The sequence below is a fragment of the Mercenaria mercenaria genome, chromosome 6 (genome assembly GCF_021730395.1).
Source record: "Mercenaria mercenaria strain notata chromosome 6, MADL_Memer_1, whole genome shotgun sequence".
NCBI classification, from domain to species: domain Eukaryota; kingdom Metazoa; phylum Mollusca; class Bivalvia; order Venerida; family Veneridae; genus Mercenaria; species Mercenaria mercenaria.
Genome location: NC_069366.1, coordinates 3,967,347 through 5,120,779, shown reverse-complemented (window position 1 = coordinate 5,120,779; position 1,153,433 = coordinate 3,967,347). Strand labels below are relative to the sequence as shown.

At 35.3% G+C, this 1,153,433-nt stretch overlaps 12 protein-coding genes and 1 long non-coding RNA gene across 18 annotated transcripts; 9 read left to right on the top strand and 4 right to left on the bottom strand.

Moving 5' to 3' along the window:
• Positions 1 to 249,309: 249,309 nt before the first annotated feature.
• On the bottom strand, positions 249,310 to 893,959 carry LOC123549763 (alpha-1-macroglobulin-like). The gene is made up of 40 exons (XM_053546604.1): positions 893,877 to 893,959; positions 876,426 to 876,499; positions 841,712 to 841,781; positions 833,445 to 833,614; positions 827,526 to 827,560; positions 826,408 to 826,564; positions 821,739 to 821,809; positions 818,919 to 818,961; positions 815,978 to 816,063; positions 813,843 to 813,882; positions 811,882 to 811,969; positions 806,627 to 806,726; positions 804,535 to 804,601; positions 800,755 to 800,927; positions 797,010 to 797,207; positions 785,553 to 785,672; positions 419,646 to 419,702; positions 417,014 to 417,217; positions 412,390 to 412,554; positions 409,829 to 410,002; positions 402,299 to 402,362; positions 351,603 to 351,689; positions 343,176 to 343,287; positions 340,244 to 340,358; positions 335,739 to 335,852; positions 333,613 to 333,684; positions 331,494 to 331,643; positions 323,461 to 323,623; positions 316,880 to 317,056; positions 311,849 to 311,960; positions 307,618 to 307,792; positions 303,308 to 303,409; positions 295,956 to 296,136; positions 291,024 to 291,263; positions 284,567 to 284,730; positions 282,881 to 283,042; positions 281,812 to 281,883; positions 273,019 to 273,134; positions 261,633 to 261,792; positions 249,310 to 249,456 (listed from the first exon to the last, which is right to left on the bottom strand). The coding sequence occupies exons 3-40, from the start codon at positions 841,777 to 841,779 to the stop codon at positions 249,310 to 249,312; spliced, it is 4,701 nt and encodes a 1,566-aa protein (XP_053402579.1). The 5' UTR covers positions 841,780 to 841,781; positions 876,426 to 876,499; positions 893,877 to 893,959.
• On the top strand, positions 483,068 to 554,741 carry LOC123549767 (FMRFamide receptor-like). Of its 2 annotated transcripts, none has more exons than XM_045338115.2 (2): positions 483,068 to 483,665; positions 552,857 to 554,741. In XM_045338115.2, exons 1-2 carry the CDS (start codon positions 483,632 to 483,634, stop codon positions 553,948 to 553,950), a joined length of 1,128 nt encoding a protein of 375 aa, XP_045194050.1. In that variant the 5' UTR covers positions 483,068 to 483,631; the 3' UTR covers positions 553,951 to 554,741. The 2 variants fall into 2 exon arrangements, with proteins under 2 accessions (XP_045194050.1, XP_045194052.1); XM_045338117.2 differs by lacking the exon at positions 483,068 to 483,665 and adding an exon at positions 494,349 to 495,137.
• LOC123549766 (FMRFamide receptor-like) lies at positions 751,576 to 753,754 on the top strand. Its single transcript, XM_045338114.2, has one exon. It carries the CDS (start codon positions 752,099 to 752,101, stop codon positions 753,311 to 753,313), a length of 1,215 nt encoding a protein of 404 aa, XP_045194049.2. The 5' UTR covers positions 751,576 to 752,098; the 3' UTR covers positions 753,314 to 753,754.
• A 17,665-nt stretch (positions 893,960 to 911,624) lies between the features above and the next one.
• On the bottom strand, positions 911,625 to 928,861 carry LOC123549762 (eukaryotic translation initiation factor 6). The gene is made up of 7 exons (XM_045338103.2): positions 928,642 to 928,861; positions 925,090 to 925,175; positions 924,624 to 924,799; positions 923,130 to 923,240; positions 917,823 to 917,888; positions 916,386 to 916,567; positions 911,625 to 913,647 (listed from the first exon to the last, which is right to left on the bottom strand). Exons 1-7 carry the CDS (start codon positions 928,746 to 928,748, stop codon positions 913,638 to 913,640), a joined length of 738 nt encoding a protein of 245 aa, XP_045194038.2. The 5' UTR covers positions 928,749 to 928,861; the 3' UTR covers positions 911,625 to 913,637.
• A 6,680-nt stretch (positions 928,862 to 935,541) lies between these two features.
• LOC123549761 (maestro heat-like repeat-containing protein family member 1) lies at positions 935,542 to 1,012,888 on the top strand. 5 transcript variants are annotated; one of them, XM_053544978.1, is made up of 39 exons: positions 935,542 to 935,693; positions 937,248 to 937,393; positions 939,537 to 939,668; positions 942,289 to 942,451; positions 943,368 to 943,466; positions 944,104 to 944,255; positions 945,034 to 945,174; positions 948,581 to 948,673; positions 949,410 to 949,488; positions 949,903 to 950,016; positions 950,522 to 950,595; positions 953,260 to 953,382; positions 954,359 to 954,466; positions 954,823 to 954,967; positions 956,481 to 956,521; positions 956,839 to 956,980; positions 960,023 to 960,186; positions 960,508 to 960,627; positions 961,281 to 961,403; positions 962,385 to 962,540; positions 962,984 to 963,186; positions 967,114 to 967,351; positions 967,942 to 968,049; positions 970,900 to 971,032; positions 972,712 to 972,824; positions 973,071 to 973,223; positions 974,027 to 974,181; positions 986,317 to 986,476; positions 991,366 to 991,503; positions 996,516 to 996,589; positions 998,004 to 998,141; positions 999,137 to 999,257; positions 1,002,581 to 1,002,727; positions 1,003,202 to 1,003,390; positions 1,003,748 to 1,003,903; positions 1,004,769 to 1,004,903; positions 1,008,788 to 1,008,890; positions 1,009,674 to 1,009,739; positions 1,010,640 to 1,012,888. In XM_053544978.1, exons 1-39 carry the CDS (start codon positions 935,642 to 935,644, stop codon positions 1,010,720 to 1,010,722), a joined length of 4,980 nt encoding a protein of 1,659 aa, XP_053400953.1. In that variant the 5' UTR covers positions 935,542 to 935,641; the 3' UTR covers positions 1,010,723 to 1,012,888. The 5 variants fall into 5 exon arrangements, with proteins under 5 accessions (XP_053400953.1, XP_045194035.2, XP_053400954.1 ...); XM_053544979.1 differs by lacking the exons at positions 935,542 to 935,693; positions 937,248 to 937,393 and adding an exon at positions 937,757 to 937,779; XM_053544980.1 differs by lacking the exons at positions 935,542 to 935,693; positions 937,248 to 937,393 and adding an exon at positions 938,090 to 938,108.
• Positions 1,012,889 to 1,015,736: 2,848 nt separating this feature from the next.
• LOC123549759 (uncharacterized protein C18orf63-like) lies at positions 1,015,737 to 1,031,699 on the bottom strand. Its single transcript, XM_045338099.2, has 13 exons — positions 1,031,625 to 1,031,699; positions 1,030,108 to 1,030,281; positions 1,029,547 to 1,029,628; positions 1,028,952 to 1,029,008; positions 1,023,887 to 1,023,998; positions 1,023,238 to 1,023,279; positions 1,022,917 to 1,022,993; positions 1,022,529 to 1,022,638; positions 1,021,557 to 1,021,653; positions 1,020,803 to 1,020,885; positions 1,020,441 to 1,020,621; positions 1,016,479 to 1,017,492; positions 1,015,737 to 1,015,793 (listed from the first exon to the last, which is right to left on the bottom strand). Exons 2-13 carry the CDS (start codon positions 1,030,242 to 1,030,244, stop codon positions 1,015,737 to 1,015,739), a joined length of 2,049 nt encoding a protein of 682 aa, XP_045194034.2. The 5' UTR covers positions 1,030,245 to 1,030,281; positions 1,031,625 to 1,031,699.
• Positions 1,031,700 to 1,067,419: 35,720 nt separating this feature from the next.
• Positions 1,067,420 to 1,082,233, top strand: LOC128557933 (aurora kinase A-A-like). The gene is given in 8 exon segments (XM_053546602.1): positions 1,067,420 to 1,067,451; positions 1,071,371 to 1,071,482; positions 1,073,449 to 1,073,479; positions 1,073,482 to 1,073,527; positions 1,075,269 to 1,075,407; positions 1,076,530 to 1,076,678; positions 1,077,372 to 1,077,603; positions 1,078,443 to 1,082,233. Coding segments are annotated over 8 exon segments (840 nt in total). The 3' UTR covers positions 1,078,542 to 1,082,233.
• Positions 1,082,234 to 1,090,232: 7,999 nt separating this feature from the next.
• Positions 1,090,233 to 1,092,472, top strand: LOC123524460 (uncharacterized). The gene is made up of 3 exons (XM_053544977.1): positions 1,090,233 to 1,091,258; positions 1,091,652 to 1,091,735; positions 1,091,901 to 1,092,472. Exons 1-3 carry the CDS (start codon positions 1,091,046 to 1,091,048, stop codon positions 1,092,048 to 1,092,050), a joined length of 447 nt encoding a protein of 148 aa, XP_053400952.1. The 5' UTR covers positions 1,090,233 to 1,091,045; the 3' UTR covers positions 1,092,051 to 1,092,472.
• Positions 1,092,473 to 1,092,482: 10 nt separating this feature from the next.
• Positions 1,092,483 to 1,095,871, top strand: LOC128557559 (tripartite motif-containing protein 45-like). Its single transcript, XM_053544976.1, has one exon. It carries the CDS (start codon positions 1,092,815 to 1,092,817, stop codon positions 1,093,949 to 1,093,951), a length of 1,137 nt encoding a protein of 378 aa, XP_053400951.1. The 5' UTR covers positions 1,092,483 to 1,092,814; the 3' UTR covers positions 1,093,952 to 1,095,871.
• A 3,525-nt stretch (positions 1,095,872 to 1,099,396) lies between these two features.
• LOC128557932 (uncharacterized) lies at positions 1,099,397 to 1,101,067 on the top strand. The gene has a single exon (XM_053546601.1). It carries the CDS (start codon positions 1,099,397 to 1,099,399, stop codon positions 1,101,065 to 1,101,067), a length of 1,671 nt encoding a protein of 556 aa, XP_053402576.1.
• Positions 1,101,068 to 1,121,326: 20,259 nt separating this feature from the next.
• Positions 1,121,327 to 1,124,473, top strand: LOC128557959 (uncharacterized). Its single transcript, XM_053546644.1, has one exon. The coding sequence runs from the start codon at positions 1,121,812 to 1,121,814 to the stop codon at positions 1,123,480 to 1,123,482; it is 1,671 nt and encodes a 556-aa protein (XP_053402619.1). The 5' UTR covers positions 1,121,327 to 1,121,811; the 3' UTR covers positions 1,123,483 to 1,124,473.
• Positions 1,124,474 to 1,144,543: 20,070 nt separating this feature from the next.
• LOC128557931 (uncharacterized) lies at positions 1,144,544 to 1,146,214 on the top strand. The gene has a single exon (XM_053546600.1). The coding sequence runs from the start codon at positions 1,144,544 to 1,144,546 to the stop codon at positions 1,146,212 to 1,146,214; it is 1,671 nt and encodes a 556-aa protein (XP_053402575.1).
• A 4,170-nt stretch (positions 1,146,215 to 1,150,384) lies between these two features.
• Positions 1,150,385 to 1,151,465, bottom strand: LOC128557958 (uncharacterized). The gene is made up of 2 exons (XR_008371517.1): positions 1,151,266 to 1,151,465; positions 1,150,385 to 1,150,536 (listed from the first exon to the last, which is right to left on the bottom strand). It is a non-coding gene; the product is annotated as an uncharacterized LOC128557958 (long non-coding RNA).
• Between the last annotated feature and the right edge of the window lie 1,968 nt (positions 1,151,466 to 1,153,433).

Genomic DNA, 1,153,433 nt, shown 5'->3' with positions numbered 1-1,153,433 from the left:
GCACCGTCTTTGATCTGCATTTGTAATCTGAAAACCTTCAATATGAGTTTTTATTGACCAAACATTATTGACACGGTGGAGAAAAAAAAACTCACAGTGTAAAAATTTATACATGGTCGAAGCAGTAAGCTTTGTGTACCATGTATTATTTTTTATCTTATGTCAATCTAACAATCCAGTTTTTTTTCTTGTCCTTATTTTGGATATCGATTTTGATATGGATAGTATTAAATATATGTATTAATTCATTTATTATTGTAACAAGTTTATAAGATTTATTTCGTTTTTCCACCGCATATATACTGCATATTTTAGTATATCCCTTATCCTATTCATGACAGAAATCTCAAAAATGTGTTTTATACACACAATGCATTTTAACTGAAATACAAACACATATTGCATGTCTCAAATAATTAAATAAATCAAATTTCATTCTCTCATTAATCCAGCTGGCAAAAACACTGTCCCAGTATAATAAATAACAAAACTATTCTTGATACAAAATTAGAATGGGACATTGTAGAAAGGATTTAAGTAAATTACGTCTGAAATATCCCAAAGGAATACGAAGTAGATTTATAATTCATAAGGGCATCCTATTCGTAAATCCCCATACATTAGGAAATTTCTGTATGTTGAACAGTTACAACATGCTTTATAACCACGCAATATGATTATTGTTCTGAAATGCAAGTAAAGAGTAAATAAATGCAAATGAAGGGTATGTAAATTAAAGCAAGAAGCAAAACAACACATTTGCAATTTTGTGAACTTGAGGTTCTACCAGTTAAGTTTGTGATATGGTGCGTGGAGGGGTATAGCACATTCCATTACCTCTTACGAATAGAATGTATCAAACCGAGTCTCCTAGTGGTTTGCTCCGTTTCTGTCTATGCTCCAAAGTAAGCAGCTCTCAAATACGGCCATAAAAAGTCTTTCCTTAACTACGGAGTCAATATCTTGCAAGAAATCGAATTCTTCAAACAAGACATCCGCACTGAGAAATCATCTCTTTAATAAACGAACTGCCTCACAATCAAATTAATTTTTTAAATTTGCATGTTTATTCATGTATTTTATTCTTTAGTAAAAATCTAGAAATATGTCCTTGATATTTGAGATATTGCGGAAAAAGTGTCCTGTTTTTAACATAAACCTAATTTTATCCGACACCTAGACACAAGAACGTTTATTAAAAGAATAGGAAGAATTAGAATCTGTCTTCTATCGCAATATTGGTGCAGACATTTCTTTTGCTCTTGTCAAAAATATACAATCTTTTGTTTGGAAATGCATCATAAATTTGGTTGATATTTTAGCTTACCTTCTTGAAAATTTTGATATTTTGAGCGTCTTAACCACTGTAAAAGGTCAATTTCTGTCATTTTAATTCTGTATAGATAACATCTATACTTGTTATAGTTAAATGGATTGTTTGCAAAATCGTCACAAGGTTTTCAGTGTGGAGGAGAACATTTTCCTCTTGAGTGCTTATCCTTAAAGCCATATTATACTTTGTTACAGTGAATTCATCCTTGTCAAATGAAAGTTAAATTTTTTTTTTAAATATGCTATGAAACATTTAACAATTAACGCCGTAAGGAATATCTGAAGAAAATAATATTCCTTGCATAGCTTCAGCGGTGGGGAAATTTCATTTCTGTAATTACTGTACTGCCGATGGAATATAATTTGCAAAATTTGTCTTTGAGTTTGCCTGCAAAAGATCATAATATTTTAGGAAGCAATAAGCTAAAATGTAATTACTGCTGACATTTTAGATGCAATAAAGTTAAAGCTTGTAGCACTGTGACAATGTTGTTAAGGTGTTATTCTATATTCGGGACTGCAATATTAAAACACTATGTTTATCTCATTTCCGTTTTTAAAATATAGTGTACCCTTGTTTTCCAATCAACTATCTTAGGCTTATCAACGGTGATACTTGACATGTTAAAATAATTGTTCTATCATTGATAATATGTAGTGGCCAATTAATTGAAAAAAAAAATGTATATAATTATTAGAATTCTGGATTTTATTTTTGATGTTTCATCTTGTCCAATTTCATTTATTAGAAATTTAGTACTAGTATATGGCTGATAGCAGTTAATGTTGAGTTATGCTTGTCTGAGTTGGGTTTCTGCTTACATCTACACATAATTATGACAGAAGTAGTGTTTCAACTCTCACATACTTGCCCCCCAAATTTTTTCTCACATGTTACTATATTTTGGAATAATTTATCACTTAAGTTTCAATAATGGGATCAAACAGCTTTATATGTTTGACAATGGCGGTCTTAAGAGGCATTACATAATTACATCATTTCTATAGCAAATAAATACTGCTGCTACATTTGTTTTCTATTCATTACATCATTACATCAGTTTAACAGTAAATAAATACTACAACTGCACGTATTTTGTTATAATCATTACGACATTACATCATTGTTGAAGCAAAACAAACACTACTGCTGGATGTCTCGTGTTACAGTCATCAAATCATGACATCATTTTTACAGCAAATAAATATTAATCCTGCTTCTCTTGTGTTCTAGTCAATATAACATAACATATTTGTTACAGCAAATTAATGGTACAGCTCCCACTCTTGTGTTATAGCCATTTCAACATTACATAATTTTTGTAGCAGAAAAATACTATTGCTGCTACTCTTGTGTTTAAGTCATTACAAAGTTACATCATTTTTGTACCTGCTGCTACACTTATGTTAAAGTCATAACAAAATTTCACAATTTCTGTAGCTGCTGCTACTCTTGTATTAAAGTCATAAAAAAATTGAATCATTTTTGTAGCTGCTGCTACTCTTGTGTTAAAGTCAATACAAAATTACATCATTTATGTAGCTGCTGCTACTCTTGTATTAAGGTCATTACAAAGTTACGTCATTTTTATAGCTGCTGCTACTCTTGTGTTAAAGTCATTACAAAGTAACGTCATTTTTGTAGCTGTTGCTGCTCTTGTGTTAAAGTCATTAAAACATATATCATTTTTGTAGCTGCTGCTATTCTTCTGTTAAAGTCATTACAAAATTACATCATTTTTATAGCTGCTGCTACTCTTGTGTTAAAGACATTACAAAATTACATCATTTATGTAGCTGCTGCTACTCTTGTATTAAAGTCATTACAAAGTTACGTCATTTTTATAGCTGCTGCTACTCTTGTGTTAAAGTCATTACAAAATCACACCAGTTTTACAGCTGCTGCTACACTTACAAAGTAACGTCATTTTTGTAGCTGTTGCTACTCTTGTGTTAAAGTCATTAAAACATACATCAATTTTGTAGCTGATGCCCCTCTTGTGTTAAAATCATTCAACATTACATCATTTTTGTAGCTGCTGCTACTCTTGTGTTAAAGTCATTACAAAATTACACCAGTTTTACAGCTGTTGCTACACTTGTGTTAAAGTCATTACAAAATTACATCATTTTTGTAGCTGCTGCTATTCTTGTGTTAAAGTCATTTCAAAATTACATCATTTTACAGCTGCTGCTACACTTGTGTTAAAGTCGTTACAAAATTACATCATTTTACAGCTGCTGCTACTCTTGTGTTAAAGGCATTTCAACATTGTCATCAAGAAATAAGTTGTAAAACTTCTTTTATTATTATTATTATTATTATACCAGATTTATATATCGCCCTTTTCATGATCAATTTCACGTTTAAAGGCGCGTTACATAGTTCAAATGCAGCCACACAAGGCACATAATTCATCCTCTACTAGTACAGACACAGAGCGATCTGACCAGAGGGACAGAGTGAGACAAAGCCCCCACGACAGAGAGATCAGAAATCAGACACAGGCTTGTCCGGCTAACTTAGCCTAGCTCATTGCGAATAGACAGCCTGGTTCTTTAACGTGCCCAGTGTATAGCACTGATACACGCAAGGTATTTTACATATATGTACAATGAGAATGAAATAAGTACAGACATCAATGATGAAAGTATTTAAAATATACATGGATTCTCATATGTATTTTATCAGAACCATCTTTTAAAGATATCGACATGGAAAACCACAATTAAATTAAAGAAATAAGAAAAATGCATCACTTGATTTCATCAACTTAGATTTTATTATAAAATCTATAAGAAAAACCTTTTGGAGCATAGGGAGCAACCAAGAAAAATAATGGTAGACTTTGATTGATTGTTATAAATCTTTTCCTAATTTTGTGTATTAAATCCTGTACAGTGATAAACAAGACATAACAGAAGCTAAACTTGTGGTGACATTAAAGAATAATGAACAGGTGTGTACATGACGTTTTGACCTTAGTTTTATTAGAAGTTTTTATAGAAATACAATTGATTATGCATGATTTGGAAAATGAATATCACATTGTTTATTTTGAGTTAAGAAAAAGGTATAAACCACGTTACTATTACAACCATCCAAGTATGTTTAAATTCATAGCAATTTTATACACACCTAATTTGAAATTTTTTAATAGATTGGCTATATTTTGTAAACAAAATCGTTTAAAATGAGAAATCATAATTTATTTTTTTTGTATGATTGAAAACGATTTGTTTTTAAACATACTAAACTGTACTGTTTGTCTATGAAATATTAAGTACAAATGCATAAATTTGATCGCCTAATCCATGTATATTTTAAATACTTTTATCATTGATGTCTGTACTTATTTCATTCTCATTGTACATATATTTAATATACCTTATTACTGCATGCTGTATAGATAACGAGGAACTTCTTATGTTCAAAAAAAAGAAGAAAAAAAAGTGGAAAAAACAAAGAAAAATATCAAACAGGGAATGCCACGCACCAAAAGCGCAGCCTCCTCAATACGACCCCCCCAGCACGCAAACGCGTGCACCACACACACACACACACACACTCACACACACACACTCAAAGCTTACACATCAGGACAAAACGAACAACACACACACACACACTCAAAGCCAACACATAAGGACAAGACGAACAATAAGCATACACACACGCGCGCACACAAAGTCAACACACAAGGACAAAACGAACAAACAAAGGAACACAGTGGGGCACCGCCTTGGAACGGTCAGTGGCAAAAACACCACTGGGGAGCTTAAACCGGTTTATGGTGCGCATCCAACCTCACTCTTACCCCCACCATGTTCCAAAGACCCACAGGTCGCCCAACACGACATAAACGAAAATGTTGGAGGCTCGGTCTGATTGAGCCTGTTCATGGACGGAAATGGAATTGTTAGCTACCGTCCACGCCCTCTAGCCCCGGGTTGAGCAGAACTCAACATTTACACGTTATAAGTACTAGAATATAATTTAGAGACATCCGCAGATGTATTCATACGGTGGTGCACATGGAACCTTCAATGATGCACAGAGTGTCATTCTATGAAAAGCGGCGTATGGTCCCCAGATAAAATAGCTTTGCCCTAAACGAGAAAACATTGGGCAGAACTAAACAAACTAGAATTTAGAGAGGGGATCTATGGTTAATGGGCCTACATATCACAGAAACTGCCAAAAGACAAAGTTAAAAAGCAGGCACCATATCAAAGGGGTGACTTAACAATACCCAAAGCTTTTAAAGCGGGAGTATCTGAACCACCCAAGCCAAAAAGTACAAGCTAAAATATTGTTATTAATAAAGTTCTGTTCTGTTCTGTTCTGCATGTTTATTTAGTTGTTTTGTGGACTTGAAAATGAGTGTTTTAAATAAATGGCTGATGATCTCAGCACTTAACTAGACTATATTAGTCTTAAATCATTTGGAAGCATAACACACAACTAAACAAATTAACAGCAGATTCGGCTTAAAGAGTCTGTACAATAGAGGTAATGAAATAATATGCTCCGGACACATTTCAAATCCCCTGTCACGGTATAGAACTTGAATATAAAAACGGGGAGAAAGTGTGTAGGCAGCCGGGTAGCTCAGTCGGTAGAGCATCGGAACGGTATTCTGAGGCCCCGGGTTCGAGTCCCGGTCTGGCTGCACATTTTTCTCACCCTGTGACATTTGGCGCCCAACGAGGGACCGTGACGGCATTACACTGGTTAGTCTCCGACGCCTGTAATTGCTTATATATAAAGTACCCGCTGAAATTCGAGGACGAATTTCAAAATGGTGGGGAAATATGTCACGGTATAGAACTTGAATATAAAAACGGGGAGAAAGTGTGTAGGCAGCCGGGTAGCTCAGTCGGTAGAGCATCGGAACGGTATTCTGAGGCCCCGGGTTCGAGTCCCGGTCTGGCTGCACATTTTTCTCACCCTGTGACATTTGGTTTTTTTTTTTTTTAATTTTTTTTTTTATCTTAGATAATATATTTATTATTCTTATGTAAACTCTCTATATATCGTTTACATCAAGAAGGCAAGTGCAGTGAAGCATTTACATTTATACAATACATTGAATTCCAATTATACATGTACACTTGATGTCCTAACAATATTACATGAAATACTAATTTCAGAACAATTTACATCAAAGTCATAAAAACTAATACACTTATAAATAAGCTCTGTAACTAAAGAAGTAAAAGTACTAACCTGAAACAAAGCAATAATTATCTTAGATAATATATTTATTATTCTTATGTAAACTCTCTATATATGCATTTACATCAAGAAGGCAAGTGCAGTGAAGCATTTACACTTGCTCTCGATTATTGCAATACAAAGACATAGATTAAAGATTAGTACAATTCAGGTTGGGGACCGGGGTAGACAAGGATAACGGTAATTTATTATGTCAAGTATAGGGTTATAGGATGGAAAAGATGTACGGACCCTCGTTGGGCGCCAAATGTCACAGGGTGAGAAAAATGTGCAGCCAGACCGGGACTCGAACCCGGGGCCTCGGAACACCGTTCCGATGCTCTACCGACTGAGCTACCCGGCCGCCTACACACTTTCTCCCCGTTTTAATATATTTCAAGTTCTATACCGTGACATATTTCCCCACCATTTTGAAATTCGTCCTCGAATTTCAGCGGGTACTTTATATATAAGCAATTACAGGTGTCGGAGACTAACCAGTGTAATGCCGTCACGGCCCCACGTTGGGCGCCAAATGTCACAGGGTGAGAAAAATGTGCAGCCAGACCGGGACTCGAACCCGGGGCCTCAGAATACCGTTCCGATGCTCTACCGACTGAGCTACCCGGCTGCCTACACACTTTCTCCCCGTTTTTATATTCAAGTTCTATACCGTGACACCCAGCTCCACCAATGAGTCACATTTATATTTTGATGCTAGTATTGGGAATGGAAGGCATTTATTAGGATATTTACCTGACAACTGCATTGGGAAATCATAAGACAGACTGTGACTAGTTAATTTGTTTTCTGAAAATGACACAGGATTGAACAGTCTGATTGCTTTTTGAGAATCCTCCCAACAGAGCTATCGTCCAGTATTGTTGACAAAAGTCCATTAATTTTGTCCTTCTATAATCACATTTCTAGAAGTAAATTATATCAGCTCATCAATAATATCCTATAAAGTCTATAAGAAGATCCTTTTGAAGCACAGAATGCAATAAAGCAAAATGATAGCATAACAGCAGACTTGGTTTGGTTGGGTCTGATCATGAGAGGTAATGGAAAGTGCAACACCCCTCACGTCCCCTAGCACCGACTTAAGCGGAATTCTATTACATAGATACTGAATGGTCTCAATGATTGAAAAGGACAAGACAATACAACTCTGAATCCAAGTACGGTAGACATTTTACGGCCGCTTCACTGCACTTAAAGATTGTTGTGATTGTTAATGAAATCTATAAGAAGACCCTTTGGAATAATAGAATGCAACCAAGCAAAATTATGGCAGACTCGGTTTGATTCAGTCTGTTCACGAGAGGTAATGGAAAATGCAACATACCTCACACTCTCTTACACTGGCTTAAGCGGGATTGTTATATAGATACTGAATGAACTCCATGATTCCAAAAGACCAGAAAAAATAACAACACTATATCCAAGTACGGGGAGACTTTATATGGCCGCCACACAAAACTTAAAATGGCTGTTGTGATAAATATTTGTATGTTTTATATTACTTTGCTCTGTTGTGTTATACAAGAGCATGAGTAAATGAACGGTAGATTCATTTAAGCAAGCGTAATTGTTTGAACTCCTAAATTTCCATTCAAACAAAAACCCCTTCCTTAATTTTACGTAGTATATATAATAATTTTCTACGACAATGCAGATAATATAATATTTTTCCATTGAAATTAAGATAATGCTTTTCATTTTATTTCTGCTTAGGCCAACATTTTTTTATTTTCTGGTTTACGGGAGATTTTTCAAAAAATTTAGGTCGGGGGGGGGGGGGGGGGGGGGGGGGGACAAATAAAAATAAAAGTCCCAATTTTGAGCAGTCGAACTAATAAATAAAAATAAAATGTCCAAAAGGATACATTTTTTTTTATTTTTTGTAAACCACAGAAAACGAAAGCTTGCAAGCTTCAATTGCATACACACTAACAAATGAACTATTCTGAACTGGTTTATATCTCATCATCTCAGTATACTGTTGCTTTTTTTATGTGCAGCTTGTATGAATAATGCCATTTTCAAAGTCACCAAGGATATGCAATATTTGTGTTTTTGTATGTATCTATTTTGTAGTAAAATTAGGCAACTTGTGGAAACATTTTTCATAATAAAATATGCATATACCACAGTTGACATTGTCATATCATAAGAACACTACATAACGTTTATTGTACAAAACATGAATAAAAACTGCTATTAAAATGGGGATCCGATATGCAATGACTACTTTAGGTCTGCATCCTGCATACATGCATATTACATGTAGCTGACTGGATATGCAGTCTCAAAAGACAGGCATTATCATACTAGAAATGAAAAATTACAAACTGATAAATACAGGGTTGACAAAAACCCGGGTTTTAAGCATATTGCCCAGCCCGGTGGGTTTTACTGGGAAAACCCGGGTTTTACAGGGTAATAATGGGCAATAGTGGGCAATATAAAATTTCAGTTCATACATCAATACATATTTCAACACTTTAGTTGACTTAGAACCCATATAGTGATAGCAGTGACACCTGCATGCATGAAGCTATAACATCTATAAAAAAAAAACTATTGAATAGAGATAATTATGATAATGATCGAGCAATTATTGAGCAAGATTAGGGGATTAAAGTTATTTTTAAGTGTGAACAACTTAAATCTGGTCATTTTACTCATGAAAGTCAGTTTAGATCACACTGTCATTTCTATCATATAAGTTATAACCATGAAACCTAAGGACCGTGTGGAATTGTTTTATTGTCACAGAGGATGATTAAAAAAAAGATTGCAAAATGTAAAGACTGTGGTACTACACTTACTAAAATAGAGAGAGATAAAGTATCATGGGAAGAAATTGTTACCAGAGCAAATTACAAAAGCACAGAACCTACTTTTTAGGAGACTCCAGATGCTATGCCGGACTTGTTATCATTTTTAAGTGAAAAAATGAATTTGCCCATGTCTATGTTAAATGCTGTTACAATTGAGAATACAAAACCTGTTGTGTGTTGGTGCTGTGTAGAGCGGACAAAGGCAGTTGGTGAACCATTCTAAAAAACTTTTAGATATATATGCCGGCATCTTCTGCGTTAGTTGAAAGGGTGTTTTCAAATTTTGGCAGTATTCAAACAAAACTCAGAAATAGACTTGGGATTGAAAAAACTGCAAAACTTGTTATTCTGTTTCAGAATGCTATGTGGCAAAGAAGAACTAGACTGGTAGACTATCAAAATTATGTTAAGCAAAATCTAGATGTGACCTAGAGAGTGTATTTGTAACTATAAATATTATCATATAAAAACTATTTTGTTGTGTCAATAAACCATTTTAATTTTGTTAATAAAACTGTTCTGTCTGCTAACTATCACTTCACCAATTGTATCAAAGTAAGTAAAACTTAATGTAAGAATAAGCTTACATTCTATAACATAGAAACTTAATTGTTTAGGTAAAACAAATAGAAAACATTCTTATTGCCCAGTATTGCCCACTTCAGTCATTTTTAGGAGTATTGCCCAACCCGGGAAAACCCGGGTTTTCCCGGGTGGGTTTACCCGCCCTGGGCGGGTAGTCGCCAACCCTGGATAAATATTTATAAATACACACTGGCTTTAAAATTAAATTGCTTTGGTTAAGTTTCAGTGGCTTGAATATTGTTTTATATTTTGCCGACTGTCAGTGCCACCTTATAATTTGTATGACAAGCCAAAACAATCTGAATTTTGGTTCAGCTAAAATATGTACAAAATAACAACCTTATAGGCTGATATTCAAACAACATTATCGGAGATTTATAAGATTCTTCACTGAGATGGGACTTGGAATTAGTAAGTTATGAGTCTGAAAAAAACTCCATTTATTACTGGATATGTCACTATGTGTTCCTCAGTGTCAAGGGCACATGTGGTGTGTAGTGTTTGAGCATACTTTCAAAGGGTCCTCTTACAGATTTTATTGGTATACTTTTAAAAATGAACATGAGAATATTGCTGGGAGTTTCATGTTTGATAATTATCTTTTGAGTTACAGTACCTGGATAGTCAACCTAATTTGACCTGATCCTAGGAAAGATTGAGAAAATCTTTTCATATGGCCAATATCTCCACTCGGATTAGATTGCCCGTCACAAATAATAAACAACCATTAATCTGACTGTCCAGTTATTTTGACCAGTTTGAATCTTTTATCACATTTATCATTGTCAAGCTTTTGCAGGCACATGTGTCATTTTACATTGTAATTGCACTATCTTTAAACACAACTGAAAATTGTGGTATTAGTGATTTTTTTCTTCTCTTACCCTCAAGACTTCAAAGTAAAAACAAATGTGTTTAGCAAGTTGATACTCACTTTTGCTCTTCCATTTTGCCATTTCTTTGGTTTCTTTCCTTTTTTATCAATTGAAGTATTTTTCTGACAGTCCCACATGAATTTGATCGTTGTCCAATTATAATATACAGACAACAAATCTCGTACATGTGATACGCCAGATAATTTTTCTACATCTGGACAGCGTTGATCAGTTGATAGTGAAGGCCATTTTTCGTAGGTGATTACTCCTAATGTTGAGCTTTAGGTGCTGTTATTTCTACTCAGATCCAATTTGTTTACAATACTTGTTATCTCTGCCAACTTATTCCAAAGATTATTGTCTGTAAACTTGTACATTTTTCCTATTTAATTTCACACAATTTACACTCATGCAGGCAGCCATTTTTCATGCGTCTACTGATCTAGATTAAAAACCTCTACCATACAGTTAAACTTTTATTTTTGGCAGCAGCAATAATGGACGGTCGGCGGGTAAAATGAAAATAAAAGAACTGAAAATGACTTTTATTTTTATTTTGTTTTGTCAAAAATTAAGGTCGGCGCTCCCGTAAACCAGAAAATTAAAAAATGCTGGCCTTATTCTTTGGACGTGAGCAAAATCATGTTTATCGACTTACAGCAAGGTTACTTTCTAAACTTGTCTCCAGTCAAAGTGTTATGATGTTACAGCCATTTGATTTCATGTTGGGATTCAATAAGTATTTAAAACTTAATGACACGTTATCTATATAAACAATAATAACAGTTGGAAAAAAGCATTTTATTTACCCTAAATGTTGTGGTTTTCCAACAGGAAACAATTATTTCATCAAGAACCGTATTTGAACAAGTAGGTAATTAAATTGAATATTTTTATTATGGATATACGAGACATTTAATCTACACAAAATAAAATGGATAAATGATGCTTAAAGAAAGTAAATTACTTATTTTTATCTTATTTTTGTTACACATACAGACCTGTTTCTCTAGCGAAGAATCGCTCTGTAATAGATTCTCTTTTATTTAAATTATTTACTACAGAACATTATTAAATTTATGATTGAAATAAAAAGCACAAATTACATGTCTCCAATAACTTGAAACACAAATTTCTTTCTTTCAGCTTTTACTTTAAGAAAATCTTCATATTCTATTAGAAATATACGGTGGTATGTTTAGGACTTGTATTTTCTTAAAAGATAAAAAGATGTCAACTGATCGGAGTAAGATGTATTGCACTAGGCCACCGAAATAAGATGTCGTGCGACCGAAAAATGTGTTTTGCTCTCATAAATAGTTTCAAATTAACGGAGACTGCTAACATTTAATTTGGTTCCGCCCTATTATTGCAAAAGGGTCTCCATAATAATAATTCTTTTCTTTTGATGTATTTTGCTTCATTTAAGTTTCAAGTTCCTCTTGCAAAATTTCGCGGCATTCGGACATTCAGGCAAAAGTGAATTCTTTGGTTCATTATAATGTTATCAAACATTTTAATAACATATATAAATTTCGGTGATAGCCAGACATGACATAAGATTTGCATGATATGTGTCGTAAATATCACATCCATTATAGAGTTCAATGCTGTTTTTGTTTTATTTCAGTTTAATTGTAAGGATTGTGCATGTAATACAATATCAGTTTCAACCTTATTAAAGAGTCTCACTTTTATTCCGGAATTTCATTGATAGAAATCGAGTTAGTTTACAGTTTTAAGAAAATGAAATTGTCAGAATTTAACAAAAGCTTTACATTAAGAGGAATGTACGAACATGATTCATTTTGTTATTTCAGTAAAAGACGGTTTTATGATTAACTTAGGTTTTATTCTCTCCAATGTATCTATTATTTCTTTTTCTTAATTAATTACCATCCAGGCTCAACCAAACCGAGCCTGCAACATTTTCATTTATGTCTTGTTGGGCGACCTGTGGTTTTCCACTTTTTTATTTTATAACCCCGAAGACACAAAGTGAAGTTTCAATTCAATATCTGCATTTGACCTTTAACCAGAATTTTCTTAGTCCAAAAAGAGGCATAATTTGCCCAAAATACATGTCACAGTTATGGGACCTGACCCAGTGAGGTTGGAAATTGACCTAGAAAAGAAGAAATATGTTTCAAAGCTATATGCCTTTAAATGATAGCCATATGTGCTTGCATGCAAAATTAAACCAAGGTGTGACGCCGACGCCAACGCCAGGGTGAGTATGATAGCTAGCTTAAAATAAGTAAGGTTTCGTGGCTGTTAACTAAGAGTGTTCCAATTGTTCCTGTGCGTCTGAAATCATAGCACTGGAGCTAAAAATACTTGTCTTTAGAAAATCTCTTCATAAACCGTTGGTCTCAAGTAACTTTACGGAAATATAATCATCTACCAATTGTGTTCAACCTTGCTTTTGTCAAAAGACATAATGGCCATAACTAAAACTAGAAAACAATCAAACGCCATTTCCTAAATCACTGGTACAGTTATGAAGCTATTTCATAGAAATGGTCTTTAAATAAAATTGTTAAACATCATTATAAATTGTCAAAAATATGGTTGCCGGGAAGGATCAAATCGTCCATAAATGCCTTGAATACCTTTGAAATTGTGTATCTGTAAGATAGTTTTCTAAGTAACTTGGCAGAAAGGTCTCTTGTATACCCAGTATAGGGTCATCTTGGCCCTCTTGTCTATTCCTTTAAGCAGGAATGCAGAGAAATCTGATTTCAAAGGTTTATTGTTCTCAGAAAATGTAACTGCTTTAATATTCAAATGATAATTAATAGAAACATGATCATCCGTTTTCCAATATGCGGCATATTATTTAATCAACGCCCTCTTCCTAATGAACTTGTCCATCCATTTTCAAAAAAAATCTATCCTTTTAAGTTAATTTCGGTCATAAGTGAATACAAGCAGTATGGTAGAGCTATAAATCTATTTGTTAAATTCCTGCATCAAAGGTTGCATTTGTAGTTTACATTTACTAAAATAAGTAAAATACATTTTTAGGGTCTTAATAAACGATCCCGTTTCCGGAATATAACCCCTCGGGGGGCTTTAATAAGGGAATATATGGTATGATTATAATATACAGTATAATTGTCATTCTGTTCCGTCGCTTGTAATAAGAAGCGGGTACTAAATGCCTAGAAATAATTTGCCTTCCACGAGTTGATAAATACCACGATCCGGATAGTAATTGCTTTGATAAATGACTTGACTAACCAGTTTTAAAAAATAATTAATGTTTTTATCCGTACATTTCCCCGATATGTAAGGTATTTAGGCACTTTCATTCGTTTAGCATTAGACCGAATTTCATCTGAAATCTAGACACAAGATATTTGTGTTCTTATAGTTTAAAATTGAGTAAATGCCTTAGCGTGTGTTTTATTGTAATCTTGAAACTGTAATTTCTCTTGTACTTGTCGATAGTAATGACTCTCTCAGGAATTCATCACAACTGTAGTAGACATATTGTCTTACATTCTTGAAAATCTCGAGCGTGACAACAACAATAGTGTCTCAAGTCTTTGCCATATTTTCTCGTGCTAGACTTTTTTTTTCATTGCAATGGTATGACATGTGCCGTAAGCAAACTCCGTAATATGTAGGCCTAAACTTCCTGTAACATGATTTCCTGTCATGTTATGTCTGATAAATAATATATAAACTAGTAGAATTTCGTTCAAACCGAGTCTGCTATTATGGTGCCTGGTTTAGTGTTAACCTTCCAAAGAATTTTTTACAGATTGTATGATTGTTGTAGTTATAAAGATCGCCAAGTACTTAATGGGGGGAAGCTTTTTTGTCTCTTGATTTTGTTTTAGTTTATATCAAAAAGCTCGGCTGATAATTTCGTAAAACAGTGAATTCTTTTTTGTCATGAATACGAAAGTAACAATTTTGCTGTTTCAGTTCTGCTTAGTTTTCTGAATCATTTGTTAATTCATTTTTTTGTTATATAAAAACCTGTCTTGACCTTTGGGATATATGTTTCCAAATGACCACTCAACACTATAGAGAGTATGTGAAAAAGACAATATTATTCAGTGATTCAAGACCATGGTTCCAGTCATCGGATTAACAGTGATTGTATTCTGATTTATAGTTGACCTAGATTATATGAACATTCATCAATATGAATGGAGTTTCCTGGTGTATTTTCAGCTTTACATAACACTGACGTATAGCAGAAGGGCCAGACAATGTCTTAGATTACTTTATTTTCAGTAGAACATGAATTGCAATAGTTATCACATATTAATGTAACTGCCAGGTTACATATTTTACTGCACTGTCCTGTTTTGCTGGAGTTACCCTGCAGAAGGGCTCACAGTATGTAATGTCCGCTAAACAAGTTTGGATAATTGTAAGTTTCTTTTATTACGTTGAAGGTCATCTGAAATCTGCGAAAAGGTTTTAAACGTGTTGTTCTATCTGTGTTATTGGAATTAAAACAAAACTCTATTTTTCCACACAGTTTTGTAACTACTGCCATGCTAAAAATGTGCGTGTTTTCTCATAAAAGGGAGTCAGTGGCTCAGTGGTTAGCAGGTTGGACTACATCGCGGCTAATATCCCGACTAGTGTTTAATGCTGAGTGATTTACTTAAATTGGTACTGTTTCTAGCAGTATCGGACTAGACTGGATGCTGGGGAGGTAAATATTACGCCTGCCGTGGGCTCGGCTGGAAATAAGTTGTTCCATCCATTCCAGATGGGGACTTTCGTCGACTACCCACGTTAAACAAGACACTTTACCTTTACCTTTAATTAATTACAGCTAATCAATTGGCTTGTATGTGGCTTGATCGACCTCTATGGCAAACAAGTGACCTTAAAGACGCGCCACAAAATATCTGTATTCCTGTGTAATCATACACGGTTTGCATGTAAAAATTGAGAAATACTCGTATCTAGTTACAAATTCACGGGTGCATATATAAGGCCAAGGCAATGTGTTTAATGTTTAGATATATTATTAAATCAATGAAGCAGTATGGATAGTACTTGATGTACTAAGGTGAGTTTAGACCACACTTTGTTTTTACAATATAAGATTATTATTATTCTATGTTTGTAAAACTATACTGAAAATTGATTGACCGAATAAGTTTGCAAATGAAGTTGTGAAACACATTAATTCAGGAAGGGCCTAAATTGTCCACCGGTCATCTTGTACAATAGCTGTATTATACCAGTATTATAAGAATGATTTGCACGAAGTTCATGTGGTGGGAAAAAGTAGGTCACTAGGTTGTTATGGGTCTTTAAGAAATACTTTGGGCCATATTAAGAGATTGACCGAATAAGTTTGCAAATGAAGTTGTGAAACACATTAATTCAGGGAGGGCCTAAATTGTCCACCGGTCATCTTGTACAATAGCTGTATTATACCAGTATTACCAGAATGATTTGCACGAAGTTTATGTGGGGGAAAAAGTAGGTCACTAGGTTGTTATGGGTCTTCAAGAAATACTTTGGTCCATGTTCATGGTCGTCACTCAAACTCACACTTGACTTAAACTTGGGTAAGTATCACTCAAGTGGGCCTCGAGTAGGCATTGCGGGAGTGTGAGTGGAGTTCGAATGTCATATTCATAGATCCCACTCAATCTTAACTTTCGGAAGGGCAACTCAAGTACTGATTTCATTGTACACAATAGATTTAGCGGATTATAACGGTACATATGACAATAACATCAAAGGAATGCAAAAGTGCTGATCGTTATTTTTGTAGATGTATTTGCCAAGTCGGAAGTTGTCAAATTATTGCCTGTCTGTATGTATGTCCGTCCATTTGTTTTTATAATACATCCGTCCGTCCGTCCGTCTATTCATCTGTATTATTAGAATGAAATTTATACTTAAAAATACATGAGTTTATTTTTCGCTGAAATTGAAATGAATAATACTCGTGCCTTTGATTGTAACAGGTGGTGTTTTCCGAAAGCTAGTCCGCGTAAAGTTATTACAAATATATCATTTATAAAATGAATGTTTTCGCTGTCAATTAAAAAATGAGATTTGATAAATATAGGTTTTCGTAATGATACATTAAATGAGGGAATGTTTATATTTTTCAGTATGAATTTTCCGATATCTAGGCTTGTTAAATGTAAATATTTGTTACTAGGACGTGTGTTTCTGAGAGTGACTGATTAGCCCTGCTAGACTATGTTTCGTAGATCTATTTTTAATTTGCCTATATCTACTTTTAAAAAGTTTCATCAATTTACTGTTTATTAATTTTTTTGTTGCGTTTTCGTCGTCCTCAACAAAATGTATTAAAAAGAACTTTTTTTAAAACAAAAAGCCTGTCACAAATATTTACCTTCGCCTAAAATACATACACGACACTGTTATCATACCTTCAAATAAATGAAGATTGTAAATTTATCATCTAAACTTGCATTTTGATATTTAAAAACACTCAAGTGTTCCCAGGACCTCCTTCAACAATCACTCACTCTCGGGAGTTGACTCGACTGTCACTCACCTTTATGAATACAAATCAAATCTTTCCTGAGTAAAGGAGTGACCGTTAGGCAATTTAATTAGAGTGCACTCAATAAGTGGAGAAAGGTATATGAATATAGCCCTTTGTTTATAAAAAGAAACGAGGTCTAAAACTTACCAACCTTTTGATATCAATTGATACCTCAAGTATTGAATGCTGAATAATATTCGTCATGTCGATTTTGCCTGTGCGGCAACCGAAACTGCACGTGCAGAATAATCAGTCACGAAATATCCGTGATAGGATTCTTACTAATTTTCATTGATGATTTAAACATAAATGATTGATTTAAACAAGTAAATTATATGTGAATAATTTCAAGAAGATATTCTTTTAATCAAATGCATTGCAGGTATGTTTCAAAACATGTCTCAGCATTTTTTGTGAATATAATTTAAACATATGATATCAGTTGACAATATTGGCACCTGTGCAATGTTTACAAAATTGGGCAATTCTAAAACTGAGCATCTATATAATGTATTTTAAAGAGTGCTTGGCGTACTGATAGAGGTCATTCCTTCACGTCTTGTAACGAGATTTTGATCCTGTTTAAGGGATGTTTAGATTTTGACCGATCAGGGTTTAATGTGCCTACATATTTTGATCCCAATTCAGTGGTGTACTTATAACTACATTTCACCCATTTTATTATTAATTGAAAAGAGCTTTGACGCCAAATTTCAAATTTCAAATTTGTTTCAACAATTTCGATGGTTTAATTATGACTGCAGCATGACGTAATTTCTGCTAAATTATATCATTTTACAATAATCCCGGTGCTATTATTATTTTCAAAATTGTTAATACTGGCAACGAAATTATTCATCAGCAAAATCAAGCAACATAATACAATAAGTGGTTAATATCACAAGATAATAATTTGATACTTTCTCAATTAAAAAACACGGGGAACGAGAACGTAATAGAACATATCGTGCAAAAACGACAACGAAACATTTGACAATGTATCATCTCAACGACGAATGTAATATCCAATCCCATGCAGGAAGCGAGTGAGTGAGTGAGTTGGGTTTTACGGCGAATCGACACAAAATGGTCATATATCGCCGAACCATGCAGGAAGCGCTTATGCATTGCCTCTTTATAACACTCGTTGAAACAGTTTAAAGAATTTCTCTTACTGTGCTGCATCTTGTTCAAGTGTTGTTTTTTTTTTAAATCATATACGTGCTATTATTGATCTCAGTGTGGTATTTGCGTCAGTCTGACAGAAGTATGGTTGAATTCATGCTCGTCTGAGGGTCACTCGTATTTATTGGGACTGGCATTATGTTAGATTTTCCTAACTGTAACCTTGGTAATTTATCAGACAGATTTGATTACTAGTTCATTTGGTGTTTCAAGAAACCCTATCAGTTTAAATGTGTTAGTATCCAGAGGTTTGTGCAGACAGTGGTGGCTTGAATGAATTTGATTACATCAGCACAGCAGCCTGTTTCTTACTGATATTTCAGTGACTGTAATAAGCTTAGTTATAAACCTTATCTTACGGTGCGGAGTAGACTTACACAGTCTGTTGAGATTAAACATTTCCCATTTTTTTTTATTTTCTTTTTAAATATATATCAACTTTTCTGTGGCTCCCTTTTACTGTGGCTTATCAACAGAGGCTAGAGATATTGTAAATTTTATCAGAAAGTGGTATCAGAGAGGATTTTTTGGCCAAGTGCTTTACATTTAATGACTCTAACGACTGATGCCAGTCTAGGTGCGGAGGTAACATAGGTTTGTAATACTCCTATAGTTTTTGTCAGTGTTAACGTCACCGTGACACAATTATACGTAATATGGCTAGTTTCTAGTTTTTTATGGTCTAAGTCGCCCCCGGGTGCTTCTCCAGGCATTATATCAAGTATAGGCGAGCGCCTGGACAGGGCCGCCGGCATTCTGCAAGCCAGCTAATTGGCTTCCTCATACGATGGATTTCTACACCCCAAACAAGGTTTTTCCGTTACTGCTCATGAACAGACTCAATCAAACCGAGTCTGCAATTTTCACTTTTGCCTTGTTCTCGGTGCTTCCGAGGGATCTACTTTTCAGATTTTATTTACTTCACACCAGCGGGTGTTAAGTGCTGTGTGGCGGCCGTAAAAAGTCGCCCCGACTTCATCTCAGTGTTGTTATATTTTCTGGTCCTTCGGGATCATTGATTTCAACTCATTTAGATTTGAAGATTGAATACTGCTTAAGCCGGTGCTAGGGGGCGTGGGCAGTGTTGCATTTTCCATTATTGCTCATGAACAGACTCAATCAAACCGAGTCTGCAATTTTCACCTTTGCCTTGTTCTCGGTGCTTCCGAGGGATCTACTTTTCAGATTTTATTTACTTCACAACAGCGGGTGTTAAGTGCTGTGTGGCGGCCGTAAAAAGCCGCCCCGACTTCATCTCAGTGTTGTTATATTTTCTGGTCCTTCGAGATCATTGATTTCAACTCATTTAGATTTGAAGATTGAGTACTGCTTAAGCCGGTGCTAGGGGGCGTGGGCAGTGTTGCATTTTCCATTGCTGCTCATGAACAGACTCAATCAAACCGAGTCTGCAATTTTCACTTTTGCCTTGTTCTCGGTGCTTCCGAGGGATCTACTTTTCACATTTTATTAGTATTCCTATAGATCATATTAATAATTGCCTCCATTTTACTACATTTTATTACAGTTATATAGTAGTTATTAGAAGACAAGTAGTTCAGGTGTCACTGATAATGATGTGCTATTTAAAATAGCAAAACTCTAGTCTAAACATATCCTTCCTCTAATGTGGAATTTACAGCGCCAATTAGTGAGTTTCATACTTTTCATCTTATTTTTCTGGCATATTTATGAGACACACGTAACATACTGTCTTCCTGATGCAAATTAAATAATCATGCGCCACAGTTGATTGCTTGTATCGTACGGCACTATGACTATCCAGTTGTTAGTAATTTGGTTTTATTTTTGTCTTTATTGCGTTTTAAGCCGCACCGACACAACTGAAGTTCATACTGCGACCTTCCTGTAGAACAATGATTTCATGTCCGTTGTACTTAAAATACACATTTTCGTCTCTCTGTTTCATCGAATACTGAAATAGAATCTCGTCTCTTATGCCTAATTAGAAAAAGAAAGAACATTAGTTTGATTCCTTATCAGGTTTTAGAAATAGGAGAAAGGAACACAATTAGATTGAAAGACTATGTTTATTAATTTAAGCTGTTCCGGTTCTAATTTAAATTAAACCCAAACAAAAAGTGACATTTATAGAATTCAAAAAAGCAGTTACAACATGTATATTTATACCAGTTTTGAACGGGGTGTTTTGAGGGTATAGAAATTAGTAATAATGTGTGTACCTGTTTAGACGATGATACAAAATTCTTTAATTAATCAAATACCTTATATATGTATATACATAGCTTTTCGCAAATGTGAATTTGAAGTATTTGAATTTTGACACCTAAGATTCTTACAACAATATAAACATATAATAATAAATGTCCTGCTTTATGTGTCCCTTATAGGTTTGAAATATCAACTTCTTTAATAATTTTTTCAAAGTTTGCATCTGTTAACATTACTTTTTTTCAGACACCACAGCTATCACAATTACTTATCTAAGTATATGATAATGTCTAGTTACATTTTTTAGTTATTAATTGTTTATACTTTATTAATCTCCGAGATCATTTTTTATATGTTTCAAATCATGTGTCATTCCGGAAAATCAATGTGATAGATTTTTGGTCTGTTAACATAACCTTTTTTAACAGTGCTAGAAATTGTCACTTCTGTTCGATAACGGTGTCTAAATCAGCATTATCTTGGAGTTTTATAGAAACTTAAAATAAAAATAAATCCAATGCAAATACCTTTTTGAACCCTACAGTGTTCAAACATTTACCATTCTTGTACTTGTAATCTCCTTATAAAGAATTGAAAATTGTCAATTACCATGCTGTCAGTTTCAGATGTAGTGTTTTAGTTGTTCAATTTAGTTTTTATAAAAAGTGTTTCGGTATAAGTAAAACATAAACAGTCACTGTATGATAAGGAGGAGAACATCCAAGTTTACAAACAAAGGAGATATTCACTGAGTCCAATAGGCCGAGGTTAATATCACATTCGATAGGTCATAGACTTTGATCTCAGCCGATATCATAATAATAAGTATTTAACTGTATGATCACACTGCAAAAATGTGATCAGTATCTAATCAAATAAATGCTATTTTTCATACAGACAACCCATCTATACTAACTACTCTTCTATTAATCGTTCTCTAAAACGTTCGCAATTTGGATATTACATGGAATAAGAAAAATAAGCTGCCATGTTATGTTAAAGATTTTATTTCAAATCGTTTTCCTCGTTGCCTCTTTAACTCGTACATTGTGATTAAGAAATACTTCCTACCTCAGGATATTTTAAAAACAGCGAATTGTCAAACATAACGAGGTAGATTTATTAAGCACACATAAGTAAATATATCTTTAAGAAGTGATATCATCACATCACGGACAGATTTATATGAAACGCAATGGGAGTAAGCCGGGGATTTATTCTGAAGCCCATGTTTAGGTTTCGTCTCCCAGACAGATTTATACCAAACAAAATGGGAGTAAACAAGGGATTAATTCTAAAACTCATGTCTAGCTTTTGTCTCCGAGAAAACAAATGTCAATGATTTATAACGTCACAAATTCTCAATAAGTGTGATTTTGTAATATATCTGTAGACAAATGTGATTTCTTAGATACTTGTAAAGATTGAAGTAAACGGTTTATTTTGATTTTGACATTTAATTTTCTCTTTGTTGCTCTAGATTTACAAACACAAATCAACATTATGGAAAAATATTGATTAATAGAGAAAACTTTTTAATCATTCTTCAATATCTCTTACATTCAAACTCTCTCTTTTCAGTGTGATACAAGGGACCACACTTGTAAAATTGGCGAGGTTACTGGCATCGGATCACTTGGCCTTAAATTGGTTCGCCATACTGCTTTGATGTAAAATTCTTTCATCTGCAGAATAAAATCTGAAAGAAGACCCTATGGAAGCATAGGACATAACTAAGCAAGAGAAGAGCAGACTTGGCTTGATTGAGAGTGTTCAGGGGAGGTAATGAAATGTCCAATAGACATCAAACTAGTTCACGGAAAGTCGGTGGTTCCACAAAACGTTTTTCATAACTATTCTATTCATAGCGTTTTGATTACAGAATCAATTCAGGTCATGTTTTGCTTAGATATGCTGCAGGGATAATAACACTTACTAAATTCTTACAAATTTCAGCAATCGTCTCCTTTGATGCTTGCTGTTTATATGATTGAATTAATTTTGTTATGTTTTCACAAGCTTGACGGTTAGACTGCATAACAGATTAAATATAATTGTGTTCCTCGATTCGTACAACATATATATCAACATTATAAAAATCATGCACACAACAATTTTTCACATAAAGGCCTCGAACAAATCTTACAGTACAATTAGCACTTTCTCTCCATAAAATGCTTGACGAAACAAAAAAACCTCCCCATGCAAAGACTTAACAAAACAGAAATTCCTGTATAATTATCAACCTCTCCCAATAAAAGGCTTGATAAAAGAAATACCAATATGACAAACAAATACTACCAATAGAAAGCTTCAATGTTTTATTTTATTTTTTTGTCAAAACAAGAATACTGTACAATAAACAACAGTAACAGTAAAATGCTTCGAACATTATAGCTTTATACAACAGGGTGTTGGGGAGTGTTGCACATGTCCTTTTTATTACCGCTCATTAAGAGCAATTCCGACTGCTGTTACTGTGCAACTTTTGGCGTAGTTGCAGGTTTCTGTTTTTGGGTGAAAAATGCGGACAGTATCGGACATTTCCATTAATAAAAAAAAATTAGGTGTGAACATGTTTTAAGTTGTTAAAAGCGAAAAGTGATTTCTACCCAAAGGAAAGGCAAAATGCATTGAAAACGTGGAAGTCTATTTACAAGTAAAAAGACAGAAAGTAAAGAAAATGCAGTAAAGAGAAAACTCGATAATCCAATTACAGCCGGTATTATAATAACCATACAGGTCATCACTCTACATGTGAAAGAAATTTTACCTCCATATTCACTTACAATATTCACAAAAAATGGTATCACGAATTTGTCGTAAATGTGCAACCATTGTTTTATTGGCATACAATATAACGGGGAAAAAATCAAATTATCGCGTTTCATCTATACATGACTTTATGCAAGATGTATGCATATTATGGTGAAAGTTTATTTTCACTGTTGTCATATCTGTAGAAAATCATATTTAACAATATAGGCTGTCATAGATTAGCCAAAGGAAAAATACTTGTTAAAATATTTGATCCTGATTTTTTTTATTAATTATTTCTTTTTTTTTATCTTCTTTTTTTGTAAAAATGAGCCTAAATCTGAGTAATTAATTTAAATATCTCAGAAATAATCACGAATACACATAATTTTCTTGGTTTCTTTGTTTATTTATTTATTCATTACTTATACAACAAAAATGGAAAAAGGGTCGTCCGTTGAAAGAAAACATATAATAAAAAATGAGCAATTTTGTTTCATTTTTAGTATGTCTTTGGATTTTTTTTCGGAAATACAGAAGATTTTTGTTCTGTGAAGTTAAGAAATTATATTTTTTGCTGTTGTTGCTTTGGGTTTAACGTCGCAACGACACAACTATAGGTAAGTAAGTCATACGGCGGCTTTCCAGCTTTTGATGGTGGAGGAAGACCGCAGGTGCCCTCCGTGCATTATCTTTTCACGGGCAGGCACCTGGGTATAACCACCCGGCCTTGCTTGAGACAGATGAATACCTAAATGTCTTTCAGGGGAGTAAATTACAAAAAAATCCATTCAGTTCACCACGTAGTGTAAAAGTGATACCTACGTCCGTATGTTGCGAGGTAATTAAGGACGTAATTTACATATTTATGACACGACTGACGAAAATACTCAGCTTGATTGTTTATTTTATTCATTTTGAGTCTGTTAAATTATACCCTGTATATATTTGTTCAGACGTACAGAAATATTTTTAGAGATTTTCCTATATATTTTCTAGAAATGTAGAAAATATCATGCTGTTTCAGAAAATAGATAGAAAATTACATGTCACCATCATACTTGTTATGCGTTCCAAATTAAATGTCACTCTTTGTCAAAGAAGTCTCTAACAAAACCACAAACAACTGTTTAGGTAAAAACAGTCTCAATGTGTATGTTAGTAATGTTCTTCTGTTACAGTAAAATTAAAAGAAAATCTGCTTGTTTCTCCACTATTACAACATGTCTTGTAAATATAAATGTACATTTTATAGAGTAATGTGTAAAATGTTACAGACATTATTCGTGTTTTATTAACAAATTAACAGGATTAGATATGTTAAACTACTTTTTGGATTCCTTCCTAATAGCGATGTGGTTTAATCTTTTTTTCAGTAAAACATATTGTTTACAAAATATATAAATCTAAGTAAGTTTTTATTTTGTAACCATAATAGTGCATGTCTTCCTAACAGGACAAGTAGATATTATGGTGATTTGAGTAAATGTAATATATGTTTCCCTGAACAGACAGGGAGTTTCTGGGGTGAAAAATAAAACTCAGATATAAGCACACATGTTGTTAAATGTGCTCCTTATGTAAAGTAGTGGCATTTTCTGAGAAGTAGATGACATTACATGAGTGTCTTTTCATACTAAATATGTTTAACGAGTTGAATAAAAGAATTTTGTTTTCATTTTTATTTATCCAGTTTTATAGATTCAGTGTCGAAAGACAAAATTCTTTTTTCTATTTTTTTTTCATGCTGAATAATCTAAATTTCTTTACATATTAAAATTATTTCTTTTTTATAATTTTAATTTAAACTTTAATATCTGTTCCTTCACCTTGCTCATATAAATCTGGAAGAAGATAAATTTATTAACTGATTTAATAACAGTGAAGTTTTTTTTTGTTGCTGTCTATCTACTTAGTACAGACTGATGTTGTCAAATTGGATGTGAAACATATCTTTATAATTGTTGATAATTAAGTTTGTTTACCGTAGCCTGATATTATTGCAATAAAAATATGTCTACTGTGCATCATTATATCATAGCCGCCGTGTTTATTCGATATAAATATGTCTGAAACAACTTTGCGGATTGTCAACAAAAACCATTGGTAGCTTTATTTGCAGATAAAATAATTATATCAATAATAACGTAGTAGGAAACGATTAATTGAAAGAAAATCGTTGATAATGGTGTTACTCTGCGCCTTTGAACGTGTTTATCATGAAAAGGGCGCTATATAAATCTGGTATAATGATACGATAAATGTTGCTTCTTTTCTAAACATTCTACGCATGTTCATGTAAACTTTGAAATTTCGGTTAGCTGATTTATCTTGGAAAATTTGTCATTCATTGAAAAAGTTAAAAAATATATTTAGATTTTATTCAAATAAAGCAGCAAAATTTTAATATAATATTGACTAAATTCAAAAGACGTAAAAATTTTAATCCCAAGCAAATGTCTGTCTTTAAAAAAATCTGCTTCAGAAGCAATATACTCCAGAAAAAATCTTATAAAAATATATTGTTTTATTTTCTGAATATTTGGCTACTTTCATCTTTAAAATATGTTTAGATAGATAGAAACATGAAGCTGGCTGTTAAACCCAGTAGCTTTAAAAGTTATATTGTCTACCATTTGCTTGAAAAGTAATGGTATGTCCGTCAATCTAGGCTGGCATCAGTCGTTAGAGTCCTTTAAAATAGATATCTCTGCCATATAATCCTCTTTATTAGCAGTTTCTGAAAAAATACAATATCTCTTATCTCTGACTCTAACGTGTTGAGATGAGCCCAGAGAGAAAATGGTTTTCTTGAAAAATGTCAGTGACAGTATGCATTATAACAGATTTCTTAATCTCAACAGACTTTGTAAGTCTAAAGTGAGTCTTAACACTACTTATACAACATATGCTCGTCTTCTTTCCCATGTAGCCTGGTTTCTCATGATACCGTTGTACTTAACGTGCGCTAAATGAACGAAACTAAAGAAAACAATTCACCTCAATTGTTTATTTCTTTACTGCTTCCTATATCCTTCCTCATTGTTATAATGAATTAAAAACTTTAATTATCTGGTTATTATTTATTAATTCCCGCTGAATATGATGCCATGTTGAAATCTGACTCGTCAAAGTTGTCACATGATACCGGTGTAATCATAAAAAAGTGTCAACTATGGAAAGCCTGATACACAATTATATTAATATTTCCCAATACTTCAGGTAAGTTTACCGTCTATGAATTTAGACAATTTTTTTCAACACAAAAAGAACACTGAACAATCTTACATTTAGACTGCATGTTACCAAAGATAAACTTCTTACAAGTGATATCTAGATCTATTCTTTTAGACCTAGATCTATCTAGGTCTAAAAATTTGGCAAAAATTTCACCAACTACCATATTAAAGAGTAGCAAAGTTATCTTGTGAGAATATACATTAAAATCTTTTTTAAATGACAGACCCATTTATCAAATGCACAGGTTGTACTGGAGCTTAATTGGGTATCATTATATTTTGCATACTGCTATAATGCCATTATTTTTGCCTTAACGGCTTGCCATACTTTCATTTCTCAGAAATGTCCTAAATATAGAAACAACATGGCTTCTGGTTTTGTGACGTCATCAGCAATCTGTCAGACGATATTTTCGTTAAAAATTCCAGATAATAAACAGTTTACAGGAAATATAATAGAGGATTTTTTGACACATGGGTTGGGGATCAAAGGTAGAAAACCATGTTTTAAATGGTTTTGTTTAAAAAGGTAAATAACTCTCCAGTAATCCCGACATTTCCGCAAAAAAATGTGTGATACTGAAGATAGGCTTCCGTTTTGCTCCAGTAGTTATGTCAACATCTGGTAGGCGGGGCAAACATAAAAGTCTCGCGAGAAAACTGTTTACACCGTATCATTGAAGCCCCGGTACCATGAGAAAGGAGTATATTAGCATTATGGGTTGATAAACCTATTGTTCCAAGTGGAGTTAAATGTCATAAATATCTTGCAATTTTCTCTTCGTTTAGACCTTCTGTCGCTCCAATACTAAAGCAGACAACAGATAAGCAGATACGATACTTTTCAAAATAAGATGTTGAGATAATGTAAATATATATCAAGTGCCCCTCATTTATATCCGTATAAGCCGAGTAAAAACTTGTAGTTAAGGTAGTTCTGCATGTTCAGTTCGATTTTGTTTTTCTACAATGTAGAATTTGATAAAACCCTTATTTTTCAAAACTTCGGAATATTCTTAGAAAATTCAGCAAATAAAAAAGATAGGGTCGTGTGCTTGATTATTTGCTAGACTGATATGAAAAATTTGGACCTCACGCAATTTTGCATAATGGGAGTCTATGGGACAATCACAAATATCCCCGATATTTTTATTTGTTATATTTTATTAAGCTTGTCTGAAACATAACTGAAAAGCTATTAAAGGGAGTAAGACTGAAACTACACTGACAGACGTCATCGATGAAAATACAACGTGCAGGAACCAAAGCTATTTCGTGTGTTCTTTAAGGACAGATTGTCTAGCTAAATTAGGACTTGCTGTCTAGGCGACTCACGCGATATTGTTCTTTGATTGGTAATATTATTGTTGTTACGCAGGGTTTGTCCCTGATTTAGCTACAATAATCTTGTTTTATTTTCATTCAATGGCTTAATACTGGCCTGTGATGGATATTATTTTGTCGCAAAAGATGCAATTTCCAACGGAATTGACCATAATTATTGGACAGATATATTTCGGAATTGGTTCATTGTTTGCTGATAATAGGATCCCAGCCAAACCTGATGATAAAACTAAGAGTGACTTAGCTGTTGCACCAGCAGTTTTTTATTTCATCCAACGAACTTTTCTACAAATTGGTTACCTTCCCGTCCATATACCTAAGTATGTTTAATACGGATAACCTCAGAGAGTCTACCGGAAATCACATTTATCTCGGGGGTGAAAACTGTTATCAATATGCACGGAACATATTATCCTATTTTCTGAAGTCATTTAAAGCATTTAAAATTTTACTTTTGAAATTATGGTCGATCCTTGCAAAATGTAGTAGAGTCTTAAGACATTATTTATCTTAAAGAAGAATATTAGCAGATAATGTCTGGATCTGGAACAATTGAATAGATCAACCATGACAGAAAGTGCGAATTGTTTTTTACATCATCGTTCGTAGTCAGGTTAAGCAATGTAACATTGCATCAATATTTAATCTCCCTTACTCTTAACAGTCAATATGTAGGTAAAAACAACAGACAGTCTGTTTAGCTACGCACAGCTACTTTATTGTAGGGAATGTGACAGAAAATGTTACTTTGTGTCTAATTTATATGCAAAGAATTAAATCGTCTGAAACTAACTTTCATAAAATCCATAAACCATTAACTTTCAAAATATAGCCCAACTGTTTATGAAACACTGTCATATAAAAGAGAAATTTCGTGTTTGTTATGAAACCATATCCATTTAGATTTATTTTTGCTTGTCATAACAAAGACATGCTTCATGAATTGTACATTCATTTTTGAAGATAAATACCAAGGTTAAATCTACGTTATAATCAACATATATTTATGTAAGATTTTTCTGTATATTTCCTAATAGATATTTCAGTTCGTACAAGTCAATGAACGGCGATGAGGCGTGGTAAATTCTACAACAATCCAACACCAAATTTTAGACTAAGGTTTTGGCTAACATAAAATACTAAAAATTAAACCTGTTGTAATATTTTAAATAACTTGAAGAACGGCAGATAACTGTAGAAAAAAATGAATCCCTGAAAGAAATCTCGTAGGAATTGTAACAAAGCCGCGATGTAGACGTATAGCTGTAGTGGTTTGTCTGTGTTAGAACATACCATCATAACAGTAAATAATGGCTATACTACCACAATACATTATAGTGTGACGTCTTTATCTGACTGATTTACATCAAAATGTATTTCTTCAGTTTGTGGATGTACAGAAGTAGAATTAAACCGCCATATAAATGTGGATAAACAATTTATAAACGTACAAATCTACGATGTATTTCTTATGTTTTTACGTCATTGATACACGTGCATTGATGCCTAAACTGGTTACCTGATTAGCATGTACATGTATTTACATTCGCCTTGTATTCGCAACGATAAATCTATATGACCATGTGTTCACATGTCAATAGCCTCCCTTTGCTATGACGTCAGGAAAAGGCCTGACGGCCTAGAGGTCACAACGTTAGACTGGCTACAAATTTTTACATGCTACTACATAGCGTCGTGATATGAAATACTTGCATGTTACTGGACATTATCTGTGAAAAACGTTCGTTTTGTCACGGCATTAGAACGGCTGCCATTCCATCAGCCGACTTTGTTGTTTCAGGAATCTATAACTGCAAATGTATGCAAAATTGAATAAATTGAAACATATTTGAAGAAATTTGAGTAATCAGGATATGAGTATGAAATACACACTCGTGTATAACGTGCGCGTGCAGGCATTCGGCTCAACATACTAAACACGCCCGTATATTTCATGCTATGATTGTTATTTGGAACGTTTCTCAAAGGTCTACGGCCATTAAAGAAACGAATGGCTATATAAACATAATATTAGCAAAACCAAACATATCCTGAAACATTCTGTCGCGGCCTATAATCTTAACAAAAATATAAGTTTTGGAGAAGAGAAAAAAAAAAAAAGTGAAAAAGGCATTTTTATAGATGTTTCAAATATACACTAACTAAATTGCTCGTTGGTCAATAGTCAAGGCTATATCCATCAAACTACTACCTCCTTTTTATTTGCTAAAAGCTAAGGTTTTCAGGAAAAACCATTTGATTGCGGATAACGTCATACCTTTTTGAATACTCTTTTAATAATATATCGCGATACGTCTAGTTGAGCCGCGCCATGAGAAAATCAACATAGTGGCTTTGCGACCAGCATGGATCCAGACCAGCCTGCTCATCCGCGCAATCTGGTCAGGATCCACGCTGTTCGCTTTCAAAGCCTATTGCAACTAGAGAAACTGTTAGCGAACATCATGGATCCTGACCAGACTGCGCGGATGCGCAGGCTGGTCTGGATCCATGCTGGTCGCAAAGCCACTATGTTGGTTTTTCCATGGCACGGCTCAGTTTATAAAAGGATCTATGGCTTACATAAATTACTTTGTAAAAGCTTTGTCTTTTTTTCTAAAATATATGATATTTTTACATTGTTTCAATTCTGCATTGGTATAAAAGATGTGTTCTTAATAATTTTGTCCGGTTTCATTATAAAACAAAAGAGCTAGGAGAGCTTTTAATAAAATAATGATAGTCGTATGCATGGATGAACATAACCATAAAAGTGCTTTTATTATCATGAATGAAAAGACATTTAATAGAAACTCTTTAATTAAAAGAAATCTAAAAAATATATTCAAAATGTATGAAAAATGATAGTTTGAAAAGAGATTTGTTAATAATATAAATTGTCAGCCCCTGACAAGAGGAGGCGCGATAAAGTCACTGTTCCTTATCTGGATTTCTATTTGACATAACTTTCAATGATTTTATGTTAATAGTTTGTTTCTACTTAAAGTACTAAAAATATCAACTGACATAAGCATAGCTACAATGGAAACTGGGCCAAAGGTTATTTCGAAATAACTTTGTGGTTTTCTGCTTTCTGTGTCTATCCCTATGCACTTTATATACTTTTGCAAAAAACCAAATGTATTTATTCATTTGTTCTTCTGCCAGAATTTCACGTACTACGTAAAACCATTCTGAAAAAAAAGCCTCTAGTTCAAAGGAAATGAATCCTAGAAAATTATTTGTTCTGTAAATACCAGAGGTATAGAAAATTGTAAATATCAAATTCGCAACCACTTTTCAATCAAGGTCGCAGGTGCCACGGATAACACAATCTTTCCTTGAGCCAGCTAGATGCAAATCTTCCTTGTAATGTTCTAAGCACCATGCCAATGTACTGAAAAACGCCAAGGTCAGTACGTTCAAGTTTTGTTATAATCATTTAACAGAACTAGATGAAATTTATGAAATGACTTCAAACGTCTTAAAACTAAGTCTTTAGTATATGAAAGAAAAACTGAGTCTTTAGTAAAGAAAAACTGAGACTTTAGTATATGAAAGAAAAACTAAGTCTTCAGTATATGAAAGAAAAACTAAGTCTTTAGTATATGAAAGAAAAACTAAAAACTGAGTCTTAGGTATATGAAAGAAAAACTAGGTCTTTAGCGTATGAAAGAAAAACTAAGTCTTTAGCATATGAAAGAAAACCGAGTCTTTAGTATATGAAAGAAAAACTGAATCTTTAGTATATGAAAGAAAAACTGAGTTTTTAGTATATGAAAGAAAAAAACTGAGTCTTTAGTATATGAAAGAAAAACTGAATCTTTACTATATGAAAGAAAAACTGAATCTTTAGTATATGAAAGAAAAACTGAGTTTTTAGTATATGAAAGAAAAAAACTGAGTCTTTAGTATATGAAAGAAAAACTGAGTCTTTACTATATGAAAGAAAAACTGAGTCTTTAGTATATGAAAGAAAAACTGAGTCTTTAGTATATGAAAGAAAAACTAAGTCTTATCATATGAAAGAAAACCTAGTCTTTAGTATATGAAAGAAAAACTGAATCTTTAGTATATGAAAGAAAAACTGAGTCTTTAGTATATGAAAGAAAAACTGAATCTTTAGTATATGAAAGAAAAACTGAGTCTTTAGTATATGAAAGAAAAACTAAGCATTTAGTATATGAAAGATAAGATAACAATTTATGAGAACAACTTCAGATTAACATGCTTCAAATTTCAGAGAATTTCTCTTTTTAGATAAGGGTACCCTACTGGAAAACTAGGTCACTGTTTTAAATTAGAGTATTATTGTGACTAGGTTTATAAAAAGAGGCTATACTGATTATGCATACTAAGTTTATTAAACACGTTGAATAAAATGATAAAATGCGAGAGGCTCTGCCGAGCATTTTATCCAGCATTTTATTATTTTATTATTTTATTCAATGACTTTAATAAATTCAATGTGAAAAGACAATGTAATATCACATGTAAGTTTTCCTGCTGAAACATCAAAATTTTGTTCTTTGTTTACCTATCATAGACCAGGTAAATTCGACCAAAGTCTTCTATACTTAAAACGACGTCAACGTCAAAGTTTTATTACCCCCTGTGTAATACAAAACATATTTAATGGCCTTATTTCACTCCCACGACGTCAAACATGTGATAAAACAAAATGTTCCATCTGTCATGGAGATCTCTTTGCACTTGTGAGAAGTATAGACTGTTGGAGCCAATAATTTGTTGTTAGAATTATCAGAATGTCTAGTTCTTTAACCCTTAGCCTGCTGGCGGCAGATGATTCTGCCTTTGCAACCAGTGCAGACCAAGATCGGCCTGCACATCCGTGCAGTGTGATCATGGTCTGCACTGTTCGCTATTCAGTCAGTAAATTTTCATTGAAAACCCCTTTGAATAATAAATGGTACTGTCCAAATTGAAAGATGGACCAGTCCATTATAGAAATATAGCAGGGTAAGGGTTAATCTTGTAGCTCAATCTTTCTTGGAGCGTGAAATGTTAGACCAATTTCCTCACATCACAGTGTAAGTCTTAATTCCGAAATTGGCTTCCCGAAATATCTGTGTCTCCTAAATCAGAAATAATAAACACATTTGTATGTAAGGTAGGATATTCAGTTTACGATATTGGTAGAAAGCACTTCAAACTCATTTTGAATTTTATTAGGAAATTTTGTTGAAACTGTGAAATCATTTGATTTTGTCAGAATCCGCTTTAAAATGGCTACTTCAAGTCAACACGATTTTTAGAATTCTGGCTACAGATTGAAAAGTATCCGAAATAATAGAAATAAATTGCCATCTTTGTACAGCTCTACGGAATATTTTCCTGTATATGTATTTATTTTATTCCTATAAAAGAAGATATTAAAGTAATTGTGTAACATAGTGTAAAATTTCACTGACAAGTGTCGTCATATATTATACTGTGTTCCAGTATGACGCGTATTGACTGGTCCGTTATGATTGCACTTTATAACTTGAGATCATATCTCCAAAACACACGAATGTGTAGCAATACAGATACCATATCGATAATTATTACGCTCTATTTACGTAAATTCTTTCAAACAAGACATCTCAGCGTCCCTTGCACTGTGCAGAAGGCACAGACGTGGATCAGCTATGGAGTGCATATTCAAATGGATTATCCTTACCAATAGATAGATATCCTCCTCTACGCACAATATCTATCGTTCTTCGACCTAGCTGACGAACGTCATGAGGCTAAACACTTAAAGTTCCATATATAATTAAGGCTTTAGATTTTATGTTAAAACTAGATGAAACGTCTGTCTAAATAGATGTTAATAATTACATGGTTAGGAAAGTAATACTTTCAATACTACACATGAACTCCTACAGTTAGATCTATAAAGGGCGCTAATAAAATAAACAACAATGGATTCAATAAAACTTACGACTCTCTTAATCATTATTCAAACCTTTGACAAATACTGGAGAAAACAATTACAGAAAAAAAGGATTTAACTAAAAATAATACAATTTATGTTTGTAACAAAAATATGACAGCCACATTATAAGCAAAGGCATTATGAACGTTTAAAACGCATGCTTGAGTTAAAATGGCGTTAATCTAAACTAACAATCGACCATCAACTCTATAGGGACCAATGTGCTACCGTAAATAACTCCTTATTCATGGCCGAACCAACTACTCCGATAATGTAAAAAAAAAAGAAAATATCAAACAGGGAATGCCATGTTCCAAAAACGCAGCCTCCCCAAAATGAAACCCACAGCACGCAGACGTGCACACTACACACATACACGCACGCACGCACGTACGTACGTACGCACGCACGCACGCACGCACGCACTCGCATACAAAGCAAACACACGAGGACAAAACGAACAAATAAAGGAACACAGTGGGGCACCGCCTTGGAACGGTCAGCGGCAAAAACACCACTGGGGAGCTTAAACCGGTTTATGGTGCGCACTCTACCTCACTCTTACCCCCCCCCACCATGTTCCAAAGACACGGGACAGTGTAAATAAAAGTAATCCCGACACGGGACAGTGTAAATAAAAGTAATCCCCGCCAGGTGAATCTCTAACACACGTAATGGAAACAAAAAGGCATGACATGTAAAACACAGAAATGCTCCTGTATAGATACATAAAAAGCAAACATTAAGAACCAAAAACGTATGTACTCAGTACCTTTGCAGAAGACAGTGCAACAAGAGAAACACCCTTAAGGGCCCGACGAAACAGGCCGGAATACATGAATCAAAACAGTTCAGTCCTGGTGGGATTTAAAAACTGCTTATCATAGAGTCCTCCCCCTCTTCCGTCAGACACACTCAAAGAGGGAAGCGTAGTGTCCAACTGTAAACGGGTTGAACACTAAACATGCGGTATGCCTCAACAGTTGGGTCGTTACCTCTTTTAATAAAACGTTTTATAATTTTACCAAATACAGTTGGAAAATTACCATGACCCAATATCTTACGAAGTTTAAAGTCACATGGCACTAATCTCAAATTTTTGACCAAGATAACCAAGAAGTCTGCTAGGAGACAGTCAAGGTGTTGTCCGTCCCTCCAACCCATCCTCAAAGGAACTTACGCAGAAGTTTAGTGACCTTTTCATTGATACAATTGAAAACATTATCCAGTTTTAATTCACGTTATATTTCTGTTTAACCTTTTACTCAATGACACAATCGGAGCTTTTCGTTCACTGCTCCCAAGCTTTGGAACTCCCTTCCCGTCAATATTAGGGAAGCTGACACGCTGGCTGCTTTCAAATGCCTGATAAAAACCCACTTCATTGTACAACTTTTTTTTTGTTTCCATATCACAGCGTAGAACAGTATTTTATCCTTGGGTCACTATACTTTTAAATATGTATATATGTTTGTCTTGATATATCTACATGTATATGTTTTACATTCATGATTTTTGTTGATGTGAAAATGCAGTTTTGTTTGTGTTAAATGTGTAATTGTTTGTAATGTATTCTGTAAAGCACTTTTGAAGGTGTACATGTGTATGAAAAGAGTGCTAATACATGTGGTATAATATATACATATCATAATGACTATTTCAGTCTTTCCAGTTGTTTAAAAGGAACATGTGTTTTAAAAGATAACAGATACTGTTCCACGGATGATTATGCTGATAGTCCTTGTACAATAAAACATGTGAAAAGATCCTTTGGAAGCATAGAACGCGACTTAGCAACATGATAGCAGATTCGGTTTGATTGAGTCTGTTCATGAGAGGTAATGAAATGTACAACACTCCTCACACCCCCTTAGCACCGGCATAAGCGGAATTCTATTACAGTACAACTACTGAACATTTTTCTGTAATCCCAAAGGTTTAGAAAATATATTAACACTACGTCCAAGTACGGGGAGACTTTACAGCCGCCACATGGCTGTTGTTGTGATAGTTAATAAAATCTGTGAAAGATCATGCAATATGTTCTTTGGTTAAGAAAAGTCTTTATTCCTACATACCACCACTTAGGGCTAGAATGGTTTAATAAAAACACATTAATAGAATCGAAAGTATAAAAGTCATACCAAAGACTTAACTGAATCAGTTATAAAAGTCATACCAAAAACGTGAAAAATGGTACTAGCAGTTCCCTTGTGTGGCTTTCAGCATTAAAAGGGAAACTGGCTTCTCTTCTCTCATACCCTTGTGGCGATGGATTGCGTCAGAAAAAAAGGTGTCGATAGTGTTTAATATAAGTTGTAGAACTTGCTTCACAATCGATACATTAATATAGATCAGCTCAAGCGGTAAACCCATTCTACTCTATCCTCGGAGGATGGCCAAAACGAGTACCAAGGCTCCGACTCGAAGTTTCATCGAGTCAGCCAATTTCCCCCATGGAATTTCGCTGTCTGACTCCGAGGATTTATGTGAAGTTACTCGAAGGAAATCCTTGGAGTGACTCGAGATGAAATCCAATAGCGGAATACACACCTGTATTTGTTTCAATTGTTCCCGAGTCACTTGACGGAATTCCTTCGAGTGACTCCGAGACGGATAAATAATTACCTATACAAATTTAATTGGGTCTTCGAGTACCTTCGAGGACAGATTTTAGATTACATGGATCAAGATAATTATATATGACGTAGAGATACGCGAAAAAAAGTAATTTAAGAATAATTATAATAGTATCTTTCTATTTTATTTTAAAATAAACCAGATTTTCTGTTCACTTATAACATTTTATGACTTTTTGAGTGGATACGGCAGCAATTATTTTCCCTTTTTATAATTCCTTCTAAATGAGTGAAAGACCGTTTTCATAATGAAAATTAATCATTTCTCCTATAATTTTCAATGAAAGATTACTATCCTTTAACGGTCGTTATCTTTAAGTTCATCTAGTTTAATATAGTTCTTAATTTAGTTCAATCTACATAAATCTGTTTCTGAATTTAATTTGAACTTTCAGAAACTACAAATGTATTTCAATATGATATTTAACAAATCACTAATCTTTAATGCCAGTTATTTGAATGTTTGTTTAGTTTTATATAATTCTTAAATTTAGTCCATTTTATATAATTTATTTCTTATTTAAATAGCATAGTCAGATAGTATTTCTTAACAATTAACGTTTTAGCGGGTGTTATTTTAAAGTTTATCTAATTATAAATTATGCTTAATTTAGTGCATTTTACATAATTTTATTTCTAAACTTAATTCACAAAGTCAGAAATTATTTCAATATCAAAATTAAACAAATCACTTTTCTTTAACGGTGGCCATTTGAAAATTTATTTCATTTTATATGATTAATAATTTAATCCATTTTACGTTAATATGCTGTTTAATCTAATTCGTATGGTCAGAAACAATTTCAATATCAAAATTTACAAAATTTAAACAGTAAAAAGAACAAGCTGATTATATTCCATCAAGGTAAGGAATACCACCTCGGAGTTTCGTAAAATCATCTCGCGTCACTCGAAATTACCTACTAGTTGTTTATTACAGACTTGGAGTCGCGCGGAGTGGCCATAAAATACCGGAAATCATTATAGTGTTACCTGTATAATTTCGACTCGGAGTTCCGTCAAGTAATTTCTCGGAGTGACTCGACGAAATTCCGCTAAAGTAATAAAACTATAACAATCGGTACTCCGAGTCAGAATAAGGCAGTACTTGGAGGAAGTCCTCGCTATGCAAGATTTTTCCTTCGAGGAAAAACGGAAAGTGGGTTTTCCGCGTGAGCTGTATAAACGAAGTATGAAAGAGTCAGGTCATTAGACACACTTGTTTGCAGATTGTTCCAACTGTCTGGAAGACTTTGTAAGTTTTCTTTAAATAAGAATAGCAAAATTTGTTATGTTTCCTGGAATTCCAAAGATATATACAACAGGACGTGCGTACCTATTAATAATCTAGCTTGTGTCTTCAATTAGTCTGCGATTCCTGATCAGAAACCAGACAAATAAATCGCCCTGAAATTATCAAAATCAGAAAATGGAAGATAAGAACTCGACCTTATTAAATCAGTCTTTACTTAATTAGTTCACATTTTCCTGTAATTATTGCATAATTTCGATAGAATTTTTATCGGCAATTCCTATGGGTTTTAGATAATTACATTTTCATGTTGAAAAAAATGCTAATAACTTCCATAAATGTCAAAGATATACTCTGTGTTGACAACGACAGTCTCCAATTATTGTTGCCATTGCTTTCTAAATTAGAAGTATTACGGAAATGTTCACATGCATTTTTATCGGAAGCGACTCAAAACCTCATTTATTTACATGCAATTTGTTGGTTGAAACGACTGAAGTTTGGTTATAGCTTTGTACAGTACAGTCGGTATATTCTTATAAAATATCTATTGTGCTGCTTTAAACGATCGTGCGTTTTTGTATTGATTTGATCCCTTGATCCAAGTTAAAACTCTCGAATTTTGTATTTTGAAAAATATAGTTTATTTTCGAGATCCATGATGGAAACCCCAAAACATGCATACATCAGAAACACACGCTCCTTTTTCAACAGTTATCCTCTCTTCATTCTTAAAGAGTCATTTTAATTAACGCTGGATAAAATCTCGGGAACGGAACAACCCAAAGGATAATATAAATTCAAGCATTTGGGAGGCACAAGAAACTTCCATCTTCCGCAAATTGCTTTTTCAAAGGAATGTACAGTGATGTGATGTTAAAGATGCCCACCTCTATAGATTTATGTCATTTGAAGACAAGAAAAATGAGCCGCGCCATGAGAAAACCAACAAAGTGCGTTTGCGACCAGCATGAATCCAGACCAGCCATGCTGTTCGCTAACGGTTTCTCTAATTGCAATAGGCTTTGAAAAAGAACAGCATGGATCCAGACCAGGCTGCGCGGATGCTGGTTTTCTCAAGTCGCGGCTAATTTTTCTTTTTCAGATAGAGGTCGTTTCGAAGAGATATCGTACGGTCTAGAACTTCTTTTCTAAAATTGCTAAAAGCGCTGTTGGAAGTACGAGTTTGATTATACTTTTTATTATACCTCATGTAAAACACCTAATGCAAAGTCCCTTTCTCACAAAATGTACTAATCTTAATGTCTCTCACGCCGATCCGCGTTTTTGAATAATCCACCGGTAATAATTTATTTAGCACCTACGCAGAGGTGTCCTTTGCGCATCGCACTCAATGGATGGTATTTTACCAAGTTTCAGTGAATTGCGTATAGGCCTAATTTTATTTATATTTCAATAGTCTGGTTTCGACTGTGGTTGAGTGTGTGTTTGTGTGTTCGGGTTTAACGTCTTTTTTAACAATTTTTCAGTCATATAAACGACGGTGTCTACTTGTAGAACAGCGATAACTGCAGTAACAACAACAACAACAAAAATCAGCAAAATGAAGATAAAAACACGTGCATGCAATAAGAAACAGAAAACATACACGGCAAACTGATGTTTTTCTCAACCCCTTGACTTTTATTGTTTCCTTTTTTTTTGCCTTTAGTTACAATCTGAGCGTGTCAAACAAGTCATTCAACCAAATTTAATCATCTTTTGTTAATAGGTCGTGTGTGTTATTATGTTAAATAGATATTAGAATCCTTTTTGTTCATTGAAAACTGATGTTTCTCATCATTCAGTTTGGGTCATACTGTGACAGGAAAGGCCGTACCGGCGACAGTAACCATCAAAACAAATCAACACCCTTTACAATATTTACAAATTTATTTACATAAGATGATTATTAACAATGAATAGATATGAAAAGAAAAAAAAAACTGATTATAAGAAAGAAAAAAAAGAAAGTTCAGTATCTCTAGATACAAAAGTTCTTATAGTCCATTCTAATCTGACGTGACACAGGTCTTTAATGTAATTGTGAACTTTAAGTAGCACAAACAAAACAGATTTCTAAATTCAAAATACAGTCCCTTTAAACCGTGAATACGTTGATTCCGTGTTGGCTCCCTATGGTGGTAGGTGATTGCATCCCTGAGCTGACTTCAGAGGATAACAAAAATCATCGTCTTTGCGGTTTACGGCACAACCATGGGACGTAAGCTCTGCGCTGGGAATATCACATCCAGGCGAGTGAAGACACGTGAACCTCGGGCATTGTACTTCCGGTTATGACGTCACCAGGAAATCGTCTGGCGGAAGAAGCTAAAATATATAACATATGGTAAGCACCATAGCAAAACAAAAAGTCAGGGCATAAAACTGCTCCTTTGGGTACACCATACCTCCGTAGGCTCCCATAAATAATACGTGCTACTTATACAAAACATATGTGCTACTAAGTTCAAACGTCACATGATTAAAATACGTCACTTATTACTTCCATATTACAAAGATTACTTACTTAAAAGACTAAAGTTAAAGTATGAAAAAGATATGAAAAGTATATGATGAAACATTATAGATATGGACATGATAAACTGCAGCCATTATTTACAACTACAAATAAACAAAATTCAATGTAAATCAAACGTTATATGATAGTTGGCATCCATATAATATCTAATGCCATACACTACAACGGACATTTATTAGATGTGCTATAGACTGGCACACAATTACAAATTACAATAATATATTACATACATGGTACTAGACTTGCCATATAGATTTATACATAACAATACAATGCAGTAATGGCGTTCCATAACAACGAAATGTTTGACATAAGTTTTTGAAACAGTGCTTTACAATTATAATGTTACAAATTTCAGTATAAATCTAACATCTTATATAAACGAAACGTTTAGACTCCTCTTTCTAAATAATTTACAAAAGTCTGGAAAATTTAATAAATTATCCTGACATACCGAAACTAGCTAAAATCATATGCCGAAAAGTAAATGTTACAGAATTCTGTAGAATGAACAAAAATTTACCAAATAAAAATCGTAATGTAAAAATCATACAAAAAATCTAACAAATAAATTTCTTACCTCGATCGAGCATAAATTTCTAGCAAGAAAATAATTCAGACATAGATTCGTCTATAAAGTCGTAAGATGGTGTGCGCAAGGCATATCTAGTCCAGTCTATTTAAAGGATAATGTCCCGCCAAATACTAAATTTCATGGGATTCACGGCTAAGCCGTGGACTCTTACTATTTCTATTTTCACGGGATTCACGATATAGCCGGGGAATCTAACTACTTTGGCGCGGATTTAAATTGACAATTTGAGGCCCATTATAGTGGTTTTGGGGATAAAGACATAAATTACTGAAGTTTATAAAATATCAACTTTCTTATTACTGAACAGAATTTAATGAAATTTACATGGAAATTTAAGTTATGAAATACAGAAAAACATGAGAGGTATTTCATGCGTGAAATCTGACATTTACCTCAATAACTCAAAAATTTACAAAAAGATGATGCAATACCTGCATTTACACTACAGATAATATAAGGCCCGTATGTCAATTTGTGACACATACCACTTATTATTCAAAGGGGTGTCCATTGAAAATTTACTGACAAAATAGCGAACAATGCTGACAAGTATTAGCCTGCATGGACTGATCTTGCTCTGCACTGGTCGCAAAGACAAAATAACTTGCCGCCAGCAGGCTAAAGGTTAACCACCTCAGGTTCTACATAACATACAAGCCAAAAGGACCACAAGCACAGCAGCTGAGTCGATTGTTTGTTTAGTCGATTGTTATAATCAGTCACACTTTGAAGAAAAGTGATGTTGACATATCTTTCAATGCTCCAAAACGAAAACGTAATCATATATATGGAACGAAGGCTGTTATATATGTAGAAATATTGCCACCCTCAAAATGTCATTGGCTGGAAACCTGGTACTTCATATGTACGTATGTTGCCTTTTTTTGTTTGGTTTAACGTCGCACCGACACAATTAAAGGTCATATGGCGACTTTCCAGCTTTGATGGTGAAAGAAGGCCCCATGTGGCTCTCCGTGCATTATTTCATTATGGGTGGGCACCTGGGTAGAACCACCTACTTTCTGTAAGCCACCTTGATGAAGAATTCAACGTCCCGAGTGAGGCTCAAACCCACATCGGTGAGGGACAAGTGATTCAAAGTCAGTGGCCTTAACCACACGGCCACGGAAAATAAAATTACACTAAGTTCTAGAGACATTTTACGACTGTCACACTATACTTAAACAATGCTGTTGTTTTTCTTTTCATGTATTTTTCTTTTTTAAGCTCCTTACTTATATACCATGTCACATTATACAAATAGTCAGTAATATCAAAAGCATCTCATATATTTGACAACTGCTCAGCTATGTGCAACATCAATTTTATTATGGAAACCCAGTGCAACATGAATTTTGATATTGGCTTTCTGCTTTTAGCATTTCGCTATTTGCTTTTTGCTTTTGCTTTTCTCGAGGGTCGTGAGCGCATTATTTTCAAACACACTTTGAGTCCCAGCTGCCAAAACTTACAATCTGGTCGACATTTTACCTTTAAAACCAATATTACGAGGACGTCGTTATAGCTATGTAATATAATGTATTAGCTCTGTTTTTGAGAAAAAAGCCAAACAAAAAAATAAGAAAAGGAAAAGGGCAAACAGACAATAGCAAAAAGCAATGCAATAAGCACAACGCATAGAGAAAACATCAAATAGCAAAAAAGCAAATAGCGAAATGTAAATAGCAAACACATATCACAGTGTTCCATTGAATATAGCCGAGTCCACGGCTTTAATTTAAAACTGCTAAATAAATGAACATTTTTTGTAGATTTAAGTAGATAGTATATATATCTTTGTTTTTAAAAGGTAAAAAGCAAATATGGAAAAAGCAAATAGCAGAAAAAATGTCGCAGCGAGATTCTATAATATCCTTGTTCTGTAATATTAGTGAAACACAAACTGTGTACGATTGTACTACTAATTATCACAAAAGCACTCCATTACTTTCATGGTTTTATTGAAAATTTCAGTGTTTCAGTGTTTCATACATTAGGAGCACTGGGAATTAATATGAATTAATGTTGTTACATGATGCTTGGACATCCTCAAATTCAAATGTTCTGGATTAGGCAAGTTTATTAAAAAATGAATTTAATGCACATGTCTCTCCTGGAATGTTTACAAAAGGATTTCCTATACAGCTTAATTTATACGTCATAACACCTTTTAATATAAGCCTATGTCTGTGGAGGTGTATTATGCAAATGTAATTTATGCAGTTTAAGAATGAACCGGTAGTAAAAAAATGGCGTTAAGAACACAAGTTACAAAATCCTTCTTAATTTATATATGAGCCATACCATGAGAAAACCATGCTGTTCGCTTTCAAAGCCTATTGCAATTACAGAAACCGTTAGCGAACAGTATGGATCCAGACCAGACTGCGCATCCGGACTATGTTGGTTTTCTCATGGTGAGGCTCATATACAGAAATATATGAAATGTCAGCTATGTGCACAAGTAACATAAACACCACAACAAACAAACAGTTAATATTATCCTAAGCCTGTTCGATACTAGACTTCAAAAATAGTAGACAAATAATTATAGTTATTTAAGTCTTTGGATTGTAAACAAGTAATTATAGTTATTTAAATCTGTGGATAGTAGACCAATAATTAACGTTATTAAAATCTTTAAATTACACTTGACAATTGAATATTGTATATAGTTCTTCGTTTCCTATCTCGTCAAAGTCAAAACTTACATGCTTCTATTGAAATGTGATATAATTTCAGTGTGAAACGTTTACCAACAGACAAATATCTGTATGTAACATTATCAAAATAATTCCTGTTGCATTAAACTGAATACAATTACAAAGCCATTTTATTTAGTGCAGTAATCTTTCTGATTTTCAAATACATTGAAGTATTCAAGTCACAAAAACATACATGTAGATTCATAAAGACATCTTGGCCTTGTGTAAAAGTATAGAGGATATTTGATTGCTTTGAGTGAATATGGATCACACTGAGAGGTGAGAAAATTTCAAATATTTTCATGAGCGCGTAGCGCGAATGAAAATGTGAAAATTTTCTCACTTTGAGATGAGATATATTCTTTATCCTACCACTATGCATTTATCAGGCCGATATCTGCCTGCCGTGTAAACTTGAGGTTTATTCAGTCAATGCAGGTTTATACCGTCAATGCAACTGACGGACTACTTTTTCAAGTATATGTGCTATAGGCAATGTAAACTGGGCCAAGAGTTCGAAGCTCGAACATTTCATAATTTTATGAGGACAGCCACGGTAAAAAAATAAAAAATTGGTTCACTCTGTCCTTGTAAACCTCCATACGGAATGGTACGGTGACGGTTTTTAAAGTCTGTGTGAATCGACCTTGACTTTGTTTATCTGGCGTTCACTCATTTTTAGGTAGAAATTTACACAAATAACCAGATTTAAGCAGTCGTTTATTGTAATTATTGGATCTAAACTATTCATGGTGGAAGGAATTTCATTATCTCATATCGTCTTGTACGGAAATGGAGTAAATTTAAGACTGCGGGCATTTGAATTCATCTCAAGCGTGGTTTTCGGCTGTATTTTATCCGAGTCAAAACCATTCTGCTTGTTTTGTACGCGAATGCATTGTTAGCACCGATGATTTATAATACACAGAACTTCAGAAGGCAAAGTATGAGGCATGAAATAATGTTTTATTGTAAGGAATCGTGTGTAACTGGATCAAGCAGACAAGGGGGTTGAAGGGCGTAGGAATTCATAAGTGAGTGAAATTCTGGATTATTTTTGTAGAGAAAAACATTTTGAAAGTAAATATATGTTATACACAGATTTTATTGACTGCAGGATAAATAGAATATTAGGTTACTGTCTTTCTTAAGGTAGTTCTGCACGTTTGGATCGAAATTATTTCTACAATGTAGAATTTGATTAAACACTGATTTTTCAAAACTTCAGAATATACCTAGAAAATTAAGCAAATAAAAAAGATAGGGTCGTGTGCTTGATTTTTTGCTAGACTGATTTGAAAAATAGGGACCTCACGCAATATTTCATAATGAGAGTCTATGGGAAAATCATAACTTTCTTAACATTTTCGCGAATAGAAATTTTTCTACAATGTAGATTTTGATGAAACTTCTCACAGTTGTAAATAAAGACATGGCCTATATTTTGATGAAATAAAATATATAGGTCCGTGTGCTTATTTTTGAGATATTTGACCATGATTAAAGTAAACCGGACATTTTACGCTAATTTTAGGACTTTATTTTGAATTATTTAACATGTGATATGTTTTAATATCATATTTTGACTTTACAATATAGCAACAGTACCATCGTAATAAATTTACTCACAGGTTGCAATTAATTCATAAAATGATTTTCTGTTCCGTACGCCGAATCCAGTCTTTATTCTACGTTTTCCGGAAAAATGGCGTCACGCCATCACTTCCGGTTTATCAAACGTGCAGAACTACCTTAACTTAAGTTTATCCACCTCGTCTCCGAAAGATTTATCCCCCTCGGCAAGCCTCGGGTGGATAAACCTTTCTCCAACTCGGTGGATAAACTTAAGTTAAGAAAGACAGTAACCTAATATTCTCTATATATTCACGAAAAACAAACAAATTTTCCTTTTATTTTATGCGTAATTACGTTGAGATACGCATTTTGCAACAAATTTTAATCTCAGTGCGAGAAACAGACGCGCGTAAACGAACATGACGTAAGACGTTTTGTGACGTTTGAAAGACGCACACGACATAAAGTTCCATTTTATTTTATTTCTTGCTGCATAAAGTTATGAAATTCTCATTAAGCAAAATAATTTGAATCGAGAAATATACTATAAAGAACAGAGTGCGACTACAATATTCATCTTGTTTTAAGCAACTACATGTAATCGCCGAGAAGAAGTCATATTGCAAACAGTTAAATTGTCAAGTGTTTTCCTAAAAACCAATAGGTATTAAACTAATGAGTATGTAGATAGTGACTTATTGTCTGACGTCGTCTCGAACCATTTTTTTCTCTTAAAATATCAGCAATTTAAGAGTAAGCATTAATATTCCAATTCCACAATATGATACAAATAGGTCTGCGTAACTAATATTTCTCCCGAAGTTCAAGGGAGAACGTGTCAGAGTGGGTATGGTCCATGACTTCGGATCACTTGTCCCTAACCGGTATGGGTTCGGAGCCTCACTTGAGTTATAGAGTTCTTCATGAAAGAAGCAGGCTTACAGAAGTTCGATAGTGGCCTATTACTGACAAAATGTAGAGAAGTCTTCCTCCAACATAAAAAGCTGGAAATGTCATTAGACATAAATTGTGTTGATGGGATTCTAAACCGAACGGAACAAACATAGTTTAAAGTTGAAAGACAATTTGTTTGCTACTAAATAAGATAATGACTATGTATCATACAATGATAAATAAAAGGGAAAAAATGGCTCGCAACATTATACCTAACAATAAAAATATATTTGGCACATGTTATGAAAAAGCCTAACACTGGTCTTTAATGTTATTCATCTTGTTGTCCAGTAAAGAATGAAAAATGCTATTTCTTCATGTTTTTACTTGAACATCAGTTTTTATGTACGTTTAGGTGGTAACTGACAGCAAACAGGCAGAGTTTGGTGAGTTTGCATATTCAGCAGGATCATTTTGGTCCGAGAGCTCACGGACTTTTATTGCAACAATTGAGGCCAAAAGAAGTTTATACAATTTTGGAAACAATATTGCATATCCTGCATGAAAACCCATTTCTTAAGTGTCAAAGTCGTGCCTATCTATATTTTGTTCACTTATGTTTGTGATAGGGGAGGTAAAACTCACTTGTAAAAATATTAGGGGGTAGGGCAAAGTTTACGTCTACTAGTTTTTTCACTGATTAATTACAGTAACTATCTGATTATCAGTAAATGTATATATGTCCAACAATGACAGCAATAAGAAATTCATCAAAAAGGACTGAAGGGCAAACTGGACATTCAAGGTCAAAGGTCAGATTTATGTAAAAATCACAAAAAATGGCATATTTGAAATTCATTTTTATTCTTAAGAAATAGTCTGTTATCTTAAGTCACTCATCTTTATTTATGTAACGTGTATATATTAGCCTAAATCAGAAATGCAAATTTTATTGCAAAAAGTCAAGGTCAATCCTGATAATTGAAGGTCAAAGTTCATTTTTATGCAAAAATGTGAAAATTATTACATTAACTTTTTCTAATCTGTTTAATATGTTTTCACATTATTTGTCACTGAAGTTAGTTCATTTTAAAGTTTGTTAAAAGAATGAAAAAATAGCTCATTAACTTTTTTCTTTATTAACAATATCTTGTCGATCTAGTCAATGATATCAGTTCATTTTAATGTTTAAATGTTAGGCCATGTGTGGTATGCACATATAATTTCAAAACATTCAAGTTCAACCATAATATGAAAGGTCAAAGGTCAAAAAGTGAGTAAAATGTTGCAATAATATCACCTATTTGTAATAATTTTTATTGTCTAAAAGTATTTGTTTTGTCATTTCAGTAACTGATCGTTGTTCATTTTACTGTATATATGTCAGACGAGACAATAAGTCAAGGTCAAACCTGGTATTAAGGGTCAGAGGTCATTTTTGTGTAAAAGATCAAAATGTAGCATACTTACTCATTACTTTGTCCAAAATAGCTTGTTGTTATTATTCACTGTTACTAATTTATCTTAATGTATAGATGTCAAGCAAGGACAGCAATGTGGGTTTTATCCTAAAAAGTCAAAGCTAGCCCATTTTATCAAGGTCAAAGGTGAAATTCGCATAAACAGCATTTTTACAATAATTTTTCTTCATTGTTTTAGGGTATTTTTGTCAACACTAGTAACTGATTATTATTTATTTTAAAGTACATATAACAGGTGATATCATTCTTCCTTTAATTAATTATGAAAAATCAGTCATTGTCAAACCTGACATTAAAGGTCAAAGAAGAGGGTCTTCAAGAAGCTTGCCATTATGAAAAAATGGCTTGAACAAGATGGAAAGCAAATGAAAAAATACTACGGCAAGTCTACACAGGCACCGTACGGCCCATAGCATAGTACGCATCCACCTCATGGGTAACTCCTTCCAAAACCAGTACAGTTAAACTGGACAAGGTTCAAAATTCAGGCCTGAAGATAATTCTCAGAGCAATGAAAACAACTCCAATAAAAGAAATGAGAAAGATATCCAACATTGAGCCATTAGAGACAAGACAAGAGTACAAAACTCTTGTGCAGGCAGAGAAGGCAAAGAGACTTCCTTCACATCCACTCCAGAACTAAGAACAGACTGAAACGACAGAGTCTCAACGGTATCGTCAAAGAACTGCAAAAAGGTAAAACAGCAGCACTGGACACAGAGGCAGAGCCGCTTGTGCTCGCTGAATGGATTCCTAGGCAATGTGCTCCAAAGATCAGATTGGCGGTACCAGGAGTAGAAGAAAAGGAAAAACAACGTCAGGCCCACCAACAATCTGTTACGCTAGAAATCATCAATGACCGCTATCCAGCACACTCTTGGATCCAAGCATATACCGATGGATCAGCGGAAAAAGCAGTTAAGAATGCTGGAAGTGGTGCCTACATCAAATTCTCTCACACTCCCTCATCCAGTCAGACTTTAGAGCCGAGGCGCAAGCCCCCACTTCGGCCACACCCCAGCTGTATGAGCGAGGAGAAAATGGACAACATCTTGTTTTCCTGACAGACTCCAAGTGAGCTCTTCAGACTCTCTCAGCAGGTCAATCAGAGATCTTAACGAGACAGCTGCTGGAAATATGGGCATAGCCAGAGATGAAGCTGCGGACAAACTTGCAAAGGAAGCAACCAAGCAAATACAGTTCCAAACCTCCAACTTCATACAGAGAATCTCAGATTCTGCAAAAGAACAGATTTTCGTCAGATTGGAAGAACACAAATGATGGAGGCTACCTGCCAAATCATGACAGTATGCACAAGCTAATCAGGCACAGCCAAACAACTATCCTCCGTCAGCGCATTTGACCCTGTGGCCAAAGAAAACATATTAAGAAGCGGGGTATTGCAAAGACACCAAAATGCCATTGCGGATCAGAGGAACAAATACCATTCCACATCCTGCAGAGCGGTTTCTATCTGGAAAAAGTACGCCAAAAAGTTTAGCCCACAGACATCCCAAATGAGACCAAGCTGTGGGGAGATGCCAGCGACATGCAGAAGCGGTTCAGTTCACTGCCGCATCTAGTATCAAAGCAATGCCTGTCTATATTTTGTTCTGGAAATTTAATGTAGGCACCACTTGCAGCATTATGAACTGCTTTTTCCACTGCTCCATCGGTAAATGCTTGGATCCAAGAGTGTGCTGGATAGCGGTTATTGATAATTTCTAGCGTAAAAGATTGTTGGTGGCCCTGATGTTGTTTTCCCTTTTCTTCTACTCCTGTCACTTCCAATCTGATCTTTGGAGCACATCGTCTAGGAACCCATTCATCGGGCACAAGCCTCTGCGTCTAGTGCTGCTGCCTTTCCTTTCTACAGTTCTTTGACGATATCGTTGAGACTCTGTCGTTTCAGTCTGTTCTTGGTTCTGCTCTCGAGTTTTGAGTGGAGTGGGCGTGATGGTAGTCTCTTTGCCTTCTCTGCCTGCACAAGGGCTTTGTACTCTCGTCTTGTCTCTAATGGCTCAAGGTTGGCTGTCTTTTCCATTTTTTTTTATTGGAGTTGTTTTCATTGCTTTGTGAATTATCATCAGGCCTGAATTTTGAACCTTGTCCAGTTTATCTGTACTGGTTTTGGAAGAAGTTACTCATGAGGTGGATGCGTACTATGCTATGGGCCGTACGGTGCCTGTGTAGACTTAACGTAGGATCTATTCATTTGCTCCCCAACTTGTTAAAGCCTTTTTTTCATAATGGCGAGTTTCTTGAAGACCCTCTCATTTGAGCTTTAATGTCAGGTTTGACCTTCACTAATTTTTCATAATCAAGGAAGAATGATATCATCTGTTATATATACTTTAAAGTGAATAATGGTAAGTTACTAGTGTTGACAAAAATACCTAAAACAATGAAGAAAAATCATTGCAAAAATGCTGGGTTTTTTTTTTCAAATTTTCACACAAATTTGACCTTTGGTGAAAAGGGCTGGCTTTGACTTTTTAGGATAAAACCTACATTGCTGACCTTGCTTGACATCTATACATTAAAATAAATTGCTAAAAGTGAATTATAACAACAAGCTATTTTTGAAAAAAGTAATGAGTAAGTATGCTACATTATGATCTTTTACACAAAATTGACCCCTGATCTTTAATACAAGGTTTGACCTTGACAAATTTTCTCTTCCAAGACATTGTCTGATATATATACTGTAAAATGAACAACGATCAGTTACTGAAATGACAAAACAAATACTTTTAAACAATAAAAAATATTACTAATAGGTGATATTATTGCAACATTTTACTCACTTTTTGACCTTTGACCTTTCATATTATGGTTGAACTTGAATGTTTTGAAATTATATGTGCATACCATGCATGGCCTAACATTTATACATTAAAATGAACTGATATCATCGAATAATATCGACAAGATATTGTTAACAAAGACAAAAGTTAAAGAGCTATTTTTTCATTCTTTTACTTGAAAATGACCTTTGACCCTTAATATTACATTTGAACTTGTCTGATTTTAGACGATATCTTTATTACTGACATTTTAAGACATATATACATTTAAAAAAAATCACGAGCAATTACTTATAATGATTAATACATATCTGTTATTTTTCAAACAGGAAGCTATTCGTGCGATTTTTCATACAAATTTAATCTTTGACCCTTGATATTAGCTTTACTCTTGGCACTATTAGGGTTACATTTGCACTGCTGACATTGCCTGACATACAAACATTAAAACGAAAACACATTACATAAATAAAGATGAGTGACTTATGATTACAAACTATTTTTTAAGAATAAAAATAAATTTCAAACATGCCATTTTTGTGTTTTTTTACATAAATCTGACCTTTGACCTTGAAAATCCAGTTTGCCCTTCAGTCCTTTTTGATGAATTTCTTATTGCTGTCATTGTTGGACATATATACATTTACTGACAATCAAATAGTTACTGTAATTAATCAGTGAAAAAACTGGTAGACATAAATTTTACCCTACCCCCTAATATATTTACAAGTGAGTTTTACCTCCCCTATCTTAAAACATAAGTGAACAAAATATAGATAGGCACGGCTTTGACACTTAAGAAATGGGTTTTCATGCAGGATATGAAATATTGTTTTCAAAAATGTATAAACTTCTTTTGGCCTCAATTGTTGCAATAAAAGTCCGTGAGTTCTCGGACCATTTTGTCCACTGTATTTATAGTTTTTCTTACATATGATATGCAGGTATAAAATTGTAAAACATTCTTAGAACTGTCCGTTTACATATGTATATGTCTGTTTAAGTTGGACTCCTGTCCAGACAGTTTTTAGGAAAAAAACTTTTTTGCAAAGTCACCAGTAATTCGCTGTCTTTGAATGTTTGAAATACAGGAGACTGCACACTCTTGTAATAAATTTATATAGAATACAGGTTTGGATAAACTTTGGCATACTAGTTTAGAACTGATAAAAACCAGAAGATGAAATATTCGTAAACACTCATTTCACAGTATTTTGTTATTTCTGCCCGTACTTATTTGAACTTACCTATATCTGTGACTATGTCGAACAGAAATGATCTGCTATAATTCCTTTCTATTTTATGTTGTAGGTTAGAGCTGAAAACACTACAAGTACAGTTCAAAGTAGGTTAAAAGTTTGTTGAATGCAATGTAGAAACATATATAGAACTTAATTATACCACGCATTTGTCTATCCCAATATGCACTTAATATTACACAAAAAATAGCTGTTTCAGCATGTTGTCTTCGCCATGCTAAAGAAGTTTAAGGCACACCAATCTGATCTGATTCAAGAAATTCCTTCCTCAAGATATTTTAATAACAGCCGAGTGAAAATAATTTTGTCAAGCTTAACGAGATTAATCATGCAAAAAACATTAAATATATGTTTCAGACGTGGCACTGCAACATTACAGATAGATTTATACCAAACGAAATGGGAGTAAACAGGAGATTTATTCGAAAACTTGTACCCAGCTTTCGTCTCTTAGAAAAAAGACAAATGTTAATGATTCCGAGAGAAATAACTACATTTGATACTGTTTTATCTACTCTTTTACTAGAAACCTATTCATCAATAAAAGTGATTTTAATCAATCTGTAGTAGAGAGATTTCTAAAGATACTCGTTAATAATGTAAGTAAATCCACTTTGACATTATTTTTGTTTCTTTTTGCAGTAAATTTAGATATTGTCCAAAATACTGAGGAAAAAAATAAAACATTATAAAATTATCATTAACTGATTAAAAGAGAGATATTTTAGCTTTCGTACTTTTTACATTCAAACTTCTATTTCTAATATGCGCGTTGTTACTGTCAAAGCTTTCTTAGTCTGAGAGACTAAGTTTCTGAACAACGGTACAAGAAAACTTTGATACAAATTTGAAAACAACTTTGATACACTTGGATAGAATAGTGCTCCAGTTTGCGATGGACTTTGATTACCAGAAAAAAATGATATCAATAACCATGAAGGAGGTAAGGGATTAAAGAAAATCTCTGCAACTTTGTCTTAAATGATGTAAAACAGTTGAGCAGCACCATGAGAAAACCAACATAGTGGCTTTGCGACCAGCATGGATCCAGACCAGCCTGCGCATCCGCGCAGTCCTGTCAGGATCCATGTTGTTCGCTAATAGTTTCTCTAGTTGCAATAGGCTTTGAAAGCGAACAGCATGGATCCTGACCAGACTGCGCCGATGCGCAGGCTGATCTGGATCCATGCTGGTCATCCACGCAGTCTGGTCAGCATCCATGCTGGTCGCAAAGCCACTATGTTGGTTTTCTCATGGCGCGGCTCAGTTACATCTGTAACAGATGTTGTGTTATCAGATTCCTCCACGAGTTCCAATTATGTTTGAGTACTTACCAGAAAAATCTTTTGAATTTAATCCTTGTAAAGAAATTTTCATCTGAGGATGCAAATAATGCAGACTTCGACCTTTATTTAATGGTCCATAATGGTTTTATTTGAAATGTGACAGTAGCGTTTTTCTAACCAAGTAGTTATGCATAACATCTATTTGAACAGTTGTATAATCACTTTTAAGCATACAATTTAATTCTGATAAGGCCAATCAATTCAGAATGATATTCGAGTTGCATAATATACAAAAATTAAAAATTAAAAAGGAAACACATGAACTATTCAAGAAATAATATATCACAAACAGTGATTTGTCGAATAAAACCATTGTTTGGAGTTTAGATGCGAAGGAATTATATAATAGATCTAGTAATACACACCTAAACGACAAACGATGATTTTATTCACGAGCAAATCACTGTGTGAGATATATTATTTCGATCAAGGATTATTATATACGTCCTCGACCACGGGCAGTAAACGCGCAATCCAATTCCCACTGGGAATACACCGGGGCTGGTGTTGCGCGTAAAAAAGTCGAAATTGAGGTATGTAAAGATATGATTTTGCTCAGTATGAGACAATAATAAATTTTCTTGAAAAAAGCAAATTGCTATTCGACACAAATATGATAATACATCATATATGTAAAATATCTGGTTTGTAATTCAAGATTCGGCTCTATTATCACAAAAATTCTGGCGACACGAAGCGTGAAAACAAGTATGAAATCAACAAAAAATGGCAATTTCCTAATCTGAGGGCATCTGACGCTTCTAATGATAAATGTACTGTAATATATTAGCGAATATCACATTTATTTGCTTCAAATCCTGCGTACGGGGATATAATTGACAAAATATCATCGGGAATGGGGTTGCGCTACGGGAATGGAGTTGCTCGTATACGCCATAATGTCAAACTTTTCTGTCCAAGTATTTGACTGCACAACAAGTTTGCGCCTATATATGTACATGTACTTATAACTGTATCGTTTCAATGGAAATAACTGCCTGAATTATGTCAAGAAAAATGGGACCATGATTTGAATTCCATCGGAGATAAAGAAACACACGCATTGTATCATTGTACGTACAAATGGTACAGTTGACCTAAGAAATGTTAGTGTAATTATAATGGAAATATAGTCATGAGGAAAACATGCATAAGTAATATATTTTAAACCACGTTATTATCATTTTCTATTCATTTGCATAATTACATGTCAGTTAGCAGACAAACAAATGTACAACGTTTGCATTTCTGGACTAACATTGACCAAATGCCGTTGGCTGCATAATCTAATATTCCATGGTTAAGGAATGCTGCTAGTGAAGTTTCTCTGCATTTCTGGACACTCCTCTCTCGGAGTATTGCTGTTGCAAGCATTAAGATAAAGCAGCAATGATCAGGGAGAGAGCAGATCTACGTATCGCAGGGTTATGAGTTCGACCCTCGGGGTGGGGCGTATGGTCTCCGCTGTGATAAAATACTTCGAGTCTGAAATAATTTTTCCTCTAACTCTGATTTTTTGTGGAGAAGTTGACACATACGGAAAACAGGTTACTACTTGTCTTTATGTGTACTTTCAGTCTAGCGTTGACCGTAAACTGCTATTTTATAAGGACACTGACTACAAAAGAGTTTTCTTGCCAAAAACTAAATAAATGAAAATAATATAAGAAGGAAACAAGGACATTGTTAAATAACTGGCATGTAAAAATAATTATTTGATTATATAATGTATACGAGCAACTCCATTTCCAGGGCGCAACCCCATTCCCGATTATTTTTTTGTCAATTATGTCCACGTACGCAGGATTTGAAGCAAATAAATGTGATATTCGCTACTTTATTACAGTAAGTTTATCACTAGAAGCGTCAGATGTCCTCAGCTAAAATAACATTTTATTCAAGTGCATGTAATATTCATGACTGTTTTACACCTGTTTGATCATTAGTATCGTCACATTTCCAGAAAGAAGGCGCAAGAGTTAGAAAAATTGCCTTTTTCATGATTCCTTTTTTTATGATAAAGGTTAAACTGTTCTAGTTTTTTTTTTGCGGTTTCGCTACTAGACGACTTTGGATTCGCGCTAATCAATTAAGCTGAATATGAATGTGCAGCCATCTTTCATTGTTTATTTTTCTTTCTTTTTATTTATATTTTTTCATTGAATGTTATTCTGTATTTTATTGATATGTGTATATTAAGTTGTATGCAATGTATACATTTTCTCTGTTTGTACATATGTTCAAATCTTCAATATTGGAGGAAAATAAAGATTTATCTATCTGATTCAAATGTAAAAAGATATAAAATGTTGTCGAGGGCGTGACGTCACCAATCTCGTGAAACTTTCTGACTTCTGTAAAGTGTAGTGAAGTGTTGTCCTAACACCTTTTGGGAGCAGAGGTCACATATTGTTCCTAAATCCTTAGTATCTTATGAAACTATGACTTGGTAAACGGGGTATTATGCTTAAAGGATAAATTGCTTTTTATGTATTTGAAATACAGATATTGTGGGACTGGACATTTATACTTTGTAGAATTTCACTCATTTAAAAAAGTATATTGATCAAGAGATCTATACACCTACTCAGAACCCCGAAAGAAGTAAGAATCAGAATACTATGCAGAGAAATGCAAGCCAAATTGTAGACAATGAAATACATACATGTTGTAACATTGGCACAATTCAGAAAGCGGTTCGCAAAATGAAATTGGCAAAGCGCAAGTTTTAAATTATTTTCTGTACTTATAACAAGTGTAATTGTTGAGTTCTGCTCAACCCGGGGTTAGAGGGCGTGGACGGTAGCTTGCATTTCCGCTATCGTCCATCAACAGGCTCAATCAAACCGAGCCTGCAACATTTTCTATTTTGTCGTGTTTGTCGTATAATGACTTTATGAATTCATTATACTTATTTAGATAAGCATATTTTATCATCTTGTTTTTCGGTCAGCTATATGTCATCGGTCAGTAAATAGTCATACACAAAGAATTTCGGAATGCTACTTTAAATAACTTCAGCGTTTGTTTACATCTGGAAAATGACAGGTTAAGATATCTCGTCCAGGTTAATTACCCTCTGGCCACGTTATTCGCTGCGTCATGATTGTTGTTTTTGTTCAGTTACTAATTGTTTTGACAAGCTGACTAAATAGGAATTATGACATGTTTATTTTCTAATGGTCATTTTGCGTGTGTGCTCCGAGAAAAACATTTTAGTCATCCGATAGACAGTTTTCCTTAAATACAGCATACTTTGAGGCAGAGCTTCAGTATCATTCTGGTACTCAGTTAGGTTAGATGCGTATGTTCGATACTAGCAAAATGAATTAGTTAGATAAAGACCGAGGCAATTAACGTTGAAGAATAGAAGTTCTGTTAATAACTGAGGAAATGTTAGTGAACTATGTTAGTGAATTATGAAGAAAGACATTGATGTATATATTATCTTAGAATTTAGTACAATATTAAATAGTAGTTATTATAGTGAACAGTGTTGTTGTTGCTGAAATTTAGTAGCGTGAACCCTTTAGACCCTGTTACACCACAAGGGTTTATTTGGTGCCTTAAAAGAACCAGGATTCGAACGAACCTTCGGAACGTCGCGGCCACAACACAAAAGAAGTACTACCAACTACGGTTCGGTTACCCGGGGGAAACTGTGACGATCATATCCTCTGCACTGGTGAGTGAAAATTTCTTTGCTTGTTTTTTGTTGGCTTAATTATGGCAGATCAAGATATCGCAGCAATTTTCGAAAATCTGGGGCGTGAATTGTCTAATGTTTCGGCTGTCGTAGGTACTCAAAGTATATCTCAGGTTATTCCACAATTTGATGGGGACCCGAAACAATTTAAATTTTGGCTAAAAAATATTGAAAAATACGGTGTTCTTACGGGTTTACCTGGAGATAAATTAAAACTTGTCGCTTATCAGTCAAGCAGAGCGGCAGTAAGTGATTTTATACAAAGATATTTAACGGAAAATGTTGATAGGGACTGGAATCATTTAAAAACAGAATTGTCTTCAAGGTTCGCTGAAATACAAGATCCTCAGCATGCATTTTGTTTACTAAGAACAATCAAACAGGCTCCAGGTGAAAATGTTCAAATTTATGCCGAAAGACTTCTTACTTTGGCAGAAGAAGCTTTCGTAGGTCACAATGGTGATTTAAATTTAATTGAAAGACAAATGATTGGATTTTTTGTGGATGGGTTGGCACACGATTTTTTAAAAATGAAAGTTATGAGAGATAATCCACAAACTCTTCAGGCCGCCGTACGGTCCGCCATGAACGAACAAAATTTGAGAACTAGATTTAATCTACGGATAGGACGGAGTGTGGATTCGTCCTCACATAATTCCGCTCAAGAAAATGAACCTATGGAAGTAGATCATTTAAGGCCACGCAGACCTTGCGCTTACTGTAAGAAACCAGGTCACCACATAAAACAGTGCCGACACAGGCTTCAATCTATTCACTCTGTTGAGTATGGACCTTCAAACGCTGATCCTCGCATTCCACCTAGATTTAAAGATCAAGGTCAAAATAAAATCGAACAAGGTTATAATTCTCATTGATATCAAAACTCATCTAACTCTGACTGGAAATCTAAGATTACTTGCTGGAACTGTGGTAAGTTAGGGCACCTTGCCAGGGAATGTAGAAGTAATCCAAACCGTTACGCTAATCATCAAAATCCAAATTATCAACGTACATATAGCAATCAGGGAAACTAACAACCTCCTATCACAACGAAGTCGGTGATAGGAGAAATCGTATGTCTACTTTTAATATAGCAATTTGTGGCAACCCAAACTCATGTATAATAAAAATTAGAGAAAAACGTTTAAGATGCCTTGTAGATACCGGGGCTGAGGTTTCGCTTATATCATATAGAACATATGCGTCCCTGCGACGTAAACCAAAACTTTTAAATAATAAGGCTAATCTTCAGTCTGTAAATGGACAATCTTTGGCCGTTAAGGGTAGTGTAAATTTAACATTTAAAATAGGTTCAGTTAAAAAGTCCCATTTATTTTATGTGGTAAGCAACATAAACAGAAACGGTATCTTGGGCCGAGATTTCTTATCGCAAAATGGTGTTAGATTATATTTTGATTTAAATTGTTTAAAAATAGATGATGAATATATTGCTTTAGAGGAGAACATACACGTAGCTTCCGTGGTTAGACTTCGCCAAACTACGGTCCTGAGAACTAATACTGTAAATATTATAAAGGGAAAAGTCAGATATACTAATGGACTGAAACATAACAGAGTTTATGACCTAATGGGGATGAACAACTCCTTTTTGAATAAAGAGCCAGGCTTGCAAATCGTTGATTCTGTAATTAGATTACATGGCCACAGGCAATTACCAGTCATGGTTATCAATAAAACACATAAAACTATAAAGTTAAGAGAAGGTTTTCCGATTGCTAGGTTAGGTGATTTAAGCCTAAGGGACATCTCGTCCGTAAAATTAGATACTAGCAATCCATCCAGTGAAGAGGACATCTTTTCAGAAATTAATGTGCCCGAGGAACATTACGACTTAATACATAATCTGCTTAAAACAATAGAGATGTTTTCGCGAAAGATGACTCAGAACTAACATTGACTGATACCGTTACAATGAAAATTGACACCGGGTCACACCCACCCATTAGGCTCAGACCTTATCGCATTCCTATAAATCACCGCCAAGCAGCGGATGACGCAATAAAAAAATGTTAGATGCAAATATTATACGTCCATCCCATAGTCCATGGCGATTTCCTGTTGTTATTGTTTCCAAGAAGGACAGCAGCAAGCGTCTTTGTCTGGACTTTCGTGCCTTGAATTCAATATGCCGTCAAACGTCTTATCCGCTTCCTCGTATAGATGATATCTTACCATTATTAGGAAAAAGTTGCTGGTTTTCCAGTCTGGATTTAGCTAGCGCCTTCCACCAAATACCTATTCAGGCACAAGACAAAGAAAAGACCGCCTTTGCCACGCCATTTCATGGACTCATGGAATTTAATTCCATGGCATTCGGGCTTTCCAACGCACCAGGTTATTTCCAATCATTAATGAGAGAAGTCTTAAAGGGCTGTGAATCTTTTGCTATCGCATACGTTGATGACCTCATTTTATTCAGTAAATCTTTTCAGGAACATATTGATCATATTAAGATTGTTTTCCAAAGGTTAAGACAACATAAGCTTAAACTTAAGTTAAAAAAATGTCAATTCCTACAACAAGAAACAACCTATCTCGGATTTACAATTGATAAAAATGGTATCCGTCCGGATCCGAAAAAAGTAGAAGCAATCCGAAAATTGCCATGCCCACAATGTGTGCGCGACGTACGAAGCTTATTAGGAATGATAAATTTTTTTCGTCACATGATACATAACGGTAAACAATCATATACTGAAATTGTCGAGCCACTTATCGATCTAACAAGAAAGAACGTCAAATTTAATTGGTCAGTAGCTTGTCAGGATAGTTTTGATCAATTAAAAGACAGCTTGTCCATTATTCCACAGTTACCTTTCCCAGATCCAAGTCGACCTTATAGGTTATATTGTGACGCTAGCGATACTGTGATTTCTGCAATACTCACACAAAAATACGATGATGAAGATTCAGGTCATTATGTTAACGAAAAACCAATTTATTTCATTTCACATAGACTCAGCAGGACACAAAGGAAATGGCCGATCGTAGAAAAAGAAATGTACAGTATTCACTTTGCTATCTCAAAGCTTTCTGCATACCTTACGGGTGCTGAATTCGTTATATATACGGACCAGAAATCACTCATTTACCTATTTAACTCCCCCATGCAAAACAGAAAGATTCAAACATGGGCATTAAATATTTCTAGTTATAACTGCAAAATCGAGCATATACCTGGCCGACTAAATGTCATAGCGGATTTTCTCAGTAGGCCACCGGCGCTTAAAACCAACAATACAATTAATTCTGATGTCGACAGCGACCCTGTCTCTGATGTCAAGGATAAAACGTATAGCTGTCAACCTAACAGCCCAAATTCAGCGGACATACCGGTCAAAACAATTAACGCTATTAATTCACACCAGTTAGATCTTAATGACCTGGCCGATAAACAGTTTATTCCGCAACAATCACACATAGAACCGGTTCCTTCCTTTTCGGATTTAAATTTGGTCATGGAACAAGATAAAGATCATACTATTCTTGAACTTAAAATGAGATTACGGCATGGAAAACCATCTAAAACTGAAGCTACCAAGTATATTGAACTTGATCAAACACTATATTACGTCTCCAATGTCGATGAAGAGCCGAATTTTCGATTATTCGTACCCAGTCACCTTAAACATTTGGTTATTAAACAATACCATGATGATAACGGTCATCAGGGATGTCAAAGGTTATTCGCAACAATTAAACAACACTATTTCTGGCCCAGAATGTTTAAGGAATTGTATGATTATGTTTCTCAATGTGTTGTTTGTCAGACAAGAAATCTTACTACCATTAAAACCCCTAGTAAGGAAACTGGTATACCCCCGTTTCCATTTTCTATTGTTTCAATTGACGTTTGTGGGCCATATCCTCAAACTTTATCGGGAAATAGGTACATCATTTGCTTTGTAGATAATTACTCAGGTTACCCGGAGGCATTCCTGCTCCTGATAAAAGTACTAATACCATCACACATCTGTTTTAGAGGAAATATACAGCAGATACAGCACTTGTTTAAGAATTGTAACTGATAATGGTTCGGAGTTCACTAGCGGCGCAATGCGTGACGTGCTTCAGGAATTAAACATAGAGCACATAAAAACTACACCCTACCTTCCATCTTCTAACGGAATAAATGAAAGATCTCATAGCACTATGAATGATATTCTCTCGAAAAAGGTACAAGATGATACACGTCAATGGGATCTCCACTTAAATATGACTCTCGCCGCCATGCGATTCACAGTTTCTACCAATTCTAAACATTCTCCCTTTTTCTTGCTTTTTAACCGTGATCCTATTCTTCCAATTGATAATTTACTTAAACCTAGACGGAAATACCATGGTGAAGAGTATCACAAAATTATATTAGAGGAACAACATAGAGCCTTTTTAAATGTGCATCGTACACTGAGAAAGATAAAACGCAAGCGTGTTTTAAAAGCTAATGAGAATATTAAAGAGACAACCTTCCAAGTTAATGATCCTGTATATTATAAAAATTTCAACAGAAAAAGTAAGTTAGACGGAAAGTGGAAGCCCTATTTCCGAATAATTGAACAGAAAACTCCCTTAAATTTTATTGTTAAAAACCAACTTGACAATTCGACGCACAATGTTCATGCTAACCAAATTCGTCTGGCTAAAATAAATGAATGGCCGATTCCCGCGCCTCCATCTGGAAGGCCGCTAAGAAGGGTTAATTATGCGGTTCCCCCTGCGAATTTAAGCAGCAGTGATTCCGACTCTGAGACTACTTTGAACGACCCATTACCCCCCATAACTAATAGAATACGCCAGGAGCGCTTAGATTCTGATGAAACAGACGATATTCCCTTAGCAGAATTACAAAAAACAATTACGCAATAAAAACCATATTTCAGGTGAAAATATTATGTCCTCAGATGACGAGATGTCTATTGATAATAAATCAGATGTTTCTCTCCCTTCGGGCAGTCAATTACCTTCCGAACTGTCATCGCCCGTCACGGAAACAGACGGAAACGTATTCGCAAATTATGATTCAGACTCGGACATCGCCTTTAGCTTTTCCGACAGTGATAAAATGCAGCTCAATGCCATTACTGTCAACCCGACTAAACGTCGGCGCACTAATCGTAAACATACGGTTAAACATACAGACTCACCTACTGCTAAGTCGGGTGAAAAACATAAAACTATCAATCACATGCTCTTAAAGTGTCTTGCTACTGTATTGTAAACAAACATAAAGAATGATAGTCATCTGCTCTTGACAGCTTGACCCACAGTGACTTATGAAATCTTTTTACTAATTGTTTTTTTTTTGTTATTCTTGTTTCAGTAAGGATGCATTACCTGCTATTCCTGTGCTCTTTTACATTGGTCGGTGCTACAGAAACTTATGATAATGTTATTTTTCAAAAGATAAATGAAGTCTCTACCACACGTTCGCATTGGAGCGTGGCTCTAGTTTTAGACACTTCGATTTTTAGTTCCTTTTTGGATCAAATTGACAAAGAAATAGACACTGTTAATTCCACCACAGAGAATGTGAGCAACCACCTTAAAAACAATCCTAAGAACTTAGACTTATTACCCTATCTTCAATCTATATCAAATGTAAAGCTGGAATTACAATACGTCCGAAGCGCGTATGCGAAAATACTTAATAGTTACTCTGACTACCTATCGTTACACGTTAGAAACAAAAGAAGCATTCTGGGATTAGGGTCTGTCTTTAAGGATAACATGGTGTAATAACCATAGTTCATATCTTGTAACTGGATGGTAATAATTAAATGAAATTGGGTCACTTTAAAGACATCCAAAATTAAAAACGTTTCACCGAGAGATTTTTCAAATTTTATCGTTTTTGGGGGAGATAATCGGTATTGAAGTTAACATTGATGCCTATGAGAAATATATAATTTCTTTGATTATAAGAAACTGAACTTGAGTTTCGAGAAAATTTTGCGGTAGAAAGCTGCATAATATGATTCTAATACAAATATCAAAAAGAAATATAAAATTCCCCGTAGGGAAAAGGAGAAAATTATTGTTTTCTAGTTTTTAGGGGAGATAACTCACGAAAACCCAAAATTATCAGGGGAGGTAATCTAAAGAAATTTTTCAGAATTTCTGTCACTATATAACTTGTCATTACGTACCCTTTTTCTATCATTTGACATTTTCAAAGCTTACATTATCAAGGTGTATGTATGTTTTTGGTGAAATTGAGGCATATTACGGGTAGTCATCCTTAAATTTCTTTTTGGCACTGCGGATAATGATGAAGTTCAAGTAATTAAACATAACGTAGTTAGATTAGCTAATACACAAAAATCCATCATACACATACTAGAAAACAATTTGTCAATTCTAAACATTTCACGTTCTCACATATCAGAGAATAGGCAGTCTATTAACGAATTAATACAAGCTTTACAACAGGTCGATGAGAAAATGAACAAATGGCAAGGTCGCATGGAAAAACAGATTGAACAAATTCAAGGTTATACTATTAATTATAACAACCTTCAGCTTATCATTGATGAGATCAGACAGACTGTTTTTTATGCTAAGGCTCATCTCTCAGAATTTAAATCCCAGCTCGATATATTAAGTGCTGGCAGGGTATTCCCTGGGCTATTATCTCCCTTTCATCTGAGAGCATTATTAGTAGAAATTCAGAACCAGGCGCCTAAAACTTACGCCCTGCCGGCGGATCCTAGCACGGATCTGTGGAAATATTATCAATTCTTACGCAGCTCGACTATGATTGCTGAGGACAAGATTATCATTAATATTCAAGTTCCCTTAATCGATTTTAATAGTCGTTTTCATGTAGATCGTATTCATAATTTCGAACTTCCCTACAGTAACATTAATCGATCATCGATACCACAGTCATCTCAGGTACATCTTGTCGCTAAGTACGATTTAGAATTTTCAGCTCTACTTTTTAATCGTGAACGCACAAAATTTGCTGTCATTCTGCCCAGTGAATTAGAATCTTGCAAAAGTAGCTTTACGCAATTTTGTCAAGTCAGATCCCCATTTTATCAAGCAAGCATGTCTGAACTATGCGTTACGGCTTTATTTCTACGAAACCCAGCTAAAGTTACGCAAAACTGTAACATTATTATTAAACCTAACACCAAGTTACCTTATGCCGAAAATATAGATAACGGTCTCTGGGCAGTCACCACCTTAATTGATCTAAGATTCGTCATCGTGTGCCAATCTGACACTAAATCTAACCATGAATAATTGTTAAAGCCCCTCTCAGTTTAGTTCAACTCGAGATGAACTGTCAGGCCTTTAATGAACATTTGAACTTAAGTCCCTGGTACTCTCAAATTTCGAAGAAAACACATCACCTTGATTATAACCCTCTACTTCCCCCTAATATTTCTACAAATCACCTATGGAAACAATTTCACTTCAAACTTGAGAATTTTACAAATGTCAAACTGCCCCACGAATTAAAAACTATTAAGCAAATTCCGCTTGACATTCTCATTAACAAATTAGAGAATCTAAGACACTCTAAACTAATTGATGATTCGATTTTCCCCACCTGGATTATAGTACTTATAGCTGCTGGTTGCTCAATTACTCTAGGAATTGGGATTTTTATTTATTGTAAATGTAAATTACGAAATTCTAAGCACCGATCTGCCATAAAGTCACGAAATACGGGTTCAGAAGTTATTCGCTACAAATTTGTCTCTGGAAACGACGAAATAATTACTCCTGCTGTCAAATCCGGACCATTTCAAGCTACTGCAGCCGATCTTAATGACGTCGACTGATTGTGTCGTTCCTTAGTATTTTATATTTATATTTTTATTATATTATTCAATTACAAAAAAAAAAAACTTTAAAAAAAAAAAAAATACGGAATTTATATAATCGCATATACTCGCATTTTAATTGTGTTTTTGTTATATCTATAATATCCTTAAAAAAAATATATATATAAATATCAGTAAAATACATATTAAGTAATGATTTTATTTAAATAAGTAACGATTTTTTTAGTTATTGTTCTATATCTATCCTTAAGAAAAGTAGATCATTAAACACTTATCACTATGTATACCAATTTTATGTTTTACATTTTTTTTTCCTCACAGAAATACTGTTGCAGCCAAGATCAACAACAATTTTTCTAGTAAGTTTTATCCAAACAGTTCTTAAAGATTTTACACTAAGAGTGTGAATACATTAACCTTACTTGTTGTTCTTCCTCCATAATTCCTGTTATGATGATAAATTTAAAATCGATGTTTATTTATTGTAACTTTTAGCGGAAATTATCACTCTTAATTAACAAATTCAGAGAGTAAAATTTATATTTTTCTTATGTCATTTCTTACTAATTGTCAGTTTATCCTTTCAGATTGCGGAAATTCCAGTAACTTATATTTTAATTACCGTACTTAAAACCATTACTTGTCATGATGATTAAAGCATTTTTCTTATTCTTTCTATTTCAGTCACACTCTTGAAGGCAAAACCCCTCTGGGCAAGGGAGGAAAAAATGGACTTTTAATTACGGAATTTATTGTGAAATTGTGTTCCGCTAGTAATTCAGTGTTTTATTAAGATTTAGAGTAATTAAATGGGGTTTTGACTTCAAAACGCAAGAAAAAACAATCTAGGACTGAAACAAAAACGAAAACGAATTGAATATTCTAGGACTAAATCAAATCGTGAAAATTGTGAAAATTAAATCTACGTATTCCATGTGATTTCCTATTCATTGATTATGTATATTATATCATGTGTTGAAACTATATATTCTTGATTTTGTATTCTGTTGTATTTTATCCTTCTCAAATCATTAATCTTCAGAAGTACGGCTAAAAACATTTTAAAACAAAATCTACGTATTACTTATAAAAATCAGCCGGTTTTATGCATTGCCTTATGTTAAATTGTTAATTGCCTCGCTTGAATTTTAATTTTTGTTTTATTTTTTTATTTTTCCTATAGATAATTAAAAAAAGAAACTCACAAGTAAGAGACGAATGTCGTATAATGACTTTATGAATTCATTATACTTATTTAGATAAGCATATTTTATCATCTTGTTTTTCGGTCAGCTATAAGTCATCGGTCAGTTAATAGTCACACACAAAGAATTTCGGAATGCTACTTTAAATAACTTCAGCGTTTGTTTACATCTGGAAAATGACAGGTTAAGATATCTCGTCCAGGTTAATTACCCTCTGGCCACGTTATTCGCTGCGTCATGATTGTTGTTTTGTTTCTAACTAATTGTAATGACAGATGACTAAATGAAATAATGACATGTTTTTATTATTATGGTCAAAATGCGTGCCCTTTTGGAGAAAAACAATTTAGTCATCCCTACGAAGTTTTCCTAAAATACCGCTAAATTCTAGATAGAACTTCAGTATCAATTTGCCCGTGCTAATGTTAGTAACGTATGCCGATACTCCATACGATTTAAGATAGTTTAGAGCCGGGGCAATTAACAATGAATTATTATTGTTAGAGTTAGACATTAATGAAATAATAGAGATTATGTTAGGGAATTGTGAAGAAAGACATTGTTGTATATATTAACTCAGAACATAGTACTATATTAAACAGTAGTTATTATAGAGAACAGAGTTGTTGTTGTTGTAGTTAGAATAGTGAACTTTAGACCTTGTTACACCACAGAATCAAGGGTGTAAATGTCTTAATTTAGGAATAAAAAGTAAATAGGCAATAAAGAATATGTCTAGTAAAGTAGTTTTTATGTTAATGATTTAGTTTTAAAAAATGAAATGAGTATAGCCCTTTGTATATTTGTGTATTTTATGACGTTTGAACAAGTGTCTTTTGCATACTTTATGTGTAACTGTATAGCATGTTCTTATTTATACTCTTTTTATAATTCAGATATTTACAGTTTGAAGGGACAATGACCGAAGAATGGCAACGACTTTTGCAAAGATCTTAAATTTATATTTTGTTAATGAAATCCCTGTTTTGATAAAATTTCACCTTGAACTGGCATATACTTTATGACCCTTTCCTGTTAACAGTACATTTCAATCTAGTGTATTATGTGTGCCAACGTTTTGTTTTTCCTAAAGAATATAATCTGGTTTAACACATTTATCTCTGTAGAGCCCAATAATCACCGAATATAAACGTGTCTCTTATGTAAAATTTACACTGTATCAATTACATTATATACATTGAAGAAGACAATAAGATAGGCTTAGAAAAATAATTATACTTTTATCTTTGTCTTGAGACTGCCTTTCTGAAAACAAGTTCATTAGAGTGAAATGTACTACATTCTTTCAACAAAAGCAAACGTATCTCTGCTAATGAAACAGTGAATGGATATTTAACACATTTCGTCCTTTGCATTCGTTTTCTCGTTTTATTTATTCATTTGACGTAAACAGTTCTACCATTAAAGTCTTGAACAGTTGCATTTATGTCATGCAAATGACTAAATTATCATATGACATGTTAAGATGTGTTGACTGCTAAATAAAAAATAAAGAAAAAGTAATACATTAATAATAATAAATTGATGCCTAGCAGATTTCGGAAAATGTTAAGAATCTGTAGATAATAATTACTCATTTATTACCTGGTTTAAACAGACCTGTGTTCCTTTGTTTGTTCGTTTTGTCCTTATGTGTTGGCTTTGTGTGTGTGCGCGTGTATATGTATGTGTGTGTGTGTGCTTGTGGTGTACGCGTCTGCGTGCTGTGGGTTTCGTTTTGGGGAGGCTGCGTGTTTGGTACGTGGCATTCCCTGTTTGATATTTGTCTTTGTTTTGTAAAAATATCTGCAAATTATGGAACTGTGAAAATTGCTCCTCTGGGCAGACATAATAATGAAAATTTACCCCATTACGCCACAGCAGACACTGTGATGGACAATAAGGTGCAAGGAATTTATCTTGAAAGCCAGTATGAGTACCACAATGGTCTTTTTGGAATTGGTAATACAATTAGTATATATACATTTTTTTTTGAATTCGTAAAAGTAACCGTACCGCGTATGAAAATTGTATATGTTTTAATTAGCATTAAGACAAAAATCGAAATAGTATTTGTGTGATACATTTTAGTCTTCCTAGAACGTATTCACAATAAAAACATGCATAGGAAGCACTTCTTTCTTTACCAACACTGCAAGTTTCCTCAATAAAGTATTGAAAAGGAAAAAGAGTTCTACAGTTTAGATTAGTTTTGCAAAATGAATGCATATCTATTTTGAATTATTTTTGTTTTCCTGCAAGCAGAATCAGAATCTGTCATAACTTCTTTCTTCGTTAATGAAATATTGTCTTCGTAAAGGTAGGAGGTATTTGGGTCAAGCCACGACTATTCATATATCCACACAGTTGCAACATTTTAAGCAGAAATATATATCGAGACATTAATTGAAATGCTTACCAGTTTCATCACTTGATGTTAGGTGAAATGCATAATGCATTTTTTATTGAATGACAGAACAGAACAGAACATAATTTTATTTCAGTAACTTATACATATATAGTATCTCGTTACATACATACAAATTTATATAATTAGTTCATGGTCACGTGATAGACTCATACAATATTAAATATGTATAATACAACAAGTAAAGAAAAAAAGAAAAGAAACATATAGCAAATAGTAATCACATTCTGTGAATGGAGAATAGACGTTCACATTTAACAGATATTGTTATATTATAACTGCACGACACGATATCATACGTTGTACATATTTTACAAGTTATACAGTACAGTATGACACCCTGACAAACTTTTTACAAATATCTTATACATGCATTAAGAGTAACCAGTAAAGTCAATTGCACTAAGGATGAATCAAACATAAATAACAATATTGGTCGAAATGCATAATTAACATATGAATTGAGTAAAATGTAAAATGTAAAACGAATCGTATGTACCACCATATGCAGAGGTGCCAAGCCGCCAGGAGAGGGTCGCATTCAGACTATCTTCATGGCAGCATTAAATGCTTGTATTGAAATGTAAACTGTGTAGATTGTAGAAGATTCTCAGTTTTGTTTAACATTATAATTCTATCAAGAAGAAGTTTTCAGGTAGTCTGTGGTGATATACTGTATTCTTTATTACAAAGTAGCAATGGTCAAATGACGCCCATTCAAATGTCGGTGTCCAAGTTTATTTCAAGGAAAATGTGAACAACGGTTTTTTTTAGTAATCGGTAACTTAATGTATTGCTTACATAAATAATACTATATTCATGGAAATAAAAAGCTCATTTTATGATCTGTGTCTTTATATTTACATCTTTCCATTATATAGTCTTTTTAATTTCCACCTCCTATGTAACTTGAAAGCTATTGTAAGCCATATTCTTTGATATTTTTGTTTTTCAGTTTCGTAAAGTTGCCTTTGTATTTTTTTTCATTCATATTTCTTTAATAGACCTATACTGTGCAGTGATATTATAATTTTAAAAATGCTGTTTTATTTATAGTTCTTACTTCATTGTAAGTAATCTTTGGTAATTAACCGTTTTTTACAGGTTTCGCTTCTTACACGCTGCAGTTTCATTAAAAAATATAAGAAAGACGTAGATACTTATTCTATTTAAGAAATAATATATCTCATCCAGTGATTTGTCGTTGAATAAATCATTGTTTGGAGTTCAGATGCGAAGGAATTATATCACGAGGGTGCAGCCCGAGTGATATAATAATACGCATCTGAACGATAACCAATGATTTATTCAAGAGCAAATCACTAAATGAGATATATTATTTCGATTCTAACACGTTACCAAGGATTTTTAAGTACATCCTTGATGACAATCAATAAATATTTGCCCGTTTTCAATCGGTTTCTTTTCCAGCGCGCCGCTATACCGTTAGACGCCATGACGTAATAATTGTGACGTCAGAACAGTGATTTGTTGTATAATAATTCACTGTGTTCAGCCTTCTTTGTTTAATAGGAAAGTGAATCGGATCGTGTTAGAATGTAATATCATGTTCAAGATGTAATTTTTGTTTCTGTTTTTGTTAATGAAGGCATAATACATATGTCTTATACAAACTAGAAAATTTAAATGTTGTGGAAGACTTACACTTTTCAGATTTTATTTACAAAAAATGATTTTCAGTTATATAGAAAACAAAGAAAATATCAAACAGGGAATGCCATGTTCCAAAAACGCAGCCTCCCCAAAACGAAACCCACAGCACGCAGACGTGCACACTACAAACACACACATGCACTCGCATACAAAGCAACCACACGAGGACAAAACGAACAAATAAAGGAACACAGTGGGGCACCGCCTTGGAACGGTCAGTGGCAAAAACACCACTAGGGAGCTTAAACCGGTTTATGGTGCGCACCCAACCTCACTCTTACCCCCACCATGTTCCAAAGACACGGGACAGTGTAAATAAAAGTAATCTCTAACACACGTAATAAGTCTTGTAGGACCCATAAAAGTAAATCAAACAAAAATAACAGCGACACTAAATTAGTTTTTAAACAGCAGGTGGTCATGCCAAATGTCTACAATATTTGACGCATTCGTTTAAAATTGGGCTCGTAGTTTTTTTTTAGTTTTCTTCCCATGAACAGCTTTAGTTAACTGGTTTTATTACAATTTGTATGCAGTCGAACCTGTGTTCAGTAGCCAGTCAAAGGAAAATACAAATTTAGCTGTTAAGTACAGCCATTTGTCTATGAAGAGTAAAAATTCATATCCTAAAATGTGGTGAAAGTATGAATAAGTCTCTGTCATTACTGAATGGAAGATACTCTTGGCAAAGATTAACGAAAATAAAAATGTATGAATGTGTTCGTAATCTTAACCGCAAGTCAAGAACTTAACAGAAAATAGGTATAACCTGACTGTTAAGTGGGGTCATAAGACGCATTTGGGAATGCTAAACGGTTGCCACTGACCGCATAAAGCAGGTGAACTTTTTATAAAGTCATTTAAAAGAAGAATTTTGTCGGGGGATTTTTTGTGACCGTTACTGGCAGGTGACCGCTTATGAAAGGAGGTCGCTAACAGAAGATGGACTGTATTACATTTGCTATGTTTGTCTGGTCATTGTAATAGTCACGATAAATATAACTACATGATGTTTTGTGTTATTGTTCCATCTATTCTGTTTATAGTTATTCATTGTTGACCTTTTTTTGTCCCATTTGTATCTGGAATTGTTGTCTTTCGAATTACTACTGAATCAGCATCATTGACCTATATAGAATGTGACACCAGAGCCTCTTGGCTAAGCATCAAACATCTAGTCAATTTAAATTCAAGTCTAGACGTGAATATTTTTATGTTGTACTATATAATGAGAATTTTACTGAAACTGTTTCAGTGCACGATTAACTAAAATGTCAAAAACTTGTGTAATATTTGCTTCTGTGCAAAGTGTTATTCTATTCAGTTCTACAGTAAGAGCCAAGTCTTACAATATCTATTTAACAGGAATATACCTTTTTATTATTGTACCATTCTATTCAGTTCTACAGTAAGAGCCAAGTCTTACAATATCTATTTAACAGGAATATACCTTTTATTATTGTACCATTCTTTTCAGATAGCAGTGTTGTCTTGCAGTTTTTAGATTTGAAACTCTTGTATTATTTCTAATGTCTGTTAGGAAAACTTTTGAATCAATATACATATTTACAGTACAGACGTTGATAACAACAGGGCTTTAAATCTAAAAACTGCAAGACAACAATCTAATGTTATCTAATGTTATCCTAGTCCACTTGTTAGACTTTTCAGCAAAAAAGATATAAATGTCACTCATAAAAGAAAGTATTGGTTAATGATTTTCCTTGTTGAAAATGTGTCAATATAATGGCATTGATGTGTTCTTAAATTATAACATATATATTGTTGATAAATTTTATCGATGAGGTTTATTTTTACTTAATTATGTCTGATAAAATACAAAAATAATTGCTGTCTGTTTGATATCTGATATATTAGTACGGGCGGAATGCATGGCAAAGTAAATGTAATAGAAGGGCATTTATTTATTCTAGGTAATATTAAAAATAGACCATATAAATGATATACCAATATCATGTAAAATATATATAAGGTGATTCTGTGAGCTTATTTTTTTAAAGATTTAACTCTCAGATGATTACCACTCTTTGTTTAAAAGTGGTCAATCACATTTTGCAACATTTTATAACATTTTCTAGACGAATTGAATATACTAATATGCCATCGTCCAAATGTTATTTCTGTTACCATTTAATCTTTACTCTCATGTTAATGATATAATGACAACACTTAATTCTCTTTTCATATGTCATGAACAATTATAAATTTAAGAAGTTGCAAAATATTCACAAGGTCTGATATACAACAAGTGTCTATTTTTCATTTGTATATTTTTCACAAAATTTTGGACAAAAACTTTAGCAAAAAGTAAAAAGGAAATGTGAAATGTATGGTCTAATCTGTTTATAATGGCTCAAATTACTAAACAGAACTTAAGCGTATTCCTTGTTTAGATATACTGAAAGAAATACAAAATGTACTATATATAATTTACTATACATTTTGGCTGCAACTGAGTTGATACTTATATAAGTAAATTTAGGTTTTACATGAATAAAACTGAGCTGTGACATTTCCTCAGTTATTTTAGCGAAGGTTAAAACAAATCACATTTTTACAGTTCTATTTATTCTGGCATTATTAAATTATGTAGTGTTACAATACAAACATTAATGCATATTCTAACACGATCTGCAGCAATTGCTATATAAACATATAGCGAAATCGCCTATACATGAATCTACGATAAAATATGGTTGGCTGTTACATTTCACCCCCTATGATTGTGGCATAAGAGATTCTACTTCAGTTCCATTACATACAAATTATTTCAGGGCCAAACGGTTGAAAACAGCATTTCAAAAACATAAATATGATAAAAAGTCATACTGACTTATGTGTAGGACCGTACAACACGTTTCGATCTCTACGAGCGAAGTCAATTAGCTTAATTAAGATTCAGCGGTGACGTCATAAATGTATGACATAAAGTATGACGTCATAATGATGTGACGTCATATAAAGTTAAGCTCGTAACTTGTAACACAGGGTCAACTCGCCTAATTTGATGATTTTCTTCATGATTAGTTTGCGAGCTGTTAGATTACTAAATTATAAATACTTCTCAAAATTCTGATAAAAAGAAACAAATATCTATACGTTCCATTGGCTATGCAACTCTTTCTAACCATAGGGGGTAAATTGTAACAGCATATGACCCGAATGACGTTTTACGCTGAAAATGTAGTACTGTAAAATGCGAATTATTTGCGTTGTTAGAATCGAAATAATAAATATGTTCCAATAATTTTATCAATTAATAAAACATGGGCAGTCGTTTGGATGCGAATAATTAAATCACTCGTGCTACGCACTCGTGATTTAATTATTTCGCATCCAAACTCCTGCCCATATTTTATTAACTGATAAAATATAGGAACAGATTTATTATTTCTTAAATAAGAATCATTTAATTGGAAATGTAAACGATCACACCAATTCCATAGAAATAGACACAATTTTAGTGATATTAGCTATTTCCTCAGTGTGTTACTGTTGTCTCCTTTTTATGCGTGGTTCAGACGAAAAAGAAGCCGTTTTACTAAAAGGTGCACACTACGTTTAATCTTATCTACTTTGCATAATCATATTTTGTGAAATACAAGAATGCAAAATATTTTAAATGTAGACAATGTAAATGTCAATGTTATGACAGTATATATGCGAAATGTTAAATATGTACCTGTATGTATGTACAATGGATATAGAAAATAAACGGGGTTACCCGAAAGGGGACTCAAAAACAAAGAAGAAAAATAAGAAATAGACACAATAAATTATGATTATTACTTTTATGACATGTTGTTATTGTTCCCTTTTAATATGAAAGTAGTCAAAAATTTGAACTATTTCTTTTGATTTCAATTGAATATCTAGATTTACATTTGCATTATATTGTGATATTGCAAGAATCTAAAACAAAAATCTTTTGATTTCATTAAATCTCTAGATTTACATTTGAATATGATGGATATTGGGATATTGCAACAGACAAGTTTTTAAACATTGTGTAGTTTTCGCATTCATTCACTTCAAAGCAATCAGTTTTGGTAAAGGTAAAGTTTTTTTTGGTAACAACAATTTTACAAACTTGTATTTCTAATGAATTTCAACAGGATATACATTTATGAAATCAAATCTTTCAGAAATATAATACCGTAGTTCTAATACAAAGAAACTGTTGCAAAACCTTATTTCAAATGTTTATGATTCATAGAAAACTTCATGCCAAGATGATTATGAATATACGTAGACATTGAAGAAAAGAGAATTTTCGTATTCAATTTCAAAAACACAGATAACATGCATTATTCTCATAAGCAAAATGATTATCCATAAATGGACAGAAATAACTTGTTTTCTAGGATAGGATCTCTAATACTTAGTGCAAATTCTCGGACAATTCGATCTCGATCTGTTATTAGAAATCGGATTCTCCAGATACGACGTTAAGGCCAAGAAAGTCTTAATTGAAAGATAGTTAACTGGTTCAGGTTTTTTATCCTAACCTTTTTAAGATTTAAAAGATTTCCTCTGATATGTTAAGTATTGTGGAAAGTTTTATGCTTTTAGCATAGACCTAATTTCATCTGACACCTAGACTTGATAACTTTTGTCAGAATCAGACGAAATAAGCACTTTAAGATTCTATTTTGTCGTAAAACATTTGGATGTTGTATTTTCTCTTCAAGTTGTCAACAACATGTACTTTGGGATATTATAATAAGACGCGTAGGCCTGAGCTTAGGCCTGTATATTGGCTCTTACCGCCAATATGCAGACTGTATCATCCCCATAGGCCACATACCACGCATACCAGAATCAGTGTCTTTAAGAGACATGTCAGAATTATTACTGCGATAAAAGTAAAAAGTGTGCAAATTGAATGATTAGTCTAGCACTTGAGGTAATATTTGTCCCACTTAAGACAGCATGTTGCCACTATCAAGACATTTAATATTTTTCAAGAAGACAAGCTCAGGCCTACGCGTCTTATTATAATATCCCAAATCTACATAGAGCGCTTACTTCACCCGATTTACATTCGGAACATTTTCACGCGTTTCGGGCTTTATCGTATGTTTAACATGGGATTTTTGAACCGTCCAAAGATGTTGGAAATGTTTGTCTCATTGTTTATTTTTTTTAATAAAAATGTTACTGCTTTCATTGTCTACCACTTTTTTTCCACCCTTGCCTGAAAAAAACAGTAATGAGTTTGTACACTGTTCAGACAATTGTGCTCTGTTGAAATTTAACCAAACACAAGTTTACCTGCATAAACAGAAAGCATGATATGTCACCATGCGCGGATCCAGATGGGGGGTGGGGACCGGGGGTCCGGACCCCCTCTGGAAAATCTTTAAAAAAGGAAAGAAGACAAGAAGGAAAGAAAATGTTTTTCGAAAAAGGCAACATTAGGACTGCATGTAAAGTATATGCGGCTGCTGCTACATACGACCCCGACATAATTCATATTATTTATCTAAAAGAAACTAAGAATTTTACCTTCAAGAAAGCTTGATTTTATCATTTTCGCAAATTTAACAGGTTAGTCCATAAAACTGTCCCAGAATGCAAAAAATGAAGTGCAAAATTGCAAAATTTCCAGGGCGGGTGGGGGGTGGGGGCAGGGGATCGGACCCCCTCTGAGAAAATTGGCTGTGTCCGTGCATGGTCACTATACCTGTCCTGTACTGGACATTATGGTAAACGCTTCATTCCTGCACTAATGACAATTTCGCAACTTCTGTCCGGTTTGTACAAATTTCTGGCCGCGATAAACCATTTGACTTGTAATAAGCTACTGTATAGCTACTGTGCAGTACATAGATAGCATGTGATATTTCTCATCTTTATAGCAAACCAGTTCTCACCTTTATAACGAGTTTAGAAAGACTGATTAAATTAGGGCTAAACAAACAATGTGATAAAATACAGCAGTATTTTTATTTTTTAATAGATAAAGTTTAATTACAATAATATCTCATTATTGCTGCATTTTTATTAAAAATAAAAGAAAATGCATTCAGGTACCTTTTGTTAATAATAAATCATGTGTATTTTGAACAATGATATCTCGATTGCTGGATTTTAATATAAATAAAAGAAAATGTATTTAGGCAACACACGGGGAACTATATATTCTAAAATCACAGTTCTTATACTATATAATCAGAATTTTCTGACATTAATAAAGATTTCTTATAACTCAGTTCATATAACACATTTCATAGTGATCAATATCATAATTATTGAATAAACAAATACTTGTCATTTCTCTTATTCAGTTTTAAATAATTAGTTCATTTTTTATTAAATAAAGGTGAGTTTTCTAAAATGGTGAGAATTGCTTTGCTGTAAGAGTTATAATTTAATTGGTCAGGACATTACTCAACATGACTGAGCAATTACAATTAGTACAATATCAACTAAAATAATTTTGTGTATATTCTGAAAAAAAAGCTGCATTTCAATCAATATAAAATGCAAAATACAGGAAATAACCAATTATCTGTACATATCAATAACATTTATGATCCTCTGACATGGACTACATGTCAAGTCTACAGAGGTTTTATGGACCCTTATCAGACTGGACCAGACAGGATCATGTATACTGGGGATTAAGATGTCTGGCATTTAGGGGTGTGGGTGTGGGGAAGGGGAGGGGTCACTTATATAGGAGATTTTCTTTTTCAAACCATATGATATGTATTCTTTCTGTTAAGCCGTACACAATAGTATTGCCTGTCAAGTGTCATGTGAAGTCTGTAGTGTGCTGGTATGATATAGGAAAAGCTGTTCCTCCCTTATTTCTTAGTTCTATACTAATTATATCAACTGCCAGTTATACTCTTTTCATATATTAGTTTCAAATACGCTTGTGTTTTCTATGACAGCAATTTGGACGCTTACAATTTTCGTTACGTAGGAGTTATCGAACTATGCTATCATATAAATTTCATTTTACGACATTAGCCATTTTTTAAAAGTCACAACTATTCAGTTAAGTCGTACTGATTTTTAACGTTTTTCTAGTAAACAGTCAATATCTACAATCTGTTTTCTTAAAAATTGTATTCACTTGATTTCTAAATAAACAAATTTTACGTGCATTTTTTGGCTTTTTGAAGAATATTTGAGGTTGCAAAAATGAATCTATGCTTGATACTATATAGTTTCAAATTATGATATGTTATAAATAATATATTGGTCTGAAACTATGCTAAGTTTTTAAATGTATTTAAGTCGTTTTCAAAATATTGGCAAAATAGCAAATGGTGGGTTAGCTTCTTTTTTTCCATATATTTTCAATGAAACATAATTTTAAGAAAGACAGCAGGTAGCGCTGCAGTGGATCTGCGAATAAGACAGTTAATATGTTCAGTAATTCAATATACAGTATTAAGTAACTCCAGTCCACATATAAATAGCGATTAGTAACTGCGTTATAGTTTGTGTAGGTGCATCAGGTTACATGGTCATTCATCAATATATAGAATATTCTTTTATTGCTTTAGCTATACCTGCCAAGTAGAGAGTATATTTCCGTAATTACTCTACTTTCAATTGAATAACAATGCGTTTTTTTTTGCAAGATTGCACTGCTCTGTTTCTCAGCGGGAAGTCGTAAATATCGCTGGCAGATTGTCCTTGCATTATTCAAAAATACTTTAAATCAAAAGTGTGAAACGGTTTAAATGTATCGTTCTCTGTGTGTGATAGTCATTAAACCAATGCACAATTTTGCAAATATTGCCATAACTGCCAAGCTTAATATATCCTTGTTTTCTGATCTATGACACGTAATTTACGGACATTTTATATTGTTTTGTTACTTTCCTTCTTCACAGGCCTTAACGCTTAAAAAATCTTTTTATGTGAACGTTTGAAATATGAAACCACTGCTTGGTATAAGCTAGTTCCTCTAAGCTTATAAATCAATGTTTTCTAAGTCATAAGTAAAATGGTAAGGTTTTGGTGTTAAAGGAGGAAAATATATCAAAATTTAATTGATTACAAAAATTTCCTAACCAACGTGTTCTTCTGTTTAGAAATTATTAATGTGCTTATGTGCTTAACAAGCATGTCAATTGTTACATTATACACCTCAGATAACCGTAACACATTCATGAGTTATTACGATTTTGGCACTTTAACGCTTCCACAGAAACAATATTTATCTTCCAGTCAACATTTTTGTCATCGTGTGGACAGGGCCTGACCAAGTCTTTGTGCTCGGCGACATTGAGATGACTACAAGCAATCTAGAAACAATTGAAAACTTCAAATTGATAGCGCACGCTAGTAAAGAAATTACCCTGAAATCGTATTTTTTCGCGTAAGTTTTTCGCACATGCACATACTCGAGTACTGCTGTTTGAGATGGGTGCGGGTATTCTCTTCTTTCGATTTGGTGGCAAATTCTAAATCAGCCAACCCTTGTTACGAATTCAGCTGCGTCTTAAGGATATGGTAATAATTTAGCAGTTTAGAAAGAAACAATGCCGTCATCTTATATTGATGCTCTTCGAATCAATGATAATGTAGTTCGTACCTTTTTAACAATGAAAATATTCCAACCAAAAATTCAAATAATTATATACCTGTTTAAAACGATACATCGCATGTTAATCTTTTAGTAGCCGTCACTCTGAGAAACCCTCCATGACAAGCTGTGCTAATTCGTCAGCAATTTTAACATCTACAGGAGTTTGAAATGTTAATCCCTGTCTTTAAACTACAACTGTCGAAAACATTGCCTGAAAACATTTTCTATGACATAAATAGACTAAAGTTTACCATGTCTAATTTAGTGTAAAAGTTTTCAGACATCAATTTCAATTCAAAATTATATAAGATTTTTTTTTAAAATGACCTGCCATCATAATATGGTCTACAAATTATTTTCACCAAAGTCTGATGATCAGATTAATGTGGAAAATAATCTCAACGAGTTTAAGTTAACAAGTCTTTTAAGAATGCGTCAAATCGTCTGCTGAAAGCCAAAAGGACACGTCAACGTTCTTTTATAATTATATCTCTTGAACTTAAGACTGATTTTGCATTTAAAATAAAACAGAAAACTAGAAAACCACTGGTCGCACAACTTCATGTACAGAACCTGAGATTATGGTCATCCTCCAACAGCTCTTGGACTCTAGCATCTGCAAAGAAACTGTTCACCGCCCATTGATCCAACTACACCAAACCAAGCATTTATGGTAAAGGATTCTATACATTTCTATGATCAATTTAAAAAAATCGGTATAACTTTGGCAGCTTTAAGCTTATTTGAATCACTCTGTACGAGTATAGCCCGCTTCATGGAAAACCAGTACTGGTGTTATATGAAAATGTGCGGTCGTGACCAAAGACTCGAAACCACGAAATCCAACACAACCAATACCTTAACCACTAAACCAGATCACCGTTGTGCAGTTGTGTTTTACAATATATATCTTCACCTTTCAAAGCAATTTTTATAAATTTACTTTCAATCTAATTAAAAAATTGATAAGGTTGACAATTAAATTTGAAATATTTGATATTTAAGAAGGTACAAAACTATTCAGATGTTTCTAGTAGTTCCTTTACTGAACATTTCTTGTATTTTTTCAATATGTCACCGGTTGTAGAATCTGATGCAGATTGGAATATCCGGCACGAGGGTAATTGTTTTGGCGGAAATGAGGATTTGCTTTTAATAAGGAACAAAAAGCGCGTGTCGAGGTATTTGATTAAATAATATAAACAGTGCATGAATCATTAGTTGTCATTAACAGCACGAGAGTCGCCTGGCATAGGGAGTGCAAGATGGATTTTACTAGCCCGGGTGAAGTCCGGCGTAGGCAGGTGATAGTGGGTAGAAAAACAAACTCTAGCGAAAATATTTTTAACTTCAAACTGAGAAGTAATATATTTTTAGCTCGACTGTACGAAGTATGTAGAGCTATCCTACTCGGCGTCGGCTTCCTTACGCGTCCGCACTTTCTCTTTATCTTTGTTATTACTTGATGGATTTGCTTCAAACTTAACATAGTTGTTCCTCATCATCACCCACATCATATGGCACAAGGATCATAACTCTGGCACCAATATTTCATGAATTATTCCCCCTTTTTACTTAGAATTTCAGGTTAAAGTTTTGGTGCACTTTCACTTTATCTCAGTTATTACTAAATGGATTTGATTCAAACTTAAAATAGTTATTCCACATCATCACCCACATCATATGACACAAAGTCCATAACTCTTGCACCAATTTTTCATGAATTATGCCACCTTTTTACTTAGAATTTTATGTTAATTTTGATGCATTTTCACTATATCTCTGTTATTTCACAAGGAATTTGATTCATACTTAAAATAATTGTTCATCATCACCACCTACATCATTTGACACAAGGGCCATAACTGTGACACCTGTATTGTATGAGTTATCTCCCTATTTGTACTTAAAATTTCAGGTTAAAGTTTTGATGCACTTTCACTTTATCTCTTTACAACCAAATGGATTTGATTCAAACTTAGAATAGTTGTACTACATCATCATATGATACAAGGGCTGTAACTCTTCCACCTGCTTTTTATATCTCTGCTGTTACTAAATGGATTTAATCAAACTTTAAATGGTTGTTCCACTTTATCACTCACATCATACACACAAGCTCGATAATGCTGGCACCAGTACGTTCTGAGTTATGCCCTCTATTTACTAATAGAATTTCCGGTTCAAGTTGCGATGCACTTCTGCTGTATCTCCAGTATTACTAAATAGATTTGATTAAAACTTAAAATACTTATTCCGAATTATTAGCCGCGTGATATGACACATGGTGCATCAACATTTGAGTCATTAAACACTCCAGTGACAGCTCCAGCTTCCGCAGATATACCCAATTTCACTGTCCAGCATAAAAATAGTCGAGCCCACTGTCTCCTGTGACAGCTCTTGTTTTATTTCGTGTTTTGTAATAGGTATTTGCTCCTTTTTAATGAATAATTACAACTTTTATATTTACATCTGATCAGGATTGTTACCGGCTATCAAGTTATGGGTCACACGTTCGATCCCTACTGTAGTTGAAGTATAATATTCATTTTATACACTTAACTTTTAATTAGAAAACACTTTCAAACCTAAAAAATTGTTTTAAGATGTTAATGGGAGGAAAAAAGAAGGACACACATTGTCTCGTGGTAGATTATTATTATATTGAAACGTAGCTATTCATTTTTAACATTTTAGCTGCTAAAATCTCATTAATGCTTTTCAAGATGACAAGCTCAGACCTACCAGGCAAGTGCATGCTGATGACATCTGCATGAGAAAAGACGGCATCAAAATTGATTACGATAAAACAGAAGCTTACAAGTGACTTCTGATCCTGACATATAGTTTATTAAGTCTATGTGTCTGATGAAATAAGGTCATTGCTAAAAGGGGGAAACTTCCTTCCTAGAATATTTCACATATCCGAGGAATTTTCCTATGTCTTTAATGAAGGTAAGATACATGGATACATATGTGCTAATGGTATGTGCTATGTACTAATTGAATTGGTTAACTATCTTTGTTAGGCAAATTATTTATCAAAGAGGTGACTTACCGGCTTTCCTTCTTTCGTCAATATAAAATAGATAAAAAAAATGCTTGAAGGGACGACATGAAAAACAAAGTATATTGAAAGTGGCAAAATGCTGTCTTGAGTGGGAAACATATTATCTCAAGTGCTAGACTAATTATTCAATTTGCACACTTTTTACTTTTTATCGCAGTATTTTAAGCAAACCGTGTACTATATATTCTTCCTGTTAAACCGTACACAAGTGTATTACCTGTCAAGTGCAGTGTGAAGGTATGATGGAGGAAAAGCTTTTCCTCTCTTACTTCTGAGCTCTTGTCTAAAAAAGCTGCACGAATTATTTCAACCGACAATTATATTCTGTTCATATGTTTTAACTACGCTTATGTTTTCTATGAAGCGTTTATTGCTGGTCTTCATATTTTTGTTAAGGAAGAATTTTTATTTACACTGAACAAAAGTAGCTATCCTATCATTTATTCATTAGTCAATATCCTAACAGATACTGAAAGTAAATGTTTTGAAATTTAGCGTACACTCTGAAAAATACCTTGCTAATTATATCTGAAAATTCCAATAGCATCGGTCAATGCTATCATAAACATTTATTCATGTTCAGCTCTTTTTTTCAAGTCACAATAATGCACTTAAGATCTAGAGTTTACAAACTAGCGAAAAAACGATAAGAGGGAAGAAAATGGAAGCAATGACAATATATCTACAACGAACATTTTATATTGCTCTTGTATATAACGATATTTAACAATTTTCAAGTAAAAAAAAAACGATATCTATACCTCTGTATTCTTACAATTAGTAATCACTTGTTTTCTGAATACACAACTTTTATTAAAATTTATGTGTAGTTTTGTGACTTTTAAAATGGGTTGATTTTGCAAAAATGAATCTTTGCGTAATTCGATAGTCTTGGAATATATGTTACAAATAATATCTTGATGGCCTAAATGTATGCTTCATTTCAATAAATGTACTTTTAGTCATTTGCATAATGTTGGCAATGTTTTGTTTTTGTTTTGGGTTTAACGCCGTTTTTCAACAGTAGTTCAGTTATGTAACGGCGGGCTGTTTACCTAACCAGTGGTCCTGGATTCTGTATCAGTACACACCTATTCTTCGCAAGTAGCTGCCAACTTCCCCACATGAATCAGAGGTGGAGGACGAATGATTTCAGACAAAATGTCTTTTATCAAATCGTCACGGAGAACATACGGCCCGCCCGGGGATCGAACTCACGACCCCGCGATCCGTAGATCTGCGCTCTCCCTATAGAGCTAAGCGGGCGGGTTTGTTGGCAAAATAGCAAATGGTGGCTTTGCTGATTTCTTCAGTGTATTTTCAATGAAATTCATAGTGGATCTGCAGTAACTCTAGTCCACAGATAAATAGAAATTATGTTCTGATTGTGTATGTGACCAGGTTGAAAAGTCATTCATCGATATAAATTGAATTTCCTTGTTAGCATCAGCACACACAGCGTTAAGGAAAGTGCATTTCCTTAACTACCGTACTTTCAATGTAATAGGAGTGCATTTTTTGCCAGTTAGCATAGTGTTAGCACAGCTCTGTTTCCCTGCAGGAAGTCATAAATATCTTTGGCAACTTTATTCATAAAATGTAATTAACGTTACCATCTTTGGATATATTTAACCGTGTTATTCCATCTATTAGATAGTTATTAAACCAGTATACTTCCTCTGAATTTTGTAATAACTGTTAAACTTAAAATATCCATGTTTTATAATTATTAAATACATATTTACTGACATCTTGTATGGTTTTAATCTCCTGCTTGGTAGACATTTTACCGTTAGGTAATTTTTCATTTATGTGAAACGTTTCTAAGGAGGAAACCACAGCATTTTCTAACTTGGCATGTACTCGTATATGATATAATCATCATCAGGGCCACTGAAATAGCATATGCAGGATAATCAATGTTAGTAAATATCTCTGGTAGGATTCCTAAGAAAAATTGTATTGAGACTTTGAAATATGGTTTTATCACATGTTTGACGCCATGGGAGTGATTGGAAGCCTTTACATAATTTTGGTATAACACTAGTGTAATAAAGCTTGGATGTTGACGTCGTTTTTAGTGTAGGAGACGTTGGTCGAATTTGCTTGGTCTATGATAGGTAAAGAAAGGATAAAATATGTTTCAGCAGGAAAAGTTTACATTTGATAAAAAAGCTTTCCACATTGAATTTTAAAATCTCGTTCAATAAGATTAATAAAACGCTTGGCAAATGCATGCATTTTATCATTTTATTCAACTCGTCTAATAAATTCAGGATGAAAAGACATCCATATAATATTCTCTATTTAATATTACTGCAGGTAGAGTCTGAAACAAACTTAAACTGTGTGTCTTGTTTCGGAAACCTTTTGCATTTAGAGGCATTTCTTTATTTAGCTTAGACTTGTTATTTATTTCATTGAAGCAACAAAATCAGTAACCAATAACTGCAAAGCACATTGATTCAACATACAGTAGAATGCCGCAAATGATACCACATACGGTTGTTTTGAAAAGGCATTGTTTTGCCATAGAACGTTTTGTAATTAAGGCAAACAAATGATATTAAAATTGTTATTGATGAAAAACTATTGTAAAAACATTTCTTTTACCCAAATATCTATAGAATAAATAAAATAGGCCAATTACTTAAACATTAGTAGATACATGTATATGTAATTTGTATTTAAGTATACTAGGAACAAAATACTTCTAAAAGTGTTTAGCTTTGATGAAGTCAAAAACATTAAAAAAATCAAAATTTCATTATAAACTAAAATATATTTTTAAAAATATAGCTGTTAATCATATTTAAACATCTAAATATATTCTTTGTTCGATGAGAAGTCATGAAAGAAAACAATGCATTTGACACAGCATGATTTTAGTTGAAAAACTTCATTTGTTTAAAACACAGCATTAAATGACTTTAATTTACAATACAAATGATTGTATTTTTCTTCTTTACCACTGACTGGACAGACAAAAAGATGTGAAATTTCCAAAGTGTCGTCTAATTAGTGGAGTTATTGGGTCATTTGGGACTTAAACTGATGGTGTCATTAGCGAATGACGTAATGGTTTTTTAAAGGGCTTTGTGACTATTGACATGTAGAAGAAATAATTCCGTTCTAGTAAAAACGTTGTCTTAATAATGAGGAAATGAGATTGATAATCTTAATTTAGAGGAGTTACCTTAATGCATGGCTCTACTGTACAAACATTTTGGATGATTTGTGGCAGCATCTGATTTAATGAAAATTCTAACACCCGAGGCCGAGAGCCGAAAATGAGCACACTTCAAGGAAAATTTAATGCAAACAAGACCAAAATTTCATATTTGAGAATATGAACAAGTATTACAAACAGTTTACGTTAACATAAAATCATCAAGTGTATGTGGATTAAGGTAGTTCTGCACGTTTAGATCGACTTTTTTCTACAATAGAAAATTTGATGAAACGCTGATTTTTCAAAGCTTCAGAATATACTTAGAAAATTCAGCAAATAAAAAGATAGGATCGTGTGCTTGATTTTTTGCTAGACTGATCTGAAAACTGGACCTCACCCAATTTTTCATAATTGGGAGTCTATGGGAAAATGACAAATTTCGTTACATTTTCGCGAATAGAAGTTTTTCTACAATGTAGATTTTAATGAAACTTCTCACAGTCGTAAATAAACATATGATGTATAATGTGGTGAAATAAAATGTATATGTCCGTGTGCTTATTTTTGAGATATTTGACAATGATTAAAGTGAACCGCACATTTCAAGCAAATTTTCAGACATTATTTTGAATTAACGTATCAGATGTTTTAATATCATATTTTAACTTAGAAAGATAGTAGCAGTGCCATTGTAATAAATTTACTCGCGGCTTGCCATCGATTCATAAAATGATTTTCATTTCCGTACGCCGATTCCAGGCTTTATTCTACGTTTTGCGGATAATTGACGTTACGCCATCACTTCCGGTTTATCAAACGTGCAGAACTACCTTAACGATACTGTCCAATAGGTTTTAAAAAGTACATGCTTTGTAATGTATAGCTAAAACAGTCTAAAATTAGTATTAATGTAAAAGACTGTAAGTTCTTAGCAAATGACTGTATTTTATAAATGTGAGAGACGAAATGACACCGAGGCGTGTACGGAATCACACTGGGAATCAGATCCGAATACTGTTGTTAGATGCTAATTAGGCAATGAATAATCACAAGATAATAAGCTTAATGCACCGTCAATCTAAAAGCACCGGAAAAGAGAATATATTGAAACTGACACTTGAATAGAACAAAAGTGTCAAAAGGAGGAGAAACATATTCACAATATTATCAATATAATTATTCTATTACTGGCAAAATGTAATACCCGTTTCTGTGCAGGAAGTGCCTATATATTGATTCCTTATTAAAATCATTGGAATAACCTATTTTCCGGGTGTTGTTTTCATGTTGCATCTAGATCAATTGATTTCTTTGTTTTCAAATATTTCAGTGCCAGTATTCAACTCATTGAGTCTTTGTTGTCAGTCTGACAGCCTTTATGTGGAAAATATGTAAATTCTTAACAAAATGATGCTGTTTTACTGACTTAAGAGAACTAACGGTTTACCTTTGACTTTAATGTTGGCAAAATTATGCTCAAATTTTCGTATATACTTGCTACAAAACTAAACTTTGGAACATCAGTTTTAAGATTAAATACATCTAACGCCTCTCGTTAACTTTGTCAATATATTTCGTATTACTAAAAGTACATTTTTGAAATTCCTCACATATTTAGACAAATGTATTGAAAAAAAAAACCCACATAAAATTTCAACAAATTCAACTGATGCTATGAATCCTATGATATCATTTTATTTATTCTACAACCTCAACCAAACTTTGTAAAGTCACAAAAACACGCATCAATTACTACAATTAACAAACGAGCCAATTTCCTTATAAGGTAAAAAAGGTTTGACGAAAACAAAATAATTTCCTTACCCTGTCATATTATGGAAACAAATTTAAGTTTAATTTGATTTTTTGACCATATATCAGTGAAAGGTCAATATCTACTCCTCTGTATCCTGATAAATGATATTTACTCGTTTTATAAAAAATACTATTTTGATGTGCATTTTCCTGACTTTTTCAAAATGGTAACCAGTTAGACGCCGTAAAATAAGTTAAATGATGTTTTATCACAATTTGATTTTGTTGAAATTTTCTATTTGATGAGCAACACATTTGTCTAAATGTGTAAGAAATTTGATAAATGTACCATCTAATTATGAAAGATATCGGCAAAAAGATCAAGTAGGGGTTGGGGGAGGGGGGGGGGGGGGGGGGGGGGGGGGGGTAGAATTTTCGATCATATCAATCAGATGCTATTCTTTTCACCTTTAAAAATCACAGCCGCAAATAAATAGTGCATCCGCAGCTGCTTTACTTGTGTTATTTTTCACATAGCGTACGTTGTGTTATGGTGCCCCACTGTGATCCTTTATTATTTTTTTATTTGTTCGTTTTGTTCTAGTGTTTTAGCTTTGGGTGAGTGTGTGTGTGTGTGTGTGTGTGGGTCGTGTGCGCGTCCGCGTGCTGGGTAGGTGTTTTGGAGACTGCGTATCTGGAACGTGGCTTTCCCTGTTGGATATTTATACTCGTTTCTTATATCTGAAACTCTTAAAGAAATGTGATTGACCATGCACGCTTTGTTTCGGTCATATTGTGTAATTGGAAATTTAGTGTTTGAAATACCTGAATATTCGTTGATACAAATAATCTACCCAACCTTACAACTTTTAAACATTTTTCGTACTTGCTGATTATGTGAGCAATTAATGATTATTGACAACAAACAATATCAGTGTAATAATTTTTTAAGAAGATCCTTTGGGAGTATAGAACGGCACCAAGCGAAATAATAGCAGACTCGTTTTTTTTATCGAGTCAGTTCATAAAAGGTAATGAAACGTGCAGCCAATGTGGCATACTTTTGCATACGATAATCAGATCAACTCATGAAAATTTAGATACTTTCTGGTACTTTAAGTACTTTTTCGTGAAAAGTCCAAACCTTTTCGAGAACATGTTTTTATTCACTTAAGTTGTGGTCATGCTATCAGGTGGAAAATTCACGTTAGTGCCCCGTTTTAAATTCGATAACAAGTTATTTGCGCGAAACCTTTCCTTTGTCGTGAAAAATGAGTTATTTCAATTATTTCAATACTTTCTTCGCGTTAGATTTGATTTTATCTAAATCTCTATTTTATTTTGTGCAAAATACTACTGCATCAACAACAGCTATGACAGCAGTTACAAATGTATATTTACATCTTCAGAAGCGTACTTGTGGACCTATCTAGGTGAGTAAAATAAGACCATTTTGACCCTCTTGTTTACACAAACGTATATCGATGCAAACTAAAGGCTACAATTCATTGTATTTATACTCTTAAACACTTCGAGAGCTTTTATTTTGTATATTATACATGTGTGATAAATTTTAGCAAACCAATCATATATGCCATATTAAACATTTTCCATTTCTTTCTTGTCCTAATAAAAATATTAAAAACAATCACATTTCTGATGTTCTTTCACGTTTTATTTTCTTACAAATCAGTTCGTTAATATACCGTTTCCAGACCCTCAGAGGCAACACTTGACATTATGTCATCAAATTTTAATTAGAAGAACGTCTGCGAAAAAAACATTTTGTCAAATCTCCATTTTTGTGCAAAATTAAGATTGTTGGACCGTTGAATTTGTACTGAAATGCAGCATCTGCGGAGACATCTCTGTCTTGTCGGTATCTTCAGTTATAGCAATACTTTTGAAAAAAGCATCCATTGCAGCGGATGAAAAACATGATTCGCTTAAACGGATGTATCTCCCCTGTTTTTTGAATTTTCAAAAAGTCTACACAAAATCCAGCAATATAAATTTATAACAAAGGAAGTTATGGCAATTGGAATCACAGTTTAGAGGTTTAAAGCCTTAAGAATAAATTTCAGACTTAAAACGTCGATGAACACGACCACAGGACCCGCAAATCAGTACTAGTGTATACATCAGATGTTACAAGAAAAATAATTATTTTAAATGACTGTCGCAAATTAATACTCAATGTGTCAGCCTGAAGGACTCATATACTTCTATGTTTTCTGTACGGACACACCAGTATATTCTAATTATTTTTTGGTCATGAAAGGTTTCATTATTAAAAAGTTATTATCCGATGAGGTAACTTGTATTGACTTCACGCCAACAATTATTTGAAATGGTTTATCCTGATTATCATTCCTACCTTTTTACAAAATATCACAAAGATCATTAATTTGAAAACTATCATCAGCTGGTATATCTAACTCTTCACTCTAAACGTTCACGTGATTTAATTTTCTTTTCTATTTTACATCATTTCATCTACCAGGCCGACGATTGGTTCGTGTAGTTAAGTGGACTTATTATAATATCGTGAAATGAGCCTATAAAAGTTGATCCACATTTGTAACAGGCTCAGAGTTTGAGTGACCGCCCGTTTGTATTCGCTCTTTCTACTGAAACTAAGTAAAAATGGAAGAAGCTGCGGATTTGGCAAATAAACCAGACGAGTTGTCTCGAGTTTCCATTCCACCGATGCTTGTTGTAGATAGATCTACATCATTTGTAACCTACACTTCAAGAAGTTTGATTGAAGTTATTTTTTCACTATCTCTGATTGGGTTTTTGTTGAACATGATGACCATAATAACAATTGTTACTACTGTCGGAGTTACAATGAAAACAAGCACAAAACTTATCATAAGTCTCGCGTTTTCGGATATGTTCATAGCTCTATCTCACATCATAATGAGGTTTGTGGATTACACATCTCAATGGACATTGTGGCTATATATTCAAAATTTTGGACACACTTCTTCTTTAATTAAATTTCCATCGCAACAAACTGATGGCGACATAAGGAACAAGCCAGTCAAAGGTGAACAAGATCTTCAGGAAAATAATACCGATTCTATACGTAATAATGTTGACGCCCTGATTACCAACAGTGATCCTTTTAGCGGTGGGAGATTATCAAACAGCACGTTTGTAGCACACGACTTTACACAGACAGAAGTTGACCAGTCAGTGTTTATAAATGTATTCAGCTGTTTATCAATAATTCCAAATATCACAGGCCTATTAAGTATGTTCTTAATTACACTGGCTATATTGATAATGGTTTCAAAACCTCTTCAACAACACATTATATTATCACGAAGCAGAGGAACTGCAATGGTGGCTGCGGTATGGACGTTCGCTTTTGCGTTTCACTTTTTGTATACAATTCAATACTTATTAAAGCAAAATCGGATGTAGTACCAACTATTTCCAGTGTATATCTAGTGGTCTGGTACATCACCTTTCTTCTTTGTTTCATTTTCCCAGTTATGTATGGAGTCATCCTGGTATTTATTTTCAGGCAAGGGAATCTGTCATCGTCGAGGAATAGTAATCACTTGAAAGCCACTGTCACCTCTTTGATTATAGTGATCACTTTCATTATTTGTTATTTACCGTTCATTTGGGAAAGCATCTTCAATGACATTATAGGAATTACCAACAGTACGGTGTTTTCTCCCGAGGTCTATAAATGCATCTACATTCTAAACACAATCTTAGACGCCTTCATTTATTCTATTAGAATGCCAGAGGTAAAGACTGGATATAAAATGTTATATTCCAAAATAAGAGGTTGTTGATAAAAGTTTGAAAAGAAATTGTAGCTTTACGTCTACTTATAGAGAACCCGTAAGCATTTTGTTAAGGGCCCAGGAACACCGGAATGGAAAAACTGGCCGTCGTAATTATCCGTAAGTATAAACCGGACACTCATGAATATTCCGTACGTTTCTGCAAATAAATTTTCGGTGTCCGAACCTAAATAGCGATATAACTAATGAAAACCCAATACAAAATGTACATTTCTTAATTTACTCATCTTGTCATATTTGCAGATAAAGTTGTGCGGACAAAACGTTCAGCTGCCAGCCTCGTGGTTGTGGGTTCATTGTTGTCTGACAATATCGTTTTCTTTCTTAGATCTGTACACTCTGACAAGAAATTCGCCACACCTATCATGATTCATCGTTTATTAGTTTTATTGAAAGAAAATCAATACTTTCCAACATTCTTCTTCGTACATGTCAATAAACCTTTCTACGAAATTATTCGTCAACAACATTTACAGGTAAATCAAGGACTTGACAAGTTTTCGTTCATTCAACGGACAATTGAAGTAACTGGCGTCAGTACACGATAAAAATAAATCGAACAATAAATACTGTAATGACGCGAAATCTGATTTATAAAATAATGTTGTTTTTACCCTGTATAAGCTCAAAAATAGCATTAAATCCCAATATCTTTTCACAGCTGCTTAATACAACTGAATGAGTGGTTTGCTTTCCATGAACATCAGAAAATCAAATTGAATGTCAGGATATAAATCTTTTCATCATCCAAACTATCCCCATACGATTAATTGTAATTCGCTTTCCAAAAAAAAGGTCAAGTATCTTTAAACCCAGAATAAAAAGTCATTTTGTCGTGCCGATAGATACAATTATGATCTTTACTGTCAGAAAAAAATAGATATAACTGTATCTTAATGTTCATTTTGAATTTTTGGTGTCCAATGCGAACGACGCCTTTTTTGTTAATGTTTTTATTCGACGAGAGATCGCTAGTGCAGTTTTGCGGAGAGGACCACCTTTGATATCATTGCACCAATGTTGTTATACGAAAATGAACAATGTTTTCTTTCTATACAACACATATAGTGAATGTAAATTGTACGCGGTCTGGTTTGAATTCATACGAAGTCGGAGACCTTACCACTACGCCACTGTGTCATTGTTTTACTATACAGGTTATCTTAGTTAAGAAAAAAACATAAAGTAAAATAACGAAAACGTCCGAAAATATTGGCGGAGGTTTATGAGTACCATATAATCCCACTCACTGTTGTTGAACATCTTAAAATTATATAAGGCTGCTGTGTTAAGCGTTATTGACAATTGTATGTTGTTGTTGAAGCTTGTATTATCTTTTATTTGATCCATGTATGTTTTAAGAATGTCATTTGATGGTTTTTAAAGGTCTTATGGTTTATCTTATTACTGTTTCATTTGTTTATATTTTTATCCAATGTCTTCTTTCGTTTGTACGTTTTATAATTTGTGCTACAAATGATTCTAATAATAATACATATCGTTTATTGTTAAAGGGTTGGTTGAATTCTGGCCTGTTTCGTCGGTATGTTAATGGTGTATTTTGTGCTCTGCCCTTTTGCAAACGCATCGTGTATATGCCAATGTCGTTCGTTATATTTCTTATTTATATTTTTTACCTCCACAAGTAAACATAGTGCAAAAGGAACAGCTTTGATTTTATTTATAAAATGAATGTTTGAAGTCTAACATAATAATACCTTAATACGACATAAACAGCTTGAAACAATAATACTAGACTGTACACTTAACACATCTGAAAATGTTTATTTTGTTCATATGGTTAAGTATTTATATATTTTTTCACTTTGTATGTGATAATGCTTGGAATGTCATGATCTGCCCTCTTTGTTTTTAGAAAATTTTGTTTTTTTGCTATTTTCAGTCATATACTTTTTTGTCTTACTTAATAAAGTTTATGCTACTTGTAAGAAATGATCATTATGAAAGATGATGAAATGCCATTTACTTCATTTTACCTCTGAATAATATGTGTTTAATCTACTTTTCAGATTTTATTGAAATTCCAGTCAGTTTATATGCATGCTACACTGTATGTAGCATTTATAGTGTCATAAATCTTACCTTTAAATTGCGGCGATCCACCGCAATTCACTGCGGACCACCGGCACTTCACCGCGATGCGCTGTGATATGTCTTCGCAATACACCGCAATTGATTTATTGCTTTTGGTCGAGGTGAAAGCTGCAAAAAACTAGTATATTACGGGGATGCAAGAAAAAACACGCATCCCCGCGGCTCTAAACTTGTCCGCGCTAGGGTCCAATCGCGGGGAAGCACGGACTTTGTGCACCGCCGTATGAACACATCTGCGGATGTCTCTAAATTGTTTTTTGTACTTTTAACATGTGTAAATGTTGCGTTCTGTTCAACCCGGGGCTAGAGGGCGTGGACGGTAGCATGCATTTCCACTACCGTCCATGAACAGGCTCAATCAAACCGAGCCTGCAACATTTTCGTTTTTGTTGTGTTGAGCGACCTGTGGAGTTTCCACTTTTTCTATTTTAAAAAATCCGCGAGCCAGGGACTGTACAATAACAATAAAATAAAATTCGCAAACATATGCTCATGTATATTAGTATATGATTTAAATATACACGTACTGCTTGGACTGAACTCTTGCCAGGGGCCTTGCAACATGCTCTACTGACTGAGCTATCCAGCCTTCTACACACACTTTCCCTTTTAAGTTTATCACCCTGTGATATTCATGGTAAAGGTCTTGAACATGCAGCAAGACAAATACCCGAACCCTGCCCTCGGAATATCGTTCCGATGTTTTATCGACTAGTTACTCGACAATCTGTACATGTTCTTCCCTTTGTAACAACCAAATACCATGACTTACGTCGTCACCACTTTTCAAATTAGTGGGTACGTTTTATGGCGCTGTGACAGTCCGACATAGGGGACAAAGTATAACATGGTGAAAGCAGTTACTACAGACTGAGCTATTCGTCCGCCTACTGTACTGGTAACACATTCATTAGTAATAGATTAGATCATCATCATCATCATCATCTTTGATAATGGCAAGCAGTCCTGTTGGACTATAATGGCCATGCGTGGGGGTTAGTAAAGTGAAAGATTATCAAGCCTCCCAAGCTACTCAATCCACCCAGGAGGACATTGACAATGTGATAAAAAATAGTGCAAAAACCTACTCAAGCCCTTAAAGCCTATACATTGCATAATCTACTATGTACATGGTGAAGAAACAAGAGAGTTAGTACTGTTAAAAGATAAAAGCATATATGTACTGTCTAGGGGATGTGTGGTAACACAGTCAGTCCCGACTTAAACACAGCGTTTGAGTCAGCACTGACTAAGTGCACCGGCAGTGAGTTCCATTCAACTATTGTCCTAGGGAAAAATGAGTACTTTATGTAGTCAACTGATGAGTGTGGTATATGATATGCTAGTTGATGGTGATGTCTGGATGTTCTTAATAGTGGATCCATATATTGTAAAGGTATTATGTCAACAAGCCCATAATGTATTTTATGGAAGAGGCTAAGACGGATGTTCTGTCTTCTGCGCTCTAAGGACTCCCATTGTAATTGCTGTAGTAATTGTGTTACAGTACCCGGCGACTTTGAATAGTTGTTGGTAACAAACCTAGCGGCCCTCTTTTGTACATTTTCTAATTTCTGCTTGTCATTTAATTGATAAGGGTCCCAAACAGAAGCACAGTATTCCAAGGAAGGTCTGACTATTGATTTGTAGGCTGCTGCTTTAGTTTCAGGTTTGGCAGAATGTAGATTTCGTTTTAAGAACCCAAGATTTTGACTGGCCTTGTTTGTTATTTTGCTAATGTGTGGAGACCAAGAGAGATTAGATGAAAGTTCCACACCGAGATAGGTAGCTTGTTTGACCTCAGACAAGGGTTGGTTGTGTAGAAAGTAGTCAGTCATGACTGGTTTAGATCTAGGTGGGGTAATGTGCATGATGTGGCATTTGTCTACGTTGAAGGCCATCCTCCACTTCCTCTCCCATCCTGCCAGTCTGTCCAGATCTGCTTGAAGGGTCTGTGAGTCCACAGCTGAGCGTATTACTCTATAGATGATACAGTCATCAGCAAACAGTCTCACATCCGAACGAACACTGGCAGGGAGGTCGTTTATGTAGAGAAGAAATAGAAGTGGCCCTAAAACGGAACCCTGGGGGACACCAGAATCAACTGTGGCTACAGACGACATAGCACCATCAACAACTACTTTCTGCGTTCTATTACTGAGAAAGGCTTTTATCTAGTGATGAGCATTGCCTCTGATACCATAAAATTTAAGCTTGTGGAGGAGTCTTCTATGGTCTACTACATCAAAAGCTTTACTAAAATCCATTATAGCGACATCAACCTGGCCTTCCTTTACAGACTTGACAAGATCATGAACAAAGCCCACAAGATCGACATGGCACTAATGCCCTACATTTCATTTACAAATATGCCAGAAATTAAATGTAAATATGAAGGCTGATTTTATTTCATTTTAGTTTTAAGACTGTGAACATGCAATATCGCCCACCATTCGTGCAATATTCAGATTAAAATTAATATTTCTTCTGAAAATATACTAGCTTAAAGTCTTAACAGAGAAATAAAGCTTTGTTAATCTTTATTCATTGTCCTGAAGAGAATTTATGGACGGGGCTTATGATTCTTTATTTACCAGAAAGAAGATTTAAAAAATAACGTCTCTCTTGTGTAAACATTATTTTTATTCGTTGCATCAATTTCAGTATGATTTTATATAGTTCAATGACATTTCTAAAGACTTTAGGAGCAGACATAAAGAAAGGTTCAATCTAAAGCCTGAATAGGATTAAAGCATGCTATCTCATTGACAACCAAATGTATCAATATGTAGTTCCGACTGTTTAACCAAATCAACAAACTGAGGAATTAACAGTGTCATCATTATTCCGTACCATATAATTTGTTGTTATTATCTAAATGTGTATCCTATATTTTGTTTTGTTGTGTTTAACGTCGCACCGACACAATTATGGTCATATGGCGACTTCTCAGCTTTGATTGTGGAGGAATACCCCAGGTGTCTCTCCGTGCATTATTTAATCAAGGGCGGGTACCTTGGTAGAACCACCGACCTTCTGTAAGCCAGCTGAATGGCGCCCTCACATGAAGAATTCAACTCCCCAAGTGAGGCTCGACCCACAAAGGTCATTTACCTGTTAGTAAGGATTTTCTGTTAACACAACTTAGGGGTGCATGATATCCCTTTATGTGTATCAATAAAACCGCTAATCCTGTAATCAGATGGGGTCTACCAATAGTTAACTATATATATATCGATTTCCAATAAATATGCGAACAATAAATATTTTTCACAGGCCATTCCAATGTAAACAAACACTGTTAAATTTACTAGTCGACAAAAACAAATGTGGAAACTTTTTTGCTTCATTAGAAGATATTCTGATAATTGTTTGAGCGTAAATAACTTGGGATCGACCATGTTTTTTGGTCTAATTTTTTGAGCATATTACATCTATCTTATTTGGCATTAAACTGCATTAGCACATTTATAGCCACAATATTCATACATGTAATGTGTAAATACATAATAAAGTTTCACAGTATATAACCATTTTACAGAGAAATTAATATTATTAAACAGACTATATATCATCGAAATTTTATGTAATGGAAATCTCAGTACAGTATATTAAAAAAAAAAGAAACATTCACATCAGTACGATGTGATATATCGTATATGATGTTTATATGAGTATATTAAAATCAGTAGAGAAATTCATATTAGTGCACACTATTAATATGATGTAACCTATTGGAGTAATATTTCAATGTATTAGGACATTTTCCTACATTACGCTCTCTGAACGCAAAATATAAATATTTCGCAACACTATTTAATGTTCTATGATTTTAGAAGACATCAATAATTCAAATTTCTTTAATGTTGGCCATCTACAAAAATAGGGTTTTAGAAATTGTTTACGTATATTGTGATACTTTGGACATACAAGCAAAAAATGAAATTCGTTTTCTATTACGTTCACATTGAACTGTAAACATTTCCTATCTTCTCTGGGAATATTTTCGTATCTACCCTTTTCAATTGCTAGATTATGCGATGAAAGTGTATTTAGTTAGAATTATCCTATATTTATTTATATTTATATGTTTCATATATTCCTCTAACTTAAAATCATATTTATATATACTATATGAAGATAACTTGTTTGAATTGTTGATATTTGAATACCATGATTGTTTGTAAATATCTAATAATCTTGCTTTAATTAACCGGAAATTAAGGTTAGAAATATCTTGGTTAAACCACAAATTGGACATCCGATATCATTCAATATAGTTTTTACTTGATAATCCAAATTATTTCCGTTATATGTAATATTATTATCTGCATCTCGTTTTAGTAAATGATACATTTGTTTTAGTAGTTTCTTTAGTATTTTTAACCAATATTTAATCATGATAAGAGTTCGTTGGACTTTCATTGGGTGTCGCCCTAACTCACCGTATAATCAATCAAGGTTAGTTGCTTTTTTTACGCAGAGAACTTTCCTTAGAAATTTACAATGTATAAGTTATATATCTTTACCCTTATTATATCCAAACACTTCTGCACTGTAATTTAAAATAAGCTATCAAACAATTTAATCTTATCTAGAACAGATAATTCTAGTTGATGAAATACTATAAATAAGTTATGCAAAGCAAAAAGTGAATGTTTGGCAAGTTTCTTCTGAGTGCGATGCCAGTGACCATTTTTAGACAAGTTTACCCCTAATTATTTAAAAAAATTTACAGTTTCTAAAACAATATTATTGAAAGTAAAATCATGTGATGTATGTCGACCTAACTCAAATACCATTATTTTAGTTTTATTGGTGTTTACTTTCAAACCCAAAGTTGTACAATAATTATAAAGATCACTGAGCATTGATTGAAGACTTTCCGGTTCATGCGCGAAGAGGATCGCATCGTCTGCAAATAACAATATGTAGAGTTTGATATCATCTATAGTGAATAGACCTTCTATATTATTGTTTATATCGTTTACGAAACAAAACATACTGGAACTTAATTGGGTCACCTTGTTTTGCACCTATATTTGAATAATAAAATGATGAGATGTTATTATTATACCTTACAGTTGCCTTGTATTTGTATAGCCTTTACACATTTAAAGCTTATCTGTTCTGTTAATAATTTATGAGGAATGAAAGATCTTTCTGATTTCTCGAAGTATTTTTCAAAGTCAATAAAGGCGCAGTATACTTTTTTATGGATTAAGAGTGATTTTGCAATGATGGAATGTAACAAAAATAAACAATTTATTCTTTTGAATACATTTTACTCCATTATAGCAAGACTTTGAGTTTATATATTGTTGCTTTAATTAAATGTTTTCTTTATTTTTTAAAAATGCGTTCCTAGCTTTTTTGAACTTTGACCTTTCGTCATACAACTCAGCATTAAACCAAAGTTTTTTACTCTCTCTATTTCCAGTGTGTTCTATATTTATTTTATGATGACGTCCTAAGTCTGTCTGAGCACAACTATTTAAGATATTTATAAATTGATCTGCGACGATATCGATATCATCATTATATTTAAAGGTGGTCAGTCACATTGGAGCAACATTTTCTGACATTTTTCAGTTTTCATATATTCTGTTAGAGATGTATTCAAGGAACAAAATGACCCATTACGTAGAGTTAGATCGCCATTGTAAATGTATATTTTATCACTTTTTTTGATATTTTGTAGGTAACTCCCTTAGATATAAAAGTCTTTAAAATGGATTATTTCTTTTGATTTCAATATTATTTCTAGTTGTACATTTGCATTTGATAAGTATTAGGATAATTTAATTACCTGAAACAAAAGGCAAGTTTTAAAACAGCGTGTAGCTTCGGAATTAATTTATCTTCAATCTATCTTGGTTGCGCAGCCGAGATAGACAAAAGCAGGTAATTATAATTTTATAAACTTGCATTTCTAATGAATTTTGGCAAACTATGTACTTGTCAGTGCAAATCTTTGACAACTTTAATACAGCAGTGCTGAAAATCATATCATTCCATATGCAAAATGTGTGTATTTAATTTATACTTATGCTAAAATAACGCTATTATGGCAACCAGGATAGGAAAATCATATTTTAGAAATACTTCAAGTGAACATCTGACATGTATAAAGAACTCGGTGAACACAAATAGGTGTAAATAATCAGTTGGTAAAGCTTCGAACAAATCCATTTGTTGACCAAAATCTGATTTACGACCTTTAAACTATTTTTTTCGAAGCATTATTGCATTCCGAGGGAAATTGAGAAACAAATAAATAAGAATATAGGGACGAATGTTTGAATTTTTTGTAAAGCAGATTTGAAAATATTAGTCCTTAGGTCAATTTTCACATTGGGCATCTATGGGATAATCGCACTTTTGATGACATATTTACGTAAAGAATAGTTCCACAATTTAGATTTTAATGAAACCTTTCTTTGTTCAATCCATGGTTAAAATAGATGTAGTTCCGTACGCTTAATTTTTCACAGTTCACCAAATATTAAAGAGTCCTTACATTGCTGTGCATTCATTTTATTATTTAAAATTACTGTACTGTACCCATATCTATTGTCGAATTAACCTGAAGAGAGCAATAGCGCTGAGTGTTTATGATTGATTTAACACTCTTGATATGATTTATTTTTGGCAAGTTCTACCCGTATAACGACTTGCAGGCGTTATTCATGGTTTTGGGGATAAATGACGTTACACTATCACTTTCGGTTAATCGAACGTGCACAATTACCTTTACAAACCGTTGAAGAACTTAGCGAGTAGCGTTTCATAAACAGCTTGCCATCGGCGTCAAACACACCTAGCACATCCTACCACCGGTAAGTAAAACACATCTCATACACCTAACCACCGGCAAGTGGAGCACGCCTCTCAACCCCTATCATCGACAAGTTGAACACTTCTTACACACCCTATCACCGGCAAGAGGAGCACACCTTACACAACCTTCCACCTGCAAGGGAAACAAGCGTCACACACCATACCACCGGCAAATGGAACTCTCTAAAACAAACACATTGAATGGACTTCAAGTTCCTACTTGCAAAAGAGAGTAACTCTCTGATACATTGCTACATTTGCAAGCTATAAGGCAGACTTATATTATGACTAAACTAGAGACAGTGATGCTAGGACTAAATTGGAACCCTTATCTGTAAAAAGCAATTATATCAATTATATCCTAAGGTCTCTCCGGTGAGCTTTGCACATTATTAACATTTAAGTATCATTTTTTAAATTTTATTGAAGACAAATATATATCAGAACAGTTGCAACATTCATTTTTGAAATATTAAAGCCACCATAATTAATTAATTATTTTCTACGTCTAGATTAAACGGGTTAAACAGTGGTGGTTTTGCCACTGACCGTTCCAAGGCGGTGCCCCTCTGTGTTCCTTTATTTGTTTGTTTTGTCCTTGTGTGTTTACTTTGTGCGTGTGTGTGTGTGTGTGCGTGCGTGCGTGCGTGCGTGCGTGTGTGTGTGTGTGTCAGTGTATGTGCATATGTGTACGTGTGCGTGTGCGTGGGTGTGTGCGCGCGTGTGTGTGTGTATCTGTGTGTGTGTTGGTCGTGTGCGCGTCAGCGTGCTGGGTTTACGTTTGGGGAGGCTGCGCTTTTAGAACGTGGCTTTCCCTGTTGGATATTCATCCCTGTTTTTAAATATTCCTAAAGATCATATTGTTACAAGACAAGACCATTGACAATTGTCTTTGTTTGCTTTTTTTGGGGAGTGGGGGTTCAGTATTGTGTATGCCTTGGCTGCTAAAAAGACGCTGTTCACAGACGTCTGTTTCCGGTGTCATTTTTAAGGGACAATTATTCAAAAATAAGAAAAGTCAAAATCTTAAACAACCAAACTTATGATACTGACTAGTGGTTTTGTACTTCTAGTTTCTTAATCTGTCTTCACAAAAATAATGTACATTGTCTTTCTCTATACAAGTAAAACATATCTATCAAATGTCAATTTTCCCATTTAGACAGTGTTTTCATGAGTAAGTAGTTGTAACCAAAGTGGCTTGTCTAGACAGATAGTTATTATAATTATGTTAAAAAAAGGGCTTTAGAGCATTAATTATGTAAATACGAATAAGATATCGTTTCTAATTCTCTTAATATATCGACTTTAATAAGAACTCTAAATACTTAACATCCACTTTCTGGTATTTAGTATATTATGATGTTTACGTGAATCTAGTTGCCAGTCCTTTAATACCACTGAAAAAGTTTAAAGTTTGATTTTTCGACTACTGCAGGAAATAAAAAAGCCTTTAATCATGTTTGGTTCCAGGCGAAGTTACTATCCTAAACAAGAAGATTCACACCTTTGTGATATACATATGCGATGATAATTTACAAGTGATTCCTTAGTGTGACACAACATACATCTAATTTTGATTATAAGTATAAGATGATATACGAAATGTTAATAAACTCATATAATATCATAACTATTACAACTTCAACGTAAGTAATCATATATCTTTAACTAACAAATCCTTCAGTGAAAAAAAGACTGTCGTGGCCTTGCCACTTCCGAATAGCTCATCGAAGAAATATGCTAAATGCGGTTGCGTGTCGTTATCAAATACCCCGACGGTATACATAAAATATGTATTAGAGTTAATTTTCTTCTAACAGATCCAATAACCTATACTTACTGTGACAGTTTCTCCTGATATAAATGGGCTTCTTCAGACGGAGAGTTCATTGATAATAAAGGGAACTGTCAAGTCAGTCTGAAGTCCATTAATACTGGACGAACTGTCAAGTCAGTCTGAAGTCCATCAATACTGGACGAACTGTCAAGTCAGTCTGAAGTCCATCAATACTGGACGAACTGTTACAGTCAGTACAAATATTTGTTACATACACAGACATTTCATTACCGTTTTACATAAACTATACAAGTGAACGTCTTTAGATATTTGAAACAGACTCAAATAATAGTTTTTAAATCAAAATTTTCTAATGATAGATATTATGGCCGCACTGTCTTCGATCCGCATTTGTAATCTGAAAACCTTCAGCATGCGATGAATTTTTATTGACCAAACATTATTGGCTCGGTGGGGAAAAACCTCACAGTGAAAGATTTATACATGACCGAAGATGTATTCCATGTAGTCTGTGTATTTTATTTTAGTCTGACAATCCAGGTTTTCTTTCCTAGATTGTCCATATTTTTGATATGGATAGTATAAAATATATGTATTCATTCTTTTATTATTGTAACAAGTTTATAAGATTTATTCTGTTCTTATTTTGTCTACCGCGTAAATACGATGTGCTTTAGTATATCTCTTATCCTTTTCTTGTCAGAAATCTCGAAAAATATATTTTACACACACACTGCTTTTTAACTGAAATAAAAGCACATATTGCAAGTGTCTAAGAATTAAAAAATCGAATAACTGTCTCTAATTAATACAGCTGGGCAAAAACATTGTACAAGTATAATAAAATACAAAAATATTCTTGATGCATAATTACATTAAGACATTGGAGAAATAATTAAAATATCCTAAAGACATACTACCGAAAGGTATCCTATTTATAAATCCCAATTTATTATTATCATGCAATATCAGAGTAAATAAATGCAAATGAAGAGTACGTAAATGAAAGCTGTTTTTAAAAAGATAAAAGTTATGGGTAGATTTCTCGAAAGCACAGAGCACCACAAACACAGCCACAGAGCCACGCATTGCAAAGTAGGCCCACAACAAAAAGAAGCTGTAACGAAAAAATATTAAACAAAAAGCAAAAACAACGCATTTGTAATTTTGTAATTTAAACTTGAGGTTCTGCGATAGGGTGTGTAAAGAGATGTAGCACATTTCATTACCTCTCTGAGTCTCACAAACAGACTCCGTCAAACCGAGTCTCGTAGTAGTTTGCTCCGTTGCTGTAAATGCCTCCAAAGTATCCTGTCACAAAAACAACCTTTAAGTTCGGCCAAAAATAGCCTCCCGGTACTACTTGTAGGTCTTCTGGTCCTTTAAAATCACGGAGTCCATATGTTGGAAGAAAACGAATTCAAACAAGACATCCACACCGAGAAATATCTCTTTAACAAGAGCTGTCCGTAAGACAGCACGCTCGACTTTTCTCAGTGCTTGACTCTGAATTAGAGCTTTGCCAGTAAAAACTTTATCAAAAAATTTAACCAAAAAAATCTAAGTTAAACTCTGTCAAAATTCAAATCAGAGTTATGGGGATTGTTTCTCCTGGTGTAGACTTTGATAGTAAATAACTATTTCAAGTTTCAAGTCAAAAGCTTTGATAGTAACAGAGATATTTGACTTTATCATAAACTTTAACCAAACAATTCTAAGTTAGAAAGGAGCATAACTCTGTCAACATTCAAATCAGAGTTATGGGGATTGTTTCTCCTGGTGTCGACTTTGAAAGTTAATAACTATTTTAAGTTTCAAGTCAAAAGCTTTGATAGTAACAGAGATATTTGACTTTATCAAAACCTTTAACCAAAAAAGTCTAAGTTAAAAAGGGACATAACACTGTCAAAATTCAATCCGAGTTATGGGGATTGTTTCTCCTGGTGTAGACGTTGATAGTAAATGTCTATTTTAAGTTTCAAGTCAAAAGCTTTGATAGTAACAGAGATATTTGACTTTATCAAAAACTTTAACCAACGGCGACGGCGACGCCGACGCCGGGGCGAGTGCAATAGCTCTACTTTTTCTTCGAAAACTCGAACTAATAAACGGGCTGCCTTACAATCATAATTCACTTTGTAAATTTGTTTATAGTTCGTTCAAGTTCCTGTGCCAATGGAATTGCTCCATTTCGTTCAAATCTGACCATTCTTTTTCACATACTCAGGGTTTCTCTTATTCTCGTTTTTTGGCTACTAAAAGTTGTCAAATGATACAATCTTTGTTTTCTAGAAAGGTATGTAACAAAACTAACACACTGAAAATTTCAAGTGATTTGAACACAAATTGATGAAAATATTACCATTTTACTGAATTATCAAAAAATCGTTTTTTTCTAGTGGGGTAAGCAAAATTGCCAAAAATTATTTATTATGCTGTTAATAGTCATATGTCTTGATGCATTTACTGTAGAATAGATCTATTTATTTGCAACACGGTAATTTAACTCTTTGTTAATGATGAAGAGTCAAATTTATAAATCCACGGAAATACTAGAAACTCTTGGTCCATTTCTGAGGTTGGGGACGGTAACACATACTATGTCAAAACAATTAAATGGGATAATTTCTGTAGCATCTGATGGTTCCATCTGAAAGACAAGTGAATTTTCAACAAAATTACGCTAAAATACTGTTCATGAAATTGTTAATCTGTTACTGGGAATAAAACAACCCCTTAGGCCGCTGAGAATATGAGAAAACAGGATAAGGCTTGTAGACGTCCTCACGAACAAATGAGTGTTGAAAAAATCGACGGAAACTACCACATGTTTGTATGTACAAAGGTATGAATAAATCTAGCTTTGTTGTTTTATTTCTCAGCCACAACACAACACTTCTTATTGGGCATTTACATAACGGGAACCTATGAAGAGAAACTGCCAAAATGTTCAAGTAGCAAAAATAATACGTACAAAAAATTCCACATTATTCTTGCTCAGTTACTCAGCTATCGTGATCAATATGTACGCGGAAAGGCGTCGGTGATGTAAATTCTTTTTAGGCTGAAGGAGAAGGGCTAGTTATACCTAAAGTGTAAGTGTATCATTATCCTTCATTGCTCTTTTTCCAGTTTTGCACACGGGGCATACGTACTGATAGAGTACAAGTCGAGAAAAAAATGGGAAAATGTCAAACTGAATGATAAATATTTTTATAATAATAAAAACACGCATAAACTTATTAGTGATTTATTAACCTTTAGCCTGCTAAATTTCTAAAATAGACTGGTCTATCATTCAGTTTGGGCAGTACCATTTATTATTCGAAGAAGTGTTCACTGAAAATTTACTGACTGAACAGCGAACTTTGCAGACCACGGATGTGCAGACTGATCTTGGTCTGCATTGGCCGCAAAGGCAACATCACTTGCCGCCAGCAGGCTAAAGGTTAAAGAAGCAACACAACATTTTCAACAATAAATATCATCAGTGATTGTCGTCGTGTAACCCTCTTCCGTCTTCTTTTGACTTCCGAATATACATGCTTTCACATCTAATTCCGTCTCCGAATGTCGGAAAATCCTGACACTATATCACTGCGAAAAAAGAGTTAATATACGGGAGTGTACGGGATCCCGTATATTACCCGTATACGGGAAGAAATACGGGAAAAATAAAATACGGGCGTGTACGGGGCTTGTATATTTAAAAGTCCGTATACTAATAAAATACGGATTTCCGTATACTATGAAATACGGAATTCTTAGTATACGATACCCCGTATATTATTGAAATACGGGAAATTCTAAAAAGGGTTATTCTGATCGTATACAACACCGTATATTCCCGTATATGTCTGGTGTACGGGAATACATAAATCCGTATTTTACGAAAATACGGGACGTATATTTCCCGTATATGTTTCATATACAACCCCGTATATTTCCCGTATATTCTGGATATACGGGATATGTATAGTTTGTATATTTCGAAAATACAGGGATTAAATTTCCCGTATATTCTTTGTATACAACTCCGTATATTTCCCGTATATGCCGGAATTACGGGATTTAAATAATTTGTATATTTCGAAAATACGGGACGTATATGTCCCGTATATGTTTCATATACAACCCCGTATATTTCCCGTATATTCTGGATATACGGGATATGTATAGTTTGTTTATTTTGAAAATACAGGGGTTAAATTTCCCGTATATTCTTCGTATACAACTCCGTATATTTCCCGTATATGCCGGAAATACGGGATTTAAATAATTTGTATATTTCGAAAATACGGCACGTATATGTCCCGTATATGCTTGGTGTACAACTCCGTATATTTCCCGTATATGCCAGAAATACGGGATTTAAATTATTTGTATATTTTAAAAATACAGGACTTATATTTCCCGTATATTCTTTGTATACAACTCCGTATATTTCCCGTATATTCTGGATATACGGGGTATGTATAGTTTGTATATTTTGAAAATACAGGGATTAAATTTCCCGTATATTCCTCGTATAAAACTCCGTATATTTCCCGTATATGCCGGAAATACGGGATTTAAATAATTTGTATATTTCGAAAAAACGGGACGTATATGTCCGTATATGCTTGGTATACAACTCCGTATATTTCCCGTATATGCCGGAAATACGGGGTTTAAATAATTTATATATTTCAAAAATACGGGATGCAATCAATATGTGTAGTGAAAATTATATTCTCCGGTCATTTCAAAGGTCAAACGTTTTGCATGTTTTCGAACTTGTACGTGTATGTAGAATGAATGCCAATATTGAAAGAAAGAAATGTTTAATACTAATATGACATGAACTGAAAAAAAGCATTCACGGACCTAAACAGGTATAAATCTAAAATCAAACATGAATGAATCCATCATTTCATCTAGCGCGATCCCGATTTATTTTAACATTTAATCTAAATAGCCGACTGAGAAAAGAAAATGATTAATCAATTCATCCCTATTTATTTGTAGTGATAAATACATCCGTGGATCCATCGCCATTGTAAAAATCTAATGCAAGCATAAATTAACTCTTTTTCTGCACATTTCCAACGCTTGTGCATACTATGCAAATATTTATAGAAAAAAAGAGGAACTAATCCATTTATATTTTGTACTGAAAAAGAATATAAGACATGTATTGATACTTTACTTATGAAATCAATTCTAATATTTTTACAGACGAAAATTAATCGATATAATGTGTCTGCGTCCAAAGATTCGAACAAACGCCTTTCGTTCGATTTAATACAGTATCGTCTGCTACCGACCGAGTAGGTCGTTTTTTGTGTTTTTGTTGGGATTAACTTTGCGCTGACACACTTATTGGTCCTTTAGCGACTTTCCTGTTTTCTTGGTGGAGGAATACCCCAGGTGCCCTAACGTGCATTATTTCATCGTGACGAGCGAGCACCTGCTTAATGTCTTCCTCACATGGAGAATTTTAACACTCTGAGTGAGGCTTGAACCCGCATCGGTGATGGGCAACTGGTTTGTAGTCATCGATCTAAACCACTCGACCACGGAATCCCACTCCAGGTGGGTCGAATCTTTAAACCAACATGTAGATAACATAGCATTTTGGTAATAAAGAAAGCACATAATCTACCGAAGTCATTCAGTTTAATATAATTCAAAGAGCTATAAAATATGTATGTTATACCTTTTTGTTCAATGTTCACTTTCAACTGTTACTTAATTATAAATCATTAAGCGAAAAATATTTTCATATCCGTTGACTTTTGTTTCGAAGTAATTCTGCAGATGTTCTATGTATAGTACGGTGGCATAGCGAGGACATAGGAAATATTTTATTTTTTCTGTGCGCACGTGTTAGCTACCACGTGCGTTTGTTGTAATTCACACGTGCGCGGGTGATAACTATCACGTGCGCAAGTGACAGCACGTTATACTACCATGTGCCCATGTGATAACTAACACGTGCGCACGTGTTAGCTGATCAATGAAAAAGCGTGAAAGATCTGCAATTTTTCTAAATGGATGTCTTTCATAAGGAAGTGTTATTTACCCATACACATTTAACCCTTTGTCATGTGTTTGCAGAATATATTTTGAATATTTGTTTTCTCAGAAACTATATTCCAAGTGATTGCAAAGTATTTGCACCAGACTTTCGCAAACAGTCTGCAAAACATATCACAGTGAAGCAAAGGGTTTGCAAATAAACACTTAGATAAATTACAGACTGCAAAGGTTTTGCAAACAGACAGCAAAGCATCTGCAAACAAACACTTAGCTCATTTAGTTAGCAAAGGTATTGCAAATAAACACTTTGTACACAAAAGAAAGAGCAAAGCATTTGCAAATAGTTAACATAGATGAATTTGCTTTCCTGGTAGACTCTAGGTACAGGAAGTAATTAACCATTCTGTTTCCTGATTGGTCTATATTCAAATGGCAGGAATTTTGAAATATTGTGAGGAAATGTTTACACATCAGTTAGTAGAAATATTTTGGTGATGCAAACTTGTGTTAAACAGATCATTATATTCTAATTATTTTTTCTGGATATAAACTTTGTTGAATATGGATAATGCAATACCAAGTTATTAAGCAATAAGACTTCCAAGAACCAGAGAATATTGCAGCATGTGGAAAGGTAATTAATGTTAATCAATGATAGTTATTTAAAACACTTCTTACTGAAGCAATTGTTGAAACTTACATTATTACATGATTTTAGTTATTGTTACTGAATGATCACTGCAATGATTGACTTTTAATAGATATTTAAACTGCAAATGGTTTTGTGACTTTACTTATATGTTTTTCAGATATTAAGTCCTTTTCTTTGAACCTCAGAAATTCATTTTTTGCTATTTGTTACGTATTTGCAAATACTTTGCTTTATTATTGCATGTAAGTTGCAAATACTTTGCTATCACTTTGCGATTACTTTGCTATCACTTTGCGATTACTTTGCTATCACTTTGCAATGTGTTTGCCAAAGTTTCAGCTGCGAATTGTAATTGTTTGCGAAGTATTTGCATTCTGTGTGCGTAGTGTATATTTGCAAAAGCTTTGCAGAATAGTTGCACGTTTCGTTCCATTTTACTCGTCTGTGGAATATATTCAGCAATCATGTGCTGCAACTGTTCTGCAAAGGTTATGGCAAATATTTGGCAAAGATGAAAAATATATTCTGCAAAGGCCCTGTTTTTGTATGGATATAGTTAGCTGTAATTTACGAAGTAAGTGTTTCTTGTTTTTGAAAAAAGGCTGATATCTCGATTAATTTCGTTGGTAATATTTCACATTTGCACGTGTCAGCTAACAACTGCGAACGTGATAGCTATCACATGCGAACGTGTTAGCTAAGATAGTTATTACGTGCGCACGTGTTAATCAACACATTCACACGTGGTATCTAACATGTGCGAATGTGGTGCTAACACGTGTGCACGTGATAAATAAAATGTTTCCTATGTCCCCTCTATTCCACTGTAGTATACACTGTTGCAGACTATTTTATTTCTCGTGGATGTAGGGTCCTTTAGTATTGACCTAGCACATGTGAATATTTCGTATATTTCCATAAATTCATTTTCAATGTCAGTAGTTAGATACATGGGGTTTTTGGCATTTTAACCCCACTTAACCTTTTGACCACTTCTAAAAAACCGACCAATGCCGGACAATTTAAAATCCACAGGTTTTAAACCCAATTAAAAGTTTTAAATACATATGATATAGATGAGTTTACAGAATAAAATATATTGTTTGAAAGAAAGAAGATTTACTGATAATATAAACCCCCATTATGTTATAACAAAAAATGGGAGAAAAATGATAAAAGCTACCTGTTCGTCTTGTGGGAAAATGAAAGCAAAATTTGTTAAAAATACTATCAAAGCAGGTAATTTAGATATTCACAAAGCAATGTTACCTTTATTACCTAAGAAAGGTTTAACACTTCCAGGATATAATTATTGTGGGCCAGGAAATCCCCTAGATAATGGACCCCCTGTCAATGAACTGGATGCAGTATGTATGGACAATGATTTTTGCTATGACAGTGATGAAAAAAAGGGTACATGTGATAAACAAATGCTTTCCAATTTAAATAAAACTAAATCAAAAACATTTGGAGAAAGATTGCAAAACATTTAGTTGTAAAACCTATAATTAAAACAAAATACAAACTTGGGCGGGACAAAAATCAAAAAACGGGGAAAAGGGGGTAGAGTATACCCCGGAATCACTGCACCAAGCTACGCTGGAGTGATGAATTAGCAGAAGAATTACACAAACCAATTAAAAGGAAATTTAGGAAACGAAGAGTGATAGTTAATGATATTGATGATACTTGGTCAGCTGATTTAGTTGACATGCAAGCTTTTTCAAAATATAATAAAGGAGTAAAATACTTGTTAACCGTTATTGATATATTTAGTAAATATGCTTGGGTTATTCCATTAAAGAATAAAACTGGAGAATTGTTACTGAAGCATTTGAAAAAATAATTTTAGAAGGTAGAATTCAGGGACAAAGTCCCCGAAGACTGCAAGGATTCCACAAAATTTATGGGTAGATGAAGGAAAAGAATTTTATAATAAAAAGTTTGAATCATTTTTGAATAAAATAAAATTAATATGTATCATACATTTAATGAAGGAAAGGCTGTTAGTAATAGAAAGATTTAATAGAAGTTTAAAAAGAATAATGTGGAAATATTTTACAGCAAATAATACTTTTACTTATTTAAATAATTTGCAGGATATGGTTGATAAATATAACAAAACAAAACGTTCTAGTATAAAAATGACACCAAAACCCAAGCTAGTAAAAACTTAAATAAAGGTTTCTGTTTACTTTAATTTATATGGTGATTTAAAAATACCAAAGAGTAAAGCAAATTTAAAATTGGTGATCGAGTTCGCTTAAGCAAACTTAAAGGCATTTGAAAAAGGATATACACCAAAACTGGACAGAGGAAATATTTATAATTTATAAATTAATAATACAAATCCCAGAACATACACTATTAAAGATTTAAATGATGAAATAATTCAAGGTTTATTTTATGAACAAGAACTTTTACCTACCACACAAGAAGTTTTTAGAATAGAAAAAGTTATTAGACGAGACTATAAGAAAAAACAGCTTTAGTAAAATGGAAGGGTTATAGCGAAAAATTTTAAAAGTTGGGTTCCGTTTAGCGATCTGAACAAAATTTAATTTAGAAATAAAAAGTTTAATTATATAAATGGGGCAATAAAAATCTAAATTTCTAATATAATGGAATAGAAACAATAGATCAATTAATTATTCACTTAACTAAACTAGCTGCTGCTTACAGAAAAAGTTATAAGTTTTGCGGAAGAGTAAGTACTGGATTATATATTACAGCAGGTGTCTTTGGTTGTTCAGCTGCATTAGCACTTGTTCCAATATTCCTATATTTGTAGCAGTTGCTGGCGCTGTTCCATCAGTAATTACCATATTTACTAACAGACTAAAAACTTGACGACAAGAAATTTATTTTAAAAGCAAATTCATCACAAAATAAAACAACTTATAACAAAAGCACGGATTGGAAAAGTAAATAAAGAAGATCCAAATAAAGTTATTCAGGATATTTTTACAATACTATTAGAAATGCAGAAAGAAAAAATTATTCAACACCTCTTGAAATGCATATGAAGGAATTTAAACTTAACGGATATAAAAGTAAAAAAGAGAAGAAACTGTATTAACTTTAACTTTAATTAAAGATTTTTTCTATAAGTATTTTATATAAATGAGAAAAATTATATCAGTTGAAGGTAATATTGCATCAGGAAAAAAATACGTTTTTAGATATTATTAAAGAATATAATCCTATTTTAATATAATTCCAGAACCAATTCACGAATGGCAAAATGTTATGGACAGGGCTACGCCCTTCGGAGACAAAGCCCCTGACTCTGATTATAATTCATATAACCTTTTTGAACTTGCTGCTCAAGAACCTTCCAAATATTTATTTCCTTTTCAGTTAACAACTTTAATACAGTCATATAAAAATGTTATCTTCTGCTAACAGTTTGATGGTGTTTCTGTTCTTGAACGTTGTTATTTAACTAACAGTAACGTTTTACAAAACAACATCACGACAACGGTGTTATAAATGACCCGAGTGGGCAGTATACAATCTTTTCTTAAACTGATCATATTATAAAACCATACGGAAAAAAATCCAATTGAAGGATTTGTTTATGTTAAAACCGACCAGAAATATGTTTTAAAAGACTTTAAAAAAGAAACAGAACGGAAGAAGAAATCAGAGTTGGTTTAGTTATTTAGAAAAACTACACAAATTACACGAAGAATGGTTAAACAGAATGTCTCAAGAAGGTATTAAAATTTTAACAGTTGATAACAATTTAGAAAAAATGACTTTAAAATCTTATTCAAAAGATATAGATAATATAACCTTTTTTTTAAATGTTTTTTTTAGGTGCTTTTTTAAAAGATTTTTTTATAAGTATATTAATATATAGAGGGTTTAATAAAAAGGGTAGATAGAATGATTATGTCAAAATTATCTAGCACTTTAGGAGAAATAATGAATCCAGACAAAAATTCATATAAGAAAGTTCTTAAAAGAAGAAATGTTATTAAATCAAAACTTGATAAAATAGTTAGCGATGAATATAAAAATATGTCTTTGATAAATTACAAAATGTTATAGATCCTTATCTTTTAAAAAATAATTTTTTTGAATGGAACTGTGGTTGTCTATTAACTAAAGAAGAAAATGATGAAAGATTATGTGATTGTCCAGACCAAATAATTATCGAAACAATCCAAAAAAAAGTTATTGTAACCGATTGTGATACTAATGAAGAAAAACATATAAAAGCACTTACAAAGCATCTAAAGAATTTGGTATTAATGCTGGGTTAATAAAATGTGTTGTGAAGGGACAAACGAGTAAAATGGGGAAATATCAAAAGTTATGGAAAAAGATATAAGTTTAAATATTTTAATTTTTTAAAGATAATTTAAAACTTTATTTATTTTTTTTTTTTTTTAAATTTTATTTTTTAATTTTTTTTTGTTTAAAGATTTTTTTCTAAATATAATATATAGATGGAAATCGAGAGATCTTCAAAACAATATTATAAGAAATTGAAATTAAAATTACATATAGACAAGATCAAAGAATCAATTATTTTTAAAACTATAAACGACTCTTATGAAATACTTAAATCTGAACTTAAAACTTTTAAAAGGTATAAAAATAAATGTTGTTTTAAAAATAATTTTTGCAAAAATGGATAAAATGATACAATATATAAATCAGCTTATTTCAATCAAAGGCTTTAGAAATATTAACACAAACGAAAAAAAAAAATTTTACATCAAGCTTTTGATGAAATAATTTAAATAGAATTGGTTTTTGGGATTTCTAAAGGAAGTGGCTGGAGAATGAGTCAGTTGATGCTCATTTTTAAATAGATATAAGTATAGTCCATTGGTGCTTTCAAGTTATTTAGAATTCCCAAAAAACCGTTACAACATCCAATGAAAGGATTAATAAATATAAAGAATGTTTGATAACGAATGTTTTAGATGGTGTCATTTAGCTTACAAATTTCCTGTGAAAAAAATCCTCAAAAAATTTCAAAATTTTAAAAAACATTTTAAAAGATCTTGATTATACTGGAATTAAATTTCTGTTACATTAAATCAAATACCCAAATTGAAATTTTTTTTAAAGAAATATCATTTAATATTTTGGTCATGAAGGGAAAAAAGTATTTATCCATTGTACATATAAAATATCAATACGAAGAAACTGTGACATGTTGTAATTACTAATGATAAAAAAAAATGATAAAATAATGAATAAAATAACTGATGAGACGTAAGCCTCAAGAACTGTAGTCCAACATTATGTTTGGATTAAAAGACTTTAAAGATTAATGTTTAACAAAACCAAACATAAAGAAAAAAAAATATTTCTGTAAAAGTTTTTTACAACATTTTCACAAATGAAAGAATATTAAATGAAATATTCCAAATTGTTTAGCTATTAATGGTATCCAAGGTTTTAAAAATGCCAAAAGAGGGAAGTAAAGTTAATTTAAAAATTATCATAAAGGTTTAGCAGTACCTTTGTAATTTTTGCTGATTTTTAATCAATAACTAAAAAAATTTTTTTAAATGCTTTACCCTCAACTGAATCTTCATTTATGAAGCATATCAAAATCATATAGATTGTGGTTACGGCTATAAAGTTGTTTGTTGTTATGGGCGATAAATATACTAAACCAACCCAGATTTTTAGAGGCCCTAATGGGAAATTTATAAGTTATTGAAAAAATGCTTGAGGAAGAGGAAAATTGTAAAGAAAATTTAGTGTTAACTTTAACAAAGAACTAAGAATGTCTAAAAAAGATGGGAAAGTGATTTAAAAAACAAAAGTTTTGTCATATTGTGAAAAAGAAAATATAGAAATTCAATCAAAGTAAGAGATCACTGTCATATAACAGGAAAATTTAGAGGAAGTGCTCACTCAGAATGTAATTAATTTTAAACTAACACACAAAATTCCTGTTATTTTTCATAATTAAGAGGCTATGACGGTCATTTTATTATGCAACAAATAGGGAAATTTAAAAAAAAATTAATGTTATTCCTAACAATATGGAAAGATATATGGCATTATGATTTCGAAATTTGGGCTTTATTTATTCATTCCAATTTAGTCTCAATCATTGGATAAACCTAGTAAAAAATATTCCAGAATTTTAAATATTTATCTCAAGATTGATTATATTGCGAAGTGGAACCTTCGGTTACACTAGAATTATTAAAAACAAAAGGTGTTTATCCATATGATTACATGGATCATTAAAAAATTTAAAGGGAAACAAAATTACCTTCAAAAAGAAGAGTTTTATTAAATTTTTAAATGAACTAATTTATTTCTGATAATGAATACGAACATGCTAAAAATATCTGGAAAAAATAAAAAATTAAAACAATGGGAGAATATAATGATCTATATTTAAAAACTGACGTATTACTTTTAGCTGATGTATTCGAAAATTTTAGAAAACTATGTTTAGAGTACTACAAATTAGATCCTTGTCATTATTTTAGTAGCCCTGGTTTAGCTTGGGATGCAATGTTAAAAATGACTGGAATTAAGTTAGATTTAATAATGATATTGATATGTATCTTTTATTGAAAAGGGACTGAGAGGAGGAATAAGTTAATTTCAAACAGATACAGTAAAGCAAACAAAAAATATATGAAAGATTATAATTCTAAACTTGACAGCAAATACATTATGTACCTTGACGCCAATAACCTTTACGGTTGGGCTATGTGTCAACCTTTACCCTCTGGAAACTTAAATTTATATCCGAAAAACAATTCAAGAATTAATTGCAAAGGTAAAACTAACTTTATAGTTGAATGTGATCCGTGTAACATAGTTTAACGGCGTTTTCTTAGAAAGCTAACGCTCAGCTCATTTACACTGACATATCCTTGATTGAAGAATAAATATATTGTATATATATGAGAGACTTACGGTACCAAATACTTACCCCGAAAATTTCTATGCATTTTCTTCTAGCGCACTGTTGGGACATGTTTTTGAGTGTCATTGATACTTTATAATTTATTCGGAGATACATTTTCTTATAATTATTAGTTTCTTTTTGATCCCCGTGCATTTCTCGCGTTGTTACGACAATCTCAGTTTTACATACGAATTTTGCATTGTCGAAATAGCATAGTCCTTAAAGCTACAAATTCTGAAAAAAATTGTTGCAGTTTATATTTCGAAACTTTCGGATTTCATAGGTTGATGTACTCGCACCTCTCAACGTACAAGGTTGTTACTATACCTGTCCATTATTAACCTGTATCTGTCCATTCTTAAAGTATCCATTATTTTAAGAATGGACAGTTACAGGTTAATAATGGACAGGTATAGTAAAATAATCGTGTGTATAGAGCGGTATCGGTACAATAACCTATATAATGGACAAAACAAACAAAGGATTACATCACAACCGTGTTTTAACTTTTATTATTGTAACAATTAAACTATAAGATAATTAAAGACAATCGGCAGATGTAAAGTGAAATTGTAAAACTGGGCATATGTTAAATGTTGAAAGGGTTTATCTTATTGTCCAATAACATATGTAACTACCTTTGATTTTAAGTTATCATCATGTATTTGTAGGTAAGTGACAACAGACATTTACAGTTTGGTGAATTGACAATATTTGTTTCAGCTTATTTCCCATTGTATATTTGGGTCTCAACAGTTTTTCTTACATATGCTATACAGACATGCAGGTGTGTCTACGTGCTTAAAAGTATCTGTTTTCAGATTTATAAGTATTATCATTATTATTATTAGTATTAGTAGTAGTATTATACCAGATTTATATAGCGCCCGTTTCATGATAAACACGCTCAAAGGCGCTTTACATATAGCAAACGCAGCCACCCACACAGGGCGCGAAATTCATCCTCTACTAGTACAGACACAGATCTATCTGACCAGAGAGACAGAGAGAGATAAATCCCCCAGAACAGATAGAGAGAAATCCTTTTTAGATACAGGCCTGTCCGACTAACTTAGTCTTGCTCTTTGCGAATCGACAGACTGATTCTTTAACGTGTCCGGTGTATAGCACCAATACGCGCGAAGTCGTCATTCCTGGGAAGAACCAGTACAGGCCCCCGAGAGTCTCTGGCTGTGTTTGGGGTGCTCTGTGCTCTGTGAAATCTACCCTTACCTTTTACTTTTGTCACAAACTATAGGATAATTAAAGAAAATCGGCAAATGTAAAGAGAAAGCGTAAAACTGGGCATAGGCGTTTATCTTATTATCCAGTAACATTTGTAACTACTGCTGTGTGCACGGTCTAGCTCAGTATAAGAAATATAATATAAATGTTTCCTATGGACTTCCTTGTCGACTGACTGGAAAACGAATGATTTTAAAATGATTTTGCGAATCAATCTATCTCAATTTAACTGATGATGAGCACTCAAAATATACGGGTGGGATCCTGTTGTATGGTGATTCCCAACAAACGCAATGCCTGAGGTGAATGCCATACATAAGTTCTTCCAAAATACTACCAGATGTCAAGTTCCGTCGTGGAACTTAAACAAAACGCAATGTTTTGAGTATGGACTCAGACTGTGATAGGAGGTCAAGAAACCAACAGTAAATGGTAATATTTGCTTATTTATTATCGCATAGCAGCTAGGCAGATTCTATAACATATATATATATTGAGGTTGTTGTCTCCTCGGTTGATCAACTGGTATTTATAAGCTTTTATCTTATTGTAATTAATGAGCGCTCAATGATTATGACGAAATCAAACTCCTTAGTACAATGATCATCGAAGTGCATAGTTTGTCCTTAATATGTGTACTTTCCGTAATTAGAGCCTAAAACTATCGTAATTATCGCACCAATAGACAGAACTTTCTTTTCTGGTACTTGTTTAGAGATTAATATTGGTTCGAAAAAGTGGTACGAATATGATTGGGTCTAACTATTCTAGAGAAAAATCACCGCTTCGAAAATCTCTGCAAGGTAAATGGAAAAACGGCAACACTCACATAGCAACATGATACATCATTGGAACCGGAAAGTTGTTGGCTAGAACATGGTCGGTAAAATATATTCAAATGTAATGAGAAATTGCAGAAAAATACAAAAAAACCTTCTAGTACATGGGGGCAGCCATTAAGATGGACACAATGTGATCATAAACAAAAGTCACGTGATCACCCGCCCTGATGTCTGCATTGTGTATGAGGGTCTCGAACAGTTTTTCTTACATATGCTATACAGACATGTAGGTTCTAAAACGTTCGCTATTAGAACATATCATATAATAAAAAAATAAGCTGTCCTGCTATGTTAAAGATTGTATTTCAAATCGTTCTTCTTGTTACCTCTTTAACTCGTTCTTTGTGATTAAGAAATACTTCCTACCTCAGGATATTTTAAAAACAGCGAATTGTCAAACATAACGAGGTAGATTTATTAAGCACAAATAAGTAAATATATCTTTAAGAAGTGATATCATCACATCACGGACAGATTTATATGAAACGCAATGGGAGTAAGCCGGGGATTTATTCTGAAGCCCATGTTTAGGTTTCGTCTCCCAGACAGATTTATACCAAACAAAATGGGAGTAAACAAGGGATTTATTCTAAAACTCATGTCTAGCTTTTGTCTCCGAGAAAACAAATGTCAATGATTTATAACGTCACAAATTCTTTTCATCAATAAGTGTGATTTTGTAATATATCTGTAGACAAATGTGATTTCTAAGATACTTGTAAAGATTGAAGTAAACGGTCTATTTTGACATTTAATTTTCTCTTTGTTGCTTTAGATTTACAAACACAAATCAACATTATGGAAAAACAATGATTAATAGAGAGAACTTTTAAATCATTTTTTAATATCTCTTATATTCAAACTCTCTCTTTTCAGTGTGATACAAGGGACCACACTCGTAAAATGGGTGAGGTTACTGGCATCGGACCACTTGGCCTTAAATTGGTTCGCCATACTGCTTTGGTGTAAAATTCTTTCATCTGCAGAATAAAATCTGAAAGAAGACCCTATGGAAGCATAGGACACAACTAAGCAAGAGAAGAGCAGACTTGCTTGATTGAGAGTGTTCAGGGGAGGTAATGAAATGTCCAGTAGACATCAAACTAGTTCACGGAAAGTCGGTGTTCCACAAAAAAATCTTTTTTCATAACTATTCTATTCATAGCGTTTTGATTACAAAATCAATTCAGGTCATGTTTTGCTTAGATATGCTGCAGGGATAATAACACTTACTAATTTCTTACTTACAGATTTCAACAATCGTCTCCTTTGATGCTTGCTGTTTATATGATTGAATTAATTTTGTTATGTTTTCACAAGCTTGCCAGTTAGACTGTATAACAGATTAAAAATAATTGTGTTCCTCGATTTGTACAACATATATATCAACATTATAAAAATCATGCACACAACAGTTTTGCACATAAAGGCCTCGAAAAAAACAAAGAAAAATATCAAACAGGGAATACCACGCACCAAAAACGTAGCCTCCTCAAAACGAAACCCCCATCACGCAGACGCGTGCACCACACACACATACACACACACCCAAAGCCAACACATAAGGACAAAACGAACAACACACACGCACACACAGCCAACACATAAGACGAAACGAACAAACAAAGGAACACAGTGGGGCACCGCCTTGGAACGGTCAGTGGCAAAATCACCACTGGGGAGCTTAAACCGGTTTATGGTGCACCTAACCTCACTCTTACCCCCACCATGTTCCAAAGACATGGGACAGTGTAAATAAAAGTAATCCCCTCCAGGTGAATCTCTTACACACGTAATGGAAACAAAAAGGCATGGCATGTAAAACACTTACGGTACAATAAGCACTTTTTCTCCAAAAAATGCTTGACTAAACAAAAAAACCTCCCCATGCAAAGACTTAACAAAACAGAAATTCCTGTATAATTATCAACCTCTCCCAATAAAAGGCTTGATAAAAGAAATACCAATATGACAAACAAATACTACCAATAGAAAGCTTCAATGTTTTATTTTATTTTTTTTGTCAAAACAAGAATACTGTACAATAAACAACAGTAACAGTAAAATGCTTCAAACATTCTAGCTTTATACAACAGGGGATTAGGGGAGTGTTGCGTATGTCCTTTTTCTTACCGCTCATTAAGGGCAATTCCGACTGTTGTTACTGTGCAACTTTTAGCGTAGTTGCAGGTTTCTCCTTTGAGGTGAAAAATGCGGACGGTATGCGGACAGTATCAAACACTTCACATTAACCGAAATAAACAAGATGTAAACATGTTTTAAGTTGTTAAAAGCGAAAAGTGATTTCTATCTTAAGGAAAGGCAAATGCAGCGAAAACACGGATGTAAGAAGACAGACGTTTTGGCTTTATACAACAGGGGATTAGGGGAGTGTTGTGTATGTCTTTTTTTATTACCGCTCATGATATAAACTTGCACACCTATAATTTTTTGGCTGGCTCCACCCCTATTTTTAAAGTTATGGCCCCTGAAAAAAATGCACTTTTCACCTAATTATGTGCCTAGCTCAAAAAGTCTTAGATGTAAATTCAGGAAACCTTGCTGGAGTCTTTATCGTTATGTTACCTTGCACACTTGGCATTCTTTTTGAGAATCTTAGTTCTTATTACAAAGTTATGGCCCTTGAAATAGCCAAAATGGTGGATTTTTAGCTCGACTATTCGAAGAATAAGTAGAGCTATCCTACTCACCACGGCGTCGGCGTCACACCTTGGGTTAAGTTTTTCGTACGAGTCCACATTTTGACAAAGTCTTTTGAGATAAAGCTTTGAAACTTTCAACACTTGTTTACCATCATCATGGCCAGTTATAGGCAAGAGCACATAACTCCATCAATGGTTTTTGGCTTAATTATGGCCCCTTTTGACTTAGAAATCATGGTTAAGTTTTTCGTACCAGTTCATATTTTGACAAAGTCTTTTGAGATAAAGCTTTGAAACTTTCAACACTTGTTTACTATCACCATGTCCAGTTATAGGCAAGAGCACATAACCCCATCAAGGATTTTGGCTGAATTATGGCCCTTTTTGACTTAGAAATCTGGGTTAATATTTCGTACCAGTTCATATTTTGACAAAGTCTTTTGAGATAAAGCTTTGAAACTTTCAACACTTGTTTACCATCACCATGTCCAGTTATAGGCAAGAGTACATAACTCCATCAAGGATTTTGGCTGAATTATGGCCCCTTTTGACTTAGAAATTATGGTTAAGTTGTTCGTACCAGTTTATATTTCGACAAAGTCTTTTGAGATAAAGCTTTGAAACTTTCAACACTTGTTTACTATCACCATGTCCAGTTATAGGCAAGAGCACATAACTCAATCAAGGATTTTGGCTGAATTATGGCCCTTTTTGACTTAGAAATCTGGGTTAATATTTCGTACCAGTTCATATTTTGACAAAGTATTTTGAGATAAAGCATTGAAACTTTCAAAACCTGTTTACCATCACCATGTCCAGTTATAGGTAAGAGTACATAACTCCATCAAGGATTTTGGCTGAATTATGGCCCCTTTTGACTTCGAAATCTTGGTTAAGTTTTTCGTACCAGTTCATATTTTTTGTAAAGTGTTTGACATATGGCTTTGAAACTTTTATCACTTGTTTAGTATAATAGCCTCTATCTCTAGGAAAGAGAACATAACTCTGTCATCTATGTTGGCTGAATTATGGCCCTTTTTGGACTTTGAAATTGGTTCTGTTTTCTTACAAGTCCATGTTTTGTCAAAACTATTTGACATATGGCTTTTAAACTTTGAACACTTGTTTATCATTATGATTTCCACCTGTAGGCAAGAGTACATAACTATTTTGACTGAATTATGGCCCTTTTTGGACTTTGAAATTGGCTCATATATTGCCATTTAGTGCAAGACTTATCGAAATCAAAGTAATACAGGAACATTGTTTGTCTAATCTATTTATTTCTTTTGTCTGAATATCCATGGAAATATTTTGACCCCATTCTTCAATCAATTCTTCGAATAGTCGAGCGCGCTGTCATCAGACAGCTCTTGTTTGTTTGTGATGCTCATAGCTCAAAAAGGATATGGCCTAGAATAATGAATCCTTTTCATAAAATGTTTGTTGAGGCTATATCCCATTAAGACTGCAAACATTTGAATTATTGCCAGGGTCGTCCGTTGAAAGAAAACATATGATAAAAAATGAGCAATTTTGTTTCATTTTTAGTATGTCTTTGGATTTTTTTTCGGATACAGAAGATTTTTGTTCTGTGAAGTTAAGAAATTATATTTTTTGCTGTTGTTGCTTTGGGTTTAACGTCGCACCGACACAATTATAGGTAAGTAAGTCATACGGCGGCTTTCCAGCTTTTGGTGGAGCTTTTGATGGTGGAGGAAGACCGCAGGTGCCCTCCGTGCATTATCTTATCACGGGCGGGCACCTGGGTACAACCACCCGACCTTCCTTGAGACAGATGAATGGATTCTTCTCATGAACACTTAACTACAAGTTTTTACTCGGCTTATACGGATATAAATGAGGGGCACTTGATATATATTTACATTATCTCAACATGTTATTTTGAAAATTATCGTATCTTCTTATCTGTTGTTTGCTTTAGTATTGGAGTGACAGAAGGTCTAAACGAAGAGAAAATTGCGAGATATTTATGACATTTAACTCCAGTTACCACTTGGTACAATATGTTCATCAACCCATAATGCTAAAACATCGGAAAGAAGACGAGCATATGCTGTATAAGAAGTGTTAAGACTCACTTTAGACTTACAAAGTCTGCTGAGATTAAGAAATCTGTAATAATGCATACTGTCACAGACATTTTTCAAGAAAACAAATTTCTCTCTGGGCTCATCTCAACACGTTATAGTCAGAGATAAGAGATATTGTAATTTATTTTTCAGTAACTGCTATTAAAGAGGATTATATGGCAGAGATATCTATTTTAAAGGACTCTAACGACTGATGCCAGTCTAGATTGACGGAAATACCATTATTTTTCAAACAAACGGTAGACAATATAACTTTAAAAGCTACTGGGTTTAACAGCCAGCTTCATGTTTCTACCAATCTAACCATATTTTAAAGATGAAAGTAGCCAAGTATTCAGAAAAAAACAATATATTTTTATAAGATTTTTTCTGGAGTATATTGCTTCTGAAGTAGATTTTTTTTTTAAAGACAGACCTTTGTTTGGGATTTAACATTTTTACGTCTTTTGAATTTAGTCAATATTATATTAAAATTTTGCTGCTTTATTTGAATAAAATCTAAATATATATTTTAACTTTTTCAATGAATGATAAATTTTCCAAGATAAATCAGCTAACCGAAATTTCAAAGTTTAAATGAACATGCGTAGAATGTTTAGAAAAGAAGCAACATTTATCTTATTATTATACTAGATTTATATAGCGCCCTTTTCATGATAAACACGTTCAAAGGCGCTGAGTAACATCATTACTGACGATTTTCTTTCAATTAATTGTCCCCTACTACGTTATTAGTGATAGAATTATTTTATCTGCAAATTAAGCTACCAATGGTTTTTGTTGACAATGCGCCAAGTTGTTTTAGACATATTTATATCGAATAAACACGGCGGCTATGATATGATGATGCACAGTAGACATATTTTTATTTCCATAATATCAGTAAACAAACCTAATTATCAACAATTATAAAAAAAATATGTTTCACATCCAATTTAAAAACATCAGTCTGTACTAAGTAGATAGACAGCAATAAAAAAACTTCACAGTTAATAAATCTGTTAATAAATATATCTTCTTCCAGATTGATATGAGCAAGGTGAAGGAATAGATATTAAAGTTTAAATTAAAATTATAAAAAAGAAATAATTTTAATAGGTAAAGAAATTTAGATTATTCAGCATGAAAAAAAATAGAAAAATAATTTTGTCTGTCGACACTGAATCTATAAAACTGGATAAATAAAAATGAAAAAAAATATTCTGTTATTCAACTCGTTAAACATATTCAGTATGAAAAGACACTCATGTAATGTCATCTACTTCTCAGAAAATCGAGTCTAATGCCACTACTTTACATAAAAGCACTTTTAACAGCATGTGTGCTTATATCTGAGTTTTATTTTTTCACCCCAGAAACTCCCTGTCTGTTTAGGGAAACATATATTACATTTACTCAAATCACCATAATATCTACTTGTCCTGTTAGGAAGACATGCACTATTATGGCTACAAAATAAAAACTTACTTAAATTTATATATTTTGTAAACAATATGTTTTACTGAAAAAAGATTAGATCACATCGCTATTAGGAAGGAATCCAAAACTTAGTATACCATATCTAATCCTGTTAATTTGTTAATAAAACACGGATAATATCTGTAACATTTCACACATTACTCTCTAAAATGCACTTCTATATTTACAAGACATGTGGTAATAATGGAGAAACTAGCAGATTTTCTTTTAATTTTACTGTAACAGAAGAACATTACTAACATGCACACTGAGATTGTTTTTACCTAAACAGTTGTTTGTGGTTTTGTTAGAGACTTCTTTGACAAAGAGTGACATTTAATTTGGAACGCATAACAAGTATGACGGTGACATGTAATTTTCTATCTATTTTCTGAAACAGCATGATATTTTCTGCATTTCTAGAAAATATATAGGAAAATCTCCAAAACTATTTCTGTATATACAGGGTAAAATTTAACAGACTCAAAATAAATAAAATAAACAGTCAAGCTGAGTATTTCCGTCAGTTGTGTCATAAATATGTAAATTACGTCCTTAATTACCTCGCAACATAAGGACGTAGGTATCACTTTTACACTACGTGGTGAACTGAATAGATTTTTTTGTAAGTTACTCCCACTGGCGCCAGATCAGAAAGAAAATGCCTCTGTACATGTTATACCCTACCCCTAGGTATTCAATAAGAACCATGGTCGTGAATGGGAAAATATACTAACGCATTTCAATCGCGTATTTCATATCTAAAACACGCAGTTCAGTAAATGTGTACTATTGATATTAAACAAGTCGCAATTTATCTTCCGTTGTGTACCGGTCACATTTCTTCAATACTTCTTATCTTAGAAAAACAACGTGTAGTTTACAGTTTTTTCACAGGTACACAAAAAACTTTCTTGAACTTCCCTGGTGAAGTTCCGGTCTAAATTACAGACACACTCTGATTGGCTGATGTGAAAATGTATGTCAGTCGTCATTTTACTACACGTGTACGCTAAAATGTTTATATGCAGCATAAATGTGCAAAATGAATTAAATAAACAGAATAGATGTATACCAATGTATGATTTCAAATTCAAAACCATATACAAGATGAATTTCATTCATCATTTCGAGTCTTATCGTAAAACTGTGAATATATTGCATTCTGTTTTTGTTTGTTTACATTTCGCTTAACATGTGCACACTGTCGTGACCTCTAGACCGGATGTTCATTTGGGGAGTTCACGCAAGTTTTTTCTGTAACGTTGACTAAAGCATAAAATATATGGAGCATCTCTGCAATATGGAATATTGAGACAATGTGACTGGTGCACGATGGAAGATAAATTATCGCTTGTTTAATATCAGTAGTCTGCGTGTTTTAGGTATGAAATACGCGATTGAAATGGGTCAGTATATTTTCCCGTTCACGACTATGGTTCTTATAGAATACCTAGGGGTAGGGTATAACATGTACAGAGGCATTTTCTTTCTGATCTGGTGCCAGTGGTTACTCCCCTGAAAGACTTTTAGATATGATAAGAATGTCAAGTGAAGGATGCTGCATACAAAAACTTAACCCTTACCCTGCTAAATTTCTATAATGAACTTGTCTATCGTTGAATTTGGACAGCGTTATTAAAGGCCTCAGCAGACGGTAGGTTCTAGTTGTACAGCACTAATTATCTCAAAGATGTACAATTTTAAAAGCGTACATCTTTCACATTCAGACAGTACTCCACTATCATATAAATCTGACAGAGATTTACCTTGTAAACATAGTGCATCAGATACTGAAAAGAATGTAACCATTAATAATGAAAAAATAATATTCACCTTTTTATGTCCCATGAATTTGATTACGCATGACACAAATGAGCCACGCCATGAGAAAACCAATATAGTGGTTTTGCGACCAGCATGGATCCAGACCAGCCTGTGCATCCGCGCAGTCTGGTCAGGATCAATGATGTTTGCTTTCAAAGTCTATTACAATTAGAGAACCCTTTAGCGAACAGCATGGACCAGACTGCTCGGATTCTGGTCCGGAACGCACTATGTTGGTTTTCTCATTGCGCGGCTCAAATCATTTAACTTTTCAGTGTCATCTTTTTTCCATTATGCATTGGAAGTCATTTTATATTCAGATTTTTGTTTATTTTTTGGGCTGTTATTTCTGGAATTTTATTCACTTGCCTCTTATCAACTAATTATTTACCAATTTGTTGCTTGTCAACGTGGGTGGTACGTAAGGCACAACTTACGAAATAGAACATCTCCTAATCTGTAAGTCAAGACTTAAGATTTATGAAACAAGTAATAGCATCGTACACATGATAATATTTGGCTGTACATCTTAAAATTAATTGGTGTTGTACAATAAAAACCTACCGTCTGTTGAGGGCTTAAGGTAGATCTGCACGTTCAGATCGATTTTTTTTCTACAATGTAGAATTTATAAAACCCTTATTTTTCAAAACTTCGGAATATTCTTAGAAAATTCAGCAAATAAAAAAGAGAGGGTCGTGTGCTTGATTTTTTGCTAGACTGATCTGAAAAATTTGGACCTTACGCAATTTTGCATAATGGAAGTCTATGGGAATTAACAAATTTCATAACATTTTCGCGAATAAAAGTTTTCTACAATGTAGATTTTAATGAAACTTCTCACCGTCGTAAATAAACATATGGTCTATAATGTGGTGAAGTAAAATGTATAGGTCCGTGTGCTTATTTTTGAGATATTTGATTATGAATAAAGTAAACCGCACATTTCAAGCTAATATGTAGACATTATTTTGAATTATTTAACAAATCAGATGTTTTAATATCATCTTTTAACTTCAGGAAAATAGTATCAGTGCCATTGATCGGGTTGCCATTAATTCATAAAATATGATTTTCATTTCCGTACGCCGAATCCAGGCTTTATTCTACGTTTTCTGGATTAATAACGTTACGCCACCACTTCCGGTTTACCAAACGTGCAGAACTACCTTAATTTATACCAAAGGCAGATTATTGTTATGGAGGCATCCGATTGACACGCCCTCAAAGCTTTTGCTTTAACTCTTTTGCTAACAACTCGTCTATGTACTATGTTATTTGTAAAACCTTACGTCATAAAATCAAGCCAATTTAAAGGCTATGGAAGCAGACCTCTTTTTATGCAAAGTTGCAAGTGCAAGATCAATAATTGTCTGAATGTATCGTACGTTACATTCAACAGGTTTTTCTTATTTACAATTATTCTATGTAATATACGAACCATAAAAACAACATTTAATTACATCTTAAAACATATAAGAATCATATTATACTTAAACACCAGATTGATTCTAAACGCTGAAGATATTTCATAATTAATCACTTACTTGTATATTCAGACTATGTTTTTATAACCATTCCCTTCGGTATATTAGACATCTGGATTTTTATGGCATTAAATTCGACAGGATAGTTTTCTAAATCAATTGATAAATTTCAGACTGAATATTAAACAAAAATGTGCAACAGAAAAAAATCGTATTTAGTGGCACAAACCTTGTAATATGTTGCTGAAGTCATGAATTTCTCTAACATCAAGCACAAAGATAAAAAAAGATACAGGAACACTTCCCTGTATATTACTGTAATTTACTGTAACAAACTGAAACAATATCTCCGATATTTCTATTTGTTATATTTTATTATGCTTGTCTGAAACATACCTGAAAAACTTTTAAAGGGAGTAAGACTGAAACGTTTACATTCCATACACTGACAGACGACATCGATAAGAAAACAATGTGCAGGAATCAAAGCTGTTTCGTGCGTCCTCCAAGGTCAGATTGTCTAGGTAAATTTAGAACTTGCTGTCTAGGCGACTCTCGCGATATTGTTCTTTGATTGGTAATATTATTGTTGTTACGCAGGGTTTGTCCCTGATATAGCTAGAATAACTATGTTTTATTTTCATTCAATGGCTTAATACTGGTCTGTGGTGGATATTATTTTGTCGCAAAAGATGCAATTTCCAACTGAATTGACCTTAATTATTGGACAGATATATTTCGGAATTGGTTCATTGTTTGCTGATAATAGAATCCCAGCCAACTGTTGCACCAGCAGTTTCATCCAAGGTACTTTTCTACAAATTGGTTACCTACCCGTTCATATACCTAAGTATGTTTAATACGGATACTCTCAGAGTCTACCGGAAATCACATTATCTCGGAGGTAAAAATTGTTATCAACATGCACCTAACATATTATCCTATTTTCTGAAATCATACGTACTTTTGCTCCAAATAGCCTGGCTTGTAAATCCTTAAATGTGGTCGACCCTTGCAAAATTTAGTAGAGTCTTAAGCCATTTTTTATCTTAAGGAAGAATATTAGCAGATAATGTCTGGATATGGAACAATTGAATAAATCAACCATGTGCGAATTGTTTTTGGCATCATCGTTCGAAGTCAGGTTAAGCAATGTAAAAGATTTAATCTCTCTTACGTACTGTTAACAGTCAATATGAAGGTAAAAACCACAGACAGAGTCTGTTTAGCTACGCAGAGCTACTTTATTGTAGGGAATGTGAGAGAAAATGTTACTTTGTGTCTAATTTATAATGTCATGTCTAATTTATAATATCATGTCTAATTATAATATCATTAAATCGTCTGAAACTAACTTTCATAAAATCCATAAAACGTAAACTTTCAAAAAATAGCCAAAATGTTCATGAAAAAGTGTCATTTAAAAGAGAAATTTCGTGTCTGTTATGAAACCATATCCATTTAAATTTCCTTTGGCATGTCATAACAAAGACATGCTTTATGTATTGCACATGCATTTTTGAAGATAAAGACCAAGGTTAAATCCATATATTCATGTAAGACATTTCTGTATATTTCTGAATAGATATTTCAGTTGGTACAAGTTAATGAACAGTGATGAGGCGTGGTAAATTCTACGACAATCCAACATCACATCTTTGACTAAAAGGATTTACTAACAAAAAAAACTTCGAATTAAAACTGTTGCAATATTTTAAATAACTGGAAGAACGGCAGATAACTGTAGAAAAAACAAAATGAATCCCTGAAAGAAATCTCGTAGGAACTGTAACAAAGCCGTGATGTAGGTTTTAGTTTATTAGTATTTTATTGTATTTGTTATTAGGCATATATACAATAATATGAACACAAAAGTAACATATACAAATGGATTGGGCCACGATTTATATCAACATCAGCAAACGGCCCGTTCCGCGATGTAGGCATATAGCTGTAGTGGTTTGTCTGTGTTAGAACATACCCTCATAACAGCAAATCATGGCTATACTACCACAATACATTATAGTGTGACGTCTTTATCTGACTTAATCAAACTGTATTTTCTTCAGTTTGAAGATGTACTGAAGTAGAATTAAACCGCCATATTAATTTGGATAAACAACTTGTAAACGTACAAATCTACGATGTATTTCTTATGCTTTTATGTCACTGATACACGTGCATTGATGCCTAAACTGGTTACCTGATTAGCAGGTATATACGTTCGCCCTGTATTCGCAACGATAAATCTATATGACCATGTCAATAGCCTCTCTTTGCTATGACGTCACGAAATGGCCAGACGGCCTAGAGGTCACAACGTAAGACTGGCTACAATTTTTTGCATACTACTACATAGCTTCGTGATATGAAATACATGCATGTTATTGGACATTATCAGTGAAAAACGTTCGTTTTGTCACGGCATTAGAACGGTTGCCATTCCAACACCCGACATTGTTGTTTCAGAAAATATAACTGCAAATGTATGCAAAATTGAATAAATTGAAACATATTTAAAGAAATTTGAGTAATAAGGATATGAGTATGAAATGCACACTCGTGTATAAAGTGCGCGTGCAGCCATTCGGCTCAACATACTAACAGGCCCGTATATTTCATGCTATGGTTCTTATTTGGAACGTTTCTCAAATGTCTACGGCCATTAAAGAAACGAATGGTTATAAAAACATAATAATAGCAAAACCAAACATATCCGGAAACATTCTGTCGCGGCCTATAATCTTAACAAAAATATAAGTTTTTGGAGAAGAGAAAAATAAAATAAAAAGTAAAAAAGGCATTTTTATAGAAGATGTTTCAAATATACCCTAACTGAATTGCTTGTTGGTCAATAGTCAAGGCTAGATCCATCAAACTATTACCTCCTTTTTATTTGCTGAAAGCTAAGGTTTTCAGGAAAAACCATTTGATTGCGGATAACGTCATAACTTGGTGAATACTATTGCCTTAATGTTCTTTTAATATATCGCGATAGGTCTAGTTTATAAAAGGATCTATGGCTTACATAAATTACTTTGTAAAAGCTTTGTCTTTTTTTTCCTAAATTAAATGATATCTTTACATTGTTTCAATTCTGCATTGGTATAAAGATGTGTTCTTAATAATTTTGTCCGGTTTCATTATAAAACAAAATAACTAGGAGCGCTTTTAATGAAATAATGATAGTCGTACGCATGGATGAACATAACCATAAAAGTGCTTTTATTATCGTAAATAAAAAGACATTTAATAGAAACTCTTTAATTAAAAAAATCTTAAAAATATATTTAAAATGTATGAAAAATTATAGTTTGAAAAGAGATTTGTTAATAACATAAGTTGTCAGCCCCTGACAAGAGGAGGCGCGATAAGTCACTGTTCCTTATCCGGACCTTCAATGATTTTATGTTAAAAGTTTGTTTCTATTTAAAGTACTAAAAATATCAACTGACATAAGCGTAGCTATAATGGAAACTGGGCCAAATGTTATTTCGAAATCACTTTGTGGTTTTCTACTTTCTGTGTCCATCCCTATGCACTTTATATACGTTTGCAAAAACCAAATGTATTTATTCATTTATTCTTCTGCCAGAATTTCACGTACTATGTAAAACCATTTTGAAAAAAAGCCTCTAGTTCAAAGGAAATGAGTCGTAGAAAATTATTTGTTCTGTAAATACCAGAGGTACAGAAAATTGTAAATATTAAATTTTCACTCAAGGTCGCAGGTGCCCCCGGGCATGATTCTATCACGGATAACACAATCTTTCCTAGCCTGGGAATCCAGTCTGACAATTTCTAACTTTTTTTTACCTGCAAATTGACAATATCAGAAACTCGATGAATGCCAATTAACACTAATTAGCGCAAATTAAGTCCGATCTTTAATGCATAGATATTATGTATGATTTCTTCTGACAAAGCACAAATATTATCAACGGCTTCCCAGGCTAAATATTTCCCTAAAGCCAGCTAGATGCAAATCTCCTTGTAATGTTCTAAGCACCATGCCAATGTACTGAAAAACGTCAAGAAATAGATTAAATTTCAACTAAAGCATTTATGAAATGACTTCAAACGTGTTAAAAACTAAGTCTTTAGTATATGAAGGAAAAACTGAGTCTTTAGTATATGAAAGAAAAACTAAAAACTGAGTCTTTAGTATATGAAAGAAAAACTAAGTCTCTAGCGTATGAAAGAAAAACTGAGTCTTTTGTTTATGAAAAAAACTGAGTCTTTTGTATATGAAGTAAATTTTAGTCTTTAGTATATGAAAGAAAAACCAAGTCTTCAGTATATGAAAGAAAAACTAAGTCTTTAGTATATGAAAGAAAAACTAAAAACTGAGTCTTTAGTATATGAAAGAAAAACTAAGTCTTAATTATATGAAGGAAAATTAAGTCTTTAGTGTATGAAAGAAAAACTAAGTCTTTATTATATGAAAGAAAACTAAGCATTTAGTATATGAAAGATATGATAACAATTTATGAGAATAACTTCAGATTAACATGCTTCAAATTTCAGAGAATTTCTCTTTTAAGATAAGGGTAGCCTACTGGAAAAGTAGGTCACTGTTTTAAATTAGAGTATTATTTTGATTAGGTTTATGAAAAGGGGCTATAAAATGGGTGTTTTTGCATACTAAGTTTATTAAACACGTTGAATAAAATGATAAAATGCGAGAGGCTCTGCCGAGCATTTTATCCAGCATTTTATTCAGCATTTTATTAGTTTATTCAATGACTTTAATAAATTCAATGTGGAAAGACACAATGCAATACCACATGTAAGCTTTCCTGCTGAAACATCAACATTTTGTTCTTTATTTACCTGTCATAGACCAGTTAAATTCGACCAACGTTTTCTATACTTATTACCCCCTGTGTAATACCAAACATATTTAATGGCTTTATTACACTCCCACTACGTCAAACATGTGATAAAACAAAATGTATCATCTGTCTTGGAGATATCTTTGCACTTGTGAGAAGTATAGACTGTTGGAGCCAATAAGTTGATGTTAGAATGATCAGAATATCTAGTTCTTTAATCTTGTGGCTCAATCTTTCTTGGAGCGTGAAGTGTTAGACCAATTTCCTGACATCACAGTGTAAGTCTTAATTCCGAAATTGGCTTCCCGAAATATCTGTGTCTCCTAAATTAGAAATAATAAACACATTTGTATGTAAGTTAGGATTTTCAGTTTACGATATTGGTAGAAAGCACTTCAAACTCATTTTGAATTTCATTAGGAAATTCTGTTGAAACTGTGAAATCATTTGATTTTGTCAGAATCCGCTTCAAAATGGCGTCTTCAAGTCAACACGATTTTTAGAATTCTGGCTATTTGAAAAGTATCCGAAATAATAGAACATAAATTGCTATCTTTGTTCAGCTCTACGGAATATTTGCCTGCATTTGTATTTTTTTATTTTCCTATAAAAGAAGATATTAAAGTAGTAATGTAAAATAGTGTAAAATTTCACAGTGTCGTCATATATTATACTGTGTTCCAGTATGACTCGTATTGACTGGTCCGTTATGATTGCACTCTATAACTTGAGATCATATCTCCAAAACACTCGAATGTTTAACAATACAGATACCATATCAATAATTATTACGCTCTATTTATGTAAATTCTTTCAAACAAGACATCTCAGCGTCCCTTGCACTAAATACATGTGCAAAAGGCACAAACGTGGATCAGCTATGTAGTGCATATTCAAATGGATTATCCTTACTGATAGATAAGTTGAGTGACCTTTTCATTGATACAATTCCCTTCCCGTCAATATTAGGGAAGCTGACACGCTGGCTGCTTTCAAATGCCTGATAAAAACCCACTTCTTTGTACAACATTTTTTTTGTTTCCATATCACAGCGTAGAACAGTATTTTATCCTAGGGTCACTATTCTTTTAAATATGTATATATGTTTGTCATGATTTATCTACATGTATATGTTTTACATTTATGATTTTTGTTGATGTGAAAATGCAGTTTTGTTTGTGTTAAATGTGTAATTGTTTGTAATGTATTCTGTAAAGCACTTTTGAAGGTGTACATGTGTATGAAAAGAGTGCTATATACATGTGATATAACTAATATATAATATATATATCATAATGACTATTTCAGTCTTTCCGATTGTTTAAAAGGAACATGTGTTTTAAAAGATAGCAGATACTGTTCCACGGATGATTATGCTGATAGTCCTTGTACAATGAAACATGTGAAAAGATCCTTTGGAAGCATAGAACGCGACTTAGCAACATGATAGCAGACTCGGTTTGATTGAGTCTGTTCATGAGAGGTAATGAAATGTACAACACCCCTCACGCCCCCTTAGCACCGGCATAAGCGGAATTCTATTACAGTACAACTGAACATTTTCTGTGATCCCAAAGGTTTAGAGAATATAATATGAAATAAGGCAATGCCTCAATCTGGAATCGTTACAGTCCATCAGCTTGCCCAGAAATATGCGTTTGTATCTATTTAAAGCTAGATTTTGGAATAAAAAACAATACTGCCCATATTTGTACTGATGTGCAAGACGTTGCGGTTCGGACAAGTTATGTGGACGCTTATTACGCACAAGGAAAAAGCGTATTCTTCCAAAAAATCCGAAGTCAGACGCTATGTACACGTGCCGGAAGACCACATTTTTAATTCGATAGTATATCTCATTCGGTATATATCGCATGTTACCGTAGAGGGATCGATCCAGATTCTGATTTTCGTCGCTTCGCGATGAAAATCGGTAGGATCGATTCACTATCAACACTAAGTCCAAGTACGGGGAGACTTTACAGCCGCCACATGGCTGTTGTTGTGATAGTTAATAAAATCTGTAAAAGATCATGCAATACGTTCTTTGGTTAAGAAAAGTCTTTGTTCCCACATACCACCACTTAGAGCTAGAATTAGAATAATTAGAATTAGAATAAAAACAAATTAATAGAATCGAGTATAAAAGTCATACCAAAGACTTAACTGAATCAGTTATAAAAGTTACACCAAAAAAAGTGAAAAATGGTACTAGCAGCTCCCTTGCGTGGCTTTCAGCATTAAAAGGGAAACTGGCTTCTCTTCTCTCATACCCTTGTGACGATGGATTGCGTTAGAAAAAAAGGTGTCGATAGTGTGTAATATAAGTTGTAGAGCTTGCTTCACAATCGATACATTAGTATAAACTAAGTATGAAAGAGTCAGGCCATTAGACACACTTGTTTGCAGATCGTTCCAACTGTTTGGAAGACTTTGTAAGTTTTCTTCAAATGGGAATAGCAAAATTTGTTACGTTTCCTGGGATTCCAAAGATAAATACAACAGGACGTGCGTATCTATTAATAATCTAGCTTGTGTCTTCAATTAGTCTGCGATTCCTGATCAGATACCAGACAAATAAATGTCCCTGAAATTATCAAAATCAGAAGAAGGAAGATAAGAATTAATTAGTTCACATTTTCCTGTAATATTTGCATAATTTCGATAGAATTCCTATGGGTTTTAGATAATTACATTTTCATGCTGATAACTTCCTGATATAATGATTACCACCTTTTTGAAAATCTTTCCGAACTCTTGAGCTAAAAGCCTGACCAATCCCATATGTTTTCGATGTGATATGACAAAATTATGACACTTATGCAAAGTAAAGATGGTTAAATAACCTAAAAAATGTCACCCTCGAGAATTGTAATAATTTTTTTCTGCTTTTCCAAATATTCAAATAAATGTCAAAGATATACTCTGTATTGACAACGACAGTCTCCAATTGTTGTTGCCATTGCTCTCTAAATTAGAAATATTCCGGAAATTTGCACGTGCATTTTTATCGGAATCGACTCAAGACCTCATTTATTTACACATGAGTTGTTGGCTGAAATGACTGAAGTTTGGTTATAGCTTTGTACTGTGCAGTCGGTATATTCTTATAAAAAAAAATCTGCTGTACTGCTGTAAACGGTCGTGCGTTTTTGTATTGATTTGATCCCTTGATCCCAGTTAAAGTTTGTGAATATAAGTTCAAGAATGTGGGAGGCACAAGAAAAATCCATCTTCCGAAAAATGCTTTTTCAAAGGAATGTACAGTGGTGTGATGTTAAAGATGCCCATCTCTATATTTTTGTCATTTTTCTTTTTCAGATAGAAGGCGCGTGCGGTCTTAGAGCTTCTTTTCTGCAATTGCCAAAAGCGCTACAGTTTACTCGGGTATTCCGAATCAGACTAAATTTATATATGGACATGATGTACAACATATAGATATCACACTGTAGATATATAAATATTTTAAACATGTTATAAAAAAGTTGTTTATATTAAACAAAAGTCATTAAATATGGGGTATTCCGAATCAAATTATCTTTACCTGTTCTATTCTTTACTAAAATAGTTGTTTATTTATAATGTATGTGCCTCACTTCTGTTTCATCATCCTTAGATTTTGTAAAATAATACTCCCATTCATTTAAAAATGCCTTGAACTCGTCTCAATAGTTAGTCTGGATATCATTTTACATGCTACTATGTGTTACACTGAATGGCGGTTTGTCTCCATGTTGAATTTGTAACATTAAATATATACAGCTTTCATTATGGTCTGCTTATTTAATTTGAACTTACTATTTTGTGTGATCTACCGATCATAAAGTTTTCCTAGCATTCCGAAGAGCATTTCAGTTTAAAATTAGTATCCTAGGTAGACATCTACAGGTAGTAATGAGTAACGGCAAAAGTGATTCGGAATACCCTGAAATGACTCGAAATAGCAGAGGTCACAGCGTTCATGAAAAACATAAATATTACGCAAAGTAAGTGATAATCGGCAATTTAATGATCTATTCATGAAATATGTATAAACATATTATACATGTTGAAGCATTAGTCCAATTTTAATTTTTATGAAAACTGTTTCGGAATACCCGAGTACACCGTATTGAAATTAGGAATTTGGTTATGCTTTATATTACACACATTGAAACACAAAACAGAAATTGTATAGCGTGAAATTTGACTACTCATTCTCATAGTATGACGTAAGTACTGGCCAGAAAACTGAGCGTAGAACTTTAAGTTATTTATAACTTCCGCTGTAATCGATGCAAAGCAGAATCTTTAGGCGGAAAAACTCGTGTTTTCCATGGTGCTCCATCGGTAATGGCCGCGTGTTTAACTGTTCTTAACATTAAGAAAACAGTAGAATTTTAAATTAGTGTTTTTATCACTTTCCCTTTGTTAAATATTTTAAGGAATACTACAGACTGAATCATGTACCAGCATCTTGCATATATATTTTGTAACTTCTCAAAAATGTTACTAAGCAGCTGTAGTAAACCGCAGTTTGACTAATGGCTTTGCTCAATAAATAGTTTTTTTTTTCAATTGGGACACTATAATTACCAATGATAGTTTAACGAAGGATACTGTATCGCAGCTGATTTCTGAATAGAAAATGATATGTCCACCTGTGGGCCCCTAGAGAACTTCTTTACCCGCTAGAGAGTATTTTATTTTGCTTCATCTATCCTGCAGTGTACCAGATGGTGTCTGTATCGTAAATTATGTTGTAATAAATGAATGACGCAGACTGTGAAATGTAATGATCTTAGCTCACATAAAAAGTTTAATAGAAATGTTGGTTCATGTTGTTTTACATATTATCTGATGTTTCTCAGTGAATCATCGAAATATTAGAGTGAAGTATATCTGGTATTTTCACAGTGAAAAATATCAAATATATTTCTCACTTGCAAGAAACTACAAGCTACAAGCTTGATTGTCATTCTGAGAGCTTTCCGTCAGAACATTGTATATGCAAATCAGAATGATTTTGATATGAGTGTTATGAAATATTTGTCTTAACTCCCAACAAAGGACTTTGTGTCGACATTTACACAGGAAAATGTGTTATCAAATGTTATTCCGTTTTAGTCTTCTGACAGATTTGAAAACCTGTAATAGAATTCAATTGATTTGTTCTTAAGTTCATATGACGGCCATTATATAAAATCATGGACAAGGTTCTTGATATCTTAGGGAATACATTTAGGACATTTAACTGTAGAATAAATATGGTTATTAAAATGAAAAAAGAAATTCAAATGTGAAGCTTTTGTTCATATTTCAATAGTTTGGTTCCGACTATGGTTGAAACAGCGATAACAGCAGTAACAACAACAAAAAACAAAAACAACAAAATGAAGATATAAAAACACATGCATGCAATAAGAAACAGAGAACAGACACGGCAAACTGATGTTTTCCTCAACACCGTGACTTTTATTGTTGCCTTTATTTGCCTTTAGTTACAATTTGAGAGTGTCAAACAAGTCATTCAACCACATTTAGACATTTTTAGTTAATAGGTCGTGTGTGTTATTATGTTGATTTAGTGTTAGAATCTTTCATGTTCATTGAAAACTGATAGTAGTAGAATTATATCATTTTAAATCCGAAAAAAAATATACGGATAAGATTGTGAAAACAGCAAACTTTTAATAACTTTCAAAATCTGTCTATTTGACTGCCCGGTGAGATACAGACATCTGAAAAATGAATGAGCAGAAAGTTAATTTTAATAGTCATCAAACACTTTTCTTTCTTTCCGTTTGTAAAGATTGTAGCCTAATAAAAGAAGCTTTTTTCAGGTTTTAACATTTATTGAGCAATGTGAATATGTTTTATTCACTAGAAATATTTGGAAGTTTAACTTGTTTTCTGTCAATTATGTTTTTTCTCTAACATAGACGAAATTTTATTTTAACCCTAACCAAGCTAAATTTCTAAAATGGAGTATCATTCAATTTGGACAGTACCATTAAATATTCAAAGGGGTGTTCGCTGAAAATTTACTGACTGAATAGCGAACAATCTTGGTTTGCACTGGTCGCAAAGACAAAATCACTTGCCACCAGCAGGCTAAAAGTTAACCATTCCGTTGTGTACACATAACATACAAGCAAAAAGGAGCACAAGCACAACGGCTTAGTCGATCGTTTGTTTAGTCTTTATATTCAGTCAGACTTTGATGACAAGTGATGTTGACATAACTTTCAATGCTCCAAAACGAAAACGTAATGTGAAAGAATACCGCCATATATATGAAACAAAGCCTGCTATAAATGTAGAACTCATGGCAGCCCTCGAAATGTTAGTGGCTGAAAGTCTGGTACTTCATATGCACATATGTTGGCTTTTGTCGCACCGGCACAATTATAGGTCACATTGGAACTTTCCAGCTTTGTTGGTGGAGGAAGACCCAAGGTGCCCCTCCGTGCATTATTTCATTACGGGCGGGTACCTGGGTAGAAGCACTTACTTTCCGTAAGCCAGCTGGATGGCTTCCTGACATGGAAAATCCAACGTCCGGAGTGAAGGCTCGAACCAACATCGTGAGGGGCAAGTGATTCAGGCTGAACACCACTAAATCCGGCTGTTCTTTATTTCATATATAATCCACTTACTTTATAACAGTTTTTCGACATTTTCTAGCATATCAGATTTTCAGAGACTAATATTCCCATAAAGAACTTTATCCTACCTTCATGCAAAATAAAGGCAAAAATCAAGGGGTCTGATAAATTTGCTTTATCAGGTCAGTGACTTGATAAAGTTTGCCGGACTACTTTTTTGATTTTTTTTTAAAACGACGCCATCTTGTTTTTGAGAATAACTGCTAAAAGACATATTTATACAATTATTTTTATAAACGCGCTTTTATTAGGTATGTGAGACCATGTCACTAATGTATACCGTATGCATACCGTATTTGCAATTACCAAACGGAAACGCTCGGAGAAACGGAAAATGACACATCGATAGCTTTTGTTCAGGATTTTAGCTTTCTGCACTTAAATCAAGGAATTTGTTGCATCTGGAAAGGAATGTTATTGAATAAAATCAACGAGGAATCGGTTTGCCTATTTTTTCAGTCAAGCGGCATTAAGGCGTGTATATAAGTCACGTCTAACGTTTGCTTGGTGAGAATGGGTATCCGACTTGCAACTGAACTTCTGATAAAACTTCACTTGGCAGCAAATTAAAATTATTCATTCATGTTCAGCAAAACAGAGAGGTCGGGTACAAAACAAAACAAGGTTAGCCTTTGTTTTTCTGCTTTTATTTTATAATATTTGGGATTTTAAAGACCTATTTGTGTAATTTTGAGGGTGTATTAATTTTTAAATTTCTATGCAAGACAGTCTCAGATCTAGTTGGTGGTAAATTTTGAATTATAATTAAAAATGATTTTAGATCAGAATGTAGGATAAATAGAACAATATGTTACTGTCTTATAAATTTAAATTAATTAAATTCGTCTATGAAAAAATAAAAAGTCTCGGCTAGAGCCTCGACTTTTATATTTTCTTCGACTCACTTTATAAATTTAAATTTATAAGACAGTAACCTAATATTCTTAATATATCGCTACCTTAGAAAAACAAAAGGAAAAGGGGGTGTTAACTTTTATATAACAAAACTACAGTTCGTGAAATACCCGCTGTATTTACTCCTTTCCGCTTCTTTCAATTTTTCTTTTCAAGACATTCAATTCTTACGCTGCCATTTTTACCTAGCATGTCGATTTCGATAGAATGTTATGTGATACATACTGAAACGCTGTAGAGTAAAAGAAAACACGATGCTATTGAGAAAGGGCATGAGGAAAGGGAGAAAGATTAGCACTATTTATATTTGGACTACCTGCGACTAGATAAGCGGAAGCTTACATTTGATTTGGTAGTGATCTGCCTTCAAGTCAGTGACCTTAACCACGCGGCTACGGATATCCCCTGTACGTATGTTGAATATATTTCTATATAGAATAAATGTCTTAGTCTCGAAAACAGATTTCTTTATATAAATGGACGAATTAAAAAAAGCACCAATTTGAGAACTCTGCATTGCAACACTGGTCGCAAAATACAATAATTATTCTCTTTTTCCCGTATCGGAAGTGTGGTAAACGTGTAATTGTTTCGGTTACTGAGTAACTTTGAAAAAAAGCTGAATGTGTTAATTTCATTTTCTGTCCTGGATACTTAACTATATTGTTATTTTATTCGGCAGTTTTCAAGTACAGATAATCGTGCACTAACGATCTGGGTACGTTAGTAAGTCATGCTGTTGTACATAACGGTGAAGGTTTGAAAGCTGTTCAAATTGAAAAATATATTTTTGCTTTCTTGCTTATTAGCCAAGTCGTCAAAGATAAACGTCGTTTTAAACATCAAACTCTATAACAAGATCCTATGGAAGCTAGAAAAATAATAGTAGATTCGGTTTGACTGAATATGTTCACGCTAGGTTGTGAAAAGTGCATCACCAGTAACGCCCTCTTGCGTCTGCTTTAGCGGAATTCTATTTAACACCTATTGTATGGGCTCCATGAATCAAAGGACCAGAAAATTAAACAACGCTGCCACCATGAACGGGGTGACTTTTAATGGCCGCCACAAGACATTTAAATACTGCTGTAACAATTGTAATTGTTAATTAAAATCTTACAGAAGAATCTTTGAAAGCATAAAATGCAGTTGAAAATAGCAGACATGGTTTGATTGTCTCTATTCACGAGAGATAATGAAGTGTGCCACACCTCTAACGCTTAATATGCATCCGCCCTGACTAAAGCGGATTCTAGTAAACATATATTGAATAGACACTGTGATCCAAAACGATACACTGAATTCAAGTATATAGAGACATTTTACGGCCGCCACAATACTGTTGTTTAATGAAACATTTAAGATATGAAGATATTTTGGAAGTATAAAATGTAATAAAGATATAATAGCAGACGCGATTTGACTGAGTCCGTTTATGAAAGGTTCGTATCACCAGCTTAAGAGTAGTTCTTAGAGTGAACGCAATGTTCCGAAAAGGCCAGACGATATAATGATACTGAGTCCACGTACAGGGAGACAAGAAAAGTATAATTGCTGATTTTTATAGTAATTACAGATTCAATTCTTATCTAACATATCAATTGAACATTTTAAACATAGTAAGTAGCTTTAAAATATCAAAAGTTTAGATATTACAGCAATATGTAGATTTAATAGGGATTTCACATTATAATAACTCTGATATGTTCAGTGACTGTGTCAGAGATATGTACATAAAATATATTCTTGCATGTATTTTTCTTTTCTAAGCTCTCTACTATTATAATTTGGAATAGGTTTCCGACGGATTACTATCTCTGCTTAAATTACATTGAACAACTAATTCGAAAAAAACATTTATTTTTTATTTGGAATGAAGTCTAATCTAAGAATGCCAGGCAACTGTGAAATTTAACATAAAAGCTATTCAGCTAACAGCAAACATCAAATAGCAAAAGGCTATGGTAGATTTTAGTAGATAGTAAGTATATCTACAAAATCAAATATAAACAAGAGGGTCATGATGACCCTGAATCGCTCACCTGAGTAATATGAGCCGCATGTTTAAAATGGCAAAATGATGCTAAAATATTAGAAAGTAGGTCAGTAGGTCACATTGATGGTCACTGAAAGTCAGTTTTAAGATTGGTGTGCAAAACTGTACATGTCATCCAAATTTCAAGACTGTATCTTAAAAAACAAGAAAGTAGGTCAGTAGGTCAAGGTCACAGTCAAGTGACCCCTAATCGCTTGGGGGTCATCAGGTAATTATAATTTAACATTCTAGGAAATATGATCTGACAATTTTTGAAGTATTAATTTTATTCCTATATAACTCATATAACAAGTGACCCCCTGGGCGGGGCCTCTTTTCATCCCAGGATAAATAACAGGGGCATAATTTGAACAATCTTGTTAGAGGTCCACTAGGCAGTGCTACATACTAAATATCAAAGGCCTAGGCCTTGAACTTTCAGGCAAGAAGATTTTTAAAGTTTTTTCCTATATAAGTCTATGTAAAACTTGAGACCCCCCGGAGCAGAGCCTCTTTTCACCCATGGGTTATAATTTGAACAACTTTGGTAGAAGACCACAAGGCAATGCTACATACCAAATATCAAAGGCCTAGGTCTTGTGGGTTTAGACAAGAAGATTTTTAAAGTTTTTTCCTATATAAGTCTATGTAAAACTTGTGACACCCGGGGAGGGGCCTCTTTTCACCCCAGGGATACAATTTGTAAAATCTTCATAGAGAACCATTAGATGATGTCACATGCCAAATATTAAGGCTCTACGCCTTGTGGTTTTGGACAAGAAGATTTTTAAAGTTTTTCCTTTTGGTTGCCATGGCAACCAGAGTTCTGCATGGAATTCAATTCTTTGAGTACTTTTGAAAGGGAGCTATCCAGTGATTATGTCTGTGAAGTTTGGTGTAATTCTGCCCAGTGGTTTTCAAGAAGAAGGGTTTTTTTTAGAAAATATTGACGGACGGACGACACACGACGCACGACGGACATTGAGCGGTCACAAAAGCTCACCATGAGCCTTCGGCTCAGGTGAGCTAAAAAGCAAGTAGTAAAAAGAATGTCACAGATCCTTGTTACCGCCGAAGCAGTTACCCTCGAGCCAGGTATTTTCATCTGCACCTTCAACCATAATATTATCCTTAGCCTCTTCGAAACTAGACTTCAGGAATAATAGACAAATGATTATAGTTATTTAAATCTTTGGATAGTAGACAAATAATTGCAGGTTTTTAAATCTTTAGATCAGACATGACCATTGACTATGTTATTTAGTTCTTCGTTTCCTATCTCGTCAAAATGTGATTGATTCAATTTCAGGATGAAACGTTTACCAACTGAAAAATATCTGTATCTAACAGTAACAAAATAATAAATGTTGCATTAAATTGAATAGAATTACAAGCCATTTTATCTAGTGCAATAATCTTTCTGATTTTCAAATATGTATTCAAGTCATAAAAACATAGAAGTGTTCAATTCATAAAGACATAGTAATATTCAGTTCATAAAATAGTAAATACCTAAGAATATTCAATTGATGAATACATAGAAGTATTCAATTTATAAATCCATAAGAATATTCAAGTCTTAATTCATTCGATTGGCTTGTTTTCACTAGTAGTATCCCAAAAAGGCATACCATAGTTCTTTTCTCGCATTGCATACTGCTGTTTAAAACCTTTTGGGGCATTATTTATCATCTTGGCATTTTGTAAAAGTATTTACATACATTTCTATATTTTATTTTATATTTTCTGATTTGATCAGAGGCGCTGAATTAGTTCTTTACAGTGTTCTCTCAAAATTTCGCTAGACTGTAGATTTTAGTTTTTCTGATTCTCGGAGTAATGTATTCATTTTCTACTTTGCATGTAATGTAATTTCATAAACTAGAAATCTAAAATGTACATTAACCCTTAGTCTGCTGGCGGCAAGTGATGCTGTTTTTGCGACCAGTGCAGACCAAGATCAGCCTGCACGTCCGTGCAGGCTGATCATGGTCTGCACTGTCCGCTATTCAATTAGTAAATTTTCAGTGAACACCCCTTTGAATAATACATCGTACTGTCCAAATTGAATGAAGGACCAGTCCATTTTAGAAATTTAGCAGGCTAAAGGTTAATGCTCCTGAAGTGAAAAATGATATCAGGACAAGTTGAAGTCTTGAGTACTATGAAATGTTCTACAGATATCATATGTTTGACAGCAACTGTAACCCTATTTTTCCTCCAAGTTTTGAAATAAGTACTAAGCTAAATGTATCCTTGGTTTCTAATCAATTACTGGCAATTTACAGACTTTTTATATGGCTTTGTTAATCTTTTTCTTGGCAGACATTTGAACTTCAGAAAATGTTTCGTTGATATATCGCGCAATTTCTAAGGCTTTATGAGTTGATTCCTCAAACTACTTAACATTCTAAAGTACTTTCATTTTTATTTTTTGTAATTTTCAGTGTCAGTTTTAGCTTTTTGCAATGGAAAATAGCATGTGCACGTTTAACAATACTGCAAGTATTCTTTGAAAGATAAAATGTAAGGGTAGATTTTCCGGAAGCACAGAGCACCCTACCATAAATTTATCTAGTTTTCATTTTGAGGCCTAACAAATGTTAAACATTTTTTACATTTCTCAACAGTTCATGTGAATCGGAATTGATAAGTTTGCGCCATTTTCAGGGAATTTTGAAGCCTTTTGCACCCGGTCAGAATTATAAAGTGCTACAAATGTAGTTTTCAAATCCCGTCGAGATTTAAATATACTAACACAACAACAACAACAACAACACATTTATTTAGCAAAAATCGGCAATAACTTGCCTTTCAGCTTCACCTTAAAATTTATTTCAAACAATGCTAATTGTTGGTAATATTAAGATAGCAAAGCTTACATACGGCAATTACAATTTGCTATTAGTTACTATTATAACTTAATAGAATTTCTATCTAATTGTAATTGTATCAGACATAAACCTTGTGCTTTGTCAATAACAAGATGTAAGTTTCTACTGAAGCATTATGTATTTTCTATTTAATTATTACAGCAATAAAATTGGTGCTAGAATTGTCAGATACAGGTTATAAGTAGTTTTTATTTTAACATTATAAAATTTCTATTTTATTATATCAGTAATTAACCTGTTGTTATCATTCTCAATACCTAGATCACTAATTGGAAAATATAACATTTACAATACCCTGTACATTTAGTTACTAATTAGGCAAATAAATAAAGCATAATATTATGTAAACAATATTTTCGGAATTAAAAAAACATAAAACAAAACGCCCCAGATAAAATGACACAAACAGATACTTGAACAGAATGGAAATTGAAAATGAGTTGGAATCATTTAACAATATCATTATTATCTTTTGCAAAACCCCATGCAGAAACGGAACATCATTGTTTTTTTATTAAACTCCTAGAAATAACTTATTTTCTTTGCTTTTCTTTTCAGTAAGTGAGTTTGCTTTTCAAATATTATAGATCGGTTGTGTTTATTATATTGCTGGTTTCAGCCTGCCAGCAGTTAATTATTTTTCAGCGGGTTTCTCATTAATGTCGAGGAATAATAATGTTTTTTAACTTAAGAGAACTGGCAGTTCAACACTTTCTTTCATGTCCCAAAAGCTCACATTTTCATATATTATAGTTTTCGAAAGACTGTGATCAGTTGCTAAATCTTAAATAAGTCTTTATGTTCACTACTTCATTTTTACAGTAAATAAAGGTTGCTGCTATGCCTGTGTAACTGTAAGCTGTCATATATGAAGTTTTTTTTCTGTTCGGTTTAGGATCCCACCAAGTTGAACACAATCTATGTCATGGCTTTTTATGTCGGAGGAAGACCTCTACATTTTGTCAGTAATAGGCGGGTAGAACCATCGAACTTCCGTAAGCCAGCTTGATGGCTTCTTCTCATGAAGAACTCTCTATAACTTAAGTGAGGCTCCGAACCCATGTCGGTTAGAAATATCAGTTACGCAGACCTCTTTGTGTCATGTTGCGGAATTGGAATATTAGTGCTTACTCTTTAATTGCTGAAACTTTAAAAATTGGTTAGAGAAGAAGTCAGACAATATCGGTATAAGTCCCTGTCTATATACTCATTATTGTAAAACCTGATGGTTTATAGGAAAACACTTAACAGTTGAAGCGACTCCGCGGGGTTTGCTTCTGCTCTACTCGGCCGATACCAGCCAAGAACCTCTCCTAAACAGCGGGCGTCTCCCAGACAAGATGGCGGGCGCACAAACTCCCCGAATATCCTCCAATAAACCCCGTTACCCGGTACGGTACCGTGTAACACTCTTTCATAGGTCATCGACCACTACACAGTTTAACTCTTTACAACGAATATCTGTTGAGAAGACCCTTTGGAAGCGAGGAATGCAACAAAGCATAAGAACAGCGCGCTCAAATTTGTTTGAATCTATTTATGAGTAGTAATGAAATGTGTAACACCTCTCACGCCCCTTAGTGCCTATGTAACGAAACTCTTAAATACGATAAAAAGATCTGGATTATGTGATCCTCATTTACATTTTGCAATCCGTTAGACAGACTCTGATTCCTACTTAATTTGTTGTCTGAAATTGAGAAAGCTCTTGACTGCACTAGTCTAGAAACCCAACCAGTCTGAAAAGGTTTCTTAAAATGTCAATTATTATCTCCAGCTCGTTCTGTTGATCTATGTAACGTTGTTGACATTTAAGTCCCACTAATTATGTGCTTTACCAATCGGATTTCTTGTGATGCATTATATTAGAACGTGCTCAAAAGAATATCTGCCGCATTCTATCTGATAAAAGTGTTCAATATTCCTATAGATGATACTGATATGAGATAAATATTGATGATAAACCTATATCTGTACTATGTATGCTGCGCTCAAATAAGATATGAGGGAAATCCCCTCCGCCCTAAATTTTATAAAGGCGAACATATTGATAGAATTTGTTATAATAACTGACTAACATTCCCTTTGAAAAAGGAAATTGTTGTAGACGATATTTATGTTTCTCAGACAATGCATTCTTCTGTGAATTATAAAAGAACAAGATACAGATATTAATTTTGTTGGAAGACACTTTGTTTGCTACTAAACAAGATAATGACTATGTATTATACAATGATAAATAAAAGGGGACATTTATATGCAACATTATACCGAACAATAAAAAATATATTTGACACATGTTATGAAAAAGCCTAACACTGGTCTTTAATGTTATTCATCTTATTGTCCTGTAAAGAATGAAAAATGCTATTTCTTCATGTTTTTACTTGAACATCAGTTTTTATGTACGTTTATGTAACTGACAGCAAACATGCAGAGTTTGGTGAGTTTGCATATTCAGCAGGCTCTTTTTGTCCATTGTATTTATAGTTTTTCTTACATATGATATACAGGTACAAACATGTAAAACATTCTTAGGACTGTCCGTTTACATATGTATATGTCTGTTTAAGTTGGACTCCTGTCCAGACAGTTTTTAGGAAAAACCTTTTTGCAAAGTCACCAGTAATTCGCTGTCTTTGAATGTTTGAAATATAGCAGACTGCACACTCTTGTAATAAGTTTATATAGAATACAGGTTTGGATAAACTTTGGCATACTAATTTAGAACTGATAAAAACCACAAGATGAAATATTCGTAAATGCAGTGAGGTTCACACTCAATTCACAGTATTTTGTTATTTCTGCCCGTACTTATTTGAACTTATCTATATCTGTGACTATGTCGAACAGAAATGATCTGCTATAATTCCTTTCTATTTTATGTTGTAGGTTAGGCCTGAAAACACTACAAGTACAGTTCAAAGTAGGTTTAAAGTTTGCTGAATGCAATGTAGAAACATAGATAGAACTTAATTATATCACGCATTTTGTCTATCCCAATATGCACTTAATATTACACAAAAAATAGTCGTTTCAGCATGTTGTCTTCGCCATGCTAAAGAAGTTTAAGGCACATCAATCTGATCTGATTCAAGAAATTCCTTCCTCAAGATATTTTAATAACAGCCGAGTGAAAATAATTTTGTCAAGCTTAACGAGATTAATCATGCAAAAAACATTAAATATATGTTTCAGACGTGGCACTGTAACATTACAGATAGATTTATACTAAACGAAATGGGAGTAAACAGGAGATTTATTCGAAAACTTGTACCTAGCTTTCGTCCTTTAGAAAAAATAGAGAAATAACTGCATTTGATACTGTTTTATCTACTCTTTTACTAGAAACCTATTCATCAATAACAGTGATTTTAACCAATCTGTAGAGTAGAGTGATTTCTAAAGATACTCGTTAATGATGTAAGTAAATCCACTTTGATATTATTTTTGTTTCTTTTTGCAGTAAATTTAGATATTGTCCAAAATACTGAGGAAAAAAATAAAACATTATAAAATTATCATTTAATGGATTAAAAGAGAGATGTTTAAGCTTTCGTACTTTTTGCATTCAAACTTCTATTTCTATGCGCGTTGTTACTGTCAAAGTTTTCTTAGTCTGAGAGACTAAGTTTCTGAACAACGGTACAAGAAAACTTTGGTAAAAACTTTGAAAACAACTTTGATACACTTGGATAGAATGGTACTCTAGTCTTCGGTGGACTTTGATTGCCGGAAAAATGATATCAATGACCATGAAGGAGGTAAGAGATTAAAGAAAATCTCTGCAACTATGTCGTAAATGATGTAAAACAGTTGAGCCGCACCATGAGAAAACCAACATAGTGGCTTTGCGACCAGTCTGGTCAGGATCCATGCTGTTCGCTAATGGTTTCTCTAGTTGCAATAGGCTTTGAAAGCGAACAGCATGGATCTGGTCTGGATCCATGCTGGTCGCAAAGCCACTATGTTGGTTTTCTCATGGCGCGGCTCTGTTACATCTGTAACAGATGTTGTGTTATCAGATTCCTCCACGATGTTTGAGTAATTACCAGAAAAATCTTTTGAATTTAATCTTTGTAAAGAAATTTTCATTTGAAGATGCAAATAATACAGACTTCGTCCTTTATTAAAAGGTCCATAATGTTTTTGTTTGAAATGTGGCATCAATATTTTCTGTTATGAACATAAAATATATAGAATCTAATGTCTTGTTGAATCCTATTTCTGAGTATTATTTTCTCATATATAGTTGACAAAGGTTTAAATATTAATTAACATATATCTAGTAAAAAGTGTTACTGAATCCATTAGGTTTGATTACCTCCATTTTTAACTCTGGCTGTAACAGTTCATATGCAGTATTAAAAGTAGCATTTTTCTAACCAAGTAATTATGCATAACATCTATTTGAACAGTTGCATAATCTCTTTTTAGCATAAAATTTAAAGCCTTATGGAGCTTTAACTTTATTCTGATAAGGCAAATCAATTCAAAATGATATTCAAGTTGCTTAATATACAAAAAGTAAAAAAAAAAAAAAAAAAAAAAAAACATGAAATATTTAAGAAATAATATAGATCTATATCCCAAACAGTGATTTGTCGTTGAATAAAACCATTGTTTGGAGTTTAGATGCGAAGGAATTATATAATAGATCTAGTAATACGCACCTAAACGACAAACAATGATTTTATTCACGAGCAAAACACTGTTTGAGATATATTGTTTCGATTCTAACACGTTTTCAAAGATTATTATATACGTCCTTGACGATATCCATCAAATATTTGCCTGATCTCTGTCGATTTCTTTTCAGCACGCCGCTATGCAGTCTAACGCTATGACGTAATAATTGTGACGTCAGAAAAGTGAATTGTTGAATATTCTAACACGATCCGATTCATTTTCCTGTTAAACAAAGAAGGCAGCAAACAGTGAATTATTATACAACAAATCACTGTTATGACGTCACAATTATTACGTCATGGCGTCAAACGGCATAGCGGCGTGCTGGAAAAGAAACCGATTGAAAACGGGCAAATATTTAATGAATGTCGTCAAGGATGTACTTACAAATCCTTGGTAACGTGTTAGAATCGAAATAATATATCTCATTTAGTGATTTTCTCTTGAATAAATCATTGTTTGGAGTTCAGATGCGTATTATTATATCACTCGGGCTGCGCCCTCGTGATATAATTTCTTCGCATCTGAACTCCAAACAATGATTTATTCAGCGACAAATCACTGGATGAGATATACTATTTCTTAAATAACACACAGTTTTTAGCCTTCTTTGTTTAATACGAAAACAAATCCGGTCGTGTTAGAATAAGCGTTTAATCTTTTCCGTTTGATAATATATGTATTTTCTAATTAATCTTTATTAGGAATTTGTTGACTTTCTTCTCATGTTAAGGTTAGAAGAATACCTGAAAATTGTTATACAAATTTTCTTTTTGAATATACCTAATTCTAACACAAATTATAAATGAATAAACTGAATCTAAACATTTATGGTCGAGTTTTTATTTTATGTTTCCAGATGAGGGTATTTACAATTTATCTAGTTTTTATTCAATAAAAGAACAAATGCTTGCCATAAAATAACAACATTACGCTACGGAAAAAAGGTGGCGGGACATTTTCATACTTGATAATCAATCACAGTGTATAACGTAGACATGTGTGTTACATATTTAAACATTTAAATATATGGGAAAAGTTCTGATTTCATCTGTGAGTTTGATCGTACATCGCTCGGACGGAAATTCATACATTCATACATTTTAACTTTTTTGTAGGTACAGTTTTGGTAGTTTAAGTAGTTATCTTTCGTTTTGAAATTAGTCAAATATAGCTAATAGACGCCATCCATAAAAAGTGCACTTCCCTTTATGCATTAAAAGTTAGTGTTGTAATGATATTTAGATAATTGATAAAAAAGGCTAAACTGTTCTAGTTGCTTTTTTTTTTCGGTTTCGCTGCTAGACGACTTTGGAATCATGGTAATCAATAAGCAGCCATTTTTCATTGTTTATTTTTCTTTCTTTTTATTTATATTTTTTTCTTTAATGTTATTCTGTATTTTATTGATATGTGTATATTAAGTTGTATGCAATGTATATATTTTCTCTGTCTGTACATATGTTCAAATCTTCAATATTGGAGGAAAATAAAGATTTATCTATCTGATTCAAATGTAAAAAGATATAAAATGTTGTCGAGGGCGTGACGTCACCAATCTCGTGAAACTTTCTGACTTCTTTAAAGTGTAGTGAAGTGTTGTCCTAACACCTTTTGGGAGCAGAGGTCACAGACTGTTTCTAAATCCTTAGTATCTTATGAAACTATCACTTGGTTATACGGGGTAATATGCTTAAAGGATAAATTGCTTTTTATGTATTTGAAATACAGATATTGTGTACAATGTACACTTTGTAGAATTTCACTCATTTAAAAGACGTATATTGAGCAAGAGATCTATACACCTAATCAGAACCCCGAAAGAAATGAGAATCAGAATACTATGCAGAGAAATGCAAGCCAAATTATAGACAATGAAGTACATACATGTTATAACATTGGCACAATTCAGAAAGCGGTTCGCAAAATGAAATTGGCAAAGCGCAAGTTTTAAATTATTTTCTGTACTTATAACAAGTGTAATTGTTGAGTTCTGCTCAACCCGGGGCTAGAGGGCGTGGACGGTAGCTTGCATTTCCGCTATCGTCCACCAGCAGGCTCAATCAAACCGAGCCTGCAACATTTTCTATTTTGTCGTGTTTGACGACCTGTGGTTTTCCACTTTATCTATTTTGATGTTTTTGGCCAAGTCGATCTTCCGAAAATTTTCAAATAGACATTGTGTCTGAAATCATTAGTCCTCCACCTCTGATACATGTGGGGAAGTTGGCAGTTACTTGCGGAGAACAAGTTTGTACTGGTACAGAATCCAGGAACACTGGTTAGGTTAACTGCCCGTTGTTATATGACTGAAATACTGTTGAAAACGGCGTTAAACCCAAATCAAACAAACAAACAAAACTAATAATATTTATACTTTTTTATATCCTTATATTTCTAAAAGTTCCATTGAATGAAAACTTTTATGTAGAAGTATCGAATGACTGAATCGATTTCCTGATTTTCAAAGAGATGGTCGTGATATAACCATTTAACTTAGGCGCTGGCCCTTAATAGGATAAAATGATCAAACGTAAAGGTAAAAATCGCTACATGATCTTAATAACCAATGCAAGAGATCGCAAAGAAATATAAATGTTATGTACGCTTGTTTCATACTGACATGCCCTGGTATGGTAAGAAAATGTGTCGATACTGTTACATGTGTTGTATATTGACGCTCAATCATAGTGCAGAACGTGAAAATGTAATTTGCAGGTGTAGATATTCAATTATAACACACAACAAAAGATGTGAGTTTAACGAAAACTCTTAAATCGTACATTGATCCAGCTGTCGTTTTATCATACTTTGTTCCTGCTGTACAACCGTTTTTTGGATGCAAATACATTTATTTATTTACTTATTTGGGTTTTACGGCGCACCAACACAGTATAGGTTATATGGCGCCAAACAGGACTACAAAAATGTTACATACTGTTGTCAATATCATGAAACTTTCTGAGTTTTGCAAAGCGTAGTGACCTGTTTAGAAGCCCAGGTCACAGATTTTATTGGCTTACCTCAATGAAAGAAAGGTTTCATACATTGATATTTTACAGTCGTGTTGCATTATGGCCTAATTTTTAGTGAACTTTAATGAATTAAAAGGTACATCCTACGTCTTACGATATGTCGACTTGGTAATACAGATATTATGCCACAAAGACAATCTTCTTTTTCTGTATTTGAAACCCAGATGTTTCAGGACCGGATAGGTATACTTTCAAGAATTCTATACATATGAATACCAATAGTGAGAAAGACATCTATATATCTCCTCAGAACGCCGGAAGATAGAATCAGGATACTCTGCACAGAAATACAAGTCAAACTCTAAATTGTGTTGTACATACATGATGGAACATTGCCGCAATTCAAAAAGAGGTCTACAAAATAAATTTAGCAAGCGCCGGTTTGGGATTTTTGGCCAAGTCGATCTTCCGAAAAGATCTGGAAGAAAATATTCAAAAATGCTAACATTTCTTATTCTATATGTTATCGTTATATTAATGAAGATTCCTTTAGATGAAAAAGTCAATGTAGAAATATCGAATAGTTGAATCAATTTCATAACTTTTCATATAGATGGTCGTGAGATATACATTTAACTAAGGTATTGAGAGTGAACCTAAATGACCGACCTTCGTCAGATAAAAATGGCCTAAAGTAAAGCTACATAGTCGCTACATGATCTTAATTGAAATGAAAGAGAACATAAACAATTAAGAATGTTACGCTTGTTGCATATCGACATGCACCGCTAAGAGAATGCGTAAATAATGTTACATGTCTTATATTGACAGGAGTGTGATTTGTAGAAATGAATCTTGCAAGTTTAGCTATTCAAATTAAACATTTAAACAAGCAGCAATAGTTATAATTTGATATGTACGTTTAAAAAAATTCAATCATATAACGCTCCAACGTAAATTTCTTTCGTTTTATGATATTTTGTTGCTGTTGTACCACCGTTTCTTTGGATGCAAATGCAAAATGTTACATACTGCGATGTGCAGTTTTGCTAGATATGAAAATGCTTCATGTGTACCAGAATGGATAATAGAGCCACAATATGCTAGCATCAACCAGCACTTAAAAATTGAAAGTTTCTCACGTTTACGTCCAACCTCCGCGCAGGAATATTGTACTGTACCGATAAGGGGAGGTAACACTGTGTTGGAGTTTAGTCTTTTATCAAACGTTTATCTATTTAAATGAGTGCTTCTGAAGTATGCCTTTCTCAAAATATTTTATTGAAACTCTGTAAAGCGACGATACCAATCTCAGTATTGAAAAGCCACTGATTATACTTGACAGGCTGTGGCTTTAGAGTTTTAAGTGAGCGTTTCATATAACGTGAACGTCATTTATGTTGGCGTTAACGGTGTAACAATTTTAATGAACATTCGATATATTTTCGTCGAGACAACTGAAACACGTATCCAAATAAAAGTAATCAGAATATGAGCCTCATGAGCGACATTCACGCTGCTCCGTTAAGTGCAGAAAATGCCCTTATTTTTGCACATTTGTGCATTACGTATATCTTCTTTTTGATCAAACTTTCTAAAGGCGTGCTTGAAGTCCTTGAGTGTAGACTTACACCTTCAGTGTTGTTATATTTTCTGATCTTTTGTCAATCAACGTATAGAGTTATGCTTAAGCCGGTGCTAGAGGGCGTGAGAGGTGTTGCACATTTCATTTCCTCTCATTAACAAACTCAACCAAACAAAGTCTGCTATAATTCTTCTTGTTTGCATTTTTTCCTTCTGTTCTGCTGTACATTTTTGGGTATATTTTATGAAATTCTTTATGAATTTTGATTTTAATAACTAGAAGTAAGGGGACGTAAATTGTTGATATATGGTATGAAATTCTTTTAATTTTGATTTCTAATAATTGTATATATTTGGGAGTCTAAGCAATTCGACATGTCCAGACATATAACATGTTAAGGTAGATCTAAACAAATAAAAGATAGATATACAATTGAATAACGGTATTTGCAAGGTGGAAATCTATTGCCTGAAGATGTCTAACGCTATATCCCTTTAATAATACATTACCTGCGATTACGCATAAGGACCTTTGAACAGAATATCTAACTGAGATGTCAAACACATTTTTCAATTAGGATACTAGTTACATGACTTTGATCAAACACATTTTTTTTCAATTAGCACACTGGTTACATGACTTTTAATCAGTAAATAGGGATTAGATTGTGTCATCAAAGATTTACTTAGACACTATTTTTTTGTATTACGGGCAGTTTTATGGCGTTAATTTGCTTACTTGCCAAATCCTGTTTTAGGGTCCGAGACGAACCGGTTTTATGTACGTATTTTTCATTGGTCAGTTGAATTTGTAATAAGATTTTTAATTGGATAATTTCGAAGAAATCAACCGTTTCCAAATCCTTTATAAACGCATCAGCTACCCCGAGAAAGCCAAAACTCTGGCTTCGTAGAAAAATAAATGTTATTGGGAGCTGACAAGATTTTTATTCTTTTTATAGGTAAGTCAAATTTTGTACTCTGTATTTTTTTCAACTTTGTAAAATCTGGATTGGCAACTTTTAAATTTTAACAGAGATCTTATCTTAATGCTAGACACATGTGTATTGGAATTGTTTGTTTATATCTATCCAGCTATTCAGACAGCTACTTAGTATTTTTGTTCATGTGTAAGATTTGTACTTCTATAGTTTAGTTTTATACATATGCATTTCGCTATTCAGAAAACTTCAAAGTATTTTTGTTTATGAGTAAGATTTAGTAGATTCTTTTTACTGTTGATTTATTACAGAAATCATGTTTTATAATGAAATCTGAACTAGTTATTATTCACATAGAGAAAGGAAACGTATTGAGTACTCTAATTCTCGATCAGTTAAAGCGTACTTTCATTGAGAACTTATTTAATTTGCGTTTTTCGTCCATTGGAATAATATTCTAGGCATTGAGTACTCTTCGTAGGAAAACAAATTTAGATGTATATTTAAAAAAAACTAAAGCAAACTGAAAATATAACTTTTAGGCATTCCAAAGCTTATAAGAAAAAACTAGAATACATGATACTTATGTTGCATGAATGTTGATTTAATGTAAGAAACCAGAATGGTAGGATTTTTGTTTGTGTATATTAAAACTATTTGTTGATAAACTTAGAGTATGATTTTCTAGTTCATTAAAGAGTTAGTCTCTAGGCTTGGTGAATTATTTATCATTTTCTTAAGTTTATTGATCATTGATTGAATGTATGTATGATGTTATGTATGTGATTTATATGAATGTTTATATAAAAAAAAACAAAAAAACTCTGGCTTCGTAGAAAAATAAATGTTATTGGGAGGTGACAAGATTTTTATTCTTTTTATAGAGATCTTAGTATCCCCGCAGCTTTAGCCATGAGGCGGAGAAAGAAAAGGAAGAAACTCTTGTAGCAAGGAGCCTATATCTAACGGTCATGGGTACTATACAGTACAGGCTGAAAGAATAACCATCCATTCAGATATGCCAACAAAATAATTTGATGCGTAACACACATATAAGGAACTACAACAAAATTTAAAGCGTAACACTTCCAAAGGATCTTTGTACAGATTTTATTTACTGTTTGATGTTTTTAGTCGGTGTGACTATCCTTTCTCTCATACAGTTGTGCAATGCACTTCATTTTGAAGAACAAACATAAAATTCATCAAAAATGTTGTACATGTTTCAAGTGCACGTTTTTCTCGCACTTTGTTTGTTGGTTGATGAAATCCCTGTCTGCTCCGTGTGATTTTTCTGCGGTCCTCTAAAATCGGCCAACATTTTGAATAATCAGTTATTTCAATGAATTATTGAAGCTGATTGTTTTTCAATACTCCAACATTTATTTATTTTAATAATATTAAACCCATGCAAACATTTTATATCAATGCGCAGATCTAACTCCGATAACAGCAGTGCAATTTCCCCACACAAAATTGACTTTACTAAACGTTTGCATTTATAGATCTGTAATCAATCATGTGTATTTATAGGTCTGTAATCAATCATGTGTATTTTAGGTCTGTAATTAATCATGTGCATAGCTTTTATATGGCTATCATGTATTTGAACCAGACCTAAACGCGATCCACTCAAAACTTAGCAAGTTGTAACCATTCAGCTTCTTTTTTTGCTCTTTTTGCCGTAACTCGGGTATCTGCAAAAAAATACGATCAACAATTAATTGAATTTGCATCACCAGATCAGACGAAAGTTGCTAGTATAGCTCTTTTACCTTATACATTTGGGAGCTATTTCTAACAGATTTAATAGTATCTCTCATATCAGTGACAGTATATTTATGAACAGGAAAAACATGACACAGGCAAAACGACTTTTATTCATCCTGCCATATCTTGGAGACTAATTTAACAAACTTAAATTGGGTTTGATCTCATCTACATTATCTGCATCCTTATAAATGAAATTCAATCGTTTAGAGAAAATAAACAATCCTTGTGAATTTTTTGTTTGTATTTAAATCAAATTTTAATAAAGAGCGGAGGTGTAAAATGGAAAAAAATAACACTGCATTTCGTTGAAACTTTAGTATGTTATAAACAATATACATGCATTTGCCTAAATTTGTGGGAATTTGTAAGTTTTATATATTGCCGAAAACTGACGTTTGCGTTAGAAGTTTTGTTGAATACATTTTGTATAGATACTGTAATAAAAAAACATAGAAACACAGGAAAGCTGTCTGTCTGTCAGTCATCATCAAATACCATAGCTGTATTGATACTATAATGCTCCACTGTACACTACAAAGAAATGCTCCACTGTACACTACAAAGAAATGGTGGCTATTGTTGTAATCGTAATAATGTGAATTTGATATAAAACTAAAATGATACAACCCTATACGTTATGTTCTCATTTGCAAAAACAACTTAACATAGAGACTATGATGTAGGTTTAAATATAAGTTTTATGCTGTAAATGAAAAAGTATGACACTGAAATTTGGGTAACATATATTATACGATGTAAAAAGAAACAAAATTACTCTTATGGTTTGGGTACTGTGAGCAATAATATCACAATGAAGTTTTGGATAACAGATATTATGTGCTGTAAATAAGACAATATTACACTTAAGACTTTGCTTCATCACAAATCGTTTGATTTCGCTGTCTTCAGCAGCAGCTCCTCCTAATCAGCTGATTCAATGACAGGTCCCAGTGCACACGTTCTCTATGCAGTTGCTTGTTTAATGTATTCGGATATTCATACGGTATCACAATTCCGTCTGTTACTTTTTGTTTTATCATGCATACATTGCCATCTTCCATATGTGCTCTTAATATAGACTCTAATACTGTACTTTATCAATGTTAGTTGTTTCAAGGGATATATTTTTTACTTCAGTTGGGTCTACAGACGAATTTGCCTCATTCGAAATTTACTAACCGCCTCGGTAGCCTAGTGGTAGAGCGTCCGCTTCGAGTGCGGGAGGTCGTGGGTTCGATCCCCGGCCGCGTCATACCAAATACGTAAAAAATGGTACTAGTAGCTTCCTCGCTTGGCGCTCAGCATTAAGAGGGTAGTGCTAGGACTGGTCAGCCCGGTGTCAGTATAATGTGACTGGGTAGGGTATCATGTCACATGTCTACGGCGTGATATTCTAGTGAGGCAGCACTATAAAGTTGGGCATTGTGCTCACTGCTACAAGTAGACACCGTCGTTTATATGACTAAAAAATTGTTGAAAAAGACGTTAAACCCGAACGCACACGCACACGCACACACACACACACACACACACACATTGTTATGCAGTTACCCATGTCCATACATTCTAAACTGTATACTTTACCCGTACCCTAGTATAAACTGCTTTTGTCGGCAGAAAAATAAAAAATGAACACAAACATTCTCTCCTGAAAATGAAATAATGATTCTTTGTAACTAGCGGGTCTTTATTAAACATACATCATTTGTTTTAGTATTTTACTATTAATCATAATCACTCTGTCCTGACTGTATTTCTTATTTAGTCTTCAATGAATATATATTTAGAATTCAGACAAACGCAATCAATATTAAGATAAGCTTTAAAGGTTGACACATAATTCAATTTCGACGTTCCTGTATCACTTTTCAATTCAGTTTACAAATTGTCGTCTGGAAATATCCTTACGCCGTTGGAGATGGTAAAAAGACCTTAAAGATATATCTTGATGTCATTCAGTATGCATATTATTAAGAAATATATTGACTTTGCTCAGTAAACAGATGGTAAAGAAATGTCTTGATGTCTTTCGGAATACATATGGTGAAAAATATCTTGATGCTTTTCCGGATACAGATGGTGTAGAAATATATCGATTTATAATGTTATTACATGTTTTTCAGTGAATTATCGAAACATTAGAGTAAAATATATATGGTATTTTCAGAGTTAAAAATATAAAATGTATTTTTTCACTTAAATGGGTAAATTTAGTCAAAGAATGAAATAATATTTAACATGTAAGATTAAAATATCTTTCAATCATGAACACCATATCTTACAGTTTCACTCGTTGCTACAATGCCACTCGTGAAAACAATGCATTTCGTGTTCACTCGTGAACGATATTTCAATCTTACACTAAAACAAGCAAATATTCTCTGTATGTTTCGGTGTATAGATATTAAAGAAACGTTTTAATGTCGTTCGGGATGCAGATGGGTGAAAAAATATCTTTTCGGTATATAGTTGGCGATGTTTTTATATATGCAGATGATGAGAAATATTTTAATGTCGTTTTGGGTAAATGTAGTAAAGAAATATATTGATGTTTTTCAGAACAGAAAGCAAATTTTGAAGAAGTATTTTGATGCCGTTGTGGAAACAGAAAATAAAAATATAGTTAGGAGGAGTAATTTTAAAAATGAGAACATGATTGGTTTTCACCTGTGTTTTTTTCTGCACACGGTGCTATTAATTGATGAATTACAATACCACCCGCACAGACTTTCTCAACAGACCATTATCTTATTATTTATTTAATACTGAACTCTAGTATTAGGTCAATTCAGTATAAGAACAAACTCACAGTGGCGATACTTTTATTTTACGCGGTTAATGGCACATAACGTCTTGACGTAAAACAAACTATTTATTTAGCATCAAATCTGCGACAGAATCATGTAATTATGCAGAAAAATAAATAAACAAACAATTTGGTTACTCATAAATGTTTTCGCATATTCTCAACATCAACTTCCAGTTGGATATACGCACGTTCACATTTTAAAATAAACTGCATCCTGAAATCAATTCTGTTATATCACGTTAATTTGAAATTCAAATTAGGGAAAGACGCTTATTTACATTTCTGTCACCGATGCCATTAGGGAAATTTAAGCTAAACATTGTTAGCATTTTTATATCCTAAAATAGAAAAAACAGAACCGGCAAAATTCAATTTATCATCTCGATCGATATTTTGTTATTAAGACTTGTTTTTTTATGGTAACACGAACTAGTTTCCTGGAAATTATAAATCAGCAATAACTGACCTAATTTCCCAAGACAAAGTTTTACTAAGCCAAAAACTTACAATATTAAGAGAATGAAATAAAATTATTCTTAAACAACTCCAGCTTAGTAGTCATTACTGCAAGTTGCATTTAGTTTCTAACTACCTAAGAATGCCAACTTCGATAGTGTATTAACAATAGCACATACTGATGCTGTATTCACAAAATTACATAAAACTACGCACGACATTGACTAAAACATATCCGTATGTGGTGTAACAGGGTCTAAGGTTCACTATTCTAACTACAACAACAACAACTCTGTTCTCTATGATAACTACTGTTTAATATAGTACTATGTTCTGAGTTAATATGTACAACAATGTCTTTCTTCACAATTCCCTAACATAATCACTATTATTTCATTAATGTCTAACTCTAACAATAATAATTCATTGCTAATTGCCCCGGCTCTAAACTATCTTAAATCGTATGGAGTATCGGCATACGTTACTAACATTAGCACGGGCAGATTGATACTGAAGTTCTATCTAGAATTAAGCGGTATTTAAGGAAAACTTTGTAGGGATGACTAAATTGTTTTTCTCCAAAAGGGCACGCATTTTGACCAAAATAATAAAAACATCTCATTATTTCATTTAGTCATCTGTCATTACAATTAGTTAGAAACAAAACAACAATCATGACGCAGCGAATAACGTGGCCAGAGGGTAATTAACCTGGACGAGATATCTTAACCTGTCATTTTCCAGATGTAAACAAACGCTGAAGTTATTTAAAGTAGCATTCCGAAATTCTTTGTGTATGACTATTTACTGACCGATGACATATAGCTGACCGAAAAACAAGATGATAAAATATGCTTATCTAAATAAGTATAATGAATTCATAAAGTCATTATACGACACTCGTCTCTTACTTGTGAGTTTCTTTTTTTTTAATTATCTATAAGAAAAATAAAAAAAATAAAACAAAAATTAAAATTCAAGCGAGGCAATTAACAATTTAACATAAGGCAATGCATAAAACCGGCTGATTTTTATAAGTAATACGTAGAATTTATTTTAAATGTTTTTAGCCGTACTTCTGAAGATTAATGATTTGAGAAGGATAGAATACAACAGAATACAAAATCAAGAATATATAGTTTCAACACATGATATAATATACATAATCAATGAATAGGAAATCACATGGAATACGTAGATTTAATTTTCACAATTTTCACGATTTGATTTAGTCCTAGAATATTCAATTCGTTTTCGTTTTTGTTTCAGTCCTAGATTGTTTTTTTTCTTGCGTTTTGAAGTCAAAACCCCATTTAATTACTCTAAATCTTAATAAAACACTGAATTACTAGCGGAACACAATTTCACAATAAATTCCGTAATTAAAAGTCCATTTTTTCCTCCCTTGCCCAGAGGGGTTTTGCCTTCAAGAGTGTGACTGAAATAGAAAGAATAAGAAAAATGCTTTAATCATCATGACAAGTAATGGTTTTAAGTACGGTAATTAAAATATAAGTTACTGGAATTTCCGCAATCTGAAAGGATAAACTGACAATTAGTAGGAAATGACATAAGAAAAATATAAATTTTACTCTCTGAATTTGTTAATTAAGAGTGATAATTTCCGCTAAAAGTTACAATAAATAAACATCGATTTTTAATTTATCATCATAACAGGAATTATGGAAGAAGAACAACAAGTAAGGTTAATGTATTCACATTCTTCGTGTAAAATCTTTAAGAACTGTTTGGATAAAAATTACTAGAAAAGTTGTTGTTGATCTTGGCTGCAACAGTATTTCTGTGAGGAAAAATATAATTTTAAAACATAAAATTGGTATACATAGTGATAAGTGTTTAATGATCTACTTTTCTTAAGGATAGATATAGAACAATAACTAAAAAAAAATCATTACTTATTTAATAAAATCATTACTTAATATGTAGTTTACTGATATTTATATATATATATATATATATATATATATATATATATATTTTTTTAAGGATATCATAGATATAACAAAAACACAATTAAAATGCGAGTATATGCGATTATATAAATTCCGTATTTTTTTTTCTAAAAGTTTTTTTTTTTGTAATTGAATAATATAATAAAAATATAAATATAAAATACTAAGGAACGACACAATCAGTCGACGTCATTAAGATCGGCTGCAGACGTCTCTCCGCACGGTAGCTGGTACGGCCAGATTGGTAAAAGATGTGACGTTGCCGACTTCGGAACCTTTTGAAGTACCGCCCTGAACACCGCCTCGTAGTTTGCACAGTCCTCCATTGTAGACTGAAGCGCTGAGCATTCAATTCAGTACGTATGCAATGTTGGCAGACGTACTGGTGTCTGGTTCTGGAAAGGTCCAGTACTCGACGCTCCGCCTTTCGAATGAAGATGTGCCTGGCTAACTGGTCGTCGGCCAGTGTTTTTACCACGGCCGTATACACACTGTCAAAACGTTGGATGACGTCGGTGGCTCTAAAGTTGTGGGAACACGCGTCATCTGTCCCCCAGCATTCATCACAGCCTGCCTTCGCCTGGTCTTGGATCAGGTGCCAAATCTTACAGACTAAGTACTCCAGCGTGAAGGATATAAAGATCCTGGCAATAGTGAATTTTCTGATACATTCCATAGTGATACTTAGATTTTACGTATTAAACACAATTGAAATTCGTAATTAAACAGATCTCAATTCTCTGTGAACGAGTGGACCGCTCAAGCCATTTTAAGTTGCTTATATAGTAGATGTATCCGTCACCCAAATTACGAACAGTCAAAAAAGATATATACAGTCATAACTCAGAACAATAGACACTTTCGACATTGATGTGCACTTAAAGACTTAAAGTTTCGGATACAAGGCAGATAGTATACTGCCTTCGGCAACGCTGTTATCTTCCTTGATCGGTGCAGTAGCTTGAAATGGTCCGGATTTGACAGCAGGAGTAATTATTTCTTCGTTTCCAGAGACAAATTTGTAGCGAATAACTTCTGAACCCGTATTTCGTGACTTTATGGCAGATCGGTGCTTAGAATTTCGTAATTTACATTTACAATAAATAAAAATCCCAATTCCTAGAGTAATTGAGCAACCAGCAGCTATAAGTACTATAATCCAGGTGGGGAAAATCGAATCATCAATTAGTTTAGAGTGTCTTAGATTCTCTAATTTGTTAATGTCAAGCGGAATTTGCTTAATAGTTTTTAATTCGTGGGGCAGCTATACATTTGTAAAATTCTCAAGTTTGTAGTGAAATTGTTTCCATAGGTGATTTGTAGAAATATATCCCAAACAAAAAAATCAAGTAACAAATGGTATCAAAATCGTGAATAAATGGTGAACAAATCAGGATTTGCCGATTTATTAACACCATTTGTTTACGATTCATTTAATGAATCGGAAGCAAATCGGGTTTAGCAGAGAAAGCCCCTCCCCAATTCATTGCAACTAACTGATTTGTTTACCATTCATTAGAAACAGATATTTTGTGCAGTACCATTTATTATCGATTCATTAAAAAGTAAAGTTGTGACTTTTGGGCGGGAAACATGAGTATATTGTCAGCCATCTTTAATGCATTTTGGCGGGATAACTGAAATACACAGAGACACCACATGCATCCTCTAAAATACTGGAATTTTAACTGTTATGGAGTAAGTGCAAATGTTTGATTGTCTAATATAGTTGTAAAAGGACATGTTTAAGTGCGTACATTAACTCTTTACACTATATTTGAAGCTGTTAAGTTTTTAGGAAATAATTACAAGATTGTCATATGTTTTCATGACAACTTCAAAGAAATTTTATAAATTAGATCTGATGTTCTAATATGTATCATATTTTTGAATTTTGCAATTGCTATACTGTAAATAGAATCTATATATTTCATGTTGTTCTTTCCTTACTAGAACATTTAGTTTGCCATTTTTATAGTTAATGCTACCCTTTCTAGAGAATTACAATTCGTCCTCAAACTTTTTGTACCCATGCTTTCGTCCCTTAAAAATAATGCTGAGTTATTAGTACGATTCATTACCGATTCATTAGCACGATTTATTACCGATTTATTAGTGCCACCGATTTCCAAATTCCTTTCATTTCAACTTCAGCATACCCGATTTGTTACCGATTCATTATTTAGCAAAACAATTTAAAGTCCTGATTTGTTACCGATTTATTAAACGATTTGTTTACGATTTATTACCGATTCATTAGCTCATTTGCATACCATTTGAATCGTGATCAAATCGTGAACAAATCACCCGATTTGTTTACCACTGATTACACCGATTCATTCCAATCTTTTTTTTGTTTGGGATATTAGGGGGAAGTAGAGGGTTATAATCAAGGTGATGTGTTTTCTTAGAAATTTGAGAGTACCAGGGACTTAAGTTCAAATGTTCATTAAAGGCCTGACAGTTCATCTCAAGTTGAACTAAACTGAGAGGGGCTTTAACAACTAATTCGTGGTTAGATTTAGTGTCAGATTGGCACACGATGACGAATCTTAAATCAATTAAAGTGGTGACTGCCCAGAGACCGTAATCTATATTTTCGGCGTAAGGTAACTTGGTGTTAGGTTTAATAATAATGTTACAGTTTTGCGTAACTTTAGCTGGGTTTCGTAGAAATAAAGCCGTAACACATAATTCAGACATGCTTGCTTGATAAAATGGGGATCTGACTTGACAAAATTGCGTAAAGCTACTTTTGCAAGATTCTAATTCACTGGGCAGAATGACAGCGAATTTTGTGCGTTCTCGATTAAAAAGTAGAGCTGAAAATTCTAAATCGTACTTAGCGACAAGATGTACTTTAGATGACTGTGGTATCGACGATCGATTAATGTTACTGTAGGGAAGTTCGAAATTATGAATACGATACACATCAAAGCGACTATTAAAATCGATTAGGGGAACATGAATATTAATGATGATCTTGTCCTCAGCAATCATAGTCGAGCTGCGTAAGAATTGATAATATTTCCACAGATCCGTGCTAGGATCCGCCGGCAGGGCGTAAGTTTTAGGCGCCTGGTTCTGTATTTCTACTAATAATGCTCTCAGATGAAAGGGAGATAATAGCCCAGGGAATACCCTGCCAGCACTTAATATATCGAGCTGGGATTTAAATTCTGAGAGATGAGCCTTAGCATAAAAAACAGTCTGTTTGATTTCATCAATGATAAGCTGGAGGTTGTTATAATTAATAGTATAACCTTGAATTTGTTCAATCTGTTTTTCCATGCGATCTTGCCATTTTTTTCATTTTCTCATCGACCTGTTGTAAAGCTTGTATTAATTCGTTAATAGACTGCCTATTCTCTGATATGTGAGAACGTGAAATGTTTAAAATTGACAAATTGTTTTCTAGTATGTGTATGATGGATTTTTGTGTATTAGCTAATCTAACTACGTTATGTTTAATTACTTGAACTTCATCATTATCAGCAGTGCCAAAATGAAATTTGAAGACAGACCCTAATCCCAGAATGCTTCTTTTGTTTCTAACGTGTAACGATAGGTAGTCAGAGTAACTATTAAGTATTTTCGCATACGTGCTTCGGACGTATTGTAATTCCAGCTTCACATTTGATATAGATAGAAGATAGGGTAATAAGTCTAAGTTCTTAGGATTGTTTTTAAGGTGGTTGCTCACATTCTCTGTGGTGGAATTAACAGTTTCTATTTCTTTGTCAATTTGATCCAAAAAGGAACTAAAAATCGAAGTGTCTAAAACTAGAGCCACGCTCCAATGCGAACGTGTGGTAGAGACTTCATTTATCTTTTGAAAAATAACAGTATCATAAGTTTCTGTAGCACCGACCAATGTAAAAGAGCACAGGAATAGCAGGTAATGCATCCTTACTGAAACAAGAATAACAAAAAAAAAAAAAAAATAGTAAAAAGATTTCATAAGTCACTGAGGGTCAAGCTGTCAAGAGCAGATGACTATCATTCTTTATGTTTGTTTTACAATACAGTAGCAAGACACTTTAAGAGCATGTGATTGATAGTTTTATGTTTTTCACCCGACTAAGCAGTAGGTGAGTCTGTATGTTTAACCGTATGTTTACGATTAGTGCGCCGACGTTTAGTCGGGTTGACAGTAATGGCATTGAGCTGCATTTTATCACTGTCGGACAAGCTAAGGGCGATGTCCGAGTCTGAATCATAATTTGCGAATACGTTTCCGTCTGTTTCCGTGACGGGCGATGACAGTTCGGAAGGTAATTGACTGCCCGAAGGGAGAGAAACATCTGATTTATTATCAATAGACATCTCGTCATCTGAGGACTTAATATTTTCATCTGAAATATGGTTTTTATTGCGTAATTGTTTTTGTAATTCTGCTAAGGGAATATCGTCTGTTTCATCAGAATCTAAGCGCTCCTGGCGTATTCTATTAGTTATGGGGGGTAATGGGTCGTTCAAGGTAGTCTCAGAGTCGGAATCACTGCTGCTTAAATTCGCAGGGGGAACCGCATAATTAACCTTTCTTAGCGGCCTTCCAGATGGAGGCGGGGAGTCGGCCATTCATTTATTTTAGCCAGACGAATTTGGTTAGCATGAACATTGTGCGTCGAATTGTCAAGTTGATTTTTAATAATAAAATTTAAGGGGGTTTTCTGTTCAATTATTCGGAAATAGGGCTTCCACTTCCCGTCTAACTTACTTTTTCTGTTGAAATTTTTATAATATACAGGGTCATTAACTTGGAAGTTTGACTCTTTAATATTCTCATTAGCTTTTAAAACACGCTTCCGTTTTATCTTTTTCAGTGTACGATGCACATTTAAAAAGGCTCTACGTTGTTCCCCTAATATAATTTTGTGATACTCTTCACCATGGTATTTCCGTCTAGGTTTAAGTAAATTATCAATTGGTAGAATAGGGTCACGGTTAAAAAGCAAGAAGAAGGGAGAATGTTTAGAATTAGTAGAAACTGTTAATCGCATGGCGGCGAGAGTCATATTTAAGTGGAGATCCCATTGACGTGTATCATCTTGTACCTTTCTGAGAGAATATCATTCATAGTGCTATGAGATCTTTCATTTATTCCGTTAGAAGATGGAAGGTAGGGTGTAGTTTTTATGTGCTCTATGTTTAATTCCTGAAGCACGTCACGCATTGCGCCGCTAGTGAACTCCGAACCATTATCAGTTTACAATTCTTAAACAAGTGCTGTATCTGCTGTATATTTCCTCTAAAAACAGATGTATGATGGTATTAGTACTTTTATCAGGAGCAGGAAATGCCTCCGGGTAACCTGAGTAATTATCTACAAAGCAAATGATGTACCTATTTCCCGATAAAGTTTGAGGATATGGCCCACAAACGTCAATTGAAACAATAGAAAATGGAAACGGGGGTATACCAGTTTCCTTACTAGGGGTTTTAATGGTAGTAAGATTTCTTGTCTGACAAACAACACATTGAGAAACATAATCATACAATTCCTTAAACATTCTGGGCCAGAAATAGTGTTGTTTAATTGTTGCGAATAACCTTTGACATCCCTGATGACCGTTATCATCATGGTATTGTTTAATAATACCAAATGTTTAAGGTGACTGGTACGAATAATCGAAAATTCGGCTCTTCATCGACATTGGAGACGTAATATAGTGTTTGATCAAGTTCAATATACTTGGTAGCTTCAGTTTTAGATGGTTTTCCATGCCGTAATATCATTTTAAGTTCAAGAATAGTATGATCTTTATCTTGTTCCATGACCAAATTTAAATCCGAAAAGGAAGGAACCGGTTCTATGTGTGATTGTTGCGGAATAAACTGTTTATCGGCCAGGTCATTAAGATCTAACTGGTGTGAATTAATAGCGTTAATTGTTTTGACCGGTATGTCCGCTGAATTTGGGCTGTTAGGTTGACAGCTATACGTGTTATCCTTGACATCAGAGACAGGGTCGCTGTCGACATCAGAATTAATTGTATTGTTGGTTTTAAGCGCCGGTGGCTACTGAGAAAAAATCCGCTATGACATTTAGTCGGCCAGGTATATGCTCGATTTTGCAGTTATAACTAGAAATATTTAATGCCCATGTTTGAATCTTTCTATTTTGCATGGGGGAGTTAAATAGGTAAATGAGTGATTTCTGGTCCGTATATATAACGAATTCAGCACCCGTAAGGTATGCAGAAAGCTTTGAGATAGCAAAATGAATAATGTACATTTCTTTTTCTACGATCGGCCATTTCCTTTGTGTCCTGCTGAGTTTATGTGAAATGAAATAAATTGGTTTTTCGTTAACATAATGACCTGAATCTTCATCATCGTATTTTTGTGTGAGTATTGCAGAAATCACAGTATCGCTAGCGTCACAATATAACCTATAAGGTCGACTTGGATCTGGGAAAGATAACTGTGGAATAATGGACAAGCTATCTATTAATTGATCAAAACTATCCTGACAAGCTACTGACCAATTAAATTTGACGTTCTTTCTTGTTAGATCGATAAGTGGCTCGACAATTTCAGTATATGATTGTTTACCGTTATGTATCATGTGACGAAAAAATTTATCATTCCTAATAAGCTTCGTACGTCGCGCACACATTGTGGGCGTGGCAATTTTCGGATTGCTTCTACTTTTTTCGGATCCGGACGGATACCATTTTTATCAATTGTAAATCCGAGATAGGTTGTTTCTTGTTGTAGGAATTGACATTTTTTTAACTTAAGTTTAAGCTTATGTTGTCTTAACCTTTGGAAAACAATCTTAATATGATCAATATGTTCCTGAAAAGATTTACTGAACAAAATGAGGTCATCAACGTATGCGATAGCAAAAGATTCACAGCCTTTTAAGACTTCTCTCATTAATGATTGGAAATAACCTGGTGCGTTGGAAAGCCCGAAGGCCATGGAATTAAATTCCATGAGTCCATGAAATGGCGTGGCAAAGGCGGTCTTTTCTTTGTCTTGTTCCTGAATAGGTATTTGGTGGAAGGCGCTAGCTAAATCCAGACTGGAAAACCAGCAACTTTTTCCTAATAATGGTAAGATATCATCTATACGAGGAAGCGGATAAGACGTTTGACGGCATATTGAATTCAAGGCACGAAAGTCCAGACAAAGACGCTTGCTGCTGTCCTTCTTGGAAACAATAACAACAGGAAATCGCCATGGACTATGGGATGGACGTATAATATTTGCATCTAACATTTTTTTTATTGCGTCATCCGCTGCTTGGCGGTGATTTATAGGAATGCGATAAGGTCTGAGCCTAATGGGTGGGTGTGACCCGGTGTCAATTTTCATTGTAACGGTATCAGTCAATGTTAGTTCTGAGTCATCTTTCGCGAAAACATCTCTATTGTTTTTACGCAGATTATGTATTAAGTCGTTATGTTCCTCGGGCACATTAATTTCTGAAAAGATGTCCTCTTCACTGGATGGATTGCTAGTATCTAATTTTACGGACGAGATGTCCCTTAGGCTTAAATCACCTAACCTAGCAATCGGAAAACCTTCTCTTAACTTTATAGTTTTATGTGTTTTATTGATAAGCATGACTGGTAATTGCCTGTGGTCATGTAATCTAATTACAGAATCAACGATTTGCAAGCCTGGCTCGTTATTCAAAAAGGAGTTGTTCATCCCCATTAGGTCATAAACTCTGTTATGTTTCAGTCCATTAGTATATCTGACTTTTCCCTTTATAATATTTATAGTATTAGGTCTCAGGACCGTAGTTTGGCGAAGTCTAACCACGGAAGCTACGTGTATGTCCTCCTCTAAAGCAATATATTCATCATCTATTTTTAAACAATTTAAATCAAAATATAATCTAACACCATTTTGCGATAAGAAATCTTGGCCCAAGATACCGTTTCTGTTTATGTTGCTTACCACATAAAATAAATGGGACTTTTTAACTGAACCTATTTTAAATGTTAAATTTACACTACCCTTAACGGCCCAAAGATTGTCCTTTACAGACTGAAGATTAGCCTTATTATTTAAAAGTTTTGGTTTACGTCGCAGGGACGCATATGTTCTATATGATATAAGCGAAACCTCAGCTCGGTATCTACAAGGCATCTTAAACGTTTTTCTCTAATTTTTATTATACATGAGTTTGGGTTGCCACAAATTGCTTATATTAAAAGTAGACATACGATTTCTCCTATCACCGACTTCGTTGTGATAGGAGGTTGTTAGTTTCCCTGATTGCTATATGTACGTTGATAATTTGGATTTTGATGATTAGCGTAACGGTTTGGATTAGTTCTACATTCCCTGGCAAGGTGCCCTAACTTACCACAGTTCCAGCAAGTAATCTTAGATTTCCAGTCAGAGTTAGATGAGTTTTGATATCTATGAGAATTATAACCTTGTTCGATTTTATTTTGACCTTGATCTTTAAATCTAGGTGGAATGCGAGGATCAACGTTTGAAGGTCCATACTCAACAGAGTGAATAGATTGAAGCCTGTGTCGGCACTGTTTTATGTGGTGACTTGGTTTCTTACAGTAAGCGCAAAGTCTGCGTGGCCTTAAATGATCTACTTCCATAGGTTCATTTTCTTGAGCGGAATTATGTGAGGACGAATCCACACTCCGTCCTATCCGTAGATTAAATCTAGTTCTCAAATTTTGTTCGTTCATGGCGGACCGTACGGCGGCCTGAAGAGTTTGTGGATTATCTCTCATAACTTTCATTTTTAAAAAATCGTGTGCCAACCCATCCACAAAAAATCCAATCATTTGTCTTTCAATTAAATTTAAATCACCATTGTGACCTACGAAAGCTTCTTCTGCCAAAGTAAGAAGTCTTTCGGCATAAATTTGAACATTTTCACCTGGAGCCTGCTGAGGATCTTGTATTTCAGCGAACCTTGAAGACAATTCTGTTTTTAAATGATTCCAGTCCCTATCAACATTTTCCGTTAAATATCTTTGTATAAAATCACTTACTGCCGCTCTGCTTGACTGATAAGCGACAAGTTTTAATTTATCTCCAGGTAAAACCGTAAGAACACCGTATTTTTCAATATTTTTCAGCCAAAATTTAAATTGTTTCGGATCCCCATCAAATTGTGGAATAACCTGAGATATACTTTGAGTACCTACGACAGCCGAAACATTAGACAATTCACGCCCCAGATTTTCGAAAATTGCTGCGATATCTTGATCTGCCATAATTAAGCCAACAAAAAACAAGCAAAGAAATTTTCACTCACCAGTGCAGAGGATATGATCGTCACAGTTTCCCCCGGGTAACCGAACCGTAGTTGGTAGTACTTCTTTTGTGTTGTGGCCGCGACGTTCCGAAGGTTCGTTCGAATCCTGGTTCTTTTAAGGCACCAAATAAGTCCCGTGTGGTGTAACAGGGTCTAAGGTTCACTATTCTAACTACAACAACAACAACTCTGTTCTCTATGATAACTACTGTTTAATATAGTACTATGTTCTGAGTTAATATATACAACAATGTCTTTCTTCACAATTCCCTAACATAATCACTATTATTTCATTAATGTCTAACTCTAACAATAATAATTCATTGCTAATTGCCCCGGCTCTAAACTATCTTAAATCGTATGGAGTATCGGCATACGTTACTAACATTAGCACGGGCAGATTGATACTGAAGTTCTATCTAGAATTAAGCGGTATTTAAGGAAAACTTTGTAGGGATGACTAAATTGTTTTTCTCCAAAAGGGCACGCATTTTGACCATAATAATAAAAACATGTCATTATTTCATTTAGTCATCTGTCATTACAATTAGTTAGAAACAAAACAACAATCATGACGCAGCGAATAACGTGGCCAGAGGGTAATTAACCTGGACGAGATATCTTAACCTGTCATTTTCCAGATGTAAACAAACGCTGAAGTTATTTAAAGTAGCATTCCGAAATTCTTTGTGTATGACTATTTACTGACCGATGACATATAGCTGACCGAAAAACAAGATGATAAAATATGCTTATTTAAATAAGTATAATGAATTCATAAAGTCATTATACGACACGTATTTAGTATGTAAAGTTCCCAAATGTAGTCAACACCTATCACGCCCCGAGAAGTTGAATGGATCCCATGGTCCCAAATTACCAGAAAACATTACATCAGACCTTGAAGAAATAAAGAAACCGACAGATGTACTTTAAACTTCATAGAACTTTTACCTTCATTAAATTCTGATCATATCTTGTAGAAATCTCTACAGCCGTTAAATAGTTTTTTCCAACATTTGAAGATCTACTTCAGTCGTCTGGAAATTCAAGCGTGACATTGAAGATCGGCAAATCGCATTCGTAAGATTTCGGTTTAACTTTGAAGATCCTCCTGACGCGTAAATGGAATTCTCATTTAAAACTGAAATTACTGCATGTATACACAATTTTAATACAATATTCCGACTTTATCTTGAAAAAACACCCCCTAAAGTATTACAAATTTTCCCTAAATAGATAATTAATTCCATTTGATTAAGAAAGGAAGTCTTAGATCCTTTACTGATGAAATTATAACTGACCTTTATAGAACGCAGACTGAACATGATAAATTATACAGTAAACTTTAAAAGGAGAACCTTTTGGAATAATTGAACGCAACCAAGGTAAATAACAACAGACGGGGTTCTATCGAGTTTGTTACTAAAAGGTAATGAAATTTGCAACAACGTTCTGGCTAAGCCGGCTTAAGCAAAACTATATTATCCAGAAACAGAAATATTAAATGGAGCCCATGAAAACAACGGACAAGAAATAATAGCAACATTTCTCTGTTCTGGATGGTGATGAACCTATGTCATATCTTACAGTGTTTACATTTCACAGCTTGTAAGGTTTGCCAAAGCCTGTAATCATGTTAAGACTTAAAATTTCGTGATATTACTATTACAAATAGCCTCATCAGCAGGACTACGGTATTAATAAACTTCGTAAATCGTTTGTTGAATTTAATCAAAGTTATTCGGAATTAGTGATTTAATTCAAATTTCAGTCCCTTCGACAAAATATTACAAAACCTGCCTTGTATGCTGATGTTACTTCGTACAATGCTCGGACATAGCAATTTCTGACCATCATTCCATTATTTATTAACAATATCAAACGTTATATTGCAAGAGGCGATGACTGCATTTTTCTTAGACAAACTGTATACATTTACAAATACCCATATTTCAACATGGAGTGCTGTATGGGAGGCTGCATTCTCTGAGTGTGCCTTTTCCTGTTGGATATTTGTACTTGTATGCTTTGAAAGCCTGCTAATTATTCAAAAGGAATAGCTTTGTTCTGAGAATGTAGCAATATATAACTACATGGGTGTATAAACAATGTGCATTGAGAAAAAATACACAGCAAAAAGTAAAACAGTTAGGGAATAATGACAAAACTATACAAAATAAACTCATAAAGGAACACAGTGTGCGTACCACCTTAGAACGGTCAGTGGCAGACACCACTGGGGAGAGTCAATCTCGGTTTATGGTGAAACAAACTGCATTCTTAATCCCCACCATATTCCAAAACTACAGGATAGTGTTAATAATGGTATCCTAGTCAGAGATAAACAAATATTACTTAGATTAGATAACCATTAGGAAAAGCCATATTCCATGAGTGCGGCCTTCTAAAACAGTCATTCTGTAGCAGTGTACAGATGGATAAGAAAATAGTATATACAAAAGAATATACTTACATTCGCCCTATTCTTTTCGATTGAAAATTATGTTGTTTATTTTGTATGAACAGCAAAAGGAAAGGCGCTGAAGTGCTACAGAATGCTTAGTGATAACGGGCCGCGGTTTTGACGACGTCCGCGTATAGGCAGGGAGAACGTTCCTTAGATAACGTCGCAGTTGTTCCATCCGGTGATCAGAATGGCCGGGAAGCTGATTTTAATGTTAAATACAACAAAATGTGTGCAGCCTATAATATAACCTTATTTATAACTGGTAAGGAAATATAATGCAAATATAAGAAATGAATTAATTATTTTCGGAGTTCATGCTAAATGAAGGACAGCAAAGGATCGGTAAATTAAACTAAATCGCTAGCGTAAAGTATCACAGTGAGACACCATCTTGAAACAGTCAGTGGGAAAAAACGCAACTGGAGTGTCGGGGTTTGGGGATTTAAACCGGTTTATGGTGTGCACCAATCACCATTCTTAACTCCCATCATGCTCCAAAGACACAATACAGTGTAAAGAAAACCTAAAGAATTATCCACTGCAGTTGAATCCCATAACAAAAGTCATGGTAAGCAAAACAAAAGAACGCCCAGGTGAAAATATAGACACCAAAGAGTCAGAAACGCATGCATGCAATAAAGACTTTGCATAAGACAAAGCAACAAGAGATTTACTTTAAGGAACCAACATTTACAAAGCATTGAAGATTCTTTAAGGATTCTTTAAGGCATGCATTGCGAAATTTCGTCTTAACCTTATTTAAGTAGTTTAAAACAAGAGGTGCCAACTAATTTAAAGAGATTCCAATGGAATTTCATCAAGAAGTGGGATTCTGTACTCACCAAAACAAAAATCTAAAATAAAAAGATACTTTTTTTGCAAAGCTATGACTGTGGACTGGGATAGAATGTCTTTTGTCCTCTCAAAAAGCAGTATTCCGGTATGTTGATTTAGTGATAACTCTAGTTTATTTTGCTTTAATTGCAGTTTGAAAAAAGACTGAGTCAGTTTGAAGTATTTCGTTCTTTCCAACTTAGTATTTTGAAGCAAACCGTGAAGTTACAGCTCATATCTAAATGAGATTCAATAATGTCATTGTACGAATTAAATGTGTGTAAATCTGAGAAAAAGCAGCATACTTTCTTATAAGAAAGGTAAAGATTTGTAAAAAGCATACAAAGTTCGGACTCTTCAAGGAAACAAAAAGGCAGACAATTATGCTGTGCCGTGTCATTTGCTGTCCAGTTCTCAAATGAATAGTGTTTCTGTTGACTTTTTATCTGCAATCCTTATTCATCAACTCTATCTGGGTTCCTTTGCTATAAAGTTTCATACAACACCTAAATATATCAGCTCGTACGTATGTATCAGAATGTAATACACAACACAGGTTATTATAAGATGTAAATTTGTTAGATTATAAATTTTTAATTTATTTTTGTAGGTCAAAAAAAGATGAAATCCTGCAAAACCTTCCTCCTTTTCATGCTCGTGTTTTTAAATTTCTTAGTGCAGTTATACAAAAAAAGTACGGCAAAAACTTCTTGCGAAGGTTTATGTTTCAAAGCAAACTTTATTGCTATGATACTTTAATGATAAAAATATTTTCCAGTAAAATACAAAATGCCTGTCACCGATTTCATTTGGGCTTAACTTGGTTAAATCAAAATTTTGATCACATATTCAATCCGTTATAAAAAAAAACAACCTAGAAACATTTCCCAGATGTATGAGATATTTCCTGCATGTTTCATTGACCTAATTTTATCTGACAACTAGACATAGGAACTATTTTCGGAATAAAAGAAATTAGAATATGTGAGCTTCTATTTTATCATAATCAATTTTGATGCTGTCTTTTCTTTTACACTTGTAAACGATATAAGCCTTGGGGATTTTATTGCAAGACTGCAGTATGATGTATTTTGATAAGTCTGGGCTATTCACCTTCTTCGAAAGAGTTGAAAATCTTGAGCATTGACATCCTTGAGCGTTTGTCATTTTATCTTATTTTTGCGAACTCTAAATGCGCAAGTCGTCCTAATCACTCCTTTTAATTTGTCGGTTTTCTTACTATATTTAAGAAATAATAAGTTCCCAAACGTGGTTTATCGTAGAATTACCCGAGTTTTGAGTTTTTATGCGTAAGAATGTATCACGAAGGCCGTAGGCCTGAGTGATATATTGTTGCGCATAAGAACTCAAAACTCTGGTTATTCTACAATAAATCACACTTGGGAACTTATTATTTCGATTCTAACACGACATACTAGTATCAACAGTGTTAGAAAAAATGGTAACTACTTTTTACGACCGTGCTACGCACCTGGATCGGATGACGTCATTGCACGCGAGTGGTTTATTGCAGAATAACCCGAGATAGATTTTGCTCTACATGTATGTAGGTTATTTGCTGGTCATGTTAGAATTCTCGTTAAATTCCGGTACATTTGTTGAAATAACATGCTATAGTCATTTGAAATCAATGTTATCAGGTCGAGGCTGATTTGTGCTTGAAGGGGTGAGGTTTATTCTATATATAATATTACTCCTATAATCTGCCTACGACAGCACATTTTCTTATCTTTTTTCGTAAAAAGTGATTTCTGAGGCAAAACAAAAATGAAATAAAATTTTACGGATTTGCAGTTCATCCGTTCCTGAAACATCTGAATGACGGCAGTACGGCAGCCATGATGAATTCAACTTAGATATTGTTTATTGACTTATTGATATTCTTGTGAAAAATATAAAAATTAAACTCTTACCTGCACAAAACTCAAAGTCCTTCTCTCGAACCAATCAGAACATGCTTTGTTTTCACATTTTTTTAACAATTGATTCAGATAGCTCCGTGTCCCAAGGACTGAAAATTTCACTTCTAGACTTCATTTAAAAAGACTTAAATCACTAAATTTACACTGTTAAAAGAATAATTACGAACATAAACACATTCATTTAATCAAAAATAAATGCCTAAAATTAGGCATAACTTAAGATTGTGCAATTAGTATATTGTCTGAAGTGTATAAAATTAAGTTCTAATTGTTAATATATAAATGAATACAATGAAATTATAACAAAACACCCACCATTCAAGAAGATTAATATTTCACAACAGACTATATTCCTTTGATATCGAGATGATAACAAATAGAAGAATTGGAGAATGGATAATTACAGTATCCATTTTCTTACAAAGAACATAATGAAGAATTCCTTTCCTACATGGAATAATGAAGAATACAGAATTAGGGTATCCGTTTTCCGATGTAGGACAGAATGAAAAACTTCTTTTTCGGATCCATTTGTTAAAAACTCTCATGGGACACAAGCAACGTAATGGTCTTGATACATAAGCACAAGATGTAACCCTGAAATATGGCATAGAGTTGACTTGTTCTCCATGTTTAATGGAAAGTGCATACTAAGACAGTTTCACGTGAATATTTAATTTCATACCCTCGTGGCGATGGATTCCATTAGGAATGAGGTGTCGAGAGTGATTAATATAATAGAACTTCCTTCACAATCGATCTAAAATAAATTATGTATAAACTAAAGGTACGACTAAGAAAGCTGCAAGACAAAATTCCACTCCCTCCCTCTGTTTTATGTAGGATTTAGGAGAAAAACATCAAGGAGTCTTACATTTTATTAGTCATCGCACCATCAAATAGGAAAGCGCAGCGATAAACTGTAGAGGGGTCAAAATATATAAAAGCAAATCTACATTTTGACGTTCTTTAGGGAGTGTTTTATGGTTCACCTTACTTTACAATGTTTCCTTCTGACTGGAAATTTTACCTGAAGACTAAAGCCGAAATTAGGATAATCTGTTTAATCCTAAAATATAGTAAAATATCTATAGAACGTAAAAGTAATATAAAATTCAAATTAACTGAAGAAAAAACTGACATACCTTACGATTGCGTCCTAAAAGAATGTATAAAAATCTCTAAACTAAAATGCTTTCAGGTTCTACATTACACGTCCAGAGATTTAAACTATTTGATTCTCAGTGTTATTTTAATTCGGTATAAGACCAATAGTCATTAGAAGGCTTTCATTATATAATGAAGCAACTTACCGGTAGCACCTATAAAAGTGTATGAAGATCTCAAATCTGGTCTGTTTGGACATTCTTGAGAGAAAGACTGGTGTACTTCCAACAATATCAAGCAATTTAAGTTTGATCCCGGCTTTAGTAGGTAACCAATGCACACGGTAAAGGACTTGCTTAGAACTGTCATAAATCAATTTTAAACATTCTTAAACAAAACAAAAAAAAGACTGGGCCGTTTAGGTTAATCAGAAATTAAATGTAAAAGGGTAAATAATTTGCTGTGCTATAGAAATTAAGAGTCATTGAACCATCTATGACTACTGTTCATAAACGTTGCATGTGGGCGAACACCAAGGTAGAACCAACTACCTTCCGCATCTGTATGGTTGGCCTCATCGCACGACGAAAGTAAATATGCGATCATTCAGCAAAAACGTGACAGTCCGAATAAATGGTCTTGGTATTGTTAAATTTTCCCGCTGCATGAAAATAGTTTTTCTTCGAGAAAGGAGAAGACCTTTCGTTCCTTTACGCTAATGCATTGCTTAAACAAATAACATTAATAGAATGTCAGTGTTTTTACATCCCTGGAGCTTCTCTGCAGGGGATCATAAGTTCGCATAAAATGCTAATACTGCTGCTAATACTGCTAATACCTTTGGATGCAGCTGTACATTTCGAATAAAGTTTCTAAAAAATAGATTCTAAAAGTATTGTGCAATATTTGTGTTTAAATTACAGCACACTCTTGCTCTTGGTTTTGTGCTAAAGTCGAATGAATAACTCATATTGTATGTTTCTGTCAATTACAATGTACTTTAACAGAATCTGTAAAAAGATCCTTTGGAAGCATAGAATGCAACCAAGCAGAATAATACCAGACTCATTTTGATTGATACTGTTCATGACAGAAGACAAGAACATGTCAAATAAATGAAATATAGAACAATAATTTAGGCGATGTATTATGTATAACCTGATCGGTTTGAAATCTGAATATCTATATTATTATCTGAGCTTATTGCCTACATATTCTTAAGTAATCTCTCATTCTGGAGTAGCAATGTCTTAGACGCTTGATCTGACATTTTATTTCTTAAATACTGTCACTGTATTACACACAATATGTTGTTGCTGCTGCTGGTCTGTCTGAAATCACAAAATGTTGCAACTAGGTGATTTTAATGAGTTCTTTTTTGGCCATGTCGATCTTTAGGAAAGATTTGGTGGAAACATTTCAAACGTACACGTAATGTTTTGTTTTCGTTATATTTGTAAGGATTCTGATTTTAAAGACTGTAAGCTCTTTAATTTAATTACGTAGGCGTAGGAAATACAGATCAATAGAATTGCACCTTTACTAATCCTACCTGTCCGGTATTATAACACCTGTTCATATGTGACCTTTTGACACAAGCAAAAATGTAGTATCTTCACAATTAAACAGTAAGTGATAATTTTCATTTTATTATCGGCTTGTTAAAAGTTATTTTTTTACCATAAATAAGCTAATGAACATTGAAAACACTTCTTTAAGGGTAAATCAAGTACATATGAATATATTCTAATTGTCTTTGTTGTTAAAAAAAATATGATATTGTGTCCAAAACCCTTTTCATTTTCCACTCAATTGCAAGGGAAATAAACTTTTACATATCTCTGCCTAAGGCAAGAGTTGTCACTCTTTGTTGTCTCAGTTTTAAATTTAATATTAAAACTTCAGTTATTGATAGAAAAACAATTTTCATTAATTTCACATTTGTAAAATCATGTTTTGTTATTTGAAGGACTTAGAAATATTTTTCAAGACTTTATTCAATGTCTTTCTACCTTTAAAAAAGTTTAGGTTCTATCTCGAAATCACATATTTAAATGTAGAAACTAAATGTTTTGCTGTGTTGTGCAAATATCATCTACGACTGGTGTTCATATAAATCGCGCACGTAAGGAGAAAAGTGTATAACCAAGTACCTTCCGCAAGCTGTAGTGAAAATGAGATCATTCTACAAAGACATTTTGAGCGGAATGTCAGAATGAATGGTACTGGTATTACAATTTTTTCTTGCTATATCAAAATATTTCTTTCTTTCTCAAAGAAAAATGAATTACTAATTTTACTGAAAGTATTGTATGAATCAAGTATATCTTAAAATTATGCAAAACCTATTTGTTTTGTATTTTGAGACATTATAACCTATCACAGATGTGTTTCAAAATTGCATTTATTTTTACAGAAAAAAATGATTAAAGTAGCAATGTTTTTGTAACTGTGTTTATACTTTTTGAGGGATGACTAAGACCTTGAAACTTATATCTGATCAAGATAATGAAGTGCTTCCAAGCTTCATACTTTATATCCCTAATTTAACAAGTTTACTGTAATGTTTAATTCATACACTTTTCATATTAATTAGAGCCCCGCGTCCAAACTTGTTTTAACAATTCTGATTAAACATACTGATATTTGTAAAATGAGGGTACAGATACATTCAAAGAAAAACGTTATATCAGTAATTAACCTGGTGCTGATATTTGTCAGCGACAGGATTATTCATTAGAAAATATTATATGACATCTTCTACAACTAGCGTAAAGTTAATGATAATTCAAACAAATCAGTAATTTCCAAGATAATAAACATTATACTTTTACATTGACAAGTGTCATATGAGCAGAAATTCACTGAAAATATAATTATTATCTTAGTATCTAATCCCAATGAGGAAGTGCTAATAAATTTCCCCTTTATTAGACTTCTGGAAATAACTTATTTTCCGGACTTTCATGTTCCATGCTTCTTCTCGTTCAATCATGTTTGTTCTTCAAGCTTTAAGATGCATTTGTTGCTTTCATAACGTTGCTAGCGTCAGTCTGACAGCTTTTAGGTTAAATCCGTATAAATTTCATTAGGTGTTTCCCAGCAGTGTCTAGACATAATGATGAGCAATTACTTATGAAAACTGGTTGTTTCACTCACTCTCGTGTTCAAAATTATACTTACATGTTCACTTATCTATTTATAAAACAGCATTTGAGAACGATTACATCTGATTCAAATGGAATGTCATCTACATGATGTAGAACTTCGCTTTAAAACTGTTTATTTTTTTGTCTTAGTAATGCCCATTTTGTGACTTTTACTAATGCCATTACAGCTACACCCGTGCCGTGTGTGCTCATTTCCCAAACAGTTTCCTTTCAACAAAAATAAAAGAAGTATACATCATCAACATAAAGTGGACATGTGTATTATTTTGTGACGTTAATTGTCGATTTTTTTTAAAGTTATTCCCTTCTTTGAACCAGCAATATTATAACAATGACTAAAATGTTCCTACAGTTTCCATCCAGGTCAATCACCATCAACATAAGACAGATATTTCATACAATTTTCAAATTCCATGATATATTTAAATATAATGACATTATAATTGTTCAATCATACGTGGAAGTTAAAAAATGAGTGTTCATACTTTATTTACACACATTTATATAGTTATTATCTGCACTTTGAACAATGGTAGGTTACAAAATCAGAATAAATAAATCTAAATCTCAATTCATAGAATGAGTTTTGTAACTTTCGATTCATAGAAACTAAACTTAACATATATCAAATGTTTTTGAGAAGTCTGTTTAGAAGCAAAGCAAAATAATAGTAGACTTAGTTTGACTGAGTCTGTTCAGGAAAGGTAATAAATGTGCAACACCTCTCATATCTCCTTGTATTTCCATTAGTCAGTCTAGCATTTTTTTCCAGCAGTTACATTGGTAAACTGCGATTACTAATTAATTAATTGTCTGAAACTGAAGCAGCTCAGGCCTGCTTTAAAAGCTGTTCTCGCAAAGAGAGCTCTTAATTGTTCCCATTTAAGTCCAACTACTTATGTGCTTTGGCAATCGGATTACTTGTAATGAATTAGGAACAGAATAACTGCCACTTTCTAACTGATGTTAAGTCACTGTAATAAGCCTAAACCTTAATACAAGTGTTCTAATATAACTGTTATATAAGTCAAGACTGATGACAATCCTCCGTGTAAGCTTCATGCGAAACAAAATTAGATAATATGATTAATAGGAAATCCGTTCTGTCCATTACAATTTTACACAAGCATTCACATTAATCACAACTTCTAACAGCCCCCTTGTTACTTGATATTTTAGCAATATCTCTCTTTTTAATTATTATTATTTATTACAATGTAAAATACTTTTAAGACATTTTCACACATTTAGCAACATGTGTTTAATAACAATAAAAATTTCATTAAAATCAAGTGATGTTCTGATATCGCTTCATGTGTCTTACAACCGCAACCTTGATCTCGATAGTATATTTGTCTCCATGTGTACGAAATTTCATTAATGTATTATTAAGAAATATTTCTACTGAAATAATTATTTTCAGTAAAACGGACATTTATTTTTGAAATTCAACTTTTGTTTGTTTAAGCTCATGGGCGACTCCTGCAGAAGAAAGTAATTTTAAGGAAGATAATGCATGATAAGAAGACACTCCGATTCAGAAAGCTTTCTTAGTTGTTGAACTGTTAAGCGTGTCAGGTTTAAAGTGCCCATACATTTTTAATCCGAATATGGAAATAACTTATATCTCATAATTTTACGTTATTACTTACACAGTTTTGTTTCTGTTTGTCAATAGATATTTTGTTGACTATGCAATGCTATCATATGCATAAATTCGCGATAAAGCGTCCTTGTAGTCGATAAAATTAACTGTAAAATTATTGTTAACATATCTTGTTGTTAATGATACTTTAAGTATCTTATAATCAAATGTTAGAATTTTTACGGGGGGGGGGGGGGGGGGGGGGGGGGAGTCGGGCTCAAGCTCACACACCCTGATTGTGTAGTTTTAAGTTTTACAACTGGACAATTGCATTCTGCATAACTTGCGAAAACATAAATCGAGAAGAACTTTGTTATTGTGGGATAGGTAAGGGATTCTACTGTATTACTTAGTTGAATTAAGTTGCATAAATGTGTGCCTGTGAGACATACCTATAGCATACCTGATAGCAAGATTCTTTTTCATATGAAAAAAAAACATGTTGACACTGCAACAAATATGGAAATTGCCTACGATGCAAACCAATGAATAAATATGTAAATGGTTTTGCACAAAGGACTTAGACAAAGGTATTGATTTTCTCTTGCAGAGTTAATAGTTTTATAGTAAATGCTGTATTACAAAGTATTTTAAGAAAAGAAAATGTCAAATACATTTTATAGAACAATAATAAAAGTGATGCTTATAGGTGTGAAATCTCGACATCTTTATTACTTGTAGCAAAATGTACGTCTGTTAAACATTTGCAGTGTTATTCTGACGACAACGAAAAACCAATGTTACTCAATAGTACATCTTTAATTGTTTCTTTGGTATTCTTGTCGCGTTTCATTTATTTCGGGCTATTCATTAAGTGTCTAGACATTTTTTTAATCACTGAGCTTATGACCTACACATTTCTAAATAATCAGTCATTCTTGCGTAGCAACGTTTTAGACGTTTGGTCAATTTGGCAATGTTAGTAATGCATTACACACGATGTATTTATCTGATGATCTTACTGGTTACAATATGTTGCAACTATGTGAATTGTGTGAGCATCTAACAACTGTTGTTTTTTCTGTTTACAGGCTGGTGTTCAAATTGTCTTTAATACTGATTGACAATAAACTTCTTACAAAGGATTGATAACTATTTTAATTACCTTGCTGTCTGTCCATTTCAATATGCAGTACTTCAGCTGTACCGTTAAGTGTTAAGTGTGAGAAAATAATGGGTTAATTACAAAGGAAACAATGTAATAAATTATATACATGATTCTTGCATCTACATCTGACTCATCTGGTGTGTTGTGAATATACGAGTATATACATACATTTCTACTGATGCATGTTGCATCATTTAACAAAATCTTAAAGAACAGCATGTCAATTAACATTTGACCTCATGACAACTTTTTGACACGCACTTCATAAATGGTTAAACATACCTGAAATATTTTGAATATATTTCCATATAATGATGAATTGACAGAGTGTCTCTGTGAGCAATCATTTCAAATCAAACAGGTTGTTTGACATCGCTGTTCGTTACTGGTCAGTTTGAAGTACAGAAATGGAAAAGATTTTTTACCTATATCATCATCATTATCATCATCATTATCATCATCATCGTCATTATCTCAGTCTGGTGGTTACACATCTCACAATGATTATTATGAAATGTGTTTAGCTACGCACATTGATGGGAATTTATAGAAATATGAAACAGTCAGGAGGAAGTTCAAATTCAAACACCATAACTTGTAATCATCAATTTAACTTCTTCTTGTACATTTCTTCTTTACATTTCCTGTAAGAAGTAACTAAGCTTTTACTGAAAAGAATTTAATCTACCTTCATGTATTTCATAGATTGCATTAAGAGGAAAAGCATTAAAACATAAAAACGGAAACTATATTCAATAATCACTGATCAATTTTGTCTTTTAAAATGACAATGGCAGTGAAAGATATTGCAGTCTCTTAGTGCACTTTGGTATGAATTAAAGGAATGTTTGTTTGTATATAAGATCATTTCAGTGCATCATGACGTCTCTGTTCTTCAAAACATTCGTTAGAGATAAACACGAATTAATTTCACATTTTTGAAAAATAGTTCTTTATAAGTATATGTTACCTTTTGTTTTATGACACTATTTTCAACTGACATATTAATGGCAATTGCTCAAAATGAATGGTTAAAATATTCTGTTCTTTAATACTCAGTTTTTATTTACCTCGTGTTTTGCGTTGTAGGGCCTACATCGCACAAGTTGTTCTGGAAAAGCGAACATGTAAACTTCCAAGCATACTGGTGGGAAGCGATTTACCTAATAACTTATATTAACAGTGAGCGGCAAAAATATATCACATTAACTCATAATTTTTTTAAAGAACAGTTTTTTTTTTTTGTCCATATATTTCACTTGGTCTTCGAGGATATCAAAAACAATTTTCTGATTAGTTATCGACACTGTATTTTCACTATAGATGGAAGTACCACTGTTTTAAATATTTCTCGCCAGAACTTACATATACGGTTTTCGAAAAACGTCAACGACAAAAGAACAATTCTAACACGACTTGATTCATTTTCCTATTAAACAAAGAAGGCTGAAAGTTGTGTGTTATTTTACAACATTCACTGTTCTGACGTCACAATTATTACGTCATAGCGTCAAACGGCATAGTGGCGCGTTGAAAAAGAAACCTACAAAAAACAGGCAAATATTTGACGGACGTCGTCAAGGTACTTAAAAATCCTTGGTAAAGTGTTAGAATCGAAATAATATATCTCATTTAGTGATTTGCTCTTGTGATTTGTCGTTCAGATGCGTATTATTATAACACTCGGGCTGCGCCCTCGTGATATAATTCCTTCGCATCTGAACTCCAAACAATGATTTTATTCAACGACAAATCACTAAATGAGATATATTATTTCTTAAATAAAAGAGAATCATTGCCTTTAAATAATATACCAAATAAATAAAGACAGTCAGCAACAGTTAAACACTGGTTTTGTGGTTAAAAGCTATTTGTCTTTTTGTCCACTAAAGTAATTAAAATACTATTTCTGCATGTTTGCGTTATCATTTTATGTATATATTGAGATAAGTGACATTTAAAGTTTAGTGAGTTTGCATTATTTCTTTAGAGAACAGGAGAATTACAAAGCTAACTCCATTTTCATTCAACGTTTCGACTATTTTTATTAGTCTTCATCAGGAAGTAAACAAATATGATATGAAATAAACAACGTCATGAATATATGACGTCATATATTCTTTAAGAATATATCATTTTAATAACTTTTTCGTCTGTATTGTGTACTTGTTTTCCTACATGTGCTATACGGTTATATACGTGTAAAAGGTAAGCTTGGTCATTTACATATATGTAAAACTTTCAATCATAATGTTTATCCAAAAGAGAACTTCCTACAATAAGTACACTAATCAGTGTTTGAATATTATTGAATGACATACAGGATATCAAATTGAAAAAAAATATTGTTCAAAACACAAAACTGAAACATTAAATAGAACATGAGTTATTTCAGCATTCAAAGTTCTTAAAATTTTAAAACGAAATTTACTTAATGTTTTCTCTTTACGTCAGGCTTTTTTCAGTTTCGTGCCTCAAGACATTTCAATAACAGCGGAGTGAAAATAATTATGTGAACTTTTACGAAATTACTCAAGTAAAAACAGAAAATATATGGTTAATACGTGACATCGTAACATCAGAGAAAGATTTATACCGACTGAAATTAAAGTAAACAGGAGATTTATTCCAAATCTTGTATCTCGCTTCCTTCTTAAAGAAAAACACTAATTTCAATGACTCTTAGGGGCATAATTTGCTAGAGCTACATATCTTTTTTTTTAAATCAAAAAAATGTTTTTCTGTAGTGTAGAGTAGTGTGATTTCTCTCAGATTATTATTATTATTATACCAGTTTTATATAGCGCCCTTTTCATGATAAACACGTTCAAAGGCGCTTTACATATAGCAAATGAAGCCGCACAGGGCGCGAAATTCATCCTCTACTAGTACAGACACAGAGCGATCTGACCAGAGGGACAGAGTGAGATAAAGCCCCCAGAACAGATAGAGAGAAATCCTTTTCAGATACAGACTTGTACAGACAGATACTCATAAAGATTTCAGTAAACAGTAAATAGTGGACTGGCGAATGGGACATTATCCGTAAATATAAATCAACGGTATGGAAATGTCATTGATTAATAGAAAGGATTTTGAATCAAGCTTTCATATCTTGCACATTTAAATTTTCTGAAATTTTGTAATGCCCGATCAAGGTTTCTTTACTGGCGAAATGTTTTACAAAGATGTTGAACAATTTTTGACAGTGACAGTGAAAATGGTCGATTTTGATAAAACTTTGATAAACAAATGTGGACATAACTCCATTCGATTGTTCGACTATCCGGGTGGATTCCAATCATATGAAATGTGTACCACAAGGATCTGTCCTAGGACCGAAAAACTATATCATGTACACAAAACCTGTCGGTTCAATCTGCAGAAGCCATGGACTGGATCATCACTTTTATGCTGATGACTCACAACTATGCTTGTCGTTTAAGCCAAAAAAATGTTTCCTACCAACATGAAACCCTATCTCGAATTGAGATCTGTCTCAAAGACATAGTCTCTTGGATGCATCAGAACATGCTGAAGATTAATACTGAGGTCATTTTGTTTCACACAAATCACACAAAAATCCCCTAGGATATCTGCGTGAAAGTAGGACCCTCTCGGATTAAACCATCAATTTGTGTGAAGAATCTCTGTGCTAGAATGGATTCAAACATGGACATGACACAGCATGTTAACTCTCTATGTAGAGCTGGTTATGCACAACTTCGGCAAATAGGCCACATTAGGCAGTATATCACAGCTGATGCTACCAAGTCTCTTGTGAACTCTCTGGTTACATCGAAAGTAGACTACTGTAACTCGCTGCTGTATGGAATTTCCAAAGACACACTGCAAAAACTTCAATGTGTACAAAACACAGTGGCCCGCATCATAACCAAGACTCCGTGTTACAATCACATCACACCAGTCTTGAAGGAGTTGTATTGGCTTCCGGTTCAGCACCGAATTGAGTTCAAAATCTTGACACTTACATACAAAGCCATGCACAATGTATCTCCCAAGTACATTGTCGATATGCTGGACGTGTACAAGCCTCGTAGACACTTAAGGTCGGCAAATGGCCCAGTGTCTTCGGTTGTTCCGAGGAGTCGAACAGTAAAGTATGGTGACAGAAGTTTCAAGCATGCATCTCCAAAGCTTTGGAATGCCCTCCCAGCATCAGAGATTCAAGCTCACTGTCCGCATTTAAAAAATCTCTGAAAACACACCTCTTTCACACATGTTATATAAAATAACAAAATCTGAAATACTGTTGATAAATGGCGTTAAACCCAAAACAAACAAACAAACAAAAATAACAAAATCATGACAGGTTTGTTTCGTGTTGAGAAAGGGATTGCTCTCCTTTAATAGTGTATGTAATGTGATTTAACGTTGAGCAAAATTTAAGGATGATCTTGTTTTAATTACTATTCCTTTTAATCTTTTACCAATGTATTTACATGTATATATATGTATGTATGTGTTCTGGAATGTCTTTGTAAAGCACTTTTGAACGCACTTATTTTGTATGAAAAGAGTGCTATATAAATGTGGTATAATAATAAATAATAAAAATAGTTTTATTTAGGTCTGATGTTGCAACAAAACAAAATCAGATGGTAAAATGGTTGTTAAATTCTTATATAATTTTGGTATGTACTGCTGATCATCTCCTCAGAAACCAACTTCTAGTCTTTCTCAGATATTTCTCACCACTGTTTTTAAACGACCTTTGATAGTGCTGACAAACAGTGTTAACAAAGTTTTCTCTGCCAGTGTTTCTTTGATAAGATTCTTAATGGGAAACTTAGACAGTGACGAAAAGCCTCTGCCAATAAAAAAAATAGAACAAACTAAAAGTAAAAAAACGATAAACACCATGTCCTAATTAAGGAATGCATATCAGATATGATGCACAAGAAACAATTTTCCATCATTTAAGGTTTTACAAAGCAAACAGAATATTTCCCAATACAAAGATTTAAAATCAGGAGTGCTTACGGTACAAAAAAATCTCCACACACATAGAAAACATAACAAATCAGAATTAGCAGAACTATATTACCTTTCCCAATTAAAAGATTTACAAACCAGAAATGTTAATTAAGCAAAAAAAAAAAAAAACCTTCTTCAATAAATGCTTTACAAACAACACGAAATAACTGAACACAGAACAGCTTCTAAGCATATATGGTTTGATACCAATAAAAGACTTAAACCCAACTTGCATGTGCTGCGGCACTTATCGACACAGTAAATGTGGTTTAATCAACGGCAAATATTCACTTTTGTGATCTTTAAACATTTCTTACATTGGCAAAATATCTAAATAAACTTTATCTTTCAAATGGCAGTCCTCTGTTGTAATTATTGTAGCCATTTGGAGGTTACAAGAGAGACACAATATATACAGGCACTTTATTATAGCAAATTGCGAAAAATGGCGGATTCAAATAGTTCTCGTTTTTTTGTTTTTCTTTATTTATTTTTGTTGATTTTTTTCCTTTTTTTTTTTTTTTTTTTTTTTTTTTTGTTGTTTTCTTTTTTCTATGTTATTTCATTGCCATTCATTGATGAAATTACATCATGAAATAATAGCGGTATAAACTTAGGTCCTATACAACCAATACAAACTTAGGTCTCATTTTCAGCTGATATTACAGTTTGTCTGTTTGACTGAACCCATTTTTCTTGTATCAGATATTACCCTGCACTTTCCTTTTGCGTTTTATTCTAATTAAGGTATTTCAACACGTTTAATAAACCGGAAGTCATTGTTAAATGGGGTTTTTTTTCTGGATGACATAGAATTATACTAGGACCCCGCACATGTAAAGGAAAGTCACCCTATATCTAAATGTAATAATGTGAGCACATTTACAAAAAGGGATTCCGCTCCCTAAAATCATGGGTAAATATCTCAAAAATATAAGCACATGAAGCAATAAAAAATTTTTATCATATAATAGTTTTAGATATGTTGATTTTAAAAACAGTATTCATAATCTACACTGTTCGCCATTCATTCAGTATCTTCTTGGTATTACCGAGTTTTCTGAGTATATTCTTAAGTTATTAAAAAATAAGGGTTGAGTTTAATCAAATTCTACATTGATCTGAGCGTGCAAAAGTGCGTAAAAGGATTTATAAAAAAAGAAATATTAATACATGTACAATAAATACTTATAATAACTATCATGTCTATATCCATGCAGACACAGTTACAAGGTTATGGTATGAGTGTGCTCTTTAGCTTGAGTAAAAAATAATACTGGAAATACCTGTACAAAGAAAACAGCTATAAATATAGTCAATAAAACTGTGAAAATATCCTTTGGAAGCATAGAACGCAACCAAGCAGTATATAGTAGAGCAGCAAACCCCCTGTTTTAGCATTCAACCTGGCCACCATAAGTTACAAAATATGTCATATACCAAAATGTTTGGGAGGGTCTGAAGTTTATTGGACTGCCGGCATAAATTGCAAATTTCTGGTGCGGATCGAGAAATCCAAGATGACGTCCAAGATGGCCGCCATTTTTAGTCCTTATACGTAGATTTGAAAATAAGGCTAGTAAATATTTATGAAGAAAACACAAGTGACTTAACCACATACAAGTATCTAAACTAAGAAAGTGTTAAATAATTGTTATATTCTCGAGATCACTCAAGTGCATTTCAAGGTCATACTTAAGGTCAAAAGGTCATAAACGGTCTAAAATTACTGTTTCAGCTACAAACGGGCCATAATTCAGCCAAAATACTTGACAGAGTTACTTATTCTTGCTCACTGGTAGATACTGTTATAATAAACAAGTGTTTAAAGTTTAAAAGCCACATTTCAAATAGTTTTTACAAAACATGGACTTGTACGAAATCTGAACCAATTTTCAAGTCCAAAGAGCCATAATTCAGTTAAATTACTTGACAGAGTTATGTACTCTTGCCTACAGGTAGAGACTAATATATATAAACAAGTGTTCAAAGTTTTAAAGCCACATGTCAAGTAGTTGTTAGAAAACATTGACTTATCATTAGAATAGCTTCAAATGCAAATTTAACTTTAGGCTTCATAAAACGAAACATCACAACAACCAACGAAAATGTCAAAACTATACCATATAAAACTCTTGTCCACACATACATGCCATAGCTGGAATATACACCTACCATCTGCATCCATGCACTCAAGTTAAAACACACAAAATTGAAATGGCTTCACATCCCCATTTGGAGAATTTTCCTGCTATACTTTCTTACAGAAGACACATGTTGTTTGAAAAATAGAAAAATGAAATTAAAGAAAAACACACTGCATTGTAAGCAATGTTTTTATCTTTTAATCGTACTTATTTCATAATTACACACATTACGTTAACAATTTTTTCATCTTACTGCGTATTTTCACTTTATCTGATAATAGAACCATAACTAATAAGTCTGAAAGAGGCGTTGGCATTACCACAGAGATAGAAAATAGCATAGAAATATTTTTCAGAGTTACGTTACAAAACAGCCTTATTTCTTTATATCTCGTATAAACCCAGTCCTTGGTTAGCTTATTTTCTGTCTCGCTACAGGCAGTAGTTTTTCAAAATTCAGAAAAAGAAAAATGTTTACGTCAATTTTAAGCGTTGGAACTTAGATACAAGCTTCAAAATGAAACATGCAGCGACTGTAATTCAAGATGTTTATGCAAGTGCTGTTTAAGTATTTTATAACTACATAGAAAAGATGATTTAAATACAGGTATTAATATTGATCTTGTAACTGAATTAACTGAAGTTTATTTGTTAATGTAGGAAATAAATACGAATATGTCTTTTTGGAAACGAAACAATTTAAGTTAAAAAATGATATAAATGTCATTTTGTATAGTTAGAAATGATATAATGGTTATTTTGACACTTTAACCTTAATATGTATGACCTAAAAATCTTGAAAAACCTAAAATATAACATATTTTAAACATCTGAGTATTACGTTATTAACTATTTGCAAATATATCTTAATTAAGATTGCAAATGAAATTGTAAAACACATACTGGTCTATTCTGAAATGAAAATTTGTACCATTTGAAAAAGAATGAAAACGTGTGTACGGTATATTAAAAAGTGGTTTTTTTATGTGTCCTTTTTTGCTATTTTGACCAACTGTAATTGAATGACCTCAATCACTCCCAACAATATAACATTTAAAAGAATCTTTTACTACAAACAATTAAAGGGAGTTTGTAAAATGTGTTGTTGTTTTTTTTTTTCACACTTGTATGCGATTCCACCAACTAGATCTTAATAACAGATATATTAGAACCAATTTTGTTTCACCATGGTAACAATGTTAGCCAAATGTACTCCTCTAAAAATATTGCAAATGAAATTGTCATGCACACAAACTTGTTCTAATATGAAAAATGGTCAGTTATGTCATAGAATTTGGAGAGAATGTAAACGATTGCAGATAAAATAGTAATTTTAGACATTTTTGACCTTTTGACCTTGCCTACGGCCTTGAAATGACCTTGAATGACCTCAAAAATATAATATGTTTTTAATTATTGTTAGTTTAAATACTTGTATATAGTTAAGTTACAGGGTTTTTTTCATAAATTATTTACATCCTTATTTTTAAATTTACCTATAAAATCTTAAAGTGGCGGCCATCTTGGACGCCATCTTGGATTTCTCGGTCCGCACCAAAAATTTGCAATTTATGCTGGCAGTCCGATAAACTTCAGACACTGCCAAACATTTTGATATATGACATGTTTTGTAACTTTTTGTGGCTAGGTTACTCATTAACTAAGCCATTTATTAGGTTTTGCTGCTCTACTAATAATAGCAGACTCTGTTTCATAAATCTTGGCTGTAAACTTGTCTTTTCAACATCCATGCGACTTGGCACACAAATAATATTGAATTTAAGATCAGGGTTTTCTAATTGTATTTACATAAAAAATGAATTTTCATTGTTGATAGTGGTGATCGGCTGAGAGAGAAATGTTTGACCTGATCAACATGAGAAAATCCTTGAAATTATGTCTGGAATTATGAAAATCTGCCGACAAATTACACTTTCAGAAAAGTCCTTGAAAATATGTCAAAAATTATGTAAATGGTCAGGCACATTGATACTATCAATAACCAAGTGGAAGACAATCCTTGAAAATATGTCAAAAGTTATGTAAATGGTCAAATACAGTGATATAGTTATTATTATTGCAAATACGTACAACAATTCATTCAGTTAATTAAAATAATGTTGGAAGAAATTGCAATGAAAATTGAGTCAAGTATTTTCAAGGACCTGTGACAAATAGTACCTTGTTTTCTAACATTGCATGCACAATTTCAATACCAAACTATTTTACATAATTGTTTTATCTTAAACAAACAAATTTATTGAAGCACTTTGATCGGCCTATATTGAAGCTGTTAGATGAAGTTTCTGTTATATACCGCCACATTGTGTTTATGGCGGTGAACATTATTTATGTTTATGCCAATAAAATCTTTGACTTGACTTTGACATTGTTTTAAGGCAATAGAAATCCGTTCCCGAAACAGATTCAATAAATGCCAATTTACACAGAATTTCAATAGAAACACTTGTTATTTGTTATAATCCAAGCCATTTTATGGAGGCAAACAGCTTATTTGGATCTTTCTGAAGCGTGTCTAGAAATGTCAATTATGTAAAATTGAGATGTGAAACATGGTCTTTTTAAATATCTTTACACGCTATGTAATTTCCTGACAGCGAACGGTGTTCTGAAAATCAAAGCATTCATTTATATTGTTTATCTCTTTTAAACTCTGTTGCTTTAAACGAAACTGTTCTTCGGTGAGCTAAGCATTGTATCCCGTAGCTGTGTGGTTAAGTTTAATGATTTCGCTTCATTTGCTCATTACCGCTGTGGGTTTCGAAACCTCGCTTGGGATGAAGCATTCTTTCACGTAAAAAGCAGTCAAGTTGAAACGAGAGGTCGGGAGTTCTACTCATGTGAATTCTGTGAAACAATGATCGATGGGTCATCTGCGGTCTTTCTTCAGAACTGGAATGTCGACATGTTATGCTCCATATTCTGTCGGTATGACTTTAACCCAATAAACAACAAAAACCTTGACTGGAATCATTTATAGATTGCCTCTTTATACAGCAATTCCATAATTTTTTCATTAAGTTTTGTCATTTCTTTTGTTCATTTTCTACTGCATGTGTAATTATATAACTTAAAGTAGTTATGTATTTACCATATTACTATGCAAGTTATGCAGACATGTTTTGCTTAATTACGTCGTCCGATGATAAAATTCGGAACGTCTCAAAGTGCAAGCGCTTTAAATGCAAATTATTTTCTGCGAATGTTATCTTTTTGATAACAGGAACTTATTCTTTGAAACAATAAATTAGCAATAAAGAACTCGTTATCTTCTTATGTCTAAAGTATGAGGATTGCAATCGTTCAGCATCAATTCAAGGTTTGAAGTGACAAGGAACAAGTTTCATCTACAAGTGCAGATTCAGTAATAGTTGAGTCAATAATGCCGACATAGATAAGAGATTAAGTTCGTCGCCACTGCAGAAACAAATAAGTGATTATCTAAATTTCAGTGCATAAGTTCTTCATATTGCTTCTCTGACTTTATACATACGTGCTTACTACATCGTGTTGACATTTTGCCAAACGTTAATTTTTGATGCAGCAGTGTAATTGTTATTTATATTTGCACTATTTATGTCACATAGAAAAGCAAACACAGTGTGTATGTTGACTATATCTGACATCTAACCAATGCCAGACGTTTTAATAAACAAGATGAGAAAGATAAAGACTAGACTACAGCAAGTTAAGGTATATATATACAAAAAATAAACGACTTTATATTGTCATATAAATTACCATTTGATAATATATGGAAGGCCGGTGCGCCATGCAAATTGCCAAATGCTAAATAATAAATAATGGGCTTCCTTTTCGACATGTAATTATCACGGGTTTATAATTCTTATGACGACACCCTCTTGCTTTTCATCTTGGCGAAGAAATAAAATGATAAAGCAAAAAGTAGATTTGGCCAAAGAGCTATAAAAATGTACGTTATTCTTTTTTGATTTGGCGGAGTCCACGCATCGAAAATAATTATTTTATCTGGTTTAAACTAATCAATTCTTTTCAAAGCCTCGTGTAATATCTTGTCAATCGACGCCATTTTGAAGGTTGTGCCTTGCAAGCACTAGTTGAAACAAGTCGTCTGACTGGTTAAGATAAAAATACTTTGGTGGAAATAAAAATAGCAATATTAGAAATCCGATTATACAGGAAGATGAATTTGAATGGGTCAGCATCAGATTTTGCATTTAGGAAGGTCGAGTACTTTTTTCAGATTGTGCTAAATGCCAAATGATTACAGTCAAATTGTCAAATGATAAATGTTAGTCCTCAAACTTCTACAACTTGTAGCATGTGTAAATCTTAGAGTTCTGCTCAACCCGGGGCTAGAGGGCGTGGTCGGTAGCTTGCATTTCTACTACTGTCCATGAACAGGCTCAATCAGACCGAGCCAGCAGCATTTTCATTTTTGTCGTGTTGAGCGACCTGTGGAGTTTCCACGTTTTCTATTTTATTAATTAATGGTCTGTATATTTCAAACTAATGAATGTTACTTTTAATTTGTGAAGAAATGTAATGTTCTGTCAGTATGGTTCTTCAAGCTCTGCCGATCATGAGAACATAGGACCGAAATTGTTTACTCTTGAATGTTTAGGAAAACGTTTTTAATAAAGACAAAGTTATGTAACAGAGGCTAATGGTTATATCAAGCGGATGAATACATCATCCCTATATTTGGAGGAAAAAAAACACTTAGCAATGAGCATTTGACATTAATTGGCTTGCATTTCGCAATTAACAATTAGCATTTATCGTTTGACAATTACCACTTGACAGTCAGTATTTGACAATAAGCATTTAGCAAATAGCATTTTGCACTACAGTATTTGTAATTTAGCATTTGGCATTTTGCATGGCGCACCGGCCCTCTATAAATACTTACATCAATTCCTTCAGTTAACTAAAATATAAAATGTTGTCTATAAAATATGTTCAGGAATTGAATTGCAAACCGAGTCAAGTATTTTCCAGGATCTGTGACAAATCAAGAATCTCCGTGTTTTCTAAAATTGAATGCAAAATTTAAATGCCAAGGTATTTTACATAATAGTTTTATCTTAAACAACCCAATATACTGAATAATTTTGGGTGTGCCTATATTTAAGTAGTTTGGTGCATGTTCTTTATAAGCCAATGTAGATCATTTTCTGAAATATATTGGATAAATGTCAATTTACATAGAATTTCGATAGAAACACTTGCAGTGTGCAAAAATTCTAGACACTTTGTAGAAACAATCAGCTTGTTTGAATTTTATCGAATCAAGGCTGGAATGTGAATTTTGCTTAATCTAGATGTGGAACATGGTTCAGATATTGTACCTTTACTCGCTTAGTAATTTCTTGATAACTTCAAGCAGGCACTACCTATTTCAGATATATATTTAGTTAACTGCATTAAAGTACACAGTCTGAAAATATAATTAAAATATCATTTTCTGAAAAAGAGTTAAAAATTATCCTGTGTAAAATATTTGGAAAACTGGAGACAACTCCACTAAGATTTTAGTGTAGGCTTATGTTGCTATTGACCTTGTACCTCATGCAAACTATGCACTTTTTACCACTAGGCATGAGAAAAGCATGCATAATTACTACAGTCTGAAAAACTAACTATGTAAAGATCAATTCAGTTACTGCCCTGGGGAAATTGTGACATTTTCTGGTGAAATTTGTCAACAAACAGACGATATTTTGAAAAAGTCAAAACCCACAGAATTTCACAAGGTAAAATATGTTGAAAAAGCTACTGCTAGAAAGAGAACAATCTCTGCTACCTATATATATATGCCAAAGTATGGGAAAAATATCTAGAAATATGAGAAAATCAAAGAAAACAATTTCAGGACTTTTAGATGCATGACTGTGTTATCATGCATAACATTTAGCATAGATAGCTTACTTCTCCATTGCATTGATATATGGATTGACAAACGGTGTTCACTCAACAATTTCACATCTGTGCAGTCTGATCAATATCTGCACTGTTTGTTATTCAGTCAGTTTTTGGTAAGCACCCCTTTTAACAGTTAATGGTACTGTCCAAACTGAAAAATGATCAAGTTCATTATAGAAATAGAGTACGGTAATGGGATTAATACCCAAAATAACCAACATAAAGAGAATTTGAAAAAAATGTGTCAGTCTGAAATAATTCAAGGTGTGTAAATTAATTTGAACTACAAGTTTTCACTTGGGCTTTCAATGTCGTTTTTTTGCAACCATTAGGTGAAGAATGCCAACTAGGATGGAGCTTCAAGTGCGACACTATTTTAGGACGACGTTGGAACGAGAAAGAATTAGACCAAGAAACAAGGGATTTACTAATAAATAGTTCAGTTATCATTATTTCTACTTACCACATCTGTTATACAACTCTTTTCTCTTATGGAGTAGCGGCATTTTTTCTCAAAACTGTGTTTTCGGTGAAAGCAGTGCAATTGTCACGAATTTGCATAAGTATGTTCAATTAATTGAAATATAAAATGTTTACGAAAGATTAGTTTGAATTGCAATGCAAGTATTTTACAGGATCTACAATAAATATAATATCTCAAAATTTCTTACATTGCGTGTACAATAAAATTCCAAAATATTTTACATAAATACCTAATAGCTGGTAAACAGACGGAGTAAAATGGTATCGTGAGACATTAGCTTTATCCAAATCAAAGCCAGATATGGAAGCATCTTTGATCGACTTCTACTGAAGAAGAAAGATGCATTTTCGGAAATCCGATTAATATAGAATGTTCGTGAAAACACTTGCGGCTTGCTATAATACTAGTCAATTTATGGAGGCAATCAGCTGCAGGTTTTAGACTTTAAATCTGACTTCGTATCGAATCGTCATGCCACTATGTCAGTCAGCCAGTCAGTGCTTACGTTTCATAACGGTCCATCCGCCTCCTCAGGCATGGTACTGACAAGATTGAACCTGGATGGGCTGTTTGTAGTCAGTGCAAGGTCTGTTTGTTGCAGGAGTTGCCACGTGTACTGGTGGTATTGTCTATATGGTCTGCACATAAGTGCCACTCTGAGTGTTCGGTGTCTATGGTTACCACAAGCAACTCATTGTTACCCTTCGTTGCCATCGTTCCTCAATGTTGACGGTCCCAAAAGTACAACAGAGTTTGGTGTAGATAGGTTGGTCGTAGTCTATTTGTTATTGTGTTGATCACTCTGAAGAACTTCTGGAAATGGCCCACCCTCGCCATCAGTGCGACCCTTTCAGTGCCATTGCCTCCAGCATTTGCCGAGACTACGACGGCTGCACCTCAGTTTTTGTGGTCTAAATCCGTCGATGTCCATAAGTTTCTTTAAGACGTGCATACTCTGGATTGAAGACAAAAAAGAGCCGCATAGTGATATTTGCATTTATCATATACGTTACTCTAATTAGGAACAAAAACGCCATCGAGAACGGTCACTACAGGCGCTTTTGACGGGTCCGTAATTGCACACAGTTCCTTACTATACGCTATAAAGACTACAGGTCGTCGGCACGTCAGCGTATTCTAACAGCGTATTCTGTAGCAACATCAGTATTACGGGTAAAAAGGCACTGGATCGTTCCATAATGGGCTCTCATATATTGATGGCATCGTAATGCAAAACCAATACAATTACTATTTTTAAGTTAGTGGAAAGTATGTTCAATGAAAATACCAAAATGAAGAGAAAGTATATTATAAAAAGTTCAATAAGTGGGTACGCTTTCTAGTAATTATGGCACACTTTGTTTCTTGATGGACCTTGGACGAAAACCACAGGCAAGGAGTGCGTTTATGGCAAAAAAAAAGCACAAGCTAGCCGTGTATTAATCTCTTATTAAACTACACAAGCATTTATTCGAAATATTACATTGTTCTTACTTTAATTTGGAAATATTTCAGATATTAGGAATATCCTGGGGAACTGAATTCTTGCCTAACAAACATGCGACAATGTGATACTTATCGCTCTTGATTTTTTTGTTGTTTTTTCATTCTCGCATTTGGAAATTGAAATTCCGCTGAAAAAAAAAAACAATTCCAGACGAGAGAATTAATTAGCAAAACGTCGCATTGTCGCTATATATCATTGTCGCCTGGTGTTAGGGATTACTTCTTAATAGCATTAAATTTTCTGTTACACCGTAAAAAATGTAAATGAGGAAAGTTCAAATTATCACTCACTTTTGTTTTTAGCTTTTTCTTCGCCTTCTACATCTGACGTCATCTTCTGATGTTTTTTACGGTGCATAGATACATATTACCCAGAAAGAATTATATTGATAAATTTGTCCAGTACTTTTCTCCTAATAAGCGACAACAGGAAAATGCGACAATGTGAAGTTTTACAAAATCTCGCTTTGTGTAACTGATTTTCGGGAAAATTTCAAAATTAAAAAGACAGTTCCGACGATAATGATCAGACAAGGCGAGAATTAAAGTGGCACTAACAGAATTATCAAATGGATTATCTATGGATTTTCAAATTCTTTGTATTTTTATCGGAGCATACTGTTCACTAGTCCGTGTTCAGACCCTTTGTTTTGTTCACAGGAGGAAACTCCTGAGGCTATTCAAATTTTGTATAATTATGTCCCTTTTCTTCTCAAAAACACTGGATAATCAGAGCCAAGTCTGGTGAAGTCAGAATATATAACAGAATTATTTTTTTTTTCTAAAAAAGAAGATTATCTAGTCGGTAGCCAGACTAACTATTCACGTCAACATTCTTATACAAGCCAGTCCCAAATGTCTGATCCTGCAATTTTAAGATGAATCATCTAATCTAGAAATGCTCAATTCATGTCGTCTTGGTCTGTCATTATTCCAACTTACCCTAATATTCAAATGATTCCCCAATAGAATGGAAAGTTATTGTCTTATTATCTTTCGGTTCATGACGATATGATGTTACTTCTGAGGAATTTAGATCATAACAGAAAACCTTCCCAAAGGCACTGACCTACAGATTGTACGACAACAAAAAAAAGAAAGATTTTTTTTATATCAGCAAATTATTGCTATTTTTCTTAAGAAGGATTTGAAACATAGTTACTGACAGAGTAGGTGTTACGGAAACACATGAAAATTACTTGTTTTTACATTTTTTTCTATTCAAAATTGAAAACCGCTTGTAACAGGGTACTGGAGGTAAACTGCCGTAGTTATAAAGGCTTCTATTTAAAACTCGTAAAATACGAATTGCTCTGTGGTGAAAGGCGGAAGAATGTTTTTATTGCCGAGGCCGAGGCCCGGTTTCGATCCCAACCTCAGACATGTTTTTTTTCTGTAGGGATAACGCATGTTTTTTCATGTTATAACGTCTGCAGAATCCCGAGGGATTCTGCAAATGTTATAACACGAAATGAACATGCGCTAACGCTATTCTAGCATAAAACGCGTAGAAACTGCTGATAAATGGATAAAATGTCTCTCAACGTCATTAATTTTCCACCAAATGCGCGGGAATGTCGACGTTGTTTTTTACGTTGACGTCATTTCGTTTTGAATTATCCGTTTTGGGGCCGAATGACATTTACGCTTTGCCACAGAACGCGCATATATAAAAAGGTGTTATAACAGCACGCGAGCGCGATAATCTCTCTGTTAACACACGTTTTCTCTCCTGTTAAAACATCCCCGAAAAGTGACAAGAACAGCAGTTTTATGCTAGAATAGCTTTTTAAGATAGTTTAGAAACAAAACCTCATTTTCTAATGTTCGAAATATGATCAAACTTCAATTTTACAAACAAATCATTTTTAGCCACAATCTTGGGTCCAGTCTCTTTGAAATGCTATAAATATTATACAAAGTATAACTAGACGCCGGTGGATCATTAATTTGATCATCTCGGCCTTTATCTTGTATTGTACGGAGGATATGGAAATACCCGACGTTTCACGATTTGTAAATCATCAGCCTCTGTCACGTTGTCGTTAAGACTCCAGACGGAAATCAGGCAATATCCTTATCATTCCGTCTTTACTGTGCTTCTTTCTACGTCTTTATTATGCCATAAAGTAAAACATCTGTTTCAGTGTTCTTTGATACCGTGGTAGGTTTGCAGTTTAAGCTGTCATGAAATATCATTTTTGCTGTTGTTTGAGTTTGAATTAAAGTGTATGACAACAGGGTTATTTGCGCACACGATAATATTAACTACTATACATTAATATTCTTCCTCGTACTGTATTTTTGTAGGAGTGTGTCTATTTCACGAAGGAACGGCGGGTCCACGAAGGGTATGATTTAGGCACATACCTTATGTAAACCATAATATATAAATACAATTAATTGTTGATTTACGACTAATATACAACTCTGACAGATTTTCAAGCATATGTACCCTGCCGAAAGTAAGGACAGAGAGACAGTATAAGCAACAGTAAAGGCAGAGAGACAGCAACTTACTCTGACAGTGTTTTCAGAGAGACAGCAACTTACTTTGACAGTGTTTTCAGAGAGACAGCAACTTACTCTGACAGTGTTTTCAGAGAGACAGCACCTTACTCTGACAGTGTTTTCAGAGAGACAGCAACTTACTCTGACAGTGTTTTCAGAGAGACAGCACCTTACTCTGACGGTGTTTTCAGAGAGACAGCAACTTACTCTGACAGTGTTTTCAGAGAGACAGCAACTTACTCTGACAGTGTTTTCAGAGAGACAGCAACTTACTCTGACAGTGTTTTCAGAGAGACAGCAACTTACTTTGACAGTGTTTTCAGAGAGACAGCAACTTACTCTGACAGTGTTTTCAGAGAGACAGCAACTTACTCTGACAGTGTTTTCAGAGAGGCAGCAACTTACTTTGGCAGTGTTTTCAGAGAGACAGCACCTTACTCTGACAGTGTTTTCAGAGAGACAGCAACTTACTCTGACAGTGGTTTCAGAGAGACAGCAACTTACTCTGACAGTGTTTTCAGAGAGACAGCACCTTACTCTGGCAGTGTTTTCAGAGAGACAGCACCTTACTCTGACAGTGTTTTAAGAGAGGCAGCAACTTACTCTGACAGTGGTTTCAGAGAGACAGCAACTTACTCTGACAGTGGTTTCAGAGAGACAGCAACTTACTCTGACAGTGTTTTCAGAGAGGCAGCAACTTACTCTGACAGTGGTTTCAGAGAGACAGCACCTTACTCTGACAGTGGTTTCAGAGAGACAGCACCTTACTCTGACAGTGTTTTCAGAGAGACAGCAACTTACTCTGACAGTGGTTTCAGAGAGACAGCAACTTCCTCTGACAGTGGTTTCAGAGAGACAGCACCTTACTCTGACAGTGTTTTCAGAGAGACAGCAACTTACTCTGACAGTGGTTTCAGAGAGACAGCAACTTACCCTGACAGTGGTTTCAGAGAGACAGCACCTTACTCTGACAGCGTTTTCAGAGAGACATCACCTTACTCTGACAGTGTTTTCAGAGAGACAGCAACTTACTCTGACAGTGGTTTCAGAGAGACAGACCTTACTCTGACAGTGTTTTCAGAGAGACAGCACCTTACTGACAGTGTTTTCAGAGAGACTTACTGACAGTGTTTTCAGAGAGACAGCACCTTACTCTGACAGTGTTTTCAGAGAGACAGCACCTTACTGACAGTGTTTTCAGAGAGACAGCACCTTACTGACAGTGTTTTCAGAGAGACAGCATCTTACTCTGACAGTGTTTTCAGAGAGACAGCACCTTACTGACAGTGTTTTCAGAGAGACAGCATCTTACTCTGACTGTTTTTTCAGAGAGACAGCAACTTACTCTGACAGTGTTTTCAGAGAGACAGCACCTTACTGACAGTGTTTTCAGAGAGACAGCATCTTACTCTGACAGTTTTTTCAGAGAGACAGCACCTTACTCCGACAGTGTTTTCAGAGAGACAGCAACTTACTCGGACAGTGTTTTCAGGGAGACAGCACCTTACTCCGACAGTGTTTTCAGAGAGACAGCACCTTACTCCGACAGTGTTTTCAGAGAGACAGCAACTTACTCTGGCAGTGTTTTCAGAGAGACAGCAACTTACTCCGACAGTGTTTTCAGAGAGACAGCAACTTACTCTGACAGTGTTTTCAGAGAGACAGCACCTTACTCTGACAGTGTTTTCAGAGAGACAGCAACTTACTCTGACAGTGTTTTAAGAGAGGCAGCAACTTACTCTGACAGTGTTTTCCGTTATTATTCTCCCCTGTGTATATTACTTTTACAGCACAAATGCAACTACGATTTATTCTCACTCTCTGTCTAGGGACTGTACAATTTCTAATTTTCTACAAGATGTTTGAGAGCATGTCTTGTAGACCTGCAAGAAATTTACGAGAGCACGAACAGTGTCAGAAGATTACCTTTAGCTTTAGTACGCCACATTTTTTATTCATGGATATAAGATTGGAAATCTCAGTTTTCGGCAATTCATTGGTATAGCTGCAAGTGGGCAATTCTAACGCGTATATTTATAGGATAAAGAATGTATTGTCAAACAGACGAAGAAACAGTCAGGAAATTGTTCAAATTATATGCGATCCTTAGATATTGTCGAGTTTTAAAATTAACTGAAATTTTATTGCCGTAGAAACTATTTGATGAACGGTTTCGGGTGGATTTTCTTAGAAAAAAATGTCTAAAACTTGTTTTATGTGTCGTAATCTTATCCTATTTTTTTCTGTATCCATTTGTCCTGATATCGGTTATTTTTCATCTTTGTTCCACAACTGCTCAATTCTCTGACAGGCAATGTTACCATGTAAAACATGTTGCTTTAGACAGAAGTGTTATATCATTGCAATTTCCTAACTGGAATCATTTGTAGGCCGCATTGATAGCAATCCATATTTTTTACTTTCTACGAAAAAAAGCATGCTCCACTTTATGTTTTATTCCATACCTTGAAAAGTCCTATTTTATACCATATTACAATGTAGATTAGGCATAGATGGGGGAAATGCTTTTTTAGTAACGTCCCCTTCGGAGATAGCATTCGGATTTATCTTAAATAAACAACTTTTCAAAATACAAGTTCAGGAGCGATATAAAATTAAATCGGTCAAATCGAGTATTGCGCGAACTTTGTCATTAAGCCTTGTGTAGTTGTTGATTATAGGAACTACTTTCCCGGAAATGATAAATTAGTGATAATGACCTTATTTCTTTCCACGTCAGATCTATTCAGAAACAATTTGAGATAAGTAGTGACAACGCACAATTTTGATCAACAAGTACTGAAAAAAAATCACTTGTTTTGATCTTAGTGTCTTGATCCTGCATTTATTAAAGAATGATTTACTAAAACCTGTTTGAATTATTTGTATTTCCTGTCATATTGATGATTTTTTTACAATGTATTACTACCTATCACGGCAATAATACACCTCTTTAGTATACTGCATTGCGAGATTTGTCAAAAGTTCATTTGTAATGAAAGTCTGATTGTTATTGCAAAGAGAATTTGCCCCAATTTGTTCAATTAATTGAAATATTTTGAAGGCATCGCAATGTAAATTACTGAGTCAAGCCTGTAAGCCATTTTTTCCGGACATGTGACAAAACTAGAATCCCAATAAAATATTATACTTAGAATGCCTAAGTGTCTAACATAAATGACTTGAGATCAAACGATACATTATTGGTAGAATTTTGAGCAAAACGAGATGCGGAAGCAAAAATTGATCGGCAACAAGATGCGGAAACACCTTTGATTGGCAGCAAGATGCGGAAGCACCTTTGATCGGCAACAAGACGCGGAAACACCTTTGTTCTGCAATATGATATGTGAGCATCTTTCATCGGCAACATGATACGCTAAAACCTTTCATAGTCAACAAAATGCCGAAGCACTTAAGACCGGCAACATGATACGCTAAAACCTTGATCGGCTTCTTGGTACGCTAGAACATTTGACCGGCAACAAGATGCTAAGGCACCTTTGACCGGCTACAAGATGCGACAGCACCTTTAACTGGCCACAATATTCAGAAGCACCTTTGATTGGCTACAAGATGCGGAGGCGCCTTTGATCGGTTACAACATGCGACAATACCTTTGATTTGCCACAAGATGCAGAGGCACTTTTGATAGGCTACAAGATGAGGGGTGGGGGCACCTTTGATAGGCTACATGATGCGACAGCACCTTTGATTGGCTACATGATTCGAAAGTAACTTTGATCGGCTACATGATGCGACAAAGGTCATGATTCGGAAGTATTTTTGATCGGCTACAAGATGTGGAGGTACCTTTGATAGGCTACATGATTCGAAAGTAACTTTGATAGACTACAAGATGTGGAGGCACTTTTGATAGGCTACATGATTCGAAGGTGTCTTTGATCAGCTACACGATGCGGAAGCAACTTTGGTCCGTTACAAGATGCGAAAACACCTTTGGTGGGCTACAAGGTGCTAAGACATCTTTGATGGGCTACAAGATGCGAAAGAACCTTTGATTGACTGCAAGATGCGGAAGCACCATTTGATTGGCTACACGATGCAGAAGCATCTTTGATCCGCTGCAAGATGCGGGGGTTCTGTGGATCGACTGCAAGATGCGGAAGCACCTTAGATTGACTACAAGATGCGGGAGCACCTTTGATTGACTGCAAGATGCGGGAGCACCTTTGATAGACTGTCAGATGCGGAACCTTTTGTTTGTTTATATTCAAGCTGTATTATATGCATTTTCGTCATAAAATAACGGAAGTCCGTTTCCGAAATAGATTCAATCATTGCCAATAAGCATATAAGTTTGAGACAGAAACACTTACGGTTCGCTATAATTCTAGCCACTTTAAGTTGACTGTTTATCGTATCTCATGGTGCTATTTTAGGCGATAATTGTTTTCTTTTCATGATGATACGACATTCATTTGTATTTTCAAGCTGAATTAATATTTTCCTTTATAATTTCCGTCCAGGGCCACATCAAGCTTATGTCAACAGTTTGTTTAACCTGTCTGTTTTTCTTTCCAGAACATTGGATGTCAGTATGACTTTAACTTGATTAGAAGTCCACATTATATAGTATTTTTTTCTTTCACATGGATAAAATTTGATATTCAAAACAATGTACTCTGTGTTCCATGAATGGTTTTAAAATTGTCACATGTAACTACACAACATTTATTTTCGTTCAAGCATATTTGAAACTTTAACACACACGCACGTACGTACGCACATACACACGCACGCATGCGCATACACGCAATATTTCGTTTGAAATTCATTGCTTATTTTTGTTTTTGTTTTGTGGTTTAGAGCCACATGGACACCGTTAAGATGTGTTGACTCTCAGTTTTTGAAGGTAGAGGAAGATCATGGATGCCTCTCCTTACATTGTTTCAGGCACGGGGCGGTATTTGGGTAGAATCGTTGACCTTCCGTAAGCCAACTGCAGGACTTCTTCATGTGAAGAATTCTTCACCGCAAGTGGGATTTCGAATGCACACCGATTGGGGACAAGTGACTCAAAGCCAGCGACGTTAAACTCGTCGGCCTCGGAGGACTCCCCGGCGTTAGAAATCTTATTCGAAAATATTTGGTTAGGGTTTTTAGGAATACCCTGGGGCGTAAGACAGAGAATATTACATGTACTATGTTTCTCAAAAATATATGAACTTCCAACAGTTCATTAGATGAACTCACTTCTTGAAACTTACTCGCATCTCTCCAGCGACAGAGACCATATTTTATAGGCATTACTTTTCTGTATTTTGCCCATTTAGATAAGTGGGGGGCATCTGAAAGGGGTTTTAGTTTGAGTTAATGTACTAACAATTCTCATTAGAGAGGAATAGAGAGAAAAAATATTTGGGAAAAATCAAAGTTCCACCTGGGTGGTTTGATTCATACCGAGAAAATGCGCTAACCCCTTTTAGGCAATACAGAATGTTTGAAAATTTCCTAAAAGTTGATTGATATGCGTATTACTGTGTAATCACATTGTTCTAAACCCTTATCATGCTGGACATGATTGATTCTGCCTTTGCGACCAGTGCAGATCTTGATCAGACTGCACGGATGTGCAGTCTGATCAAGATCTGCACTGTTCGCCATTCAGTCACTATCTTTTTGGTAAGCACCCCTTTTAACAGTTAATGGCACTGTCCAAATCGGAAGATGGACAGGTTCATTATAGAAATTTAGCAGGATAAGGGTTAACTCTTCAGCGAATCTATATTTCATTTTACATCCAGAATTTCAATATATTTATGTGTCACGCTGGTTCGGCAAATTGGATTGTCTCTAAGATTAAGATCTATACACGCGATCGGGGTCGAATGTGAACCATAAAGGAGTATAAATTATAATGCACAAAGAAAATTGAGGCATAACACATATATCTTACAAATTTTCTTGTCATGTAGACTGGATGCCCACTTTTATTTACTGTACTAAATGTGCTATATAACGCTAGTAACGAGAAAAGGTTCAACATTGCACTGTACAAATGTGACAAAGCTATGGTTATTCAATCAACGAGATTTTATTCAATCAGCGTGTTTCTCACTAAGTACTGAATCTTAAAAAAAATAGACATGTAATGAGCAGAGATTCCCCAATGTTTCGCCTTTGCTTGAAATTTTTTAGAATAGTCAAATCACTTCAGCAGTAGTTTGCCATTACTTACAAGATGAACTCATTTTAAGTAAAGCTACTTGAATATACACTATTTTATAAGCACTACTTTAGCGACAACGTCATGCAGCAAGTATTTAATTTTTCCCGTGTAAACTATGAACATCTGAAAATGTATTTTAGTTGGAGGTAACACACCAACAATGCTCAAAAGGAGAAAAAGGATTGGGGAAAATCGTAGACCTAGTCGGGAATCGGGTTCGGATCGCTTTATTCATATGCGAAACGCGCCAATCCATCACTTACTCAGTACTGTCGAAGTTTTGATATAAAGATATATGTAAGATAATTTCCTATTTAGGACCCGTGTTGACGAAATGGATAGACCGCCTGCTTTTCTAACAGAATAAATCTAGGAAAGACCGCTATAGTATACAATCAAGATAATAACAGACTCAGTTTGATAAAGGACATAAATAGATACATACATTATTCCTGGTTTGATGGATTGTTCTGGAGAGGCAATGAAATGTACAACAACCCGTGCGCCCACTTGTACCGCCTTACGTGGGACTTTATTGTAAAAAATAAATAAAGGGATTTCATAATTCCTGAGGACCAGAAAATACAACGTCACCTTGTCCAAGCACGTGGAAATTTCAACTGAACACTTGTGATTTTTATAAGCCGATGATACAACGCAACCAAGCAAAGTAAAGGCGGATTCGGTTTGAGTATGTAAAATGTACACACCCATTACGTCTCCTAGCAACGGCTTTAGCGGTACTCTGTAACTGGACCTCGTGATCCAAAAGGACCAGAAAATATAACAAACTAAACAACACAGATAAATTCAACATATCTTTAGCGGGGCAACTTTTCATGCCCTTGGTGCACTTGTTGAATTTTATGCTGTGAATATCCGAGACTGGACTCGCTCACCATATCCTGCGAAAATTATCATTATACTTGCTTAAATAAACTCATTTTGGTCTTTTTAAGCAATATTACTTGCATAATGAGTATTCGTAATGAGTAACAGGCACGTTCTTTTTTCCAGATAATATCTATATCTGTTCCAGCCTGTGAGTGTCACTTCTATGGCCTTCCACGTCACCTTGTATGGCGAACTTTTTCTCGTTACTAGTTCTTTCGTTTGTTGATAGCACCATGGTTGAGCGTATCATGTGGAGTTTTATTTCGAGGGCTGAAGGTACCAACGGTCTTTGAAGAAAGGGGGTCTGCAGGTACTGTACTTTAGGGTGGCGCGTTTAAATAAGTAAGTTAGGTTCAGTTCATGGCTGCTATATCTGCTTTCTTGTCAAAGTAAATACGGCTTTAAGTCTTTCTTGTCCAGGTAAATACGGCTTTAAGTTTTTCTTGCCCAAGTAAATACGGCTTTAAGTCTTTCTTGCCCAAGTAAATACGGCTTTAAGTAAATACGGCTTTAAGTCTTTCTTGTCCAGGTAAATACGGCTTTAAGTTTTTCTTGCCCAAGTAAATACGGCTTTAAGTCTTTCTTGCCCAAGTAAATACGGCTTTAAGTTTTTCTTGCCCAAGTAAATACGGCTTTAAGTTTTTCTTGCCCAAGTAAATACGGCTTTAAGTCTTTCTTGCCCAAGTAAATACGGCTTTAAGTCTTTCTTGCCCAGGTAAATACGGCTTTGAACCGATTACGATACTCATGTCTCCTTATAAAACGTGATGATCGCTTAATTCTTAGTACAAGACAGAGTAAGAACAAATATATAGGGTACGAGGATATAAGCCTCGTTGATGGTGGCATGAAATACCTAGGAAAATTATGATGGGTACAGAGAAGTGGTCGTTCTTACATGGCATCCAATAAGTAGGTCGACATCACTTCCTACCTATACCATGACGTATCTTGCATGGTAAACACATAGGGGTAGAGTTAGTAACATTTGTCTAAAAACAGACCCTATTTCCAAGTGTCCTAATAATTTTCTGTTGGAAATAAGAATTAATGCAAACACCCAATCATCTCAGAAAGCAATATTAAACGGTTCAAAATATTGATCTTCAGTTTGGTATTAAAACATACTTTGCAACACACTTGCAAATAGGTCGCAAGACCTAGCATTTTACCAAGTTACACGTCAAACTTTTACAAATATTCTTGACCAACGGGTGTCCTGAATAATGAAGCTGAATTTGAAACTGCCACAAAACTTAGCCCAAAATTATTTTAACCGGCTATAAATCACCAAACATTATCAATGTAATGTTACTATAACAGCCTGAAGGTGGAATCGAGATAGTCTCTTTACTACCTCTACGCAAACAGTATCCAACTAGCATTAACCCTTATCATGCTGGACACGACTGATTCTGTCTTTGTGACCAGTGTAGATCATGATCAGCCTGCACATCCCTGCAGTCTGATCAAGATCTGCAGTGTTCGCTTTTCAGTCAGTATCTTTTTGATAAGCACCCCTTATAAGAAAGAAAGACAAAAGCATATCATAAAGCTACAAGATTTATTAACCGAGTTTTAAGTTGCGTACAAATATTAGAGTTGTCCTTGAGTTCTATGGTATCACACCACTGCTTGGAAGGTAGTGCAAAACTGTACATATATCAAAAATCATACATTGATATTTAAAAGAAATTCCAACTGTTTCCATAAATTTATAAGGTTTTATTTTTTTTTTATCTATTTTTAGTACCTAGCACACCAAGGTTAAAGTGAACAATGTTCTATGATAAAGCAGTAAGTGCAAAAATGTCTTTCTATGCATTTCCCAAAGTGAAAAAATGCTCATTTGAAAAAAGTTAACCCCCTTCCCAAACCCGCCAAAAATTGTCAAACTTTAGCTAATCAATATATACAGATGTTACCCTGTGATACTGGGTATTTAACTATACAGTGTGATCACCGTGTCTAACTGTTACACTCTAAAACTGGTACAGAAGTCCACCAGTAAGAATAACCACATAAGTATTCATTACACTTTGAAGTTTTGAAGGGATGACATAGACATCTAGGTAATATCCTTAATGTATAGACCTAAATTCTGGTCTTAATATGTTTCCATGGATTCTGCAAACAAAAATTACATTTGTATTTTAGTTCATCTTTAACGATCATATGACATCTTTTACATCATGTTAAAACTTTTCTTAAAACTAATTTTGCATTTCTGAAAGATTACTAGCGTATTAGGTAGAACTGGTGTAAATACTAATCAAACTGGTGTTAAGTTAACAATCATTATTCTGAACTAACATCCACAAAGGAAGTATTACCACAAAATGGATTTATTTTGGTTTTACGGCGCACCAACACAGTATAGGTTATATGGCGCCAAACAGGACTACAAATTTTGGTTTCACATCTCATTTACATCGAAATAAAAACATGAGGTATGGAAACCACAAAATGGAAGTTATTAGTCTACAAGCACTGTACAATTTGTATATACTGCAATATTATAGAACATGCGATACCATATGTAACAACTATTAACGAGTATATATCAGTAGAACGGTTCTGTTTTCTCAAAAAAAAAAAATTAAACCTTCTTTTTAGATTAATGCAAAATAAGGAAAACTGCTAAGATAAAATGCACTTTACAGCAAACAGGTGTAGACTGAATGCAGTAAAAAAATGTTAAATAAGGTATTTAAATATTGCTGCTCCACTGTTACTCTTCTATCAGTTTTTATGTCAAATTTTGATGTCTGTAAAGTGCATTGCTTAAAACTGACTTCAAACCTATTTTTATCATCATTTATGAGATGTTAAAGTAAAAAGGTGCATTTCGATGCATAGGTACAACACATTAGCAGAATAGTGTAGATATATACGAACAAAATAACCTTTTTTCCCTCAAAACAAAACTATACAAAACTGAAGCAAAATCATTTTACAAGTGCGGTAGAAACATTGTTTTTATATCGCTGTAAAACAAACTTGTCTGAGTAAAACTTGAGCATTGAAATAACTTTTTTTGTTTATTTTTGAGTAAATGCAGTTGTTGTAAACATCGATATAAATAGACTACCTTTTCATCAAAAGTTTAGAGAGGTTAATAAAATTAAAATAAAAATTACTGTGTGTAATTTGGTCCAGAACTTTCCAAATGTAATTTACTAACCATAACTGCATATTGAAAGGTGATTAATACGGAATTTATGTTGAAATAGAAAAAGCACTTGACAAGAGTTACAAAAGTTGTCTACAAAATTATAGTGTCCCATTACAAAAGAAATCACATTAAAAGAAAACAATGTTCACCTAATTACACAGCCGTTTAAGGGCCGAGATGAAAGGTGGTCAACCTGATTTTTATCACCGATATGTTTAAAACTTCCATACAAATTTTATGTTAACCTTTAGCCTGCTGGCGGCAAGGGATTCTGCCTTTGCGACCAGTGCAGACCAAGATCAGCCTGCACATCCGTGCAGTCTGATCATGGTCTGCACTGTTCGCTATTCAGTCAGTAAATTTTAAGTGAACACCCCTTTGAAAAATAAATGTTACTGCCCAAATTGAATGATGGACCAGTCTGTTTTAGAAATTTAGCAGGCTAAAGGTTAAAATAAAACCCAGATAAATGAGTTGTCCAAATAGAGAGTATGCATGATGACATAATTAGAAAAGCACTACTTTCAAAATTACATGATCAGTGCCATAAAGGGAAGTAATAAAAAATATAGATTCAATGATACTTCCTACTCACTGAACAAAATATTCAAACCTTTAACAAATATATGAGAAAGCAGTAATTCTTATCCAAAGTAAAATTTAACAAAAAATAATGTTTGTAACAAAAATCTGGCAGCCACATTATAAACAAAGTCCTTATGAGCCATTTAAACTTCTACGACTGTTTACATTTGTTCATATTCATGGAACATCTGATACATGCTAGATATGAACAAGAAGTATTTTGAAAATTTTTATGGCTGCTAAAACAAGATATGTCTTTTAGAAGAAGAATAAATTTTGAAAATTTACACAAGGATTATTATGAATAAAGAACAATTCTATAAATTTGTCAAAACTGGATTATTCTGCATGTTTAATATACAAACAATTCAATAAAAACTCTAGATCCTGAAATATCATTACCTCCCTTTTATCTGTCTTGAAAGGTTTTGCTGCTACATGCAGCTTAAAATGGCATACAATTTCAGGTTGTTTTAATAGCCCACTAGCTTTCAAATATAAAGGTGAAATGAAACCAACAGAAGTACAGACTGTACTATATGTGTTTTAGCTTAAACATCACTTACAGTTATATAAATTTATAAAAGACAATGTTACATATCTTTCCGTTTATGCTCCTTAAATAAATCTCTAAAATGAATTAAACTTTGCTTGAATGTGACTGACCACCTTTCATAATGTGGGATGGCAAAACTGTGTGTTCCCATGATTTGTATATTGTTTATAAATCGTATATGTAGCAGAGCAAATTCTAAAATACGTCTGCTTTTGGTTCAGTGAAATAATAAAACTGTTGTTTCACCAATTTATATTTTCAGCAAATTAAGGTAGTGGACCTGTAATGATAATCCGCTATTTCTGTGTGATTTAGTATTCTCTGTATCCTCTGTATGGGATTTTTGCATCCTTCGGCCATAACAAAAAAATATTTATTTTTCATAATAACCATGCTGAAATCAGATAGGGAAAATATGTAAACAAACAGAAATTGCTGAATGCCATTAAAAAAAGATATAACTGTTTACACTTAAATTACCAATTTATTACATCATTCATGGAAACACCCCCATTTTCCTATCCACAGGCACTTGGTATACGTATTTACATTTATATAATATAAAGAAGAAAATACATAAATAACAACATAATTATAAGAGTATTTCATGATAACTGATATACATGTACTACAAAACAATGAAACTTCTCAAAGCAACTTTTTGATTTCTAGAAGTTATGCTAAAATATCACAAAAAAACTCTGGATTTCTTGATGATAAATAATAAAAAAAATATTTGCATCAATTACAAATTTGAAGTTGAATATTTTATGGTATCATTCAACAGCTTCTGCTATAAAATTTCAAAAATGGTACTGGTTAACTAGTTGAAAATGTGCCTATAAAAACTATATAAACTAGATAGAAATATGCTTACAAAAGTATCAAAATGGTACCAGTTAAGTAATTCCAAATAAGTGCTAAAAAAAATAATCATAACTTAAAAATAAACTACTGCAATACTGATAATTAATTCTTTGAGCTCAGAGTTGCATTATTAATAAACTTTTACCTATAAAATATTTCAGAGATTTAAAAAAACCAAATTTTTCTTTCAGAACTTCAAAAATAAAAACTACGAAAATAGTTTCTGTTGTAAGTACAGCAATATAACAAAAAGCTATAGTAAGAAAGTGTCATGGATAAATAAGAGATTCTAAACACAGAGATTCCTGATTACGCAACACTAATAATAGTATGAAACACACACTTTATGTACAAAAGGAATGATCTGAGTGTACTTTAGTCAAAAACAAAAACTATGTTGTGATTTATAATGTACCTAAAAATTTCAAAGGAAATACAGTCTATATATAGAGTTTAAAAACAAAAACTTACATGCAGCTCATGCTACAAAGAATGTTTTCAAAGAAGCTCAGTAGAGACCTTCTCACACAAAAAAAATATTTTCTCATTTCATTCTTTAAACTATTGCACTACAATCGTGACAAAAATATTTTATTACAATTTGAAAGTTAGTATTTATTTCTTTTTAAAGATAAAATTTGTAGGTACAATATATCTGGGTGAACAGGTCTAGTAACGTAACTGTGTCAGAGTTATACTGTCTAGCCAGATGTTCTGAGACTAGCCATAACATCTTTTCAGTCAAATTAATATGTATTGCACAAAAATGTAATAATAGATTTTACATGAAAAATTTGATTTTTCTTATAACATATTCAGCCATTTTAAATGTACTAGTCTGTTACCTTTAGACCCATTAGGTATACAATGAAAATGTACACATCAGATATACAAATAAAATGTATAAAATAAAGAAGAAAATGTATCCAGTAAGTATATAATCAACGAAAATGTACAGTATTTCTAGGATCTGCTAATTTGTATATCTTGATATTATCAGCTTAAAGAGTCTGTAGCATAAAGGAGTTGTCCTTCTATATCATTTCTCACTGCCTGAATATTATCAGCTTGTAGAGTTTGTAGCATGAAGGATAACAGTAAAGAGTTGGGCTATTAAAATACTTATCCTTCTATATCATTTAAAACATGTGAACTATATCAAAAGAAATTCAAAATTACATTATTTAAAGATAAAGAAGGATAACTCTTAATATCCTCAACCTCGATTGATGTACTTCTTGCTACAGTTTCTATAAGCTATATAGAAAATTAAAATCGTATTATATTTTGCTGATATCATAACAAAAAATATCAAACTAAATATAAACCATCAGAAAAGATACTGAAGATGCCTAACACAGAGTAAATAGTACAGCTAAGAACAAAAAAATCAAAAAGGAATGAAATCTGTTGTATAAATTGGAAAATGCCTGGTAAGAAAAGATATGTTCATTTTTATCACAGTTCACTAACTGGATTTCAGCAGAGAGTATTCTATAAGAGATGTTCATACAACAGGTCAAAAAAGATCAGTTCGTTTGTTTCACTCAGAATTTGTAAGCTGAGCAAGCTTAACAAGTAAGATGGTGGCAACCAAGAGGACCATATTTAAGTATATTCTTAAGTTTTTAAAAAATAAGGGTTGAGTTTAATCAAATTCTACATTGATCTGAGCGAGCAGAAGTGCGTAAAAGGATTTATAAAAAAAAAGAAATATTAATACAATAAATACTTATAATAACTATCATGTCTATATCCATGCAGACACAGTTACAATGTTATGGTATGAGTGTGCTCTTTAGCTTGAGTAGAAAAATAATACTGGAAATACCTGTACAAAGAAAACAGCTAAAAATTCAATAAAACTGTGAAAATATCCTTTGGAAGCATAGAACGCAACCAAGCAGTATAATAGCAGACTCGGTTTCATAAATCTTGGCTGTAAACTTGTCTTTTCAACATCCATGCAACTTGGCACACAAATAATATTGAATTTAAGATCAGGGTTTTCTAATTGTATTTACATAAAAAATGAATTTTCATTGTTGATAGTGCTGATCGGCTGAGAGAGAAATGTTTGACCTGATCAAGATGAGAAAATCCTTGAAAACATGTCTAAAATTATGAAAATCTGCCGACAAATTATACTTTAAGACAATCCTTGAAAATATGTCAAAAATTATGTAAATGGTCAGGCACATTGAAACTATCAACAGCCGCGTGGAAGACAATCCTTGAAAATATGTCTAAAAGTGTGTGAATGGTCAGGCACATTGATACTATCAACAACCACGTGGAAGACAATCCTTGAAAATATGAATGTGCAGACAAAGTATAAGCAACCACGTGGAAGACAATCCTTGACAATAGGTCTAAAATTAGTTAAATGGTCAAATACAGTGATGCTATCTATAAATTTGTGGAAGACAATTCTTGAATATATGTCTAAAAATATGTAAATGGTCAGACACAATGATACTTTCAATAACCGAGTGGCCAACAACCCATCAAAATATATCTAAAAATATGTAAATGGTCAGACACAATAATACTTTCAATAACCCAGTGGCAGACAACCTTTTAAGATATGTCTAAAATTATGTAAATGGTCAGACACGATCATTTTTTGAATAATCCAGTTACACGACGAGATGAAAACAATATTTTCTGGGAAACCAAACAAGCTCTCTCCTAATTTAAACTACTTGATCTATTGCATCAACATTATAGTATGATTTAATGGCATTATAAGTGTTTTGTAACTGACTGACCGAAAATTATAACACTGCTGAAGAGATCTCTCAGGTTTTCGCCGTTTCGTCACTCAATGCGTTAAGCAGACAACAATAGTTTCCAGCGTAGATCTTGAAATAGCTAGAAGAAGATTACTTTGGCTCTCGTGTTAGTATCTGCCGAAAACCTCAAAATTAAGAGTAGTTGACTGCATTTTCATCGCCATATCAGATCAAAGCGCTCAAAGCGCTGATGGTGGCTGCTAATCAATGTGTAAAATATTACAAAGAAAGTGACCTTTGAGGAATTCTTAATATCAACCAAAAGAACTTCAGCTTTTAAGATTTCTTTCTAAAGCCTTTGGACAGTGCCTGTCATTAATTATATACACACTGATTTAGTCCTTATCGAATAACTTTGGTTTTCATGATTTTTTTTGTGGAAGAAAACAACACAAAACATGCACCACAAATGCCCCTCAGAATTTCAGTTCTGCAGCCAGTGTATTTAAGAAGCGCATTAATTATTACTCCATCTGTTATACCGGTACTCAAAAGCCCGCTAGACATAACAGCAGGCTTCGCAAAAATGTTGGACATTTAAGTCAGACAAACTTACACCTTTAGTCAGACCGTGAAAAAAAATCGAAAAATAAATTATGTAACTGGCGAAATGAAACCGTTTTAATTTTTATACATATTTGTATCAATCCAGATATTTTGAGCCGCACCATGAGAAATCCAACATAGTGCGTATGCGACCAGCATGGGTCCAGTCCAGCCTGTGCATCCGTGCAGTCTGGTCAGGATCCATGCTGTTCGCTTTCAAAGCCTATTGCAACTAGAGAAACCGTTAGCGAACAGCATGGATTCTGACCAGACTGTGCGGATCCGCAGGTCCATGCTGGTCACAAATGCACTATGTTGGTTTACTCTTGGTGCGACTGAAGTGAGCAGAATCTGACTTAAAACAATTCAATTTTTAAGTTGGTCAAATCTGTTATCCGATGGCTTGATACAGTCTGACATATTGTCGTTTCAAAAAGGCGAGTATTAATATCATCGCTGCGCCCGTTGTTAATTCGTGTTTTGTTAGACGAAATTGTACCGAATACATGTGTATCTATGCATTAATATAGTATCTTATGTTGTACATTTGCTGAAGGAAGATTATCCGTGAGGGAATATTATTTAGAAAACATACATGTCTTTGATTCTCGTGGCAGGTCACATTGCAAAAAATGTTGAATGAATTTTATCTGAATATACTTTTGTTTTGTTCACTCTCGTATTGCAAAGCATGTTTAATTATATTTTGTTCTTAATATAACGATGAACTGTACATGTTCAAGTTATATCAATAAATTACTGTCCTGTTCTGTTTTGTTCATAAATCATCTTACTAAATTAGAGCGCTAATTAGTGTTAATTGGCAGTAGCAACGCCTGAGAAAATCCGTATCACTGCTGATTATCGATTTTCTATAAATAGCCTAATTAACATGTGGTCATATTTTTGAGTGTTTCAAACGACAACGAGACAATACTGTCTAAAATTCGGTAACATTCTTAGATCATCAGGGTTGCATTAATATAATATCTTATAATTTGATAGCTATGATTGACGAACATTTAAGTTTATTCTGACAAACTTGAAAATTGTTACAACTTGCTGGAAAAGCTATGGTAGGTACAAACTGGTATTGTCTATGGACCGGAAATGTTCGGAAACTTTTCCGTTGAAATTCCGTTTCTATTTTTAGCCGACGTATATAATCTGTAGATATTGCTATTAGAAGTCATCGTTCTTTATCAAATACAGTCTTATATTTCGAGAGTTATACATGTGACAATGCGGTTAGGAAACATGTTTGAATTGTCAGTCTGGATTCCCGGCTAGATTTCTACCTTTTCTACGTTATAAGCTACGTGACCTCTAGGGCAGTACTATGCAATAGCTAATCAATATCATCGCTCATTTCAGGTGACATAAGGTCAACGTTTATTCACGTGATCATAAATTTGCATATTTGTATTCATATACGTGGTTGTTTTAATTAAAACGTTGGCTTCAGTTTGTATTGATTTTAGTTGCCGAATTTACATTAAAAATGGTAATAAGGCATATATTGTAGCATTGCATATTCTCCACGTTGTGTAGATAATTATTTCCCTGGAAAGCCTGGAACTATTTTTGGTTGTGTTGTTAGGATGGTCTTAAGATCTGACAAGATTTCTCAAACAGAGTATTCTTTTTAACACTGGTGGCAGCAGCCACCAAAAAATGGTGCATATAAACCTCTTTCACCTTTGTACAAGAACATCGTGTAACATTCAATAGGTGTTTCCCGTGTACACTTTATCACTATAATAAAAGGTCTGATAGACTTTATAATCATATGAAACTACATCTGATTACATCTAACCGCTGAATTTTTATTTGATTTGTTTCTAAGAACTATTTATTGTTTACATTCATGTTTTGTTACCATGCCCTTGCTCAGTATGGTATGATATTATATTGAAATGTTGTGTAAAAACAATGGATGAAATAGAAATTAGATATAATAGAAAAGTTTGCAATAGAACAAAAAAAACAGCGGACACAAACTTATATTTCTAAACGAAATTATTTATTTTTGTGGGTTGTTCCGTTTAAGATGCATAGAACTTACAGTTCACCCATGACGGCATTTGCTGCACAAAATAGCAGCTATTCATTTATAAATCGAAAAAACAACCGAAACAAAGACAATCACCAATTGACATAAAAGTAAGCATATGAAACTATAATGGTGCGAAGTTGAGTCTTTCAGCTATCAATCATTTTATTTACTTTATCATCCTCTCAGGTAAAAGTTAGGTCTTGATATTGCTTAGTGACAAAATATCAATTTCTGACGTCAATAACGTAAGTGACGTGCGGCGACTATCGTTGCCATGCTTTCAGTATATCTCGATATACTTTTGGTGGGGATTTATATTGTATTTTTATTTTCATTATACACTACACGTTTTAATGGCATCAATGGCATTACTTCTGGATCAGCCATCTTAACTGCATATGTCTTCTGTAATATTGCTCTCTAGCTTGAGGTGAATTCAAATGATATCGGTGTGTGTTGTTTCCAATTGTAGGTGAAAATTCGGCAATAATTAAGAGTTCTATTTTTTTGTGCACGCTATTCCTAATAGATTCATTTTTAACACTGATATAAATATATTTACGCGTCTATTCACGGCTGTAACATATGATAATTATGCCTATGTATCAATTTCATTCACAAGTGCAGGTTCAGTAATAACTGAGTGAATAATGCCGACTTAAAAGATTAAGTTCGGCCGCCACTGGAGAGACTGAGAGAAACAAGTAAGCGATTTATTAAAAATACAGTGCCTGCGCATTTTTATTCCTCCCTGATTTTATGTATACTAGTACGTACTTGCTACATCCTTCATACAACTTTTTCTATATGTAGCATCAGCATTTTCCCAATAAAAGCAGTGTTATTGTTATTGCAAATACTCTCAACAATTCTTCCGTTAATCAAAGTATAAAATGTTGACGACAAAATATGTGAAGAAATGCAAATTGAGTCAAATATTTTCAAGGACCTGTGACAAATAAAGAATATATTCATGTTTTCTAACATTGCATGCAAAATTTCAATGCCAAACTATTTAGCAAGCAATATATGGAAGCACCTTTTATTGGCCTATATTTAAGCAGTTAGGTGAATTTTTTTGTTATAAGCCAATAGAAATCCGTTCCTGAAAAAGATTCAATAAATGCTAATTTACATAGAATTTCAATAGAAATATAATCCAAGCCACATTATGGAGGCAAACAGCTTATCTGGATCTTATTGAATCATGGCTGGAAATGTGAACTATGTAAAATCGAGATGTGAAACATGGTCTTCTTAAATACCTTTACACGCTATGTAATTTCCTGACAGCGAACGGTGTTCTAAAAAATATGCCTAAGTATTCATCTATATTGTTTATCTCTTTTGAACTCTGTTGCTTTAAACGAAACTGTTCTTCGGTGAGCTCTTAAATCGGGGCATCCGTAGCTGTATGGTTAAGTTTGATGATTTCGCTTCATTTGCTCATTACCGCTGTGGTTTCGAAACCTCGCTTGGGATGAAGCATTCTTTCACGAAAAAAGCAGTCCAGTTGAAACGAGAGGTCGGGAGTTCTACCCATGTGAATTCTGTGAAACAATGATCGATGGGTCATCTGTGGTCTTTCTTTAAAGCTGGAATGTCGACATATGCTCCATATTCTGTCGGTATGACTTTAACCCAATAAACAACAAAAACCTTGACTGGAATCATTTATAGATTGCCTCTTTATACAGCAATTCCATAATTTTTCATTAAGTTTTGTAATTTCTTTTGTTCATTTTCTACTGCATGTGTAATTATATAACTTATAATAGTTATGTATTTACCATATTACTATGCAAGTTATGCAGACATGTTTTGCTTAATTACGTCGTCCGATGATAAAATTCGGAACGTCTCAAAGTGCAAGCGCTTTAAATGCAAATTATTTTCTGCGAATGTTATCTTTTTGATAACAGGAACTTATTCTTTGAAACAATAAATTAGCAATAAAGAACTCGTTATCTTCTTATGTCTAAAGTATGAGGATTGCAATCGTTCAGCATCAATTCAAGGTTTGAAGTGACAAGGAACAAGTTTCATCTACAAGTGCAGATTCAGTAATAGTTGAGTCAATAATGCCGACATAGATAAGAGATTAAGTTCGTCGCCACTGCAGAAACAAATAAGTGATTATCTAAATTTCAGTGCATAAGTTCTTCATATTGCTTCTCTGACTTTATACATACGTGCTTACTACATCGTGTTGACATTTTGCCAAACGTTAATTTTTGATGCAGCAGTGTAATTGTTATTTATATTTGCACTATTTATGTCACGTAGAAAAGAAAACACAGTGTGTATGTTTACTATATCTGACATCTAACCAATGCCAGACGTTTTAATAAACAAGATGAGAAAGATAAAGACTAGACTACAGCAAGTTAAGGTATATATATACAAAAAATAAACGACTTTATATTGTCATATAAATTACCATTTGATAATATATGGAAGGCCGGTGCGCCATGCAAATTGCCAAATGCTAAATAATAAATAATGGGCTTCCTTTTCGACATGTAATTATCACGAGTTTATAATTCTTATGACGACACCCTCTTGCTTTTCATCTTGGCGAAGAAATAAAATGATAAAGCAAAAAGTAGATTTGGCCAAAGAGCTATAAAAATGTATTTTATACTTCTTTGATTTTGAGTCCACGCATCGAAAATAATTCTTTTCTCTGGTTTAAACTAATCAATTCTTTTTCAAAGCCTCGTGTAATATCTCGTCAATCGACGCCATTTTGAAGGTTGTGCCAAGCACTAGTTGAAACAAATCGTCTGACTGGTTAAAATAAAAATACATTGGTGGAAAAAAATAGCAATATTAGAAATCCGATTATACAGGAAGATGAATTTGAATGGGTCAGCATCAGATTTTGCATTTAGGAAGGTCGAGTACTTTTGTCAGATTGTGCTAAATGCCAAATGATTACAGTCAAATTGCCAAATGATAAATGTTAGTCCTCAAACTTCTACAACTTGTAGCATGTGTAAATCTTAGAGTTCTGCTCAACCCGGGGCTAGAGGGCGTGGTCGGTAGCTTGCATTTCTACTACTGTCCATGAACAGGCTCAATCAGACCGAGCCAGCAGCATTTTCATTTTTGTCGTGTTGAGCGACCTGTGGAGTTTCCACGTTTTCTATTTTATGAGTTAATGGTCTGTATCTTTCAAACTAATGAATGTTACTTTTAATTATGTGAAGATATGTAATGTTCTTTCAGTATGATTCGAAGCAATAACATGTTCTGTCGATCATGTGAACATAGGACCGAAATTGTTTACTCTTGAATGTTTAGGAAAACGTTTTTTAATAAAGACAAAGTTATGTAACAAAGACTAATGGTTATTTCAAGCGAATGAATACATCATCCCTATATATGGAGGAAATAAACACTTAGCAATGAGCATTTGGCATTAATTGGTTTGCATTTCGCAATTAACACTTAGCATTTATCGTTTGACAATTACCACTTGACAGTCAGTATTTGACAATAAGCATTTAGCAAATAGCATTTTGCACTACAGTATTTGTAATTTAGCATTTGGCATTTTGCATGGCGCACCGGCCCTCTATAAATACTTACATCAATTCCTTCAGTTAACTAAAATATAAAATGTTGTCTACAAAATATGGGAATTGAATTGCAAATTGAGTCAAGTATTTTCCAGGATCTGTGACAAATCAAGAATCTCCATGTTTTCTAAAATTGAATGCAAAATTTAAATGCCAAGGTATTTTACATAATAGTTTTATCTTAAACAACCCAATATACTGAATAATTTTGGATGTGCCTATATTTAAGTAGTTTGGTGCATGTTCGTTATAAGCCAATGTAAATCGTTTTCTGAAACATATTGGATAAATGTCAATTTACATAGCATTTCGATAGAAACACTTGCAGTGTGCAAAAATTCTAGACACTTTGTAGAAACAATCAGCTTGTTTGAATTTTATCGAATCAAGGCTGGAATGTGAATTTTGCTTAATCTAGATGTGGAACATGGTTCAGATATTGTACCTTTACTCGCTTAGTAATTTCTTGATAACTTCAAGTAGGCACTACCTATTTCAGATATATATTTAGTTAACTGCATTAACGTACACAGTCTGAAAATATAATTAAAATATCATTTTCTGAAAAAGAGTTAAAAATTATCCTGTGTAAAATATTTGGAAAACTAGAGACAACTCCGCTAAGATTTTATTGTAGGCTTATGTTGCTATTGATCTTGTACCTCATGCAAACTATGCACTTTTTACCACTAGGCATGAGAAAAGCATGCATAATTACTACAGTCTGAAAAACTAACTATGTAAAGATCAATTCAGTTACTGCCCCACTGGCACCAGACCAGAAAGAAAATGCCTCTATACATGTTATACCCTACCCCTAGGTATTCTGTTAGAACCATGGTCATGAACGGGAAAGTGCACTTATCCATTTCAATCGTACATTTCTCTTCTTGAACGCGCAGTTCGGTGAATAGGTACCTAGTATATTGAACAAGTGATAATTTATCTTCCATCGTGCACCAGTCACATTATCTCAATATTCCATATTGCAGAGATGCTCCACATATTTTATGCTTTCGTCAACGCTACAGAAAAAACTTGCGGGAACTCCCCTAATGAACATCCGGTCTAGAGGTCACGGCAGTGTGCACATGTTAGGCGAAATGTAAACAAACAAAAACAAAATGCAAAATATTCAAAGTTTTACGATAAAACTCGAAATGATGAATGGAATTTATCTTGGATATGATTTTGAATTTGAAATCATACATTGGTATACATCTGTTCCGTTTTTTTAATTCATTTTGCACATTTATGCTGCATATACACATTTCATCGAATACGTGTTGTAAAATGACGACTGACATACATTTTCACATCGGCCAATCAGAATGATTTTGTAATCTAGACCGGAACTTCACCAGGGAAGTTCAAGCAAGTTTTTTGTGTAACGTTGAAAAAACTATAAACTACCCGTTGTTTTTCTAAGATAAGAAGTATTGAAAAAATGTGACCGGTACACAATGGTACATAAATTACCACTTGTTTGATGTCCATAGTACACATTTACCGAACTGCGTGTTTTAGGTATGAAATGCGCAATTAAAATGGGTTAGTATATTTTTCCCTTCATGATCATGGTTCTAATAGAATACCTAGGGGTAGGGTATAACATGTACAAGGGCATTTTCTTTCTGTTCTGGTGCCAGTGTACTGCCCTGGGGAAATTGTGACATTTTTCTACAAACAGACGATATTTTGAAAAAGTCAAAACCCACAGAATTTCACAAGGTAAAATAAGTTAAAAAAGCTACTGCTAGAAAGAGAACAATCTCTGCTACCTATATATATATGCCAAAGTATGGGAAAAATATCTAGAAATATGAGAAAATCAAAGAAATCAATTTCAGGACTGTTAGATGCATGACTGTGTTATCCTGCATAGCATTTAGCAAAGATAGCTTACTTCTCCATTGCATTGATATATGGATTGACAAACGGTGTTCCCTGAACAATTTCACATTGTGCAGTCTGATCAATATCTGCACTGTTTGTTATTCAGTCAGTTTTTGGTAAGCACCCCTTTTAACAGTTAATGGTACTGTTCAAACTGAAAGATGATCAAGTTCGTTATAGAAATAGAGCATGGTAATGGGATTAATACCCAAAATAACCAACATAAAGAGAATTTGAAAATAAATGTGTCAGTCTGAAATATTTCAAGGTGTGTAAATTAATTTGAACTACAAGTTTTCACTTGGGTTTTCAATGTCGTTTTTTTGCAACCATTAGGTGAAAAATGCCAACTAGGATGGAGCTTCAAGTGCGACACTATTTTAGGACGACGTAGGAATAAGGAAGAATTAGACCAAGAAACAAGGGATTTACTAACAAATATTTCAGTTATCATTATTTCTACTTACCACATCTGTTATACAACTCTTTTTTCTTATGGAGTAGCGACATTTTTTTCTCAAAACTGTGTTTTCGGTGAAAGCAGTGCAATTGTCACGAATTTGCATAAGTATGTTCAATTAATTGAAATATAAAATGTTTACGAAAGATTAGTTTGAATTGCAATGCAAATTGAGTTGAGAAAGTATTTTACAGGATCTATAATAAATATAATCTCTCAAAATTTCATACATTGCGTGTACAATAAAATTCCAAAGTATTTTACATAAATACCTAACAGCTGGTAAACAGACGGAGAAAAATGGTATCGTGAGACATTAGCTTTATCCAAATCAAAGCAAGATATGGAGGCACCTTTGATCGACTTCTACTGAAGAAGAAAGATTCATTTTCGGAAATCCGGAGGCAATCAGCTGCATGTTTTAGACTTTAAATCTGACTTCGTATCGAATCGTCATGCCACAATGTCAGTCAACCAGTCAGCGTTTACGTTTCATAACGGTCCATCCGCCTCCTCAGGCATGGTACTGACAAGATTGAACCTGGATGGGCTGTTTGTAGTCAGTGCAAGGTCTGTTTGTTGCAGGAGTTGCCATGTGTACTAGTGGTATTGTCTATATGGTCTGCACATGAGTGCCACTCTGAGTGTTCGGTGTTTATGGTTACCACAAGCAACTCATTGTTACCCGTCGTTGCCATCGTTCCTCGATGTTGACGGTTCCAAAAGTACCACAGAGTTTGGTATAGATCGGTTGGTCGTAGTCTATTTGTTATTGTGTTGATCACTCTGAAGAACTTCTGGAAGTCCGAAATGGCCCACCCTCGTCATCAGTGCGACCCTTTCAGTGCCATTGCCTCCAGCATTTGCCGAGACTACGACGCTTGCACCTCAATTTTTGTGGTCTAAATCCGTCGATGTCCATAAGTTTCTTTAAGACGTGCATGCTCTGGATTGAAGATAGAAAAGTGCCGCATAGTGATATTTGCATTTATCATATACGTTACTCTAATTAGGAACAAAAACGCCATCGTGAACGGTCACTACAGGCGCTTTTGACGGGTCCGTAATTGCATGTGTACAGTTCCTTACTATACGCTATATAAAGGCTACAGGTCGTCGGTACGTCAGCGTTTTCTAATGTCGTCAGCATGTAGCAACATCAGTATTACGGGTAAAAAGGCACTGGATCGTTCCATAATGGGCTCTCATATATTGATGGCATCGTAATGCAAAACCAATACAATTACTATTTATAAGTTAGTGGAAAATATGTTCAATGAAAATACCAAAATACCAAAATGAAGAGAAAGTATATAATAAAAAGTTCAAGTTCAATAAGTGGGTACGCTTTCTAGTCATTATGGCACACTTTGTTTCTTGGACTAAAACCACATGCAAGGAGTGCGTTTATGGCAAAAAAGGCACAAGTTAGCCGTATATTAATCTCTTATTAAACTACACAAGCATTTATTCGAAATATTACATTGTTCTTACTTTAATTTGGAAATGTTTCAGATATTAGGAATATCCTGGGGAACTTAATTCTTGCCTAACAAACACGCGACAATGTGATACTTATCGCTCTTGATTTTTCTTTTTTTTTTGTTGTTTTTTCATTCTCGCATTTGGAAATTGAAATTCCGCTGGAAAAACAAAAACAATTCCAGACGAGAGAATTAGCAAAATTTCGCATTGTCGCTTTTCTGTTACACCGTAAAAAAAATGTAAATGAGGAAAGTTCAAATTATCACTCACTTTTGTTTTTACCTTTTTCTTCGCCTTCTGCATCTTCTGATGTCTTGTACGGTGCATAGATACATATCACCCAGAAAGATTTGTCCAGTACTTTTCTCCTAAGCGGCAACAGGAAAATGCGACAATGTGAAGTTTTACAAAATCTCGCATTGTATAACTAATTTTCGGGAACATTTCAAAATTAAAAAGACAGTTCCGACGATAATTATCAGACAAGGCGAGAATTAAAGTGGCACTGATAGAATTATCAAATGGATTTTCAAATTCTTTGTATTTTTATCGGAGCATACTGTTCACTAGTCCGTGTTCAGACCCTTTGTTTTGTTCACAGGAGGTAACTCCTGAGGCTATTCAAATTTTGTATAATTATGTCCCTTTTCTTCTCAAAACACTGGATAATCAGAGCCAAGACTGGTGAAGTCAGAATATATAACAGAATTATTTTTCCTAAAAAAAAAGATTATCTAGTCGGTTGCCAGACTAACTGTTCACATCAACATTCTTATTCAAGCCAGCCCAAATGTCTGATCCTGCAATTTTAAGATGATTCATCTAATCTATAAATGCTCAATTCATGTCGTCTTGGTCTGTCATTATTTCAATACCCTACTGTTCAACTGATTCCCCAATAGGATGGAAAGTTATTGTCTTATTATCTTTCGATTCATGACGATATGATTTTCCTTTTGAGGAATTTAGACCATAACAGAAAACCTTCCCAAAGGCACTGACTTACAGATTGTACGACAACAAAAAAAAGAAAAGAATTTTTTATATCAACAAATTATTGCTATTTTTCTTAGGAAGGATTTGAAACATAATTACTGACAGAGTTGGTGTTACGGAAACACGTGAAAATTACTTGTTTTTACAAGTTTTTCTATTCAAAACTGAAAACCGCTTGTAACAGGGTACTGGAGGTAAACTGCCGTAGTTATAAAGGCTTCTATTTAACAGTCGTAAAATACGAATTGCTCTGTGGTGTAAGACGGAAGAATGTTTTTATATGCCGAGGCCGAGGGCCGGTTTCGATTCCCACCTCAGACATGTTTTTTTTTCTAGCTTTTTAAGGGGACGCATATTGCTACATTCACAGTTCATATAGCAATGCGGAATGGGTGCATATTCAAGAAATCGATGGTGGGAAAATAAAAAACATATTCCTAAACTGATATAATACTGATGGACACCTGTAATATTCAGTATTTTGTGGATAAGGATGTGGTACTATGAATGTAATAGGAAAACAGAGGTCTTTGTGAAAGTACATTCAACACAAAAATATTAAGCTTTTGTATAAGGAAAAAACAGGTTTTTTTACAATGACAGTGTTCCAAATAATGTTGAAGGGATGAGATTTTCTTTCTAACACACCAGGTTTGCTTAAACATGTAAAAATTTAACGCCACGTCTGTTCATCTCGGGATGGACGCCATATTTGTCATTGATAAAAAATGTAAACAAAAAAATCAGAGTGGGATTAGCATTGCAAGGGCATAACATGTCATTCTACACAATGAATACCTTAGAACAGATATCTAAGATGCTACACAGGTCAGGCGGGTTAAAATGCATAATGTCGATCACTTGAAATTCATCTTGAAAAGGTGGTTAATTTTAGTTTGTTTACATGGTTTTTAATTTTCCCACGACTTCTCGGCGATTCACTGCAAATGTATTACTGCGCCGGACGAAAGGTAACTCTAATAAACAACGGGAGACAACTTAGGTGTCAGCACGTGTACGATTTTTAAAAAAACATGTCGATGATTATAATTTCTTATCAAATAATGAATCCTATTCAGATATTCGTCTTTAATATTAGAAAATTATTAATTTCTGTGGACATTTGTCAAATAATATTACTTACAGTGGACTACTTTGCGCATCAAACTGGTTTCCGCTTCAGTTGTGAGGCACTTCCGTTATACTTTTTGACAACAATAACAAAACACAAAATGAATCAATAAAGTCACTTATAAACCGACTGCTACTTAAATCAGTGTAAGTAAAGTTGTTGTTACAACATTATACATGTTCGTTACGTTATGAGATAAAGTTTATCTTGAACTGCATAATCCATTAATTACGTTTAGATGATATTGCATTTACAACTTATTTGACCCCGTTTTTTTACGTGAATGACAGCATTCTCGTGCAACTCGTGCAAACAGAATTAAGAAAAGTATGGTGGAGAATTCAAGGACAAATTATAAATGACATTAAAGTGAGGATAACTGTATATTCGTCCAGTTTTGAGCATTGACATTCCTGCTGTTTATTAGTAACTTTTGTGAACAAGATTAGAATGTTGCTTTTGCACATATACACATTGATTGGACCTCTCAACCAAATTTCATACCTTATTTTTGGGATTTTTAAGACAATACAATTCAAAAGTTTGTTGAATGTGTTTTGATATTTAAGTGCATTGTAGTTCATGAATACCAAGTTAAAAATTAATAATGGCAACATTTCTAGGCCTTTATTGTAAGCCACTAGACTTCTGTAACGATAAATGTTTAATGTATTAAGGGGAATATACTCTTTTACTTTTGTAATGTGGCATTCCTTGACCACCGTATCTTTTCTTATGCACTACTTTGTAAACAAACTAAATAATGTGTTTTAGCTCACATATGCGAAATGAAAAGCAAGACAGTGAACTTATTTCACATTCTTTCTTTAAATTAGAATCTGTAGGACATTGATAAATGTTTGGACAAAGTGAAGCACTATTATTTTCGCACCAAAAAGTCTTAATTGTTGACTTTGAATGTACACAAGAAGTCTTATGTAATTCAACAATAACTTTCTTGTTTCAGTTTTTCTCATTTTTATTTTAGTGAGCAATCCTTTGTGTACTTATAACAGTTGAAACAGTATTCATTTCATTTACCAAAACCTTGTACTTTTTTGCAGGTAAATTTTATAATACCCCACCCACTTTTTTCTAATTTCAAAGTATGCGTCCCCTTAAGATAGTTTAGAAACAAAAACTCGTTTTCTAATGTTCGAAATATGATCAAACTTCAATTTTACAAACAGATCATTTTCAGCCACAATCTTGGGTCCAGTCCCTTTGAAATGCTATAAATATTATACAAAGTATAACTAGACGCCGGTAGATCATCAATTTGATCATCTCGGCCTTTATCTTGTATTGTACGGAGGATACGGAAACACCCGACGTTTCACGATTTGTAAATCATCAGCTTCTGTGACGTTGTCGTTAAGACTCCAGACGGAAATCAGGCAATATTCTTATCATTCCGTCTTTACTGTGTTCTTTCTACGTCTTTATTATACCATAAAGTAAAACATCTGTTTCAGTGTTTTTTGATACCGTGGTAGGTTTGCAGTTTGAGCTGTCATGAAATGTCACTTTTGCTGTTGTTTGAGTTTGAAAGTGTATGACAACAGGGTTATTTGCGCACACGATAATATTAACTACTATACATTACTATCCTTTCTCGTACTGTACTTTTGTAGAAGTGTCTATTTCACTACTATGCGAAGGAACGGCGGGTCCACGAAGGGTATGATTTAGGCACATACCTTACGTAAACCATAATATATAAATACAATTAATTGTTGATTTACGACTAACATAAAACTCTGACAGATTTTCAAGCATATGTACCCTGCCGAAAGTAAGGACAGAGAGAAACTGTGAAGGCAGAGAGACAGCAACTTACCCTGACAGTGGTTTCAGAGAGACAGCACCTTACTTTGACAGTGTTTTCAGAGAGACAGCAACTTACTCTGACAGTGGTTTCAGAGAGACAGCAACTTACTCTGACAGTGTTTTCAGAGAGACAGCAACTTACTTTGACAGTGTTTTCAGAGAGACAGCAACTTACTCTGACAGTGGTTTCAGAGAGACAGCACCTTACTCTGACAGTGTTTTTAGAGAGACAGCAACTTACTTTGACAGTGTTTTCAGAGAGACAGCAACTTACTCTGACAGTGGTTTCAGAGAGACAGCACCTTACTTTGACAGTGTTTTCAGAGAGACAGCAACTTACTTTGACAGTGTTTTCAGAGAGACAGCAACTTACTCTGACAGTGGTTTCAGAGAGACAGCAACTTACCCTGACAGTGGTTTCAGAGAGACAGCACCTTACTTTGACAGTGTTTTCAGAGAGACAGCAACTTACTCTGACAGTGGTTTCAGAGAGACAGCAACTTACCCTGACAGTGGTTTCAGAGAGACAGCAACTTACTTTGACAGTGTTTTCAGAGAGACAGCAACTTACTCTGACAGTGTTTTCAGAGAGACAGCACCTTACTCTGACAGTGTTTTCAGAGAGACAGCAACTAACTTTCACCAACTTACTCTGACAGTGTTTTCAGAGAGACAGCAACTTACTGTCAGCAACTTACTCTGACAGTGGTTTCAGAGAGACAGCACCTTACTCTGACAGTGTTTTCAGAGAGACAGCACCTTACTCTGACAGTGTTTTCAAAGAGACAGCAACATACTCTGACAGTGTTTTCAGACAGACAGCAACTTACTGTCAGCAACTTACTCTGACAGTGGTTTCAGAGAGACAGCACCTTACTCTGACAGTGTTTTCAGAGAGACAGCACCTTACTCTGACAGTGTTTTCAGAGAGACAGCACCTTACTCTGACAGTGTTTTCAGAGAGACAGCAACTTACTCTGACAGTGTTTTCAGAGAGACAGCAACTTACTCTGACAGTGTTTTTAGAGAGACAGCAACTTACTCTGACAGTGTTTTCAAAGAGACAGCAACATACTCTGACAGTGTTTTCAGAGAGACAGCAACTTACTCTGACAGTGTTTTCAGAGAGACAGCACCTTACTCTGACAGTGTTTTCAGAAAGACAGCACCTTACTCTGACAGTGTTTTCAGAGAGACAGCAACTAACTTTCACCAACTTACTCTGACAGTGTTTTCAGAGAGACAGCAACTTACTGTCAGCAACTTACTCTGACAGTGGTTTCAGAGAGACAGCACCTTACTCTGACAGTGTTTTCAGAGAGACAGCACCTTACTCTGACAGTGTTTTCAAAGAGACAGCAACATACTCTGACAGTGTTTTCAGACAGACAGCAACTTACTGTCAGCAACTTACTCTGACAGTGTTTTCAGAGAGACAGCAACTTACTCTGACAGTGTTTTTAGAGAGACAGCACCTTACTCTGACAGTGGTACTCTGACAGTGTTTTCAGAGAGACAGCACCTTACTCTGACAGTGTTTTCAGAGAGACAGCAACTAACTTTCACCAACTTACTCTGACAGTGTTTTCAGAGAGACAGAAACTTACTGTCAGCAACTTACTCTGACAGTGGTTTCAGAGAGACAGCACCTTACTCTGACAGTGTTTTCAGAGAGACAGCAACATACTCTGACAGTGTTTTCAAAGAGACAGCAACATACTCTGACAGTGTTTTCAGACAGACAGCAACTTACTCTGACAGTGGTACTCTGACAGTGTTTTCAGAGAGACAGCACCTTACTCTGACAGTGTTTTCAGAGAGACAGCAACTAACTTTCACCAACTTACTCTGACAGTGTTTTCAGAGAGACAGCAACTTACTGTCAGCAACTTACTCTGACAGTGGTTTCAGAGAGACAGCACCTTACTCTGACAGTGTTTTCAGAGAGACAGCACCTTACTCTGACAGTGTTTTCAAAGAGACAGCAACATACTCTGACAGTGTTTTCAGACAGACAGCAACTTACTGTCAGCAACTTACTCTGACAGTGTTTTCAGAGAGACAGCAACTTACTCTGACAGTGTTTTCAGAGAGACAGCAACTTACTCTGACAGTGGTACTCTGACAGTGTTTTCAGAAAGACAGCAACTTACTCTGACAGTGTTTTCAGAGAGACAGCAACTTACTCTGACAGTGTTTTTAGAGAGACAGCACCTTACTCTGACGGTGTTTTCAGAGAGACAGCAACTTACTCTGACAGTGTTTTCAGAGAGACAGCAACTTACTCTGACAGTGGTACTCTGACAGTGTTTTCAGAGAGACAACACCTTTCTCTGACAGTGTTTTCAGAGAGGCAGCAGCTTACTCTGACAGTGTTTTCAGAGAGACAGCAACATACTCTGACAGTGTTTTCAAAGAGACAGCATCTTAGTCTGACAGTGTTTTTAGAGAGACAGCAACTTACTCTGACAGTGTTTTTAGAGAGACAGCAACTTACTCTGACAGTGTTTTTAGAGAGACAGCACCTTACTCTGACGGTGTTTTCAGAGAGACAGCAACTTACTCTGACAGTGTTTTTAGAGAGACAGCAACTTACTCTGACGGTGTTTTCAGAGAGACAGCACCTTACTCTGACAGTGTTTTCAGAAAGACAGCAACTTACTCTGACAGTGTTTTCAGAGAGAGAGCACCTTACTCTGACAGTGTTTTCAGAGAGACAACACCTTTCTCTGACAGTGTTTTCAGAGAGGCAGCAACTTACTCTGACAGTGTTTTCAGAGAGACAGCAACTTACCCTGACAGTGTTTTCAGAGAGACAGCAACTTACTCTGACAGTGTTTTTAGAGAGACAGCACCTTACTCTGACGGTGTTTTCAGAGAGACAGCAACTTACTCTGACGGTGTTTTCAGAGAGACAGCACCTTACTCTGACAGTGTTTTCAGAGAGACAGCACCTTACTCTGACAGTGTTTTTAGAGAGACAGCACCTTACTCTGACGGTGTTTTCAGAGAGACAGCAACTTACTCTGACAGTGTTTTCAGAGAGACAGCACCTTACTCTGACAGTGTTTTCAGAGAGACAGCACCTTACTCTGACAGTGTTTTTAGAGAGACAGCAACTTACTCTGACAGTGTTTTCAGAGAGACAGCACCTTACTCTGACAGTGTTTTCAGAGAGACAGCACCTTACTCTGACAGTGTTTTTAGAGAGACAGCAACTTACTCTGACAGTGTTTTCAGAGAGACAGCACCTTACTCTGACAGTGTTTTCAGAGAGACAGCACCTTTCTCTGACAGTGTTTTCAGAGAGACAGCACCTTACTCTGACAGTGTTTTCAGAGAGACAGCACCTTACTCTGACAGTGTTTTCAGAGAGACAGCACCTTACTCTGACAGTGTTTTCAGAGAGACAGCACCTTACTCTGACAGTGTTTTTAGAGAGACAGCAACTTACTCTGACAGTGTTTTCAGAGAGACAGCACCTTACTCTGACAGTGTTTTCAGAGAGACAGCACCTTTCTCTGACAGTGTTTTCAGAGAGACAGCACCTTACTCTGACAGTGTTTTCAGAGAGACAGCACCTTTCTCTGACAGTGTTTTCAGAGAGACAGCACCTTTCTCTGACAGTGTTTTCAGAGAGACAGCACCTTACTCTGACAGTGTTTTTAGAGAGACAGCAACTTACTCTGACAGTGTTTTCAGAGAGACAGCAACTTACTGTGACAGTGTTTTCAGAGAGACAGCACCTTTCTCTGACAGTGTTTTCAGAGAGACAGCAACTTACTGTGACAGTGTTTTCAGAGAGACAGCAACTTACTGTGACAGTGTTTTCAGAGAGACAGCAACTTACTGTGACAGTGTTTTCAGAGAGACAGCACCTTACTCTGACAGTGTTTTCCGTCATTATTCTCCCCTGTGTTTATTACTTTTACAGCACAAATGCATCTATGATTTATTCTCACTCTCTGTCTACGGACTGTACAATTTCTAATTTTCTACAAGATGTTTGAGAGCATGTCTTGTAGATCTGCACGAAATTTTCGAGAGCACGAATAGTGTCAGAAGATTACCTTTAGCTTTAGTACGCCACATTTTTTATTAATGGATAAAAGATTGGAAATCTCAGTTTTCGGCTATTCATCGGTATAGCTGCAAGTACGCAATTCTAACGCGTATATTTATAGGATAAAGATTGTATTGCCAAACAGACGAAGAAACAGACAGGAAATTGTTCAAATTATATGCGATCCTTAGATATTGTCGAGCTTTTAAATTAACTGAAATTTTATTGCCGTAGAAACTATTTGATGAACGGTTTCGGTTGGATTGTCTTAGAAAAAATGTCTAAAACTTGTTTTATGTGTCGTAATCTTATCATATTTTTTTGTGTATCTATTTGTCCTGATATCGGTTATTTTTCCTCTTTGTTACAATTGCTCAATTCTCTAACAGGCAATGTTACCACGTAGAACAGGTTGCTTTAGACAGAAGTGTTGTATCATTGCAATTTCCTAACTGGAATCATTTGTAGGCTGCATTGATAGCAATTCCATGTTTTTTCTTTCTACGAAAAAAAGCATGCTCCACTTTATGTTTTATTCCATACCTTGAATAGTCCTATTTTATACCTTATTACAATGTAGATTAGGCATAGTTGGGGGAAATGCTTTTTTAGTAACGTCCTCTTCGGAGATAGCATTCGGATTTATCTTAAATAAACAACTTTTCAAAATACAAGTTCAGGAGCTGTATAAAATTCAATTGGTCAAATCGAGTATTGCGCGAGTTTTGTCATTAAGCCTCGTTTACTTGATAATTATATGAACTAATTTCCCGGAAATCATAAATTAGTGATAATGACCTTATTTCTTTCCACGTCAGATCTAAGTAAGTAGTGACAACGTACAATTTTGATCAACAAGTCACTGAAGAAAATGTCACTTGATTTGCTCTTAGTGTCTTGATCCAGCATTTATTAAAGAATGAGTAATTAAAACCTGTTTGAATTATTTGTATTTCTTCCCTGACTACCTGTCATATTGATGGGTTTTTTTACAATGTATTACTACCAATCACAGCAATACAAATACACCTCTTTAGTACACTGCATTGTGACATTTGTCAAAAGTTCATTTGTAATGAAAGTCTGATTGTCATTGCAAAAGAATTTGCCCCACTTTGTTAATTGAATTAATTGAAATATTTTGAAGGCATCGCAATGCAAATTACTAAGTCAAGCCTGTAAGCCAGCTTTTTTTCCGGACCTGTGACAAAACTAGAATCCCAATAAAATCTTACTTAGAATGCCCAAGTGTCTAACATAAATGACTTGAGATCAAACGATAAATTATTGGTAGAATTTGAGCAAAACGAGATGCGGAAACAAACATTGATCGGCAACCGGCAACAAGATGCGGAAACACCTTTGATTGGCTACAAGATGCGTTAGCATCTTTCATCGGCAACATGATACGCTAGAACCTTGATCGGCAACATGATACGCTTAAACCGTTCATAGGCAACAAGATGCCGAAGCACTTATGACCGGCAACATGATACGCTAAAACCTTGATCGACTACTTGATACGCTAGAACCTTTGACCGGCAACAAGATGCTAAGGCACCTTTGACCGGCAACAAGATGCTAAGGCACCTTTGACCGGCTACAAGTTGCGACAGCACCTTTAACTGGCCACAAGATTCAGAAGCACCTTTGATTGGCTACAAGATGCGGAGGCGCCTTTGATCGGTTACAAGATGCGGAGGCGCCTTTGATCGGTTACAAGATGCGGAGGCGCCTTTGATCGGTTACAAGATGCGGAGGCGCCTTTGATTGGCTACAAGATGCGGAGGTGTTTTTTATCGGTTACAAGATACGGAGGCACCTTTGATTGACTACAAGATGCGGAAGCGCCTCTGATCGGTTACAAGATGCGGAGGCGCCTTTGATTGGCTACAAGATGCGCAGGCGCTTTTGATCGGTTACAAGATGCGGAGGCATCTTTGATTGGCTACAAGATGCGGAGGCACCTTTGATCGGTTACAAGATGCGATAGCACCTTTGATTGGCTACAAGATGCGGAGGCGCCTTTGATCGGTTACAAGATGCGGAAACACCTTTGGTTTGCCACAAGATACAGAAGCTACAGTATTCAGGGTGGGGTAGGGGTCACCTTTGATAGGCTACATGATGCGACAGCACCTTTGATTGGCTACATAATTCGAACGTTCCTTTGATCGGCTACATGATACGACATAGGTCATGATTCGAAAGTACTTTTGATCGGCTACAAGATGTGGAGGCACCTTTGATAGGCTACATGATTCGAAAGTACCTTTGATCGGCTACATGATGCGGAAGCAACTTTGGTCCATTACAAGATGCGAAAACACCTTTGGTGGGTTACAAGATGCTAAGACACCTTTGATGGGCTACAAGATGCGAAAACACCTTTGACTGACTGCAAGATGCGGAAGCACCTTTGACTGACTGCAAGATGCGGAAGCACCCTTTGATTGGCTACAAGATGCAGAAGCATCTTTGATCCGCTGCAAGATGCGGGGGCTCTGTGGATCGACTGCAAGATGCGGAAGCACCTTAGATTGACTACAAGATGCAGGAGCACCTTTGATTGACTGTCAGATGCGGGAGCACCTTTTGTTGGTTCATATTCAAGCTGTATTATATGCGTTTTCGTCATAAAACAACGGAAGTCCGTTTCCGAAATAGATTCAATCATTGCCAATAAGCATATAAATTTGAGACAGAAACACTTACGGTTCGCTATAATTCTAGCCACTGACTGTTTATCGTATCTCATGGTGCTATTTTAGGCGATAATTAAGAAATAATACAGCGCCGTAGCCACACTGAGGCAAACCGAGGCAGATGCCTCGGTTAAAATTTGAGGAGCCAAAATAAAAAAGTAAAAAGTAGGCCTATCACGCTGATGAAAATGTCAGATATAAAAGTTAAAAAAAAAAGTATAATATCATTAGAATATATCATAATATATAGAGGATAATTGTTGGTTTCGGTGTAATATCACGTTATAATTTCACCGAGTGGGCACCAAAAGTGATATTTTCACGAGTGGCGCAGCCACGAGTGAAAATAACAACTTTTGGTGTTCACGAGTGAAATTACCGTGATATTACATCGATACCAACAATTTTTCTGTTTATTTTATGTCTAAAACTCTACTTTTGTTGTGTTTATTTCAATAAAATGTCGAAATTCGCGGGAAACTTTATCAGGAAGCATCGCAAAGATGACGTCATTTTAACGACGTCATCGTCATATTGTTTCCGGCTTTCAGTACGCTCGGTAAACTTTTTGACGTTAATCCGGGTATCAGATTGATAATTTTCACTGAGTGGCCAGTGAGTTTATCAGGATATAATTCACCGTTATATTTCGATAAACCACCGAAAAACATAAAATAAAAATTGCCTCATGACATCACCGAGACAAGGTGAGGCAGAAATCATAGCGGTCATATTTATTGCCGAGGAGGCTCGTGCCCTTCCCCCCCCCCCCCCCCCCCCCACCAAGTTGGCTGGCACCCTAGATTGCCTCGGTTAAAATTTGTGTCTGGCTACGGCACTGTAATATATCTCATCCAGTGATTTGTCGTTGAATAAATCATTGCTTGGAGTTCAGATGCGAAGGAATTATATCACGAGGGCGTAGCCCGAGTGATATAATAATACGCATCTGAACGACAAGCAATGATTTATTCAAGAGCAAATCACTAAATGAGATATATTATTTCGATTCTAACACGTTATAAAGGATTTTAAAGTACATCCTTGATGACATGCATTAAATATTTACCCGTTTTCAATCGGTTTCTTTTCCAGCGCGCCGCTATGCCGCTTGACGCCATGACGTAATAATTGTGACGTCAGAACAGTGATTTGTTGTATGATAATTCACTGCTTTCTTCCTTCTTTGTTTAATAGGAAAATGAATCGGATCGTGTTAGAATTGTTTTCTTTTCATGACGATACGTCATTCATTTGTATTTTCAAGCTGAATTAATATTTTCCTTTATAATTTCTAGCAAGGGCCACATCAAGCTTATGTCAACAGTTTGTTTAACCTGTCTGTTTTTCTTTCCAGAACATTGGATGTCAGTATTACTTTAATTTGATTAGAAGTCCACATTATATAGTATTTGTTTCTTTAACATGGATAAAATTTGATATTCAAAACAATGTACTCTGTGTTCCATGAATGGTTTTAAAATTGTCACATGTAACTACTCAACATTTATTTTCATTCAAGCATATTTGAAACTTTAACACACACGCACGTACGTACGCACATACACACGCACGCATGCGCATACACGCAATATTTTGTTTGAAATTCGTTGCTTATTTTTGTTTTTGTTTAGTGGCTTAGAGCCACATGAAAACCGTTAAGATGTGTTGACTCTCAGTTTCTGAAGGTAGAGGAAGATCATGGATGCCTCTCCTTACATTGTTTCAGGCACGTGGCGGTATTTGGGTAGAATCGTTGACCTTCCGTAAGCCAACTGCAGGACTTCTTCATGTGAAGAATCCTTCACCGCAAGTGGGATTTCGAACGCACACCGATTGGGGACAAGTGATTCAAAGCCAGCGACGTTTAACTCGTCGGCCACGGAGGACTCCCCGGCGTTAGAAATCTTATTCGAAAATATTTGGTTAGGGTTTTTGGGAATACCCTGGGGCGTAAGACAGACAATATTACATGTACTATGTGTCTCAAAAATATATGAACTTCCAACAATTCATTAGATGAACTCACTTCTTGAAACTTACTCGCATCTCTCCAGCGACAGAGACCATATTTTATAGGCATTACTTTACTGTATTTTGCCCATTTAGATAAGTGAGGGGCATCTGAAAGGGGTTTAAGTATGAGTTAATGTACTAACAATTCTCATTAGAGAGGAAAAGAGAGAAAAAATATTTGGGAAAAATCGAAGTTCCACCAGGGTGGTTTGATTCATACCGAGAAAATGCGCTAACCCCTTTTAGGCAATACAGAATGTTTGAAAATTTCTTAAAAGTTGATTGATATGCGTATTACTGTGTAATCACATTGTTATAAACCCTTATCATGCTGGACATGATTAATTCTGCCTTTGCGACCAGTGTAGATCTTGATCAGCCCGCACATCCGTGCAGTCTGATCAAGATCTGCACTGTTCGCCATTCAGTCACTATCTTTTTGGTAAGCACCCCTTTTAACAGTTAATGGCACTGTCCAAATTGGAAGATGGACAGGTTCATTATAGAAATTTAGCAGGATAAGGGTTAACTCTTCAGCGAATCCATATTTCATTTTACATCCAGAATTTCAATATATTTATGTGTCACGCTCGTTCGGCAAATTGGATTGTCTCTAAGATTAAGATCTATACACGCGATCGGGGTCGAATGTGAACCATAAAGGAGTATAAATTATAATGCACAAAGAAAATTGAGGCATAACACATATATTTTACAATTTTTCTTGTCATGTAGACTGGATGCCCACTTTCATTTACTGTACTAAATGTGCTATATAACGCTAGTAACGAGAAAAGGTTCAACATTGCACTGTACAAATGTGACAAAGCTATGATTATTCAATCAACGAGATTTTATTCAATCAGCGTTTTTCTCACTAAGTACCGAATCTTAAAAAAAAAATAGACATGTAATGAGCAGAGATTCCCCAATGTTTCGCCTTTGCTTGAATTTTTTTTTGGAATAGTCAAATCACTTCAGCAGTAGTTTGCCATTACTTACAAGATGAACTCATTTTAAGTAAAGCTATTTGGATATACACTATTTTATAAGCACTACTTTAGCAACAACGTCATGCAGCAAGTATTTAATTTTTCCCGTGTAAACTATGAACATCTGAAAATGTATTTTAGTTGGAGGTAACACACCAACAATGCTCAAAAGGAGAAAAAGGATTGGGGAAAATCGTAGATCTAGTCGGGAATCGGGTTCGGATCGCTTTATTCATAGACGAAACGCGCCAATCCATCACTTACTCAGTAATTATCCGCCGACTGTCGAAGTTTTGATATAAAGATATATGTTAGATAATTCCCTATTTATGACCCGTGTTGACGAAATGGATAGACCGCCTGCTTTTCTAACAGAATAAATCTAGGAAAGACCGCTATAGTATACAATCAAGATAATAACAGACTCAGTTTGATAAAGGACATAAATAGATACATACATTATTCCTGGTTTGATGGATTGTTCTGGAGAGGCAATGAAATGTACAACAACCCGTGCGCCCACTTGTACCGCCTTACGTGGGACTTTATTGTAAAAAATAAATAAAGGGATTTCATAATTCCTGAGGACCAGAAAATACAACGTCACCTTGTCCAAGCACATGGAAATTTCAACTGAACACTCGTGATTTTTATAAGCCGATGATACAACGCAACCAAGGAAAGTAAAGGCGGATTCGGTTTGAGCATGTAAAATGTACACACCCATTACGTCTCCTAGCAACGGCTTAAGCGGTACTCTGTAACTGGACCTCGTGATCCAAAAGGACCAGAAAATATAACAAACATACTTTGCAACACACTTGCAAATAGGTCGTAAGACCTAGAAAACACTTTTTACACATTTATCCATTTTACCAAGTTAAACTGGCGTCAAACTTTTACAAATATTCTTGACCAACGGGTGTCCTGCTGCATAATGAGGCTGAATTTGAAACCGCCACAAAACTTAGCCCAAAATTATTTTAATTGGCTATAAATCACCAAACATTATCAATGTAATGTTAACTATAACAGCCTGAAGGTGGAATCGAGATGGTCTCTTTACTACCTGTATGCAAACAGTAACCAACTAGCATTAACCCTTATCATGCTGGGCACGACTGTTTCTGTCTTTGTGACCAGTGTAGATCATGATCAGCCTGCACATCCCTGCAGTCTGATCAAGATCTGCAGTGTTCGCTGTTCAGTCAGTATCTTTTTGATAAGCACCCCTTATAAGAAAGAAAGACAAAAGCATATCATAAAGCTACAAGATTTATTAACTGAGTATTAAGTTGCGTACAAATATTAGAGTTGTCCTTGAGTTCTATGGTATCACACCACTACCTGGAAGGTAGTGCAAAACTGTACATATATCAAAAATGATACATTGATATTTAAAAGAAATTCCAACTGTTTCGAAAAAAATCCATAAATTTATAAGGTTTTATTTTTTTTTTATCTATTTTTAGTACCTAGCACACCAAGGTTAAAGTGAACAATGTTCTATGATAAAGCAGTAAGCCCATCAATGTCTCTCTATGAATTTCCCAAAGTGAAAAAATGCTCATTTGAAAAAAGTTAACCCCCTTCCCAAACCCGCCAAAAATTGTCAAACTTTATCTAATCAGCATGGCAATATATACAGATGTTACCCTGTGATACTGCGTATTTAACTATACAGTGTGATCACCGTGTCTAACTGTTACACTCTAAAACTGGTACAGAAGTCCACCAGTAAGAATAACCACATAAGTATTCATTACACTTTGAAGTTTTGAAGGGATGACATAGACATCTACGTAATATCCTTAATGTATAGACCTAAATTCTGGTCTTAATATGTATTATGGATTCTGCAAACAAAAATCACATTTGTATTTTAGTTCATCTTTAACGATCATATGACATTTTTTACATCATGATAAAACTTTTCTTAAAACTAACTTTGCATTTCTGAAAGATTACTAGCGTATTAGGTAGAACTGGTGTAAATACTAATCAAACTGGCGTTAAGTTAACAAACATTATTCTGAACTAACATCCACAAGGGAAGTATTACCACAAAATGGATTTACATGTATTTTGGTTTTACGGCGCACCAACACAGTATAGGTTATATGGCGCCAAACAGGACTACAAATTTTGGTTTCACATCTCATTTACATCGAAATAAAAACATGAGGTATGGAAACCACAAAATGGAAGTTATTAGTCTACAAGCACTGTATAATTTGTATATACTGCAATATCATAGAACATGCGATACCATATGTAACAACTATTAATGAGTATGTATCCGTAGAACGGTTCTGTTTTCTCAACAACAAAAAATTAAACCTTCTTTTTAGATTAATGCAATATAAGGAAAACTGCTAAGATAAAATGCACTTTACAGTAAACAGGTGTGGACTGATTGCAGTAAAAAATGTTAAATAAGGTATTTAAATATTGCTGCTCCACTGTTACTCTTCTATCAGTTTTTATGTCAAATTTTGATGTCTGTAAAGTGCATTGCTTAAAACCGACTTCAAACCTATTTTTATCATCATTTATGAGATGTTAAAGTAAAAAGGTGTACTTAGATGCATAGGTACAACACAATAGCAGAATAGTGTAAACAACCATTTTTCCCTCAAAACAAAACTATACAAAACTGAAGCAAAATATTTATACAAGTGCTGTAGAAACATTATTTTTATATCGCTGTAAAACAAACTTGTCTGAGTAAAACTTGAGCATTGAAATAACTTTTTTTGTTTATTTTTGAGTAAATGCAGTTGTTGTAAACATCAATATAAATAGACTATCTTTTTATCAAAAGTTTCGAGTGGTTAATAAAATAAATAATAAAAAAAATACTTTGTGTAATTTCGTCCAGAACTTTCCAAATGTAATTTACTAACAATAGCATATTGTAACCCAATTAATATGGAATTATGTTGAAACAGAAAAAAGCACTCGACAAGAGTTACAAAAGTTGAGTACAGAATTACAGTGTCCCATTACAAAGGAAAATCACATTAAAAGAAAAACAATGTTCACCTTATTACACAGCCGTTTAAGAGCTGAGATGAAAGGTGGTCAATCTGATTTTTATCACCGATAGGTTTAAAACTTCAATACAGATTTTATATTAACACCCCCCTCCCCACCCCCTGATAAATCAGTTGTCCAAATAAAGAGTATACATAATGATTACATAATTAGAAAAGCACTACTTTCAAAATTGCATGATATGCGCCATAAAGGGAAGTAATAAAAAAAAAACTATAGATTCAAGAAAATGGCCTACTGACTGAACAAAATATTCAAACCTTTAACAAATATATGAGAAAGCAGTAATTCTTATCCAAAGTAAAATTTAACAAAAAATAATGTTTGTAACAAAAATGTGGCAGCCACATTATAAACAAAGTCCTTATGAGCCATATTCATGGAACATTTGATACATGCTAGGTATGAACAAGAAGTATTTTGAAAAAATTTTACGGCTGCTAAAACAAGATATGTCTTTTAGAAGAAGAATAAATTTTGAAAACTTACACAAGGATTATTAGGAATACAGAACAGTTCTATAAATTTGTCAAACTGGATTATTCTGCATGTTTAATATACAAACAATTCAATAAAATCTCTAGATCTTGAAATATCATTACCTCCCTTTTATCTGTCTTGAAAGGTTTTGCTGCTACATGCAGCTTAAAATGGCATACAATTTCAGGTTGTTTTAATAGCCCAATAGCTTTCAAATATAAAGGTAAAATGAAACCAACAGAAGTACAGACTGTACTATACGTGTTTTAGCTTAAACATCACTTACAGTTATATAACTTTATAAAAGACAATGTTACATATCTTTCCGTTTATGCTCCTTAAATAAAATGAACTAAACTTTGCTTGAATGTGACTGACCACCTTTCATAATGAGGGATGGCAAAATAGTGTGTTCCCATGGTTTATATATTGTATATAAATTGTCTATGTAGCAGAGCAAATTTTAAAATACGTCTGCTTTTTGTTCAGTGAAATAATAAAACTGTTGTTTCACCAATTTATATTTTCAGCAAATTAAAGTAGTGGACTTGTAATGATAATCAGCTATTTCTGTGTGATTTAGTATTCTCTGTATCCTCTGTATGGGACTTTTGCATCCTTCGGCCATAACAAAAAAAAATATTTTTTCATAATAACCATGCTGAAATCAGATAAGGAAAATATGTAAACAAACAGAAATTGCTGAATGCCATTACAGGTCCACTGGCTTAAAAAAGATATATAACTTTCCAAGAAATAGTTTACATTTAAATTACCAATTTATTACATCATTCATGGAAACACCCTCATTTTCCTATCCACAGGCACTTGGTATACGTATTTACATTTATATAACATAAAGAAGAAAATACATAAATAACAACACAATTATAAGAGTATTTCACGATAATTGATATACATGTACTACAAAACAATGAAACTTCTCAAAGCAACTTTTTGATTTCTAGAAGGTATGCTAAAATATCACAAAAAAACTCTGGATTTCTTGATGATAAATAATAAACAAAATATTTGCATCAATTACAAATTTGAAGTTAAATATTTTATGGTATTATTGAACAGCTTCTACTACAAAAATATTCAAAAATGGTTGGTTAACTAGTTGAAAATGTGCCTATAAAATCTATATGAACTAGATAAAAATAAGCTTACAAAAGTATCAAAATGATACCAGTTAAGTAGTTTCAAATGAGTTCGAAAAAAAAAATCATAACTTAAAAATAAAGTACTGCAATATTGATAATTAATTCTTTGTGCTCAGAGTTGCATTTATCTAAAACTTGTACCTATAAAATATTTGAGAGATTAAAAAAAAGCCAGATTTTTCTAACAGTACTTCAAAAATGAAAACTACGAAAATAGTTTCTGTTGTAGGTATGGCAATATAACAAAAAGCTATAGTAAGAACGTGTCATGGATAAATACGAGATTCTAAACACAGAGATTCCTGATTAATCAACACTAATAATAGTATGAAAACACACACTTTATGTACAAAAGGAATGATCTGAATGTACTTTAGTCAAAAACAAAAACTATGTTGTGATTTATAATGTACCTAAAAATTTCAAAGGAAATACAGTCTATATAATATAGAGTTTAAAAACAAAAACTTACATGCAGCTCATGCTACAAAGAATGTTTTCAAAGAAGCTCAGTAGAGACCTTCTCACAAAAAAAAATATATTTTCTCATTTCATTCTTTAAACTATTGCACTACAATCGTGACAAAAATATTTTATTACAATTTGAAAGTTAGTATTTATTTCTTTTTAAAGATAAAATTTGTAGGTACACTATATCTGGGTGTAAAGACAACAGGTCTAGTAACGTAACTGTGTCAGAGTTATACTGTCTAGCCAGATGTTCTGAGACTACCCATAACATCTTTTCTTTACAGTCAAATTAATATGTATTGCACAAAAATGTAATCATAGATTTTAAATGAAAAATCTGATTTTTCTTAAAACATATTCAGCCATTTTAAATGTACTAGTCTGTTACCTTTAGACCCATTAGGTATACAATGAAAATGTACACATCAGATATACAAATTAAATGTATAAAATAAAAAATAAAATGTACCCAGTAAGTATTATAATCAACGAAAATGTAAAGTATTTCTAGGATCTGCTAATTTGTATATCTGGATATTATCAGCTTATAGAGTCTGTAGCATAAAGGAGTTGGCCTTCTATATCATTTCTCACTGCCTGAATATTATCAGCTTATACAGTCTGTAGCATAAAGGAGTTGTCCTTCTATATCATTTCTCACTGCCTGAATATTATCAGCTTATAGAGTCTGTAGCATAAAGGAGTTGGCCTTCTATATCATTTCTCACTGCCTGAATATTATCAGCTTATAGAGTCTGTAGCATGAAGGAGTTGGCCTTCTATATCATTTCTCACTGCCTGAATATTATCAGCTTGTAGAGTCTGTAGCATAAAGGAGTTGGCCTTCTATATCATTTCTCACTGCCTGAATATTATCAGCTTGTAGAGTCTGTAGCATGAAGGAGTTGTCCTTCTATATCATTTCTCACTGCCTGAATATTATCAGCTTGTAGAGTCTGTAGCATAAAGGAGTTGGCCTTCTATATCATTTCTCACTGCCTGAATATTATCAGCTTATAGAGTCTGTAGCATAAAGGAGTTGTCCTTCTATATCATTTCTCACTGCCTGAATATTATCAGCTTATAGAGTCTGTAGCATAAAGGAGTTGGCCTTCTATATCATTTCTCACTGCCTGAATATTATCAGCTTATAGAGTCTGTAGCATAAAGGAGTTGGCCTTCTATATCATTTCTCACTGCCTGAGTATTAATAGCTTGTAGAGTTTGTAGCATGAAGGATAACAGTAAAGAGTTGGGCTATTAAAATACTTATCCTTCTATATCATTTAAAACATGTGAACTATATCAAAAGAAATTCAAAATTACATTTTTTAAAGATAAAGAAGGATAACTCTTAATATCCTCAACCTCGATTGATGCACTTCTTGCTACAGTTTCTATAAGCTATACAGAAAATTAAAATCATATTATATTTTGCTGATATCATAACAAAAAATATCAAACTAAATATAAACCATCAGAAAAGATACTGAAGATGCCTAACACAGCGTAAATAGTACAGCTAAGAACAAAAAATACAAAAAGGAATGAAATCTGTTGTATAAATTGGAAAATGCCTGGTAAGAAAAGATATGTTCATTTTTATCACAGTTCACTAACTGGATTTCAGCAGAGAGTATTCTATAAGAGTTGTTCATACAACAAGTAAAAAAAAAAATCAGTTCGTTTGTTTCACTCGGAATTTGTAAGCTGAGCAAGCTTAACAAGTAAGATGGTGGCAACCAAGAGGACCATGTTCATCTGGGCAGAGCTCGCTCCTGTTGTCACTGGGGTTGTAGTCTTGATTTCGGGACTCTGGTCAGGGTCCACAGAGTAGATTACATCAACTTTGTTTACTGTAACGTAACAAGTACAAAAATTGTAGCTTTATCAAAAATATATAATAAACAAGAAACGCGGCAATGCCACGAAACCAGGTTTTCAACACTTTTCATAAGAATAAACAAGAGTGCCAGAATGTCACAATATACGCCCGTCACAGCAAATTTCTTTACTCTAGCACCTGTATTTGCAGATGTAATTTTAATTTTGTGGTTGTTTAGTAATCATTGTAATTCTTTTGTTTTTCTAAGTCCACAAAAAAACTCCTTACCAGGTAGAGATACCTTAAAATACACCTAAAATTAGAAAGTAACAACTATGTTGTACCACAGAAAAGTGGTCTTGGGTTTACCCTACGGTCAATTATAAAAAAGTTACAATATAAGTTATTTATAGTAACAACTAAGGGAAGTTAATCTTAAAAAAAAAAAAAAAAAAAAAAAAAAATACAAAAAAAAAAATTGTAAGTCCACACAGAATTCCTTACCAGGTAGAGATTGGTCAAAATACACCTCAAAATTGGATGTAACATGCATGTTGTACTACAGAAAAGTGGTCTCGATTTTTCCCTACGTCTAGTAATGAAAAAGTTACAATATAAGCTATTTATAGTAACAACAAAGGGAAGTAATTCTAAAGAAGGGAACTGCGTAAGACACTTCGTCTCATGATGGTGTATAATTGTGCCAAGTTACATCAAAATCCCTCTATGCATGAAGAAGATATGCTCCGGACAAAGTTTTCATTCTTGTATCCTTTGACCTCTAAGTGTGACCTTGACCTTAGACCTAGGGACCTGGTTCTTGCGCACGACACTCCGTCTCATGATGGTGAACAATTGTGCCAACTTTCATCAAAATCCATCCATGCATGTAGAAGATATGCTAACCCTAACCCTAACCTAACCCTAACCCTATATTTAGTAACAATGACCTTGACCTTGATCCCAGAAACCCCAAAATCAATCCCAAGCTACAACTTTATATAAGTTTTCTATACACCAAGTTTCATCATGATAGCTCATTCCTAAGTTAAGTTATTGACCGGAAACCCTTTTTCTATTTTAAGTAACAGTGACCTTGACCTTGACCCCAAAAACCCCAAAATCAATCCCAGCCTTTGTCTTGATATAAGCTACATACATACCAAGTTTTATTAAAATATCTTTACCGAAACAAAAGTTATTGACCGGAAACCCTTTTTCTATTTTAAGTAACAGTGACCTTGACCTTGACCCCAGAAACCCCAAAATCAATCCCAGCCTTTGTCTTGATATAAGCTACATACATACCAAGTTTTATTCAAATATCTTTACCGAAACAAAAGTTATTGACCGGAAACACCAGTTTGACGCCGCTGCCGCCCGCCCACCCAACCGACATCTACCCCAATCTAATAACTAACTACAAAAGTTATCCTGTCAAATGAAAAATTGAAAACAAACAAGTCATTCCCATGTGTTAATTACTTACATAGTTTTCAATCAGATCACTGATGCATGTTTTCACTCAAATAAGAAAGAAAACCGTCATGTGACGTATCTATAGACATTCTATTCACCTTTCACTTAACCTTTAGCCTGCCAGTAATTCTGCCTTTGTGACCAGTGCAGACCAAGATCAGCCTGCACATCCTTGCATGATGATCCTGGTCTGCACTGTGTGCTATTCAGTCAGCAAATTTTCAGTGAACACTCCTCTGAATAATAAATGGTACTGCCCAAATTGAACAACAGACCATTTAGCAGGGTAAAGGTTAAATAAATGTAACAAGAATGTTTCACATACATTACAATAAAATTCACTGCTACACTGTACATGTACATTACGTGTAATATGTTATGTACCTAAGCAGGAATATTTTGCTTTTCGTAATACACTTCTGTCTTGTATTTTGTACAAAATCTCAAAATTTATTAGAATTTTTTGTAAATTTATAGAACTTTATTAGTAATTACGTTACAAACAAAATGCATATATTTAAATGATAAATAATTTAGACTTTCTGCTCTGTTGTTAAAATTCAAACTTCCAACTAAATGTGTGTCCATAGGACACTGGTGCCCCCATCTCCTGTCAACATACGGTTATGTTTAATTTGTTCAGAATACAAAACTATACACGTCATATTCTCATATCACCTTGGGTTGGGGGTGTCTTCAGTGGGTGGGGGATTGGGTATGAATTCTACAAAACAGAATATGATAGAAACTTAAAGAGTAAATTCTTTTATCTTTTTTATGGTTGGGAGAGGGGAGGGTGTATTAGTTGAAAAAAATCAAATTCCAAATAAAACCACTGGTGCACAACCGCACATGCTAAACGACATTCTTATAAAGTTTCATGGCTCCAGGTCATAAACTCAAGATACACCCGATGCCATCTTGAGCCTTTAATGCATATTTTTCACAAAGGCAAGGGCCATTGCTCTACATGTCTAGAAGAGTGCAATCCCAAACAAAACATCAGGTGCACAACTTCACATGCTAAATAATATTCCTATATGGTTTCTTGACTCTAGGTCATATACTGTTTGGTTAAATAATCAATACAAACTTTTAAGCCATTTATGCATATATTTTACCAAGTCAAGACCACAACCCTGATGCAAAACTTCACATGTTGCTTAACCATCCTCTAATACTTCAAGAATCTAGATTAAATACTGTGAAATTATTAATATTCCTGGGTGACTAATTTTCATGGATTTCGTGGTTGAATCAATCCATGAAATTTAATCTCAACTAACAAGTAAAATTCCCATTCATTTTATGTTCAAAAGTTGAAATCCACAAATTCATATCCCCACGAAATTGCCGTTTTGACCAAAACCACAAAATTTTATGCCCACGAAATTAAATGATTTTACAGTACTTTTTGAGACATCTGCGGCACTAGCTTTTAGGCCCTTATATGCATATTTTTGACAAAGTCAAGGGCCATACTTCTAGTCTGGCTGAATGAAATCCCAAACAAAGCCACAGGTGCACAACTTCACATGCTGAATTATATTTCTATCCGACTTCCTGCCTCTAGGTCAAATACTTTTTGAAATATGTGCAACACAAACTTTTATGACTTTTATGAATATTTTTGACTATGTCAAGGGCCATAACTCTTGAGTGAAATCCATAAAATCTTCACATGATGAACAATATTTCATGTCTCTAGGTCAAATGCTTTGTGTGGCACATGCAGCACAACTTTTCAGTCCTGTATGCATATTCTGGATTAAGTCAAGGACCATAACTCAAACAAAATCACAGGTGCACAACTTCACAGACTGAATAACAATCCTTTGAAGTTCTATGACTCTAGATCAAATACTTTTTGAGATATACACAACACAATTGAACAGACCAATGGACAGCTGTACGGACGGACGGACAACAGTTAATCTATGTACCTCCAAGCCCCCAAAAAGTTCTGAATGCACAAAGTCTCCTGCACTTTCTTGCACATTCGGTGAAAGAAACATTGAAAGTGAAATATATATATTTAAACTATCAAAGTTTACATACCTTAAAAGGTATCAACAAAATGTCTGCACATACCTTCTTTATAATAGTCCCAGACTCTTGCAACAGCTGGCTGACGGTTATCCACAGCAGTATTCTCTTCATACTTAATGCGTAAACACCTTTGACCTCCAAACTTATCACCTGTTTCCTGAATAACAATAAAAATGCAGCTACAAAGAAGTCCTTGTAAATTCAATTTATACTGTAAATACCTCATTTTCTTTGCAAGTCATGCATCTATTAAAGTGCTTTTAGTGTAACAGTAAAATGAAATCTTTTACGTCATACCACTTCCATTCTCAGATGAGATGCGCACCACTTGACTTGCCAGAACCTCAGTGCGCTATTGATTTTCATAGAGTAGGGACGTAGGTCTGTCCTCTATTAGGCCATACCAAATTGATTTGTCGTTTGTCGGAACTACCGCATCAATGATTTCATTCCCGAGAAAAAGAAAAAAAAAATTCACCCGCCCACACGTACATAAAAATCGCCAATTTTTTTTTTTTTTTCTGATTACGCGGTCCGGAATGATAACGGTAAAACAGGTTTTATCGCTGTTTTAATGTGTCAAAGTGATATTTATCGTAATCCATGCATTCGTAACACATGTAGCTGATGACACAAACTCAAAAAGTCAGGAATTATGGTGTTGTTCATCATTTGTTTTAAATCTGGAGTGTCTGTGCTAGTGCCTTCGATGTGCCGGTAGGTGATGAAGTAGGCACGTTCTACGATTGTTCAAATTATACAGTGAAAATAACAAAGTCCGACTTGTAAGACGTGCATGGCCGCGGGGATTCAATTGAAAATATTTGGATTAAACATAGAAATATTGTTCAGATAAAGTTTCCAAACCATTTGTTATCAGTTGTTTAGTTCAATACTTTAGATCTAGAGCCAAAGCCAAAGCCATTCTTTTCTTAAAAAAAAAGTTTGTTCACAGATCCTGTCTCGGGCCCAAATCGTTTTGAACGTAACTTCTTTAGTATGGCAGTCAGATATTCTATCAAAATGCATATATTCATTTAAAAAAAAAAGTGTAGCTTTTCAAATAAGTAGTGTAGATATAAAAAATAATTTCTGTCGTATTGTAACCCCAATTTTCCCTGTTTGTATTTTAATTGGCTGTGAATTGATTGAAAGAAAGAATCTGAAAAAACAGACCTTCCCAACTCAAAATTTCTTGGTCAGTCAAAGCACAACAAATAACACTTTTTAAGAGTGGCCATATTGGGATCATTTTTTGTCCGTCTGTTATCATTTTTGACTGAAATGAACCTCTACCACAAAAACGTAAGCTAACCTTATCTGTTAAGAAACTAGAAATTGCTTTTGTAAAAAAGGACATGTCTCCCCCAATGCAAAGTCCTATAGGCAAGAAGTCAATAGGAGTCAGGAGCGAAAGTCAAAGAGACACTGATGGTTGGCTGCAATAGGGATCATCTACTTGGTATGTCCAGTCATCCCGCTAAATTTCAACACTATTGGCCTAGTGGTTCTCAAGTCACTGTTCAGGCTCCTGTGACCTTGACCTTTGATCAAGTGACCTAAAAATAAATAGGGGTCATCTACTCTGCATGTCCAATCATCCTATTAAGTTTCAACATTCTAGGTCAAGTAGTTCTCAAGTTATTTTCCAGAAATGATTTTACATGACCAGGCCCCTGTGACCTTGACCTTTAATAGACTGACCCCAAAATCAATAGGGGTCATCTACTCTGCCAGTTCAATCATCCTATGAAGTTTCAACATTCTGGGTCAAGTGGTTCTCAAGTTATTGATCGGAAATTGTTTTCCATGTTCAGGCTCCTGTGACCTTGACCTTTAACAGAGTGACCCCAAAATTGATAGGGGTCATCTACTCTGCATGTTCAATCATCCTATGAAGTTTCAACATTCTGGACCAAGAGGTTCTGAAGTTATTGATCGGAAATGGTTATCAATGTTCAGGCCCCTGTGACCTTGACCTTTAACGGAGTGACCCCAAAAACAATAGGGGTCATTTATTCTGCATGAACAATCATCCTATGAAGTTTCAACATTCTGGGTCGAGTGGTTCTCAAGTTACTGACCGGAAATGGTTTTCAATGTTCAGGCTCCTGTGACCTTGACCTTTAACAGAGTGACCCCAAAATTGATAGGGGTCATCTACTCTGCATGTTCAATCATCCTATGAAGTTTCAACATTCTGGACCAAGAGGTTCTGAAGTTATTGATCGGAAATGGTTATCAATGTTCAGGCCCCTGTGACCTTGACCTTTAACGGAGTGACCCCAAAAACAATAGGGGTCATTTATTCTTCATGACCAATCATCCTATTAAGTTTCAACATTCTGGGTCAAGTGGTTCTCTAGTTATTGATCGGAAATGGTTTTCAATGTTCAGGACCCTGTGACCTTGACCTTTGATAGAGTGACCCCAAAAACAATAGGGGTCGTCTACTCCAGCAGCCCTACAACCCTATGAAGTTTGAAGGTTCTAGGTCAAATGGTTCTCCAGTTATTGCTCGGAAATGAAGTGTGACGTACGGACAGACGGGCGGACGGACAGGGCAAAAACAATATGTCTCCCCCAGAGGAGGGGAGACATAATTATTCCAATGGGATTCAAGCAATGTCGAAGCATTTGTGTGCCCAACTCCGTTTGGTCTCATTGGTCAAGTGATTTATTACTTTCCCCTCACCTCTACCGTTTGGAGTTTCACTAGGGGCACAAAGTTGCTCATGTGTCGAAGCCATCTAAATGGGTTTCAGAAGATATGTTATTCCACTTGGGTGCCCGTTTTGTCTTAAATATTCCTCATCCTCTGCCGTTAAATGGGCACGCCTTCAGATTAATGTAGAACAATCAAAATTAAAAATAAGACACTCATCCCTCAGTAATTATAAATACAAAATAAAAACAAAGTGATTCAGTGAGTTATAGCAAGAATTTATTTGCAAAACCATTCATGTAGTCTATAAAACATATAGAAAAGCTATCTACTGTGTTAGTCACACTGTAAATATTAAAGTTCTGTGTTATTCTTAAAGAAATGTTAACTTCATGTATAATCATAACTGCAAAAAAAAAAAAAAAAAAAAAATACCCGCTCGCTTCATGTAAAAGCTACTCGCCTCTGAAAAATCAAAATTGAGAAAAAAAAAAAAAAAATTTGCTCGCTCGCTCCCATTTTTTTTGAAAATTTTCTGAAGAACTATTAATCAATTTGGTATGGCCTTAGCCACATTGTTTTATCGTTTCACCTTAGCAAAATCTGTGTTGACTTTGTTAACGTGGTTGGACAGTTTAGTTAAGTAAGTTCATATTTAACTTACTGTGTTGAGCTTACGATAATACAGTTTTCTTATTTACTGCTTTTGAAGAGGCTGAAAGCTTATTTAGACACTTTTCTTGTTTTCTGTTTTTTCACGGAAAGCAATTTTATCAAGCGTATTGTTCTTTCTAAAGCTCATTTTGCAATGGCTGTCAATAACTTGTTTTATTTCTATTATGAGTATTTATAGGGATTAACTCATTTTGTTTGTAATGCGAATAAATTCTTTGGCTAGACATTGCTTTATTTTTATACATGGCGAGCTATTTTCAGACCCGTAGCGAACACATTGTTTACACTTTTTTGATGACGTTTACTGCAAGGCGGTTGCGTTGTAAGCATTTTTTGTATTCTTTTAACAGGTATGTCCACCAGTTGTGGTGACATTTCGCCTCGTTTGCTGTGACATTTATCACGGTCTATGTTAATTTCATCATGGCAGATGCAATGTTGTCATCACAGAAAGAGAAGTCTGGTGGTTCAGCAGGTATGTCCGATAAAGACTGTTAAAAATACATCAAACAAGCCTGTAGGCAAATCTAGCAGTACTTCCAATACTGTTAAAAGTGTGATTAAGCCCCCACAAAAGAAATCGTTGTCTGATTCCTACCAGTTAATGACTTTCAATAAAGAGGCCCTGTCCATTTTGAGAGATATGAACAATAACATTACAAGTACCAATTCAACAGTAGAGGAATTAGCAAGTTAGGTTGATATGTTGTATGAGCAGAGCAATTTTTATGATGATTGTGATCCACATGGGTTTTCTGGGTATCCCTTAGTGGATTAAGTTTATGACGATGATGAGTGTCCCCATTATGACAGTGTGCCCGATCAGAAAAGGCCACTTGAGCAGGAAGAGGATGATGAGAATGTTCAGTTCAATCCTTCAGAAATTCAGTAAGTCTGACCCTGTAGATAATTCTATAGATCAGAAGTTGGCTGATATGATTAATAGTACTTTCAGAGAGGGCATGTCTGATGAGAATTATAATTAGCTTACAAAGTACATTGTTCATCCCAAGGACTGCAAGTCTCTAAAAGTTACACATGTTAACCCAGGGGTTTGGACTATTCTGAAGCCTCATACTCAGAGGGAAGATTCCAAAATGAGAGGTGTTCAAGGTACCATTGTCAAAGCTACCTGTAACCTTGAAAAAACTTTTAGATAAAGGTGCCCGATACTTTGAATCTGATATGATAGAATGGTGAACTACAGCTTTTGGTCTGCTAGGTCAGGCAAATAAGTGGATCAATGTTAGGAGTCGGGATCTCCAAAAACAAGAATGGCAGACTGTCATAAAACACACCCGTCATCGAACTTGGCCTAATTAAAGGGCCATAATCCAAGAGTGCCTCGGGCGATTTGCCTGGTTATCGAACTTGGTTGAGATATTATGCCCACAAACATTGTCAGCAAGTTTGGTGAAGATCCAATGAGAACTGTTAGACTTAGAGAGCAGACAAGGCTAAATTCGCAGATTTCTAGTAATTCAAGGGCCATATTCCAAGAGTGACAGGGGCGATTTGGCTGGTTACTGAACTTGGCTTGTAGATATTATGCCCACAAACATTATCTGCAAGTTTTTGGAAGATTGGATGAAAAGTGTTCGACTTAGAGTGAAGACAAGGCTAAATTCGCAGTTTTTTAAATAAGAGTGAGTGTTCGGGTTTAACGTCTTTTTCAACAATTTTTCAGTCATATAAACGACGGTGTCTACTTGTAGCAGTGAGCACAATGCCCAACTTTATAGTGCTGCCTCACTGGAATATCACGCCGTAGACACGTGGCATGATACCCCACCCAGTCACATTATACTGACACCGGACTGACCAGTCCTAGCACTATCCCCTTAATGCTGAGCGCCAAGCGAGGAAGCTGCTAGTACCATTTTTTACGTCTTTGGTATGACGCGGCCGGGGATCGAACCCATGACCTCCGGCACTCAAAGCGGACGCTCTACCACTAGGCAACCGAGGCGGTAGTTTTTTAAATAATTCAAGGGCCATAAGCTAAGAGTGCCTGAAGTGTCATTTTGGCTGGTTATCAAATTTGGCCCAGATATTATGCTTACAAACACTGTCACCAAGTTTTGTGAAGATTTGATGAAAACTCTTTGACTTAGTGGGCGGACAAGGCTAAATTTGTAGATTTCGAGTAATCCAAGGGCCATAACTCAAGAGTGCCTGGGGAGATTTTGCTGGTTATCAAACTTGGCCAGGATATTGTTATGCCCACAAACATTGTTACCAAGTTTGGCAAAGATTGGATGAAAACTGTTATGCTTACAAACACTGTCACCAAGTTTTGTGAAGATTTGATGAAAACTCTGACTTAGTGGGCGGACAAGGCTAAATTTGTAGATTTCGAGTAATCCAAGGGCCATAACTCAAGAGTGCCTGGGGAGATTTTGCTGGTTATCAAACTTGGCCGGGATATTGTTATGCCCACAAACATTGTTACCAAGTGTGGCAAAGATTGGATGAAAACTGTTTTCAGAGACGGGTGTATAAAAAGACATAGACCTGAAACTTCTCTATCTGTTTTCTGCATCAATCCCTTTCAATGATCAGTTGTTTGGGGACTCCATGTTCGAGGGCATTAAAGATATACAAGAAATTAATAAGATTAGCAAACAGGTGTCTCAAGGAAGACCTAGGGGTTGTGGTACAAGTTAGTTCTCACGCTTCAGGAGACCTTTTAGATGTGGTCTTGTTGGTAGAGGAGCTTATTCCGCCCCAATGCCAAGAAACTTGTACAAAGCAGAAACAACCAAGAAGTAACTTCTAATGCTGTAGGTTTTAGAGCAGGTAGGCTTAGTTTATTTGAAGAAAATTGGAGAAAACTTATTTCAACTAAATCAGTTTTAGATAATGCTTTACACTGTCATATTGAGTTTATATAAGATTTCCCCTCTCAATCAAAATTACAACATCAGTTTTGTAATAATAAAAGGGTCATAATATTATGCCAATACAAGTTGAATGCAAGTTTGATTAGAGTCAATTGCAAAATGTGGTATCTATTGTGTTCACAAGCCAAAAATAGCAAATTCTGGCCCTTTAAGGGGCCATAACTCTGGAACCCATGATGGGATCTGGCCAGTTTTCAAAAGGAACTGAGATATTATGCAAATACAAGTTGTGTGCAAGTTTTATAAAAGCTGATTGCAAAATGTGGTCTCTATCATGTTCAAAAGCCAAAAATGGCAAATTTTGGCCCTTTATGGGGCCATAACTCTCGAACCCATGATGGGATCTGGCCAGTTTCACTTTAAGCACACAGTTTGACAGATGGGTAAATATGCACAATGACAACTGGTAATACATCTTTTATTGTGCATCAATCACGTTTTTCCCCCCAGTGATTCTTATCGCAGAGACATTCCTTGTATTTTATGTTTTTTGTTAACATTTATAGAACTAGATGCCCATAAGCAACATGTCAAAAAGACTGATCGCGGCAAACATTTCAGCAAAATTGTTAAAGATCATCTCCATCCATGGCTATGTTACAGCCCAGACAAGAGAAACTGCATCAAATTTTGACCTTTGACCCTTAAGTATGACCTTGACCTTTCAAGTACTTATGCCCGACAGACATTAACAATTGTGCCAAGTTATTTAGGAAACACTCAATCCATTGCCGAGTTACAGCCTGGATAAGGAAAACTGCACAAAGTTTTGACCTTTGACTGCCAAGTATGACAATGACCTTTAAGGTAGGGGTCTGGGAGTTGCACTCAACACTCTGTCTAAAAACAAATGTTGCTTTATGTATGGCAAAGGTACAGCCCGGACCAGCTCTAAAATGACCTTTGACCCCCCAAGTGTGACCTTGACCCTTGAGTTAAGGACCTGAGGTCTGCTGGCAATACTCTGTCTCATACAGGTGAACACTATGCCAAAGTAAAACAAAAAGATCACTCCATCCAAAGTTAAGGCCTGGAAAAAAGCTCTAAAATGGTCTTTGACCCTTTAACAGTGATCTTGACCTTTGAGATAGGAACCTGTTGTTTGCACACGACACTCCTTCTCATTGAGCTGAACATTCATGCCAAATATAATCAAGATTCCTTAATGCATGTCAAAGTTATGGGCCGGACAAGATCTGACATGACTTTTGACCTCCAAATGTCACCTTGACCTTTGAGATAGGAACCTGGGTTTTGCGCAAGGCACTCCGTCTCACTGAGTTATCATTCATGCTAAATATAAACAAGACTGCTTCATGCATGTCAAAGTTATGGTCCAGACAAACAAATCCAGATGGACAAACACACACTGACGCACACACATGCACGAACAGCCATCTGGACAACTATGTCTTTGCTTCTGCAAGCCAGCTCGACATAAATAATTCATTAACAGTTCACTGACAATGCAAACAAAAACACAATAGTGTATGCAAAAATAGAATATGTAATTGTTATGCTTATTTCAATAATAGTGCATGCAAAAATAACGTAATTCCTGACAGAACATACAAAACTGGGGTAGGGTATTCAATAACAACATATGCGACAAGAAAAGATTGGTAAAACTGTTGGATTCTCCCTGAAGTATGATTACTCGTATTAAAAGCATAAAAGCAGAATTCGTCGACAGGGCACATGTCTTGTCTTAGTAGTGAAGCTTCTTAAGAAGTTTCATAGAACTCCAGCAAGTATTTGTTGTGCTGAGCACACACAAGATTATGCACATTATCCTCTTGCGAGCGGAACTTCAAAAAGAGTTTTCCTTAAAGGATGGCCCTACAGTTTACCAATGCTGAATAATCCAAGAGCAATAACTTAACAAGAGGGTATTTGACCCTAAAGCGCTCAGCTGTGTACAAGGCTTCAAGTGTGTTTGTATAAGTACAGAGTTAGGTTTCTTCTATGTTAGCCTATATTATATATATGTCACACACACTTTTGAACCTAGGGCAATAATTTGAACAATTATGGTAGACATTACAAATCTGATATCACATGCTAAATATCAAGGCTCTAGCTTTTATTGATTCAGAGAAGAAAAGTGACCACGCCTCCCCCACTAGCAGCCATGCTTTTTGACGCATCACAATAATCTGAACAATCTTAGTAGAGGGTCACAAAAGAACAATTTGTGTAAAATTATTCTAAAATCAGGCTAGCAGTTTCAAACAAGAAGATTTTTAAAGTTTCAATATATACATATAAGGAAAAGTGACCTTGCCTTCTGGCAGCCATGTTTTTTGTTAAATCAAAATAATTTGAACAATCTTGGTAGATGGTCACACAAGGACCATTTTGTGTAAAATTATTTTAAAATCGGCTTAGCAGTTTCACACAAGAAGAGTTTCCACTATTTACAAACAGGGAAAAGTAACCACGCACTCTGGCAGCCATCCTTTTTGACGAATCAAAATAATTTGAACAATCTTGGTAGAAGGTCAGACAAGGACCATCTGTGTAAAATTATTCTAAAATCAGGCAAGCAGTTTCATACAAGAAGATTTTTAAAATTTCCACTATATACATAAAGGGAAAAGTGACCATGCCTTCCAGCGGCCATGTTTTTTGACAAATCAAAATAATTTGAAAAATCTTGGTAGACAGAAGGACAATTTGTGTGAAATAATTTCAAAATCAGACCATTGGTTTAGGAAGAGATGTTGTTTGAAGTTTTTTCTATTTCTATAGCTCTGGCAGCCCCTATGTGCAGCCAAGCAGAACCGTTTGAACAACATTGGTAGAGGACCATCCAAGGAAAATCATGGCCAAGTTTTATCAAAATCCTTTCATTGGTTTTGGAGGAGATGTCGTTGAAACACAAGTGCTGACGAAAGACGGATGCATACCGGACACAGCGTGATCACAATACCTCACCATGAGCACTTTGGACTCAGTTGAGCTATAAAATTTATCGACAAAAACATGAAGACAATATGCTAACCTCCTGCTTAAAGTGAAGCTTCCTCTGAATTTTTGCTGAATTCCAGCCAATGGTTTCTGAGAAATACTCTGGACAAGAATGACCCTATAGTTTACTCATTCTAAATAATCAAAGATCATCCGACCAGAACAAGAAGATAATATGTGCATTGCCTCTTGAGACTGATGTTTCCTATTAAGTTTCATTGAATTCTAACAATAGGTTCCTGAGGAATAATGTGGACAAGAAATGCTGCAATAGTATTCAAATGTTGAATAATCAAAGGGTAATAAAGAAGTGAAGAAGAGCTTTCCGCAAGACAGCACGCTCCATGATTCTGCCATCTGACAGTGAAATGAATATATGTCTCAATAAGAGACCTCTACTTTAAAAGGAAGATACACCAAGGGGCATAATTCTGTTAAGAACACAAATTATTAGAGTTATTGGAATTGTTAGGGGAGTTTCAAGCCATTATCTTATATAATACCAAAGGTATGTATAGAAAACAAAGTTTGTCAAGTTAATACAGAAAAACAAAGGTTGCTGAAAAACATTTAATAATAAACCTTAAAAATAACCTAAGTATAACACCTTGGTGACCCTGACCTTATGTATAATGGGCCCAGCCGCTGCACATACTTTGTATGCTGGACAATGATTATGTGAAGTTAAATACAAGCAATAGTAACAAAGCTATGACAGAAAAACAAAGGTTGCCGAAAAACTTTAACCAAGAAAGCTCACGCCAGCGCTGACACCGATGTCATGTGTGCATGCAAAAATGGGATAAATAATTTTAAATACCTTCTTCAATGACAGTGCATGAAAAAAAATAGGATAGGTTAATACACTCTTCTACATCAACACAGAATATGATCTCTTAATTGTGAAGCCCACTTCACTGACAGTGTACACAGAGACACTTAACTGATTCTTCTTTTTCACTAACAGCATACAGAAAAAGTATTATTGTAGTGCCTTTTTCATTGCCAACACTTAAAATAGGATTTAATTTAGTAGTTTTGATTTTTCTACAATGTGGGAAGGAATACTGTTTTGTTTGTTTTGGGTTTAGCGCCATTTTCAACGGTATTTCAGTCATGTGACGGCGGGCAGTTAACCTAACCAGCGTTCCTGGATTCTGTACAAGTACAACCCTGTTCTCTGCAGGTTAAAAAATGGTGATGTTAATTTTTTTGTTGCGACCAAGAAAGAGCGCTCCTATATTTTATCTACCGATTTAGATTAAGGGTATATTAGAATCACAAAAATTTATACCAAAATCATATTTTGATACTATTTATACACTCTGGCAGTAATACGTCATACAAATACCTTGAAAAATCTAAACACTACCACTATATAGCGTAATGGCTGATACCCGCCCCCCCCCCCCCCCCCCCCCCACCGTAAAATCGGGAACGGGTGTTTATTGGTGGCTAATACTGGAAAACGCGATTTATCCTATAATGTCGATACCGAGAATGATCACTCAGATTTTGGAAGATATATGGCTTTTACAAAATTAAGCCGGGAAAACCATCATTTCAAACTCTGGAATTTGTATGGCAGAATGCATAGTATACTGTAAGACTTACGCAAGCAAAAGTATTTTTAATTTTTAATTTTGTGGGATTGAAAACATTCTAGTCGTTAACTAAAAATTAATAAATTGTTATTACTTTTTTTTGCTGAACTCCAATAATCTTTAATGTCATAACACAATATCATTGGATTTATACTGTACATCTGTCTGCACCCTTGTGAAATTAAGACGAGTACCTGATTTGAACTTTTTTATCTTCGCAAATATTTTTCTTTTATGCTGTTAACTTACCTGTTGTTAATGGAGGGATACTATAGAAATAGGATATTTAATCTCTGTGTGGTTCTTTTCTAAGTAATGATATACAAGAGGGCAATGATGGCCCTATATTGTTCACCTGAGTACCATTGCTCTTAATGATAAGATCAAGTTTTGACATCACATAGGCATACATATTAAATATCATCAGGATAAGCATATAGCATACAGTAGTTTTTTATGTAATTTACAAATTTAAATCACACTTTTTGAATTCCCTGCTTTTTAAATTATGTGCATATTGTGGAAATAAAAGCTCCTGTATAGTATGAAAAACCAAACTTGTTTCCACACATTCCTGAAAAGTTTGGTTGTAATCCTTCCAGTAGTTTCAGAGGAGTAGTTAGGACAAAATTCTGTGACAAACAGACTGACAGCACAAAATATAACTATCTACATATGAAAGACATTATCATGATGCCTTCTCAACTGACAGCATAAGCTGAAACAGGATATATAATATCATTGTTTTCTTCAGTAACAATTTGCTCTTCACTTTCAGTGAGTGTAGAAATAGGATAAGTAATTATAATGCAGTCTTCACCATCAGGGTAATTAAGATATCTTCACTTATAGTGAGTGTGATATTTCATGTGGGGAAGTTGGCAGTTACTTTCGGAGAACAGGTTTGTACTGGTACAGAATCCAGGAACACTGGTCAGGTTAACTGCCTGCCAATACATGACTGAAATACTGTTGAAAAACAGTGTTAAACCCAAAACAAACAAATTTTAGTGAGTGTAGGCAAAACAAGAACAAATAATTCTGAACTTTTCTTCACAAACAATGTGTTTTTCACTTTCACAGAATAAGTAATTTTAATGCAGTCTTCACTGTGGACAGAGGACAGGTACTTCACTTTACCTTGAGGATATAGACAGATATAAGACAGGTAATTATGACATCTTCTTCTAATGAATTCTTCACTGACAATGTAAGCAGATATCCAATAAGTGTTTATAGTGTCTTTTTTCACTGTCAGTACAAGCAGAACTTTTATATCATTCCTTATTCTCTGACATTAAAATACTTTTTACTTTTAGAAAATAAATGTGTCCATCTAAGTTTTACAAGTCCTGACCATTGGTATAAAACCTCTTTAAGGACCAACTAAGTCTATAACACTGATAGAGTCATTAAAGAAAACAAAAGTCAATGATAAAAATATATTTTTCACCGAAACAAAGAAAAGGCTTTTTTTTTTTAATTCTCAATAATTCTAGTCATACAGTATACTTACCATGTAATAAGCAGTAACAATGTCACTCTTGTCACTGATTTCAACTTTATTTGGGGCTTCTGCTGCTGGTATTTCCTCTTTTACAATCTCCTTAAGAGTATAGCCTGTCTGAGCTTCTAATGTGAAGACAACCATTGATCCAAAGTCACCAAAGAAATTTCTGAAATATATGCTTTGATTATAATGTTGTAATATTGTATAAAACTTATAAAAATATGAAACCAGAAGGCGGAGAAGGCTCTTAGTTGCACATTTGACTTTAACTTTAGCATTTACTCTGACCAAATTCTGTAAAGATCCATCAAGCATTCATGAGAAGTGTTTCGAATTTTAAAAAAAAAGTTTTTGGCAGCTTTTACATCTAATCAAACACAGCTTTTTGTATGAATATGAAAAAGGTCCATCTAAGAATGCTGCAGACTAAGTTTGGTAAAGATCAACAAAGCAGTTAAACAGAAAAAGTTGTTTAATAAGGCTTTTTTTCAGTTTTCAACACTAGCAGTCTCAAGAGGTCAAGCAGAACCATTTTACAAGATCTGTCACAGGAGACAGCACGCTCAACTATTTCGATGCTGGATAGTGAAACTGGGCACATCTGAGGAAAGTTGAGCTGTCATTTAAGTGTTTAATGGTGCCAGAGTTATGGCCCTTATGTCAGACGATGTGGGTGATGATGAAGAATAACTATTTCAAGTTTGAATCAAATCCATCAAGTAATTACAGAGATAAGCAGAAAAAAGAGAAAGTGTAAAAAAACTTTAACCAAGGTGGGGACGCGGAAAGATGCAGACGCCGACGCTGGGTCGAGTAGGATAGCTCTCCTTATACTTTGTATAGTCGAGCTAAAAAATGAGAAAATTCTATCAAAAGGATGTTTCAGACCATATTTGGTGAACATTCATCATGTTTTTCATTTGCTGTTTGTCAGTTTTTCTAGTTTCAGCTCTGGTAGCCTCTAAGTGCAGTCAAGTGGAACCATTCAAACAAACTTCACAAAGATTTGTCCAAAGAGGCTTTAGCTTAAGTTTGATGAATGTCCTTCACACGGTTAGCTGGTATTAGATACCTAACAAGATATTTAAACAAGAGTGCCAGAATATCACAATATACGCCCGTCACAGCAAATTTCTTTACTCTAGCACCTGTATTTGCAAATGGAATTTTAATTTTGTGGTTGTTTAGTAATCATTGTAAGTCTTTTGCTTTTCTAAGTCCACAAAAAAACTCCTTACCAGGTAGAGGTACCTTAAAATACACCAAAAATTGGAAAGTAACATCTATGTTGTACCACAGAAAAGTGGTCTTGGTTTTTCCCTACGGTCAATTATAAAAAAGTTACAATATAAGTTATTTATAGTAACAACTAAGGGAAGTTAATCTTAAAAAAAAAAAAAAAAAAAAAAAAAAATCCAAAAAAAAATTGCAAGTCCACAGAAAAATCTTTACCAGGTAGGGATTGGTCAAAATTGGATGTAGCATGCATGTTGTACTACAGAAAAGTGGTCTTGATTTTTCCCTACAACTAGTAATGAAAAAGTTACAATATAAGCTATTTATAGTAACAACAAAGGGAAGTAATTCTAAAGAAGGGAACTGCGCATGACACTTCGTCTCATGATGGTGTATAATTGTGCCAAGTTACATCAAAATCCCTCCATGCATGAAGAAGAAATGCTTTGGACAAAGTCATTCTTGTATCTGACCTTTGGCCTCTAAGTGTGACCTTGACCTTAGACCTAGGGACCTGGTTTTTGCGCATGACACTCCGTCTCGTAGTGGTGAACATTTGTGCCAAGTTATATCAAAATCCCTCTATGCATGAAGAAGAAATGCTCCGGACAAGGTTTTCATTCTTGTATCCTTTGACCTCTAAGTGTGGCCTTGACCTTAGACCTAGGACCTGGTTCTCATGCAAGACACTCCGCCTTGTGGTGGTGAACATTTGTGCCAAGTTATATCAAAATCCCTCTATGCATGAAGAAGAAATGCTCCGGACAAGGTTTTCATTCTTGTATCCTTTGACCTCTAAGTGTGACCTTGACCTTAGACCTAGGGCCCTGGTTCTCGCGCAGGACACTCCGCCTCGTGGTGGTGAACATTTGTGCCAAGATATATCAAAATCCCTCTATGCATGAAGAAGAAATGCTCCGGACAAAGTTTTCATTCTAGTATCTTTTGACCTCTAAGTGTGACCTTGACCTTAGACCTAGGGACCTGGTTCTTGTGCACGACACTCCGTCTCATGATGATGAACAATTGTGCTGACTTTCATTAAAATCCCTCCATGCACGAAGAAGATATGCTCCAGACAAAATCATTCTTGAATTTGACATTTGACCTCTAAGTGTGACCTTGACCTTAGACCTAGGGACCTGGTTCTTGCGCATGACACTCCGTCTCATGATGGTGAACAATTGTGCCAAGTTTCATCAAAATCCCTCTATGCATGTAGAAGATATGCTCCGGACAAAGTCTGTGGATGCCGCCCGCCCGCCCATCCGCCCGCCAGGGGCGTTCCCATAATACGTCCCGTTTTTCAAACGGGCTTATAAAAATGGCATTTGCTTGGCATATTCTTAAAGTTGACCATGTTTTGCACGGTGTTGCAATTATTTAACAACTTTTACCTTGCCATTTTTTACAAGAGGGTCATGATGACCCTGGATCGCTCACCTGAGTAATATGAGCTACATGTTTACATATTAAGAAAGTCAGTAGGTCACATTCATGGTCAATGAAATTCAGTTTTACGATTTGTGTGCAAAACTGTGTATGTCATCAAAATTTCAAGGCTGTATCTTAAAAAACAAGAAAGTAGGTCAGTAGGTCAAGGTCACAGTCAAGTGACATCATATTACTTGGGGTCATCAGGTAATTATAATTAAACAGTCTTGGAAATAGGATCAGATGATTTTTTAAGTATTTTTCCTATATAACTCACATAATAACTAAGTGACCCCAGGGCGGGGCCTCTTTTAACCCCAGGGGCATAATTTGAAAAATTTTGGTAGAGGACTACTAGACAATGCATCATACCAAATATCAAAAGCCTAGGTCATATGGTTTCAGACAAGGAGATTTTTAAAGCTTTTTCCTATATAAGTCTATATAAAACTTGGGACCCCCAGGGCAGGGCCTCTTTTCACCCAAGGGGTACAATTTGAAAAATTTTGGTTGAGGACCATAAGACAATGCTACAAACCAAATATCAAAGGTCTAAGTGTTGTGGTTTCAGACAAGAAAATTTTTAAACTTTTTTTCCTATATAAGTCTATGTAAAACTTGGGACCCCCGGTGCTGGGCCATATTTGACCCTAGGGGCATAATTTGAATAATCTTGGTAGAGGACCACTAGATGATGCTACATACCAAATATCAAAGCCCTAGGCCATGTGGTTTTGTATAAGAAGACTTTCAAAGTTTTCCCTATATAAGTCTATATAAACCATGTGACCGCCGGGGCGGGGCCATATTTGAACCTAAGGGGATAATTTGAAAAATCTTGGTAAAGGACCACTAGATGATGCTACATACCAAATATCAAAGCCCTAGGCCATGTGGTTTTGTACACGAAGATTTTCAAAGTTTTCCCTATATAAGTCTATATAAACCATGTGACCCCTGGGGCGGGGCCATATTTGACCTTAGGGAAGAAGATTTTTAAAGTTTTTCCTTTCGGTTGCCATGGCAACCAGAGCTCTGCATGGAATTCAATTCTTTGAACAATTTTGAAAGGGGACCACCTAAGGATCATTCCTGTGAAGTTTGGTGTAATTCTGCCCAGTGGTTTTCAAGAAGAAGATTTTTTTAGAAATTGTTGATGGACAACGCAAGACAGACATCAAGCGGTCACAATAGCTCACCTCGTCACTTTGTGACAGGTGGGCTGAAAAAACAAGAAAGTAGGTCAGTAGGTCAAGGTCAAAGTAAAGTGATCCCTAATTGCTTGGGGTCATCAGGTAATTATAATTAAACAGTCTAGGAAATATGATCTGATAATTTTTGAAGTATTTATTCCTATATAACTCAAATAACAAGTGACCCCAAAGGAGGGGCCTCTTTTCACCCTAGGGGCATAATTTGAATAATCTTGTTAGAGATCCACTAGGCAATGCTACATGACAAATATCATAGGACTAGGCCTGAACTTTCAGACAAGAAGATTTTTATACTGTTTTCCCTATATAAGTCTATGTAAAATTTGGGACCCCAAGGGCATAATTTGAAAAAAAATTGGTAGATGACCACAAGGCAATGCAACATACCAGTATTAAAAGCATAGGCCCTGCAGTTGCAGGCAATAAGATTTTTAAAGTTTTTTCTTATATCAGTCTAAATAAAACTTGAGACCCCCCCCACCCCCACGGCCAGGGCCTCTTTTTACCTCTTGGTTATAATTTGAATAAGTTTGGTAGAGGACCACAAGGCAATGCTACATACCAAATATCAAAGGCCTAGGTCTTGTGGTTTTAGACAAGAAGATTTTTAAAGTTTTTTCCTATATAAGTCTATGTAAAACTTGTTTTAAAAGGGGGCCACCTAAAGATCATTCCTGTGAAGTTTGGTGTAATTCTGCCCAGTGGTTTTCAAAAAGAAGATTTTTTTAGAAAATGTTGACGGACGGACGACGCTCGTCACACGACGGACATTGAGCGGTCACAAAAGCTCACCGTGAGCCAAAAATGAATTTTGTATAATTTATAATATTTCTTCAAGCTCAAGTAGGGACATATTTCAAAGTGACAACCATTAATTGTCCAAAATGTTTGCAGAAAATTCATTATATCATTAACATTGATGAAAAAACAAGAGCTGTCAGTGGACAGCGCGCTCGACTATTCTCAGTGCTTGATAGTATAATATAAGCAATAAGTAAAACTTTAACATTACAATAAGCATATTCTAAGTCGAAAAAGGGCCATAATTCAGTCAAAATGCTTGATAGAGTTGCCTCCTCCTTTTTACAGACTGGGGTCATGATGGTAAACAAGTACGCAAAATATGAAAGCAATACCTCAATGGACTTTGCAAATATTTGGGGTGGTACGCAAACTTTAACATTTATTCTAAGTCGAAAAGGGGCCATAATTCAGTCAAAATGCTTGATAGAGTTGCTTCCTCCTTTTTACAGACTGGGGTCATGATGGTAAACAAGTATGCAAAATATGAAAGCAATATCTCAATGGACTTTGAAAATATTTGGGGTGGTACGCAAACTTTAACATTTATTCTAAGTCGAAAAGGGGCCATAATTCAGTCAAAATGCTTGATAGAGTTGCCTCCTCCTTTTTACAGACTGGGGTCATGATGGTAAACAAGTATGCAAAATATGAAAGCAATATCTCAATGGACTTTGAAAATATTTGGGGTGGTACGCAAACTTTAACATTTGTGTGACGCTCACGCTAACGCTAACGCTCACGCCGACGCCGACGCCGGGGTGAGTAGGATAGCTCCCCTATTCTTCGAATAGTCGAGCTAAAAATGTCAAACTATTGGTAAACAATTATAAAACGCAAAATAAAGGAGTCAGTATCATTTTTTAATGGTGCCTCAAGTAGACAGAATTATAACTCCAACATTGAAAAATTAAGGTAGAGTTCTAATGGACTGTTTTAAATTTTGTCCACTTCATTAAACAAGAGGGCCATGATGGCCCTATATCGCTCACCTGTTATCATTGCACTTGAGGACAAGAAGGTCCTCAGAAAAAATATCTAAGTCCAAAGGACCGTAACAACAAAGGGAAGAAATTTAACCAAAAAGAAAAAAAAATTCTTACAAGGTACAGATATGTCAAAACACACCTAAAAATTTGAGGTACCATCCATGTTGTACCACAGAAAAGTGGTCTTGGTTTTTCCCTATGGCAAATAATAAAAAAGTTACTAAATATAAGCTATTTATAGTAACGTAAAAGGAAAGTAATTAAAAAAAAATTATTGTAAGTGAACAAAAGGATCTGCCAAATAAATCTGTTGACATAAATGAAATTTCAGATCAGTATCTTCATTAGTTATGGAGATATACCCATTTTAATTTGAAACAAGAGCCATGTTAGACATGGCCAATCCCCCCGCCGGGCATATTATAATTGAAGGCTAAAGTTCCTGGCAAGTTAGTGTCTGAAAGTATTAATTTTGGGGAAAGCTTTGTAGAACCGTTTAGTCGTGGTCCACATCAGGGGTTTTAAAGATGTGGAAGAAAAAATTATTCAGTGGTGAGGTGGTTTACTGCTAAATTTTATTAATTTTCATGAACAGTATAGCTACGATGTTTTTCTATATGGCTACTGTAAAAAGAAGGAATGGAAAGCTAACAGGGAACAAGAGTGCCAGAATGTCACAATATACGCCCGTCACAGCAAATTTCTTTACACTAGCACCTGTATTTGCAAATGGAATTTTAATTTTGTAGTTGTTTACAATGTTTTTTTTTTAGAAATTATTGAAATTCTTTTATTTTTCCAAGTCCACACAAAAATCTTTACCAGGTAGAGATTGGTCAAAATACACCTCAAAATTGGATGTAGCATGCATGTTGTACTACAGAAAAGTGGTCTCGATTTTTCCCTACGACTAGTAATGAAAAAGTTACAATAAAAGCTATTTAAAGTAACAACAAAGGGAAGTAATTCTAAAGAAGGGAACTGCGCATGACACTTCGTCTCATGATGGTGTATAATTGTGCCAAGTTACATCAAAATCCCTCCATGCATAAAGAAGAAATGCTTCGGACAAAGTCATTCTTTTATCTGACCTTTGGCCTCTAAGTGTGACCTTGACCTTAGACCTAGGGACCTGGATCTTGCGCACGACACTCTGTCTCGTGGTGGTGAACATTTGTGCCAAGTTATATCAAAATCCCTCTATGCATGAAGAAGAAATGCTCCGGACAAGGTTTTCATTCTTGTATCCTTTGACCTCTAAGTGTGACCTTGACCTTAGAACTAGGGACCTGGTTCTTGCGCATGACACTCCATCTTGTGGTGGTGAACATTTGTGTCAAGATATATCAAAATCCCTCCATGCATGAAAAAGATATGCTCCGGACAAATTTTTTAAGAAAATATGATAAAGGGAAATAACTCAAAAAATAGGCAAGGTAGAGTTATTGTTCTTGCACATTGCACTTCCTCCCAATGTGTTCTATCAGCGTATGAAGTTTGAAGAAAATCCCTCCAGTACTTTTGGAGTTATGCTCCGGACAAAATTTTTTAAGAAAATATGATAAAGGGGAATAACTCAAAAAATAGGCAAGGTAGAGTTACTGTTCTTGCACACTGCACTTCCTCCCAATGTGTTCTATCAGTGTATGAAGTTTGAAGAAAATCCCTCCAGTAATTTTGGAGTTATGCTCCGGACAAAGATCGTTGCGGACGCACGGACGGACGGACGGAGAGCATTTCTAATATCCCCTTCGCCTTTGGCTGGGGGATAAATAAAGGGAGGTAATTTGACATAAAATCAGTCCATAGTTATCTACCCTAATTGGCTCAGTCCAACTAATGACAATAATGAAATTTCAAATAAGTCCTATAAGAACTTACTGATATAAATCCATTTTGATTACAATCAGGGGAGGTAATCAGATATAAAATAACTCTGAACCTACGCTTGGATCTGATTTGTCATGGAATCCAAGAATTATTGTTGTTGAAGTTATTTTGGAAGTTTGTATCAAATAAAACCATAAATGAAGTCTCCATATGGCTGCAAAAGCCAAAATAGCCAATTTTGGACCTTTAAGGGGCCATAACTCTGGAACCCATGACGAAATCTGGCGAATTCAAGAAAAGAACCAAGATCTTGTGGTGATACAAGTTGTGTGCAAGTTTGGTTAAAATCGAATCATAAATGAAGCTGCTATTGTGCAGACAAGGTCAAAATAGCTAATTTTGGCCCTTTCAGGGGCCATAACTCTGGAACCCATTAAGGGATCTGGCCGGTTCAACTAAAGAATCAAGATCTTATGGTGACAGAAGTTTTGTGCAAGTTTGATTAAATTCAAATCATAAATGAAGCTGCTATTGTGCAGACAAGGTCAAAATAGCTAATTCTGGCCCTTTTAGGGGCCATCACTCTGGAACCCATAACGGTATCTCGCCAGTTCAAGACAGGAACCAAGGTCTTATGGTGATACAAGTTGTGTGCAAGTTTGGTTAAAATCAAATCATAAATGAAGCTGCTATTGTGCGCAGGCAATGTCAAAATAGCTAATTCTGGCCCTTTCAGGGGCCATAACTCTGGAACCCATAATGGAATCTGGCCAGTTCAAGACAGGAACCAAGATCTTATGGTGATACAAGTTGTGTGCCAGTTTGGTAAAAATCAAATCATAAATAAAGCTGCTATTGTGCAGACAAGGTCAAAATAGCTAATTTTGGCCATTTCAGGGGCCATAACTCTGGAACCCATGAAGGGATCTGGCCAGTTCAAGAAAGGAACCGAGATCTTATGGTGATACAAGTTGTGTGCAAGTTTGGTTAAAATAAAATCATAAATGAAACTACTATCCTGCAGACAAGAAATTGTTGATGCACGGACTGACTACGGACGAAGGGTGATCACAAAAGCTCACCTTGTCACTATGTGACAGGTGAGCTAAAAATGTGGTCTCTAGAGTGTTCATAAGCTTTTCCTTTGATCCAACCTACTGACCTGGTTTTTGACCCAACATGAACCAGTTTCACATTTGACCTAGAAATCATCAAGACTAACATTCTGACCAAGTTTGATAAAGATTGGGTCAAAAATGTGATCTCTAGAGTGTTCACAAGCCTTTCCTTGAAACAAAATGGGCGACTTTTAGAAATTTTAGAAGGTTCTTTATTATGCCCAGTGTAAAGCACCCATACACAGGACTCTTATCCCAAAGTTAGTAGTTTTAGTTGGAGGAGAACTAAAAAAAACTCTGGTTTCATAGTCAGACAGTGTTACCACTGGACCATTTCATCCACTGTGACAACAGTTTCTGACCTAATTTATATACAATGGTACATGATGTGGTCAGCCAGAAAGAATGTTTAGTACTGGAGACTTGTTAATCTTCTATATTTTTCACAAGTTCTTCTTTCATTCTGATTTGACATACTGATAGACTGAAGTAAATGCTGCAATCTTTAACCTTTACCCTGCTAAATATCTGAAATGCAGTGGTCCATCATTCAATTTGAGCAGTACCACATATCATTTAAAAGGAGGTTCATTGAAAATTGACTGACTGAATACCGTATAACTGGTTATTTCTGCGGGTAGGTAATTTCTGCGATATTTTGCGGGTCTCTTCCAGCCGCAAAAATTAAATTCGCAAATATTTCGTAGTTTCGTATATCGGATCGCCCCGTTTGTCGCCTCTTTTTACCTGTGTACTTTAAATTACTTAATCAATATACGTATCCCGCTAATAGCCCCTCGCTTAACTTTTATCGATAAAGATTTGTAACACTAGCAGTAAAGTACAAAATAATTTATCAGTTTATCATGTACAATCAATTTTAGCCAGTTTGGTGTTTGCGATAGTTCATGCAAGATTTGTAAATTAATGGCTCTGCTGGAATACCTTGTTAGAAAGGGCTTGCCGGATCCCAACGGGCCCTTGTCTGATAGCTTGTCGCCACGGGAAATAAATGTGCAATGAAATTGTAAAGGAATTAACTGACGATGAAAATATGTGCGATTCTGAAATTGGAAATAACGCAAGTTCATCAAGTAAAAAGAGGGGAAAATATGCAACGTATTCGCCGAAGGATCGGGCACAAATTGCAAAATATGCAAGTATGCATGGACCGACGGAAACATTAAGACATTTCGCAATGAATTTCCGCGTCTTAGAGAAAGCACTGTGAGATATTTCAGAGACAGGTATAAAACGGAGATCCGCAGAAATTAAAATCGCGGAAATTAGTATACCCATTTTCATGCCCAAAACGCAAAAAATTGCACCCGCAGAAATAACCAGTTATACCGTAGTGAACACTGCAGACCATGTCCATGCAGGTTGATCTTGGTATGCTTCGGTTGCAAAGGATGAATCTTTGCCGCCAGAAGGCTAAAGGTAAATCAAATGATCCTATTCTGCATTCAAGATGAACTTGGTATGTAATGGATTTTATATGAACAGAACTGTCAAAATTTCTTAATTTAATTTGCACATTTTCTTTTGAGAATGTATTATAATGTGACTTATACTTCATCCCACATTTTTCTCATTTTTTAGGTGGCAATGAATAGGTAAATAAGCAATTTAGGGCCTTGCTCCTTAGGCAAAACTGTTCAGAAGCCTCACATGAATTAGGATTCCAACTGTACATTTTGTTGCCAACTTCATAATGTCCCTGGACCCCTACAATATTGAGAGCTCATTCAATTTGGGGGCTCTATATCTTTCTTTTTCAACAGTGCTTGGTAATTTACTTACTTCTTGGGCAGATTTCATACTTTCTAAACTTCTAAAAGCTAAAAGTTCAACAAGTTCTCACTTCCCACAAGGAAAGAACCAGTCCTGAATATACAGTCAAAACTTTTCATAAGAAAGAACCAGTTTAAATGCACATCTCATATTCCCACAAGGATAGAACCTGTTCTCATTATAAAGCTCACAACTTCCCATAAGGAAGGAAAGTGGAGGACATAATTGTACATCTGGATGCCACGTCTTCAGTAAAATAGTCCTGGTGAACATTCAGTATCAGTATGTCTACCATCAAACAAATAGTCTATAAAGGTTGTAAATTTTCCAACAGCTTTTGTTTGTTTTTTAAATAAAGTCAAATCTATTCCTCAAGCTTAATTGTGATTTACAAGCTTAAGTAGTGGGAGGATCCATGTGCCCCTCCAGTGGCTATTTCATGCACAAGTCATACATGGAGGACAGGCTAAATGACTGCTTTTCCAGTCTAACCAGTGAGGAAGATACCTGTGTCCCTCCAGTCACTAATTCAGGCACAAGTCATACATGGAGGACAGGCTAAATGACTGCTTTTCCAGTCTAAACTGTGTGGAAGACACCTGTGTCCCTCCAGTCACTAATTCAGGCACAAGTCATACATGGTGGACAGGCTAAATGACTGTTATTCCAGTCTATTTTTTTGACCCCAGAAACTCAGTTTCAATTTATTCAGCTCATTATGTGTGCATATAACCAATTAGCCACAAAAATATCAAACTCTTTTCATTCATGTTATGTCATAAATTAACACCTACAGGAAGCATCATCTGCAATACAAAAGTGCTTCAATCTTGCTAATGCAACTGCAGTACAGCCACTCAAAATTCAATTGGTCTACCATGATCTACTGGCTAATGTCTTAGTGACTTAGCAGAAAAACAATTCAACAGCATGCACAAAATAAAGAAAAAAATTCGTAAAATCTGATAAAACTTACGGATCTTTTTTGAAGCAAGTCTTGATTTCAGGTTTGTTATCAACTTTACGTGGCTCAATAGTTACATTGAATGCTGGTGTGCTCACATTCTTTGCCACATTGTAAAGTGCGACCAACTGTAATGTAAAAATGAGTTGTCCATATAGAAAGTAACCATATAAAGTACAGTCGAACTTCACTAACTCGAACTCGACAGGACCAGCAAAATTTGTTCGACTTATCGAACAAAATTCATTACACAGGGACTCTACGGGACCTGACAGAGAGTTCGAGAGAAGGGTTGTGTACCAACTATTCGAATTTGAGTAAGAAAGTTTGACTGTAATGATAATTCATGTACATTTTCACGGTATTTTGGACTTTTATTTTTATCTCATACAACATCCTAATATGAGCCACACCATGAGAAAACCAATATAGTGCATTTCGGATTAGCATGGATCCAGACCAGCCTGCGTATCCATGTAGTCAGGTCAGGATCCATACTGTTCACTTTCAAAGCCTATTGCAGTTAGAGAAACCCTTAGTGACCTGCATGGATTCTGACAAGACTGGATGCGCAGGCTGGTCTGGATCCATGCTGGTCGCAAATGCACTATGAGGGATGACCAATAATTACATAGACTGCCTCTATATCTTTAATAGTATAAGACATGCATTAATAAAAAATAAATCAATAGAAACGTCATTCTATCCTCTACTTCATCTGTTGATATCAAAAATGTCTGTCTATCCTACATCAAGTGATGGCGACTTGAAGACGCATACTACAGTGCTGCCGGCCCGCGTCATGATCTGTTCGACGATGTCAATGACGTTGCCTATCCTGAAGGTGCTCCAGATAAGTCTGGTGTGATCTCACTTCTTCTTAAAGTAGGCACCGGAACAGTGTAAACAGCGTTCGTGTCTCTTTGGCCATTGGTTGAAAATGATTTCCCATTAGTACTCTGCCATATCAATGCGTTAGCAATCGTCTGTTGCTTCCGTAAATTTTCAAATCGGCTACCTTTGAGGTGGGACATCAACTACGGGAAAATAGCAGCAAATATATGTACATCGGCTATCAGAATAATAAAATATAATTTTGTAATTTTGAAAATGATAAAAATAACTGCTGGCGGTTTCCTTTAACCACAGTCACACATACGGCGCAGATAGCTACGTCTAGCCATGGATAGAAACGTAGTAATCCGTATCGATCCGTACCTGAGCCGTACCTTAAGTAGTAATCCGTATCAATCCGTATGGCTCCGGTACAGATCGATACGGATTACTATGTTTCTATCCGTGGCCAGACGTAGCTATCCGCGCCATATGTGTGATTGGGGTATAACTTAGGACAATTAATAACATTTTAGTGTTCATCACAATAATTTGCAGCAATCTGAATATTCCTTTGACAGCTCCCGTACGGTCATTCTGCAGTCCGCTTTCAGTTTTTTTCTATTGACGTCATGGCTGACAGTCCGATTGTTGACTTCCGTCCACGACCTGCACCGTTTTCAAGGGGCTGTCGGCCATCAGAAAAGCGTCGAAATCACTGAGTACCAGCACACAGCAAACGCAGTTTTCTTCCCATGTCTGCTTTAGTAGCTTATACGTTTTCGATGGTGTTTTGCTTATTTCTTTGCAAAATTGAATGTTTGCGCGAATTTCCAAATTTTCTTGTGACGACATATTTAAATTCATAGTATGCATGACTGTCATAGAGCAGAAGTTGTTTATTTCACAATGCAACGGCAGATTGACGTCATATTTTCAGATAAAGTTGCGCAAACTTCATGAAACAGAATCGCAGAAATTTTTTAGAATTTCTGCGGCTGATATTTATTTCATTAAGTTTTTACTTCAGCATGCGTATGACAAAACGACACCATGGCCGGTAGCGCGTTACCATGGTTGCATTATATCCTGTTGTTTCGTACTATGCTATGTCATGCTGTTCCAATCAAGTCAGTCAATAGAAAAAGGTTTACTCTTTCAAATGGTACCATTTTCAACATGTTGCAAGTACTATGAAACAAGAGGGCCATGATGGCCCTATACATCGCTCACCAGAGTTGATCTGACCTACTGACCTAGTTTTTGACCCCGCATGACCAAGAGTTGAACTTGACCTAAAGATCATCATGACAAACATTCTGACTAAATTTTGTAAAGATTTGGTTACAACTGTGGCCTCTAGAGTGTTCACAAGCTTTTCCTTTGATTTGACCGGTGACCTAGTTTTTAACCCCATATGACCCAGATTCGATCTTGACCTACAGATTATCAAAACAAACATTCTGACTAATTCCCATGAGTTTCAAACTTAAATTGTGGTCTCTAGAGTGTTGAAAAGAATTTCCTTTGATCTGGCCTAGTGACCTAGTCTTTGACCCCACATGACCCAGATTCATACTTGACCTAGAAGTGATGATGACAAACATTCTGACCCAGTTTCATAAAGATTGAGACACAAATGTGGCCTCTAAAGTGTTCACAAGCTTTTCCTTTGATTTGACCTACTGACCTAGTTTTTGAACCCACATGACCCAGTTTCGAATCTGACCTGGAGATCATCAAGACTAACAGTCTGACCAAGCTTCATAAAGATTGGGTCAAAAATGTGGTCTCTAGAGTGTTCACAAGCTTTTCTTTTGATCTGACCTACTGACCTAGTTTTTGATCCTACATGACCCAGTTTCGAACCTGACCTAGAGATCATCAAGACTAACGTTCTGACCAAGTTTCATAAAGATTGGGTCAAAAATGTGGTCTCTAGAGTGTTCACAAGCTTTTCCTTTGATCTGACCTACTGACCTAGTTTTTAATCCCACATAACCCGGTTTCAAACTTGACCTAGAGATCATCAAGACTAACATTCTGACCAAGTTTCATAAAGATTGGGTTAAAAATGTGGTCTCTAGAGTGTTCACAAGCTTTTCCTTTGATCTGACCTACTGACCTAGTTTTTGATCCCACATGACCCAGTTTCAAACTTGACCTAGAGATCATCAAGACAAACATTCTGACCAAGTTTCATAAAGATTGTTTCAAAAATGTGGTCTCTAGAGTGTTCACAAGGCAAATGTTGACGGACGACGCATGTTGACGGATGCCGGACAATGACCGGTCACAATAGCTCACCTTGAGCACTTTGTGCTCTGGTGAGCTAAAACGTTATGGGACCAGTCTACATAATTATTGATCATCCCTCGTATGTTGGTTTTTTCATGGTGTGGCTCATATATGTAAGTCTAAGTGATGATTCCTGAATATGAATATTTATGATGATGATCTTGGTTGAAATAAAATATATCATAAATATTTGTGGGAGTCAAATTTTCATGGATTTATTGTGAGAATTTACAAAATTAAATTGCAACAAAACATATTACAATTCCATATATTTAATCTTTTAAAGTTGTAAAACCATAAATTTAAGACAAAATAGGCTTTAACATATGAACTCCATAAATTCACAAGAAACAGCCATTTTGGATAAACCACAAATTTAAATGTCTAACAAGAGCTGTCACTATTGGTGACAAATGCCCCTGAAGTAGGTCCAAGAATGCCACAGTTGTATGTGCAAAAAATCACATACCATTTTGTGACCTTGACCTAAGAGGCCTCAGTCATAAGTGCGACACATCGTCTCAATATGGTTAACATTTGTGTCAAATTATGTTCAAATCCCTTGATAAATGGCAGAGTTATGGATCAGACAAGAAACACCTTTGACCTGTAAGTGTGACCTCGACCTTGGGAGCTAGGGGTCTGGGTCTTGCACATGACACTTCATCTCATTATAGGGAACATTTATGCCAAGTAATTTCAAAATCCCTTCATCAATGGCAGAGTTATGGACCGGACAAGACATACCCTGTTAAACTTTGACCTCTAAGTGTGACCTTGACCTTGGAGCTAAGGGTCTGGTCTTGCTCGTGACACGTCCTCTCATTATGAGGAAAATTTTTGCCAAGTAATTTCAAAATCTGTTAATGAATGGCAGAGTTATGGACCGGACACGAAACATACTCTGTTTACCTTTGACTTGTAAGTGTGACCTTGACCATGGAGCTAGAAGTTAACCTTTGACCTCTATGTGTGACCTTGACCTTGGAGCTAGGGGTCTGAGTCTTACGAATGACTTGTCATCTCATTCTGGTGAACAGTTATGCCAAGTTATTTCAAAATCCCTTTACGGATGGAAGAGTTAAGCCCGGACAAGAATTTATCAGACGCACGGACTCACGCATGGACGGACAGACAGTGCAATTTTAATATGCCCACCTTTGGGGGGCATAAAAAATAATTAATTCTACAATAGTTTGTATTGGACAAAATTACAACAAGAGCGCCGCCAAGCGGGCCAATATACGCCCGAAGGCTTACATCATAGGAAGGGAGCAAAATTTTAAGAACTTGACTGTTGTAGCCCAAAGGACTGGAACAACAAAAGGAAAACTTCAAAAAACAAATCTAAGTCCACAAAAAAAATATTCAAAGTCTACAAAAAAATCCTTATCAGGTACAGGTATGTAAAAATAGACCTAAAAATTGGAAGTACCATCCATGTTGTACCACAGAAAAGTGGTCTCGGTTTTTCCCTACGGCCAATAATAAAAAAGTTTCAAAATAAGCTATTTATAGTAACATAAAAGGGAAGTAATTAAAACAAAAAAAAATATTGTAAGTACAAAAAAGAGATCTGCCAAATAAAAACAAGAGCACTGCAATGCAGAGCAATATACACTAAGCAAAGTCATATATGACCTTTGACCCTTAAGTGTGACCTTGACCTTGAAGCGAGTCATCCGGAACATGCGCTTTGCACATCGCCTTTGTGTGGTAAACATTTCTGCCAAGTTTCTTTGAAATCCTTCAAGCAGTTCAAGAGTTACAGAGCGGACACAAAAACAAACTGATAGGACTTTTGACCCCTAAGTGTGACCTTGACCTTGAAGCAAGTCGTCTGGAACATGCGCTCTGCACGTCGTCTCGGTGTGGTGAACATTTGTGTCAAGTTTCTTTGAAATCCTTCAAGGGGTTCAAGAGTTACAGAGCGGACACGAAACAAACTGATATGACCTTTGACTCCTAAGTGTGACCTTGACCTTGAAGCGAGACATCCGGAACATGCGCTCTGCACGTCGTCTCGGTGTGGTGAACATTTGTGTCAAGTTTCCTTGAAATCCTTCAAGGGGTTCAAGAGTTACAGAGCGGACACGAAACAAACTGATATGACCTTTGACTCCTAAGTGTGACCTTGACCTTGAAGCGAGACATCCGGAACATGTGTTCTGCACATCGTCTCGGTGTGGTGAACATTTGTGTCAAGTTTCCTTGAAATTCTTCAAGGGGTTCAAGAGTTACAGAGCGGACACGAAATTGCTAACGGACAGACGGACAGACAGACGGACGGACAGACAGACAGACGGACACCAGCGTCATAACATAATACATCCCTTCGGGCGTATAAAAAGTAAGTACATGTAAATATAAAATACCTTCTTTACCATAATTTCAGTTCAAAAAGACACTGTCAGTTTCATTTTTAAAAATTGTGAGTCCTAAAATTCCCAAACGCATGGAATTAAATCAGTTCAATATTGAACATTATTAAATTGTCAAAGAAATAATCTACCTTGTTTTTTTATGTTACGATTTCTGCAAATATCCCAATGGATTGGTTCATGCTCAAGCTCATTTAAGTGGGAGGGTTACAATGTTTCTCAAAAGATTCTGCAAATGCTATACTACAGAAGAACCATGCATTAATGCTATTCCAACATAAAATATGTAGAGCTGCCTGTTGACAGCACACTTGACTAATCAAAGAATTGTTGAAAGTTTGAGGTCAAAATATAACCAGAGATTTTCAGACAAAAAAAGGAAAATAGAAAAGACAATGTACCTGTATTTGTGGAACTGGGTAAGTCTTACATTATATGGCCATGTGTAATGATATCATAGTTCTAGTTCAAAAAGGGCCATAATTCAGTCAAAATACTTGATGCAGTCATGTACTCTTGCCTATACAAACAGCCTGTTACAATACACAAGTGGTAAAAGTTTCAAAGACATATGTAAAACATTTTACACAAAATATGAACTGTTACAAAAATCTTAACCAAGATTTGTTAGTTAAAAGGGGCCATTATTCAAACAAAACCCTTGACTGAGTTATAGACTCTTGCCTAAAACTGGATGTGGTGATGGTACACAAGATTTGAACGTTTCAAAGCTTTATGTCATAAGGTTTTTCAAAATATGGTCTGGTACTAAAACAAGAGGGCAATGAAGGCCCTGTATCGCTCACCTGACCTATTGACCTAAAGATCATCACGAATAACATTCTGATTAAGTTTAATTAAGATATGGTCATAAATGTGGCCTCTAAAGTCTTAACTAGCTATTCCTTTGATTTGACCCCGTGACCTAGTTTTTGACCCGATATGACCCAGATTCGAACTTGACCTAAAGATCATCAAGTTTAACATTCTGACAAAGTTTCATGAAGATACAGTCATAAATGTGGCCTCTAGAGTGTTAACAAGCTTTTCCTTTGATATGACCTAGTGACCTAGTTTTTGATTCCACCTGGCCCAGATTTAAACTTGACCTAAAGATCATCAAGATTAACAATCTGACCAAGTTTCATTAAGATATGGTCATAAATGTGGCCTCTTATGTGTTAACTAGCTTTTCCTTTGATTTGATATGGTGACCTAGTTTTTGACCCGACATGACCCAGATTCGAATTTATCCTAAAGATCATCATGTTTAACATTCTGACCAAGTTTCATGAAGATATAGTCATAAATATGGCCTCTACAGTGTTAACAAGCTTTTCCTTCGATTTGACCTGGTGACCTAGTTTTTGACCCCACCTAACCCAGATTTGAACTTGAGCTATAGATCATCAAGATTAACATTTTGACCAAGTTTCATTAAGATATGATCATAAATGTGGCCTCTACAGTGTAAACTAGCTTTTCCTTTGATTTGACCGGGTGACCTAGTTTTTGACCCGACATGACCCAGATTCAATCTGGACCTTAAAATCATCAATATTAACATTCTGACCAAGTTTCATGAAGATACAGTCAAAAATGCGGCCTCTACAGTGTTAACAAGCTTTTCCTTTGATTTGACCTGGTGACCTAGTTTTTGACTCCAGATGATCCAATATCAAACTCGTCCAAGATTTTATTGAGGGTAACATTCTGACCAAGTTTCATTAAGATTGGGCCAAAAATGTGACCTCTAGAGTGTTAACAAGCTTTGCCTTTGATTTGACCTGGTGACCTTGTTTTTGACCCCAGATAACCCAATATCAAACTCGTCCAAGATTTTATTGAGGGTAACATTCTGACCAAGTTTCATTAAGATTGGGTCAAAATTGTGACCTCTAGAGTGTTAAGCTTTTCCTTTGATTTGACCTCGTGACCTACTTTTTGACCCCAGATGACCCAATATTGAACTTGTCCAAGATTTTATTAAGGGTAACATTCTGACAAAGTTTCATTAAGATTGGGCCAAAAATGTGACCTCTAGAGTGTTAACAAGCTTTTCCTTTGATTTGACCTAGTTTTCGACCCCAGATGACCCAATATCAAACTCGTCCAAGATTTTATTAAGAGTAACATTCTGACCAAGTTTCATTAAGATTGGGCCAAAATTGTGACCTCTAGTGTTAACAAGCTTTTCCTTTGATTTGACCTGGTGACCTAGTTTTTGATCCCAGATGACCCAATATCAAACTCGTCCAAAATTTTATTGAGGGTAACATTCTGACCAAGTTTCATTAAGATTGGGCCAAAAATGTGACCTCTAGAGAGTTAACAGTCAAATTGTTGACGACGGACGGACGGATGACGACGGACACAAGGTGATCACTAAAGCTCACCTTTGAGCACTTCGTGCTCAGGTGAGCTAAAAATTAACCATGACATAACTGACACCATGGTGAGCAGAATAGCTCTCCTCATTATTCGAACAGTTGAGCTAAAATTCTTCAAATGTATGTATTGTTCAGCAACATCATTAAATGTGCCCAAATGCGCAAAAATGTCAGCATTGTTTTATTAGGATACCATCATTTCCTTTTGAATAAGAGCTTGTAGGACACACTGGACATTTGATGTACTGACCTCAAATAAATAATTATGGGTCATTTAAATGTTATAAGTTACCTCCGTATCAAAAATTTAATGTGATCTTAGACCAAAGCATTCTCTAGTTATTTGACAAAAAAGTTCTTATGTTTCTGGTCAGTGTGACCTTGACCTTTGACTTACTGACCTCAAAATTAATACGGGACATCTGCTGGCCATGATCAACCTCCCTATTAAGTTTCGTGATTCTAAGCCGAAGTGTTCTCAAGTTATCGTCCGGAAACTGTTTAACTGTTCGGGGTCACTGTGACCTTGACCTACAGACCTCAAAATCAATAGGGATCATTTGCTGGTCTGACCAACCTCCAAATAAATTTTCATGATTCTAGTCATCTGGAAAATGATTGGTCTACGGACTGACCGACTGACTGACCAACATCTGCAAAACAATATACCCCTATACCCCTCCTACTTTAAATGGGGGGGGCATAAATATCCGTATTGGGATGGTAATATATTTACGCTTTGCCGCGCAACACAAATAAGTAAATGGGTGTGTTAACTGCATATCAGAGTGAGAATCCCTCTAAAAATGTTTACTCTCTTGTTAAAACACCCCTTGAAACTGACTAAAACAACCGTTTCATGCTAGAACAGTAGAATGTTAATCTAAATGCATAATACTTACATTGACATAGGCAGTCCCAGATTTGCCAGACACAACAACAGATACTGATGATGGTGGGGTGTCAACGGCCAGCTGAAGTATAAAGTTGTGCTTTAGTATATATGTCTAATAACAAAGAAGTTTCGAACTTTCAAGGATTACTGTGCTTAGTATATATGTTACAGTGTAATCAAACCAAGAGCATAAATTGAGGAAGTAGGTATAACACACAAAATAGCATTATAAATATGACATGACCTACAGACTTAGAATTTGAACCTAGATGACCCAGTTTTAAATCTGGCCTGTATTTCATTAAAATAAATATTCTGACCTGTTGAAAATATGACCTTTAGTTTGCATGTACAAAATATGGAATCTAGAGAGTTAACAGGTTTTTCTATGATTACACCTAGTGACCTAACTTTTGATCCCAGATAACTCTGTTTCAATTTTGGTTTAACTTCTATAAAAACGAACATTCTAACACGATCCGATTCATTTTCCTATTAAACAAAGAAGGCAGAAAACAGTGAATTATTATATAACAAATCACTGTTCTGACGTCACAATTATCACGTCATGGCGTCAAACGGCATAGCGGCGCGCTGGAAAAGAAACAGATTGAAAACGTGCAAATATTTAATGAATGTCGTCAAGGATGTACTTAAAAATCCTTGGTAACGTGTTAGAATCGAAATAATATATCTCATTCAGTGATTTGCTCTTGAATAAATCATTGTTTGTCGTTCAGATGCGTATTATTATAATTCCTTCACATCGGAACTCCAAACAATGATTTATTCAACGACAAATCACTGGATGAGATATATTATTTCTTAATTCTGACCAAGTTTTACAAAGAATAAGTATAAAATATGGCCTCTGCAACGTTAACAAGATTTTTCTATGATTTGACCTAGTGACCTACTTCTTTGACCCAAGATGATCCAGTTTCAAACACCAACTGAACTTTACAAAGCCTGTCGTTGATTCCAGGTTTCATACAGACAAAATCCTTATAGAGTTTTAACAAGGTCTTTTTTTGTAATTTCAGCTTCATGTGAGTTTATAAAAGAATCACACTTACCTTTCTCTCTGTAGTAACAGTGTATGTATCAGAAGTAACAACTACTTCATCAGTTACATAAGCTCCATTATCACCCTTCGCCCTCACAGTGAAATCGGCTCCAGTTGAATCCGGGAAAGTCATGGCATACTTTGCTAAGGCTCGCAAAGCAACCACTGTGTCCTGTAAATAAAGTGAGCTTTACCACTAAATCAGCAAGTACCAAAAAGTATTCTTTTATCAAAATTCAAAACCAACTAGAGACTGCTTTTGGTAAAGACATATTAACTCTTACCCTGCTAAATTTCTATAATGGACTGGTCCATTATTCAATGTGGGCAGTACCACTTATTATTGAAAGGGGTGTTCACTGAAAATTTACTGACTGAATAGCAAACAGTGCAGACCATGATCAGACTGCACGGATGTGCAGGCTGATCTTGGTCTGCACTGGTCGCAAAGGCAGAATCACTTGCCGCCAGCAGGCTAAGAGTTAAAGGCATATGTCTCCCTATACCACTTCAATGAACTTAAAAAGTGGACTGATATGCAAAATCTAGCCACAGAAAAAAAACAACATAGGTTTGGAGACACATAGAATTCAACTATAACCTGTTTGTGATACAAGTTTTTTTGTTTTGTTTTTTAAATCAAAACAGAAATGCCCGAAACTATGTAAGATATTGTATGTAACCAAACTTATAGAACAATTAAACAAGAGCTGACTGAAAAACTCCTGTGACTAACATGACGGCCAGATTTATGTAATTTTCAGTATTAACTATGTTGTTACCTTGACCTTGACCTAATGACAAAAAAAACAACAGCTATACAGATTATCTACTGACTACAAGCAATTTGCAGTATGAAATTGGTCTTAGTATAGCCCAGTTGCTGATAACAAACAATTTTCAACCTCAATGTCACTGTGACTTTCATCTTGACCTTGAACTAATTCACCACAAAAATTTTAAGCAACATTTAACATTTCATAGTTTAAATGAACTATTATAAAAGTAGTAATCCATCTTTAATGATACAAATGCTTATTTTATTGAAAACATCTAGATTAGATGATACAAGTGAAGCTCTATACATGACCTTGACCTGTAACCCCAAAATAATATGGGCCATCAATTACCTACTGGCTTGACTTGAAGACAGGCAATAATTCTATGAGTGTAGATGATAAAAGTGAAGCAATAAATCAACTTTTAGAATCTGAAGTTGGTGAGCAAAGACATTGCTAACAAAATATGGGAAGCTGTAATGAAGTGATTTTTCACTGTTCTTGTAAAATTAATCTTGTAATGAATTTTGGCAGCCATGTTTTTTAAACAGCTGCTCCTTTCTATCTAATTTTTAACAATGCAGAAGTACATCCCGCCACTGATTCTTTAACAAAATTTGGTTAAAATCCAAAAAGCATTGCAACAGAAGTCAAGAGAAACTCGATCAATTGGTCATTAGTCCTTCAAAACACATTAACCAGAAAACACCACTAATTTTCAAAACAAAAAATGTTCAGCTTATTCTTTCTATCACATTTGAATAAATCTAATATGACATTTAGGAAAAGTAGTCCGGAAGTAATGCCATAATTCAACCACTGTTATTTCAACACCATGGATATGCACACTTTGACACAGTAATTGTACAATCTAGCAGTCAGCAATATGAACATTAAGTACAGGTGAACTAAATTACCTGAGTGCTTGAGAAGAATCCATTTCCTTTCCTCTTAGAAAGCAACCATTTTTTCAACTCCTCAATCTTTGCAATGTATTTGGTCTTGTCCGATTCTTTCTCGTGGAGTTCCAAGTAGGCCAGGAGAGCATACCCTTTAGTCTCAATCAATGATGAGTCTGAATCTTTCAAAATCATAATTATTTCAAAACTTTAAAATATATTATTAACTGATTTGATAAAATGTGTCAAAATACATTGTCAAAGCAAGAAAACAGTAATCTTTTTAAATTCTATATATGCTGCAATAGAAAGAGGTTTTTTGGTGCAAATACTTCATACAAGAGGGCCATAATGGCCCCTTTATCGCTCACCTGTTATCATTGCACTTAAGGACAAGAAGCTATCTATAGAAACATAAAAGGGAAGTAATTAAAAAAAAATTATTGTAAGTGAACAAAAGAAGGATCTGCCAAACAAAAACAAGAGCACTGCAATGCAGAGCAATATACACATAAAACAGTCATATGACCTTTGATCCCTAAGTGTGACCTTAACCTTGAAGTGAGCCATCCCAAACATGCACTCTGTACATCGTTTCAATGAGGTGAACATTTGTGTCAGATTTCTTTGAACTCCTTCAAGGAGTTCAAGAGTTACAGAGCGGAAGGGAAATTGCTAACGAACAGACAGACAGACGGACACCGAGGCGATAACATAAATGATACTACGTCCCTTTGGGCGTATAAAAAAGGAATCCAGATCTTATGGTGAAACAAGTTGTGTGCAAGTTTGGTTAAAATCAAATCATAAATAAAGCTGCTATTGTGCAGACAAGGTCAAAATAGTTCATTTTGGCCCTTTCAGGGGCCATAACTCTGGAACCCATAATCCAATCAGGCCAGTTCAAACTAGAATGTGTCTGTAGGACACAGGGTGTGCCCCCCACTGGTACATTTGTCACAAATAAGTGGCAATAATTCAAATGTTTGCAGTCTTAATGGGGTATAGCCTCAACAAACATTTTTTGAAAAGGATTCATTATTCTAGGCGCTATACTTTTTGAGCTATGAGCATCACAAACAAAAAATCCACTATTTTGGCTATTTCAAGGGCCATAACTCTGTAATAAGAGCTAAGGTTCTCAAGAAGAATGCTAAGTGTGCAAGGTCACATCACGATAAAGACTCCAGCAAGGTTTCCTGAATTTACATCAAATACTTTTTCAGCTAGATATATAATTAGGTGAAAAAGTGCATTTTTTTACTATTTCAGGGGCCATAACTTTAAAAATAAGGGGTGGAGCCAGACAAAAAATTAGAGGTGTGCAAGTTTATATCATGATAAAGACTTATGCGAGTTTTCAACCATTTATATTAAATACTTTTTGAGCTAGGTGTGTCACAAGGTGAAAATGTACATTTTTGACTATTTCAGGGGCCATAACTCTAAAAATAGGGGGCGGACTCAAATGAAAAATAGGAGGTGCACAAGTTCATATCATGATTAAGACTCATGCAAGGTTTCATGAATCTATATCAAATACTTTTTGAGCTAGGCATGTCACAAGGTGAAAATGTGCATTTTTGACTACTTCAGGGGCCATAACTCTGAAATTGGGGGCAGACCCAAATGAAAAATAGGAGGTGCGCATGTTCATATCATGATTAAGACTCATGCAAGGTTTCATGAATCTATATCAAATACTTTCTGAGCTAGGCGTGTTACAAGGTGAAAATGTGTATTTTTGACTATTTCAGGGGCCATCACTCTGAAAATAGGGGGTGGAGCCAGATGAAAAATAGGAGGTGCGCAAGTTCATATCATGATTAAGACTCATGCAAGGTTTCATGAATCTATATCAAATACTTTTTGAGCTAGGCATGTCACAAGGTGAAAATGTGCATTTTTGACTATTTCAGGGGCCATAACTCTGAAAATAGAGGGCGGAGCCAGATGAAAAATAGGAGGTGCGCAAGTTCATATCGTGATTAAGACTCATGCAAGGTTTCATGAATCTATATCAAATACTTTTTGAGCTAGGCGTGTCACAAGGTCAAAATGTGCATTTTTGACTATTTCAGGGGCCATAACTCTGAAAATAGGGGGTGGAGCCAGACGAAAAATAGGAGGTGCGCAAGTTCATATCATGATAAAGACTCATGCAAGGTTTCATCAATTTATATCAAATACTTTTCGAGCTAGGCGTGTCACGAACTTCGGACGGATGGACGGACGGACGGACGGACGGACAGACAGACGGACGGACGGACGGACAAGAGCAAATCTATATGCCCCCACCACTCATGGGGGGGCACAAAAAGGAACCAAGATCTTATGGTGATATAAGTTTTGTGCAAGTTTGATTAAATTCAAATCATAAATGAAGCTGCTATTGTGCAGACAAGGTCAAAACAGCTAATTCTGGCCCTATCAGGGGCCATAACTCTGGAACCCATAATGGAATCTAGCCAGTTCAAGAAAGGAACCAAAGATCTTATGGTGATACAAGTTGTGTGCAAGTTTGGTTAAAATCAAATCATAAATGAAGCTGCTATTGTGCAGACAAGGTCAAAATAGCTAATTCTGGCCCTTTCAGTGGCCATAACTCTGGAGCCCATTATGGGATCTGGCCAGTTCAAGAAAGGAACCAAGTTCTTATGGTGATACAAGTTGTGTGCAAGTTTGATTAAATTCAAACCATAAATGAAGCTGCTATTCTGCAGACAAGGTCAAAATAGCTAATTCTGGCCCTTTCAGGGGCCATCACTCTGGAACCCATAATGGCATCTGGCCAGTTCAATAAATGATCCAAGATCTTATGGTGATACAAGTTGTGTGCAAGTTTGGTTAAAATCAAATCATAAATGAAGCTGCTATTGTGCAGACAAGGTCAAAATAGCTAATTCTGGCCCTTTCAGGGGCCATAACTCTTGAACCAATAATGGAATCTGGCCAGTTCAAGAAAGGAACCAAGATCTTATGGTGATACAAGTTGTGTGCAAGTTTGGTTAAAATAAAATCATAAATGAAACCACTATTGTGCAGACAAGAAATTGTTGACGCATGCACGCACACAAATTCTGGCCCTTTAACTCCCTGAGGCCGATATCATAATATACATGCTGCGGCGAGATAAGAATTACCACCTGACGTCGAAGAACATAATCTGATTTTCTCATAATCACACTCGCAGGCACTCAATTGAAATCATGCATGGAAATATTATTAACATGGGTGTAAATTAAACTATACTTATAAAATCTTCCAAGTTTGAACAAATATTTATATTCATCCACTTCCGTCCGTAAGTTATATTCAAATAGAATTATAATTTCACTTCGAAACATTCATCATTTTTACACACCTATTGCGTTTAATAAATATTTGAACATTTTCGATTTTATTACTTTTTCAAAATGTAAACACATTAGATTCCAATAAATAGAAATACATTATTAACACAGAGTATTTACATCAGCATTACTCAAAATTAACACCCATTTTTGAGTGAATATCGATGGTTTATTTTGATGTATAATTTATTTCTAAACATGTACACAAACGTTGTGTGACACGCACTGAGACATTTAAGTTGTAATATTTGCACCTATCTTTGAAGAATTATTAAATTTACAAAAAGCGTTTATTTACACACATTTTTATGTATGAAACATTTTTTGCTGTGTTATTTTTATCCATTTGAATTTAATGCGATGTAAGTGTACGGATATTTCAGCTTTCTAAAAGTTAACATTTTCTGATCATTCATTTCTCTTATAATGAAATTTCATCGTCGGAATCATCATCCGACGGACTGATACGTCAAAATCAGCATGATAATGAATATTTTCTTCAATTTAAGAAAATTCTCGGGCAGCCGACATTATTTTAATCTTTAGAAATACAGTATGAACGAAACACAGTGGAGTTCTTTTTTATTTCCTTTTAATACCGAAAATTTACAAACATTTATTTTAACAAGGAAACTAATTATTAGCATAATTAATAATTATAACATCTAAAAAATAATAGCCGGTATGCAAAATAATTTTGCTTTTATCAGGATTATCAAAAATTAACAAGTATGTGACGCAATCAGCATGATCTCGGTGCCGCGACTATACTCGTCAATCGCCGTCGTGGGGAGTCCTGATAACGCGCGTATAGTCGGACATTGACGCTACAGGGGTAGAAAACATAGCGCCTTTAGTCGCATTTCGGCCCCAAGGAGTTAAGGGGCAATAACTCTAGAACCCATGATGGGATCTGGCCAGTTTTCGAAAGGAACCGAGTTATCATGCCAACACAAGTTTGTTTTGTACAAGTTTTATCAAAATTGCTTGCAAAATGTAGTCTCTATCTTGTTCACAAGAAATTGTGGACGGACGGACGGACGGACGAAGGGCGATCACAAAAGCTCACCCTGTCACTACGTGACAGGTGAGCTAAAAATGATAGTAGGTCATTGTCAAATTAGTGCACTATGAAGTTTCCGTGATTTGTTTTTCTTTAACCTTTAGCCTGCTGGCGGTAAGTGCTTCTGCCATTGCAACCAGTGCAGACCATGATCAGCCTGCATGGACTTACACCGCACTTGCTGCAAAGGCAAAATCACTTGCCACCAGCAGGTTAAAGGTTAATTCATTACAATTACGCCAAGTGAGAACTTAACAAGATACGTATTTGACGACATTTGTGTTTTTGGGAAAATATAAATCTTATTCCAGACCTTTATAGTGGCTTTAAAATGTCACTTACAGATTATATACTTTCGTACATATCTGGCCTCAATCACCCCCCTTATAACCAGACACTCACCATCATTCAATAGTCTGTGTAATTTATCTGCTGAGGCAACATAAAATACTACTATAATCTTACTTGCTTATAATGAGAAAGATTGGCAAGAACTGACACCACTGTGAGCTATCCAAGCTTTGAAAACTGTCTGAGAAATTCCCTTTTTTGGCAAATTTTCTATATTCCAAGTTTCAAGTCAATACCTTTGATACGTTTTAAGATATGCTCTGAACACGAAATATGATAGGTGGATTTGACCTTGTTGTGACCTTGACCTTTGACCTTCCACCCTGGTTCATGCACTCTGCACATCGTCTTAGCACCACTACCTACATCCCAAGTTTGAAGTCGATATTAAAAGGTTATTAAGTTATGCTCCAGACACTAAATATGACGGATAGATTTTATGTTTGAGCTCGATTTGTGACCTTGATCTTAAACCTACAGATCAGGTTCATGTTCTCTGCACATTGTCTCATCAACACCTACCTATATTTCAAATTTGAAGTCAATAACTTGAATAGTTAATAAGTTATTCTCCCTACATGAAATATGATGATCAATTTTGATCTTTTACTTCAATTTGTGACCTTGATCTTTGACCTACAGAGCCAGTTCAAGCGCTTTGCACATTGTCTCATCGCCATCTACCTATATACTATGTTTAACGTCAATACCTTTAATGGTTATACAGTTATGCTCCGGACCATATTATGATGGACGGACAGACAGATGCATGCACCATCACAATGCATCCCGTTTTTCCAAAATGGGCTTTTAAAAAAAATGTAGCATTTTATGACCCTTTTGATCCCATATGATCTTGAAATAAAAGCAAAACTGGGGGTCACAAAGTTAACGTTTAAACAAAGTCCATCCAAAATGATTCATCTCTGTAAAATTGACAATAATCAGAAAAAGTAATCTAAAATTTTTTTCGTTTGTTCAATGCACAACATGTATGTTAGTGACACACTTGCTCTTGAAAGTGGCTTCAAAATTACAGCAAAGCTCAATAACTACGAAAATATAAAACATTGTTGCAAATTAAAGTTTATATAATTTGAGTATGAGCATGTTTGTGTTGTGGTTTGGCAATGTACACAACAGGTATGTTGGTCAAGGGTCAATTCTTGTAAGTCATATAATCACAGAATTTACTGGTATATTCTCATCCACCAGAGATTCATCAGAATCCCGAGACAAATATCTGATTCATTTCTTTGGTTTATTTGGTGAGCATGCACACCCGTAATTACTATCAGGAGTGGCTTCGGTCAATCAATGTTTGCAACTTGTAAGCAAAATACTTTTTAACAACGAATTAAAACAATACTGCATGACTGCAATTAATAAAGATATATTCCTCTAATCCAATATTTTAAAATAATTTACATTGAGAAATAATAAAAATTCTCGTCATTTGGGGCCGATATAGTGAAAAGGGAATGGTCATGTTTTTCACAGCCGACTTTAGATAGGTTCTCAAAGATTTGTCACTGGCTGAAACATTTAACCTGTAATGTAACCAAACTAAAAATATTCCCGAAATGTGCCAGAGGATCAACTATGGAATCATGGAAAACTTCTGTCATGTGAGAATGTTGTTGGTACCACTGATTCAAACTAAACACTGTATCTAATTAGTAAACTGAGACTGATTCAAGATAATTACCATCCTGTGGCATGCCCTTTCTGAATGTGGGTCGATATGGTTTCCTTGAGCACAATTTTCTACCATCAGTTGCACAAGCTACCTTGCAACACTGCATATTATTATACATGTAGCGAGATCCACCAGAGTTACAGTCTTTATCCTCCACACATTTTTTTTGCTCTCCTGATGAAGGCATATACATGCATTCGCCTTCAGGTGGGCTCAAGTCTGGCTCCTCAGTATCCATATCATCTTTTTCTGTTTAAAACAAGAAGCTGTTAGTACTTTAAAAATAAACAATGTATTGGTTAAACACTAGTGACAACAAAATACAGGAGTACATATGCCATTCTTTTTTTTTTTTACAAATTTCTTCTTTCAGCAAAACACTTAACCTGAAATTCTAAGTAAACAAAATGTTCCATAAGGCCTTGTTTTGCTCACCTAATCTAGTTTTTATCCTAGATAACACACCATCTAATAATGACACAGATTTCATTAAAACAAACATTCTGACCAAGTTTCATGCAGATCAGATAAACCATTTACCATGTTTTTTAATGATTTAACCCAGAAGCATAGTTTTTTATCAAAGTCACTCAGTTACAAATTAAAGTTAGATTTTAAATTTTATACTGACAAATATTTTGACAAAGTTTAATGATGATCAGGTACAAGAAGTGGTTTCTGTTCTAACATTATGTTTCCTGCTATCTTTTGTACAGACTGACCTAGTTCTTGACCCTAAATCATTCAAGTTTCAAGTCTCGCCTATAATTCCTAGAGACAAACATTTTGACAAAGTTTATAAAGACAAAATGTGGCCTCCAGAGTGTCCCCAGCTAAACAACATTGGGAGAGGACATTCAATAACGATGCTACAGACTAAGTCCAAGTCGTTCATGTGAAGTGGGTTTGTTTGTTTTTGGTTTAATACTGTTTTTCAGCAGTATTTCAGTTTTGTAACAGCAGGCAGAAAACCTAACCTGTCCAGTGTTCCTGGATTTTGTGCCAGTACAAACCTGATCTCCAAAAGTAATTGCCAACTTCCCTACATTAACCAGAGGTGGAGGATGAAAGATTTCAGACACAATGTTTTTTATCAAATCGTAAGGGAGAACATACACCTCACCTGAGGATCGAACTCACAACCCTCAATCCATAGATCTGTGCACTCCCTATTAAGCTGAGCAGGAGGGCCAAACAGGTTGGTAGAAAGTATTTCTATTTTAGCTCTAGCAGCCCCTAACTTTGGTTAACTGCTCCAATCAAAAACATTTGGGAGAGGATGTTATAATGATGCTACAGACCAAGTCTGATGAAGATTTGGCCGGCATTTTTTCTCTGTCTTTAGCTCTGGCAGCCTCAAAAGGCCAAGCTGTACCATTTCAGTAAAACTTGATAGAGGGTCATGCCAGGGTTGGTGTAATTGTGACTATTAGTTTCAGAGGAGAAGTTTAAGTACAAATGTTGATGCAGTGCACTAGACTATCCACCTATAACGATTCCACCAAAATTGAAGGCAAAAATGTAAAGAAATACTTCATCATATTAGATGGTAGTTATTCTGAAGGAAATATATCAACAAATGTTGAATTGGAGCTATGATTGGAATATCCAAGCGTGCAAGAAAAGAAAATGACAAAAATAACCGACAATATTTTACTGCTGTTCTACAACTGACAAGAACAATTTCCTATTTTTTGACTCTAAGTAAGACTTTGATGTTTAAACTAGGAATCTAGGTTAAATCAAGATAAGTCATCACATTATGGGAAACATTTGTGCCAAGTACTATTAAAATCTGTTAATGGATGGCATGGAGCTATGGACCCAACATGAAACAGATTCTTTACTTCACTTACCCATGACCACTTAACTGTGACTAAAATTTACCACTGTGTCAATGGTGTAGAAGTTATCCATGACATACCATTTCATTATTGACAACATTTGTGCCAAGTTATATCAAAGTCCTATAATTAGTGGTTGAATGGACAGAAAACAAGAGCTGTGGCAGGAGACAGCGCTCAACTATTTTGATGCTGGATAGTGAAACTGGGCACATCTAAGGAAACTGGAGCTGTCTCTGGAGTGTTTAATAACTCGAATTGTGGATGAAGATACTGCACAATAGCTTGAGTCTCTGTCAAAAATATAATAAGTAATAAAAGAGGTAAAGATAAAGTGTATCAAAATACTATATAAGTGTTACAGAGATAAGGCCAGAGTTCTTTGATTTTTCGTTACTCAGACCCGCCGACCCTATTTTCCGTCATTTTCGAAAAAAACAAAAAATTGAAATTTCAAAAATTTCAAAATTATTTTCGGGCGACGATCGATGTTTTGCTGCATTCTGACGACGGCGCCAACTTCGATATTCGTCAGCGCATTATCCGTCAGTGTCATATAGGCGCAATTTCCGCTCAAATGGAAGCGTCTCTTGTACGTAAACAAAAACTTGTGTGAAATTTAAGATTGTCTTTGAATGATTTATGCGCGATGGAAAAGCGGAATATTTGGTTTGTAATCTAGTATATAGACAATAAAACAATGAAAAACAAGTTCTGTAAAGGCCAAAAAGATGAAAGCTAGAAAAAACTTAGCGAAATGGTTACGGTCAGTATCGGTGTCTCAAAATGTTAGAAAAACATAGATTTACCCGACGTAAATAACAACAGCAACATTGAATGTGAATTTGACATGCCTTTGGCAGTTATATATTACATGGGGATGAGGTATAGGAGCAACAAAGTGCTGCCAAACAAAGGAGTCATCCGTTTCAGATTTTGGGTTGTTTTTTTTACCAGGAGGGAAAAGGGCTTAGGCCTGTGATTTGGAGCAAAAATAGCTCAGTGTTTGGGCAAAGGGGAATAAAAAACCTGATGTAAAGTCAGTTTTTGGGGAAAACTGCATAATTTAAAAGATATTTTCTGAGGGAAGGACCCTATTATGAAGGGGATAAAACCCTGTGATATGCTTATGAAGACATATATATATATATTACAAGTTGCCTGATTGGAGGTATATATCTATATATTCCATTGCATACAAATCCCCTTCAGGGACCTATCTAGCTACTTATGCTTTCAGTCATTTTCTGGCCATTGAATATAAAATAAAGAGTGGCCCGACTTTGAATCACTTGCCCCTAACCACTGTGGGATCGAGCCCCACTCAGGTCATCATGCGAAAAAAATATCCAGCTGGCTGACGGAAGGTAGGCCGTTCTACCCAGATGCCCATTCTCTTGCCTGAGATGATGCCAGTAGGAGTACCTGGGGTCTTCCTGCACCATTTAAGTCTGGAAAGTCACCATATGACCTATAAAATTGTGTCAGTGTGACTTATAACACAACAAATAAATATTAAAATGTATTAAATAAAGATCTTGGTCAGAATAGTTTGTGAATTAAAAACAAGAGCGCCGCCAAGCGGGGCAATATACGCCCGAAGGCTTACATCATAGGATGGGAGCAAAATTTTAAGAACTTGACTGTTGTAGCCCCAAAGGACTGGAAGAACAAAAGGAAAACTTCAAAAAACAAATCTAAGTCCACAAAAAAAATATTCAAAGTCTACAAAAAATTCCTTATCAGGTACAGGTATGTAAAAATACACCTTAAAATTGGAGGTACCATCCATGTTGTACCACAGAAAAGTGGTCTCGGTTTTTCCCTACGGCCAATAATAAAAAAGTTTCAAAATAAGCTATTTATAGTAACATAAAAGGGAAGTAATTCAAAAAAAAAATTATTGTAAGTACAAAAAAGAGATCTGCCAAATAAAAACAAGAGCACTGCAATGCAGAGCAATATACACAAAGCAAAGTCATATATGACCTTTGACCCTTAAGTGTGACCTTGACCTTGAAGCGAGTCATCCGGAACATGCGCTCTGCACATCGTTACAATGTGGTGAACATTTCTGCCAAGTTTCTTTGAAATCCTTCTGGCAGTTCAAGAGTTACAGAGCGGACACGAAACAAACTGACATGACTTTTGACCCCCAAGTGTCACCTTGACCTTCAAGCAAGTCATCCGGAACATGCGCTCTGCACGTCGTCTTGGTGTGGTGAACATTTGTGTCAAGTTTCTTTGAAATCCTTCAAGGGGTTCAAGAGTTACAGAGCGGACACGAAACAAAGTGATATGACCTTTGACTCCTAAGTGTGACCTTGACCTTGAAGCGAGACATCCAAAACATGCGCTCTGCACATTGTCTCAGTGTGGTGAACATTTGTGTAAAGTTTCCTTGAAATCCTTCACGGGGTTCAAGAGTTACAGAGCGGACACGAAATTGCTAACGGACATACGGACAGATGGACGGACGGACGGACGGACGGACGGACACCAGCGTCATAACATAATACGTCCCTTCGGGCGTATAATAAAAGTATGCACATGCTAAAAATGAAACCAGCCGATCAGACCATTGAAAATTGAAAATGACAGATGGTTTGCTATTCAATCATCAATTTAATACTCGCCGGAGATGTTATGACCAAGGGCAAATAGTACCCATGCCCAAAGAGTGATTTTGTTAAAGCTTTTGAAATCATCAATTTTATGTTCAAGATAATAAAAAAGTTAAACACAGAATGGAAATTTTCATTGTATTATAGGTTAAATGTGTATTAAAGTAGTGTTAAAATCCTTTCAGGCAACATATTTGAAGTGATCACTTATCGTCTGTTGTTTTAGTAAATTTTACTGCCTTCCCCCCCGTCAACATTTTTCTGCCCAAAATCCGAGTAACAAAAAATAATAAAACTCTGGCCTAAGGAGAAAAAAGAGAAAGTGTAAAAAAAAATTTAACCAGGGTGGGGACGCTGAAAGATACCGAAGCCGGAGAGAGTAGGATAGCTCTCCATATACTTTGTATAGTCGAGCTAAAATTTATATGTTGATCTTTGACCTTAAATGTTTGTATAGAATAAAGACTACATACCTTGCAATAGTTCCTGGAGTTTCTGTAAGAGTTCAATACTTGTGGCATCTGGAGTCCCTCCATTAGCTCTTGCCAGAGCATATGCAGCAATAGCAAGTTGATAAGGCTGTCTTGTTTGAATCAATTCATTCTTGTGACTTCGTAGCCAATCACTTGCTCCTTTTATCATTAGATCTGCCTCCTTCAAAAAGTAAGTAGTCAAGCCTATGATTTTTTGCAGGATTCAGGCTTTTCACAACAACCATAATTTTGCCTACATACATGCTGATAAAAGAAGAGGTCCAGGTGACAATAGGTCATTCATCTTTACAGGAAAAGCAGACAAAGAGACACACTTAGAAACTAGTTGTGGCTGGTATCATTTTTATCTTTATAATGTTGACAAACCTCTGAAAAGTCATGTTACCTTTTCTGTAAAATTAGGGTCATTGACCTTAAAGCGCTCACCTGTGTACAAGGCTTCAAGTGTGTTTGTATAAGTACAGAATGTAAGCCTATATTATATACATGTCAGACACATTTTTGAACCTAGGGCAATGATTTGAATAATTACGGTAGAAATTACAAATCTGATATCACACCTCAAATATCAAGGCTCTAGCTATTATTGGTTTTTCAAAGTTTCTTAGGTAAAAGCCTATGGTATGTACATGTCAGACACAGGTGCATGGCCATTTTTTTACCTTAGGGCAATAACTTGGACAAGAGAGTCAAACCCTTAACTATCACATGCCAATTATCTAAGCTCTAGAGAAAAGGACTTTTTAAGTCTGATAGCTGAAAACCTACTTCTAACCAAAAAGACCCATTTGTGCAATGAACCGTAACCATTTGAACAACTTTGAAAGAGGGCTACCCAGAGATTATTTGTGTAAAGTTTCATCAAAATCCATTAGGAGAAATTGTTGATGAAAAGTGACCTGGCCCTCTGGTGGCCATGTTTTTATACGAATCAGAAAAATTTGTACAATCTTGGCAGAGGGTCACACAAGAACCATCTGTGTAAGACTATTCTAAAATCTGGACAGCAGTTTCACACAAGAAGATTTTTAAAGTTTTCACTATAATGTGCATGTAGTGAAAAGTGACCACGCCCTCTGGCGGCCATGTTTTTGACAATCGGTATATTTCAACAATCTTGGTAAAGGGTCAAACAATACCATTTGTTTAAAATTATTCTAAAATCGGGCCAGCAGTTTTACACAAGAAGATTTTTTTAAATTCCACTATATACATATAGGGAAAAGGGACCACGCCCCCTGGTGGCCATGTTTTTTGACCAATTATTTTAATTTGAACATTCTTGGTAGTGTCACACAAGGACCATTTGTGTAAAATTATTCTAAAATGGGGCCAGCAGTTCCACACAAGAAGATTTTTGAAGTTTCCACTATATACATATAGGGAAAAGTGACCACGCCCTCTGGCGGCCATGTTTTTTGACAAATCAAAATAATCTGGACAATCTTGGTAGAGGGTCACACAAAGACCATTTGTGTAAAATAACTATAAAATCGGGCCTGGGCAGTTTCAGAGAAGAAGATCTTTTTAATTTCCACAATATACATATAGGGAAAAGCGACCATGCCCTCTGGCGGCCATGTTTTTTGACAAATTAAAATAATTAAAGTATTCTAAAATTGGGCCAGCAGTTTCAGAGAAGAAGACTTTATTTTAATTTCCACTATGTACATATAGGGAAAAGTGACCATGCCCCCTGGCGCCCATTTTTTTGACAAATCGGTATAATTTGAAAAATCTTGGTAGAGGGTCACGTAAGGACCATCTGTGTGAAAATATTTCAAAATCAGACCATCAGTTTAGGAGGAGATGTCACTTGAAGATTTTTCTATTTTTAGCTCTGGCAGCCCCTATGTGCAACCAAGCAGAACCGTTTGAACAATTTTGGTAGAGGACCATCTAAGGAACATCCATGCCAAGCTTCATCAAAATCCATTCAGTGGCTTTGGAGGAGATGTCCTTTAAACACAATTGTTGACAGACAGACGCATGCATGGACACAGTGTGATCACAATAGCTCACCATGCGCATTGCTAGGTGAGCTAAAAATTGGACCAACAGTAAAAATGTCATTAAGATTTTGAAGATTGCCTAGAGTTGGTGGACTCTGTGCAGCCAAATTGAATGTTTTTTACACCTCATAGGCAAATCAATGTTACGTTTCATCAATTTCAACAGGATTTGGAGGAGATAGCTTAAAGAAAATATTAATAGAAGGATGACAGACAGGACAGATAGATGGACAACAAATGATGCTGTGATGTAGTGTTAGAAGGTAAGATACACAAATGTAACTCATCAATGATGTTGTTTCTTTGACATTTCTATATTTTACAGGGTAATTTCTTGATATTTCTGTATTTATAGGAGTCATTTGTTGACATTTCTATATTTATAGGGGTCATTTGTTGACATTTCTATATTTAGAGGGGTCATTTCTTGACATTTCTGGAGTCATTTCTTGACATTTCTATATTTATAGGGGTCATTTCTTGACATTTTTGTATTTAGAGGTGTCAGTTTTTAACATTTCTGTATTTAGAGGAGTCATTTCTTGACACTGACATTTCTGTATTTAGAGGAGTCATTTCTTGACATTTCTATATTTAGAGGAGTCATTTCTTGCATTTCTGTATTTAGAGGAGTCATTTCTTAACATTTCTATATTTACGGGAGTCATTTCTTGACATTTCTGTATTTAGAGGAGTCATTTCTTAACATCTCTATATCTAGAGGGGTCATTTCTTGACATTTCTATATTTAGAGGAGTCATTTGTTGACATTTCTATATTTATATGGGTTATTTGTTGACATTTCTATATTTAGAGGGGTCATTTCTTGACATTTCTATATTTAGAGGAGTCATTTGTTGACATTTCTATATATAGAGGAGTCATTTCTTGACCTTTCTGTATTTAGAGGAGTCATTTCTTGACCTTTCTGTATTTAGAGGAGTCATTTCTTGACAGTTCTGTATTTAGAGGAGTCATTTCTTAACATTTCTGTATTTAGAGGAGTCATTTCTTGACATTTCTATATTTAGAGGAGTCATTTCTTGCATTTCTGTATTTAGAGGAGTCATTTCTTAACATTTCTATATTTACAGGAGTCATTTCTTGACATTTCTGTATTTAGAGGAGTCATTTCTTAACATCTCTATATCTAGAGGGGTCATTTCTTGACATTTCTATATTTAGAGGAGTCATTTCTTGACATTTCTATATTTATATGGGTTATTTGTTGACATTTCTATATTTATATGGGTTATTTGTTGACATTTCTATATTTAGAGGGGTCATTTCTTGACATTTCTATATTTAGAGGAGTCATTTCTTGACCTTTCTGTATTTAGAGGAGTCATTTCTTGACATTTCTGTATTTAGAGGAGTCATTTCTTGACATTTCTATATTTAGAGGAGTCATTTCTTGCATTTCTGTATTTAGAGGAGTCATTTCTTGACATTTCTATATTTAGAGGAGTCATTTCTTGCATTTCTGTATATAGAGGAGTCATTTCTTGACATTTCTGTATTTAGAGGAGTCATTTCTTGACATTTCTGTATTCAGAGGAGTCATTTCTTAACATTTCTGTATTTAGTGACACTTTATATTTATATGGGTCTTCTCTTAACATTTCTTTATATAATGTATATCATTTGAAATACAACAAACAGGATAAATTGTTAGAACTATTACTGCCACTGTCTTACAACATATGATATAATACTTTTAAATTATAAGCAAAATTCTGAAAATACATCAATTTTCAATAAGCATTACATTAATATGGAGTAAGCAATTATGAAATAATAATAAGAGAAATTGACATTGCCATCCCTTATCAAAGCAAATGTTTTATATAACAGATGGCCAAGATGTGGAAATATGTTGATATAATGAATTAGTATTATTATGCCTAATAGTTGATACAAAAAGAGTGTTATCAAGAACTAGCAGAATAATAAATTTCAGGTGATAAAATTTATCTCTGACAGTCCTTGTAGTTGCATACCTGTCAAGTCTCACACATTGAGCGTGAGAATCACGCATTCAGGACAGAAATCACGCTCTCACGCCCTGGTTTCAATTTCTCACGCTAGTGCGCAAATTTAGATAAAAAATATCTTCAACAATTATTTTCAACTCGATCAACACTCAAGTTCCCACTAATAACGAGAAAAAAAAATACTGTGACGTCACCCGCTCCATCTGTCTTTGCCTAGTGTATTACGCAAGATTGCAGTGTTAACGGTCTGCATGATGATGCAGCTTCACGTGACCATATATAAATATGTCTAAAAATAGCAATATCAGCTACAAACATTGCTATTTTTACACATATTATTAAGGGGAATCCTAGCCCGTGTTTACACATTTCGGTCATAAACACTGGAGCTGGCTGTAAAAAAAGTTTTAAAGCCTTTTGAAATGTTCGTGCTAAAACTGGTCTCGGAAAAAATTTTCATTTTAAATTGTGTTTTAGTTGTAGATTTTAATATTTTGTTTTCGGCAAAACTTCATAGAGTATTAGAGATGAACCGATTGATAGATGTTAGGACGGAAGGCGGGAATTTATAAAGTTGTTTACAACACGATATCGGCGGGTAATATATTTCTTGTCAATGTCTTTTTTGGTCATTTTTTCACAAAAATCAACGAGAATGCACCGTTAGCATATGGGGGGGCTTTGCCCCCCAGACCTCCCACCAGGGGCAACCGCCCCTTGGAACCCCTTCTCACGCTTAGACTCATGAAACCCTTGACAGCTCTGTAGTTGTGTTAACCACCTTTTGTGCAACTATCAATCAGTGAGTTACACTACCTGTGATGGATTTTGAAAGAACTTAAGCCAGGTGACCGTTGATCGGAGGTGCAGCCAGTATATGTATTTTTCAAACTTCTGACCAGTTTAGCCTTTAGGCCCATTTCTTTTTCGGTTTTCTATTATTATCTTACCAGGATACATTGACGTGCATTTGCCTTCGCAATACGAATGGTCTTCTTAGCAATCGTAAACTCCGGCATTTTTTTTTTTTTACAACAAAAATTGTTACAGACAATTTAATAGTATTTTGATGAAAGAAATAAAAAAAAAATCACAAATATAATGTACTAATTAGATATCGAGTATTATCTTTAACCGAGATCGAACTGTGAACAACAAAATTGACACGAGGTGACGCGAACGGGAGGTGGCTGCTGAATAAAGTGATGAAATAGAGGAAAATCCATTTGGGGTGTCATAAAATGACCGCTGAACTGAGGTGGCCGCTGATCGGAGGTGACCGCTAGTACAGGTTAGACTGTAGTATCATAATAAATGTAACATTCAATATTTCTTTCTTCAAAACACAATTAGATTTATGTAAAATTTCTTTCATTGAAAAAACGAGCCATGTTAGACATGGCTAATCCCCCCGCCGGGCATATTATAATTGAAGGCTAAAGTTCCTGGCAAGTTAGTGTCTGAAAGTATTAATTTTGGGGAAAGCTTTGAAGAACCATTTAGTTGTGGTCCGCATCAGGGGTTTTAAAGATGTGGAAGAAAGAATAAGTCAGTGGTGAGGTGGTTTACTGCTAAATTTTATTAAATTTTCATGAACAGTATAGCTATGATGTTTTTCTATATGGCTACAAGAGTGCCAGAATGTCACAATATACGCCCGTCACAGCAAATTTTGTTTACTGTAGCAGCTGTATTTGCAAATGGAATTTTAATTTTGTGGTTGTTTAGTAATCATTGTAAGTCTTTTGTTTTTCTAAGTCCACAAAAAACTCCTTACCAGGTAGAGATACCTTAAAATACACCTAAAATTGGAAAGTAACATCAGAAAAGTGGTCTTGTTTTTTCCCTACGGTCAATTATAAAAATGTTACAATATAAGTTATTTATAGTAACAACTAAGGGAAGTTAATCTTAAAAAAAAAAAAAAAATTTTAAGTCTACATAAAAATCTTTACCAGGTAGAGATTGGTCAAAATACACCTCAAAATTGGATGTAGCGTGCATGTTGTACCCAGGTAGAGATTGGTCAAAATACACCTCAAAATTGGATGTAGCGTGCATGTTGTACTACAGAAAAGTGGTCTCGATTTTTCCCTACGACTAGTAATGAAAAAATTACAATAAAAGCTATTTAAAGTAACAACAAAGGGAAGTAATTCTAAAGAAGGGAACTGCGCATGACACTTCGTCTCATGATGGTGTATAATTGTGCCAAGTTACATCAAAATCCATCCATGCATGAAGAAGAAATGCTACGGACAAAGTCATTCTTGTATCTGACCTTTGGCCTCTAAGTGTGACCTTGACCTTAGACCTAGGGACCTGATCTTGCGCATGACACTCCGTCTCGTGGTGGTGAACATTTGTGCCAAGTTATATCAAAATCCCTCAATGCATGAAGAAGAAATGCTCCAGACAAGGTTTTCATTCTTGTATCCTTTGACCTCTAAGTGTGACCTTGACCTTAGACCTAGGGACCTGGTTCTTGCGCATGACACTCTGCCTCGTCGTGGTGAACATTTGTGCCAAGACATATCAAAATCCCTCCATGCATGAAGAAGATATGCTCCGGACAAATTTTTTTAAGAAAATATGATAAAGGGGAATAACTCAAAAAATTGGCAAGGTAGAGTTATTGTTCTTGCACATTGCACTTCCTCCCAATGTGTTCTATCAGTGTATGAAGTTTGAAGAAAATCCCTCCAGTATTTTTGGAGTTATGCTCCGGACAATTTTTTTTAAGAAAATAAGATAAAGGGGAATAACTCAAAAAATAGGCAAGGTAGAGTTATTGTTCTTGCACATTGCACTTCCTCCCAATGTGTTCTATCAGTGTATGAAGTTTGAAGAAAATCCCTCCAGTATTTTTGGAGTTATGCTCCGGACAAATTTTTTTAAGAAAATAAGATAAAGGGGAATAACTCAAAAAATAGGTGAGGTAGAGTTATTGTTCTTGCACATTGCACTTCCTCCCAATGTGTTCTATCAGTGTATGAAGTTTGAAGAAAATCCCTCCAATACTTTTGGAGTTATGCTCCGGACAAAGATCGTTGCGGACGGACGCACGGACGGGGAGCATTTCTAATATCCCCTTCGCCTTTGGCGGGGGGATAAATAAAGCACTTTTATCTGCTATGGAATATGAAGGTAATCTTAATTAGGTTTTTAGCCTAGACAATTTTTGCACAAGAGTAGTTTCCCTAAATTGTTAAAGGCTGAACACTACTAAATCCGGCTGTTCTTTATTTCATATAAAATCCACTTACTTTGTAACGGTTTTTCGAGAGGTAATAAACTGTGCACTTTACAGGGGCAACAAACTCACCGTAACTGAATCATCAAATCCTGCTTTTAAAGCTGCTTGTTTGTAGTCCATTACCGCCATTAACACAAATGCTACAAATCCAAATCTAGATCCAGAGTCTCCCTGTAATAAAAAACGTCATTACCAAAATAGGATTTAAGTCATAGTAATAATACAAGAAATTGGCCTGCATAGTACTGTCAACCTAGAAATGAATTTGCATGTTTTTAAGTTAGTGAAATTCACAAGAACAGTATATTCTATAAACTTGCATACTTGCAATACCTTCACTATTGTAATTTTATCACAAATCACCATTCCTTTTAATGATAATATGTAAATCAAGAAAATACAAACTTATATTACTTTAGTTGGCCTACAAATATGTGAGACTGTAAACAGATTGCTGGAAACTATGGATAACTCAACCATTTTCTCCATCTTTTACTGTATTACAATTGAGACCAAAAAAAATTAAGTGCCAATCAACTGAAAAATGTGAAACTTAAACATCCCAAACTTTACAGAGTAATACTGCCTTAAAATTCTCATTCTAGGTACACAGCATTATTCTGCCTTCAATCTGTCTTCAGTTCTACGTTAACAGTGTAATACTGCCTTAAATCCTTCTCATTTCTAGGTTAACAGTGTAATATTGCCTTAAATCCTTCTCATTTCTAGGTTAACAGTGTAATACTGCCTTAAACCCTTCTCATTTCTAGGTTAACAGGTGTAATATTGCCTTAAATCCTTCTCATTTCTAGGTTAACAGTGTAATACTGCCTTAAACCCTTCTCATTTCTAGGTTAACAGTGTAATACTGCCTTAAATCCTTCTCATTTCTAGGTTAACAGTGTAATACTGCCTTAAACCCTTCTCATTTCTAGGTTAACAGTGTAATACTGCCTTAAACCCTTCTCATTTCTAGGTTAACAGTGTAATACTGCCTTAAATCCTTCTCATTTCTAGGTTAACAGTGTAATACTGCCTTAAACCCTTCTCATTTCTAGGTTAACAGTGTAATACTGCCTTAAATCCATCTCATTTCTAAGTTAACAGTGTAATACTGCCTTAAATCCTTCTCATTTCTAGGTTAACAGTGTAATACTGCCTTAAATCCTTCTCATTTCTAGGTTAACAGTGTAATACTGCCTTAAACCCTTCTCATTTCTAGGTTAACAGTGTAATACTGCCTTAAACCCTTCATTTCTTTGTCTATAGTATAATACTGCCTTAAACCCCTTTTCATTTCTAGATTTACAGTTTAATTCTATCTTAAATCCTTCCTCATTTCTGGGTTTACAATGTTATACTGCCTTAAATCCTTCTCATTTCTAGGTTTATGGTATATCAATGTATCTGTCTTAATTCTTAGGTTTACAGTACAATACTGCCTTAAATCCTTCTAAATTTAGTTTATACTAATCTATTTTAGCTTGTGATGAAAGTTTAACCACTCTAGACCCTGCTTCCTGGATAAATCTGGTGTCACATGAGATTTCATGGTCGTGACCCCAGTGGGGCTCGAACCCATGACCCTCGGGTTGAGCAGCCGACATCTTAACCACTAGACCACAGCTCCTTCTACATTTATAGGTTTACATTATAATACTGCATTAAATCCATCTTAATTCTTAAGTTTACAGTTTGATAATAGGTTTACAGTGTAAAACTGCCTTAAATATGTCTTCACTGCATTAAATCCATCTTAATTCTTAAGTTTACAGTTTGATAATAGGTTTACAGTGTAAAACTGCCTTAAATATGTCTTCACTGCATTAAATCCATCTTCATTCTTAGGTTTACAGTATAACACTGTTTTAAATCCTTTAATTCTATGTTTACAGTATTGAACTGCCTTAAACCCTTCTTCATTTCTAAGTTAAATGTAAAATATTGCCTTAAACACCTTTTCATTTCTAGATTTACAGAGTAACACTGTCTCAAATCCTTCCTCATTTCTAGGTTTACAGTGTAGTACTGCCTTAAACCCTTCTTTATGTCTAGGTTAACAGAATAATACTGCCTTAAACATCTTTTCATTTCTAGGTTTACAGTATACAGTATAATGCTGCGTTAAATCCTTTCTCATTTCTCGGATTACAGAATAAGAGGCTTGAATCCTTCATAAGTAATCAAAGTATATTTTCTCAATCCTTTATTCAAAATTAAAGCAAACTATAAAAAAAAGAAACTACAGATTGTTTTTCAGGAAAAACATGTAACGAAAAACATGTCTCCCACAACTTACCACAAAGAAATTGTAAAATGCCACAAAATAAGAGCCATAACTCCAGGGAAAATTATTAAACCATACCATTCCAATGATATACACAACAAGGCTTAGCAGTGGTAACTTCTGGAAGGAATTCCAAACCAGCAGTAAAGGAGTAGTAAGACAGATATCAAAGAATTTGACAAATCAAGGGTCATGACTCTGCTGAAAATCATTACATCAGAACATGACACTGATATGCACAACTAGGCTTCACACTTATCACATGGAGGTTTGGTGTATACAGCAAATAATGTAAACAATGTAAAATATGAAACAAGAGGGACCCTGGATCGCTCATCTGAGTAATATGAGCCACATGTTTCAAATGGCAAACTGATGCTAAAATATTAAAAAGGTAGGTCAGTAGGTTACATTCATGGTAACTGAAAGTCAGTTTTAAGATTGGTGTGCAAAACTGTACATGTCATCTAAATTTCAAGGCTGTATCTTAAAAAACAAGAAAGTAGGTCAGTAGGTCAAGGTCACAGTCAAGTGATCCCTAATCGCTTCGGGTCATCAGGTAATTATAATTAAACAGTCTAGGAAATATGATCTGATAACTATATAACTCGTAATTAAAACAAGTGACCCCTAGGGCCGGGCTTCTTTTCACCCCAGGGGCATAATTTGAACAAACTTGCTAGAGATCCACCAGGCAATGCTACATACCAAATATCAAAGGCCTAGGCCTTGAACTTTATTTTCTTTTCCTATATAAGTCTACGTTAAACTTGGTACCCCCCAGGGCAGGGCCTCTTTTCACCCTACACAAATAATTTGAACAATTTTGGTAGAGAAACACTAGGAAAGGCAACATACTTAATATCAAAGGCTAGGCCTTGCAGTTTCAGGCAAGAAGATTTTTAAAGTTTTTTTCCTATATAAGTCTATGTAAAACTTGAGACCCCCGGGGCAGGGCCTCTTTTTATCCCAGGGGCATAATTTGAACAGTTTTGGTAGAGGACCACAAGGCAATGCTACATACAAAATATCAAAGGACTAGGTCTTGTGGTTTTAAACTAGAAGACTTTTAAAGTCTTACTATATAGGTCTATGTAAAACTTGTGACCCCAGGGGTGGGGCCTCTTCACCACAGGGGCATAATTTGAACAACCTTGATAGAGGACCATAAGATGATGTCACATGCCAAAATATCAAGGCTCTATGCCTTGCGGTTTTGGACAAGAAGATGTTTAAAGGTTTTTCTTTTGGTTGCCATGGTAACCAGAGTTCTGCATGGAATTAAATTCTTTGAAAAATTTTGAAAGGGGACCACCCAAGGATCATTCCTATTAAGTTTGGTGTAATTCTGCCAAGTGGTTTTCTAGAAGATTTTTTTAGAAAATGTTGACGGACGGACAACGCATGACACATGATGGACTACGGACATTGAGCGGTCACAAAAGCTCACCATGAGCCTTTGGCTCAGGTGAGCTAAAAACAAGGGACATACATGTAACTATGGTAAAAATTAATTATCGGAACATGCTAGGCTTGGCACTTATAACTTCTTTAAGGTTTGGTGGAAATCTGCCAAATGGTGAAAGAGAACTATACAACAGAAGTATAACTCTACTGAAAATCCTCTATACGGCAAGTCAATGAAATGCACAACTAGACTTGGCAATGATCATTTTTGTGAAGTTTGCTGTAATTCTTCCTGGTGGTATTGGAGAAGCTGCATGGCCAAGGTAAAATACAAGAAATCAAGGGCCATAACTAAACTGAAAATCACTGAACCGAAACATGCTTACAATAAGCACAATGAAGCTTGATACTGATCGCTCTTGTAAGGTTCCGTGGAAATCTGCCAAAAGATATGACATACTAAAAACCATAACTCTGCTTAAAATCACCAAACAGGAAAGTGCTGTCAATATGCAAAACTAGGCCTGGCAATGATCACTCTTTGTAAGTTTGATGTAAATCTGCCTAGCGGTTTCGGAGGAGCTGCATGGACAAACTTTGTGACAGACAGACATATGGACAGACAGATGTCTCCCCCAATATGTGATGGAGACATAACTATGTTATAATAAGTTTTATATCATACCTGCATTTCGGTATGGATAAGTTCTCCTTCTTCAACAAAATACTGGTAATCACAGTCCTTGTATGTTACATTGTTCTTGATGTAATCAAATGATTTCTTCAGATTTTCTGGTGATACATAGGTAACTTCATCCGTATACAGTAGTGAGAAAGTCATTAATACATAGGCTGTTAACCTGTAAACAAAACAAACATTATCTCTTATTAATACATAGGCTGTTAACCTGTAAACAAAACAAACATTTTCTCTTATTAATACATAGGCTGTTAACCTGTAAACAAAACAAACATTTTCTCTTATTTCATTAATATATAGCATAGGCTGTTAACCTGTAAACAAAAACAAACAAGGCTGTTAACCTGTAAACAAAACAAACATTATCTCTACGTGAAATACTTTTGGAGCTAGGCGCGACACAACATTCTCGGAAGGACGGACGGACAGACGGATGGACGGACAAGGGCAAATCTATATGCCCCCCCCCCCCAAAGTGGGGGCATAAAAAAGCCAAACCAAAACACGTGTTGACCCTTGATTGCTCACCTGAATTTTACAGCTAAAACATGTTTTTTTTGGGCTTAGTGTTCTTGCTCAACACCTCTCACTGCTATCTCTTGAAAGAATCTTGAGCAGACTTAAACATTTGTGTTTCCAACTTTTGAACTTCAATCTTAATCTGGCAGAGAGGTATCTCAATGGAATAAACATTTATTTCAAATTTCTCCTTGCAAGGTTTTTATGATATGAGGTGTACACAGAAAGTCACTGATGGAAGACCAGAAGGAACATTTTTGTTGGTTTAACATCACACAGACACAATTATAGGTCGTATGGCGTTCCAGCTTTTGATGGTGGATGAAGATTTCCATGTGCCCCTCTGTGCATTATCTAATCACATGCAGGCATCTGGGTAAAACCAACGACCTTCCAGTAACCAGCTGGATGGGCAGAAGGAACTTGGCCACTGACCAGCAATGAAAGACTCTTACCAAAATGGACATTTGTCTGATCTGCTGCTATAAAAACATTTTTTTATTAAGATTGGTACACATATAGATGGTATAAGTACAGAGAATATGTATATCCTTTTATTTTGTTGCTATGGCAAAAATGCAGTTACTCTAGTCAAACATTATGTCTCCCAAAACATTTAATCTTGCTACCAACCACTCCTGTTAAGTTTCATTGAATTCCAACCAGAAGCATAGATATACTAAATGTGAACAGACTAATGGACAGACAGATGGCAAAGCAAAACAGAAAGTCTCATATGCAATAGGAAGACATAATAACTAAAAACTAAGCTCTGCATATATAATATTAACAAAATATTGCTTATTTCAGCTTTGATTTTACCATATTACATTCATATTGAAGAGACATGAATGTTTGTTTTGCCCATTGTTTCATTATGCATAGTGGCTAGTTATTCCATTACCATTCAGGGGAAGAAAATTATATGGACAGATAAAAATTCTGCACAACAATGAATAGACACAAGAGGAGTGTAATGTTATGTACATGGAAACATATGTCACTATCTGATGTAAGGGTAAGCACCTGTATGACCTATTTTATCCTTACACAATCTTGACCTTGGACCAACAAGGCTAAAACTGCGTTCTGCACATTGTCTCATTTATGGAAATAAGAGCTCGTGTAAAAAGTTTTTTTTTGTTGTTGCTGTTTTTTGTTGTTTTTTTTTGGTTAATCGCCATTTTCAAAAGTATTTCAGATGTGTTAAGGCCGGCAGTAAAGTGTTCCAGTGCTAACATGTTTCCTGCAAGTAAATGTCAACTCCTCCATATGAATCAAAGGAGCAGGACAAATGATTTCAGACACAATTGCTTTAAAAAAATTGCCAATGACACTATAATCCTTGCTTGGTGATCAACTCACAGCCCCTTGATCCACAGATCAACACTCTCCCTATTGAGCCAAGTGGACGGGCAGGAATATCTTGATATGTGTCCATAGGACACAGGTGCCCCCCCCTCCCATTCCTGTCACTGTACATGGTTTTAAGACTCAAGGTTTAATGTTTTTTAAGATGTTTGCAACACAAACTTTTAAGAACTTATGTGTATTTGTGTATTTTTCATTTAGCGAAGGGCCATAACTCTGCCCTAGCTGAGTAAAATCCCAAAAAGAACACCCGTACAAAAGTTCATAAGCTATAAAACAATTCTCTAATGTTTTAAGACTCCAGGTCAAGTACATTTTAACATACATGCAGCACAAACTTATATTTTTTGACTAAATCAAAGGCCATAACTCTGGTTTTGCAAAAAAAAAAAACACAAAAAAAACTTAGGTGCACAAATTCACATGCTTGATTAATAATATCTGTCATGTGTTTAAGATTCAGATAGAAATTTTCGTCCTGAGGGCACCTGCGCATTCGGCCATAGTGAGGCTAGCCAAATTACGGCCCATGCGCAGATGGTAAGGGACGGATATTTTTTATCTGATTTGTAATCACATGATTGATAGTTTTTCGTGCATATCGTATACATATAAGCTTTTTATTCTGACCATTTTTTTACATACCGTATTTTACAAAAAAATAAAATAAATAAAGCAAACAGAAATGCACTCTTTCTTGTAGTAGAGTATGTACACAAAGCGCAGAAAATTAACGTCCGTAAGCAGAAGTGACGGCATGATGCACAATAACAAAGCTCTCCTTTAGCTTTACCGTTTGTAGCGTAATTGTATGTTCTTACCATTAAATAATGTATTTTGAATCGAGAAATATACTACAAGGAACAGAGAGAAACTATCAAGGTACATGATTTTTTTTCGTATGTTACATATCCAATGCTTGAAATGCTAGCTGTCATTAACAGCACGAGAGTCATCTTGCATGGGGGGTGCCAGATGGGTTTAGCTAGCCTGGGAAGCCGTTGATAATATTTGTGCTTTGTCAGAAGAAATCATACCTAATATTTATGCATTAACGGTCCCACTTAATTTGCGCTAATTAGTGTTAATTGGCATTCATTGAGTTTCTGATATTATCAACGCCTGGGGAAACCTGAAGGAGTTTCCGTGTCACTACTGATTATCGATTTTCTATAATTAGCCTAATTAACATGTGATCGTATTTGCTCTTGTTTGAAATGAAAACGAGGCAATGCTGCCGAAAATTCAGCAATCTTCGTACATCACTAGGTCTGCACTTACATAACATCTTGATAGCAACGACGCAAATTTAAGTTTATACTGATATATTTAAAAGTTGTTACAACTTGCTGAAAAAAGCTATGGGAGGTACAAACTGGTATTTCTCTATGGCCCGGAAATGCTCGGAAACCTTCGGAGGTACATGATTCCGATCTGTCTTTTCTGTGAGAATTCTGTTTCCATTTTTAGCCATGGATTATTGCTTTCAGAAGTTATCGTTCTTTATCAAACACCCGCATATTTCGGGTGAAAGATAGGTGGCGCTGTGGTCGGTAAACAGGTTTCCCCAGGCTGTCAATTTGCAGGTAGTAAAAATGTTAGAAATTGTCAGACTGGATTCCCAGGCTAGGGTTTTGCCGGCATGGCTAAAATCACCGGAAACACCAGTTCGGTGTGCAAGAAAATATTCCTACATGATTTCATGACTCTAGAATTTTTTTAAGATATATGCAACACAAGCACTTTATGTGTATTTTTGCAAGGACCATAGCTCAAATCTTTTACTTTTTGAGATATGTGCAACAACTTTTATGCCTTTTTATGCCAATTTTTTTACTAAGTTAAGGGCCATAACTCTGATCTGACTGAGTGATATCTCTAACAAAACCCTAGATGCACAACTTCACTTGCTAAATAATATTCCAGTAATGTTTTATAATACCGGGTTAAATACTTTTTGAGATACATGTGGCACAAATTTTGGTCTTTTTTATGCCTACTTTTGCCTAAGTGAAGGGCCATTACTCTGGTCTGTGTGAGATCAAAATTAAAACCCCTGTTGCACTGCTTTCCATGCTGGATAACAATCCCGTGAGGTTAGATGACTCTGGGTCAAATACTTTTTGGGATATGAATGACACAAATTCGAAAAGACGAAAGGATGGACGGACAAACGGATGGACAAGGGCAACTCTAAGTGCCCCCTCAAAATATTTGTGGGGCACAAAAAAGTACAAAAGGGACATATTTTATGAACAGACAGACAAGTTGGCAGTTCGGACAAAACAAAACGTCTTCCCACTATTGGTTGTGACAAAATTCATACCATGTGGAGCCTCTTTTTCTGCCTTGTGTACCGCAAATACACACATTGTCATGGTCCCCAAAAGCACTGTATGAACCGTCCCGATGTAAATAGTTGAACTCCTTTCTCACCCCTGTATGAAAGTAAAATATAGTAATTATAAACACGTCATAAAACAAGAGCTGTCATAGGACAGCAACGCTTGACTATTCAACAGCCTTGTCAAATGAATGAATATAAAAGTCGAAAAAGGGGCATAATTTTTTAACAAGAGGACCATGATGGTCCTGAATCGCTCACCTGTCCCCACATGAGCTGAGTATGACGTCGTTTTTTCTATTATTTGGCACAGTGACCTAGTTTTTGAGCTCATGTGACCTAATTCTGAACTTGACCTAGATATCATCAAGATAAAAATTCTGACCAATTTTCATGAAGATCCATTGAAAAATATGGCCACTAGAGAGGTCACAAGGTTTTTCTATTATTTGACATAATGACCTAGTTTTTGAAGGCATGTGACCCAGTTTTGTACTTGACCTAGATGTCATCAAGGTGAACATTCTCACCAATTTTCATGAAGATCTCATGAAAAATATGGCCTCCAGAAAGGTCACAAGGTTTTTCTATTTTTAGACCTACTGACCTAGTTTTTGACCGCACGTGACCAAGTTTCAAACCTGACCTAGATATCATCAAAGTGAACACTCTCACCAATTTTCATGAAGATCCATTGAAAAATATGGCCTCTAGAGAGGTCAAAAGGTTTTACTATGTTTAGACCTAGTGACCTAGTTTTTGACTGCAGTTGATCCGGTTTCAAGCTTGACCTAGATATCATCAAGATGAACATTCAGACCAACTTTCATACAGATCCCATGACAAATATGGCCTCTAGAGTGGTCACAAGGTTTTTCTATTATTTGACCTACTGACCTAGTTTTTGACCGCACATGACCCAGTTTTAAATCTGATCTAGATATCATCAAGATGAACATTCTGACCAATTTACATGCAGATCCCATGAAAAATATGACCTCTAGAGAGGTCACAAGGTTTTTGTATTATTTGACCTAATGACCTAGTTTTAGACCGCACGTGACCCAGTTTCAAACTTGACCTAGATATTATCAAGGTGAACATTCTGACCAATTTTCATGAAGATCCATTGACAAATATGGCCTCCAGAGAGGTCATAAGGATTTTCTATTTTTAGACCTACTGACCTAGTTTTCGACTGCAGTTGATACAGTTTCAAACTAGACCTAGATATCATCAAGATAAAAATTCTGACCAATTTTCATGCAGATCCCGTGAAAAATATGGCCTCTACAGAGGTCACAAGGTTTTTCTATTACTTGACCTACTGACCTAGTTTTTGACCGCAGTTGACCCAGTTTCAAATTTGACCTAGATATCACCAAGAAGAACATTCTGACCAATTTTCATGCAGATCTCATGAAAAATATGACCTCTAGAGAGGTCACAAGGATTTTCTATTATTTGACCTACTGACCTAGTTTTTGACCGCAGTTGACCCAGTTTCGAACTTGACCTAGATATCATCAAGATGAACATTCTGACTAATCTTCATGAAGATCCCATAAAAAATACGGCCTCTACAGAGGTCACAAGGTTTTTCTATTATTTGACATAATGACCTAGTTTTTGACCGCACGTGACCCAGTTTCAAACTTGACCTAGATATCATCAAGATGAACATTCTGACCAATTTTCATGAAGATCCATTGAAAAATATTGCCTCTAGAGAGGTCATAAGGTTTTTCTATTTTTAGACCTACTGACCTAGTTTTTGACCGCACGTGACCCAGTTTCAAACTTGACCTAGATATCATCAAGATGAATATTCTGACCAATTTTCATGAAGATCCATTGAAAAATATGGCCTCTAGAGAGGTCACAAGGTTTTTCTATTTTTAGACCTACTGACCTAGTTTTTGACCGCACATGACCCAGTTTCGAACAGACCTAGATACAATCAAGGTGAACATTCTGACCAATTTTCATGAAGATCTCATGAAAAATATGGCCTCTAGAGAGGTCACAAGGTTTTTCTATTTTTAGACCTACTGACCTAGTTTTTGACCGCACGTGACGCAGTTTCGAACTTGACCTAGATATCATCAAGATGAACATTTTGACCAATTTTCATAAAGATCCCATGAAAACTGTGTCCTCTAGAGTGGTCACAAGCAAAAGTTTATGCACGCACGGACGGACGGACGCACGGGCGGACGACGGACGCTGCGCGATCACAAAAGCTCACCTTGTCACTTTGTGACAGGTGAGCTAAAAATGCAACATAGAGTTATGAGTTCTGTCCAATGTGAGTCAGTTTATGATAATGAATAAGTGAGTTAAGTTTCAATCTATTCACGTAAGTGGTTACTGATATACCAGCTTACATACAAAAACTTAACCATAATCAGGACGCCAATGCACTGGTGAGTCCAGTAGCTCTACCTTTCATATTTAAAAAAATAAATGTTTTTGCCCTATAAATTTGCAGATAATTTTCATCACTGACAAAGGGGGCTGATACAGACTATGACTAGGTATCCATTATTATGACATGGCTAAATATCTATCAATCTGTTCCATATGACTGAGCCGCACCATGAGAAAACCATCATAGTGCATTTGCGACCAGCATGGATCCAGACCAGCCTGCGCATCTGCACAGTCTGGTCAGAATCCATACTTTTCGCTTTCAAACCCTATTGCAATTAGAGAAACCGTTAGTGAACAGTATGGAGACCTGACCAGACTGCGTGGATGCGCAGGCTGGTCTGGATCCATGCTGGTCGCAAATGCACTATGTTGGTTTTCTCATGGCACAGCTCAATTGTAAAGATTTCATCCTGCAGAGCTGTTTACTGTTAACTACATTTGTCATGGGAGAATAGAGAATAACAGATTTACAGGAAGACCTGTAATTAAGTCACTTTAAGGTAGTTCTGCACGTTTGATAAACTGGAAGTGATGGCATAACATGATTTATCTGGAAAACATATACTAAAGCCTGGATTAAGCATACGGAAATGAATATCATTTTATGAATCAATGACAACTTGGGAGTAAATTCATTAAAAATGACACTATTACTAATGTCAAAAGGAGAGGATAACTGTAAGATAATATAGCTTTCTGTCCAATTCCTGAAATGTTGTATTGTAAATATTTCATGCTTTTCGGAATAAAAATATGTTTAAACAAATGTCAAAATATGATATTAAAACATAATTTATGACACATTAAATAATTCAAAGTAATGTTCTAAACATTTGCGTGAAATATTCGGTTTACTTTAATCATGGACAAATATCTCAAAAAATAAGCACACAGACCTATAAATTTTATTTCACAATATTATAGGCCATATGTTTATTTAAAACTGTGAGAAGTTTCATCAAAATCTACATTGCAGAAAAATTTCTATTCGCGAAAATGTTATGAAAGTTATGATTTTCCCATAGATTTAACTCCCTTTATGAACAGGAGCTCATAGAATATGAAATGCCCCCCCCCTTGATGCATTCATTAATTGCACAAGGAAGAGAAATTATTTTGGTCACTGTACACAAAAGTTCTATTGTTCTGGGTCAATGTGACCTTGAGCTTTGACCTATTGACCTCAAAATCAATAGGGGTCACCTGCTGGTCATAATTAACTTCCTAATCAACTTTCACTATCCTAGGCCAAAGCATTTTCGAATTATTGTCTGGAAATGGTTTTAACTGTTCTGGGTCACTGTGACCTTGACCTCTGGTCTCAAAATCAATAGGGGTCATCTGCTGGTCATGACCAATCTCCCTATCAATTTTCATGATCCTAGGCCCAAGTGTTCTTAAGTTATCATCTGGAAACCGTTTAACTGTTCCGGGTCACTGTGACCTTGACCTTTGACCTACTGACCTCAAAACCAATAGGGGTCATCTGCTGATCATGATCAACTTCCCTATCAACTTTCATGATCCCAGGCCAAAGCATTCTTAAGTTATCATCAAGAAACGGTTTAACTGTTCCGGGTCACTGTGACCTTGACCTTTGAACTACTGACCTCAAAATCAATAGGGTTCATCTGCTGATCATGATCAACTTCCCTATCAAATTTCATGATCCCAGGCCAAAGCATTCTCAAGTTATCGTCAAGAAACGGTTTAACTGTTCCGGGTCACTGTGACCTTGACCTTTGAACTACTGACCTCAAAATCTATAGGGGTCATCTGATGGTCATGATAAACCTCCCTATCATCTTTTGTGATCCTAGGCCCAATTGTTCTTAAGTTATCATCCAGAAATCATTTAACTGTTCCGGGTCACTGAGATCTTGACCTTTTACTTACTGACCTCAAAATCAATAGGGGTCATCTGCTGCTTATAACTAACATCCCTATCAACTTTCATGATCCTAGGCCCAAGTATTCTTGAGTTATCATTCGGAAACCGTTCAACTGTTTCGGGTAACTGTGACCTTGACCATTGACCTACTGATCTCAAAATCAACAGTGGTCATCTGCTGGTGATGACTAACATCCCTATCAACTTGATGATCCTAGGCCTAAGCATTCTTGAGTTATCATCCGGAAACCATTTATCTGTTTTGGGTCACTGTGACTTAGACCTCTGATCTATTGATCTCAAAATCAATAGGGGTCATCTGTTGATTATAATCAACTTTTATGATCCTAAGCCCAAGCGTTCTTGAGTTTTCGAATTGGTCTACATACCGACAGCCCGACAGACATCTACAAAACAATATACCCCTCCTTCTTCGAAGTGGGGGCATAAAAATTGCGTGAGGTCTAAATTTTATTAAATCAGTCTAGCAAACAAATGACCCTATCCTTTTTATTTGCTGAATTTTCTAGTTATATTCTGAAGTTTTGAAAAATCAGAGTTTAATCAAACTCTACTGTAGAAAAACATTTTGTTCCAAACGTGCAGAACTACATTAAGCTCCTTAATGTAAAATTTTGAAAGATTTAAGCAAAAGGCCAAAAAGACTTTATAGCTCCCAGTCAGCTCACCTGCCCCGCATACTTTTCCAAGTAAAGCTTTGGTCTTTGCGTCTAATCTACCAATTTTATTCAGGTAACGTCCCACAAACACAGACGGTGTCAGTGATTTGATGTTTTGTTCTCCACATCCAAATGGCATCTTAATCTTTGTCACAATATTTGAAATAAATACTCCCATCATATCCCCTGAAGAGGAAAGAAAATGAAAAATAAAATTCCCCATCATATCCCCCGAGAAAAAAATAACATAGAATTGTCCCTTCATCTCAAATGAAAAATCAGGAACTACACAATAAATACTGGAAGAAATGAAAATGACAAATAAGTGCTCCCATTATATCCCAAGAATAATTGACTTATAGGAGACAAATTAAAAAGGTGCAGTGGCTGTGAAATAATGTTCCCATCATATCTCCTGATCTGAAGGACCATGGTGAGCTAAAAATAAACAAGAGCACCACCTTGCGGGTGCTGACACTCATCTGATTTTTTTTGTATAATAGAAAAATTGTCCTACCCATGATTTTCTAAGTCCAAAAAGGGTCATAATTCTTGCAAAAAGCAGGATGGAATTATGTTCCTTGACATACCGAGTCAGCTTATGATGGTGAACAACTGTTGCAAGTTTCAAAGCAATAGCTTTGATAGTTTAGGAGAAAAGTTAACATAAATCTTAACCAATAAATCTGATATTTTCGAAGTCCAAAAGGGGCCATAATTCTTACAAAAAGCAGGACAGAATAATGTTTCTTGCTGTACATGGTCAGCTTATGATGGTGAACAACTGTTGCAAGTTTTAAAGAAATAGCTTTGATAGTTTAGGAGGAAAGCAGACCTAAACATAAAACTTAACCAATAAATCTGATATTTTCTAAGTCCAAAAGGGGCCATAATTCTTGCAAAAAGCATGACAGAGTAATGTTTTCTGCTGTACATGGTAAGCTTATGATGGTAAACAAGTGTTGCAAGTTTTAAAGCAATAGCTTTGATAGTTTATGAGAAAAGCTGACCTAACTTAACCAAGAAATCTGATTTTCTAAGTCCAAAAGGGGCAATAATTCTTGAAAAAAGCAGGATGGAGTTATGTTTCTTGATGTACAGGGTCAGCTTATGATGGTGAACAAGTGTTGCAAGTTTCAAAGCAATAGCTTAGATAGTTTAGGAGAAAAGTTGACCTAAACATAGAACTTAACCAAGAAATCTGATATTTTCTAAGTCCAAAAGGGGCATTAATTCTTGCAAAGAGCTGGATGGAGTTATGTTTCTTGCTGTACAGGGTCAACTATTGATGGTGAACAAGTGTTGCAAGTTTCAAAGCAATATCTTTGATAGTTTAGGAGAAAAGCTGACCTAAACATAAAACTTAACCAGCTGACGCCGATCAAGTGATGACAATAACTCATTTTTTTTCAAAAAATCAGATGAGCTAAAAAGAAAAGTATCTAATGGCAAAATAGATATTCACCTTATAAAAAAATGTAGCATTAATAAGGGGCCACCTCCAACACACAGGGACAACCTATATAATAAATAAACAGCTTCAGGTCCACCTCAGACACACAGAGACAACCTATATAACAAGGCAGTCTGAAAGACAGCTAAATCCCCCGCCACTGCTATGGATAGTGAAAGGGTAAACCTTTGATTTTAGCTGTAACCTTGACCTTGAACTGACATGGCTGACTCATGAATTCTGCACAACGTCTTGATGAGGTGATCATTTGACCAAAGTTTCATGAAAATCCTTCAAGGGGTTTAGGAGATACAGAGCTGAAACCTTTGACCTTCAGTTGTGACCTTGACCTTGAGTTGACATGGCTGACTCATGAGTTCTTGATGAGGTGATCATTTGACCCAAGTTTGATGAAAATCCTTCAAGGGGTTTAGGAGATACAGAGTGGACACAAAATGGAGGGCTCAAACCTGTGACCTTGACCTTGAGCTGGCATGGTTGACTCATAATTTCTGCACATCGTTTTGATGAGGTAATCATTTTACCCAAGTTCTATAAAATTCCTTCAAGGGGTTTAGGAGATATAGAGCGGACACGAAATGGAAGGCTCAAACCTTTGACCCTAAGTTGTGACCTTGACCTTGAGCCGGCATGACTGACTCATGGGTTCTGCACATCGTCTAGATGAGGTGATTATTTGACCCAAGTTTGATAAAATTCCTTCAAGGGGTTTAGGAGATATAGAGCGGACACAAAATGGAAGGCTCAAACCTTTGACCTTGAGTTGTGACCTTGACCTTGAGCCAACAAGGCTGACCCATGGGTTCTGCACATCGTCTTGATGAGGTGATCATTTGACCCAAGTTTCATAAAAATCCTTCAAGGAGTTTAGAAGATACAGAGCGGACACAAAATGAAAGGCTCAAAACCTTTGACCCTAAGTTGTGACCTTGACCTTGAGCCAGCATGGCTGACTCATGGGTTCTGCACATCATCTTGATGAGGTGATCATTTGACCCAAGTTTTATAAAATTCCTTCAAGGGGTTTATGAGATATAGAGCGGACACAAAATGGCAGGCTCAAACCTTTGACCTTGAGTTGTGACCTTGACCTTGAACCGACAAGGCTGACTCATGGGTTCTGCACATCGTCTTGATGAGGTGATCATTTGACCCAAGTTTCATGAAAATCCTTCAATGGGTTTAGGAGATATGGACCGGACACGATTTTGTTACGGACGGAAGGACGGACAGACGGAAGGATGGAAAGACGGACGGAAGGACAGACGGACGCAGACCATTCCTATAATCCCTCCGACACGGCGGGGGATTAATAAATAAACAGCTACAGGTCCACCTAAGACACATAGGGATGACCTATATGATGAATAAACAGCTTCAGGTCCATCTCAGACACACAGGGATGACCTATATAATAAATAAACAGCTACAGGTCCACCTCAGACACACAGGGACAACCTATATAAATAAACAGCTTCAGATCCAACTTAGACACACAGAAACTAGAGCTATCACTAAAGGTGATGAATGTACCCCCCGCATGCACTGACACAGTACATTGCAATTTGACGCACACAAGATTGCATAATTATGTGGACTGTATGTATACAGTATAGTAACAAAAAACAAAGTCCCAGAACTATGCAGAATATTTATCTAAAAGAATGTAACATGCAGCATGCACAACTAGGGTTGGTACTGATCACTTGTGTGAAGTTTCATTAAATTGTGTGTAAGGGTTTGGTAGATTAGGCACGCACAAGATTGCATATGTAGACTGTATGTACATAGTATGTTAACAAGAAACAAAGTCCCATAACTCTGCAATTTTTGTCGCTGAAAGAACCTAACATGCCCCATGCACAACTACTGTTGTTACTGATCACTTGTGTGAAGTTTCATTAAATTGTGTCAAGGGGATGAGGAGAGATGGTGCGCACAAGATTGTGTCTATGTATATAGTATAGTAACAAAAAAACAAAGTCCCATAACTCTGCAAATTTTTTTTCTGAAAGAACCTAACATGCCCCATGCACAACTACTGTTGTTACTGATCACTTGTGTGAAGTTTCATTAAACTGTGTCAAGGGGATGAGGAGAGATGGTGCGCACAAGATTGTGTCTATGTATATAGTATAGTAACAAAAAAACAAAGTCCCATAACTCTGCAAATTTTTTTTCTGAAAGAACCTAACGTGCCCCATGCACAACTACTGTTGGTACTGATCACTTGTGTGAAGTTTCATTAAATTGTGTCAAGGGGATGAGGAGAGATGGTGCGCACAAGATTGTGTCTATGTATATAGTATAGTAACAAAAAAACAAAGTCCCATAACTCTGCAAATTTTTTTTCTAAAAGAACCTAACGTGCCCCATGCACAACTACTGTTGGTACTGATCACTTGTGTGAAGTTTCATTAAATTCTGTCAAGGGGATAAGGAGAGATGGTGCACACAACATTGCGTCTACGGACAGACGGCCAGACGGACAGACAACCTGAAACCAGTATACCCCCCCTTACAACTTTGTTGTCGGGGGGTACAATGACCTATATAATAAATAAACAAGAGGACCATGATGGTCCTGAATCGCTCACCTGTCCCCACATGAACTGAGTATGAGGTCGTTTTTTCTATTATTTGACATAGTGACCTAGTTTTAGAGCTCATGTGACCTAGTTCTGAACTTGACCTAGATATCATCGAGATAAAAATTCTGACCAATTTTTATGAAGATCCATTGAAAAATATAGCCTCTAGAGAGGTCACAAGGTTTTGCTATTATTTTACATAATGACCTAGTTTTTAAAGGCATGTGACCCAGTTTTGTACTTGACCTAGATATCATCAAGATGAACATTCTCACCAATTTTCATATAGATCTCATGAAAAATATGGCCTTCAGAGAGGTCACAAGGTTTTTCTATTTTTAGACCTACTGACCTAGTTTTTGACCGCAAGTGACCCAGTTTCGAACTTGACCTAGATATTATCAAGGGGAACATTCTCGCCAATTTTCATGAAGATCCATTGAAAAATATGGCCTCTAGAGAGGTCAAAAGGTTTTTCTATGTTTAGATCTAGTGACCTAGTTTTTGATCGCAGTTGACCCGGTTTCAAACTTGACCTAGATATTATCAAGATGAACATTCAGATCAACTTTCATACAGATCCCACGAAAAATATGGCCTCTAGAGTGGTCACAAGGTTTTTCTATTATTTGACCTACTGACCTAGTTTTTAATCGCATGTGACCCAGTTTCAAACCTGACCTAGATATCATCAAGATGAACATTCTGACCAATTTTCATGCAGATCCCATGAAAAATATGACCTCTAGAGAGGTCACAAGGATTTTCTATTATTTGACCTACTGACCTAGTTTTTGACCGCAGTTGACCCAGTTTCGAACTTGACCTAGATATCATCAAGATGAACATTCTGATCAATTTTCATGCAGATCCTGTGAAAAATACGGCCTCTACAGAGGTCACAAGGCTTTTCTATTATTTGACCTACTGACCTAGTTTTGGATCGGATGTGACCGCGTTTTGAACTTGACCTAGATATCATCAAGATGAACATTCTGACCAATTTTCATGCAGATCCCATGAAAAATATGACCTCTAGAGAGGTCACAAGGATTTTCTATTATTTGACCTACTGACCTAGTTTTTGACCGCAGTTGACTCTGTTTCAAACCTGACCTAGATATCATCAAGGTGAACATTCTCACCAATTTTCATGAAGATCCATTGAAAAATATGGCCTCTAGAGAGGACACAAGGTTTTTCTATTTTTAGATCTATTGACCTAGTTTTTGACCGCACATGACCCAGTTTCAAACTTGACCTAGATATTATCAAGATGAACATTCTGACCAATTTACAAGCATATCCTATGAAAAATATGACCTCTAGAGAGGTCACAAGGTTTATCTATTATTTGACCTACTGACCTAGTTTTGGACCGGACGTAACCCAGTTTCAAACTTGACCTAGATATCATCAAGATGAACATTCTGACCAATTTTCATGCAGATCCCATGAAAAATATGACCTCTAGAGAGGTCACAAGGATTTTCTATTATTTGACCTACTGACCTAGTTTTTGACTGCAGTTGACCCAGTTTCGAACTTGACCTAGATATCATCAAGATGAACATTCTGACCAATTTACAAGCATATCCTATGAAAAATATGACCTCTAGAGAGGTCACAAGGTTTATCTATTATTTGACCTACTGACCTAGTTTTGGACCGGACGTAACCGAGTTTCAAACTTGACCTAGATATCATCAAGATGAACATTCTGACCAATTTTCATGCAGATCCCATGAAAAGTATGACCTCTAGAGAGGTCACAAGGATTTTCTATTATTTGACCTACTGACCTAGTTTTTGACCGCAGTTGACCCAGTTTCGAACTTGACCTAGATATCATCAAGATGAACATTCTGATCAATTTTCATGCAGTTCCCATGAAAAATATGACCTCTACAGAGGTCACAAGGCTTTTCTATTATTTGACCTACTGACCTAGTTTTGGACCGGATGTGATTCAGTTTTGAACTTGACCTAGATATCATTAAGATGAACATTCTGACCAATTTTCATGCAGATCCCATGAAAAATATGACCTCTAGAGAGGTCACAAGGATTTTCTATTATTTGACCTACTGACCTAGTTTTTGACCGCAGTTGACCCAGTTTCGAACTTGACCTAGATATCATCAAGGTGAACATTCTCACCAATTTTCATAAAGATCCATTGAAAAATATGGCCTCTAGAGAGGTCACAAGGTTTTTCTATTTTTAGACCTACTGACCTAGTTTTTGACCGCACGTGACCCAGTTTCGAACTTGATCTAGATATCATCAAGGTGAACATTCTGACCAACTTTCATAAAGATCCCATGAAAAATGTGACCTCTAGAGTGGCCACAAGCAAAAGTTTACGCACGCACGGACGGACGGACGACGGACGCTGCGTGATCACAAAAGCTCACCTTGTCACTATGTGACAGGTGAGCTAAAAACTACAGGTCTACATGTTACAAGCCGAACCTCCACCCCCCCTCCCCTCTCACCCCAAAAAAACACCGCCTAATTCTTACCTGTCACAAAAAGGTACATTCTCAAGGAGCCTGGCACATAACCTTCTGTGCGAAAGAACTTGGTCATATTGAAAAACTCTTCAGTAGTGGTCATTTGCATGTTGTTCTGCTTACTCATCGCTACAACTACATTATCATCTTCACGAATCTCGCGTCCCTCAGGCTGAAATACATATCGATCATAATGGTAAAACGTGTTAAATTCATCATGAATTCTTTATTTGCCTTACTTCATTTATGCAAAAAATAATAAAAAGAACAACGCCTTGTGGATGCAGACGCTCATCTGATTTTTTTGTCTCTGTATAATATTAAGTCCAAAAGGGGCCATAATTCTTGCAAAAAGCAGGATGAAGTTGTGTTGTTTTTTTTGTATAGAGTCAGATTTTAATGGTGAACAGGTGTTGCAAGTTTTAAAGCAATTATAGCTTTGATAGTTTAGGAGAAAAGCTGACCTAAACACAAAATAACCAAGAAATCTGATTTTCTAAGTCCAAAAGAGGCCATAATTCTTGCAAAAAGCAATGCAGAATTACGATACTTGCTGTGCAGAGTCAGCTTTTAATGGAAAATAATTTCTCCAAGTTTTAAAGCAATAGCTTTGACTGTTAAGGAGAAAAGTTTACCTAAACGCGAAACTTAACCAGGCAACTCTGATCAAGTGATGACAATAATTATTACTCATCATTTTTTTTTATTATTTTTTTTTTTAAAAATCAGATGAGCTAAAAATAATAACTAGAAGATGCTTTTCTAAAAAAGAGCATGTCTCCCCCAATGCATAGTCATATATGCAAGAAGTCAATAGGGGACAAGAGCGAAAGTCAAAGAGACACTTGTGGTTGGCTGCAACAGGGATCAACAACTTGGCAATCATCCCACTAAGTTTCAACATTCTGAGCCTAGTGGTTCCCAAGTTATGAATTGGATACGGTTTTCCATGTTCGGGTTCCTGTGACCATGACCGTGATCAAGTGACCCCAAAATCAATAGGGGTCATCTACTCTGCATGTCCAATCATCCTATGAAGTTTCAACTTTCTGAGTCAAGTTGTTTTCAAGTCACTGACCGGAAATGGTTTTCCAAGTTCAGGCCCCTGTGACCTTGACCTTTGACAAATTGACCCCAAACATAATAGGGGTCATCTCCTCTGCATGATCAATCATCCTATGAAGCTTTAACATTCTGGGTCAGGTTGTTCTCAAGTTTCTGACTGGAAATTGTTTTCCATGTTCAGGCCCCTGTGACCTTGACATTTGATCAAATGACCCCAAAATCAATAGGGGTCATCTAGTCTGCATGTCCAATCATCCTATTAAGTTTTAACATTCTGGGTGAAGTGTTTCTCAACTTACTGGCCTGAAATGACTTTCCATGTTCAGGCCCCTGTGACCTTGACCTTTAACAAAGTGATCCTAAAACTGATAGGGGTCATCTCCTCTGCATAACCAATCATCCTATGAAGTTTCAACATTCTGGGTCAGGTTGCTCTCAAGTTACTGACCGGAAACGTTTTTCCATGTTCAGGCCCCTGTGACCTTGACCTTTAACAAAGTGACCCCCCAAAAAATAGAGGTCAACTACTCTGCATGTCCAATCATCCTATGAAGTTTCAACATTCTGGGTCAAGTGGTTCTCAAGTTATTGATCGGAAATGGTTTTTCATGTCCAGGCCCCTGTGACCTTGACCTTTAAACGAGTTGCCCCAAAATCAATAGCGGTCATCTCCTCTGCATGACCAATCATCCTATGAAGTTTCAACATTCTGGGTAAAGTGGTTCTCAAATTACTGACCGGAAATGTTTTTCCTTGTTCAGGACCCTGTGACCTTGACCTTTAATGCAGTGATCCCAAAAACAATAGGGGTCGTCTACTCCATAAGCCCTGCCACCCTATGAAGTTTGAAGGTTCTAGGTAAAGTGGTTCTCCAGTTATTGATCAGAAATGAATTGTGATGTACGTACGTGGGGGAGACATAATAATGTTCTGAAAAAAAGTTAACAAAATTGCTTTGGGATATACTAGGAATACATTGGTATGAACTTATTAAAGTTTTTACAGAAACCTTGAAATATGCTTCATGTGATATTTTCCATTTTACATTTTGCTGGTGAAATATTATCAAACTAAAAGGGCAACTGTGGCCTAAACTTGCACATCTTGGATCCTTCTAAAAAATCTGAGGAAAAGTCCTGATAGGGATGTTTCTGATTGGTTTAGTGATTGTCCATCAAGAAGTTTCAGTGAAGAAATTTCAAAGTTTTTTTTTCTCTGTTCTTAGCCATAATGCAGTCCAAGGGTAGTCAAGCAGAACCTTTAAAAAGACTTGATAAAGGCCAATGCATGGCTGCCTCTAACCAGATTTGGTGGATATCTATCAAGCAACTGCTGAAAATGGATTGTTTAAAGGATTTTCTTTTTCTTATTTGATTTCTGGTAATTAAGCGAACCAAACTGAATAAACTCAAGAGAAGTCCAGGGATGCTCTGACCAAATTGTTTGTACAGTGGTTGGTTCATTTGGATCTGGGTACAATAAAGATGTTGACAATGGACGCTTGTTGAATACCGAAGCCAGAGCATCCAACAATATCCTTTCTGGTACTGTAACATAATAAAAATATAAGCTTCCGATGGTCCTTTCATGCTTGTGTGTGTGTTCGGGATTAACGTCTTTTTCAACAATTTTTCAGTCATATAAACGATGGTGTCTACTTGTAGCAGTGAGCACAATGCCCAACTTTATAGTGCTGCCTCACTGAAATATCACGCCGTAGACACGTGACATGATACCCCACCCAGTCACATTATACTGACACTGGGCTGACCAGTCCTAGCACTACCCTCTTAATGCTGAGCGCCAAGCGAAGAAGCTACTAGTACCATTTTTTAAGTCTTTGGTATGACGCAGCCAGGGATCGAACACACGACCTCCCGCACTCAAAGTGGACGCTCTACCACTAGGCTACCAAGGCGGTTGAAGAATCAACATCTATTACATGAAAGTAATTTTGAAAATATGGCTGAAATGTCTAGGTCAGCGTCACTCAAATAAAGAAATGAGCCGCACCATGAGAAAACAAACATAGTGCATTTGCGACCAGCATGGATCCAGAACAGCCTGCGCATCTGTGCAGTCTGGTCAGGATCCATACTGTTTGCTTTCAAAGATTATTGCAATTAGAGAAACCATTAGCAAACAGCATGGATCCTGACAAAGACTGCGCGGATGTGCAGGCTCGTCTGGATCCATGCTGGTCGCAAATGCACTATGTTGGTTTTCTTATGGTGCAGCTCAAATATCTAACATCTGAGACATATACCGCCACTCTTAGACAATATCAAAAGGGGCTTTAGTGTGCAGTAACAGGTATGTCTACTAGCCATTCACATGAATTATGATCAGTCCTAGATGCACACATGTTCAACAAATTGTTAAATACCAGGCCCACAAACAACATAAATAAATCATTTCTCAATCAAAAGAAGACAAGTCTAAAGATTTCCTGCGGCCAGAAGTTATACAGACCAGTAATTGCTATGCAAGTATGTGTGACCACTCAGCCTAAAAAGTAACTTACAGGTGAATACCATGCTTGTTTTTTTTTTTTATCATACCGTTACCCTTTAATGAAGAAAATATTACTCCATTCTACATGTTTTACAAGTAGATCTATGAAATATGCATTTCTTAATTCTGAAAGTTATTGTTTTGAGCAAAAATAAATATATTTCCCTTTCATGCATTACATAATTTTTAACTCAACTGGTCACTTTCCTTGACTACTGAAATACTTTACTAGAGCCATCACAAATGTGATTCATGCCTTCACCTGGACTTTGCTGACATTACAGAGCAAACCAACACAAGACAATCCAGGAAATCAAAGAGCAATTAAAAAAAAAACCCTTATGCCCAATTAGGTATCAATAATGATTATTGCTGAAAGTTTGATTAAATTATATGAAGTAATGAATGAGGAATTCAGGTCACAAGCATTTCTCTATATATAATATAGAGTGCCAGCTATATTGCAAAAACGGCATTTCAAATGACAAATACAAAACATCTCAAAATTTATGTACTTTTTGAATGTAATCTAGGGTAATAAATACATCTATACTTTGCAACTGGTGAATAAATAAATAAACAATAAATAAATAAAAGTTATATACAATCATCTGAAAATCTTTAACTACATCATCATTTCTCTCCTCACTATCTTATATTGGATTTACTTTCACTATTTTTTTTTTCTTCTATCAAGCACAACCATAATTTCGTCAACTAGTATTATCAAATTGAGACCCGCCATATCTTGTACCGATATTTAGTATGCTTTGGAAAAAGCTTCAATAAGCATTAATTTGCTTTCAGCTTAATCCTTTTCATTTTTGTTGTGTTCAATATGTTTTCATGTAGCTGTATATAGACGAATAAAATATGTTTAAACCAAATAAACAAACAGATCTTAGATAAACATTGCACTTCTTAAGACATAATAATATTCTCCAACATTAAAATCTGGATATTTCAAACTGTATTAGGATTGCTATTGATTTGATATTTTGCACATTAGTCAGAGTTAAGTCTCCTTACTCCTAACCCCCACCCCCACCCATAGGTATAGTTTTTTATTGCATTTTTTGTTAAAAAAAGAAGCTCTTTTTTATTTTTCACTTCTGAAAACAGGAGGACCATGATGGTCCTGAATCACTCACCTCTTCCCACATGACCCAGTTTTGAGTATGACGTCGTTTTTTCTATTATTTGACATAGTGACCTAGCTTTTGAGCTCATGTGACCCAGTTTTGAACTTGACCTAGATATTATCAAGATAAAAATTCTGACCAATTTTCATGAAGATCCATTGAAAAATATGGTCTCTAGAGAGGTCACAAGGTTTTTCTATTATTTGACCTATTGACCTAGTTTTCGAAGGTACGTGACCCTGTTCTGAACTTTATCTAGATATCATCAAGGTGAACATTCTCACTAATTTTCATGAAGATCTCATGAAAAATATGGCCTCTACAGAGGTCACAAGGTTTTTCTATTTTTATACCTACTGGCCTAGTTTTTGACCGCACGTGACCCAGTTTCAAAACTGACCTAGATATCATCAAGGTGAATATTCAGATCAATTTTCATGAAGATCCATTGAAAAATATGGCCTCTAGAGAGGTCAAAAGATTTTAATAATTTTAGACCTACTGACCTAGTTTTTGACTGCAGTTGACCCAGTTTCAAACTTGACCTAGATATCATCAAGATGAACATTCAGACCAAATTTCATACAGATCCCATGAAAAGTATGGCCTCTAGAGAGGTCACAAGGTTTTTTTATTGTTTGACCTACTGACCTAGTTTTTTAAGGCACATGACCCAGTTTCAAACTTGACCTAGATATCATCAAGGTGAACATTCTGACCAATTTTTATGGAGATCCATTCACAAGTATGGCCTCTAGAGAGGTCACAAGGTTTTTCTATTTTTAGACCTACTGACCTAGTTTTGGACCGCACATGACCCTGTTTCGAATTTGACCTAGATATCATCAAGATGAACATTCAGTCCAATTTTCATACAGATCCCATGGAAAATATGGCCTTTAGAGAGGTCACAAGGTTTTTCTATTATTTGACCTACTGACCTAGTTTTTGATGGCACGTGACCCACTTTCGAACTTGACCTAGATATCATCAAGATGAACATTCAGACCAACTTTCATACAGATCCCATTAAAAATATGGCCTCTAGAGAGGTCACAAGGTTTTTCTATTATTTGACCTACTGACCTAGTTTTTGAAGGCACGTGACCCACTTTCAAATTTGACCTAGATATCATCAAGGTGAACATTCTGACCAATTTTCATGAAGATCTCATGAAATATATGGCCTCTAGAGAGGTCACAAGGTTTTTCTATTTTTAGACCTACTGACCTAGTTTTTGACCGCACATGACCCAGTTTCGATCTTGACCTAGATATCATCAAGATGAACATTCAGACCAATTTTCATACAGTTCCCATGAAAAATATGGCCTTTAGAGAGGTCACAAGGTTTTTTTTATTATTTGAACTACTGACCTAGTTTTTGATGGCACGTGACCCAGTTTCGAACTTGACCTAGATATCATCAAGGTGAACGTTCTGACCAATTTTCATGAAGATCTTGTGAAATATTTGGCCTCTAGAGAGGTCACAAGGTTTTTCTATTTTTAGACCTACTGACCTAGTTTTTGAAGGCACGTGACCCAGTTTCAAACTTGCCCTAGAAATCATCAAGGTGAACATTCTGACCAAATGTCATGAAGATCTTGTGAAATATATGGCCTCTAGAGAGGTCACAAGGTTTTTCTATTTTTAGACCTACTGACCTAGTTTTTGACGGCACGTGACCCAGTTTCGAACTTGACCTAGATATCATCAAGATGAACATTCTGACCAACTTTCATAAAGATCCCATGAAGTTTACGGACGCACGGACGACGGACACCGCACGATCACAAAAGCTCACCTTGTCACTTTGTGACAGGTGAGCTAATAAAATGCACACATGTGCATCAGTGTGTATGCCCAGCTATGTGCCTGTGAGAGACACATTTCAAACATCAGTGCAATACATACTAGGCAGGGAGCAGAACATTTGTAGTAAACTGATCATGCAACAGATAAATTGGCAGCCTAAACCACTTAAAGAACAAAATTGGTACAGGTTCGCTTGAACTTAGATAATTTAACACCACTGTTTCCTCGAACACATGGTCTTTCCCAGTCTAAACGTAGATAATTTTAACACCACTGTTTCTTCGAACACATGGTCTTTCCCAGTCTAAACTTAGATAATTTTAGCACCACTGTTTCCTTGAACACATGGTCTTTCCCAGTCTAAACGTAGATAATTTTAACACCACTGTTTCTTCGAACACATGGTCTTTCCCAATCTAAACTTAGATAATTTTAACACCACTGTTTCCTCGAACACATGGTCTTTCCCCGCCTTAACTTAACATCACTGTTTCCTAGAACACATTGTCAGTCCCCCATCCTAAACCCTTATATAAAGTATACTGTTCATATTGGCTTGAACTATTGATAAATTGAAATAATTTTGCTGGTCCTGTCCAGTCAGAGTGAACAAAGTTTGACTGTAATTTTCTTGCTAAGAATACAGATAATTAACAGGCTTGGTATTTTGAGCCAGATGAAAGACAGATTGGGAGCAACATTGTTCCCTTATGCCTCACTGAACACTTATTCTTCACTTGTGTTTCTTTCTGCACAACTGAATACTTCATTAATGATGGCAGTGGATTATGGAGAAAAACATTCAGCTTTGAAAAACCAATTTCTATAGGTCACTTTTAAAGAAGTCAATTACCTTTTGTGTTTTACTGTGTTTTGTGACAGCCTTTATATTTGTGATGAAAGGAGAAGCTGGAAGACATTCACTTCCTGTCTGGACTTCTAGCTATTTTTCATAGTAAAATCCAGCAGAATCATCTTGCTAAGGCCGGTAGGCATAATGCCTCTCACCCGTTTCATTAGTTGCTCATGACTTTTTTTTATATGGTTGGTATATATTTCAAATACCTGTGGCAAGTACTTGTAATAAAATGATTTTTCATCATGTCTTTCTAAAAAGGCAAAATACCTATAAATGTGTGTGTGTTCGGGTTTAACGTCTTTTTCAACAATTTTTCAGTCATATAAACGACGGACTTATAAATGAGAAGCACACATCAACAGCTGGATCAATGTGAGATGAACTTGGCACAAACAAAAAGTTAGCCTTTACCCTACTGGCGGCAAGTGATTCTGCCTTTGCGACCGGTGCAGACCAAGATGAGACTGCACATCCTTGCATGCTCATCTTGATCTGCACTGTTCACTATTCAGTCAGTAAATTTTCAGTGAACACCCCTTCGAATAATAAATGGTACTGCCCAAATTGAATGATAGACCAGTCCATTTTAGAAGTTTAGCCGGCTAAAGGTTAAATATGATCACTAAAAGAAAGGTCTGGCTTACCTTAACTATCAGCTCTCTAATTACAATATCTACATTGTTGTTCTGGTTACCATTTCCTCGTACGTTTCTAGCTGTTGCTTTCAGTGGTATATCTCCAATTTTTGTAAATTCAACCTTAGCACTTGCTACATTGGAGGTTCCTGCAGGAATCTATAAACAGAATTTATGACAATGTTTTAAAATGAAAATATAATACAAACATATTAGATAGAGATTTGTATAATATTTTCTAGAAATGTTGGTTTAAACAGTGAATAAGTAAATTACTTTAGCTTCAGAAAATTGACAACAGAACCAAGTTTGGTTTAATTTAGACCAGTAATTTCAAAGGAAATGGTTACCTAAATTGTGGACAATGGATATCTGACAGTCGGCCTCGGATAACAACTTACCCTAAATCTTTGGTCCAGATTTACAAGCTTACAAAACAGATAAATACTAGAGCTATCACTGAATGTGATGAATGTATCCCCTGCATGCACTGACACAGTACACTGCATTTTGACCCTGTATGTATATAGACTCTATGTATATAGTATAATAACAATCAAAGCACTGAAAGTGCTGACAGCAAGGGGCTCATTGCAGATCATGGATGTCAGTTGGACAAATGTATACGCTCAGTAATACCGGCCTATTAAGTACCACCATTAAAATCAGATACATTCAAAAACCCTCTTTGTTTTGTTGGTTTCATGCCAGATTTCAAAAGACTTTTAGTAAGAACCAGTAGTGTGAGTCACGACTTGCGACAACTTTCTCACGTAAACAGGTCAATGGCCAAGTGTATGTCATCGGAGTGAGTAACAGAGGTGGGCTCCGCTGAATGCAGTTAAAGGAGATATCAATATCTAACTTTAGTCCATGATGTCTAACTGTTGAATGCTGACAATTATTACCACTGATGCGCAAGACCATGACCAAGACGTGATCACTCGTAAATACAAACTTACAAAAAAATCAGATTAACATAAAAGCTATCCGACAAAATCAACCATTATACTAACTGTACAATAATAACAACAAGACGACTACTCAATAATTAAAATCTCAACAACTTGCTTCCAGTGGTTTGTCAAAATCCTGGAGACGCTTCTGAAATGGAATCCCGGAATATTGTTTTTGAAAGGAAATTTTTTTCTGACTTCTGTTACATCAGGTAAGATTTTAGACCCGGCCGCCTATATGTATGGAGCTAGGAAATTTGATTCATGCATTTACTCAAAAACATTGCCTGCCACTTAACAAACCAATTACAAGCGTACAGATTTCTTAGACTCCTATTTCAGCCGTAAATAAAGTAAGTCTTTAAGACAAAGGAAATAACACAGTCTAACAGATTTCTGTATCATATCAATACCATGAACATAAACAATGAAGGTTTAAACAGTACACAACAGTTACTGATAAGCGCAGATAATTCCAGTGGAAGCCTCTAATCAATAAGCACTGTCCCATACAGTTCATGCATGATAGGCATGATTCCATTCGTTGAAGGTTGCTGTCACGTAGGAAGACAATTTTTTTAATTCTGTAATTACAATATTATAACAGCGAATTTCTCTTAGGTGATTTCTAATGCATAAGTAATATCACTTCAAATCCATTTTCCAGCTGATATCGCAAATGCTTACCGCTGCTTTCTTTTTGTTAACCAAGGACTACTTTCTTCATGCGAATTTGGTGGTTCATATCTAAAGGCTTTCATCGAGTGTCTTCGGATTTAGCCTAACTAAAGCAAGTGTCTCTGATGAGACTCTTGCTAAAAACAAAGTCCCATAACTCTAAAGAATAATTTTTTGAAAGAACCTAACATGCACCATGCACAACTACTGTTGTTCCTGATCACTTGTGTAAAGTTTCATTAAAATGTGTCAAGGGGATGAGGAGAGTTGGTACACACAAGATTGTGTCTAAGGACAGAAACAGACGGACAGACAGACAACCTGAAACCAGTATACCCCTCTTACAACTTTGTCGTACAGAGGGTATAAGTATATAAGTTACAACAGACACAGGTATTATAACTGTGCCCCAGACTTCCTCTCAATGCAGTCTATCATTGTACCACATTGCATTAATTATATCCCAGAAAATAAACTATTGTTGTAATACTTACAGTAAGAGCTCTTTTGAATTTTGAGCCACCTGCAATAGTGTAATTTGGACTCTGATCCAGTTCAACTTCAACCTGTAACAGGTAAACTATATTATATACATTTATAACAAACAAGAAGGAATAATATATAGTAAATTCCAATGGCATTATATGTGCAGCATATTTTAAGCAACAACAAATAGGGCCTTTAAGAATAAGTACCAAAGGTCAAACAGATTTGACATTTCTAAAAGAGACTTTTATCCAAACACATTATGCACAGGAGACAATATGCATGAAGAAGAGTTATGGTTCTTGGCATTCTTTCTACTCTTAGTATTGATAAATTAAAATGTATAAGGGTTCAAAGCACTGAGGCAGAACTTACCTGGGAGGGACAGATGGGGGCAAGGGTACAGGGGATTAGGTACAACTTCAGATTAACAAGCTAACATAACTGAATGCAACACAAACTTTTATGCACTTTTCTGCATAATTCTGACTACGTCAAGGGCCTTAACTTTGGTCTGGCTGAGTGAAATCTCAAACAAAACCACAGGTGCACAACTTTACATGTTGAATGATATTCCTGTAATGTTTTATAATCCTAGATCAAACACTTTTTGAGATACATGTGGCACAAGCTTTTATGTCATTTTTTTCTGACTAAGTCAAGGACAATAACTCTGGTCTGACTTAAAGAAATCTCAAACAAAACTCCAGAAGCTGAATAATATTCCTATAATGTTTCATAATCCTAGGTCAAACTTTCTAAGAACCAATTTTGTTTGGGTGGAGGGGTCACAAAAATGTTAAGCTGATCATTGATCCTGTGTCCACATTCTGTAAAGTTTTTATATATAAGCTGGTATATCAGTAATCACTATTAGGAAATAGAATGAAACTCTGCACACTTATTCACTGTGATAAACTGACTCACACTGGACAGGACTCATAACTCTGCTTTTTTAAGCCCCTTTTCAACTTAGTAAAGTTTGGTTAAGTTTTTGTTTGTATGCTGGTATCTAAGTATCCATTAACAGGACTGGATTGAAACTTCATACACTTGTTCACTATGATGATCTGACATGGAGTACACAGGTTTCATAACCCTACTTTGCATTTTTACAAAATTACACCGCGCTTTTCAACTTGGCAGTTTTTGCTTAAGTTTTTGTATGTAAGCTAGTATTTCAGTATTCAGTGGGAATGGATAGAAACCTCACACACTTGCTCAGTGTGATGATCTGACATGCACTGTACAGGTTTCATCATTCTACTTTGCATTTATACAAAGTTATGCCCCTATATTTCAACTTTTATATTCATTCAATTGACAAGGCTGAAAATAGTTGTGTTGGACTTGGTGAGTTTGAACCTATCCATCTGGCCGCACACTTTACACTGCCAAGCTTCTAATCTGGTTCTGACTTTTAAAAGTGGGGGGAGGGGACATAATCAATCAAAATTTCAGTTTGAATCAAATATCTTTTGTTATATACTGTGAAATCATTAATATTCGTGGGGGACTAATTTTCATGGATTTCGTGTTTGAGTTAATCCACGAAATTTATTCCCAATGAATAAGTAAAATTCCCATCATTTTATGTTCAAAAGTTGATATCCACGAATTCATATCCCCACGAAATTGCCGTTTTTACCAAAACCACGAAATTTCATGCCCACGAAATTTAATGATTTAACAGTATACATAAAAAGAGTGATGTAATATATGAGATATTATAAACTAAGTTTCAGTGTTCAGAAATTTTACAGTTCACAGTGCGGATATTACTAAAAGGATTACCATAGATTGCACAATTTTCAAGTAGACTTTATTTTGCGATTTTATGGTTAACACCTCATCTGCGGTATTAAGAATTCACGAAATTATGGACTGTTTGTGTGCAGATCTATATTCACAAATATTTTGTTTGTTTTTGTTTGGTTCGGGTTTAACGCTGTTTTTCAACAGTATTTCAGTTATGTTATGACCGGAACACAAATATTTTGAATTTGCACGTAACGTGATTTGCCAGTATAAGCCAAAATAAAACCATCGGGAATACATATCCAATCTACAGCATAGCACATGTATCAAAAGTAAAAATCACTTAAAAGCTAGATTTAAATTGGAAGGTACTTACTTCTAACTCTTCATCAAGGTAGTTGAAGACCAGCATATCAATATTCACTTTTTCAGTCCTGACAACTGAGTATGGCAGATTCATCGAAATAAAGAAGTCTTGGAAAACAGTTACCTGAAAACATATTTCGTAGTATTTAGAAAAAATCTATGTGAAACATCCTCCAATACAACTCTTTTTGAAGGTTTTTTTTTTGTTGTTAGGTTTAATAATGCACCGACACAATCATAATAGTGAATTTCCAGCTTTGATGGTGCAGGAAGACCTAGGTGCCCCTTGATGCATTATATCATCATAGGTGGGCACCTGGGTAGAACCACCTACTTTCCCTTATCCAGCTGGATGGCTTCCTAACATTGAGAATTCGAAGCCTCAAATGAGACTTGAACCCACATTGGTGAGGGGCAAGTGATTCCAAGTCAGCAACCTTAAGCACTTGATCAAGGAGGCCCCCTTCTTAATGTGACTATATATAACTCTCTGTTAAGATTTAAGTATTTACTCATATAAAACACTAGTGCTCTAAATACTGGCATTGGTCTTTCAACAATAGTTGGTAGATGAAGCTATATACTGCTAATGCATACCAATTCAAATGAACTTAGGTGTAAAAAAATCTTGTGATCTAACAGGAGGTGCAGTCTCAAGATTACAAGACTTGAATAGCTATGACCATTTTCCTAACTATTTCCAAAAGGAAAATATGTAAATTGTGCTCTGGTCACAGTTTGAAATGTTAAAGATACTGCTCTTAGTGAGCCTCACCAAATTAAAAAGTTGTTCATCGGATTTGCCGCTTGTGTATTTTCAGAAACACAAAAAAGATATTTATTTTTTTGTTTTTGGCTTGCACTCACCCCATTGAAAAAAATTTGTTAGTGCGCTACTTTTTATGGAAGTAACAGCGTACAAATGCTTATAATTCCAGTCCCAGATTGTTCTAAAATGGACTTTAATCACAACAAGAGCTCGTCGAACACAAAATGCCCCCCTTGATGCATTTAGTAATTGCACAAGGAACAGAAATTATATGCTCACTGTAAACAAAAGTACTACCATTCTGGTTTAATCTGACCTTGACCTTTAACCTATTAACCTAACAAGAGATTACAGATTAATCTTGGCGCCAGCCACTGAACCATTTTTGAATGTTCCAAATTTCAAGACTAGCTCAAGGTCAAAATCAAGGTCAAATTTCACTTATGTACAAAACAATGTGTATGTGGTCCAAATTTGAAAGCGGTGGCTTGAGAAATGTGAAAGCAGGTCACTAGATCAATTTCAAGGTAAAGTTCATTTCGGTAAACAGAACTATGCATATGCTTCAAATTTGGAGGCTGTAGCTTGAGAAATGTGAAAGTAGGTAATAGATAAAAATCAATGTAAAATTTCAATTCAGAACACAAAAATATGCATGCAGTCCAAATTTGAAGCCTGTACCTTCAAAAATGTGAAAGTAGGTCACTAGGTCAATCTTAAGATCAAAGTTCATTTCGGTACACAAAACTATGCATGTGGTTCAAATTTGAAGGCTGTAGCTTGAGAAATGTGAAAGTAGGTCACTAGGTCAAAATCAAGGTCAAATTTTATTTCGGAACACAAAACTATGCAAGTGGTCCAAATTTGAAGCCTGTACCTTCAGAAATGTGAAAGTAGGTCACTAGGTCAATCTCAAGATCAAAATTCATTTCAGTACACAAAAGTACGCTTGTGGTTCAAATTTGAAGGCTGTAGCTTGAGAAATGTGAAACTAGGTCACTAGGTCAAAATCAAGGTCAAATTTTATTTTGGAACAAAAAACTATGCATGTAGTCCAAATCTGAAACCTGTACCTTCAAAAATGTGAAAGTAGGTCACTAGGTCAATAACAAGGTCAAAGTTTTTTTCAGTATACAAACCTATGCATGGGTCCAAATTTGAAGGCTGTAGGTACAAAAATGTGAAAGTAGGTCACTAGGTCAAGATCAAGGTCAACTCATGTCAAGGTTCATCTTGCCACTCAAAACTATACATGTGGTCCAAATTTGAATGATGTAAGTTATGGACATGAAGATTCTAAGTTTTTCCCTATATAAGTCTATATGAACCATTTGACCTCTGAGGCAGGGCCATATTTGACCCGAGAGGGATAACTTGAACAAACTTGGTAGAGAACCACTAAATGATGCTACATTACAAAATACCAAAGCCATAGACTTTGCGGTTTGGACAAGAAGATTTTCAAAGTTTTTCCCTATATAAGTATATGTAAACCATATGACCCCCAGGGCGGAGCCATATTTGACCCTAGGGGAATACTTTGAATAATCTTAGTAGAGGATCACTAGATGATGTCATATACAAAATATCAAAGCCCTAGGCCCTGTGGTTTTGGACAAGAGGTTTTTCAAAGTTTTTTTGTGACCCTAGGGGTGGGGCCATTTTTGACCCCAGGGAAATAATCTGAACAATCTTGGTAGAGGACCACTAGATTTTGCTACATACCAAATATCAAAGCCCTAGGCCCTACGGTTTTGGACAAGAAGATCAGAAACCATTTAACTGTTCCTGGCCAATGTGACCTTGACCTTTGACCTAATGACCTCAAAATGAATAAGGGTCATCTGCTGGTCATGGCCAACCTAACTATCAATTTTCCTGATATTAGGCCCAAGCGTTCTTGAGTTATTGCCTGGAAACCATTTTACTGTTCCTGGTCACTGTGACCTTGACCTTTGACATACTGACCTTAAAATCAATAGGGGTCACCTGCTGGTCATGACCAACCTCCCTATCAACTTTCGTGACCCTAGGCCTAAGCGTTCTTGAGTTATCATCCGGAAACTGTTTTACTGTTCAGGGTCACTGTGACCTTGACCTTTAACATACTGACCTCAAAATCAATAGGGTTCATCTGCTGGTCATTACCAACCCCCCTATCAACTTTCATGATCCTAGGCCCAAGTGTTCTTGAGTTATCATCCGGAAACCGTTTTATTGTTCAGGGTCACTGTGACCTTGACCTTTAACATACTGACCTCAAAATCAATAGGGGTCATCTGCTGGTCATTACCAACCTCCCTATCAACTTTCATGATCCTAGGCCCAAGTGTTCTTGAGTTACCATCTGGAAACCGTTTTACTATTCAGGGTCACTGTGACCTTGACCTTTAACATACTGACCTCAAAATCAATAGGGGTCATCTGCTGGTCATGACCAACCTCCCTATCAACTTTCATGATCCTAGGCCCAAGTGTTCTTGAGTTATCATCCGGAAACCGTTTTACTATTCAGGGTCACTGTGACCTTGACCTTTGACATACAGACCTCAAAATCAATAGGGGTCATCTACTGGTGATGACCAACCTCCCTATCAACTTTCATGATCCTAGGCCCAAGCGTTCTTGAGTTATCATCCGGAAACGGATAGGTCTACATTCCGACCGACCGACCGACAGACCGACCGACCTACCTACCGACATCTGCAAAACAATATACCCCTCCTTTTTCAAAGGGGGGCATAATAAATACATACTACGCACACATCGTCTATAATATATCATAATACTCATATTTAGTTGCATTAAAGTTATTTCCCCTTTATGCAGTTACGCCATTTTCTTCAAAAGTTTGCCAAACTGACTGGAATTATAAGTATTTGTACGCTGTTACGTCCATAAAAAGTCGCGCACCAATAAATTTTGGCTTGATTTTTTTTAATGCGGCGAGTGCAAGCCAAATAATATTTTTTTTGTGTTTCTGAAAATATACAGGCGGCAAATCCAATGAACAACTTTTTAATTTGGTAAGGCCTAGAGGGTCACACAAGGACCATTTGTGTAATATTATTTTAAAATTGGGTCAGCAGTTTCACACAAGATTTTTAAAGTTTCCACTATATACATATAGGGAAAAGTGACCATGCCCTCTAGCGGCCATGTTTTTTGACGAATTAAAATAATTTGAACAGTCTTGGTAGAGGGTCACACAAGGACCATTTGTGTAAAATTATTTTAAAATCGGGCCAGCAGTTTCACACAAGAAGATTTTTAAAGTTTCCACTACATACATATAGGGAAAAGTGACCATGCCCTCTGGCGGCCATGTTTTTTGACAAATCAATATAATTTGAACAATCTTGGTAGAGGGTGACATAAGGACCATTCGTGTGAAATTATTTCAAAATTGGACCATAGGTTTAGGAGGAGATGTTGTTTGAAGATTTTTCTATTTTTAGCTCTAGCGGCCCTATGTGCAACCAAGCGGAACCGTTGAACAATTTTGGTAGAGGACCATCCAAGGAACATCCATGCCAAGTTTCATCAAAATTTCAAACACAATTGTTGACGACAGACGGATGCACACACGCACGACGGACACAGCGTGATCACAATAGCTCACCCTGAGCAATGCTCAGGTGAGCTAAAAAAAACCCAAACACTTCTGTATCTGGTTTTGCAAATACTAAGCAAAAAATATATCATAAGCAAAAAATTTCTGATTTTTAAGTACATCTAATACCAACCTCTTTTGTCTCAGAAACTGACAGCCCATTTTGTTCGTTGACTCCAAAAGCACTGACCTGCCACTTAGTAATGGTGTCGGGTACTTCTCTTGTAAGTATCAAGTTTCCATTATCACTAAACAACATAGATAAAAAAATATGCTGGAAACACACACAATTTACTCTATTTGAACTTTGAATAAAAAAAACCCCACAAAATAAATGAAATTGCTTCAAGCAACAGCTAATTGAGCATAATAAAAAAATATGTCTTGGAAAGACCAACAAGAGCTCTTGTTTGTAAGCAGATGTGGGCGGGGTTTGGGGGATGTTGTGGGGTTGGAGGAAGGGGAAGTGGATGTGGATGAGGGAGGGGAAGGGGATGTGGATGAGGGAGGGGAAGTCGATGTGGATGAGGGAGGGGAAGTGGATGTGGATGAGGGAGGGGAAGTGGATGTGGATGAGGGATGCTTATTATTGTTTGTTCGTTTTGTTGGGTTTAACATCACACCGACACAATTATAGGTCATATGGCGACTTTCCAGCTTTGATGTCAGAAGAAGATCTCAGGTGGCCCTCTTGCATTATTTCATCATGGGCGAGCACCTGGGTAGAACCACCGACCTTCCTGAAGGGCTTGCTCAAATGAAGAATTCAACACCCTAAGTGAGGTTTGAGCCCACACTGATGCCGGGCAAGTGATTTGAAGTCACAGACCTTAACCACTTAAGATACAGTATCAAGAAACAGATACGAAAACAAGAGCTGTCTCCATAGGATGACACATGCCCCCGATGGCACTTTGAATGAATAGTTATGGCCGATGTTAGAGTTTAGGACCTTTGACCTACAGACCTGGGTCTTGCACGCGACACGTCGTCTTACTGTGGTACACATTCATGCCCAATAATTTTAAAATCCATGCATGAATGACAAAGATATGGACCGGACACGCCCATCAATGCACTATCATGAAATATGACCTTTAACGTCTAAGTGTGACCTTGACCTTTGAGCTACGGACCTGGGTCTTGCGCGCGACACGTCGTCTTACTGTGGTACACATTCATGCCAAGTTATTTGAAAATCCATCCATGGATGACAAAGATATGGACCGGACACGAATGCACTACATGAAAAATGACCTTTAACGTCTAAGTGTGACCTTGACCTTTGAGCTACGGACCTGGGTCTTGCGTGCGACACGTCGTCTTACTGTGGTACACATTCATGCCAAGTTATTTGAAAATCCATCCATCGATGACAAAGATATGGACCAGACACGAAAATTGCGGACAGACTGACAGACCGACAGACGGTTCAAAAACTATATGCCTCCCTTCGGGGGCATAAAAAGAATTTTCTTTAAAATTTAGGGGTAAAGAACTGAGTATGTGCAGGGGGGAAAGTTGGGGGTGACAGATTTAACTGAGAGATACTAACATACAATAAAAAGATCCAAACATAAAGGTTAAAAAAAAGAAACAAATAAGGATGGGGGGTTTTATCTCCATAACCTTGGCCTGTGAGCCACTGATCCCCAAATCAATAGGGATTTTCCTAATGTGGTACTTAGTCAATGTGTTACCTTCAAAAGCCTGGACTTTGATCTACTGACCCCCCAAAAAACAATAGGGATACATTGTTATCCAGTTTTACATAAAAAGTAAAAACTAACACACAAATCTACATTAATGTAGTTTGTTACAAGGTCATTTACAGCAAGCATCATCTTACACCTCGGCCTTTAGATGGGTCAGTTTTCCAGTACTTGTGCAAACACTAGAAACTCCAGTGTGTTTTGCAAGAAATGCACAGATTCAAATCAAATGATATTTTCGCAGACCTGCCAGCCTAGAAAACTGAAGGAAAATCTATTCAGGCAAATATTTCATTTAGTAAGTACTATCCAATTAATTTCACAAGAATCTGTTAAATTTCAAAGGGCTGTAACTCCTTAACAAGTCACGGTATGTGTTATGTATGTCCTGAAGATATGCACAACATTCTGTGTAATTACTTGGGTCAAATCTTATTTAAAACTATAAGGCAGGACGTGTATTGGAACAAATGGACAGTCAACGTAGAAACTATATACATAACATGAACCTGCACGATAAAACAAACTAGCTTATTACATCAATGTAAACATATTCTAAAAGTCTATTAACTAATTTGGCACTTCATCACTTAATTGGGAATAGGTCTTGGCCTTTCAAATTCGTAAGTGATAAATGCTTATTTTTGGAAAAGCGCATTTTATTAAAACCTACACTTTTTTCCTTCTGCAAAACATGTCTTATACACGGCCAGTAATAGCCAGAATCATAACAGTCGGTTATGTATGGAAATGCTTCTGCTGTGATTTCCAGTTATGATGGTTCTTGTATGAAAACTTAGACACAGGTAAGCAAATCTTGCATATTTTTCTAATATAACTGCAAATGAAAAATCAGCGAATGCTATTCAATGCACGATTGAACAATAATTACAGACATACAAGATTTTCCATGCAGCGACCAACTATTTACTTCCGGTTATCTAAATTTTATACATGATGACATTGCAGTGGTTCAGTACCACCATTATCGTGTTCTGCTAGTGTTTTCATACATATATGGAAGTTTTCCTGGAAATAGTCTGCATAAATCGATTAATGATTCAAGAACATTTCAATTTGTTCCCACAAAATGTTTCGCGAGCATAAATTACAACTGAAATGCTGCAGTTTATTCGGTGTTTATGATTTATCTGGTGATGTTATGGTTCTGTAGATTACCGGGCGCGTTTTACAGAGGAAGAAATATCTGATTTTTTTTTTTTTTATACTTATCTGGAAGTTACTCTGCCATAAAAGGGGGAAAAAAAACTTATTTCAATTAAAAAAAGGCCAATTATTGGCCTCTGTCATATATGGTTGAAAAGCCCTGCAAACAGGAACAGATTTCCATACTCTGTCATTTCAATATCCCAAAGCCAAGTTTCTGGAAAGTCTTGTCTAACTTGCTCCTCTTCTTCCATCGGTAACTCGGCGCCTTCAGCATTATCGTCTTCTGTTCCTCCATCTACAATTGGAGAAACGCATCAGTTAGATAGGTGATATAAAACATACTGGAAGGCTAGGTGCAATAAATTGCAAAATTTACCAATCACTAAAATGCTAAATGAAATCGTACTTCACACCTTGTCAAAAATTGATTGGCACTATTCAAGGATGTTTAAAAGCCGAAAAAAAAAAAATATGTAGGTAAGTTCATACCAAAACCAGAATTGCCTTTTCTTAATATATGCGTGACTTTGCCTTTTCTTAAAATATGCAAATGAGTGGCTTAATATCATAAACGGTATCAATTTCATTGAAGAATGTCCTTTATTGGGGTGATGTGGTTTACTAAATTATTGCACCTATCCCTCAAATTTGTGATCACTTCAATTCCATCTGAGAGATGACTCGTTCACACATGTCCTTCAAAACTGAGTTTGGCAATGAATATATGAGCGGCGCCATGAGAAAACCAACATAGTGCGTTTGCGACCAGCATGGATCCAGACCAGCCTGCACATCCGCGCAGTCTGGTCAGGATCCATGCTGTTTGCTTTCAAACCCTACTACAATTAGAGAAACTGTTAGCAAACAGCACGGATCCTGACCAGACTGCATGGATGCGCAGGCTGATCTGGATCCATGCTGGTGGCAAATGCACTATGTTGGTTTTCTCATGGCATGGCTCAATTATTCTGTATTGTTATGTATGTTTCATATTTCAATATCTTTGGGTAATTTTTTAAAAAACTCACATAAGTATGACAAATATACCCAAATATTTTAGGTTTAAAAACTTAATGTTCAGTTCTGAACATTTCATAATTATTTGATCAAAGACATGAAGATATGAAATACTGTCATCTTTGCACATGGAATTATGGCATAGATTTAAAACAATTGTAAATTATATCATTATAATTATTAACTCAATACAAGAGGGCCATGAAGGCCCTGTATCGCTCACCTGACCTATTGACCTAAAGATCATCAAGATAGTTTCATTAAGATATGATCATAAATATGGCCTCTAAAGTGTTAACTAACTTTTCCTTTGATTTGACCTGGTGACCTAGTTTTTGACCCCATATGACTCAGATTCGAAATTGACCTAAAATCATCAAGATTAACATTCTGACTAAGTATCATGAAGATACAGTCATAAATGTGGCCTCTAGAGTGTTAACAAGCTTTTCCTTTGATTTGACCCAGTGACCTAGTTTTTGACCCCACATGACCCAGATTCAAACTTGACCCAAAGATCATCAAGATTAACATTCTGACTAAGGTTCTTGAAGATACAGTCATAAATGTGGCCTCTAGAGTGTTAACAAGCTTTTCCTTTGATTTGACCCAGTGACCTAGTTTTTGACCCCACCTGACCCAGATTTATACATGACTATAGATCATCAAGACTAACATTCTGACCAAGTTTCATTAAGATATGGTCATAAATGTGGCCTCTAGAGTGTTAACTAGCTTTTCCTTTGATTTGACCTGGTGACCTAGTTTTTGACCCTACATAACCCAGGTTCAAACTAGACTTTGAGATCATCATGAGTAACATTCTGACAAAGTTTCATGAAGATATAGTCATAAATGTGGACTATACAGTGTTAACAAGCTTTTCCTTTGATTTGACCTGGTGACCTAGTTTTTGAGCCCAGATGACCCAATATCGAATTCATCCAAGATTTTATTGAGGGTAACATTCTGACCAAGATTCATTAAGATCCGGTCAAAATTGTGACCTCTAGAGTGTTAACAAGCTTTTCCTTTGATCTGACCCAGTGACCTAGTTTTTGACCCCAGATGACCCAATATCGAACTCATCCAAGATTTTATTAAGGGTAACATTCTGACCAAGTTTCATTAGGATTGGGCCAAAATTGTGACCTCTAGAGTGTTAACAAGCTTTTCCTTTGATTTGACCTGATGACCTAGTTTTTGATCCCAGATGACCCAATATTGAACTGGTCCAAGATTTTTATGAGGGTAACATTCTGACCAAGTTTCATTAAGATTAGGCCAAGATCAGACGACTGACGGACGACGGACACAGGGCGATCACAAAAGCTCACCTTGAACACTTCGTGCTCAGGTGAGCTAAAAAAAGTGATTTGAATTCTGTATACTTAAAACCACTGCATATGCAAATGTTAATAAAAATAATCATTTAACTACTTGTATCATTTAACTTTAACATTAAACTTTTTAAACATATCAATTTATAAATAAATTCTAATTAAACATTTAATTACTACAATTAACTCTTTTAACAGAAACATGATAAATCTATGTTACAAAATAAGAATTTCCAAAAACGAAAGACAATGACTACTGAAATAAACCAAACCTTATTTGGTAAAAGAGACATTTTACTCTGAAAAGAGAAAACACATTTTTATGTTGTAAAAAGGTTCAATACAAGACAAAAGCACATCTGTATGTAGTAGAAAGATTTAGAGATGACTTGATATCTAATAAGATGTAGTGTGTGAAGTTGATGCTTGTCTTTGAAGGCATTTTGCAAGGAAGGGGGGTTGTGGGGGTTGGGGGGAGGGAAAGAAATGAACATCTGTCTCAGCTGATACCATAAAACAGATAAAAAATGGCATGCAAATCTTCAATAGCTGAATAAGGTGTAGCAGAAAAAAAAATGGTATGCAATCTTCAATAGCTGAATAGTGTGTAGCAGATAAAAAAGATGAATAAAATTTCAATATATTAACAAATATTTTTTAAAAGTGATAAATTTTCAGTCTAGTTCAATGTGACAAATCTTTCATGTAGTAAAACTAAGTCAAGTGTGATGAATGTGATCAATTTTCTATGTGATCAATCTACTCCTCATAAAATAAACAAACACGTTTGTAAACATGGACGGTTCCAAACTGAAGGGGATCCATGCACAAAAATAATGACAAAATACAATACATATCGCATATCTGTAGCCCTGACCAACCTATAAACTGGGCCAGTCTATTTTATAAGTACAACACTGTTTATCCAATTAAACGAGGAGTACTGTAATGAATTCTAATTTGATAAGTAAGTCCAATGTGATAATTTTGTAATGGTGTGGAATAATCAATGTGAACAGCTGTCAATCTAAAGAACTGTAATGTGAACTCTGTCCAGATTAAGTTGATATGAAGTACAATGAATATTGATGAACTTTCATGAATATTCAGGAACATTAAAATTATTCACAAAACTGAAAAAAAAATATAAAAAAAACTTTCATTACACAAGGTCAAGAACACTTTATAAGCTTTAGTGAAAATTAAATTCAAAACATCACATGATCACTTCTACCATTTTTTTGGGGCACTCTTGGACTTTTTGTAAATTTTATTTAAAAACTGTAAAATAGAAGTAAACAAATGTGTGGCAAATCAGAAAAACAAGAGGACCAAGATGGCCCTAAGTCGCTCACCTGAGAAACACACCATAACACTCACTGTGTAAACATGTTTGACCTAGTGATTTCATGGAAACAAATATTCTGACCAATTTTCATTAAGATTGGACCAAAAATGTGGTCTCTTAAGTGTAAACAAGTATCTTCTTCAATTTGACCTAGTGACCTAGTTTTTGAGCCAAGATGACCTACATTCGAACTTGACCTAGATTTCATCAAGGCAATCATTCTGACTAAATTTCATCAACCTCAATTGTAAAATACAGCCTCTATTACATACAAAACATTTTTCTTTGATTTGTCCTAGCGACCTAGTTTTTGACCCCAGATGACCCTTATTCAAATCTGACCTTAATTTCATCAAGGCTATCATTCTGACCAAATTTCATGAAGATCAAGTGAAAAATACAGTCTCTATAGCATACACAAGGTTTTTCTTTGATTCGACCTAGTTTTTGACCACAGATGACCCATATTCAAATCTGACCTTAATTTCATCAAGGCTATCATTCTGACCAAATTTCATGAAGATCAAGTGAAAAATACAGTCTCTATAGCATACACAAGGTTTTTCTTTGATTTGACCTAGTTTTTGAACACAGATGTCCCATATTCTAACTTGACCTCAACTTCATCAAGGCAATCATTCTGACTAAATTTTATGAATATCCAGTGTAAAATGCAGCCCCTATTGCATACACAGGGTTTTTATTTGATTTCACCTAGTGACCTAGCTTTTGACCCCAGATTACCCATATTTGAATTTGAGCTAAATTTTATCAAGGCAAGCATTCTGACCAAAATACATGAAGATCAATTGAAAAATACAGCCTCTATTGCATACACGAGGTTTTTCTTTGATTTAACCTAGCGACCTAGTTTTTGCCCCAAGATGACCCATTTTCGAACCTGGCCTAGATTTCATCAAGGTAATCACTCTGACAAAATTTCATGAAGATCAGTTGAAAAATACAGCCTCTATCACATACACAAGGTTTTTCTTTGATTTGACCTAGTGACCTAGTTTTTGACCCCAGATGACCCATTTTCGAACTTAGCCTAGATTTCATCAAGGTAATCATTCTGAAATTTCATGAAGATCAGTTGAAAAATACAGCCTCTATCGCATACACAAGCTAAATGTTGACAGACTACAGACAGATGCCGGACATCGAGCGATCACAAAAACTCATTAAAAATACATTAAAATGTAGCAAAGCAAGGTTCAAAAGGTACATGAATACATTGAGCATTAAATAAATGATTATTATCTGGCCCCATGTTCACAAAACATTTTTCGGTCTCAATTGAGTTGAGTTTGAAATTTTAATATCAATTTTACTAAAACTTCAAGACTTAATTCCAACTGAAAGTGACCATCACTACTGAAAAGTCATTTGAAATTTTTTATTAACTTGAAATTTAGTTTAGAACATGCTATTTAGATATAAATGACAAATAAAGTTTCATTATCAAACTCAGCTGAGACTGAAAATGTTTTGTGAACACGGGGCCTGGTTATTTGGACACTTTAAAAAAATCAAATCCACAAAAAAATGTCACGAATTTTCACTCCCCTGAAGTTAGGTTAACATCTGAATTTAATTTTTGTGAATAAAATCAACTGTAAATTAACTTAACCTTTAGCCTGCTGGTGGCAAGTGATTATGCCTCTGCCATCAGTGCAGACCAAGAACGTACAGGCTGATCTTGGTCTGCACTGGCCGCAAAGGCAAAACCACTTGCTGCCAGCAGGTCCAAGGTTATTGAGTGGTAACTGCACAGGAAAAATACTTCTTGAATTAAAAGAAGTAAAATCCATGCAATCCATGGTTAAGCCTTACTGTTGAACAATAAACCAGGTGTCATCAAGTAAATTTCATGCTCAAACCACTTTACAACATGGAAATTCCCTACTCGACCAAACTACTTTACAACATGGAAATTCCATACTCCAAACTACTTTACAACATGGAAATTCCATACTCCCACAAACTACTTTACAACATGGAAACCACAAACTACTTTACAACATGCATGGAAATTCCATACTCCACCAAACTACTTAAAATTGCAACATGGAAATTCCATACTCCCACAAACTACTTTACAACATGGAAATTCCATACTCAACCAAACTACTTTACAACATGGAAATTGCATACTCAACCAAACTACTTTACAACATGGAAATTCCATACTCCCACAAACTACTTTACAAAATGGAAATTCCATACTTGACCAAACTACTTTACAACATGCATGGAAATTCCATACTCCACCAAACTACATTGCAACATGGAAATTCCATACTCCACCAAACTACTTTACAAAATGGAAATTCCATACTCAACCAAACTGATTTACAACATGGAAATTCATTACTCGACCAAACTACTTCAACACAATTTCTTACTGCTACGGGATATAAGGTCATGCTAACTTACCACCCTTAAGTTTTTCATTGTGAGCACTGCTGCTATGTATTTTATTGGGAACTTCAACAGCTGCTTCTTCAGGTAGTCCTAAAACAACTAAAACTGTCAATAATCTTATTCCCCACTAGCAAGGAAACACCCCTCTGCTGGTTTAGCATCCACTGTAGCACATTAGTCCTGGTCAGGTGAAAGTACCTAATATCAAATTCCTTCGATAAAGTTTGCTGTACAAAGAGAGGTGACTTGTGTTCTGGACATACAAAAAGCAAAACTAACTACCTGTGAACAATTTATAGCACCCATCCTTTTTAGAAGTTTTCTGCATACATGTTTATAGTTGAATCACATGAACTTTTCTGTTATTCATTAGGAGTGTGCTAACAAACAACACTGTTTTCATTTTCTACTTCTATATGCTGAGTTATCTCTTGTTCCTTTAAGAGATGCTTTACCTAATTCACACAGCTCTCCTTGTGTTCTAAACATGATATTTAATATAAACCAAGCTAAATTGCAATTATGGTATATGTTTCAAAACTACTACCTATCTTGCATTAGAAGTAACTTTCAAAACTACCTAATAGACCTATTTTGCAATAGAAGTGACTTTCAAAACTACCTACACCTATCTTGAATTAGACATGAATTTCAACGCTACTTGTACCCATCTTAAGTTAAAGGTGACAAAAAATGGACTATTTTGGCTTATTTTGATTGCAATTCTAGTACTGATATGCTGACAGAGCTATCGCAGTACAAGTGATATTGCAGATTATTACATACTCATTTCAAAACTCTGTTCAGTTTCAATGGAACCTGAAAAGTCAACATTTTTTCATATTGACGTTCAAATTTCATATCGGGTGCCGGTGACGTCATTAATTTCGTGACGTCAATTTCATTCATGTATGCGGTTGCATTTAAAAGGTCTTTAATGATGATATTTTCAATTTCAATCGGGCTTTATAACAAATTTAAATCATTTATATCATAATTTTAAGTGCAGATACGTACGTAATAAAAAGATTATTAGATCTGAATCGAGAAATATGCAATCGTTCTTTCACAGAATGTTGCCCTCCTAAAGTTGCGAAATATTTCCGCTGCAGAAATCATGCATATTTCTCGATACAAATCTAATAACCTATTAATATTTACTGTGATACTTTTGATGACAATATTATATTGATAAGTGATTTTTCCCTTATTTTTGCAATATTTTATACCCAGTTGACCACTAGTTGGAACAACTTGCTTAATGGTAGGGTGATTGGAGTTCACTACATAACAGGTTTTGTTTAAGTGTATACAGAAAATAAGTTCAGCTTGAAACGGAGGTGTTAATGTAATTTGGTAGACCTCAGTTTGCCGAATTGAATACCAATATCAGATGTAGCTTCAAATAAGAGGGTATAGTTATTTGCTACTGGCCACCAAAAGGCAATGCCATTTGTGTTTGTTTTCTGAAATTTATGATTTGTTATAAATATATTATAAATCATTTTCTAAACAAAAACACCTGAATTTTCTGTTTCAAATCCAACACTTACTTTTAACTGATTAATATTTTTCTTTTCACAAAATAACTTCTAATGTTTATCATTTTCTTTAACTGAACGTTAGCAGTTGAAATGTCAGTATGATCTTCTGTATAAACGCAACAAACATATTTCTGGTATCAAGTAAAATAAACCCATTGCAATGGCCGCCAATTTGAATGAAGTCATAACTCCACCCAGTAAGGGACACGCAGACCATAGGTATCATTCTACAATTTGGCATTGGGGAGTAATTGTGGAACACTAATTTTTGAGCCTTGAACTGTGTATGCTTTATTCAACATACTCTATATGTTAGTGGCCCTTTATATCATAGTGTAAAAAGCACACGTCACCAAAGTTGCATTTGCATTCTGTTTTTCCTCTCCTACCAGCTATAATTTATTATTATATTGGTGTCTGTTGATCTGGGTCTGTTATACAAATCTATATGTAACTAAAGTAAAACACTTCTCACTCGGTTGTAAAGGGCTGCTCAAAATGCTCCCAGTTATCTATGGTTTTGAGCGATCCAAACATGTTTCTTTATTTGTTTTTGGTTTTGCACCGTTTTTCAACAGTATTTCAGTTATGTAACGGAGGGCAGTTAACCTAACCAGTGTTCCTGGCTTTTGAACCCAGATAAACCTGTTCTCCACAAGTAAATGCCAACTTCCCCACAAATCGTCACGGAGAACATTCACCTCTTCCGAGGATCACAATCACCACCCCACTATAATTGACCTGCGCTCTCCCTAATGAGCAATCCAAAAATAGACAATATCAGAAAAACTGCCAGTGACAAGAAGAATTGCTTGAATCAGCCTGATGCTCAAGCCATCGGCACTAGAGTGAGCGGTGTTTCACTGTTTATTATATCTAAGATTCAGAAGGAAAATCATACACTCAGCTTATATAGAATCTTAAAATTTCTCACCATAGTCAAACATAACTGTTGTTGTTGTTGGCCACCAAGTAGTGGTTCTAAAAGCCCATGTTGGCATTACTGTTGTAGTTGTCCGTTCTTAATTTGAAATAACAAGGAACAGCCAATCAGTGAAAACCGACAAATCTCATAGAGTAAACTTACACTACGTCTAAACTAACATTAATGATAAAAATTTATTTCTGCAGAAAAGGGACAAAGGTTCCTCTTTGCTCTTTCCTAGGACATATAAAAAATTTATGATTAGTACATGCAATTCTGACCCGCTGTTGTCAACAGTCTGCAGCACCACCATGGACATCTTTCCCAGGTGTGTGAAGTTTGTTTCCATGTTTTTCATCCAACCAACAATATTAGACCTTTTAACATATATCATGTGACTATGTTAAGACCAACAAACTAGCAAATCCAAATCCATATAAATACGGTTATCTATATCGAGGCTGAAAGATCAACAGGAACACACTATAAAGAAATGGACATAGACACTGACTAGAAGCAGACGGCATATGAAAAGCAGACCGGAAATCAAGTCAGACAGCAATAAAATGACACAAGTCTTTAGTACCTTTTTGTACACATAAAGAGAATATTATATTAAAGAAAATTCACTATTGATATTACCTATTATTTTATATTATTACGGACATCAAATGCTATTTATGGGTGTCAAAGTTATGGACTGGACAGTGTAACCTCTGCACTGGCTCTAAAAATATTAACATTTGGATGTTTATTTTGGCAATGCTTGGAATGGCAAATAATTTCTTTTTATTAATTCTTTTATTTGAAATCATGGGGCTAAAATTGACTCTGAACTTTGCATAATATTATTCACATTTCATTATGTTAGTTTACAATAAAATTCCCTTTTGGAGTACAGAGCTGGACACAAAACAGCCTCCATAAACTTTTGACCTCTGCAACTGACCTTGCTCTTTGAAGTACAGACCAAGGTCTTGGCCCCAAACATACTGTCTTGCTATTGGGAAAAATTGTGCCAAGTAATACCAAATTCCTTCATGAAATACAAAGGTATGGAGGGGGCATCAATCATGACTCATAAACTTTTGACCTCTGCAATAGACCTTGACCTTTGTACCTGTCAGGGTAACTGTCTCACTATGAAGAAAATTTGTGCCAAGTAATACCAAATCCCTAAATGAAAGATAAAGGTATATGGGGACATCATTCATGCCTCATAAACTTTTAAACTTTGCAACTGACCTTGACCTTTGTACAGGCAAAGGTCTTGGACCCAAACAAACAGTCTTACTTTGGGGAAGATCTCTGCCAAGTAATAATGAATCCCTTCATGAAGGAGAGTTAACCCTGGTACTGGCCTGAATCTTGGTGGCTTACACTTTTAGCTGTTAGAAATGTTTGTGTCTAGTAATAACAATATCCCTCGTTGACACAGTCAGTTAATGCTTAGTAAATTAATACTTTTTGTATTGGTTTATAATCAAAATAGGCAATATCAAACAACAATTTTAAATGCTGGACTTTGTCAACTGACTTTGCTAATGTACTCTTCCAATCTGTTACTGAAAATCATAAAGCGCAAACACATGCATTTCATGTTCAAGACAAATATATAGGTAAACATGAAGGTTCAATTTGAAGATTCAGGAGGCACACAACATGAGCACATTGCCTGGTTTCTTGAACACAATGTGAGGCACATCAGAACGGAAATCTTTTTGCCCTCTTGTAAGGGCCAGTCTGCAATATCTCTGCCTGTAAAAAGTAAACTAAGCATAGTTACCAACTACACACAAGGTATCAGTTCTGTATGGCAAGAATAAATATAATATGCCAAGAGGTGAAACAATAACGCTGATTTTTTGTGCATTATGTTTTAGGTTTAACAGTGTTTTTCAACAGTATTTCAGTTATGTAATGGCGGGTATTTAACCTTACCAGTGTTCCTGGATTCTGTACCAGTATAAACCTGTTTTCAACAAGTAACTACCAACTTTGTCTTATAAATCAGAGGTGGAGGATGAATGTTTTCAGACACAAGGTCTTTTATCAAATTATCATAGAGAACATACATTTGCTGACTTTAACCCTTACCCTATTAAATTTCCATAATGAACTTGTCTATCTTTCAATTTGGACAGTACCATTAACTGTTAAAAGGTGTGCTTACCAAGAAGATACTGACTGAATGGTGAACAATGCAAATCATGATCAGAATACATGGATGTGCAGGCTGATAATGGTCTACACTGGTTGCAAAGGCAGAATCAATAGAGTCCAGCAATGATAAGGGTTAAACCATGACTGTTTAGGAGGTGGTTAAGGTTCTGAATTCAAATCACTTGCCCCTCACCGATGTGGGTTTAAGCCTCACTCGGGGCATTGAATTCTTCATGTGAGGAAGCCATCCAGCTGGCTTAAGGAAAGTCGGTGGTTCTACCCAGGTGCCCACTCATGATGAAATAATGCATGGAGGGGCATCTGGGGTCTTCCTCCACCATCAAAGCTGGAAAGTCGCCAAATGACCTATAATTGTGTCGGTGTGGCGTTAAACCCAACAAAATAAAAAATAAATAAATTGACAGTTTAGGGAAGGAAACAAGCAGAAACAATTCACAAGAAGAGTGAGATTTTGCTTTCACATTAAAACTTATATAGAAAATATGGCAAAGTGACACCTGTAAGCTTGACAACATTTCAAAGATATATGTCAGATCACATACTTAAACATTTTGGGTAGGGAGCTGAGGAGGGGGGCGGGAGGAGTAACATTGTTTGCCCTAATACTTCTAGAACTTTACTTACTTTTCACTTGTCAGAATTATGAGAAATCTCTTTGAACTGCTAATCAAAATTACATTGTTTAAATGACATTGACATTTGATAAAGAAATGAAAAAAAAATGTTTAAACAAGTAAGTTTTTGAAAGTATTTATTGGAGGTAGATCTACCTATGAAAATATAATACAAAATGAATGTGCATGGCTAACCCGATAGTTAAAATGTAAAGGGAGGTATAAGGCATAATTTCTGACCTAAGCACAAACCAAGTCAGACAACCCTGAACTCATCCTTCAAAAGCATATAGAGAGAGTATTAGAAAAACCCAACATTTAATACGTAAAAATCTTGTATGTGAGCCACGCTAAATGCATAATGCTACATGTCTGATACTTAATGTCCTTATTGATAAAATACTTTACCAATTACTTGAGGCTAATTACTTGATATTACTTGAGGCTTATTGCCAAAGGATTAAATACAAACTGTTTTATATTTCTAAGTATCAATATATATTGTTATGACTGACTATTAATTTCAATGTTTAACATATGTATTAAATAAAATCAACATATAACTAGAAAATGCTTTTGTAAAAAAGCGCATGTCTCCCCCAATGCAAAGTCCTATAGGCAAGAAGTCAATAGGGGTCAGGAGCGAAAGTCAAAGAGACACTGATGGTTGGCTGCAATAGGGATCATCTACTTGGCATGTCCAGTCATCCCGCTAAATTTCAACACTCTTGGCCTAGTGGTTCTCAAGTCACTGTTCAGGCTCCTGTGACCTTGACCTTTGATGAAGTGACCTCAAAATAAATAGGGGTCATCTACTCTGCATGTCCAATCATCCTATTAAGTTTCAACATTGTAGGTCAAGTGGTTCTCAAGTTATTTCCAAAAAATGATTTTACATTAACAGGCCACTGTGACCTTGACCTTTAACAGAGTGACCCCAAAATCAATAGGGGTCATCTACTCTGCATGTTCAATCATCCTATGAAGTTTCAACATTCTGGGTCAAGTGGTTCTCAAGTTATTGATTGGAAATGGTTTTCCATGTTCAGGCCCCTGTGGCCTTGACCTTTAACAGAGTGACCCTAAAATCGTTAGGGGTCATCTACTCTGCATGACCAATCATCCTATGAAGTTTCATCATTCTGGGTCAAGTGGTTCTCAAGTTACTGACTGGAAATGGTTTTCAATGTTCGGGCCCCTGTGACCTTGACCTTTCACAGAGTGACCCCAAAATCAATAGGGGTCATCTACTCTGCATGACCAATCATCCTATTAAGTTTCAACATTCTGGGTCAAGTGGTTCTCAGGTTACTGACCGGAAATGGTTTTCAATGTTCAGGCTCCTGTGACCTTGACCTTTAATGGAGTGACCCCAAAATCGATAGGGGTCATCTACTTTGCATGTACAATCATCCTATGAAGTTTCAACATTCTGAGTCAAGTGGTTCTCTAGTTATTGATCGGAAATGGTTTTCAATGTTCAGGCCCCTGTGACCTTGACCTTTGACGGAGTGACCCCAAAATCAATAGGGGTCATCTACTCTTCATGACCAATCATCCTATGAAGTTTCAACATTCTGGGTCAAGTGGTTCTCTAGTTATTGATCAAAAATGGTTTTCAATGTTCAGGCCCCTGTGACCTTGACCTTTGACGGAGTGACCCCAAAATCAATAGGGGTCATCTACTCTTCATGATCAATCATCCTATGAGGTTTCAACATTCTGGGTCAAGTGGTTCTCTAGTTATTGATCGGAAATGGTTTTCAATGTTCAGGCCCCTGTGACCTTGACCTTTGACGGAGTGACCCAAAAAACAATAGGGGTCGTCTACTCCAGCAGCCCTACAACCCTATGAAGTTTGAAGGTTCTAGGTGAAATGGTTCTCCAGTTATTGCTCGGAAATGAAGTGTGACGTACGGACGGACAGACGGACGGACGGACAGGGCAAAAACAATATGTCAAAGACATAATAACCCAGCTGAACAACATGATCATATATATGAAGTAAATTTATGTGACAATCAGGCTACTTTTATTCACTCTCATCCTCTTCTCTCATCAAAATCATTCATGACAGAAAGTAAAAATATTGCCTCTCATCCAACCCATTTCTAATATTCAGGTAACCAAAATACCAAATCATGGCACCAATACTACTAATACTCTTAGTAAGTAAATAGCAAATCATTACTCCTCTCCCCAAAACCTGACCTAGTTACCAAATCATGGCACCAATACTACTAATACTCCTAGTAAGTAAATAGCAAATCATTACTCCTCTCCCCAAAACCTGACCTAGTTACCAAATCATAGCACCAATACTACTAATACTCCTAGTAAGTAAATAGCAAATCATTACTCCTCTCCCCAAAACCTGACCTAGTTACCAAATCATGGCACCAATACTACTAATACTCTTAGTAAGTAAATAGCAAATCATTACTCCTCTCCCCAAAACCTGACCTAGTTACCAAATCATGGCACCAATACTACTAATACTCTTAGTAGTGAATAGCAAATCATTACTCTTCTCCCCAAAACCTGACCTAGTTACCAAATCATGGCACCAATACTACTAATACTCTTAGTAGTGAATAGCAAATCATTACTCCTCTCCCCAAAACCTGACCTAGTTACCAAATCATGACACCAATACTACTAATACTCTTAGTAGTGAATAGCAAATCATTACTGTTCTCCCCAAAACCTGACCTAGTTACCAAATCATGGCACCAATACTACTAATACTCTTAGTAAGTAAATAGCAAATCATTACTCCTCTCCCCAAAACCTGACCTAGTTACCAAATCTTAGCACCAATACTACTAATACTCTTAGTAGTGAATAGCAAATCATTACTCCTCTCCCCAAAACAAAATGGAAGATAACTGACCTAGTTACCAAATCATGGCTACAACCAATACTCCAATGCTCAACACCTACTCTTCTCAAAACATTTCCGGAAGACTGCTTACCTACAACCAATACTACAATCCTAAATGGCAAAGCTCAACTCCTCTCCTCAAACTGTTGACCTAGATACCAAATCATGGCTACAACCAATACTACAATCCTAAATGGCAAAGCTCAACTCCTCTCCTCAAACTGTTGACATAGATACCAAATCATGGCTACAACCAATATCCTAAATGGCAAAGCTCAACTCCTCTCCTCAAACTGTTGACCTAGATACCAAATCATAGCTACAACCAATACTACAATCCTAAATGGCAAAGCTCAACTCCTCTCCTCAAACTGTTGACCTAGATACCAAATCATGGCTACAACCTATACTACCACTAAGATCACATGATACAAATGTAGTTGTAATACTTGTAACATTGTACTTAAGGAAAATATTCAGACAAAGTCCCAACAATATACGCATGTTCACTTTATATTGATGGTATAAACAAAGTATCATATGAACATGACTGAAACAAGGAGTTAAGCTGACAAAGTACAGGATGTACTTTTGATGTTTCCAGGTCTAAAAAGCGTTATATCTATAAAAAAATAGACATCTGTCCACAGGACACTGGCGCTACCTCTTCCAGTGTGAATGTACATGGTTTCACGACTCCAGGTGAAATATTTTCAGCACTTTATGAGTATTTATCTCTAAGTCAAGGGCCTTAACTCTGTTCTGGCTGACTGAAATCCTAAAGAGAACTTCACATGCTATATTACAATCCTAAAATGTTTAGCAGATTTCGAGATAAATTGGACACAATCTAATATGCCCTAAATGCATATTTTTGACAAAGTCAAGGACCAAAAATCTAGCCTGGTTGAGTGAAATCTCTAACAAAACCCTTGAGGCACAACTTCACAATCATGCTGAATAATATTCCTATAATGTTCCATAATCTTATGTTAAATATTTTTTGAGATACTTACAACACAAACTTTTAGGCCCTTTTTTAATTAATGCATATTTTTGACTATGTCAAAGGTGACTGAGTGAAATGCTATTTAAAACACCTGGTTCACAACTTCACATGCTGAATAACAATCCTGTGTGATTTGATGACTCTAGGTAAGACACTTTTAGAGATATGCAGACAGATGGACAGACAGAAATAAAGGCAAGGGCAAATCAGTGTCCCCACAAAAACTTAAGGGTTGGGGGGGGGGTGGACAAAAACACATAATAGTCTCAGTATCATATGCATTCAAGTTGATTATGTATACAAAGTTTCTTTTCAACTGGATGAAAACTGTAATGGCAGATGAGTATATAAGGGTGACAGATGGACTATAAAATAAGCAGGTATGTGTACTTGTAGAGATAGTTGAAGAGAACATTAATACATTTTTCTTTGTAGAGATAATCTATATAATTATGCATATCTCTGAAAGAGATACTGTATATATGTGTACAATTGTAGAGACCTTTAAAATCCTGACAGTGCAACAGGAACATACTCAACAAGCAACCACAAACAGATATCTTTTCTATGTTATAGAGTTTATGAAGTGAATTCTCCATGAAAAAGAAACCGATAGGGAGTGACCGACCGAGGTTTCTTTTTCTCGAAGAATTCTCTTCATGGACTCTATCTGACATAGTGTGAAATCTACGTTTGACCAATCAGAATTGCAGCTGTTCTTCAAAAATTATTGATTCAGTCACATTGGTCTTCAGGAATATGAAGCCACATTTTTTGAAAAATAACTTGCTCTGATTGGTCAAAAAGGTAGGTTGCACACTATATGCATTTGATATATAAACTAATGTATGTGTATGTCTATAGAAACAATCTGTGAAAAGCTGAAGAAGCAACAGAAAGTCAACAATAAAAAGCAGACATAAGAAATGAAGCAGACGGCAAGAGAAAGAAGACAGCAATATAATATTTAATAATATCTCAGCTAATACATATATATATAGTATACAAATAAAGTATCTTACACTTTCTTAAGGAAACTACACTAACATGCTTATTAATAATAATAATAAAAAAAACATCAGGTGCTTTCAAATTTGCAAGTATTTTGACTTACAAGTTGCAAGTTTAAAACATGTTGTACATTTGTGTTAGCCAAGTGTTCAGAAAAAACAAACTAAGGTTACATATGTGCTTCACGTTAGAGACAAAGACGCAGTTACAAAATTAGCGGATTACACAGAATACATTCTACACAAGCAGATTGCCTTTTTCCATAAATTCATACTCATTTCCACCTCCCGCTCCAGGCATTGCCTCTGCTATTTCGTAGTAGTTGCCATAATCTCCCCCTGTAAAATGTCAACTGGGCATAGTTACCAACTACACCTTGTTGGCTTGATATCACTCAGCAGTGGATATATGGCAAGTATATAAGCAAAGGTGCTGATTTTAAACCTTGACTATCAAGGGGAAGGGAACAAGCAGAAGCAATTCAAACATAAGGTAACACTTTGAAACCTGTATGAAATAAATATGTAGAGGTAAGCTTGACATTGTTTTAACAAGAGGGTCATGATGACCCTATATTGCTCACCTGTTGAACTTGGCATGGGAATCATCAAGATAAACATTCTGACCAAGTTTCATGAAGAAAGGATCATATTTGTGGCCTCTTAACAGTGTTAATAAGCTTTTCCTTTGATTTGAGCAGTGACCTAGTTTTTGAACCCACATGACCCAGTTTTGAACTTGTCCAAGGAATCTTCAAGTTAAACATTATTACCAAGTTTCATGAAGGTAGGGTCATATATATGGCCTCTAGAGTATTAACAAGCTTTTCCTTTGATTTGAGCAGGTGACCTAGTTTTTGACCTCACATGATCCAGGAATAATCAAGATAAACATTCTGACCAAGTTTCATGAAAATAGGATCATAAATGTGGCCTCAAGAGCGTTAACAAGCTTTTCCTTTTATTTGACCTGGTTACCTAGTTTTTGATCCAACATGACCCAGTTTCAAACTTGGCCTAGAGATCATCAAGATAAACATTCTGTGGAAGTTTGTATCAAATCAAAGCATAAATGAAACCTCTATATGGCTGAAAGGGCCAGAATAGAAAATTTTGCCCCTTGCAGGGGCAGTAACTCTAGAATCCATGATGGAATCTAGCCAGTTTTCAAAAGGAACCAAGATCTTATTGTGACTTCAGTTGTATGTAAGTGTGATTAAAATCGAATGTCAAATGTCTCTTCTATCGTGTTCGCAAGGTAAAAATTAACAAATTTTGGCTCTTTCAGGGGCCAATCAGGGGCTGTAACTCCTGAACCTATGATTGGATCTGATGGATTCATCATGGAATCCAAGATCTATTGTTGTTAAAGATATTTTGCAAGTTTGTATCAAATCAAACCATAAATGAAATCTTTTGGCTGCAAAAGCCAAAATAGCAAATTTTGGCCCTTCAAGGGGTCATAACTCTGGAAACCATAAAGGAATCATCTGGCCAGTTTTCATTAGGAACGGTGATATTATGCCAATACAAGTTGTGTGCAAGTTTGATTAAAATCTATTGCAAAATGTGGTCTCTATCGTGTCCACAAGCCAAAATAGCAAATTTTGGTCCTTTAAGGGGCCATTACTCTGGAACCCATGATGGGATCCAAGATATTATGCCAATACAAGTTGTGTGCAAGTCTGATTAAAATCGGTTGCAAAATATGGTCTCTATCCTGTTCACAAGAAATTGTGGATGGACGACAGACTCGGGGCGATCATAAAAGCTCACCCTGTCACTATGTGACAGGTGACTGAAAATATATGCAAATACCATCCATAAAGACTACACCTGCTATCCCAAACACTGTTGGGTAAAAAAAAACATGCATGAGAACAATGACTTTCTGCCAATACACTCCTGAAATAGGACTAACTTTATACTTGTGACTGCCAGAAGACAGTTGTTTGAAATATGAAAATAAAAAAAACATGGATATTAATATGAATAAGTTTCTAAATGAAACTACAATTGTGTACATATATCTTACATTGCTAATGTAAGAGGTAATGCTGAACGCTTCAAGTTGAAACACTTTTCCTTCAATGAATTTGTACAAACAGGGAAAAGGTTATCAAGAAACTCTATAAATGATGTCTAAATTATATTATCTAAATCTGCAATCTGTGAAACAATTTGTCCATAACTATAATTTCCGATTTAAGCACAAGCCCAGAGGGTCAACACTTTCTACTGAGGTGTAACTCTTTTTCAATCGAACTGCATTATAGGGCTCTGAGTCTAGTTTTACAAGTACTAGTATGGAAAGCTAGTCTGCCATGCTAAAAGCCAAATACATATATGTTACTGCCATATAAAAATGCAAAATACATAATGCCAAATTCTAAATGCCAAATAAATAAAACGTTCATTGCCAAATCATAAATGCGTAAAATTTAACACCAAATGCTAAATTTTGAATTCTTTAACACTTCATCTTGTCTGCTTAAGTGGAACATATGTGCCCAGTAAATATGAAAACACCTTTATGTATAGCAGAACTGTAGAATGTACACTTAAAAAACTCAAGTAACCTCTGACCTTTAAGCTGACCTTGACATTGAAGAGAAAGCCCAGGGTCTTGCGTGCTACACATCATCTCTTTATGTGAAATGTCTGTGCAAAGTAATATTGAAATTCCTTCACAAGTTGCAGAGTTGAATAGATATGAAGTGTTAAAATACCACCAATAACCTTAATAATCTGAAAAATATGACCATAATATATCCGGTACAAAATGACAATTACTGACAGAAGCATCCACTACCCTCATCCTACTTCTCATCCTCAAACCATTCCGAGCTGACAAAGACACAAAATCAATCTAGAACAAACAACAACCAACTAAAGATAATCTGTTTAAACATGATTTTCATCAATTGTCAATAAATGCATATATACCATAGCAAGTCACTACAAGGAAGAGTAATATATAAACAAATTCAAGATAAAAGTTCAGAGAGCCATTTTAATCATTCCCTCTTAAAATGAAATCTTCTAGTATCTATTTCCATTAGACTTATTCATCAAAAAAACTTTTGACCATGCTTGCACACACTAATGCTAGTCAGATGAAGCTATTGGCAGATATCTGCAAGTTCAAGGACTTCACTGAAACATTCTCACATTTATCCTTCAATCTTGGAAACCAGAAAGTCAGCAGCATCAGCCTCTAAAAATCACCTTTACTTTCCTCAATGTTGCAACTGTAGTTTAGAATTTTGGCCAGGCATCTTGTCAAGGGGAATTTTGCCCATGCATCTTGTCAAGGGGAATTTTGCCAAGGCATCTTGTTAACAGGAATTTTGCCAAGGCATCTTGTCAAGGGTAATTTTGAAAAAGACATCTTGTTAAAAGGAATTTTGCCCAGGCATCTTGTCAAAGGGAATTTTGCCAAGGCATCTTGTCAAAAGAAATTTTGCCCAGGCATCTTGTCAAGGGGAATTTTGTCCATGCATGCATTTTGTCAACAGGAATTTTGCTCATGCATCTTGTCAATGGGAATTTTTCCATGACATCTTGTCAAGAGGTGATTTTGTCCTGGCATCTTGTCAAGTTGTCAAACATGCACCTTGTCTTGTGGAATTTTACCCAGGCATCTTGTCTTGTGGAATTTTGCCCATGCATCTTGTCAAGGGGAATTTTGCCCAGGCATCTCTTCAATTGGAATTTTGCCCATGCAACTTGTCTAGCAGAATTTTGCCCAGGCATCTCTTCAGGACAGTTGGAACTTTGCCAAGCCATTTTGTCAAGTGGAATGTTGCAAAGGCTTCTTGTCAGGGGTAATTTTGCCACAGCACCTTGTCCAGAGGTGATTTTGTCAAGGGAGATCTTGCATGTGGAAGGACTTTGTCTCCATTCACCTCTGTGTTTGAAGTGTCAAGTGGAAAAAGGCATTCACCTTTGTGTTTGAAGTGTCAATTAGAAAAAGGCATTCACCTTTGTGTTTGAAGTGTCAAGTGCAAAATTTAAGTATTTGTGAGCATCTGCAGGGATAAGATGAATCTATCCACAGAGATTATCTAAATACATTTTTCATATTTATCTGTAAGAAGAATTAATATAAAATAGGGATGGGAACGAATACTGAAATCAATATTCAAATATTCGGTTTGCCATATTCGAATATATTCGAATATTCGGTTTGTTTTAATCGACGCTTTAAATTCTTATTAAGTGATTGGCATATACACATTGTATTCCTTTGTATAAAGTGTGAATCATCGTACGTAATAAGGCCTAACCCGCCGACCCTAGCATTTTATTTCACGATTCTGTCAGTGTAATCATGAACATAATTAACTAATTTAGTGTTTTACCTTAAAAATAATACAAACAAAATATCAAATCGATTATAACTTTGACCGTCGCAACTTTATCTAAAAGTAGCAGGTCGTCCCATTTAAGCACGTGTCGCGCTGTTGTATTACCGCTGCCATTTTGAAAATTTTCAATTGGCGAGTAAAAAGCAGACTTAAACCTCCTTCAACACGATCTTATGCATCAATCATATGTTACTTTTTGCTTTATTATAAACTACTTCAAAATTTATTTCGAATACGGCCGAATTCGGATGAAAATCGATTCTGCGGACGGTCTGAAATGTCGTACAAAATATTGTAAAAAGATCGACAATATCTACAAGTTTGGTATTGTTTTCGAAAGAAAAAGTTCTAAAACTTGTTACATAAAACAGGCGCCAATAAAAATGAACAAAAGATAAAAGGTATCACATTTATGCCTTATACAAACTGTTAATCCATAACGATGACCCCAGCTAATTATGCATTGCAATTTTCTTGTTAACTGGACAATTTTGACATGCATCTGACACATTTACGCCTGTTGCAAACTGTTAATCCGTAACGGTGGCCCCTGCCAATTATGCATTGTTAATTGGACATCTTTTGATACGCGATAAACAAACATATATAGAATTAGCATGCTTATATTGCCCAAAATCAATGATACTTATTTTGAAAAAAAAAATATATATACAATAATTTACGAATATTCGAATTTGACTTTCATATTCAAATATTCGACCGATTTTGGAATATTCGTTCCCATCCTTAATATAAAATTAATATGAGTCTATAGAAATATTCTGTAAATGCATGCAACTGTAGAGATAATGGATCTGTAGAGATAATTTAGATATGTGTTTCTCTGAGAAAAGCAAATACACTACAAAAGCAGATGTAAACAATCAAGCAGACACTCAGATTGCAATACCAAGCAGAAGACGCCTTTCAGAAAAATTAATAATCCTTATATGTAAGCTTCAGTATATTGAGACTACTAAAAACTTTCCAAAAGAAGTACACAATTATAAGTGAAAATAGATGTTAAAACAAAAGGGGTAAAAAGGACAGTGAAAAGCTTTCCACAACCTACAGTTAAAAAGAATGATGTCAATATGATATGACACATGCCCTCTGGAAATGCCTGAAAAGTCCATAAAAAGGGACATTATTAAAACAAAAGTGCCATGATGGACCCATATCACTCACCTAATATAGTTCTTACCCTAGGTTACCAAGTTTCCAATCTAACCTATATTTGATTACAACAAATATTCTGAACATGCTATATTTAAATTAGGTAGAAAATAAATAAGTTTTTTTTCAAATATTTTATCTAGTGACTTAGATCTTAGAATGATAATAACTTGGACAAACTTGGAGAGGGTCAAACAAGGAACATTTCAGTAAAACTATTGTGAAACTGGGCGAGCAGTTTCTGACAAGAAATTTTTTCAAAGTTTATATTTTATACATATACAGGAGAAAGACCACATGTTTTTACAACAAACTGGAATAACTTAAACAATCCTGGTAGACAGCCACCTGAGGAACATTTCTGTCAAATTATTTTGAAATTTAGCTGACAAATGGTTTCTGAGAAGAATATTTCTAAAGTTTTTTTCCATTGCCATGGCAACTAGTATTGTGCATGAAATAAAATTCTTTGAATACTTTTTGGTAGAGGACCATCCATGGAATATTCCGGCCAAGTTTTGTCAACTTACACCAAATTGTAAGAGGAGATATCCTTTTAAGTAAAGTGTGGATATAAACATTGGGTGAGTGATCACAATAAACACTGGATACAATACTGATTGGCCAAAATGTGCATTCTAACACTGGATACAATACTGATTGGCCAAAATGTGCATTCTAACACTGGATACAATACTGACTGGCCAAAATGTGCATGTCTATTTGATGCTGATGATGTTGACCAAGTTTCACTTATATTAGACAGACATTGTAGCTGGAGTTGAGTAAACAAACTAAAGCATTTCAAAGTCCAAGAAAGGACCATAACTCAAGAAACAAGAGGGACAAGATGGCCCTAGGTCGCTCACCTGAGTAACATACCATAACAGTGTAAACTTATTTGTACCTAGTGACCTAGTTTTTGACACCACATGACCCAGTTTCAAACTTGAGCGGACACAAAATGAAAGGCTCAAACTTTGACCTCCTGTTGTGACCTTGACCTTGAGCCAACATGGCTGACTTATGAGTTCTGCATATCGTCTTGATGAGGTGATCACCTGATTCAAGTTTCATTAAAATCCTTCAAGGAGTTTAAGAGATATAGAATGGACAAAAAATATTACAGATGGATGGAAGGACAGAAGGATGGACAAACTAATGGAGACCCTTCCTATAATCCCCCAGCTGACCCATATTCAAACTTGACCTAGATTTCATTAAGGCAATCATTCTGACCAAATTTCATAAAAATCAATTAAAAAATACGCACAGTCTCTATCGCATACACAAGATTTTTTTATTATTTGACCTAGTGACCTAGTTTTTGACCTCAGATGACCCATATTTAAATTCGACCTACATTTCTTCAAAGCAATCATTCTGACAAAATTTCATGAAGATTGATTGAAAAATACAGCCTCAATTGCATACACAAGGTTTTTCTTTGATTTGACCTAGTGACCTATTTTTTGATTCCAGATAACCCATATTCGAATTCGGCCTAGATTTCATTAAGGCAATCATTCTGATTTAATTTCATGAAGATCAGTTGAAAAATACAGCCTCTATAGCATACACAAGGTTTTTCTTTGATTTGACCTAGTGACCTACTTTTTGATCCCTGATGACCCATTTTCAAATCCGACCTAGAATTTATCAATGTTATCATTCTGACCAAAATTCATGAAGATCAACTGAAAAATACAGCCTCTATTGCATACACAAGGTTTTTCTTTGATTTGACCTAGTGACCTAGTTTTTGACCCATTTTCGAACTTGGCCTAGATTTCATCAAGGTAATCATTCTGACTAAAATATATGAAGATCAATTGAAAATAAAGTCTCTATCGCACACACAAGGTTTTTCTTTGATTTGACCTAGTGACCTAGTTTTTGACCTAAGATGACCCATTTTCGAACTCTACCTAGATTTTATCAAGGTTATCATTCTGACCAAATTTCATGAAGATCAGTTGAAAAATCTAGCCTCTATTGCATACACAAGCTAAATGTTGACAGACGACAGACAGACGCCGGACATCGACTCGCTAGCGATCACAAAAACTCACCTGAGCAGGTGAGCTAAAAATTTGTTTGGGCAAGATAAGAAAACAATATGTACATCTCTACTTCATGTTAATGATGTTTAATTTTCATTTTCAATTGAATGACAAATGTAGGTGGTGTTGAGTACATAATAATCAAATGTACCTTTCATAACTGAAAGTCCAAAAAGGGGGAAAAAATGGATACAAAAATCCTAAAGAATATGTGCATGTCCTCTTTATGTTGATGTATACCAATTAATTTTTTCAAATGGATAGAAAATCACTCAATAAAAGAAGTCAAATACACAAGGAAGTGTGATGTGACCAAAGACCAGTTCAAACACTATATTATGCCTCCCAGGTCTTTGACTATGTAGGCATAAAAATTAAGAAGTAGCATAGCAGCATGCTATACATTCTATACAGGAGAACTGCCAGTTTTATCCATACTATCAGATTCCGCTCCGTCAAAAGCAAATTCAGGGACCATTGCATACATGCGGTAGTCACCGTAATCTCTGCCTGCAAAATGCCAACTGTACATTATAAGTAAAAAACCACACAACATATAGCAGTTTTATATCACAACAATGAACACAATATCAAGAGGCAAAAAATAAGCATTTGTTGATTTATAATCTTGTCTGTTTGGGGAAGGGTACAAGCAGAAACAATTCACATGAGGCTTGACATTTTCTTCATAAAAACAATAAATAAAAGCTGTTTGACACAGGTTTTCATTATCAACACTTTTTGGAGAAAACAAAATATGTAGACATCTCCACCCTTAAACTTAATACTGACTGGAAAATATATTCAGATCCCATGCCTTCCTTGAATTTTGACTTTGCTTAAAAAAAAACAAAAAAAACACGCAGGTCACTTCAACAAATAGGTCATCTACCCAAACTTACCATTATTTGAAAACAATAAGCACAAAGCAAATGGCACTTATAGTTCACCAGTTTGCATTTGGCATTGAGTGTCTGAGAATTAAATTTGAAAATTTTTCATTTGGTATTAACTCTTTAGCCTGCTCAATTTCTAAAATGGACTGGTCCATCATCCAATTTGGGCAATACCATTTATTATTCGAAGGGGTGTTCACTGAAAATTTACAGACTGAATAGCGAACACTGCAGACCATGATTCCGCGCAGGCTGATCTTAGTCTGCACTGGTCGCAAATGCAGAATCACGTGCCGCCTGCAGGTTAAAGGTTAGGTATTTGGCATTTAGCATTTTGCAGTTATCAAAATGTACAATGGTCCTCTATCCCTAAAACAATCTATAATTCTAAACCACAATTTACAACAGACAACTGAATCCATATGTAGATCAAAATATCACAACACACAAACTGAACAATATGGCAATGTATATATAAATAAATGTGACAATTACTAGCAAAAGCACAGGCTATATCCTCATCCAAATTCTCACCCTTAACCCTTAGCCTGCTGGCGGTGATTGGTTTTGCCTTTGCGACCAGTGCAGACCAAGATCAGCCTGCACATCCGTGCAGGCTGATCATGGTCTGCACTGTTCGCTATTCAGTCAGTAAATTTTCAGTGAACACCCCTTCGAATAATAAATGGTATTGCCCAAACTGAATGATGGAACAGTCCATTTTAGAAATTTAGCAGACTAAGGGTTAAAACTGTTCCTAGCTCTAAGCTGACTTACATATAAATAGAAAACTATAACGAAAACGTTATCGGAAAGGTCGATTATGTCTTTATTGGTAATTCAGGGTTTACTTCATGGTAAATCAGGGTTTTCTTTATAGTCAATACGATTCAAAAGTAGTACAACTATTTTGTTATGGATAATGGTCTTACTACCCGATTCCCCTTTTCTCAATAATAACATAAACATGTTATCATTACAAATACCTTGCGTGAGTAGTACAAAACCACTACTAACCAATACTACCAATTAACTGCTGGCCAATACTACCAATTAACTGCTGGACAATACTACCTATTAACTGCTGGCCAATACTACCAACTAACTGCTGGCCAATACTACCAACTAACTGCTGGCCAAATCTACCAATTAACTGCTGCCCAATACTACCAATTAACTGATGGCAAATACTACCAATTAATATAGAAACCAATAATTAATCTAACAAAACATCCTTTAGAATAACTTGTGTTAGTCTTAAATCATATATGTCTTTCAAACACTTGCTAAATAGAAATGCATCTTGGTGCTCAGATTTTTTTTACATTTTTAATTTACATGTAATTGACCTTGCCTGAATTATCAGCAATGGAATCCTGGAAAATCTTTAATAAGAACCATGAGCATACCTAAATGAGCTTTCTTGTCAAGGACAGCTTGTAAGCTATATCTTTTTTCTCTCACCCTTTGCTCTAGATGGAAGAGTGATTAATGAATAAATTCAAGTTCAGAGAGCCACTGTACTTGTGTTTAAATGTTTAAAACAGAAGTCCTCGGTTGCTCACACACTCACACAATACCCAGATTATAAAAAATAAATATGGGACTATTTTTTACACATCCAGAATACTTGAGTGATGCGCTCACATAGAAATAGAAGGAAAACTTAAACAATGCGAGGTTGAAACTTGGTAGTTGATATAAGAACTATAGCCAGTTGCTAAAGAACTAGCTAATAACACTATGCAGATCTCTTCCTATTCATTTGATAATTAAAACAAAAATCATCTTTCAAGTGAAAACTTGCTACATATTTATCTGATTTTACCACAGTTGGCACTTTAATAGGAAGATTATCAGGCCAAGCCAGTAAGACAATGTAATGAAATAATGTTGTCTACCTAGAGCAAGTTGGTTTGAGAATGCTGACTTTATTTATATATACCTTTGTAGAAATTATATTTATTTCATGTCTGTAGAGAATATATATACATGTATCTCTGTTGAGATGCAATGTATATGTATAATTATCTGTTGAGATTTTCTATACAATACATCTGAATAGTTTATTTTCATATAATATTATGTATATCTGTTGAGATTACCTGTATATGTATATCTGTAGAGATTATCTATATAACTGTTGAGAGTATCTATACATGTATTACTGCAGAGAGTATCTATGTATGTTTTTCTGTTTTTATCATATATCTGTAGAGACAAGCTACAAAAAAGTTGAAAGAGCAACTGCAACACACTGAAGAAGTTAACAATGAGCCAGACAATTGAAACACTGATACCAAAAGAAAGAATACATCACTGTAAGCAACAATAATATTCCTTAACCCTTAGCCTGCTAAATTTCTAAAATGGACTGGTCCAAATTCAGTTTGGGCAATACCATTTATCAATAGCAGGGGTGTTCACCTAAAATTTACTGACTGAATAGCAAACAGTGCAGACCATGATCAGCCAGCTGGTCTTGGTTTGCACTGGTCGCAAAGGCAAAATCAAATGCCGGCAGCAGGCTAAAGATTCAATCTAAACCTATCTGTATGTTATATTATACATAATTATGGAATAGTAAAGATGTCTTAAAGGAAATACACTATTATGCTTTTCTATGAAAACAAGAGTGCCATGATGACCCTAGATCACTCATCTGAGTTTTACAGCTTGCTTTCATAGTTTTAAAAGAAAATATCTGTGAAATTATTTTGAAACAAGAGCTCGTAGAACACGAAATGCCACCCTTGATGTATTCAGTAATTGCACAAGTAACAGGAATTATTTGGTCACTGTACACAAAGTTCTACTGCTCTGGGTCAATGTGACCTAAACCTTTGACCTACTGACCGCAAAATCAACAGGAGTCATATGCTGGTCATGATCAACCACCCTATTAAGTTTTGTGACCCTTGGCCAAAGCATTCTCAAGTTATCATTCGGAAATGGTTTAACTGTTCCAGGTCAATGTGACCTTGACCTTTATCCTATTGACCTCAAAATCAAAAGGGGTCATCTTCTGGTCATGAACATCCTCCCTATCAACACTCATGATCCTAGGCCTAAACGCTCTTGAGTATTCGTCTGGAAACCATTTGACTGTTCCGGGTCACTGTGACATTGACCTTTGACCTACAGACATCAAAGCACTAGGGGTCATCTGCTGGTCATGATCAACCTCCTTGTCAACTTCCATGATGCTAGGCCCAAGAGTTCTTCAGTTATCATCCAGAAACTCTTTAACTGTTCCGTGTCACTGTGACCTTGACCTTTGATCTACTAATCTCAAAATCAATAGAGGTCATCTGCTGGTCATGACCAACCTCCCTATCAATGTTCATGATCCTAGGTCCAAGCTTTCTAGACATGGTTCATACAGGACTTGGCTAAAAAAAATCAAGGACTTTTCAAGGACTTCTTATCGATTTTCAAGGACTATTTTAATCGCTTAAATCTTAAATTACAAAACCATTTTCTTGTGTTTTTCACTTTTCGCATGTGATTTCAACGCACTTTCTCCCATTGTTTCGACATCAATGAGTTTATTACACAAAGTATACACTTATGCTTGTCCGACTTAAACTCCTTTAACCACGATGAATAATCATCCTGTGTAAGCCATTTACTGGCGAAACTACATTTATTTTTGGGGCCACTCATTGTTGTTGATTAGTCACGCTACAATGACCTTGCGCATAATATTTTAACGTTGTGAAAATCGCTACTTGCGCATAATATTTTAACGTTGTGAAAATCGCTATTCCGTACCGAACTTCTGTACCGAAACGGTGTTCAACTAGCATTCCCTCCGTGGGTGTGCATGTATTTTTATTTTACACCGTTTTTTCACTCGTTTTGATTTATTTGTTACTTATTTTTTGTATTTTTTCCCTACAATACGATTGCACCCCAGTTTTCAGCAAAATTTAAGGACTTTTCCACCTTTTTTTCAAAATTCAAGTACTTTTTCAGGGGATTTTTTGGAAGAAAAAAATCAAGGACTTTTCAAGGACTTGGGATCAAATTCAAGGACTTTCAAGGACCTGTGCGAACCATGCTAGAGTTATCATCCAGAAACCGTTTAACTGTTCCATGTCACTGTGACCTTGACCTTTAACCTACTGATCTCATGGCCAACCTCCCTTTCAACTTCCATAATCCTAGGCCCAAGCGTTCTTGAGTTATTATCTGGAAACCGTTTAGCTGTTACGGGTCACTGTGACCTTGATCTTTAACCTACTGATCTCAAAATCAATAGGGGTCATCTGCTTGTTACGAACAATCTCCCTATCAAATTTCATGATTCTAGGCCATAGCGTTCTTGAGTTATCATCCGGAAACGGACTGGTCTACATACCGACCAACAACTGACTGACATCTGCAAAACAATATACCCCTCCTTCTTCAAAGGAGAGCATAAAAAGGCCTGTCTTTTCTGACAAGTTCCAATTATGTAAATATGGGAAGTAATGCATGAGTACTTATTCTTCTTATTTTGATACAGGATACTAAGAAAAATACGAAGAAATAGTAAGTTTTTCTTTTTAGCAGGACAGAGTCGAACAGACAATATGAGCCGTGCCATGAGAAAACCAACATCTGCGCAGTCTGGTCAGGATCCATACTGTTCGCTTTCATAGTCTATTGCAATTAAAGAAACTGTTGTGCAGGCTGGTTTGGATCCATGCTGATCCATGCTGGTCGCAAACCCGCTATGTTTGTTTTCTCATGGCGCGGCTCATATTATGAAACAGAAAAAACTAAAATCAAAGGCCTGAATGGCCTGAGTCGGCTAATGATTGATGTACTGACAGTATAGTCTACCAGTTTCAGTTTGTTTTTAGTTTTTTTCTTAAAATTTCATAACACAGCTCGATATTTACCCAAAATATTATATCCGGATACGATTACACTTTTCTCCAGTTTGAACAATATATTTTACAAATTGTGACGATACGAAGACATTTAGCAGCAATTGGCAGTATCTGACATTGAAGTTTACGGTTAAATTACCTCTTATTTAAATCTTTTCATAAAAAAGTTGTTTCGTTTCACCAAACATAGACGATCTACTTTCGATTTCAAAAACTACAAGAAAATACAATTTAATGTTTCGCCGATTTGTTTATTTCTCGAAAAATAAGAATTAAAATCATTTTTAATATCAGTAGTAACTAAACAAACCAGTAAGAGCTTCTTCTTCCGATAATTTATCCGTTTACTGACTGCAAAATTCAACCCACGCAAAGTTTATAGAAATCATATGATGCGTGTTTACGTTCAATGTGGGAGAATTAAGGCTGATCGGCTATGTTACCTAACGCATCCAGACGATTCAGATTTTGTTTTTAAAAAAGCATTGTGTGCGTTTCTGTAATTTTATATACGTTTTTATACGCTTAGAAATTATTAGACATGCGTATTTGCATTATTTCTATACGTAATTTACGCTAATACGCATCTTATCTGGAGCCCTGCTGGAACTATTTTTTGTCTTTCCCTGGATGTTACCCAAGCTTTGTAAGCCTGCGCAATTCTTAAAATGCACATTTATGCTTAATGAGTTACATTCGAGAATTGCACAATTACAAGTCATAAATATGACAGATTACATCGTATATTGGTCATAGCAAAGGGAGTTGAGACAACTTAACTTCATTCATGCAGTGAACTGTTTGAAGTTTGAGAAATCTAATGGAACTACATCCCTTCACTGTGTTATTTGGTCCGTTTAGAGAATCGTTGGATAGCAAGGACTCGTCAAAAGGCTTTTAGCCTTTAGCCGACTCAAAAAATCATATATATACATGTATATCTTTTATCGAAGGGTGAGGGCAGTGCAATGTAGGCACTAGCATAAAGGAATCTGGTAAAGGGTCATCCAAGGATCATTTGTGTGAAATCACTTTGATTCAGCCAGTAGCTGACCCTTTTTGGCAATGCAGAGAAAACTAGCCCAGTCCCCAGGCAGCCACAAGTCACCCAAGGAACACTGCTGTCAAATGGACAGGAGAAAATGATTACAAAATATCACCTCTCCTTTATATGGGGAGGGGAGTATAATACCAATCTCCATTTAACTGTATTCCCTATAATGATTAGCCCTAATGTAAAAGTTAGTAATTTCTAATGATTGGCCCTAATGTAAAAAGTTAGTAATTTCTAATGATTGGCCCTAATGTAAAAAGTTAGTAATTTCAAATGATTGGCCCTAATGTAAAGTTAAGTAATTTCTAATGATTGGTCTTAATGTAAAGTTTAGTAATTTTTAATGATTGGCCTTAATGTAAAGTTTAGTAATTTCTAATGATTGGCCTTAATTTTAAGTTTAGTTATTTCCAGGTAAGTGTGAATGTTAAAACAAAGGTTAAATGTTAATTTTCAGCAAGCTACAGTTTGAAATTAAAGAAGTAACATAAAGACAGTCACAACATATTTCATCTCTAGTAAATTGCCTGCTTTTTCCATGAAAGCGACATCAGGTATTGCTTCCATGAAGTCGTAGTAGTAGCCATAATCTCTCCCTGTAAAATGTCAACTAAGCATAGTTACCAACAATACCTTAATCGCTGAATATCACTTAGTAGTTCAATATAGCATATTTTTGTCATAAAATGTCAAGAGGCAGCTGTTCACTCTAGAACTTTACTATTTTGGGAAGGAAACAAGCAGAAACAATTCAGACAATTAACTTGAAGGTATTTAGCATATGCTGTCATATTTGTTGCTAATTTATAACCCTGTAACTGACTGTTAAACCAATTTATAGAGGTTACTTCTTAAGTAAGCTTGACACTTCGTGGATAAGACATATAGATGTCATCTCCCCAAGCACAACATTATCTGAATAAAAAATCCAGATGTAATCTCCCTTAGCATAACATTGGATAGAATATGCAGATTCAATATCCCCAAGCATGACATTACCTGGCTAACAAGGCAGTCTGAAAGACAGCTAAATCCCCCACTTCTGTTATGGATAGTGAAAAGATTGATGGTATTGAATGAAAGCATTGATGTTGTAAATTATATTCTACAGTCCATGTATTGAAAATACTTCAAGGGATTTAGGAAATACAGAGCAGACACAAAATTGAAGACTTAAACCTTTGACTTTGAGCTGTGACCTTGAGCCAACATGGCTGACTCATGACTTCTGCACATCGTCTTGATGAAATGATAATTTGACTCAAGTTTAATGAAAATCCTTCAAAGGGTTTAAGAGATACAGAGCACAAACCTTGACCGTAAGTTGTGACTTTGAACTTGAGCCAACATGGCTGACTCATGAATTCTGCACATCATCTTGATGAAGTGATCGTTTGACCCAAATTTCATGAAAATCCTAGAGAAGAAGCAAAATGAAAGGCTCAAACTTTTGATCTTGAGTTGTGACCTTGACCTTGAGTCCAAATGGCTGACACATGAGTTCTGCACTTCGTCTTGATGAGGTAATTATTTGATTCAAGTTTTATGAAAATCCTTCAAGGGGTTTAGGAGATACAGAGCAAACACAAAATGTTACAGACGGACGGAAGGAGTGACAGACAGAGATCATTCCTATAACCCTCCACCACTTATGGCGGGGGATTAAAAATCCCGATGTTATCTCCCCAAGCATGTTTCTGTATGGATAATAAAATCTGTAAAAAGATCCTTTGGAAGTATAGAATGCAACCAAGCACAATAACAGCAGACTCAATTTGACTGAGTCTGTTCATGAGAGGTAATGGAAAGTGCTACAACCCTCATGTCCCCTAGTATCAGCTTAAGCGAAATTCATGCAGAGGTCATCTCCAAAAGCAAAACTTTTGTTTGGTTTTACGACACAATCATAGATCATTTGGTAACCTTTTAGCTTTTATTGGTGGAGGAAGACCCCAGGTGCCCTTCCATGCATTATTTCACCATTGGTGGGCATATGGGTAGAACGCTTCCGTAAGCCAAGCTAGATGGCTTCTTCACATGAAGAATTGAATGCCCCGAGCGAGCCTTGACCCCACATCAGTCAGGGGTAAGTGATTTGAAGTCAACAACCATGACCGCTCAGCCATTGAAGCCCGCAAAACCTTGTTTTGATAAAAGATGCAGAATAATAAATAAAAGAATAAGAATAAGACTGTCTTGATAAAATATGCAGATGCCATTATAAATAGAAAACGATAACGAAAACATTATCAGAAAAGTCGATTATGAAGTCTATTTGAATTTATTGGTAATTCAGGGTTTACTTCATGGTAAACCATAGTCAATACAATTCAAAAGTAATACAAATAATGATTTCACCACCCAATTCCCCTTTTCTCAATAATAACATTAACTTGTTACAAATACATGCACGAGTAGTACCCTAAGCATAGCATTATTTGAATAAAAGATGCAGAGGTCATCTCTCCAAGCATGTCATTGTATGGATAAGATAATTATGCAGATGTCATTACCCTAAGCATGACATTACCTGGATAAAATATGCAGAGGTCTTGAACTTTTTCACTGTAAAAGCACTGATGTTAATACAAATGAATAAAAGCCTCTGAAATATAGGAATAATGTAATACAAAACTAGAGCTATCACTAAAGGTGATGAATGTACCCCCCGCATGCACTGACACAGTACATTGCAATTTGACGCACACAAGATTGCATAATTATGTGGACTGCATGTATATAGACTGTATGTATACAGTATAGTAACAAAAAACAAAGTCCCATAACTATGCAGAATATTTATCTAAAAGAATGTAACATGCACCATGCACAACTAGGGTTGGTACTGATCACTTGTGTGAAGTTTCATTAAATTGTGTGCAAGGGTTTGGTAGATTAGGCACGCACAAGATTGCATATGCAGACTGTATGTACATAGTATGTTAACAAGAAACAAAGTCCCATAACTCTGCAATTTTTGTAGCTGAAAGAACCTAACATGCCCCATGCACAACTACTGTTGTTACTGATCACTTGTGTGAAGTTTCATTAAATTGTGTCAAGGGGATGAGGAGAGATGGTGCGCACAAGATTGTGTCTATGTATATAGTATAGTAACAAAAAAAACAAAGTCCCATAACTCTGCAAATTTTTTTTCTGAAATAATCTAACATGCCCCATGCACAACTACTGTTGTTACTGATCACTTGTGGGAAGTTTCATTAAATTTTGTCAAGGGGATGAGGAGAGATGGTGCGCACAAGATTGTGTCTATGTATATAGTATAGTAACAAAAAAAAACAAAGTCCCATAACTCTGCAAATTTTTTTTCTGAAATAATCTAACATGCCCCATGCACAACTACTGTTGTTACTGATCACTTGTGTGAAGTTTCAATAAATTTTGTCAAGGGGATGAGGAGAGATGGTGTGCACAAGATTGTGTCTATGTATATAGTATAGTAACAAAAAAACAAAGTCCCATAACTCTGCAAATTTTTTTTCTAAAAGAACCTAACATGCCCCATGCACAACTACTGTTGGTACTGATCACTTGTGTGAAGTTTCATTAAATTGTGTCAAGGGGATGAGGAGAGATGGTGCGCACAAGACTGTGTCTATGTATATAGTATAGTAACAAAAAAACAAAGTTCCATAACTCTGCAAATTTTTTTTCTAAAAGAACCTAACATGCCCCATGCACAACTACTGTTGGTACTGATCACTTGTGTGAAGTTTCATTAAATTCTGTCAAGGGGATAAGGAGAGATGGTGCGCACAAGATTGCGTCTACGAACAGACGGACAGACAGACGGACAGACAGACAGACAGACAGACAGACAACCTGAAACCAGTATACCCCCCCTTACAACTTTGTTGTCAGGGGGGTACAATAAAAGTAAGACTTAATCCACAAGGGGGAACATAAGACATATTTTTACTCAAACATTTTCCTAAAATACAATACTTTCATATGAGGAAAACGTCGTAACACAACCAGACAGCAAATGAAGCCCCAGTTATGTAGTAAGCATTTGGTGAAACACATTGCCCATGGAAAATAAACATGGTATAAACATGGTATGTTGAAAATATGAAAACTCCTGACCTAGTCACAAGGTAAGCTGAACAATCATTTCTTTAATAGCCTTTTTAAATACAGATACATTTCTAAGTTTCAAAGTATGGAATTCCCAAATGCTAAATGTCAAATACACAATGCTGCGACTGCTAAATACTATATATTGAATGTTAAATGTTTAATGACAAATACAAAATGTACTTCAAAATGCTATTCCCTAAAATCTAAGATCTTATCACCATCACACTTAACAATAAACTGAACAATTTGATCAACTACAGTCTCATGCTGCCTATGTCCTACCTATTCCTGACAGACATTTAAATAACCTAGATACAATATATGGTTACCATCTACACTACCAATACATAAGTTCTCTTACAATCAATGAAAAAAATTCAATGTGATTTTACAATAAATAGCTAAATCACAAACTAAGTTTTCATTTTTGTTTTCATACATCTCTATCATTTTCTTGGTTTATCAAAACATTTTGGTACAATTTGCATCTAAAACCAACTTTCTCATCATTGGACCTCACTTAAATTCTGTAAAATTGTAAGTGCAAATACATGCATTTTGTATTAAAGAGCATTCATATTATTTTAAAGAGAAATTACAAGCATTTCAAATTAAAGAGCAAAAAGATGCATGTCATATAATAAAGCAAATACATGCATTTCATATAACTAAGCTGCATATAGAAATAAAATATGTACAATTTCCAGCAAACTATAATAGATAAAGCAGAAAGAGGGTGCACAGATAGTCATCACTAGCAAATTGCCTGGAGCCTTAATCATCACGCGGTCTTCCGCAGCACCTCCTCCTGCCAAGAACTGATAGTCATTGTAATCTCTACCTGTAAAATGTCAACTTAGCATAGTTACAACCTTACTGTCTAAAAAACACCATTTGCAGGCTCATTTGGCAAGATGAATACTTGGGGGTGGGGCGGGGGGGGGGGGGGGGGGGGGGGGGGAGCATGCTCATTTGGCAAGATGAATACTTGTGTGTGGGGGAGGGCTGGTATGTGAAAGTATACCATGGAACAAATATTCTTGTTAAGTACTAAAAGGGGCAAAATTTCATTAAAATGAAAGCAAGAGCTATGGAACCTATGTTAGCAGCTGGTATTATTATGGGAATGGTATGTATGAAATTTTGTTCAGTTATGATGTGTAGTCAGTGTGATTTGAGCTTGATGAGAATCGTTAACAATTTAGTTGTCTACACATGATGCCAACACGAGGGGCATTGCAACAGCAGCGGTCACTTTCAACATTAGTGAGCTAGAGCCAATTTTAACTTGACTATGTATAAATTAATAGGAAGGAAACAAGCAGAAACTATTCTAATGAAGCTTGTCACTTTCATCAGAAAACAACATGTCTAACATAAGCTAAGCATTTTCTTTTAAGCATGAGCTTGAAAAAGTCCAAAGTCGTGCATATGATTGTAATGTCTACATGCTTTACAGAAGTAAAGTCAAGCTATTTTTTCACACACTGGAAAAATTATTCAAAGCTTACATCCTGAAGCTTGACAATGTATGGAAAAAATGCAAAATATGCCTAGGTCACTTCCCTAAATTTTGAACAGTAATTTTGAATTGTATAGAAAAATATGTCAAGGTCATCTCCCTAGGTCATTTCCCTAAATTTTAAATAGCATAGAAAAATATGTCAAGGTGGCTTCCCAGTTAAACATAGCACAGAAAAATTTGTCAAGGCCACTTCCCTAAATTTTAGATAGGTGAGAAAAATAAGTCAAGGTCACTTCCCTTAATCTTAAATAGCAACGAAAAATATGTCAAGGTCATTAATTTTAAATTGTACAATAAAAAATATGCCCAGTTTATTTACCTAAATTTAAAAATTGTATGAAAAATATGACTAGGTCACTACCTTAAATTTCAAATTGTAATGAACAGCATGTCCAGTTCACTTCACCTCCTTTTAATTTGCGTAGAGATATATGCAGAGGTCACTTTACTTATAGCTTAACATATTAGAAAAACAAGAGCTGTCACTAATGGTGACAAATGCCCCCACAGCGCCTTGACCTTTGACCTGGTGACCTTGACCTTGTGACCCCAAAGTCAATAGGGGTCGTGTACTCAATAAGTACTATTAGCATGCGAAGTTTGAAGGTCCTGGGTGCAGTGGTTCGCAAGTAAAGTGCCTTCATGCAAAAAGTTAACGTTGTGACGAATGAAAGAACTAACTAACTAACGAACGAACTAACGGACGGACAGTTGAAAACTAATATGCCTCCCTTCGGGGGCATAAAAATACAATAAGCAAGTTTGCTATAAGCAAAGTTAGAAGATCCCTCTAAGGATCATGACGAACTAACTGATGATAGTCATACAGTCCTGTTAGCTGCACACAGCATGGTCGATCATACTTCATAACCTGGCATCTGTTGTTGGGTACAAGCACCCGAAAGCTTTTAAATCTGTTGTTAAAGTTATATTACTTGTACTCAGCTGACATTTGACATCATCTTGTGAACAGTGCCTGACTCTGTTCACGGAGCCAGGCCCTGTTCAGAGTCTGGCCCTATTCACAGAGTTAGGCCCTGTTCACAAGATGATGTCAAATGTCGACTGAGCACTAAATATTGCACTAAGTTTTGTCTCAGTGGCAATGGTTACTGCAGCACACATATATAATTTAAATACAATTACCTAATTTTCACATTAGTAATGTCACTTTGGGGTTGGGGGAATAGGCATTACAATTTTCAAGAACTTGGTTTTTATAATGGAGCAAAAGAGAGTCTCCTAGACCTTTATCATTATCCTACATATTGTAATAAAAGGTTCACCAATGACGCTTATACAGATGCATTTTCATTTGCAGATATTTTGGATAATTATGATGGAGGTATAAGAAGTGTTGGTTGCAACAGAAAAACATCATTGAAAGCAATGTGCACAGAAAGATTTCAGAAACACACTGGAATGCAAACTAAAAAAGATGTGCTTTTAAAAATCACTTTAATACTTTACTAACTTATAAGGAAATTTCAATTTTAAAATCAGACAAAATAAAATCTGAAAATTATAAATCCAATTATGTAAATATACACATTTCATTTTAAAGAGCAAATTCAAGCATTTCTTATTAAAGAGCAAATACCTACAAAATCTAAGCTGCACAGCGCATAATTTTCAGCAAGCTTAAGCAGACAAGAGTTGTCACAGGAGCTGACACAGGAGACAGCACACTCTGCTATTTCAATGCTGGATAATGAAATAGGGCACATCTGAGGCAGCTGAAACAGCCACTAAAGTGTTTAGTGACTCCAATGTAGATAAAGATACTGGACAACTGTTTATAAGTCTGAGTCAATTGTATTAAACAGATGGAAGTGTATCAAAATATGATCTAAGTAAAAATTGGATGTAATTAATGCAATATTTCTGCAAGAGAAACACACAGTGTATCATATTATGCAGATAATAACAACTATTTATGTTTCAGTAATACTTGAAATAGAGCAAAAGTGCATTACAAATTAAACCTGAATTTCTAAGTAAAAAGGGGGCATAATTCATGAAATATTGTTTCCAAGAGTCATTGGTGCCAGTTATGGATAAACCTCGAGTTATTTGACATGACTGATGATGATGCGGAACTATTATTTTAAGTATTCATCCAATCCATTCAGAAATAACAAAGATAAAGTGAAAGTGCATCAAAATTATCTCAGTAAAAAGAGAATTCTAGAAATAGTAGTGCCTGAGTTATGGCCCTCGTATCATATGATGTTGGTGACAATGAGGTGTAACTATTTTAAGTTTGGAGCAAATAAATGTAAGATTTACAGAGATAAAGAGAAAGTGCATCTAAACTTTAACTAAGTTGTGCACATGGAAAAGACGCCAATGCAGAGAAGGATCTGATGCCAGGTTAAGTAGGATAGGTCTCAATATACTACGTATATTGTAATAATAAAACCAATAATAAAGCAGTGTAGCAGTGCAGCAGAGCAAAAATATTCTACACTAGCAAAATTGCCTGAATTCTTAAACATCATTCCCCCATCCTCAGCAACTCCTCCTGCTCCAAACATTGCCATGACCTCATAGTCTCCGTAATCTCCTCCTGTAAAATGTCAACTAAGCATGGATACCAACTAAACTTTACTTGCTGAACACCACTTTGCAGTCCCATTTGGTAAGAATGAATTCAGTATAATCAAGAGATAATTATCATGCTGAAAGTTGTTTTTTTAGGGTGTAATGTTAGGCCAACGGGGTCGGGTGGGTTCAGTTACAATCAATACTGAGAAAAACAAGAAAATAAAGAAGGATGGCCGGGCTAAGCAGTGGGATGGTAGGGGGTGGGGGGGACTGGTAGGTAAAAATTTGGTAAGAACAAACAGGGGCATAACTTCATCAAAATGAAAGCACCAGTTAAAGAACCTATTTTAAACAGCTAGTAATCTCACGTATGAAATTTAGATGAGATTTAGTTCAGTTGGGATGAGTATAATTATAACAGATACAAGCTTGCTGAGAATTTGTAACATGGTATATATGAGGATGCTCATGTCTAGGGTAATGCAAAAGCTGTGTAGACTTTTATCATGGTGAGCTAAAACTTAAGCAAAAGTTGCCAATTTAAAACTTGACCGTTTATAATACAATCCGAAGGGAACAAGCAGAAACAATTCAAATGTTCTTCAGAAAAAAAAAAAAATCTAATGTAAGCTGATACTATTTAACATGACAAAATATGGCAAGGTCACTTCCTTTGATTTTAAAATTGCACTTAAAAATATGGCAAGGTCAATCATTCCCTTCAATTTTAAATTGCTATGAAAGATATAGTGTTACAGAATGTGCCAGGGTCACTTCCTTCAATTTTAAATTCTTTGAAAATATAGCGAGATCACTTCCCAAAATTTTAAAAATGCATGAAAAATATGGTCACTTTCTTCAATTTTAAATTGCATTGAAAAATATACAAAACCCACTTCCCTAAGTTTTAAATTGCATCACTTTCCTAAGCCTGATGTTGTATAAAAATATTACATTTCAGCAAGGCTAGCAGTTTGCTCCAAACTTATGATCATGACAGACTGGCACACCAAACAACAGAAGTATGGAGGAGGACTGATCGAGCTATATTAGCAGCATACAGTTCTCAGAAGGGGCCTCCGTGGCCGGGTGGTTAAAGTCGCTGACTTCAAATCACTTGCTCCACACCGAAGTGGGTTCGAGCCTTACTCGAGGCGTTGAATTCTTCATGTGAGGAAGCCATCCAGCTAGCTTACGGAAGGTTGGTGGTTCTACCTGGGTCTTCCTCCACCATCAAAGCTGGAAAGTCGCCATATGACCTATAATTGTGTCAGTGCGACATTAAACCCAACAAAAACAAACAAAACAAACAGTGCTCATAACCTGGCATTTGCTACTGTTCTTTGGTACAAGGACATTTAATTCTATTGTTAATGTTATATTAATAACAAAATCAAAAGACTGTGTCTATTGGGGCGTGAGGATGCAACTGCCAATTAATGATGTAAAATCTTGCCTTTTCTGAATCATGCAGCAGCAAGGACTTAAAAATTTCATATATTCATATAAAGAAAGACTCGTACATAAAAATTTAATGTCTACTTTGTCTTGTCACATTATACATTGCATGTTCTTAAGGACGAAGTGAAACATAAAATTTTGTTAAAAGTCGTCACCAGACAAAAAAAAGATAATTAAATCGAACCCGCTAAAAAAACAACAAATAGACTCTAATAGTAGCAAAACGCATTTTCTGTAAAAGGAATCAACATGAACACTGCAAGATAATATATGAGTCCATTTTGAACACACTGTGTCCAGTATTCAGATGGCACTCCTATCTGCTGACAAGAAAAGTAAAAAAAAAAAACATGTGAAATAGACAACTGCCTGAAGAACAAATTATTAATATTGTCAATGGACTTGTTTCTAAAATTATTTTCAATCTTTAGAAGTAAAAAAAAAAAATGAAGAAATATCGGAAAATCAGGATTCACCAAAGAATACACACACAAAAAATAATGACTCGAATGTTACTTTTCTCAGTGCTTGACTCTGAATTAGAGCTTTGCCTGTAAAAACTTTATCCAAACAAGAGCTGACACTATTAGTGACAAAGGCCTCCGAAGTGTGCCCAAGAATGCTACAGTTTAATATGCTAGAATAGTTTAGGTATCCAAAAAAAAGTTCTTCAAAGGTAACCTTGACTTTCGAGCTAGGGGGTCTGGATATTGCACATGACACATCAACTCATTATAGGGAACTTTTGTGCCAAGTAATTTTAAAATCCTTTGATGAATGGCAGAGTTATTGACCGGACAAGAGACAGACCCTTTTAACCTTTGACTTCTAAGTGTGACCTTGCAGCTAGGGGTCTGGCTCTTGCGCATGACACATAATCTCAATATAGGGAACATTTATGCCAAGTAATTTTAAAATCCCTCCAGCGGGGGGAGGGGAGACACGAAACAGACCCTGACACGTCTCATTATGGTGAACATTTATGCCAAAATTATTTCAATATCCCTTTATGTATAGCGGAGTTGCAGCCCAGACAAGAATTTACACAGACAGTGCGATTTTAATATACCCACCTCCGTGGGGAATAAATATTCTAAGTTATAAAGGGGCATAACTCTGTCAATTGGGGATTGTTACCCCTGGTGTAGACTTTGACAGTAAACAACTATTTTAAGTTTCAAGTCAAAAGCTTTGATTGTTAAGAGATATTTGACTTTATTTAAAACTTTAAACAAAACATTCTAAGTTAAAAAGGGGCATAACTCTGTCAAAATTCAAATCAGAGTTATGGGGATTGTTTCTCCTGGTGTAGACTTTAATAGTAAAAAACTATTTCAAGTTTCAAGTCAATAGCTTTGATAGTAATAGAGATATTTGACTTCAACCAACGGTGTCGGCAATGACGGGGCGAGTGCAATAGCTCTACTTTTTCTTCGAAAAGTCGAGCTAAAAAACAAGTGGAAAATTTGTGTGCAGTCTTCATTTAGTTGTTAGAATATTCAAAAATATCAACCAAGTGTCCTACTGAAACTTTTTTGCGATGGTACCTGTAATAGATATAAAACTATTATGCAGCTAAACAAAGGAGTACATAATAAACTATAATTATCTAGCAGGCAATAATAAATGTGTACACATTTAAATAACTATTCTGTGTGTCTCTTTTCTATAAAGTGAAAAAAAAATTGTTATAGCTTAGTACTACAACAATCCAATACTGTTACTGGCTTAAAATCTACTCTGGTTAATTAAACTAATAATGACAACAAATTGGTTACAAATGTCTGACTTGTCTTAAACAACCACTTGATGAAGCAAGATAAACTGGCACATTACTGTAGGTGGCCGCTTGACAAAGGTAAATATACAAGGAATATGGTATGTGACTTGAACAGACAAAAATATATCAATGGTTCATCATCATCATCATCATTTACAATAATGGCAAACGTTCTATATTGATACATTATGGACACGCTTGGTGGGGTGGGGGGTTAGAGAAAATAAAAGACTGTCAGGTTGCCTAGTGCATCTAACATTTGTGATAAAAAAGGTGTAAAATCCTAACACCTTAAATAACTGCAAATTATATATACAAACAAGAGCTCGTCGAACACGAAATGCCCCCCTTGATGCATTCAGTAATTGCACAAGGAACAGAAATTATATGCTCATTGTAAACAAAATTTCTACCATTCTACACAAAACTATACTTGTGGTTCAAATTTGAAGGCTGTAGCTTGAGAAATGTGAAAGTAGGTCACTAGGTCAAAATCAAGGTCAAATTTTATTTTTGAACAAAAAACTATGCATGTGGTCCAAATTTGAAGCCTGTACCTTCAAAAATGTGAAAGTAGGTCACTAGGTCAATAACAAGGTCAAAGTTTTTTTCGGTACACAAACCTATGCATGTGGTCCAAATTTGAAGGCTGTAGCTACAGAAATGTGAAAGTAGGTCACTAGGTCAAGATCAAGGTCAACTCATGTCAAGGTTCATCTTGCTATTCAAAACTATACATTGTGGTCCAAATTTGAATGATGTAAGTTATGGACATGAAGATTCTAAGTTTTTCCCTATATAAGTCTATATGAACCATATGTCCCCTGGGGCAGGGCCATATTTGACCCTAGAGGGATAATTTGAACAAACTCGGAAGAGAACCACTAAATGATGCTACATTACAAAATATCCAAGCCATAGGCTTTGTGGTTTGGACAAGAAGATTTTCAAAGTTTTTTCCCTATATAAGTCTATGTAAACCATGTGATCCCCAGGGGGGAGCCATATTTGACCCTTGGGGAATAATTTGAACAATCTTAGTAGAGGACCACTAGATGATGTCATATACAAAATATCAAAGCCCTAGGCCCTGTGGTTTTGGACAAGAGGTTTTTCAAAGTTTTTTCCTATATAAGTCTATAAAAACCATGTGACCCCCCGGGGTGGGGCCATATTTGACCCCTGGGAAATAATCTGAACAATCTTAGTAGAGGACCACTAGATTTTGCTACATACCAAATATCAAAGCCCTAGGCCCTATGGTTTTGGACAAGAAGATCAGAAACCATTTAACTGTTCCTGGCCAATGTGACCTTGACCTTTGACCTAATGACCTCAAAATCAATAGGGGTCATCTGCTGGTCATGGCCAACATAACTATCAATTTTCCTGACACTAGACCCAAGTGTTCTTGAGTTATTGCCTGGAAACCATTTTACTGTTCCTGGTCACTGTGACCTTGACCTTTGACATACTGACCTCAAAATCAATAGGGGTCATCTGCTGGTCATGACCAACCTCCCTATCAACTTTCGTGACCCTAGGCCTAAGCGTTCTTGAGTTTGCATCCGGAAACCGTTTTTCTGTTCAGGGTCACTGTGACCTTGACCTTTAATATATTGACCTCAAAATCAATAGGGGTATTCTGCTGGTCATTACCAACCTCCCTATCAACTTTCATGATCCTAGGCCCAAGAGTTCTTGAGTTATCATCTGGAAACCGTTTTACCATTCAGGGTCACTGTGACCTTGACCTTTGACATACAGACCTCAAAATCAATAGGGGTCATCTGCTGGTGATGACCAACCTCCCTATCAACTTTCATGATCCTAGGCCCAAGCGTTCTTGAGTTATCATCCAGAAACGGATTGGTCTACATTCCGACCGACCGACATCTGCAAAACAATATACCCCTCCTTCTTCGAAGGGGGGCATAATAAACTGCTTTACATTTTTCAAGGAAATCTTTGTTAACTGTTACCAGTCCATTTACAGCAGTTTTCAAATTGTGTTGTAACAACAAAATTAAAATCTCCACAATTACTTCATACTGTTGAGACAAACCTTCAAATATCTAAACTTATCCAAACTACTTCTATTTTTATTTCACTATAATGTAAAGTGCAAAAAGCAACCATCCCTTTCCAAATACAAATACTGAACTGTGTAAGCGGCCTTTTGTCAATGCCTTACTGTCAATATAACAACAGCCTGCTGGCGGCAAGTGTTTCTGCCTTTGCGACCAGTGCAGACCAAGATCATGATCATGGTCTGCACTGTTTGCTATTCAGTAGATCTAAATAAATTTTCAGTGAACACCCCTTTGATAAACAAGTGGTACTGCCCAAATTGAATGATGGACCAATTAATTTTAGAAATTTAGCAGGGTAAAGGTTAAGGTATTAGACCTGTAATAGAGTACCTCCTTTTCGAAGAGTATTCAATTCCTACCATAAACCTACTTTGACTGCAATTTTCAGGGGGCATAGGTTCAAGCCCCACTGAGACCAAAATTTTTTTCCTTATTTTCCTTTTTTACTAGTAAGTTTTTTTTTTACTTCTTTCAAGACTTATTATTGATTTATTATACAAAAGTGGAAAAATTTCATTTGATAAGCGATTTCTTGCTGTTCAAAGTGAATTATCCTCTGAAACAGAAGGGGTAGAGTTAGACATCTTTAAAAATACTGAGTTACATGCAGTAAAATTTCTCTATTTCAACTTCACTCTTTAGATTACATATTGTGGAAGAAAAGTAAGTAGGTTTTACTTCTGCCCCAGGTTTATGTTTGAACGAAGTGAGCAAAATTCAAAACAGACCCATAGGATTCGACCTTAATTTTTCAATGTTGGAGTTAGAATTCTGTCTCATTAAATCCGTTTACTTGAGGCACCCTAGAAAAAATATTGACAGTTTCATTTTGTGTTTTATAATTGTTACCAATAGTTTGATGTTTCTTTTATCAAATTTAATGGTATAATGAATTATCTGCAAACGTTTTGGATAGTGGCCATCACTTTGATATTTTTGTCCCTACCTGAGCTTGAGGAAATATCATAAATTATACAAAATTTATAAAAAACGGCAAGGTAAAAGTTGTTTAAAAAGTGCAATACAGTGCAAAACTTGGCCAACTTTAAGAATACACCAAGCAAGTGCCATTTGGTAAACATTACTATTAGGGGTCCAATACCTTAAACAAGAGGGCCATGATGGCCCTATATTGCTCACTTGTTATCATTGCACTTGAGGACAAGAAGGTCCTCAGAAAAAATATCTAAGTCGAAAGGACCGGAACAACAAAGGGAAGAAATTTAACCAAAAAGAAAAAAAAAATCTTACAAGGAATAGATATGTCATATACACCTAAAAATTGGAGGTACCATCCCTGTTGTACCACAGAAAAGTGGTCTCGGTTTTTCCCTACGGCCAATAATGAAAAAGTTACTAAAAATAAGCTATTTATAGTAACGTAAAAGGTAAGTAATTAAAAAAAAATATTGTAAGTGAACAAAAGAAGGATCTGCCAAATAAATCTGTTGACATAAATGAAATTTCAGATCAGTATCTTCATTAGTCATGGAGATATACCCATTTTAATTTGAAATAAAGGGAGGTAATTTGACATAAAATCAACAATAATGAAATTTCAAATAAGTCCTATAAGTACTTACTGATATAAATCCATTTTGATTACAATCAGGGGAGGTAATCAGATATAAAATAACTCTGGAACCTACGATTGGATCTGATTTGTCATTGAATCCAAGATTTATTGTTGTTGAAGATATTTTGGAAGTTTGTATCAAATTAAAACCATAAATGAAGTCTCTATATGGCTGCAAAAGCCAAAATAGCCAATTTTGGACCTTTAAGGGGCCATAGCTCTGGAACCCATGATGGAATCTCGCCAGTTCAAGAAAGGAAGCAAGATCTTGTGGTGATACAAGTTGTGTGCAAGTTTGGTTAAAATAAAATCATAAATGAAGCTGCTATTGTGCAGACAAGGTCAAAATAGCTAATTTTGGCCTTTTCAGGGGCCATAACTCTGGAACCCATGAAGGAATCTGGCCGGTTCAAGAAAGGAACCGAGATCTTATGGTGACACAAGTTTTGAGCAAGTTTGATTAAATTCAAATCATAAATGAAGCTGCTATTGTGCAGACAAGGTCAAAATAGCTAATTCTGGCCGTATCAGGGGCCATAACTCTAGAACCCACAATGGAATCTCGCCAGTTCAAGAAAGGAACCAAGATCTTATGGTGATACAAGTTGTGTGCAAGTTTGGTTAAAATAAAATCATAAATGAAGTTGCTATAGTGCAGACAAGGTCAAAATAGGTAATTTTGGCCCTTTCAGGGGCCATAACTCTGGAACCCATAATGGGATCTGGCCGGTTCAAGAAACGAACCGAGATCTTATGGTGACACAAGTTTTGTGCAAGTTTGATTAAATTCAAATCATCAATGAAGCTGCTATTGTGCAGATAAGGTCAAAATAGCTAATTCTGGCCGTATCAGGGGCCATAACTCTGGAACCCACAATGGAATCTCGCCAGTTCAAGAAAGGAACCAAGATCTTATGGTGATACAAGTTGTGTGCAAGTTTGGTTAAAATCAAATCATAAATAAAGCTGCTACTGTGCAGACAAGGTCAAAATAGCTAATTTTGGCCCTTTCAGGGGCCATAACTCTGGAACCCATAATGGGATCTGGCCAGTTCAAGAAAGGAACCGAGATCTTATGGTGATACAAGTTGTGTGCAAGTTTGGTTAAAATAAAATCATAAATGAAACCACTATCGTGCAGACAAGAAATTGTTGAGGGACGCACGGACGCACGCACGACGGACGAAGGGTGATCACAAAAGCTCACCTTGTCACTATGTGACAGGTGAGCTAAAAAAAGCAAAGGCATAAACAGAATGAATGGTTATATGATGAAAATGACCAATCTGTCATCACTGCATGTGAACAGCAGAGACAAAAGGATGCTCACACAGTGTTAGTAGTACTACATAAACTACTCATGCATGTAGATAAATAAAACTTGTTGCCTTTTCCTGTACTCTTCATCGGTGGACCAACGTTGTCATAAAGCATATATTCATAATCTCCATCTAGAGGTACAAATTTTATTGCAATTAAATAATTAACACCAATTAGTAATAAAATCGCGGTTGAAAGCAACACAACACCTTCCAAGTCCCTCAGCACTAGTCAAAGTAACACCCTTGGAAAGCAACACAACACCTTTCAGGTCCCTCAGCACTAGTCAAAGTAAAACCCTTGGAAAGCAACACAACACCCTTCAGGTCCCTCAGCACTAGTCAAAGTAAAACCCTTGGAAAGCAACACAACACCCTTCAGGTCCCTCAGCACTAGTCAAAGTAAAACCCTTGGAAAGCAACACAACACCCTTCAGGTCCCTCAGCACTAGTCAAAGTAAAACCCTACTACACAGCTACAACGGAAGGAACTCCATGATCCAAAGGACCAGAAAATGTAGACATTCCAAAACTCATCTACTGGTTGTCAATCTACCTATCCATCAAGCTAAGGATTCAACAACAGAGTGAGCTTACTTACATGGCTAAACATTTACTTAAGATTGACTTAGCAAATACACACTTCTGAAAGGGGTCTTAAGCTAAATAACGTTAAACAAGGCATAAAATTGTAACTGCCGAGCATTAATTTTATTCAACGAGTTTAATAAATTCAATGTCGAAAGTCACAAAAGTAATATTCTTTTTTTCACATGTTAGCTTTTCCTGTCAAAACGTTAAAAATTCTACTTTCTTTTACTACATAAACAAGTCAATTTGACCAACGTCTCTCTCCCCTATACTATAAACAACATCGATGTCAAAGCTTTATTACACTAGTGTATTATCACTTTTAAGTAATGGCTTTATTACACTCCCCTCTCAAAGATGTGATAAAATAGAATAACAAATGCCTGGAAACAACTGAAAAACAAATGCCCTAGTGTCAACAAAATGTCAAATATCTGCTGACAATTTGTTTATTGACAACTGACAACAGCCTGCAGAAGAAACAAAATTGTTATCAGGCTTTCTCCTGTGCCAGCAGTTTTGATCAAATTAAGATCATTTTCCCACTCTGAAGCAGATGCACTGATATTTTGATCCATAACAATACTGATATCACTGGAGGGGAAAACTTGCATCTTAATTAAGAAATAAAGTGAAACTGGTGTGCCAGTAAAAGAAAACAAAACTTAGAATTTACTAAAAACGAGAAAAAATAACAATGACTCACAAATAATCAGAAGAGAAAAGGAAATAAATGTTCAAAGAAAACATATTCTATAAATAAAATGAACAAGCAAAATGTTTAAGTATCCCCTATGAAATGCATGCCTGGTCCCTGTGCAGTCAGATAAAACAACTAATGTCACCCCAGAATTGGTAATCATGAATTATAATTGAGCCGTGCCATGAGAAAACCAACATAGTGGGTTTGCGACCAGCATGGATCCAGACCAGCCTGCGCATCTGCGCAGTCTGGTCAGGATCCATGCTGTTTGCATTCAAAGCCTACTGCAATGAGAGAAACCATTAGCGGATGCGCAGGCTGGTCTGGATCCATGCTGGTCGCAAACCCACTATGTCGGTTTTCTCATGGCACGGCTCATATGTGTTTGGGGTTTAGCATCTTTTTTTAACAATTTTCAACAGTGTCTTCTTGTAGCAGTGAGGGCAATGCCCATCTTCACAGTGCTCCCTCACTTGCATATCAAGCCATACACATGTGACATAAATTAGGCTTTGGAAGGACAAACAAAATGCAGTTTCTAATTTATTAAGGTGCAATAACTCTGGTAATACTAAATTCTTGAATTTTTGAACAAATTTGCTGAACAGTTGAGATGAGTAAATACAACTACCTACATAAAATATCAGCTAAATTTGAGCAAAAATTGCCAAGGACAAAAGTCTATAATTAATCAAAGTTTCAAAGCTCATGTGTGTGAATACAAACATACACACCAAATTATATGGCAAATAAAAAACAATTTGACTAACCATTACTAAGATATGGCTGCAAAAGGACAAAAAAGGCTGTTTTTTATCAAAGGGCCATAACAAAGTAGGCAAATTACAAACTAATGTGACCAACTATTACCATGATATAGCTGCAGATGGACAGACAGATAGATGGACAGACTCACTTTTCGCAGGGGATAAAAAGTCTGCATGCAGTTTTTATTCAGATGTTCATTGTTTGAAAATATCAACAGCGTGCCTTTTCAAGAATTTGTGCTAACATTCATTTGCAGCAAAACAAAGCAATAAATACAGAATTTATTGCAGGCAATTAAAGCTTTAAATAATTGTGCTGTATGTGTATCTTTGTGTAAGAGAATTTATTTATGTTGTAAATTTATGCCTTCTAAAGCTTCTTCCTGTGCAGCGGGTCTAAAGTTCCTAAATAATACTGGTCCTCCAAACTGATCACCTGCAGAAGAAATATTGTCAAATCTAGTATATAATCAACAGCACAGCTTACCGCTACAAGAATCTATATTTGCACATTTAAGCCAGCTTCACATCAGCCTTGCAACAACCATACATCAGTCTGCGACCGATATTTATGGAAAAATCACCGGGTTTCTTACGGCAGCCTACAGACCTTCATACGAATTCGCAAAGTTGCAGTGCAAATTTGCAAACTGGATCTTGGACATGCACATTTTCCACAGAATTTCAGACGATTTTTGGAGTTCACAAGGCTGCTGCATGGCAGCCTCAAGACATCCACACAGTCGACCTATGATTTCACATGGTCTCAGGCTGGGGCTGCTCTCAATTATTTTGTTTGTCTTGCGGTGCCCCCATTGCAACTAATCGAACACCTTGCTGTTGCCTTGCATTTTGCCACAAGGCTACAACAAGACTGCTGTAAAACATACTCGTACAACTGCAGTCACACATATTTGCATGGCTGCCGTGCGGACCCTGCGGCAACTGTATGTCTTTCCTCCTATAAAAAAGGCAGAGCCACTCAGACCATCCATCACATGCTGATGAGATTTCAGAATGATAACATCTATCATACCACCTAAAAAAAGATCATAAGGAAATGGGAATGCCACTGCTACTGCTGCAGTTTAGCCTGCGGAGCCTGCAGAATCCCAGAAACATGTAAAGCCCCCCAACCTCAGACCCAGTGAACTCAGGGTTAGACAAGGTGGGTCTTAAGCCTATCGAAATAGGAGGTTCACGATGCCTGTTCAGCATGAGAAAACATCCTCGTCCATTGGTTCCTTGAGTATCCTTAGTTCTACCAGAAGAGCAATGTGCAAACAAGTCGTATAAGGACAAGCAGCTTGGCATCATAGCTGCGCAGCTGGATGAAACGGCTGGTGAGTATAATTTTTTCTTTGCATCTCATTATTTGTTGTCATATTTCAGAAAACATCTTTTTGCATTCAGCTGTCACATAACATAATATTATCTTGCCCTATTGACTGCATTTTAATATTTGCTTTATTCTCTTTCTGTTTACAGCAGAAAAGATGTTTGGATGGTTTGGCATCCAGTATAAGAATGGCATTGGCAGGGAATATAAGCTAAAGTCAGGGCAGACACTGGAGAAGCTGACTCAGTGGAAGGCCTGGCAGGTGAAGGCCTACGCCTCCTTCAAGGAGCATGTAAAACCACGGTCATGTGTCTGTGGTTGAATAGCCATCACGAAGAGATTTCTCCTGTCAAGTTCCGACGGCTGTTGGCACTTCCACTTGCATTTACACTTTGGGCTTATTCATACGATGAATGCGTAAACAGTGTAAGGTAATCATATGGCTGTCTTGCAAAATCTAGCACATCGCCGCATGAAAGTTTTGCGAATTACGACAGCCTTGTGGCAGTCTTGCAAATTTGCACAACAGCTGCACGGCCACCTTGCGAAAGCCGTACAAATGCCTTGCTTTCTTTTTCCTACATTCAAGCTGCGAACACCATGCGACCTGTGAGACAGCACTACCAGCATCGTACTGCTGCCTTGCAGTGTCTACGAATGGTGTGGACCTGTCCAGACATAGTGCGAATTTGTCTACGGCATCCCGGGGCTGCGAAATCGTACGACCAAAAAATCGCATGGCTGATGTGACCAGGCTTTTATGGAAAAATTATTTTACCATTTCTTATACTGTTAGATTTCTTTAAAGTCGCACAGAACTAATGGTACATCAGATTTGCCACCCAGTCAACACAATTTTAGTAGCGTATAAGAGGTTTAGGTTTAGGGACTTCAACTTCAACATCGTGTCATATATTACATTATCAGAATTTACAAATTACTAAAGTTAAAACTTAATGATAACTTAATGAAAAAAACTTCAGTGAGACAACAAAGGCTGCAAAACAAGATCAATATTGAAGGAAAGTGATGAAGACATGCCACATATTTTCAAAGTCAAGTAAAAAACCCTAACCTCTACACCTTTGAATTTAGTGCAGATTTGAAATATTATCTGGGGCTAATTAGTATTAGTTTTACATCATAAATCTTCAAATTCATAGAAAATATTATTTCCAAATACAAAATACTATACTGACAAGCTGTGACATGCAACTTATATCAATGGTACCCCTTTTTCATTAATATAATATTGGCAGGTATTTTTTGTCAATAAAACCAAATTATCAAGTCATACTGCCCAGTAAGCTACTTAGTTACTGCCCAGAAATCGACTTACTTGGTTACTGCCCAGTAATCAACTTGGTAACTGCCCAGTAATTGACTTGGTTACTGCCCAGTAATCTACCTGGTGACTGCCCAGTAATCTACCTGGTTACTGCCCCAGTAATCTACTTGGTAACTACCCAGTAATCCATCTGGTTACTGCCCAGTAACCTACCTGGTTACTGTCCCAGTTATCTACTTGGATACTGCCCAGTAATCTACTTGGTTACTGCCCTAGTAATCCACTTGGTTACTGCCCAGTAATCCACTTGGTAACTGCCCAGTAATCTACTTGGTTACTGCCCAGTAATCTACCATGTTACTGCCCAGTAATCAACTTGGTTACTGCCCAGTAATCTACCTGGTTACTGCCCAGTAATCTACCTGGTTACTGCCCAGTAATCCACTTGGTTACTGCCCAGTAATCCACTTGGTAACTGCCCAGTAATCCACTTGGTTACTGCCCAGTAATCTACCTGGTTACTGCCCAGTAATCTACTTGGTTAACTAAGAACAAACATATTAATATGAAATACAAGACACAGTCTAACCTGTGATAAACAACAACTGAGTGAAACAAGAAAACATTACACATTACTGCAGGTGGCTGCTAATTAAAGGTACATTTACATTAAATAGGTGACTATGGGGAGTTGAATATGTGGCTGCAACTGTGGGCAGGTAGCTGCCAAACAAAGGTGGTTGGTAACACAAACTGTATTAATATTTTTCCAGGAAAGGAAGGTTAACTGTTACTGTTTCATTCACAACGGAACTGTAAGATCAGAAATTTTGGTGCACAGTTTATTTTCTGCTATAATTTACTTGAACAGTTCGAATTCACACAAAAAAATCATAGGGGAAGTATTATTGTGATAAAGAGCTCAACATGTCTCATAAGCTGACCATTTAGTGTGAATATTCTACCATGTGAACCAGTTCCAGTTATAAATATAGCAAAATTTCCAGCCTCCTGGAAATATCAGATTTAACAATATATGATTAACAAAAGTCACCACTACAAAGTCTTTGAATGAGATGAAAAACTTGATTATATGAAAATCTATCACACTTAATATAATAACTTGAAGTTTGGGATTTAAAAATATGTAACAAAATAAGTTGGCAACAAAATAACCATTCCTTTCCAAGAACAAAAAACAACAACAAACAATGTTTAACAACCCTTTGTCAATGTCTTACAGTCAAAATAAAACAAAAATAATCTTGTAAGAACAAAACAAATTATCATGGTTTTAGACAGTATTGTTACTTGTTAAACATTAAGCTTTTCAAAAGGTCAATAGCAGATTGACTTTAAAGTTAACATATTTATGGTATCTTTCTTAAAAAATAAAGAATGATGAAAATGGAGAAAATGATCAAAAGGAGTTAGCAAATGGTGATCATTCAATTTGGCAAACAGTGACAAAAGGATGCTAATAAATTATTAGTATGGTGACATTAGATATTCATGTATTTTGGGAAATAAAATTGTAGATTGCCTTCATCTCTCCCTGTATTCACCATCGGCACAAAATCCACAGCCTCATAAAGCCTATAGTCAAAATCTCCATCTAGAGGGTATAAATTTTCATTTCAGTTTTACAATGGTAATTGATAAAACTATTGTGAGGTCAAAATAGCTTAATAGCTGGTAAAATCTGAAATATTGATATGATCTTCTTCCAATGTATTATGCTTTGCTTGCTTGGGAAGCATCTATCCATGTCTCTACTATGCTAGAGCTGTCAAATCTGAAATATTTATATAATCTTCTTCCAATTAATTATGCTTAGGTTGTTTGGGAAGTATCTATTCATGTCTCTACTATGCTAGAGCTGTCAAATCTGAAATATTTATATAATCTTCTTCCAATTAATTATGCTTAGGTTGTTTGGGAAGCATCTATCCATGTCTCTACTATGCTAGAGCTGTCAAATCTGTAATATTTATATAATCTTCTTCCAATTAATTATGCTTAGGTTGTTTGGGAAGCATCTATCCATGTCTCTACTATGCTAGAGCTGTCAAATCTGAAATATTTATATAATCTTCCTCCAATTAATTATGCTTTGCTTGCTTGGGAAGCATCTATCCATGTCTCTACTATGCTAGAGCTGTCAAATCTGAAATATATATATAATCTTCCTCCAATTAATTATGCTTTCATTGTTTGGGAAGCATCTATCCATGTCTCTACTATGCTAGAGCTGTCAAATCTGAAATATATATATAATCTTCCTCCAATTAATTATGCTTTCATTGTTTGGGAAGCATCTATCCATGTCTCTACTATGCTAGAGCTGTCAAATCTGAAATATATATATATAATTTTCCTCCAATTAATTATGCTTTCATTGTTTGAGAAGCATCTATCCATGTCTCTACTATGCTAGAGTTGTAAAATCTGAAATATTTATATAATCTTCTTCCAATTAATTATGCTTTCATTGTTTGGGAAGCATCTATCCATGTCTCTACTATGCCAGAGCTGTCAAATCTGAAATATATATATAATCTTCTTCCAATTAATTATGCTTTCATTGTTTGGGAAGTATCTAATAGTATCCATGTCTCTACTATGCTGAAGTTGTAAAATCTGAAATATTTATTAAATCTTCTTCCAATTAATTATGCTTTCATTGTTTGGGAAGTATCTATTCATGTCTCTACTATGCTGAAGTTGTAAAATCTGAAATATTTATTAAATCTTCTTCCAATTAATTATGCTTTCATTGTAAAATCTGAAATATTTATTAAATCTTCTTCCAATTAATTATGCTTTCCTTGTTTGGGTAGTATCTATTTATGTCTCCACTATGCTGAAGTTGTAAAACCTGAAATATTTATATAATCTTCTTCCAATTAATAACGCTTTGGTCGTTAGGGAAGTATCTATTCATGTCTCTACTAGGCTGAAGTTGTATATATTTATATAATCTTCTTCCAATTAATAACGCTTTGGTCGTTTGGAAAGTATCTATTTATGTCTATACTTTGCTGAAGTTGTATATATTTATATAATCTTCTTCCAATTAATAACGCTTTGGTCGTTAGGGAAGTATCTATTCATGTCTCTACTAGGCTGAAGTTGTATATATTTATATAATCTTCTTCCAATTAATAACGCTTTGGTCGTTTGGAAAGTATCTATTTATGTCTATACTTTGCTGAAGTTGTATATATTTATATAATCTTCTTCCAATTAATTAAGCTTTGGTGTTTGGAAAGTATCTATTCATGTCTATACTAGGCTGAAGTTGTAAAATCTGATATAATCTTCTTCCAATTAATTATGCTTTGATTGTTTGGGAAGTATCTATTTATGTCAATACTATGCTGAAGTTGCAAGAGAATAATAACTAGCTTTCAAACAAGCCGAGTCTATTCATACTGCCACACTTTCACATTTGTGTACCTGGTCCAGTGGATTATATATCAGAGAACACATTAAGAAAGGTTTGTTAAAGCCATATTATGATAAACAGGGTCAAATGTTGTTCTACTGAACTTTTTGATGACCAATAGTTTCTTTAAGTTGCAAAAATATCTTTTCGGTTTGAACCAGTAGAAGAAAGAAATAAACCGTGACCTCTTGTGATGAAAGCATCAATCTTATACATTGAAACTCAAATAACAGAAATTCTGGTGGCCATACAGCTTACCTTTCCACTATTCCATTAAGTATTCATATTTCCTCCAGTTCCAAAAATAACAACAAAATCCATCTTCAGAAAGTGGACACTTTCTCTGTTATCAAGTGGAAAAAGCAACGCATTACCAAATAATATGGTCAGTCTAAAAAAAAGTACTAACACAATTAAACCAGTAAGCTTACTCCATAGACGTCACAACCACTTTAAGACATGAATTTCCATCCCAAGGATAAAACAGATCATCTCCTTGACAACAAGACAAACACAGTCATCTCCTTGACAACAAGACAAACACAGTCATCTCCTTGACAACAAGACAAACACAGTCATCTCCTTGACAACAAGACAAACACAGTCATCTCCTTGACAACAAGACAAACACCGTCATACTTCATCCACATAATTATGACTGATGATGGAAAGTTTTCTTTTTTACTTGCTGCAGAATTAGTTACAATCCTGGAAAACTGGATTAACTAAATGACACGGGTAATAACTAAGCCTAAACAGAAATGGATCAAAACAATTCTCATCACACGACTAAAAGGGCATGATATTCAAAGGTCATCTTGGGGAGAAAGCAACAGGACTTAAGTTTTCAGAGAACAAATTCAGTGTAAAATATTATTCACAGTCACAGACTGGCAAAAAGTAAATACATAATGTCTACAAAGGGGCAGCTGGACAGACCTACATAGACAAACATTGGAGAAACAGAGAGAAGACAAAACATAAATGAACTGGCACAGGAAAACAGAACAGACATTCTTTTTGACAAATGCAGGAGAACAGTACTTGAATTTCCTTGGAGACCAACACAACTACAATATAACACAGAAGCAGATATTCTTCTTTCACAAGCAGCCAAACAGTAATAGGGCCGCCTTGAGGATTATTCTTAATGAGAACTCAAGACCTATGTTGCATAAAAAACTAAAAGAAAAATTCACCTGAATGGAGGTTTCAAAAAGGCTTTAAAAGAACCTTCAGAGATCAAGAATATGTAAACTTATTTGACAAGAATAACGACAAGATATACTGGCATAATCTGTATTCTAATGCGGCACACTTGGTAAAAGGAAATAATTATTTAAGAGACTTTCTGTAATGGGAAAATTATCACAACAGAAACTTTCTGTTAAGGGAAATAATCACTACAGAAACTTTCTGTAAAGGGAAATAATCACTACAGAAACTTTCTGTAAAAGGAAATAATCACAACAGAAACTTTCTGTCATGGGGAATAATCACTACAGAAACTTTCTGTCATGGGAAATAATCACTACAGATACTTTCTGTCATGGGAAATAATGGGAAATAATCACTACAGATACTTTCTGTCACGGGAAATAATCACTACAGAAACTTTCTGTAAAGGGGATTAATCACAACAGAAACTTTCTGTAAAGGGAAATAATCACTAAAGAAAAATTCTAAGATCATATTTAATGTAAATTCAGCATGTTCAGGGGGCTGTCTGGAGAACTGTCCTGGCATTCTAACCTTTAATAAGAACTAAAAGCACTTTTACCGATGTCATGCAAATCTCCCATTTACAGTTTGAATTTAAAATAATGCACTTCTGCCAGTCAGATTCTCAGCTTTCAACTGGAAAACATTCAAAAGATGGGCATAATTCTAAAAGTGTTAAATTTCCCACTCATTACCATTTAAGTGTATAAAAATAAAATTAAAATTCTGCTAAAATATACTAATAAATTTATCAAATTAATAACAATACAGGTTTGACCAAACTGCCATTGGAATGAGATTAGAAATAAAGCTAAAAAAAACTGTACCACAAAATACTATTAAACTATTTGGGCATAAGTTGCAAAATAGCTCATTTTTGGTGGTCAAGATTCATAAATTTTCAAGTTTTTGTTAAGATTAAAGTTCCAACCATGCAAAATATATTCCTGACAATATAAATATACTGATGCAGTTGCTAGCCTCTTAGCAAAGGAACGCTAACTCTGTTAAAACTGTGTATATGTAACGGTACAATATGTAACTGTATGAATTAGAAGTTTCTTGAATTTCTACAATATTATATTTGTTTACTTGGTGTCAAAATAGTGATTTTTGGACAGCAGTAAAAAAACTGACTATATATAAATACTATAATCAAATCAAGTGTTTTCTGCTTGCACCCTTCCCATATTTTACGGACATGTTCAGCTTTAATTCCATTAAATACTTTTCATACCTTCTTTACTGAAGAGTGGCACACTAGTAACCATGCTCCAATGCAGAGTTTAATGGTTCCCAGCTTATAATGGTCAAGCTGGGCAAAAGCATTTTTACTTACTGCCTGGATCAAGACTTGGACTGGTACATTGCTTCATAGGCCGGAGTAATTATTTATATGTAAGACTCAGCCTACCCTTGCTGAAAGTGCCCTTTATCAAGACTGTTTCCTTGTTCAGCAAATTATCATCCCATACTAAGTACAAATGTTTCATTCACTTATTCAGTACCAATATTATATTCATATATTTAATGCCAATGTTTTATTCACATATTCGGTATGAATGCAATATGTGAAAATGTTTCATTCATATATTAAGTACCAGTGTTTCTTTCGTCTTTCATTCACATGTTCAATACCAATATTTATTTCACATTTCCATGTGTTTTAAGATTAAAAAAATGTACTAATAGAAAAATGTGAAGGTAATACTGCTCCAAACACCTGTCCCTTTAACATTTCAGTGAGACCTTTCAGCTTGGGTTTCCAAAGACATAGATGGGACATTTTTAAAGTCCTTGAGCATATAATGAAATCTAACAAGATTTTCAAACATACTGAGAGGCTCCTAAGTGTAGTCAAGTGACCCCATTTGAAAAACTGTATTTCAAAGGCAAAAACGTTCTGACCATGTTATATGTAAATCAGGCAGATCATTAACAAGGTTTTTCAATGATTTGACTTAGAGACCTCAGATGATCCAGTAATTCACCTGGATGAGATTTTATTGACAGTAATATTCTCATTAAGTTTCATTAAAACTGGGCAAAAATTGTGACCTGACAAATGCCGTATAACGGGTATTTTTTACCTGCTGCTAATTTTTACTATTTTTTATGACCAAATTAGATTCGTAAAGTCAAGTAAACTGGTAGATCTTGTGATTTCGTAAATTTTAAAATCATATAAAATAAAATTATGTGTTTTTACCCCAAATCTGTAAACTTTTACAGCAGTAAAAATAACCCGTTATACAGTAGTTGACAACAAATGAGGGCAGCTTATCAAGGGTGGTCACAATAATTTGTGTTCAAGAAAAACTATGCTTCCAGTACATATCTATGATAATGGTCGTTCCAAAAATCAGCAAGATATCAAAGGAGAACATTTCATATAAACTGTGAATAAAACATTTATAAAACTGATACTATTTTCAATTAAATAAATATAACCTGAAATTGTAAGTCAACGTCATGTTCACAAAATTAATACCAAATTTACTTTCTTAATCAAATTTACTACTTTCAAGTAAGAATATTGAATTACTAAATTAGTGTGTAAAGACAGTAAATCTTCTCATTCATTACTTTAATATAGTTATTCAAACATTAAAATTTTAAATTAATAATTGAAAATTGGAAAATATTTTAAGGTGGCCAACCACGTCATTGCCATATTAAGTAATGTACATCTGTGCCAAACATAAATTGTTGTAATAAGAAAATTACTTAACAGAACTTTAGCACACAACATGGATGACCACTTTCATAATGAATTTATTAATCATAAAAAATGAATTGTACTTACTGTTGGTGTCAAAGCCCTCCTGACGTTTCATAGCTATATCCGTAACAATATATAGTCCCGCTTCCTGTAAAGATCAAGTTTAAAGTTATAATTTCATTATTATCATTATTATTATTATTTTCATTATTATTATTATTATTATCAAAATATTTATCTATTATAAATTACAATAATAATTTCAGAATCCAAAAACTGAGGTTTGCTATTGGAGTTTAGGTCTCAAACCTGGAGCTTTATTACCAACAAAAGAATTAAGCATTGGAAAGTGCATGTTTAGAAAAGCAAACAAGATTTAAATTTATTCCTTAATTTATATATCATTTGCACATTTTAAAATCAAACAATACAGTAAAACAGTCTTAACATATCTCGGGACTACCCTGGCCCGGACAAGAAGGAAATTCTGTAAATTTAGAAGTGAGGCAGACCTGAAACAGGGTAATTTTTACTGACTATTTCCTTAAGTTTATTTCTAAAATAAAAAGAAGATCGTTTTTGACTGATTTAATATTTTTTGGTTAATACAATGTTTCACCAGTAGCAAAATTTATATTTAAATATCAGAGTGATATCAAAAGGGGAAATGAAGGGAGACAACACTCATTGTTCAACTTAATTGATTAAGTACGTAAAAAAAGTAAAGGTATGAGGTTACCTGTCATAATGATTCTCACATGTAAAGATTACATATGCAGCAACAATAAAAGAATAAACGTAATTTCACAGCACTGTGAGAAATTCTTGTCTAATCTGTAGTAGATTTCATATAAGGAATGACCCCTCAAATGCCAACTAGGGGAAACAAGAGCTCGTCGAACACTAAATGCCCCCCTTGATGCATTCAGTAATTGCACAAGCACGGTGGGGAAACCAAGAATGCAACGTCATAAAAAAGCAGCGCAAATGAGCTGACCACACACAAATTTTCGTCGATTCAGGTAAGAAAAGTCTTGTAACTTTTTTATTACTGCAGCTTTCGCCTCGAGATAAAGAGCACCGTACCCGGCCTGGAGTATACTATTCTGCGGTAGTGTTCCATATTGTATGTATAGCTTGGTTTTTGCTCGAAAACGCGAACAGTTGGCAAAGAGGGTATGAGCTGTACCACACTTTTGTCTAAGAAAGTGAGTTTTGACCGTATTTTCGTGAAATGAGGACAGATTTGACGCTCATTTAATATCAGTGACCAGCATAATAGTCAACCATTGTTTTATTTTGCAATTTACAAGGATATCTGACGATATTTTATGCAAAACAAACAACTTTATTAAAATGAGAACGTCCACACTGAAGACTTTGTTGGAGAACATCCACACTCTTAATTACCATTATTGCAGTTATGCTTCCTAAAAGCTGTTTCTTAGGCAGTCAAGCTACGTTGTTCAACAACAAATGTCGTCTCTACCTACAATCAGCAGTTCAAACCATTTACCGCGAGGCTGTAGACCAGTTAAAATAGATCTGCTAAATCATATAGCAATGGCTGAGCTCATGTTAGGCTAACATTAATCTTTGTGTATAGTGTGGCATAAGGACACTGTGTTCAGATTGATTGCATCTTAGGAAAAACATTATTTTAAGATAACAAGACAAATTCGCATAAAAGTCCTGCACACAAAGTTTAAAAGCAAATAAAGGATTGGAATAATTATTGTATTGTTATCTTGTTTATAACTATATCCATCCCAAAGTGCATAAAACACGGATACTTAGTACTTTAACTAAATATTATAACTGTAAGATATTTTAAATCTTATTTCAGCAAATGGAAGTCTCCTTCAAATATCAAATACAATCCAACCTTATACATAAAAGGGCATTTTCACTTAAGGTGATTATGCACATTTGATAAACCGGCAGAAAGGCATACAATGTATTATCATTACGTAGACCAAAGCCTGGGTTCTGCATACGGAACCGAAATTTGTTTATTGAATGGCAATCCCATGACAACAATATTATATTTCTAAAGATAAAACATGATATTAAAATTGCTGATAGAAGCAATGTTCCAGTCCTTAAAATCAAAGTTATTTAAACAATATATTATTTATGATGTAACACTGTATGTGAAGTCCAAACTGAATTATACCGCCTAATCATTTAAGTACTACCAAATTACTGCTGATATGTGTGTATAATTTTAAGGATTGCAGCAAAACGTTGTTTTAATCACCAGCCATTATTAAATGACACTGTTTTAAATAATGAGATATTGATGTTCATCTTGAGGAAAAAATGTTCTGCGGAAACTCTTTTTGATGATCTTTCAAAGATTTATTTACACAATCTAACTGTCATTTCGGCTGTCAGTTTTGCAAACTGGGGCAACACAGAGCCTCAAACATGTTCTTCTGGTGTTTTAATGGACAATTATGATTAAAAGTATTAAATTTTATGAATTACTGTCGCTTCACAGTGATAATAAGGCCCCTAAACAGTGAAAAACGCCCGCTCTGAAATTTTGAAATCAGTCTGCAAAAACTGAAGCGAGCGGAAGCTGATTTTCAAAAAAAATTATTTGTTTTTGATTTTGGAAAAAAATGGAGCGGGAAATCCGTTGACCAAGTAATCAGTTTGGTGTGGCCTTACAACTGTATTAATAAATTTACTAGTTGCGGACACCTATTCACATTAGCAGATCTTAATAATTTCAAACTGTTTTATAGAGTTTGAGCCGTATTGTTCGTTAATAGTAGTTCAGCCCGGAAAATTGTAAGGGTGTTTAAGTATAGGTTTGTGGTTTGGCAAAAGAAATTTACATATACTTTGTTATCTCGCATATGTAATTGGTGCCAAAATAATTTAAATGGGAGGAGAAGTTTTATTTTTCTAATTATTGGCTAACCTGTTTAGTGTTTAAAATTATTTTTTGTTTACATATTTAAGCTCCGCGTACAGTATGTGTCTTACCGGGTTAATAAACGACTGGAAGTAAATGTTGATTTACCAAAATTAATTTCCCCATAATTCCAAAAATACTGCAATGACAGTGGAGAAAAATAATTCCAAACACTAACAAGAGTGCCAGAATGTCCCAATATACGCCCGTCACAGCAAATTTCTTTACTCTAGCACCTGTATTTGCAAATGGAATTTTAATTTTGTGGTTGTTTAGTAATCATTGTAAGTCTTTTGTTTTTAGTCCACAAAAAAACTCCTTACCAGGTAGAGATGCCTTAAAATACACCTAAAATTGGAAAGTAACATCTATGTTGTACCAAAGAAAAGTGGTCTTATTTTTCCCTACGGTCAATTATAAAAAAGTTACAATATAAGTTATTTATTGTAACAACTAAGGGAAGTTAATCTTAAAAAATCAAAAAAAAAAAAAAAATGTAAGTCCACACAAAAATCTTTACCAGGTAGAGATTGGTCAAAATACACCTCAAAATTGGATGTAGCGTGCATGTTGTACTACAGAAAAGTGGTCTCGATTTTTCCCTACGACTAGTAATGAAAAAGTTACAATATAAGGTATTTATAGTAACAACAAAGGGAAGTAATTCTAAAGAAGGGAAACATATGACACTTCGTCTCATGATGGTGTATAATTGTGCCAAGTAACAACAAAATCCCTCCATGCATGAAGAAGAAATTCTCCGGACAAAGTCATTCTTGTATCTGACCTTTGGCCTCTAAGTGTGATCTGACCTTAGACCAAGGGACCTGGTTCTTGCGCAAGACACTCCGTCTCGTGGTGGTGAACATTTGTGCCAAGTTATATCAAAATCCCTCTATGCATGAAGAAGAAATGCTCCGGACAAGGTTTTCATTCTTGAATCCTTAGACCTCTAAGTGTGACCTTGACCTTAGACCTAGGTACCTGGTTCTTGCGCAGGACACTCCGCTTTGTGGTGGTAAACATTTGTGCCAAGTTATATCAAAATCCATCCATGCATGAAGAAGATATGCTCCGGACAAAGTTTTCTTTCTTGTATCCTTTGACCTCTAAGTGTGACCTTGACCTTAGATCTAGGGACCTCGTTCTTGCACTTGACACTCCGTCTTATGATGTTGAACAATTGTGCCAACTTTCATCAAAATCTCTCCATGCATGAAGAAGATATGCTCCGGACAAAGTCATTCATGAATTAGACCTTCGACCTCCAAGTGTGACCTTGACCTTAGACCTAGGGACCTGGTTCTTGCGCATGACACTCCGTCTCATGGTGGTGAACAATTGTGCCAAGTTTCATCATAAACCCTCCATGCATGTAGAAGATATGTTCCGGACAAAGTCTGTGGACGCCGCCCGCGCGCCCATCTGCCTGCCAGGGGCATTCCCATAATACGTCCCGTTTTCCAAACGGGCGTATAAAATGGTGGAAAAAAGATTTATGTTTTCTTTTCCATTTTTATATTATATATTATATTATATATAACACGATCTTATTCATGTAGAATCTACTCTACTGAATATTTATATAGATCAAACGCCCTATATGGATTGCAACAATATTTTCAAAATTGACATTATTAAATTTATGTCATAAAAAGAAATAAATACTGTCATCCGAAACAAAATAACGAATGACGCGCAGATTGAATGCAGTGAAACTTATCACTTTTACTTTACTTTTTTTTTTTTACATGTCAGATTTTAAAACAAAAACGGTTTTGTCTTAAATTTTTCTAAATAGTGCATGATAATAGTGTGGATGTTCTCCAACAAAGTCGTCAGTGTGGATGTTCTCATTTTAATAATGTTGTTTGTTTTGAACAAAATATCGTCAGATATCCTTAAAAATAGCAAAATAAAACAATGATTGACTATTATGCTAGTCACTGATATTAAATGAGCGTCAAATCTGTCCTCATTTCACGAAAATACGGTCAAAACTCACTTTCTTAGACAAAAGTGTGGTACAGCTCATACCCTATTTGCTAACTGTTCGCGTTTTCAAGCAAAAACCAAGCTATACGTACAATATGGAACACTACCGCAGAATAGTATACTCCAGGCCGGGTACGGTGCTCTTTATCTCGAGTCGAAAGCTGCAGTAATAAAAAAGTTACAAGACTTTTTTGACCTGAATCGACGTAAATTTGTGTGTGGTCAGCTCATTTGCGCTGGGTTTTGATGACGTTGCATTCTTGGTTTCCCCACCGTGACAAGGAACAGAAATTATATGCTCACTGTAAACAGAAGTTCTACTGTTCTGGTCCAATCTGACCTTGACCTTTAACCTAACAAGAGATCACAGTGTTCTTGGCACCAACAACTAAGCCATATTTGAATGTTCCAAATTTCAATACTAGCTCAAGATCAAAATTAAGGTCATTTTTATTTTGGTACAAAACACTGTGCATGTGGTCAAAATTTGAAAGCTGTGGCTTGAGAAATGTGAAAGTAGGTCACTATATCAATTACAAGTTCTTAGTTCATTTTGGTAGATAGAACTATGCATGTGCTTCAAATTTGGAGGCTGTAGCTTGAGAAATGTGAAAGTGGATACTAGGTAAAAATCAATGTCAACTTTCAGTTCAGAACAAAACAAGGAGCTGCGTTCAATAAACACTTGATGCCCCCCGATGGCATCCTTGTCGATACAAAGCAACCTAAGTCCAAAACCAGGTCAAGGTCAAACTGAGGTCAGGTGATGTTTGAAGATGAGGAATGGTCACAGGTTACATCTGTATTAGTATCAATTCATTCTTGAAAGCAGTATTGATGCTAGACGAAACGGTCCCATTTGGTTAACCATAAGATGGCCCATATAAAGCAACCTAAGTCCAAAATGAGGTCAAGGTCAAGGTCAAACTGCGGTCAGGTGATGTCTGAAGATGAGGAATGGTCACAGGTTACATCTGCATTAGTATCAAGTCATTCTAGCAAGGGGTATTGATGCTAGACGAAACGGTCCCATTTGGTTAACCTCGTACAGACGGATGGACGGACGGACGGACGGACGAACGGACGGACGGAAGGACGGACAGGACGATCACTATATGCCTCCCGCATCAGTAGATGCCGGGGGCATAAAAATATGCATGCAGTCCAAATTTGAAGCCTGTAGCTTCAGAAATGTGAAAGTAGGTCACTAAGTCAATCTCAAGGTCAAAGTTTGTTTTGGTACACAAAGCTATGCATGTGGGCCAAATTTGAAGGCTGTAGCTTGAGAAATGTGAAAGTAGGTCACTAGGTCAAAATCAAGGTCAAATTTTATTTCGGAACACAAAACTATGCATGCGGTCCAAATTTGAAGCCTGTACCTTCAAAAATGTGAAAGTAGGTCACTAGGTCAATAACAAGGTCAAAGTTTGTTTCGGTACACAAACCTATGCATGTGGTCCAAATTTGAAGGTGATGATGTCATATACAAAATATCAAAGCCCTTGGACAAGAGGTTTTTCAAAGTTTTTTCCTATAAAAGTCTATATAAACCATGTGAGCCCCGGGGTTGGGCAAAATTCGACCCCATGGAAATAATCTGAATAATTTTGCTGAGGACCACTAGATCTTGCTACATACCAAATATCAAAGCCCTAGGCCCTGCGGTTTTGGACAAGAAGATCAGAAACCGTTTAACTGTTCCTGGGAAATGTAACCTTGACCTTTGACCTAATGACCTCAAAATCAATAGTAGTCATCTACTGGTCATGACCAACCTCACTATCAATTTTCTTGATAATAAGCCAAAGCGTTCTTGAGTTATCATCCGGAAACCGTTTAACTGTTCAGGGTCACTGTGACCTTGACCTTTGACATACTGATCTCAAAATCAATAGGGGTCATCTGCTGGTGATGACCAACCTCCCTATCAACTTTCATGTTCCTTGGCCCAAGCATTCTTGAGTTATCATCCGGAAACCGTTTTACTGTTCAGGGTCACTGTGATCTTGATCTTTGATATACTGACCTTAAAATCAATAGGGGTCATCTGCTGGTGATGACCAACCTCCCTATCAACTTTCATATTCCTAGGCCCAAGCGTTCTTGAGTTATCATACGGAAACTGTTTTACTGTTCAGGGTCACTGTGACCTTGACCATTGACATACTGATCTCAAAATCAATAGGGGTCATCTGCTGGTTATGACCAACCTCCCTATCAACTTTCATGATCCTAGGCCCAAGTGTTCTTGAGTTATCACCTGGAAATGGATTGATCTACATACCGACCAACTGACCGACCGACATCTGCAAAACAATATACCCCTCCTTCTTCGAAGGGGGGCAAAATAAAATGTTGCTGAAAAAGCATCTATTTCAAAATCATCAAAGTCTAATACGACTTCTCCCTAAATTTAAGTTTGCAGTTTCCAGTCCTTTTCTGCCCCAAAACAAAGTGGCTAATATATGGTTAAGTATTTGTCACATACAATGTAGGCCTACTTGAGGCTGTCTGATTATGACAATAATATTATTTTACCTCAAGGGATTTCCTTGAGTCCGTGTACTGTTCAGAATCAGTGCATGCCGAGGGTCTCTTTTTCCTTTCAGCCACTGGTGTCCCAACACTTGGGGAAAATATTGTAATCAAACATGCAGAACTACCTTAAAGAAAGGCCAATAATATTTTTTTACCTCAAGGGATTTCCTTGAGTCTGTGTACTGTTCAGAATCAGTGCATGCTGAGCACCTCTTTTTCCTTTTAGCAATTGGACCCCGAGCGAACGGCATTGGAAATATTGGTGGATTTTGGATTGGGTTGTCCTTCTTCCTGTCATAAAGCCTGAATGCTGTAACAGCATCTTCTAACTGAAGTGGAAGAAGTACGTAAAAATTTACATTTGGTTCATGTATCTTGTACTAAAACTTTCTTTGATGCTAATAAACTTTACTCATTTTACTCAATTCATCAGGCTGACACAACATTCTTAGGCATTTGTGGCTACCATCAGATTCTATGCTTCCAAAAGACTGTAAAGAATATAAAAGAAATAAAATAAATTATCAGCGTTTTTCCCACCAATTTGGGAATGGGGCTGGGGCCTTTACAATTGGGAAAAAATGTGTTGGAAAATGCCTTATTTGGGAATTGTTAAAACTAATATATTCTGATAAAATGTCACATTTAAGAGAGAAAATCATCCAAAATGGCCATAATTTATCATTATGCATTAATTTAGCAAACTGTCTGTGTTTCAAATGTTTATAGTTTTAGTCTTGTTTGAAAAAGTTGGAAAAAAAGAAAATATAATTAACTTTGGGAATTTTAGCCTTGAAATTGGGAAAAAAACATACTATTTTCCATTGGGATTGGGGCCCTATTTCGGCCCCAAATTGGCTAGAAAAAAAAACACTGATTATATGTATATACCATGAAAAAAATATACTTCATTGTATTAGCACATACTGACAACAGCTTAACATGACTAATAAATAATAAATTGTCTTCTTAAGTTAAATTATACTTGTAGAATATCATTTTAGAGAAGATCACTCAAAATTTGATGATATTTGAAGAAAAAAATTGTCTTTACATTTCTTGAAAATTTTCTAGATTCTAAATGGTAGGATGAGCCTTTTCAGTGTAAAAATCAAGACAATTTTCTAGATTCTAAAACTTTCTTTTTTTCAGTGTAAAAATCAAGACAATTTTCTAGATTCTAAAACTTTCATTTTTCAGTGTAAAAACCATAACAGATGTTTCATTCACAGCTAAAAAAAAATAATTTTAGAATATCACCTGAGCAACACCAGTGAATTTCACAGTTAAAGTGTCAAATTGGGAAAAGGACTCAAATGTCGTGGAATGGAGCCACTAACTCTACCTAGCAACTTTAACAATCATTTTCTTATTCTCATTTCACAAATCAAAATAATTAGTAAAAGGAGTTCATCATAAATTGAGACTATTCCAGTTGTCATCAGACAAAATGCACCTGAGAATGCAAGTACAAACTTCGTTGTTACTCAAATTTCTTTGAAATTTAACAAGAAAAACCTTGTAAGTGGCACTGTAGCTAGCTTAATTTGTAGAACATTGGAATGGTAATGTGGCAACAAATTGCTGTTTTGTGACTCCAGGTTTGGGTCCCAGCCAAGTCATTATTTTAAACCTTGAAGGTCAAGGGTTGTTTTTAATGAATTTAACACTAGTAATGGTTGTTTTAAGGGGTTTAGCAATGTTAATGGTTGTAAGATATTTAATTCATCACATTTTCATCAATTGAAAACAAATTAAAGTAATTGCTGATTATTTCTCAAGTTACTTTTGCATCAAATGATCATTGTGATTATAATGCGTGTCAAAATAAATGCGTGCCGCTAATAGATAAACAAAAGAACATGTTGACAACTTGCCATGTGCGTTTTTGGATTAACATGTTAAAGACAGGTGACACTTTTAATCCGGCAAATATTTTGTTGTTCGGTTTTCGGAAGTCAACTTTAGTGTTAAAATATAAACGGTCCTTCAAAAATCGTGCGGTTTTCAGAATTCGGAAGTTCCGGTTTTGAGAAGTTAAAAATATATAGAAATAAGAACGAAAAAACGAGACTGAGTTTCGTGCGGTTTTCAAAGGTTTCCGTTTTTTTGAAGGTCCGGTTTTTGGAACTCATCTTAACCAATGGTCTACACTGTCAAATGTTTCAATTTATGAACAATTATTCTCATTTAAATGTGCTCATTATGATTTGATTTTAAAACTGTTTGTAACAAAACAAGGAGAAAGTCCACATTAGATCTAAATAATTTCTGAGCCAGAAATGGAGACAGTGATTAATCCAAACACAATACATTTCACAAAGGAGGGTCAATTTCATGGACTGTAGCTCATTTTACTTTTCATACCCAATCAAATCATTATTCACAAGATGCATGGATGACTGTACTTCATTGTATTTTAAAACTAGGCTTTTTTCCCCCCTGCATCTTCAAAAATGTGCATGTTTTTGCCTAAATTTCCCTAAAAGAAAAGAATATTTGATTTGTGTTTTCATTCCTCAAGTTATTTCCCAATGATAAACATATACTTTATACTAAACTCCCTTAAAAGAAAGATATTCAAATTTTTCTCACAAAAAACTCTTTAAAGAAATAAATCACAACATTATTTCTCATATAAATACATATTTTTTTAAACATAAATTCCAATGCACACAAGTTTGCAGAAAAAAACCACTTCAAAATTAGAACTTACTGCTTTTAGTGTTATTTCATTTGGATCTGCCATAAAGCTGACACTTATGTCGACGCCTTTCACACCAACATATGCTTTACCCTTTGTTTTGATGACTATATCAACCTCCTCTCCTGGCTTCACAACCGACTCTCCAGTGTCTCTAGACGTCACTTCTAGTGCTACCTATTTTGAAAAAAAATAAATTCTACTTTCTTTCTTTATAAACAGAACCATTTGATTATAGGAGCAGTATTTGATATAAACAGAAACTGATAAGCTTGATATATATATATTTAACCAGCATTATTACAATATCTGACCACACTTACCTTGACCTTTGAGGTGCCAGACCCTAAACCCGTAGTTATCATAAATCCTTATGTGAGGTTTGATGATTATAGGGGCATTACCTAAGAAGATATATTGAAATTGAGAAGCTCGCCATAACACCCAAACCAACACTATTACTATATTTGACCCAAATGACCTTGACCTTTGAGACGCCTGACCCTAAACCAAAAATTCCTAAGCTAAATCCTTATGTGAGGTTTGATGATTACAGGACAGTACTTAAGAAAATATACTGAAATTGAAAAGCTTGCAATAAAACTTTAGCCAGCACCATTACAACATTTGACCTTGACCTTTAGGATACCTGACCCTAAACTTTCAATATGTCTGCCCCTGGCGAAGACCAACCCTTACATTAAGTTTGATAATAATGGGAACAGTAGATAAAAAGATACTTCAGAAGCTTGTCATAAAACTCTAACCTGGATGCTACCACAATATTGACGCTAGCGCCAGGGCACATAAGAGCCCTATTTATTCTTTGAAACAGAATTTAGTTAGAAACTAGATACTGTGACTAAACTTGCTATAATAGGTAGCTTTCATGGGGACCGAAATTAAATTGCATTTTGGGTTGCTTTGGTCAATGTCTAACTTAGACAGTATTACTAAAAATAGAAACAAGAGCTGTCTGATGACAGCGCGCTCGACTATTCGAAGAACTGATTGAAGAATGGGGTCAAAATATTTCCACAGATATTCAGACAAAAGAAATAAATAGATTAGACAAACAATGTTCCTGTATTACTTTGATTTCGATAAGTCTTGCACTAAATGGCAATATATGAGCCAATTTCAAAGTCCAAAAAGGGCCATAATTCAGTCAAAATAGTTATGTACTCTTGCCTACAGATGTTAATCATAATGATAAGCAAGTGTTCAAAGTTTAAAAGCCATATGTCAAATAGTTTTGACAAAACATGGACTTGTATGAAAACAGAACCAATTTCAAAGTCCAAAAAGGGCCATAATTCAGCCAAAATGGATGACAGAGTTAATATGTTCTCTTTCCTACAGATAGAGAGACTGTTATACTAAACAAGTGATAAAAGTTTCAGAGCCATATGTCAAACATTTTACAAAAAAATGAACTGGTACGAAAAACTTAACCAAGATTTCTAAGTCAAAAGGGGCCATAATTCAGCCAAAATCCTAGATGGAGTTATGTACTCTTGCCTATAACTGGACATGGTGATGGTAAACAGGTGTTGAAAGTTTCAAAGCTTTATCTCAAAAGACTTTGTCAAAATATGAACTGGTATGAAATATTAACCCAGATTTCTAAGTCAAAAAGGGCCATAATTCTGCCAAAATCCTTGATGGAGTTATGTGCTCTTGCCTATAACTGGACATGGTGATGGTAAACAAGTGTTGAAAGTTTCAAAGCTTTATCTCAAAAGACTTTGTCTAAATATGAACTGGTACGAAAAACTTAACCAAGATTTCTAAGTCGAAAGGGGCCATAATTCAGCCAAAATCCCTGATGGAGTTATGTACTCTTGCCTATAACTGGCCATAGTGATGGTAAACAAGTGTTGAAAGTTTCAAAGCTTTATCTTAAAAGACTTTGTCAAAATATGAACTGGTACGAAAAACTTAACCATGATTTCTAAGTCAAAAGGGGCCATAATTCAGCCAAAATCCTTGATGGAGTTATGTGCTCTTGCCTATAACTGGCCATGATGATGGTAAACAAGTGTTGAAAGTTTCAAAGCTTTATCTCAAAAGACATTGTCAAAATGTGGACTGGTACGAAAAACTTAACCAAAGTGTGACGCCGACGCCGACACCGACGCCGACGCCGTGGTGAGTAGGATAGCTCTACTTATTCTTCGAATAGTCGAGCTAAAAAACATGTTTCCTTAGTAACGTCAGTTATGAATGAATCATAAAACTTTTAACTTGGTACCTAGGTATCTTGCAAAGACCAAGTTTCAGGTTCAGCTGTTTTTTGCTTTGGTTAGATCAAGGTCATTGTTACACATGTACTTAAAGTACAAAATGATTTTTACTCAACTTGTTAAATTGAGGTAATATTACTAAAATATGTTGGTATTTTCGGCTAACTATCTTGAGTACAGAATGAGACATTGGGACCAAACTTAACATCCATTTTGAAAATACAAGTGTTTTTTTGTAGGAAAAGAATGTTTTTTTAGGGGTGAAACCTTAATCCATGCTGGCACGTGATACCAATTCATTGAATTTGCCTCTTATTTATGAATTGGGAGTTTTCATACACTTGAAGACTATGATATTCAGGACTGATTTTCTTTTGCATAATGTATGAATAGGTTTACTGTTGACTGACTGGCGAAAACACTTAACAATCAATGTATAATTCTTATATTATTGAAGCCAGTAAAAGGCTGCTGTACCAGAGGGACAAATGGTTTTTCAAATTATAGGGGAATGAGAAGTCAGTTTAGAAGATTGTCTAACATCTCCACTGAGACATACATTTATTTTTTTTGGAGAAAATTTGTGTCTAACTAGATCTTGAAAGGATTCAACAATTATTGCGTCTGTAAAAGTCTTCCTATTACTTAACGGAATGATTTTCTCTACAGAAGATTTAATACAACAAAATAATTGAGCTAAGTAATTAGAACTGATGACAACTTTCAGTGGCGACATATCTGAAAAAGAACAGCCCACTGCTTCCGCATGCAATCTCTTTCACTAGATTTAAATGACACTAGCCTGATGAGTTCTGCCAACTTATGTCTGACATTCCATTTTAGGGTCTTTAGTATGTAACAAGAGATCCATGAAAGCCCAGTATTGCCCACCTGACCTAGTAAAGACTAATATTCTGTAAAAAATTCATGACAATCAGGTAAAACAAGAGCTGTTGGAGAACAGCAGCGCTCGACTATTCAATATTTTTGTCAACTGAATGAATATTAAAGTCAAAAAAAAAAGAGCATAATTTTGTTAATATGCAAAACATAGTTATAGAACTATGCATGTTAGCTCAAGGACAAGTGTGTGCAGTTTTAATTCATTCCCATTTGTGGGTACTGAGCTACCAGCTTACGTACAAAAACTTAACTAAAAATTGTTAAGTTGAAAAATGGGCATTAGTTTGTAAAAATGCAAAGTAAAGTTATGGAACCTGTGAATTTCATGTCAGATCATTACAGTGAACAAGTGTGTGAATTCAATCAATTCCCATTAGTTGGTACTGAGATTCATTAGCTTACACAAAACTTGCTAAGGCAAGTAAGGGAAAAAAATTGAGAAAATGCAAAGTAGAGATATGGAACCTGTGCAATGTAAGTCAGTTTACCACGTTTCGATCTATTCCCATAAGTGGTTACAGACATACCATAGATATGCAGACACACATAGATGAGTCCAATAGCTTTACCTGTTTTTTGAATAGTTGAGCTAAAACTGTGGGCTCTGGAGAGTATACAAGGTTTTTTACCTAATTCTTACATAGAGATCTAGCATTTTGCTCTAGACAACCCAGTTACACACATGACCAAATTTCATAAAAACAAACATTATGACCATATTTCATGAGTATCACGTAACAATTTCTAGGGACCTAGATTTTGACATCAGATGACCCAGTTGTAATCTTGGCTTAAATGTCCTTTGAAAAACATTATGACCATGTTTCATAAAAATCAGATAAAAAAAGTTGTCCATAAGACAGCGTATTAAACTATTTGACAACTTCTAAGTTGAACAAGGGCCGTTACTTGGAAAGACTAGTGAAACTGAACTATTCTATTTCAACTTATTACAAATTAAAATTTATGCAATCATAACAAATTGCAAGCAAAACTTCAAATTTTCTTAGTCACATAAGGGCCGTAACTTGTTGAGTATGTAAGAATTTTTGGTAAGAGAAGTTTCAATGCAGCTGTAGACACAACTGTAACCAAGTTTTCTGCCTAAAAAGAAGTGAAATATTATACACAAGATCTAACAAAAAGTTGACAAAACCTAAACAGTCCTCAGATTTTTAGCACAAACTAAATGTGTTGTACTTTTAATTCCAATGATTTTTTTCCCTCAGAAATGTACACTACATACACACCTTCCAGAACCAAGTCTAGAACTTCATGTCAGCTAATATGCCTCCATAAAATTCAACATAATCACAGCATATGTCACTGAAGTTTTCCAAAAGACAATGCGGTAGAAGTGGGACCTTAAATATGTTGCAGAACTGCTAAAGCGTTAAAGCAAAAACAACATCTATTTATATGTTTAAGAAACATTGTGAAAAAGTCTGACAGGTTATCAGGGTACATAAAGTATGAGATATATTTACATCTTGATTGGGAGACCAGTCTATGTTGACATCTGTGGATGCTATGAGCAATTCGGTGCCTTCTGTTTTCCCATCAGTATAGTCCACAAGTTTATACACCACAATCTTAGACATCGGTGCATGTTTCTTGGGGTCAATCGAGAAGCAATGTCCAGCAATCTGTGTGTATTTTTGCATCTGTTCTGGGTAGTAGTTGTTCACAATCTAAAATATACCATTTGTATGCTGGGTTTACCTGTATTTAAACTATGACATGGAAATCTGTTCCTTAAATTTCTTGTTATAGCAACTATTTAATCACTTATATCTTAGACAAGTTTCAATGAAAAAGAAACTTTTAAGGTGCTAACTGCAGAGATTACATTTTAATTTAGCAAAGAAAATTTTGTCGTACACTAAAACAAAGGAATGGTAAACAGAATATTTTCCGCTTTAAGTGAGACACTGCAGCTATTATAATCAGAACAATGAGAATCCATCCCTATTCTCTCACAGTAGAAACAACAGATTTCTATTCAGCCCTAGATTTAGTACAAGTCTCTCTCTCTCAGTATCACAGATTGCAAGTTAGCCCTAGATATCATGTCCACTCCTGATATGAAAAGACTGCTATCCAGTCCTAAATTTACTCACAACTCTTTAACCTTTAGCCTGCTGGCAGCAAATGATTCTGCCTTTGCGACCAATGTAGACCAAGATCAGCCTGCACATCTGTAACACCTCTCACTCTATCTCTCTACAAGATATTGTAAACTTCAAACTCTTAATTTACTCATGCCACTTTTTCAGTACTATAGATTGCCATCATGCCCTAGATTTACTCATGCTTCTCCCTCAGTACATTAGATTGTTGTCTGTTTTAGATTTACTTATGCCTCTCTCCGAGTAGGTAGATTGCTATATAGCCTTGAATTTATAAATGCCTTTCTCTCTTTCTCTCATACAATTCAGTGAAGTCTTGCCCTAGATATACTCATATCCCTCTCACAGTACAACAGAGTGCTGTCTGTTCCTAGATTTACTCATGCCTCTCTCACAGTACAACAGAGTGCTCTCACAGTACAACAGAGTGCTGTCTGTTCCTAGATTCTCATGCCTCTCTCACAGTACAACAGAGTGCTGTCTGTTCCTAGATTTACTCATGCCTCTCTCACAGTACAACAGAGTGCTGTCTGTTCCTAGATTCTCATGCCTCTCTCACAGTACAACAGAGTGCTGTCTGTTCCTAGATTCTCGTGCCTCTCTCACAGTACAACAGAGTGCTGTCTGTTCCTAGATTTACTCATGCCTCTCTCACAGTACAACAGAGTGCCGTCTGTTCCTAGATTTACTCATGCCTCTCTCACAGTACAACAGAGTGCCGTCTGTTCCTAGATTTACTCATGCCTCTCTCTCACAGTACAACAGAGTGCCGTCTGTTCCTAGATTTACTCATGCCTCTCTCTCACAGTACAACAGAGTGCCGTCTGTTCCTAGATTTACTCATGCCTCTCTCTCACAGTACAACAGAGTGCCGTCTGTTCCTAGATTTACTCATGCCTCTCTCTCACAGTACAACAGAGTGCCGTCTGTTCCTAGATTTACTCATGCCTCTCTCTCACAGTACAACAGAGTGCCGTCTGTTCCTAGATTTACTCATGCCTCTCTCTCACAGTACAACAGAGTGCCGTCTGTTCCTAGATTTACTCATGCCTCTCTCTCACAGTACAACAGAGTTCCGTCTGTTCTTAGATTTACTCATGCCTCTCTCACAGTACAACAGAGTCCCGTCTGTTCCTAGATTCTCATGCCTCTCTCTTACAGTACAACAGAGTGCCGTCTGTTCCTAGATTTACTCATGCCTCTCTCACAGTATAACAGAGTGCCGTCTGTTCCTAGATTTACTCATGCCTCTCTAACAGTATAACAGAGTGCTATCTGTTCCTAGATTTACTCATGCCTCTCTCACAGTATAACAGAGTGATGTCTGTTCCTAGATTTTCTCATGCCTCTCTCACAGTACAACAGAGTGCCGTCTGTTCCTAGATTTACTCATGCCTCTCTCACAGTACAACAGAGTGCCGTCTGTTCCTAGATTTACTCATGCCTCTCTCACAGTACAACAGAGTGCCGTCTGTTCCTAGATTTACTCATGCCTCTCTCACAGTACAACAGAGTGCTGTCTGTTCCTAGATATACTTATGCCTGTCTCACGTTACAACAGAGTGCAGCGAGTGAGTGTCTGTTCCTAGATTTACACATGCCTCTCTCTGGTTAGGTATATTGCCATATAGCCTTAGATTTATTAATGCCAATACAATTCAGTGTTGTCTCGCTAGATATACTTCTGTCTCTATCTCAGTACAACAAATTTAGTCACGGCTCTCTCCAAGTAGGTACATTTTCATCTAGCCTTAGATTTACTTAAGCCTCTCTCTCTAAGTTTTACCTCATGTTTTTATTTTGATGTAAATGAGATGTGGAACCAAAATTTGTAGTCCTGTTTGGCGCCATATAACCTATACTGTGTTGGTGCGCCGTAAAACCCAAATAAATAAATAAATAAATAAATTGATAAAAATGTTCTAAGGAAGGCCAAATAGTACAATATGTTACACAAACCTATATAGGTTTTATTTATAATTGACCTTACCTGGTAGTAAGCTTGATCCCCTGCTTCGAAGGGAGTTATCTTGAAACACTTATCAGCCTGAAAGGAGAAAAACAGAACTAAAGTTATGGACTGTCTGATTTGTCATATTAACATAATGTACCAATTTCAGTATAAACAGAGAGCTGCTCCAGCCAGTTTGACATTCACAATTAACTTTTATGTTAGTCTTGTAATTTCAGTTTGTAAAGGTGTCTGTTGCCATGGTGTCTGTTGCCAAGGTGTCTGTTGCCATGGTGTCTGTTGCCATGTTATTATCATGTTGCTTTTTTTATTATGCTCACATTTTCTTCTTTATATTTCCATATTTTCTTTCAATTCTATGCACTTTCAGTATACATTAATTAATTTTGTTCACTTTGTTTAATATTTACACAGCTGTCAACACGGGTAAAAAAAACTCTTTTCATTTGAAGCAAGTTAAGACAGGTTCAATTCTGCTGGTTAACATTAGATACAACAAACTTTTATAGATAAAGGTGTATTAAAGAATCTTTTTTTTTCAACAGCCAATTTAAGACCTATCTTATACTCATGTGTAAATGCTCCCCCACCACCTCCCCAATAAATGTGCACACTGTATGACTCCACTTCCCAGTCCATTCCTGCCCCACCCAAAAAAAAATGTAAATGGGAGATTTTCAACACAACTTGTATGAACACTCTGCTGAACCCACTGTTTGTTGTCTGTACAAGTATATAATATTGCCCCCAACTTACGTACAGGCATGCCATTCAAAAAGTGTACAATATTATTATACTGCCTTGCCAAGACTCAAGCCATTTACTCAGTGTAAAATACTGACCTGGCATGTGTAATACTGTTATACTGCCTAGCCATGATACAACTTTTGACAGACAAGCCTAGTCTGGCTACCGACTAGATAATCTTTTTTTTTTTTAGAAAAAACAATTCTTTTATATATTCTGAATTTATCAGTCTTGGCTCTGATTACCTATGTTTTGAGAAGAAAAGGGACATAATTATGCAAAATTTGAATAGCCACAGAGTTATTTCCTATGAACAAAACATACGGTCTGAACACAGACTGACAAGCCATTCACCAAGTGTATAATATTGCCAAGACATTACTCTAAATTTTGCATATCAGCTGAAGTTCCATTTAATGATTAATGGATTAAACAGTAACACAGATAAGAATCAAATTAATTCCCTAGTAATAAAATTTGTCAACAAAACATTAAACTGTAATTATAGATCCACTTGTTGTTATGAGCAATTTCCCAGGAGGGACAGTAAAAAAAAGATGTTTGTGGGAATAACACAACACATATTTTATTTATAACAGGAGATAACATTAAAGTTGCAGGGAAAATGAAGAATCTTCATCAAAGGGACTCATTAAAACATTTTACAAAAAATAAAATTCACTCAAAAATCCATAACCTTGGTATTGTGAAAATGACTAGTGGTACCAACTTATTGGCATATGACCTCTGTAAGGTATCCTAATAAATAACCAAAACAAAAAAATGTGCAGGAAGGAGTAAACCACTGCTATGCTTTTGAAATATTGGGGAAAATCAACATTTTTAGGCCTAAATTAAAAAATTGTTTGTTTGTAGTGCTCCGACCCAGATTTTTAGGAGTGGGTAGGTAGGTAGGGATTTTTTTTTTTTTTTTTTTTTTTTTTACATGCATGGCTGACAATTCTACCAGTAATTTCACAAAGCACAAACTTGCACATGCTTGCATGCAGACATTTTTAACCAGATCTTACATTATATAATCAGTCAATTTTTTGGTAAACTGAATGACACTACTGTGGATATATAGACTAAGAATGCACCAAACAATCTCGACACTCCCAACCCTCATTCCCTAAAACCTTTTACAGGACAGTTGTTCTCACTACAGATGCTGTCAGACCCTTTGTGTATGAAATTATGGCTTCTGATGCATTTTTGGTCTAAGTTTTGAGTATTCAAATGTCATTTATCTGGACACAGGAAGAAACAGAAGGTTTATAATGACCTCACTACCGACCTCCAAAGCTGTCCAACCTGTTAGTGTGAGGTTGGGTGGGGAGAGGTAGGTAAGGAAGAAAGTTCGCTGTCCTCGATCCCCCTGGAAATGTTAGAAATATATGAATGAAATAGTCCTCTGTTACATCTTTTAACATGAATGAAATAGTGTCCTCTGTTACATCTTTTGATAGGAATGAAATAGTGTCCTCTGTTACATCTTTGATAGGAATGAAAGGGTGGCCTCTGTTACATCTTTTGATAGGAATGAAATAGTGTCCTCTGTTACATCTTTTGATAGGAATGAAAGGGTGGCCTCTGTTACATCTTTTGATAGGAATGAAATAGTGTCCTCTGTTACATCTTTGATAGGAATGAAAGGGTGGCCTCTGTTACATCTTTTGATAGGAATGAAATGGTGTCCTCTGTTACATCTTTGATAGGAATGAAATAGTGTCCTCTGTTACATCTTTGATAGGAATGAAATGGTGTCCTCTGTTACATCTTTTGATAGGAATGAAATAGTGTCCTCTGTTACATCTTTGATAGGAATGAAATAGTGTCCTCTGTTACATCTTTGATAGGAATGAAAGGGTGGCCTCTGTTACATCTTTTGATAGGAATGAAATAGTGTCCTCTGTTACATCTTTTGATAGGAATGAAAGGGTGGCCTCTGTTACATCTTTTGATAGGAATGAAATAGTGTCCTCTGTTACATCTTTGATAGGAATGAAAGGGTGGCCTCTGTTACATCTTTGATAGGAATGAAATGGTGTCCTCTGTTACATCTTTGATAGGAATGAAATGGTGTCCTCTGTTACATCTTTTGATAGGAATGAAATAGTGTCCTCTGTTACATCTTTGATAGGAATGAAAGGGTGGCCTCTGTTACATCTTTTGATAGGAATGAAAGGGTGGCCTCTGTTACATCTTTTGATAGGAATGAAATAGTGTCCTCTGTTACATCTTTGATAGGAATGAAAGGGTGGCCTCTGTTACATCTTTTGATAGGAATGAAATAGTGTCCTCTGTTACATCTTTGATAGGAATGAAAGGGTGGCCTCTGTTACATCTTTTGATAGGAATGAAATAGTGTCCTCTGTTACATCTTTGATAGGAATGAAAGGGTGGCCTCTGTTACATCTTTTGATAGGAATGAAATGGTGTCCTCTGGTACATCTTTGATAGGAATGAAAGGGTGGCCTCTGTTACATCTTTTGACAGTAATGAAAGAGTGGCCTCTGTTATGAGTTTTGAGTATTCAAATGTCATTAATCTGGGGTGGGGAAAGAGGTAGGTATTGAAAAATGTTTGTTGTCCTTCCCCTGGTATCAATGAAATAGTGGCCTGTTTTACATTTTTAACAAGAAACGCGGCAATGCCACGAAACCAGGTTTTCAACACTTTTCATAAGAATAAACAAGAGTGCCAGAATGTCACAAAATACGCCCGTCACAGCAAATTTCTTTACTCTAGCACCTGTATTTGCAGATGTAATTTTAATTTTGTGGTTGTTTAGTAATCATTGTAATTCTTTTGTTTTTCTAAGTCCACAAAAAAACTCCTTACTAGGTAGAGATACCTCAAAATACACCTAAAATTAGAAAGTAACAACTATGTTGTACCACAGAAAAGTGGTCTTGGTTTTTCCCTACGGTCAATTATAAAAAAGTTACAATAAAAGTTATTTATAGTAACAACTAAGGGAAGTTAATCTTAAAAAAAAAAAAAAAAAAAAAAAAAAAAAAAAAAAAAAAATACAAAAAAAAAAAATTGTAAGTCCACACAGAAATCCTTACCAGGTAGAGATTGGTCAAAATACACCTCAAAATTGGATGTAACATGCATGTTGTACTACAGAAAAGTGGTCTCGATTTTTCCCTACGTCTAGTAATGAAAAAGTTACAATATAAGCTATTTATAGTAACAACAAAGGGAAGTAATTCTAAAGCAGGGGACTGCGCAAGACACTTCATCTCATGATGGTGTATAATTGTGCCAAGTTACATCAAAATCCCTCTATGCATGAAGAAGATATGCTCCAGACAAAGTTTTCATTCTTGTATCCTTTGACCTCTATGTGTGACCTTGACCTTAGACCTAGGGACCTGGTTCTTGCGCATGACACTCCGTCTCATGATGGTGAACAATTGTGCCAACTTTCATCAAAATCCCTCCATGCATGTAGAAGATATGCTAACCCTAACCCTAACCTAACCCTAACCCTATTTTTAGTAACAATGACCTTGACCTTGATCCCATAAACCCCAAAATCAATCCCAAGCTACAACTTTATATAAGTTTTCTATACACCAAGTTTCATCACGATAGCTCATTCCTAAGTTAAGTTATTGACCGGAAACCCTTTTTCTATTTTAAGTAACAGTGACCTTGACCTTGACCCCAGAAACCCCAAAATCAATCCCAGCCTTTGTCTTGATATAAGCTACATATATACCAAGTTTTATTCAAATATCTTTACCGAAACAAAAGTTATTGACCGGAAACCCTTTTTCTATTTTAAGTAACAGTGACCTTGACCTTGACCCCAGAAACCCCAAAATCAATCCAAGCCTTTGTCTTGATATAAGCTATATACATACCAAGTTTTATTCAAATATCTTTACCGAAACAAAAGTTATTGACCGGAAACACCAGTTTGACGCCGCCGCCGCCGCCGCCCGCCCGCCCGACCGACATCTACCCCAATCTAATAACTCAGGTTTTCGTTGAAAACCTGGTTAATGATAGAAATGAAATGGTGGCCTCTGTTATATCTTGTGACAGGAATGAAATTGTGGCCTCAGCTACATCTTTTGATGGGAACAAAATGGTGGCCTCTGTTACATCTTCGCTAGGAATGAAATGGTGGCAACTGTTACATCTTTTGTCTAAATTCTGTGTACCCAATATCATTAATCTGGATACAGGAAGTGATGGATTCATAATTATAAACAAGAGGACCATGATGGTCCTGAATCGCTCACCTGTTCCCACATGACCCAGTTTTGAGTATGACGTCGTTTTTTCTATTATTTGATATAGTGACCTAGTTTTTGAGCTCATGTGACCCAGTTTTGAATTTGATCTAGATATCATCAAGATAAAAATTCTGACCAATTTTCATGAAGATCCATTGAAAAATATGGCCTCTACAGAGGTCACAAGGTTTTTCTATTATTTGACCTATTGACCTAGTTTTCAAAGGTACGTGGCCCTGTTTTGAACTTGACCTAGATATCATCAAGGTGAACATTCTCACTAATTTTCATGAAGATCTCATGAAAAATATGGCCTCTAGAGAGGTCACAAGGTTTTTCTATTTTTATACCTACTGGCCTAGTTTTTGACCGCATGTGACCCAGTTTCAAAACTGACCTAGATACCATCAAGGTGAACATTCAGACCAATTTTCATGAAGATCTATTGAAAAATATGGCCTCTAGAGAGGTCAAAAGATTTTTCTAATTTTAGACCTACTGACCTAGTTTTTGACCGCAGCTGACCAAGTTTCAAACTTGACCTATATATCATTAAGATGAACAGTCAGACCAACTTTCATACATATCCCATGAAAAATATGGCCTCTAGAGAGGTCACAAGGTTTTTTCATTATTTGACCTACTGACCTACTTTTTGAAGGCACGTGACCCAGTTTCGAATTTGACCTAGATATCATCAGGATGAACATTCTGACCAATTTTTATGAAGATCCATTCAAAAGTATGGCCTCTAAAGAGGTCACAAGGTTTTTCTATTTTTAGACCTACTGACCTAGTTTTTGACCGCACGTGACCCAGTTTCAAACTTGACCTAGATATCATCAAGGTGAACATTCAGACCAACTTTCATACAGATCCCATGAAAAAATTGGCCTTTAGAGAGGTCACAAGGTTTTTCTATTATTTGACCTACTGACCTAGTTTTTGATGGCACGTGATCTAGATTCAAACTTGACCTAGATATCATCAAGGTGAACATTCTGACCAATTTTCATGAAGATCTTGTAAAATATATAGCCTCTAGAGAGGTCACAAGGTTTTTCTATTTTTAGACCTACTGACCTAGTTTTTGACCGCACGTAACCCAGTTTCGAACCTGATCTAGATATCATCAAGGTGAACATTCTGACCAATTTTCATAAAGACCCCATGAAAAATTTGACCTCTAGAGTGGTCACAAGGTTTTTCTATTATTTGACCTACTGACCTAGTTTTTAAAGGCACGTAACCCAGTTTCGAACTTGACCTAGATATCATCAAGATGAACATTCTGACCAATTTTCATGAAGATCTTGAGAAATATATGGCCTCTAGAGAGGTCACAAGGTTTTTCTATTTTTAGACCTACTGACCTAGTTTTTGACCGCACGTGACCCAGTTTCGAACTTGACCTAGATATCATCAAGTTAAACATTCTGACCAATTTTCATAAAGATCCGATGAAAAATGTGACCTCTAGAGTGGTCACAAGCAAAAGTTTACGCACGGACGGACGACGGACGCTGCGCGATCACAAAAGCTCACCTTGTCACTTTGTGACAGGTGAGCTAAAAACATATTATAGTTCAACATTTGGCGGTACTCAGTAGGGTGTAAATGTTTTTCCACACCACTCGCCCTGCAGGGCTAGTAGCCAGTAAAATCTACTCGCCCTTAGTGAACAGTCACTTGCCCTAACAACTGACATATAAAATATTGTCATTTTTATGAAGGGAGTATTTTACATGTTCAGAAAGTAAATTTCGAATGTAGAAAATAATATTCTCTTGTACACTACACTTCCTTTTTAAAGAAGCATATTTGTTCTTCTTAAATTTCCTTTTTACAGCAGACATTCTTATTTTTCTTTCACTCTGGTTTGTCGTCTCCACCACCCAGTTGCTCTCTATAATAACTGCATCGATAGTACTTATAATCCCTACCGTATTTTCCTAAAGTGTTAAGACAGCATAACATATTTAGTTATTATCACTTTCTCAAGACATATTTCCCGAAAAATAATTATTTTGAAAAGTGTCCCCAAAATATAGACACAATAATCATCATCCACCCACTTGTATTGAAAGCCAGAAGAAGAAAAAACAATTATCGGTAATTATTCTGTTGATAAACTAAGTAATTGACCTTGCTTTCATCATCAATTAAAAACCCCTCAAAGAGCTAAAAGAAGTATGTCGGTATCTTGGCATCTAAGTGGAGATCAAAGTGGTATAGTTGCCCGAGATTGTCATAGCATTACGTCATGTTTTGCGCCATGTGAAACATCTCTGTCTGATCGCACCGCCTCGGTTCTTTAAATTATTGAGAAGAAATCAATACCAACTAAAAAAATAATCTTTTTTTTTAGAAGCTAATGTGCAATATCACGAATGAACTGACAGGTAATTGTGTCAAACGATGATAGTGGATATCCTACCTCTGTGACCTATTTGCCATCATGGAACTTACATCTTTTTTAGAGAAGAATATCTTACAAAGTGTCATGTCAAAAAATAAATGTACAAAGATCCATTTAAAACTTTTTAAAAACCGCAAAGACATCATACTGCTTTATTCTAAAACCACATTTCCATTTACGTTCATGAGGTCACGTAACCGCACTAACAGAAATCCGTTTGCCAAAAATAGTTTTACTCCATGTATTTAAATTGCTGCCGCTTTTTCATTATTTAAGATTTTTTAATTCTGTTTTTTGTACTTTCTAGTCATAAGTCTGAATTTTATGACCATAGTATGTTTCATTTATTTTCTTTTAGAAAGAAATAAATAATAAAATTCGCGCTGTTTGAAATTTAACAAATAATTCTATGAAAATTTGATCGTTTTTATGGAAATTTGCCTACATTTCTGTCGGTATCTTATTAAAATTATTATAGAATTCAAACTGTATTACTTCTCAAACGATGTTGAAAATTTGAAGCGATTAAATTGAAAAATGAATGCACTATGCGCGTTTTCTGTGTAGGTGTCGATAAACATAACAGCGATGTAAGTCGCACGTGCTCGTGGAATGGAAAATTACCGGCATGACGTTTTGATATCTTTATGATTCGCGGGTGAATTCCTGTCAATCCAGGTATTTATGATGTAATTTCTGAATTTTGTGAAGTTACGACATAAAAATCACCCGCCCGATCGGTCGAGTCTACAGCGAAGTCCACTCGTCCTATCGAGCGGGTGAGTGGAATTTTACACCCCTGTCAGTCTGGGATCGTAACTTGTGACTTCCGAAATGCGCAAGAACCCTTACAGAAGCAAGCCTCTGTGGCGTACATGCTGCGTATTTGCTGTGTATATGCCGCGAACACAGTAGTACGCCAGAGGAGTACATTTTACATACACCGCATGCCGCGTACATGCCGCGTACTATTTCGACGAGTACACAGCATGTACGCAGGAGGTCACTAGTACACTTCAAGTACGCAGCACAGACTCTGAAAATTTAAGGAGTACACTGCATGTACGCAGGAGGGACTTGTACAAGAAAATAGTACACTGCATGTACACCGCAGATACTTCGAAATTTATAACACTTATATTTAGTTGCATTAAAGTTGTTTCCCCTTGATGCAGTTACGCCATTTTCTTCAGATGTTTACCAAATTACATGCTACAAAAATTGATTTATTTCATTGAAAAGTGGATGAAGAAAAGCATACTAATTTATTTGATAACATCAATCTACATTATTTTGGTAAGGGTAAATACTTATTGATGCATGTCACTTATCTTTTTTCTGTTTTTTTCTGTCCAAATGATCAGCATTTGCATAAGAAAGTTGGTGGGGTAAGGAATTTACATTATCACAGCAGTTTCGCCACAAGAGTACACAGCATGTATGCAGCAGGAGTACACAGCATGTACGCCGCAGGACTCGGGCCAGGAGTACACAGAATGTACGCTGCAGGAGTACACAGCATGTACGCCGCAGGAGTACACAGCATGTACGCCGCAAGGGTAGTACACCGCAGGCTCATTTGCATGTGAAAAGTGTATGTGCCGCGTACATGCTGCGTACTATTTCCCGCATACTAAATTCCTCCAGCGTACATCCTGTGTACTATGTAGTCCACAGCATGTACGCAGCAAGTAGTACGCGGCAGAGCTCATTTGCATGTCAAAAGTGTACTACAAACGTACTATCGGTGTATGTGCGGTGTATATCCTGCGTACTATTTAAAGCCCTTGATTTCAGTACACATCATGTACGCATCATATACGCTGTATGTACACAGCAAGAGTACGCAGCAGGCCTTTTTCTTCTGTAAGGGAAGTCGGCGGTCTGGGGTCGCGTACTAATTAGAAACTAAATGCTGAATGATCAGTTGTATATTAAAATACAGATGCTGAAATTGCATTTTGCATCAGAAAGGATCAAAACATGTAAAAAAAAAATTGCCCCCTGGACTGCCTAAAAAATTTTTTGGGTCGGGACTATTTTGATGGGTCGGTCGGAGCACTACAAACAAACCATTTTTTAATTTAGGCCATACTGCAATTTTTTTTCTATATCTAACACTTATTTTCACTCACTTAACCATTTTTCAATGTCATATATGCATTCTATGCTAAAGTTAGTGGAAAAGAACAAATTTCATCCAAACTGCTTTAACCTAATTTTGATGATTACAGATTATACTGTTGTTGAAAAAAAATGCATTTGATGCAGAATGCATTTTTTCAGTGAAAACAAATGAGACACAAAAGCACACAAAACATTTAGGATGTATTTACTTTAATAATTACTAAAATTACTGACCTTGCTTCTAAAAATGAGTTAAATAAAATATTACACTACAAAAATGTACTTAAGTTGTCATTCATCATATTGTTTGTTTTCTGGATCACTAATAGCAGTACAATACAATATATGTTTGTTTTCTGGAAAATTTATTAATACTTTTATGCATTTTCCCTTTAATGGCATACTGACATATCAACAAACAAAAGCTGTATCTTCAAGACTGGCCTAAACTTAAAAACTGTAGCAGTTGATTGTCTAGAAGTATTTAATAGGACTTTAGGCCATTTTGTCTATTGATTAAAGTGTCTTCCTTACTGACAGCAACTTGGATAACAGTGAAAAAAACTAGAATCTAGCTAGTGTTAATTTAATATAAAAGTGCATATCATTGAAATAACACCTGGACTGTCAATGTTACTTATGAGAACAATTTGCAAATATTTTTTTTAAATCAGGTTACCAAAACACCTTTGGAATCACATTTTAAGGGATAAAAATTGTGTTCAAGTAGCCACAAGCTTAAGGATTATGCTGCATATAAATAAATAAATAGGGTAGAGCCCTGTTCAAAATTTTCAAAAATAACAGTCGAAAAAATTGTGCCAGAAAGAAAAATTACAGTAGCTTTCATTCTTAGACAACAATCATGTGTCCTTAATGTAATCTCAAGTGTGCTTTTTAAAGAAGACATAAATTACAGCCAAATCTGTGCCAGTAGCAACCACCTGTTAATCTAAAACTGTACTTTTGTAATTTTGATTAGATCAGTTAGTAGTTAATGACAGGCTTTTTTCTATTTAAAACTCTAGTAGGTGCAGTCATATCAATTTTGAACAAACTTGAAAGAAGCAGTCTGGTACTAGTATCTTTCTGACCATGTTTAGCAAACATCCATCAATCCCTGAGTAGTTTTTAAGATGAAATTATTTTTAAGGTGTTTTACTTTAAGCCTGTGTTGCACGACGAGGTTGTTTTATCTTTAGCTGTGTTGCACAAGAATGTTTTATTTTTAGCTGTGTTGCACAAGGGTGTTTTATTTTTAGCTGTGTTGCATGATGAGAATGTTTTGTTTTTAGCTGTGTTGCACAAGGATGTTTTATTTTTAGCTGTGTTGAACAAGGGTGTTTTATTTTTAGCTGTGTTGCATGACGAGGATGTTTTGTTTTTAGCTGTGTTGCACAAGGGTGTTTTATTTTTAGCTGTGTTGCATGATGAGAATGTTTTGTTTTTAGCTGTGTTGCACAAGGATGTTTTATTTTTAGCTGTGTTGAACAAGGGTGTTTTATTTTTAGCTGTGATGCATGACGAGGATGTTTTGTTTTTAGCTGTGTTGCCCAAGGGTGTTTTATTTTTAGCTGTGTTGCATGGTGAGGATGTTTTGTTCTTAGCTATGTTGCACAAGGATGTTTTATTTTTAGCTTTGTTGCACAAGGGTGTTTTATTTTTAGCTGTGTTGCATGACGAGGATGTTTTGTTTTTAGCTGTGTTGCTGTCAAGGATGTTTTATCTTTAGCTGTGTTGCACAAGGGTGTTTTATTTTTAGCTGTGTTGCATAAAGAGGATGTTTTGTTTTTAGCTGTGTTGCTGTCAATGATGTATTATCTTTAGCTGTGTTGCACAAGGGTGTTTTATTTTTAGCTGTGTTGCATAAAGAGGATGTTTTGTTTTTAGCTGTGTTGCTGTCAAGGATGTATTATCTTTAGCTGTGTTGCACAAGGGTGTTTTATTTTTAGCTGTGTTACACAAGGGTGTTTTATTTTTAGCCATGTTGCATAAAGAGGATGTTTTGTTTTTAGCTGTGTTGCTGTCAAGGATGTATTATCTTTAGCTGTGTTGCACAAGGGTGTTTTATTTTTAGCTGTGTTACACAAGGGTGTTTTATTTTTAGCCGTGTTGCATGACGGGGATGTTTTTTTTAGCTGTTTGTACAAGGATATTCTATCTTAAGCTGTGTTACATAAGGGTGTTTTATTGTTAGCGGTGTAAATGCATGGCGAGGACGTTTTTTTTAGCTGTGTTCCACAAGGATATTTTATTTTAAGCTGTGTTGCACAACAGTGTTTTATTTTTAGCCGTGTTGCGTAAGAAATTATTATTTTTTAGCTGTGTTGCATGAGAGTGTTTTATTTTTAGCAGTGTTGGAGGAGTGTTTTTGTTTTTTTTTAAGTGTTGCATATGCATTTTATCATTGAGTTTTCAATAAGTGGTTCTTATTTCAAACAAAACGCTATAACTTACAAAGGGAAGTTCCATGCAATTTGTCAGGAAACCATTGTGGCTGGTTACCTACATATTAATATACACCAATTGGAAGAACATAATACAGAGGCAATAAAAAGGGCAGAAGGACATTCACAATTAACTTTTATGGTCTTCTTAATGAAGTCTGCAGATTTCATAGCCTGTCTATGGTTCTACTGTTCTACTTTTCTCTTATGACTATACATAAGCAATTCCAGATATTTCTACATTTTCCATTCATTTTATGCAACTTTTATCTTGTCTGTCTTGTTATATAGCTCTGTCATAAAAATTGAACATCAAACATAGAAATGATTAAATAACATTGTGATGACACAAATGTATCAGCTGAATTCATTAAGAAATCATTCTTATGGACAGACAGATAAATTCTAATACAGTTGTTCAACAATTTCTGTTTTGCTGAGAGGATGCTCCAATGTTAATTTTGTCAATTTTCACAGAACTGTTTCTATTTCTTTAAAAAAATAGACTACATTAAATTTTTCTGAAGTGAACTTAGACGAGAAACATTTTAAACTCGCATGAACAATTTAAAGCTACTCCCCAACAGTTTGGGTGAAATTTTTCAACATGTTCATTTCCACCAAGTTTGGCATAGGATGTTTTTTATGACACTGAAAAATGATAAAGTGGGTGGGTGAAAATAAAAGTAAGATATTGGTAAAAATGCACGAGGAATGTAAATTTTCAGCATTATTTCAAAAGCATTGCAATGGTTTACAACCTTCTGCACAATATGTTTGGTTATTTATAAGAATGTCTTGCAAAAAACTTATGTCAGTAAGTTTGTAGCACCAGTCACTTTCAGAGTACTAACATTTTATGGATTTTTGAGAGAAATCATTTTTGCACCTAAAATGTGTGGGTTGGTCCCTTTACTATTTTTGTAAGAGAATAAAAAAGGTATCCCGTCACAACAGATTTCAGCAGCTATCAAAAAAGTATTAACTTGTTAGAGCATATAATTATATGAAACAAAACATAGTATTATTTCTCAGTCATTAGGTCATCTCTTGCATATAATCACAAATATAAACCTGCATTTTATATTTAGATCTGTATGCATGTTACCATTGCAAAAGTCTAGTTCAGTGATGTTTTAACATATGTTTCACAAACAAATCAAGGCAGTATAATATACAATATAATAGGATTATCATAATAGCAGCTTGAGCTGGGATGCCGTATTAGGTTTAAGTGGATTTTGCTAGACTGGATCTTACGAGGCGAGCAAGTGCCGAGTGTGATCCATCCTTGCAAAATACACGACAGCCGAATACAAAGTCCAAGATTAGCTACTATTATAATGACCCGTTTATTACATACCTCAACTTTTTTGTTTTATGTTTTGTTATTGAACGAAATATTCAATGCTTGTTGATGTTAAAATAGAACTGAGTGAAGTTTTTTGTGTGCGCTATTTATAGAACTGTGCCAGGTCATTCATATTAAGTAATAGTTATAGTATGTGTGAGAGTGTGTTACCAGGATATATCAGAGCTAGGGGAACATCGAGGGTATTTTTCTCTGTACATATCGTCGAGGCCGGTAGGCCGAGACAGATATGTGAAGAGAAAAATAACGAGATGTACCCCTAGCTCTGATATATCCTGGTAACACACGAGCACTACATATTATAACTGTTTTATCGCATAGTTTATCATTAAAATTTATATATTATTTTCATTTAAATTTGTTTATTATTATTTTTACCATTTTGATTCCCTTTCTGCGCCTCGCTGACTGAAACACTAAAACTTCTGTTTTAGAAAATGTGTTCCCCAGATAAAAGTACCCAACAAATTTCTGCATTGGTTTTAAATCTTTGCATTTCATTGGCCAGACATATTGTAAAACTTGTTGTTTTGTTTGTAAAAAAAATCAAAGAAAAAGAAACATTTGAGAAATCTCAGAATTTCATATATTTCATGTATTTCTGAATTTGGCAATAACTATCAAGTTTTTGAAATATTCTAGTTTATTTATTCTTTTACTTTATAAATGTAGGTGTTTGTGACAATTCTTTCTCTGTGAACTGTAAATTGGAGCTAAAATCATCTTTTCTTTGAAAGGAAAAAATTATACTCCCTTGATAGGACCTCAATAGAGAAAAAGTGTTCCGATATATAACGGAACAGTTTTACTGTGCTGATATATATCGGAACACTTTTTTTCTTATGAAACTCCATAGAGATTTCTGTGTTGATATATATCGCAACAGTTTTGTAAGATATCAGCACAGTTTTGTAGTAATAATGTGTGTTACTATGTATAACATGCTGCAAAGATCAAAGGAAAATTGCCGCACTATGCGATAAATGAAAGTAGTCGGGCAACATACAATACAAGAGGTACAATACATAATTTTTCTCTACCTGTTCATATTAACTTGTCAAATACATGACGTATTTTTGACAGAATTTATATAGGTACACAAAAATGTATAATAAAATATAACATAGCACCACTGTTTTGTTTTACCACATTTTTATATTCTCATGAAAGGCAGTACAATAAAGAAGTGATTCATGTTATGTTTTATCACATAAAAGGAAGTATTTATAATACATTAGTGCCTAAGTTTTGTCATACATATAAATACACATAAAAGGCAGCATAATATACTAGAAGCTATGTATATTATACTACTGCCATTGTTCATGTAATGTTATACATTTATACTCTCATGAAATGCAGTATAATATTATACTAGTGCCACTTTTCTTGTTATGTTTTATCATACATTCTAACATGCTTGTCTCTATTAAAACACGCTTACGCTAGAATGACGTCACATTAACGTGGGGTGACGTCAATGTTTTTGTTGCGACCAAGAAAGAGTGCTATATTTTATTTATTTTTTTAGATTAAGGGCATATTAGAATCGAAATAATTTATAGCAAAACCGCAGTAATAAGTCGTACAAATAATTTACGCCTGACTTATAACTGCCCATTGTGCATAAATAGTGTTAAAACACTCTTTTGCTATAAATAATTTCTTAATTTATTTTCTCATAAAAGGCAGTATAATAAAGTAATGCCCATGTTCATGTTATGTTTTATCATACATTTATATTCACAATAAAATCAGTATAATATACTAGTGCCTATGTTTTATCAAACATTAGGCAGTATAATTTACTATTGCCACTGTTTAATTTTATATCATATATTTATATTTCCTTAAAAGACAGTATAATTTACTATTGCCAAAGGTAGCTCTTCAATGGAGTATAATACTGGTTCTAAAAAGTTCTCAAATAGATAGTGACACTTGTAGCTATTAAATGGCTTGTGACATGTTCCTAAAATGGATAGTGACTCTTTTTTCAATCTGGACAGAAACTTTGATTCTTAGTACCTTACAAGTTAGAGAATGTTATAATTTCTTTGCTCATTATTATTCTCTTTTTCTTGGTCCTTCAGTCTATTTGAAGTTTATTTCCCTACTGAGGGTATTTATTTACAATGTTTTATACCGACACTTTGTTGCTGTCTGAGACAGTAATCAAGCTGTGTTTTCTCTTCTAAAAGACATTTATATGTTTTGAGTAAGAGTAATCTGATAATTAAGTATCTGATTAAGGACATAGTTTACATTTTATTTTCTTGCATAATCTTATTAAATACACCATACAAGTGTGTGTTCAGTACCAGTGGATGTAATAGAATGGAAATCAAACATAATAATTTCTACTAAAATCAATCAGATTATAAGGATGATCTTTTTGTAGCAGAATCTCTTAAATTAATGCCCTCTTTTATATCATAAATCAAAGCCCTGAAAGGACTGACAGACGGTGCTTATTGAGTGACACCTGAAGAATCAACATTTCATTATGCATAGACCGTTCATGATTTGTACAATGTTGGTAGAAGTCCATTAGAAAATGCTACATGCCAAATATCTAAGCTCTGTGCATTTATTACAGTGGTTCAAGACAAGAAGACCGGGCTCTCCCTAAAGTTTGAAGTAGTCAGTGATGAAAGAAAAGTAGCCAGCAGAACCTGAGCGGGGGGTCCGGGGGTCCTCCCCCGGAAAATTTTGAAATTGAAGGTTTAAAATGGTGCAATCTGGTGTATTTTGGGGTGTTTTTTCTTTGCTTTGTCTACCTATTTTTTTATACAAAAAAGATATAAAAACATAATTCCTCTTAAAAATGTATTTGTGACATCACATAAAAGTAAGAGTCATACCCTCACTCTAAACCAGAGTCGTTATATATCGTCAAAAAATCCGTTAAATCACAGTCTTTATTCACAGCCTTGGCACATAGCTGGATATATCTAGGATACAGTATGGGTTAATGAGCCATATACACTTAAATTTATTACAATGATAATGTGTTGCGAGAAAAAAAATGCCAAAAAAGTAATTTTGATTTTTTCCTCTGTAACAATGAGCCATTAGAAAGGCGATCATGAGCATTTTGACGTATAGATCTACTGCTTCCTGGTCCGTTTTTTTGTTTCAAAAATATTTCTTTATCAATGATTGACCATCTTTTGGGCATTTCTGGGCAAGTGAGTATTAAATCTATCAGAAAAATCTTACTTCAAAGCCCAGATGCAAACCGTTTACGCACAGCAAGGGAGCAACGGCGTACGAAACATTTTTCGCAGTGCATTGTGCCAGTTAAAATAACGCTACAAGCGGTCAGTACAGGCTGAATGGAAACTAACAAGACTAAAAATTATTAATCAATTCTACTTAGTTACTTACAGGTTTGCTATTTAATTTTGCTTTCAATTGGTGGAAATGTACGAAAAAGTATGGATTGGATAAATAAAGAAAGCGGGAAAACCCACCGGTGCCCGCTCATATTGCTAAACTCGTCACGTGGTGAGTCAGATTAAAAATAGATGCGCTAAGATCCTGCGCAATTCACTGACTTGGGAAACCAACAACCACATGACGTCAGCATACAAAAATAACGTAGTTAACTGTTGGAATACACATGTAATGGTTTATGTTTTCATTTGACAATTAATTTCGGGTTATTATTTTACATTTTGAAGTTCATTTTTTTTGTTCAGTTTGAGAAAAGTAGCCGGCGGTACATCCGTCAGTAGCCGGCGAAATCGCCGGCCGCCGGGGCTTGTGGAGAGCTCTGAGAAGATTTTTAAAGGTCTTCCCTATACAACTCTATGTAAAACTAAGTTTGCCCCAGGGTGTGGCCAATTTCAACCCTAACCCTAAACCCTAACCCTAACCCTAGAGCTGAGTGATTCTGAATATTTCGAATGTGAATATAAAGTTCATAATTATTCTAGAATCTGTTTCTGCTTGTTTTTGTTGTTTAAAACAGTAGACCTCAGTTGCTCACACACTCACACAATACCAAGATTATAAAAAATAAATAATTATGGGACTATTTTTTTACACGTCCAGAATATTGTGTGATGCGGTCAAATAGAAATAGAAGGAAAACTCAAAAGACAGGAGGTTGAAACTTGGTAGTTGATTAGAGTTATAGCCAGCTGCTAAAGCACTGGCTAAAAATAGAACTCCACCTTCTCTTATACCATAAAATACAAAACAAGGCCCTCTACAAAGTTCACATCCTTATTAATAGGTTATTCTTAGTAATATTTCCCATATTAACCCATTAATTGATCAACTTACTAAAAGTAGAACATTGTTTAATGGAGACTTGTATTTTATCGAGATATCTGAATGTAGTCTTCAAGAATTATTTGTCAGTGATCTATAGGTTTTGAAAATACATTTGTAAATGCATTTCCCTCTGCACAGAGTACATTCCCCACTTTTCCCTGTATACAATTCCACTTACAGTGACTACACTGAATTATATAAGTCTTTTCACTTGCATTGAATTCTCAACAATGAATAAATTTCCCACTGCACTGAATAAAATTCCCTCTACTCTGAATACTTTTCCTTCAATATTGAATATTTTCACTCTTCACTGAATCTTAAAGATATCCAATGGCCTTTGTTCATTAAAATATTTTATCTTTAGGTATTTGCTTCAAAGGGAGAAAATCTTTATCAAATGTATTTTACTTCACTTAAAATATAAATTGACTGTGTATGTATAGAGCTTAGATTCATAATTAAATGTCATGCAGTCGATTGTTAAAAATACTTCCAGTTTTTTAGTGGCTGTATACATTTTCATGTATACTGTGTTTAGATATACATGTATACATTTTGTACTGTTTTAAACCTAATGCATAGTACTGTTGATTTTATATTTATATAAACCATAATGTAGTGAGTGTGCATGTTTTCAGATATGAAATTTGGGTCTAACATACCTTAAAAAATGCAAAAATATAAACATTTTATATACAGCAGCTACGTGAGGGTCATCCAAAAGCAACTGTGTCTTTGCAAACTCATTCACCATTGTCTTAAGTTGAAATGTTCCGCTTTTGTTAATTTTCGAAATGTTTTTGTTTAATAATGAGAGATGTAATCCATTTCTGCTGTTTTGTTTCCAAAAACATCAAATGTTTATCCTTGGAATAAATGTATCTTTCCACCTATTTCAGTACACAGAGCAGTTTCTGAATCACAACAGGGTTACATGCTGACAGAATTTGTACTGGTTTTCAACAAAATATCATCTTCAAACTAAGAGGATTGGTATGACCTTTACATTATACAACTCATTCCTTTAACTGCATGTCTCACACTGCAATTAATGAAAGGAAGTGCTAAACACAGAGAAAAAAGATAATGCTCATTTCAGTTGCTTTGTTGGAAAAATGGCTTAAAACTGCCACTCATCCTGGGTGTCTCAGGTTTAAACATTACAGCAGCAATGGCCACTCATCCCTGTAGTCTCTGAATTCAAACACTGCCACAGCAACAACAGCCACTTATCCAGGCAAATCTCTTCCAGAGAGCTGATTTAACAAGTTCATGCATCACAAGTGAGCTGCAATAAATCATTGTACACTACAACAGGAAATTGGTCATAACTGATGGAGCCAAGGAGGAAATTGATGTACAGAAAAGTCACACAACTAGAAAAAGAATAAATCATAGATGATGCTATCAATGAAAATGCAAATGATGAAAAGAAAGACTGTCTTGGGATAGGAAATGTAATTTACAAATTGTAATGATTTTTTTTTTTCAAATGATGCAAACCTATATAAAGAGTGAGGAACAAATAATGTAAAAATAAAATCATTTAGGCCACTTCAAATTGATTAATAGTTCTTCAAAAACTTTTTTAAAAGATGGAGAGGTGAGATTCCCCCCCCCCCCCCCCCCCCCCCCCCAAATTTTGACTTTTTGAGAGGCGAGTAGAGCAGGTGTGTGTATTATTGACAGTTCTGTAGATCTGTACATTTTGCATGAAAAGAGTTGGGTCTTTTTTCATAGTCTTTTACACTATATTTTCGCTACATAATTATGTTGACATCCAAATAATCCAAACTACGTTATACGACTCATATGTTAAAATTAAATGTATAGCTTACAGAATGCATAAAAAAGATCTCTTGTGAGTTTCAACCATTTTGCCGACTGATTTTTTTTTGCATTTACACGAAAAATCATTCCTTGCCAACAGAGATTACTGCAACTCACAAAATTAATACAAATTCAAGGAGTTTTTTGTAATTATTAAAATCTGGTAACTTTTTTATTACAAAAGCTAAATGCCATATTGTCAAATGCAAGAGCAATGATCAAGATTCCCTGTCAAATCTGCTCTTGCACAATTTAATCTTTAATTCCAACAACCCATTTCACCACAGTCAAGGCCTGTAATTTCACTGTTACTGATGAAACCTTGGGCTGAATGCTCAGGTGTAATTATTTTTTCCTAACAAAGATTCTCATCAAGTTTTAATTTTTTGTTCCTCTAGGATACATTTTTCAAGAAAAACTAAACAGAGTTCAGGTTAATACAAAGTGATTATTTCTGTAAAATCACAGAACATCTAAAATAATGTGTGCCTGCTCATGATGAAATAACCTGGGGTCTTCATCCACCATCAAAAGCTGGAGAGTTGTCAAATGACTTGTAACTGTGTCACTGAACAATGTGTTGTGAAAGACTAGGAAAGGAGTATTAATACTACCCTGATTTTCAAGTCTAAGTGAACTGTTTGAGAGAATAGAAATAGTTCCAACCTCCATTTGCTGATAATTATGTTGATATTTGATCAGCAGCACAATACGAAAAACTTTTTTTCATCTTTTCTGTTCATTCCACCAAGTAAATTTTATATTTTTCCCTCAAAGATATAATTTTTGATGTCACTTTCATTTCCTTTTATCTACATTGCAGATTACTGATATAGTATTTCAAAATTCTGCTATTAAAGAAGGGAAATGGTTTAAATGACTGTTCATATATTTATGATTGCAATGTCATCCTTTATAACCTGCTATTTTGTTGCATTAAACATAAAATAATAACGAATCACAAAGTCAAAGTTAAATTGACTTTCTTTGAATAAAATCTTTGTAAACTGCTATTTGCTTGAATCACCAAATTACAAAGTCCACAAAGCTTAGCTTGCAGATTTAATTGACAATCTCTTCTGATAGAATACAGTATATATCAAACTTAATGAAATCAGTAAGATTGGCAACAACAGCACTGAAATATGATACTTTGATCAGAACCAATTATCTAAAGCTTTCCCTTGTCAAGACAGACATCCAATTTAATAGCAGAAATATGTTTTTACTCAGAACAATAATAAAACAGTTCCAGCAGAACTTTCACAAGGAAACTGCTTCCAGAAAGAGAAAGCTAATCTGCCACAAATGTAACCAATAAATAACTAGAGCTGCTTTTGAGAAAAGCGCATGTCTCCCACAACTGCCTAATCATCTGAATAGTTATGTATCTGAGTCAACCATGCACCAATATATGTATCACTGGCATCTGTGTACAGAGTGATTTTCGGTAATTCAAGGGCAATAATTCTGAAGTGCCTAGGCCGATTTGGCTAGTTATCGAACTTGGCCAAGGACTAATTGGCAACACATTTTGTTCAAGTTTCAATGAACAGCCGTATGTAATTTTAGCATTCTCCAGTTGTAATGACAATGAACATTCGTATATAATTTTAGCATTCTACAGTTGTAAAGACAATGAACATCCGTATGTAATTTTAGCATTCTCCAATTGTAAAGACAATGAACATCCGTACGTAATTTTAGCATTCTCCAATTGTAATGACAATAAACATCCGTATGTAATTTTAGCATTCTCCAATTGCAATGATAATGAACATCCATATGTTGTTTTAGCATTCTCCAATTGCAATGACAATGAACATCCGTATGTAATTTTAGCATTCTCCAGTTGTAATGACAATGAACATCCGTATATAATTTTAGCATTCTACAGTTGTAAAGACAATGAACATCCGCATGTAAATTTAGCATTCTCCAATTGTAAAGACAATGAACATCCGTATGTAATTTTAGCATTCTCCAATTGCAATGACAATGAACATCCGTATGTAATTTTAGCATTCTCCAATTGCAATGACAATGAACATCCATATGTAATTTTAGCATTCTCCAATTGCAATGACAATGAACATCCGTATGTAAATTTAGCATTCTGTGTCCCAAACATAGAGACATCACAGTGTACCTCAAACATAGAGATATTACAATGTATCCCAAACACAGAGATATCACAATGTACCTCAAACACAGAGATGTCACAATGTATCCCAAACATAGAGATATCACAATGTATCCCAAACATAGAGATGTCACAGTGTACCTCAAACATAGAGATATTACAATGTATCCCAAACACAGAGATATCACAATGTACCCCAAACACAGAGATGTCACAATGTACCCCAAACAAAGAGATATCACAATGGACCCCAAACACAGAGATGTCACAATGTACCCCAAACACAGAGATATCACAATGTACCCCAAACACAGAGATGTCGCAGTGTATCCAAAAACACAGAGATGTCACAATGTACCCAAAACACAGAGATGTCACAATGTATCCCAAACATAGAGATGTCACAATGTACCCCAAACATAGAGACATCACAGTGTACCTCAAACATAGAGATATCACAATGTACCCAAAACACACAGATGTCACAATGTACCCCAAACACAGAGATATCACAATGTACCCCAAACACAGAGATGTCGCAGTGTATCCCAAAACACAGAGATGTCACAATGTACCCAAAACACGGAGATGTCACAATGTATCCCAAACATAGAGATGTCACAATGTACTCCAAACATAGAGACATCACAGTGTACCCCAAACAAAGAGATATCACAATGGACCCCAAACATAGAGATGTCACAATGTACCCAAAACACAGAGATGTCACAATGTACCCCAAACAAAGAGATATCACAATGTACCCCAAACACAGAGATGTCACAATGTACCCCAAACACAGAGATATCACAATGTATCCCAAACATAGAGATGTCACAATGTACCCCAAACACAGATATCACAATGTACCCCAAACACAGAGATGTCACAATGTATCGGACGGACGGATAGCTCAGTGGTTTGCACACTGGCCTTCCAATCCTGAGGTTGGGGGTTCGATCCCCGGCAGCTACTCACTCTGCCCCTCTGGTCAGATCCTCTGTATCTGTACAAGTAGAGGATGAATTATGCACCCTGTGTGGCTGCATTTGAACTATGTAAAGCGCCTTTGAACGTGAAACTGATCATGAAAAGGGCGCTATATAAATCTGGTATAATAATAATAATATCCCAAACACAGAGATATCACAATGTATCCCAAACAAAGAGATATCACAATGTACCCCAAACACAGAGATGTCACAATGTACCCTAAAAAAGAGATATCACAATGATCCAAAAACATAGAGATGTCACAATACACCCCAAACATAGAGATGTTACAATGTAACTAAAATAGAGATATCACAACATAAACCAGACACAGAGATGTCACAATGTACCACAGAGATATATCAGAATGTACTCCCAACAGAGATGTCACAATGTACCCCAAACAAAGAGACATCAGAATATATTCAAAATATACAGCTGTCACAATGTAACCCTGAACATAGAGACATCACAGTGTACCTCAAACAAAGAGATATTACAATGTACCCCAAACACAGAGATGTCAAAATTTACCTCAAACATAGAGATATCACAATGTACACCTAACATGTCAAAATGTATCCCAAATATAGGAATGTCATAATCTACCCCAAACTTAGAGATGTTATAAAATACCCTATACCTAGAGATGTCACAATATACCCCAAACCGTGACATGTCACAATATACCCTAAACCATGAGATGTCACAATATACCCCAAACCTAGAGATGTCACAATATACCCCAACCCTTGAGATGTCACAATATACCCCAAACCTAGAGATGTCACAATATACCCCAAACCTTGAGATGTCACAATATACCCCAAACCTTGAGATGTCACAATATACCCCAAACCTAGAGATGTCACAATATACCCTAAACCTAGAGATGTCATAATATACCCCAAACCTTGAGATGTCACAATATGTATACCCTAAATATAGAAGTGTCACAATGTACCCCAGACACAGAGATGTCAAAATGTAACTAAATATAGAGATGTCATGATACACCTCAAACAAAGAGATGTCATAAGGTACCCCTAACATAGAGATGTCACAATACACCCCAAACCTAGAAATATCAGAATATATCTCAAACACAGAAATGTTACAATGTACACCTAACACAGAGATGTTGCAATGTACTCCAAACAGAGAATTGTCACACTGAACCTCATACAAAGATATGTCAGAATATACAACAAATATAGAAGTGTCACAATGTACCTCAAACACAGAGATATCACAATGTACCCAAAACACAGAGATGCGACCAGGTATCCCAAACGTAAGAGATTCACAATCTATCCCAAACAAAGAGATTTCAAAATCTACCCCAAACATAGGATGTCACAATTAAAAGAGTTCCATTTCTCATTTACTTTTATGATAGTAAAAATTGTACTTTTATAAAAGTCATTGTACATTTTTGTCTGAAGTATAATGAAACGAGACAATAAATGTTGTGGGAAATATTTATTAAGCAGTACTTATAGCTTTCTAAGGGACATTTATATGCCTTTTATGGTGGAAAACTCTGAATAAAAGGGGTCTTAAGGACCTCAGATCAAAAAAGTTTATAGCAAAATCTTCTTTCATTTACTCTTTAAGTCCTATTCTTTATCAGTATCTTATAATAAAAAGGAAATCAAATAAACATTTTCTCATAAACAGTGAGGGATCATCAGCTTACTATCCAATGATGTAAAGGAGACACATAAATGTGTAATTGAAATGTAAAGAAAAAGAGCTGAGATGGTGGTCTAAGTTAAGTGACAGCAGTATATCCGCCCCCACCCCGCTCCAAATACACCCCTCGACACACACACAAAAGGCTTTCATCAAGTATATAGATAACTACCATTAGTCTGTAATTTATTGAATAACTGATCAAACAACAGCTCGTAAAACACGAAGTGCCCCCCTTGATGCATTCAGCTTAACTGTTCCGGGTGACTGTGACCTTGACTTCTGGCCTACTGACTTCAAGATCAGTAAGGGTCATTTGCTGGTCATGACCAACCTCCATATCAAGTTTCATGATCCTAGGCCCAAGCGTTCTTGAGTTATCATTCAGAAACCGTTTAACTGTTCCATGACACTGTGACCTTGACCTTTGACCTATTGATCTCAAAATCACTAGATGTCATCTACTGGTCATGACCAACCTTATGTCAACTTTCATGATCCTAGGCCCAAGCGTTCTTGAGATATCATCTGGAAACGGATTGGTCTACATACCGACCGACCGGCCGACCAACAGACATCTGCAAAACAATATACCCTTCCTTCTTTGAAGAGGGGCATAATTAGCCAGAATAATAATCTCTAACTATAAGGGGGAGAAATTAATGTATTTTTGTTGTCATAGTTACAGACTGTCATACAACATGTTTTGATAATAATGCTAAGTAACTCATATTTTAAGTCTTGGGAAGTAACCTCTTTCCACCTTTTTGTGCTTTGTGCAATGCACATGATGTGAAATTCACTCTTAGGTTTAAACCTAACTACGATGTAAATTGCACAGAATCTTTATTTCTTTTTGTTTATAATTGCAATTAAATTCACTCAATTTCGAATATCTAATTATATAAAATACTCAATTAGCCTTGCACACTGCAAACAAACAATTAATGACACATTAGCGCCGGTTAATTGGCTTTCAGTCGTAAGCAGGATCGATTGAGTAAATAACTGCCCATAGTGTTGTTCGCACCTACGGCAGACGGCAACTGACTGAATACAAGCACATGCAGCTTTTTGCACCTAGGTTTGGCAGATGATTAATGTTCACTCGAGATAACCAATGTCAAAATAGAGTAAATTTCAGTCGGGGATTGAAAATTTAGTTGAGATATCGGAAAAATCAAAATATCCAAATCGAGATATCTGTAGTTGATTTATATGAAATAAGAAGAAACTAGATGCCCGCGGGCAACATGTCGAGCCCGCCAGCTGTCAAAAGGACATTGAGGTTAACATTCATGCCAAATATGAACGTGATTGCTCCATGCATGTCAAAGTTATGGTCCGGACAAACAAACCCGGACAGACGCACAGACGCACGCACATACACCGGACAGCCATTTGGACAACTATGTCTTCGCTTCCGCAAGCGGGCTCGACAAAAAAATCGAGACTGGGAAAATCCACTTGCGATATCAAAATAACTGAAGTTGAGGTAACAGTTTTGAACTGTATAAACACTCAGCAAAGTGCAGGATCATATTAAACTGACATTAGGTAATGACAACAGATTTGTACTTTATGAAATCAGAATGTACTTCAATCTTCTGCCAGACAATGCCTTATTTATGGGAAAATATTACAATTGATCTTTTAGAGTTTACAGAAACCTCTATATATTCCTTGTAAGTGGCATCATCTTTTATAAATCTTGTAACTGTCTACATCCATTATATTTAAAATCAACATTTTATATTTCTCAGTAATACGGTAATTTCTTGTTTACAAAATATTAATTGTCTGCTGACGACTCTACCATTTTGCAGGTGACAAGCCATTCTCAATATTACCCTTGAAATTGAATGATTCTACAAATGTAACAACAGTATTGTAAAATTTTGAGTTTTGCGAAAGCTTTTTCCATCTCGATAGCCTTTAGCTCACTTTAGCCTCTACAATCCTTCTGGTGATGTTTTCTCCATAAACATGTCAGTCTAAAGTTTTCATGAGATAAAATTATTCTGATATGCCAGACAAAATTTCATTAATTAAATTCCCAAGAAATTGAATAATTCAACAAACTTATTAAACTGTCATTATACTGATATCTGTTGTAAGCAAGAAAAATCTCCAACCAATAATAATCCCTTCTGAGTAACATTTATACCTTTTTTGTAGGAAATCAGACACTTATTTAATTAGGAACCATAGATATCATTAACTTTCCCTGATAAATAGTAAATTCTTACTTAATATCTTGTAAGACCCTTGCATCTTATCTGATGGACATAATAGAAGTGAAAGCTGTAAACAAGAGGGCCATGATGGCCCTATATTGCTCACCTGAGTTAAGTTGCTTGCTTGAACAAATTTCTTTCCTAAAGCTTTAAAAACAAGGAAGTAGGTCAGTAGGTCATATCCATGGTCACTGAAAGTCAGTTTTCAGATTAGTGTGCAAAACTGTACATGTCATCCAAATTTCAAGGCTGTATTTTAAAAAACAAAAAAAAGTAAGTCAGTAGGTCAAGGTCACAGTCGGTTGACCCTTATCAATTGGGGTCATCAGAAAAATATAATTAAACAGTCTAGGAAATATGATCTGATAATTGTTTAAGTATTTTTTCCTATATAACTCATATATCAAGTGACCCATGGGGCGGGGCCTCTTTTCACACAAGGGGCATAATTCGAACAATCTTGTTAGAGATCAACTAGGCAATGATACATTTAAAATATCAAAGGCATAGGCCTTGGACTTTCAGACAAGAAGATTTTTGGAGTTTTTTTCCTATATAAGTCTATGTAAAACTTGGGACCCCAAGGGCAGGGCCTCTTTCACCTCAGGGGCATAATTTGAACAATTTTGGTAGTAGACCACTAGGCAATGCAACATATCAAATATCAAAAGCATAGGCCTTGCAGTTTCAGGGAAGAAGATTTTTAAAGTTTTTACCTATACATGTCTATGTAAAACTAGCTAGGGAACCCTGTGGCAGGGCCTCTTTTCACCCCAGGGGAATAATTCGAAAAATCTTGCCAGAGGACCACAAGGCAATGCTGCATACCAATATCAAAAGCCTAGGTCTTGTGGTTTCAGACAAGAAGGTTTTTAAAGTTGTTTTCCTATACAAGTCAATGTAAACCATGTGACCTCAATGGGCGGGGCCATATTTCATCCTGGGGGAGAATTTGAACATTCTTTGTAGAGGCCCACTAGATGATGCTACATACTAAATATCAAAGCCCTAGGCCTTATGGTTTTGGACAAGAAGATTTTCAAAGTTTTTCCCTATATAAACCATGTTACCCCCAGGGCGGGGCCATATTTGACCCTAGGGGGGTAATTTGAACAATCTTGGTAGAGGTCCACTAGATGATGCTACATACCAAATATCAAAGCCCTAGGCCTTGTGGTTTTGGACAAGAAGATTTTTTAAGTTTTTCACTGTTCCAAACAGAATTCAATTCTTTGATAAATTTTTAAAGAAGACCATCCGAGGATCATCCATGTGAAGTTTCACCACAACTGGCTTGGTGGTTTAGGAGGAGATGTTGTTTAAGTGAAAGTGTGGCCGGACGCCTGACAGTGAGCGATCACAATAGCTCACTCTGAGCCTTTGGCTCAGGTGAGCTTAAAAGCAATCATTGTGAAAGATTTTGTCATCCTTTACAAAATTCTGTATCAAACTACATTAAATTCAATTTCAGTTTGTGTTGGGTTTAACGCCGTTTTTCAACAGTATTTCAGTTATGTAACGGCGGGCAGTTAACCTAACCAGTGTTCCTGGATTCTGTACCAGTACAAACCTGTTCTCCGCAGGTAACTGCCAACTTCCCCACATGAATCAGAGGTGGAGGACGAATGATTTTAGACACAATGTTGTTTATCAAATCGTCACGGAGAACATATGCCCCGCCTGGGGATCAATCTCACGACCCCGCGATCCGTAGACCAACGCTCTACCTACTGAGCTAAGCGGGCGGGCTAATTAAATTCAAAACTGTAACACATGTACATGTATGTAAGCTTATTTAGAGTTGCCACTAGTAACCCATTTAGGCCTGTTAGTAATCTTAGTGGGAGGATAGTGCAAGATACAGAAGATGCTCAAATTCCAGAAAATTCCCTGTTTCTATAGCTTGCTAGGTGTAAAGCACCCATACATTGGACTCTTATCTCAATGTTAGTAATTTTTAATTGGAGGAGCATGGCTGGGACTCTTATCTCAGTGGTAGTAATTTTTAATTGGAGGAGCATGGCTGGGACTCTTATCTCAATGTTAGTAATTTTTAATTGGAGGGGCATGGCTGGGACTCTTATCTCAATGTTAGTAATTTTTAATTGGAGGAGCATGGCTGGGACTCTTATCTCAATTTTAGTAATTTTTAATTGGAGGAGCATGGCTGGGACTCTTATCTCAATGTTAGTAATTTTTAATTGGAGGAGCATGGCTGGGACACTTATCTCAATGTTAGTAATTTTTAATTGGAGGAGCATGGCTGAGACTCTTATCTCAATGGTAGTAATTTTTAATTGGAGGAGCATGGGCTTGAACTTATGACTCTTGGTTTCATAGTCTGACGGTCAAGTGCGACAAAGATGAGGGACACTCATTGGAAGACAGTAACCATAACAATCAGGGAGGCTATGTTAACCTTATTGGCAAAACATCATTTCAATATATCTTCATCTAAAAGAAAATAGAATGAGAAACATGCAAGAGTTGTAATTCTGTAAATTCTAATTAAATCCCAAAACTCGTGTAAAGCATAATCTGTAGGTCCCAATTAAAAACAAACACACCAATATTACCAAAACATGACAAACCAAAAATTACCAAAACTTTGACAAACATACTGGAACAAATGAAAATCTCAATGTGATTGAGCCACAACTGTGCTTCTTTGTGTAACAACAGCGCTTTTTTCAAAAGGATGACGACTAAACGGGCTCAAAAATAAATTGTTATGAACTAACCAGGATATTGATGATAAATGGGTAGAACCAAACAGGAAATTAATAACAAGACTAGCAATTAAATGCATCAATGAATTATATGCAAAAAGAAAATATTCACATGCTGGAAAACATGAAATTCACTGTTATTATGTCTTGGATGCTAAACCTTCAGAATATATATTCCATGTCAATTTTGGGAAAAAATCAATCAAATTTGGGAAATGACAATGAATCTGGGAAATGACAAAGAATCTAGGAAATGACAGATTATCTGAGAAATGACAATGAATCTGGGAAATGACAAAGAATCTGGGAAATATAATGAATCTGGGAAATGACAATGGCTGGGAATGACAATGAATCTGGGGGAAAAAGCAGTGTAGCATGTGTAACTGAATGTAAAATCTAAATTTTTTCATTAAAGCTTTTTTCTTTTTTCTAAGCTCTCTGTCACAAGGTGTTTGACACTGCTTAATAAGAATTCAGGTATAGTACCTGTCTAGACACAAGGAGATTTACCAAATTGGCCAAATAAAAAGGACAATTTGTCACTCAGATTTTCTGTGTAAAACAAATAATTGAGAAAAAACAATGCCTGTTTATTCATATAGCTTGGCTTCCAGTCTGGACCTTTGTGCTAAGATTTTAGTCAGAAATATACCATGTAGTTATGGTAAATGTTTAAAACCATGTATGGGTTTGAACTAGTTTTAAGATAGATAAATTGGTCCTTTGAAAAGCAATTTGGGTATTAGATCTATGTAATATACATGTATAGTGACATCTGGCTTCAAGTATCTTTGAAATATTTTGGGAAAAAATCGAGCATAATAATGGACTTCACCACAAAATCACTCCCTTTTGAGTTTTCCTTTTTCTTTTGTGATTTAAAAGGTATAGATAGATAATTATGACACATTATTCCACAGTATCAACATACTAGCTGCACCAAGAGGAGATATATTCACAGATTCACAGGAACACCTTCATCCCAGGAATTGCACTGGTTTCTAATGGTTTCCAGTCAAAAGTACAATTGCTTCTTTCTTCGGCTGATGTACTCTTAGATTTATCATGTCCTTAAAATATACTTGACCATTATCTAACATTTCTAATTACATTCTGATAGTTATTCAGACATTTCTAACAAAAAGTGTTTCTTTAAAAGATCTTGCAGGCTCTTATGATTTGCTATGGTTTCAGACCAACATTATTTGTGCTTCTATTCAGGGCTGATGTAATTGCAGTAAATTTAGTACAGTTTTCTATTAATTGCTCAGTATGCAAGTATCCTTTGAATTTTTAACTTTTCACTAAAATTGTTTGTAATGCTGGCAAGTAATAATTCAAACATTGACTGTTTCAAGGAACATCTACTAAAGGATGGCAAAGACTTTTGCAAAAACCTATTATTTAGAATCTAGTAAATACCAGTACTCAGATTAAAGTCTGGGAAATGACAATGGATCTGGGAAATGACAATGGATCTGGGAAATGACAGTGAATCTGGGAAATGACAATGGATCTGGGAAATGACAATGAATCTGGGAAATGACAATGGATTTTGGAAATGACAGTGAATCTTTGAAATGACAATGAATTTGGGAAATAACCAATCTAGAATCATTACAAATTGAACAAAAAACACACATTAAGTACAGGCACAAAGTCAAAGAACTAATCTAAAATTACCAAAGCTTCTCAGATAATTGCAATAACAAGAGCTCGTCGAACACGAAATGCCCCCCTTGATGCATTTAGTAATTGCACAAGGAACAGAAATTATATGCTCACTGTAAACAAAAGTTCTACAATTCTGGTTTAATTTGACCTTGACCTTTAACCTATTAACCTAACAAGAGATTACAGAGTGATCTTGGCGCCATCCACTGAGCCATTTTTGAATGTTCCAAAATTCAAGACTAGCTCAAGGTCAAAATCAGTCAAATTTCATTTTGGTACAAAACAATGTGAATGTGGTTCAAATTTGAAAGCTACATGTGGCTTGAGAAATGTGAAAGTAGGTCACTAGATCAATTTCAAGGTCAAAGTTCATTTCGGTAGACAGAACTACGCATATGCTTCAAATTTGGAGGCTGTAGCTTGAGAAATGTGAAAGTAGGTAATAGGTAAAAATCAATGTCAAATTTCAATTCAGAACACAAAAATATGCATGCGGTCCAAATTTGAAGCCTGTAGCTTCAGAAATGTGAAAGTAGGTCACTAGGTCAATCTCAAGATCAAAGTTCATTTCGGTACACAAAACTATGCATGTGGTTCAAATTTGAAGGCTGCAGCTTGAGAAATGTGAAAATAGGTCACTAGGTCAAAATCAAGGTCAAATTTTATTTTGGAACAAAAACCTATGCATGTGGTCCAAATTTGAAGCCTGTACCTTCAAAAATGTGAAAGTAGGTCACTAGGTCAATAACAAGGTCAAAGTTTATTTCAGCACACAAACCTATGCATGTGGTCCAAATTTGAAGGCTGTAGCTACAGAAATGTGAAAGTAGGTCACTAGGTCAAGATCAAGGTCAACTCATGTCAAGGCTCATCTTGCCACTCAAAACTATACATGTGGTCCAAATTTGAATGATGTAAGTTATGGACATGAAGATTCTAAGTTTTTCCCTATATAAGTCTATATGAACCATGTGACTCCTGGGACGGGGCCATATTTGACCCTAGAGGGATAATTTGAACAAACTTGGTTGAGAACCACTAGATGATGCTACATTACAAAATATATAAGCCACAGTCTTTGTGGTTTGGACAAGAAGATTTTCAATGTTTTTCCTTATATAAGTCTATGTAAACCATGTGACCCCCAGGGCGGAGCCATATTTGACCCTAGGGGAATAATTTGAACAATCTTAGTAGGACTACTAGATGATGTCATATACAAAATATCAAAGCCCTAGGCCCTGTGGTTATGGACAAGAGGTTTTTCAAAAAATGTTCCTATATAAGTCTATATAAACCATGTGACCCCCGGGGTGGGGCCATATTTGACCCCAGGGAAATAATCTGAACAATCTTGGTAGTGGACCACTAGATTTTGCTACATACCAAATATCAAAGCCCTAGGTCCTATGGTTTTGGACAAGAAGATCAGAAACCGTTTAACTGTTCCTGGCCAATGTGACATCGACCTTTGACATACTGACCTCAAAATCAATAGGGGTTATCTGCTGGTCATGACCAACCTCCCTATCAATTTTCCTGACACTAGGCCTAAGCGTTCTTGAGTTATCATCCGGAAACCGTTTCACTGTTCAGGGTCTCTGTGACCTTGACCTTTAACATACTGACCTCAAAATCAATAGGGGTCATCTGCTGGTCATGACCAACCTCCCCATCAACTTACATGATTCTAGGCCCAAGTGTTCTTGAGTTATCATCCGGAAACCGTTTTACTATTCAGGGTCACTGTGACCTTGACCTTTGACTTACAGACCTCAAAATCAATGGGGGTCATCTGCTGGTGATGATCAACCTCCCTATCAACTTTCATGATCCTAGGCCCAAGCGTTCTTGAGTTATCATCCGGAAACGGATTGGTTTACATTCCGACCGACCGACCGACCTACCGACAGACATCTGCAAAACAATATACCCCTCCTTCTTCGAAGGGGGGCATAAAAACAAAGTATATACAAAAGTAGTAAACAAAATATACAAAACTGTCATGAAAACTTTCAATAAAAGCTGTTCATGAGAAGAATTCCAATCAACTGTGGGCCAAATATTAAATGAATTGAGTTGAAAACAAGTTCATATGTCACTAACAAGAAATAAGAAATATGGATTGGACATTTTGCATGGTCACATGCTGTTTACACTCTGGTATTAATTTGGCAATATTGTTATTATTTCTGTCTGTTTTCTTGGAAACTGGCAAGGAGGAATGATGGCTAATGACCTAGAATATCTTTTTCTACAAACTAAAATTTCTGCAATTAATTTTTCTTATCCAAAGCACATAAAAAAACACCAGTCCTTACTTTTACCAAGGCATTTTTACAATAAAGGTATGCATAACTTCCTCTTCTTTTTTTGTTATATATAATGGAAAATTTTAAAACATTTACAACATGAAGGAAGCAAAAATGCAAAAAGTTAACTTCCAGATAATTTACTAGTTAAATGTCTTACAAAAATAGGTTAACTTATATAGCAGTAAAATTTAGAACAAATAATACAGAAATTGCTAATGGAATAACAGAAATTTGATTTAAAAACAGGAATTATTTTAACTGCAATATAAATAATCAAATGTGTGCAGCAGCACACACACACACAAATAAACTGCATTTTACATGCAAGCGATCATTGGGACTGTTTTGATAAAATAACATGAAATTACAAGAACACCCATACCAGGGTTTTTTCTTGCTAATTTGGGAACATAGCTTATACCCGTAAATATTCCAAATTGGGAAATACTTAGTCACATAGGATATAGTAATGATGTGTTTAAGCACTATCTCATACACTTATTTCACATTGTACAACCTCTTTAACATACTTCCATTATCAAATTGTACATAATTTGGTCAAAGTTTGTGCAATTTTATGAAAAAAATTTCAGAATACAGATTGGGAATTTTTGCACTTATTTTGGGAAAAACACATACTTTTTGGCATTGGGAATATAGCCGAATAACGGCTATAAAAATGGCCGGAAAAAAACCTGCATGATACTGATGCCTTTCAGCTACGGCTCTGACAGATATACCTTCAAAACTGAGATAGAAGTGCCTCAAAAATAGATAGTTCCTTAGTGCAAGATTGTTCTAAGTAATATACAAGTTAACTTAAGTGGTTTATAATGGTTATGTACAGCTGATTTTTAATTTTCTGTAAGATCTGTACTTGAACTAGTAGAAGCAAAGTGTTTTTGAAACATTGACAAAAATACTGTACTGTTAATAATACCAATTTAAAAGTCCATTAGGCCATTCATAACTAACTGTAATAACTAATGATGTTTATTTCATTTTCTATCAAATGCAGATGTGTTAAGACCACAGGAGCAATTTTCATATTTCAAGATTTCCAAATAGTTTCATCATTTTCTTCCAAATCTGTCAAACACTTTTTTTACCTGTCACAGCATCAAGACATGGATGAAAGCTTTTAAGGCAGAAATACTGCACTATCAAACCAAGACCAAAGGACAGACAATTCATAAAATAATACAAGGGACATTTATGTGTATTAAAAATCCATTCAACATTTCATCTTGAAGCGAATCTAGGTAAATAGTCATTCCAATATACCAATTACTCTGCTTAGCCTGCCTGAAATGTTTTTATTGTCTTTGCACATTTATCTAATGCCATTATTATAGTGCAAAGTGTAAAAGTTTATTATACAATCATGGGGTATTAAGCCAAGACAAAAGCAGTAAAACTAGTGAAGCAGTAAATTTGCTTAGAAATGTCAATAAAATACTGTAAGATTGCCATTCTTAAGGTGACAATTTATCAAATTATACTGACTTTAATCGGTTTTGATTTACTAGATTCTAAATAATAGGTTTTTGCAAAAGTCTTTGCCATCCTTCAGTAGATGTTCCTTGAAATGGTCAATGTTTGAATTATTACTTGCCAGCCTTACAAACAATTATAGTGAAAAGTTAAAAATTCAAAGCATACTTGCATACTGAGCAATTAATAAACAAGAGCTGTCAGTTGACAGCGCGCTCGACTATTCTCAGTGCTTGATAGTATAATATAAGCTATGAGTAAAACTTTAACATTACAATAAGCATATTCTAAGTCGAAAAGGGGCCATAATTCAGTCAAAATGCTTGATAGAGTTGTCTGCTCCTGTTTACAGACTGGGGTCATGATGGTAAACAAGTATGCAAAATATGAAAGCAATATCTCAATGGACTTTGAAAATATTTGGGGTGGTACGCAAACTTTAACATTACAATAAGCATATTCTAAGTCGAAAAGGGGCCATAATTCAGTCAAAATGCTTGATAGAGTTGTCTGCTCCTGTTTACAGAATGGGGTCATGATGGTTAACAAGTATGCAAAATATGAAAGCAATATCTCAATGGACTTTGAAAATATTTGGGGTGGTAGGCAAACTTTAACATTTGTGTGACGCTCACGCTAACGCTGATGCCGGGGCGAGTAGGATAGCTCCCCTTTTGTTCAAACAGTCGAGCTAAAAACTGTACTAAATCAGCCCTAATAGAAGCACAAATGTTGGTCTGAAACCATATAGCAAATCATAAGAGTCTGCAAGATCTTTTAAAGAAACACTTATTGTTAGAAATGTCTGAAGAACTGTCAGAATGTAATTAGAAATGTTCGATAATGGTCAAGTATATTTTAAGGACATTATAAATCTAAGAGTACATCAGCCGTAGAAAGAAGCAATCATACTTTTGACTGGAAACCATTAGAAACCAGTGCAATTCCTGGGATGAAAGCGTTTCTGTGTAACACAATCATTGAATAGATCTCCTCTTGGTGCAGATAGTATGTTGATACAGTGAAATAATTGTGAACATTATCATAATTATCTATTATACTGGGAGTGATTTTGTGATGAAGTCCATTATTATGCTTGATTTTTCCCCCAAAATATTTAAGTAAGATTTCACTATATATTACATAGATCTAGGTAATACCCAAATTGCTTTTCAAAAGACCAATTAATCTATCTTAAAACTATTTCAAACCCTTACATTGTGTAGTGTGTCCAGGTTGTTTGTTTTCTCCATTTAAGTTTTACACATTTACCACAACTACATGGTATATTTCTGACTAAAATCCTAGCACAAAGGTCCAGTACTGGAAGCCATGCTGTATGAGTAAACAGGCATTGTTTTTTTCTCAATTATTTGTTTTACACAGAAAATCTGAGTGACAAATTGTCCTTTTTATTTGGCCAATTTGGTAAATCTCCTTGTGTCTAGACAGGTACTCTTCCTGAATTCTTATTAAGCAGTGTCAAGCACCTTGTGACAGAGAGCTTGGAAAAAAGAAGAAAAAAGCTTTAATGAGAAAATTGAGATTGTGCTCCTTAAATCCAATGAAGGGTTGTAAGATAACAAGGCCAATGCTACCTAAGCAACAGAAAGTTCATCAGTCAGTTTACTTTCTATTAAGTTTTTACTTTAATCAAGTTCCATGTAGCTGTATCTATAACAGAGAAAAGTTGGAGGATGAAAAATAGTGTCTTTTTATAAATGAGGTTTCACTATACAATATTGGTTTGCCTCTAGTTCACTGTATACCCATTAAAAACCTTCATGGCAAATAGTATGCAAAACTATAAAGTACAAGGGAAATAGCTTTAATAAACTAGATGCCCACGGGCAACATGTCGAGCCCGTCAGCTGTCAAAAGGACTGGGAGTTGCACACGACACTCTGTCGCATTGAGGCAAACATTTATGCCAAATAAAAAAAAAATGCAAAAAGTTACAATATAAGTTATTTGTAGTAACAACAAAAGGAAGTAAACAGGGCTTTTTCTGGCCATTTTGGGAAAAAGGCCCCTGTGCTTTTTGGGAATTTTCGACTCGCGAATACTGTCATATTGGGAAATATCGGTTAAACATCCAAATTAGGAAAGTATTTCCATGAAAATCAGTCTTTTTTTTTCCTTATGTATATTCCTGTGATTTGTACTGCTAATATTCATAAAAGGAGACTGCTTTATATTCAAATTCAATAAAATCTACAATACTATGGTTGCACCACTATAATTTGCAATAAAATACCTAGGTTTTTTTGCTTTGATTGGGAATTTTTGAACACAGCTATTGGGAAAAAATATGCATATTTGCCATTGGGAATGGCGCCGAATTTCGGCCCCGTGGGACACGCTGAAAAAGCCCTGGTAAATCTTAAAAAAAAAAATTCTAAGTCCACACAAAAATCCTTACCAGTAGAGATAGGTATAATACACCTCAAAACTGGATGTAACATGCATGTTGTACTACAGAAAAGTGGTCCTGATTTTTCCCTACGACCAGTAATAAAAAAGTTACAATATAAGCTATTTATAGTAACAACAAAGGGGAGTAATTCTAGATTTTTGCGAATGACACTCCATCTCATGATGGTGAACAATTGTGCCAAGTTACATAAAAATCCCTCTATGCATGAAAAAGAAATGCTCCAGACAATGTCATTCTTGTATCTGACCTTTGACCTCTAAGTGTGACCTTGACCTTAGACCTAAGGACCTGGTTCTAGCGCATGACACTCCATCTCATGGTGGTGAACATTTGTGCCAAGTTACATCAAAATCCCTCCATGCATGAAGAAGAAATGCTCCGGACAAAGTTTTCATTCTTGTATCCTTTGACCTCTAAGAGTGACCTTGACCTTAGACCTAGGGACCTGATTCTTGCGCATGACACTCCGTCTCATGATGGTGAACAATTGTGCCATGTTACATTAAAATCCATCCATGCATGAAGAAGCAATGTTCCGGACAAAGTTGTTATTGAATTTGACATTTGACCTCTAAGTGTGACCTTGACCATTGAGTTAGGAACCTGGGGTTTGCGCATGACACTACGTCTCACTGAGGTTAACATTCATGCCAAATATAAATGAGATTGCTCCATGCATGTCAAAGTTATGGTCCGGACAAACAAATCCGGACGGACGCACGCACGCACAGATGCACATACACCGAACAGCCATTTGGACAACTATGTCTTCGCTTCCGCAAGTGGGCTGACAAAAATCCTGTCTGGAACACAAGAAGATCATCTTAAAGTATCAATTCAATATCTTAACCCATGGAGAAAATATGTGAAGAAAAAATTTAGTGTACATGAAATAAGATTGGTATTGGCCTTCCTACAAACTTTGGTTGAAAGCATTCAGCAAAATATGTACCAGTAAGTAAGACTGACATCATTTTCTGATGTTTTTCACACATGGATTGTGTGTTTGAACATGAGATACCTCTGGAGATTTGGCGTGACAATCTTCTGATGATGAAAGGAACCAATAACATAATTATACAAAATTAAATGTGCCATGAAACACCCAGTGGATGAGGCTTTGAAAACAAGTGGTGCTATCCAACTGGAATATACTGTTACTTCTGTTACCCTGAAATCCTTGTCAGATAGATTATTAGATTTGGACAGAATTAGAGATGAAAGAATCTTACAAATTGATATGTTATAAGCTTGTGGAAAATATAAACATATGCCACAGAAGACTTCATTTACTTAGATAATTCCAACACCAACCTTTCCAGGTCATGGCAAAATCCCTATATATTCAAGTCTCGACGGCTCCAGCTACTGATAACTCGAACAAATTTTGTCGGTCCCTGTGAGTTCGAGCAAACAAATTTCAACTGTACTTTATGTTACCATGAATGTATAGTACAGAGGTCAATAAACAGCAGCTGCTGGGATATGACTTCTGTAGATATTATTATTAATTAATCTCTTACTTATAATATATATATTAATCCCTTTACATCTTTTATTCTTTATCATAATTAGATTCTGCAAAAGTGACCGATTTTGCTCAACTTAAGGTAATGGACCGTAATGAGAATCGCAAAATTGACTTAAGGTAATTGGCTGTAATAACAATCGGTAATTCCTGTTCTATTATGTTTTCCCTATGTAATTTTGGCATTCTCCAGTTTTTAATGAAACCATTGATCATATGAACTACATTTATGGCCTAGCAATACCAAAATAACAGATGAAAATAAGAAAGTGCACAAGAATTGCCGATTGTCATTATATATCCACTACCTTAACCTTTAGCCTGCAAAATTTCTATCATTCAATTTCGGCAATACCATTTATTATTTGAAGGGGTGTTTGCTGAAAATTTACTGACTGAATAGCAAACAGTGCAGATCATGATCAGACTGCATGGATGTGCAGGCTGATCATGATCTTGTAACACTGGTCGCAAAGTCAGAACCAATCGTATCCAGCATGGTAAGGGTTAAATCAAATGAGATGTACAGATTAGAATATTTGCACAGATTTCTCTACACTGAAACACATATTGATTGATCTCCCCATTTTGTCATTTATTTTTCATATTTCTGGAAACTTCTGAAAGAAATTTAATAAAATATGACAAAATGATAGACGCCACTGACAGGCAGCACAGTTCCCATAACTTCATCATCTTCACAAATTTATTGAATAATATCCCCTTATTAATACATAAAGGAGTGGTGGAGGCTACACTTTCATTATAACACTATCAATTTCCATTATGTAACTACAAATTTTGTTATTAAATGAATGTTTTTATGAAGGCAATCTAAAATACATGCATAATGTAAATTTTTCATTCCAAATGCAGATATATATCACAAGAAAACCACAAAAATGTTTCACAAATATAAGCTACAGGAATTTAAGCCTTATGAAATTTTCACTTAAACAAAAAGGACAAATTGTTTCCTTTTAGACTTTTATGGTCTTTTTCATCAAAGTGGTACAGTCCATAAAATAAACAAACGTGTTTGTAAACATGGACTGATCCCAACGGAAGGGGAAGAAGCATTTTATAGAAATATTTCGATGGTAAAATACAATACATATGAGCCCTGACCAACCTAAAACCGGGCTAGTCTATTTTATAGGTACAACAACATGGTTGACCCATTTAAACGAGTTGTAATAGTGCATCTATATATAAATCGTTCATTTAAAAGACACCAAGACAAGTGCCTACAACGCCATGGTCCGTTCACATCTGGACTACTGCTGCTCAATCTGGAGTCCATACCAGAAGGACTTGATCCATAAGGTAGAAATGGTTCAACGCAGAGCAGCGCGATTGGTCACCAATCGCTATCGAAATACCAGCAGTGTATCAGATATGCTACAACACTTGCAGTGGGAGTCCCTCCAGACAAGGAGAGAAAAGGCACAGCTCATCATGCTTTACAAGATCGTGCATGTCCTAGTGGATATTCCAGCCTCCACATATCTTACACCTGTCACCTCTAGAACAAGAGCAGCACATAAAAACCAGTTCCATCAGTACTCTACATCAACCAACTACTACAGTTTCTTCCCTAGGACCATCCCGAACAGACTTCCAGCCAGTGTCGCTGAGGCTCCCTCTTTGGCATCTTTCAAGAGAGAGCTGTCTTCCAAGCCATTCTAAGGGATCAGTATATGCCTTTCTGATACACCTGAAATGACGAGGGAGCACTGCCGGCGGGACCTTGGGTCCTGGTAGCGCCACGCAAGCCGGACTGGTCACTCAGATGGGATGTATTAGAAGGCACTTCTCATGCTTTTATCTTCTTATTTTACTTTTTGCAACACATCCTTGACCGTTTCTATTTTCTTACTGTATTATATTTTACTTCATGTTTCTTATTTCTTAACTGTTGTCTTTTCTTGTGCACCGTCAAGTCATGGTCAATGTTGACAGTTTGACGTACAATGTAGCTGTAGATGTAAAAGTACACTGAAACCTGGCCAACATTTCCCAACAAGATTTTCATTAACATATGCAAAGGAAAAGAGCCACAATCCCAGCCAGACATGTTGCCTACTTTCTTGGACAAATTAACATAGCTTGGACATATCTGATAGAGTCATGAAAGAAACATTTCTGCCTAAGATTACTTTGAAAGCAGGCCGGCATATTTCAAGGAGAAAATTTTCTAAATTTCCTGCATAGCAAATTTTCCAAAAGTCCTGCATAGTCATGTTTTTTAATGAATAACAAGAACTGTTAAGAGGAAAGTGACACTTGATTATTCAAAAATCTACATTGTAGAAAAAAATAAAAAATCTACATTGTAGAAAAAATTCCATCTGCGAAAGTGTCATCAAAATTGTGACTTTCTCATAGATTCCCATATTAATGAAAACTTGTGTGATGTCCAAAACTGTTTAATCACTGTAGCAAAAAATCGAGCACATGACCCTATCTTTTTTATTTGCTGAATTTACTAACTATTCTCTGAAGATTTGAAAAATCAGGGTTTCGTCAAATTCTACATAGTAGAAATTTTTACTTATCAAAATGTGCAGAATTACCTTAAAGAATTAGATTTCATTTGTTGCTTATTTCATATAAGTGCCTAAAGATATTATCCAAATGTGAGACAAAATATTTTTCTTGCATTACTATAATTCATGGTAAGTGCGGACAAGACACATAAACATAATAAATATTAGATATAGCAATGGAGCTGTAACACTTCTCCCTATTTTTACCATCTGGAAGCGGGAATTTGATCAGTCTTTTGACTGATTTTCTTGTTACCTTAAAAGGGATAAAAGGTGCCAGAACCTTTATTACACCACAGGGAATATCAAATGGATGTAATGCTGACAGTCTGGAGATGTTCCCAAGTGACTCTTTATGGGATAAATGTACCCAACACTACTACCCACAATACCAACTGATTACATTGACTGGAATATCCTTAGGACAGCCAGCACATTTTTATACAACCTCACCTGGCATACGCATGTTTTTGACAACACAGAAAATGACGTCAGACGAACAAGGGTATATGCAGATTTTTGGAACTTTAATTGTCAAATCGTTCAAAAAGTCCTATTTGATGTTGTCTAAAAGTGTCAGTATATGCCTGAGGACGGATGTCAGATATTTCCATATTTAAGAGCTGCAGACCTAGACATTTCAGAAATATTTTCAAAATGTATTTCGTGTAATAAATGTTGATTCTACGGAATTGTGAAAGGGCCGTCAGACACTAATACACTTTATTACGTTACAGCCGTAACCGTGGAAAAGATTTATGGCAGCAAAACCATGTATTCCGGTCTGACATTTCTTCACTATTTGACAAGAGCTTCAATATATACACAACTGCCCAGTTTCATTAAAGCAGAAAAATTCTCTTATCACAATATCTTAACAAAAGAATGTCCTTTCATAAAAAGGAAGTTATGCTATTTTGTGAATGATTGCAACTGAAGAACTAAAACACATTAGGTAACTTCAGTAAGATAAATTAGATTTACAACAAGAGTGCTGAGATATGAGCCGCGCCATGAGAAAACCAACATAGTGGCTTTGCGACCAGCATGGATCCAGACCAGCCTGCGCATCCGCGCAGTCTGGTCAGGATCCATGCTGTTCGCTAAAGGTTTCTTTAATTGCAATAGGCTTTGAAAGCGAACAGCATGGATCCTGACCAGACTGCGCGGATGCGCAGGCTGGTCTGGATCCATGCTGGTCGCAAACCCACTATGTTGGTTTTCTCATGACACAGCTCATATGATATTTTGATCAAAATCAATAACATTAAGCTTTCTCATCTGATTTGTTAACAGGCATTGTGGTTTTTCACTGAACAAAAAAAAATTGGCAATTAAAATAAGAAGATTAGAAGTAGGGATAACCTTGGAGTCAGAACTGAGTCGCAGAAATTGGATACTGTTGATTCATTGCATAAATACATAATATACTGTTGATTCATTGTTTAAATACATAATATACTGTTGATTCATTGCATAAATACATAATATACTGTTGATTCATTGTTTAAATACATAATATACTGTTGATTCATTGCATAAATACATAATATACTGTTGATTCATTGTTTAAACACATATACAATCCAATATTTGAGTTTATATCAAGTTTATACAAATAATATATTTAATATAAGTTCTTGTCCCTTTTCAATCAGTTTAAGCTTTTGCAGCAGGTTTATACAAAAAGATCAGTTACACTGCTCTAGTCAATAATGAATGTGCATTTAACATGTTACACTTTAACAACAGCCTACAACAAGAGATCAAAAAAGATAAAACTATGCAGAAACACATTGTTTTGGTGGATCAAAAAAGCTGTCACTATGGAAAAGAATTCAGTTGTTGATCTGTTAGATTAAATTCAATGTCTACATAAAGAAATAATTGTAATATAGATTCTGTTTCATCCTCAAATTCTGTGGAATGAAAGTGATTTTGCCTAAATTGCAAGGACAATTGGAAAAAGTCTAATTTGAACAACATTTGTTTTTTTTTCTGGGAATAGAAATAAGTCTAATATAGATTCTGTTTTCTCCTTAATATTCTGTCGCATGGAAGTGAGATTTATATTGTAAATTGCCAGGGAATATTAAAAAAGTCTAATTTCAAGAATATTTGTTTTTTGTGAGTGTCTGAATTAGTAATAAGAAGTTCCATTCTTTTTTAAACAAAAACATATTAATTTACATGTATATTGATAAGCAATCAGGGGAAAATAAAATGAAAGGAAACAAATAAAGAAATTGAAACTTTTCTTAGACAAAATTTTAAAACTTGTACATTTTTATCAAACAATGTATTGTTTGAATTCATTTTTAAGAAAAGTCCAATAATTATTATATTCCTCTTCCTTTGATATTTTAAATAGTTGTAAACTGTCTCTTAAAAGACATTTTACAGCAAATGTTTGTGCAGAACTGTTTGAGCATCAAACTATACATAAGAGTGTAATACAGATTGGACAAGACAAATTATGTTCAATCTATTACCTCCAAGTGTGACCTTGACCTTTGAGCTTAAATCCTACCAACAGCATTAAGAATATCCATCCATTCTTAAAAAAGTTTTAGACCAGAAACAAAAATCACTTAAACCTACTTGTCTCGACCTCTTAGCAAGTTGTAAGGGTTTACAGGGACTATTTATGCAACAAGTTATTTGAAACTCATCCATGCCTGGTATTTTACAGACTGGGCAATTATGGGACCAGACAGACTGATAGATACAGGACTATAAACAATCCGGTAAATTCTACAACATCCAAACAAATAAACTGCTCTTCATTTGAAGTGCAAGACAGAAATAATCTAGCCTCAATTTGAAGAACAATCCATAAGGACAATATAACTTAAAAACCTTAACACTAAATTTATCAGAACATTAAGGATTGTCATCTGGAATGCAAAGTGGTATCAAAGCTCTCCAATCAAAATAACAACAGAAAGCAAAGATTGGCAACTAAAATAAAATCATAGCTGTAATATGTGAATTAAGGGAATGTAGTGTAACTGTTTTGGAATACAGGTATCTAGTGTAAAGTCTTTACCTAAAAAACTGATCATATTTTAGAGCAGAACCTGGATGTAACATGAACACAATAAGGCATCTCGTGGAAAATTCATATTTTTAGATCAAACAGGATGCTGCAGACTTTCAAAGCCATCTGAAAACATATTTTACATTTTGGCAAAAATTCTCAAATCTTAATGCAATATCCATTGAAAATGCAATACTCACATTGAATTCGACAAGAGATAATAGCCAACATTATTCATAAAGATGACAATCATGTTCCCTACAATAATTTTTCTGCCCAAGAAAATTTTACACAAATTGGTATTTCCATTTTGATTATTTGCTGACAACAAGCAAATATCATGTGAAGTTTAGCGATGTAGGTCACAGAGTTCTCCAAGCACGAAACATTATACTAAGGGTCTGAACACAGAATACAAGCACTCATTAGAAACAATTTTCACAGTCATTGGTAGAAAATGTGGTCACCTTGACGTTTGACCTTTGCCCTACTGCTCCTCTAAACAAAAGCAATCATAGTCAAAGACAAGGAAGTTGCTAAGTCTGCAGTAATGGTGGTCAAAGTTCTTAAGTTGCTAAGTCTGCAGTAATGGTGGTCAAAGTTCTTAAGTTGCTAAGTCTGCAGTAATGGTGGTCAAAGTTCTTAAGTTGCTAAGTCTGCAGTAATGGTGGTCAAAGTTCTTAAGTTGCTAAGTCTGCAGTAATGGTGGTCAAAGTTCAAAGTCTTCTCTAGATTTTGATTAGGAAGCTTTTCAGGTCACAATTGAAGTACAAATTAACAACAACCACCACTTTTTGTTAGTTTTGATTACAATTTGGACTTTCATATGTGCATGAATGAGACAAATCATGAGTCAAATGTCCTAGATTTTGATAGGTAACAACTTTTTCAGTTTTTTTTGTACAAAAGTCTCTACAGCTTATTGCATTTTTTTTCTGCTTGATCTAGATCTACATGTATTTGGTTTATTTTAACATGACTTATCCATCGATTACAAATGAATATTCCCTAGATTACGAAGCCATTCAATAAAATAACAAGAGGGCCATAAAGGCCCTGTATCGCTCACCTGACCTATTGACCTAAAGATCATCAAGATTAACATTCTGACCAAGTTTCATTAAGATATGGTCATAAATGTGGCCTCTAAAGTGTTAACTAGCTATTCCTTTGATTTGACCCCATGACCTAGTTTTTGACCCACATGACCCAGATTCGAACCTGACCTAAAGATCATCAAGTTTAACATTCTGACTAAGTTTCATGAAGATACAGTCATAAATGTGGCCTCTAGAATGTTAACAAGCTTTTCCTTTGATTTGACCTAGTGACCTAGTTTTTGACCCCACCTGACCCAGATTTAAACTTGACCTTAAAGATCATCAAGGTTAACATTCTGACCAAGTTTCATTAAGATATGGTCATACAGTGCAAACTAGCTTTTCCTTTGATTTGACCGGGTGACCTAGTTTTTGATCCTACATGACCCAGATACAAACTGGACCTTAAAATCATCATGATTAACATTCTGACCAAGTTTCATGAAGATACATCATAAATGCGGCCTCTACAGTGTTAAAAAGCTTTTCCTCTGACTTGACCTGGTGACCTAGTTTTTGACCCCAGATGACCCAATATCGTATGCGTCCAAGATTTTATTGAGGGTAACATTCTAACCAAGTTTTATTAAGATTGAGCCAAAATTGTGACCTCTAGAATGTTAACAAGCTTTTCCTTTGATTTGACCTAGTTTTTGATGGCAGATGACCCAATATCGAACTCGTCCAAGAATTTATTGAGGGTAACATTCTAACCAAGTTTCATTAAGATTGGGCCAAAAATGTGACCTCTAGAGAGTTAACAAGCTTTTCTTTTGATTTGACCTGGTGACCTAGTTTTTGACCCCAGATGACCCAATATCGAACTCGTTCAAGATTTTATTAAGGGTAACATTCTGACCAAGTTTCATTAAGATTAGGCCAAAAATGTGACCTCTAGGTGTTAACAAGCTTTTCCTTTGATTTGACCTGGTGACCTAGTTTTTGACCCCAGATGACCCAATATCATGCAGTGGATCTAGTTATAATACTTGAGTCGGCCGCTAATATTGTAATGTTGTCAACACAATAAGCTAGAAAAGCGAATGTGAGCATTTTTTTCTTGTGGAAATACTGAATCAGAGTTCTGCAAGAGGTATTTTTTCCTGTGGTTATTGCTATCTAAAAGATTATATCAATGAGAGAGCGTTTTAAAACACTTTTAGGGCATTAAGAATTACGTACATATCAAATAAAAAATGTCACGAGACCATTATTAGCAACGCGTCAAGTTAATCAGTTTGTCCTTATGATGGGCCGTTTCCTGGAACCCCACTAATTGGGTCACAGTTCTGCAGGCGACTATAAAAATTTACACACAGGCACTTGGAAACCAAGAACTCACAGAACTGTCGTCTGCTTCGGTGAAAAATTCGAGAAACTGGCGTCTACATTGTTTGCAAATGGCGGGCTACTATTAAAGGGGAGAAACTCTGTCAGGCAACAAAACGTTCGAATGCACGTGCGTATATCCAATAGGGCCGATTTAATGTTGGCGTACTTTTAATTGTCAATATAGAGTCGAAAACAGGGCTAGATGGACAATATTAACAATTATGTTCAACACAATATAGATCTAGTCAAACTTTTAATATGTAGCATCATTATGAAACACGAAGGAAGTTATTTTGTCGTTTATTTTCCGTATAGATCTGACATCAATGTTGCAATATGAAGAACTTCTACTGTTGCATAGATATAAGTAAGGAGGTAAAACAACTTTTCGATAATCGTTGTATCTAGGTAAGATGGTAGTAATTTGTCAGATGTGCCTCGTCCGTTTGAATACAATGTAGTCCGTATCAGTATGTAGATATATATAGTACCATTTTCATGCCTAGTAAAGGTCCCTTTACATCTTAATAAAATTCGATTGTACACAGAGATGTCTGTGGATGATTTATTTCAAAGTTAGTGTCGAAACTGCAGGGTAAAGTGGAATAGGTAGTTCCTGATGTTTTCCCACGCAACATTTACGTTTTTATCACGTGTCTCAGTCATACACGACTCTAAGGCAAATTCGTAAAACTTCAACTGACAAAATTCCGAGAGTTTTTCATGACCTTTATTTGGGTTACAAATACACATTTTGTCACATGACACCAGCACTGGTTTTTCAAGGAAGCGGACTCGAGAGTGGTTCAAGTAAGCTTGAAGGTGTCATCACAATCGAACTTAGATGTACAAAACGTTTTTAGTATTCACCTGGACAGCTGCTTAAAACAAAACAAAAACCATAGCACTTCTGATTACCAGGAATGGTGCGTTGCTTATAGCACGCCCTTGAAAGTACAATGGATACAAATCTTTACACATTCGATTAATTACAAACGGCCGCGTTTAAAATTGTGTTATTGACATTTTACTAAGATTCTTGTTTGCAGAAAATAATCAACGAGACATTTCGAAATTGCCACGTCAGTTTTTGTTATTCCACCATTAAAAATTGTTTTGCATTTGTCCAAATCTACGAGTACCCTGCAAAACCACTGTGACCACGGTGAGAATATAAGGTTCTATGTTACTTCTAAGACAGTAAACTATCTAAACATAAAAGGAATAAGGTCAGTAATTCGGTCGAAAATGTGCTTCCGTGGTGTAGTCGAAAGAAGTCCATAATAAATAGATCCTAATTTTCCCATTTTTTGCGCAAATTCGTGTAGAACGAGTGCTTTAATCACCGTTTCTCACTACTAGAAGACATTCTGCATGAAATGAGACGGTTTTCATGTTCATACACCCCACATGGCAAGTTTTGCAGATCGAAACCGGAAGTAGGTGTTTATTGCGCGGACGAGAGTAAATATGCGCCATTTTTAGGGTAGCAGACCACAACTGACTGGCATTTCACTAGGAACTACATAACCCCCTATTTTCTTTTCATTTTTTCGTTAATTTGTGATAGAACTTTCGTGAAAAATAGGTGTAGGAAAAAGTGATGTTCTCTAAAGATACGTAAAGACGATATGAAGTTGTCGTTTTTTATATGAAACAAAGAAGGATTTGAATTACTGACCTTTAACCTATAAGAGCTGAAATAAGACTTTCTCGAAACACATCGCAATTAGTCTTAATAGTCATAGATCGGTTGTTTATGATATAAAAGGGTGTTTTCAATGCAAAATAATAGTGAAATTTGAAAATTTTTGAATTTTGACCATATTTTGAGAAGATGCGCCTATTCAGCAGCGATTTCTGGGATTAAAAAGCCAGTATTTTGTCTCCAGAATGTCAGAAAATGCACAAAATGCATCCTTTGGGTCTTATTCATGACGGAATGAATGATATTTCAGAATCCAAGTGAAAAATAATGCAAACGAGTGAAACTTTTACCAAAATATACAATAAAAGGGCCATAGGGCCAAAATTTAGCCCAGTAAATTGGTAGGGGGTGGCTTCTATTAAATGTCTATATTTCTCTAAAATCTCGAAATTTCACAATGAAACTTGGCAATATGTTTGGTATTACATCTTTCTTGAAAATAGAAATGAAAATTATGTGATATTTGAAAAGAAACATTTCTTATATAAGGAATAAGGTCAGTAATTCGGTCGAAAATGTGCTTCCGTGGTGTAGTCGAAAGAAGTCCATAATAAATAGATCCTAATTTTCCCATTTTTTGCGCAAATTCGTGTAGAACGAGTGCTTTAATCACCGTTTCTCACTACTAGAAGACATTCTGCATGAAATGAGACGGTTTTCATGTTCATACACCCCACATGGCAAGTTTTGCAGATCGAAACCGGAAGTAGGTGTTTATTGCGCGGACGAGAGTAAATATGCGCCATTTTTAGGGTAGCAGACCACAACTGACTGGCATTTCACTAGGAACTACATAACCCCCTATTTTCTTTTCATTTTTTCGTTAATTTGTGATAGAACTTTCGTGAAAAATAGGTGTAGGAAAAAGTGATGTTCTCTAAAGATACGTAAAGACGATATGAAGTTGTCGTTTTTTATATGAAACAAAGAAGGATTTGAATTACTGACCTTTAACCTATAAGAGCTGAAATAAGACTTTCTCGAAACACATCGCAATTAGTCTTAATAGTCATAGATCGGTTGTTTATGATATAAAAGGGTGTTTTCAATGCAAAATAATAGTGAAATTTGAAAATTTTTGAATTTTGACCATATTTTGAGAAGATGCGCCTATTCAGCAGCGATTTCTGGGATTAAAAAGCCAGTATTTTGTCTCCAGAATGTCAGAAAATGCACAAAATGCATCCTTTTGGGTCTTATTCATGACGGAATGAATGATATTTCAGAATCCAAGTGAAAAATAATGCAAACGAGTGAAACTTTTACCAAAATATACAATAAAAGGGCCATAGGGCCAAAATTTAGCCCAGTAAATTGGTAGGGGGTGGCTTCTATTAAATGTCTATATTTCTCTAAAATCTCGAAATTTCACAATGAAACTTGGCAATATGTTTGGTATTACATCTTTCTTGAAAATAGAAATGAAAATTATGTGATATTTGAAAAGAAACATTTCTTATATAAGGAATAAGGTCAGTAATTCGGTCGAAAATGTGCTTCCGTGGTGTAGTCGAAAGAAGTCCATAATAAATAGATCCTAATTTTCCCATTTTTTGCGCAAATTCGTGTAGAACGAGTGCTTTAATCACCGTTTCTCACTACTAGAAGACATTCTGCATGAAATGAGACGGTTTTCATGTTCATACACCCCACATGGCAAGTTTTGCAGATCGAAACCGGAAGTAGGTGTTTATTGCGCGGACGAGAGTAAATATGCGCCATTTTTAGGGTAGCAGACCACAACTGACTGGCATTTCACTAGGAACTACATAACCCCCTATTTTCTTTTCATTTTTTCGTTAATTTGTGATAGAACTTTCGTGAAAAATAGGTTGTAGGAAAAAGTGATGTTCTCTAAAGATACGTAAAGACGATATGAAGTTGTCGTTTTTTATATGAAACAAAGAAGGATTTGAATTACTGACCTTTAACCTATAAGAGCTGAAATAAGACTTTCTCGAAACACATCGCAATTAGTCTTAATAGTCATAGATCGGTTGTTTATGATATAAAAGGGTGTTTTCAATGCAAAATAATAGTGAAATTTGAAAATTTTTGAATTTTGACCATATTTTGAGAAGATGCGCCTATTCAGCAGCGATTTCTGGGATTAAAAAGCCAGTATTTTGTCTCCAGAATGTCAGAAAATGCACAAAATGCATCCTTTTGGGTCTTATTCATGACGGAATGAATGATATTTCAGAATCCAAGTGAAAAATAATGCAAACGAGTGAAACTTTTACCAAAATATACAATAAAAGGGCCATAGGGCCAAAATTTAGCCCAGTAAATTGGTAGGGGTGGCTTCTATTAAATGTCTATATTTCTCTAAAATCTCGAAATTTCACAATGAAACTTGGCAATATGTTTGGTATTACATCTTTCTTGAAAATAGAAATGAAAATTATGTGATATTTGAAAAGAAACATTTCTTATATAAGGAATAAGGTCAGTAATTCGGTCGAAAATGTGCTTCCGTGGTGTAGTCGAAAGAAGTCCATAATAAATAGATCCTAATTTTCCCATTTTTTGCGCAAATTCGTGTAGAACGAGTGCTTTAATCACCGTTTCTCACTACTAGAAGACATTCTGCATGAAATTAGACGGTTTTCATGTTCATACACCCCACATGGCAAGTTTTGCAGATCGAAACCGGAAGTAGGTGTTTATTGCGCGGACGAGAGTAAATATGCGCCATTTTTAGGGTAGCAGACCACAACTGACTGGCATTTCACTAGGAACTACATAACCCCCTATTTTTCTTTTCATTTTTTTCGTTAATTTGTGATAGAACTTTCATGAAAAATAGGTGAAGGAAAAAGTGATGTTCTCTAAAGATACGTAAAGACGATATGAAGTTGTCGTTTTTTATATGAAACAAAGAAGGATTTGAATTACTGACCTTTAACCTATAAGAGCTGAAATAAGACTTTCTCGAAACACATCGCAATTAGTCTTAATAGTCATAGATCGGTTGTTTATGATATAAAAGGGTGTTTTCAATGCAAAATAATAGTGAAATTTGAAAATTTTTGAATTTTGACCATATTTTGAGAAGATGCGCCTATTCAGCAGCGATTTCTGGGATTAAAAAGCCAGTATTTTGTCTCCAGAATGTCAGAAAATGCACAAAATGCATCCTTTTGGGTCTTATTCATGACGGAATGAATGATATTTCAGAATCCAAGTGAAAAATAATGCAAACGAGTGAAACTTTTACCAAAATATACAATAAAAGGGCCATAGGGCCAAAATTTAGCCCAGTAAATTGGTAGGGGGTGGCTTCTATTAAATGTCTATATTTCTCTAAAATCTCGAAATTTCACAATGAAACTTGGCAATATGTTTGGTATTACATCTTTCTTGAAAATAGAAATGAAAATTATGTGATATTTGAAAAGAAACATTTCTTATATAAGGAATAAGGTCAGTAATTCGGTCGAAAATGTGCTTCCGTGGTGTAGTCGAAAGAAGTCCATAATAAATAGATCCTAATTTTCCCATTTTTTGCGCAAATTCGTGTAGAACGAGTGCTTTAATCACCGTTTCTCACTACTAGAAGACATTCTGCATGAAATGAGACGGTTTTCATGTTCATACACCCCACATGGCAAGTTTTGCAGATCGAAACCGGAAGTAGGTGTTTATTGCGCGGACGAGAGTAAATATGCGCCATTTTTAGGGTAGCAGACCACAACTGACTGGCATTTCACTAGGAACTACATAACCCCCTATTTTCTTTTCATTTTTTCGTTAATTTGTGATAGAACTTTCGTGAAAAATAGGTGTAGGAAAAAGTGATGTTCTCTAAAGATACGTAAAGACGATATGAAGTTGTCGTTTTTTATATGAAACAAAGAAGGATTTGAATTACTGACCTTTAACCTATAAGAGCTGAAATAAGACTTTCTCGAAACACATCGCAATTAGTCTTAATAGTCATAGATCGGTTGTTTATGATATAAAAGGGTGTTTTCAATGCAAAATAATAGTGAAATTTGAAAATTTTTGAATTTTGACCATATTTGAGAAGATGCGCCTATTCAGCAGCGATTTCTGGGATTAAAAAGCCAGTATTTTGTCTCCAGAATGTCAGAAAATGCACAAAATGCATCCTTTTGGGTCTTATTCATGACGGAATGAATGATATTTCAGAATCCAAGTGAAAAATAATGCAAACGAGTGAAACTTTTACCAAAATATACAATAAAAGGGCCATAGGGCCAAAATTTAGCCCAGTAAATTGGTAGGGGGTGGCTTCTATTAAATGTCTATATTTCTCTAAAATCTCGAAATTTCACAATGAAACTTGGCAATATGTTTGGTATTACATCTTTCTTGAAAATAGAAATGAAAATTATGTGATATTTGAAAAGAAACATTTCTTATATAAGGAATAAGGTCAGTAATTCGGTCGAAAATGTGCTTCCGTGGTGTAGTCGAAAGAAGTCCATAATAAATAGATCCTAATTTTCCCATTTTTTGCGCAAATTCGTGTAGAACGAGTGCTTTAATCACCGTTTCTCACTACTAGAAGACATTCTGCATGAAATGAGACGGTTTTCATGTTCATACACCCCACATGGCAAGTTTTGCAGATCGAAACCGGAAGTAGGTGTTTATTGCGCGGACGAGAGTAAATATGCGCCATTTTTAGGGTAGCAGACCACAACTGACTGGCATTTCACTAGGAACTACATAACCCCCTATTTTCTTTTCATTTTTTCGTTAATTTGTGATAGAACTTTCGTGAAAAATAGGTGTAGGAAAAAGTGATGTTCTCTAAAGATACGTAAAGACGATATGAAGTTGTCGTTTTTTATATGAAACAAAGAAGGATTTGAATTACTGACCTTTAACCTATAAGAGCTGAAATAAGACTTTCTCGAAACACATCGCAATTAGTCTTAATAGTCATAGATCGGTTGTTTATGATATAAAAGGGTGTTTTCAATGCAAAATAATAGTGAAATTTGAAAATTTTTGAATTTTGACCATATTTTGAGAAGATGCGCCTATTCAGCAGCGATTTCTGGGATTAAAAAGCCAGTATTTTGTCTCCAGAATGTCAGAAAATGCACAAAATGCATCCTTTTGGGTCTTATTCATGACGGAATGAATGATATTTCAGAATCCAAGTGAAAAATAATGCAAACGAGTGAAACTTTTACCAAAATATACAATAAAAGGGCCATAGGGCCAAAATTTAGCCCAGTAAATTGGTAGGGGGTGGCTTCTATTAAATGTCTATATTTCTCTAAAATCTCGAAATTTCACAATGAAACTTGGCAATATGTTTGGTATTACATCTTTCTTGAAAATAGAAATGAAAATTATGTGATATTTGAAAAGAAACATTTCTTATATAAGGAATAAGGTCAGTAATTCGGTCGAAAATGTGCTTCCGTGGTGTAGTCGAAAGAAGTCCATAATAAATAGATCCTAATTTTCCCATTTTTTGCGCAAATTCGTGTAGAACGAGTGCTTTAATCACCGTTTCTCACTACTAGAAGACATTCTGCATGAAATGAGACGGTTTTCATGTTCATACACCCCACATGGCAAGTTTTGCAGATCGAAACCGGAAGTAGGTGTTTATTGCGCGGACGAGAGTAAATATGCGCCATTTTTAGGGTAGCAGACCACAACTGACTGGCATTTCACTAGGAACTACATAACCCCCTATTTTCTTTTCATTTTTTCGTTAATTTGTGATAGAACTTTCGTGAAAAATAGGTGTAGGAAAAAGTGATGTTCTCTAAAGATACGTAAAGACGATATGAAGTTGTCGTTTTTTATATGAAACAAAGAAGGATTTGAATTACTGACCTTTAACCTAAATGACTACATTTTTGACCGTTGGAGACCTGAACCTTTATGATGAAAACTACGTCCTATCTGCGTTAAAATGACGGCCAATGCAGTCTCGAAAGAGACATAGGCCTAACTACAATAATAATTATGTTTGAACTAAAACATTTTTTTCGCTACCGCTGTACTTGATTTCTACATTTCGACCATTTTTCTATCTAACTAAAACCTGGTATTATATTGCCCTTAGAAAAAAATGTTCGAGAATTGACAGCTTTATTGTCTTTTTATAACTGAATGAATCATTTAAAAAATGATGATCAAATTTAACGCAACCACAAGTAAAAGCTCTTTTCCATTCAATGATGAATGATCACAGAAAACACATGTTGCGAATATAATGGCAAAGTTCTAATCAATATCAGAGACAGCGAAGGTTGTGTCAAGTGAAGGACATATCAGAAAGAAAATGGAGTTAGTGAGATCTAAGCCAAAGATCTCTAGGAAACATTTGATCAATGTATCGTATATTCTTCTGAATATTATACTACTTATTTTCGAGACAGATCATTTTATTAGACAAATGGGTAAGCAACTAAACGCAAATGAGATACGGTCTCCAGAGTGTCGTTTAATATATAACGTCTCCAAGACGGTTCTTGGTATTAAAATGAATTCATAGGACGAACATTCAAGAATATGAGACAATGAGGCTGTGAAAGCTTTACATTCATTTATTAGGGTTTCTTTATTTGTTTTTGACAGAATATGATTATCTGACGAGTTTAAATCATTTTTAATAATCAAAACCTCAAGGTGACTTTGCTCAATGTTGCTAGGAAACCAAGAAGCGGTGACGACGCGCATTTTCTGTCGTTGTCATGGAAACATTTTTGTACATATTATGGTCTTGAAAAGAAGACCAGTCCTTGTCTATATTAAACGATTTTTATAGTTAACCTTGTACTGTACAAAACTTTATTTTACTATTAATAAAGGACTAGCAAGGGTATTTATGAAAATAGATAACAGCAAGAAAAACTTACCGAACAAGTTTACTTTCAACTCGCTAAAAAGATTTTCGTGGAAATTTGAATGAAATCCTGTGAAGTAAGCACCGAACATGAAATGTCATATCAATTTTCGACAGCTAGGTGTTTTAACTTTTATTTCACAGTAAGATTAGATATATGTATGCAGATTTAATATTAAAAAAAAAATACGGTTTTGCTTAAAATTACAATCAATTATTTAAAATTCGTGTCCATTAAACTGTTATTATATATGACACAAGTTATGTATCCATGGATAGGTAATTATTTATACATGATTTTGCATTATTTACACAATATACGACAAATGCCTTATTTGTTTGTTTTTGTTGGGTTTAACGTTGCACCGACACAATTATAGGTCATGTGGCGACTTTCCAGCTTTGATGGTGGAGATAGACCCCAGATGCCCCTCCGTGCATTTTTTCATCACGAACGGGCACCTGGGTAGAACCACCGACCTTCCGTACGCCAGCTTGATGACTTCCTCACATGAAGAATTCAACGACAAAAGCCTTAAGTCCAATAACGAGTCTACATTACTTTCCTAGATACAGTACCATTGTCGTTTTTCTCAATGACCCTCGAATACTTTGTTAGGTGAATTAATTTTCGTTCGTGACAACGCAATTTTCGCAAATCATGTACAAGTCGGCAAAATTAATCATACCATAATCAACAAAGATGATATTTAATACCGCTCAATCGATCAAATATTGATGGGGAGATTACACCACTGCACAAGAAACATAAAAGTTGTGGCGAGATTATAACATAACATCAAAAATTCAGTAGTGATTGCGTTCGGACGCATCATCATTTAAAGTTACTGGTATTTTAAAAGCGATTGTGAAAAAAGCCATGTCAAGTTTTGCCAATGGTAACTTGTTTGACGGGTTAACATATTTCAACAGTAATTCAGACAGTTATCCTGACAAGTGTACTATTGCTGAAACCCAAACATCTTCTTTATCTAGCTCAACATTACTTGGATTCAGTGTTGCTTTATTTTCTGGTCCTTTGGGATCATAGATTCCTTTCAATACCTGTGTAATAGACTGCCGCTAAAGCTGATGCTAGGGGTGTGAGGTGCACTTTCCATTACCTCTCATGAACAAACTCGATCTGCTGTTATTTTGCTTGGTTGTAGTCTATGCCTCCAAAGGATCTTCTTACACGTGAGAACAGAAATACCTTCCGTCAAATTGTCAAGGAGAATATGTACGTTAAATTAAGCGTTGCCATGTAAATGAACAAGAAACCGACTGGAAGTTATAGAACCGGAAGAGGTAAGTTACCCCAGCGGGCACACGACGTCATTTCAACGTTGAAATATGGTTGAAATATGGTCAGGTCATAAAACAACGTTGATCCAACGGTGATTCAACGTCGAACTCTCAACGAAGAGATGTTGTCAAAAATCAACGTTGTTTCAACGTTGAAATAAGGTTGATCTTTCAACGTTGAAATATGGTCGAAATTACGACGTTGTTTCAACGTTGAAAAATGGTTGATATCTGACTAATGTCAGAGATATAAACTATGTATATATATGCATTGTCTTGCCGATTCTTTTAGTTTGAAACAAAACATAATTCAAATAGCATCTACAAATACCTATGTAGTATAAGACATCTACCTTAATTTTCCACGGAAAAATGAACATGTATCTAAACTGTTGGGGAAAAAAATGAAATTAGATAGATATGTTGGTTCAAAAGTTTGATAATTTCCTTAATTCATTATAGAACTGACAGGTAAATTTTTTTTTATTGTATTTTCAAAATACAATGTATTTATTAGCGTTCCAAAATTCATGAAAATGGACTAAAACTTGTAGATGATATTTTTGCACTTCCCGAAAAATGTTACTCATTGTTATTGTAATTTGGGTGTTGTCTAGCTCTTTTCGAAATGGTTTAATTACTTTTAATAATAATATTAATACATTTTAAAATATTTGGGATGATTATACTGGGATTTGTTGGGAAAATTTATAACACGTTTGTAACCATGGTAACCAAAGGTCCATCTCTCTCTACACATGTTACCTATTAGTCACGCCTGTATCCTGGTATTAGTTTACACATTAATTCAGTTAGTCTGATAGAGGTTTAAGCTAGCTGTTTATACATCATGTACAAAAGAATGGTGCAGAGGAAGTGAGTACAATACTTTAAACATTATTATAACTTAGTAATTATATTCATCAATAATATTATATTTAAAAGACTGACGTGTATGTACTTTAATATCATTAGTTTTTTTTTTAATCTGCATTTTTCTTTAAAATCGACTCATACTTAAAAACTTGGAGGGGATATAGCTTAATCAGAAAATGTTGATAATATTTCAAATGCATCCATTAATTGTTTTATTGATCAGCACGTTATTCATCATCACTGTTTTTGCATTTTTATTTAATTTACATGAAAATTTTAAATGATAATTGTAAAACACTCAAATCCTTTAATACATTTCAGGTGATACCAGGTCCAGTTGTTTTGCCGTGATGAAGGTTTTGAGAACTAAGCTATTAATGGACTTACTATGTTATTTAGATAAAAGACGATCACAGATCTATGAAATAAAGATCAGAAAATATACATGCTGATTACAAGTGCTAGATAAATAAAAAAAACTATGCCTGAAATACCAGTTCTTTTATATTCGTTGGATTATGGTTGGAATTCACATTTAAAACAGACAATGATGCCTTATTTTTTCTTGTCATAAAGACATCATTATAATGCATCACAAAAATGTCTTTTAAGATACGTCATATTTCAAATTTGAAAAACCGTCGGGATTTCAACCATATTTCAACCACCAACCGTCAGGATTTCAACCATATTTCAACGTTGAAATATGGTTGAAATCCTGACGTTGTTTCAACGTTGAAATTTCAACGTCATTTCACCTTTCAAATCCAACTATATTTCAACGTTGTTTCAACGTTGAAGTCTGACGTTGTTTCAACGTTGTTGTGCCCGCTGGGACTGCTGACATGAGTTATTTATTTTCTGAGCTTCGTCAGTACAGATCATAAACCGTCTAATTAGTCGTCGCACATATGTTGCTGAATGGAGCGCTCTTTTTCATCTTTAAGTTCTGGAGTGTGTAACGGCGGATTCTGCAGCTGTAACATATTTCTATTTAATCTGCAAACAAGCTGTAAAACTGAACACATGCTTAGTCCAAGGTAAAGGATTAAGAATCAGAAATCGGTTTCAATTATGTAAGTTTACAATAATATGCGACCAGTGCGGTCCCACTTATGCCCGTGCTGGGGGAGTGAGTTCCAGGACCTCTCATGAACATACTAAAACCTTATCTCTGTTGTTTGTATGTTTGTTGGTTTTGGGTTTAACGCCGTTTTTCAACAGTATTTCAGTCGTGTAACGGCGGGCAGTTAACCAGTGTTGCTGGATTCTGTACCAGTACAAACCTGTTCTCCGCAAGTAACTGCCAACTTCCCCGCATGAATCAGAGGTGGAGGACAAATGATTTCAGACAAGACACAATGTCAATTGTCACGAAGAACAAACGACCCGCCCGGGGATCGAACTCACGGCCCCGCGATCCGCACTCTTCCTATTGAGCTAAGCGGGCGGGCCTTATCTTTTTTATGTTGCTTGACTGCGGTCATTGCTATTTTTTTGTTAACTATCAAAACAGCATTATGTAAGAGTCGTGAAGTCTCCGCGTGTTTGGACACAGTGTTGTGTTATTTCCATTCATTTCGGCTTCATGGAATCCATCCAATATAACTGTATGATAAAATCGTCGGTTGCCTGAGGAGCGTTGCGTATTTCATTACCTCTCTTATAAAGACTCAATCAATAGCTTGCCTGGCACATACATGTGTTAGTTACGTCATTTGTAAAGGTTTCATTTTGAAAGAGTTTAAAATCGACCATTTCATTTCATATGTTGGGTTTACAGTCGCAACCACACAATGTAGATCATATTCTAATATGCCTGTCTCTGTTAAAACACGCTTACGCTAGAATGACGTCACGTTAACGTGCGGTGACGTCAAAGTTTTTGTTGCGACCAAGAAAGAGCGCTACTATATTTTATCTACTGTTTTAGATTAAAGACATTAGAATTGAAATAATTTATAGCAAAAGTGTGCTTTAACACTATTTATGCACGATGGGCGGTTATACGTCGTACAAATAATTTCACGAGGGCACAGCCCTCGTGAAATTATTACGCCCGACGTATAACCGCCCATCGTGCATAAATAGTGTTAAAGCACACTTTTGCTATAAATTATTTCTTAATTGCGACTTTTCCATCTTTTGATGGTGCAGGAAGAATCAAGCTGCCACTCCATGAATTATTTCACTTAGGTAAAAACCACCGAACTTCCGTAAGCCGGTTGGGTGGTTTTCCAACGTGAAGAATTCTACATCGTGAGCAATGTTTGAAACCCACATCAGGTGAGGGGCAAGAGACTGTGTCAGCGTCATTAAACACTCGACCACGGAGGTCCACTGGTATTGTTTCAGGCACGGGCGTGCACTTTGGTAGAACCACCAACCTTCTGTAAGCCAGCTAGATGGCTTCTTGGGATGGCAACTTGGGATGGCGTCTTGGGTTGGCTTCTTCACATGAATTCTACACCTCCAGCGAGGTTTCGAATCCATATAGGTGAGGGGCACGTGATTCTACGTCAGCGACCTTCACACTTTTTAACCGATCCAAGCAAGCATATGCAAGTGGAAGTTCAGATAACGACGCTAACGCATCTCTTGCAGAAACTTTCGGCCGCCGGTACAATTCAGCGTAAGTCGCATGCACCGTTGTTGATTGAAAAGCAATCGATCGTAGTTCTGTCTGAATTGCAGTCTACCTCGAAAACAATGCAGGACTTCTTGTCCAGACCAGTCATTCCGACCAAAGGGGGTAGACTATTGTTGGTTTCTTTCATGCAAAAATATCACCCGTCGTTTTGATTCGCTTGTTGAAACTTCGGCGTCAAATAGCATGCATAAATGTGTACGCCTTACATGACGCAATGACGTCAGGTCGAATTTTTGTGTATAGTTAGCCTATTTGGTCCCTGTGTTCATACATGTCCTTTAAATATAAATGATTGCGAAAAATATTATTGGAAATCCATCTAGAGGGCCCCGAAATAATTTGCGAACATGTCATGTGAAATTCTGATCAGTTATTCAGGACGAAAATCTAGCATCAATGGCGTACATCTATAATGGCTCATATCCGGCTTTGTCATGTAAGATGAAACTAAACCGGTCATATCCTTGCGTACCATGACGATTATTTGATACATATCTATCAAAACTCAGAATAAACAAGCAAATTCGATGAATTGGTATCCCCCGCCGAAAGGGTTTGTGGTGAGGAATGGCAAAAAAATATATCCGGCAAAAAGTTAAGGATGTTAATAAGAAGCAAATAATTTCATTAGTCAAAATCAATTTAACAGAAAACAAATGTTTAATTAAAGAGTACATAATAAATGTATGATACTTTGATCCTGACTAAAGAAGTTATTTTGAATGGGATATGCTTACTGTAATAAGCTTAGCTTTTAAAATTAAATGCAGTTAATTGAAATATGAGCTTGAAGTTTAACTGGAACAAAATATTGTCTTTGAGTGGTTTGGCACCAGGTGTTGTTGTTTAACATGTACATTTGAACTTAAAAAAACAGATGTCCTTATGAGAACACTGGTAAGATATCTTGAACATGACTGAGGGCAAGGCTTGTGCAGTCACAACTTAACATGTTGAAGGTTTGAACATTTAAAAAAAAAAAAAAAAGGAATGGAAATATATATATGTATATATATTTATTTTTTAAGGGTGTGGGGGTGCGGGGGAACGGGAGAGGAAACAAAATTTCACATGTTGATTATATTGATGGAAAATTAAAAATGAAAAACAAGAGGGTCATGACGACCCTGGATCGCTCACCAGAGTAATATGAGATACATGTTTCTAATGTCAAACTGATGATTTTTAGATATTTTTTGGAAGATTTTCCGATGTACAATCAAGTAACCCCTGGGGCGGGGCCAATTTTACCCCGGGGGTCATGATTTGAACAAAGTTTGTAGAAGTCTACAAGGAAATGTTACATATCAAATATCTAAGATCTAGGCCTTCTGGTTTATTTTTAGCAAATTTATGAAGATTTCCCTATGTACAATCAAGTAACCCCTGGGGCGGGGTCAATTTGACCCTGGGGGGTCAAGATTTGAACCAATTTTGTAGAGGTCCACTAGGCAATGCTACCTGTCAAATATCTAAGCTCTAGGCCTTCTGGTTTATTTTTAGAAAATTTTGAAGATTTTTCTATGTACAATCAAGTAACCCCATGGGGCGGGGTCAATTTGACCCCGGGGGTCCTGATTTGAACAAATTTTGTAGAAGTCTACTAGGCAATGCTACATGTCAAATATCTAAGATCTAGGCCTTCTAGTTTATTTTTAGACATTTTTTGAAGATTTTCCTATGTAAAATCAAGTGACCCCTGGAGCAGGGTCAATTTTGACCCAGGGGTCATGATTTGAACAAATTTTGTAGAGGTCCACTAGGCAATGCTACACGTGAAATATCTAAGCTCTAGGCCTTCTGGTTTATTTTTAGAAAATTTTGAAGATTTTTTTATGTACAATGAAGTAACCCCATGGGGCGGGGTCATTTTGACCCTGGGGGTCATGATTTGAACAAATTTTGTAGAAGTCTATTAGGCAATGCTACAGGTCAAATACCTAAGATCTAGGCCTTCTGGTTTATTTTTAGAAAATTTTTGAAGATTTTCCTATGTAAAATCAAGTGACCCCTGAAGCGGGGTCAATTTTGACCCCGGGGGTCATGATTTGAACAAATTTTGTAGAGGTCCACTAGGCAATGCTACATGTGAAATATCTAAGCTCTAGGCCTTCTGGTTTATTTTTAGAAAATTTTTGAAGATTTTCCTATGTAAAATCAAGTGACCCCTGGGGCTGGGTCAATTTTGACCCTGGGGTCATGATTTGAACAAGTTTTGTAGATGTCTACTAGGCAATGCTACATGTGAAATATCTAAGCTCTAGGCCTTCTGGTTTATTTTTAGAAATTTTTTGAAGATTTTCCTATGTAAAATCAAGTGACCCGTGGGGCGGGGTCAATTTTGACCCCGGGGTCATGATTTGAACAATCTTAGTAGAGGTCCATTAGGCAATGCCACAAGTCAAATATCTAAGCTCTAGGGCTTCTGGTTTTTGAGAAGAAGATTTTTAAAGATTTTTTTAAAGATGTAAAATCAAGTGACCCCTGGGGTGGCGTCAATTTTGACCCTGGGGCCACCCCGGGTGAACAAGGCAAGTGGGCGACCAGGTGTGGGTGCGCAACTTCACATGTTTATAATAAATGTTCACAGAAAAGAATGAAAGAAATTTAATGAAATTCTGCCAAATGGCAAGTTTGTTATGTACAAATATGTGGATTTTTAGACAATTAAAGGGCAATAACTCTGCAGTTACAAAAGAAATCCATACGAAATTGTGTGTGCACAACCACATTATGGTGCTCTAAATTCTGTTAAAGTTTCATAGTTCAAGGTCAAATATATCAAAAGTTATGATGCATAAATTGCCATATTTATAGTACCCTATATAGTTAACACTAGAAACTTCTAAGGGCCATAACTCTCGTGTTACTTGGGCAATCTGACTGAAACTTGACGGGCCGCAAGAACTCATAGTGGTGAACATGTATATGAAGTTTTAAAGAAATATTCCCAACCATTTCCTAGATATGGATCCGGACGGACGGACGGACGGAAGGACGGACGGACGGAAAGACGGACGGAAGGACGGACGTTCTAACGAAACGGTATTTATGTGACACCCCCATTGTTCTCTCTATTGTTCTAACAGTCACATAAAAAGAAAAAAGTCACATAAACAGAACGGAATGAATGACATCAAAGAGAAAGTACCGTTACGCAGTCACTTAACCATCATTTCGCGGGCACGGACGGACGGACGGAAGGACAACGCCAAAACTATATCCCTCCGACTTTCGTCGGGGGATAACAACAAAAAAGCCAATATGTTTTTGTTTTATAAATTCAGCGGATCGGACTGTATATCTGCCTATATCGGAAGAACGCAAGAACTATTAAGGCGGTTATCTAGGATAGAGGCAGGCAATTGGTCTGTATTTAAGATGATATGGTGACAGTTTTAAGCACATTGACCGAAAAGATTATTAGTCCGCATGTTCTCTGGAATATGTAAGATTTTACCATAAATGTTGGATTACATAATATATATGGCTACAGCTCTAAGGGAATGTATATTCCGCGGATCAGACAACTAAGATTCAGATTCAAGACCATGCTGGGATGAAAATGTGGAAATCAAGGACTAAAGGTTTGGCCTCCAACGAACTGCTTTTCAAGTGTTTATTAAATACTGTGCTAATATCGTAATTAATTCAATATCTTTGATGTTTGAGAGAAGAATCATCCCGTGTGGCAAGAATCGATAGGGAATAGAAAGGCCAACGTTTTACCATTGCAACTGGGAGACTTACTAGAAGGTGGTAAGCTGAACAAAAAAAGTTTGACAAATACGATTTAACTATTACTTTGAACGTTCCAAGAAGTCTATAAGGAAACCGTAATAAAGAAACGTAAACAAAAGAAAGATTATGGATATAAATAACTGGAATGACAGTACTAAACGTAAGTATATGTATATATATAAACTTTCTATTACATATAAGCTGTTCTTGTAATAGTTGAATAAATGCATGCTAGGGACGCGCGGGAAAATTATAAAAGGAAATTCAACAGAATTAAAAATTATGCTAGGTCTGTAAATGTTACTGTATTTAGTTATTCCTGTCATTAAAAATATTAGCATATATTTCTACTAAAATAATAATTGCCTCAAGTGATTTCAAGCAACTTTTTTCATAGTGATATTACGTAAGCACGTACTTTTTTTGTTTTATCTTTTTTCCAATTCCCATTCCAATTTTGTATCACCGTATTTGCATATGAGTTTGTTCCAAGTATATAAAACCAGTTTCTTATAATTTAACACTTATTTAAAGTAATACAAGATCAAAGCTGCTGTAGAACAGTTATATAAACAAATGAATATAAAGTAATCTTATAAATATATTTAAACAGTACTGGTTACGGCAATGATAATTCATTCACGGTAGGCAACAGTAACATGTAAAAGGAACATGTAACAAACAATACAATGTAACGGAACAGTAACATGTAACAGTAGCATTTAACAGAACACTTGCATGTAACAGTAACATATAACGGAACAGTAACATGTAACGGAACAGCAACACGCAACAGTAACATGTAACGGGATAGTTATATGTAATAGCAACATGTAACGAAATAGTAACAGAAAAGTAACAGTAACTCAAACATGTACCAACACAACAGTGACATGTAAAAGAAACATGTAACGCCAACAGTTAATATGAAACAGAAAATATAACAGAAAAGTAACATGTAACAGAAACATGTTATGGAATAGGAACATGTAACAGAACAGTAACAGATTCATGTAACGGAACTGTATCATAACAGAACAGTAACAGATTCATGTAACGGAACTGTATCATAACAGAACAGTAACAGATTCATGTAACGGAACTGTATCATAAAAATGTAACAGAAACACTTTATAGAATAGTAACATGTAACGGAACAGTAACATGAAGTTTAATGGGAAAAATATCAGCAGAAAAAAAAACGCGAATTGTGCAACACACGAACAAACAACATAATTACTTAAAACACATTTCTAATACTTCACTTAAGTGATTTATTTCTTGGAAATGATTCTAAAAAGCCATGTTCTGGTTTTCAGCTAACAGTTTTTCTATTAGTGTAATGTTAATTAAGCTCATTAACGCGGAAAGCAAAATCACGTGTTTTTTCATACGCCGGAGATCACCGTCGTTAAGGAAAAAGAAATATCATTAAAGCAAATACCGTATCCAGCCTTTCTACATGTATAGGGCAAAAGGTGACTAGGTTTTTGTCATGAATGTTAAGCTCTGTGGTGTAAATATGAAATTAAAAGGAATTTGTTCGTGAACAGGCTTATGTAAGTAAATTTACTTGATGCTACTTTGCTTTTTTACATAATTTCTAACAGCTATGAGGGCATTCTTACAAAGCAGTTTTTAAAGGTATAAAATTGAAAAAAGATATCAAATGCCAGCAACAGATTTGAAGCTATATTAGACCCAAATTTTTATATTAATTTATCTTAACACAATTTAACATGTCCGTGTGTATAACAATACTGTGTAGAAGTTTTTAAAGCTTAGAACGGTATAAATGTGTACTATCGGCCGGTATAAATGTGTACTATCACCGAAAGCTGGAAGTTATTTTTTTTAAATGATTGTTACATGGCACTGAATGATGAATGTAATTCATATATGTATTCAATTTAAATTCATTTTCAAGTTAGAATAAAAAAAATATTCATAGAGTTTCGCTAATCACTGTAAAAATATACACATAACTGTTTTAAAGGTATAAAAAGCAGTGCTGTGGACCTACATGTATTTAAAAAAAATGACTACTGGAAGAAAGCAATTATGAATACAGATCCTATGACTTGATACTTAGATAAAAATTGAATAGATATATATAACCAATCTTGATACAAATGCATTTCTAATTTTGATTTAAAATCCGTAAAATGTATTTCTTTCATGTCCTTTTTTAATCAGGAATTCAGGAACCGTTTTAAAAAAACAATTGTTTAAATAAAATCAACTTAAGATGAAGTTTTTCTTTTTCTTTTTTTTTTTGTGGGGGATGTACCTTGTCTTTTATTGTACTACAAATTAATCATAATGAGCGGAAACTATTCACTATTATTACTATTTCATTGCTGTGTTACCTTTCAAATCAAACATAAAATTGGGGTTTATTACTTATAGCAAACATACACAAGACGTAAAAGAAACACTTTATTGCAATTACAAACACCTTGTTCACAGCCTATATGATATCCTTAAACAAACGGTGTTAATGCTGTATACATACTATCATACGAAAGCTATGTGCTAGGCCGGTGCCAATCATTTCCTCTCAATTACAAAATCCTCGTTAAGCAGCTTCTAGTCAATGTAATCTATTTTATTTTGGAATCAGGTCTGCCATTCCTCTGGCAAAATACTGATTAATTTGTGGCAAATCTTTAGAATATCACAGTGTTAACTCCTCCATGAACTGTTTCAGGCTTGTATAGCTATTATAGTGGTAATCTTACATAATACCGGGGAAACAAAGTAATAAAGCATAAATTCTGCTAATATAGAAATACTTAACACAAAATGAATCCTTGGCTACTTGCCGAGAGCTAAATAATAAGAAAACAGGCTCAGAAAGAGACTACACCACTGAGTTCTTGGAAAGTGGCTTTCCTCGCTAAATCTTTATACATTTTGTTGTTTATAACGATGATACCGCGTGTAATAAACTTCCATCACTTTTAAATAAATGTATAATTATAGACATTGTTGACAATGCGGTGTGAAATTTTGTAAAGATTTTTGTTCAGTTTATGTCATATTTGTGTCAAGTTTCAGTACAATCTGTATTATATTTATACATATAGGGAAAAAGAGTAATTCTAGCATTTCAAACTCTTTTTCGAGTCTCAGACTTAGAACATAAGACGAACAGGCCTACGGGCCCTGAATTTGTGTTATTTCTATAACTTTTTATAGGTTTATTTTATATACATGTATTACAGAATTATAAGTATCGCTGTTCTAAAGTTTTCTAATGTTAACCCAAGACATTTTTACATTACTAAGAGTGCAGCCCAACTGATTTATATAAAACTGCACTGAATACGTTATGTTTTTTTTATTATTATTATTGTTTTTTTTCTTCCGATAAACGAAGAAACACTATAGTCAGTTTATTTGACTAATGAAGAGGTAATATTGATAACACTTATAAATAAACAGTGACTGTAGTACTCAACAAAACACGAAGATCAAATATCTAGATTTACTTAAAATGAGCCACGCCATGAGAAAACCAACATAGTGGCTTTGCGACCAGCATGGATCCAGACCAGCCTGCGCATCTGCGCAGTCTGGTCAGAATCCATGCTGTTCGCTTTCAAAGCCTATTGCAATTAGAGAAACGTTTAGCGGATGCGCAGGCTGGTCTGGATCCATGCTGGTCGCAAAGCCACTATGTTGGTTTTCCCATGGCGTGGCTCAATTGTACTTTTCGAAAGAAAACGAGCAACGTCTATAAAGTGTCATTAATTGGTGATATTCAAGTCAAAATTTCCAAGGGATCTTTTTATAGATCTTATAATTTACTGTTTCACATACGCAGTTATTTTTTCATCTCAGTAATGTTCAGTGTCTTTACCCTAAATTAATATTTTACAGAAGTTATGTTTAATTTATGTATGTAATTGACGAAAAAGTTTAGTACGTTGTGCAATTTTGAAGAAAGTTTGAATGGAGCAATCGGATAGGGTATAATACGATTTTATTTTACTTGGCTACCTTTTATGTTCTCCCATAGAATTTATTATTTATATATTCATTGTTTATTCTGCTCATCTTGAATATCAATTTTCCAAAATACATAGTAAAATTATTATCAACTGTTCTCTTAAAAAATTCGGAAATACACATTTTGTTTGTTCAAAAAATGGGCGACTCCCTCACAGGATAATATCCAGAATTTACTTAAGAAGATATGCACAGTGAAAGAAATTAGATTATAAACGAATCCTTCTGTAGCAAAATACATTGCACCTTTTGCGTTATAGTTGTCAGAAATCCTGGATTTCTAGATTAATGAGCGCCGTAGGATATTACATCATGATGAACATGCAACGCTGATGTTTAGTCATGATCCTCTACAGAATGCATTATTCTGAGCAATTATATGGATTAATTTTGTACAAGTTGTAGTTCATAGAAAACCTTCTTCAGCAACGGCCATTATCTAAAATGTAGCATATTGCCTTACAAATCAGTACTAGAGAGAATCTCTTCTTTTAATAATAGGACGTACATTATTTATGAACAGATGGGAGTCAGAGATTTCAAATATATTCCCAAGGCTGTCGAGTGATATGTTTAATTCTGCAGGAATATGTTATCCTTTTCTCTCCATACAGCCATTGCTTCATCGGTTGATATCATACAAAACCATTAATGAAACAGAAAATTAATTTCTCTCGTTTTGGCTTTGCAATACGAGAGCGAGTGTAATTTATATACCAGAACAGTTCTTTCAGTCAGAATATACGAGACAGCACACTGCACTTTTAACTTGAGCATGTCTCTAAATCTTAGATTAAATTTCCAAACTAAGATTTCACCCGAATTAATTCTCTATGGAAACGAAGCATTCGCATTGGACTACCAATACTTTAAACTTAAAATGGTGTAAACTATATTTTTTTCTCTGTGGACATATTTTTTTAAATATAAATATATGGCAATTAAGCCTATAAGTGCATTAATTATTCAATACGAGAACCAAGAACTGAAACAATCTATAAACTGAATTTCACATCTCATAAATAATTATATAAATTTAAAACTTCAAATTTTTTAAATGTTTATTTTTGAGAAAATTTCTCAGCTGTATTAATAGACGTGAGAAAAAAACCCCGCTAAATCATGGGTATCCATACTTGTTTTCTCAGATTTTTTTTTAGATATTTCCCGAATTAAGATTCATTCTTTGCCAGGGGCGCTAACTCTACTATCCGTCTGCACTATTTCCATTCTTTGGTGTCCGGTTTAGAAAATTTAAACATGTGTCTAACTGAAACATCGAACATGCGTACAAATTTCTTACTTTCCGTCACAGGCATCTTCAATCATGTGCCATTCCTTTAGACAGAAACCACGGTTCGCTACATGTTCACAACAAGTTTGCAAGTGCCCGATACAGTCTGTAAAATATTCAACTTTTTTATATGAAACGAAGAGAAGCAACGACACTGCCACTGCACATAAGGTTGCGCAGTAACAACTGTCAAAAATGCCCATAATTGATCTTCATTCTGTTAAAGTATACAGCTGAATGTTGTAAATCATCTTTTTTATGGAACGCCATAGCTGTCTCCTGATGACGATATCGCTCTTTATGCTTTATTTCTATCTGTATATGAAGTGCCTCTGCATTTACTTTGTAGTCCAAGATGTATAAAACTCACAGTAACTCAGATTCTAAATTCAAGAATGAATATTGGTCCAAACATTATCTTAATGTTAAAACGTCATGGCAGGTAATTTTTTAATATATCGAAATTTGCGCACCTGTAGATAAAAGTATTCTTGCCGTTAACGGTACTAATATTTGGCCATAGTCATGATTCTGATGACGGGGAACACTTTGTAAACGATATACTAGTAAGTGAGTTTGGTCTGTAGCAACGAATAATGGTTTTCAACTTTAATGTTTAACCTAACAACATATATATTTCGATTTCAGGGCCTTCTTGTAGACCTTTCAAAACAGTCGTTGAAATTTTCTTGCTTGAAAATTTAATTAGTGATTTAAAAACTTTCCTTAAGAATCTCGGGCTTTTCGATTTTTTTCTTTGTGTTGTAAATGGACGAATTTGAGACAGAGGTCTGCCCTATTTTCACCAATATTCCCACAAGATTTCACAGTAGCAAAGAACGAATTCAATTTGTTAATATTTTATTCTTTATACTCTAATATAACCTGTTTGGTGCTAAACCTATATTGCTCCAACGTCTAATTTAATTCCATAAATGTCGAAAGTTTCAACAGAATGCATGGTTTACTTCACGAAATTGTCGTCGGGATTTAAGTCTCTAACGAAGAAAGCATTAAGTCTTCAAGATATTATTCAAATATCATAACAGTTTTACGGATGTATGCAATATTTAAAATCAGAATATTGACTTTTTATAGATTTATATTTAAATGCAGCTGTTCTTCCAGTCCGTGGATAACTTATTAATGGGTATCTTTTTAAAATATTTCATCAGTTCCATTACGTACAATCATTTTCTAAACATTTAACCTCAATTCAACATATAAAATCTAAGGGTTAAAAGTTTTAACTCTATTAAAATGAAGGTGTACAGGTTTAAAAAAACGTTTGAATAGGCTGGTCGTTTTAACTTTTGGGGTTGAACTAATTCCAAAATAAACTTTTTGGTGTGTAAGGAAATGAAACACAGAAGAAAAGTCCTCAAAAATATCATGGCACACTTTTGAAATCTGAAGTAACCTCGAAAATGTATTGTGACCATTACTGTGTACCATATATTGCATTGTCCACTACTTGTATACTATGGTATAAATGTCTGCTTTGAATATTGGAAGAAAATATATTTTCAGATTTCTGGCAGGTACTGACAGACTACATTTAATATTAAACCATCTTTGTCAAAAAGCGTTGGTCGTCATTATTCAGAACTCAGAACATAGAATGTCTTACCAAATTTATACAAACATATTTCTTTAAAAAAATCAACGGCATTACCAAACTTGCGTATCTCAAAGCCAGAAACAAGAGAGAGAAAAAAAACATTCGAGGATTCGTAAATCACAATGTTACTGCATATGGGCGAAGTACTTGATATTTGCTCGAAATTCATAAACACAGCTATTATTTATGCTTTATGATGTAATGCATGTATGTGAATGAAGAAATATACTAGTATTTTGTTTAATTGATTTTTTTAGATAAATCTGCAATACTTGTTTGATTAAAATCTAAAGAAACTTTGGCTGTTCTTGAATATTACCTGATTTTTAGAGTTTGGTTCGGTTTTGTTAGGAACTTAAAGATTATAAAGCACAAAAAAAGCTTAATGTTTGAATTAGTTTAAGGTTCTTTCATTATTTCTGGTATAAATATAACCGACCTATGGAGTTTTTACAAAAACTTGTTTAAGAAACAATTAGATAGTTTTTCAGGGCTTGACGGAAAAAAGGAACTCCACTTTAAGAAGAAAATATAAGAGTTGTATCGGCTTCCTCAAGTAAAGTAGAAACCGCAGAAGCATTAACAGAAGGCTAAAAAGAAAGAAAAATACGAATACGACTGAATGATTTTTAAAATTACGGAGGCGTGAAAGGTTGTTGAAAGGTTTAACCGAAATTAATAAAAAAAATTAACAGTTTTAAGGTTTCAGCGGAAATCGTAATTTACCAGTATTTGTAGGGTATCTTGGAAGCTTCAAAATAGTTTGTGTTCCGATGTTGTTTAATAGCGTTCATCGGCATTCTCATCTTCTAAGCTTTAGTTAAGGTTAAGGTTAAGATGGGATTCCGCAATTGTTGTGGCCCTCTGTGTTCACCGAGTCCATTTAATATTTCTGGCAAGTAGAGTTCCGCTTATGACGGCTCTAGAGGATGTGAAAATTGTTGCACATTTCATTCCCTGGCATGAACAGTGTAAGCTTTTATATTGCTTGGTTAAGTTCTATCTTCTTATAGATTTTATTACAAGACAATGTCAAACTTTAATCTGCGTTTTACTAAGAGTCAATCAGAGTTCAACTTAGTTCTAAAGGTTTCTTCCATAGAAACCATATCCTTTTGATCTTAGCTAAAAATGATCTTTCTTTAAAATTCTTTAAAAATGTAGCAATACAATTTATATAAAGGCCGTTGCCTTAAAATGGAATTAATGATAACATAACATAAATCTGTAACACTTCTAGGGGTTTCTTAAAGACTTGATCTGAACTTGATGCATGAGTGCACATACAGTCCTTTCAGTTTTAAATCAGATTTATATTAACGTTATAGGAGCATCCACAATGTTAATTTGGACTCTTGATATACTGTAAAATCATTAAATTTCGTGGGCATGAAATTTCGTAGTTTTGGTCATAACGGCAATTTCGTGGGGATATGAATTCGTGGATTTCAACTTTTGAATATAAAATGAAAGGGAATTTTACTTGTTCGTTGGAATTAAATTTCGTGGATTGAGTCAACCACGAAATCCACGAAAATTAGTCCCCACGAATATAAATGATTTCACAGTAATATAAATTTGGACTCTTCACCAGTTATAGACCTTAACCACTCGGTCACGGAGGTGCCTTGTACATACAATTAAAAAATATCGGGAATGATAAAAATACAGATGCAACAGACAAAAACATACGTGCAGAAATAACACAGCAAATCATCGCCTAGCAAAACCACCACTAGAAGATAGAAAAGGTGGAGACTCCACAGGTCGCTTAACACGTTTTTCAGTAATTCAGATTTTAAACTTAGGCAGTATACTTTTGCGGTAGATATAAAAATGTATGACGGTTGTATTCTTTACAGTTTACTCAGCTTTCTAACAATTATTATAGAGAACATCAACTTGTTATACGGTTTCTGTTAGATTTAAAAACAGCATGTGGGTTTCTCATGTTTAAGAAAAACAAGGACAAGAATCCAGCTTGAGTCCATCGTTTCAAAGATTTCCTTTAAATAAGCAAATTTCAGCAGTCGCTTAATCAAATCAGACTTTCCATGTCCATGCAGATGAATATGATGTACGCTTGGTGTATCTTTTCAAGGCTTTATGATGAGGATTTGCCCACTGTCTACGTGGCTTCATAAGAACTCTATTAAGAATTCTCTTTCTACAAAAAAGTACAACCAGAATTCCTTGAAATCTTAAGTAGATTTTCTTATCAAAATAAATCTTTTCTTGCACTCAAAATTTAATTTTAACAAGTCCTTTGCATTTCAAACATGCTTTAATATTTTAAACTTCTGCAAGGATGTTATATATATGAACGACCATTTTACATTTATTCTAGCATAAAACTGCTGTTATTGTCACTTTTCGGGGGTGTTTTAACAGGAGAGGAAATGTGTGTTAACAGAGAGATTCTCGCGCTCTTGTGCTGTTAAAACACCTTTTTATATATGCGCGTTCCGTGGCAAAGCGTAAACGTATTACGGCCCCAAAACGGATGATTCAAAAGGAAATAGATTATACGCACGTCGTCCTATCCAAGTTTGTCATAAAGAATTCTTTCATCACAATGACGTACTAAATTTATTTTTGATAGGCTTTAAAAAAAAATATTGGCACAGTAAATGATCTCGCACTCTAGTTTTTCTAGTAATAGCGCTCCATAGTTGTTAGATAACTAGAAGATGCTTTTGTAGAAAAGCGCATGCCTCCCCAATGCATAGTCGTATAGGTAAGAAGTCAATAGGGGACAGGAGCGAAAGTCAGAGACATTGATGGTTGGCTGCAATAGGGATCATCTACTTGGCATGTCCAATCATCCAACAAATATATATCCGTTGCTTCGAATTCTATCACTGACAATATAGTGACTTTGGGTTAGCTGTGAAGAAGAATCTTGCATTTAAAGAGACAGGCATAAATTCCATTTCTGTAAATAAAATGTATTAGTTTCCAAAATACAGTTTATTGTGTCTGGCTTAAACAAGATTAGTTTACGAGATCCTGGGGAGGGGTTACTGCATCTGAAAAAGTAATTTTCTGTCGCGCATTTCATCACACAATTTATCCGAATTTGGAAAATGAGGGATAAAAAAATAAATAGGATAAAAACTACTCAGTTCACAAAGTATCAGTTTCCATAAACGATTTATTGCGTCTGGCTCTAAAACGATTAGCTTAGTAAAACCATCGGATGGGAACTGCAATTAACAATATAATATATCAGAACTGGAGAATGTGGTCCTTTGTAAAATCGTATCTCTCAGTTAAAAAGGTCAATAGCTCGATCACTTATGCCTCCGTAGTGCACCTGAAAAATGTCCCATTTAAAAACCTTAAATTTTCTTTTTTTCATTCTGCGCACGGAACAAATCTCAAACTGGTTCAGTTCAACTTGGAAAAAAAAACCAGGAAGGTCAGGAAGAACTCTGTAACTGTAACCATCAAAACACGTGGTATAACAATAAAGTCGTAGTACTCGTAGGTTACAATTAGTGCCAAAACAGAAATGGCTGCTTTTCACGGAATGAACAATATGCTAAAGTGGTAGCATGTTCACAGCAACAACATATAACGTATAAGCAAACGTTTGCATCGTTTGTTCGTGTAGTAGAGCTCAGTTCCAATTTACTTGATTGTGACATTTTTTAACAGTTATAAGAATCGAATCCTGTTACATTCGACAAAAGAAAGTGAATTTGTAGCGAATGACTGAAAACATCATGTAATAACATCCAAATACTGATTTTCGGCACCAAACAAAAATGGAAATATATGCTAAATAAATTGTCGAATACAGGCATGATATTTTTTTACAACATGAAGGCCCAGGATAAGACAGTTCTTTCATTATCATTTAAGCCAATTTTAGGTAATAAAAAAGCAGCAAACAAACAAGACGGGTTAATAGTAAGACATCCAAATAGTCTACTTTTAGAATAATGATAACTTCATGGGTTTTACTAACATTGCGCTGTGATATTTAATGCCCATTTTCCTTAAGATTTTTTGTCCGTGAAAACATGTACCGTGATATCGATAAATTTATAAATACAGGTGCCTGCCTATCGTACAGGTACAATGGAACTATGGTTTTACGGGCTTAATACAGTCAGAGATTTGTAGAGAACATGAACGAACGGTGCATTTCTTTGTTCTTGATGAAAATTAAAAATTCTTAATACAGTATTAAGAAACGGTTATAGTTACGTCAAGGTAACTTGTTTGGAACGGATAAACAATTAGAAATGCATTGTCTGATGACTAACAGAAACACTAATTATTTATAATCTGTGTTTTGAAAATGGAGATGTGAACGGTGTATTTTGATATAAAATGCCATGAATATTCCACGAGGGAAATGATAATTTCTTTGATCTAGCACCCGGGATATTCCTAAGGAACAATATATTTCCATGAAATTGCAAACAACGAAATCTTTCAAAATTTGTATGTGTGTAGTGTGATATTTTCAAACATGTTTTATACTTACACATTTGTTACCCTTAAATCAACATACGGGTCATTGACTATTCTATCTTGTAAAAGGAGAAAATTAGAGTAGCTAACACTTTTTGTGTATTGAAAAACCTTACTTATCATCAGTCAAGATTCTGACACCAGAAGTTCTACAGAACTATATGAAACTGTTGAAATAATGTAGGTATTGCAGTGGTGACTTTCCAGGGAGAATATAGGTAATTATTACTTTATCTCAAATTCTAACATTTTAATTAATTTCAACGAATGTATCGTCATGAAATGACAATAGGTATCAACTAAGTGGCGCCACGATTCGATAAGAGGTCGACCTTAAAATCCAAAACTAGCTGATTGCTTCCATAAAGTGACTAGAATTATAGCAAATCGCAAACGTTTCTGGTTAGCTGGAAATTGACATTTATTAAATCTATTTCGGAAACGGATTTCCGTCGGCTTACGAAGAAAATGCACCATACTATTTAAATATAAGCCGATCAAAAGAGCTTCCCAAACTTGTTTTGATTCAGATAAAGGCAACTGCATGGCGTTATATAATATATCTGATCTGGAACAACTGATCTGATCAATGGGCATTTATGTAAAATACTGTGCACGCAATATTTTAGATTCTGAAGGTTTCACACAAGATACAGGTCTCGGAAAATGCTTGATCGGCTCACTTTGCATTTCAATCCCTTCAACCTATTTTACCATCAACAGTTTCACTTAAATTAATTGAAGAACTTTATGGGACACTGACATGCTAAGAATGGAGGTGTTTTGCTCGTGTCGTACGTTGTTACTTTAATATAACCCATAGTCTAAGGGGAAAAAATTAAACTTGTTCAAATTTCTTATTTGTTTCTCTCAATCTTTTACAAAAACAGCCGGAAACTTAATACCTTTCTTAAGTTAATAACAGCAGATAAAATCTGGATGTGTCCATAGGACAATGATGCCCCAACTTCATGTAACTGTGCGGTCATATGTCCAAATAATAAAACGTTTAGGGACAGCATGACAATATCCCATCATAACAACTATGAAATATCAGATCCTTGAATAAAACTTGAGATGCACAAAATCAAATGTTGAACAACATTCCAATTAAGTTTTATGACTCAAGGTAAAAAAAAATCACAAATTCTTAAAGCTCTAAATGCTCTTTTTTGAGAAAGTCAATGGCCATAATCGCCATGTGATCGAGTGAAATCATATACAAACTCACATGCTGAATAATACTCCTATATACGGTTTCGTGACTCTAGGTCAAACACTTTTTGAAGTATATGCGACACAGTCTTTAAAGGAAATTATGTGTACATATCATATTGCAACTGCTACTAAATCAATCACCATAACAGTAGTCTGGCAGAATGAAACTCCAGCAGAACATCAGGTACAAAACTTCACATGGTAGATTTATGTAACAACCTCCTCCATGTCAAATACATTTGTAAGATACGTGCGACACAAACTATTCAGCCCTTTATGCATATTTTGACTAACTAATAATCCTATTAAGTTAATGACTCTACGTCAAATATTTTTTAGGTATATACCATACAAAGTGTTAGACCCTAATGCATATTTTGCCTAAGTCAAGGACAATAACTCTGGTGTGACTGACAAAACTCAGATGCACAACCTCGCACGCTGAATAATAATCCTGTTATGTTTTATGACTTTAGGTCATATGATTGTAGGTCATGTGCTTTAAACAATTTCAATATAATTATTTTTAACTAAGTCAAGCGTCATAACTCTGGGTCTGGTAGAGTGAAATCGCAAAGAAAACACTTAGTGCACAACTTCACATGCGCAATGAAAAATATGTTTTGAGATACGTGCTTAATTAACTTTTATGCCCTTGTATTCATATCTTGTGAATAAAATCTTAAAAGTAGATCCCTCGTAAGCATCGAGAACAAGATAAACAGTGAAAATTGCAGACTCGGTTTCGGGTCGTAACTCTGGTCTTTGTGTGAGTGAAATCCCAGACAAAACCCTATCAGCATATAAGTACACATGCTGAAGTGCACATTATTATTAACAATCCTATGTATGAGGCTTGATGACTCCAAGTCATATACGTATTGAGAAACGCACAACACAAATTCAGACAAACTGACATGCAGACGAGGGCAAATCTAAGTGCCTTTGAAACCGGTTGGGTGGAGGGGGATGGGGGTAATGGGCACTAAAACTAAAGGCAAAGCAAGTTACATAACTTACTGTAGTATGTATAGATCAAATGTTTATGCACTGCCACCAATAACATGAAATTGTTTAAAAATAATTTTATTTCATTTTCATTAGTTTGTTAACTATTTGGGCATTATTAGATGTTGTCGGGGAAAATAGTTAAGTAAATTACAGATGTTGTGGAGGAAAAGTTACGTCACTCATAGATGTTGTTTGGGAATAACTAAGTCAATTATAGATGATGCCGAGGAATAACTAAGTCAGTTATAACTAATTTATTATTTCCAGGAAATCATTTTGTGTTATCATCAAAGAAAACAACGTTTAATGACAAAATTTAATTTGCATTTTAAGCTGAAAAGTCGATCCAATAAAAAGAATTTAAGCTGCTTCTGGTCATGTACTTGAAGACATTGAAATTCTAACACTGATCAATATATTTTCCAGATATTCTCACCAAAGAAGATGTAAATAAACAAATATTCCCTAAACATAAATTTTCACTAATACGTCGTTAAAAAAACGAAACGTTGGGACAGATCTGTGAGCGAATGTCTAGAGTATGGACCTCCTTCTTTTAACCATACAGTGCAAGTCATTTGCAGCTTTCGGAAAATCGAGTAAGACTTAGTCACTTGAACCTAAATGGTTAATCAGAATCTACAGGTACTGTACCCATAATAAGATTTAATAATTCGTAAAACAGTTCATGCTAATTTTGCAAGAATAAGAAATTAAGATCCATATTAATAAACAAAAGCTGTTGAAAGACAGCAACGCTCGACTATTCGACAGCCTTGTCAGCTGAATGAATATAAAAGTCGAAAAAGGGGGCACATTTTTGTAAATAAGCAAAATAGACTTATGGGACCTGTGCAATGTATGTCGGTTTATCACAGTGAATAAGTGTGTGAAGTTTCAATCCATTCCCACAAGTAGTTACTGAGATACCAGCCTACATACAAAAACTTAACAAAATCAGGACGCCGATGTGGACGCGGACGCTTGGGCATGTCCAATAGCTCTATCTATTCTTTGAAAAGTCGAGCTAAAAGTAATTGAACAGCTATGAAAGGATCCAACCGATTTCATTCAAGAAATAGTAATGTTTAAAGTACTTCGTCTAAAATTACACGGTGCCCAAATCCACTGTCGTAACATTTGCATTCATTCACAACAGCAATCAAATGAGACAGAACAAGGAATCAATACGCATGCCATTTAACGCGCGTTATTGCGAAATTTGCAGGTTTTTTTTCAGAACTGACATCTCGATCATACATTTTCTCCGTAATCTCTTTGACGCTCCCATTCTTTTTTTATATATATGAGCGTTACCCGTAATAACATGTTTAACCAGTAACTAATACAGTTGTAACCATACCAATTATTGGATGAAAACTGAAAAGTCATATGTTTCTGTCATTTATACAAAAGGTGGTTCGTATAAAAGCAATATGTAGTTTCCTGACATTACCTTGCTCTCGTACATTTCGTGTAGGTCAAAAAGCATTCTCTTAAAGGAAGTTAAAATGACAAACACATTAATGATGTTGGAAAAAATACCTATTGTTAAAGTTTGATGAAACTTGTTCCTTGGACTGATCCTAAATCTGTAGAATGGGGTAGAATCACAGATGGGACTTTTGCTATAGGAGTAACAAATGTCAGAAATTCTTGCAAGGTTTTTAAGCAAATGACAAGAATTTACTTATCGGGACGACTTATTTTATGACCTGTTATTTTATGGGACAGCGACAGTCAAAAGTTATCACGCGGTCCCAAAACGCCCAATTATTTGGACTAATCCATGGCTTAGAGTAGTTTTACCTAAATTGATAATTGTATTTTACTTCGTACTGAATCTGATCCTATCTTGCAAGAGTACATACTCAATTAAATTACCATCTGGGGCGAAAGTTTGCGAGGGTGGGATAATAATCTAACAGTTAATGATAAGCTGAAAACCATTAATCTTCTCACCAGCAGAATTAATGTAAATGTCCAATAGATGACATCAAGATTTTCGAGATGAAACTTAGTGCAGTGTCAAGGAACATGGAAGAAAATTCTGTATCAATTTTTAAGGTACCGAAGATCCAAGTTTACTTCTAAATTTAATGGTATACTAAAATGTATAAAAACACAGAATTAATTAAATTAGAGGAACAACACGCTAGATAGGTGTTAACTGTTATAGATCTACTAGTTTCGGTTCTCTATGAACCTTCATCAGGATGTAAAATGTATAAATACAAATACAGAGAATCATTTCTTTATGTTTTAAGTGAGAAAGTTTTTTGTTTGTTTGTTTTTCTCTCGACAAAAAAGCTATTTATATAATTGAACCAGCACAGTATAGTTTTAAGCAAAGTATGGTCATGGATAACTGCGCTAATTATATTTAACATAATAAGGCAAATTCGAGTATAGACCAAACTGGAAAAAAATACTCCATGCAAATAAATAGAATCTTCTTCAAACGCGAATTACACCATGGTGTTTGCTGTAGAAAATACTTAAAATGTTCATGTATATTATATTGGATGATGGCCGGAAGAGAGACAACTGACTATGGTGCTTATGAATGTATTTTCAATCCAAGTTGCTTGTACTGTATATTATTAGGTTATTTAACATTGTTATGTACAATACTGAGATATATTTGGACTCGTACCCAGCTGAGAAAACCATATTGGACTCGCCTGAGTCCAATATGGTTTTATCAGCTGGGTACAAATCCAGATATATCTCGTATTGTACAGTGCAATGTTAAATAACCTTTTAATTCTATATCTATTTCATTTTAGTTAAATTAAAAATTATTCACTGGCCTTCCCTGTTTCAAGACGCATAATTTAATTCTGTACATAGAGCGCCTACTTCACCCGATTTACATTCGGAACATTTTCACGCGTTTCGGGCTTTATCGTATGTTTAATATGGGACTTTTTGAACCGTCCAAATACGGAAAAAATACAGGTTTTTGTACGCACGTGCGTCCAATAAGGTAATATATTGTACGGTCACGTGTTGCAAATGAACGTTCACGATTGGATAGATAAAATAGATATAAAATAATACTGTATATTTTATCAACTGTTTGTTAGAAACAGCAGCATGGATACTATAATAAATAAAAAAAACATAGTCTAAACATACAGGTAAACAGTAAATGGTAAACAGCAAATCATAAATATGTATTTCTGCTCATAAGAATTTCTGTGGTTATTTATAATCAAAGATTGTTTTACATGACTGTAAAAATTATGAAACTATCATTGTATCGATAAACTGTAAATGAAAAACACCTCTTGAATGTTACCTGAAAATTTCGGTAATGTGCTCAGTATTATGACATATCAATCTTAAATTTGCATTGAGCAATATGTCCCATATGCGTATGGCAAAAGAGGTATAATGGCATGTATCATTCATGGAAATTCAGTCAAATTTAGTTAGAGACCTTACTTCGGGGATAAAACTTTGAGCAAATGATTGTGAAGACTGAGTTAGAGACCTACCATTCCAGATAAAAATTAGTGCAAACTAGAGATGCTTTAAAGAAAAGCGCATGTCTCCCACAACTGCCCCTATGAAAAATGTCTTGTGTCTCTAGATGGTTTAGACGAGTGGATCCAATTAGATGGTCTGGATGAGTGGATCCAATCAGTAATTCAAGGGCCATAAATCAAAAGTGCCAGGGCGGATTTGGCTTATTATCGAACTTGGCTAAGGTCTTACGGCCAAACACATTTTGTTCAAGTTTAGTGGAGATCGGATGAGAAATGTTCGACTTAGAGTGCGGACAAGAGTAAAAAGGCCGATTTTTCGATAATTCAAGGGCCGTAACTACAAAATGCCTGGACTGATTTGGCTAGTTATCGAACTTGGCCATGTCTCATAGTCAAACACATATTGTTCAAGATTGGTGAAGATTGGATGAGAAATGTTTCAATTAGAGTGCGGACAAGAGTAAAAAGGCCCATTTTTGGTAATTCAAGTGCCATAACTCCAAGACGCCTGAAACGATTTGGCTAGTTATCGAACTTGGCCGAGATCTTATGGTCAAACACATTTTGTTCAAGTTTGGTGAAAATCGGATGAGAAATGTTCGACTTAGAGTGCCGACAAGCTTTGTGACAGACAGACACACATACACAAACACACACACAGACTGGAGTAAATCAATATGTCTCCCACACCACTGTGTGGTGGGAGACATAATGATTGTAAAGATTTAGTTAGAAACTTTATTTCGGAGATAGTATAAGAGCAAATGATGGCTAAGATTTAGTTAGAGACCTTACTTCCGAGATAAAAATTTAAGCAAATGACAGTAAAGATTTAGTTAGAGACTTTACTTCGGAAATAGTTTATGAGCAAATGATTGTGAAGATTTAGTTAGAGATTTTACTTCAGAGATAGTTGAAGAGCAAATGATTGTGAAGATTTAGTTAGAGATTTTATTTCCGAGATAGCTGAAGAGCAAATGATTCTGAAGATTTAGTTAAGAGACTTTACTTCAGAGATAGTTGAAGAGCAAATGATTGTGAAGATTTAGTTAGATTTTACTTCAGAGATAGTTGAAGAGCAAATGATTGTGAAGATTTAGTTAAGAGACTTTACTTCAGAGATAGTTAGAAGAGCAAATGATTGTGAAGATTTAGTTAAGAGACTTTACTTCAGAGATAGTTGAAGAGCAAATGATTGTGAAGATTTAGTTAAGAGACTTTACTTCAGAGATAGTTTAAGAGCAAATGATTGTGATGATTTAGTTAAAGACCTAGAAATTAGGGCAAATGATTGTAAGCCTTACTTCAGTGATAAAATTAGAGCACACGAGCAAAAGCAGATACTAAGAGCAGTGTGCATTCAATGTAGATGGGAAATCTGAGGTATGATTATCAATAACCTGCCTTTGGTGTAATGTAGCTCGATATAGATGGTAGTCATTCAAAAGCGATGCACTTGATAGGACATGAAATATCAATAATCTATTTTATCTACATATATGTTATTAGCTTTAGCCTCGGAGTGATGAAAGGTCTAAATAGAGAGGAGAACACTTAAGACATTTTCAGCAATGTTAAACAATTTGGTCAATAATCAATTACAACTCATCTAATGCTATCAAATCCTTCTATTATAAATGGACGTAATGAGTCAATCATTCCTATCCTAGTTTTAACCAAAGATTATTTTGAATTAGCAGAGAGCTTACGTGATTTCCCAGAAAATGGAGATTCCTTTATCGTGTAAAAAAATCCACTGAAGAAGTGATTACAGATAATGCACGTATTGCTGCCACTCCTGAAACTGTTGACTGTTCCTTATATTCATTCATTCAAACTTTAATTACTCTCTTTCCTTGTAAATGTCTAGCTGACTAAAGTTTATACTTTATACTTTTAGTTACCTAGGGGTCAACTGCTGTGTGTGTACCATTTGGTAACACGTTCTGTAACAAAAACGACACTTGTGATACATGGGATGAAACAATGAATTTCATGTAATATTTTTCCAGGAGTGCCAAGAATTACGTTTTTCCAACTTTCCAGATTCAAATGGCATTATATTTGCAACCATTTTGTAAACATAGAATGCAATACAATGGTTTTATCCTGTAACTTTTAGACCAGTGTGAACCTTTCTGGTCATGCATAGTTTTGCTGACAATTATATGTTGAAGCATTTTGCAGTTGAAACTGGAAGATAGCTGACTTTGTTATATAATATCTCTCCTCCTTCCTAAAAGTGGCGCTAATATTTGCCTTTCTCAAGTCTTTGGAGTCTGTTCAGTCTGATGGTCGCTAACATCTGTCCAATATTCACATGGCACGGTACTCATTATGGACTCTAGCTGTGATTCAATCTGGTCATGTTGTTTTCTGGTGACTGCATTTGACAAGTTCTTTATGATGGCTTCAATTGGAGCCATTATCTGACATCATAGAGCAAAATTTCACGAGCAGCTCCAATTTCCTTTGTGAAAACAAGGATATCGGCTATTAGGTAATGGCTACTTTGTTTTTTTGGACTGATATACATGATGGAACTATTTGAATTGCGCATGAAATAGTTTTGTGTTGTCAGTCTCAGCAGTTGGCCGATCTTTCTGACATTTGATTTGTGGTAATAACAGTCTAGCGAATAAGTTCGCCTGCCTAAAAATTAGGTAATTTCTGACTCACATATATTTTCACAATGATGTCAAATGGGTTAGCCACCAGGTGTTTGACCTTTGATGTAACTGACAGTCAAAGAAACTGAATCTTGTTTTATCAGTTCATTTCTCAATGAACAGGGTGCATGTCAATGACAGTCTACGAATATTTGAAAAGATTTTTTATACCAGCTATTTTACAAAATATTAAAGACATGTTTGTTTTGATGAAAAGAAACCCTTTTAAAACAGGGCAGAATTCTGAGGGCTTTTTTATTGCATTATGCAACTTGAAAATATCCCTGTAAATGGACTGACCTTAATTTTCATTTCTTTTAAGAAACTACTTTTAAAAGACTTTTCTAAAAATTACCCTGACCTAATTACATGTAATTTGACCTCATGGAAGCTTCTAATGAAAAACGTTTTTCTTCCTTATGGATCATTTTAGACATAGTTTCAAAGATTTTCTTTCATAAGCTGTCTTCTACTGAGTTATTGATAGAATCACCTCGTCTGTTATCAATTAGTAGCTTCTAATTTGGTTTGGTGACATTCCTCCCTGTTGTTTCAGACACATTTATATTGAATAAAACACAGTGGCTATGATATAATGATGCAAAGCAGACTGATATTTATTTCCTTTATAATGGTTACAGTTAGTGATTTTATTAAGGGAGATTTCATATCTACTTTGAAAACTTCAAGCTGTAAGAATTAGAGGTAGAGCAAAAAAAATGTTTATATGCACAAACTAAATTGATGACATAACAAGAGGGCCACGATGGTCCTATATCGCTCACCTGTTATCATTGCACTTGAGGACAAGAAGGTCCTCAGAAAAAATATCTAAGTCCAAAGGACAGGATCGAACAACAAAGGGAAGAAATTTAACCAAAAAAGAAAAAAAAAATATTACAAGGTATAGATATGTCAAAATACACCTAAAAATTGGAGGTACAATCCATGTTGTACAACAGAAAAATGGTCTCGGCTTTTCCCTACAGTCAATAATAAAAACAAGCCATTTATAGTAACGTAAAAGGGGAGTAATTAAAAAAAAAATATTGTAAGTGAATAAAAGAAGGATCTGCCAAATAAATCTGTTGACATAAATGAAATTTCAGATCAGTATCTTCATTAGTTACGGAGATATACCCATTTTAATTTGAAATAAAGGGAGGTAATTTGACATAAAATCAGTCCATAGTTATCTACCCTGATTGTCTCAGTCCAACTAATAACAATAATGAAATTTCAAATAAGTCCTGTAAGTACTTACTGATATAAATCCATTTTGATTACAATCAGGGGAGGTAATCAGATATAAAATAACTCTGGAACCTATGATTGGATCTGATTTGTCATGGAATCCAAGATTTATTGTTTTTGAAGATATTTTGGAAGTTTGTATCAAATGAAACCATAAATGAAGTCTCTATATGGCTGCAAAAGCCAAAATAGCCAATTTTGGACCTTTAAGGGACCATAACTCTGGAAGAAAGGAAGCAAGATCTTGTGGTGATACAAGTTGTGCGCAAGTTTGGTTAAAATCAAATCATAAATGAAGCTGCTATTGTGCAGACAAGGTCAAAATAGCTAATTTTGGCTCATTCAGGGGCCATAACTCTGGAACCTATTAAGGGATCTGGCCGGTTCAAGAAAGGAACCGAGATCTTATGGTGAAACAAGTTTTGTGCAAGTTTGATTAAATTCAAATCATAAATGAAGCTGCTCTTGTGCAGACAAGGTCAAAATAGCTAATTCTGGCCCTTTCAGGGTCCATCACTCTGGAACCCATAATGGAATCTTGCCAGTTCAAGAAAAAAACCAAGATCTTATAGTGATACAAGTTGTGTGCAAGTCTGGTTAAAATAAAATCATAAATGAAGCTGCTCTTGTGCAGAAAAGGTCAAAATAGCTAATTCTGGCCCTTTCAGGGGCCATATCTCTGGAACCCATCATGGAATCTGGCCAGTTCAAGAAAGGAACCAAGATCTTATGGTGATACAAGTTGTGTGCCAGTTTGGTAAAAATCAAATCATAAATAAAGCTGCTATTGTGCAGACAAGGTCAAAATAGCTAATTTTGGCCCTTTCAGGAGCCATAACTCTGGAACCCATAATGGGATCTGGCCAGTTCAAGAAAGGAACCGTGATCATATGGTGATACAAGTTGTGTGCAAGTTTGGTTAAAAATAGAATGTGTCTGTAGGACACAGGGTGTGCCCCCCACTGGTACATTTGTCACAAATAAGAAATAATTCAAATGTTTGCAGTCTTAATGGGGTATAGCCTCAACAAACATTTTATGAAAAGGATTCATTATTCTAGGCCATATACTTTTTGAGCTATGAGCATCACAAACAAAAAATCCACCATTTTGGCTATTTCAAGAGCCATTACTTTGTAATAAATGCTAAGATTTTCAGGAAGAATTAATGCCAAGTGTGCAAGGACACACCATGATAAAGATCCAAGCAGGGTTTCATAAATTTACATCAAATACTTCTTGAGCTAGACATATAATTAGGTGAAAATGTGCATTTTTTTACTATTTCAGAGGCCATAACTTTAAAAATAGGGGTGAAACCAGACAAAAAATAAGAGATGTGCAAGTTTATATCATGATAAAGACTTATGCAAGTTTTCAATAATTTATATTAAATACTTTTTGAACTAGGTGCATCACAAGGTGAAAATGTGCATTTTTGACTATTTCAGGGGCCATAACTCTGAAAATAGGGTGCGGACCAAAATTAAAAATAGGAGGTGCGCAAGTTCATATCATGATTAAGACTCATGCAAGGTTTCATGAATCTATATCAAACACTTTTTACCTTGCATGAATCTATATCAAACACTTTTTGAGCTAGGCGTCACAAGGTGAAAATGTGCATTTTTGACTATTTCAGGGGCCATAACTCTGAAAATAGGGGGCAGAGCCAGACAAAAAAGAGGAGGTGCTCAAGTTCATTAAAGACTCATGCAAGGTTTCATAAATTTATATCAAATACTTTTTGAGCTAGGTGCGTCACAAGGTGAAAATGTGCATTTTTGACTATTTCAGGGGCCATAACTCAGAAAATAGGGTGCGGAGCGAGACAAAAAATAGGAGGTGCGCAAGTTCATATCATGATTAAGATTCATGCAAGGTTTCATGAATTTATATCAAACACTTTTTGAGCTAGGCGTGTCACAAGGTGAAAATGTGCATTTTTGACTATTTCAGGGGCCATAACTCTGAAAATAGGGGGCGGAGCCAGACGAAAAATAGGAGGTGCGCAAGTTCATATCATGATAAAGACTCATGCAAGATTTCATCAATTTATATCAGTTACTTTTTGAGCTAGGCACGTCACAAGGTGAAAATGTGCATTTTTGACTATTTCAGGGCCATAACTCAGAAAATAGGGGGGCGGAGCCAGACAAAAAATAGGAGGTACACAAATTGATATAATGATTAAGACTCATGCAAGGTTTCATTAATCTATATCAAACACTTTTTGAGCTAGGTGTGTCACAAGGTGAAAATGTGCATTTTTGACTATTTCAGGGGCCATAACTCTGAAAATAGGGGGCAGAACCAGACGAAAAATAGGAGGTGCGCAAGTTCATATCATGATAAAGACTCGTGCAAGGTTTCATCAATTTATGTCAAATACTTTTTGAGCTAGGCACGTCACGAACTTCGGACAGACGGACGGATGGACGAACGGAAGTTCCTACATATGGATACTTATGGGGCTACTCTTTTGTTCTCTCTATTGTTCTTTTAGACACGTAAGAGAAAAATAGCCACATAAAAGCTTTACGGAATGAATGACATCAAAGAAAAAGTACAGTTACCTATTGTTCCTATAGCCGCCTAAGTATGCAAATGTGAGCTCAAACGAACGGATGCACTGACGGACAGATGGACGCACGGATGCACGGACAAGACCAATTCTATATGCCCCCACCACTCATGCGGGGGCACAATAAAATCATAAATGAAACCACTATCGTGCAGACAAGAAATTGTTGACGCACGGACGGACGGACTGACGACGAACGAAGAGTGATCACAAAAGCTTACCTTGTCACTATGTGACAGGTGAGCTAAAAACAGATCAACAGCAAGCTGTTTATAAACCACATATTCTGTACAATGGGTTTGTAGTTTTAAGGTCACCTTGACCTTTGACCAAATGACCCTAAAATCCATAGTGGTTATCTTTTGATCACAGATAAGCATCTTCTGAGGTGTTACAATAGTAGGGCTGAACAGGGGTCAATTCTCAACTTTGAAAAAGGACCCATGGAGTCTATTTTCAAGGGGGGTCTGTATTTAATTACACCAGCACCTGGGTACAACCTCCACCCTTCTTTAAGCGAGCTAAATGGCTTCCTTATAAGGAAGAATTCTACATCTCAAACTTGGTTTTGAACCAACAGCAGTGTGGCAACAGATTTGAAGTAGATGGGTGTTTTAACCACCAGATGGGTGTTTTCTGAAAAGATATACATCTCACCACACATTTAATCTTGATTAGACAAGTTTTTGTAGAAAACAAAATTTGGAAGGCAAGGTTAACTTACAGAGAGAAGTTAGTCAGTTGTAAAACCCATAACTGATAACATATGTGAACAAGGCTTGCTACTGATCATTCCTATACAGTTTCATATAAAACCCAAATGGGATCTGCTTAGGGCTTACTGCCAAACACCTCAAATGATAGGGTCACCAAATGCCTAAAGGCACTGAAATCTGGGCTGAAGATCTATATGGACTATATGTATAACAAGAAACTTCAGTGAATCTGATGAAGGTTTCACCTAGCAGCTAGATATGTTTCTCCAGGACAATGGTACCACCACCTTCTGTCACTGTTTTGTTACTGCACAATGCAAGACTAAATAAACTTAGGAGAAGGGAGAGCAGGGTGGTTATTTTCATCACATGTTTGTTTTTCACCTGAGTTATTATATGTTGTTTTATGTTATGTTTGTTAAAAACCTTATTGTAAAACAACACATTAACTAATTATCCTGCCAAAAACAAGGCAAAATGCATTTAGTCTACATCTTCTTCTTCAAACAAGATTAAATGAGACTGCTATTAGATCAGTGAGGTTCTTCTGATGATTATATCAATATTTATGAGGTAATAAAGACATCCTATAAACATAATAAAGAAACAATGATCTTGTCAGGATTATGCCTAACATCTCTCTCTGTGCCAATCACCACAATTAAAGCTTTATCAAACATCAATTGAGCCGTGCCATGAGAAAACCAACATAGTGGGTTTGCGACCAGCATGGATCCAGACCAGCCTGCGCATCCGCGCAGTCTGGTCAGGATCCATGCTGTTCGCTTTCAAAGCCTATTGGAATTGGAGAAACTGTTAGCGAACAGAATGGATCCTGACCAGACTGCGCGGATGCGCAGGCTGGTCTGGATCCATGCTGGTTGCAAACCCACTATGTTGGTTTTCTCATGGCACGGCTCAATTTGTGTTCAGAAAAAGTAAAAATTCCTGTTTTTACATGCAAACACTTACATAAATAAAATATAATTAGAGATCCAAGTTGCAACAGGATGTTACGAATAGACAGTTTAAATTGTTTATTGTTTTGATTGTTGCCTTCCCATACACATTTAACCCTTTGTCATGTATTTGAAGAATATATTTTAAATATTTGTTTTCTCAGAAACTATATTCCAAGTGATTGCAAAGTATTTGCATCAGACTTTTGCAAACAGTCTGCCAAATGTATCACAGTGAAGCAAAGGGTTTGCAAATAAACACTTAGATAAATTACAGAATGCAAAGGTTTTGCAAACAAATACTTTATTAAATTAGCAGACAGCAAAGCATCTGCAAACAAACACTTAGCTCATTTCGTCAGCAAAGGTATTGCAAATAAACACTTTGTACACAAATGAAAGAGCAAAGCATTTGCAAATAGTTAGCATAGATGAATTTGCTTTCCTGGTAGACTCTAGGTACAAGAAGTAATTAACCATTCTGTTTTCTGATTGGTCTGTATTCAAATAGCAGGAATTTTGAAAATATTGTGAGGAAATGTTTACACATCAGTTAGTGGAAATATTTTGGTGATGCAAACTTGTGTTAAACAGATCATTATATTCTAATAATTTTTTCTGGATATAAACTTTGTTGAATAAGGATAATGCAATACCAAGTTATTAAGCAATAAGACTTCCAAGGGCAATTGTTGAAACTTACATTATGACATGATTTTAGTTATTGTTACTGAATGATCACTACAATGACTGACTTTTAATAGTTATTTAAACTGAAAATGGTTTTGTGACTTTACATCTGTTTTTCAGATATTAAACAAAGTCCTTTTCTTTGAACCTCAGAAATTCAACTTTTGCTATTTGTTACATATTTGCAAATACTTTGCATATTATTTGCATATAAGTTGCAAATATTTTGCAATCACTTTGCGATGTGTTTGCCAAAGTTTCAGCTGCGAATTGTAAATTGTTTGCGAAGTATTGCATTCTGTGTGCGTAGTGTATATTTGCAAAAGCTTTGCAGAATAGTTGCACGTTTCATTCCATTTCTACTCATCTGTGGAATATATTCAGCAATCATGTGTTGCTACTGTTCTGCAAAGGTTATGGCAAATATTTGGCAAAGATAACAAGAGCTGTCGGATGACAGCGCGCTCGACTATTCGAAGAATTGATTGAAGAATGGGGTCAAAATATTTCCATAGTTTTTCAGACTAAACAAAAAAATGGATTAAACAAAAAATGTTCCTATATTTGTGGATATCGATTAGTCTTGCACTAACTGGCAATGTGTGACCATGATGGCAAATATGTTAAGTTATATGTCTGGCAAAACATGGACTTATATGAAAAATTTAACTAATTTCCAAGTCCAAAAAGGGCCATAATTCAGTCAAAATAGTTGACAGAGTTATGTACTCTTGCCTAGAGATGGAAATCATGTTGATAAACTAGTGTTAAAAGTTTCAAAGCCACAGTTCAAATAGTTTTGACAAAACGCTGACTTGTTAAAAAAAACTGAACAAATTTCAAAGTCCAAAAAGGGCCATAATTCAGTCAAAATAGTTGTCAGAGTTATGTACTCTTGCCTACAGATGGAAATCATAATGATAAACAAGTGTTTAAGTTTAAAAGCCAAAATGTCAAATAGTCTTGACAAAACATGGACATATATAAAACAAAACCAATTTCCAAGTTCAAAAGGGCCATAATTCAGCCAAAAAAGACGAGAGAGTTACGTACTCTTGCCTACTGATAGAGACTATTATACTGAACAAGATATAAAAGTTTTCAAAGCCATATGTCAAACACTTTACACAAAATATAAACTGGTACGAAAAACTTAACCAAGATTTCTAAGTCAAAAGGGGCCATAATTCAGTCAAAATGCTTGATGGAGTTATGTACTCTTGCCTACAACTGGACATTGTGATGGTAAACAAGTGTTGAAAGTTTCAAAGCTTTATCTCAAAAGACTTTGTCAAAATGTGGACTGGTACGAAAAACTTAACCAAGATTTCTAAGTCAAAAGGGGCCATAATTCAACCAAAATTCTTGATGGAGTTATGTACTCTTGCCTACAACTGGACATGGTGATGGTAAACAAGTGTTGAAAGTTTCAAAGCTTTTTCTCAAAAGACTTTGCCAAAATATAAACTGGTACGAAAAACTTAACCAAGATTTCTAAGTCAAAAGGGGCCATAATTCAGTCAAAATGCTTGACAGAGTTATGTACTCTTGCCTATAACTGGACATGGTGATGGTAAACAAGTGTTGAAAGTTTCAAAGCTTTATCTCAAAAGACTTTGTCAAAATGTGGACTGGTACGAAAAACTTAACCAGGGTGTGACGCCGACGCCGACGCCGACACCGACGCCGACGCCGTGGTGAGTAGGATAGCTCTACTTATTCTTCGAATAGTCGAGCTAAAAAGTATATTCTGCAAAGGCCCTGTTTTTGCATGGGTTTCCAGATGGTATAGTCTGTTCTGAGATGGTACTAATCATTAAGGAGAATGTGGAAGTTGAGCACTTCAATATAAACATGTTCACTTTTTAACTCCAGTAAATCACTGATTTAGGATGAAAGTATCAATATTTTGTTTACCGACAAACCACTGTATGAATGAAAGATGTGTACAAGTATTTTCCATCCAACAAATGTTTCATAAAGGATTTTTTTTTATTGCATAGGTATTTCCAGTTTCTTATATCTTTTGTGTGGTGAAGTTGTTGTGTAGTATTTCAGGTCTATTATGCCATTATGCCATTTATGGGGGAAAATGCTTGCTATACAGATATTTTTTTAAGACCCAGTCAATGCCTCACAGGATTGCCATTCACCATGTGAAGTTGTGCACCTGATGTTTTAATTGGGATCTCACTAGACCAGAATTATGGCCCTTGATTTGCATGTATCTTAAAAGTATTGAGCTAGGATTACATTATAGAAAACAATTTAAACATTATGAAACATTATTGTGAAGTTGTGCACCTGGGATGTTGTTTGAGATTTCACTCGGTCAGACCAAAGTTATGGGCCTTACCTTACAGAAAACTTTGCATAAAAGGGCATAAAAACTTGTGTCGCCTGCACTGAAAAAAAATTTGACTTAAGAATTGTAAAACTGACCTCCAGATTTTGGCAAAAAATGATCTTTCTTTCAAGTTGAAGTTTGGTCATATTGACACATCGGGAATCAAACCCAGCCCGCCGCGACAATAAAGAAGTTTTCTGCTGTTGTTGCCAATAACTCTATGGAGGATTCAGTATTTAGTATTCAATGCGCGTTAAATATAGATATTTATAATCTAGGCAATTTACCTCGCGTAAAGCATTTGTAACGCTTTTCATCGTAAAAAGTAGTAAAAACAACTGACTGTCATGTGTTTCCGTAACATATAGTCTGTTAGTAATTAAGTTTCAAAGCATTCCTAAGAAATACAGCATTAATTTCTAGATATCTAAAGAAAAACTTTTTTTTTGTTTCCAAACGATGTGGAGGCCAGTGCACGTGAAGTTGTGCACATGGTGTTCTGTTTGGGATTTCACTCAGCCACACCAGAGTTATGGTCCTTGGCTTAGTTGAAAATATACATTAAGTGCTCAGAAGTTTATGTTGCAGTTATCTTAAAAAATCACCTAGTGTCATGAAACCATCCACATTTACAGAACGTGGAGGCATAAATCATCTAGGTTTTTACTGAACAGGTATTTCCAGTTTGTTATGCCTTTTATGGGAAGAAGTTGTTTATTGTTTTGGTATTTCGTCATGCCTTTTATGCAGAGAATCTGTTTATTGTATAGGTATTTCAGGTTTGTGATGCTTTTTATGGGGAGAACACATATTGTGATACCATTTAAGAGGTGAAGTTGTTTAATTGTAGAGGTATTTCATTGTTGTTTTAACAATTATACAGGTGTTTCAGGTTAGTTAAGCCTTTTACGAGAACAAGCTGTTTAATGTACAGCTATTTCTGCTTTGTAAACCTTTTATTGGGAGTTGTTCAAATTCGTTTTTGTTTGTTCTTACTTTTATAACAGGTTGTTTATTGCTTGGGTACTTTTGTGTTTTAAAAAGCAAGGATAAATATCCAATATAACAAGTGCTGTTCCAAGAATGAAATCCGCTCAAATCCATATGTATGTATGTATGGTATGGTATGGTATGTATGTATGTGTACAAGATAAATATAAATCAAAGACACATAGACAAAGTTTCTGACAAAAAAAAACAAGAGGGCCAAGATGGCCCTAGGTCGCTCACCTAAGAAACACTCCATAACAGTGTAAAACATGTTTGACCTAGTGATTTCATGGAAACAAATATTCTGACCAATTTTCATTAAGATTGGACCAAAAAATTGGTCTCTTGCGATAAAACAAGCATTTTCTTAGATATGACCTAGTTTTTGACCCTAGATGACCCATGTTCAAACTCGACCTAGATTTTATCAAGGCAATCATTTGACCAAAATTCATGAAGATCACTGAAAAATACAGCCTCTATCACATACAGAAGTTTTTCTTTGATTTGACCAAGTGACCTAGTTTTTGACCTCAGATGATCCATATTCAAATTCGACCTAGATTTCATTAAGGCAATCAACCTGACCAAATTTCTAAATATCAACTGAAAAAAACAGTCTCTATCGTATACACAAGATTTTTTTTTTAATTTGACCTAGTGACCTAGTTTTTGACCTCAGATAACCCATATTCAAAACCCACCTAGTTTTCATCAAGGCAATCACTCTGACCAAATTTCATGAAGATCATTGAAAAATACATCCTCTATTGCATACACAATGTTTTTCTTCCATTTGACCTAGTGACCTAGTTTTTGACCCCAGATGACCCATTTTCGAAATCAGCCTAGATTTTATCAAGGTAATCATTCTGGCTAATTTCATGAAAATCAGTTGAAAATACAGCCTCTATTGCATACACAAGGTTTTTCTTTGATTTGACCTAGTGACCTAGTTTTTGACCCCAGATGACCCATTTTCGAACTTGGTCTTAATTTCATCAAGGCAATCATTTTTGACCAAAATTCATGAAGATCAATTGAAAATACAGCCTCTATCGCATACACAAGGTTTTTACGTGATATTTATCTAGTGACCTAGTTTTTGACCCCAGATGACCCATTTTCGAACTCAGCCTAGATTTCATCAAGGTTATCATTCTGACCAAAATTCATGAAGATCAATTGAAAAATACTGCCTCTATCGCATACACAAGGTTTTTCTTTGATTTGACCTAGTGACCTAGTTTTTGACCCGAGATGACCCATTTTCAAACTCGGCCTAGATTTCATCAAGGCAATCATTCTGACCAAAATTTATGAAGATCAATTGAAAAATACAGCCTCTATCGCATACACAAGGTTTTTCTTTGATTTGACCTAGTGACCTAGTTTTTGACCCGAGATGACCCATTTTCGAACTCGGCCTAGATTTCATCAAAGTTATCATTCTGACCAATATTCATGAAGAAGAATTGAAAAATACAGCCTCTATTGCATACACAAGGTTTTTCTTTGATTTGACCTAGTGACCTTTTTTTGACCCAATGACCCTTTTTAACTCGCTTTGATTTTTCAAGGTTATCTTTCGACCAAAAATTTTATGAAGATTAATTGAAAAAAAACCCCCTTTATCGTTACACAGGTTTTTCTTTGATTTGACTAGTGCCCTATTTTTTGCCCCGAGATGCCCCCTTTTTCGAACTGGGCCCTAGTTTTATCAAAGTTTCATTCTGCCCAAATTCTGAAGAAAAATGAAAAAACGTTTTAATCGCATTCAAAAGGGTTTTTCTTTGTTTTGACTAGTACCTAGTTTTGCCCCAGAGACCCATTTTCGAATGGGGCCTGATTTCTAAAGGTTTATCATTTGCCCAATATATGAAGATTAATTAAAAATAAGCCTCTATCGAAAAAAAAATTTGACAGACGACGGACGACGACGACGACGACAGACGCGGAAGAGGCCCGGACATCGAGCGATAAAAAAAAATCCCCGGGCATTCTCAGGTGGTAAAAAACAACAAAAAATCCTTTTGGGGGGAAAGTTGTTTAAATATAAGGTATTTCTAAATTGCAAAGTCTTTTATAGGTAAATTGATTATTGTTAGGTGAAAGCTTTTTTTCTAAAAACATTTTATGGGGAGAGTAATCAATGTACGGGGTATTTCTGTGCTGAAACCCTTTCAGTCTCGTTAAGCATTTTTCCCTGCGTTTTTCACTTTTCCCTTTTAGAAAGGGTCTCGGGCTGTATCAGGTTTTTTTATCTTTCCCTGCCATTTTGCTTTTGGTTTTAAAACAGAATTTTTGTTAAAAGCAACAAAAAGACCAAGACTATTGAATCCCATAACATTTTTTACATCAGCGTTCTCTGCAAAAAATCAGCGGGAATAGTATTGCAAACTAAACCCAAAAGTGAAAAATTTTTAGGTGAAGCGTTTCTTTTTTTTTTAAATGGTTGATGGATACCAATATCATTTACTCGACTTCACAAAACCTTCATTCAAATTTTTGAATATTAGCATGTAAAGGGTGTGGCTAGGTTTTTCAAAAAGCAAACCCTTTTGTTGATACCTTACAGGTAAATAATTATATACAACAATGCAGCTAATTAGCACCTAATCAAAAACATAACAATAAAAATCAATCATTCAGAACAAAAATCAAAGGGGAAGAATGTAAAAGGGGGTAAAAAGGTAAACCCTTTTTTTTCCCGGCAGTTAAACTAAGGAGCTATGTTTAAATGAAAAAGTAATCAAAACGCAACAAAACCCCTAGACCAAAGAAAAGGGTTTTCCTTGATTTTGATCACGTGTTACAAGGGGGTTCTACAACAAAGGTAGAATACAAAAAACAAGAAAACGTCGGAGGGCAGCAACGCTCGCTATTTAAAAACCTTGTCGCTTTAATGAATAAGAAAGTCGAAAAAGGGATAATTTAGAAAAAAATAAAATAGGTTTTGGAACCTGCATAGTGCATCAGCTCATGGGCGTGGACAATGTATGAATTTTTAATCCATTCCCCAAGGGTACTGGTACCCCTTTCAATAAGAATTTAACCCAAAAACTCCCAATTAAAAAGGGGATAAATTTTTTAAAAAGCAAAGTTGAGTTATTTACCCCTTTGCACTGACGTCATAATAAAATGAAAAGTGAGTGAAGTTCAATCCTTTCCCTTAGGGAATGAGATACAGCTTACATACAAAAAAATTAACCAAAAAAATTTTTATGTTGAAAAAAAAGGGGGATAATTTTTTAAAAACAAAAATTTTTTTTTTTTTTTTTTTTTTTTTTTTTTTTTTTATGGACCTGCTTTGTGCTGTCAGATCATGACAGTGAACAAGTGTGTGAATTTCAATCCCTTCCATTGTGAGTACTGAATACCGCTTAATACAAAACCCCAACCAAAAAAATTTAAGTCGAAAAAGGGGGATAATTTTTTAAAAAAGCAAAAGGTTTTGGAAACCCGTGCAAAGTAAGTCGTTTTCCAGTAAATAAGTGTGTGAAGTTTCAATCCTTCCCCAAATGGTTATGAGATTTCAACTTACTACAAAACCTTAACCAAAAATTTCTAGTCAAAAAAGGGGCATAATTTTGTAAAAAAGCAAAACAGAGTTATTGGAACCCGTGCATGTAAGTCAGTTTATCACAGTGAATAAGTGTGTGAAGTTTCAATCCATTCCCACAAGTGGTTGCTGAGATACCAGCTTACATACAAAAACTTAACCAAATCGGGACGCAGACGCGGACGCGGACGCCGACGCGGACGCCGACGCATGGGCGAGTCCAATAGCTCTACTATTCTATGAATAGTCGAGCTAAAAATGTAGACCATGGAAGATATAAAAGAATGATTAAAATTCTTAGTCGATAAATCACTGATTTTTCCTTAGTACCGATTTGTATTTAAAATATAAGATATAATAGAACCATGTTTTCATCTATTTAAACACAAAGAAGAGGATTATGCTGTGTAAAATAATTCACTAATCCTCCCTTCGTTAGTTAATTCACACACATACAACCTCTTTGTCATGTTGTTAACATATTACTCTATACTTTTGCTATATAAATGGGCCATCCAATGACAAATTAACCTGCATCCATGAAAAAAGAATATGAATTAAGTAACAAAAATATTCATTTTAAAAGAACAGTTTTTAATCTTTTAAATCTGAAACTTTGAAGTATTCCTCTTCACTATTTCATGATTTACCATGCTTTTAAATACTTTGGCACCAACTGTGTTTGGAGACATGACGTCAAGACATGACATCAAGAACATTGTGAAAGCAGTATGAGGTCTTCCTGCATGCTATGTATTTATTAGAGGATTTATGTTTATCACTTAGTTAATACCATATATTATATTGAAAGATAGTTTGAAAAATAATCAAACTTTGGGTGTTATTTGTAAACCTCTTGTCTTCTCATCAGACTCGTAGTTCTGGGGTGTTTTGAAATTTTGGTTGTAATGACAATACAAATTACAATTATTTGTAAAATACTGTAGAATTTGTTTTCTCTTGGAAAAATAAATTACAATATACTAGTTTCTCCTTTATACATGCAGACAAGAAAAGCAACCATTTGCCAGATATTTAAACTATTTATCATACATAAATTATATCATGTCACTCAAACAGGATTTCTCAAGGAACAGCCTATATTATTTTAATACTTATTAAGTGTTAAATGTAAAAAGGAATATGAAATAGGGAAGTACTATTTCTTGGCATGTATATGACACCAAACAGTAGGTTGACATGATGTCAAAGTGTTTTAATAGTATTACAACATGGCAAAGAGGTAAACATGTCCGACAGATAAATTTATGAGTGCTGTCCAGTGAATTATTTTATTCATTAATCAATTCAGAGTTTGTGAATTAAATGTAACACCATTCTGTCATATAAAATTGATTCTGAAATGTCTTTTATACAAAACAGAAGATCAAATATGGGAATAACTCTTTGTCAGCGCCTATATGGCGGCAAATAATGTGTCAATGTGATGTCAATATTGCTGTATTTAAATGTAAATACACTAGAATTATGGATGAGGTCCCATTCTATTGTAAGAAAAAATGAAAATGAAATGCTTAAGAGGACCATTTACATAAAGTTTAGAGGTCACACTACTATATAGACCTATTAAAAACATTTTCAGTTACAAATGGAATTTGGGATGGTGTATTTTTTTAGCTAAAAGCACAGAAGGTAATATGCATACAGAGACAAATGTAGCCAGGCAATTATTTCTCTTGGTGTGATTGACAGTATGAAGATGCAAGACAGACACATAAAAGTTTGAAATAAATCTGCAGTTCACTCCTATCTCATTTGGTATAAATCTATCTCCAATGTTACCATGTCACCTCTACTAAAATATACATTTGCTGGTTTTTACTTTAATTAATCTCATAAAGTTTGATTGAAAAATAATCACTTTGCTGTTATCAAAGTATCATGAGGAACAAAGATCTTTTTTTTTATTTAACTGAAAATGCCTGATAAGATGTTTAAAATCTTTATCATGTTGAATGAGGAAGCACGTTTTTTGTTGTTGTTTTTTTCTATGTAATGTTTGTTTTTTTGTATGAAAGAATATGAAAAGTTCCCTAGCCTATATCTCTTAGAATTATTGGCATTTGCGTTTTTCTTTGAAAAGAAAGTTAGACACAAGATTTGGAATAAACTGTCTCTTTACTCCTATTTCATTTGATATAAATCTATCTCTGATGCTTTAAAAGAAACATTTTTTCTATGTTATATTGTAAATGTATTTTTTGTATTTAGAATAAGCCCATAAAACAATACCAAAGGTCTTCTTTGCAATTAGGTCTCTTGGAGCCAGTGACATTTGTGTTTTTCTTCCAGAAGACAGCTGGACACAAGATTTGGAATAAACTGCCTGTTTACTACTATTTCATTAGGTATAAATCTATCTCTGATGCTTCAAAACATTCATTTACTGGTTTTTACTTAATTAATCTCATAAAGTTTGATATATTTATTTTCACCACACACATCTTTTCCATTTTTAAGGAGACAAGAACGGCCACGATGGCCCCAAGTCAATGACACTTGACCTTAACTTAAAGATGTCTCAAGGACTTAAAATTCTTTATCATGGCAAATGAGAAAACATGTTGAATATAACACTAATTAAATTCTGTTTATATGTAAGTGTATGTTGGTTTATCCAAATTTTGTATTTTGTACAAATTTTATATCAGAAAAGTCTCCAATGTAACGGCAAATTGCAAGTACAATGTAATATGATGTTTTAGGTCTATGCTAGAATGTTTATCATCTTCATGATAATAGGGTCTCCAATAATTTACTGCTAAGATGCAATGTACTAAAATAATTCTAGGAAAGACCGACTGTATATACTGTATGTACATTGATGAGGTGATAATTAATAAACCCATGAACTAAATTAAAACTATATAATGTCCACTCACCAAACAGTAAATGTCTGCTGTCACTTACCTGAAAATACATAAAATTGATGATTATTTAAAAATATGAAGAAAAAACATTTTTACACTTTATTAGATAATTAGACAAATAGATTTTAAAGGCATGACCAATGCTACTATTTCTCATAATGTGTACCAATTGTCTAAATGTATGATATAATATTTGTGGAGGACAAATTAATGCAGATTCTTTCGTTTACCCAAACCATGTACTACTGTAAATCCGGTATTATTCACGCTGTTTTAATTTTCGCTATTTTTCGCGAATCGGGTGCATCGCGAAATCATGAATCCGCATAAATATCCTTCTATAACATACAGACATATCCGAAAAAATGTCTCTAAAATACGGTCAAGTGCAGCAATTAATACTAGCCGCCTATACATCGATGTTAATTGAATGAATTTCAATTCATTTCACATTTCAATATATTATGAATAATTCATGTAGAGTTTACTGCTTAAGGTTAGATTTACATGCAGCTGGCAGTTTTTAGTGGAGAGCATCTCCTTGATGCGCTTCGTATGTGTCAAACAAGCAGAGTGCGTGTTGCCCGAGGTGAAGATCCTTATCATCACTTATCTTCTCAACAAACCTGATTTTTTTTACACATTTTGTTTAGACAACAATAGGGGTTAGCGGACAATTTATCACACCATTGTATTATTATACATGTACGTTAATTATTTATGAAATGGCTGTAACAAACTTTGAACATTTTATCAGCTATGAAATGTAATAAGAATAATCGCCAGTAAATTGAATAAAGGATTTAAAGGCTCAATTAATTCAGTCTGTGTGAATAAAGTAACCGATTGCTAATATGAAATATGAACCATGTGTTTAACTAGTCTTTGGCATGCTAAAATTTGGCACGGTACTGAAAAATGGGCATTAATATAATCATGACTTCCGGAATTGAAATTTCACTAATATAGGATAAGAACCTTCGCGAATTTAAATTCCTGACCTTTCCGTCGCGAATTCATAAATCCGCGAAATTCAGGGTGCTGGAATTCGTGAAATAAAGATCACGTTAATATAAAGTGATTTACAGTAATTCATATCATCTCAACCAAAGCCAACAAAATCAACTGATTTAACAGTATCCTTGCAAGAAAATGTTTCCCATCCTGGCATTTATTTTTCTACTGTTACATTGTATTGTTAATTTAAAACCTGGTATCTGTCACAAAACCATATACCAAAGAAGAATAACAGCAGACTCGGTTTGATTGTCTGTTCGTGAGAGGTAATAAAATGTGCAACACCTCTCATGCCCCCTAGCACCGGCTTAAAAAGAACTCTATTACACATCTATTGAATAGACTCCATGATCCCAAAAGGACCAGGAAATATAACAACACTGAATCCAAGTATTGGGAGACTTTCTACAGCCGCCTCATGGCACTTAAACAGCATAATATTTATTATTTTACGATTTAGACATCACTAATTTCTGTGTTTTGAAAGAATTACATGCTGCATTTGATTTTTACAGACATTCTAGAAGTTATAAGGTAACAGGCAATTTGATATTTTGTATCAAAACCAGGTATAAACAGTCTATGAATTTAATATTTTGTCATTTTTCCACAACAACTTGTATATTGTACAATGAAAACGAAGAAAATATATCAATTTCAGAGAAAATCTCATAAGAAGCATATGCAGCGGTTAAACCCCAAACAAATGGTGGCCATTTTGTTTCTATTTATAGTATCTCATTTGCATATAAGAAAATAATGTCATAGCATGATGGCCATCTTGACACTATGTATAACACCTAATTTGCATATAAGGAATCTGACATTCAATATACATTACTTGACGTATTCTAAGCAACTAGCGCAACAAAGCATCAATGTTTATAAAAAAACTACTGTGAAATCATTTCTATTCGCGTAGGACGAATTTTCACATATTTCGCGCTAGAACCGATGCACGAATTTAAGACCGGGCTAATATTATTTCTTAATTCCTTTTTTCATTTATTAATTGAAAATGTGCAAACTGAAGCCCGCGTGAAACAGTCCTTTTTCATGTTTGCACGAAATTTCATGCTGGCGAATTCAAATGATTTTAAACTAATTTGTATATAAGGAATAAAAACGTACTATATCAAATGAAGTAGTTAGTCTCTTAAACTTGTTGAAATCAGCAGTAATTTTAAATACTAATTAAACCTCCATAAATAACATGACTAGGATGTACAACTGCCACCTCAAAAACCTTTATTCAGTCAGCACTATTTGGAGATACGTTAAAATGTTATTAAAATCATATAAATATATATCATCGCCCCGAAACTTTAAATCCAAATGTCATCTATATGATGTCAGCCCCCATCGCATACAGAGTGACCATACTACATAAAAGTATGCGGACACATGAAAGAAAATCACAGATCGATTCTTACAAAAATGTCTTAACTTGGGAAAGTTCTATTGTTACTTTAATAATGTTTACTTCAAACAGTTAATCCGAGAAATTATCTTATCAAAATTTATAAAACATGATATTTTTAATTCTCAACAAGTACCGATATCAGAGACAGGTTTAAACCTTTCTCGCTTAACGCTATAGTGTGTATATACATATTGATTTTACACAGAGCTGTTTTAAAATTGTACATACAGATAATAATTTTAGAAATGATTATAGAAAAAATATAATTAATTTCTTTAATAAACCTGATACAAAATGAAATAGAAATACTTAATTAAATTGTTCCTACAGCATAAACGGTGATGTGGACTTAACCAAATGATATTTACCTGTACAACTAAAGTTCACTATGACTGTCAATCAAAGCAGTTTTTTGACAAGTGATAACATCAATTTTTCCAATACTTTTTAATCAGATTTAATGTTTAAAATCATTTTTTGTCCAATGGCACTGCAGTATTTTTCAAATTATCGGGAAATTTATTTTGGTAAATCAACATTTACTTCCAGACGTTTATTAACCCCGCAAGTCACATACGATTTACAAGCACTGTATAGGAGGGGCAAGGGGCATGCTCACTCTAACGTCATCTGCGATTCTCTATGAAACTCAACCTAATTTTAATCGGGTTCCACATAGGGGCCTTACAATGTTCAGATGGTCTAATTCAAATGTTACGCAGATTGGGAAAATAGCTAAATTGTAAACACAAACGTTTAGACAGAAATTAAAACGCTTTCCTAGAGTTAATGAAAAAATTGTAACAGTTCAAAAAACAAGAGGGCCATAAAGGCCCTGTATCGCTCACCTGACCTATTGACCTAAAGATCATCAAGATCAACATTCTGACCAAGTTTCATTAAGATATGGTCATAAATGTAGCCTCTAAAGTGTTAACTAGCTTTTCCTTTGATTTGACCTGGTGACGTAGTTTTTGACCCCACATGACCCAGATTCAAACTCGACCTAAAGATCATCAAGATTAACATTCTGATTAAGTTTAATGAAGATACAATCATAAATGTGGCCTCTAGAGTGTTAACAAGCTTTTCCTTTGATTTGACCTAGTGACCTAGTTTTTGACCCCCACCTGACCCAGATTTAAACTTGACGTATAGATCATCAAGATTAACATTCTGACCAAGTTTCATTAAGATATGGTCATAAATGTGGCTTCTACAGTGTTAACAAGCTTTTCCTTTGATTTGACCTGGTGACCTAGTTTTTGACCCCAGATGACCCAATATCAAATTCCTCTAAGATTTTATTGAGGGTAACATTCTGACCAAGTTTCATAAAGATTGGGCCAAAATTGTGACCTCTAGAGTGTTAAAAGGTTTTTCCTTTGATTTAACCTGGTGACCTAGTTTTTGATCCCACCTGACCCAGATTTGAACTTGACCTATGGATCATCAAGATTAACATTCTGACCAAGTTTCATTTAGATATGGTCATAAATGTGGCCTCTAGAGTGTTAACTAGCTTTTCCTTTGATTTGACCTAAGACCTAGTTTTTGATCCTACATGACCCAGATTCAAACTGGACCTTGAGATCATCAAGATTAACATTCTGACCAAGTTTCACAAAGATATAGTCATAAATGTGACCTCTACAGTGTTAACAAGCTTTTCCTTTGATTTGACCTGGTGACCTAGTTTTTGACCCCAGATGACCCAATATTGAATTCGTCCAAGATTTTATTGAGGGTAACATTCTGACCAAGTTTCATTAAGATTGGGCCAAAATTGTGACCTCTAGAGTGTTAACAAGCTTTTCCTTTGATCTGACCTGGTGACCTAGTTTTTGACCCCTGATCATCCAATATAAAACTCATACAAGATTTTATTGAGGGTAACATTCTGACCAAGTTTCATTAAGATTGGGCCAAAATTGTGACCTCTTAGAGTGTTAACAAGCTTTCCTCTGATCTGACCTGGTGACTTAGTTTTTGAACCCAGATGACCCGATATCGAACTCGTCCAAGATTTTATTGAGGGTAACAGTCTGACCAAGTTTCATTAAGATTGGGCCAAAATTGTGACCTCTAGAGTGTTAACAAGCTTTTCCTTTGAATTGACCTGGTGACCTAGTTTTTGACCCCAGATGACCCAATATCAAATTTGTCCAAGATTTTATTGAGGGTAACATTCTGACCAAGTTTCATTAAGATTAGGTCAAAACTGTGACCTCTAGAGTGTTAACAATTTGACGACGGACGGACGACGGACACAGGGCGATCACAAAAGCTCACCTTGAGCACTTCGTGCTCAGGAGAGCTAAAAAGAAAACAAAACAACTGAATGTCTACTTATGGGCCAGTAGATCTTATATATAAGTTAAATTCCAAGAGAATAATCTCAGTCGGACAACTGCAAATGAAAAACACTTGCTGTAGCCCAGAATCATGTTTAGTGTCACCTTCACAGCGCAACAGTTACAGAAACTATGTAACTTTAAAAATTAAAAAAGGTCAACTAAACTGTCAATTGTTAAATAGTGCAATATTTATACTTCAAAGATCATTTTCTTCCCGTCATTTTTAATAATGACTAAAATGACTAGATTCTTTACACAGTAACTGTTAGGAACATTAATCACTAATGCATCATTCATGCACAACTGGTTGATCCATTTCCGGCATCTCAGAGACTTGTTCTGACTTCAAGATGGGATGCTGACGGGGCGGTTACTGGTAATTCAATTTCAGTTTTTTAATATCCGGCTCCAGAGTTGTTTTTTTTTGGTTTAACGCCATTTTCAACAGTATTTCAGAGTACTGCAGACCAAGATCAGCCTGCACATCTGTGTAGGCTGATCATGGTCTGCACTGTTCGCTATTCAGTCAGTAAATTTTCAGTGAACACCCCTTTAAATGATAAGTGGTACTGCCTAAACTGAATGATGGACCAGTCCATTTTAGAAATTTAGCAGTCGTACAGTTTGTTTGTTTTGGGTTTAAAGCCATTTTTCAACAGTATTTCAGTTATGTAACGGCAGGCAGATAACCTATGTTCTTGGATTCTATACTAGTACAAACCTGTTCTCTGCAAGAACTGTCAACTTCCCCACATGAATCAGAGGTGGAGAACGAATTATTTCAGACACAATGTCTTTTATCAAATCGTCACGTGGAACATATGCCACGCTCCGGGATCAAACTCACTACCCCGCGATCCGTAGATTGGCGCTCTCCCTACTGAGCTAAGCGGGTGGACTAAGCTGGTTAATGGTTATAATATCATCACTTTGAGGTTCTCCATACATTTCCTTTTTCTGTGCTCTGCACTTGTCATTGGTATCTTCTACTTTTAAGTTAAATTGATTTCTCTCCAGTTAAGTTGCCTAGTTATTGTAGAATTGTAGAAGATATGTACAAAAGGGGAGATAATTATTATTTAGGACACAGTCTACAATGGTCTCATTTCAACATTAAATTGAAATTAACCCTTAGCCTGCTGCAGGCGAATTTAACAGCCTTTGCAAACAGCTTGGAACCAGATCAGACGCCGATTAAATCGGCGTCTGATCAGGTTCAAAGCTGTTTGCTACTTTGACAATATTTCTTCCAATTTTGGAGCAAATTGAATGAACTTTACAATTTTAGCAGACGACATTTCCAGCAGACGACAATTTATCTAGCATGCTCAAACCTAACTGAAGTACTTTGCTTGCACTCATTTAAGGCATTTGTTTGGTCAACACTCAACAATGATGCTACTAAAAAACACCACACACATACCTGGACAAAAATTAATTCAGTAACATTGCTGTATATTCTGAGAAGAAAAGCAATTCTATTTAGCAATAGGGTATTTCATGAAGCCTCTAACTCATTATGTATGATTTTTGAAATCCCCACAGTAGTTTCTGAGGAGATGCGATAACGAGAAATTGTTAACAGAAGGACGACGGACCACGGACGCAGAGTGATTTGAATAGCCCACCATCTGATGATGGTGGGCTAAAAATGATATGATACTCACATGGCAACAATACTGAATGTATATATCTTTCAATTCCCTGGTAGATCCTTTAGGTGACAAAGTTCATTTCTCAGAAATAAGTTTTGAGACACTGACAAAATTAGACAACTTAGTTCCTCGGAAGCCGTCATGGCAATGGGAATACTACAAGTAAAATGCTGTCCAAAAGCTTCTCCAAAATAGACTATGACCATATACATGTGCATGTAACTATCAAATATTGAAGCAAATTAACCTTGGCTTTAATTGATAACAATCATTTATAATTTTCAGCACCACCTTCCAGTCCTATAATTATTTTACATTCTACCCTTTACCCTGCTAAATTTCTATAATGAACTTGTCCATCTTCCTATTTGGACAGTACCATTAACTGATAATAGGGGCATTTACCTGCACAGAATGATGTGAAAGCTGATCATGATCTAAACTGGTCGCAAAGGCAGATTCAATCATGTCCAGCATGATAAGGGTTAAACAAGAGCTGTCAGAGGACAGCAACGCTCGACTATTCAACAGCCTTGTCAATTGAATGAATACAAAAGTCGATAAAAGGGGCATAATTTTGTAAAAATGGGAAAAAGGGTTATGGAACCTTCACAGAGCTTATCAGCTCATCAAGTGAACAAGTGTGTAAAGTTTCATCCTTTCCCATAAGTGGATACTGAAATACCAGCTTACATACAAAAACTTAAACAAAAACTGCTAAGTGGAAAAAGGGGCATAATTTTGAAAAAATTGCAAAGAAGAGTTATGGGACCTACACAGAGCATGTCAGATCATGACAGTAAACAAGTGTGTGAAGTTTCAATCCATTCCCATTAGTGGGTACTGAGATACCAGCTTACATACAAAACCTTAACCAAGAATTTCTAAGTCGAAAAGGGGACACAATTTTGTAAAAAAACAAAACAAATAGAGTTATGGAACCGTCATGTATTCAGTTATCACAGTGAATAAGTGTGTGAAGTTTCAATCATTCCCAATGTGGTTACTGAGATACCAGCTTACATACAAAACCTTAACTAAAATTTCTAAGTCGAAAAGGGGACAAATTTTGTAAAAATGCAAAAAAGAGTTATGAAACCTGTCATGTAGTCATTTATCACAGTGAATAAGTGTGTGATTCAACCATCTACAGTGGTTCGAGATCCAGCTTCCACAACTTGTTTACTGAGTCGAAAAGGGCTTACATTTAAAAATAACTAAAATAGGTTCTGAACTGTGAATAGGGCTTAATTTTGTGAATAATTGAAGGAGTTATGAAATCCTTCCAATGTGGTTCGATCTTAATCATTTGGAGTCACGGAATACGCGAGTGGGTGAGTCTTCAAGTCCTATATTCCTGAAAGTGAGTTACTTAATACAGTTTACATAAATTAACATGATATTTCAGGCTCGAAAGCGAGGGGCAAATTTGTAAAAAAGCAAAATAGAGTTATGGAACCTGTGCAATGTAGGTCAGTTTATCATAGTGAATAAGTGTGTGGAGTTTCAATCCATTTCCACAAGTGGTTACTGAGATACCAGCTTACATACAAAACCTTAACCAAATCGGGACGCCGACGCAGACGCCGACGCATGGGTGAGTCCAATAGCCCTACTATTCTTTGAATAGTCGAGCTAATAAATTATAATTTTAGTGTTTAAATAATTATACATACATATTTCCAGGGCTCTCGCGAGTGGGCGACTTGAGCGAAATAGGCGCTCTAGAACTTCAAACTTCGCTCAAATCTAACCTCAAAGTGAAATGCAAGTCACCCGATTTTCTTTGATTTCCTAATTACTGCTACCCGGACTGTTGACAATTTGCACGGTGTCATAACAAGTGTCGAATACACAAACACACGCCGGTAGCATAATTTAAGCTCCGCCTACTTCAGGTACTTGCGAGATTTTCCCGAGAAGTGTGAAAGCGAATCAAATTATCCGATACACCAGAGTCGATTGTGTTCAGCCAATTAGCGCCACGTTTACGTCTTTGACACTTCGCGTTTAATTGTCAACATGTTCGAGTGCAAAAAAAAGCTATGTTTTTATAAAGGAACTGCTGATTAACCATGCGATTAATTGGAATATGGTACACAATTATTTGTTATCTATGATAAAATAACGACATGTAATGTATTAACTACGTTAAATTGACTTCCGTCGTTGAATTTATTTGAATATGTATTTCTAGTTTACACAGTTTACTTTCAGTTTTATTTGAGTGAGATACTGACATACTCCGTCACGTCGGTGAATGACTCGGTGTTAATAATAAACACTTCATACAAGATATAACCAAAATTCGGCGGGTTACATTTACAGAATCGGCTTGAATTTTGAAAACAACTTTTTTCGAATTTTGTAACGAAAAAATAACCACTGTATGGGAAATGATCTAACTAAGAAAATGAATGGTCACATCAATGATTTTTATCAAGAAACAAGAAAATTACAACCACCTTTCGAATCACTCAACATCATTGCGGTAGGAAAAGTCTTCCCACTTCTCCCTAAAGTCTCCCCACTTCTCCCTAAATCAGCTTGAGGGAAAAGTGACTTCTCCCATAAAATTGGACCTAGCTAGACCCCTGATTTCAACTGGACTGTTTAGTTTTTATCCCAAATGCAAGGTGCAAGTGACTGTCAATGTAGTTATTCAAGCATCTTTATCAGTGTGTACCAGAACAAATTTCTACAGGCCAGGAAATGATCAAATTTGAACCTAAAACTAATAATAAAACTGTTGGTTACATAATTATAAAGAAAACAAAAATATATTTTCATTTAAACTTAAGTCATAGAAACACATTACAAACATGGTAAAAAATTCTGAGAAGTAATCAATAGAGTAAAAAATTAATTAATTGGTATTTCTTTTTAATTTAAGCCAAATATTAAATAAACATTTCCAATAAAATTAAAATATTATAACATTTTAACAAATGTGTCAAATCTTCTGGTGCTGTCTTTTTTACAATCAACTTCACTTTCAAAGTCTATACAATATTTTGTTTTATTTTTTAACTATGAAGGCTCTAAGATTGCACATCTCTAATGAATGTAATTTTTCTTTGCTTCATTAGTCTCATCCATTTTTGCTCTGCTGATAGCTATTGCATTAAAAGTACTCCCTTTAAAGTTACGAACCAAAACAACAGAACAGTTCCAAATGTTACAAGAACAATATTAATAGGCTCCCAATAAAATCCTATTATTCAAGACTGTCTCGGGGAGGGGGGAAGCTTGCATTATTTCCTGATACTTAACACTTAACTGAACACCTATTATATTAAACATTACATTTGGGACAGACAATTAGCATGGTAATTGACAATTCTCAAACCTTTCAAAGAGGATTTTAGTCATCAGAATCACAGCAATCAATCAGTATTAGTGAAGATTTAAAATGATGATTTAAAGACCTGGCTCACAGTGGAGAGATGATGCTCTGTTGGAACAATTTTCTCTTGTTTTAAGCTACCACATTTTGAACAGTTACAGTGTACACAGATATAGTGGAAAAAATATCTGAAATACTGCCACTCCATACTTTTTTTAACTGTAAAACAATCTATAAAACCTCAGTGATGATTAAACACCAAATAAATGAAATGTGACAAGATGTGCACCAAAGAAATTTCAATTTTAGGACTCTGACATTATTGTAGATACACAAAGATGTACTGACTTCTGCAGTTCTATATTAACCTTTACCCTGCTGGTGGCAAGTGATTTTACCTTTGCGACCAGTGCAGAGGAAGATCAGCCTGCTCAAATTATAAACCAGTCCCTTATCAGCGAAAAGGTTAAAAACATTGAAAAATCCAGAAATGACAACGATGCCCTGATGTCCTGTGACCCTTTTCAGAATTCAACAAAATGACAATTCTTTAGTAAACATGTTTTATTTCCTGTGTTCAATTTTTATGTTTAAAAACAATTCTTTCTTTCTGTTGTTTTGTGCTCTCGTGGTTAATCACTGCTTTACCTACATGACAGGTACTGCTCAAGCTAGAATGACTGTGTAACATGATGCACATATGACCGGGAGCAAAAAAGCTCTAAGTACTTCTTTATTCATATCCACTTAGAACACTTTTGCTCCCTTTACTCGATTATTAAATCAGAACCAATATCATTTTATGTCCAGAAATTTCAATCCACAAATTCATATCTCTGTGAACTGGCTGTTTTGACCCAAACTATGAACTATTTTGCCCATGGTTCTCATACTATACCTGGGTGGTATCTTTCTGGTCTAGTGTCAGTGGGACTGGGCATTGCATATTAATTACATTGTCGGTGAATTTCTCCTCATTTTGTCCAGTCTCTTCTATTCAAGACTCATTTTCAAAACATTATCTCTCCAGCATTCTTTTAATTTGGAATGCATGAAGTTTAATTGCAACAATTATTCTAAGCATCAGGTTTATTACAGACACAACTAATTAGAAATTTTAACATGTTGTAATATAAACTAGGAATAACATTTTATTACCTTGCAAATGCATCTGCACCATTATATTACCTTCAATCAAAACTGTTAAACAAATTAAAAATTGGGCTTTGAAAGCTTTTCCAATTAAAAGAAAGGCATGTAAAATAAAACTATTGAAGGGATCATAACCTGGTAGAATGTTAAAAGTGATCAGACACAAAACTCACAGTATAGCTGTAGAATATCCTTGAAGCATTAAATCAAAGCCTTGAAATGTCTGATGGTTGCGAGTTTTTTGGTAGATTTATTTTCTGTTTAAATGCCAGTCTATGAATATACATGAATGAGAAACAAATACAAATTTAATGTGCCTCATATCTAAGATGAACTCTGCCTGACCCAGCTTGTGATGTAACCATGGGCTGGAATACCTTATCATTGATAGATCTTATATAATCTAAATGGTCAGTGCCAGTGGATACAGGTTGAATAAGAACTGCTTGTTCATTGATAATTCATCTACATTGTTCATGAATGGGACTATTTTGTGTAGCACATGAACATCCTTTGGATGTGATTTGGAATCAAATAAAGATGTTATGATTGTCAGAAATACACTTTAACTTTGGTAGCGGATGAACCCGCAACCAAAAACATTCCTATCAGTCTTAAGATAAAGCAGTATGTTTAAAAATCTTCTTTGTGTTAAAATACAGTTTCAATAAAGAAATCCCCAACTTGAGAACTATCCATACAAGCACATCTCAATAGTCTTGTACCTTTGCAAACATTGCAAAAGTAATTGCCATTCTTATCAACTTTGATTCTATATTAAAATAAACATTTATAAGAAGTGTTGAAACACAACTGTAATACCTCAAAATATAAAAAGCGTAAACATATAATTTCACTTATCACATGTTTGACGCTGAGGGAGTAAAATAAAGCCATTACATAAATTTGATAATACACAAGTGTAATAAAGCTTTGACGTCGACGTCGTTTAAAGTAATTGAGACGTTTGTTTATAATAGTTAAAGAAAGTATAATTCTTTATGTTTCGGCTGAAAAAGCTAACATGTGATAAAAAGAATATTACATTTGTGACTTCCCACATTGAATTTATTAAACTCCCTGCATAAAATTGATAAAATGCTCGGCAGAGCCTCGCATTTTATCATTTTATTCAACTCGTTTATATAAATTCAATATGAAAAGACACTCATGTAATATCCTCTATTTATTTCAAAGAATTATATTTAGGTAGTTATATTAAAATAACATTTTACATTTCTGATAGAAGTTTACTGTAGTCAAACCAGGTGTATTATTTTACAGTGATTAACTTGTGCAAGCTGTACCCTTGCAAATAAAGGTAAAACTGACTTAACTGACTTTGAAAATCACTGATAATTACATAAGCAGCCTTAGAAAATGTGTGGTATTTCTTAAAGACCAATGTCTGCCAAAAAGAAGATTAACAAAACAATATAAAAAGTTAAGTCAATTAGCTGTTAATCAACTGACAGATCAGAAAAGAAGGTCTCTGGAAAGCCTGACAGTTATTAAAAATAATGCCAGCAAAATCAGTGATTTAAAGGCTCATAATTTCTTTGTTTAAACTTTCCTTTAAGAACAAAAAATACATTATTTTTTCTTGTTAAATTCTATTTCCAGTAACTGTTTTCCCTAATGTTTGTCAAAGGTTTAAATACTGATGAACATAGTAGAAAATTTTATTGAATCTATTTTTTGTATGGCTTTAACTGAAAAAGTTCATGTGCAGTATTATAAGAAGAGTTTTCTAACCATCCATCCAAAGCCTTATGGGACTTTAACCTTTAGCCTGCTAAATTTCCTAAATGGACTGGTCCATCATTCAATTTGGGCATTACCATTTATTATTTGAAGGGGTGTTCACTGAAAATTTACTGATTGAATAGCGAACAGTGCAGACCATGATCAGACTGCACGGATGTGCAGGCTGATCTTGGTCTGCACTGGTCGCAAAGGCTGAAATATTCGCCGCCAGCAGGCTAAAGGTTAATTTCAATTACACAGATAGAACAATACTTTTACAATCCATTCTCGGTGTTGGTAAAAAATTAAAGTTAGCACTAATTACATTTTATGAAATAACTTGCCAAGGAAACTCTATTACCTTTTGCATGGATGCTCGGTGCCCCAGCATAACACTGAAGATCTAAATTATTACATGTAAACAAATTGTTTAGATGGCATTGGTGACCCAGATAATTATAGAGGCATCACTATATTGAGCTGTTTTAGTAAATTTAACAATTTTGTAGAATCACATGGTTTGTTATGTTAAGAGCAAGCAGGATTCCGAAAATATTACAGTACAGTACACCATATTTTTTTGCTAAAACTTCTTATTGATATGTATTTAGGTAAGAAAAAGAAACTGTATTGCTCTTTTGTAGATTACAAGAAAGCGTTTGATTTTGTGTGTAGAGTAGCCTTATGGCATAAATTACTTAGGAAAGATATAGATGGGAATTGATTAAAGATTATCCATGACATGTATTCTAAAGCTAAGTCTTGTGCTAAATCAGGTAATAATATTTCTGACTTTTTTTATAGTTACTCTGGTGTAAGACAGGGTGAAAATTTATCACCTATACTATTTTCTCTGTTTTTGAATGATCTGTTACAGTTTATGTCTGAGTGTTACAAGAGTTTATCATTAATTTCTGAGACTGTTAGCAATGTTCTGAGTAGTGAGGACTAAGAGGTATTTATTTAGGCTCTTCTTAAAAGCAGATGACAGGATATCTTAGCTGAAAAATAACATGATCTGCAAGCTATGTCTGATTATTGCAATTTATCAAGTTTACAGGTAAATGCAGCCAAGACTAAAATTGAAATTTTTAGTGGTAGCAAGAGAGGCCTGAAAAAATTCCTGAATTTTTACTTCAGTGACTTCAAACTTGTTGTTAACGACTTTCCTTATGTTGGTGTACAGTTTAACTACAATGGCAATTTTTCTAAAACAAAGAAGGAACTTGTTGAACAAGCCAGGAAAGCTATGTTTTTAGTTATCAAACAAAGAAGGAACTTGTTGAACATGCCAGGAAAGCTATGTTTTAAGGAACTTGTTGAACATGCCAGGAAAGCTATGTTTTAAGTTATCAAAAAAAGCCAGGTCAATGCTAGTACCTTTAGATGTTTGATGCTATGATTGCCCCTATTTTATTCTATAGGTCAGAAATCAATTTTTACAAGAATGGAATTGCAAACTACAAAATGTGTCCAAGTGTTTGAATTATCATTATATAAAAGACAGTTTTGTTTTGAACAGTATTTGAATATGTTACCTCTAGCTTTAGCTATCACTTCATGTAAATTCAGGTGTATGAACCATAATTAGTTACCAATAGAAAAAGGTTGTTTTTTATCTTTTATGTCATTAGACAGAGGTTTACATGTTTGTCATCTTTGCAACTCTAATCTTTTAGGAGACGAGTACCATTATCTTTTTCAATGTAATCATTTAAGTTTATCAAGAAAAATATCTTCCTTGTTACTGTAACACACACTCTAATACTCATAAATTTGACACTCTAATGAACAAAAAAAGATAAAAATACATTTTTTGTAAAACTATACTGCCTGCTTTAGGTTTATATGTACAATTATTTTCCACTACTTGATATGTATTAAACTTATGTTGTCTTAATTGCACATCACATAGCTTTGTCATTCAATGTAAATGCTTGATTTTGGAAATATTTTCATGTTATAATCACATGCCCTGAAATAAAATCTTGAAAAAAAAATCTTATTGCAGATGGAAACAGTATTCATATTTAAGTGAAAGTAAAGTAGTTAAAGAATAAAAAAGTGGAAACTTCACAGGTCGCTCAACACGACAAAAATAAAAGTCATGCATTTCGCCTAACGCTATACCGATGAGACATTTTCTATATATTGTTGGATGTCTGTGTAACATGATGCACATCAGAATGCAATCACTTTTCATTTAAAGACTTAATTGGGACATATATTCTGGTGAATCATAGATTCACATCTTTGCTACAGTGACATATGCATTATCTTTCCAATTTGTTTTTTCTGTTGAAAACAGTATGAAGCATCTTCCCTAAGAAAAACCCCTATGTAACAAAGAAAAGAAATCCTAACAAGAGCTGTCCGTAAGACAGCCAAGCTCGACCATTCGAAATATTGTCCCTGAGGCAGGAAAATATTACCTAAAAAGGTTAAATATCAAAAGAGTTTATAGTTCAAAAGGGGGAATAATTTGACCAAAATGCATATCAGTTATGGGACTTGCTGCTATCAACTAGTTTTATAACCCCTAAGGCACATGTGAAGTTTCAATTCAATATCTGCATTAGTTTTGGAGATAGAAACTCGCATGTAAAACCTTAACCAGAATTTTCTAAGTCTAAAAGGGGGCATAATTTGCCCAAAATACATGCCAGAGTTATGGAACTTGATCCAGTGAGGTTGGTAATTGATCTAGAAAAAGAAAAAATAAGTTTCAAATCTATATGCGCTTTAGAAATAGCTGTATGTACTTGCATGCAAAACTTTAACCAGAATTTTCTAAGTCCAAAAGGGGGCATAATTTGGCCAAAATGAAGGTCAGAGTTATGGGACTTGCTGCTGTCAACTAGTTTTATAACCCCGAAGACACATGTGAAGTTTCAAATCAATATCTGCATTAGTTTTGAAGATAATAACTTGCATGTAAAACTTTAACCAAAATTTTCTAAGTCTAAAAGGGGGCATAATTTGCTCAAAAAACATGTCAGAGTTATGGAACTTGATCCAGTGAGGTTGGTAATTGATCTAGAAAAAGAAAAAATAAGTTTCAAATCTATATGCCTTTTAGAAATAGCTGTATGTACTTGCACGCAAAACTTTAACCAGAATTTTCTAAGTCCTAAAGGGGGCATAATTTGGCCAAAATGAAGGTCAGAGTTATGGGACTTGCTGCTATCAACTAGTTTTATAACCCAGAAGACACATGTGAAGTTTCAAATCAATATCTGCATTAGTTTTGGAGATAATAACTTGCATGTAAAACTTTAACCAAAATTTAAAAGTCCAAAAGGGGGCATAATTTGCTCAAAATACATGTCAGAGTTATTTGGACTTGACCCAGTGAGGTTGGTAATTGATCTAGAAAAAGAAAAAATAAGTTTCAAATCTATATGCCTTTTAGAAATAGCTGTATGTACTTGCATGCAAAACTTTAACCAGAAATTGCTAAGTCCAAAAGGGGGCATAATTTTGCCAAAATGAAAGTCGGAGTTATGGGACTTGCTGCTATCAACTAGTTTTATAACCCCGAAGACACATGTGAAGTTTCAAATCAATGTCTGCATTAGTTTTGGAGATAGTAACTTGCATGTAAAACTTTAACCAAAATTTAAAAGTTGAGCTTATGACAAACTAACTACATTATATACATCGTTTAGGGTGCCATAAAACGTCAGTATCCTCTCAAGACATTGCTGCATTAACAACCATTGTAGCAGAAGTCTCGAGATATACAGTTTCCCAAATGGCTTTTTGCTCTTTGGTCAAAAGATTGAATTTCCATTTTGCACAATTTTTTTATATTTATGGTCATAATTGCAGGAGCATTTCTGGTTGAAATGCCCACTGATGCATCCTTTTTATATACTGTATATTTAGAGTCTTGATGCACTGACAAATCTCTTGAAATACAGATGAAAGGGGATTTAATGAACTGAACTTCTCACAGGGGATAAGATATAGGTTTATTTATAGGCGGATTAACAAACAAATGTTGCTAAGAACTTAGTCTTGATCAGTCCTGTGTTATATGTCAGTTTCCTATCACTGTCACTTTCATAAATAACATTTGTTTTAACTTGTTGAAAAGATTTTTACAATGTATATTTAGTTACATATATTTGAATTGCATGCCAAGTAAACATTGCGCTCATATGATGGATAATTTAAGTGCATTTTCCCTCTCATATAAAACTGTGGTAATTTATTCTTGTCATCTATAAGCTCAAATTTTTGCTACTCAATATATTTTTAGCTCAACTATTCAAAGAATAGTCTAGCTATTCTACTCACCCTGGCGTCGGCGTCGGCATCACACCTTGGTTAAGTTTTTTCATGCAAGTACATACAGCCATCAATTAAAGGCATATAGCTTTTAAACTTATTTTTTCTTTTTCTAGGTCAATTACCAACCTCTCTGGGACAAGTCCCATAACTCTGACATGTATTTTGAGCAAATTATGCCCCCTTTTGGACTTTTAAATTAAATTCTAATAATATGCATGTTCCAGTTAAAACACCCTTACGCTAAAATGACATCATGTATACGTCAATGTTTTTGTTGTAACCAAGAAAGAGCACTACTTATATTATGTTATCTTCTGTTTTATATTAAGGACATATTAGAATCAAAATAATGCATAGCAAAATCATGTTTTACTTAAATTAATACACTCAATATTGATTATATACCGCCGGGCTATGCCGTCGTGAAATTATTCTGTTGAGGTATAACCTTTTTTTTAGTGTATCGATAACATTAAAACATGATTTTTCTATACAATATTCCTTAAAAATGATGACAAATGACAAATAAAAACAAGAGCTGTCTCCATAGGATGACACATGCCCCCGATGGCACTTTGAATGAATAGTTATGGCCGATGTTAGAGTTTAGGACCTTTGACCTATGGAGCTGTGTCTTGTTGCGCGACACGTCATCTTACTGTGCCACACATTCATGCGTAGTTATTTTAAAATCCATGCATGAATGACAAAGATATGGACCGGACACTCCCATCAATGCACTATCATGAAAAATGACCTAAGTCTGACCTTGACCTTTGAGCTATGGACCTGGGTCTTGCGCGCGAAACGTCGTCTTACTGTGGTACACATGCATGCCAAGTTATTTGAAAATCCATCCATGGATGACAAAGATATGGACCGGACATGCCCATCAATGCACTATCCTTTAACGTCTAAGTGTGAACTTGACCTTTGAGCTACGGATCTGGGTCTTGCGCGTGACACATCGTCTTACTGTGGTACACATTCATGCCAAGTTATTTGAAAATCCATCCATCGATGACAAAGATATGGACCGGACATGCCCATCAATGCACTATCCTTTAACGTCTAAGTGTGACCTTGACCTCTGAGCTACGGACCTGGGTCTTGCGCGCGACACGTCGTCTTACTGTGGTACACATTCATGCCAAGTTATTTGAAAATCCATCCATCGATGACAAAGATATGGACCGGACACGAAAATTGTGGACAGACTGACAGACCGACAGACTGAAAGACGGACAGATGGTTCAAAAACTATATGCCTCCCTTCGGGGGCATAATAAGAGAGTCCCCAATAATAAGCCTGGCACAAGAGTAAATCAAATACTCAAGACAGTATGTTGAACTCTCAGGATATTCAACTTTTTCCAAGAAGATGAATTATAGGATAGCCAAAATATGTCAGCTTGCTATGTGTAATAAAATCCAGTTTTTAGAAAAGACAAGATTCTGATTGATTATGAAGAAATAGAGGCTCACAAATGCTAATTTCTTCTAGTTTGACAAATAGTTTGGTGTATAATATCCAGATGAAATTAGTTCTATGCTTATTATACTGGAAACTTTCCCCGTAGTATCTCACATATACTGAGGAAATCTAGATCGTAATATAGGATCAAATTTCTAATTAACACAGTTAACCATATTAGGTAGGACGGCCATTTATCAAAGTGAAGACTTCCCCCGCCAGGATGTCTTGTCTGAAGAATCTGATTTCTTATTAAAGATCATAAAAGGTGTATGATAATTATTAACCAAATATCAAGGGAGCCTCATATCTTGGAAGCGAAGACATTTCTTGCCATAGTGCCATTTTTATTCAATACAAGTTGTGGAACATTCAAGTTATTCTGCTAATAGGGGTCTGCATTTCTACCTATACCAGAAAATGGAGTACATAATTTTCTATTCTTCAAGTTCTACTTAATTATGATTTTCTTCAAATTTTATTTATAACCATTTTAGGGTATGTTTGTCTGCGAAACATAAAACAAAACCTATGTTATAATGATGTTTTGCAATAATGTCTTTGTATTCTTGTACAAAGAAATCAAGAATGTTATAATAAAAAGGGGGAATTATACCATAGTTTACGTTTGTTATCAAATTTTTGGCATTTTCATAAAAAACTTGTGACTTTTCCAAAACCGTCTTAGCTAAAAATTGCTAAGATTGCCATTACGGTCTATAAAAGTTTTTTTCCTTTTATTTGTGTTTTATGGCAAACCAACATAGCACCAAACATTACTAAAGTTTTTGGTTTTGCATCTCATTTACATGGAAATAAAATATGAGGTATAATAATATGTTTATATATGCTTGAATCACAGAGATATTACTGTAACCATAACAACAAATCCAACTGGTTGCCTCTTATGATCATGCATGGGCAAGGCAGTGGTTCCAATTCTTTTAAATTTGACATCATAAAACCACATGTGACGTAACAAAACTAATTTTAGGTAAATTACGATCAAAAGTGTATTTAAGTAATAATTATTATGATACTAATTTTAAAAGGACAATAAGTTTTGAATAAAAACTGTTTTGTGTTGCACAAGTGTTAAGAAGTATTTTGACCAGGACTAATGAAACCTTATTGGAATGTTGTTCAGCATGTGAAGTTTGTGCAACTTGGCATTTATTTAGGATTTACCCATTCCAATAATTATGCTGTCATAGCTAGCTATCCTCTAATGTTTCATTACTTTGTGAGATACACACAGCACAAAATTTTAGGCCCTTTATGCATAGTTTTGACAAAGTCAATGTGTAAAACGCTTTGTGTCTATATGAATCATGATCCATGAAATATAAAATATGAAAATGAAAATTCTCTTGTGGGAATGTAATCACTACTTTATTTGAATCTTAAGCTTACAGCCAATTAAACAAATACTGTGAAATCATTAATATTCGTGGGGGACTAATTTTCATGGATTTCGTGGTTAGGTTATTATCCACGAAATTTAATCCCAGTGAACAAGTAAAATTCCCATTCATTTTATGTTCAAAAGTAGAAATCCACGAATTTATATCCCCACGAATGTCGTTTTGACCAAAACCACGAAATTTCATGCCCACGAAATTAAATGATTTTACAGTAGTTCTATAACACTAAATCAAACCAATTCACTTTATGTCTCAGTATTTTCTAAAATTCAAGTTTGAATGACTTGGGTGACACAAAATCTATAACTAAAGCCAATTAAAGACAGCATTAATGCAGCTGCAGCTTAAACATCTATGCCAGGAATATAAAAAAAAATTGAAATGAGCAGGCAGCATGCAGACATCAAGAAGAAATATAACAAATATTCAGTTTAACATTAAAGAATCCCTACTGCACCTCCATCTTGTCTATTGCCTATTATTTCATGCAGGTGTTTCAAGTCTTTCTTTTTGTCAGTATTTTAACTGCTTCAGGAGAGCCTCAAGTTAAATATGGAAATATTCTACTCACTCATTTTTAATGGCTACTTATTCTGAATCTGAAGAAAAAAGTCTGATACCAGGAGGACAATTTGTTTTGGGTTTAACGCCATTTTTCAACAGTATTTCTGTACTGTAACAGCGGGCAGTTAACCTAACCAGTGTTCCTGGATTCTGTACTAGTACAATGGAACCTCTCTAATGCGAACATGCTCGGACCAGAAAAAATGTTTGGATTAGAGGGGTTTTCGGATTAGAAAGGTTTCTATTTTAGTGGGAAAATTATGCTGTTCGTTACACATGATGTGTATATTCATCTATTTGTGAACAGACTAATAAGACCTAATTATACCATTAGCAACATGTAGATTGATTTAGTGTAATGTCTATTTTCACGTTAAATTTGAAATCCCAACATCATTAATTTTATCAACATCATTTTCACCACTCCTACATTCCCAGAAGGTAGCTAAAAGGAGAATATATTTTACTTGTTTGGCTATTGCAACGATCCGATTTAGTACCACTTTCAAGAAATCAATTTCCTATTTTAAATGAACTATGCAAAAATCTGTGAGGAAGGTACATGACAAACAAATAAATATGGGTCAGTACTTATATATATGTATTCTTTCAAGCTTCTGTTCAAACAAACTACCATGTACATGCAACTTTCACACCTGTGCTAATTGCATGCATCTACAAACTAAAAATCTGACATGACTTGTGATTACCAGTGTTGAGGGCCTATTGTTCTTGACACCTTTATAAAGACTGATATTTAAAATTGTAGACAGTCTCAAAAATGTCAAAAGTGAGCAAGGTTTACATCAGCAACGTTGACGGAAGGGTAGATTTCAGATTAGAAGGGTAGATTTTAATGTAATTAGATAATACAATTTATTTATTTATTTATTTTGTTGGGTTTAACGTCGCGCCGACACAATTTTAGGTCATATGGCGACTTTCCAGCTTTAATGGTGGAGGAAGACCCCAGGTGCCCCTCCGTACATAATTTCATCACGAGCGGGCACCTGAGTAGAACCACCGACCTTCCGTAAGCCTGCTGGATGGCTTCCTCACGTGAAGAATTCTACGCCTCAAATGAGGTTTCGAACCCACATCGATGAGGGGCAAATGGTTTGAAGTCAACGACTCTAACCACTCGGCCACGGAGGCCCCCTAGATAATACAAATCTCAAAAGTTTGTTGAGAGGTTTCAGATTACAAGGGTATTTTTATAATAGAGAATAGATAATAAAAATTGGAACCAAATAATTCCTCCAGTTTAGAGAGGTTTTCGGATTAGAGGGGTTTGGATTAGGGAGGTTCCACTGTACAAACCTGCTCTCCACAAGTACCTGCTAACTTCCCCACATGAATCAGAGGTGGAGGACAAATGATTTCAGACACAGTTTCTTTTATCAAATCTCCAAGGAGATCATACGCCTAGCCCGAGGATCGTACTCACAACCATGTGATCTGTAGATCTGCACTCTCCTATTGTGTTAAGCAGGCAGACTTGAACACAAGTTTCGAAATCTTGCCTAACTGACATAATAACGAGACTGTGTGAAATTAAGAACAAATCAATCATTGCCTTAATCTCAGTGTCTCAGAGAGCTAAAAACGGAAAAAAACAAATTTAATAACGAATGTTCCTAAGTAAATAAATACTAACAAGAGCTGAACCAATAATTATTCAGACTTATTTTCATGCGAATGTCATACTCCGGAATAGTATCTTTATACACCAAATAAGCCTGTTATGAATGTACATTCCTGTGATTCAAAGTTCCATCGCAGTTTGTTATTGCTATTCACGGATTTGCAAGAAGTCCCAATGTGGTTTATACTGATAAAAACACACAAAAAATTGCATTCAATTCTTAAATCAAAGCACTGAGAGGACTGATGTGGGTAGCGGTTGACAGCTTTTGGTAATGGGCATAAACAGTTAGCTTAAGTTTGGTGATTCTAGTTAAACTACGTTTGATTAATAAGCATTTTCAACCTTTCTTTTACCAAAATCAAGGGGTAAAACTCTGCTTTTACTGTGTCAAGGGGGATAAAATAATATATGAGCAAAGCTTGTGTGCTTATTAAAACTTTTGTGAGGTTTGTTTAATTTTGCTCAAAACCTTTTTTGAATTATAAGCATTTTCTAAACAAATCAATGGAAAACAACACGGGGAATAACAGTAAATATGAGCAAAGGTCAGGGACTAATTGATAATTATGTGTTATTTGGAGATTCTAGTTATAACAAGAGCTTGTAGAACACTTGCATGACTTAACTGACAAGGAACAGAAATTATTTGGTCACTGCATAGTCGTACTAGGCAAGAAGTCAATAGAGGATAGGAGCAAAAGACAAAGAGACACTAATATTTGGCTGCAATAGAGATCATCTACTTGGCATGTCCAATCACCCTATGAAGTTACAAAATTCTGGGTAAAATGGTTCTCAAGTAAACTGTGTTCCATGTTCAGGTCCCTGTGACAAAAAAAATCTACAGGGGTCATCTACTCTGCATGTCCAATCATCCTATAGGTTTCAACATTCTGGGTCAAATGATTCTCAAGTTAGTGATCCAGAAAGAGTTTTTCCATCTTCATGCCTCTGTGACCTTTCCCTTAAGTCAAATGACTCCAGAACATTAAGGGTCATCGACTTTGTAATTCCTATCATCGTGATTTAATGTTCTGTGTCAAATGATTCTAAAGTTATTGGTTGGAAACTGTTTTCATATGACCTTAACTTTTGATCAAATGATTCAAAAGTCAATAGGGGTCATCTACTCTACATGTCCAATCATCCTATGAAGTTTCAACATTCTGGGTCAAGTGGTCCTCAAGTTATTGATCAGAAATGGGTTTTCCATGTTCAGGTCCCTGTGACATTAACAGGTGATTTTTTTTCCAAATGAGATCTCATCTTGGTAAAAGCAGGCTATGAATATATTATACATAAATTACATAGATAAAAGACACTTCAGAATAGTTCTTAAACTAAAAACAACCATAAAAGAATATTTACAATGAAATTAAATGTTTCATTCAATTTTAAAACAACCAAAACAACTACTACTATCTCCAATATCAGCACACATCATGATCTTCGGGTTGCATTTAGTCAATTTTCAGCTGTATAGATTAATATAATATGCCTCATAATCATGCCTGAATATGCATGTTTTAGTGTTGTTATATTTTCTGGTCCTTTGGGATCATGGAGTCCATTCAACATATGTGTAATAAAGTTCTGCTTAAGCTGGTGCTAGGGGCACATTTTCTTACCTCTCATGAACAGATTCAATCAAACCAAGTCTAGCTGCTATTATTCTTCTTGGCTGCATTCTACGCTTCCAGAGGATCTTTTTACGAATTTCATTGTTCAAATTCAAATACTGAAAACTGGAATTTTTCGAACTTAGTTTGAATGATCTCAAATTATTTCATTGCAGTCTTCTGAATCCCGCTATTGTACAATCATGTATAATTATCCGAGAAGAAATCGTACGCCAGAACGTGAATATTTGGGGACGAAAACACCGCAAATCTACCGGCGATTAAAAAGAGAAATTTGTTAAAAATAATGTTTCTTTTGAATTAATTATACTCTTTAATGATATGTTAATCACAAACACCAGCTGGAATGTAATATTAAATCAAATTGAAGTGCATACGATCGTATTTTCGGGAAACAGGTACGAATTTTTCGCCCCCTCAGTTACGGCTGCAATTATTTTCCTAAGTCGTGCAAATAAAAGTTATCTACGTAAATATTATGAAATGATCGTATCTTTCTCTATGAAAAATAAATAGGCTAACACCTCTTCTGTTGATTTCATGCAATATATCTTTCCATAAACCCATTTCTATGCTACAAAGTTAAACGAAAATAGAACGCACACCGTGCTAGTTAGATGTTTTCTGATCATGTGACCAAAACAAGCTCTTTGGTGTTGTTATGATAATAAAATTTCGATTAACTTTTCTAGCAGGAACTAAGTTTTAGTTTAAAACGTTCACAATAGATGCAACTTGGTTTTAATACCGATTATAGGTGTACGCGGATGGTGCTGAAGTAGCCTACTATACTATATTTTCGTAGGTTATTTATAGTTTATTTTGGTCACGTGATGAAGAATTGTTTTGGTCATGTGATTAAAGCAAGCATGCTCATTTTCATACGCATTGTTTTTGTTATAAAATATAGATAATGACAAATTTGTACTTAAGCAGTGCATTTTTTTGATAAAGTTGAATCTCAGAAGCTTTCTGAAAGTTAAACAGACTTGAATTATGTAAAATTTATGGAGGACATGGAACTACTTGTTCTTCGGTTTCGGATAAGCATTTTGACCGTAAATTTGTGGTATGGTAAATCTGTGGTCACGCTTCGCTGCCCACAATAAAACTAAGTGTAAAGTGTAAATGCATATAACACAGTTACATAATTTTCAATAAAACTCAGGGTAAATGACTTTGACACGGTTATATAATTTTCAATAAAACTATGGGTAAATGCATTAAATGACACGGTTATAAAAATTTCAGTAAAACTAAGAGTAAATGCATCTGACATGGTTATATAATTTTCAATAAAATTAAGCATGAAGACATTTGACACGGTTATATAATTTTCAATAAACGTAAATGCATTTGACATGGTTATATATAATTTCAATAAAATTAAACACAAAATGCATTTGACAGGGTTTTTTAATTTTCAATAAAACAAAACATAAATGCATTTGACACGGTTATTAATTTTCAATAAAATTAAGCATGAATGCATTTGACACAGATATAAAATTTTCAATAAAACTAAACGTAAATGTATTTGGCACAGTTATATAATTTTCAATAAAATTAAGCATGAATGCATTTGACACGGTTATATAATTAAAACAAGAGCACCGCCTTGCAGGTGCAGACTGATTTTTTTGTCTCTATATAATAGAAATATTGTCATACCCATGATTTTCTAAGTCCGAAAGGGGCCATAATTCTTGCAAAAAAGCAATGTAGAGTTATGGTACTTGCTGTGCAGAGTCAGCTTTTAATGGCGAATAACTGCTCTAAGTTTTAAAGCAATAGCTTTGACCGTTAAGGAGAAAATTTGACCAAACACAAAACTTAACCAAGAAATCTGATATTTTCAAAGTCCAAAAGGGGCCATAATTCTTGCAAAAAACAGGATGGAGTTACATTTCTTGCTGCACAGAGTCATCTTTTGGTGGTGAACAAGTGTAGCAAGTTTTAAAGCAAAAGCTTTGATAGTTTAGGAGAAAAGCTGACCTAAACACAAAACTTAACAAGAAATCTGATTTTCTAAGTCCAAAAGGGGTCATAATTCTTGCAAAAAGCAGGATGGAGTTTTGTTTCTTGCTGTACAGAATCAGCTATTGATGGTGAGCAAGTGTTACAAGTTTTAAAGCAATATCATTGATAGTTTAGGAGAAAAGCTGACCTAAACATAAAACTTAACCAGGTAACGCCGACACGAGGACGATCAAGTGATGACAATAACTCATCATTTTTTTTCTCAAAAAATCAGATGAGCTAAAAAAACTAAATGTAAATGCATATGAAATGAACAGATTATTAGTTGTGCCAGGAGAAATATACACTTATCCTTTGAAGTATTAATTTAAAGGCAATGACCTCCAGATTTTTGATAAAAAAAGATCTTTCTTTCAAATTGAAGTTTAGTCATACAGTCGACACCGCCCAAGGGACTGCTTAGAAGTGGTCTCTTAATGGAATGGTCTCTTATTGAATTTCAGTTAACAGGGTCCACGCTTCTAGGCGACGTGAGCGAAGTGGTCGCTTTTTTTCTGATGACTTCGCTCTGTTTGTACAGAAAAGCGAAAAACAAGTCGCCCTAAAATCTGGCGCCCGAGGCAGTTATCATACATGTATATATCACATCTATCAGCTTCTAATCAGCTTGTAAAAACATTACATAATCAATAAGCGAAACTTCTCCCGTTACGGGTTGTGAACTTCACGTGTCAACAAAGTATGCTCTGCCTATCACCGAATATCGTTAGGATGATTTTAATTGGTCGAAAACTTTGGAAACACCAATCAAACGAGGCGAAAATTGCCTTTAATTGAATTTGTGCATCACGGATAAAAAGTGTGTGCATCACGTGTGAAAACAAACAACTAAAAACTGTCAAAAGTAGGGTAAATAAAAACAAAAGCACAAGTATGTCGCCGCAAGAGTCAGTAGCTGATTATAGGATGATAGCCCATCGCAAATTGACCGATAGGGCCTAAAGAAAAGCTCTGAATAATAACCAGAGTTGTTCGCAATGTATGGTTTTAATTGCGGCTGCCAGACGTAAATATTCTCGTGTTACACATAAATTAAATTGAAATTCAGACATGTATTTAATTTCAATCAGTCACAATCAATTTTAGATAAGAACACATTAGCTTTTATCTTTTTGTTAAAGTTTTTTGAAAACGAAAGTAGGCTGTCAGAATGTCTGCTCGCGGTGACAACTTGCCGGTATTTCATGGACATTTTTCTTAATTTTCTTCAATAAAAGGTATTGTCATTGTAAACTTTGATATTAGATACTGTCCAGTGCCGTTAAATTTTCTTTCCATCATCACAATTTGTCAAATATATTCTTTAGACTCGAGAATTGGGCAATGCTTATGAGTGTACCAGTATCCGGACATAAAATTTTGGATATCCGGATTTTGACCAGCTGGGGTTTGAAAAAGGGGTGTTCATGGATAAGAATTGAAAAATAATTTTCTATTGTTAGTTTTGACTGGTGGAAGGAAGATGAGCCCGGCAAATCGCACTGTGTTATATGTAGACTGGCAAAATTTGATAATGCAATGCAAGAGGTCATGACACATGAGCCGAACAGCAAATAACACTACACATGCCTGTTATAATACTGATGGTGATTTAGTATTATTTATGAATGTTTCAAACTACTGCATAAATACATGCTCACTATGTGTGTTTGTATTTGATACTAGGCATTTTGTACTTATTTATAAGTAAAATATGTGTTGTTTTGAAATGTTATTCCTTTGTGCTGTACCATCAAAACTGTAATATATACGGTTTAATTAATGACTGTTTTGACCCGCAGCCTCACTTCTCCCTGTTCTGAGAAAACTTCTCCCTATTTTCACTGAAGGGAGAAGTCACTTCTCCCAATTTTTCTGGGCTAGCTTGAACCCTGAGTTAACTGAAGAGAAAAGTTATTTTTAACTGTTAATGTAACTGTATTTATTATGAACATACATATATGTATATATCTTTTAAAATGTATACATGTACATCGCGAACACTTTTCAAAGTCCACAAACCGTGAAATTAATAGCTTGATTGTTCGTCAGTTCGACTGTTAAAAAGGTTTATTGTATTCAGTCAGGTGCAAAACGTACTCGCTAATTACACAGGTGAAGAAATGCCAAGTGGAAATTTGGTACCCAGTTGCTTAATAGATACCTGTTTGGACATTAATGTGGTCGCTAGTCGTTTAATAAAAAAGATGTTTAATGGAATGAGTTTATGTACTGAAAACATTCGGGAAAGATTTTGACCGGTCGTTTAATAAAAAAATTGCTTAATAGGGGTAGTCGCAAATATGATATCGACTTTATTATGGACATTAGAATAATAGTTTTTATTTCAAAACTATTTTAAAAATGCCAAATCAAGAAAAAAAGATGACCATGTTGGGAATCGAACCCGGACCTCCGCGGCAATAAAGAAGTTTTCTGCTGTCGTTACCAATACCGCTACGGAGGATTTAGTGTTTAATACGCATTATATATAGATATTTATAATCAAAGCAGTTTACCTCAAGTAAAGCATTACAAACGCTTTTCGATTTTCATTGTTAAAAGTAGTAAAAACAACTATTTCTCATGTGTTTCCGTGACATATAGTCTGTTAGGAATTACCTTTTAAAGCATAAATTTCCAGATATCTAAAAAAATATTTTTTTGTTGTCAATGACCTGGAGGCCAGTGCCGTTAAGCCACTTCATATCTGATTTGACCTGTTGACCCTGTGATATCTGTATTTTCCCCTGAAAGCAGCCTTTTAAGTATTTAATCATTTAGTATTATAGTAAAGATCTTATGTGATTTTTATCATAAACATTATTCTGCTCATAAAGTTAATGAGACTGTCCTTAAGGTATTAGATCACTAATAGTAATGTTTACAAAATGGCCTTTGCTTGGTATGTTCTGAAAGGTAACCGTGTTCTGCACTATTTTGCAACTTTTAAACAACTTTTACCGTGCCGCTTTTTATAAATTTTGTATAACTTATGGTATCTCCTCAAGCTCAAGTAGAGACAAATTTCAAAGTGACAGCCACTATCCAAAACGTTTGCAGAGAACTCATTTAACCATTAATTTTAATAAAAGAAACATCAAACTATTGGTAAACAATTATAAAACACAAAATTAAAATGTAAATATCATTTTTTTTATGGTGCCTCAAGAAAACGGATTTAATGAGACAGAATTCATACTTCAACATTGAAAAAAATAAGGTCGAATGCTGTGTTTGCTTTGAATTTTGCTTACTCCATTTAAAAATAACCTTACGGCAGACGTAAAATCTACCTAAATTTCTTCCACAATATATAATCTAAGAGTGAAAGCAAAATAGAGAACTTTCACCGCGTGTAACTCAATATTTTTGAAGATGTGTAACTCTACCCCTTCTGTTTAAGTAGTAAATTCACTTTGAACACCAAGAAACCGCCTATAAAATTCATCTTTTCCCATTTTTGCACAAGAAATCAATAATAAGTCTTGAAAGAAGTAAAAACTTACTAGAAGAAAAGCAAAATAAGGAAAAAAAAAATTTGGTCCCATAGGGCTTGAACCTACGCCCCCCTAAGAATTGCAGTAAAAGTAGGTTTATGGTAGGAATTGAATACTCTTCAAAAAGGAGGTTCTCTATTAGTGATCTAATACCTTAATAGCAGTTATTGATCTGAAATTGAGCTGACTTTGTGAATAATTCTTTAAACAAGAGCTGTCACTAATGGTGACAAATGCCCCTGCAGCACCTTGATCTTCGACCTGGTGACCCCAAAGTCAGTAGGGGTGGTGTACTCAATAAGTACTATCAGCATGTGAAGTCTGAAGGTCCTGGGTGAAGTGGTTCGCATGTAAAGTGCCTTTATGCAAAAAGTTAACGTTGGCCCCTGTGTCCTTGACCTTTGACCAGGTGACCCCAAAGTCAGTAGGGGTGGTATACTCAATAAGTACTATCAGCACGTGAAGTCTGAAGGTCCTAGGTGCAGTGGTTCGCGAGTAAAGTGCCTTCGTGCAAGAAGTTAACGTTGGCCCCTGTGACCTTGACCTTTGACCTGGTGACCCCAAAGTCAGTAGGGGTGGTGTACTCAATAAGTAATATCAGCACGTGAAGTCTGAAGATCCTGGGTGCAGTGGTTCGCGAGTAAAGTGCCTTCGTGCAAAAAGTTAACGTTGGCCCCTGTGACCTTGACCTTTGACCTGGTGACCCCAAAGTCAGTAGGGATGGTGAACTCAATAAGTAATATCAGCATGTGAAGTTTGAAGGTCCTGGGTGCAGTGGTTGGCGAGTAATGTGCCTTTATGCAAAAAGTTAACGTTGACCCCTGTGTCCTTGACCTTTGACCAGGTGACCCCAAAGTCAGTAGGGGTGGTATACTAAATAAGTACTATCAGCACGTGAAGTTTGAAGGTCCTGGGTGCAGTGGTTCACGAGTAAAGTGCCTTCATGCAAAAAGTTAACATTGGCCCCTGTGACCTTGACCTTTGACCTGGTGACCCCAAAGTCATTAGGGGTGGTGTACTCAATAAGTACTATCACCATGTGAAGTTTGAAGGTCCTGGGTGCAGTGGTCCGCGAGTAAAGTGCCTTCATGCAAAAAGTTAACGTTGGCCCCTGTGACCTTGATCTTTGACCTGGTGACCCCAAAGTTACTAGGGGTGGTGAACTCAATAAGTACTATCAGCATGTGAAGTTTGAAGGTCCTGGGTGCAGTGATTCGCGAGTAAAGTGCCTTCATGCAAAAAGTTAACGTTGGCCCCTGTGACCTTTACCTTTGACCTGGTGACCCCAAAGTCATTAGGGGTGGTGTACTCAATAAGTACTATCAGCACGTGAAGTTTGAAGGTCCTGGGTGCAATGGTTCGCGAGTAAAGTGCCTTCATGCAAAAAGTTAACGTTGGCCCCTGTGACCTTGACCTTTGACCAGGTGACCCCAAAGTCAGTAGGGGTGGTATACTCAATAAGTACTACCAGCATGTGTAGTTTGAAGGTCCTGAGTGCAGTGGTTCGCGAGTAAAGTGCCTTCATGCAAAAAGTTAACGTTGTGACAAACTAACTAACTAACGAACGAACGAACGGACGGACAGTTGAAAACTAATATGCCTCCCTTCGGGGCATAAAAAGATAGCACTGTTATGGATGCGGAAACGCGTGTCAACAAAATTAATAATTATGCGAGATGCTTTCAAAAAAGTATATTATGTATACTGCTCTACATTTTGTACACCCTAAAAGCTTGTGTGAACTTTAAGATATCAAGGATTTCTGTTAAATATCCAATAAAACAATGATGCTATATATTAAACGAAATTCATTGACTTTAATATGTAAGTAATTAATATAGTTACTTGGTGCAAAGAAATTTAGCAGGGTAAAGGTTACAAAACAAAATCAAAGTAAAAATTGGAAAGAAGAATATACAGGATAGAGTAAGTTGAATATTGTCCATAAGTATTGACCTGGCACTCATTAATCTCCGCCAATATTTTCGTTATTTTGCGCAATATTTGTATCCGTAAAATATCTCAATTTATTCAAATAACCGATATAGTTAACTAATGGCATGGTGGTGTGGTGGTAAGCTCTCCAACTTCCATTGCACGTTACCATGGGTTCGAATTCAGTTCAAACCATATTTTTTACTTTAATGTCAATATTACTTTTATTCTAAATTTTTTTATGAAACATCTGATTTTTCTCGTGAACTGACACCAATTCCTTGAAAAGTCCGTTGATTGACCGAACACTTGTCCAGCCCTGAAGACTTAAGTCGACATTTTATAAAACAGTTTACTGACATGTACATAGAGGAATATTGAATAGTAGAGTATTTCTTTCAATAAATGAACGATAAATCATGACAAGAGTGACAAGTCTCCCGTCTGTTAAGTTTATATTACAAGTTAAAGCATAGCAAAAGTTCCTTCTAGGGCATATCTATATAAATATAAAATTATAATCTTGTAAAATTTTGGTTGCACTGTCTGTTTTATACTGCCAAAAAATTTCAAGTAAGTATTTACGCTAGTTATTTAACATAAATTGTTAAATCCAACAACAAATTAAATCTGTTACCACTTTCAGTAGAGTAAATACGGCAATAAGACATTGACCCGGTTAATCAATTACGATTCGATGCGTGAATTTGTTGCGCATACTTAGAGGGTCGCAATGGGGTTTGTTTCATATATTAACTATGCATTTCAAGGTAACGATAATACTTTGTTGTTTACATTTAAATTTGCTGATATGTGTCTATCTGGTCGACTGAATGTATGTTATGTTCCTCAAGAATGGAGGAAATAACATCCTCGGGTTTAGTAATATGTAATCCACGGAACGCATTCGGTCAGACAGCCCCCTCAATTAGGAAAGAATAGTCTAACGTCAGAGGTTATTTCTAAGGTCACAGAGTTTTAGTGGCCAGCTTGTAATGACAACAGCTTTCGGTATCAGTAGCTCAGTCAAGTGTGACTTATTGAACTATAATATTCCTTCTCAAGAGAAGGAATAATTATGAAGTAACTCAATCCCACAACCCCGAGATTTGTACCTGAACGCTTTCTCTGCACAGCTTAATGTGCATACGTAACATAAAGATATCATTTTATTGGTTTACAATAGTTATACAGTATTGTTATTTAAGTTCGGAATCTGAAACTTAATTTACGGAAACACACGGAATATTCATGAGCGCTAGGTCAATACTTACGACAATACTATTTTATACTGTTGACATTAAGATAATTAAATAATCGTTAAAACCTTTACTCTGCTAAATTTCTAAAATAGACTGGTCCATCATTCAATTTCGGCAGTACCATTTATTATTTGAAGGGGTGTTCACTGAAAATTTACTGACTGAATAGCGAACAGTGCAGACCATGATCAGCTGCCACGGACATGCAGGCTGAATTTGGTCTGCAGTGGTCGCAAAGGCAGAATCACTTGCCGGCAGCAAGCTAAAGGTTAACCTTTTCTAACATGGATTGGTCTATCATCCAATTTGGGCAGTACCATTTATAATTCAAAGGGGTGTTCAGAGAAATTTTACTGACTGAATAGGGAACAGTGTACTAAGATCAGCCTGCGCACTAGTCACAAAAGCATTATAATCACTTGCCGCGAGCAAGCTGAAGGTTAGTGACAATCGTGCAATAATGTATCCTCCATATGCGATTTTGGAATCTTCGGCCAAAATACAAAATTTCTTTTCATTATAAAAGGAGAATACAAAAATGGAATATGGAGAATACATAAACGAATGGGAATTGTCGAACATCATTAGGAGTCTAGTACTTTAAAACATCGTTTAAAGGGAAATGCATCAACTCCAAGTCATGAAAATTTCTGCTATTTAAACCAAAAATGGTTGCTAATGAGCTTCTTTTGACAATAAACCATGTTCCCTATCATCATTACATGTCTTATAACTGACATAACTGAGGCTGATCAGACAATTAAGGATTTGATTTTAGCATCATAAGATATATTTGTCGATAACTATCATATTAAAGAGAATTATGTATATATCTGAAGCTGTTTCTCAAAGGTCTAAGAAATTTCAACGAAACGGTAATTGGTAAAACAAGAATGAGCTTGTTACTAATTCTTCAATACAGTTAAGAAGCTGCAATCTTCTATTAAGACTGCAGCAAATGCTCTTTTAGGTTTTCAAAGTCACGCATCTTAATGTAGTTAAGAAAGGATTGGTTTAATAAGACTGATTTTGTATTTCTACTAAATTGAGAATTTGTTGGAATATTTTTTTTTATTTGTTTTCGTTACTTTCAGGGACAGTCATGGAATGTCTGGTCACTGACAACACAACAATAATGACCGGGAACCGTAAACTACTTGCTGAAACCAGTCGGATTATTTATGGATATGTACTTCCTGTTGTATGTATATTTGGAATTGTGGGAAACGTGATGAATCTCGCCATTCTCACACGAAGAAAACTTACAAAGTCTTTCAAAAGCTTGGAACGTGCCGCAAACATGTGTTTAATCGCCCTGGCTCTTTCAGATTTTTGCTTCTGTTTATTTGCTTTTCCGACATCATTTTTACCAAGTGACGATATGTTCGCAAACAAAGGTTTTTTGTTTTACTACAGAATGTACTGTACGGGAATTATCAATATATTCATCCTAACCAGCACATGGCTGACAGTGACCATGTCTGTTGAACGCTATCTGGCGATCTGCCATCCTTTCAAACAGACCTTCTTTTTAACCATAAAAAAGACCAAAAAAATTATTGTGATTGTTTACATAGTATCTGTATTATTTAACATTCCAGTTTTTTGGAGATATGATCTCAAAGTTATCAAGTGCAATAACGGAACTGAATTTTTCTTCCAGCCAACTCGCGTCATGTTGGCACATAGTGAAATGTTTGACAGCATTTATCGAATTTTGTGGGCGATAATTGGAAATTTTGCACCATTAATATTGTTAATAGGTTTCAACATCTGCCTGTGTAGGAAAATCCACAATTCTTACAAGTTTCGGCAGAAATTCCGAAGAGATGAACATCAAGGTCAAAGCGACGCGGGTCAAACTTTGACAATTACACTTGTTGTTATCGTTGTGATGTTTTTAATTCTTGTGGCACCATCAGAAGTTGTAATGCATGCTGGGCAAATCATGCATAGGGCAAATGATGCCACATACAAAACAATTGAAGTCATACTCAATTTCATGCAGTGTGTGAACTTCTCTGTGAACTTCGTTCTTTACTGCATTATAAGTCCTTATTTTCGACGAACTCTGAAATATATCCTTTTATGCCGGTGGTATTTTGGACGAAAAAAGAAATTCTACCTGGAAATATCAATGAAGAAAGTGACATTTTCTCATTATTCTCGAAGATCTAGCAGCATGTGATGCAACTCCAACATCAAAAATATTAAATATTAGATGAAAATATGAACTGTTCGGATGAAAATATGAACTGCTTGGATGAAAATATGAACTATTCGGATGAAAAGATGAAAATATGAACTATTTGGGTAAAAAGATGAAAATATGAACTATTCTGATGAAAATATAAACTATTCCGATGAAAATATGAATTGTTCAAATGAAAATATGAACTATTCAGATGAAAATATGAACTGTTCCAGATATTTTGACAGAATGATGTGATTCACATAAATTTAAGTCATAATAAATTATCATTTAAATTAATCATTAAAATTTTGCTTCTTTTATGTAATAAAACTAAGAGAAATCTATCTGATAATCTTCTGACTACATCTCACCACTCAGAGGTTTATTGCGAAATGATTAATATTTCAAAAAAAAAAAATTACAATACTCCCAACAAAAATATCCACTTTATACCATATTTAAAGGAAAATGCAGCTTCTCCTCTTAAACAATTCAATGTGAGGACAATAATTATTGCTCCGCACAGTAACAAAATTTAGTGCATTAAAAAATCACAAAAACTTTGGAGGCTGTTTCCATGGAAACCGAAAATAAAATGGCATTTAAATTATTTTTAGGTACTAAATTTACTGTTATCAAATTTTAACACAATTATAATCTTACACTAAGTCTCCATAATGAGCTTTAAGTGCTTTTTGCTAATCTTGTCTGTGGAAGAACCTACTTCTAATCAAAGAAACACACAAGTTTTTAGAGAATTTAAGTCTGTTGTGGAATTAAGACTACGTAATACCTTGAGGATCCTGACGCTCAATGCAAGCAAAATTAAGTTACAAGAACAATTCTCTATCTTATAAAACACCAACTACTGGCTCTAAATTCTGAGGCAGATTCAACATTTACTGATTACCAAAAAAAACAACAAAAAAACAGCTACCGAATCTGAACTAGTGACCTAGTTTTCTGTATGATAGCGTATTAGAAAAGGTGACACAGACTCTTGCTGCATTTCAATCTGATGCTTTTTGTACCATTACTGACTGTTGTTTAAATCTTTCAGAATCTCCAAACCTAGACATCAATACAAGAAAGATAATAAATGACAGGAGTTTGCACTGATAATGATAACTTTCATTAGAAGCGCCGACTCCTGTTGTAGGTACAGAACAAATTTGCTTCTTCTGACCTAGTGACCTAGTTTTTATATGGACTGTCGGAATCCTGTTCGTGCCACTTAAATTGTCGCCTCACCAACACGCGACAACGCGATAATTATTGCGTTGTCGCCTTGTCTGAAAACATATGTACATGCAAGATTTAAGATGTACATGCAAGATAGTTGCGAGAATTAGTAAAACCTCGCATTGTCGCACTGTTGCTTGGGACTAAATTTCTGGACAAATTGATAGATGTAATTCTTCCTGGGTACTATTTATCAATACCATGGTGATGTAGTGAGAAATTATCCCCTACACTGGGTGACAATGCGAGGTTTTACTAATTCTCGCAACTATGTCTATTGGATTTCAATTTCACGACGCAAGAATTAAGAAAGACATGCAACAATTAAGATGATAATTATCGCCCTCTTAACCTTGCGAGGACAGTTAAATGTTGCATGTACATATGTTTTTGGACAGGGCGACAACGCGATAATTATCGCGTTGTCGCGTGTTGGCGAGGCGACATTTAAGTGGCACGAACAGGATTCCGTAGGACTGACCTCTTATGACGTTACGCCCATTGTTGGCATACATGAGTGTAACTGACGTTATGTCGTTTTTAACTTTTTGACGTTACAGGGATTACTTGGGGTGTTTGGGCTACAGTCTTCATAAATCATGTTGTTCCGATATCTAAAGAAATATTTGATATTATGTACATAATGATGCTTTTTCAATCAAATTATTTATCAGACAGTGAATTATATTGCAATGTTCGGATACAATTGTAATACATATACGTTATTTAGTTTTCAAACGTAATGTCGACTGTGACATTTCAGCTAGATTTTGCTATTTTCATGTGATAAATTTAATTTATATTCAACGTAAGACTTATGCACATCAATTTGCAGACAATTGTATGTACTTTCAGACTGTAGTCACAGTTTTGCTAGCAAATATATATTTCTTTGAATATTTCCGTACATAACAACTTCTTCGTTTTATTTTTTGCATTTTTTTGACATGTGTGACATCGCAGCTAGATTAAAGTATACATATATTAAATGCCATTATCAAAGTCAAAATAGGACAAAAACTGACTAATTCAAAAGTAGAATGTATATACTTTTTGTCAAAATAGATATTATAGAAAGCATACAATAGTTAAAGAAAATACAAAGTCCAGTAGAGGAAAGACATAAAATCTTACGTTTTCAGCTGGAACTGTCTTTCGCTTCCGATTTGTTACAGTAAGTATTGAACAGCAAATTACTGAAATGATGTCAAATGTAGTTAATGTCACGTCACCGAGTCTTCTTATTTGACGGAAAAAAATAATGTTATGAATTTATCAAGCCATTAAATAATGTGCATTGGTAAATTTTGTTATATCTTACATGATGTTTTCGTGTTGTTTTCTAATATTCTACAAATTTTACTAATTATTAAACGTAAATGCGATCACATTTACTAACAGGGCGATTGTTTTGCCTTTCTTGTGATATAAGAATATAAACAACCGTATTTCTGAAACGTATTTCATGAAACATTGAAGTGTAATAATCTTACAAATACCCGATGTTCGCCAACAACGTACGCAACGTCTTATGTAAACTTCTGGCATAGCTCTATATGCATGAAACAAGAAGGCCAATAAAGCCTTGTATTGCCCACCTGACATAGTTCTTACCCCAGCTAACCTAGTATCCAGTTTAACCTAGATTTAATTAACATTTTTACCATTATTCATTTAAATCAAGAACATTAATCAAACCTGTCCATGATTTGACTTAGTGATCTAGTTTCTAATCCTAGTTGACAAAGTTTCAAACTTCAGCTAGATGTTGTAAGGACATATATCCTGACAAAATTTCATACAGATTAGGTTTAAGAAGTGTCCACTTGTATGTAAACAAGATGTTTTAATGAACTGACCTACTGGTCTTCAACCGTCTTGTTTTTCATCCAAACTGATCCAGTTTTTAACTTAACCTAGATTTCATGAGTAAAGACAAAGTGGCAAAAGTTTATGAAAACTGGGTACAAAATGTGGTTTCTAGAATGTGAAAAAAAAAATTCTAAAGAATTAACCTACTGAGCTAATTTTAGACATAAGATGACTCAGTTATAAATTATCCTAGATTTTATATAGACAAACAAGTTTGACCAGGTCTCATGAAAATCAAGAAGAAAAAGTGACTTACTGAAGTTTAGTTTTTAACAATTTGACCTAGTGTCCTAGTTTCTCCCCCTGGGATAATCCAAAAGAAACAAACATTATGAAGACCAGGTAGTAAATATGGCCTCTAGCTTTAAAAAGTTTTTTCTATGATTTTACTTTGTGGCCTAATTTTAGAATTTAGATAAACCAGTTTATCTTACATAACCCTTTTTCACAACTGAGCCAGATTATCACAAAGACAAACATACTCACAAAGTACATGTTGCCTCTTGACCCTTAATAAGTTTTTTTCTATGATTTGACCTACTGACCCAATGACCCAATGACCCTGTTTTCTTTAACTCAGTTAACCCAGTTTCAAACTTGATACAGATTTTGTTGAGACAACATTCTAACAAAGATTTATGATGATCAAGAAAATGTGTCAATAAGGCCATTCTATTATTTGAATTTTTAGTATGCGTGTTCAGGTTTAATATCATTTTCAACAATTTTTCAGTCATATAAACCATGGTGTCTACATACTTGCAGCAGTGAGTGTGATGCTCAACCTTAGAGTGCTGCCTCACTGGAACATCACATTGTAGACATGCTACATGCTGACTAGTCCTACAACTTACCTATTAATGCTGAGTGCCAAACAAGGAATTTTCGCGTATTTAGCAATATGCAGGCCAGGGAGTGAACCAAAATCATAAAGCAGGCACTCCACAACAAACACTTTGACAAAGTTTTATGAAGATCAACAGTTTTATTATTTGACCTAGTGACCTTATTTTGATGAACTAGTTTTAAACGTGTCAAAGATCTTGCTAAGGAAAACTTCTTGACATTACAAGTAGGAGAAGCCACATTACCAGAACACAGTCTCCAAAAACAAAACCTCATATAAGCATATGTATGTTTGTGCCAACAGTAGACATATACATATAAAAACACAGAAAAACTAAGTAAAACTAGCAGACACTAAATACAACAGTAACACTGTTGACAACAGATGACTTTGTACTCTGAAAATAAACTAGAGCTATCACTAAAGTCAATTCATATCCCCAGATGCCACTTTGATACCAGGAAAAGTAAAATGTTGTGATTATGACTTTTGACCTTCAAGTCTGACCTTTGACCTTGTGACCTTGATTTTGTGCTGTGAATGGTATTGGTGAGACAGAGAACTGATGTTAGTTTTATGAAAATCTTCCAAGCAGTACAATATGGAGCAGACACAAGTTAAGCTATTTGAACTTTGACCTCTAAGTGTGACCTTGACCTTGGATCTAATGGTCTGAGTTGTATGTTCTGAAAACCATTGTCATAGTCTTGATGAGTTTATTTGTTTTGGGTTTAAAGTCGTTTTTCAACAGTATTTCAATTATGTAACAGTGGGCAGTTAACCTAACCAGTGTTCCTGGATTCCGTATCAGTACAAACCTGTTCTCCGCAAGTAACTGCCAATTTCCTTAAGGAATCAGAAGTGGAGGACAAATGATTTCAGACATATTGTCTTTTATCAAATCTTCACAGGGAACATACGCCTAGCCGGAGATAGAACTCAAGACCCCGCAATCCGTATATCTGCACTCTTCCTTAATTAAGCTAAGCTGATGGCCTCTTGATAAGTTTAGTTTAACTGATACTAGTTATATCGATATGATGGATGGATGGTCAGACCAATGGTATGAAGTGCCTGACTCCAATATAACTACATGCTCATTCAAGTTTAATGGATACATCTTTTTTTTTACACAGAGTCATTTTAAGGAAGTTAAAACATAGAGGCGGACATACTGCTATACTGGCATACTGATAGCTACACACATGGCAGAATACCCTGAATGGGACAAAGCTCTCCTGACCAAGTTTCCCTGGGGTAAAAGTAGGATTTCCAAAGAAAAAAAAGATTTTTATTTGATTACACCGTACTGCCATTGGGTGAGGCCCAGTCACTAGCATATTCTTTGCATTTAACTAGCAACTTCCTCCAATGAGACAAAGAAAACTTCTAGCAAAACACTTCACATATTAAACATACTTAGCTATCTGGATAGGAAAAAATAACCAATTTTCTGGTAAGTATTTTATTTGAAAAGAAAAGGTCTAGTGCAACAGCTAATTGTATTTCTAAGCTGTATCATCAGGAATGGCTGAGACCCTATCATCAACAAACAAGAAGCTAATTCAGAAATATCTGGACTATAATTGTGGTCAATTTCCCTGGAAATTGCATCTTTCACCACAAAATAATTGCTTATCTTCTCCATTACAGGCCATATTAGCTGTCTGAATGGAAGAAAAAATGTGGTTTCTTTAGCTAAATCATAGGGATAAACTCATTTGAAAACAATAATAACAAGAGCTGTCTCCATAGGATGACACATGCCCCTGATGGCACTTTGAATGAATAGTTATGGCCGATGTTAGAGTTTAGGACCTTTGACCTATGGACCTGGGTCTTGCGCGCGACACGTCGTCTTACTGTGGTACACATTCATGCCCAATAATTTTAAAATCCATGCATGAATGACAAAGATATGGACCGGACACGCCCATCAATGCACTATCATGAAATATGACCTTTAACATCTAAGTGTGACCTTGACCTTTGAGCTACGGACCTGGGTCTTGCGTGCGACAAGTCGTCTTACTGTGGTACACATTCATGCCAAGTTATTTGAAAATCCATCGATGGATGACAAAGATATGGACCGGACACAAATGCACTATCATGAAAAATGACCTTTAACGTCTAAGTGTGACCTTGACCTTTGAGCTACGGACCTGGGTCTTTCGCACGGCACGTCGTCTTACTGTGGTACATATTCATGCCAAGTTATTTGAAAATCCATCCATGGATGACAAAGATATGGACCGGACACGAATGCACATCATGAAAAATGACCTTTAACGTCTAAGTGTGACCTTGACCTTTGAGCTCCGGGATGGGTCTTTCGCGCGATACGTCGTCTTACTGTGGTACACATTCATGCCAAGTTATTTGAAAATCCATCCATCGATGACAAAGATATGGACCGGACACGAAAATTGCGGACACACCGACAGACTGACAGACTGACAGACCGACAGACGGTTCAAAAACTATATGCCTCCCTTCGGGGGCATAAAAACAATGGACAGACTCTTGGGAGCTGCATACAGAGCAAGTAGTCTGGTTGAAATTGTGGGTTTAGCCAGGTGGACATTTAAAAGATACCTGTGAGGATATATACACACTTAACAAAATGTTTCTATAGTACTTTTAGTTGAAATGCCTAAATAAAAAAAAGGTTCAAAATTCGGCATCAGGTCATGAAAATAAATGACATTATAGTTTGATTTTGACATTTGAGAGTTTGATTTTGACGTTTGAGAGTTTGATTTTGACTTTTGAGAGTTTGATTTTGACGTCTGAGAGTTCGATTTTGACTTATGAGAGTTTGATTTTGATGTTTGACAGTGTGATTCTGATGTTTGAGAGTTCAATTTATATTATACTCTCCTACCAATTAGGGGAATTAGTATGATTTACTTTGCCTTAATTAGGAAAGAACTCACTATTGTACTTAATGACATTATCTAAATAATCAACCATTCCATTATTAAATACAAAAACACTGCTGACCTTAAAATCGAACTATTGAAACAAAAATGTGAGATCAAGTTATGAACTTGTTTGGGATGTTACAGAGAGAAAAATTCTGACCAAATTTCATCAAAATTAGGCAAGAATTGTTAACTGTATACAGTATAATGGTGATGACAGATGTCACATGATGCAATATGTATGGCAGATACATGGAAATCACTATAGCTCACCTTGAGCACTTATTGCTCAGGTAAGCTAAAAACTGCAACTGGAATTCCATAAATGACCAGAATCATACCCAGAAGACAAATTATACATGTAACTGAACTATTGCTTACAATTCAAAAAACAAGCTATACTGAGTACATCTTGAAACGCTACACTAGGACTAGTCAATATTTTTTTAACCTGATAATTCAAAAGAAAACGGCACTTACTTGATTTTTTATTTTTGGTTTTGGTTTTGGATGATGGTCAGGTTTCTACAAAATTTTACAGTACTACTACATAAAATTCAAATATACATGAACAAGGAAAGTATGAAAAAATCGAGGGTAAAAACGTTGCGTTTCTAGATGTACTGCGCATATTACTGACAGCAATCTGTTCTTGCTGACACCATGCTGGGATAAAAGAGAAGCACTCTGATTTCCCTAATAGGCATAATTAAGATTTAAGCTATAGGAATAATTATGTAAATTTTGAAGTTACCAACACATGTGATTTCTGTAATCAACATAATTAGCAAATAAATTAGGAATAATTATGTTAAGGTCAAAGTTAATCAAAACAAATGATTTCCTTCAGTAGCACCTATCAAGAAAATGTTCTGGCAGCATTATCTGGAGCTACTGTAAAGCCTCCTCCACATAAATTTTGTCTAGAATTCTAGAATGTCACCACATGAAACTTGTTCAAAACATTACCTGCTTCAATTCCTTTTTTGAATCACTTGATCCCAAGCTGAATAGAATATTGATTAAACAAAACATGAATAAGTCTATATGGAGCACTATTCCCCAACAACAAGGTGATTCTCTTACAAACATGAGGTTGTATCCCCTGCAAAATGCAGTTCTTGAAATCATGAACACTTCAAACCATTAAAGAACTGTTCATGGACTAACCTTCAACAGTTCTTGATTTGTGTTCATGAATTTTTGGACAAGAACCATCCTTAAAAAGTGTTCATGAACAGTTCATGAACTACTAAAGAATCACACAGAGTTCTTGAATTGTCCATGATAAAAGGTTAAAGGAACAACCATAATGTTGTTTTCTTGAATCTTTCATGCACTACTCATGACAGGTAGTTCATGAACTAATGAAGAATCATGTTCATGAATGGTTCACTGCTAGTTTGTGAAGATAAAATTGCACAATAAAACATATAGCATGAAGTTCATGAACTATTCATATTCAACAAAATATCAAGAACTATTCATGAAGTGAATAGTTCATGAACTGTTCATGTACATTAGTTCTTGAAGTCATCTTTCACTTTTCATGCACTGTTCATGAAGACGGAATTTAAGAATGTTTAAAGAATTTGTGCCATTTTATCTTCACGAACAATTCATGAAGTGTTCATGAACTCCATTCATGAAATATGCATGCACTGTTCATGAACAGTAACGTTTCATTTCGCAGGGGTTCCATTTAACAAGAGGGCCAAGGTGGCCCTAGGTCGCTCACCTGAGTAACACACCATACCAGTGTCAACATGATTTCATGGAAACAAATATTCTGACCAATTTTCATCAAGACTGGACCAAAAATGTGGCCTCTTGAGTGTACACAAGCATTTTCTTTTATCTGACCTAGTAACCTAGACCAAGAGAGTGGACATGCTTTGGACGCTGCCCACCCACTGCTTGCCACGGGTGTTCACATATAATACGCCCCGCTCTTTCAGAGACAGGCGTATAATAGCAAATTTTGGCCCTTTAAGGGGCCATAACTCTAGAACCCATGATGGGATCTCGCCAGTTTTCGAAAGGAACCAAAATATTATGCCAATACAAGTTGTGTGCATGTTTAATTAAAATCAATTGCAAAATGTTGTCTCTATTGTGTCCACAAGCCGAAAATAGCAAATTTTGGCCCTTTAACCCTTTCCCACATCAATACGGTTATCACCGTATCTATCGATTACCAAACAGAAACGTATTGACCCGTGTCTATCGATTACCTGATAGAAATGTATATTATTGAGTATTGGCCATTTGAACAGGAACGTCTATCCACGTATCTCATAATCAATTGCTTTATTTCCATTCTTTTCCTAAAGAAAAGAATTCCGGATGTTTACTTACGCAAAATATGGGATTTCGTCATCAATATTTGCGTAAAATATCATGTGGTTACTATTTAAATTTATCGAGTACTTTGCAAAAATAAGACACTGGGGTTTTTTCCTATATGTGCACAACGCTACGTCATGGAAAATTACTGTGAAAACTACTTGCAACTGGCCAGTTCGCCGGACTTTCCTCGTTCTAAAAATAACAACCATTTAACATCTTAGTATTTTTAAATGTGTTAGGTCATGAAGGTCACGCGTGATACATGCGGATTTCCCCTAAACAACAATTTGTGTATACGATGGCTTGGAATTTATGGCCTTACATAACGGGAAGTGTTAATCAAAACAGAAGGACCCCGACTTCCAAATATTTTATGACACCCCTAGAGGTAAATTGCAGCGGAAGTCATCCGTGATGTACCGACGTTTGATCAGCAAAATATTACATAATATTATCTAAAAATATTTTAAATTGGCACAAGAATACTGTAGTCGGTTACGAGTCTCGATGTCAGCGATCTTTTTGCACTTTCAGAAATTTTACGATCCGTTATTTATGGTGTTATTCAGTTTGATGGTTGTTGTTTTTTTATATAAATACTTATCGATTCCAATTCGGAAGATGAGTCTATTAACTATAAATCAAACTTTCAAACATCAAAATGAAATTGTATATGAATTTCAATGTGAAAGTAATCCAAACCAGAATTTTACGCCTAAAAATATATTTCCCTTACTTTAACATTTTATATCTTTGAAACTCAAAGAGAAACTACAATGAATTTTATATCATCGGAAAGAGAATTTAAATTGCTATAAACTTTATATTGACAAAAATAATGTCAAACTTACAGAAAATATTAAAATAATGATATTTTTAACATAAGTGTGTGTAATCACAAAATAATGCCAAAACCTCTGTTCAGATAAGACAGTCACGCTTATCAGCCATATACCGATTATTGATTATTGATTATCACTTATCAGTGTTATGTAAAGGAGGTTACTTTGGCTTCTGTTCTGTGTGGTAAAGGGTTAAGGGAAAATAACTCTGGAACCCATGCTGAATCAGGCCAGTTTTCAAAAGGAACCAAGATATTATGCCAATACAAGTTGTGTGCAAGTTTTATTAAAATTGATTGCAAAATGTGGTCTCTATCGTGTTCACAAGAAATTGTGGACGGAGGGACGGATGGACGACGGACGAAGGGCGATCACAAAAGCTTACCCTAGGTGAGCTAAAAAAAAAATTTATATAAAGATTGCTTAGAATTCACATTTACTTGTTTGTCTAGTTTTTGTTGGGTTTAATGTCACACCGACACAATTATAGGTCATAAGGTGACTTTCCAGCTTTGATGATGGAGGAAGACCCCAGATGGAGAGGATCTGATATGAGGCTACAGACCCCTTTTAATGAAGATCTGTTCATGAGAAAAGCTGTTCAAGGATTTTGTCCTATTTTTAGCTCTAATGGCCTCTAGAAAAGGCCATCACCACCATCTGAGTAAAACTGGGAGAGGACCTTATAATGATGCTACATACCAATTTTAATGAAGATCCATCAAGCATAATTATCATGAGAAGAAGTAACAGATTGTCTATTTCTAACTATAGCCCAAATTGAACAAATTTTGGAGGGGACCTTATATGGATGCAACAGACCAAATTTCGTGAAGATCCATTTGAAGCAGAATATAAAATAACAGAATATGAAATCAAATTATTGTGTTTCATATAATAATATATTGCAAAAACTAATTTCTGAATCAAAAGATTCTTAGTTGTTCAAAATTGCTGTCAACAATATCAAAATCCGCTGAATGCAGTAATTTGATTTAATTATGCAAGTACAGCAAAACAATAAGCCTCTATTAATTTGCCCTGTGAGGAAATGCTAGTTCTTGTGTACTGTGGCCACATGAACGGAACAATATTTAACAAAGGACATACTGAGTTCACCGCCATCAATAAATAATTTAAGTAACAAATCAAAAGAAATAGGGAATATCATCACAGTGTGAAACTGTATTATTCCTCTGGATTACAGCAGTATAATCAGTAATTATGGCACTTGTAAAAGAGAGTTTCAATATCAAAGTATATTTACTTCATTTAGAGAAAATCCTCAGCCCACAATGTATCCAGAGTTCAGAGGGTTAAACTTCATTTGTCAAGAGCAAATTATATTTGGACAAAATGCAAACATCTTGGAATGACAGAATGATTGGATTTATTGAAGGAATCATGCCTTGTTAATATGCTACTGTATTGCAATACTTTGTCAAATTGCTAAATGCATCACTAATACTACTATTGGAAAGATACGGCAATAGCTTTAATGGGCAAAGCAACTTCCTGTAAAAACTAGAAAATGCTTTTGTAAAAAAGTGCATGTCACCCCCAATGCAAAGTCCTTTAGGCAAGAAGTCAATAGGGGTCAGGAGCGAAAGTCAAAGAGACACTGATGGTCGGCTGCAATAGGGATCATCTACTTGGCATGTCCAGTCATCCCGCTAAATTTCAACACTCTTGGCCTAGTGGTTCGCAAGTCACTGTTCAGGCTCCTGTGACCTTGACCTTTGATCAAGTGACCCCAAAATAAATAGGAGTCATCTACTCTGCATGTCCAATCATCCTATTAAGTTTCAACATTGTAGGTCAAGTGGTTCTCAAGTTATTTCCAAAAAATGATTTTACATGAACAGGCCACTGTGACCTTGACCTTTAATAGATTGACCCCAAAATCAATAGGGGTCATCTACTCTGCATGTTCAATCATCCTATGAAGTTTCAACATTCTGGGTCAAGTGGTTCTCAAGTTATTGATCGGAACTGGTTATCAATGTTCAGGCCCCTGTGACCTTGACCTTTAACGGAGTGACCCCAAAAACAATAGGGGTCATTTACTCTGCATGAACAATCATCCTATGAAATTTCAACATTCTGGGTCGAGAGGTTCTCAAGTTATTGATTGGAAATGGTTTTCCATGTTCAGGCCCCTGTGGCCTTGACCTTTAACAGAGTGACCCTAAAATCGCTAGGGGTCATCTACTCTGCATGACCAATCATCCTATGAAGTTTCATCATTCTGGGTCAAGTGGTTCTCAAGTTACTGACCGGAAATGGTTTTCAATGTTCAGGCCCCTGTGACCTTGACCTTTCACAGAGTGACCCCAAAATCATTAGGGGTCATCTACTCTGCATGACCAATCATCCTATGAAGTTTCAACATTCTGGGTCAAGTGGTTCTCGAGTTACTGAACGGAAATGGTTTTCAATGTTCAGGCCCCTGTGACCTTGACCTTTAGCAGAGTGACCCCAAAATCGATAGGGGTCATCTACTTTGCATGTACAATCATCCTATGAAGTTTCAACATTCTGGGTCAAGTGGTTTTCTAGTTATTGATCGGAAATGGTTTCCATGTTCAGGCTCCTGTGACATTGACTTTGATGGAGTGACCCCAAAAACAGTAGGGGTCATCTACTCTTAATGACCAATCATCCTATGAAGTTTCAACATTCTGGGTCAAGTGGTTCTCTAGTTATTGATCGGAAATGGTTTCCATGTTCAGGCCCCTGTGACCTTGACCTTTGACGGAGTGACCCCAAAATCAATAGGGGTCATCTACTCTTAATGACCAATCATCCTATGAAGTTTCAACATTCTGGGTCAAGTGGTTCTTTAGTTATTGATCGGAAATGGTTTTCAATGTTCAGGCCCCTGTGACCTTGACCTTTGACGGAGTGACCCCAAAATCAATAGGGGTCATCTACTCTTAATGACCAATCATCCTATGAAGTTTCAACATTCTTGGTCAAGTGGTTCTTTAGTTATTGATCGGAAATGGTTTTCAATGTTCAGGCCCCTGTGACCTTGACCTTTGACGGAGTGACCCCAAAATCAATAGGGGTCATCTACTCTTCATGACCAATCATCCTATGAAGTTTCAACATTCTGGGTCAAGTGGTTCTGTAGTTATTGATCGGAAATGGTTTTCAATGTTCAGGCCTGTGACCTTGACCTTTGACGGAGTGACCCCAAAAACAATAGGGGTCGTCTACTCCAGCAGCCCTACAACCCTATGAAGTTTGAAGGTTCTAGGTCAAATGGTTCTCTAGTTATTGCTCGGAAATGAAGTGTGACGTACGGACGGACGGACAGAAGGACGAACGGACAGGGCAAAAACAATATGTCTCCTGGGGGAGACATAATTAAATAACCAAGCCTGGTCTTTATATTTTACAGAAATCGATAATTAATCCAGATTATCAATAATCAACTCTATACTACAATTAAACTTTGTTTGCTCGAACCCACCAGGTGGAAAAATTTGTTAGACAGACAGACAGCCACTTCAAGCCTCCTGGCTTTTCAAGACTGGTGGATTAAACAAGAGCTGTTGGAAGACAGCAACACTGGACTATTCAACAGCCTTGTCAATAGAATGAATAATAAAGTTGAAAAAGGGGCATAATTTTGTAAATTTGCAAAACAGGGTTATGGAACCTGTACAATGCATATCACTAATGACAGTGGTTTCAATCCATTCCCATTAGTGGATACTGAGATACCAGCTTACAATAGTACAAAAACTTAACCAAAAAACTGCTAGGTCAAAAAAGGGCATAATTTTGTAAAAATGCAAAGTTGAGTTATGGAACCTGTGCATTGCATGTCAGATCATCACAGTGAACAAGACTTAGTGTGTGAAGTTTCAATCCATTCCCATTATTGGGTATTGAGATACCAGCTTAACCAAAAATTTCTAAGTCGAAAAAGGTTAATAATTCTGTAAAAAAGCAAAATAAGAGCAATGGAACCTGTGCAATGTAAGTGAATAGGTGTCTGAAGTTTCAATCCATTCCCGCAAGTGGTTACTGAGATACCAGCTTACATACAAAATCTTAACCAAATCGGGACGCCCACGCGGACCCCGACATGGATGCTGACGCACGGGTGACTCAAATAGCTCTACTTATTCTTTGAAAAAGTCAAGCTTATAATAAAAAGGAATGTTACCTTATTTGATAAGACACATTAACAATACTTGGCTTACAAGTGTAAAATAATGTAAGATACACCAGCGAGAAATCGGCTAGACAAGAGGTAATTCTGAGTACGTCTATTGGGAAGCCATATGAACAACTACTACAAGACTTCACAAGTCCAACTTAATCAGAACACCATTTAATCAAACGAATCTGGTTAGCTTCTGACAAAATATTCCAGAGCTCCGGAAAATAATTTTACTGTTTTCTGTTCTATGTCGGTAAACAAATTATGGAACTTTTACATTAGAACTGGTAACATCAAAATCATTCTGAGAGGAATATGTTTCTTTATTCATTTTAAATGCATCAGAAGTAACATTTTGAAAACCATGTTTTTGCCTATTAGAGATTTTACTACAGGCAAATCAAGTTTAACAAATTTTAACCATAATCAAGCATATCTTCCCAAAACTGTAATTTGTTCACAATTTCTGCCATGCTATATTGCCTTAAGTTGTGTTTAAAATTGTTTACTAGTACTTTCCCACAAACATCTAACAAAAAATTTAAGCAAATCTTCCCTTTCCCTACCAGAAGGTATTTTCAAGGCGGGGTAAAAATATTTGAAAAAAAAAAAAAAAAAAGAGATCTTTCCTTAGTTAACTGTGCAAAAAAAAAAATTGTCAGCAAACATTTAGCTTTAAAGGTGGTTAATCTTATTTGAGCAATATTTTTTTTCAACAACTTGGAGATTTCTAACATTTTACTCATAAGGCTTGATATGTAGTTAAATATTAGAATGTGAAATTTTATTGACTTTTAATTTTTGTTAATTCCCTTTGATAGACACTGACAGCTGCAGAATCATGTAGGACCTGACTTCAAAATTGAAAACAAGGTTTTTCTATGATTTGACCTAGTGGCTTAGTTTTTGACCTCACCAAAAACAGTTTTGAAACTGACTTAGCTGTCAGAGAGACAAACATTCTTACAAGGTTTCATGAAGATAAAGTAAAAAACAAAGAGCTGCCTTCAATAAACGCTTGATGCCCCCAGTGGCATCCTTGTCGATACAAAGCAACCTAAGTCCAAAACGAGGTCAAGGTCAAGGTCAAACTGAGGTCAGGTGATGTTTGAAGATGATGAATGGTCAGTATGATTAGTATTAGAAGTAACAAGTTTTGCTTATTTTATTACTAAATAAGTTTCCAAGTTATCTTGGATGGTGGCAGCGAATAGTTACAAGATTTATAAGACAGAAGAGGTTCTGCCAACTACTAGCTGAATCAAATGAGAAGTAGATTCGGTTACAGTATTAATTCATTCTGTAAGCGGTATTGATGCTAGACAAAACAGTCCCATTTGGTTAACCAAGAGATGGCCCATATAAAGCAACCTAAGTCCAAACTGAGGTCAAGGTCAAGGTCAAACTGAGGTCAGGTGATGTCTGAAGATGAGGAATGGTCACAGTGTTATGCTATACAAATTCAGTGTTTTTATTAATTTTATTATTCATTTATTATTGGCTTTATTATTCATTTATCTTTTGGCTGGACTGGCTATTTTCAGAAAAGGCATTTTTCTATTTTTCTTAGAATAAAATTTTGAACACTTTTAGGAATAAATTCTTTCCCAAGCCTACTTCAATAATCTCTTAAAAGCCATTTCTTTAGTATCTTTGTTCTACAAGCTAGGCATCTGATAAGTTAGTTCCTGGTTTCACTTAAACTGTCTCAAACCAGTGACATTTAATTACATAGTCAGCTTAAGTGTGATAACAATCAAGGGGTACAAAGAAAGTACAAAGTGCTTAGCCTTCTAACATCTTTTAAGTAGAATTGTTATAAAAACTTTAGCAGTTAAGTAAGATGACTTAGATTAAAAAATTATGTAAGGTATTTCACACGTTTTGAAGCCATAAACAAGGATTTTTCAGTTCCGCCTCACCAGAAATGCTAAGTTTCAATTGGTCAAGGAATGTTGACCAATGGACAGTGAGAGGACCCCTTAAAACATCCCTTTTCCAGCAGGCAGTATCATTCTGCCTTATACTTTTATGACTTAGTGCATTAAAGCTGGAAAAAGAGGATATAATCTTTCTTATTATATTTTTATAGGTAAGTGATATTTTTTGTGTTTGTTTCTGTATATAACATTTTAGTTTAGAATTATGGTTAAGAAATTCATCTGTTTTTTAAATATTATAAAAATTGACAATGGTTTAATAACTTACAGTTCTATTTAATTTGCTAGTCGTGTTAGAAATTGTTCGTTAAAAAAAAAAGTCTGTCAATAGTAATCGTAAACTTCAGGTTTTGCCGAGGATTCTTAGATATCCGAAATTTTGCTGAGGATTCTAAGATATCCGAGATTTTGCTGAGGATTCTTAGATATCCGAAATTTTACTGAGGATTCTTAGATATCTGAAATTTTGCTTAGGATTCTTAATATATCCAAAAAGAGTTATTCTGTGGAAATCTTACAAATCTTTCATGATCTCAAATAAAACAATTTTTAATTTTATTTGATATATTCACACTTGTTATAAGCAAAAAAAAAACAACTTTGTTGTATTATGTATGATCATTCTGCCTTATACTTTTATGACTTAGTGCATTAAAGCTGGAAAAAGAGGATATAATCTTTCTTATTATATTTTTATAGATATTCCCCATTAAAACAATCTGCCCCAAGTCAGGAGCAGAATAACAGGTTACACCTGCATTAGTATCAAGTCATTCTAGTAAGGGGTATTGATGCTAGACGAAACGACCTCCTGGGTCAAGGGGCAGGACGTGAAGTGGTTGCACACTTGGTTCAAGCGAGGGAAATGGTTGCAAACTTACAAAATGGCGGATATTTTCTGAAATTATCGCGTGTTCGCTTGTTTTTTTATCAGGTAAGTGGGTTTCTATGGTATTTTGAACTCTATGGATATGTGCATGCATCAGATCTATGTCTACGTCACAATCGGTTTTGCATTTCAACGTTGTAGATTTCGAATTCTCGAAGTTATTGAAGTTATAAAATGGTCATGTTCATGTTTTGATATTTGAAATGCGTCGTTTCTTGCCGTTTTTAATGTTCTATTGATCAAACTAGCCTGTTTTGGGGCCCTTAAATGAGACAAAACAACTAATTGTGAAGAATTCTATAAACATTTGGCTCTGCATGTTTTAGGGATAGTGCTATACCCAAATAAATCTTGTTCAAGCTAGTTTTTGTTGCAAACTTGTACTTCAAGCGATTTCTGTTGCAAACATTTTCTGGAAAGATAGTGTCCAACTCTCAGAGAATGATTATTGTGCAACTGGTTGAAGAGGCAAATCATAAATTTCCTTAAAGTTGCAGCAGATAGTGCGAAATCTCACAATTCTATTTCTAATCAAGTATAACGACGTTTGCACTATATATATAATTTTAATGGAAATTTTAGCCCCATCCCATTACCTACAAAACAAGTACATGTTTTAATAAACTCAATATTGCATAAAACTTGTAACACAATGCTGTTAAAGAACATCAACAATAATGCTTAGAAATTGGTAGAACTCAGTCAATATACAGTAAATGAAATGCAAGATGTCCCAAGCAAATTTAAATTGCAAAACTCTATACCTTAAAACTGACAAAGGATTATAAAGGAAACTTTAAAAGTATGATTCAGCCAGCTAAATTGTAAGATGAAAGTCAAGGAGCTTTATTTGTTTGTCTTTTTGGGGTTTAATGGCACACTGACACAATTATGTCATATGGCGTCTTTCTAGCTTTTTGACGTTGGAGGAAGACCCCAGGTGCCCTTTCGTAAATTATTTCATCATGGGCAGGCACTTGGGTACAGCCACCACCCTTCTGTAAGCCACCAGCATGGCTTCCTTACATGAAGAATTCAACACCCCAAGTGAGGCTTGAACCCTCAGTAAGGAGCTTTAAGCTATTTTGCCAGAGTATAGGAGACCCAGTGATAATTTCTGTTCCTTTCAAAATATCTCAACAATTTCTCACATCATTATAAATTCAAATGAAGTTAACCTAATACAACCATCAATAATCAAACAAGGCTACACAGCAAATTCTGAGAGACTACTTCTAAAGGTATTAATATTATTCATAAAATATTGTCATGTTCAATATCTGTCTTGTTGACAAAAACAGTCACAAAATAGGGCAAATTATTCAAAGAAATAAGAAAGAAAAATGGAAATTAGCTTCAAAATTGACAAGGCTTTTAAAGCAAAATATGGATGATACATCTAAATGACACTGCTACAGTATGAATCATATGGTGGCTTTTCAACTGGAGGTGAAGGACCTCAGACCTGAAAATATGCTTTACTTCAGCTAGTTTGAGTAAAAAGCAACAAGAGCTGGTAGAACATGAAATGCCCCCCTTGATGCATTCAGTAATTGCACAAGGAACAGAAATTATTTGGTCATTGTATACAAAAGTTCTACTGTTCTGGGTAGTGACCTTGCTCTTTGACCTATTCACCTTAAAATAAATATAGGTCATCTGCTGATCATGATCAACCTCCCTATTAAATTTCATGATCCTAGGCCCAAGCAATCCGTTAAACTGTTCTGGGTCACTGTGACCTTGACCTTAGACCTACTGACCTCAACATCAATAGGGGTCATCTGCTGATCATGATCAACCTCCCTATCAAGTTTCATTATCCTAGGCCCAAGCATTCTCAAGTTATCATCCGGAAACCATATAACTGTTCAGGGTCACTGTGACCTTGACCTTTGACTTACTGATCTCAAAATCAATAGGGGTCATCTGCTGGTCATGATCCTAGGCCGAAGCGTTCTTGAGTTATCATTCAGAAACTGTTTAACTGTTCAGGGTCACTGTGACCTTGACTTCTGACATACTGACCTTAAAATCAATAGGGGTCATCTGCTGGACATGAACAATCTCCCTATCAACTTTCATGATCGTAGGCCAAAGCATTCTTGAGTTATCATCCGGAAACCGTTAAATTGTATCATGTCACTGTGACCTTGACCTTTGACCTACTGACCTCTAAAATCAATAGGGGTCATCTGCTGGTCATGACCAACCTTCCTGTCAATTTTCATGATCCTAGGCTTAAGCGTTCTTGAGTTATCATCTGGAAACCATTTACTGTTCTAAGTCATGGTGACCTTGACCTTTGACCTACTGACCTCAAAATCAACAGGGGTCATCCGCTGGTTATGACCAATCTCTGTATCAACTTTCATGATCCTAGGCCCAAGCATTCTTGAGTTATCATCTGGATACATACAGACTGACCGACCAACCCACAGACAGACATACCAACATCTGCAAAACAATATACCCCTCCTTTGAAGGGGGGTATAATAAATTGAGGGTATATTTGGTTTCATAAAATTAGAAAAATCAATAATTTTATGTTCCATAAGTAGCAAAACAAGAGCTATCTGTTGACAGCGCGCTCGACTATTCGAAGAACTGATCAGATGTAAGTATGGAGACAAAATATTAAGTATTTTCTATGTAAAAAAAAGGGGCCATAACTGAGCCAAAATCCTTGTCCTAGTTATGTAGTCTTGCCTACATATGAAGACTATGATGGTAAAAAATAGTTACATACCCTTGATTGCAGATGGAGATTTTGACGATGAATAAGCGTTCAATGTTTCAAAGCCAGAGGTCAAATAGCCTTGACAAAACATGGACTTAATACAAAAACTGAATCAATTTCCAAGTCCAAAATGGGCCATAATACAGCCAAAATACTTGACAAAGCTATGTTCTCTTGCCTACAGAAAGAGACTGTCATAATACTGATTGCATTTGTCTGAATGTAATCAGGCTTTTTTCTAGCTAATTTGGGAACATAGCCTATACCCCAAAAATTGGGAATTTTTATGCGTAAATGTTCCAAATTGGGAAATATTTAGTCCCATAGGATATAGTAAGGATGTGTTTAAGCATTTTCTCATACACTTTTTTCACATTGTTCAACCTGTTCAACATACTTCCATTACAAAATTGTCCATAATTTGGTCAATGTTTGTGCAATTTTGATGAAGTTTTTTTCAGAATGTAGATTGGGAATTTTTGCACTCATTTTGGGAAAAATACGTACTTTTTGGCACTGGGAATATAGCCGAATAATGGCTATAAAAACGGCCGAAAAAAACCCTGGTAATTAACCTTACTAGTCTGCTGGCGGTGAATATTTCTGCCTTAGCAACCAGTGCAGACCAAGATCAGTCTGCATGGATGGTCTGCACCATTCGCTATTTAGGCAGTATATTTTCAGCAAACTCGACTTCAAATAATAAATGGTATTGCCCAAACTGAATGATGGACCAGTCCATTTTAGAAATTTAGCACGCTAAAGGTTAAGAGACCATACCATATAGTATGGTAAGCAACTACCAGTAAAGCAATATCTCATATCAATGACATGATTTTTATCCAGCAGTCGGCTCTGTGAAACCAACATAAGGGCTTTAAGACCAATAAGGATCCACTGGTCAGTACAAATCCATATTGTTCTTTACATCCATACCATTCATTTATCAGTTTCAGCACATTTATGCAACTGATATGCACACAGTATAGATCCAGAGTGGATTGGACAGATGTGCAGGCTTACCAGTGAAAGGAAATATACAGGAAGCAAAGCCCATTAAGCTTGATTTTCCCACTGCTGTAGCCAGGCTATGAACATTTATATAGTGCAACACCTTTACAAATACTGTGAAAGTCTTAGCTCCATCAGCCTTGCAGTAATTTATCCATGATGAAAGTATCAAATGTTTTTATCTTGGATGCCTATCTATGTGGCTCACATCACTGATAATCCCTATTTCAATACTAACACATGTATTCATGTAGTGGGTAACAAATATTTGGTCATTCCCCCAGTCTAAAAATTACTAAAATCATTTCATTTTTCATTTATACTTACAGTCTGACATTTTTGCTCGAACTTGACGGGACCGTCAAAATGTGTTCGAATTAACAGCAGTTCCGGCTATTGAACATTATCTCGCCTCCTACAAGTTTCTTGCATTTCTATTGGTCAACAGACGTCGTGTGGAGACAGGATATATTCCATATCCTGCTAGTAAATTACAGATATGAAATAAAAAATGGCTGCTGCATCGCTAGGGTAATTAAAACAAGTCAGATTATAAGCCCAAGCTATAGATATCATTTCCGAGATAAAAAAAATAGTGTTTTCTTGCCGCTCTTATTTTTCCTATCTAATTTAGGTTCGTGAAGTGAGTAGAAATTATATAGAAGAACAGTAACTCTGTATGGCACGGCCGCGACTGACCTTGACCGTTGACAAGTTGAAATGTTGTTTTAGTAAAATCATCGAAAAGCAAAGGAATTAACGCATTTGTAAGACAGCAGTTTGTTATAGGGTCATTTAATCTACCTGCAAGATAAAGGAATTAACAGGAAACGGGACTAAAGCGGAAGTTTTAAAATACATTTCTGACATCGTCTAAATTATCTGATGATTTTTCGAAAGGATGGAACGTAAAAGTTTTTCAAAACCAGTTCATAACCTGTATAAATGAGCTTCTGTGTTTTGTGATTCTGTCAAAATACAGTTCATTTTTCATTTTATGGCTGGTGTTAATCAACTATAATCAAAGCATGAAAACCAGGGAAGATTTCAGGATTCCAGTCTGCACTGTAAGTAGCTTTATTATAATATAAAATTTGTGTCAATCAGTACAGTGAGGATGTAAAAGGTAGTCGGCAAGATAAACGCTCTCGCCTGATATGGATTTCCTCGACAGCGTATATCCCGTATCCTGTCACCAACAAGCAGTGTAACTAAAAATATACACCACGTAGGAATTTTGCCAGGACCTGAAGATGAGTTGGAGCAAAGGGTGGTTTACGAATTATTCAAAGTCAAGTGAACAAAGTTCAACTGCACCTGCCTTTGATAGATGAGGCTTTAAATGTGGACTGCCAATAACCTCCAGCAAAGACAACAACCAGATGTCACACTCTGATGTATAATAAACAACTCATAAACTGAAATGGTGAGCCTTAAGTGCTTTTATTACATGACTCCTTTTTTTACAACTGGTCAATAGTTCAAACTATATGACCAGTTCAACACCAAACAAGTCCAATAGTTTTTACTACTGGAAGGAAGCCATTAAATAAATGTATTTTATGAACTCACAAACAATAGAACTATGTCCTTATGCCAATACATGTTTAGTTGTGTCAACATCTCTTCAATTAAATCTAGCAATTTGTTAGAAGGTAGCTTGGAAGCATATCAAGCAATAAAGCAAATTAATAGCAGACTCTGAGCTGTTCATGTCTGGCATGCCTGTATCTCCTTTTACCTTTACCCTGCTATATTTCTAAAATGGACTTGCCCATCATTCAATTGGGGCAGTACAATTTAATATTCAAAGGGATGTTGATGACTGAATAGCGAACAGTGCAGAAGACCATGATCAGCATCAGCCTGCACAGATATGCAGGCTGATCTTGGTCTGCACTTGTCGCAAAGGCAAAAACATTTGCCACCAACAGGCTAAAGGTTAACATCTGGTTTCAAAAATTGTCAAGACAAACTGCAAGCCTAATATGCATAGGAGACAGTGATGTAATTGTTACTGTATGATCAGCAAAAGATCACTAACTATCAATCAAGTTGCCTGATTACTAAATGCATTTTATTCAACACACAAAAGGATCTGCTGATCAAATCAATTAATAGTTGCAGTTAGGAATTGCACTTTACCAATATCTGTATGAATAATTAATGGCTGCAATCATTTGTTTGTATAATGCAGGAAGAAATCATTTATTTCACAACTTAACTACTTAACTATGACATTTCTTTTTTTGTTCCACTATAACATTGTAATTTATCAAATTCAGAAGATTATTGAACGAAAAAAGAGGAGAGTATATCACAGGGGGCACAAGGAATGGCTAGATTTCCAGTGGGGTAGTCTACAAATGGGTACTGACGTCTATAAATGTCTCCGGGGTACTGACGTCTATGAACGTCTCCTGGGTACTGATATCTATAAATGTCTACGGGGTACTGACATCTATAAATGTTTCCAGGTTATTGACGTCTATAAATGTCTCCGGGGTAGTGATGTCTATAATTGTCTCCGGGGTACTGACGTCTATGAATGTCTCCAGAATACTGACGTCTATAAATGTCTCCGGGGTACTGACGTCTATAAATGTCTTCGGGGTACTGACATTTATGTCTCTGGGTTACCGACGTCTAATTGTCTCCCGGGTACTGACATCTATAAATGTCTCCGGGGTACTGACGTCTATAAATGTCTCCGGGTTACTGATGTCTATAAATATCTCCGGGGTACAGACATCTATAATTGTCTCCGGAATACTGACGTCTATAATTGTCTCTGGGGTAGTGACATCTATAAATGTCTCCGGGGTACTGAAGTCTATAAATGTCTCCGGGTTACTGAAGTCTATAAATGTCTCCGGTATACTGACATCTATAATTGTCTCCGGGGTAGTGACATCTATAAATGTCTCCGGGGTACTGACATCTATAAATGTCTCCGGGTTACTGAAGTCTATAAATATCTCCGGGATACTGACATCTATAATTGTCTCCGGGGTAGTGACATCTATAAATGTCTTCAGGGTATAAATGTCTTCAGGGTACATCTATAATTGTCTCCGGGGTAGTGAACTCTATATTTGTCTCCGGGGTACTGACGTCTATAAATGTCTCCGGGGCACTGACATCTATAATTGTCTCCGGGGTACTGACATCTATAAATGTCTCCAGGGTACTGACGTCTATAATTGTCTCCAGGGTACTGACGTCTATAAATGTCTCCGGGGTAGTGACATCTATAAATGTCTCCGGAATACTGACGTCTATAAATGTCTCCAGGATACCAACATCTATAATTGTCTCAGAGGTACTGACGTCTACAAATGTCTCCAGGGTACTGACGTCTATAAATGTGTCCGTGTGGTACTGACGTCTATAAATATCTCTGGGGTACTGACGTCTGTAAATGTCTCCGGGGTACTGACGTCTATAAATGTCTCCGGGGTACTGACGTCTATAAATGTCTCCAAGGTACTGATGTCTATAAATGTCTCCGGGGTACTGACGTCTATAAATGTCTCCAAGGTACTGACGTCTATTAATGTCTCTGGGGTACCGACGTCTATAAATGTCTCCGGGGTACTGACGTCTATAATTGTCTCGGGGGTACCGACGTCTATAAATGTCTCCGGGGTACCGACTTCTATAAATGTCTCCGGGGTACTGACGTCTATAATTGTCTCGGGGGTACCGACGTCTATAAATGTCTCCGGGGTACCGACTTCTATAAATGTCTCCGGGGTACTGACGTCTATAATTGTCTCGGGGGTACCGACGCCTATAAATGTCTCCGGGGTACTGACGTCTATAATTTTCTGGGGGGTACCGACGTCTATAAATGTCTCCGGGGTACCGACGTCTATAAATGTCTCCGGGGTACTGACGTCTATAATTTTCTGGGGGGTACCGACGTCTATAAATGTCTCCGTTTTGTACTTTAACAGTGGTAACAGGTTAACATGAGTCCATCAGTTGGGCAGTTTGCATATGTTGTTTTAATAGAAGGAATAAAAAGACAGTCACCAACTTGATCTTAACCTCAAAAACATATTTGGTATCAGTGTTTTTTGGAAAAAAAACAACAACACTGATTTATTTATTTAACTGTAACGTTTTTTAAAATACAGGCACCTTTGTAATAAATTCAAAGTAACTTTCTTTTTTAGATATTTTTGAAGATATTTAACAATCCATTGCATCAGTGCACAAAAACACTTTTTCCTTGAAGAAAAACCTTTATTGTCTAGAAATGAGATTTGTCTGGAGAAAACCATTTTGTTTTTCATGTCACAGTTGTAGGTCAAGCACATACCAGTTTCACAAGACAGTATGAGGAACTTCCCTGTGCTGCTGTCAACCTATCGGTTTTACCCTACTTACAGAATGGAAAAGTATCGGTTTTACCCTACTTACAGAATGGAAAAGTAAAACTAAATTGTACCTTACCTCCCAGTCAGTTAGTAAAATCACAACTTTTTTCTTGTTTCATTCAAAAGATGCATTGCAAGAATACAGTGATAGCATCAAATAAAATAAACCATTGTAAACCTTAAAATTTTGTCTAAACTTCTGCCATTCAAATTTTTATAATTACCTAAAAAGATATAAGATTTTATTAATTGCATAAAATTATTCAATTTTAAAATTTTCATAACTAGAAACTTAACTTCCCAATTTCGAAGTTCATGTGAATATCTATATTGAATTGCATGAAGTTAAGTTACACAAAGATCACTAGTAAAACATTTCAACACTCTCCCGACAAAAGACAAAATCTTTCTGTTCAGAAAAGGGGCCGTAATTCAGCCTGATTTCAATAAAATTATTAACTTAATATGATAATAAACAAGTGTATTAAGTTTCAAGAAAACAGATTTATCAGATTTTGATCAAACTTTACAGGAACTATCAGTATCAGATTAACTTTGTTACATTGTAAGGATACTCTTACCAATTTGATTTTAAGTTTGTTAAATTGTTGTTGTTGTTTTTTTATTTAACGCTATTTTTCAACAGTATTTCAGTTGTGTAACGGCGGGCAGTTAACCTAACCAGTGTTCCTGGATTCTGAGATGGAGGATGAATGACATCAGACACAATGTCATTTATCAAATCATCACGGAGAACATACACCCTACCAGGGGATCAAACTCATGACTCTGAGATCTTCAGATCTGTGCTCTCCCTATTGAGCTAAGTGGGCTGGCTTTGATTTAAGTGGAATTACAGAAATTAGATTATCTTTCCCTGCTACATAGTTCCCCCTACATCTTTATTAGATTTTCTTTGCCACTTTATCACTGATTGATCAGTTTTGCATTATATGAGATTATCTCAACAGACCAGCTTTCCTACAATTTAAAATGCAATGCAATGGTATATACATATTCGAATCTTACGACTGAGATGTTTCCTTGCATAAAGGAAGCTTTAAAATTCAGAAAAATAGAATCTGAACAAAAATTCTACCAGAACATTAAAACATGCCTATTTATATGACAAATTTTCTTCCAGAACAGGAAACAAACTATGGTATTAAAATAGGGGAAAACAAGGAGCTGCGTTCAATAAACGCTTGATGCCCCCAGTGGCATACTTGTCGATACAAAACAACCTAAGTCCAAAACGAGGTCAAGTTCAAGGTCAAGGTCAAACTGAGGTCAGGTGATGTCTGAAGATGAGGAATGGTCACAGGTTACATCTGCATTAGTATCAAGTCATTCTAGTTAGGGGTATTGATGCTAGATGAAACGGTCCCATTTGGTTAACATCATACCTTGTTTCATCTCTCATTTGTTCTTTTACACGGTCTGATATTTAAGTGTTAAACTTTTTTACACAGCAGGAACATTTAGTAAATTCAAGTACCATAAATTCAGACTACATGTCCATCATGTCGAATGATCTCTGAGTTTTACTTTAGTGGAGCAAGGAAGCCTCAGGTGATCCATCCGGCTTATATAATTATAATGGATTGTTAGTGGTTCTACCTTGGTGCCAGCCCATGTTCAATATATATGTATACTATTCACAAATTTCTAGTAAATTTCATTAAATAATATTTTAACCAGTCCTGTGGACTGGGCAAGCCTACAAAAGCATCAACAGTGATACATCACTCGCATGATTGGAAAGAGCAAAGAGATACACAGAATTTACTTCTTGCTAATTTCACACTTCCTTAGTTGGCGGGCTGTTCTGTTGTTCAAGGTGGTTGTCCATGGTGTCTATTTATACAGAAAGGAAAAATGATGAGAAATTTTTATTTTTTTTTTGCACTATTAACAAGAGTGCCAGAATGTCACAATAAGTGCCCGTCATAGCAAATCACTTTACACTACAGCACCTGTAGTTGCAAATGGAATACGTGGTTGTGTTGTAATTCTTGGCGAGCATAAAAAAAAGGTTTAAGTTTCTTGTTTAACGTGGGTAGACACCACCTGGAATGGATGGAACAACTTATTTCCAGCCGAGCCCATGACAGGCATCATATTTACCTCCCCAGCATCCAGTCTAGGCCAATACTGCTGGAAACAGTACCAATTTAAGTAAATCATCCAGCACTGAACACTAGTTGGGATATCAGCTGCGACTGGGAATCGAACCCGGACCGCTGGCATTGTAGTCCAACCTGCTAACCACTGTGCCACTGACTCCCTGTAGCATCATTTCGAAATAATTTGGAAATAAATAACTATCATATGACTCAAACTTTTCAATAATTCAAGAGCCATAACTATAAAGACATTGGGCCAAATTTAAGTAACTACTTATCGAACTAGACGTAGATGTTATAACAAAACATAATATTCTGTATAAGTTTGGTAGACCGCAAGCTCAAACAACAACATATCCAATTCTAACAACCTGGTTAAAACGTTTCAAGAATAAGCTATTTATAGTAGCAACAAAGGGAATTAAGTCAACAAAAAATCCATGAAAAAATCCTTACCAGGAAGAGATTCATTAAAATAAACCTAAAAATTGGAAGTAACATCTATGTTGTACCAAAGAAAAATGGTCTCAGTTTTTCCCTATGAACAATAAGAAAGTTACAATATAAGTTATTTATAGTAACAACAAAGGGAAGTAATTCTCAAGAAAATGTAACTTCACAAAAAGAAATTATCTGTGTCCTGTGGCAATACTGTTTCATTGAGGTAATTATCTTTGCCAAACAAAAATTCATGTCAGAGTTATGGCCTAAGACCTTATACAACCTTTGACCCCTAAGTGTTACCTTGACCTTTAAGATAGGGGACTTGTCACTGAGGCTAACATTTAAGCCAAATAAAAGTAAGATTGCTAAAAAAATTTGTTTAAGTATGGAGCAGAAAATGTAAATTTTAGCAATTTTGACCATTCAAGGGCCATAACTCTGGAGATACTGAACTAGCTAGCTATAAAACTTGAAAAAGACTTTGTAGTAAATACATTTTCTGCCTAAGTATGGTTGACATCACAGAAAAATTACCCTAGTTATCTAGTGGACACTGTCAATTTGGGCAATTTTGACCAATTCATCGGGGTCATAGCTCTGGAAATACAGGTCTGAACTGCCTGGTTATTAAACTTGGCCTAGACTTTATAGAGATACACACTTTGTATAAGTTCGGTTAAGTTCTGATACAAAAATTCTAGTTATTGAGCAGACCTGATTTTTTCCACCCACCACACTGCCCAACTGCCAGTAAATGGTGAAACGATAATACGTCCTGTTTTTTCAAATGCGTTTAAAAATATCGGAGACAGTTATTGGATTTTTACCTTCATCATAGATGCATTTATCTATTGCTTCTTTGCAAACCAACAACAGTTCCTTCTTACTTATCATCCTCAATTTACACACAATTTTTAAAACATTACAATAATGAGAATTTTTATAGAGGCCTTCTCTGTTTTCTAACATGAGAGATTGATTAATTATATCAGACACAATAGACTCAGGGAAATTTGCACTTAAAAGCTGTGCAGCCAAATCTTTTTTAAAAATGCTGATCTAGTCCTACAGCAGTCATTATTGAGCAAATCAATAACAATAATCTTGTTGGTACCATATTTCTAGACTTAACAAAAGCCTTTGATCTGGTAAACCATACACTACTCATTGAAAAACTTAGTTGTTACAATATCTCAAACCATACGCTACAGTGGATTCAATCATACTTAACAGAAAGATCTCAGAAAGTATCTGTGTCAGGCACCTTTTCTGAGGCTCTGGATGTATCTTCTGGAGTCCCTCAAGGATCTGTCTTAGGACCCATCTTATTCCTTACCTATATAAATGATTTACCCCTACATCTTGAACACTCAGAAATGGATATGTTTGCAGATGATGCTACCATAAGTGCTACGGGGCATTCAACTGAAACATTAAACTTAAAACTTCAAAAAGACCTAGACTCTATTCAAGAATGGTGCAATCATAGTGCAATGATACCTAATACAGACAAAACCAAAGCTATGTACATATCAGCCTCCAAAAAGACCCAAAATGACATTCAAGCACCAACAAATGCACCACTTCAGTTACTTAACACTGATATAGCGTTCACTAAATCTGAAAAACTTCTTGGAGTTCAAGTTGGCAATTGCCTAAACTGGAAACTACAAGTGGAACAAACAATAAAGAAATGCAACAGTAATCTCTATCTTCTTTTACGGATAAAACAATTCCTTAATATACATGCCAGGAAACTTTTCTACAATGCTTACATCTTACCCCATATAGACTATTGCTGTTCAATATGGGGAAACTGCTCAAATGAACTTCTTGAGAGAATGATAAAATTTCAGAAATGTGCAGCTCGCATTATTCTTGGTAAAGAGGCAGATGCACCATCTGACCCTCTTTTCAAAGAATTAAAATGGATAAAATTAACGACAGAGTTGAGTACAAAAAAGCTATTTTAATTTACAAATCATTAAATGACGAAAACTCGCCATGCTACATGAAAGAAAAATTTCAATTTGCTTCAACTCTACATAACCGAAATCTCAGATCAACAAATAATCTTAATCTACATATTCCTAAGCCTAATCTTGAGTTTCATCGAAAATCACTTTCTTATTCTGGAACTAAAATTTGGAATAATATACCTCTCTTTGTACGCCAATCTGAAAATACTGAAAATTTCAAAAAAGCTTATTTAAAGTGGAAGTACTCTGGCTAACTTTCCTTCAATCAAAATTATTATTCCATGCTTATATATAATTTTATGTTTGTAATTTTGTTTCTGTGATTTTTCTTACTTCTGATGTTTATTTCATTTTGTAATTGTTTAATTCTGTATTTAATATTATTGCTACTGTTATTTGATGTAAATGTTGTAAAAATGTTGAGGCACATATGGAAGATCGTTTTGGCGAATATGTAGCCTCGTTAAATAAAGTCTTTATTATTATTATTATTATTATTATTATTATTACAACTTGTAACTGGCTTAATAGTGAAACTCCCCACTGTTATGTGAGCTACAAGATAATCTTATCAGAGCTATAAATGTTTAAATTAAAACATTTATTAAGAACAGCTTAAAATATAGAATATAGATTGTTTTTACTACAGTTGGGTGAAAACATTTTTATGGACATATCTCTTAACTTGTTTTAAATAATTACCTTATTTTTGCATGCACTATATTAAGATTTTTTTAAAGCATTTCTTTTTACATAGTCCGACTTGATCTTACTTGGCTCTGTCAGAAAAAAAGGGACATAATTATACAAAATTTGAATTGACACAGGAGATATCTCCTGTGAAAAACATAGGGTCGTGCAAGGTTATAAGATTCTTTCACTGGTTGTAGGTGCAGATGGGAATTTCCAGTCTCGAGGGTAAACTGTTTAGGCGGTTACGAGGCTCCAGCCGATTAATCGCATTAACAGTTACCCGAGAGCCGGATATTCCCATCTGCACCTACAGCCAGTGATAGAATCTTTTTCTTGCATACCATATTAAACAAAGCAGATTAAAAAATAAATTCAAACAAATGATTTTCTTATAGCAATTTTTTGTTATAGTAGCGTATTAACAAAGCGTGGGAACTTAACGTCCGTAAACAGGAAGTACGTCATTACGTTACAGAGATGAAAACAACGTAAGAGTTCTGGTTTTATTTTATCATCTGCAATGAAACGTTATGTTACTTCCTTAAAATAACGTTTTTTGAATTGAGAAATATGTTATAAGGAACAAAGAGGAACTATCAAGGTATTTAATTTTTATCCCGTTTTACAAAAAACATTATTATTACTACACACATCTTCTGTACATATGTAGTTCGTTATACGTCATTTACAGCACAAGAGTCATCTTACACCCTGGGGTGTAAGATGGAGTTTTCCAGCACCAGTGAAATCACCAGAAATCCCCATCTGGTATGCAAGAAAAAACAGTCTGTGAATGTCTGACCAGTGGTGGAGAATGATGAATTAAAGCGAATTAACAAATCAAGCTTCCTCCTTGAAGTTAAAAATTTTGTTACTGATTCTGAAAGAGTAAATTTCACAGCAGGATGACTTGGAGAAAATCAGTAATTTCATATACACATTACAAAAACAAAAATAATAGTCATGATTTTTATGTATTTTTAAGGTAACTTTTTTTATTTACAGTATTATACATAGATAAAAATAGTCATCTTTTACATTTTGTACTTTAATTTCAATGGTTCCAACTTCACTTTATGTTTCGATTTAGTAATTTTTTAGACCCCGACACCCCTGGAAAATTGTATGATCAATTTTATCCAGTAGTATAAGCAATTGAAAAGTGATGAATTTATAACTTAATATTCAAAACTAAACCTTTATAATTATGACATAACTATATAACATTGTTTTCAGTTTGTAACTTTCGCTATTATATAAAAATGTACAGATTTTGCAACACTTCTCAGATGGTACAACACTAAGTAAACATGTTAGACAGAATTATTATAAAGGTAAACAGACCTTGATGTATTCTATAATTACAAGCTATGGGTAGTGGAAGTATTCACTACAAAGCAGCATCTCAAGCCTCTGCTACTTGTTAATTACATCACAAAGAACAGTGATGTATGAAGTCACTCCATATAGTAATAACATCAACTTTGCCACTGATAAAACAAGGTCAAATCAATTATGGAGCCTTTCAGGGTGCTTCTCTTCTTTTGTAGTACAAAAATCAAGGATGGTGGTGTTCTTTTTTTCTTCTCAAAATCCTCTTCTTCTATCATAAACATTTCATCCTTTGTAATGCAATTCTTTTCAAATCTGGCTTCAAATAAAACCTTTCTCTCTCTCTCTCTCTCTCTCTGATCAAACACTCGGCAGTATCTGAACAGACATAACTAATTCCCCTCTTTCTTGAACAAATCTTAAGATTTTTTTATATATCTCTATAAGATCTGTAAGTGGAAATTTATCTATGGTTTCTGCTCTCAAAAACTGTTAATCCAATGCTGATTCTCTTGAACTGAGAAATTGTCCAGGAGTATTACCATTATTTAAGTTATTTGAAATATTAGAAATATGATTGCTTATTATTATTTATTGATCTTTTCTTGAGGTAGATACTATTCTAAAATGTTATCACTTATATATATATATATAATCAATTAACAGCACCTTTCATTAAAATATTTGATTGCCAAAAACACTGTTAGTGTGGCAGATTGAAAACTTGAGGTATGGAAAGAGAATACCAAAATAAAAATTCACTGAATGGGAGGTAACAAAACAATTCACATGAACATTAAATAAATAATTTTGTAATAGACAAACGACATAATAAATCAATCTTTGCAAAGCAATTCCCTTAGTTTCATGACATTGTATTATTTTAGATGGTTATCTACTTTGTTAAAAAGGCAATAAATGTTGCTCCTGTATACTAGATCAAAAAGGTAAATTGCCAAAAGGTCCTTCAAGATGTTGTCGTAACTGGTTTCATGCCAGTTGACACATACTAATTTCAAGGCAATCAATGAAAATAACGAGATACCACTACTGTTTGAATAAAATAAAAGTTACATTTGACTTAAACTTTCAAAATTAGAACAGCCCAACAACTTTTGCCAGGTGTAATATTACTGGTTCTGAATTTTTAAAACAAGAGGGCCATGAAGGCCCTGTATCGCTCACCTGACCTACTGACCTAAAGATCAACATTCTGACCAAGTTCCATTAAGATATGGTCATAAATGTAGCCTCTAAAGTGTAAACTAGCTTTTCCTTTGATTTGACCTGGTGACCTAGTTTTTGACCCCGGATGACCCAGATACAAACCTGACCTAAAGATTATCAAGATTACCATTCTGATTAAGTTTCATGAAGAAACAATCATAAATGTGGCCTCTAGGGTGTTAACAAGCTTTTCCTTTGATTTGACCTAATTTTTGACCCCATCTGACCCAGATTTATATTTGGCCTATAGATCATCAAGATTAACATTCTGACCAAGTTTCATTAAGATATGGTCATAAATGTGGCCTCTGCAGTGTTAAATAGCTTTTCCTTTGATTTGACCTAGTGACCTAGATTTTGACCCCAGATGACCCAATATCAATCTCATCCAAGATTTTATTGAGGGTAAAATTCTGACCAAGTTTCATTAAGATTAGGTCAAAATTGTGACCTCTAGAGTGTTAACAAGCTTTCCCTTTGATTTGACCTGGTGATCTAGTTTTTGACCCCAGATGACCCAATATTGAACTCGTCCAAGATTTTATTGAGGGTAACATTCTGACCAAGTTTCATTAAAATTAGGTCAAAATTGTGACCTCTAGAGTGTTAACAGTCAAATTGTTGATGACGGACTGACGACGGACACAGGGCGATCACAAAAGCTCACCTTGAGCACTTCGTGCTCAGGTGAGCTAAAAAATCTTGTGTCAGTTTTTCAGCAGAAATACAATGATGAACTTGACACATTTTGCAGAATCAACTATTGTTATTCTAACAGACCTCTGAATACAAACAGACACCTAATCATTCATGTAGGGTTCAGTGCCCTCACAAAGAATTCCTCCAAACAATCAAATTAAGCTCTGCATCCACTCACACATTTGATACAAACTTCACTTGAAGCCTCTAATATAATTAGGCTGTAAGACCCGACTTTCTTGATTATACAGTGAAACTCCTTTAAACCAGAAACCCCTCAAATTTGAATGACTTTCATGGTCCTGCAAAATTTTGCCTTCTTTCATGTGAAAAATACCCATGTAAACTGGAAACCACTTTATTCTGGAAACCGAACAAACCTCTTTATCAACATAAAATTACTCCTGAAAACCGAACAGTTTCAAAGGATATGATAATTTTGGCTCTTGCCATTTATCATTATTACCAGAATTTACTCTATATGAAAGCTCATGTCCATAAGAACTTTAATGGTGTTGTTTCATATATTAAGTAACCAAGATAGGATTTAAAATGAACCAGTTTGCTTGGTAACTGTATCACTATTTATTTTATGTGGCAAAAATTATAACGACAAAACCCCTCTAAACCGAACACCCCTCCAACCTGAACTTCTACTTTGTTCTGGAGACTGTTCAGTTTAGAAGGGTTCCATTGTATTAATAACAGTCAAATGACATTAAAATGAAAGACAATGGACCATGATGACCCAAAGGTGCTCATCTGACCTGACCTTTTGATCTTGACCTTGACTTTAATGTCATTGACCTTGACTATAATGTCATTGGCCTTGACTATAATGTCATTGACCTTGACTATAATGTCATTGACCTTGACTATAATGTCATTGACCTTGACTATAATGTCAATGACCTTGACTATAATGTCAATGACCTTGACTATAATGTCACTGACCTTGACTATAATGTCATTGACCTTGACTATAATGTCAAGATATACTGTTATGCAAGGTTACAATCAGTTTTAGTATGTAAAACATTCATCAGAAACATTCTAGGCTTGACCCAGTCAAGAAAACCTGTCAAGATGAGTTATCTGCCCCTGGTCTTGAAGATAATGACAATCACATGTTAAAAATGTATACATAGATAGGATATCAAATGAGAGTAGTTTCAGCACTGAATTTACTCAGGACAAGTTAACAAAAATTATAAAAAAAATTCAGCAGGTTCAATAAATTCAGTACTGTATAAAATGTTAGTAAACACCATAAAACTTTCCCTTCCCACAATGCTAAGTCAAATACAAAGCTACATACAAAAACTTTACAAGAACTGTCGATTCCATTCCTAGTAATTAGCTAAATATTAACAAATAGATATCGAAATGCTTTGAATTATTTCTTTTATAAATCAACTGACTTTTTGACATCAAAAACCATTTCAAACTGGAAAGAACACTACAAAAGCAAGATCCATTCACTGGAAGTTCTTTAACTGGGGTTATCATTCTTATTGTCAGGGAAAACACTGGTTGTAATTCTCCAGGATATTATAAACACTTACTTACCAATCTGCAAGAAAACTTCACACTTACCTGAAAAACACAAAACAGAAACAATTATTTAAAAATTACAATAAACAGGATGTTTGTTTCTTTCAGCGTACCAAGATACTATTAACCAAGTAAATACCAGAATGTAATATTTTTACAAGTAGGGCATTATTATATAGTCCCCAAGTGAAAATATTCAGGAGTGAAAGACATTTCATCTTACATAACATAAAATTAATATATATATATATATATATATATATATATACTTTTTATGTTTTTATCCGAATTTGTTTATTTGACATCTTATATTTGATATTTTATCAAATATATTTCCACTGGCAATATTTCAGTAATATATTAAAGACTACTGTGAAATCATTACTATTCGTGGGGGATTAATTTTCGTGGTTGAGCTCAACCACGAATTTAAGTCACAACGAACAAATTGTGCTCACAATATTTTTAATTGTACGCAAAGTCACCAAAAAAGACACCACTGCTGTTCGATCTGATCTGTAGTTGCATGCGGCAGTAACTAACTTGCAGCTTTCGTGTAGTTTATGGAGGCTCCATCAACAATAAACTTAGGTATGTGTGGAAACAAAACCGACTATTTTATTTAGAAATGTACCCATGGTTTGTTTATGATATGCTTGTCAAACTAAAAGTAGATACTAAAAATAGAAGTTTGACGTAGCGTCACAGGCCAGCCGCACTATAATACAGCTGTTATTTGATTTTTTTCGGCCCCGCTATGCAATGTTTATACACTAGCCCTTATTTTTACTGACATGTTGTAACATACTACGACTTTGGAACTATTAAATATTATAAATTAATTGCTAGATTTGTGTCCGATGCATTAATACTTAATTCACATTACACGTTTCTTGGCAGGAAATAGCACATGCACAAGTTCAACAGCTTGTAATTTTAGATGCAGACGCGCCATTCATTTTGCAAAAAAAAAGTTGGACCAGTTTATAATAGTTTATGAAGGATTACTATGGTTATACTAGTAGTACAGAATAAAAACAAAATTATTTAAATTTGTTGTACATGTTACAGTTTGTTTTAATTTGCAGTACAATAACTTGATCAAATGATCAATGATCAACTATATCTGTTTCGATTATGAATGCTAATTGTGCAAGGTGCTACGGTTTTGACACTTTTTAATTGGCGCCGACTTTTCTTATTGAATATTTCACAATTTAAAATTTTTTTGCAAATTAGGGATCGTATAATTATAGAAAACGCGGTCCTTAATTGGCATATGATCACTCGCTAATCTCCTGCGGCAAAGACTGCAAATTCGGTAACCATGGTAGCGCTGTTTGACACGAGTAGGTTTCACATGTAAGGACAGAAGTACTAGTAGATATTTTCCTGCAGAAATTATGATCTTTTTTTAAACAAAAATTACAAAAATACACATGGTTTTTCTTTGATTTAACTTAGTGACCTAGTTTTTGACCCAGGATGACCCATATTCAAACTTGACCTAGATTTTATCAAGGTAATCATTCTGACCAAATTTCATGAAGATCAATTGAAAAATACAGTCTATATCGCATACAAAAGATTTTTCTTTGATTTGACCTAGTGACCTAGTTTTTGACTCCAGAGGACCCATATTCAAATCTGACCTAGATTTCATCAAGGCAATCATTCTGACCAAATTTCATGAAAATCAATTGGAAAATACTGCCTCTATTGCATACACAAGATTTTTCTTTAATTTGACCTAGTTTTTGACCTAGATGACCCATATTAAAAATTAACCTAGATTTCATCTAAGCAATCATTCTGACCAAATTTTATGAAGATCAATTGAAAAATACAGCCTCTATCGCATACACAAGGTTTTTCTTTGACTTGACCTAGTGACCTAGTTTTTGACCTAGATGACCCATATTAAAACTCAACCTAGATTTCATCTAAGCAATCATTCTGACCAAATTTCATGAAGATCAATTGAAAAATACAGCCTCTATCGCATACACAAGGTTTTTCTTTGATTTGACCTAGTGACCTAGTTTTTGATCCCAGATAACCCAATTTCGAACTTGGCTAAATTTCATCAAGGTCATCAATCTGACCAAATTTCATGAAGATCAATTGAAAAATACAGCCTCTATCCCATACACAAGGTTTTTCTTTAATTTGACCTTAGGTGACCTAGTTTTTGACCCCAGATGACCTATTTTCGAACTTGGCCTAGATTTCATCAAGGTTATCATTCTGACAAAATTTCATGAAGATCAGTTGAAAAATACAGCCTCTATCGCATACACAAGCTAAATGTTGACAAACGGACGACAGACAGATGCCGGACATCGAGCGATCACAAAAACTCACCTGACTGAGCATTGCTCAGGTGAGCTAACAAGAGAAGGATCTACTGCTATGAACTTTCCCTAAAGTCTGTTTTAAGAGTTACATACTGTATTATTATATTTGTATGTAATTATAATAATGTATTACACAGCTGGTAAATCTTCAAATTTCATGACATTTTTATCTTTACTTTATTTCTGATAAATTTAGCTGATAAATTTAGAAATCACTTTAAAAGATATCCGAACAAAACTTTAATGAAGCTGTTCCTGGCAGATCCAGGAATGAGGCAACAGGTGTAGTCCAACTCAGTCATGCCAGGAAATTATTTCAAGTAAGAAAATTCAGCTGGTCCCTGGGTGGTCAACCCACATGATTTTGGGTCCCAGGATGGTCAGTAAACTAGCTACTAGACTGATAATAATATATATCTACATTTTTCCTTTTTTGACGAATTTAATTTTATAGAGACAAAAGCCAGTCTATTTTAGAGATTTTCACAGAGGAATGATGTTGAAATTATATGATATCTGACATAGACTATAGACCGGCTTAGTTCACTACATTTAATCATAAAAATGTAAAAAAAAGATATATCATAGTCTAGGAGCTAGTCTAGGTGGTCAGCCCAAATGATTTTTGGTCCCAGGGTGGTCAGCCCACATGATTTTTGGTCCCAGGGAGGTCAGACCACATGATTTTTTGTCCCAAGGTGGTCAGCCCATATAATGGGATTGGCAATTGCGAACTTTTAACCAATGAATATATCCACTTATACTGTAGGAAGGGAAAAGAGTTCCTAGATGACTTAAAATTAAGCAATGGGACAAAAAGCACTACATGACTAAGAGTCAAGTTATGGGACAAAATTCAAAGTAAAGAAACTACTAGAAGAAGGGTGGTACTAAAATGACTGTTGATCCAAGCAATGGGACAAAATGCACTAGATGAGCCGAGCAACTCTGCAAAGACAAAATGCACTAGCTGAGCCAAGCAACACTGCAAGGACAAAATGCACTAGATGAGCCAAGCAACACTGCAAGGACAAAATGCACTAGATGAGCCAAGCAACTCTGCAAGGACAAAATGCACTAGTTGAGCCAAGCAACACTGCAAGGACAAAATGCACTAGATGAGCCAAGCAACACCACAAGGACAAAATGCACTAGATGAGCCAAGCAACTCTGCAAGGACAAAATGCACTAGATGAGCCGAGCAACTCTGCAAAGACAAAATGCACCAGTTGAGCCAAGCAACACTGCAAGGACAAAATGCACTAGATAAGCCAAGCAACACTGCAAGGACAAAATGCACTAGATGAGCCAAGCAACACTGCAAGGACAAAATGCAAAGCAACAGAACTACATTTGACTGAAGCAATGAGACTGAGTCAAGCCGTTTTTAGATGACTGATGACCCAAATTGAGACAAAATTAAAGAAAAATGTGTTTATGACTCTGAACATTTTTGTAAGATTTTAAGTTTTACTTGCATATGCAATGCACAAATGAAAGTGTAATCTCTACTTAACAACATATATAAAATTCATATTGTCTTTTTTCATTGTGTTTTAATTTAGATAGCTCTGCATTTTCTTTGAAATCTGGAAGACTACTATAACCCAAATTTAAACAAGAGGACCATGACGGTCCTGAATCGCTCACCTGTCCCAACATGACCCAGTTTTGAACTGAGTATGACGTCATTTTTTTCTATTATTTGACATAGTGACCTAGTTTTTGAGCTCATGTGACCCAGTTTTGAACCTGACCTAGATATCATCAAGATGAACATTCAGACCAACTTTCATACAGATCCCATGAAAAATATGGCCTCTAGAGAGGTCACAAGGCTTTTTCATTATTTGACCTACTGACCTAGTTATTGATGGCACGTGACCCAGTTTCAAACTTGACCTAGATATCATCAAGATGAACATTCTGACCAATTTTCAGGAAGATCCATTCAAAAGTATGGCCTCTAGAGAGGTCACAAGCTTTTTCTATTTTTAGACCTAATGACCTAGTTTTTGATCGCAGCTGACCCAGTTTCGAAATTATTCTAGATATCATCAAGATGAACATTCAGACCAACTTTCATACAGATCCCATGAAAAATATGGCCTCTAGAGAGGTCACAAGGTTTTTCTATTATTTGACCTACTGACCTAGTTTTTGATGGCACATGACCCAGTTTCAAACTTGAACTAGATATCATCAACGTGAACATTCTGACCAATTTTCATGAAGACCTTGTGAAAAATATGGCCTCTAGAGAGGTCACCAGGTTTTTCTATTTTTAGACCTACTGACCTAGTTTTTAACCACAGTTGACCCAGTTTCGAACTTGGCCTAGATATCATCAAGATGAACATTCAGACTAACCTTCATATAGTTCCCATGAAAAATATGGCTTCTAGAGAGATCACAAGGTTTTTTTTATTATTTGACCTACTGACCTAGTTATTGATGGCACGGGACCCAGTTTCAAACTTGACCTAGATATCATCAAGGTGAACATTCTGACCAATTTTCATGAAGATCCATTCAAAAGTATGACCTCTAGAGAGGTCACAAGGTTTTTCTATTTTTAGACCTAATGACCTAGTTTTTGACCGCAGCTGACCCAGTTTCGAACTTGACCTAGATATCATCAAGATGAACATTCAGACCAACTTTCATACAGATCCCATGAAAAATATGGCCTCTAGAGAGGTCACAAGGTTTTTCTATTATTTGACCTACTGACCTAGTTTTTGAAGGCACGTGACCCAGTTTCGAACTTGACCTAGATATCATCAAGATGAACATTCTGACCAACTTTCATGAAGATCTTTTGAAAAATATGGCCTCTAGAGAGGTCACAAGGTTTTTCTATTTTTAGACCTACTGACCTAGTTTTTGACCGCACGTGACCCAGTTTCGAACTTGACCTAGATATCATCAAGATGAACATTCTGACCAACTTTCATAAAGATCCCATGAAAAATGTGACCTCTAGAGAGGTCACAAGCAAAAGTTTACACACGGACGCACGGACGGACGACGGACGCTGCGCGATCACAAAAGCTCACACTGTCACTTTGTGACATGTGAGCTAAAAACACATAGCTATTAATAACTTAAGGTCAAGGTCACAAAATGTGAGTTCTTATTCAGGGAAAACTTGTTAAGGTAAAAACTGAGTGCAAACATCAAAACCTGACTTTGATGTGTATAATCAATGTAACATAATGATTATAACCACTTCATGATATATTAAAAAAACTAATTGCATATGCTTTTTGTTACTCACACTGTATTATTTATGACAAATACTGACAAAACAAAGTACATACAGGTGTTCCATCAATTATCTTTTCTTTCTAGTAATTCCATTAATACCTTTCCTACCGTAAAATATCGTCTAAAATAATTTGAAAATCCAAATTTAAAGATGCTTGTACTTAAACATGTTTGTGGTTAATATTAAAATGCCTGTAACCTTTTGATATATTTCCGATGGTTTTCTTCAACAGAAGATAATATTATCATTTTGGTTCTGAAAGGACACTCATCACATATTTGCTTTTTATCATGCCAGTTATATATGATGCAGAGTCAATTCATGGAAGAGCAGAATGATGCTATGACAAATTTTATCATAAATAATAGTTTTATTGCATAAATGTCACACTTTCAGCCCTAAGAATCAGCCCGTGCTAGAATGAAATATAGATGCTCATATCAGTAGCTTGATCTTGGATGCTGAATCTGATGGCGCTCCTCTATTTTGCCAGATCAGATCTTATGAGGCACACAAGTGCCGAGTGTGATCCATCCTTGCAAAATCCATTAGAACCAAATACAAAATCCCAGACCTAGCTACTGTTGTAATATAAACCCTTTTATTAAATACCAGTACACCTGTTAGCTTGTTTTGTTTTTGAAAGAAATCTGCAATGTTTGTCGATGTTAAAATAGAACTGAGTGAAGTTTTTGTGTGCGCTAAAGTTAGGACTGTGTCAGGTTATGTATATTAAATGAAAGTAGTCCGGCAACATACAATACAAGAGGTACAATATGGATTTTTTTTATGCCTGTTTATATTAACTTGTGAAATACAAGCTGTATTTTTGACTGAATTTATGCAGGTATATAATAAACTATATTATTTGTTTCTTATCTGTTGTGTAAATAGGAAATAATATTTACAACATTAAAGAACACATTGAAATCCTTCAGTCAAAACTATATTCTTTGTACATATATAATCTTTAGGTGAACACTGATACAAAGTCAATTAAAAATGCAAATAGAAGTTTAAGAAATGGACAAAAAAAATCAACTGTATTATCCCTTATTCCTATTTGTACCAGGAATATTACAATAAAATAAAGAATGAACCGAATGACCAAAAGAAGAGACATGCTCCAAAAAATTAACAGGAAATGAACCTTCCTAAAGTATGCACATAACCACTTCATGTTGATGATGTTTATGGAACTTTAAGTTTCATTAGAATATGATGAAAACAGTAGGACACAAGACAGTGTGACAGATGCACTTACCGAAAGGCAATGTCTCCAAGGTCTTTAACACCAGGGCAAGGGGAATTATTTAGAGGTGCTACTGAAAGGAAGGTCAGCCCGCTTAGTTCAAAAGGAAGAGTGCAGATCTATAGATTGCGGAGTCTTGAGTTCAATATTCAGGCGCATTGTTCTGTGACAATTCATTAAGAGAAACCATTCATCCTCCATTTCTGACTCATGTGGGGAAGTTGGCAGTTACTTCTGGAGAACAGGTTAGTACTGGTGCACAACCCAGGAACACTGGTTAGGTTAACTGTCCTCCATTTTGTAACTTAAATCCTTGTGAAAATGAGCCCACCAGCTATCAAATGGACTAACATTTATGACCTTTGACCCATATGTGTGACCTTGACCTTTGAGGAACCTGGGGTTTGCACATGACACTCCATCTCATTGAGTTAAACATTCATGCCAAATATAAACAAGATTCCTCAATGCATGTCAAGGTTATGGGTCAGACAAGATCTGACATGACCTTTGACCTCCAACTGGGACCTTGACCTTTGAGATAGGAAACTGGGGTTTGTGCAAGACACTCCATCTCACTAAGGTTAACATTCATGCCAAATATAAACAAGATTCCTCAATGCGTGTCAAGGTTATGGGTCAGACAAGATCTGACATGACCTTTGACCTCAGACTGGGACCTTGACCTTTGATATAGGAACCTGAGATTTGCACATGACACTCTGTCTCACTGAGGTTTAAACATTCATGTCAAGTATAAACAAGACTGCTCCATGCATGTCAAAGTTATGGTCCAGACAAACAAATCTGGACAGACGTACAGACAGACAGACGCACGCACACACATACACCGAACAGCCATTCGGACAACTATGTCTTCGCTTCCTCAAGCGGGCTCAACAAAAAAACAGCCCTAAACCCCAAGCAAACAAACAAACTGAAAAGCAGTATTTGGAATGCTGTAAATGTCAATGCTTATCAGTAAATTACATACATAACAGTAACAATTTAGATAATGACATCTCCTGCAAGCTTTATTTATAAGAACTCCATTCCAAGAATGCTGATCACTTCATCATTAACATATGCTGAGATGTATTTTTCCAAACAGTTGGTTTATATAATAATATAATAAAAATAATTCTGGTTTACCATAAAGAATATTGGAAAAATGCAAAAGACCATTTATCCCTGGCAACACTCTAAAAATTGGCATGAAATAAACACTTTGTGAGATTACATAATACACCAACATCATCATTCCACAACAAAAATATCCTGCAAGTTCCTAAGCTTCAGCAAAACTGCCATTTGAAGAAATTTCAGAAGCTTTCATCAGCTCAACAGATTTATTTTCCAGTTTCAGACAACTTAATTCACATAGAGCCCTATTTCAACTAATGTAAGCTAGCTTTTTTTATACAATTTGAGATAATGTCATTTAATACATCAATTTGGGGAGACAAGTCTTATTGCTTAATCTCCGAAAGCTTACAGGATTTTAGTATGTAAATGGCTAGCTTTCTTTAGTTATGTTTAGAACAATTGCATTCTCTTTCACTGAATCACTAATTTTAGACTAAATGCTAAACACATGTTAGACTTTCATCATAAGGTATTTTAAAATTTATTATAAGAAATTTATTAAACAAAGACATTTCTTTTGCCAAAATTTGGTTAAGTACATTTTCTCAAACATTTGGTCGTTTAGCAGAAATTTAAGTAAAATTGCAAGACTTAACTAAATCCCTTTTATCTCTCTAAATAAATTTATATATTTATACAACATTAAACATCATTTGATTTTGAAAGGAGGAGTTATTTAACATGCAAACTTTTGTAACTTAAATTACCTTGTCAAGGACACGATAGAACTACCATTTTTGTCATGGAATGGAAGCAGACTGATAAAACTATTTTTCACAAACTTCTGAAATTTTGAATGGTCATATGCATACAGATGAAACTAGAGCTATCACTAAAGGTAATGAATGTACCCCCCGCATGCACTGACACAGTACATTGCTATTTGACACACACAAGACTGCATAATTATGTGGACTGTATGTATATAGACTGTATGTATACAGTATAGTAACAAAAAACAAAGTCCCATAACTATGCAGAATATTTATCTAAAAGAATGTAACATGCCATATGCACAACTAGGGTTGGTACTGATCACTTGTGTGAAGTTTCATTAAATTGTGTGCAAGGGTTTGGTAGATTAGGCATGCACAAGATTGCATATGCAGACTGTATGTACATAGTATGTTAACAAGAAACAAAGTCCCATAACTCTGCAATTTTTGTCGCTGAAAGAACCTAACATGCCCCATGCACAACTACTGTTGTTACTGATCAGTTGTATGAAGTTTCATTAAATTGTGTCAAGGGGATGAGGAGAGATGGTGCCCACAAGATTGTGTCTATGTCTATAGTATAGTAACAAAAAAACAAAGTCCCATAACTCTGGAAAAAAAATTTCTGAAAGAACCTAACATGCCCCATGCACAACTACTGTAGTTACTGATCACTTGTGTGAAGTTTCATTAAATTGTGTCAATGGGATGAGGAGAGATGCTGCGCACAAGATTGTGTCTATGTATATAGTATAGTAACAAAAAACAAAGTCCCATAACTCTGCAAAAAATTTTTCTAAAAGAACCTAACATGCCCCATGCACAACTACTGTTGGTACTGATCACTTGTGTGAAGTTTCATTAAATTGTGTCCAGGGAATGAGGAGAGATGGTGCGCACAAGATTGTGTCTATGTATATAGTAAAGTAACAAAAAAACAAGAGGACCATGATGGTCCTGAATCGCTCACCTCTTCCCACATGACCCAGTTTTGAGTATGACGTCCTTTTTTCTATTATTTGACATAGTGACCTAGTTTTTGAGCTCATGTGACCCAGTTTTGAACTTGACCTAGATATTATCAAGATAAAAATTCTGACCAATTTTCATGAAGATCCATTGAAAAATATGGTCTCTAGAGAGGTCACAAGGTTTTTCTATTATTTGACCTATTGACCTAGTTTTCGAAGGTACGTGACCCTGTTTTGAACTTTATATAGATATCATCAAGGTGAACATTCTCACTAATTTTCATGAAGATCTCATGAAAAATATGGCCTCTAGAGAGGTCACAAGGTTTTTTCTATTTTTATACCTACTGGCCTAGTTTTTGACCGCACGTGACCCAGTTTTGAAACTGACCTAGATATCATCAAGGTGAATATTCAGATCAATTTTCATGAAGATCCATTGAAAAATATGGCCTCTAGAGAGGTCAAAAGATTTTAATAATTTTAGACTTACTGACCTAGTTTTTGATAGCAGTTGACCCAGTTTCAAATTTGACCTACATATCATAAAGATGAACATTCAGACCAACTTTCATACAGATCCCATGAAAAGTATGGCCTCTAGAGAGGTCACAAGGTTTTTTCTATTATTTGACCTACTGACCTAGTTTTTTACGGCACATGACCCAGTTTCAAACCTGACCTAGATATCATCAAGATGAACATTCTGACCAATATTTAGGGAGATCCATTCACAAGTATGGCCTCTAGAGAGGTCACAAGGTTTTTCTATTTTTAGACCTACTGACCTAGTTTTTGACCGCACATGACCCTGTTTCGAACTTGACCTAGATATCATCAAGATGAACATTCAGACCAATTTTCATATAGATCCCATGAAAAATATGGCCTTTAGAGAGGTCATAAGGTCTTTCTATTATTTGACCTACTGACCTAGTTTTTGATGGCATGTGACCCACTTTCGAACTTGACCTAGATATCATCAAGGTGAACATTCTGACCAACTTTCATACAGATCCCATGAAAAATATGGCCTCTAGAGAGGTCACAAGGTTTTTCTATTATTTGACCTACTGACCTAGTTTTTGACGGCACGTGACCCAGTTTCGAACTTGACCTAGATATCATCAAGATGAACATTCTGACCAATTTTCATGAAGATCTCATGAAATATATGGCCTCTAGAGTGGTCACAAGGTTTTTTCTATTTTTTAGCCCTACTGACCTAGTTTTTGACCGCAGGTGACCCGTTTCGAACTTGACCTAGATATCATCAAGATGAACATTCTGAGCAACTTTCATACAGATCCCATGAAAAATATGGCCTTTAGAGAGTTCATAAGGTTTTTCTATTATTTGACCTACTGACCTAGTTTTTATCGGCACGTGACCCAGTTTCGAACTTGACCTAGGTATCATCAAGGTGAACATTCTGACCAATTTTCATGAAGATCTTGTGAAATATTTGGCCTCTAGAGAGGTCACAAGGTTTTTCTATTTTTAGACCTATTGACCTAGTTTTTGAAGGAACGTGACCCAGTTTCGAACTTGACCTAGATATCATCAAGATGAACATTCTGACCAATTTTCATGAAGATCTTGTGAAATATATGGCCTCTAGAGAGGTCACAAGTTTTTCTATTATTTGACCTACTGACCTAGTTTTTGAAGGCACGTGACCCACTTTCGAACTTGACCTTGATACCATCAAGATGAACATTCTGACCAATTTTCATGAAGATCTCATGAAATATATGGCCTCTAGAGATGTCACAAGGTTTTTCTATTTTTAGACCTACTGACCTAGTTTTTGATCGCACATGACCCAGTTTCGAACTTGACCTAGATATCATCAAGATGAACATTCAGACCAACTTTCATACAGATCCAATGAAAAATATGGCCTTTAGAGAGGTCACAAGGTTTTTCTAATATTTGACCTACTGACCTAGTTTTTGACGGCACATGACCCAGTTTCGAACTTGACCTAGATATCATCAATGTGAACATTCTGACCAATTTTCATGAAGATCTTGTGAAATATATGGCCTCTAGAGAGGTCACAAGGTTTTTCTATTTTTAGACCTACTGACCTAGTTTTGGATGGAACGTGACCCAGTTTCGAACTTGACCTAGATATCATCAAGGTGAACATTCTGACCAATTTTCATGAAGATCTTGTGAAATATATGGCCTCTAGAGAGGTCGCAATGATTTTCTATTTTTAGACCTACTGACCTAGTTTTTGTTGGCACGTGACCCAGTTTCGAACTTAACCTGGATATCATCAAGATGAACATTCTGACCAACTTTCATAAAGATCCCATGAAAAATGTGACCTCTAGAGTGGTCACAAGCAAAAGTTTACGGACGGACGGACGGACGGACGACGGACGACGGACACCGCACGATCACAAAAGCTCACCTTGTCACTTTGTGACAGGTGAGCTAACAAAGTCCCATAACTCTGCAATTTTTTTTTCTAAAAGAACCTAACATGCCCCATGCACAACTACTGTTGGTACTGATCACTTGTGTGAAATTTCATTAAATTCTGTCAAGGGGATAAGGAGAGATGGTGCGCACAAGATTGCGTCTACGGACAGACGGACAGACAGACAGACGGACAGACAGACAGACAGACAACCTGAAACCAGTATACCCCCCCTTACAACTTTGTTGTCGGGGGGTACAATTACTCTTTTACAGTTTTTCTTTTTTCTTAAGTTATTTTGAAATCCTTTCATAATATTGTCGTACGGGGCGTCCAGCCCCCGTTTGGTCATTGGGCGGTTAAGGGTTGTCTGGGGTTTTCTTCGCCCTAACACTGTATACGGCAATCACAGGGGGACACACCGGAAAATGGGGAATAGCTCTGGCAGAGCCCCTGTGATGCTGATCTATTGGTTTGCCACGTCACGACAGAGTCCAGTGCAAATAAATACAATCCAATGTTTCTATGTTTTATTTAAGTAATAACAATTCTCAGCAATAACAGTCTGTGTATCACAATATTATAATCATAAATCCAATTACGTCTATTGTAAAACTTTAAGGTTACGAATAAACTAATTTGAACAGTTCTTGCTTAAGGCTGACTAAGTTAAAGTCATTATTATGCCAATGTGGCTATGTTATGCCACTAGAACATTTTCATGTCTTAACTGTTCTGTTGCTAAAAATCAAGTCCCTTAACATAAGAAAGATTTCATATTCTCAAAAATGATGTGAATAAATTGTCCCATCAGAAAAGTTGGGGCTGTCCCCTTTTTGATATAAATTAACCAATAAAATTTAACTTCAAGTAAAGCATGACAGATTAAGTAAAACATGACAGCTTTCTACAGCTTGTCTTAAACCCTTTTAGTATAAGCTGCCATCTCTAACAAAACAATAGAAGTGCTAAGATACTTTAGATTGTTCAGAAGCCAAACTGATTAACATTTGATTAAAGCCATATTTCTTAAAATATTCTACATTGTTGTCAAAATAGTTACATCTGCTTTCCAAACAAGATTAAGAAAATAAGGATTTCCTGTCTTAATCAGAATCTTGTAAAAATACCCACAATACATTATTATTCAACAATACTGAAAATACAAAGTTTAACATCTAAAATATTAAATTAACAGTCTGGCCTTTACAATTACTTCAAAAAACTTGGACCAGAAATTTCAGCTATCACATATTCTCCCCTGTTTGAATATGTTTGTCCTCAAACAACATAACACAATGTAATTCTTTAACTATGATTTTGAATATGTTGGTTCCAAACAACATAATACAATGTAATTCTTTAACTATGAAAGAATAAATTTCTGTCAAGTTTTGCATACTTAGCATACATAATTCATAAAAAAAAACCTGTTACTTTTTACAAAAAAACAACTTATGTACAATATTTACAAGTAGGGCCCTTTATATTTACACAATAAACATATGAACTAAATAGTCACTGCATCCTTAACAAATGCCATGTTTCTATAAATTTCTGGTTGTACAATCCAGTATATTAATACATGACATACATTTTCACGCATTTTGAATGTTTCTGGCTATCATATTGCAATCAATTTATTTAATAATATCTATATATGATCAGTTCATCTGAAGCAACTCATTGTTGTCATTCATTATTATTTCTCATCTGCATTCGCACATCTCATGCACGTATCATATCATAAAGGTTTCTATATTCTAGCATCTCTTGCTTAAGTTATTTTATCACACTATATTCCTTCACTTTATTTGTACTATACCTTTCACCAGCTTTGAAGAACATAAGTATATAATTTCTCATATTTGTAATCTTTTATGGTATAGTACCTCTTGTCTTTTTCATTGACATGTCTCGTTTTCTTTGCTGCATTTATGAACATATTGCCCTAATTTCATCGATAGTAATTCTGGTTGTTAGTACAAACTTCATATTCTGTTTCTCACTACAAGTCATATGGTGATTTAGGACCTAAAATAAATTCTGAGCTTATTTTCACCCTTTTTATTCCGCAAAACATGGTGTGGTCTTTTTTCTAACAATAATAAAATGTTACCATTCACATAACAGTAAATAAAATTATCATTCACATGAGAGTGAATAAAATTACCATGTCTGATATTATTTATATTTGAAGTACAACTGCTGAATGTTTAAACTTTTTATTATGAATTTCACAAAAATAAATTTCTATACCGATGTCTGATACAACAGAGGCTTAATGAAGTAGAGACCTGTGCACTTGATCTAACTTAATACTTGCTGCTATCATATCAAAGACTGGCTCACCATTATAACATTCTAAATCAGAATAAAAGTAACATACATTATAAAATTTGAAATGGCAAAAATTTGAACCTCAGATATTAAATGGCAAAAATTTGAACCTCAGATCTGCCCATTACAAATCCTATATGTAAATTATATAACAAAACAGTATACAGTATTTATGAGTTATAAAAACAAGTGATTGTCAAGATACTGAAAAAGTACATGAACCTTTATTTACTTTCTAGATTCTGAAATCACATCTGATTTAAGAACTTTACAGAAGTTTCCTAAGAGTATATCTGGCACATCATCCAGATGGTACCATTGAGGAGGATGATTCTTATTCTCATGACTTAACATGTATTTGTACTGGCCTTCATTGTCCAAGGCTACTTCCACAATATGCTCACAGAGTATACCTAATTCTGGGAATTTCTGCTCTTGTCTCTTTCCTTCAGCTTCATCTAACCGGTACTTTAGGAAGTCCATTTTACTTTGTCTTTTTCTATCTTTATAGATTTCATTGTGCTCAATGTAGAAATCTTCAGCTAGATCCCTAACAGCTGACATGGTGTACCAGCGTGGTTCTGTTTCTCCTATCTTCACAAAGTAGTATGGCTTGCATTTGAGAATTTTAACAGCTACAATAGTCCCATATCTGTGTCCATGTTGAACCTCAACCTTGTCCTTGTTAGCTGATTTAGTTTCTGATGACTCTTCATCTTCTTCTGTCTGTGTGGCTGCAGAGTTTGCCTCAGGTGTGCAACATTCATTTACAGATGGCTTGTCAAAGAATTTGTGCTGTGATGCCTGTAGAGGTCTTCGTCGCTTTTTGCCTTTTGCTGTTCTGTTCACATGAAACTCTCGTATAAGGTTGGCTGGAATTTTACATGGCAGTTGCCATTTTGAAATTCCTGGAGTTTTGAAACGAACTTTGTAATACAAGGTGCCTTTGGCTCGCGATGAAGAGATAATTTTTACAATTTCGTCCTCTTTAAACGGCTTGCAGTTGCCCTGTACACAGTCCTGGCAAACACGTTTGCTACTTCCTTGCTCTTGTTCTTGGAAGGTCACAGTCTTATTATTTGGTGACTGATTCTGGCAGATATTGTTTTGTTTTGTGTGCTCTGATTGTGTTTCTTTAGATGTTTTTAGTATGCCTTTTTTATGTGGGTGCTTTTGTTGATCTGTGGATAATTTTGTTTGCTGAGTGTGAATGTCTTTGTCATGAGATTGCTGTAATTTTGATAGTTTAGGCTGTTGCCCTGTTTGTGTTTTTGACTGGCTTTGCTGTTTGAATGTTGTTTGTTGTTTTGGTGCTGTTGGTTGTTGATGTTTTGGTACTTTTTGTTGTTGTTGGTTTGTTGTTATGTGCTGTTGTGGCTGTGTTGTTGGCTGCGGTTGAAGCTCTCGAGCTTTTACTGGCTGGGGCTGTACCTCACCCCTGTCTTCCGTGTCGATGTCATCTGGAATTTCTTCTGGGTTCAGCTCATTTTGCTCATGTCCATCTTCCACAATTGGATTTGTTGGACGCTCAGCTGGGTCGTAATATGGTTTGAGTCTCTGGGCATTAACTAGTGATTTAACCTCCTTGTTTGTTATGCAATTTCTTAACCTGAAAGTGTTGTTTTGGACAAATTTGCACAATATAATAAGGTCTACCCATTTTCTATGCAACTTCGGTGCTTTACCTGCTGGTTACCTTTGAGCAGAAGAGCCAAACTCTCTGTGCTGGTCTAAAGTCTGTTTCTTTGGCAGTCTTGTCATAGTGTTGTTTGTAGCGCTCTTGGGCCTTTTGTATGTTTTCCTTCGCAATTTTTCTGGCATCTTCAAGATTCTGTAAAATCCTACTTAAGAAAATTCTATGGTTTTGTGCAAGGTGCTCCTTTGGTATTAGTGATGTGTCGATAGGCATCTTCATCTCGCGACCAAACAGCATGAAGAATGGTGAGAACTCAGTTGACTGTGTTGCTGGCGTAGCTCTGTAGGCCATCATTATACCAGGCAACAGTCTGGCCACTCATCCTGCTGGTCTTTAGTATAGGCTCTCAGAGCTTGCAAAATCACTGAATTCATCCATTCTACAGCCCCATTCGTCTGAGGATGGTAAGAACTTGTGAGATGTCTAAGTGATTTGAAAGAGCTCTGATAAAGCCTGATGAGATTAGAGGTGAAGTTTCGTCCTCTGTCTGTGATAAGAACTCTAGGTGCGCCAAACCTGGTAATTATCTCCCTGTAGAATACAGCGGCTACCTCAGTTGCTTCCTGAGTTCTAAGAGGAAATGCCTCACACCATTTTGAGCAGCTATCTACCACGAGAAGAACATGTTTATACTTCTCTTTAGTTGTAGGTAGACCACTCAAAATGTCCATATGCCATCGATCAAGCACATCGTCCACTGGCTGTGGATGTAGGGGTGGTCTCCTTGCATGGAAGTTGCGCTTGGATTGCTGACACACCTCGCAGGATTTGACGTACTGCTGAATGTCCTGGTACATTGATGCCCAGTAATATTTATTTCGCAGTGCAGCGTATGTGCGGTCAAAACCTTGGTGTCCCCCTAAAACACAGTCGTGGAAGGAGCGTAGAATGTCATCCCGAAGTACCCTGGGTATGGCTACTTGTTTCACCAGTCGGTCCTCCTTTGGGGTATTCTTTTCTCGCTTGTGATAAAAATGTACAAGTACGCCTTTATCTAATTCAAAATTATATGCCTCTGCTACTAGTACTCTTGCTTTTTCAGGATCATCTGGTACCACATTTAGCAACTTGTACTGATACATATCTTCTAATTCTGGACAAGATCTTTGCAACCTAACAAGGTCTGGTAATTGTACTTCTGGTTCCTTTTTCTCTTGCAGACTGGCTATGACCTCTTCTTCTGTTTCGTTTTCATATATGAATGTTACCTCGGTACCAATTTTCTCTCTTGTTTCTGTCATCTGGAGAACTGTTTCTACATCTGGTGTTTGACTGGCGTAGTCTCATAAGTTTGTCTGGACATGTAGTCTGCAGGGTTTCTGCTTTCCAGGCTTGTGAATGATTTCAAATTTGTATCCTTGTAGTAACAGACTCCATCTGCCTAATCTACCTTGACAGTCTTTAATATTTTGCAAGTATTTGACTGATACATTGTCGGTAAAAACTGTAAATAATTGATTTGACAAATATTCTTTATAATGTTGAATTCCTCTACAAGAGCTAAAGCTTCCTTTTCAGTTATATGCCATTTTAATTCGCTGCCACGTAATGCTCGTCCATTGTAAGCTATCGAATGCTCTTTGCCATCTTGTATTTGTGAAAGAATATATCCGATGGAATACTCACTTGCATCTATTGTCAAGTTAAATGGCAAATTAAGTTTTGGATATGCAAGGATTGGAGCTTCTGTCAATCTTTTCTTCAGAGTTTCAAATGCAGTTTGACATTCAGATGTCCACTTGAACTTTTGATCTTTTTTCATTAACCTGTTTAAAGGTGCAGCAATTTTGGCATACCCTTCAACAAACTTGCGATAAAAATTTGTCATTCCTAAGAAACTTTCACTTGTTTAGCAGATGTGGGCCTTGAGACTTTTTGCAATTTTTCAATATTTCAGGATTGACTTAACTCCATCCTTGGAAACAATATGTCCTAAATATATTGATAGATTTTGTAGCAAAAGCACATTTTGCTGGGTGTAATTTTAGATTAGCACTTCTAAGATGGTCAAACAGTTCCTGTAAATGCTGCAGATGCTGGTCAAAAGTTTTTGAAAACAAAAGTACATCATCAACATAGATAAGAGCTACCTTAAAGTTCATACTTTTCAACACTTTGCACATAAGGGACTGAAAGGACAAACTTGAGTTTGATAGACCCATTGGCAATCTTTTGAAATTAAAAATTCCTCTGTGTGTAATGAAACTGGCCTTATGTTTGGTCTGCGGATCCAAAGGAACTTGGAAGAATCCGCTGCGTAAATCTACGGATGAAAATATCTCGGGTCCCGCATCAGCCAATGTATCAAAAACATCTGATAAATTTGGAATAGGGAATGATATTGGAAGAGTCTGTTCATTTAATTTCCTGAAGTCCACACAGAACCTGTATTCATTTGAATTTCCCTTCTTTACAAGGACTACAGGAGCATGATAAGGAGATGAGGATTCCTCAATGATGTCTGCCTCTAACAATTCATCAAGTTTTTTGTCGAGCTGTCTGCGCATTTCCGGTGACTGGCGATAAGGAGCACAACTAATGGGCCTTTCATTCTTCGTGTGTATAGTATGATAGTGTAAATTTTTTCACCCAAGATCTAAAATGTCCTTAGCAAATATGTCACTATTGCATCCCAAAAGATTATACAATTTTTGTTTTTGTTCCTCAGTAAGATCTGACTTTTCCAAATTTATGCCAAGATCCTGAACAATTTTCTTGTAATATTCATTTGCTGAGGAGCACATGTTTTCAGTTGAGACCAAATTTATATTTACATCCTGTTTTAACTCGTGAACATTGGAGCTGTCAACCCTAAGTGCCTTTGCTACAGCAGTCCTGGGTTCCAAAAAGATGGGCAAAGAAGTTGGATTCATAAATCTATAGGTCCCTCTTGAATTCGAAATAGAGCATATTGTTTTGCCACCTGCCAAAGAATGTTTACTTGACAAATTCAAGGTGGGTTCCAGTAACACAAGTGAGTTGTCTGGCAATTTGGGGATATTCACAGGAATTGTCATTTCACTGTGAGGTGGCACCACAATTTCAGATGTTGTCAGGGCTAGCACTATGGAAGTATTCTGATCAGGAAAGGTTTTCACTGTTACACTGCCCACATATGAATTATTTCTCATAGCACTTGATTTATGTTGTCTTGGGGCAGGTATAGTCAATTTCAGATTGCCAAAGTCTGTGTGAACATTATGGGTCCTCAGAAAATCAAATCCTAGAATAACTTTGGCATGTAAGGTTTCAAAAATTCTAAATTTATGTTTAAGTATTAAACCATCTATATTGAAATCAAGTATAACTTCACCCAACACAGCATGTCTCTCACCACAAACTCCCACTACCGCACTAATATCAGACTTGTGGACATTTGCCTCTGGGGCAATTTGCTTTAATAAACGTCTTGACATACATGATATACTTGCACCGCTGTCAACCATACATTGCACACATTGTCTCCCAAATTTTACATCAATAAAATTTCTATCTAAAGTAGCACTAAATTTTAGATTTGGTTCATCTGTACAATTGCTTGCAATAGCTGAGCAGATCCTTTGGCTACAACACCAAGATTTCACTTTGAATTTTCTAGGAGCCATTTTTGACAAAATTACAGATCATGAAAAATACTTTTCTCACTATTCAGTTCCTTAATTTACAAAAATGTAGTAAAATAGAAATAATGTAAACTTATATGTCATTAAGAAAAAAAAACTCCATTGTAAAAATATTCTTTTGCCTTTATGTCCAGTAATGTGCATAAACTCTATATTAAACTTTCAAAGGTTTAAAGAAGAACAAATATATGCCTCAGTATCAATTCATCAGTACTTCATGGAAAAAATGACCTACGGAGAAAATATCTGTTTCTAGTAAGATGGTAACCGAGAATGTTATATAATTTCAACAACACTAAAATGTTCACTGGTACCAGTAAATATTCCAAAACAATCTAAAATAAAATGATAACAGCTAAATTATCTTAATTGACTTTATTCTGTATTTCTTACAATATTTAACCACTTTCCACTAGAATTATACCATTTCTAAGCCCAAATTATGCTCAGAACAATAGAAAATTTAAGATCACCATATGACTAATGAGAAGGAAGCAAGAATATTCAGTTTGTACTCACCAAGTTTTTAAGGTAGTTTTAGAGACAGTCTGAATCTTGCACTGTTATTCCTGTTAGTCCCACTGATCACGATCTTCAGATTCCACAGGTCATCACAAAATTTCAGGCTCAGTTGGTTAAGCGTGTAAGTTCGGTTCCAAAGTTGACATCCGCGATTATTGTTTAATGGTTACAGTTCCTGTTAATAGTTCATCAAGTGCCTTTTTTGTCGTAGTTTCTAATTGTTTTCTAATCATTCTCATCAATCTTACTAGTATATTTAGTCAGTTTTCCTTTAATTGTAATGAATTTAGCAGAATTTTTCTTTTAACAGTTGTAGATGTAGAAAGTTCTCAGAAAGTCCCACTTGGAAGCATTCATATAACATTGTTGATATAACCTTCAGTTCTTTACTTCTAAATTTCCAAAGATTTGCTATACATAATGTTCAAATCCAGTTATTATTATCTGTTGCACTGTTCATGGAATAGTCCTTATTAATTTTATCGTACCACGAATTCACCACCATCTCCTGTCGTACGGGGCAGCCAGCCCCCGTTTGGTCATTGGGCGGTTAAGGGTCGTCTGGGGTTTTCTTCGCCCTAACACTGTATACGGCAATCACAGGGGGACACACCGGAAAATGGGGAATAGCTCTGGCAGAGCCCCTGTGATGCTGATCTACTGGTTTGCCACGTCACGACAGAGTCCAGTGCAAATAAATACAATCCAATGTTTCTATGTTTTATTTAAGTAATAACAATTCTCAGCAATAACAGTCTGTGTATCACAATATTATAATCATAAATCCAATTACGTCTATTGTAAAACTTTAAGGTTACGAATAAACTAATTTGAACAGTTCTTGCTTAAGGCTGACTAAGTTAAAGTCATTATTATGCCAATGTGGCTATGTTATGCCACTAGAACATTTTCATGTCTTAACTGTTCTGTTGCTAAAAATCAAGTCCCTTAACATAAGAAAGATTTCATATTCTCAAAAATGATGTGAATAAATTGTCCCATCAGAAAAGTTGGGGCTGTCCCCTTTTTGATATAAATTAACCAATAAAATTTAACTTCAAGTAAAGCATGACAGATTAAGTAAAACATGACAGCTTTCTACAGCTTGTCTTAAACCCTTTTAGTATAAGCTGCCATCTCTAACAAAACAATAGAAGTGCTAAGATACTTTAGATTGTTCAGAAGCCAAACTGATTAACATTTGATTAAAGCCATATTTCTTAAAATATTCTACATTGTTGTCAAAATAGTTACATCTGCTTTCCAAACAAGATTAAGAAAATAAGGATTTCCTGTCTTAATCAGAATCTTGTAAAAATACCCACAATACATTATTATTCAACAATACTGAAAATACAAAGTTTAACATCTAAAATATTAAATTAACAGTCTGGCCTTTACAATTACTTCAAAAAACTTGGACCAGAAATTTCAGCTATCACAATATAATGGTAAGCTTATTTACGGTAAAATGCCCAAAAAAACTAGTATACAGCTAGGGTACATGTAAGGAATGTTAAGGCTTCCATTTAATTTCATCCTTTTTTTGGCATCAGAAATGCCAATACTACAAAGATTAGAGAGTTATACATAGCAGATAGAAAACTGACTGATCAAGTGACCACTTTGCATTTATTGAAACAATTCTATAAGGTAAGGTCGAGTTGTCCTAAACAAACACTTAACTCTTAGCCTGCTGCAGGCGAATTTAACAGCCTTTGCAAACAGCTTGGAACCAGATCAGACGCCGATTCGTCTGATCAGGTTCCAAGCTGTTTGCTACTCTGACAATATTTCTTCCAATTTTGGAGCAAATTGAATGAACTTTACAATTTTAGCAGACGACATTTCCAGCAGACGACAATTTATCTAGCATGCTAAAGGTTAAATTCATTTCAGGCCTAAACATACTATTTAGGACCTTAGCCTTTACCATGCTAAATTTCTAAAATGGACTGGTCCATCATTCAATCTGGGCAGTACCACTTCTTATCACTGAAAATTTACTGACAGTGCAGACCATGATCAGACATGCAGGCTCAGATCTTGGTCTGCACTGGTTGCAAAAGCAAAATCACTTGCCGCCAGCAGGCTAAAGGTTAAACAGTGAGATCAATTTAGAAGACTGATTTTCTATTCAAGGAGAGCTAAATTAATTTATATCCTGAAGAACAAAATGGGTTCCACATAACTCTTTTGAATTTAGATAATTTGTACTTCTTGATTAAAATTCTTGTTTAGGTCAACTTTTATTGAAAATTACAACAGTTATACTTTGCCTTAAAATTTGGCACACTCAGCCAGGTTCATCAGCATTGTACCAAGAACAGCAACTCTGTCTGGAATTTTGTCAGAATTATGACAGAGTCTTGACCTAAATACTCACCTAACAAAGGCAAGCAAAATATAAAATATTTCAAAACTGTAGCTCATACAGTATTTGAACATAAATTTTGACACACCCAAAAAATCAAAAGTGATGTCAATATTTTGTTCCTTTTTTTAATCAGATGAGTTTAAAAGAATTCAACAAGCCATGAGCAAAGTTTTGGGAAATTACTTTTTATGGATGGCCAACTATTAAAGGGGAGAAAATCTTTTTGACTTGGAACTGATGAAAAATGTAAGTTGTTGCTCTTGGAATCAATTTTGCAACCAACTATATACACTATCAAAGGGAAGAAAATCTTTTGTTGTAAAGAAAATTGAAATCCTGTAATTGTCTCTCTTACAGCAGACGTGAACATGAAGGGGAAATAATCAGTAGGGGAGACAACATCTTTACGATATTCTCACAGAAGTAATTTCTGTCAAAAAAGTATGCTTCTAGAAACTGTAGTCAAAAATAAAAACCCTAATAAACAGGTTAATTTTCCATTTTAAGTGCATTTGCGCATAAACCAGGGGTCAAGATACATTAAATAAGACAATTCTCATGCTTAAATTTGCATGTTTAAACTTTAAGATACGTGCTACACAAGCTTTCACATGCCACTTAGGTGTATATTTGACCACGTCAAGGGACATAAATCTGTTTTTACTGAATGAAACCTCAAATAAATGCACTGGTGAACAACTTCGCATGCTGAATTTATTTCTTGTGTGGTTTCATGACTCTTGATTTTATCCTGCAGACCAGTTTCTAAAAAGCTGCAATATGAGGGTACCTGACTACAGATAACTTGCATTCAACTGGTTACCTCTTTTCCTTTCCATTTTTTCTAAGCAGGGGTATGACTGGGTGAAAATCAAGAATCAGTATTTAACCAGGAAATAATGTATCTGAAGTAAAGGTCCTACACCACTGATCCATGTGAAGAAGTTGTCACTTACTTTTGAAGCCTCATGACACCACTTATACAGATTCCAGTTATCATAGTTACGTTAATCAACTGTAACTTAGAAGATAGAGAGTGGACACAAAATAAAACTATTCAACCTTTGCTCTCCAAATATGAACAATGATCTTGCCATAATTAATTTATATGTGTATTCATCTATTAATAAGCTTTTATTTATCACTTTGAACATAAAATATGTTTATTTCTTGTTAAGTTTGTGTAAGACAACACTGTCAAGTGTAGCACTTACTGTGATGTGGACAACATTGTCAAGTGTAGCACTTACTGTGATGTGGACATCACTGTCAAGTGTAGCACTAAATGTGATGTGAACATCACTGTCAAGTGTAGCACTAACTGTGATGTGGACATCATTGTCAATTGTAGCACTGTGATATGGACATCAAGGTCAAGTGAAGCACTAACTGTGATATGGACATCATGATCAAATGTAGAGCACTAACTGTGATGTGGACATCATGGTCAAGTGTAGCACAAATTGTGATGTGGAATACATTGTCAAGTGTAACACTAACTGTGATGTGGACATCATGGTCAAGTGTAGCACTAACTGTGATGTGGACATCATGGTCAAGTGTAGCACTAACTGTGATGTGGACATCATTTTCAAGCATAGCACTAACTGTGATGTGGAAATAATGGTCAAGAGTAGCACTTACTGTGATGTGGACATCATTGTCAAGTGTAGCACTAACTGTGATATGGACAACATTGTCAATTGTAGCACTAACTATGACGTGGACAACATTGTCAACTGTAGCACTTCCCAGCTGAAATTGTTTGTTTATTACCATGGTAATTCATGGTTTACCATGGTAGTTCAGTCATGGGACAATGGTTTACCATGGTTGACCATGGCTGTGGTAATTGGCACCACAGTAATAAACATGGTATCAGACCATGGTCGACCATGGTTCTGTACCACAGTCAACCATGGTCGACCAATTCCACGACTATGGTCGACCATGGTGATTATTGACTATCAAAAACTGTATAAATATGAATTCGAAAGGGTCATGAAAATAGATGACAGTTGCAGTCTATATCTATTTTTGCAAGTCAGTCATTTATTTGTCATAAAATTGCTAAGATGACAACAAATTATAGTCAGACTATGAAAGTTTACCTTTGAATTTGTCTATAAATGCAGGAAAACTATTCTATAACTAGGAAAACTTTTGGAGCCAAAATGCAGTCAGGCGTCTTTAGTGCATTGTAAAACTTGATAAGTTTGAAAATTACTAACATGACCATGGTAGTCCATGGTCAACCGTGATTGAAAGAAGTTGACCACGGTAGGCCATGGTCAAACTGTTTATCATCTTTTCTGTCCATGGTTGACCATGGCCAACCATGCTCCTGACCATGTTTTTACCATGGTATTTGATGGTTGACCACATTAAAACATGGTCAACCATCAAAAACCGTAGTGACAATCTTGGTCATCATTTTGCCTGGGTTACTATGACGTTGGGAGTATCAGTCTAATGTGTAGTATTAACTGCGAAGTGCAGCTTTGTAATGTGTTACTATAAGTTCTAATTGCAATGTGGAGGGCAAAATTGTCAAATGAAGAACTAACTGTGATGTGGAGGAAAACATTGTAAACTGTAGCACTCACTGTAACCATGACATTTAAATGTAATTAACTTTACATGCCTCATATAAAAGAATATGTGTTGCTAAACTTTTCAATGTGTTTTCAGAAATTTTGAAATATTTAGAAGACATCAGTTCATCAAAACTGAAAAATATAGCTGAATGTCTGAAATGTTGTCTTGTCTCCATAAATACTATTAGCAGCTGTTGATTGACCTTCATAAACAAACGTACAGTCAAAATCAAAGTTAATGATTTTGTACCATCAATATATTCTCAGGATCTTTAAAACTGCACATCCATATTTTTATATATTTTTTCTCAGAATATAATGAGTAAAATCAACCAAATTTGGCACATTTAATACCTTATCCTTTCTGAACGATTACGCAAAATTTTATGAATATTGTTAGGATATGTCATATTAAAATCTATGCCCAATTTTCAAGCATTAGAAAAGTAAAAAAAAAAAAAACACGAGAAGCTGAGCATTAATACAAGAATACATTTCTGAACAACAAAACAAATTGACAAAAATTCTAATTAAGACCAATACATTTTAGAAAACATATCAAAACTTCAGAGTTAGTTTATTGGACTTGTTGTTCACTCAATTTCTCTCCTAATTGAAAACATTGCTTTTCTTAAGAGTGTAATATGTTTTTGTTTTTTTTATTAAATTCGATGAAAAATAGCATTTTCTGACATTAAAACAGGATATTTAATTACAATAAGACAAAGGATTTGTTTTGATGTTTATACTTTTTTCAAAATCTCAATGGTAACTTAATAGAAAAAACAAAGTACAAAAACAATGAAATTAAAATGTTTGAGTCTTCAACAAAATTGTTTATATTGAATTTATTTTTGTAATTTTTACTGTAGTTTGGAGCTAATTTTCCCATTTATATTGTTTTAACAGTTGAATTACACAAATCTTTTGTTTGTGCATGCATTAAATCGAATTTCAAACCTGTGCTAAATAATTGTTCTAAACAATTTATGTCTTTTGAAAGAAATGTTAATAGTGATTAAGTGTTGAAAATTTGAAATGACAAACTGATCTAGTTTTTGAGAAATCTCATAACCAAAAGTGTGCTGTAGAGACAAACAATAATTCTGGATAGCATCATGGTTCTTGAACAAAGGCTACAGACTTATCTCCCCTTTTGTACTTCATTCTTGTACAGGATATTTTAACTTATCAACATAAAACAATATTGTTAAAGTTGACTGGCAAATAAGTCCCAAAGTCCCACTTTTCTTTTTGTTTTCTATAGCTACAATCAACGTCTATATGTATGAAATAAAGATTTTGTTATACTGATATAAAAGACAATAGGTAAGGGTAGATTTCTCGGAAGCACAGAGCACCACAAACACAGCCTCAGAGCCACGCATTTGCAAAGTAGGCCCACAACAAAAAGAAGCTGTAACCGAAAAATATTATAGACGGGTTGCTTCAAAAATCTAACAAGTACATTTTAATTTTATGCAAAATATAGAAAAAAGTGGGGAGGAAGGGGTAGTGAGTAGAAAGAGGTGGGGTGGTTAAGGGATAAGTAAAACAAGCCACAATTTGTACTTCATATTTGCCAGCAGCAGCAGCAGCAGGTCAACAACACACTTGTCAAAACAAGAGGGCCAGGATGGCCTGCCCTAGGTCGCTCACCTGAGAAACACACCATAATACACCATAACAGTGTAAACATAGACCTAGTGATTGCATGAAAAAAAATATTCTGACCAAGTATCATTTAAATTGGTGCAAACACAAGAATTTTTTTTATTTGACCTAGTGACCTACTTTTTGACCCCAGATGACCCATATTTGAACTCGACCTAGATTTTACCAAGGCAATCATTCTGACCAAATTTCATGAAGATCAATTGAAAAATACAGCCTCTATCACATACACAAGGTTTTCCTTTGATTTGACCTAGTGACCTAGTTTTTGACCCCAGATGACCCATATTCAATCTTGACCTAGATTTCATCAAGGCAATCATTTTAACCAAATTTCATGAAGATCAATAGAAAAATACAGCCTCTATCGCATACACAAGGTTTTTCTTTGATTTGACCTAGTGACCTAGTTTTTGACCCTAGATGACCCATTTTTGAACTCGGCCTAGATTTCATCAAGGTAATCATTCTGACCAAAATTCATGAAGATCAATTGAAAAATACCGCCTCTATCGCATACACAAGGTTTTTCCTTGATTTGACCTAGTGACCTAGTTTTTGACCCCAGATGACCCATTTTCGAACTCGGCCTAGATTTCATCAAGATAATCAATCTGACCAAATTTCATGAAGATCAGTTGAAAAATACAGCCTCTATCGCATACACAAGCTAAATGTTGACGGACAGACGACAGACAGACAGACGCCGGACATCGAGCGATCAGAAAAACTCACCTGAGCATTGCTCAGGTGAGCTAACAATAACTTTTTTAGAAGAACCTGTTGACAGACATTAAAGATGTTGTAAACAACATAAGAATAAATCAATAAAACATTGTCAATGTCCAGACTTTTCCTTTTTTGTTACGGTGTAAATAAATCATCTTGTTTAAGAGGATTTATATTTGCGTCATTTCAGATAACCTCCAGGGAGTAATATGATCCATGGGCATCACAGCTGAACAAAAAGAAATTTTGTAGGAAAGGGAATAAGTGCCTGAGAATCTCCAAAATGAGCGAAAATATGTGTTTGTGTGAGTTCTGGTTTAATGTCAGTTTTTTTTCCATAAAATCAACACAGTCTACCTGTATCAGTCCACACAATGCCAAACTTTACAGCACTGCCTTACTGGAATATCACTCTGACGACATTTGTTTGTTTTGTTTGGTTTAAAGACCTGCTCCAGTCCTACCTTTTAACCTTAAATTGTCACTGAAAAAGCATGAAAATCCTGACTATGAACTATGAAATTAAGTGTGGCACGTGGCCGTTAACTGTTACCTACTGTAATCATGGGTTGCATACACACAATAGAATTTGAATAGCCGCAGTGTAGGGCTTTAACATCGCACCCTATATGGGGACTTTCAAGCTTTGATGGTGGAGGAATACCCATAGTGCCCCTCCATGCATTATTTCATCATTGGTGGGCACTTGGGTAGAACCACCAACCTTCCGTAAGCCAGTTTGGATGGCTTCCTCACCATTAAGATTTCAACACCCTGAGTGAGGCTCGAACCTATATTGGTGAGGGGCACGATTCGATGTCAGCGACCTTCTAATCACTCGGCCATAGAGGCCCCCACTCCGGAGACAGGCGACATGTTACCCCCACCCAGTCACATTATATTAACACTTGGCTGACCAGTCCTGGAACTATCCTCTTAATGCTAAGCCTCAAGCGACGGAAATTCTAGTAACATTTCTCATGTCTTTGGTATGACAAGTGAACAAGTTATTAAGTCGTTCACCTATGTAACACACCATAAAAATGTAAACATGTTTTACATAGTGATTTCATGGAGACAAAATATTCTGACCAATTTTCATTAAGACCGGACCAAAAAACGTTGCCTCTTGAGTGTAAACAAGCATTTTCTTCGATTTGACCTAGTTACCTACTTTTTTACCCACATGACCCATATTCGAACTTGTCCAAAATTTCATGAAAACAAACATTCTGACAAAGTTTTGGGAAGACTGGAACAAAAAAGTGGCCTCTAGAGTGTATACAAGCTTTATGATTTGACCTAGCGACCTAGTTTTTGACCCCATATGACCTAGATTTAAAAGCATCCAAGACTTCATGATAACAAACATTCTGACCAAATTTTATGAAGATAGAATAAATCAAAGCCTTGAGATGTCTGGTGGTTGCGGGTTTTGCTAGAGTTATTTTCATTTTAAATGCCAATCTATTAATATACATGTATAAGAAACAAATACTAATATGCCTCGATCTAAGATAAACTCTGCCTGACCTTACATGAACAGCTGGAAGTCAGTGATGTAACCATGGGCTGGAATACCTAATCATTGACAGATCTTATCTAATCTAAATGGCCAGTGTAAATGGATAGAGGATGAATAAGAATAGCTTGATCATTGATAATTCATCCGCATTGTTCATGAATGAGACTACTTTGTGTAGCACATGAACAAATTCCTTTGGATGTGATTTGGAATCAAATAAAGATGCTACATGATTGTCAAAAATACACTTAACTTTGGTAGCGGGATAAACCCGCAACCAATAATGTGCCCCCCTAGGGTGTAAACAAGCTTATTCTTTGATTTGAAATTTGAAAGTAGGTCACTAGGTCAATCTTAAGGTCAAAGTTTATTTCAGTACACAAAACTATGCAAGTGGTCCAAATTTGAAGGCTGTAGCTTGAGAAATGTGAAAGTAGGTCACTAGGTCAAAATCAATGTCAAATTACACTTCAGAACACAAATTTATGCATGTGGTCCAAATTTAAAGCCTGTACCTTCAAAAATGTGAATGTAGGTCAATGTCAAGGTCAAAGTTTGTTTTGGTACACAATCCTAGGCATGTGGTCTAAATTTGAAGCCTGTAGCTACAGAAATGTGAAAGTAGGTCACTAGGTCAATCTTAAGGTCAAAGTTCATTTTGGTACACAAAACTATGCAAGTGGTCCAAATTTGAAGGCTGTAGCTTAAGAAATGTGCAAGTAGATCACTAGGTCAAAATCAAGGTCAATTCATGTCAAGGTTCATCTTGCCACTCAAAACCATACATGTGGTCCAAATCTGAATGTTGTAGGTTACTGACAAGAAGATTTTAATAGCTTTTCCCTATATAAGTCTATATGAACCATGTGACCCCCAGGGCGGGGCCATATTGACCCTAGGGGGATAATTTGAACAAACTTGGTAGAGAACCACTAGATGGAGCTACATTACAAATGCCAAAGCCCTAGGCTTTGTGGTTTGGACAAGAAGATTTTCAAAGTTTTTCCCTATATAAGTCTATGTAAACCATGTGACCCCCGGGGCGGGGCCATATTTGACCCTAGGGGGATAATTTGAACAATCTTAGTAGAAGACCACTAGATGATGTCACATACAAAATATCAAAGCCCTAGGCCCTGTGGTTTTGAACAAGAGGTTTTTCAAAGTTTTTCCCTTTATAAGTCTATATAAACCATGTGACCCCCATGGGCGGGGCCATATTAGACCCCAGGGAAATAATTTGAATCATCTTGGTAGAGGACCACTAGAAGATGCTTCATACCAAATATCAAAGCCCTAGGCTCTGTGGTTTTGGACATAAAGATTTTCAAAGTTTTTCCCTATATAAAATCTATGTAAATTATAGAAATAAACAAAGGGCCATAACTCACTAAAAAAAATGTTGAACCAGTCTGATTTTCAGGGGGACACAACTAGGGTACCAATACATCATTCTGACAAAGTTTGGTCAAAATCCCCCTGGTAGTTTCTGAGGAGATGCGATAACAAGAAATTGTTAACGGAAGGACGGACAGACGGAAGGACGACGGACCACGGACGCAGAGTGATTTGAATAGCCCACCATCTGATGATGGTGGGCTAAAAATTCACAAGATATTTCCTGCAGACAAACATTCTAACCAAGTTTCATGCACATCAAATGAACAAGAGTGTTAACAAGCTTTTCCTTTGATTTGACTGAGTGACCTAGTTTTTGACCCCATATGACCCAGTTTCAAACTTGGCTTAGATATCATCAAGATAAACATTCTGACCAAGTTTCATAAAGTTAGGGTCATAAATGTGGCCTCTAGCTTGTTAACAAGCTTTTCCTTTGATTTGACCTGATGACCTAGTTTTTGACCCAACATGACCCAGTCTGGATCCAGGCCTAGAGATCATCATGATAATCATTCTGTGCAAGTTTGTATCAAATCAAAGCATAAATGAAACCTCTATATGGCTGGAAGAACCAAGAAAAGTTTGCCGCTTTCAGGGGCAGTAACTCTAAAACCCATGATGGAATCGAGCCAGTTTTCGAAAGGAACTGAAATCTTATTATGACTTAAGGACGTATGCTAGAATTTGGTGCGAAAATTTTTCCAATAACAGAATTTCTTCAAACTTTGGATATTGAAGGACAATCATCTAAGAAACAAAAAAGATGCAATAAAAATCATAGGTCACCGGTATCGAAAAAGAGTTATCTGCCCTTGAAAACGGCATTTCCCCCAAAAATGACGTTTTCAAGGGCAGATAACTCTTTTTTCGAATCCGGTGACCTATGATTTTTATTGCATCTTTTTTGTTTCTTAGATGATTGTCCTTCAATATCCAAAGTTTAAAGAAATTCTGTTATTGGGAAAATTTTCGCCCATCTCATATACAGGGAATTCTAGCTTACGCCTTTAAGTTGTGTGTAAGTGTGGTTAATATTAAATATAAAATAACTTCTATTGTGTTCACAAGGTAAAAATTACCAAATTTTGGCTCTTTCAGGGGTCAATCAGGGGTCGTAACTCCAGAACCTATGATTGGATCTAACAGATTCATCATGGAATCCAACATTTATTGTTGTTGAAGATGTTTTGCAAGTTTCAATTAGATCAAACCGTAAATGAAGTCTATTTATGGCTGCAAAAACCAAAATAGCAAATGTCTACCCTTTAAGGGGCCATAAATCTGAAACCCATGCTGGGATCTGGCCAATTTTTGAAAGGAACCGAGATATTTTGCCAATACAAGTTGTGTGCAAGTTTGATTATAGTCGATCGCAAAATGTTGTCTCTATTGTGTTCACAAGTCAAAAATAGCAAATTTTGGCCCTTTAAGGGGCCATAACTCTGCAACCCATGATGGGATCTGGCCTGTTTTTATAAGGAACCGAGATATTATGCCAAAACAAATTGTGTGCAAGTTTTATTAAAGATGATTGCAAAATGTGGTCTCTATCGTGTTCACAAGCCAAAAATAGCAAATTCTGGCCCTTTAACGGGCCATAACTCTGGAACCCATGATGGGATCTGGCCAGTTTTCAAAAGGAACCCAGATATTATGCCAATACAAGTTGTGTGCAAGTTTTATTAAAGATGATGGCAAAATGTGGTCTCCATCGACATGATTGATTCTGACTTTGCGACCAGTGTAGATCAAGATCTGCAATGTTTGCCATTCACTCAGCACCCCTTTTAACAGTTAATGAAACTGTCCAAACTGAAAGATGGACAAGTTCATTATAAAAATGTAGCAGCGTAAGGGTTAATTGTTTCTCAGTGTCTTTATCTTCTTAATTAACAAATCTGCTCTTTTGTAAATGCACTCTAGTAAACAGTTGTGAGAAAAAAGTAAATGAAGTATTGTCATGCAATACAGAGTACCCAACTGGAAGGTGAATAATTATTCAACTGCAGTATAACATAAATAATGCAAAATGTTGCATATCTGAAAATCTACAATTGCAAATTGCTTTTAATAAATAAATTTTTAACAAGAAACATGGAAATTCCATGAAAACCAGGTTTTCAAACTTTGCATCAACCCATCATGTTCTGTTAAACAAAGGGGCATGTTTTACATATCTGAGTGCATTCAATGACAGTATTCAGAACTACGCATACAACAACCATAGATGCTGAAGTTCCGTCTTCAACTGGAGCATACTGAAAAAAATCTAGAAAAATATTTGCAGCACACACTCCTCACACTAGTCACCCTATGCTGTATACCAAATTTGTTGACAACTAAAGACCAGAACTGTCACAGGAGTGACTTATACCCCCACACTACGGTCTTGTCACAGAAGAAAGGCAACTATAAAAAATTTCAAAAATCCTTAGAATAATATAGAAACGTAAAAAAAACTTAATACTTAAAAAAAAAAAATTTTACTCGTCTTTGGAATACTTTATTCTGGGCTTCCGCAGCACATATAAGTAATACTAGTATATGTGCCCAGGATGCGGGTTGAGGTTAATATAAAGATCTCTAATATTAGAGATACACTAAAAGTGAATGCAAAAAAAATGTCTTACCGACACATGTTACCACAGAAAAATGTATTTACTTTTTACATAGGACTAATAATGAATTTTATGAAAAGGCTATATTATTTCCTTCATTTGCAAGCAAACAACTGCTGATTAAAATACTAAGATCTCATAACTATCTTCTCGATCCCACAGAAAGGATGCTTTAAGTAATCAGTAATTGATCGATATTTGATCAATAAAAATTTTCTTTAAGCTTGTATTAATAATTCATCTCATCATAAGATCAAATATACCGACAAACAAACATTAAAGATAGTCTGGGAATAGACTATGCAATTCTCACGGTGTGTGAAAATGTTTAATTAACCGATACATTCTGACCGCCGAAGGTGTGAAAAATTTTGACACCTCTGCTCGAGTTAGCCAGAAGCAACAAAGAGTAAATTAATACACAGGGACCAGGTGTCATGCTCGAGTGATCGAGTTATCGATGCTCGACCCAGCTATGGTAATATCACATAGAAAATAGAAGGAAATTGGCCGGGACAAAATGAATTGCTCGAGCCAGCCCGAGTGCTCAAGTCATCGATGCTCGAGCGCGCAGTGTTTCACTGTAGTAATTAACATTTCTACCATGCTTTATTGAAATCCTAAAAGCCAATTCTAAGTAATGACTCTGGATGGACAAAAAAAACAAAAAAACAACAACATTTTATAGGTGTGCAGTTTATATAATTGCAAAGGGCCATAAATCTTGTGTTCCTCAACCAATCTGAATGAAACTTGCACCCTGCACCTTGTGTCATGGTTGTTGAATTCAACAATGTTTTGAACGTTTCAGATTTTATTTTTTTCAATTTTTAGATTGAAAATGTTCTGACAAAAGAAAGCATTACTATGTTTTCAGGAGAATAAATTTTTCCCCAGGAAATTTCCTCAATAAACAAAATTGCAGCCTTATAAATGAATTCATATGTTTATGAAACTAATTGATACTTGCCTTTTTCCATACAGCTATGTAGTTGGAGCTATTTATGTAAGTGGCAATTACAGACACTCCTTAAACATGTCATGATTTTCTCTAGGACAGGAATATGGAGATATTTTGTTAAGCTGTAGGAAGTAAACAGAAAGACATAACACCTGACAGCCATTAAGAAACAAGAAGACAAAATTCTGGGCTCTGCTGTCACCAGGAAACAAGCAAACACCACCCTGGGCTCTGCTGTCTGGAGTCACCAGGAAACAAGCAAACACCATCCTGGGCTCTGCTGTCTGGAGTCACCAGGAAAACAAGCAAACACCACTCTGGGATCTGCTGTCTGGAGTCACCAGGAAACAAGCAAACACCCTCCTGGGCTCTGCTGTCTGGAATCACCAGGAAAACAAGCAAACACCACTCTGGGATCTGCTGTCTGGAGTCACCAGGAAACAAGCAAACACCATCCTGGGCTCTGCTGTCTGGAGTCACCAGGAAAACAAGCAAACACCATCCTGGGATCTGCTGTCTGGAGTCACCAGGAAAACAAGCAAACACCACTCTGGGATCTGCTGTCTGGAGTCACCAGGAAAACAAGCAAACACCACTCTGGGATCTGCTGTCTGGAGTCTCCAGGAAAACAAGCAAACACCACTCTGGGATCTGCTGTCTGGAGTAACCAGGAAAACAAGCAAACACCACACTGGGAACTGCTGTCTGCAGTCACCAGGAAAACAAGCAAACACCACACTGGGATCTGCTGTCTGGAGTCACCAGGAAAACAAGCAAACACCACACTGGGATCTGCTGTCTGGAGTCACCAGGAAAACAAGCAAACACCACACTGGGATCTGCTGTCTGGAGTCACCATGAAAACAAGCAAACACCACACTGGGATCTGCTGTCTGACGTCACCAGGAAACAAGCAAACACCATCCTGGGCTCTGCTGTCTGGTCACCAGGAAACAAGCAAACACCACCCTGGGCTCTGCTGTCTGGAGTCACCAGGAAACAAGCAAACAAAACCCTGGGCTCTGCTGTCTGGAACCACCAAGGAAACAAGCAAACACCACCATGGGCTCTGCTGTCTGGAGTCACCAGAAAACAAGCAACGTCACCCTGGGCTCTGCTGTCTGAAGTCATCAGGAAACAATTTATTTATTTATTTGGGCTTTATGGAGCACCAACACAGTATAGGTTATATGGCGCCAAACAGCATGTCCAATCATCCTATTAAGTTTCAACATTCCAGGTCAAGTGGTTCTCAAGTTATTTTCCGGAAATGTTTTTATATGACCAGGCCCCTATGACCTTGACCTTTAATAGACTGACCCAAAAATCAATAGGGGTCATCTACTCTGCATGTTCAATCATCCAATGAAGTTTCAACATTCTGGGTCAAGTGGTTCTCAAGTTATTGATCGGAAATTGTTTTCCATGTTCAGGCTCCTGTGACCTTGACCTTTAACAGAGTGACCCCAAAATGATAGTGGTCATCTACTCTGCATGTTCAATCATCCTATGAAGTTTCTACATTCTGGATCAAGAGGTTCTCAAGTTATTGATCGGAAATGGTTATTAATGTTCAGGCCCCTGTAACCTTGACCTTTAACAGAGTGACCCAAAAAACAATAGGAGTCATTTACTCTGCATGACCAATCATCCTATGACGTTTCAACATTCTGGGTCGAGTGGTTCTCAAGATACTGACTGGAAAGGTTTTCCATGTTCAGGCCCCTATGACCTTGACCTTTAATAGAGTGACCCCAAAATTAATTGGAGTCATTTACTCTTCATATCCAATTATCCTATGAAGTTTCTGAATCAAGAGGTTCTCAAGTTATTGATCGGAAACGGTTTTCCATGTTCAGGCCCCTGTTGTCTTGACCTTTAACAGAGTGACCCCAAAATAGATAGGGGCAATCTACTCTGCATGATCAATCATTCTATTAAGTTTCAACATTCTGGGTCAAGTGGTTCTCAAGTCACTGACCGGAAATGGTTTTCAAATGTTCAGGCCCGTGACCTTGACCTTTAATAGAGTGACCCCAAAATCAACAGGGGTCATCTACTTTGCATGTACAATCATCCTATGAAGTTTCAACATTCTGGGTCAAGTGATACTCAAGTTACTGATCAGAAATTGTTTTCAATGTTCAGGCCCCCGTGACCTTGACCTTTAACGGAGTGACCCCAAAAACAATAGGGGTCATCTACTCTACATGACCAATCATCCTATGAAGTTTCAACATTCTGGGTCAAGTGGTTCTCTAGTTATTGATCGGAAATGGTTTTCAATGTTCAGGCCCCTGTGACCTTGACCTCTGATGGAGTGACCCCAAAAACAATAGCGGTCGTCTACTCCAGCAGCCCTATAACCCTATGAAGTTTGAAGGTTCTAGATCAAATGGTTCTCCAGTTATTGATCGGAAATGAAGTGTGACGTACGGACAGACGGACAGGGCAAAAACAATATGAAGAAAAATTTGACCCCAGGGGCATGATTTAAGAACACTTGGTATAGGAGAGCTAGAGAATTTCTAACCTCCAGGGCTGGAGGTTTTCGCCAACACCTTTTAAAGCTTTCTTATGTAAGTTCATGTAAAAGAAGTAAGCCCCTAGGTATAGTCCAAGAGATAGGACACTTTTATTTATTTTTTTGAGCCCAAGCAAACTTTTTATTTCATTTGCCAGCTAAAAATAGGAATTTTCAGAAAATCCATTTCTTAGTTGTCAAAGCAGGTGGAATCACCAAATTTTCAAGATGGCCGCCAATATGGCCACCATAATTTTTCAAATTTCAGTTTATTTACAAAAAGAAGCCTTTCTATATTACAATTGACAAAAATTATCATGAGAGTGGTTTTATTGTATAGTAGGGCCAATGCAAATATCTAAGCTCTGGGTCCTATAGTTTTAGACAAGATATTTCAAGTTTTTCTATTAATATGTAAGTCTTAAAACAATAAATCCCTCAAGTAGGGTAATTTATGAACTAAGGGGCATGATTTGAATAAATTCAGTAAAATACCGCTAGACAATGCTACATTCAAAATATCAAAGCTCTGGGCCTTTAAGTTTGGAGAAGAAAATTGTTGAAGTTCTTCCTTTTGGTTGCCATGACAACGAGAATTCTGCATGGAATGGATAATTCTTTGAAAACTGTTGGTGAAGGACCATGCAAGGAACATCAAGGCCAATTTTCATTAACTACCACCAAACAGTTTCAGAGATGACAATAGGAGAAGGTAATTGTGGGCAGACGAGCCTATGCAGACGTATGTTGAACAGTCACAACAAATCACGCAGAGCACTTTGTGCTGTGGCAAGCTAAAAAGTACAACTGATCGATGTCTTAGCCCACTGCATCTTAAATGACATCTACTCCACTGACGAAAAATGCGACCCAAACCTTGGTCTTACTATAAGCTACCTATTGACCTCGAATTGAAGTGATACCGCCAATCCATCTTCTTGACCTGGTCCTATTCACTTAATGTACAGACATTTCCTACAAATTTTTTGCCTATTTTTTTTTGTTGTTGACTGTTACATTTAATTTATTCATTTTTCAAATTGATCTGAAAAAGTGAAAAATTAGTCTAAAACTGACATTTCAGTTTTCAGAAGCCTTGATTTCAATCTAGACAGAAGTCCATGTGAGGATGCTACACAGACCAAGTTAAGTAAAGATCCATTAAGAATTTCCCTATCAATTCAGTATTAAAAGGTTTTTCTATATTTAGCTCTCATCATAATCTGCTAAGAGCAGTACGCATTATCAGTCAATGATAATTAAGGTGTTTAGGTACTTCACTTCTTTATAACTTATTTTAACGTCAGAAACTTGAACTTACTAAAAAGTGCCAAATGTTCTTATAACAATTCACTGTATTCTTGCACAGCAACACAGATTTAACTAAAATGTTGCAGCAAGTCAGATTCTATGCATCTAATAATGCAATTTGAAATAAGGTTACAAAATCCTCCATACTTGTTACAGCAGATATAACCGCTAATCTGTAACAGTTTTATCCAAAAAAAAACCTGACTAGTAGACTCCTCAATACTGCTGATCAGTCTTTTCAGGAATTACAGGCATCAATATTAAATGTCTGCTTTGTGCAATGCTGTACCTGATATGGTGTTGCTGACATTGTCACTTCCACTGTATATCTTGTATTGAAGGAAGTTGAAGAAACAGATAAATAACCAACATTAATTATGCTGTAGGTGATGTTGATATGGTCACTTCCAATGTATCTATTAAGGAAGTTTAAGAAACAGATTGGTATCAGACACAATGTGTTGCCCTACCTCTTTAGATTACCCTACTACATCACAATTCTAACCACATTATATATGCATCCCTGATTATCTCCCCCAGATGAACAAACAGTTGCATAATTTAGTCTGAACATTTGATAAATGTGAATAAAACTGACTGCAAGCTGAAAATATACGCTCTCAGGACACCATTAAGGCATCAGAGCAGAAGAAGTATTTGACCAATTCCCTAACTGTCTCATTCTTTATTGCAAAATGAGTCTATAAAGTTTCACTGAGAAAAAATCTGATTGTACCTAGGGGCAAGCAAAGTGAACCAGTACTGACCAATCCTCACTATATTCTCAGCAACCATTTTCTTAGACCATCCAGGGACCATGTATGCCAAGTTTCATTGATTTCTATCACAAAACTTTGACTACTAAGTGTGACCTTGACCTTGAAGCTAGGGGTCTGGGTCTTGTGCATGACACGTCGTCTCAATATGGGGTACATTCATTGCCAAGTTATTTCAAAATCACTTTTATGGATGGCAGAATTACTGCCCGGACAAGAGACAGTGTGATTTTAATATACCCACCTTCAGTGGGGAGTGGGGTTGGGGGGGGGGGGGGGCGCATAATAATATATAAAATATTGCACATTCAGTTACAAACACCGCCCGCATAGCTCAATAAGGAGAGCGCATATCTACGGATCACGGGGTCGTCCATGACGATTTGATAAAAGACATTGTGTCTGAAATCATTTGTCCTCTGCCTCTGATTCATGTGGGGAAATTGGTAGTTACTTGCGGCGAACAGGTTTGTACTGGTACAGAATCCAGGAACATTGGTTAGGTTAACTGTCCACCGTTACATTACATAACTGAAATACTGTTGAAAAACAGTGTTAAACCCAAAAACAAACAAACAGCTGCTCTGCTCCAAGTCTGTTGACATCTTACTCCCAGCAGGTTGTGTCGCTTATATTTATACTAGTTGTAATAGCTCCACAGACAAAACTGACTACATAATTACAAAACAGGATAACAGCTCTGATGCAATAACTTTATAGAAATAATCTTAAAAGCAGGATATGTATAATCAAGATCCTCACAGAAATAACACCAGTCTGAGAGGCAGACAGATCATAATGTTAAGATGTGAATTCAATATTGCTAATCTCCTTGCCTGATTACACTATTCAAGTAAATTAAGCTAACTAGTTTTGTCATTCTCAATGGAACCATATTGTTTAATGTTTTGCAAATCCTTGTGCTTGCAATAAACCTCAAAGCTGTAAACAACATTGACATGTAAACTGTTACTGAGGATGAAAAAATGGAATCCTTTAAATTGTTTAAATAAAATAGATAGTTTTTTTTCTTACTGAGAGCAATTTTCAAGCTTTTTAATAGCCTGAGCCTAGATGAGAACAAGTTATCTGCAATAATATACATTTCACTGATATTTTCTCAGAAAACCATTTTCTGTGATAAGAGAGAAACTGTAATTTATTCCGAAAGTGCTATTAAAGAGGATTTTATGGCAAAGATATTCTGAATTCTCTCCATATGGCAGCTTAAGGTAACACAAGAAAATTATTGTAAATGTAACATTTCATTTTTCTTTCTTAATGGACGATTTGTATGTTTTCATGATTTAACACTTCAACACAAAGATTAAATTCTACAAAACAGCCTCTTTCTGTTTCTTTTTATTACTTTAATAAAATAGTATAGATACATCATGATCAATTTCTTAAAAAAAATATCCATGCACCCTTTTAATGTTTCCATCAGAAAATTGTGATTTTTTTTTTTTTTTTGCAAACACCAATCTGCTGATGTTCTAGCAAAAAATTTGGTAACATACATTTATTCAGAAGTAGTGTGCGTTTTACTTGACCTGGCGGGGCAGAGTTAATCTCTGACTTATACAAATAATGGTAATCTCAAAAAACTAGAAAAATAGGTAGAGCAATAGTAATTATTTAATTCCGTAACCAACGACTAATTCAGTGCTACATTGGTCACAATGTAAGGTAGAAGGCTACTGAATAAGAAATCAGGTTGCCGAATATACTACATATCCTGCACAATAAATTAAATACAAGTATCGCCTATACCCAATACATGCCATAATTTTTCAGGACATTTCTGGGATTCTGAGTTAAAATTTCCGGGATTTTTACCCTTTGTCTGGGTCATACACCGTGACATTGGTATTCATCTGTTTCATGCATAAATATCACTCACTTACAACTATATGTCATCTAGTTTTCTAAGGGAGGTAAATATGGGTAAAACACATCTATAGTTCCGCACGTGAATTGATTGCATTCCTGAGGTGAACACAATTAGGAGACTTACTACATATGAAGAATTAACCTGGTCATCATGATTAGAGTGGTATCAGTGATCTGTGAGGTCTAATGCAAGTTTCTACAACTTATCTTTTACTATTCTCAATAACTGCTTCCTGCCTGTTAAATGTTAAAACAGTGACATAAAATTTGGCTTGAAGAGGCAACAGGTTATGCAAAAGGGATACTTTAGGTTTTAGTGCTACCACTGGCTGCAGGGTCTGCAGCACGCTTTGACATGATTAATAACTTTTAAAGGCACAAACAAACTGATAGCTTTGTAATTTTGTGAGAATAAAATTAATACAATATTTAATGCATTGAACCTAATTTGTTCAAAAACCCTTTAATGACAGCTCTTTTTTGTCATCCCTTTGAACTCTGCTGAAACTTTTATTAACCAACATATACTCATTTTCAGTTTGCACTTAAACTTACCCCTTCCTTTTTCAGCTTAACCACGAACCTGGTGCTCTCACACATATTTAATGATGGTATCTTTAACAGTCATTAGTCAATTAACTGTTCACAATTATAATTAAAGTTGTGCAAAATGGGAGAGAGATTAATGACTTAATCAACACAAAACCCGTCCGCTTAGCTCAGTAGGTAGAGCGTCAGTCTACGGATCGCGGTGTTGTGAGTTCGATCCTCCGGCTGGGTGTATGTTCTCTGTGACTATTTGATAAACGACATTGTGTCTGAAATCATTAGTCCTCCACTTCTGATTCATGTGGGGAAGTTGGCAGTTACTTGCGGAGAACAGGTTTGTACTGGTACAGAATCCAGGAACACTGGTTAGGTTAACTGCCCGCCGTTACATGACTGAAATACTGTTGAAAAACGGCGATAAACCCAAAACAAACAAACATAATCAACACAATGTCCCTTCAGGGCACAAAACTGATATTGGATAATTATGAATAAACAATGTGACACCGGGGACTGTTTATTGTGTTTTATTAACGTAAAATTCATCAATTTATAGACCAAAAAACTAGTTTTTAGGGGTGAGGCTATTTTTATGTTTCCTGTATTTTTATTTTTCCGGGACATTTCAACACTGTCTGGGACACCGGGATGAGCATGTCATTTCTGGGACAATCCCAGACAATCCAGGATGTGTCACATGTATGCCTAAATCTTCCTAAGTATCAATCTCAAAAACAAATCATATTTCTTTTTGCACTTTTAAGTCTGCTTAAGTTTTGTTTTGTTTTTGTTGGGTTTAACATTGCACCGACACAATTATAGGTCATATGGCGACTTTCCAGCTTTGATGGTGGAGGAAGACCCCAGGTGCCACTCTGTGCATTATTTCATCATGAGCGGGCACCTGGGTGTGACCTTCCATAAGTTAGCTGGATGGCTTCCTCACATGAAGAATTCAATGCCCCGAGTGAGGCTCGAACCCACATCAGTGCGAGGCAAGTGATTTGAAGTCAGCGACCTTAACCACTCGGCCATGGTGGCCCCATCTGCTTAAGTAAGAAATAAATTAAGTCATAAGATTGAATATAATATGTTCTATGGATTAATTCTCTTATACATCAAACTGACAAGGAAGAAGAAAATGATAAAAAAAGTGTTACAAAATATATACAAGAGGACCATGATGGTCCTGAATCGCTCACCTATCCCCACATGACCCAGTGTTGAACTGAGTATGACGTCGTTATTTCTATTATTTGACATAGTGACCTAGTTTTTGAGCACATGTGACCTAGATATCATCAAGATAAAAAATTCTGACCAATTTTCATGAAGATCCATTGAAAAATATGACCTCTAGAGAGGTCACAAGGTTTTCCTATTATTTGACCTAATGACCTAGTTTTTGAAGGCACATGACCCACTTTTAAACTTGACCTAGATATCATCAAGGTGAACATTCTGACCAATCTTCATAAAGATCCCATGAAAAATATGGCCTCTAGAGAGGTCACAAAGTTTTTCTATTTTCAGACCTACTGACCTAGTTTTTGACCACACGTGACCCAGTTTCAAACTTGACCTAGATATCATCAAGGTGAATGTTCTGACCAATTTTCATGAAGATCTTGTGAAATATATGGCCTCTAGAAAGGTCACAAGGTTTTTCTATTTTTAGACCTACTGACCTAGTCTTTGAACTTACGTGACCCAGTTTCGACGTTGACCTAGATATCATCAAGATGAACATTCTGACCAACTTTCATACAGATCCCATGAAAAATATGGCCTTTAGAGAGGTCACAAGGTTTTTCTATTATTTGACCTACTGACCTAGTTTTTGACGGCACGTGACCCAGTTTCAAACTTGACCTAGATATCATCAAGGTGAACGTTCTGACCAACTTTCATGAAGATCTTGTGAAATATATGGCCTCTAGAGAGGTCACAAGGTTTTTCTATTTTTAGACCTACTGACCTAGTTTTTGAAGGCACGTGACCCAGTTCTGAACCTGACCTAGATATCATCAAGGTGAACCTTCTGACCAATTTTCATGAAGATCCATTGAAAATTATGGCCTCTAGAGAGGTCACAAGGTTTTTCTATTTTTAGACCTACTGATCTAGTTTTTGATGGCAGGTGACCCAGTTTCGAACTTGACCTAGAATTTACCAAGATGAACATTCTGACCCATTTTCATAAAGATACCATGAAAAATATGACCTCTAGAGATGTCACAAGGAAAAGTTTACGCATGGACGCACGGACAGACGGACGGACAGAAGACGGACTACAGAAACTGCGTGATCACAAAAGTTCACCTTGTCACTTCGTGACAGGTGAGCTAAAAAAATCCAAAAAAAAATTTTTTGACCTACCTACCCTAATTTTTTTTGGCATGTTACCGGAAACAAAGAATTTTTTTTAGGCCTTATAGTGGACGCAACTTGACCTCAATGGTTGACCTTTGTATTATAATACATAATAAGGCACAACCTATTATTGAAAAGGAGTGTACATAAAACACGAGCTGCACGAGAAATAGGAAATATAAATTTGTGCATATATAAATTAGTGTATTGGAAAGTTTTAACTGATCAAATGTAAGAATATATACTTTAATACTGCACTGTTTACAAACTAATTCCATATAAATATACATGGCTGCCCTAAGCACCCTTGATTTCTACAATGAAATAATCGATATGAATAATCAGCCTAAGGTCAACCATCGCGGTCAAGTTGCGACTACTATACCAGGCAGCATAAAATTATTCTTAAACATATTTAGAAACAAGAGGGCCAAGATGGCCCTAGGTCGCTCACCTAAGAAACACTCCATAACAGTGTAAAACATGTTTGACCTAGTGATTTCATGGAAACAAATATTCTGACCAATTTTCATTAAGATTGGACCAAAAAATTGGTCTCTTGCGATAAAACAAGCATTTTCTTAGATATGACCTAGTTTTTGACCCTAGATGACCCATGTTCAAACTCGACCTAGATTTTATCAAGGCAATCATTCTGACCAAAATTCATGAAGATCAACTGAAAAATACAGCCTCTATCACATACAGAAGTTTTTTCTTTGATTTGACCAAGTGACCTAGTTTTTGACCTCAGATGACCCATATTCAAATGCGACCTAGATTTCATTAAGGCAATCAACCTGACCAAATTTCATAAAAATCAATCGAAAAAAAAAGTCTCTATCGCATACACAAGATTTTTCTTTAATTTGACCTAGTGACCTAGTTTTTGACCTCAGATAACCCATATTCACAATCGACCTAGATTTCATCAAGGCAATCATTCTGACCAAATTTCATGAAGATCAATAGAAAAATACATCCTCTATTGCATACACAATTTTTTTTCTTCGATTTGACCTAGTGACCTAGTTTTTGACCCCAGATGACCCATTTTCCAACTCGGCCTAGATTTTATCAAGGTTATAATTCTGGCTAAATTTCATGAAGATCAGCTGAAAAATACAGCCTCTATTGCATACACAAGGTTTTTCTTTGATTTGACCTAGTGACCTAGTTTTTGACCCCAGATGACCCATTTTCGAATTTGGTCTAAATTTCATCAAGGTTATCATTCTGACCAAAATTCATGAAGATCAATTAAACAAGAGGGCCAAGATGGCCCTAGGTCGCTCACCTAAGAAACACTCCATAACAGTGTAAAACATGTTTGACCTAGTGATTTCATGGAAACAAATATTCTGACCAATTTTCATTAAGATTGGACCAAAAAAATTGGTCCCCTTGCGATAAAACAAGCATTTTCTTAGATATGACCTAGTTTTTGACCCTAGATGACCCTAATTTAAACTCGACCTAGATTTTATCAAGGCAATCATTCTGACCAAAATTCATGAAGATCAACTGAAAAATACAGCCTCTATCACATACAGAAGTTTTTTCTTTGATTTGACCAAGTGACCTAGTTTTTGACCTCAGATGATCCATATTCAAATTCGACCTAGATTTCATTAAGGCAATCAACCTGACCAAATTTCATAAATATCAACTGAAAAAAAACAGTCTCTATCGTATACACAAGATTTTTCTTTAATTTGACCTAGTGACCTAGTTTTTGACCTCAGATAACCCATATTCAAAACCGACCTAGTTTTCATCAAGGCAATCACTCTGACCAAATTTCATGAAGATCAATTGAAAAATACATCCTCTATTGCATACACAATGTTTTTCTTCGATTTGACCTAGTGACCTAGTTTTTGACCCCAGATGACCCATTTTCGAAATCAGCCTAGATTTTATCAAGGTAATCATTCTGGCTAAATTTCATGAAGATCAGTTGAAAAATACAGCCTCTATTGCATACACAAGGTTTTTCTTTGATTTGACCTAGTGACCTAGTTTTTGACCCCAGATGACCCATTTTCGAACTTGGTCTAAATTTCATCAAGGCAATCATTCTGACCAAAATCATGAAGATCAATTGAAAAATACAGCCTCTATCGCATACACAAGGTTTTTACGTGATATGACCTAGTGACCTAGTTTTTTGACCCCAGATGACCCATTTTCGAACTCGGCCTAGATTTCATCAAGGTTATCATTCTGACCAAAATTCATGAAGATCAATTGAAAAATACTGCCTCTATCGCATACACAAGGTTTTTCTTTGATTTGACCTAGTGACCTAGTTTTTGACCCGAGATGACCCATTTTCGAACTCGGCCTAGATTTCATCAAGGCAATCATTCTGACCAAAATTCATGAAGATCAATTGAAAAATACAGCCTCTATCGCATACACAAGGGTTTTCTTTGATTTGACCTAGTGACCTAGTTTTTGACCCGAGATGACCCATTTTCGAACTCGGCCTAGATTTCATCAAAGTTATCATTCTGACCAATATTCATGAAGAAGAATTGAAAAATACAGCCTCTATTGCATACACAAGGTTTTTCTTTGATTTGACCTAGTGACCTAGTTTTTGACCCGAGATGACCCATTTTCGAACTCGGCTTAGATTTTATCAAGGTTATCATTCTGACCAATATTCATGAAGATTAATTGAAAAATACCACCTCTATCGCATACACAAGGTTTTTCTTTGATTTGACCTAGTGACCTAGTTTTTGACCCGAGATGACCCATTTTCGAACTCGGCCTAGATTTCATCAAAGTTATCATTCTGACCAATATTCATGAAGAAGAAATGAAAAATACAGTCTCTATCGCATTCACAAGGTTTTTCTTTGATTTGACCTAGTGACCTAGTTTTTGACCCGAGATGACCCATTTTCGAACTCGGCCTAGATTTCATCAAGGTTATCATTCTGACCAATATTCATGAAGATTAATTGAAAAATACAGCCTCTATCGCATACACAAGCTAAATGTTGACAGACGACGGACGACAGACGACAGACGACAGACGCCAGACGACAGACGACGGACGACGGACGCCGGACATCGAGCGATCAGAAAAACTCACCTGAGCATTGCTCAGGTGAGCTAAAAATACAGCCTCTATTGCATACACAAGGTTTTTACGTGATATGACCTAGTGACCTAGTTTTTGACCCCAGATGACCCATTTTCGAAATCGGCCTAGATTTCATCAAGGTAATCATTCTGACCAAAATTAATGAAGATCAACTGAAAAATACCGCCTCTATTGCATACACAATGTTTTTTTTTTTTTATTTGACCTAGTGACCTAGTTTATGACCTGAGATGACCCATTTTCGAACTCGGCCTAGATTTCATCAAGGCAATCATTCTGACCAAAATTCATGAAGATCAATTGAAAAATACAGCCTCTATCCCATACACAAGGTTTTTCTTTAATTTGACCTAGTGACCTAGTTTTTGACCCGAGATGACCCATTTTCGAACTCGGCCTAGATTTCATCAAGGTTATCATTCTGACCAATATTCATGAAGAAGAATTGAAAAATACAGCCTCTATCGCATACACAAAGTTTTTCTTTGGTTTGACCTAGTGACCTAGTTTTTGACCTAGATGACCCATTTTCGAACTCGGCCTAGATTTCATCAAAGTTATCATTCTGACCAATATTCATGAAGATTAAATGAACAAGAGGGCCAAGATGGCCCTAGGTCGCTCACCTAAGAAACACTCCATAACAGTGTAAAACATGTTTGACCTAGTGATTTCATGGAAACAAATATTCTGACCAATTTTCATTAAGATTGGACCAAAAAATTGGTCTCTTGCGATAAAACAAGCATTTTCTTAGATATGACCTAGTTTTTGACCCTAGATGACCCATGTTCAAACTCGACCTAGATTTTATCAAGGCAATCATTCTGACCAAAATTCATGAAGATCAACTGAAAAATACAGCCTCTATCACATACAGAAGTTTTTTCTTTGATTTGACCAAGTGACCTAGTTTTTGACCTCAGATGACCCATATTCAAATTCGACCTAGATTTCATTAAGGCAATCAACCTGACCAAATTTCATAAATATCAACTGAAAAAAACAGTCTCTATCGCATACACAAGATTTTTCTTTAATTTGACCTAGTGACCTAGCTTTTGACCTCAGATAATCCATATTCAAAACCGACCTAGTTTTCATCAAGGCAATCACTCCGACCAAATTTCATGAATATCAATTGAAAAATACATCCTCTATTGCATACACAATGTTTTTCTTCGATTTGACCTAGTGACCTAGTTTTTGACCCCAGATGATCCATTTTCGAAATCAGCCTAGATTTTATCAAGGTAATCATTCTGGCTAAATTTCATGAAGATCAGTTGAAAAACACAGCCTCTATTGCATACACAAGGTTTTTCTTTGATTTGACCTAGTGACCTAGTTTTTGAACCCAGATGACCCATTTTCGAACTTGGTCTAAATTTCATCAAGGCAATCATTCTGACCAAAATTCATGAAGATCAATTGAAAAATACAGCCTCTATCGCAAACACAAGGTTTTTACGTGATATGACCTAGTGACCTAGTTTTTGATCCCAGATGACCCATTTTCGAACTCGGCCTAAATTTCATCAAGGCAATCATTCTGACCAAAATTCATGAAGATCAATTGAAAAATACCGCCTCTATCGCATACACAAGGTTTTTCTTTAATTTGACCTAGTGACCTAGTTTTTGACCCAGGATGACCCATTTTCGAACTCGGCCTAGATTTCATCAAGGCAATCATTCTGACCAAAATTCATGAAGATCAATTGAAAAATACAGCCTCTATCGCATACACAAGGTTTTTCTTTGATTTGACCTAGTGACCTAGTTTTTGACCCGAGATGACCCATTTTCGAACCCGGCCTAGATTTCATCAAGGTTATCATTCTGACCAATATTCATGAAGAAGAATTGAAAAATACAGCTTCTATTGCATACACAAGGTTTTTCTTTGATTTGACCTAGTGACCTAGTTTTTGACCCCAGATGACCCATTTTCGAACTCGGCTTAGATTTCATCAAGGTTATCATTCTGACCAATATTCATGAAGAGTAATTGAAAAATACCACCTCTATCGCATACACAAGGTTTTTCTTTGATTTGACCTAGTGACCTAGTTTTTGACCCCAGATGACCCATTTTCGAACTCGGCCTAGATTTCATCAAGGTTATCATTCTGACCAATATTCATGAAGATTAATTGAAAAATACAGCCTCTATTGCATACACAAGGTTTTTCTTTGATTTGACCTAGTGACCTAGTTTTTGACCCGAGATGACCCATTTTCGAACTCGGCTTAGATTTCATCAAGGTTATCATTCTGACCAATATTCATGAAGATTAATTGAAAAATATCACCTCTATCGCATACACAAGGTTTTTCTTTGATTTGACCTAGTGACCTAGTTTTTGACCCGAGATGACCCATTTTCGAACTCGGCCTAGATTTCATCAAAGTTATCATTCTGACCAATATTCATGAAGATTAAATGAAAAATACCGCCTCTATCGCATACACAAGGTTTTTCTTTGATTTGACCTAGTGACCTAGATTTTGACCCGAGATGACCCATTTTCGAACTCGGCCTAGATTTCATCAAGGTTATCATTCTGACCAATATTCATGAAGATTAATTGAAAAATACAGCCTCTATCGCATACACAAGCTAAATGTTGACAGACGACGGACGACAGACGACAGACGACGGACGCCGGACGCCGGACATCGAGCGATCAGAAAAACTCACCTGAGCATTGCTCAGGTGAGCTAAAAATACAGCCTCTATCGCATACACAAGGTTTTTCTTTGATTTGACCTAGTGACCTAGTTTTTGACCTAGATGACCCATTTTCGAACTCGGCCTAGATTTCATCAAGGTTATCATTCTGACCAATATTCATGAAGATTAATTGAAAATTACAGCCTCTATCGCATACACAAGCTAAATGTTGACAGACGACGGACGACAGACGACGAACGCCGGACATTGAGCGATCAGAAAAACTCACCTGAGCATTGCTCAGGTGAGCTAAAAAAATATATAGATATAAACAAGTATCTTAAAAACAAAATCCAAAATATGAAAGCCAATAAGAGTCCTGCCAATAAATATATTCACTTATATATATACTACTATCTTTTCAGAACTTAAAACCGTCAACATTACAGACTCATTTGTAATAATCTGTGTTTGTCATTTAATCTGGAAGCTATTTACCATCAAATACAAATCATTTCCCTTCAGGTAAAACTGCCCTTCATGCCACATGTTTATATTTACAAACAGAACTGCCATGGGGAGGTAGGGGAAGCCTTTGTTCACTGAGGTATGATAAACCTATCCTCCCTTAATTATTACAAACCCCTTTTTACTCTCCATTAAGCTACAAATTGGAACCCTAAACTTCAATTTTTCCATATTGACATCATTCTGAATTTCAAATCGGGGTGGGTGCGTGACATCATGTTATTATGTTAATGTTAATATGTGTTACTTCATTACTTTTTAGCTCACCTGTCACATAGTGACAAGGTGAGCTTTTGTGATCACCCTTCGTCCGGCGTCCGTCGTCCGTCGTCAGTCCGTGCGTCAACAATTTCTTGTCTGCACGATAGTGGTTTCATTTATGATTTTATTTTAACCAAACTTGTACACAACTTGTATCACCATAAGATCAGGGTTCCTTTCTTGAACTGGCCAGATCCCATTATGGGTTCTAGAGTTATGGGCCCTGAAAGGGCCAAAATTAGCTATTTTGACCTTGTCTGCACAATAGCAGCTTTATTTATGATTTGATTTTTACCAAACTGGCACACAACTTGTATCACCATAAGATTTTGGTTCCTTTCTTGAACTGGCCAGATTCCGTTTTGGGTTCCAGAGTTATGGCCCCTGAAAGGGCCAAAATTAGCTATTCTGACCTTGTCTGCACAGTAGCAGCTTCATTTATGATTTGAATTTAATCAAACTTGCACAAAACTTGTGTCACCATAAGATCTCGGTTCCTTTCTTGAACCGCCCAGATCCCTTAATGGGTTCCAGAGTTATGGCCCCTGAAAGGGCCAAAATTAGCTATTTTGACCTTGTCTGCACAATAGCAGCTTCATTTATGATTTGATTTTAACCAAACTTGCACACAACTTGTATCACCACAAGATCTTGGTTCCTTTCTTGAACTGGCCAGATTCCATCATGGGTTCCAGAGTTATGGCCCCTTAAAGGTCCAAAATTGGCTATTTTGGCTTTTGCAGCCATATAGATACTTCATTTATGGTTTTATTTGATACAAACTTCCAAAATATCTTCAACAACAATAAATCTTGGATTCCATGACAAATCAGATCCAATCGTAGGTTCCGGAGTTATTTTATATCTGATTACCTCCCCTGATTGTAATCAAAATGGATTTATATCAGTAAGTACTTATAGGACTTATTTGAAATTTCATTATTGTTATGAGTTGGACTGAGACAATCAGGGTAGATAACTATGGACTGATTTTATGTCAAATTACCTCCCTTTATTTCAAATCAAAATGGGTATATCTCCGTAACTAATGAAGATACTGATCTGAAATTTCATTTATGTCAGAGATTTATTTGGCAGATCCTTCTTTTGTTCACTTACAATATATTTTTTTTTTTATTACTTCCCTTTTACGTTACTTTGAATAGCTTATTTTTAGTAACTTTTTTATTATTGGCCATAGGGAAAAACCGAGACCACTTTTCTGTGGTACAACATGGATGATACCTCCAATTTTTAGGTGTATTTTTACATATCTATACCTTGTAAGATTTTTTTTTTCTTTTTGGTTAAATTTCTTCCCTTTGTTGTTCCTGTCCTTTGGACTGAGATATGTTTTCTGAGGACCTTCTTGTCCTCAAGTGCAATGATAACAGGTGAGCGATATAGGGCCATCATGGCCCTCTTGTTTTAATTATTGCTGGCTATTGAAAAAACAAGAGGACCATAATGGTCCTGAATCGCTCACCTCTTCCCACATGACCCAGTTTTGAGTATGACGTCGTTTTTTCTATTATTTGACATAGTGACCTAGTTTTTGAGCTCATGTGACCCAGTTTTGAACTTGACCTAGATATTATCAAGATAAAAATTCTGACCAACTTTCTAGAAGATCCATTGAAAAATATGGTCTCTAGAGAGGTCACAAGGTTTTTCTATTATTTGACCTATTGACCTAGTTTTCGAAGGTACGTGACCCTGTTTTGAATTTTACCTAGATATCATCAAGGTGAACATTCTCACTAATTTTCATGAAGATCTCATGAAAAATATGGCCTCTAGAGAGGTCACAAGGTTTTTCTATTTTTAAACCTTCTGGCCTAGTTTTTGACCGCATGTGACCCAGTTTCGAAACTGACCTAGGTCACTATGGTCAAATTGGTCAGAATTTTTATCTTGATAATATCTAGGTCAAGTTCAAACTGGGTCACATGAGCTCAAAAACTAGGTCACTATGTCTAAACTTCAATTTTTCCATATTGACATCATTCTGAATTTCAAATGGGGGCGGGTGCGTGACATCATGTTATTATGTTAATGTTAATATGTGTTACTTCATTACTTTTTTTAATTATTGCTGGCTATTGAAAAAACAAGAGGACCATAATGGTCCTGAATCGCTCACCTCTTCCCACATGACCCAGTTTTGAGTATGATGTCGTTTTTTCTATTATTTGACATAGTGACCTAGTTTTTGAGCTCATGTGACCCAGTTTTGAACTTGACCTAGATATTATCAAGATAAAAATTCTGACCAACTTTCTAGAAGATCCATTGAAAAATATGGTCTCTAGAGAGGTCACAAGGTTTTTCTATTATTTGACCTATTGATCTAGTTTTCGAAGGTACGTGACCCTGTTTTGAATTTTACCTAGATATCATCAAGGTGAACATTCTCACTAATTTTCATGAAGATCTCATGAAAAATATGGCCTCTAGAGAGGTCACAAGGTTTTTCTATTTTTATACCTTCTGGCCAAGTTTTTGACCGCACGTGACCCAGTTTCGAAACTGACCTAGATATCATCAAGGTGAACATTCAGATCAATTTCATGAAGATCCATTAAAAAATATGGCCTCTACAGAGGTCAAACGATTTTAATAATTTTAGACCTACTGACCTAGTTTTTGACCGCAGTTGACCCAGTTTCAAACTTGACCTAGATATTATCAAGATGAACATTCAGACCAACTTTCATACAGATCCCATGAAAAGTATGGCCTCTAGAGAGGTCACAAGGTTTTTTTATTATTTGACCTACTGACCTAGTTTTTTCAGGCACGTGACCCAGTTTAAAACTTGACCTAGATATCATCAAGGTGAACATTCTGACCAATTTTTATGGAGATCCATTCACAAGTATGGCCTCTAGAGAGGTCACAAGGTTTTTCTATTTTTAGACCTACTGACCTAGTTTTTGACCGCACATGACCCTGTTTCGAACTTGACCTAGATATCATCAAGATGAACATTCAGACCAAATTTCATACAGATCCCATGATAAATATGGCCTTTAGAGAGGTCACAAGGTTTTTCTATTATTTGACCTACTGACCTAGTTTTTGAAGGCACGTGACCCACTTTCGAAACTGACCTAGATATCATCAAGATGAACATTCAGACCAACTTGCATACAGATCCCATGAAAAATATGGCATCTGGAGAGGTCACAAGGTTTTTCTATTATTTGACCTACTGACCTAGTTTTTGATGGAACATGACCCACTTTCAAACCTGACCTAGATATCTTCAAGGTGAACATTCTGACCAATTTTCATGAAGATCTCATGAAATATATGGCCTTTAGAGAGGTCACAAGGTTTTTCTATTTTAAGACCTACTGACCTAGTTTTTGACCACACGTGACCCAGTTTCGAACTTGACCTAGATATCATTAAGATGAACATTCGGACCAACTTTCATACAGATCCCATGAAAAATGTGGCCTTTAGAGAGGTCACAAGGTTTTTATATTATTTGACCTACTGACCTAGTTTTTGACGGCACGTGACCCAGTTTCGAACTTGACCTAGATATCATCAAGATGAACGTTCTGACCAATTTTCATGAAGATCTTGTGAAATATATGGCCTCTAGAGAGGTCACAAGGTTTTTCTATTTTTAGACCTACTGACCTAGTTTTTGATGGCACGTGACCCAGTTTTGAACTTGACTTAGATATCATCAAGGTGAACATTCTGACCAATTTTCATGAAGATCTTAGGTGGACGGATAGCTCAGTGGTTTGCACACTGGCCTTCCAATCCTGAGGTCGGGGGTTCGATCCCCGGCAGCTACTCGGGAATTTTCAGAAACGCTTTTCAGTGTTTCCCACCTAACTAGAGGTGTACTGGTCAGGAACCCAGGCAATCCTTGCGTGTATCAGTGCTATACACTGGGCACGTTAAAGAACCAGGCTGTCTATTCGCAACGAGCTAGGCTAAGTTAGCCGGACAAGCCTGTATCTGATTTCTGATCTCTCTGTCGTGGGGGCTTTGTCTCACTCTGTCCCTCTGGTCAGATCGCTCTGTGTCTGTACTAGTAGAGGATGAATTATGCGCCCTGTGTGGCTGCATTTGAACTATGTAAAGCGCCTTTGAACGTGAAATTGATCATGAAAAGGGCGCTATATAAATCTGGTATAATAATAATAATAATAATAATAATCTTGTGAAATATATGGCCTCTAGAGAGGTCACAAGGTTTTTCTATTTTTAGACCTACTGACCTAGTTTTTGAAGGCACGTAACCCAGTTTCGAACTTGACCTAGATATCATCAAGATGAACATTCTGACCAACTTTCATAAAGATCCCATGAAAAATGTGACCTCTAGAGTGGTCACAAGCAAAAGTTTACGGACCCACGGACGCACGGACGACGGACACCGCGCGATCACAAAAGCTCACCTTGTCACTTTGTGACAGGTGAGCTAAAAATCATAATATTTACCAGTATAAATTATAATATTAATATGTATAGATACAATGTAATAGAAAGATCATTAGCTTTGTATTGCAAAATATGTATTCGTTCTTAAATAGCAGAATATATTGCACCCCTTAAAGTTGCACAATATGTCAACTGCAGAATTCGTGCATATTTTCTTGAAAGGTAATAACCTATAATTACTATTAGAGTTAATGAAATGCTGACAGCAGGGTCTGTATTCAGCATGAAACATTGACTTAAGGAACAGCAAATATTCAATCGGTCAGAAATGTGGATTAGCCTTTATCATGCTAGACATGCTTGATTCTGCATTTGCGACCAGTGCAGATCATGATCAGCATGCACATCAGTGCAGTCTGATCATGATCTGCACTGTTTGCTATTCAGCCAGTACCTTTTTGGTAAAACAGTTAATGGTACTGTTCGAACTGAAAGATGGACAAGTTCATTATAATAGAAATTTAGCAGGATAAGGGTTAAGGAGCACAAAAATTATGTCTTTCTATCAACAATATTTATGTTATAAAACTTGTAATTAATTACATGTAACCATGGGGAATCAAAAGATATATCACATGGTTTTTTAAAATCTAATCAATACAATCAGTTTAAATTTTCATTCACTTCTGCAGGAAGAAATATTACTTTTGGCGTTCTTTCATGAAAGGTCATGCTATGTGGCTTTTTGGAACACAAAAGTGACACATAAAACAAATGAACTCATTCCATTAAATTGAGACTGATGGAAGAATGATTGTACCTTTTGTTACAATGCTGTGTTAATCTAAGGAAAGACCACATAAAACATTGTTTCCTTTTCCAATAACTAATTATGACCGGTTCAATCCATGGTCAGTGTGTTTGGTGATTGGAACATAAAAAGAACTAACAAAAATTACCAACTGTGGCTGCCAAACATTTTGCACTCACATTCCCTGGTCCTGAAAGTGATTATCTTGGTTTCGTGGTGAACTGGTTTCTTTCTATACCAAATCTTGTGGTCATAAATTTCAGAGATGGAAAATAATCTCCACATAGACTTTATGTTGATAAATAAAGGGCCATAACTCAGCGCATAATCATTTAATCTGAAAATCCGTAATATATATATGCATAACTTAACCCATGCATAAAATCAGACTGTAAGAACATCCTTTGGAAGCAGAAATCTAATACACTCCATGATCCCCAAAGGACCAGAAAATATAACAGTGAATCCAAGTATGGGAAGACTTTTTACAGCCACCACATTCAAATCCCAACAAAAATGTAGGAGGAGTAGTCTGGACAAATGTTAGGAAAAATATAACTCATCAAAATAATTACCATGCGCTTGAAGTGCTAAAATATATGAGCCATGCCATGGGGAAATCAGGATAGTGGCTTTGCGACCAGCGCAGTCTGGTCAGGATCAATGCTGTTCCCTTTTAAAGCCTACTGCAATTAGAGAAACCGTCAGCGAACAGCATGGATCCTGACCAGAATGCGCGGATGCGCAGGCTGGTCTGGATCCATGCTGGTCGCAAAGCCACTATGTTGGTTTTCCCATAGCACGGCTCATATGCATATTAATGCTTCATTACAATCTGTCTTGTGAATTTTCATTAAAGTCTGTGGTCAGGGGTTTCTAAAAAGATGTGCAGTCAAGATAAAAGAAGACTTGCAAAGAAGTAAAATGATAAATACATTTTTGTGCCTATTCTGGTCATACAACACTCTCCATTATTTGTCAAATCTGAATAATATACTGATTGGTTCCCTGACAATACTGATTAATGTAAGACATAAATCTCTATCAAAGATAACCTGGTCATTCTATACATTCCCATAGAAACAAGAACTGTCTCATTTATGGTCCTGTTTTTCTGAAGACAATAAATGCACTTTTGGTAAACTATCTTTTGACAAACCACTAAATATGATATTTCCATCAAGATGTTCTGATGCTAAAATTCTTTGAATGTTTATTTTCTAAGCTGATAAACAAGAGCTGTCAAGAAGATCACAAAGAGGAGACAGCCTGCTTCACAATGTCACGTTGACACCCCAGCAGTGAAACAGGGCATATCTGAGGAAACTAGAGCTATCACTGGAGTGATCAACACCCCTGGTTGAACAAAAGCTGAAGTAATCAAATCCATTTAGTTATAGCAGAGATAGACGAAAAGTGCATCAAAGCATTAAACAAAACTTTTAGGTAAGGTATAAAAGGGACATAATTCAAGGAATATTTCTGCCAGAGTAATGAACGTCATGTCATATGATGTGGGTGATGAGTGGAACAACTATTTCAAGTTTGTAGCAAATCCAATTAGTAACTAGAAAATGCTTTTGTAAAAAAGCGCATGTCTCCCCCAATGCAAAGTCCTATAGGCAAGAAGTCAATAGGGGTCAGGAGCGAAAGTCAAAAAGACACTGATGGTTGGCTGCAATAGGGATCATCTACTTGGCATGTCCAGTCATCCCGCTAAATTTCAACACTCTTGGCCTAGTGGTTCTCAAGTCACTGTTCAGGCTCCTATGACCTTGACCTCAAAATAAATAGGGGTCATCTACTCTGCATGTCCAATCATCCTATTAAGTTTCGACATTGTAGGTCAAGTGGTTCTCAAGTTATTTCCAAAAAATGATTTTACATGAACAGGCCACTGTGGCCTTGACCTTTAATAGACTGACCCCAAAATCAATAGGGGTTATCTACTCTGCATGTTCAATCATCCTATGAAGTTTCAACATTCTGGGTCAAGTGGTTCTCAAGTTATTGATCGGAACTGGTTATCAATGTTCAGGCCCCTGTGACCTCGACCATTAATGGAGTGACCCCAAAAACAATAGGGGTCATTTACTCTGCATGAACAATCATCCTATGAAGTTTCAACATTCTGTGTAGAGAGGTTCTCAAGTTATTGATTGGAAATGGTTTTCCATGTTCAGGCTACTGTGGCCTTGACCTTTAACAGAGTGACCCTAAAATCGTTAGGGGTCATCTACTCTGCATGACCAATCATCCTATGAAGTTTCATCATTCTGGGTCAAGTGGTTCTCAAGTTACTGACCGGAAATGGTTTTCAATTTTCAGGCCCCTGTGACCTTGACCTATCACAGAGTGACCCCAAAATCGTTAGGGGTCATCTACTCTGCATGACCAATCATAGTGGTTCTCAAATTACTGACCGGAAATGGTTTTCAATGTTCAGGCCCCTGTGACCTTGACCTTTAATGGAGTGACCCAAAAATCGATAGGGGTCATCTACTTTGCATGTACAATCATCCTATGAAGTTTCAACATTCTGTGTCAGGTGGTTCTCTAGTTATTGTTTGGAAATGATTTTCAATAATCAGGCCCCTGTGACCTTGACCTTTGACGGAGTGATCCCAAAATCAATAGGGGTCATCTACTCTGCATGACCAATCATCCTATGAAGTTTCATCATTCTGGGTCAAGTGGTTCTCAAGTTACTGACTGGAAATGGTTTTCAATTTTCAGGCCCCTGTGACCTTGACCTATCACAGAGTGACCCCAAAATCGTTAGGGGTCATCTACTCTGCATGACCAATCATAGTGGTTCTCAAAGTACTGACCGGAAATGGTTTTCAATGTTCAGGCCCCTGTGACCTTGACCTTTAATGGAGTGACCCAAAAATCGATAGGGGTCATCTACTTTGCATGTACAATCATCCTATAAAGTTTCAACATTCTGTGTCAGGTGGTTCTCTAGTTATTGCTCGGAAACGGTTTTCAATGTTCAGGCCCCTGTGACCTTGACCTTTGACGGAGTGACCCAAAAAACAATAGGGGTCGTCTACTCCAGCAGCCCTTCAATCCTATGAAGTTTGAAGGTTCTAGGTCAAATGGTTCTCCAGTTATTGCTCGGAAATGAAGTGTGACGTACGGACGGACGGACAGGGCAAAAACAATATGTCTCCTTGGGGAGACATAATAACTGAGGTAGAATGAACTAGTGCATCAAAACTTTTACCTGAAATTCTTATTTTTAAACAAGAGGGCCAGGAAGGCCCTGTATCGCTCATCTCAACTTTTGACCTAAAGATCATCAAGATTAACATTCTGACCAAGTTTCATTAAGATATGGTCATAAATGTGGCCTCTAGAATGTTAAATAGTTTTTCCTTTAATTTGACCTAGTGGCGTAGTTTTTAATCCCACATGACCCAGATTCGATCTTGATCTAAAGATCATCAAGATTAACATTCTGACAAAGTTTCATGAAGATACAGTCATAAATGTGGCTTCTAGATTGTTAACAAGTTTTACTTTTGATTTGACCTGATGACCTATTTTTTGAACCCATCTGACCCAGATTAGAACTTAACCTTAAGATCATTAAAATTCAGAACACTGACCAAGTTTCATAAAGATATGGTCATAAATGTGGTCTCTAGAGTGTTCACTAGCATTTCCTTTGATTTGACCAGTCCTGGTGACCTAGTTTTTGACCCCACATGACCCAGACTCCAACTTGGCCTGAAGATCATCAAGATTAACATTCTGACCAAGTTTCATGAAGATACAGTCATAAAGTTGACCTCTAGATTGTTAACAAGCTTTACCTTTGATTTGACCCAGTGACCCTAGTTTTGACCCCACATGACCAGATTCAAATCTGATTTAGAGGTCACCATGACAAACATTCTGATCAATTCCCATGAGTTTCAAACTTAAAATTAGGTCTCTAGAGTATTTACAAGCTTTGCCTTTGATTTGACCTGGTGACCTAGTTTTTGACCCTGTCTGACCCAGATTGAAACCTGACCTAAAGATCTTCAAGATTAACATTCTGACCAAGTTTCATTAAGATATGATCATAAATGTGGCCTCTAGAGTGTTAGCTAGCTTTTCCTTTGTTTTGAATTGGTGACCTTATTTTTGACCCCACATGACCCAGATTCGAACTTGACCAAAAGATTATCAAGATTGACATTCTGCCCAAGTTTCAATAAGATATGGTCATAAATGTAGCTTATAGAGTGATAACTAGCTTTTCCTTTGATCTGACCTGGTGACCTAGTTTTTGACCCCACCTGACCCAGATTTGAAACTGACTTAAAGATCATCAAGGTTAACATTTTGACCAATTTAAGGTTCATTAAGATAAAGTCATAAATATCTAGAGTGTTAACAAGCTTTACCTTTGATTTGACCTGGTGATCTAGTTTCTGAGTCCACTTCACCTAGATTTGAACCTGACCTAAATATCATCAAGATTAACATTCTGACTAAGTTTTATGAATATACAGTCATAAATGTTGCCTCTAGAGTGTTAACAACCTGTTCCTTTGATTTGACCTGGTGACCTTGTTTTTGACCCAAAATGACCCAGATTGAAATTTGACCTAAAGATCACCAAGATTAACATTCTGACCAAGTTTCATTACGATATGGTCATAAATGTGGCCTCTAGAGTGTTAACAAGCTTTTCCTTTGGTTTGACCTGGTGACCTAGTTTTTGATCCAACATGACCCAGGTTGGAACTTAACCTAAAGATCATCAAGATTAACATTCTGACCAAGTTTCAGGAAGATACAGTCATAAATGTGGCCTCTAGAGTGTTAACAAGCTTTTCCTTTGACTTGACCTGGTGACCTAGTTTTTGACCCCAGATGACCCAATATCGAAATCGTCCAAGATTTTATTGAGGGTAACATTCTGCCCAAGTTTCATTAAAATTTGGCCAAAATTGTGACCTCTAGAGTGTTAACAGTCAAATTGTTGACGATGATGGGCGACAGACGGACGACTGACGACTGACACAGGGTGATCACAAAAGCTCACCTTTAAAAGGGGCATAATTCATGAAATATTGGTGCTAAAGTTATAAACCTTGTGTAAAATAATGTGAGTGATCATAAGAAACAACAGCTTTTAATCTAAATCTGATCCAATTTGTAATAGCAGAGATAAAGTGAAATTGCATCAGAACTGTAACACAGAATTTAAGTCAAAAGGGGGCATGCTGTCATGAAATACTTGTGTAAGAAAGGGGCTTAATGTCATTAAATATTGTTGTAAGCATTATGGCCCTTGTGTCATATGATGTGGGTGATGATAAGGAACAATTATGAGTCTGAAGTCTGAAGCAAATCTATCAAGTAATAACAGGGATAAAGAGAATGTACCTCAAAGCTTTTAACTTTAAACACAGATACTGATGTTGAGGTAGACTCTCCACTAGTCTGTGTTGTGAGACCCTTAATTTTGTTCACAGGAGATAACTCCTGAGGCTATTCAAATTTTGTATAATTATGTCCCTTGTCTTCTCAAAACATGATGAAGTCAGAATATATAACAGAATTATTTTTTCTAAACTAACTCTCCACATAGTTTTTAGTACAGCTAAAAATGAAAATTCGAATATCTGCAGGGATAATAGCACTGACACCTTCCAATATCAGCTCTAATGTGACCTATTAATTTTGCATCTTTCAGTTTCCTGATAGACATTAATAATCAAATGAACATGTTCAAATTGTTGTTTTAGAATAGCTTTTTTGACAGAAGCTCATTGCTGTTCTGTTAACTGTCAAATTATAGCTTCTATTTAAAAGTCTGAAGACATGAGGAGTATGTGGCATGCCTCTTCTGTTTTAGGATTTCAGAAGATTTCTATCCTTGTTAGAATACAATAACACTGTATTTCACATTATGCTGCCAGGGAAATCAATTAAGCAAAGAAAAAAACAGCTTGATATTATTTAAGAGGACATGAGTTCATGGATTATGTCTTTAAAAAGATAAGATAAATGAGAATTTTATTTCTTCCCTGGGATTTCAAATGATGGAATAATACAATTAGGAAATCAGGGAAAGTCAGACCACCATGAATAATTATGATGTATGAAAGTCAGATTGATTTGTGAATTTCTGATTGAGATAAATTACTGTATGAAACTATCAAACAAGAGGGCCATGAAGGCCAAAGTATCGCTCACCTGACCTACTGACCTAAAGATCATCAAGATTAACATTCTGACCAAGTTTCATAAAGATATGGTCATAAATGTGATCTCTAAAGTGTTAACTAGCTTTTCCTTTGATTTGATCTGGTGCCCTAGTTTTTGACCCCACATGACCTAGATTTGAACTTGACCTAAAGATCATCAAGATTAACATTCTGACCATGTTTCATGAAGATACAGTCATAAATGTGGCTTCTAGAGTGTTAACAAGCTTTTTCTTTGATTTGACCTAGTGACCCAGTTTTTGACCCCACCTGACCCAGATTTGAACTTGACCTATTGATCATCAAGATTAACATTCTGGCCAAGTTTCATTAAGATATGGTCATAAATGTGGCCTCTACAGTGTTAACTAGCTTTTCCTTTGATTTGACCTGGTGACCTAGTTTTTGATCCTACATGACCCAGATTCAAACTGGACCTTGAGACCATCAAGATTAACATTCTGACCAAAATTCATGAAGATACATCATAAATGTGGCCTCTAGAGTGTTAAAAAGCTTTTCCTGTGATTTGACCTGGTGACATAGTTTTTTACCCTGGATGACCTAATATCGAACTCGTCCAAGACTTTATTGAGGGTAACATTCTGACCAAGTTTCATTAAGATTGGGCCAAAATTGTGACCTCTAGAGTGTTATCAAGCTTTTCCTTTGATTTGACCTGATGACCTAGTTTTTGATCCCAGATGACGCAATATCGAACTCGTGCAAGATTTTATTGAGAGTAACATTCTGACAAAGTTTCATTAAGATTGGGCCAAAATTGTGACCTCTAGAGTGTTAACAGTCATATTGTTGACGACGGACGGACGGACGACGGACAGACACAGAGCGATCACAAAAGCTCACCTTTGAGCACTTCGTGCTCAGGTGAGCTAAAAATATAAAGGCAACATCTATGTTCAGAACTTGAGAAAGCTAAGTTTATCATTTGATAAAATAGGAATTATAATAATTATAAAAGAGTCCGCATTTGTAAAATTTTGGAATTGGACCTTACATTGATGCTACTGACCAAATTTGGTGAAGATCCATCAAGTGGTTCATGAGAAGAAGTTGTTCAAAGGTACTTCCATTTTTAGGTCTTATCTAAGGCCACCTTAAAGATGCAATGTGCCCCAATTAGAAAACATTTGGGAGAGGACTTATAGTTAAAAGTAGATTCATAAAGCAGTTCATTAGAAAAAGTTGTTTAAATGTCTTTCTATCTTTAGCTCAAGTGGCCCTTCAAAGGGGTCAGGCATCTCCATCTGAACAAAATAGGTCTAGGCCACCTTAAAGATGCAATGTGCCCCAATTAGAAAACATTTGGGAGAGGACTTATAGTTAAAAGTAGATTCATAAAGCAGTTCATTAGAAAAAGTTGTTTAAATGTCTTTCTATCTTTAGCTCAAGTGGCCCTTCAAAGGGGTCAGGCATCTCCATCTGAACAAAATAGGTCTAGGCCACCTTAAAGATGCAATGTGCCCCAATTAGAAAACATTTGGGAGAGGACTTATAGTTAGAAGTAGATTCATAAAGCAGTTCATTAGAAAAAGTTGTTTAAATGTCTTTCTATCTTTAGCTCAAGTGGCCCTTCAAATGGGTCAGGCATCTCCATCTGAACAAAATAGGTCTAGGCCACCTTAAAGATGCAATGTGCCCCAATTAGAAAACATTTGGGAGAGGACTTATAGTTAAAAGTAGATTCATAAAGCAGTTCATTAGAAAAAGTTGTTTAAATGTCTTTCTATCTTTAGCTCAAGTGGCCCTTCAAAGGGGTCAGGCATCTCCATCTGAACAAAATAGGTCTAGGCCACCTTAAAGATGCAATGTGCCCCAATTAGAAAACATTTGGGAGAGGACTTATAGTTAGAAGTAAATTCATAAAGCAGTTCATTAGAAAAAGTTGTTTAAATGTCTTTCTATCTTTAGCTCAAGTGGCCCTTCAAATGGGTCAGGCATCTCCATCTGAACAAAATTGGGAGAGGACCTTACAATGATGCTGGAGACAAAGTTTGATAAAGATCCAACTGGCAGTTCATGAAAGTTTACAGGTATTTCTATTTTAGCTTTTGAGGCCCTTAAAGGGAAAGGCAATGATGTTCTTATGTTAATTTCGTCAGCTGCGGTTTCTCAAATCATTTAAAGAAGTGAATGAATTTTCAAAATTAGAGTGAAAATAAGAAAGTTATGAGCATTTAAATTGTTGGTCAAATTGGCGGGCATTTTGTTTCCATGGCAACAACAAAAAAAAATGGCAGATTTATAAGATTTTTAGATACACATTTTAGCTGTATTTACTTATTTCTGTAAAATAGTGTCTCCACTTTCTCCAGCTATAACAAAAGAAATTACCATGTTTTACACCTTACACTCAAGAAACATATGAAATTTATTTATTTAAAAGGTTATTTGCTAAATAAAGAATTCAGCAGTGTGAAAATGACATAATAAACACACTAAAATGGCTGCCTCCATGATCAGCCATTTTTTTAAATCAGCTTTTGAGTTGTCTCCCACAACTGCCTAATCATCTGAATAGCAGTATATGAGTCAACCATGCACCAAGACTTCAACTGCCTTATCAGACTCAGAGTGCTTGGATTATCAAAAACAAGGGCCATAATTCCGAAGTGCCTGGGCCGATTTTGCTAGTTATCGAACCTGGCCGAGGACTTATTGGCAAACACATTTGTTCAAGTTTGGTGAAGATCGGATGAGAAATGTTCGACTTAGAGTGTGGAAAAGATTGGTGACACACACACAGACAGGAGTAAATCAATAAGTCTCCCACACCACTGTGTGGTGGGAGACATAATTAACTTACTGTCAGGCTTTCCTTACCCTTTAAAAGAGGCTATAATAGCTCACCCATTTTCATAAAGGACGGGATATGATAAGATATGTGAAATGGCCCCCTAAATAATTAGAATATGAAAACTCCATAATTGAAATTTTAACTGTCTAAAACAAAAAAGAAGATCATCATCGTTAAAACTATGACTTTTAAAAACTTCAAAACCAAGTTATTTGTACGACTCAGACCTTTAAAATACTCGAAGTCCGTGACTTTTACTGTTTTTACACGCGATTTACACACTATATGCTCGACTTTCATTGTGAGCCGGAGCTGGTGTCAAGCTGAAGTTTTGCTGAGAAAATAAGGTTACTAAAATATACATTTTCAGAAAAAATCAGCTTGACACTCGGTCCGGCTCATATTGAATTTCTATTTTTTTCGCAATTTTTAGCCTCATTTTTCTTTGAAGGAAACAGGGTAACGTGCTGATCTCTAAGCAACCGAGCATCAAACAGATACGCGGGAGTTTTGTTCTAATCATCAAACTGATAACCAAGAGTTGTTTTTATAAGAAAATTAAATGTTTAGAGACGAGTTTTATGCAAAAGTGGAACTGAAAGTAGATCTAGACATTTTAATGATCAGTTAGATCTACATGTTTTAGATCTGGATTATATTCAAGTTGATTTTGTTTAAGCGGCATTTTAAAAGAAAGAATAAACTGTAATTAAAAAGAAAATTGTTATTGTTTATATAAATGTTATAGAGACAAGAAAGATAACTCATGCAAACCGCAACTAGTAGACACATGTAGATAGTTCTTTTATGTAAAAATTATGACCTAGTTTGTATACAAGTCTCAGTGACGCCATCGGTACGCATGATGGTTGAAATGAAATTTTATGCCTAGTATCAGTGGTATGCGAGATTGATTCCCAACAAATCCTGTAAAACTTTTTTTTCTGTCAAAAATGACAGAAAGTACTATTCTTTGATGGTGAGTTGCAAACCATATTTAGATTTTATATTTTTAGCCGCAAGTTAAAATATTTTAAACTATTTAACCGTGTTATTTCTATAATTAGTCAATTATTCTTTTATTGTATGTCTGTGATAAAGTTATAAACTTGTGTTTTTATACTTCTTTTTTTTTCGACGTATGAAAAATAGTAAGTCAACAACTCAGAATTGTTTCATCAATTTTAAAATACTCCGTTTCATCATCGTACGAAGTTTCATAAATAAATGTATGTTGAGTCAATTAATGTCACTGACATGTCATTTCCGCTGTAAAATATTTTATTTTTTGAATAAAAGATTAAATCCCAATATAACCATTTTTAAAACACAATAGCTAAGCTATATTTGTGTTAAAAAATATCTAAACTATCGAAAGATGCGACATCTTATAATTGTTTTTAATAATTTATTGTAGGTTGATTGTGATTTGTTTTGTTTTGCGTTTTAACGCCGTTTTGCAACAGTACTTAATAGACAATTGACATAACCAGAGTTCCTGGATTCCGTACCAGTAAAAACCTGTTCTCCGCAAGTAGTTGTCGACTTCCCCACATGATTATGAGATGGAGGACGAATGATTATAGTCAGAAAAGCCTCGCCCGGGGATTGCACTCGCGATCCTGCGATCCCCAAATCTGCGGTGTCCTTATATAAATCAATTTCGACATTTCATTCCTCATGAATCCATTCATCGAAGCGGCACCGGACTAGCTAGGCTCTCTGCACTGTTAATGAATATGCTTTTGAAATGAAGGCACATATACAGGTGTTGTATTAGTTACTTCATGCTCACGTAATATCTATTACTTGCGCACGTTATAAGAGTTACGTTACGTGTTACGTGCGCACGTAATTGTATTAAACATCTGCGCACGTACTATTATAAAATATACCTCTGCGCACATATCACTCGGCATGATGGAAAGCTTACTATAGACATCACTTATTAGCTTATACGTGGGCACGTGCGCAGATATTTCTTAGACTAACACGTGCGTACTGAGCAACTATGACAGTTCTTTATCGCTGCAGCCGTTTCGTCTTGAATCTGTCTGTCTTTCTATTCGAGGAAAGGAAAAGCGGTAATCCAGAAGAAAGCCGGGTCATCTGCTTCTCAATGTGCAACCATGACCTACTATTATTTTGTAAACAAATTATACCTACCGCTCTAATGAATTCAGTGTTCAATACCATTAGAATAAAATCAAATGTCTTCATGCGCGTATACAAATGTTACTACTTGGGTATATCCCAGGTCGTCTTGTAAACTGATTTTAATATAAACGCAATATATAATATAAATGCAACAATTGTAATTGGAATATAACAAAATGGACTAAATCAAATAATTTTCTTTCATCTATAATCCAAAATCTTTTGCAGGAAATCGTAAGCATTTTACGTTACATATATAAGGGCATTTTGGCGGGAAACTGCACATGCCTTTCATGTCACTCCTTTGTAATGATCTTACATACGCTAATGTATATTTCGTGCTTCGCATATCGATATTATAGTTTCGTGTCAAAGGAAACGTTTTTGATTTAATCCAAGAAATTAATTTGAATAAACTACATAGAAATGCTTCCATAGTGGTAATACCGATCTAACTCGTTTCCGGCGACATTTCTACGGGTACGTGTTTTAATTATGTGGTAAGGATTTAATAATATTTAACTCATATATTATTTATTCAAGTAAAATGAACACTGTCGTTTTTTCAACTTACTTGATGAAAATACTTCATTACATATTTAAATAAAAAATCACCGAAAATATGAAAAATGTAAACTTGTAAGACAAAGTCCTGCCTCCTGATTTATTCGAGGAAGGTTTTGTTTTATACGAATGTCACACAAGAAGTACATTCCGTATACGAAACAAAAAAACAAAACACTAAATATGTAAGGAGATATAGAAGCAAAAATGTTTTTTAAAAGTTAATATTTCATCAAGTATGTGAAATAACTCGCTAAATTACTATAAATAAAAAAAAATATGCAAAATTGTTTCTATGTTGCTATGGTAACGCATATGAAATGAAAGTTTTGGATTTTAGTTTTACAAATTTTCCTGATACGAAATAAAATGAAACAGACATAATAAGTAGAGAATACGCCTATGTAGATGTATAAAATATAAAAAAAGTCTTATTTCTTAAAAGAGTTTTCGGTCGTCCTTACTTGAAAAAGTTATCTCCCTTGTTTTCCTTGTTTTTGCACAATCATTCTGTCCTAGAATACAAAATAAAAATTCGTTTCAAGAAGTTGGATCACTGTGTATTGTGACGATGGCATACAAACAGAGTATAGGTTAAAGTGCATCAAAACTTAACCCGAAATTCTAAGTAAAAGGGGGAATAATTCATTAAATATCGGTACCAGAGTTATGGACCTTGTGTCATATGATGTGGGAGATGATGTGGAACAACTACATTCAGTTTGAATCAAATTCATTTAGTAATAACTGAGATAAAGTGAAAGTGCACCAAAACCTTAACCTGAAATTCTAAGTAAAACGGGGGAATAGTTCATGAAATACTGGTGCAAGAGTTATGGCCCTTGTGTCATATGATGTGAGTGATGATGTTGAACAACTATTTTAAGTTTGAATCTAATCCATTAAGTAATAACTGCGAAAAAGTGAAAGTGCACCAAAACTTTAACCTGAAATTCTAAGTAAAAAGGGGGGATAATTCAAGAAATATTGGTGCCAGAGTTATGACCCTTGTGCCATATGATGTGGGTGATGATGAGGAACAACTATTTTAAGTTTGAAGTAAATCCATCAAGTAATAACAAAGACAAAGAGAAAGTTCATCAAAACTTTAACCAAAGTGCGGACGCAGAAGGACGCCGACGCCGATGCTGGGTCGAGTAGGATAGCTCTCCATATTTCGTATAGTCGAGCTAAAAACTACTTACAAAGCCTTATTAGTCTCATTTTTTTTTTTTTTTTTTATTTTCATGAAGCTCCATCTCAGTATAAATTTATAATTGTTAATGAATCTTCTATAATTTCAGAAGGTGTCTGTGGCCTTAAAAAAAATAGAACTAAACCAGAGAGTTTGTTTTAGTGAAAAGATTCAACTATTTTATTATCATTTAAGTCACTAAACTTTTCAGTTACATTACTACATTACATAACCAAGCGACTTGAATTTTTTTTTGGGGGGGGGGGGGGGGAGTGTATAACGTCACACTGACCAAATTTTATTACAGGTCATGTTTTACATGGTGCGGGAAGACCCCAGGTGTCCCTCTGAGCACTATTTCGTCAGGTGCAGGCACCTGGGTTGAACCATAGACCTTCTGTAAGCCAGCTGGATGGCTTCCTCACACTAAGAATTCTAAGCCCTAACTGAGGCTTGAAACCACATTTGTGAGAGGAGAGTGATTTGTGGTCTGTGACCCTAACCAGTAAACCAGGGATCAGCCCTTCAAGAAACTTGAATAAAATTTGTTGTTGTTTTTCCCCCCAGTAAGTTTCAATCAAGTTACATGTCAGGAATGTTGTAAGTTTGCTGAGAAAAAATAAGGTTTCCCTGTCTACCTGTCTTTCTTTCCTTCTATAAATTATGAACAAATATGACATTTGAAGACATACAGCTGCTGTTTTTGGGACAATAAATTCTATTTCTCCAATAAGCCATAACCTGAGTGTAATTTCCGATTTTAGACTTGTATTACAGATTACTTATTGATCTAACCAGTGTGAGTGATTTCTCCATAGAAATATAATTTTCTAACAAGAGCTGTCCGTAAGACAGCGTGCTCGACTTTTCTCAGTGCTTGACTCTGAATTAGAGCTTTGCCAGTAAAAAAAATTCCAAGTTAAAAAGGGACATAACTCTGTCAAAATTATAATCAGAGTTATGGGCATTGTGTCTCCTGGTGTAGACTTTGATAGTAAATAACTATTTAAAGTTTCAAGTCAAAAGCTTTAACAGCAACAGAAATATTTGACTTTTAACAAAAAATTCTAAATTAAAAAGGGCATAATTCTGTCAAAATTCAAATCAGAGTTATGGGGATTGTGTCTCCTGGTGTAGATTGTGATGGTAAATAAGTATTTTAAGTTTCAAGTCAAAAGCTTTGACAGTAACATAGATATTTGATTTTATCGAAATCTTTAACCAAAAATACTAAGTTAAAAAGGGGCATAATTCTGTCAAAATTCAAATCAGAGTTATGGGCATTGTGTCTCCTGGTGTAGACTTTGATTGTAATCAACTATTATGAGTTTCAAATAAAAAGCTTTAATAGTAACAGAGATATTTGACTTTATCAAATTTTGAGAAAAAAATTCTAAGTTAAAAACGGGCATAATTCTGTCAAAATTCAATCAGAGTTATGGGGATTGTTTCTCCTGGTGTAGACTTTGATGGTAAATAAGTATTTTAAGTTTCAAGTCAATAGATTTGATAGTAACAGAGATATTTGACCTTATCAAAAACTTTAACCAAAATTTCTAAGTTAAAAAGGGGCATAATTCTATCAAAATTCAAAACAGAGTTATGGGGATTGTTTCTCCTGGTGTAGACTTTGATAGTATATAACTATTTCAAGTTTCAAGTCAATAGCTTTGATAGTAACAGAGATATTTGACTTTATCAAAAACTTTAACCAACAGCGACGGCAATGCCGACGCCTGGGCGAGTGCAATAGCTCTACTTTTTCTTGGAAAAGTCGAGCTAAAAATGTATGACTTTTCCCAGTATAACATTCTGCAGCATGTGTAAGACGTCACTCTGTGAAAATTGGTTTTACCATGTCACTTGTCATTTATAACTTATTTATTTTTTAAATCTCTATACTGGTTTTACCTATTTGTCAAAAATCATTTTGCTAATCATTTGTCTTAACATTTAGCCCCATATTTCGAGAAAACAAGAGCTGTCTCCGTAGGATGACACATGCCCCCGATGGCACTTTGAATGAATAGTTATGGCCAATATTAGAGTTTAGGACCTTTGACCTACGGGGCTGGGTCTTGCATGCGACACATCGTCTTACTGTGTCACACATTCATGCATAGTTATTTTAAAATCCATGTATGAATGACAAAGATATGGACCGGACATGCCCATCAATGCACTATCATGAAAAATGATCTTTAACGTCTAAGTGTGACCTTGACCTTTGAGCTACGAACCTGGGTCTTGCGCATGACACGTCGTCTTACTGTGGTACACATTTATGCCAAGTTATTTGAAAATCCATCCATCGATGACAAAGATATGGACCGGACACGCCCATCAATACACTATCCTTTAACGTCTAAGTGTGACCTTGACCTTTGAGCTACAGACCTGGGTCTTGCGCACTGCATGTCGTCTTACTGTGGTACACATTCATGCCGAGTTATTTGAAAATCCATCCATCGGTGACAAAGATATGGACCGGACACGCCCATCAATGCACTATCCTTTAACGTCTAAGTGTGACCTTGACCTTTGAGCTACGGACCTGGGTCTTGCGCACTGCACGTCGTCTTACTGTGGTACACATTCATGTCAAGTTATTTGAAAATCCATCCATCGATGACAAAGATATGGACCGGACACGAAAATTGCGGATGGACCGACAGACTGACAGACAGACAGACGGTTCAAAAACTATATGCCTCCCTTCGGGGGCATAAAAAATCAAACAACACCAAATCATAGAAAGAAAGAGTTGTTTTACATGAAAATTGAACAGCATGTAAAACATGAATATTACTCACAAATAAACAAATTACAATGAATTCCAGAAAAGGACTGCATATTGGGGGCCACTTTCACTTTCGGACAGTTCAATGCCTCTAAACACTCACCATTTTCAAAGAACTGTTACATCTTTTCTTTTTGATGCACTTGCAATACTTTCCCAGTGCTGAAATTTCACATAACTAAGTGGAACATAGTTTTCATCTATTGTTTATTTTTATTTCTTTCCAAATGGCATCCATTTTAAAGGGGAACAACTTTTTTAGAATATTTTGAGTATCCATGCAGCCATATGGGACAGAATGGCAGAACATGTAATGGCCAGGTAGATTGTTGGTAAAGGTATTGTTTGTTTACCAAATATTTCTGTGTTTTGATGGTATACTCCTAAACCTTAACACCAAGAATTGCTAATTTCTCCTGCATGGACAAAATGACTTGAGACACATTGTCTTTTATCAAATCCTCAAGTAGAACATAGGCTTTGCCTTAAGACTGAAGTCACTGAATGATTTGTAGGTCTGCCCTCTCCCTACTGATCACAGCGGGCGGGCTAGTTCTGTAAATTACAATTTTTTTAAGTTCAACCATACAAGTATTATAATACAGAGTCTTTCTGTCCTAATTACCAGTACCTGTAAGGCGTAAAAAAAAAATTGTTTGTTTCCAGTATCCCGACCTACCCTAAATATTTGGCCCGACCCTAAATGTTTTTATGCCCTTGGAGAATATTTTTTTCAACTTTTTAACCAAAAGATGCAAAACTGCACTTTTTATGCTTTAAACATGACCAGTGATGTTAGAAATCAACTTACTGATGCTCTAAAGGCATAACCCCCTTATTTGTAATCATTTTTTGACAAAAAAATAATTTCCAAAGTGTCCCTTAATAAAAAAAATTTCCCCCCAAAAAAAAATTTCCGACCTACCTACCCTAATTTTTTTTAGCATGTTACCAGAAACAAAGAATTTTTTTTTTTAGGCCTAATCCAGCTGTCGACATAATTTCTGTGAAAACTGCCAACTTTTGCAGTTCTATCAAATTTTATGCAGGTACATAGTCTTCCTCCTCAGAGAGTACTAAGATGGGAAAGTAAATTAATGAAATATTTCACAATCTTTAAGTCATATATGTATGCATTCAGATGAACTTTAAGAACTCTCTTCCATACAATATATAATTGGAAAAAAAGATCTGCTGAAAAGGTTAATACAGACATCTGTGTTGCCCATCTGGTCATTCAACAACAGAATTACCTGATCTGTCATCACTTGACCATCTACTTTCTATTTGTTCAGTAATCCCAATACAGAATAAGCAATATAAATACTACAACATTTGTATCAATAAACTTGTCCGGAAATGTGGCAACTGGCATATTGCACATGTCTGCTACAACTTTACAGTAGAGTACAATCAGCAGAATATGCTCCACCAGATACTTGTACACATCTCTTATGTATGTTCATCTACCAAACAAATTGTTCACAAGAAATTTTTAGACTGGTCCCATTGCCTTAAAATTGCTGTCATTTTAATGTCACCTGTCAAAGGGTATACATAAAGATCTTTTTGAATTTTAAGGAGAAACATCAGAATATGGGGAAGATTAGTGCTCACACAATTATTATGCAAATCATACAAAAAAATTGACCGTTACATATTTACCGTAATCGGCTGATTATAGGTCGCACTCGTGTATAAGACGCAGTGAAAAAATATAAGAAAAATTCTGGAAAAATGCTTATACCCAGGTAAAGAGAATCTCTTTTGCTCTGGATTGTCCATATTTAGATTAAAACTACATGTATTAAAACTGAGAATTCTTCTGGTTTTAATTAACTGCAATATCACAAAAGGAATGTCAATCATTTTTTATAAACTTGCAAAATCCTTAGGGTTGTATGAATTGCAATTTATCTCATAAAATTCAATTATCCAAAATTTTGTTTGTCCGAAATTCTCTATAGTTTCTGACACAAACTCGCGGGTTTTTGCTAAATAATTATCGATGTTTTTGCATGTTGTGCAAGTATTTAAATTGAAAAGCATAAACTCTGTGTAAGCACTAAACTGCGTTATCCTCTGATCAATCCATGAATACCGACGCCAGCAAAAACGAAAGTACACTTTGGCAGGTGGTGGTAAAATGACGTAATTTTAAGACTGGTTTGCAAATTGTTTTGAACATTATGGATCAGTCTAAAATCTCACATGCACGTGTTTACAACTGCCTCCGGGTATGATTAAATGGTTAATTGTTTGCAGATTGTGACAGTAGGTGGTAAGATAATTAATGCCTCGGGCACGAATTTGTTGATGAACAAGAGGATTATAGACAGTCATCAAAATTATGTTTGAAGATAAGATAATCGATTTCCGGCTACTTGATATGGAGTTTCAAGTATTTTATTGCAAAATGTGTGAAAACACGCCGGGAAAGTTTTACACAGGTTTTGTTAAAAACTTAATGATCAGTTACAGAAATGCATTGTAAAATATATTTTAATGAAAAACAGCATTTATTTATCTTAAGATTTTTTTTGAGCTCTTTTACATTTTATACAAGAGTAATTTCAAATGCCAGGTCCCAATACCGGCTATTAGCTATGCCCGAGTCATTGGTATTTACGCCCCTTGAATTCTCTTCAATATAAAGGTATGTGTTGTAAACAAAGATCGATTTTCTTAATTTTTGAGTCGGGGGAAATGTTTGCTTTTTTTCTATCCTCATATATACCGGTCCATCCAGACCAGAATCTCAGTAAAAAATGTGTGTCTTATATTCGTAGGATGACGGTAGCAAAAACTGACAAATAATATCAGAAACTAAACAGTATTTCGGATAAACATAATTTGGGATATATGAATACAGTGCGAAGACAGTGGGAGTTTTCATTTACTTGGTTTTATTTCTTTTTCAGAAACTACTCATCAAGAGATGTTTAGAATCTGAGACAGTAATATTTCTGAAGTTTAAATGATTTTAAAAGGATATTTTTATGATCTGTAATAAAAATCGTCTGAAAAATTTTCTTTATGATATTGTCATTTTCAATAACTAAAGGGCAAGTAAAAGGAATATTGACAATTTTCAATAACTGAAGGTGGGAAATTACTACTTTAACTTATTTTCTTTTCTAAATCCAGAAAAAAAGTAATGATTATATTGCTATTTTAAAGAACAGATCTATAAGTACATAGGAGTCTGACTAAAACTATGAAACCCTATATTAATTTCGGCCTTACATCCAACTGTAGAATACAAGCACAAAGCAAATATTACCAAACCAAAATGTTGGGCTACCAAACAGAAATACTGGCAACAAAATGGGTTGCCTATCTGAAACTTTAGAATAGGGTTCTTATATTTTAACCTTGGCCTTCAATACAATAATCCATCTCCAGCAACAGGTCCACTTTTGAAAACTTTAGTACAATGTCGAGGACAAACAAGAGCAAAACAACAACATTGGGGGCAAAAAATAGAACTATCCCTAAAGATTAATACCTGGGTGCTGCTTTTATAAAAGAGTAAGTAAAATGTTGTGATCATGACCTTTGGCCTTAGTGCGAGATCTTAACCTTGAACCTTATGACATGGGATGTTCACCCTGCATGTTAAGAAATGAGGGATCCGCACATTTGCCCCCCAGGACATTTGCCCCCCAAAGAAAAAGTGGACTGCTGGACATTTGCCCTCCAGTTGAAATGGTAGATAGGACATTTGTCCCCCAGTGCTTATTTCTGAAACAGACATTTGCCCCCCAATAGTTTTGTCTAGTTTGCTAGTTTTACAAAATCCCTCCTGTGGTTCAACCAAACTATTTCATCTTCGATTTCTGATTGTGACCTTGACCTTTGACATAGTGACCTTATTCAGGCACTCTGCATGTCTTCTTGAGGAACTGCTGCTAGTTACCTGAAATTCTTTTCATTGGTTCACAAGATATGGAGAAGACACAAATTTGAGCTGTCTGATCTTTGACCTCGAAGTGTGACCTTGACCTTGAACCTTGTGACCTGGGTCATATTCTCTGCATGTTGTCTTATTGAGGATAACAAATGAAGCTATTTTACGTGGTTAAGAAGATACTGAGCTGATACAAATTTCTACTATTTGGTATTTGACTGCTGTGACATTGACCTTCAACCAAGTGACCTGGGCTGTTCACTTTGCATGTCATTTTAATGACGTTAATAACTGATGAATTTGATGCTAGTTTTATGACAATCTTTGCAGCAGTCTAGAAGCTATTTGACGTTTGACCTCCAACTGTTACCTTGACCCTGGACCTAGTGACCTGGGTTGTGCACTATGCACATGGTATTGATGAAGTAATATTCGATGTTACTTTTATGAAAATCTTCCAAGCAGTTTAGTAGATAATGGAGCATACACAAAGATAAGCCATTTGACCTTTGACCTTGGACCTAGTGACCTGAGTTGTACACTCCGCTGCCAGTTTTATGAACATATTCACAACGGTTAAGAAGATAAGTAGTGGAAAAGAATACAGACAGACAGATGGAAGGATTGACAGAATAACCAATTGGACAGGAGTGACTCCAACATAGCCAACATATACTTTGTATTAGGCTATAACTAACACTAAAAAAGTAAGGCCTGTGACACAACCAAAATGATTCTCTTTAGATGCAAAATATAATGTTTAAATTCCATGGTGATAAACAAACATATATTCAGGCAAAATATTTGAGCTGTGCCATGAGAAAACCAACATAGTGGCTTTGCGACCAGCATGGATCCAGACCATCCTGCGCATCCGCGCAGTCTGGTCAGGATCCATGCTGTTCATTTTCAAAGCCTATTGGAATTAGAGAAACTGTTAGTGAACAGCATGGATCTTGACCAGACTGCGCGGATGTGCAGGCTGGTCTGGATCCATGCTGGTCGCAAAGCCACTATGTTGGTTTTCTCATGGCACAACTCATTTAACTTAAACTGGCCTTAATTCTGTAGAATGATTTAAAGAATGACTTACCAATCTGTGAAAAACTTAACACTTACCTGAAAAAGACAAAAAGAGAAAATTATTTTACAGATCTTCACTGAAAATTATTTTTGGGTTCGAGGTTACTTTGACATTGACCTTTAACCCCAGTAATATAAAACACAATTGGAGGTCATCAATAGACCACAGACAATCATTATATGAAGTGTGATTACTACAGTAACTAAGCACTCTCTACTCATTGACTGTGTTGTAAAGTTGGATTTTTACAACATAATGTTACATAATACATAGTTTCAGTATTGCATAATATCATCAAACAGTCTAATATTCTATCATAAATGTTTGTATTTTAAGATTTGAAAGCATAGACATTTAGCTAGTCTATTAAGGGCATTCAGCTAATCTATTAAAGACTGCTGATTTATCTATGTAGATCATTCTTCATGCACATTCACACAGTTCAGTATATTCATTTGATACTTTATTATTGCTTATATACTTCATAGTCATCAGTACTTCCAGTTAATCTTTATTGTAACAAACTGCATTTAATATCATTACATATTTTCATTTTGTATTTACATCAGCTATTTTTAGTAAGACCAGTTATGAAAGAACTTTGAGCTATTTTTAGATTAAAGACAAAGAGCTTACATAAACACTGTCAAGGTCATACAGTACGTCCAAAATGAAAAGTTCCAATGGACACCCATCACCGTGACACCAGACTAGCGTGTTCAAAGAAATTTGACCACCCAGCTGGGTGATTTCACCGCAATTCGCGGTGAACAGCGTGTCCGGACACGGTGCTAGCCGAACACGCTGTTTCGCGGTGAAATCACGGCGGATTGGGGTGTTCATGATATTGTTTTAAAATATGCTATTTTTCATTTTATTTTAACCAAAAATTAAAAGATATATTTATGTGAATGTTAACACAAAATATCATCGTAATTTTTCAGTTTCAATGTTCGTTTGCAAGGTAATTTTGGAAACTTTTCGTATTTTGCAGGTACAGCACTTGACATGAAGCGTATACGACGAGACAGTGCTTAATAAACAATAAAACTTGTAAATTCAGTTGTTTTATTTAGAGTTCACTTTTGCAGTTTTGTATGTTTGTTGCAAATTTCTGTTGTTAATAATACTAACAATTACTTTAATACGATTACGTTATTTAAAACCCTAACGATTAATCTTCGTTCACAGTTTGGCATGGAGTTAGATAATTATTTAAGAGGTAAGTTACCAGTTAAAATTAATAGTTTTTGAATAACTTGTTAATTTGTAATGAATTTATTTGCTTTTGTAAATATCAAAAAAGAATTTGAAATTTAATTTTAATGCAATATAGAATATTGACATTAAAGTTTTCGCTCGGGAAAGAAAACAGTGGTATTCACTTAAAGTAAACAGGTAATTATCCATTTAAACATTTAGATGCTTGTCTACATGTCTGAAACAACAAATTAATCGAATTATATCACATGACATTTCAAATTTCAAATTTCAGGAAACTATTAATGTGTAACATATAGCTGTTAAAAATTATGTTTTATCTGCGAAAAATAGTGCTGAGTAAGAGCCTTGGAAGCAACAACTTACAATTTAATTTTTTTTTTTTTTTTTTTTTTTTTGTAAACATAATTTGAGTATTAAATGTCATATATGTTTATAGCCTCATATAAAACAAAAACTTGTGTATCGGTAATGCTTACAGAAATTATTGTGTGTTTATTATATAATTCATATTATGTATTCACTACTGACAAAAATTGTTTAGTCTCCATTCTGTATTATTTTCGGCAAGATTAAGATACTTTCATATTCGTAACATTTGCATATTCTTAATAATGTATATGATCTTTTTCATAAAATTTTGTCTGTGTAATAGACTAAAGGGAATAGAAACAAAATATGAAATAGAATTATACTGTTTAGTTTTAACAACTGCACGTGTATTTGTCACGTTATGTGTATGATTATTACATGATGATTTATAGAATATGTCTGTCTGTCTGTCTGTATTTTGTGTAAATAATCTTCGACTGTTGGTATCGTTTGTATGAATAAGAAATAAAATTAAATGGAAGCATTATATGAGAACGCAACATAGCAAAATATTTTTTTCTTTCTAGTGTAAATCATTCTAGGCTTTATTTGTTTGAATTGTTTGTGCTTCCTAATAAATATTATATTCCGTTAAATTTTGTATAGAAAAACAGTGAATTAATAAAAGATATAGAAGCCCGATTTTCGTTTTCTGTTTCTTCCCTCCTCTGGTGTTGTGCTGTAATTTTCACTCTTGTTGAAAGTTTCTACCAGTACCCGTAAGTATAGATAACAACTACTTTACGCTTTCATTATTTATTATAAACCATATGGAAATGATACATATTTATTAGCGGCTTTAAAACATCCTGTAGTGAACAGTCCCGCACAACGGCCAAAAATCTAGTCGTATGTGATTATCACTACTCTTGTAGTCCAAGCAAGACTGTCTAGCTGAACGTGCCTCACGTATGACTAGCTTTAGGACCGTGCGGGACCGTATTACTAGCCACAACCGTGTCTTGCTCCGAAATTTCACTTCTGTTCTTTCTCTCTTCTATTTTTTATATACTAGATGTGTACCTGAAATATAAAACAATTGCTTCATAACTTTTGATTTATCCCTTGTTTCATTGTAAATTTTACGATAATAAAGCATTGCAAATTGAAAATAAACTAGACTACATGTAGAAGTGAAAATGATATTGATTTAAACAACGAACAATTTTCATGACTTGAAGTTACAGGCCTTTTTTTATGCTGATTTTAGGGCCGAAATTCGGCCCCATTCCCCAATCTAAAAAGTATACTTTTTTCCCCACCTTGGCCAAAAATTCCCCATGCAAAAAAAAACGAAATTAGTTTTGATTTTCAGTCCTGATTTTAACAACTTTTCAGCAAATATATTCCTCCAAACAATGATTTCGCGACGTAAATTTCCCCACCAAAAGGGACCTGGTACCCTTCCCCAAATTTACAAAAAAAGGGCTGAGTTAAAATTAACTGTTTGAAACTGCATTTTATAGAAAGAAGTTTTACTCGAAAACTATAAAATTTAAATACTCTTTATTGATGTCGACAATTACCTAATTAGCACTTGTTATACTAACATGAACTTATTAATCATAAGTAACTTACCAAATAATTTCGCAACATGTGAAAATTGGCAAACATGCTAAACGAAAGAAAGACTTAGGCAGTTTAATTGCAACAGAGGTGAGTAAAACATTTATTCCAACATGTAATGTTAGTAGTAATTGTTAGTGGACGTTTTAACATTTTTTACATACAACTATGAACATAAACAAAGGAAACAAAACAGTTTATAATTACACATCTTATAAGCTTAGTGTTCACCTGAAAACAGAAAACAATATTGTTAAAACAAAATATAGGAGCAAAAATTATCTTTCTACAATCAAAAATGGGATTAATTGAGACGATCTGAACACGGAGAATCACCGCAATTGTACACCGCGACGCACCGTGTCCGCTGATCGCTAGGCAGCTGATAACGGACTCGGTGTCCGTTTCGATGTGCTAGCGTGTTCGGGACACCGCAAAAGGACACAGTCAATTGTTTTCTGTCACCGAGGTCGCGCGAAAAACTGACTTTTCATCTTGGACGTACTGTAGCTGATATGTAAGATAAATGTTGAATGGCTTATCAGAAAAATGCTGACCAATCAGAATGTATTTTACATCCTTTATGGTTGACTGCATTCTGGAAGAGTTTACCTCAGTAGAATTTCAGAGCCATTTGTTCACTCTGTAAGGAATTTTTGGACTGACAACATCTTAAAAACTCTCTTAGGGTTTAGTAATTAATAATTAATTAATTTTGTATTTATTTTCTGGCTATTTATTTAACCTAAGAGTTTTACTAAATTCATTGTAACTTTTCTCTAAATTTTTAAGTAATTTTATTTAATTAAGTAACTTAAATTCTATTGTTTTAACAGCAATTATTTCAGATTTTCATCCTTAAATACTTAAGTATTTTATTGGTAATTAATTTATATAGCTATTATTTTTAGGCACAGAGTCATATAAGTACAGAGTCACAAAATACATTTAGATACTTTAATAATACCATTTACTGAGATAATTATTTACTTTCTGACGTAATAATTTACTACTAGCAAACTGCTAGGCTAGACCACTGCTTCCAAGCAAACTATTAAACGAACATATAGACAGGCTGTTCTACAAGACAGCGGTTTATACAAAATTATTATTCCCCACAACAACTGGAAATTGTTTGCAGTCCTAAGATCACTGTAACCTTGACATTTGACCCACTGACCCCACTACCAGTATGAATCATCTACTGGCCACAGGCAATCATAGTATGAAGTTGAAAGCCATTGGTCTGAGAGTCTCCGTCTTGCTTGCCTCTCACCTATATGGTTTCAAAACCTCGCTTCTTGTGTCAGAAAGTCATCCAGCTGCTTATGGAAGATGAGTGGTTCCTGCCAATGCTTGAAATGGGTTCTTCCTCCACCATCAAAAACTGGAAAAGTTATTATATGATCAAGCCTGTGCGAATGTGACTCTACCCTTACAAAAGCAAGCCTCTGTGGCGTACATGCTGCGTATTTGCTGTGTATATGCCGCGAACACAGTAGTACGCCAGAGGAGTATATTTTACATACACCGCATGCCGCGTACATGCCGCATACTATTTCGACAAGTACACAGCATGTACGCAGGAGGTCACTAGTACACTTCAAGTACGCAGCACAGACTCTGAAAATTTAAGGAGTACACTGCATGTACCCAGGAGGGACTTGTACAAGAAAATAGTACACTGCATGTACACCGCAGATACTTCGAAATTTATAACACTTATATTTAGTTACATTAAAGTTGTTTCCCCTTGATGCAGTTACGCCATTTTCTTCAGATGTTTACCAAATTACATGCTACAAAAATTGATTTATTTCATTGAAAAGTGGATGAAGAAAAGCATACTAATTTATTTGATAACATCAGTCTACATTATTTTGGTAAGAGTAAATACTTATTGATGCATGTCACTTATCTTTTTTCTGTTTTTTTCTGTCCAAATGATCAGCATTTGCATAAGAAAGTTGGTGGGGTAAGGAATTTACATTATCACAGCAGTTTCGCCACAAGAGTACACAGCATGTATGCAGCAGGAGTACACAGCAGGTACGCCGCAGGACTCGGGCCAGGAGTACACAAAATGTACGCCGCAGGAGTACACAGCATGTACGCCGCAGGGGTAGTACACCGCAGGCTCATTTGCATGTGAAAAGTGTATGTGCCGCGTACATGCTGCGTACTATTTCCCGCATACTAAATTCCTCCAGCGTACATCCTGTGTACTATTAGTCCACAGCATGTACGCAGCAAGTAGTACGCGGCAGAGCTCATTTGCATGTCAAAAGTGTACTACAAACGTACTATCGGTGTATGTGCGGTGTATATCCTGCGTACTATTTTAAGCCCTTGATTTCAGTACACATCATGTAGGCATCATATACGCTGTATGTACACAGGAAGAGTACGCAGCAGGCCTTTTTCTTCTGTAAGGGTAAACAGAACCCCAAATTTGCTAAATACAGGACTGGTATTCCAAATGTTTACTACAGTGGAGGTACATTCAAAGTGCTGACTTCAATAGAGGTACTCCAAACGTTTACTGCAATGGAGGTCTATTCAAGGTGCACATTTTAACCGCGGTACCTAAAGTATTTACTGAAATGTGATACATTCTATAGGCTTATTTAAACAGAGGTACTCAACTGTTTACTGCAAAGGAAGTCCATTTAAACTGCTAACCTAAGCAGAGGTACCAAAACTTTTTACTGCAATTGTGATACATTCAATAAGATAATTTAAACAGAGGTACTCAAACTGTTTACTGCAAAGGAAGTCCATTCAAACTGCTAACCTAAGTAGAGGTACTCAAACTGTTTATTGCAAATCAGGTACATTCAAAGTGCTTACTTCAATGGAGGTACATTTGAAGACATATTCAAAGTGCTAACTACAGTTGTGGTATTATCAAAGTTCTGACTTGCCAAATTGCTTACTTCAATGGAGGTACAATCAAAGTGCTTAATTCATAGAGGTACTGAAAATGTTTACTGGAGGTATACCCAAAGTGGAGGTATACCCAAAGTGCCATACATGCCAAAATTTTTCAGGACATTTCCAGGATTCTGAGTTAAAATTTCTGGGATTTTTACCCTTTGTCCGGGACATACACCATGACATTGGTATTCGTCTGTTTCATGCATAAATATTATAAAATTACATGTAGTTTCCTGAATTAAAACATTGTTCACCCGCTTAGGAATAATTTGCTACAAATGTCGTCTAGCTTTCTAAGGGAGGTAAATACGGGTAATACACATCTATAGTTCGGCACGTGAATTGGTCGCATTCCCGAGGTGAACAGAATTAGAAGACTTACTATATACGAAGAATTAACCTGGTCATCGTGATTTAGAATATAGCTTATTTGGTATCATTCGAAAGCTTAAACGTTTATCTAATCATTAATAAAATGGAATATCCTTAAAGGAATAAAATAAATCTTGTAGATAAAATTGATATAAAATATTTTGAGTCGGTCAATTTTCATGGATCGGTCGGCAAAGGCATTCAGCATTCAAAATTTTAATTTAGAATATGTGTGACAATCAATCTACATTTTAAAAGACTACAACCTTTTAAAATAATTATCGTTCAATTGACTATTTTCAAACATCTCTTCCATAAAGGCTACATGTAGCTACCAGCTAAAACAACGAGATTTTCGGCTATTGTTCATAATTAAAGTATCATAGAACAGTTATTGATTGCATAATCCTGTCAGTTCTTAATCAGAGTCATCAAAATAGCTGACTGTAACTTAATCAGGGTCATCAAAAGATCGCGGCGCGCGTTCAATATGACTGTTGATCAAAGCTAGCTTAATCAACACGTGTCCCGCTCGATGGCATGAAACTGATACTGGATAATTAGAAATAAACAATGTGACACCGGGGACTGTTTATTGTGTTTTATTAACATAAAATTCAACAAACTATAGACCAAAAAAACCCTAGCTTTTTGGGAGGTTATTTTAGTTTCTTATATTTTTATTTTTCCGGGATGAGCATGTCATTTCCGGGACAATCCCGGACAATCCAGGATGTATCGCATGTATGCCAAAGTGCTTATTTCAATGAGGTGCATTCTTACTACTATTGTGGTATATTTAGAGTGTTAATACCTCAAAATGATTATTTATAGAGGTGCTTACTGCTTTTGGATTTATACTGCGATGGAGGTACAATCAAAGCATCTGCTGCAATGGAGATACAATCAAGGTGTTTACTTCAACAGAAGTACAGTCAAAGTGTTTACTGTAATGGAGGTACACTCAAATGTTCACTGCAACAGAGGTACACTCAGTGTTTACTTCATTGTAGGTACACTAAGACAAGTGTTTACTGCAATAAACGTCCTAATTACCTCTACAGAAAACAAGAGGGCCATGAAGGCCCTGTATCGCTCACCTGACCTAGGAATCATCAAGATTAACATTCCGACCAAATTTCATTAAGATATGGTCATAAATGTGGCTTCTACAGTGTTAACAAGCTTTTTCCTTTGATTTGACCTGGTGACCTTGTTTTTGATCCCAGATGACCCAATATCGAACTCGTCCAAGATTTAATTGAGGTTAACATTCTGACAAGTTTCATTAAGATTGGGCCAAAATTGTGACCTCTAGAGTGTTAACTAGCTTTTCCTTTGATTTGACCCGGTGACCTAGTTTTTGACCCCATAAGACCCAGATTCGAACTTGACTAAAGATCATCATGATTAACATTCTGACTAAGTTTCATAAGTTTCATGAAGATACAGTCATAAATGTGGCCTCTATAGTGTTAACAAGCTTTTCCTTTGATTTGACCTAGTGACCTAGTTTTTGACCCCATCTGACCCAGATTTGAACTTGACCTATATATCATCAAGATTAACATTCGGACCAAGTTTCATTAAAATATGGTCATAAATGTGACCTCTGGAATGTTAACTAGCTTTTCCTATGATTTGACCTGGTGATCCTAGTTTTTGATCCTACATGACCCATATTCAAAACTGGACCTTGAGATCATCAAGATTAACATTCTGACCAAATTTCATGAAGATATAGTCATAAATGTGGCCTCTACATGTTAACAAGCTTTTCCTTTGATTTGACCTGGTGACCTTGTTTTTGACCCCAGATGACCCAATATCGAACTCGTTCAAGATTTTATTTAGGGTAACATTCTGACCAAGTTTCATTAAGATTGGGCCAAAATTGTGACCTCTAGAGTGTTAAAAGTCAAATTGTTGACGACGACCGACGACAGATGGACAACGACGGACGACAGACATAGGGCTATCACAAAAGCTCACCTTGAGCACAAAGTGCTCAGGTGAGCTAAAAAGGAAACATATCCTTGAGGTACTAGAAGCCTCCTTTTTGCAGTTCAGAAATACAATAGATGCTCAGTATCTATTTTGATGAGATATATGTAAAAAGGCAGATGATAATAGAAAATAATCAAACTCCATCTGTGTAAAGCACAGACATTGCTTTTATCAAAATTGCTGATAAACAACAATTTCTGCTTGTCTAAATAAACAGAATAAAATCTGTCAGCATGTTATAGGAATTTTCTGTTTTACACTTCACCAATCATACAACTGGGAATAATCAACATTTATCAAACATTAATATACAAATGCAGACAAGTACATGGAACTGTGCCTTGCTTCCATTAATGCAAGATTATATTTTGTGTTTATTCATCAGATATATGATTGATTCCAGTGCTAAGGTTTCCTCAAGATATGTACCTATCAAATTTTTTCCTTATGTAACTTGTAACAGTGGACTTGAGCAGGTGTTACAACCACTGTTTTGCAACATTCTAGCATAATATTGCTGCTTTTAGTCATTTTCAGGGGGTATTTTAACAGTACAGTAAACGTGTTTTAACAGAGATATTCTCATGCTCACGCGCTGTTAACACACTTTATTACATATGCACATTCAGTGGCCAAGCATAAATTAATGTATAACAGCACTATAACGGATAATTCAAAAGGAAATGATGTTAGGTCATCAGAAGACGCTGACATTTCCCTGCATATCATAAATATTGAATGAAGATGACGGACAATATAGTCATTCTGTTAGCATTTACAAGAAAGTGTACATCTGTCTGTTTCAACTGTTACAACAGCAGCAGAATCACCCTTACTTGTGTCATCCCTACACAGAGAGAATTGCTTCATTAGTGAGATTATTGTCCTTCCTAAATGACAGTCTGTCAAATTCAGTTACAATAATTATGATCTATTACTTACAAGGGGGGTATTCGATCTACTCCTTACCATGGAAAAAAAATGGCGGCCAAAACTGAAAATGTGAGTTTTTCTTACATTTTTTCTTTTTCAAGGATATCTAGACAATAACACATGTCTATCAACCTGCTCCACTGTTTTCTCTATCTACCAGGACCTTTCACTTTGGAAACAGTACTGTAATTTGTCTGGAATGCTGGTCATGAGATTCGAATCGATGGAAAATCCTCCGGTAAACACGGGATAAGGAATAGTGCGACTTGCAAAAATGGTCTTTTTTACGTAATATACCACAGGTTGTAAGCTGTTTTTCCGATTTGAAGGAATATTTCTACATACTTATCTAATACTGTTGGTTTTGAGCAGATCACAGTTCGTACTTTCACAAAAACACAATTTTTGTCTGATGGTAAGGAACAGTGTGCGAAAATTAGAGGATAAGGTGCAGTGCAATTTTTTTCAAACGGATTTTACAGTTTTCTCTCATTGTTTCTGAGATAACCAGTTGACATTTCTCTACCATGTAATAATTAAAGAAGTCTGAATCGTGACCCTTGCTGTTAAACTACATTAATACTGCAGATGAACCATAGTGTAAACCCTTCCCTCGTTAAAAGTCATGACAAACAATCGAGTGTTCATTATTGTGGTCGTTTAAAAATAGGCTCCAGAAGCAAATTAAACATACTGTAATTTCAATGAATACATGTTTATACTTGTTACCTAATGTCAAATGGATTTATCTGATCCATAATCCAAAAAATGTACTAGAGACAATTTAAAATAATAAATACGTTACTGATGCCATGTGCAAGTTTTATACAAAAATTCACAACGCTCGATCGCTTTTATAGTTAATGATGGATTTTTTATTAAATGCAAAGAATACATATTCCCTAATTACTAATAACTGCACCATAATATGTATGTTTGTGTTATTACGATTCCTAAACAATAAAACAGATATGACGCCGATGAAGGGATACTTACGTTATGGATCTAATTCCTACTATGAATATATGAGCTTGACATACAAAGAATAGCGTTTTTATGTCTTTAAAGGTTATTTCTAACATGTTATAACATTTGATACAAGATACACTCAGTAGTGATATATTTTTCACTTAAATCTTCCATATGTAAAGATTCCACTTTCTATGATACAAACGTTACCTTTATTCTAAGACATTGAAAATCACAGCGATTCATGTTGAGCTAAGAGTAGTGTTTTTTTTTTCACGCCAAAACTATGCACGCATTTTCAATAAATCTATTATGAAGCAGAGGTCCTTCTTAATTTAAATGGCATAAGAAATGGCAAAATGATACGTGATCGATACAAGCGTTACCAGTCTTATTTAAAATAACATAAACAAGAAAGTGTCACTCAGTTTTAATTGACAGTGTCATCAGTTTGTATCGTCTACGTCATAAGATGCAGATTTCACACATGTGAAGTCGCACATTTGTCCTTGAAGACGTGTTGTCTTTTTCTGAAAATGTTCAACGGGCTCCGCTGGTAATGTTCGGTTTATATAGGAAGCTAATTTGATATTCCTTAAAGTAAAACCTATTTGTGATTATATGACAATTATATTTTTTGTTTCAATTAAATTTATGTTGTTATACATATTGAGTACGCCATAAACACAGTACAAACTATTGATACATACGTTACGTATGGTAACGTATGTATCCTTTCGTACTTGATATCTTACTGACTGACCATTTTATACAACATGAGGCTTCTTTTATTTTTTGAAGTCAAGGTTCCAAGATAAAACGCTCGAGCGTTTTAATTTCCTGAAAAGTTTTGTTTTTATTACTATTTTTGTTCAAAACGTCATGCAAATTCTATTTTTAAAATCTGATAATGTATGCTTTAATATTAATTTCTTGTTAAAAAAGTTTTGTTTACAGAATTGGTCGTATGTCATAGCATTTTCATCATTATCATAAAGATAGATGTTTGACATTTTTTTTTGAATACAAAATGAATGGAAACAGCATACCATTGGTACCCATATCACAGTGATCGGTAACGCATGTATCAATACATAGGTTATTGGTGTATGTGTGTGTATATCAGTAATAATAACTCACTGTTGACTTGGGGTTACTGTTAAGGTAAAAATCTTACAGTAAAAGGGCATAAAATTTTGTTCCAACCGTGATATATCTTGGAATATTTTTTACGAGACTGTAAATATATTTGAAAAAGTCTTTACAGTAAAGACAGACTTAATAGAACTGTTAATTCTGAATGAAATTTAATATGTAGAATTGTCGGTTTCTGTTGATGCTTGGTTCATGAATGTTGTTGTACTCAAATAAAATGATCTTTTATTCATTTTTTTTGGAAAAATTCCGACACGGTGACTTGTGGTTACATTTAAATTTTAATATTTGAATAAGCACTTTTTCTTCTTATATACAACTTAATGTTGTGTGATTCATGGATTCAATGACAAAAGCACTTGTTATAAGGGCTGCCACCTTACAAATATACAAGAAAACGAGATTATCAACGCCGCCTTTGAAATTATGAATAATTAATTTGACAATCGTAAGAAATAATTAATTTGAATAATTAAGTATTTGTGCTTTTGATTTACAATGGTCGGCTTCAATTTGATGGCAATCTTGAACACGGATTTTGGTGCCCGAAAATGAATTGATTCGTTATTCTTAATTTGCGATACATACGTTACCATCAGCATATTTCTGATCAGATGGTTACCAAGATTGTACAGTCATATTGTACATAAGATTATGCTGATTATATGTCAACGGTTTTACTATAAAGGAATAACCACAATATTTGTTGTTTAAAAGTATTATAGTAAAGTTGCATATTTTATGTTTTGACAAGTTTAATACATGTTATATTTGATTGACATAAATGTTTCCAAGAAAAGCTTGATAATTAAATGAACTTAAATTCGTGGTTTAAGATGCATAATGTTGGTAAATAACAATCATATTGCCACATATTAAGCTTTACTTGAATGTATTTTTTCTCATACCCATGTAATTCAGTGTAATGATACGTTACTTTGGCAGTGCAGCTTAAGATACAAGCAGGACACATAAAATATTCAGATTGCTCTTCCAAATGTATATGTTAATGGCATCATAAGAGTATATATATGATTTTATGAGCTAATTATGTTTGCGATTTGCCTTTTGTCAATGTTAAATATGTATTGTAACGGTTAAATGTTCGTTCAATAATCTACTAGCGAAACTTGCGAGGTAATATCCCGTAATAACTCTAAGCCAACGTTAACTTATAGTGTAAGATTTAACCATAATTATGAAAAGTCGTATGCATAGTTAAAGCTTCAACCACGAATAATTTCTTGTCTGTATGTATCCATAAAATCGTGAATTAGTGCGCCTAAATGTCGCATAACGTATGTATATTAACGCAAAATTACAAAGAAGAGCGGTATATTTCAACAATGCATAACGCCAAAACTAGGTAAGTGGTGTTGCTGATTTTTCACTATCTTTATAAGTAGAACACATTGTATTTTAAGTAGGTTTAACTTTTTAAGACAAAAATATTTCAACATTTTTGTAAGGCAATTGCTTGTTATTAACGACTTTGGGCGCTATACCAAATAGAAATTTATAGCTACTTAAATGTTGGCGAGGGATACTATATTAAGTACTTAATAACTAAACTTTTGGCTTTCAGTACATCACGTGTCTGATAGGCAGGCGTATACCTTTTAAATCTTCCTACATTGAACAAGAGATAGTTATAAATGATCACCAAAATATTATTGTAACAGAATTTTACTTGATTGTCTCTGAAAAGAGTGAAGAAAAAAGTCGCGTAAAGAAGTGAACTGCACCTTATCCTCTTATTTTCGTACACTGTTCCTTACCATCAGACAAAAAACTGTGTAATTTAAAATTACGACTTTTAATCGGCTCAAGACTAACCATGATGGAAATATATATTGAAATTTTACTTCTAATCAGAAAAATAGCTCACAACTATTTGAATAATTAGGGAAAAAGACCATTTTTGCTAATCGCACTATTCCTTATCCCGTGTTTTCAGGAGGATTTTCCATCGATTCAAATCCCATGACCAGCATTCCAGACAAATTTCAGCACTGTTTCCAAAGTTAAAGGTACCGATAGATAGAAAAAACAGTGGAGCAGGTTGATAGCCATGTGTCATGGTCTAGAAATCTTTGAAAAAGATAAAAAGTAAGAAAAACTCACATTTTCAGTTTTGGCCGCCATTTTGTTTCGGTGGTTAGGAGTAGATCGAATACCCCCCTTGACTTACATCCTGTTTCCTGGATTTTCTTTTTAAATATGTAAGAAAATTACTTCATTGATATCATACACCATTATAGTCTAACACTTGACGTAATTATCGTAATTACCATTTTCATTTCAGTCTGATATTATGTACAACTTAGCCATGTCTAAAAATTGCTGTAACCATTAGTGTGTCCCGGCAAAATACAAACTGCAAGAACCTATCATGTGTTGCACTTGACTATACACAAGAGAAAATTTGCTTCTTAAAGCGGCATGCCTCCAGATCGTTCAACAACAACAAAAAAATAATTTTTTTTAGATATCTTGAAATAAATCTTTATTTAAGAAAGAAGGCTTTAGAACTTAATTACTGACAAATTTTATGTTACGGAAACACATGAGAATTTGCTGTTTTTACTACTTTTTAGCATGAAAATCGAAAAGCGTTTGTCAAGCTTTTACTCCAGGTAAACCGTCTCGATTATAAATATCTATATTTTGAAGTCATTCACTACTTCAGCTATAGCGCTATTAGTTACGACGATGGGAAAATGTCTTTATTGCCGCAGCTGTCCGGGGTTCGATTCCCGACGCGGTCATCTTTTTTTCTTGATTTGGAATTTTTTAAATATTTTAGAAACAAAACTTCATATTCTTATGTTCATAATATGACCAAAACTTCAATTTGAAAGAAAGATTATTTTTTAGCCAAATCTGGAGGCATGCTGCTTTAAAAATGTTTTTCATTAATTCGTCAGTGTGTTAACAACAATGGCTGGAAGACAGAAGTACCTCATTTACCCCAATTTTCAAAAGTCATTGCTTGCGACTCTGTGGACGGACTGTCAAAAAAGTTATCTAAAGATTGGGACAACATCATTCTAAACAATTCCAATGGTGGTTCAGAAACTTTATAAAAATAACGCGCTCGACTTTACTCAGTGCTTGACTCTGAATCAGAGCTTTGCCAGTAAAAACTTTATAAAACTTTAACCAAAAAATTTTAAGTTAAAAAGGGGCATAACTCTGTCAAAACTCAAACCAGAGTTATGGGGATTGTTTCTCCTGGTGTAGACTTTTATAGTAAATAACTATTTCAAGTCAAAAGCCTTGATAGTAACTGTGAGATATTTGACTTTTTACTTTGACTAAAAATTCTAAGTTAACAAGCAAATTCGATGAATTGGTATCCCCCGCCGAAAGGGTTTGTGGTGAGGAATGGCAAAAAGATATATCCGGCAAAAAGTTAAGGATGTTAATAAGAAGCAAATAATTTCATTAGTCAAAATCAAGTTAACAGAAAACAAATGTTTAATTAAAGAGTACATAATAAATGTATGATACTTTGATCCTGACTAAAGAATTTATTTTGAATGGGATATGCTTACTGTAATAAGCTTAGCTTTTAAAATTAAATGCAGTTAACTGAAATGTGAGCTTGAAGTTTAACTGGAACGAAATATTGTCTTTGAGTGGTTTGGCACCAGGTGTTGCTGTTTAACATGTACATTTGTACATAAAAGAACAGATGTCCTTAAGAGGTAAGATATCTTGAACATGGCTGAGGGCAAGGTTTGTGCAGTCACAACTTAACATGTTGAAGGTTTGAACATTTAAAAAAAAAAAAAAAAAGGAATGGAAATATATATATGTATAATTATATAGATATATGTATATCTTTATTTTTTATAGGGTGGGGGTGCAGGGGAACAGGAGAGGAAACAAAATTTCACATGTTGATTATAAATATTGATTGAAAATTAAAAATGAAAAAAAAAATGGTAAAAGGGTGAAGTTGTGGGTGGGAGGGGGTGTGCATGATCAGTGGTCAGTGGTGGGCATGACTGGGTGGAGAAGTGAGGTGGGGGAATGGTACAACTTGGAAGGTTTGAAAAAAAATCTAAAATAAGAAATGAAAAAAAAAAAAAAAAATTTTTTTTTTGGGGGGGGGGGGGGTGGGGGGGGGGGGGGGGTGTGACCAAGGCAAGTGGGTGACCAGGTGTGGGTGCACAATTTCACATGTTTATAATGAATGTTCACAGAAAAGAATGAAAGAAATTTACTGATATTCTGCCAGAATTAATGGTAAGTTTTTTTATGTACAAATATGTTGATTTTTAGACAATTAAGGGCAATAACTCTGAAGTTACAAAAGGAATCCGAACAAAATTGTCTGTGTACAACCACATTATAGTGCTCTAAATTCTGTTAAAGTTTCATAGTTCTAGGTCAAATATATCAAAAGTTATGATGCAGAAATTGCCATATCTATAGATCTATAGTACCCTATATAGTTAACACTAGAAACTTCTAAGGGCCATAACTCTGGTGTTACTTGGGCAATCTGTCTGAAACTTGATGGGCTCCATAACCTCATAGTGGTGAACATGTATATGAAGTTTGTTTGAAAAAAATCTAAAAAAAATTTTTTTTTTTTTTTTTTTTTGGGGGGGGGGGGGGGGGGGATAGGGGGGAGGTGATCAAGGTAAGGGGGTGACCAGGTGTGGGTACACAACTTCACATGTTTACAATAAATGTTCATGGAAAAGAATGAAAGAAATTTAATGAAATTCTACAAAATGGTAAGTTTGTTATGTACAAATATGTGGATTTTTATACAATTAAAGGGCAATAACTCTTAATTTACAAATAAATCCAAATGAAATTGTGTGTACACAACCACATTACGGTGATCTAAATTCTGTTTAAGTTTCATAGTTCTAGGTCAAATGTATCAAAAGTTATGATGCAGAAATTGCCATATTTATTGTACCCTATATAGTTAACACTAGAAACTTCTAAGGGCCATAACTCTGGTGTTACTTGGGCAATCTGACTGAAACTTGACGGGCCGCAAGAACTCATTGTGGTGAACATGTATATGAAGTTTTAAATAAATATTCCCAACCATTTCCTAGATATGGCTCCGGACGGACGGACGGACGGACGGAAAGACGGACGGAAGGACGGACGGACGGACAACGCCAAAACTATATCCCTCCGACTTTCGTCGGGGGATAAAAAGGGGCATAACTCTGTCAAAATTCAATGAGAGTTATGGGAATTGTTTCTTCTGGTGTAAAATCTGATAGTTAAAGTCAACAGCTTTGATAGTAACAGAGATATTTGACTTTATCAAAAAAATTTTAACCAACAGTGACACAAACGCCGACGCTGGGGCGTCAGACACTGCAAAAGCTCTACTTTTTCTACGAAAAGTCGAGCTAATAAATTTTTTTCAATCAAATATGAATTTATTGTCAAAACACAATTCTAATATTGTATTTTTCAGACATTTAAAGCCATAAAGTTTAGAAAAATTTAAAACACTTCTCATTTTGTTGCTTTATCCGACTGAAATGTTCAGCTTATCTTACTGTAAAAGAAACATGTGTGTGTGTGTGTGTGTGGGGGGGTGTGTGTGTGGGGGGGGGGGGGGGGGGGGGGTGTGTGTGTGTGTGTGTGTTCGGGTTTAACGTCTTTTTCAACAAGAAACATACCTATGTTAAGTAATAAAAACATAATATTTAAGAAATAATATATCTCATCCAGTGATTTGTCGCTGAATAAATCATTGTTTGGAGTTCAGATGCGAAGGAATTATATCACGAGGGCTCAGCCCGAGTGATATAATAATACGCATCTGAATGACAAACAATGATTTATTCAAGAGCAAATCACTAAATGAGATATATTATTTCGATTCTAACACATTACCAAGGATTTTTAAGTACATCATTGACGACATTCATTACATATTTAGCCGTTTTCAATCGATTTCTTTTCCAGCTCGCCACTGTGCCGGTTGACGCCATGACGTAATAACTGTGACTTACTGTATAATAAATCACTGTTTTCTGCCTTCTTTGTTTAATAGGAAAATGAATTGGATTGTGTTAGAATAAAACTTTCATTGGCCAAAACATTTTAGCTCGTAAAATTAAATGGATTTAAGATATCTTCAATCTTCAAAGTGTTCACATTACTACCCCAGGAGATCTGTAGAATTATTCATTAACTCTGGATCTAGAAAGCATTAAGTATGAGCAAAATCCTTGCTATCCTTGCTACAAATTTGTGACACAATTATTTCGAATGACATCAATACCACCTCACCACTCTATCTTTGCAAAAAGTATTCTTAACTACATCTTACATGATAGCCCTCCTCATTAACTCTGTGTACCAAGTATAATAGCTTTAATGGCATATATTGTCTGTCAGGAAAATTTCTGCCTCAACAAACTCCCTAATTTTGCTGTCTGTGAGAGTTGGTCAGTACATTAGGAATCTTTTAGATAGCTTCCTTACTGTAACAAAGTGACATTTTGTAGCTTGCTCAAATGATGGGAATTTCATTGTCACAGGTACATTTTCATTTCACACTTTACAACAAATAATCCATATGAGCCGCGCCATGAGAAAACCAACATAGTGGCTTTGCGTCACCAGCATGGATCCAGACCAGCCTGCGCATCCGCGCAGTCTGGTCAGGATCTATGCTATTCGCTTACGGTTTCTCTAATTGCAATAGGCTTTGAAAGCGCGGATGCGCAGGCTGGTCTGGATCCATGCTGGTCGCAAAGCCACTATGTTGATTTTCTCATGGCACTGCTCATATAATACTGAATGCTAGAAGTGGGCACTTGATTGCAATTACTGTAAAAGGTAAAAATTCTAAATCAGTAGTCGACAGTTATATCATCAACTGGGAGCTTAATTTGTTGGATGTTTAATTCTGAGATATTTTATATAGTAATCAGTATGGAAACAATTGCATCCTTTTATAGTGTTCTACTAATAAACTTTGATAATGTGGCAGTTGACCTCAATACAATCGACACTGTTTATTTTCCAATACAGGTAAATCCAATATTTGCTTTACAATAGATCTATGACGGATTATCTTTGAACACCCCTGGACTTATTGGACTCAACTGCCACATTATCAAAGTTCATTAGTATAAGGGATTTCTAATATGTAAATAAAGTAATGATAATGTCTCTAAAATAAACAAATGGAATTATGTTTTACTGAATAGTGCTCTCTCATGTTCTATAAATAGAACATACTGCAGATTTCAAAGTAACAGATAACTGATGTTTTACCAAAAGGATTTAAAAATCATTAAACTTTTTTTCTTCCAATTTGAGACTGTATTAAACGACTCCCTGTAATATGTGACCTTTTCTTATAATAGGACTTTTTGGGACTGCGTGATAACTTCTGACTGTCACTGTCCCGTCACGTCCGAACTTATTCTGCATATTTCTGTTAGGAAATCCCAAACGAAATCCATTGGGAACGTTTTCTGGTAAATGTACAATGTATTTGTAATGATTACATCTCTGATAATTAACCTTTAGCATGCTAGGTAAATTGTCGTCTGCTGGAAATGTCATCTGCTAAAATTGTAAAGTTCATTCAATTTGCTCCAAAATTGGAAGAAATATTGTCAGAGTAGCAAACAGCCTGGAACCTGATCAGACGCCGATTTAATCGGCGTCTGATCTGGTTCCAAGCTGTTTGCAAAGGCTGTTAAGTTCGCCTGCAGCAGGCTAAGGGTTAATTTATGTTGACATTAAAGCATAAAATTGCCTTGCTGACATTTTTTGAATGTATATTTTGTGTTTTGTTTCTGCAATTAAGTGTCATTGGCAGTCTGCTGTGTATTGAAACCGGTGTCAGGGTAGATTTCTCCTCGCACCTGTTCACACATATTTTCGAAGACTTATGTCTCTTTTTTAAAATTATGAGTTATATTCAACCCATTTGAAGTTTCTACATGATTATTAATATTTAATTAATTTGGAGCCAGTAAGTTTGACCAGTATTTTATGACTTTTTTTGTATTTTTTAACATCTTCGTTTTCCTAACAGTAAAATGTAGATACGGGTAAGGCTTAGAGGGATGACAGCAATAAAATAACAGATTATAAAATAAGTCATCCCAATAAGCCAAATAAGTAAGGCTATCTTGAATGTGTCTCCCTTAGTCTAACTAGGTGGTGATTGATAAAACGTAATTCTGAACCTAGAAACTATTGCTACAGCCAATTCCATGACAAGCAAAGTTAAGCTGTCATAGAACAGCAAAGCTAGACTATTCAACAGGGCCGCCTTGTCAACTGAATGAATAAACTAGAAATGTGTCCATGGGACACAGATGCCCCAACTACATGACAAAGGACACAAATTTTTTCCTAGGTCAGGGGCCATAACTCCTACAATACTGAATGAATCCGGACGTGAAACCCCAGGTGCACAACTGCGCATGCTGACCAACATTCCTGTAAATTTGGTGTTTCTAGGTCAAATACTTTTGGAGCTAAGCGCGACACAACATTAAAATGACCATTTTTTTACTAAGTCAGGGGCCATAACTCCTACAAGACTAAATGAATCCGGACGCAAAACCCCAGGTGCACAACTACACATGCTGACCAACATTCCTGTAAAGTTTTGTGACTCTACATCAAATACTTTTGGAGCTAGGCGCAACACAACACTAAAACAAGAGATCACAGAGTGATCTTGGCGCCCACCAATGTGCCATTTTTGAGTGTTCCAAATTTCAAGACTTACTGACTAGCTCAAGGTCAAATTTCATTTCCGTACACAACACAAATCTATGCAAGTGGTCCAAATTTGAAGGCTGTAGCTTGAGAAATGTAAAAGTAGGTCACTAGGTCAAAATCAAGGTCAAATTTTACTTCGGAATACAAAACTATGCATGTGGTCCAAATTTGAAGCCTGTACCTTCAAAAATGTGAAAGTAGGTCACTAGGTCAATGTAAAGGTCAAAGTTTGTTTCGGTACACAAAACTATGCATGTGGTCCAAATCTGAAGGCTGTAGCTTGAGAAATGTAAAAGTAGGTCACAAGGTCAAAATCAAGGTCAAATTTTATTTCGGAATACAAAACTATGCATGTGGTCCAAATTTGAAGCCTGTACCTTAAAAATGTGAAAGTAGGTCACTAGGTCAATGTAAAGGTCAAAGGTCATTTCAGTACACAAAACTATGCAAGTGGTCCAAATTTGAGGCTGTAGCTTGAGAAATGTAAAAGTAGGTCACTAGGTCAAAATCAAGGTCAAATTTTATTTCAGAATACAAAACTATGCATGTGGTCCAAATTTGAAGCCTGTACCTTCAAAAATGTGAAAGTAGGTCACTAGGTCAATGTCAAGGTCAAAGTTTTTTCCGGTACACAAAACTATGCATGTAGTCCAAATCTGAAGGCTGTAGCTTGAGAAATGTGAAAGTAGGTCACTAGGTCAAAATCAATGTCAAATTTCATTTTGAAACAGGAAACTATGCATATGGTCCAAATTTGATGCCTGTACCTTCAAAAATGTGAAAGTAGGTCACTAGGTCAAAATAAAGGTCAAAGTTTTTCCAGTGCACAAAATTATGCATGTGGTCCAAATTTGAAGGCTGTAGCTACAGAAATGTGAAAGTAGGTCACTAGGTCAAAATCAAGGTCAACTCATGTCAAGGTTCATCTTGCCACTCAAAAATATACATGTGGTCCAAGTTTGAATGTTGTAGTTACTGACAAGAACATTTTAAAAGCTTTTCCCTATATAAGCCTATATGAACCATGTGACCCCTGGGGCGGGGCCATATTTAACCCTAGGAGGATAATTTGAACAAACTTGGTAGAGAACCACTAGATGATGCTACATTACAAGTATCAAAGCCCTAGGCTTTGTGGTTTGGACAAGAAGATTTTCAAAGTTTTTCCCTATATAAGTCTATGTAAACCCATACGACCCCAGGGCGGGCCATATTTGACCCTAGGGGTATAATTTGAACAATCTTAGTTGAAGACCACTAGATGATGTCACATACAAAATATCAAAGCCCTAGGCCCTGTGGTTTTGGACAAGAGGTTATTCAAAGTTTTTCCCTATATAAGTCTATATAAACCATGTGACCCCCAGGGCGGGGCCATATTTGACCCCAGAGACATAATTTGAATCATCTTGGTACAGGACCACTAGATGATGCTTCATACCAAATATCAAAGCCCTAGGCTCTGTGGTTTTGGACAAGAAGGTTTTCAAAGTTTTTCCCTATATAAATCTATATAAATTATAGAAATAAACAAAGGGCCATAACTCACTCATAAATTGTTGAACCAGTCTGATTTTCAGAGGGACACAACTAGGGTACCAATACATCATTCTGACAAAGTTTGGTCAAAATCCCCCCAGTAGTTTCTGAGGAGATGCGATAACGAGAAATTGTTAACGGACGGACGGACGGACGGACGGACGGAATGACGGACGGACGGACCACGGACGCAGAGTGATTTTAATAGCCCACCATCATCATGATGGTGGGCTAATGACCAATTTTTACAAAGTCAGGGGCCATAAGTCCTACACAACTGAATGGATCCGGACGCAAAACCCCAGGTGCACAACTACACATGCTGACCAACATTCCTGTAGAGTTTTGTGACTCTACATCAAATACTTTTGGAGCTAGGCGTGACACAACATTCTCAGAAGGACGGACGGACAGAAGGAAGGTACCAATCGTGTGCTCGGACGGACAGACAAGGGCAAATCTATATGCCCCCCCCCCCCCCCCCCCCAAAGTGGGGGCATAAAAAATCGGCATAGGGGTAGAATATTGTAAAACTGCAAAGTACAGTTATGGAATCTGTACTGAATGTCTGATCATCACAGGGAAGTTTCAATCCAATTTGAAAAACCATGGGTACTGAGATACCAGTTTACAAACAAAAACTAAACTAAATTGGGACATAGACACCGACGAATGGGCGAGTCCATTAGCTCTAACTATTCTTCAAATAGTCCAGCTAATAAGATAGCAAAACATAAAATCTTACTGAAATTCAAAGAAATTAACAACCGAATGATTAACACAGATGTTTAAAGGGAGATAATGATATTCAAGAGAAGTCATTCAATATGTACCTCAGCGGACTGTCTGTAACAAAAGAGGCACCATAAGCCTGACAATGTTCCCAAGCCTTTCTCAAATAAGCTATTCAATCATTATAACAAAATCATGAAAAATATAAATCTAAAATTTCAATGTCAAACCAATGATCTTATCGGACTGCCATTTTCTTGCACAACTGTCAGATATCTGCCGGTCAAAACAGCACACAGTGGAAACCAGAGTCTTGTTGTCATATCAAATCAGTCAATCACATGTAAAACTGGGAAAACATATCTTCTATCAGCCTCTATGGAGAGAAATTTGAACTCATGCATGTTGTATATTTGTGTATTTTCACTGATATTAAAACAGACTTGCAACCTGAACCTGAAAGAGTACCAAAGGATATATAGGCTTTCAGTAATCACAGGCGATGTGCACATTTTGTGGCAAAGGCAAATGCCGTATCACACTAGCAGGGTGAAAATGAAACATAAGCAACTGACTTGGACCTGTAGCATTTTCAACCACTGAGCACCACTGTGTGAAGTATAATACTCCCAAATCAATGTACATATCAAGTTTGAGAGTCATAGGTCTAAACATTTAGTGGTTACTGAATAAAATTTAAATTGCATCATATGTCGATGGAATTGACCTATACCATCACAATGGATGACCTATACCATCACGATGGATGACCTATACCATCACGATGGATGACCTATACCATCACAATGGATGACCTATACCATCACAATGGATGACCTATACCATCACATAATGTGTCCATCTGATCACTTTGCATAACAAGCAATAGCCATGACCTCAGACTAGATCCCTCAGCATCTATAGGAGTCTGTGGTAAATGTTCTTATTTAATGGTACCTTTGACCCACTGACCTCAAAATCAGCAGTGGTCATTCACTTCCCATGGGCAACCTGTTTGCCAAGCTTAAGGGTCTTAAGTAAAGTCATTTTCAAAATATAAGCAGAAAAGGTTTTTGTATGAACAGTTCCCATGACCTTGACCTTTGACCCACTGACCTCAAAATCAATAGAGCTCATCTACTACCCACTGGCAATGCAACCACAGAGGTTGTTGGCTCTCAACACAATGAAACAGAAACAGTTTTGTACTAGCAGTCCTTTGACCTTGGTGTAGCATTAAAATTGATGTGCCTATAAGTAATGTGCATGTCAAATAAGAGGATCATAGGTTTTGGGGTTATCAAGACATAATAATTAGCAGAAACAGTTTAATGAAAATGCTGATTGTGGCTACCATTTCAAAGCCATGAAATCTTTATTGTGTGTACTGGGCTACAATCTAAATGCCATGAAAATATTATTGTGTTAAATACTACAAATACTATAGCTACCATTTTAATGCCATGAAAGTATTATTGCATGTACTGAAAACAGACCTTGGCTACCATCTTGATGCCAAGAAAAAATTCTATGTACTGAAAACACCGATTGTGTCAACCAGTTTAATTCTTTGAAAATTCCTTTTAGTCATTGAAATATATTTAACATAAATATTGTAAGTAACAATTAAATATTTAGTAAAACAAGCTGTTGTGTATTTCAGAAATTCAAAGGGGTCACAAAGCTGCTATTCAAGCAAAACAAACTTATAACCCTTAGCCTACTGATGGCAAGTCACAGATTATGCCTATGCGACCAGTGCAGATCAAGATCTGCACTGTTTGCCATCAAGTCAGTATCTTTTTTGGTAAGCATCCCTTTTAAAGTTCATTATAGAAATTCAGCAGGATAAGGGTTAAAACACTAGTAAGATAATAGATCCATAAAGTTGCAGGAATGTTCACATATCAACAGTGAAAAATGGCCATATTTATTTGAGATCAAAGTGTCAAAAAAGAGAAACCAAACTGAAGAAAAAGAAATACAAAAAAAGTTGCCAACAGAAGATGATTCATTGTGACTTTGAAACTTTTCTACACTTTAACTGATTAAAAACAATGAAAAATAAAGTTCTTGGAAACAAGTTAACATAAAAAGACAAAACAAAAGGATATGTGAGGGTAATGAACTAATACTTTACATGAATCCATGATGATACAATTGCTTATAAATGGCTTAAGTAAGTAAGAAGGAGCTACACAGCTGTAAGCATGTCCAGCAAGTTCATCCACCGGCTGATCACACTGGACCACATTGGACCACAGGTGTTAGAAGGTAGATAAAGCCTGCTTATACAAGATTAATTATTCAAACACATGCAAATGACTCTTTGAAAGTAATTACCATACAGTAAAGCTGATTTTGTGAAGTATCTGGAGATATCTAAATACATGTATTTAAATATTAACTACAGAAATATCCAAGTTCAATAAGAGGTGAACAACTCTAACATAAAACATGTGACAGCCTTATCTTAGCATCAGACCTAGAATGAAGAAGTGTCATGTCCTTACATACTGCCTGTTTAATTTATTTATTTTATTTTGTTGGGTTTAAGTTGCACTGACACAATGATAGGTCATATGGCAACTTTCCAGCTTTGATGGTGGAGGAAAACCACAGGTGCCCCTCCGTGCATTATTTCATCACGAGCGGGCACCTGGGTAGAACCACCAACCTTCCATAAGCCAGCTGGATGGCTTCCTCACATGAAGAATTCAATGCCCCAAGTGAGGCTCAAACCCACATCGATGAGGAGCAAGTGATTTAAAGTCAGTGACCTTAACCACTTGGCCATGGAGGCCCCTAATGTCTTATATTTGTAGCATAACAGTAAACTGTTAAATACCCCTTGAAAAGAATAAAGTATCCTAAATACTGTCCAACAAGTACAAAATGAACTACCGTAGATATCCATCTATAAAGCGCACCTTTGTATAATACACACCCTCCATTATTAGCCCAAAATCCTGGGAAAATAAAAATTTTGGTCAATCTTGAGGTAGACTGAAAATGAAAGTATAGTTTATTTTGACAACGATAATAAATTTTTACCTCTGCGGCAAAGAGCAAAATTGGTCTTGCTGTATCAATTTTTTAAGGGGTAAAATAACTGCGCATTATACACAAGGATCTACAGTACTATAACCTCTAAAGTGTTCTGCTCTTTAATGATACAAGGGGAACTAGAATAAAGCTGGCTTTCAAACAGGGCTCTAAAACCAGACTCGGAAGACTGGAATATATCCCTTACAAATGGATTTCCTGACACAACCCAGTTGAGCTGTAGTTCATGAACTGATGGGCATTCATTAAACTGTTCATGAACTGTTTATGAACATTCCTGAACCATTCGTGAACAATGCGATGAATGTTCCTCAAAAAGTTTGTGAACTGTTCACGAACCAAAAGTTCATGAATTGTTCATGAAACTATTCCTGAAAAAGTTCACCAACTGTCTGTGAACCTAAAGTTCATGAATTATTCATGAACTGGTTCTTCAAAAATTTCACCTTTGGTGCATGATTTTAAGTTCACGAATTATAAGTTCAGTAATCAAACAAGTGACTTCAGTCAGAACTCCAGTGCAGTATTTGATTTTGTTTCAATTATGCTGACGGTTCATGAACCTGAAGTTCATACACTGTTCATGAACTTCAAATTAATGAATTGATCAGTCAAGTCTGAAATTCATAAAATTCATAAAACAGGATCCGTTTACTTGTAAAAGCTTCTAGTATTTACAGCTGAAGGCTAATACCAGAGTTACTGATAACATACATATGACTAGGAATGTTACTACATGTATTTTATGTTGTCTGCAATTTGTACAAAATTTTGATTAAACATTGGGGATAGCTAACAGAAGTTTCATCATTATTTGGCAATTTAGAAAATGTCACTGGAAAAGAATAATGGTGTACACTGATACTTGATTGGTGAATTTATTGATGTCTTTCATTTCATACCAGAAATCCTTGAAATATTCATGAACTTGTTTAAGAATGAATTAAGATTTTTTCATGAATGTCAATATACCTATAGAATTCAAGAAAATTCTTGAAAAAAAAAATGATGAACATTTTATGAGCAGTTTAAGAATATTAAATTCTTAAAACATTCTTGATGTGTTCTTAAGAAAAAGTCATCTAAGATTCAATAAAAATACTAAAAATTCAAAACCTTTTTCTAGTTCAGTACCAGTTCTTGAACCCAATAAGGAGTTTCTGAACTGTTCACTCATTAAACATAAAACTTAGGTTTTCCTTTTACAATAAATGAATAAGTTCATGAACCGTTCATGAATGTTCATGAACATTAAATTTATGTCACATGATCAGTTTCCATTATTTTGTTGCATGCTGGGAAATTTTTTGCACATGTGATTCAGCAATTTTTTAGAAGTTTGTGCAGCAAATGAGAAGGAAATATTTATCATACTACAGTAAGGAATGGTTTAAAAGGAACATGAGTATACTGAATATCAAATAAGTAATTATGGTGTTGTCATAAATTGTTCATTTTAAAAATATAAAATGATCCTTTTAAAATGTCACATGTTTTCACGACCCTGAAACAAAGCTAGTATCTAATCTGAATGTCAATCTTGAGATTAAAGTAAATAAGACCATCTAGCAACTGAATTTTGGATAAAATTTCACTTGGGATTTTGTTGTTTTTTCCGCTTTTTTATATTTTGGAATTTAAAGACCTTTTTCAGTGTCGTATGAGGGCGTAATAATTTTTAAATGCAAAATGGACACAATCGGATGTCCTTGGGATTTAATCACAGGTTTAAACAGTGCAAAGTGTTCTCAAGTCACTGACCTGAGAAAGCCTGCTTTTCTCAGACAGGCTTTATCAAGCAGTTGCTATAGTAACGTCACTATTGTCAAAATCACTGTTTCTAATTCAGCTGGGTTCATCAACTTTCCATTTATCTTGTTACTTATAGTTCATGAACTATGGTTCATCAACTGAATGAATAGTTGATGCCGCAAAAAGTCCCATTTGTAGTTGATGAACTGTTCATGAATAGTTCACGAATAGTTCAAGAATTATTCATGAACTGTTCATCAAGTTCGCGAATTTCTGGTTCATCAAATTCATGAACCTATCAATTCATGAACTTTGATGAACACATCCAGTTCATGAATTTGATGAACCAGTCCAATTCATGAACTTGATGAACCATGCACAGTTCATGAATTTTTGATGCCGTAAAAGTCCCATTTGTAGTTCACAAACTGTTCATGAACTATTTGTGAACTGTTCATGAACAAAGTTCTGGAATAGTTCAGGGATTATTCATGAACTGTTCATGAATTTCTCAACAGGGTTGTTACTTTCAGTTCATGAACCCTTGGTTCATGAACTATGGTTCATCAACTTGATGAATAGTTGATGCCGCAAAAAGTCCCATTTGTAGTTGATGAACTGTTCATGAATAGTTCACAAATAGTTCAAGAATTATTCATGAACTGTTCATCAAGTTCGCAAATTTCTGGTTCATCAAATTCATGAACCTATCAATTCATGAACTTGATGAACCACTCCCAGTTCATGAATTTTTGATGCCGTAAAAAGTCCCATTTGTAGTTCACGAACTTTCATGAAATATTCGTGAACTGTTCACGAACAAAGTTCTGGAATAGTTCAAGGATTATTCATGAACTGTTCATGAATTTCTCAACAGGGCAGTTTTACTTCACTTCCTGATTTAATACATACATTTTGAGATAAAAATTCAAATGACACCAAATCATAGAAAGAAAGGGTTGTTTCACATGAAAATTGAACAGCATATAAAACATGTATGTTACTCTATAAAACAATTGTCAGTATACTGATATATACATCAAATTTCGGAAAAGGGCTGCATAAAGGGGCCATATACGTTTCCAGACAGTTAAACGCCTTTAAAAGCTCACCATTTTCAAAGAACTGTTACATCTGTTTGTTTTGATGCATTTGCAATAAGGTCCCTGAGTGTTGAAATTTCGCATAACTAGGTGGAACATAGTTTTCAGCAACTGTTAATTTTTTATTTGTTTATAAATGGCATTAATTTTTAAAGGGGGACAATTATTTCAGAATATTTTAAGTATCCATCATACAGGACAGTATGGCAGAACATGTAATGGTCATGTAGAATGTTGGTAAAGATGTTGTTTGTTTATCAAATATTTCTGTGTTTTGCCAATATACTCCTATACCTTAATATCAAAATAGTATGTCTGAAAGTTATCACTTTAAAGTTTCATAAAATACCAAAGACTTATTTTGTATTTTAGCATACTGAATGCAAAGGTAATTCCAATCTAAGGAATGTAAGTTGTTTCTGAAATGTGACAGTATAGAAAACTTTTTTCCAAATTAGCTGTCAAAAACAAATGTTATGTTTCATATATATCTAATGTCTTATATGAATGTATCTGGCATGTTTACAGCTCTATTAGTAAGTACAATTTGTTTTTAGTCACATAGTGAAATGTTTAAATACCCGAACTTATAATAAACATGTGCACTACTAGAGCAGTAACCTCAGCATCCGTGGTTTAACATAGACAGCCTCTATAGCTGCTACTGACAGCCAGTACATCAGGAAAATTATTCATTCCACCCCCCTCACCCCCACCCACCCCCTAAAAAAACACACAAAAACACTTCAACCTTTGTTGCCCATCCATGGAATTTTTTAATTATTTATAACATAAACATACTTCGTATTAAAATAATTATCACAGAAATTTACTGAAAACCAAGAAAACATATCCCTACAAGTCTGCTCCATAATGTGCAAATACAGTGCAATAATGCATCTAGACTCTAACCCAAAAAGATCTGCCTACCTGAACAACATTAGTCACCATATGGCTAAACAAGGTAGGAAATTATGATTTACATTTCAAAAGACCACTCAATTAAATTGTATACAACTTGGGTAAGTCCAAAAGGTTTGCTTACAGCCAGGCTTTCATGGGTTTGTTGGGTTTAACATCACACTGACACAATTACTGGTCATAAGGCAACTTTGCAGGAAGACCATGGATTAATTCAGGCACAGGTGGGCACCTGGGTACAGCCAAGAACTATAAACAAGTTGGATGAAAAAATTCATCTTCAGTAATCACCTCATACTCACAACCAAAAAGAGGTTTGGAACATACAGCAATGCAAGGCAAGCAATTTGAGGCCCATGACTTCAACAACTTGGCCTGACTGAGGTTCTACAACTAAGACATGTTCTACAGCCTTGCCTACAACTGCAGCTAGTCTCAAGCTTTGGGCAAACAAGCCCTAGAGCTCAAACAAGTACCACAGCTCTGCTACAACTAGGTCAAGTCTCCAAGTTTTGTCTACAACAAGGGCGGCAAGTCCCACAAATTTGTATAAACATATGACAAGTCCAACAGCTTTGCCTACCATTAGGGCTAGTTTCACAGCTTTGCTTGCAACCAGGGCAAGTCCAAAACAGTCTCTTGATTTGGTACTTTGATCAGATTTTTTTTAAATTATAGTCAATATTTCAAATCTAGATAAAAATTTTGAGCAGTTCCACCATACAACTGGAGTTAATTAAGCTCTTATAATCCTCTTGTTTTTCCAGAGACCCACTATTATTTCTTGCTACATTAATGAAATGTCCAGTGTTGAAAACCAACAACAAGGGAAGTAATTACCATAAAGTAATTACCATAAAGTGTATTTATGATAAACATAAAATCATCACTAATTGGACATGCTGATACAAACAGGTCATTCATCAGATATTAATTTTGTACTTCCATTACTCTGTCAATCACTGAAGAGCTATTATTGTGAAACATGCAAAATACATTTATTCCTTTCACATGTTCCACTCCATGTGCTTACCAATGATAACCACGGTAACAGAATACTTTAACTGCCTTAATTACTAAGTGTAAACATGATGCCTGATGTCAAAGGAAACCAGGAAGAGGAGCTAATTTACTTGTAAGAATTCTGAAAAACAAGGAAATGTACTTTTTCATTACAGTCAAACTTGTATACAGCGACCCTGTTTGAAAGGTAAATTTACAAGTCAGGTTAACACTTTAAAAATGGAATCAGGAGTTGGGAACTGGTATTCTTAAAGTCTCTGTTCACAGCAAAACTAAGTTGCTCAAAAACAATATGCACTGGTTATGCTGTTCACTGAGTTTGGAAATCTTCTGTAGACAAAACAATTACTGTTTGGATAAAACAACACTAAATATAATAAAAAAAACCACAACCATGCATTTTAGAGCATTTACAGCAACATAATTCACATCAACTATACAGCTTATCCAATGGTTAAGGTTTTGAGGGGCTTGGTCTGGTTTTACCAAAGGTTCAACAGTACTTTCAATGTTACTTCCTTTTCCTGAAAATCAGAGATTGCTGAAAGTTTGTTGGCATTTGGTAGGGTATAAACTGAAGCAATCTATACAGAAGCAGGAAAGGTATTAATCTCATAGAAATTTACAGAAAACCATAGAATGTATTTTCAAGATATAATTAAATTAACCCCGGAAATAAAAAAATAAAGTGACATAATTATGAACAAGAGCTGTCTGTTGACAGCCCGCTTGACTTTTCAAAGAATTGATGGAAGTATGGGGTCAAAATATTACCAGAGATTTTCAGACAAAAGAACAAAAATAGATAAGACAAACAATGTACCTGTATTTGTGGATTTGGATAAGTCTTGCACTATATGGCAATGTGTGACTATGATGGTAAGCAAGTGTTCAAAGTTTCAATGTCATATATCAAACAGTTTAGACAAAATATGGAATGGTATGCGAAACTTAACTAATTTCTTTGTCAAAAAAGGGCCATAACTGAGCTAAAATCCTCGTCCTAGTTATGTAGTCTTGCCTACATATGTATATTATCATGGTAAACAAGTGGTCAAAGTTTCAAAGCCATATAACAAACTGGTTAGGCAAAATATGGACTGGTATGAAAAATTTAATTGATTTCCAAGTCCAAAAAGGGCCATAATTCTGCCAAAATAGTTGACAGAGTTATGTACTCTTGCATACAGATGGAGATCATGATGATAAACAAGTGTTTAAAGTTTCAAAGCCACATATCAAACAGTTTTGACAAAACTTCGACTTGTACAAAAACTCAACCAATTTCCAATCCAAACAAGAGGACAATGATGGTCCTGAATCGCTCACCTTTTCCCACATGACCCAGTTTTGAGTATGACATCGGTTTTTCTATTATTTGACATAGTGACCTAGTTTTTGAGCTCATGTGACCAAGTTTTGAACTTGACCTAGATATTATCAAAATAAAAATTCTGACCAATTTTCATGAAGATCCATTGAAAAATATGGTCTCTAGAGAGGTCACAAGGTTTTTCTATTATTTGACCTATTGACCTAGTTTTCAAAGGTACGTGACCCTGTTTTGAACTTTACCTAGATATCATCAAGGTGAACATTCTCACTAATTTTCATGAAGATCTCATGAAAAATATGGCCTCTAGAGAGGTCACAAGGTTTTCCTATTTTTATACCTACTGGCCTAGTTCTTGACCGCACGTGACCCAGTTTCGAAACTGACCTATATATCATCAAGATGAACGTTCAGATCAATTTTCATGAAGATCCATTGAAAATATGGCCTCTAGAGAGGTCAAAAGATTTTTCTAATTTCAGACCTACTGACCTAGTTTTTGACCACAGTTGACCCAGTTTCAAACTTGACCTAGATATCATCAAGACGAACATTCAGACCAACTTTCATACAGATCCCATGAAAAGAATGGCCTCTAGAGAGGTCACAAGGTTTTTTTTATTATTTGACCTACTGACCTAGTTTTTATGGCGCGTGACCCAGTTTCAAACTTGACCTTTTTGACCTACTGACCTAGTTTTTTATGGCACGTGACCCAGTTTCAAACTTGACCTAGATATCATCAAGGTGAACATTCTGACCAATTTTCATGAAGATCCATTCAAGGATATGGCCTCTAGAGAGGTCACAAGGTTTTTCTATTTTAAGACTTTCTGACCTAGTTTTTGATCGCAGTTGACCCAGTTTCAAACTTGACCTATATATCATCAAGATAAACATTCACACCAACTTTCATACAGATCCCATGAAAAATATGGCCTCTAGAGATTTTGTTTGTTTGTTTGTTTTGGGTTTAACGCCGTTTTTCAACAGTATTTCAGTCATGTAACGGCGGGCAGTTAACCTAACCAGTGTTCCTGGATTCTATACCAGTACAAACCTGTCCTCCGCAAGTAACTGCCAACTTCCCCACATGAATCAGAGGTGGAGGACTAATGATTTCAGACACATTGTCGTTTATCAAATAGTCACAGAGAACACACGCCCTGCCCGAGGATCGAACTCACGACCCCGCGATCCGTAGACCAACGCTCTACCTACTGAGCTAAGCGGGCGGGCGGCCTCTAGAGAGGTCACAATGTTTTTTCATTATTTGACCTACTGACCTACTTTTTGAAGGCACATGACCCACTTTCGAACTTGACCTAGATATCATCAAGTTGAACATTCTGACCAATTTTTATGGAGATCCATTCACAAGTATGGCCTCTAGAGAGGTCACAAGGTTTTTCTATTTTTAGACCTACTGACCTAGTTTTTGACCGCACATGACCACGTTTCGAACTTGACCTAGATATCATAAAGATGAACATTCAGACCAACTTTCATACAGATCCCATGAAAAATATGGCCTTTAGAGAGGTCACAAGGTTTTTCTATTATTTGACCTACTGACCTAGTTTTTGATGGCACGTGACCCACTTTTGAACTTGACCTAGATATCTTCAAGATGAACATTCTGACCAACTTTCATACAGATCCCATGAAAAATATGGCCTCTAGAGAGGTCACAAGGTTTTTCTATTATTTGACTTACTGACCTAGTTTTTGAAGGCACGTGACCCACTTTCGAGCTTGACCTAGATATCATCAAGGTGAACATTCTGACCAATTTTCATGAAGATCTCATGAAATATATGGCCTCTAGAGAGGTCACAAAGGTTTTTCTATTTTTAGACCTACTGACCTAGTTTTTGACCACACGTGACCCAGTTTCGAACTTGACATAGATATCATCAATATGAACATTCAGACCAACTTTCATACAGATCCCATGAAAACAAGAGCTCGTCGAACACGAAATGCCCCCCTTGATGCATTCAGTACACAAGGAACAGAAATTATATGCTCACTGAAAACAAAAATTCCATTTCCGAACACAAAACTATGCAAAAGGTCCAAATTTGAAGCCTGTACCTTCAGAAATGTGAAAGTAGGTCACTAGGTCAATCTCAAGATCAAAGTTCATTTCAGTACACAAAACTATGCTTGTGGTTCAAATTTGAAGGCTGTAGCTTGAGAAATGTGAAAGTAGGTCACTAGGTCAATATCAAGGTCAAATTTTATTTTGGAACAAAAAACTATGCATGTGGTCCAAATTTGAAGCCTGTATCTTCAAAAATGTGAAAGTAGGTCACTAGGTCCATAACAAGGTCAAAGTTTTTTTCAGTACACAAACCTATGCATGTGATCCAAATTTGAAGGCTGTAGGTACAGAAATGTGAAAGTAGGTCACTAGGTCAAGATCAAGGTCAGCTCATGTCAAGGTTCATCTTGCCACTCAAAAACTATACATGTGGTCCAAATTGAATGATGTAAGTTATGGACATGAAGATTCTAAGTTTTTCCCTGTATAAGTCTATATGATCCATATGACCTCCGGGGCGGGGCATATTTGACCCGAGAGGGATAACTTGAACAAACTTGGTAGAGAACCACTAAATGATGCTACATTACAATTACCAAGTCATAGTCTTTGTGGTTTGGACAAGAAGATTTTCAAAGTTTTTCCTATGTAAGTATATGTAAAACCAGTGACCCCCACGGCGGAGCCATATTTGACCCTAGGGGAAAAATTTGAATAATCTTAGTAGACCACTAGATGATGTCATATACAAAATATCAAAGCCCTAGGCCCTGTGGTTTTGGACAAGAGGTTTTTCAAAGTATTTTCCTATATAAGTCTATATAAACCATGTGACCCTAGGGGTGGGGCCATATTTGACCCCAGGGAAATAATCTGAACAATCTTGGTAGAGGACCACTAGATTTTGCTACATACCAAATATCAAAGCCCTAGGCCCTATGGTTTTGGACAAGAAGATCAGAAACCATTTAACTGTTCCTGGCCAATGTAACCTTGACCTTTGACCTAATGACCTCAAAATTAATAGGGGTCATCTGCTGATCATGGCCAACCTCACTATCAATTTTCCTGACACTAGGCCCAAGCATTCTTGAGTTATTGCCTGGAAACCATTTTACTGTTCCTGGTCACTGTGACCTTGACCTTTCACATACTGACCTCAAAATCAATAGGGGTCATCTGCTGGTCATTACCAACCTCCCTATCAACTTTCGTGACCCTAGGCCTAAGCGTTCTCGAGTTATCATCCGGAAACCGTTTTACTGTTCAGGGTCACTGTGACCTTGACCTTTAACATACTGACCTTAAAATCAATAGGGGTCATCTGCTGGTCATTACCAACCTCCCTATCAACTTTCATGATCCTAGGCCCAAGTATTCTTGAGTTATCATCCGGAAACCGTTTTACTGTTCAGGGTCACTGTGACCTTGACCTTTAACATACTGACCTCAAAATCAATAGGGGTCATCTGCTGGTCATTACCAACCTCCCTATCAACTTTCATGATCCTAGGCCCAAGTGTTCTTGAGTTATCATCCGGAAACCGTTTTACTATTCAGGGTCACTTTGACCTTGACCTTTGACATACAGACCTCAAAATCAATAGGGGTCATCTGCTGGTGATGACCAACCTCCCTATCAACTTTCATGATCGTAGGCCCAAGCGTTCTTGAGTTATCATCCGGAAACGGATTGGTCTACATTCCGACCGACCGACCGACCGACCGACATCTGCAAAACAATATACCCCTCCTTTTTCAAAGGGGGGGCATAAATATGGCCTTTAGAGAGGTCACAAGTTTTTTCTATTATTTGACCTACTGACCTAGTTTTTGATGGCATGTGTCTCAGTTTCCAACTTGACCTAGATATCATCAAGGTGAACGTTCTGACCAATTTTCATGAAGATCTTTTGAAATATATGGCCTCTAGAGAGGTCATAACATTTTTCTATTTTTAGACCTACTGACCTAGTTTTTGATGGCACATTAACCCAGTTTTGAACCTGACCTAGATATCATCAAGGTTAACATTCTGACCAATTTTCATGAAGATCTTGTGAAATATATGGCCTCTAGAGAGGTCACAAGGTTTTTCTATTTTTAGACCTACTGACCTAGTTTTTGACGGCACGTGATCCAGTTTGGAACTTGACCTAGATATCATCAAGATGGACATTCTGACCAACTTTCATAAAGATCCCACAAAAGATGTGACCTCTAGAGTGGTCACAAGCAAAAGTTTACGGACGCACGGACCGACGACGGACGCCGCGCGATCACAAAAGCTCACCTTGTCACTTTGTGACAGGTGAGCTAAAAAAGGCTATAATTCAGCCAAAATACTTGACAGAGTTATGTACTCTTGCCTACAGATGGAAATCATGATGATAAACAAGTGTTCAAAGTTTCAAAGCCACATGTCAAATAGTTTTGACAAAACATTGACTTGTACGAAAATTGTACCAATACTCCTACAATTCTTCAAGCACTTTTCAATGATCTGTCTGGAATTCAAGCACTTTTCAAGCACTTTGCAAGGTCTGGGCAAACCTTGTTGAGAACCAAACTGTGTATGACTCACAGACAGACAGACAGAAGACATACATACAGCAATCCTGAAAGCTCATGATCACTATGAGCTCAGGTGAGCTAAAATTTCATACTGAAAAAGAGGAAATTCTGTGCCAGACTGATAAAATATTGTCATACATTAAATTAATTATTGTGGGTGCAGATGCTCATCTGATTTTTTTGTCTCTGTATAACAGATATATTGTCCTACCTGTGTGTATTTATAATATTTTCTAAGTCCAAAAGGGGCCATAATTCTTGCAAAAAGCAGGACGGAGTTATGTTTCTTGCTGTACAGAGTCAGCTTTTGATGGTTAACAAGACAGTGTTGCAAAAGTTGACTTAAACATAAAACTTAACCAAGAAATCTGATACTTTCTAAGTCTAAAGGGGCCGTAATTCTTATAAAAAGCAGGATGGAGTTATGTTTCTTACTGTACAGAGTCAGCTATTGATGGTGAACAAATGTTGCAAGTTTTAAAGCATTAGCTTTGATAGTTTAGGTGAAAAGTTGACATAAACCTAAAACTTAACCAGGCAACGCCAATGCCAATCAAGTGATGACAATAATTCATCTTTTTTTTTTTCAAAAAATCGGAAGAGCCAAAAACATTTGTACTTATCTAATGCTGTCATATTTTATTAAATCTAGCTTGATTGAGCATCTCTACATGCATACACAACAGCTGCTTTTAGTACAGGTACAACTTGTACTGATTGGGGACCCGGTGAGTTCCTGGGCAAAATTTGTATGTTTTTCATTCATTATATTCTTGGAAATCATGGTTTCATAAAAATGAAAACTTTAACTCCTGATACATGTGATAATCAACGTAGTGATGTAACCTGCTTGTGGTGGAGGACCTCAAAAGGGATCATTGTAACAGTGGTCAGACAAATATGTTGAGGACAGTCAAATGGTATTTTAAAACAAGGCAGTCTGAAGACAGCTAAATCCCCCACGACTGCTATGGATAGTGAAAGGGTAAACCTTTGATTTTAGCTGTGACCTTGACCTTGAACTGACATGGCTGACTCATGAATTCTGCACAACGTCTTGATGAGGTGATCATTTGACCCAAGTTTCATGAAAATCCTTCAAGGGGTTTAGGAGATACAGAGCTGAAACCTTTGACCTTCAGTTGTGACCTTGACCTTGAGTTGACATGGCTGACTCATGAGTTCTTGATGAAGTGATCAGTTGACCCAAGTTTGATGAAAATCCTTCAAGGGGTTTAGGAGATCTACAGAGTGGACACCAAATGGAAGGCTCAAACCTTCCACCCTTAGTTGTGACCTTGACCTTGAGCTGGCATGGTTGACTCATAATTTCTGCACGTCGTTCTGATGAGGTAATCATTTGACCCAAGTTTTATAAAATTCCTTCAAGGGGTTTTGGAGATATAAAGCGGACACGAAATGGAAGGCTCAAACCTTTGACCTTCAGTTGTGACCTTGACCTTGAGCCGACATGGCTGACTCATAAGTTCTGCACATCGCCTTGATGAGGTGATCGGTTGACCCAAGTTTGATGAAAATCCTTCAAGGGATTTAGGAGATATAGAGCGGACACAAAATGGAAGGCTCAAACCTTTGACCCTAAGTTGTGACCTTGACCTTGAGCCAGCATGACTGACTCATGGGTTCTGCACATCGTCTTGATCAGGTGATCATTTGACCCAAGTTTTATAAAATTCCTTCAAGGGGTTTAAGAGATATAGAGCGGACACAAAATGGAAGGCTCAAACCTTTGACCTTGAGTTGTGACCTTGACCTTGAGCTGGCAAGGCTGACTCATGGGTTCTGCACATCGTCTTGATGAGGTGATCATTTGACCCAAGTTTTATAAAATTCCTTCAAGAGGTTTAGGAAATATTGAACAGACACAAAATGGCAGGCTCAAACCTTTGACCTTGAGTTGTGACCTTGACCTTGAACCGACAAGGCTGACTCCTGGGTTCTGCACATCGTCTTGATAAGGTGATCATTTGACCCAAGTTTCATGAAAATCCTTCAAGGGGTTTAGGAGATATGGACCGGACACGATTTTGTTACGGACGGAAGGATGGACGGAAGGACGGACGCAGACCATTCCTATAATCCCTCCGCCACGGCGGGGGATTAACAGTAACTTTCCATTAGACAGAAGTTGCAGATATAGATTTTGACCTTGAGTTGTGACCTTGACTTTCAGCCTGCATGACTGGCTCATGGGTTCTGCACATCGTCTTGATGAGGTGATCATTTGACCCAAGTTTTATAAAATTCCTTCAAGAGGTTTAGGAGATATAGAGCGGACACAAAATGGCAGGCTCAAACCTTTGACCTTGAGTTGTGACCTTGATCTTGAACTGACAAGGCTGACTCATGGGTTCTGCACATCGTCTTGATGAGGTGATCATTTGACCCAAGTTTCATGAAAATCCTTCAAGGGGTTTAGGAGATATGGACCGGACACGATTTTGTTACGGACAGAAGGACGGACGGAAGGACAGACGGAACGACGGACGCAGACCATTCCTATAATCCCTCTGCCATGGCGGGGGATTAATAAAGACATATATATATTTTTAAACTTCTCAAATATGATGAAACATATATTTATGAAACTTATTATTACCAAAGGGACATTTTTTAAAGTTTCTTGTAAGATAATTTCAATGGCGGCTTTAGAAAGACTCCAAGGTATTGATTTAGTTGTCATGAAATAGAAATAGTGTATATTTTTTCAAATGTAAATGACGAAATTTAGATAAAAGACCTGAATTATGCGTAAAATGAAACGCATTTGCAAAGCTCAGGGGATATTCCACTTACTGTTCATAACCTCATTTGCATGTTTCACATATTCTTTTCGGTACAAAATACAAACGTTGTAAAAGCGTATCTCACAAATGAACATCAATTCAGTGGCTTCCATAAAAAATTTAAACATGGGCATATTTAAGGGCACAGAGGCATCTTAATTTTGGCAAGAAAAATGCATACTAACTTCAACTTTACTACATCAGGATTGTTTTGCACTTTCCGATACAATGAAGATTTTAAATCCTGGTTTTTCACAACTTGAGAGTATGTTTTGAAAATTCTGCATAATATTATGGGAAGAAATGGGGGAGACATACCAGACTAATTTGAAGAATTTGGACCTCATGCAGGTTTTCATAATTGGTGTCTATAGGAAAACTACAATTTTAATATCATTTTCACAAAAAGAATTTTTTCTACAAGGCCTTTTATTTTTGATTTTTTCGGTTTACGGAACCTCTGCTCGAAAAAATGAGTTTTCAGAAAAAAAAATAAAATTGAAAAAACAATTTTTTTTTATTTCCTCCGCTATGACATAACAGCTTGAAGAAGAAAAAATTCATCTCGTATTCCAAAAAGAAAAAAATTGTCTCGTTCTTCGAATATCCGTCTGGCGAACAAGTCAAATCAACATTAGGAATTCCTATAATTCTATTTTTAAACTAATATCTTATGCGTGACGTATACGTCCAATTGAAATTTTCGATATATACTGCGCCCAATCAGCATGCTTGTTACGCAATTTACGAAACGTTTAAAAATGGCTGCGCCCAGGCTGTATTATTTCCAAAGTTTTGAAGTTATTTTAATGAAAATGCATCAACATTCAAAGTTGCGACGTAGTGCTTTCCTGGAAAAATGGCCAATTGTCGGTGATATGCAGTCTGAGTTCAGTATACGACTACTGTCGTCCCAATAGCGCAATGCTTATTACGGTGATTCTTGGCACCACTTATTACGCAGACTTAAAAGCAATTTTTCCATAAAAATATAATTTATATACACAATGATGAGTACTTTTGTTTGATGAAATAAACTGGTACAGGGGACATCAAAATGGCGTAATTGTAAGGCCCGGTAACATATGTTTAGCCTGTCCACTAGGGCTTTTTGGCGTCCGGTAACCTGTTTGTTTATAAATTATGAATTATGTATTTTTTAATGAAATTATTATACGTTACAGATTAACATCAGATTAATGTTGATTATAGATGCAATTAATGTCTTTTCCAATGTTGTTGTGCAGTAGATGTGCCAAGACAAATATTGACTGACAGAATTTTCAAAGATCATGACAAAGATGAACTGTTGCATTACATTAAGCCTATTCATAAAACAAGAGCTGTCTCCATAGGATGACACATGCCCCCGATAGCACTTTGAATGAATAGTTATGGCCTATGTTAGAGTTTAGGACCTTTGACCTACAGACCTGGGTCTTGCGCGCGACACGTCGTCTTACTGTGGTACACATTTATGCCAAGTTATTTGAAAATCCATCCATGGATGAGAAAGATATGGACCGGACACACCCATCAATGCACTATCCTTTAACGTCTAAGTGTGACCTTGACCTTTGAGCTACGGACCTGGGTCTTGCGCGCGACACGTTGTCTTACTGTGGTACACATTCATGCCAAGTTATTTGAAAATCCATCCATGGATGACAAAGATATGGACCAGAAAACGCCCATCAATGCACTATCCTTTAACGTCTAAGTGTGACCTTGACCTCTGAGCTACGGACCTGGGTCTTGCGCGCGACACGTCGTCTTACTGTGGTACACTTTCGTGCCAAGTTATTTGAAAATCCATCCATTGATGACAAAGATATGGACCGGACACGCCCATCAATGCACTATCCTTTAACATCTAAGTGTGACCTTGACCTTGAGCTACGGACCTGGGTCTTGCGCGCGACACGTTGTCATACTGTGATACACATTCACGCCAAGTTATTTGAAAATCCATCCATCGATGACAAAGATGTGGACCGGACACGAAAATTGTGGACAGACTGACAGACCGACAGACCGACAGACTGACAGACGGTTCAAAAGCTATATGCCTCCCTTCGGAGGGGCATAATAAATTAACAAATGCCAAGAAAACCATAAGAGAAAAGGCAAGGCTTCCAGTTAACAGACGGTCAGAACATAGGCTAGGTGTCTGCTTTACCAGATGGCTACAAACTTCCTATTCCTAACACTTTAAAAGATAATTGGATGCTTATTAGGCACAGTGCAGTGTATGTTGTCATAGTTGTTGGGTCCATAATCAGCCAAGATGCTGATAGCTGCTGAGTGTAAAATCATACCCATGGGTGTAAGATCTGACAAACAGTGTTCTTCAAATGTGGGGAATAAGATTCTTCCCAGCTGTTGTTTAACACAAGGTATTAATTTCAGTGTTTAACATATGACTGCTATGTCTCCACTCATTAAGCTTTAGTATGTGAGAATAGTTTTTATGTAGTCCTTTCAAGAAAAATGTTACAGCTAAATGCCCAGCTGTATATTAATGTAATTTTACAAAAATACAAAGACAATTTTTTTTCTCAAGCAGCTATGGTAAGCCCCAGGGATCATTTTTAATCAGATATAACCAAGGTCACTGATTTTTTTGAATGAAAAAGCAGCAAATATGGGAAAAAAGATTATAACATGCAGCCTGTGTGATGTTACATAGAATTTACCCATATTCCTTTCAAAGGTCTGTTTCCTACGGAGAAAAAAAATTCTGATTCTGTATTTTTATTTTATTTTTTTTCCCTCCTCCTACGACCATGTGTCATCCTGGCGGTTCATAAACCAAAAAATAACAAGAGGCCCTATATCGCTCACCTGTTATCATTGCACTTGAGGACAAGAAGGTCCTCAGAAAAAATATCTAAGTCCAAAGGCAGGAACAACTAGAGCTATCACTAAAGGTGATGAATGTACCCCCGCATGCACTGACACAGTACATTGCAATTTGACGCACACAAGATTGCATAATTATGTGGACTGTATGTATATAGACTGTATGTATACAGTATAGTAACAAAAAAAGAAAGTCCCATAACTATGCAGAATATTTATCTAAAAGAATGTAACATGCACCATGCACAACTAGGGTTGGTACTGATCACTTGTGTGAAGTTTCATTAAATTGTGTGCAAGGGTTTAATAGATTAGGCACGCACAAGATTGCATATGCAGACTGTATGTACATAGTATGTAAACAAGAAACAAAGTCCCATAACTGTGCAATTGTTGCTGAAAGAACCTAACATGCCCCATGCACAACTACTGTTGTTACTGATCACTTTTGTGAAGTTTCATTAAATTGTGTCAAGGGGATGAGGAGAGATGGTGCGCACAAGATTGTGTCTATGTATATAGTATAGTAACAAAAAAACAAAGTCCCATAACTCTGCAAATTTTTTTTCTAAAAGAAACTAACATGCCCTATGCACAACTACTGTTGGTACTGATCACTTGTGTGAAGTTTCATTAAATTGTGTCAAGGGGATGAGGAGAGATGGTGCGCACAAGATTGTGTCTATGTATATAGTATAGTAACAAAAAAAACAAAGTCCCATAACTCTGCAAATTTTTTTTCTAAAAGAAACTAACATGCCCTATGCACAACTACTGTTGGTACTGATCACTTGTGTGAAGTTTCATTAAATTCTGTCAAGGGGATAAGGAGAGATGGTGCGCACAAGATTGCGTCTACGGACAGACAACCTGAAACCAGTATACGCCTCCCCTTACAACTTTGTTGTCAGGGGGTACAACAAAGGGAAGAAATTAAACTAATCAAAGGCCTGAATGGCCTGAGTCGGCTAATGATTGATGTACTGATAGTATAGTCTACCAGTTTCAGTTTGTTTTTAGTTTTTTTCTTAAAATTTCATAACACAGCTCGATATTTACCCAAAATATTATATCTGGATACGATTACACTTTTCTCCAGTTTGAACAATATATTTTACAAATTGTGATGATACGAAGACATTTAGCAGCAATTGGCAGTATCTGACATTGAAGTTTACGGTTAAATTACCTCTTATTTAAATCTTTTCATAAAAAAGTTGTTTCGTTTCGCCAAACATAGACGATCTACTTTCGATTTCAAAAACTACAAGAAAATACAATTTAATGTTTCGCCGATTTGTTTATTTCTCGAAAAATAAGAATTAAAATCATTTTTAATATCAATAGTAACTAAACAAACCAGTAAGAGCTTCTTCTTCCGATAATTTATCCGCTTACTGACTGCAAAATTCAACCCACTTAAAGTTTATAGAAATCATACGATGCGTGTTTACGTTCAATGTGGGAGAATTAAGCTGATCGGCTATGTTACCTAACGCATCCAGACGATTCAGATTTTGTTTTTAAAAAAGCATTGTGTGCGTTTCTGTAATTTTATATACGTTTTTATACGCTTAGAAATTATTAGACATGCGCATTTGCATTATTTCTATACGTAATTTACGCTAATACGCATCTTATCTGGAGCCCTGCTGGAACTATTTTTTGTCTTTCGCTGGATGTTACCCAAGCTTTGTAAGCCTGCGCAATTCTTAAAATGCACATTTATGCTTAATGAATTACATTCGAGAATTGCACAATTACAAGTCATAAATATGACAGATTACATCGTATATTGGTCATAGCAAAGGGAATTGACACAACTTAACTTCATTCATGCAGTGAACTGTTTGAAATTTGAGAAATCTAATGGAACTACATCCCTTCACATGTTATTCGGTCCATTTAGAGAATCGTTGGATAGCAAGGACTCGTCAAAAGGCTTTCAGCCTTTAGCCGACTCAAAAAGGAAAAAAAAATTCTTAAAAGGTACAGATATGTCAAAATGCACCTAAAAATTGGAGGTACCATCCATGTTGTACCACAGGAAAGTGGTCTCGGTTTTTCCCTACGGCCAATAATAAAAAAGTTATTAAAAACAAGCTATTTATAGTAACGTAAAAGGGAAGTAATTAAAAAAAAATGATTGTAAGTTAACAAAAGAAGGATCTGCCAAATAAATCTGTTGACTTAAATGAAATTTCAGATCAGTATCTTCATTAGTTACGGAGATATACCCATTTTAATCTGAAATAAAGGGAGGTAATTTGACATAAAATCAGTCCATAGTTATCTACCCTCATTGGCTCAGTCCAACTAATGACAATAATGAAATTTCAAATAAGTCCTTAAGTACTTACTGATATAAATCCATTTTGATTACAATCAGGGGAGTTAATCAGATATAAAATAACTCTGGAACCTACGAATGGATCTGATTTGTCATGGAATCCAAGATTTATTGTTGTTGAAGATATTTTGAAAGTTTGTATCAAATAAAACCATAAATGAAGTCTCTATATGGCTGCAAAAGCCAAAAATAGCCAATTTTGGACCTTTAAGGGGCCATAACTCTGGAACCCATGAAGGAATCTGGCCAGTTCAAGAAAGGAACCAAGATCTTGTGGTGATATAAGTTTTGTGCAAGTTTGGTTAAAATCAAATCATAAATGAAGCTGCTATTGTGCAGACAAAGTCAAAATAGCTAATTCTGGCCCTTTCAGGGGCCGTAACTCTAGAATCCATTATGGGATCTGGCCAGTTCAAGAAAGGAACCGAGATCTTATGGTGACACAAGTTTTGTGCGAGTTTGATTAAATTCAAATCATAAATGAAGCTGCTATTGTGCAGACAAGGTCAAAATAGCTAATTCTGGCCCTTTCATGGGCCATCAATCTGGAACCCATAACGGAATCTGGCCAGTTCAAGAAAGGAACCATATGGTGATACAAGTTGTGTGCAAGTTTGGTTAAAACAAGCAAATTCGATGAATTGGTATCCCCCGCCGAAAGGGTTTGTGGTGTGGAATGGCAAAACAGTATATCCGGCAAAAGGTTAAGGATGTTACTAAGAGGCAAATAATTTCATTAGTCAAAATCAATTTAACAGAAAATGAATGCTATTTTTTGGAAAAATGGGAGGGGGGGGGGGGGGGGGGGTGACGCATGCTTGGGGGTGGTGGGCATGACTGGAGGGAGGAGGGAGATGGGGGAATGGTACAACTTTGCATGTTGATAAATATTCATGGAAGGTTTGAAAAAAATAAATAAAAAGGAATGAAAAATTATCTTTTTTTGGGGATGGGGGATGGGGTGGGGGGTGGGGCGGCGTGGGGTGGGAGGGGTTGTGATCAAGGCAAGGTGGTGACCAGGTGTGGGTTCACAACTTCACATGTAATAAATGTTCATGGAAAAGAATGAAAGACGTTTAAAGAAATTCTAGCAACTGGTTGGTTTGTTATGTACAAATCTGTAGATTTTTAAACAATTAAAGGGCAATAACTCTAAGGAAAATTGACCAATTAAAAAAAAAATGACAGGCATCATCGAAATATGTTGGTTTATACTTATTTCAAGTTTCATTTAATTCTACCAGCTTGTTACTGAGAAACTGCTGCAGACATGGATTTTTCATTAAATCAAGGGCAATAACTCTAAGGGAAATTGACCAATAAAAAAAACAACTTGACGGGCATCATCGCAGTATGTTGGTGCATGTTTATTTTAAGTTTTATGAAATTCTACATGATAGTTACTGAGAAATGGCTGCGGACGGACATTTTTGGGCATTTTTCATTAAATCAAGGGCAGTAACTCTAAGGAAAATTGACCAATCAAAAAAAAAAACTTGATGGGCATTATCGCAGTATGTTGATTCATGTTTATTTCAAGTTTCATGAAATTCTACCAGCTAGTTACTGAGATACGGCTGTGGACGGACGCACGCACGCACACACGCACGGATGCACGGACGTGACGGACGGACAACGCCATTTCAATACCCCCCCTCCCGATTTCATCGGCGGGGGATAATAAAATCATAAATGAAGCTGCTATTGTGCAGACAAGGTCAAAATAGCTAATTCTGGCCCATTCAGGGGCCATAACTCTGGAACCCATAATGAAATCTAACCAGTTCAAGAAAGGAACCAAGATCTTATGGTGATACAAGTTGTGTGCCAGTTTGGTAAAAATCAAATTATAAATAAAGCTGCTATTGTGCAGACAAGGTCAAAATAGCTAATTTTGGCCCTTTCAGGGGCCATAACTCTGGAACCTGTAATGGGATCTGGCCAGTTCAAGAAAGGAATCAAGATCTTATGGTGATAAAAGTTGTGTGCAAGTTTGGTTAAAATAAAATCATAAATGAAACCACTATCGTGCAGACAAGAAATTGTTGACGCACGGACGCACGAGACGGACGCACTAACGACGGACGACGGATGAAGGGTGATCACAAAAGCTCACCTTGTCACTATGTGACAGGTAAGCTAAAAAAAAAAATAAAGGCCCAATGTATATTAAATTTTTTAATGAAACTTCTTATTTGTAAATAAACATAAATTATATATAGTCTATGATATGGAGAAATAAAATGTAAAGGTCCATCTATAAATAAACATAAATTATAAATCATGATATGGAGAAATAAAATGTAAAGGTCCATGTACTTGTTTCTGAGATATTTGCCAATGATTTAAGAGATGCACACTTTATACGCTGATTTTTAGGGTTCTATAAAAGAAGTGGGAGGAGCCTGATTACAAAGCCGAGGCTGTTTTTTGCAACAATGTTGTTCAGAGGGAATTTTTTCCAAGACTACTGTCTTATTGGCCACTTTCAGATATAATTATAAAAGAGAAATTATTAAAAACATTAAAATCCCACTTCTATATGACTTAAAATTTATAATTTGCATAAAATTTGTAAACTCCTGTAGATCAGATTAGATTGTTTATTAAAGTTCTTTTATATTTCATACAAGTAAAAAAACACAACATAATATATACCACAGAACATCAAAACTAGAGTTGTCACAGGAGTGACGAATTACACACAAAACTAGAGTTGTCACAGGAGTGACGAATTATACCCCCCACAATATGGCCTTGTCACAGAAGTAAGCCAATGTCAAAGCCGAACTTGCTTGACCTTTGACCTACTGATCACAAAATCAATAAAGGTCATCTGCTAGTCATGATCAACCTCCCTATGAAGTTTCATGATCCTCCGCCCAAGCGTTCTCAAGTTATTGTCTGTAAAATGTTTAAATGACCTTTGACCTTTGAAACTCAAAATCAATATGGGTCATCTGCTTGACATGACCAACCTCAAGATTAAGTTTCCTGATCCTAGTCCCAAACGTTCTAAAGTTATTGTCTGAAAACTGTTTAAATGTTCCGGGTCACTGTAACCTACTGACCTGAAAATCATTAGGGGTCATCTGTAGTCATAACCAATCTCCCTATCAATTTTCATGATCCTAGGCCCAAGCATTCTCAAGTTATCATCCGGAAACTGTTTAACTGTTCCAAGTCACTGTGACCTTGACCTTTGACTTACTGACCTCAAAGTAGAACTTGACCTGTATTTCATGATGTTACACCTGTGTACCAAAATTTATGATCCTAGGTCCAAGCGTTCTCAGGTTATCATCCGGAAACCATTTAACTGTTCCGAGTCGCTGTGACCTTGACCTTTGACCTACTGACCTCAAAGTATTATCTGACCTGTATTTCATGATGTTACATCTGTGTACCAAAATTTATGATCCTAGGCCCAAGCGTTCTCAAGTTATCATCCGGAAACAGTTTAACTGTTCAGGGTCACTGTGACCTTGACCTTTGACCTACTGATCCCAAATTCGAACTTGATGTGTATTTTCTGATGTTACACCAGTGTGCCATAAATTATTTAAATCGGTCAAGCAATTCATGAGTTATCATCCGGAAACCATGGAAACCAACACCGACCAACCGCCAAGCTCACTCCTATATACCTCCCCCACCTCCCAAACTTCGTTTTGTGGGGGTATAATAAAAGCAAACAGATTATGTCTCTTGTAATAAATATATACTGAAAGTCTGAAATCCCTTGAAATTGAACAATTAATTTGATCCCAAAGGCTGACATTCTTCTTATTTTTTTCAAACAAAATAGCTCCCTGAATACTATTTCCAGACCTGTTTCTTATAACGTGTGCTGTTTCAAAATGCCAGCTTTTGTGGGAAATGTGAAATGTGCTAAACTATACAAAAATTAGATACAACAGAAAGATGACACACATGTTAACCCTTACCCTGCTATTTTCTAAAATGGACTGGTCCATCATTCACTTTGGGCAGTACCATTAATTATTTGAAGGGGTGTTCACTGAAAATTTACAGACTGAATAGCAAACAGTGCAGACCATGATCAGCCTGCATGGACATACAGGCAGATCTTGGTCTGCACTTGTCACAGTTTAAGGCAGAATCACTTAAAATTGCCACCAGCAGGCTAAAGACTTTAGATTATTTCTGCAACAAAAATAGTGATTTTCATGTGGAAAATGCAGCATATGAATAAATCTGACATGCCTAACAAAATGATATCATACAATAGTAACTTAGGTCAAACTGAGCAAAAACTGGATAACATACAACAGTAACTTAGGTCAAACTGAGCAAAAACTGGATAACATACAACAGTAACTTAGGTCAAACTGAGCAAAAACTGGACAGAATGTACAATTTGTGTTTTTCAACATGCAGGCTGAAGAGATAGGAAAACCTATAAAAATTCAGGAATGGTCTATTTCTGAGAATGTAACGAATTCATGAACCCTATCAGGCACTATCAATGAACAGTTCATGAACTCACTATTGAAACTAGTTCATGAGATATTCTTAAATTAGTTATGAACAGTTCAATAAATAATTCCTGAACAATCCTATTCATAAACTATTCATGAATAAGTTGAGAAATAAGTTGTTGAACTGTTCATGGAAAGTTCCTAATTTTTTCGACAAGGAAAGGTACAGATACAAATTTCAAACTGTGTCCCACTATGTTTCTAGGAAGCATTGCATTGCAAACAATTTTAACATTTCTCACTGAGACTAAATGAACGAAGGACAGTAACATGTCCATAAAAGGAATTAACACCACTGAGACATTTCCGTATTTATTCCATTAGCGCAGCACAACATTCTTCACAATAATACCAAAGATGCTTCGGATTGTGTCAAACACTTGATTGGCTACCACCCACTGTAATTATGAGAGTATTTCGAGAGGCGAATGCAAATGACATCTTAGTGCTTCTTTATCTATAATTATGCACTTGAATTTCTTTTGCATTCACCCCTTGAGGTGTACTTTACTGGACATTGCTGTTAGACTTTTACAAGGGACAGGACATGCACATGGACATGGCTGCTATCAAAATTGAGGGGTTGTCTCAAAACACATTTTCTCTACAAAAGTGGTTTGTTTTTATTAAAAGCCAGAAATGCAATCAAATTCCCCCATTTGTATTGCAGACAGTAATTATAAGACAGCAGAAGGAAAGTACTTTGTTTGGAATGTGCTTCTACAGGCACTCAGGTTAACTTGAGCTAATATCTTTAATAAATGAACATTAAATTCTAAATATACAGCATGGCATACAAGATATGAATTTCAGTTTCCTTTCATACGTGCTATTAAACTTCTATATTTAGAGGAAAAGTAGTAATATTACATGCCAAGTAAATATATTTGCAAATATCGAATCTCTCCATTACTGTTAATGTGATACAATAAGCCTTCAAATAATCTTTCAGATTGGTCATTAGTTTGGAACCTTATTAGAACACAAACTCCATTCATTGACATGATTTGGCTCTGTGACAAGTTGATATCAAAACAATCAAGCATACTTGACCAAGTTATGTTTTTTTAGACCAACCTGTACCTTCTATAACAATAAAGGTGCCTGAAAATTCTTCTGCTTTTTGCTTAGAATAAAATGTTTACTTATGTACTCGTGATTTTGCAAGTCATAATTTACCTAAGTCTAACAGACTTTGTCTGTCACCTTAAAAATTCAATTCAGTCCTTTATCAACAAAACTGCATTATGTAAATAATGAAGTGTGAGAATGAATGCTGTATATTTTTTAAGCCAGCTTTTACATTTTTCAAGATCTCTTCCTCCACCCGGATTATCTGTGAGGTTACAACGAACAAATTGTCAAAAATTAGTATGTTCTGTGCAGAACTTAATTTAAGTAGGTGACAGTAGAAATTTCTAAAGCAGATCTTTATACAGCTTGCCAGTCTGTAGGAGGCAGAGTATAAACTTGCTGGAAGTTGTAAAATATGTCACACCTTATGATTATTTGAAAAAAAAAATAGAGTTGAGAAGTGTAGTGTCCGCCTACAGATCATTGTTCATTCCTCAGTCTGGACCTTTGTATTCCTTCCCTGGGTTTACTTTACTATTTACTGCATAGGTAAGATCAATGGTTTATGCAATGAAGATCAGAAATCAATGTTTATATCATTTTTAACCCTTACCATGCTGGACCAATTGATTCTGCCTTTGCAACCAGTGTAGACCATTATCAGCCTGCACATCCATGCATTCTGATCATGATTTGCACTGTCCGCTATTCAGTCAGTATTTTTTTGGTAAGTAACCCTTTTAACAGTTAATGGTACTGTCTAAATTGAAAGATAGACAAGTTCATTATATAAATTTAGCAGGGTAAGGGTTAAAAGAATCTGTCATTTAAGCAAAATATCCCTGCTACAAAGATGATCTTAGTGTCAGAAACAATTTTTTCCAGAATCAAATGTAATAATGAGCCGTCATTTTATGTGTTGTCAAAAACATACATATGCCTGGCGAGATTGCATAAATATGTGCTGGCCGTCCTAAGGATATAGCAAAATTTTACAGCTAATCTATCGGCCACTTGGGGTAGGGGGCTGGGAGTGTGGTCACTGCACCATTAAAATTAATGGTTTAAACCCGAAACTGATATTTTTGTTTCTCTACATTTTTTTAGCATTGTTTTTCTTTTTGAATCTTTGTTGAAAAAGATTTTCACAAGTCCTTATGATTGCCATGGTAACCATAATTTTGGAAAGATTTCCAGAAACAGGAGTCATTAGATGGGATGTCATGTGTGTCTGTGGGCAGGAGCATTTTCAAGTATGTCATGTCATTGTTATTTTGGCACTTTAGAAAATTCAATATATCTAGCTCTTGCTTTTGATGACCCAGATAGGCATTAGTTCACAACAAAGCTTTAACATTCATACCATCTTATTTGGTCAACTATTCTATATTCATCTTATTTCAAAGGATATATAGTGTGATGACTTTTCTAACTGGTAATGGGAATACTGGTAACTTATGAACTCATCAATCCCTGTAAGTGGAATTTAAGTAAGTGAAAGGTTTGAATATCATCTTTCATACATTCCTACTTTTTGTGCAAAACAGAAGAAAAAGAGCAGAACTGGTAAAATGGAAGATTTGAATATCCTACATTCTTACTTTGTGAATTTCTGTTATTGCTTCTATTGCTTTTTTGTTGGGTTTAAGTTCACACTGACACAGTTATAGGTCATATGGCCATATTCCAGCTTTTCATGGTGGAGGAAAACCCCAAGTGCCCGTCTGGGAATTATTTCATCATGGGCAGGCACCTGGGTAGAACCACCCACCTGCCGTATATCAGCTGGATGGCATCCTCACATGAAGAATTCTACACCTCTTGTGAGGATCGAGCCCACATTGGTGTATGGCACGTGATATGAAGTCAGCAACCCTAACCACTTGGCCATGAAGACTCCTTTCTATCATTGCAAAAATAATAATTCAATTTATCTATTAAAGTCACTGATCAGATTCACTAAAGCAACTTTTACTTGTCTTTTTATAATAGATTTATTTGATTATATATATTTCAAAACTGGAAGTCTGTTTTTCTTACTGTTACATGCATATCTCTTCTACCCTGCTAAATTTATATAATGAATTTGTCTTACCAAAAACATACGGACTGAATGGCTAACAGTGCAAATCTTGATCAGACTGCACAGATGTGCAGCCTGATCATGATATATACTGGTCACAAAGGCAGAATAAATCGTGTCCAGCATGATAAGGGATATTCAGTAAATTTATTTAAACTAGAGGTGTTTTTAGAAAAAAGCGCATGTCTCCCACAACTGCCTTATCATCTGAATAGTTAAAGTTTGTCTGTATATACTGTTTACGTGTTGGAGTAAGCAGCCTATAGGTAATTCACGTGTTGGAGTAAGTGGCCTATCGGTAATTTAAGGGCCATAATTCTGAAGTGCCTGGGCCGATTTGGCTAGTTATTGAATTTGGCCGAGGACTTATTGGCAAACACATTTTGTTCAAGTTTGGTGAAGATTGGATGAGAAATGTTTGACTTAGAATGCAGACAAGATTAGTGACAGACACACAGACTGACACACAGACAGGACTAAATCAATATGTCTCCCACGCCACTGTGTGGTGGGAGACATAACTAAATCAATCTCAATAATTAACTTACATATGCCAAATTCCTCAACTGCAATCAACGAAGCTGTTTTAAAAGCATAAAAACTGTTCTTTTAAATTCTTGGAATTTCTATTAGTGTAAGAATCAAATGTTTTAAAACACTTAAGATGTTCACTGACATACAAGGACCGGCAATGTCTGATGGACCTGCCAGACAAAGACTCTTAAGAATAACTTGAGCACAATGTTAAAGAACCTCTACCCAGCGATATTGTCAAACAATCATCCCCAACACCAAGCAATTCAAATGGCAATGGTAAAAACCTTGTGGTCATAAATTGGCAACACGCATGATAATGCCTGGTAAATCAAAAGCTTTCCATAGTCTTCAAGCAACTGACTGACATTTATACCGCAGCGCGCAACCTTTTAGAACTGCTTAATACTATGAAAGTTTTCTCTCTATTTATGTTTTTCTCTAGATTCTTTAACTGTATACAAACCTTATCAACTGCTTTCAAATAATTTCATTGTACATACATTTTAAATGCTACACTTCCTAACACCAGAAAAAGAAGTAAATTTAAAATTTCTGTTTTTTTTAATCATATTACAAGCAAACTATTTAATATATAACTTTGAATGTAGTAACTTTGTACAAAAAAAATCAACAAAACAGAAAAAAAAAATGTAACTGGGCGGAAATTCAGCCAAATGTATATTTAGCAGCTGATAAGGGGAGGTAATTCTGTGTTAAGAGTTTGAACTGCAATAATACAGAAACAGATGGTGATAAACAAAACTGTATTGTATAAAGACATCATATCTGCAATAAATGATGACAGACATAACAATTATACAGATAAATGGGACTGATTTACTACATTACAATATAATACTTTGAGTTTACTGATATATTGTTGGTAAGGATATACCATCAATACTTTTGATGTATCTTCAGTATGTATGTATCACATAATTTATATGGACATATTGCAAATTAGGTATAAGTTCTGCAATGGATGTATCTGAAAGGTTTGTTCAGTATCATTGTTTCTTTTCTCTCTTTTTTTTCTTTTTTTTTTTTGTAATGTTAAAAAATCTCCTTATAATCTGCTTCTTCAAGCGCAGGTAAAAAATTCAGCATAAAATCATACTGTTCAGATAAAATTTGCCCAGAGGCATTATATCAGTGGCATTCATTTTTATCTTAGATTTTTAACTTTTTTCAAGAGAATTTACAAAAGTTGTAAGCCTTTGAAGATAAATGTATCCAGCGGTATTAAATATTTAAGCCTCATAACTAATAGTTATACTTCATACAACAGATGTGAAAATTTTTTTCTATTTATTCTTTTTCCTCATTTTGTAAATTATGATTAATAGCATGCATGTCAAAACAAAAAGAAACTGAAGTTTTTGCCTTCCAAAGTACATGACTGTGTATAACAGTAATTTCAAACATTGCAGAAGTCTTTGCCATCACTTAGACTAATCATTATTTCTTGGTCTCTTTATTTTTTCTCAAAAAATCCCACACATAAAAAAATTATGAAATTACTATACAATTATAAAGATTTTGAGGTTTAAGAAACAAACTGTATAATTCATCTTGTATCCTGTTTATATATGAATCTACCAATAAGATGTCATACATGAAATTACCTTTAGGATACAATAGACATGAAACCACACCTTTAAGATACTAAAGGAGATATAACAGACATGAAAATGGTCTATGAAATAACAGCTCCTTCACTATCACCTGGTAGTGCCACTTTAATGAACTGAACGTCTTCTATCAAGTATAGAAATGCTGAGCAAGACTGACACAATAGGTCGTTATGGTGACTTTCTTGCTTTTCATGGTGGCGGAAGATCCCATGTGTCCCTGTGGGCATTATTTCATCACAGGCATTCACCTGCGTAGAACCACCAGCCTTCCACAACCAAACTGGATGGCTTCCTCACATGAAGAATTCTATGCCATCAAGCCAAGCTCGAACCCACATAAGTGTGAAGCAAGTACGTGATTTAAAGTCAACTATCTTAATTAACACCCTGCCATGGAAGTCTCCTCAAAGCTTTTTGGGGATGATAAAAAAAATTTCAGATGAATCTCTACATTTGTTTTTCAATGTTGAAATTACCATTCATTATACCAAGAGGAAATATTTATTTATTTATTTGGGTTTTATGGTGCACCAACACAGTATAGGTTATATGGTGCCAAATCAAGAGGAAATAGGTGTGATATCATAATAAATCTGTGTAATCAGGTAGAACAAAATATGCTCATTACAATTACATTGTTTGTTATCAGATCACGCTTACAGCACATTTACAGAGCTGAAACTTCATCATATTTAAATAATTATTTACATTAAATTGGTCACATAAAATATATAATAATAAAGCATGGATAATCCTCTTTGATGAAACCTTATTTTTGTATATACAACCTACTGGTAGAAATCGGCTATTATTCACCTATTGTACAGGTCAAATATGTCCAGCCTATTTTAAATTGAAGTGAAGTAGTTTGGAGTATTGAAACCAAGTGGTCAAGTGTTCGGTCAATTTCTTCAGCAGGTGAGCTTTAAAGTGCAAAGTTACTGCCAAGAGATCATGAAAATATGTGTTACTCATTACCAAAAAAAACCATAAAATTTTGACTGGTAAAATTCCAAAAATTATATCACATGGAATTTACGTGATTTCTGTATTTAGAAATCTAAATGGATTATCTATGATTATTTTTAAGTGAGTATACACCTGTTTATCATATTCTACATAATTATATTAAAGAAACTGACTTTCAAAAAGTATCAAAATAATGACATAGATGAAAGAACTTAATGAGAAGGCATCTTATCAAAATGTTAGCCACATTTTATGGATTTACTTTTACAGAGATCTATAGTCATGCAATCACTGGTTTTGAACCTGTTTTCTTACTGATCATAGCAAAAAAATTTAAGATATGTGGAATTAACAAAAAAGAATAAAATGTTGGGAGAAAGATTTCAAATCCGGTTTTTCCAGAGAGAAAAAGAAACAATAAATAGATCAAAGTTATTTCCTAGAATGTCTTGAAAAAATGATTGCCGAGTGACCTCCTTCTGACCGAAGTGATCTAAAAATGACTTTATTGTATGCAAACTTGCCAAGATAAGCACTGTGGCAAAAAAAAAAACAATTACAAAAGAAAAAGAAGTTCATCTTTATGTGTTGATCTTTTCCCTTTCCAACAAGAACCTAATCAATTTTCTCTCCAAGTCTTATACTTATCTACCAGAGGGAAGAGAACAGCATAACATGCCATGAAATAGGTAATGCTGTTTCCTTTTGGAAACCATTAAATACCACTCTAATGAAATTAATGGCGATTTATTACTTCTCAAAACAAATGAATTGTCCATCTTCAAAAAAATATATATATATACAAGTACATACTTAATGGATTTCATATCATAAATATAATTTTTGATAAAGTCAGTTTAGTAATGATCTGCATTCTGTAACGAAGAAGGGGAAAAGAGGATCCCCCACCCTCTTCCCCGCACAACAAATTTACAGCATGTACTAAACCTACAATAACTCAAAATTTTGTGTCTTCTTTGTACCGTAGATACCCGTGTATAATGCGCACCTGTGTATAATGCGCACCCCCGATCTTAGTCCAAAATCCTGGGAAAAAAAAAAAAAATAAAATTTTTGGTCAATTTTGAGGTGGATGGAAAACGAAAGTAGAGTTTACATCGACACCGGTAATAAATTTTATCTCCACGGCGGAGAGCAGCATCGGTCTCACGGTACTATCGATTTTTGTTTTCTCGAAAATAAAACCAGTAAATTATTGTTATATTTGTTGTTTTACCTTTTTTAATTCACTATTTTGAATAAATAAATAGCAGCTGATTCAATATTTCGGAATGGTATCTTTCAAAATGACATGAGCTTCTCAATTTAAACTGATAACAAAAGGTGTGATAGTCTTTTTGTCACGATCATAAAGCCAGTAATTACCGGCAATCAACGTGTCACCTCGTGTCAATTATGTTGTTCACAGTTTGATCTCGGTTAAAGATAATTCTCGATCTTTAATTAGTAACATAATTTTTGTGATTTATAAACATTTCTTTCGTCAAAATACTTTTAAATTTATATGAAATTAATTTTGTTTGAAAGAAAAATAAACAATTCGATCTTTTACGGAATGTAACGGCAATCTTAGATTTTAGCGGAGACAGTAAGCGCGGGGAGTAGTTTCCCTTTACCAAAATGGCGAACATCGGTAACAAACTTGTTTTGAAGTTGGAAAATTGTCTATACCTGTGTATTATGCGCACCCACGATTCGGGGGTGGTCCCGGGGGTCAAAAAACTGCGCATTATACATGGGTATCTACGGTAAGCATATGTACTTATAATAATAATAATAATAATAATAATAATAATTATACCATAGTCAAAATAGAAAAAATTAAAAAAGGCAGTTTTAAAAATTTACAGATTGTATAAAGAATTAGGCCTTAACAAAATAATTGCCTGATTATCATCCCTTTCTGTCCAAATGTTTCTATTTTCTGAGAAAAACATAATAACTGTTTTATTTTATTTTTTTTCTATAAAATTCGTATGTTCTGTTGCTTTACTACCTGTTAATTTCTGACCAATTTTCTTTAAGATTGGACAAAAAATGGCCTCTTGAGTATAAACAAGCATTTTCTTTGATTTGACCTAGTGACCTAGTTTTTTTAACCCACATGACCCAGATTCAAACATGTCCAAAATTTCATGAAAACAAATATTCTGACAAAGTTTTGGGAAGATTGGAGCAAAAAAGTGGCCTCTAAAGTGTATACAAGCTTTTCCTTAAATTTGACCTAGTTTTTGATCCCACATGACCCAGATTTGAAATCATCCAAGACTTCATGATAACAAACATTCTGACCAAGTTTTATGAAGATAGAATAAAAAAATGTGCCCCCTAGGGTGTAAACAAGCTTATTCTTTGATTTGACCTGGTGACCTAGCTTTTGACCCCACATGACCCAGATAAAAATTCAACCAAGTTTCATGCACATCAAATGAACAAGAATGTTAACAATCTTTTCCTTTGATTGACTGGGTGACTTAGTTTTTGACCCCATATGACCCAATTTCGGACTTGGCCTAGGAATCATCAAGATAAACATTCTGACCAAGTTTCAGGAAGATAAGGTCATAAATGTGGCCTCTAAGTTGTTAACAAGCTTTTTCTTTAATTTGACCTGATGACCTAGTTTTTGACCTGACATGATCCAGTTTCGATCCAGGCTTAGATATCATCAAGATAATCATTCTACGCAAGTTTGTATCAAATCAAAGCATAAATTAAAGCTCCATATGGCTGAAAGGGCCAAAATAGAAAATTTTGCCCCTTCTAGTGACTCTAGAACCCATGAAGGAATCTAGCCAGTTTTCGAAAGGAACCAAGATCTTATTGTGACTTTAGTTGTGTGTAAGTGTGGTTAAAATCAAATATAAAATGTCACTTCTATCGTGTTCACAAGGTAAAATTTTTTTTTTTTTGCTCTTTCAGGGGTCAATCAGGGGCTGTAACTCCGGAGCCTATAATTGCATCTGACAGATTCATCATGGAATCCAAGATTTATTGTTTTTTGAAGATATTTTGCAAGTTTGTATCAAATCAAACCATAAATGAAGTCTCTATATGGCTGCAAAAGCCAAAATAGCAAATGTTGGCCCTTTAAGGGGCCATAACTCTGGAACCCATGATGGGATCTGGCCAGTTTTCGAAAGGAATGGAGATATTATGCCATTACAAGTTGTGTGCAAGTTTGATTAAAGTTGATTGCAAAATGTGGTTTCTATCGTGTTCACAAGCCAAAAATAGCAAATATTGTTGTTTTTTTTGTAATAAATAAACTTTTGAAAATTGCTCTAGAACCCATGATGGGATCTGGCCAGTTTTTCGAAAGGAACCGAGATATTATGCCAATACAAGTTGTGTGCAAGTTTAATTAAAGTTGATTGCAAAATCACCACTGGATGCACATACCATTAAACATGGTTTAAAATCCTGTACACTATCCATTTAAATATGAAAAACCGTTAATTAACCCCATTAATTCTTGCATCACTTTATTTAACAGGTTTCACAATATTAATGGGTCACATGTTAAAATACCATTAAAACACCCATTTGTGACCATGAATAATTTAGTTTGGTAGCTAAAAAAGTTAATGGCTTTGAAAAAATAGTGAAATTCTGTATATTTTGAATTTAACAGGATTATTCATGGCCCTTAAATTTGATTTCATGCCCATTAAATGTTCAGGTTCTGTACGATTTCATTTAAGAGTAAACTTAATGGCCCTTAACAGCAATTTGATGCCCATTAAATCCTACATTCTGTTAAATGTGATTCTATATTTTCAGAAGCACAAAAATTTTTGGTTTTTGTTTTTGGCTTGCACTCCTCCCATTGAATGCTTATAATTCCAGTCCCATATTGTTCTAAAATGGACTTTAATCACAATAAATACATACTATGCACACATCGTCTATAATATATCATTATGTTATATTTAGTTGCATTAAAGTTATTTCCCCTTGATGCAGTTATGCCATTTTTTTCAAATGTTTGCCAAATTGTGTTCCTACAAAAAATTGGATTTATTTCAATGAAAGTCGGATGAAAACATATTAATTTATTTGATAACATCAATCTACATTATTTTGGTAAGGGTAAATACGTACTGATGCATGCCACTTTTTCTATTTTTTGTTTTTCCTGTCCAAATAATCAGCATTTGTATAAGGAAGTGGGTGGGATAAGTAATTTATATTATAAAATGTGTTCAGACCAGTTTAGATTTTCAAATTTTCCAATCCTTGAGTAGAAATTAAGGTTTATAGAGAAGTGAACAGTACACATGATTGTGAAGATTTACAGTCTGATTTAAATTCATCTGGGGCATGGGCAGATCAATGGCTTCTTTGTGTCAATGAATCAAAGAGTGTGGTATGCTTGATTGGGGGGAGCTACTTGTGATGCAATCCCTCAAACATTTGCTCTTAGCTGTTTAAGTGCATGCACCTGAGCACAAAGTACTGAAGGAGAGCTAAATTGTGATCGCCCATTGTGCGCTTGACATTGTCATCAACAGTTGCTTTTTGAATACACCTGACGCCTAATGTCTGTACCGATAAAAACTTGGTCAGAATGTTTGTCAATATAAAAATGTTGAACAGTTAAAACTACCAAAATGGTCACTTGATCTATTAAACCCTACCTGTAAACCTTCTCAGTACAACACAATACAATACAATATCCATTCATTTTCTCATTTCATATGAAAATATGACAGAATGAGGATACAATATGACAAATGTTTGTACGAGGCTGTTACATGTGTTTACATTACAAAATAATGAGAGAAAAAAGAAGAATCAAATATTCTTCTAGCATTTTACAAAACAGTACATATGTATAGATACTATTACCTGTGTAGTAATACGTAGTTTAAATCCATACGGCAAATATCAATATGAAGTTGATTATCTTAAGATGTCTAATTCTGATGGCAAATTTTCATGGCCCTTAATTTGATATACCATTAAAATATTACGAACTCATTAAAATTGAATCTGACATATTTAATGAGACCATTAATCAATTTTTAATAATTAACGGCCATTAACAGAGTATTAAAAAAATTAATGGCCCCATTAGTATTTGCTAATTAATGTGGAATTAAGTAATGTGGAATTAAGGGGTACTTTTTTAATGGCACATTAATTTCATGCCAATTAAAAATTTTCATGGAGTTTTAAGGAACCAATTAACTTATTCTAATGGTTTATTTTAAGCAGCTTTTCATGGCCATCAAAGTCATTTTAACAAAGGATATTTTACCAGGGTTTTAATATACTTATTTCATGGCTTTTTAATATATGGCATTAAAACTATGGTCATGAAAATCCCATTAAATAGTAAGAAGTAATGGGTGAATTTTAATAGTGACCTGTTAAAACTCTGTTAAAAACGTTTGAAAAAATTAAGGCCAATTTCATGACCCTTTTAATGGCATGTGCATCCAGTAGTGAAAAGTGGTCTCTATCGTGTTCACAAGCCAAAAATAGCAAATTTTGGCCCTTTAAGGAGCCATAACTCTGGAACCCATGAAGGAATCTGACCAGTTTTCGAAAGGAACCAACATATTATGCCAATACAAGTTGTGTGCAAGTTTGATTCAAGCTGATTGCAAAATGTGGTCTCTACTGTATTCACAAGCCAAAAATAGCCCTTTAAGGGGCCATAACTCTGGAACCCATGATGGGATCCGGCCAGTTTTCGAAAGGAACTGAGATATTATGCCAGTACAAGTTTGATTAAAATTGACTGCAAAATGTGGTCTCTATCATGTTCACAAGAAATTGTGGATGGACGACTGACGGACAAATGGCGATCACAAAAGCTCACCCTATTACTACGTGACAGGTGAGCTAAACAAACTAAAAAAAATCCCCCCCCCCCCACCCCGTTCTTCACTTTTCAGATAAAACTGGATGATATCCTAAAAATTAAATATAATGGCCTAACAGAATGTTGCTACTTGTATAAAAAATCAATCACAGAAGAAAAATTTCCCTGATTTCTTTTAGCATCATTCAACAGCTAATTCTTGATTAAAAACTCACTTCCTGATTTCATGGTCATTCATTGTGAGCAATATGCTTATCTTGAACTGACAACACCTGGAATATCTGCATGGCAATTTACTTAGGAATTTTCTATCAGCTGAAAATTAGCAGAGAAATGTCCAGTTATAATAATATATTGATTGTAAAGTAGTACTATTTGTATATAAGAAAAATTATAACAATTTTAAGAAATACTATTGCCCCAAAAAATAATTGTCCCGACCTGAAAGGAGCACAATAACCATATACAACTGCAATAAAAATGAATATATACAAAATCCCCTTCCCAACCACCGCTACCCTGCTTAATTTTACCAAGGCAGACAAACTTTGCTCTTTGATTCTCTTATAAAGTGTTTTAAAATACGAAGGTTAGAGTGTGGGATGCAGTTCCAACAAGATTAAGCTTCTGATGTTTATTAAAAGACTGTCCAATTATGTTCACAGGATATCCTGAATATTCAATTTTAACAACAAACATGGAGATCTACAATTAAACTTAAACAATGTCCAAATACAAGAACTTTCTCAACACACTGGATGTCCAATAATTAGTTTGTCTGGAGGTCCAGAATAAAACTCTCTTCACATTTTAACTGTCTGGAGGTCCAGAACCATTCTCTTGAATAATAGAGTTTCCCAACTCAAACTTCAAAAAATATCTAAATAACCAATCAAAATGTAACTGATCTTTTTCATACATGATTCAAGGTTCATTGAAATAAATAGTTAAATATTATTGGTCTGATTTAATCACATGATACAGAGTGGGAGGTGCCACAGAATTTGAGAACTTCTTGGTTTGAAGGTATTTACACCAATTTAACATAATACCTAACAAGGCGATAACTTACAACTTATACAAAACTGAAAGCCTATTCTAAAGACAAACATCCTTAACAGAATTAAAGGTGCTAATGGAAGCCATAAGATAGTAACAATATGCAATATTCAAGGATTAAAAAGCTGCCTTACATACTAGACAATGTTTTAAGAAAAATATATAAATTTCTATTAGAATTTTTGTGAGTTACAAAATATTGGGAACAAGGTTCAAAATTGAATATTGAAATTATTATAAACATAATCCTGATTTAAAGACAATCATTTTGATACTAAATTTGGCTATGAAAGTCAAAATTTTTAACATATTGTGTTTTTATTGACTAATATTTTTTTATATTTATTATGACACATTACATAATATCATGTATGAAAAAAGAAGCGTCATAATAATTCTATTGAATAAAAACTCTAAAATTACAAAAAAAAAAAAATAAATAAAATTCAAGAAGTACATTAGTTTTAATCTGATGAATAAAAATATTTTAACCCCAAAGAAGTGAAATTGAGTAGACTGGGAGGAATTTGTCAGACATAATTTCTCAATAAAATAAGTGGACATTTTTTGCCATTTTTGATGTAGTAAAGGTCCATATTTTCTCCAATTTTCTCTTCTTTTTATTCAAATTTTATGAGTAAATCACTTGAAATTTCAATGTTATTGCTGTGACAGATAGGCAGACAGACATACTGACTGACAAAATACAGTTGAAAAGCAGTACCTCTAAATCAGAGGAATCGAGTGTTTTACTTCGATAAACAAAATTCAATCTAAAATGATATTTTGTGCATGTGGTTCTTCAAGATAACCGGAATTTTGAGCTAGGTGAGTTTGAAATATCAATTAAGGTTCAATTGTAAATGACATGCATATTGTTCATATGTCCGTCCATCTGTTTACCATATTTTTTTGTAATTTAAATTTCAAAGAAAACTAAAGATGCTTTTGAGAAAAGCGCATGTCTCCCACAACTGCCCCTATCAAAAATGTCTAGTTTCTCTTGATGGTTTAGACAAGTAGATCCAATTAGATGGTCTGGACTAGGGGATCCAATCAGTAATTCAAGGGCCATAAATCAAAAGTGCCTGGGTGGATTTGGCTAGTTATTGAACTTGGCTAAGGTCTTATGGCCAAATACATTTTGTTCAAGTTTGGTGAAGATTGGATGAGAAATGTTCGACTGAGAGAGCAGACAAGAGTAAAAAGGCCGATTTTTTGATAATTGAAGGGCCGTAACTCCAAAATGCCTAGACCGATTTAGCTAGTTATCGAACTTGGCTAAGGTCTTATGGCCAAATACATTTTGTTCAAGTTTGGTGAAGATTGGATAAAAAATGTTCGACTGACAGAGCAGACAAGAGTAAAAAGGCCGATTTTTTGATAATTGAAGGGCCGTAACTCCAAAATGCCTAGACCGATTTAGCTAGTTATCGAACTTGGCCGAGGTCTCATGGTCAAACACATTTTGTTCAAGTTTGGTGAAGATCGGATGAGAAATGTTCGACTTAGAGCGCAGACAAGAGTAAAAAGGCCAATTTTTCGGTAATTCAAGGGCCATAACTCCAAAATGCCTGGACTGATTTGGCTAGTTATCGAACTTGGCTGAGGTCTCATGGTCAAACACATTTAATTCAAGTTTGGTGAAGATCGGATGAGAAATGTTCGACTTAGAGTGCGGACAAGATTAAAAAGGCTGATTTTTGGTAATTCAAGGGCCATAACTCCAATACGCCTGGACCGATTTGGCTAGTTATCGGACTTGGCTGAGGTTTTATGGTCAAACACATTTTGTTCAAGTTTGGTGAAAATCAGATGAGAAATGTTCAACCGATTTGGCTAGTTATCGGACTTGGCTGAGGTTTTATGGTCAAACACATTTTGTTCAAGTTTGGTGAAAATCAGATGAGAAATGTTCAACTTAGAGTGCGACAAGCTTTGTGACAGACACACAGACAGACAGACACACAGACTGGAGTAAATCAATATGTCTCTCACACCACTATGTGGTTGGAAACATAATAATTGCAGGAAGACCAGCTCACACAACAGACAAAGATACATTAATTATTGCATGCACATTGTCAATATATTGTTCCCTCTACACATCATATATAACATGCAAAAAAAAAACTCTTGTGCACTTTTTGAAGTGATCGCAGTATTCAATTTTTTGTAAGAGACAAATGCTAGAACAGACATATAAACTGGCAAATGAATATATCAAATATCAATAAATGTAACCTTCCATCTATGAAAACATCTCTTGTATCTTTTTTAGGTTGTGGCAGAATTCAAGTTTTGTGACTGACAGACAGACAGACAAATGGGCAACTGGTAATCAGTTTCATTCTGTTCCTTTTAATTAAATGCTGAAGTACACGATCTTACCGGGCATAGTGTTTTAGAAGATGATTTTAATCAGACTGAATTTCATTAAACCTTGTATGTACTTTTAAATGATTTTATGTAATATTCTGTTCCCTATAATTATACCGTGCTATAAAATTAGCATGAAGCATATTTTGATGAATGCCTGTAGGTCCCTTTAAATGATTTTATCTATGGATATTCACATTATGAATAAATTCGTTTGTTCCTTATTCCCTAACCTTACACATTTTTGTCCCATAAAACTCTTGATCGGACATTTCCTCTGACAATTCAAGCCTCTAAGGGACAATGATGTCAAGCTTCTCTTCACAGTAAATGATCTGTAGCAATCAGTGAAGCTACATTAACTTTTTTTCTAAATATGGTCTGTTACTTTCTGTTTAATACCATCTCCCAATAAATGATTTCTCACAGAATGAATGCACACATTAACCTGTGATTATTAAGTAATGTTCAACAAGGGGTTTCCCTGCAGCATGTAAATTGGAATAAGAGGGAAGTTTTAGCTATAATCAGCTGTTAACTGTGGCAATGAGGAAATATACCTTAAAAGATTATGAGTTCCAATTTTATAAAGCTTTAAAGATTTACTGGAAAAGTTCACCCTGTAAGGCAAGTGACTGCTATATTTTCTACAGCATCAGATTTTGGCAATTTTTCCGACCGCGGCTGGTATTGATTTCATCTTTACTTCCTGTTTATATCAAGGTGAAGGTCATTTTTCAGCTGATTAAAACTGTACATTTTGATTGGTGGATGAAAAATTCCACAGGTTTCCGAATGGAATGGATACTATTTTCTTAAGGGGTGTGCAGGTGCTAATTGAGCTGTACTGTTAGACCATACAATCCGTTGCAGGGCTCCTTGTAAAACGTCATAAACCTGAATCCCCTGCGGCTGATACAGAGTGATCTCCCGTGAACAATTTACAGTCAATTCGTCCCCTTAGAGTCAGCTTGTCCCCCAGTCAACCTGTCCCCATTTTGGTCATTTCATATCCCTTGATTTCAAAAATGGGCATTTCGCACCCGCCAAACTTTTCGTCCCCTCCATTTTAGTCTTATTTTTTGTCAAAGTTTCCTAGATTATGATTAATATAATTATGATGTACAATATATGTTCTGTAAAATATGTTCTACATAAAAAACATGAAAATTTTACATTAAAAATTACATTTTGTTTTGCTTTATAAATACCCGATCGTACGTAAAAGTGCCAAGTGCATGCATGCACATTTCATAGTTTAAAGTGTGCACTGACTACATGTACTGCGGCCTTGTATCTTTTTTAAAGATGACATCTTGTTTTAGTTCACTGTGGCTTATAGTATTTTCTACAGTTTCAGACTTTGGCAAAATATCACTGTGGTATATTCTCCACAGCAGTTCACTTTGGCTATATTCTCCATAGCAGTTCACTGAAGCTATATTCTCCACAGCAGTTCACTGTGGCTATATTCTCCACAGCAGTTCATTGTGGCTATATTCTCCATAGCAGTTCACTGTGGCTATATTCTCCATAGCAGTTCACTGTGGCTATATTCTCCATAGCAGTTCACTGTGGCTATATTCTCCATAGCAGTTCACTGTGGCTATATTCTCCATAGCAGTTCACTGTGGCTATATTCTCCATAGCAGTTCACTTTGACTATATTCTCCATAGCAATTCACTGTGGCTATATTCTCCACAGCAGTTCACTTTGGTTATATTCTGAGACCACAGCAGTTCACTTTGGCTATATTCTCCATAGCAGTTCACTGTGGCTATATTCTCCACAGCAGTTCACTGTGGCTATATTCTCCATAGCAGTTCACTGTGGCTATATTCTCCATAGCAGTACATTGTGGCTATATTCTCCATAGCAGTTCATTGTGGCTATATTCTCCATAGCAGTTCACTGTGGCTATATTCTCCACAGAAGTTCACTGTGGCTATATACTCCATAGCAGTTCACTTTGGTCCACTGTCCATATGGGGAGGAAAAGTCTACTGTCCAGCTCGGGAGGAACAGTCCACTGTCCAGGTGGGGAGGAACAGTCCACTGTCCAGGTGGGGAGGAACAGTCCACTGTCCAGGTCGGGAGGAACAGTCCACTGTCCAAGTGGGGAGGAACAGTCCACTTTCCAGGTGGGGAGGAAAAGTCCACTACCCATGAGTCGAAAATGTGCTTGAACACAAATAATGTGTCCCATATTTACAAGCTGCTACATTTTTTCAAAGCTCAAAACATCAACATCCTTTTAAATCATGTGTTTAAAGTTGATTTACTTTTAAATGAGACATATGGGACTTACTCTGATAAATTATTTAACAATGATAAAAGCACAATAATGAATTTTGCACCTTGTCTATTTTTTCATCTGTGTCCTCTGTAGTGAGGCTTCACCCTTGTAATTAAGTCATAGTTCATTTTTTCTTCCGGGATGGAGGAGAGGAGGGGTAAGGGGCATGACATTTTAAAAGAGGAGTTTTATTTCGACATTGCTGGCAATGAATGACAAGCCGCTTTTAGCAAGTGGGCACTTCAAGGAGGTTACAAAGGATATATATAGGAATGGGGAAGCATTTATTACCATATTTGATTACTGTTATTTGCTTGATTAGCTCAAGATATATCTTGAGGTCTCTATCCTGTTCACCAGTATGTCTCTATCTCATTAACGAATGGAATAACTTCTTTAAGACCTTTGCCAAAAAAGGACACATGGTAATTAAATAAGTGACAATATTAGGAAAAGGTGTCCTACTGGGGTGAATAGTTCATGAAAACTCAAGGGAAAAGCCAATTATGATGCCTCCAAAACATTACACAGGGAAGCTGATAAATGACATGCTGTACTTATCAGTCAGTTTACAGTATACAATGATTGATAATAAATTCATAAAGCTAATTAAGGCAAAAGAGATTTACATTAAAAAATTCTGGTATAAAGCCAATGTGGAATCTTGAAGTCCGTAAGTGCTAACGAACTTGCCCATTTGGACAAATCTGAGAAAGGACAGTTATAGTAAGGATGCTTCTGACACTGTTGCTCCATCATACAGCTCTTGAAAAGAAGGTTTTTTTAAAGGCGTTAGTTCTGTCAGGACCAAAGTGAAAGCAATCAGGTATTAGTAAAAGAGCATACTTGAGAGTAACTACAAAGATGCTTCCCACCAAGTTTGATGAACATCTGTCAAGTGATTTGTGAGAAAAACATTGTTTAAAGAAAACATAGACAACAAGAGCACTGCCTTGCGGGTGCTGACACTCATCTGATTTTTTTTGTATAATAGAAATATTGTCCTACCCATGATTTTCTAAGTCTAAAAAGGGCCATCATTCTTGCAAAAAGCAGGATACAGTTATGTTTCTTGATGAACAGTGTCCACTTATGATGGTGAAAAACTGTTGCAAGTTTAAAAGCAATAGCTTTGACAGTTTATGAGAAAAGTTGACTTAAACATAATATTCAACCAAGAAAATGATTTTTCTAAGTCCAAAAGGGGCAATAATTATTGCAAAAAGCAGGATGGAGTTATGTTGCTTGCTGTATAGGGTCAGCTTATGATGGTGAAAAACTGTTGCAAGTTTTAAAGCAATAGCTTTGATAGTTTAAGAGAAAAAGTTGACCTAAACAGGTCTAGGAAAGTGGAATATTTACAGATTATCTGTAAATTTACAGATAATCTATAAATTTACAGATTTTTCAATCTGTAAATTTACAGATTGTGTGTATGAAAACTGATGAAATTACATTTATTTTCAAAACCGCAGCTTGGAATTAATTGGTTTATTTACAGTATGCAAAAATTATGGTCATTTGTGGGTTTCAGCCATTTTTGTTGACTTTGAGTTTTTGGCATTTTAAGAAAAATCAAAGTCAACAGAAATGACTGAAAGTTACAATTGACCTTTATTTATACATACCATGAATAAATCAATTAATTTCAAGCTGCGATTTTGTGTTTAAATATAATTTTAGCAGTTTTCAAACACTTGATCTGTAAATTTACAGACTGAAAAACCTGTAAATTTATAGATTATCTGTAAATTTACAGATAATCTGTAAATATTCCACTTTCCTAAACCTGCTAAACATAAAACTTAACCAAGAAATCTGATATTTTCTAAGTCCAAAAGGGGCCATAAATCTTGCAAAAAGCAGGATGGAGTTATGTTTCTTGCTGTACTGGGTCAGCTTATGATGGTGAACAAGTGTTGCAAGTTTTAAAGCAATAGCTTTGATAGTTTAGGAGAAAAGTTGACCTAAACATAAAATTTAACCAAGAAATCTGATATTTTCTAAGTACAAAAGAGGCCATAAATCTTGCAAAAAGCAAGATGGAGTTATGTTTCTTGCTATACAGGGTCAGCTTATGATGGTGAACAAGTATTCCAAGTTTCAAAGCAATAGCTTTGACAGTTTAGGAGAAAAGCTGACCTAAACATAAAACTTAACCAAGAAAACTGATTTTCTAAGTCCAAAAAGGGCCATAAATCTTGCAAAAAGCAAGATGGAGTTATGTTTCTTGATGTACAGTGTCTGCTTATGATGGTGAACAAGTATTCCAAGTTTCAAAGCAATAGCTTTGATAGTTTAGGAGAAAAGTTGACCTAAACATAAAATTTAACCAAGAAATCTGATATTTTCTAAGTACAAAAGGGGCCATAAATCTTGCAAAAAGCAAGATGGAGTTATGTTTCTTGCTATACAGGGTCAGCTTATGATGGTGAACAAGTATTCCAAGTTTCAAAGCAATAGCTTTGATAGTTTAGGAGAAAAGCTGACCTAAACATAAAACTTAACCAGGCAACGCCGACGCAGACAACGACGCCGACGCCAACAACCGCTCAAGTGATGACGATAACTCATCATTTTTTTTTTCAAAAAATCAGATGAGCTAATAAATGACAGATGCTGGATTATCCAAATAATTTGTAACACCTGAAAGAAGTACAAAAGGGACATAATAGAAGTTATTACACATCGAGTTATGCTTTCTGTGCCAAGATCAACCTGCGCACATTCTGTGCCGATCATGGTCTGCAAATAGCGAACAGTTCAGTCTGAAAATTTTCATTTAACAGCCCTTCGAACAATAAGTTGAACTGCCCAAACTGAATGATGGTGCCTTTTAATTTTTAATATTATATAAAAACAAGAGTGCCATAAAGGCCCTGTATTGCTCACCTGACCCACTGACCTAAAGATCATCAAGATTAACATTCTGACCAAGTTTCATGAAGATATGGTCAAAAATATGGCCTCTAACGTGTAAACTAGCTTTTCCTTTGATTTGACCTGGTGACCTAGTTTTTGACCCGACATGACCCAGATTCAAACTGGACCTTGAGATCATCAAGATTACCATTCTGACCAAGTTTCATGAAGATACAGTCTTAAATGTGGCCTCTACAGTGTTAACAAGCTTTTCCTTTGATTTGACTTGGTGACCTAGTTTTTGATCCTACGTAATCCAGATTCAACCTGGACCTTGAGATCATCAAGATTACCATTCTGACCAAGTTTCATGAAGATATAATCATAAATGTGGCCTCTACAGTGTTAACAAGCTTTTCCTTTGATTTGACCTGGTGACCCAGTTTTTGACCCAACATGACCCAGGTTCGAACTTGACCTAAAGATCATCAAGATTAACATTCTGACTAAGTTTCATGAAGATACAGTCATAAATGTGGCCTCTTAGGAGTGTTAACAAGCTTTGCTTTGATTTGACCTAGTGACCTAGTTTTTGACCCCACCTGACCCATATTTCAACTTAACCTATAGAGCCTCAAGATTAATATTCTGACCAAGTTTCATTAAGATATGATCATAAATGAGGCCTATACAGTGTAAACTAGTTTTTCCTTTGATTTGACCTGGTGACCTAGTTTCTGATCCAACATGACCCAGATTTAAACTGGACCTTCATATCATCAAGATTAACATTCTGACCAAGCTTTTTTTTTGTTTGTCATAATTTAGAAAGAGTTTGCAACCCCTTCAACATGTTCTAAGATTGCTACTGATTTTTTAGCTTTTTTTTATTTATTATCATTTTATATCAAAATCTGCCACTAAATCAAAGACTAGATGCCCACAGGCAACATGTCAAGCTCACTCTTTAACCTCTAACTGTGACCATGACCTCTGAGATAAGAACCTGAGGTTTGTATATGACACTCTGTCTCACTGAGTTAAAGATTCATGCCAAATATTAACAAGATTGCTCCATGCATGTCAAAGTTATGGTCTGGACAAACAAATCTGGATGGACGCTTGCACACACACACACACACACGCATGGATGGATGAACGGACAGACGCACAATGCATATACACCGAACAGCCGTTTGGATGACTACCGTATGTTTTGCTTCCACAAGCGGGCTCAATAAAAAAACCCCCTAGTTTTACATTATATTTTTCCATTTCTCACCAGACATTGGCCCCCCCCCCCCCCCCACCCCGGCATTATTTACATTTAAGGTGGTCATTCTGATTTTGGTTATTTACATTAAAGGTGGTCATTCTGATTCTGGTTATTTACATTAAAGGTGGTCATTCTGATTTTGGTCAAGTCATGGACAGTCAGTGCTTAATACATGTTAGTTTCAATGAATTTGAGTTTTGTAACTTAAGTATAAATTTGATATACTGTAGATACCCATGTATAATGCACACCCCTATATAATGCGCACCTCCAATTTTAGCCCAAAATCCTGGGAAAAAAACATTTTTGGTCAATTTTGAGGTGGATGGAAAACGAAAGCAAAGTTTACATTGACACCAGTAATAAATTTTATCTCCGCGGCGGAGAGCAGCATCGGTCTCGCGGTACTATCGATTTTTGTTTTCTCGAAAATAAAACCAGTAAAACATTGTTATATTTGTTGTTTTACCTTTTTTAATTAACTATTTTGAATAAATAAATAGCAGCTGATTCAATATTTCGGAATGGTATCTTTCAAAATGACATGAGCTTCTCAATTCAAACCGATAACAAAAGGTGTGATAGTCTTTTTGTCACGATCAAATAGCCAGTAATTACCGGCAATTAACGTGTCACCTCATGTCAATTATGTTGTTCACAGTTTGATCTCGGTTAAAGATAATTCTCGATCTTTAATTAGTATCATAATTTTTGTGATTTATTAACATTTCTTTCATCAAAATACTTTTAAATTTATATGAAATTAATTTTGTTTGAAAGAAAAATAAACCATTCAATCTTTTACGGAACATAACAGCAATCTTAGATTTTTGTGGTGACAGTAAGCGCGGGGAGTAGTTTTCTTTTACCAAAATGGCGAACATCGGTAACAAACTTGTTTTGAAGTTAGAAAATTGTCTATACCTGTGTATTATGTGCACCGCGGGTGGTCCCTGGGGTAAAAAAACTGTGCATTATACATGGGTATCTATGGTACATACTTTTCTTAAGGAATATGAATAAAAACAAAACCCTAATTGTTGAATTGAAAAAGTCAGCTGAAATTTATTTGAAATACAAACCTGTAATATAATGTTTCAGACAGTTGAAAAATGCTAATATCTATCAAATGAAAATATAAAATAAGAAATTATAATATTGAAAGCCAAAAAAAATATACTCAACTTTTTAAACAGTTCCAAATAAAACAGGGGGGATGGGTATTAATCATTGAATGTATTTCTAATGGGGATCTAACTTTAAATAATGGACCATCTTTACCATGCTAAATTTCTAAAATGGACTAGTCCATCTTTCAATTCAGGCAGTACCATTTATTATTTGAAGGGGTGTTTACTGAAAATTTACTGACTGAATAGCGAACAGTGCAGACCATGATCAGACTGTACGGATGTGCCTGCACTGGTCGCAAAGGCAGAATCACTTGCCAGCAGCAGGTTAAAGGTTCAATAAATTTCTGACAAGTAAAAAAGGTCAGAAAATGCTATTTAAATGAGACTGACTAATGCCACTCCTGTGTGCAATATTTCAATTATCAATTTTTAATTTCTACTTCAAATCTAAAAGTTCAACATACAAGTGTAACACTATTATGCATTATTAATGCAATTTTCTCTACAGCTCTCAAAACATAAAATCAATTGATTTTTAGAATCTGAAGAGCAGTATTTTAATAATCTATAATCACTTGGAATTAATATCAGGAGATTTTCCTACTTTATTGAATAGATGGAATGAATTAAAGGCTTGACAGAATGATGCATTTCAGTTGTGTAGGTAGGCATATAATAAAACAGCTGTCTCCATAGGATGACACATGCCCCCGATGGCACTTTGAATGAATAGTTATGGCCGATGTTAGAGTTTAGGACCTTTGACCTACGGACCTGGGTCTTGTGCGTGACACGTTGTCTTACTGTGCCACACATTCATGCATAGTTATTTTAAAATCCATGCATGAATGACAAAGATATGGACCGGACACGCCCATCATTGCACTATCATGAACAAGAGATCACAGAGTGATCTTGGCGCCCATCAATGTGCCATTTTTGAGTGTTCCAAATTTCAAGACTTACTGACTAGCTCAAGGTCAAACTTCATTTCCGTACACAACACTGTGCAATGGTCCAAATTCGAAAGATGTAGCCGGAGTAATGTGAAAGTAGGTCACTAGATCAATTTCAAGGACAAAGTTCTTTGTACACAAAACTTTGCATGTGCAACAAGTTTGAAGGCTGTAGTTTGAGAAATTTGGAAGTAGGTCACTAGGTCAATCTTAAGGTCAAAGTTTATTTCGGTACACAAAACTATGCAAGTGGTCCATTTGAAGGCTGTAGCTTGAGAAATGTGAAAGTTGGTCACTAGGTCAAAATCAAGGTCAAATTACACTTCAGAACACAAATCTATGCATGTGGTCCAAATTTTAAGCCTGTATCTTCAAAAATGTGAAAGTAGGTCAATGTCAAGGTCAAAGTTTGTTTCGTTATACAATCCTATGCATGTGGTATAAATTTGAAGCCTGTAGCTACAGAAATGTGAAAGTAGGTCACTAGGTCAATCTTAAGGTCAAAGTTCATTTCGGTACACAAAACTATGCAAGTTGTCCAAATTTGAAGGCTGTAGCTGGAGAAATGTGAAAGTAGGTCACTAGGTCAAAATCAAGGTCAAATTTTATTTCTGAACACAGAACTATGCATGTGGTCCAAATTTGAAGCCTGTACCTTCAAAACTGTGAAAGTAGGTCACTAGGTCAATGTAAAGGTCAATGTTTGTTTCGGTATACAAAACTATGCATGTGGTCCAAATTTGAAGGCTGTAGCTTGAGAAATGTGAAAGTAGGTCACTAGGTCAAAATCAAGGTCAAATTTCATGAACATGAAACTATGCATGTGGTCCAAATTTGAAGCCTGTACCTTCAAAAATGTGAAAGTAGGTCACTAGGTCAATGTCAAGGTCAAAGTTTTTTCAGTGCACAAAACTATGCACGTGGTCCAAATTTGAAGGCTGTAGCTACAGAAATGTGAAAGTAGGTCACTAGGTCAAAATCAAGGTCAACTCATGTCAAGGTTCATCTTGCCACTCAAAACCATACATGTGGTCCAAATCTGAATGTTGTAGGTTATTGACAAGAAGATTTTAAAAGCTTTTCCCTATACAGGTCTATATGAACCATGTGACCCCCAGGGCGGGGCCATATTTGATCCTAAGGGGATAATTTGAACAAACTTGGTAGAGAACCACTACATTAAAAATGCCAAAGCCCTAGTCTTTGTGGTTTGGACCAGAAAATTTTCAAAGTTTTTCCCTATATAAGTCTATGTAAACCATGTGACCCCCGGGGCGGGGTCATATTTGACCCTAGGGGGATAATTTGAACAATCTTAGCAGAAGACCACTAAATGATGTCACAAACAAAATATCAAAGCCCTAGGCCCTGTGGTTTTGAAAAAGAGGTTTTTCAAAGTTTTTCCCTATACAAGTCTATATAAACCATGTGACCCCCGGGGTGGGGCCATATTAGACCCAAGGGAAAAAATTTGAATCATCTTGGTAGAGGACCACTAGATGATGCTTCATACCAAATATCAAAGCCCTAGGCTCTGTGGTTTTGGACAAGAATATTTTCAAAGTTTTTCCCTATATAAATCTATGTAAATTATAGAAATAAACAAAGGGCCATAACTCATTCAAAAATTGTTGAACCAGTCTGATTTTCAGGGGGACACAACTAGGGTACCAATACATCATTCTGACAAAGTTTGGTCAAAATCCCCCTGGTAGTTTCTGAGGAGATGTGATAACGAGAAATTGTTAAAGGAAGGACGGACAGAATGACGGACGGACGGACGGACGGAAGGACGACGGACCACGGATGCAGAGTGATTTGAATAGCCCACCATCTGATGATGGCGGGCTAAATATGACCTTTAACGTCTAAGTGTGACCTTGACTTTTGAGCTACAGACCTGGGTCTTGCGCGCGACATGTCGTCTTACTGTGGTTCACATTCATGCCTAATAATTTTAAAATCCATGCATGAATGACAAAGATATGGACCGGACACGCCCATCAATGCACTATCATGAAATATGACCTTTAACGTCTAAGTGTGACCTTGACCTTTGAGCTACAGATTTGGGTCTTGCACGCAACACATCGTCTTACTGTGCCACACATTCATGCGTAGTTACTTGAAAATCCATCCATGGATGACAAAGATATGGACCGGACACGCCCATCAATGCACTATCATGAAAAATGACCTTTAAGTGTGACCTTTATCTTTGAGCTACGGACCTGGGTCTTGCGCGCGTCACGTCGTCTTACTGTGGTACACATTCATGCCAAGTTATTTGAAAATCAATCCATGGATGACAAAGATATGGACCGGACACGAAAATTGCAGACAGACCGACAGACGGACAGACGGTTCAAAAACTATATGCCTCCCTTCGGGGGCATAAAAAGGATAAAAGCCAGAAGGAATAGGAACTAGCTAGAAATTTTTTTCTTCTTCTTTTGAGGTTTGTAGAATAGAAAGAGAGAATGAGGGATAGTAAATAGAAAATAAGAAATATAAGTAAGAGTGTGAACAAAATGTAGCTTTTTGTTTTGGGTTTTAACAAAGTTTTTCAACAGTATTTCAGTTACATAACTGCCAGCAATTAACCTAACCGGTGTTCCTGGATTCTGTAACAGTACAAACCTGTTCTCCACAAGTAAGTGCCAACTTTCCCACATAAATCAGAGGTGGAGAACGAATGATTGCAGACACAATGTCTTTTATCAAATCGTCATGGATAACATACGCCATGCCCGGGTATCGAACTCATGGCCCTGTGATCCATAGATTTGCACTCTCCCTATCGAGCTAAGTGGGTGGGATGAACAAAATATAGAAAAAAAACAAAAACAAGAATGTTGTCAATGTTGTATGACATTAAGCTCCCTCAGAATACAGTTTTATTACTAGGTCATATGTGTTTGCACGTTTTCAAACCAAAATTTCTCTACTTACAAAATGACCTTTCTACATTTTGAATTATATGTTTTATGTTAGCTTGAGATCATGTTTTTCTTATACAAGACACACTAAAATATGGAACCCTGAGTTAAGGTTACAAAACACAATCTTTAATGTTTACAAACATGATGTTTACCAAATCAAACTGTACTTAATACAATATTCTCAAGTCCAAAAATCAGTTTAACTCTAAAACAAATGTATGACACAACCCCCTGTGTGACAACACTAGCTTTCCTTATAGCTAAAATTCTTTATTTAAAAAGATTTTCAGTAAAATGGATTTTCTATCTAAGAATAGCTATATACTGTCCAATTAAGAGTCTAAGAGTTATGGGACATGAAGCTGTAATATCTTGTTCAGTTACTCCCAACACCTGCGTGAAGATTCAACCAAGTATCTGCATTTGTTTGGAGATAGTACATTCCATGCAAAACTTTTAACTGCATTTTCAAATTCCTAAAAAATGGGAATAACTTTTCCAAAATACAATTCAGAGTTGTGGGACATGCACCTTTCACCATGTTTTATCCACTTCAATATAACTTGCATAAAGTTTCAATTTAACATATGCATTGACTTTGGAGAGAGCAATTTGTATGTGAAACTTCAAGCCCAAGATGGGGGATTATTTTGTTAAAATTTATGTATTGTCATGGGACTTGATGCCATATCCTTGTGTCATTACCTGGAAGATAACTAGGAAGTTTTAATACAATGACTAAAACATGGACTTGTACTCTCTGAAAAACTTTAAAATGTTGTCACTGAAAAGGGACAAAACTCTGGAAATACTACAGACCTGGTAGAGTTGTTCATATTGTCACACTAATGTAAATTGTCACTATGAGCAAGAACAAAAACTTCAATGCCCAACTTTTTTAGTAAACTAGAAATATGTCACAGACACGGACGTGATCCCCGCAACATGAGAAAGGTCACAGGCATGGTACTGCTCACAAACTAAAAGAAGGACCCTTAAGTGGCCCTATTTATTTACAAAAAAAAATATTGTAGGAAAACCAGAAAATTTAGTAATCTGTATATGTAGTGAAAAGTTCAACCAAGGACTGTGACCTTGACCTTTGAGGTAGTAAAATGGTTTTTGCGCATGACACATTGTCTATCCATGCTTATCATTTGTGTCGAATTATTTTGAAATTGGACCATGCATGTCAAAGTTATGGACCGGACACGAAGACCACTTATGTAGTGAAAATTTGCTAGATTCAACCAATGACTGTGACCTTGACCTTTGAGCTAGTGAAATGGTTTTTGCGCACGACACATCGTCTATCCATGCTTATCACATGTGTCAAATTATTCTGAAATCGGACCATGCATGTCAAAGTTATGGCCCGGACACAAACACCACCCTTTCCCGAACACACACACAAACACATACACGAACAGGGGTAACACTATATGCACCCCCCAATTTTATGGCGGGGGCATAAAAAGGGGCGTAATTCTGGAAATATTGCAGGAAGAGATACAAACCTTATACTGATGAACATTGTCACTATAAGCAAGTACAACAGGTTTCAACTGAATACCTAAGTACAGCAGCTTTCAACTGAATACCTTGTCACTATAAGCAAGTACAGCAGCTTTCAACTGAATACCTTGTCACTATAAGCAAGTACAGCAGCTTTCAACTGAATACCTTGTCACTATAAGCAAGTACAGCAGGTTTCAACTGAATACCTAAAGTAATGAAGTAGATATATTGACTTCAAACAAAAACTTTAACCATTTCACAAACCCCCACAGTTTGTGTGAGTGCATTTTTACTTATTCTTCCAAAAGTCAAACTGAAAATTGCCATAGCTACAAATTGATAACAAATAAACACATTTTTTCTTGGGAAAGGCATAACATAAATTCATGTCCCTCCTGATATAATTTCTATATAGGCCAATTACATATTAGTGCCTTGCCCTCTGGCTACCAGACATTTCCCTTAGAAAAAGACAAAGTTCAGTTACTTATATGTAGAAAGGTTATCATATTTCACTCTGGAAAGGTTTTTCTTTTCCTTCAGGCAATTACAAGTATTTTATTGTTAAATTGCAAAATTACGATCCAGAAGATGTTAGATGTAATTACAGAGCACATTAGCCATACTGGTTATATGTCATATTCCTGTAGTTTCTGTAAAAAGTTTAGGTTCTACAAATACAAGCTGTACAATACTCTATAGGTCACTCCACAAGATGCATCTACCCATGTGCATCAACTTCACATCCATATTTCTCAAAATCACTAACAACTCGTTAAACCTTCATTTTCATATCAATATAACTGCAAAAGTTTTCCGAAATTAACAGGCAACATTCCTTTGAGCATAATATTATATACAATTATTTTCTAAATTTTTCTTATACTCTCAGCGCAAGTGAGCCAAAAGATATAAAATTAATCTATCTTGCAATATTATTTACAAATGGTTAACCTCCTTTTTATATGCAATGACTCATAAAATTAACTTATTTAAAGATGCATTTTATCAGTTTAAAAACAAAAATAATTCAAGCAAGAGGTCCATAGTGGCCTTAAGTTACTCAACTGACCCTTAAATATATATATTATGACACAATGAATCAAGATAGCAAGTTACTAAAAAGTAAGAACATAAAACAGGTCACTGTTAGTGCCCCCATATGAACAAATTGAGAGATGACCTTATAAGGATGCTAAAGACCAAGTTTGATGAAAATCCATTGAGTCATTCATGAGAAGAAGTTCTTTGAAAGTATATCTACTTTTAGCTCTAGTGGCCCCAAAAAGGGGTAAAGTGCCCCTAAATGAGGACCTTTTCAGGATGCTACAGACCTGAAGTTTGATGAAGATCCATCAAGCAGTTCACTGGAAAAATTCTATTTTAGCTCTAGCTGCCCATAAAAGAGGCTAATGCCCCAATTTAAAAACAAGAGCACCGCCTTGCGGGTGCTGACGCTCATCTGATTTTTTCTGTAAAATAGAAAAATTGTCATACCCATGATTTTCTAAGTCCAAAAAGGGCCATAATTCTTGCAAAAAGCAGGATGGGGTTATGTTTCTTGATGTACAGAATCAGCTTATGATGGTGAACAACTGTTTCAAGTTTCAAAGCAATAGCTTTGATAGTTTTAATAGGAGAAAAGTCTACCTAAACATAAAACTTAACCAATAAATCTGATATTTTCTAAGTCCAAAAGGGGCCATAATTCTTGCAAAAAGCAGGACAGAGTTATGTTTCATGCTGTACATGGTCAGCTTATGATGGTGAACAAGTGTTGCAAGTTTTAAAGCAATAGCTTTGATAGTTTAGGAGAAAAGTTGACCTAAAAATAAAACTTAACCAAGAAATCTGATTTTCTAAGTCCAAAAGGGGCAATTATTCTTGAAAAAAGCAGGATGGAGTTATGTTTCTTGATGTACAGGGTCAGCTTATGATGGTGAATAAGTGTTGCAAGTTCTAAAGTTCTAAGACCAAGATTAATGAAGATCCAACCCACAGTTCAAGAGATATAAAGTTGTATAAAGCTTTTTCTTTTTTAGCTCTAGCAGTTCCAACTAGAACTGTCACAGGAGTGACTCATACCCCCACCATACGGTCTTGTCACAGAAGAATGGCAACCATAAGAAATCTTAAAAATACTTTGGAGTACTTCATCCTGGGCTTCCACATATAAGTAATACTAGTATAATACTAGTATAGTAATACTAGTAAATATATTAAATCTCTAATATTAGAGATACACTAAAAGTGAATTTAAAAAAGTGTCTTACCGACCCATGTTACCACAGAAAAATGTTTTTACTTTTTACATAGGACTTATAATAAAAAAGTTAGAAAAATACCTAAAATATTGAAAATCTAAAAATAGGATTTCTAAAAATAGACTAATTCCTGGAATTTAAGGGGAAGAAACTCAGTACAAAAGTTAAAAAAAGGTTACTTCCCTTTGGCTCTAAGCCAATCAGAATGAGATATAGTGAAAATACATCAAAATTAACCTTAAATTCTAGGTAAAAGGGGACACAATTCAAGAAAAATTAGTGTCAGAGTTATGCACCTTGTGTCACATGATGTGGGAGATGAGGTGGAACATCTATTTTAAGTCTGAATCAAATCCATTCAGTAGTAACTGAGATATAGTGAAAATACATCAAAATTAACCTTAAATTCTAAGTAAAAAGGGACATAATTCATGAACAAGAGCTGTCGGAGGACAGCAACGCTCGACTATTTAACAGCCTTGTCGCTTGAATGAATAAGAAAGTCGAAAAAGGGGCATAATTTAGTAAAAAAGTAAAATAGGGTTATGGAACCTGCATAGTGCTTATCAGCTCATGACAGTGGACAAGTGTGTGAAGTTTCAATCCATTCCCATTAGTGGGTACTGAGATACCAGCTTACATATAAGAATTTAACCCAAAACTCCTAAGTTTAAAAAGGGGCATACTTTTGTAAATTGCAAAGATGAGTTATTGACCCTTTGCACTGCATGTTATATCATGACAGTGAACAAGTGTGTGAAGTTTCAATCCTTTCCCGTTAGTGGATACTGAGATACCAGCTACATACAAAACCTTAACCAAAAAATTCTAAGTCGAAAAAGGGGCATAATTTTGTAAAAAAGCAAAATAGAGTTATGGAACTTGCTTTGTGTATGTCAGATCATGACAGTGAACAAGTGTGTGAAGTTTCAATCCATTCCAATTAGTGAGTACTGAGATACCAGCTTACATACAAAACCTTAACCAAAAATTTCTAAGTCGAAAAAGGGGCATAATTTTGTAAAAAAGCAAAATAGAGTTATGGAACCTGTGCAATGTAAGACAGTTTATCACAGTGAATAAGTGTGTGAAGTTTCAATCCATTCCCACAAGTGGTTACTGAGATACCAGCTTACATACAAAACCTTAACCAAAAATTTCTAAGTCAAAAAAGGGGCATAATTTTGTAAAAAAGCAAAATAGAGTTATGGAACCTGTGCAATGTAAGTCAGTTTATCACAGTGAATAAGTGTGTGAAGTTTCAATCCATTCCCACAAGTGGTTGCTGAGATACCAGCTTACATACAAAAACTTAACCAAATCGGGACGCGGACGCCGATGCGGACGCGGACGCCGACGCATGGGCGAGTCCAATAGCTCTACTATTCTATGAATAGTCGAGCTAAAAATTGGTGTCAGAGTTATGCACCTTGTGTCACATGATGTGGGTGATGAGGTGGAACATCTATTTTAAGTTTGAATCAAATCCATTTTGTAATAATTGAGATATAGTGAAAATACATCAAAATCAACCTTAAATTTAAAGTAAAAGGGGACATAATTCATAAAAAAATTATGTCAGAGTTAAGCACCTTATGTCACATCATCTGGGTGATGAGGTGGAACAACTATTTTAAGTTTGAATCAAATCCATTTAGTAATAACTGAGATATAGTGAAAATACAACAAAATTAACCTTAAATTCTAAGTAAAAGGGGACATAATTCATGAAAACTTGGTGTCAGAGTTATGCACCTTGTGTCACATGATGTGGGCACATGATGTGGGTGATGAGGTGGAACATCTATTTTAAGTTTGAATCAAATCCATTCAGTAGTAACTGAGATATAGTGAAAATACATCAAAATCAACCTTAAATTCTAAGTAAAAAGGGGCATAATTCATAAAAAAAATGGTGTCAGAGTTATGCACCTTGTGTCACATGATGTGGGTGATGAGGTGGAACATCTATTTTAAGTTTGAATCAAATCCATTTAGTAATAACTGAGATATAGTGAAAATACAACAAAATTAACCTTAAATTCTAAGTAAAAGGGGACATAATTCATGAAAACTTGGTGTCAGAGTTATGCACCTTGTGTCACATGATGTGGGCACATGATGTGGGTGATGAGGTGGAACATCTATTTTAAGTTTGAATCAAATCCATTCAGTAGTAACTGAGATATAGTGAAAATACATCAAAATCAACCTTAAATTCTAAGTAAAAAGGGGCATAATTCATAAAAAAATGGTGTCAGAGTTATGCACCTTGTGTCACATGATGTGGGTGATGAGGTGGAACATCTATTTTAAGTTTGAATCAAATCCATTTAGTAATAACTGAGATATAGTGAAAATACAACAAAATTAACCTTAAATTCTAAGTAAAAGGGGACATAATTCATGAAAACTTGGTGTCAAGAGTTATGCACCTTGTGTCACATGATGTGGGTGATAAGGTGGAACATGTATTTTAAGTTTGAATCAAATCCATTTGGTAATAACTAAGATAATAGATTTCGGGACGCGACGGGACAGGACGGGACGCGACGGGACGCGATGGGACGCGACAAAACTGACTCCTATATACCCCCCTCAAACATGTTTGGTGGGGGTATAAAAAGGGAGCAAGTATCTCCATTTGAATTAATTTTGAGAAGACCATAATTTATAATGATGCTACAGATCAAGTTTGATGAAGATTCATCAAGTTGTTAATGAGAAGGTTTTTCTATTTCTGTTACAGACCAAGTTGTGTTATTCTGACCAATTGTTTTGCAGCAGAAATATTTAAGTAAAAATGTTCATGATGAACCATCCACCATACCTAAAACCTACACTGAACAAAGTTCAGATTATTTAAAAAAATTTATTTTCTCATTTTTGCGACTTTTTCTACCTATATTTAAGCTGTTCCAACAAAACAAATGTATCTATTAATGACTTAACCAAAAAATATATAATGTTTACTAAGATTTCAAGTTTGAAGGTGAAGTTCATAATTATGAGGGTCAAGCTCATTTATACACAGACCAGTTTGTAGGTCTTGCAAGAAGGGCTGTTCAGTGCGAGTATGCACTAAATCGGGTCATTAATGTGAGCTGTAGGCAATCTAGTTCATAACAACAGACAAACGGACAAACGGACAAACAGACATGTTCGGGTGGGGGGGTGCTACAAAGACATTAGTTATTGGGAATTAACAGTATCATATGCCATTCCTTAACAAAATTGTATAGATATATAGTAATAATTAATCTGATTTATTAGAGTTGGTTTGAAACATTCAATCAGCAATCTTGACCTATACAGTTCCTCTTCAGTAAGATCCTGTTAATTAACTCCATTCTCCACAAAAGCACAATTCTCCCAGAGATTGGTGAAAAGCTGTCCCAGTATTTCCTGCCTGCTTATTGATGTGACAAAGGAGGGCAGAATAAATATCTCTCTGAATGTAGAGATGGTACCTAAAAATTCAAATTGCATCTGATATTATTTTCTGTTGAACACTTAATATCGGAGTACATCTATTATATAATGGTTTAACTTTCATACTTCATTTTTCATGCTGAAAGGCAATATTTAATCCGAAAAATTTGGTCCTACTTGGAAAAGTGAAGCCAGTGACAGATAACTCTTCTAGGACTAATTAGTTATGTGACCAAAGTACGCATAGATTCGGATGTGTTTCCCAAAAATATAGTTTACTTCAAGATCTATGAATAATCATTCAAACAAAAAAAGTTGAGCATTATCTTTCATTTTCAAAAGAAATAATTCAAAGACAATTATTTTTATTCATTACTGTCGAAAATTTACAGGTATGGTATGATCATAGGACAGAAAACATTATTCCTGAGAAAAAATATAAATAGACTATAAGAATTTTACGACATCGAATCCCTTAACATTTTACAAATTTCGTTTGCCAAGAATATTCAAGGCCTCAAAATGTACGAGTTAAAAACAGAACGATATAAAAATGTATATTCTATCTGATGGTCACACCAAAACCATGCCAAAAACTGTGCCGAAAGAAGTTATTTCACTTTTTATGACACGCACCTTGTGTTTACAAATGTACCTAATTTGCATATTGACCAAGGCATGGCGGAATCGCATTTACCCCGCTGAATTTGCCGTTACAGAAACCTCTGTTAATATAATGTAGACGGTCATTAGTATAAATAAAATGGTTGCGTTAGTTAAAAAGAAATGACAATCACCTTTCTTTAGCTAATCCATCAAAATAACGAAGCCGGTTTTGCTGTCAAAAGTTCCCGTAATTACTGAACGGTGCTAGGTTAAAATATTGCTAGCGTGGGATAAGTGATATCCGCTTCAGTTTTGCACTTGATTTGTTGTTGTTGTCGTTGAATACGTGGCCTTAGGTACCATCTCTACTGAATGCTTAATTTCAGTGCTTATATTATTTTTGTGTATATGCATTTATTGCATAAATCTTTGCCATGATACTGATATATTTGGACTATCGTTTTATTTCTCTAGGGTTTAACATCACATTGACACAATTATAGGTCATACAGTGACATTCTAGCTTTTAACGCTGGAGGAAGACCCCTGGTGCCTCTCCATGTGTAACTTTAGCATGAGCAAGCATCTGGGTAGAACCACCGGCCTCAGTAAGCCAGCTGAAGAAATCAATGCCATGAATGAGGCTCGAACCCACATTGGTGAGGGGCAAATGATTTTAAGTCAGCAATCTTAACCTTTAGCCTGCTGGCGGCAAGTGATTCTGCCTTTGCAACCAGTGCAAAACAAGAGCAGCCTGCACATCTGTGTAGAAAGGGGGGAAGAACGATGGATTTTTTTTGTTTGTGTTGGGTTTTACGCCGTTTTTCAACAGTATTTCAGTCATGTAACGGCGGGCAGTTAACCTAACCAGTGTTCCTGGATTCTGTACCAGTACAAACCTGTTCTCCGCAAGTAACTGCCAACTTCCCCACATGAATTATCAGAGGTGGAGGACTAATGATTGCAGACACAATGTCGTTTATCAAATAGTCACGGAGAACATACGCCCCGCCCGAGGATCGAACTCGCGACCCAACGATCCGTAGACCGACGCTCTACCTACTGAGCTAAGCGGGCGGGTGTAGAACGATGGAAATGAAAAGAAAATAAACAAAATCTAAAGAAACACTGTCTAAACACACCTACAGAAAAAAACTTCAAACTACAGTAAAAAATATCTTTAACCTTTAGCCTGCTAAATTTCTAAAATGGACTGGTCCATCACTCAATTTGGGCAATGGCATTTATTATTTGAAGGGCTGTTCACCGAAAATTAACTGACTGAACAGCGAACTGTACAGACCATGATCAGCCTGTACATCCTTAGTCTGCATGGTCGCAAAGGCAGAATCACTTGCTGGCAACAGACTAAAGGTTAATGGACACACCATCACCTTCCTGTGAGAGAATCTCCCTTCAAAGTTTTATACACTGTAACCCCATTAGGAAGAAAAACAAAGCATGCAGTCTCGACTGTCAGGATGAAAGGAATGAACTTAGGGATATAGAAATCAAAATTTATTCAATATATGATTTTGTATAAACGTTTGATTAGAATTTCAATTTTTAAACACACTGAATATTATACCCCAAATTACTGACAAAATCTATTTTTAAAACATGTGATCTTCGTAAACAGGAATTTTATACTTCAGTAGCAAATTTTCTCTGAAGATGAAATGTGGGTTTCTCTGTAAATAGATTTAAATATCATCCTGTTAGTTGTTTGCTCCACTTTTCTGACTATTCTTAAAATCTAATAAATCTAGTTATCATAATAATTTATTGTATTAGATCTACATAATGTGCTAGGTATGACAGACCTTATATACATGTACATGAAAGAACTTATATACACCTGTCATCAAGTAATACGGTATCAATTTCTATTTTCAGGACTACGACAGCACTGTGAAAATTATAGGCTTGAAGCTACCTATCAACTATTTTCTTCCTACTAATGATACAGAAAGGAGTAAATTATCTTCGAACAAAATCATAGTATCAGACAATGTTAGAACATCAGTCTTATAACATACTGACCCCAGTTCAAACTTGAGCTAATGATACACCTTCCTTCCTACCATTAAAGCTGCAGGCCTCCCGATTTATGCCAATTTTCTTCTTAATTTAGAAAATGTTTTAATTGATTAGTACATGCATTAAACTAAAATCTAAAGTGATTTTGTGCATTTTAGGAACTATATATCTACTGAAACACTTTTGTAATCAACAGGATTATGTAAAAAAATTCTTATAATTGAAATTTGATGCAAAACAGAAGGAATTCAGATGTACTTTATATGTTAAAAATTTAAAAACCTACTTAAACAATACTGGTTTATCATTTTCAATATCTGATATCAACTGCTCTCCATTTTAATATTTTTTTTAAATTTTAATATTAATCTAGAGGCACGTGGCTTTAACATTTATGAGAGTACAATCCTGATATACTCTAGTTTGATGGGGGTATATTTTCATTGGTAATCTCACATCTCTCCGAAAAACTTCAGGATACATTTTGCAGCCAATAGTTGAGTCTCTCTGATACTGCAAGGATGGGTAATGAATAAAAAATCAAAGAGAAAAAGCAATACTAGTCAGAGAGTAAAATGCATTGTATCAATCAAGCAGGAGCTTTTGTCGCTGCCACTCTCCCACAGTGATAAGCAACTGGAAGAGAAAATAATTATTTCACAGTATTCAGTGAATGATCTAACAACAAGATCATTAGTGAGAATTAGATTTTTTATGAAATAATTAATAGAAATACAGAGTGACATAATTGATGCAGCTGGCAAAAGGACATTAATTTAAAGATTTAATTGACAATATATTTTGTGACAATTGATTAAATGGAGTTTTTCTAATAATTTCGTAGAAGCAAAAAAAAATAAGAAATAAAAAAATAAACATGTCAAATTTAACCACATCCGGATACGACTTTGAAGATTTCCTAGAAAGTATTAATTTAAAAGCTCTAAATCTGAGTTACGATACAAGCATTCTTTTAGACAATTTTCAAAGAAACTGCAGTGACTGGAAAGTTCCATCAAGAAACCAATCATTTAGTGATGAGCAAATCAAGACCTTGGACCAACTCTACTATGTGCTGTATTTTGTTGTTATTCCGGCAGTTTGCGTGTTTGGATTTTTTGGAAACATTCTTAATGTGATAGTATTTTCGAAAAAGAAAATGTGCAAGACTCTGGATGATATAGAATATTGTACGACTATTTTCCTCATTGCTCTCGCCATCTCCGACATGATGTTTTGTATCTGTACGTTCCCGAAAGCCTTCGACAATCGCACAATCCAGGTGTATAAAGTGACAAACTTCATGGTGTACTACAAGATGTACTCCAATTTTGCTATAAGTACCTTTATACTATCGAGTACACTACTAACAGTCCTCACAGCCGTCATGAGGTACACTGCCATTTGTCATCCGTTCCATTCCAGGCAATTCATTTCATTTCGAAAAACAGTTGGTGCGATTCTGGCACTATTTTTCTTTAGTGTAGTGTTTAACTTGCCATACATCTGGCGGTTCAAGATGAACAGAGCAGACTGCAAATCTTCAACAGAGTATGTACATCTGGATACCGGTGTTTTCTTCACGAAACCAAACTTTGTATATACTCATAAACTTCTGTGGGCAATAATCGGGAACTTCATACCGCTGATATTGTTGCTATACTGCAACATTCGTCTTGTTAAAGCTCTACATGCGAGTCAGAAGCTTCGGTTGCTCCACAGTCGGGATAACGCCGGATGTCTTTCAGCACACCGGAGAATAAACATTACCCTCATTGCTATAATCATTCTGTTTTTCATCCTTGTAGCGCCATCAGAGATATCGAAATTCATTTACTTTTCTCATTCCAACAAAGGCGCAAAACAATCTTACGGATACCTACTCGTGTCAATGATTACCAATGCTCTTCAGTGTATAAACTTTTCCGTAAATTTTGTACTCTATTATGTTATTATTGCTCCATTCAGAAAGACAATTCACGAGTTTGTATGTGTGTTTATGTCACGGAGAGGAACAAGAGATTCGACAAACAGCCCTAAACAAACATGTATTGTACTGACACACAAAGAACAAAGACGGGCTTTGATATAAAGACAACATGATAAGGAGATAATGTATGCGTGGAATAAAACGCTGGACATGTTTGATCGTAATTTTGTCGTTTCTAAATATATTTGCTTTGTAATATATAAATCAATTTACAGTTTAAATGAACTGAAAGATAATGTTTATGCATTATACCTATTGTTATTTTCAAAAATTGAAAATCTTTGTCTCTTACGTTATAAACCACAACATTTTACATTTTAGCCGACTTCTTTAGAACAAAACCTTTAAATAATGTAAGTTCTGGTATCGGGCAAGTTTAAAAGATTGGAAACAAATGAAAATAATTCCAGGTGTCATGCCTAGCTATCAAAAATTGGGAAAAGTCCCAATCTCATGAAAAGAAGTGGAAAAGTCTTTGAGAATTTTTGGATAAAAATCAGCTATTACGTTTGATGCATGATTTTAACATTTTATATAATATGGTGGGTGGTTCTTTGAATAGTCATATATTTATCAATTGGCAATTAACATGCAAAGTGCATTTTAAAGGATGATGTTTTGAGCCAGGTACCAGGTAGCCAGGGAAATTTGACAACTGATGCAGGCAATAATTAGCAATTATTTAATGTGCAAGATTAAACTGTTTTAAATTTGAAATCACTTTCGAGCATGTATATTTGTGTCATGGTTCCCAAGAAAATGAAATTACTGATGATTTATAATATATGAGCCGTGCCATGGGAAAACCAACATAGTGGGTGTGCGACCAGTATGGATCCAGACCAGCCTGCGCATCCGCGCAGTCTGGTCAGGCTCCATGCTGTTCGCTTTTAAAGCCTATTGGAATTGGAGAAACTGTTAGCGAACAGCATGGATCCTGACCAGACTGCGCAGATGCGCAGGCTGGTCTGGATCCATGCTGGTCGCACACCCACTATGTTGGTTTTCCCATGGCACGGCTCAATTATGCAGTTAATCTTATGAGAAACTGTATTTTTGTAAGGAAGTTAAAGAAATTACTTTTTTTGTAATTTCAACTCATTGTTTTAACAGTATTTAAGCATAAAGGTTAAGGTTATTCTATACTATATCAAAATACTAAAAAGAGCGACACCAATCTTAACAATGATTTTAGAGTTTACGTATCGCGATTTCTGCACTACCTTTTTTTTTATATATTGTGTCTTATGTAACCTAGCAGGTAGCAATGTCTATTTACTGTGAATTCATTTCATTTCGTGGGCATGAAATTTCGTGTATTTGACCAGAATGGGTTATTTGTGGTGATATAAATTTGTGGGGCCTCCATGGCCGAGTGGTTATGGTCGCTGACTTCAAATCACTTGCCCCTCATCGATGTGGGTTCGAGCCTCACTCGGGGCGTTGAATTCTTCATGTGAGGAAGCCATCCAGCTGGCTTACGGAGGTCGGTGGTTCTACCCAGGTGCCAGTTCGTGATGAAATAATGCACGGGGCACCTGGGGTCTTCCTCCACCATTAAAGCTGGAAAGTTGCCATATGACCTATTATGTGTCAGTGTGACGTTAAATAATAATGATAATACACTAGTGTAATAAAGCTTTGATGTTGATGTCATTTATAGTATTGGCGACGTCGGTCAAATTGTCTTGTTTATATAGTAAAAGAAAGTTGATTTTTTATGTCTAACATGTGATAAAAAGAATATTACATTTGTGACTTTCCACATTGAATTTATTAAACTTGTTTAATAAAATTGATAAAATGCTCGGCAGAGCCTCGCATTTTATTATTTTATTCAACTCGTTTAATAAATTCAATATAAAAAGACATTCATGTAATATCCTCTATATATAAATTTGTGGATTCAACCTCTGATCATAAAATGAGTGCGAATTTGAAATGTTTGTTGTGATTTTATTTCATGGATTGACCCAACAGTGTTATCCATGTAAAATTTATTCCTCCATGAAAATTAAATAATGATTTCACATTATATGAACAATCATGTAACATGTAGTATTATTTTCGTCGCTCTTCTAAGAGTTTGATACAAAGTCCAGCTAAATTCCATCTGTTCTATAAAAAAAATCTTTACTGCATGATATACATAGTAGATTTAAAGCAGCATGCCTCCAGATTTGGCTAAAAAATAATCTTTCTTTCAAATTGAAGTTTGGTCCTATTATGAACATTAGAATATGAATTTTTGTTTCTAAAGTATTTTGAAAGTTCCAAATCAAGAAAAAAAGGTGACCGAGCCAGGAATTGAACCCTGGACCGCCGCGGCAATAAAGACATTTTCCCGTTGTTGTAACCAATAGCGCTATAGCTGAAGTAGTGAATAATGACTTCAAAATATAGATATTTATAATTGAGACAGTTTACCTGAAGTAAAAGCGTGACAAACGCTTTTCAATTTTCATCGTAAAAAAGTAGTAAAAACAGCAAATTCTCATGTGTTTCCGTAACATAATTAAAGTTTGTCAGTAATTAAGAATTAAAGCCTTCTTAAGAAATATAGCATTTATTTCAAGCTATCTAAAAAAAAATTTTCTTTGTTGTCGAACGATCTGGAGGCATGCTGCTTTAAGCCTTAATCTACTTTCAGAAACTACAAAAATGTCTCAATTATATAAATATTACCTAAAATTCACTGAATCACAGAGTTTCCTGTTTGAAATTAAAGTTACTAAAGAATTAAGCAATGTCTAGTATGTGTGGCACTGCATGGCCAAACAAAGGAAATTTCAGTTTTTATTATATTATACATTTCATCTTTAAACGACAATTATTTAACCATTCAGGTCTTTTTAATTTCCTTAAAAAATATCCTAAAATTACTCCACTAAAAAGTCTTAACATGATCTTCTTTTTTTTTTTTGGCTAAAACAGCAGAAAAAGGTTAAAACCTGAAAATTTGAGCATTTCTGACCTCTCAATCTGCCCTAATAACATAAAACATCAAAATCTTTATAATTTTGTATGCTTTATGTTACATTACAGGAAATAAAATGAGACAGAAGGAGTTTAAAATCTTTGTTCCTAAAATAACATTCCCTATTTTTTTTACTAAAAATGGGTAAATCAGCCACAATTAAGACAAATTGACGATAATTCTTCAAGGCATTAAAAAAGCTCCACATGGCTAAATTTTGTCATTCTCAAATACTGAAGGATGTAATTTAGCATCATTTAAACTTGTTTTGTCCCTTATATTTTTTAAATTTTATATCTAAAATACTTTTGCACAAATATTCTAGTATCTTACCTTTCATTAAGTTATTTACACAAGAGTTAAAATGTGTGGAGTCATAAAATTATGTACCTTATATATAGGCATTGTGTTTTGTGAATTCCATGATATTTCATTTTCAGTTACATTTATCATAGATCAGTATTATTTGTATCACTTTCAAAGTAGAAGTATTTCAGATGTTTAATTTTTCGTCTTAATTAACCAACTTATAATTTTGATGTATGTAACATTGACTTTCTCGATGATTTGAATCTGGAAGAAATACTGCACAGTCTTTTACTGTTTTTCAGTTTTGTTTGAAATAATACAATAAAAGTTTTCTGTGTACATTTAAATTCATGTTTGATGAGTACTCCTGTATGAATCCCGCATGATAACTCAAACCATAACATGCTTGATAATTATGATTTTTCTTCATTAAAACATTTCTGCCGAAAATATTTTTGTATAACATTACAGTATGCACTTAACTTCTATCATTGACAACCTTTTTGAGTTCAACGATGCATGACAACCATAACAATCAAACAATAATATAAACATGCTGTCGTTTAAATTATCGTGCAGGAGTAGTACTACTAAGGTATTTATAAACTTAATTATCTGTCCCTAGGTAAATTAAAAAAAGAATCATAAAGATCAGTGCCGGAATTTCCCAATTCCCAAGAAATTCTTATTTTACTCTCTAATGATCAGGATGATAATTCTCTAGCAATTATAAAAGATCTTTCAGATATTTGATTTTTTCTTTTGGAAAATGCACTTCTTTGAATTTCCTCTGACAGAATAATGTGATTGTATGTAAATTCTAAAACCGTAGCTTAAAATAACTTACAGGAGGGGCTCAAATTCGCAGCAACATTTAGTTAATATAGTCGGTGCCAGTATTTAACTGGCTTGGGAATTTGTCTCAGATGTTAGTGACTTTTTATATATTTTTCTTAACAACCTCTGACATCAAACACAAAAATAGAATGACAGAATGAGAGACACCTGAAGTTGTTTAATGAATGTAGACAGTTTCAGACGCCTCCTTGTTTTTGCTTGACGTAATCAGGAAGGTCTAATACGGGGAGTAGACACTCCGTATAAATTAATACATTTATCTGTATTATGCTGTCGTCCATACCTGTAAATATCGACCAGTCGTTAGCGATCAATATTTTGTTTTCCCCACTATCGATTAGCGTGTAATTAGCATATTACCTCATGTTAATCATGGAGCTATAACACTTTTTGTTCAAAGGGTTTACCAGTCACATGTTAAGTGGCGATAATTAGATGATCAGAGATTGATCTAAAGGGATTTTGAAGGAAAAAGAGCATGTGACTGCATGTGGTGATATGCTTAATTATTATGAACTAACTCAAGCTCATAAAAAGAAGTATTTTACCAGTAACTTCAAACCTTTATCAAAGGACCGATTTTTGTTGGATTTGAATAAATAAAATGGAAAAAAAACAGAAAGCTGACACTTTTCTTAATATTGTAGAGCCATAATTATAATTATTGTTTATAATGTCAGATTTCTACATACAGAAACAAACATTCTTCTTGAACGCAGAGAATGTTTCAAACGAAATTGTTGTTTAAACTCCAAAAATTAGTTTAATCAATTTAAACTTAAAACTGATGTGTGAAAAATATAATGTATTTAAATTAAAATAACAATGAAATTTTAAAAAAAAAAGGGCGACAACAAAGTTACATTTAGTATTCCGAACTTTTAGATAAAACTGCAGAAAATCATCTAGATTTAACAGGCAGAACAAAGCAATATCATAAACAAATATTTTCAGGCAACAGTTTACAGTTTCGACTTGCTATTTTCATTAAAATATGTCCTAATTTTATTGTTCTAAATACTCTGAATCAACAAGGCAAATATTATGTAAAAAAAAACGACATCTTTCTCTCTGGGTAAGACAAGCCTAGATTTAGCCATTTTCACAGGGTGAAAAGTAACATTAATGTAGATATTTTCCATTTAAAAACAGATGCAGGCAATAATTTCATTGCAGAACTTTTGTTTTCAACAAAAAATTCAACAAATGCTAAATCAGAAGTGGAGGAAGATTGATTTTTGACAAAATGTCTTTTATCAACAGTATAAGAACATACACATTGCTCCAGGATTGAACCCGCAATCCCTAGATTTGTGCTCACCCTATCAAAGAGCTAAGCGGGCAGACCATTTACCTTCAGTCTTCATTGTCAGTATTTTTGGTTGCGGGTTTATCCAACTACCAAAGTTAAAGTGTATTTCTGACAATCATAGCATCTTTATTTGATTCCAAATCACATCCAAAAGATGTTCATGTGCTATACAAAGTAGTCCCCTTCATGAACAATGTGAATGAATTATCAATGAACAAGCAGTTCTTATTCAACCTTTATCCACCAGCACTGACCATTTAGATTATATAAGATCTATCAATGATAAGGCATTCCAGCCCATGGTTACATCACAAGCTTGGGCAGGCAGAGTTCATCTTAGCTATGAGGCACATTAAATTTGTATTTGTTTCTCATTCATGTATATTCATAGACTGGCATTTAAACAGAAAATAAGTTTACCAACAATCCGCAACCATCAGACATTTCAAGGCTTTGATTTAAATTGGAAATGTATAAATCCCTCACGATAACACAAACGATAACATGTTTGATAATTATAATTTGTCTTCATTAAAACGTTTCAATACAGAAAATATTTTTGTATAACATTACAGTATCACTTAACTTCTATCATTGACAACCTTTTTGAGTTCAACAATGCACGAGAACCATAACAATTAAACAATAATATAAACATGCTGTCCTTTAAATTATCGTGCGGTAGTCGTACTTGTGATATTAGTCGTTAGTGTCTGAACATGTCTAACTATAAAAATGAGCTATCTGTGTTAATTTGTGTTGTCACTTTGCGAAAACCAACACCAATCTTGCATTGCTCATGTTGCATCCTTTTACTGAAGAGAAATTATTATATGAGCCATGCCATGGGAAAACCAACATAATGGCTTTGCGACCAGCATGGATCCAGACCAGCCTGCGCATCCGCGCAGTCTGGTCAGGATCCATGCTGTTCGCTAACGGTTTCTCTAACTGCAGTAGGCTTTAAAAGCGAACAGCATGGATCCTGACCAGACTGCGCAGGCTGGTCTGGATCCATGCTGGTCGCAAACCCACTATGCTGGTTTTCTCATGGCACGGCTCATATGTCTACCATTTTAGTATCATGCTTAAATACATGTTGTGAAAGCTAAAAATTGCTGCAATTATTGTTGACTTGTTTGTTTTTGGTTTTTTTCTTCCCTGTTATGGTATAAAATTATTGTATTATTGAGATATTGTTAAATATAAAATAAAAGTGTTTGAGAAAGTGCAGAGAATTATATTTTATTACGCCTCTCTAACAGCTCACTGGAAGACAATGTGCTCAACATAAGCAACTGTGATAACTCACTGTTCCGTCAACCACGGGTCAACAGTTTCTGCAAAAGACATCTCTGAAAGAATTTGTTGGAAATTGATGAAATTTGGTCCATTTTTTTTTTATTTGGTGACCTCTTCCAAACTTTTTCAAATGGTTCTGTATGGTGGCAAACAGGAGCTGCCCAAATTAAAAACCTTAAAATCAAATCAACTCATAAACCACATCTCAAAATTTGAATTAATTTTATGAGTGACACTGTACCAAGCATGTTCAAATTATTGCCATTCATCAAAAACATGGCCAGCGGGCACCATCATTCAGTCAAGATGAACTCCTAAACTGTTCATAAAGTGTGTTCATGAACAATTATTCATGAAAAGTTCATGAACAAAACTGTCATAGTTCATGAACCAGCATCTCTTGCAAATCTAATTCATGAACAATTCAAGCTTTTATGAACATCAAAAATTTTAATCATTTATATATGAAACTTAAGAAACCTTTAACTGAACAAGTTCAATGAACAGTTCATGAATAAATTCATAGCATCACATGATCAGTTCCCTGGCCCCCATTTAGTTTTGCACTCTTGGAATTTTTGAATTTTTTTTTTCATAATATTGTGTGATCCAGAGAGTTATGTAACTTGTCCCCATGAGGTCATCTTATGATGTGGATGACATGTGTAAAGTTTGAAACTAGGCCTACAGTTTTTGTGAAACCTACTGACACCTGAAATTCTAAGTTAACAAGAGCTGTCTCCATAGGATGACACATGCCCCCGATGGCACTTTGAATGAATAGTTATGGCCGATGTTAGAGTTTAGGACCTTTGACCTACGGAGCTGGGTCTTGCGCGCGACACATCGTCTTACTGTGTCACACATTCATGCGTAGTTATTTTAAAATCCATGCATGAATGACAAAGATATGGACCAGACACGCCCATCAATGCACTATCATGAAAAATGACCTTTAACGTCTAAGTGTGACCTTGACCTTTGAGCTACGGACCTGGGTCTTGCGCGCGACACGTCGTCTTACTGTGGTACACATTCATGCCAAGTTATTTGAAAATCCATCCATCGATGACAAAGATATGGACCGGACACGCCCATCAATGCACTATCCTTTAATGTCTAAGTGTGACCTTGACCTTTGAGCTACGGACCTGGGTCTTGCGCGTGACACGTCGTCTTACTGTGGTACACATTCATGCCAAGTTATTTGAAAATCCATCCATCGATGACAAAGATATGGACCGGACACGCCCATCAATGCACTATCCTTTAATGTCTAAGTGTGACCTTGACCTTTGAGCTACGGACCTGGGTCTTGCGCGCGACACGTCATCTTACTGTGGTACACATTCATGCCAAGTTATTTGAAAATCCATCCATCGATGACAAAGATATGGACCGGACACGAAAATTGCGGACAGACTGACAGACTGACAGACCGACAGACGGACAGACGGTTCAAAAACTATATGCCTCCCTTCGGGGGCATAAAAAGGGGCATACATTTGACAAAATAAAACCTAGACTTATGTAACTTGTCCTGTGAGGTCAACTCATGATGTCAAATATAATGTATTAAGTTTGAAAACATTAGGCCTAGTTTACCGTCATCCTACGAGTATAAGACGCACATTTTCTTATGAGATTCTGGTCTCGAAAGACCGATGCGTCCTATATATGGGGATAGAAAAAGACCAAACATTTCCCCCAACTCAAAAATTAAGAAAATCAATCTTTGTTTACCCCGCGTACCTCTATATTGAAGAGAATTCAAGGGGAGTAAATACCAATGACTCGGGCATATTAGCTAAAGCCGGTATCGGAACCCCCCATCTTAAATTACTTTTGTATAAAATGTCAAGTTTAGAGTTCATGTAAAAGAGATAAATAAATGCTGTTTTTCATTAAAATATATTTTACAACACATTTCTGTAACTGATCATTAAGTTTTTAACAAGACCCATGTTAAATTTTCCCCGCGTGTATTCACACATTTTGCATTAAAATACTTAAAACTCTGTATCAGGTAGCTCAGAAATCGCTTATCTAATCTTCAAACATAATTTTGATAGTTGTCTATAATCCTCTTGTTCATTTAGAAATTCACGCCCGAGGCATTACTTATCTTACACCTACTGTCACAATCCGCAAACAATTAACCATTGAATCATACCCGGAGGCAATTGTAAACATGTGCATGTGAGATTTTAGACTGATCCAATATGATCATAGTCACTGATCCGTAATGTTCAAAATAATTTGCAAACCAGTCTTAAAATTACGTCATTTTACCGCCACGTGCCAAAGTACTTTCGTTTTCACTGGCGTCAATATTCATGAAGTGGTCAGAGGATGCGGCAGTTTAGTGCTTACACAAAGTTTATGCTTTTCAATTTAAATACTTGCCACAACATCAAAAAACATCGACAATGATTAAGCAAAAACCGGCGAGTTCATAGAAACTATAGCGAATTTCGGACAAACATAAATTCGGATAAGTGATAAGTGGGTAAAAGCATTTTTCCAGAATTCTGCTGATATTTTTTCACTGCGTCCTATACACGAGTGCGACCTATATTCAGCCGATTACAGTAAGAGAAACCTGCTTACATGCAAAACTTCTGTGAGAATGACACACTGACTAAAGAGTGCCTACAAAAAATATTACTATTCCAAGAGTTAAACTAAAAATAAAATATTGTAGAGTGTTGTGGCCACTCAAGATCAGGTTTTCTCCATGTGGAATATGTCATGGCCTGTTATAGAATATTTCTGAACTGCTCATGAACTTTTCATAAACAGAAAATAGTTCCTGGTTTAACACATTTTAGGAATTTGTTCATGAACTTATCATAAACAAATTCTTAAATATGTTCATAAACAGTTCATGGATTAGATCATGAACAGGGTATGGTCTCTTTTTAATTTCATAAATTCATGAACAGTTTATGTATAAATTCATGGTAAGTTCATTAATAGGTCATGAAATTTATTTTTTGTTTTTGTTGGGTTTAATGTTGCACCCACACAATTATTATTATATCATATGGCGATTTCCCAGCTTTCATCATGGGCGGGCTCCTGGGTAGATCCACCAACCACCTGTAAGCCAGGTTGGTGACTTCCTCATGTGAAGAATTCAATGCTCTGAGTGAGACTTGAATCCACATTGTTGAGGGGCAAGTGATTCGAAGTCAGCGACCTTCACCACTCTACTATAGAGGCCCCCTTTTCGACATTGTGATCGATTTTCCCAGAAACAGCTGGCTTAATTATAAAATGATGTTATAAAAAAGATCCTTGGGTGACCCTTTCCTATAGCAGAAATTTAAAAAAAAATCTTGTCAGAAACTGCTTACCTGTATTTAAAATGATCTCTGGGTAACACTCTACCAATAATTGTTAAAATTATTCTACTTGTCAAAAACATGTCTGCAACAGAATGTGGTCACTATTTCCTGCATGTTCTTGACAGAAACAGCTGGCCCGATCCTTTAATAAGAATGTTCAATGTCCTGGCAGTGACCATGTTCTAAAATTGTTGAAATCCAACTTGATATGTCAAAAAAACATGGCTGACAAGGGTTGGTCAAGCTTTTCCTATATCTGCACTCTATGGAAAAGTTGGAAAATCTCCCCTGAATCTGCAAGCCGGTTTTCAGTTACATAGAGAAAAGTTTCGAATGTGAAAATTGTAAAGAACAGTGCATGTTTGGTGACTGAACTTTCTACAGTTAGTTGCAATGATTTCTTTATTTGATGATACAATCACTACCTCAAGTGTAAGACAAAAATGAACGGAGGCAATGCATTTTAAAATTTGTCTTGCAACTTAATTGCCTACTTGTGCACTCTTGTACACTGCATGTGTACTGTCAAAAAGGCGCAAATTAATAAATTGTGCGTAAGCGGCCAACTGATTACCGAACACATGAAAAGTGCCATGTAAGATTTCTTCATGCAAGCTTTAAATTAGACCATTGTTTAGTATAATAATAGGTATATATCAATTCAGTCTGATCCTACCGTCATTTCAACTAGGAAATGCACAAATTTTAATGAATTATGAAAGCAAATTTTCCATAACAATTCCTTCGAAAAAGCTATCAGTGTAATTTTTTATGATAAGTAACATCAAAATTTGAGGAACTGTCTCTGGTTTACCTTAGTGAGTCAAGTAAACTGAGCATAAACAACTTTCACACGACATTCCAAAAGTGTACCAGTATCCAGATAGTACATTTTGGACATATTTTTTTTACAGACTTTTATAACACTTTTCTGTTAATGAAATACTGACAAAACCTAATCAATATTATAATATGAATTTCAAGCTTATACCATATAAAGGCCCTCCAGTATTTCATATTCATATGAATAAGCGGACATCCTTGGTGACATTTTTTAAGAAAAAGGCTTGAATATTTGACCAGAAATACAAAGTAATGTAAAAACCATTTGTAAACTCTGTTACTAGTTTTGGGAAGATAAATTTATTCTTTGATCAGTGCACAATAATCATAAATATAATGAAAACGTAACTATAAACATACAGAAACGCGACTACTGCTACAGTTACTTTCCTGTTTATAACAGCACCCTGCCCCTTTTTGGCAGCACCCTGCCCTTTTTGAACTCTAGAAATAATACTAGTTCTTGGTACTCCGACATCAGGCATTGGTGTACAGATATCTGGGAATTTGGCCCTATGTATATGCATTACTTAATACAGGCTGGTATTTTGTCTTAAATATTAAAGCTTAGATATCAGCATAATTAAAAATAGGTTAAGTGTGAAGACGGCATTTAGCCCTTATCATGCTGGACACCACTGATTCTGCCTTTGTGACCAGTGCAGATCATGATCAGCCATCATGACCTGCACTGTTCGTCATTCAGTCAATATCGTTTTGGTATGCACCCCTTTTAACAGTTAATAGTACTGTCCAAATTGAAAGATGGACAAGTTCATTATAGAAATTTAGCAGGGTAAGGGTTAGCCCCCTTTATATTGGTTACTGACTGTTCCAAAGATATGGCCCTATTTTCAACTTGCTTTTTCTCTGTTTCATTATGATGTATCTAATGTTTGTAGTGTTTCTTCCCTTTATTTCTATATCCCCCTCCCCTCTAAACACACACACACACACACACACACATATTCTATCTTGGACCCTTTTACTGACCCTTCCCACTTTACCCCCACCCCTGTCCCAAATTTAACTCCATCCCAATATTTTATAATTTCATAAAATTAAAATGTACTTAGATATTTGGAGCAACCCATCTACTTTATCTTTCCACATAAGTTTATATTTCTGGTTGGTATACTTTGCCATCTGGGAGTCTGCTCTTTCATTGAGAGTTAATGGGTCAAAGAGTGCCTGTCTGCTAATGTCAGGATTATTAGAACAAAATTAATATTCTTGACACAATTAATCTCTATACAATCATTTGTGAGAAATAAAGATTTCCATCTATTGCAGAATAATGAAATTCCCTATCTTAAAGAAAGTTCATTACAGATAATCATATCTGTTGCAAGGCTATGGTTTATTCGAAGGAAAAACAGGAGGGCCATGATGGCCCTATATTTTGCTAGAGTAGAGTTGCTTCCTTGAACAAATTTCTTAGCTTCAGCTTTAAAAACAAAACAAAAATAGGATAGTGGGTCAAGGTAAAGATCTTTTTGCTGTAGCTTAAAAACAAGAAAGTACGTCAGTAGGTCACACTGAAGGTCACTGAAAGTCAATTTAAAAATTGGCATGCAAAACTGTACATGTCATCCAATTTTCAAGGTTGTATCTTAAAACACAAGAAAGTAGGTGAGTAGGTCACACTGATGGTCACTGGAAGTAAGTTTTAAGATTGGTGTGCAAAACTGTACATGTCATCCAAATTTGACCCAAGGCTGTATCTTAAAAAACAAGAAAGTAGGTCAGTAGGTCATATTCATGGTCACTGAAAGTCAGTTTTAAGACCGGCATGCAAAACTGTACAAGTCATCCAAATTTCAAAGCTGTATATCGCTCATCAGAATTGATCTGGCCTACTGACCTAGTTTTTGAGCCTACATGACCCAGTTTCTACTCCAACCTAGAGATCATCAAGACTTACATTCTGACCAAGTTTCATAAAGATTGGGTCACAAATGTGGCCTCTAGAGAGTTCACAAGCTTTTCCTTTGATCTGGCCTACTGACCTAGTTTTTGACCACAAATGACCCAGTTTCGAACTTGACCTAGAGATCATCAAGACAAACATTCTGACCAAGTTTCATAAAGATTGGATCACAAATGTGGCCTCTAGGGTGTTCACAAACTTTTCCTTTGATCTGGCCTACTGACCTAGTTTTTGACCCAACATGACCCAGTTTCATTCTTGACCGAAAGATGATCAAGAATAACATTGTGACCAAGTTTCAGAAAGACTGGGTCACAAATGTGGCCTCTGGAGTGTTCACAAGTTTTTCCTCTGATCTGGCCTACTGACCTAGTTTTTGATCCCACATGACCCAGTTTTGAAGCTGACCTAGAGATCATCAAGACAAACATTCTGACCAAGTTTCAGTAAGATTAAGTCACAAATGTGGCCTCTAGAGTGTTCACAAGCTTTTCCTTTGATCTGGCCTACTGACCTAGTTTTTGAGCCAACATGACCCAGTTCTGAACTTGACCTAGAGATCATCAAGACTAACATTCTGACCCAGTTTCAGGGCCTCCGCTGTCGATCGCCAACGTCGCCATTTGCGATAATTCTAACAATCTGGCGCTAAATTTTGAGAATTGGCGAAAATGAGTGGCGCATATTATTTTTGGGTCGTTCATGTTTTTTTTCCGTAATGATATAAGCGATCAAGAATTGGTTCTCGTTACACGTGTTTACCTATGCGCTGGTTGTAAATAAAATCGGTAAGTATGCCGAGGAATCACCAAAATTAACCACAACTACCGCATACTTACTGTGTTTGGATTTTTACAAAAAGACCGACATGTATGTTTGTGACATGCAGTTGTATGACAAATTTTTAAGTAGTACGAAATTAACATATTAAGTTTGTTACTTTTTGCTAATATCTTAGATAATTTTCTATTCGTCAGTTCAAGTCAAAAACCTTTAATTTCACTCATTATAAATCAAGATTAATTTAATAAGTTAAAAATTGTCAAGATTTTAACGATGGGTGTGAAAACAAAACCACAATGTCAATGGACTCAATTGGTATCCTGGCTATATATAATTTTTTAAAATGTTCAGAAACTTAAGAAAATAAATAAAAAACAGTAAACTATGGATTATAGAAATCTCATGACAGTTTAAGTTATATTCTACTTTACATTTAGAAACTGAACTTTTTATTTTGTATTTACTTTTACAACTATTCACTACAAATTGTTATTATTCCTATTAAATATAATTATTTACAATAATTAATTTCCCTATGCACACTCTGACAGCCAACTGAGAGAAGTAAGTGGGTCAGAACTTTGGCTCAAAAGTGGCTCTAAAGTGGCTCCAACTTTTTTAATTTGGCGAAAAGGGTGGCGACAAGTATGAAAAACCCAGAGGAGGCCCTGCAGTTTCATAAAGATTGGGCCACAAATGTGGCCTCTAGAGTGTTCACAAGGCAAATGCTGACGGACGACGCACATCGCACGATGCACGCCAATGGACGCCGGACAATAACCGGTCACAATAGTTCACCTTGAGCACTTTGTGCTCTAGTGAGCTAAAAACAAGAAAGTAGGGCCAAAAATAGCAACTTTTGGAACCCATGACAGGATCTGGCCAGTTTTCGAAAGGAACTGAGATATTATGCCAAAACAAGTTGTGTGCAAGTTTTAATGAAGTTGATTCCAAAATATGGTCTCTATAATGTGTTCACAAGCCAAAAATAGCAAATTTTGGCCCTTAAAGGAGCCATAACTCTAGAACCCATGATGGGATCGGGCCAGTTTTCGAAAGGAACAGAGATATTATGCCAATAAAAGTTGTGAGCAAGTTTTATTAAAGCTGATTCCAAAATGTGGTCTCTATCGTGTTCACAAGCTAATATAGCAAAATTTGGCCATTTAAGGAGCCATAACTCTAGAACCCATGATGGGATCGGGCCAGTTTTAGAAAGGAACCGAGATATTATGCCAATACAAGTTTGATTAAAGTTGATTGCAAAATGTGGTCTCTATCGTGTTCACAAGCGAAAAATAAAAAATATTGGCCCTTTAAGGGGCCATAACTCTGGAACCCATAATGGGATCTGGCCAGTTTTCGAAAGAAACTGAGCTATTATGCCAATACAAGTTTGATTAAAGTTGATTGCAAAATGTGGTCTGTTATCGTGTTCACAAACCAAAAATAGCAAATTTTGGCCATTTTGGGGGCCATAACTCTGGAACCCATGAAGGGATCTGGCCAGTTTTCGAAAGGAACCAAGATATATTATGCCAATACAAGTTGTGTGCAAGTTTAATTAAAATTGATTGCAAAATGTGGTCTCTATCGTGTTCACAAGAAATTGTGGACAGATGACGGACCTTGTGACAGGTGAGCTAAGAAAAAGCAAAACAAGAGGGCCATGATGGCCCTATATTGCTCACCTGAGTACCATTGCTCTTAATGATAAGATCAAGTTTTGACATAGATCACATGGGCATACACATTAAATATCATCAGGATAAAAAATTTCTTGTAACTGTCCCTTTTGACCTATGGGTTACTACAATGAGTCCTATAAATACTTACTGAGATAAATCCATTTTTATCAAAATTAGGGGAGGTAATCATGCACTGATATATGCATGTAGAAGATACAGCGTACAAGCTTTAACAACAATTCATAAGAAAAGTATTCATATTGATAAACATTCAATCAAGAGTTATCTAACATGACTATTTCTTACCATGGAAGACATAAATAACCTTTCAAACCAATCTCATTAGAAGCTGCTAGGTATATTCATTTACCAAAAAAAAATAAAGGGAGGTAATTTGTCATAAATTCAGTCAATATGTATCTTCAGTGATTGTCCAAGTCCATCTGATGGCATAAATGAAAGTTCATTAGTTATGCAGATATACCAATTTTAATTTGAAATAAAAGGAGGTAATTTGACATTAAATCAGTCCATAGTTATCTAACTCTGGATCTGACAGATTCATCATGGAATCCAAGATTTATTATTGTTGAAGATATTTTGCAAGTTTGTATCAAATCAAACCATAAATGAAGTCTCTATATGGCTGCAAAAGCCAAAATAGCAAATTTTGGCCCTTTAAAGGGCCATAACTCTTGAAGTCATGAAGGGATCTGGCCAGTTTTCGAAAGGAACCGAGATATTATGCCCATACAAGTTATGTGCAAGTTTGAATAAAATCAAATTAAAAATGTGGTCTCTATCGTGTTCACAAGGAAATTGTGAACGGACGGACAACGGACGCACGGATGACGAACGGACGCACGACGGATGAAGGGTGATCTCAAAAGCTCACCCTGTCACTACGTGACAGGTGAGCTAACAAAAACCCAAGTGTTTTCTCAACAACTTTGACGAGACTCATACAAGAAACATTTACTTTCTGCCAAGTTTCATTAAAAAGTTTACCTGCAAAATGACTTCAAAAAGATTAACATCATATATGAAAACCCAACCCTGGCCACAAGTGGCAATTCAAGATGACTTTAACCATTTTAGTAGCAGCTCACCCAAGAGACATTCCAAACATCAAGTAGTATATAGTTTAAAAGTAGTCAGTCAAATTTTGATTAAATTATAGATTTGTTCAAAAGTTTTACAATTAATGATCATTTTATTTGTATTCGCTGAGTGTTTATTAAATACATGTTAAATTTTTACAGGTGGTAATTTCAAAATTTGATTCTTTTATGCTGGCTACAAACCAAAATAGAGTAATTTTAGCATACGTAAAACTTTAACATTCTTTGCCTATGGAATGGTATGAATATCTTAGAATTATTGTATAACATTTGTCAAAGACTTGCATTTAACTGAAACTCCTAAGAAAAGCAAGTTTGTATAAATTATTATTACCTCCATTTAATATATATTTACATACCTAGGTTATACAACAAAGATAGACTGGAAATAAATGAATTCAGAATGGAGACCTGATTCAGAATGCTGAAATATTCAAGTACGTAACAAATGCAAATGTAAAACTTGAAATTATACTGAAAACCAAAATATTATAGTTATTATCTCCCTTGAGTTCTTGTGCAATACAAAAATGAACGTAGGAAAAATATCCACATGTAGCAACAAGAGGGCCATGAAGGCCCTGTATCGCTCACCTGACTTACTGACCTAAAGATCATCAAGATTAACATTCTGACCAAGTTTCATTAAGATATGGTCATAAATGTGGCCTCTAAGTGTTACCGTAGATACCTGTGTATAATGCGCACCCGTGTATAATGCGCACCCCCCGATCTTAGTCCAAAATCCTGGGGGAAAAAAAAAAAAAAATATTGGTCAATTCTGAGCTGGATGGAAAACGAAAGTAGGGTTTACATCGACACCGGTAATAGATTTTATCTCCGCGGCGGAGAGCAGCATCGGTCTCACGGTACTATCGATTTTTGTTTTCTCGAAAATAAAACCAGTAAATTATTGTTATATTTGTTGTTTTACCTTTTTTAATTCACTATTTTGAATAAATAAATAGCAGCTGCTTCAATATTTCGGAATGGTATCTTTCAAAATGACATGAGCTTCTCAATTCAAACTGATAAAAAAAGGTGTGACAGTCTTTTTGTCACGATCATAAAGCCAGTAATTACCGGCAATTAACGTGTCACCTCGTGTCAATTATGTTGTTCACAGTTTGATCTCGGTTAAAGATAATTCTCGATCTTTAATTAGTATCATAATTTTTGTGATTTGTAAACACTTCTTTCGTCAAAATACTTTTAAATTTATATGAAATTAATTTTGTTTGAAAGAAAAATAAACAATTCGTTCTTTTACGGAACGTAACGGCAATCTTAGATTTTAGCGGAGACAGTAAGCGCGGGGAGTAGTTTCCCTTTACCAAAATGGCGAACATCGGTAACAAACTTGTTTTGAAGTTGGAAAATTGTCTATACCTGTGTATTATGCGCACCCACGATTCGGGGTGGTCCCGAGGGTCAAAAAACTGCGCATTATACATGGGTATCTACGGTAACTAGCTTTTCCTTTGATTTGACCCCGTGACCTAGTTTTTGACCCAACATGACCCAGATTCGAATTTGACCTAAAGACCATCAAGTTTAACATTCTGACTAAGTTTCATGAAGATACAGTCATAAATGTGGCCTCTAGAGTGTTAACAAACTTTTCCTTTGATTTGACCCTGTGACCTAGTTTTTGATCCAACATGACCCAGATTTGAACTTGACCTAAAGATCATCAAGTTTAACATTCTGTCTAAGTTTCATGAAGATAGAGTCATAAATGTGGCCTCTAGAGTGTTAACAAGCTTTTCCTTTGATTTGACCTAGTGAACTAGTTTTTGATCCCAGCTGACCCAGATTTAAACTTGACCTAAAGATCATAAAGATTAACATTCTGACCAAGTTTCATTAAGATATGGTCATAAATGTGGCCTCTAGCTTTTCCTTTGATTTGACCCGGTGACCTAGTTTTTGATCCTACATGACCCAGATTCAAACTGGACCTTAAGATCATCAATATTAACATTCTGACCAAGTTTCATGAAAATATAGTCTTAAATGTGGCCTCTACTGTGTTAATAAGCTTTTCCTTTGATTTGACCTGGTGACCTAGTTTTTGATCCCAGGTGACCCAATATCGAACTCGTCCAAGATTTTATTAAGGGTAACATTCTGACTAAGTTTCATTAAGATTGGGCTAAAAATGTGACCTCTAGAGGGTTAACAAGCTTTTCCTTTGATTTGACCTGGTGACCTAGTTTTTGACCCCAGATGACCCAATATTAAACTCATCCAAGATTTTATTGAGGGTAACATTCTGACCAAGTTTCATTAAGATTGGGCCAAAACTGTGACCTCTAGAGTGTTAACAAGCTTTTCCTTTGATTTGATCTGGTGACCTAGTTTTTGACCCCAGATGACCCAATATCAAACTCATCCAAGATTTTATCAAGGGTAACATTCTGACAAAGTTTCATTAAGACTGGGCCAAAAATGTGACCTCTAGAGTGTTAACAGTCAAATTGTTGACGACGGACGACGGACGGACGGACGATGGACGACGACGGACACCGGACACAGGGTGATCACTAAAGCTCACCTTTGAGCACAGGTGAGCTAAAAATGTTGATGGACCGCACATTCTATCATGAAGATGTCCATGTGCATGTCTAGATAAAAAAAGTAACATGTTTTAATCCACTCATTTATCTCACTTTTCACTCTGTGTATAAAATAAAATGCATGTAGATGCAAAAATTTATAGTGCTCACCCATATGGTTCTAATAACCGGTGGCGAGGGTAAACAACCTCAACACACACACATGCAAAAATATTTGGGAATATTAAAATTAGTTTGTAATGGTCAATATATCAAAATGGCAAAATACCTTTATTCAAATGGCGAAAATTTATTCTCCAAAGCTTTTAGAAGTATGAACTTTCCAAGATAGGCCATATTCTCCAAAGCTTTTAGAAGTTTGAACTTTCCAAGATAGGCCATATTCTCCAAAGCTTTTAGAAGTATGAACTTTCCAAGATAAGCCATATTCTCCAAAGCTTTTAGAAGTATGAACTTTCCAAGATAATCCATATTCTCCAAAGCTTTTAGAAGTATGAACTTTCCAAGATAGGCCATATTCTCCAAAGCTTTTAGAAGTATGAACTATATGTTCCATTAGAGTTCTGTTAATATCCTTGGAAAGGATTTTAATAAATTAAATTAATGTGGAGATAACTTGCCATATCCCATGAAATAAAATATATATTAAGTCAGCGTATGAAGACTGGATTAAGCCTCATTAACAGGATGAGCATTAACCTTAAGACTTTTAACTCCTATCTTCATAACAGACATTACATTGTCATCAAAAATGACATTTTATCACTGACACTAGAAGTGCCTTGGGTTCAATATACAAAAAATTTATGTGCTGATGACAAACAGCATTTTTTTGTCTGCAAATTGAGAAAATAAAGATGGTCTTTATAACTGAGATCAAATCTCAGCGTAAACATGTCAGGTTTTCCACCTGTAGTGATGTAAGATGTCAAAAAAAGACTTGTTTATAGTGTAATTATCATACTTGTTTACAGCGTTATTATCATCCTTAATTTCATATCATTAATAAAATGGAGACCCTTAAAAATAAGATACAACAAAATTTAAAAAAAAAACTGCTAAAAGAAGTTGATGAACTGAGGCTACAGCCCAAGTTCTATAAAGATCTTTAGAACTGTTCATGTGAAGCAGACATTTACCTATTTTCTCCTTTTACCTCTTATACCCCCTTCACATTCTACGATTTTTCTTAAGATTTGTGACGGATTGCACAAAATCATAAAAGTTCACCGATTCCCCATATTTACGAGCTATTTACGAGCTATTTACGATCAAATTGCGATTTATTCCGAGTTATCACGATGCATTTACAACTAAAATTACCGATTTGTTCCGAGTAATTACGGATCAATACGACTGTTTTACGAGCTATTTACGAGTTATTTACAAGCTGTTGCAGTGAATTACGGAATATCATAATTCACCAAAGGCTTTACGAGTACATTACGATTTGTTTACGAGTTGTTACAAGTAGTTGCGTGTTAGATACGAATATTTACGAATATCATGTTTTTGCAATTTAAATTTGCATGAAGGCGAGCGTGCTCTCCTCTTCTTGTTGACTACCATCTTTTTAGGTGGCATTGTTGCAGATATGACTGAAGTTTCACTCCTTTGACAAATTGACAGCAACTGAAAGGAACTGTTTAATTTGGCAGCTTTTATACGTCTCATAAATCGTAAAGCATACGTACGTAGTCGTAAAGTACTCGTAAAGTGCCTGTTACAAATCGTAAACCCCTCGTACCGCATCATGAAAGAAATCGTAAGAACTTGTAAACATGTTGTAAACACATCGTATTTAATCATAAAACAAAGTCTTTACAATACATTTACGAGTGCTTACGACTTGTTACGAGCTCTTTCCAAGCTCTTTACGAGCTATTCACCGACAATTGAAATCGCGGACGATCGTAAGAACTTTTTGACTTGTCAAAAATATTACCTCAATGTTCACGATTGCTTACGATCATCTGCGAGTAGTGCCGAGCTATTTACGACTACCGACGAGCTATTTACGATTGCGTGCGACTGCCTATGAGTTGGCAAATCGTAAGGAATCGTAAGAAAAAATCGTAGATGTGAAGGGGGTATTATGTGCATTTGAGAATACAGAGAGAGGTTGGCCTGCATGTCCGTGCAGGCTGATCATGGTCTTCACTGTTTGCTATTCAGTCAGTGAATTTTCAGTGAACACCCCTTCGAATAATAACTGGCACGCAGCCCTTAAATTGGAAGACTGACCAGTCCATTTTAGAAATTTAGAAGGGTGAAGGTTAAATATATTTCATTTCATAAATTCATGAAAACATAATTATAAAAGATAATAATTGACGACATAGGATTATTACCAGCTACAGCATTGTTTTATTAAAACAACAGGTGGAATTTCTGTCTTGACAGCAAAACATGCATAAAAAGAATTTTGCACTGAAAACAGTAACCAGGAAGCCAATTACTGAACTTTGTTTGCTCGAACTGGGATAATTCAAAAACCAACCTTCGCTCAAACTCATTGTCAGATAAAAAAAAAAGTCCCTATATCATGTAATTTGTTTGATGGCACAATCTACCGATAACTCTAACAAATGTTGCAGGTGCAGTGAGTTCAAGGGAACAAAGTCTGACTGTATGTCAACTCTTAAACAAGCTGAATGTTGGTAAATCTTTATTTCAAACAATGCAATCCTTAAAGTATTCTCCATGGCATTTATTTACTTGAAGCCTGACACCATTCACTTTGCAACAGCTTATTTTCTCCATCAACATAATGAGGAATTCTCAAGTTCCATAGAGAAATAGAACCTTTTGTGATTTTAATTTAAACATGAAAGCTCAAGGAGTATTGTATTTACATGATATGCTTGACTCAAAGATCTTGGAAGTCAACATTTAATCACTGCTGCTTACCCCTGAGACAGTCATTAACTGAAAATCGACTTCCGTGACTGGAAATAGATTCCACAATTATATTGTAGATATGTATCATGCAATCAGTATAACAATGCTATATTCAAAATGTTTGTCAAAGTTTCAAACTTGACCTAGCTTTTATCAAGAAAATCATTCTGACCAAATTTCATGAAGATCAATTAAAAAATACAGTCTCTATCGCATACACAAGGTTTTTCTTTGACTTGACCTAGTGACCTACTTTTTGACCCCAGATGACCGATTATCAAACTCGACCTAGATTTCATCAAAGAATCATTCTGACCAAATTTCATGAAGACCAATTGAAAAATACAGTCTCTATCTCATACACAAGGTTTTTCTTTGATTTGACCTAGTGACCTACTTTTGACCCAAGATGACCCATATTCAAACTCAACCTAAATTTCATCAAGGCAATCATTCTGATCAAATTTCATGAAGATCAATTGAACAATACAGCCTCTATCGCATACACAAGGTTTTTCTTTGATTTGATCTAGTGACCTAGTTTTTGACCCCTGATGACCCATTTTCATTTTTGGTCTAGATTTAATCAAGGTTATCATTCTGGCAAAACTTCATGAAGATAAGTTGAAAAATACAGCCTCTATAGCATACACAAAGTTTTCCTTTGATATAACCTAGTGACCTAGTTTTTGACCCAAGATGACCCATTTTCAAACTTGGCCTTGAGTTTATCAAGGTAATCATTCTAACCAAAATTCATGAAGATCAACTGAAAAATAAGCCTTTATCGCATACACAAGGTTTATCTTTGATTTGACCTAATGACCTAGCTTTTGACCCCAGATGACCTATTTTCGAACCTGGCCTAGAATTCATCAAGGTTATCATTCTGACAAAATTTCATGAAGATCAGTTGAAAAATACAGCCTCTATCGCATACACAAGGTTTTTCTTTGATATGACCTAGTGACCTAGTTTTTGACCCCAGATGACCCATTTTCAAACTTTACCTAGATTTTATCAAGGTAATCATTCTGACCAAAATTCATGAAGATCAATTGAAAAATGCAGCCTCTATCACATACACAAAGTTTTTCTTTGATTTGACCTAGTGACCTAGTTTTTGACCCCAGATGACTGGACTAGATTTCATCAAGGTAATCATTCTGACCAAACTTCATGAAGATCAGCTGAAAAATACAGACTCTATCACATACACAAGCTAAATGTTGACAGACAGACAGACAACAGACGCCCGACATCAAGTGATCACAAAAACTCACCTGAGCATGTAAAAATAAGTTACAGAGCTATATGCCTTTAAGTAATAGCTATATGTACTTGCATGCAAAACTTTAACCAGGATTTTCTAAGCCCAAAAGGGGGCATAATTTGGCCAAAATGCAGGTCAGAGTTATGGGACTTGATACTAGTTTTATGACCTTGAAGACACATGTGAAGTTTCATTTCAATATCTGCATTAGTTTTGGAGATAATAACTTGCATGTAAAACTTTAACCAGGATTTTTTAAGTCCAAAAGGGGGCATAATTTGCCCAAAATACATGTCAGAGTTACGGTACTTGACACAGTGAGGTTGGTAAATATATATAATTAATCTTGAAAAAGAAAAAATAAGTTATGCCTTTTAGTAATAGCTATATGTACTTGAATGCAAAACTTTAACCAGGATTTTCTAAGCCCAAAAGGGGGCATAATTTGCCCAAAATACATGTCAGAGTTACGGAACTTGACACAGTGAGGTTGGTAAATATATATAATTAATCTTGAAAAAGAAAAAATAAGTTATGCCTTTTAGTAAGAGCTGTATGTACTTGCACGCAAAACTTTAACCAGGATTTTCTAAGTCCGAAAGGCGGCATAAATTGGCCAAAATACAGATCAGAGTTATGGGACTTGATGCTACTGTCACAGGGCGAGAAAAATGTTCAGCCAGACTGGGACTCGAACCCGGGGCCTCGGAATACCGTTCCGATGCTCTACCGACTGAGCTACCCGGCCGCCTACACACTTTCTCCCTGTTTTAATATTCAAGTTCTATACCGTGACACATTTCCCCACCATTTTGAAATTCGTCCTCGAATTTCAGTGGGTACTTTATATATAAGCAATTACAGGCGTCAGAGACTAACCAGTGTTATGCTGTCACGGTTCCCCCGTTGGGCGCCAAATGTCACAGGGTGAGAAAAATGTGCAGCCAGACCGGGACTCGAACCCGGGGCCTCGGAATACCGTTCCGATGCTCTACCGACTGAGTTACCTGGCTGCCTACAAACTTTCTCCCCGTTTTTATATTCAAGTTCTATACCGTGACACTACAACTAGTTTTATGACCCCGAAGACACATGTGAAGTTTCAATTTAATATCTGCACTAGTTTTGGAGATAGTAACTTGCATGTAAAACTTTAACCAGGATTTTCAAAAGTTCCAAAAGAGGGCATAATTTGCTCAAAATACAAGTCAGAGTTATGGGACTTGACCCAGTGAGGTTGTTAATTGACCTAGAAAAAGAAAAAATAAATTTCAAAGCTATATGCCTTTAAATGATAGCCATAATTTATGTACTTGCATGCAAAACTTTAACCAAGGCGTGACGCTAAAGCCGACGCCAGGGTGAGTAGAATATTATATAGCTAGACTATTCTTCAAATAGTCGAGCTAAAAATACAAAAGGGGGCATAACAAATAGACACTTAACTTCAGTGCACACTGATTACAAAAAAAAAAAAATTTCTGCCTACACAGACTATGAATAATCTTTACTGTTAATTATAATGAAATTAAAGGTATATAAAATGGGATTACAGAACTTTCCAACAATTTATTACTGGGAATGATGAGGAATCGGTTCCATTTTTCGTATTAACTCTACACCACTCAGACGTCATTACAATTTTATTTCAATAATTCTTGTAGTTATTATGGTTATTACAATTTTTTTTTTCCATTTTTGCTGCAACTGTATCACTACTCCTGTAATTTTGCAAACATTTTCCTGGTTCATTGTAAGTGCTATTTCTCTGAATCACTTGCCCCTCATCAAGGTGGGTTCGAGCCTCACTTGGGGTGTTGATTTCTTCATGTGAGGAAGCCATCCAGCTGGCTTACTGAACGTCTGTAGTTCTACACATGCAGGTGCCCACCCATGACTAAATAGAGAGAGGCACCTGGGGTCTTCCTCCATCATTAAAGCTGAAGAGTCGCAATATGACCTATTATTATGTCGATGCTACGTTAAGCCCCAAAAAACAAAACAAACAATTCAGGTGCATAGCATCATTTCAATCTGTGTCATTGCATCAATTCTTTTATTTACGTCAGTATTATCAATTTCATTCTGGCTATTGAACAATTTCATGATATCTATATAAAATTTAAACCTGAGCGTAATATGATTATTAGCTTTGCTCTAAGAAATATGAACTTGTTCTAAGCACTTACAGAAAAAAACGGTCTGTGGTGAATGGTCGGTGAATGATTGGTTAATAGAAAGTGAATGAAGTTGGGACCATTAACTTTTCATTAACTTTTCACGTGCAAATGAGGTCTGAGGTGAATGGCTGCGGTGAATGATCTGCGAACAGTCTGCAGTGAATGAGCTGCGAACTTTCTGCGGTGAATGATCTGCGAACTGTCTGCGGTGAATGAGCTGCAAATAGTCTGCGGTGAATGAGCTGCAAACAGTCTGCGGTGAATGAGCTGCGAACAGTCTGCAGTGAATGAGCTGCGAACTTTCTGCGGTGAATGATCTGCGAACTGTCTGCGGTGAATGAGCTGCAAATAGTCTGCGGTGAATGAGCTGCAAACAGTCTGCAGTGAATGAGCTGCGAACTTTCTGCGGTGAATGATCTGCGAACTGTCTGCGGTGAATGAGCTGCAAACAGTCTGCGGTGAATGAGCTGCGAACAGTCTGCGGTGAATGAACTGTGAACAGTCTGCGGTGAATGAGCTGCGAGCTGCACGGCTGCAGAGTTTTCATCTTGTAGGTTCAGAAGAGACATTATTTTAAGCATGTGAAGTTTGAAGGTCCTGGGTGCAGTGGTTCGCGAGTAAAGTTCCTTCATGCAAAAAGTTAACGTTGGCCCCTGTGACCTTGACCTTTGACCTGGTGACCCCAAAGTCAGTAGGGATGGTGTACTCAATAAGTACTATCAGCATGTGAAGTTGAAGGTCCTGGGTGCAGTGGTTCGCGAGTAAAGTGCCTTCATGCAAAAAGTTAACGTTGTGACGAACTAACTAACTAACGAACGGACGGACAGTTGAAAACTTATATGCCTCCCTTCGGGGGCATAATTAACAAGAGGTCGTTTTTTTCTATTATTTGACATTGTGACCTAGTTTTTGAGCTCATGTGACCCAGTGTTGATCCTAACCTAGATATCATCAAGATAAAAATTCTGACCAATTTTCATGAAGATCCATTGAAAAATATGGCCTCTAGAGAGGTCACAAGATTTTTTATTATTTGACCTACTGACCTAGTTATTGATGGCACATGGCCCAGTTTCAAACTTGACCTAGAAAACATCAAGGTGAACATTCTGACCAATTTTTCATGAAGATCCATTCAAAAGTATGGCCTCTAGAGAGGTCACAAGGTTTTTCTATTTTTAGACCTACTGACCTAGTTTTTGACTGCAGTTGACCCAGTTTCGAACTTGACCTAGATATCATCAAGATGAACATTCAGACCAACTTTCATACAGATCCCATGAAAAATATGGCCTCTAGAGAGGTCACAAGGTTTTTTTATTATTTGACCTACTGACCTAGTTATTGACAACACGTGACCAAGTTTCGAACTTGACCTAGATATCATCAAGATGAACATTCTGACATATTTTCATGAAGATCCATTGAAAAGTATGGCCTCTAGAGAGGTCACAAGGTTTTTCTATTTTTAGATCTACTGACCTAGTTTTTGACCGCAGTTGATCCAGTTTCGAACTTGACCTAGATATCATCAAGATAAAAATTCTAACAAATTTTCATATAGATCCCATGAAAAATATGGCCTCTAGAGAGGTCACAAGGTTTTTATGTTATTTGACCTACTGACCTAGTTATTAAAGGCATGTGACCCAGTTTCGAACTTGACCTAGATATCATCAAGGTGAACATTCAGACCAACTTTCATGAAGATCCATTCTCAAGTATGGTCTCTAGAGAGGTCACAAGGTTTTTCTATTTTTAGACCTACTGACCTAGTTTTTGATCACAGTTGACCCAGTTTCGAACTTGACCTAGATATCATCAAGATGAACATTCTGACCAACTTTCATACAGATCCCATGAAAAATATGGCCTCTAAAGAGGTCACAAGGTTTTTTATTATTTGACCTACTGACCTAGTTTTTGATGGCACGTGACCCGGTTTCGAACTTGACCTAGATATCATCAAGGTGAACATTCTGAATAACTTTCATTAAGATCCATTGAAAAGTATGGCCTCTAGGGAGGTCACAAGGTTTTTCTATTTTTAGACCTACTGACCTAGTTTTTGATCGCAGTTGACCCAGTTTCGAACTTGACCTAGATATCATCAAGATAAACATTCTGACCAACTTTCATAAAGATCCCATGAAAAATGTGACCTCTAGAGTGGTCACAAGCAAAAATTTACTCACGCACGGACGACGGATGCTGTGCGATCACAAAAGCTCACATTGTCACTTTGTGACATGAGCTAAAAAGCACTTACTGTAGCTGATACCATGCTATTCACATAATTCTGCTGTGCTCAGCATGGTCCAGAATTTCAAACTAAACAACCATTTTGCCCCCAAAACTGGTGCAGCTATTTTATTCACAAATCATGAAATTCAAGTTTCTCCAGTGAATAGAAAGTGAATTAATGATACAATATTTAAAATACCAAGTCCTGCGGTGAATAAGAAGTGAACACTGGAGTCTGCGGTGAATAGAATGTTAAAAAAGAAATTTGATCGCCAATCATTCACTGGATGCGGTGAATGAACAGCGAACTGCTGTGGTGAATAGCTCCATTAACTTTTTTAACCCTTATCCTGCTGAATTTCTGTAATGAACTTAACCATCTTTCAATTTGGACTGTACCATTAACTGTTAAAAGGGGTGCTGACTGAATGGCGAACAGTGCAGATCATGATCAGACTGCATAGATGTGCAGGCTGATCATGATCTACACTGGCCGCAATGGCAGAATCAGTCGTGTCCAGCATTATAAGGGTTATACTGAATAATGTTGCGATCCTAAAATCAATTTTCCCAATTTTCCACTGCAGAATTCGTGCATATTTCTCACTACAAAAGGTAATAATATATAATTATCACAAATTAATGCTTTTTCAATATCCATTTTCTTACAACAGGATTTGTGACGTCAATATTTTTCCATCTTTGCATGCAAATTTCATATCCAGTGTGTCCTTAAATTGTGACATCATTTAAATACGTGTTTTCATCAAAGGTGATCTTTTCAATTTAACTCAAGCTACAGAACTTATTTGTGTGTGCGCATGTATGTGTGTTTTTGGGTTGAGCTTTTTTTAAACAATTTTTCAGTCATGTCAACAACAGTGTCTACTAACAGCAGTGAACACTACGCCCAACTTCACTGTGCTGCTTCACTGTAAAATTACGCTACAGATACATGACAAGATGTCTCTTCCAGTCACATTCTATCCTCTTAATGCTCAGAGCTAAGCGTGGAAGCTTCTAGAACCATTTTTCACATCTTTCATATGAGGCAGCCAGGAAGGGAACCAGCGACCTCCTGCACTTGAAACAGGTTCTCTACCATTACGCTACCGTGGCAGTAGAAAATAAACTGTTTCATTTATATTAGAAATAATTTATGCATAAGTGTGTTTTAACATGATGATCGGTTATACGTCTGGAGTAATAATTTCATATGATGTATAACTGCCCAAGTGTATAAATTGTGTCCAAGGACATTTTTGCTATAAATTATTTCGATTCTAATATATCTTTTATTGTAGATTAAGATAAAATATTATAGAACTATTTATTGGCGCATGTATGGTGCCAAATGGCAGGTCGTCGCACTCCTTTGTTTATACACGCCAGGACCGGAAATGGTAATACGCCTTGCGGAATAGTTCCATCAAGACGTAAAAGATGGCGAATTATTCTGCAAAGCTAATAACCAACTCCATTTGTGTGTGACTTAACTAGAGCTAACACTAAAGGTGATGAATGTACCTCTGCAGGCACTGACACAGTAGTGACAGTACATTGCAATTTGATGCACACAATGTAAAGTAATGAAAAACAAAGTCAATAACACTGCAAATTTTTTACTCGAAAGAACCTTACATGCACCATGCACAACTAGGGTCACTACTGATCACTTGTGTGAAGTTTCATTAAATTGTGTCAAGGGGCTGAGGAGATAATTATGGTGCGCACAAGATTGTGTGTACGGACAGGCAGATAGACAACCTGAAACCAGTATACCCCCCTAGTACAACTTCGTTGTGCGGGGGATACAACTAAGACAGTTATGCTATGTGACATTTCACTTAAACATGTTTTTAAGTAAAATAGTTGATCAAATTTGAAAAGTGTACATGATCCCAAAATATCACATTAATGTGACGTCAACATAATATTGTTGTTAAAGCATTGTTAGTCATATTTGAATAAACATTACTAAGTGTAAATGCAACTGTACGAGAAAGGAGTGCAATATATCTGCTGCAGAACTCGTGCATAATCCTTGATCTACAATGAATTCAATACACAAGACAGGATCTTTCTGAGATTTCCACTGTGAAATATTTTGTAATATTTATTTCTACTCACTAAAAGATGAAATAATTATCTTGTAAGGGAATCTAATACAATTTCTATGGGTTTTTCAATGAATGGAATCTGTTACTGATTTTGTTCCCATAACATTCCACACTAAAAATATACTTAATGAGGCTTATGAAAGTGATTTTTAAAATCTAAATTATGCACCATCATAATGGCAGTGTGAAGAGAAGTCAGTTCTTGTAAAAGAGATATATTCTTTAAAATTTAAATCATGTACCATCAAAATGACAGTATGATGAAAAGCCAATTCTTGTAAATCACAAATATAAATAATTGTTAAAAAAAAGCATTGTTACCAGAAACCATTATATTTGCGATACATAATTTAGATTGTTAAAAAATCACAAATATAATGGTTTCTGGTAACAATGCTTTTTTTTTTAACAATTTGCCCCCAGAAGGATGGTGTGTAGATAACCCAGTTCTTGTAACAGTTCTTTTTAATTCAAATTCTGGATGAACTATGGAAAATGAAAATATTTTGGGTCTAATGTAAATTGTGGTTTATCTCATTGGCATTTACATACAACTGAGCAATCACTGATTTCCATTTTTTATTTTCAGATATATTCACAACACAGCCTTGAAATGAGAAAGGAAGTACAGTCTAACCTGCATTAGTGGACACCTTTATATAGTGTGACCCTGTCTAAAATGGCCAGCCTAAGCTCCGATGGATAAAAATCCTTATGTAATGAACCTTTATAATTATAGTGTGAACCTGTCTAATGTGGTTAACGACTAGCAGATATGACCCAAATTTGCAATATAGCGGTCACTGCCAGACAGCAAATATTATGTTGTGTGAATTATATAAATATATCAAATATGCAAGTGAATAATTCATTAACTTTTAAATGTTTCTCTGATTTAAAAAATGTTTATTTTAATGTTTTAATTTGTATAGATATGCATATGAATATGTTTTAAACTTTTAAAATGTACCTGGTACTAACAGGATTCATAAAATATAGTTTTGTTCTGATTTTCGTTTACCTAATATCATGTTTGAAAATGAAAACCTGAACATTGTGGTCACCTGCCTATAGTGGTCATGACGGGCAATATTAATATGCACTTTCATTTAGACCCTTAGCTGACCGATACAGACAGGTTAGACTGTAAACTGATATATACAGGACACAAAATCCTTGAAGCTGGAAGGCAAATGCGGTGACAAAAAAAAGAGAGATTAATTTCACTGTCTGATCCTATGAAAGATGGTTTTCATTTTTTCATTCCCTTTAAGGTAAATAAGGAAATAAAAGTGCTAAACAAAGTCTTGAAGGAACTTAATCACTTTGCAGCTTACACCTATTTGTCCGTTACAGACAAATAAGGAAATGTCACATCGACATCTGTCCAGTAATCACATAGGATCATACATCTTATAAAATTGTAACATCAGGTCTGGGATTTGATGGATTTGCACTTGTGGCAGTCTGTATAAGAAACAGAAGCTGAGCACCTCTCAGTTGAGCAACTTCAAACTAACTGCAGCAATTAGGCACATTTTTTAACAATTAACAGCCAAGCATCATCATAATCAACTTAAGCACCTTTGCATCTTCTGAATAACTCCACCAGTTGAGCATCTTCAAACAAACTGCAGCAGTTTAGCACAATGTTAATTTATTGAAGCAGCTGAGCACTATCTAAATGAACATCAACAACTGAATATCATAATAATTAAGCTTAGCAGCTGAGTATCATATCTAAATAAACATTTATTTTTACATCCTCAAAGCAAGAAGTGGATAACTGCATTGACTTATAGAAGGACAAGTTTAGCAGTTTGGTACAGTCTAAATTTCTTAAAACAAACAAGCACCAGCTTTATCAACTGAACCAGCTGCACACAACTTTAATCAATTCCTGTAGCTTAGCACAATCTAAAGTAACTTTTGCAGCTGCGCACAATCAAAATTAATTTTAGCAGCTGAGTACCATTTTAATTTACTTTAGCAGCTGAGCACAATCTTAATTAAGCTTAGCTGCTAAGCACCATCTAAATTAACTTTAGCAGCTAAGCACAATCTTAATTAAGCTTAGCTGCTAAGCACCATCTAAATTAACTTTAGCAGATGAGCACAATCTAAATCTTCTTTAGCAGCTGAGCACAATCTTAATTAAATTTAGCAGCTCAGCACCATCTTAATTAACTTTAGCACCTGAGAACCATTTTTATTAACTTGCAGGTGAGCATCATCTAAATTACAAATAGCAGCTGAGTACCATCTAAATTAAGAATTGCAGCTGAGTACCATCTATATTAACTTTAACAGCTGATATCCATCTTAGCTAACATCAGCCACAGGATATTCATCTGCTGAATGCAAACTTCATGAACACCAGCAGCCGCCACAGTCATGAAGAACTCAAACAACCAACAAAGTTATGTAACCTTTTCGTCTGATATACAGTAAGCTCTTCATGAAAACAAATATTTTGTTTCAAGCAATCTCCACTGAGGGAAATAAGTAAATTGAATTCACTGAAATCCCACAGTGGGAATATTTATGAGGGCACTGTAAGAGAAAACTTACCTTGTTAGGAGTATACACCATCTCCACGGCAATGGTTTCCTTACTCCATGTGTAGTATTTTGCAACTTTTCCTCGAACATGCTGGCTTGATATATTTTCTTTTGTGTATTCAAAGTAAGCCTAAAATGAAAATGTAATTACTTTCTTAGTGTGTGTCACATTGTTTTACATCTTAATTTATCTTTCACTTATGTGAGGTTTTAAATTATAATGTGTTCATGTATCACAATTCAGACAAAATTACACTAATACTGAGGTCTTGTGGTAACTGTCCATTTTCGAGGAATGGATGAAGACCCTAGAAACAATGTGTCAGGCGCACATTGCCATCCAATCACCGACTTTATGCAAGCAGGCTTGATACAGTAGTTTCAGCTTGGTCATCATAATTCCAAAATTGAGCCGCACTATGAGAAAACCAACATAGTGGCTTTGCAACCTGCATGGATCCAGACCATCAGGATCCATGCTGTTCGCTAATGGTTTCTCTAATTGCAATAGGCTTTGAAAGCGGACAGCATGGATCCTGACCGCGGATGCGCAGGCTGGTCTGGATCCATGCTGGTCGCAAAGCCACTATGTTGGTTTTCTCATGGTGCGGCTCAAATAATTTGAGGCTCCCCGAGTAGTCTGAAATAATGCTACTAGTTCATGACCCTGATAGTACAGTACACATACAGCTCCCTACCTCATTATAATTAATATGACCTGTTAATTCATTTAATAGCTTTAATTTTTCAAAGAACTACTACAATGACCAATTACATAGGCAGTTATGAAAGCCATCAATTTTTCCCTTCCAGTTCTTCTAAAACTCCCTGACAATTTCTCAATGAGCTGTGCCATGAGAAAACCAACATAGTGCATTTGCGACCAGCATGGATCCAGACCAGCCTGCGCATGTGCTGTTCGCTAACAGTTTCACAAATTGCTATAGGCTTTGAAAGCGACCAGCCTGGATCCTGACCAGACTGCGCCAATGCGCAGGCTGGTCTGGATCCATGCTTGTCCTAAATGCACTACAGTCTAACCTATACTAATGGTCACCTCCGATTAGCAGTCACCTCCGTTCAGCGGCCATTTTATGACGCCCCTGACGGATTTTTCTCTATTTTATCACTTTATTCAGCGGCCACCGAAATTGCCTCCCAACCTCCGTATTTGACCCCTTTCAGCAGCCATTTTTCTTCCAAAACCAATTATTTTTAGGCAATAATCGCCGAAGATACCCCATTTTTGAGAAGCACGTGATTGCTAAGTTTCACATGACTTCACCACAAGAATGACAAAATGACATGAGCTTCTCAATTAAAACTGATAACCAAAGGTGTAATCCCCTTTTTGTTACGATCAAATGGCCAGTAATTATCGGCAATTAGCGTGTCACCTCGTGTTAGTTCTGTTGTTCACAGTTTGACCTCGGTTAAACATAATACTCGATAACTAATTAGTAGCGTTTGAAAAAAAATATAAACCACTCTATTTTTTATGGAACGTAACGGCAATCTTAGATTTAGCGTAGACAATAAGCGCAGAGAGTAGCTTCCCTTACCAAAAAGGCGAAAATTGTAAACAAACTTGTTTTGAAGTTGAAAAATTGTCTGTAACAATTTTTTGTAGCCAAAAAATCCTTGCCGGAGTTTTAGATTGCTAAGAAGACCATTCGTACTGCGAAGGCAAATGCACGTCATTGTATCCTGGTAAAATAATAATGGAAAATCCAAAAAGAAATGGGCCTTAAGGCTAAACTGGTCAGAAGTCTGAAAAATACATATACTGGCTGCATCTCCGATCAGCGGTCACCTGGCTTAAGCGGCCAAATTGTCTGCTTCCCTTGGCTGGCTGCTTAAGACAGGTTAGACTGTATATTGGTTTTCTCATGGCACGACTCAAATGTTCAACTTTGATCTTTTTTCCCTACACGGAAGTTATATTTCATTTTTTCCCACTTTTCAAGAGTCTGTGACAACCTTGCAAAGAATCTGATTAATCTTCATGTAAATCAGGTAAAAATGAAGTCTTCAGGGTGTTAACATGGTTTTTCCATTATTTGACTTGTTTAACCTTTAGCCTGCTCAATTTCTAAAATGGACTGGTCCATCATTCAATTTGGGCAGTACCACTCAATATTCAAAAGGGGTGATCACTGAATATTTACTGACTGAATAGCGAACAGTGCAGATCCGTGCAGGCTTGATCTTGGTCTACACTGGCCAGCAGGCTAAAGGTTAACTAGTTTCTGTTCTCAGATGGCCCGTTTTCAAACTTACCTAGATTTCATAGAGATACATAATCAAAGAGTTTTCATATTGATTAAAGAAAAACTGTTGCTTACAAATCGCCCACCTCTGCTAAGTTTGTTTATTTGTTTTGGGTTTAGAGCCGTTTTTTTTTTTTTCAGATACATACTGTCTTTTATCAAATCAACCCTTGAGAACATAGTAGGATCAAACACATGAGCCATAGATCCACAGACCTGCGCTCATCCTTTTGAGCACAGCTGGTCGGCTTACCTCTGTTAAGAGTTCACTCAGATCAAACAACCTTCCTCAAGTTATTGAGCAGAAATCAGTTTTCTAATTTAGAAACAGAGATATTATCACTGATTCCTGTGACCAGATGCATGCCTCAGTCTTGGATGAAAACTGTTCGACTTAGAGGGCGGACAAGGCTAAATTCGCAGTTTTTCTAGTACTTCAAGGGCCATAATCCAAGAGTGCCTGTGGCAATTTGGCTGATTATTGAACTTAGCTGAGATATTATGCCCACAAACATTATCAGCAAGTTTGGTGAAGATTGGATGAAAACTGTTCGACTTAGAGAGCAGACAAGGCTAAATTCACAGTTTTTTGAGTAATTAAAGGGCCATAATCCAAGAGTGCCTGGGGCGATTTGGCTGATTATTCAACTTTGCTGAGATATTATGTCCACAAACGTTGTCAGCAAGTTTGGTGAAGATTGGATGAAAACTGTTCAACTTAGAGAGCAGACAAGGCTAAATTCGCAGTTTTTTGAGTAATTAAATGGCCATAATCCAAGAGTGCCTGGGGCGATTTGGCTGGTTATTAAACTTTGCCGAGATATTGTGTCCACAAACATTGTCAGCAATTTTGGTGAAGATCGGATGAAAACTGTTAGACTTAGAGAGCGGACATGCTTTTGGGTCCATGGGTGTTCACATAATATGCCTCACTCTTTCAGAGAGGGGCATATAATAATTACATTTATAGTTGTACTAAGAACTATAACTCTTGTGTTCTTCAGGCAATCTTACTTATTTACTTCTTTCTATTATTTTACTTGGTTGCGTTCTATGCTTCCAAAGGATCTTCTTACAGATCTTATTATTTAAACTTATAGGACCCATTTCTCTATAGAAGATATCAGTCCCATCAAGTTTTATTCAAATACTCAATACCACATCATAGATATGGCTTAAGGAACGATGGACAACACTAAAATCAAATTTATATGCCTTTGGTGCAAGCTATTTAAAAGACTGAGATAAAGATATTATGTTAGTTTCCTTGAGCTGACCTTGACCTCAACAGACATTTTAAGTCTAAATCAATAAGGTATTATGGTATATCCTTTGGTCATTGATTGTCAAGGTTGTCCTGTTCCCCTCACCACAACAGAAGAAGAATATGGCTGTTTTCTTGTTATGTGATTATTAAACTTGACCAAGATCTTAACTTCAATGCATTAACACTAGAACTATGATAGATGTCAGAAAATGGACAGATGCAGACAGATGTGCATAGAGAATGATCACAAAAACTAACCCAAAGACTAAACAGAGTGCTCAGGAGAGCTAGAAAAAAAACTAATCGGTATTATGAACATATAAAAAATTATAAAAAAAAACAAAAAAAACCATAATTATTTACCTAAACAATTAATCTAAATTTCAAAGAAATATATCAAGCTGTGTGATATTTTTTCAATTTCATTTAATATTGCTTGACTGCTTGATTTATTCTCAATCAGTTACATAATCTACTAATGTGATGAATTACACCCCTGGGCATTGCCGCTTCAAGGGTGCACTTCACTGCGAATTAATTTATCACTAAAAAAATCTTGAAGCTTTTTTAACTATCAATTGTTATTGCTTGACATTTAATTATGAAGGTAGCTCTACATACATAATTTATTTATACATTTATTAAAGTTAAAAGCATTCTGATGAGGATTTCCTACATTTGAAGTGAATATGTAAAGATAAAATATTTTACAGGAACATGGGCACGGGATGTCATACAGCTAGGACGTTACCCTGGTGAAACAGGACTTTCCCTCTCTGAAAAATATTCAACATAGAGACAGATTTCCTGGGAAATATTCCCAAACTGTGAGGAGGGATTTCACAGGAAAAATGTCCTGTTTCACCTGTTCCCTGGATTTATGTTGCACATTTTCGAGAATATGACTTGTTTCAATTTTACAACTTTTTTTGGTAAAAGTGGAACAGCCCTCTGTCACTGTACATTAAAGGCTCGTAACACCTTTGTTTAAAATATGGCTGCCACATTTTCCGTTATGATCACAAAATACATTTATTTCTCGTTAAATCCTATTTCTGATAATTACTTCCATTAACATTTGTCAAAGGTTTGAATACTGCTGAATATACTTGAATGTTTTATTGAATCCATTGTTTTTTATTACCTCCCTCCATGGCTTTAACTATATTCCATTTTTTTTTTTATTTTTTTTTTATTTTTTTTTTTTTTGATTTAACGTCGTACCAACACATGATAGGTCATATGGCGACTTTCCAGCTTTAATGGTGGAGGAAGACCCCAGGTGCCCCTCCGTGCATTATATCATCACGAGCAGGCACCTGGGTAGAACCACCAACCTTCCGTAAGCCAGCTGGATGGCTTCCTCACATGAAGAATTCAACGCCCCGAGTGAGGCTTGAACCCACATCGGTAAGGGGCAAGTGATTTCAAGTCAGCGATCTTAACCACTCGGCCACGGAGGCCCCTTCTATAATATTCATGTGCAATATTAAAAGTAGTGTTTTTCTAACAATGTAAGTACACAGAACATCTATTTGAAAAGCTGTTTCATCTGTTTTAAGATAAAACTTTTAAGCATTATGGACCTTTAACCTTTAGCTTGCTGGTGGCAAGTGATTCTGCCTTTGCGACCAGTGAAGACCAAGATCAGCCTGCACTTCCGTGCAGTCTGATCATGGTCTGCACCATTCGCTATTCAGTTAGTAAATTTTCAGTAAACACCCCTTCAAATGATAAATGGTACTGCCCAAATTGAATGATGGACCAGTTCATTATAGAACTTTAGCAGGGTAAAGGTTAAGGATATCAAATATATCTGAAGGTAGTTAGCAAAATTCTATGGCAGGGCTTTCTTAAGCAGGGAGGAATTGATCATCACTGTCAAAAACAGTTGATTCAATCAACCCTTAGTTTTGGCTTTAAACAAGAGGGTCATGATGACCCTGGATTGCTCACCTGAGTAATATGAGCCACATGTTTCAAATGGCAAACTGATGCTAAAATATTAAGAAGGTAGGTCAGTAGGTCATAATCATGGTAATTGAAAGTCAGTTTTAATATCGGTGTGTAAAACTGTACATGTCATCCAAATTTCAAGGCTGTATCTTAAACAAGAGGGCCATGAAGGCCCTGTATCGCTCACCTGACCTATTGACCTAAAGATCATCAAGATAGTTTCATTAAGATATGGTCATAAATGTGGCCTTTAAAGTGTTAACTTTTTCTCAGATTTGACCTGGTGACCTAGTTTTTGACCCCACATGACCCAGATTCGAACTTGACCTAAAGATCATCAAGATTAACAGTCTGACTAAGTTTCATGAAGATACAGTCATAAATGTGGCCTCTAGAGTCTTAACAAGCTTTTCCTTTGATCTGACCTGGTGACCTGGTTTTTGACTCCACCCAACCCAGATTTGATCTTGACCTTTAGATCATCAAAATTAACATTCTGACCAAATTTCATTAAGATATGGTCATAAATGCGGCCTCTAGAGTGTTAACTAGCTTTTCTTTTGATTTGATCTGGTGACCTAGTTTTTGACCCTACATGACCCAAGTTCAAGCTGTAATTTGAGATCATCATGATTAACATTCTGACCAAGTTTCATGAAGATACAGTCATGAATGTGGCCTCTACAGTGTTAACAAGCTTTTCCTTTGATTTGCCCTGGTGACCTAGTTTTTGACCCCTGATGACCCAATATCAAATTCATCCAAGATTTTACTGAGGGTAACATTCTGACCAAGTTTCATTAAAATTGGGCCAAAATTGTGACCTCTAGAGTGTTAACAAGCTTATTCTTTGATTTGACCTGGTGACCTAGTTTTTAACCCAAGATGACCCAATATCAAACTTGTCCAAGATTTTATTGAGGGTGACATTCTGACCAAGTTCCATTAAGATTGGATCAAAACTGTGACCTCAAGAGTGCTAACAAGCTTTATCTTTGATTTGACCCGGTGACCTAGTTTTTGACCCCAGATGACCCAATATCAAACTCATCCAAGATTTTATTGAGGGCAACATTCTGGCTAAGTTTCAGTAAGATTGGGCCAAAATTGTGACCTCTAGAGTGTTAACAAGCTTTTCCTTTGATTTGACCTGGTGACCTAGTTTTTGACCCCAGATGACCCAATATCGAACTCGTCCAAGATTTTATTGAGGCAAAACAATCTGACTAAGTTTCATTAAGATTGGGTCAAAATTGTGACATCTAGAGTGTTAACAGTCAAATTGTTGACGAAGGACGACTGATGACGGACGACGGACACAGGGCGATCACAAAAGCTCACCTTGAGCACTTCGTGCTCAGGTGAGCTAAAAACAAGGAAGTAGGTCAGTAGGTCAAGGTCACAGTCAAGTGATCCCTAATCGCTTGAGGCCATCAGGTAATTATAATTAAACAGTCTACGAAATATAATCTGATAATTTTTGAAGTATTTTTTTCCTATTTAACTCATAATTATGACAACTGACCCTCAGGGTGGGGTCTCTTTTCACCCCAGGGGCACAATTTGAACAAACTTGTTAGAGATCCCCCAGGGAATGCTACATACCAAATATCAAAGGCCCAGGCCTTGAACTTTCAGACTAGAAGATCTTTTTTTTTTCTATATAAGTCTATGTTAAACTTGGTTCCCCCAGGGCAGGGCTTCTTTTCATCCTAGGGACATAATTTGAACACTTTTGGTAGAGAAACACTAGGAAAGGCAACAAACTTAATATCAAAAGCCTAGGTCTTGCAGTTTCAGGAAAGAAGATTTTTAAGGGTTTTTTCCTATATAAGTCTATGTAAAACATGAGACCCCCCTGGGCAGGGCCTCTTTTCACCCCTTGGGCATAATTTGAACAATTTTGGTAGAGGACCACAAGGCAATGCTACATACAAAATATCAAAGGCCTAGGTCTAGTGGTTTTAGACAAGAAGATTTTTAAAGATTTTTACTATATAAGTCTATGTAAAACTTGTGACCCCCAGGGTGGGGCCTCTTTTCACCCCTGGGGCACAATTTGAAGAACCTTGATAGAGGACCATAAGATGATCTCACATGCCAAATATCAAGGCTATATGCCTTGCAGTTTTGGACAAGAAGATTTTTAAAGTTTTTCCTTTCGTTTGCCATGGTAACCAGAGTTCTGCATGGAATTAAATTATTTGAAAAAATTTGAAAGGGGACCACCCAAGGACCATTCCTGTGAAGTGTGGTGTAATTCTGCCCAGTGGTTTTCAAGAAGAAGATTATTTAGACTTTTATGTTGACGGATGCACGACGCACGACGGACATTGAGCGGTCACAAAAGCTCACAATGAGCCTTTGGCTCAGGTGAGCTAAAAACTAGAAAGTTATGGGTTCACATAATGTGAAACTTTGGGCTCAAACAATCCAAACATGGCGGGTTAAAACAATCCAATCAAAGGCCTGAAGGGCCTGAGAGTCGGCTAATGATTGATGTACTGGTAGTATAGTCTACCAGTTTCAGTTTGGTTTTAGTTTTTTTCCCCAACTGAACAGAGATTTTGTTACAATAGATGAAATGGACATTCAATTGATGCCTAGTAAAACTTTGATTGACATTATACAAGTATTTAAACCCAATATATTTCTCTAAAATTGAAGAGTGGTTCGCAAAAATAAAAATGTTGAAAGTACAAACTACAATTTGACAGGTGACACTAAGATACTGCCCATGACTATAAATATTTTTCCAGTAAACATTTGCCTCCGGAATTACCAAAACAGGCAATTATCGGCTGGTATATATTCGCGCATGATAAAATTTGAATATGAAAATTTATATATTGAAATTTTATAGCGCGGATTGCCACATACAATTTGTAACGGATGGACGAAAGAACTGTTCAGATATTTTACAGATAAGGGGCCTGGCAATAACCGTGTCACACGCTAGGTATTGTTCAATCATATTATAAGGATGTGAATTTAAAGTATACTTACTTTTGCGTTTAAAGATATGTAAATGTTGCTGAGTGTCAATATATAGTGTCATGAATGTTTACACTGACAGGAAAAGTGCGCATTCGAAACTAAGAGAAGTTACTTGGACTAGCTACCAATTTCGGAAAAGATAACCAATATTAATAAATGCAGTTCTTTTTTAGTTAAAACCATCATTTATTCTATTTCAGACCTGTTAACCCCTTAAAAACCATGTCAGTAGTCCCCAAGTCTATGTACTTTCAATTATCCGTTTTGATTCATGTAGACAGACAGGCCCAGACTGGGCTGAAAAAATGTTTGAGCAATTTTTACGTGGTCGGTAGCAGGGTGGGTTTGGGGAGGGGTGTTCCTTCCCGCTTTGAACTGCAGTCAGATTTTGAAATGGGCATTGTGGCAGGTAGTAAAAGGGCAAATGTATCAAACTGTAAAGTGGCAATATGGGGGGAGGGTGTGGGAGGATACCCCCTCCTGCAATTAGGGTCTGGGGTATCACCACAAGGAAATTTTTGAAAATGTAGACCCTTGATACAGCCTTTGGTGCGATTTCTAACTGAAAATTTTATGTTTCAATTTCTAAATATTACCTCTAGATTCTTTTTAGTATTACAATATTCAAAGTATGAATGACCTCTCACTTCATATTTTTACTTTCAGGTCATGCCTCAGCACTAGAATATAAGTCTGATATTGATTCTATGTATGTATTATAAAAATAAATTCTAGAATCATTTCTGTTACAATAATATCTATCATGTCTCTTACTTTAATGTTTAAATTTCATAACACAGCTCGATATTTACCCAAAATATTATATCCGGATATGATTACACTTTCTTTTATACCGCCAAAATCTCCAGTTTCAACAATATGTTTTACATATTACAAATTGTGATGATATGAAGACAGTTTAGCAGCAATTGGCCGTATCTGACATTGAAGTTTACGGTGAATTATTTAAATCATTTCATAAAAAAAATTGTTTCATTTCGTCAAAGCACTCTAACATAGACGATTACTTTCGATTTCAAAAACTACAAGAAAATACAATTTAATGTTTCGCCCGATTTGTTTATTTCTCGAAAAATAAGAAATAAAATCATTTTTAAATCAGTAGTTATTAAACAAATCAGTAAGAGCTCTTTCTCGGGATAATTTATCCGCTTACTGACTGCAAAAATCAAGCCATGTGTCATCATGAAAAGCAGAATGGGTGACGGTTTCATTTTTTTGCGAACCTGAATCGTAAGCAAATTATCCAAACCAGTCAAAATTCCTGAAAGGTTACGATCCAGATTCTTTCTAGTATTACAATATCCAAAGTATGACTGTCACTTCATCTTTTTACTTTCAGATCATGCCTCAGGACTAGAATACCAGTCTGACATAGATTATATGTAGGTGTTATAAAAATAAATTCTAGAATCATTTCTGTTACAATAATATCTATCATGTATGTTACATGAATGTTAAAATTTCATAACACAGCTCGATATTTACCCAAAATATTATATCCGGATACGATTACACTTTTCTCCATTTTCAACAATATATTTTACAAATTGTGATGATACGAAGACATTTAGCAGCAGTTGGCAGTATCTGACATTGAAGTTTACGGTTAAATTACCTCTTATTTAAATCTTTTCATAAAAAAGTTGTTTCGTTTCGTGAAAGCAGCCAAACATGATAGACGATCTACTTTCTATTTCAAAAACTACAAGAAAATACAATTTAATGTTTCGCTGATTTGTTTATTTCTCGAAAAATAATAATTGAAATCATTTTTAATATCTGTAGTAACTAAACAAACCAGTAAGAGCTTCTTCTTCCGATAATTTATCCATTTACTGACTGCAAAATTCATGTGTGTGTGTAGAAACCCACGCAAAGTTTATAGAAATCATACGATGCGTGTATACGTTCAATGTGGGAGAATTAAGGCTGATCGGGATCGGCTATGTTACCTAACGCATCCAGACGATTCAGATTTTGTTTTTAAAAAAGCATTGTGTGCATTTCTGTAATTTTATATACGTTTTTATACGCTTAGAAATTATTAGACATGCGTATTTGCATTATTTCTAAACGGAATTTAAGCTAATACGCATCTTATCTGGAGCCCTGTGGAACTATTTTTTGTCTTTCACTGGATGTTACGCAAGCTTTGTAAGCCTGCGCAATTCATAAAATGCACATTTATGCTTAATGAGTTACATTCGAGTATTGCACAATTACAAGTCATAAATATGACAGATTACATCGTATATTGGTCATAGCAAAGGGAATTCACACAACTTAACTTCATTCATGCAGTGAACTGTTTGAAGTTTGAGAAATCTAATGGAACTACATCCCTTCACTGTGTTATTTGGTCCATTTAGACTTAGAGAATGCTGGATAGCAAGGACTCGTCAAAACGATTTCATCGTTTACCCGACTCAAAAATTATACATTAAAGTAACTTATTACTTAGGGGTTCAAACAATGCAAATATTATGGGTTTCAACAGCCCTGAAATTGTTGATTCAAACAACCTTGAAGTTGCACATTTGAGTAACATAGACTCAAACCTGAAAATGAGAGTTTAAACTCTACCAAGGTTAACCTTCTCATCAGATATTATTACTTTGTTTTCCTAAGAAACAGATTCTTGAATGACTTCACAAGCTTCAGAGCTTAAATAAAGAACTATAATCTGAGCCGCGCCATGAGAAAATCAACATAGTGGCTTTGCGACCAGCATGGATCCAGACCAGCCTGCGCATCTGCGCAGTCTGGTCAGGATCCATGCTGCTGTTCGCTATTGGTTTCTCTCACTGCAATAGGCTTTGAAAGTGAACAGCATGGATCCTGACCAGACTGCGCGGATGCGCAGGCTGGTCTGGATCCATGCTGGTCGCAAAGCCACTATGTTGATTTTCTCATGGCGCGGCTTAATTCTGTTTTTAATACACTCTAAAATTACCTCCACTTCATTGCTATACAGAGATGTGTCTGACGTATTCAGCTTGACGGTGACTGACATCGGATTCATGCTTACTGGTGTACTAGAGAAGTCTTTGTCATCACGTGCTTTATAGTACAATGTGTAGTGTGACAGATCACTTGAGCCCTCTCCGTCCCAATCACCAAGGCTGCCACCCTGAGGATTTGTCAATTCAACCTGAAAAACAGGAATAAGTGCTCTCTGGACTTTTCACTATAAAATATCAAATACGACTCCAGATCCTGGCTAAAAAATGATTTTCTTCAAAATTGAAATTTGGTCATATTATGAACATTGGAACATGAGTTTCTATGTCTAAACTATTTTCAAAAAGCTTAATCAATGAAAACAAAAATGTCAGGAATCAAACCTGGGTTGCCTCAGCCATAAAAAGTTTCCTACCATCTTGACCAAGACACCACTGAAGAGGTACGAACATTTCTATAAAGCTTTATAATTAAGGCATTTTATCTTTGGTACCCTATGACAAAAGTTTTTCAATTTTGAACTGAAAAAATGGTAAAAACAACTAATTCTCATGTGTTTCCAAAACATACAATCTGTGTGTAAATAAGTTTCAAAGTCTTCTGAAGAAATATAGATATAATTTCCCTGTATCTTAAATTTTGTCTATTTATTAATTGTTGTACAATTTGGAGGTCTGAGTCCCTATAAAATTGTATTTTTTTTTAAACAAACGTTTCCAATGAAGTATTTGCTGTTTTAATTAAAAGTGTCACACATGCCACATGCTTAAAAATTCAGAAAAAAATATGCAGTTATGTTTATGAAGATATAAATTTTACATTCGATATCAACTGAAAACATGAACAATTTTTTATGACTAAATCATGAAATAAAGCATGTTCTTATTTTCAATACAGTAAATCCTTTGATAGTAACACTTCAATAAGGAAGTGACCTCCCTCTAATATAAGCAGGCATTTTACTTTCAAGTAAGACCATATAGAGCAGATTCAGCGGTCCAGTGGTAACACTGTCAGACTATGAAACCAGGGGCCATGAGTTCAAGCCCCCACTCATCTAACTAAAAATTACTAACATTGGGATAAGAGTCCAGTGTATTGGCACGCTAAAGAACCAGGAAAGCTTCTGAAATTGGAGCATCTTCTGTATATTACACTATCCTCCTATTAACACCACTAACAGTATTCTGAAGGAGTTGCCCATATGGGTAACCAATGGTGACTATAAATTAGCTTACATACAGACAACAAACAAGTGAGACCAACCTAAGTCCATCTCCCAAGAACAATAACCTCTGTGCAACAAGTTATTTCAGATGGTGCTAAGGGGTGTGAGAGGTGTTGCACATTTCGTTACCACTCATGAACAGACTTCATGAAACTGAGTCTGTTAACTTTTGCTAGGTGTCCCATTTCCCTGGCATAGGACCTTCTTCAACTTGTGCAGCAGACGTAAAAAAAGTATTCCCACCCTTTCTTATCAGATTTAAGCTAAACTAGAGGTATTACCCATTTCATTAACCCCGCCCCCTCCATAAACAAACACAATTGAACTGTGTCTCCTGTTGTGTTCTATGCTTCCAAAGGATCTTCTTCAATATTCTATCATTTCCAGTGGTGCTGCTCTACATGAGTTGCACTGTATTTCATATCAAAATTTAATTTCCATTAGAGCTGCAGTAATCAATTAATTTTAAAATGTTTTGGGAATTAATTACAAAATTAAGTATTAATCATAAACTGTAACCATAACATTTCATCAAAAATAATTCAGATGCTTAAAACAAAATAAAAATATAATCAATCATATGCTTGAAAGAGATGCAGGCGGATGAAAAATTGAAGTTGTTTTAATTACTGTAGAATCAGTATTTCATAAATTTCAGGGACATGCTTGATTAAAATAGATCAATTATTTGTTACTTTGATGATTTAACTGTGAAATTTTCATCACTTTGATATAAACCCGACCTATCTACGCCATGTCAGAAAAGCACAAGATAATTGCTTTAGAAAGTCATTTTTCACTTTTTAAATGTAACTCATTTTTTACAATGACAAGGTATTAAGATAAGTAGTGTTTCTTGTTTAGATGAATGATCGGACAATTTCTCACATGATTTCGCAGCTTCACATTATAGCACCTATCATAGCAAGATTTAATTCAATAAAACAGCCTCTGTCTGTTTCTTTTAATTAAATGAGCAACTTAGAATAGATAAATCATGGATCTACTGTTGAAAAAGAAATACCTGCATATCCCTTTAATTAAAATATTTGTTTCATTATATTCTTTAAGTAACAAATAATATATAGAGAACCATGTTTTAATCTATCAAAACAATATGAAGAGGTTTATATATCCCTACAGAGCAATTATAAAAATGACATATACTGTAAAATCATTTAATTTCATGGGCATGAAATTTTGTGGTTTTGGTCAAAACAGCACTTTCATGGGGATTTGAATTCGTGGATTTTAACTTTTGAGCATAAAATGAAAGGGAATTTTACTTGTTCGTTCGGATTAAATTTCGTGGATTGACTCAACCACGAAAATTAGTCCCCAACGAATATTAATGATTTCACAGTAACAGATTCCATACTGCTGAGATAAAATTAAAAGATAGTTCTGCTACAGATTATTTCCATTTTAAAAATGTCTTTTATGTAACAAGTAGACAAAATAGGGAAGCACTATTTCATGGCGCATGTATGGCGTTAAATATTTCAAACTAATGTGATGTCAATGCATAACTGTGTGTTTTAATAGTGTTAAAATATAAGAAGTAACACATCCCCCTGAAGTAACTTAGGAGTGTGTACACCTCTGGTGGGTTATTTCTATGCTATAGTGCAATGTGTGTGAATTTCGTGAAACACATTCTGTTATAACATTTCTGTACTGAAGCCTTTTTTATATTAAATAAAACAGGACAGGATGCTTGTAGGGACCTGGTACTTGTAGGGACTTGATGCTTGTAGGGACCTGATGCTTGTAGGGACAGAATGCTTGTAGGGACTTGATGTTTGTAGGGACTTGATGCTTGTAGGGACCTGATGTTTGTAGGGACCTGATGTTTGTAGGGACTTGATGCTTGTAGGGACCTGATGCTTGTAGGGACAGGATGCTTGTAGGGACATGATTTTTTAGGGACTTGATGCTTGTAGGGACAGGATGCTTGTAGGGACTTGATGCTTGTAGGGACCTGATGCTTGTAGGGGCTCGATGCTTATAGGGACCTGATGTTTGTAGGGACTTGATGCTTGTAGGGTCCTGATACTTGTAGGGACCTGATGCTTATAAGGGACCTGATGTTTGTAGGGACTTGATGCTTGTAGGGTCCTGATACTTGTAGGGACAGGATGCTTGTAGGGACCTGATACTTGTAGGGACTTGATTCTTGTAAGGATTTAATGCTTGTAGGGGCTTGATGTTTGCAAGGATTTGATAATCATATAAATTTGATGTTTACAGAGATAAAATACTTCTAGCGACATGATGTTTATAGGGAAATGATGCTTGTACGGAACGGATGCTTGCAGGGTACCTGTTGCTTGTAGGGATCTGATGTTTGCAAGGACCTGCCTGTAGGGACTTGACACTTGTAGGGACCTAACACTGGTAGGGGTCTGACGCTTGTAAGGACTTGATGCTTGTATACTAGTTCACCTGCAAACATTGTCCTTGAAACTGCTAGAGGAAGTAGTGGAAACGCAATGTCTGTTAAACTTACCTCAAATGTGTAGTCGATATTTCCTTGAAACAGAAGTGGCATGGGATTCACCATCCTTGCGGCAAATGCTTTAGGATAAATGTTAAATGTGACTTCTGCAAACTCAACATTTTCTGTAAACTGCTCATTCAGTTCTGCTCTAAGTGTCATTGTAGTGGATGAGGAATACCAGTCTGTAAAATAACTGTCTATGTAACATTCACAAAATCTTAAATACCTATCTATACAAGAGTGATATTAAATACAAAAGGTATGCATTACACTTCCATCATACAGCGATTATCATTGCTTATCTCTGCAAGTTTTTAGTTTGCATGGGAACCATGATGAAAAAATGAGATGTCTTGTGTTGGCCCATTGGCATGTTGGATCAAGCACCTGATTGTACAGACAAGACTTTTTTAAAATTTTGTTGGGTTTAACATCACACCAACACAATCATAGGTCATGTAGCGACATTCCAGCTTTGATGGTCAGGGAAGACCATAGGTGCCCCTCCATTCATTATTTCATCACTAGCAGGCACCTGGGTAGAACCACTGACCTTCCATCTGACCTTCCATAAGCATGCTGGATGGCTTCCTCACATGAGGAATTCAATGCTCCGAGTGAGGTTCAAACCCACATCCACGAGGGGCAAGTGGTTTGAAGTCTTTCACCTTAACCACTCGGCCCCAGACGATGTCCTTTGACTCAGTTATGCTCTGGACAAGTGTTATCAGTAAATTCAATAAAAGAATTTTAAATTCAAAAAGTAAGCAAGGTAGGGTTACAGTTCTTATACACTACAATATTACATAATGTCTCCTATCTTTGTATGCATTTTGAATAAATTCCTTTCTGCAATTAATTTTAAAGAATTATACCCTGCTCAACTGAATTTAATAAAGGCAGGCAATTCATAAAGTAAGCAAGGTAAAGTTACACCTAATGTTCTCTGCACTTTCTCTGAATGTCACTTTCATTGGGAGGTTTCAACAAAACTATTTTTTTAACCTCCCAACAGAACTATTTTCTTAACCTCCTAACAGAACTATTTTTTATCAATAGTTTTGTAATTTGGCTCTGGACAAAACTGTTAAGAGTAAATGGAATAAAGGAAGACAAATAACAAGAGCTGTCCGTAAGACAGCACACTCCACTATTCGGCGATTTGACAGTAAAATGAATATATGTCTCAATAAGAGACCTCTACTTTAAAAGGAAGTTACACCAAGGGGCATAATTCTGTTAAGAACACAAATTAGAGTTATTGGGATAGTTAGAGGAGTTTCAAGTCATTACCTTATATCATACCAAAGTTATTCCAGAAAACGAAGTCAAAAAATTTAAGTATGAATAATTTGGTCAAAAATACAAATCAGAGTTATGGGGATTGTTACCACACATGCAGATGATGATGATAAAGATACCTTTTAAGTTTCAAGTCTTTATCTTATATTGTACTAAAGTTATATCCAGAAAGCAATTTATTTATTTATTTGGGTTTTACGGTGCACCAACACAGTATAGGTTATATGGCGCCAAACAGGACTACAAATTTTGGTTTCACATCTCATTTACATCGAAATAAAAACATGAGGTATGGAATCAAAATTTGCATACCTGCTGGAATCACAGAGTTACAGCAAAACCAAGTGTTAAGACCCTATTAGTTGCCTCTTACGATCATGCAAGGGTAAGGCAGTGGTTCAAATTTTTTCATACACAGATCGTCCCAGAACCACATGGGGCTCCAGAAAGCAAAGATTGCCAAAAAGCTTTAAGTATAAAAGGGGCATAATTCTGTCAAAAATACAATTAGAGTTATGGGGATTGTAACCACACATGCAGATGATGATTACAAAGAAATAAGTTTAATTTCAAGTTATTATCTTTTAAAGTACCAAAGATATGTCTACAAACAAAGCTTTCGAAAAAATTTAACAATAATTCCAAGTATAACAACTTTGTGACCTTGACCTTGGGTATAATGAGCCAAGCCCCTGCATATGCTTTGTTTGTATGCTGGACAATGTTTATGTGAACTTACAGCAAGATATAAGCAATAGCAACAAAGATATGACAGAAAAACAAAGGTTGCCAAAAAACTTTAACCTTAAAAATAACAAAAGTAAAAGTAAAATACCATGGTGACCTTGACCTTAAGTATAATGGGCCCAGCCCCTGCACATACTTTCTTTGTTTGTATGCTGGACAATGTTTAAGTGTAGTTACAATAAGATATAAGCAATAGTAACAAAGATATGACAGAACAAGAGCTGTCTCCATAGGATGACACATGCCCCCTATGGCACTTTGAATGAATAGTTATGGCCGATGTTAGAGTTTAGGACCTTTGACCTACGGACCTGGGTCTTGCGCGCGACACATCGTCTTACTGTGGTACACATTCATGCCAAGTTATTTGAAAATCCATCCATGGATGACAAAGATATGGACCGGACACGAATGCACTATCATGAAAAATGACCTTTAACGTCTAAGTGTGACCTTGACCTTTGAGCTACGGACCTGGGTCATGCGCGCGACACGTCGTCTTACTGTGGTACACATTCATGCCAAGTTATTTGAAAATCCATCCATTGATGACAAAGATATGGACCGGACACGAATGCAGTATCATGAAAAATGACCTTTAACGTCCAAGTGTGACCTTGACCTTTGAGCTACGGACCTGGGTCTTGCGCGTGACATGTCGTCTTACTGTGGTACACATTCATGCCAAGTTATTTGAAAATCCATCCATCGATTACAAAGATATGGACCGGACACGAAAATTGCGGACAGACAGACTGACAGACGGTTCAAAAACTATATGCCTCCCTTCGGGGCCATAAAAACAAAGGCTGCGGAAAAACTTTAACCAAGAAAGCTCACGCCAATGTCAATCCTGACACCGACGCCGGGGCAAGTAGAATAGCCCCCCTATTCTCCGAATAGTGGAGCTAAAAAATACACTTCTCCTTAATGACTTCCACCTTTGTGTGTAGTTTCAGTACTTAAGGCCGAGTTATGGTTCTTGTACACTGCACTTCCTCTCATTTTGTGAAGCTTAGGTCTTGAATTATACTCATAATAAAAGTGTTATGGATGGAGGCTGTAATAGTATCTCCCAATGCCATTTGGCACAGGGGGTGTGAGAATGCCTAACTCTCCTAAAATATCCTGTAACTCCAAGCCACTGGCCCAAATTAGCAACTGATTTCAAAATATTACAAGGATATAAAAGTAATGCAATGCAACTGTATATTACACATTTGAATGCATACTAGAAAGGAACAGAGAGCCTTAAAGAAGTTTAATCAGATTATAGTCAAGAAATGGATTTGTGCATAACTTTACCATGTCATTACAGGTAAGTTATGTTCACTTAGCACTTCATACAGATAATTATGGAAATCATTTTATCCTTGGTATAATTTTGATAAACATACTTTGCCAAAGCAATGATATGACTATAAGAACTATTGTATTTCTCATTTGTCAATGGTTAACATACACATTTATCTAAAATTCATTAGAAAATTATTCTTACCTCCCTCTGCCTAACTTAGCTTTGAAAAATACTTCCATGAGATAAAACAAGGAAGACTATATTACAAAGATAATAAAAGTAAAAAACATAAATTTATGACAGATATCCAACTCTATGTAACAGCTCTTTATGTTCCTTAAATAAACCTCTAAAAGAATAAACAAAAGTGAAACTGTCACAGAATATTGCTTAAATGTGACTGACAAGCTTAATAAATTAATCAAAGTCTCTTCACTACCTACCTGAATACCATGGCATTGGATTTTTCGAAGTATCTACCTTCGCAGTAAACATAGCGGTACCATCAAACTGAAATAGAATGTGATCTAAATATCAACATTCATCAACATCTTCCTTTTATATTACATTTGTATATTATTATCATACCAGATTTATATAGCGCCCTTTTCATGATAAACACGTTCAAAGGCGCTTTACATATATCAAATGCAGCCACACAGGGCGCGAAATTCATCCTCTACTAGTACAGACACAGAGCGATCTGCCCAGAGGGACAGAGTGAGATAAAGCCCCTAGAACAGATAGAGAAATCATTTTAGATACAGGCCTGTCCGGCTAACTTAGCCTAGCTCTTTGCGAATATACAGTCTGGTTCTTTAACGTGCCCGATGTATAGCACAGATACACGCGAAGCCTTTTTCCTGGGAAGAACCAGTACAGGCCTCTTAGTTAGGTGGGAGACACACAAGAGCATCTCAGAAATCTCCAGTGCCTGGATCGGGATTCAAACACCGGACCTCTGGATTGGCAGTCAAGCATGTTACCACTTGACCACCGGCCCACCTATTATAAAAGAAACTTTCCTTTAACCCTTAACCTGCTTATTTTCTAAAATGGACTGGTCCATCATTCAATTTTGGCAATTATACCACTTCTTATTGGAAGGGCTGCTGAATGAAAATTTACTGATTGAATAGGGAACAGTGTAGACCATGATCAGCCTGCACAGATCGCAAAGGCAGTATCATTTGCCACTAGCAGGCTGAAGGTTAACATATAATATTATGAAGTACAGTCGAAACTCGGTACATCAAACTCGCTTACCTCGAAATTCTGCTTATGTCAAAGAAATTTTCAAGTCCCGTCAAATTTCCTTCTTTATCTATGTAATTCAACTTCGGTTACGTCAAAATTTGACTTACCGAGACTCCGGATGTGTCGAAAGGGATTTTCAGTCCCGTCAATAAAATTCAAGTGCATTTTGAACTCGGTTAGTCGAAGTGGGAAACACATGCGATAAAATTTCACACATGTCATTGCGAATGTGATTGGTTTTTAATACATGGCCATGTTTATTGCCTAACCAGAAAGCCGTGGTGCCGACATATCAAAGGTGCGGCGATTATCAAAGTGAGATGATGTCATACTTGTTTGCACGTACCATAACAATAATTGTTTGATGTAAACGATAGATTTTTTAAATCTAATTTAAAGTAATATGAATTAACTAGTTTGAAAACAGTTGGGGTCTTTAATAAGGATTTATTAGAGGTATCGCGATGAGACTGTATAAAATTAGCTTCTTGTGGGAAAACATCATTCGTTCAAAATGTCAGATCGAAATGCTGTCAATCCTCCGGGAGAGAAACGCGGTACAAAAAGGAAGCTTGACTCAAAACCATTTGATATTAGAATCATTTTTATTCTTCGAAAAACTGAAAACTTTGATAAACACAAACTGTACGGAATTGTGTACGCGTAAAGTGCCGACAGCGTATACCCGACATGGAAAAACAGTTATTTCTTTTTATTAAATCTTTTCGTAATGTGTACTTATTTCGTCCATATGCGTCCCTCCTCATATCTCGAATTTCGGTTATCTCGAAATAAAAAGCCCGGTCCGTTAAAATTGGAGATACCGAGTTTCGACTGTATTACATTTGAATGGAAGTTTACATATAATAGATTAGATAGAAATCATACTTATTCTATTTTGGTATACATACACAGTTACATCTTGTTGAAATGTTGATGGTGTACTAGATTATGTACATTTGTATGTGTGAGTGAAGTTTATGTATGTAAACGAAGAAATGGGGTTACCCAATTAGGGCCTAAAAATACCCTAATAACTGAACTACAGTCAAACTTTGTTCGTTCCAAATAGGGTAATTCAAACAGCACCCTTTGCTCCAACTCATCATCAGGCCATAGTCAAATCTCTATATAATATGAACTGTTTGATTGCTTGAACAACTTATAACATGAACAAATTTTGCCGGTCCCTTTTAATTCGAGACAATGAAGTTTGACTGTATTATTTTCAGACTGATCACCCTGGAAAATTAGGCCCAATCTGTGACTCATACTTACTTCAGGTTCAGTCCAGACAACTGAATCGTCATCAAATGCACCATTTCTACTAGCCATTTTCAAAGTTGCAGTTCCTTGTACATTTTTTCCATATGAGTATCTTGAAATACAAAAAAATATATGCCATTCAGAATATTGGAGAGAAGCCCTACTGAAAAACTTAAATGCATTCCTTTTCAATTATTGTGAAAAGCATAGCATATTTTGAAAAGTGGACTATTTTTCAGCAAGGGTTAATACTATCCTATGGAGAAAGAGAGAGAGAGTGAGAGAGAGAGATTGAGATATTTTAAAAGCGGATGTACTTTTATTTTTTGTTAATGATGACTGACAAAGTAGTCAAGTAACTGTCTGAAAAATTTAGAATTAAACTTTTAAATCAATGGTGTGAAAAATCTACAATTAAACACTTAAAGCTTCAGAAGTCTAAATAATATTTAATTAAACCTTTAAGTATCTGAGATTGAAAAATATTCTTTAAAATGTTGAAAATTAAGCAAATATAATATATTAAACAAGAGGGCCATGATGGCCCTGTATCGCTCACCTGAGTACCATTGCTCAAAACGATATGATCAAGTTTTGACATAGTGCACATAGACATACACATTAAATATCATCAGGATAAACATTTTCTTGTAACAGTCCCTTTCGACCTAGTCGGGGCTAATTTCCACACCAAGTTTGAGGGTCCAAGACTCAAATGCTGCATTTTTGTACTAACATGACTATTCCTTACCCTGGAAGACTTAACATTTAAAACCAATCTCATTAGATGCTGCTGAGATGTATTCATTTTCATAAAATAAAGGGAGGTAATTTGTCATAAATTCAGCCAAAAGTTATCTACCCTGATTGTCCAAGTCCATCTGATGGCACGAATGACATTTCAAATCAGTATCTTCATTGGTTACTGAGATACACCCATTTTAATTTGAAACAAAGGGAGGTAATTTGACATAAAATCAGTCCATAGCTATCTACCCTGATTGCCTCAGTCCAACTTAAAGACTATAATGAAAATTCAAATGAGTTTTATAAATATTTACCGAGATAAATTCATTTTTATTAAAATCAGGGGAGGTAATCATGCATTGGTATATGCATGTAGAAGATACAGAGTACAAGCCTATACAACAATATATTAGTAAAGTATTCATATCGATAAATGTTCAATCAAGAGTTTTCTAATATGACTATTTCTTACCATGGAAGACATAAATAATTTTTCAAACCAATCTCATTAGAAGCTGCTAAGGTGTATTCATTTAGATAAAAAATAAAGGGAGGTAATTTGTCATAAATTCAGTCAATATGTATCTTCACTGATTGTTTAAGTTCATCTGTTGACATAAATGAAATTTCAGATCAGTATCTTCATTAGTTACGGAGATAAACCCATTTTAATTTGAAACAAGCAAATTCGATGAATTGGAATCCCCCGCTGAAAGGGTCAGAGTTAATGAATGGCAAAAAAATATATCCAGCAAAAAGTTAAGAATGTTACCAAGAAGCAAACAATTTCATTAGTCAAAATCAAATTAAAAGAAAATGAATGGTTTGTTTGGGTGGGGCTGGGGGGGGGGTGAGGATACAACAGTTTACATGTTGATTATAAATATTGATAGAAAATGAAAAATGAAAAAAAAAAAAAAAAAAAAAAAAAAAAATGGGGGGTGGGGGGGGGGGGGACCAAGGTAAGGTGGTGACCAGGTGTAGGTACACAACATCACATGTTTATAATAAATGTTCATGGAAAGGAATGAAAGAAGTTTAATGAAATTCTTCCAATTGGTTGGTTTGTTATGTACAGATCTGTGGATTTTTAAACAATTAAAGGGCAATAACTATATGGAAAATTGACCAATCGAAAAAAAACTTGAAGGGCATCGTCGCAGTATCTTGGTTCATGTCTGTTTCAAGTTTGATGAAATTCTACCTGCTAGTTACTGAGAAATGGCTGCAGACGGACATTTTTCATTAAATCAAGGGCAATAACTCTGACGGAAATTGACCTATCAAAAAAAAAACTTGACGGGCATCAGCACAGTATCTTGGTTCATGTCTATTTCAAATTTGATGAAATTCTACCTGTTAGTTACTGAGAAATGGCTGCAGACGGACATTTTTTATTAAATCAAGGGCAATAACTCTGAGGGAAATTGACCAATAAAAAAAAAAACTTGACGGGCATCAGCACAGTATCTTGGTTCATGTCTATTTCAAATTTGATGAAATTCTACCTGTTAGTTACTGAGAAATGGCTGCAGACGGACATTTTTTATTAAATCAAGGGCAATAACTCTGAGGGAAATTGACCAATCAAAAAAAAAACTTGACGGGCATCATCGCAGTATGTTGGTTCATGTTTATTTCAAGTTTCATGAAATTCTACCAAGTAGTTACTGAGAAATGGCTGCGGACGGACGGACGGACGGACGGACGGACGGACTGACGGACGGACAACGCCATTTCAATACCCCCCTCCCGATTTCATCGGCGGGGGATAATAAAGGGAGGTAATTTGATATAAAATCAGTCCATAGTTATCAACCATGATTGTCTCAGTCCAACTAATGACAATAATGATATTTCAAATAAGTCCTATAAGTACTTACTGATATAAATCCATTTTGATTACAATCAGGGGAGGTAATCAGATATAAAATAACTCTGGAACCTATGATTGGATCTGACAGATTCGTCATGGAATCCAAGATTTATTGTTGCTGAAGATATTTTGGAAGTTTGTATCAAATCAAACCATAAATGAAGTCTCTTTATGGCTACAAAAGCCAAAATAGCAAATTTTGGACATTTAAGGGGCCATAACTCTGGAACCCATGATGGAATCTGGCCAGTTCAAGAAAGGAACCAAGATCTTGTGGTGATACAAGTTGTGTGCAAGCTTGATTAAATTCAAATCATAAATGAAGCTGCTATTGTGCAGACAAGGTCAAAATAGCTAATTTTGGCCCTTTCAGGGGCCATCACTCTGGAACCCATTATGGGATCTGGCCGGTTCAAGAAAGGAATCGAGATCTTATGGTGACACAAGTTTTGTGCAAGTGTGATTAAATTCAAATCATAAATGAAGCTGCTATCGTGCAGACAAGGTCAAAATAGCTAATTCCGGCCCTTTCAGGGGCCATCACTCTGGAACCCATAATGGAATCTGGCCAGTTCAAGAAAGGAACCAAGATGTTATGGTGATACAAGTTGTGTGCAAGCTTGGCTAAAATCAAATCATAAATGAAGCTGCTATTGTGCAGACAAGGTCAAAATAGCTAATTCTGGCCCTTTCAGGGGCCATAACTCTGGAACCCATAATGGAAACTGGCCAGTTCAAGAAAGGAACCAAGATCTTTTGTTGATACAAGTTGTGTGCAAGTTTGGTGAAAATCAAATCATAAATGAAGCTGCTATTGTGCAGAAAAGGTCAAAATAGCTAATTTTGGCCCTTTCAGGGGCCATAACTCTGGAACCCCTAACGGGATCTGGCCAGTTCAAGAAAGGAACCGAGATCTTATGGTGATACAAGCTGTGTGCAAATTTGGTAAAAACAAGAGCACCGCCTTGCGGGTGCTGACGCTCATCTGATTTTTTTTGTATAATAGAAATATTGTCCTACCCATGATTTTCTAAGTCTAAAAAGGGCCATCATTCTTGCAAAAAGCAGGATAGAGTTATGTTTCTTGATGTACAGTGTCCACTTATGATGGTGAAAAACTGTTGCAAGTTTTAAAGCAATAGCTTTGATAGTTTATGAGAAAAGTATACTTAAACATAATACTCAACCAAGAAAATGATTTTCTAAGTCCAAAAGGGGCAATAATTATTGCAAAAAGCAGGATGGAGTTATGTTGCTTGCTGTACAGGGTCAGCTTATGATGGTGAACAAGTGTTGCAAGTTTCAAAGCAATAGCTTTGATAGTTTAAGAGAAAAAGTTCACCTAAACATAAAACTTAACCAAGAAATCTGATATTTTCTAAGTTCAAAAGGGGCCATAAATCTTGCAAAAAGCAGGATGGAGTTATGTTTCTTGATGTACAGGGTCAGCTTATGATGGTGAACAAGTGTTGCAAGTTTTAAAGCAAAAGCTTTGATAGTTTAGGATAAAAGCTGACCTAAACATAAAACTTAACCAAGAAAACTGATTTTCTAAGTCCAAAAGGGGCAATAATTCTTGCAAAAAGCAAGATGGAGTTATGTTTCTTGATGTACATGGTCTGCTTATGATGGTAAACAAGTATTCCAAGTTTCAAAGCAATAGCTTTGATAGTTTAGGAGAAAAGTTGACCTAAACATAAAACTTAACCAAGAAATCTGATATTTTCTAAGTACAAAAGGGGCCATAAATCTTGCAAAAAGCAAGATGGAGTTATGTTTCTTGCTATACAGGGTCAGATTATGATGGTGAACAAGTATTCCAAGTTTCAAAGCAATAGCTTTGATAGTTTAGGAGAAAAGCTGACCTAAACATAAAACTTAACCAGGCAACGCCGATGCCGACAACCGCTCAAGTGATGACAATAACTCATCATTTTTTTTCAAAAAATCAGATGAGCTAATAAAATCATAAATGAAACCACTATTGTGCAGACAAGAAATTGTTGACGGACAGACGACACACAAGACGACAGACGAAGGGTGATCACAAAAGCTCACCTTGTCACTATGTGACAGGTGAGCTAAAAAATACATTAAAGGACATTATTCCCCAAAGATAACATAACATTTACAAACATGATTAGAAACAGATTTCACTATGATGTAGGATATTTAACATTTTTTTAACCTTTGTTTTTTTGTTTTGGATTTAAGGATGTTTTTCAACAGTATGTCAGTAACTGCAGCAGGCAGTTGACCTAACCAGTGTTCCTGGATTCTATACCAGTACTAACCTGTTCTCTGCAAGTAACTTCCCCACATGAATAAGGGGTGGAGGACATATGATTTCAGACACAATGTTTTTATCAAATCATCACGGAGAACATACGCCTCACCCTGAGAGTGCATTCAAGCCCCCATAATCCATAGATCGATGCTCTCCCTACTGAGCTAAGTGGGAGTTTTTTTTTAAACTTTTAAAAAACTAAATATTTCTTCTTTTCATACAAGTAACAAAATATAATTACATCAGTGGTATGACGAAACATTCAACGTATCTTTTGCCTTGTGTGTTCAAAATTTTTTTCTAATTCCATTCGAGGCCCGCTACCTCATATCTAAAGAACCAAATAGATCAACTTACATTCCTTTCATTCTTCCAGATATCTCCTTATCTCCTTCAAGGATAAAAGGCGTATCCAATTCTACAATCACTTCATACCTTGGCAGAACTGAAAATAAACATAAAATTCAATAAGAACAAGAGCGCCGCCAAGCGGGGCAATATATGCCCGATGGCTTACATCATAGGATGGGAGCAAAATTTTAGGAACTTGGCTGTTGTAGCCCCAAAGGACTGGAACAACAAAAGGAAAACTTCAAAAAACAAATCTAAGTCCACAAAAAAATATTCAAAGTCTACAAAAAAATCCTTATCAGGTACAGGTATGCAAAAATACACCTTAAAATTGGAGGTACCATCCATGTTGTACCACAGAAAAGTGGTCTCGGTTTTTCCCTACGGCCAATAATAAAAAAGTTTCAAAATAAGCTATTTATAGTAACATAAAAGGGAAGTAATTCAAAAAAAAATTATTGTAAGTACAAAAAAGAGATCTGCCAAATAAAAACGAGCACTGCAATGCAGAGCAATATACACAAAGCAATGTCATATATGACCTTTGACCCTTAAGTGTGACCTTGACCTTGAAGCGAGTCATCCGGAACATGCGCTCTGCACATCGTTACAATGCCAAGTTTCTTTGAAATCCTTCCAACAGTTCAAGAGTTACAGAGCTGACATGAAACAAACTGATATGACTTTTGACCCCTAAGTGTGACCTTGACTTTAAGCAAGTCATCCGGAACATGCGCTCTGCACGTCGTCTTGGTGTGGTGAACATTTGTGTCAAGTTTCTTTGAAATCCTTCAAGGGGTTCAAGAGTTACAGAGCGGACACGAAACAAACTGATATGACCTTTGACTCCTGTGACCTTGACCTTGAAGCGAGACATCCAAAACATGCGCTCTGCACATCATCTCGGTGTGGTGAACATTTGTGTAAAGTTTCTTTGAAATCCTTCAAGAGGTTCAAGAGTTACAAAGCGGACACGAAATTGCTAACGGACAGACGGACGGACGTTCTAACGAAACGGTATTTATGTGACACCCCCATTGTTCTCTCTATTGTTCTAACAGTCACATAAAAAGGGAAAGGTCACATAAACAGAACGGAATGAATGACATCAAAGAGAAAGTACCGTTATGCAGTCACTTAACCATCATTTCGCGGGCACGGACGGACAGACAGACGGACAGACGGACACCAGCGTCATAACATAATACGTCCCTTCGGGCATATAACAAGTACTTACAAGTCATCTACTGTGATGAAATTGCAAGTATCAGGAATGGAGACATTTCAATATAATTTTGTCGTTTTCATTACTGTAAATCTACAAATGGTTTCCGTTATTCAAGATAGTGACTTTCGAGGTTTGTTTGCTTCCACGTAGTTATATGGTCGCGAAACTGTCAGCTACTGTGAGAATGCAAAAGTTTGAAGTTTTCATTGATAGTTATAACAATTAATATCAAAGTTGGTCTACATGGATTCTTGAGACTATAATTGCATTTTTAATACTCTTTCATTTTAGAATACAGTGATTTCTTTTTGCCGGCGGTATATTGTGGAATATAAATTTTGCTCACATTCGAAAAGCATGGAAGACCAAGAAAGTATTTCACCTGCTACATTTTGTCACATGCTTAAACCTTACCATGCTAAATTTCAATAATGGCCTGGTCCATCTTCCATTTTGGGCAGTACCACTTATCATTTGAAGGGGTGTTTACTGAAAATTTACTGACTGAATAGTGAACAGTGCAGACCATGATCAGACTGCATGGATGTGCAGGCTGATCTTGGTCTGCACTGGTTGCAAAGGCAGAATCAATCGTGTCCAGCATGGTAAGGGTTAAGGGACCCCAACTTTAAAAATACATTGACCAGAATTATCAGACATAATTATTTCATAACCTTCTTAGTTAAGGACACAGCTGGAACTGTTTCGTATGTTATTTGTAATAAGAAAAAAACCTTACCATATTCTTTCACTTCGAATTGTCTCTCTGTATATCCATCCTGTAATACACAATGAAAAATTTTACATGTACATATGTTTGGAAACAAAGCTCATACCTTTGCCATAAAGTTAAGTATTCTTACAAATATGAATAAACTGTTCATTCTGCTACCAAACCAACAAGTAGATATAAATGGCTGACTGGCAAGGAATGTATGAGCATATCAAGTAAAACCTTTTCAATACATTTATCTTTAATAATTCTCAACTTCAGCTTTTGTTTTGAAATTATTTCCTGGAGTTACACAAACTCACTTTAGCACATATGATGACTATTCCATTTCAGGGATGGAGGAAGGTGCCCCCCTCCTAACACTGTTTAATACATTCATCTTTAATTCTCAACTTCAGCTTTTGTTTTGAAATTATTTCCTGGAGTCACACAAACTCACTTTAGCACATATGATGACTATTCCATTTCAGGGATGGAGGAAGGTGCCCCCCTCCTAACACTGTTTAAGCCATGGGTCTTGGATGCCACAACTGACCATAGGCCACCTAGATGACTTCTTCACGATAAGAATTCTGCACCCCAAGCAAGATTTTCAAAGCCACAGTTGTGAGGGGCGAGTGAGAGGGATGAGTGAGGGGCGAGTGATACCAAGTCAGCAATCTTAACCACTAGGCCAAGGAGGTCCCTTCCTTATAACTAAACAGATCCGGTGGAAGTATATGATTAACTTTCACCAGTGACATAGCAAAGCTGTGAGACCCAGGGGACTCAGTGTTTCCTTGAGAACTTCTATAATTTCTATAACCGAGTTATTTTATTACCATTTATAACAAATATAAATTTTGTTAAGACAACAATAACAACTAGCATGCAAAACTTCAACCAAATTCTCTAAGTCAAAAGGACAATAATTTGGGTTTAATTCAACCAAGAGTTATCTAACGTGGTAATTTCTATTATTGGGAAGAACTGTGTGAAGTTTCAATCCAATACATGAACTTGTTACTGAGACAGTGCTTGACAGTTGCAAGTATAACTTTTACCAAATTTGCTCATTCGAAAAAGGGCCAAAATCTTAACAAAATTCAACCAGGAGATATGTAACTTGATTATTTCAGTTGGTATGATGACTGTAGACTTACACAGTCTGTTGAGATTAAACATTTCCCATTTATCTATTCATTTTTTTTAAAAATATATATCAAATTTTCTGTAGCTCCCTTTTACTGCTAGAGATATTGTAAATTTTATGAGAAAGTGGTATCAGAGAGGATTTTATGGCCAAGTGCTTTACATGTAATGACTCTAACGACTGATGCCAGTCTATGATGACTGGAATGCACTGTATGAAGTTTCAGTGCAACATACAGAATTGTTATTGTCATACAGCTTGATAGATGCAGATAAAACATTAACCATACTTTTGAAGTCAAAAAAAGGGCCATAACTGATAATGTGCATGAAATTCAATCAAGAGTTATCTCACTTGGTTAATACAGTAGGTCTGATGACTGGCAAGTGTCATGTGAAGGTTTAATGCAATACATATAGTTGTTACTAAGATAAATCTTAGTTGTCTGTAAAACTTCAACCAAAGTTTAAAAAGTTTCAATCCAATACAAGAAATGATCACTAAGACATTAACTTTCATGCAAAACTTTAACCAATATGTGATGCTGACAACCATGCTGGTACCCGTATGAGTAGAATGGCTTTCTATATTTCTCTAATAGTAAAGCTAAAATGCAAAAGATATTTATTTTTGCTCATAAACAGAATGGAGTATGTGTGTTTAGTTAGAGCATATACGAGGGTTGTCCCAGAAAATCACGAACTTTTTTAATTATTTTGAAAATAATAAAAAAAGTTCGCAATTTTCTGGGACAACCCTCGTATACTGGGGGTATGTCTGTCTTAAACTGCACTATTTTTCAAAATAGCCCATCATGGTGCAACTTCAATTTTTTAAAAGTCATATACTGGGTCAAAGGTTATAAAGCTGTGTTTGGAGACCAGTCTCAGAATGGAACTCTGTCATTGGTCAGTTAAAATTTGAAATCAGAATCAGCCAATCAGCTGTTCGAGTTTTTAGACTGGTATACAAACACAGTTTTATAACAGAAATGTTAGAAAGAACTTACATCATTGTACAAGCTCACTTTATACATGCCAGTGATTGGATCATCTGATAATGTGAAACTTACATCTACCAATGGCGGTCCATCTGCTGCAAACACATACAAGAGGGCCATGATGGCTCTAGGTCGCTCACCTTAGATACACTGCTTGCTTCAACAGTTTTGGAAGATAATTATGCAAGGAAAATGTCTGTGAAATTATTATGAAACAGTACGCATGTACAATCTTTGTAAAGGGCCAGCAGTTTCTGACAAGAACATTTTTAAATTTGCAATATACACATATAGGGAAGACCTGACCACACCCCCTGGCAACCATGTTTTTTGACGAATTGGAATAATTTGGAAAATCTTGGTAGAGGGTCACACAATGACCATTTATGTGAAACTATTTTTTTAAGTTGGGCCAGCAGTTTCCTACAAGAAGATTTTTAAAGTTTTCACCATATACATATAGGGAAAAGTGACCACGGCCCCTATCAGCCTATTCATTCCTGTGTTTTCCCTCCCCCTCCCCTCCTTCCTACCCTACCCTCCCCTCCCCTCCCCCTTCCTTCCTTCCTTCCTTCATTCATTCATTCAATCAAATCAAAGAACACTGTTTGTTTGGGTTTTAGCGCCATTTTTTAACAGCATTTCAGTTATATAATGGCGGGCAGTTAACTTAACCGGTTTTCCTGGTTTCTGTACCAGTTCAAACCTGTTCTTTGCAAGTAAATGTTACCTTCTCTACATGAACTAGATGTGGAAGATGAATGATTTCAGACAAAATGTCTTTTAACAGATTGTTATGTAGAACATGTGCCTAAATAAGCATTATGTTGAATTTTCCATAGTTCATAACTGCATTCAAATAGTGTTCCAAACATGTAAGACCAATTTTAAGAATACATGTATTATTTGATTTCTGCTCCATTTCACAACCTGTAATAAGATCTAGTAAAAACAATTGCAGCAAGCTTGTAACAACAGAACACACGACTCTGCGGTCCATAAATCTGTGCTCTCCCTACTGAGTTAAGCAGTCGGGCTTAAAAACACTGCTTAACTCATTCTGCCCGCGCGACGCATTAATGCGTCGACCAATTTTTATCTGAATACCGCGTGCCGCTTCTAGGCGGTGTTGTTATCTACATCTGGAAACCGCACGCCGCGTACATGCGTATTTACAGTAATAGCTCTGAATTCCGCATGACGCATTCAGTCGTCACATTTCATCGGTCTTAAATAAAATCTTTTAGTTCTTTCTAACAAGTTGGACCAATTAATTTTTTTGTTGTTTAACATTTTTAAAACATAGATAAAACCGGATGTTGTGAAAAAATAAACGCTTTGGTTGAAGAAAGCTGTAAAAGCGAGCGTCGTTCGAGTTATAATTTGTGATTTCTCGAAGCCTGAAAATTACGGATGATTCTTTATATGATCGAAACATAAAAAATATGAATAAATAAATAAATAGATACCAACAAATATTCATTGAGAAATGACAGTTGAAATAATGCAACCCAAAAGTATATAATTTTTTGCTCGTCGCTATGCGGCAAATAATGCCATCTGCGGGATCCAACAATTTTACGGCTAAATGAGTTTATTCTCTATTATAATTCTTACGTTTTATTACTATAAAATTATCATTAAACATTGTGCAAGAATTTCATTTAAATCTGTCAAAACTTAACAGAGATGAATATAAAAACATAGCTATGGAGCTAGAAAAGGCGTTGAGTATACTCTTTATAAATACGGTTCGGTTCTAAACATTTGAGTGCGGAAAAAGGTTGAATTATAAATAATCGGGTATTGTTATAAAAAATACACTTCAGTTAAGACAGACGTACATAATTACCGCACAAAAATAACGTGTAAGTATCATACGGAAATGCAAAACAAAAAGCACACAACACTGCCTGAACAAAACTGGTAGAATTGTGGATTATATCATTGAAAAGAAAAGAACTAAAATATTTTCTTTTACATGTAAGATTAAACTATGCTCAACTCATTCACACCAGATCTTTAATTTTTACCTATACGATATAACAATGCTCATGTGTGTATGAAAAAGTAAAAACATCTTGGTTGGTATCTATCTATTTATTTATTTACTTATTTATTCATCTATTTATTTTGTTGTTAAACTTCGAGACTGTCTCTTGATCTAAAGAATAAAGTGTTAATAATAACTCAATTATTTCGACAGCTTGTTATACTTGTGATACTTTAGAAACTCCACAAAATTGTTTCAAAATTCAAATTTTCATAAAGTTCATGTACATGTTTTCTGAAAATTAGCCCAAAAATAATCTCATTTTCAGCACAATAGTTTCTGTCTAAATATCTAAAATATTCATTTTATTACATCTTCATATTAAACACTTACGCTATTTTTTTATGAGAAATAACTTTATTTTGATGCGTTTTGATTGCCTGGATGCATATAAATGAGTAAAATCAGTGTTACAAAATGACAATAATATGTACTTAAAATCATTTTTAAGAATTGTTCGTATTTGTTGTTTAAATATGTGCATGATAAAATTTAGCATTTTATAAATGTTGTTTAGCCAAAACAAAATCTGATGAGAGAATACGGTCATTTGCTTTGCGTCTTTAATTCAACAGTCTGTTGAAATGCATGTACTACAAAGCTGCATGAAATTAACTTTGCTGCGTAGCTACTTCAATTTTCTTACAAAGAGTGCAAATTCCATACCTATTAGCACATATTTGATGTCATATGTCACTAATTAACAATAATATCCCAAGCAAAAAACTACAAAATCAATGTTATCTCTCAAAACATCTCTCGGTGTTCAGGGTAGATTGGCTTATCAGCCTCCTAGGTGGCTGAAAGATAAATATCAGCAGAGTAGAAGTGGAGAAAACGCTTTAGGGCAGAATGAGTTAATGCAATGGTGATGTTATCAATGTAAAAAAAGCATACCATCTTTAGACATCTCTTTCATGATGATGTTTCCCTGACCATCCTGCAATTATATAAAAAAAAATAGAACATTCAAAGGTTCTGACAGCTAGATCATACGACTGCAAAAAAAAGAGAACATTTTTAGATATCAGAAAATTATTGCTGTATTTCTTAAGAAGGCTTTAAAACTTAGGTACTTACAGTTTATATGTTACAGAAACACATAAGAATACTGTTTTTACAAGTTTTTCCATTCAAAATTCAAAAGTGTTTGCAACGGGGTACTGCAGGTTAACTGCCTTGATTATAAAAGTTTAAACCTTTAATGAACTTTTAGTATCTATTCCTCCGTGGTGTATTTGTAAAGAATACTGGAATGTTCTTACTGCTGTAGGGGCCCAGGTTCGATTCCCGACATGGGCATGATATTTTTTTTTTGATTTGGCATCTTTAAGATAGTTTAGAAACAAAAACTAATGTTCTAATGTTCATAATATCACCAAACTTCATTTTCAAAGAGAAAAGAAAAGTCATTTTTAGCAAAAATCTTGAGGACAGTGTCTTTAAACATTAAGTAAAAAACCTTCAAATAAAAGACAGAGAAAAATCTTATAATTTCTATATGAAAGTTGTTTTCTTTTTGCTTAAATCTTTCATGCATTTATACACTTTCAGAACACATTCAAGAAGTCCTTCCATACAAGTGAGATATAACTGTGGTGTTTTACTAGTGACAATTCTGAACACATTGATATACAGTCAAACCTGTCTGTAAAGACCACCCTTGGGAGAGCCAAAATGTGGTCTTTATTGGGAGGTGGTCTTTATTCACAGGTTAAAACACACTGTAACTGTTAAAATGGGAAACAGCTCATGTGGTCTTTAGAGCCAAGTGGTCTCTGTTCAGAGGTGGTCTTTAACACAGGTTTGACGGTATGTCCAATGTGGTGTTTGGACCATCACCTAACAAGGTGTTACAGTATTATTATTATTATCATTATTATTATACCACATTTATATAGCACTCTTTTCATACAAAATATGTGCATTCAAAAGTGCTTTACAAAGACATTAAAGAATACATACATACAAATATATATACATAAGAGACTATGCCTTTGAGAGAGATTTCAATTCGAGATAGGGCTTCATGTTGATAGGAAACATTTTTTGGCTTAAACAGTAAGTATAGTTGTGAGTCATCAGCATAAAAGCGATGATTCAGTCCATGACTTCTGCAGATTGAACCGAAGGGTTTTGTGTACACGGTTCACCATCATGCTCTATACACAGTTGACCATCATGCTCTATACACAGTTCACCAGCATGCTCTATACACAGTTCACCAGCATGCTCTATACACAGTTCACCAGCATGCTCTATACACAGTTCACCAGCATGATCTATACACAGTTCACCAGCATGCTCTATACACAGTTCACCAGCATGCTCTATACACAGTTCACCAGCATGCTCTATACACAGTTCACCAGCATGCTCTATACACAGTTCACCAGCATGCTCTATACACAGTTCACCAGCATGCTCTATACACAGTTGACCATCATGCTCTATACACAGTTGACCAGCATGCTCTATACACAGTTCACCAGCATGCTCTATACACAGTTGACCAGCATGCTCTATACACAGTTCACCATCATGCTCTATACACAGCTGACCAGCATGCTCTATACACAGTTGACCATCATGCTCTATACACAGTTCACCAGCATGCTCTATACACAGTTGACCATCATGCTCTATACACAGTTCACCATCATGCTCTATACACAGTTCACCAGCATGCTCTATACACAGTTCACCAGCATGCTCTATACACAGTTGACCAGCATGCTCTATACACAGTTGACCATCATGCTCTATACACAGTTCACCATCATGCTCTATACAGTCAAAGTCTACAGGATCAATTTCACTCTGACTTATAATGCATGTTATCATTTCTGATGTTTACAATTTCATTTAGAAATTTACTACAATTATGTACAAGTTCCTTGGATTTTAACTAGAACCTTGGGACAGTCAGCAGCTTGACTGTCTCCTAATGGATGTTTTGTTGACTTTGACAAGCCTTGATGGTAATGACAACATGACCCTAGCTTATCACAGAGGTAATCAGTTTGGGCCTAAATGAGAAGTTCAATTATGACAGCACACTGGATGATTATGGACTGCAAGTCTGAATGTATGCCAGTTCTGCTCAAGCTTACATTCTAAAGTTAGATTATTTAGCAGATGAATTCATTTCAAATAAACAAAGGCAGATGCCTATTCTAATCTGAGGGTCATCATCATATCTCCTCATAAAACAACATGAGGGTCATAACAGCATCCCATCAAAAAAACAGAACAAGGTTAATAATCGCATCTCAAAGAACAATGCGAAGGTCATATTCACATCTCCTCAAGAACAACAAGAGGGACATACTCAAATCTCATTATACACCAAACAAGAACTTCATAATAACATCCTCTGATAGAACAAGAGGATCATAATCACATCTCACTGACCAAACAAGAATGTCATAATAACATCTCCTCACAGAACAACAAGATCATCATAATAACATCTTCCCATAGAACAACAAGTGGGTCATAATCACATATCATAAAAGAACATGAAGGTCATAATCATATATCCTCAGAACCAACAATAACATTTTAATAACATCTTCTCATAGAACAACATAAGCGTCATAATAACATCACATAAAACATGTGGGTCATAATCACAACCTCTCATAGACCAACAAGAAGGTAAGGTCATAATCACATCTCAAACATATTACTGGTCATCTAGACTGCAAACTTTACCTTAATCTCAACTGTGAGGTTTTTGTTGGTCGGCTTTAGGTTTTCATCACAACTGAGAGCTCGGATCAATACTGAAATGAAATTAACAAAAGCAAATTAATCTACTTTTCTGATAAACCTCAGTATCAAACTGTCGCAATATATGCTCACGACAGCAAATTATTTTAAACTGGAAGATGCTTTGGTAGAAATGTGCATGACTCCCAAAATCGTGGGCTGAGCGCGAAACTATTGTAACTGTATATAAATAAAGAACAAGATACAATAGTTTCGCGCTCAGCCCTCGAAATGAATAGTAGTAAATGGCAAAAAGTCAATAGGGGACAGGAGACATCGATGGTTGGCTGCAATAAGGATCATCTACTCGGCATGTTCAATCATACCAAGAAGTTTCAACATTCTGGGCCAAGTGGTTCTCAAGTTATTGATCAGAAAGAGCTTTCCATGTTCAGGCCCATGTGACCTTGATCTTCAGTGACCCCAAAATCAAAAGGGGTCATCCACTCTGTAAGTCCTATCACCCTTTGTATTTCGAAGGTTCTGGGACAAATGGTTGTCAAGTTATTGATCAGAAACGGTTCGCCAATTTCTGGCCCATGTGACCTTGAACTTTGATCAAGTGACCCAAAAATCAATAGAGGTCATCTACACTACATTTCCAATCATCCTATGAAGTTTCAACACTCTGGGCCAAGTGGTTCACAAGTAACTGATCAGAAACAGTTTTCCATGTTCAGGCCCCTGTGACCTTGACCTTTGATCGAGTAACCCAAAAAATGATAGAGGTCATCTATTTTGTAAGCCCTATCACCCAATGAAGTTTGAAGGTTCTAGGTCAAATGGTTCTCAAGTTATTGATCGAAAATAAAGTGTGACAGGCAGATAGCCCTTGTGACCTTGACCTTTGATTGAGTGACCCCAAAACAATAGGGGTTATCTGCTCAGTAAGTCCTATCACCCTATTAAGTTTGAAGGCTCTGGGTCAAATGGTTCTCAAGTTATTGATTGGAAATGGATTTCAATGTTCTGGTCCCTCTGACCTTGACCTTTAATAGTGTGACCCCAAAATCAATAGGTGTCACCTACTCTGCAAGTCCAATCATCCTAGTATGAAGTTTCAACATTCTGGGTCAAGTGGTTCTCAAGTTATTGATCTGAAATGGTTTTCCATGTTTAGGCCCCTGTGACCTTGACCTTTAACAGTGTGACCCCAAAATCAATAGGGATCACCTGCGATCATCTGCTCAGCATGTCCAATCATCCTATGAAGTTTCAACATTCTGGGTCAAGTGGTTCTCAAGTTATTGATCGGAAATGGTTTTCCATGTTCAGGGCCCCGAGACCTTGACCTTTGATGAAGTGACCCCAAAAACAATAGGGGTCGTCTACTCCATAACAATGGCTTGGTGCAAAACTATTGTAAGTGTATATAAATAAAGAACAAGATACAATAGTTTTGCACCAAGCCCTCGAAAAGCCCTACCATCCTATGAAGTTTGAAGGTTCTAGGTCAAATGGTTCTCTAGCTATTGATCGGAAATGAAGTGTGACAGACTGACAGGGCAAAAACGATATGTCTCCCCCAGTGGGAGGGGGGGGGGGGGGGGGGGGGGGAAGATAGAAATGTTCTATTTACTGAACAGACTAGTTGATAATTACCCTACTTTGGATTAGTTCAGCGGCCATAATTCCAGAGTGAAAAAGGCTATCTGGCTGGTAAGCGAACTTTGCCAAGATAATATTCACATAAAAATTTAGACTAAGTTTGATGAACATTGGATAAGAACTGCCTGAGTTAATAAGAGGACACTCAATTTTCATAATTTGAGCTGCGCCATGAGAAAACCAACATAGTGGCTCTGCGACCAGTATGTATCCAGACCAGCCTGTGCATCCTTGCAGTCTGGTCAGGATCCATGCTGTTCGCTTTCAAAGACTATTGCAATTAGAGAAATTGTTAGCGAATAGCATGGATCCTGACCAGACTGCGCGGATGCACAGGCTGGTCTGGATCCATGCTGGTCGCAAATGCACTATGTTGGTTTTCTCATGGCGCGGCTCATTTTAAGTAATTCAAGGACAATGACTCAAGAGTGACTGGGACTCAAGTTGGTCATAAACCTTGTCTGAGATTTTATGCTATGAAGTTTTTGACCGAGCTGCATGAACACTAGGTAAGAACTACAGTTAACCCTGTGTTAATCAATGACAGGCTGCTTGAGACAGGCGACCAATTTACATAGCTGAGTACAAATATTTTCTGTGGAATGTGTAGTACATATCTCTTAAATGTGCCCAAGGTATGAATAATGTTATCTGGTATTACTGAATAGAAGATACTTTTGGTACTTTTAATCAACAAAAACAAACAAGAGCTGTCACAAGAGACAGCGCACTCGACTATTTCGATGCTGGATAGTGGAACTGGGCACATCTGAGGAAACTAGAGCTGTCACTGGAGTGTTTAATGACTCCAATTGTGGATGAAGATATTGCACAATAGCCTGAGTCTATGTCAAAAATATCAACTTAAAGTAATAAGAGAGGTAAAGATAAAATGTATCAAAACACTATATAAGTATATCCTAAGCAAAAAGGGGCATAATTCATTAAATACTGGTGCCAGAGTAATGTAATACAGCTTGTGTCATATAGTGTGGGTGATGATGATGAACAACTATTTTAAGTTTGAATCAAATCCATTCAGTAATAACAGAGACAGTGAAAGTGCATCAAAACTTTAACCTAAAATTCTAAGTAAAAAGGGGGAATAATTAATGAAAAATTGGTCCCAGAGTTATGCACCTTGTGTCATATGATAAGGGTAATGATGTTGAACAATTGTTTAAGTTTGAATCCGGTCCATTCAGTAAAAACAGAGATAGAGTGAAAGTGCGTAAAACTTTAACCTGAAATTCTAAGTAAAAAGGGGAATAATTAATGAGAAATTGCGCCAGAGTTATTCATCTTGTGTTATATGTTGTGGGTGATGATGCTGAGCAACTTTTTTAAGTTTGAATCAAATCCATTCAGTAATAACAGAGGTAGAGTGAAAGTGCACCAAAAATTTAACCTGAAAGTCTAAGTAAAAAGGGGGAATAATTAATGAAAAAATGGTGCCAGAGTTATGCACCTTGTGTCATATGATGTGGGTGATGATGTTGAACAACTATTTTAAGTTTGAATCAAATCCATTCAGTAATAACAGAGATAGAGTGAAAGTGCATCAAAACTTTAAAAATATTGGTGACAGAGTTATGGCCCTTAAGTCAGATGATGTGGATGATGATGAGGAATAAGTATTTCAAGTATGAATCAAATCCATCAAGTAATTACAGAGATAAGTTGAAAAAAGAGGAAGTGCACCAAAACTTTAACCAAGGTGGGGACGTGGAAAGACGCCGACGCCGACGCGAGTAGGATAGCTCTCCTTATACTTCGTATAGTCGAGCTAAAAAGTATGACTGTTTCTGTAGTCTTTTTGAGTCTAGAAGTGGGTAGAAAAGAGGTGAAGCATGACCATTCAATGGGGTCGGAAGATGCATGGGTGTTTGGGGTTGGGTTGGAACTGATAGTGGCCGTTAATGACAGGGGATCATATATGAAAGGTGACCATTAGCGTAAGTTGGACTTAAGTTAGTAGGCATACACTGTTGATTTTTGCCATTTTCTAGCATTCCAGGGCCACTGGGATACTATGGATGGTTCTGCATAAATCTGACCTTGACCTTTGACCTACTGACCTCAAAATCAATAGGGGTCATCTGCTAATCATGATCAACCTCCCTATTAAGTTTCATGATCTTAGGCCCAAGCGTTTTCAAGTTATTGTCCAGAAACAGTTTAACTGTTCAGGGTCAATGTGACCTTGACCATTGATATACTGACCTACAAGACTCTATGTATATAGTATAGTAACAAAAAACAAAGTCCCATAACTCTGCAGAATATTTATCTAAAAGACTGTAACATGCACTATGCACAACTAGGGTTGGTACTGATCACTTGAGTGAAGTTTCATTAAATTGTGTGCAAGGGTTCGGGAGATAAGCCGCACACAAGATTGAATATGAAGACTCTATGTATATAGGATATTAACAAAAAACAAAGTCCCATAACTGTGCAGAATTTTTTCTGAAAGAACCTAACATGCACCATGCACAACTGGGGTTACTACTGATCACTTGTGTTAGGTTTCCTTAATCTGTGTGCACGGGTTCAGGAGATAAGGCGCGCACAAGATTGCATATGCAGACTCTATGTATATAGTTAAGTAACAAAAGACAAAGTCTCATATCTCTGCAAAGTTTTTTTCTGAAAGAACCTAACATGCATCATGCAAAACTACTGTTGTTACTGATCACTTCTATGAATTGAGTCAAGGGGATGAGGAGAGTTGGTGCACACAAGATTGTGTCTATGGATAGACAGACATCCTGAAACCAGTATACCCCCTTACAACTTCATTGTTCAGGGGGTACAATAACAAGTGGTACTTTATAAACTGAATGATGGACCAGTCCATTTTAGAAATTTAGCACGGTAAAGATTAAAAACACACTGAGGACAGTATAAAATGGAAAATTCACAGCACGATAGCTGTCACCAGTGGTTGCCTCCCAGTTCTTACTGTAATATAACAGCAGCACATCAATAAATATAAGATTACCATCTTGTCCTGGCTTGTACACAGGTTTATCTGTGATGACAAATAGTGGCAGAGCTGGTCGATATACCACAACTCCCACATACATTGGTGTCACTTTCAATCCAGTGAACGAAAAGTGGACATAGTACTGCTCGCCAGCTGGCAGGTTGTACGGAGCCTAAAATTTAAGAACAAACTTTCATTACTTTGCAGAGTATTTTGTTGTAAACTGACGTAGTGTGAACAGACATCAGAAAGAAACTTCATCAAACATTTTAAACTGAAAAATGAGAGTGGCAAACTGTCATAGTATACCCCTGCTCCGACTTTATTTCCAAAAACTCTACTTACTGACCAGACTACTAAAAGTCCTGTCAATTTTCTCAATTTTAACTAACATCAGAGCAATCTCAGCAAAACAAAACTAGAGCTGCTTTTGAGAAAAGCAAATGTCTCCCACAACTGCCTAATCATCTAAATAGCAAGTCAGTCTTTATATACTGTTTACTTACTACAATTCAAGGGCCAGAACTCCAAAATGCCTGGACCGATTTGGCTCATTATTAAACTTGTCCGACGTCTTATGGTCAAACACATTTTGTTCAAATTTGGTGATCGGATGAGAAATGTTCGACTAGAGTGCGGACAAGGGCAAAAAAGGCTGATTTTTCGGTATTCGAGGGCTGTAACTCCAATATGCCTGGACAGATTTGGCTAGTTATCGAAATTGGCCGATGTCTTATGGTCAAACACATTTTGTTCAGGTTTGGTGAAGATCGGATGAGAAATGTTCGACTTAAGAGTGCAGACAAGCTTTGTGACAGACAGACACACACACACACACAGACTGGAGTAAATCAATATGTCTCCCACACCACTGTGTGGTGGGAGACATAATTTCTTGGGCATATAAAAAGGAACACCAGATACTACAATGACTGAGAATACCATTCCCTTGAGAACAACTTTGCTTACTTAAAACACTTTGATGCAACATTCAGTATCAGTTTTAAGTATAAAACACAACAGCTTTGCTGGTATAATTTCGTTTAATGTCTTTAACTACATTTGCCAGGTAATGCTATCTTTTTTATGATATTTTATGTTTGAACTCCGGCTTAAATATCTGTAAAACTTACCATTACTGTATGCGAACCGTGAGTATTTCCAGGAGCTGAAAATATAAAATAATTCATCTGTTAACTTCATGCTTTAACTTTATTTGGTATGCATAATTATTGATGATAATATATTACAGAAATTGGCCTTAAGCCACTCATCTGACTTATTGAACTTGATAAAGGTCCCTGTAAGGAAAATGTTTCCGAGAAATTCTAGTAAACAAAATTCCATTATCAGGATAATCCCTTCACAGATTCGCAAGATATTGCTCAGAATAATAATGATGACACATTATAATTTTCCTAATCTTATCTTGTTCCCCTTGTGGCAGTCTTTAATTTATCCAAGAGACCTGGCTCCAGCCAACTTGGTACAGCTGCACCAGCAGGTATGAGATTTAAATGATCTGCTTTTTGATTTATGCATTGGGTTATAGGATGCAATAGGGTAATTGAAACAGTACCTTGATCAATAATGTGTGCATTTTGCCAGACCTGGCTTTTATTATATTTATTATATATATATATACATATTTCTATATTTTGTTCAAAATGGAGCATAATTATGGATGAAAATGACTGAAAACTCATTTGATCCTGTAAACTTTTTAGTTTATACTAATTAGTTTTAGCTTGATTGTGATGAAAGCTTTATGCTTATTGGAACCACTCTCGAGTCTGCTTCCTGGAAAAACCAGTACTGGTGTCATATGAGAAGTCATAGTCGTGACCCTAGTGGGGCTGGAACCCAATACCTCTAGACTGAGTGGCCAACACCTTATCCACCTTACTTTTTGACATCTAAAACGTCAAGACACCATTATTACGTGATTTTCGATTTAATGTGCATGTTGAATATAAGGTTTTGTAGTCATCGATAAAATATATGTTGTATCTAAGACTGAAAATTTACAGGTTTATAATACAAGAAAGCCCTGTAGGCCATGTATCGATCACCTGATCTTAGTTCTTACCACAGATATCTCAGTATCTAACTTGGCTTAGATTTCGAAGACAAACATTTCGACCATGTTTTATGTAAATCAGTAAGATCATTAACCAAGATTTATAATGAACTGACCTAGTAACATGGATTTTGACCTCAGGTATCCTACTTTTGAACTTGACCTAGATTTCATACAGATAAACATTCTGACAATCAAGTTGAAAAAGTGGCCTCTAAATTATAAACAAAGTTTTCCTATGATTTGATCTAATGACCTAGTTTTTTCTCAAGTGACCCAGATTATAATTTGTCCTAGATATTCAACAGACAAACATTCTGACTAAGTCTCATGAAGATCAGGAAAAGAATGTGCCTTTTGTGAGTTGAAAATATCGTCCTATGATATGAACCAGAAAATGACCTAGAAAATCAAGTTTTGAACTTGACCTAAATTTCTGAGAGACAAACATTCTGACAAAGTTTTATGAAAATAAAATAGAAGAAGTGGCCTCTACAGCGTAAACAATGATTAGACATAGTGACCTAGTGTAAGCCAGTTTTGAACTTGACCTAGATTTCATATAGACAAACATTCTGACAATTTTTTATGGATATCAAGTGTTAAATGTGGCCCCTGGTGTGTGAACAATAGTTTTCTATAATTTGACCACCTGACCTAGTTTACGACCTTTGATAATAATGTTTTAAACTTGACCTAGATTTTATAGTGACAATCTTAGGACGATCAAGAGAAAACAAGAGGACCATGATGGTCCTGAATCGCTCACCTCTTCCCACATGACCCAGTTTTGAGTATGGCATCGTTTTTTCTATAATTTGACATAGTGTCCTAGTTTTTGAGCTCATGTGACCCAGTTTTGAACCTGACCTAGATATTATCAAGATAAAAATTCTGACCAATTTTCATGAAGATCCATTGAAAAATATGGTCTCTAGAAAGGTCACAAGGTTTTCCTATTATTTGACCTATTGACCTAGTTTTCGAAGGTACGTGACCCTGTTTTGAACTACCTAGATATCATCAAGGTGAGCATTCTCACTAATTTTCATGAAGATCTCATGAAAAATATGGCCTCTAGAGAGGTCACGAGGTTTTTCTATTTTGTTACCTACTGGCCTAGTTTTTGACCGCACATGACTCAGTTTCAAAACTGACCTAGATATCATCAAGGTGAACATTCAGATCAATTTTCATGAAGATCCATTGAAAAATATGGCCTCTAGAGAGGTCAAAAGATTTTAATAATTTTAGACCTACTGACCTAATTTTTGACTGCCCAGTTTCAAACCTGGCCTAGATATCATCAAGGTGAACATTCAGACCAAATTTCATACTGATCCTATGAAAAGTATGGCCTCTAGAGAGGTCACAAGGTTTCTTTATTATTTGACCTACTGACCTAGTTATTTAAGGCATGTGACCCAGTTTCAAACTTGACCTAGATATCATCAAGATGAACATTCTGACCAATTTTCATGAAGATCCATTCAAGGGTATGGCCTCTAGAGAGGTCACAAGGTTTTTCAATTTCAAGACCTACTGACCTAGTTTTTGATCGCAGTTGACCCAGTTTCAAACTTGACCTATATATCATCAAGACAAACATTCAGACCAACTTTCATACAGATCCCATGAAAAATATGGCCTCTAGAGAGGTCACAATGTTTTTTCATTATTTGACCTACATTTTGAAGGCATGTGACCCACTTTCGAACATGACCTAGATATCATCAAGATGAACATATGGAGATCCATTCACAAGTATGGCCTCTAGAGAGGTCACAAGGTTTTTCTATTTTTAGACCTACTGACCTAGTTTTTGACGGCACATGACCCTGTTTCGAACTTGACCTAGATATCATCAAGATGAACATTCAGACCACCTTTCATACAGATCCCATGAAAAATATGACCTTTGGAGAAGTCACAAGGTTTTTCTATTATCTGACCTGCTGATCTAGTTTTTGACCGCACATGATCCTGTTTCGAATCTGACTTAGATATCATCAAGATAAACATTCAGACCAACTTTCATACAGATCCCATGAAAAATATGGCCTTTAGAGAGGTCACAAGGTTTTTCTATTATTTGACCTACTGACCTAGTTTTTGATGGCACGTGACCCAGTTTCAAATCTTGACCTAGATATCATCAAGGTGAACGTTCTGACCAATTTTCATGAAGATCTTGTGAAATATATGGCCTCTAGAGAGGTCACAAGGTTTTTCTATTTTTAGACCTACTGACCTAGTTTTTGGAGGCACGTGACCCAGTTTTGAACTTGATCTAGATATTATCAAGGTGAACATTCTGACCAACTTTCACGAAGATCTTATCAAATATATGGCCTCTAGAGAGGTCACAAGGTTTTTCTATTTTTAGACCTACTGACCTAGTTTTTGATGGCACGTGACCCAGTTTCGAACTTGACCTAGATATTATCAAGGTGAACATTCTGACCAACTTTCACGAAGATCTTATCAAATATAAGGCCTCTAGAGAGGTCACAAGGTTTTTCTATTTTTAGACCTACTGACCTAGTTTTTGATGGCACGTGACCCAGTTTCGAACTTGACCTAGATATTATCAAGGTGAACATTCTGACCAACTTTCACGAAGATCTTATCAAATATAAGGCCTCTAGAGAGGTCACAAGGTTTTTCTATTTTTAGACCTACTGACCTAGTTTTTGATGGCACGTGACCCAGTTTCGAACTTGACCTAGATATCATCAAGATGAACATTCTGACCAACTTTCATAAAGATCCCACAAAAAATGTGACCTCTAGAGTGGTCACATTCAAAAGTTTACGGACGGATGCACGGACGGACGAACGCACGGAGGACGGATGCTGCGCGATCACAAAAGCTCACCTTGTCACTATGTGACAGGTGAGCTAAAAAGTGGGCTCTAGATCAAGTGAAAAAAAGTGGCCTGTAGAGCATTAACAAGGTTTTTCCATGATTTGACAAAGTGACTTAATTTCTGGCCTCATGCAAGTCCTAGTTTTGATCATTCAATTATATTCTAGATTTCAAAGAAGAATTCTGACATGATCATCCAACAAAAAATGCTGCCTCTTGAGTATTAACAGATTTTCTATGATTTTACTGTTGATGCTAATTTGCCCCCAGGAAGATAAATTTTAGCAAACACTTAAATGCTAAAAATACATATAAAGATTCTAAAACAAGAGGGCCATGATGGCCCTGTGTCGCTCACCTGAGTACCATTGCTCAAAATGATATGATCGTTTCAAACCAATCTCAATAGAAGCTGCTAAGGTGTATTCATTTAGATAAATAATAAAGAATGTCATTTGTCATAAATTCAGTCAATATGTATCTTCACTGATTGTCCAAGTCCATCTGTTGACATAAATGAAATTTCAGACCAGTATCTTTATTAGTTACGGAGATATATCCATTTTAATTTGAAATAAAGGGAGGTAAATTGACATAAATTCAGTCCATAGTTATCTACCCTGGTTGTCTCAGTCCAACTAATGACAATAATGAAATTTCAAATAAGTCCTATAAGTACTTACTGATATAAATCCCTTTTGATTACAATCAGCAGAGGTAATAAGATATAAAATAACTCTGGAACCTATGATTGGATCTGACAGGTTCGTCATGGAATCCAAGATTTATTGTTGTTGAAGATATTTTGGAAGTTTGTATCAAATCAAACCATACATGAAGTCTCTATATGGCTGCAAAAGCCAAAATAACCAATTTTGGACCTTTCAGGGGCTATAACTCTGGAACCCATGACGGAATCTGGCCAGTTCAAGAAAGGAACAAAGATCTTGTGGTGATACAAGTTGTGTGCAAGTTTGGTTAAAATCAAATCATAAATAAAGCTGCTATTGTGCATACAAGGTCAAAATAGCTGATTTTGGCCCTTTCAGAGGGGGAGGGGGCATAACTCTGGAACCCATAATGGGATCTGGCCAGTTCAAGAAAGGAACCAAGATCTTATGTTGACACAAGTTTTGTGCAAGTTTGATTAAATTCAAATCATAAATGAAGCTGCTATTGTGCAGACAAGGTCAAAATAGCTAATTCTAGCCCTTTCAGGGTCCATAACTCTGGAACCCATAATGGAATCTGGCCAGTTCAAGAAAGGAACCAAGATCTTATGGTGATACAAGTTGTGTGCAAGTTTGGTTAAAATAAAATCATAAATGAAGCTGCTATTGTGCAGACAAGGTCAAAATAGCTAATTCTGGTCCTATCAGGGGACATAACTCTGGAACCCATGATGGAATCTGGCCAGTTCAAGAACGGAACCAAGATCTTATAGTGATACAAGTTGTTTGCATGTTTGGTAAAAATCAAATCATAAATAAAGCTGCTATTGTGCAGACAAGGTCAAAATAGCTAATTTTGGCCCTTTCAGGGGCCATAACTCTGGAACCCATAATGGGATCTGGCCAGTTCAAGAAAGGAACCGAGATCTTATGGTGATACAAGTTGTGTACAAGTTTGGTTAAAATAAAATCATAAATGAAACCACTATCGTGCAGACAAGAAATTGTTGACGGATGGACGGATGCACGCACAGACGACGGACGAAGGGTGATCACAAAAGCTCACCTTGTCACTATGTGACAGGTGAGCTAAAAAAGTGTACGTATTTATATGTACAAATGGTGGAGATTCAACATCTGAAGTTGCTCAAGTCAAATTGCTAGGCACAGTTATACAAAGTTTAAAGTGCCACTGTGTAAAAACCATCATGAGAATGGATCCAGATTGGTGTACATCAATATTGTTCAGTTATCTCTGCATCCACAGTGTTTATCAATTTAAGCATTTCTATGAAACTGATAAACAGCAGTATGAATCCTAATTAGACTGCACAGATCTGATCTGAATCCACACTGTTTGCAAAGTACTAACTTTGGCTTTTGCACAGTAATACACATTTGATTATATCTACTACCAATAACATTTAATTACCTATTGTGATTGTGAACATAGAGCCTGTAAAAGCCAATTCGCTTGTTGTGTCCATTGTTTTACGTATACTTCCATATATATTTACATCCTGGCTGGCTGCTTCCGTCAGCGTAAACTCAGTGGTGTAGTCCATACCAGTTCGAATTTGTTTTGGAAACACTCCCATATACCTACAAATAACAGTTTAAATTAACATAATTTCATCATCAGAGAGAAAAAAAAATCATTATACTTGACACTAAAATGCAACTTTGGCTTGACAATGTTAACCTAACAGCCATATACATTTACCAAACACACACTGGTCATAGCTTTATCCAGTGTTGTTTGAGCTGTTAATTATTCGCAGAACATGTGGAGAAATACGAAGGAAATTGTACATTTCCATTCTTGTAAGTATGATTTCAAGAAATTTCTACCAATTATATACTGAATAAATCGAAAGTGAATGACGCACCTGTAGCTTCAATATCTATTTCTTAGCATGTGTTCATTTATCTGAGAATTGTGCCCTTCCATACAGTCAAGCATGGGAAGGATATTTTTGTCACTTTCTGAGAATTTTGCACGATATACAGTGCTTATCAGGATCAAGTAATTATTCAAACATTTCATTTAGAAAGGGCTACTTCTTAAGAAGAACCATGCACTTTCATAGAATTATTCGAGTTTGTTCCTGAAAAAACTGCAAAATACCTAACGCACACATAAGGTGTGGACAGTAGGAAGGACGCCATCATGGACACTGACGTTGACCCTGGGCAGAAAATATACTTTGTATAATCAAGCTAAAATGACACAAATTAAGGGCCATAACTCCAGGGAAACACACCTAACCATAACATGTCAAGGATATACACTATTAGGCTAGGCAGCGACAACTCCTGCGAAGTTTGGTGCAAAGTCTGCCACTTGTATAGAAGTTACATGAATGAAAGAATTTGATGAATCCATGGTCATGACTCAGCTGAACATCAATTAATTGGAACATGACGATTATATGTACAGCTATATGCTTCACACCAATACCTCATGAGGCTTGTTGAAATTCAGCCTAATTGTATACAGCAAGTCATGTAAAATCTGTAAAATATGACAAATCAAGGCCATTTACTCTGCTGAAAATCACTGAATCGGAACTTGCCAATGATATGTGTAACTAGGCTTGGCCCAGGTTTGGTGGAAATCTGCCCAGTGGTGTAACAAAATTTGCCAAAATATCATACAATTTGACAAATAAAGGGCCATAACTCCACTGAAATCACTGAAGTGGAACATGCTGATAATGTGCATAGTAAGATATGGCACTATCACTCCTGTAAGGTCTGGAGGAAATCCATCCTACTACATAAGAGAAGCGGCTAAAATATGATAAATTTGTCAAATCAAGGGCCATATCTCTGCTGAAAAACAAAGAACCAGAGCATGCTGACAATATGCACAACTACCCTTGGCAATGATCATATTTTTGAAGTTTGGTGTAATCCCCACTGGTGGTATTAGAGCAGTTGTGCAGATAAGGGAAAATATGACAAATCAAGGGTCATAACTCCACTGAAAATCATTGACCTGGAAGATGCCGACAGTATGCAAGATAAGGTTTGGCACAGATAACTCTGGTAAGATTTGGTGGAACCAAACCTTATTATATAAGAGAAGTGGCCAAAGCATTATTAAATTTGATGAACCAAGGGTCATAACACTGCTGCAAATCATAGGACCTGAAAATGCCAATAATATGCACAACTAGGCTTGACAATGATCACAAGTTTGGTGTAAATCCCTCCAGTAGTGTCGGAGGAGTCATGTTGCCAAACCTTGTGGCAAACTACTATAGCCACAGACAGACTGAAAGATGGACAGATTGACAGACAAGCATGTGAGAGACATAATGCTCTTATCTTTATATTTATACAAGACAGTCTAACCTATTTACAGTGACCACCAAAGGAATTGACCAAAAGTGACCAGTTTAGACATATCGCTGCTATATCCAGGCATCAATTCTGCTTTAAACTTCATTATGTTTGAAATGTACATACTGCTTATCCTTTCTAATGATGCTCAACTTTTCTAATTATGTTACACATAACATCCCTCTTAATTAAGAACATTCAGTTTTGTATGCATGTGTTACGATATAAAAACACAAAGTTAACTGTAGAATGGTACCGCATTTCACTTTCTGAAATAATATTTGTTCAGAAATAGGTACTGTCTCAAAAGTGCTTATGATAACTTCAAATCCATTAATAATGGTTAAACCTTCTTTTTTAATGTTACTTTTGAACTGTTTTAACGCTGGTTCTAATATGCTGTCTTAAGTTGACAAAATATTTAGACAAGGTGATCTGTAACACCGATGGATGCTCCCCGAAATTACTGTAGCAGAAGGGGCTTTTGTGTTAAGAAGAAATGAACCTGTGAGGTGGGAATATAACAAATGAAGAACATGTATTTTATTTAAAAATAAACTTATTTATTGCTTAATAAAGCAGCAGACTCAATACTTGATGAAGTTAGGTAACAAGAAGTTGTGGGTAATGTAATATACAAATGACTGAAAGTAGCAGGACGGTATTCAGACTTTGAGTAGGGTCACCAAATGAATTTAAAGCAAATATATACACTGTTTTGTGGCAGTGTGTCGTTAAATTTAAATAAATAAATGACATGCTTCTGTTGTGAATTTGAAGTATATGAGCCGAAAAATAAATTGCTGTTTTCTTTCTCATGCTAATTATGATTAAGAGTACCAAAGAATAATTTTTCATGATGCTTGTAGTGTAAAGTATCAAGTCAATACCTTACAGAGTATTAGGTTATGCCCTGGACAAGGTTTTCTGTCTGTAGAGCTATTCAACATGTCTGAAGAGCTATTCAACATGTCTGAAGAGCTATGCAACATGTCTGTAGAGCTATTCAACATGTCTGAAGAGCTATTCAACATGTCTGAAGAGCTATTCAACATGTCTGTAGAGCTATTCAACATGTCTGAAGATATGCAACATGTCTGTTGAGCTATTCAACATGTCTGAAGAGCTATTAAATATGTCTGAAGAGCTATTCAACATGTCCATTGAGCTATTCAACATGTCTGAAGAGCTATTCAACACGTCTGAAGAGATATTCAACATGTCTGAAGAGCTATTCAACACGTCTGAAGAGCTATTCAACATGTCTGTTGAGCTATTCAACATGTCTGAAGAGCTATTCAACATGTCTGAAGAGCTATTTAACACGTCTGAAGAGCTATTCAACACGTCTGAAGAGCTATTCAACATGTCTGTAGAGCTATTCAACATGTCTGAAGATATGCAACATGTCTGAAGAGCTATCCAACATGTTTGTACAGCTATTCAACATGTCTGAAGAACTACCCAGTATGGCTGAAGAGCTATGCAACATATCTGAAGAGCTAATGTTGTAGAGTTATTCAACATGTCTGTTGAGCTATTCAACATGTTTGTAGAGTTATTCAACATGTCTGAAGAGCTATTCAACATGTCTGTTGAGCTATTCAACATGTCTGTAGAGTTATTCAACATGTTTGTAGAGCTATTCAACATGTCCGAAGGGCTATCCAACATGTCTAAAGAGCTATGCAACATGTCTAAAGAGCTATGCAACATGTCTGTAGAACTATTCAGCACTTCCATCCATATCTGTGATGTTATTAAACATCAGTTTGGCATCTTTCACCAGTGATTTTTGACTATTGCGTGGTGTTTTGTTATATTTAAGTTGCTACATCACTTAACAAGAGGACCATGATGGTCCTGAATCGCTCACCTCTTCCCACATGACCCAGTTTTGAGTATGACGTCGTTTTTTCTATTATTTGACGCAGTGACCTAGTTTTTGAGCTCATGTGACCCAGTTTTGAACTTGACCTAGATATTATCAAGATAAAAATTCTGACCAATTTTCATGAAGATCCATTGAAAAATATGGTCTCTAGAGAGGTCAAAAGATTTTAATAATTTTAGACCTACTGACCTAGTTTTTGACCGCAGTTGACCCAGTTTCAAACTTGACCTAGATATCATCAAGATGAACATTCAGACCAACTTTCATACAGATCCCATGAAAAGTATGGCCTCTAGAGAGGTAACAAGGTTTTTTTTATTATTTGACCTACTGACCTAGTTTTTTAAGGCACGTGACCCAGTTTCAAACTTGACCTAGATATCATCAAGGTGAACATTCTGACCAATTTTTATGGAGATCCATTCACAAGTATGGTCTCTAGAGAGGTCACAAGGTTTTTCTATTTTTAGACCTAATGACCTAGTTTTTGAAGGCACGTGACCCATTTTCGAACTTGACCTAGATATCATCAAGATGAACATTCTGACCAATTTTCATACAGATCCCATCAAAAATATGGCCTTTAGAGAGGTCACAAGGTTTTTCTATTATTTGACCTACTGACCTAGTTTTTGATGGCACGTGACCCACTTTCAAACTTGACCTAGATATCATCAAGATGAACATTCAGACTAATTTTCATACAGATCCCATGAAAAATATGGCCTCTAGAGAGGTCACAAGGTTTTTCTATTATTTGACCTACTGACCTAGTTTTTGAAGGCACGTGACCCATTTTCGAACTTGACCTAGATATCATCAAGGTGAACATTCTGACCAACTTTCATGAAGATCTCATGAAATATATGGCCTCTAGAGAGGTCATAAGGTTTTTCTATTTTTAGACCTACTGACCTAGTTTTTGACCGCACATGACCCAGTTTCGAACTTGACCTAGATATCATCAAGATGAACATTCAGACCAACTTTCATACAGATCCCATGAAAAATATGGCCTCTAGAGAGGTCACAAGGTTTTTCTATTATTTGACCTACTGACCTACTTTTTGATGGCACGTGACCCAGTTTCGAACTTGACCTAGATATTATCACGGTGAACGTTCAGACCAATTTTCTTGAAGATCTTGTGAAATATATGACCTCTAGAGAGGTCACAAGGTTTTTCTATTTTTAGACCTACTGACCTAGTTTTTGATGGCACGTGACCCAGTTTCGAACTTGACCTAGATATCATCAAGGTGAACACTCTGACCAAGTTTCATGAAGATCTTGTGAAATATATGTCCTCTAGAGAGGTCACAAGGTTTTTCTATTTTTAGATCTACTGACCTAGTTTTTGATGGCACGTGACCCAGTTTCGAACTTGACCAAGATATCATCAAGATGAACATTCTGACCAACTTTCATAAAGAATTCATGAAAAATGTGACCTCTAGAGTGGTCACAAGCAAAAGTTTACGGACAGACGGACGGACGCACGGACGGACGGACGACGGACACCGCGCGATCACAAAAGCTCACCTTGTCACTTTGTGACAGGTGAGCTAAAAATAGCAGGGTATCTGTATCAACCTTTTCCTGTGATTATAGCTTTATGTTCTGTCAATGGATTTAGTAATTATAGTTTAATATGTTGATTTTGAAACATAAACGGGGATCTTTTAAGTATTTGTTTTATATAAGTCTTTCTCATACACGTTTAAAGTTTTGACATTAGGTGTAAATTTCAATTTTATGTTTACTTTGTACAATTCTTGATGGTTCAAATTATTTCAAAGAATGCTTTTTATATCTGATAATTTTGTGTATTATAGCTACCAAAGCGGAGTTAAGAAAATAATTAAAGATATGTTGTGTAAATTTTCAGTAGTAGTTCTCTCGTAGCTCTCGTAGTCCCTACTATTTGAAACAAGTTTGATGTGATTCTAACTAATAGTTTCAAAGGTGAATATGCCAAATACCTGATGACAGATGCAGGATGCTGGACCATCACCCACCCTGAACAAAGGTCAGGTGAACTAAAAATTGGCAAAATGTAGTGGCTAGATGTGGCACAATGTGAAAGAAATGAAGAAAATGCATAAGATATAAAACAAATATTGCACTTTATCACAGTATGATTACTTACCCATGTTACGTGGGCATTAAATAATCTTTAATGAATGGTATTTTATTGACTCATAAATCTCTTTACTATATCATGTCATTACAAATACAATACAAACTTTCTTTAACTTAATTGTTTGCCAGCCAATAGTCAAAGCTATAGCCCAAGGTTCGTCAAGACATTTAATAAGTTTGTCTGTTTTGCTGGGTTTAACGTTTCACTGATACAATTATAGGTCCTATTGTGACCCTAGGTGCCCTCATCACAGGTGCGCACCTGGGCTGAATCATCGACCTTTCATAGATCTACTGGATGGCTTTCTCACTTGCAGAACATCGCCCAAAGTGAGGCTCAAACCCGTATCAGTGATGGGCAAGTGATTCATCAAATTTTTGACTTATTAGCAGAGCAAATATGTGTTGAATACAGACCAGTTGTATTGCTATTAGCACAGCAAATGTGTGTTGAATACAGACCAGTCGTATTGCTATTAGCCCAGCAAATGTGTGATGTTAGCCCAGCAAATGTGTGTTGAATACAGACCAGTCGTACTGCTATTAGTCCAGCAAGTGTGTGTTGAATACAGACCAGTTATATTGCTATTATCCCAGCAAGTGTGTGTTGAATACAGACCAGTCGTATTGCTGTTAACCCAGCAAGTGTGTGTTGAATACAGACCAGTCGTATTGCTGTTAGCCCAGCAACTCTGTGTTGAATACAGACCAGTCGTATTGCTATTAGCCCAGCAAGTGTGTGTTGAATACAGACCAGTCGTATTGCTATTAGTCCAGCAAATGTGTGTTGAATACAGACCAGTCGTATTGCTATTAGCCCAGCAAATGTGTGTTGAATACAGACCAGCCGTATTGCTATGGACTGGTGATTTATACAAACCATAATATAACTAGAGTTGTCACAGGAGTGACGAATTATACCCCCACAATATGGCCTTGTCACAGAACTAAGCCAATGTCAAAGCCGAACTTGCTTGACCTTTGACCTACTGACTACAAAATCAATAGAGGTCATCTGCTAGTCATGATCAACCTCCCTATGAAGTTTCATGATCCTCCGCCCAAGCGTTCTCCAGTTATTGTCCGTAAAAGGTTTAAATGACCTTTGACCTTTGGAACTTAAAATCAATATGGGTCATCTGCTTGACATGACCAACCTCCAGATTAAGTTTCCTGATCCTAGTCCCAAGCAATTTCAAGTTATTGTCCGAAAACTGTTTAAATGTTCCGGGTCACTGTGACCTTGACCTGTGATCTACTGACCTCAAAGTTATTAGGGGTCATATGCTAGTCATAACCAACCTCCCTATCACTTTTCATGATCCTAAGCCCAAGCATTCTCAAGTTATCATCCTGAAACCGTTTAACTGTTCCAAGTAACTGTGACCTTGACCTTTGACCTACTGACCTCAAAGTAAAACCTTGACCTGTATTTCATGATGTTACACCTGTGTACCAAAATTTATGATCCTAGGCCCAAGTGTTCTCAAGTTATCATCCGGAAACTTATTTAACTGTTCCCAGTCACTGTGACCTTGACCTTTGACCTACAGATCTCAAAGTCGAACTTGACCTGCACTTCATGATGTTACACCTGTGTACCAAAATTTATTATCCTAGGCCCAAGCTTTCTCAAGTTATCATCCGGAAACTGTTTAACTGTTCCAAGTCCCTGTGACCTTGACCTTTGACCTACAGACCTCAAAGTCGAACTTGACCTGCATTTCAGGATGTTACACCTGTGTACCAAATTTTCATGATCCTAGGCCCGAGGGTTCTCAAGTTATCATCCGGAAACCATTTAACTGTTCAGGGTCCCTGTGTCCTTGACCTTTGACCTACAGACCTCAAAGTCGAACTTGACCTGCATTTCATGATGTTATACCTGTGTACCAAAATTTATGATCCTAGGCCCAAGCGTTTTCAAGTTATCGTCCGGAAACCATTTAACTGTTCAGGGTCACTGTGACCTTGACCTTTGACCTACTGACCCCAAATTCGAACTTGACCTGTATTTTCTGATGTTACACCTGTGTACGAAAAATTATTTAAATTGGTCAAGCCGTTCTTGAGTTATCATCCGGAAACCATGCAAAACCAACGGACGGACCGTCCGGTCAACCGACTGCCAAGCTCACTCCTATATAGCCCCCCAAACTTCGTTTTGTGGGGGTATAATAATACTACATATACTGAGGTTTGGGTAGCATGACTTGACATGAAGCTAGACCCGATCTCCAACCCATTCAGCTTTCCAAATATTCGAAGCCAAAGGAACAAGAAAATCAGACAAAATCCAGTAATTTTTTACTTACATGGGATCTTCTGCTGTTACCATGGCAACCGCCACCAGCAGTGACAGCCCTAACACTGTCAGTCTCATCTTCTCTGAAAAAAAAACACACACACAATTTTTTAATTTTTCCCCATACAGAAACCCTAAACAACAACAAAATCTTATCTTATTTTTCCCGGAATTATACAGCCATTATTACAGATTAGCCACTAGACTGATAATAAATATATTTCTACATTTTCCCCCCTTTCTTTTGTCTCCATTTCATAGACAAAAGCCAGTCTATTTTAGAGATTTTCACAGAGATAATTGGTCATAGGATCTAGACTGGCTCAGTTCGCTACATTCAATTATAACAAGACGGCCATGATGGCCCTTTATTGCTCACCTGAGTACCATTGCTTTAACCAAAAACAAAAACAAAAAATATACAGATACAGGTACAGATATGTCAAAATACACCTAAAAATTGAAGGTACCATCCATGTTGTACCACAGAAAAGTGGTCTCAGTTTTCCCCTACGGCGGCCAATAGTAAAAAAGTTACTAAATAAGCTATTTATAGTAACATAAAAGGGAAGTAATAAAAAAATATTGTAAGCGAACAGAAGAAGGATCTGCCAAATAAAAACAAGAGCACTGCAATGCAACGCAAATGCAGAGCAATATTCACATAAAACAAAGTCATATGACCTTTGACCCCTAAGTGTGACCTTGACATTGAATTTAGCCATCCGAAACATGTGCTCTGCACATCCTTTCAATGAGTGAACATTTGTATCAGGTTTCTCTGAAATCCATCAAGGGGTCCAAGAGTTACAGAGCGGAAAGGAAATTGCTAACCAACACACAGACAGACAGACGGACACCGAGGCGATAACATAACACGTCCCTGCGGGCGTATAAAAAGAATCGAGATCTTATGGTGATACAAGTTGTGTGCAAGTTTTGTTAAAATCAAATCATAAATGAAACTGCTATTGTGCAGACAAGGTCAAAATAGCCAATTTTGGCCCTTTCAGGGGCCATAACTCTGGAACCCATTACAGGATCTGGCCGGTTCAAGAATGGAACCCAGATCTTTTGGTGACACAAGTTTCTTGAACTGGCCAGAACCCAAAATGGGTTCCAGAGTTATGGCCCCTGATAGGGCCGGAATTAGCTATTTTGACCTTGTCATTTCTTCTTCTTTTGCAAACTTAATTTCTATGTGAGCATCCTGGGATCTTAATACTATTTAAGATTGCGACTAGCTTGCGATCCTGTAACCTTTTTAAAACTCTTTTAGTTCACTGATACATATAAAAGGGAGGTAATATATTAAACCAAATATTAATTTTTTTATGTCAAAACATGTTGTTTTAAAAAATATTGTCCCTGATTGTTAAGGCTTTATCTACTTATCACTGCAAATATTGTTTTATGAAAGTGCAAAAGTTTTATAATTTTTAGAATCTAACATTATTAAAACTGTCTCTCAAACCTAAATAAGGTTTAGGAAGATAGTGTAGTTTGCAAGCTTGCGCAACCTTCTTATGGTTACAAGGTTGCACGAGACTGGCAAATGTTTTTGTCTACACCCATATAAGTGTGTGTAAGCTTGCAAGATTGCGCAAGCTTGCAATCTTATGATTGTGTAAGTTTGCAAGATTGTGCAAGCTTGCAATCTTATTATGATTGTGCAAACTTGCAAGGTCACAGTTAAGATCTCTAGGGTTCCAATCGCAAGCATGCTCAACCTTACAAGCTTGCAAGATCTTAAATAGGTTGCAGGAAGCACGCGAATTAGTTTGCGCAAGCTTAAATTATGGTTGCGATGGTTCCAATCGCAATCTTACTGCATGCTTGTTAAGATCGCAACTGCAATCTTGCTGCGACCTTAATGCAAGCTTAATTAAGCTCACTATTTTGGTTTGGGAACGAAGCTGAGAGATATTTGAAAAGTGCAAGCTGTACAAGAAGAAAAACAAGGAAGCTGAGAGATATTTGGAAAGTGTACAGAAATAGCATCAATTAACAAGTGAATCTTACTTTAATTATGGCTTCCTTCTTATTTTATTTCATTAACTGAATTTAATGTAGTCAGATATTAACAATATTTCAGTTTTGCAACAGTATTTTTTATATCATTATATGTTACTTGATAGTCTTTGAGAACATTATTTCAAAAGAAAACAAGTAATTCCATATTTTCTCTAATATCCTCAAGATTTTTCATTATTTAATTTCTGTAACATCTCATGGCTCCATCTGATTTCTACAAAATTACATCCAAATATTGTTTATGAAATGGTTAATCGGTTATTGGGAATATTAACCCTTAGCATGCTAGATAAATTGTCGTCTGCTAAAATTGTAAAGTTCATTCAAAATTGGAAGAAATATTGTCAAGAGTAGCAAACAGCTTGGAACCTGATCAGACGCCGATTTAATCGGCGTCTGATCTGGTTCCAAGCTGTTTGCAAAGGCTGTTAAATTCGCCTGCAGCAGGCTAAGGGTTAAACTACCACTTAGGCCTCTAAGAATATGAGACAACAGTGTAATATTGCAATGCATTTCAATGCAGTCTCTCAGACACTTGTCAATCATATCATACAATATAGAATTAGAGTCTGATGTTTGTTAAATATATAGTAATTATATGTAAACTACAGTAATTTAAGTACCTTTAATTATGATATTTAAGATGCTTTCAAAAAGTTAAATGGACTGTTTTATGTTTCCCAAGCTGTAAAGTAAGCAAAATCCTGTGCATGATATTGAATTAAGTTCAGACAAGAAGTTTAAATGTATTTAAAGTACAAATTTACTAATGGACAAATGAAACTGCTTAATATCTCCACTTGAATATTGTTGGTTTTTTTGTTTAATCTTGTAAAGTTGCTGCTTAGACTGGCATCAGTCATTAGGGTCCTTTAATTACTCTACTAGCAAAAGGTTCCTTCTAACACATATGCAATATTCTCTCTTTTAAGAAAATCTGTTTTCATTTTATGTTACAGATGTTTAATATGACAGTAATGAAAATTATGTTCATTTGACTGCAACAAGAAAATCTTCTGAATTCTGGGCAGAAGTTAGTAAGAAGCTAGTAAGTCCTCCCCCGAATGTTTTCGCCATGTGATTAACACGCGCGAGTATCTGCAGATAGATATTATTATTATTATTATTATTATTATTATTATTATTATTATACCAGATTTATATAGCGCCCTTTTCATGATCAATTTCACGTTCAAAGACGCTTTACATAGTTCAAATGCAGCCACACAGGGCGCATAATTCATCCTCTACTAGTACAGACACAGAGCGATCTGACCAGAGGGACAGAGTGAGATAAAGCCCCCATGACAGAGAGATCAGAAATCAGATACAGGTTTGTCCGGCTAACTTAGCCTAGCTCGTTTCGAATAGACAGCCTGGTTCTTTAACGTGCCCAGTGTATAGCACTGATACACGCAAGGATCAGTATCAGTATCTATATACCCAAAAATATTTCAGATATGCATTTACAAAACGCAAGAAAAAGATCTAAACAGGTCAAACAAAAGTGCCAGAATGTCACAATATACGCCCGTCTCAGCAAATTTCTTTACTCTAGCACCTGTATTTGTGTAATTTTGTGGTTGTTTAGTAATTATTGTAATTCTATTGTTTTTCTAAATCCACATAAAAACTCCTTACCAGGTAGAGATACCTTAAAATACACCTAAAATTTGAAAGTAACATCTATGTTGTACCACAGAAAAGTGATCTTGGCTTTTCCCTATGGTCAATTATAAAAAAGTTACAATATAAGTTATTTATAGTAACAGTTAAGGGAAGTTAATCTTAAAAAAAAAGAAAAATCCAAAAAAAAATTGTAAGTCAACACAAAAATCCTTCCCAGGTAGAGATTGGTCAAAATATACTTCAAAATTGGATGTAACATGCATGTTGTACTACAGAAAAGTGGTCTCCATTTTTCCCTATGACTAGTAATGAAAAAGTTACAATCTAAGCTATTTATAGTAACAACAAAGGGAAGTAATTCTAAAGCAGGGACCTGCGCATGACACTTCGTCTCATGATGGTGTACAATTGTGCCAAGTTACATTAAAATCCCTCCATGCATGAAGAAGAAATGCTTCTGACAAAGTCATTCTTGTATCTGACCTTTGGCCTCTAAGTGTGACCTTGACCTTAGACCTAGGGACCTGGTTCTTGAACATGACACTCCGTTTCATGGTGGTGAACATTTGTGCCAAGTTATATCAAATCCCTCCATGCATGAAGAAGAAATGCTCCAGACAAAGTCATTCTTGAATTTGACCTTTGACCTTTAAGTGTGACCTTGACTTTAGACAAAGGGACCTGGTTCTTGTGCAAGACACTCCGTCTCATGATGGTGAACAATTGTGCCAGGTTTATCAAAATCCCTCCATGCATGAAGAAGATATGCTCCGGACAAAGTCATTCTTGACTTTGACATTTGACCTCTAAGTGTGACCTTGACCTTAGACCCAGGGACCTGGTTCTTGCGCATGACACTCTGTCTCATAATGGTGAACAACTGTGCCAAGTTTCATCAAAATCCCTCCATGCATGAAGAAGATATGCTCCGGACAAAGTCTGTGGATGCCACCAGCCCGCCAGGGGCGTTCCCATAATACGTCCCGTTTTTCAAACGGGCGTAGAAAAATTAAAAGAATCATCTGCAAACCTATACTTCAGCATTTGCAAATTACACAGATAAAACATCACATGACCAACGACTATTTCTTTACATGAGTCTATTTTTAGATCATGCATATTCATAATATTAATCTCTTTTTTTTTCTTCTTTTGTTTTTGTTGGGTTTAACATCGCACAGATTATTTCATCACGAGCGGGCACCTGGTAGAACCATCGACCTTCCGTAAGCCAGCTGGATGGCTTCCTCGCATGGAGAATTCAACACCTCAAGTGAGGCTCAAACCTACATCGGTGAGGGGCAAGTGATTTGAAGTCAGCGACCTTAACCACTCGGACATGGAGGCCCCTAATATTAATCTCTATTTTACAGTATCAAATATTCAATGCACTGGTTAATACTCTACACACATTATTGTTTTTTGTCAGCCTGGCTTGTATAATGTACAATTCACAATAGATTTACTTAAAGATGCACTAACACACATTGACATAGAGGCTATTTGTAATGAATATGCACAAGTCCAAGATCGCGGTGCCCTACTGGTAATCGGATGCCTTTGACAGTACCGTTGTATCCATTAACTGCTCAGTCAAGTATGAAATGTCAACCATAAGTGTTCCTTCTCAAGAGAACAATAAAATCCTCTTTAATAGCACTTTCTAAAACAATTTACAATATTTTATCTCTGACTGTTGAGATGTGCCTTAGACTATAGAGAGAAAAGGCTTTTCTGAGAAAATGTTAGCTTCATTATGAAGAAAGACTGTAAGTCTAAGATGCTGCTCTGCATCAGTTTTGGTCACTTTTCAGAAGATACAAAATGATAAATTTTGATTTCTTTTCCTAGGTAATTTTAAAACAAGAATTGTGTGTTTAACGTCTTTTTCAACAATTTTTCAGTCATATAATTAAACGACGGTGTCTACTTGTAGCAATGAGCACAATGCCCAACTTCATAGTGCTACCTCACTGGAATATCATGTCATAGACCGTGCCATGATATGCCACCCAGTCACATTATACTGACACCGGGCTGACCAGTCCTAGCACTATCCTCTTAATTCTGAGGGACAATCAAGGAAGCTACTTAAGTACCACTTTTTTCGTCTTTAATATGACACGGCCAGGTATCAAACCCTCGACCTCCTGCCCTCGGAGCGGGCGCTCTATGACTAGGCTACCGAGGCAGGTAAGTAACATCACTAAAATCATTAATTTTCATAGATGACTATCTTTTCGGGATTTCAGTGCTGGGTTCATCCAAGAAATATTTATCCTAACAAATCCCATTCATTTTACATTGAAAGGTCAAAATGACTTTATTTCCCAAAAACCTGATAAATGATGCTATTAGTAAGGTTTGATACCATTCTAATTTAAGACTGTTCTAAAATAGGATAACAATCCTATATGAGGCAAATGTTATCTGATTATTGATGGTTTAATTGACAGATTACTGAACAAATAAGCTTCTTCATATATAGCAGCAGAAAAAACAAGAGGGCCATGATGCACAAAAGTCGCTCACTGGACCTTCACTGTTTGACCTTAAATATATGTTATGAATAAGTATACCCACGGGTATGAAACGTTGCCTGCGGCACAAAATGTGCCGCACTGAAACGAAGGCATCGCGCTTCCGACGGCGCAGGTATTGCGCAGGATGTTTATAAAAATAACGAGCACCGTGAGTAAAATTGAATGTTTTTGGTTATTGTCTTGTTACAGTAAACACTTTTTAGAAATCGGGGAATGCAGCGGGATGTAGTTATGTCTTGCCGACAAATCCATGCCCAGTTTGTGAAGATATATGTAATATTGTTATTTTGCGCGTGTTTTTCATCGGGTACAGTAACGAGAAAATTACAAAAGCAGTGAATATTCCGAGTCATTTCACATCCTGCAGAAAAAGGAATGATGTATTTCTGAAGTATATTATAAAAAGACATGATATCTGATCGATTGAGATAAAATACATGTCAAGGAAAAGGCATATCCCCTCGTTCTGCCGATTTTTCAGTCCAGTGCCGCAGGCATCGCGAGGGGCGCAGTCATCTTGAATACTATTTGTAGTCAGTAGTATGTGTAATTTCGACCACCTAACATGTATTAAAGTACAAAAAAAAAATCAATAACAATGTTGTTCCTCCAGTTATTGTGTAAGACAAATCTTCTGAACCCGAACTTTGTAATATTAATAGCTATTTTAAGAAGTTTGCAGTATTATTTCTCGCTGTTTTGGGGAATGGGGCCAGGTCGCTTCCAGTTGGGAAAATCACGTCATTTTATACGAACTGGGATTATTTTCTCCTAAAATAACAATATTCAATTACCAAACATTACCATTAGTAACAATCATTGTTGCTTACTTCAAAGCAAGGTATGGAAACCAGCATTGGAGCACAAAACTGTCATAACTTTTGTCATTTTTCAGCCAGTTTTGACGTTTTTGTTTTAGCATCAAGTATTGTTGTTTTTATTTTCTTTACAGTTTTGGCGTACTATTTTGATTAGCGATGAGCTGAGTTCCCCCACCCCCACCCTAACAAAAAAGAAAGAAAAACGAAAAAAAGAAATGGCAAAAAAATCACTGTTTTGACTTTCCGAAGAAAAGGAACGAAACAAGACACACAAAAAAAAACGTAAAAACATGAAACTTCCCTTAAAACGACACTGTTCACAAATTTTATGTGGAAAAGAAGCAAATTATAAAGTTATCGAATGTTAAGTATCTTGTTAATTTTATATTTTCAGATGGATGTGCATTCAGTGCGTATTAAAAGAGAAAAGAAAATGATTTAGAACTCCTTATGGTCAGACGTAAACTTTATGTGTACAGTCAGTGCACAGACCTAAATCATATTTGAACGACAAAGAGTGAGTAAAGTACGTTAATATTTTTGTAGAATTTCAGAAATAATTAAAACAAGTTAAGCCCCTTTTTGGACAAATTTTTCGAAAGATCTCAACTTCATTGGTTCTTTTCCACACAAAACTTGGGAACAGTAGTTCTAAATATTCTTCGTTCGTATTTAAATATCTTGACCTAACAGTGAATTTGGTGCTGATGTACTGTTACAGAAAAACATGGCGCGAGATGAGCCAAAGAAGTTTCATGTTTTTACGATTTTTTTGTTTGTTTTTGCGTTCCTTTTTTTTGGAACGCTGGAACGCAGTAACAGCGATTCTCAGCAATACCTTATTTTTTTTTTTTGGGGGGGGGGGGGGGGGGGGGGGGGGGGGGGGGGGGGGAGGGATTCAGCTCACCGCTTATAAAAAAAAGTACGCCCGAACTGTAAAGAAAAAACACTCGATGCTGAAACAAAAGCAAAAAAATTGGTTGAAAAATGACAAAAGTTATGACAGTTTTTGTGCTCCAATGTTGGTTTTCATACCTTGCTTTGAACTAACTATCAATAATTGTTACAAATGGAAATGTTTTGTAATTGAATATTGTTATTTTAGGAGAAATAATCCCAGTTCGATATAAAATGACGTGATTTTCTCAACTGAAAGGGATCTGACCCCATCCCACAAAACAGCGAGGAAAAATATTGCAAACTTCTCAAAATAGCTATTAATATTACAAAGTTCGGGTTCAGAAAATTTTGTCTTACACAACAACTGGAGGAACAACATTGTTATTGATTTTTTATTGTACTTTAATACATGTTAGGTGGTCGAAATTACACGTACTACTGACTACGATAGTATTCAAGATGACTGCGCCTCTCGCGATGCCTGCGGCACCATCGAGATGCCTGCGGCACTGGACTGAAAAGTCGGCAGAACGAGGGGTTATGCCTTTTTCTTGACATGTATTTTATCTCAATCGATCAGATATCATGTCTTTTTATAATATACTACAAAAATACATCATTCCTTTTTCTGCAGGATGTGAAATGACTCGGAATATGCACTGCTTTTGTAATTTTCACGTTACTGTATCCGATGAAAAACACGCGCAAAATAACAATATTACATATTTCTTCACAAACTGGGCATGGATTTGTCGGCAAGACATAACTACATCCCGCTGCATTCCCCGATTTCTAAAAAGTGTTGACTGTAACAAGACAATAACCAAAAACATTCAATTTTTCTCACCGTGCTCGTTATTTTTGTAAACATCCTGCGCAATGCCTGCGCCGTCGGAAGCGCGATGCCTTCATTTCAGTGTGGCACATTTTGTGCCGCAGGCAACCTTTCATACCCGTGATACCATGGGAGGTAACAACTGTATTTCACACACAACTAAATGGACATGGATAAGTCTTATGAAGATTATGAAGTTTTAATTTTTTCTACAAACTGACCTTGTGACCTTTATTTTATGCCCAGGTTACTTCGGAATCAAATTTCATGTAAACCATCCTGAAAGTATTTTCAAGCCCAGATTATCCAGTTTTAAACTTGACCTAGACTTCATCAAGACAAATATTCTTTGTAACCATGTTGAATAAAGATCAAGAAAAAAGTATGTCCTCTAGAATGTTCAAATTTTGAACTCGGTGCTAGAATTCCTTATGATCCAGTTTCATAAAGACAAACATTATGACCAGGTTTCATAAATTTCAAGTAGATAATACGGCAGGGTGTCAACAAGGTATTTCTATAACTTGACTTAGTAACCTAGTCTTTGGACAGCTGATGACGGACGCTAAACCATCCATCTACACTAATAGTGGTTTCAGGTGAGCTTAAATTGCTTAATAAAAGCTATAATCTTGTAAAAAAACACTCTACTGGAAAAATTTACTTGACAAATATCACACAGTATGTATCTTTGGGTGAACTTGTTAGCCAATATTTCAAGCGGTGAGATGAATTATATTCAATATTGCTGTAATGGATAATTTCCTTCTTTATATAAATATAACAAGGTCTTGTTGTTCACGATAATCGTACATTCAACCCTATTAAAAAAAAGAATAAAAACTTAAACCTAAGCTACTAGTGTGTTCAGGAATTCCAAACTAGTTTTCATAAAATTAAAATGAGATTAATGCTTTAAGATGTACAATTTAAATTTTATATATTCATGAAACCATCATTAAACTACTAACAAAAATGACAGTATCTGATTTCTGCCTTTTTTTTTGCATAATGAAAAGTTTTCTCAACCTCCATGTACTGGCCAGGAACCAGTTCCCAGATAGATTTCGATGTTTTTTTATCTGTCAATATCTTTTACATTAACTTACTCTGATGAAATTTACCTTATAAAAACTTCAGCTCTTGCTACATCCGAAAATACAGTTAATATAATATTACTCAGCGATGTAAAATATGTATTTACTGGAGGCTTAAATTTGGTTATAAAAACTGTTACTTTTTCATACTAACCAGAACCTGTTTTGGGATAAATATTTCGCGGCAGTTAATTAGTATTCTCATGTAATAATAGGTATACAGATCAACACTCAACGTACAATATAAAGCAAAACAAAGGGAATCTACCATGCAAGAAAATGTTATGTATTAATTGTACTCATTGTCTCCCTTGGATAAATCTCTCCATTATAGTCTCATTTTCAGGTCAGTTGATGTTTTTGTACTTTTAATAATGGAATGGTCTGTTATTTTGGTAGTGTTATTCAGTTTGATAATGGTTCTTACCTCAATACAACGAGGTAAATTATGCTGATTTCCCTAATCGGCAGATGAGACTAAAAACTGAACTCTCAAACTGTAAGTCGATGTGTTTTGTACATCTAACAATTGGCATTGTTTAGTGCAAATGAAGACTAGAGTGTGAACAAACTTAAAATCTTCAATTTAACCATTTCTGGGGCAGTGTGACTTCAGCGCCAATTATCCAAACATCTAACCTAGTTTGGTAAACATCAAAATATAAATGAATTGGTTACAGTGCACACAAAACTAAAATCAGTAATTTTTGCCATATCAGGGGCAATAACACTTGCAATCATGATTAAAATGGCGAATTACAGCAGCTGAGCTTTTAAGGAGATACAAGTTATGAAATCCAATAGTAAAATGACTGTACTATCTTTAACACAAGCTAAATGTGGACAGATGAAGGAGGGATGATGGACAAAATCAATACTAACAGCTTCACCTGCCATGCTCAGGTGTGAGCAAATAGATAGGAAACAAGAGGGCCATGATGGCCCTGTATCGCTCACCTGATTACCATTGCTCAAAATGATATGATCAAGTTTTGACATAGAGCACATAGGCATACACATTAAATATTATCAGGATAAACATTTTCTTGTAACAGTCCCTTTTGACCTAGTCAGGGCCAATTTCCATACCAAGTTTGAGTGTCCTATGCTCAAATGCTGCATTTTTGTATTAACATGACTATTCCTTACCCTGGAAGACTTAAATAACATTTAAAACCAATCTCATTAGATGCTGCTAAGATATATTTGTTTACATAAATTAAAGGGAGGTAATCTGTCATAAATTCAGTCAAAAAATATCTACCCTGATTGTCAGAGTCCATCTGATGGCACAAATGACATTTCAAATCAGTGTCTTCATTGCTTACCAAGATACACCCATTTTAATTTGAAACAAAGGGAGGTAATTTGACATAAAATCAGTCCATAGCTATCTACCCTGATTGCCTCAGTCCAACTAAAGACAATAATGAAATTTCAAATGAGTTCTATAAATATTTACAGAGATAAATCCATTTTCATTAAAATCAGGGGAGGTAATCATGCATTGGTATGTGCATGTAGAAGATACAGAGTACAAGCCTATACAACAATATATTAGTAAAGTATTCATATCGATAAATGTTCAATCAAGAGTTATCTAATATGACTATTTCTTACCATGGAAGACATAAATAACGTTTCAAACCAATCTCATTAGAAGCTGCTAATAGCACATTCTCTAATCAGCCCCTGTGTCTATTTTTAGAATGACCTGATAAAACCCAGGTTTATGGTTTAAGGATTCAGACAAACATTCAGGGAGATGTGTGTTATTTATATAGAATCAATGAATGTTATGTGGTGGTTGAATATTGTTGTACACATTATTTTTTCTGTCTAAGAACTTAAATGGATTCAGACATGTCCTAGAACTCTGTTGACTGAATTACAGAAACATTTACTTTACCTGATGTTATTATAATATGCTTCACACCAAATTAGATTATATCTTATTCGTGTTGAAATTTAATTAGATTGACATTAGTTATAACAAATAATAATTCAGGAAAACTTGATGAATAAAAAATAACATTAACAAGAGCTGTCTCCATAGGATGACATATGCCCCCGATGGCACTTTGAATGAGTAGTTATGGCCGATGTTAGAGTTTAGGACCTTTGACCTACGGAGCTGGGTCTTGCGCGCGACAAGTCGTCTTACTGTGCCACACATTCATGCTTAGTTATTTTAAAATCCATGCATGAATGACAAAGATATGGACCGGACACGCCCATCAATGCACTATCATGAAAAATGACCTTTAACGTCTAAGTGTGACCTTGACCTTTGAGCTACGGACCTGGGTCTTGCGCGCGACACGTCGTCTTACTGTGGTACACATTCATGCCAAGTTATTTGAAAATCCATCCATGGCTGACAAAGATATGGACCGGACACGCCCATCAATGCACTATCCTTTAATGTCTAAGTGTGACCTTGACCTTTGAGCTACGGACCTGGGTCTTGCGTGCGACATGTCGTCTTACTGTGGTACACATTCATGCCAAGTTATTTGAAAATCCATCCATCGATGACAAAGATATGGACCGGACACGCCCATCAATGCACTATCCTTTAATGTCTAAGTGTGACCTTGACCTTTGAGCTACGGACCTGGGTCTTGCGCGCAACATGTCGTCTTACTGTGGTACACATTCATGCCAAGTTATTTGAAAATCCATCCATCGATGACAAAGATATGGACCGAACACGAAAATTGCGGACAGACCGACAGACCGACAGACAGACGGTTCAAAAACTATATGCCTCCCTTTGGGGGCATAAAAATTGGTTTTAACTAAGATTATCATAAAATCAAATCACATATTGTTCTGTATTATCATTGGTGAATGTATACAACAGATGACACAGAGAGGAAAATAAACCATCTGTTATTGAAGTCTTAGACTGAAATCTATATCAATCAAAAAAATATATATATATTAATATGAAAGTTACATAACGTGAGAACCAGAGTGGGGAGATCATGAACAACTGTCTTACTTTGTAAGATTTTTTTTGTTTAAACTAAAACATAATCAGTATTTTAGCCAACTCAGTGTGACCAATCCATATGTTGCGAGTTTGATCTCAGTGACAATTTGACTAGAGAGAGTAATTCAAAAATAATTTGTTCTCGATCCAAATTTTTTGGGGGAAGTTGTATGACAGTTTACATTACTTCAGAGACTCATGATACATAGCCTAAATAGGACTAAAATGATAATAATGCTGCAACAAACAATAAAGAAAAAAAAAAGAACAAGTAGAATCTGTCAGAACAAATGTTACAAATTTATATATGTCACAAAAATTAAAAACTATATTTTTTTTTGCATTTATTTACTATCATTCAAGATTATAAATTGTTACGTGTAAAAGTTACTAAATTCAAATTAATTTTCCGTCTTAAACAAACGATTGTTACAAAATACAATCCATTTATTATCATTAACAAATATCATCTAATAACATCGTGGAAAATAATAGTTTAAAGTTTGTCCAGCACCTTCACTAGGTACATTAATTAAGTAGCTTAAAATGGCGTTATTTTTTTAAGTTATACTATCGTATATATATAAATCGTGCAGATGTTCTAATTTTAACTGCCCATATCGCCAGTTGTTAAGACATTTTATAAGCATTATTTTTTTACTAAGAATATTGGCAAAAAGTCTCATAAATATGTAAACCTGATCAATTATTACATGTATATTCCATTCATGAATTTATTAAAAGATATGAACAAAATGTACCAAATATTCAACCATCTCAGTTAATATGCATTTTAGTGCCTTAAATATAAACAAATTTTGCAACACTGGCCAGGTACATCATTAAGTGAGATAAGAATGAGCAAATGCAATCCTTACAGTAATTAACTCTGTGTGCTATGGAATTCTACTGTCCCAAAATCTCTGAGCCATGAGTGTTTGTTACTAATAATAGGGATGACCGCATTGAGTGTGACGTAGAGATACCTGTAATCTGAAAATGTGCTATGTGTATTCATTTAGATGAAAAATAAAGGGAGGTAATTTGTCATAAATTCAGTCAATATGTATCTTCATTGATTGTCCAAGTCCATCTGTTGACATAAATGAAATTTCAGATCAGTATCTTCATTAGTTACGGAGATATCCCCATTTTAATTTGAAATAAAGGGAGGTAATTTGACATAAAATCAGTCCATAGTTATCTACCCTGATTGTCTTAGTCCAACTAATGACAATAATGAAATTTCAAATGAGTCCTATACTGGTAAGTACTTACCGATATAAATCCATTTTGATTACTATCAGGGGAGGTAATCAGATATAAAATAACTCTGGAACCTATGATTGTATCTGAAATATTCGTCATGGAATCCAAGATTTATTGTTGTTGAAGATATTTTGGAAATTTGTATCAAATCAAACCATAAATGAAGTCTCTATATGGCTGCAAAAGCCAAAATAGCAAATTTTGGACCTTTAAGGGGCCATAACTCTGGAACCCATGATGAAATCTCGCCAGTTCAAGAAAAGAACCAAGATCTTGTGGTGATACAAGTTGTGTGCAAGTTTGGTTAAAATCAAATCATAAATGAAGCTGCTATTGTGCAGACAAGGTCAAAATAGCTTATTTTGGCCCTTTCAGGGGCCATAACTCTGGAACCCATTAAGGAATCTGGCTGGTTCAAGAAAGGAACCAAGACCTTATGGTGATACAAGTTGTGTGCAAGTTTGGTAAAAATCAAATGATAAATAAAGCTGCTATTGTGCAGACAAGGTCAAAATAGCTAATTTTGGCCCTTTCAGGGGCCATAACTCTGGAACCCATAATGGGAACTGGCCAGTTCAAGACAGGAACCGAGATCTTATGGTGATACAAGTCGTGTGCAAGTTTGGTTAAAATAGAATCATAAATGAAACCACTATCGTGCAGACAAGAAATTGTTGACAGACGGACGCACAGACAACTGACGACGGACGAAGGGTGATCACAAAAGCTCACCTTGTCACTATGTGACAGGTGAGCTAATAAAATTAAAATATAAGAAGCAATTGGCTTTTCTGGTTCCTGCAAAACATAATATTAACAGCAAATCCACAACGTCTGCAAGTGATTCATTGTGTATACTGTATTTGTCACAGCTGGTAATGTCTGCTCCATGACAATAAAAACTACTTAAAAAATGTCAAATACAAATATCATACTTATATAAAACTGAAAGGTTAAAATTATTTTGTATATAGTGAACAGGTAAAAAATATGTCTATTTACAAGATCAAACTTTTACTATTTTCAGAAACTTCTATACCTGATATCTTTACAGTACATTAACTTTCTATTACTATAGTAATGTTATAAATATCATAAACCATGAAACATCTTAAAACTGTACCCGACACCATCAAACACCAAGCGTGACTGCAGTTTTTTGTAAGAACATGAAATGCTGCCAAAAATAGCAATGATAAAAATCTATATTTACATATTTTGGCCAAGGTGATGTGAACTATAACTGCATCCGTGATTGCACTTCAAAAAATAGACTGTTTTTGTTTGGGGTGATTTTGTTACATATATAAATGCAATACACTTGTACAACAATGAGCTGCGTTCAATAAACGCTTGATGCCCGCCGGTGGCATCCTTGTCGATACAAAGCAAGTCCAAAACGAGGTCAAGGTCAAACTGAGGTCAGGTGATGTCTGAAGATGAGGAATGGTCACAGGTTACATCTGTATTAGTATCAATTCATTCTTGTAAGAGGTATTGATGTTAGACGAAACGGTCCCATTTGGTTAACCAAGAGATGGCCCATATAATGCAACCTAAGTCCAAAATGAGGTCAAGGTCAAGGTCAAACTGAGGTCAGGTGATGTCTGAAGATGAAGAATGGTCACAGGTTACATCTGCATTAGTATCAAGTCATTCTAGTAAGGGGTATTGATGCTAGACGAAACGGTCCCCCATTTGGTTAACCTTGTACGGACAGACAGACGGACAGGACGATCACTATATGCCTCCCGCATCGGTAGATGCCGGGGGCATAATAAAAACTGAAGCATTTTATAGCTGAGATGGTAAATATTTTTGAAAATAAGTACCAAAACATTCCGAAGTCAACTCAGCAAATATTTGTCTTCGATGATGTAAAAGTATAGCAGGAACAGGAAAGAAACAGATAAGAATGCTAAAAAAAATGCTGAGTGACAACCTTCAAAGACGGATTCAAACCTGTTTTGTACTGATTCGAAAACTAACTCCTCTACTTACATTACTGTGCTAGTCGGTCATTTTGCAAAAATTCTTAACTAATTCTAGAGACTTACCCTAAGCCCTCTTTACACAAGAGAAACAATCTGTTTATATAGTGAAATTGTTGAGTGAACACCGTTTGTTAATCCTAATCCTGTCCATGTTATATCAGTGCAAAGGAAAAGCCACCTTTTTAAGCTAAATGCTATGCATGATAAGACAGTCATGCATCTAACAGTCCTGAAATTGATTTCTTTGATTTTCTCATATTTCTAGATATTTTTCCCATACTTTGACACATATATATGGGTAGTAGAGATTGTTCTCTTTCCAGCAGTAGCCTTTTCAACATATTTTACCTTGTGAAATTCTGTGCGTTTTGACTTTTTCAAAAAAATCATCTGTTTGTTGACAAAATTCACCACAGAAAAAGTCACACCTTCCCCAGGGCATTAACTTATTTGATCTTTACACAGTTTTCTTTTCAGATTGCTAATGTGGCAATTATGCATGCTTTTCCCCTGCCTAGAGGGAAAAAGTGCATAGTTTGCATGAGGTACTAGGTCAACTAAGCCACCTAAGCCTACCATAAAGTCTTAGCAGAGTTGTCTCCATTTTTTCCAAATATTTTACCCGGGATCATTTTTTTCAGCTCAAATAACTTTTTTTTTTCAGAAAATAATATTTTAATTATTTTTTTTTTCAGTCTACGTACTTTTATGCAGTTAACTACACATATATCTAAAATAGATAATTCCTACCTGAAGTTTGTATTTTTAGTTCCACTGCCATATAATATCTATCACACAACTGTATAGCAAAGTGAATTGGAATATCTGACTACCTATTTAAAATAAACTTGTCTAAAGGTCAGGCTCAATGGTCTGTGATGACCTATACCAACCTATTTTCAGAAAAAAAAATATCAATGAAAGTAAAGACACTGTATAGTATTTTCTAGCTCGTTTCCTGAATAATTTAGTAATCATACACAAATAATTTAGATTTTTACTAAATAATTGACAACATGCACGTTTATGTTGATGATATGCCCAACAGCATCTGTTTACACAAATTTCATTTGTCACAAAGTCAAATACTTTCGCACAATGACAACCTTTTAAAATGTGGTCTAACCTATAAACACTTACTGTCATTCTGTTCTAGCTCCATAGCCTGGACCAAATCTTTTACAGAATTATCAAGCACCAGAATGTTAAAACTTAACAAACAATTCAAACCATAGTTTCTAACCATGGTTAAATACTAAGACCATGAGGTCCATGGAGTTTACATGTAGTGCCAAGTACTATAACACAGTATTACACGGTTAACTATGGTCCTATAGCTATGAAAATCAGGTATACTACTTTACTTCATGGTTGCTAGAGTACGAGAATTTGAAACAGGGGGTGTCTATTGACAGCCCACTTGACCATTTGAATAACTGATGTAAGTATGGGGTCAAAATATCAAATGGTACGCGAAACTCAACTATTTATGATTTCTATGTCAAAAAGGGGCCATAACTGAGCCAAAATTCTTGTCCTAGTAGTGTACTCTTGCCTTCATATGTGCTTGCCTTCATTTACGTGGTTAAGGTTTCAAAGCCGTATGTCAAACAGTTTAGACAAAATATGGACTGGTATGAAAAACTTAAAGATTTCCAAGTCCAAAAAGGGCCAAAATTCAGCCAAACATCTTTGACATAGATACATACCAATGACTACAGATGGAGATCATGATGATGAACAAGTGTTCAAAGTTTCAAAGCTATATGTCGAAAGGTTTTGTCAAAATGTGGACTGGTACGAAAAACTTAACAATGTGTGACACTGGCGCCGATGTTACCGTGAGTGAATAGCTCTCCTTATTCTAGGAATAGTCAAGCTAAAATTAGGTTTTGTTGTGCCCAAGAGGGAGGTTCAAAGTATGAGTCTGGTTGGAAAGGCAATTTTACTCGCTATTACAATGTGCATAAAAAATGCTGAATCCTAAGTAGGTTTCTTCAACCATTAACCACTTAACCCTTACCCTGCTAAATTTCTATAATGGACTGGTCCATCTTCCAATTTGGGCAGTACCATTTATCATTTGAAGGGGTGTTTACTAAAAATTTACTGACTGAATAGCGAACAGTGCAGACCATGATCAGACTGCACGGATGTGCAGGCTGATCTTGGTCTGCACTGGTCTCAAAGGCAGAATCACTTGCCGCCAGCAAGCTAAGGGTTAATGGTTGATGCTCTTAGGTAAACTTAAAAGAGATAAACTTTTTTTTTACATCAAAGTCATTGGTGCGACTCTTTTAAATGGATTCTGATGCATGATTTACCTATAACCAATAGAAAGTCTTACAGATAATCAAGTTTATGTAAACACTATCTTTTATAGCTGATTTTATCATTAATTATCAAATAAATACAGGCTAAATGACAACACAACAATCACGCCTTCAAACTGAGACAAAAACTAAATAGGAAAGATTTTTACTGCATTTTAATTCATGTTTTAATGTAAGTGTTTGAAGTCAAATAACTCTGAGTTTTATGCTCTTTATTACATGTTTACTTTAATACCTAATTTCTTTTAATAGAAAATAGATTTAACTGCAAGACAAATTTTTGTCTAACAAAGAACAGCACAGATTATTTTTTCATACAATGTTTTTGTTGTACTTAAAGTTTAGGAGTTTAGGGACCTAAAATTAATGGTCTTACAACACAGGTTTTTGCTTAATACAGGTGTTCTCTTAAGCAGGTTTGACCGTATATCATCAATTTTTGGTAAACAAACATCTTTACTAACCAGCGATTTATTTCCCTATATAAGTGGTATCGAATATCGGACCCGTTCACAATTGCAAACGGTCTTTCACAATTTTCAAACTGGTTCCACCTGACCCATTCACAACTGGTGTGAAAATCCCTAAAAATAGTAGAAAAATGTAAAAATGCATTATTTCGTGGAGGCTGCCATGTTTGCAATGCCTACTGGTAGTAATCGTACTGCGCATGTGCATTGGGAAACACCGTTACTAAGATTAGAGTATGATGTAATGAGGTATCAAAGAGGGCGAAATTTGCCATGGCTCGATCGAAGGTGGATCGATCCGTCTATAGCACGGTAAGAGTTGAAAAAGTTTGTTATCAACTTTTGCGAGGAAATCAAGCTTTGTTACATTTGTCAAGTTTTAGATACCTATCTTTTTACACCCATATATTCATATTCAATCATTAAACGTTTTGATTCACAAAGTATTTAAAAAAAATCACAATTAAGGGGAAAAACTCACAATTTTGAGAAAAAAAAGGCGCTAATTTTTACAATTTTTCTGGTACCGGACCCACTCACAATTCTGAGAAAAAAAATCACTGCTAACAATCTACCTGTCCACTACATGTTGTACCATACTATCCTGTACGACTGGATACTTAAAATATTCTCACAAAGTTGTCCCCCTTTAAAAATGAATGCCATTTGTAAAGAAATAAAAATAAACAATTGCTCAAAACTAAGTTCCACCCAGTTACGTGAAATTTCAAGACTAGGACATTATTGCAAATGCATCAAAACCAAGACATGTAACAGTTCTTTGAAAAAGGTTAGTTTTTAAAGGCATTAAACTGTGTGGTCTCTTTATGCAATCCTTTTCTAGAATTCAATGCATATATCAGTTCATTAACCATTGTTTTTCTCGAGTAACATACATGTTTCATATGCTGTTCAATTTTCATATAAAACAACCCTTTCTTTCTACGATTTGGTGTTGTTTGATTTTTTTTCTCTCAAAATGTTGGGTGTTAAGAAAGCCTGCAAATTTTGATTTGACTCCTCTAAACTCAAATGTGAAAACTTTCTATGACAATAATGTCATAAATATTTTATATCATGATGCAGAAATGTATGATATCCTTGTAAAATAGATATTTATTAACAGACAGAAGTACTGTTACCGACAAAAAAAAGTGCTAAAATGATTTCACTGATTATGTTTCACCTGAAATAGTAACCTTCCATAATTATGTTACGGATACAAAGTTACTAACCTTATATATATATTATATATGTATGACCTTTGTCTAAAGCAATACTGCTTTAAACATGTTAGATTCAGGTTATTTTCAAACATGAAGAATGAAACTTACAAAATCGAAGACAATGTTCTTAACTTCTTCAAAAATTATAACTGTAAAGTGCAAAACTTTTCTCTTGTATTTTTGAAGACTGTTGAATAGTCGAAACGTCGGTATTATATTATATTAAAATTATTGAAACCTGACGCGTCTCATCTGTGTGTTCCATGTAGTCCTTATTCTTTTAAAGAAAATGTGGAGCATTTTTACAGAACGCCTTAAATTACTGGATTTTAATATTTTATCAATTTGATGAAATACAACGATCACCAACTAGCGATATGGAATTGTTTTAAAGCAACCTTCAACACTATATTTTACATTTCCAACAAAATTTCCAACAAACAAAGTCATGAATCAGACCATTTAACATTGACAGTTATTTTATAGAAGCTACTAATGTCACCACTGTTTTATTTTATCAGTAACAAGAGCCATGTTAGACATGGCCAATCCCCCCACCGGGCATATTATAATTGAAGGCTAAAGTTCCTGGCAAGTTAGTGTCTGAAAGTATTAATTTTGGGAAAAGCTTTGAAGAACCATTTAGTTGTGGTCCGCATCAGGGGTTTTAAAGATGTGGAAGAAAGAATAAGTCAGTGGTGAGGTGGTGTACTGCTAAATTTTATTAATTTTCATGAACAGTAAAGCTATGACGTTTTTCTATATGGCTACTGTAAAAAGAAGGAATGGAAAGCTAACAGGGAACACTAGTGCCAGAATGTCACAATATATGCCCGTCACAGCAAGTTTGTTTACTATAGCAGCTGTATTTGCAAATGGAATTTTAATTTTGTGGTTGTTTAGTAATCACTGTAAGTCTTTTGTTCTTCTAAGTCCACAAAAAAACTCCTTACCAGGTAGAGATATCTTAAAATACACCTAAAATTGGAAAGTAACATCCATGTTGTACCACAGAAAAGTGGTCTTGTTTTTTGCCTACGGTCAATTATAAAAATGTTACAATATAAGTTATTTATAGTAACAACTAAGGGAAGTTAATCTTAAAAAAAAAAAAAAAAAAAAAAATTGTAAGTCCAAACAAAAATCTTAACCAGGTAGAGATTGGTCAAAATACACCTCAAAATTGGATGTAGCATGCATGTTGTACTACAGAAAGGTGGTCTCGATTTTTCCCTACGACTAGTAATGAAAAAGTTATAATAAAAGCTATTTAAAGTAACAACAAAGGGAGGTAATTCTAAAGAAAGGAACTGCGCATGACACTTCGTCTCATGATGGTGTATAATTGTGCCAAGTTACATCAAAATCCCTCCATGCATGAAGAAGAAATGCTTCGGACAAAGTCATTCTTGTATCTGACCTTTGGCCTCTAAGTGTGACCTTGACCTTAGACCTAGGGACCTGGATCTTGCGCATGACACTCAGTCTCGTGGTGTTGAACATTTGTGCCAAGTTATATCAAAATCCCTCTATGCATGAAGAAGAAATGCTCCGGACAAGGTTTACATTCTTGTATCCTTTGACCTTTAAGTGTGACCTTGACCTTAGACCTAGGGACCTCATTCTTGCACATGACACTCCGCCTCCTGGTGGTGAACATTTATGCCAACATATATCAAAATCCCTCCATGCATGAAAAAGATATGCTCCAGACAATTTTTTTAAGAAAATATGATAAAGGGGAATAACTCAAAAATAGGCAAGGTAGAGTTATTGTTCTTGCACACTGCACTTCCTCCCAATGTGTTCTATGAGTGTATGAAGTTTGAAGAAAATCCCTCCAGTACTTTTGGAGTTATGCTCTGGACAAAATGTTTTCAGAAAATAAGATGAAGGGGAATAACTAAAAAAATAGGCAAGGTAGAGTTATTGTTCTTGCACACTCCACTTCCTCCCAATGTGTTCTATCAGTGTATAAAGTTTGAAGAAAATCCCACTAGTACTTTTGGAGTTATGCTCCGGACAAAGATCGTTGCGGACGAATGCACGCATGCACGGACGGAGAGCATTTCTAATATCCCCTTCGCCTTTGGCAGGGGGATAAATAAAGCAGTCTGAAAGACAGCTTTATCCCTGCTGCTGTTATAGATAGTGAAAGGCTTGATGGTATTGGGTGGAAGCATTCACGTTGTTAAGTAATATTTTATAGTCCATGTATGACGACATCGATGAATTTGTCTCCCTGTACTTGGACTCAGTGTTGTTATATTTTCTGGTCCTTTGGGATCATGGAGTACACTCAATTATACTGTAACAGAGTTCCGCTTTAGCCGGTGCTAGGACAGGGAGCTGGTGCTAGGGCAGGGAGCCGGTGCTAGGGGGCTTGAGAGGTGTTGCATATTTCATTACCTCTCATGAACAGTCTCAATCAAACTGAGGCTGCTATTACTTTGCTTGGTTGTATTCTGTGCTTCCAAAGGATCTGAGGACCATACACATTTTATTTATTGAAAATCCTTCAAGGGGTTTAGGAAATACAGAGTGGACACAAAATGGAAGGCTCAAACCTTTGACCTTGAGCTGTGACCTAGACCTTCAGCTGACATGGCTGACTCATGAGTTCTGCACAAGTCATCCTCTTGATGAGATGATCATTTGACCCAAGTTTCATGAAATCCTTCAAAGGGTTTAGGAGATACAGAGCAGACACAAAATGAAAGGCTCAAACCTTTGACTTTGACCTTGACCTTGACCTTGAGCTGACATGGCTGACTGATGAGTTCAGCACATCGTCTTGATAAGGTGATCATTTGACCCAAGTTTCATGAAAATCCTTCAGGGAGTTTAAGTTATATGGAGTTTAAGTTATATTACAGACGGACGGACGGAAGGGGAGACCATTCCTATAAGCTCCCTGATGACCACTCATGGCGGGGAATTAACAAAAGAATGTCTTTGTTTGTACTGTTTACAACAGCTTAACTGAAAATTAAGAACAAACAAGAGGGTCATGATGACACTATATCGCTCACCTGTTAAACTTGGCCTTTGAATCATCAAGATAAACATTCTGACCAAGTTTCATGAAGACAGAGTTATAGATGTGGTCTCTACTGTGTGAACAAGCTTTTCCTTTGATCTGAGTGGTGACCTAGTTTTTGACCTTACATAACCCAGTTTCAAACTTGGCATGGGAATCATCAAGAAAACATTCTGACAAAGTTTCATGAAGATAGGATCATAATTGTGGCCTCAAGAGTTGTTAACAAGCTTTTCCTTTAATTTGACCGGGTGACCTAATTTTTGAACCCGTATTACCTAGTTTCGAACTTGACCTAGGAGTCATAAGATAAACATTCTGACCAAGTTTCATGAATATAGGGTCATAAATGTGGCCTCTAGGTTGTTAACAAGCTTTTCCTTTGATTTGACCTGATGACCTAGTTTTTGACCCGACATGACCCAATTTGATCCAGGCCTAAAGATCATCAAGATATACTTCCTGTGCAAGTTTGTATCAAATCAAAGCATAAATGAAACCTCTATATGGCTGAAAGGGCCAAAATAGAAAATTTTGCCCCTTTCAGGGGCAGTAACTCTAGAACTCATGAAGGAATCTAGCCAGTTTTCAAAAGGAGCCGAGATCTTATTGTGACTTAAGTTGTGTGTAAGTTTGGTTAAAATCAAATATAAAATGTCTCTTCTATTGTGTTCACAAGGTAAAAATTAACAAATTTTGGCTCTTACAGGGGTCAGTCAGGGGCCATAACTCAGAACCCTATGAATGGATCTGACAGATTCATCATGGAATCCAAGAGTTATTGTTGTTAAAGATATTTGCAACTTTGTATCAAATCAAACCATAAACAAGAGCTCGTTGAACACGAAATGCCCCCCTTGATGCATTCAGTAATTGCACAAGGAACAGAAATTATATGCTCACTGTAAACAAAAGTTCTACCATTCTGGTTTAATCTGACCTTGACCTTTAATCTATTAACCTAACAAGAGATTACAGATTGATCTTGGCGCCATCCACTAAGCCATTTTTGAATGTTCCAAATTTCAAGACTAGCTCAAGGTCAAAATCAAGGTCAAATTTCATTTAGGTATAAAACAATATGTATGTGGTCCAAAATTGAAAGTGGTGGCTTGAGAAATGTGAAAGCAGGTCACTAGATCAAATTCAAGGTAAAGTTCATTTCGGTAGACAGAACTATGCGTGTGCTTCAAATTTGGAGGCTCTAGCTTGAGAAATGTGAAAGCAGGTCACTAGGTCAAAATCAAGGTAAAATTCCATTTCGGAACACAAAACTATGCAAGTGGTCCAAAATTTGAAGCCTGTACCTTCAGAAATGTGAAAGTAGGTCACTAGGTCAATCTCAAGATCAAAGTTCATTTCAGTACACAAAACTATGCTTGTGGTTCAAATTTGAAGGCTGTAGCTTGAGAAATGTGAAAGTAGGTCACTAGGTCAAAATCAAGGTCAAATTTTATTTTGGAACAAAAATCTGTGCATGTGGTCCAAATTTGAAGCCTGTACCTTCAAAAATGTGAAAGTAGGTCACTAGGTCAATAACAAGGTCAAAGTTTTTTTCAGTACACAAACCTATGCATGTGGTCCAAATTTGAAGGCTGTAGGTACAGAAATGTGAAAGCAGGTCACTAGGTCAAGATTAAGGTCAACTCATGTCAAGGTTCATCTTGCCACTCAAAACTATACATGTGGTCCAAATTTGAATGATGTAAGTTATGGACATGAAGATTCTAAGTTTTTCCCTGTATAAGTCTATATGAACCATATGACCTCTAGGGCGGGGCCATATTTGACCCGAGGGGGATAACTTGAACAAACTTGGTAGAGAACCAATAAATGATGCTACATTACAAATTACCAAAGCCATAGTCTTTGTGGTTTGGACAAGAAGATTTTCAAAGTTTTTCCCTATATAAGTATATGTAAACCATGTGACCCCCAGGGTGGAGCCATATTTGACCCTAGGGGAATAATTTGAATAATCTTAGTAGAGGACCACTAGATGATGTCATATACAAAATATCAAAGCCCTAGGCCCTGTGGTTTTGGACAAGAGGTTTTCAAAGTTTTTTCCTATATAAGTCTATATAAACCACGTGACCCTAGGGGTGGGGCCATATTTGACCCCAGGGAAATAATCTGAACAATCTTGGTAGAGGACCACTAGATTTTGCTACATACCAAATATCAAAGCCCTAGGCCCCATGGTTTTGGACAAGAAGATCAGAAACCATTTAACTGTTCCTGGCCAATGTAACCTTGACCTTTGACCTAATGACCTCAAAATCAATAGGGGTCATCTGCTGGTCATGGCCAACCTAACTATCAATTTTCATGACACTAGGCCCAAGCGTTCTTGCGTTATTGCCTGGAAACCATTTTACTGTTCTTGGTCACTGTGACCTTTACCTTTGACATACTGACCTCAAAATCAATAGGGGTCATCTGCTGGTCATTACCAACCTCCCTATCAACATTCATGATCCTAGGCCCAAGCGTTCTTGAGTTATCATCCAGAAACCGTTTTACTGTTCAGGGTCACTGTGACCTTGACCTTTAACATACTGATCTCAAAATCAACAGGGGTCATCTGCTGGTCATAACCAACCTCCCTATCAACTTTCATGATCCTAGGCCAAAGCGTTCTTGAGTTATCATCCGGAAACCGTTTTACTGTTCAGGGTCACTGTGACCTTGACCTTTAACATACTGACCTCAAAATCAATAGGGGTCATCTGCTGGTCATTACCAACCTCCCTATCAAGTTTCATGATCCTAGGCCCAAGCGTTATTGAGTTATCATCCGGAAACCGTTTTACTATTCAGGGTCACTGTAACCTTGACCTTTGATATACAGACCTCAAAATCAATAGGGGTCATCTGCTGGTGATGACCAACCTCCCTATCAAGTTTCATGATCCTAGGCCCAAGCGTTCTTGAGTTATCATCCGGAAACAAATTAGTCTACATTCCGACCGACCGACCGACATCTGCAAAACAATATACCCCTCCTTTTTCAAAGGGGGGCATAATAAAGTCTCTATATGGCTGCAAAAGCCAAAATAGCACATTTTGGCCCTTTAAGGGACCATAACTCTGGAACCCATGATGGGATCTGGTCAGTTTTTGAAAGGAACCAAGATATTATGCCAATACAAGTTGTGTGCGAGTTTAATAAAATCAACTGCAAAGTCTCTAACGTGTTCACAAGCCAAAAATAGCAACTCTAGAACCTATGACAGAATCAAGGAACCCAGATATTATGCCAATACAAGTTGTTTGCAAGCTTGATTAAAGTTGATAGCAAAATGTGGTCTCTATTATGTTCACAAGCCAAAAATAAATTTTGGCCCCTTAAAGGGGCCATAACTCTGGAACCCATAATGGGATCTAGCCAGTTTTTGAAAGGAACGGAGATATTACAAGTTGTGTGCATGTTTGGTCGAAGTTGATTGCAAATTTGGTCTCTATCGTGTTCACAAGCCGAAAATAGCAAATTTTGGCCGTTTAAGGGGCCGTAACCATGATGGGATCTGGCCAGTTTTCAAAATGATCCGAGATATTATGCCAGTACAAGTTGTGTGAAAGTTTGATTGAAATTGCCTGCAAAATGTGGTCTCTATCGTGTTCACAAGAGATTGTGGACAGACGACGGACGAAGGGCGATCACAAAAGCTCACCCTATCACTACGTGACAGATGAGCTAAAAATACATGAAAAAGTGTTATATTGTTCGTAAGTACAGGTAAGATGAAAGATAACACACCATACCATACCAAACCATAATATTACACAACAGGGCTCCGGAAATTTTGATAACTCAATCGGTCCGAAACGAAAATCCTGACATCGGCGGTACCCCACCCACTGCATTCCCAATATTACATATTTTGTAAAACGTGATAGAGTAAAGATATAATCATGTCATGCATTAAAACTGAGTTACCGGTCACCGCGTGTTTCCATACAATGAAGACAGTTATTCAGTGTTATGTGTGATTGTTACTTTGTTTAAATTTCGATTTTTTTCCGAGAAAATACTTGTAAGGATAAAATTACCGAGGCATTGACACTGTGTGCGTAACTAGTCTAAAAGCCAACGCACGTGACCGGTACCGTATACACGGCAGATACTTTGTGATGTTTCCTCATTCTTTGACGGAATTCTATAAAATACAATTACATGACACATATTCTCTGCTAAACAGTCTCAGTATTTTAAGAATACTCTGCCGCGGACCGAATGTGTACGTTATATGAACGCTGAGATCGAATTTCCCACATGTATAGTACCAAAAGGTCACGCGTGTTGGCCACGGATATTTCATTTCACTTATGTTGTACTTCAATAAGCAGCTACATTTTAAAAGTTATATGTTCTCTTCTGATGTAAACAAAATTTCATTTTGAAACGTTTTTTAAAAGACCGATTTGATAAACAGCACCACTCCGGTTTTCTTTATCATTCGTGTTTGCCAGCACCGTCGGGTTGCAAAGACGATTTTCTGCACTTGTTTCAACTGGAGCCCCAACAAATGAATCTTGTAATTTTTTCAAATCAAGTAATTATAAAAAATATTTTGATTGGTTTTCCGTGTGATGTCTCATTAAATCAAAGACCTATAATGTACAATTATAGCTCTTTGATTAAATGCAGTGACCATTTGTTTTTTACCATGATGAAACATAGCCTTTTGAAATAAACCATCTGTCAGATTTTAAATAAAAGAAGTGGATCCCAGTCGAAATGATTTGGATCCAGTCAGACATATTTGGAAACCAGTCAAAAATGTTTAATACATTGCAGTCGGCTGTCTGCAAACATTAAAGGATGTGCCACGCTAGTACTGATTGCGTCACATGCTAGTTACGGACCGATTATCAAAGTGACAGTCAGACTGTTTGACACGTTTATTGATTATCTGAGGGTGCGACTAACAATTTCCTGCTTGGCAGTAGATGGTGTATTGAGATATCAGACAGAAATTTATACTTTTCTCCATTTTTACGGGACCGATTTTTTTATTTTTTTCACTTTATGAATCGGTCTGAAAAGTAAAAAATCGGTCCAAAACCGACAAACCGGCAAATTTCCGAAGCCCTGTTACACAACATAAAATATCATAACAAAATGTAACATAACATAACATTACATAATGTAACATAACGTAATGTAAAGTAACGTAACAAAACATAACATGTAAGAATAAATAACAGAACAGTTTTTAAGTTTATTTCATAACAAAAGCTGTCGGAGGACATCAACACTTGACTATTTAACAGCCTTGTCAGTTGAATGAAAATAAAAGTTGAAAAAGGGGAATAATTTTGTAAAATTGCAAAAGAGGGTTATGGAACCTGCTAAATGCATATCTGTTCATGACAATGGACAATTATGTGAAGTTTCAATCTATTCCCAATAGTGGGTACTGAGATACCAGCTTACATACAAAAACTTATCCAAAAACTGCTAAGTCGAAAAAGGGGCATAATTTTGTAAAAATGCAAAGTAGATTTACGGAACCTGTGCAATGCTTGTCAGATTATGACAGTGTACAAGTGTGTGATGTTTCAATCCATTCCCATTAGTGGGTACTGAGATACCAGCTTACATATAAAACCTTAACCAAAAATTTCTTAGTTGAAAAGGGGGCATAATTTTGTTAAAAAGCAAAATAGAGTTACGGAACCTGTGCAATGTAAGTCAGTTTATCACAGTGAATAAGAGTGTGAAGTTTCAATCCATTCCCATAAGTGGTTACTGAGATACCAGCTTTCATAAAAAAACTTAACCAAATCGGGACGCCGACGCATGAGTGAGTCCAATTATAGCTCTACCTATTCTTTGAATAGGCGGGTTAAAAAAATGTCTTCAACATTTTAAGTCAGGCATCTTCATTTCTATTCCGCATGTATTTATTTGTTTGAAACAAACAAGTGTTTTACTACAACTGGTATGTTTTGTATTCTATCGAGTTACGTAACACAAAAGAAGGGCTGAAATGGATTTATGTATCTTCTAAATCAATTAAACTCCTTGTCATTTCATAACCAAAACATTTTCCTGAATAATGAAGTTCGTAATTCTGTTTTCATCCATACATCACACAAGTAGTAACTAGAATTGTGTCCATAGGACATAATGTACTATCCTCTATATAGCAAACCCTATCATAGGAAAAATATTTTAACAGAAAAATCTCCTTCCTTTATGGTCATCTGCACATCAAGCTTTTTTTCATTTGTGAGTTGAAATTATAATGTATTTATCCTGTTAAAAGATACCATCTTCGACTTTTTAGTACATTTTATCTCTAAAAAGAAAATCACAATTTTAAATGGATGCATCCAATTAAGGGGAAAAAATCTGAAGAGAATACATTCTTTTATAATTTATATGTTACTTAGAAATAAGATATTTCCTTTCAAACAGTACTCATATTTTGTGTTTAACTAGTTACCTCATTATTAAACTAAGTCACTTTTTGCATTTCATCTGATGGTGCCCTGGGTATACAAAAGCAATTTTTGATATCTCCTATTATGCGTATTATACAAATTTTTAATATATAAATAAATACATATCAAACTTAATTATTCATTTTCGTTTCATAAAAAAAAAGAATAATTTCATATCAAAACTACCAAAGAGATAAACTAAATCTGTAAAATATTTGCTGAAAATCACCTTTTCTATAATCCAGCAACTGAAGTGATTTCTCTGACGATCGAGAATTCTACAAGTTACCAACTCAACTAAAAATGTTTCTTTAAATGGAATGATATATCAAAGAAATCTGTACAAAGTCTCTGAGAAATTAATTTTAATTATTAAAGGGGAACGTAATATAACATGACCAGATATGGTAACAATCAATACTATGGTAAGGTTCTAAACCTCAAAAAGCTCTTCGCTTGAGGCTACAAGGAAATGAACAAAATCTTCAGTTTTCCGAGGTTTCAACAAAGAGCTGTCACAGGAGAAAGCGCGCTTGACTATTTTGGTGGTAGGAACTGAAACAGGGCACTTTTAAGGAAGCTGGAGCTGTCACTGGAGTGAATAAAGACTCCAGTGTGGACAGTAGTTTAAGTCTAAGTCAACTTTATTTTAAGTAATAACTGATATAGAGTGAAAGAATATCAATATATTAACTAAGTATAAAAAGGACATAATACATGTAATATTTCTGCATAAGTAATGCACCATGTATCATGTCAACTCCAACCTGAAATTTTAAGTAAGAGGGGACATAATTCATAAAATATTGGACCAGGTGTCTTGTGACATATGATGTTGTTGACGATGTAGAACAACTATTTAAAGTCCGAATCAAATCCCTCCTGTAATAACAGAAATCTAGTAAAAACGCATCAAAATTAACCTGAAATAAGTAAAAAGGGGGCATAATTCGTGAAATATTGGTGTGACACAATTAGGTGTAAATGTTCATTTGTTAAACTTTCCACCTAACTTGTGACTTTATCAAAATCTGATTAACCATCTTTAAGAAACAAGACAGTACCAAATTTTTCAAGTATGGTGCTTCAGGTGCTTTGAACGAAGACATTTTTTCTAACAGAAAAGGAAACTTCAAAATAAAAAGAACTGTTGAAATGGCAAGGAACTTTCAAATAAAGAAAATATGTGAAGGGTGCCCAAATAAAGAGAATATCAAAAATGTTCATTATGTTTAAAACAACAACAACAAAACTTCAACTTTTGAAGGTCGTTCAGAGTTTGTTTCAACTGCAAGTACAGTAAACCTCACTTATGAGAAACTCGGATATAAGGAACACTCGGTTATAAGGAACAGTTTTTAATTCCCCGATCTAATTCCTTCTTCATTCAATATAAAAATCCTCGGTTATAGGGAACTTGGTTATAAGGAACACTCGGTTATAAGGAACACTTTTTTCAGTCCCAAAGTATTAATTTCAATGGAAAACCTCTCAGTTATAGCAAACAGATATAAAGAATAAAAATTATTGAAAATTGGAAATAATCAGGAGAATCGGTGACGTCGGAGTAACGTCGGCCCTTGCACACGCTTTTCATGGATATGAATAAACACAAATTATTTCATTTAGAAATATGATCTTTGTTTTGTTAATTCACGGATACGGAAAATCTATAACATCATCATTAACATTTACCAAATACTAGACGATGGTAGACTTATATTAACTCTCCAGATTATGTTCGAGAGCTACATGTATTAGATATTTGATGTTCACAATGGTGAACGAAAATCAGTAACGATCACCAAACCTTGGGATATTAATATTAGTCATTATTGTCTCATTCTATATTAAATAAGTGTGCTAATTATGTGTAATTAACAATGGCAACAGTCTAGTTCACCAAATTTTCAATTATAAACATTATAACACATGCTAAAATGGACAATTGCAAAACTATATAGGTATAATTTACACTTTAATCTATATGTATGGTTTTGATTTTGCCATATTAATATTGAAAATTTTAGCTCTAAACTCTCTTATTTTTAGTTTGCAAATTAATTTTTTTTCTTTCCACTGTGCTTGTTACAACAACAAACATTAACTATTTAAACAAGTACTGATATAATGAAAGATCGTATGTGTAATAGAAAAATATTGTTTGTAAAGACTTATCGATATAACATATATTTTGAAATGACCATGTACATTATGAATATTGTATGAATGTTTTGTACAACGAGGTACCTGTATATGTGTACAAGTTGAATAAACTATGTTCTGTTCTGTTCTAAACGATAGTTCCCTTGTACATCTACATGACAATGTGTGCAAAATAAAAATTTGAACATTTATTTTATATTTGTATTTTGCCTATTCTCGAGCAAGGTAAGGGGAAAAACTGCAACATATCTTATAGTCATAATGTAGCGCTCTCTAAAAAAGATAGAAGAAAATGACAAAAAATAAACACAAATTACGGACATTCTTACCGACGTCCATTTTTGCCTAGTTTATATTTAAAGGCCGTGTTTCAACACCATTATAGTCATATACATACAGGCAGTTCACCTTACCATCTCTCTAGGAAAGGACCGGCACTACTACTAGACTCGCAACTTTCTCACATAAAGATTCATGATCGGCCCGGAGTGTGAACACATAGCCCTTTTCAAACGTCAGTCAAATAGTGTGTTCGCTATATAAATTGTGTTCGTTATACAAACCTTGGTTACAAGAACTAGTTCGCTATACAGATATAAGAAACCTCGGTTATAAGGAACAATTTTTAGAGGTCCCAAGCTGTTCCTTGTAAGCGAGGTTTACTGTACTTGAATGATATGAGTATCACTTACTGTGGAATAAGTTAATTCCCTGGGCACAAAACAAAAAAGAATATTTCAGGGCATATAAATTAATGAATTTACCCTTATCAAAATAAACAATACGAAGAATTGATGGAAGTATGGGGTCAAAATATTACAAGAGATTTTCAGACAAAAGAGAAAAAATAGATAAGCCAAACAATGTACCTGTATTTGTGGATTTGGATAAGTCTTGCACGATATGACAATGTGTGACCATGATGGTAAGCAAGTGTTCAAAGTTTCAAAGCCATATATCAAAGTTTAACAGTTAAGACAAAATATGGAATGGTATGTGAAACTTAAACTAATATCTATGTCAAAAAGGGCCATAATTGAGCTAAAGTCCTTCATCAAGTTACAAAGTCTTGCCTACATATGTAGACTATAATGGTATAAAAGTGGCCAAAGCTTCAAAGCCATTTGACAAACAGGTTAGGCAAAATATGGATTGGTATGAAAAATTTAACTGACTTCCAAGTCCAAAAAGGGCCATAATTCAGCCAAAGTAATTGACTGAATTATGTACTACTGCCTACAGATGGAGATCATGATGATAAACAAGTGTTCAACCAATTTCCAAGTCCAACAAGAGCTGTCACTATTGATGACAAATGCCCCCGAAGTAGGCCCAAGAATGCCACAGTTGTATGTGCAAAAAATCACATATCATTTTGTGACCTTGACTAAGAGGCCTTGGGCATAAGTGTGACACATCTTCTCAATATGGTTAACATTTGTGTCAAATTATTTTCAAATCCCTTGATAAATGGCAGAGTTATGGACCAGACAAGAAACACCTTTGACTTCTAAGTGTGACCTTGGCCTTGGAGCTAGGGGTCTGGGTCTTGCACATGACACCTCATCTCATTATAGGGAACATTTATGCCAAGTAATTTCGAAATCCCTTCATCAATGGCAGAGTTATGGACCGGACAAGAAACAGACCATGTTAACCTTTGACCTCTATGTGTGACCTTGACCTTGAAGCTAGGGGTCTGGGTCTTGCTCATGGCATGTCGTCTCATTATGAGGAAATTTATGCCAAGTAATTTCAAAATCCCTTAATGAATGGCAGAGTTATGGACCGGACACAAAACATAAACCTTGTTAACATTTAACTTGTAAGTGTGACCTTGACCTTTGCACTAGGGGTCTGGGTCTTGCGCATGACACGTCATCTCATTATGGTAAACATTTATGCCAAGTTGTTTCTAAATCCCTTCATGGATGGCAGAGGAAACATGAATCAGACCATGTTAACCTTTGACCTCTAAGTGTGACCTTGACCTTGGAGCTAGGGGTCTGGGTCTTGCGTATGACATGTTGTCTCATTATGGTGAATATTTATGCTAAATTATTTCAAAATCCCTTTATGGATGGAAGAGTTACAGCCCGGACAAGAATCTACCGGACGAACGAACGGACGGTGCAATTTTAATATGCCCACCTTTTGGGCCATAAAAAGAGCTATAATTCAGCCAAAATACAATAGTTTTGAAGTTGTGCTCCTGACACAAAATACAAAGGACAGATTTGACATTTTAACTCAATTTGTGACCTTGACTGTTGACCTTCATGCTCTCTTCACATTACCATCCACCAAGTTTGAAGTCAATACCTTGAATCATTATCAAGATACATGTAGTTAAAAGAGTTATGTACTGTTGTCTACAGATGGAAATCATGATGATAAGCAAGTGTTCAAAGTTTCAAAGCCACATGTCAGATAGTTTTAGGCAGAACGTGGACTTATATGAAAATTGTGTCAACTTCCAAGTCCAAAGTTATGTACTCTTGCCTACAGATAGAGACTGTTATAATAAACAAGTGATTAAAGTTTCAAAGCCATATGTCAAACAGTTTACACAAAATATGAACTGGTACGAAAAACTTAACCAAGATTTGTTAAAAGGGGCCATAATTCAGCCAAAATCCTTGATGGAGTTATGTACTCCTGCCTAAAAATGGGCCTGGTGATGGTACACAAGTGTTGAAAGTTTCAAAGCTTTATCTCAAAGGGTTTTACCAAAATGTGGACAGGTACGAAAAACTTAACCAAGGTGTGACGCCAACATTGTGGTGAGTAGGATAGCTCTACTTATAGTCGAGCTAAACAATGAGAATTTTGCTTGTTCAATGAGATTTAATTTCAAGGAGTGACACGAACAATGAATATTAATAATTTCATAGTATATTTGCAGGGTCTTACCTTCTTTACTTGTTCAGTGTGAACCACTTAAACTTGTGCTACCCAATCTCACCAAATCACAGAACGAATATTTCCTGCAAAGATAAAAAGGTATTCCATTTATAATAGGTAAAATGTTAAGCTACAATGGTCAAGTCATGTTCCAGAACTGTGTCCTTGTTTTCCACTCTTGTTCTCCACTCTCTTGTTCTCCACTTATTCTCCACAAGTAACTGATAACTTCCCCATATGAATCAAAGGAAGAGGACTATTGACTCCAGATATCATAGTCTAAAAAATAAGTACCTCTGGCACATCGGATATCAAGCAATGCTAACCTGTTACCCTCTTTAAGAGCTCATCCAGCTGCCTGTACAGAAGCAAGCTGTATAGAGGCAATGTTTTTTTTCTCACAAAATCAAATTCTTTAGTGTACATAAATTGTACTGAAAAGACTTACTGAGGAAGGTTTATTCCAAAGACATTATGTGTTTAAAGGGACTGGACTCACGATTTTGGCTAAAAATAATCCTTCATTAAAACTGATGGCAGGTCATATCCTAAGAATATTAGAAAAAGAATTTTTGTTTCTAAACTATTTTAAAAATGTTAAATAAACCCAAAAAAAAAACACAAAACAACATGTCTGTCAGTAAATAAATTTTAGCCTTCTTAAGAAATATAGCAGTAATTTCTTGATATCTCTCTTTCTTGATATAAGATCTGGGTCAGTACCTTTAATATTACATAATTATATGATATTAATGTAATAGAACATAAAACCTACCTTGTAATAAAATCAGTTAAAATGATATATCTAACTGTATACAGTAATATCTGTATTAATAATTTACAATTTCTTTTAATACAGAACCACATATAATTTCCATGGAAACCTATATATATACGGCCAATATGATTAACACTATAGCAGCACTGGAAATAAGACACAAGTCAACATGGTTAAAGTACTTGGGCACTATTTGCCGCGGTTTACATATAGCATTAAATGTGTAAACTAAGAAAAAAAATTCTAGCAGAACCATGCTTTAACATATCGCAACAATACAAAGAGGTTTTTTCGCCTGCAGAATAATTTCACAAGGGTGCAGCCTGAAGTTGCGTAAAACAGATTTGTGTTGTTGAGATATGTCAAATATGGTTTTGGATTCTAGTACTGTGATTTCGTGGTTGAGACAATCCACGAAATTTAATCCCAACGAACAAGTAAAATTCCCATTCATTGTATGTTTAAAAGTTGAAATCCACGAATTTATATCCCCATGAAATTGCCATTTGGAACAAAACCACGAAATTTCATGTCCACGAAATTAATTGATTTTACAGTATTTCTTTTTTATAAAGAAGCAGACGAAATAGGGAAGCACTATTTTGTGGCACATGTATGGCAACAAAAAGATTAAGTCAACATGATGTCAACGTGTAGCCGTGTTTTAACACTGTTAAAATATGGGAAGTTTAAACAAGTCCGGCAGAATAACTTAGGAGTGTGTAGACGTGTAATGAATTATACTACAAGCCTAATAATCAATTCAAGGTGTTTGAATTAAGTGTAACACCATTCTGATATGACATTTCCATTCTGAAACATCTTTAAAATGAAATAGTATTATCAAAATGCGTTAGCACTCTTTCTTGGAAATGTGCATGTATTTTCCTTTTTGTAATCACATTTAACTCCTTGGGGCTGAAATGCGACTAAAGGCGTTATATTTTCTACCCCTGTAGCGTCGATATCTGACTATAAGCGCATTATCAGGACTCCCCAGGACGGCAACTGACGAGTATAGGCGCAGAACCGAGATCATGCTGATTGCTTTTTGTACTTGTTAATTTTTGATGATCCTTACAAAAGCAAAATAACTTTGCATACCGGCTGCTATTTCTCAGATGTTCTAGTTATTAATTGAATAAATAATTAGTTCTTTTGTTCAAATAAATGTTTGTAATTACGTGGTCATATAAAGGAAATAGAAAAGAAGAACTGCGCTGTGTCTCATTCAAACTATAATTGACTTTTCAAGAGTACAATAATGTCGTCTGCAAGTGATGTATTTGAAAATGAAGTAAATAATCATTACCATTCTAATTCTGACATATCAGTCCCGTGGAAATGTTAAGTTTTAAAAGGCTGAAATATTCGTACACGTACATCGCAAACATTACAAATGAATAAGATTAACACAACATAATCATGATAATACGGTTCATAAAATAAAACAAGAGGACCATGATGGTCCTGAATCGCTCACCTCTTCCCATATGACCCAGTTTTGAGTATGACATCGTTTTTTCTATTATTTGACATAGTGACCTAGTTTTTGAGCTCATGACCCAGTTTTGAACTTGACCTAGATATTATCAAGATAAAAACTCTGACCAATTTTCAAGAAGATCCACTGAAAAATATGGTCTCTAGAGAGGTCACAAGGTTTTTCTATTATTTGACCTATTGACCTAGTTTTCAAAGGTACGTGACCCTGTTTTGAATTTTACCTAGATATCATCAAGGTGAACATTCTCACTATTTTCATGAAGATCTCATGAAAAATATGGCCTCTAGAGAGGTCACAAGGTTTTTCTTTTTTTATACCTACTGGCCTGTTTTTGACCGCACGTGACCCAGTTTCGAAACTGACCTAGATATCATCAAGGTGAACATTCAGATCAATTTTCATGAAGATCCATTGAAAAATATGGCCTTTAGAGAGGTCAAAAGATTTTAATAATTTTAGACCTACTGACCTAGTTTTTGACCGCAGTTGACCTAGTTTCAAACTTGACCAAGATATCATCAAGATGAACATTCAGACCAACTTTCATACAGATCCCATAAAAAGTATGGCCTCTAGAGAGTTCACAAGGTTTTTTCATTATTTGACCTACTGACCTAGTTTTTTAAGGTACGTGACCCAGTTTCAAACTTGACCTAAATATCATCAAGGTGAACATTCTGACCAATTTTTATGGAGATCCATTCAAAAGTATGGCTTCTAGAGAGGTCAAAAGGTTTTTCTATTTTTAGACCTACTGACCTAGTTTTTGACCGCACATGACCCTGTTTCGAACTTGATCTAGATATCATCAAGATGAACATTCACACCAACTTTCATACAGATCCCATGAAAAATATGGCCTTTAGAGAGGTCACAAGGTTTTTCTATTATTTGACCTACTGACCTAGTTTTTGACCGCACATGACCCACTTTCGAAACTGACCTAGATATCATCAAGATGAACATTCAGACCAACTTTCATACAGATCCCATGAAAAATATGGCCTCTAGAGAGGTCACAAGGTTTTTCTATTATTTGACCTACTGACCTAGTTTTTTAAGGCATCTGACCCAGTTTCAAACTTGACCTAAATATCATCAAGATGAACATTCTGACCAATTTTCATGAAGATCTCATGAAATATATGGTCTCTAGACAGGTCACAAGGTTTTTCTATTTTTAGACCTACTGACCTAGTTTTTGACCGCACGTGACCCAGTTTCGAACTTGGCCTAGATATCATCAAGGTGAACATTCTGACCAATTTTTATGGAGATCCATTCAAAAGTATGGCTTCTAGAGAGGTCAAAAGGTTTTTCTATTTTTAGACCTACTGACCTAGTTTTTGACTGCACATGACCCTGTTTCGAACTTGATCTAGATATCATCAAGATGAACATTCAGACCAACTTTCATACAGATCCCATGAAAAATATGGCCTTTAGAGAGGTCACAAGGTTTTTCTATTATTTGACCTATTGACCTAGTTTTTGAAGGCACATGACCCACTTTCGAAACTGACCTAGATATCATCAAGATGAACATTCAGACCAACTTTCATACAGATCCCATGAAAAATATGGCCTCTAGAGAGGTCACAAGGTTTTTCTATTATTTGACCTACTGACCTTGTTTTTTAAGGCATCTGACCCAGTTTCAAACTTGACCTAAATATCATCAAGACGAACATTCTGACCAATTTTCATGAAGATCTCATGAAATATATGGTCTCTAGACAGGTCACAAGGTTTTTCTATTTTTAGACCTACTGACCTAGTTTTTGACCGCACGTGACCCAGTTTCGAACTTGGCCTAGATATCATCAAGATGAACATTCAGACCAACTTTCATACAGATCCCATGAAAAATGTGGCCTTTAGAGAGGGCACAAGGTTTTTCTATTATTTGACCTACTGACCTAGTTTTTGACGGCACGTGACCCAGTTTCAAACTTGACCAAGATATCATCAAGATGAACATTCAGACCAACTTTCATACAGATCCCATAAAAAGTATGGCCTCTAGAGAGTTCACAAGGTTTTTTCATTATTTGACCTACTGACCTAGTTTTTTAAGGTACGTGACCCAGTTTCAAACTTGACCTAAATATCATCAAGGTGAACATTCTGACCAATTTTTATGGAGATCCATTCACAAGTATGGCTTCTAGAGAGGTCAAAAGGTTTTTTTATTTTTAGACCTACTGACCTAGTTTTTGACCGCACATGACCCTGTTTCGAACTTGATCTAGATATCATCAAGATGAACATTCACACCAACTTTCATACAGATCCCATGAAAAATATGGCCTTTAGAGAGGTCACAAGGTTTTTCTATTATTTGACCTACTGACCTAGTTTTTGACCGCACATGACCCACTTTCGAAACTGACCTAGATATCATCAAGATGAACATTCAGACCAACTTTCATACAGATCCCATGAAAAATATGGCCTCTAGAGAGGTCACAAGGTTTTTCTATTATTTGACCTACTGACCTAGTTTTTTAAGGCATCTGACCCAGTTTCAAACTTGACCTAAATATCATCAAGATGAACATTCTGACCAATTTTCATGAAGATCTCATGAAATATATGGTCTCTAGACAGGTCACAAGGTTTTTCTATTTTTAGACCTACTGACCTAGTTTTTGACCGCACGTGACCCAGTTTCGAACTTGGCCTAGATATCATCAAGGTGAACATTCTGACCAATTTTTATGGAGATCCATTCAAAAGTATGGCTTCTAGAGAGGTCAAAAGGTTTTTCTATTTTTAGACCTACTGACCTAGTTTTTGACTGCACATGACCCTGTTTCGAACTTGATCTAGATATCATCAAGATGAACATTCAGACCAACTTTCATACAGATCCCATGAAAAATATGGCCTTTAGAGAGGTCACAAGGTTTTTCTATTATTTGACCTATTGACCTAGTTTTTGAAGGCACATGACCCACTTTCGAAACTGACCTAGATATCATCAAGATGAACATTCAGACCAACTTTCATACAGATCCCATGAAAAATATGGCCTCTAGAGAGGTCACAAGGTTTTTCTATTATTTGACCTACTGACCTTGTTTTTTAAGGCATCTGACCCAGTTTCAAACTTGACCTAAATATCATCAAGACGAACATTCTGACCAATTTTCATGAAGATCTCATGAAATATATGGTCTCTAGACAGGTCACAAGGTTTTTCTATTTTTAGACCTACTGACCTAGTTTTTGACCGCACGTGACCCAGTTTCGAACTTGGCCTAGATATCATCAAGATGAACATTCAGACCAACTTTCATACAGATCCCATGAAAAATGTGGCCTTTAGAGAGGGCACAAGGTTTTTCTATTATTTGACCTACTGACCTAGTTTTTGACGGCACGTGACCCAGTTTCGAACTTGACCTAGATATCATCAAGTTGAACGTTCTGACCAATTTTCATAAAGATCCCATGAAAAATGTGACCTCAAGAGTGGTCACAAGCAAAAGTTTACGGACAGACTGACGCACGGACGGACGACGGACACTGCGCGATCACAAAAGCTGACCTTGTCACTTTGTGACAGGTGAGCTAAAAAATAAAAAAATGTGTGTTAATATACGCAAATGCCATGTTTGTAAATTTAATAATTCTTCAAAAATTAATTAAATATCACAACTTCTCTGTACTCGTATCACACAACATTCGTGTACATGTTTATAAATAAATTATACATAAAAATTGTCTATATTCATACAAAAACAGACATAAATTTCAGGTAATGCTGATGTAAATATTCTGTGTTAAGGAGGTAGGTTACCTTTATATTTGTATGTGCGCATGTCCAACCGGAAGCTAACGTGACGATTTACGACGACGTTTACGACAAACTAAATGTGTTTGTATATTCATTCTTCTGAAAACAAATCATAGACCTATCTTCGATCTGACGCTTTATGGTTTAACAATACAGAAATAATGAATAAATTGCCGCAGAAACGCTTCAAAACAATGTTGTCTTAAGATGACGTCATTGACGTTATGGCGTTACGTGTCAGTTACCGCGCAAAATAAATAAGTTTTATCTTGAAAGTACGTAATTCTATGCATTTTCTTTATTCAAACTATTTTCAAATAACTATTATTTGCTAAAATATTCTTTATGAGTCTTTTGCTCTGAATAATAATCAATATTTTGCTTCTTATATGTAATTATATTGAAATGTTATGCGGAATGTAAGAAAATGGATGATGGTAACCAATGTTATTTGGTATAAATTTGGGTGAGAGGTTACTTGTTACGGCCATTTTCAAATAAAAAATCTAGCAGTTTGATTTGTTATACCTATTTTTCAGGTTCCGTTGATAGTTTGTTACTTATATACTAAAACTAAGATCTAAAATTGTTCAAATTTCAGTAGAAAAGTGTGGTTTCTTGAATTGAATTGATGTTACCATGGAAACGAAGCCCGTGACCTATGTATCTAAGTGTAAAATTCAAAAGCGTTGACACTAGTCTATTTAAGAAACACAGCTTCGGCTTTTTATTTTCATTTCAACAATATCCATGAGAATAATAGTAGCATGCTGAACGATTTTTCCATGAAAAATGCCAGACGAGGGGTACTGCTGTAAGTATTCTAAGCTTAGAAATTTGTTTGAATAAATGCAGATAACACGAAAATATAACTTACGTTAGAAATAATATGTTTTAAAGCTACATCAACTAGAAAGATAATCTTATTGAATATTATTTTATAAGAAATTACGACAAAAAGCAAGATATAAGCCATTTTAAACATCTCTGTTGCCATGGTTACTTTAAACATTAAGAAAAATAGGGTACCATGTATAGTGCTTGGTATGTTGCTAATAATATTACCCAAATATTCCATGTTGGTCATTAACAGAATGGCACTTAAGCCGTCGAAAACCCCTATTTTTATACATAATTGTTTAAAAATGAGAGAAAATGCGTTACCATGGAAACACGAGCCCCGCGACATATACATTTTAAGCTTATATTAGAAAGCTAACGTGCATACTAGTAAAATTATAGATTATGCGGACTTCTACGAATATCAATAAAACTGAAATACACTGAAAAGTGTTAAATATCCGTATTTTCCTTCTTCTTTCAATATGAAATACCTTTGGAGGGTCATGTTCTTCAAACCTGGATAAAACTCGAACTTGAAGGGACAGAGACAAAAAAAACTGAGATTTTAGCAGTTAAAACTTCATATTACACGAAATACAAAAAGATGCTGCGGTTCAACTAATTTGAATTTACCCTTGCAACAAGGGAACCTACCTCCTTAATAATGTATTTATATTTATTGGAATTCAATATGTTTAAATTTGAAAAAGGTAAGAAAATCAAAAATGTTCTGATATTTATTAAACGTATTAGGTGTTTTAACACTGTGAATATTTCGAAGTGAAAATATCAATCTATTTAGATACAAGTTACGGACAAAATTGAATATTTTCTTTTTCAAAACTCAATGGTTTTGTAAGTTTATTTTAATTTATTCCCACGTTATTAATGTTTTCCAGCATGATTTCAATTGACTGTATGCGAGTGTGATTATGATAAGATAAGATAGTCTTCCTTGACGTCAGGTGGTAATTCTTATCTCGCCGCAGCGGGTATGTTATGATATCGGCCTCAGGGAGTTAAGCAACATTTTATGACATTTTTTCATTTTTGAGATTTAATTAATGAATAAAAAGACCCATTACAAAGACTTAGATCACTCTTAGAAATGTATGTCTCATTATTTTCTTATTAAATTTTGTAGTTACTCATCTTCAATATGAAAATATTAAAGAAGTGGACTATTTCTTTAGATTTCAATATAATTTCTAGTTTTACATTTGCATTTGACAGATAATCAGATATTCCAACAAGATGAACCACAGGGCAAGTTTCAAAACACTGTGTATACAGATTCTGAATTTATTTATTTCCATGCTGGTTGTGTAACCAAGCTAGCAGTACTGGTAAAGGGAGGTAAAAATAAAATAAATTTACAAACTTGCATTTCTTATTGATTTTGTCTAAACTGTTTGTTTGTTTTGTTGGGTTTAACGTCACACCGACACAGTGAATTAAAGGTCATATGGCGACTTTCCAGCTTTGATGGTGGAGGAAGACCCCCGGTGTCCCTGCATGCATTATTTCATCACGGGCGGGCACCTGGGTAGAACCAGCGACCTTCCATAAGCCAGCTGGATGGCTTCCTTACATGAAGAATTCAACGCCCCGAGTGAGGCTCGAACCCATATCAGTGAGGGGCAAGTGATTTGAAGTCAGCGACCTTAACCACTAAGCAGGCCCCTACTTTGTCTAACAGGTGGGCCGATGGTCTAGTGGTAACACGCTGGACTGTCAATCCAGAGGTCCAGGGTTCAAATCCAGGTCCAGGCACTGGAAAATTCTGAGATGCTCAATCTTGAGTGTCTCCAAACTAACTAAGAAGTCTGTACTGGTTCTTCCAAGGAAAGACGGCTTCTCGTGTATTGGTGCTATACACCGGGCCCGTTAAAGAACCAGACTGTCTATTCGCAAAGAGCTAGGCTAAGTTAGCCGGACAGACCTGTATCTAAAGTGATTTCTCTCTATCTGTTCTGGGGGATTTATCTCACTCTGTCCCCCTGGTCAGATCGCTCTGTATTTAGAGAATGAATTTTGGCCCTGTGTGGCTGCGTCTGCTATTTGTAAAGCGCCTTTGAATGTGTTTATCATGGGCGCAGCCGCTATATACCAGTAAATCTGATATAATAATAATAAATACATATTTGTAAGCATAAACTTTTGACAAGTACGTTTCTTATATTCTTATCATTCCTTAAGCCAAATTTGTTTACTAAATTCATCCATATGCTTAAATAACTCCATCTTGGTTAGGTGACAAGGACAAAAAAAAATTAAATTCTAAAAATACCTCCAGTAAAGAACCAAAATGTATTTAACACTCAGTAAATATAAATTTATTATGTAAATAACCATTTGTTAAACTTTGCAACAAATCCATTACTTGATCCAAATCTGATTCACCACTTTTAAACATCAAGTTTTTGCCATGGAAACGGTAATTGTACCATCAATATGCTACTAATTTGGACTTGAAAACAGAAAATTAATATTATTTTTCTGTCTGTACTTACTAATGAGGAATTTTATATAAACTTCAGTGCCATAATTACTTTTCTCTTCATTTGCAAACTGAATAAGCATTGTAGAAATGTTTGAGAGTTACCAAAATGTCAAATCGCCAATTACAGTGTAACTTCCGAAAACCGGACCTTCTGAAAACCGGAAACCTTTGAAAACCGCACGAAATTCAAGGTCCCGATTTTTTCTGTTCTTATTTCTATTTATTTTTAACTTCTGAAAACCGGAACTTCCGAATTCTGAAAACCGGACGATTTTTGAAGGACCGTTTATATTTCAACACTAAAATTGACTTCCGAAAACCGAACAGCAAAATTTTTGCTGGGTTAAAATGTCACCTGTAAATCAAAAAAGGCTGTCAACATGTTCTTGTGTTTATCTATCAGCAGCCCGCGTTTATTTTGACAAGCTAGATAATCACAATGATCATTTGGTGCAAAAGTAAGCAAGTAATCAGTGATTACTTTTATTTGTATTCATATTATGAAAACGTGATAAATTACATATCTTAGTGTGAAAAACTTTTTTTAATGTTTGAACGAAAGAAAGATAGGTGTTTTAGTTAATTTAGTTACATCAATTAAACTGTTTTAGATTATATGCAACACAGACTTTTAGGTCCTTTATGCATAGTTTTACCTAACAAGGGCCATAACCCTAGACTGGCTGAGCGAAACCCTAATATAACATTATAACATTAGTCAAATTCTTTGACTGTCTGTACTTAATTAATAATATCAGTTTACATTTTAGCAGGTGGGCTTCACAACACCAGAAAAAGAAGTAAAGTTAGTATTACCGGTACTGTATCATTTTTTAAGTTTTTTTTTTGCTCATAATAATTACAAGAAAAATATAATTGAGCCATGCCATGAGAAAACCAACATAGTGGGTATGCAACCAGCATGGATCCAGACCAGCCTGCGCATCCGCGCAGTCTGGTCAGGCTCCATGCTGTTCGCTAACAGTTTCTCCAATTCCAATAGGCTTTAAAAGCGAACAGCATGGAGCCTGGCCAGACTGCGCAGATGCGCAGGCTGGTCTGGATCCATGCTGGTCGCACACCCACTATGTTGGTTTTCTCGTGGCGCGGCTCATATTATATTAATTGTTGAGATGTAAACTTTATACAACAATATTCAAAATTCAGCTTAAATTCAGCCCAATTTATACATGATGAGAAAACTGTTTGCAGGGGGAGGATGTGCACAGGAAAAAGATAAATAACTCATAAAAATAACTCAAAAAAAACAACTCAAAAAAATGTCAATATAAACAAGAGTATGGTGGCCTATTTCTGCATCCATTTTAAGCAGATAGTTTCGCAAAAATCTGTATAGTTTTCGTGAAAATTTAAAAAACTTTCATGAAAAGAAACTCTTGTTCTAATTTCACGATTGTGCCAACTACTGCATGCGATAATAAATAAATGATTAAGATATTTTTTGCGAAACCATGCTTGTTTTCATGAAAAATAAATTATCTTGAAAAAATAGTGTTTTTTTTTCTGCATATGATAATCTTGAAAATATCATGAAAACCTTAGTATAAACTTTCAAGAAAAAAAGAATAAAACGTTTGTTTTCACGAAAACAAAAGGTTTTCGCAACTTTTTTTTTTCATGAAAACAGAAGTTATCTTTGTAGAGTTATCTTTATGCAGTACTGGGCACTATTTTAACATATAGTCTAAATAACCAGATAATATTTTCACGAAAACGTTCTCCTAACTTCACGAAAGTTTATTAATGTTTTCGCGAAAAGTATTGTTTTTTCTAGAAAGTTCATAAAATTTTCATAAAAATCTAATGATTATCATATGCAGCAATACGCCACCATACAAGAGGGATTCGAACTATGGTGTATGTTTTGTCACTTTACATGCACATGTATATATCTAATTCCGTAAAATGATGCAGTTTCAAATATTACATTTTTATTATAAATTTGCATTACATTTCTTAACATGACAAAACCATCCAGTGAACTCTATATAACCATTTTAAGTACAGTCATGGCTCAATTAACGGGAAGAAAATCAATCCAAATACAGGTATAAATCTCACAAGATAACTCAAACATGTTTGATAATTATGATTTTTCTTCATTAAAACATTTCAATATAGAAAATATTTTTGTATAACATCACAGTTTGCACTTATTAATGGATGGCGATAATTTCATTTTAACGGTACTCGGTAAAATCCAAAAACAGGTAAAGCAGGTCACTGGCACCAGATCAGAAAGAAAATGCCTCCGTACGTGTTATACCCTACCCCTAGGTATACTATAAGAACCATGGTCGTGAACGGGAAAATATACTAACCCATTTCAATCGCGTATTTCATACCTAAAACACGCAGTTCAGTAAATGTGTACTATTGATATTAAACAAGCGGTAATTTATCTTCCGTTGTGTACCGGTCACATTTCTTCAATACTTCTTATCTTAGAAAAACAATGTGTAGTTTACAGTTTTTTCAAAGTACACAAAAAACTTGCTTGAACTTCCCTGGTGAAGTTCCGTTCTAGATTACAGACACACTCTGACTGGCTGATGTGAAGATGTATGTCAGTCGTCATTTTACTACACGTGTACGCTAAAATGTTTATATGCAGCATAAATGTGCAAAATGAATTAAATAAACAGAATAGATGTATACCAATGTATGATTTCAAGTTCAAAATCATATACAAGATGAATTCCATTCATCATTTCGAGTCTTATCGTAAAACTGTGAATATATTGCATTCTGTTTTAGTTTGTTTACATTTCGTTTAACATGTGCACACTGCCGTGACCTCTAGACCGGATGTTCATTAGGGGAGTTCACGCAAGTTTTTTCTGTAACGTTGACTAAAGCATAAAATATATGGAGCATCTCTGCAATATGGAATATTGAGACAATGTGACTGGTGCACGATGGAAGATAAATTATCGCTTGTTTAATATCAATAGTACACATTTACTGAACTGCGTGTTTTAGGTATGAAATACGCGATTGAAATGGGTTAGTATATTTTCCCGTTCATGACCATGGTTCTTATAGAATACCTAGGGGTAGGGTATAACACGTACGGAGGCATTTTCTTTCTGATCTGGTGCCAGTGAAGCAGGTGTGTTATCCAATAAGTGGTGTTAATTTGTATATTGTAGTATTATTAACTCTAAATACGATTCTTTATTCCATAACAGATTTGTAGTCTAGTGGATAGTGTGTTGGACATCTATTTTTTTTATGTTTGTATGGTGTAGGTTCGAGCCCTTCTTTTTTTAAAATGATTTTTACTTACTCTTTTTGCAGGTTTTTGTTCATATCGTTTTATGGATTTGTTTAATTATTATTGCAATGTTTATAGATTCAATGTCTATTATAAAAAGAGATCCTCTGAAAAATGTCAATAAGTACTCATTATAAGTTCATGAGATATAAATAGTTTTACATGAATTCCTTCTCCAGGTAAAAACATGTTGGAAAAATTAAAAAGTAGCTCGTCCTGTATTCGAACCAGCATCGTAAGCTTACAAATGATACGTGTTAACCACTGGACCACGCCGCAACTTGCATTGGTTTTGCGATATAAGATATTTGTCATATAATGTGTCCACCTGATTCCCTATTTCATTGTTATGGGTTAATCCGGTATTAGTAAATAAAGGCCACAGTTATCGCGTTTTGTTAATAACTCCTACCATTGACAACCTTTTTGAGTTCAAAGATGCATGAGAACCATAACAATCAAACAATAATATAAACATGCTGTGGTTTAACCCTTAGCCTGCTGGCGGCAGATGATTCTGCCTTTGCGACCAGTGCAGACCAAGATCAGCCTGCACATCCGTGCAGTCTGATCATGGTCTGCACTGTTCGCTATTCAGTCTGTAAATTTTCAGAAAACACCCCTTCAAATGATAAATGGTACTGTCCAAATTCAAAGATGGACAAGTCCATTATAGAAATTTAGCAGGGTAAGGGTTAAATTGCTGGTGTAGTACAGGTAAACTTGAACCTGTTGTCTGACAATGTTCTATAATTATACCATGTGGGCAATCTAGGTCATGCATTATATGAAATGGGATCTCTAAAACAGTAGATTACCATGGAAATGTCTCTGTAATTATAGATAATCATACCCTTCTACCAGTGAATTGAAATATAAGTCAATAAATTCTTCCAAATAACTAGAGCGGTTGACAGCATCCTGAAACACACACGGCTCTAGCGGTGGTGAGAGGGAAGGTCTCGGCTCTAGCTGTGGTGAGAGGGAAGGCCTCGGCTCTTGCGGTGGTGAGAGGGAAGGTCTAAGAGATGACCGCCATCCTCATAAGCATGAATTACTTTTAATAAGAACCACTCATACTTTTGGAGCACAGTTTCGTTTACAAGTATTAATTGTACAATATCTAGCCTTTACCCAGTGCTAAATTTCTATAATGGGCTGGTCAATCATTCAATTTGGGCAGTACCATTTATTATTCGAAGGGATGTTCACTGAAAATTTACTGACTGAATAGCGAACAGTGCAGATCTGTGCAGGCTGATCTTTAGTCTGCATTGGTCGCAAAAGCAGAATTACTTGCCAAGTGCTCAAGTTCATATCATGATAAAGACTCATGCAAGGTTTCATCAATTTATATCAAATACTTTGTGGGCTAGGGGTGTCACAAGGTGAAAATGTGCATTTTTGACTATTTCAGGGGCCATAACTCAGAAAATAGGGGGCGGAGCCAGACAGAAAATAAGATGTGCTCAAGCTCATATCATGATAAAGACTCATGCAAGGTTTCATCAACTTATATCAAATACTTTTTGAGCTAGATGCATCACAAGGTGAAAATGTGCATTTTTGACTATTTCAGGGGCCATAACTCAGAAAATAGGGAGCAGAGCCAGACGAAAAATAAGAGGTGCTCAAGTTCATATCATGATAAAGACTCATGCAAGGTTTAATCAATTTATATGAAATACTTTTTGAGCTAGGCGCATCACAAGGTGAAAATGTGCATTTTTGACTATTTCAGGGGCCATAACTCTGAAAATAGGGGGCAGAGCCAGACGAAAAATAAGAGGTGCTCAAGTTCATATCATGATAAAGACTCATGCAAGATTTCATCAATTTATATGAAATACTTTTTGAGCTAGGCGCGTCACAAGGTGAAAATGTGCATTTTTGACTATTTCAGGGGCCATAACTCAGAAAATAGGGGGCGGAGCCAGACAAAAAGTAAGAGGTGCTCAAGTTCATATCATGATTAAGACTCATGCAAGGTTTCATAAATCTATATCAAACACTTTTTGAGCTAGGCGCGTCACAAGGTGTAAAGTTAAATCTTCATATTAAGTAAACAAGTTGGTTATAGCAATATAATGATGAAATTCTTTCTACACTCTTATTTCGAGATCTTTGGAGTGAAGATATTAACTTTGAATATTAAAACTTTTTTTAGCTGAGTCACGTGAATGTGTGTGTGAAATTACTTTATTTATGTCTTCTGTCTTTCTCATTTTAACACCTCTAACTTTTCAATAAAGCTCACAGATTCTTAAAGGCCCATAACGCTTAAATTTTTATCTTAAAAACAGATGAAACAGCTTTTCAAATAGATGTTATGCGTAATTACACGGATAAAATTTTAATATTGCAAATGAAATGTTACAGTTAGATCTCGCCATAAAGGGAGGAAATAAAAAAAAATAGCTTCAATAAAATATTCTAGTATATTCAGCAATATTCAAACCTTTGACAAATGTTTAAGAAATTAAATATCAGAAGTAGGATTTAACAAGAAATAAATGTATTTCATGTTCATGGAAAATGTGGCAGCCATATTTTAACAAAGGCATTAACAGCCTTTAACATAGAGCAGAATAGAGAAGATACTTCTGCAGTTCTGGGCCTGTTCACCAATCCAACCTATTCTTGCTTGTTTGTATTGATGGATTTTCTAGTATTGTCCGTAAGTATTGACCTGGCACTCATTAATCTTCACCAATATTTTCGGGCGTTTTCGTTATTTTACGTGATATTCGTGTCCTGAAAATATCTAGATTTATCAAAATAATCAATTTAGAGAACCAACGGCACAGTGGTGTAGTGGTAAGCTTTCCGACTTGGAAACATGTTACTATGGGTTCGAATTCTTTTCTAACCATTTTTCAAAATATAATTCCTTGTGTTTGTATTTGAATCTATGATTATATATTTTTCATGAAACATTGCATTTTGTGTCGCTAACAAAAATTCCTTGAATTGTCCGTTGAATGAATGAATGAATGCTTGTCAGGTCCTGAAGATTTTAAACGACATTTTGTATAACTGTTTTATGTATGTAGAAGAACGGTAATCAACAGGAGAGTATTTCGTTGATAAATCATGATAAGTGTGACAAGTTTCCGTCTTTTACAGATAAAAAAATGGGCAGACAGAGGGCTCGAACACTCAACCCTGAGTTTACTGGCAAAACGCTTTGTCCGCACAGCCATATCTGCACATGATACTTGACGGCTTTTCAATAGTTATATCGTTGTTTGGGTTCGGACACCGAAAATCAATTTACGGAAACATACGGAATATTCATGAGTGCCAGGTCAATACTTACGGACAATAAGTTGGTAATAAAACTTGATAGGTCATAAATATCTTATACCAAATTTCTTATATTTAAGAATGTATGATGACAGGAGACTTTCCAAAACATTTTTATGTTCAGAATTCTGTCCCTTTAAATCTAGTAGTTGAAAACACACATACAAATATACTTCTAACCTATCCCCTGTTGAAGCTTTGCTATCCTACAAACATTTACTGAAAGGGTAGTAAAACTTGGGGCTTTAACCCTTACCCTGCTGTATTTCTATAATGAACTGGTCCATCTTTCACAGTACCATTAGCTGTTAAAAGGGGTGATCACCAAACAGATACTGACTGAATGGCGAACAGTGCAGATCATGATCAGACTGCATGGATGTGCAGGCTGATCATGATCTACACTGGTCGCAAAGGCAGAATCAATCGTGTCCAGCATGGTAACAGTTAAAACAGTTTAATACAGATGGCTGCTAAGACAGGTTCAACTGTAACAATAATGAGGCCTATTATAAATGTTATTCATTCACAAACTTAGAACATTTAGGAAAAACTTTTAAAGATATCCAATGGTTATCTTTCACTAAAATATTTTATATTTAGATATTTACTTCAAATGTAGAAAATCCCCCATTAAATATATTTAACTTTACAAAATATGTTAACTAATTGTGTATATGATGAGCTATATCCATAATTAGATGTCATGCAGTAACAGGAGACTGTTTAAAAAAAAATCCAGTTTTTTTGGTATTAGACATTTATTTTGTGTTCTGTCAGCATTGACAATTTTAACATAATGCACAGAATTGTTAATACACATCAATTGTTAATTTCCTGTTTACATAACTATATGTAGTATTTATTCATGTTTTCAAATAAAAAATTTGGGTGTATAGTATACAATTATTTATGCATTGGCTCTACATAAACAAGACTTTAAAATCCTTCATATTAAAACTGAAATAAAACATTATCCATAAAGAACGATTTAAAGATCTCAGTAAGAAGAGCCGTCAATAACATTTTCAAGATATTTAAAATCTTAAGTTTTCCTTTACTGGAACCTGCTAGATTCAGACAACTTGAAAATGATACGTAAAAGTGCATCTCATGTCCAAATTTTTTCCCTTTTTACTTGTTTAATACAGAATAATTTAACAACTCTTATTTAGTTGAAGAGGCCTTTGGTATTAACTTAATGAAATAATTCTGTATAGAAAAAAAACAGAGTTAAGTGGAGAAAACTCAAAAATCATTCCCAAGTGACACCATTTAAAAAAAAAAAAATCACTTCTTAACTTTAGTTAGGCATACATTTTAGGTCAAAATTGGTATATTCAATATTCAATGTTTTTTATCCCAAGGCAAATTTAGAAGATTTAAAACTGTTTTAAACTTAAATAACATTGAAAGTACTTACAAAAGATTTCTGTATTATCCCGATAAATACAGATGGAAACTGTACCTTAAAAGTGGGTGAGATATAATATATAAACAGCTTGAATGTCAACAAAAAAAGGCATGCATGAATGCCTCATATTATGTGTCTTCATGCAGACAGGGTATGAGTACGTATACAGTGTAAACTGTATATAGGGCTTATTATACCTAGTTAAGTGCACTGCAATGTCAAGGGTAAATACCTTCGAGCTATGAAAAAAAGGTTTTTAGCCAAATTTGGAGGATATGCTAAATAAATTATCGTACCTTTCCAGATGAAGCTTGGGTACCACTTTGACTGATGTATACATGAAATTATGTTGAGAATTATTCAAGTATAACCTATGTCAACTCTGAATCAACTGACAGCTTTATAGAAGTGAAAATTAAAATCTAAAACAACATACATATAAATAAGAAACAAGCAAATTCGATGAATTGGAATCCCCAGCCGAAAGGGTCAGAGTTGAGGAACGGCAAAAAAATATATCCAGCAAAAAGTTAAGAATGTTACCAAGAAGCAAATAATTTCATTAGTCAAAATCAAATTAAAAGAAAATGAATGGTTTGTTTGGGTGGGGGTGGGGTGAGGATACAACAGTTTACATGTTGATTATAAATATTGATAGAAAATGAAAAATGAAAAAAAAATAAAATAAATAAAAAAAATGGGGGGGGGGGGGGGGGCCAAGGTAAGGTGGTGACCAGGTGTAGGTACACAACATCACATGTTTATAATAAATGTTCATGGAAAAGAATGAAAGAAGTTTAATGAAATTCTTCCAATTGGTTGGTTTGTCATGTACAGATCTGTGGATTTTTAAACAATTAAAGGGCAATAACTATATGGAAAATTGACCAATCGAAAAAAAACTTGAAGGGCATCATCGCAGTATCTTGGTTCATGTCTGTTTCAAGTTTGATGAAATTCTACCTGCTAGTTACTGAGAAATGGCTGCAGATGGACATTTTTCATTAAATCAAGGGCAATAACTCTGACGTAAATTGACCTATCAAAAACAAAAAAACTTGACGGGCATCAGCACAGTATCTTGGTTCATGTCTATTTCAAATTTGATGAAATTCTACCTGTCAGTTACTGAGAAATGGCTGCAGACGGACATTTTTTATTAAATCAAGGGCAATAACTCTGACAGAAATTGACCAATCAAAAAAAAAAACTTGACGGGCATCATCGCAGTATGTTGGTTCATGTTTACTTCAAGTTTCATGAAATTCTACCAAGTAGTTACTGAGAAATGGCTGCGGACGGACGGACGGACTGACTGACGGACGGACAACGCCATTTCAATACCCCCCTCCCGATTTCATCGGCAGGGGATAATAATACAATACAGAAATATGTTGAGGTCACCTCATGATACCAAACACATGTGTGAAGTTTGGTCAAGTAGTTTCTGAGAACCCTGCTTACATGTAAAACTTTAACCTGAAATTCTGAGTAAAAAGGGGCATAATTTTGACAAAATAAAATGTAGAGTTATGTTACTTGTCTTGGGAGGTCATCTCATAATGAGGAAAACATGACATTGTGTGAAATTTGAAAGCATTTGGTCTAGTACATGTAGTTGTTGAGAAACCTCTTCATATGCAAAACATTTGTGATGCGGACAAGGTTGATTACAAAAGCTCTACTATTTGAAAAATTTCAAAAGGTCAAGCTAAACAAGAGGGTCGTTGACCCTAAAGTGCTCACCTGTGTACAAGGCTTCCAGTGTGTTTGTATTAGTACAGAGTTAGGTTTCTTCTATGTTAGCTTATATTATATACATTTCACACACATTTTTGAACCTAGGGCAATGATTTGCATAATTACTGTAGAAATTACAAATCTGATATCACATACCAAATATCAAGGCCCATATGTTCAATGAACTGGAACCATTTGAACAACTTTGAAAGAGGGCTACCAAGAGAGCATTTGTGTAAAGTTTCATCAAAATCCATTCTGTGGTGTGGGAGAAGATATTGTTTAAAGAAATTGTTGATGAAAAGTGACAATGCCCTCTGGCGGCCATGTTTCTTGATGAATCAGAAAAATTTGAACACTATTTGTAGAAGGTCACATAAGAACCATTTGTGTAAAATTATTTTAAAATCTGGCTAGCAGTTTCAAACAAGATTTTTTATATTTTCCACTATATACATATAGGGAAAAGTGACCACGCCCTCTGACAGCCATGTTTTTTCAAGAATCAAAATAATTTGAACAATCTTGGTAAAGGGTCACACAAGGACTATAACCAGCCCAGCAGTTTCACACAAGAAGATTTTTTTAATTTCCACTATATACATATAGGGAAAAGTGACCACGAATCGGTATAATTTGAACAATCTTGGTAGAAGGTGACATAAGGACCATTTGTGTGAAATTATTTCAAAATCGGACCATCGGTTTAGGAGGAGATGTCGTTTGAAGTTTTTTCTATTTTTAGCTCTGGCAGCCCCTATGTGCAACCAAGCAGAACCGTTTGAACAACTTTGGTAGAGAACCACCCAAGGAACATCATGGCCAAGTTTCATCAAAATCCATTCAGTGGTTTTGGAGGAGATGTTGTTTAAGAAGGAAATTTCAAAGAAAAATGTTACGTGACTTTCTCTTTGTATACCATGCTGAAAAAGTCATACTGGTTGGCCACCCTGTGAAGAGTTGCGTTATTAATCATTATTTCCATACTAAAAGGGATGATGAAGCAGATCTGAATGTCAATAATAATAATAATACTGATCTATTTATATCCAATGAAGTGAATTACAGTGTCAAGATTTAGCACAGTAAATGTGCTAGATGAAAGATATGTCTAAAGTCTGTATTAAGCCTTATCATGCTGGACACTGTTGATTCTGCCTTTGCGACCAGTGTAGATCTTGATCAGCCTGCACATCCATCCTGCACTGTTTGCCATTCAGTCAATGTCTTTTTGGTAAGGACCCCTTTAAACAGTCGATGGTACTGTCCAAATTGAAAGAAAAGAAATTTAGCAGGTTAATGGTTTAGTTTGGTTTAATTGCTTGCAAAATGACAGTTTCTTTTGAAACAGACCAGAATCTGGTATCTGAGCCACGCCATGAGAAAACCAACATAGTGCATTTGTGACCGGCATGGATCCAGACCAGCCCGCATCCACGCAGTCTGGTCAGGATCCATGCTGTTCGCTTTCCACGCAGTCTGGTCAGAATCCATGCTGTTCCCTTTCAAAGCCTATTGCAATGAGAGAAACCATTAACAAACAGCATGGATCCTGACCAGACTGCACGGATGCGGGCTGGTCTGGATCCATGCCGGTCACAAATGCACTATGTTGATTTTCTCATGGCACGGCTCATTTGATACACATAAGAATCTTTAGCATCAGATTCAATTTTAACGGAAGCAGGATGACAATCTTTTTAAAAATAACTGGCCAGACTCTGTGTTATTGATGCAAGTCTGTAACATTTGTGTAATTGCTGTATATATGGAGTAAATAAATTTCTGGAGAAACTGTTGGCCATACATCGTTCAAGGCAGCACTCCCCTCCATTCCACTCCTTTTAGCTCACCTGTGGGCACACCTGAGAAACTGTCTGTTTGTTGTTCAGGATAGCTCATTCATTATGTGTTTGATTTATGTATCTATCTCTGTAAGATCTTGGTTTCTTTTTTTTAATCAAGCATATCTGACCATGGGTGCCAGAGTTAATGCCCCTGAAGTGGCAAAAAATGTTTATAATTAGTCTTAAACACAATAACAGTTGCTTCTGTTACATTGTTACAGATATTGTGTGGTTCCTCACATTATACCTCCAGATACAAAGGATATAGGGGCTATATCTGAGTCACCAATGTCTGTCTATTATTCAAGGAATAGTAGAGCTATTGGACTCGCCCATGCACCGGCGTCCACATCCATATCCTGATTTGGTTAAGTTTTTGTATGTAAGCTGGTATCTCTCAGTAACCACTTGTGGGAATGGATTGAAACTTCACACACTTATTCACTGTGATAAAACGACTTACATTGCACAGGTTCCATAACTCTATTTTGCTTTTTTTTACAAAATTATGCCCCTTTTTTGACTAAGAAATCATTGGTTAAGCTTTTGTATGTAAGCTGGTATCTCAGCACTAATGGGAATGGATTGAAACTTCACACACTTGTTCACTGTCATCATCTGACATGCACTAAGCAGGTCCCATAACTCTACTTTTTTTTTTCAAAATTATGCCCCTTTTTCCACTTAGCAGTTTTTGGTTAAGTTTTTGTATGTAAGTTGGTATCTCAGTATCCACTAATGGGAATGGATTGAAACTTCAAACACTTACTCACTGTCATGATCTGACATACACTGTGTAGGTCCCATAACTCTACTTTGCATTTTTTCAAAATTATGCCCCTTTTTCGACTTAGCAGTTTTTGGTTAAGTTTTTGTATGTAAGCTGGTATCTCAGTACCCACTCATGGGAATGGATTGAAACTTCACACACTTGTCCACTGTCATGATCTGATATGCATTTTACAGTTTCCATAACCTTGTTTTGCAATTTTACAAAATTATTTCCCTTTTTAGCTCGTCTGAGCAATGCTCAGGGTGAACTATTCTGATCACGCTGTGTCCATCGTCCGTCATGCGTTGTCAACAATTGTGTTTAAAAGACATCTCCTCCATAACCACTGAATGGATTTTGATGAAACTTGGCATGGTTGGTCCTTGGATGGTCCTCTACCAAAACTTGTCAAATGGTTCCGCTTGGTTGCACACAGGGGCGGCCAGAGCTAAAAATAGAAAAATCTTCAAACGACATCTCCTCCTAAACCGATGGTCAGATTTTGAAATAATTTCACACAAATGGTCCTTATGTCACCCTCTACCAAGATTGTTCAAATTATACTGATTAGTCAAAAAACATGGCCGCTAGAGGGTGTGGTCACTTTTCCCTATAATTATGTATATAGCGGAAACTTTAAAAATCTTCTTCTGTGAAACTGCTGGCCCAATTTTAGAATAATTTTACACAAATGGTCCTTGTGTGACTCTCTACCAAGATTGTTCAAATTATTTTGATTTGTCAAAAGACATGGCTGCCAGAGGGCGTGATCACTTTTCCCTTTATGTATACCGTACTTGTCCAAATTATTGCCCTAAGGTCAAAAGATGGCCACACCCGTGTCTGACATGTACTTACTATAGGCTTTGATATAAGAAACTTTGAAGATCTTCTTCGCTGAATCAATAATAGCTAGAGCCTTAAATTGATATTTGGTTATACATTAACTACACATTTGGTCCATGAATATTAAACATTTGGGCAAAAGGTATCAAGAGTGTCTGGCAGATGCTTTGCGGAGAGGAAGCACCCATTTTCCTGTCTTTGACGCATTTATTTTATTAAATTCTGTCAAGAAATTTATTGTATGTACAATACCAAAAAGTCACGTGGGTTGGCCACACTATTCATAGTTTAAATAACCCACCCATCTTACTGACCATAAGCACTTTCAGCTTCTGGAAATATGATTTATTGATAGTGGAACTTAAAACTACAAACTTCAAGAACTGGGGTACTACCTGTCTTAGATACATGCGTAGTTAACTGCATCAAAAAGCACAGTCTGAAAAAAATTATAGTATCATTTTTGGAAAAAGATTTATTTGAGCTGAAAAAAAAAATTATCCTGGGCAAAATATTTCGAAAAAAATGGAGATAACTCTCAGTAATGCAAGTCAGTAATTTGAAAAGAAAAATATGTGAAGATCAAATCATGAAATGCCCTGGAGAAAGTGCGGCTAATTTGCATACAACCTAGTATTACATTTAGTGATACCAAAAGGCATTTTTCCTTATTTTGCAACTAATCGATCAATATCCCTAAATTTTTGACTGTGGTAGAAAATATATAACTTAACTAGTTTATGGTATTTCACATTTTTCAATAAAAACTATAAACATGACTATGAAATGTAACTTTAAAGTGTCTGTTTGGATAAAATCAGCCCTTACCCTGCTAAATTTCTATAATGAACTTGTCCATCTTTCAATCTGGACATTACCATTAACTGTTAAAAGGGGTTCATACCAAAAAGATACTGACTGAATGGCCAACAGTGCAGATCATGATCAGACTGTATGGACATGAACTACACTGGTCGCAAAGGCAGAATCGGTCGTGTTTAGAATGATAAGGGTTAGTTTCATCAATTCTGAGCAACAGATATTTTGGTATTTGCAAATGACCTATACAATCATCCTACACCAGGTATGATTTGATTTCATTTCCAAGGGATACACAGATAGAATAGTGGATGAAAAACTGAAATCCTTTTTATTATTGTGGATTTGATGTTTCTTATATTTTATTTTACAGCTTAATTGACATGCTCAATTTATATATTTGTTTATTTAGTTTATTTCTTTATACTCTGATGATGAATGTACAGAAATGGTATAAACCATAAGATCCACCAGTATCAATAACAGAATATATATGAGCCGTGCCATGAGAAAACCAACATAGTGGGTTTGCGACCAGCATGGATCCAGACCAGCCTGCGCATCCGCGCAGTCTGGTCAGGATCCATGCTGTTCGCTTTCAAAGCCTACTGGACTTAGAGAAACTGTTAGCGAACAGCATGGATCCTGACCAGACTGCGCGGATGCGCAGGCTGGTCTGGATCCATGCTGGTCGCATACCCACTATGTTGGTTTTCCCATGGCACGGCTCATATATGGATCACTTCAACTACAGGTATAAGCTATTAAGAGTCACACTTTGAGGGAAATGCTAGAATCACGGGTATGAAACGTTGCCTGCGGCACAAAATGTGCCGCGCTGAAATGAAGGCATCGCGCTTCCGACGGCGCAGGCATTGCGCAGGATGTTTACAAAAATAACGAGCACGGTGAGTAAAATTGAATGTTTTTGGTTATTGTCTTGTTACAGTAAACACATTTTAGAAATCGGGGAATGCAGCGGGATGTAGTTATGTCTTGCCGACAAATCCATGCCCAGTTTGTGAAGAAATGTGTAATATTGTTATTTTGCGCGTGTTTTTTATCGGATACAGTAACGTGAAAATTACAAAAGCAGTGGTTATTCCGAGTCATTTCACATCCTGCAGAAAAAGGAATGATGCATTTCTGTAGTATATTATAAAAAGACATGATATCTGATCGATTGAGATAAAATACATGTCAAGGAAAAGGCATATCCCCTCGTTCTGCCGACTTTTCAGTCCAGTGCCGCAGGCATCTCGATGGTGCCGCAGGCATCGCGAGGGGCGCAGTCATCTTGAATACTATTGTAGTCAGTAGTACGTGTAATTTCGACCACCTAACACGTATTAAAGTACAAAAAAAATCAATAACAATGTTGTTCCTCCAGTTATTGTGTAAGACAAATTTTTCTGAATCCGAACTTTATAATATTAATAGCTATTTTAAGAAGTTTGCAGTATTCTTTCTCGCTGTTTTGGGGAATGGGGCCAGGTCGATTCCAGCTGGGAAAATCACGTCATTATATATCGAACTGGGATTATTTTCTCCTAAAATAACAATATTCAATTACCAAGCATTGCCATTAGTAACAATCATTGATGCTTACTTCAAACCAAGGTACGAAAACCAGCATTAGAGCACAAAAACTGTCATAACTTTGTCATTTTTCAGCCAGTTTTGATGTTTTTGTTTCAGCATCAAGTATTGTTGTTTTTATTTTCTTTACAGTTTTGGCGTACTATTTTGATTAGCGATGAGCTGAGTTCCCCCATCCCAACCCTAACAAAAAAGAAAGAAAGAAGAAAAAAAAGAAATGGCGAAAAAATCAGTTTTGGTTTTCCGAAGAAAACGAACTAACCAAGACAAAATAAAAACAACGTAAAACACGAAACTTCCCTTACAACGATACTATTCAGAAATTTTATGTGAAAAAGTAGCAAATTATGAAGTTAACGATTGTTAAGTATCTTGTTAATTTTATATTTTCAGATGAATGTGCATTCAGTGTATATTAAAAGGGAAAAGAAAATCATTCAGAACTCCTTATCGTCAGACGTAAACTTTATGTGTACAGTCAGTGCACAGACCTAAATCATATTTGAACGACAAAGAGTGAGTAAAGTACGTTAATATTTTAGTAGAATTTCAGAACAAGTTAAGACCCATTTTGGACACATTTTTCGAAAGATCTCAACTTCATTGGTTCTTTTCCACACAAAACTTGGGAACAGTAATTTTAAATATTCTTCGTTCGTATTTAAATATCTTGACCTAACAGTGAATTTGGTGCTGATGTACTGTTACAGAAAAAATGGCTCGAGATGAACCAAAGAAGTTTCACGACTTTACGTTTTTTTGTTTGTTTTTGCGCGTTCCTTTTTTTTTTTGGAACGCTGGAACGCAATAACAGCGATTCTCACTTTTTTTTTTTTTTTGGGGGGGGGGGGGGGGGGGGGAGCAGAGAGAGAGGGATTCAGCTGACCGCTTATAAAAAGTACGCCCGAACTGTAAAGAAAAAACACTCGATGCTGAAACAAAAACAACAAAATTGGTTGAAAAATGACAAATGTTATGACAGTTTTTGTGCTCCAATGCTGGTTTTCATACCTTGCTTTGAACTAAGTATCAATAATTGTTACAAATGGAAATGTTTGGTTACTGAATATTGTTATTTTATGAGAAATAATCCCAGTTCGATATAAAATGACGCCCGTGACGTGATTTTCTCAACTGGAAGGGATCTGGCCCCATCCCCCAAAACAGCGAGGAAAAATATTGCAAACATCTTAAAATAGCTATTAATATTACAAAGTTCGGGTTCAGAAAAATTTGTCTTACACAATAACTGGAGGAACAACATTGTTATTGATTTTAATACATGTTAGGTGGTCGAAATTACACGTACTACTGACTACAATAGTATTCAAGATGACTGCGCCCCTCGCGATGCCTGCGGCATCATCGAGATGCCTGCGGCACTGGACTGAAAAGTCGGCAGAACGAGGGGATATGCCTTTTCCTTGACATGTATTTTATCTCAATCGATCAGATATCATGTCTTTTTATGATATACTACAGAAATGCATCATTCCTTTTTCTGCAGGATGTGAAATGACTCGGAATATTCACTGCTTTGGTAATTTTCACGTTACTGTATCTGATGAAAAACACGCGCAAAATAACAATATTACATATTTCTTCACAAACTGGGCATGGATTTGTCGGCAAGACATAACTAAATCCCGCTGCATTCCCCGATTTCTAAAAAGTGTTTACTGTAACAAGACAATAACCAAAAACATTCAATTTTACTCACCGTGCTCGTTATTTTTGTAAACATCCTGCGCAATGCCTGCGCCGTCGGAAGCGCGATGCCTTCATTTTAGTGCGGCACATTTTGTGCCGCAGGCAACGTTTCATACCCGTGTAGAATACTGTATATACAAAAACACCCTTTTAATTATCATGTTAAGCAGAACTGATAACCTAGTTTGATCACAATGTCATAACTTCTATGCAAAATCCCTATGGCAACATATTTTTCATGATAAAATCAAAACTACACCTTCTAAAGATAACTGACAATTTCATATTATTTCTTTTTAATATACGTTTTCGATAATTACTTATTAGTTTCTAAATAACAGTTTACATTTTGCACAAAACACAAACCCCTAACTCAGAGGTCATGGTCACACTTAGAGGTCAAAGTTCAGTAGCTGGTCCATAACATAATAGATTATAAAAAAAACTTGACCAAACATTTACCCGGATATTACATATCAGTTAAAAACTTCCACTCAAAAGAAGTGGTATGGGGGGAATGCATTTTTTAATAAGTAGTACCTTTAATGTTTCAAGAACTATCTTAGTTCAACCAAATTAACGGATGAAAAACATATGACCTGTTTATATTACGGACTGCTGGCAGCGGAAGAAAACCATTTTATGAAACTTTTTTCAATATGCATCAAATGTTACAATGTAGCAAGTTTTGTCAAACATGTATATTAAAATATTCTAAATGTGAAGGCTCATTTCGAAAAATAAATCATTTCTTGGGTTTGTTTGTAAACATTACTGACCTATCAAAATGGATTATTCACAGTAAGTTCCTCGTATATTTCTGAACTGGTGATATCAGACCTTTAGGTATAAGTGTATGTAGGTCCTGACATAAATGCCAAGTTAAATAACCCTGAATGCTTATTATCTCCAGCTATTTCAAAGAAATGTAAAAATAATGAGAGTTAGAATTTGTATTTTACCTGCAATGGTGGATGGCTGCTTATCAGCAGCTATTACTTGATTTCTGATTGGCTTATTATTAAGTTTGATTGATAGGTGTGACTTGTCAGTAATGTGTTAAAATTGTTGGATCTTTCGAGTCTGTGTGAACAAAGGGTAATGATTAATAGCCAGTGTTTCTATTTATCACTGAATGCATCATTTGTTCTTCAATAATTTTTCTGGTTATTATCCCTCTTGAATATCTTAAAATTATTCAAAATGATGATTAAAATCTACAAATTAAAGGAACTACAAATATCAGTAATGCTTAAGAAACAACAGTAATTTGTTAAGCAATAAAATCATCGTTTGGCATTCAGCTGTGAAGGAATTATATCACAAGGATGCAGCCAGCCCATTTAGTGTGCAAAGAGTTACACCAAATAATGATATTATTCAAGAGAAAATCATTTCCGTTGTAACTAAATGTCAGGAATTATCATGTACATCCATCAAATACTTGCCTATTATTATTACCATCCTCTGAATACTTTAGTAGAGTAACTTCGGGTATATTCGACACCTTAAGCATAAAAACGGTGAAGCAATTTTTGATTCAGAATGACCGGTGCGAACATTTCATGAAAACGACAGTAGACCTTTTCTGCATCTTCAGTATAAAACGCTGCCCAGTGTTTGCATCTACATCGTCAATATGATGGATTTTATTCCGATTGTTGTCTTTCGGGCAAATTCGGCACCATGATGCAGTTTTAAAAAATATACAAGTTGAACATTTATCATTTTTTGTATAACTACGTAATAAAAACAGCTAATTTCGCAACAGACATAACACATGATTTTATGCTGACGAGTAGGCTCTAATTTTTCAGATTTCATAACTCAGCTATAAAAAGTAAAACAAAAAATAATCTTTATTGTTCAGTAGCTTATAAAAACGCCGGCTAATTGTTCGACTAATTGTTTTGGGAAACAATATAATATATAGCCTCATTAATGATGTTTATTTGTTTATTCGCTGCTGCCTTCTTTTTTGACATATGGTAACATTTTCTACCATCTGAACGGCGGGGGCAAGTTCTGACGGAAAGTAGCTGCAACACTTCGCACGAATTTGTCTCGACATTTTAATCTGATAGAAGGGTTTTTGTTACCGAAACAGGTGGAGTACTTGGCTATGATTATTTTAAATATCGATCGATGATATGTTCTTATTGTATGCTATTCAATATATTATACTTTGCATGAATTTTTATTGTCTATTGATAATTAATTGTTATATATTCATATTGGTCCCAGGTGTAATTATGTGCACGCTAAATTTAATGTACAGGTGCTTTTTAATGGCGTAATTAGCAACGTCAGCCCAGGTTAACATACTTTAAGAATCCGCGTGGACAAAATTAGGAAAGCTTGGATTGGTAAAAAAACCTGCTTAAACCACTTGTATGCCGTAAATGTCCTTTAAAGAAGATATAATCAAATAATTTTGAATAGTAGGACCAATTTGCACGACAATGTTATATCTTGTCTTGCAAATTCGTCACCCCCTAGCCAAGGTCATGCTTGGAAACCGGGGATACTATTTGTTTCTAAACATCAACATCAAATATGGTTCTGTTTATATTTCTGTTAAATAAAGTCAAAATGCAATTGTAAGAATTGTTTTACATACCTTAGCTTCGCTGACCATTCTGACCGTTCAGAAAACTGTAACTGTGGTTTTCGTTCAAAATGAATTTGACTGTCAAAGTTACCCGATGAGCATATCGGAAAAGGAAAGAGCGCCTGTGTGATCAAGATGATTTCATGATGTCATATATAAATATGATGTCATATAAATTACCTAAGAAAAATTATTCAAGGACATTATGGGTTTCTCCATGCGGATATTAATTCAAGGTGTTGAATATACACGACTGTCGAATTTATCCGAAGTTACTCTACACCATAATTATGATCTTAGATATCAAGGAAAAAAACTTGTTACAGAAAAGGTGGATCAAACAGTTGATTTGACAAGCTTACTGTCGCTAAGTGGCTGCTTTTTAATTTCTGACATTTGCAGCCACTGCAGTCAACTGAATGTTTGACTGTCACAATATGAAACAAATTGTATACATCGGATTAGTTCGACTAATAGTTGACCAAAGACTTATAAATATTTACTATTTCTTTGGACTGAACATAGGAGTCTAATTTTTAAAAACTAAATTTTTATTTTAAACATTACAGGAGCGGTACAGTAGTTTTTAAACGACAGACTTCTGGTGTGTTATGCCTGAGCCCTGAGGAATTTCAGGCTACGGACCGACATGTCCCCTTCATACAGTCACGGAAGTGTCACTTCGATAACTGTGCCTAAACAACTAAAATATGATTAAATATTCGATATCTGCTAGAAAATAGAGTGCAAAAATTCTAAATGTGACAGAAAACATACTTTCTTCGGTTACCAATAATTGATAGAATTGTTGTTTACTTCTTGAAGGTGCGCCCGTGTAAACTACACGTCGTGTAAACTGCGGTTCTAAATTATATAGGTTAAACAGTAGTAAATATCTCCGCTATTATTTTCTTTGTAAAAATAAAAATGTGTAACTTCTTTTGATCAGCATTCCTTGCCTCTGCTTCTTGTGTGCCCACCCATATCTTCAAGGTCTGTCGACTTGAAATCAGATTACAGAAAATAAAAAATTGGGAGCGTGTTTGGGAGATGGAATTCAATCCCAGCAAATGTCAGGTCATGATCATAAAAAGAAACAGAAAGAAATTTACACACAATTACATATTACATGGTCAAATCCTGGAAGTGGTCTCCAGTGCAAAGTATCTAGGTGTTGACATAGCAATGATCTCTCCTGGAATACACATGTAGATAGAATCTCAAACAATGCAAACAAATCATTGTGTTTTCTATGCAGAAACCTTCCAGTCAAACACTAAAATATTAAAGAAACCTCCTATAAAACTCTACTCTAGTTAGACCACAATTAGAGTATGCCTCTACAATATGGTCACCACACACACAGAGAAACATACATAAGGTATAAACGAATGGTACAAAGAAGGGCATGCAGCCAGGTGGATAATTTTGGGTCAATATTCAAACCAAATAATATGTTAGTGTAACAAACATGTTAAATGATCTTAGTTGGCAGACACTCGAGGACAGACGGGCATTTGCTAGACTTTTCTTGTTCTACAAAATCATTCATGGTTCTGTAGCTATTTCAATCCCTCCGTATCTAGTACAGTCATTGAGACAAACTTGTCATATGCATGACGGTCTGGTCCATTCCCTCAGGCAGATCCATACAAAAATTAATTTAATGCAAGATTCAAGTTCTCCTTCTTTCCATACACCGTTACCATATGGAATCAACTGCCACCTCTGATCGTAAATCAGCCTGATCCCGAGCATTTAAGACAGGCTGTTAACGCATCGCACTACTTCTAAATGACCACACCCTGTATTTATCCCGATTTTATTCTTGTTAATAGTTTTATCTTGCACTAGTATCTTCTTTTGACGTCTTACTGTCATTCTTTTAACTTTTATTCTGGCACAGACGCACACCTGCTAGTTTAATACCCGAAAGGGGTGTCAAGCGGTATAGATAAGTATACATACATATATATGGAGTTGGCCATAAGGAAACCATTGCCACTTGACTAAAACATGTTACAAAAGCAAGAAACGAAAATTTGTTAGTGATTTAAAAGATGCAACAGGGGTGAAGAGCAAGGTTATGGTGAAGTATGTTTAATTGTTGCAAACAGCGGCATTGAACTGCTCAAGATTTGGAAGGAAGGGAATGTCAGGTGCAAGGTTATTCCATAATGGGGAAAGGAGTATTGTAGTAGTCTGTCATTCGGAGATTAACCTGTAAGACAGCAGATTATAATTGCATGACTGTAATTGTTAGGGGGATAAGATAATCTTTCATGGGGATTGCAATCAGTTGATTTGAGATTTTATACACAAGAGAGAATCAGGAGTCAATGCGCTGGAGATCGAACCTGCACCGGCCATTTTAGACTGTATATATAGCATGTCAGTGACACTCAGGAAGTGTTACTAAAGTCAGACAGCCCAACGTACTGCCCTTTTTTTGGACTGCTTCTATTTAGTCTATTTGGGTTTATGGAGACCAGACTTCGGAGCTACATGTATATTCCAGCGGTGGTCTGTCGAGGGTCCGATATGCAGCACTTAAGTGATTTTGAGATGACCTTTGTATTCTTGCGAAGGAAACCTCGAGTTTGATTTGCTTTTTTGGTAGACCTATTTATGTGGTCGTCCCAGAAGAGATCATTTGAGATATCCATGGCAAGGTATTTTGCTGAGGTGACAGATTCTAGTCGTGTATTACAAAGGCAGTATTGTTGCACATTGTCTCATCACTACCTACCTACATCCCAAGTTTGAAGTCAATACCTTCAATGGTTAATAAGTTATGCACTGGACACTAAATATGGTGGACAGATTCGACCTTTGAGCTCAGTTTGTGACCTTGACCTTAAACCTCCAGACCAGGTTCATGTTCTCTGCACATTGTCTCATCACTACCTACCTACATGCCAAGTTTGAAGTCAATACCTTCAATGGTTAATAAGTTATGCACTGGACACTAAATATGATGGACAAATTTGACCTTTGAGCTCTGTTTGTGACCTTGACCTTAAACCTACAGACCAGGTTCATGTTCTCTGCACATTGTCTCATTACTACCTACCTACATGCAAAGTTTGAAGTCAATACCTTGCATGGCTCCGGAAACAAAATATGATGTAGAGTTTTGGCCTTTTAGCTCAATATGTGACCTCGACCTTTGACTACAGAGCCAGTTCAAGCACACTGCACATCATCTCATTGCCATCTACTTTATATATGCCAAGTTTAAAGTCAATACCTCTAATGGTTATAAAGCTCCAGAAATGAATTATGACAGATGGACATTCTTATGAACGGACCTTTATTGGGTATTTCTTTTGTTAAAAAGTACCCAACAATTGACAGAAAGTACCCAATAAGCAATACGGAATGAACAGAATTTACCATTACCTATTGTCCTCAGTACCCAACAAATGTTCTCTCTTTTGCTCAGACAGGCAGACGCAGGCGCCATCAAATAATATGTCCAGTTTTTCCAAAACAGGCATATTAATATTATATAGTCATCAATTCATATTTAAAATGACAACACAGTGTGTGTTAGTCTCAATCTGTGACTCTTGTTACCTTCTCTGAATGTTAGACATTAGTGTAAAGGACTTTTGTTATCCATCTACAGACATATGCGAGAAGACAAATAGATGTGTGTTAAGTCTGAAGCTCGTATTTGCAGGCATTTATATAAACAGACTGTTACACTTGCGTTAAGTTACCAGCAGGCCTTTTCTTATCTGAAGACATTAATATATAATAGACTATTGACTTGAGTGAAGTTTCAAGTAGGGCTTTCGGGATCTGTAGACATTCATTTACAATAGACTATTAAATGTGTGTGAAGTTTCAAGTAGGTCTTTCATTCTCTGGAGACAACATAAACAATTGACTGTTTCCTGTGTAAAGTTTCAAGCCGGACTCAGTAGCTACAGACATGCATATACAAATGACTGCTTCCTGTGTAAGTTTCAAGCAGGACTCAGTAGCTACAGACATGCATATACAATTGACTGTTTCCTGTGTAAAGTTTCAAGCAGGACTCAGTAGCTACAGACATGCATATACAATTGACTGCTTCCTGTGTAAGTTTCAAGCAGGACTCAGTAGCTACAGACATGCATATACAACTGACTGTTTCCTGTGTAAAGTTTCAAGCAGGACTCAGTAGCTACAGACATGCATATACAATTGACTGTTTCCTGTGTAAAGTTTCAAGCAGGACTCAGTAGCTACAGACATTCATATACAATTGACTGTTTCCTGTGTAAAGTTTTAAGCAGGACTTCCAGTAGTTGCAGACATTCATATACAATTGACGGTTTCATGTGTGAAGTTCCACTCAGGACTGATGTTTCAATAAGGACTTTCAATAGCTGCATACTTTGATAAACAGTTGACTATTTTATGCATGTGTGAAGATTCAATCAGGACTTTCAGCATCCTATTACAGATTTTATTAACTATCACAACAGCAATCTTTAAGTGCTAGTGGTGGCTATAAAACATCTCCCCATACTTGGATTCAGTGTTGTTATATTTTCTGGTCCTTTGGGAGCATAGAGTCCATCCAACATATGTGTAATAGAGTTCCGCTAAAGCCAGTGCTAGGGGGCATGAGAGGTGTTGCACATTTCATTACCTCTCATGAACAGACTTAATCAAACCGAGTCTGCTATTATTCTTCTTGGTTGCATTCTTTGCTTCCAAAGGATCTTTTAACAGATTTTATTTTCAGTAGCTGCAGACATTCATATACAATTGAAAGTTTCATGTGTGAAGTTTCAAGCAGGGCTTTCAGTAGCTGTAAACATTCATATACAATTGACTGTTTTGTGTGTGAAGATTCAAGTTCTCCAGTAGCTGCAGACATTCATATACAATTGACTATTACATGTGTGAAGATTCAATCAGGACTTTCAGTAGCTGTAGACATTCATGTTTCATGTGTGAAGTTTGAAGCAGGGATTTTAGATTTATAGACATTCATATACAATTGAAAGTTTCAAGTGTGAAGTTTCAAGCAGGGCCTTCAGTAGCTGTAGACATTCATATACAATTGACTGTTTTGTGCCTGAAGTTTCAAACAGGGCTTTCAGTAGCTGTAGACATTCATATACAATTGAATGTTTTGTGCCTGAAGTTTCAGTCAGGTCTTTCAGTATCTGCAGTCATTCATATACAGTTGACTTTCGTGTGTGAAGTTTCAATCAGGACTTTCAGTAACTGCAGACATTCATATACATTTGACTTTCGTGTGTGAAGTTTCAATCAGGACTTTCAGTAGCTGAAGGCATTCATATACAATTGACCATTTCATACAGAATCCTTAAGTTCGTGCCACTTAAATTGTCGCCTTGCTAACACACGACAACGCGATAATTATCGCGTTGTAGCCTTGTCCGAAAACATAATTATATACATGCGAGATTTAACAATCCTCGCGAGGTCAAGAGGGCGATAGTTATCATCTTAGTTGTCGCATGTCTTTCTTAATTCTCGCGTTGTGAAATTGAAATCCAATAGACATAGTTGCGAGAATTAGTAAAACCTCGCATTGTCGCAACACCTGGGTACTATTTATCAATACCATGGTGATGTAGTAAGAAATTATCCCCTACACCGGACTAAAGTTGCCAAAAGGCTAAAGTTGCCAAAAAGTGCTATTTTTACTATAAATAGTCTTATATGTTTAAAATATTTGCAAGATATTGCAAATGTTCTGCCAAGCCAGCCAATTACAAATAAAGCAAACATTAAGCATGGGAAAAGTTCTGCTTTTATAGTAAACAATAAACAACAGGACTATCTCAGCATGGCTACCTTTAATTTTCCATATCAAAGACAGCTTATTCATATATGAAACAAACTTTCTGATGTATGCACTGATTGATATATATATATATAAATGGCATGATAAACAAAACTTTATGTAAGCTGTACAGGAGATGAAACAGCCTGACTCCCTGGCTGCATGGTTATTATTATTTTTAATACTGCAAACATTAAATTTTATGCCTCTGAAATAGTATATTTTTATCCGTTGGCTGAACCTATGTTCAGAGTCAGGGGGAATAAATAATGTCAATGTAGAAATAACCTGCTTGAGTTACCTCCACTGTTAACAAAGAAAACTTATACAAGAAACATGACAGAGAAAACATGGGGATAGGAGCCAGTCTAGAAATGAAACAATGGTTGAAGAACTTAGTTTAAGTCCCATGATCCATTTATTGTACAATATTACTTCCTAGCATTGGTATTAATGGCTTTTCAAAATCACTATTATTTTTTCTCAACTTTTTTACTGTTTCAGTTGAAATCTGGCGCATGTATTATCAGCAAAGTGCAGAGCTATTTTATCTGTATAACAGATATATCAGATTCAACTAAGGTGATGAAACATAAAGAAGTCTTTGCCTTACACTTAAGTCATTAAAAAAAATCTATGAAAATGCATAGATGGAGTTGTTTGCTTGACTTTTTACTATACTGACCTAAAAAATACAGATTGTGCAAGTTTTTTTTAATGTGATGGGCGTCTGTGGGGAAACGGTATTTTGATTACAGTTTTGCAAATAGAATATTTTTTTAAATTTAGATTTTAATAAAAGTTTTCACAGATGTAAATCAACAAATTATCTATGTTTAATTAAAATGTAATGGTTCAAGTTTTTGTTCTCGAGAAATTTGCCATTTTTTAAGAAATCCGCAAATTTCAAGAAGGGATTTTTGAAATTCCTGACACATGAACATTTCTGATATAATATTTTATCTTCAGACAGAAAGTAAATGTTGTCATTTTTATGAAAGTAAACACAATATAACATTAATTCTATATGCATAATTATTTTCCATTCTGTATGCCAAGTCCAAGCTTAATTCTGCATTATCCAGATACGAAATGTGCTGAATTACCTTAACCTACCCCAGGTACAGTGTACAGGATTTTGTTTTAAAATATTACTCTGATCCCACTCTGTTAAGACTTCTTTCAAATAATTACAGTTCTGGTCAATCACTTTATAACTTACTTAGCACATACATTTTAAAAGTGAGAAACAATATTTTCCAATCTTCCTACCTAAATTCTATGAAAACAAAACCTACCACCGGGACTAATGTAGGCTCTCTAAACTTGGGTTGGAGTTAGACTCCGACCCAATGTATATGTTGGATACAGGAATTTTCAAAAGTTATGGTGAATAGAATATAAAATACAAAATATATGATATGAAAATAGATTTTTCCTCCATTCTGTATATGAAAAAATCACATGCCTCTGAGGGTGACAATGCAACCCAAGGAAAAACAATGTCAGCCAAGACAAAATTAAATTTAGTGAAAAATCTTAAGTCTGTTTAATTGCAGAAATCCCTACATCTATTTTAAGACTGGTTAGCTACTTTCACAGGATTTGCCATCATAATATCACATCATACATGCCATAAAAATGTTTCCAGGCATTTTGAACAGGTAAACTCAGTTGAGGTATAATACAATTTGTAACTGATACGATACATTACACATATTCCTAGTGTCTACTGATTCCATTGTATGTTAGTAAATTTACAGCTCATGATCGAAAAGACAACTCTTGGTGAATCAAGTACTTGTAAACATTACGATACATTATTCATATTCCTTGTGTAAACTGATTTCACCCTATGTTAGTAAATTTACAGTTCATGATTGCGAAGTCAACTCCCAACACATCAAGATATATTAATCCCCAACAGTTTGTGTTCTTCATATTCTAGTCTTTTCTGCTTCAAAGATCTTCATGAAATTTTATACAAGGGCTGTTTCTTTTTCTTTCTTATTTACGTCATGCTGAAAAATTAAATTTAGTTCATGTGTATTTCTTTACCTTTCAAAATAAAGTCATCACAACTGAGTATAATAATTGAGCCGTGCCATGAGAAAACCAACATAGTGGCATAAAGCCTATTGCAATTAGAGAAACCGTAAGCGAACAGCATGGATCCTGACCAGACTGCGCAAATGGATCCATGCTGGTCGCAAAACCACTATGTTGGTTTTCCCATGGCGCGGCTCATATCTGTTATACTATCAGTAGTATGGGAAGGTGAAACCAGCCTAAACTGTACCTCCTGGCCAAGATTCCACTAAAACACAGAACCCTTAAAGTCCACAAATAATGATTGCCAAGTATGCAAACAAGCATAAATTCCAGAAACAAAAGGGCCACGATGGCCCTATATCGCTCACCTGTTATCACTGCACTTGAGAACAAGAAGGCCCTCAGAAACAAGAGGACCATGATGGTCCTGAATCGCTCAATCTTCCCACATGACCCAGTTTTGAACTTGACCTAGATATTTTCAAGATAAAAATTCTGACCAATTTTCATGAAGATCCATTGAAAAATATGGTCTCTAGAGAGGTCACAAGGTTTTTCTATTATTTGACCTATTGACCTAGTTTTCGAAGGTACGTGACCCTGTTTTGAACTTTACCTAGATATCATCAAGGTGAACATTCTCACTAATTTTCATGAAGATCTCATGGAAAAAATGGCCTCTAGAGAGGTCACAAGGTTTTTCTATTTTTATACCTACTGGCCTAGTTTTTGACCGCACGTGACCCAGTTTCGAAAATGACCTAGATATCATCAAGATAAACATTCAGACCAACTTTCATACAGATCCCATGAAAAATATGGCCTTTAGGGAGGTCACAAGGTTTTCCTATAATTTGACCTACTGACCTAGTTTTTGATAGCACGTGTCCCACGTTACCTACTGACCTAGTTTTTGACCACATGTGACCCAGTTTCGAAAATGACCTAGATATCATCAAGGTGAACTTTCAGATCAATTTTCATGAAGATCCATTGAAAAATATGGCCTCTAGAGATGTCAAAAGATTTTTCTAATTTTAGACCTACTGACCTAGTTTTTGACCACAGTTGACCCAGTTTCAAAATTGACCTAGATATCATCAAGATGAACATTCAGACCAATTTTCATTCAGATCCCATGAAAAAGTATGGCCTCTAGAGAGGTCACAAGGTTTTTTTATTATTTGACCTACCGACCTAGTTTTTTAAGGCATGTGACCCAGTTTCAAACTTGACCTAGATTTCATCAAGGTGAACATTCTGACCAATTTTCATTCAGATCCCATGAAAAAGTATGGCCTCTAGAGAGGTCACAAGGTTTTTTTATTATTTGACCTACCGACCTAGTTTTTTAAGGCATGTGACCCAGTTTCAAACTTGACCTAGATTTCATCAAGGTGAACATTCTGACCAATTTTCATGAAGATCCATTCAAGGGTATGGCCTCTAGAGAGGTCACAAGGTTTTTCTATTTCAAGACCTACTGACCTAGTTTTTGATCGCAGTTGACCCAGTTCCAAACTTGACCTATATATCATCAAGATAAACATTCAGACAAACTTTCATACAGATTCCATGAAAAACATGGCCTCTAGAGAGGTCACAAGGTTTTTTCATTATTTGACCTACTGACCTAGTTTTTGACGGCACGTGCCCCACTTTCGAACCTGACCTAGATATCATCAAGATGAACATTCTGACCAATTTTTATGAAGATCCATTCACAAGTATGGCCTCTAGAGAGGTCACAAGGTTTTTCTATTTTTAGACCTACTGACCTAGTTTTTGACCGCACATGACCCTGTTTCGAACTTGACCTAGATATCATCAAGATGAACATTCAGACCAATTTTCATACAGATCCCATGAAAAATATGGCCTTTAGAGAGGTCACAAGGTTTTCCTATTATTTGACCTACTGACCTAGTTTTTGATGGCACGTGACCCACTTTCGAACTTGACCTAGATATCATCAAGATGAACATTCAGAATAACTTTCATACAGATCCCATGAAAAATATGGCCTCTAGAGAGGTCACAAGGTTTTCCTATTATTTGACCTATTGACCTAGTTTTTTTAGACATGTGACCCACTTTCGAACTTGATCTAGATATCATCAAGGTGAACATTCTGACCAATTTTCATGAAGATCTCATGAAATATATGGCCTCTAGAGAGGTCACAAGGTTTTTCTATTTTTAGACCTACTGACCTAGTTTTTGAGGGCACTTGACCCAGTTTCGAACTTGACTTAGATATCATCAAGGTGAACATTCTGACCAATTTTCATGAAGATCTCATGAAATATATGGCCTCTAGAGAGGTCACAAGGTTTTTCTTTTTTTAGACCCACTGACCTAGTTTTTGATGGTACGTGACCCAGTTTCGAACTTGACCTAGATATCATCAAGGTGAACATTCTTACCAACTTTCATAAACATCCCACGAAAAATGTGACCTCTAGAGTGGTCACAAGCAAAAGTTTACGGACGGACGGACGGACTAACGCACGGACGGACGGACGACGGACGCTGCGTGATCACAAAAGCTCACCTTGTCACTATATGACAGGTGAGCTAAAAATTACTTTTTGTTATTTAATAGCGAACGAAAAAATTTGCACGTATATAGACACTGATTTTCTAAACACACAAAGATTACAAGTAAAAACTACATTATAACTTGTCAAATAATGAAGCAACGTACCTGTCAATTAAAGAACTTCTCATATCTTGTGCTATAGTACTAGGTTGGGCATCTCCAAGTTTAAATACACTTTCTATAACTGAGAGTTCAGTACTAGTTGTGTCTAAACCACAAAATGCTATCCAATCATTTACCACTAACCCTGCCCCAATAACATCACTACCTCGGTTTACTGTTCCTGCCTAAACAAAGACAAACAGCACACATAAGATAAGCATAAATATATATAAATCAACTTTTGTAACATATACTTCCCTTATCCCCTTCTCAAGAGTACCATATCTGTGCATGTGTAGTGTGCAAGTTTCTACCGAATGTAATTTTCAACGCAGATTAAACAAAAGAATTACAAATTTATTTTTAATGTGATAATCATTCGAATTTCGATACATAAATACAATTTACAGACAAAAGCTGTTTCAAAGGCATAGGCTAGAATTCGGGGCGAAATTTTTTTCCCAATAATAGAATTTCTTCAAACTTTGGATACTGAAGGACAATCATTAAAGAAACAAAAATATTCAAGAAAAATCATAGGTCACTGGTACTGAAAAAGAGTTATCTGCCCTTGAAAATGTCATTTTCCCCAAAAATGCTGTTTTTCAAGGGCAGATAACTCTTTTTTAATACCGGTGAGATAACTCTTTTTCAATACCGGTGAGATAACTCCACGAGTAACTGCCAACTTCTCCACATGAATCAGAGGAGGAGGACAAATGATTTCAGACACAGTGTCTTTTATCAAATTGTCACGGAGAACATATGGCCCTCCTGGGGATTGAACTTGTGACCTTTAGATCTGGGCCCTCCCTACTGAGCTAAGCAGGCGGGCAGATATACATAAAACAATATATGCTAACAAATCTTGTAACATCATCATCACTGTTAAATGAAGCATTAAATACAAATGTCCCATAATGCTCCAAATAAGTTAACACCAGGGTAACATAACTTGTCCTATATACAGTAGAAAACTCAATTATCTTGAACTCGATTATGATATCTCAAAAATCCAGTCCTGAAAGCACGTGCGCAAAATAGGAAATTATCACGACGTAAAACACTTGATCCCTAGGAATACGAGATACCAAGTTTCAGCTTTATTTAAGAAATAATTTATAGCAAAAGAGTGTTTTAACACTATTTATGCACAATGGGCAATTATACGTTTGGCGTGAAATTATTTGTACAACGTATTACCACCAGAGTGCATAAATAGTATCAAAACACAGTTTTGGTATAAATTATTTTGATTCTAATATGCCCTTAATCTAAAACAGTAGATAAAATATAGTTGGCTCTTTCTTGGTTGCAACAAAAACATTGATGTCACCGTACGATAACGTGACATCATTCTAGCGTAAGAGTGTTTTAACAGAGAAATGCATATTAGAATCATCTTAAATGAAAGGCTAATATTTCAATAGCTAAACATACCACTAACGGGACTTGCAATAATGACGAAAGTTCATCTTGGTCTTGAATTGATGTTTTTGGATGTACCTGAAATGAATATATAAATACTGTAAAATCATAAATATTCATAAGGGACTACTTTTTGCCAACTTCCTGTTGCATCAACCAATGAAATTTGATCCCTACCAACACATACATGTACAATTATCATTTATTATGTCTTCAAACACTGTAATACACAAACTGATATCCCCATGAAATGACTGTTCTGTCCAAGACCACAAAATTTCATGCCCATGAAATTATATGATTTTACTGGGACTAAAGTTTAACTGTTAAAAAGAAGAAAAAAACAACATTTTCATATAGTCAAGTTTTCAATAATGTAAATATACGGGCAGAAAATTTGGCTACTGTTAATGTCAACTGACTGATGATTTGTGATATCACAAGTTCTCAAAGGAAAGGCACTAAACTTACATGATTTATTTAGCCAGAAACAGCATATTATTGCATCATCCCTTTAATAAATTTCAGATATGGCTAGGTAAAGGGTATGTAAGAGTTTCAAAAAGTATTACTAATAGTGATTGCTTTGCATAATATTTGAGAAATAAAATCAATACATGATTCATCTAATTTCAAATTAAGTTACCAGTACGTAAGTTTTTTTCCCACTCATTGGGGAATAGTAAACATGGTCAGAATAAGACAGGGCTAAACAAATCCTTGTCCACTTGTGTGGACTGTGATTTTAGACGAACAAGCAAATTCAATGAACTGGTATCCCCGCCGAATGGGTTTGTGGTGAGGAATGGCAAAGAAATATATCCAGCAAAAAGTTAAGATCCCATTTTCTGGGGTTTATGCATGACACTCCGTCTCACTGAGATTAACATTCAAGCCAAATATAAACAAGATTGCTCTATGCATGTCAAAGTTATGGTCCGGACAAACAAATCCGGACGGACGCACACACACATGGACGCACGCACATAATTATACCAAACCGCCATTTGGACAACTATGTCTTCGCTTCCGCAAGCGAGCTCGACAAAAATTGTTTTTCCTTACTGACTTACAAGACAACAGAAAACTAGAAAATGCTTTTGTAAAAAAGCGCATGTCTCCCCCAATGCAAAGTCCTATAGGCAAGAAGTCAATAGGGGTCAGGAGCGAAAGTCAAAGAGACACTGATGGTTGGCTGCAATAGGGATCATCTACTTGGCATGTCCAGTCATCCCGCTAAATTTCAACACTCTTGGCCTAGTGGTTCTCAAGTCACTGTTCAGGCTCCTGTGACCGTAACCTTTGATCAAGTGACCTCAAAATAAATAGGGGTCATCTACTCTGCATGTCCAATCATCCTATTAAGTTTCAACATTGTAGGTCAAGTGGTTCTCAAGTTATTTTCAAACAAGAGCACCGCCTTGCGGGTGCTGACGCTCATCTGATTTTTTTTGTGTAATAGAAATATTGTCCTACCCATGATTTTCTAAGTCTAAAAAGGGCCATCATTCTTGCAAAAAGCAGGATAGAGTTATGTTTCTTGATGTACAGTGTCCACTTATGATGGTGAAAAACTGTTGCAAGTTTTAAAGCAATAGCTTTAATAGTTTATGAGAAAAGTTGACTTAAACATAATACTCAACCAAGAAAATGATTTTCTAAGTCCAAAAGGGGCAATAATTATTGCAAAAAGCAGGATGGAGTTATGTTGCTTGCTGTACAGGGTCAGCTTATGATGGTGAACAAGTGTTGCAAGTTTCAAAGCAATAGCTTTGATAGTTTAAGAGAAAAAGTTGACCTAAACATAAAACTTAACCAAGAAATCTGATATTTTCTAAGTCAAAAAGGGGCCATAAATCTTGCAAAAAGCAGGACGGAGTTATGTTTCTTGCTATACAGGGTCAACTTATGATGGTAAACAAGTGTTGCAAGTTTTAAAGCAATAGCTTTGATAGTTTAGGATAAAAGCTGACCTAAACATAAAACTTAACCAAGAAAACTGATTTTCTAAGTCCAAAAGGGGCAATAAATCTTGCAAAAAGCAAGATGGAGTTATGATTCTTGACGTACAGGGTCTGCTTATGATGGTGAACAAGTATTCCAAGTTTCAAAGCAATAGCTTTGATAGTTTAGGAGAAAAGTTGACCTAAACATAAAACTTAACCAAGAAATCTGATATTTTCTAAGTACAAAAGGGGCCATAAATCTTGCAAAAAGCAAGATGGAGTTATGTTTCTTGCTATACAGGGTCAGCTTATGATGGTGAACAAGTATTCCAAGTTTCAAAGCAATAGCTTTGATAGTTTAGGAGAAAAGCTGACCTAAACATAAAACTTAACCAGGCAACGCCGACGCCAACGCCGACAACCGCTCAAGTGATGACAATAACTCATCATTTTTTTTCAAAAAATCAGATGAGCTAAAAATGGTTTTACATGAACAGGCCACTGTGACCTTGACCTTTAATAGACTGACCCCAAAATCAATAGGGGTCGACTCATCTACTCTGCATGTTCAATCATCCTATGAAGTTTCAACATTCTGGGTCAAGTGGTTCTCAAGTTATTCATCGGAACTGGTTATCAATGTTCGGGCCCCTGTGACCTTGACCTTTAACGGAGTGACCCCAAAAACAATAGGGGTCATTTACTCTGCATGAACAATCATCCTATGAAGTTTCAACATTCTGGGTCGAGAGGTTCTCAAGTTATTGATTGGAAATGGTTTTCCATGTTCAGGCCCCTGTGGCCTTGACCTTTAACAGAGTGATCCTGAAATCGTTAGGGGTCATCTACTCTGCATGACCAATCATCCTATGAAGTTTCATCATTCTGGGTCAAGTGGTTCTCAAGTTACTGACCGGAAATGGTTTTCAATGTTCGGGCCCCTGTGACCTTGATCTTTCACAGAGTGACCCTAAAATCATTAGGGGTCATCTACTCTGCATGACCAATCATCCTATTAAGTTTCAACATTCTGGGTCAAGTGGTTCTCAAGTTACTGACCGGAAATGGTTTTCAATGTTCAGGCCCCTGTGACCTTGGCCTTTAATGGAGTGACCCCAAAATCGATAGGGGTCATCTACTTTGCATGTACAATCATCCTATGAAGTTTCAACATTCTGGGTCAAGTGGTTCTCTAGTTATTGACCGGAAATGGTTTTCAATGTTTCAGGCCCCTGTGACCTTGACCTTTGACGAAGTGACCCCAAAATCAATAAGGGTCATCTACTCTGCATGACCAATCATCCTATGAAGTTTCAACATTCTGGGTCAAGAGGTTCTCTAGTTATTGATCGGAAATGGTTTTCAATGTTCAGGCCCCTGTGACCTTGACCTTTGACGGAGTGACCCCAAAATCAATAGGGGTCATCTACTCTTCATGACCAATCATCCTATGAAGTTTCAACATTTTGGGTCAAGTGGTTCTCTAGTTATTGATCGGAAATGGTTATCAATGTTCAGGCCCCTGTGACCTTGACCTTTGACTGAGTGACCCCAAAATCAATAGGGGTCATCTACTCTTCATGACCAATCATCCTATGAAGTTTCAACATTCTGGGTCAAGTAGTTCTCTAGTTATTGATCGGAAATGGTTTTCAATGTTCAGGCCCCTGTGACCTTGACCTTTGACGGAGTGACCCCAAAAACAATAGGCATACATGTGATAAGTTCAGAATCCCAAAACTGGAGGTTTGCCATTTTTCAGCTGGAGTTGGGGTCTCAAAACTGGAGGATTTTTATCGACATAAATTAAGCGCGCGGACACATAAATTAGAGGCAAAATCCAACATTTCTGGCCACACAATAATGTTTATAAGTCTGCACCAGAAGAAACAATCCTCTTAACTCTTGATTTGAATTTTGACAGTTATGCCACTTTTTAACTTCATTTTTGTTTTGTTAAAGTTTTATATAATGTCTAATATCTCTGTTACATTCAAAGCTATTGACTATTATGCCCCTTTTACTGGCAAAGCTTTAATTGCCCCTTTTACTGGCAAAGCTTTAATTCAGAGTCAATCACTGAGAAAAGTCGAGCATGCTATCTTACAGAAGCTCCCTCTTGTTCCAAATTTAAACTTTCTTAACAGATTAAATTTGTAGAAACAAAGTCTCAATTTAGGTCTGAAATAAAGGTGAACATGCATTAACATTATTCTACTCGAGGACTAAAAAAAAAACGAAGCTCTAAATTGGTCTGAACACAACTCATAAATTAAGTAAATTCCTTACCCCACCCACTTTCGTATAAAAATACTATTTTGACATGAAAAATAGAAAACAGAAATGCATCAACATGTATTTACCCTTACCAAGATAATGCAGATTGATGTTATCAAATAAATGAGTGTGTGTTTTCATCCAATTTTCAATGAAATAAGTCCGATTTAGTAGCAAATTAATTTGGTAAACATTGGAAGAAAATGGCGTAACCCCTTAAGGGGAAATAACACTCCTGTTCTAAAAATAGTAATGGGTTGGTTTTTCCAACAATTATTTATGTGATTTTATTACCGAGCAAAATTTTTCTTTGAATAATCAAAATTCATTTCAGTTGGGAATTATTTCTTATGACTGAGAGTTTTTTGCTTCAAACTGGTAAAAAATGGAGCTTAATTGGCGTTGAGAATGGGCAGATATTCGGCCCAGTGAGACAGGTGGAAAAGGCCCTGCTTGTCTAATCCCTTATCAAAACAAACAATTAATAATTCACCTGTGAAAAACAACTCTTTCCTCCAGCTACATGTGTGTCAAACATAATACACAACAGTCGGTGACACTTTGATTTACTGTGTAAACATGTTTGGCATTCCTCGGTAATTATCAACCCAGTCATAATATTGATTTTTTTTTTTTTTTTTTTTTTTTTTTTTTTGAAAAGCGGGAGAAATCTGGTTTTGGTCGGGAGACGGGAGGCAAGGTGAAAAAATCGGGATTTTGACCCTCCCGCGCGGGAGATCACATGTATGCAATAGGGGTCGTCTACTCCAGCAGCCCTACAATCCTATGAAGTTTGAAGGTTCTAGGTCAAATGGTTCTCCAGTTATTGCTCGAAAATGAAGTGTGACGTACGTACGGACGGACGGACAGGGCAAAAACAATATGTCTCCTGCGGGAGACATAATTCTAGGCAGTTTGTCCTGCAGGATGACTTGCTTTCAAAAATCAAGCCCTGTAAAGTTTTTATTACATATAAAGTACCATGGCAACAATGAATTTAAAGATACTAGCAACCAAAATGCATAGACAGTAAGTTTGCGAATATACAAAAAGAGTGTCAAATGATAAAAATCTAGTGCATAATTATATAACATACCAATCCACCATTATTACTTATTGCACAGTAGCTGCCTACTAAAACGTTATCAGCAATTGTCTGTCTAAACACTTCAACCTTTAATATATCAGCTATCATCTCTTCTGTCTCCTGTAATATACATTACATCTATACACATTACAAAGTTTCCTATAACATACATTACATCTATACACATTACAAAGTTTCCTATAACATACATTACATCTATACACATTACAAAGTTTCCTATAACATACATTACATCTATACACATTACAAAGTTTCCTATAACATACATTACATTTATTTAAGTTACAAATTACAATATCTCCTGTAACATACAATACATTTAACAGGAATACCACGTGCAGGTGCCATCGCTCATCTGCAAGTGCTGGACCATACGTAAGAAAAGAGTTATAGTTCAGATTTTCTAAGTATAAAAACGGCAATAATTCTGACTAAAAGCAGGTTAGAGTTATCGTTCTTGGTCTACTTACTCATCTAATGATGATAAACAAGTGTGCAAAGTTTCAAAGCTGTAGCTCTTATAGTTTTGGGGGGAAAAAGGACCTAAACAAAAATTTTAACTATTGAAGAAACTCATTTTTTTAAGTACAAAAAGGGCCATTATTCTGACAAAATGTAAACCAGAGCTATGATTCTTGGTCTACACAGTCACCTAATGGTGATAAACAAGTGTGCAAAGTTTCAAAGCTGTAGCTCTTATAGTTTTTGAGAAAAAGGGACCTTAACAAATATTTTAATCAATGCTAATGCAGACAATCAAGCGACGACAATACCTTGTAGATTTTTTTTTAAAAATCAGACGAGCTAAAAATGTAACAGTGTTTCCTGTAATATACAATATATTTATCAATGTTACAATGTTTCTTGTAACCTACAATACATCTATATATGTTACAATACATCAACATTGTATTTATGTTGCAATGTTTCCTGTAACACACAATGCATCTCAATAAGCCATAATGTTACCTGTAACATGCAATACATGGCTGTCTCTATCAGTGGTAATTCCATGTATACTAATTTGTGTCTATTCAAATAAAAATCAGTTCATACACATTTTTTGGGTAAAAAGAAGTCCTTTCTCAAGTTGTTAAAACAGTACTAGGGGTTTTGTTATGATCCTTCAATTGATTAACCTCTATTTCACCATCTCACTGTTAGGAACAACTACATTCCCGAAGGAGACATTGTAATGAGCTAAATGAATACATGAGTTTTCAAACAAATAGCTTTTCTTTCTGTCAGGTTGACAAAAGACACTCTTTATGTTTTCAAACATTTCCTTATTTTCAATCCATTCAAATTAAGCTCAATTTTCAATTTTGTTGATATACTTCTTATTATGTTTCTATTTAACAAAATTAATGAGGGGGCTTTTGCTAATCTTTGTGAAATTGAGCAGTAAATTAATTTTACATAGGAAACATACTGTTTTATGTTCATATATGTACGTAAGAGAGTCTCCATTGCATGTCATACCTTATCGAGGTCTGGGTGGACCAATGCTACATAATCATTGCATGCAATCACATTGCCAAGGGCAGATAACCTCTCTTCAACTCTCTGTACTTTTACAGCATCTGGTAATGAGTTCCTGATGTGTTGCAATTCTTGATCTGTGGTGCTCATTGGTAATAGAAGACCATGGCGGTTTCCTGAAACAAGAAGAATTGTATAGATAAACTCCTGTGGACTAATAAAAAAAAAAGACAGTTAAAACTTACTAAAAATACAGAAATATATAGTCACTGAGTACACAGTATACATTAACTGTAGTGTTGACCAGTATTTCCCACAGGTGGGAATTCCTGACGGTATATCACAATAATTCCAGTCCTGAGAAATACTCTTAATGCAAGCCAATCTAACAAGAATCAGAATATTTAACAATGTACAGTGTTGACAAGTTTAAGTTGCCTCTTAAAGTTAGAATTAGAAAACTTACCAACACACATACGGCCGATGATTCTGCATCCTGCGAGACTACTGTGTATAACAGGTATTACCTCTGATAATTCACCTTCAAATACACTGCAAATACATGAAACATATATGAAAACATGAAAATGTACAAAAACTGTTAATAGCCTTTTTTAACCTTTACCCTGCTAAATTTCTAAAACTGACTGGTCCATCATTCAATTTGGGCAGTACCACTTATTAATTAAAGGGGTGGTCACTAAATATTTACTAAATGAATAGGGAACAGTGCAGACCATGCTCGCAAAGGCAGTTCTAATCACTTGCCGCCAGCAGGGTAATGTAACAAGAGCTGTCACAGGAGACAGCGCGCTCGACTATTTCGATGCTGGATAGTGAAACTGGGCACATCTGAGGAAACTGGAGCTGTCACTGGAGAGTTTAATGACTCCAATGGTGGATGAAAATATTGCACAATAGCTTGAGTCTGTGTCAAAAATATTAAGTAATAAGAGAGGTAAACAGTGATTTTTTTCGCCCTTTTGGGAAAAGGTCCAGTACCGGATAAATTGGGAAAAATTGCAGGGTTTTTACTCAGATTGGGAATTTTTATAGTTAATTAATAACATCATTTAGAATGCTTTTTCCTTTAATTCCATATAAATATCATCAAACAAACTGATTGAATGGTTAAATCATGGTAAATGTCAATGTAACTAAGTTTTCCTTCTGCAATCATCAAAATGCAAACTTAATTTGGTCATTTGGGGAATTTTTGGATGATAATTGGGAAAAAAGATTGCATTTTTCAATTGGGAAAAGGTCCTTTTAGGGGTACTTTATAAAGAAGGAAAAAAATCCCTGGTAAAGATAAAGTGTATCAAAACACTATATAAGCATAATTCTAAGCAAAGAGGGGCACAATTTGTAAAAATATCGGTGCAAGAGCTATGCACCTTGTGTCATATGATGTGGGTGATGATGTTGAACCATTATTTTAAGTTTGAATCAAATGCATTCAGTTATAACAGAGATAGAGTGAAAGTGCATCAAAACTTTAACCTGAAATTCTAAGTAAAAAGGGGGAATAATTCATGAAAAATTCGTGCCAGAGTTATGCACCTTGTGTCATATGATGTGGGTGAATGATGATGTTGAACAATTATTTTAAGTTTGAATCAAATCCATTCAGTAATAACAGAGATAGAGTGAAAGTGCATCAAAACTTTAACCTGAAAATCTAAGTGAAAAGGGGAGATAAATCATGGAATATTGGTGCCAGAGTTATGGCCCTTGTGTCAGATGATGTGGGTGAATGATGATGTTGAACAATTATTTTAAGTTTGAATCAAATCCATTCAGTAATAACAGAGATAGAGTGAAAGTGCATCAAAACTTTAACCTGAAAATCTAAGTGAAAAGCGGAGATAAATCATGGAATATCGGTGCCAGAGTTGTGGCCCTTGTGTCAGATGATGTGGGTGATGATGAGGAATACGAGAATAGTTTCCAAACACTGGCTATGAAGACAAGTGACACTAGAGCTATCAGTTGTTCCTAATCCACATAATGTACCTGTATCGTACATCCATATTCGGGAACAACCGGTTTTGTACAGAGAAAGGCAGAAATGTACGGAAACCGCAGTCTATTCTTAGAAATATATTTCGTGGTTGTTCTTTTCTTAAAACTACAAAATAATGCCATTAATATGGTAAAATATTTTGAATGAAAATATATAAACATGTTAGGCTTATTACAACAGAGAACTTTCATATTGAAATGAGAATTATATACATTTATTTGATTTTGATTATGTATATAGATGCAAGAAATAGCCTTTTAGCAAATGCATGAATACCTATTTTGTTTAACACAAGCTGTTTTAGCTTCGTTAATAGAAAAATATATTATTGATCAATTTTTTAGAATTTACAAACGAGCAAATTTGTTTTTGGGCTGGAAAACCATAACACAATCAATATCATTGCTTAGTCTTCCCACATCATTGATACAATTTTAATTTTGTATAATATTTCTCCATATCTCACGACCAACGATGGGTGAAAAGGATGAAAAGAAATCGACGTAATGTCAAGCATAGCTAGAATTAAAGTTTCACCTCTCTCCTATAGAGAATTTTTTACTTAAAGACTAATTTCAACATTCAAAATGTGCAACATTCTGACATCAGGTTCTGATCAGTCAAGTATGTATGCTATGTTTCCGCACTTTCAGGTGGTTGAGTCAACAAACGGAGGTATTTAAAAGGCAGTAGCTAGAGAACCGGAATCGGTTCCCTAGACAGCGAACTTATTCGTCCGGAACCGGTTCTCTAGCCAAGGTACCGTGCATAGGCTAGGGAACCGGAATTTTATTTCTATGCATAAAACTGGTGAAATTCACTTTGTTTCTTGTGGTAAGTATCATACTGTGCATGTTCTTATCTTAATAAGTTAATTAATTTTACTATTTCAGCAAGCTATGCCCTTTTATTTATTTGTGTTTACTGTGTCTCCAGAAGTGTACTCGCCGCATACTGTCCGCCATATTGGAATGATAAAATAAACTAAAGTACTAATGAATGCGAAATCGTCGACACTGGAGCCGAAATAAACTTGAAATTCAAATTTAAAATGTGTAAGACAATAAAAGAAACGATTAAAACAAATTAAGTAATTTCTGTTAATTAGTATTGATTACATATCTTTGAACGTGAAATGCCGAGGTGTTACAAACCAGTATTTAAAGTGGTCAAAGAATCTGTATGATATTTTAAGGGCAATTAAATTAATTTGTTCATCTATAAACATGTAATGACGCAAATACAAACAAATATTTATAGTTGAATAATTAAAATAAAGTTTAAAGCAAAATTTAATAACATTTAAAAACTGCGAAGTAGTTTTCACGCATTCATTCGTACTAGTTTATAAATATGTTTCAATACGGCAGACACGGTGTGCGGCGAGTACACTTTTGGAGACAGTAAACGCAGTTAAAACTTAAATGCAAGGACATGGTAAAATTAATTAAGATAATAATATGCACGACACTTACCATGAAACAAAGTGGATTTCGGCAGCATTATGCATAGAAATAAAATTCCGGTTCCCTAGCCTATGCACGGTATTTTGCTTAGAGAACCGGTTCCGGACGAATAAGTTCGCAGTCTAGGGAACCGATTCCAGTTCTCTAGCCACTGCCTATTTAAAAAGCACTTAATGACGACAGCCATCAGGTGATAAAAGTAGTCAAGTAGACTCAATTCATATAACCCCGGGCTAGCCTATATCATATTATATCTCAATCACATGTTCAGTACTAGCCAGACTGAAATGAGTACAGTTCTGATGAAATTTGTATACCGGGTGAAAACTGGGTTCATAATCAAGCCCTTCTGGCCTACCTAGAGTCATAATTTTTTGTTATGGGTAGCCTAACTCAATACCGCAAGTTCTTATTCGCTATTGACAGCATGTGTGTAATAATCATACATTATTAATTGGAAAAAATATAACCTAAACGATTAAAGCAAATATCATTTATCATTATCATCATATAAAAAATCACAAACCTGTAAAAATTTGCTGAACCTCCAATCGCTGTGAGGCAGTACGTGTTTGTCAGCTTTGAAAACACGCCAATTTCATTATTACCTTCAAACTGGGCGCGAACTGCCATATCTGTTTCTAAATATAGTGATCAGTTGTCTTTTAAATGAAAGAATTGCACAAACGTGTATCAAAATAATGAAATTTCTCTTTCGCAATCACGCTGTCTGTGTACTACGTCATCAGTTTTGAGGATGTGAGCTAAAATTTGGATTCCCGGTCTGATTTTCCGGAATATGTATCCACTTCTATCTTCTATGTAAAAACAAAAATGTATGACATTTTTATCAGCCTTTCTAACCTTTCACTTCTTGCGAGACTACCCTTATATTAATACTCGCGAGAGGCGTGAGTCAGTATAAAGAGATAAAGAGATATGTCTCACTATAGGCAATCAAAAATACCATATATACAAAAAAAAAAAAACAGTATAAAAACTCTTTCTTCATCAACACGACTGTGGATTGGAACCATCTGTCAAGTGAGATAGTCGGCGCACAGACAGTTGAGGGCTTTAAGTCTGCCCTCCCTCAGTATTACTAGCACACTCCCCCCGGTGTCCTACGCTGTAAAAGGCCCTACACCGTATCGAAGCAGAAGCAGAAGCAAAAAAACGTGTCACAAGAATAGAATTTGCCAACTTTCAGTAAATTAAACATTAAAAATTAAACATCATACGACCATAGCTTTTTTACTTCAGTTATACTTTTGCAAAGAACAGCGATTAGTATTTGAAAAGTCGTAATTTTCTGTCATTCGAATCTAAAATGATACCAAGGTGTGAGGCTTAGTCAAGTTAAAATCAGGATTTGCCCGAAATATGCAAATGATATACCAAGTTTTTCATAAAATGGCGTTTATCTTTAAATCATGATAACAAAATACGTGTTTCATCTGGGCTGAATAAATTTTCAAGAACAGCAAGTTTTTCGCTCCATGTTTTTAACTTGTACTTAATTGGTCGCTACTATTTTCTATTTAAAACAACAATGCATAAGTTCCTTTTAACATTATTATTTAGATATATATTAGACAAAAAGAAATTTAGCTTTGTGTTCACAAATCATAGGATAGGTTTTTACGATCTTGAGACTGAAACTGTTCACTATATGAAAAAAGCAAGAGAAAATAGATTATAGAAAATGCTGCAAGAATGTTAATTATGGAAGATGAGCTGCGTTTTTTTATTGTGTTGTGAAATTTATCCTGAACTTTTCAAACAAGTTTTACTTCAAATCATGAGGTTATCATAAATTATTTAATCAGGAATCAACAGCTTTTCATTAAATCAAGCGTATTCAGTGATCAGAGTTTTAGGTAATTTCATTAACTAATTCTATCAATGTTGAAATTGTCAGTTATCAAAGGTATGTTTCAAAATCTCCTACACATTATTGCAAGCTTTTCAAAAACCTGATCACATGCTTACTTAATTATCAAGTAGAGCAGTTGAATATTAAAATCATAGAATTTGTTAAATTTATAAATTTTAGAGTGAATATAGAGATATGGTATAATACACATCATTGAGGAATGTCACGAAACAGTTGTGTTCTTACAAAGGGGGAATGGCCGTTAGAAATTAAATCGGCATTTGAAATACATTTTCTATTATCTTCAATGAAAGAGGTAATATTTGCACCTTCTAAATTTTGTATGTAATGATATGTTGTTTTATGCAGCTGTTTATGAGTGGATATTTCTTTCATTTCTTTTCTGCAAATAAGTGCCAGTACATAATTTGGGTATTTTATTTTCACAGTTTTAGTGAAGAACACACAGTCCATCCCTATAAATTGGTTGTTTGTTATATTCCGATCCGTTGAACACTGTAGAAATGATGTCAAGCTGATAATGTTTTATAAAATGTACATTAAATAGCCACTGTGAAATTTCCATAGTATTTTATTGTTTCCCTAATTCATTGGCACGCACACCTGTCCATGATATTCGAATAGGAAGTGCAACATTATTTAAAGATAGGTAGGACAGTCAACAATTACCGGTAATGGACCTTTTTGATAACCGCCACCCCCCTCCCGAAAATTGTGCACTTATACCTGATTTGTGGAGATGTGATTTACACTTTTATATTTTATTATCACAGCAGCGTTGTTTGTGCCATGTGGTGGCCGTAAAAAGTCTCCCCGTACATTCAATCAGAGCTGTTTTATTTCGATCTCTTCAGATCGTTCAGCACGACATTTATATTGTGTTACTGCACTGTTTATTTTTTAAGCTTGAAAGATTCGGCTTGGGTGCTTCCAATACTTCCGCTTTAAAATCTTTGGGTATTGTTTAATCACCCCTTGGATATGGTGCCTGCCTTTTAATTTTGTCTTTTGGCAGTTTCTGTGATATGCAGGCTCCATTACCACAGATCCCCTCTCTAAATTCCAGTTTGTTTAGTTCTGTCCATTGTTTTTTCGTTTAAGGACGTATGCTAGAATTTGGTGCGAAAATTTTCCCAATAACAGAATTTCTTCAAACTTTGGATATTGAAGGACAATCATCTAAGAAACAAAAAAATGCAATAAAAATCATAGGTCACCGGTATCGAAAAAGAGTTATCTGCCCTTGAAAACGGCATTTCCCCCAAAAATGACGTTTTCAAGGGCAGATAACTCTTTTTCGAATCCGGTGACCTATGATTTTTATTGCCTTTTTTTGTTTCTTATACGATTGTCCTTCAATATCCAAAGTTTAAAGAAATTCTGTTATTGGGAAAATTTTCGCCCATCTCATATACAGGGAATTCTAGTGTACGCCTTTAAGGCACAGACATTATTTTTTCTGGGGCCCATATACCGCTTTTCATGAAATTGCACTCTGTGCACCATTGAAGGTTCCATGTGCACCACCGTATGAATACATCAGCGGATGTCTCTAAATTACATTTGGTACTTATAACATGCGTAAATGTTGAGTTCTGTTCAACCCGGGGCTAGAGGGCGTGGACGGTAGCTTGCACTTCCACTACCGTCCATGAACAGGTTCAATCAAACCGAGCCCGCAACATTTTCGTTTATGTCGTGTTGGGCGACCTGTGGTTTTCCAGTTTTTTATTTTACAAACTTCGTAGGGCACAGCCATTTCCGACCATTATTGAAATTATCAAACGTTTTTGTTATTTTTTTGTTAGAGGCTATGACCATATTGTTCTGCTACTCACTGCATGTTTAGTGTTCAGCCCTTTTACTGCTGGTCATTGATTGTGCTATGACGGGACTCCATGGTAGATAGCTCTTAAATCCTCCTCTTAGGACAGACTGGTTTGCCCTTCTTCGTCGTGCCCTTAATGGTGTTTCCATTGGTGCTCTGTCTTCTGCAAAGTCATTGAGTACATATATTTACGGTTCCATCGGTTTTGATTTATATAGCTTTACATGAGCATGTTTTATGTTTTACGATGTGTTCCAATGGTTACTGTTTCATATGTTATAGATTAACCTGGCACAGAGCAATTTTGTTTACACTATGTTGTAATACAGTAACATGGTAGCCTACTGGTAGGGCCTAAAAAGTGAGATTTGGCGCCAGTAAACTAGTTTAAATTCCCAAGTGGTGTTTTTGCCATTAACCGTTCCAAGGCAGTTCATTACTATGTTCCTTCTTCATGTATGTTTTTGCGTATGTTTGTCACTTCTTTGTTATTAATGTGTTCGTTTGTGTTCTTGTGTACATGTGCTCAGTAACCGTGTGCGTATATATAGTTGCATATACACATATTTCCATGTGGAGTGCTGTATGGGCGACTGTGTCATTTGAATGTGGCTGTTCCTGTTGGACTTTTGTCGTTGTTTTATTTTCTGGTGGATCACATTCGATAGTGTTGATATAATCCCACAAGTTTCTCTTTTGTGTGAAAACTTTAATTTTCTTTAACCTTTCTTAATGCTTTTGTATTGTTTGTATTTTTTCCACGTTACTTCAAAATGTCCTTCTTTTCAATTTCTTTCTTTAATTCTGAGTTAAGCCAATGTTTTACAAGGAATGTGTTAGGCAACGTGTTCATTTAGCAAGGCCTAAAAACTGTCCAATAGTTCCTAGACATTTGTACTATAAATCTACTTTCGAAGCAGGGAATTGACATCACGTTTCCATTCTGTCAACTCACTTACATGTTTCACTCCTTCGTGAATATTACTGGGATTTCCAAAATCCCTATATCAATATTTATATTTTCTCTGTGAAAATAAAACGTTCCCGGCCGCCAGCCCCTCCCTTAACTACTTCATTATGCTTTACATGGCAAGCACCTCTAGTGGATAAAGAACTTTCTCCCAAATAGTTGCCAACAGGGTATTGTCGGAGATCAGTCTTCATCTTCTGCTTCAGTCACTTCTAGAGTTCCACAGGGAACAGTTCTTGTCCCTCTACTATTGCTTCTTGAAATCAACGACTTCTCCTAAAAGTGTCCTCTGCTACCTGCCTTTTGCTGATAACAGTCTCCCCAACAATGTGCAAGATTCAATACTCTCCAGGATGACATTGATCAGTTACATAGGTGGAAGAAGGAATATCAGACGTCACCGAACTGTTAAAATTGCGATGTTGTCAGGATTATAAGGAAACGAAACCTTATTAAAACAAGAACAAATATTAAGTAAGAATAGCTGTACTCCCAGAATGTATCTACGCATGTGTAAACGATAGACAGGCACACATTAAATATAGACAAATTAAAACATATAAAACAACAATAACAAAACAAACATACTGTGAAACACAGTAGGGCACCATCTTCAAATGGGCAGTGAATAAAAAACACTGGGGACCTTTAACCTGTCACTGGTACATCAAAACTCGCTCTAAATCCTCATCATGTTCCAAAGTTACAGGACAGTGTAAATAAAAGTTATCCCTGCCAGGTGAATCTCTTACATATGTTTTGGTAACAAAAGACACAAGACCAACCGTGTATATGACCTAGCCATCGTCAAGAGTAGCAAATATTCCCTCTCGGATACTTGTTGACAAGACAAAGTCCGCTGCCAGTAGAGTGGCAACGTTTGTTTAATACTGGGGATTACAAAAATAGAAAAAGTGGAAACTCCACAGGTCGCTCAACACAACAAAAACGAAAATGTTGCAGGCTCGGTTTGATTGAGCCTGTTCATGGACGGTAGTTAAAATGCATGCTACCGTCCACGCCCTCTAGCCCCGGGTTGAGCAGAACTCAACATTTACACATGCTAAAAGTACAAAAAACTATTTAAGAGACATCCGCAGAACAGATCCGCAGATGTGTTCATACGGCGGTGCACATGGAACCTTCAATGCTACACTAGCGTGTAATTCCATGAAAAGCGGCGTATGGTCCCCAGTTAAAATAATGGGTTTGCCCTAAACGAGAAAACAATGAGCAGAACTAAACAACTGGAATTTAGAAGGGGGATCTGAGGTTATGGAGCCTGCATATCACAGGAACTGCCAAAAGACAAAATTAAAAAGCAGGCACCATATCCAAGGGGTGATTAAACAATACCCAAAGCTATGAAAGCGGGAGTATTGGAACCACCCAGGCCGAAATGTTCATGCTGAGAAACTAAACAGTACCAGTAACACGACATAAAAGTCGTGCTGAACGATCTGAGAACAGCCCTGATTGAATGTACAAGACACATTACACAAGCTGGATGATATAAAGTCTTGGTTGGATCTCCCTACCACAGAGGACGGCTGACTCTTGGCTAGTCATGATGCTTTGCATTATACATTATTATGGAGTCATCGACATCCCTTGTGTTCCATTTCTCTTAGCTGCATTTTCCATGCGATGTCACACCATGGGCTAGTAAGCAGGAATTCGCTTGTGCAACCAACTTCCTGAGCACATTGCTAACTGCTACTACCCAGACCATAGACACTTTCAAGCCCTGGTTAGTGCGCAACACTAGCTATATACATGGACACTTTTGCTGGTTTTATTACTCATGTAGTCCTTTATTACCTTGGAACATTTATATCTTGGATATATGTAGAAGCAAAATTCTCTTAATCTTATCTAATACTTTACACATGTTATTTTTAAGGTATTTAACTTACCTTTTGGTATACTTTGGCTTATAGAAATCTAACATTTCCTTTTCAGACTTAGATAATTCCTTTTTCCGTTTGTACGTATCACTTTCTTTGGCTAACTGTTCATAAGTTTTTGTATTTAATATGATCATAGTATTCAATAAAATATATTTTCCCTTTATCTATCTAGAAATTTACAGTATTAAAGATATCCAATGGGCATCTCTCACTAACATCTCTTATCTTTAGATATTTACTTCAATTGTATAAAATCCCCATCAAGTGTATTTAACTTTACTTTATATATAAATTAAGTTTGTATATTGAGCTACATTCATAATTAAATGTCATGCAATAATAGCTGAGTGATAAAAGGCCCAGTTTTTTTAGTGGTAGTACATATTTATACTGTGTTTATCTATACATGTATACAGTATGTACTGTTTTAAACCTAATGCATAGCACTGTTAATATACATAAACTTGTTAATTTCATGATAACATAAATTATATGAAGTATATAGACTGTTTGCGTTTTAAAATATGAAATTTGGGTCTTATATGCCATGAAGTCGTTTTGTTAATAATTGATTTACTTGCCCTGTTGGGTATTCATCTTTGTTTTCTTTTAATTATAAATTGGGAAAACTTTTTAAATGAAACTATTTTTTTTCAGTTACTTATATATCATTCCTGCATGAAGAAGACCTCAGTTCTGGAACAGATGCTGTTCATTCGGTTTGACACCCTTTACAAAATAGTGGTCCGTGATCTTTCATCCTTTGAGTACTTTGATATCCAAACCGAAAGTAGACGCAGAGTTATCTTCCAAGGGGAGTAACTTGTCACATGACTAAAACAACAAGAGGAAGTTTTGTCTGCAAAATGAATTTAAAAATTTGATATTTTTGGTGATTTAAGTTATTAGAAAGCTCTGAAAATGCCTGGAAGTGATTCAGATGGGGTTTGTGCGACAGGAGGTCAAGTGGATGGTGAGTGACAAATGTCTGAGTTAGTATTAAAAATGGTTTTAGGTCATCAGATTATTATCAGGTTTAAGATGTATATTTACAAAATTTGTACATTTACAAATAATCTCGTTCCGAGTATTATCAGACAAAAATTGTTAAATGATTAATTCAAAAAACTTAATCTTAGAAGCTCTTGAAAATCCATATTCATGAATTTAGTACAGTCAGACTTGTGTAGCTTGAAACCGAAGTGACCAATAAAATTTATTCCAAGTTATCGGTGGACTCATTGGTCGAGAGGGCTAAGACGCTTTCCTATGGAGGTGAAGACCACATGTTTGATTCCTGGCTACTCCCATTGCATTGTGTCCTTGCGCAAGGCACTTTATCATGATTGTCTCAGTCAACCCAGCTGTAAATGGGTACAAGCACATTGCTGGGGGTAAGGTATAATTGGTTTTAAATGTTCTTAAAATAGGGTCACTCAAAAGCTCTATGTAGCTTATGTTCATTGTTTCACAAAATGAAGGTAAATAAAATTTACCTTTTAACACGATAACTGTCGTGTATACAGTATGCGTTATTTCCGCTTGAAATCAAAACAGTAAATGGTTCTAAAAATGTATTTCATTTAAAACTTTATTCAACAGTATAAATAACTACTTTGTCTCTTACAAAGTATCTATTTTAGCACATAAATCATGTTAATTTGACTTAAATAAAATACTTTGTATGAATTTACTAAGATTAGTTTATGATGCACTGTGGTTGCTCAGCCACTCTAGAATAGTCACTGATAGTGGTTTGTTTATCTGCTGAAGTTTTACAGGTTTTGCTAGGACAGGACAATGAGTTTGAGCACAGGGTTGTGTTCGAATAATATGAGTTAGCGCTAAGAAATTCAACTGTACTTGTCATTTCTGATAAATATCTTGTCCCGTAATTATGTCATATGACTTGCAGATTTTAAGTACTGTCACAACAGTAGTCTAAGTGCTGTGTGGCAGTTTTAAAAAGTCTTACCAGACTTGAACGTAATGTTATTATTTCTTAAGCTAGTGCTAGGGGCGGGGATAGGTACCTGTGAGTGTGATCAATGGTCTGCTGCTGAAAATATTTTAGATATAAGTAGATCTGTCAAATGGATGCATCTGTTGCATTTAATTTTTTGGGGTCTAAATTCCAAGTACACAAATCATATAATGACCTTACTGTAGACTTCATTTTTGTAGAAACCACAATGCTGTTCAACCTCTATGGGTAGCTTAGGTATGAGAGAGGATAACCCTGTTGTGTATGGGGGGAGTCTGGAAAAAAAATTAAATACTGGTAAATATTGATGGCCCCTTATGCAGTTTTAGGTCTAAACTTTGATGAGTATAAGTCACATCTCAGTTTGATATACTAGGCTGACAGCTTGTACCCAAAAGCTTGACTACATTTCATACAGTACTTCCTGCTTGAGAAAAGCCATGTGTGGTATTCACACTCGTCACTGCTCCTGAAGCTCAGAGTATTTGATTTCGTTTGGTCATAAAATGGCTTATTGCTGAATTTTATACGATTTATTTTCAGATTTGACCATGGCATTGATTGATGCAGCATTTGACCGTAGTGAGGACTGCCAGGAAATTATTTCTTCATCTATATTCAACCTTGGCAGAAAGAAGCCAGAATTGGTTCTCAGCTCAAGCTATAGTTACCTGAAAAAACATTCCAAGGTTTGATATTATACTACAGTTACCAGAAAAAAAATTCCAAGGTTTGATATTATACTTCAGTTTAAAAACCTGAAAAACATTCCAAGGTTTGATATTATACTATAGTTACCTGAAAAAACATTCTAAGGTTTGATATTATGCTACAGTTACCTGAAAAAACATTCCAAGGTTTGATATTATGCTATAGTCACCTGAAAAAACATGCCAATGTTTAATATTATGCTATAGTTACCTGAAAAACATCACCTGAAAAACATTCCAAGGTTTGATATTATACTATAGTTACCTGAAAAAACATTCCAAGGTTTGATATTATGCTACAGTTACCTGAAAAAACATTTCAAGGTTTGATATTATGCTACAGTTACCTGAAAAAACATTCCAAGGTTTGATATTATGCTATAGTTACCTAAAAAACATTTCAAGGTTTGATATTATGCTATAGTTATCTGAAAAACATTTCAAGGTTTGATATTATGCTATAGTTACCTGAAAAAAACATTCCAAGGTTTGATATTCTGTTACAGTTACCTGAAAAACATTCCAAGGTTTGATACTATGCTATAGTTACCTGAAAAAAACATTCCAAGTTTTGATATTATGCTATAGTTACCTGAAAAAAACATTCCAAGGTTTGATATTATGCTATAGTTACCTGAAAAAACATTCCAAAGTTTGATTTTATGTTACAGTTACCTGAAAAAAACATTCCAAGGTTTGATTTTTGTATTACAGTTTCCTGAAAAAAAAAACATTCAAGGATTAGATTTTATAGAATAGTTACATGAAAAGACATTCTAAGGTTTGATTAATGCTCAAACAAGTTACAGATTCAACATACCCTCTCCTTTCCTCTGCAACAAAGTTTGAATATACATTCTTTTACATAACTTTCAAAGTGTGTTTTTGAAGGAACAGTATATAACTTGAAGCTTTAACCAATAAGCTTTGTGACAATACATTTTATGAAGTTAAATTCCAAATTGTTAGTTCCATTTGTACTTGAGGGCTGTTTGAGAGTTATTGCTTGTGTAGTTTATTAAAACATAAAGAAAATGAAAAGTTCACAACAAAAATGGATAGGAAATAAAAATGTAGCAAAATTTAAATAGATTGAGTCAAGGTTTTCTTTGCAGCTTTGAGGAAACTGCATTTTACTACTTATTGTTAAAAGTACAAGAAAAATATAGCAGAAATTGTTTCTTGTAGATCTATATTAAGTAACTGTTACTACTAATTAATGCTGTTTTTATAAAACTCTTGCAACATAGGTAGAAATAATAATTTGATAGAGGCCGAGTGGCAGAGTGGTTATGATTTCTGACTTCGACTCACTTGCCATTCACCAATGTGGGTTCAAGCCTCACTCAGGGCCTTGAATTCTTCATGTGAGGAAGCAATCCAGCTGGCTTATGGATGGTCTGTGGTTCTACCCAGGTGCTCGCGCTTGATGAAATAATGCACAGAGGTTTTCTCTACTGTCAAAGCTGTAAAATCGCCATATGACCTATAAATGTGTCGGTGCGATGTTAAACCCAACAAAAATAATTTGATAGGAATAATAAGATTAAATAAAGTTGAAACTTGATGTCTCAAACTCGCTTAGGCCTAATAAACAATAAACAAAAAATATTGTTTATTTCCAGTAACATGCTAAAACAATAGGTTGGTATATTATTTATTTTTGTAACAAAAAATGAATACAAATAAGAGGGTTATGCCTTTAGAACATCAGTAAGTTGATTTCTAACATTACTGACCATGAAGTGGAGTTTTGCAACTTTTTGAAAAAAATTCTTCACTGCCATAAAAACATTTAGGGTCGGGCCAGAAATTTAGGGTAGGTCGGGATACCGAAAACAACATTTTTTTTTCTTAGGCCTTATCTAAAAATTCCGGCTATCTCAAAGACATTTTCAAGTCCCATCCCAAAAACAGGTGCACAAATCATAATTTTAAGTCATATTACATTTGTCTTGAAATAAAACACTTGATCACTTGGAATTCAAGATATCGAGTTTCTACAATATTTATATTTTCAGTAATTGTTCTATAATAGTTTCTTAATGTAAAAGGTTAGTGCCACATGAAAAAATTACAATGAAAACACAGTATTTATAAAAACTTCTTGCTTTAATTTCAGTTAGCTCAAGGTCACAGAGTGGTGATACTACAATGTATGGAGAGAATTATTCATGAAGAGTTAGAGGTCCTCGATAAAGACCTGTGTATAAACCTGATAAAACAAGGGTCTGAAGAACTCACTGAGTCTAAGGTAAGATCCACTGAGTCTGAGGTAAGATCCACTGCATCTGAGGTAAGATCCATCTAAGGTAAGATCCACTGAGTCTGAGGTAAGATCCACTGAGTCTGAGGTAAGATACAGTGAGTCTAAGGTAAGATCCACTTAGGCTTAGAAAAAATCCACTGAGTCTGAGGTAAGATCCACTGAGTCTGAGGTAAGATCCACTGAGTCTGAGGTAAGATCCACTGCATCTGAGGTAAGATCCACCTAAGGTAAGATCCACTGAGTCTGAGGTAAGATCCACTGAGTTTGAGGTAAGATCCAGTGAGTCTGAGGTAAGATCCTCTGAGTCTAAGGTAAGATCCACTGAGTCTGAGGTAATATCCACTGAGTATGATACATTGAGTTTAAGGTAAAATCCACTGAGTCTAAGGTAAGATCAACTGAGACGGAGGTAAGATCCACTGAGTCTAAGGTAAGATCCACTGGCCTCTATGGCAAGCCAAAGAAAATTTTTAATTCTAATTTTAAGACAACACTTAAATCCTTGTATATACAGTTGAATATCCTTACCTTGATATCGGTTAGCTCGATACTCCGGTTAGCACGAAGTGTTTGAGTCGGTCCCAATTTTTCCCTATGTATCTTAATGTAATTATTTATCATTACCTCGATATGATTAGCTCGCTATTTTGTTTAGCTCCATGAGATTTTTCAGTCCCGTCAGCTTACCTGTACTGTTTTTACACCTGGTTTCATCGATATCACAGCTTGTCAAAAAATTTCCATGTTATTTGTAAGGTGTGAAAATCAACCTATTGTTGTCCGGCGATGTATTAATCATATATTTCAAGTTAGTTTGAATGTATGCTTTGTTTGTTATTTAATCTTTAATCCAATTTAAATGTCAGGGACAGGAAGTTTGAATTTCATTCCCAATAATTAGTGTTATAAAACACCGTGCAAGCAGGAAAGCTGTTTTCAAATATAACAACTAATTTGGATGAAATATTTTCTGTTTGACGGAGTAAAATCTGCCATTTAGGACTGAGTAACAATATTTAACTGGCAAAGTTTCGTTATTTAAACACAGTCAAAATGACTATTCAACTAGGAACGTTGAATAATTTAAAAGTTGTACGTATGTATTTAATTATATGTTTTATTTGTAAATAAAATTTAAATCGTATTCATGTTTTATATTATTTCTTTCCTCTTTCAAGCTCTCTGAAAAAACACATTGGATATAATGACAATATAGAAACAAGTACAAAGTAGTCCCAGATAGTCGATATCGTTACGTCGAACTTCTGATACGTCAATGCAATATTTACAGTCCCTTGAATATCGAGGTTACGGTATTCAACTGTATATTTTGGCAGATCCTTCTTTTGTTCACTTACAATAATTTTTTTTTAATTACTTCCCTTTTATGATACTATAAATAGCTTATTTAGTAACTTTTTTATTATTGGCCGTAGGAAAAAAATGAGACCACTTTTCTGTGGTACTACATGGCTGGTACCTCCAATTTTTAGGTGTATTTTGACATATCTGTTCCTTGTAAGAATTTTTTTTCTTTTTGGTTAAATTTCTTCCCTTTTTTGTTCCTGTCCTTTGGACTTATGGCTATATAGAAAACTGATTTCAAAACAATTTTACACAAGACTAGTGTTCCTTGGGTGACACTCTACTATATTCCTTCAAATAATTTTGATTTAGCGAAAATATATATAGAGAATAATAGGTTAGTGCCGTAGATGAGAAAGTTTATCTGGCAAGGTGGAGGAGGTTATCGGGTGAGCCGAAGGCGAACCTGATAACGTCCGGAGCCGAGCCAGATAAACTTTCTCCATCTTAGGCACTAACCTATTATTCTAATTATCTTGTCATTACTTCATTTTCCGATATTTGGCAATTTATTTTACAAAAATAAGTGTGCGACAACCGCTTTAATGACGTCATATTCGTAATGACGTCACTTATATGATGACGTGATTACCGGCAAAATCGCAATAACTTCTTCGTTTTTGAATAAAAACTCATTATTTGACCACTCATTTTCTTAGTTCGGACATTTCCAACACAATGATGATGGTTTCGTTGCAAAATTTCTTATGACAACAATATCGATCATAAGGTCACATGATCAACTGACCGTATATCACTGGTCACATGATCAACTGACGGTATATCAAGAAAGATATACGGCACCCTGATATCGGGTCGAAAATACTGCAAGTGACAGGATAAAAAGAAGGAAGTGGTGAAGCTATAGATAAAGTATTGTCAACTCAACATATATGGGTCATAGGAAGCACAGACTGAAGGGTGAATGTGAAAAAGTTCTAAGTGCTTCTTTATTTATATGCACTTAGAACTCTTTCGCATTCACCCCTGGAGATGGACTTAGAAGTTGTAAAATATATAAACTAAATTGATATGAATGAATACTGCCATTTAAATAATTGTAAACTTGAAGGTTGACTGTAAGCAAGGAATAGTTTAAAGTTTAAATAAATGATTATATTCTTACATACTTTTCTCACCTAACAGTTACCTGATACGTACACTAACAAGCTCTCTCTGTTACTTCTTTTCTTCTGTCTTTCAGTTTCTTTCTTATGATTCTATGACATATTCTTTATAGGATGTGGTTCCGGAGTGGCAGACAGCTGCTAGTGGTGTTTTGGTAGCTCTCGGGAAGAAATACTGCAATGAGGTGATGGAGGAGATGTTACAAAAGTTTCAGCCAGGGGCACTACCTCATTTCTTTGTTGTACAGACAATCGCCAATCTATGCTCTGTTAATGGTATGATGTTTGGCTTTTTGACGGATCCATGTGTTGAAAATTTTATGTTATATAAATCCATCTATCTTTAGATAGAGACAAAAATTGATAACTTTCATTGTGTATAGACAGTCAAACTTACTCACATTTTGAAAAACTCTTTTAAACAACACAATAGATGGGCCTTTAGAATTCATGAAGTGCTTGTGAATACCAAATTGGCTATGAAAATCGTGTTTTTCTAGTTTTTGCCTTCATTAATTTAAACAAAAACTTATGATTTTAAATGGTGGCTTAGCTCAATAAGGAAAGTGTAGATTTACAGATCACAGAGTTCAATCCCAGGATGTGATATATGTTCACTGTGATCATTGAGAAAAGATGTTGTGTCTGAAATCATTTGTCCCTAACCTCTGATTCATGTGGAGAAGTTAGTAGTTACTTGCAGATAGCACTGTTAGTACTGGTACAGAATCTATGAACACTGATTAGGTTTTCTCAGGGCAGTTACATAACTAAAATACTATTGCAAAACAGCACTAAACCCAAAACAAAACAAAAAAAAATACATATTGAAATGATGGCAAACAGTGCTTATTATGTAATGTTTCAGTTATAAAATTTGATAAAAGAAAATTGTTCTGAAATCTTTTAGAAGAACGGTGTGTGAGGTTCATGAAAACTTGTTTATCATGGTGTTTGCGTTGATAATCAAGTTTAAATTTGTCATTTTTGCCTGGAAAATGATATATTTTCATGAAACAAAGGCAGTGAATCTGGACCTCAGGTTGTGTTAGAATTTTCATCATGTCTGTGTTGGATATTCCTTGAGAAGTAAAATGTGTTAGAGTTTTCATCGTCTGCATCTGATATTCCTTGACAAGTAAGGTGCTAAGTGTTTTAACAATTTGGTAGTTTTATGTTGTTCGTCTTTCAGTATATGGTATGGTACCCCACCTGACGGCAGTTCTAGGTACAATGTTACCTATGTTGGGTATGGCCAAACAGGACAACATGAGATGGGTGTTTTCATCAGGTAACACTAGAAGTTAATTATTTCATACTGTTGTCTGGGTATATATTTGCAGTTGTTTTATTTTTGCTAATATTTGCAAATAATGCCACTTGTAAATGCAAAATATTCGTGAATTAATCAGCATCATGATATAAAACACAAACACTCAGGTTTTAGCAAATTCCTGACACCATGAATAAGGCTGCTAACTTAAGCTAGGAAATAGCAAAAACTAGCAAGTCTACATTATATATTTTTAAGTTGAAGCTGACTTTGATTATCTGTTGAGAAATGGTAATTGGCTTTACATATTAAACAGCATAAATTTTTAGAAAGGACATTTGAAAAAATTGCATGTACAATTACCTGGAACAGCTAGGGATTTTTGTATGCCACATATAGGTTCATGGGTACAAAACCCTAATGCTTCAAATGCATATCCAGCTTTAAATTGTACACACCCTAAAGTGATATTAGATTTCATTTAATGCTGTTACCTGTTGAATAGAGAGGCATGCAGTCTTGTTAAGAGCTGACATTTGTTTTCTTTTCTTTAGTAAATCTAAGCTATGTGAAAGAAATGCAATCAGCATTTGATGAGTGAATCTCTATATCCTGTATGAAATGATAATTCTTTTCCATGTTTTTTACATTTCAGCAATGTCAAAATTCAGTGAGGCAATCATCGAGTATATAGCGAACATAGATAAGGCACCGGACCCCACAGTAAAGAAGGAAATGTTTTCTGCCGAGATTTTCTCTGCTTATGATGTTATCTTCAATGTGTGGATCCAGTCCAAGGAGATGAAGGTAGGTATTCTGCTGTGTGGATCTAGTCCAAGGAGGTGAAGGGTACTCTGCTGTGTGGATCCAGTCCAAGGAGATGAAGTTAGGTACTCTGCTGTGTGGATCCAGTCCAATGAGATGAAGGTAAGTACTCTGATGTGTGGATCCAGTCCAAGGAGATGAAGGTAGGTACTCTGCTGTGTGGATCCAGTCCAAGGAGATGAAGGTAAGTACTCTGATGTGTGGATCTAGTCCAAGGAGATGAAGGTAAGTACTCTGCTGTGTGGATCCAGTCCAAGGAGATGAAGGTAAGTACTCTGATGTGTGGATCCAGTCCAAGGAGATGAAGGTAGTACTCTGCTGTGCATGTATACAATACAGCAAAAGATCATGGTAGATTACAGCTGATATACTTTAACTTATTCAAGTTGAAATTCATTTTTTTTCTAGGATATCAAATTTGTTTTGTTTTTGTCAATTTAAATACCTAATTAGCCAGTACGTTTTATCCTAAATTTTCTATTCAGTGAATGGCATATAGCATGTATTTAAAGCTTGAAGGAAAGCAAGATAGAATTTATTCAAAGCAGTGAGTGCCAGTTAGCATTAATTCAAGGCAGTGAAAACCAGATAACATTTGTTTAAAGCAATGAATGCTAGATGATATTTATTCATCTGTTATACTGGTAATAATTTCCATTTTAAAACTTATTTTCATATAATGAACTTTAACTAAGGAAGTTCCCTTACTTGTAAAAGAAAAAAAAACAAGTCTGTTGATATTTTATAATTTCCTTTACAGTTGAGATTGGCCATTGTTGAAGCACTAGGTCATATGACCCACCTGATGGCTCGAGACAAACTAGAAGAACAGTTACCACGGATACTGGCGGGAATTTTGGGCCTGTACAAACGTCATCCAGAGCCATTCCATATCACACAGGTAAAGGGATTGAATAGAGATACAGGCTTATTTGATTTATACAAAGTAAATGAGATACAGGGATAAAAAAAAAATCTGGGCCCAAGATCAGGAGTTTGAAGTAGCAGAATTTGTTTTATTGATATAAAACATTTGTTGATATAAAATTTTAAGTTTTTTGCTCACCAGAGCACTTTCATTGTCCACCATCCATCGTCAGTCGTCCGTCAACATTTGCATTGTGACCCAATCTTTTTGAAAGTTTGTCAGAATGTTAGTCTTGATGATCTCTAGGTCAAGTTCGAAACTGGTTCATGTGGGGTCAAAAACTAGGTCAGTAGGCCAGATCAAAGGAAAAGCTTGTGAACACTAGAGGCCACAATTTTGACTCAATCTTTATGAAACTTGGTCAGAATGTTTGTCTTGATGAATTCTAGGTAAAGTTCGAAACTGGGTTATTTGGGTCAAAAACTAAGTCAGTAGGCCAAATCAAAGGAAAAGCTTGTGAACACTTTAGAGGCCACAATTTTGACTCAATCTTTATGAAACTTGGTCAGAATGTTTGTCTTGATGTTTTCTAGGTCGAGTTCAAAATTGGGTCATGTGGGATCAAAAACTAGGTCTCCCTGTCAAATCAAAGAAAATCTTGTGAACACTTTAGAGGCCACAATTTTGACTCAATCTTTATGAAACTTGGTCAGAATGTTTGTCTTGATGAATTCTAGGTAAAGTTCGAAACTGGGTTATTTGGGTCAAAAACTAAGTCAGTAGGCCAAATCAAAGGAAAAGCTTGTGAACACTTTAGAGGCCACAATTTTGACTCAATCTTTATGAAACTTGGTCAGAATGGGTGTCTTGATGATTTCTAGGTCAGGTTTGAAATTGGGTCATGTGGGGTCAAAAACTAGGTCACTATGCCAATTCAAAGGAAAATCTTTTCAACACTCTAGAGACCACAGTTTAAGTTTGAAACTCATGAGAATTAATCAGAATGTTTGTCTTGATAATCTATAGGTCATGGTTGAATCTGGGTCATTTGGGATAAAAAACTAGGTCACCCGGTCAAATCAAAGGAAAAGCTTGTGAACACTAGAGGCCACATTTGTGACCCCATCTTTATGAAACTTGGCAAGAATGTTCATCTTGATGATTTCTAGGTCAGATTTGAAACTGGGTCATATGGGGTCAAAAACTAGGTGAGTAGGCCAGATCAAAGGAAAAGCTTGTGAACAATCAAGAGGCCACAGTTGTGACTCAATCTTTATGAAATTTGGTCAGAATGTTTGTCTTGTTGATCTCTTGGGTCAAGTTTGAATCTGGGTCATATGGGGTCAAAAACTAGGTCATAGGCCAGATCAAAGGAAAATCTTGTGAACACTCTATAGGCCACAGTTTTGACTCAATCTTTATGAAATTTTGTCAGAATGTTTGTCTTAATGATCTCTAGGACAAGTTCGAATCTGGGTCATGTGGGGTCAAAAAATAGGTCAGTAGGCCAGAAAGGAAAACCTTGTGAACACTCTAGAGGCTACAGGTGTGACCCAATATTTATGAAACTTTGAATGTTTGTCCTGATGATTTCTAGGTCAGAATCAAAATTGGGTTATGTGGGGTCAAGAACTAGGTCAGTTCGGCCAGATCAAAGGAAAAGCTTGTAAACACTCTAGAGTCCACAGTTGTGACTCAATCTTTATGGTCAGAATGTTTGTCTTGATGATATCTAGGTCCAGTTTTAATCTGGGTCATTTGGGGTCAAAAACTAGGTCACATGGTCAAATTAAAGTAAAAGTTTGTGAACACTCTAAAGGCAAAAGTTGTTACTCAATCTTTATGAAACTTGGTCAGAATGTTTGTCTTGATGATCTTTAGCTTAAATTTGAAACTGGGTCATTTGGGATCAATAACTAGGTCAGTAGGCCAGATAAACTCTGGTGAGCGATATAGGGCCATCATGGCCCTCTTGTTACTTAAGGTAGTGGACTGGTAATGACACTTGGGGTTTTCTGTGTAATTATGTATTTTCGTTAGGCAATTTTGCATTCTTCGGACGTAAATTTAGCTCAACATGCATGGCTTTTCGTAAAAACTGGAGAATGCCAACTGAAAAAATGTAAAGGGAAATTAATGATTGGCATTACCGGTCCACAACTTCAGATGCCTTCTAGTATTATGTGAAGTAATGTACTCATGTTTTAAGACTTTGTTATCCCCCGATGAAAGTCGGAGGGATATAGTTTTGGCTTTGTCCGTCCGTCCGTCCATCCGTCCTTCCGGAGCCATATCTAGGAAGTGGTTGGGAATATTTATATAAAACTTCATATACATGTTCACCACTATGAGTTTATGTGGCCCGTCAAGTTTCATTCAGATTGCCCTAGTAACACCAGAGTTATGGCCCTTAGAAGTTTCTAGTGTTAACTATATAGGGCACTGTAAATATGGCAATTTCTGCATCATAACTTTTGATATATTTGACCTAGAACTATGAAACCTAAACAGAATTAAGATAACCATAATGTAGTTGTGTAAACAGAATTTCGTTTGGATTTATTTTGTAACTTCAGAGTTATTGCCCTTTAATTATATAAAAATCCACATATTTGTACATAACAAACTTACCATAAGGTAGAATTTCATTAAATTTCTTTCATTTTTTTCCATGAACATTCATTGTAAACATGTGAAGTTGTGTACCCACACCTGGTCACCCCCTTACCTTGGTCATTCCCCCCTCCCCCCCCCCCCCCCCCCCCCCCCCAAAAAAAATAAAAATATTTTAGATTTTTTTTCAAACCTTCCATGAATATTTATCAACATGCAAGTTGTACCATTCTCCCACCTCGCTCCTCCACCCCAGTCATGCCCATCACCGATCATGCATCCTCTGCTCCCCCCCCACACTCACTTCAACCAAATTTTTTTCTCAAGTTGTAACTGCACCAACCCAGCCATGTTCAAGATATCTTACTTGACTGTGTTCTCTTAAGGACATCTGTTCTTTTAAGTTCAAAGACATATGTTAAACAGCAACACTTGGTGCCAAACCACTCAAAGACAATATTTTGTACCGGTTTAAACTTCAAGCTCATATTTCAATTAACTGCATTTAATTTTAAAAGCTAAGCTTATTACAGTAAGCATACTCCATTTAAAATAAATTCTTTAGTCAGGATCAGAGTGTCATACATTTATTGTATACTCTTTAATTAAACATTTGTTTTCTGTTAAATTGATTTTGACTAATGAAATTATTTTCTTCTTAGTAACATCCTTAACTTTTTGCCAGATATATTTTTTTGCCATTCCTCACCACAAACCCTTTCGGCGGCGGATACCAATTCATCGAATTTGCTTGTTAAATTTTGTTTTACTTACTAACTAACAGATAAGTTACATGGAAGTACTGAAACATATGTTTATATTGCAGGGTCTATGTAGTGTGTTGGATGCAGTGTGTGAAGAAGGCAGCACTATCCTGGAACCTCACCTGGAACATGTCCTTAATGCTCTCTTTCCACAGGTGAGTCTGTAGTTTTCTGTGTATTCTAAAACAAAAAAGAAACTACACTTGTCTTAATATTCATTTCTGTATTTCTAGTGGTAAATTCAACTGCTGTAGAGTACAAAGTGTTCTGTGGTATGTTTTAAAACTGTATACCAATCATGAAAGTATGATTGTAAGTAAAAATATTTACATTCGCCCTATTCTTTTCCATTGAAAATTATGAAGTTCATTTGTATGAACAGCTGAAGGAGAGGGGCGGAAGTTATGTCACCGCTGCTAAGTGATAACAAGCCACTGTTTTGACAACTTTTGCGTATAGTCAGGTAGAACGTTCCTTAGATTACGTCACAGTTGTTCTGTTTGGTGAACGGAATGGTCAGGAAGCTGATTTTAATGTTAATTGCAACAAAATATGTGCATTTTATTATTTAATCTTGTTTACAAATGGAAAGGAAATATAATGTAAATATAAGAAATGAAACTTTTTTTGGTGTTCATGCAAAATGAACGACAGAATAGGATCGGCGAATTAAACATGAATCGGCTAGTGTAATTCATAAATTGGACGATCCTTTTCTGTTGTTCATTACACATGAACACAGAAAAAAATATTACATTTCTTAATTAAAATTTTACTTCCAATAATGAAATCAAGAGTATGAACTAATCGTTATCATCTTGTGGTCGCCTGTTTTTCTACACAAACTCCCTTGATGGTACTCTGCCTTCCAGTATTTCCCTTCTGTTTCAGGTTTTTGCTCCAGTAGATGTGACCAACCCTTTAAGTATGAAGAACCACAATGAGGTTCTACGATGTTTTGCTGTCATTGGTAAGTTACCCTGAGCTTCCTCATATACCTCAGTATTTCTGGGTTAACGTTTACATTAATTGTGGTGAAGAAGTCCTCGACTGTATCTTGCAATTTAAGGTTTAAGAAAGGAAAGGACAAGAAAATAGCTGTTCGGTGTGCATCAAAGATAAAATATCAAAATATTGAAAACTTGGTTTAAATGGATTAATACACACAATCAAAGCTTGAGAAGCTTGCTTTCTCCCCATTAAAAGTGCAGTGCACATGTCTTGTTAAGTGAAGCCCATAAATTACGAAACAGTTGACTCTTTACCTCAACCCAAAGTAAATAAAATGTTTGAGCTACTGACCATCCATGATTGATTGGGTAAAGTTTGTTTTTATTTACAATATAATGATAATTATTGCTTATTTCATTTTCTAATTTTACAGCCCGGTCATTCTCTGGAAAACTGACTGGAATTCTGTTACAAAAACTTGACCAGAACAACGAGAAAATTAAAATTGGAATTCTGACAATATTCAAACATCTTATCAATGCAGCAGGTATTTTCAGCATTACTTTATTCTGTGTCTGAAATTTGTTTTCATAGTACACTTTAAATTGTGATACCTCTGCACTTTATGTAAACAAAATAACTAGGGAACAATAACTTTGTATACAAGGTTTTGCAATCTTAGTCTGAAGGTTGAGCTCAAAGTGCTGTTGGAACATTAAGTAAACATTCTCATATAGGCATTAACTTTGGTGATTCCCAGCAGTTGGATTAGAGTAACTTGATAATGCCTGAAGCCGTCTTTTCATTAAAGCTAAAATGAATTGGTGTAAAAACAAACCTGTTTGTAATGACCACGCATTGGAAAATGAAAGAAATTGGTCTTTGTTGACAGGTGGTCCCAGCACTGGTAAATTTTCGTTATTGATAGTTAAACAGGAAGAGAAAATAATGGCCTTTATAGGCAGGTTCTATAGTAGTGGCCTTTATTCGGAGGTGGTCTTTAGCACAGGGTTTGACTGTATACACATGTATTATGTTGTTCTTTCTTTCAGCACCATCTATGGAAGACAAAAAGGAAGTGGTGTTGTCAGGGTTGAAAGGTGTCACTCAGGAACACAGTAATAAAGTAAGGAAGAAAGAAATATAAATAACTGTAAAACATTATTGTAGTTACTGTTTGATCCACCAAATATGGATTGTTGGTGGGGGCGGGGTGGCGGGGGGTGGGGGGGGTCTTGAATTGCAGCCTTATTGTGCAAAGTCCAGATGTAAGTTAATCATCCATCTAAAAGGTATTAAGTGGTGGTAGCAGATCTTTTTGAGATTTTAGTCCACTAGAGCAAAGTGTGCTGAATGTGAGATTTTATGATCACTCACTGTTTGCCAAACATCCATCCATTTGTCTTCAGTCTGTAAACCATTTTCTTCAAACAACATCTCTTAAACTATTTAGTCGAGGTTGATGAAACTTGGCCTGGATGTTCCTTGGATGATCCTTTTCTAAAATTGTTCAGGTGGTTCCGTTTGATTACACATAGTAGAAAAATCTTCAGACAGCATCTCCCAAAGTACTGGTCTAATTTTAAAAAAAATAACTTCACACACGTGTTACTTTACCGACCTACCTGGAGTGTTCAAATTATTCCTATTCATAAAAAAAATATGGCCACACTTTTTCTTTATATTTGTATAGAGAAATGTTAGAAATCTTTTGTCAGAAACTGGCTACCCAATTTCAAAATAATTCATCACTGATGTTCCTTGGTGAATGGTCAAATTATTCTGACTTGTCAAAAAATGTGTGTGTTTGTCTGTATTTAAAAATCTTGCCAGAAACAGCTGGCCTGATTTTAAAAGTTTTGGTCCTCTTGTGAAGATATCTTTGTTACTCTATTCTGTGGCCAAAAATGTACTTTTCCCTGTATAAGTCATAGCCCATGAAAATTTTGAAATTTCTTTTTGTTCATAATCACTTGTGCCAACACAATAAATGGTCCACAAAGTTGTTCATAGAACAACCACCTCATGTGCCACAAAGTTGTTCTATGAACAACTTAGTGGCACAGAAGGTGATTGTTCTATGAACAGTTTAGTGGCACAAATGGTGATTGTTTTACAAAATGCCACAAAATGATCACCTTCTGTGCCACTATGTTGTTCATAGAACAGTCACCTTCTGTGCCACTTAGTTGTACATGAAACAGTCATCTCATGTGCCACTAAGTTGTGCATAGAACAATCACCTGCTGTGCCACTAAGTTGTTCATAGAACAGGCACCTTCTGTGCCACTTAGTTGTTCATGAAACAGTCATCTCATGTGCCACTAAGTTGTTCATAGAACAATCACCTTCTGTGCCACTTAGTTGTTCATAGAACAATCACCTTCTGTGCCACTTAGTTGTTCATAGAACAATCACCTGTGCCACTTAGTTGTTCATAGAACAGTCACCTTCTGTGCCACGAAGTTGTTCATAGAACAGTCACCTTCTGTGCCACTAAGTTGTTCGTAGAACAGTCACCTTCTGTGCCACTTAGTTGTTCATAGAACAGTCACCTTCTGTGCCACTTAGTTGTTCGTAGAACAATCACCTTCTGTGCCACTTAGTTGTTCATAGAACAATCACCTTCTGTGCCACTTAGTTGTTCATAGAACAGTCACCTTCTGTGCCACTGAGTTGTTCATAGAACAATCACCTTCTGTGCCACTTAGTTGTTCATAGAACAATCACCTTCTATGCCACTTAGATGTTTGTAGAACAATCACCTCGTCATGTCAGCGCAATAACTCAATAAGTGCTTATGTAATATATATACACTTATTGAGTTACTGCACTGACATGACGACCTGTGCCACTTAGTTGTTCATAGAACAATCACCTTCTGTGCCACTTAGTTGTTTGTAGAACAGCCACCTTCTGTGCCACTTAGTTGTTCATAGAACAATCACCTTTTGTGCCACGAAGTTGTTCATAGAACAATCACCTTCTGTGCCACTTAGTTGTTTGTAGAACAATCACCTTCTTTGCCACATAGTTGTTCATAGAACAATCACCTTCTGTGCCACTTAGTTGTTCATAGAACAGTCACCTTCTGTGCCACTTAGTGTTTGCAGAACAATCACCTTCTGTGCCACTTAGTTGTTCATGAAATGATCACCTTCTGTGCCACTTAGTTTTTCGTAGAACAATCACCTTCTGTGCCACTAAGTTGTTTATAGAACAGTCACTCTCTGTGCCACTAAGTTGTTCATAGAAAATCACCTTCTGTGCCATTTAATTGTTCGTAGAACAATCACCTTCTGTGCCACTTAGTTGTTCATAGAACAATCACCTTCTGTGCCACTAAGTTGTTCATAGAACAGTCACCTTCTGTGCCACTAAGTTGTTCATAGAACAATCACCTTCTGTGCCACTTAGTTGTTCGTAGAACAATCACCTTCTGTGCCACTTAGTTGTTCGTAGAACAATCACCTTCTGTGCCACTAAGTTGTTCATAGAACAGTCACCTTCTGTGCCACTTAGTTGTTCGTAGAACAGTCACCTTCTGTGCCACTTAGTTGTTCATGAAATGATCACCTACTGTGCCTTAAAGTTGTTCATAAAAGAATCACCTTCTGTGCCACCAAGTTGTTCATAAAACAGTCACCTCCTGTGTCATTTAGTTGTTCATAAAACAATCACCTCCTGTGCCACAAAGTTGTTCATAAAACAATCACCTCCTATGCTACTAAATTGTTTGATGCCAATTATCAGCTTGATACGAGTTCAATGATATTTTTTTTGATTTCAGGTGAAGAAAGTGTTTGCTCAAATTGTTATAGCAATGGGTCACCATGGTTACATGGAGCTAGAGGGTGGTACACAGATGATAGAGTTTATTGTGACACAGTGCTCATCACAGGATGAACCACCAGTAAGTAAAATTATGTTACTGTAGGGTGCAAACTGCATTTGATATCTTGAAAAGATTTTTTACACAATGAATTGGGTTTCATACATGTAGGTTATTGTACCTCCACACTTAGTTGCAGACCGCAACCTTTAATACACTTTGTTTCCCTTTATGGGATCTTCATTCTAAGCATCTTACATGCCAGTTCTTTCAACCTGAGGGCCAGGGTAAATTAGATTGAAGTTACTTATCTACACTGTCCTGAATACTGCGTTATTGCCCAAAATTGCCTAAAATCTGAAATGAAATAAATTCTGTTTTTTCCTTTCATCCAGAATTATTGTTTCATCAGTCTACATGCGATATTTTTCAGCTTACTTTTGTTGAAGAAAATATCTATAATAAATGAAAATAATTTAAACGTTATGGGAAATCTCAAGTTTTTAAACCATGTATTAAATATATCTGAAATTTTAAAGACAGCTGTAACTGTTGAATGTTAACAAATCAAAAGTATTATGTACCTTGTCACAGACTTGTTTTTATAAATTCAGCTTGAAAGATGCACATGTAAAATGCTCCTTGACTCATATAAGATAAAACATAATGTATCATTGATTAGGAATATAAGTCATTAAAAAATATCATTGATTCTGAAGTCTTTACAGTACTTCTATTTATATATGATCAAAATTGTATTTAAGTTTTTTATGTTGCTTAACCCATATCCTGCTAAATTTTTATAATGAACTTGTCCATCTTTCAGTTTGGACAGTACCATTAAGTGTTAAAAGGGGTGCTTATTAAAAAGATACTGACTGAATGGCGAACAGTGCAGACCATGATCAGACTGCATGGATGTGCAGGCTGATCTTGGTCTGCACTGGTCGCAAAGGCAGAATCACTTGCCGCCAGCAGGCTAAAGGTTAATATATATTCAGTAACATCAAAAGATACTGTATGCTTGTGATTACTATGAAATCATATGTATTTTCAGGGTACGAAGAGATCACCTGACCCTGAGCATGTGACCAATGTTCAGTTACGACAGATGTGTGACCATGTGTTACAATTACTCACAAATACTGTCGAACAAATGGAAAATGTAATCTTAACTCTTTGATAGTTATTTAAGATTTTCAGTTGTCACCAGCAGTTTGAGTACAAAGATTTTATTTTATAATCTTGAAAAGATTGAACTGTGGAACACTGGGAAAATGTAATTTCATTTATAATATGTCAAGTGTCACCACTGTTTGGTTATAGTACATAGATTTTACTTTATAGTTTAGAAAACATTGAACTTTTTAAAAAGAATTTTGAACTTGTTTTACTTCATTTGGAGCTTAAATTATACATTTCAAATTTAAAAATAGTCCATATGTCAGAAGTAATCAAAAGTAAATTATATAATTGAAATAAAACATGTGCAACTAAAGATGTGGTGATCTGTACTTTCAGGTTTTATGGCCATACTTGCTGGAGCTTGTGGTACCAGAGAAATACACGGAGGGTGCAGGGGTTGTGTGCCGTTGCCTAGCAACCATTGCTAACAAGAAAAGAGAAGAGAATGCTGATGATTATGAACTTGACTATGAGACTCAAGGTAACCATTTGTAGCTATGTGTTAAGACTTCAGCACACCTTAGCACATAGTTTCTTCAGCGTTAACTGTCATCAGTTGTTAGCAGTTTGACTGATACACTTTACAGTTTTGGCCTTGTTTTAATGAAACTTGGCCAGACTGTTACCCTCAATAAAATCTCTGATGAGTTTGTTTCTAGTTAGTCTGGGTTCAAAAACAAGGTCACTAGGCAAATTTATAGGAAAACCTTGTTAACATTGTCAGAATGTTTTCTCTTTATAAAATCTAGGTCATGTTCAAGATTGGTTACTTGAGAGGTTGAATTAGGTCAAATCAGATAAACTTTAGTAACACTCTTCAGGCCACATTTTCTACTTGATTGTCGTAAATCTTTGCCAGAATATTTACCTCTGAATTCTAGGTCAGGTTTAGAATGGTTTTAGGTCATTTGAGGTCTAGAACAAGGTCACTTGTTTAAATCATAGACAAATCTTGTTAACACTCTGGAAGCAAAATTTTTTTTGTACTTGATCTTCATAAAACTTTTTTAGAATGCTTGCCTCTATGAATTTTAGATGAAGTTTGAAACTTGATTATCTAGGTCAAAAACTAAGTCATTTGTCAAATCATGGAAAGAACTTGTTAATAGTCAGCCACATCATTCTCTACCTGATCTTCTTGGACTTGATCAGAATGTTTTTTCTGTTTAATATCTAAGATAAACTTTAACTGAGTCAGTTGGGTAAAAATCTAGGTTTCAAGGTCAAATCATTAAAAATCTTGTTAATGATCTACCAGATTTACATGAAACATGGTCAAAATGTTTGTCTCTATGAAATCTAGATTGAATAATTTCTCAAAAATCTCCGATGACTCTGTAACAAAGTTTTTCAAATTTTCCCGGTTTGTCAAAAACACGGCCAGCAGAGAAGGTAGTCACTCTTTTGAATATGTATGTAGTATTAACTGTAAAAAAATCTTCCTGTCAGGAAACACTGGCCCAGTTTAAAAATAATTTTACAGATATTGTTCATGCGTTACCCTCTACCAAAATTCTTCAAGCAGTCTTGATAAACTCGGTTGATTCATCTATTGCCATCATGACCCTCTTGTCATGTTTAAGTTAGACTTTCTAAGTGTTTAGCCAGAAATCTTTAACAACCATTTTTATTCTCCGTTAGTGACTAGATATCTAACATTGTGGTTGTAAAAGCTAATTTTACAAGTTTTATATTTTTCTGGTAGATCTAGTTAGTAGAAAACTTGCACTGGTTTGTCATTATCAGGTTAAAGGTCAAACTCATAAAGATGTGGAGAATGTAAATAGTTTACGTCAGTAACTTGGGAAGTTCACGTCAGGAGCTACGGATGGGTTGCTAATGGTCAATAGCTGACTTCTGTAGATGATATATTTGGCAAAATTAGATATCAAAATAAGAAATGTAAAACTGTTTCTATCAAAACAATTAAATATGTGAAGTTACTATTCATGACAGTCTAAGCCTTTCGTTCTTACCTTCTTTCTTGTTTACAGCCAATTTACCAAAGCCAGCAGCTGTGATAGCAAGACTTGTGGTAAGTTCATTTAAAGTTAGATTATGCCTAAACTTTATATTTGAAAAACTGAACAATTATTATATAGTATGTAAAATAAGTATTTTTGTGTGTTTAAACAGCACCCTGTGTTAGGTTAAAAATATGATATACTACATAAATATATAACTAGCAACTAGCTAGAGCATGAATTTGTACTACCATTAGAATTTAATTTGAATGTAGCCCATACACACACGGTTATTAATAGATTTAGCCAAAGTAGATACACTTAGTTTATACTTACTTATTTTAGTTAAAAGTGGTGCTAACCTTTGTATTTCTTTAATGTATTTCAGACATTAGCTGGAAGACCACAGAATGGGAGACAGAGAGGTGTTCATGTACTGAACCTGATGAAAGGGCTGTCCCCTAATCTACATGATAATCTTGTTGAACTGTGGGACACTGTGATACCAAAATTAGTGCAATACCTAGAAGGTAAGAAAGGGCTGTCCCCTAATCTACATGATAATCTTGTTGAACTGTGGGACACTGTGATACCAAAATTAGTGCAATACCTAGAAGGTAAGAAAGGGCTGCCCCCTAATCTACATGATAATCTTGTTGAACTGTGGGACACTGTGATACCAAAATTAGTGCAATACCTAGAAGGTAAGAAAGGGCTGCCCCCTAATCTACATGATAATCTTGTTGAACTGTGGGACGCTGTGATACCAAAATTAGTGCAATACCTAGAAGGTAAGAAAGGGCTGCCCCCTAATCTACATGATAATCTTGTTGAACTGTGGGACGCTGTGATACCAAAATTAGTGCAATACCTAGAAGGTAAGAAAGGGCTGTCCCCTAATCTACATGATAATCTTGTTGAACTGTGGGACGCTGTGATACCAAAATTAGTGCAATACCTAGAAGGTAAGAAAGGGCTGTCCCCTAATCTACATGATAATCTTGTTGAACTGTGGGACGCTGTGATACCAAAATTAGTGCAATACCTAGAAGGTAAGAAAGGGCTGCCCCCTAATCTACATGATAATCTTGTTGAACTGTGGGACACTGTGATACCAAAATTAGTGCAATACCTAGAAGGTAAGAAAGGGCTGTCCCCTAATCTACATGATAATCTTGTTGAACTGTGGGACACTGTGATACCAAAATTAGTGCAATACCTAGAAGGTAAGAAAGGGCTGCCCCCTAATCTACATGATAATCTTGTTGAACTGTGGGACACTGTGATACCAAAATTAGTGCAATACCTAGAAGGTAAGAAAGGGCTGTCCCCTAATCTACATGATAATCTTGTTGAACTGTGGGACACTGTGATACCAAAATTAGTGCAATACCTAGAAGGTAAGAAAGGGCTGTCCCCTAATCTACATGATAATCTTGTTGAACTGTGGGACACTGTGATACCAAAATTAGTGCAATACCTAGAAGGTAAGAAAGGGCTGTCCCCTAATCTACATGATAATCTTGTTGAACTGTGGGACACTGTGATACCAAAATTAGTGCAATACCTAGAAGGTAAGAAAGGGCTGTCCCCTAATCTACATGATAATCTTGTAGAACTGTGGGACACTGTGATACCAAAATTAGTGCAATACCTAGAAGGTAAGAAAGGGCTGTCCCCTATACCAAATTAGTGAAATACCTAGAAGGTAAGAAAGGGCTGTCCCCTAATCTACATGATAATCTTGTTGAACTGTGGGACACTGTGATACCAAAATTAGTGCAGTACCTAGATGGTAAGAAAGGGCTGTCCCCTAATCTACATGATAATCTTGTAGAACTGTGGGACACTGTGATACCAAAATTAGTGCAATAAGGGCTGTCCCCTAATCTACATGATAATCTTGTTGAACTGTGGGACACTGTTATACCAAAATTAGTGCAATACCTAGAAGGTAATCAGCTTTCACTTGGATGCATTATATTGTGTTCTTTAGAGAACAGGGTGCTCAAGGTGAGATAATGTGATCTTTTACTGTCTTACGTCTCAAAAAGTATTTGACTTGGAGCCATAAAACATAACAAGATTGTTATATCGCATGTAAAAAATTGTGCAGCTGGTGTCCTGTTTGGGATTGTTTATATCTTAGAAAATATTTCATCTAGTGTCATGAAACCATGTAGGAATATAAGTCAGTATGGGAGTTTTTTATGCCCCCAAAGGGAGGCATATTAGTTTTCAATAGTCCGTCCGTTCGTTCGTTAGTTCGTTCGTCGCAGTGTTAATTTTTTGCATGAAGGCACTTTACTCGCGAACCACTGCACCCAGGACCTTCAAACTTCACTTGCTGATAGTACTTATTGAGTATACTACCCCTACTGACTTTGGGGTCACCAGGTCAAAGGCCAAGGTCACAGGGACCAACGTTAACTTTTTGCATGAAGGCACTTTACTCGCGAGCCACTGCACCCAGGACCTTCAAACTTCACGTGCTGATAGTACTTATTGAGTACACCACCCCTACTGACTTTGGGGTCACCAGGTCAAAGGTCAAGGTCACAGGGGCCAATGTTAACTTTCTGCATGAAGGCACATTACTCGCGAACCACTGCACCCAGGACCTTCAAACTTAACGTGCTGATAGTACTTATTGAGTACACCACTCCTACAGACTTTGGGGTCACCAGGTCAAAGGTCAAGGTCACAGGGGCCAACGTTAACTTTTTACATGAAGGCACTTTACTCGCAAACCACTTCACCTAGGACCTTCAAACTTTACATGCTGATAGTACTTATTGAGTACACCAACCTTACTGACTTCGGGGTCACCAGTTCAAAGGTCAAGGTCACAGGGGTCAACGTTAACTTTTTGCCTGAAGGCACTTTACTCGCGAACCACTTCACCCAGGACCTTCAGACTTCACTTGCTGATAGTACTTATTGAGTACACCACCCCTACTGACATTGGGGTCACCAGGTCAAAGGTCAAGGTCACCAGGTCAAAGGTCAAGGTGCTGCGGGGGCATTTGTCACCATTAGTGACAGCTCTTGTTTTATTACACTCTGCAAGACCAGAGTCAAAAAAAAAAAGTTTGTGCCCCATGTTTCTCAAAATGTACTTTACCTAGAGTCATAAAACATTGTTATACAGCATGTGAAATTGTGCACCTGGTATTCTCCTTGGGATTTCACTCAGCCAGACCAGAGTTATGGCCCTTGACTTAGTGAAAAATATACATAAAGTGCTTAAAAGTTTGTGTTGCATATATCTTAAAAAATAAGAGTCATGAAACTATATACAGTGACAGGAGTGAGGGCACCTGTGTTCTATGGACACACATCTAGTTTTTTAATACAAAAAATATAGAAGTCACTGAAAACAAACTGAGAATTTAAATCTACCACACCTATTAAGTTGTTGATAAGAAAATCCCACCCGCAGTTTAAGATAAGTCCAGAGACTGTATGGAACCTCGTTTTTAGACAAATCTCGACTGGCGCTGGAATTTCTCGATCAACAATTCATGGGAATAGTTGATTCACTGTATTTGGTGATTTATTTATGTGAATAGATCCTGACAAGCAGGAGGAATGGTCTCAGAAGAACTGGGAGGATTTGTTACTGAAGATGTTGTCTAAATCTCTCGATGTTGTCGACCATGAGGAGTGGATTGCAGAGTTTGGTGAGGCCCTTGCCAACCAGATACCTATGTATAGCAAATATTCAGAGGAAAAGGTAACAGTCAGTGTTAAAGTATAAGTACCAGTACTTAACCATTACCCTGCTAAATTTCTATAATGAACTTGTCAATCTTTCAATTTGAACAGTACCATTTACTGTTAAATGGGATGTTTACCAAAAAGATACTGACTGAATGGGGAACAGTGCAGACCTTGATCAGACTGCACAGATATGCAGGCTGATCATGATCTACACTGGTTGCAAAGGCAGAATCAGTCGCGATAAGGGTTAATTTTGAGTTTCTAGAATTAATTTTATACTGTTAATTGTGGATATGTTTTTATGTTATGGACCACAAAGTTTTTTGTTTTGTAGAATTTCCTGTACAAGTGTATTGGGATTGTCATGCGCAAATCAACAAAGAAGGATTTTGTGAACAAAATGTTAGATCAGGTGTTTGGTACAGTCAAGCATACCGACCAAACTGAGAGAGAGGTACACAATAACTATGAAACAGCTAAATTTGGTAGACTTAAAAGATTTGGTAGAAAAGATACAGTGTTTATTTTGGTTTCTCGATTGCATCCAGATTTTGGTGTTAAAAAGGTGTAAAAAATTTGTTAATTACAATGTTATGAAGTAAAGTTCAAGATTCTGTATTGTAGATTTTTGAATTCTGTTTATTACAGGGATATGCAGTAAATTTAGGATTCCATATTGTGTAGTTTTCAAACTTTATTTGTTACAGGGATGTGCAGTAAGAAGGATTCTGTTTTGTGTATTTTTCGAATTTTATTTATTACAGGAATGTGCAGTAAAAAGGATTTTTGTAGTTTTTAAACTTTATTTGTTAGAGGTATGTGCAGTAAAACGGATTTTGTTTTGTGCAGTTTTCAAACTTTATTTTTTACAGGACTGGTATATGCAGTAAAGCGGATTTTGTTTTGTGCAGTTTTTAAACTTTATTTTTTACAGGTATGTGCAGTAAAACTGATTTTGTTTTGTGCAGTTTTCAAACTTTATTTTTTACAGGTATGTGCAGTGAAAAGGATTCTGTCTTATGTAGTTTTCAAACTTTATTTTTTACACTGATGTGTAGTGAAAAGGGTTCTATGTTGTATATTTTTTTCAAATTTTTATTATGACAGGGATGTGCTGTAAGTTTAGGATTCTGCGCTACATCTCACCTGGATGCTGTATTGACCAAACTAGAGACAGTAACTAAAACAGACATGGCACAGAAAAAATCTGGAATGTTCAGCTTCATGAAGGTAATTTGAAATGTGCAGTTCTCATAAACTTGTGGTATATATATCTCCTTATATATTTTAAAAAGTGGTCTCTTTTATAGAATTTGACATTTCAGTAAAAAGCAAATCTTAAATTTTACAGACATTTTGATATCGTGTGCTATATATTAGTTGTTTTTTTTTCAAAAAACCCTTACATTTTCTGATAAAGGCTTGTAACCTCTATTTTTATAGCCATAGGTAATGACATACAATTTTATTACAGCTTTACTAATCCAGACTGTTATGTGTTATAACATCTGTCCATAAATGTTAGCATTTAAATTTCCAACTGAATTGTGTAAGTGCAGGGGAAGTAGACTATTAGATATCTGTTCTTGTAACTACTTGGGTAAACCAAGAGTTGTCATTCTTTTTGAACATTCACAGAAATATAATAAATATCAGAACTTCAGTTATTGATATAAATAAAACTTTATTCTAACATGACTCGGTTTGATTTCCAGTTAAACAAAGAAGGAAATCATGCTCTGTATATTCTGCGATAAACACCGGTTGATGCACGAAGCGGTAAGAGAGCATTATGACGTCAATTATGACGTCAAATTGCCGCATGACGTCCGATACATTACTCCTCGCGTAAATGAAGTCCAGTATAATATTTATTAAAATATATCAATGAGCATGTCAGAATGAAAACAATCGAGGCCTTCTTGTTATTTATCGTCTAATTTACCACGGTTCATCATTCAGATGCTTCAGTATTTAACCACTCGGGCTAACGCCCTCGTGGTTCAATCCCTACGCATCTGAACTCTGAATGGTGGTAAATCAGACGATAAACAACTCGAAGGCCTTGATTATTTGTTAAAAAAATTCACGTTTGTAAAATAATTTTTGATTATTTCAAGGAGTTTAAAATCTGTTCCTAGATTTAATTTAATGTGTCCCTGTCATTTTAAATTTTAAGTTCTATCTCTCTATATTGATATATTTATACAGGGTGACGCAAAGTCCGAAGCTGATATAGAGAGGATTAAGGCAACACTGATGTTATGTTATGGTTATGTAGCCCTTTATTCCCCACCTAGTCTCATCATATCCAGAATGGAAGCAACAATACTCCGATCTCTTACACCACATTTTGCCAATGTCAAGGTATGTAATACTCCAATCCCAAACACCACATTTTCCCAATGTCAAGGTATATAAGACTTCGATCTCATACACCACATTTTGCCAATGTCAAGGTATATAAGACTTCGATCTCATACACCACATTTTGCCAATGTCAAGGTATATAAGACTTCGATCTCATACACCACATTTTAAAAAGGTATGTAATGCTCCAATCTCTTGCGCCACATTTTGTCAATGTCAAGGTTGCATGATAATGTACCACAGTAGACATAAAATAGAAAAAAAAAAACACTAACAGTAAGCCTAGGGAGACTTTCATTAGATATCAATAAACATTTAAAATTTCCATAAATTCAAGATTTTAAGTCCACAAATGCATGTAATTTTGGCTAGAACCATATTTTATGCCAAGGAAAATAAGTGATTTCACAGTATTTGCATAAAATTTTATTTTGCATCAGGACACAAGTGTGAAGCAGAATTTAATCCGAGCTGTGAATCAGATTGGTCAGGCTTTACATCCCAGCCATCTTGGACAGACATATAATTTCTCCAACAGAGGAGAGTTCCTGACACACCTGCAGTCATACATGCAGCTAGAGAGTACACAGAATATCGGAAATGAAACACGCGCACTTGCTATGAAATCGTGTACAACCCTTGTGTATCCTTGAATAAAAAATAAAGTCTGATATAGTAACAGAGGGAAATTACAGGACTGCCTGCCCTGAGGATACGAGTTTTATGCCTAACATCCCATTCTGTAATGTCTTAAGGTAGCGGACCCATAAACTCGGCAATTTCTGTATGATTACATACTCTTGTTATGCAATTCGGCATTCTTCAGACGGAAATGTAGCAGAACGAGCGCATGGCTTTCCTTAAAGAAACGGAGAATGCCAAAATCGCATTCAGAGAATACGTAATTTGCCAATTGTCATTACAGGTCTGATACCTTAAGTTGTTATCTGACAGTTAGTTAAAGATATCCAATATGTGTTTTTGTCAGGTTTTGGTGGTTGGTGCGAGGTGTTACCAATGGTAAGGGAAGTAGTTTGCACCGCCTGACTATAGCTAATCTTTACCTTGGAAACTAGCCCTTTATTGTTTTCTTGTTTATTTTTGTGTGTGTATTTTTTGTAGTTTTTAGCTCACCTGAGCACAGGTGAGCTATTGTGATCGCTCACCGTCCGGCGTCCGTCCGTCTGTCATCTGTCTGTCGTCCGTCTGTCTGTCCGTCCACACTTTCCTTTAAACAACATCTCCTAAACAAACAGGCTAATTTTGATGAAACTTCACAGGGATGTTCCTTGGATGGTCTTCTTTAAAAATTGTTCAAAGAATTGAATTCCATGCAGAACTCTGGTTGCCATGGCAACAAAAAGGAAAAACTTTAAAAATCTTCTTCTCAAAAACCAGAAGCCCTAGAGCTTAGATATTTGGTGTGAAGCATTGCCTAGTGGACCTCTACCAAATTTATTCAAATCATGACCCCTGGGTCAAAATTGACCCCGCCTTAGGGGTCACTTGATTTTACATAGGAAAATCTTCAAAAATCTTCTTCTCAAAAACCAGAAGCCCTAGAGCTTAGATATTTGACATGTAGCATTGCCTAGAGGACCTCTACTAAAGTTGTTCAAATCATGACCCCGGGGTCAAAATTGACCCTGCCCCAGGGGTCACTTGATTTTACATAGGAAAATCTTCAAAAAATTTCTAAAAATAAACAGAAGGCCTACAGCTTAGATATTTGACATGTAGCATTGCCTAGTGGACCTCTACAAAATTTGTTCAAATCATGACCCCCAGGGTCAAAATTGACACCGCCCCAGAGGTCACTTGATTTTACATAGGAAAATCTTCAAAAATTTTCTAAAAATAAACCAGAAGGCCTAGGTCTTAGATATTTAACGTGTAGCATTGCCTAGTAGACTTCTACAAAATTTGTTCAAATCGTGACCTCCGGGGTCAAATTGACCCGTCCAGTGGGGTTACTTGATTGTACATAGAAAAATCTTCAAATTTTTCTAAAAATAAACCAGAAGGCCTACAGCTTAGATATTTCACGTGTAGCATTGCCTAGTGGACCTCTACAAATCTGTTCAAATCATGACCCCCGGGATCAAAATTGACCCCGTCCCAGGGGTCACTTGATTTTACATAGGAAAATCTTCAAAAAATTTTAAAAATAAACCAAAAGGCTTAGATCTTAGATATTTCACGTGTAGCATTGCCTAGTAGACTTCTACAAAAAATTTTCAAATCATGACCCCGCCCCATGGGGTCACTTGATTTTACATAGGAAAGTCTTCCAAATTTTTCAAAAACTAAACCAGAAGGCCTAGATCTTAGATATTTGATGTGTAGCATTGCCTAGTAGACTTCTACAAAAAAAAATCAAATCTGGACCCCCCAGGGTCAAATTTACCCCGCCCCAGGGGTTACTTGATTGTATATAGGGAAATCTTCATAAATTTGCTAAAAATAAACCAGAAGGCCTAGATCTTAGATATTTGATATGTAACATTGCCTAGTAGACTTCTACAAACTTTGTTCCATTCATGACCCCTGGGATAAACTTGGCCCCGCCCCAGGGGTTACTTGATTGTACATCAGAAAATCTTCCAAAAAAATTCGAAAAATCATCAGTTTGACATTTGAAACATGTAGCTCATATTACTCTGGTGAGTGATCCAGGGTCATCATGACCCTCTTGTTTAGCTCACCTGAGCACATAGCGCTCATGGTGAGGTATTGTGATCACGCTGTGTCCGTCGTCCATCGTCCGTGCATGCATGCGTGCGTCCGTCAAGTCGTAACTCCGTCGTCAACATTTGTGTTTAAATGACATCTCCTCCAAAACCAATGAATGGATTTTGATGAAACTTGGCCATGATGTTCCTTGGGTGGTCCTCTACCAAAGTTGTTCAAACGGTTCTGCTTGGTTGCACATAGGGGCTGCCAGAGCTAAAAATAGAAAAAACTTCAAACGACATCTTTTCCTAACTGATGGTCCGATTTTGAAATAATTTCACTCAAATGGTCCTTATGTCACCCTCTACCAAGATTGTTCAAATTATACCAATTCGTCAAAAAACATGGCCGCTGGAGGGCGTGGTCACTTTTCCCTATATGTATATAGCGGAAAATTAAAAAATCTTCTTGTATGAAACTGCTCGCCCAAATTTTGAATAATTTTACACAAATGGTCCTTGTGTGACCCTCTACCAAGATTGTTCAAATTATTTTGATTCGTCAAAAAACATGGCCGCCAGAGGGCGTGTCACTTTTCCCTATATGTATATAGTGGAAACTTTAAAAATCTTCTTGTGTGAAACTGCTAGCCCGATTTTAGAATAATTTTACACAAGTGGTCCTTGTGTGACCCTCTACCAAGATTGTTCAAATTATTTTGATTCATCAGAAAAACATGGCCGCCAAAGGGCGTGGTCACTTTTCCCTATATGTATATAGTGGAAACTTTAAAAATCTTCTTGTTTGAAACTGCTAGCCCGATTTTAAAATAATTTTACACAAATGGTCCTTGTATGACCCTCTACCAAGATTTTTCAAATTATTTTGATTCATCAAAAATCATGGCCGCCAGTGGGCGTGGTCACTTTTCCCTATATGTATATAGTGGAAACTTTAAAAATCTTCTTGTTTGAAACTGCTAGCCTGATTTTAGAATAATTTCGTTTTTAAAGCCTATTGCAATTAGAGAAACCATTAGCGAACAGAATGGATCCTGACCAGACTGCGCAGATGCACAGGCTGGTCTGGATCCATGCTGGTTGCAAATGCACTATGTTGATTTTCTCATGGCGCGGCTCATTTATACACCTCTAAAACTCAAAGAACCCATCAGCACACATTCAAACAAGCAACCAAATTAAAACATCAGATTCACAAAAGAACCAACAATTCCAACCGCCAACAAACAAAATATCAACTTGAAATAAAGCACAATTAAACAACCAAACAACCAAAATATTTGCCGAATTAATCAACAATTATGTACAGTGAAATGTACGCCACCAATCTCCAACAAATAAATCAAGAAACAAATCTTTACTTCAGTAATCGAGCCACCAATTGACTCTAACTCACTTTATAACTGCATGTATAACATGCGACTTTCTCTCGCTAAAGCGCGAACAAAACTGATAAACTCTCATAAAATTGTGTAAAATTTCATTGTTCCTGTCAACACCTCTGTTATTTGGCCCATTTTCTCTCTACTGCAGTGATTATTTTATCAGCGAGGTTTTGACAAGCCGTACAATATAGCGACATGTAAATATAGATAACTTTTTTTTCAGTTGCCGTTTAAGCTAGTTTACAGTATATGTTTACAACTTACGGTTTAATGCCGTTTTGCAACAAGCAACAAAGAATTATTTTGACTGTTTTTCACTGAAATATTGAAAGTATTGCTTTTCTAACCAGGGAATTTTGCACATTCTCTATGTGTACAGCTATTTTATCTTGTTTTTGTACATGAAGTTAAAAGCCTTATTGAACTTAAATAAAATTTGTGATTTTCATTGCATTATGAACATTTTTAGGTTCTCCTTAACAAAACACTTAGCAAATTAGATCCTATATTAAACGATGCAGACATGTTTGATTTGGTTAAGACGGCAACAGACTGCGTTTTTCAGCTTCCACTAGACGGTGGTTTTACACCAAAGAAAGGCCGTGATCAGGCAGCAGATCAGTTGGAGACTGAGGTGTTAATGGAGGGGACAGAAGAGGCACTCGAGGAACTACTGACAGAATTACTCACTAAAGACTGCACCCCTAATGCATTTGACAGTATACTTAAGGTTTGTTTGGTTTTGAACAACTTTATTGTTACCTTATTCAGTCCTACTTAAATGACCAAATGAGGCAATTCTGGAAGTTACCATGTTTGATTGCCTCATCTCATTAATATTTTACAAAATAAATGGTTTCTAAATTGTTTCAGATAATCTAATGGCTTAGTAAATTGTTATTTACCTAGAGCTGGAATTCTGTTAGAGTATCTTGTTTGTTTTTCACAGTGGATATGTCACAGTAAAATAAGTCAATCATAATATTATTGTTACATTAAAATTGTTATTGAGCAGGAGTGATTTTGTCCGAGGGGATTTTGGTCCTACATTCTTTGGATTGTGTAAATAAGTAATTTGTTCTACATGTATGTACTAAACATGTGTAGCTCAGTTGTGTGTAGTCAAAATTTATCTTTATCTAAAAATTGAATTTCATGTTTTATAGAGACTTGATTATTCTACATATAAGCCATCTTTAACAAGTAATTAAAATGAAAAAATATAGTGATATGTACTAGTTAACTTGTTAGAAGTAAAGATACTACTATTACATAAATGCTAATAGATTTTAAAAGACAGCTATGCGTATTATCTTTCAGCATTTGGTACCATGGTTTTTATCTCTACATGATCATGAGAGACAACGGGCAATGAAAACAACACATGTATTACTGAAGTTCCTGTTAGAAAATATGGACAGTAGCAAGGTAAAATATGCTTTTTATACGCCCGAAGGGACGTATTATGTTATGCCCCCGGTGTCCGTTTGTCCGTCCGTCCATTAGCAATTTCTTGTCCGCTCTGTAACTCTTGAACCCCTTTGAAGGATTTCGAAGAAACTTGATACAAATGTTCACCACATCAAGACGATGTGCAGAGCACATGTTTCGGATGGCTTGCTTCAAGGTCAAGGTCACACTTTGGGGTCAAAGGTCATATGAGTTTGTTTAGTGTCCACTCTGTAACTCTTGAACCCCTTGAAGGATTTCAAAGAAACTTGGCACAAATGTACACCACATCGAGATGACATGCAGAGCGCATGTTTCGGATGGCTTGCTTGAAGGTCAAGGTCACTCTTAGGGGTCAAAGGTCATAAGACTTTGTTTCGTGTGTATATTGCTCTGCATTGCGGTGTTCTTGTTTTTATTTGGCAGATCCCTTTCTTGTTCACTTACAATAATTTTTTTTGCCCCCAAAGGGAGGCATATTAGTTTTCAACTGTCCATCCATTCGTTTTTTAGTTCGTTAGTTAGTTAGTTCGTTCGTTCATCACAACGTTAACTTTTTGCATGAAGGCACTTTACTCGCGAACCACAGCACCCAGGACCTTCAAACTTCACATGCTGATAGTACTTACTGAGTATACCACCCCTACTGACTTTGGGGTCACCAGGTCAAAGGTCAAGGTCACAGGGGCCAACGTTAACTTTTTGCATGAAGGCCTTTTACTTGCGAACCACTGCACCCAGGACCTTCAAACTTCACGTGCTGATAGTACTGATTGAGTACACCACCCCTACTGACTTTGGGGTCACTAGGTCAAAGGACAAGGTCACAGGGGCCAACGTTAACTTTTTGCATGAAGGCACTTTACTCGCGAACCACTGCACCCAGGACCTTCCAACTTCACTTGCTGATAGTACTTATTGAGTACACCACCCCTACTGACTTTATGGGCACCAGGTCAAAGGTCAAGGTCACAGGGGCCAACGTTAACTTTTTGCATGAAGGCACTTTACTCGCAAACCACTGCATCCAGGACCTTCAAACTTAACATGCTGATAGTACTTATTGAGTGTACCCCTACTGACTTTGGGGTCACCAGGTAAAAGGTCAAGGTGCTGCTTGGGCATTTGTCACCATTAGTGACAGCTCTTGTTTTTGAATTACTTCCCTTTTATGTTACTATAAATAGCCTATTTTGTAACTTTTTTATTATTGGCTGTAGGGAAAAACAGAAACCACTTTTCTTTGGTACAACATGGATAGTATCTCCAATATATAGGTGTATTTTGACATATCTGTACTTGGTAAGGATTTTTTTGTGGACTTAGAATTTTTTTTTGGAAATTCTTTCCTTTGTTGTTCCTGTCCTTTGGGCTTCAACAGTCAAGTTCTTTAAATTTTGCTCTCATCCTCTGATATAACCCTTTGTCCGTATATTGCCCCACTTGGCGGAGCTCTTGTTTATTATATACCTATATAAATTCTGTAAAAAAATTCGGCTTGTATTTCACAATTAAATATGAACAGTCAGAAAAAAATTCCGTATTATACCTTTTAAATTCCGTATTGTACCTTCCGTATTGTATGCTGTCGAACTACTTTCATTAATATGCATGACCTGACACAGTTCTATAAATAGCGCACATAAAAACTTCACTTAGTTCCATTTTAACATCGATTAAACATTGAAGATTTCGTTCAATAATGAAACAACAAACAAAATGGTAGAGGTATTTAATAAAAGGGTCATTATAACAGTAGCTAGATCTGGGACTTTGTATTCGTCTCTCGTGGATTTTGCAAGGTCGGATCACACTCAACGCTTGCGCGCCTCGTGAGATCCAATCTGACAAAAATCCACTCGAGCCGAATACAGCATCCCAGATCGAGCTACTGTTATAATAACTCTATTACATGTAATGTGTATACAGTTTCTTAGTTGTGTATTAATCAGAACAATGGAAGTGCTTTTTATATGGAAAAATGGGACATATTATTTTGATGGTGCACGCGTACGTCCATTCGTCTGTCCATCATAATTTGTGTCCGGTACATAAATAACCATTAAAAGTATTGACTTTAAACTTGTTATATAGGTAGATGGCAATGAGACTTGGCTTTGTAGGCCAAAGGTTAAGGCCACAAAATGAGCTAAAAGGTCAAAATTGTCCATCATATTTTGTGTCCGGAGCATAACTAAACAACCATGCAAGGTATTGACTTCAAACTTGGCTTGTGTAGGTAGGTGGTGATTAGACAATGTGCAGAGTGCATGAAGCAGGTTGGTAGGTTAAAGGTCAAGGTCACAGCAAGGTGAAATCTGCCATCATATTTCATGTCCAGAGCATAACTTAAAAACTATTAAAGGTATTGACTTGAATAACTTGGAATATAGTCGAGTGTTGATGCAGACTGCAACAATCTACATTTGCAAGAACCTTTAAGTCTATATTTTAAACATGTATGATTTTTAGCTCGACTTTTCGAAGAAAAAGTAGAGCTATTGCACTCGCCCCGGCGTTCGCCGTTGGTTAAAGTTTTTGATAAAGTTAAATATCTCTGTTACTATCAAAGCTATTAACTTGAAACTTAAAATAGGTATTTACTATCAAAGTCTACACCAGGAGAAAAAATTCCCAACACTCTGATTGAATTTTGACAGAGTTATGCCCCTTTTTAACTTAGAATTTTTTGGTTAAAGTTTTTTAAAGTTTTTACTGGCAAAGCTCTAATTCAGAGTCAAGCACTGAGAAAAGTCGAGCATGCTGTCTTATGGAAAGCTCCTGTTTGTTTATAAAATATTTTACTTGAATTCTTTTTCAATTTTCCAGAAGCACAAGTACCCACATGAACATGTACTGCTGGCAAGACTTGTACCTCGATGTTCTGACCCTTGTATTGAAGTGAGACAGATGAGCATGGATTGTATACAGGCCACTTTGTTAGTAGCCCAGAGATGTGAAGGTATTGTCTCTTGTACAAAAAGCCCTTGTCATATTTAACTATTCAAGAAACTCAGATATTTTTATCCATCATATCATGCTTGTTTTCTGTCATAAAATATTTTTATCTTGTTTTGCTTATGGTGGTCGGTCTGTTTATCCATCTATAGGTAGATTATTTGTTTTCCAGGTCAGTATGTCAAAGATCAAGGTCACATTGATACTGAGAGTAAAAATGGTTTCAAATCCATAACTGGAAACCCTTATGCCTTCAGTAATCAAACTTCGTATGATAATTGCCTGTGGTAAATTAATGACCATTTCAGTTTTGGAGGTAAGAAGGACTAGGTCATAGTGACTGTGAGACTGAAAACAGAAAACAGTTTTGGATCCATCACTGGAGAACACTTGGGGTGATTGCATGTGATAGCAAGATGTACCTTTTAGTTTTGAGGGTCAACCGGGCAAAGGGCAAGATCCTTTAACCATAAGACTGATACGATTTCCAAAAATAACTAAAATGCTTTGGTATGGGTCTGTCAAACTTCAAAGGATGATTGCCTATTTTCAGTAGATGACCCCTATACATGTAGTTTTTAGGTATTAGTAGATCAAATGTCAAGGTCACAATAACTTATAGATTGAAAATGGTTTCCAGTTAGTAACTAGAGAACACTCAAGCCTACTGTGATCAAACTTCATATGATGATTGCCTATGGTCACCAGATGACCCTCATTGTTTTTATAGTCAATCAAAGGTGAAGGTCACAGTGACCATGAGACTGATCACAGTTTGTGTAATTAACTGGAAAATGGTTTGGTCTGAAACTGTCAAACTTCATAGGATGAGTATCAGTGGTCACTTCATAGCCCCTTGGGGTGAGGATGACAGTAGATTAAAGGTCAAGGTCACAGTGACTGAGACTTAAAATGATCTTTTATCAGTAACTTGAAAATGCTTGGGCCTTCAGCCATCATACTTTCTTCTGTATTGGCTTTGTTCTGTACAATGTCCCCATTGCTTTGGTGATCAGGATGTTTAAAGTCAAGATCACAATGACCCTGACATAATAATGTTTATGGTCTTTGACAGAAGAATATTTTGCAGTGTGGTTACCATCATAGCAGGATTGTTTATGGACAGGAGATGATACCAATCAAGGTCACAGGTGCCTGTGACAGAAAGTTTCAAACTCACTTACAACAGGCAGTCATGGGAGGCATAATATGTTTTACAAACTGCTTTAATTATGACTCCCACACCACTGTGGTTTGGAGACATATTGATTTACTCCTGTCTGTTTGTGTGTCCATCCGTCTGTCGGTCTGTTAGTCTGTCATGCTCTAAGTCGAACATTTCTCCTCTGATCTTCACCAAACTTGAACAGAATGTGTTTGACAACAAGTCCTTGACCAAGTTTGATAACTAGCCAAAATGGGCCAAGGCACTTCGGAATTATGGCCCTTGAATTACCGAAAATACTGATGCCAGTGATACAGGTCTTGGTACATGGTTAACTCAGATACTTAATGGAGAAGAAATGCCAATCTAGATGATTAGGCAGTTGTGGGAGACATGCACTTTTCTCAAAAGCAGCTCTAGTTTTTTAATATTTTTGCAAACAAAATATCTTGTTTTTGGACAGTTAGTTAAGTTTTTTAAAACATAAACATGCAAGGGTTTGTTCTATGTATTTGCAGGGTTAGGAGCGGATCATAAAGATCCAATGGTAGAAGCACTACCAACACTAAAGGAAAGATTACAAAAAGGAGATCCAAATGTTCTCTATAGTGTGGTTAATGATTTATCAAAGGTAACAGAATTTACACAGGATTAGGGAAAAACTGGAAATTTTGCACAATTTAAATTATCTATGGTAGATTACTGGAAGGTTTAAAGACTTAAAATGTAACACAAATTATTCATTCCTAGTGTTACTTTTTAGATATTCATAAATTTCTTGAAAAATCATGTAATATTTAAAATTATTAGTTTGTGAATTGTTTAAGCAGTTCCATTTATTATGCTATACACTAAATTTTCAAATGTCACATTTCAGGTTATATCTAAGAAGTTGCCCTCTGACCAGCTCAAACCTTTCATTGAGATTATACAGGAAGGACTCCTGGACCCGCAGTCCCACAGCTCCTCTGGGGCATGTGTCGTTCTTAATGGAATCATGAAAAATAGGGGAACAGAGCTTCAAAAAGAGGTACATGTATATTTTTTGGAGTTTCACAAGTGCAAAACTGTTTTGTCTGGCTCTTTCTTTGTTTTCAAGTTTAAGCAGGAATTTACATGGCTTAATACCTACTTCACTTAAATATAGATAGGTTTCTTTTGTTGAAATAGACTTTTTAGTGCTGTATATATTCCAGGCATTGCAGGTGCTCAAGTTTCTAATTGAAAGAATAACTTGTTTTAAATGTAGGGTTCAAAAGGGGGTTGGGGTGGAAGTTTTCTGAATTTAAGGGTTGTTGTCAATTTATGTAGTTAAACCCCAGCAAACAAACATATTTCTCACTGTCCAGGATCTCAGTATCAAATGAAATAGTTATTTTAGCAAAAAACACACTATTTCATGTCGGGGAAGTCAGCCTATTTCACTTAGACATTCACATTTGGCAGGCGATTTTTCTTTCTTATTTATGGGATATTTCTGCTTCCCTTGTCTTACTCTCATTACAAAATGAATAGTAAAGGTGTGTTTTAGAGTACTACATTCAATTGTTTCACATGGTAAGATTGTTTTAGAATACCACATTTTTTTGTTTTAGAATACCATGTTTATAGTTGTTTCAGGTGGTAAGATTGTTTTAGTGTACCATGCTTGGTTGTTTCAGGTTGTTTGTTTGTTTTAGAGTACCACGTTTAGTTGTTTCAAGTGGAAAGATTGTTTTAGAGTACCACATTTTTGGAAGTTCCTGACTGTAAGTTTGTTTATAGAGTACTATGCTTATTTGATTGTTTTAGGCAGTAAGATTGTTTTAAGAGTACCATGTTTGATTGTTTCAGGTGGAGAACATCCTGAGCTCTGTCCATGGCAAGTTGTTCCAGATCCAGTTTCCTCAGACTAAGACAGGTGCTCTAAGAACCATCAGAACACTAGCACAGCATCATCTTCTGTTGGTGCTAAAATCATTGTTAAACTATCCACTACCTTACGATGAGTAAGTTCTGTTCTGTTCTGTTCTGTTCTGTTCTGTTGTATTTGTGTTCAGGACTCATGTTCACAAAGCATTTTCAGTCTCAGGTGAGTTTTACAATGAAATTTAATTTGTCATTTATATATTTATTGCATTTTTAGAAAAATGAATATTAAGTTGATAACAGTTTTCAAGTCACTATTCATTACTGATGGAAAGTGTCAGCTGGAATTTAATCTTGAAGTTCTAGTAAAATTTGGTCTGACACTCAGCTGAGGTCCAAAAATCTTTTGTGAACTTGTGGTCAGATCAATTTTACCTATAAATATAGCGTAAAATACAATTTCTAACACTGTATAACATTTTGAATAGTTACATATTTATTAGTCTGTTACCCAGGGACTGTAGTACTGCACTTCTTGTTGTATTGGTAAGTTGATCTGTATGCATGTTGCTGTCTGCCCTTTAAGTTTCTAAGACAAGGACAGATTTTCAGATAACTTGACACAAGTGTTGTCAAGATGATATGTGGTTTGCAAGTCCCAAGTCCGTGTCACAAAGCGTCATTGTGGCAGATGGAGGTAAAAAAGACCCAAGTCTGTGTCACAAAGCGTCATTGTGGCAGATAGAGGTAAAAGGCACAAAGCGTGATTGTGGCAGATGGAGATAAAAAACCCAAGTCCGTGTCACAAAGCGTCATTGTGGCAGATGGAGGTAAAAAAACCAAGTCCATGTCACAAAGCGTCGTTGTGACAGATGGAGGTAAAAAGACCCAAGTCCATGTCACAAAGCATCATTGTGACAGATGGAGGTAAAAAGACCCAAGTCCGTGTCACAAAGCGTCATTGTGGCAGATGGAGGTAAAAAACCCAAGTGCATGTCACAAAGTGTCATTGTGGCAGATGGAGGTAAAAAGACCCAATTCTGTGCCGCTATCCAAAGACCGCTGTAGATCAAAGGTCAAGGTCACACTTGAACAGCAAAGGATAACAAGGTTTTCTCTTGTGTCCGTGCTGTTACCATTCATCAAAGGATTTAAATGAAACTTTGTGAAGGAAATGTGTAGTGTTGTTTTGCTAAAAAATCTCCTTTTTAAAACACATATCATAATTATTTGGTACCAAACTTTGAAGCGTATTGGCCGTATTTATACTATGATTTTGCTGCTCAAAGAACCTGGTGGTCAAATTCGGTCCTTTCATCAAAACAATGCATCCTGTGGTAATGTATCTTACGTTCTAAAGAGGTACTTGTGTTATTATTTTCTGTTTTCATTTAAATCATATATGTAAATATTTGTACTATAAGAGGGCCTCATGGAAGATTAGCGTCAGCTAAATGAGTCACCCTCTATAAATAAAGAATTTACTTACTTACTTACTTACTTACTTACTTTAGAAGTGTATGAACCTGGTTTATAGATTTTTTTTGAGGCCCCACTGAAGGGTAACCCCATTTATTTAAAAAAAATACATACATTAATGTCAACAATTCAATATACATTATATATGAAATATAGTGTGTGAAGTATAACTCACAATTTAGCTGTGGAATATTATCTAGTTTATTGTTTATTGTTTAGTAATTACTAAAGATCATAGCAATTAAGTTTGGTTCTGTGTTTTCTCAGGAATAAAGGTCTTGTTTATCCTACACAAATGATTTTGATATCTAGTTAAAAATTTTAAAACACAAATTGCCTTGCCAAGCGAAAATTGAAAAAAGCAAGACAAAGATAGTAGGGAAAAATAGTGTAGTATTGAGGGGAAGTAACTCTTACATCCTTATTTGTCTTTGCATTACCAACCTGTTTTATAGATGATGGGTTATTCTGAGAATATGCAAGTCCATTTTCAACCTTTGAAATATGAGAGAAAAAGTGTGCTAGGATTCTGTGTTTAACTTGATAAATAAATGGAGGGCAATATGAAGAAATTGCTGGCCACTTTTCTGTTTTTGCTACATCTAAAGTTGTAGTTTTAGTGGCAACAGAATGATATTGTGGACTCATTGATATCATGGGGGACTCAAATTTGTGAATTTCATGTTGTGTCTGTCCATGATATTGAAACCCAAATTTTCGCTGGGTCAAAATTTCGCGAATTTGAAATTTTAAGTATGTTTGTGAGGTTTAATATTCGCGAAATTGTAAAAATGGTCACTACTTGAATTTTAATTATACTAAAGGTGAATATTTATGCAAGGATTAATTTTCGCGAGATGTAGGCCCTGCAAATAAAGCGAAAATTAAACCCTCATGAAAATTTCTGCTTTTACAGTAAATGGTAAAGTTCCCATTCATTTTATCTTCAAAAATTTTCTGTTCTCATGATAAAGACATGTTTTGCTAAAATAAATGATTTCACAATATTTTATTACCATTGTCCAAGGCTGTATAATTCTCCTTCTGGTAGGGGACTTTTATTGCTGGGGAATAGTCATGTATATATAAGAAATGTATATCATACTGGATAATTTAAAACATTTGAAATGGAAGGAAAAACATAGCTGTACATATCATATAATAAATAGTTTAGCTATGAAAGGTTCTTTTGTAATTTTCTCTTCAGTTTAAAGGATTTGAGGAAGCATTTGACCTTTACAGGTTGCCTTGGCAATTTTATCCTTGTAGAAAAATCAAACTTTAAACAAAATAAGAGATTGACCTTTATCACGGTATGATTAATTATGGTGACCAGTAAATTATTTTTAAGGCATAGCACATTATTTTTTTATGCCCCCGAAGGGAGGCATATAGTTTTTGAACCGTCTGTCTGTCTGTCGGTCTGTCAGTCTGTCAGTCTGTCGGTTTGTCCGCAATTTTCGTGTCCGGTCCATATCTTTGTCATCGATGGATGGATTTTCAAATAACTTGGCATGAATATGTACCACAGTAAGACGACGTGCAGTGCGCAAGACCCAGGTCCGTAGCTCAAAGGTCAAGGTCACACTTAGACGTTAAAGGATAGTGCATTGATGGACGTGCCCGGTCCATATCTTTGTCATTGATGGATGGATTTTCAAATAACTTGGCATGAATGTGTACCACAGTAAGACGACGTGCAGTGCGCAAGACCCAGGTCCGTAGCTCAAAGGTCAAGGTCACACTTAGACGTTAAAGGATAGTGCATTGATGGGCGTGTCCGGTCCATATCTTTGTCATCGATGGATGGATTTTCAAATAACTTGGCATGAATGTGTACCACAGTAAGACGACGTGCAGTGTGCAAGACCCAGGTCCGTAGCTCAAAGGTCAAGGTCACACTTAGACGTTAAAGGAAAGTGCATTGATGGGCGTGTCCGGTCCATATCTTTGTCATCGATGGATGGATTTTCAAATAACTTGGCATGAATGTGTACCACAGTAAGACGACGTGCAGTGCACAAGACCCAGGTCCGTAGCTCAAAGGTCAAGGTCACACTTAGACGTTAAAGGATAGTGCATTGATGGGCGTGTCCGGTCCATATCTTTGTCATGGATGGATGGATTTTCAAATAACTTGGCATGAATGTGTACCACAGTAAGATGACGTGCAGTGCGCAAGACCAAGGTCCGTAGCTCAAAGGTCAAGATCACACTTAGATGTTAAAGGATAGTGCATTGATGGGCGTGTCCGGTCCATATCTTTGTCATCGATGGATGGATTTTCAAATAACTTGGCATGAATGTGTACCACAGTAAGAGGACGTGTCACACGCAAGACCCAGGTCCGTAGCTCAAAGGTCAAGGTCACACTTAGACGTTAAAGATCATTTTTCATGATAGTGCATTGATGGGCATGTCCGGTCCATATCTTTGTCATTCATGCATGGATTTTAAAATAACTATGCATGAATGTGTGACACAGTAAGACGATGTGTCGCGCGCAAGACCCAACTCCGTAGGTCAAAGGTCCTAAACTCTAACATCGGCCATAACTATTCATTCAAAGTGCCATCGGGGGCATGTGTCATCCTACGGAGACAGCTCTTGTTTATTTTGTCATGTTTTACAAAGGTAGTACAATGTGTAAGTACAGTGGGTAGAGTAAGGCCCGTTGAAGTGTAGTAGGCTTTGATTTTGTTGTCTTCATCATTTTCAAGGCCCTGCCTGCTGCTGAATGTGTTTGATAAAGAGGTTGTGATTTCAATACTTGTACGTTGTAAATACTGGTATATGATAGTCAGCGTCTGCTAAAAAATGTCTGATAAATTTACTTGTCTTGCAACTTCAAGAACTGTCCCAAGAACTTGATCTTGAATTATCTGCCCTTGAAAATCAGAAAATACTAAAAAAATCCAATTTTCAAGGGAAGATAATTCAAAATTAAGGCAAGGAAACTATGCATTTTAGTTTATATTTCTGTTTTAGTCATCATTTGCATTCAGTACACAAAGTTAAAAGAAATCCGATCCAAGACCAGGACTTTGAGGTATCATTTTGTCATGTTCTTAGTCAAGGACAATTGCTACAGTGTCCGTATTGTCATGGGGCAAAATTTTCTTACGGACAGAAATTCTTCTTTAAACTGTGTTAACTGACGGAGAATCAAATCAAAAACAGAAATATAAATAAAGCAAATCATAGGTACCCAGCCTTGGTCATGAATTGTCTGCCCTTGAAAGTCGGAAAATACTGAAAAATCTATTTTCAAGGGCAGATAATTCAAGATCAAGCACCGGTACCTATGATTTTTAATAATATTTCCGTTTTAAACTTGATTCTCAGTCAGTACACAAAGTTTAAAGAAATTCTGTCCGTAGATAAATTTTTGCCTATATACATAATAGGAAACTGTCAGAATGATGTGTCTTTAAATAGACTTACATAGGGAAAAGCCTTTAAAACAATTCTTGTCTCAAACTATAAGGCCCAGAGCTTAGATATTTGGTATTTAGTATTGTCTAGTGGTCAGCTATCAAGTTTATTCAAATCATGGCCCTGGGGTCAAAATTGACTGCGCCCCGGGGTCAACAGTTTTTACATTGGGTTATATAGGGAAAAACCTTTAAAAAATACTCTTTTCTGAAACCATAAGGCCCAGAGCTTAGATATTTGGTATGTAGCATGCTCTAGTGGTTCTTTACCAAGATTGTTCAAATCATGACCCTGGGGTCAATATAGGCCATACCCGGGTGGTCCCTTCTTTTACATAGACATTTGTTTTTGAAGCAATGGCAAAGAAATTTGGACCACAAGTATAATGTTTGATACAGATTTCAATACTCGTCTTGAATAGTCTTAATCATGACCTACTGATGTACTTTTTCGTTTTTGAAATTACAGCATAGAAATTTGGACCACATGTATAATTTTTGATACAGCAGGGTTGGAATTTAAGCCCCCATACTTGCAAAATGCGAGTACATTTTGTAAAATGCGATAGACTTTTGCCCAAACTTGCAAAATTTTGCGAATGAAAAATTTCAAGTAGAAATCAGACGGTTTTATTTTCTTTAAACATACAGTTTTGATCTTCTGTAAATACGCATTTAATGATGATGTTTGACACAGTACGCATGATTGATGATGTTTTTTCTTAGTGCGTAGACTGCAGATTTTGATTACTCAACACGGTAACTGCCTGTATGCACGCGCACGATATTTGCACATGCTTACTGTTAGTGTATGGAGGACAGAGCCTTGTTTCTGCCCAAAACGGTTGAACAAAATTGCGAATAAAGTTGATAAATTGCGAGTTGAATTTTTTTTACTTGCAAAAATTTGCAAGTGCAGAAAATTGTCAAATTCTAACCTTGTACAGATTTCAATACTTATTTTGAATAGTCTCAATCATGACCTACTGACCTACTTTCTTGTTTTTGAAGGTACAGCTTAGAAATTTAGACCACTTTATAACTTTGATACAGATTTCATTACTTGTCTTTAATATTCTTAACCCACTGACCTACTTTCTTGTTTTTTAAGCTACAGGAAAGAGATTTTGACCACCTGTATAATTATTTAACAGATTTTATTAGTTAGCTTGAATAATCTTAAAGTACCATGACCTTCTCACCTAGATTTTTGTTTTTCAAGCTTTAGCAAAGAAATTTGTTCAAGCAAGCAAGTAAACTCAGGTGAGCGATATAGGGCCATCATGGCCCTCTTATTTCATGAACCACTTGATGGATCTTCATCAAACTTTGTCTGTTGCATTAGTATAAGGTTCTCTGTCATTTTTATTCAACCCCTGTAAGGGGCCCTAAGAGCTTAAAATAGGAAAACCTTTAAACAACTTCTTTTATGAACCCCTTGATCGATTGTCATAAAACTTGGTCTGTTTCATCATTATAATGTGTTATTTAGGTAGTGTTATTCAGTACGATAGCGGTTCTTACCTAAATAAGGCAAATGAATCATGTCGATTTCCCTAATCGGCAGACTAGTCGATAAATTGAACTCTCAAACATAAAAATCAACCATTTATCAGATGTCAAGCTATTTATTGATTTTAACCAGTAGAGTTTTATTTTCATGGGAAAATAATGCACATAATTGTGTCATGTTTCATGTTGTTGAAAATTAATTATTAACTGCAAACAGATATTTGTATTTTCATTATTTCTCTGGTATAAGAAGACACTCCCAATAATAAAGTGGACTAGGCTATTATACCTGTTAAAATAATGGAATTGTCCATAGGAAGGTGCTAAAAACTGGTGCCAAGCCTCTTTGAATTCTGTCAGGCATAGTTTTTGTATGACCTTAAAACAAAACATCATTTATAGGTACTGTTTTGGCGTACTTTACTCTGGATCTGTTAAAGGTGCGTGCTCAGTGGAGGTGTCTGTGAAAAATTAACAAGTTAGGATGGTTGAGAGGCAAAATATTCATGCATAGATAATAATCACAATCTGTATCATGTTATATCTTACATCTTCACCTCTCTGGTAAGAAAGATCTAGCCTGATCTTCCAAGTACAATTTCTAGATGTTTCTTGAAAACCTGACCACCCCCGCCCCCACCACCCCCTCTACCTCTAAATGGAATCTTCATCAGTCTTACCCAGTTTAATTTCAACCTGTACAAACTGTCTGAAACTAGTAACAAAGCAAAGTTCATTTAAAAAAATGTAACCTGACACATTTCACGTACCATACCTGTTTTATGAAGTCAAGGGTTTAAATAGGTAAAAAAATGTCCGAAAGCATAATATCTTGTCCAAATCCGATAACCAGCCAAATTGACCCGGACACTCTTGGATTATGGCCCTTGAATTACTCAAAAAAATTTTATGCTACGTAACTGAATATTTAGACGGGCGTATTTTGTGACAGTCTGGCACTCTTGTTTTACTTATTAATTGAAACTGGCAATCAGTTTATTATCATCGTCATCATCATCATCATCATCATCAATATCAGCAACATGTTAAACTGCAACAACTTTAATTATCAGGCCTTAAACTCTTTTAAATTAGTTATCTTAGGGCCTCCTTCACCAATATCATCATTGTCATCATCATCACTACCACCATCATCACTTTTTTCACTACCATCAACACTATCATCATTGGCCAAAGGTATATTGTATATGCTGATATGCCAATAAATCTGAAACTGATCATTGTTTTGAATTAACATCATCATCACCACCACCATCAGCATCTTTATCACCACCATTATCACCAACATCATGATCATCACCTCTATCTTTACCATCACCACCACATCAAACACCACCACCATTATCATCATCATCATCATCAACATCAACAGCATGTTTAACTGCAACAGCTTATCTTCAGGCCTTAAAATCTTTTAAACTAGTACCTTTAGCTCCCTTTCCCCATTACCATCACTAACATCATCCTCATCATCATCATCAACATTGACATCAGCAGCATGTTCAACTGCAACAACACCATCTTCGTGCCTTTATATCTTTACAATAAACTATTGACCCTTTGTACTGCTGTAGTACTTAAATTCACAGTTTCAGTGTAACAAATGCACCTAGTCTAGTATAAATGTACCCAAATGATTAACTGCTTAGTGCAACACAGTGCTTTGAAACTTGTTCTGGTGTAACTAAACTTAACAAGTCTCTGTGAACTTAGACAGACATATGCACTCACTTCTCTGTGCTTATTACAGTTCATGGCAGTTAAATATAGCCATATAAATTATACAGAGAAATGGAAAAGTCCAAGTTGGACTGATTTAGGTAAAGAAGGTAACTAAAACTTGTGGATATATAGTTGAAAAAAAAGAGTAAAAATGCATCATTGATTTTTAGTGTCTCCATGTGTTAGTCTCTTTTAATTTGTTGTGGAGTGAGTCTGGAAAACTATTTTAGGCAAACATTTCACAGGTCACACTAAGAGGTCAAAGATAATACATGTAGGTCATTTTTAGCTCACCTGAGCAATGCTCAGGTGAGTTTTTCTGATCGCTCGGCATCCGGCGTCTGTCGTCTGTCGTCCGTCGTCTGTCGTCTGTCGTCCGTCGTCCGTCGTCTGTCAACATTTAGCTTGTGTATGCGATAGAGGCTGTATTTTTCAATTAATCTTCATGAATATTGGTCAGAATGATAACCTTGATGAAATCTAGGCCGAGTTCGAAAATGGGTCATCTTGGGTCAAAAACTAGGTCACTAGGTCAAATCAAAGAAAAACCTTGTGTATGCGATAGAGGCTGTATTTTTCAATTAATCTTCATGAATATTGGTCAGAATGATAACCTTGATGAAATCTAGGCCGAGTTCGAAAATGGGTCATCTCGGGTCAAAAACTAGGTCACTAGGTCAAATCAAAGAAAAACCTTGTGTATGCAATAGAGGCTGTATTTTTCAATTGATCTTCATGAATATTGGTCAGAATGATTGCCTTGATGAAATCTAGACCGAGTTCGAAAATGGGTTATCTCAGGTCAAAAACTAGGTCACTAGGTCAAATCAAAGAAAAACCTTGTGTATGCGATAGAGGCTGTCTTTTTCAATTATTCTTCATGAATATTGGTCAGAATGATAACCTTGATGAAATCTAGGCCGAGTTCGAAAATGGGTCATCTTGGGTCAAAAACTAGGTCACTAGGTCAAATCAAAGAAAAACCTTGTGTATGCGATAGAGGCGGTATTTTTCAGTTGATCTTCATGAATTTTGGTCAGAATGATTACCTTGATGAAATCTAGGCCGAGTTTGAAAATGGGTCATCTGGGGTCAAAAACTAGGTCACTAGGTCAAATCAAGGAAAAACCTTGTGTATTTGGTAGAGGCTGTATTTTTCAACTGATCTTCTTGAAATTTAGCCAGAATAATTACCTTGATAAAATCTAGGCCGAGTTCGAAAATGGGTCATCTGGGGTCAAAAACTAGGTCACTAGGTCAAATCGAAGAAAAACATTCTGTATACAATAGAGGATGTATTTTTCAATTGATCTTCATGAAATTTGGTCAGAGTGATTGCCTTGATGAAATCTAGGTCGAGTTTGAATGTGGGTTATCTGAGGTCAAAAACTAGGTCACTAGGTCAAATTAAAGAAAAATCTTGTGTATGCGATAGAGACTGTTTTTTTCAATTGATTTTTATGAAATTTGGTCAGGATGATTGCCTTAATGAAATCTAGGTCGTGTTTGAATATGGGTCATCTGAGGTCAAAAACTAGGTCACTTGGTCAAATCAAAGAAAAAACTTGCGTATGTGATAGAGGCTGTATTTTTCAATTGATCTTCATGAATTTTGGTCAGAATGATTGCCTTGATAAAATCTAGATTGAGTTTGAACATGGGTCATCTAGGGTCAAAAACTAGGTCATATCTAAGAAAATGCTTGTTTTATCACAAGAGACCAATTTTTTGGTCCAATCTTAATGAAAATTGGTCAGAATATTTGTTTCCATGAAATCACTAGGTCAAACATGGTTTACATTGTTATGGTGTGTTTCTTAGGTGAGCGACCTAGGGCCATCTTGGCCCTCTTGTTTGTCTGATCAGTAACTTCGCTTTGCATAGACGGATATTGAAGTAACTTGGCACAGTCACCCTAACTTAATTACACAGTGCATATAGAACCAAGACCTCTAGCTCAAGATCAGTATCAGACTTCCGGATAAAAGATTTCTGGTAATGTTTTTGTCTGGTCTTTTTTTTTATACCTGATTGTATATTCGAACAACTGGCACAAGTACGCACCATCACAAGGCAAGTGTCTTGTGCAATACCCGGAGCCCACTCTGAAAGGTCAAGGTCAAAGGTATCCAAGAGAATTTGTTTTGTACATTTAATTAATTCCCTTTTATGTGATAAAGTACAATACATGTGTTATTTTTTCTGCAATTTTTATACGCCTGTCTGAAAGACGGAAAGTTCATGGGAACGCCTTTGGCGGGCGGGCAGGCGGCATCCACAAACTTTGTCTGGAGCATTTCTTCCTCATGCTTGGAGGGATTTTGATGTTACTTGGCACAAATGTTCACATCATGAGACGGAGTGTCGTGCACAAGAACCAGGTCCCTAGGTCTAAGATCAAGGTCACATTTAAAGGTCAAATGTCGAATTCAAGAATGACTTTGTCCAGAGCATTTCTTCTTCATGCATGGAGGGATTTTGATGTAACTTGGCACAAATGTTCACCACCATGAGATGGAGTGTCATGCGCAAGAACCAGATCCCTAGGTCTAAGGTCAAGGTCACACTTAGAGGCCAAAGGTCAGATACAAGAATGACTTTGTCCAGAGCATTTCTTCTTCATGCATGGAGGGATTTTGATGTAACTTGGCACAATTGTTCACCATCATGAGACAGAGTGTCATGCATAAGAACCAGGTCCCTAGTTTAGAATTACTTCCCTTTGTTGTTACTATAAATAGCTCATATTGTAACTTTTATTACTGGTTGTAGAGAAAAATATAGACCACTTTTCTGTAGTACAACATGCATGATACATCCAAATTCGAGGTGTATTTTGACCTATCTCCACCTGGTGAGGATTTTTATGTGGACTTAGAATTTATTTCTTTTTAAGATTAAATTCCCTTTGTTGTTACTATAAATAACTTATATTGTAACTTTTTTATAATCGACCGTAGGGAAAAACCAAGACCACTTTTATGTGGTACAATATAGATGTTACTTTCAAATTTTAGGTGTATTTTAAGGTATCTCTACCTGGTAAGGAGTTTTTTTGTGGACTTACAAAAACAAAAGAATTACAAGAATTACTACACAACCACAGAATAATCAAAGCCTTGAGATGTCTGGTGGTTGCGGGTTTTGCTAGAGTTATTTTCATTTTAAATGCCAATCTATAAGATTATATATATGTATAAGAAACAAATACTAATGTGCCTCATATCTAAGATAAACTCTGACTGACCTTACATGAACAGCTGGAAGTCAGTGATGTAACCATGGGCTGAAATACCTAATCATTGACAGATCTTATATAACCTAAATGGCCAGTGTGAATGGATCGAGGATGAATAAGAACTGCTTGATCATTGATAATTCATCCGCATTGTTCATGAATGGGACTACTTTGTGTAGCACCTGAACAAATTCCTTTGGATGTGATTTGGAATCAAATAAAGATGCTACATGATTGTCAGAAATACACTTAACTTTGGTAGCGGGATAAACCGGCAACCAAAAATTCCATTTGCAAATACAGGTGCTAGTGTAAAGAAATTTGCTATGAAGGGCGTATATTGTGAGATTCTGGCACTCTTGTTTCTCATATATTCTCCACTGATTTCAAATTGAAATGGTATCAAAATTGAAACTAAATACTTTTATATAAGCAGTCAACAACTGTAGATTTTCATACCTGCAAATTTTAATCCAAAATTTATGTTGCGTTTAACATATTGTGTATGTAGAACAATGTTGTTAGATATAAGAACATTATACTATACTGCAGTAGAGAAAATCAAAATGCCTTCCAGTAGGGGACATTGTATTGCATGGCAATACTTAATTCACTTGTTCTGTCAAGAATTTTCAGGGAGCATATGTATAGTGTTAACATCATTCTTGTTCATGTTAGAGAGGTGAGGTAGAAATTCCTAGGATCCTGTCCTAAGATACAGTTCTTTTAAGTGATGTTGTTACAGAGTATATTGTTGTTATTTGTTGTTGCAGAAATGTGGTAGAAATCTGGAAGATCCTGTCACAAGATACACAGATCATTGCAGTGATGTTATAACAGAATATTAATGTTGTTCCATGTTGTTGCAGAAATGTGGTAGAAATCTGGAAGATCCTGTCACAAGATACACAGATTGTTGCAGTGATGCTAGACCACATGTTAGAACTGTATCAGAAGAGCTTGCCGTATGAGGAGAAAGCACAGGAGGGCCGAGAACCAGTCCGAAAGGCAACACAAGTACCTCTAGCTGTAAGAGATTGATAACGTTTTGACATATTAATTATAATACCTTTAATAATGAGAGGGTATATTCATAGGTTATTAGCTTTGTATCAGGCAGTATGCAGGAGTTCTGCACTGGAAATATTGCGCGTCTTTAGGAGCGCAGTATTCTTCCACTAAAGAAAGTGTGCATTTTTCCAATAAATAGATGATGACCTTTTTATTACATGTATCTACACGTATAGATGAAATGAAAAGATTATGAATTTGTTCAATAGCCTGAATAAGATTGACAATAAAGAACTAAATGAAAGAATTACACACATAGAATTACGTCACGCACCTGATACGAAATTCAGGTGTCAGTGTATGGAAAAATATTGATGTTTCCAGTACCATTATAACCTAACAGGGGATAGAAATGAGTATGTAATAATGTTACTCATCATTCCACCTCCCCTCCCCAGAACAGGGAATATATGGTTTTACTCATGTCCATCCATTGGTCCATGGGAAGATCATTTTCCAATCACAATTATCATACTTTATAGAATGGTTGCCTGCCTGTGGTCAGTAGATGTCCCCAGGGTTTTGAAAGTCAGTAGGTCAAAGGTCGAGGTCACATTGACCTCGAGACTGAAAACGGTTTCTTGCCTAGGACTGTCAGACTTCAACGGATGATTGTCTGTTGTCAGTAATGACCCTTTTTAGCTCGGCTATTCGAAGAATAGTCTAGCTATTCTACTCACCCTGGCGTCGGCGTCACACCTTGGTTAAGTTTTTGCATGCAAGTACATACAGCCATCAGTTAAAGGCATATAGCTTTGAAACTTACTTTTTCTTTTTCTAGGTCAATTACCAACCTCTCTGGGTCAAGTCCCATAACTCTGACATGTATTTTGAGCAAATTATGCCCCCTTTTGGACTTAGAAAATTTTGGTTAAAGTTTTACATGCAAGTAACTATCTCCAAAACTAATGCAGATATTGATTTGAAACTTCACATGTGTCTTCGGGGTTATAAAACTAGTTGATAGCAGCAAGTCCCATAACTCTGACCTTCATTTTGGCCAAATTATGCCCCCTTTTGGACTAAGAAAATTCTGGTTAAAGTTTTGCGTGCAAGTACATACAGCTATTTCTAAAAGGCATATAGATTTGAAACTTATTTTTTCTTTTTCTAGATCAATTACCAACCTCACTGGGCCAAGACCCATAACTCTGACATGTATTTTGGGCAAATTATGCCCCCTTTTAGACTTAGAAAATTTTGGTTAAAGTTTTACATGCAAGTAACTATCTCCAAAACTAATGCAGATATTGATTTGAAACTTCACATGTGTCTTCGGGGTTATAAAACTAGTTGATAGCAGCAAGTCCCATAACTCTGACCTTCATTTTGGCCAAATTATGCCCCCTTTTGGACATAGCAAATTCTGGTTAAAGTTTTGCGTGCAAGTACATACAGCTATTACTAAAAGGCATATAGATTTGAAACTTATTTTTTCTTTTTCTAAATGAATTACTAACCTCACTGGATCAAGTCCCATAACTCTGGCATGTATTTTGGGCAAATTATGCCCCCTTTTGGACTTTGAAAATTCTGGTTAAAGTTTTACATGCAAGTTTCTATCTCCAAAACTAATGCAAATATTGAATTGAAACTTCACATGTGCCTTCGGGGTTATAAAACTAGTTGATAGCAGCAAGTCCCATAACTGATATGCATTTTGGTCAAATTATTCCCCCTTTTGAACTTAAAACTCTTGATATTTAACCTTTTTGGGTAATATTTTCCTGCTTCTGGGACAATATTTCGAATAGTCGAGCTTGGCTGTCTTACGGACAGCTCTTGTTGTTTTGGGCATCAATAAGTCAAAGGGCTAGGTCATGTTAATTATAAGACTGGAACAGTTTCTGATTGGTATCTGGAGAATGCTTTGGTCTACAGTCATCAAACTTTATTGACTGTAAACATATGATTTTCCATATCATTAAAAGGGCTAGTAGGTAGGTCAGAGGTCAAGGTCAAAGCACCATTCAGACTGAAAACATGTTCTTATCAATAACTGAAAAATGTTTAGGCCAACAACTGTCAAACTTCAGGAGGTGATTGTCTGTGGTCAGTAATTGACCCCTGATGTTTTGGTCATCAGTAGGTCAAAGGTCAAGGTCACAAAGACCTTAAGACTGGAAACAGTTTCTGATTAATATCTGGAGAATGCTTTGGTGGTATACAGATGATTGCATCTGGTCAAATCGGCACAGAGAACATGCCTTGCCTAGGGATTTAACTGGCGACCCCGTGATCTGTAGATCAGATTCTGTGCTCGTATAATTGAATATCATGATACAGCGACAGCATGTCACAATATATATTGTAACACATTATTATCTGGAAAAAGACGCTTCAGATGAATGTACATGTTTCTGTTTCCTATTCTGGTATTTGAATAAGATTAGGGCATAATTATGGTTTTCAAATGTGTAAGAAATTTACTATAAACACATCTGTTGAACTAGCTGTTGTAAGAGATCAACGGTGTTTGTTAACATTATATGCAGGTATATTCAAGTAAGTAATGCATCTGCTATATCAGTCGCCAACGTGATATTGATGTTGTCTGCAAACAAACATGGTTTTCTTGTGGCATCATTTTACAGACAATTGGTGTATATGACCTTCACACAGTCTTTCGATATAGTGAGGTCTATTTTTAGTTCATGTATCAAACATTATTGAAGTATCATGTTTTATTCCATGAGAAATGCTGTAAGTATAGAAATTTACAACTACAAGATTTATGCAAATTGTTAAGGAATGACCATTGCACAGTGTGGGTGATATTTTTGTACCCCCCGACAACAAAGTTGTAAGGGGGGGTATACTGGTTTCAGGTTGTCTGTCTGTCTGTCTGTCCGTCTGTCTGTCTGTCCGTCTGGTTGTCTGTCCATCTGTCCGTAGACGCAATCTTGTGCGCACCATCTCTCCTTATCCCCTTGACAGAATTTAATGAAACTTCACACAAGTGATCAGTACCAACAGTAGTTGTGCATGGGGCATGTTAGGTTCTTTAAGAAAAAAAATTTGCAGAGTTATGGGACTTTGTTTTTTTGTTACTATACTATATACATAGACACAATCTTGTGCGCACCATCTCTCCTCATCCCCTTGACACAATTTAATGAAACTTCACACAACTGATCAGTAACAACAGTAGTTGTGCATGGGGCATGTTAGGTTCTTTCAGAAAAAAAATTTGCAGAGTTATGGGACTTTGTTTTTTTGTTACTATACTATACACATAGACACACTCTTGTGCACACCATCTCTCCTCATCCCCTTGACACAATTTAATGAAACTTCACACAACTGATCAGTAACAACAGTAGTTGTGCATGGGGCATGTCAGGTTCTTTCAGCGACAAAAATTGCAGAGTTATGGGACTTTGTTTCTTGTTAACATACTATGTACATACAGCCTGCATATGCAATCTTGTGCGTGCCTAATCTACCAAACCCTTGCACACAATTTAATGAAACTTCACACAAGTGATCAGTACCAACCCTAGTTGTGCATGGTGCATGTTACATTCTTTTAGATAAATATTCTGCATAGTTATGGGACTTTGTTTTTTGTTACTATACTGTATACATACAGTCCACATAATTACGCAGTCTTGTGTGTGTCAAATTCAATGTACTGTGTCAGTGCATGCGGGGGGTACATTCATCACCTTTAGTGATAGCTCTAGTTAAGCACTAATTTACTCGTCCATTTTAAATTCTGTATTCAGACTGCAGGTTTTGTTCATGGGAGATATCTCTTGAGGCTGTTTGAATATTGTATAATTATGTCCCTTTTCTTTTGGACTAGGTAATCAGAGCAAAGGTGTTGATGAGGTAGTAAAAAGAAAAAGTAGAATTTAAAAAACGTATTTTTCTAAAATTAAAAAGATTATCTGGTTGGTAGTCAGACCACTAGAGCATCTGGTGAGCATACATTTTTTAAGATGATGTTCAGAGTGAGCCAGCAGTGTATGGGGGTGGTCCGTTATCCTGCATCCATCATTTTACTTAAACATTTTCTCTGAAACTACAGGTCAGAATTACACCAAACTTGGCCTGTAGCATCCTGGCATGGACCTTTCAGGTTTATTCAGATTGTTCCACTGAACTGCTTTTGGGGCCATAAGAGCTAAAAAATAGAAAAAGCTTTTAACAACTTTATTGATGAAGAGCTTAATGGATTTCCTCTAAACTTTATATGCAGCAGAATTGTATGGAACTCTCTCATATTCTTGCAAATAGTTTTGCCTGGTCCTTTCTAGGAGTCACTAGAGCTAAATATAGAAAAATGACCTTTGAATGACTTCTTCTCTTGAACCACTTTATTGATCTTCACCAGACTTGGTCTGTATGGCATCCCAGTTTGAATGTCTCTCCAATTTGTTCAAATGGATCCACTTGGTCTATTTTAAGGGCTATTTATCTTAGGGGCTGTCACTGTTGAAAATAACTGCTTGATGGATCTTCACTAAACTTGGTCTTTATCATCATTTTATGGACCTGTCTCAAGTTTACAGGAATGGTTTTGCTTGACCTTTGTAGGTGCTGCCAGCATTGAAAAAATGATACACCTTTTAAATAACTTCTTCTGATGAACCACTTGTTGGATATTCACTAAACTTGGTCTTTATCATCATTTTATGGACCTGTCTTAAGTTTATTGAAATGGTTTTGCTTGACCTTTTTAGGTGCTCCCAGGGTTAAAAAAAGATATACCTTTTTGTAAGATTGTATGGATCTCTTCAAGTTTATGCAAATGGTACTGAGGGACCGCCAGAGCTTTAAATCGAAATCCTCCATTATTTGGAAGAAATTAATTTCTATTTTCATTGAAAAAATATTTTCAGATAACTTGTGCCTTAGTTGAGATATTTCAAGTAGAGGAAACTGAAGATCAGGTGAAGAAGAACTACCATCGATTGTTTGCTGCACTGATGGTTAGAATGGGCTCCAGTGTAGGGGTTGAACCCCTTAAACAACAAGTGGTAAGAAACTTTGAAAATAGAAATCCCATGTTGGCTTAGAGTAGATCAGCTATGGTAGTTGTTTTTAAATAGGAATAGTTATTGAATTATAGAGTTGTTATTGAATTATAGAGTTGTTATTGAATTATGGAGATGTTGTTGAATTATGAGGTTGTTATTGAATTATGAGGTTGTTATTGAATTATAGATTTGTTATTGAATTATGGAGATGTTATTGAATTATAGAGTTGTTATTGAATTATGGAGATGTTGTTGAATTATGAGGTTGTTATTGGATTATAGATTTGTTATTGAATTATGGAGATGTTATTGAATTATGAGGTTGTTATTGAATTATGAGGTTGTTATTGAATTATAGAATTGTTATTAAATTATGGAGATGTTATTGAATTATAGAGTTGTTATTGAATTTTGGAGGTGTTATTGAATTATGAGGTTGTTATTGAATTATAGATTTGTTATTGAATTATGGAGATGTTATTGAATTATAGAGTTGTTATTGAATTTAGGAGATGCTATTGAATTATGAGGTTGTTATTGAATTATGGGGTTGTTACTGTTTGCTGAAAGTAGTTCACTGACTGGTTTGGCTGTATTGAAAAGGAAAAAATGATACGTCTTGCTTAAAGAAGTTTTTTGCGCCACAGAATTGCACCGCAACTGCATTACAGTATTACATGTTTTTGGTATCATGTGATGATCTGATATGACACTTTTTTCATGTATAATACCGGTTTAAAAATTTTTATACAAATTATTCCATTGCAGATAAAATTCCAATAATTTAGCAAATATGGTGTGTCTTTGAATATCATTTGTATCCCTCCAAAATGCATTAAAGACTGCTGACAATTTTAAGTTCATAAAATTCTTTGTGCAAGAACAACATAACAGCTGCTGTAGTTTAGAGACATCAGGTTTTACGCTTACAACTTCTGACTGAAATATTTACAGCTGAACTTTTGAGGATGTTTTGCACCTGTGAATTTCAACTGTATTTCTGTATCTCAGCCAAGTTTGATAACCAGCCAAATCGCCCCAGGCACTCTTGGATTATGGCCCTTGAATTACTCGAAATCTGCGAATTTAGCCTTGTCCGCTCTCTAAGTCAAACAGTTTTCATCCGATCTTCACCAAACTTGCTGATAATGTTTGTGGGCATAATATCTCGTCCAAGTTTGATAACCAGCCAAATCGCCCCAGGCACTCTTGGATTATGGCCCTTGAATTAATCGAAAAACTGCAAATTTAGCCTTGTCCGCTCTCTAAGTCAAACATGCTGACAATGTTTGTGGGCATAACGTCTCGGCCAAATTTGATAACCAGCCAATCGCCCCAGGCACTCTTGGATTATGGCCCTTGAATGGCTCTTGAATTACTCGAAATCTTTTTATGATACGTAACTGAATATTTAGACGGGCGTATTTTGTGACAGTCTGGCACTCTTGTTTGTACTTAGAAAAGCAGTATTTCTTGGTTGTTTTTTGTTAGCTCACCTGTCACAAAGTGACAAGGTGAGCTTTTGTGATCGTGCGGTGTCCGTCGTCCGTCGTCCGTCCGTGCGTCCGTCCGTAAACTTTTGCTTGTGACCACTCTAGAGGTCACATTTTTCATGGGATCTTTATGAAAGTTGGTCAGAATGTTCATCTTGATGATATCTAGGTCAAGTTCGAAACTGGGTCACGTGCCATCAAAAACTAGGTCAGTAGGTCTAAAAATAGAAAATCCTTGTGACCTCTCTAGAGGCCATATATTTCACAAGATCTTCATGAAAATTGGTCAGAATGTTCACCTTGATGATATCTAGGTCAAGTTCGAAACTGGGTCACGTTCCATCAAAAACTAGGTCAGTAGGTCTAAAAATAGAAAAACCTTGTGACCTCTCTAGAGGCCATATATTTCACAAGATCTTCATGAAAATTGGTCAGAATGTTCACCTTGATGATATCTAGGTCAAGTTCGAAACTGGGTCATGTGCCGTCAAAAACAAGGTCAATAGGTCAAATATTAGAAAAACCTTGTGACCTCTCTAAAGGCCATATTTTTCATTGGATCTGTATGAAAGTTGGTCTGAATGTTCATCTTGATGATATCTAGGTCAAGTTCGAAACTGGGTCACGTGCGGTCAAAAACTAGGTCAGTAGGGCTAAAAATAGAAAAACCTTGTGATCTCTCTAGAGGCCATATATTTCATGAGATCTTCATGAAAATTGGTCAGAATATTCATCTTGATGATATCAAGGTCAAGTTCGAAAGTGGGTCACGTGCCGTCAAAAACTAGGTCAGTAGGTCAAATAATAGAAAAACCTTGTGACCTCTCTAGAGGCCATATATTTCACAAGATCTTCATGAAAATTGGTCAGAATGTTCATCTTGATGATATCTAGGTCAAGTTCGAAACTGGGTCACGTTCCTTCAAAAACTAGGTCAGTAGGTCTAAAAATAGAAAAACCTTGTGACCTCTCTAGAGGCCAAATATTTCACAAGATCTTCATGAAAATTGGTCAGAATGTTCACCTTGATGATATCTAGGTCAAGTTCGAAACTGGGTCACGTGCCGTCAAAAACTAGGTCAGTAGGTCAAATAATAGAAAAACCTTGTGACCTCTCTAAAGGCCATATTTTTCATGGGATCTGTATGAAAGTTGGTCAGAATGTTCATCTTGATGATATCTAGGTCAAGTTCGAAACTGGGTCACCTGCGGTCAAAAACTAGGTCAGTAGGGCTAAAAATAGAAAAACCTTGTGACCACTCTAGAGGCCATATATTTCATGAGATCTTCATGAAAATTGGTCAGAATGTTCATCTTGATGATATCTAGGTCAAGTTCGAAACTGGGTCACATGCCATCAAAAACTAGTTCAGTAGGTCAAATAATAGAAAAACCTTGTGACCTCTCTAGAGGCCATATTTTTCATGGGATCTGTATAAAAGTTGGTCAGAATGTTCACCTTGATGATATCTAGGTCAAGTTCGAAAGTGGGTCACGTGCCGTCAAAAACTAGGTCAGTAGGTCAGATAATAGAAAGACCTTATGACCTCTCTAAAGGCCATATTTTTCATGGGATCTATATGAAAATTGGTCTGAATGTTCATCTTGATGATATCTAGGTCAAGTTCGAAACAGGGTCATGTGCGGTCAAAAACTAGGTCAGTAGGTCTAAAAATAGAAAAACCTTGTGACCTCTAGAGGCCATACTTGTGAATGGATCTCCCTAAAAATTGGTCAGAATGTTCATCTTGATGATATCTAGGTCAAGTTTGAAACTGGGTCATGTGCCGTAAAAAACTAGGTCAGTAGGTCAAATAATAGAAAAACCTTGTGACCTCTCTAGAGGCCATACTTTTCATGGGATCTGTATGAAAGTTGGTCTGAATGTTCATCTTTATGATATGTAGGTCAAATTTGAAACTGGGTCAACTGCTATCAAAAACTAGGTCAGTAGGTCTAAAATTATTAAAATCTTTTGACCTCTCTAGAGGCCATATTTTTCAATGGATTTTCATGAAAATTGATCTGAATATTCACCTTGATGATATCTAGGTCAGTTTCAAAACTGGGTCACGTGCGGTCAAAAAGTAGGCCAGTAGGTATGAAAATAGAAAAACCTTGTGACCTCTCTAGAGGCCATATTTTTCATGAGATCTTCATGAAAATTAGTGAGAATGTTCACCTTGATGATATCTATATAAAGTTCAAAACAGGGTCACGTACCTTCGAAAACTAGGTCAATAGGTCAAATAATAGAAAAACCTTGTGACCTCTCTAGAGACCATATTTTTCAATGGATCTTCATGAAAATTGGTCGGAATTTTTAGCTTGATAATATCTAGGTCAAGTTCAAAACTGGGTCACATGAGCTCAAAAACTAGGTCACTATGTCAAATAATAGAAAAAAGGACGTCATACTCAAAACTGGGTCATGTGGGAAGAGGTGAGCGATTCAGGACCATCATGGTCCTCTTGTTTAAGTTCACTTTTCTTGAATACTTACTATAGCTTTGAGTAAGAAGGCCAAGAACTATAACTCTTTTCTTGCATATTGTCCAGCACTTGCAGACAAGTGATGGCACCCACAGGCAGTGCTCTTGTTTATTTATGCATAAATAGACATATAAAGTCTTGTTTTCAGGCCTATTGCTGGCCTACTTTCAAAGTTATTGTATTGAAACATTTCTCTACCAAGAGCATCTTGGCCTGCCCCATCATTTCAAAATAATCATAAACAAATATTCATTTGGTGGCTGTTTACCAATACTGTTTGTCAAAAAAACATTGCAGTCAGAGCTAAAGATAGAAAAAATCTTCGACATGTACTCCTAGATTGCTGATCAGTTTAATTTTGAAACAATTTAGAAGATTGATCAGATTCTTCTGATTGGTCTAACAATATGGCTGCCAGTGTTAAAAATGAAAAAATCTGCAACTGTCATCATCGCATAAATTTGAAAATAATTTCATACAAATGTTCCTTCTGTGACCCTATACAAAGCTTCCGGTGATTCTGGTTTGTCAAAAACATAGCCACAAAAGGTTGTAGTTAGGTTTCCTGTATTGTGTGCATTTAATTTTTCCTATATGTTTACAGTTTGAAAAATCTCCTTGTCAGAAATCGCTGGCCCAATTTCAGAATAGTTCCACAGATATTTTCCTTGCGTGACCCTCCACCAAAATGTTTTTGTTCCAGCCATCTATTTAACTCCAGTGACCGTGAGTGCTCTAGGATCATCATGGCCTTTTAGTTTGTACAGGTAGATAAGTGGTGACCTACTGTCTTTTGAGTAGTAATCTACAAAATATATGGTTAAACTTTAGAAGAAAATGAAATAGAAGGAATATTTGTTTTACTTGTAAGATGAAATATCTTTCACTCATGAGTCAGGAACACCAGATCTAACACCGCTTGCAAAATATTACATTTGGTGCTCACATGGAGGAAGACATTTCAATATCCTCTTTTCTTCTCTGTTCTTTAATGGATGTTCCTTATCATATTTGCTCAAATTTCAGCAAGAGAAAGATCCCAAAGATAAGAAGAAAGGTGCTCCACCACCTAACCCCAGCAAGCAGGTTAAACCTAGCAGGTATGTTAACACTCAAGATTAATTCAGGGGATATATATATATATATATATATATATAGTAGAGAGAATTAATTAATACGAACTAAATCTCCACCACAATATACCAGACCAATTTCGGCAAAGCGCCTAGCAGTACAAACGAACACGCACATGCCACAGCAAGTCCACTAACCCAATAAGATTAGTTTCGATACTGCTTTATATATGAGCCCGAATTGTACTACACATTCGTACTGGTTCAACATTTACATATATATACTCAAATCTCTGTTTTCATGTCTCACAAATCAGTAGTGACTTTTTAGTCTTTATAACTGATTGGGACCAGAGAAGCTATATTTTCTCTCTCTGAAAGTTAACTGGATCTCGAGGATACATTGAATATATATAGATAATTTGCGTTAAGGGATATAATTATATTCAGAACAGTTGACTTTCCCATATGTGAGATCCGCTAGGATACAAGTTCGCATTATAAATTATTATATAGTAGAGAGAATTAATTAATACGAACTAAATCACCACCACAGTATACCAGACCAATTACGGCAAAGCGCCTAGCAGTACATATATGTAGAGCATATATATATATATATATATATATATATATATATATATATATATATATATATATATGAAGAGGTGACTTGATATGTTGTTCTTGCAAAACAGATAATAGAAGAACTGGCCAAATTCTGTTTGGAAAAAAGAATGAAGAAAAAACTAATACTGAAGATCTGGCAATTTTTGCATCACTTTAATTTACACTATTTGATAAATAGACATATTCATGTTGATAAGAATTCATACTTCTAATTGGTTATACTTTGGGTCATAAACCTTAACATAGGTAACCTGTTTTTGAGTGTTGCTCTAATTGTGAATGATAGCAGAAGTAAAATCACTGTTACTATTACTTGAACTAAGAACTTTTATATTCATTCAGATTTTGGATCATATGAAACACTATATTTTCATGCAGATGAATTGCACAATGTACATTTTAATGACTTTACTAAAATTGTCCCATGTGTTGCTGGGATGACTGGTGTATGAATAGAATCTGAACCACTGCCTTGTATGATTGTAATTAAGAGGCAACTTATAGGGTCTGAACGCCTGGTTTTGTTGTAACTCTGGGATTCCAGCAGGTATACAAGTTTTGATTCCATACCTCATGTTTTATTTTGATGCAAATGAGATGTGACAACAAAATTTTTATCCTGTCTAGTGCCATATAACCTCCATTGTGTTGATATGCTGTAGAACCCAAATAAAAAATCTTTACTGAAATTACCATGATTTTAAATAATATTTTCTGCATGACATTAATCCCTTTTCAAAGCATTAAGTATATGAAAGAATGAAGATTTATTGAAGACTTTTTAGACAACTTATATTTTGATTATCCACAGTGTTGCAGTAGAAGCTTTCAGGAAGTTTCTAGAGATCACAAAGAGTGAGGATATACAGGAAGTACTAGATACTGAGGAATGCTGGGAAAAATTTGAAAACAAAGATGAATATCCTGAAGGCATCAACACTCTTACAACGTAAGGAATCACTACCACTGGTCATTCACATTTTGGTTATGTTATGGATTTTGACTTGTCATTTTAAGTTATGCATATTCATTGGGCACTTGATACATGGTATATTTTCACTGAAGATATTTATCAAACAAATATCAAATGAATATATTTTGTAAAATGTAATGAGTAAGGACTAATAGGAGAAGAAGCACAATTATGTTACATTTTTCAAAAGACATGCATTGAAAATACGTTTAGAGCACCAGTTTTATTTAAATCTATTTTTTTTTAAATTTAGATAATCTTCATTTTCTTGGTTGTGCAACTAGGATAGATTGAAAATAAATAAGGTTAAAAGCTGCAAGAATTTTCAAAACTTGCATATTTCTGGCAAGATGAAGCTTGTGCTTTCTATAACATCTTCTATGACATTGGTATGAATGAAATTGTCATTTATGAACAAATGTGTAAATTCATACACATCTGTAAGAAAAAGAGCCCGCCGCTTAGCTCAGTAGGTAAGAGCGTTGGTCTACTGATCTCGGGGTCGCGAGTTCGATCCTCGGGCGGGGCGTATGTTCTCCGTGACTATTTGATAAACGACATTGTGTCTGAAATCATTAGTCCTCCACCTCTGATTCATGTGGGGAAGTTGGCAGTTACTTGCGGAGAACAGGTTGGTACTGGTGCAGAATCCAGGAATACTGGTTAGGTTAACTGCCCGCTGTTGCATGACTGAAATACTGTTGAAAAACGGCGTTAAACCCAAAACAAACAAAACAAATCTGTAAGAAAAAAATGCATAAAAGTCATATTTCTTCTTTTGTCTTTTGATTTCACTATGTAAGATAAATACTCTGTCACTGCTTACAGGAGAAGATGAGAATATGCAGTTCTCCGGTAACTGTTTTTGCAGTAAGGGGGCTTTTTCTAAAACAGTTAAGCTTGAGTCCGATATTCCAAGTTGCACCTACAACTAGTGTAAGATTTTTTATAGCGATCCTTATTCTTTTCAGAGCATTGATTAAGAGCACAGTAGGCGGAGAGTATGTGTCAAAAATTGTGGCCAGTTTGACTTCAGTCCTGTCCAGTTTATATGATCCTCAAAGAATAGTGGTAGCTGCATTCTTTGCAGAGGTAAAACATTTCAACAATAACTTGAATTCAAACGCTTGTTTTCAGCTAAAATTGTATTAAGTGCACCTGTTGTAGAAGGTTCTTTTAAAAATTTGCGCTTTCATTCTGATGAAATATACGAGTTGAAAATGTAAGAGTTTCGTCTCTTTTTTTTTTTTTCAGTTTTCATGTCACAAAAGGGCAGTTTCTTTTTATTAGAAAGGTTATGATTTCATTCTTATATTTTTCATTACTGTATGTGTATACACATGAGTACTAAATCTTTCCATACAATAATAAGTATTCTTTTGAATTTATGAGATTTATTTAATAAAGTTGTTTGCTGTACAGTTTGAACATGTACATCTAAATTATTTGAACATTAGAAAGGTCTGAATTTTGACAGCGCAGATGCTCATTGAATTGAAGAATGAAAATCTTACAAGTATTTATACCCATACAAGTATGAAATCGTAACTTCTTTATCGCAATTTTAAAGATTATCAATGACAAATCAGATTGCCTGTTCAAAAAAAGAGCTAGATTATGTTGGCTAGACATCTGTATCTAAAAGAGTTATCTGTGTCTGCTCTTGCAGTTTACCTTGCTCTCTCCTTCCAGTCAGACTGCTCTGTATTTGTACTAGAAGGTGATAAGTTTTGTACCTTGAGTGGCTGCATTTTTATGTAGACCAAGGTGTTTGAAGATGTTTTATTATGTAAAAAATGTTTTATAAATCTGTTATTATATATGTGACAGCATTTTCTGATATTCAGGCTTTTGGACCTAATATCTGTCATTTGTGAAATTTTAGCCTAGTGAGTCCTTGATCATTATATATAATACATTCAAAGGAATGTTTCTTTCTTGTAAAAGTTGTAGCTGATAATTGCCCATGTTGGAAATTGATTAAAAAATATTTTAAGGTTGAATTTATTGTCATATTTTTTTGTACCCCCCGACAACAAAGTTGTAAGGGGGGGTATACTGGTTTCAGGTTGTCTGTCTGTCCGTCTGTCTGTCTGTAGACACAATCTTGTGCGCACCATCTCTCCTCATCCCCTTGACACAGTTTAATGAAACTTCGTACAAGTGATCAGTAACAACAGTAGTTGTGCATGGGGCATGTTAGGTTCTTTCAGAAAAAAAATTGCAGAGTTACGGGACTTTGTTTTTTGTTACTATACTATATACATAGACACAATCTTGTGCGCACCATCTCTCCTCATCCCCTTGACACAATTTAATGAAACTTCACACAAGTGATCAGTAACAACAGTAGTTGTGCATGGGGCATGTTAGGTTCTTTCAGAAAAAAAAATTGCAGAGTTACGGGACTTTGTTTTTTGTTACTATACCATATACATAGACACAATCTTGTGTGCACCATCTCTCCTCATCCCCTTGACACAATTTAATGAAACTTCACACAAGTGATCAATAACAACAGTAGTTGTGCATGGGGCATGTTAGGTTCTTTCAGAAAAAAAAATTGCAGAGTTACGGGACTTTGTTTTTTGTTACTATACTATATACATAGACACAATCTTGTGTGCACCATCTCTCCTCATCCCCTTGACACAATTTAATGAAACTTCACACAAGTGATCAATAACAACAGTAGTTGTGCATTGGGCATGTTAGGTTCTTTCAGAAAAAAACATTGCAGAGTTACAGGACTTTGTTTTTTGTTACTATACTATATACATAGACACAATCTTGTGCGCACCATCTCTCCTCATCCCCTTGACACAATTTAATGAAACTTCACACAAGTGATAGGTAACAACAGTAGTTGTGCATGGGGCATGTTAGGTTCTTTCAACAACAAAAATTGCAGAGTTATGGGACTTTGTTTCTTGTTAACATACTATGTACATACAGTCTGCATATGCAATCTTGTGGGCGCCTAATCTTCCGAACCCTTGCACACAATTTAATGAAACTTCACACAAGTGATCAGTACCAGCCCTAGTTGTGCATGGTGCATGTTACGTTCTTTTAGATAAATATTCTGCATAGTTATGGGACTTTGTTTTTTGTTACTATACTGTATACATACAGTCTATATACATACAGTCCACATAATTATGCAATCTTGTGTGCGTCAAATTGCTATGTACTGTGTCAGTGCATGCGGGGGGTACATTCATCACCTTTAGTGATAGCTCTAGTTTTCTCAAAAAGTTACAAGTGTATCAGATTAAACAACTTTTTGATCTTGGTAAAAAAAAATGATAGAGAAACTTTAAAGTGCTGAAGCTTTTTCAATGTTAAACAACCAGCCAACTTGATGGCAATTTTTTTGAGCGTCCTGTAATCAAGCATTCCCTGTACAAGTTTTTATGCCCCCGAAGGGAGGCATATTAGTTTTCAACTGTCAGTCTGTTCGTTCGTTCGTTAGTCACAACGTTAACTTTTTGCATGAAGGCACTTTACTCGCGAACCACTGCACCTAGGACCTTCAAACTTCACGTGCTGATAGTACTTATTGAGTATACCACCCCTACTGACTTTGGGGTCACCAGGTCAAAGGTCAAGGTCACAGGGGCCAATGTTAACTTTTTGCATGAAGGCCTTTTACTTGCAAACCACTGCACCCAGGACCTTCAAACTTCACATGCTGATAGTACTTATTGAGTACACCACCCCTACTGACCTTGGGGTCACCAGGTCAAAGGTCAAGGTCACAGGGGCCAGCGTTAACTTTTTGCATGAAGGCACTTTACTCGCGAAATACAGCACCCAGGACCTTCAAACTTCACATGCTGATAGTACTTATTGAGTACACCACTCTTACTGACTTTGGGATCACCAGGTCAAAGGTCAAGGTCACAGGGGTCAACATTAACCTTTTGCATGAAGGCACTTTACTCGCGAAATATAGCACCCAGGACCTTCAAATTTCACATGCTGATAGTACTTATTGAGTACACCACTCTTACTGACTTTGGGGTCACCAGGTCAAAGGTCAAGGTCACAGGGGCCAGCGTTAACTTTTTGCATGAAGGCACTTTACTCGCGAACCACTTCACCCAGGACTTTCAAACTTTACATGCTGATAGTACTTTATGAGTACACCTACCCTACTGACTTTGGGGTCACCAGGTCAAAGGCCAGGGTCACAGGGGCCAATGTTAACTTTTTGCATGAAGGCACTTTACGTGCGAACCACTTCACCCAGGACCTTCAAACTTCACATGTTGATAGTACTTATTGAGTTCACCACCCCTACTGACTTTGGGGTCACCAGGTCAAAGGTCAAGGTGATGCGGGGGCATTTGTCACCATTAGTGACAGCTCTTGTTCTTCATTATTTTTATCGTAAATGATGCAATTTGCAGCTTGTGAATCAAAAGTGTATGGGTGATGATGATTTGATTGAACTAGTGATGAACAGTTTATTGGGTCGACTCGTGGATTCCTCACATGTGGTTAGACAAATGTGTATACGTGGACTTGGAAATGTTGCTAGCATAGGGAAAACACAGGTACAAACAATATTTCTTTTTGAACAGATTTTCTCTGTGGAAATTATCAGTTATGTAAATGTAACAAACTAAATAAAACATGTTTGACATTCTTAAAAGAAAAAAAAAATAATACAAATGTAAAGAACAGAATGAAGTTTCTGCCAAATGATCTTAAATACAAATAGAATCATTGAAGGTAGTTACAGATACTAGATAAATCTTTTTAAGAATGATGAAAATATTTGGAGTTGAATATTCAAGTTAAGAGTCTGACAGGAATGCCATTTAAGGTAATGGACCCGTTATGACAACTGGCAACTTTTTATACGATTATGTATCCTCCCTATGCAATTTCGGCATCCTTCGGCCATAATTTTTCGTAAATGGAGAATGCCGAAATTGCAAACAGAGAATACGTAATGGAGCGGAAATTGCCAGTTGTCATTATTGGTCAACCTTGTGATTTATTCTATCAGTATTGTGTTGATACAGGTTCAGCACTATTCCACGACAGTTTTGTCTGCGATGATGGCGGGTATGGATGATAAGGAGGACCCGGAGGATGATATAACTGTAGAGGCTATGAGCGGACTGTCTAGAGTACTAACGGAGATTGATGAAAGCCATATACGTGCAATACTTATAAATGTAGCTCTTAGAATCAGGCCATGCTTTGAAAGGGTATTTATTGTTTTTAACCTGAAGATTCTAAATCCCTAAATGTATCCATGAAAAATATTTTCTTACACTTATGTTAGACAGTTCAATAATGAATTCAGTCCATACACTGCTGGCTTAAAATTTCTTTTTGTGTTTACTATTCAAATGTTAAACATGCAAGATTTCTCTGGAAATTGTTTGCTAAGTTGTCACGGTTTGATGCATTTTCTGAAGTCAGTTCAGTAAATACCCGGTAGTGATTGTCCGAGTTACACAGTTTACATTCTGCTTCTGCTGAGTTTTTTTTTTACATAAAAATAAAGTTAAGTTAAAGAAGTGAAAACTAATTCTGAGTTAAAGTAACAGTTCTTTTTCTAGGATAAAGCCAATGTACGTGCACAGTCTATAATATTGTTTGGAAATTTATCTGAGTTTGGAGATGGCCCATCAAAGCAGCCATTCTTGGAGCAAATACACAGCAACTTTGTCAGTCTTCTGCTTCATCTTAATGATCCAGACATGGAAGTGAAAAAGGTAATGGTATTTTCATATCTTGTTTTTAAGCTGGTAATAAAGGACATTGCTGGAATCTGGTAGTAAGGAGTAAGGACACTGTTCAAAGCTGGCAATAGATTGCTGGAATCGGGTAGTAAAGACACTGCTCAAAGCTGGCAATAAATTGCTGGAATAAAGGACATTGCTCGAAGTTTGATATAAAGAATACTGCTTAAAGCTGGTAATAAAAGACATTGTTCGAAACTGATTAATGAAGGACACTGCTTGAAAATGGTTATAAAGGACATTGTTCAAAGCTGGTAATAAGGGACCCTGCTTAAAGCTGTAATAACGTACACTACTGGAAGTTGGTAGTAAAGAATGCAACAGGAAGCTGTGTAATAAAGAAAGAAAAGGACACTGATTGAGATATTTGATTAAGATCCTCTCTACAGAGAATTATACGGGATTGATAAGTTTAAGTTTGGTATAAACTCGTTGATTCAAAAGCTAATGCTTCATCTTGCCATTAGTATATAATCACAGTGTAAGAATTGTAAGCGTATATACATGTAGTCTTAGATTCAGAATCTAACAGAACTGGCTAGGCTGAAAAGAGGAATATTTTAACTAATTCACCGGGTTTATTGCAAAAAAAGCATTTTAAGTAATTAAAACAATGTTTTTCAGTTTCGTTATGTGTACTTTTGAATAGAATATCTTCTTTACTACTTTTTTCAGTATTAAAGTGTAAATAACAATTGAAATATGTCAGCAATTTGAAACTAAACATTTAGACATTGGAATAGGACAAAACTTTTTAGAATGCTTTGATAAATGCTGTCTTAAAATGCTTTGATAAATACTGTCATTAATATGGTCTGTTTTCAAATTGTATTTTCAGGCTTGCAAATACGCACTGAGAAAGATTGGTGCTCTGATAGGGTCCGAGCAAATCAACACAAAGTTTCAGAAACTGTTGCTGGATGATGCAAACCTGCATTATGGAGAATTCATGAATGATCTTTCCAAATTAATTGTAAGTGACAAGTCAATGACATTAATTAATATACTTCAAATTTCTGCAAAAGCAAAAACTTGGAACCAAACCACCAAGTCTTTGATCATTTTCCCACTAGTATTTGTACTGGCTATGTACCAACCACTGCACAGACTTGCATGTTTTTCAGTCACTGGACATAAACTCACACCACATAAACTTCAGCGTTTACTACATCAGGAATTTACCACTGCTGCCTAGTTAGTGATGTAAATTGTGGGTTTCTGAAAGTCAAGTGCGGGTTATAAAAAGCTAATTATACTACCAGATAAAAGGTACATGGGAGCTCTGTTGAAGTTATGCATGTGCGTTGCTGGTCCATCTGTCGCCTCTGTTCCATAATTATTTTAACAGCTGTGATTAAACTCATCAAGAGAATATGAAAAACGCAAAACCCAGGTTACTAGGTCCAAAGTAAAGATTACACTTGGAGGTCAGAGGTTAGGTAGTCTCCCTTTTTAGCTCACCTGTCACAAAGTGACAAGGTGAGCTTTTGTGATCGCGCAGTGTCCGTCGTCCGTGCGTGCGTGCGTCCGTAAACTTTTGCTTGTGACCACTCTAGAGGTCACATTTTTCATGGGATCTTTATGAAAGTTGGTCAGAATGTTCATCTTGATGATATCTAGGTCAAGTTCGAAACTGGGTCACGTGCCATCAAAAACTAGGTCAGTAGGTCTAAAAATAGAAAAACCTTGTGACCTCTCTAGAGGCCATATATTTCACAAGATCTTCATGAAAATTGGTCAGAATGTTCACCTTGATGATATCTAGGTCAATTTCAAAACTGGGTCACATGCCATCAAAAACTAGGTCAGTAGGTCTAAAAATAGAAGAACCTTGTGACCTCTCTAGAGGCCATATATTTCACAAGATCTTCATGAAAATTGGTCAGAATGTTCACCTTGATGATATCTAGGTCAAGTTCGAAACTGGGTCACATGCCATCAAAAACTAGGTCAGTAGGTCTAAAAATAGAAAAACCTTGTGACCTCTCTAGAGGCCATATATTTCACAAGATCTTCATGAAAATTGGTCAGAATGTTCACCTTGATGATATCTAGGTCAAGTTCGAAACTGGGTCACATGTTGTCAAAAACTAGGTCAGTAGGTCAAATAATAGAAAAACCTTGTGACCTCTCTAAAGGCCATATTTTACATGGGATCTGTATGAAAGTTAGTCTGAATGTTCATCTTGATGATATCTAGGTCAAGTTCGAAACTGGGTCACGTGCGGTCAAAAACTAGGTCAGTAGGTCTAAAAATAGAAAAACCCTGTGACATCACTAGAGGCCATATATTTCATGAGATCTTCATGAAAATTGGTCAGAATGTTCATCTTGATGATATCTAGGTCAAGTTCGAAAGTGGGTCACGTGCCTACAAGAACTAGGTCAGTAGGTCAAATAATAGAAAAACCTTGTGACCTCTCTAGAGGCCATATTTTTCATGGGATCTGTATGAAAGTTGGTCTGAATGTTCATCTTGATGATATCTAGGTCAAGTTCGAAACAGGGTCATGTGCGGTCAAAAACTAGGTCAGTAGGTCAAAAAATAGAAAAACCTTGTGACCTCTCTAGAGGCCATACTTGTGAATGGATCTCCATAAAAATTGGTCAGAATGTTCACCTTGGTGATATCTAGGTCAGTTTTGAAACTGGGTCATGTGCCATCAAAAACTAGGTCAGTAGGTCAAATAATAAAAAAAAACCTTGTGACCTCTCTAGAGGCCATACTTTTCATGGGATCTGTATGAAAGTTGGTCTGAATGTTCATCTTGATGATATCTAGGTTAAATTTGAAACTGGGTCAACTGCGGTCAAAAACTAGGTCAGTAGGTCTAAAATTATTAAAATCTTTTGACCTCTCTAGAGGCCATATTTTTCAATGGCTCTTCATGAAAATTCACCTTGATGATATCTAGGTCAGTTTCGAAACTGGGTCACGTGCGGTCAAAAACTAGGCCAGTAGGTATAAAAATAGAAAAACCTTGTGACCTCTCTAGAGGCCATATTTTTCATGAGATCTTCATGAAAATTAGTGAGAATGTTCACCTTGATGATATCTAGGTCAAGTTCAAAAGAGGGTCACGTACCTTCAAAAATTAGGTCAATAGGTCAAATAATAGAAAAACCTTGTGACCTCTCTAGAGACCATATTTTTCAATGGATCTTCATGAAAATTGGTCAGAATTTTTATCTTGATAATATCTAGGTCAAATTCAAAACTGGGTCACATGAGCTCAAAAACTAGGTCACTATGTCAAATAATAGAAGAAACGACGTCATACTCAAAACTGGGTCATGTGGGAAGAGGTGAGCGATTCAGGACCATTATGGTCCTCTTGTTGTCTACTTCATATTGTCCAAACTGCTTGGATGATTAAAAAAAAACCCACTAGTATCAGTTGTTAACTTCATCTAAACTACATGCATAGCTTACAACCCCAGTCAACAAATACAAGGTTCAATGTTTAATACTTTTTTAAAGGCTCTTGGTGAGCTTTTGTGACCACTCGATGTCCATCGTGCGTCGTCAGTCTGTCACCAATTTCTAAAAACATCTTCTTCAAAACCATTTGGTAGATTTACACCAAACTTCACAGGAATGATGCTTGGGTGGCCCAATTTCAAAATTGTTCATAGAATTGAATTCCACACAGAACTCTGGTTGCCATGGGAATCGAAAGGAAAAACTTAAAAAATCTTGTCCAAAACCTCAAGGCGTAGAGCCTCGATATTTGGCATGTGACATCATCTAATGGTCCTCTATGAAGATTTTTCAAATTATGCCCAAGGGGTGAAAAGAGGCCCCGCCCCAGGAGTTCCAAATTTTACATAGACTTACATAGGAAAAAACTCTAAAAATCTTCTTGTCCCGAACCACAAGACCTAGGCCTTTGATATTTGGTATGTAGCATTGCCTTGTGGTCCTCTACCAAGATTATTCAAATTATTACCCTGGGGTGAAAAGAGGCCCCGCCCTGGGGGTCCCAAGTTTTACATAGAAAAAACTTTTAAAATCTTCTTGTCTGAAACTGCAAGGCCTAGGCTTTTGTATGTATTTTGCATTGCCTAGTGGTCCTCTACCAAGATTATTCAAATTTATGCACCTGAGGTGAAAAGAGGCCCCACCCTTCAAACAGTGTCCTTTATTACCAGTTTTGAGCAATGTCCTTTATTTATTTAAAAAAACTGACTTTTAGTGACCATGAATGTGACCTACTTTCTTAATATTTTAGCATCAGTTTAACATTTGAAACATGTAGCTCATATTACTCAGGTGAGCGATCCAGGGTCATGACCCTCTTGTTCAAAGTTAAGTCTCAGATAAATGTATCTATATCTTTTTAATAAGGACATTTCTAAAATTCAAATGTTGAATTAGCCTCTATGTGTACTAATGAAGGAAAGGCATATTAATGATTGAATTTCCACCAACTTTGAGGGTTGACAAGAATAAACTAATGACATTGCTTATTACGTCATAGAGTTTGGTGTTTTGCATTGCTTATGTGGTTGATTATACAAAATACTGCAATATTGGTCACTGTAATGGTTATATATTGTGTGTCAAGTGCTTCAGATGTTGACAAACTTACATTAAGTGTATATTTTGTCAAAATTTCCCCAGAAATAACAGATGTCATCTGTAGTCAGTTGAAGAAATTTGGGATCCACTCTGTTAATAGATTACAAATTGGCAATAAAGTCTTACATAGATTAAGAAAAGTGGCATTTATACTATCAGTGAGTGACATTAATACTATCAGTGAGTGCCATTTATACTATCAGTGAGTGACATTTATACATCTTTTAACCCAACAAATGTGCTGCACCTTTAATTGAATATCATTCTATATTTAGATCCAAGATTTCCCAGAGAAGGTGAATTTCTATGTGATGGGCTGTGTGTCTTTCTATAAGAGTATGTGGCCTGAAATCAAGAGTAATGCAGCATTGTTTACAGGTAAATGTTGTTGCACATTTTTTGTAAATCTTTTATTTGCAAATCGTTCAGCATCCATTGTCTGCTGTCATGCATCTGTGTTCATTGTCCTGTGTCAGCTTCTTCACTGAAAAATCTCTTCAAACTATTGGTCAGATTTACATGAAACTTGTAGTTCTGTAGTATCCTGGAATAGACCTTTTGCAAGCTTGTTAAAATTGTTCCACTTGGCCCCTTTCTGTCAGAACTAAAAACATTTAAATGACTTCTTATGAATAGCATAATGTATCTTAATCAAACAAGGTCTGTATCCTTGTATGGACCTCTATCAAGTTTGTTCACATGTTTTTGCTTGAACCTAGTGTTTTATTGGTACCATGGATTACAAAGCTTTAAACAACTTTTTCTCATGAACTGCTTATGTGTGTCATAACATGTAGTCAAGGTCAGGTAAGAGGCTTAGGAACATTATATTCATGTATGTAGAAATTACTTTTCTTCACCTAGGGAAATTAATGAAGACATAAATTGCATGATAAATAGTTTGGAAGTAGTTTGAATTCTTATTCTAGCTGAAAACTGCATTTATACTAAGTTTCCCTGACACTTGGTTATATTTTTCAGGAGCAATTTTTTAATGGTATTTATCAAAATGGTATTAGGAAAGTAATGATCTACTGGTATATATTTCAGTATCGGGTAATATTAACTTACCCCATGGTAATGGATAAAGTCATGTGTGGTTTTATACACAAAATAAAGGAAAGGTATTCAAAAACAATTTTTTTTTATTTTTTTTGCTAGGGTTTCTACTTGGTAACTTGCCAGAGGATAAACAGGGTGTTATTTCTAAGGAGCATGTATGTGCTGGTAAGTAATTGTTATATATAGAATACTAATGATCAATGAAACAGACTGACAAGATTGAACAAGAGCACTGCAATGCGGACCAATATAAGTTATGACCTTTAACCCCTAAGTGTGACCTTGACGCGAGTCGTCGAGCCATCCGAAACATGCGCTCTGCACGTTGTCTCGATATGGTGAACATTTGTGCCAAGTTTCTTTAAAATCCTTCAAGCAGTTCAAGAGCGGACACGAAACAAAGTCATATGACCTTTGACCCCTAAGTGAGACCTTGACCTTGAAGCGAGTCATCCAAAACATACGCTCTGCATGTCTTTGATGTGGTGAACATTTGAGTTAAGAAATCCTTCAAGGGGTTCAAGTGTTACAGAGCGGACATGAAACAGGCATATGACCTTTGACCCCTAAGTGTGACACTGACCTTGAAGCAAGCCATCCAAAACATGCGCTCTGCACGTCGCCTCGATGTGGTGAACATTTGAGTTAGGTTTCTTTGAAATCCTTCAAGGGGTTCAAGTGTTACAGAGCGGACACGAAATTGCTAACGGATGGACAGACAGAGAGACACCGGCATCATAAAAAATTTCTAAAGGGTCATCTTATTACTGAAATGCACTGGAGAACACTGCCAATAGCTTACAGAACATAAAATGGTCATGCATCATATAACGATTTGATTTACAAGAAATGTTTCCAGGTTATGTTAACTTAACTCTGCAGTTTTTTTTTTCATAAGGAAACCACCACTGAAGGTCAATTTGCTAGATACTTATATCACTTCTAATTTTTTTCACTACCATTGTATGATTTTACTACCATTATGTGGTTTTACTACAGTAATGCCAGAGGTATTTATATTTTTAGTGTGTAGTTTATCTCAGAAGTATTCCAATTTGATTTCAGCACTGATATTACTGTTGAAGGACCCTACACCAGCAGTTAGGTCTGCAGCAGCAGAGGCAATTAGCTTGCTGGATAAATATTAACAATTGCAGGAAAGTGACAATGTTATCAGGAAGTAGAACTATTGCCTTAAGAGCTTTTACAAGAGGCACAGCAACTACAAAGCGAGACACTATTTTGTGAAACAAATTCACATGATTTTTGGTCAACCCTGCACTTTAGATAAAAATAAAAATTGCATGGGTGGGATAAAAATGTCGGTATGCAGGAAAAGTGCATGAATGTCGATTCTATAACAAGATATAAACCTTAAGCATGAGATTTAATAACATGACTATTTTTAAGTTCCAGTGAGCAGTAAGAATTCCTTAGTAAGACTACTTGATAACCACAAAGTTTTAATTATTACAAGGGGACCAAATAATATTTTCTCATAAGTCTTACCAAGTGTGAGCAAAAACAAAGTATTTATTGTTTTATATTTGTTTATTTGATAATTGGTTAACTGTTAGAAGTAATATTTTTAATCTGTTAGAATATTGTTTTATATTTCATCTCTAAGATAAACACTTTCAGCTTTAAGTGTAATGTTTATTTTGTTTTAAGTTCTTGCAGTTGTTAGGATATTTTTGTGAAGACATAACATTGTCATGTGTTCATGACTGGTTAAGACACAATTTCATCTTTACAATAGCTTTGCACTGAGATGACAATCATTTTCAGAGTATGGGCATCAGTTGGAGAAAATACTTGAAAAAATGTTTTTTGCAAGCAGTGTTATTACATATCATGATTTGTGCAGTATTTTGTACTGTAAAATTATATCCTAAATTTATTTCTAGCTTGTTTAAGTTTCAAACTGATTAAGAAAATGAAGATTTTTCATATGTAAATACTTCCCATTCAACATGTAGTAGCATCTTGCTGATATGTTTTGGGTAAATGTGAAGTCCTTTTCAAGTTTGTGAAAGCTTGCACCTTGTGCAAATGACCTCTAGTATATACTTATTACAAAGTATTTCTGTAATATACAAAATTATTAAAAGGGAAAAAACATCCAAGATGTATTTCCAAATATCTAAAATTGATTTTCACTATAATGTTTGGTACTACCAGTAATATGAATTTTACTGGTACATCAGAATCTGTGAAAACCCATGCATTCAAATGTATATATATATCACCTGGGTGTTGTAAAGACCCAATAAAAGAAAAAGTGTAGAGTAAGGCAGTCTACAAGTATATATTTAACATGTCAACTTTTTCATGAACCTTCAGTTCAGTATATGTTACATTTAATGTGTTATTTTAATTTATTTCCATATATAACAAAATTTCACTTAGTATAGCCTAAATCCTTTTTAGTAGTTTTAATATAGAACGAAAGTTGTATGTCATGTATTGTAAATGCATATGTATAGGTAGATACATGTATATGTAGGAAATAAAGCCATAATGTAATTGTGATATAAACATCAGTGTAGTTTCATCATTGACATTATTTCAAGTATAAAAAACATTTGTTAATTTGACTTGCTCTGTAATAGGTAAAGAAAGAAGGAATTTTGATGTTAAAGCAGAAAAAGCTTACATGAATAAAAGAATGTTACATTTGTGTCTTTCCACATTGAATTTATTAAACTTGTTGAATATAAATCCTCGCATTTTATTAATTCATTCAGCTTGTTTAATAAATGCAGTTTGAAAAGACAGCCATGTGACAGGCAGATTTGAAATTACCCCGTTTGTTTAAACATTATTCCATACCTCATGTTTTTATTTCAATGTAAATGAGATATGAAACCAAAATTTGTAGTCCTGTTTGGCGCCATATAACCTATACTGTGTTGGTGCGCGGTAAAACCCAAATAAAATAAAAAATAAGTTAAACATTGTTACTTGCTAACATTGTTTACAGATGAGCCTTGAAACTAAAATATCATCCTTTACAAATATATGCTCATTATTTCACATATATGTTTAGGTGTATTGCAATTTTCAAAATTACATTTAATATGTACAATATATAAAGTAATGGTAATTTTTTTTTACTTATGATGTTGATTTTTCTAATTGATGCCATTGATTCAGCCTGTGATTGTTTGTTTAGCAGTAGAAGTGTGATTTCTAGGATTATTGTATAATATATTGCAGTTTAAAGAGATGTTAATGATTATTCACTTTATATTTATGTCTGGTATAAAAAAAACCTAGCCAAAACTGTGCAATAAATACCTACACAACGCTTCTATTTTCTTCTTTCTTATATTTTAGTGTGGAGTTTATTTTGTTGGTTTTATGTCATACAAACACTATTAAGGTAAGAATTTTGGTAACTTTGCAGCTTTAGTGGAAAAGAAAGACCCTAGCATTACTTCAGGCAAAAGTGGGTAAAACTACTTACTACTCTCATACCAGCTTGAGAACTTCTTCCCATAAAAGCGTTGTACATTCAAATTGTGTCTTCAAAATTGTTATTTCTGCCACAATGACCACTAACATGTGATAAAACAATAAGCCAGTTTTTACATGCCTGTTTTTCAAAAAATTGACATGGTATTTTCAACATTATGGGCATTGGATGGGCTGAAGAAATAGATGTTCATGTGGTATTACACTAGAGTAATTGTTCTCAGAACTATAGTACATGTATATAAGAATGTGCATTGCTATAAGATGCAAGTCTTAAGTTTGGTATACAGTATATCTGGACCAGTATCTCCAGAGAAACTGAAAAAATGACACTCAGTAACAAGAGTATTTTTAATTAGAAATCAACAATACTTACATGTATATAGAAGATGTTTCATCAGAAAATCAAAATAAAATTTGATTACCAGCCATGTCAGACAAGTATCTCTAGGCATAGATCTTTACTTAGTTGTTGGTTTCTTTATCAATCACTTAATTTTCGGTGATCCCAAATGGATCTTCAGACAACACCAATACAGTAGCGTATAATGTATTTCAGTATCATTCAAACTTATTTATATGAGGGTCTTAGCTTTAGACTTGTGCATTCTTGTTAAATTATGATATGGACCAATTCTTGAGTCCTTGATAGCTCAATGTTATAAAATATCTTGGTTATGCCGAGACTAAGGACAAACACCTCAATAAGTGGAGGAATGTATTTTTGGCATTGTCAAATTGCCTGTCCATCCTTGGTTTGAGTGTTTCTAGCTTACAGATGCTTTCTTGCAAATATGGTAATGTGAAAATCTATTTTTCACCTGGTTTGGTGAAAAATGGTTGTTTATGTATTTCCATCAAAATACATATATTAACTGGAGGATGCTTATCGACAAATCCAGTTACAATCGTTTATCAACAAATTAATACTGTAATTTTTGTAATTTATTTTTGAGAAATCCAAATTAGTTACGTCTAGTGAATGATATTACCATTTAAATGGCTTTTTTCTCATTTAAAAAACACCTTACATTGGAAGTTGAACTGCCGGCCTCCAAAACAAGTACTATAGACCGGTTGACCTTGTGGGAACATTAATAGATAGGTTTAAAATAGTTCGGGAAAATATTCTGCAAAATTAGGGAACACTTCTGGCCCCATATCCAGATCCAACCAATATGTCAATCCAAACTAAATGAACTGATACTATATGCAAGTTTTTGACCAGGTCAATGGCCAGACGTCCTAACTGACAAAGAGGGAATATCACAACCCAAACCCCAGATGCACAGCTTCACATGCTGAGTAACATTCCTATATAATTGGATGGATGAACAAAGTCACCATTCTCCTAAGTCTGGTATTGGGCACAAAAAGTATAACAAGAGGACCATGATGGTCCTGAATCGCTCACCTGTCCCCACATGACCCAGTTTTGAGTATGACGTCATTTTTTCTATTATTTGACATAGTGACCTAGTTTTTGAGCTCATGTAACCCAGTTTTGAACCTGACCTAGATATCATCAAGATAAAAATTCTGACCAATTTTCATGAAGATTCATTGAAAAATATGGCCTCTAGAGAGGTAAATGTTTTTTTATTATTTGACCTACTGACCTAGTTACTGAAGGCATGTGACCCAGTTTCGAACTTGACCTAGATATCATCAAGATGAACATTCAGACCAACTTTCATACAGATCCCATGAAAAATATGGCCTCTAGAGAGGTCACAAGGTTTTTCTATTATTTGACCTACTGACCTAGTTATTGATGGCATGTGACCCAGTTTTAAACTTGACCTAGATACCATCAAGGGGAACATTCTGACCAATTTTCATGAAGATCCATTCGCAAGTATGGCTTCTAGAGAGGTCACAAGGTTTTTCTATTTTTAGACCTACTGTCCTTGTTTTTGACCGCAGTTGACCAAGTTTCGAAATTAACCTAGATATCATCAAGATGAACATTCAGACCAACTTTCATACAGATCCCATGAAAAATATGGCCTCTAGAGAGGTCAAAAGGTTTTTTTTATTATTTGACCTACTGACCTAGTTTTTGAAGGCTAATGACCCAGTTCTGAACTTGACCTAGAAATCATCACGGTGAACATTCTGACCAACTTTCATGAAGATCCATTGGAAAGTATGGCTTCTAGAAAGGTCACAAGGTTTTTCTATTTTTAGACCTACTGACCTAGTTTTGGACCGCACGTGACCCAGTTTCGAACCTGAGCTAGATATCATCAAGATGAACATTCAGACCAACTTTCATAAAGATCCCATGAAAAATATGACCTCTAGAGTGGTCACAAGCAAAAGTTTACGGACGCACGGATGGACAGACTGACGGACGCACGACAGATGCTGCGCGATCACAAAAGCTCACCTTATCACAAAGTGACATGTGAGCTAAAAACAACAAGTACTTTTTATAATATTTACTAGACTCTAGAAAACTCACATTTTATGCAATAATTAGTCAACAATGTTCCATCACAAAACATGTAATTGATCAAATCTCAATTTACAGAATGATCATAAATTATAGTATACTCAGTGTTTTTTAGGACAGTTTACAAAAGGAACATACACAGGGTACTGGAATGCTGATACCAACTTGACCAAATAATAGGCAGCCAATATCACTGGTCAATGATTCCACAGGATGGCTATATGCAATCAGGCTTCAGCTTTCTTCAGCTTCTTAGCTTTCTTTATTTCACTTTGGGTCTCTTTCTGTTGGAAAAATAGAGAAAATCAGATGTTAAATGCTATGGGAACTTGTTACCTAGAGTTTTTACTGATATTTCTTCCAGTGACAAACAGCTGTCCAGGTGTTTTGGCTGCAACTTTTACAGGTAACAGAATGAATGAAATTTATATACTCAAAAAGCAGCTTACATACCTGTTAACCAAATGTTTTCTCAAATGAAATTTACCTGGTATTAATTACCATTTTGGGAAATAACCTCTTACTTGGACATCGGTATGTATCTTTAACCTTTACCCTGTTAAATTTCTAAAATAAACAGGTCCATCTTTCAATTTGGACAGTATCATCAATTGTTAAAAGGGTGCTTACCAAAAAAGGTACTAACTGAATGGCGAACAGTGCAGACCATGATCAGACTGCATGCATGTGCAGGCTGATCTTGGTCTGCACTGGTTGCAAAGGCAGAATCACTTGCCACCAACAGGCTAAAGGTTAATAGAAAATGAGTATAGGCGACATGGACAATCCTGAAAAGAAGTCTGATGTCTGAACAAAGTTAGGGTCTCCAAAGACTATGAAATATTTACATGCCCCATGAGATACCCACTCTGAGTTTTTTTAATTTCAAAGAAAATGTGTAATTAAAGAAATACATCTAAGCTATTTCTTCTATCAAATATTTGTACTCAAAAATATATTAGTTATTACCTTTACTGCTTTTGGTCTTTTTGTTGCTTTTTTATCCTTTTGTTCTTTCCCAACCTTCCCTATCTTGGCATTTCCTTTCTTTGGAGGTACAGATGGTATACTCGGTGTTCCTGATTTCTGAAAACTTGGCATGGTTTTATTAGCATTTGCTTTGTTGAAAGTTGGAATCTGCTTGTGGCTAGATGGTGTTACAGTAGATCTCTGAAAACTTGCTACATGTCTTTGAACTTGTATAGATGTTTGCTGACCAATGCCTAGGTTAGAAATTTGACTGGGCACATGTGAAATGAATGGCTTGTTGACTGTAGATTTAGCTTTTACTTGAGAACCAGTCACAATGGAGGAAACCTTCTTCTGTGGATAAAATACTGGGACAATTTTCTGTGCAGATGATAGTTTGGCCAAGTCCAAAACTGGACACAAATTTTTAGGTTTGAACTGCGGAAAAAGTCTGTGTGAAACAGTCTCCTGATCATTCATCAGACTAGAGTGAGATGGAGTGCATTTATTCGCAGTTGTAACACTACTTCTTCCCACACTGGAATTATCAGTTCCTGTGTTAGGAGCTTTATTTCTGCCACTACCGTGCACATTCACTAACTCTGGTGTGGTTTCAGTCAACTCAACATGTTTAACTTGCTGACTACTGACAAAAGTCAATGGTTGTTTGTTTGTAATGGGTCTGATACTTCCAGAAGTGGTATTCTGATTACTTCTTGCTATACTGTTATCTTTGTGATTAAATGGCTCAAGACATTTTCTCTGTTCATGCCCATTTAACTGAATACTGTTATTTGTTCCATCATTTAACATTCCTATGAAATCCTGAGATTTTGACTTCACTTGCGGTATTGTGCCACTAGTCCCGGTACTTTGAATATAGCTTGTTTGGAGAGGAGTAGGTGCTACGCAAGTTGATGTAAGCATTTTCTCCATCTCTGCTTTTGATCGATACACAGCTGGTCTTGAAGAATTCATTTTATTTGTTAAGTTTGGTTGTTTCTGGACTGTTTCCTAAAATGAATATTTATTTTGTGTATTAAGGTAGTGGACCCTTAATGACTATCGATGTTTTCTGTTAGATTAAATTTTCTCTTAACCTTTAAGCCTGCTGGCAGCATGTGATTCTGCCTTTGTGACCAGTGCAGATCAAGATCAACCTGCATGTCTAGTCACTAGTCAGTAAGTAAATTTTCAGTAATTGAACAGAAATCGCAGACTGTCATTGCGGGTCCCCTACCTTAAACAGCATAAACAGACTTCTCTTTGTGCCAATAGTTATCACTCCATGTGCATGATCTCTTTGATCTCACTGCAGTACAGAATATTTTGTGAAATCTGAAGTGTTCACTGCTACTTGGGTAGGTACCTGTTTTTTGTTTGTTTCCTTTTTATTTCTCAAAAAAATGTCATTACTTTTAATTTACCCTAGCATAATTACACTTTAATTAGCTGAACTTGGCAAAACTTAATCATTTATTAGTCAGTATGAAATATTTGTGACAGAACCAGTAATAATCAAACTTTATCATCCCCCGCCGATGAAATCGGGAGAAGGGTACTGAAATGGCGTTTTCAGTGTGTGTGTGCATCTGCACCAATTTCTCAGTAACTAGCTGGTAGAATTTCATGAAACTTGAAATATACATGAACCAACATACTGCAATGATGCCCATCAAGGTTTTTTTGGATTGGTCAATTTCCCTTAGAGTTACTGCCCTTGATTTAATGAAAAATGCCAAAAAATGTCCGTCCGCAGCCATTTCTCAGTAACTAGCAGGTATAATTTCATGAAACTTGTAATAGACATGAACCAACATACTGCGATGATGCCCATCAAGTTTTTTTTTTTGATTTTTTTTGGATTGGTCAATTTCCTTTGGAGTTATTGCCCTTGATTTAACGAAAAATGCCCAAAAATGTCTGTCTGCAGCTATTTCTCAGTAACTAGCAAGTAGAATTTCATAAAACTTGAAATAAACATGAACCAACATACTGCGATGATGCCGGTCAAGTTTTTTTTTTGGATTGGTCAATTTCCCTTAGAGTTATTGCCCTTGATTTAATGACAAATCCACATCTGCAGCCATTTCTCAGAAACAAGCTGGTAGAATTTCATGAAACTTGAAATATATATAAACCAACATACTTCGATGATGCCCATCATTTTTCTTTTAATTGGTCAATTTTCCTTCGAGTTATTGCCACCTTGCCTTGGTTCCCCCCCCCCCCCCACCCACCCCTAAAAAAAAAATCATTCCTTTTTAATTTTTTTTTTTTTTCAAACCTTCCATGAATATTTATCAACATTCAAAGTTGTACCATTCCCTCACCTCGCTCCTCCACCCAGTCATGCCCACCACCTTGATCATGCACGCCCCCCCGCCTCACCCCATTTTTTTCTTCATTTTTTCTTTTCCATCAATATTTATAATCAACATGTGAAGTTTTGTACCCTTACTCAGTCACCCCCACTGCATTCATTTTCTGTTAAATTGCCGTTCCTCACCACAAACCCTTTCGGCAGGGGATACCAATTCATTGAATTTGCTTGTTGAAAAAGAAATATTTTGCAAAATGGGATGGCCTACTATAACAGTCAGTTTGTACTATTTTTTAATGATCACATCATTTACATCAGCAAAGTTATTCTTCAACAACTGTACTACCTGCTGGTGCAAACGCTTGTCCTTAAGTGCGTGACATAAGGCAATACACACAAAATTTTTTTCCTTGACCTTCCTACCCACCTACTGATGATAAATAAATGTATATAGTTTCAAAGCTACAGCTCTTACAGTATTAAAGGAAAGTGGACCTAAACAAAATTTTTACCAAGAAATACCATGTTTCTAAGTTTAAACAAGAGCACTGCCTATGCGTGCTATCGCTCGTCTGCAAGTGCTGGTCAGTATGTAAGAAAAGAATTATAGTTCAGAATTTCTAAGTATAAAAACGGCCGTAATTTTGACAAAATGCAGGTTAGAGTTATGGTTCTTGGCCTACTTAGTCACCTAATGATGATAAGATGATAAACAAGTATGCAAAGTTTCAAAGCTGTAACTCTTTTAGTTTTGAGAAAAGGTGGACCTAAACATAAATTTTAACCTAGAAACTCAAATTTTCTAAGTACAAAAAGGGCCATAATTCTGACAAAATGCATATCAGAGTGTATAGTTCTTGGCCTACATAGTCACCTAATGATGATAAACATTAGTGTGCAAAGTTTCAAGGTTGAAGCTCTTATAGTTTTTGAGAAAAGGTGGACCAAAACAAACATTTTAACCTGGAGAAACTCAAATTTTCTAAGTATATTTTCACAAAATGCATATCAGAGTTGTGGTCTTGGCCTACTAAGTCACCTAATGATGACAAACAAGTGTGCAAAGTTTCAAAGCTGTAGCTCTGATGGTTTCTGTGAAAAGGTGGACCTAAACAAAAATTTTAACCAATGCCAATGATGACGATCAAGTGACGACAATACCTTGTAGTTTTTTTTCAAAAATCAGATAAGCTAAAAAGGCCATTATTCTGAAAATGAGTTAATGTTCTTGTCCTACTTTAACTAATCTAAAGATAATAAACAGCTGTACACAATGTCAAAGCTATAGCTCTTTTAGTATGCATGAAAATTTGTCCTAAACAATTCTGGCAAAAGTGCAAGCGAGAGTTCTGGTTTTTTGTCTGCTTACTCATCTAATAATCAGGGATAAACAAGTGTATAAAGTTTCAAAGCTATATCTCCTGTTGTTTTTAAGAACAAGCAGACTTAAACAAAAATCTTAATCTGTTGACGAGTGATGAAAATGCCACGTAGATTGCTCTTAAAATCAGACAAACAGAAAAAAACAAAATGAACAGAGGAAATTTTATCTATTTTCGAAAGTATATTTCTATTTCTTCAAAAGCCTTACTTAGAAATTTTATAACTCATTTCTGAGGTAATCAACTTGAAAATTTACCTGGCCACTGGCAAGTAAATCTGTGCTAGGAAATTTAGCTTTAGACTGCAGCTTGATAGGACATCCACATACAGTTGGAAATTTACTCTGTATCTCCAGCATAAATGATCTCAGTATGGGCTTTGGATCCACTCTGGCCATTTTCTGTAAATCTCTTCCTCTTAAACAAACTTCAGGATACCTGCATGATGTTAAGGATGTAAATAACCTCAGAAATGCTGGACTATTTATGTGTTGGATTCTAAAACATATACCTTGAACTGTATTTTTTGTTTAATAATTTCTAATATTTTTGTGGGGATGAAGCTTCAATGTAAGTAAAGTCTTCATTTGAACATTATCTATGTTTCAAGAAAGGATATGTGAATAATTTCCCACCAAGAGGTCCAAATCTTATCTGGTAGAAATTCATGTCCTCTTCACTCTCTGGCAGTCTGTACCCATACTGAAATACATAACATGGAACAATTGGAAGTACAACTAAGCTGTCTATACTAGTACCTAATTTTTACTGATTAGCATTAGAATATGTTATAAATGTATACTCTGTTTGCATGCAAGTTGAACTTGAAGTCTTCAAAGCTGATCAATATCAAATCTATGTAAGTCTACACTGGTCACAAGTAGTTCAAATATAAAGAACCATAATCTCTCCTCCTGTCCAAATGAATGTCAGTATGTATGTGTTGAAGTCTATCAAAACCAGCACATTTCTATAGCATGCTAATTAAATCAAAATGGCAGTGTAAGAACTTTTTCTCAAAAGGAGAAAATGAAAGAAGGGAAAGGGGTAAATTCAGAGCAATAAAGTGTAGTTTTTTTTATATAAAAGCTCACACCCAATATAAAACCTCACACCCCTTATAGTTAAAATGATATGGTTCTTCATGGGAATGTAATCTAAAAATTTGAATGAAGTTCTAAAAGTCAGGCGTCTCTGTATAATTTCCGGGGAGAGGCAATTAATTCCTTATATTGACAGTAATGATTTGTATGATTTAAGATGTTGAAGACTATTAAAATATTTTTTTCTTTCAAACTATATTTGAAAAACAGCAGGGCAAGAGAAGAAAAACTGAAATTTTTGTCTTTATATATGATGTACTTTAATCTTACTGTATTTTTCCAGTGTCTTTTGAGATCCCTGTATGTCTTGAATGGACTGTCCTCTGGTATCTCATGACTGATGCTGAATATACGGCCCCGCTTCATGCTGTATATACATATAGGTAAAATCAATCTCTTTAATGTGCCATACTTTTTAATCATTGATAACATATCTGTTATCAGTACTAGCTAACTTTCATCAGTTATAGCAATTTCTGGTTCAGCATTTCGTTTGAATATTTTCTTTACCTCCTGACAGATTTTTTACAGTTTAATAATAAAAAAAAGGCCTATGTTTGAAAATATTGCCACCTAAACTTTTATTAATTTTCATACATGATAATGTTACACATAAATTTTGGAAGACATTTCAAGTAATCTTTATTCAACCTTCTAATGTTTTTGAAATTTAGCCACTCCTGCAAATTCTAGATTTAATCTTAAATTAAAAATACATGTACATATAATGTGATGTATTAACATAGAATGGATATTATTTGATTTCAGTAGATTGATAGGTAAATTTATCTCCTTCTGACAATTTGAGGAAAGCTATTGTTACGCAAACAACTTAAAAGACTTCATTGTGGACACTTGCAGTGGAGTTTTTTGAAGTACATTCAAATCCTGTGTAGTAAATGATGAAAAATGTGCAGCTTATGACGCTGTCTCATTACCTTTTTTTATTCTTTATTCAAATCAAAACTCTTTAGTGACCCATATGAATTAAATTCTTTTGTTGTCACTTTTTTTGTGATAATAAAAGTATTTCTTGGATGAAACAATATTTCTTTGGTATTTTATTGCAAAAGATGAAATTGTACAAATGTAGAATATGTACTGACCCTTTAGAATGCATATTTTGAAGCTAGGAATAAATTTTATTGATAACTATGAATAAATCTGTGGCTGCTTTAAATTCACAAAGTGTTTTCTTCCAGTACATCAGCAAAAATGTATCAACGGAGTATAATAGTTTACCTAGGAAGAATAAAACACCAATCAGAGGCTATGCTGTCATGATCTAGCTGGGCTGTAGGACTGGTAAGAAACATTTCAAGATGTTTCCCCATAATATCTAAATCTGTAACCTGGACAAACAAACATGAATAAGGTGAAGGTATACTAATAAACAATCATACATAGATTAAGAACAGTATAGTAATTCCAGAAAATCGTTGTCTTAAGAAATATGATACAAGATATTGTCTGATAATGTTAATTTTAAATCCAACGTTTTTGTCTTGTGCAAAATGAAAGTGTCATTCATGGTGCTGAAGTAAAAAGATCAGAAAGGATAAATTTACAGAAATCAGTGCTGAAACTTATAATATGTGGACAAGCAAATAACTGTAACTGTGTAGCTAACCTGTAAAGGTACTAATTTTAATACAGCAGCTTCCAGCGTGAAGAAAAGTTCATTATGGCTCACCCTGACATTCATTTCTGCATGAAAAATAAACATACTCTATGCATGAATATATGGACATGTGCATTTCAAAGCATGGTAAATTAAAAATGTTCAATATTCAGGAGCAAAATGCTATAATTGTTAAACTGGACTACTACAAGTATAAGCAGTATAAGTTTCTCATGAGGTTATGTTATATAAAGATGATGTAACTTATAAATTTATGTATGTTCAGTCCTTTACAAACATTTCGAACAAACAAGTGATTTAGATACATACTGACAGCATTAGCACATCCTTTGTGAGTCAGGAAATCTCTCCCTGCAAATCACAAAATATATATTTATTTTAAAATATCATCACATCATAACCTAAGACTAATTGTTATGTTGTATCACATATTTTTTCTTTCCCTGTCTCCAAATTTTGTATTCTTTGTGAATTACTGAAACTGGGTCAATTTTTAAGACAAGATCTTTTCTTTCATATCCTTAAATATCTCTGATAGCATTTATTAATTTTCCCATACATTTAAATAACAACATGTAGAGCTGGGCATCATTTTGCACTCAATTTTATTTTGCTTCATAGTTAACAACTGTAAAATCATTAAAATTCATGGGGGTGGGGGGAGAATAATTTTTGTGGGTTTTGTGGTTGACTTAATTCATAAAATTATCCAAGAAAGAAGTAGAATTCCAATGCATTTTATGTTTAAAATTCGAAATCCATAAATAGAGCAACTGTAAGTTGATTTCTAACATCACTGACCATGTTTAAAGCATAAAAAGTGCAGTTTTGCAACTTTTTGTTAAAAAGTTGAAAAAAAATTACTCAAAGGCCATAAAAACATTTAGGGTCAGGCCAAAAATTTAGGGTACTGTAGGTTGGGATACCGGAAACAAACAAATTTATCTTTTGGCCGTACCTTGAACAAGCCATGGACCTGCTTTATTCCAGTTTGGTGAAAGTCTTGCAAGAAGGGTGTACCTGAGACAAGACTCATACAGTTCTGTTGTAACTGGGTATGGCCTTGTTGTCTGTAAATATATGATCACATTAAGGTAGTTCTGCACGTTTGATAAACCGGAAGTGATGGTGTAACGTCATTTATCTGGAAAACGTAGAATAAAACGTAGGAAATGAAAATCATTTTATGAATTAATGGCAACCTGTGAATAAATTTATTACAACGGCACTGTTACTATCTTCCTAAACTTAAAATATGATACTAAAACATCTGACATTTTAAATAACTCAAAATAGTACAACAAATACAAGAACAAGGAAGGGGAGAACAACATGTCGAACACCGGGGTGGTTGATATACTATTTATTAATTGATCAACCGGTTTCGGTCTACTAAGACCTTCATCAGGATAAAATACATTAGATAATTATTGACTAAAGTACATAAAATGCTGTGTCAGTTTGTGACGTTTGTTACTATTTATAGCTTGAATGTTACTATTTATAACTAAAAGTCTGGCAAGCTGCCAAATTTGGACTTGTGACAATTACAAACATTATTACAGTCAAAAGTTCCATAAACTCTTCCAACACTGATTACAAGTTCGTTATATTCATTGAATAGTCCATACTCATCTTGACAAATGGTTGTGTCGCTTGGAACGTTCCTGGTTGGTGTAGATGGTGGTGAAATCGGATCTGGGATGGTAAATAAACAATCATTGATGTTCAGTGAGTGTTTAGTTTTTGGTGTTTTCCTGGTAGTGTTCTTTACCTTAGGTTTAGAAATCCAATTCTTGATTCCTGGTACTGTTCTAAATTTCGATGTTATGTCCATATTCCACGTTAAAGAATAGCTCGTTTTGGTATTGTCACCTGTAGGTTGTTTAGTTGTGATGGTGTTGTAGTCTTCCTGGTAGTGGTAGGTCCTAGTGGCATGTCGTTTTAGAGATTGTTTAGTTGTGAAGGTTTTATTGCACCATGAACATTGAAATTTTTGTTGTTGTGTCCTTGTGTTTCTTTTTATGTCTATATAAGCTCGAGGAAGTTGTGAACTGGTTTCCACAGATGTCGCATAGTTGGTTGAAACGTCTTCCAACTCTCTTGTTTGTTTTTTTGCGTTCTGCATTATTTGATAATGCTTGAAATTCCTCGGCAGTAGCTAGTCTTGCTATGAATTCTATTTCAGAATTTACTGGATGATATCGAGTCGAACAGGGGTTTTTGTCTTCAATTTTGATATCCATACTCCTTCTGTACGTAGGCGAATGATAGTGTCTCTCGTTGTTGTTTGCATTAAGGTGACGTAAATATCACTGATGTTGTGGTCTGCACGTATGAAATGGCGCGAAATGGGCTTAACGTTTTTGGAGCATATATCTGCCATATGTAAAATCTATCTCTGAAAGAATTCCCGGTTTGTCCAACATACTGGATCTTACATTTTTTGCACGTTATAAGATATATGATACTAACGCTTTTACAGGTTAATTTACCTATGACTTTGAATTTTTTACTGGTTGCCGAACTAATAAACTCGGAATCACTTGTCATAAAAGGACATGATATACAGTGTTGTAGGCAAGGATAGCTTCCTTTGATATTAATAGATCGGATCGGACTAGCATATTTTTTATGTTGATAGTACGTTTAAGTACCGCTAATAGCTTGGTATTCTTGATAAATTTAGTATGTTCATTATCAGGTAAAATAGTCTCGAAACTGCGGAGGATATTGCTAATAGGCGGGTTCTGGGGGTTATATGTAAAAAATGAACGGTACTGTTTTTTTTAGTATTTCCTGTGTGTTTCTGTTTCATGAGAAGTCCTAGTCTGTCCAATTTTGATGCATTCTCAATAGCTTTCCTAATGAGGCCTTTAGGATAGCCTCTAGCAAATAGATCATTTTGTAGACGTGTTGTACATTCTTTATAGAATTTATCAGTGCTGCAAATAAGACGGATTCGCACCGCTTGTCTATACGGTATACTGTTTTTATGGTGGTCAGGGTGATAAGAAGTGTAAATTGTAAGTATAAATGCACGTCGGTTGGTTTTGTATAAACCGTTGTGTTGATATCTCCTGTAGATTCCTTGTAAATAGTAACATCTAGAAAATTAGCTTTTTCTTCGTTGATGTCAATCGTGAATTTTATAGAGTCATGAAAAACTGTTCAAGGCTGCATTGAAGGAATCTAATTCCTCTTGTGAGTGTGGCCAGACCATAAAAATGTCATCAATATAACGCCACCATACGAGTGGTTTAACTTTTTGTGTTGCAATAAATTTAGTCTCTAAGAAGGCCATAAAAAATGTAACTCAAAATAGTGTCTAAAATTAGTGTGAAATGTGCGGTTCACTTTCATCATGGTCAAATATCTCAAAAATTTGCACATGGACCTATATATTTTATTTCACAATATTACAGGCCATAATATTATGTGAAAAGTTTCATTAAAATCTACATTGTAGAAAAATTTCTATTTGTGAAAATGTTATGACAGATATAAATTTTCCTTAGACTCCCATTATGAAAAATCGCGTGAGGTCCAAATTTTTCAAATCAGTCTAGGAAAAAATCAAGCACACGACCCTATCTTTTTTTATTTGCTTAATTTTCTATGTATATTCTGAAGTTTTGAAAAATCAGAGTTTAATCATATTCTACATTGTAGAAAAAAATTTGACCCAAACGTGCAGAACTACCTTAAATGCTTAGTGTTAAGCTAGATCTCCATTTCAATTTATATTAAAAGAAAACTGGTTGACAGATCTGGTTTCCTGAAAACAAATTCATTGTTCCAAAGATTGTAAGAAGATGAAAGATTTAAAAAAGATTTTAACAAAAACAAAACTTAAAAAAACAGAGAATTGTCTAGTTTCCCTTAGATAATGATTTCAAGTTTCACTACAAAAAAACAACAAAAACAAAACAAGAGGGCCAAGATGGCCCTAGGTCACTCACCTGAGTAACACACCATTACAGTGTAAACATGTTTTACCAAGTGATTTCATGGAGACAAATATTCTGACCAATTTTCATTAAGGTTGGGCCAAAAAAACGTGGCCTCTCGAGTGTAAACAAGCATTTTCTTTGATTTGACCTAGTGACCTACTTTTTTATCCCACATGACCCAGATTCAAACTTGTCCAAAATTTTATGAAAACAAACATTCTGACAAAGTTTCAGGAAGATTGAAGCAAAAAAGTGGCCTCTACAGTGTATACAAGCTTTTCCTTTGATTTGACCTAGTGACCTAATTTTTGACCCCACATGATCCAGATTTAAAATCATCCAAGACTTCATGATAACAAACATTCTGACCAGGTTTTATGCAGATAGAGTAAAAAATGTGTCCCCTAGGGTGTAAACAAGCTTATTCTTTGATCTGACCTGGTGACCTAGTTTTTGACCCCACATGACCCAGATAAAGATTCATCTGATATTTCATGCAGACAAACATTCTGACCAAGTTTCATGCACATCAAATGAACAAGAGTGTTAACAAGCATTTCCTTTGATTTGACCAGGTGACCTAGTTTTTGACCCCATATGATCCAGTTTCAAACTTGTCCTAGGAATCATCAAGATAAACATTCTGACTAAGTTTCATGAAGATAGAGTCATAAATGTGGTCTCTAGGTTGTTAACAAGCTTTTCCTTTGATTTGACCTGATGACCTAGTTTTTGACCTGACATGACCCAGTTTCGATCCAGGCCTAGAGATCATCAAGATAATCATTCTGTGCAAGTTTGTATCAAATCAAAGCATAAATGAAACCTCTATATGGCTGAAAGGGCCAAAATAGAAAATTTTGCCCCTTTCAGGACCAGTAACTCTAGAACCCATGATGGAATCCGGCGATTTTTGAAAGGAACAGAGATCTTACTGTGACTTAAGTTGTGTGTAAGTGTGGTTAAAATCAAATATAAAATGTCACTTCTATCGTGTTTACAAGGTAAAAATTAACAAATTTTGGCTCTTTTAAGGGTCAATCAGAGGCCGTAACTCTGGAATCTATAATTGGATCTGTGTGTGTGTGTTCGGGTTTAACGTCTTTTTCAACAATTTTTCAGTCATATAAACGACGGTGTCTACTTGCAGCAGTGAGCATAATGCCCAACTTTATATATAGTGCTGCCTCACTGGAATATCACGCCGTAGACACATGGCATGATACCCCACCCAGTCACATTATACTGACACCGGGCTGACCAGTCCTAGCACTATCCTCTTGATGCTGAGCGCCAAGCGAGGAAGCTACTAGTACCATTTTTTACGTCTTTGGTATGACGCGGCGGGGGATCTGACAGATTCATCATGGAATCAATGATTTATTGTTCTTGAAGATATTTTGCAAGTTTGTATTAAATTAAACCATAATTTAAGTTTCTATATGGCTGCAAAAGCCAAAATAGCAAATTTTGGCCCTTTAAGGGGCCATAACTCTGAAACCCATGGTAGGATCTGGCCAGTTTTCGAAAGGAACCAAGATATTATGCCAATACAAGTTGTGTGCAAGTTTGATTAAAGTCGATTGCAAAATATGGTCATTATCGTGTTCACATGACAAAAATAGCAAATTCGGGCCATTACTGTGGAAGCCATTTTGGGATCTGGCCAGTTTTCGAAAGGAACCGAAATATTATGCCAATACAAGTTGTGTGCAAGTTTGATTAAAAATTTTGCAAAATGTGGTCTCTATCGTATTCACAAGAAACTGTGAACGGACAGACGATGGACCGGCAACGATGGACAAAATGCGATCACAAAAGCTCACCCTGTCACGTATCCTGTCACTACGTGACATGTGAGCTAAAAACTGACAGGCAACTGAACTTGACTGCAGTGTTACAACTATACTGTTTCAACACTTAATCGAATAAATGCAGTCTGATGCAATATAGCCAAAATACAAAAAAAAAATATTGTTATTCTATTGCTATGTCTAGTTTTAAATGGTTCTTGAATGCTTAAAAAGCATGAAGCAAATCCGCTTGTAATTTTATCCATAACTGAGTTACCTGTAATCCAATTCTAGACATGCGAGCTTGTAGTTTTCCAGCATTCATGAAAGATACCTGGATTAGTAGAAATAATATCATTAACTTTCAAGAAATATTCCTCATTGTTTGAAAAGCGGACAAACAATAACATGTCATGATATTTCATTCTGGGATTCTTCTAGGCTAAAAATGAGGACATGGTATATATGCCTCTACTAACTGAAAGAAAAAAACACTAGTTTATCGAAATTTGAAATTAACTAATCATATGAAAAAATCCCAGATTATTTTGAACTTATTTCAATTCCAGTGTGATTGTTAGCCAATCTGAAGTCACACAAATTTCACTGGAACTCTTGTTTAATTATGATCATTGTTAATGCGTAGATAATCTTGTACTAGTAGTAAATAAAAGAAAATTTAACACATATAAAAAATAATATGAAGGCCTGTGTAAAAACTGACCAAAAAATCCTTTCGATAACACCCACAGTAAAGCAGTTTTGGAAAAAGTTTGTTCCCCCCGACTCTCCATCCACTCTGAATCCTTTTAGAAAATAGCACAACCTCACAGGGAAGTAACTGAAACTTTTTTCAATAACTGTACAATTACCTTAGCCACAAGGTGAAAGCAGTGATCATTTATGTCAGCACTTGGCGTACCAATAACCTCTGGTTCAGTGAAAATAAATTCTCTAAAGCAAAAAAATGTTATTTTCTAATAATATTGTTACAGCAGTACACATGTCACAGGGTGAGAAAAATGTGCAACCAGACCGGGACTCGAACCCAGGGCCTCTGAATACCGTTCCGATGCTCTACCAACTGAGCTACCCGGCCACCTACACATTTTCTCCCCGTTTTAATAGCTCAGTCGGTAAAGCATCAGAATGGTATTCTGAAGCCCCGGGTTCGAGTTCCTGGGCTGGCTGCACATTTTTCTCACCCTGTGACACAACAATTCATAACATTTCAAAAAATAAATTTGAAATAGGTCTTTTTCACATTATCATTGGATCTAATATAAATATTTCAATTTATGTTATAAAAATGTGACAAGTTTTTGATAATGGAATTATCTTAGCAAGATTTTGATAAAATGCAAAATTTCTCAAGTGGAAAGTATAATAAATTACTATGAATCAACTACTGGTAAAAGAACATACTCAACTACCTGCATTTGATGACTTGTGGTTGAAATCTTGCAACAGACTGTGCTGAGGCTGAAAGACGAATGGTGAGAGCACACAGCTGGTCCAGAGGTGGTGGGGTTGCAAACAGTATGATAGGTTTGTTACTGCCCTCGTACATTGTCTTCAAGTTGCAAATTTATCTTACACCATTTCCACTGAAAAAAATCTGGAATATTTTTGAAAAGATACGTCCATGTTTTTCGTCACTAAATTGCAATTTTTGGCAAGCATTAACAAGAGAAACATGATGACCCTATATTGCTCACCTGTTAACTTGGCTTTGGAATCATCAAGATAAACATTTTGACCAAATTTCATGAAGATAGGGTCATAAAAGTGGCTTCTACAGTGTTTACAAGCTTTTGTTGTAGATATATGCTTTAACTATTCCCTTATCTTTTCTTAAAGCTGCTTTATTCTTGTCTCTTGTTTGTTGGGAAATAGCTCATGAGTTTATTTTTTTTGTTATGATAAAATTTATACTATATCCACTGTTAAATAAAGTTTCATGTATCTAATCCACACAGATTTAAACCAATGTTGCTCAATGCAGACCTGGAGCAGTTTTCTGCGCATGTCTGGAAGTGATTATCAATAGGTGCGCATGGCAAAAATACGCAAATTATTGCACGTCTGCACGCATTTAGTGTATATGATTAATATACTGACTAAAGGTTTCCCAGTTAAGATTACCATGGTTACAAAATATATAAACATTGAAGGTACTTATTGAATCCAGTAATACCGGAGAACAGGTGCTCCAGGTCCTTTTTGTGGGGAAGTGTCTCTTTTCCATACACTTAATGCATTCTAAGACATTCATTCAAAAATCATGAATTATCATCAATTCTTAAAATTTTAAAAGATCTTAATGAATATAAACTTCCTAAAACTGATCCTTAATTCAAGATAATTCCAGCAGCACTCCTTTAATTTTCAAGGTAGCTCTGTCTTCTAGGTAGCACCTAAGTAAGTAAGTTCATATTATCTGGCATAATAGGGAAGTTCTTTCTTTAATTGTTTCATTCACTGACTTTGTTTATAACCTGTGAATAAGGATGGGGACTTGGATTCAATAAACTGCTGAAACTAGACCCAATCTGCTTGTCTGTATAGGGGAACTAATAGGGGTTTTTGTTTCACATCCGATAACAGGTGTATCATATGATTTCAATCCAGTGTTATTTAACCTAGTTGGTAAGATTACAATTTGTTGCAGAGAAAAATCATTAATTACAGTATAGCAATAAATTCCAATAAATTTTGGGGTGAGAGCATCCTGCTGTTAGAGTTGGAGTGCCCTCGGTGTCCCATGACATTTTAGTCACAGTCCATTTAAACACGATCCGCTCAGCCTCATGTGCCCAACCCGGGAGGAAAAACATATTTCTTGAGATGTATAATAATCCATGTCCGGCCCCGCTAAACCCCTAAAAGTGACCGAGTATCTATCCTATCCTGCTCCTTGAAGTTCCGTGGTTATTTTATATCGACTTACAGAACAAAGTCCAGTTGAAATCTCCGTTTATTTTGGTGTCTCTTACGTCTGCACATGCAAATGGCGTAATATTTCTAAGGGACGTAACTCTGTCGTGCGTCGTCAACAATTTGACAGTTAATTAAGAGGTCAGAGACCACCAATTCAAAAAGTACAGGGAACTTACTGGGAATGAGGTAACCTTATCATGCTGGACACGATTGATTCTGCCTTTGCGACCAGTGTCTGCACTGTTCGCCATTCAGTCAGAATCTTTTTGGTATGCACCCCTTTTAACAGTTAATGGTGATGTCCAAATTGAAACGTGGACAAGTTCATTATAGAAATTTAGCAAGGCAAGGGTTAATATTGAAAAGCCCTGAACATACTTTACAATGTAATGTTGTGTTCAAATTATGAAGTCAATATCTTTCATAGTGATGTTATTCCACAAGCCGAGCCATACAGTATAGTTGACAGACGTCAACGGGTTATAAGTCCATCTGGGTGAATTCCATATCCTATCATGGCATGTAAAGAATTTTTACCTTTCTGGCAACGCTCTTTAAAAAAAACCTCAGATTTCATATCAGAGTTGAGAATGATACCGAGGTGAGTTGTTTTATGTGCTTGTGTTAAATTAGAGTGACCGTATCTATTTAGGAAGGACATTGCGCACGATATCTCGAGATTTATTTCAAATTTAAACCGTCAGGCCTAGTCTTGAATCAGTTTTAAATTATTTGCTATAGGTCAGAGACCACCAATTCAAAAAAGTACAGGGAACTTACTGGGAATGAGGTAAGTGTATACCTGGGAATAAGGTAACGTCTGTGCGTTCTGATTGATCAGTCATGTAAACAAACCCAGGAAGTGATTATTTTTTTCAAAATTGATATTTTTTCACTGCATTTACAGTATTTTATTATAAATTTTGACAAAATTTGTTACATTTTATGTGTATTTAAAAAAAGTTTTATCAAACGAATTTCTCCCGCCATGTCAATGATGTAAACAGGTGGTCATCTCATTCTCACTAAAATTACTTAAATAAAGTATCACTATTCATATGTTTTTCGTCCGATATTTTGGTAGAACTAAGATAGTTCTTGAAAAACTTGTAATTAGATATACATGTTTCGATGTATGGAAGGCCGTACACGCTATAATGTTACGATGTAAGTCTATGGGAAAACAATTGGTGGTCTCTAACCTATGATAGAGTTAAAACATGACTTTTGTCGGAAGTCATCACAGGTAATGTAAATGGCCATAAATCTGTTGTAAATGATGTAGAAAAGACGTTTTCGTGCAAAAATAAGCGTGAAATTTGATTTTTTTTTTTAAAATTTGGCCTCTTTTTTTAACAGGTGTGCCCGTTTTTATCTGAGCTGTTTGGACAAAAAGGATCATTTTTATCTCTGTAATGTTAGAGAATGATCAAAATTATTAGACTTTACTTCTATTTTTTACGGAATGAATCGTATTTCAGCTTCCAAGTCAAATCAAAAGCAGATAACTGAAATTTTCACGAAAAATTGCAATCTGACGACGACAGGGACTGAGTCTGGGCATATAAATCGACAGGGGGTGACCTCAGTAAACTGTCCATATCTTTCTTAAAACTGAACATTTCTTGAAATAACTTTGTAAGACATTTGGTATTGGGTCATGTTTCACAATATCACTGTAAAATTGGAAAATGTGATACGAAACATTCATCTATAGGTCAGGGACCACCAATTCAAAAAAGTACAGGGAACTTACTGGGAATGAGGTAAGTGTATACCTGGGAATAAGGTAACGTCTGTGCGTTCTAATTGGTCAGTCATGTAAACAAACCCAGGAAGTGATTATTTTTTTTCAAAATTGATATTTTTTCACTGCATTTACAGTATTTTATTATACATTTTGACAAAATTTGTTACATTTTATGTGTATTTAAAAAAAGTTTTATCAAACGAATTTCTCCCGCCATGTCAATGATGTAAACAGGTGGTCATCTCATTCACATTAAAAGTACTTAAATAAAGTATCACTATTCATATGTTTTTCGTCCGATATTTTGGTAGAACTAAGATAGTTCTTGAAAAACTTGAAATTAGATATACATGTTTCGATGTATGGAAGGCCGTACACGCCATAATGTTACAATGTAAGTCTATGGGAAAACAATTGGTGGTCTCTAACCTGAAGTTGCGACAAGTGTAATATCGTCAGCTACTGTGGGATTTACCCACATCTGCGCCAAACCCAGAGGAGGATAACTCGTTCAGGAGTTAGAGGAAACTAGACAAGACCCCTCCCTAACGCACGCCTCTTTTTACAGGGATGGTTCCTAAGTAAAGCCGTTCATTTTAATCGATGAATGATGCATTTACAATTCGCCGTATTTTGCCATTTATGCCCAAGCTAGTTAGTTTTACGAACAAGGCATCATGCCAAACTCTGTCAAAGGTCCTCTTGATATCTAGCTGTGCAATACAAACGTTGCTATTCAACTCAAGGTTATCATAGATAGTCTCTTGTAGGTTAAAAGAATGCAACTTAAATTCCCCTGGAAACCTTATTGTTGTGGAGTTTGAAATTTTACTAACCGGGTTTACAAGTATTCGTAGGTTTGACCATAGGTTTATCCAATATTTTTATAAACAATGGAACCAAAGACACAGGCAGGGCTGTAGCTAATTGGGTATGCTTTGGGTTTACCGTGTCCTTTATAAATACATGTGTAGGCACAAGTATGCTTGTTTTCCAGCCTTCTGGTATATATTCATGAGAAAGGATGCTGTTAAAAAGAGCTACAATTGCTTTTATAACAGCTGTGTCCTCATAGATAAATTTGCTCGTTTTTGGATGTTATCATGAGAAGGAGCTTTTCTCCGTTTAAGTTTTGATAACAGCCTCAACTTTCTCAGGTAAAATTTTATCGTCAAGTTTAGGACAATAGTTTTACTGTTCAAGCATGTTTAACAGTGACTGTTTCAAATGTATATCATTTTGTGATAGAGTACCACCGTCACACTTAAACACCACCTTAAAATATGTAGCAAATCCATTTGGGATTTCAGATTCGGGACTAAATGTCTGGTTATTTACCATAAGTTTTGTATAAGACTGGGATGAACCTTTCTGTTGCGCCTGATCATTTTCCAGAAAAGCCGATAGTCAATGCCTGCAGCCTCTCCGAGGTCTCTATGTACTTTGTTTAAACATCGCATTTGCATTTTTGTAATCAATGCAAGTGTGATCAAAACTATTTCAGGGTTTCCTGTTTTGTATCCGCTACGTCACAATGAAAACTGTAACGTTGTTTCATACTTGTTTCAGAGGTATTAACAGAATAAAGTGTAATATATATTTAAACCTTTTCAGGGAGTTTGCCTTGCAATTATTTACACTGGGATAAAACTGTCCATTGAATTTCCCAGTCACCAGTACGTTTCCTGCAGTAATATAGAACTTTAGCAAGGCATCTAACTCGCTAAGAACGTCATTGTACAAGTTTAAATCATTATCTGCAGCTAAATAAACAACGAAAATATACGTGTCGGCACCATTTAGATTTAGTGCCAATCCAAGTCTTTCTAAACTTTCATGACTGCTACCCCGCCATGTTATATGGATTGAGGAACTTACATTCATTTAAGACGAAGCCATATTTGTGATTTATGCTATGGAAAAAAAATTCGAGTGTGGGAGTAGTTTGTGCTCGGATAAAAGCGCGAAATCAATATTATATCCGTCAAAGGACTAAGCAGGACATGTTTCCCCTAAAATTTCATGTCAAAACATTTGAGGTGTTTACTGCATCCGTTTGAAATGAAAATATTCATATCGTTTTGACAATCTTATGTTCCATTTATATATAATTAGAACCTTTCGTGCCGGTGTGCCACGGATTGGTCCTGTCGTCATTTCTGTCCGAGTCTTCATTTGAGTTATGGTAATTGTTACCGTTGTGTTGTTCATTTTATCTGTCTCTAAGTCATTCTGACCTATTTTTCCATCTAAACTTCATTTGGCCAAAAACTGTCACAATCAACTATTTCGCCAAATTGACCGAATATTAATTTTGCTGATTCATCACTATATCCGCAGAAATCATTATCTGACCATAAATTCTGGATTGGAATGGAAGCCAGTAGGCTTATTGAAGTCCTCTCCATATATATAATCAATTTGCACAGAATCCTGGCGTTATTGAACTTATAAAAAGGAAATGCTCTCTTATATTGTATTTGAGTTGATCTAAGTTATCGGAAAAGAAACATATAAAACTAGCAAAAACAAAACAAAGCATATTAATCAAAATATAATGTAGATTCTAGATAAGTAAAAAGAAATCAGAGAGTAAATGGACATGAAGATGAAGATAGGCGACAGGGTTATCTAAAGAAGCGTTTCGATTTCTCTATATATCTGTGTACTGCAGAGAAGATAGTGGTATTGTCTTCATACGAGATAGACTGGTCACCACAAAGGAGAACATTTAAAGATACCTGGCAATAACTGGAAACTGTCTCGAGTAGACTCATTCTTAGGTCACAGTACCTTTCGCAGTGAAATGGAACTTGCCACCTGTTGAAATGGCTAAGTGAGAACTGTTCCTTTTGATATCTTCTTCTTCTTCCGGTGATGTATATAAATCCCACTCTGGGTCATTGTCGTACAGATATGCTATTAGAATAGGAATTCTCCCGTAAACAACATCAAGAACATTATAATACCTTAGAACTGCAAGTACCTTCATAATTTATTATTATAAGTACTGATTTAATTACAATAGAGACTTCTGTAAGCATTTAATTAATGCTATCATCTGCGTTTGAAACTAATATACATTTTAAGTTCTTGCAGTTTTACCATGTGCAATGAACTCCAAAGTACTACTTAGTGACTAATATGTCATTATAATCCAATTAAAATCAATTTTTGTGTCAACGACTTTTGGCATGTCTTTAGCTTTTACTTTATTAATATATTTTGCTCTACATCCCTTATTGATAAATTGAATCCATAATGTACATTATTTGTTAATATATGTTTTCTGAAGAAGGTTACGAGGCTAAAACATGATAATAAGAAAGTAATAAAAAAGTATTACTGTAAATAATATAACGTATATCTCAAAAGTTGCAACTCGAAATGGAAGATGGTGTGAAATGATGTTCCGTGTTCTGGCGCCGGTTTTTTCCCCGCGAACATGTTCTCCCTTCAGAAATGTTCGCCAGGAGAAGGCCTATTATCAATCTGATCACCTCAGCCTTTATGCTACGCAATAGTGTATTATACGGAGATTACGGAAATACCTGATGTTTCACGCTTGGTCATGAAATAATGTGTATAAAATCAGTTCATAAGAATCTTCAAGATAGACTTTACTTTGATACCATTAACTAAATTTGCAAAAAGAACAATATAATTGTTTCGCACAAACTTTAGTTTAAAACGATCGTTTGAGAAAATAACACCGAAAGATACGAACTTGCCATTATCCTCAAACCACACTCGTTGTTTTACATGCCCGAACTTTCATTTCTATATGAAAAACAAAGAGCATGTTTTTAGGTCGTGTTAAAATAATGTCTTATTTATCTTCACAATTAAAACAAAAATATTCAGATTTTAAAGTCTTTCTTAACCCTTAGCCTGCTGGCGGCAAGTGATTCTGCCTTTGCAACCAGTGCAGACCAAGATCAGCCTGCACATCCGTGCAGTCTGATCATGGTCTGCACTGTTCGCTATTCAGTCAGTATATTTTAGGTAAGCACCCCTTTTAACAGTTAATGATACTGTCCAAGTTGAAAGATGGACAAGTTCATTATAGAAATTCAGCAGGGTAAGGGTTAATAGACAGACAAAATGCAGTGGTATATTGTCATTGGCCCAAGCTTGGTGTATTCGTAATTCAAAATGGTAGTGTATAAGCAACTAGTTGTTTATATAGAATACATGTATATGTAGTTGTTTAGACGAGAAAAAAATAGTTGCCATACAATGCATGACCCAAAATATTGCTTCATAATTCAGTAAACAATTAACCTACTTAGTTTCACAAGATGTCAAACAATTTGCCGGGATCCAAAGACACTTTATAAAAAAATAAACTTGCATTCAATGCCATTTTACTTTAGATTACCTAGAATGAAGAAAAAAGTGTGCTGAATGGACATTACTAAAAATTTTATGGGACGACATTTCCTTTCGAATACAAAAATAAACTTTAGATATTACATATATCATTATACCTTCTAACAATTGAAATATTTAAGCGAAGGTTCTGGATTTTCTACCTTGTTTTTAAGATGGGCTTATTTTTCATTAAAAATGCCCAAAAGCAATGAAATGAATCAGATATCGAAACTCTTTGTTTTGCTATCAAACAGAAAAATCAACACGTGCGCATATTTTAAGTCAAACATTTACTATATAAGCACTGCAGACTTGTAACGTTCACATCTTGTTTAGACAGATCTGAAGTTCTGTTTGAAAAGCAATGAGTATTTCTGTGTCGCTATGGAACATAAAGTGTTGATAACGGTAGCCATTTGCGCACTGCTTGTTGCAAGTGTGAGCGCAGGGCCTGGTAAGTAATACTTTTTATACTTATTTATCGTACTCTGTTTCCGGTTCATGTTCTGTTATAACACATTCCATTACTGTTTATTTTATGTGTTGCATTTTCTCTTGCTTTTCCATTCCAGTTCATTCTGTGCAAACATTCTCTTTAATTTCATTATGGTTTACATTCTTCTTTACGCCAACGAATTGTTAAATTTTCAGTTGTTAAAAGCACTGTACCTCCTTAGGTGAATTAAAATTTGCGTTAAATTTATTGTTAAATTGCATAGTTTAACAGAATTATGTTACTAACATTTCACCAACAACAGATTTTCTAACGAAAAAAAAAATTAATGATCTTCAGTCGCTATTTGTTGAAAATTCTGAATAACCGAACAATTTAACAGAAAAAAATAACAAAAGAATTAACAAGCCTTAAGATATTTGACGTTAAATATTCAACGAAAGTTTTGAACACTGGACCAATTAATGTGTCTGACTGAATCTTAGGCAATACTTGTTGACGACGTTAAAAATGTTCCGACTTTGCTAACATTCTCTGTTTCTAGACCCTCCTCTTCGGCTGACCGTCGCCTCTCGATCTAGTCCATTGTCAATAGAAACAAAATCACTTTCATTTGGCAATGATTGTAAATAATTATTCCTTTAACTATTATTTGATATTAAAGACTGAACACTGGTTTTGACAGAGTTTTAGACAATGTTTACTGACATTCTGTAAAAATACCGATTTGTTTCCAAACGGATATATTTTAGAATATAAAAGGTGATACTACAAGCTGCTTTCATCGGAATCTTAAGCTTTAGCCTGTTGGCAGCAAGTTCGTTTGCATTTCCGGCCAGTGTAGATCAAGAATCAGCCTGCACAACCATGGTCTGCACTGTTCGCTGTTTAGTCAGTACAGTTCAGTGAACACCCCTTTGAATAATGAGTGGTACTGCCCAAACTGAATGATAGACCAGTCCATTTAAGAAATTTAGCAGGCTTAACTGGTTGAATAGAAGTATTTAGCCTGTATTCTGATAAGTAGTGTTCTATATCTACGCTAATTATATCACGGTCGTACGTAATCAGTTTGTCTTCTTTGTCCAATAATAACTGTAGGTTTGTTAAGAGTGTTTTACTATGTCATATATACAGGTTCACGTCCCGATACGTACCGTACTTAAATGTAATTTAAAATAGGTATAATTGTAGGTTGTAACTGCCCATTGAAAATTATGGGGACTTTTAAAAATGGACAGCCATATTTCTTTTCATCTTTGTATTTTCTAAAACGAGGCTGCTTATAATGAAATAAAATAATACTCATGTTCTGTTGCACGATAAAATAATTATTAATGCCAGAGAGGTTTCTTTTGAGTTGTTAAAATATGATATTCACTTTGATTAGTGAGACTGCATAGACATTCTAAATCTTGCGTTTATTTCACCAAAAAATAATGCATTTTTGTATTAGTTCTCCAAACGTTGCTGACCCTTAAATTGTATGGAGAATTATGTTACAATATCCACAAACTATTTATAGACTTTAGTTTATACTTATTTACTTTCGTTCTATTGTGATTAAAGTTTGTAGCTTATTTGAAACCGTGATTTTTGGATCGCTTCCTGAAAAATGACTGAAGTCATGTGTGAAGGCATTTTTTATAACCCAGAGAGGCTCGAATTTAACAACATCTAATATTTTGCGATTTACATATCCGACGCAGTAAAAACACTCGTAACAAACCTTCAGTGCAAAGCCATTTATTTTTGAAGTCTGAAAATTTCAATACGGGCACATCTGTCTGCAGTCATAAATGAAAGACGTTAGACGTATGATTAAAATATTTCGTGGTCCTCAGCTGTAATCCTAGACTTAAACATTTCAACATGTCCAAAACATGGGAAAAATGCTATGATTTTTGGCAATATTCGGTGACATGGTGTGATAAAAAAATAATAATTTTGTTTCAAATAGAATTAATTTAATACACGAAATGAACATTTTAACAGGAAATAAAATATAAACTACAGTCATCATCACTTTAAAAACTTCAGAATTGTGGCCATTTAAAGCTTAAGTGCACCTTGTTCTTTGTTGAGATCCAAGAACTCCGCTATTTCTATTTTCACGTAAGTCAAATTATTTGCTTTCAGGGCGCTATAGAATCCGACTCCTGTGATTCTGACTGTTGCACTTCCGACTACGAGTCCGAATCCTGTGCAGGGTGTTGTGGTTATCGCATCGACAAACGTGATGGTCACTTTCAATTTTGTTGTTTAAATGTTAAATACTAGTACATGTATTAAAGCAGCATGCCTCCAGATTTGGCTAAAAAGTGATCTTCCTTTCAAATTGAAGTTTGGTCATATTATGAACATTAGAATATGAATGTTTGTTTCTAAAATATTTTAAAAGTTCCAAATCAAGAAAGAAAGATGACCGCACATCTGTGCAGTCTGGTCATGGTCTGCACTGTTCGCTATTCAGTCAATAAATTTTCAGTGAACACCCCTTCGAATAACAAATGGTATTGTCCAAACTGAATGATGGACAAGTTCATTATAGAAATTTAGCAGGGTAAGGGTTAATCTAAATCATTTGAAAATCATTCGTATACAAATACTATGGCAAGGCAGTCAGAGCAAACTTTTTATATATGAGATATATAGGTGTCATCTTAAACTCATTTCATTGCTGAAGATAGAAAAGGCGCATTCACTTTCCTGCGTCATATTATAGCGATATGTTGACAATCTTGCACATGGTTCTAATCAATTATAAGAAAATCAGAACTTTCGGAACACCCCTAGTATACGAGCCCTTACTTAAATCAATTGAATGATATTGATGTTTGTGTTTTTCAGTTGAGGAGATGAAAAACGTTGAAGTAAGACAAGAAGAGAATCTCGAACAGTAGATGATACAAGCCAAAATAATAAGATCACCGACTTGCTTTTTTTGTTTATCGAAGAACTAACACTAGACCTACGAATGTTTATTTTATTTCTTATATTATTTGAACAGTTGACATCCGAATGTTTATAGTTTATTTCAATAATTTGAACAACTGACCTTCGAACTTTGTTTCTTTGAAAAAGTAAATTTGTACAACGCTACACTCAATAAAAAAGAAAGATTTGCACGAGAGTTTTGCTTTTACATCTCCGATAAATTGTCATCAATCCCGAATTAGTGCGTGAAGGAGTCAAATTAACGTCTGTACGAAAGACTAGAGAAGTCTATAAACAGTAAAACAAAACATCTCTAATGATATGCGGCGATAGTTTCAAATAATATTTTATTATTATTATTTACTACACCTGATTTATATAGCGTCTTTTTCATGACACTTTACATAATAAAGGCAGCCACTCAGGGGGTCATTTCTATATGTACACCGTTTTAGTATGTACACCATTTAAGTAAGGGTAGCAAGGTACACTTAGATGCGAACATTTTGGGCACGGACGGTCTTACATGTAGCGAGTCGCAATATTGCACTTCCCCTATGAGCAAAATTTGGGTGGCTATTTTATAAATTGCGTGCATGTTTTGTGCTTTTAATTAATGGCAAGATCAGGATTCTCATACAAGAATAAAGAAAGTTATCAAAGCGAAAGGTTTACATCATCCATGAAAAATAGCGTGCCAAAATCATCACTTTTGCACCTTTTGAACAGTCTACAATGATCCCGCTGCAAGAACACTGTCCAATTTTATTGCATTTCTTAATTTAATAGTCCTTACTGAACGTCAGGACATAAACGGAATGGGGGCCCATCCAGCTCGTTTTTTCGGAAATAACGAAAATATTCCTGAGTATCAATCAACAAGCACAGAACCCTTCCGTGAATTGAATTTTTCCGCGAAATGGTGTCTCATTGATCAAACAAAGCTACCAGCAGTTAGTTTTCCAACTGACATCAGAATTTTACATGTATCGGCTGTATAAATTTTCTAAAGAATTAATAATCATTATCTCTCACCTTAATTTACAGACATCCAAAATCACGATGTTCTCTTTATAACAAATATTGACGGGGGCCAAAATTCGAAAGTTTACCCTGCTACCTTAAGGCAGCGGCGTAAAGGAGAGCCTTCGGCGGGATTCCCCCCACCCTAACCCTAATCTCCATAGTCCCCGGGAGCGTTGCCGCAATGATACCTAACGTAAACGCTGTATACATACTTCAACGGTGTGCATATAGACATTTTCAACTCAGGGTGCCATTTCATCCTCTAACAATACTCAGAGCGGTCTGACCAGAGTGGCAGACCGCGAGAAAGACCATAGAGAGAAATCTGTTTAGATACAGACATGTCCGGCTAACTTAGCCTAGCTCTTTGAGAATAGAAAGCCTGCTACATATTTAATATGCCAGGTGTGTGAAAGACAGACATACGCGAAGCTATAACTATTATCTTTTAAATTCTTCAATTGTGTCCCTACATATGGCCAGTAGTTTATGAACTGGTCGCCCAAAAGCATAATAATGAATTTTATGATACATCATGGCTTCTGTGATTGTGAGGTTCAGTCGAAAGAAGATAAATATAAACGAATTTCAAGCTACCGAGATAGTTTGAGGATAAATATTGCATGTTTCCGATTTGATAAAGCATGAATAAGAAAGTACAAAAAAAAATAAATATAGATAATAAACTTGCCTCTACACAATTAAAATAACATCTAAAAGGGAAATGACGATGCTGTTATCAGATTTCATAGAGAGGTTTTCAAGAAGCTCATTGTAAACTTCAGACGTTAGTTCTGCAAATACATCTGTAGACTATCCTTTGTGAATAGTAATGCGGTGTCTCAAACGTTATAGAAATAAAGAATAAAATCCAACCTCTTCAAGTTTACAATCTCTTTGCGACAATGGATCATGGCTGTAAACAGTTAACAAATTTGTTCAATTTACAATCTTAGCCTAAAGTAATACTGTTAGCTGATTGTGCTATACTTTTATCCTAAACCCTGATTTATGATTTACACAGCACATGCAGTGTATGCTAAGTTAAACAATATATTACTGCTACAAAAATAAACAAACGATGGTAATATCATTACTTTTTTATTCTGTCGATGATCAACATTTTTAACCAGTTACCGATGATAATTAAAGCCTTATATATGTGACACAGAAGTTAAGGAATTTGCGCAGCTAATATAAAGAAAACGGCATCATGTGACAAATTACAACGCCTTTTTAACCTTTAGCCTGCTGGCGGCAAGTGATTTTGCCTTTGCGGCCAGTACAGACCAAGATCAGCCTGCACGGACAGACATGGTCTGCACTGTTCGCTGGTCAGTAAATTTTTAGTGAACGCCCCTTTAAATAATAAGTGATGCTGCCCGAATTGAATGATGGACAAGTCCACTTTACAAATTTAGCACGGTAAGGGTTAAAACATAATAATCGGAGCATTAACTTCAAGTATTCGTTTGTTTTGTGTTTTCGCCGTTTTTTAACTGCAACGGCGGGCAGCTATCCTAATGAGTTTTTTCTTGGATTCTGTACCTGTACAAACTTTTTCCCCGCAAAAACTTGCCAACCTTATGAATCAAAGGTGGAGGACGAATGATTTTAGACATTATGTTTTCATCAAGTCGTTATAGAGAACATAACCTTTCTAGCGTAACAAATGTTTGTTTATGCTCTAAGAGCATATCTCCCTTGTTTGTATTATTTTTTTGACACAAAAATAATTTCTAAAAAGTCCCATTTAATAAATAAAAAAAATCCGACCTACCTACCCTAATTTTTTGAGCATGTTACCGGAAACAAAGGTTGTTTTAGGCCTTACCCAGACGGATCGAACTCACAACCCCGCCATACGTGGATTTGCGATCTCCCTATTGAGCTTAGCAGGTGGACATAGCTAATTTTTATAGCATATATTGCAACATAATGATCTGAAAGAAATATTACTTAACAAGTGACGATTGTTAAAATCTTCCCTTTTAAACATTAAGAGAAAACACTGTATGACAATCAAGTAGTGTTGGCAGAACTTTTGTCCCGGCCCTACTGCTATATTCTCATTTATAAGTAATGCATACTTGTACTGTAATTATATAAATACATGTATTGTATGCAGTCAAATATGTTCAAACTAACACCTTTTAACTAAAACACTGTTTAAACTAAAACACTGATTAAATCCGTCAGTTTCGAACATTACTTTGCCTTTGGCAATAGAAAGTATACATGTAAAGCATGTATATTTGTTGGATTTAGGATGAATGTAGAAACAATACATTTGTTGCTTTGATAAGTGTTTACTTTAAAATTATAATAGTTGCAATGCATACATATTGAAAAATTATATTTTCTTTAAAGAGAATTTGATTTCAGTTGCAAATTACTGAAATAACTGATACAGAAAAAAATGTTACTTTACACGCTTCTGTTTGGATTTAAGCAGAATCGAAGCTTCAAAATTGTTCAGGAATAAAGTTACAGTTTATGAAAAATCAGGATATAATGTCAGTCAATGTAGGACCAGGGCTGCTGAAACATTGCATTAGGTGAGTACATGTGACCGAAGTTATACATGCAGTTTTTGGTGTCTGCTTACAGTCAGAATTTTCTCTGTGAATAGGTCAAAAGGAGGATAGTGTGCTGGATGAATGTATCGTTATTTTTTTAAATCTTTTATATAGGTCGCAGGACATACTTGACTGCTATCCTACCATGAATTTTTTTAAAGATGAAAGGCATGAAAAGGCACTGCCAGAGAAGTTACTGATGAAAAATCTTCAATCTTCTACAATTTATATAGACACTTCATGTTTTTTCTTGCAGCAATGAATGTCTGTGGAACGCCATATTGATTTCTATTTCTCCTTTTATGTGATTACTGAAAACGTTCTATCTGTTTCAGATGTTTTAACGGATTCAGTTGCGCAAACGCTCAATTTGATGGAGGAATAACAATGAAACTAGAATATAACAATGAACTTGCTGCTCAAAAATAAGTGTTAAAAAGTGCACGAAAGGTCACACTCAAAGTCTGTACCATTTCAACAAGAAAACACTGATCGGGAATCACTTATTCAGTGAGAGGTGTTGTATATGTGGTTCAGTTGGAAGTCTTTTTGCAAAAAAAAAAAAGAGTTATTTTACTTATATTTGTTTATGTATTCAGCATCCAGATTCATTGTTTAGGCATTCTGGGATCTATCAGTACTATGATGTGCTATTTTGTAGGATAGAACAGGAAAACCTTTTGTCATTCGAACAAAATTATTTTCGGATAACTTCTTTCATATTTAATTTGCTTTCCAGCACGGTGTACATGTTTCATAATTCATTTGCAGTGCTATTGTTAGTCATTTTATAAGAAAAAATGAATTTCCTAGTAGCTGGACTGTATGCATCCGTACTATTATTACATACATAGGTGTGTAATAATTTTAACGTCGCCCCAGCAAAATTGCAGGTCATATGGCATTTTCCAGCTTTTCATAGTGGAATTAGACCCCAGGTGCTCCTCCAAGCATTATTTAATTATGGGCGGGTACCTGAGAAGGACCACTGATCTTTCGTTAGCCAGCCGGATTGCTTCCTTGCATGAAAAATTCATGTAAAGTCATTGTTTTAAAGTTTGAATCAGTAAAATGGTATCAGTTGATTGTCATTTTAAATTCATATATACATTGTAGTATATCACGGTGTTTTAAGTTAACGGTACTGAAAATATAAAATAAAACTGCTTTTTCTTATTTAAGTCAGTTTTGATGCAACGCGTATTGATTCCTCCTGTATTGTGTGTATATGCTATAGTCCTCTTTAAACAAGTTTTACTTACACATACTCTATAACGCGTAAATAATCCAGCAGGGTCCACCCGTCACAAAAAACGTTCTTTCTTCATTATCAAAGCACTTTCTCATCCTAGGGGATTACTGGAAGTGACTTAAGCATTAAAGAAGCAGTAAATAAACACTAGCTGATAATTGAATAAAGATTACATAAATTAAATTAACACTATCTTTTAGACTACTATAGACCTTACAGATCTTTCTAGCACACCTCTACCGCAAGTTCCTTCATCTGTTTTTGGCCACAGGGTCATAGATACCACGAAAGACAGCAAAACTTGCAAAAATATGCTGCAACAACAAACAAGGGGAAGCATAATCTTGCCAAGAAAATAGAATTTTTTCTGAAGAAATGACTAAAACGCAAAGAAATATCTGTCAAGAATCTCTAGAGTGACACTTTTAAATTATTTTCACATAATTGTAGACCATAAAAATCTTAAGTATATATCAAAGTACACATCTTTGTAATTGAATGCCTGTCAACCTACCATTGCATGAACATAGTACTAGCCAAAAATACTTTACTGAAACAATAAAAAGCTTAAATATAATAAATATATAAACAATTGAAGGGAGATAATTCAATTCTAATATGTGCCACTACTTCAATTCTGATAATTCCTTGGTTCGGCTTTGGCATCTATCTGACAAACTGACTGAGAACAGCACTGACAATAAATTATAAAACATGTACATTATGCTATAATAAATGCACTGATCAAGAGATAATTTTGTTCAAATGACTATTACTGTTCCTGTCTTATTCCTGCTTCCAACTGAACTCTTGGGAAACTGAATCAGTAATAACATCTGAAATGAATCAAACATTATCAGTAGTCACATAAAACGAGAAACAAAAAATACAAAAATGGAGTCCTACACAAGGAAAGTATATAAAGTAGAATGATGTAGGAGCAAATTTTAAGATATGCCTAAATTTGTATACTTTAGTGTGATACCTCTATCAGTTCATCAATAAACACTCTGGCAGCAGTCATTTCATGCATTTCCTACAATCATGTCAAAAGATCTTCATGGTACCATAAGAGTCAATCAAGTATGTCATGAGACCTAAATAAAAGATTTATTAAAGATAACTATACATTCAACCAACACACTAACCCTCCTAATGTCCTGCTCACTGAGAAAATTCTGACTCTAGACAGACACTAAAGACTTCATGTATCACTTGGGTCACATGTAATCACCTGTTTGAAATATAAATAATGCAATGTTTCAGGGACCCTAGTCCTACTTTTAACTGAAAATATCCACTGATTTGTTTAAATTTCTGTAATTTTTCATACTGAGCAACTTGAGAAGCTTCGAGTCTATTGTTTTTACACTCATCCTAAATCCAAGCCTCTTTTTTCATTTATGCATAGTATGTCACATTGTCTTAAGGCAACAGTACTGAAAATATCAAATAAAACTGCATTTTCTTCTTTAAATGACCACCAGGGATTCAATGTTGAGGAAGCTTTTCTTCATTATCAATGCATTTTTCTCATCCTAGGGGATTACTGGGCGTAACTTAAGCATTTAATAGGCAGTAAATAAACACTCGCTGATAATTAAATAAGGATTAAACACTATTAACACTATCATTATAATATTTAAGACCTTACAGATCTTTCTATCAGACCTCAACTGCAATTTTTCATCAGTTTTTGGCCACACGGTCACAGATACTACTAATTTATAATTAGACAGCAAAACTTGCAAAAATGATGCAACTGCAAATTAGGGGAAGCATAATTAGATATTCTACTAAGAAATGACTAACTCTCAAAGAAATAACTGTCAAGCATCTCTTAAGTGACAATGTTAGGTTATTTTCACACAATTTTAGACCAAGAAGCTTAAATGTATATTTTAGAACAAATCTTTGCAATTAAGAATCCCTGACAACCTGTTCTTGTATCAAAATAATACTGTCAAGCCCAAAATACCTTACTGAAACACTTGAAATATAAGAAATATAATCAGTTGAAGGGAGATAATTCACTTCTAATGTGTGCCACTTTATTTCAATTCTAATAATTCCTTGGTTCAGTATTTGCCAACTTTTTGACAAACTGACTGAGAAACAGAACTGACAATAAGTTATAAAACAAGTACATTATGATATAATAAATGCACTGATCAAGAGATGGTTTTGTTCAATTACTGTTCCTGTTCTATCCAACAAAACAGCACACCATAGACTACTAACTGATCTTTAGAATACATAAACAATGAAACTGGAGGCTGAATACTTAAAAGATAAAAGGAAAATAACTCTCTTTTTGTAACATGGCTTCCAACTGAACCACAAGTACAACACCTTTCACTGAAAAGGTGATTCTAGGGTAGTGATGTTCTTGCTGAGGCTAAAATAAAAACTTTATGTGTCCTTTCGTGCACATTTTGACAACACTTCTTGAGCAGCTAGGTTAAAGATGTTTTAATACACAAGTTTCAATGTTATTCCTGCTTCCAACTGAACTTTCGAGAAACTGAATCTTTAATAACAACTGAAATGAATCTAACATTGTCAGTAGTCACATAAAAGGAGAAATAAAGAATACAAAAATGGAGTCCTACAGTTAGTCGTTGCTTCAAGGAAAGTATATTATGTAGAAGGATGTAGGAGCAAATTTTAGATATGCCTGGCTAAAATTATATACTTTAGTGTGATACCTCTATTAATTCATCAGCAACCACTCCGGCACAGTCATTTCATGATTTTCCTGCAATCATGTCAGAAAATTGTCATGGAAACCATAAGAGTCAATCAAGTATGTTCTGAGACCTAAATAAATGATTTATTAAAAATAACATTACATTCAACCAACACCCTCCTTATGTCCTGCTCACTGAAAAATATTTGACTCTAGACGGTCATAAAAGACTGCATGTATCAATTGGGTCACACGTAATCACCTGTTTGGTCCTAATATATTAACAGAAACTATCCACTGATTTGTTTAAATTTCTGTGATTTTATTACTGAACAATTTGGGAAAGCTTTGATTCTGCTAAAATCAAACAGAACCATGTACAAAAACAAACTCTTTTTTCTTTATCAGTTATTTCAGTAATTCACACCTAAACTAAACTAAACTCTCCTTCAAGAGAATTTAAAATTTCAATATAATTTTATATGCATTTCAGCTAGAATGATTTTAAAGTAAACACTTCTTTTATCCAAGTCTCTTGTTTCATTTTTAGGTATAGTATGTCACAGTGTCTTCAGTTAACAGTACTGAAAATATCAAATAAAACTGCATATTCGTCTTTAAATGACCACCACGGATTCAATGTTGAAGCAACTTGTATAACAAGAGCTGTCGGATGACAGCGCGCTCGACTATTCAAGAATTGATTGAAGAATGGGGTCAAAATATTTCCATAGATTTTCAGACAAAAGAAAAAAATGGATTAAGCAAAAAATGTTCCTGTATTTGTGGATTTCGATTAGTCTTGCACTAAATGGCAATGTGTGACCATGATGGCAAATATATTAAGTTATATGTTAGGCAAAATATGGACTTGTATTAAAGATTTAACTAATTTCCAAGTCCAAAAAGGGTTATAATTCAGTCAAAATAGTTGACAGAGTTATGTACACTTGCCTACAGATGGAAATCATGTTGATATACTAGTGTTAAAAGTTTCAAAGCCACAGTTCAAATAGTCTTGACAAAACATGGACAAAAACAGAACCAATTTCCAAGTTCAAAAAGGGCCATAAATCAGCCAAAAAAAAGATGACAGAGTTATGTACTCTTGCCTATTGATAGAGACTATAATACTGAACAAGATATAAAAGTTTCAAAGCCATATGTCAAACACTTTACACAAAATATAAACTGGTACGAAAAACTTAACCAAGATTTCTAAGTCAGAAGGGGCCATAATTCAGCCAAAATGTTTGATGGAGTTATGTACTCTTGCCTACAACTGCACATGGTGATGGTAAACAAGTGATGAAAGTTTCAAAGCTTTATCTCAAAAGACTTTGTCAAAATGTAGACTGGTACGAAAAACTTAACCAAGATTTCTAAGTAAAAAAGGGGCAATAATTCAACCAAAATGCTTGATGGAGTTATGTACTCTTGCCTACAACTGGACATGGTGATGGTAAACAAGTGATGAAAGTTTCAAAGCTTTATCTCAAAAGACTTTGTCAAAATATGAACTGGTACGAAAAACTTAACCAAGATTTCTAAGTCAAAAGGGGCCATAATTCAGTCAAAATGCTTGACAGAGTTATGTACTCTTGCCTATAACTGGACATGATGATGGTAAACAAGTGTTGAAAGTTTCAAAGCTTTATCTCAAAAGACTTTGTCAAAATGTGGACTGGTACGAAAAACTTAACCAGGGTGTGACGCCGACGCCGACGCCGACACCGACGCCGACGCCGTGGTGAGTAGGATAGCTCTACTTATTCTTCGAATAGTCGAGCTAAAAACTCCTCCTCTATTTAAGTGCATATTGTCTTCTTTAAACAAATTACACCTATACATACACTATATTGCATAAATACTGCAGCAGGATGCTGTTTTAATACCCCAATCATCATAAACACTGTGCTTTATTTATTGTCAACACTTTTTCTCTTCTCCCTATATGATTGCTGAAAGTGTCTGAAACATTTAATAGTCAGTAAATAAACACTAGCTGATATTTAGATAGAGATTACACACTATTAACACTATCATCCTTGCATATCTTTCTTGCAGATCTCTAATGCATGATTTTTCGCCAGTTTTTGGCCAAAGAGTCGTAGATACAAGATGCTTTTATCATTAAAGACAGCAAAACTTGCAAAACGAAGCAGCTGTAAATAAGGAGAAGCATAATCATGCTAAGAAAATTACAGTTTCTCTTAAGAAATAACTTACACTCAAATAAATTTCTGTCAAGCACCTCTAGAGTGTCATTTTTTGGTTATTTTCACAGAATTCTAGACCATAAAAGCTTAGATATATATTTTAGAACACATCCTTGCAATTAAAATGCCTGTCAGCCTACCCTTGCATGGAAATATGTAGTACTGTCAAGCCCAAAATACCTTATTGAAATAGATAAAAGTTGAAATATAAGAATTATCAACAATTGAAAGGAGATAATTCACTTCTAATATGTGTCACTATTTCAATACTGATAATTCATTGGTTCAGTTTTGGCATCTTTCTGACAAACTGTCTAAGAACAGCACTGAAAATAAGTTATAGAACATGTACTTGATGCTAGAATGCAAATCAAATAATAAATGAACTTATCCAGAAATAATTTTGTTCAAATGACAATTACTTTTCCTGCTCTATACAACAAAACAGCTATACTATTAACTGATCCTTAGAATGCCTAAATAATGAAGCTGGCTGGAGATTGAATACTTAAAAGATACAAGTAAAATAATTCTATCATGTAACATGACTTCAAACTGAACTTCAGAAACAACAGCTTTTACTGAATAAGTGATCTCAGAGCGGTTTCTTTCTTCTTAAGCCTAAACTTCAAACTTTGTGTCTCCTTTCATGTACTTTTTGACAATTAGTTTCAGCGAAAGTTTTAAATGCATCTCAATTTATTCAAATTTTGAACAATGTTATTTCTGCTTCCAATTCAGCTTTTGAGCAAATGAATCAGTTACAAAACATCTGAAATTAATAAAACATTATCAGGGGTCACATAAAAGAAGAAATAAAAAAGACAAAAATGCATCCCGCAGACTCTCATTGCTTCAAGAAAAAGTTTCAGCATAAAATGTAGAAGGTTTTAGGAGCAAAGTTTGATTTATGCCTGTCTTAAAGTATATACTTTTAACCTTTAGCCTGCTAAGTTTGTAAAATGGACTGGTCCATCATTCATTTAGGGCAGTACCATTAATTATTTGAAGAGGTGTTCACTGAAAATTTATTGACTGAATAGCGAACAGTGCAGACCATGATCAGACTGCACGGATGTGCAGGCTGATCTTGGTCTGCACTGGTCGCAAAGGCAAAATAACTTGCCGCTAGCAGGCTAAAGGCTAATAGCTATCTTACCTCTTTCATTTTTCATCAGCAGCCACTCTGGCACTGTCATTTCCTGGTTTCCTACAATCATGTCAAAAAATCTTCATGGAACCACTACAGTTAAGTATGTCCTGAGACCTAAATAAAAAACAAAAGAATTATACATTCAACCAACACACTACCCCTTCTTATGTCCTGCTCACTGAGAATATTCTGACACTAAGAAGACAACAAAAACTGTATGTATCACTTGGATCACGTGTAATCACCTGTTTGAAATATTAATAATGCAATGTTTCAGCATCCCTGTCCTAATATTGACTAAAATCTACATTTCTGTAATTTCATTACTGAACAACTTGTGAAGCTTTGATTCTGCTAAAATCCAAGAGAAGCATGTACAATAACAAAGTATTTTTTCTTTATCAGTTATTTCAGTAATTCACAACTAAAATTAAACTCTCTTTAAAGAGAATATAAAATTTCATATTTATGCATTTCTGCTATTACAAATTTTAAGTAAACACTTACAAAAGCAACAAATGAGTTATTTCTACTATCATCCAAATTCAGATTCTTCTACATTTCATGTATAATATGTCACAGTGTCTTAAAGCACCATAAGGCTTTATATTTTATGTTAAAAACAGGTGAAAAACTGTCCAAATAGATGTTATGCATAATTACATGGTTAGAAAAGCACTAGTTTTTATACTGCACATGAACTGTTTCCATCTGAGTAAAGCTAACAAAACTGATATAATTTTTTTTATATTTAACATTGATAAGATAGAACTTGAAAATGTAAAACATGCTTTTCTTCCTAAAACGATAAAATTTGTTAGATTTTTTTTATAAATACGTTTCTCATTAAAATATGATAAAAATACATTGTATCCTCTTCTCATTTATTGATACAATTAATTATTGGCTGACTTTATGATAAGCAATAGCCCCTGTTTGTTGGAACAAAATGTGATTAAACCCAAGACAGAGATCCCTTGGCCAACTGCAAGTGGGCTTGTGATATTACTGGGAAAATAAAAAACGGATTACTGAAATGTTAGAAAGAAGCAAAGTTTAATTCAGCTTTGGCTGTTAAGCTATTACTTTTCACGATGAAGAATGAGCTAGTATAAATTGTCAGTTCATCGTACTTAAAAAATCCGACAATAAAATACATTTTAATTATATGCAAAACACAAAAATAGACAAAGGGTAGATAAGGGGGTGTTGGGGAAAGTGTAAAAAAAGCAAGGATGAATATTCAACAGGAAAAGGCACGTTCTAAAACCGCAGTCTTTCTATACCACAATCAACAGCAGCGCAAACACGCCCGTTCACGCGCGCGCGCACGCACGCACGCACGCACACACACACACACACACACACACACACAGAGCAAACAAACAGGAAAAACAACACAGTGGGGTACCGCCCAAGAATGGTAGATAGCCAAAATTATGGCGGCCACGATTACTCATTCATAGTAAAAGGAGAGGGGGCGCAAATGCAAGGGTGTGTGTAAGAAACATTATCATGGTTACATATTGTATCTTTTGACGTGCATACATTTTTCAAATATGACGAGCATACATATTTCAGTTTGACTGACTTCAAAAGAACAGCGGTATCCATCGTCTCTAAGCATGGCGCTATTATATAGAAGGTTTAAAAGTTATATTCATATTCCCTGTGTATGATAAGCGTATCAATTTATACATTCACTAATCTTCAATGAAAAGGTCAAGCAGATCTAGTACCTTGTTTAATACGGGTATTCATTTATTCTACAAAGTTTTCCATACACATTACCATCTATTCATCTTAAAGGATAGGATTAAAAGCAGTTCAGTAAATAAATGAACTTTTAAATTTTGAAGTAACCTTTTAAACCGACCACGACTACTTTGAATGAGTGCATGTTAAAAAGTTCACACGGAATATAAAATGTTCCTTAAAGGCCCATCTAGACGGTACTCCTTGCTGTATAAACCCGAGGTGTACATTTTTTTAAGGAGTACACCTGAAAAATTGTTGAGAAAGACGTTAAACCCGAGCGCACACACACACACACACACACACACACACACACACACACACCTTGTATATCTACACGGCAAATCATGGTTTATGCAACTCATTATCTTTTATTTAATTTCCCGCCAACATTCCTTCTGCACAATGGAAACGCTTGTAGAAGACCTTTTGTTGTGTGTTTGTTTAGTTATACGTTGTGTTACTGTTAAGCAAATTAGAAGGGATAATTTTATAGGTAGACAATGGGTGAGGTCATGGATAGCCAGGAGAGACAAATTTGGTGCATATAATGCACTGTTACATGAACTTGATGCTGAAGATCCGACAGCATTTAAAAACTTTATACGCATGGAGAGACCTTCATTTCTTAAACTGTTGGAATTAGTCACACCTCTTATCAAAAGTGTTCTTTGTTTTCAGTCTTTCTTGGAATAATTAGGATTTCTTATATCCCATAATTCTTCTTCCCCATGATAATATTCAATTAATTTTTCTGTGTCTGCGATGCTCCAACTAGCCGACATTTTTGTATATAATCACAAATAAATTCATAAATTGTGCACTTTCATACTCTCAATACTTCTGGAATGTCATTAAAAACAACACTTTAATTCGCTTTAATTCGATGTAATTGGTAAAATAAACAAAATCGGCACAGCGAAGGTTTACAGAAATAGAACATGCTCTATCCTAAAAACTTGCTGTATACTCCCAGAGAGGTTTATAAAACAGTGTAGTAGACCCCATCTACATGGTAAACTTTGATGTATAGATCAAAGTTTATACAGCAAGGAGTACCGTCTAGATGGGCTTCTTCTGTCCATATCGTGGTTACATACATCATGAAAATAAAAGAAAAAAAGGACACCAGGAAAGAGCCCACGATTCACTTTAAACTGAAAAGCAAAACCAAAGTATTTTTTATTTTTCTATTATTTTTCGTATTCAGTTTTTTTCTATTGTTTCCAATGTGAAATAAAATTTAAAAAAAGTCTTAAGTCTGCACAATGGTTAATTACTTGATCAGGTTGAGACACAGCTTAACAATGTATTCCTACAAATATGTGTTGATTAATGCTTATAACGATGTATATGAGTGCCTGACAAAAAAGAAGCAAGAAATAAACACATAAATAATTAATCAAATATAAAGAAATGAATGAATATATATTTCAACCATAAACAATATTAAGTACGTGGCAACAAGCTGGTCTATGTAATATGTATACCATCTGTATTTGGTTAAAGTCGATCACTTAAATCTATATATTATTCACTACTGTGAGCTTTTTTAAGCGATACTTTTCTCATCAATGCCAATCTATATAAATATTAAAATGAGGCTTGTCAAAAGAACTATTTGGTCCATTTATCTCATAGTTTAGGGTTAAAAAGTAAACACGTTTACATTTCAAGTTCATTCACCGTATTAAAATTATATATTCATATATAGCTTGTGACTGATCAAAAACTCAAGTACCCTGATGCTTTCTTAAAGGTATGAAATGAAACTCATCAAAAATACATTAACTAACTTATTTTTAAACTGACGAATGAATCATTTGGATAGCTTTTTGGATAACTTCTGAAAAAAGTTTGTTATTAGATACTAGTATTTAGAATTTTAGAAGTGTTTCTAAGAGATACTGTATTCTTCATGAGAGCGGATGTTAATTGTGTTACAAGCAAGAAACTGTTCTGATGTTAAGTGGATGGATATACGCATGCTGTTGGTTTGGTTGACTAAATTGGTCATTATCTCCATACTTTGTTGGAGAGCAGCAGGTAGGCAGGCATGCCTGTTAAATTTATTTTTCATCTTTTTCCCATATCTTGTAGACTACTTTTTTACCACATCTATCCGCCAGCAAGGGCTAAAACATTTTCGGACTCCCAATATAGATAACTCCAATTATTTGTGATAAGGTATGACCATTTGCAAAACAATATTCGTTCTTGCATAAAAACTACTTTTTTTCAGCGGATCCGCTCATGTATTTACGGGAGAAAAATCGTGTGCAAACAAGGCAATTCACGTGCTGTTAATACATGATTTTTATTTTTAAAAATGCTTTCCCAGGGACGTACATATATTTCTCCGCAGATTGACATCTGGTGTCTGCGTCTTGTTTCTTCCATAATAACCCTTTTTGTAGCATAAAAGATGCAATCTAAACCATAGAATGTTTTGTTGTATCAGTTACCAACGCCAAATGCACTGCCCCCAACAATGTTCGTACTCGCTTCTTCCCTTGTTTATCCCCTTTTAGAACTCAGCGTCGTTTCAGTTTTTGTAGATAACCGTATAATGTTTAGGATGTGCGATTGTTTGTTTTTAGGAATCTTATTTATGATTTGGTAAGTATCTGTCTAATTTCTAGAATAATTTATATAAACAGCTTGAAAGCTTGACACTACGTTCATACTCATCCGTACTCCAAATGTGTCCGTACTCAAAACAACTCGAATGTAAAGTTATTATTCTTGAAATTGTGCTCCTGTTTACTAAATTGTGAAGTTATATGAACAATTATTGGTAATTTCATGTTTGTAATAACGAGAGAAAAAAAAATCGTTTAAAAATCTTCAGTATGTGCTTTTGGTAATGTTGTTGATTTCTGGGCCCCGGTTATGGATATTTAAAACCTGTTTACCGTTTCCAAGAACAACAGAATGATAATTAAAAGATGTACCGGAATCGTAAAGTCATCACATATGAAAACAATACATTAAGCCGTCGTGTTCTGTTTTTTATGCAAGAATAGCGACAATACACGTTTGTTTTGTGTATTAACGTCTGCAGAAGCCCTTGGGATATGTTCGACCTTCTCGGTCACAAACAATCCCGCGGGCTTCTGCAGATGTTAATACACAAAAAAAAACGTATATTATCCCTACTTAATATTATACAGAAAAAGGTGGGGAAAAACAATACTTTTATATACGTGTCCGACATCAAATCAATAGATTCTAATAACTGTGTGGTTTTATTATCAGTAGTGTGCCAATTTATTTGCTCTTTCATGTTTCTAATAAGTTGTCTATAAAATGTACTTATTGTCTAATAGCTGTTATTACATTTACACTTATTTCTGTTTTTCCAAATTTTCCCATTTCGTTTCAAATATAATCGTATTTATCAATTTGTTAATCCGTCTGTCATAATGATATCCGAAAAATAGAGCAAATTTAAAAGCAGAATCACAGATGTTGCCATATTTAAACAATTCATCCAAGTTCAAATCTCAGAGAGTCTATATTTTACAAAATAACAGTCCCACCCCAAGTGCACCAAAAGTTGGATATTTCAACAATTATATTTTGCTCCCTTAATTGCCGATTTTTTTTTTAGAATATGCTGTACGCAAGGAATGCATTAAAATCTGTTTAATATATGTATTCAAACGGTATCTTGTTAAAAAGAGTTTAGAACAAACAACTTAGTAATATTTAACGTTTCATTTACATAATATATATGAATAACCGGCCTGTATCTAAAATGGATTTCTCTCTGTCTGTTCTGGGGGCTTTATCTCACTCTGTCCCTCTGTGTCTGTACTAGTAGAGGATGAATTTCGCGCCCTGTGTGGCTGCGTTTGCTATATGTAAAGCGCCTTTGAACGTGTTGATCATAAAAAGGGCGCTATATAAATCTGGTATAATAATAATAATAATAATAATAATAATAATAATAATAATAATAAAGCCGCATATATACGAGTAAAATTGAAACATTATTCCTTTATTTTAATAAATCGATAAATTGATTAATACGTGATGATAAAATCCATATATCTTGGTTGATATATTGAGTAATGTCTAGAGGAATAATGCTTTGAATAAGCAATAATTACATCTCTACAATGGAGGGGACTCAAAAAAGGCCCAGTATAAAACGCCGGGCTACGAAACCAGGGATAATCAGTTCCAGCCCGCATTCTCCCTACTATACTAAAATTACATTTCTTTCGTGTAGAAGTGTTTTACATTTCATAACAAGACTTTAGTAGTGGAGCATGTGCATCCTGCTCTATCTTGTTTTGGGTAGCCGGTGGCGACCATAAATAAATTTGGATATCTCTTTGTTTTGCCGCACCCTTTAATCACCATAGAGTGTATGTTTAAATATCATTTATGTCTATATGTTCGTGATAAAATCTTTTAAGCATGATAATTATTTCATCCATAGATGGATGCTTCTCAAAAAGGTTACTAAAATTGTTTCTAATTTGGAAGATCATGTTTTCAGATCAAAATAAGACACGTGTAAATTACAAAGGTCGCCCGATACAAAATTAATGTACTTTGAAAAACAGAACATGTGCACATGTATCGCAATATATATAGGCACATCTGTAAATTAAAAAACCGTTATTTTCAGCTTTCAGTATGTATATAGAAATGCAAATATTGTTGTTTTGAATGATAAGGAAATAAAAATAAATTTAATGAATCGTATATTATCCTGACACCTATTCAAAAGATTCTGTATATAACCTAAGACAGGCTTACATTTTAGAACAGTGTTTCAAGTAAGGAATCGGACCATAATAATGTGTCGCAAATGACAGAAAGCACATCTTCTGAAACAATATTTTTCATCTCATTTCTAAAGAATTATATAAGATACTTTGATTCATATTAGGCCTATACGCCATTTTATAGCAACAAAGATACATGTACCTAAATTTTCGAAATGTTTTGATCTTTTTTTTAAAAATTATCTACTGGTACTGATGATAAACCCGAACAGATGATAAAGTCGAACACCTTGGAAATATTCGATTGCAATCGGTTATTTATAAAATTGAACACACCATCTAATAGTTTCCACTTACAACACCAACTGGTGTAAACAAAAACAAAATTGGTAAATATTCTGTATAAATAAATGACTTACATAAATTTGTATAATTTTTTTTTATCCAAAATTACTGGGGAAGAGGGTGTTTTTTGCGCATGCTCACTGTCGAAACATGAAGGCCTGACATTTGTTAACTTTTCATTACTTGATCAGGAATGACTGTTGCAGCTTTTTGGGGAAAGTTTCAATATAATAATACCAAGAAAATTTTGTAAATGACAAAGGGTTCGAATTTATCATCAGTCAACTTTCATAAAGTCCCCTTTTTACATACCCCTTTCAGGCCCTCACTTCGTGTAGTTTGCTTACTAAATATAAATTTGAATTATGTAGAGTTTTCAGCAAAGGTTAAGCTTTATTTTGATACCGACCATTGATTTCAATTTGCAAAAATAAAAAAGTTACAGGTAGAAAACCTCATTTTCTGTTCGGGTTTATCATCAGTACCAGTAATGCGTTTTATTTTGATAGACTATTTTTCATTGAGAGTTTCAGCCGTTTTGGACTCGATCCTTTTTGGATTTCATTTTTTACTTCATTTATTGGTGCATTGTTCTAAAACTTTCATTATACCTTAGTATAATTTTAAGCGACATTTTACAGAGAAATTGCATTAAAAAATAATAAATTCCTGAAAATTCTCATGAGCAAGAATTCTACGCAGGAAAACGATCTTTGGTTATAAAATCATTATCTTTGAATGTATATATAAGATTAAAAGCCTGTAGATATCTTTAGGATGACGTACAACGTGTATATTAATCATGTAGAATAAACCCGAAATTGATGGCAAACCTTGTTACGGATTTTGGTAGCTTAGAAACTGGCTTTCAACCTCAGCATAAAAAACAAAATTCACAGTATTGTTTAACGCTTAGAATATTGTTTAAACACATGAAATAATATTTTCTTTTACTTTTAGCTATCCAGTCTGACACCTGTTGGGATGGTTCAAACGCTGTTGATTATACAGGGACAATATCTGTAACGCCAAGCGGGCGCACGTGCCAGCCGTGGGCAGACGACAGTCCACAGCTACACACTTATCATGGCAATGCAGGCATATTTACATATGATGGAGATGATATAGCAGCCTCAAATTACTGCCGAGATCCAGACGGCACTTCCGGAACCTTTGGTCCGTTTTGCTTTACAATGGACCCTGGTGTTAGATTTGAGTATTGCAACATACCTATATGTTACAGTAAGATTATAGTACAGCATCTTTTGGTGCTAAATTTCCAGAAAAGGCATTTTATGTTCAATACTACACGCATTTTGTTAACATTATTATTAATACTTTATTGTAGACCATGAAGATATATATTCATATATATATTAACTTAAACTCGCTCGGGGTGTTGAATTCCTCATGTGAGGAAGACATCCAGCTGGTTTACGTAAGGTCGGTGGTTCTACCAAGGTACCCGCTCGTGATAAAATAATGCAAGAAGGGGCACCAGGTTTCTTCCTCAACCGTTAAAAGCTGGAAAGTCGCCACATGACCTATAATTGTGTCGGTGTGTCGTGAAAGCGGAAAAAACACACAAAAAACCCAAACAACAACAACAACTTATATTTGTGATAATGCAATAATCTTTTTACCTACCAAACAATTATTATACTTGATAATAATTTACCTAAAATACAACAGACACGGAGGTGTAAATGTAGTCGTATCATCATCATGTACTTTGGTCAAAATCCGTTGCGCAGGGAGAGTAAGTAAGAAATGTATGAATTTCTCAATCATAAAAACTGAAAAACGTAATCAGTCTCAGTGTCTTATTTTAGTGTCAATTGTCTTGACATCATCAGTCTCAAATAAAATAACTGTGAAGATTCGTGTTATACATCATGTTTGGTGAAAGTATGTCATTCCAACATAAATTACTGACCAATGCAATCCAAGCCTTAACAAAAATCATCACAATATCTCATTCTTATCTACAGTTATTTCTTGGTGTGTCTGTATTTGAGTTTATGTTGTGCTACAACAGTGGTCCATTGGGTTCATGCCATCTTTCTTTTCTGAATAACCTTTTAACATCGACATTGCAAAAAATGTAAAGTGCTTACCGGGTTTTAACCAATATCCTACAAAATTCCTGCATTCAGAAAGGTACTCTAGACCAACGACCTAGATCATTGCACAAATTGGATGTTTTCAAGTATAGCAAAATTTAGTAATGGTATCCTTGACATTGGTTCTTCTTGCCGGTGTAATGAAATATTTCGACCCCCATAGAATAATGACCCCCCGGTCATTATTCTATAGAAAAAGTGACCCCCCCGGTCATAGTATTATGACCTCCAGATCATAATACTATGACTCCCCCACGTGAAGTAAACTGAACCTCACGAAGAATATTGACTCCCATAAAAAAACGACCCCGGTCATTTGGTCAAATTTAGTGATAACTCATGTATCTAAGGCCTAATTGCTGCATTTTATGCCCCCACTCGGGGGAGGGGGGCATATAGATTTGCCCTTGTCCGTCCGTCCGTCCGTCCTTCCGTTTGACCATTAGCCCCAGATACCATCACTTGACACAGAAAACAGAGCATTCCGCAACGGGAAAAGGGATTCTATTTCTAGACGCTGTATCTTGGTGTATACATTTTTTTCAGGAAAATAACAATTCACAATACGTTCACAAAACACACCAGTGTCAATAATCCCTGCAAACTTCGGTATGAAGTAATTCTTCAGAAGAAAACTGCACAAGAAACTGCTAGCATAGAACTTAGTATTAATAGAAGTTGCAATACTTAGCAGTGGCAGTAAAGTACGGTAGCGGCAACAATAGAAAGTAGAAGTAGTAGTAGTAGTGGCAGTGGCAGTGGCAGTGGCAGTGGTAGTGGCAGTTGCAGTAGCAGCAGCAGCAGAGGAATAAGTGACAGCAACAACAGCAGCAGGAGAAGAAGAGTTAAATGTACAAGACGTATTAGTGGAAGCAGGTATAGCAGTATCAGTAGTAGCAGTTGTAGTTATAGTAGTAGAAGTAGTAGTAGTAGTAGTAGTAGTAGTAGAAGTAGTAGTAGTAGTAGAAGTAGTAGTAGTAGTAGTAGTAGTAGTAGTAGAAGAAGAAGAAGCACATGTAGTAATAGCAATAGAAGTAGCGGCACCAGTAGTAGTAGTACAATCAAAATGTTAACTATTGGCAATGGAGGGTATTAGAGTTGTAGATCTAGTAAAATTGTCCGTTAGGTTTGGTGGGGATCGCTTTTTAATAGATATTATCGCCGAAAGTCTTTTTAGGAGCCGGTGTTTTACACGGAAAGAATAACTTTTAAAATTGAATAATGTCCGGAAATCGATATTATATGAGAGTTCGAATGTAGTAATTTCGGCAGTGAGTATTTTACATGGAATGAGTCACTTTTTCTATAGAATAATAACCGGGGTCGTTATTCTATGAGATTCGAAGGGAGTCATCTTTAGGGAGTCAGTATTTTACTTGGAGTTTTTCTATAGAATAATGATCGGGGGGTCGTTATTCTATAGAGTTTTCAAAGGGAGTCAGTTTTTATAAGGGGAGTCAATATTTTACAGGAAAGGAGTCACATTTTCTATAGAATAATGACCGGGGGTCGTTATTCTATTGGGGTCGAAATACTTTATTACACCGGCCTGAGCTTTTCTATAGACGACAGTTTAGACAAACTTTTATTTCAACATGTAGACCTAATACAAATTTATCGAGAGGAAATATGTGTAGTAACACCGATATGATGCCCCCAGTAGCCCCACAGTCCCAAGCCGGGCTTCCATATAAACTTGCTATATACTAAGTACATTTATGTTTATAATTTATCAGTCTGAAACAGAACCATTTTTTTGACATCGCCCGTCAGGCCGAACACGATACGCCAATTTCGCACATGCAAATAATTACTTAATTAAAACAATCGATTTCATATCTACATCATGGTTTGTCGGAAATTAAATAAAAAAAAAAACCCTAGTTATTTCTTTATTTTCTAAAACATTTTAAATAAATGGTTCCGCGTTTGGTGTTTGTCCATTAAGAACTTACTAGAAAGCGGACCAGCTGTTAACAAAATTACTTTTGGTCTTTTTATGCATCGTGCTGAGGTTGGCGGCCTAGCGGCCTGAAGTTGGCAGCCAGTAGTTTTCTTTATATGACTCGTATTTTTAAAATAACTATTTAACATTAATACACAAGTCTGCTGTGCCTTCAGACCGCCAGACTGCTAGGTTGGAAATTTTTAGAGTAATTAAAAAAGTTGTTTGACTCATTTCACTGTGCATAAAGTAACCACAGACATGACTATTTATAAGTTTGTTTGCAGTAAATTTGTAAATTTTCAATGTATAGTAATATTCTTTTCTGTGCTTCATTGAGTTTCAAGGTTTTTCTACATTAATCGTATTTTCAAAATCATTATTTAAAATGAGTACACGGGTCTACCGGGCCGTTAGGTCGACAGAACGCTGGATTAGATTTTTTTCCAGAGTAATTGGAAATTTTGTTTTATATTTTTATCTAGCAACAGAATGAACAAAATACAAATAAAGTATGATGAAATTTATTTTTTCAGATAGTGGCATTTATTGGCCATGACCCTGAATATATATATTTTTATATATATTATATATATATATATATATATATATATATATATATATATATATATATATAGATAGATATATATATATATATTTTTTGAATAAATTTATATATGAATGCAATGATGATAGTCCATAAGTGTTTGTACTCTTAAACTTCTGCTTCGGTAACAGTAGCAGAGCGGATTTTTATGCTTTAAAAACGCCAATGATGCAGCTATTTATTTTTTTGTTTTGTTAATGCACTACCAAACTGTTAAAGATTAAGTTTTTTGCTCCGGCACCGGTAGCAAAACGCTTAAACTATATATTGTATAGTCAGTATATATGGTTTTCTACGGTGCCCCTAAAGTGACATGTTACACACATTTTTTCCAATTAGGTAATGTGAGACATTTTTTTATTTCGTTTAAACGAAATCATTTCGTTTAACCTGACCCCAAGTGACCTTGACCTTAGAGAAATTAGCATTAGATTTTTTTACGCTTTTGAAAATTCACAAAAATGACAATTTCTCAAGAACAGTTACTTATATTGCTTTGAAACCTTGTAGGATGGTTCAGAAACTCATTTTACACCCCATGGTGACTCCTTGATCCCCTAGTGACATTGACCTTGAAGAAATTAACATTTTTATGCCCCCGGCATCTACTGATGCGGGAGGCATATAGTGATCGTCCTGTCCGTCCGTACGAGGTTAACCAAATGGGACTGTTTCGTCTAGCATCAATACCCCTTACTAGAATGACTTGATACTAATGCAGATGTAACCTGTGACCATTCCTCATCTTCAGACATCACCTGATCTCAGTTTGACCTTGACCTCATTTTGGACTTAGGTTGCTTTATATTGGCCATCTCTTGGTTAACCAAACGGGACCGTTTCATCTAGCATCAATACCGCTTACAAGAATGAATTGATACTAATACAGATGTAACCTGTGACCATTCCTCATCTTCAAACATCACCTGACCTCAGTTTGACCTTGACCTTGACCTCATTTTGGACTTAGGTTGCTTTATATGGGCCATCTCTTGGTGAACCAAATGGGACCATTTCGTCCAGCACCAATACCCCTTACAAGAATGACTTGATACTAATACAGATTGCCTGCTGCACAGTAAATGGGCCAATTTTTTCAAAAAACATGTAACTGCATTTTTTTTTATAGAGGAACATCTGTTTCAAGTTTTGTTAAAACTGTATTCAATGTGTTTTATTAGTATTCAAATGCTGCAGTAAAAAAGAAATCACATAATCAATCCAAAAAAAATTAGAAAGCCATTTTATGGCTGAAAATTGGCCGTTTTTTCATGTAATGCGTTAGCATTGGATTTTTACACTTTTCAAAAAATGCTACAGTATTTTCAAATAACAAAATATAAGTTTGATTTTAATACCTTTAAACAGATAATTCTATTACCTTTAAAATGATGTATAACATTGATGATCACTAAAGCCGTTACATTTTTACGAATATGATAATAAAAAGTGACTCATGTAACACTACTGTTTTTAACAAAAATGCTAAATTTTGAATTGAACACAAAATGTCTTAATTTTACATATTCAAAATAATTTTCTTGCTCACTGTCTTACTATGTATTTGTAGAATACGAAAAAAATGCTTGCAGCACTTATCAATGGACATTTAAGTAAAAAAGTCTATTTTACCACCCAAAAAACTATTTGCGTGAAAAAAAGTGTAACGTCCGTCCCCCACTATTATTTTGTAATTGAATATGAATATATTGATATTAATTACTTTCATATATGCTTAATGACATACCTATCATGAAAATATGAAAAATAAATAGATCTGCAGCCTTGCTGGGAAAAAAATGACGAAATATCAAAAGTTATGTGTAACGTCCGTCCCTGTAACGTCCGTCCCCCTATATATGCTTTTCTTAATCTTGTACAAAATGAAGTGTTTTCATGTTTTGATGGTAATATCTGATACTATTATTTCACAAGAGTATGTAAAAAGTATGAAATTATCAAAAAAATGTTGAAAATTTTTTTTTGTTCATACTTTTGAGTATTTTAAATTGAAAACTAGAAAAAAAACCCTGAAAATTAGAGCAAAAATCTTAGTTTTTTATGCTATGTGAGTAAATTTGAATGAAATTAACTCCTGTTTGATAGGACATGCATCAATAAGTAATAAATATATAAAAAGATTCATTTAGATTTATTTGATGTTGTATCATCTTCATTTGAAAAATAGGGGGACGGACGTTACAAAAAAGGGACGGATGTTACAAAAATTGTGATAATTGAATATTTCTTATATTCTGATTTTGTTATCCATCAGTAACTTTTTGTAGTTTATATATTGATAAATAAAGATGCTGTGTGTTAAATCATTCCCACTAAAACATTTATTTACAAATATGAGGACATTATTCAAAAGAATAATATGTCACATGTAAAGAGACCCCTGCCGGAACAGTTGGCTATAAAAACAACATGAGAAAAATATACAAAACTGATAAAATTGATCCACTAAACTGGGCCCAGTTTTTACATGTGTATATCTCTGGATCCTTGTAAGATTCTAAAACAACACTTACCCTCTTAACGAGTCTTGTATAAACACACACTTTGGGAAAACTTAAGCGTTATTATACAAGGTGCCATAAAACTGGACCCTGTATATACATTTCTGGATCCATACCTAGTCCTTGTAAAAACACTGAATCTTGTATATTATACAAAGTGATTTCTTTTGAAAAACTGAGAAAGGGGAGGAGCTTGCTGTCATATGCAGATTAGGAGTGGGACTAAATGTGTGAAATTCTTTTAATTTGAACTAATTTTATGATACAGGCTCATGCCAGTGATGATGGCCATACGGTTGTGTAGACCCTTAAATTGAATAAATAAAATTCTAAATTATGGTCATTTCATAAACAAAATCTGATGTGTCATGGCAATGAATCAAAGATATTTTAAGTAAATGTACCAACTGTTGTACAGGGTCCAGGGTATTTTTTTTTCAAACTCATATTGTCTGTCTAAATGCATTTTCAGCATTACTTTCAGATTACATACTTCAGGGATTTTTCTTAATCTATGAATATGATTTATAGTGGTATCTGTGAAATTCAAACTGAAACAAAATGATCCTCCTCACCTCGGTTCAAAAAGTGTTTGATGTCAGAGCTCTTATCCCCTTCTTGTGCTGAGATGATGACTACTGTCACTTTCTTAAAAGTGTATGATATTACATGATACATATCATTTACATGTTCATAAAAAGAAATATTTTAATACGTTTTCTCATTTTGTTCTGTTTCGTTTTGTTTTATGCTTCAACATAGTTTTTGAAAAAAAAATTGTTAGAAATTATGGTGAATTTGTAACGTCCATCCTAATTTACTTAACTCTTGCAGTAACATGTACCATTAATTACCACACACATATCTTTTATTGAATGACATTAGCATAATAATGAAAATTTAGAAACACCTTTCATTAAGTCAGTGAATACATAGGATGAACACTATCAATTTCCTGATAAAAAAATACTGTTTTCTTTTTCTCTCCATATTTTAAAACTCTAATTCAGCATATTTCTTTTTATTTTATTACTTTGTATCATTTTTCATTCATCTAGATAGGTTTAACATTAACAGAATCTGTATTTATTCAGTAAAGCCACATTAAAGCTTGAAAAACAAATGTATATAATTAGTGCAACGTCCGTCCCTACATAATGTAACATCCGTCCCCCTTTGCCATCAGTTTCTCTTTACTAGTTTTGAAGCCTAAATAAAAAAGAAATATACAAAAAACTGAATTGTTTAATAACTTATGTTCTTGTGTCTTCATTTAAAAGGTTGTTATCCAATTAAGTATAATATTATAAATGGTAACGGGAAAAATATGAGTATGGCTGTTTTTTTCCTTCTCTGCTTCGACAGGTAAAATAACAAAAAAATTTTTTTTTTTAATTTCTGGCAAATTTTTTATAAGTTTCTTGTAAAGATGTACTGGTTTATTGATTTGGTGAATTTTCTCATCTAAATGACAGTAAACAGCCTCAGAAACAAGCTTTTTACATTCCCATGTAACGTCCGTCCCCTTGCCCAACCACTGATAGAAAATGATGTATAAAAACAAAAATCAGCAAAAAGTTATCTATTATTTTACTTTTTCATGAAGTTAAAACATACAACTTCATGAAAAAGGCTTAACAGGTAAAAAATCTTTAACTTTAATTTTTGACTTTGATGCTAACACATTTGGCCCATTTACTGTGCAGCAGGCAACATGTAACCTGTGACCTTTCTTCATCTTCAAACATCACCTGACCTCAGTTTGACCTTGACCTCGTTTTGGACTTGGGTTGCTTTGTATCGACAAGGATGCCATCGGGGGCATCAAGTGATATTCGAACGCAGCTCCTTGTTTAGGGGTTTTTTTTTTACGGACTCGGGTTGCTTTGTATCGACGCATCAAGTGTTTTTGAACGCAGCTCCTTGTTTAGGGGGTTTTTTTTTACGCCTTTGAAAATTCAAAAAATGACAATTTCTCAAAAACTGTTACATATATTGCTTTGAAACCTTGTAGGATGGTTCAAAAACTCATTTTCATCCCTACAGTGAGTCTTAGCTCCCTAGTGATATTGACCTTGAAGAAATCAGCCTTTGAAGATTCACAAAAATGAGTCGACAATTCAAAAAAAAAATGTAACAGATATAGTTTTGAAACTGGAAGAGATGGTTTTAAAACTCATTTTGCACCTATGATTTCGTGATGGCCTTGTTAAGAAGGGTTGTACAAATCAGATATGAAACATTTTTCTCCTATGTTTTGAGTTTTGTCCCATTAAATCCCATTGTAAAACATACCAGACAATTAATTTATACATAGATGCACAAAAGAATATCACTGACAACATAGTGAACAGAAGCTGAACACAAATGACTACTACATATTGGGGGAAGAAGGTGGGGGTGGAGAAATTTGACTCCTCTCTGCACAAATATGTTTTTATTACACATATTCCAAACAACTCTGGTAGTACATTCCAGGGTTGTAAAAAAAAAATTCACACCACTCGCCCTACAGGACTAGTAGCCAGTAAAATCTACTTGCCCTTGGTGAACAGTCACTCACCCTAATGAAATTACAGCTATCTTAATGACATTTTTAATACTCACTTTTATGAAAGAAGTATGTACAACAAACAAATTTCAAATATATAACACACAGTAGACAAATAATATTCTCTTGTTAGCTCACCTGAGCAATGCTCAGGTGAGTTTTTCTGATCGCTCGATGTCCGGCGTCTGTCGTCCGTCGTCTGTCGTCTGTCAACATTTAGCTTGTGTATGCGATAGAGGCTGTATTTTTCAATTAATCTTTATGAATATTGGTCAGAATGATAACCTTGATGAAATCTAGGCCGAGTTCGAAAATGGGTCATCTCGGGTCAAAAACTAGGTCACTAGGTCAAATCAAAGAAAAACCTTGTGTATGCGATAGAGGCTGTATTTTTCAATTAATCTTCATGAATATTGGTCAGAATGATAACCTTGATGAAATCTAGGCCGAGTTCGAAAATGGGTCATCTTGGGTCAAAAACTAGGTCACTAGGTCAAATCAAAGAAAAACCTTGTGTATGCGATAGAGGCTGTATTTTTCAATTGATCTTCATGAATATTGGTCAGAATGATTGCCTTGATGAAATCTAGGCTGATTTCGAAAATGGGTCATCTTGGGTCAAAAACTAGGTCACTAGGTCAAATCAAAGAAAAACCTTGTGTATGCGATAGAGGCTGTATTTTTCAGTTAATCTTCATGAATATTGGTCAGAATGATAACCTTGATGAAATCTAAGCCGAGTTCGAAAATGGGTCATCTCGGGTCAAAAACTAGGTCACTAGACCAAATCAAAGAAAAATCTTGTGTATGTGATAGAGGCGGTATTTTTCAATTGGTCTTCATGAATTTTGGTCAGAATGATAACCTTGATGAAATCTAGGCCGATTTTGAAAATGGGTCATCTTGGGTCAAAAACTAGGTCACTAGGTCAGATCAAGGAAAAACCTTGTGTATGCGATAGAGGCTGTATTTTTCAATTGATCTTCATGAATTTTGGTCAGAATGATTACCTAGATGAAATTTAGACCAAGTTCGCAAATGGGTCATCTGGGATCAAAAACTAGGTCAAATCAAAGAAAAACCTTGTGTATACAATAGAGGCTGTATTTTTCAACTGATCTTCATGAAATTTAGCCAGAATGATTACCTTGATAAAATCTAGGCCGAGTTCGAAAATGGGTCATCTGGGATCAAAAACTAGGTCACTAGGTCAAATCGAAGAAAAACATTGTGTATGCAGTAGAGGATGTATTTTTCAATTGATCTTCATGAAATCTGGTCAGAGTGATTGCCTTGATGAAATCTAGGTTGAGTTTGAATATGGGTTATCTGAGGTCAAAAACTAGGTCACTAGGTCAAATTAAAGAAAAATCTTGTGTATGCGATAGAGACTGTTTTTTTCAATTGATTTTTATGAACTTTGGTCAGGATGATTGCCTTGATGAAATGTAGGTCGAATTTGAATATGGGTCATCTGAGGTCAAAAACTAGGTCACTTGGTCAGATCAAAGAAAAAACTTGTGTATGTGATAGAGGCTGTATTTTTCAATTGATCTTCATGAATTTTGGTCAGAATGATTGCCTTGATAAAATCTAGGTCGAGTTTGAACATGGGTCATCTAGGGTCAAAAACTAGGTCATATCCAAGAAAATGCTTGTTTTATCGCAAGAGACCAATTTTTTGGTCCAATCTTATTGAAAATTGGTCAGAATATTTGTTTCCATGAAATCACTAGGTCAGACATGTTTTACACTGTTATGGTGTGTTTCTTAGGTGAGCGACCTAGGGCCATCTTGGCCCTCTTGTTTCCTTTTTGATTAATCATATTTGTTATGCTTAAATTTTCTTTTCACAGCAGACATTTTTCTTTTCCTTTCACTGTATTTTTATGCCCCGGAAGGGAGGCATATTAGTTTTCAACTGACCGTCCATTAGTTCTTTTCTACGTTCGTCACAACGTTAACTTTTTGCATGAAGGCACTTCACTAGCGAACCACTGCACCCAGGACCTTCAGACTTCACATGCTGATAGTACTTATTGAGTACGCGAGCCCTACTGACTTTGGGGTCACCAGATCAAAGGTCAAGGTCACCAGGTCGCTCTCCAAATAAACTACAGCTGTTGGTTTGCCATGCTTTGACAAAGTATTGGAAAATAAACGGTGACGATAATAACATTAACTCTGATAAATAAGTTTATCTTGACTGGCGTACGGTACATGGTTTTCTTGTAATAACTGCATCGATAATAATAATAATCACAGTCTAGCGCGCAATCGTTATCGGTAGGTGATTGAATTTTAAAGCGTCTACCGTTATCTTTTTTCGTGATGTAATTCAAAACATTTTTTGCTGAATTTTGGTAAAGTTACAATGTAAAAAGCAGTTGGTGAAGTATACAACGGGGTCCACTCGTCCTGCCCAGACTTACTCGCCAAAGCCAGCGGGCGAGTGGAATTTTACACCCCTGCATTTAATATGTAAACAATTGCATGTAAACAAAAGACAGTGTACTTTAACTGCTTTAAGCATTTACTGCTAGAGTGTACTATATTCATTGAAAATAACTGTTTTCATTACAGCAAAATTTCCCATCTATTCAGGTAGTTACAAGACAATTTCCCCATCCCAGAAGCCCCAACCACCATTTCCCCTGAAAACTGAAAAAAGCACTGCCATGTGATATTCTATTGCACAAATGTGTGAAATTGAAGGAAATATTGTTTTTGCAGGAAAAAGTGGTCACTTGAAGATTTTGATATAGGCAAGCCTTTGGGGAAGGGGAAGTTTGGAAATGTTTACTTGGCTAGAGAGAAGCATAGTAAATACATAGTAGCTTTGAAGGTAAGTACTATGTACTTTTTCTTCATTATTAGAATGGAACATTTTAGTGATCAGTGTACACATGATTTTTAGCTCGACTATTCGAAGAATAGTCTAGCTATTCTACTCACTCTGGTGTCGGCGTCGGCGTCACACCTTGGTTAAGTTTTTGCATGCAAGTACATACAGCCATCAATTAAAGGCATATAGCTTTGAAACTTATTTTTTTCTTTTTCTAGGTCAATTACCAACCTCTCTGGGTCAAGTCCCATAACTCTGACATGTATTTTGAGCAAATTATGCCCCCTTTTGGACTTAGAAAATTTTGGTTAAAGTTTTACATGCAAGTAACTATCTCCAAAACTAACGCAGATATTGATTTGAAACTTCACATGTGTCTTCGGGGTTATAAAACTAGTTGATAGCAGCAAGTCCCATAACTCTGACCTTCATTTTGGCCAAATTATGCCCCCTTTTGGACTTAGAAAATTCTGGTTAAAGTTTTGCGTGCAAGTACATACAGCTATTTCTAAAAGGCATATAGATTTGAAACTTATTTTTTCTTTTTCTAGATCAATTACCAACCTCACTGGGCCAAGACCCATAACTCTGACATGTATTTTGGGCAAATTATGCCCCCTTTTAGACTTAGAAAATTTTGGTTAAAGTTTTACATGCAAGTTACTATCTCCAAAACTAATGCAAATATTGATTTGAAACTTCACATGTGTCTTCGGGGTTATAAAACTAGTTGATAGCAGCAAGTCCATAACTCTGACCTTCATTTTGGCCAAATTATGCCCCCTTTTGGACTTAGAAAATTCTGGTTAAAGTTTTGCGTGCAAATACATACAGCTATTTCTAAAAGGCATATAGATTTGAAACTTATTTTTTCTTTTTCTAGATCAATTACCAACTTCACTGGGTCAAGTCCTATAACTCTGACATGTTTTTTGAGCAAATTATGCCCCCTTTTAGACTTAGAAAATTTTGGTTAAAGTTTTACATGCAAGTTATTATCTCCAAAACTAATGCAGATATTGATTTGAAACTTCACATGTGTCTTCGGGGTTATAAAACTAGTTGATGGCAGCAAGTCCCATAACTCTGACCTTCATTTTGGCCAAATTATGCCCCCTTTTGGACTTAGCAAATTCTGGTTAAAGTTTTGCGTGCAAGTACATACAGCTATTACTAAAAGGCATATAGATTTGAAACTTATTTTTGGTTTTTCTAGATGAATTACTAACCTCAGTGGATCAAGTGCCATAACTCTGGCATGTATTTTGGGCAAATTATGCCCCCTTTTGGACTTTGAAAATTCTGGTTAAAGTTTTACATGCAAGTTTCTATCTCCAGAACTAATGCAGATATTGAATTGAAACTTCACATGTGCCTTTGGGGTTATAAAACTAGTTGATAGCAGCAAGTCCCATAACTGATATGCATTTTGGTCAAATTATTCCCCCTTTTGAACTTAAAACTCTTTTGATATTTAACATTTTTGGTCAATATTTTCCTGCTTCTGGGACAATATTTCGAAGAGTCGAGCTTGGCTGTCTTAGGGACAGCTCTTGTTTTTTATACATTAAAGCTATAAATTATGTTACCGGTATTTGGAGATTGTTTTGGTAAATATGACATTTTGTAACAGACCTCAATTTCTTTTGGAGAACAGTTTTTTCACTGTTTAAAAAACCATAAAATGTGGCTTCATTCTGATGAGCCCTTTTATTTTCTCGATTTTATTGTAAGTATATTTTAGAGTATGTTTCAGATACCAGTAAATTGCCCTTTTAAACTTCTAAAGAAAGGCATTTTTAAGGTCACTGTGAAAGTGGTCATACTTATGAGCATTTAGCGTAAACAGTGCCCTTACATTGTAGCTCTGAAGAAAGTTGTATTCATTGTTCAGACAGCCACAGATGGCTTTCTGATTAGCCAGGAAAAGCAGATGTCATGTTTACCCTATTTGTTTGACTTTCAGGTGTTATTTAAGTCACAGTTACAGAAATCTGGGTAGAACATCAACTAAGACGTGAAATAGAAATACAATCACACTTGAGGTAAAATTGATAAATTGTACATTTATATAATTCATTTGCAATTATAGACTATGTCTTATGTCCTATGAACACACATCTAGTTTATTTGCTGGAATGCAAGTTAGAAGCTAGATCTGTTTAATGCCAGACTTTCAAATAGAGGCAATGTTTCTTTTGTGCTGCTTCTGAAATAAAAAAATTCCTAGGATATTTCTTTAAAACCACAAATGATTATTTTGATCAAGTTACTTTAAAATCAGTTAACATTGTTAGTCATTTTCACAACTACAATTTGAAAGCAAAAAGTTTTATACCAGTTTTTGTTTAAAATACTGATCTTTGCTATAGTAAAAGAAATTCATTTCAATTATGGCCCTTTTCCGACTTAAAATTTTGCTAAATGTTGATTTTCATTCAATAACTTTTGAAAGGATGAATGGATTAATTCATTATTCTAATAAGCTTTTCTCTGTTAAAACACTTATGCAACAATGACGTAACGTTAACGTGCGGTGACAATGTTTTTGTTGCGACCAAGAAAGAGCGCTACTACATTTTATCTACTGTTTTAGATTAAGGGCATGATATAAGATTCGAAATAATTTATAGCAAAACCGTGTTTTAACACTTTTTATACACTCGGGCAGTAATATGTGGTACAAATAATTTCGCTCGGGCTGTGCCCGCTTGAAATTATTACACCCACCGTATAACCGCCCATCTGCATAAATAGTGTTAAAACACTCTTTTGCTATAAATTATTTCTTAATTGGTACACACATGGTATATGATTATAAAACACAAGCTAAGATCAAATGGCCCCATTTCAACTTAAAATTTGAAATAAAAGGTTCTTATTTTGTACAAAAAGGTGGTGTTACGTGGGTCTTGTTTAGTCTGTCGAAAGACTGACAGCTTTAGTTTATAAACAGCTCTTGTTTAAACTTAAATTTAAGGACGCCAAGTATTCAGGTTGCATTGATACTTTGTACAATTGTTTCTTGAATTCCAAGGAATCAAGTGTTTTAGTTTAAGATCACAAAAATTTGACTTAAAATGATACTTTGTGCACGTTTTCAGAACGGGACTTGAAAATGTTTGGAGAATTTTAGATAGACAAGTTTTAAATACAGAGTTTCAACTGTATTTGTGCATCTGAAATTCAGGTAGAGCGCAGATCAATGAATTGCGGGGTCGTGAGGTGGATCCCCAGCGGGGCTTTTCTTCTCTGACAATTTGATACAAGCCATTGTGTCTGAAATCATTTGTCCTCCACCTCTGATTCATGTGGAGAAGTTGGCAGTTACTTGTGGAGAACAGGTTTGTACTGGTACAGAATCCAGGAACGCTGGTTAAGTTAACTGCCCGCAGTTACATAACTGAAATACTGTAGGAAAACGATATTAAAGCCAAAGCAACATCTGAAATTCTTCTCAGCTTTCTATAAGGAGTCCCATGTGGATCTGTGGCGACAGTTTGTGTATGAAAGGAATTGAAATCATTGCATTACCCTCACATGATCATAATAAGTGACTGATAGGGTCTGCACACTTGGTTTTTCTGTATCTCAGTGATTCCAGCAGGTTTAAAAGTTTTTAATCCATACTTCATATTTATATTTCAGTGAGATGTGCTATTATAGCTAAGGAGTACACTTGCAAAGTTTTGTTACATTCAGTGCTATTTAAAATTTTAACAGAAAATTTAAACAAGCAAAGTATTTGAAACATTGATGAATACTTGATGACTGTTTTTATTGCAGACATGACAATATATTACGTCTGTTTGGATACTTTCATGACAAAACTAGAGTTTATTTGATCTTGGAGTATGCACCAAAAGGAGAACTGTACAAGGAGTTGACAAAACAGAAAAGATTTGATGAAAAAGTTACCGCTAAGGTATGACAGTATTTATCTAGTATATGACGGTTGAATTTCACACTTCATGAGATTGCAAATCATAATTGGATGTACTAGTTTCAAGCTATCAACTTGTTACTTCATTGAAAAAAACAAAACAAATGTTATCCAAAAATCTTAATTCTGTATTTTGACAAGAAATTTTCAGAAGAAATGTTTAATGACATTTTAGACATTTAGGCATTGGTAGAAATAATATTTACTAGATTTAGAGAACTGAATTCATCGTTTGTACTTTTGCATGTGCTGCAAGTGCAATAACAACATACTAAAGGGAAAGAATAAAGAAAATTGTTTTGAGTAGGGATGTGGGGTATTACCTAAAAACCATTATTTTATTAGTTTGTAAAAAATGTACAATATCACTGTGTAAAATTTCCAAACTATTATGTCTGACATGGTACAATATTTTTTTCCATCCAGGTATATAACTGATATAAAGTGCATGCATTAGAAAGGGGCATATAAATTAATGAATTACTTGGAACTTTAAAACATCAACTGTTCTATGCCACAGCTATTCATACTTGCAAACAATGCTAATAATTGACCTAGCTATATGTCGGTCATGAAATAATTTTGTTGTTTGTGGACAAAAATGCAGTAACATGATAAAATCCTATTACAAGCTATTTTTGCTGCATCTGTATATAATCGTCTTGAGAATACAGTAGCCTGTTGGTTTATACGGCAGATCCATCTCGCAAATTCTTGGATATACCTGCCCGTATGTTGGGGAATATATCTCTTACAACAGCTTGTTTAATGGATATGTTTGTTTTAAATTGTCATGTATTTACATGTAATTGATAATCTTATTTGCATACCACACTATGATGATGGTACATTGTATAGCAGGTAGGCTACCGGTAATAGAAACAGAAAAAAACTTGCGAGTTCATTTGAAGACATCACATTTCAGATAATATATCATGATATGCGTTGCTGTATAATAACATACACTGCAAAAATTTCTTTTAATCCCAATTCCTTGTTTCAAGTTACATCATGTATAAAATGTGGATCTGAAGTCAGATTTCGGATTTCTTGAATTTGGATGATCCTGAGTCTTGATCTGCAATTGTGTTGTTTGTTTTACAGTATATCTACCAGTTAGCCAATGCGCTGAAATACTGTCACAGTAAGAAAGTTATACACAGGGATATCAAGCCAGAGAACCTGCTACTAGGACTTACCTCAGATCTTAAGATTGCCGACTTTGGGTGGTCTGTACACGCTCCATCTTCAAGGTTTGTACTCAACTTTATTTACTTATCTCATCTGGACGGGCAAGGAGTAAGTCCATTTCCCAGGTTTTATAGGTGCAAAACAGATTAACGGAGATGAGTCTCAGAATGCAGCTTTGCCAGTGGTTAATTTAGTTTCATTTTGAAAGAACCAGTCAGATGCTAGAGATTCGAGACTGCTGTTGACCTCAAGTTCTGTTACATGTGACAAGTGACAGGTCTTGAAAAGTTACAGCAAAGTTGTATGCATGGTTCAGTCAGTTCTTGAGACTGAACTGAAAGGTCCAGAGATAGAATTCCAGGCGAGGAACTGTGAAATCATAAATATTCATGGATTTAGTAAGTTATGTCAATCTGGGAAATTAGCTGTCAACAAATTAAGTTCCCAATTACTGTATCATCAAAATTTGAAATTATGAGTTCATGTCCCTACAAAATAGCCATTTGTGCTAGAACCATGAAATTTTAAGCCCACAAAAATGAATTCTCATTAATACATGTTTTCATTGATGATTTAACTAAAAAAGTTTAACCATTGATTCATGTGCAGTAGGGTAGTTTTAGTACGCTTTCAGTGAACAAGTCAGTACTGGACAAAACCAGAAATGATTTTTAGATTAACTGAATTACTGTTAAAAAAACTACACTTAACATAAATTAAAATAGAACGAAATATCTTCCTTTACATTTATTCAGGAGAACAACTCTATGTGGGACACTAGACTACCTTCCACCAGAGATGATTGAGGGGACTTACCACGATGAATGTGTCGACCTCTGGAGTCTGGGTGTACTCTGCTATGAATTGCTGGTCGGCAAACCGCCATTTGAGACAGAGAGTAATTCAGAAACTTACAGAAGAATAACAAAAGTAGACATAAGATACCCATCTTACGTCTCGCCTGGTGCTAGGGATCTCATTTCTAGTGTAAGCTGTTTTAGTCATTTCTATATCTACTGCACAGATATAGTAGTCAGTTGAAATATTTCTTGCTCAGCTTTTATAACTTAAAAAATAAACTTGTGAAAAAAGCTGCAGTTTTATGAATACACAATGTTAGCTCTTACCCTGCTAAATTTCTATAATGAACTTGTCCATCTTTCAATTTGGTCAGTACCATTAACTGTTAAAAGGGGTGCATACCAAAAAGTTACTGAATGAATGGCGAACAGTGCAGATCATGATCAGACTGCATGGATGTGCAGGCTGCTCATGATCTACACTGGTCGTAACGGCAGAGTCGATCGTGTCCAGCATGATAAGGGTTAAACTTGTGTTTTATATTTCTGACTGTGATGCAAATACACTTAGGTTGCTTAGAACTTTTGTTTTATGCTAGTACTGGACATGAATGTTTAATGTTCAGATAGTACTGTTCAAAGTGTAAACATAAAGTACATAGTGTAATAATAAAAATGACTATGTAATAATAAAGTGATGTAGTGTAATAATAAAGCGCATAGTGTACAAATGAATATGTAATAATAAAGTTAGATAGATTCTTTTATTTCCTCCAATACTGAAGAGCTGAACATACATACAATATTGAATATAATAATATATACATGTTATGTCAAATAAACAATCCTATATATATTTAAACCCCACATGTTCATGCAATGTGACATAAGATGATCTAATCCCATTCACTTTAAAGCATCATTAAGAGTTAACTAGCACAGGAAGTGTAATAAAATGTATTGTAGGCCTTATACAATATTATGACTCTAGTCCCAGATTTAAACTTTGTATTCTGTCATTTACAGCTGTTAAAACACGACCCACGGCAGCGACTGTCTTTGGAGAAAACAATGACACATCCGTGGATTTTAGAGAACTACACACCAAAAGAACAGTCTCGCTAACAGTGTTTGTAACACGGAAATAGAAAACCGAGACTAAAATGGACCACTGTGATAATTTGCAGGCAATAAAGTAAGAGTCGTGAGTGTGAAATATCAACAGAACAGATTTGATCACCGAGTTGCATAATTTATCAAGATGTATTTAGTTTTAGTGTTTCAGATATTTAAGTGTTTTGCATATATAATTTAATAAAATATACTGAAAAATACAGTACAATGAATTTAATTTGTCAGAATACATTACAGAATTGTGGAGTATGAAGTTTTACATAACTTGTATGATGATTTTTTATTGTTCATTTCTGTATTTTGTATGTATGAATTGACTCATTATCAAGGGTTGAACCACATTCCTAATGGCAAAAAAATCTTACTTGCAAAATGAATCCTACATAAGCATTTTTTTCTGTTTTATTTAAAGGGTTTATTTGAATTGAGCAATCTCGTTTGTCAGATTTGTAAAAGAGAAAGCCAGTGTTTAAAATTTTAGTGTGCAATGTTTCTGAAAAGACAACATGCAAACCATGTAAGTAATGTGCTTTGAAGATGAGAGTGCTCTTTTATTATTTCTTTAACTTTGAATTTGCAAAAATTAGCCAGAATAAAAATTTGTTAGTTAAAATTGGTGTCTAAAGCCTTTTAAAATTGATAGCAAGAAATGTATTTTCCATAAAAAAATAAAACTGTGGTCCACAGAAAAGTTTTACTTTCAGACAGGCTTATTATTTTCAAGATGCAGAATTTGAGAATAGTTTAGTTTGGATAATGGAACTGATCTGAAAGTTCCAATGAGTCCTGCCATGGGCCTTACAAATACATTTTTGTATTCGGTAGCAAGGTTTCATAAAATTGAATTTATTTTGTCAGATCAAATATGTAGTCTTCTTTTTTCCTATTAACTTACAAATTCCCTATGGGGTAGACATGTAAATAATATGTATTGAATTAATCACAAAATGCATTTATTTTAGGACATAGGCTGTGATGTGAAATCTTCTTCTTTTACGATAATGGCCTCGTTCAATTACTGATACATTTTGGCCATGTGTGAGGGGTTACAAGTGAAAGACTTTAATAGGGAGGAAGCATAGTGACTATGATGAAAATTTCACTTTGTGGCCTCTGTCCAACTACTAGTGTTTTTATTACTTTTACAGTGCAGATATAAATTGTTATGCCTCTTAATAAATTGTACAGTTTGTACACTCTTCATGAAAAAGTACTGGAAAAATAAAAAAAATTAATTTTGATTGGTTGAAAAAAAGTACCGGTTAACATTTATACACGTTTGCACCAAAAGTGACTAACTGCATCGACAAAAAGAAGCAGGTAGCTACTTTTTGTGCTAATGTTAAAGTTAATGATATGATTGCTAATGGATATGTCAGATTGAGTGAAAGTGTATGTGTTAATGTTACGCCATGCAAGTATAAGTGGATGCGGGGGCTCTGCATATACAGTCAGTGCCAGCTTTCAAGTTCTGTGTGCAGTGTGTACTTTGTATTTATTTTTCTGAACGAAATTTTAAACGATGCTATGCTTATTTTTTTTTTATTTGTTTATGGCTGATTTTTCCTTTAGTATAAATGCACTATCACAAATTCTTGGATGAGTAATGGGTGTAAAAAAACATTTCATTTCATTTGTTCCTTTACATTATGCATGTACATCTTTCTGTCTCTGTCAATTTGTTTTAGTACCTTACTTTCTCAAATCTGCATTTCGTCATCTTTCTTCCTATCTGTTCATTTGTCAGATCACTGGATGCATGTATGTGTGTTATGTTTTTATCTGATTCATCAGACATAATGTCAAAATTATATATAAGTAAATCGGGATTTGTTATGTTTGCAATATTCATTATTATACCAATTACTTTCAGATATATGTCTTGATCATTTTTCATCCTTCATTTCAAAATTGTTGTCAGTTTGACATTCCAGTTACATTGTAAAGCCTGCTAGGGTAGGGAGATAGGGATTTCAGAGCTATCTTGGTCTCACTGTGATTGTAAAAACTATGTGAGAAGTTATAAGGAAAACTGATACACATGAGTAAACCTGTATCAACTCCATTACTTAGTTAGTGAATCTAGATTTCTTACAAAATTTAAAAAAAAATAAGTTATTGTTGGATTGACAACAATTTTGGAACACATGCAAGTATGAAATCGGATGTTTTTCTCAATTGACTTGTATAAATATTGTCAAACAGATTTGAATATGGCTGGTTATTTTGAGAAAAAATGATCTGATTTTATTGTATCATTAGTATAATTGTAAATAAGTTTGTGTCATAAATTTTTATGTTTTTGCTACTTTTGTTTAAAAAAAGGGAAAGCAGACTTTTATTATTATATACTATTCAGAAACAACAAAATGAAACTGAATTAAGTTAGTTTCAATTATGTGTGTTGTCCTATGAAAAAAAGCAACTTCTTTAAGATCAGCCTTTGCCTTTGACATTTCAAGTTAATATACCTGGTATATTTAATATACCGTACCTAGTACAAAGTTAATTTGTTTTAAGTATTTGCTTCATTTTTAGTATACGCCTGTGAAATGGGACATATTATTTGACTTGTAGCAGCAGGCAGGTGGCATCTGCTAAAGATGTCCGCATTCTAAATTAAGCAGTTGTTATCCATTGTTCACCAAACTGGGTCACAATGTTTATGGGCATAACATCTTGACTAAGTTCAGTAACCATCCGGATTGTCTTTGTGGTCCTGGGGTTATGGCCCTTGAATGACGAATGATTGAGAAAATTGACAGTCTGCTGTCTAATTTGAGTAGTTGTTATCAAATGTTTACCCCAAATTTATAATGTCTGTGGGTATATTATCTTGACTAAGTTCAGTAAACAGTCAGGTATCCTTTGTTGTTCTGGAGTTATAGCCCTTGAATCAGTCGAAATTGAAGAAGTTGCCGATGATTGTGACAGTTTGGTACTTTTGGTTAGAAACACATAAACATATACAAAAAAATGAAATGAGGCAAAACCTCAAAGTCAGCTAGAGGAAATCAGAATTAACATGTTTTTAAATTTTCACTTAAAAATGTTTAATTTAGTGTTATACCTAGTAGAGTGAATATCATACATTGCAATATTACAGGGAAGCTAATGTCACGGTGACATCGTTCACTATTGGTCAAGTTTTCTTTAGGAGTATTCCAGTTTCTTCTAAACTTTATGTTTAATTGAAAAAGAATGAAATTATTTTTTGCCAGTAACTGGAAACCTTTCGTAGGATTTTTGAGTGTTGAATAAGCAATCTGATGATGTGCTGTCTTCACTGTGGAGAAAAGACATTCTCACCGACAGGTGGGCCTTAGTTTTAAAAACCATCGCTATACATATGTGAAAGTATACTCGTGTTTTCAGAAAGCTCGAGTCTTTAGCTCGCTATAAGTCGGAGTCTAGGAAAGTCAGCTGGATGTTTCCTGGTTATGGTGAAAAGTCTTGTGTATAATTTTGATTTCCTACATTTATATTAATCACAGTGCTATATTTGTATATATGAATTTTAATTTAGCACTGAAACATTTCAGTTGATGTTTCATTTATCTCTTACTGACTTTGTATACTGGAAAATGACTTAGTCAATGTGTATAGTATATGTATATTAGTCACTGATACCTGTTCTTTCATGTGTACTGAAGACTTCTTGGAATAAAGTTATTGAATCATGACATTTGTTTTTGGTGTTTTTAGCTCACCTGTCACAAAGTGACAAGGTGAGCTATTGTGACCGCTTGATGTCTGTCGTGCGTCAACAATTTCTAAAAACTTCTTCTTCTTGAAAACCACTGGGCAGAATTACACCAAACTTCACAGGAATGATCCTTGGATGGCCCCCTTTCAAAATTATTCAAAGAATTGAATTCCATGCAGAACTCAGGTTGCCGTGGCAACCGAAAGGAAAAACTTAAAAAATCTTCTTGTCCAAAACCACAGGGCCTAGGGCTTTGATATCTGGTGTGTAGCATCATCTAGTGGTCCTTTACCAAAATTATTCAAATTATCCCCCTAGGGTCAAATATGGCCCCAACCTGGGGGTCACATGGTTTATATAGGGAAAATCTTCTTGTACAAAACCACATGGCCTAGGGGTTTGATATTTGGTATGTTGCATCATCTAGTGGTCCTCTACCAAGATTGTTCAAATTATCCCCCTAGGGTCAAATGTGGCCCTGCCCCGGGGGTCCCAAGTTTTACATAGACATATAGGAAAAAAAGTTTAAAAATCTTCTTGTCTGAAACCACAACACTTAGACCTTTGATATTTGGTTTGTAGCATTGTAATGTTCCTCAACCAAAATTGTTCAAATTGTGCCCCTGGTGTGGAAAGAGGCCCTGCCCTGGGGGTCCCAAGTTTTATATAGGAAAAAGCTTTAAAAATCTTGTCTGAAACCATACGACCTAGGCTTTTGATATTTGGTATGATGCATTGTCTAGTAATCCTCTACCAAAACTGTTCAAATTATACCCCTAGGGTTAAAAGAGGCTCCGCCCTGGGGTCACTTAGTTATTATGTGAGTTATATAGGAAAAATACTTAAAAAATCATCTGATCCTATTTCCAAGACTGTTTAGTTATAATTACCTGATGACCCCAAGTAGTATGATGTCACTTGACTGTGACCTTGACCTACTGACCTACTTTCTTGTTTTCTAAGATACAGCCTTGAAATTTTAATGACCTACACAGTTTGCACGCAAATCGTAAAACTGAATTTCATTGACCATGAATGTTACCTACTGACTTTCTTAATATTTTATCATCAGTTTGACATTTGGAGCGATCCAGGGTCATCATGACCCTCTTGTTTAATTTAATGATATCATGGTGTAATAGCCATATTTCATATCTTGTAACTGGATGGTAATATTTAAATGAAATTTGGTCGCTTTAAAGACATTCAAAATTAAAAACGTTTCAACGAGAGATTTTTCAAATTTTATCATTTTTTGGGGAGATAATCGGTATTGAAGTTAACATTGATGCCTATGGGAAATATATAATTTCTTTGATTATGAGAATCTGAACTTCAGTTTTGAGAAAATTTTGCGGTAGAAAGCTGCATTATATGATTCTGATACAAATATCAAAAAGAAATCTAAAATTCCCAGTAGGGAATAGGAGAAAAAATTTTTTTTTTCATGTTTTCAGGGGAGATAACTCTTGAAAAACCAAAACTATCAGGGGAGGTAATTTAAAGGAAATTTTTGAGAACTTCTGTCACTATATAACTTCTGCCCGCCCGCTTAGCTCAGTAGGTAGAGCGTTGGTCTACGGATCGATCTTACCAGTCCCGCCCTTTACACCTTCTAGTAAGCCATATGACCTGTCAGTGTTGGGGGCCATAACTAATAATTCTGACTGGATTTTAACTTTGCACAAGTATTTGCCGTAAAGTTAAGGAATGCAGGGTTTCTTGGCCCATTGCTGTTGAACTTCATAGCACAATACTGTGGTCAGTATATGACCCTTCAAGGCCTTGTTGCTATGGGGCCGCTGCCAGAGGTTAAGATCACCATTTAATTGGAAAAGTTTCAAAACGTTTAGATCTGCTGTGATAGCCCGTTGTCAGCTGGTCCCATATATAGCTAAGAAGTTATAAGGGAGAAAGTCCTGCTCATTGACCACGAGGATGGAAACAATTTCCAATGTCTGGAGTGATCAAAACAGCACGAATGATGAAATATTACAGTTTCATGCCCTTTCCGCCACAAACAGTTAAATTAGTAAATTAGTTAATAAAGTACTGATGATATATCGTACCCAGGTATTGATAACAGAACAATAATAAAATGAATTCTTGCATAAAAACTACATTTTTCACTGGATCCGCTCATGTATTAACACGGGAACGGGAGAAAAATCGTGTGCAAACAAGGCAATTCACGCGCTGTTAATATATGATTTTTATTTTTGAAATGCTTTCCCTGGGACGTATATGTATTTCTGCGCAGATTGACATCTGGTATCTGCGTCTTGTTTCTTTCATAAAAATCTCTTCTTGTAGCATAAAAGATGCAGTCTCATCAATAGTATGTTTTGCTGTATCAGTTACCAACGCCAAATGCACTGCCAACGATGTTCTTACTTCTCCTTTGAGAAGTCGGCGTCGATTCAGTTTTTGTAGATAACCGTGAATGTTTAAGAATCGCGTGTAACTTGTGCGATTGTTTTTTTTTAGGAATCATATTAATGATTTTGGTAAGTATCAGTTGGTATGTTTTAATCTAATTTCTCGAAGAATTCATATAAAAAGCTTGAAAGCTTGTCACTTAACGTTCGTACCCATCCGTACTCAAAGTGTGCTCGTACTCAAAATAACTGGAATGTAAAGTTATTATTCTTGAAATTGTGCTCTTGTTTACCAAATTTTTAAGTAATATGAAAAAATATTCGTAATGTCATGTTTCTAATAACGAGAGACAAAAAAGAAAAAAAAGTTTAAAACCCTTCATATTGTGCTTCTTAGTGTTGTTGATATCTGGGCCCTGGTTATGGATACTTAAAACATGATTACCAAGAACAACAGAATGGTAATTAAAAAATGCACCGGAATCGTAATGTCATCACATATGAAAACAATACAGTTAGTCGTCGTGTTATGTTTTTTTTATGCAAGAATAGCGACAATACACGTTTGTTTTGTGTATTAACGTCTGCCGAAGCCCAAGTGAATACATCGTCCCATACTGGTTGGTTATTGAGACGAGTCTAAAACTGGCATCTGATTGGATGATTCTGATCTAATTCTTAAAATTGGCCAATGGCTTGCCTGTATCCTGATACTTATTTCCACATTAAGTGCCATAGGAGCCAAGTGAAGGAGGGATGAAATAAAAATAGAATTAATTATTATGATGTAAATCTCTATGAGATGTATTTGTTATTCTAACACGATCCGCAGCAATTGCTGTATAAACATATAGCGAAATCGCCTATACATGAATCTACGATAAAATATGGTTGGCTGTTACATTTCACCCCCTATGATTGTGATGTAAGAACTTCTACTTCTGTTCCATTATATACGAATTAATATAGTTCAAACATCGTTTTTATCCAATGACAAGCGAGGGATTTTCAAAAAAGTAACCAACTTATTTTCATATTGTTTCATAACTGAAGAATCTGATCCATTTAATCATGAAGTAGTTCAAAATTAATAAGTATACTATGGATTTCCCACATTCTAGGAGGCGGAGCAATTACCAAAGCAGGGACTGCAGTGTCTATGTAATAAACGGACCAAATAGATAAATGAGCCGTGCCATGGGAAAACCAACATAGTGGGTTTGCGACCAGCATGGATCCAGACCAGCCTGCGCATCCGCACAGTCTGGTTAGGATCCATGCTGTTCGCTAACAGTTTCTCTAATTACAATAGGCTTTGAAAGCGAACAGCATGGATCCTGACCAGACGTCTGGCGCGGCTCAAATATCAAATTATGTTTTTAGTTTCATTTTAATACAAGCTGTACTTTCATAGTTCAAGTTTGACCTTTATACACTACCTTTACTGGTCTAAAATTAAACCAGGGTGCACTTAGATTCTACTTTGTCTTGTTTTATTTATACATGTAGTTGCTTGAATTGTACTGTTAGATCATTACGAGTTAAACCTGCATATTATATTTCCATTGAATAAGAATATAAAATTGTGTTCCACAAACTACTCGATAAGACTTAGTTGGCACTAAAATGACCTTGTATAAAGTTGTAGTAAACATGTTTTCTCCATCATCAGTGAAGATAAGACTAGCCAATGAATTAACAGAAGGCGTGGTTAGTTTACTTCAGAGAGAGCTTTTTGCGCTTTTGACCTGTCAGTTAAATGAAACGGGGCGTTAAACTATAAGCCGGTTATAGATACACTTATTGAACTTCTAAATGCATTTGCCTTCACTACGCTACGCTCCGTTTCGGCAAACTTAATTGCATTAGAAGTTCAATAAATGATCTATAACCTATACTTCCAGAGCCAAACGGTTGAGAACAGCATTTCAAAAACATAATTATGATAAAAAGTCATACTGACTTATGTGTAGGACCGTAAAACACGTTTTGATCCATACGAGCGTATTCAATTAGCTTAATTATGATTCAGTGGTGACGTCATAAATGTGTGACATAAAGTATGAGGTCATAATGATGTGACGTCATATAAAAGTTATGCTTGTAATTCGTAACACAGGGCCAACTTACCTAATTTGATTATTCTGTTCATAAATAATTTGCGAGCTGTTAGATAACTAGTTTATGAATACTTCTCAAAATTCTAATAAAAAAGGAACAAATATCTATACGTTCCAATGGCTATGCAACACTTTCTAAACATGGGAGTAAATTGTAACTGCACATGATCCGAATGACGTATTACGCTGAAAATGTAGTAGATCTACTGTAAAATACAAATCATTTGCGTTGTTAGAATCGAAATAATAAATATGTTTCCAATAATTTTATCAGTTAATAAAATATGAGCAGTCGTTCAGATGCGAATAATTAAACCACTCGTGCTACGCACTCGTGATTTAATTACTACGCATCCAAACTCCTGCCCATATTTTATTAACTGATAAAATATAGGAACAGATTTATTATTTCTTAAATAGCAAATGTTTCCATGCGCGTAGCGTGGCATACTCGGTTACTCAGCTGAGTATCATTTAAGATCCAAAAATAAAAAATAAAAAGGCTAAAAACTCCACAGAAGCAATAAAAAAATAAAAAACTCATTAGGAGTAGGTATGGCGGTATGGAGGTAGGGACAATGTCATAGCATATGAGTATGCTGTTGTCTTGGTCCTTGACTTTGTTATAATTTTTTGTGACGGCAGACTGCTGTTGCTCTATTAGAATCAACGGGAGCAAAATGAACAAAATCATAAATTAACATTTAGGCTTTGTTATCCGCATTGCCATAGTATAACACTCAACAGCAGTCATATAAACGATCAATTCATTAATTTCTACCTTATGAATATACTTTCTGACTCATTATGCTAAGAGGCACCTACTCATCCCTACTTCAAACAAAGTTTCAACACCAGTCACCTTCTTCTTATGCCCTGACACCCATTTCCCAAAATTTATTGCCGGAAAAATACATCAAAATTATTTAACGCATGAAATAATTATACATCCTACACCTCAATACCTTTGAAATACGGTAATACCTCGATTTCTTTAAACCTAGGATACACATATGTAATAAATGCTCATAACCAGCATTTACGCTGAATTCTCTTTTAAATATTGCAGTTAAAGAATAATGTTGTAAGCATTATATAGATTTCTAGACCAAGGTTATTTTAGCCATCTGTTGCATGTTTACAATGTTTACAAGTTGCATGTTGCATTTTAATATAACAATCGTCCTTGCCATGAACATTGATTTTCAAAAAAATGTATCTCTACATCATTGGAAATCAAGTAAATAATGATACAGAGACAAAAGTCTTGTGACAGATGTTTAGGCTGAAATATAAAATCTAAGTTCACGGAACGATAATAAAGGAAATGTATAGACGACATTAGTAATTAAATATTTGTACTTGAAGAATGAAATAAGAATCTATTGAAATAGCTTCATTTTTTCCTGTTTTGAAATTGTGCATAAGTCAAAGTTTGTCCTCAGCAGTCTAATCAGTTCCTAGGCAGTTTAGAGTATTTATTGCAAGATGATTTGCATATATTCCGTTGTAACACGTATGCACACATGTGTACTTTATTTAAGAATTGAATGCTATTTTTTTGGGACTTCTTGCAAATTCATATCACGCTAGCGATTCTTTTGATTGATTGGCAAGAAGCCTTCCAGTGTGGTTCATGCCCATATAAACGCACAAAAATACCATCCAATTTTACGACAGCTTGCTACAAAATAACTGATTTGCTTTCTAGGAGTATCAGAAAATCAAAATAAATGTCAAAACGGATATCGATTTTTTAGTCACAGTAAAAAAGACCCGCCCACGTTCAACTATAATTCGCCTTCTGATAAAAATACAGTTCCTGGTTTTTATTTAAAATTTATGTTTAACTCCAGTGATAATTTATACAGTCGTATCATTCAGTTGTGGTCTTTGACGTCAGAAAAAATAGTTAAAGCTATAATTAAATGTTCTTTTTGAATGTTTTGGCGTCCAATTTTGAAAGAATGTTTGGAACGAGGCCATTTTGTTTATGTTTTTGGTGAAGGACGTCAGATTACGCGTACAATCTCGCGGAAAGGGCCGTCATTGATATTATTACTGCAATGTTTAACGCTTTTGTCTTTCCTTAGTAAAGTGTATAGTGAATGCAAATTTTGTATACAACAAATAAGTTTGGAAAAAGAGCTCATGTTGCTTAATCTGTGAATAACAAATTTTGTCCTGAATAAATAAACAGCCTAGTGCAAGTCCTTCCAAAATGCCAGTCCCACCCCTCTCACCGACCCCGATTTGTATCGTTCATCAACTTATATAGACCTTTCTTTACATTCCGAGCCGTTTGTGAATATTTTGTTCAAAACTGAGGAAGCATAGTTTTGGTGAGAAAAGTCACCAGAAGCCACCCTGCTTTCTCTAGGTTTGCTCTAAAGTTTCTACGGGGGAGGCTCCCCGGACCCAGCCGAAGGAGGGGATTAATCCTCTCCCCCACACTCTTCCCTTGAGTAACATCTAAACTGATCACGCTACGCCCCTGGTTTCATTCTCTTATGAAGTCAAATTATTTGAACATCCGTCCATTTATACTGCAAACATCCTCTCATCTGTGACCTTGACCTTTGTGTCTAAGTACTGCAAAGGACAATATGAACAATAACAACTTAAATATTTAAGGCATTGTCCTCTAAGTCTGACCACGACCTTTGAGCTAAGGGTCTTTGTTTTCCACATTACACATGGTTTGAAATTGTTTTGTAAATCCATTAATATATCAGAAAGTTATTATTATTATTAATATAAAGAAGATTTTCTTTGTGCTAGCAGTTTTAGTCCTATACATAGCAGCTGGTATTATCATTATTATATTAAGTTTTTAATACCAACCCATCCATTGAAAAGTTATAGACTGGACAAGGAAAATCAAATATTTAACCTCTTATTGTGACCTTGATCTTAAAGGGGTCAAGTTCTTGGACATGGCACATTTGCTATTGCGAATGCTTATGCCGCTGAGTTATTTGATTGTCCAGTTAGCTTTATACCTTATTTAAACATTCTGCAATTAATATGATTCAAGCTTTATTAAACAGCATAAATATTTTGAAGAATTTATGCCATGTAAATTACTTTAGTGTAAATTGTTTACAATTTTGTGATACAACACAATAGGTCTAGAGCTACTACATCTATATTTGATATTTACAGAAAATGACGGACTCTAAAAGTAATTTATATGCCATGTAGTCTTTAATATATATAGGCTGTTCCGAATACGTTGAAGATAATAGTAAATGTGTAATTATGTGCATAAACGTGTTTGCAATACACCTCTTGTTACTAAGTTACTTCCCTTAAATCTAATACACCATCGTTTCAACAGAGTTGCTTCCCATTTTCTATGCTCCGCCGTTTGTATCAAAGTTAAAAATGGCGGCCTCCCTGTCAAAAGTAGAGAGGTCAGCGTATGACGCATTAATTTATTTACTATCTGACTGCATGTAATTGATAGGTGTTTTCAAATGCCGGTAAAAGTGCTATAAAAAGTTACTATTAAAGAAAGTGATGCTTAGGTTTACAAATAAGATATCAAATTAACAGTTAGTACCAAAAGCTGATTTAAATCAATACATTTTAATGTACGTATTATCGTTTAAATATTGACTTATTGGTAACAGCTCCATTATTATGCGCCGCCATTTCGGAAGTTACTGTGACGGTGGGTTTCTTGGAAACGCTGTCAAATTCTTAGTTTTGATTGGATTCTGAATCTGATCACGCGCACTTGTTGGGGAAAGAAGCGACCTCTGTCAGAAGTTATTTTTTATAAAAATAGATAACGGAAAAAACCCATCGCACGCGGTCAAAAATACCTTATTTTGGTAAGCTTCAAAAGCAAGGAAATAGTGAACAGAAAAGTATAGAAAAGAAATATGTAATGATTTAACACCTTAAGTCAATAAAAATGCTTGTTTTGTGCGATTTAGGTGAAGCGCAAGCTGGCGCAAGAAATTCAAATGTAGCATGCATGTTCCCACGAAAACCGGAAGTGAATTTTTCCGAAATCGTAATCTGTTTTCGCGATGTAAACAAAACGCCGAAAGTTGTTAAATTTGATAGATTTAAGCTTTCATTTAAACTTTTACCAAAATATAAATAGTAAATTTTACTAAGGATGTACTTTCAACGTGACTATTTGTGTTTTGCATATTGATGTGGCTACTTTGACATTTATTGTTTCCATTATTTCCAACACCTCATCTGTTTTTATTTTACAAAGTTTTAATCTTAGCACAAAATTCAAAGACAAAGTTGATTTCTGTTTCCAGTATAGATGTCTAAGCATACACCAGCGGTGTCAGGCTCCCAGAGTTTACCGTTGACACTTTTGACATTGCCTGATAGTAGTGACACTACTGTTACTCTTTGTGAATCAGAGACAGAGGGCTTAATTTTCACACCGTCCTTGACTGTGCCTGAGCCTGAGGCTGTGTCTGAGAGCTTACAACTCACACCACTGAATCCAGTAAATGTTACACCATTTACAGTAAGATTAATATGGTTTTATTTTTGCATTATATATTTTCACCTCTGGATTGATATGTATATTTCTGTAAATATTTAATTAAATTATTGCCCATCTTTCAAGTGACTGAATAAAGGAAATACTGAATGAAAATACATGTTATTGGCTTCCACGTGAAGGTATCATTTAAGTTAAACATTAAATTAACATTTTTGAATGGATACATGTATTGTCTTCCCGGTGGGGTATTGTTACCCTGTCTTGTGATACTTCCATCTTGTTAGTAATTGACATTTATATTTTTGTTTAGTATGTCTCATTGTTCGCACAGATAAAGGGCGAACTTTTTTATTGAATAAACCATAAAACACATGATTTTTATAGGAGCATTTAAGATTTTTTTTTATTTTTCAGGATTTTCAGCCATCATTGAATCACTCTGAGTCTGTACACTCACTTGAACTTGATACTGGTGACAGTGATACAAGTACCCAGCCAGTAAGTTTTATATACTTAAAGTAAATTTAAAAGAAAATGCAGGTTGATTTCCCATTTTTGTGACCAATTCATTTACATTATTACATTATTAAAGAAGAAAGTGATACATTTGATTTACAGTTATTATAAAACATATTAACTCATGACTGTATTTTGTAATTTCAGCCAAGTCCTCACCCTGAATTGGAGCGGTGTTTTTCTCCAGATCTGTTTTCTGACGAGGAACATACGGAGCATTCCACTGACACAGACAGTGATTCATCCACATTACCAGTAAGTGTATTGAGATATTTGACGTTACATTCTTATGTATAGGTTTGTGTTGCCGTGTTTTTATACAATTTCATAAGGTACTTTATCATCAATTGTGTATACTATAACATTAGATGAACATCACTAAAATATATGAACAAGGCTGTTAAAGATTTTACATATGCAATTCTTTGTTTATTTTCTTTGATTTAACGTCACTTCGACACAGTTATAAATTATATGATAGTTGTTAACATGAATGGTATGTTAAAAATGCTATTAAGCTATAAATTCATCTTTTTCCGCTCATACAAGTGACACTTTTCATTTCGTCAGAAAGGGACAGAATTATAAGAAATTGAAAGGTTCATAACTTTTTTACCATTCGTCAGATTTTAATGAAATATGTACCATTGTGCTTCTTATTCCAATGCCTTTCCAATGAGGTTTAATACTTGTGTATTTAACAAATTAAAAAAAATAGTCTGACCTCCCTATCAAAAGACGTAGCGGAACAAGAGGAAAACTTATGTTGTTATATCTGCTTGGAACTGTATGATAAACCAAGAACTTTACCTTGTTTACATTCTTACTGTCATGTTTGTTTAGTTGGGTACGTTAAACGAGCCTTTGATGAGGGAAAGCAAACAATTAATTGTCCCATTTGTAGAGCCAACACAAAACGGAACAGAAGTGTAGTCGCCGGTGATGCAGAGAAGTGGGTGGAGAATTTGCCTATTAATGTTGAACTAGTTTCCATTCTAAGCAGCAAGAAAAGGCCGCTGTCAGACGTTGGATGTAAATGTGATCAATGCCTTAGGGACGAAATGGAAGCATCTGCAACTGTCTATTGTTACGAGTGTTCAGAGAAATTATGTGAGAAATGCAAAGATATGCACAAGAAAGTAAAAATTTCATCTATTCATAGACTATGTGATATTAACAAACAAGAAGATGTTGCTAAACTTGAACATTTAAAATCACTAACTAGATGCCCCAAGCACCTGTCTGACGAGGTCAGATACATCTGCAAAGATCATGACCAAATGTGCTGTAATGAATGCGCAATTTTGGAGCATAGAAAATGCAATGAAGTGGTGTCTATTGCCAAAGAACAGGTAGACATAGGAAGATCTGTGTATGGAACAAGTTACAAATTACAACAGTTGATCGAATATTTGGAGGTATTAATTGGTTATGAAACAAAACACCAGTCAACTGTCAAAGCTTGTAAGACTGAAATGAAAGATAAATTCAAACAAATAAAGAAGCGAATTGATTCAGCATTCTATGCAATGGAGAAAGCTGTCTTTGGCGAATTTGAGGAGAAGAGTAGCTTAATTCTTAAGGAAAGTACACTTCATAAAGAAGAAATTGAGTCATTGCAATCTGAAATTAAACATTCACTGGTCGAAATGGAAACAGCAAAAGAATTCGGCCAGCCGTTGCATCTGTTTCTTGTTGACAGAATCTTACAAAACCAATTAGCAAAATTTGAAGATAGTACAAGTCAAATACATGACAAAATGAGTAAGACAGTTGTTCGTGTGATTGAAGACAATATATGTAAAGAACTCGATCGAAATATAGCTGCTTGTCTCAAAATGAAAATTGAGCCTTCCGGTTTTGCTATTCCATCGATTCCAAGAATCTTGAAGTATAAATCGTGGTTAGAAGCAACTGAAACAAACGTTCGTCGTCAAACTAAAGCACTTTACCATTCAAGTAATACAAAAAGATACGTACCAGTCATTGATCACAGTCGTCCACAAGACAGGAATAAAAAGAATGAAGAATCAACAAAACCAGACATTAATGTAAGAAATGTTGTGTTCAATGGAGCAGATGATGATTTCGGTGAAATTGATGATAATGATACAAGGTTAGATGACTTGGAATCCATAAAGCGTGTGAGCTGCTCGAGGTTACAAAAGAAGGATAAAAGGAAACATAGAAAGAACTGAGATTTAAACGCATGTTGTATTAATGTAATTATTGTAATTTAGTCATGAAAAATTGACTACAAACATGTTAAATAATTTCAGTTCAACAAGTATGGTTGTGCGTGCGTCTTGAAAGTGGAGGAGCATGATTCAACTAATAAGTTTAGAATGTTTCAGGTAGTTCATGTAACATTAGAAATAAGCCTTTTTGGTACTGTACATTTCTGTATACTGTAGTTGGAATTTACATGGACAACTTTTTTGCAGCATCGAATCTTTGTTGAATTAGCAATCACAATCTTGTTAAAGAGATCATGCGTTGTAAAGTGTACAGCCAGTGCAAATTATTAATTGTGTTCAAGTACATAACTTCATAAAAAGAACAATTATCACTTGGTGGTACTTCTAGGTCTTATTTTTTAGTTATATGTACAAAAGTTTACTTACCTTTCCTCCAGTGAATTTTAGGCTTTATTATATGTATGTACATGCTTTCTACAGAGGATAACTTTTGGAAAGATCAGTTTTGTTTTTCGACTTTCCGAGATTGAACATAGTTTTGTTACCATCTACTTTTTATTATCTTTATAGCGATTGTGTGTAGCATGTATGTAGTCTGGTAGTCTTCAAGGTAGTCCTAGCTATGAAATTGTTACAAAACATGTATTTCAGATTTGACAATTGAGAACGAAAGTTGCAAAGAACAGATGTATTTCAAATGAGACACGTGTATCAGTTTTCAATATGCACACTACTTTGACAAGTGAGTAAGACGCCAATGTCGTGAAAAGAAATTTTTGAAAAAGAGCTCGATATCCAGTACGACGCTTTTGGGCTCGACTGCAAACTTTATACATAAATATGTAATTTGACTATATCCCTTGTAAATATGACAAATGTCTGCATGCTATTTAAAATGCCCTTTCATGTAGATAAGCGTATCTACCAAAGCTGTTGGTTCTACTTTATCTGCTAATTTCTTTTACTGTAAGCCCCATTTTGGTAGAGTAAAAACACATTTAGCATGTAAACATATGTTTATCAAAGCAACTTAATATTTTGGATATCTCTGACATTTCCAATGATTATTATTGATCACTATAAACATAATGGTTGGATGTGCTACTTTATGAAACATTTAATCAACGTGGCTATTTAGCGTTTTGTTGCAGATGTTAAGTTTTGACACGGGTAAGATTATTATGAAATTACGTTGATGTCCACGCAAAAATTACTTGTATATGTTAGTAACTATCCCTGTTTCTCGTATTCTCAGGGTTTCTCATATTCTCGTTTTTTGCCTTAAAGTTGTCAAATAATTTAATGTTTGTTACTTTCTAGACAGGAATGGTACAAAACTGACACACTGAAAATTTCAAGTGATTTCAACGCATATTGACGAAACTATCAGCATTTTACTCAATGTTAAAAAAAATCCTTATTTTTTTCTGGTGGTGTTGGCAAATTTGCGATAGATTATTGATTATGCAATTAATTGTCATATTTCTTGATGTATTTACTACAGAATATATCTTTTTATTACACAATGGTAATTTTAGTGTTTTAAATTCTACAACATATTTGTGATGAAAAGTCAAATCTAAATCCACGGGAATACGAGAAACTCTTGGTCCATTTCTGCGGGTGAGGGTGGTATCAAATACAGTCACAAAATAATTAAATGGGATAATTTCTGTAACATTTTATGACTCCATCTGAAAGACAAGTGAATTTTCTACAAAATAACACCCAAATGCTGTTTATGAAATGGTTAATCTGTTACTGGGAATAAAAACAACCCCTTAAGCCCCTGAGAATATGAGAAAACAGGATATAGACAAAGTCGGGTTCAGATATTATTTTTCATGAAACATACCTGTATTGGATGTAAGATATGAAAAGGAAGCTGGATTGCGCTTGTCCTGCAAATAAAACTTTGATGTAAACAAAACGGAATTGAAGTTATTACTGATTTTGCCACTTGTGTTATGAGTGCGGCGTTATTTTACCCAAACAAACTTTGTTTGCGGTTGGGGAGGGGGTATATAGGAATCACTTTGTTCAGTCCGACCTGCAACGTCCTAGTTCACATACCAGGTTCCATAACTCTGTCTTGTTATGGAAATATTATCTCCCCTTTTCGCTTGGAAAATTTCCCAAAATTGACTTTTCTTTCAATACTTCTGAAACCTGTTCGTGCGTTTGTTTGCAAATTTCACACAAACATTTGAGGCCATAATGTAAGTTTACACACAAAGTTCCAAAACCCTACTAGTACCTTTCAGTTTGACAAAATTTTCCCATTTTTGTTTTAGAAAACGTATTTGTATTTTTGTATACATAGATGGATATTCAAATAACTTGGCACAAACGGTCACCATAATAAGACGATGTGTTAAATCTAACACTTCAACCCATAGCCCAAAGGTAAAAAATTAGAGGTAAAAGATGTTTTGTCTTATAGTCAAATAACTTGCCATAACAAGGGGGTGTAACATTTAATCATTTAATGATGAAATAAATATTTACAAGGACTTTTCTTTTTACAGGATTCTCACTTCTGTGTCCTAACATCACATAGCGGGGGAGGGGGCATCCGTGTTTCTATTTTAACATATTGTTAAATTATTTTAACTCCTTGTTATATGAGCCGTCCGACCACAGATCACTGTGAAATTTTGTGTTTGTGTCAAGTCGTCTACGGTTTGCTCTTTGTAACGTATTTGAAATTGTTTTATCGGTTGGCGTTGTCCAATACTGATGATTTCGTACTATGTAGACGTCGCTGCGTTACAGCCAGTAAGAATTCTGAAGACAAATGTAAAGGGTACAAGTAAAGGACTTTTGGGTATGTGGAGTCGTCATCAACAATCTTCTTTTTAGAATACACTGCAGTGTCCCATTTTTTGGTCGCCCTGGTCGCAAATTTTCAGTCGTTTGTACCACTGGCGGTTACCGCTGATTCGAATGACCCGGACTATAGAAAAGTTAAAGTTGATGTTAAGTTAACAACTTTTCCATATTGTTGAGTTACTCTTTTCATTTCGAAGTTTGTATATCACCTCCGGCATTTAAAATTCAAATGGCATTACTTATCATTAATGCAGAAGTTTTTGTGCGCAGGAAATATGCTATTTATGAATAAAAATCGTAACATGGACATGTATGTTGTTCGGAGATGCGAATGTGGTCAAGTTTTACAGATTTCAAGGGAAACATTTTCATGAAATTTATAAACTTGGGTCGCATATTGTGGTTTGGCAGTCAGGAAAGGCAATTATGATATATCATCATTTATGCGTTCGGAAACACATTGTCTGTAATCTTATGTTACGATGTGTTTGGGATTTTAGATTTTCTGTTATCATAATTCTGAATACCCACTCTATATATGTATAGAAGAGAGTGACATACACACAGGTGTATATTCAGTAATTACATGTTTACGACTGAATTCAGTTAGGTCATCCGGGATTATTAGCTCACCTGTCACATAGTGACAAGGTGAGCTTTTGTGATCACCCTTCGTCCGTCGTCCGTCGTCAGTCCGTCCGTCCGTCCGTCCGTGCGTCAACAATTTCGTGTCTGCACGATAGTGGTTTCATTTATGATTTTATTTTAACCAAACTTGCACACAACTTGTATCACCATAAGATCACGGTTCCTTTCTTGAACTGGCCAGATCCCATTATGGGTTCCAGAGTTATGGCCCCTGAAAGGGCCAAAATTAGCTATTTTGACCTTGTCTGCACAATAGCAGCTTTATTTATGATTTGATTTTTTACCAACTGGCACACAACTTGTATCACCATAAGATCTTGGTTCCTTTCTTGAACGGGCCCAGATTCGTTAGGGGTTTCCCATAAAGGGCCGAATTAGCTATTTTGACCTTGTCTGCACAATAGCAGCTTCATTTATGATTTTATTTTAACCAAACTTGCACACAACTTGTATACCATAAGATCTTGGTTTCTTTCTTGAACTGGCGAGATTCCTTCATGGGCTCCAGAGTTATGGCCCCTGAAAGGGCCAGAATTAGCTATTTTGACCTTGTCTGCACAATAGCAGCTTCTTTTATGATTTGAATTTAATCAAACTTGCACAAAACTTGTATCACCAAAAGATCTTGGTTCCTTTTCTGAACCGGCCAGATCCCATAATGATTATGGGTTCCAGAGTTATGGCCCCTGAAAGGGCCAAAATTAGCTGTTTTGACCTTGTCTGCACAATATCAGCTTCATTTATGACTTGATTTTAACCAAACTTGCACACAACTTGTATCACTACAAGATCTTGCTTCCTTTCTTCAACTGGCCAGATTCCATCATGGGTTCCAGAGTTATGGCCCCTTAAAGGTCCAAAATTGGTTATTTTGGCTTTTACAGCCATATAGAGACTTCATTTATGGTTTTATTTGATACAAACTTCCAAAACATCTTCAACAACAATGAATCTTGGATTCCATGACAAATCAGATCCAATCATAGGTTCCAGAGTTATTTTATATCTGATTACATCCCCTGATTGTAATCAAAATGGATTTATATCAGTAGTTTCTTATAGGACTTATTTGAATTTCATTATTGTTATTAGTTGGACTGAGACAATCAGGGTAGATAACTATGGACTGATTTATGTCAAAATTACCTCCCCTTTTTTCAATTAAAATGGGTATATCTCCATAAATAATGAAGATTTCTGATCTGAAAATTTTCATTTATGTCAGCAGATTTATTTGGCGATCCTTCTTTTGTTCCTTACAATATTTTTTTTTTTAATTACTTCCCTTTTACGTTACTATAAATAGCTTATTTTTAGTAACTTTTCTATTATTGGCCTTAGGGAAAAACTGAGACCACTTTTCTGTGGTACAACATGGATGGTACCTCCAATTTTTAGGTGTATTTGGACATATCTGTACCTTGTAAGATTTTTTTTTCTTTTTGGTTAAATTTCTTCCCTTTGTTGTTCCTGTTCTTTGGACTTAGATATTTTTTCTGAGGACCTTCTTGTCCTTTGTCCTCAAGTGCAATGATAACAGGTGAGCGATATAGGGCTATCATGGCCCTCTTGTATTTTATTTTGGTATCGCCTTAAAGTTGTCTAAATAAGTTGCGAGCGAGGCTATCAGTTTATCGATCGTTGAATACCTGATATCTGATGGCGGAGTCGAAGGAAGTAGTTATAAACGAAGAAAATTTATGTTGTTCTATTTGTTTAGAAGTGTACGTTAATCCACGGACATTACCTTGTTTACATTCATTTTGTCGTCTGTGTTTAGTTAATTATGCTGAAAAGGTGATCGTAGGTAGTAAAGACAAAAGGAAATGTGAGATTTGTTGTCCTTTATGTAGGGCAGACGCGAAATGTGTTATCAAACAATTTGATAATAATGGCGACAAGTGGGTGGAGAGCTTACCTGTTAACTTTACCCTAGTTTCGATTTTGAGCAGCAAGAAATCTAAAATGACGGACGAGGACATTAACTGTGAACCATGTTCTCGGGAAGAAATAAAAGTACCAGCAAGCCGTTATTGTTATGAGTGCTCCGAGAAAATATGCGAAGACTGTGTAAAACTACATAAGAAAATCAAAAGTCTGTCAAATCATAAACTTTGTTACCTCGGCGACGGAGAATCAGATGTTGCTCAATTTGATTTCTTGAAGTCACTCACAAAGTGTCCGGAGCATCAGGCAGAGGAGGTTCGATACATCTGCAAGGACCATGACCAGTTATGTTGTAACGAGTGTGCGATAGTAAGGCACCGGAAGTGTGATCATATGATCTCTATTGCAGACGAACTATCCAAGTTTGAAATTTCAGACCAGGATATAAATTTCAGACTGGGTGAAATTTTGGATAGTTCCGAAAAGCTGACAGAATACGAAACTAAGCACCAGTCTACAGTAAAAGCTTCAAAGATGCAAATAAGAGAAAAGCTTGCAGCGTTTAAAATGAAAATAGATGAAGCTTTCTGTAAAATGGAGCAAACTATTTTACAGGATGCTGACGACAGAAGCTCCAACATATTGAAGGGAAGTAATACACAACTTGAAAGCATTGAAACGCTGAAAACTGAGGTTAATCAGTCACGTGACAACCTTTGTACTGCTCTTAACAATGGAGAAAAACTTCATTTATTCCTGATTGAGAGGCTGTTGAAAACAGAACTTAAACGACACGAAGACACGCTTCAAAATCTTCGAAGTGACTCAAGCGTGAAATGTCTTACTTTAGTAGACGACATTTCTGAACAAGACTTGATGAAAACCATTGCTTCCTGTTCTCATCTCGAAGAGCTAACATCTAGTGCTGGAATACCTTCAAATACAGAAATATGCGAGATCGCTGTCACCGGAGAACCAGTATTTATTAGCGAAATGAAATTGAATATTTCGTCAGGTAATGCACGTGCGTGCGTGTGGATAGACAACTTTGTTATCGTTGGTTTACAAGAAATGAAGCAGCTTCGATTGTTTGATATAAATAAGGAATCACTTAAATGCAATAAAACAGAAAACGTGTCCTCACAGCCATTGTCTTTGAAAAAAGTAGATGATTCAAGATTTGCTGTCTGTTACCCATTTAACAACAGTATTGAGCTAATGAAGATCAGTAAAGGGACATTTGAAACGGTGAGTACGTTCAAAACAGACGGTGCTATCTGGGATATTTCGTTCAACAAATTACAACGCCAAATTATAGGTATTTCCAGGTCTGGGACTATTGATGTGTTCCAACTGGATGGTACTAAATCTGGCTCTGTCCCATTAACACCCAAAATGTCTTATGTTGTGAAGAATGCGTACGGAATTTGTTTCGATACAGGCACTAACGTGCTGTACATATCTAGCCGCGATCTGCATCAAGTGGTGGCGGTGAAGTTAGATGGTACATTAGTTTTCGAATACAGTCAACAAAATTTACAGTATCCTTGGCAACCAGACATCGATGCCAAAGGAAATATTTATATACCGGGTGTTGGAGGGATACATCAGATTGATAGAAATGGAAAACTCCTACGTGAAATAAAGCTTCCTGGCCATGGACTTTGTGTTACCTTTGATGAAAGTAACACCAAGTTCATAGTGTCTTTTGGCAATCCTTCACGTATCCTCATGTACAAATTGAAATAAGCTATATTAAGATATTTTCATGATACAAGAACTTTTAATCCTTACTTTGATCATCGTAAATTGACGGATAGCTTCAAATTGTTTCACTTGTTTTAAATGGCTGATTGTGCATTTCTATAAGTTTACTGTCTATCAGAGTTTGTGTGTTGTGAAAGAAGAAAGGAAGTACAAAGGTTATTACATTCTTAACCTCTGACTGAAACAGTAACGCAACAAGTGAAAGTAGTTAATATATAACACTTTATAGAATAAATATAGACATTAAATTTAGCTTGTTTTAGTCATTGGTTACAAAAATGAGTTGTATGTGCATGTCCTGGAAATCGTTAAATGGTATTTTGTAGTCATGTCATTTCTGCATAGAAATATAAGATACAACATTGTTTATACTTTCTATTTATGCATCTTCATGATACATACTATTGAAACATTATGAAATACGTTAGTCTTTCTATACAGAAAAAAGAGATAACAGGATTTATAATATTATATTCGTAAATTAATATATCCTAAGACCTAATACTAAGTGTGATGACTGAGTCATAAACATAAAACAACAACATTGGTATAAATAACTATAATTTCAAAAGATTTCTATATATATTAAGCACGAGAAAACTGCGAATCTCTATGTGACTGGCTACAGATAAATGTGCATGTCCAGATATTTAAGTTAAAAAAGATCTGTCTATTAAACTAATGACAGCGTGCTCGACTTCTATATATAAACTCTTTACCATATTTTCACTGATTAAAAACTGCAGTTTACTGTGTGTAAGAGTAATGGAATCTGACTCAAAGTGGTCTTTCCATGATGACGAAGCTTTTGAAAGCATGTAGTACAAAGATTCCTGAGAAACCTGTATAAATATTGGCATAATTTTGGCAAAATGTAAGCCAGTGTAATGAAACACAGATGGGATTATCCAATTATGCCGGAGACTTGTAATTACTTTGAAAGCATTCAGTCAAGTAGTTTCTACGAAATCTAATTTGCTTACATGCAAAATTCCTTTGTTAAAAAGTGGGCATAAATCTAGTAAAATAAAAGCAGAAGTTATATAACTTGTCCTTCGAGACCCTTGATTGCGAAGACTTGTGTGGAATTTGAAGTCATTCGGCCTAGTAGTTTCTGAGAAACCTGCTTACATTTAGAACCTTAAAAGAGGGGCAAAATGTTGACAAAATGTAAGCTAGAGTTATGTTACTTGTTTTGTAATGTCATCTGATGATGATGTCCTCTTTAGAGCCTTTGACTTGCACATTCTAAACAAAACGATGTCAGTGCCCGTAACAAATACATAACGGCCCAATACGTTACATTGCAGTTGCTATCAAATCAAGAGCGCATGTGATTATCTTAATATACATCATGAACTTGCCAAAGTCTATCTCGATACAGAGCACATTCAAACAAAAATGACCCACGTCAGTGAAAACATGATGCTTTTATTGTGGACGCGTGATGAAACTGAACAGTTGTGCTAAATCAAGAGCACGTATAGTTCTCTTTATGATACCGCAAACTTCAGAGCTTTTGGCTAGCACATCCTAGCAAAATGATGTCGATGCCTGTTACAAATACGTAACGGACCAATACGTAACATGGTAGTTATTATCAAATCAGGAGCGTATTATAATTGCATCATAAACAGCATGAACTTACCAAAAGTCTATTTTGATAGAGCACATTCAAACAAAAATGACAAACATCAATGAAGAAATGATGTTTTTATAGAGGACGTGATGAAAGTAAGTTAAGGGCATGTAACTCTTGATGAACCTGTCCTGTCTGGTCCATAATGCAATCTGACGATGGTTATTCTATCTTAAAATCTAAACATGATTAAGATTGTTATAACGAAATGAAGGAGATACAGTGTAAACATGATGAAATACACTTTGTTTTTATAATCAAGGGCAGACGATTCTGACAGCATTGGTATAATAACAATTAAATTCCATTGGAATTAACGAGGACATAAATGTACAAGAGTGTAAACGTAGTGAAATATACCCATTTAAGTGCACATAACTCCGGACCTAATACTCAATGTTGGACTATAAAATATTGAGTTTGAACGGGATCTTCAAAGGAAAAACTAAGGCCAGAGTTTTTTTATTTTTTGTTACTCGGATTTTGGGCAGAAAAATGTTGACAGGAGGAGGGAAAAAAATAAAAATAAAAAGGCAGTAAAGTTTACTAAAACAACAGACGTTAAGTGATCACTTCAAATGTGTTGCCTGAAAGGATTTTAACACTACTTTAATACGCATTTAACATGTAATAAAAAGAAAATTACCATTCTGTGTTTAACATTTTTATTATCTTGAACATAAAATTGATGATTTCAAAAACTTTAACAAAATCACTCTTTGGGCATGGGTACTATTTGCCCTTGGTCATAACATCTCCGGCGAGTATTAAATTGATGATTGAATAGCAATTTTCAGTGGTCTGATCGGCTGGTTTCAGTTTTAGCAGGTGCATACTTTTATTTTTAATTCATAAACTTTTCTGACCAAGATCTTTATTTAATACATCTTAATATTTATTTGTTGTGTTATAAGTCACACTGACACAATTTTATAGGTCATATGGTGACTTTCCAGACTTAAATGGTGCAGGAAGACCCCAGGTACTCCTCTGGGCATCAACTCAGGCAAGAATTGGCATCTGGGTATCCTGGTAAAAAAACCCCCCAAAATCTGAAACGGATGACTCCTTTGTTTGGCAGCACTTTGTTGCTCCTATACCTCATCCCCATGTAATATATAACTGTCAAAGGCATGTCAAATTCACATTCAATGTTGCCGTTGTTATTTACATCGGGTAAATCTATGTTTTTCTAACATTTTGAGACACCGTTACTGACCGTAACCGTTTCGCTAAGTTTTTTCTAGCTTTCATCTTCTTGGCCTTTACAGAACTTGATTTTCGTTGTTTTATTGTCTATATACTAGATCACAAACCAAATATTCCGCTTTTCCATCGCGCATAAATCGTTCAAAGACAATCTTAAATTTCACTCAAAATTTTGTTTACGTACGGGAGACGCTTCCATTTGAGCGGAAATTGCGCCTATATGACACTGACTGATAATGCGCTGACGAATATCGACGTTGTCGTCGTCAGAATGCAGCAAAACATCGATCGTCGCCCGAAAATAATCTTGAAATTTTTGAAATTTCATTTTTTTTTTCGAAAATGACGGAAAATAGGGTCGGCGGGTCTGAGTAACGAAAAATCAAAGAACTCTGGGCTAAGCTTATGAATTTATGATTCGTTAAGAAATGAATGTGATAGATTATAAGTTACTGCCTTTTCCGTAACAACGTTTTTCTCTGAATTTTCTTTAAATATAAAACAATAACATTAATATTAATGAAAAGCCTTTATGGAATCCGATATACCGTAATGCGTTGCAACTGTATCTATTGCCATCTTCGTTTGAATCAATGACGGCCTTGTATCGCTCACCAGAGTTTCGCAGCTCAAACAGGTATAACATGAAACTTTTCTGCCAAATTAAATTGAAACCGGCCTGCAGATTCAGAGAAGATTTTCAAAGACCTAAATAAGATTTTGTTAATGTTACGCCATGCAAGTTAAGTGGTTGCGGGGGCTCTGCATATATACAGTCAGTGCCAGCTTACAAGTTCTGTTTGCAGTGTGTACTTCGTATTTATTTTTCTGAACGAAATTTTAAACGATGCTAAGCTTATTTTTTTATTTGTGTATGACTGATTTTTCATTTTTAGTATAAATGCACTATCACAAATTCTTGGATGAGTAATGGGTGTAAAAATCATAATTTCATTTTTTTTTCTTTACATTATGCATGTACATCTTTCTTAGTGCCTTACTTTCCCAAATTTGCATTTCGTCATCTTTCTTCCTATCTGTTCATTTGTCAGGTCACTGGGTACTTTGAAGCATGTATATATATTATGTTTAAATCTGATTCATCAGGGCATTACTAGTATGCTGGTATTAAATGTCAAAATTATATATTATATAAGTAAATCAGGATTTGTTATGTTTGCAATATTCATTATTATATCAATATCAGATATGTATTGAACATTTTTCGTCCTTCATTTCAAAATTGTTGTCAGTTTGACAGTCCAGTTACATTGTAAAGCCTGATAGGGTAGGGAGATCAGGGATTTCAGAAGTATCTTTGTCTCACTGTGATTGTAAAAACTATATGAGAAGTTATAAGTAAAACTGATACACATGAGTAAACCTGTATCAACTCCATTACTTACGTTAGTGAATCTAGATTTCTTATAAAATGTTGTTGGATTGACAACAACTTTGGAACGCAAGTATGAATCAGATGTTTTTCTCAATTAGTAGAGGTTCATTTGACTTGTATAAATTATAAGTTGAAATATAGTTGAACAGATTTGAATATGGCTGGTTATTTTGAGAAAAATGATCTGATTTTATTGTATCATTAGTATAATTGTAAATAAGTTTGTGTCATACCATCCGGATTGTCTTTGTGGTCCTAGGGTTATGACCCTTGAATGACGAATGCTTGAGAAAATTGGCAGTGTCTGCTGTTCTTATCAAATGGTTAATAGATTTATGATGTTTGTGGGCATATTATCTTGACCAAGTTCGGTAACCAGCTAGGTAGCCTTTGTTGTTCCGGAGTTATAGCTCTTGAATCAGTCGAAATTAAAGAAGTTGCCAACTAGTCTGCTCAGTAAGAAATGTTTTAAGTTACAAGTAATTTATTGTGATGATATATATTGTGACAGTTTGGTACTCTTGATTATAAACACATACAAGAAAAATGAAATAAGTCAAAGCCTCAAAGCCAGCTACAGGAAATCAGAATTAACATGTTTTTTAAATTTTCACATAACAAGTTTATTTTAGTGTTACCATACTAGTAGAGTAAATATCATACATTGCAATTTTACAGGGAAGCCAATGTCACGGTGACAGCTTTCACTATTGGGGTTGGCATTAATTCTCCCGCATTGAATGTACGCACGCATTGAATGACAACTATAAAACCAATGTTAAACCTAACCCTAACCTTTAGTCAGTATATTGTACACTCAATACGTGCGTATATCCAATAGGGGCGATTAAATGTTGGCGTCACTATTGGCCAAGTTTACTTTAGGAATATTCCAATATCTTTCTAAAATTTATGTTCAATTGAAAAAGAATGAAATTAATTTTTGCAAGTAACTGGAAACCTCCTGTAGGATATTTGGGTGTTGAATAAGCAATCTGATTATGTTCTGTCTTCAGTGTGGAGAAAAGATATCCTCACCGACAGGCGTGCCTTGTTTGTTTCCAGCAATTTTTAAAAAACATCTCTATACATATTTGAAAGTATACGCGTGTTACCCGAAAGCTCGATTCTTGAGCTCGCTTTAAGTCTGAGTCTAGAAAAGTCAATTGGATGCTTCCTCCTTATGGTGAAAAGTCCTGTATATAATTTTTATTGCCTACATTTATATTAATCACAGTGCTATATGTGTAGATACGAATTTTAATTCAGCACTGAAACATTTCAGTTGATAATGAGACTTGTGAAAAATAGATGTTTCATTTATCTCTTACTGTCTTTGTATACTGGAAAATGACGTAGTCAATGTGTATAGTATATGTATATTAGTCACTGATACCTGTTCTTTCATGTGTATTGAAGACTTCTTGGAATAAAATTGTTGAATCATGACATTAGTTTTGGTGTGTTTTAATTTAATTATGCAAAAGTTTACACCGAAGGTCGGGAAAGAACTGATGTAGCGTTAAGCAGCACGGTGTTCTACACACATCACCCTCCTCATCTGTTTCCTTGCATGTCCACCATTACCAAAAAATTATGAATCGATATGTAGCAAATTCGAACCTAAGGCCATGTAACTGTTTTTTATAAGCACTAAAGTCACTAAAGTCATTCATCCTCTTACTGTAGGTGGGCAAGTTCTGAGAGAAATCATTTACTGGTTTACTGACTACCGTTACATGATACATCACACTATGGTTAAAAATGGTGTTAAGCCCATGTGAAAGCAAAAAAAAAAAAAAAAAAAAAAAAAACAAAACAATTACAAGCCAGTACTATGGGATGGAAAATTCCCTCAGATGAGTTCTGCATCCGGTGCATTACGACCTCACCAGTCCTGTCCTTCAAGCCTTCAGTAAGCCATATGACCTGTCTGTGTAGGGGTCATAACTGTACTGATTCTGATTTGATTTTAACTTTGCACAAGTACTTGCCATAAAGTTGCGGAATGCAGGGTATCTTGGCCCATTGCTATTGAACTTCATAGCATAATACTGTCAGTGTATGGCCCTTGTTGCTATGGGGCCAATGCCAGAGGTTAAGATCACCATTTGACTGGAAACGTTTCAAAACGTTTAGATCTGTTGTGATAGCCCGTTGTCAGCTGGTCCCATATATAGCTAAGACATTATAAGGGCAAAGGTCATCCTCGTTGACCATGAAGATGAAAACAATTTCCAATGTCTGGAGTGATCAAAACGGCATGAAATATTGCAGTTTAATGTACAGAATTTCTTGCCATTTCCTCCAAATAGTTAAATTAGTAAATAGTAAATTAGTTAATAAGGTACTGGTGATATATCGAACCCAGATATTGATAACAGAACAATAACAAAATGAACTGAAATGAATAAAAACTCTTTTTATCTGGTATTTAAAATATTGGTATCAGAGAGATATTCTGGACAAGGGAAGGGAGTATTGCAAGTGAATACATTGTCCCATACTGGCTGGTTATTGAGACGAGTCTAAAACTGGCATCTGATTGGATGATTCTGATCTAATTCTTGTAATTGGCCAATGGCAAGCCTGTATCCTGATACTTACTTCCACATTAAGTGCCATAGGAGCCAAGCGAAGGAGGGATGAAATAAAAAGATAATTAATAATTATGATGTAAATCTCTATCAGCTGTATTTGTTAATAGCAAATATTTCCTTCTCTTAGGAAGTAAAATTATTTGAACACCCGTCCATTTAGACAGCACACATCCTCTCGTCTGTGACCTTGACCTTTATGTCTAAGTACTGCAAAGAACAAGGGCCTTTTTGTCAACATATTTGAGTATCTATACAGCTGTTAAAAAGTTAGATGTACAACAATAATAAATATTTAAGGCATTGTCCTCTCAGTCTACCATGACCTTTGAGCTGACGGTCTGGGTTTTTCACATTATACATGGTTTGAAATTGTTTTGAAAATCCATTAATGTATCAGAAAGTTATTATTATTATTATTATTAGAAAAAATATTTTCTTTATGCTAGTAGTCTTAGTCCTGAATATAGCAGCTGGTATTATCATCATGGTAAATCTTTGTTATTTGAATATCCGCCGATGCAAACACAGGTTAAGTCGTGACAAAATGTCGTAATATTTATTTGTTATTCTAAGTTTGACCTTTACCTATGAGCTAAAGAGAAGTCTTCAGTTAGTTAGTTATTTGAATTTCCATCCATGAATTCAACAGTTTAGAAACTCTTTGACTTCTATAGATGCTCATCACCCTGTTATGTATGAAACATCTGCTCTTTTTATAAATATATAGTAAATATGTATTATTTCAACATCCATCAATGCATAAAAATGCTAAAGACCGGACGACATTTATTTCTAAGTTTGACCTTGACCTTTATCAGAGCTTGAGGTCCGTCTCTTACATGTTGTTAATGTAAAGTTATTTGAATTTCCAGTTATAGACAGGACAAGATATCGCACAATTTGTGTCACCGAATGTGATCTTGAACTTTGAGCTAGTGCGTCTGCCAAATTTTTTCGTTATGAAAAATATTTGTGCCATAGAAAACTTATATACTAGACAAAATATCACCTAATTAAAATACCTCAAGGTATTACCTTGACATATAAGCGGGATTCTATGTCTTACAAGTCACGTTTTCCTATTCGGGTGAATTTAAATGACAAGTTTTTAATACCAACCCATGCATTGAAAAGGTATAGACTGGACAAGGAAAATCAAATAGTTTACTTCTTATTGTGACCTTGATCTTAAAGGGGTCAAGTTTTTGGACATGGCACATTTGCTATGGCGAATGCTTATGCCGCTGAGTTATTTGATTGTCCAGTTAGTTCTATACCTTATTTAAACGTTCTGCAATTAATATGATTCAAACTTTACTTGTGTGCATAAACGTGTTTGCATTTATTTTTTCCATGAACACCTCTTGTTACTAAGTTACTTCCCTTAAATCTAATACACCATCGTTTCAACAGAGTTGCTTCCCATTTTCTATGCTCCGCTGTTTGTATCAAAGTTAAAAATGGCGGCCTCCCTGTCAAAAGACGTAGCGGAACAAGAGGAAAATTTATGTTGTTATATCTGCTTGGAACTGAATGATGAACCAAGAACATTACCTTGTTTACATTCTTACTGTCATGTTTGTTTAGTTGGTTACGTTAAACAGGCTGGGGATCATTCCAAAACGAGCTATAATAGCTCAAACGAGCTATAATAGCTCGATCGAGCTATGAAATTAACAACAAAAACGTATAAATCAACCAATATTTCATATTTATCCGAAAAAGCGCACGTCCGAACACATACAACTTCATATAATTGTTTGTCAAAAAAAATTCTGAAAAAAAATGACAAAATCAACTTTCGGCAGAAATGCGCATTTTGAGTTAAAAAAGTGGTATTTTTGAAAATTACCTACAAGTTACTAAAATAAAGTATCTTAGCCGATGATTTCCTCCGAGCAATTTCGTGTGTTGAAACAGAATACATAGACGCTTTCCTAAAGGTCATTGACCTTTATTAATATAATGTAATTTAAACGAATTCTTTTGTTTTAAGCTACTTCAAAGGAAATTGGTAAAGGGTGTTTTCATATGTTGACAGTTGAAGTAATTAAAGTAAAAATGATTTTATAATAAAATGACGTAGTATATACACGTGACTTTTATACACAACACGTTTTTTTTTCGAAACAACACAGTTCGTAGCTATAATGGTAAGTTTTTTTTTTTTTAAATAAGCGTTTTTTATTTTTGTTTAAAACAAAAATTTGAAATGCTACTTGAAATACAGCAAAATTTATACAGAAATTATGGTATGGAAAATAATTATGTATTTCAGAAAATAACGAAAGGAAACAATCCTGGTAAAAATGTTAAAGGACAGGCGTCACGAGCCAAAAAGCAACATACTGGGAAAATAAACCTTAAGTACATTGAGGATGCTGACAGCAGAGCACAGGCACTGAATAAGAGGCATCCTACAATCCTAAAAAAGGTTAAATTCTATTTTATTCATTTGTAATAAACTTTGTTATACTCAGTATTTAATATTTGTAACACAACAGACCAATATTTTTGCATATGCGATACCTGCATTTATCATTTACTTTATGAACATTAAAAAATGTTTTTACTCTTTCATATGAATGAGTTATCAACTTTGACAAAAACAGAGTATCTTGTGAAATGGAAAACGGAATCCGGCAGTGTGGGAACACATAAAACGGCTGGATATTCCGATGGTACGTACATGTCATTTTTTGTCTCGTATTTCATATTTCGAAAACAAAAGTTAAATTCATTATTTTTTTTCTCTTATGCATCACATAAATTACTTTTAGGAGAAGACGTTCAGGTTCCCTCTACAACAGACAGTGACAGCAAAGGACTAGACGGAAATGATACGAGTACATCAGCGCCTACTTATCCACCACCACCTCAACCTGGACCATCGAACCAATCAGTCAGTTGCTCTGAAAGTGGCAAATGCGAAATTTGTTGTAAAAAAAGTATTACAAAAAAGAACAAAGACTTGTGGTTGAATTGTGAGTTTAAGAAGGGGTGTAGTTACTGGGTGCATTGCTTATGTACAGGTATTTTGGCAAAAAGTGGTGAAGATTTGGCAGATGTGAAATTTTTCTGTCCTGAACATAGACAAAAATTTATGAAGTAAAGAAATAAATTTATATTCAAAATATGATATGACAGGTTTACTTTTATTATTGTCCTTTCTTTTCAGTAAATCCAGTGCGACGTGTTACATGTCATTTCCATCATTGACAAAATCACCATCAGGGAAATCATCATCTTCATCGTCATCATCTTCATCATCATCATCTGGAAAGTAAGGATAGTTTTGAGTATTTTAATATTATGCAAGATACATTAAAGAAATCCTAAAAATAAATAGAGAATATCAGCAACATTATGTAGGATATAATTACCATTATCTAATTTTGCTGCTGTAGAGTTTTCCAACGCTACCACCACTTCCTTATAAAATTGAAGCATGTCATTCTTCTTGCTCGCTGAAATGAAAATAAAATATCACTTGTAAAACATTGTATATTTGGCTGGTATAATCCTTTAGTAAAGGTCATGTTTAAGAAAATTATTTTCATTTACTATTTACCTTTATTTTTCCCCATTGTACCTGTAACACCATAGCCTCTTCCACATCACCATTTTTCCTGACATCTTCAATTCCTTCTATAATTATCTGTGATATCTGGGCTTTAGTTTTATTTTCTATGGCATGAAATTTTGTCCGTGCAGCTTCAGTTGTGAACACAGGTACTAGAGATAGTCCTTTACCAGGGTTAGAATCTTTTGCAATACCTTGCAGGTACTTCTGTAGATTTCCTTGGCACTGTGTCTCAAATGCCAGTAACCCTCTGTCTAACACTTGACCATCTGTAGACGTGTGATTCCTTAAATATTAAATTCAATCTGATCATTATATAATCTTGATTGTAAGGTGGATAATAGTGGACATGAGATGTTTTCGCACATATCAGTATCTTTCCGGATAAAGACAAGTATATTTTCTTTCATTAGCTAAATGTCATGACTTTAAAATGAACAATTCTAATTTATAGGCTTCTTATGTATAATTTTATGTAAAAATTAGTATAATGAGTTAGTTGGTTTGTTTTAAAAGCTTACGCTAGAATTCCCTGTATATGAGATGGGCGAAATTTTTCCCAATAACAGAATTTCTTTAAACTTTGGATATTGAAGGACAATCATCTAAGAAACAAAAAAATGCAATAAAAATCATAGGTCACCGGATTCGAAAAAGAGTTATCTGCCCTTGAAAACGTCATTTTTGGGGGAAATACCGTTTTCAGGGGCAGATAACTTTTTTTCGATACCGGTGACCTATGATTTTTATTGCATTTTTTTGTTTCTTAGATGATTGTCCTTCAATATCCAAAGTTTGAAGAAATTCTGTTATTGGAAAATTTTCGCACCAAATTCTAGCATACGTCCTTAAGTTATTTTTAATAAATTTATTGACTATATTTTCGTCTATTTAGTAGGGAACTTACATGTTCTCGGATCTGTTGTAGTATAGATATTGCAAAGACCTCAGCTTTGCCCTCCACTGCATTATCTCGGTGCTCATGTCTCTCTGATAAACAGTGCTTTCATCAGGATTGATAGCAAGTGACTTGTATGTGTTCAGTCGTATCTGAATTCATTAATATCTTTTATAAATATCATTTTCATAGATGATTACTTGAAATGTATTATGAATTACTATTAATTAATCAGCAAATAAACGTATATTTTAGATCGACTGAATGACTATATGGAGAAACAGCAATTACAATGTACATGTATATACATTTAAATTTATTATAACTTACTTCGTGTAATTTGTCTAAATTTCTGCATATTTGCACCCATTGATTTTCTGTGGGAATGCCTGGAGACAACCATTTCTTTATCTTGGCATTTATCGATTCTAAAATAAAATCTCCACCTTCTCCTTTACTCGGATGACCACTAGCAGTGAAGGATTCTGTTTGCTGCATGAAAATTTTTAATTCCACTGGTGCCAATACTAATGTTCTCATCTGATAATACATGAGTTCTTGATAAAATGTCATATTGAAACCGTAAAACAACTTCATAAATTTCATTTGACATGCATTTATATAAACGTGGTTGTTTCTTCGGACACCATATCTAAACATATATAGGGGCAAAATGATATTAAAAATGACATCACACATGAATCTGAAATTTTTGTCTTTTGAATCACCAATGTATTTGTAAAGGTATTGTAGTGTTGGTTGTTTGTTGGAAGAAATACAATGTCGGACATATGTTGTGAGGATTTCATCAAGTGTACCAGAAAGAAATATAGTCAAAGTCATCCATGATTTATGATTGTCTGTACGAATGGCAACACATTAAAGCTCTAGGTGTACGAAATCCTAAAAGTTTAGCTAGATCTTGGAAACATGGCTCCAATAAATTGATTGAGTTCATTTCTATATGGCCCAGTCCGGGAAGCAGGAGCACATTTTGAAGATTACGCTCATCTTTCACCAATCTATTTCCGAGCACATACGGTAAACCATCACAACCCGCAATTGTCCATGCTCTTCCAGTGCCAACACTGCCTTGTTGTTGTTGTTGTTGGATTTAACGTCGCACCGACACATGATAGGTCATATGGCGACTTTCCAGCTTTAATGGTGGAGGAAGACCCCAGGTGCCCCTCCGTGCATTATTTCATCACGAGCGGGCACCTGGGTAGAACCACCGACCTTCCGTAAGCCAGCTGGATGGCTTCCTCACATGAAGAATTCAACGCCCCGAGTGAGGCTCGAACCCACGTCGATGAGGGGCAAGTGATTTGAAGTCAGCGACCTTAACCACTCGGCCACGGAGGCCCCCAAAACTGCCTTGAGTTTGTATATGCTTGAAATATATATATAGTAATATAAATAACAATTCCATCGAAATGTTTTGTTACATAACTGTGCATACGATAACCGGTAAAAGATCATGAAAATATAATCCTTTCCGCGAAATTGTATTTACTTTCCGTGAAACCATTATAAAGTAGTATTTATTAAAAAAAAATTACTTCATATAATTTATAATCTCACTATAAAGCAGAAAATTAACCAAGATTCTAAGAATGGTATACAATTACAAGTTATGTAAGATAAAATAAAGAGTTATCATCATGAAAATATATATTTATCATTATTATAATTATTTTCGCGAAAAGTAAGATTTATCGAAAGGTAAATGTTTTCGCGAAAAATATAAGTATATGATATATCAGATTTACATCCGATTAAGCGAAATTTACCTTTGTAGTTTCGTTTCGAGTCAGCATTTATAAACATGAAAATTTTACTTCAAAGGTGTATTGAATACTGATCGGGTTACCAAAGTGCAATACAATTGTAGTTTGTAACGTTTCATTTTTTAAAAAAAAACATTTTCAGATGATAGTTTCTCTACATAAGATAAGGAATTATATAATGAAAATTTATTGCAATTTCTTAAATTTCAGTATTTTATCTTTTATATTTTTAAAATGTATTGTGTTATGGAAAATCTAATTATTTCTTATCTCTATCTGATATTATGCATGTTTAATTCTTAACAGGTTACCTCAAGCACGGCCTTAACAGACGCATATGAACATGGGTTCTGCATTGCAGGCTCTCCAACCTTTATTTCAGGTTTAGGATTTACATGATTGCTGTCCAGCCAAGAATATGGGTCCTCTCCTTCTAAACGTTTCACAGGTCCATACACACCTGTTACATTTATAAACGAAATGAATTTGTAAATGTGTTTTGCATCACAAATTCAGAATATATTTTGATTTGATTGTGTATCATATTGAAAATTTTTAAATACTTTGACAGTTTAAGAGGTAAAGTCATCCACTTTGCAGTTTTTTCTGATTATAATGATGCTTCCCAATCAAATTCACAGTGAACAGACTCAATGAAATGTACATAAATATTAATTTTACATTCTGCTTATCTACTTAATTTTTCAAAAACATTTGCTATTGAAGTATGATATTTTCAAACGAAGTCTTGTACAGGTATAATTTCATTATGTATAAATGGGTAATTTTTTATATACTCATCCAGAAATTATTATTAAAAAACTCATTGTTTTTACCTCGTACTGTGTCATCAACAGAGTCATTGAACCCTTCTGTAGTTATAACAGTTTGGCGAATAACTTTATTCAGCCTCCGCTGTACATATTCATTTCTCATGCCATCATATAATTTCTCTCCTTCAGAAATACCATTTTCAATACGTTTGACTACGTGTGCTGGAGATATGGTAACATTGTAAAGCCACTGGTATGGACTTAAATGGGGATGGACTTGTAGTGTTTCTTGTAGATTTGGTTTTATATGGACAAGAGTAGTAATTACACTAGCTTTTGTTTTATACGCGTAGTTTACCCTCCAATTTCGAGCAATTGTCTGGCTATTGTCAAAAAATGTTATCAAATCACCACTTTCTGCACATTCAATGGGCTTTCTAGATATAAGGTGTAGCCACCTTTTTAAAGAGGAATAGCTACCAGCGGCCTGTTGTCGGTTGTTGAGTTGTGCAACAAGTTTACTCCCACTGAGGTAATATGTAAGAATATTTTTGGAAAATTGTAAGGGGGCAATGTAGTGAAGTTTTCGCGCCTTGTACACACTGTCGACAGAACCAGCAATACAACGTTTTTTCTTGATATTATTTGTCCCCAAGCATCCAGCACATGACATAAGGAATGATGTAAGTACCTTATTTCTTTCAGTTAACCAATTGTCAACAGAAAAACTAGTTAAATGATCAAGTTCTTTATAACTGTTTTGCAAAGACTCTGCATCATTAAAGATATTGTCTGAAATTCTTTCGCCCAAAGAAATGGCAACTTTTTGCAAATGGTCATCATCCATCTTATTTATTTCTTTTAAAATACTATCAAAGGCCTGTGATGTACCATTTTCTAGTTTTCTTTTTTATTCATAAGGTTGCTTTCAGTGTACTGTACACATAACTGGCATACTGCACTAGCATGCTTGGACAGAAGGCCACACTCTTTCATATAATTTTGTGTGTCAACCTTTACTTTCTTAGCTTTTAACTTCAAGAGGCTGCTGTCTTGCCCTTTACTAAAAGCAATATGCTCCGTACATTTGCAAGAAGACATCTTTATTGTTTTGATAATTTTCCCGTGCACAGGATGCAGTGCAAGTAGTTGTAAAACTTTATTGACCGAAAATATGATACAAAGAAACATTAATAATATGTTTTTATTGTTTTTAATAAATTTCCACAAAACAAAACTATAAACAAACGTAAGGGTTAACAAATATGGCACAGTCTGTAGATTAATTAATAAAACAAAAGAATTCGTTTAAATGAATGCACTTTGTAATATACCAAAGGGCGATAATTAAAGCAGGAAAAAGTACCTAAACAAGGCGAGAGTGAAATCGGGCTTGAAATCATCGGCTAAGATTTTACTTTAATGTAGTAAATTGTAGGTAATTTTCAAAACTACCATTTTTTAAACTCATAATGCGCATTTCTGCCGATAGTTGATTTTGTTATTTTTTTTTCAGAAATCGATGACAAACAATTATATGAAGTTGTATGTGTTCGGACGGCGTGCGCTTTTTCGGATAAATATGAAATATTGGTTGATTTATACGTTTTTGTTGTTAATTTCATAGCTCGATCGAGCTATTATAGCTCGTTTGAGCTATTATAGCTCGTTTTGGAATGATCCCCAGCCTGTTAAACGAGCCTTTGGTGAGGGAAAGCAAACAATTAATTGTCCCATCTGTAGAGCCAACATAAAACGGGACAGAAGTGTAGTCGCCGGTAATGCAGAGAAGTGGGTGGAGAGTTTGCCTGTTAATGTTGAACTAGTTTCCATTCTAAGCAGCAAGAAAAGGCCAATCCCTGACGTTGGATGTAAATATGATCAATGCCTTATGGACGAAATGGAAGCATCTGCAACCGTCTATTGTTAGCTATTTCAATGACATTTTATAAAAAATACATTTCCTATTTTTCAAAATATTACTTCATTTCTTAAGGCAATATCTTTCTGAAAATGATAAAAAAATAGTTGAATTTATTGCAAAAAAGATTCTGCTCCATAAAATTGTTTTTCCTACTTTTTCTCTCTTGAAGTAAGAAAAAATGTAAACAAAAGGGAGAACACTACTTCCAACAAAGGGATAAGTTTCAGAATGCATAAATAGCAATGTTTTAGTTACTTCCCCTTTAGTGGTGATAGTAACAGAAAATGAATAATTGCTTCTCCCAAAGAATTTCATAACTTCCGGTGCGCATGCGCAGTGAGCACTCTTCGATTGGAAGTTTTAGGGGCAAATCGCTTGTAAATGCGAGTTGATAATGGTTTTATTTATGCAAAAATAGGATACTTGCAAGTTAATCCATCATCTGTAGAAATTTCTTTTTGTTTGCTGCTGTATTTATGAAAATTAAAAATCATTTCCAACTTTCTATGTTACGAGATAAAAGCAAAGTTTCACCACCGAATTTGTTTTTAAAGAAAATGTATTTTCCGCCGAAAAAATCATGAATGAATTTATGAGTTTTCAAGCGAGCGGCACTTTCTACTTTCAATCGGCGGCCGCCATATTTGTTTACATTAAAGGTCAAGGTCATTGAAATACCTACTATTGTTACGAGTGTTCAGAGAAATTGTGTGAGAAATGCAAACATATGCACAAGAAAGTAAAAATTTCATCTAGTCATAGACTATGTGATATTAACAAACAAGAAGATGTTGCTAAACTTGAACGTCACTAACTAGATGCCCCAAGCACCTGTCTGACGAGGTCCGATATATATGCAAGGATCATAACCAAATGTGCTGTAGTGAATGTGCAATTTTGGAGCATAGAAAATGCAATGAAGTGGTGTCTATTGCGCCAAAGAACAGGTAGACATAGGAAGATCTGCGTATGGGACAAGTTACAAATTACAACAGTTGATCGAATATTTGGAGGTATTAATTGGTTATGAAACAAAACACCAGTCAATTGTCAAAGCTTATAAGACTGAAATGAAAGATAAATTCAAACAAATAAAGAAGCGAATTGATTCAGCATTCTGTGCAATGGAGAAAGCTGTCTTTGGCGAATTTGAGGAGAAGAGTAGCTTAATTCTTAAGGAAAGTACACTTCATAAAGAAGAAATTGAGTCATTGCAATCTGAAGTTAAACATTCACTGGTCGAAATGGAAACAGCCAAAGAATTCGGCCAGCCGTTGCATGTGTTTCTTGTTGACAGAATCTTACAAAACGAATTAGCAAAATTTGAAAATAGTACAAGTCAAATACATGACAAAATGAGTAAAACAGTTGTTCATGTGATTGAAGACAATTTATGTAAAGAACTCGATCGAAATATAGCTGCTTGTCTCAAAACTAAAATTGAGCCATCCGGTTTTGCTGTTCCATCGATTCCAAGAATCTTGAAGTATAAATCGTGGTTAGAAGCAACTGAAACAAACGTTCGTCGTCAAACTAAAGCACTTTACCATTCAAGTAATACAAAAAGATACGTACCAGTCGTTGATCACAGTCGTCCACAAGACAGGAATAAAAAGAATGAAGAATCCACAAAACCAGACATTAATGTAACAAATGTTGTTTTCAATGGAGCAGATGATGATTTCGGTGAAGTTGATAATAATGATACAAGGTTAGATGACTTGGAATCCACAAGGCGTGTGAGCTGCTCGAGGTTACAAAAGAAGGATAAAAGGAAACATAGAAAGAACTGAGATTTAAACGCATGTTGTGTAGATGTTATTATTGTAAATTAGTCATGAAAAAATGACCACAAACATGTTAAAGTAATTTCAGTTTAAAATGTAACACAACAAGTATGTTTGTGCGTGCGTCTTGAAAGTGGAGGAGCACGATTCAACTAATATGTTTAGACTTTTTTTCAGGTAGTTAATGTAAATTAAAAAAAGTAAGGCAATGAACACAATTTTTAAAATAGAAATAAACCTTTTTGTTTCTAATGATACTGTACATTTTTGTATACTTCAGTTGGAATTCACCTGGACAACTTTATGCAGCACGAATCTTTGCTAAATTAGCAATCACAATCTTGTTAAAGCGTTACGAAGAGACTTCGTACTTGAAAAACAGAATGTGCATATTATTGTTGTGCTTAAGTACATAAATTCATAAGGAGAATGTTTACATACTTGGCGTTACTTCTACGTCTTATTTTTTAGTTTTCTGTACTATAGTTTCCTTACCTTTCCTCCAGTGAATTTTATACTTGATTATAATATGTGTACAGGCTTTCTACAGAGAATACTTTTGGAAAGATCAGTTTTGTTTTTCAACTTTCTTTCCGAGATTGATTATAGTTTTATTACAAACTACTTCTTATTATCTTTATAGCGATTGTGTGTAGCATGTATGTAGTATTGTAGTCTTCAAGGTAGTCCTAGCTATGAAATTGTTACAAAACATGTATTTCAGATTTGAAAATTGAGAACGAAAGCTGCAAAGTATAGATGTATTTCAAATGAGACAGTGTATCAGTTTTCAGTATGCACACTACTTTGACAAGTGAGTAAGACGCCAATGTCGTGAAATTTTTTTTAAAAAAAGCTCGACATCCAGTACGACGCCTTTGGGCTCGACTGCAAAATTTATACATAAATGTGTAATTTGACTATATCCCTTGTAAATATGACAAATGTCTGCATGCTATTTAAAATGCCCTTTCATGTAGATAAGCGTATCTACCAAAGCTGTTGGTTCTACTTTATCTTCTAATTTCTTTTACTGTAAGCTCCATTTTGGTAGAGTAAAAACACATTTAGCATGTGAACATATGTTTATCAAAGCAACTTAATATTTTGGATATCTCTGACATTTCCAATGATTATTATTGATCACTATAAACATAATGGCTGGATGTGCTACTTTATGAAACATTTAAGCAACGTGGCTATTTAGCTCTTTATTGCAGATGTTAAGTTTTGACACGGGTAAGATTATCATGAAATTCCGTTGATGTCCACGAAAAAGTACTTGTATATGTTAGTAACTATAGACAAAGTCTGGTTCAGATATTATTTTTTCATGAAACATACCTGTGTTGGATGTTAGATATGAAAAGGAAGCTGGATTGCGCTTGTCCTGCAAATAAAACTTTGATGTAAACAAAACGGAATTGAAGTTTTTACTGATTTTGCAACTTGCGTTATTTTACCCAAACAAACTTTGTTTGCGTTTGGTGAGGGGTTTATAGGAATCACTTTGTTCAGTCCGACCTGCAACGTCCCAGTTCACATACCAGGTTCCATAACTGTCTTTTGTTATGGAAATATTATCGCCCATTTTCGCTTGGAAAATTTCCCAAAATTGACTTTTCTTTCAATACATGTGTACTTCTGAAACCTGTTCGTGCGTTTGTTTGCAAATTTCACACAAACATTTGAGACCATGATGTAAGTTTACACACAAAGTTCCAAAACCCTAAAAAATTAGAGGTAAAAGATGTTTTGTCTTATAGTCAAATAACTTAGTATAAACTTGCACCATAGCAAGGGAATGCAACATTTAATCATTTAATGATGATATAAATATTTACAAGGACTTTTTTTTACAGGAATCTCACTTATGTGATCACATAGGAGTGGGGGGGGGGGGGGGGGGGGGGGGGGTGAGGTGTCTGTGTCCTATGGACACATTTCAAGTCGTCTACTGTATGCTCTTATAGAAACCGAAATGACAGAAATGGTTTTGAAATTGTTTTATCGGTAAGCGTTGTACAATGATGACGATTTCGTACTATGTAAACGTCGTTGCGTTATAGCCAATGACCGTTGTGTAGACAAATGAATAAGAGTACAAGTAAAGGACTTTTGGATAGGTGGAGTCGTCATCACCAATCTTCTTTTTAGTATACACAGCAATGTCCCACATTTTTTGGTTAACCTGGTCGCAGATTTTCAGCATTTTTCGCCAGCGTTTGTACCACTAGCGGTTACCGCTGCTTCGAATGCCACGGACTTTTGCCTACTAAAGGTTAAAGTTGATGCTAAGTTATCAACTATTCCATATCGTTCTTGCACCCATTGTTGAGTTGCTCTTTTCGTATGACCTCGGACATTCAAAATTCAAATGACATTACTTACCATAAATACAGATTTTTTATGCGCAGGAAATTTGCTATTTATGAATAAAAATCGTAACTGGACATGTATGTTGTTGTTCGGAGATACTTGTGCGAATGTGGTGAAGTTTAGCAGTTTTCGAGGGAAACATTTTCTAGAAATTTATAAACACGAATGGTTTGGCAATCAGTATAGGAAGTTATGATAAATATATCAACATTTGTTCGACATTGCCTGTAATCTTATCATCGACATGTTACGATGTGTTTGGGATTTTAAATATTCTGAATACCCGAAGAGAGTGACATACACACAGATGTACATTCGGTAATTACTAGTACATGTTTACAATTGAATTCAGTTAGGTCATCCGTGATTATATTCACCTTAACAGGAAATAAGTTGCGAGCAAGGCTATCAGTTTATCGATTGTTGTATATATATCTGATATTTAATGGCGGAGTCGAAAGAAGTAGTTATAAACGAAGAAAATTTATGTTGTTCTATTTGTTTAGAATTGTACGTTAATCCACGGACATTGCCATGTTTACAATCATTTTGTCGTCTGTGTTTAGTTAATTATGCTGCAAAGGTGATCGGTAGTAACAACTAAAGGAAATGTGATATTTGTTGTCCTTTATGTAGGACAGACACGAAATGTGAAATCAAACAATTTGATAATAATGCCGACAAGTGGGTGGAGAGCTTACCTGTTAACTTTATCCTAGTTTCGATTTTGAGCAGCAAGACAACAAAAATGACGGACAAGGAAATTAATTGTGAACCATGTTCTCGGGAAGAAATAAAAGTACCGGCAAGTCGTTATTGTTACGAGTGCTCCGAGAAAATATGCGAAGACTGTGTGAAACTACATAAGAAAATCAAAAGTCTATCAAATCATAAACTTTGTAACCTTGGCGACGGAGAATCAGATGTTGCTCAATTTGATTACTTGAAGTCACTAACAAAATGTCCGGAGCATCAGGCGGAGGAGGTTCGATACATCTGCAAGGACCACGACCAGTTATGTTGTAATGAGTGCGCGATAGTAAGGCACCGGAAGTGTGACCATATGATCTCTATAGCAGACGAACTATCCAAGTTGGAGATTTCAGACCAGGATATAGATTTCAGACTGGGTGAAATTTTTGATGGTTCCAAAGAGCTCACAGAATACGAAACTAAGCACCAGTCTACAGTAAAAGCTTCAAAGATTCAAATTAGAGATAAGCTTGCAGCGCTTAAAAAGAAAATAGATGAAGCTTTCTATAAAATGGAGCAAATTATGTTACAGGATGCTGACGACAGAAGCGACAACGTAATGAAGAAAAGTAAAACACAACTTGATAGCATTGAAATGTTGAAAACTGAGGTTAATTGGTCACGTGACAACCTACGTATTGTCCGTAACAATGGAGAAAAGCTTCATTTGTTCCTGGTTGAAAGGAAATTGAAAACAGAGCTTAAACGACACGAAGACACGCTTCAAAATCTTCGAAAAGACTCAAGCGTGAAAAGTCTTACTTTGGTAGATGACATTTCTGAACAAGACTTAATGAAAACCATTGCTTCCTGTTCTCGTATCGAAGAGCTAACATCTATTGCAGGAATACCCGCAAGTACAGAAATATGCAAGGTCACTCTAACCGGAGAACCAGTATTAATTAGCAAGATGAAATTGACAGTTTCATCAGGTCATGCACGTGCATGCCTGTGGATTGACAATTTTGTTGTCGTTGGTTTGCAAGAGATGAAGCAGCTTCAACTGTTTGATATCAATAAAGAATCACTTAAATACAATAAAACAGAAAACCTGTCCTCACAACCATGGTCTTTGAAAAAAGTAGATGATTCAAGATTTGCTGTTTGTTACCCACGTAGCAACGCTATTGAGCTAATGAAGATCAATAAAGGGACATTTGAAACAGTGAATACGTTCAAAACAGACAGTGCTATCTATGATATTTCGTACAACAAATTACAACGCCAAATTATAGGTCTTTCCAGGTCTGGGACTATAGATGTGTTCGAGCTTGATGGTACTAAAACTGGCTCTGTCCCATTAGCATCCGAAATGTGTAAAGTTGTGAAGAAAGCGTACGGAATCTGTTTTGATACAGGCACAAACGTGTTGTACATATCTAGCCACGGTCTGAATAAAGTGGTGGCTGTGAAGTTAGATGGTACATTAGTTTTCGAATACAGTTACCAAAATCTGATGTACCCTTGGCATCCAGACATAGATGCCAAAGGAAATATTTATATACCGCATTTCGTAGGGATACATCAGCTTGATAGAAATGGGAAACTCCTGCGTGAAATAAAGTTTCCCGGATGTGGGCATTGTGTTAGGTTTGATAACAGTAAGACCAAGTTCATAGTGTCTCATTACAGTCCTCGTGGTATTCGAATGTACAATTTGAAATAAGCTATATATTCATGATACAAGAACGTTGCCATCCGATAACAATCGCTGGCCGACTATTTGAACTTCTGTGGGGATTGGGATTTTACTTGGAGCCAAGAAATTCTTTTTGCCGTCTAAGAAACTCGAAAACTAACAAGCAGGATAAAGATTTACATTCTGCATGAATTTATATTCAAGTCTCATTGGATAAATGCTTGATTAAGCAGCAGTTTGACCCAAATTATAGTTCCTAATTTTGAGCACAGTCATATACTTCTATAAGCAAAATTGTTGAAAAAATATTCATATATAAATTGTATAATTGATACCTAAAAGATAAATGAGCAACAAGGGGGTCATAGCTAGCCAAAAATGGATGGATTTTAAGGGACACATTAGGGGTGGGCGGCATGCTCCCCTAGAAAAAAATTGAATTGTTGAACAGCTCTAGTGCATTTTGATTGTCTACTAGTATTAAAGTGACAAGTGTAATCAGTTTTACCAAACTAAGTCATACAAATACATACAAAATACACCCGGAACATTGGGCCTATAAGTCACCTTACATTTGCAATTATCACATACAATATTTACACGAAGTCACAAATGAATACAAACATTATATATACAGTGTAACAAGAGCCTTGTCTTCAAAATTAAATATATAATGCAATGTTTTTTAATGCTTGTAACATTTTACGTAATAATACGATAAAGGTAATATCATCTCTACTGTTTTTGATCAATTTATGAGAGTCAAATCATCTATATAAACTTTGATCCTTGACAATATACTTAGCAAGTGTGCAAGGTTTGTTCTTAATCAAATATATCAGTTTTCCAGAATCAGTCTTTGAATCGAATTCAGAAGTACCATATAGTTCTCGAAAATATTGCTAACGTATATATATATGAGCAACATATTACAAAATGCGTCTGTTTTCAATAAAATGATTATTGCAAAAGCGACGTATTCGGTCTTCTACTCGTTCCCCGAATATACCGGCCAGTCTCAATACGTAGTGGTAGAATACCACGTATTAGCTTAGCAAGAAGTCATCGTTTATTTCTTTTCAAGGTTTTCTGTCTCAAATTCTTTTTTTGAATGAGATATAAATTCACAATTTGGACACATTGTCAATGCCGTTTTTCCAAACACAGCTATAATAATGGTTAATCTTTGAAAGTGCTTAGTCTAGATTGATAACAGTTTTGTTGTTGAAAGTCTCGGCCCTACCAATTAAGGATACCATTTCTTTTAAATCATTGCACCAGTTATTTGTGCACAAATTATAACCCATATCAAAAAAATTCCTTTTCAGTGGTTCTCACCACTAAACGATGATAGTCTGTTCCAATAACTGATAATATTAATCCACCAGGAGACATGCGACGTCTCTTGTGGTGGCAAGTATAGGTGCGAAACGATGGACGCCTTGGTAGCATCTGATTGCCCGATGGTGAATGTTTTCGAGACATTGAAATTTCCGGAGATGGTTGGAGATATATAATTTCCTCCCTTTTGGAATTATTAATATAATACATTGTATAAAAAATCTGGGAATCATGTCTCTTGTTTGAAATGACTGATGTTGCATTTCTGTAACTTTAACGTTTATTCTAGTTTTTGTGTTTTGAAAGAAATAAGGAAATACAAAATTTATTACATTTCTAGCCTCGTTTGGTTGTAACAGTATCGCAACAAATGGAAGTAGTTAGCATTGAACACTTAATAGAATGAAAAGTTCTTAGTACTTTAATTACAAAAACGAATTGTTTCCGCATGCCATACCGTCGAAATTGTTCGATGGTCTTATCTAGTCAAGTCATGCCAAATAGTTTATATAATAATATGTCTCTTCATATGTGCAGCATGATAAAGTAATATGCAATTAAAAGTTTATAAAAGACTTCGACTTTTCTGTACAGAAATATGAGGCAACATGATTTATATATCTAGTTTCATACATTCATATAACCTAAGATCATTTTTATTATGATGACTGAGTAATAAGCACAACACTACAAACTTGTTCAAGTAATAACTATAATTACGACCCCAACCCTTTGATAGAGAGACGATATATTGTTTTGCTAATTGTCTGTCTGTTTGCCGGTCGGTAGACCATGCTTGGTCTCATAATGGTCAATCTTCATAGGATGATTACATGTGGTCATTAGATGATCCTAATTGTTATTGGGCCAGTAGGTCAAGGTCACAGTGACCTTGAAACTCAAAATGGTGTCCGCTCAATAACAAAAGAACACTTTAGCCTACAGCCGTGAAACTTCATAGGAAAATTATCTATTTGTATTGCTTCCGGGGTCAGTAAGTCAAAGTGCAATGTCAGAAACGAATTGTCAGAAACGAACCGAACGGGTTTTCATTTTCCTTGGTGTAATTCTTCTCCTTGATGTTAGATTATAAGATTATGTCACTGATCGTAGGTACAGATGGAAATATCCGGCTCGGGGGTAACTGTTTAGATGGTAACGATGCTCCGTAGAGTTAACGCAAAACAATTACCTGAGTACCGAATATTGCAATCAATACCTACAACCAGTGATTAATTCCTTTTTGTATGCCGTACTCTTCAGATAACCTAAAGTAAAAAGAATAAAACGAATGTGTTTCTTTAAGGTACTTCTTTACTAAAGTAGCATATTTTCATTCATGAGTCATCTTACACGTCGGATGTAAGACGAGTTTTTCCAGCATCGACGAACACATTGGAATATTCTGTACAGATTTTATTTTTAAGCCATTCATCAGAAATTACTTGTCACAATTCTTCCCTATGATGAGTTGGTGTGTCAAGCTCCAGACCAAGACGCTAGCTCCAAGGTCAAGGTTACCTTCGGAGAACTTCTTTAATCTGGTCGCAAAATGAGTCAAACCTAAACTGTTCTGGCATATTTTGCGCAGACAACTGTAGCATTCTTGGGCACACTTCGGGGGCGTTTGTCACTAATAGTTTGTTTAAGCTTTAATTCTAAATACCTAGTATATTTTGAGAGTTATATATACTTGTATTTTTCCCTATAAAATGTCAGGGTCAGTAGTGGCGACTGTCAAGTTACCTAAAAGACACACCACAAAATAACTGTAATCTTTTGTATTTCCATGATGGTAATTATACATTTTTGTATTGAGAAATGAGAAATAACGAGTATATAGTTACAATTTGACAGTAACAAATATAAGACTAAGACATTGTATTTAATGTCTAAATATATTATTCAATTAATGTAGTAGTATGCAGGGTACTTGATGAATTAAGGTGAGTTTAGACCACACTTTGCTTCTACAGTGTAAGATAGTTAAATATTATTCTATGTTTATAAAACTATACTGAGAAGAGAATGACAATCAGTTTGCAGATGAAGTTGCGAAAACAGGGCCTAGATTTTCTACCTGTCATCTTGTGGAATAGTTGTATTATACCAGTATTACCAGAATTATTTGCACCAAGTTCATGTGGGAGGAAAAAGTAGGTATTGGTGGGTCTTTAACACTTCTAATTTCTTGAAAACCGGTGGATAAAAATAAATGCTATAACCTATAATTAACGGTAAATGTTACACACTGATAGCCACACGAGAACTACATGCAGATATAGACTTGCCACAGTCCGCTACTGCGAAAATATAAAGTGGTAATATTGGACTGGAAATTCACGGCATGCTTAAGATCCTAGAAACTCTGGCTACTCTGGCCAGCCAGACTAACCAGAGCAAATAAAATCCAGGTGACTCGGGCTATTCTGGATACTATGGCTGACAAGAGTAGCCAGAAAATTTTAACATCCTAGAAACTCAGTAGCCAGAGTTATGACTTCTCTGGCTGAACTCTGGCTACTCTGGCCAGCCAGAGTAACCAGAGTTATGACTTCTCTGGATACTCTGGTTAAACTCTGGCTGAACTCTGGCTGAACTGGCTAAACTCTGGCTACTCTGGTTGCTCTGGCTAATTTCACGCACATCAGGCACACTGGTTTTCCCGTTTGTTTATTGATCGTTACGAGAGCTAAAATTAAACTTTATTTGTACCAAGATCTGGTGCTATTTGGTTTGCATAATCTTGATTACTGATTTTTTTCTCTTGTTGCCGTAATAGGGGTATAAATATGTTGGAATTTTAAAGAAGAATCACGCACAATCATGCTTCGTCTGTGTTTGTTTGCCTGTTGTTTTTGTTTATTAAACAAAGTGCGTTTTCGCTATGCAATGAAAACATGTAAACTCGAAATTGTGCGTGGAAAGTAACTGTTTATATCACAGCCACAATTTAACACAGTCTTACTCCAAAAGGCGGTTTACTTGCGGCATCGCATATATCATACAACAGTATAATTACACTATTATGTGAACCATGTAATATGAATGCACATTATTGTAAACACAGTCTAATGACGTAGTTATTTTGCACACAAACTGCAGGTGCCTTAAATTGAAATCGATAGCTTGAGATAAGAAAATTTAGCTTATTATTCCACAGGCGTAAGAGCCGAAGTATAGAAGCTGCTACCCTCTCCCCTCCAATACTTCAAAATACAGATATAACATGCATGCTAATAAAACAAAAATTAAACTATTATATGATTCTATCTCGGCTTCATCTTTCATTCTGATGTCACATTTGCACCCGACTGTTCCTCATTTCAGATGTTAGTCCACTGTCTTTCCCGAAAGCGATTATTTTTAACCCCGGAAACGCAAAGATTTTTCGATTATTCCTTATTGAGCTGAGCTCAACGAAACGTCAAATCTATACCATACGGTGGTCTGCAAAAACGACGTAGGTATTTTGCACTTTTACGTATGTAGCTTTTATATTTGCATTTTTGTTGTCTACCCGAGGGAAATATTAATTAAACAATGGCATGTCATTTTAAGACATGCAAGGGTTGTTGGGTTATATGTACGGTGAATGCTTTACTGAAGACAATGATAAAATGGCACGTTTGATTAATAGAATAGAGCAAGTCTTTACCGACTAAATAACTGTCGGCATTAAATCTCCCGCATTCAGTGTACGCACGCATTTAATGTTCACAATTAAACCTATGTTTAACCTAACCCTTACTTTTAGACAGTATGTTGTACACTCAATACGTGCTAATCCGTTTGTTTTCATTTTTGAATGGCGAACATACAAGCTTATTTCGATGTTTTGTTTCATGGACGACAAGTAAAATCTTGTTCTTGTTTTTTCTGTGATTTATCTCTCTGAAAATAGATGAACATTACATCAGGCATATGAATGAAAACATATACCGACAGTTGATCAATACTTTTTACCATGGATCAGATTTGAATTATTTTATACGAACAGCTTAAATACACAGTATATCAGTAATAAAATAGCAATGAGTTAAAATGAACGAAATGTAACTATACTGATTTAAAGAGTTAACCCGCTTGTGATTGTTTAGTACACTGTTCAGTACCGTACGTGGTGAGTTACGTCCATTAACTGGTTCTTGTTTTTACTAACTAATATTGTTCAATATTCTTTTTTGCTTTTAAGTTGTTTTTTTTCTGACAATGTCCACAAAAATATATGTCTAGTGTTAAGTGACTTTGCAAGTAAGACACAGAACGGTATCCACTTGATTGTGTTGCGTAGCGACCGACTCGAAACTGCGTTGCGTTAGCTAAATGGACACATGTGCTACGAAACGAAGACATTTGCGCTCCAGGTGCACCCATCGTTTTCATTCAATTCGTTATATCCTTTCCGCAGCCTTACCGTAATAAAACGTATTAGCGTCTGATGGCCCTTTCACGCTTCCGTAGAATCAACATTTATTACACGAAATTTATTTTGAAAATATTTCTGAAATGTCTAGGTCTGCAGCTCTCAAATACGGTTATATCTTACATCCGAGGCATATACTGACACTCTCAGACAACATCAAAAACGACCTTTAGAGCGATTTGATGAAATTCCAAAATTATCAATGTACCCTTGGTCCGTTACGAACCCCTGTGCGATTTGTGTTTATCCCGAACTCAAATATCTTTTCGTAGATGAAAAGCGGACATGTCGTACTAAAGCCAAGTTAATTTCAATTCGTTAGAAAGTGCTGAAAATTTACTCCCCAATAGCAAAAAAAAAAAAAAAAAAACCAACAAAAAAAAAAAAAACAAGGTCCACGCGCATACATTTAGAAGGGGTGACCCCTGACTACGAATCAATATACGGCTTTCGTTCCGGAAATAGCTGAAGGTCGAGTGACGTCATTTTCTGTGTTGTCATGAACATATATATGCCTGGCGAGATTGCATAAATATGTGCTGGCCGTCCCAAGGATATAACGGGTAGAAATTCATTTAAATCATACTTACAAGACCGGAAATTTATACAATCGGACACATTTCTCCATCTGTTCTGCGTAAAATTCTCCACTCAAACAACGTTGGAACCACTTGATCTGATAAAGCTATAGCCAGTGCGATACGTACTTGTTGTGATGTTGGCTCTTTACTCAGGAACTCTAGCATGTATTTTCTGAAATGTAGCACAAATAGCCTGCTGAAATAATGCATTTGCACTGTAATAAATAATACATTCTCCCTTAATATAGAAGAATAGCTCATTAGCTTCCTCAACGAATGATGTTTGGGTATACATCAACTGTCATGCCAGATTCCATATAGGGACTCATAACATTGCATAGGATATGTTGGTTACGATATACAGTCATCTTTTCCGTATACAACTTTTTTTCCGTCACAAAAGCAGTCACGTATTTTTGACCGTCAAAAGTATACTTTCTCATAACGAAACTTTGATGGTGTGTAGGTATACAGACACTAAATAGAAAAATGGAGCGAAAAAAAATGCGGTCGCATAATCAGTGTGGGGAATCACGTGACTTACAAAGGCAGATTACACGGAAAAATGGCCGATAATTTCTCCGATTCGTCAGGAAAATCAAGGTATTTCTATTGATAAACATTTGTTTTAGATGTTCTAATATGTCCTATCACATGCCCCTTACCTTCCGATTTCCTCTGGTACCTTTCCTTTGTTCCATTCACCTATATTTTCCGAGAACACTTGGGAAGTTTGAATACATTCGAAGTTTTTGGGATGACGGTATCCACGGACCGACATTATTTTGTTCAGAAAATACTAATTACTGAAATAAACGACAGTACAATGACATTAAAACTTAATAAAATATCCAGTCCATCATAAACATGTGACGGACTGGCAAAATCAAAGCTACCAAAAAGAGAATGTCGAAATATACGAAATGGCGCTGAACACGTGCATAGTCTTCTAGGGCGCTGTGCACGTACAAGGTCAATGATTCAATTTTATATTATAGAAATACTTATATTGCCACGAGGCTTCTGTGTTTAAAAGTGTTTTACACATTTATAATGTCAAAGGTTGAATCGCATTTTCTGAAAAACAAGATCTACGAAAGTTCATGCACTTAAGCAGACATGCTCTATATTTGTCCGCATAATTTAATTCTGAACGTGCATGAAAGAACATGCAAATGAAAATAAAAAGAAAACCTTTTTACAACGTCTTTATAGCTGGACTGCAATTTTTCCCATTTAATTACATAAACGCAGTATTTAGAGTAATATCAATGGCAACACATACTTACATAGTGTTATATAACGTCTCGGAGACACATATAGATACTTTAGACATATGACTACATATTTTCTTCAAATATGAGGAAAAAAACACGAAAATGCCAAAAAAAAAAAATGCAATTAGAATACGAGGGTGAAAAGGATGATGGATGTTACATAATTTTTTCCCCTAGTTTGTGTAAATTCATATGAAATTCATGTTTTTATTTACATATTTTCAGTATGTTTGTTGGCGGTAGGAAGAAAACCTTCATATTAGAGCTACCAGTATTACACAGATTCGAAGAATTTTTTTTCATCTGGCTCAAAAGATGTTATACAGAATCCTATCACCACGTTTCGTCGGTCCTAGAGGGAAGTTATTATGCGACTATCAAGACAGGAAAAAAATAATTCGGTAAGCAAGAAAATATCTGAATCAACAAAGAATTTAGTACAAAGAAATAGACACGTAATAGGAGAAATAATAAAGGTTACTGTTGTTTGTATTGAGCAGAATATAGCGACACATGGACATACGGAAGAGGGTAGCAACTTCATGACAATGTTAAACATATTTGCCCAAGATGGTAAAATTCAAAAGGAGCTTTTGGGCAATGCACAGTATAATTTAAAAAACAACAACAACAACAACAACAACAAAATCTGACAATGCACATATAGAGATCTAATTCAAAATACGCATCTCCTGACATTCAAAATGAGATAATGAGAGTTTGCTTTAATCAAATATGAGAAAAACTGTAAGCGGACTGTATAAATTCTCTTTTATTTGCCATCATTGTTGACGATGCAACTAACAAATCAACCAAGAAACACCTCTCGCTATGCATTAGGATTAGGCCGACTGGTGATAAATGTGCCTCTGTAAAGACTTCCTATATGATTTATTGACTGCAAATCTATCAAAGGTGTTAAAGTTAATCGCAATATCTTGGATTTCTTGTAAGAAGCTGATCTAGGTATTCTAAAGTTAAGAGCGCAATGCTATGATGGGGCATTAAACATAAAAATACCGTGGTGTGCAAACGCTTATAAAAGAAAGAGCTACGGATGCAACTGATATACATTGCAAAGCTCATTGTTTGAATTTAGCCTTAGTACACAGTTCTAAAAACCTTGATGTCAACTGTGCAAGATATAAGCTTTCTGTTCGATTACTCAGCTGAATGATCGGTAGCGTTTACCGAGGAACTGGCAAGGGACACAGTTCCAAGGGAGGAATTGGAACAACGCATTAAAATGCGAATCCTTTCTGAGTCTCTGTGGTCAAGTCGGGCCTTCTGCATGATCAAGAGCACGTTTCCAGTGATAATCCATGCTCAGAAAATACTGCATGAAGATGGAAATGAGAAGGCAGGCTAGTATCTTGCTGCAGTTCTTAGATTTGACTTTGTCATTTCTCTTGAATCTGAAAATGTGTTGAGTATCATCGTAGCGCTAACGAGCCTTTTTTTCAGAAGGAAGATATGGACTTACTAAATGCCGTTACAGGGATAAAGATACAAGTTTTCTCGACTGAGCGGAATGACTCTGCAGTGTGGCTTGCCCGATACAAAAAGGCAATGCGTATAATCAGAGACTTCGGCACTAAAACATCTAAATCAAGGCGTGTTGGAAGGTAAATGCATACAGACAACCATGATGCAGAATCTGTCTTGGATTACTTTGAGTTTATGGTATCAATGTATTTTTCGACCATTTTGTCTAGAAATGGCAACTCAAATTCTACAAAATGAAGTCCGTTTTGCTGCCAAAATCTACTGAAAACAAGTCAGAAGTACCAGTGCCTATTTACACCGCATATTCACCAGATCTTCATGGCACATTTCAGATATTTAAAAATGAGGTAACAAAGTAGAAACTACACTTGAATATTGCCAGTCAGAAACCACAGACTTCAGACCACTCTTATACATCCCTCCGTATGTAAACACTATTCTGTTTGTGCTTCTGACTATGCCTCCAACATCTGCATTTTGCGAACGCTCATTCAGTAAAATGAAAGCATTCAAAAACTACTTTCGTTCAACAATGACAAGTGATAAAATGTTTTACTAGCTCTATATACATTTAAAAGGATGTTTGCAAAGATGTAGACCACGTCTTAAATGCTTTCTCTTCAAGAAAATGCTGAGTATGGACTTTTTCTGACCCAATGCCAGCTCTTTACGATTCTATAAATTAGACCTTTTCCCTCTATATCAGACAAAAGTTACCGAATAATTACTGTTAAATGCGAACAACATATTGTAGCGGTCGTTAGAAATGATTAATAAATAACTGAACCCAATGGTGAAATTTGAATAGCTAAAAGTCAAGATAATTATTGGTACCATTTTGTGCATGGTGTAGTATTTTTAACTGAGGGAAATCAAATGTAAAACTCTAGTTTCTTAAAAGTGGAGTCCAAGATGTTTTTTCAAATATAAAAGAGTTGTGGAAATGGTCGCTGAATTAAATAGAGGCAAATAAAAACCAGGTCAGTTCTGCCTATTTTGCATTGTTATATCTCAGTGCCTCTAAGTCGTTCTTCGGGAAACTGTGAGTGAAATAGGTCAGTACCGGCTTCTGACCACAGTTTCAAATTCTGGAAAAAAGTCAAAATAAATTTATAAAATAAATTGCCAATCATATGTTGCTGGAGAGGTACTCAGATGTGCCCAGAATGTAACTGGCATTTGAATACCAAACAATTTTCCGGGGAGCATGTCACCGAACTCCTAGATTATGTGCCAACACATGTATGGCGGGAAAGGAATGCCCCCTGCAAAAGAAAATAAATCTGACAAATCAGTTTCCTTATTCATAACTCGAAGGTATAGTAGATTCACTTTATATGATAAATAGTGTTGTGTATTCAAATGTTTTCCAGTAAATTCTTTTACACAGCTATGACTGAGTGAGTTAATAATCAGGGTTTTCTGCCAATATTCTCTGTTGTGTTTAAACAATACAATCATATTTTGTGCTTTTATCTACCCAAAGACTTTTGAATCTTTGTGAATTCCGAAAGAATATTGTTTGACATCGGTGCGTGAAACAACGGTGAAGTATTAAAGCTGAGACGTCACAATGTTATTTTTTTACGAAAAACAATCATATAGTGTGTTGTAAATACAGAAGCCTCGCGGCAACTTTAGTATTTCTGTAATATAAAATAGAATAGTTGCTCCTGTACGTGCACAGCACCTTAGAAGACTATGTACGTGTTCAACGCCATTTCGTAGATTTCGACATTCTCTTTTTGGCAGCTTTTCTTTTTGCCAGTTCTTTACATGTTTAGGCTGAACAGTGTATTTGGTTAACTTTTCATGTAATTGTACAGTCATTTACTTCAGTAATTTGTATTTTCTGGACAAAACTATATCCGTCCGTGGATAGCGTCATTCCAAAACTTGCGAATGTATTCAAACTTCCCAAGTGTTCTCGATAAATATAGGTGAATGGAACAAAGTATGGGTACCGGAGGAAATCGGAAGGTAGGGGGCATATGATAGGATATATTAGAGCATCTAAGCGAAGGTTGATCAATAGAAATACCTGGATTTTCCTTGCGAATCGGAGAAATTATCGGCCATTTTTCCGTGTAAGCTGCCGTTTTAAGTCACGTGTTCCCCCACACTGATAATGGCGTATTCAAATAGTCCTCAGTTTTTTTTTGCTCTGTAGAGCTATTTTCCATATTTTCCTTGCAATTTTTTTTTCAGACAAGAAGATCTATATACTTATAGGGAAAGTGACCACGCCCTCTGGCGGCCAGAGGGTCAAAAAGGATCAATTGTGTAAAATTATTTGAAAATCGGGCCAGCAGTTTCACAAAAGAAGAATTTTAAAGTTTCCAGTATATACATATCGGGAAAAGTGACCACGCCCGCTAGCGGCCGTGTTTCGACGAAATAGAATAATTTGAACAATCTTGGCAAAAGGCTACACAAACACCATTTGGGTAAAAGTATTTCAAGATTGGGCCAGCAGTTTCACACAAGAAGATTTTTAAAGTTTCCACTATATACTTATAGGGGAAAGGTAAAGGTAATGGTAATGGTAAAGGTAAAGGTAAAGGTAAATTTTATTTACCGTCGCTTTGTGAAACAATGAACATAAGTTCTGTAGAGCACACTTTTCACATTCCGGTTTTGTAAGATAACGATCAGTCAGAAGGTTATTTGCTATATATGAATTGTGTTTGTTTTCTGAATAATTTAGTACAAATATACCACAGACACGTGCTCAAAAGTCAAATGGAAATAGCAAAAGAATTTGGCCAGCCGTTGCATGTGTTTCTTTCTGACAAAGTCTTAAAAAACAGTTGTTCATGTAATTGAAGAAAATGCATTTTAAGAAGTCGAACAAAATATAGCTGCATATATTCAAATTACAATGGAACCGTCCGGTTTTGCTATTCCGTCGGTTCGAAGAATCTTGAAGAATAAATCGTGGTTAGAAGCAATTGAAACAACAGACAGTCGCCAAACTAAAGCACTTTACCATTCAAGTAATACAAAAAGATACGTACCAGTCATTGATCACAGTCGTCCACAAGACAGGAATAAAAAGAATAAACTTATCATGCTGGACACGATTGATTCTGCCTTTGCGACCAGTGCAGATCAAGATCAGCCTGCACATCCATGCTGTCTGATCATAATCTGCACTGTTCTCTATTCAGCCAGTATTCTTTTGGTAAGCGCCGCTTTTGACAGTTGATGATACTGTCTAAATTGAAAAATGAACTAGTTCATTATAGAAATTTAGCAGGGTAAAGGTTAATGTAAGAAATGTATCATACTTTTAATTATTAAGGTATTCATAGATATCATGAGTAATCATGACCGGTATTCGTACATGAAAATGAAAATTAGCGTACAGTTTTAAAAGGTGCAAATTTGGCAAACTTATATACAGGTTAACTAATGTTGTGTTATTGGAAACAGTAACAATTTAGGAAATAAAACTTTTATGACAACAACATTGAACATAATACTTTACTAGTATTCATTTCAGAAATGGGCCATTTAACTGTATTATATAAAGTCAAAATACATAAGTACATGTAATGCTATTAAATGTTTAGACAATATGGTACAAATTAAACATAAGAACTTATATGCATCGGTGTGAAGTGAGCAGTTAGCAGTTGCAGCAGTTGTAGCAGTTAACTGCTAGAACTGCTAGCAGTTACAGCAGTTAACTGCTAGAACTGCTGGCAGTTACAGCAGTTAACTGCTACAACTGCTGGCAGTTGCAGCAGTTTACAGCTACCGGTATTACCGGTTGTAAGTTATTGCCCATAAAAGGGAAATTAATCAGAAAAAATTCCTCGGAATTGCTTCCCCTTATAATTATCTTTCATTAAAACGAAAGTAGGGAATTCCAAATAGTAAAGTGTAATTGAAAAGATTTTAATAGTTTCGCATGTGTCCCGGGCACTAAATTTATATATAAGGCGTATATACATTTTACATGCATTTATATTCAAGTAGTTATTTATCATTATACTTGAACAAAGGAGACGTAAAAATAATGAACATAATGTATGACAAGAAACCAAATGAGTGGGGGTGCGTCCAAGTCTGGGCAGAACGTAAAATGGCGAGTTTCGGTGTCGGGGTCCAGTCCCGCAACAGTAGAAGAAACTGGGGTGCCACCGGGTGGGCGTTGTAGAGAGGGTGGACGCCCGACACGCCCGGGTGGTGGCCATCCTGGTTAAGGTCTGGTTTCCGAGCAAGGGTGGACTTTAGTGTTTGGCCGGGAACGTTCTCCTATTTTGACTTGCTTATTTCTAATGTTTCAGGGATGATCGTCGTCTAGTTTTGATTGAAGACACCATGTTTTACTCTTCCAAGGACTGGTTTTCAGTATAGAAAGCTATACCGGTATCTCGTTGCGTATCTCTCACTAAATAGCATTAGCCTAGTAGGTTCAAATATTACCCCCCCCCCCCCCCCCCCCCCCCCCCCCCCACACACACACACACACAAAATAATAATATAAAATAAAATGAGTCTAGGTAAATAGAATGATGACAGATGCGCTTTTCATCACCAAAGTATAATTTACGTTAGATTTTGTAGTAGTAATGATTTTCTACTGCGTTTCACATGGTCTCCCGTTTTATCTATTTATTTCACCCTAATTGTGATAAAGATTCACACTTTTTCTGTCCACTTCCTGGAAAAAAAGTAAGATTAAGGTGTTGTCGCGAACCCAGAAGAGCTTGAACCTACAACCCCAGGATCGAAAGGCAAACACCTTCACATTGACCCCGTTTCAAGGTTTTTAATCAATCACTAGCCAAAATTAACTCCATGTGATCTCCAGTAGGGACTATCTTTTAATGCCGGGCAAAAGACAAAACCACATTGGAACTGCAACCAGCGAAATAGGAACCTTGACACATTAGTTCCGCGCACACGATACTAGGGGAAAAAAGACAACATTTTCCCGACAAGATATAAATTACGTACTGTAACAATGTAATATCATAACAGTTACATTAATGTAACTACAATTATACTGATGTCTAGAAGTCTTATTCTGTATAAAGGTATTAGACACAATAATTCTTTTAATTCAGTACCAAAGACATGATGTTGGCGTTGTATGCTGAATTGACAGAAATGGTTGATGTCGCAACAATTTAAAACTGTAACATTTTTTCAGCATGAACCAACATGTTTATGAAAAAAAAAGGCTTTTTAATGTTGTGTAGTAACAGAGCACTAAATATGTGTACATTTTGTAATTAGGTATCTGGCATACTGACAATCCGTTGGCGAAGCAATACATGACAGTTTGATGCTAATATGAAAATTACATTTAACAGGTACGAATAAAGAGTGCTGCTATATATACATTTAATCTTCTATTTCATATGAAAGGCTTGTTACACTTAAAAGCTAATTTACGCACAGTGTATGGATTACTAGGTACGCAGGATAGAACTCATTCTACGCACTCCTACGTTTTTTCAGCGTTGTTAGCACAATTACACGTTAAACGGTGACGTGTCCACCTACAATACAGTATTTGGTGCCTTAAATGAAACGTGAACTAGTGCTTCCCCATTCTTCCATCTACGCTTTTACATAATAAAATCATATTACAATCGATCGAAATAATAAACAGCAGAACCATGTTTTAATTATCCAAACAATACTAGTCAGTTACACGCTGCGTGGATAATTCACTCGGACAAGACTCGTGAAATTCTTTCGCAGGTGTAGGCTTTATACTCTGCGTATTGTTTATATAATTTTTATGTTAAAATATGTTTATGCTAGATATTATTTCCAAAATAAACGTAGCTACCTATGGTTCGCCCTCAAAATTGGGAATGCAGTAGTAACATGGATTCTGTTAATTTAATGTTTGTTGTTGCAGCAGTAATAGAATAAAGAATGTTGTTACTGCTATTAAAACCTAAAACCAGCAAAACTGCAAGTACTACTTCAGTGCAAACTTCCGGTGATCCGTACGTTTATGCTACTTCAAACTGTATACATTGTATAGATGTTACATTCTTACTAAAAGCTTTGATATTTTACAGCTTTGTAATTACTGACATTTTATACATTCGCAATGTTTAACTGCTGTAATTTCTGTAACTGCTGGCAGTTCTAGCAGTTAACTGCTGTAACTGCTGGCAGTTCTATCAGTTAACTGCTACAACTGCCAGCAGTTCTAGCAGTTAACTGTTGTAACTGCTAGCAGTTCTGGCAGTTAACTGCTGTAACTGCTGCAACTGCTAACTGCCAACTTCCTGCTGGTCTTATATGCCGTATTTTTAGTTTTCTGACCGTGAACAGTTTAAGTTTCGTTACCTTTTCTCCTGTGAATTTTATACTTGACTTTTATATGTACAGAAAATAATGCTTGGAAAAATCAGTTTTGTTCTTTGGCTTTCCGAGATGGAACAAAGATTTCTTACAAAATACTTTTATTGTTTTTATATTATAGTTATTGTGTTATTGTGTGTATCAGACCTATGTTGGTCAAGGTAGTCCTCGCTATGAAACTGTTACAGAACACGTATTGCAATAGACGAAAGTTTCAAAATACTGCTGTGTTTCAAATGAGACGAGCTTGTCAGTTTTCATTACGCACACTACTTGGACAAGACAGTATGACACCAACTTCGTGAAAAGAAATTCAGAAAAGAGCTCGATATCTTGCCCTCGAGTGCAAAGCTTACACGTACATTGTGAAATTTGATCCGTTCCCGCATAAACATGACAATTTTTTGCATTCATGTTGATAAGCCTCGTAGTTCTACTTCGTCTGCCATACTTTCTGATCATTTAGTTAAATGTTGGTACAGTGAAAATCTATTTTAGTACATTTTCGTTGACTGTGAAAATGTTTGTCAAAGTGGCTTTTGATTTCTGATATTCCTTGATTATTGATCGTTATACACAGAATTGCTAGATCTGCTACTTTATGAAGCATTCAATCAACGCTGAAATTTAGCGTTTTGTTAAAGAATTAAATTTTTTAAACAGGTAAGATTATTGAAATACGTTGATATCCACGTAAAAAGTACTGTAATTTTAGTGACCTTAGTCGGGTTTAGATAGTATTTATCAGTAAACACACGTGTGTTGGATGTTAGATATGTTGACAATCTAGCTAGATTGCGCTAGTCCTGTGTAAAAAAATAATGTAAAGTAAGCTGAAATTATAACTGATTTTGCGACTTGTGTTATAAGGGAGGTATGGTTTTACCCCTACCAAACTTTGTTTGGGGCTATAATAGGAACCACTTTGTCCCGTCCGTCCCTGTCACGTCCCGTCCAAATTAGGAACCGATGCAAATGAAAAGATCAATTTTGATACATATTCTAAGTCAAAAAAGGGAAAAAATTGTCCAAAAAAAAAAAAAAAAATGAAAAGTTATGGAACTTGTTGTGTACACTAATATTATGACTTCAAACGTTCGTGTGAAATTTCAATTAAATGTATGAATAGGTTTCGGGAATATTGAAAGAATTTTCTCAATTTTGGCAAATTTTCCAAGTGAAAAGGGAGAATGTGTCTTACGATCCTACGAACACACATGCTGAAACTTATATGTGTGTTTGTAAGATCGCAAGACACATTCGAATACCAGGATTTATAACTCTGACTTTTTGTTCTTTTATCTCCCTTTTCTTTTTTTCTTTTTTTTTGACAATTTTTTCTCTTTTTTGACTTAGAATATGTATCAAAATTGATCTTTTCTTTGAACATTTCTTAAAATAATGCACCATTTTCCACCAGCGTTTCTACCGCTGGATGATACCGCTGAATCGAATGACACGGGTTGTTCAAAGGAGACTTTTGCATACTAATAATTAAATTTGATGCCAAATTATCAACTCTTGCCCCCATTGCCGACTTGCTCTCTAGGTTTCGAAGTTTGTATATGACCTACGTCATTGCTCATTATAAATGCAGATTTTCAGTTTAATATTTTTTATGCGCAGAAATGGGCTGTTTATGAATTTAAATCGAAACATGCATATGTGTGTTGTTGTTAAAGATACCCGGCCTGGCACTATACCAGGCCCGGGCCGAGGGGGGGGGGGGGGGGGGGGGGGGGGGGGGGGGGGCTGTCCCCCCCCCCCCCCCCCCCCCCCCACAAACACACAGTTAGCTTAGAAGTGACCTATACTCATCAAAGATGCACCCAACTATCTTGACAAAGGAATAGTATTTTCTCAAAATTTAGACCCAGAAACACACCAGAGGCCACCATTTCATACATGTATTTCAAAATTTTCCAGGGGGAGAGCCCCCTTACCCCCCTAAAATGAGGGGAGCACTCCCACCAGTAAATATCCCAGAGGCCACCATTTCATACCTGTATTAAAAATTTCCAAGTGAGGCCACCCCTAAAGTGGCCAGAGCCCCCATCCCGTTCCTGCCCGCTCTCATCGCTATACGCCTCGGCAGTGACATCTTCCTTCTAGACTGGTGCCCCCAGTCAAATGTTTCATGATCCGGGCCTGGATACTAATGCTAATCAGTAATCTGGTCCACAGGGGGTCGAACGTGTTTGGATCCGATGAAATTTTAAGCGAGAGCAAAAGGTTAGTTAAGACAAAATGGCGGATATAGGCGAAAGTGAAAGTAGGTAAGTACACATTTTACCTATTTTATCTCAAGTCTGCTAATTTAAAGAATAAAGTCGTCCGCACATCGTGTGACGACTACATTGGAGAGTATGTTACAAGTTATAACAACGCGCGATGAAGCGAGTTAAAAAAGTTATTGAATGCATAAGTTGTTATTTTGTAAACAACACGTGGACTCGCCATCTGAAATCATGAAATATTACCGTTAAATGACACATAGGGATTATGATTTAGTGAAGAAATGCTGCAAACAAGCTATATGACAAAATGAATTACAAAAATGTGACACTCACTTGTGCATTATATCCAGAAAACGCATTCACAAAGTGTAAGTACGTTTATTGGTTCCACATAACTGTACGCCTAAAATATGGTTTGTTGAGGCAAATAAAGTGTGAATAAGCTGTAGGAATAACAACCAAATAATTTACATTTCAACATATATCTGGTAATATCGTTTACCGTTTGAAATACTGACGCAGAATTAAAAAAAAAAACACTAAATTTTATATCTAGCTCAAGAAAAAGCTTAGTTTTATATATATATATATGATAGAAAAGACGTGGTGTCTGAACTCATTCGTCCTCCACCTCTGATCCATGCGGAGATGTTAACAGTTACGTGCAAAGAAAAGGAAGTACAGAATCCCGGAACACTGGTTAGGTTATCAGCCCGCCAAACTGTTGCATATATTTATATAATTATATACTAATCAGACTGCAATCATATCTATTCTGTATATTTTATGTCCACACACTCTGCGGGCTTTTCAAACAAAAATGTTTGGGTTTTTTTTGGTGGTGTGCATTTTGGAATTTTAATTTATATGATTACTTGCTTGCCTTAAAATTGATAATACAAATGGTAAAAGTTGTTGGCAGATTTAATGTTATCAATTCGTATGTAATTTTAAGGCCTTAATCGTTTTGTCATTTGTATTTGGTTTCAAATTTTTCCTAAAAGGACGGTTGGTTTTGGAAATATTATTATCTACCTTTAAAGGTATACTAGACTCAAATTACATATCTGAAAATATGGAAAATCACTACATAATGTTTATGTAGTTTATATGTATTAACGGTGTAATGATTTAGGTTTAAAATAGTAGACACTAAAATCTATATAGCAAAACAAAGGATAAGTGTGCACTCACATTAAAAAAGTGACAGTTTTTTTTTAACAATATACAATTTCTGCATTACGTTTGATTATATAGAGGATATTACACGAGTATCTTTTCATACTGAATTTTTTTTCCTGCCGAACAAAAAAATCTTTCTTCAGCTATTAAAAACAAGTCAATTTAACCAACGTTTCCTATACTTTAAACGACGTCGACGTGATGTATTGTAGATGAAGTGGCATGGACGTTTTGTTGGTTTAATTAAATGGAGAAGTTTTTGAAGGTGAAGATGATAAATCCTTTCGTTTCCGTTGACCTTTCAAGTATAGCGTGAGTCTAGACTTTTTCTTGTAACGTGGCATATTTGAACTGAAAAAAACCCCAAAAAACATACAAAATAGATTACAAATAAAGTAAAAGGCAACACCAAAACAGAATGGAATACATGTAACAAAGGAACATAATTGAAGCTGACATTCAACTTCCAATATATGTTTTGAAATCCCCTGAATCTCATCAAATATATATTCTCAATACGTAAAATAACCCCGGTAGTGCAAAATATATGTACACAATTAATCTAAATCCAACCATTTTGAGCGTACATTAAGTTTAACCAAGGTTTTTGCATTCGTACGCCACATCTTTTGGCGATGCGGCTGCTTAATGCATACATGACTAATAAAATATGGTCACACGCTTCCAGTTAAATATAACATGATGTAAAATATAAAAAGCAAAGATTACCTGGCCAAAATAGATCCAAATTGATGGATTTTTTGATAAACAATTCGATGGCGAGAAAGCGAATGTTGTCAGTTTACACTCAATAACTTTTTATATACGACATACATGTAGTTCTTCCTTGTAGAAACGGCATTACACAGCTTAAACATTTGTCCACTCGATGCATAGTTTAAATAACCGCAATAATGTTGAAATAACATAATTTAAAAAAAAATACTGACCTTGTATCTTGTTTACGTACTGATGTCAGCCGTTTTGTCTTAACTAACCTTTAGCTCTCGCTTAAAATTTCAACGGACCCAAACACGTTCGACCCCTGGTCAAGTTACACAGTTTTCGAGGGAAACGTTTTCAAATTAGCAAATAATCAAGGCCTTCGAGTTGTTTATCGTCTGATTTACCACGGTTCAGAGTTCCGATGCTTAGGAATTGAACCACGAGGGCGTTAGCCCGAGTGGTTAAATACTGAAGCATCTGAACGATGAACCGTGGTAAATTAGACGATAAGTAACAAGAAGGCCTTGATTGTTTTCATTCTGACATGCTCATTGATATATTTTAATAGATATTATACTGGACTTCGTTTACGCGAGGAGTAATGTATCGAACGTCATGCGGCAATATGACGTAATAATTGACGTCATAATGCTCTCTTACCGGTCCGCACGTCAACCGTTGTTTATCGCAGAATATATAGAGCTTGGTTTTCTTCTTTGTTTAACTGGAAATCAAGTCGAGCCATGTTAGAATAATCTATAAACATTGGTCTCATATTGTAGTTTGGTAGTGTAAAATATATTACCATGCGTTTTTGATTTTCTTAGATCTTTTTATAGCATATTTCTGAATACATATATGTATATAGAAGAGAGTGACATGCACCCAGATGTATATTCGGTAATTACATGTTTATTAGGTCATCCCAGATTATGTTTTTGTTTTCGGTATCACCTTAAACTAAATCAATAAAGTTGTCTGTATTGATGGAGCGAGGTTATCAGTTTATAGATCGTTGAATACCTGATATTAAAAAAAAAAAGAAAATTTATGTTGTTCTATTTGTTTAGAAGTGTACGTTAATCCACAGGAGTCTGAAATTCTATCAATAAGACCATAGAAGTTTGTCTTTACAAAAAATACCCCCTATATATATAAAATAAACACCTGGTGTTTATTTTATATATATAGGGGGTATTTTATGTAAAGACAGACTTCTATGGTCTTATTGATAGAATTTCAGACTCCTGTGGTTAATCCACGGACGTTACCTTGTTTACATTCATTTTGTCGTCTGTGTTTAGTTAATTATGCTGAAAAGGTGATCGGTAGTAAATGTGAGATTTGCTGTCCTTTATGTAGGACAGACACGAAATGTGAAATCAAACAATTGATAATAATGCCGACAAGTGGGTGGAGAGCTTACCTGTTAACTTTATCCTAGTTTCGATTTTGACCAGCAAGAAAACAAAAATGACGGACAAGGAAATTAATTGTGAACCATGTTCTCGGGAAGAAATAAAAGTACCGGCAAGTCGTTATTGTTATGAGTGCTCCGAGAAAACATGCGAAGACTGTGCGAAACTACATAAGAAAATCAAAAGTCTGTCAAATCATAACTTTTATAACCTTGGCGACGGAGAATCAGATGTTGCTCAATTTGATTTCTTGAAGTCACTCACCAAGTGTCCGGAGCATCAGGCAGAGGAGGTTCGATACATCTGCAAGGACCATGACCAGTTATGTTGTAATGAGTGTGCGATAGTAAGACACCGGAAGTGTGACGATATCATTTCTGTAGCAGACGAACTATCCAAGTTAGAAATTTCAGACCAGGATATAGATTCTAGACTGGGTGAAATTTTGGATGGTTCCAAAAAGCTCACAGAATATGAAACAAAGCACCAGTCTACAGTAAAAGCTTCAAAGATTCAAATTAGAGAAAAGCTTACAGCGCTTAAAAAGAAAATTAATGGCGCCTTCTGTAAAATGGAGCAAACTATTTTACAGGATCCTGACGTTAGAAGCGCCAACATAATGAAGAAAAGTAAAACACAACTTGAAAACATTGAAATGTTGAAAACTGAGGTTAACCAGTCACGTGACAACCTTCGTACTGCCCGTAACAATGGAGAAAAGATTCATTTGTTCCTGATTGAGAGGAAATTGAAAACAGAACTTAAACGACAGGAAGACACGCTTCAAAATCTTCGAATTGACTCGAGCGTGAAAAGTCTTACTTTAGTAGATGACATTTCTCAACAAGACTTGATGAAAACCATTGCTTCCTGTTCTCATATCGAAGAGCTAACATCTAGTGCTGGAGTACTCTCAAGTACAGAAATGTGCGATGTCACTCTAACCGGAGAGCCAGTATTAATTAGCGAGATAAAATTGACATTTTCATCAGGTTATGCATGTGCATGCCTGTGGATTGACAATTTTGTTGTCGTTGGTTTGCAAGAGATGAATCAGCTTCAGCTGTTTGATATAGATAAAGAATCACTTAAATACAAGAAAACAGAAAACGTGTCCTCAGAACCATGGTCTTTGAAAAAAGTAGATGATTCAAGATTCGCTGTTTGTTACCCACGTAACAACACTATTGAGCTAATGAAGATCAGTGAAGGGATATTTGAAACGGTGAATACGTTCAAAACCGACAGTGGTATCTGGGATATATCGTTTAACAAATTACAACGCCAAATTATAGGTCTTTCCATGTCTGGGACTATTGATGTGTTCGAGCTTGATGGTACTAAAACTGGCTCTGTCCCATTAGCATCCGAAATGTGTAATGTTGTGAATAATGTGTACGGTCTTTGTTTTGATACAGACACTAACGTGCTGTACATATCTAGCTATGGTCTGAATAAAGTGGTGGCTGTGAACTTAGATGGTACATTAATTTTCGAATACAGTCATCAAAATTTACAGTGTCCTTGGCAACCAGACATCGATGCCAAAGGAAACATTTATATACCGAGTGATGGAGAGATACATCAGATTGATAGAAATGGGAACCTCCTACGTGAAATAAAGCTTCCTGGCCATGGACTTTGTGTTAGCTTTGATAACAGTAAGACCAAGTTCATAGTGTCTCATAACACTCCTGATGGTATCCAAATGTACAATTTGAAATAAGATATATCGAAACTGTTTAATATTCTTTTTAAGTCAAGTAATTTCAAATAGTTTATGTATCTTTATATATACAGCACGATAAAATAATATAGTATTAAAACTTTAAAAAACATGCATAAGAGACAGCATGATTTATACATTACTTTCATGCATTCATACATCATAAGACCTAATAGATAATATGATGACTGAGTCATGAACATAAAACTACAAAATTGTTATCAATAACTTTAATTATGGCCCCCTTCGACGAAGAGGGGATATGATATATTGTTTTGCTCATTGTCGGTTGGTTTGTCTGTCGGTCGTTTGGTCGGTCTGACCGTCTGCCGGTACACCATTTGATTTCCAGTCAATAACTGGGGATTGCTTGAACTCAGAATGGTCAAACTGTATAGGATGATCACATGTGGTCAGAGGATGACCTCTATTATTTTAGGGTCAGTAGGTCAAAGGACAAGGCCTTAGAGAGGGTATAGCGTAATAGGGTTTTTCTATAATTATAATATAGGTTTTCGGGACATAAATAGTTTAACTTCTTTAGTTTATTAGTTTTAAATTCTAGTTATAAAAATAGGTTTTCGGGATATAAAATAATTTAATTTCTTTCAATATTTTCAAGTAGAATTATTAGGTTAAAATTCTTAAAAGGACCGAGTGTACTTGTCAAACATGTCATTGAATCAAATGCCACAGGGTCTTATCTGTTTATTATTCGATTTATTTACGGAAAAGGACCTAAAATATACTAGACTACCTCGGAAGTTTACGAGATATTAAGGTAATATTGCACAGGCCTGTCTAGCATTTCTCCTCTTTATAAACGTATATATTGAGATTAAAATCAGTTAGAGTTAGGTTAGGGACGGAGAAATAGCTAGATATAGGCTAAGGTCATCTATTACAAAAAGTACTCTGTCAGTTTATTACACGGTTATATTGGTATTTTAATGAACTTTTGATCACTTGTGAAAATAAATTTATATTGAAACTTTAAAAGAATTGTTGTTGCGTTACACTACAATTCTGTTTTGGTGCCGTGACCAGGATTCGAAAACCTTGGAGATTGCCCGGCCACATCAACGAAGAAACACCACTATACGGCACGACGAAGAAAGGTTAGTGAATAGTACATTTATTTTGCTTGCTAGTCAAAATTTAACAAAATGGCAGATGCTGAAATTCAGCAAGTTTTTCAAGATTTGGCTACTGAATTAAAAAATGTTTCCACCGCAGTAGGGACTCAGGGTGTAGGTCAAGTTGTACCAAAATTTGATGGGAATTCTAAAGAATATAGGTCTTGGATAAAATCTATAGAAAAATATGCTCTTCTTACTGGGTTAAATGATGAACGAAAGAAAATGGTATGTTATCAAACAGCCGCAGGGCCTGTATCAGATTTTATATATAGGTTTTTAAATGACAATCGCGGATGTACTTGGGAAGCACTTAAAACTGCTATTTCAACTAGGTTCTCTGTAATTCATGATGCTCAGCATGCTTCCTATTTATTACGAAACGTTAAACAAAAGCCTGGCGAAAATGTCCATGCTTATGTAGAAAGATTAATGGCATTAGCAGAAGATGCTTTTGAAGGTCATAATCGGGATCAAGCAAATTTGGAAGTCATAGAAAGGCAACTTATTGGTCATTTCGTAGACGGATTATCCGAAAATTTCCTTAAAATGAAAGTTATGCGGGACAACCCGAACACTTTACAGGCTGCCATAAATTCGGCCACAAATGAGCAAAATTTAAGAACTCGATTTAATCTAAGGTTTGGAAATTCAAGTTGCAGTTCTCATAATTCAGATGGCCATGTTCCAATGGAAGTAGGACATGTTAGACCAAAGAAACAATGTCAGTTTTGTTGAAGATTAGGTCATAATATCGGGGAATGTAGCACAAGACAAAAACAAATTCATGCAGTAGCCTTAGAAAACAAAACAACAATTAATGCACAAAAATATCAACAAAACAGGCCACAAATAAATAATGATTGGAAACAGCAAATTGATTGTTGGAATTGTGGTAAATTAGGACATTTTAAAAACGAATGTAGGAGTGCACCAAGATACAGGACAAACAATTTTAGGCCTTTAAACTAGAACGTTCCTGTCATAAAGAAGCCAATGATAGAACAACGGGTTATCAACATTTTTTATAGCGCTAGCTGGAAATACAAATTCTTGTACAGTAAAAATAGGTAGAATAAAAATTATGACATTAGTTGATTCAGGAGCGGAAGTTTCGCTCATAAGTCGTACAACATATAATCAGTTAAATCAAAGGCCTATCTTATACAAAAATCATAGAATTTCTTTACAGTCTGTAAATGGAGATTCGCTAAATGTTGAAGGTTATGTTAATTTAAAATTCAAAATAGGGGGAACACGAATGGAACATAAGTTTTATGTAGTTTCAAATATGAACAGAAAAGCAATTTTAGGACGTGACTGGTTAACTCAAAATGGCGTACGGATATATTTTGACCTTGGATGCCTGAGGGTACGAAATACTTATGTTTCATTACAGGAAGATATTCACATTGCCTCAGTTGCTAGATTAAAGGAGGATGTCATAATTAAACCACAAACTACTCAGATATGTAATGGTTACTTACAAAGGAGAAATAAGCTTAAAAATTTTAAAACATACGAGTTGAGGAGTGTTGAAACAGGGTATTTAAGTACTGAACCTGGCCTTATGGTAGCAAATGCTGTTATAAAATTACAAAGGCATCGAACATTTCCTGTCATGATAGTTAATTCTACAAATAGGACAATTAGGTTAAGAAAAGGTTGTGCTGTTGCAAAGGTAGAACAAATTGACGAAAAGTGCATAGCTGCAGTAACTACTGCTCAAAAACTGTCAAAAGATAAAAATACAGAATATTCGCCCATTGATACCAACGAGATAATAGCACCAAAAGAGCACATTTCCTATGTGGAAAAATTAGTTAAAGACCATAGAGATGTTTTTGCAAATAATGATTCAGAACTGTCACAGACAGATACAGTTACCATGAAAATTCCCACTTATGAGCATGAACCAATAAAACAAAGGCCTTATAGAGTTCCATTAAATGATAGAAAGGTCATGAGCGATGCCATTGATGAAATGTTGCGTGCTAACATAATACGACCGTCTCATAGCCCTTATGCAAGTCCTGTTGTACTGGTTAAAAAGAAAAACGACAATAGTCGTCGTTTCTGTGTGGATTTTAGGCGTATCAATGAAAAGATTAAACAAACAGCCTATCCCCTCCCTCATATCGATGATATATTGGCCCTATTAGGCGAAGCTAAGTACTTTACCACCCTAGATTGTCGCTCCGGATTTTGGCAAATACCAATTGATGAAAAAGATAAAGAAAAAACTGCATTTACCACCTTCAGAGGTCTATTCGAATTTAACGTAATGTGCTTCGGATTAGTTAATGCCCCGGGGGTGTTCCAGGAACTAATGTCTAAAGTCTTAGAGGGTTTAGATTTTGCCGTCGCGTACTTGGACGACTGTCTCGTCTTTAGTAAAACATTAGAAGAACATAAACGCCACTTAGACATTATATTTCAAAGGTTAAGGGAGCATAAACTTAAACTTAAGTTGAAAAAATGTCAGTTCATGCAGCCAAAAACTGAATACTTAGGTTTTGTCATAAGTGAAGATGGTATCAGACCAAACACTGATAAAGTTAAAGCAATTAGGTCACTTCCGGTTCCAAAATGTGTTAGAGATGTGCGTAGAGCTTTAGGAATGAGTTCGTTTTACAGAAGGTACATTAATTCGTTCTCAGAGATAGCTGAGCCTCTCATAAAATTTAACAAGAAAAAAAGTACCCTTTATTTGGTCAGAAGAATGTCAAAAGAGCTTTGATACTATCAAAGAACGGTTAACTGCTATTCCCTTATTAGCCTACCCTGACATAAACAAACCTTATAATTTGTATACCGACGCTAGTGATCATCATATTGCCGCGTGCTTAACTCAGAGTTGTGACTCAAAAGAATCTGATGAAAATAAAGAAAGACCTATATTTTTCTTATCTCATAAGCTTAGTGAATCTCAAAGGAAATGGTCAGTAATAGAAAAGGAAAGCTTTTCTGTCTTCTACGCCTTACAAAAGATGGACATGTATTTAAGGGATGCAGAATTCACAATATTTACAGATCACCGCCCACTGGTCACTTTATTACATTCACAAATGAATAACAAGAAAATTCAATTATGGGCATTGTCTATAAGCGGTTACAACTGTAAAATCAAATATCTTCCAGGCAAAGACAACATCATCGCTGATTTCTTCTCTAGACCGCCAGAATCTGCAAGTATACAAACTGAGTCTGAGGCAGAGTTCGAACCCGAAATACACAATAATACATACAAACTTGCTAGCAAAAATATAGATACAAACAAAAGTATTAATGTCATTAATTCTAATGATATTGACCCAAAACAAGTGGCCAATAAGGAATATGAAAAGCAGGATTCTTTCGTAGAACCTGTTGCAGAATTCGCAGAATTAGATATGAAACTTGAGCAAGATAAAGACCCAGCAATTGTACAGATTAAAATGCAACTTAAGCATGGTGATCCGAAGAAGTCCGAATGCAAAAAGTTTTTAGAAGTTGGTCAAGTCTTGTACTACATTTCAAATCCAGATGAAGAGCCCTTGTTAAGACTGTACGTTCCAAGTCATTTGAAAGCATTAGTCATAAATGAATATCATAAAGATTCACATCCGGGAACTCAGAGAATGTTTGCAACTATCAAAACAAAGTATTTTTGGCCAAACATGTTTAAGGATCTATACGCATATGTATCTACTTGTGTTGAATGTCAAACAAGGAACCTGACAAAGGTCAAGGCCCCTCTGCGAGAAACAAATATTGCCCCATTTCCATGGTCAATTGTATCAATAGATGTATGTGGTCCTTATGAGAAAACACTTAGTGGAAATCGCTACATTGTTTGTTTCGTTGATATGTTCAGTGGCTTTCCTGAAGCTTTTGCAACCCCTGACAAAAGTACAAATACTATAATAGACTTACTTTTGAATGAAATTTATCCTAGGTATGGGTGTCCTCTTCAGATTATCCATGACCGAGGGTCGGAGTTTACAAGCTCAGCCTTTACAGAAACCCTGAAAGAATTAAATATAGACAATGTATCTTGTACTGCATATCATCCTGAAAGCAATGCTAAACAAGAAAGATTGCACAGAGTCCTACATGACATATTAGCTAAGAGAATTCAAGGCAATACTCGTGAATGGGATGCCCACTTAAATATGTCTTTAGCAGGCATAAGACACAATGTGTCCTCAAGCTCAAAATTTACGCCGTTCTATCTAGTCTATAACCGAGATCCTATCCTACCCATTGATAATCTGTTAAAGCCTAGGGCAAAATATCATGGCGAGGACTATCATAAGATTGTTCTTCAAGAACAGCATAAGTCATTCCTCCTAGCTTATAAACATTTAAAGAGGTCAAAGAGGAAACATAAGGCACAGATAGATAAGAAGGCTAAGGACATCAAGTTTGAGGTCAATGATGCAGTCTATTATAAGAATTATCAAAGAAAAAACAAACTTGAAGACCGTTGGAAATCACACTTCAGAATAATAGAACAAAAAGGTCCAGTAACATACCTGATTAAAAGCCAGCTTGATAATCGTGTCCTCCAGGTTCATGCCGATCAGATAAGGCATGCCAACATAGAAGAATGGCCAGAGCGAAAAGCTCCCCAAGGTTACCCAAAGAGAAGGGCGAACTTTGTAGTGCCACCAGATGATTCGTCAAGCAGTTACGATGAATCTGATGCTGAAATCACAAATAAAGCTGTTAAGGTACATGATCAGGCAAACAGAGTCAAACTTCAGAGAGAAGACTCTTCAGCCGAAGAGAACATTCCATTAGCACAATTAAGAAAGCATTTAAGAAGCCAGAGCAAAGACCAAGTTGAGTCTGAAAGTTATTCTGAGAATGAACAAGCAACACACTCTACTAAAGTTGTTCCTTCACCAAATAGTGTAGAAGATCAATCTGCACATCTAGATTACCTTAACGAGTTGTCCCATTCTGAATCGGCTGATTTCCAGTCTTCTCAGTCCATGGAGACAGACGACATGGGAACAGAACCCTTGTCAAATGAGTCAGAAATAGAAAATCAAAGTGATATGAAAATTGATATGATTAAGACAGTAGAGCCTGTTAACTTATGTAGCACGGCTCCTGTACCTGAACAAAGAACTAGTGAGAATACGAATGAAGTCGCCCCGACGACTGTTACTCAAGAACAAGAAAAGCAGAAATGCTTACAACTGATTTTAGAAAGCAACAATAATCTTATGCAAAGCTTAATGCAAAAGATATTTTAGCTATTTCTGAAACAAGCTTTATTAGCTACGACTCTTAGTATTGATACAAGATGAATACATTACCCCGATTCAGTTAGCGCTATATTATGACGTTGATTAACCCCATAAAGGCTTCAAATTTTGTGTAAAGATAATATTATCTGTCTTGTGTGTGTATATATATATTACTTTGATACGTTATGCCAGTGCCTTGTAAATTAATGCAAAGATTGTTTTGTTTTTTATTTTATTCTGTTTCGATCAGGATAGAAATGCTGTTTTAAAGACAGTCTATTTATAAAAGTGTATTTTGTCATATTTTCAGACACACAGCCATGAGGTGTGTTATTTTGCTTTGCCTAATTGGCATTATAAGTACTTTAGAAGTACACGAAAATGTTATTTTTGAAAAAATTAATGAAGTTACTACCACAAAATCACAATGGAAAATTGCATTAATTATGGATGTCTCTATCTTTCAAAAAGCTTTAGATAAATTAGAAACAGATATAAATTCTGCTGAAAATATTTCCACCCAGATAATTGACACTTATTCGTTGATTGGTAATTCGACCAAGAAAAGCAATCGCAAAGTTGATTCAGCTAGCTCTATATTTTTAGACTCCCTAGGAAACTTAAAGAATGAAATACAGTTCATCAAAGCTACGCATCAACAAATTTTAGAAAGTTACATAGGTTTCAAGCCCCTTCATACTCGTAAGGAAAGGTCATTACTTCCGCTATCAGGATTATTTCAATTTGTTTTCGGCACTGCTAGAGATTCCGATGTTTCAGCTTTGAAACACAACGGCACTGCTAGAGATTCCGATGTTTCAGCTTTGAAACACAATGTTAAAA

Coding starts and splice junctions, on each gene's coding strand:
- LOC123549767 (XM_045338115.2), top strand. CDS start 483,632: ATGGATATAAATAACTGGAATGACAGTACTAAAC. Junction 483,666..552,856: donor CTGGAATGACAGTACTAAAC/GTAAGTATATGT, acceptor CGTTACTTTCAG/GGACAGTCATGGAATGTCTG.
- LOC123549766 (XM_045338114.2), top strand. CDS start 752,099: ATGTCAAATTTAACCACATCCGGATACGACTTTGAAGATTTCCTAGAA.
- LOC123549763 (XM_053546604.1), bottom strand. CDS start 841,779: ATGAGACTGACAGTGTTAGGGCTGTCACTGCTGGTGGCGGTTGCCATG. Junction 816,064..818,918: donor GAAAGAGATGTCTAAAGATG/GTATGCTTTTTT, acceptor ATGTGTTTGCAG/CAGATGGACCGCCATTGGTA. Junction 800,928..804,534: donor TCCAATGCCATGGTATTCAG/GTAGGTAGTGAA, acceptor GTTATTTTACAG/ACTGGTATTCCTCATCCACT.
- LOC123549762 (XM_045338103.2), bottom strand. CDS start 928,748: ATGGCAGTTCGCGCCCAGTTTGAAGGTAATAATGAAATTGGCGTGTTT. Junction 925,176..928,641: donor GGTTCAGCAAATTTTTACAG/GTTTGTGATTTT, acceptor ATGTATTTGCAG/TGTATTTGAAGGTGAATTAT. Junction 916,568..917,822: donor TATTGCAAGTCCCGTTAGTG/GTATGTTTAGCT, acceptor GTCTTTGTTTAG/GCAGGAACAGTAAACCGAGG.
- LOC123549761 (XM_053544978.1), top strand. CDS start 935,642: ATGCCTGGAAGTGATTCAGATGGGGTTTGTGCGACAGGAGGTCAAGTG. Junction 954,968..956,480: donor ACTTGACTATGAGACTCAAG/GTAACCATTTGT, acceptor TCTTGTTTACAG/CCAATTTACCAAAGCCAGCA. Junction 991,504..996,515: donor AACCCCTTAAACAACAAGTG/GTAAGAAACTTT, acceptor CTCAAATTTCAG/CAAGAGAAAGATCCCAAAGA.
- LOC123549759 (XM_045338099.2), bottom strand. CDS start 1,030,244: ATGTACGAGGGCAGTAACAAACCTATCATACTGTTTGCAACCCCACCA. Junction 1,020,886..1,021,556: donor AAAGACACTGGAAAAATACA/GTAAGATTAAAG, acceptor TATGTATTTCAG/TATGGGTACAGACTGCCAGA. Junction 1,017,493..1,020,440: donor ATTTACTTGCCAGTGGCCAG/GTAAATTTTCAA, acceptor TATTCATTTTAG/GAAACAGTCCAGAAACAACC.
- LOC123524460 (XM_053544977.1), top strand. CDS start 1,091,046: ATGTCTAAGCATACACCAGCGGTGTCAGGCTCCCAGAGTTTACCGTTG. Junction 1,091,259..1,091,651: donor TAAATGTTACACCATTTACA/GTAAGATTAATA, acceptor TTTATTTTTCAG/GATTTTCAGCCATCATTGAA. Junction 1,091,736..1,091,900: donor GTGATACAAGTACCCAGCCA/GTAAGTTTTATA, acceptor TTGTAATTTCAG/CCAAGTCCTCACCCTGAATT.
- LOC128557559 (XM_053544976.1), top strand. CDS start 1,092,815: ATGGAAGCATCTGCAACTGTCTATTGTTACGAGTGTTCAGAGAAATTA.
- LOC128557932 (XM_053546601.1), top strand. CDS start 1,099,397: ATGACGGACGAGGACATTAACTGTGAACCATGTTCTCGGGAAGAAATA.
- LOC128557959 (XM_053546644.1), top strand. CDS start 1,121,812: ATGACGGACAAGGAAATTAATTGTGAACCATGTTCTCGGGAAGAAATA.
- LOC128557931 (XM_053546600.1), top strand. CDS start 1,144,544: ATGACGGACAAGGAAATTAATTGTGAACCATGTTCTCGGGAAGAAATA.